Here is a 1,010,309-nt window from a genome sequence, read left to right as displayed (position 1 = left end):
GAGCACTGGCTGGGTATGAGAAGGCACTGGGACCGGATCACCCGTCGACACTCAACGCGGTCAACAATCTCGGTCTGCTATACGCTGACCAAGGCAAGCTGGACGAGGCAGAGAAGATGTATCGACGAGCTCTTCAAGGCTTTCAAAATGCACTAGGAGCAAACCACACGTCGACCGTGACAGTTATGACTAACTTGCAAGCGCTGCAACCTCAGTTCGGCAGTGATACAAGACCGAAGAGTACTCAGAGTGTAGCGCCATCAAGCAGGAATGTCCCCAAGAAGTGGTGGAAGTTCGGAAAACGAAGCTAAATGGTCGTTGTCCGATGTTGTATTTAGCGAAGTTATACATCTGTATCTTACATGCGCTAGCCATGCGATACCGTCAATACCGTACATTTCCATGATAACACTAGTGGTAATGGGTTATCCATTCGCGCATGGTCTAGCCTCTTGAAGCAAGCTAGCCCCCCATGGTGTTCTTGGCCTTGAGTTGAAGAAGTCGCAATGTGCCATCAAAGGGTAGGGCGGTTTCGGGAAGGACTGTATATCTGAACGCGAGACATAAGTTTCCCTCTTCCAAGTCTACTTCAGCTAACCAGAATCTCTCTAGCCGCCAGCGCTGTCAAAGCATCCTTCATAAATACGGACATGCCTTTGCCGAAGGCGGGTCGTACCCGATTACGGGCAACCTTAAGAACTAAACTCGGAACTTGTATCCACTATTTGAAGGGCGAAAGCAGCAGCTGGGAATAGGTATAGGAGACTGCAGAAAGGACCGTCCTGCAAGAAGATCAACCAAAGAAGCGACCTCAATCGAAGGGGGAGGAACAGAAGCCTCTTGTGATCCACGGACCACAATACCACTGCAGAAGGTCATTGGAGAAGGATGATCGGCTTCTATGCGCATTCAACGAAGCGAACAATATATTCATCAACCCAGGGCACACTATGGCTTTCAAATGAAAATTGTCATGTGGGCCCTTTTCATCGCTCACTCTCCCACTCTCGGATGAACATCGATCTCGTTGCTATCCTTCTTCCCTTGGTGATATGCCCAGAGTCTTTTGCCGCCGTCCCTTTACCACCTCTCTTAAGCCTGACATTATTTTCTTTTGGAACTTCTTCTGCCGCTTCCTCCGCCAGTTTAGAGACCTGGAACAGTGGCATTTGCATTGCACTCTTGAGCGTGTCTTACGGTCAGTATTAATCAGAAGTTCTCAGGGTCCGCAAAAATGAACTTCTTTTACCTTCTTCACCAATGTTCACCAATGTTCCTGCCATAGCTTCCAAACTGCCCAATATCCGACCAGAGTGGGAATGCCATGGGTCGTAAAGGAAGGCCACCATCCTGTCCCCAAAGATCCTGCAAGCAGGAAGTCGCCAGTACCGTTGATACCAATACAAGCCAGCAAGACCACCGCCGCCCGCCACTCATCGCAGGCCTCAAGGATCAGTAGAGCAAGCCCCAGGCAATGTTCTCGTACGGCAAAAAGGTAAAAGAATGTATCCATCGGCTTGTCGACCGGTTGCGGAAAGCACGCCGCGGCTGTGAGGCTGCGAGGGCTGACCAGAGAACCGACGAAAACCCCCAGCAGCATAACTGGGATGAAGTACGCGACGAGGTATTGTAAGGACGGGAGGGAGGAGAGGATGTCCATGACGGCTGGATTGAAAGGCGAACACGATGTCTGGTGGAAACTGTTGCTCCAGGAGATGTTAACCTGCGAAGATGGCGTGGTTCTGTATCCAACGCGAAGACGTTGCCTTTTTGTAAACGGTTACGCTCACGCCCAACGTACAGGCGCCCTCTTTATAGAAGTACCTGTCCGTCCTTATGCGGGCGAGCGATCAATACAGCCGCTTAAAGCCGCCGCTCTTCTGCTTTGCGGTCAGCGTAAACGACGATGCGGAGTAGGTGGTACCCTACTTAGGGCTGGAGATAAGGGTGGAAGAGCGTCCAATCAATTGGATGTGTCCAGACCCTTGGAGCCTGTGATGCACACAGCCTACTTGGGACCTGGCACACGTGACAGGGCTAGCCCGTTGCTACACGTTTCGGTGCAAACCCCAAATTTTGGCCATTGACACCCTGGGACATGTAATTTTACGGAGGACTTGTTCTATTTCGAAGGGGTCCAAGGGACTGTCAGACTATATAATTCCGAAGCGTGTACGAAGCGTACAATGCCACCGAGAGTTTTTACAATCTTTGGCGCCGCTACCCATCACAGACAAATCAGGAAAAACATGTCGGATCTTTCAGAATCGTTGTGGCATCCATTGTTCGGGCTCTCGTACAGCCTTGTTGGCTGTATGGAAGATACCACGCCTGTCGCCTGTGCGTAGGTTACACGTTTACGTACGAATGCATCTAGATATCTATATAGACTGCGTCCTGTGCGCTGTTATGTTGCGCACGGACAGAGCCATCTCTCAGAATAATTGATTCTCTTACACAGCGCACTACCCCAAAGTGCAACAGCATCTGACGAATGGTAGCAGAACTATCCTTTACAACGCATCGAAGGTACGTAACACCATCAAATGGTAGAGCGTATTGATTGTTCGACGGGTCTAGGTAGGATGAGATTGGTGAGGTGAGAATAATTTCACATCGGCGGTGGTGCTCGTAAGTAGCCAGAGGCCAAATGGGTCTTGAGTGCATCATCTGGCGAGACGGTGTCAGCGTAGCTACTCGAAGAAATGATGAAACCTACGATTACTAGAAAGCTGTTATGCGATGATAGGGGCTGTTAGATCCGAGCACGCCCTCCCAGAGATCATCACAATTTCGCCGTCCCAGGGCTTGCAGAACCTGAGGATACAGAAGACCCGCCAAAGAATATGGATGAGGGACAAACAAAAGGCAACAGGAGCAGACCGAGGGGGGGAATGGTGTTGTTGCCGCCATATTTCTAACCCATGAGGATATCATACTGAAGCAAGGCGTCAATTTATGCATATTTGTATACTCACCACCTCTTGAATAGAAAGCATTGTAGATGTGACGGCCACGGTCACGGATTCTGTCGTACTCGGCATTATGGACCCGACCAACAGTCGCAGGAGCCTCTTCACCAGCACGGATGATACCTTCGGAAAGGCCCGACCATCCTCGGAGGAATGGACGTTGTCCCCAGTCACTTCCTCGTCTTCTATGTCTGTGTTGCTCTCAACCTCCTCTTGCCGTCGCTTTTCACGCACTTCGACATCATGCGGGGTGTTAAATTCCGGGTTCGTCTTGCACCGTTAGGGCTGCATTTCCGCCGGGATGTTGGGAGTAGGGAACATAGCTGAGTCCGTATTTTCGAGAAAAGGCTCGTCACTGTTGACGGGAAGTAGTGCTACACTCGTCGGAACTCTCGGCCCGGCCTCATGGTATGTCTAATTGGTTACGGTTCAACTATTCAATACCCCAGCCCATACCCTTTGACTCTGGAGAAGAAAAACGGTTTGTCGTTTCTCAAATGGAACTCGGCCCAATCGTTCGTGAGCAAATTGTAGCTCCAGAACCCTTTCCACTGCAACTTGTTGTTCTTGGTCGTGTGTCGGGAGCGAGCGGAGCCGGCAGATTTCAGCGACAGATACATCGTGTACATGTATCGAGGGCCGGCGCCTTCGGTTTCTATATGTAAATCACCCGGGGAGATGGGTGTTGTCGGGTTCGGGTTGTTGGATGATTGTGAAGGTTGAGTGGTAGCTGATGCTGTGGCATTGGTATCCCGAGACCCGACACTAGGATGGCACAAACGCCAGCGGCCACGGAGAGCGTGTTTCATGACTTGTTGCGCCGATGGTGGAGGGGCAACATTTGTTGTCGTTGGAGCCCCAGAGGTCGACGAGGCAGGGACAGATTCTTTCAGCGATGCCGGTGCCGGAGATGTGAAGTTCAACAGATGTCCTGCTGCTTCTTTTTTGCCGGTGCGGACAAAGTTGAGGTTCTCCGGTGTCAGATGATGGACTACTTCAATCGGTTCATGAGTGGTGAGAAGTGAAATGCACGTCCCATTGCGGAAGAATCGCAGATATCTGTAATACGTGACGATATGTATGGGGTTGCTCCAGGTATTTGCCGTGGCCGAAGCACCCCCTGGTCTGGTATAGTTGACGGTCGAAATATAAACGCCCGTGAAACGGATGCGAGGATAATTGTGAAAAACCTCGCGCCAGACTGTTTCTTTGGGAAATGAAAGTTCCATCGCTATTGAAAAGGTCGGAATCTCGTCGTCTTCGGATTCCACTGAACGGAAGATAGCTTCCCGACCTTGCAGGTCCGTTGCAAAATTGTATTGTTGACCCGCGAGTCCAAATTCAGGGCCCAAAGCCACACGTTTCCAAATGGCGTTTTCCGTCCAAACATGATATGCAAGCTTTTTGCAGACCAGAGACAGTCTCACGAATAGGGCTGGATCTCGGATTGCCACGTGCTGAAGCAATCCCAAGAGCACCTCTGTTGGAAGAGCCTTGATACCACACGGTGGGGGACAGTCGCCTTGGATGATCGGAGGGGCGCCCATGATTTGACAGTCGGCGAAACTTTCGATTAATTGAGCAACGGTTAAATTTTCTGTCGGTTCTTGGAGTGAGTGGTGAGCGGTTGAAGGAACGGTTACAGCAGCATTGGACGGGTCTGGATTGGTGGGTGTGGGCTTTGTCGGAAAGTGCTTGTTTTTGTAGGACTGATCAACTTTGGCATCGAGTTTGTATGCTTTCCGATAATGGGAGAGGCTGTCGCCTAGATTTCCCTGACTCTCCTTTTCTATGGCGCGTTCAAAATGTTCCAATGCGCTCCTCGGTTCACTCGAGGAGCTTTTGGGAGTAAAGTCATTATCATCATCATCACCATCGTGTCGAATGCCGAGCCCTTCGATGCGTTGAACCACGCTTGAGCTGCTACCGCCTGCGTGATCGGCATCGCTGTAATGGTCGGAGTCATCTTTGATATTAGCTGCTGGGTGGGGGATGGGTGGTCTGTGGATGGGTCTCTCTGGTCGTGCATCACTCGGTCTTCTTGTTTTCTCGGGAGACTTGGGTTCTGAAGATTTCTTGTCCGACTTTCTTGAGCGGGCACTAACTTCTTCTTTCCATCGTTGTCGGAATTGTTCGAGGGCTGATGCTGATTCATCCATGGTGTCGAGGGGGAAGTGTACCAAGAGGCTTTCTATTGAATGAATCCCAAAAATAGAATGAATCAGAGGTATGGAGGGATTTTCTCTCGACCAATAATACCAGAATTCGAGGCTGAGATACGAGGAGATGTTGTCCTTGGTGCTGGTGATGGGGGAGATGATCTTATCCGGGCTATCTCCGATACGAGCGATCTCGGCGCATCCGATAACGGCCGCGGGATGATTTGATTTCTTTTTTGCTCGAAACTTCATCTCCATGTCATAACTGCCTACTCCTCTATTTCCACCACGACATCCACGAAAATAACTACCATTGTGCTGGAAAGCTCAACCTCGAGTTCTCCTCCACGCTTTTGGTGTTTTCTGGCTTGAATGTCCTACTCGTTCACTTCAGAACCTGCGCAGTCATTTGACGAGCATTCACACCCTCAACACGCGCTCGGTCATGATGCTCAGTCACCACCAACGGGACCACAGCATGACAGAGTACAGTTCCCGGAACAGAATACCAGCATGTCAAAATCAGAGGATCCTGAGATCACCACCAGTCAACGTATGATCTCCGCGACCTGGGGAAGCCTGCTCACTTCTTTACTTGGTACGTCATGATGTGATGAACTAGTATCTAACACTTTGTTGACCGTCGTACAGTCACACCTCTCGATGTCGTTCGTGTACGATTACAATCTCAATCTGCTCCCACCACCTCGATCCTCTCTCGCTCTCCTGCATATTCCACGTCTTTCAAGCAATTACCACCAGACCTGGGGGTCAAGGCGTGTTGCCGAGAAGTATTTTTTGTGGGCGATAATGGACCGTTTTGCCTGGCTGGAAATGGAACTGCACAAGCCTCATCCGCCGCCGCCGCCACCGCCGCCGATTGTGCCGTCGAAGAAACTCAACGGAGAACATTTCACTCAACACTGGATGGCCTAAGAAAGATTGCTCGGAATGAGGGATACCTTACACTCTGGCGTGGACTTTCTCCGACTCTGATGATGGCTATCCCGGCTAATGTCATCTACTTCACGGGGTATGACTGGCTTCGGTACAATCATGCCAGCCCAATCAAGAAAGCCTCCAACGACACTTATGCACCACTAGCCGCAGGCTCGATTGCTCGAATAGCTGCTGCCATCGCAGTTTCACCCATCGAAATGTTCCGGACTCGAATGCAAGCCACACATGGAAGTACCACCGGAGTATTCAAGGACACCTTGCTTGGATTGCATCGAATGACCCAGACGCAGGGATATTCATCCCTTTGGCGGGGCCTAACCCTGACCATGTGGCGGGATGTTCCTTTCTCGGGGATATACTGGTGGGGATACGAGGCTATCCGGAATCAGTTGACGGACGTCCGTGAACTTGCCAGGGGCAAAGAACTCGACGCCAACCGATCCATAACTAGTAGTCGGAATGCCCAGAGCCATGAAAACCACGCGACGACATTCATTGACAGTTTTCTCGCCGGTGCGGGTTCAGGCGTTGTGGCTGCACTGGTGACCACGCCATTCGATGTTGGCAAGACGCGACAGCAAGTGTATCGTCATGCGGGTGATGACGCGAGATCCGTGGCAGCGGCCAGAGAAGCTGCAAGAACTGGCAAACATATCCCCGAAGAGCTATCAATGCCACGATTCCTGTTTCATATTTTCAAAGAGGAAGGCATGAATGGGCTTTTCAAGGGATGGGTAGCAAGATGTTTAAAGGTCGCCCCGGCCTGTGCCATTATGATAAGCAGTTATGAGATGGGCAAGAAGTGGGCCAAGAAGATGAATGAGAAGAAAGATGATGCCAAGGCGTTTGCTTGATCTGAAAACAAATGCTTATCCTTCCAGCTAGAACGACATCGAATATCAGGAAGCGTCTCTGACAGCAAGATGTTGGCGATGAATGTACCAATACTGTACGGCCAGATATTTTCTTTTGCATGGCGGGGCGCAATTGAGAATTATGCACGGAGTTTTTCCCCTGCCGATACTGGTAGCTTCGATTGAACGGCAGGTTTCGTATAGAACTTCAATTCGACTCTCCTAGTGTGCTATATATACGATTCTCCCAGCAGAAGTTTCTCTGCGCCGTCGAATCCCTTCATGACCAGCGTATCTTGTCCACGTTGCTGCCGATGGTCGCATCAAACTCCTGTTATCTTAGCCCTAGGAGGCTGATTCTCTCGGCCTCCATCTGCACGTCTTGCACGGCGGCATCCAGGCGGCCATCGGGTAAGTACTTCATAGAGCGAGAGTTAATTCTTCAAGACAAGGGATGACATCTTTTGATTGAGCCCTCTCTACGGTGCATGCCTACGTGCGTATTGTGTATATATCGACCCAGATCCTAGGCGCCTCGAGCGAGCCGGACCGAGGGAAGCACGGTTTGGTATTGGACGCGTTCCTATCGCTGCTTTACCGTAGGCAGATCCCTCACAATACAATATCAACCCCTCACTGTGTGTCCCATCGAATCACTTCAGCCAAAATCGTCCAAAGAATCACCAAATTGTCCAATGATGGAATCCATGCTTCTTCCGTCGGAAAGCTCATCCCCGCATCGCATTTTGTATCCCGTACCGAACAGATGGACTGGACAATGGACAAGACCCCGTGCTCGCTCCTCTCATCTTCCAGCACTTTCTCTCCTCGACACTGTCATATCTGTCCTCCCTTTTCCTTTTCTCTGGATCTTGTCTTCCGCCTCATTATCACTATTGTCAGAGAACTACAGTCAAAGCTTGACTGGGAATAAAAGGAAAAGAAAAGAAAAAACGAAGAGTGTATCTGCGTCTGTTCTGTGAAACGTGGGAACATCTGCATTTTTGTTCTGCCCTGATCGCAGCCCCATATCATATCATCGCTCATTGCCGCTCTACGATTCGGCACCAAGCCAACAACGACTTGCCTTGCACCACTCGAACAATCTTAAATTCGACCATGGCCCCGGCTCTTGACGTCTACGACGCCTCATCCAAAGAGAACCGCACCGTAGGAGCCCTCGGAAAAACCGTCTCGGGCAAGCCACTCAAGATCCGCTCGTACCCGAAATTCAACTCGCTTGAAGAAGAGCGGTTGTACCGGAAGCAGCATCTTGCTGCAGCGTTTCGCGTGTTTGCAGACAGAGGCTTCGACGAGGGTGTTGCCGGACATATCAGCGTGCGGGATCCGATTCTTAGGGACCATTTTTGTGAGTACCGCCCTGTTTCTGATCTCTTTCGCTTCGCGACGCTGTACCGCCTCGCTACCTCAAGGAGGCGGGGTGAGAAGTCCACGTTGGATCTCATCTCAATGATAACATGACCCTGAGCGAGTATTGAGGAAACATATCAACTGACCCAAACACTCCCAACGTCAGGGCTCAACCCGCTCTCGCAGCACTTTTCACAAATCTGCGTGTCGGACTTAATTCTTGTCAACGAAGACGGCGAAGTCGTAATTGGCGACGAGCCCATCAACGCCGCCGCCTTCGCCATTCACTCTGAAATCCACAAGGCGCGACCCGACATCGATGCCGCATGCCACGCACACAGCGTGTATGGAAAGGCCTTCTCAGTCTTTGGCCGCGAACTCGACATGATGACACAGGACGCGCTGCGCTTCTACAAGTCCCACGCCGTCTACGATAACTTTGGTGGCGTCGTCTTGGATCGTGAGGAAGGTAAACGCATCGCCAAAGCCCTGGGCAATGGGAAAGCTGTCATTTTGCAGAACCACGGCCTGTTGACCTGCGCGAAGACCGTTGATGCTGCGGCGTTCTGGTTCATCAGTCTCGACAAGACTTGTCATGCGCAATTGCTTGCGGACGCGGCTAGTGCAGGTAGTGGGCACAAGAAGATTTTGATCTCGGATGAAGAAGCGGAATTCTCGTATGCTCAAGTCGGCACGGATGAGAAGGGATGGTTGGCGTTCCAGGGGTATTATGATGAGCAGCTTGCCAAGACCAATGGGAGTTTCTTGAAGTAGTTAAATCCAGCCAAGAGAAGTAGTAAGATATCCATCGTGCTTCTGCTTGTCGAAGCCGAAAATTGCCATGGTAGGGAGGCAGAAATGCAAAAATGAAGGCTCAATCGTGACCTGGTTGCCACCCGTCTTCGAGTGTCTGGATTCCTCATCATCCTCAGGGCGTACTCCACTTTATCTTATGGTTGAATCTTAATTCGTCGGTCTATTGGTCACTTGGCAAAAAGGCTACTAGGCCACATGTCGAGACATTGCTGGCGGGGATGGTCTGGGAGTCGAGAATATGTCTCTTGAGGAATAAACAGGAGAAAATTCTCGGTCGCTGCTTTAACTTAATCCCCGGCGCCGCTTTAACCATATGCTTTGGGGAAACGATTTTGATTGCCTGCATACATTTTCGGATTTTGGCGCGAAGGACAGTTTGGATGCCATGCATTTACCCAATCCCAACACAGCGAGCGGCGGTGGATGTCTCGTCTTCGCTGGCTGGGTGGATTATTGCCAATGCGCATTGAGCAAATTTCTACCTTTTCAGGACCCCTTTTGGCGCTATCCTGGCTTGCAGGAAAATTGCCTGGCGTCCATTCTTCCATCCGGAGACGAGATGGTCAGCTGGGTTGCGGTTGCTTTGTATTGACTCGGTATCACTGATGATTCAAAGTTTTGATCGCATCCAGTTTATCCATCAGCGTAAATAGACTTTGGCGAGAATCCATGGCATCCACCAGGCTAGTGATCTAATTAGGACTTCCCCTCCAACCCACGTCGTCCCGTTGGATTGAAATCTCAAATAATCTCTGATGGTGCATCCCACCATAAGCTGTACCCCGCTTACTGCCGAAAGGGGTTACAAAGTTGAACGTTAGACCGAGGAGCGGCCTGTCTTTAGTGACACACTGGTATAAGTATCAGGTACCGCCACCTTCTAATTCTACAAGTCGAGTCATAAGTTAGCCATTGAACTCTTGAATATTTGAAAGGGCACTGTTACCTGAAGCGAATCATAATACCAACCACGCCAAGATGCCTACCGGTAGTTGCTTCTGTGGAAACATCAAGATAGAATATACAGGCGAGCCCGCAATGACGGTGAGTCGTTATCGCCAGATGTCGTTTTGGATCACTGAATCTCTCTCTTCCCAAGGCGCTCTGCCATTGTGCCGACTGTCGCAAGATTTCAGGCGGCAACTATAGCAACAACTTTGTTGTCCCAAGCGAAAACTTCAAGATCACCATGGGGAAACCCAAGGAGATCTCCAAGATTGCTGACACCGGGAAATCAATCACTAGCTGTTTCTGTTCTGATTGTGGTAAGTAATGTTGTTGTAATTGAACTCTTACCTGCGGTTTTGGGACTGTGGGGAGGGGAACGAAGTGGCTTTCATATCGAGCATGGCTGACGCGCTTCTTCGGCTAGGAACAACACTATATAGATACGGAGATTCATTCGGCGGGGTCGATGGAATGAGGATAATCAAGGCTGGTATCCTCGACGACGTCAACATCATTAACAATACCAAACCGGGCGCCGAGCTTTTTGCACCCGAACGCATCAAATGGGTTCCAGCTTTGGATGGTGCGGGTCAGGTTGAGGCTATGCCGCCATCTTAATAAAAGACATGCGAGGAAACGGGCCAAATAGTTCACATGAAATAACCAATGAGAAACAAAATATTGAAAAGATCTCATATCTTGAGAGCCCGCGGTGTCGCCGGTCCAGTGATGTGAACCATCTCCCCATGAGGGTACGAGTATCCTATTTCTTTGGAAGTCAACACTGTTGAAACGGCTACATGGAAGATTATGACTGAATTTGATGGTGAAGAAAAGTCAAAAGTGGTCCGTTGTCCGGCACAAAGGGTTCTTCCCAAATGTAATGGCAAATACCAGGGCGTCCGTCAAACCCCTGAACGCTGCCTTAAGAATTATCGCTTGCCTGAAAAAGATGCGTGGGTATCGTAAGGCGTTCGAAACGCTTCCAAAACAATTTCGGTCCAAAACAAGTCTGGCCTCGATCAGCCTTCTCGAATAAAAGTTAAATTTCTTCGTCATGTGGAGTAGGACTTCCGGGTGGACTCGGTGTCGTGACCTTTTTGGAAGGACTCCCAAGAGGACCTTGAGCAACCATTCTCCTCGACGGACTGGGTAGGGGAGGAGCAGGGGAGTTCCTCCTGGCGGGACTTGAAAGAGGACTCGCAAGAGCTAAACTCCGTGCACGAGCATGCAACTTGCGTTCTTCTTCTCCATTCCAGTCTTTGGTGAGTTCGGCGCGAACTCCTCGACTCCATTGTCGCACGACATCTTCAAAGGACGTCCAAGTGGTACTATTGTCCACCCCATTTGCAACGGCCATGACATCTAATCGAAGCCGAAGTTCCCACCTCAACTCTGCAGCCTTCAACCAATATCGTAGATTGTCAGCCCGTCGGTACGGCTTCGCAACATCGTCGTGAAAGGTGTTGATGTAGTCGAAATGTCTTTTAGACCGTTTGACGGCTGCATTGTGCATTCGGACAAGATCTTTGCCATCGGCCAACTTCCGGAAATAATCAGGATCCTCATCGGACCGTTCTTTCAAAGGATTTTCACCGTGCCCTTTCAGGAGGAAGTTGAGGAAGTTGATGTCCCTTTCCTGATCTCGGTTTGTCCATTTGGCGTCATCCATCCAATGCCAATCCTTTCTTTCGTGTTTATCCGCCTCTTCGAGCTTGGCTTCTTGATCAATCATCATGCCCACGTCGCTGACCCACACTAAAACAGCCAATCTTTCGTCTTCACGTAGACCGCCGGCAAAATTTCGCGAAGCACACTTTTTCAATACATCCAATACGGAATAGAGGTCTCGTCGTAATTCTTGATCTGACCTGATGGTATTTAGCCGCTGTGGGTTGGGGTGAAGGGTGTAGTAGATTCTCGCAGCACGAATCGCTTGCGTAGCAGTGTCCAGCACGTGTAGGCCTTGGATCTCATAGAAGCCTTGAGCTTGTTGTTCGGGGTCGTCGTTGGATGATCGTTCGCAGGATTCCACCGCGTGTAAAGCATTTTCAAGAGCTTCAACCAGGTCCCGTTTCATGGTCTTTTGATCCGGAGGTGGAGCAACATATGTTGATCGGTGACTGTAGGTTGATACTGTTGGAGGTAGCATTACATCGACGCCATCTTCCTGAGCGGCTTCCCACATAGCTTGAACCTCATCATCAATGGGTGATTCGACAACATCCTGATTTGCAGCCAATGAAAATTTGGACATATCATGTTCTCCATCCTGTTTCTTTTTTGCCATCCGCCCCCCTTTCCCATCCAGCAGACCGGTTCGAGCGAAATAATATTGGAGATGAGCAATGCTGCCTAAACTCATGACACTTTCTCGATTCTTGGCCGACTCAGCGAAGGAACCTCCTTGTGGCCGAACATAGCCACGTCGACGAGAATTGGTTTTTGAATTTGAGGATGCATTGGAATAAGTAGAGAAACTTGAGATAGAAGATATTCCAGAGACGGATCGATTGGATGAAAGACTGGCTGTATCAGGAGTTGGAAGAAGGTTCGGCGAGGGTGAGGGCGATCGAGAAGGAATATTTGTTAGAGAGGAGTCTAGATCTGTCATGTCGAGAAGCGAAAGGCGTCGAGGAGGCTTCAGTTAAGGGAGCACGAGGAGGGTAGGGAAGGAATGAAAGATGTGTTATGATACTCTTTGGGAAGATAAAAGAGGCTGAATGCAGTGGCTGGTCAGCAGGTTTCACGAATAACAAAGTTGACTTGGTAACGAGAGTAGCAAAGGCGTTTGAGTTTGTTTGGAGCACAAGACAATTCATAAGACAAGAGGTACCTAGAGATCGAGATGGTGATGGAAATGGAAACCGGGTGAAATTGGATGGGGGGACGCTAGCGACAGATGAAAAAAAGGGGGGGGAAGGGAGGAAGGCGCAGGCAGGCAGGCACTGAGATCTCCATCAAATATTCGCCCATCAAAACCAAAACTACCCAACCTGACTCAAGTGAATCTTGGAGACTAGTACCTCGATAGACATGAAACACACCCATTTTGTCGTTTTGTTCGTACCTTTCCGGGGTTGAAAGAGAAAGATGAAATTTACCCGGGTGACAGTGGGATTTTGGGTTTTGATTGTTGACACTTTGGTCGCGCATTTGACGCGTGCCAGATGGCAGCCGAGTCTTTTGAGTTCTGGGGGTTTCCAAGGGACCCCAGAGACCTTCATACAAGTAATGAAACTGCCCCGCATTCATCTGGAGGCAATATCAGAACTCCCCAACTGAGAAGAAAGTACTAGATGGATGAGATCTCGAAGGACTGATCTAAAATCTGCTCTGCTCTGTGTGATATACAACTCTTCCTATCGGCAATTGTCGCTCTCACCATGACGAAAAGAATTGCATTTACCGTGCACGGAAGAGTCCAGGGTGTCTGCTTTCGGTAAGTTTCCGTATGACGGATACCTCGTTTCAGAAACCATCGCGGCGTGACAAACTGTCGCTGATTCCACCCGCAGTGACTTTACTCAGAAGAAAGCAAGAAGATACGGCGTCACAGGCTATGTTGTGAATACATCTGACGGCAAAGTTGCCATTGTGCTCAGTGCACCCACCAGACCACTTGGCTGACTCTTACTAGGTCAAAGGCGAGGCCCAGGGCGATGCAGATGCACTAAAGAAGTTGACGGCGGATCTGAATGAGGGACCCAGAGCGGCTCATGTGGTAAAGCTGGAAATAAAGAACATCGAAACGAAAGAGGGCGAGGGTTCGTTTTCAGTCAAAGTATAAAAGGGTATCCTCGTATTACCGCAAGCCGCTTGCGCTGCGCCGGACATCGTGATCAGGAGCAAGGTAATTGGTGATCGGGATACATACCGAGTTCTGGAGTTGGCTTCTCGAAAAGCATACATCCTTCCTACACGAGTCATGCGGTACATCCAAGCGAGTCAATGGTTGAACCAGAACCCCTCTGGAAAGCGCGGAGATATGAAACGTGAGCAATTGCATCGCCAAAGAAATTTGTAGCAATAGGCACGAAAAGGTCGTAGATCGAATCAATATGCGAGGGAAAAAACAAACCGATCATTCAGCCTCGAGACAGGTCAGGGCAGAGCCGAATTTTCCCGATATTTTGCTCATTTTTGGTGCTCGATTTCCACAGCCTTCTTGGGCATTCAGCCTCTTTTCTCCCGATCCTCGCCGATCATATTGAGTCATATGTGGCGCGGGATTGCCATTTGGTCGCCGATAGCCACATCGACATTGCCACCCATTGCTCTCGAGACAGAGTTTGTGATTTAGAATCTTGCTCTTCAACATTCTTTCCGCAGGCAATTTTTCAAAATACGGCCGTGTCAACGATCTGTCTAAACTCGGAAAGGACATACTGCTAGATGCGGCAAAGTGTTGCGAAGAGCGATGGGAAACGCAGGAAGTGGGTGCGCAAACTGGGGGAAATTGTAGGAAGGCAACAAAGGAACAGATGGACTCCATAATAAATTCAGTGGAGCCCGAGGAGCTGGACGAACGCCCGCCAATCGGGCCCAGATCATTGTCACGGGGTACAGCAGCAGCGCTACATGGTCCTGTAGGAGCATCACAAAAAGTTCTGCTATTATTGAATGCTACCCGGATTCTGACACAACGGCAAGATACGAAGCATGCTCCCTCAGGCTTGCCAAAATTATCGCATCCGTGCATGGCAAACCGCGTCTTGCTTGCACCCTTGTATTCTCATTTCCATTCCGGGCGTCCAGAGGTTGATATATTTACCCTCCCTTCTTCCGTTCTGACTGTCTTGGGCTTCTAGTCCTGGTGCTCTCCATACACATCCCACAAGTACTCCTTGAACGCTCTCTCTCTTGACATTAGTCTTACCATGAATTCCTCCAAAGTTCTCTTCACTCCTGCCCTGACTGCTAACATCTCACGAGCAGCCAGCAAAGGCCTTTACTCTTCCACAGCTACAGCAGCAGGACTCAGAGCCAGCTATGCCGCCATCAGACCATTCAATTCTCCTCAGCGACGGAACTTCTCAGTCTCCCACAAGGCTCAATTAGAGTTCTTCCCCCCTCCAAAGAACCTTCCCAACATCAAATTGACGTACGCCTCGACTCGTCTCGTTAAAAGACCTCCGAACTAATATTCAACATAGAGCCCCAGCATGGCCTCACCATGGCGCGACCGAAGAACAACTCAAAGGCATCGAGATTGCGCACCGTGAAGTCCGCAACGGCTCGGACTGGATTGCATACAACATGGTCCGCTTCCTACGCTGGTGTACCGATCTAGCCACTGGATATCGTCATGATCCCCAGAAACCATATGTGATGAACGAGAGGAAGTGGCTGATTCGCTTCATCTTCCTTGAGACTGTCGCGGGTGTGCCGGGTATGGTTGGAGGTATGCTCAGACATTTCCGAAGCCTTCGCCAAATGAAGAGAGACAACGGATGGTAAGTACGGCTGGCATGATTCGTTGGGTGGCGATATACTAATCAGACCAGGATTGAAACGCTTCTCGAAGATGCCTACAACGAACGAATGCACCTCCTCACCTTCCTCAAGATGGCCGAGCCTGGTTGGTTCATGAAGCTTATGATCCTCGGAGCTCAAGGTGTCTTCTCGAACGGCTTCTTTTTGGCCTACCTAGTTTCTCCTAAGATTTGCCATCGTTTCGTCGGGTATCTAGAAGAGGAGGCCACAAAGACATACACATACGCCATTGAAGACTTGGACAGTGGAAAACTGCCCGGATGGGAAAAGCTCGAAGCGCCCGAGATCGCCATCAGGTATTGGAATATGCCAGAAGGCCACAGGACAATGAGAGACCTTCTGTACTACATCCGCGCAGACGAGGCAAAACACCGGGAAATCCACCACACTTTGGGCAACCTCAACCCGGCCGAAGATCCAAATCCGTTTGTGTCCGAGTACAAGGATCCTTCAAAGCCTCATCCTGGAAAGGGTATCGAACATATCAGATCCAAAGGCTGGGAGAGGGAAGAAGTTATCTGAGTTGTCTGTTGATTGGTTTTAGCGAAGACTTGTATCACTATGGGACGGGAATAAAGAAAAACCATCGCGCGCAAATGAAGCCGCTCTGTACATTTTCTTTGAATGGGATTGGGTGCGCACGTAAGGCGCGGGTCACGAATGTCCAAAGACCAGAGAGCGGCTTTTTTTTTTAACACACAGCTCTTAATGACTCGGAAATCAGACCGGTTGAAGCAAGACTGGCTGCGCCCCTTCGGCATGCAGGTGGCGAGGCGCAGAATACATAAATAAATGCATGGACCCGAGATAAGCAGGCAAACACACTCTCCAATCTGCAGAAATAAAAACCTCCCAAACAACTCACCTTTCTGGGACAACTTGAATTTATTCATGTGTCTTGTTTGTAGAGTGCCATACTGAGTTCGAGAAGACTGATGTCAAGTTTGCAAGGGTTCTAGAAGCAACTAACTGCCAGATTGGTGGTGAATCAGGTTTTTAGAGTTCGGGTGGGCCCACACTTTCACCTAAGCTCCAGCCTCCGAGAAGCGCGTGGTGCACCGTCTCCAGTAGCTTTCCCTGGTTCGCTGGCTCTCTCGAATCGTTAATCTCACTCCAAACAAAATCCACTGGCACCCTTTGGTGGCTAGCACTGGGTGCAAACCACCAACTTCAACCTCCTGCATCCATTCACTCAACCGCCATCAAATCCAACAACTCGCGCTCGCATCTCGTTTCGACTCCTCGTTCAATTCTTATCTTTGTCTGATGTTACTGTACCAGTCATCGACGCCTGAACACGTCAACCACGCACTTGTTTGTCCCGCTTCGTGAATGCATGCATATGAACAATATTGCAACGCAACTCAACCCTCTTTGGGGTTACTTTGTTCTCACAAATTGACCAACTGAGCGGACCATAAAGGCCAGCGCATGCTGTCTGGCATGACCTCCGCTCTCCGCCGTCCATCGATGGTGGAGACTCAGAGCGATGTCGACCTCCATCAATTGCTCGTTCCTACACCCACCAACGACGTACCTCCTCCGCATCAATCTTCTTCCGCCTCTTCCGGACCCAGCAGCGATGCTGGCTCCTTTGTGATTCCCGACAATTTATCACGGAGTAACTCGGTCTACTCGTTCTCGAGGGCCTCATTTAGCAGTCAGCTGGCAGGTCTGACTTCGATCAATTTGCCTCAAGCTGAGTCCCTCGCGGCGACAGTCACGACTCTCCCGAGCGCTCGAAAAGCCATCAAAGCCCTCACTAGCGCTGCAGAGCAAATACAATCATGGAACAAAAAAGCTCTAAAAGTCTTGGAAAATCTGGATGCCGACGACGATGTAGAGTGGGCAGCCGCCGCCGGAAGATTAGGATTGGATGAGACGGATAAAACAATCAACAAATTTGAAAACCTGATTAACGTCTACGTCCTATCGATCGAAGAATTGCAAGCACGGCCCGACATAGGAGACGTCAAAGCGGAAGAGCTGCAGGCCGTTGTCGAGCAGATGGAGGTCACTTTGGAGGGATGGGACAGCGTCCGCAGAGATTTGAAAAAAGTTCACGAACAAGTGGAGTTGGCTATGGAATGGGAAGAACTATGGAGCAAGGTACTTGGAGATGTCGGGGCGGAGATGGACAGCCTCAGTCAACTGGTATTTGAAATGGAAGAGAAAAGACATGCAGCATACCAGGCCCCGACACCAAATGGCCCCAGTCAAAATATCGACCTCAACGAATTGGAAAGCTTTATCGACGAACCCTCTCAGAAACACACCGCCCCGAGTTCTCGTTTCAGCCTACCTCCCTTCGAATCCTCGCCGTTAGGATCCCCTATAATCGAAAATCCTCAAGATGACTCAAACTTGCTGGCTCTCTTCGCGCGGATGCAACCGCTGAGAGCGTCCCTTGACTTTCTCCCGATGCGACTGTCGATGTTTCAATCTCGGGCGGAGAAGATTTTCCCGATAGCCTGTAAGGAGCTGGATGATAAACGAGCCCGTTTGGAAAGAAATTGGACAGAACTTTCGAAGGAAGCAGAAAACTTGCGACGTGAACTCAGTGAAGACCGATGGGTGATCGTCTTCCGTAATGCTGGGCGACAAGCACAGAAAATGTGTGAATCGGTGGAAAGAAGTATCGTCAAAGTTCAAGAAGCCGTTAATGAAAACTATCAAACAATGAACCCGGCGGCTCTGGCAAAGAGGATCGAAAGTTTCGAGGCCAAGAAGATGCATTATGGACCTGCGATCAACCGAGTGCTCGCCATCATTCAAAAAGGCCTCAAGGATCGTTTGACTGTCAACGGAGAAATCCTCCGTCTTCACAAAGACTTGTCGTCGAGAATGCGAGATCTGACCGACACCATGGAAGACTTGGAAACTCTGCTTGAGCCGTACAGTACTCGACAAAACTCACAGCTCCGCGAATCCATATCTAGCATTGTGTCGGCGGATCGGTCGTTCACCAGCACCACATTTGCAGGAACTCCAGGCAGCTCTCCGCCTTCGTCGGTGGATCTGCCTCCCCAACGGATGGAGAAAGTCACGCCCAAATATGGTCTTAACGGCTACACCAAACCGCGGACTTCATCTTCGAGTAGGCCGCCGCCGCCTTCTTCCTCCAACAAACGGGCTTCATTGCTGCCTCAGGCAAGACGGCCCACAACACCGATGTCGCACGTTAGTGGCGGCGGAATTAGACGAACTGCCTCCCCTTTGCCGGGACCTCCCTCTGTGTATCGTCAGGGCCTATATACTCCTCCGGTGGTGCCAGCACCACCTCGACCCAACCCAACGCCTTTCTCAAACAAACCAAGGTGGTCAGCTGTTGTCAAACCAGATGACGGTACTTTGGCACCGACATATCGTTCTTCGTCTCCGACTGCTCCATTGACTGCGCGAAGATACACACCACGATCAATCTCGTCCAGCACCGCTTTGCCACTAAGGAGCCCCTTGAGTCGGGAGACCTCAGCGTCGCCCTCGTCCATGTTGCCAACACTTGCCAAACGAGAAGGTCAACAATTCAAATCCTTCGCCGAACGTGTCGCTGATCCATCGCCAGCGAGGACGAGTAGCTTGTTGGATCCGGTTCCTTACCATCGAGGACGAAACTCAAGTGCCCCTGTGGCCGGCACTATCCGATCACCCTCTTCACTCGCTGTACACAGCCACAACAAACCGACGATGAGCGGAGTCACGGTGCCGAGGCCGTCAACGTCACTCAGTAGGAGCTATGGCCCTTCTCAAGGACTCCCGTTGCGGTCCATTGCTCATAATTCCCGGGTGGAAAACAGAATTGAAAGCAGCATAGGAGAAAGCGTGGCTGATTCGGAGGAGCTGGACAGGGCCAGTGAGAACGAAGACGACCAAATCACGGAACCGAATTCGAGTCCGTTGTCGAAGCGAACAATTACTCGACCAAGCAGTGTTTTAGCAATGAATGGCAAAGGAAAGCGGATGTCATTACTGCCGGTTCCAGTTGGCAGCGGCAGGCAAAGCTCATTAGGATCCAGGATCTCCTGAAATTGAGCTTCCAGCAGGTCTGAGAAGCACACACGGTCGTTTTGGGTATGGGAAGCGAGCCATCGAGTGTGGTGTTTGTCAGCGTACAAGCGAGTTTGTGTTGAGTCTCCCTTTTTTTTTTTTTTTTGTTGCCTCGTCGGTCATTCGGTCTCAGACATAATTGAAAATGCAATTCCCGCCCAAGCTTAGGCAGAGTGATATGTGTGGCCTTTAGCTTCTATTGGTCTATTGCCGACATCTCTCCAACTTATGATTGAGAGGCATTGGTCTCGTGTATTTTGTTTCCAAGTAGCAAGCCACAAGAGTGACTGTTTCTGCGACCCTATGGCAGCAGTACAAGCCAGTTGCAACTCCAGATTCCCGAGCAAAAGCCCTCGTTGTGTCAGTGGTCGGTCCCTGTGTTGTATTTGCATGAGCATGGACTTGTCGGAAGGGACAAGTTTTTCTTCCTGTCGAGATCCCTTCAGTAGTCCCCAATCCCAAGTTCTCTCCAGCCTTGCACGGAACCTGCGGGACACCACATGGCTTTCGGGTTCATCGGTTTCCGCTAGCCTCATGCGAGCTGCGACTGACCAGGACGAAACGTCGTACTCCTTGAGATGTACCTTCGTACGCCCGTTCATTCGTATTCATGGCAAGTGGTCGATGATGGTGATACTCATCAACGATATTAAAGTCCCGACCTCGGCATGGAGAGCGCGGAGTCATTGATGAACCCTATAAATCTTGCTTCAGTTCTTGATATGGTCTCTCCGAATGCTTGTTGGGCTACCGAATAAAGACCCCCCTCCTCTCCATCGACTTTATGCCTGTTCCATCCTTCTCTTTCGTTCTTTTCGCCGTGTCTAGCTGCTTCGAAATGAAATATATTTATGTATAGATACACTAATATACAACTTGGGTGACCAGCAGAAGGACATATCATCTGATAATGATTCTCAGGCTGTGCTCTTGGAAACTGGTATTTGCGGGCATACTTTACATACTACTGGAGTAACAAGCGGCCTCGGGCAAACACTCTGGTCCTCTTCCGAAATCGCAATGACCTTCTACCGTTTGATAATCAGGAAGCAAATTTAAGGTGAAAATTCAAGCCTTCTGCACCCACGGAATCTACACCGACCGATACGCTAGCCTGAATTTATCATCACTGAAAAAGCTGGTACTGCGTGGCGTTCGGTTCGTGAGCGGGGGTTTCTTCGCAATTTCAACCTCGGTCCGGTCGCATCTCGACTCATCTCTCGAGTCCGGTGGCCTTATGTGATAGCGGTACTTGTTAACGGCTGTCCTTCATAGAATATCTACGTACCGTCCGACCGACGAGTTGATCAGGGGGGTGAACTTGAGTCAAATCCAAAACACTTCAGGATTTCTCTCCGGTGAGGTCCTGATTCAGAGAAAGAGCCGCATCTAACCGACACCGAGACCAACATCAACATCCTTGTGACTATCAATGGCGATCGTTGAAGCACTGTTCTCAATTTCAGCGACGCGGAGAGCATAAAATCATTATACCAACACGACTTCGATCTCTCCAAACCATTCTTAAAGATCAGTTGGAGGAACCTAGGTATTCTCCGACTGAGGGTTTTGCATTGGGGACTTTGAATCACAAATAAAAGCCGGCGGGGATTGAACTTGGAGACAATTGGGATTCAAAAGGAATTGAGCAATCGTTCCTCGGACCACGAAACTACCAATCGCACAGGCCTGAACAAATTTCAATCCTCTTCCATCATGGCATCGACGCTTGCTTCCAAACCGTACAAAGAAGAGCAGATTTTTCGCCACTACAACTCTTCCTCCGCGGTGGCGTACGCGCAGAACCGGCTAAGCTATCCAGACAAGCTGATTGATCTAGTTATCTCCCAGCATGTGGCTTCTGGAGGCGACACCAATCTGCTTCTTGACATTGGATGCGGACCGGGTACCGCCACTCGGTCTCTTGCACCGCACTTTCAACGTGTCTTCGGCGTGGATCCCGGCAAGAGTATGATCGAGACGGCCAGAATGTTCCCCAGTTCCACGAAATCCGGCATGCCCGTGGAATATGTGGTCTGTTCCGCAGAGGAGATAAGTACTATTCCCGCACTGGAGGAGTTTTCGAGCGGACAAGGAAGGTTGGAGTGCGTCGACCTCATTACGGCCGCCACCGCCGCGCACTGGTTTGATCTCCCTCGCTTCTACGGCGAAGCGGCCAAAATCCTCAAACCCGGCGGTAGCATCATCTTCTGGGCCAGTGGGAGATTTTATGCCAATCCAAATACTACGCCGAATGCGGAAAAGGTGCTGGATCTGTTGGACAAATTCGAGTTGGAGGTCATTGGCGATTATGAGGTGAAAGGCAATCAGCTTTGTCGCGAGTTGTATGCCTCCATGGACTTGCCTTGGGTTTGTTCAGGAGAACTCGATCCGGGGTTAAAGGCGTTGTTGGGTGTCTTTGACAAGGATCAGTTCGTCCGGTTGGAGTTCAACAAGGATGGCCACGTCGAGCCTGGAGAGACGTTTTACCGAGGCGGCAGAATTGACTTTGAGCGCATGAGGCGTTTGCTTGGGACAGGTAGTCCAATCACAAGGTGGAGAGAGGTGAATAAAGAGAAGTTGGAATCGGGCGAGATTGAGGACTGTGTGGATGTGCTTATCAAGCAGTTGAAGGAGGCGATGGAAGAGGTGCCGGAGGGGAAAGGCAGGGATTATATTGATAGTGGCAGCTCGTTGGTTGTGATGGTTATGAAGAAGAGGAAATGATGGTCAAAGGAAGAGATCATAGTGTGAGAAGAGATATGCTCGCACCGTGTCTTGCTTGCGGTCAGGGCCATCACGATCCGGCCAGCAGTGAAAGAAGGAATTTTGGGGTCTCTTGTTTTAGACAAAGTCTATCTCTCCACTCTTTTGCAAAAGAGGACGAAGATCTGCATCCAACTCACCCTGCCCGCACCCAAACATCGCCGCTTTAAATCCTGCTCACCCTCCCACGTCTTATCCGATCAGTATTTCTTAGGATCTAAAAATGGCCAGCGGCGCTAGTCCTGCCCTCTGCTGAAGGAGGCCCCAGGCCGAAGCTAACGCCACGGCCGGGGGGCACATACAGCCGAATCCCGTCCTGGACAAGAATGAGTTCGCGACCCTAAACCATGCTACACCATTCGGAACCCTCAGATTACCGATCCATCGACTCCGCATGCTGTTCCATTTTGTACACATCCCATACGCCAACATCCAGCCACAGATGACATGTACGCGTTTTCGCTTTTCAGCGCAGTTCCCCTCCCCCCAACCCCTCATGCCAGAAGAATCAAGGCACATTCGCCATATCTTCCGTGTATTCAGAAAAGAGATCATGTCGAGTGAAAGGAGCTTCTTCAACGCTGCGGGCGGAACATAATGTTAGCATATACCGCAACTAGAGAGGGATGATAGCTCTGGATAGATGTACCTCTCGGCCAGAAGTTCAGCTGCTCTTTCTGCAGATTCCATCGACCCCGTGACATCGCCCTGGTCGATTAGTCTCCAAGCCAACAGCGCTTCGTCAACGGCTGCTTTGGCATAGACGACGGCCCTGTGCCACCTTGGAGTTGATTCTCTTCCTTTGCCCTCTGTCCTACTCTTTTCCAGGCTCAACTGCCAGTAAGCCTCTAGGCCACATTGGTATGCAATAAGAAAGATGTAGTAGAAACTCTCGCATGTTTGCCGGATTTGTTGGAAATAAGTCCGACTATCGGCGGTAGGCATCAGGTCAATATCTTCAATCTTCATTACCCGGTGACCGTTTGCATATTTCCCCCCAAGGAACAGTGGGTTCTTATGTGGCCCGTGTCGATCGATAAATTTGAAGAAGTAAAAATAATTGCCGTCGCACAAGACCGCTAGAATGGGAATTTGATATCCTCTTTGATAGTTCATCCAAGCACATGCTGTACGTAATGTTAATCCATGTTCAATTAAGGACCCTGAACCATACCGCCACATTCAGTAATGACTTGCGCAACACAGTTGAGACGTTCCCGCGAGCTTCCAATGTCCAGTTTGACTTCGATGAAAACAACCGTAATTCCGCCGTAAGTCTGGAATTGATATTCTATACGGCCTTTGGTCGTGATCCGGCCCTCTAAGATTGTTTCTGGGGTATTGAACAGAAGACCGCCAAACATAGCGACAATTTGGTTGAAATACTACTCAGACGTTAATAGGAATCAAAAAGCCCCAAGGCTGCCTACCGCTGATAGATAGCGTGATCTAGCTTCCTCATTTTGGTGCTGGCCGACGGGGCCATATTGCTTAGAGAATACTCCAAGGTCTCGGATGATGCCGTTGAAGACATGGTTCGGGAGTCGGGCGCGAAACATATCAAAGGTGCGTATATCATTTCCTCGTGCATGTGGTTGCAGTCCAACCAGGGGAGCGATATCTGTATATTCGACTTTAGAAAAGCTAACCTCGAGATGATTTTCTACATAGCGGGTGATTAGAAGATACTAGTGACTTTAGAGCGGTCCACTTACCTCTCAGTAGCTCTTTCAAGCGAAGCAAGTTGAATGAATACTTCCTCATCGACTCAAGGATCATGACTTTCGCTTTACTTTCATTCGCCACGATCTTCAAGACTTCTTGCACCAACGCCTGGTCGGTAAGGCTATTCTCGTCGCTTTTACCGCCATTATCTGCAATCAACGAATCGTGATGCTCGTCGTCATCGAGTGCCGATGTAGGGCTTGGAAATGCCGTAGCCAACCCAGATTTCGTAGAGAGGTAGGCTGGCTTCTTTGGTGGTAAAGGAGCGGGGGGACTAGGTCGTCTCTCATCCGATTCACCGATAGAGCGCGATCGCTTGGATCCCGCCATACTAGAGTTGGAGCAGGTAAGTCCACGCGCGCCCTGCGCACAAAGCGGCGGCACCCTAAATCCCGAGGGTCGACTGGCTGAATATTTCTCGGATCTTGGCACCAAATGTCGATCGACACTTTTTGAAGGTTGCAGCTTTTTTGGACCTCGACAACCAGTAAGTCATTCCATGACAACGGGACGAATTTCAGAGGTGTAGACCTCTATTTAACCCTGTCGCGCTCTTTCGCTAAACGTTTACATTTCGCCAAATCAACTAGAGAGTTTCAAATCTGCATTATTCTGCGGCGCAATTGACCGCCAATCTGCGCCCAGCCCAAAATGAAGCTCGTCAGGTACGTTACGTCGCTCAACCTCACCACCGTCTTCTCTTTTGTTTGGACATTCCTGCTGAGGCGAACCATTTCTTGCTTACAGTCTCCGCTCCCCTAGTACCTTGTCCATATCTGTTGGAGGGGGACACTTTCAGCTAATACTAGTGTCAATTGTAGGTTTTTGATGAAATGCGCCAATGAAACCGTGACGATCGAACTAAAAAACGGCACCATCGTCCATGGCACAATCACCTCGGTGTCGCCGCAGATGAACACGGCATTGCGCGCCGTCAAAATGACGACGAAGAATCGATCAAACCCTTCCGCGGCAGGAGAGACGATCTCGCTTGACACTATCAATATTCGCGGGTCGACAATCAGATATTACATACTGCCGGACTCGTTGCCGCTTGATACGCTACTTATTGATGATCAGCCGAAGCCGAAGAATAAGGCGAGGAAAGAAGGGGATGGTGGACGTGGTGGAAGGGGCAGAGGAGGGGGGAGAGGGAGGGGGAGAGGTGGAAGGGGACGGGCGAGAGGGAGAGGGTTCTAAAAAGAGTGCTCAAAAGAGATGCAATGCAATATGTGGATGTTGCCCGTGGACCTTCAGAAGTTTGGACGGGCATTACAATATGGTCCACGTCGAGAGAATGACAGATTTTGCTGCTGGCTATGCGCTACCTCTCGGGTCCCTATTTGCCGGAGAGGGAATACGGCTGAGAAAGCATTGCGCAAGAGATCTTCTTGTGTTTTACCTGGCGGTAATGATGTTTCTCTTCAGCATGTTCTAGCCTTGGCTTCGCGAACGGAGCCACAACCAAGCGGGAAAGGTATGAAATGAGATTAACGAATAACCCAAGTCCAAAAATAAATCGTCAACGTTAATGTCAACGTTCCTCCAAAAAGCAGACCTCTCCAATGGACATGGTTCGGAGCTGCATGATGAAAGTCCTGGCGCTTGGAAAAAATCATTTTGTCTTCCATCGTTCAAGTTCAAGACAGTGGAGCGGTGGAAAGGCGAAGCCATGCAGTCGATTGCTGAAATGTGTAGGTAGTTCTGCAGAGAAATATCACAACCTATTCCGAATTCCCACCACCATCACTATCACTGTCATTGGGCCGTGGCCGTCCACTTATGTCGGCGCGACCAGTTCTTACCCACGACTTCTCTGCCAAGCAAAGTCATTCTCGTCAATGAATGGATTTGTCTCCCCTATACAGGTCCACGCCCAAATCGAAGAACAATTCCAAATCTAGGAAAGAGATGGACTAAATACCTCCCACATAGCTTTATTAAGGACAATGAGTTGGTTAGAATGCTTATCCAGAACCCACTAGGTGTTTCCCCCAAAGTGGATGTGGTTGAAAGGTTCCTTGTCTATCAGTCAAGTAGTTCTACGAGGGGAGGAGCTCAATTCAATACAATACGTGTGGTTCCAGGCTGAAGGCAAAAACAAGGCGGAGGATACCCCAGCTTAGCCCATTTCAGCTGCCAAATTTCAATAATTTGCTTGACCCCAGACTATCTTCTCTAGGGGTAGATATCTTGCCACAAAAAATGGAGTGCCGTGGGCTGCTCTGATACACAGAGTTGTATGGGACAACGCCTCCCACCAAGTTACCGGGGATGATTATTTGCCGCCCACCCAGCATCTACGCGCTCGAGGACACTTTTCACCACATCTCTTTTCCCCATGGCAGCAATCCAGCGCGCATAGTTGGGATATTTTTCCAGAATATCCGCCTTGCCTAGCTCGACTAGCAGTCCTTTGCCTGCGCTGGCCCAGTTGATGAAAGACAGATCGGCGCAAGTACATTTGTCGCCGACCAGCCAGTCTCTGCCTGTAAGTGCGAGGTCCAGAACACCGGTCACGCGGTCTATCTCCTTGACGTATCGGTCGATGGCTGAGTCGATCTTCTCTGGGTGCCACCGTGCGAACCATATCGCTTGGCCGAAGTACGGCCCATGTCCTATACGTTTGAGCCATGTCAATATACGAGAAATATTGATACTGAGAGAACAGCAGAGGAAATGGGCTTGGACTTACCTGAAACTTGAAAGAATACCCGCTGCTGCGTCAAATATTTTTCTGGTGCTCCTTTGTAGGAGAGCTTGTTGTCCTTATCGTATTCGTCGATGAGGTATAAGATGATTGCACCGGACTTTGAAGAGAAGGACGATCAGCTTTCAGAGCATTCAGTGGTGCGGAGATTCTTTTTTTTTTAAAAAAAAAAAAAAAAAAGAGAGAGAGAGAGAAGGGGAGAGAACCAAACGCACCTCCCAGATGGTGATGCCAGCGTTCGGATCTTGAATAGCTGGCAGACGACCATTGGGGTTGATCTTAATATACGACTCCGACTTGACCCCAGTAAAGTCCAGAATGCGCCAGTCATATGGAATGTTGAGCTCTTCCAGGACGATCACGACTTTCTTGTTTCGAGGGTGTTAAAACGGGACGGCAATGGTGGTTGCGGGTCCCTCATACCATGGATTTGGGGCACCCTAGTGCCCATACACAGTGATTGGCTTCATTTGCAGATGAAAGAATATCAAGATGAAGATGATCTTACGAAGTACAATATATGTTGTACTTCCTGTTTCAAGATTTTCTTTGACGAGATATCTTGGAGGTGATTTCCAAGGTCGCGATGGACATCTCTTTATATACTCGCTCTTCCTCTGCCCCCGGTCGGATGGCAACAGCTTGCACAGATTTCAGTCTCGCTCCCATCAATTCTGTGTGGTAATTCCGATCCATTCGACTGTCAGCTTATTCCCATCACGCCTCTCACCAACCAAGCTATCTCGTTCTTCCGATTATATCACAAAGGTGTTGGTCACCGACGTTCTTCCCACGAACTGTTCACGATCGCTTTCGGTACTGCCCCATTCTTGGCACCGGCTATTCAACAACCTTAGAGGCAGCTCGAACTCTTTGGGCAGTATTTGTGGCAAACCCAGGGACCTTTTGGTCGGCATTTGCAAGCGTTATACCGATAATGAGACGTTTGGTATCTAAAGAAACTGGTCGCGAGCCGGAGAGGATTGCTCTTCATCTCAAAACAAAACGTCTCATCCGCCTCCGGGAGATCTTGAACGACTCCAACAATACATCCAATCCGACCATGGCTGTCATATATCATGTAAAGGCCTTGTTCCGAGAAGCCTGCATGAGTGGAGATATCCAAAGTGCCCGTACTCACGCTTCGATGCTTGGTTAGCTCGCCGAAAAATTACCCACCCACCAAGATAACCTCCAACTCCTCCGAATATCCCTCTGGAGTGATGCAGTTTCCGCTCTACTCCAGTTCAGACGCCCCATCCTGGAATATTCAAATTGGATACCACAAATGCTGGCTACTATCTGGGAGTCTGCCAGTCTAATTCTTCCGACCCTGAATCCGGTGCGCATCGACCTGCCAGACTGCTTAACCTGTTCATCTCTCAGAGAGTCATTTCTGTATGTTCGCCAAGCGCTTTATGTTGGCGGCGTTACAATCGTTGCTGAGCGATCCGAAAGAATAAAACGTGCAGAACTGATTTTCCATTGGATAACCACCAAAGCGGAGTTCCACATTTACCATCAGCCTCGTCTCTAAATGAAGCTCATTCCAGGCCAAATCTGAACGCTTGGATTGGGTCAACGTGCTTCGCGCACCCGTCAAGCGGGGCTTTTGACACTAGCTACCTTCGGTGTTGTTTATGGAGAGAGGTGCTGATCACGGCCGACCCGATGTTGATATCGTCCGACTAGTTCTCGAAGCAGAGAGATACTTGGTGGCTGAGGAACGAAGGAAGGGTTTGAGGGGTTGGCTTTTCCAGGTATGACAAGAAACAGGACACGAAAATAACGACACATCATAGAATGGCTCAAGGCTGGTGATATATCAGTCGCCTTGCATCAACGATTAGTCATGCACTCTATCAAGGAAAATGGTTGCGATACGAAGCTTGAGCAGAGCGACCCTTTCTCACCAAAGGCGGATTACAGCAAGTAATGGGATCTAACTATGCCCCTTCTCCAGAGTGGGCTTCCGATTGGGTTTGGATTGGGGAAAAGCTGAACCGAAGATCCACTGTGCAACGATCAGTGTAGCTTTGCTTACATGTATCAGCAACTCTTTGTCAGGCATCCCTTGTCTCCTAGCTGACGGTGTCAAGGACCTTTCTACTTGTTTCTCTCTTCAAATTCTATCGCTGCGAAGTGAAAGGAGAGAAAAGGCATTTCAGATGTCTTGGAATCCGACAGACCTATCGGAACCAGGAGAATCCCGGAAACTTTGATTCAGCTTCTCACCGGGATACGAAGGAATACACCACGCGTGCAATAGGAGAGAGGGGCCTTGCTCGTGTAAGCCTAGTTGCCTCATGGTAGTGCGGGGCAACTCCTTTGTCGTGGACTGGCTGGGTCTCTATAAGAAGCTGGTGGTAAGGCTCACAGTCCAGGATCCTCAATTTCATCGAAACATATCCAATCGGCTAGAGCCTCATTCAAATTCTAGCGGGAGAGGAACAAAAAATGGAGAGGGAAAAAGAAGAAAAAATGTCGGCTAAGATCCAGACACCTTTTGGCACGGCTCTGCCTCCTGCCCCCCACCATGCTATCACCGTCCATATGCCGGCATGGCAGACGATCACGCGCTTCAGAGATCAAGATATGGAGCTGATTCAATCTCTGAAGAACATGTATCCGCGCTTTGTCCTTCACAAAGATGTCAAAGCGGTGAGTATCACTAAGCCCGTTCATGAATCTCCTCCCAAGAGAAAGACTGGTGATTGATATTGAAGACAATAGCTTACGCAGAAGATCGTCGAGTACGCGAGCGTTGAGGAGCAGGGATGTCTATTGTTTCCCTCCATGCAGGCGGCGAGAAACTGTGTCGAGTTCGCGACATCGCCGGGACGCGGAGAGAGGACAGTCTCCAGTGACCAAATAACTATACTAATCCTCAACGCGAATGACATCAATCTGTACGCCGTCTTCTTCCCCGCGGCGTCGATGGGCGTTCTGCACGGTTTCTGGCTCAATGCAGGAGTGGGCATTTCTTCACGCTTGGCCGAAGAGTGCCTCAAGCATCTGGGCACGCTGCGCAAAGTCTCTCCCGACGATATTCAACCGACGATGACAAGGGACAGCCCTGCACACGTCCAGGTGAAGATGCGGATTGCAGAATTACTAAAGCACGCGCCGGCTGACCGGCAAAGAAAAACGGTAGTGTCACCGGATGACGTCTATCTTTACCAGACTGGAATGTCAGCAATCTACTGGGTTCACCAGTACCTGTTGCGTAAACACGGTTCATCTTCAGTCTTGTTTGGGTTCGCCTTTCACTCGACAATCCACGTCTTGCAGGACTTTGGACCTGGCGCAGAATTTCTAGGTCTTGGTACTAGGGAAGAATTCGATGAGCTCGAACGTCATCTTTTGTCGCACGCGGAGCGGGGAAAGAAAATCCAGGCCATATGGGCGGAATTCCCTTCGAATCCGTTGCTCGTCGCGCCAGACCTAACACGGCTCAGGAGGCTGGCTGATCAATACGGAACCGTCCTCGTGATCGACGACACCATCGGAAGTTTCTGCAACGTCGACGTTCTTTCGGTTGCTGATATTGTGGTGACTTCCTTGACGAAATCGTTTAGTGGCTACGCAGATGTGATGGCCGCCAGTGCAGTGTTGAGCCCGCTGTCCGCGAGATATGGGGAGCTCAAGAAGCTGGTTGACGATCTCTATCATAACGATTTCTACCCGGGCGACGCGGAGATCTTGGAACACAACAGTCGAGACTATCTGCGTCGGTCAGCAATATTGAACAACAACGCACAGCGGTTGGTCGAATATCTCCAGAGCCAGGCATTGGATCCATCCAGCCCGGTCAAACGAGTCTTCTACCCGACAGTCAGCGACTCGCTGGCGAATTATCGATCATACATGCGCCAGACAACGGAAGACTTCACACCTGGATACGGATGCTTGTTCAGCGTCGAGTTCGACGGTCTAGATGCGGCGATTGCATTCTACGACAATCTGAACGTCCATCAAGGACCACATCTCGGAGCTCATCTGACGCTCGCTATCCCTTATTGTATGGGTGTGTACGGGAAAGAGTTGGAGTGGGCGGCCAAGTATAATCTTCAACCAACGCAGATTCGAATCTCGGTTGGCTTGGAGGATACGCAGACATTGCTGGAGGATTTCAAGATTGCGGTTCAAGCGGCGAGGTGTGGAGGTGTTCAGAACTGATTCTCGTAGAGCGTGGTTCAATGCTTCTCTGAGAAGAAGACCAAAGACTTGGGGTGACTAGTTAAAGATTGAGATTCTGACTCAAGTTGCAAAATGGGTCAGTCATGGTAGAGGTGACGAAGTAAGTTGAGAAAAAGGGCGATGTGGCCGTATGTAAAAGCGGCAGCATGTCCTATCTTGTAGTGGTCGGCAGCCTGAAAGTTGACACGCGACTGACAACTCTCAATCCAAACCGGCCCAGAGCAGAAACAGCTCTGAAGCCTCTCTAGTCCGCCAACTCCAGGTCTGCAAGAGTCCGCTAAGTCTGCAAGTGCAACATGCATACTTCAATATGAACATTCTATCATTTTCCCGCGAGTTATATTCCCTCGACGTCCTCGACACCCGATTCACGCACTCCTCATCGACACCTCTGAAGTTTGTTAACGAGGACACGTCAAAGTCTGGGGAAAGAGATGGAAAGACACTCCCTGCTGATATTTCGCCGCCACGATGGAGAACTCTGGAATTCTACTTCTACACTCTCGTTTTTCTGTTCTGCGTTCCGCAGATGTATTGGGCGGTAGTCACTGTTTCGCAACGTAAGACATTTGCTCCAAAAAGAAGGAATATGGGATTTGACAAGAACAAAATAGCGGATTCTCCCAATTATTCGAAATATGAACATCTATTGTCTCCGGGCTGGCTGTTCGGCAGGAAAGTGGTATGCTTGGAGCACAAATTTCACTCTGTTGTGCCACGGGCTGATGCCGAGCACAGGACAATTCCGATGGTCAATATGCCAGCTTTCGAGACAATATTCCGCACTTAGCCGTCCTTGTCGCTCTTCATCCTCTCCTTCGAAAGGTGTATGAGCGGTTCGCACTTCGTGATACACCCGTGTCCAATGGAAACACAAAGTCCAAGGATGCTGCTGTATCAGGAGCAGACCTTCGTCTGAAAAGTCGTCTCTCTTTTGACTTCTTTTCTGCATTGATCTACATTGCTGCTCTCAATGGATTTTCGACTCTCAAAATTCTTCTTATTATTTTCATCAACTTCAAAATCGGCACTGCTCTTCCTCGAAACGCCGTGCCAGCAACGACCTGGGTATTCAACATTGCGATTCTCTTTGCCAATGAATTGCTGCAAGGTTATCGCTTCTCCGCCTTGGGTGATGTTGTCGCACCGTTTTTCCCTCCCATGGCAGATTGGTGCCAAATTTTGGATTCATACGGGGGATTGAATCCGCGTTGGGAAGTCCTTTTCAAAATTACTGTGTTAAGAATGATATCTTTCAATTTTGACTACTACTGGTCGCTGGATCGGTCGAGGGCGGGAAGTCCTATCGAGGTGTGTCTCACGTTTCTCTGGCAATTTCCGAAGGATGATCTTCTCACAAGCTCTGTTACTGACAATGTCAAGAAGAAACAACTCGATCCTTCGAACCTTTCAGAACGAGACCGAGTGGCCATGCCCGCTCCAGCAGCAATGTACACTTCATTTCGAACCTACATCGCATACATATTATATCCTCCATTGTATCTGGCTGGGCCGGTTTTGACCTTCAATGACTACATTTCGCAGTCCACATACCCATCACCTTCCCTGATGATAAGACGCACGGCACTCTACGGAGTCAGGTTCCTCATTACTCTGTTTTGCATGGAATTCCTCTTGCATACCACTTATGTCGTCGCCATCTCCAAAGCCTCACCAAATTGGTCTGCCTACACACCCTTTCAACTCAGCATGCTTGCTTATTTCAATCTGCACATCATTTGGCTGAAATTGATGATCCCCTGGCGATTCTTCAGACTTTGGGCCTTGATCGATGGAATCGATCCGCCCGAAAATATGGTCCGATGTATGAGCGATAACTACTCCGCGTTTGGATTTTGGCGCTCGTGGCATAGAAGTTTTAACAGATGGACCGTTCGATACGTCTATGTCCCGCTCGGGGGAGGCCCGGGAGGAGGTTCAGGTAGAGTTCGAGGAATCCTCAACATGCTCGCTGTCTTCACCTTCGTGGCATTGTGGCACGATATCAACCTGCGACTTTTGATGTGGGGTTGGCTTGTTACTCTGTTTGTCCTCCCTGAAGTTCTCGCCACCATGGCGTTTCCCAAATCAAGATGGAAGAATCGACCCACGGCTTACCGAGTCATTTGTGGGATTGGTGCGGTGGTCAACATTCTCATGATGATGGCGGCGAATCTTGTTGGCTTTGCTTTGGGTATGGACGGGCTGATGGGACTGGTTCATGGTATCATTGGCAGCTGGTACGGGGCGGTTTACATGCTCGGTGCTTGTTTTGCTCTGTTTGTTGGTGTCCAGGTCATGTTTGAGCATCGGGAAGAAGAAAAAAGGAAAGGGATTAGGTTGAAGTGCTGAAGATCCTTCATGGTGGTGGACAGGCTTCTTGCCCCTGTGCTGGCATATCAGCATTGGGGGACGACTTCATCCAAATTACTTGTCGAGTTGCCATTTCAGACGACTCCTCGACAATTCATCTGTCATCTCCCTCTCTGAGAGACTGGATCACGATCATTCCTTTCCGCTACCTTGTCTTTGGTGCACCCTTCACTTCATTGACCCGTCTCCGAACCACCGCGGACCAGAGCCCCTCTACGCTCCACAAGCGTATTTACGACGCAAATTGGCAACTTGTTCAACAATTACCAATTGCTGCACGATGTCGAGAAGCACATCCAAATTTGCAATCTCGGCATTGAATGAGCCCCAACGACCATCATCGCCATTCTCGTATATGGAGAGAATTGCGACTCATGTGGGCTTCCGGTCGAGAGATTGAAAAGCACTTTCAGTCGAACTCTCATCTCACCAATAAATCACCATCCTTGGGCGTGCTTCAGTCGGCTTCCGACCGTGATATTCTTATATTCGCGTCAGATTGGTAATCGTGGACCCTGTTTCCAGAGAGATATGCGGATCAATTCGACGGTGCTGGTCAAGGGTATAAAAGACAGAAAGTATCCCTGGTTCTGTTTCTCCCTTTTTGAATCGTCGGAGATCGAAACTCCCCGCATTGCGACGATACCAGCAAGGTTTGACACGTTTAAGGACATACGTCTAAAATCATGCCGCTGCAGGTCTGTACAAATCTCCTTCCGTCAAAGGATTGGTCTATCATTCTTCCCGAGAAGCCTTGCCAAGTACGGGCTTAAGCAAGCCATCCTGATCAGGATGCGAGACCTCCAGGGCCCAATTTCTGAGACGAGACAGGTGAACTTTAGAGACTGACACCATCGTTTCGGAACTTTATATCCAACGAACCTGGTGCGAGATTCCCGGCCGGGAAAGGGAGATCCCATCTCGATGTCTCATACGCCTGCCCATGGGGGAAGCCAAATTCATACCTATCATGATGTACATCAAGCAGCCTGACGAGGGCCCATCCAGCTCAACAAACTCTGATCGTTCGCAAACTCAAGAGACTCGAATCCATCATCTCCGTGCCGTCGCTTTGACCTTCACCCTTTCCGCGGCAGACCCCTGCAGCTTAGCATCTCAAGTTGTGCTCACTTGCTGGTACTGGTGTTGCTTGCCTTTCAGTACCTGGGAAGGTAAACGGGCACTATCCCGGAGGAGCCGGTGGTGTCAATTTCCATTGCATATGACGAGGAGGCAGGAGGCCCGAGAAATGCAAGTTGATGACATTTTCCTGTTCCCGAAGACCTCGTCCGAATTTATTTCCGTGATCAAAGCGACCGTTCGGCATTAAATCCGAATTCGAGCAATCAGAGCTCAACGTGTACGAATTAGCCATGCTCAATGTATTAAATTGTATGAAGAAGCTAGCACAGTGTCTCTCACTTGGCTATCATACTTGTCTGCTGTCGCATACTCTCAACGGACCTGATCTAAACAGGCGGAAAGAATACAATATCAAAGGCTCAAAATATCACCATGGCAGCATTGGAACGCCTCTTCAACAGTACAACCAACGGTTCGTATGTGGCCAAGGTCTTTGCATCTGCAATCAAAGGCAAAACCATCCTCATCACTGGTGTTGCTCGTAAAGGCCTAGGGGGACAGACGGCGGAAATCCTTGCGCCATACTCGCCCAAGACTCTCGTCCTAGCCAGCCGGACACCATCCAAGATTCAAGAGGTTATAGATGAACTGCAACCTAAATTCCAGGATGTCACGTACATCACAGTTCCACTGGATCTGTCGTCCCAGAAGTCCTGCCGCGAAGCCGCGTCGTCCATCATGTCAAACCCGCAAATCCCACAGATCGATATCCTGATCAACAACGCCGCCATCATGAACCCGCCAACGCGCGAATTGAGTCCCGACGGCATCGAAATCCAATTCGCAACCAACCACATCGGCCACTTCCTATTCACGAACTTGATCATGCCCAAGATCATCGCAGCCAGCAGAGTCAACCGGAAGGGCACCACTAGGATCGTCAACGTCTCGTCTCGTGGCATTGTGTACTCTGCTGTGCGATTCTCAGATATCAACTTTGACAAACCGCATGAAACCCTCCCGCCGAACGAGCAGCCGAATTACGCCGCACTGACAGAGACAGGACGAACTGCTGACCCGAAATCCACTTACAGCCCGACCGCAGCGTATGGACAGTCGAAGACCGCCAACGTGCTTTTCTCGCTCGAGCTCACGTCACGCCTGTACGAGAAATATGGCATCCTTAGTTTCGGGCTGCACCCGGGCGCCATCTTGACAGAGCTGGCCCGGAACACGGACCCTGCGGAACTGGCGCGGCTGGTCGAGCAGTTCAAGGTGCTTTTCAAAACGCTGGATGCCGGTTGTGCGACTACGCTCGTCGCGGCGCTCGATGATACTCTGGGTCCGCCAGCGGAAGACGGCACGGGGATCTATCTTAGTGATTGTCAAGTTAATAAGGAGGCGCCAGAGTATGTGCGCCATAAGCAGTTTGCGGAGAAATTGTGGGCGGAGAGTGAGAGGCTTGTAGGACAGAAATTTGACATTTGACCTGGTTATGTACAAAAGTATTTGCGACACCCAAGGAGGGAAACATCATGGAGAAAACACATGATTGGTACCAAACCTTGCACTCGCCGAGATAATAAAAAGGGGGTCGCTTAGTCGAAGTGTGAAAACACCTCAATATGTAGAGGTTGATTGGACAAAAGCAGCAACTTCAGCTGCCTATCTAGTTGCTACATCAAATATGAAATTCCACAATAATGTAGGGGATGAAATTTCCTGATGACATTAATCATTTGCGGGGTGAAACTTTCGAAATAGAAGTCCCAGGACCCATGTCACAATGATAGTTGTAAAATTGGCTAGTCAACCCGTCCAGGTAAATGAGGATCTGCTTTCTTCTCTCAGATTCTCAAGTTCATTTACCCTGCTCCAAAAAGTCACGCAGGAACCAGTCTCGCAAGATCCCACTGCTTTACACTATGGGATCATCGAGTCATCTATGGTATTGCTAGCACACAACTAAAAGCATCTACCCGGTCAAACAGCTGGAAAACTCGAGATAATGATCGAATACCACCTTCAACGCCATCTCTTCTCCGCCTTCCTCGAAACTATACATACCTAATACTCTTCGAGCGTCTCATTTGAGACCTCAAGTACAGACATGCCCTATCTCCATAAGCCGTTGCAGCCTTGCCGCAGCTCAAGACCCACAACGTCGCCCTCATCTGCAGGGCATCGCTCAAATGGACCGGGCCAAACTCGACCTGGAAGCTTACGAGTACGCCAAATCCAGGACCGACGAAGGAAGTGACTTTCGATCCCAAAATCATGGATCCACAGGAAGCCAAAGAGAAAACGAGTGAAGGAAATGGAGTAAATCCGTCAGATGGGGGTCCCGCGAATCAGGATATTAGTCAGGGAATTGATGAAGGAGAAGGGTGGATTGAAGAGGAGAGTCAACCAAAACGAGAGACGAGGAAAGGGGAGCCGAGGACTTGAAGAACATAAAGATGGCCATGAGTTGTGCGGGATTGAAGGATACAGAGAGGAATATTCCGTCAAGACAAGGGGAGAAGATGAAATATTATACATAGCTGGTCGCGTACAAGCACATCTCCTCGGGCGCAAAGAGGAGTTCATAGCATTTGGTAGAACAAGGACCGTGGGTATCAATATACACTGCAGCGTGCCAATAAAAAGTTTCAGAATCCAAGTCTCAGTCCATACCAGTTCGCGAGTCAAGACGAAGTCTTCCATTCACTCGCTCCAAGGCGGATAATGTCCTTTTGGCTTAAGATCCAGACTTTATCTTTGACATCGCCTTTTTCAACCTTGATTGCGGCAGAGATGGCCGCCTTTGCAATGACATCCGCGTCTTGGGCAAAGGAGTCCTTCAACGAGCTGTGCACCTTGCCTAGCCCAGTGGCAATGGTTCTGAGGACGGCTTCTAGAGGACGGCTTTCCTCGCGATGGCCCACGATGAGACCCGGGCGCAGGATAATGGTATGGTCAAACCCGAGCTCTTTCACGTGCTCTTCAATCTCGCCTTTCATCCTGGGATAGCCGAACACGGAATGTGGATTGGCGCCACCCGAAGAGATAAGAACGTAGGTCTTTGTCCCTGCTTCTTTGGCCGCTTTTGCAAGCTCGACGTTCAAATCATGTTCCAGTTTATACTGCTTGTCGAAGCCGCCGGCAGCAGCGCGTGTAGTCGCCAGACCGGAGAACATGACCGATGGAACTGGAGAGAGCGAAGAGATGTGAGAAGCCCATTTTGAAGTATCTTTTTCGACAAATTCTTTGACGAGAACGGGGGCATCGGCAGGTGCAGATGGCGGGGAACGTCGAGCGAGGATTTCAATACTGGAGAAGATCGGTGCAGGTGTGCCTGCGCCTGTCCGTAAGGTCGACAGGATCTGAGACCCCTGCACAAAAGAAAAAGATGTCAGATGCTTGTTCGTTGGATGATGTCGCAACCACCACCTTGGAATCCTTTAGGCAATACATACGACGAGACCCGTACAGCCGAGAATGAGTGCTGGCCCTGAGGCCATGTTTGATTTTTTTTTTTTCTTGCTGGATAGAATGATACTGCTAGTATGAGAGGCCGGGTTTTCTGTTGTGGGTGTCAATTCATTCTTTCTCTACCGGAGATACTCATGGTTATATACTGTCACGGTGGATGCAGACCTTACCGCCGTTATCAACTGTACGCCCGTAGCTTGCAGTAGCCAATGTTTACATAGCAAATTTCGTGCGTAGGCATTGACTGCCCGCAAGGTAATATGTGGATGCGATTTCAGGGTACCAGCATACTCTCTCGGAGCCGCGACGGAGCCCGGAAGGAAAAGGAGAGGGAATTTTTTCTTGTCAAACAGTACAAACTTTTGAGGGGGCCCTCGATATGTAAGGCTCAACCTCAGCCTTGCTTGAATGTAATTCACGTGATCTGATCCACAACTTACTAGTCGATGGCGTGCTCGACCTTGGAGCCGATTTTTGCGGCAACACAGTTTGCCTGCCGATCCAGAAGCGCAGTGGAAATGGAGTGGTTCGTTGGGGCTCCGAGGCCCTTCGTTTGTAATATCGCCCTCAAGGTGAGTTCGATCGTCTCTCCTTCTTCCACTTGTCTTCAGAGGTTACCACGATGCATCTTCTATTGCCCTCTGCCAATGGTATAGCATCCGTGTCAGAGAAGATGATGGCTCCCTCTACTGAGAGCCCTCCCTTCGGTCCATCGCCGCCGCTGTCTTCGATTGCCGGTCCTACCTATGTGACTGCCCAAACATTGGTCCAACAAGTGACCTACTCTCTATCTGACAAGATATTTTCCTATTCTCCCGAGACATTCGATCTTGATACGGCTGCCAAAGCGTGGACCGAAGCAGAAGAGACGAATATCCATGGCTACAAGACCGCAGTTCAATCCATGCAGATCAGAAATGGAGCAGGTTCAATTGCCTTGGGGTACATGTTCTCCAAGGACTTTGACCTGAAGAAAAGAGATATCCCTCAAGGTCTTCTTGCCCCATCTTCGGCTCTGCAATTCTTGCGACCTGTTCTGGATCAGCTCTCTCTCCTCTATTCCGTGGGTAATCCATTGGTGGCCCATGTGGCAGCTCTCGACTATGAAGGAGACAAGAATGGTGGACTTGTATCAGACTATGTTTCTCCTCTGGCAATTGCTGAAGATCTCGGATTGGGTTTGGTTTTGTCTCAGTCCGCATATGAGGCACAACATATGTCGCTGCTTGCCACTCTGTTGGCCCAAGATCTTCCCACTCTTCATGTCTACGACGGTGTCAGAACCGGCAGAGAAACAACAAGAGTCATCGACGTCATCTCCAAATCTGGTCTTGGTGCTGCATACAATGCAGTTCTCAAATCGGTCTCTGACGAAGACCGGAAGCATTTGAGTCTCGAAGGCAAGACGTTGAGGACTCTTCGAGCTCTCAATGAAGAACTCGGCACCGATTACAAACCATTCGAATACTTCGGCCACGAGCAGCCAGAAGCGGTCCTGGTCTCGTTTGGTTCCGTCGAGTCTTCGTTGGCCGCTCAGGCGGCGACCGCCTTGGCCCAGTCCGGTAACAGGGTTGGGGCAATCAACGTCCGTCTCTATCGACCCTTCGCCGAAGAATTATTCTTGAAGCTCGTTCCCAAGGGCGTCCGAGTGGTCGGTGTTCTCGGGCAGGTCGTCGATGCCCAAGCCGTCCAAGACGCAGGCATTCACTCCCACCTCTATGAAGATGTGCTTGCCTCCATTTCTTACGGGACATCAATTCATGATACTCCCGAGGTTCGAGAGTTGAAGTATGCACGTGCTGAAAGATGGACCCCTTCGTCCATCTCAGCGACCTTCCAGCTCCTCCTCGGCAAGACCACCGATGATCCAGGTGTAACGACCTTTTTGGACGACTCAGTCCAACAATATACATTCTGGAACGTCGATGGTGCCCCCTGTGCGTCTGCTGCCGCTCATTTGGCACATGCCTTGACTCGAGATTCAGCTCAGAACGTGACTATGCATACAACTCATGACAATCATGTCCAAGGTGGCATCCACCGGATCGATATCCGAAAATCTCCCAAGAGTCTTGACGCCTCGTACTCTATCACTTCCGCCAATACGATCGTCGTCACAGATGTGAAGCTTCTGGAGAAAATCGACGTGCTAAAATCCTCCCAAAAGGGAGGCAAAATGATTCTTGTATTGCCTGGCGTCAAGGACGAGGACGTTGAGAAGAAGCTACCTACGGCCTTCAAGAGATCCACTGTTGAAAACGAAATTTCTTTGTACTTGATCAATCCTGGCAACACGGCTTTGAACGCCGGGAACTCGGAAATCGAATCTCTCATACTCCAAACAGCCTTCCTCCGTGTGGCCCTCGGGAAATCGGAGGCAGTTGGACTGCAAAAGCTCGCCACGACCAACAGTGATATTCAGACCCTTGGAAAGGTTGCGGATGATTTGGAGAAAACTCTACGCCAAATCGAAGTTCCAAAAGAGTGGGCCGAATTGGAAGTGGGTGCTACGAAAGAAGCATTACCTTGGGACATTTCTCCCAACAGCTTCGCTTTGTTTGACAAAACAGAAGAAGAACCACCGTCCGTCCTCCATAGCTGGCAAAAAGTTGCCAAGGGACTTCTGTTCAAGGAAGCATATAATGCGTCAAGTTCTCTTCGACCCGATCTGCCGACCAAGACATACACGGTCCATGTGAAAGAGAATCGCCGTCTGACGCCATTGACCTATGACCGAAACATTTTCCACATTGAATTCGATCTTGGACGCTCCGGCCTGAAGTATGATATTGGTGAAGCCTTGGGAATCCACGCCGAGAATGATCACGATCAAGTCATGGAGTTCATCAAGTGGTATGGTCTCAATCCGGAAGATGTGGTCGAGGTGGCTTCGCGAGAAGACCCAGCTATATTCGAAAATCGCACCATCTATCAGGCGTTGATGCAAAACGTCGACATCTTTGGAAGACCGCCCAAGAAATTCTATGAAGCATTAGCAGATTTTGCCACTGATGAGACCGAAAAGAAGAACTTGTTAACTCTCGCTGGTCCTGAGGGCTACAAGGAATTCCAACGACGTGCAGAGGTCGACACTGTCACCTTTTCTGATATTCTTCTCGAGTTCCCATCTGCTCACCCTTCATTCCACGACATCGTTCGTATTGTTTCGCCGATGAAGCGTCGCGAGTACTCGATCGCTTCGTGCCAAGCCGTCACCCCCACCTCCGTGGCATTGATGGTCGTCGTTGTTAACTGGGTTGACTCCAAGGGACGTGATCGTTTCGGTCAGGCTACCAAGTATTTGAGTGATCTCAAGGTAGGGGCTCCCGTGACTGTCAGTGTCAAACCTTCAGTTATGAAGCTGCCACCCAAGTCAACTCAACCTATCATCATGGCAGGTCTCGGTACTGGCCTGGCTCCATTCCGAGCATTCGTCCAACACCGAGCCATGGAGAAGGCTCAGGGCAAAGAAATTGGATCTGTCCTCTTGTACATGGGCTCACGGCACCAACGCGAGGAATACTGCTATGGTGAAGAATGGGAAGCATACCAGGCCGCTGGTGTGATCACTCTGCTCGGCCGGGCATTCAGCCGAGATCAACCGCAGAAGATCTACATCCAGGACCGAATGAGGCAGACTATGGATGACATTGTCAAGGCATATATCAAGGAAGACGGGGCCTTCTATCTTTGTGGACCAACTTGGCCTGTTCCTGATGTAACGAACGTACTGGAAGAAGCGATTGCGAAAGATGCAAAGGCAAATGGTGTCAAGAAGATTGACACCGGTCGGGAAATCATGAGGTTGAAGGATGAAGGACGGTACGTGCTCGAGGTATATTAGGGTTTTCAAGTACGGACCCTGAGTATAGGCCTAGAATGGAATCAGTTTTTGACGTGACACAAATTTCTATTCCCCACCCCCAAGCCTTGTGTCAAGGATCGGCTCGCTAGAAGGCTCCAAAGAATGCACGAAAGAGTACCTATCTATCGACTTCAACGCTGGGGGTATCGTGCGCAACGGCATGGTATATACATGATCCTCCTTGGAGCGGGCCAGGAGTTGTCTTACCCCTTTAATGCTTGAAGTACTAGCACACCAGAGGGTCGAAAGGGAAGGCAACCCTAGAGACGAGCATACGGATGGCGATGAAAGCAGCCGGAGCCAGCTTCGAGACAGCTTACAACGTTGATCACCTGCTCTGGACTTATAACTCTCATAAAACAAGTCGAAAAGTTCTTGAATGAAGACGTCCCTTTCCACCAGTACATGCCCCCAAATTGGGCCAAGGCGGAGTATCAGTGAGCTGCTCCCACCCCCTTGCGGTCCAGCAGAATCGCTGGTCGTTCAAGATCATCCATGGCCAGGTGCCTTCGATAAAGGCCCTCGGATACGCTGCCTTTATCTGCAATCATAATCATGCCCCTCACATACGGCATCGACTTGAACATCTCATCAATGCATCGCATCATCCATATTCCCAAGCCTTGACCCCGGTAGCTCGGAAGGAGATAAACATCCGTTAAGTAGTTGACGGTCACGGTATCGGTAATCCATCTAGCAAACCCGATCAGCTTGTGTGTTCCGGAGTGGGAGATGTTGTGATATTGGTCATTCTCGTTCTCATGGCATTGCCGGCGAGAGTCGCTCATTTCATATAATCCGAAACACGCTGATCGCTTGATAAGGTTTTGTAGTTCTTCGACTGGTAAAGGGCTTGCCCAGTACATCTCTGTCGAAGAGAAGAAACTGTTCAACGTGTCGAGCGGGATTAGAGATGGATCCATCGATATTTCAAAGCTGTCTCTCTTCCACGACATGATGGGCGTTTGGGAGTCCATTTCGCGATTATGCGGCAAGAAGGGCCACGAAGCTGTGCTAAGACAACCGATTGAAGAAAAATTTATATGGCAGAAGAAGTTCACATACCAAGATGTTTCACAGGAATGGTATCCATCAGTAGTCTGGCGGAATGTGAGTCATGTCAAAGGTGTGGGCCCACCGATGCTAACCCAGATACGTAGGTAGTTATGTCAAGAATGAGATGGTTGGATAGACATTACCAACTTCACTTTTACCTGGAACTTATGTGCGTTAGCTAGGAGATCCCCTGAACCCTTTGAAGGTACAGCAAACAATCATACCATTCAACACTCTGGTACGAATTCCCTGGCCGCTCATTCGTAGGGTCCCCTCTTCAGCCAGCTCGACACTTCGTGCTATTGACGACAAATCAACTTCAACAACTCCCAAGCCAATCCGTTCCCAGAATCAAGCAGCTCTTGAAATTCTTCATAGTTCAGCAATTCCTGATGCGCATCGATTGTATCGATAACCACCTTTCTCAACCCGACATCACCTTTGCTAGGGGTTGTCTTGCACACGAGGCCCGCAGCATACGCGAATGCCTTCGACTTCCAATCTCTAGCGGCGGCATTGGCGAACTTTTCACGAGCGAGCTCTCTGAGGTCGTCTATCTCGTATTTATCTGCCAAGGCATACATACGTGCATTGGTGCTCAGTTCGGTAGTTTCGAGGTCGACACCTTCGTCTTCGACGGTTCAGGCGTTGGCTCAGGCTCGTCGTAAGGCGGTTCTTCTGCAGAGAAATTAAACGAAATTTTTTTCCTCTGCTTCTTCGTGCCCGTTTTGCCCCCCAGACGATATCCCTCTTCGACTGGTGTTGGCTCTTCTTCGGTCGTTGATATCATACCTTCCACGGCAGTCATTGGCTCGTCAATATTTTCTGTCCCGACGGTAATCTCTGGCGTGGGGTAAACGTATGAGTCGGCGGGAGGCTCTGGATCCGCAATAGCATCTGCTGGAGTCAGACTTTCGAAAAATTCAATAGTCTTCGCCACCGGTGATTCTGGTTCCCTTCGTCCATTGATCATCCTCTCTTCATCACCGGCCTTTTGCACCGTCGGTGGCGCGTCGTCATAGTCCAACTGGTAAAAGTAGTCAATCATCAACTTCACCAGTCTAGGGTCATCGTCATCGAGCGTGAGCTCCCTTTTACTGTCATCAACACTCTTGACATGCTTAGCAGATCTCGCTCAAAAGGGCACTCAGCTTCTGGACTGACCTTTCCCCATTTGCAAGATGTAGCAAAGTACCGTGATCGAGGACAAATGATGGCCTTGTGCACGGTGAACTTGTCGTCGCCACAGAAGATTGCGAGATCGGAGTATTCGGTCGATTTGTGGAGTCTTTTTCACCAGACGGAAGCATTAGCTTTCGTGGTCTGCTTTCGCAGCGGGACAACTCACGAGCGAATCGCACTCAACAGGGCCTGGACTGACAACTTCGACATGTTTTTTATTCCCCGAAAGAGGAGACGAGATACACGGTAGACGAAGTGACAATAACCACGGCCTGACCGAGGCAGCTATTGAATTTTCAAAGAGAACGACGGCGCATAGAGAGGAGAAAGAAATGCAGATTCCGTCGATGTTGCGTAACCGGGTCATCGCAAGTCTGTGTGACTTGTCCTGCGCGTGCGCATTGGTAATGCCCTTGCCAGACAGCTCATCATGAATGCGCCGATGCAAATGCAGATGCACGTGCCTGCTGGGGGGACTGGATACAACTTAACGCGCTGCCTCATTCTGCAAGACGCTTTTTTGGGCAATGCTTCCCTGAGCCCTTGCCAGGTTAATGGGAACGAATGCTCTTACTAATATTGAGTATCAAGTGCTTCACAAAAGAGAAGACGATCATGGCGCCGAATAGGGGAGGCCAGAATCCTCCTCCCGGCGGCGGTTGTTCTCCGTCCGCGGTGGGAGAGAATGATGGATTGATCGACTATTTCTTCCGCCGCTCAAGCCTATTGGTACCTAGCACTGCCACGTGATCCATACCGAGTTCCTGGTGGGAGAGAATGAAGTGGATTCATTCTTCGGTATATTTTCTCTCCAACGTTCTCGACAACTCCTGCGGAATCGAAAGGCTCTTCTATAAACGTAAAACACCGCTTTATGTCATCGTTACTGGCTAACTTACTCTGCACGCACCCTAGCTCCGAAGGACCATTCACTATCCCGGCAATAGTAGTCGACGTCTGATATCTGGAAGGGACGTCACTTATTTTGACGACCAGCAGTTTTGAGAATCGAGATATATGCTTCTGGGGCCTTGATGACCACTTTGAACCCAAATGTCGTAACCCATCTCCAAGCCCGCGAGAGATGCAGTGACCAAACTTCCACTAATTGACACGACTCCCAAACAATCAGCAAAGCCGACTCGGTGTCGATGCCTGCGAGTTTCGGATCCGGGTTACCCTCTGTCCTATTCATGCTTCTTTCTTTCCTCGGCGCCCTCTTAGGGTATTGGACCATCCTCAAGCATACGTCGCTCGTTACGGGGGCCTTTGCCTCCGCCTTTGCCAGTGCACAATCGCCCATCGTCGGCACCCCGGAAGCATTGAACCCCAAGCTCACCAACACTATCGGAAATGACACCATCACGCTCTACTACAATGGTTCTGGGCCAGTCCCCGGCTATGATGGCCGTTCACCAATCCCGCAGCCGATTACGCCCCTGACGACAGCGTTGATTGAAGAATCCCTCCTTCGGGAATTGATCTCGATAGCGACGACATCATTCTATCCCGACAATTGCTCCAAATGTATCGCTGCAGCACAAATGCTCCATGTGGCAGCCATCAGTCAACCTGTCTCTCTTTTCACCAGGGTATTGGTCCGAGCCTGCAACAGTCTTCCGTTCATCAAAAACGCCATCCGAGCTTCGTCCTGCGAGTCCGAGTTCAGCGGCATTGCCGGATTTGGGCCGTATCTCGCCCAACTATTTTCCAAAATGAGTCTGGCCACCGGTGACATGCACACTCTGTGTGCTGCTCAATATCACATTTGCGATGAGTTGCCTCCCATCCAGATTGACGAAAGCCTGTATTTTGATCCCAAACCGGAGTCGGCCAAGATCGCACCCGAGCCTTCTGGCAAGACGATCAACGTTCTTCATCTCTCAGATTGGCATCTTGACCCTCGCTACGACATTGGTTCAGAAGCCAATTGTACAGAATATCTCTGCTGTCGTCCTTATGCGCGAAATGAAGAACTCGACGCGAATTCCCGACACCCTTCCGTCCCGGCCTCGAGATTCGGTTCTTTCTTCTGCGACTCACCGGCTGATCTAGCTCTCTCAGTTTTCACCGATATGCCCGACTTCTTCAACGTGGATGAAATCGCCTTCAGCATCTTCACCGGCGACATTGTATCTCATGACCCGGAAGATGCGTTATCTCGAGCGTACGTATCCTACGAGGAAGAAGTGACGTTCCGCATCTTTCAGAAAATGCTCGGTGACCAAATCCCCGTGTATGTCGCACTCGGGAATCACGACTCCCTGCCCGTTGGCTTCAATACGCAGCAGTCCATGGACCCGGACCCGTCCAATAGCAGTAGCAACATCATCCAATGGAACTACGACCTCGTTTCGTCCCTGTGGTCCAAACATTCCTGGCTCAACGACTCCGAAGCCGAATTTGCACGGACTCATTACGGAGCATACGCCACGACGACGGCGCAGGGTCTGCGGATTATCTCCCTCAACTCTGACTTCTGGTACAAAGCCAATATTTTCAACTATTGGAACGTAACGAACCCGGACACCAGCGGGATCTTGAAATGGCTGGCCGACGAGTTATCCGCCTGCGAGAAAAGAGGACGGCGAGCCTGGATCATCGCGCACGTTCTCACCGGGTACGACGGTTCTTCGCCCCTGCCCAACCCCACCGCACTATTCTATACGATCGTCCGACGGTTTTCACCTGCCACTATTGCGGCGATCTTTTTCGGGTGAGCCTGGTTTTCTCTCATTTCCATCCCCACCTCCAAGACCCATTTCACCAAATGCATAACCTGAACACTGACCTCGGACTCACTACAGACACACACACCAAGACGAAATCCAAATCTTCTACGACTACCTTCCCGCCTCCCTGTCCACCGGTGACGGCACAGACAAACCCCTCCTCCGCGACACGACCCAAGTCGACTTCACCAAGCCTCTACAAATGGCGTACATTGGGCCCAGCGTCACGCCCCTGACGGGCTTCAACGCCGGGTATCGCGTGTACCAGATCGACGCGCAGACTTTCTCGGTCATGGGCGCCCAGACCTACTTTGCCAATATGTCCAATAGTCTCCGCTGGACACGGCCCGAATGGGAATTCGAATATGATTCGCGACAGACGTATAGCACCGACGCCGACACTGACAACGCCGAGTCCGACGTCGATTCGGATGCCGATGCGGATTCAAGTATGAAAAGCAAACATCCTGGTGTCCCCTGGCCCAGCAACGCGCCCTTGAACGCGACCTTCTGGCACCGCGTGACGGAGAAGATGCTCTCCAGCTCTGATTCGTCTCCATCAACATCAAAATCTCTTTCACTTTTGGACCTGTACAACAAATACGAGACGAAATCCAGTAATTCGCCGACATATCGAGGTAGCAGCGCCAATAGTCCGGAACAGAAAGTTTGTTTCATTCGCGCTGGATCGGGGACCTTGGGGACGAAGTGTCGAGAGAGCTTTGGCGGTGCGGATGCGAGAAGGATGCATCGGGAGAGGGCGTTCGGGTTGGCTTAAACATGGTAGCGAATTCTTTCTTCCTCGGTATACCTGCGGGTCATTGTCGATGAAAGCGAAAGGTGGAAGGGGCAATAGAAACAGAAACGTGGCTAGCTGTGCTAGAGCAAAAACAGAACTGTTTTAATTGTGATGGGAAAGAGCCAATTGGGGAAAAGAAGGGGTGGTGATAATATACATGAATGGAAATGATACACGGAAGTTTAAAGAATAAGTTGGACAAGACAATAAGACCATGGAGTCACTTGATATTGTTGGGTATTGCATCGGTGCTCAAACTCCACGAGGTACGAGACTGAATTATTCGAATAGAAAATCAAAAACTCGCCCGTGTGCCCTTGTTCGAGCAAATGACTGCTGACATCATTGCAGTCCTTTTGTCGAGTCCATTCCGGTTTTTCCCGGTTTCTTTTGGGGGGCCATTACCACCGCCGCATCAACGCCATGATTTGACAATATAGTACTGTAGCAGTAGCAACATCAAGGTCTCATCCCTGTCGTTCATGAACTCCTCGAGTCCTCTCAATTCGTTGACAGGTTCCTTCTTCGCCCACACAAGCCTTTGTTCTGTCTTGTGGCAGATCCCTAGACTCTTCCACTACGCCATCACAGACTTCTAGGGCCATCCCTATCCTCATCTCTCTTCCCTATTCTGCGATTGATCATCTCCTTGGCCGTCTGAGTCAAACTAATCCCGCCAAACAACCAATCGTCACCATGTCGACCATACCCTCCAGGTGAACGGCCGCTATATCGGGTTTTCTTCTGCAGCCAGCTGTCGCGTCGTGGATTGTCCGGAGATGATGGACTGGTTGTAGTTGGGGACATTGACGCGGCGGATACAACGCCGCCATCGGATTTGTGCTGTTGTGTAGTCGTTGTTCGGTTGAGAGAAAGGGAACGTTGGGTGGGCAGAGGGGAGGTTTGAGCGTGTTTGAGAGTGATTGAGCCTGGGAGGCTGTGGTCCATGGCAGGTGGACGTGGTGATCGGGGTGATTTGGACCTTGAACGGGAGAAACTGAAGGGGAAGGAGTGGTGTTCTCTACTCGAGGACGTCTGTGGAGTAGGTGGAAATAGTGTGCTCGAAGGTGGAAGGCGGAGAGAAACTGACCATGTTTGATGATCCTGTGCCGGAAGCTCGCAGCTTCATGTCAGGTCCCGAAGGAGCTGCAGTGTTTTCGATAAGATTGGAACTCATTTTGTTCATATAAGACAGAAAGACAGAAGTTCGGGTTACAAAACATTGGAGCTGGTAGATGGGAATTTGGTGAGGACTTTCTTTAGTGGCGCAGGATGTGAGTGCAACTTATATCTCGTTTTCAAGCAAAACTAAATGAATTTGGCTGCAGGTTGACACGACAGGCTTACCTGACAAGGTTGGCTACGACCTTCACGCATTCAGCCCTTCGACGGTCGAGAACGATACAGCACTCCATTAAATATCATTGGAAGGCCAAGGGATTCCGGACCTTCAGATCGAGCTTGGGAAGAACACGCGATGGAGGAAGAGGGGTTCAGTGGAGGGAGGAAAAGGAAAAGTCAAACTGGAGCAGGCCAGGGTGTAACAAAAAGTCCCTCTGACGTTCATCAAACTACCAAGACTGCCCTGCAGTTTGCTTACGTTTCTTGTTGATCTTTTTGTTGGCTTTGTGTTCTTACATTGAGTGGACTTGCGGTCGAATCATTTTCTGCCACATTCGTTAGGTTCGGCTTCAAAGTGCCAGAGTAGTTGTTCTTAGATCCTGCTCACCGGTTTGCATAGCTGTACTTGAGAGTGGTCGAAAAGTTCCCCCAAAGGTCGGGTCATGAGCTTTTGGCGCACTCCCCCCACGATAAATGCTCAAGATCGCCAAACGAGCTTTGACGCTTTGTAGTTGTGGGCTGGGGATCGGACCAATGGCACAAGATGTCATGTTTCAGCCGCCACTTTAAGACCCAAGATAGAGGCTCGAAAGATTTGTCTACCATTGATCTCCGCGTTCAGGGTCGGGATTGAAGGATAGAGGGCGATTCGTAGGTGCAGGCGACATATCGAGTGTGTGCCACGTTGATTGCAAGAAAGGACGTCTAAGGAGAGAAGATCGAGAAGAAAGAGAGGAAAGGACGGCTTCTGGAGTCGCTAGGAGCGCAAGGGATATGCCTAGATGAGATGGGTGAGTCCAAGAGTGGTGCCAAAGACTGGCTGCATGTTATATAGGTCTTGACCTTTCGGTTCACGTTGGAAGTCCTCATAAGTACCCACGTACCTAGATGCTGAAAAGAGACTTTCGACGTTTATCATGAATAAGGCGGTTAGTGGACGTGGAGGCTGGAGAGAAAGTTTGGGAACTATGTAATAATAGTCTGCCTGGCTGGTGCCTTGCAACTTGACCATGGGGGCTGGCAAGTGAAGTGACGGGCAACTAGCCTCACAAGCTCACCACTTTTTTCCCGCTCTGAGACCACCAAGTTTCATTGTCGCCGTCATTGTCATGGATGATATTTCTCGCGCATCTTGTATCTGTGACCCTCTCTGCACCGCGATCCTCTCTAGCCAATCGATGATGCATGGATTTCAAGCCCTCCTTCGGGGTCGCTCCGCGCGGTGGCAGTCCTGAGCAAGTCCAGGAACCCAGAAATAAAACTTCGCAGTCATCGAATATCAGAGACGGCTATACTCCGCCAGAAATTGACCAGTCCCACGATATCGCACTGGTCAGCAAGTTACTGAATCGGTCTCACAACTGTCATGGTGTTTGCAATGAAAAGATCTTAGTCTGGGGTCTTCCCGGCTGTGGGTCTGTCTTTCTCCCTTTGTCTCCTGTTTCCTTGCCAGCGAGGCTGTGATCCTGACTTGTCTGACCAGGAAACGTCGGATTGCGACTCAAGCGGCCCTACAATTCTCTGCCAACACTGGTTGCAAAATCTTGTGGATTGAAGGTCGATCCTTTGAAACCTTTGTCCGCGACTATCGAAATGCCTACACCACTCTTACCGGTCAGCCACTTCCACAAGGTCTCACCACGGGCTCTCTTCTCCTCAAGATTATGGTCACACTTGAAAGCCGTCGAACCGAATGGCTTATGGTCATCTTCGACCTTCAGTACTATCTCGAAGATGGCGGCGACACGGGGCCCAACTCGGCACCGACGTCCTTTCTCCCTGACTGGTGCCGGATCCTGGTCACATCTTCGTATGTCGTAGCAAGCTCCGATGGTAGTGTTGACCAGGATCTTTCGATGATATGCGGTCTCAGATTTGCCCGAAAAGCCACTTGTCTTCACGTCGTCGGGTTTGATGAGAGACAAACGGCCCAGTATGTCAAGGAGTCCGGCCTCAACAGCTTCGATCTCGGATTCCCTGCCTTTCGCCACCAATCATGTACATCCATCGCCCCTCTCCGTCTGGCATTGTCCTGTGCTTCCATGCGCTTCCTAGGAATCTCTGCGAGCCAGTTCAGTCAAATGTGCCGACGCAAATTCGCCGACAGCAGCAGTCCGTCATGGCCGGGTTCAACTCCCACCTTTGCCGACACCATGTCAATCCTTTGGGACGCTCTTAACAACTATGACCCTGCCGCAGGGATTCTGTTAACAATTTGTTCTGCGGTGGATCGACTTGACATCCCCATTGTTCTCCTGCACAAATTTCCCATTTTCCGAGAGGACGACGGTGAAAGACTGTCTTCAGTGATCAATATCCTGAAATTGAGTGGTCTCCTCGAGGTGCGTCGCAAGTTCGATCTGGATACAGTCAATTTGCATCTGCTGGTGTATCGTTGGCTTCAAGTCAGCCTCCGAAGGATTGAGGACGGTCAAGAATATGCTGATCTGATGACTGCCTGGATTGCCATCTTCACCGAGTATCTCTCCGTCCCGAAGGCGGATCAGATCAAAGAGGGACCGATTTTCAGTCCCGATAAGTTTTGGCCGGTTGCAGCTCACGTGGCTTCTCTTTGCAATCTCAAGCCTGATCAGGTTCGTGCCTTGTGCAGTGTGGCTTATATGACCTTTTTAAGGCATGTGGCCATTTTCTTGGTCGAAGATGGCATTCTTTCCAATCTGGCCGGTGTGACCATAACACATGCATTCAATATGTGCATGCTATTACACGCCCGTGGCAATGATGGTGTGCAATTGCATCGTGAGTACGTCCTTATTCGACAGATTAGGTCGGCCGCATATCTCAAAGTCTCCGAATTCCGTCAAGCGGAAAACGAATTGCGCGAAGCCAGATTGTTCTTCAATCACCACTTGACGCGCGACACGGCCAGCCAACATATGCTCCGTCAGATCCAAGATGCGGAAGCCCACTTACACATCATCCAAGGTCATTATCCGGAAGCGGGTCGATTGTTGACTGACATCCTGGCGTCACCTGAATCCAACCCCGATCCATTCAAGATTGCGCAACGGCACTATTGGACGGCAATCTACAAAACCGCTGTGGAGGCCGACATTAGTGCGTTGGAGCATTCACACATGACCATGACGTACTGGAAGACTCTCGCCCCTGAGGACCAGTGGGGATACAAGGACAGCAGGAGACTTCACTGGGTTGAAAAACACGTTCTCAGTCTCATGTGCATGAGAAAATACAAAGGAGCCCTCCTTCTAGGCAGAAAGCTCCTGGAAAGGACTTTCGAACTTACCTCCGTCCTTGGTCCGTCTATTTGCCGTCTGACTTACAGGGTTGCTTATTGTCTCTGCGCTCTCGACAAGGTGAATGAGGCTGAAAGCGCTGTCTGTCAACTTCTCGAGCTGTCATCATACGGAAGATTCGAAGACGAGACTTTGTCATACCTCCTTCATATGCTACATGAACTGGGAATAGCATTACAACGAAACGGCCGTACTGTGGAAGCCGAAGGCGTTTATCGCTTCAATTTGCGAACGGCAAAACGGTTCAATGTGAGGAATTTGGCAGGAACAGACAAATATGACCCTACGGGCGACTGGATTCAACTGGTCATGTGTTTTCTGGAGCAAGGAAAAACCCTGGAGGCTAGACGTCTCCGGGACGAGTATCAAACGGAAGAAGTGAATGAGGAGTTCATGGACAACACGATCCGAGACGCCTTAAAAGCATATCGGCATATGATCTACGTGTACACGAGGACAATCGAGGCCGAAAAAGCCGGTGATGTCCTGGAGTGGAAAGCTATCCTTGATACCAGTACCACTCGCCCGGCACTGAAACGTGCCATAAAAATGTTCGGGCATCCAAGACGACGAATCGAACGAGACCGAGACTTTGAGAGCGATATTGACATACACAATGTTGGAAGAGCCAGACGGAGCCGGATCCTTCAACTCTTGAACTTTCCACTGATATATCTATCTTTTGTCAACGCGAATTCGGTCCATGCCGATCCAACAGAAAATGAGGAATTATGGGCCAACCAAAAACAAAGTGTTCTTGGTCAATATTGGAAATGGTGTGATTGCAGGAGGAAGAGAAATCGAAGTCAAAGCACCGATGAATTTGAACAGATTATGAAGCATGTCATTGTCAAAGAGAATGCTCATCCCAATCAGGGACGAAAGAAGCTCCAACAAAAACTGATTACGGATTGGGTCATCCGGAAGCCCGGGGGGACCAATTCCATATCTGAGGCATGTAATCCATCTTGTCCCTGCATTGAAGCCAATCGAAATGGCCAGAGAGAAGCATTGAAATTGGAATCGAATCTCCTGTTATGGAAGGAATCAAACGACGAGAGTTCATCGAAATCGAAGAACCGGCCCCGATATCGGAATTCCAAACCGAATCGATCTCCCATTCCTGAAAACGAGATGTTCAGCCTCATTCTGCCCAATAATTGGTGGTGGGTTCAGTCGGAATTTGCCAATGGCGAGAACGAAGGCGAAAATTACATTATTCCCCGTGCAATTGATATTCCGGGGATATCCATTACTCCACCTGATGGGCAAACGGATCTTTTACCAATGGCAACGGATCCCCAGGAGAAGATGACCAAATTTTACCAGAGGGATTATGCTGCTGATTTCGCAAAGGTCTTGGAAAGGCAAGAGCGTGAACCTATGACACCCACCGCGTTGGATGTTATTCTGGAAGACGATGAAGATGAAGAGTAATAGGCCTCCAGGAAAAAGGTGATGATATGGAAAGACCATAAGCCTCAATGTCCAACCATCGGGCTATTCAGAGGCATAAGAACACAATATCGCAAATACTGCCCTGCGGTTTCTGGTTTTTTCTTCCATCCAGCGGCAGCCTCGTAGCCTCGTGCGCTGACCAATCGGTTCCTCCACTTGGCATGACGTCGGCAGAAGCAACTCAAGTTGTAAGTGGAGAGCCTCATCTCAACTTGACACATTACGAGACCATAAATCAGTTAGCTTTTCTGTCGCCAATACGAGTACGAGCTGCAGGAATGAAAACCATGGCAAACCAGAGACCACTGCGACGGACTAAGCGGCCTCGTATTCTCTCTACCCTCCCGTCTGTCAACACATGTACATCGCTCCCCCGCCTTTAGCCCTTCATCAAAAGAGTCTTCCCGTTCTCATCCAGAAATGACGTTCCAAAGAAACAATGACGGCCTTGGAATCATCTCATACCTTGAATCTGAAATCGGTACCACCTATCTTCATACTTCCCACTCATCTGCAACCGCAAGAACTTCATGAGACGGAAGACTCGATATTCAAAGCAGGCGGTAGTTTGACATACGATCCCAAGGAGGCTAGAATATTCATAGGTCGCATCAATCAGAAGAAGCGCGCTGCCTTTGAGTTGCGGGCCCGAGGAATATGGACTGAAGAAGCTACCTTACCTGAACCCAGCCAGGAGGCTCACAATGAAGGTCCGACGAGGAAGAAGAGAAAGGTCAGTATGACCGAAGACAGTGTGAGTGCTGCGGCCAGATCTATCTCAACTTCACCGGGTGCGTCGGTAATAGATACAGTCTCCCTTACATTTCCACCTCGACCCTTCTGGCCGGATCTCACGAATCGCATTCTCATTCTCAAAATTTCCTGGCTCGAAGCATGTCTCAAGCAAGCCAAACTTGTCCCATACAAGCCCTATGTCATCTACAATGCCAAGGTGATATCTAAACCTACTGGGCCAATGCCAGAGACCGGCTCCACATCCTCTCCATCACGTCCAACTCCCAATGTGACAGCGACAATTCTCCAACGCGCACAAGCCGAAGCATCAACTCTGCCATCCTCATCTAGCCCGTACACCTCTCGCCGTCGCTTGGGCAACCAAAATCGACAACGAAAGGCCTCTTCATCTACTAGAGCCAGCCCACCCACACTCCACCGGACCACGACGTCCGAAATGGAATTCTTAGCTGAACACCCCCTTCCACCCCTTCCTGACTGGGCATCAGGCCCCAACGCTTCGTATGCCTGCTGCCGCTCTACGCCGATAAAGGCACTCAACGAAGCCTTTATTGCCCAATTGATCAAAATCAGGGAAGCCCGCCTACTAACCCTAGACGACATTGGTGTACGGGCCTATTCGACTTCCATCGCTAGTATCTCAGCCTATCCGCATCGAATTATGCATACGGAAGAAATCACACGCCTACCCGGCTGCGACGCCAAAATCGCCGCGCTGTGGAACGAATGGCAGCATTCCGCCTCGGAAGATCCGGAACGCTACCTCCAAACGGTTCGCGACCTCGACAATGACACCGACCTAGCTCACCTGCGCATATTCTGGAACATCTGGGGCGTGGGTCCAGATACGGCGCGCAAGTTCTACTTCCAATATGGATGGCGAGACCTGGACGACGTGGTGGAATATGGTTGGCACTCGTTGACGCGTACGCAGCAGATCGGTGTGAAATTTTATGACGAGTTTCAGAATAAAATTCCTCGGGCTGAAGTTGAGGCGATCCGCGATGTGATTAAGCGGCACGCAAGGGACGTCCTGGACATTCCCCGCTATCAGTTCGGCACCAAAGACGACGTCGAGTGTATCGTTGTCGGCGGGTATCGGCGTGGCAAGGAACTAAGCGGCGACGTCGACGTGATTCTCTCGCACCGCGACGAGAACAAGACGCAAGATCTCGTCGTAGACGTCGTCCACAGTCTCGAAGCCGAGGGCTGGATCACCCATACCCTCACCCTGCACACGATGACCAGTGATCGCGGACAAGCAACACTGCCATTCCATGGTAAAAAACGCGGTCACAGCTTCGATAGTCTTGACAAAGCGCTGTGCGTATGGCAGGACCCGCATTTCGAAACCTCATCGAAAACGACACGGGATGTGAACGAAGGAGGCGAAGGAGGTGAAGAAGGAGAAGTGCCCCAAAGGAAAAATCCCAACATCCACCGCCGCGTCGACATCATCATCTCCCCCTGGCGCACCATCGGCTGCGCCGTCCTCGGTTGGAGTGGCGGCACCACATTCCAACGCGACGTACGCCGCTTCGTCTCCAAGGCTCACGGATGGAAGTTTGACTCTTCGGGCGTCCGTGACCGGGTGTCTGGGCTCGTGTTGGACCTCGAGGGCCCCCGCCCCCGCGGCCCCGAGGCCATTGAAAAATTTAGGATAAGTAAAGGGATATCCCATTCCGATTCCAGCCCCGTCCCTGCCGGATCTGCTACCACAAAACCTTCCAAAAACTCCACCCGCAGATCCACCGTTGGGAATGCTTCTAAGGGTATGAAGGGTACAAAGAGTGCCCCAATAGAAATCAACGATGCGGAGAGTGATGGGGGAAGAGTCGAAGATGCGGATATGGATGATGCAGATACCTGGCACGATCGCGAGAGACGACTCATGGAGGCTATGGGCATTGGATACCGGCCTCCGGAGGAGAGATGTACCAACTGATCTGGAACGAAACAAGCGCACGAACGAACGAACGAGAACACGAAACGACTATGACTATTTGTCTAAACCACCGAAGCGTTGACACACTTGGAGGATCCTCACCCCAGCTGCCATGCCTCCCGCCGATTCGAACACGATTTGGATCCGGCTTCATTTAATGATATGATTCACGAACTTTCAAATCATCTCCCGACTATACTGGTGCTTTTCTTCTACGATCCCAGTTTTGATGCTCGTATTTTCTCTTTTTTTGTTGTTTTTGGGGGGTGGGGGGCATTTGGGAAAAAGGTTGGATGAGATGCACATACTAGGTATAGTCTTTCCTAAATTGGTACAGCTGGATAACGATCATAGGAAAATGGACGTTGGATACTGCTACAGGGACTACAAGAAAACCCAGGTTCTTTGAGAAAACACCAACGGACGGAGAGACCGGTATAGATTAATGAGGCTCCATGGTAACGACGATATCGGATCAACAAGGATTCAGGATGGAGAAAATGACGAAGACGATACGGGTTTACGATGAAAATTTCACGTCCTTGCTTCATACCATCCCATTTTTTGTTCCTTGCCTCTATCAAATCCAAATATATAAGTAATCTACAGATTTGCGAAGAAGCACCACCATGCCACTCCATCACAACATCAGCGCCGTTGGTGGTTCCCCGCAACACTGGCAGGAAGAAACGGGTACGAACTTTCGGACTCTTTACTCTTCTTGATACATCATTTTCTTTTCTTCTTCCCAATGCTCGTGTCAACACTGCCAACTAACCACGCCACGGCAAAGACAACGGCCAACCCGGCAAAGATGGTCATGGGTTTCCTCAAGGCTGCGAGGAATGTATATTGATAGGTGACAAGAACGGTGATGTCTCTGGCCTCCTCGACAACATTTGCAGCTGACAGCTTCAATTCCGTGCGACCGAGCGTGTCCATGAAGGTCTTGTGAATGCCCTGTTCGGCGTGGAGTGTCGGCACGCCCGTACCGCCGTGTGTTTGGTACTGTACGTTAGTGGCGCCTTCAGGGAGAATGATGCGTAACACAAATTGTTCGTATTGGATGCCTTCGGGCATTTTGGGGCCTTCGATCAATGGGACGGATAAGATGTATGTGTCGGAAGGGTTCTTGAGTTTGCGGAGGCATGAAGAGAGAGCATTGTTCCAGCCGATGCGGAAGCTGTATTTCCATCCGCCGAACAGGGGATAGCGGGGTTTTAATTCAAGGCTGGCTTCTCTGACGTTGTTAGGTCGGAATCTTGATGTTGATACATTGCCAATGTCGTCTGTGAAATAAGGGTCGACGCTCCCCGGCTTCAAGGGCACTTTGAGTTCCCTCAGTGCGGAGGTAGACATCTGGCCTGCGTTGATGTAGAAGTTTTGTGTACTCCAAGCGAGGCGGGAGAAGTGGTTGGACAGCGTGGCGCCGTCATGGCGGAGCCAGTATCTCTCTTCTGTTGCAAGATTACCGCCCCAGTGGGAAACCTCGACATCTCGTTCCAAGACACTGCATACTAAAAGAGGCTTGTTGAATTCGTACCGGACTGTCACTGGATAGGTTGTCCCCGGCGGAATCTTTGCGGTCTCGTACGGTCCATACGTGAATGATGAACCTTGTTTCTCTGGATCAGCTGCAGACGTTAATCCTTTGGTGGTTGTGTATTCTGGAACATCCGACGACGGAAACTTGACTTTTGTCTTTTGTTTGATGGTCGGATAGACTGTGGGAGCGTAGGCGGAGAAGTTGTATGTAACATATTGCTTTTCGTCTTGTTTGATAGATGCTGGGAGCGGTGTCAGGGCACCTAGGATATGGTAGGATATAGACAGGGTGAGGGTGCCTTTAGGTGGTAGTGGTTCGGCGAGGTGGATGATGTGGTATTGAGTAGGTCTGTGTCAATCAGTGAGCAGATTCAGAGGCGAGAAACGATTCCACAAACTTAGAAGATGTGCCCTGTGCATCAAGCACGTCGGCCAAAGCAGCAACAGTCACTGCCAATGGACCCTTCTCAGCATTCTTCTTGTCCCGAGCATCAAAGCCGCCAATTCCCCCTATCCGATCATATTCAAAGGGCAAGAAGTATTCCGACTGCGGTTCTTTATCCGTGTTCGTGATCAGAACATTGGTCGTCTCTCTGACATACCCCTTCTCAAGGTTTATGGTGCGAACGAGGTTGGTATTCTCAAATACTTGCGGAGGTCTAAAGTCGCCGTACAATATTTTCTGGGTGGACTGTGGTGTCGTGAGATTTGATTGGGCATATGATATCCCAAGGCACAGTCCTAGGACTGCGCTCACCATCGACGACAACCTCATTCTGTTGCCTCGAGGAGAGGAAGATCAATGCAACATCGTCGTTGTTTCATTGAGGCCAGCGTGGAGCAGGTCTGGGGAGGTCCCCGAAGCGAGATTCCGGAGGAACTTTTGCTCTACTCGGTGCACCTGCTTATGCAGGCACTTACAACGACTTACCCGTGATTGGTCGAAGCTCTCTACAAACTCGACTTCGCAGTTCAATTGAGAGCACTCAGGCCGCGAAGAGTCGAAAACAGCTCACCATGGCGTCGAAATTCGTGCCTCAGCTGGTGCGCCAGGTGACGCGGGTTGCTCCCAAAACTTCACGAAGACAATTATTCCATCCTAGATACTTCTCCAGCACGCCTTCGTCACACAGTGAAACCCTCTCCGTGGTAAGTTGGATCCCCATTAAATCGGTCCACAAGAATACCTCAATCTAAACTCGGGATGACAGCACCGTAATACAGCCGAGAACAACCCTAGTATTCCTTTTTCCTTCAACGAAACGAACCTCCGCCTCATCGATGAGATCCTCAAACGATACCCACCACAGTACAAAAAGGCTGCTGTGATGCCAATTCTGGACCTGGGTCAGCGACAGCATGGATTTACATCGATCAGCGTGATGAATGAAGTGGCGCGGATTCTAGAGATGCCGCCGATGCGAGTCTACGAGGTCGCGACTTTCTACACGATGTACAACCGCAACCCTGTGGGCAAGTACTTTGTCCAAGTGTGTACGACGACGCCATGCATGCTAGGTGGCTGCGGTAGCGACAAGATCATGAAGGCATGCGAGGATTTCCTGGGGATCCACTCCGGCCATATGACCGAGGATGGACTGTTTAGTCTGCTCGAGGTCGAGTGTTTGGGTGCTTGTGTCAATGCGCCCATGATTCAGATCAATGATGACTACTACGAGGATTTGACGCCCGAGACGACAGTCCAGTTGCTACAGGCTCTGAAGGATTCCGCGACCATCAGTGGGTATGACGCTAGCAAAGTGCCGCGTCCGGGCCCGCAGGTTTACGAGGGTTCGCAGAGGATGACCTGTGAGCCGCGGTCAGGGAAGACAACGTTGACTGGTGAACCGTATCATATCAAAGATGTCATGCGGACGGATGGCGAGCTGTGAGGGATGGGATGGCTTCGATGGAAGATATTCGAAGGATGCAACATTTGTACATATTAGAATGTGACTGAACGAGACTCAGGCCCGGACGGCAAGAAAAAAAACTGAACAAACAACCACATCATTTTCATCATTGATACCCTCTTCACGCCTGACTACCGGCTTGCCAGTTGTGATGATTTTGTGCAAAGAGCCTGACTTACGCGTTCACCGTTGATATCATTCATGATCATACTCGTTCTGACGTGCAGGGTCCTTGTAGTCTTGATGCTGACCCATTCCTTCACTGATCCCATCCCATTTCATTCCATCTCGTATCATTTTCATGTCATCGTCCGACTCATGTTGTTCCCATCCCATCCCTTTTTAGCCCATCCTGTCTGATTTCACTCCCATCATTCAAAAAAATGACACCCAGAGAGATCCCCCGAGTGCCTCCGTTGCTAAATTACGTACATGAAGAGAAACGCATATCACATATATCGATCACAAAAGTAATGTTAAGGAAAGGATTGTTGATGGAGCCCAAGAGCCAACCAGTGGTCTGTGTCACTTCTTTTTGCTGTCCTAAATCTGCTAATGATTCATGACCACGTGTTGATGAACGAGACATTCGGTCCCCCAAGGCCCGATGAGAAAGGATTCCAAGTGGAAGTTTGTATCGACGAACTCGGGGTCGGCGCGGCGGTGGGATAATGGATGGGCTTTGGCGGGAACAAGTTAGATTTGGGTTTTTTGGGCTTGATGCCCAAGAACTCATCAATATCGACTAGTTGTTCGCTGGCGGGGACCAGGTATGGTTCGTCGTTATCGCTCCCGTTGCTAGGACCTTGGTTGAATGCTGAGTTGGTATCATCATCCGCAGATGACGGATCAGAGAGATCGACCGAAGGAATTCCAAAGGATGGTTCTGTCAATTGCCAATCCATCTGATCGCCAAACCTGTTCGAATAAACCATCGTCCAGGTTAGATCGCCTTCATACTCTTCACCGTTTGTCGGCTTTTCGACGTCACCTTGGTTCGGTTTAATAGCGATTGGCTCCAGAGGACACTCGCGGATACGTTTGTCGATGACGTAGTTTTCGACCTTTGCTTTTAACCTATCCGTACCGACGTTGTCCTTTGCCACGAACCATTGCTGACGGCCACCATTACTGAACCATCCGCTAAAAGATATGGACGTCAGTTTCAGGTCGGTTTTCAAGTGTTTGATCATTTTGACCCAACATTCCCGCCGATCCTCACCACCAAGCAGGGTGATATTGGAAAGTTCCAATCTTCGAAGCGTCGCGGAGTGAATTTTTAAGAAGTGAATTAGGTCTTCGTCATGGCAGATGCACGCATCAATCATCAAAGTCTCCAGCTGTGGTAGGAGCGGTCGACATATCCAGCTTCCGGTCGGGGTTTCCAGCATTCCGCTCAAATCGGATAGTAATTCATCATCAGAGTATTGATAACGGGTGACACTACAATCCGTCAAGCGTAATCGGAGGGTTTTGAGCTTCTTCGCTGATTTGAGGAGGGCCTGAACGGCCTCAATGTGATTTGCGGTCGGTAACAACGAGTCATTTTTGAAGGAAAGATCAAGAACACGAAGATTTTCCATGATGGCCTGGAAAATACTCAGTTGCTGATATGCCGCTGCAGACTTCATCGGCACCACCCCGAACATGGCACGACCATCAATATTCTTCGTCTTGAAGGTTTGAAGACGGGAACCAGCTGAAAATGCGGCTGTAAGAATACCTTTGGTGTACGATCTTCCGGAACTTCCGGCCATTAGGGAAAAGTTGACTTTTTCCGGGTTGACCTTAATTTTGTGGCAGATCTTGTGGTAGAAGGATGGAACTTTGGAGGAAACCGTGCCTATGTCTTCGTAGTCTCGTACCAGTGCCTCGCGCAGATTTGGTAGCATTCTTAAGGCTTTGGTGAGCATTGCAACCTCAATGGCCATGTCCTCGTACGGTTGAAAGCGGCCTTGAGCAGCGCGGTCCAGCAAAGCATTTCCTTGAGTCTTTTCTTCCTGAGAAACGGTGATTCCCGGTTCCGGTTCGTAAGTCTTGATGTGATGGAAGAAGGAGCCAAAACGGGCATCATAGGTTAGTTTGGTGACATGGCGAGTGACTTTTGAACGTTTGAGGCCCTTGATGAAACCGAGAATACAGTGGTCGTTGGGAACAAGGACAACTTTCCGCCAAAGGTAAGGGTCGGCCATTTGAGCAAGGCTTTTGGAAGCCAAGCGGACATTTTTCAGTGTAGCACGAGGGCATTTTTGGATAATAAGAAGAAGAATTTCATTTGGAAGATCGGGAAGTCTGGTCGGGGCGGGTGCGATGAATGCCATGGTGAGCAAGGTATAGAGAGATTTCCAAGATCATTAGGATAACAAGCAGAGTGATGAAGATATCGATAGATCGGAGAAGACACCAAACGGGCACAATATTGCACAGCCTTCCCCTGAGGTTTGGCCGCCCAAGGCTGCCTTGTCAAAATAGTGCGGTTGCCTGGCGGTATGTGAGTCGAATAGGTTGAGATTCAAGCAATCATGAGTCAGGCGGAATTTGGTCCAGCAGCAGTCCGCTTGCCAATGAATTAAATATTCATCAGAATGAAGTGGTTTGCGTGTGGTGTTGTTCCAGGTCACGAGCCCAAACTAGACGGGCAAGCACCAGCACAGCATCCAGCAATGCGATTTGATGCCCCTCAAGCCCTCTCATCGACTCTCCACCACTGGAACACAACCACAGCCACTGTTCTACGTCCATTCAAGATCTTCTGCGTTGGTACTCGGCCATCACAGATCGGGGTAAATGATGTTTGAAATCGTTGAGTGGTCTAGATATTTTGGATGTTATGAAGCGGTATAGTACTGCTGGCTACAGGGAGTAATCAGGCCGTCTCCTATTTCCAAGAACATCTCAATTCCTCCCTCGGACTCTGAGCAGGCGCTCTACGGCATGAACCTCTTTCGACAGAAGCGACTGTATACAGCAGTGACCAAGTCCATATAAAGGTATTCGAGATCGACAGGACACAATTGTCCAATCAATTTGACTGCTGATGCTGAATTGTCATCGGAAATATTCCTCCTCTTTTTGCATTTCCGCCTGATTTGGGCGACCAGCTATAGACCGAGTCGAGGTGGGTTCCATTAAAAAAACGGGACGTTCCGTCTGGGAGGGTCAACCAACAGGTCGAACTCCACAGAATAACAGAGGCAAGGCCGGGCGAAAGAGATTGCCATCGATATAGCATGGAGATAGTGGATCAAGAGGCTCGAGATCAGTCCAGCATGCAAGAACTGCGACACTTTTGGGAGCATCAGTGGCCGTTATTGGCCATCCTAGCATAGTCTGCCGGTGGAGCGAAAATTCACGAGTCTCATACAAGAGGACGTCGACCCTAGCAGTTAGGATATCAATGAAGTATGGGTTTGATGAGAGAAAGAAAAATTGCCGCAGAAGGAACGAAAAGAGAACAAAATCAGCCATAACCGCCCCCGCTGCCCTCACATGCACGTTCCTCCCTAAACACTTCCATTGGTTGACAGCCAGTTTGCCCGTGGGCTACTCTGGGCTCCAGCTTAATGGTTGGAGGCAGCCGGCTACTTGTCTCTTCTTCTCCCCAGCCGCATTGAGGCTCGAGCTTCTCCATCCATTCGCTTCTGCTTTTGAATCTTCAAAGCTCGAGCTTGTCTCCAAAAGCTTGAGGTCATTCCACGTTCTCCCACCATTTATTCTTCATTTTTCGAATTCATTCCTCGCGGCGCAAATCCATCGTTCTCTTCCCGGAGGAAACACCATCCATCCGATGCAGTAGAGCTTGGGCTCCTCCACGATGAAGTTTGTGTCCTGTCGCTAACCCCCACCTTTTACTTTTTCGCTAACTATTTTCTCCTCACCAGGTTTGGCGAGCAGCTCCGACAGTCCCTGATTAAGGACTACTATTGGTATTACATTGCCTACGACGAGCTCAAGGACGCTCTCAAGAAACCATTCATCAACGGCAAGAGTGGCGAACAAGAACCCTGGACTGACGACGATGAAGCTTCCTTCATTCGACAACTGGAGGCCGAACTCGACAAGGTTTTTACCTTTCAGAAGCTCAAGAGCCAGGAGATTGTCTCGAGGATAAAAGCCAGCGAGGCCGAGGTCAGGCAGGTCATCGAACGTCAAGAACACCTGAACTCTGCCGAGGCCGAAACTGACGATGATCTTGAGAGTGACTTTGAGCTGCTCGAAGCCGATCTCAGCGACATCATCGCCGATGTTCACGACCTGGCCAAGTACACTCAATTGAACTACACCGGCTTTCAGAAAATCATCAAGAAGCATGACAAGCAAACAGGATTAGTCCTGCGTCCTTCTTTTGCAACCAGACTCAAGGCGAAGCCTTTCTTCCAAGATAACTACGATGCATTCATCGTCACCCTGTCAAAGCTCTATGACCTCGTCCGAACCAGAGGTCACCCCGTAAAAGGTGACAGTGCCGCTGGTGGTGCTCAACAAAATTTCGTCCGGCAGACTACCAAGTATTGGGTCCACGCAGACAACATCACCGAGTTGAAACTCATCATCCTGAAGCATCTGCCCGTCCTTGTCTTCAATCCAAACAAAGAATTTGAGGAGAAGGACTCTGCCATTTCCTCAATCTACTATGACAACCCGGAAACATGGGAGCTATACATGGGTCGTCTCAAGAAAGCCGAAGGCGCGGAAGCCATCCGTCTGAGATGGTATGGTGGTATGGAGAACGAAACCATCTTCGTGGAGAGAAAGACGCATCGTGAAGATTGGACCGGTGAAAAATCCGTCAAGGCGCGTTTTACTCTGAAGGAGAAGAATGTCAACGCTTTCCTCGCTGGAAAAATGACCGTGGAGGAAGTCTTTGCCAAAATGAGAAAAGAGGGCAAGAAAAGCATTAAAGAAATTGAGGATCTCGAACAACTTGCTCGAGAGATTCAGTACCGCGTGGTCACCCGCAAGCTGGTGCCTGTGTGCAGATCATTCTATCACCGAACGGCTTTCCAACTCCCTGGCGACGCTCGCGTACGAATCTCCTTGGACACTGAATTGACCATGGTCCGAGAAGACAATCTAGATGGGAGAGAAAGGGCTGGTAAGAACTGGAGACGAATGGACATTGGTATTGATTGGCCCTTCCCACAGCTGCCTCCCGAGGACGTTGAACGCTTCCCCTATGCTGTCCTTGAAGTCAAATTGCAGACCCAAGCGGGTCAAGAGCCTCCTCAATGGGTCCGTGATCTGACTTCTAGCCACCTTGTCGAAGCTGTGCCCAAATTCTCCAAGTTCATTCATGGTTGTGCCACCATGTTCCCTACACGCATCAATCTTCTTCCCTTCTGGTTCCCTCAGATGGACGTGGATATTCGCAAACCAATCACCCACCGTTTTGGTATCGAACGGCCGGCCAACACTGCGAGCTACTCCACTAGCGATGTCGATGAAGACGAAGAAGATTCAGATGAGGAAGGAGAGGACAGCCAGACCACGGAAAGGACCACCCCTTTTGTGAACGGATCCAATGACGGCGATGATGAACAAACAAGACGACTAAAGGCTGCTAAACATGCGTTGGATGAGCATAGTCGTGCGCAAGAACCGAATGATCAGGAAGACGGCAACCTCGCTCCCGGAAATTCATTAGATGAAGAAGAACGCATCTCTGCCACGCCTCTGGTTGAGGACGAGTATATCTATGACTCCGAGGCCGATGATGCCGAAAATGAGCTAGAGGATGCTCGTCAATCCAAGTCCTGGAAATACTACCCTTTGATTCTGAAACATCACGCTCAACTTGCAGCCGATGCCGTCATGAACGCCTTCCACAAAATCCCTATATCTACGCCTCTCCCGCAAAACGGAAATGTTGGAGGTGTCAACCCTACGGGTGGTCCAGTGCAAGTCAGACGATTCAAGGCACCCAAGGGCAAGCGCATTCATGTTCCTGTCCGAGTCGAGCCCAAGGTGTATTTCGCCACTGAGCGTACCTTCTTGTCGTGGCTGGAATTCAGTATCATTCTGGGCTCCATTGCTGCGACGCTGCTCAATTTTGGAGACAATGTCAGTCTCGCATCGGCGTGGGGCTTCACCATTGTGGCGTGCGCCGCGTTATTATACAGCGTGGTGATCTATTGGTTGCGTGTGCAGATGATTCGGAAGCGGAGGGCGAGCATCTCACGATATTATGACAAGTATGGCACAACCGGCTTGTGCATTGGATTGGTGGCGGCAACCGCCATCACTTTCGTGTTTAGGATTAAGGAAGACGGGTGGTTTTGAATGATTATTAAAATGGAAGGGATGGATAGATTTGTCGCGGGGCCGAATCCGGAATGAAAAGGGAAAATTATATCCGATGAGAGAGACAGGAATCAGTGGTGATGATGGTCTTGCTGTGGTCTCGAGCAATCGCAGCGTATGGAGTCAATTCATGGGTCGGGAACACAAAACAGTATGTGTCAAGGGCAATGAGATGGTTAGCTACTCTACATATTCCCAATGTCGGTTTTCATGTCTTTTGGTCTGGCTGTCACGCCTCGAATTAGTACTAAGTCAGACTGAATGGATAGGAAGATAACTCTGGACTCCCGACACCAAGCATCAGGGCGACCTGCAACAAACTTTTTCGGAGCTGGAGCTCTGATATTCCGTACAAATTCTGACCTCCTTTTCCACCGGTATTCGCAGAAATCCGCCAGGTGGAACTCCTTACAAGAAACGTATTGCAATACAGTCGAGACCTAGGTGTGCGGTACCTAACATTCCACCATACACTCACTCAATCAATCAATCAGTAGTCCTCAATATCGTCGTCGGAGATGTACAATTTCTCGACAGCCACGTCATTAAGCGCTGCGGCAGAGGGATCATGTTTTTGCTGGCCTCCTGGGCGTGGCATTGTATTTCTTCTCAACCCTGAACTCGAGGCCTTGAACTGCGTGGGTGCAGGGACAGGTCCAACGCCGGTACCAATGCTCCCAATTCCAATTCCGGCGGCTGAACCCGAGTCGTTGTCGTTGTGTTCATCCTCCTCAAATCCATCTTCGCCAGCTGCAGAAGAAATAAACCCACTCGGGTTAAACCTCGTGATACGTTCGAGGATAGAAATATCATGGTCCTTCGCTGCATATATCCGAGTCATAAACGGGAGAATCTCGAGCGTCAGTGTGTCCTTGGCGTGGTGAATCGGGAGCGAATATGGTGCAAGCTCGTGGTCGTCATCATCGTCATTACCATCCTGTTTTCCCAATTCCGTGCCCGACTTCGATTTAATTGTGGGGATACGAGTTGCTGTAAAGGTTCTGGTCCGCCAGCTGGCCACACCACCGTCCACGCCCGGAATGACAGAGCCAGACCCAGATCTGAAATCAGCTCTAGCACTGCTGTCACCATGGACGAACATCTCGATTAAACTTTCCATTTCCTCTGTCGGCTTCCACAGCCTCAAGCTCGCAGGATAAAACATCTTGAAGTTGTCACCTCGCTTCCCGCCAGGCGGATTGGCTCGATTTACCGGATACGGCAGATTGAACAAAAGGCCTCTCGTTGCGACGTGGAAGCCGATTTCATCTTGACGCAGCGTATCTGATGACCCAGCCTGCACCCTTGCTTGGATGACACCCGCATTTGGATTTGTATTTCCACGACGAAGCGGTCGGTTCTCGGGATTCAAGATGTCGGCTGTTGAAAGGATATCCGAACATCCATCAAAGGAGCCCTCGAAGTGGTCTCCGTTACACGACAGAATGTAATTCTCGTGGAGAGTGGAGATGAAAGTCTGGATATCTGTTCCTGTCTCACTAAGCAGGGCCTCGATATCTACCTGCGATGTCTTCGGAGTATACAGATGCATCAAATGGTCTGGTGGTTTAGGTGGTGGTTCTGCTCTGGTATCCCGGACGCGAGGATCTTCGCGTTTGTTGTACACTATTCTGCCGGCAGCATGAAACATGTCTAGGGTTGTTTCGCGCTGGCTGACGAGCTGCAGCGAATTCTTCTCCATTTCCGTCAACAGAACACTGTCTTTATCTCTTGACGTCTTTTTGGTTTTAGCCGCGACGGTTCCAGACCATTCCGAACCATCACCGCCTCTTACACAGAGAAATTCGAGGGAGTTGACCGCATTCCTGACATCGCCCATCTCAACTAGTCTTTGAATTACCGCCGGGCCGGGTATCCGTCGTCTACGGGAATCCCTGGCCTCCTTTTTGATGACAAGGTCCAACGCCTTCGTTACAAAGGTAGGCGCCACCGGATTGAACTCCATTACCGTGACGAAAGGATGATTCAAGATTTCAGCACCAAGAAGTCGGTGAGCTGTGAAGCCGTCGGCAAAGGCAGTCGATGAGGACAAAAGAGTCTCTGATATAATCACGACCACTGGCGGAACACTATCATTGGGAAGTCGTTGACCGCCAAACGTTGATGAGGACGCCATCCTGGCTCGTGCGAGGAATTGCAAGATGACATTTCTGAAGGATTGAAGAGTGGTAGAATTACTCGTGGTGTTCGCCGGAAACTCTTCAATGACGAGGACTCGATGGTCTGGATCTTGGTCGGCGCATTCTGAGTCCAGAGAGTCGTGTTCGAAAGAAAGGCTGCCAAAATAGCCGCCTCGATTTAAAAATTCGTCGAATTGATGAGCAATCGAATTGCTGGCACCTGTCTCGGAAACAGTAGGGTTGTGCCATTGTACCATTTGCAGCCCCATAGCTTTGGCAAGCAATGAGACGGTGGTGGTTTTTCCACTGCCGGCTGGTCCTTTCAAGGTGAGTATTTTTTGACTGTTACTCCCATTTATCTTCCCTTGTAACCAATTCTGAACATCAGCAACCTTCTTCTTGTGCACGACCAACTCTTCCAAGTTATTGGGGCCATATCGATCCGCCCATGGACGACGGTCTTGGTTAGGTACGTGGACTTGGTCTCCAATATTGGCGATGCCTCGTCTGGAAGCTGTCGTTCTAACGAATCGTTGGCTGGAAGGTAGACTGCCTGCATTGCTAATGTTTTTGAGATTTGCAATGGCTGGCACGGTAGGTTTCTGTCTGTCCAAAGTCGCACTCGCTCTATCCGTCCTTGGCCTCAGGTCTTGCAACGTCTCGTCCGAGAGATCGTCATCTTCGATAGCATCTCCCAGTTCACCATTCTCCAGATCAAGGTCCGGAGTTGCAGATTTTCTCGTCCATCTCTGTTCCTCAGTGGCCTTGCCAAAGAAGTTGTGTAGGGACCTTGACTGGTCAGGCTCAGTTTTGGATCTGGTCTTTTTTCTGGTCTTTTCCGGTGAGGACTTGGGTGAAGCTTTAGGCGTTGCTCTCTTGGAAATTGACTTTCCCTTGGTAGGTTTGGTTGGAGACACGGTCTGGGAAGTCCTCCCATCGAGCGTGATCTCGCGTTGAAGACTCGGCTTAGAGACGTTGGGAGAGGGTAATTCAACGTCGTCACTGTCGTCTGAAAGGACGATGGTGGCTCGGCGCTGCCGTTTGGCAGGTCGTGAAGCCATCAGTGGGCATTCTGAATGGATTCCTCAGAGGCTATGAATTTGAACATGGCCCTTGCGTAGAGGTGGTTTGAGGAAGCGGTAACAAACTTTGTCAAATTCTCAACCGACCACGACGGGTGCACGCGACTTCACGTGACCTTCGCTTCATAAGGAGTTCCCCGTGTGACAAAATACATTCGATTTCAAGGCTCCACTTCAGCCTCGATTAAACAGACCATCCACCAGATTGTCCCAAAATCCAAGATCGTACAGATTGTCGACCTCACTAATGGACTTGACCCTCATCCAGCGCTCATCGACCACTTCTTCCCCTTGAGCATGACCATTCTGCCCGGCTTCATGCTTCTCAATTTTTATCTTCGGCGGCTGTCCATCCTGTGTCCGACACAACCACCATTTTGCTCGCACACCCGTTGGCCATCTGATATCTCCGTCCCGAGGCTCGACATCTTCCGGTAAAGGTGGATAAGTTTGTCTCAGTTTGCTCATTTCCGCCCTGAAGACAACACCGTCCGCGATGTCTTCTTTCCAGTCACTCCATTTGGCACTCTCATTGGTGGTCATTCCCGCCCAGATCAAGTAGACGTGGTAGACGAGGAACCCCAAAGCAAGCGGACACGACATCATGGCTAGCATCATGACAGCTCCGATACGCCATTCGAGGCTGATAACCCAAGCCCAGCAGTGCGCAAATTCCCCCCATGCCAGCCTGGTACTCCACCGTTTCGCCGTGAAACTGCCTCTGGTCAGAGCCGCGGGGACAAACCGTTCCTGTAACTTGGCGTCGAGGATGAAATAGCCGAGAGTTGCACCGTATGCTAACAAAATTGCGATGCTGACCAACAAAAGGTTGAACCAGAGATAATTGTTCCGGCCGACACAGTTGTTGATCCAAATGCAGTGATGGTCCTGCTTCTGAACACAGGCTCTGCAAAGCGAACAGTGCTTAGAGCGAGCGGGCTTGGCGAGGCGACATGTACTGCAGAAGTAGCCGGGATGGAAGAGAGCGAAGTCGTAGGGATACGCGAGCATCGAGGAACGGTGATTCTGGGGAGTGATGTTGGACGAGGTCGTCGCGGAGAGATATAGAAAATACAGAGGAGCAACGACAAGGACGGGTATCGGCACTAACTGGGGCGTGGTGAGTCGATCCCATGCCGCTGGAATGAATAAGAACTCCCCGATCACTTGTAGAAGGACAAAAAAAATCTGGAGGATGAGCACGCGCCTCTCCGACGCAAGTTTGATACAGTACATACCAAGACGCCAGGATGTGCCTCGTGCAGCAGATAGTTAGTCGTTCGACCAAGGCTCCCGGATATGCGGCGCCCTGTGAGGCGATCATCGAGACTGATCAAGGCATTTGGAATATGTTTCCAGAGAAGGCGGTGGAGAAATGCAACAGGAGTTCGCCTGTAGATGTTGAGTTGAAGTGAAACCCTCCACGAACAAGAGCGCTCATTACCTGAAGATAGGAAGTCGACCAAAGAGGGCAACAAATACAACGAAAGAAATGCTGAGGATGACGACCGCTATGGTCCGAACGACACCCATTGCTAACTGGAGAAGAGTGGCTCGGGACGAGGACCGAGTTGACGGTGCTTTTGTATTTTCTGCCCGCTTAAAATACGTGGCTTGACGTCTTGGACTCTATTTCGTGTTTGCCTGAGGCTGTTTGGCTCACGCCGAAATGGGGCGCCTGAAAGAAACTCGACGAGCTTTTTCACTTTTCCACTATTCAAACGGAGCTTCTTTTAATCACCCATCACTGCAACTACATGGTGACCGGTACAGCATGCTCCACCGACCTTTGGCTATTCCATTGATCGTGCGCGGCATGAAGTCGTTTGTCCCATAAGAAATCAAAAGACATGATCTGAATACCATCAACAGTCCATCCACCCAATCTCCTTGACCAGCGCCGGATGACGCCTCAATCCCGATTTCCATAGGTACCCAACACCTGGTTGATAAAATGCTCATTACCCACTCTCACACATGCATACTCTTTGTCTTTCGATGCATCTCCTCCCGACCGACTGTGGATTTGACAGGACTGTTGGCCTGACTCATGGAAGGCCCAGCACGATACGTGTCGGTTCGCATAGGACCGCACCCGGGTCGGGCCATATGTGATGCTTTTGCCTTCATTTTCTTCTCTCGTTTTAGAACCATCTCTGTCCAGCCTTTAACAGGTGCAGAAGAACTCTGAACGGCCTTGCCCACGACCTGCGCGAGGGCCTGCATCCATTCATCTTTTTCGGCCGTCGAATCCGCATAAAAGTCAATGACTTCTCCATTTGCAAACCGAATCCGGAATCCCTCTTCCACGAACATGTAACCTTCTTCCTCTTCGGCAAACCCACTCTTTCGTCGACCACCACCCTTTGTGGATGTCTCTTTTTGAGTGAGAGCCGTCCTGTCATCGATCAGGCGTTGCGCCTTGGCCAGGTTGATAGTGGCACGAGGTTGAAGGGTTGCTTCGTGGTAAGCTGTTAGTTTGGTTCCGGTGAGTTTAAAGAAGCGTCGTCGCCAATACTGCAAACTGTCAGTATCACATTGTTTGGACATCTTTCATCTGAAGGGACTTACCGGGCAATCTCCGCCCTGCTGACTCAAATGTCCTTCGAAGCTTTTGATATTCGCTTGTTGCTGCATCCGTTCTTCGGCCTCTCGAAGTGCACGTACAGCACCATTCATACTCTTTGGCATATCTTCATCCCGGGCTCCCTTTGGCTTTGGTACGTATAGCAGCTGCAATTCGAGTTTGCCAATCTCGTAAGGCGGGCGCCGTTGAAGCTGTGTCACACCTTTCTTACTTCGTGAACTGCCAACAGGCACTTCTTCCAATGCCCATTCATTGAAACAGGTGATGTCCACCGTGTATGGCCTGCCATATGCTTGTTTCTCGTGCTCGCTAAGAGCAACATAGGCTCGAGCGAATGATCCGTCCTTTGCAACCAGTCCTTGAACCAGCTCGTACGCCGATGGAGGGGTGACCGGTCTCCTTACCGCTGCCGCCTGTTGTTGGGCCCTCATTTCCATTTCTTTCTTCCTCTTTGGTGAACCAAACAATCTGCCGAATGCACCCTGTTTCTTAGGCAGGGTAGGTGGCTTTGAAGGAGACTGCGGTCGTTCGATTTTGGGCTCTTCCAATTTCATCTGCAGAGTGAGTTGGAATTCAAGGTCATTGAGAACGACCAGCTCGAATTCCTGGCCAATAGGTGCACTCTGAGCAAGATCCAACCAAGCAGTTGTCACGCAATGCAGACCGTTATCGAGCGTCAAGGCGAAATATGTACGCTCATCTTGTCGATGGTCAGCCAAATGGACCACCTTGGAAAAAAAAAAAAAAAAAGAATAAAAAAAACGCCTACTTACGCTGAGGGAATGGCATTTGCAAATCCTTGACACCAACAACCTTGACAAAGAGTCGACCGCGTTCTGCACCTTCCTCCCAGTCATCTTCTTCCCCCATCTCATCCTCTGCCACACTATCCAGAGTTTCTTGAGCATTGCTTGCCTGTCCTGGCAGAGGCGGCGCGGGACCATCGATCAGCTTTCTCTTACTCACAGCCTTTTCACCACCCACGCGGATGCTCTTTCGTCTGATCTTGCCATTCCATGGTTCAGCGGTCCATGTTGGTTGGCTTGTCTTGCGAGGTGATGGATGGACCTGATTGGCCTCAGGTGCGAGCAACCCATCGCCATTGGAGCCTGGAAGACCGGGAGATCTGCACTCATCCTGAGAGACGTGTTCACTAGCAACGACAATCTTGGTATTCTGACGCATAAGATACCCTCTCTGTCGATGGCCAGATCGATTAGCAAATGATTCTTCACCAATGATTCTACTTGGGGAATTAGCACCTTCCTTCCTAGACAGAGCACGAGCTCCACAAGGCTTAGGAAGAACAGGGATGTTGTCCATGGGATTCACGACCTTCGATGTAGGAAGCTCGCTCGATGGGAATCGTCCATTGAAAGGGTAATAAAGACGTTGCAATGAGAGTTCAAACTCTACCTTTTGGGCCTCCACAACGCGGTCAAATTCCTTCTCCAGGCCAAGTCCAAGACCATCGTCTAGGTCGTCGCGGGGGATCTCAAGTTGCACCAAACTGCTGACACGCTTGTTCTCCGCAGCAGTACTGTCAGACTGCGTACCCTTTTCGTCAATTACTGCTCTGTCGGCGGATTCTGCAACCCAGCTCTCAGGTTTGTCGCTGGACTCGGCCGATACAGGAGATATAGGAGATTCTTCTTTTCCGCTGACCAGGACAGGACCACTTTCGGAGGGAGAGATCGATCTGTCGCCCTCAGCTTCTAGCGGCTGCTCTTTTGCGGTCGTGTCAGTATCCAGATTATTCAAAAAGCCAGGGCTTGCAGTCGAATGTCGAACAACTGAATCCGGAGTCCCAGGTGGCCCTTCTTCATATCCGAGGGCGACTGGGCTCTGATATGGTTTTTGTTGAATGTCAGGAGTATATGATCGTTGAATGGACTGGCGCAGCGCCGCGAGGTCAGGGAGATCCGTCTTTGGGGGACTCACTGCAGCCAGCTTCGCCTTCTCTTCTTTGCCTGTCAAATACGAGGCTAGACCAACGTCGAAACTGCCCGGCTTTCCAAATTCAGCAAACTCAGGTAACGACACTCGTTCAGATGTCAACAACTTCGCGTTCGTTTCTCGTACTGGACTCTGAGCTTTGGGAGTGTCTTGTTCTTCATCCCTCACAAGCGGAGCCGACGAAGCAAGAGACACTTGCGAATACTGGCTGGTCAGGTCATCATCCTGATGAGCACTCTCGTCTGATTCTGAGACAATCCGATGACTGTACATATCAGGGATGGAGAAAAGGTCCTGCTCCTCTGTATCTTCTTCCTTGATTCTGGGCTGAGTCGGATCTTCCAAAGATGGAATTGGAACATCCGGATCGAAGGAAGATGGGTCGCCCCCCTGGGAATCGTCCGAGTTTTCCTCGCTGCTATCTCGACTGTCCTGGTCGAGTTGACGGCGCAAGCCTTGGAGGACCGAGGCTCGCGAGAGCTGTGGCGTCGCATTCCTTGATTCAGAGAACTCGGACGCAGATTCACGAGCACCATTTATGCTCTTCTCGATGTCGTTGCCACGAACCGTACTCGGATCTTTGGAACCCATTCTTCTCATCCGGCGCTCTCTTTCCTGTTCTTGAAGCGCATTCAATCTCAATCGATCTTCTGCAGAAAGAGAGCTTGAAGTTCCCATCTTCTGGATATCTGCCTTTGAAATTGTAGCGGCCATTGGAGGGGTGGGAAGAGAACGTTGAGAGTGGCTCATCCGTTCAAATGCGCCAGACAGGCTGTCAGACCGTGACGTTTTCTGAGCTAGGCCTGGAGGTGGCAATGGTGGAAGTGGACGAGATTGTCCATTCGAATCGACGGAACTTGCACTCGTCTGATGGGGTCGATAAGCCAATGTCCCAGGTTGAGCAGTCGGAGCAGGGCTGCCACAATCATCCTCGAAAACGTCTTCTTCGTGACGAGCCAAATCAGTGTTGGCCGTGGCCGGGCTCATAAAGCGCCAATCTTCTGGAAGAACAACTGGGGTCTTTTCTGTATCTTCTAGGGATGCGTCAAAGCTGTCATCATGATCCATCGAAGAGCCTCTTTCAAAGCTGGCCTCCTCTTCCTTGTCGTCGTCGTCGTCGTCGTCATCATCATCGTCCTCCATGGACTCATAGCTGCCCTCGCGAGAACCAGATGCACAAGAGGAGGGTGCTGGTGTGGTCATTTCATATTCATTGACTTGTGGTGGTGCTTGGTCGAAAGTGACGCTCTTTTGGTGACGATGTAGCCCCCGGCCAGCAGGAAGTTGTTTGTTCTGGATATCATCCTCATCTTCCCAAATACCTGTCTCCGGATTGAACCCACTCCGTCTAAAGTTCGCCCCAGTCTTCTTGGAGAGAGAGGATTTCGCGGGCGAGCTATTGAGCCACCTCGGCGAGTGAGGTGTGACATTATTGGTGGTTGTTTTGGTTTCTTCGTGTTGTGTCTTCGCTGGCGATTGCGTAGGTGAGCTATCGGTCGGTGCAGGATTTTCCGTACGAAGCGCATCGAGCCCACGAATTGGAGATTGTTGTCTTGGAAATTGCATGCTCCGGGGACGGCCGTCGAGAATGGCAGGGCGAGAAGGGTCATAGTGAGTGCTTTGCTCGATGGCAAACATACTGCTGTTCTTCACCCTGGAAGCCTTCTTCAAGTTTTCAATCGAGGATCGTTTGTTCGGGGATGGTGGAGGACTTTCGAATCCGTTGCGATTTTCTCTGGCAGGGGAATTGGGATCTCGCCCCTGCCAGAATAATCGGGGTGAACTAGTTGAGAAGGGAGATGACGTGGTGTGGGAGTTTTCGTTGCTCAATAGTTTGCCCTGCACAAGCTGTTAGATGTTTGTCAAGCACCTGTTGGATGCACACATGATACCTTGGATTGAGGAAAACTTGGAGAGTTCCTACGAATGGCCATAGGACTAAGCTCTGACAAGGGACGGTTCGTTACTCGGGGCAGCTTGGATGGCGAAGTGCCATTGCTGCCCTTCTGAATTCGCAGAGGCGGAACCTGAACGGATCGAGATGTCAACCGCAACCAAGTCGATGTCAACAATCGAGAAGGCACACACCTCCGAACCCATGGCGTCTCGAACCTGGACAATGGCTTTGTATTCACGGGTTGGTCAAGCTCAGACCATGAACGATGGGATGAACAGTGCGCAGGAATGAACGTGGGTCAAGCCTGGAGGAGGCAGACCAGCTGGGGTTTGCTCAGAATATCGAGAAGGGTGTGAAGAAAAGAGAGCAAAGAATAGAAGCCGAAGAGTGTACAGAATCAATTGCGACCGCAATAGCGGCCACCCGATGTTGCTTCGTGTAAGAGAGTATAGTAAAGAAGAGAACTGGAGACGAGATGAGATTGGCGATTGAGAGAGGCTGCAGAACTTCTACGCAGTGGCCGCTTTATGCTACCACTGAAAGAGGGGAGCGAATCAAGATGCGTGGCGGGCGGGCCATCAAAACAATGCCATCCGTTCCACTGGTTGCTACAGGCAACATCGACCTACTCTTTTCACGCCAAACCCGTTCGAGCATCGCCCCAAAAAAGTTTCAGGCATGAGGCTCAATGTGCATCACGAAGACAATTCGTACGATTATAGAGCCCACTGGGAGGAAGAAAGGGCAGTCTCTGAGGTGAGGGTCAACACGAAGAGTGGATGTTCTGGGTTGAGAGTGCTCACCGTGTCAGACTCGGCCGAATTTTTCTTCAAAGTCTCAATCGCAACTCCAGTACACTTTCCTACACCGAGGACCCGAATCATTTCTCACCGATATTTGTATCCATGTCGTCCACGGCGGCAGTTTGTCCCGCATGTCAATTCAGAGCCCTCATCTCCGGTCTGCGCCCTCCGACCCGACATTGGCAGGGACCAAGGGGACTGGCTATGGCCATGCGACAACGCAGAAAACCATCCAGGATGACTCTCAGTCGAGATGTTGGTCGATTGGATTCAGATAGGAGGGCAGGCAAACAAGACATCGCGGGGCCTTTTGGTGGAATGAATCAAACAGAAGCAAGATTACCTGCCAGAGCCGCGCCGCGACAAATACCGTCAAGGGTGCGGATGTCACTGAGGACGGAAATGAGGAGACGGAGTGTGCTACAAAAGGCTGCCGGGAAGACATCATCTAATATCGAAGGGCAAGCGGCCGAAATCCCTTCGGTCTCCAAAAAGCCCAAGATTGCCAGCAAAAAGGACAGACCTCTATTTCATGCTCTCAAGATGCAACAGACCCTGGCTCCTCTTTCGTACAGCCAACGAGACAGACTGAAACTGAAGATAGAAAAGATTCAATCATTTGACGAGTTGGGGTTAATGCCTTCAGTTGTCAATGCTGTATACACACAAGTGCTTCCACATTTGACAGACTACACACCTACTCCGGTACAAAAGCTCGCGATCCCTCTGCTGCTCAGCAAAAATGGAAAGTATGAGAAACAGAAATTGGCTGATGGCAAACCGAACTTCGACCAATTTCTCCTGGCGGCTGAAACTGGGTCAGGAAAAACGATGGCTTATCTCCTTCCGGTCATTCACGCCGTAAAACAACAAGAAGAGTTGGATCGAATTGAAGAAGCCGAACGAGAGGCGCAAGAATCCAAAGACAAAGAAGAGCGTGAAAAACGTTTTGTCTTCGACGCCGATCCATCAGAGACGGAAGAGAACATCCATCCGTCAATGGGCCGGCCACGGGCTCTCATCCTACTTCCCTCCTCCGAACTCGTCGCCCAAGTCACCAAAGTGGTCAAATCAATTGGACATGCCGTCAAATACAAATCTGCGGGAATATCCTCCTCCAACAGCCCGACGGTGATCCGCAACAGATTATTCCATCCCAATGGCATTGACATCCTTGTATCCTCGCCACACTTGATTGCCAGCATTGCCAAAAAGGAACCGAACATCCTTTCCCGAGTCCAGTACCTTGTCGTGGACGAAGCTGACTCTCTACTCGACCGATCATTTAGCGAAACGACCTGCAACATCATCGACCGAGCCACACCATCACTCAAGCAACTAGTTATCTGCTCCGCCACTATCCCCAACTCCCTCGACCGCTTTATCGACCGCCGCTTTCCAGAATGCAAACGAATCGTCACACCAAAACTTCACACCATTCCTCGGCGCGTGCAACTGGGCGCGGTGGACATCGATAAGGACCCCTACCGTGGCTCCCGCGACTTAGCCTGCGCCGACGCGATCTGGACACTGGGCAAAGCGGTGCACGAAGACCTCAACCCGCGACACACGATCAAACATTTTCTCGTGTTCGTCAACGAACGGGAGAAAGCTGAGGAACTCGCCCGATTCCTCGCATTCAAGGGTATCGACGCCGTAGCCATGACGCGCGACACGACCGAACAGCGACAAGCCGAGATCCTCTCGACCTTCACGTCGGTGGATCGCGTCGAAGGGACTGAAAAGGAGAAACCCAAATTATTCAACGACTTTGTCCCCTTCGACAGCTCGCAAGTGAGCAAAGCGACTCGACGACACTTACCCAACACCAGAGTCCTGGTCACTACAGACCTCGGCTCGCGCGGCGTCGATACCCTAGCCGTACGCCATGTGATTCTCTACGATGTACCGCACACGACGATTGACTTTGTGCATCGTCTGGGCCGTATGGGAAGAATGAATCGTCGTGGCCGGGGCATCGTGCTGATGGGACGTCACGACCGAAAAGATATTATTCGGGAAGTCCGCGAGGCCATGCATAAGGGCCAGGCCTTGGTTTGATCTGACCTGATGAAATTAGGATGGCATATAAGATTAGGTTAATGCATTCGATACCAGGAATAAAAAAGTAATTCTCTTCTCTTCAACACTTGGAGCGATACTGATACCCTTGTCTAACGGCGTATTAATCCCTGCCAACGACAATGACCGGACATGATGTGGAAATAAGGAACATATCCCGTAGTTGTTACCTTGTGCATACGAGAGTCGAATCGCCAAAAGGAATGTGTTCAAGAACCACGAGGTCTCGGAAAAGCAAGCACTGGTGGACGTGGAATCGAGCCATTCACATCCAACAGCAGCACGATTGCTGATCTGGTCGAGATTCGAGGAAATGGAATCGCGTTTATCAGTCCAGACATGCGCAGAACCGAATCTGCTGCAATGCAACAGTTGCAAGTCTGCAATCCGCACCCAGATCATCCACCGAGAGGATTATCTTCATGACCCGGTCGTGGTGGGTTGACTATGAAATGTAATCCTCGAGGCGCGTATCGCAACACCGAAAGGAGGAAAACTTCAACATGAAGGCGTGTCATCTCCATCCTCTTACCAAGCCATTCTTCCTACGTACTGGCGCACTTGAAGCTGGCCAGATATCTCAAGCCTTTGCCTACCGTAACACTTTCTGCGAGCTTGTGGCGCAAATCCTCGCTCTCCTTGTCACGTTTAGAGATCCGTCCGAGCTGACCCAGCGTTTGATCAGGTTTGTCAGTGCTATGGGAAGGCATGTACTTGATCCAACGAATCCATTCACCGACCTGCTAGATTTATGGACTGCCGACCCGACAAATGCTGGACTGTCCGATACCCCTGATGTTAGACTTCCCTCAGGGTATACACGATCATCATCGTCCCGTGGATACGGATGTTGGCCTTGTTACAAGATAGGTTTATCTCAGGTGTATTGGGAAGAGCATGGCCCATTCATTTCCACAAAATATTCAAATTTACGAGCTGTTTTCAAAAATGCAAGGCGACAGATCCTTTTTCTCTCCACATCGATCACTACCTCTCAAGGGATCAGGAAGTACCAGCTAGAGAGGTACGTAGCCCGGCCACAGCCCGACAATCGGACCTCATTGATCTCGAAACCGACATAGTGTAGTAGTTAGACCATCTAACGCATAGGCTTGCTTTTCCTTTGTCCTTTGTCCATTGCCCAGTGTGCCTTTTTCCTGATTCTTTTTGGTGCCGAATCCATCCTTACTCTTATGTTACGCTGTATATATATATCCTGCTTCCTCATTTTGGCTTTTGCATCTTTCAAGGCCAATGGCCATAATGACCAGAATGACCAGAATATTCAAAGCGTCAACATCGGTCCGATAAAACAGACAACCGAAAATGGTATCGCTCACAAAGGCCGCCCAAAATAAAACCAGTAACAAAATGCTGATGCAGAGACTGAGCCAAAAACACATGGTTGCCTCCCAAAAATCAAAAGAAACCCACCCAATACCGATCATAGGATCGTTTTTATGCCATATCGTATAGTGTGTGAAGCGTCTGGGGTCTCTTGGATGGCGTCTGTTTCGACATGCGAACTCTAATGACCAAAGCTCCCAACCCAGCTGCCGGAAATGGAATGTGGTTTGACGATATCAATCGGCACACTTCCCGCGGTAAAACTGTCAGGTGTGACTTCATTAGTTCCCATCTTTTCGTTGATGTCCAGTTCCTCCGGCGCTGACTCCAATTCCCATGTAAAGGGCTTTCCCTCACGCAGCCCGGGACTGGCCAATTCCTCGTCAAGCTCAAAGAAGCCGACGCCACTACCTCCATCCTCAGCTTCCATCAATCCGCCCGAAAAGCCGGACTCGTCGGGCGACACAAGAACGGGAAAGTTAGTACTGCCGTTAATCGTTGGGGATGGTGATGGGCTTGGGAGAGGTGATGGAACGGGTGAAACAAAGCGGCGTCCTCTTCCTCGTCTTTTCTCAGTCACGGTCAGGAAATTAGGACGCTCGGCCCGTTTGATACCTTCTTCCTCTTTCTCATCCTCTGGAAGACTCAGATCCCCATTCGCGAGTCTCTCATCGAAACTCGTCTCCTTTTCACCCATTTCCGGGCTCGACATCTCCTCGTAACTACTACTCGGTTCCACCACCTTGGAATCCGCAAGTTGAAAAGTTACATGTTTCCTTTTCCTCCCTCCGCCGCTAGATGATCTCAAGGCACTAGGTAGACTGGTGCTTGGCAATTGTGGAGTCGATTGAGTTCGTTTAGTCGCCACGATCGAGGAAGAAATAGATCGTGACGGTAATGATTGAGAGGATTGCATGTGTTGTTCCTGCTTCTCGGCGTCGGCATCGAGTTGCAGTCTTTTCCTTTCCTCCTCTGGTCGTGGGCTCCGGGCCAATGGTGTACGGTCACGGGATTCGAGGAGGGGAAGATAGGTCGGGGTAAAGACGCCAGCAAAGCAGTCGGATTTATCGTTCGTGGGTGTCGGCGGAGGAATCTGTTCCACCCGCGGACGTGGAGGTGTGGTGTTTGCTGAGCCCGGTGAAGGGGATCGAGAGACTGATCTAGTCAAAATCGATGGTGTCGGGGGTGTCCCTAGAGGGTTCACCAGTGGTAGGGTCTCGCCGGAAATGTTCAATTTGTCCAGTGAAAGAGTCGGCTTACTTAGCGGTGCATGATTTATGATCCTGTCTCCCGTTCCATCTTCGTATCTTTTGGGCCGGTATGGTCTCCATCCATTTGCGGCACCATTTTGAACGGAGGCCAACAAATTCAAGACCGAGGCGGTGTTGGAGGAAGAAGAGAAGAAATGCTTGTTGGGAGATGACTGGGAACTCTGTTGAGCATCAGGGGACCGTTTTCTCTTCACACGTAGATCCCTCTCAAATTCGCGAAACTCTCGTTCTTTGGCAGCCTTGAATCTGAAGATTTCCTCGTCCAATTGCTTCCTTTTCTGGTCAAGGACTTCAATTATATCGGATTCGGAATCACTGGTATTGTCGGGCGAGGGAGGACCATTTTGGGACATGCAATTGACTTGTGCCGAATGTCTGTACATGATGACCTTCTCCAGGATTGCGCGTGGTTTTCTTTCGATCTAAACCACGGTGGGAGAAGGATCATCATAAGAGGAGGAGGAAGAAAAGTACATAGGTCATGAATGGCAATCCAGAATGAAGGGGCAGAAGATGGCGAGAAGATGGAAGGTGGAAAGATTTGAGGCGAAAGAATTATAATCCAGAGCAGAGAGGTGTCTCACACACTGGTAGCGGCTGTCGGACGTGTGGCTGAATTGAGTGATGGAGAATGTTTCGGAGGCTCGGGGGAAAGAAACTCCTTCGAGATGACTGGAGAATGGTGCTAGTCGTGATTTTATTGTAGCGGTGATGGTGGGATGGTGGTAGTTGCTCAAGGTTGAGTTGAGACCATGAGATATTGTTTTTTTTTTCCCTCCTCAGGTGGCAGTAGTTTCCGTCGGTGAGAGAATGAGAGGAAAAGAGGAAGAGGGTGTGTAGAGGGAGGTCTAGGTTTCGGGAAATTCGAGGGTGCAGCAGGATATTTACTCCAACAAGCGTGGAAAAGAGGGAGTAGGAGAAGACGCAGTGGAGGTTTGGTGGAAAAAGGTCGAGAGAAGTAGCGGGTACATGTACAGTACATGTACAAGGAAAGTGTCGGTATATCTGAGCCGAGGACGGCAACAGGAATTGGAAAGTTCGAGGCCGGGTCGAGTGGGATGACGCGAGGTTCGGGGGGAAATTTTCTCTTTTCTGTTTTGCCTCGGAGCCAGTAAGGCGTGCTCGTTGCTCGCCGGAGCGGTTGAAATGGACGAGAATGGGTCTAGCTGATCGGAACTAGTCTAGTAAAGGTAGCGGTTGGTGGAGGAGGGATGAGAGGGAGTTTGCATTTGTCCGGCTATATGGACAAGAACAGAAAAGAGCAACGAGTCGACAAAGAAGGCGAGATGGATCTGGGAAAGTATCTGGTACCTCAGCTGCTTAGATCACAAGCTGGTAATGGTGCAGGTTGCTATTGCACTGGCTATCAACGGCATATCAGTCGGTACCCAGAACGTGGGGGGGGTGGTCCTTACCACCATTTAATGGGGGTTTTGCTGTGGCAGATGGAAGAAATGGATAAAGTGGACGATTCCCAATGCATCAATCGGGAAGGGATGGACACTGGAACCCCAGGGATCGGCATGTGTGTTCCTGTGTCTTGTTCCAGGGACATCACCGCCAGAGATAAAACAATTAATGATAATAAGTAATAAATACATCTTCTGGGCTGTCAAAGTCAATGACCATCAGGCGCCTCCCCAACCATGCTCCAGGTACTTGAAGCCTAGGGGCAAACGCCCAATGCTTCTCCTTGGCCTAAACTAGTTTGGCAGCCAGCCCCGGTCAGAGCATCAAAGAAATTCTAGATTTTCCATGCCCCGCTTTCGTCTGTTTTCGCCTCTTTTTCTTCGCATTTCTTCAAGCATGTGATCGAGCCAGATCCACCTCCGTTATTCAAGCCTGCGCATGTGACCCCTTTTCTTCGGAATCTCCCCGTTCGACCGATCATTCTATTCCAGCCAAGTTGGTTGACGATATCGCATAGCACTGTATTCCGTTCCAGGTCCAGCCTGTGTATAGTACTAGTTTCCCCGGGCCTTTTCATGTTCTAGCCTGCTCTCTTCCTCGTCGAATTTCGCGTCTTCGATCTCGGAATCGTCGACTATATTCATCCGCCGGATCCACATATTCGTGCATTTCGCTAAAACGAGGCCAATTGTATTCAAGAAAACTTACTTGAGCAGTACCACTGGACAAAGGCGAGACAGGGCTTACCGGGTTCGAATTCTGGTCCGGCCGAATCTCTCGTGTCGCAGATCGAGCTGTCATTGCTTGACTTCCACCTCGTCGACATAGACCACATGCTTCCATTTCGTGAATTGCTCCTCTCCTATCCATTGATGAGATAGGCGACACACGGTGTTGAGACTGGGACTGAGGCTGTCCTCCGACCGCCGCTGGAGCAGATGTTTCTTTCTTTTCTTCCTCGAAATTGCCAAGCATAGCAATCACTTCTTCTCCAAATCTTTCTGTTGAAAAGTCCATCGAAGGGATCCGTGATTCATGGTGTTTCGGATGGCGACGTCCCGGGAGGCTCAAAATGCTTTGTGATGGGACCGAGTTCAAGAACATTTCTTCGTGAAAGTCCACCGAGGGCCGCAAGTAGGGTGCTCGGCTCCCTCTTCCATTTTCCGACTCTCGCCGCAAAACATTGTTAGTTGATTTATCTCCTTGAGAAGTCAACTGCTTAGTGTGACTGGCTCGGAGGACTGGAGGGACGCCGTTCGCATACCCGGCTTGTAAGAGGGGTGGAACATAACTCACCTGCACAGGCTTCCGCTTCGGCACCCCAGGATATGCTTTAAATGTTGTGAACTTCCGAGCCCCCTGATCGTCGGGTACAATCTCCTTATCTGATGATACCACGCTTGAAATGAAGGGGATTGGAGTTGGGTCTATAGGCAGAGGTGCACCGGGTTTTGGAAGGCCACCTGTTGATGTAGCTGATACAGGTAATTCAAGTAGGACCCTGGCCAGGGATGCTGAGGCTCGTGGTGGTCGGGCGCCGTAGTCAAGCTCAAATACCACGTCTTCGCTTTCGGGAACTTTCGCATGGTTTCTTCCTGGGGCCAATGGCTGTGAATCTAACTCGACTCTGCCTTGAATGTCGGAGCGGAATCGGTTAAAGTCGTCAGGAGAATTGATATTTGCGCGACGAGGCCGAGGTCGAGCTTTCCATGACGAAGATGGAGGTGGTAGGTACTCACCAGCTTGATTGGTATGCATCAACGTCATCTCCGGGTCGTTCACTTGGGAGTGCGTCGGGAGGGTAGAAGGTGACGATGTCTCATTCCTAGACACTCCCTGCATGTCAAACGTATTCGACCGACTACGGATTGATGATTTGCTATGAAGCGGCAACTCGATCAAACATTCGGCATTTCGTGCATCACGGAGGGCTTCTTTCGTATCATTCGACCGTGACTTTGCTTCCCGTGCATTGGTCATGCTGGAATTCATTTGGTTTCGCGAAGTCAGAGCGGCAGCACCGGGCTGGAACAGGAACTCTTCGATCGGCATGGATCGAGGCAGCTCAGGTGAATCGTCGACTTTGGCCTTAATACAACTGGGAAATCGTTTCTTATACCAAGCTCGAATGGCTGTGGACTTCCTTGCTCTTGAGCCTTTGCTATGATCAATCGCAGCGCTTGGGCCCCGCTCCTGCGGCTGAGGGACGTGGACTACCGCAGGCATTGGTTGGTATCTCTTTGCTGGGTTGAATCGGAGGTGCTGTCGTGGACCGAGGGTCGAGTAGGTGGCTAAGGTTGGATCAAAGAATATCTGTCAAGTTTAGCTCATAAAATTGATCAGTTTTAAAGAGGGTCGCAGAAGCTCGACGAGTTTGCGGCAACTTGAACTCTTCCAACTGCGCCCACTTTGTTCGAGCGTCTCAGACACCAAAACAGAGCTTTAGGAAGCGAGGTCATAAAATTTGTTGTCCGTCCCTGAGACAAGGTCGTTGCTCGAACCATGATGACGAGGGAAACTGGGATAAAGATAGGGGACGGGTGAAAGACAAGGATGATGTTCTTTGTTAGGTAGGTGTTGTCAAAGACTTGGACAAGGAAAGGACTTGACATTCATTGTGCGCAACTGCATTTTTCTTTGTTTGGCCTTTTCGATCGTCGTGGCAAATCCACAACGCTGTGAAGCGCCAGCGCAGGAGCAAAAGGTGGGAAAGAACGTCAGTGTAACCACACGACAGTGAATTGAATCAAGAAAATGGTAGACCCATATCGATGATGAAGCAGATGTTCATGATCCACCAAGACCATTGTAAAACGTGAACGGAACAAAATTGCGGACGCCTTTGACTCGCTCGCACCACTTTTGAACAGCAGGCCACTCGTCAAGATTGAAGCCACTATGATGAGCGATGTGAGTATAAGCGAAAAGACAGATATCGGCCAGGGTAATGTTTTCACCCACAAACCACCCGTGCTCGCTCTTAGCAAGGTGATCATTCATATAATCCAGCACCTGTTTTCCAGCCTTGACCTTACCATCAACCTGCACACGTCGAGTACCGTCGAGGTTCTTTTCACCGAGGACATGCAACCAAAACCGTAGTGTGGCGATGTTGACTTCGTGCTGGTTTTGTTCGAAGAACATCCAGCTGAACATTTCAGCGCGTAGCAGTGGGTCGTCGGGGATAAGAGTTGGCGACGATGTCGAGTTTGACGACGACGACGATTTCTCCGCCAAGTAGAAGCATGCAGCATTGCTCTCGGGTAGGAAGGTCGAGCCACCGATCTGTAAAACGGGAATTCGTCCGTAGGCAGAAACATTCTCGAGGAATTCTGGAGTTCTGGTCTCGCCCTTCATGATCGAGTAGGAACGATGCTCGAGGGGAATAGACAGGAGCGCCGCCGTGAGGCTTATTTTGTAACAGTTGGCCGAGATAGGGTCTTGGTGCAGGATCAGGTGTTCCATTTTCCCCCCTCTACTCTGAACGGTTTAGGGTGTCGATGGAAGGGTTCTTTGAGCAGAGGTAGTTGTTCAGATTTTGAAAATTGTCTGACGGTACACACCACAGGGTAGTTATGGCCTTGATGCAGCACTTACTGTGAGTCATTGTCGTATCGATATGGTCGAGGCTAAAACACGCCCTTTGGAGATATTGTGTCAAATAGATGGTTGGATTCAATCCTAACATCGGCACACGTCATCTTATCAAAAGCATGTTTTGTGCATCAACGTCTTTCATTCAAATTGCAAAGTATTCGTGGCCATCCGAGGAGATATCAGGATTGAGGTCGTAAAGGAGCCTGCAATTGTCAACCAGTAGTAGTAGTAATACTGGATTGAGCAAGAGGCGGCCACAGCGAGGATGTTACAAGATCATAACACTCCCGAGAGAACTTGGTTTAGGGGGATGGGGGGGTAGTCCGCCTATTTGACTACTCGAGTGGGATGATATGAGGCCCTGGGTAGTGGTCGGCAGCCTGGTCAAAGAAGGGGGCACTCCTCGTTCATCGACGCTTGCTTTAGGAGCTCCGGATCGCGGGAAGATTCAAGTGTGGGAAGCTAGTTCACTATGCTCATGCCCACGTGTTGGTTTACAGAGCTTTCCCTTATCCGCATTCCACGTTTCCTGTCGCTACGGACTCCTCAAAGAGGTTGGGATAGTCGGTTGGGAATACAGTAGACGCTCGTCCGGTGGGAAATTCTGATAGAGCAGGCTATCGGTCTGTCGGAGGCTGGTGTCACCGTCCTTGATTGTTTGGGTTTGGAGAATTTCAGAGGCCCGTAGGCAACTCAGAAAGAATGATGCCACCGGGGAACTTTGCAGCAATGTCCGATGCCATGTTCCGAAACATCGTTAGTGGTATCGAAGCCGGTGTAACATGAATACGTAGAATTTGAATATCATCGCGGACTGGAGGCAGAAGGCGCAAAAGAATGCGTGGTCACGTGTCAGGCTCTTGTGTCCGCTCCCAACAAAAAGGGGAAGAGAAAATCTATTCGATTGATCATATCCTGGCCCTTAGATGCGTCTCATATCTACCTGTGCGTCTTTGAGAATACCCTTATTTCCGCTCAAGAGATCCCGTAAACAAGGCTTTCTACACAGCCAATTTTTGCTAACCGCAAAGAACTTTCTGACTCTTCCAAGCACGCTTTTGGAAGCCAAAAATTATATCTGTAACGAACAGCCCAATCGACGGACCAGAATCATGTCCGAGAGACAAGCATTTATGCAACGGCGCTACCACCAGTGAGACGGATGATTTGACCTGGAAAAATGGTGGTGTCAGCAGACAATTGCAGAGGGGGAGGAGAGCTAGCTCACCATTGATCCATTCGCTGTCCGGGTGGCACAAGAACATGACAACTTTGGCAATGTCGTCCGGAACAGCGCAACGACCGAGAGGAATGAGCTTAGCAATACCGGCCTCGATTTGCTCGATGGGGGTATCCTTGGTGGCGCCAGGAGAGTAGTGCCAAGCATTTTGAGTGAACATGTCGGTCTTGATACCGCCAGGGGCAATGGCATTGACAGTGATGCGTCGGGGGCCACCGTCGGCAGCGAAAGAGCGGGTGATACCCTCCACTGCGGACTTCGATCCAGCGTATAGAGCGTGGTTAGCAACACCCAACCCCGCAGCAATAGAAGACATCATAATGACACGGCCACCATCTTGGTAAGTAAGAATGTCAGCTGGAAGAGGTCCCGATCGTGGTTGAGATGAGCGCGACTTACCGCTCAGGTATTTCAGAGCATGTTGACCGACGAAGAATTGAGCGCGAGTGTTGAGGCCGAAGACTTGGTCATAATGCTCCTCGGTGACCTCGAGGGTCGGGCAAAAGGACTCCATGCCGGCGTTGTTGATGACAATGTCGAGCTTGCCAAAGGCCTTCATAGCCTCTTCGAAGAGCTTGGAGACTTCCGGGGTCTTGGAGACGTTGGCCTGGATGGCAACAGCCTTGCCGCCCATCTTCTCGATCTCAGCCACGGTTGCCAAAGCCGGCTTCGCGGAGTTGGCATAGTTGATGACCACAGCAGCACCACGCTCAGCCAGGGTTTTGGCAAGGCCAGCTCCCAAGCCACGGCCAGCCCCAGTGATGAGAGCGACCTTGCCGTCAAGGCGGATATCTGATTTGGTGCTCATGTTGAATGTGGGACACGAGGATGGGTATAAGCTAAATGGAGGTGGGTTACTGAAGGTGAGAATGCCTTGGGCGGTGGATGATGAATAGGGTGGATGAGATGATTGGCAGCGATACTAACTGCACGAGGATGAGTTTGAAGGATAGGGACACTGACGACCAAAAACAAGGAACAGAATAATAACAAACAACAAACAGTTGAAGAAAAGGGGAGGGGGTGAGGGTGACCGTGTGTGGCGCGCCCAATCCGACAATGAACCCCCTCCCCGACACTAGCTCGGAGTTGCGAGCCCGGCGAGAAAGTCTGGATTCAGGAACGGCGGTGACCTGCTGTGACAGCCACGCTGGAATTACTCTACGCTTGCAGTGGTGGATATTTTGGGTCGGGCTGGCAACCTCACCGATGGTTGATGAGATGAATAGTCCAGTCTTTGAGGCGGTGAAGACACGAAGATTTTCCCATTCCCATCAACTGCGGGGCAGGGGGGGAACCGGCGATATAGAGAGAGCGACACTGTTCCGTCAATAAGTGACCAGATATTGGGGGCTGGTGTCATTTATTATTGTTGTCCTGCCCGATTCTGAGATAAGAGGATACACACATTTGTTCTATCGATTCGATAAAAATGGGGGGTAAAAGGGGTGACTACAGAACACTCCCTTCGGTCTTGACCGGCCCCCCCCCCCAAAGACCTCAGAGTTCTTGGAAGTCTACAGCGATTTTCATGTACAGTGTAATGAGAATGGAGAAAGACCCCGATATACTGTGCCTTTGGTGAGTTGTTACTTCATCCCCCGTCACCACGCAGGAAGTCCAGATGATTTATTGATCCTTCCATACATCTCCCTTCTCTTCCAATGCCAATCCTAGGGAATGTCAAACTCTACTCTGCTAGCTATTGTGCGGTGTCTCAGATGAGTGGTTTTGGAGTTTTGTGTGATAAATTACCTGACGGTATCAAGAATACGCAATATGCCATATCTGGATTTCAGAGTCCGGCGCTAGTTGCTCATTTTCCAATTTTAGTTATGATCCGCTCTAAAGCATGCGCAGGTCTGATTGGTTTTGATATTCTCCCGTTTTTCCCAGCCCCCATTGATCGCTCCCCAATGCAGCTGTAGGTCGCATGCTGCCCTCTCTTTTTTCTGCCCTCGTACCTCGTATCCAATCTTCACCACCACCACCCTCCTGAGGCGTCCCAAGTGCTCTGACCATCGCAAGGCTGTATGCAGTTATTTGTATACCAATATCAATATAAGACTCTGTACCGTGTATGGCACTGTGTTCATACTCCACATAGATATATCCTGAATCAGTCCTCCCCCCTGTTTCCGGTGCTTTTTGGCCCATGTCATAAACTCCCAACTTGCTCCATCTGGCAGTGTGGCCTCCGACCCAAGACCTCACCTTTCAACAACCACACCCTTTTCAGCCGCGGACCAACTCCAGTCTCCTAACGAACCAACAAGATCGACGTTTAGTCTTTAGGGTTTTGGCACCAGTTCATCTCCCCCATATTTTCACCGGCCCTTAGATCCAAAACGTGCTGTGATATTCCTGTCCTTAGCTCAGAGACCATGATATCGGCAGGCCATGTCCGACTGTCCGACCTCTTCATCGAATTTTAAACCCGTCTTTCTAGTATCATACCATGCCATGTTCTCAAATCAGATGTGCTGCTAATCCAGCTTGACCCTTGTTCTTGCTTCGGACTGCAACTTCAAAGTCGGGGCTTCTTCACAGTAGTCAAAACTAAAAAGGCCTGTGCCAACCTTTACCTTTTTCTCCTTTTCCGTCTTCCCTAGCCCCAGACTGGTTTCATCTGAAAGGGTATAAAGACCAAGCTCTTGCCCAGAAGATATCAAAGCTTCTCAGGAGGCAATTTTCGCAGTCGCTGTAGTGGAAATCGAAACTTTTTTCCTGGTTTTCTCTTTCAATTCGTACAGATATGCTCCCAGAGGAACATTCATTGACGTGGCCAATCCGGACCGCTGCTATACTTCCAACGGGGGGTAACCAGACCACCTCAAGCTACACAAGGGCCAAAGTCAAGCCGTCAAGTACACCATCGATCCACGGCTCCTTCGGGAATATGCCAACCCACAGACATGTCCTCCAGGATATCGTTCACTGCACTTCGCCCTCCACTAGCCTTACTGGCGCAAGACTGGGAGCGAGGTCAATCATGACATTATTGCCATGAACTGCAACGCCCACGCCCACCCGGTTTTTCATTAGGTTCCATTCTATCCTCCCGCCTTCAAGAACGCCAAAATGCCGTCGTCATCATAACAAGACATTATATATCATATATACAAGGCGGTAACATCACGCCAGATTGCACGATAATGCAGAAAGAAAGATTAGGTGAGATGGGGTTGTTGGAGTGGACTGCAGCACATGAGTCGGAATGAGTCCTTCGAGGTGAGAGGTCCTCAATGATCTTTCCAGCTTGCCATGAACAGTCGAAGTTTGCGTTTGATGCCATCCGCCAAGCGCATCGACGAGTCATCTTCCAGTACCTCAATACAGTGTTGAAGTACATTGGAAGGAACCTCGATTGGGGCCAGAGACCCATCTGACCTCGACAACATCGGCGTGCCTTCCTGGTACTTCATGTACCGGGAAATGGCCTCATTTTCTGGAGTGAGGTCATCAATGGCAAATGGCCTGTCTGGTTCGGCCTGGGGTTGAGTGGGCGAGAAGCGTCCACTTCCTCCCGCCATGCTGGTTGCCCAACCCGTCAATGCGACGCGATAAACAGCACCAGACCACCACGGTGGTCGGACTGGTCGTGGCATTGACCGGATCAGGCGAAGGATCTGTCCACAATGGAAATATGCTTCTTCAGGCTGGTCTATACAACGCATCTGTAGCCAAGATGCGAATCGGAACGGGCCCAGGGCGACCTCGCGTCGTGCAAATTGCTCAATGTCCTTGAAACTTGTGATGGCATTGAGAGAGATTAGGTGATACATGATAAGGTTGGCGCACGTCGTCCAGCATGTCCCCTTGTTCCCGGAGAAACTTTGCTTGCTGATCGTATACCAATGCTGCAGAAGAGAAGAGATCTCTTCTAATCGAGCCTTGGTCGCGGCTTTGGACACGGTGCGAGATGCTTTGGCATGGCTGCCACCGTCAGGGAGGCAAGCGATGAATTGACGTAGTTGGCACACCTGGGCTTGAAGGGGGTGCAAGAGCAGGCGAAGTTGAGTCGGTGACAGCTCTTTGCCAGCAAGGTCGCCATCGACAAAGCTGGTGAAAAAGTCTCGTACTGATGCAGGACTTTGATATGTTGAGCCATGAACCTTCTCGAACAATTCGAGCCAGTCGGTTGCAGATTCAGCATGCCAAAGGTCATCCGAGTCCGGCATGGGCGCATGGAGGTTGACTACTGATAACAATGGGGTTGTGTCCGAGAAGAGACTCATCTCTTGATCAACAATAACCCAAGAGTGTGCGAGTCTGTTGTGGCCTAGTCAACACGGAAATTTTTTGCTAACAATCCTGGTAAGAAAATCTTACCTGTGTTTGCCTTCATGTTCTTTCCAATCTGCCCATGCCTTTTCTGGATCTTGCTTACACTTGTCGATGTCGGTGCGCGAGTCAGCGGCCTCGAGCATCCCCGAGTGAGCAAGCATCTGAGAGAGAAAGTCAGCTATGATAATTGGAAGTCTAGGACGAAAACTTACTGCCAGGTACATGCCACGTTGGCCCATGGCCATCTGGTCATCCGGTTAGACAGGACGTCAAGTTTCTTTTTTTCAATAAGATCGACGACTTACATCCATGTGCCATTTATCACCCGACCAGGCAGCGAGGCAGGTAAACAAGAGAGCTGATCGAAGCACCAAGACTTCACGAGACTGAAGAACATCCTTCTCGATCATATCAAAGAGGGAAAGGCGGCAAGCTTCGGTCAAGCCACTGGCAACGTATCTGGCTTCGACCGTGGCGGTTGCCGAAGCTCCAGAAGCGACCATGAGGAGGATCAGCAAGCTTGCTGCCTTGCTATTATTAGATTGCATGAAGGCATTGGGGTCTAGTCGTCCTGCGGGAACTGATGAGTAGTAGGGCTCATAGCGAACCACATAACTTCTCAAGAAATATTGCATGACATCCGGAGGAGGTAGCATCAAGAATGCATCTCGACTGGAACCAGGGCTTGACGGGGTATCCTCTCGAGCTCCGTGGTCGGCCTTGTGGATATCCAAAGCCTTATGAAGAAATGTTTGGGTAATAGCGAGGAGCTTTTCTCTGGACCAACCGACAATTTGGTCGGTAGCAATCTTTCGCTCGGTCGAGATGTCCAACGAGGATTCATCTAGTTGAACAGTCCATGCGGTCCATGTGGCCTGATTCCGCAGTGTTTGAGCAAGACCTTCAAGATAGATGGCAGCAGTCTTGGGGGGAGCGAAGGAATATTTCTCCACACGATTGCATTGGAAGAAGGGCCAAGCGTGGTGTGCGGCCAACACCGCGTCAGGTTCTTGGAGTCCACTTGTCGTGGAGGAATTGGAAGGGGAAAGGCCTGCAGGAGGTCTGTATGGCATATGATGGTTTGGACTTCCTAGGTCCAATCGCAGTGCAAATGGGGTCGACCCGTCTGGCATGTGCACGGGTAAAGGCAGCTGGTTAGGGCTTTGCATTCCCATCTTCCCATTCACCAAGAATTGGTCATTGGGGTCGTGAAGGATGGCCCCGGGAGGGCTCATGAAATCAGTGAGGATATTAGAGGTGTCGAAATCGATCATGCTTGTTGGAGCACCACTCATGGCTAGAAAATGGTTGTCACTTTCGTGGTCGTAGGGAGTTCCGTGCATCTGTATGAAATTCTCCATCTGTGGCATATGGGGCATCATTGGGGTGATGGGAATGGCCATGTCCGGGGGAGTCTGTGTAAACCCATTCCGTAACATCTGTGGTTCCATCTCTGGACCAAACACGGCTGGTGCAATAGGTACAGGATGATTATTATCCGGTAGGCTGAGACGGTGGGAAGGCATGGCATGGGGGCTCCTGTTATCTGCTCTCGAGTTAGAAAGGATCATCTGCGGCACGCAGCAGATTACTCACTAGGTGATACGCCATTAACGCCTGGAGTGGGCGCGGAAAACTGAGAAAGTTGTGACACATGAAATGAGGCGGAAGAGTGTAGAGCACGCTCAGAATTCGGTCGCGGGAGAGGATTCCGGCGATTGGGGTTGTGAGATGAACGTCGAGTAGCCCGAGACTGGCAGACAATCTGCTTGCTCACACACCTGGAGCACGGAACCTATAAGCCTCACCGTCAGGAAATCGACTCTTCAATCCTTGTGAGAGGTAAGGGGGAGAGAATTTCTGTCGCCGCTGGACCGGGGTCGAGAAGTGGTGAGGGATGTCTTCCTCTTTCCAAGCCCTATCCTCTTCACTCGTCTCGACCGCAGCAAGAGCACAGTACGAAAGAAGCTGTAGGTTCTTCGCCCTCACGAGCCCGACTGACCTTCTTGTCACATTTTGCCTTCGCTTTCGCGCAGTGCACGCAAGCAATGGGCATGCGTTCGGTGGGGGAGTCCATAGGGATTGATTGCCTTGCTGAGGGGAATACTATGCAAGAAACCCGAAGATCAGACGAATAGTCGAGGCATTCGAAGTTCCCAGGTGGATTTTCAGAGTCGATAGAAAAGGAAATCTAGCGGCGAGGAGCCTGAACGAGGGCGTCTCGCACCAACTGGGGCGGGAGGTGGACGGGGCACGTTGGAGGCAAATCAGCATTATCTGAAGGGGGCGAGGCCAAACGACAGTGTTGATAGCGTGGAAGCGAACGTGGACAACAAAGACCAGGCGCAACAACGAGAGGCAAGTAGAAACGGGAGTGTGGACAAGAGCGAGAGTAAGTCGAGTGAGCGAGAGACCGCAAGCATATACGAAAATCTGGTGGTGGTGCAGGATGGTATGAGAGCAAGCCCCCGGGAAAATTGGGTCAGCTCCCAAGATTTAGAGATCGACGTGTGAGGGATGAGTAAAAAAAAGCAGCATGGAGACAGAAGGAGAAAGCAGGGCTGGGGGGACAAAACCCCGAGGCGCCTGCAGCGCATCTGCAGGTCAGTCGGTAGTCAATCAGAGAGGCTCCCACTTTGGAGGGCATTCATTGTACAGGACATGACCGTACAGTAAGAAACGTAATCTCGGGGCTGATCGTTAATTCATACAGCGCTCGGTACGTAAAAGGACCAAAAAGTTTGACGGGTGACGGTGGATCTGACACTGTGGGAGACTTGCCCGCACGGTGACAGAATGGTTAAAGGGAAACAGAACTCGATTCCGGGCGCGGGGATGCATTAGAGACTTTAGCTCCTACGAATCAGTCGGGCGTCAATTGAGACGATAAGCCTCCCAAAGGGCTTGAGGGGTGGAACATGCAGGGCATGCACTTGCAGGGGGGCACTGATTACAGCTTTTATTCGAAGCACCGATCCGGTTCATTGGGTGCAATTTTTTAGTCAGGTCGAAGAAAAATGAACTGATGGAGGGGCGGGTATGCTATCCACACACACCCATATCCACATCACCAGATTCTCTTGATCCTCTTGCCAGAGTCTTATTATATAAGGTGCAGTTGAGTTTGCGATTGCTATGTTTGTCCCTTGTCCTCCGTGGCTCCGTACCTAGACCGTCTGTCGTGTCTATGATGGCTGTGTAGGTATTGCCAGCCATACAGATGTTTGCTATGTGCCCCCCAGTCAGGAAGGTTGGGCTGGAAATAGCATGTAGACGATACCTAGCTAGGAAGTGGCTTTGCTGTCTAGCTGTGTCTGGAGGGATGCCTCATGGTGCTCACGGTATAGCTGAGCTGTACAGAAAATCAAATTCGTAAGGCTGCTTCTGTTTCTGTTCCCTCTACCCTCTGCACAGCCCACAGGCCAGCACCCAATAGAGTCTGGTAAAGCTGTAGCCAGCATTGGTGCTGTCACTATCACTGTTTACCGATCCACGAGGCTCAAACTCGACTTGACCGCCTTTACACAAAGGTGGGTTGAGTCCCGATTGTTATCTGATGGCTTCCCCCCTCCTTCCCTCTTCCTCCAAGCATCGCGGTACTAACTCCCAACCGAGTCTTCCAGGATTAGTATCAATGACTACGACAACTCTTTTTCTTCTATGCACCTCCCGTCTCGCTCTTTTTTCGAATGAGAAGCCCCCTCTTGGTAACGAATGTCGTCAGGGATCTCGCATCGGCTCCTCTTTGCCGTCGTCGCCGTGTCTTACTCTTATTCTTGCCCTGTGTTACGCTTTTCGCTCTTACAGGACGGAGCAGGCCGGAACTCTACAACCTATGGATTGTACTCGCGCTTTCCCCGTCTGCTCGAACTGCAACCCCGGTCCATCTCCCACTATTTTGCGAGCTTCCCCTGTCCTGGTGAATGAGCGACATCTCCCGCCTCCTTTGGGGTTGCACCAGATAGTGACAAGCTGCTTGGGCCTTCCTGGATCTTCCCGGTACCCCATGAGAACGGGATCAGGGCAACAAGCGTCCTGCAAGCCCACGTCCTCACAATCCAGCCGTGGCGCAAACCTCCGCCCAAGATAATAACAGCCCTGCGTTTTCTGTCCAAAGCCAGGCCTCCCCCATTATCAATCATACCACATGTAGCAGTTAGTAGTGTACAAATTACGAGGCGAACAGCCCTATTGTGGAACGACGCAACGGTCAACCCTGCGAGAGATTATCACCGCCCTCAGCCAACCATGCTGGAGCCGGCACCCGCAAAGAGCAACACGGGACAATGGTCTTTGGAGGTACGTCTACTTCGACTCCGACGTGGCATGCATTGATGCTTCGACCGGCTCCTTTTCAGGGCAAGCATTTTCGTAAACCTCATGCCAGCTCATCCCTTTCATGTACCTGCAATCGCCTCAATTGGACCTAACCAGGAGATTCATATCCGTATTCGGATGATTGTCCACCGGATTGGACATTGCGGATACCCTCAGTACGTACAACGGCTGAGCTGTCACGTAGCCGAGCTCCAGATGGCGCTCCTTCGTCTATCACCCAACGTCCACTTTGACGTTATCTCACCGTCGAGGCTAGAGGCTCGCGGCTCGCCCACGAGTATGAGTTAGTATCATAACTACCAAATACTTTCGATAAGCGACCGTCATTTGAAACATGCCCAGCTTTGTTCCGCCGTGCGAGACCAAGGCCGAGTCGGGTTAAACGCGGGTCTGCTCTTTTACGGCATTGTGCATTAGCCTGGGCCACGAATTCGCAGGCCAAATCATTTTCTAACCCATTTGCTCGAGGGATGTCGATATTGAACCCGACGATTGGGTCAAAGTTGTGCCTAAAAGGGACAAACAACTCCCAATGTCTCTGAACCGGCTGGGCTTTTTCCTTCTCCTGCCTCATTGAAACCCGTAGATCGCCGCCACCTTGAGCTTTGAAATTGGGATTTGCGCCGGTCACAACCTTATAAGCTTTCGAAACACTTGGATCCAACCTTGGAAAAGACAAGTTCGACTGCCGAAATCAATCGACATCGTCAATAAATCCAGTTTGGCGTAGGGGACACGTACATGCCCCTCAGCACGGCATGTTCGGCGAATTTTGTGAGTGCCATTGATGCCTCGTCGATGATCCACCTTGAAGTCTTTTCTATGACTTCTTCCTTCCAGGGTTCTCCGCCTTGACACGCCCGTAACCGTAACCTTTTTTTGGATATCCCCGATGCAATATCAAATTACGCTCCAACTAACAAGTCCTGTTCTGCCTTCCGCGTCTGACAAGCCTAGATGATGCTGAAAGAGCAGAATCTGCTCAACTCGTCCGCGTTTTGGCCGAGCGTGTCTTGGTAAGACCGGGCACGCCATCGACCAAAGCAAGACGACGTCTAGAGCACCCAATAAAAATGTTTCCGATCTGTGAGTCCCATAAGTCGCTTGAGAAAGTGAAAGCGCATGCCAAGGGCAAACAGCCAACCAACCTGACTCAGCCTGCTGGAGTTTACTAGCATAACCCGGCCTGCTATAGAGGCTCTATCACATGGTTAGCAGACCTTTGAGGTAGTGTACAAACCCCTGGAGTCAGACTATCCTGCTTTTCGCCAAGCTACCGAAAGGCAATGCATATAAGCATTAAGAGCTCCTTGATCATTCACTTCAATTGGGAATTGGTCACTTCTTCGGCGTAGTACCGGCACCCAGCATCGGTCTGCCCGGATGACATCTCTGATGATCATATCCGTCAGCCCTTTTGCTGTTGGCAGACGGGCGGAATTCTGACACGATGAAAAACCCCCCCGGCCCCTTTTTCCAAGTCAAAAAATCCCCGCCTTGCATACTGTCTCGCCAAACACCAGCCAAATGAAGCTAAATGATTTCTCTTGCAGAACGGAAGAAATCAACAACACGCAACGTGTATGTCAGATCACGTATGCAGCTGTGCTCTAGTGTTAGCGGTTCTTGAAGAGGTTTTCGTTCACTGGACTGATTGTGCTACCACCAGGCAAACTCTAAATATGGGTAGGTAGCTGGGACTATACCATGCCTTTGCAAGGACATCCTTGCCTGAATACCACAGCGCTCGTGTAGTTCAAAACACCGAGTGCCTAAAAGGTATCGCAAAAATGGATGAAAATGAACGTGGATAAAATCAAGGGAATACCCTGCCCTACTTTGCCGATGGATGAGCAAAATCCAATTCATCATTACGCCATCGGTGTTTGGACCAAGCTTTCATCGCTCCGGACCGTTTTTATCGCAGGTTTGCATATTCAAAGTTTTTCTCGATGAATCTGGGCTCCAGGTTCAAATCTTTATCCGATTGGGTACCGAGTTCTTCTCACGTACGTGCACCACGGCGTCGCACAACATCCATGTCAAGAACGCCTTTTCTACTAGCGGAGCGGTTGACAATTTCGCCAAACACCTGTCACAAAGCTCTTTCTTCGCACCTTTTGTGTTCAGAAGAGGATCCTGGGGCTGGTCACGAGAACCAAAATGCTGCGACTGTCTTAGATTGAATGTGCAGTTGCAAATCGTCCTGGCTGCAAGAGGGGTTCAGTTCCTGATCACGAAAACACAAGCCGATATTTAATGGAAAATATAGGCAGCAAGTAGTACTGCTACTGCCTCACCGCTTGCTTGACGAGTATACGAGCCCAAGGTCGGCAAGTAAGGAACTCCTTCTCCTGTACCGACACAGGTTTGGGTTTGTTTCATAGCCTTTCCGAGCACTGGGAATAAGGGCTGGAAATCCAAGCTCGATTCATGTTGACCCAACGGAAACAAGGAATTCATGCAGCCATTAGTTGGGGGGACAAATCCAAAATCTTCGATGACAGCCGATCACGTCAACATATTTCATCTCGGGCCAGGATTAGGTTCAAGTTTGCCATGCGATGCCGCATCGGGTCCATTTCAAGGTAACATTGGACAACTTCAACAGATATGTCAACAGGCTCCAATTAAGCTTGTCAGAGAATGAACTGGCAAGATGGGGTCGGGAATCCCACTTTTGCTCAGAAAATACATTCCTTGCGAAACTCAGGATACCATAGCATTTCCAGGCAGCAAGTGCAGCCCACTCTGTGTTTCCTGTTCTCACCGTGAAAATATTTCCTCTCATGGGCTTGAACAGTTGGCTGCAAACAACCAGAGCTCCACTCAACTCGGATGACTCGGAAATAAACTCGGACTTTGTGCGACTCGTGCCGCAAGTCAGGTACGAAGCCTCGTAGAGTATTGGGAATGAATACTCGAACCCACATCTACAATCCGGTAATAATGCGAAAGAATCACTTGCATTCTGTCGATTAGATGCCGGATTCCCACCGCGAATACGCCTCGGGTCTGTCGATCAAAATGCTTGTTAACTTCTTGAAATGGAATGAATTACCACAGCACCATGTTGGGGCGACCAGGGTGTGGAAGACAGCGGTGCAGCGGGGCCCATAAACAACCCGGAGAATATTAACCAGGGCAAGAAATCGGGCCAAGTGTTCAACTTTGCACATACGTGTCCAAGTCTGTTTTGCTCCTAAGCCCTTCAATGCCTACGGGTACTTGCTACGCCCTACGGTATGCACGTCAGTGGTATGAGACTCTTCTTCGTCCCCACTAATAGTACAAAATTATAGGGCCCCCCGGAAAAGGCCACCCAAAGTGACAACCGAACTTTGGGGATCTTCAAAGAGCATGGAAGAACAAGGTTAAAGCCAGATCTCCAAGTTGTCCATTTGTTCAGCCTCATGTAAGCACGCAAGAACATCCGTGGAGCAAAGTAAGACGGAGTTGAACGCCGCAAGACCTAAATACCTGTGGTATGATGCGTTTTGATTTTGGCTTTCCCCATCCTGGATCATATTGAGATGAACATTTGGCGATCGTCCAGCCCTATGAACCTCGCAGGAATAATGTTGGGCCTTGCAGGCAATAGTCAAAGCCAAACTCAGCTGTCGAAGGTCGGTGCTCAACATCTCCCGTGTCTGATCAAGGTTCTGGCCTGTTTGCGCCGCACTTCCAAGCATTGCGGTGAACGCAGAGATTTGGCACCTCTTCGACGAGGGGAGGAGTTCAGCTCTGAAACTTCTCGTCAGCCGAATACAATTACGGCAATGACCGCCGTCAGAGTGAGGGAGTGTCTCTGGTAAAATACCCGAACTGTCCTTTCAAGCAGACAAGGCGACCAAGAGCCTTGAAAGATCACAAGTCGGGTCTGAAGTTTGATTCACACCTTCGGTCTGACAGCCTGAGCAACAGCATGATCTGTTTCGGCCAAGTCTATCCGCTTCTCTTCATATGTCGGCCTCATCTCAAGATGTGCTCTGATCCTGACAGCAGTTCGTGAAGAGGTACACGAACACGATGTCATCCGCAGGCACCAGCACCATAGTTTCCACTCGATACTGGACCAATGTATTCGGAGATGGCAAGGCTCGATCAGAAATGGTTCCATACCTAGCAAAGCTAGAGCTCAAAATTATCAACCTCGATCCTTGAACCATTCATATCTGTTGCTGAACAGTATTCGTGGTCTGCAACAATCTGGGTGAAAAAATGTAAATTCTCCAAGCGAACGCTTGCAGCACTTGAGGAGGCCAAGAACGGTGCCCCGCTCCCCTTCCCGAATCGCTTGGTAGTTCGCCATACATATATATATATATTTTTTTTTTTTAAAAAAAAAAAAAAAAAAGAAATTCTGTTCGAGCCCGGGATCGAACCGGGGACCTCGTCGGGACTTTGTTCAACCTTTGTTCACCTTAAAAGGTGGTGTGAACGACGCGTGATAACCACTACACTACTCGAACTGGGCAACCCCGTCGGTTCGACCTTGAGAACACTGTGGGAGAAAATGTCCATCAATTTTCAGGTGGTATTTTATATAACTAATATATCATTTTGGTCGTTTCTCCAGAGAATCTTACCCAATGACCAAGCCCGAAGATAAGTGGGACCAAGTTGCCCGGACCCTCTTCTGACCGAGAGTGGTGCAGCCTTGCTGTCAAACCTTTGCCTTTTTGCTCTCAACTCCGAACGAAACATAGAACCTAGCTTTAATCGGCTCTGTGCTTTCATCATGTCTTCAGATCCGAAAGATCTCGGAACTCCACCCAAATGTACTGCGGACTTCTGCCTCATCCCAATGGGTACACCGACAGCGTCCGTGTCGGCTCAAATCGCAGATGTCCAGCGATTGATGAAGAAGAGTGGCTTGAAGTATAGTATGCATTCAGCGGGGACTACGCTTGGTAAGTGGTTTGGAAACGAGCCTTTCGAATTGCTGGTTTTTCTTCTTGCCTTGTAGTTTGAGAGGCTTTGTTGTCGACGAGGTTTTGAGGTCCGGAATAGAGGAAGGGCAGAAGATAATCCTCCCGCGGCTTCGTTCATTGATGGCTTGGCTACAAGATTCTTACTACGTTGTCGTCTGCTCGATCACCCATTAAACACGGTAATGATTCCCACAAAGTCTATCCACCTCTCAGAAGAAGTCATACTTCCAAGTTTAATATCGATGGCGCTCCGTGCCTTCCCGCTATCACGTTCATTCTGGGCTGCTTGTCTAACATTCATTCTTCAAATTTTCAAGTCTAATCTGCTTTTCTTTCCAACAGAAGGATCTTGGGCGGATGTCACACGCCTCATTGGGCAGGCTCACACTCTCCTACACGAGAAAGGCGTTGTCCGAATCCAGAGCGACATCCGAATCGGTAGTCGCACGGACAAGGTGCAGACCATGGAGGACAAAGTCTCGGCTGTCGAGAAATTGCTTGCGAATGACTGAAGGTGGTTGGGGAGAGGTGCAGGATTCGTGGCCCTGAGAGGGCTGATAATACTCTCCGATCTTGCCAGAATATTTGCGAGAAAGGTGACTGTAGAAAGAGAAAAGTACCGTACAGTGCTGACTTGGCCTCGAGGAAGCCCACTCAGCTGGCAATAGTCGCTGCTTTGCCACGCGGATGCTCAAGCCACAGGTGGCTGAGCTGTTGGATGGACCACTCTCAACCAAACATCTCATTTGTCAGGCAATCATCCAGCAACACGCAACCCAACTCAAAACAAATGCCACTTTAATTGGCGACAAATGTCGCTGACTTTGCCGCCCTACTTTTGTGAAGTCTCAGGTTGAGGCAGCAAAAGAGCCATTCGACTTCATTTTGTAACTCCCTTTGTCATTTCATACTGCGTCTTTGTCGACCAGCTCCGACTCCAGCGGTGTTAGTTGTGAAATCATGCCAGACACACGGTTGTCCTAAACAACTTTTCTAGCTTTCTCCCTGCGCATAACTCTTTCTTGATGAATATCTGCCCTTTAATCTATCGATCCAGAAATCATTGTGGAACAAATTCCATAGCCACCTCTCTCCAATCGTCGACCGATTATGGCGGCAATCACCCAGACCATTGCCATTGTCGACAGATCAAACAAAATCATCAGTACAAGCAAACAACTCAAAAATGTCTTCAAGGAAGCAAAGATGGCTTATATGGAGCGGAAAGCTGAGATTATGGCAGAACGAAGGGCTAGAGAGGAAAAAGATTTGAGGAAAGCAATGAAAGTGGTGACGCTTGCAGAAGAGACAAGATCAGAGACATCCCCAAGGTCTAAAAGACGACACAGTCACAAAAAAGAACACGAATATGAACATGACCGGCAGCGTTCGTTAGCAGATGGCCATCATCATTCTGAATCCGGTAGAAGAAAAGCTCTGCCTCACAGAGATTCAAGCCCGAGTGTTTCCAAGTCGAGGGTCGAGGCTCGCACGAACCACGCCGGTCTTGCACAATTCAATGAAGAATTATATGGGACTCATCGCTCTGCCCCAACGTCGCCAGTTGCACCGCATGGAGCTAATGAGCTCGTTCGTCGTACCACCGACCTTCCGTTGGAGGCTCATCGTTCACATCGGCGTCCACCGGTCCGGTCACACTCCACTTCAGATATGGATGGGCATATCGATATGGACCTTGCATATGGGGAATTCCATCCGGAATCCCTTATGCTGGATCCGAAAGTGGAACACCGACTACAGAAACAGGAGATGTCCAGTCTAGTCACAAAATGCAAGATGCTCCTGGATGAGGCTAACTGTGCGCAGCACAGTGTGAGAGCCATCATTGCACATCTGCAGCAGAATCCCGATGCCATGGCAGCCGTTGCCCTGACTCTGGCTGAGATTAGCAACCTGGCAAGCAAAATGGCACCTGGTGCGCTTGCGGCGTTAAAAACAGGAGCCCCCACTGTTTTTGCCATGCTTGCTGCTCCGGAATTTCTCATTGCTGTTGGGGCTGGCATTGGACTTACCGTTGTCATGTTCGGTGGCTATAAGATCATCAAGAAGATCAAAGCCAGCGTTGGTGACAAACCCGATGACGGCATGGATGAAATGTTGGATGTCAATGGACTTGACCGCATTGAGCACTGGAGACGTGGTATTCCGGACGCTGAAACTGCCAGTGTTGCAACTAGTGTTGAGGGTGAATATATCACTCCAATAGCCGCCGCAAGTATGGGCCATTTGCCTCTACCGAAAGATCGAAGTGAGAGCAGGCACAATGAAAGAAGACACGAGGAAAAGAAGAAGAAGAAGAAGAAGCAGCAGCAACACAGCAGAAAGGTCGATGATGACCCGGACCGTACTATGGTGGGTAGTGAGAGGTCATCAAAATCAAAGAGAAGCAGCAAGTCGGACAAGAGAGAAAAGGCTTTGGTAAAATCCAAGAAGCCGAGCCCGTTGCGACGAATGTTCAGCAGCAAGGACTCGGAATCTTCTTCCAGACGATGATGAAATTGGGACATGTTCCAAAGCTTTGCCTTCGTTACTAACGGCAATATACCACTCATTTTTTAGGACTGGCATGTATAAGCGACGGGTGGAATTTTAAGGATGGGCATGAATGATGAATTTATCATGGACACGAACATACCAGATATCAACTTTTCAGAATCAAATCACATATTCTCTTGATTAGAATGTTGGTCATCCTCCCGAAACGGTAATAGCCGGTCGCCTGGAGGCGGAGATCACGTGCGAAGGTACTTGGCTGGCCTTTGCGGCGAGAAATTTCAAGGGCCAGGATGTCGATCTTCTGGATCAGTTCTCCATTTGATCGTGCAGTTCAACTTACCTCTTTTTTAACCTGGGGATTCTATCTCCCGCATTCGTTGCCTTTAGTATTCCCGCATGCTGTTGAGCGTCCGGCAGCCCTGAATTTGACCCTCTTCCGTCTCCAGTCATCTCAGTCCTTCATCTTCCTCCGGACCAACCCTTTCCTCGATCCACGGCTAGAGGACCGCTGAAAGATCTTCGCGACACCAATATTACTCTTCCAAGTCAACCCCTTCTCGGGAATTCCGTGCTGAATTTGATTGTGCCCGATTTCTCCCGGATCTTCCTTTTTAATACCGCGACGCAACAATGGATCATTCTCGCGATCCTTGCCCTTGGGTTGCCCTCTCCGATTTCGGCGGAGCTTTCTCAATGGGCGCGTTAGGAGGTCAGAGAAGACAAGCGTTACATTTGCATCCTCGCTAACACGGCCGCAGGCACGTTATGGCACGGTATCAAAGGGTTCAGAAATTCTCCTTACGGCGAACGAAGAATAGGGATGATCACAGCCATCAAAGCTCGAGCGCCTGTGACCGGAGGCAACTTTGGCGTTTGGGGTGGTATGTTCAGCACGTTTGATTGCGCAGTCAAAGGAATCAGAAAGAAGGAAGATCCCTATAACTCCATAATCGCTGGATTTTTCACCGGTGGGGCCCTGGCCATACGAGGAGGCTATAAGGCAGCAAGAAATGGTGCAATCATGTGTGCGATCTTCCTGGCTGTCATCGAAGGAGTGAGTATTGGTCTTCAGCGATTGATGGCCGAGAATACAAGACTCGATGTAAGTGTTCCGCAACAATAAATTGATCAAGGATATTGACATGTCCAGCTTCCTCCTCCGGGAACAGTGCCACCGGATTCATCGGGACGTATGGCTGCGTGACTGGAAATGGCCACTACTCCACATTTCATCTAGGAGTTCTTCTGGATTGCGATTGTCAATGGCCCTGTTCGTCCTCGGTTCTCTACTCTCCTCAAAGCTCAACTTCTCTTGTTGTTGGAAGAAATTCATTAGCATAGCGGGCGTACGGACATAAAGGAACAGACGGAATCCTCATTCGGAAAGATTAGTCGAACAGCATGGAAGAAGGCTTTTCGATGTGGATGTTGGTGGCCACCAAGATTAAACTTGGCCAGCACACCCACTTTGAGATGGTGACAATTTGTGCCGGATTCGAAGTGAGTGATGTCTCAATCGCTTCAATGGTGTAATATAGTGTATGATGACGGTGTGCACAAATCAAAAATTTATGAACTCGAATTAATTTGAAGTGTGTGGGACGACACGGACGCTTCGCCTCATCTCGTCGAAAAGAGTCCGGGAAATTCTTGGGTGGAGTCACGAGGCTGAAGCCTACTAGTGCTGCGTGACATTCGAGTTCTCATTCCCCAAAGACTAAAACACATCTCTTTCCATACAAACCTGCTGCACAACATTTGAGTCGTATTGAACTTTTTGTTCGTTTCTAGCTTGATTTTCATTTTTTTTTTTTGGTCATGCATTATGCGAAACATGTTTCCAGGGGCTCAAGCCTGGACGACTCTGGCCACGAAGGATCCGACCTCAGCCTCAACATCCCAGACCACGTTTTCCCTGAAATAATCCCGATACCAGATCCCAAACTACTCTACGTAAATGCGCACGCAGAGCGCGACCGTCGTCTTCGCCTCTTGATCCGTCGATATTCGAATCAGATCCAATATGGTTGCAGGAATGTCAACTGCACGACTCCGACCTGCCTGAGCTACAGAAAGAGAAACAGTACTGGTCCTCTGAGGAGATACACCGAACTCAGCGCTCGGACTTTGGCTTGTCAACTGGTAGAAGAATGTACACGAAATGGCAAAGAACCACTCTCAGGACTATGTCAGAACGATCCGGTGGTGCCGTGGTATGAGGACCCAGCGGTCACAAAGAAAAGAAGGAACAGCCTAGAGAGGTTAGGACATCACCGGTATGAGAATGGGCACTTGCCAAAATGCCCGACCACAATACAGCGCCACAAAGAGTCAACCAGGAACGGGTCTGGGACAGAGCATGCGCTGCCACGACGACCTACCCAAGATGGAATTGTGCAGGCTGGTCGACATCTGCGGTCGCTGGATGTCACCAAAAATGACGAGGAAATTGCCGAAGGGATTATCAACATCCTGAACTCATCCTTCACAAAGGATCGTCCTATCAAGGAGGGACAGGAAGAAGGCGAAGAGGGCGATGCGAAAGACAATATTCTCCATGCGTCACCAGCTCCGCCGAAACAGAAAGATATGGCATCATTCACACAGACTCTGTTTGATATGGTGCCGCTTCGACTTTTAAGTTGGTTGCCGGCAAGGACTCGTCCTCCATCAGAGTCTTCGAAATTACCAGATGATCCGGAGATCCAGCAACAGGACGTTCCCAACAAAGAAGTTTCAGAGACCGACAATCCTGCAGGGGATAGAGTCGGAGTCTCCAAAGCCAGTTCAACTGGTCATCAATGCGAATCGCTCAATGATCGGACGTCCCTAAACTACTCACTGCGAACACTCACATGGAATAGCATGACGTGGATGCGATCAATGCAACGCACTGAAGACCAGGAAGTTTACCAAAGGAAATATCTCCCATTTTTGAAACAAAGTTTGTTTTATTGCCTTAATGATCCCGAACGCCTGATCAGATCCATCAAGAATTTCCAAGACAGCTATGGTCCTCAGCGGAAGAAAACAAAGCCAGAGAATGAGACTAGCGGGTCTCCCGCATCCAATTTACCCTCCAATCACTCTCAACGAGACCTTGTGAACTCGAACCCTTGGCCTATGATTAGTACGCGGACGAAGTTTGACATGGAAGCATTGTTAGCGAGCCTTTCCTACCTTGACAATTTCGGCCAACGCGACTTAATTCTCAACTGCATATTTACTGCACTGCAGCACTCATATCGTTTACCTTCATGGCTGCAGGATCGCTCATCGGGAAAGCATGGTCGCTCGACAAGCGGAAGTGGTGAAGGAGCATCTCTCATGGAACGGAAACTCTCTCACACCACCATTACACACGACATATTATGCAATCCATCGACGCAACCTGGCAGTCCACTTGAGAACGGGAAGTTGTTGGTCCCGCTGAAGGACAACCAGGTAACCGAGATGTGTCTCGTCGCTCTTATGTCTATCGCTTCCCTGATTTTCGACGGCCGACATCGTGACTTCTGGGGTCAAAAAGTTAGCTTTTCTCGGTTTGCAGCGTTGAGAAATAGTGGCCTTGCCCATTCACGTTGGCCCAAAAATGTTGGCGCTGACGAGACAAAGCAATGGACACTCCAACTTGTGGGGTCAATGATCAAGGCTATTGACGTCTGTGAAGATTGGTCTGTCCTACGCCTGCTCACTGCCATTATGGACATCATCAGTCATCGACTGACCGTAGCCAAATGGACTGCAAACTTGAAGAAGCCGAGTTCTCCGAAAGCTGCCAAAAGGACGATTGTCGAGTCACTGATAGACCGATTTGATCGAGACACACTAGAAGGATGGGACGAGTTTGAAAAGAATTCCAGTTGGATAGGAACGGCTGTCATTGAGTTGGCCAGAACCGTCATACTCAAGAACTGGGATCGCCGTCCGATTATTCGACGTGCAGGGCCTGTTGGCGGCGCACTCGAGCTTTTGGCTGGAATATATCGCGAAAGAAAAGAGCTGAATTTGGATTTGGACCTATTCCACATGCCATTCATCGCCGATACTTTCGACGAGCTGTCTATGCCCTCCGAATGGCTGTCTTTCCGCGCAGACACGCGTCACATGCATCTCCTGTCATTCTCCTTCCTGTTCGAACCGGCCACTCTAGTCAGGTATTTCAGAGCAGTCAACATTGAGATGATGCGAAAATCACACGAGAACGCTACTCTTGTTTACAACGACACCAGGCATTATATGTGGGCCCCCGCAATTCCAATTTACGGAGCAACAGAAATATTGACACATTTGCGGCCTCACATGGCCAAGTTTTTTGTCCTTACAATTCGAAGAGACAATGTTTTGAACGATGCGATCAACCAGATATGGCGCCGACAGCGAAGAGAACTCATGCGGCCTTTGCGTGTTCGACTCGGTAAGGATGAGGGTGAAGATGGTCTCGATCATGGCGGTGTCCAACAAGAATTCTTTCGAGTGGTGTTTGCCGAAGCCCTCCGACCAGATTACGGCATGTTTACCGTAGATAGCACGACAAGGATGACTTGGTTTCAACCAGGTTCGTTCGAGCAACTCTACAGATTCGAAGCGCTGGGTATCCTGATGTCAATTGCCGTGTACAATGGCATTACGCTACCTGTCACCCTCCCGTTAGCTTTCTACCGCAAAATTCTGGGACTAAAAGTGAAGAAACTCGAGCATATCGCCGATGGCTGGCCTGACTTGACGCGGGGCCTGAGAGCTTTGCTGGAATGGGCTGACGGAGACGTGGGCGATGTTATCGCCAGAACGTACGAATTCAGCTATGATCTATGCGGCAGCACCGTCACGGTCGATATGCAGAAGATCGGCCGGGATGACCCCTGGCCACCAGCCAGAGCGCGGCGCAGCAGCAAGAAGGGCAAAGAAAAATCCAAATCGACGTCCTTCGAACTCCCCATCGAACCGACACTCACTCCACCTGCTCAGCCTTCGCCGAATCTAAATCCCACCATTGTCCCCGTCCTGAGCAGAACGTCCTCTGTGGAAATTAAAGGCATCTCCACCCCCTCGAGCATTGATAGCGACATGCTCGCAGAAGAAGCCGGAGCTGGAGCTTCACTCGTCACCAACGCCAACCGCACGCAGTACGTCAAAGACTACATACTCTGGCTCACGCACAAGTCCATCGAGCCTCAATACGAAGCCTTCGCCAAAGGTTTCTACACCTGCCTAGACCGCACGGCCCTCTCCATCTTCACGCCCGAGGCCCTCAAGTCTGTGGTCGAAGGATACCCAGATATCGACATCGACGAGCTCGAGCGTACCATCACCTACGACGAGTACGATAAAGAGTCGCCTACGATCGTGGATTTCTGGCATGTCGTCCGCAGTTTCAGCCCCGAACAGCACAGGCAATTACTCGAGTTTGTGACCGCGAGTGATCGCGTCCCTGTCAATGGGATCAAGAGTATACAGTTCATCGTGCAGAAGAATGGTGATGACGACAATAGGTTGCCGAGCAGTAGCACCTGCTATGGTCGCTTGTTATTGCCGCAGTACTCAAGTCGACAGGTCTTGGAGGAGAAGTTGACCAAGGCTATTGAGAATTGTGTTGGTTTTGGGACATTGTGATGCCTGAAATTCCTGAGCCTGGTTTTCAATTTGAAGTTTGAACTCGGTGGTCCGTGGTTTCTGTCGCAGTTACAGTCGGCATCTGGGTTGTGTTGCTCGGCTTTGCAACATGCCCCTTTACGTTGGATGATGGCTCGATCGGGGCGAACAAATGGGTTAGTAATTGAGAGCCGTTACATTGGATTCGGCAACCCGAGCCAGGAAGGAGAAGATAAACGGGTGTGATCGTGCTCGTCTGTCAGAATAGAAAGACGGTGGTGAATCCCCTGTTTTATCGTTGCCCAGGTATGGATGTCCAGGAAAACATAAAGATATGTTGAGAAAAACGGATGGAATTGATGAGTGTTGAAATTGATTATGTATCCTGACTGTAAACGAAGTCTATCTAGTCTCGTTCCGAGTTCTCGTTCCAGTTCTGGTTGATTTCTATCCTGTTCTATTGGACTCTATACGGATCTGTGTAGATATGTGCACACATCCATGGCGATGCCATGTCAATGGCCACGGGAATCCATCTTTACCTTGCAATGTAACTTGTCGGCTCAGAATCAGGCATGCCACGCTTCTCCTCTCGCATCCATCATCTGCTTATGCACGCTTGTAACGTCAAAAATCAACCTCTCAGCTCTCCAGCGCTCGAACTCCGGATGCAAAATGCTCGTAGGGAAAGTCACTTGTGCCAGAAATGGCGAGGCCAATCAAACCAGCCCAGTCCGTCGGAACTCCTATACGGAAAGCCCACCCTAATCAGAACTTCACTCTCGTGACCTAAGCCATAACTTTGATTGCTCCAGCCGTCGCTTCCAAAGTCATCTCCTTGTCCGCGAGATCATGAGCCTCCAGTTCGTTATCCTCCACTGCGTCAATTTTGGCGGGGTTCTGCAGTCCTTGGTCTTCCCACCCTTGCATCATCTGATGGTATAGTTCCGTCTGCTTCTCGTGGCCGTGCATTGGATAGTCGATACCTCGACGGGCACGCGAGTCCATAGTCTCGACAATGTAAGCATTCGCATCGTTGTCTGAGATATAATCCGATTCGAAGACGTAGGTGCGGAACTCAGTATTCTCCCAGCCAGTTCCTGCATGCTGGGTTGCATTCTCCCAGTCGTCGGTCAAATAGTGCAAGTATCCACCATGAGCGACCAGGACGATCTCGACGGCCTCATCACCATTTTCAGCCAGTTCTCGTGCCTTCCGTCGTAGGAGAAGTCGGGTGTCTCTAGCACGAGCTTTGATGGCTTCGCTGGCGGGCGAATAACGGTTGGAGAGTGTCTTGACGTTCCAGTCCTCGCTCAGATATGAGAGATCTACCGGCCAGCCATGTTCAGCACAGATTCTTTGTAGCACAGGTACATCACTTCCAGTGTCGCAAGGACAGTCACTTGTTTCTTGGGCGTCGGGAATCGCAAGGATCTTAGGTTGGCATTTCCCATTGGCGAGGGCAGGGGCGAAGGTGAGGTATGCAGTGTGTAAAGTCCGGGAGAGAGGAGAGGCCGTTACGAGGGAGATAGATTCCTGCTTGGAGGGCGGGAAGTGGTTTGCTTGGAGGGCCGCGCATTGAGACTCTCCTAGGGGGGTGAGTTTGGGGTCCGGTAGAGAGTGGAATTGGAAGCCCAGGTTGTGGAAGCCTTGGGCATGACGGACAAGATGGATCCTGGGCTGAGAAGGCATTTTGATCAGTGAGGTGGAGGTGTGGTGGTTGTAGATATGAACAGCGTGGAATGGAAGGGGTTGTTGGCGACGTTGAGAGAAACTAACGTTGATGCCGTTGTAGCCGAGATGAGTCTAGCAAGGAAGAAAGAAGAAGACAAGGGAAGACTCTGGAGAAAGGAGGCAAGACCTATACCAAGGAGGAACGGTGAGAGATGAATCTTGAAAATAGGTGAGAAATTGATGAATTCTGACTGTGATGGTCAAAAATGAAATCGATCCCCCACCTTCCCGAAGGTCCCTGAGTTTGTCCAATGCCCGCCGCCAGATGGCCCGATGATGGTTATAGTGAAGGACTAGGACTGGGACAGCAATGACAAGGCGTCAAATTGGATCCGAGAAAGCGGATGCGTGGCCAGAAGACGCGGTCAAGGTGAAAGTGTTTGAATTTTCGCGCAATGGGAAACGACGCCCGTGAAACACGGCCAGATTTTCGCCTGCGATATTTTTTTTTTTTGCACTGTCCTGTAAAAGCAAGGGCTCCATACGACGCTGGAGGGTGGTGCTGGGCGCTCACTCGTCGCCCCGGGTTCCTGCATTTGGCTATGCGACAGTCACTTCGGGTGTCTGAAATGTTATGTGTGGAGGATCCTGTTCACAGAGTATGGACTGGGCTGATTGACAATGACAGTGTCCGGCCCTATAGTCACACTTGGATATACAAGTATGCTCCCTCTCTGTCCTCTCAGTCTCTCCCCCCTCGCCTATACTGGATGAAATATTATTCATTCTGCGCCTCGATCGTACTGCCTCTCAACCACCCAATCCAACTCGAACGATTATTTCGTTTCTGCTCCTCATCTGCCACGGCCTGTTCTTGCACCAATCGTAGAGGTCTCAGCTGATTCTGTTTCATCACCGCTCCAGGGATATTGCTTTGTCCTTGGCTTGGATTACTTCCGCCTGTCTGTGCCGCTGTAGAGCTGCCATCCGTATATGATTTTTGTTCTTCGCTGTGCTCGCTGGTCATACTGTTGGCCGAACTACCACCTCGTGTACCAGAGCCTGACGGCGCCCGAGTGGCACTTGTCGGGCTGAAATATGACCCTCGTCCCTGGGACAGTTGTGGGCTAAGTGGTCGTATCCCCGGACTCATTGGCCCTCCAGAGACCGTGCGCATGGGAGATCCACGGTTCATTTGCTGGACCACTGCAGCTGCTGCCATGTCCGTTTGAACCTGATCAGATCGAGCCCGACGATGTCCTCGGTTGAGTGGAATACTGGGAGCAGTCTCTGGATTTTCATTCGGCGTTGGTGCTGCGGGAGCTGGTTGTGCGTACGACATCGGTCGTGCCTTTGGTCCTGGTCGTGACACAACAGATCTGGCCCGCTGCAGCAAGCCAGTTGCAACTCCAGCAGCTGTGGTGGCTGCAGTTTGCGTGGGCGTGGATGTGTGCTGATCTGGTACGGCTGGAAGTGCCTTGTCCGTCGCTGCGGATCTGGTGGGCGGTGGCGGAGGTTCCTCCTTGTCGTGAATAATACGCTCAAAACCTTCGTGCTGAAGCAAGCGCCCGATAATCTTGTCGATGTATAGTGTCAGAGCCTTATTCTCTTCTCTCAGCGACTTGTTATCGGCCTCCAACTTCTTGTACGCTTCACTTTGGCCCTCGGTGTCCTCTTCCGTTGACTCGAGTTCTTCTGCCAATGTGCTCATCTCGCCGATGTCTTCATGAGTATGATGATCGTGCATAAAATCCCCCTTGAGCGTTTTCTCGCTTAAAAGCATCTGAAAACTCTCATTCTCTTCCACAAGGCGTGCGTTTTGCATCTTAATTTCCATGATTGCCTTCTCCAGCGCTTGGAGACGTCCATCACCCATGTGCTCTTGTTCAGCCAACTTCAATTGTGCTTCAGCCAAGTCAAATCTGAGGGCTTCGATGGCCGCCTCCTTCTGTTGGAGGGTCTGAAGAAAGTCGGGTGCATGGCTATCCCTTGCGGCGGCACTTCCATCTGCACTGCCATCGGATAACTGGGTCTCAGCTATGCCAGCTACTAATTTGTCAGTCTTATGCTATTCCAGGATGAGAACCGACATACTAGATCGGCTGGTGTTAAGTCTTTCAGCGCTCCGATTTCGCAAGGCTTCATTAAGCCTACCGATCACCGCTTGGAGATCTGCTTCCTTACTAGCCTGTCTCTCCCGGTCCTGAAGGAAGGCTTGTTTGTCCTCGTTGTAAATTAACTCGAGCTCTCGACATTGCCGAGTCAAATCCTTGATCTCTGCTTTCAGTCGATCTAATTCCGTTTGTCTTTGATAATCACGTTCTTCGGAGGCAGTCTGTTCTGTCGCTGCTTCGTCAAGCCGTTGTTGCATGCCTTCTAATTGTTTTTTGTATTGCTCCGATGCTTGTTCAGCACGATGAACCTGCTCTTTCAAATCTGCGATCAATTGTGCGTTGGCAGATTTTGTCTCCTCATTCTCGATTTCGTTATCAGGCGTTCCAAATGAACTGCTCAAGCGATTTGTCGCTTTCCGCAGAGGTCGGGTCTGTCGGAGAGACGGAGTGCGTGCAAGACCTTGACCAGTACTCGTTGGTACTGAACTTGCCACAGGAGGTCTACTGGGACTATTTTCGACAGGATTCCGACGCGGTGAAGGAGTATTCATAGGGGTAGAAAGCGGTTTTCGGGCACTGGGAGTCGACATTGTCTTCAAGGTTGACCGCGAATTAAGAAAAGAAAGACGCGTTGAGATACGAGGAACAATGTGGCAGGATGAACAAGAGGACAATGTTTAGCTGTCACATAAATAAGTTGAGGTTGCATAGAGGAGGGTATTGGTCGAAGATTGGGAGAATGTTGGTATTGGCCAGGTAGCAAGTCTGCGCCTTAATCAGCATGAGATGAACTCGATGATCAAGCGCGCAGTCTGGCTGTGTATGATGTGGAAAGGTGTGTTGGGTCGGATGCAGGATTATCCTGGCAGTTGTCTGAGACGGTCATACCAAGGACAAACAAATGAATGGTTGCAAACACGCACATGCCACTTGAATCTCCGGATGCAACCAGAAAATTGAGAAGTGACGGCCCACCCCCCTTGCGTCCAAAGTTTGCTTTTTTGTTGGTCTTGCGAGAATGCCCCTTTCAAAGGCCCAACCCCATTCAACTCCGAGACTAGTCACGTGAGCCAAGATTTTTCACCCACTGTGCCTGGGCAACTCTGCACTCATCAAATTCACGATCTATTCCACACACCACCCATCAGCAACTCGCCGGAGCGCTTGACTGTCAATCCTACTACACCAAGTAGAGCGCAACGATGGCACCAAAGAAGGCGAAGAAGACTACCGACAGCATCAACTCGCGCTTGGCGCTTGTGATGAAGTCTGGCAAAGGTAAGTATACCGCAATGTGAAAACTCTCCCTCTGTTCTCACATTTCGTTCAGTCACTCTTGGTTACAAGTCCACTCTCAAATGCCTCCGATCTGGCAAGGCCAAGCTGGTCATCATTGCTGGCAACACCCCTCCTCTCCGAAAGAGTGAACTCGAATACTACTCTATGTTGTCCAAAACTAACGTCCACCATTTTGCTGGAAACAACGTGAGTGGAAACATATGGAAGAAGACCCTGCGAAGAAGCTCTTCTGGGCTTTGGAGGGATTACAGCTAATATTTTGTTTGATTCCAGATTGAGTTAGGCACTGCTTGCGGAAAGCTTTACCGTTGCTCAACCATGGCTGTTCTTGATGCTGGCGACTCCGATATTCTCGGTGCAGCGTCGTAAAATGCCAAAATGATGCCAGACACATATCAGCCAAACAGTGCATGCGTTTCATGCGGTACCCGGCTCGTTGACCCGCCCGGAATGGCGAGACCAGAAACTGAAGGTTGAGTGATCGAATGTTCCGATGTTCGTGGTGCTGGCAGAGGACAAAACGGATAAGAAATAGAGAATCCTGGTCAATACAATGTCATGAGTCATCCCTAATCACGGCACCTGTTTCTTCACCGGCCTTCCAACTGCTCCCCTCTGTAATTCTACTGTGTAAGCCTCGGACATCGCGGTTGCTAAATATCACGTGATATTAGTCCCAATTTGGAAAGTAGGGTTTTCTGCTGTAATTTCTTGGCAATCTGCATTTGTAATGCGGCGAAGAAACTTGATCCTACAAGATTGCCGCAACATCGTCAACTCCTTCTTTCGTTTCGCATCGTTCGCAAGAAGTGCTGTCTCTTTGAACAACCGTCGAGATGGCGAGAAGACCTGCTAGATGCTACAGATACTGCAAGAACAAGGCCAGTCGAGTCCCCGCATCACCGTACCTACACGCATGTTTACTGACTTCTCGCAGCCATATCCCAAGTCCCGTTTCAACCGTGGTGTACCTGATCCCAAGATCCGTATCTTCGATTTGGGCCGAAAGCGCGCCAATGTCGACGAATTCCCTCTCTGCGTTCACATGGTCTCGAACGAGTACGAACAATTGAGTTCTGAAGCCCTCGAAGCCGCCCGTATCTGCGCCAACAAGTACGTTCCCTAATTGCTCTACGCAAGAAAGACGATGATCTAACAAATTCCTAGGTATCTCGTCAAGATTGCCGGCAAAGAAGGTTTCCATCTCCGAGTCCGAGCCCACCCATACCACGTCGTCCGTATCAACAAGATGTTATCCTGCGCTGGTGCTGATCGACTTCAAACTGGAATGAGAGGTGCTTGGGGCAAGCCAAACGGCACCGTTGCTCGTGTCAACATTGGTCAGATCCTTCTGTCCGTCCGAACCCGAGATGCTCACCGAGCTACTGCCATTGAGGCTCTTCGTCGATCCATGTACAAATTCCCTGGTCGCCAAAAGATCATTGTCAGCAAGAACTGGGGTTTCACACCATTGCGACGAGAGGAGTATGTCAAGTTGAAGCAGGAAGGCCGAGTTTTGATCGACGGTGCATATGTTCAATTCTTGAGAAACAAGGGCAACATTGAGCAAAACATGAAGCGATTCCCCGGTGCTTACGAGGTTGCCAGTGAGGCATAGATGTCAATTCGGGCCAACGGACAAGGTGTATTTTCAGGAGATGGATGAACTAGTTAGCATACAAAATTGAGGGGTCGATCGTCAGAGTCCACTAATGTGTGCCCTCGTCTCGGTCCTTCAGAATGAGAAATGCAATTTTCCACCCCGGGAGCTAATAATGGTTCTTTCATTCTGCCTCTGGATACTTTGAAATCGGAGAAAGGATACCAATGAAAACACGAAACCCACCCAACATCCCCACAGGTACATCAAAGTGACGAAAATGCATTGATCACGCACGGATCCTTGGGGGGCTAGAAAATTGTCCCTGAACTATGAGTCAACGGAAAACCATGCCACAATTCAGACATCGGATTGCGTACCTCGAGGCGAAAGGGCTGAATCGACAAGGCAGTGTTGGACCCTTGAAAGACTTTCAGCCCCCCTGGATTGCCTAGTTTTGAGGATCAGGACATCAAATACCGCGTAGAGGCAAGATATTCTAGACGTAGCTGTGGCAATATTGAGGTTTATCGCGAAGCACGAGGAACAAAATGGGCATCTCGTGTTGCAAGGCGTAAAGTCTGAGACAAGCCGCCTGGATCCGTGGTTGGCTGGGCGGAAGATAAGCCTAAACAGCCAGGATACTTGAGATAGCGGATGTCACCCGTAGGGGGGTGTCTGGATTGGAGCGTGGGAAGCGCTAAACGGGGAGCACAGGCCCTGGGAAGCCCGTTTCAGCATTTTTGAGCGACTTTTGAGGTCCATCTTGCATCTCGTCATGCAAATGATCCCGCCCTCTTTTTAGCTTGGGTCATCTGTAGCCCTCACGCTGCCAGTTGCAGCTTCGTCTCCGGGAATTTGAGCCTGGTTGACAAAAGCCCAGACATTCCTTTTCAAGAAATCACATCAACCAACTCGCACGACGCTGCCCTATCAACGATTACACAACGTGTCACTCACACCAGCTTTCAGCGCATTCTATCTTGCCATCCAGCTTGTGCCCAACATCCCTCCCCTTTTTAATACTTACGTCCTTCTAGTCTTCCTTCAGGACGCCTGAATCCATACTTAGTCTTCTTTATCATCCCCACCGGACTTTGTCACGATACCCCAAGCGCTACTCCTTTGTACCTCTCCCGATCGGATCAGGACCTCCACCTTTCCAACTCCCGGGGCTCGCGATTAGGAATCGACAACCGACAAGGAAGAGCATTGACGAGACAAAGGGCGAACTATATCATCCATTGATCAAACCTTCCCTCGTTATCGCAGACACGCCTCTACATCTCGTGCTCTCTGAAGCGCGACCCACCCGTACGGCCGCGGGTTGGGGATCATGGCTTTCCAACAATCCGCTGCTCCTCGTCACATCGTCATCAATACAAATCATTCTCAAGAATCGGCATCTCAGGCACAATTCCGACCGGCAGTCGAAGATTCGCAGGAATGGGTCCTCTTCTCTCCGTCCCATGCGGAGTCTACCATAACTCGAACGCAAACTAGTCAGACCGTTGGAGCATCAAGAGCAAGCGACGTATCACTAAATACTGCTGGAAGATCTGGAAGACTTGAATCATCTGCTTTAGATGAAGAGGTTACCGAGGATGGTGACCTCGATAGCCTTGACGACGGATTGCATGCTTTCAGAGAACCTCCCTTATATCCCACTGTCTCCAATCAGACCCAAGGAGCCGTCTTACCAACTCATGATGGTTTAGGAACCTTCCCTGCATCAAGCCCACCCGTTTTGGAACAACTATGGCAACACGAGGCGTACAATCCCAAGAGAAAGTACAGTGGACATCACCGCCGCCCTTCGAGCGTCCAAAGAAGGCTTGACACAATTGATGAGATTGAAGCTCAAGCTAGCGACGAGAAGAGAATGAGAATAGAAAAATGGCGCATGGAACAGAGTCAAGCGTTGATGGAAGAGGTGGAACGAGAGACCCGCAGACGTCTCCGACAAGGCTCTCGCCAGTCCACTTATTCAGAGACTTTGGCTTCTATCAACGAGGATGTTCTTGGGTCAACGCCTAAACAGAGCGACTATCTCTCAAAGTCCGACGAGGATACCGAAGACTCGGAGCCGTTTTGGCGACGGATAACCAGAAAATTCATCCGTGATGTCATTGGCATCGATGAACCACTTTTGTCCGTCATATTTGGAGAGAGTTTGCCGGAAGAGGTTGAGAATAGACCTTCATCCAGCAACATTCTGCCAACCATTCCAGAGCTGACATCAGATGTTCGCACCTATGAGGATGACACCTGGAGGGATAAGCTTCTTCAACGCATCGCACGAGAGCTGGGAGTTTTCGTCCATCAATTGTCCCCATATCCGGGGGCCTTTACTACTTACTCTCGCAGTCCCGATTATGCAGGAATGCCCGTATCCATGCCGCAGCAGAAACCCCAAACATCCATTGCGACATCAACAGGTGAGCGTCAGGTCAATGAACCCTTCCCGTCAGCGATGACTCCCAACTTCCCGCCTACAGTGCAGGATGTTGCTCATGCGGAAAGCTGGGGTTTTGAAGAAGATCCGATGCCCTCATCCTCACCACTAGATTCCTCCATGAGCCTTCAACGAGAGCGAGAATATTGGGAAAGGGAACTTGATCTGAAGATGGTATTCAGATACTTAAGAGATAAATTTGTAACCTGGACATCGACGCAATCGGCGCAAGCTCCAAGACCAATCGAAGATGCAGCTACACGGACTGCTATAATACGTCAACATCACCCTCTCGTCGCTCGAGCTCAACGGTCTCCTGTTAGAATAAGAAGGGAATCAAGGACGATTGCAAGAAGACCAGCAAGCAGTTGTGCTAGCGAGAGTGTTCGAAGCAGCAGAAAAGCTTCTTTGGTGAGGAGTGGCTCAAGTCGAAACTACTGGGATATCGGTGGTAGTGTTGGAAGTGCAAGTATCATTGCCAGTGGTGGTGCATGGGGCGAGGCATAAAACATCTCTGGCTGCATGGACTTTCGGGATCTCACTCAAAGAGTTTCATGGCGTTTGTTCAAAGAAACGATTGTATGAATACGGATCACGACTTACTGTTAGAGATATCTATTTTCTTTGGGGGTAGAGACGACTTATGGAGAGCCCTATATAGAGTCCGTGACTCACTTGATCAATATACTCATTCATGACCCATATGAGGCCTCGAGAGATTGACCCGCCTTCTCCCGGGGCATTAGATCGACACCAGCCTTTTCATCTGAACTTTTGTTCACCCAGCAAAAGAGTCACGTGATGGTGCTCTGTCACTTGACTGTGTAAGAGGCGATTTCATTGGTGACCGACACACCACTTGCGGGTGGGGTCTTTGTAAACAAATGATTGACTACGGGGAGTAGAAGAGGCAATTTGTTTTCTTCCTCTCTTAAATCGGCTCCTCAAGCTGGCCGAGCCCTCAATTCTCTCTGTCCGCGGTTCGGCGCAATCGGTATTGACCGTTCTCTGACCCCGGGCCGTCATCAACATGGCCGATGAAGATGAACTCTACTATCTACAGCCCGGATTTGACCTCAATAGTCTGACCATCCCTCGCATACGAGCCATCCTAGTCTCCCACAATGTCGCATATCCTTCATCCGCGAAGAAAGGTCAACTGCTGGAAATCTTAGAGCATGAAGTCATGCCTCAAGCGAACAAATTGCTCAAGGCACAAGCAAGAGTCCGGCGCACCAGTAAAGGCATCACCGATGTTCCCAGCAGCCAAGAAGGAACAATTGATGGCGATGATGATGCTGACAAACAATTGATGCCACCTCCACCGGCCCCGACGACTCCACGCAGCCGGAAAAGCAAGTCTGACCTATCGGCCGGGAATTCTGTCGCGGCGACACCTTCGACCTCCAAGAGAACCAAAACTCCGAGTCGAAGAAGCACAACCAGAACGCCACGAGCTCCAGAAACAGAAGGAGAAGGAGACGGGGCCGCTCAAAGACCACGAAAGAGTGCACCAGCTCAAGCTATGTCAGAACCGTCTGTGAAGATCGAGGAACCTGATGCCAAACTGAAGAGAGAATCACTAGAAGCAGGAACAAGTCCCTTCTCCGACGACAATCCATTTCAATCAGGGTCTAGTCCACCCTCAGGGTCAAAGAGATTATCATCCACCTCACGATCACGGAAATCCCTCGCATCATCCACAAGTACGAAGAGCCCCGCCAAGCGCCGACAGGCGACCTCACCATCTATCAAATCTGAAGAATCCGCGCCATCACATTCGACCACCTACTCACTTCCTGTTTCTAGAATTGCGCCTGATGAACGGGAAGATGGAGTCGCCGTCACTGAAGAGTTCACTCCTGATGCTGCTCGTGAACTGGCTGAGGAAGAGAGGAACGGACAAGTTGTGCCCGGTAGAACCTCGACCCTCGTGCGACGGAAAAAGAAGAAGCCGACAAGTATGGTGGCGAAAATTGCTCCGTGGGCTGTCATCACCACTATTTTGGCAGCTCTCGGGGGATGGTACAGACAAGAAAAAATCAATATCGGATATTGTGGAGTAGGAGAATCCCATTGGTCACTGGCATCCAATCCACATATTCCTGCTTGGGTTCATGAGAATTTCCAACCAACATGTGAACCTTGTCCGCAACACGCGATATGTTATCCAAACATGGAAGTCCAATGTGAGACCGATTTCGTCCTCAAGCCTCATCCCTTGAGCTTACACGGTGCTGTGCCGTTACCTCCGACATGCGAACCAGACAGTGAAAAGGAGAGGAGAATCAAGGCGGTTGCCGATAGAGCAATTGAAGAGCTCCGGGAGAGGAGGGCTTCTTATGAATGCGGAGATGAAATCACCAGCGCCAAAGCCGTCGTTGCCACAACTACAGGAGATACCAAGTCGGTTGTGAAATCCACTGCATCCAAGCTAGAAATCGCAGAGGAAGATTTAAAGAAAACAGTCTCGAAAATGAGGCGAAAAGGGATGAGTGAAGACGAATTCGAAGACCTCTGGCGAGGTGCATTGGGAGATATTATGGGAAGAGACGAAGTGGAAGTCACTCGCGATGGGTAAGTTTAAAGACCTCTTTTGAACCTTTCCCCTTTTTTGGGTGGTGGGATCTTACAAACTTTGCGAATCGCTGACTGACCAAGCGTCTCTGTTTCCACTATTTCAGATCTGGAAGAATCCTCCTTTCAAGTTCCTCCCTCGCAAGACTCCCCTTCACATGCGCAATCCGACGATCCCTACTTCGAGCGATTACGCAAAATCGAATCCCTATTGCAATTTTGATTATCATCTGTTCGGGCTTGGCTTACGGACGCAATAAAATCATTGCCTATCAACAGGCCACGGAGCAGATTCCGGGCTTGGTCGCTACAACCCTGGACAGACTGGCGACACAGGCGGCGCTGAAGGAGGATGGACGCACAACCGAGCCGTTTATCAGTGTTGGCCAATTGAGGGATGATGTGCTGAGGAATGTATTCAGTGCATCAGAACGGGAGCGCGTGTGGCAGAACGTCCGCAAGATTGTGGAGGGCAATTCGAATGTGAGGGCGGCGACGAGGGAAGGTGGTAAGACGGGCGAATGGAGTCGTGTTTGGGAGTGGATTGGCCCCGTGGATTTGGCGCCTGGGCTGGACGGAAGGAGATCAGGAGGTTTGATTCGTGATGCTACAGCGCGAGGAAGTAATGCGGAAGGAACATCAACAGCAGACAGGTCGAATTGGGAGATTCGAAAACGGGATGAGGGAAGGCCAATCTATTGATTGATCTTTTTCCCTCGACCTGCCGTTGTTGAGCGGGATACTCATGTTTACCTTTTCATTTTCATCTCTTCACGATGGGAGCTTTTGATGTCCTGTTTGAATGAACTTTGCATAAGGGCCGGCCCCGCGGACTTTGGGACTCTGGCTTTGTTTCTTTGTATTTATTTCCTTTGCGGACCAATGTGGTGCTATGCCGTGTCATGATTGTTTGAATGGACTTGGACTGGACTGTTGGTACTGGTACGCTCATGACCTTCACGGGCCTTTCATGGACGAGAAGTGACGCGGACTACTGAAGGTCCATCAATTGAGAAGATGGAAGTTAACATATTCAGCTACGATTGTACGGACGTGTAGTGGCACTTTGTCTTTCCTGCGCATTACTATCCAGATACGTGGGAATAAACCTCGATACGTGTCAGAAGGAGTGTACTACTACCTAGCCAAACTCTATCCCCACCTCCAGCCTTGTCCTTCAAACACAAACTCCAAAACTTCTACTAATATACAACCCCTGCCTCCCTGCATCCGCACCAGCAACCAGCATTTGACATCCTGATACAGCCGCGACTGCGACTTTTTGTGGCCATTGGGTGAAGCTCCTCAAAATTTTCCCTGCCCAAAAACTCGCTTCGTTATTGGGCTTGTATACGTATGCCACATATCATGTGACAGCTGCTCCAGGCAAAAACAGGTTTTCTCCAGAAACATTTCTTGAAACGCACCCCGTATCTGCCTATTTACCGGTGAGTAGCCTGGCGATCAACGAGCGGGGTGCGGGAATGAGGAAAATGACTTTGCGAGAATACCTATTGGCACAATCTTAGTGTCAGGATACACAGTCCTTCGGGGAATTTTCTGCTTGTTTCTGCTCTTCCGTTACGTCGGATTCGACATTTAGTTTTTCTTGACGGATCTTTCTCTTGAATGGGGACTTGATTGGTGGGTGAGAAAACAGTCGCAAGCTACTTGTCGGCGGGACTTGGTGAGGCTGCGAAGTTCTTCAAAAGAGTCTACGGGAACAGGAAGAAATTACAGAGGACGTCGCGATCACAAGTCTCAAGAATCAACACTACCTTGTCCACCGCAATCTCATTCCCGCGAATCGATCAGTTGATCTTTCTCCTGCAAGGCAGATAAACCTCCCGTACTTAACCACATATCCCGCCCCGTCCACCGTCGCACAAGGCAAAAGAGGAAGAAATGAGTCAAATGCAACGCTTCGAAATGGCCTCGGACCCTCACGACCCCCCTGGCCTCCGCTGGCTCGAAACCCTCATTCCAGGCATCTACTTCGCCTCGACTTTCGGCTCACTGATCACTTTTACAAGTACTGTCGGCATCTATGGCTCCCCTCGCCGCTACTATTCCGAAATCCAAGTATTCATTTCACTTGCCTGGCTCTTCTTCACGCTCTCATTGGCCCTCGCTACCGTGACGAGCATGGCGCTCACGTTCCAGCGCCACCACGTCAAAGACGCCTTTGAGCGCGGGTATAAGTCGTGGCGCGGTGGCGCGGGGAATCGCACGGCGGGTGAGAGGAGCGTGGTTTTCGGCATTGTCGTGCTGGGCTGTGGGATGTGGTTGATGGTGCTGGTTTGCTTGGCGTTTGTGTTTTTGAGCTTGTCGGTGGCCGCGTATTGTTTGGCGGTTGGTTGGATTGCATTTGTGGTTAGTGCGGCGATGATGGTGCTGAGCGTCGTGTTTTGGGTGGTCATGAATCAGAAAGACTAGACCTGAAGGCATGATGGAGACGGGATGGAAAGTGGGGGGACAGGATGGTTTTGGTACGGGCCTGTGATAGAGGACGAGGATTCTTTATGAGACACATGGATGGATTGCGATCGTGGTCGTTTTAATAGGATGGAATGCAAGAATGCTCTGAGCGAGGGGAGCTTCAAGATTTGAGATAGCTATTCCAAGATGATTATGGTGATGGTCTTCTGAACAATGAGCTTCAACCAGTCAATCTCTTTGGAATGGTGCAACTTCAGTGACAACGTAGACACTTGAATCTGAACATATCGTATTCTATTTTCCTGAGATGGTGACAAACCCACGTTCTTTGGTGTTCCAAGAGAATGAAGCCAACCTGCTCAGAAAGTCGTCGTGCGTGTCCTCGACGTCATCACGAGCAGCGTTGGTGCCTGAAGTGTTCACACTTGAGACTCTTGCCCTATAGGGATTTTCTCATTTTCACATTTGTATGTCTGCTCTTAAAAACCCATTCGGTTTTTCATGTCCTCATTTCACCTACCAAGGACCACCGATCGCATCCAGACCAACACTCGAACTGCATCCCGGAGCTCTTTTTTTTTTTTTTTTTTTTTTTCCCTTTCATCCAGCAATCTCATATCTGGTTCCAACGACGAGATCTCTCTTTGTTTCTTCTGGTCTCTGATCTCCAACTCCAATGTCAGCCATGCCCAGCAATTGTATGCGGTCTGGAAACCCTAGGTCGTCAATGTCAGTCCCTTGAACAGGGTGTGGCCGTGGGTTTGGTAGGAATCCACAGGGACTCAGGAGGGTCGTCCGTGTTGTTTGGTGTTGCGAGCTTGTCCTGGTAAGCTGCAGAGTTATGGAGTCGTGCCAACTTGATTTCATGGTTGATCCTCGAGTTGCTGGTTGAGGAAACAAACATCTAGCTTCACTGGTTCGAAGGACATAGGAAGGCATATCTCGGGTCAGAGGAGTCCATAATATCTGATTTCGTAAAGTGTTGCTCAGAGTGATGTAGTTTGGAACTGTAAATCCGCAGCATTGTGTGGTATTCGCTTTGTGGAGGCAGGTTGTCAGTCACCTTAAGGGACCTAATGTTGTTGAAGTGGCTATCAACATTCGAAGGAGTCGGGAACCTAGGAGCGCCCGCATAAGCGAATTAAATACACAAAGCAGACGCAACGGAGATGGACCTCGCTTAACGGAGCACACTCGACAAGGGCAACTTTCGTTAGCAGGGAGCTATATCACGTGGCTATGGCAGCCTATCGTTATAGGGTCAATAGGCTTTGCCTTTAACTAATTTCTAGGGATTACTTAGCGATGGCTTTACCTATCGTTCTCTTACTCAAGCGGCACTAATAGTTAAGATTTGGGGGCCGACTAGGCTAGGCTTCAGCTATCGGCGCCTGGCACTGCAGGCCTCAGATCACGTGCAGAGCTAACGAAAGTTACCCTTATCGAGTGTACATTTTAGGATCCCGTGCGGCTCCCCACGCGCTCAGGGGTAAGCTACTCCGCAACGAGCTCCCAAGGCTGTCAATCAAATATATTTAGCTTTCTGCTGGGATATTAGCGGAGATCGGATAATCCCTTGACTTTCACCCCCATGTCAATCTCTTCTGGATGGGAGGGTTTATGCTGCAGCAAACTCAAGGAACGCCATCCCCAGCCAGGAACCTAATTCCCACTCCAAGTCAAAAAGAACAAGATCATTTATAAGCCTTTTCAGAAGCTAGCTTCCAACGTTCTTAAAGCTACGCGCAGTTCGCGGTTAACATTTTCACGATGAGCGACTTGCTGCCCCCCGGCCCAGCCCGAGAATCAATCCAACCTCGCCTTCCCGTCCGTCCGGCTTCACCGCTGCCCAGTATAAAGCTTGAACCTCCGCCAGCCTCAGGACGAGATCTTGTCCTCCAAGTTCGAGTTTGTCGAGTCCCCCAGTGCCCGAACCGGCACTGCAATCTAAGAAGCCATCGGCTTTATGACCCTGCCGTTGCCTTGAGCCGTCAATCTCAAGCCCAAGCTCATCAGCACGATTTGAGAAAGGAACCAAAGCTCCAGCCCCAACCCCAGCCTCTGGGTCATGGTCACGACATTTATTTCAGCAGCAGTGGGATTGGACGCAAAGGAGTGGATGGGTTCCCTTCTCTACCCCTCGAGAACCCTCTCGAGACCGACCTCCGAGCACTCTTTCATCATTTCTTTGACTCTGTCTTTGATCGGCTGGCCGACATATTCCGTGGCCCTCTGCAGGGACCCGACTACAAGAACCGCATGTTGTCCGTTGCGTTGACCGACGAAGCATACTGCATGGGTCTCATTACCCAAGCGCAGACCGACACAGCCATTGCGCGGGGCTCGTTCGGAGAGACGACAGCCTCTTTGCAGCTTTATACGAAGCTGATCAGGATCTTCCGCGTTCGGCTGGCAGCGAGCACGGGAGGCGGCACTGGCACTCCCCAGCCTGCTCACATCGAGATCGCACTCTTGATCCTGTGTATCCTGTTATCCTACAATGCGACGCGGGGGAGATTCAACGAGTTGGTCATGAACTGGAACGCCATGCGCCATCTCGTTAATATGCGAGGAGGTATCCATTACCTGACCGTTGCCCTCGCATACGTCGTGCACGTCGATCGATTGTGTGCAACCATGCTGGGCTTGCATCCGACCTATTCCGTCAGCTCGCCATTGACGATGCATCAGCATCAGTTCTGCCGACCTGCTTGGTCGACATATGGTTCCGGATTTACAACGCTAGAGCGAAGCCAGGAGCATTCGTTCAGTCACCTGGTCCTCGAGCATTCTCTGAATACGTGCGAGTTGCTATCACTATATGAAGCGAGACAAGCTGCTACCGCTGCTCCATCATCGTTTCGACGAGGGCCCTTTTTGCAACGACCACGACCTTTCAGCCCCGAATACTTGTACTATCGCCGTGATAGAGTAGATGAGCAATTTGCCGTCCTCTACGCCGACCTGCTGAACGAGAGCACGCCGTCCAAATGTATCTTGTTGGCCACGAGAATTGTTGAGTATCCGGTGACCTGGGCCAACTACGTCCCTACCCTGACCATCCACCTGTGTACCGAGTTATGCACCATCCTGCGCCGACAGGACCTGTTTCAGGGGTGGTCGGGCCTTTTGGACGTCCTGCGCTGGATCTTGTTCGCTATGGTGACGAGCCCGTGGCCATTCGACGGTCGGGATTGGGCCATGTCCTCTCTCCAGGGTCTCATCGGAGCCAAATATGGCCCAGATCACTGGCCAGACCGGTGGTGGGAGGAGGAACTGAAAAACTTGCAAGACTTTGCCTGGTCACGCGCACATGATGCGAAGCTCGGTCAGATGCGGAGGGAGCTTGACAAAGGATATGTCGACACAACTACTCAAAAGGGAGCACAGAAGTCGTGATGGACGGACCAGTGGTTCGCAAGAGAGTACCTGCTGCTCGTTACTCAATTAACGAAATCAGTCCATTCCCTCTCGAGCTTCAACATGCCTTGCGCACCTTTCCTTTTCTTCTGGGCAGCATCATCGCGAGCTTCTGTTAGTTCCATCTTCTGTAAATTTCTTGTTCAATATGCCCTCGAGGGACTGGACAACGTATTCACCGATGATTGGGAAGAATTTCCAAGAATGAAAGGAGCCACCTGTGGCAAGTTGGAGCGAGGGCGCTGCTGGATGCCGGGAGATAATGAAATCCTGTGCAGGCGTGAAAGAATACCTGGATGCGATTTAGCCTTTGAAAGATTAAGAAAGTCGTATGGGCAAAGGATTCGGAACTAGAAAGCCTTACCAACATACTCAATACTTCTCGATTTCCCAGCCTTCCACTTCTTTACCGAAGATACCCTTCGTGACCAACCTGACCTCAGTCTTTCAAAGTTTGGGAAGCATAAGACTGATCTTCGTGACGAAGCTTGTCTTCAGGTGATATCAAAATCATTTCGCCAGAGCCAGGATGCCGATAGGTGTTGGCAAAGCTGATATCGCGACAAAACTGCAAAATATCGTCCTCGGTGGGCGGATATGTCTCGCCCGGGTAATTCCAGCTCGACGAACAAATACAGGCACGTTCTCGAACTTATTCAACCGTTCGCTGGCTACTGTGGCAGTGGGTGTGATGACCCGGCTCCAACAAACCGGTCTTGAACTTGCACCTCAAGTCGATGAGGAGCACTATCCGCTAGAATTTGGGGAGTCATAGATCCTGTGGCTAGAAGGATCTTGTTAGCCGCAAGTGTTTGGTCATCATTCGCTTCGAACTCCAGTACAGTCGTGGTCCGCACCAAATAGGAGCGATGAAACTCGTCCCTAAAGATATTTGACTCCATTGTCAACGGCTATTTGTATGACTTGCCGCGGACACGAAGTTGCTTCTACCCATCCATCATCAGAGTTGATGAAACAGTCAGGATTCATGGAATAGTTCCCATCCCCAAATTGAGGGTATGTCTTCAATATTTCTTCGGGTTTCACAACTCTAGCCTGGCGTGGTTTTCCAGTCTCGTCCTAATTCTTCTCATCCTTAGTCCGGTGTCATCGCCCTCCACGAATACAACATCACCCTCATGGAAGAAGCGGTTGAAGAATGGTTCATTCCTCCAGGAGTTTTGGGATTAAAGAGTGAGGCGCATGTACCACTTATCGCCATGATCGGCTCACACAACCTCCTGGTAGTCGTCTGAGGCGACGAGGAGATATGGAAAAGGAGTGCAATCGATGAGGATGATTGAAGAGGATTGGCCGGTCTTGGAGAGACGGTAGGCCGTTGAGACGCCAGAACCTACAATGACGCACAAAGGCTTAGCACTTGAGAAGGACACGATGTTGCAGCAAACCGGTGCCACGCCTCCTCATTTACGTGCTCCAGCCTCGGTACTTCTGGCGAACAAGACCACCATTGCTTCCGACGGCGCCGTGGAGATTGGTATCATCGGATACGACAAGACCTTCATCGTAATCGGTGATGACTATTTCAGGAATGCCCGAGAATCTGCCCTTACGTCAATAATGTGTACACGATCATTCGTGAACTGACTTACACTGTGCCAGTCACTACCAAATTTTGATTCTGATCTTGATCCCTAACTTGTCGCTTTGTGCCAGTGTGGTGCTGTCTTGCCCTCTCATCTTGCGGGTCGTTGAATCACAACATCTCTCGCTACCATAGTTTGTGTAGTTGCGAACGCCGGGACGTTTATGCTCCGACTCTTTCAGTAACGAAGTGAGCAGGTGGATATCGACGTTGCAGTGGCCAGGTATAAGCATGCGAGATTCCACTAGGGGTGAAGTATGATTCTCGCTTCCCTTCGCCATAATGATGATCGGTGTCGATCTTCCCCAGACTAGAGCCGAAAAGAGTAACCGTTGCACTCCGTTGATTGTGGGTGACCAGTCGTTGAGCTGTGGTTGTTCCATGATGGATACCTCCCCCCGACGCTGGTCATTGAAATTTGACTTGCTAAATCTCCTCCGAGGTTGAAGTTGGTATTTCCATTTCTTTCTGATCCGCCTTTCTTGATTTGTGCGGTGACATGATCTTGGATTCGACGGGAACGTCTAAATCTCCTAGAAGTCGCCAACTGTCCTTCAAACATCTTGTTGAAGAAGGAAATGGGACCCAAGTCTTGCGATACACCCGTTTAGCGCAATCTTTTGAGCTGAAGTGTTGATATTCGGTCAAAATGTACTTTAATGATTGAGAGATGTGACATAAAGGTAGTACCAGAGGATACGTCCCTTTATATTTCTCCGGTTCGTCAATAGACATGAAGACCGGTGGGGCCCCAACTGATTCATCTTCATGGATGACGTGGAATAAGGGCCAATGCAGCCCCGGTAGAGTGAGGCTGAACACATTCCAACTCAGTTTAGCACCTAGATTGCATCCATTCCTGGTCAGGATGGGTGATGAGGCACTCTCTGTTTATGTCTCTCCAGCCGATCAACCCTAGCAAGGCGTGTTGTATTAGGACAGCCCCGAAAGTGGCAACGAAACCGTCGCTCGTGTTTATCAAGATGCACCCTAAGGAGTCATTGGATTGCTCAGGAACCAAAGTTTGGATAATCTTACCTGAAGGCTGAATCCCTTTCCAAAACTAGGAGCTGGCCATTAGGCGGCACTCTTCCTTTTGTATACTTCTCCCCTTGTAAACAAACGTCCTGACTTTTGCCTCTGGCATTCAGTCTGTTCATATGAACCGCTTGACTCATTTAGCCAGTAGAATCAGACACGGCGTTGTTTCGTCATCAATGGATGACGATCGAGGCTTTTGAAGAGGGGGCATGCTCTCCTAGCGTGCCTGACACCCTCAATGCGGCCTCGGACACATCAGCCCCAATCACTCTAGACGATTTCCTCTACTACTACATACTTGTCGTCGAGTCGCCTCTCAATGTAGTCGGTAGCTCCGTCTCCACCACTCAATCTGGAATCCAAATTGGCAAGTAGATCCAGCAAGTACGTGATTGTCTGTCCGGCATCGATCAACAGACATACGTCGTCAATGGTCTGGCCCTCGCCCAATTGTTACTTGATCTGAGGCAGCGCTTCTCGTAAGATCCGCTCAACCAGGGTCTGAGGTCCTTGTGCGCCGGGAAGAGGCAGGAATTGACCGGTGATTTTCCCTCCGTCACTCTGTTCAGCCTTGACAACAAATTTGTTGGAGAAAACGCTGTCTTGTCCTGCATATGTTTATTTCTTCCCAAGATTTTTTCCTTTGCTTCTCCTTGCAGGGATCCCCTACCTTTAACGACGAACCCGGCTCAGCCGGCACGTACCACTTTAACCGAGCTCCACTAGGAACGGGATGAAGCTCCCCCGTGGCTCCTCCAGAAGCTCAGCCCAATGGACTGGCGAAGCTTGGATCCTGTAGCCGACCTGTCAGTTCAAACGACTTCGGTCCTCTCGGGGTTGACTTAACATCAATGGACGTCCAAAGGAAATGAAAACTTTCTTCCCGCCAAAAGTCTATTCGTTCTCGATGACCATTCACTTTTGACCTACATAGACGGATCTGAGATCGGCCACGGTACCAAACGATATGCCCTTCGAGACATTTCCTAGCAGGTTCGAAAATTCATTCCCAGGGATGGTACCATAACGTGCCACCACACTCAGAGCCTAAAGTGGAGTTTTGTATACTCGATCCTTTTGAAGTGAAATGGATCCATTTCACATCCAAGGCTGGAGGCCGGTTCAGCATCACAAGGACCTCTTGCCGGAGCTGACACTGTGAACGGTCCTGTCAAGTTTCGATGGCGAATGAAGGATGACGAGACTCTGATCATGACCAGGCCTCGCTGGCTGTATCAAACAATTGAAACAAACAAGAGCATAGATCAAGAATATAACCCTTTCCGGAATTCTGGTCCTAGTCATCCAGCTGACTTTGGATGAAATCTCAGACTCAATACCACAGACGAGACACTGTTCAAATTCTACACCGTCACATTCTGTGGTGGTAGCACACCCTCCCCTCATCCAATGCCTCCTCAACCACATTACCCTCCATGGCCACAACCAATCCCGATGTTAAACAGGTCCTTTCTGGCCCTGGCTGCATCCTACGCCCTTGACTATATTCCGAGCCAACGGCTTCAACTCCTCGCCAATCTACACCACAAACGCTCTGTCCTTCTCCTAGCCCACGAGCTTAATAGAAAACTCACTTTCGACCCTGGCCGAGGCGAAATCGCCATTGCAACTTTCATGCTTCTCTGCCGTGACGACTCGGTTAATTGGGAACTTGAACGCCCTCACTCCACGAATCCCAAGTGATATGCTGGCTATCGAACAGCAAATCTGATCCTGGAGAGGACCGACCCTGGTTTCAAATACTATGATCCCATGAAGGTACAGCGGAGCAACGCTCGCAGGATATCTTGGAACCAAAGCAGCCCTGGAACTCATTCTCAGTGATGTATTCGCTCTCCTCCAACCCTCAAAGTGTCCTCAACTCATGGTCCTTGAGTGGGACCGAGGGAGCCTCCCACAAGATTAATGGCTTGAACGGTCTTTCTCCCAAACTGTTACATATCTTCGCACAAATATCACACCTTTCCTATCACTTGCCAGCAAATCCTACCAGCGTCGCCGTAGTCCAAACTGCCAAGACCCTCTGGCCTCGTCTACAATCCTTTTGCCAGTGTCAGGAGCGAGGAAGCAATATCTCCAAACATCAACGCTCTGGGCAAATCACGGTCAGCCAAGTCGAGCGAGTCAAGCGAGTGCCGATATGACGTGAGATGAATGCTGTCACGTTTCCTATCTTCACATCAGAAATGCCAATTGTCTACGATGGCGGTGGTGATCTGGAGAATCAAGAGCCACTTTCATTAGGACCAGAAAGCTGGCAAGCGAAACTGTTGGTATAGCGTGTTCTATTTCGACTCTACCTCCAAAATCCTTGGACCATTCCACGCACACATGACACTGCAGCCAGGACCGTTGGTAGTGGTGGTTACTAACACCAGAGAAGAACCGAAATCTTTTGGAGCCTAATGCGTAAGCGAATATCATCCAACGGGGACGGCACACGGTGAACGTGAACGTTGCAATATCATTTTTGAGCATTATCCATACCGGGAAGCCTCGAGTTTGGTTGCTGTCGGAAAATGCATCGGGCATGTGCCCTGGTGCTAGATACCTGCTCATAATGGTCTCTTCATTAGGGGGAAACAAGGAATTCTCCGCAGTTGCCACCCTCAGCCTTTCAGCTTATTACTGTAGCACTCACGCAATATCACTTGGATTTTGGGTCTCCCATGTAGTTACTGACTGCAGAACAGGAAAATTTGCCGGCATTAAATTATGCCTTGCCAGTCGACTTGCAGTGCTTGGAGTTATCCGCAAATAATTCGGCCTTGTAGCATATATCACCCCGGGCTTGAGCCATGCTCAACATACCCGGACAGCTTGCTCTGGACGCACTGAACAGGAGAGGCAGAAACGTGGCCGAAACTGAAGATTTCTGGAGATCATCATTCGTTACTACGGCGCTACTTGGATCACGCCATGTTCTAAGTTGGCGGAAAGCTTGTTCGGCACGTAGCATCCGTTATGCAGGAGAGTCTCCTAACAGGGTTCATGATGTTGAAGAATCCCTGCGAAACCATTTATACTGTATTGAAATTTTCACCAAAAGTTCCCCATGCTAGACTATTGAATGGCCAGAGACAATGATGTGGTTGATTTGTACGCCTAACAAGGCTATCTTTCAACGAGTCTGTTGATCATTCGGAAAAGAAGGGGAACGTGAGTGGGTCCATCAGGGCCTCCTGAACAACCACTGGCCTCGGTCACCCTCCATGGCATAGGACCCATGTTTCCAGTGTTGCACGAACTCGAGACGCCAAATCCTCAACCGCACATCTGCACCACCAAAAAGTGTCCAGCGGGCCTCCTCTGGAATTTCTCGTAGGCAATTCGAGGATTTCAGGCAGCAGAGTGCTTTCACCCTTGCCCAGGAGACTTAGAGGACCCCACCGATGATCGACATTTACCTCTATTCTCACACTTGCAGTATTGAAAGAAGATTGCCCTCGCGTCTACCCCGGTCAAAAACAGAACTTCACCATCCCAAGAGGCGCTTCCTATTGAAACTGGCTCATCCTTGTCGACTCTGGCCTCGACTTTTGCTTTAATAGCTCGAGCATTACAATGCTGGCCGAAGAAGGCGAATTTGAGAGCTCATCTAGTCGCCAGTGGCATTTTGACTTCTCTACATGCTCCTTCATACGTACGGAATCTGACATCTTACCCCAGCGACGACCACTCCAGAGCAATAGTGGACCTTTGTCTCGTGTCTTCTTTTATGAGACTCCATCCGCCACATGCCAGCGCAAAATTCCACTCGATAGAGCCAAAACAAATCGCTGAAAGGTCGACGCAACTTCATACGAGCTTTCAAGGAGCTGCATCCAAGGTGGCCCGTTCATATGAATATTCCAGAGTCCTTTCTAGCCTAAATCCGGGCGTCAAGACCACAAAGGTCGGGCTTGCCTCGTACGCAAATTGCCTCGAACTCGTCTATGGATCGGACGACCAGCATGAAGGGATCAACGAGCCCCTTCACAGGAGCGACTCGAGCAGCACAGTCCATCAACATTGGACCAAGAGCGCATAGCAAGGAGCTGCACTTCCTCTATTTCCCAGCAATTGAGCACTGCAATGATACCATCAAACAGATTCGATCGCCTCTACCAGAACCCGAATTCAGACCTGGCCTCGTCCGAATATTTGCTGCAAAGAGAACAAGTTCAGCAATAATCGAGATTGGATTTTATCGTATATCTGATCAAAAAAGGCCCCAGAAGAACTCTTTTGAGAAATATCACGAAATAAGTTTCGGGATAGGAGGCTTGAGAGCATTCGACATTGTCAAGAGTCTTTTGGGACACTCTCTTCGAGGACGTTCAAATTCAGAGACCAGTGATGAGTGTCCGACCGTGTTTGTTCACGAAAAGTTCGCAGCGGTCGTAATGACGATCGGTCTCGTTCACATGTGGATTGATAACATGCCTATGCCATACGATTATTTAACGTCCCTCCTTGAAGGTTCCTGGGAGAGAGCAACGAAGGTCTTTCTAGACAGCCTCAGATCTCCCACGCCATATTGCTGGCTCGACTTTTTCCTGTACGGCAACCAATTAACGCCAGTTCCAGACCCGCATGGTCAGTGTGATGACACCTCAATGTTGCCTTTGACAGGGAAAAATGGACGATCCAGCCGAGACATGATGCCGGAATCTTGCACTCGCACACCGGGCTTGAGGTCTTCTCCATTGAACGAGACACGCGAGAAGCCATCCCCCGATCAATCACAAGTCAGTTCAAGTGTACAAGCTAGCGGAATCGTTGAACATCCAAGCAATGACTCACAACAATTATCAATGCTTATACAACCTGCGGAGAGCTCTTCCGAATCGGACCTCCCCTCATCACTTTTCGCACACCCGGATGTGGAAGAGGCTCAGCATCATTTACTCTCAGGAGACGCAACAGACGCTCAAACTTGGAAAGCAAATACACTAGTATTACCTATACACAACAAAGTCATGGTTAAGAAGGATGCTGACACATCTGTCGGCCCAATTAGAATGATCGCTTCTATTGCTGCGAAGCGAAAGGCTGCCATTGAGCGGAATTATGAATCTATTTGTCTATCTGACTTGAGACTCTGGTGGTTTGGAATGCCAGCTACCGACGCAGAAATAAGCAATCCAGATATATGCTGGTGCAAACAATGCTTTCTATTTGGACCGTCTGCCGAAGACCGCGTGTGCTTCGGCACTGGCGACGGCTACGTCGAGGCATGGACTGATACGCCCGAGCCGAAAACCTTCTCGCTTTCTGCGTCGGCCTGCTCTTGCACCACGCTACCCTTTTTCTCAGAGACCGTGGTCGAATTCGATTTCTACAAATCCGACCCGCGAAAACTAAGAGACAACCCCGAGAAAAGAAAGTATCTTCTCCATTGTCGAGACTCCCATATATTCATCCACAAAGATAGTAAATTCAAGCGCATTGAAGATAGAAGCGCTCAGCTACATTCAGATGTCTTTGGAAAACGTCTCCTCCAACTTCCATCGTTTGGTCACCAGCGCCGATCCTCAGCACCAGAGAATTCTATCGTTCGATTGGGAGAACATTCCCGACCCGCGGAGAAGGCTGACTTTAGTAACCCCGGCAGCTCTAATTTCACCTTCGCAAGACCAGAATCTGATCCGAGCCAGTCTGATGTATCAGTTACTCCTAAACCGGCAATCCTGTCGGACGAAATATGCTGGTGCCGCGATTTCTGCTGGGTTACCAGTATACCTGGAGCATCCAGAGATCAAGCCCGTGACAGTCTTGGACGTCGATTTGGGACCGAGATTGGACACCGAGTGTTCTTCGCCAGCGCCGAGGGTAATGTTGAGGTTTGGACTGACCTAGAGAAGCCGAAGAATGCTTTCACTGGGGCCGAAAAGACCATCTGCAAAATGGCTCCTCGACACATGTCCACAGTCGTCAAGTATTTCTCCAAGGCCGACAAACTGACCAAATCTATTTCCAAGAGAGTTTACCTTCTCAATTGCCGAGAACCGCCCAAGTGGCCTCTCTCCTTTGGAGGAAGTCGTGCCTCGGGCGAGAGTGCCACAACAGGTGTGAAAGGAGATCCAGTCAGAATAGATTTTGTTCCCCCCCAAAAAGAGGGTTTTGTGTTTGGGGGAGGAAGCCCAGCGACAGTAAATGATACAAAAAAAGAGACAAAACTCAACTCTATCGATTCAAACCTTCTTCATCCCCCGCAGTCTGGCCACCAACGACGGTCCTCGGCACCAGAAGCACTCGAGAGCAAGATTGAACCAAAAACAGTTTCAGCAGCAAAGAGACATTACCTAAAAAATGGAAAAGTAGCCATCGTGAGGATCCCTCCAGGGGATTTGGAACATCCCTGCATCTAGGCTTTTGCCAAATGCTACCTGCTTGTGTGCTTTTCATCACCCTTTGGAAAGCCAACAGCTGGCTGTGACCGTTGGTCTTTGTACATTAGCAACATATATCGATCTGTATCGTCCCTCCCTGCCACCTACGAAGGTGAATTCTGTATCAATTGTCCAAGCCTTCAACCATCATAATCACTCTCGATCACCAACTGTCCCAACCCACCCATAGACGACGAGTTGATACCTAGCATGAATGCAGGTGTCATCCAACGTGTCACGTAGATTTTATTTCCTGCCTGCTCGAGTATCAGATGTCACAATTTGCTTGAAGTGTCCTCGGCACCCCAAAACTGTTCCTGTATAAGCCATGGAGCAGAGCCGACCCTTTAGCCTTGTCGATCCGTCACCCAGCCAGTCGCGTTATGCGCCTAGTTTCTCCAGGCTGCATCCTCCCTGTCAACCAGTGCAAGATATATTGACGTTGACCATCGCCAGTCACAGCGCATTGCCAAAAGAGTCCGGACTATTCGCTCTCGAGGGCCGTGAGCTCTAGACGCGTGAGGACAGAAGTAACGTGGGATTAGTTTTAGCATTCTACCTACCAATCCCCTTGATCTAGCTCATCTGACCTGGATGTCGCTGGCCAGCTGCACCCACCTCACGTTGCAAGGCACATTGACCATTATGATCGCGAAGCTGTATCGGAGTCGACTCCAGGCACCGCCGACACATTGCAACATGGGGGCTGGACGGCTTAAGCGCTTGCTCGAGACTTAAGCTGTGCTCCACACGTCTTTGTCACGAGTGAACAGAGTGTTCATTTGGACCATTACTTCAAGGAAAGATACTAGCCATCTAGTCTCCACTGGTCATATCGACAGCTCAAATTCCAGTTCAGCCGCGAGGAAATGTCCCGACTATCGAGCCACGACACAATCTCAGAAACCAGGGGCTACTCATGACATTCACGGATATGCAGTGGTCCCAGAGGAAAACACCACACGGTGGCCAATTGCCAGTATAGTGGCGAAAGAATTATGGGGAGCAATACATAAGCGTTTCGCGGCCAGAGTTTCTGGCTTGTAACATCTTCCTACTGGCTTCATGTGCCATTGTTGTGATCCTCTAACCTAACAAGAACAAGAATCTGGCCCAAAAGCCTTATCGCATCTCAGTCAACACCTGCTCTCGATCTACGCTGTGATCATGGAAGCCACCATGACGTATGTCCTTGCGGCAGGCCTCGGGTAACCGAAATGGTCCATTGATGACACCTGGAAAAGGAAAACCTCTCTTCGATCCTGCTAGTTGCGGCGGTCTTGGGTCATTCAAACCACTCCCAAGGATGTCATGTACAATGTTCTTTGGCATCTTTCGGCCCCGCTATCACCATTGAGCTTCTTGCAGTAGATCCGATCACCCAGGAAATTGTTCGCTACTTTGATTGCAGCAATTCTATTGGTGAAATGACAGCACCAATGTCTTGAACAAGCCTATGAGGCCTGGAATACAGTCAACAATCAATGCAGGCGTCTTCACTACAGGTGCACAAGTCGAATTCTTGTGCCCGACCGGCTACTGTACCTTTCCGACAACTTATAGCACAGTCTGGTACTGTAGCAAGTGTCAGGACGTGAGAGATCGGGTCCAATATTCAAAGGTGTGTTCCGACGGTCAATACCACCTAGGTTGTGGTAATTCACCCTTCCTCCGTACTAGCCTGCCCTCAGGATTGAACGTCCTTTAGGCGCGGCCAGCCAAATCTGAGCGTCATGGGAGTCTTTGGTGGGGACTTTCCTATTCAAATTCTGGCAGGGAAGACTTCCTTCCAGAATCTTATACTTGACACTGGGGAGGAAGATCTCGATGTTGGTTGTGAGACCGCGGCCGATAATGCCACAGTACATTGAGGAAGGTGAAAGTTGTGACTTGTGCACAGACCTACAACGCTACAATCATATCCGGGAAACTATTCAAGAATCTGACAGTGTCTACGCCCCGCTCAATATACTGAGGTGCCTCAGATGATAATACCCCTGCTAGCCTCGTCGACAACCAGCCATTGGCTTCTCCACAACATCAGCGGGAATCCCACTGAAAAAGTCGCCGCAGACATATCCTTTCCTCAGTCGATGCTAGTGGAACAGTGCCTCTATGTAATTGATTCTTCTTTCACCTTCGGCCTCGAATTCGACTACCTCCCACTCGTCTCCACCGGAAACCTCACTGCGCCAAATGAGCACGAGCCTCTCCCTCGTCGAATTCGAAAGTCCCCAGACTATACAGATGATCTACAATTCCATCAAAATGACCTTTGGGTCGATCGATGCCGCGTTTCAAAGCGTCACGCAATCCATGGTGGTTTACATCCGCAGAATGGGAACTCGAACCATGGTACGCAGGTAGAAGGCCAGGTGTTGCATCATGCAAACTGTCTCCCTGTCAGGTGGGCCATTGGTGGCGTTTTCGGCATCATTGGTTCTTTCACTTTGATATTCTTTGCCCTTGATCAAACAGAGATATGGAAATCGTCACCCCTCGCACTGATCTTCCATGGCCTATATGGTCCAGCCGGGCTCGCTGTGGCACAAGTAATGATGCTCCGAGTCTGATTGACGATGAGAAGGGAGTCATGAAATAGGCTACAATTAAGGAGATGGAGGATGCCTCGAAGGATATCTTGGTCCGGCTGGGCCGGAGTAAGGACTCATACTTTGGAAGTTGGTGGAAGTAGAAGATAAAAGAGTAAGGCACGGAAGAGAGTTCGAAAGGGAACAAAGGACGAATTAGTAGCCGACCTTGAAATACACCCCCACTGGCCACCTGAATTGTATATTTCTGGCTGGCGGGGAAAATAGCGGCATTACCAATTTTTCCCAATCGGGACCTCCTCCTGGCGCGTCCGCCTGCAGCGGCGCGTTTCCCACTTAGCGAAGACCTTATAGGGAATTTCTTCATCGAACACGACCATCAGACTCTCAATTGTCCTGGGAGGGTTCTTTGATTCCTCTCATCCTGAGAATGGATCAAGACCGATACCTACCGTCCAAACGACGTCGCACCTCCAGCGCAGACTCATCCTCATCTCGAAATTCCTTCGCCGACCCAAGATCCCATCCTCTCCCGCGAAGACTTTCCGATTCGACTCGATCAAGGCTGCATTCAAGAAGAGGGAGGACATACTCAAGTTCCAGAAGTAGAGATGCCAGTCGAGACGACACACCTCATCGTCGCCGCTCAAGGAGTCGTTCTTCTCCGAGGAGACGCTCAAGCAGAAGTCCAACTGGCAGCTCAACGTACGACTCTGCACCAGAACATCAACAACTCTCCAGGTCACATACACGACGGCACTCCAGATCCCGGTCGAGATCTTACACGTCCTCGCTAGATCGCCCACGCTCTCAGTCTCGCTCAGTCTCGCCTATTCCGCAACCATCAGAGAAACCAAAGTCCTTGAACTTTACTCCGCTACTCAATATCTCCCGTGCCCATGCAAGAGGGATCACATCTCTCAAGTTCTCCCCGGATATGGTTCTTCTGGCCACCGCTTCTGCCGACAATGCCATACACATCTACTCCGTTCCTGCAGATCCAACATCCGATACAACCTTCAAACACTTGCGCACCCTGCGCGCTCATCTTGCAGGCGTCAATGCCATCGCATGGTCTCCTGTCGGTCCACCTTACACACTCGCCTCGGCCAGCGACGACAAATCCATTCTCCTCTGGTCTCCATTGGCCTCCGATTTTCCCATCTCCCCCTCCCCACTCACCGGACATAGCAACTACGTTTACTCTCTCGCCTTTAGCCCCAAGGGTAACATGTTAGTTTCGGGCTCATACGACGAAGCCGTTTTTCTCTGGGACGTGCGCTCAGGCCGAGTCATGCGCAATCTACCCGCTCATTCCGATCCCGTAGGTGGCGTGGACTTCCTCCGCGACGGAACTATGGTCTGCTCATGCGCCGGCGACGGTCTGATCCGCATCTGGGACGCCGGAACAGGTCAGTGTTTAAAAACACTCGTCGACGAGGACCGACGACCCGTGACCGCGGTGCGTTTCACACCCAACGGTAAATTCGTCCTCGCCTGGACTCTTGACAACTCCATCCGCCTTTGGCGCTACACGGAGGGCACCTGCGTCAAGACCTACCAGGGTCACCTCAACCAAGAATACAGCCTCTCCGGCACCGTAGGCAGCTACTCTCACTTTTCAAATGGTCTTCGGAGTCTCGAGGCCTTCGTCGCCAGTGGTTCGGAAGACGGCGACGTGCTTGCATGGGACGTGACGAGCAAAGAAGTCCTCTGGCGCGGCAGGGGCCACATGGATGTCGTGCTCGGCGTGGATTTCGGTCGGACTAAAGCCGGCAAAGGCCTCTTGGTTAGCGGCGGCAAGGACCGTGACATTAGAGTCTGGATCCTTGAGGGCGAAGATAATGGCCCCGACCGGATGACAATGACGGGTGGTGATAACGATATGGATATGAACATGACGATGGATATGGACGGGGATGGAGATGTGCACATGCACGGTGGACATGGTGACAGTGATAGACATGGAGATCATGATATGGACCGAAGTGCATTAAGGGAGAACGGTGTGCTAGATACGGATACCCCTTGATCTTACGGCTGTTCTGGCAGCAAAGATAACTATCTGGCTAGCTAGATAAAAGAAGCAAGACGAAAACAGGGGGGAAAAAAACAAAGCAGGTATCTTTGTGGAAAGCTCCGTCTCATATAATATTGTACTCCCTATCCGTTCTCCCTCTTTCATTTGGGCTTTTGGTACCACGTCGATTTCAAAAATCTCTCCATGAATCAGTCGATCAGATCGATACGATTCGCAACCAGCGGCTTTCGACCACATGGCCATTTCTAACCTATCCTATCCCAAGAACTCCGTCCACGTTTGATCACATCTTATCCTGCTCCATTCCATTCAATGCGGTGCAGTTATCACACACCAACGCCCCTCTCTTGCGCATCCTCGAATATTTCCATGAGCACAACAGTGTAATGTATGACCGCATATGCATGGCGTAGATCCACAACCACTTTTCATCTTGCGGCCCGATAATTGCCTTTCGCTTGCTCGGCCTTGAACCCATCGCGCTGACTCGGCAACGGTGCGCGCTTTCGCACGCCCTCGTTTGCGTTCGTTGGTGAGTTGATCGCAGAACTTCCTGCTAGGATTCCCCCACCGCCGAGCCCGGGAATACTCGATGAAGAGAGACCAGGCAGTCCCATTGCGGCATTGGACGGCGACGGTGGTAGTTGGCCGGGCGCCGGGGCTGGAGGGGGAGTGAACCCAGGAGGAAGATTGAGTTTGGTAAAGTCGATTGGCGGCGGGGGTACAGATCCTGAACCCAGACCGGGAGGCATGGGCGCTGACGATCGTGCGTTGTTGTGTGGTTGACCTGGTTGAGACATGGCCAGGAGGCGTTGAAGGGATTCTGCATCTACGCCGGGCACGGGTGGGAAGGGTAGAGGTGGAGGCGGAATCCGAGCCCCAGCCTGTTGTGAGGGGGCGGTGTTCGTTGCAGGACCGTTCTGCAGACCCGGAAGCAGAGACAATGGGGGCGGGGGGATATTGATGCCAGGCACGGAGGGTGCTGGTTGGGCCGGTTGGGTGGTTGTGCCGTTCAGACTCATGTCAGACAAGCCGGGGAGGCCTGGTATTGAGAAGCCCGGAATACCAGATTGTTGGCTTTGGACAGCAGCTTGGTCTTCCAGTCCTTCCGCTTCGTCTTCGGCTTCTTGCTCTTCCTGCTCCTTGGCCTGTTTCCGGCCGAATTTCCGATTCCAAGTTCCTTGTGCCTCGGCGCCTTCTTCACCCAGGTGGAATTGGTCTATGAAGCAAGTTGCCTGGCCCGGCTGAGATCGTGACCAGAACCGTGTGTAGTGATCATTTGACCCTGAGGAGAGGATATGTCCCAGCGGATGCCAATCGAGGGACCATATCGACGAGTCATGTGCGTGGGGGATCCGGTGGGCAGGGTAAATGGATTGGGCGGGAGCAGAGCGTGGATCGGCGGAAGCATACGTGGATATTGATGTTGAAGAAACGCCAGGCGGCGTGTTGGGTTCGGTCAGGAGGTAGGAGTGCAGTGACCCGTCATCGCCGCCCGTGCTGATTAAACATGGGTGAATCGGATGCCATGATAGCGTGGTGACGCCTTTCTCGTGCCCACGGAGAATAGCCACATCTCGCATCATACGGAGATCAAATATGCGCGTTTGACAGTCCCGGCCAGCCGTAGCAAGAAGTTGGTCACGGAGTCTGCTGAATACTGTGGCCGTAATGGCATTCTTATGGCCATGAAGAGTCGTCAGGTTGCGTGAGGTACGAGGATCCCATAGTCGGACGCTGTGGTCTTTGCTTCCCGAGACGACGAGGCCTTTAGTTGGGTGCCAGTCACAGGCCTTGACGTCCCAACCGTGGTCACTGAAAGTAGATTCGTTGGTGGAGGAGGTGAAATCCCAAATCTTTAGAGTATTGTCGTCCGATGCAGTGACGAATTTGGTGTCGGTTGGCGCAAAAGCGAGATCTCTAATGGGCGCGTCGTGACCTTTGAATTGATGGGGGTTATTCAACGTTTGCTGCAGGTAGTAGACTGTTCCTTCGTCGTTAGCGGCGACGAGCCAATCTTTTCGATTCGACCATTCAGCAGCGCGGAGTGAGCTTGAACCCATAGCCGTGACGGTCTCAAAGTTGAATGACATGCCATTCCATAGCATGAATTCACCATTGTGAACACCAGCAAGAAGTCGGCGTCCTTCAGGCATCCATCGAACCACCGTGACAGGCTTTTTAGATTTTCCCAAAGAAGTATGCAAATGTCGAACAGGTATTGACTCGGCTGGAGAGTCAAGCTTGGCCGGTGGGGGCAATATGTCGAAGACGTAGCTTTGACTTGGTCGCTCCTGTTCGTAGTGATGGCTCCCCTTATATGCCGGTTTTCGATTGCTCATCCACTGAACGATGGATGAGCCATAGTCGGTAATTGGACGCGGCCTCCTGCGGCGGAAACCACCTTCTGGTTGGTCATCTAAAGCATTGGCCATGGCAAAGAAGATATGGGCTCATTGAGTCGGTGATTTGGACTCAAAGGGCCAGTTGATGGCGTCCGGTATGCGAGAGAACGGGAGTGAAGGGAAACAGCCGTCAAACGAGAAAAGCGGGGGTTAAGGATAGATGTGCTAATTTCAGGCCAGCAAGGAGTCTCGAATCTGAGAGTTTGTCAAAACATTTAGATCAAGTGATACATGGTGAAGGGACCGAAGCTCAAAGTAAGTGGTTTGCAAGTCCATATGTGCATATATGAGGTCACGTGAGGGAGGCCGGTAAGGTGGACATCAGTTTACCGTGTATATATAAGTTAACGTGTTTTATTGAACTAGATTCTAGATCTACCATTTTGCAGCCCAATTACTAGTACCGATTTCGCTCAAATTCCCATATTTGGCTTGCCATGAGAAGAAGTAGATCATGGCCGCCAAAGGCTGTCCCACAAACACAAAATTGATCCAAAATATACAATTACCAATGACTTTGCCAGTTCCTTCTTTCTTGGCCAATGGTTCTGTACACTGGATCAAAGGTAGCTGAAGGACCATTCCAAGGAAAGCGACACCAAGAATACTGTGAGAAGGTACACCCACAGCCAGCTCGTGGAGGAATCCGGAGAACACGAATACCCAGGCACTGGCTGCTTGGTGTGACCATCCCCGGCCCAACAGTGGAGAATAGATGTGTCTGCGCATGAAGTGGTAGACCGGTTTGTTCCAGGTAGACCAATACATCTTCAAACTTGTGCTGTTCCACCAGTCTTCGTAGAACACCCGATCCCCGAACATCATGATTTCCGCCAAAGCATTCAAGAAGGACTGGAACAAGGCAAAGAATCCAGCCAACCAAACAATCAAGGATATGGTGGAAAGTTTCATCAATCGCTCTGCAATGGCGGAGAAGTCAAGCACAGCCATTCCCCCAAGAGAATTGTGTAAAACGGGGACCGCATATTGCGCACAGGTGAGCCAAATAAATACACTCAGAGCGACCACTTCCCCCAAGCGTTTGAAGAAAAACGACCATCTTACTCTCTCGGTCCGTGGATAGCATGGTTGATAAACCAGTGTTGGAGCCCACCAGAAGTAACATAAATTGCCCAGAGAGATATTCCTGGGATAGGGGCATTTAGAGTAGATCTCGGGCAAAGCTGATTCAGGACCCCCCGGATGCAGCATAGCATGTCGAAGATCTCGATTGGTGAATGCATAAGAGCAAGTCTTCAGCCAAACGACAATGGCATGAAGTTCGCTGATCATGCCCAGACCGGGATTGTGGATATGGTAGTACACCACAGAGCTGGTGATCAATAACGCCAGTGAGGCATTCAAGGTATGTGCAACTGCAATCCACCACCAAGTATAATAAAAATCCTTCTTCTCTTTCTCGGTCTCGGGTGTTTTCCCGTCCGGGTCAGTCTTTTTTCGCCTTCCAACAACTCCTTTGGCGTTTTCCATTGCGACTCGCTCAATGATGTAGGCGACAAATAGATGACACGGAGTGAGAGCGTAGAGAACCAGCGCAGTCTTGATGTCTTGACTGCGCAGGTTCGACTTGAGTGTGATCAGGAGACCGTACTTTTTAGCATTTTCCACGACCAGACGTAGATTCATGACAATAATCGTCAGAACCATGAGGTTGCGAAATCCGATGAAGCTCGGTGTCTCTGGCGTCTCATGGCTCAGGCAGGATGGTTGCACCTTGGAATGCAAAGCCGCAACATGACGGTACTTGCTGCGAAACTTGGGCCCGGGTTGGGATTTATTGATAGTTCCATTGGGAACTTCGACGGGTGCTTTGACATCAGTAAAGGCCTTGGTAGTCATGTCGTGGGCCTCAGTGACCATAGTATGTACGTTTGTTGTCATTGTCAAGTTGGTTAGATGATGATCCATTGTGAGAGATAGAGTCTCCTTCTCTTAATCCCCGCCTTCACCCATCAACCACAGTCATCACCCTCGTCCGAGTGGGGGAGGACGATACAAGAAGAAGGGAGAGAAGTCGGTGGCTGACATGACGGAATAGGGAGGGAATTTGAAAGGGATGGGATGCATCAGGGACGCGTTTCTAGGCGGGATGGCTAAAGGCAAAAACGGGAGCACATGGCGAAAAGGTGGTATGTAACACGACACCTGCTGCACCACTGACCTGTGTTTTGCTGCAATGTACACACACTGGAGGCGTGCACATCGACGAAGATGGTGGGGAGCGAGCCCATTTTCGACTTGTTGGGGCTATCAAGATCAACCGCAGATTGGCCCACACCGAAAATGCATGTGCTAATTCCCCCAGCTCTTCGTATGCGACGGTATATTATCGCAGCTTATAGAGCAGGGAAAATCTTTTCATTCACTTCGAAATACCAATATTACAGCACTGAGTGACGTTGACATCCTTCTGTACCACCTGTCCGACGTCCCGTCAACCTGTCAACGGCTCTGCTACGCAGCTCCCCAGTCCTATCTATTTGCGGCGACGACCGTATATCAACAATACATCTTGAGGAGAGACTGTTCCTCCCGGGGGCTAGCTTTGAGCCTCGTATCTTTTGGTTTGCTGATCCTCGGTGGGAGAATCCCATGTGCAGAAGTCGAATTTCGCATGTTTCAGGGATGAAGCAATCTTCTTCGCTGGAACGGACGCTTCCGTCATTTCGTTTTCTCTTCCACGGCTTCGGTGATTGTCTCCTGTGCCTTCCTGCCCTCGATTTCCTCGTCATTCTCTCCTTCACTAGGCTCGCTCAACAGCACTTCAATCTCATCCTTCTCGTCCGGTGGGCCCGTTCGATCTGGATCAATGGCTAGCTTGCTTATGTCGACCCGAGCTTTCTCGCCTTCATGCATCTGCCATTCCATCAGTTTGGAGAAGGCACCGTCAGGTCGACTGCTGAGCTCCTTGTAGGACCCCATTTCGGCCACCCGACCATCACTGCCAAGACAAATGATAGTGTCAGACCGCTTGATTGTTGAAAGACGGTGGGCAATCGAGATGGTGGTGTTACTCCCCTGAAGCAATGAAGCGAGTGCCTGATTGACGAGAGTTTCGGATTCCGCATCGAGAGCAGAGGTAGCTTCATCCAATATCAAAATATCCGGTTGCTTCACCAAAGCCCGTGCAATGGCAATTCGCTGCTTCTGGCCGCCCGACAATTGTGTTCCACGGGCGCCAACAAATGTGTCCAAACCATCAGGGAAGTCGCTGATGAATTGACAATTGGCTCTTCTCGCCGCGCGCATGATTTCTGCTCGAGTGGCGTGAGGTCTCCCGTACGCGATATTTTCCGCAATGGTGCCCGAGAATAGTACTGGCTCTTGCGAGACAATGCCAATTTTCCTTCGGAGAGATTTGACATTCATCGTCGAGATATCCTTGCCATCGATCAGGATTCGACCTTCTGTGGGTGTATAGAACCGCAAGATCAGGGAAGCAATCGTACTCTTTCCTCCACCAGAGGGACCGACAATGGCCACGTTAGAGCCTTGAGGGATCTCAAAATCGAGATGTTGAAAGATTTTAACCGCAGGCCTGGTAGGGTAGCTAAAGGAGAGATCCTCGAACCGAATGGGTCCTCTTGCTGATACCACTTTCTGGCCCTTGGTCGGGGAGATGGTTGGTTGGCGGTCTTGCAATTCAAACAATCTGGATGCTGCTCCAACGCCTTTCATGAGCTCTGAATAGAATGATGAAAGCCCAAAGAGGGACGATCCGGCGTAGACAGTGTACATGAGAAATGAGGTCAGTTCACCAATACTGATTGTTCCGTTCGACACCATACCACCACCAACGTAAAGAAGCGTCAAAACGGTCATGTTTCCCATAAACCCTGTGGAAGAGAAGAAAGTCGCGCTGATCAAAGACTCCCTTTTGCCCAACTCGAATATTTTTCGTACTTGTGTATTGTACCGATGGACTTCGAGAATTTCGCCTGCGAAGGCTTGTGAGGTCCGGACATTTCCAAGTCTTTCTTCGGCGATTTTGGTGAGTGTTCCAAGATTCTTTTGAATCTTTCGACTCAGGTTCCGGATGGCTCGCCCATATAAGAAGGCCCCAATGGCCACGGGCGGGAAGAGCAGCGCCAATATTCCAGTTAGTTTGAGAGACACCCACGCCATGAGACCGAATCCGGCTGCTCCACTGACGAAAGCACGAAGGCCATCGGAAAGATTTTGGGTGATAGATTTGCCAACAATGATGGTGTCAGAACTGAGTCTCGAAATCAAATCACCAACCCGATTTGCATCGAAGAACTCTGCATTTTGGACGTAGGTTTGCCGAAAGAGCTTGGACCGGAGTCTAGCAACAATTCTTTCTCCAACAATTCGAAGAATGATAATTCGCCCATAGTTGGCAGCGGCACCAGTAGCGAGGACCCCAACGAGAGCGGCGTAGAATGTCGTCAAGCTAAGGCCAAAGAGCATGTCGGTTTTTTCTTCGGCCTCTGGACCTTCAGTCTTTGCTCCGCCTTTGGTGGCGATATCCAAGATCTTGCCGATAGAGAAGGGAATAGACATGGTGATCCCGGACGAAATCAACAGGAGCAAAAAAGCCCATGCCAGGACTTTGGCTTCTGGTTGGGCAATTTTAATGAGTCGCCATACTTCGCCCAGGCCCGCATTTTTGCCCGCAGAGCCTTCTTTTGACAGTCTGGCGCTCAAATTGACGTGCAAGGCCTGACTCGCTTTCTCACTTTTCTGAAATCCTTCCTCCTCATCGGCATCGTCATCGTGCGACTTTGACCTGGCCTGCTCTTTAATGACGGGCGTTGGAGATTCACGGAGTGCTCGACAGCTCGAAAAACATCTGGCCTGCGCAAGTATGCTTGAACGAGAGGATGTAAAGGGTGGGAATTGTGTGAGAGCTGATCTGCCTACGTTATCGAATGGACGGGCGACGTCGAAGCCATGGGAGCTTCGAGATTGCGCGTGAGTGTGAGGCGGATATGTTATCCGTGAGTGTCGAGGAGAGGAATCGTATAAGGAGAGAAGAATTTTCTGATCCAGTTGATTTAATCGAGGTCCATGTTGAAAGGGCCGAACACCGAGCAGCACAAAGCTGCGCGAGGCTAACATGCCGGTGATGGGAGGGATAGAAGAGGTTAACGAAACAAAAGGATCTCTCCCCTCCGCTTCATGTCGGCGACAGCTGGGAGAAAGAGGGTTTGGGGAGGGACACTGGCAGAGTGACGTTGAATTCAAGCAAATACTATGACATTGAAGAAAAGAGATGAGAAGAGGTGCCTGCGCCGACGTGGGTCACTAATGACGATGCCACGGGAAGATGATTGACCGGCCCAGCCAAAGGGTACTTAGGTAATCCACATTCGGCAATACACATTCAGCATTGACAAGCGAGCAAGTTGCGAATAGGCCGGATCAAAGTCCCTTACCCCCCTGGTCACGGGTATTACACGCCAACTATCAAACCACCTATATCTTTCTAGAAGAATCCTCGTTAATATCGAGCACCGACGCGAAAGGCAGCGGCGACGACCCTTGCCTAGATATTCCATAACCTCGCACCGAGTCCACTGTGTTCTTCTTGACCGTACCATTACGGCCTTCCCCGTATTGTGCACAGCGTCTATCTCCAAATTTCGTCACCATGCCGATTTCCTACGATAAATGGGATAGGCTCGAAGTATCAGACGACTCCGATGTTGAGGTCCATCCCAATGTCGACACCAAAAGTTTTATCCGAGCAAAGCAACGTCAGATCCACGAACAACGAGCCCAGCGAAAGCACGAAATAGAAACTCTCAAATATGAACGGATCATCAACGATGGCCTCTTGGAACGCATCAATGCCCTTCTGGATGCGCTAAAGAAGCACCAAGACGATGCAAACAAGAAGAATCCTGATGAGATTGTATTTCAGTCGCTGATCGAGAGCGCCGGCGATCCTGCCAAAGATGAACCACCCAAACCACCAGAGGGCATTTACACACACGAGAAGGAACCACAACCACGCTATTCCCGGATGATGGGGACTTTGGTTGACCAAGTGAAGAAGGAGATCGATGAGAAGAAGTCGACAGATCGCTACAAGGATTTTGTGGAGGGAGTCGGTGGCCACTTGACAAAGGTTCAGAAGCTACAGCAAGATTTGCTGAAGCGACTGGCGCAGTTGGAAAAGGAAGCGAAAGCCAAGATTACGAGTGAGGATATACATGATGGTTTTAATTCCTCCCATGTGAACAAATCGAAACCGAAAGCCACCGAGAAAGAGAAACCCAGAGAGACAACCAAAACAGTCGAACTAATAAATGCACCCAAAGGGTTAAGCTCGGCGACACGAGATGCCCCCAAACCCCCAGATGTTACCGTCTCTTCCGGCGCGGAGGCAGATATCGAGGATGATGCACTGCTTGACAAACATGAAGGCGAAGAAGGGGACGGAACGAATCTGAAACTTACGCCGGAGGGCAAACAGTTTGCCAAAATCAAGCTAGGTGACTACCGAGCATGTCTCCAATTCATCTCGGAGCATCCAGGAATTATGAATGAACGAACACAAGACGCATTGATGATCGAAGCATTCAATGCCCAAATGAAGGGTCAAGATACCTATGCTCGAACTTGTGTCCATCAGAGTCTTCTCATTCAATATTGTCGGCAACTCGGCCGGGACGGTGTTGCAATGTTTTTCAGGCGCATCACAACAAAAGGTCATCAAGCCCAGCAAGTCTTCAACAAAGATCTAGCCGAGACATATGGTCGTATCAGAACTCGAGCAGCAGAATTAAGCAAGGAGGAAGGTAATGATCCAGCTGGAGTGGAGCAGATCCAACTGCATGCGGTTGAGCCTGGCACAGAAATCCACATCAACGTCCCACAAGCTGGCTCGGAGGATCCTGTTGAGCAGCAAGCGCGTGAGATTTTCGACCGTTTCCCACCAGGGCTGCAACGTGCTCTCGAAAGTGGCAGTCTGGACGAGGTGAACTTGGTGCTTGGAAAAATGAGCGTCGATGAGGCAGAAGAGATTGTGGAATTGCTGGGCCAAGGTGGAATGCTGAGTCTTCAAGAAGGTGTCATTGATGCTACCAATGAGGAGGGTCAGAGGAGATTGAAGGAAATTGAGGAAGAGGAGAAACGAAAGAAGTCGGAGAAGGGCAAAAGCGTCGAGGTAGAGAGTGAGCCTGGTGAGGCTGTGGAGGCGTCCTAGAGACGCAGACTGAGGTAACTGTGGTAAGAGCATGTTTGAGTATTAACTGACGTGGGCGAGAATGATCTCAGTACATCTAGATTCAGGTCATGTTCCGAAGAAAGGAATATATCAAAAGTTCAAACTCTTTTGTACGAGAGCGTTTTATAATCTGGGGGGGAGATATTCAGGCGGAGGTGCTTAAGCCTGGGCCGAGCCAGCCGCCAACCTCAGTCGCTTCCCTTCTTTAATATTCTCTCTCTCTTCAAAGATCAAACTTTGGCAGAACCAGCCGCTCGTGCGAAATGGGTGTGCTATAAACCGTCCACCTGCTCAGTTGGTCCGGTGTGCATGCAATGGCTGAATTCAAAAAGCCATCTTCAGCCCAGAAGCGGTGATGGCGTCGCCAGGGCTATGCTAGGGTTTCTGCACGTCCCGACCCTCCATGAATTCTGATTGTTTGGACCCTGACTTTTTGAGTCATGGGCTGGCCGAAACCTGATGATCTAGCCCCAAACAATCAGAAGCAAATATCGAGCGCATGCTTGGTGGTATTTTGATTTTGCTTGCACCGTACGACATGTAGCCTCTGGTCCAGCTCAGCCAAATATGCATGATGAATGTGAGTGTTGAGGAAGACATGGATGGTATGCGGGATCCTGGAATATCAATCCCGGGTGCGAGCAAAGGGAGAGCAGGAAGTACCTCTTTGGCAGTAACGTCACAAGACTTTGGTTCCTTTTTCATTCCTTCCTGGTTTCTCTGGCCAAGTCTGGCGCCTTTCTCACGACGGATTTCTGAGCCGGTGGAAACAGGGGTCTCAAGCCAGGAAGAGAAAGATTCAGGAATGGTCAGTTCTGGTATAACTTATCTTTGACATTTTTGGGTGGGTATATCTTGTGTAAATAAATAGATAGATAGCTTGGAGGTAAATCTCCACTGACAGGCCAGGGAAAGTGGTGGTTGTGGTATACTCCGCCCTTATACGTATTTGTACGTATATTGATTCCCTTCCTGTAATCCAATAGGGACAACGACAGATCGATTTCGAAGGAGAAAAGCCAGACCCAAACGACCTGAGCCAACAGGTGGTTTCGACGTTTCCAGAGGTTAATTCAATTAGCCGTCACGAATGGAACAACAGCACCCAACGCCATGAAAGGTCACTCATAACCTAGACCAATGGCACCGACAACGACCTATTCCCGCTCGTACTTGAACAGATCAACAACCGGTTCCCTAAAGGCGCCTGATTGCGCCAAATAGATCAAGAATAACTTCCAGACCTTCTCCCAGTCGAGAGGAGGATGAGGTAAGACACGGCTGGATGAACAGTAGGATTGTTACTGTTCATTAATTTCCGCGCGAGAAAACGATGGACCAATTGACGAATGGCAATGAAGGACAAAAACAATTCGCAAGAATGTTCATTCACATCATCATCATCATTCTTGTGGCTCTCTTGCTGCTGAAGCTGGGTCTCGGTGAGCTCTCACCATTTGCCCAGGGTTTGTGCAAGAAAGGTTGTCCATCAACACTATCCCAGTGGGCTCCCTCCACGGTGGCAGTGCTGCTTCGGTTTTGGTTGCCAAGGTGAGCCTTTGGAACGGGCATGAGATCGATTGTGCTGCCACGGTATAGAGGCCCCATGAGTCGATCTTTTACAGACTTGTTTCTTCGTGGCATTGCTGACTGGTCTGGGGCAGGCGCAAATTTGTCGACCTTGTCTGAGCCGTCTTTATTCTTCTCGCCTGCGAGGATGGCGCGTTCCTGGTTCATCTTTGCCAAATGTCGAGAACGTCGGAAATGAATGGCGAAAAATGTAATCAGTCCAATCACTAGGATTGCGGCGACAGCAACACCAACACCCAGACCAGCCTTGGCGCCGGTGGTCATGTCACGTTTATAAAGGTGAGAGACAGGTGAGGCCATAGATATCGAAGGTAAAGCGGCCAGGAGGATGAGAAAGGCGTAGGCCTGGGAGCGAGACATCATGGATGACGGTGGTGTGTAGGATCGACTGAGTGGGTAAGAGATTTCACGGATGTGTGGTGTCTTCGTCCAGCGAGAGGGAAGCACGTTGGAAGGAAAAGAGTGTCGATTGAAGAGAATCAAGTCAAGTCGTGTGGGAGTGAATAGAGTTGAGAAATTGGGAGGAACGAAATGTCTGAGCACTAGGTGTTTGCAAAGATGAGGGCGAACCGGAAATCGAAGGCGCGGTTGAAGAGGGAGGAAGGGGAGAAAATTCGGTCGTACGTCCTTATTCAAAGGTAATGTAAGAGAACGAGCCGGAGAAGAAAGAAGTTGAGAAGGGTATGAGATGGAAGTTGAGATCTTCCAGATTCCCGCAAGCCTTCAGGTGTGAACGCCAACAGTGAGACAATGATACGGGGGCAACTGGACGTGACTAGCCGAAATGAATTTTCCTGGGCCAGGAGGCTTGCAGGCTTGTTGTTCTGAAACGCTGGATGTGCCCCTGAAGTCGGGGGTTTGGTTGGTGGAGAATGGATCTGCTGAGTGTTTGTCAGGATCGAGAATAGAAAAAGTTGTCAACGCCAAATGTTGAGCTGAAGTCTGACAGACCGCGGTGATTGGATGCGGGGGTTCCCTTTGAACAATGCTGGGGAATCCTGTCCCACGGGCTCCAGCTTGTCTTTAATGCGTCGAGGTTCAGGTCTCCCGGTTTGATGAACGGTGAAAGTCTTGGTTTTCTTGTCTTTGTCTCACCCGAATCCATCAGGGCGCTTTGTTGTACTTCCCCTGACCCGGAGAGCCTGGAATACATTGTATTTTGTTCCTGTAGATCCCACCTTTTTCTGAGGCAGCCCTTGGTATACCGTACGCGTTCCCATTGCCAATCTCGAGTGTCGCAAGCTGGGTATCTGCATGTGATTTCAGGAGAGGGTATGAAGTTTCAAGCTGCGCCTCTTTCCGAGAGGGAGTGGGCGTAGACCCCAGCTCCCTGGGCTGAAGGCCTCAAGAGTCAGGGAATCGACGAGCACCAGGTTCATGGGACTTGAGGCTGATTCAATTTCATTGGGGGAGATTGCCACTAGCACGGACTAAGAGAGGCTAAATGACCGCGCGATGCCCGTTCCTGAATTTCCTTTCGCAAATACAGATTTGCAGTAAGCCGCTAGACGCTACTAAAAGAGATGGCCAAATCAAGTCTGCGGATCGGGTCCGACTCTCCGACACTAGCAGATAACATTGCTGGCCTCATGGCACGTGATATCGAAATGGTGAGATATCGCTTGTCCAAGAGCATCAAATGAACATCATCACCATCGCTAATCGAGTCTCTAGAGTGTGTCCAACAACGCCTTTGTACACACTGAACTCTTCGGGGAATAAAATCCTTCCCCGAAACGCCATCTATTTGACATCAGTTCGCAATCTCAACAAAGTTGCCAGGATGCCACTCCTGTCACGACCAAAAATGCTGTGAAATTCCACGAAGCTCTGTGTCATCGTACATTGTCCTCGCCTGTTATCTGAACCAGTCGGCAAATTTCTTTTCGACAGGTACATTGCACAGTTGTCCTACACTGTGTAACTCCAGGCAATTGCTGGTGCACATCCTGTTCCAGTCTCAATCTTCCCAGTCGTATGGGATTTCGTCGTGCAAGAATCCTCTATATCAAGTGACCCATTTTCCGGGACAACAAGATATCCACCCGCATCGGAAAGTGGGCACAATATCATAGTCCGAGTAATCGATTGTGCATCTTACTAACCACCCGTTGGCCAGAGTTCAAGACATGTCGGGGCTCACGCAGGGCGTGTTGGTCATTCTCTGCGCTCGGAGCGAGGCTGTGTTGAAACATTCTACAATCGAAGGATAGTGGCCTGAACCCTTTTTAACATGTGCCAATGCTCTTGACCTGGGCAACCGTCCACGTCACGTGCTTTGGTCACCTTGAGACCAAGTCTCCATTCTTTAGATATCTCCCAGCAAGAAGCTGAGGAGGCTCCCGACTGTAAGGCCACCGACAAGCATGAGTCCCATAAACCCACCTGCCGCTTCACGCTCATCCGGTGCAACCCAATCCCCAGATCCCATCATACATTCGCTCCCTAGATAACCATTCGTAAACCCAAAGAAGAATTGGACAATGATCCAGTAGAAAAAGTCACTACTGACAATGGCACCTGTACCCTTGATGTTGCACAAAAAATACAACGGGATAAACAGGAGTCTGGCCACGGAAAGGCAGAATAGAGCAAAGGGGTAATAAGTCAGAGACACCGCTTTCCACAATGTCACCAGTCGGCCAAGTAGATCTCCAATATTCCATAACAAAAACGCCGTTGGGATGAAGATGGCCGAATCAATGCTGCCCACTGATTGGATCGAAGTGGTGAAGACGGGGAATACCATAGTCACGGCAAAGCAGATGAAGACTGCAGACGCCAGGGACGGCATCTTGAGGAACAGAACGGTGAGTGGAACCGATGGACGTTCGTCAGGCTCTGCGTTCGCGATGTTTGTTGACCTCGGATGTCCTGTAAGGGCATCTCCTTCCGACGATTCATCTGCTGTGGATTTGCTTGCCGATACAAGGCTATCGAGATGTCCTTTCCTCCCCCAAAGGTAAAAGAAGGCCAGCAGAGCAATTATTGAGATAGCTGTAGCAGTCAGGAAATAAACCAATGCAGAAGTCGGAGACTCATCGGCACTCTCAGCATCGTCCAGTTTCTTTGCATGGACCACAAACACTGACATAATCTGTGCCAACGGTGGGAGGACCCCTGCCACAGCCTGGCCAGTCATGATGGCCTGAGTGTATTCACTTCTCCCAAACCCTGATGCAAAGGAAAACAATCCGTTTTGGATGAGTCCCGTTGAAAAGCTTGCAAAGAAAATGGCCAGGAGTAGGAATCCAAAGTATACCCCGGCCGAGGTGCGGACCAGTGTAGACAAGGACAAGACCGCGAAGACCACCGTGTTGATGACTAGTGATGCTGATATACGCCGGGGGTATGATGCTCCCTTCTGCAATTTTGTCAGGGCTATCATCGATGAAAGGTTTGTGACTGTTGACACCGATATCTCGGCGGCCTGAAAATGATTCAGGATCCACGTGCTCGTTCGGAAACGGTGCTGAAAATATGGAGCTGCAGCTAAAAACATATTCCTAGATTACCATCAGCGATAAAGGTCTCGCCAGAAGTCAGGTTCCAGCTACCAAGCCCATAACATAGCCACTCCAAGTAAGAGAAAGATCGCGTATTCGATCCATGAAAAAGATGCTTCTGTCACGCTATCATCGTCCCCTGCAACATGTGTACTATCACCATCTCTTTCTGGAGCGCTCTCAAGAGGTTCATATTCCGGCCTGGAATGGAAAAGACTTCGGATTCGGCCCATGGTAGACAGTTCCGGAAGCTCAAACGCTTGTTGATCTTGCCGGGCTGTTGTGGGCATAAGGATGACGGACACGGCCGTCGAGACTCAGTATTCTACCGTTGCATCGTTCTTTTGATCGTTGAGTAGGTCATCAAACTGAAGTGGCGTTTTGTCCAGGCCAGAGACACAGTGTTTGGCCTTGCAAAAGAGTGTGACTCGTGCATTGTACCGGTGAAGATGGGTGTCTGACGTCGCATAGATGACAGCCCAAACCCCATTTTGGGAAAGGGATGATGCCGCCCTGTGCGCAGCTTGGCGAATTGTATCCCTCGTCGATCCACTAAAACTGCGAGGAAGGCGAACCCATTCAGTTTATCGTTATTCCGCTGACAATTCTCCATGCTAGCAGCACTCGGATACCCTTGCTAATGCTCTATTTTTCCCTTGTGAGTCATAGACAAATTTCTATTCGCCAAATACCTCCTGTCCGTGTGGATTCCGGACTTATAATTCTACTATTCTGCCGTGTCAGAGCAGACGGCTACGATTTCGGTGCAAGTACATTCGTCGTGGCGGATCTGTCACCCGATGGCTGTGATATAATTTCATCCATGTATTGTTCCTCAAGTCCACGTCTCGAAATAGAATGCCAGGTATTCCATGGATTCGTCGTACTAAGCAGTTCGCTCATATGTTGAGGTCATCTAAAGTTGTCCTAAGAACGGAAATCTTTGACAGATCGATCAGGACAATGGCAAGGAAGTTGACTATATGTACACTCTGCCTTACTTAACATCACGAAATTTAACACCAATGTCCTGCTGAGCTGTAGTGCTCTGGTTGCCGGCGTCTCAAATCATTTTTCTCACCACCAGCGCGAAGCTCTGATCCTACAGGGCCGACTTCTCACAATCCGGACGATGGAAACCCCCCAACCCAACAAGAGCTCTCTCGGCGTCACCCTTGGCACAATATATTTCACCGGCTGGCCCAGCGCCAGTGACCTACGCAAATGAAAACGGCAAGCTTCAAGCAACGGACATGTCTGTTCCATATCAGCCAGCAGGCGGACAAAGATGTAAAATGGCACCCAACCATACTACCATCCACCGTCATATTTGGATTATGAGTGTCTCACCTTGGCTTTGTACCAGGAATTGATCGAACCTGATCTATTTTTAAATGGCCTGGCACAATTTTCTCCCGGGACTTTGAAGATGCTGATTTTACTGCCGAAGACTGGTACTTGATTGAATTTATGCTGAACAAGAGATTGGTCATGCAACACCGCTCAGCAACATCCTGGGCCCTGCAGCACCACCGCGATGTACATACAATTATGCATTCAGCACTGTTCGGGAGTTTCTCTACTTTTTGTCAGAAATTGACCGGATTTGAACTTTCTATCTCACTTGACTTACGAGAATCTCTCGCACTGTTGCTGCAAAGCACCACAAACCGAGGCTCGCAAGCAGCTCATCTTCGGAAAATTCAACGGAATCTTCCCCATGCCGGCATGGCTTGAAGCAGGTGTCCTTCAATCGTGGGCGCAGTCCTTACTTGTGCCTACATTTCCAGCTGCCCGGCAAACACCACGCAGCTTATGTGGTAGAACTTCCCACCTCTCAGCATCCTCGATCAACCGAACCAATCCCGCAAAGACGAATCCGAAGTCCGTGGAACGCAGCCGGCACCGATCCCTTGAACAGCACCAGTATTGCTGACGATAATCGATGTATCAACAACGAGAACGACGACGACTTGGAGGACTGCGGTCCGCATATCAGCTAGAGATGATCCATCCCCCTTTCCAGGCCGATCTGTTCACTTCTCCTGGGGCGGAGTAATCAGACCGTCGGTCACAACAACAGCTACGTGACGACCCGCTCGCCACTGGCTGGTGAGTCTCGTTTCGCCATGTTCGTCTCCCAATTCAATGTCACCTCTGTCCTCATCGTGAATATCAGTGGCAACACTGTCTCAGCCTTGTAGCCCAACACAAGCACCTTCGCCCGGGACACTGCCGTCAATTGGACCATGTCCATCGCACTCACCAGCTTTGATCTTTACGTCACATCGTTCAATTTGTCCCTTGCGAATCCTTATGTCTATGCTAACCCGGCTTTATATCAGGCTGGTTAGGGAGTGAGCGGCTGTCCTGGAGAGTTAGGTAGCGACACAGGCGGCTTAACATTCTAACTTCTCAAAGCTACCGAGCTTCCGTACGATGTTCCCGTCCGTTCTTTATCATACGTTGGCAACATTACGTTCAAGAACTCTCCACATGAATCTATCAGAATTAAAAAAAAAAAAAAAAAAAAAAGAATGTCCAGCATTATCATTAATCTAGTCATAACTCATGAACTTTTGGCCCATACGGCCGCTTTGCCCAAACGACCCTCGCTATGCTTGGAACAACAAGAAAAAGATTCCCAATCTACTCCTCCACTTGGCTCTTGAACGCCGCTATATCAGCGGGTGTCAGCCACTTCTGGTCCACTGCTGTGTCCAGGAGCTCCCTTGCACTCTCTGGCATCAACGTCGGGGTGGTGCCGTTGATATACCCCTCCACCTGCTCCAATGTCCTCCATATATTCATCTGCAGCCTTTTTGCTGCCCTGCTGCTTCCGGGCAGGCAGGCCGCCCTGCCCTCTCCCTTGTTCCTCGACAACATGTCGGCTAGCAGATAGCCCAACCACATGACGTTGGATTTGGGGAGGAACCGCATGTACTTGTCCATTGGCTCCAGCTCGACCCCGTCCAACTCGGCCCTGGCTTGGACGCAGATCTCTGTCGTCTTTGCCCAGTCTCGTACCGTGCGGTACGTGTCATACTGTCTCTTTTCTGCTTCTGTCCGGCCCTCAATGTCGTTTTGTTCCCAGTAGACAATCGGGTCGAAGACGATGGGGTCTCCGCCGGAAGAATCGTTGCCGACATGTGCGCGAGAAAGGGTGTAGTCGATGACAGTGACTTCGAGGTTTGAGAGGCCCAGCGTCACGTCTGGTTCCGCCGTCATATTTCCAATAAGCTCTTCAGTGGCATCGATTGGGCCGTCTCTCGTTCGTGGCTTGAAGCAGACGTTACCGTTGTGTAAGTCTCGGTGTTCGAACTCAGCCTCGTCTTCAGCGTGTGCAAGTGTCATTGCTGTCTTCCAGAAGATGTCGAAGGTTTGGAATGCTGATGGTTTCTTGATCTTCGAGATTGGTGTGCCAGCGTTGCTCATTTCGATGATCACGTACAGCTGGTCAGGGGGAGTTGTGTCGTTCGGATCTGGGTTAATTGCATCTGTTGGGTCTGTTGACTTGTACAGGTGGAAAGCCTCGAGAAGGACATCTGGATATTTTCCGCTGACGACTTCGACACCTCTGCATTGAGCGAAACCATACAATGGCGTAAGAGTCAGGAATACTCGGACCTCCCTCGTGATCGATTCCAAGTCAACGATGTCATCTTCGGTAGATTTGTCGATGTTGAATGGAATGACTTTAATAACGGCGCCGCCTTCGTCGGGTGAGTCTGTGGCCTGTTCGAAGTCTTTTGGGTGGAGTTTAAAGACGTCGGCATATGCTCCTTCTCCAAGCTTTGTGCAGATGTATTTCTTTCCTATGCTCCGACCGAATTCCTGAAAGTCTTTGACTTCTCGTTGAATCAGCCCGAGCAAGGGAGTGAGTGCTTGTGATCTTTCCGGTGTGAGCGCCTAGGGTCTCAGCATTAGAAGCCACGAATTGTGCATCTAGGGAGATTTTGTAGTGTACTGACCGCCATTTTCCTGGAGGGTAAAGCTTTTCGTCGCCCTCGAAGCCGCGGATCGTGTTCAGCCGGTTGCTTTTTGGGAGGGGAAGGATGTTCTTGAACCGGCTGTACCGGTGTGTCTCTATCATGCTTGAGTTTCAGTTCATCCATCTTGTCCACGATGTGATTTTCGTCTCCTCCCCCGAAAAGATGGAAATGCATCGCGCGCGAGTAAGCCATGGCTGGTTTCTTTTTGCCGTAGATCTTGTCGAAACGGCGGCCAGGCCGCTGTTGGTTGTGCAGCTCGCTCAGGGCGCCGAAATCCGCCATTTTGGTAGAGAGACGATGAACTCGACAAAGTAGGTCTGTTGCTTACCCGAAGATTGTGATATCGGCTAGCGAATGGGCATCGTACCTTAGTCCCGATAGCGTTAGCCGATGTCGTTACCGGGTAACGATTGGGCGTGAGAAAGCGGCGAGATTTTTTGGCGCGGCGGGACAGATTCATTATACTGTATTCAATTAGATGCTTTATTACTTGCTCACTTCCTATAATCCTCCCACGACGCATTGAAGAGATCTCTGTACATGACAATGTCTTCCGGCACATTGTTCTGTCCCATTCTCCCATGGACGGCTCTGGTGGATGTCTGCTCGGCGCTGAAACGTGACTGACGAGACATCAAATGTGACCCTCTCTTGCGTAAGAACTTCCGTGGTTGACGAGCGCTGAGGACAGCTTGATGTCGGTTCTTATATCTGACCTTGCCCTCCGGTTTCATATCCCACATCGCATCATACAACTGCCAATATCGAGAGAGTGTCGCTGTGTTCCTGGCTCTTATTCTGTTATGCCTTGGTCTCAAATGCCAATTCGGTCTGAACAGCCGCCGTAGATTAGCTATAAACGCCCAGCGAATAATGTGCTCCTTGACTTGGACTCCATGTCGGTCACGAAGTCTCTTGAGAACGCGGGTCCAACGAAGACACAGCTCCGGGGACACCGTGGCCATCCCTTTGTGAGCTCGGAAACACCACGCGATCAGAGCCTTCTGAAACTTGTCGTTGAAAAGAACATTCAAATCGGACAACTTCTCCGACAGTGGCTTTGTCAGATCTTGCTCATGCAATCCTTTGGGCCTGTACCATTCTGCGATCCAGTAGACCAGAGACTCAAACTCTCTCATCCGACCAAAGCTGCCCAAGGCTCGGAGTGGCCTTCGCCATAATTCCATCCCAAAGTATGTCCCGGATCCTAGAATATTTTGCAGCATGCCTATGAAAAAAGCAATTCGGTCCACATTTGTGGAATGGTGGAATTCGCCCGCTTTTGTGTATTTGATAATCTGCCGTATCACCCGCGGCAAAGCTGAAGAAATACTCCAACCACGCACTTGTGCATTTGTTGCCAGGGAGATAGCCCCATCCCAATCGCCAACGTCGAGCATGCATGTTATCAACATCTCTGAAGCTCGTTTCTGGGCTTCGGTATCAAACCGGCCATTGTTTATGATGGCAAGGGTTCGATTAATTTGTAGCCAGTCTTGTTTCCGGTAGTATTCTTTCAAAAGCTGTTTTTGCAGTTGCAGATTCTCAAACACCTCATGATGTAGATCGTTGTTCACAAGCGCCTGAACCATTTCCCATCGACCAACGTCACAAACATTCTTGAGGATTTGAACAAGCCTTGAAGAGCCCGTGTCAATCTCGAGCTCCTGAAGTTTTTGAAATCGGGCTTGCAAAGTCGCCAGATCGGGCGACGTCAATGTCATTTCACGAACGGCCAGCGGTCCCACTTCGATCAAGCCAATCATTCTCAAACTATTAACGGCAAAATCGAATGAGAATGCCCGAGTTGCAAATGCTCGTGCGACAAATTGGTCACTGAGCTTCCTGGGCGTAATACCCATGGTTTTACTTGCAACAATGTTCAGGGATTCGGCAGACATTCCAGCAAGTCTACTTTTCTCTTTTGACCACAAGCGACGAGCCTGACCCTCGAATGAAGCCCCGGCCAAGTCCAAAGGCATGAGGAAGCTGTTGAGGTTTTTGTCGTGGATCGCTAGATGGTGGATAAAAGGTTCCAATGCTTCAAAATAAGGTGGCAGGTCTCCTTTAGATACCAGGAAAGAATGCATCATAAATGCATCCGAAGATCGATCTTGTTTCCACAGAGCAGATGTGACCTCGGCGTATATGTGTGTTTTCGGTACCAGGTTGTAAATCTTCTGGAAGTCTCTCAAAGCATGGGGGTGTGTCGAGCGAGAGGCAGCATGGAATGTCCCGAGGAGGTCATCGCGACCTCGATAGTGGTTTTCAACCAGAATACCCGCGAAAAGAGGGGCATCCTGAGGAGAAGAGCCCTCTAATGATGCGCCAACAATTTCGGCGAAAAGACGAGGGCGCTCAAATATGGCGCGTTTGGACACATTGCAAAGCGACCAAAGGAATTGACGATCGTCAGATCCAGCAGACAGGAAAAGTTGCCAAAGAGTATTGACTGCGGGATCTTTGTCATCTAAGCGGATAGCGTTGCCGCGGTATGTGAGGCCGCGCCAGATGGCCTTGATACCTTCATGGCCATTTTGAAGAGCTTGAGCTCTGAGCAGCAGAAGCCAAAGGTCAATATTTTGACGTGCAGCCGGTTGGTCCACTAAGCGGGACCCAATGTCGAGACGATGGCCCACGTCTGCCTCGAAACATAGGCGTTCCTTACTTCGAATGCCGTACACGGATGCCTCTTCTAGCAGCGTGGCCCATTTGAAAGTATCGGAAGAGTGGCGGACGCTGGATTCATCCAAAGGCAAGTCGATCCTGGATCCACATGAGAGGTGATCTTTGGCATGTGTTGAAGTCGTAGATGAGTTTCGCCGGAAGCAGGAGCTCCATTGCCGCAACTGAGCCAATGAAGGCGTATTCTGAGGCTGGAAATGTGCAAACAAATGTTGATAAACCCATGGATTACGGGGTGGTATTCGAAGACATCGTGGTCTAATGCATGTCGCCACCTGTCCCAACGACACTCTCATATAGTAAGAACGACAATCGTCCCAGTCTCGGTTTCTTCGAGACGTCCTTTGTCGGCGCTCAAGAAGGCGGAGTGAGTCCGTGGGAGTTCTGCGGGTTACAAAAAAAATGCGAGAGAAGGAAGATCAGGAGATGATGATACCGGCAAGACCATTGATACCGACGAGTCACGTGTAGCCTTGGCACGAGCTCCCTGCTGAATCCCAACTTCATGACCCAGGAACATCAATTGCAGCTCATTGATGTCCACCTCTGAAGCTGCTTGACACTCACAGTCGATCATCCTGGGTCGAACAAATTCTAAGTCGACAAAATGGTCACCCCTACAGCTGCCCGTATGATGCAAGCTACCAGAGCTCGCATGTTCCGGCCATCTCCAGCTCAACTGCGAGGGTAAGTTGACCACTCGGCGTTACCTCATGGCAACATGCCTACCGACAGTCTGATCAATCATAATACTGTGCACTTTCTGACATTCTGCGTTCAAAGATTCGTCTATCGCGAAAACCGAGTTCCCTACTACCAACGCCTCTTCCAGAACCACGACGGAAAACGGCAATGGTGGAAGGTCAGTGAAGCTTTTCCTTTCCTCAAAGTGCTGTTTGTCTACAATTCATACAATCTGCAAGTATACCAAAACACGGCTGTGGCGCAAGAGGTGGATTTCTCATTCATCTAGAAGAGTCTGCCGAGTCTGATTTTCCGTTCTGCGTGCATGGGGAGAAACTCGAAATATCAGGACGTTTTCTTCTCGATAATGCACAGCATGCATCGACTCTATTGTACAAGAGACTGCGGCGTGATCAAGGCATCATAACGATCGACGCTCGTATAGCATCAATCTATCTCGGGCATTGTCCATTCTTACGATAGGCTTCCATCCTCAGTCGAAGACTCAGGTGATTGGATTCATACCTGGACTGTCGTATTCCAAGCAAACTGAAGCGGATCACTCTGAAAATCAGCAGATGATTTATTGCTGCATGGCCCGAGAAACCCCCCGCTTAGTCTTCAATGACATACGATGGGCTCCAAGCCGGGAGTGCAGGAAACCATACCCCAGATATTTGTTTTGCTTCCCTTTTGCGCACTGTCTGCGTCGGACCTGCTGACATTTCCTTTTCTAGACCCATCGAAGCCCGTACATCCTCTATCCCTACTACACAATGCTCTGGGGCAGCTTCACCTTTTCCGTGTATGGCATGTGTCGCATGATGTTCGGTCACAAGACACTCTGGTAGATTATACCGCCGGGATAAGGAAACGGAAACCGTCGAGTCGCACATGGGACCGTTGAGGGCCTGATTGAAAATATTGTACATATGCATGACTAGAACCAACCTGGTCTTCGTCCATACAAAGAAGTTGTCATTCCGTTGTCCTCGCAATTTTTCCAATTGGCTTCTTTCAATGACGTACATCTCAGCGCGCAGCTGGTGATGATGCTAACTTAGGAGGCTTGCATCGTCGGATGTTCGTTGACAAGTGCTTGGAGTATGCCAAGTGTCTCCAGTTTCGACCAATCACCGACAGCCTCGATTCATGTCCAGCTGCACAGCAAGCGTGATACGACGTCCTCATGACAGTTTCGAGATCGCAGACGGAACCGCAATTTACGATTTCTCGAATTCCTCAACGATACCAATGGCAACTATCCCGACGGGCACGTTGAATTTTAACTTAGGATAAACCTCCGACCAGACCAGGACTCCCATCCTCTCGTTGGGCCTTCTAGCCTCGTGATTGGAGCCCCTCTCGGAGATTGATGCCAATTAGTCACCAAGTCCAAGATGAAACTTGGATCGCTTACCAGCGAGCAAAGTTCGACCTTCTATCTTTGTTTACTACTCAGCCTCCTCGAGGCTCGTGCGCGGCCATGGGTTACAGCCCGGGTGCTCTCACCTCTCCGGTCATGTTGCTTCTCTCATCCATTGGGAGCCTTGATAGCCCAAATTACTTTTGACTTCTTCAAGCCTTCCATTCCAGAAAGGTTACCTTTGATTCTGGAGAACAAAGTTGCCCCATCACGAACGATGCGGACACACATATAAGTCTGTAAGCTTTTCCCTGGGGCTTACTTGCTGTCGCGTATCCCAATGCCAACTTGAACCCATCAAAATGTTTTCCTATCATTGCATATTTCCATCCTTGATTTCTTTGATTTCCCTGTCCCTATCACATCCTCTGACGCGTATCCAGAAGCGTGATATACCTGACTTCGTCCTTCAATATGGTACGGTACTAGCTTGCAACCAAAGGCTTGTTAACAAAATGCGAATGCTGACGTAATACCACCCGCTGGGTACATAGCACCGGTTGCATATCTCCATTCTCAAGAAGCCTATTTCCCAGCAGACATTGCATCTCAGCTCATGCACACGCACCCGAAAGATGGCTCTGGACACGTCGTTAACCCATCTGCCTCTCTGACGCTGTCTAACCTTGACAGCCTCAACGAGTTCGCCAACTCCGGCGCAGACGTCTACCTGACTTCGAATGAAGGCATACAAGCTTTGCCGTCTTGGTTCCAGGGGACTCGGCCTCAGTCTTCTGACGGCACCACACCCTCGACCGTCGCTAGTGTCATCATCACCGTCTCCAAACCAAATAATACTCTTGACGCCTTCTACTTCTACTTCTACGCCTACAACCAAGGCAACTGGGTTCTTGGCCTCGAGTCGCTTGAGTTCGGCGACCATGTCGGCGACTGGGAACACACGATGGTGCGCTTCGTCGACTCCGTCCCCCAAGCCGTCTGGTTCAGCCAGCACAGTTCGGGCCAGGCATTCACATACAACGCCGTGGAAAAGGCGTCCGATGGTGTTCGGCCAGTTGTCTATGTCGCTAACGGCAGTCACGCGAATTACGCCATTTCGGGCCCGCACGACCACACAATCCCCGGCTTCAATACGCCCGTTGGCCCCTTGACGGATCATACTGACAATGGCGTGTTCTGGGACCCGCTTCCAGGTGCATACATGTACGAGCTTGACGCTGAGAGTGGGAGTTTTACGTCGTATAACGGCGTGGATCCTACGGGATGGTTGCAGTTCAGCGGGCGCTGGGGTGACAATCAACTCCCAGACGATGCGGAGGGCCAGATCAATGTGTTTGGACAGAGGAAGTATGTAGCGGGTCCAACGGGGCCGAAAGATAAGGATCTTGCCAGGAATGATGTGTGCCCGGACGATGAGGATAACTGTTTAGTCATGCCGATTTTGGTCCCGAGGTCGTTGAAAACGAAAGAGGAGGAGTAATCGGTTCACTTATGTCGTTAGATTGCGCTTTGGAATCATTAATGTTCGAGGGGCTTGGCCGGGTCGGAAGCGGAAGGTTCTGGTAATGTTATGAACGGTGTAGTAGGAGTAAGAGTTGGGATTTCTTTGGATAGATATCAGGTGTTGATAGATGGATGGACGGATGCATGGCAATATAGCAGCATAGCAGCATGGATGTATTGATTGAGCGGATATACGGTGATGGAGGGAGGGTGCTTAGAGATCAATGGCAGCAAAATAATCACACCGAGGTCAAATCAGCTTACGATACCAACACCCTGAAACTCTCATTCTTCCATCGTCTTTAATAATGACATTAGTACTCCATTGAACAGGAACAGGAACTGGTTTCTAGCAGGAAAGTAGCACGAATACCCAATGAATTGTAAACTTTCTCCTGATTCATTACAAAGTATTTCTGCTTTTCTCGAAATAGAGCCCGGCGAGCTTGAGGGAAGAACTATGGTTGCTTTCACCTTCATTCGTCACCGGACTGTTGAAAGAGAGATAGGAGACAAGACACAAGAGAGATCCGCCCTGTTCCTTCATTGCCTGCGCCAAAGAGAGACAGCCGCCGCCGCCACCAAAGCCAAAAAAATCACTTAAAGCGAGATGAACGCTAGACGAGAAGGTAGAAAACCAGAGGAAAGGCCTCCTTGCAGTCATACCAGGTGAAACCGTGAGTAACGTCGTGAGACGAAACGAATGTTTGTTGATGCTCTTCTTGGAGTGAGTGGATGTCCTCGAATCAGGCGGAGGGAGACCAGCTACCCCTTGCCTATGGTTCGGTCCGATGCTGGGGGTATATATACGCAAATTGTGGTTTGTCATTCATCGTGGGGAAATGGGGTCATGAACTCGTGATTTCTGGTTCTTTTGCATTTGCTTTTTGTTTTTTTGGACTTGCGCTTGAAAGTAGGCATGCGCTGCGGTCCACAAATCAAAATTCGCATTCAGACTCGTTAACGACAGTGATGGTATGGTGCAGAGGAGAGAAAATGCATCGAGGAGGATGTGGTTTCGTGAGTCGACCTGGTGAGACTGAAGGAGGTAGTCAAGGATGGATGTTGCTGGCGTTTCGTCCGGTCTGGGCCAGCTAGCCGCTTTGGATGTCCACTCTTGCGAATGATAAAGGGAGGTGTCGAGCTCCAAGAATTGATGTCCAGACTTTTGGGGCCTCGCGGCCCATTCGAGTTCATGTCTTATCGAATTGAAAATCAAACTCCTTCGCCTTCGTTAGATTTCTGGCTTGTCGAAAGAGAAAGAACATTTTTCAAATGAAATTCGTTGTCGTTACCATTGGGCCTGTTTTAATTCTTGAATTGTCCTGACCCCAGGAATTGGAATTCCAGCCTTGAGGAGGTTTCGTCAGCTCGTGGCTTTCCTCACTGCTAGTATACGGTCGGGGGTGGTGCGGGCCCAGGCGATCGGAGTGGCCACCACCGGACCTATTGGATGAGCCTTTCTCCGGCAAGAAGTTCTTGAACAGTGGTTTCAAACATGGGATGCAGGCACAGACAATGCCCGTTCCGACTTCCACGACGGACCATTTCATCGTGGAGACGGATCCCATAGTCACGTCAAGGCTGTCGACGGCCTTGAGGACGCTGATTCGAAGAGCCGAAGCTACAGTGGCGAAGAGTCCAATGGCGAAGAGCAGTGACACGATGTATTTCTGCCTCGGGGGCAAATTCAGTCTCGAGAAAACCGGCAATGGCAATGTGCAGAGCAAGAAATCCGTGAAGATGGAGAATGCCGTGGTGAAATAGTAGAATCGAACAATTGGCAAGCAATCCCGGGGGAGTGTAAAGTCCCAAGCTCCTCGCACCGGGTGACATTGGAAAATTGTGACAAGGATGCTGCAAATCCAGACACTGACAATGGCAGCAGCGAGGGCGTACATGATTCTACGGAAGGTCGTGGTGGGAAAGACTCTGATGTAGGACACCACAATGGATATCTTGACAAGCATCAGAGCCGTCACGTACATGATTTGACAGGTCCATAACGTCTGTTTTGCTGTCAGATTGTCGTTTGTAGAAGGCTAGCCCTGGCACTTTTTTACCTGAATGACGTTCTTGGTGCGCTCAATGGTTTGCACATCTTGGGGCAGATCCCAGATATGCTTTCCCAAACCATATCGAATGCCTAATACTGGTCAGTCTGATGTAGGTGTGACGCTGTTGGTCCCTAGGACGTACCCACGATGGCCATCACAGAGAAGGCGGTGTCAAAAAGGCCAGCCGCCACCATAAGGTAATCATCAACAGTAACATGCTTGACAACAAATGCTCGAACAATTAGCCGCACGATAATGATGACCGAGGTCACTGCAATGAACACAATGTTCAATATGCGGATCTCCCCGACGGAAGAGTCATGAGGGAGGAGGTCCCCCTGAATTTGGCTCATGACTGGCGGGAGCTGAAGGGAAAGGATTTGCCTTGTCGACCCAGTAGTAAGCAAGTTCAACTGCTCTGGTATATCGCAACAGCGAGTAAAAATGGGCGAATTGTTGCTAAAGACCAGAATCGAAGGGGAATTATTGAGTACACACAGGCTGTGATATTGAAGTGTAAAACAACAAACATTGCATAGTCAAAGGTTAGGTGTTCCAAACAGGGCGAGAAGGAAAAGGACAACGCTATAAGACCGACGGCCTGCATGTCTCTCCTGCAAAAGTTGCGAGCGTTCCTAATGGCGCTCCAGACCACTCACCCATTGTGGCGAGGCGTGAGGCATAACGCGTTTCCTCGGGCAGTTGGGAGCAGAAAGTGTGTGCAGTCCTGCCTTTCTGAGGAGTTCAGCCAATGTCGAACCTGGTCATGATTCAGATTCGCTCAACGGCAAGCCCTTGTGGACGGGATATATTGACTAGACGGGCGTGATCGAGGACATGTGTGGTGTGAAGGCGCAAGGCAGATTGACCAAGGACAAGCGAGAAGCACTCGATATACCGATTAGCGCGTTGCCGTATCTTTGGCATTCTTTCCCAATGTGGCCCCTTGGCGTGGCCCCTGAACAGGCCAGGGGATGAAATATCTCGACTCGCAACGCTCATTGGCCGGTGGCCATTCTCCTAGTGTTGTAAAAATGCCCAAAAAAAATTCCAAAGAAAATGCGCGACCTGCCGACTCAATGCTGATCCCAGTTGACCGTGACCCTGAAAATCAAGAAGGTTCAACAACGTGGGATGGCAAGGAGGGAGACACACACACCCTTCCTCCCCCTCCTGTTCATGCAACACATCAGAAAAAAGGTCCGAGCGAGGTCCAATGGCTTTCCTAGTCCCAGAAGCAGGAGCTTCATCTGTGGAATCACCCGTTTGATAACGGTGACAGAGCTTCGAGATCTTTTTCTTGTGACGAGAAAAAATGGTGTGTCCACTGTTGAAGTTTTCCTCACCATCTCATGATATGCAGGGCATCACTTTTGACTTCTCTTTCGTTTCTTCAGGTAAATGGTCAGCAGCCACAATTAATGCAGGGTCAAAACGCGGATCAATGTTCAATCCCTTTCTGTAGCTTGTTGTGGGTGTGCTACCGTCCTAGAAATTCATCTTACCTGATGATTGAGAAGATCGAAGATCAATCTGTTGAGTCAGAAATGCCATGGCCCTGAAGGAGTGAAATTCACCCACCAGGCCAAGAACAACCGGTTTCGGACATCTTCGAAGCGAAGCCTGCACCCCGAAGTTGATTATGAAGGGGCAAGGTGGTGAAATTGGTAAATGCTTTTGGATCTTTCGCCCTCTCACGTGATGCAGCCTGATGCTTGACACCCTGAATATCCAGTGTTACACTACAAGACGTCGCCAATGGAGAGATGAGCATAACTAGATACTGCATTGGGCTCGATGAAGTGATGTCCTTCATCATGATTCTCGCCAGATGTATGAAGAGGCAGTAAGCAATGCACGCTGAAGGGTTCGTGTCTACAAGTTTGGGTAACAATCTGACAAGGATGAGCGCCATTTGGAGCAGAGAGACTGCTTAGCACCTGTTTCGTGAAACAGGCTGGTGACCATTAAGAAGAGAGAGAGTATCTGTTGCAATGAACTGAGGCTCCTATTCTATGCTGTGCCACATTTCTTCGGAGTCCGCATCTCATGTCCGAAAGTACGATTATAAGCCCGACGGCAGGTACCAATATTAATTGGGGATTGTTCATCCCCCCCGGGATCTCCCCTCCGGGCTCCTCCGGTACAAGTGGACAGGCAGCGTGATAGATCCAGACATAACGCCGGTAATTACAAGAGGTCATTCTCTCCTATAAGTCGGAGTGTTCCTCCCTATATAAATTTCCCATTAGGGCGATGGGTTGAAGGAGCGTTCTATCGTCATGGTGGTACATTTCATATAGTGTGGTGCCTGGCCCGTTATTATTATTAGCACCCAGCCTCAATCCTAGCATTTCACAGCCGCCTATCACGGCAATTCCACGTTCATCCATGGCCATGAATTGCTCCACTCCTCCAAGATTTCCTTCGCTCCGCCGTTTTGTTAGGCGACACTGGCAATAAGGGATTGAGGTAGGGTGATTGAGGTTGTTCACCGGCAGCTGATGGACTGCACATAGCTTCCTCAAATTGGTCATGTCTCTTCTCGGCCTCTCTTTGCCAGGGATCCTGAGGCTGGGCGACCGAAGCCGTCACTTGCATCTGTTGGGAAACTTCGCTCATTCGAGGTCTTGAAGTGGTCGATTGCAGGATCCAACCAAGTTTTGATTGCGGAAACCGACTCCAACGATTTATGGTGTGCGAGCAAGGAGAATCCGTAATTTGCTCCCCCAACACAAATGAAGAAGAGCGAACACGACGGGAAAAGTGGTAGACAATTGGACAGCCATCGCTTTCATCCTCAGCTATCGTTTAACTGGCGGCCTTAGTCTGAGTCTCCTTTGTGATCGTATAGGTCTGATAAAATCTTCGCCACTCCCGAGGGCTGCTGATGGAAATTTCTGCTATTTCCATCGATTCTTGTTTGAAGCGCGGGTAGAAGTTTCAAGAAATCCGTTCGGAATGGCGAATACGTAGCTTTTCTAGAATCACCAACTCGCTAGGCTCGACTGATTGATGTTTCCTTCCGCAGTAATGGTGAGCGCAAACGAACAAGATTTGGCAACCTAAGAAAGATTCTCTTCCTGGCACACACTGTGTACCATCTGCGACAGAGGTCACAATACTCAGTAGGTCTCTGGAATACGAGAGTGCCTCCTAGAGTGTTGTATGACTGTAGTCTTCCAGGAGCAGCGGCCTCTGTCCTGCGTTACATCCAATGACGTACTCATCGTCTGGGACTTTAGCACGTGAAAGCAATCATTTGTTCGCTCTGGGACAACGCTGACTAGGTGATGAATCCTAGAGTTCCGTTAGCATTCAATTCCAAGGATGTGAAGGCGGGAACATTCCGCAGGGCGAAAGTAAACATGCTCTCAAGTCGAGGTGAATTCTGGGCTTTTAAGACTAAATAGCATCGAACCAATCGTCTTTGCCCTGGTCCAACTCCTCTTGCTCTCTGTCAAGCACGTGGTATAGGACATCTAAGTATTCAATATACCTCTTGTCACCGTAGGCAGCAGCAATCTGGACCGACGAAACCGAGATCCCTCGGATTGATTCTGGCATATAGTCCACAGCAGGCGATGTTTTCACTCTCCAGTCGGCGCCGTTCTCCAGCAGATGGCGGATGATCGTATCTTTCCCAGAGGCTATCGCGAGATGTAATAGCGTCCAGCCACGGGAATCTGGGATTTCGATCCCCAGCTTCTTCTGAAACAAGGGAAAGAGAGCAAAGTAAACGTTCTCAACGCCATACCAAATTGCGTTATGCAATACGGTCCATTCGCTGTCTGGCTCCCGCTGAAAGGGATCGACGTGGAGCTTGATAAGCATCATAACATCTTCAAGGGTGCCATAAATGGCGCACCGGCTCAACAAGCTCCACCCTTCGACGTCAGTCAGGCCGTGATGGAGCCAGACAAACTCGTCAGTAGAGCAAAGCAATTGAAGGAACTCCTTTGCGCTCGGATGAGGCGACGTTGTAGACCACAAATAAAAGATAGGCGACCAGCCCCATAAGCTTAAATGGTGGAATGATGCACCGTATTGTATGAACAACCGAGCAATCTTCATTTGCCGATGTCTCAATGCCCATGACAAGGCTGACGTTTGTTTTTCTCCGAACGCGGAATTCGCATCAACGCCGTTTTCGAGGAGGAGCTTGCATACTTCAAAGTGACCGCCGTCAATGGCCAGTGACAAAGGCGTAACTCCTCCCTCACTGTAGTAAGTGGTGCCGGCAGGGTCCTCTTGCAAGGCTGTGCGCACAGACACAATATCCCCGCGCGAACAAGCTGTCATGAATGGTTGATCCAAAGGTACTTTGAATACCATTGACATAAGGATACGATTGATTTGGAGCTTCGCAAATCGATTATGAGCCCAAGTTCGAAGGGTTATTTCAAGTTTGATGCCAATCCAGTTTCTAATATTCACCTGGAGTGAGGCCACAGTCAAGGGATTGGGCCTGGCGTCGGTGTATGCGACCAACCATGCCCACTGAATAAATCGAAACAATACAGACTGCGCGACTTGAGATCTGCTGCGTGGTCCAATGGGTTGAGGTCCTGAGATATGAACAGGAAGGCATGGGTGTGAGTCCTCCAAAAGGCGCGGTGGTAACAAGGCATCTGGCTCTTGCCTAACGTGGTTTGATATGTGGCTGAAGCGAGGTTTGATAAGTTCCTTCATCATTTGAGCCGATTCTTGTGATTGTTTCCTATCATGGTCAGCATGGATGAATTCAGAGGAATCTAGGCTGACCAATGCAAAAGTTGAAGAATGACTCCAATCGAGACTTCTAATTGGGTCAACTCTTGCAGAAGTACTCTGGATCTCTCTCGACCCAGCCACACCCAGTGCACTTGCTTTCCGAACCCTGACCTTGGAGAAGAGGCGAGATCACGCTTGATATCTTTTAGCGAACGTGCGCATTGATCAAACATGATGACACAATTGTCTGGAAGATTCAGTCGGTCTTGTTGAGCCTCTACGAGGAGTTCGAACTCTACGGCCAGGAGCCCGATGTGAATCGCAAGCCTGTTGAACTCGGCAGGTGCATCTTTGAAGCGATGTCGCAGTTCCACTGCTAGCTGCAGGACTTCAATGATTGTGGCAATTGATGCAGCAGCGCCCAGGGCTTCCATACTTGATATTCGGATTCAATATTACTGCAGGTAGTTGGCTTCGACGGTTTGATGTTGCTGGTCAGCGAAGGAGAAGGGACGGTCAATCCCCCCAAGATGCCTCGTCCATAGCCCAAAAAAAAAGGAAAGAAAAACAATTGGGCCAGAACCAGCCACGTATTGCATGAAGAGTTAGCCATAACTGGTTAACAACCTAGAGGCAACAAAGAGCAAGGCAGCCAGGGCAGCCACAGATGACACTGGCCCCGTTTGACCGAATCCCGTATTTCTACGCACTGCCTCACGCATCCTCTTCTTTCATCGTAACAACCGTCCACTCCACGATTTTGGGACCCAGTTTTGCCTTTAAGAGCGGCGATCACCCCTCTTGAAGTGACATCTCAACTCTTTCAACATACCTGTTGCACCGAAGGCTATTTTGAAGACAAACAAGAAAGGCGGTGGACCATTGATATGACTTGAAGCCCCAACAAGTAAATTTCAACCACATAGACACTCTTTGATGCGATAGTCCTTTCTGACGATTCAGCGGTGACAAGCTTAGGGACTTATACGATCCAATGTTCCAGAATCCTAGAACTGCACGGCATACAAGGAAGGACATGACGCTGAGGGGCCCTCTTCCTCGTCCTCCTCCTCGTCCTATTCCTGGCCCTGGTGGCGGCATCGACGGCGGTGGCAACCCAGGCCCGTGGCACTAAGACATTTTGGATAAGACCGGGTGGGGTCTGCAGGAGGAGAACGACTCAGGGCAGCGACGCTGTCATACAGCAATGAACATTGAGGTTACAGACAGAACAAGAACTTTCGCGCAGAACCAGTTTCCCGACCTCAATTGTGACATAGCAAGCCCTTGAACGCATTGGGCCCTGTGTTATGCTCCTTGTCTTCATCTAGGCCTCTGGGGCCTTTCGCCTATCTCGTCTAGAGTTTTTAATTCACTTGAGTGCAGTGGTGGTGAAAATACTTATTCGGCTGCGTGGGTGGGAAGATGGATCTCGTGAGTCCGTAACTACCGTAGCTGGTCGAAGGCTTTCGCAGACACTCATATCTGCATGACCAGGACTGTCCTGATGGATATGAGGGGGTACATATTGAAGAACGCACGATTAGGCTGGAGGCCGATATGCTGTCACAACGCCGGTTCCAAAACAACGCAGTCCCATACATAGCCGTCACCTTTACCACAACTCAACCAATGAAAAACTTCTGCCGTCTTGCACCACGTGACGCAATCAGCTCCCTCTTGTTCAGTCGGTTTTACTCCTCAAGCACGGAATGATTGGTAGAGAGCTTCGAACAGCAAAGAGTTGTCTAAGCACCAATTGAACGCAGTTGTGGAGCGTTGTCCGCAGAAATGGCAAGGTACTTCATATCCCTAATAAAATGGGGGTTCCTCCAGGTACCTTCCCATCCACTTTGCGTCCTTGCATAGTTGAGCACTTTTTTGCGCTCGGCCTTTTGCACCCAGTTTTAGTGTTATTGCGTGTCAGGGTGTCTCTCTCGTCTATGTAGCCTTTTTATCGCCCCATGTAGACAGCCCTCTCCTGCCTTCTGACTTCCTTGTCGTCTCTGGCACCTCCTGCGCTCGCACAGCTAGGTTCAATTGGTGCTTAGACGATTGTTCGAAACTCTCTGCCAAGATTCTCAACCACTTGAAGTAGGCACAGGCCTCCTGCTCGGAGAACCTTCCTTAGACAGCGCCCTAAATAATATGGAGATGTGTCGTGGGTGGCATCCTCACTCTCTGCCACTGCAAAAGCACCTTTCTCACATTCAAACTTGCGCCCAGTTAACTCGATACGATCAGTTTTCACCGAGACTATAACACTTTCGGAGTTGCGGAGTCGTGCGTAGCGCGTGCCTTGACTCTCCGTCACACACAGACCTTCCTCCTACCCTGAAATTCTGGAACATCTCATCCACAACTTTCAGATTCTCCCTACGACCTCTGTTTAGTATGGATTCTTCCAAAGATCTATCCTTTCCTCCGGCAAGCGAAGTACCTCTTCATCGCATTGCGCCTCTCGCTCCTACACAAGAACTCGCGTATCGCAAGAAATGCATTCAACTAAAACGACGGCTCGCCGAAATCGAGGCCAACAACGACGCGACCCGCAAAAGGATAATCCAAGAGACTGAACACGTCCAGAAAATGCGAATCCTACGCGCCATCCTTCTGAACCACCTCAATGAGATCATGAGTGCTCCAGCTAAGAAATTGACGCCAGAGCAACTTGAGAAGATCGGTGTACTGGCCAACGGGAGCGGCAACGTGGCTGAGTTAGCTGGCAGCGGCATATCCAAGGACCTAATACCGACAAGACCTCAAGGAGAAGGTCTGCTGGACGACAGCTCCGAAGAAAGTGAAGAGGACGAACCTGAAGTGAGGAGATCCCCTTGATCACGGTCTTGTGATGCTTTTGGGCTTACCGAAACAGCCTCTAGAGCGACCAGAACGAAGAAGAAGGGCGAACAACACCTACCGCGAAACGATCATGAACACCAACACCCCCAGCGAATCTCTGTCAACCATGTATCAACAGACTGCTCTTCCAAATCTGGCCCCTGCAACTTCATTCTCAGTTGCACCCCACGACCCTGCGATGCTGACGTCTTCTTTCCGTGTCTCCTCTACCACCCCACAAGCTGTCGGATCCCAAGGCGCTCAGCATCAACATGGAGGAGACTCACGCTATGCACAATCTTCCCCCATTGCGGTTAATCAGCACTTGGGCATGCCATATCAGGGACCCAATCAAACCCGAGCAACTAGTATCTCCTCCAACAATGTTGATGCTAATGGCCTCGGACGTTCTCCAGCCGTAAACATGAGGCCGGAACGACCGGAACCTCCTTATGTTCAATTCACGATGCATATGAGACCCCAACTCGAAGCAGATAACTACCCTCCTGAGCAAATCCCCGGCCGCATTCAGTCAGAGTGGGACGGATTGAGTGCCGAAAATAGAAAACTGTGGGACGACAGATATCAGGATCAAATGCGAGAATACACAGCGGCAATGGATGCTTACAAGAGAGCCACGAGGCGTGAAGGATCAGGCGGTGGTTTTGCATCCATCAACTCATAGGAAGAGTTAATCTGGAATAGCGCCCAACCTGTATTTCTACAGACTCCAACATCAACGCATTATCGGCATCTCCCTGCTACTATGTTCTATGGCCCTCTCAGGGATCGGACCGCTTCACAATGAACATCTTGCGGCCCATAACAACCTCCGGAAGAGGGACCGAAGAAACTGGAAAGGAGGTATGTCCGCAACAAGCGAAAACCGTTAACTCCAGCCGATTATTTCAAAACTTGACTGCGTCTAAATGCCCAGAAGACTCTCGGCTAGTTAGCGACACATCTTTGAAACGGATACACAAGCCGCAAGGCGGTTGGGTTTGTTTGCCGTCCAGGCAATTCAGACCCAGCTATGCCACCGGGAGAAGTGCTTTTCAGCCTGTGCGCTCGTTAAAGTGTCGGGTGTTTGCCAGTCTTCAGACTTGTCATCATCAAACGCGGCCTCTTCCCGCAACTCGAGATCATTCATGCAGACAAAAAAGAGCTAAGAACATGATGTAAATCAAGATATAGTTTCAAATCAACAAAGGCATACGTAATCCTCGATTTGATTTCGTGAATTGTCATTGTTTCTTTTTATGGTCTATCGAGGCAATTTTCGTCTCACTAGAGCACTAGTGCTCTCGAAGCTACCTAGTCCTTTCATCAGAGTACTTAATTCAGCTTTTCACAGATCCGGAAATGGAAGGGAAGAAGATGGCCCGCTCAAACGAGCATCTGTGGAGCTGGAGTTCTCTTTTGATCTGAGGTGAAACGAAATGCCCTTTCGAAACGTCCTCTCACCACCACCCCACCGAACCACCTCGGCATTCATTTGTCCTTCCTATGTACCGTATAGCCAACTAGATGCCTGGATGCTTTCGTACATGCCTCCCCCCGAATCGTAGTCTTTGTCGACGTCCCACATCCCCTCAAGACATCGTGGGTATCTACCTACAAGAGTATGTTCGATTGGTGTGAGCTGACTTTTCCTTTTACATCCCTCTTCGTGTTTGATGATGGTAATGCACCAGCCGTCAGCCTGGGTTAAAGTTTGTCCTTGTGTCCTGGGTGTTAATCTTCGTCCCAGTTGGGATTCGGCCCGGGAGGCTTGGGTCCCCCAGCTTGCCGGGCAACGATGATCTGGTCGACGCTCAGCACAGTTCTGGCCGCCTCCGTCGCGAGACGAATGGCCCAACTCTTCGCTACCATGAGATCGAGGATTTGCTCTTCCACGGCATCCAGGACACCTGTCGAGTCGGATGCTTCTAAGTCCACGCCAGTCGTCCAGTACGGCTCTTCAGACTCGGAGGTATTGGAAGTTCTTTCATCTTCGTCGGAAGCATCGTCATCACTTTCTTCCTCCTCAGGCGCTTGCCGACGCTTGACTTCGCTCGTGTTCAAACGTCGTTGATGCGCCGTGTACAGTCGAGCGAGAACCTCTGTGGCGTCGAGACCTGCACTTTCCGCAAGCGTGCGAGGGATCACCTCGAATGCTTCTGCGTACTTCCTAATCGCGTATTGTGGGAGGCCTGGCGTCTTGTCTGCATAGTGACTGATGCGTTCGACGAGCTGCATTTCTGTAGCACCGGCGCCAGGGACAAGTCGCGCGTCTCTTGTTACTGCTTTAATGACGTTGACGCCGTCATCGATCGCGCGCTCCATGTCGTCAAGGTGATTTTGTGTGGCGCCTCGGAGGACGATTGTCGCTGTACGTGTCACGGCCGTGTCTGAGTCTTGACGGAAGACCGTGACTCTGTCGCCGCCAATTTCGATCGTTTCAACGACGTCAATGCTACCCATTTCATCGGGCATGGGAGCACCAAGGCGAGCGAGCGGTGTAGCATTGCAGACACGGCAAAGTCTGCGCAGTTCGAATTTGGACAGAATTTTAATGACCAGCATTCCCATTCGGTTGAGATAGTGAAGTGCCAGTTCGCCAACTGTTGAGCCGGCGACGACCACTCTAATGCCACTGTCGTATAGTTCCTGAATTGCTGCCTCCAGTTGAGCTTCTTCGCCCTTGGAAAATTCCATCATCTCTTTTGCATTTTTCAGGAGCACTGTGCCTTTTGTTTCGGTCTGAGAGATGTCGATGGGACACGAGAAGACCCCCACTTTGGCCTTTTTGGCGCGTTTGACAGCTCCGTCGGGTTCGCGGCCAAAAACCATGCCCTTCACAACTTTTGACGAAGACAAGTCTCCTCCCATTATCTTGACCACTCGGATATTGTCCACGTTGAAATTGGCAGGAATTTTGGGTAGCACAGCTAAAACAGCCTGTGCGATCAATTGTGATAGAATGTCCTCGGAACCAGATTGCTTTGATGCAACCACAGTGCGGAGGGCTTTGCTTAATTCCTCCGGCGAACGAAGGTCGGACACGCTGTCGACTTCGAGTTCTACTGGAGTTAGCACTTTTCCTCGTGATATCGAGATCATGGTACATACCCTCCAAGGAATTCAATGCGTATGCCTGTGCCTTCTCGTAGCCGGACACAATGTCGCTGGTTTTTAGACCCATTCGTATTAATTCTTCGGCCTTCCTAAGTAGCTCCCCGGCCAGAATTGTGACCATGTTTGTGCCATCGCCCATTTCCGCCTCTTGTTGTTGGCTTGCCATGACTAGTAATTTTGCTGCTGGGTGTACGACTTCGAGTTCACGGAGGATTGTGGCCGCATCCGAAGTCAGGATCATCTTCGCCAGATGGTTGATGACGATTTTGTTTCGTCCATAAGGACCCAGCGAGGTCTGAACGGTCTGTGCGATCGTCCTGCACGCGTCAATCTGTAAATATTAGAGATACATACTGAAGAATTTAAAAGACGACCCTACATTTCGAATTACGGCACCGTCCTCTGCATCATAACTGTTGTAGCCAGGCTTGAAAAGCCCCGCCTGTGAAGCCTGAGGTATAGATAAGGACATTGCAGCTGAGTGAGAGCCAAAGAATATTGTGAGAGCGAGTAGGAAGGTTGTCGAGTTTACTGAAATGCGGGCAGAAATTATCTGTCGACGCCTTGACGCAAGGCTGCGCCGCCAACTTTTTCCAGACGAAAGATGTTGCCGCCCTAATCCTCAGCCTCCGCCTTGAACCACGTGCTGGTTGGTGCAGGCATATGGTTCTAACAAATAAAGTAGAACGACCACTACGGCCGCTACTTCATTCGAAATAGAAACTATCAATCGCAACAATGGCAACCGAAGAATCCTCATGAAAACCGAACATGGGCCTTCGTGACAATGCCCTTGCCTGTTCACGTTAAAAAAAGGATCACATCCTACAACCATGCCTGGCGATGATAGCGATAATTCAGATCTTGAACTTATTTCTGTGGAGAACGCTGCCGACATCTCTTCGAGGTATGCTCTGGACATCCGTTTGGTTAATTATAACTTAGCATTGAATTCTCAGGTCTATGAAACCGTCTCGATCAATAGGTCCTGGTAACTTGACCCCTGGGTCATCGAACAACCCAGCCTCTGCTATATCGTCCGCACTCTCACATCCCGATGGAGACGGAAGAGGGAACGTTGCCACCAATGAAGAGTCAGAATACCACAATGTCCAGCACCAAGATCAAAAGGAAGACGGTTCGCCGGATTGGTACGTTGAGGGACCTGGCAGACGTGTTGGATATGACGATTTAACCGCCATCGATTGGATTTACGAGTACACGAAAGAGCGACAGCGATTAAGAAAGCTACTAGCCATCAACCAAGGATTCGTTGGCAACCTAAGGCAATTGTTCGATGCAAGCCACGTTTGGTTCGTCCTCGTCGCCAGTGGTATATCTATTGGCTGCGTCGCTGCCTTGATCAACATTGCCTCAGATTGGCTCGGAGATATCAAGACGGGTTATTGCAAGAAAGGTGTGGGTGGTGGCCAGTTTTACTTGAACAAACAATTCTGCTGTTGGGGTCATGATAAGCTCGCTCAGTGTCAAGATTGGACCCCTTGGCCGTCGGCGCTCGGGATTGGGTCTGCTGGAGGCCAGTATGTGATCGGATATATTTTCTTCGTCATTTTTTCGGTACGCCTGAGCTGCTCCGTGGCCATTTGATGCGGCTGACGTGTGGAATATAGATTCTCTTTGCAGTTTCAGCGGCCATACTCGTCAAGCATTACTCTATATATGCCCGACACAGCGGAATCCCTGAGATCAAGACTGTTCTCGGAGGCTTCGTTATCAGAAGATTTCTAGGAGCCTGGACGTTGGTCACAAAGTCTCTGGGATTGGTAGGGTTTGAGCAATCCCCATGTCCGAAAATAGACTAACTTTGTCAGTGTCTCGCTGTCTCATCGGGACTGTGGCTTGGTAAAGAAGGCCCTTTTGTCCATCTCGCATGCTGCTGCGCGAACATTATCATGAAGCCATTCGAATCCTTGAGTCAAAATGAAGCCCGAAAACGCGAGGTGTTGTCTGCAGCCGCTGCTTCAGGTATATCTGTTGCGTTCGGCTCACCGATTGGTGGAGTCTTGTTCTCGCTTGAGCAACTATCCTACTATTTTCCAGACAAGACTATGTGGCAGTCGTTCGTCTGTGCCATGGTGGCCGCGGTCACCCTCCAAGCCATGAATCCATTTCATACGGGAAAAATTGTTCTCTATCAGGTCACTTACACGACGGGGTGGTACAGTTTTGAACTGCTGCCATTTATTCTGCTTGGTATTATCGGCGGGGTGTATGGCGGCATGTTTATCAAGCTGAACATGCTAGTTGCACGCCTCCGGAAGTCTCAGATCTATCCGTTTCGAGACAGGCCGCTCCTGGAAGTATTGGTCGTTTCTGCGATCTCAGCCGTCATCAACTATCCGAACACCTTCATGCGAGCTCAACTTTCTGAACTGGTCTATTATCTCTTTGCGGAATGTGCAACGATAGGCAACAACGATATTTTCGGTCTCTGCAAGGCCACCGTCGCTGGATCTTTGTCGATGGCATGGCTATTGGTCGCAGCTTCCATACTCGGGTTTCTGCTTGCGAGCATCACATTCGGTCTGCAAATCCCGGCCGGGATCATACTGCCCTCCCTTGCCATCGGAGCATTGTATGGCCGAACTCTGGGAGTTCTGGTGGAGCTAGTACACAAGCACTTCTCGACTTCCTTGCTCTTCGCAGCGTGCGAGCCTGATGTTCCTTGTGTTATTCCCGGGACATATGCTATCGTTGGAGCTGCGTCGGCGTTGGCAGGTGTGACGAGAATGACGGTCTCCATCGTGGTGATTATGTTTGAGTTGACAGGGGCTCTCACCTATGTTTTGCCAATTATGATCGTTGTCATGCTTGCGAAGTGGATCGGTGACGCTTTCTCCACTCGAGGCATCTATGAGTCCTGGATTCAATTCAACGAGTATCCGTATCTTGAAAACAAGGAAGATGCCAACATGCCACAAGTTTTGGTCTCCAGCATCATGACGAGGGTAGAGGAAATGAAGTGCCTGGACGCCAACCGACCTTATCCCATTGAGACTTTACAACAGGTCCTTCGAACGACATCTTATCGTGGTTTTCCCGTGGTGGCTTTTAAGAAGGCAAATACCGACCTCGTTGCTGATATCCCCCCAAGTCGGCGCTCGCAGCGAGACAACACTTTCCTAGGCTACATCTCCAGGGTTGAACTTTCGTTCGCGCTTGAACGAGTAATTAATTCTAGTACCAGTCCGTCTAGACCGGCCTCCGGACCGATCGACTCACAAGCGCCATGTTATTTCACTTATCATCCAGACATAGCTTCGGGTTGCGGGATAGACTTACGGCCTTGGATGGATCAGACGCCAATCACTTTGAATGTGAACAGTTCACTTCAACTGGCGGTGCATATGTTCCAGAAACTCGGGCTTCGATATCTTCTTTTTGTTGAACGAGGAGCTCTTCGAGGGATGCTTACGAAAAAGGATGTATGGTGGATTCTGTCCGCATCAGAAGATAGCCAAAAGCCTGGTGGATTCATTGCCGGAGCTGGAGTCTCGCCGGATGCTGGTCCAGAAGACGACGGCCCTGACGAGGCCAGGGGACTACTTCGGCAGGACTCAGGAGAGCCAAACCAGCATAGGGGACCGGATTAATGTGTCTGTACTGAAACACTCATATCGCTTCTGCATTTCTTTATCGCCTCGAGTTTTGCGGAGCGTCACAAAATGATCTGCCGACAATAAGACACTAGTCTACGAAAAAACACAAACGTGCCGCCAATATCCTTGACTGAGCACGGTATTCCCACGTGGAAGCATAACCATCTCAGGAAGGAAGGTCACGCAATCGCCATGCGAAGAAAGAGTTAAGTTGAATTTTTGTTCCTGCACAATTTCCCCCAGAAGCCCCAAGCGAACACTTGGAGATCCATCAAAGTGGAATGGAGTCGGGGAGCAGTTCGCTGCGCCGCCGATCATCACTTGTTGGAGCCTGGAACGTTGGCTACGAGAACGAATAAGGCATGGCCTCTAGTTAAGGTCTAGAGACTGCCGGAGACTGCCCCCGATGGCCAAGTTGGTGAAAGACTTGCGCAATTGCTGATATCCAGCTGAAGGCCGGGGGTCCATTGGAGCCTTGTGTTTGGCTTTTTCAGGCTGGCCACGAGAGAAACGAAACATCGGGACCATTTCAGTTTAATTATGCAGGTCAAAAAAGGCCAAGGCTGGCCAGTCGGTTGCCCATGATGATGGGACAAGCCAGCGACTTACCCCCCCCCCGGCGTTCGTAGCAAAAGGGTGATTAATGTCGTGGAGAGACGATCCGTCTCGTCTCTTCCCATGTCAATGACGACCTTCTGGCCATAAACGAGGGATAGCTGAAACACCTGTCGTGGCCTCCAGATTGCGCCGTTGTACACGATGCTGGCATCTTCAAATAAGAGCGCTTCCGGGGCGCTTCCGGGGTAACACACCCAGGATCTTCCGTCCGCTCTTGCTGCCCGACTGCAGAGGGTGGATCATTTATTCATATCCTCCGCTCAGTGCGAGAAACCTGGTTAATTAGCACCTGCAGGACTTAGAGAAGTCCAATCCAAACAATGAGTCGGAAGTGTTTCAAACAGCTAGCAGACAGGGCAATGCATTAGCCACAATGCTCCGGTTGAAAGGCCACAGTAGTTGGCTGGACGGGGGCAAATAACAGAAGCTTGTGGACGTTCTTGAAATGGACCAAACTCGGCTCGAATGCTGCCATAGTGACCACATTTAGGCTGAGGGACCTCAATTCAGCAACCGGACGAAGGACTTGGGCCTGAACAATAAAGTTCACAGTTTCGAGCCATCCATTTATCTTGTGATATTTTAGCCGTCGCGGATGCAGGAGCGCAACAATCCGGATATTCTTCAAATTTTCTTGCCTCGGGCAGCCGTTAAAGGCAGAGGAGGCCATAATTCAGAGGGATTTCCTCCGGCTTGGCCAAGACTAATTCCCATCCTGGAGTCATTATTCATGGAAGATTGTCGATGCCATAGGACGGAGCAGTTTCTCGGGGTTAAAGTGTTCCCAATATCACGAAACAGTTCTGAAGTTAGCACACAAAAATGGACATCTAGGTCTGTGCCTTGCAATAGCCTCCTCTCAGATGATGACAATGGCCGTCAAAGGGATCCAAACAGCTAAATCCATCCACTCAACATCCTGAATTTTCCGCACAGTCGCGCGCCGCTGCAGCGTAAAGTTACAATTTCCTTGGGACCAGCTAGTTACATCTCCGAACTCTATGGCAGCTAGCTACGGGAAGAAGACCCAGCTCTTTTAAGCCAGTTGAATTGGCATTTGGCTCCATCTTCGGGCGTCGATCTCTGCAATTTGACGTACAATTATTTGACCTTTGCGACGCCCACTTCCCTACGTGGGTGAGGTTACGTCCGTCAAGGAAAACTCCCATCGAAATCCTGAGAATCAAGCACGTATTACATCGGTGCTACCATGTGACCCTCTCCATTGGTGTATTTTGGTCAACTTCAGGAAAAGAAATGTTAGTGCCAATATTTTTTTTTCCCTCCCCCTTCCCAAGAAGAAATGGGGGCTAAGACGATGTTTTTCTTCTGCAGGATAGCCACGAGGAGTCCAGGACCCTGACGCTTAGCTCTCTTCCTATCAAGGTCCACCTTGCTGTACGCGGACAGTCATTGCGCCAATGAAGCTACGCAAGGCTGCTGATGGGTCAAAGTATGGGTCTCGTCCTGGAGAATTAAAATGCCTTCAGCCGAGAACCATGATCATCTATGACCAAAAAGGCCACTTTGCGGGTTCGATAATTTTTGCCGTGCCTGTCACCTCAGTTTCTCCAAATCGATCGATAAAATGCTCGATCGAAGGAAGATTGGGCCCCTATTTTTCAATAGTTATATATCGGGTATGCAAACCCATGGCAACACTGGCCGCAGATTCTTAATTTGGTGAATACCACTACTGCTACGCGCTTCGCTTCTAGACTCTGCCCAGACAGGAAACCCCCGTAGATTCTGAAACGAACTGCTTCGGGACCCTGAGGACCTCCAGAGTCAAAGTCCGCTCTCTGGTCTTCGATGTGTCAGATTACAGATGAACAACCACGCTAGCTGCCTCGAATAAAAGAGGAATAAGGGAACGAAAGGAGAGCCTATCCGAGGCACTCGACCAAGCAAATTCGTTAGAGCTAAGGAAGGAGGTCGAATGCGCAGCCAGCAACAGGAGGAGCCCTAGAATTCGCTAACAGCGGGATGGAAACGCCATCTCAAGCTTCCCGATCCCACGGCACAGACAAGCGACAGGTGACAGATGGCAGGTGACAAGCTGTGCGGTAATGCGGCGTGGGATCCTTTGCGGGCGTGACGGTGGCGGAACCTTGGGAGAGGGTTCGATCAACGACGGCCGAGGCCGGAGCACTGATGCGGCTTTTGGAGGAGTTGTTGCGAGTTTCTGATGCCAGAATCTGAGGATCCATGTCATGATGCCCATGGTGAAATAACGAAGGCCATTCCCCGTACCTTGCTACGAAGAACGATTCTTTCACAATGATGGCCAGGGCCCATCCCAAGTATTCGCACTTGAGCTAAGGACAGTCGCTTTGCAAGAGAATCGGTACCTGAGCCACTCAGATCCCTGTACCCATCCGGCAGACATGGGAGAGTCTTGTTCCTGGCGACAATCAACCAGGATCTTGTCCAATACCTCTAGCCTGCCCTGGGCTTCACGGGTTCTGAGGCGTGGTTGGTTGACGAGCAGACAACCTGGTGCTCTTCGCGTTGGATGACTGCTTCTGCCACCCTCCTTGTTGGACATTAGCACGATGGAAAAAATTAACTCGGTCACTTTTGCTCAAATCCAGGCGGGTTTGACAACGCTGAGAGCTCTACAGAATACCCGGTACAGGGTACATGTTGATACTTTGTAGATCACGAACCTCACAACCCAGCGACCAAGGCTACTTGAATGGTCTGGCATGTGGAATAACGGACTGCCCCGGCACTGCTCAGGTGAACCAAGCATGCCCTTGCCGTATTGTGCAAATTTGATAAAACATTTGCCATGATGCCCTAGCTTGCTAGAGAACGAAGAAGCAGTTACTAAGACCCTAGTAACATAGTCGATGGAACCGACATGTTTGCACCGAAGGCGTAAGTTTAACCAAATGCAGGCTCATGCAAAATCCATCCTCCACAGTCTGCAAGAAACGCGAGGAAAGTGCTCCACATGTCTACAGGGCCAAAACATGTACCACTGATCATTTCAGCTACGAAGTTGAGGGTCATCCCACGGCGTATTACTGAGTGCGCGGTCCTGCACCCAGAAAAGAGCTCTCTGCAATACACGTGGGTATCCCTCTGTTGCCACCGACACTGGAAGTCCTCGTAACGAAGACCACTGGCCAAGTGGCCGTTGGTTCGTCCCGGCTGACAGTTGAACGATGACAGCCCATGCCTCAGTTAACAGAAGCACGAGTTTGACACGCGTCCTAACTAGTTGGCCGTTGCATATCGGAAGAGCGATCATCTTCCCCTTCCAGCCTAAACCGACCCAGGTTACCAAATCTTCACCCTGGTCATCCTACTTTACCCTTTGAGGGTGCCTCTTTGCTGATCCGTTTGCTCGGTGGAAAAAACTAACAACAGCGTTGGCCCTCAACTGGGCAATAGTCCTAGACGCAATAATTGTTCCCCACTACCTCTCCCCGCCAGCCCCGGGCTCAGGGCTTTACAGGCATGGTCCCAGGGGTGTTGACTCTGCTAATGCACCTAATAAACTTACGTCGATCCAGTAGTAATAGACCGGCCGGGACCCCCTCGAGTCCCAAGACGCCAGCTGAATGCCTTTCCTCCCGCGGCATGGTCCCAAGCGACGGGTGCAACACCATCACCCGGGCCCTGGTTTGCCTGCTAGGACGGCCACAAAATGTGTGTCCGGGAAAACTTGCGTCTGACGACCTCCCTGAGGCAAGCTCGAGAACACCGGATGCCCAGTTAATTTGGCTGCGGGAGATTTGGTTTAGATTTTGTCTGACCATTCCCTCTTCCATTTTGCTCCCCAACTGTTTCTTCCTGTTTCTGACCCGCTTGCCACTGGCCTTTCCGTACCAGCTAACCACGGCCAGCAGCGCACCGCCTCCCTCTGCGGACTGGACTGCAGAGTTCGGGTCCAGGCTCAAACCCGGGTACCGGCAGAAAAAGCCACACTTGCCTGTGCTCCAGTATCAGAACCTGGTCCGGTGTTGCGCCATGGCATGCAACCGCTGCGCCGGTCACAAATCGATCGTCCTTCCATGGTTCCAAGGCTCGTGGACATTGATCAAAATGCCCCCACCGTCCTTGACCCAGTCGAGGGCAAAAGATGTTACTTGTCTGAGGGAGAGACCGCACTACTGCTACCTTTTACCCACTGCTTCCTCTTCGCGAAAAAGTAAGTCGGAGCAAAAATGCTACTATACTTTGCTCCAGCAGCATCATTCTTCCCCCTCTGCGAGCCATTGTAACCTGTCTGATTCTGATGTTCATCTCTCCCCCCCCACTGACCAGAATAAGGTGGAAAACGGTCTCCACGTGGCCGGCGATTCCTTGCCTTTCAGGATCTTCCCTCATCCCTTTGGCTCTCATGAAATTGCGTCCACGCTACGGCGCGTAGGTAGAGCACTGCCTGTCGGGCATCTCTTCCATGACCAAGCACGATCGATCCTACTCCAGCGCCGAGGTGTCCAGAGAGACCACCGAAAACCTCTACGAGCTGGGACTGCTCAAGCGTCCTCGATCAAGGTCTCGCTCCAGCACAAACGAGTCCAAGACGGCGCACTGTAAGACCTTCAATCTCTGCACCCAGAACGCCGCTCCCCCTCTGGTGCTCCTCAAAGAAACTCTCGGTGTCGTCAGAAAGGAGAGGAAGAGAAAGAGAGATATCACTGACACATGGTTTTACATTTCCCAGACCAACATCCGCGAGCACGTCACGACGGGTTCCCTCCTCGCGCCGGCTCGTCTTTGAGCGGTGCGGCCCAAATTCCCTCCTTCAAGCAGTCCAGCATCTCCTCCGGCACCTTGGGAAGGCCTCATACCCCCAACGACAGTCGTCCCCGTACCAGAGACCAGCGCCCACCCCCTTCCCCGTCCGCCAGCGTCCCAGGAGCTGGGAATCCTATGGCAGGAATGCTCGACTCGGACCGCGCGCGCTCACGACGAGAACGGACCTTTGTGGGTGGAGAATGCGCTGCGTGCGAAGAGCCATTGGAACACACCTTGAGAGGTGAACGGGTGCTGCAATTCTCCTGCGGCCATGTCGCTCATGAAGCTTGCTTTTATGAATACATTCGCGATTCTGATTCACAATATTGCCCAACATGCGATGCCCCTCTCGGTTTGGATTCCTTCCGCGGGGGGAGCATCCTAGACTTGGGTGGGTCGACATTCCTTCTCCTCTGTCGCGAATACTGCTAACAAGCAAAAAAACAACAGGCAAGTTGAGTAACATGGTCCGAGCCGTTGCACAGAAGGACGTCACCTCGCCAAGAAGCTCACAAAACACCCCGATGCCGTGGGAGAGACCGACGACACAAGATGACGCCTACAGTGCTCGAGAAATCGTCAATAGACATAGCCGTGAAAATTCCAACCGGGACAGTCGAGATAGTCAAAGAATGCGCATAGAACGCTTGGGTATTGGACAGGGACACACACATCCAACTCAGAACCACGCGCGCAATGACAGCGGGGGCAACGCCTCGTCTGATTATACCCAAGATCATACAGGCCATGGACGGAAGCATGATTACGACCTGCACGCTATGGAAACATCGGTTCCCGGCGGCCAGCTCAAAGACACTAAGCATTCCATCCCGGCGCCGATTGTCACCGTCCGCAGCGAATATCCGACCCTGACTCGATCTCGACAGCAACAGAGCTTGACATGTCTCATTACCATTGAAGTTCCCGAAGGCAAATGGCAGACCCAAATCGAAGATATACAGAATACGCCTCCAGTTCCCAGCGTTCCTAGTGTTCCGACCGACCCAGGTATTGGTATCCCGGCCAGGCAAAGAGAAGAAGGCCCTCAACCCCCTATTGTTTATGAAGCTTCGGAAATACTTGAAGAGATCACCGAAGAGCTTCGGATGCGTGTAGACAATTGGCATGGGCTCGAATTCCACAGATTCGGTAATCTACGTCTGCATGGAGTGATTCGTGTTGGCAAGGATCGTCATTCGTGGCAGGAGCTCGAGTGCTACTTGTTTGGGGAAATGCTGATATGCGTCAAAGAAAAGAAGAACGCTCAGCCTCCCGTGATGACGGACTCAGGCCGCAAATTGACGAGATGCACCTTGAAGGGCTCGATTTTGATTAGGAAACATCTGAGGCAGGTGCACGCTTCTCTGGATGAGAACATCTTAACCTTGAATTTGTCGGTGGCCGAGCTGCCAACCTTTCATTTGCTATTTCAGGAGAGAGAAAAACTCGAGTTATGGCAAAGAGCGCTACGGGACCTTCACACCTCCGAACTTTCTCCTCGTTACCCCGATTACGAACAAGATACCTCGGGAACAGACGACGAGGAGTACACCCGACAGAACCGAGCTGTTCGACGGGTGCCGTCGGTGGCTTCGTCGTACGGTGGTCCTAAGTCCGCCACGACCGCCGCCACGGAGTACTCCATGCCAAAGCCGATTGTCGACAGAAGAATTCCTCCTTCGCTGCACGTTCCCGTCGACGTGGTCGCGGTCATCCCCGTCTCGTCGTCGATGCAAGGGTTAAAGATCACCCTTTTACGAGACACCTTGCGCTTCCTCGTCCATAATTTGGGCGACCGTGATCGAATGGGACTAGTCACCTTTGGCTCTAGTGGCGGAGGAGTGCCCGTCGTTGGAATGACGACGAAGACCTGGCCTGGCTGGAACAAAGTCCTCAACTCGATCAGACCAGTCGGACAAAAGAGTCTGCGTGCTGACGTTGTTGATGGCGCCAACGTGGCAATGGATCTTTTGATGCAGCGCAAGGCGGCGAATCCCATCTCGACGATCCTCTTGATTAGTGACTCGTCGACTTCCGAGAGTGATAGTGTGGATTTCGTCGTTCAAAGAGCTGAAGCTGCCAAGTAAGTTCGGCGTCAATCTTTGTCAAAATGGCAACGCTAACGCGCCAAGGGTCGGCATATACTCCTTTGGACTCGGTCTCACCCATAAGCCGGAGAGCATGATTGAATTGTCAACCCGCACCAAAGCTTCTTACGTTTACGTCAAGGACTGGATGATGTTACGCGAATGTGCTGCTGGCGTGCTCGGGGCCCTTCAATCGACGTCGCATCAAAATGTCAAACTCAGGCTCAAATTACCGGAGGGCTCTCCCGCCAAATTTGTCAAAATCAGTGGTGCTCTTCAGACGACAAAGAGGGCAACCGGACGAGATGCCGAAGCCACTTTAGGAGATCTGCGCTTTGGTGATAAACGGGATATACTGGTGCAATTAGCGATTGACCCGGACACCACAACACAAGAGCCAGCCCCACAAGACCCATGGGAATCGATCGTCTCCGGCCTTGAAGCACTGGGAGGCTCGCTTGATACCGATGATCAACGGGTACAAAGTGTGGAGGAGTTGCCCCTTCTTCAGGCCGACCTGTCATTTGGGGACCTTCTCCGAGATGGCTCTATGATGCAGCTGCCCCGGCCATCACTGTTGGCCATCACAATGTTGCCCGCAAGTCAACGTAGTCGACAAAATGGCAGACCACCAACGCCTCCTATTCCTCCGCACCCCATGATCGTCCAGCGGCGTATGGAATTATTGACTTCGGATATGCTCAGTCGTGCCCTCACCCTCGTCGCTCGCGGTCAGCACGAACGGGCACATCATTTACTGAATGAAACTAGAACAATTTTGAAGGGTTTGGGCAAAGGCGGTCTCCCCCCTCTACCTCCTGGTGCTACTCATTCCGGCAGCAAAAGACACAGCCCATCGGTCAAGGCGGGAAGCCCGAGAGCCGGTACTCCAGAGCACACTCGAGATCACAGCCCTCATTCAGATGCCAGCACACCTATTCCTCGAACCACTGGTATCGATCACACGACCATGAACGCCCTTGATGCCGACATCGAAGCTAGCTTGGAATGGATTAATCATCCAGCAGTGTTCTCGCGCGACTCTCGCAAAGCTGTCCTGCAGGCCATTGGTGTCATATCTTCTCAACGAGCTTACACTTTCCGGACGGCGTCCGAGTCTATCTGGGCCGACCGAGTGAGTGGAGTTAAGCGACTCACGGAGCAATCAAGAGAATGGAGGGAAGCGGGCGATGATGCGCTGACTGAAGAGTAATGAGGTTCACGATACGATTCTATGTACAACTGTTGCATCGCCACTGTACGTTTCAGATATGTGTGGTTTCGGTTCTTTTTTGTGAGCGAGCGAGTACTTGTCGGGGCGAATCGCAGCGATGAAAATTTGAGCGACTCGCAGGATTGGAAAAGAATACCCCTGTTGCAGAATTGCTTGATGATTGCAGTCAAATCAGCGTCCATAGATTACTCCATGCTCGTGCATAGTATTATTGAAAATGCCGTGATATTCAGTTGACACGCCCAATTTGAAGACTTTTTTTCTGTGCAACGGTCACTTTCAACTTTTGTCCAGATCGTAGAGGGTGTGATAAAGTAGAACATACCTTTGACGTAAAAGTGCTGAACCGTCTGGCCTCGTGCCGGATCTCAGCCTCGCCACCAAGAATATCACTTGGCGAATTTTTTTAACGCCAAGCTTGGGCGAACTCACTTCAACTTCTGCCATTCTCTACAACAAGACAGAATCCTTGTGCAAAAGCACTCTGTGTCTAATTCTGCAGCGGAATGTGGTCTCGTTGCGGCATCTGTATTATATCATGGACGACATAGCAGTATACTGCTCTTGGGCTGATGCACAACTCAAACAAGACTTCTCATTTCTATCGAAACTCCCAACTGAAGTCCGGGCTCTCATCCTGCAATCAACCGAATGTCGATATTTTGACACAGTCGCACACGCCGCTCGATCGCCTCGATATGCAGATGCGCTGTTTCCGCTATACAAAATCCTCTATCCAGAACTGCTTGCCCGATGGACGGCCCATTCTTCTCTATTGAACTACAACGAAGCCATTCAGACCATTTCATGTTTGGCCAGGGTCCTCCCGTTTGCCACATATCTTCGCCCTCATATCCGAAGACTTCTAGGGTCGGATTCACTACGGACTCTTCTTCTGGATGCTGGTGGCGCCACGTCTCAACTCGATGATGAAGTACTCCATGCGCTCCTCCTTTCCTTGTTTCGCCTGCTTTCCTTCGATCGAGACATCCTGACCGGGACCGTCACTCCCGTTTTTCTATCATCATTCCTCTATCATCCGCTCCTTCCAATGAGATACTTGGCCATCCAATGTTTATGTATGGTCATGCACTTTGCGGATGCCCTCTCCGAGAAAATGGTTGGGATGTATGTTGGCACCGAACCCATCTGGGCCCCATGGGAAGATAGAGAGATTGATTACCGCTTCCTCAAGCTCTGGGAAGAGGACCGGTGGAATTTACTGGCCCACGCAATAGCGGATGTCGACAAACGCTGGCAAGCTTCGACACTCCCATCTGAATTGCGGACCTTGGACAGCAACAACCTTTCATCCGAAACAGCTAGCCTCGGTGGAGTTCTTCTCCCTCGTTCAGGCGATTTGAAATCGCAACTCTCGACCTTTGTTCTCACGCCCACGGCGAAACGTAATCTACGTCAGCTTGGTGATTGCCTGTTAAAGGAAAAACCCATACTACTCTCCGGTCAAGGGGGGTCAGGCAAGACTTCGCTAATTCATGAGGCTGCCATGCTCCTGAACAAACAGTCATCGATGATCACCTTGTATCTTAATGAGCAAACCGATGCAAAGAGCTTACTGGGCGTGTATACATCCTCGGCTGACGGCGAGTCTTTCGCTTGGCAGCCGGGAGTCCTGACCAAAGCGATACAAGAGGGAAGATGGGTTTTGATAGAAGACATCGACCGATCACCTGCGGAGGTGATGGGTGTGCTTCGTCCTATCCTCGAAAATGGCGAGTTGTTCCTCGCAAATCGCAAGGAGCGAGTCAAGCCAAAAGATGGTTTTCGTGTATTTGCTACCGTGAAGACCAGTGGGCGCTCTCCTTCAACCAAACCATCCCGTTGTCCGTGGCTTCTAAGTCCTCGCTTGTGGAACACTGTCGATGTCGCAGCCTATCAGCCCGCCGAGATCGAGATGCTGCTCCGCGCACGATATTCTGCTGCCGAGGCTTTTATCCCAGCAATTTGGCGAATCCACCAACACGTATCTGATTTGTATACGGACCACCCTCGTTTCAAGTCCCTGCAAACTCGTCCGCCGTCGCTGCGCGACTTACTTAAGTGGTCACGAAGAATAGTTCGAAGGATTCGAGACCATAATCTCTTCTCGACGTCGGGGGCTCTACCTGAACAAATCAAATTCGACATATTCAAGGACGGCGTGGACTGCTATGTAGGCTACCTCGACAACAATGAACTCCATGAGTTCATCGCTGGCTCTATTGCCCAAGACATAGGAATCTCGCCCCAGCAAATGCGACACTGCTTGGATGAGACGCCCATAAGCATTTCTGAGAGTAGCGCTTTTATCCGGATCGGTAGAAGCACGCTTGAGAAGGTCCCCGGTCGCCGCCATAAACCTGCAAGAACATCTTTGGCCCTTACCCAATACGCCCAGAGAACATTGGACAGCATCTCAGCCACTGCAAGTTATTCAGAACCCTGCCTTTTAGTCGGTGAAACGGGTGTCGGCAAAACAACATTGGTCCAACACATTGCCAATCTCGTCGGTCAGAAGCTCACGGTGGTGAATCTCTCGCAACAAAGCGAGGCAAGTGACCTTCTGGGTGGCTTCAAGCCTGTTACCACCCGCTCTGTGGTCCTCCCTCTCTTAGAAAAGTTCAACTCTCTGTTTGAGGATACCTTCTCTACGAAAAGAAACGAGAAATTTCAAACGGCCATTGCGAAAGCTGTTGCGAAGCAGAATTGGTCGAGACTGGCAATCCTGTGGAACGAAGCTATCCAGATGGCAGCCGAATCGTTAAATGTGTCTTCGGAGCCTTCCAACGGAGTCGAATCGGCTCATGTGAGCAAACGACGGAAGATCACCACGCCAAAATACGATACTTTGCGCAACAGATGGTCCGATTTCTCGGAGACTTTCAAGCGCGTTCGATCACAAATCGATCGTGGTGACAAGAATCATACTTTTACGTTTGTGGAAGGAAGACTAGTTCAAGCAGTCCGCGAGGGCGAATGGATTCTGCTAGACGAGTTGAACCTGGCGTCACCCGACACTCTAGATTACGTTGTAAGTCTTCTTCACAACGGCGATGAGGAAAAGCCATATCTGCTCCTCGCCGAATCAGGGAATCTCGAGTCGATAGTTGCACATTCGAACTTTAGGATTTTTGCAGCAATGAATCCCGCCACAGACGCGGGGAAAAAGGACCTTCCACCTGGACTGAGATCCCGGTTTACCGAGATCTATGTCCCTCCTGGCGATAACAACTTGGAAGATCTTACAAAAATCATCCAGTCCTACCTTGGCTCTCAGCTTGATAACGACAAACGAGCAGCGCTGGATCTCGCAAAGGCTTACCTTGATCTGAAAAAGCTCAATGAAGAGCACCAATTGACAGATGGAGCGGGTGACATTCCACATTTCAGCATTCGTTCGCTCGTTCGCTGCCTCTTGTACGCGTCAAGATACAGTGCGAGTCATGGTCTGAGACGTGCTATTTATGAAGGATTTGCCATGAGCTTTTTCACCATCCTCAGCAGAGCATCTGAGAGCCTGGCTCTGCCGTTCCTTGAGAAGCATCTTTTATCAAGCATCAAAAACCGAAAATCCTTCCTCAACCAGGAACCCAAGATGCCCTTCGACGGCGGAGAATACATTGCTTTCAGACATCATCTAGTCAAGAAAGGTCCTCTGTCACCTGATTCTCAACCGCACTATATCAGGACGCCATCGGTGGAACGCAATTTGCTCAATTTAGCTCGAGCAGCCTCGATGCGACGCTTTCCAATCCTTCTGCAAGGCCCGACTTCTGCCGGAAAGACTAGCATGGTAGAATATCTTGCGGCGTTGTCTGGTAACAAATTTGTACGGATAAACAACCATGAGCACACAGATCTCCAGGAATATCTTGGTAGCTACGTTTCAGATTCCGATGGCAGGTTACAATATCAGGAAGGAGTTCTGCTGGATGCTCTTCGAAAGGGTCACTGGATTGTTCTTGATGAATTGAACCTGGCTCCAAGCGATGTTCTTGAAGCTCTAAATCGTTTGCTCGACGACAATAGAGAGCTTCTCATACCGGAATCTCAGGAAATTGTGCGACCTCATCCAAACTTCATGCTATTTGCAACACAGAATCCGGCTGGCTTATACGGCGGACGAAAGCGCCTTTCGCGGGCTTTCAGAAACCGCTTTCTCGAACTTCACTTCGATGATATCCCCGAAGATGAGCTGGAGGTCATTCTGCGAGAGCGGGCGCAAATTGCACCATCTTTCTGCACCAAAATTGTCGCGGTGTATAAAAAGCTAGCTCTTCAAAGACAGTCTTCAAGATTGTTTGAACAGCACAATAGCTTTGCGACCTTGCGTGACCTTTTTCGGTGGGCTGCAAGGCCTGTGGATGACAGACAGCAGCTAGCCTATCACGGATTCATGCTCCTGGCAGAGCGTGTAAGAGACCCTGCAGAGCGAATCGTTGTTAAGAAAACGATCGAAGAGACCCTGAAAGTGGATATCAACGAAGAACTACTCTATGGTCTATCCGCAGTTCCCGATTCCGTTCAACAGCCCGGTCTTATTGTTTGGACTCCCGCAATGAGACGACTTTTTGTGCTGGTCTCCGAGGCCCTGAAGAACAACGAACCCGTCCTTTTAGTGGGAGAGACGGGCTGCGGAAAAACCCAAATTTGTCAAGTCGTCGCCGACGCATTTGGCCGACCACTTGATATTTACAATGCCCATACCAATACTGAAACCGGTGATCTGATCGGCTCTCAGCGACCAGTTCGCAACCGCTCCGATCTCGCTAGCCAGATAGGAGAGATTTGGCGTGCTATGCTGGGATCCAATTCAAATACCGCCCTTAGTAATAACCTCGATGTCGACAAAATAATCGAGGAATTTGGAACATTGGACCAGTCAATGTATGATCCCGAAATTGTGGAAAAGATGCGGTCCAACATTGGAGCGTATAAGGCCCTGTTTGCCTGGAACGACGGCAGTCTGGTCAGAGCTATGAAAAAGGGGGAGTTTTTCTTGCTCGACGAGATCTCTCTTGCTGACGACTCGGTCCTGGAACGTCTAAACAGCGTCCTTGAACCATCACGAACAATCTTGCTAGCCGAAAAAGGGTCCCTGAACAATCTCGTTGTTGCCAATCCAGGGTTTCAATTCCTTGCTACGATGAATCCAGGCGGCGATTATGGAAAGCGAGAGTTGTCGGCAGCGCTGCGCAATCGGTTGACGGAGATATGGGTACCACCATTATCGCAAGAGGCAGATGTAGTCCCAATTGTCCAGAACAAGCTGCACCCGACAAAGCGTCACTTGGCCGGAATCATGCTCGGGTTTGCCACTTGGTTTCGGAGCAACTTCAGGGACACAAATTCGACCACTATTCCACTTCGCGATTTGCTGGCATGGGCAGATTTTGTGAACCGTGCTCAAAATCTGAGTGAACAGGTCGCTTTTGTCCAGGGTGCCTTCATGGTCTACGTCGATTCGATCGGTGCAAACCCAGCCGGAATGGCGTCGACCGGTGCCACCGACTTGAACGGGTCAAGACACCGATGCTTGGATCATCTGCAAACTCTGGTCAGCATCGACGTCTTCCAAACGTACCAGGAAACACCCCAGCTGAGCGTGAGTGATGACCTGCTCTTCGTTGGTCCGTTCTCCTTGAATCGAAGCAGTCATCCGGTGCAGGGCAGTCCAGATCTTGTTTTTGATGCACCCACGACTTTGCAGAATACGATGAGAATTGTCCGCGCTCTTCAAATGACAAGACCCATTCTGCTTGAAGGAAGCCCTGGTGTCGGAAAGACCGCTATTGTGACTGCTCTTGCTCAAGCTTTGGGAAGACCATTTACTCGCATTAATCTCTCGGATCAAACTGACCTGATGGATCTCTTCGGGGCCGATGCTCCCTCTGAAAACGAACAAATGGGGAAGTTTTCCTGGCAAAATGGTCCCCTATTGGATGCCATGCAATCAGGAGGCTGGGTCCTCCTCGATGAAATGAACTTGGCTTCACAATCTGTTCTGGAAGGTCTCAATTCGTGCCTGGATCACCGTCGGGAGGTCTATATTGCGGAACTGGACAAGTCTTTCACATGCCACCCAGATTTCACTTTGTTTGCTGCCCAAAATCCTCATCATCAAGGTGGTGGAAGAAAGGGTCTTCCAACTTCATTCGTCAATCGATTCACCGTTGTCTATGCAGATGCATTCCAGCAAGAGGACCTGATGTGCATCTGCCGGGCAAAATTCCCCAATATGCCAGATGATCAATTCCGAGGCGTAATCAAAACCGTCGCTAAGATCGGGTGTGTTGTTGCCCAGGCGGCGCTGTTCACTCAAGGAGGCCCTTGGGAGTTGAATATACGTGATGTCAATCGATGGTTGGCATTATGTGGAGATCAGCCGACACTTCACCCCTTTTATCATTTCAATACCATTGTAAAAGGGCGTTTTCGCACGTCTGCCCAAAGAGATTTTGTGTCGGAAGTGTGCAAGGACATTTCGTCGTGTTCGCCGGCTGAGAGCTTCTACAACCGTATCACGCCAACATCGCTCCAGATCGGGTCTGCATTTCTCAGCAGAGACACTATGTTCCAGCACACCAAGGTCCCCCACTCGACTATCCCTGTGACACAACTTCCTGTTGCCAAGTCCATAATCACTGCCATTAACAAAAACTGGCCCGTGATTCTTGCAGGACCTTCTGGCTCGGGGAAGAGCACTCTCATTCGGTCTATTGCGGCCATGTCTGGTGTTGACCTCGTTGAGTTCTCCATGAACTCTGACGTCGACACAATGGACCTCGTTGGCGGCTTTGAGCAATACGATGTTCGCCGTGATATGCTGATTTTCCATGATAAGGTCAAAGAAGCTCTCCGACAACGAATTGCAGCCTCGATAGGGGATCAGGACATTGGTGAGATGCACACCAAGTCGCTCAGATTATGGCAGATTTTGGAAACCGGCGATATTGATCTGTCGAAGCTTCGAGCCACGTTGCCGACTGTCTTGAGCATTGTACCGGAACTTAAAGGTTCGGTAGAAGCGCTTTCGTCTCTTCTCCACTCATCAGAAAACTTGAAGTCCCGCTTCGTCTGGAATGACGGTATTCTTGTCGATGCTGTGGAAAGAGGCTCATGGCTTGTTCTTGACAATGCAAATCTATGTAACCCATCTGTTCTAGACAGACTCAATTCACTTCTCGAGCCATGCGGCTTGCTTGCTATTAGCGAGCAACATAGTGGCAGCAGCGGTACCAGGATCGTCAAGCCACATCCAAATTTCAGGATTTTCTTGACGGTGGATCCTTGTTATGGAGAGCTGTCACGAGCAATGAGAAACCGCTCATTGGAGATCTTCATGCCTAAGGCCAATCCCGATCACCTGGAAACGGTGGCTATTCAATATCCATGTGATTCGGCAGTTAGTCGCCTGAGACCCCTGTCTGAGGCTGCGAGCAAGAGACCTACTAAAAATACGATTGATGCCTTTGTTGATCACCTATCTATCAGAGACATGACAATGATCTCACCCGGGAAGGACTTTGTACCTCGGTGCGGTGGCGGAGAACAACTTGCATTGGAATTGAGCAAATGGAATTCACCTGACACCAGCAGAGTATACCAGATGTTCTCGATTCCGGAAGCCCTTGACGACGCTAGTCTGCCTCAGTTAGTGACCCTCAATGAACCACTCACTCTTCTCGGAGGTCTACCCAACTTCGATTCCGCACATTCCAGTTCCGCCGAGCTCGTCACCCTTACCTGGTATACGAATAGACGTCTGAGAGACATCAAAGCCAAGTTAAGGGATGCGACCATTCAAGCCATCACGGTGCCGGCTAGAGACCGAACAATCCTTGAAAAATCAGCCATTATTGCAAACGGAACAGAGAATCCTGAAGCCATTCCAGAGATTTTTCTTTTCGCTAACAGTTTGATTCAGGAGATCTCTGTATCCCTGCTAGGTCAGCCTCAGGGGATCATAAGCCCACAACTGCTGGAAGCGGCTGATCGAACACTCATATTGACTCAGGATTTGGTACGGCTCGGTGACGCCAAAAAGTTGGACGTTGCGTGCTTCCAAGCATACTTGCAGATCGGAGCCACACTGGCTCGTTTCATGGGAGAGACCGTTCGAGGCTTAGCTTCCACGCTCCAGGCGCTCCTAGATAGGCTCTCTGCACACAAAAGCAGGTTAATCACGGGACTCGGGCTTCAACTCATGTGGCAAACATTCCGGCCGAAGACAGCGGGAACCGCATCTCAATTGGAAACGCAACTTGCGTTAGAAGGGCTTATTTCCCGGTTTGACTATGTCTGTCGTTCCTTGCCTCAGCCCAGAACGTCATTATCGGCTCTGAGATCGAAACTACGGCTCACGTACAGATCGATCGTTGAGTCTGAGCAACCTGAGACATCTCTCTCGGCTCTTCGAGAAGCTGTGGCTGAGCTCGAACACCAGTCGGCAAAGGGCTTTTTCCTGGAAGGAAAATTCGAGAATGTGATGAATTATATATACCAAATCGTCAGACTAAAAGCCCGGAGGGATGATCAAGCGGAGTTAGAAACGCTGGCAATGTTCATACCTGAATCCGAAAGAAATATGCTCATCATCGAGGACGACACATCAGTTGCTGCGTCATTGAGTCAGCTTGCTTCAATGAATCTTTGCCTTCTGACAGATCAAGATTCTACCGGACTGGACCTTTTCAAGCAATTGTCCTCTGTTCAAGAGCAATACATTGGTATACTAGACCATGCAAAAGAAGAGTTACTCGAGCTCGCTAAGGTCACAACTTCACATACAACTGCTTTTGAGACGGATACGATCACGCTCATCTTGATTGATGCCTTACGAACCGTCCTCTCCGGCATCGTATCTTCACATTACGAATACCTGACGAAGGAGGCAAGATTGTGCTTCTCTTCACAGAAATCCCTGGACCTGAATCAACTTGCCAGACTGCCCGCTAACAAGGTTGTTCTCGGCGGACGAGACCAAGATTTCTTCAGGGAGATGTACCTCAGCCGGATTTATCCAACGCTTGTGCTACTTCAAAAGGAAACACAATTTGGACTGCCGGAACTCCAAACATGTCTTATTAGCTTGTCCCTTGCTGGCTTGTTTCTGCTGGTACCCAATCAAATTTTTGATCCCGCTATCCTTCCGAATCTTGTGATCCAGCAGCATGAACGCCGAATTACTGAGCTCGAGTCGATAATTGATGGACAAAAGAGACTTCATGAACAGGTCATGGGACAGGATACCAGCTTTGTCATTCGAGTCCTGCAGAAAGAACTTCTTGAATTAGGAAATGCTCCTCCACCGCCGACAGTTTTCAGACCGACGAAGTCAGAGCTTCCGAAGCTTCAAGAAATATTCAAGAGCATTGTGAGTTTGATTACGGATGAACGGACTTTTCAGCCGTTAAATAAACGGACCAGCCAACAAGGAAAGTCAAATCTAGCCGCTATTGTCCGACGCTTGGAGAGTTCAAATCGAGCTTACGATGATTTTGTGAAGCCTATCTCGTGGTTCTTGAAGTGCTTGTCTTTTGGATTGCAACTTCAGGAAACATTATCAACCCAGAATGGTCGTGACAACGCCACTCTCAGTTATATTCCCATACTAGCTGTTGGCAAAGAGGGTTTACAAGGATGGAGTGTTCCAGTCAAGGCAACCTCGGTTTTGCGATTTCAATGGCTCGAGTATCTGGGATTAAAGAGAACCATCGGGTGGAAGCAAGACTCGACATCAATCAGAGACCTTATTCGACTCTTGGACGAATTTTATGATGAGTGGAAGGCTCGATTGACCAAGGATCAAGCTGAAGCTGCGATACAGTCTCGCTACTACACTTATCGTGGCAACGATGAGAATCAAGAAGAAATGGCAATCCGCGAGATGGGCGAGATGTTTCCTAAATTTGAGAGTGAGGACCCAGAATTCGGGAGATTCGAAGCTACATATGACGCCCGAGCAACCGCTGTGAAGCTGTGCCAGTTGCACCAGAAACTCTACTCCACTCAAGATCCCCAAGAAGCATTGCGAGAGTTCGCTCTTCGCGCTTTGGATACTATCTCCAAATTGAAAAATGATGAATCTGCCACTCCTAATGCGAATTTAACCGAGATGCTACCTGGCATTTTATTGCAAATGGAGACCAAGATGGCGGAATTGAATGGCACTTTGCAGCGCCAGGATTTTAACATCTACACCGACTTCGATGTCTCAGAAAGCCAAAAGCTCTACAACGTAGTATCTCAGTTGCAATCAAGATTCCGCGCAATCCAGGAAAGATGGCCAGAGCATGCCGTACCTGCGGAAGTTCTCTCATTCTCCAGGGAAATTTTGCATCTGAGCATCGGTGACCCTGTGGCGAAGCTTCTCATGAAGACCGAGAAGCTCTATGAGATTGTATCGCGGTGGCAAAGTGTCGCCAGTAGAGAATGGTCGGTCAGTCCCCTTCTCGAGAACTTGTCAACGTTGATCATCAGCTGGAGGCGTTTGGAACTCCTTTCATGGTCCGGGCTTTTGGATCAAGAGAAGCGGAAACATGAAGAAGATGCTTCAGCTTGGTACTTTGTTGCCTACGAAGCAGTCATCTACAACTCCACGAGGATCCCGAGGAACGGCGAGAGTGTTCAGTCTTATTGCCAAGATCTCGCACGAACACTCGAGGAGTTCTTCAAGACGACAACTTGGGGCCAATACTCGTCACGAATAAGACTTCTCGAGACGCTCAATAAGACACTGGCGGACTTGGCTAGCTATCAGGATTATCTGCTTCCACTTTGCGCCTGCGTCACCAACGTCATTGTGCACCACCGAAGATATGAGGCTCACATTGAAACTTCTCACCAAAATGGCCGGTCAGAGCTCGAGAAGGCCTTGAAGGAGCAGATCAAATTGGCGAGCTGGAAAGATACAAACGTGACAGCGCTTCGTGACAGCGCGCGGCGATCACATCACAAGCTGTTCAAAATTGTGCGAAAGTATCGGGGCCTCCTCAATCAAGTTGTCCCCCCGCTCAAGTCATCCGGAGACTCTGTATGGTACACAGCGACAGATAAAGCTGGTGTACCGCTTCAACAGCCTCAGGACAAGGGAGAAGATATGGCAACGGCGGTCAAACACTGTGAGCGCGTCATTGGCGACTGGAAAACACGACCGGAGCGCTTGACCAACCCCATGATGTCAGTGAGAAGTATGAGTCGTCTGTACCTGTCAAAGGGTACCGAGCTTCAAGTCCATTTAGAATTGGCGGCCTTCCGAGACGACTTGGTCCAGGTAATCAAGGAGTTAAGGACTCAAACACCACAAACACTGACCGACGAAAATTCGTCCCTCGTCCGGCACCTGCAAGAGAGAAAGCGACGGCTACTTGCAGACACGCTCAAAGAAGTTGCTCAAATGGGCATCAGAAGGAATCTTCCCAGTTCTGCGCTTGAGAAGCAATCTTCGCCCGCTGTAATCCTGGCCTCGTCCCCTGATGTGCTCATGAACGACTCTTCCCCCACTCTTTCCTGCGCCGACGAAAGCTTCCACGGGGTGCTTGATGCTATGTCTCAAGTTCGCGCCAGTCGGACTGATCATTCTGAAGATGTCACAGAAGGTGAAGTTAGTCGCAGTGTCGGTCTGTTGGAAGGCCTTCTTTTCGTGACCATCGGCCAACGCCAGGAGATCGCCTCCTCCGCAGAATGTCTTCACGATCTGAAATCGCAATTGTCGTTACTTCGGTCGGTCAACACTTATGCATCGAACGAGCTCTTGTATTCCACTGGACTAGAAGAGTTTGACCCGTCCTCGGCGGAGCATCTCGGGTGGCTTGCCGAAATCTTGGTTTTGGCGTGCCACATCCTAAACTTCCAAGCCCAACATGCGCACTTGAACGTCAAGGGGTTGGTGGACTCAATGAGATCCTACAGCAGCCGATTGAAAGAGTTCAGGATGACCATGGAGAATCTCCCAGGACTACCATCGGGATTGATATCGCAAACTTCAAAAATTTTACAAGATCGGGCCGAGGAGACCCTTTCGCAACTGGGCTCCCTTCTGAGTGAGTGGCAAATTAAGGAGCCTCTTGTCCGGTTCATTCTCCAGCAGATCATCCCCTGGACTGCAGAGTTACCCAAGACGCAAAGTTCGGCTCAAAATGGGACTGGCCACGTCACGGTGCAATCCTTCGACCACGACGTCCGAACCTTGGTCGATCAGATTCTTGTGGCATTGCAAAGACTATCTTCTGTACAAGATGGTATGCCAAACTCCATTGAGGATCAAGGCTGGCTCTCAACATGGGACCGAATGGTGGTGGAGGCAATTCGTTCAATGCAAGCCAGCACCATCAGCGACAACCTGAAATCTCTGTTGATTACCCTTCGCCATGTGGTACCAGAAGATCGGGCCACTGCCAAAAGTCTCCTGCTGGTCGCATCTCCTATTATCGAACAATACTATTACATCTACCAACACCTCCATAAACAGCACACCGAAAGCCATCTTGAAGTATGTCGACTTACCCTTCAATTGGCGAACTCTTTCATTACCCTCTCAAGCCAAGGTTTCTGTCGTCCGTCTGACCCGACCGACGACGAAGAGCCATCTGGTAAGCTCGAAAGTGGGACCGGGCTTGGCGACGGCGAAGGTGTCGAGGACATAAGTAAGGATGTGGGAGATGATGAAGATTTGTCTGACCTTGCACAATCGGGCCAGAAAGAGGAAAACAATGGGGAGAGTGAAAATGCAGATGATGCGGTCGATGTGGGCAGTGATGATCTCCAAGAAGCGATGGGAGATTCGGAGGAACACCCATCCGACCAAGGGGACGATCGTGACTTTTCTGGAGATGAAGACGAGAATGAAATGGATGAAGAGACGGGCTCGGTTGACGATCTTGATCCTTCTGCCGTCGACGAAAAATTGTGGGATGACATGAAAAGCGACTTGGAGAACGACAAAGAAATGCAGAATGATGAGAAGAAGGGTCAGAAGTCTCATGATCAGACCGCTGCGGATGGGGAGAAAACCGAAAAAGAAGATATGGAGGGAAGTGACGTGGACGAAGATGCGGACGAAGATGATGATCAAGATGAGGGAGCGGAACGCCCTGAAGTTGAAAATATGGATCCCCATTTGGACAATGAAGAGGCTTTGGATCTTCCAGAAGAACTACAATTGGCAGGGGAAGACGAGATGAAAGATGACGAAATCTCAGATCATGGTATGGATGAACTATCAGATATGGACAACCCTGCAGAAGAGGAAGTTGAAAGTGGAGAGATGGGGGAGACTGAGAGAGAGGATCAGTCCTTAGGCGAGGGTGCCGCAGACGAGGAAATTGGTGAAAAAGAATATGAGCTGGAAAATGATTTTGGGCAGGACGACGAGATCATGGAAGGTCAACCCGAAGAACCGGAAGACGATAAGCAAGATGGCCATGATACCCGTGAAGACAACGTGGCTCAAGATTGGGGCGAAAATGCTGGAGGTGAATCCGGAGCTGCTAATGAACTACATGATACGATCGACCCGGAGCAAAATATCCAAGGAATGAATCAAATCGAGAAAGAAGCCAGTCTCCAGCAATCTCGACCTGGCGATGCACCTGAAAATCAAGAGCAAGGCCAGTCCGGGACGGAGGCGACCGAGCCGGGCACGGGTCGTACCGACACCAACGAATACGAACAGAACGAAGCGCTGAAAAAGCTGGCACATGTACTCGATCAATGGCATGAACGACGTGAGATTCTACCAATGCCAGAAGAACAACATCAAAAAGACCAAAACCAAGACGTGGACATGGCAGGTGCTGATTTCGAACACGTCAATGATGAGAATGCAGGAGACGCACAAGCTCTGAGTGCAGCCGCTGCCGACCAAGCTCAAAATCTTGATCAGAGCAAAGCAATTGAAGATGATGATCTGTCCATCAATGAAGACACATATCTTCCTAGTGCCATGGAGTCAGAGCTGCCGGACAGCATCACAGAGAGACTCAACCGTCTTCAAGCCCAGCCAAAGGGGACCCAGTCAGGAGAGGCTTCCTTTGTCCCCGGCCATCAATGGCGGGACAACAAGCGAGAACACTGCACAGAAGAACCCGGTGTTAATTCGGATGATCTCTCTCCGGATATCGAACGGCTCGATCTGGCCCATAATACAGATCTACCTTCTCCCCCAACTAGCGCTGTTGACGCAGCCCAACTCTGGAACTACTGCTCGACCACAACGCACCAATTCTCAGTCGTCTTGGCCGAACAGCTTCGCCTCATCCTGTCCCCGACAACAGCGACAAAACTCCGCGGCGACTACCGTACAGGCAAACGACTCAACATCAAACGCATCATCCCATACATCGCCTCGAACTATAAGAGGGACAAGATCTGGATGCGGCGCTCCGTGCCCAGCAAGCGCAACTATCAAATCATGATCGCGGTCGACGACAGCAAATCGATGAGCGAGTCCAGCGCAGATATCCTTGCATTCGAAACGCTTGCCATGCTCACGAAGGCCCTCTCCATACTCGAGGTCGGCGAGATCTGCATCGTCGGCTTCGGCGATCAAGAGCACATCCGCGTCGCCCATCCGTTTGGCACGCCCTTCTCCCCCGCCGAATCCGGTATCGGTGTCTTCCGCGCCTTCAGCTTTGCGCAGCGTGGCACCAATGTGAAAAATCTGGTAAGGGAGAGTCTCCAGCTCTTCCGCGACGCGCGTATCAAAGCCTCTTCCGGCACCGAGGATCTCTGGCAACTTCAACTCATCGTCAGCGACGGGCACTGTTCAGATCACGGGGCCATCGCGCGCCTCGTCCGCCAGGCCCACGCGGAGAAAATCATCATGGTCTTCGTCATCGTCGACGCTAGCGCTGGGAGCGAGAGTATTCTCGATCTCAAGCAAGCAGTTTTCGAACCCGATCTGGACTTTGCTGATGGTGAAGGACCGGCAAAAATGACCGTTCGCACAAAGAGATACCTTGACGATTTTCCGTTCCCGTATTACCTTGTTGTCAGGGACGTGAGGGATTTGCCTCGTGTGTTGGCGTCGGCGTTGAAAGGGTGGTTTGCTAGTGTGGTTGATGTTCAGGGCTAGAGGTCGATTTTAATTGACACGGCATAGCAGAGCACAAAAATACATTATTCGTGGATAAATAGGACCCGAACAAGTGTTTGAAAGTGATAGTATGGTGCCCGCTCTAAATTGACGTGGTATTTTATTGAAAGCGTAAGCTTTCTTTTAAATCCCGACCCCTCTGCACGTGACCTTACCATGGGCGAAAAATAAATCACGTGCCTGAAAATGACCGTGTCACGTGCTTTCCCGGTCGAACCTCGGCGCCGGTTTCAAACATTCCAAGCCTTGTCACGTGATCTGGCGCCCCTTTTCGCAATGTGAACAAGATGAGCTTCATGGCAGATTCTTCATTCCCACGAGCGGTATAGTATGTGAGTGCATCGTGGTTACCAAATAGAGCGCAACAAAGTAGGAGTGAAGAGCGCATCAGGCTCTATATATGTTGTCGAGAATATGGCTGAAGAGCGTACTAGGGTATATCGCGAACTTGCGCGAGAAATAGAGGCAGAGCACTCACCTTGTCCAAATCGCATAGATGCCTTCAAAGAGCACCGTCTGTGAAGAAAAAGCACATCCATCCGCTGCCCGCCGCCCTGTGCCCACGCTGCCTTACGTATGCCCACTGCGCCGTGCGCCAGGATCCCTATTCACGACCATGCACTGGCTTGAACATAACTGCCTTTCATCGATGATAGGTAGTGAATGGGTGTGGCAGAAACAGCTACAGCAACAATGCGCGCATCTGTCTCTCTTCTTTTCACCACCTCCATCACCATCATCACCACCACCGCACGAGTTTGACTGGTGTCTCTTGTTTTATTCGTTCTCGCAGTGCCCTTGAATATGGCGCCTCCAGGCGACCTGTTTGCGCACACCCCGGCTCCCGATATGGGTGCCTTGTCGACTTTGATTGGTCGCGAGGTCAAAACTTCACTTGTCTCTTGTGCCCCCGGTTTTGCGGCAGCCTCGAGTTCTGGCGACTTGCAGACATCTTACCTGGCCTCTGTCGCAGGAGGCGCGCTCGCCGTTCTTGCTGCTTCCGAGTCTTCTTCTGCCTCCGCGGCTGGTTCTATCTCCTGGTCCTCTTTCGCCTCTCCCGCTGTCACCAACAAGAAGGACGACGATTCTTCTGGGCCCTCTCCTCCCCTTCCGCCACCACCGTCGTCCAGCCGTTCAAGAAGAGGAGACCGGTGCAAGCGGTGCATTTGGCAGCGAAAAGGCTGTGACGGCGTACGACCCGTTTGTGGAAACTGTGCCAGAAGTGCCAAACATCGAAGCAACTGCCAGTGGCCACATGGTCGTCCGACAAGAAGACATTTGTCGGAAATGCTTGCTCAAGGAGGGAACGCCGGTTCTGCCAGTCCTTCAACATCATCGTCTGCTGCTCCTGCTGCCCTCGTCGCCGCTGCGGCGGGTCCCACCGTCGTCGCCGTTGCACAACAACCACCTCAACAAGGAAACTCCCCTGTGCCCCAGCAACCTGAGGCAGCTCGAACTATGGCCCAAGTCATCAATCCAGTTGTCGTCCCTGGTTCAATCCTCAACATCCCAGAGCCGCAGAAGGAGAATTACTTGACCGTCACCCCAGACCATGCATGGGGGAATCATGCTGGCTATCGAGCCATTCCGGACGGTAATCAAAGATATACCTTGATGCGCGAGTATGTATACAGACCAGGTCGACCACTGGAAGAGTGTGAGACAACATATTTCTCCGAGAGTGCTGCGACTCCGACCGCGACCGCTTCTGCCACCGCCACTGCCAATCCTTCTGAGACTGCTGGTCCGGCTGGTCCTGATACACCTTCTGCAGCTCCTACCGTTACCGCTGCGACTCCTGCTCAACAACTGCAATGGAACTGGCCACCACACGACATCGTCGGTCCTGAGGGCACATTCAATCCCAATCCTCCACACAGAGATCTCAGCGCTCCTCAGTCTCTGGGCAGACTCTTACACGAAAGCAGGGTGACCGAACCAACCGTCCGACTCGATCGTCACATTCAGTTTAATGCACCAGTCGGATACCTACTCCACGAGCAACACCAGCAGAACGAGGCCAACGTGGAAGGCAATGCCAGAAGCGCAGGCGACAATCATATCCCCGATGCTGACGACATCTGGCGCTTCACCAACTTCGATGGCACCGAGAAGATCTAGGAGTGTTGGCTAAAACCAAAAAGCAGTCTGAATTGAATGATGTCGATTTGGGAAAAGAACCTGAGGACTAAGGATTGGTTAGGTTGGAGAGACTTGGAAAGAGACACGGAATGTGGTCGAGAATTGAGTGGGTGCGAGGAGCTATCGACGACCTTGGTGAGTGTGGCGGTTGTAATACTGTCGTCAAGTCAACATCAGCATTCAATGTTCAGGTGGAAAAGACTGGATTCATGTCATTATTGAGTTTTCCCAGTTCTTTTTCTTGTCGAAATAGCAGGCTCTTTCTGGGCTATGACGAAGCTGTCATCAAATCGTGTTCTCCGTCTGTGAGGAAAAGACAGAGCAGGCTCCGGGCCATGGGACAAACAGATCCAATTGCAATTGCTTCATTTTACCATCCGTATTTGCTTCCCGCTTCCTTCTTGTTTCTTCTTCCTGTAGCGAAGCTGTCTTCTAGGGCTTCTTTCTGTCCGGTTGCAGCGCTAACTAGTTGTTTGAGACTGTGCTTGCCGGGAGCAATGGCTCGGACTGGATTATGTTGGATTTGTTCGCCACTTGCACGCAAAGCCTCGTTCGCGGCGTATTCCTGGTCCGTGTTAAAGTTTACTACGTTAATTGCAGTGCCAGTCGGCTGCCTATGCCGTCCGAAGAGCTGCCGCCGCTCTGCTTTCGAGAGGTTTAAGTCTGAAGCAATAGAATCTAGTGTTTGAGGTTGGTGTGAATTTGTCGGCGCTGTACTGGATACATCGGCGGGTGCAGATATGTTATCGTCTGAAGGTTCGTGTAGGACTTCAATAATTCCTTCTTCTTCGTCGTCGTCTTCCTCCTGTAGATCACGGGCTACGGCCTCTGGTTCTGTGGGGTTGTGCATGGAAAACAAGCTGACTTTCTTTGATAGAGGGGTAGGGTCGGTCTGTTCAGTTGCGGCGGTATTTGGTACGCTGTGAATCGATGCTTTCGAACTGTCTTGAGGCTTCAAGGCAACAGGTTTGGGAGCGTCGGCTTTGCGTTTTGGCTTCTTGATATTTCGCGCCACGGACAGAGGTTTGAACATGAACACATTTCCCTTTATCGGTGGTTCCGTCGAGGCGTTTCTCGCCACTCCCATGCTCTGGGGTACTGAAGGTATTGTATCGTCCGCATCCAAATGGTTGTTTTCTGATTTGTGGTCTCTATCCACCTCTTGCCCCGGAAATAATTGCCGCACCTCCGCATCCGATTCTCGACTGAAACCAGGTTCAACGCCTGTTTTCAGACTGAACACTTTCCTGGTTATTGGCTTCGCGGGTGTCTTGACGGACGAGTCTCGTTTCGGGGCCGGAAGCATGGCGTTGAATCCCCTGAAGGCGCCTCCGCCACCAACACGAGGTCTCTTGGGGGCTGGCTCTCCATCGGCGTCGTCATTTGTGGGTTGGTCTTGTAATCGGACTTGTATCTTCCTCGGGTCTGCTTTGTTGACTGCAAAATTTGTGTTCGAGGGCGCACTTGAAGGTTTGGGCGCAGGCTTCTGGATCGTCGTCTGTGGCTTCTCCTCTCCCTCGGAGCCTTCTGAATCTGAATAGGCGACCAAAGACATCTTTGGAGCTCGTCGAATCGTATTGATTTCAAAATGGCACCGCCGTGGAAGATGAGTTGGGTGGCTGAGCTTCGTTGAGTACTCCGGAAGCCATACCGATCAGAGCCCAACTGGGTTTTCTCAAACCCGGCTAGACCTGCCTCCCGGTGATACGCTGGTTTCGGCTAAGCCCACGAGACTCTGCAAGCCTCAATAGATTTCCTCGTGTTGCCGTGCATGTAACTACGTAGCTCAGGATATTGAACAAGGTCAGGGTAACTGAGCCATACACCTTTCTTACTCTGTGGGCGCTTGCAAGAGGATATCCTAATCGAGATGCGGATGAGATCCTTAGCTCTAGGAGCCTTTCACTGAAGTCGATGAAAGCGCAGGGAGACGCTTGGAACGTCGTCCTGGTAGCTTTGCTCGACAAGGCATTCCCACGCCGCGACCAACCATATATTCTATCCTTCATCCTCTCGTCTGCGGCCGATTCATCAACAGCAACGACCTACTCGGCGGAGGAAGGGCATCAAAGACTTCCTTACAGAGTACCCAACCGCACGCCGAGATGAAATCTGTGACTTCCTCCGTGAGGAGTATGATATGAGACATCCGTGGGGCGCCCCCTGAAGCGAATGAATACTACAAGAAGCAGATTACCAAGGTCAGTGGCCGCAGGGATGAAGACTTGGTGGGCCAGTTTCTCGCAAAGATATCGCGATACTCTGTGGCAAGATGAATAGCTCTCGGACGGCCTTCAATTACGCTGGGTATCTCTACGCCAGCGAGAGAGCGCCTGAGGGCTTTCTTCTGCTGAAAATGGAGGACGGGGAGATGTTATTTGCTCGCACAACATCTATTGAGCGCCTGACGGTATTACAACAATGGGACCAAATTAATAAATGATCTGCTAGTATATAGAGATTAACTCAAGGAATCGATTGATACTATTCACGGATCTTGAATCAATGTGGTTGTCGAGTAAAACGCTCTCAGAACATTCACAGCGCTTTGGCATACAACATGATTTCATTCGCCTCGGTAAACTTGCAAAATTTTTGAGAAGTACTTCTTGCGCGGCTTCCCCAGAGACGAGAGCGCATATTACCAGCCAAGCATCTTGCACATTTATTCAAGGCGCGCCAACTCCTCAAATGCCCCCTGAGAGGTAGGAAAGTATCACCGTCTGGCATGTTCGCTTTCAGAGTCGGATTGAGGGCTGCCAGCCGGGCATCTCGCTTTCGTCCCAACCTCATCCCCCAGTTCACCCAAGCACCACGATTTCAACCTCGCCGTCCGATCTCATCGGGTCCGCGTTATAGACGATTCGGCGATAGGGATGGGTCGCAACAACAATGGAGTAATTTTGGCCCTATGTACAGAGCCCAGTATATTTGGAGGAACTACCAAAGGCCTCTTATCATTGCTGGTGTAGGAGGCGGGGTCTTTTATTACATCAACCTCGAGGAAGTTCCAATATCACATCGCCGCCGTTTCAATTTGCTCTCTCCCGAGGCCGAAAAACAGATCATGGGCGGTGACGGAGTGTACAAGCAGGTACTGGCGGAATTCAAAGGCAAGATTCTTCCGTCTAATCATCCTTTGACCAAGGAAGTGGCACATGTCGTGGAACGTCTGCTTCCTACAACGGGTGGTCTCGCCGGCGACGAGTGGGTAGTGCATGTGGTCGATGATCCAAGCACGATGAATGCGTTTGTCATGCCTGGAGGGAAAGTCTTCGTTTTCACCGGGATCCTGAAAGTTTGCCAGAATGAAGCTGGCCTTGCCTCGGTCTTGAGTCACGAAATGGCGCACAATGTTGCGCATCATGCGGCAGAAAGGCTCTCCAGATCGGGCTTCACTCTCCTTGCCAGTATGATCTTCGTGCTATTCCTGGGCATCGACAGGGGGATCTCGAATTCTATAACCCAACTAGTCCTCGAATTTCCCAATTCAAGAACACAGGAAGCCGAAGCCGACCACATCGGTCTGCTTATGATGGCAGAAGCATGCTACAACCCTCGAGAGGCTGTCGCATTTTGGGAACGGATGAAAAAGTCGGAGCAACTCCAACCTCCACAGTTCTTGTCGACCCATCCAAGCCATTATAATCGCGCTGAATATATCAAGAAGTTGCTCCCGGACGCCGAGGCGAAGTTCGCTGAACATGGCTGTTCTTCGATGAGACACTATACAAATGAATTCAAAGACGTATTAGCATGGCATCGACTCGGAAAAGACGGACCGATAAGGATGCAGCAACCACAGACGAGAGACGATGATGACGACTTTTTCTGAATCGAAAGAAGTGGCCCCCAAGGGCAATGACACTCCGCTCAATTTAGCGCATTTTCCGCTTCCAGCTCGGGCATCCTAATTTACCGAAATGGACATGGGGAACACAAGGACCGTGCCCGAGAAATCTCTCCACGGGACGCTTGGGTTATTTGCCTTAAATAGGCCGTCACTGAGCCGCTAGTTGACTCGACGATACCTCACATCACCTCTTCTCATCAACATCGGATCACGTTCGGCTTACCGAGATCCGCTCCCGACTTTAAATTGACGTGGCGAGTGCAATAGAGCTTGCACTCTTGTGTGTTATCAGACACATCCCCTCTCGAGTGGAAAAGACTCCCATCTCAATCTCAGACGAAAGGCACCACGTTCAAAATGGCAGGCAAAGTTGAGGTTTCCGAAGTTGCCTGGAGAGCTGGTGTGGCATCCGGTACCACTGAAATACTCCGATATATCATCAACATAGGACCACCCCTGATCACGCGGGACAGGAATCGACCAAAGAACTCATCGAAAGAAAAGGATGCTCTACAGGCAAATCTCCCAAAAAATGGGGAATTTCAAGTGCGACGTCTCTTCCCCGAAAAGCATTACCTCGGCCTACGCACCAGCAAAAGAAACCTTTACCTGGATCGATTATTCTGTCCAATGTGCCGGTATCATCGTCTTTGGCGCACCCAGCGTCAACTGCTTCGTTGAAGACTTCGACAAGCAGTACGCCATCAAGATCATGCGCTCCCCACCACTCGACTCCAAAGCATACCCCGAGGCTCAGATTCCGGCAGGGCGTGCCTAACGTGGCTCCGTCGTCAACATTCCGTCTTCCCTAGGCCACTATGCTGCCCCCCAATCGCATCCGCGTCAACGCCATCTTGTCCGGCGTTGGTTGATTCGCCTATAACTCAAGCCTAGAGGTCAAGGCCTGGTTGGAGGAAAGTCTCGTGCAGCATACTCCGATGAAGCGCTGAGATGTCAGCCAGAAGAGATTGCAGATGACGTGGCTTTTTGGCAGACAATCGAGTGAGTTGTGTCACTGGGTAAAGCCGGTCGATTGATGGAGATTAAAATGCAGGTTCCCAAGTGCACAGGTATGGCAGTAGTAGTAGGCAAGGATACTGAGATACGGCTCAAAGTATGAAATGAATTAAGATGATCCCCTCCTTGGTTTCACGCCCTGATTCATAAGAATTTGAAAGTATGTGTACGAAGTCAAGAGAACATCCAGCAGGATCGCTACACCACTCTAGGCGGACTAGTCGCAGGGCTTCTCTCACTCTCAATCTTGGTCTGTAGCATCCTGACATACGTATTCTGACTATTCGGGCTAGCACTCAGCACGTCAAAGAGGTACCGTAACTCCCGGCTGTCGGACCAATTCAAGTTCGCGATAGTCAGGGCGTCCATCAAAGTATATGCAACCTCGAAGAGTTTCTCGAAGATGCCGAGGCCATGGACGAGGATGGCATCGTATGAGATTTCGGTCATAGCGGTACACAGATTTTTGGCGATGTCAATCGGATACCACGACGAGAAAATGGGATCTGATGAGCTGTAGCTGACCAGCCCCTGCCGCATCGAGGCTTGCCAGAAGATCAGACGCAACCACTGGTGTGTGATTAGGACGTCGGCTTTTTGAATGTCTGTCATGGCGGAGCGGTCGAACGACATCTCGTTCAGTGAGTGCTGAATGGCAATGACGTTGTCGATGGTTTCGTATATCTGGGATACTTCGCATGGAGACGTGGCACTCCACAGACGAACGAACTTCTCGTCGAGGATGGAGAAGAGGTTGACTAAGGCGGAGAAGCCGGCGAGAATGATCCCGTCTTGCTCGTCAAAATATTCTGTCGAGAGACGTGGTAGGCGCGTGATTTGTGTGGGTTTATTGCGAAGGATGGCGAGGCCGCGTTCAGTGATGAATAGCAGAGCAAACGTACGCCGGGAACAGATCGCTTGCGTTTCGTCCATGCCAACGTAGGTGGATTCGAGATGAAGGCCCTGTTCCATCGCCATTCCAATGGCCTCGCGGAGGTAGAAATGATGAGCTCGTGGTTTCTTGAGCTCAAAGAGGGCGACGCTAATGTGATAGCTTGCTTGTATCGACATTAATGAAGTTGATTCTGCCCAGTCCACAGAACGTCGTAGATACCAGCATAGCTCTACAAATTGTTTTCCGAGTTGCAATTTCTTGTCTAGCGGCAGATCCGACTGCGGTGCGGCGTGAAGAACTGTCGTGGCACAAAGTGATAGAATGAGAATTTTTTCTTCATTAGATAGTTCCTCGTTCTGGTTGAGTCGTTGGAGAAATGAGGTTTCGTGAATCATCGGTCGTATCGAATAAAGGTGTCTGAAATATTGACGGACGCATTGTGACATAAGATACGCCGACATTCCTAATTCGGTAGCGAGGCTCTGAATTCGAGGTTCGCTCTGAAAATTACCTGAATCGCTACCATACAGAGACTTTGGTTCGTGTAATGGTATCGGTGAGCTCGTGGACGTGGCAGATGGGGAAGGTGCGCCGGATTGTGCGCCGCCTGTCAACATCGCGTCCAAAGAGGTAGGCTTCGTGAGTGGAGTTGAAGTCCTGGAAGGCGTCTGTGTATTGGACCTGGCAGGAAACATATTTGTAACAGGTAGGGGAGCTTCGGGAAAGATCTGTTGAGCCAAATCACTGACAGACATATAGCCCGTGGGAGAAATAGGAGCCTGGAATTGCAGGAGTTCGGAGGTTTGCATCTGCCATGATGCAGGGAGTTGAATGCCTGCTTGAGCAAATGCTGTATGGGAGTTCGGTTCCAACTCAACTTCATCGGGCAGCACGGGGATCGATCGTGGTGCGGTTGTCGGATCTGACGTTGGAGTAAACGTGTCACCAAAATGTGAGCTCGTCGGAGACGTCAAAGGGGACCCCAAAGGACTGTCGTTGGTCAATGCCCTATTCAGAGATGGCATCTGCAATTGTAATTGAGACAGATCGAATAGAGGGAGATTCGGGTCTTGTAGCGAGTTTTGATGATTTTCATCTCGCAGTTTTGCAATGACCGAACCTGATCCTTTCTTTGGTCCTCGTTTCTTCCGCGCAATGTCCCTTGTGCACCTCAGCCCCGCGGAAACACATCTATCACATGGTTCGTTCTTGGAACATTTCACTTTTCGTCGCCGACATGCATCGCATGGAAGAAGGGGGTCTGCAGGAGCTGGAGCTGGACGGCCAGCTTGGTCCTCGGAAGTGTCGGCCATTCATGAGCAACCGGACCAAGTTACAGTGCGGCGTATGGGAAACAGACAGAGATATGTGAGATGAGGGCCTTGGACAATCTTATCTGTGTGTCATGCGCCGGTCGTCAACGGATGTGTCATAGGGTTGGGATCATCAGGGCCTGACGCCATTGTCCATGGTGGTATGGTGAGGTAAATGGCTAAACGTCGAAGAAAGACTTAATCTGAAGACTCCATTGAGGAGGAAAGATATCGACGAGGGAAAAAGAAGGGCCAGAGAAGAGGTCGTATTCGTTGGGCTGTGACCAGCACGTCTGCGTCGTGTGAGAGTGCCTGTGCCAAGTCACAACAAACCTTGACGTGGGGGGGCCGCAGTCACGAACTGCGGGCACAGTTCGGCTCGTTTTTGAGATGGCGAGATGGAAAAAGCTGGGGAAAGCTAAAATTTGATTCGTAGGCATCTAGTTAGTGGCCAGGTACAAGAGACCTCTCGCTCGAATCAACGGGTTAGCCCGCTAGCCCTTGTCAGGCCATCGATGTAGTTAAGGGGCCACCGGTCTGCGAAGCAGGGGCCCCATTCTTTTTCTCACCTTTGCTCACTCTCATTCAGGCTTCATTCCACCACCATGGCCTCCTCCTCAGAGGTCGTAGCTACCTCGCCACCCTTCAAGCTAGACTCAGGAACTGCGTTCTCCCTCGCCGTCGCCTTCTCCCTCATGCCCTTAGCTCACGCTTTAGCCGGCTTTGTTTTGGGATCGTCCACTCCCCGAAAGTATTATTTCCTGTACCTCTGGCACGCGTATGACTTTCTCACCCACTTCATCATAGAAGGTAGCTATTTGTACCATTGCTTCTTCTCCTATATCGAACTCCCTGTCCCTCCCTCGAACTCCTCGGTTGCCGTGTCGACTGGCGTTGAACCACTGGCCTACCTGTATAATCGATCCGACCGCCGGTATGGAGCTTTATATTCACAAGCACCGATGGCAAGATTGTGGCAAGAATACGCAAAGGCTGATCGAAGATGGGGAGGCGCCGACCTGACTGTCATTTCCCTGGAAATTCTCACCGTTGGCCTCGCCGGACCTGCTGCTGTGTACATTTGCTATCTCATAGCCAAGGTCGTCAAGTCCGGGAACTCATCTGCCAAAGCCCGATACCAATCCCGGTTATGGTTCGTGGCAATCGTTCTGGCCACAGGAGAACTCTATGGCGGTTTCATGACTTTCGCTCCCGAATGGTTGAGCGGGAACAATGCTCTCACCGGAGACGATCCGGTCTACCTGTGGTTGTATTTGGTCTTTTTCAACATGCTCTGGGTTTTCATACCGTTTTGGGTCCTGTACGTGGCCTTCTGGGAGATTTCCACCACCTTCAGCCTTGCGTTCAACGACGCATCCGCCAAGAAGTCCACATGACGATTCACTTCAAGCAAGAATAATTGGTTCTCTCGCGTGGGTTTCTGGGGCACATGGCTAGGTGGGCGGGGGCTTTTCTGGAGGTGAGATGCTTATTGAGGGAATCCTCTTCCATTTAGTATATGCTGGACCCTGGTTCGACTATACATCTCCACCCATCATCACTTTTTTCCCCTTTCTTTTTGGGTCTTTTGGATCGTGGAAGTTAAGCCGGCGGAACGTTTGATCTCACAGGCAACGGATGAGATTGGATGAACTACCCGAAGAACCTCGTGCTGACCGGGGACAATCATTTATGTACGACTTCTGCCACACGCCAAGTATAGAATTCTACCGCTTACAGCTGGTCACCATTTACTCCTGCCTAGCCTGTTCGCCCTTTCGGTAGCCTCAGCATTGATATAACAGGCGCCACTTTCAAATCTTCATCTGGAACCTCAACCTCTGTCGCCAAAACCTCCTTCCACCCATTCCTCTCATACAATCTTGACCCAGCTGGTCGAGAAAACAACCAAGAAACAATGTTCTCCCGGTCGGCAGTTTCGATGCCCCAGTCTAGGAGCCTCTGGCCAATCCCCTGGCGCTGATATGAAGGATGGACCATCAAACGATGGAGAACTGAAGATATGGATGTCGGTGTCAGTATTGCGGGCTAACGGCATAGGAGGAAGATTAACAACTTGGAAGACAATCAAAGAAAGAATGGAAACTAGTTGGCTGGGATCTCTCCGTCGCAATACTTACACAAATGCCTCTTCCCCCTTATTGTACCAATGTACGAATTACTAAGTTTCCGAAGCAACTCGGCGTCCGGATTTGGATAAACAGGCTTCGAAGCCTCTTGGTCAGCTATACCTACAGCCTCGCCTTCATCTTGATCACCGGCCTCCGAGGTCGCCACATTCGATACACCTGCTTCCAAAGTCGAGGATTCGACCATTTCCTTTTTTGGTGCAAACGGATCCGTCTTGGGCGTCTCGATATAGCCGATTTGCCACTGCGCGAAGGCCACGATCGTTTCTTCCTTCCCTACCGAATCCTTTGCATCTACGTCGGACTGAGACTCGGACGCAGACTCAGGGGCACGCACAGCCTTGAACAGAAAATATCGTCCACGGACGTCACGCAGCGAAGCCGTCACTTTCTCGGCACAGTCGTCGTAAATGTTCTTCGAGCTGTAGCGCCTGCGGAACTCGTGGAAGCCATCGGGCTTCAGGGCGATATCGGCCAGGTGAGCAAGCATAGGGACATCGGATTCTGAGGTTACGGGTCTTATTTGGATTTGAGGTCCGAGTGGTCGGGGCGCCATGGTGCGAACGATGGAGTGACCGCTTGACACCAAAACTGGTTAAGAAAGGTGGACACAAGGCTGTGTCTGTGTGTGGCGTAGTAAAGGGCCTCTGAGGATGCTCTGTGTCGGCCTCCAACGCGTAGAGCTGCTTTGGATCGTCTTCGTCGCTCTCTTCGTAAAGCGAGCCTCAGCCAAAATAGTTCTAAGACTGGCTACGGTCGGTAATCTAGAAATAAACACTTGTATTTGGTACTTCTTCCAGTCCACCACCTCTTCGATCGCAGACACAAGACTGGCTACAAAATACCACCTCCTGGGGAATTATGACTCCTGGTTTTGTCCGATGCAACCGCGGTTCCTCCGGCCAATCAAATGCCTCGGATGCCCAAAGCTGTCCTCCGTTAGATCACCTCGTGTGAGTCAAAGTCGAAGACTTCATTCCCATGAACTGGCAGAAAAACCAAATCAAGTTCCCAAGTGAGATGCTGAGAAGCGCTGAATGGCAAGATTTCGGTAGTCAATAGCAGAAGAACCCAGTGGAGGCGGTTAGTCTTGCACTGAGACTGCGAGGTGTTTTGTCAATGAAATGGTGAATCCAAAAAGACGGACACTGCTGTTAGATCTAGGCTCTGGGGTCTCAAGACCTAGGAGCTATTTCACCTTCTCCATATATGTGGGAGATGTGCGATTGAGATGTTGCTTTGCATTTCTCCCTAGCATCGTCAGAAAACAGTATAGAAAAGAAGGGGTTCAGAGTCGCGTGATCGAATGATTTATCCCTTTGAGTTACAAAGGACGATTAGAGAAGCAGTAAAGACCGGATTCGATCTAGTGGTTTCATATCTGAGATATCTTGGACATGGATGGAAGAGACTAGTCTGAGTGCTCGTGTGTGCCCTTGACGTAAGCACTGATTGAACGATTCCACGGTTCATGGTATTCAAAATGTCGTGCAAGAGGGTTCCATTGACAAGCGAGTGTAACTAGATGGAGGAGACATAAGACCCACGAATAGGAATGGATATTGCCTCGATCGGAGAAGGCGAAAGAACATTTCTCCTCCTCTGGCAGCAGAGCACATGAACGTAAAAGGTCATCATCGGACTTATGTAAAAGCGCAGCTCATCTTGTGTCTCAGCGTGACAAAACTTCTCTCCAGGTCCAACTGGTGCGTCCTCTTCCCTGGATGGACAACTCATACATCCAGTGTCAATCATTTTTACTGGTGATCAGCGGGGATATCGGGAAGGCTGCGAGATCAGCAATAGAAACATAACACGTGTGGACGATCCGGTAAATTTTGAGTCGGAGTACGAGCCGAGATGAATTGTTTATCGTGAAGACGGATTCAGACTATCATGCGTCTCGAAGCAGTCTGGTGTCGGAGAATCCTGGTCAAATGCAACTCATGCGGGGAGGCGACCGTCTCTATCCCAATGCAAATCAGCGTGAAAAACATGTCCAGGATGTACAGCCATCGTCACTCTTCACTTTGGGTGGTTAGCGAATCCTGAAACTGGGCAAGGTTGCATCGACATGGCTGCTGGAAATGAGATCCCTCGGTTGACTCGGTATAATGCTCAAGGTTTGGTTAGGGTAGCTGAAGTAGTATTGGGTGTTGTAGCGTGGGTTGGGAGATGATCAGCGCGTTGTTGCATTCAGGCCTCAGAAATTTGAACTTGGGTTGTGCCTTGATAGCCGGATCAGACAGTGGCAGTGGTCAAAAGACAATGTTCTGTCCGTTGACGGTGGGTGAAATGTTGTCGGTGGCGCTCTTAGTTTCTGGGGGATTTGCAAAGTGGCGCTCCTTAAAGGGTGCAAGCATCTCAGTCACTTGAGCCAAATGAGAAACAAGGGCGCCGGATTGGTGTGAAAATGCCACCGAGTACACATCTGCCGGGCCTTCAGCACTTCTTAGTCGCCAGCTAGCGTACTCGGTACCCGCAATAGGAGCAGCAGACAGTCTACCTTTGATTCGACGTGACGAATGCTTGTTAGCCCATCATTTTCTGGAGTTTGTCTCCATCATACCCCATATTCTACCTCTACCAGCCTGATGCGAGCAGGGCAAACGATGCGCATGTAACACTCTCCACCTCGACCAGCTGCGGTTACTGCAAGTCGCAGGGATGAAGCACAAGATACACGTTACCACCACCACCTCACCCCAGGCTTTTCATTGCGGTCACACTGGCGACGGCACCAAACGCTAAAACAAAATTGGTCGAGATGTCCGATCTGTTTGATCCTAGCAAAATTACAAGAACGCCCGTTTTCCCGCCCTCTGAAACTGCGATTCCTTTACCCGGACACGCTCCTCTTCGAAGCCATAAGTACTTTGTCGGCAGGCATTCGCCAACATGTATCAGATCGGGAACATCTATTACATCACAGCCATCTCCGTCATCGGAGGTGGCCTATTCGGCTTTGATATCTCATCGATGTCTGCCATGTGAGTTGAGTGCTGTGCTGGCGGGAATCGTTACTGACAGCCACCAGCCTCGGCACCCAGCAATACAAGTGGTAAATCGACACTGATACCTCTTGCTTTGAAAACCACTGACGGTGTTTTCTCAGCTACTTCAATCAAGGCCCTCACGGACCTCCTCAATGCTCTGGTCCACATTCCGACACCCAGGGAGGCATCACCGCCTCGATGCCTGGAGGTTCATTTGTTGGAGCTCTCGCTTCTGGCCCTGTAGGCTGGTCGAAACTGAATGGTGTCGTTCTTCGCTAACTACCCCAGATGACTGATATCTTCGGCCGTAAGAGAGCCATTCAGATTGGTGCTGTCATCTGGTGTATCGGCTCCATCCTTGTTAGCGCTTCTCAAAACATTGGAATGCTTGTAGTTGGCCGATTTATCAATGGCTTCAGTGTCGGTATCTGCTCCGCTCAAGGTACGTCTTCTCACTCCATTGGATGTGATGGCTGACACAACTAGTGCCGGTATATGTCTCAGAGCTAGCACCACCTAGCAAGCGCGGCCGAGTCGTCGGAGCTCAGCAATGGGCTATTACCTGGGGCATTCTCATAATGTTCTACATCAGCTACGGTTGCAGTTATATCGATGGAACCGCAGCTTTCCGTGTTCCTTGGGGTTTGCAAATGATCCCTGCGATTATCCTGTTCTTCGGCCTGTTCTTCCTGCCTGAATCGCCCAGGTTTGTGACGAGATTATCTTGAATGCTCCATTGTCGAACCCTCTGACTCCTTTTGCAGATGGCTTGCCCGAAAAGACCGCTGGGAGGAGTGCCATGGCGTGTTAGCTCTCGTCCATGGCAAGGGCAATCGAGAGGCTCCCTTCGTCCTTCGTGAACTTCAAGAGATCAAGGACATGTGCGAGTTTGAGCGCAGAAATGCCGACGTCACGTATCTCGAACTGTTCAAACCTAATATGATTAATCGAACTCACATTGGTGTCTTTACCCAAATCTGGTCTCAGCTCACTGGAATGAATGTGATGATGTACTACATTACATACGTCTTTGGTGAGACAATTCGTTTCGGTTCAATCTTGGACACTGTGCTAACCCATTTGACAGGCATGGCTGGCCTCACCGGTAATACCAACTTGGTTGCCTCCTCGATCCAATATGTCATCAATGTCTTCATGACCATCTTCGCCCTTCTGTTCATCGATCGCTGGGGACGTCGATGGCCAATGATCATCGGCTCTACCTTCATGGCCACCTGGATGTATGCTAATGCCGGGTTGATGGCAACGTACGGATCTCCTGCACCTCCGGGGGGAGTTGACCATGTTGAAGAAGAATCTTGGCAAATTCATGGAGCTCCTGCCCGAGCCGTCATTGCCTGCACATATTTGTTTGTCGCTTCCTTCGCACCATCTTGGGGACCGTGTTCATGGATTTATTGCCCCGAGTTGTTCCCTCTGCGCCTCAGAGGCAAGGCTGTCGCTCTTACGACGGCTTCGAACTGGATCTTCAATTTTGCACTGTCGTATTTCGTTCCTCCGGCCTTTGTCAACATCAAGTGGAAGGTCTATATCGTTTTTGGTGTGTTCTGTACTGTCATGACGGCTCACGTATTCTTTTTCTTCCCTGAGACTGCTGGTAAGACTCTCGAGGAAGTTGAGGAGATGTTCATGAGTGATATCAAGCCATGGCATACTCATGTCAACTACCAGCATATCTTGAAAGAGGAGCACGGTGAAATTGACATGGAGAAACGATTGAGCTTTGCAGTTCGCGATGAAAAGAAAGAAAGCGAGGGCACCCAAGTTGCTGAGCACACACAAACGGTGCAGAAGAACGAGGCTGCATGATCTGCTCGCAACTGCCAAACTCCTTGAGACGAGTCAGCCAAACCTGGCCACACCCTTGTGTCACGTTGAATCGTGTGACCATTGGAACGTCCCCGTTTTGGAATGATTATTAATTATATGAGGATGATATGGAGGTGGTCCCCCGATATCAAATCTCCATGAATGAAGATTCACCTTGATGATAGGAGTCGGCCACGGGAAGGCGTGAGCGTTTGGAAGCCTCCGAGACTTCGGAGAATATTTGGCCGAAGAAAAATGAATGAGAATCACATTCTTTTACTATTTCAGGCCAGAAATGGTACTCTTCCTGATTGTGGTTCGTCACCTCACCAGTGAGACTTGTTGTAGGCCCATCACGCTGAATGCGAAAGCATAGAGAGAAAACAGGAGGGAGAATGGTAGAGAAGGAATGCCCAGACTCAGCTCGCCTCAGTGACGAAATGTAAAATAGGACATGGTGGTTGGTGGCCGCACCGCTAAAATTTAGATAACCTTTCATGCTACTGTATTTATCCCACACTCGGTTCTAACTTTAGCGCTCGTCAGCCAGCGCCATTTCTAGTCGACGACATTTCATTCTTCTCCCAGCGATCAGCCTCCAGATGGACCAGTGTTGCTCATCATTGCTTTCGGCGAGTGTGTAGTCTGAACGAGAGTCTACGGCGACTTCAATCTCCCAAGGAGTCGTAGACAATGATATCGATCATCCTATGGCTGCCATCACCGAACCGCCTACCACAGGCCTGCTCAACCTAGAGAAAGAACTTGTCTGTTTCATTTGCACCGAAATCCTCTACCAACCTCTTACCTTGCTTGATTGCTTACATACCTTTTGTGGCTCTTGTCTGAAAGAATGGTTTTCTCATCAGCATCGCAAAGCCGGTCATTCACATTCCTCCTCCGTAAACCCATATACCTGCCCAACGTGTCGGGCTCCTGTCAAAGATGCTCAGCACAATGCGATGATCAATACCCTCTTGGAAATGTTTCTGACCGCCAATCCGACAAAGGACAGGTCAGCAGAAGAGAAGGCCGAGATGGCACAGGTCTATAAGCCGGGCGACGAAATATTATATCGGAGAAGAGACCGAAGAAGGCGTGAAGAAGAGGATGCCGCAACGAGGGAACGGCGATCTACAACTGATGGTCAATCCGAGAGGAGCAGACGGGAACAACAATTACATCCGGCTTCGGCAGAGAGGAGGCACACGACTCGACCATCCAGTGGCCGTAGTAGAAGTCGTGAGCGCAGAGAAAGATCAGAACGGCCGAGGGAGTCAGACCGTCGAGAAAGGCGAGAGCAACAACCGAGCGGAGATGGTGTCGTCCCCCCTCGTTCTCGAACTGCAGGCTCTTCAAGTTCCGCGGATCTCTCACCCGTGTCCCCTCCGCCAAGTTCCCCAAGACACCCCGACGCCGTGGAAGCACGTCAAAGGGGAGCACGAACAGTTGCTCACCAAGCCAGTTTACGGTCTCTGGTCAGCGCCTCAGAGAGTGGAACTGGCACAGGAGATAGTCTGAATGAGGCCCAACTGATGCAAGAAATTCTAGCTGAAGGTCTTCTCGATGGCATCAACGTTGACGAGCTAACGGAACAAGAACAAGATGAGCTCAGTGAGATGATCGCCGAACGATATAGACAGTTACACCCAGAACGTGTACGACGAGCCGTGTCAGATGAGACCAGGCATGGCAATCCAGCGGATACTACGAGGCAGCCGGAGGTCCAAGTCGAAGAGGCAGATCGTCGCCTCCGTCAATCCTCAAGAAATGGTCAACGACAACAGACACAACCCAGTCCGAGATCAACTCATAGTGAGATCATTGGAGGAACGGAAACACGACCTCCAACATCATTTCCGCAGTCAGCGGCGGAGCAAACGTTGACCCCTCCACACACAACCACGCATCGACGACGCGCGTCGAACGAAAGTGGAAGAAGTGATTCTTCGACGACGAGGACTAGACGGCTCTCACAATCTAGTGGATCGCGGAACGCCGCAACTAGATCAGCAATTGAACTTTCCGAAAGAACTCAGTCTGTTCCAAATCCGTCGGATCGCCCCCGACAGCTTTCAAATACAAACAGATCAAATACCGAGCCAAGGAACTCTCCTCGGGCCTCAGAGTTGTGGCAAGCGGCAGGACGTCAAATTGCTAGCCTGCCACAACTTGATTCTCCGAACATAGAGTCTCCGAGATTAGATCCTGCTCGTCCTGTGCTGCCCAATGTGAATCCTACACCCGTTCCGACAGTTACCTCGACATCGGATCCTGCCGCCTCTGCCCCGGAACCAACAACGTCATCGGAAACGGCTCTTGCGACGAGATTCGAAGAACCTTCAATCCAGTGTGCTCGCTGTTCTCGACCGAACATTCAATATGAGGTTTACAAGCATTGTGCTCCTTGCAAGTTCGATCTCTGCTTGCGATGCTATAGGGTCGGAAGAGGATGCAACCATTGGTTCGGTTTTGGTCATGCGGCATTGTTCAGGTTCAATTCCTCACGTCCCGTGAATCGAGGCAACCAGGCGATTGAGTTGCCTCATTTATTGGTTGGCCGCCGGTATAAGAAACCTCCGACCGGAACGACTCTTGACAGCAGAGCTCAGGTTGTGACTACAACATCTGATCCTACGTCGAGATTACAAGAAGGAAACTTTTGTGATCGATGTGGCGGTTTCGCGAATGAATGCTTTTGGTCGTGCGACTACTGCAATGACGGCGAGTGGGGATTTTGCAACAATTGTGTTAACATCAATCACTGTTGCAGTCATCCCCTGTTGCCGGTTGCCCATAAATCTTATGACCCCAAATCTACGAGTTCACAGCAGGCAGGAGCAGCTACCAACACGGGGCCCGCAACACTCAGTCCTTACAGTGGGACTGGCCGTGCACCGTCTCCTGCTCAGAGTGCTCCCTCGAGTGCAACATCTGCAAACGGAACTTCTCCTGGCCTTCGAGCTGACTTTGTTCCATTGGTCATTACCACGAATTGCGATATCTGCGCTCGACCAATTTCACCAGAGGAAACTCGGTATCATTGTCCTGGACATTCGACTCCATCCCCTGAGAGCCCGGATCAAAAAGGTGACTTCGACATCTGTAGCAGCTGCTACCTCAGCTTTTTCAAGACGGGTCGAATGAAACGTGAAGACGGTCCAGATGGGTGGCGTTTATGTCTAAATGGACACCGTATGATCGCCGTCACATTTGAAACGGATGGAGATGGTGGTCAGCGGAGAGTGATCACTCGTGAATTGGTTGGCGGTGCCAAAATGACTGAAGCGGATATGGCAGCGTGGAAGCTTGCCAATTCTCAATTGAACAGTACTCAACATGTCGATACAGCATCATCCCTTGCCAGCCAAGGTCAATGGAGCTGGAAAGAAGATGCATCGGGGGCGAGACGAGTGACTAGAGCTCGAACCGCCACTCTTCCTCACTCAAGCTCTAATGCTACAAGATTCCCGCCCGATGGCGGAGCAGGCAAGAATTGTCGTGCACTTTGGAGCTATTATCCTGAAGAAGGGGACGAGGGAAAAGGAGAGTTAATGTTTCCCAAACACGCAGAGGTGTGTGAGGTCGAAGAAATCAATGAAGATTGGTGGTTCGGTGTCTATGCAGGAGACACGGGCGTTTTCCCTTCCGTCTATGTCAGGGAGAGGGCATAGAAATGAAATGAGTACGGCAAAGGAGGAAAATGACGGGCCTCGAAGAAGCGGCACCGAACTAGACGATTGTTTCGGTTTGATGTGGAACGGATGATTTATGAGAAGATTATGATGAGATGGACTTTCACGACGATTTGTTCGAGCAGTCACCCTGGCATTGACAACAGCGCCGGAGGAATCTGAGCAGGTAACACAAGTCTGTGGGATGTTCATTTCATCACAGAGATCCATCGTAATGATTTGAATGCGTCGCAGCCTCGCATTCACTCCCTTGATTGCTGAAATTGAGAGATGATCGGGGCACGACATGCAGACACTGAGATATCGTGGGAGGTATGTAGCCGTTGCCGAGGCTGGCATCAATTTTTGCATGGAACACCCCAAGGAAGGGATGTGGCGCAAGGCTGGGGTTGAGGGAGGCAAATTGCGGCAGAGCACAAAGCGCAAAGCGCAGAACTGGACGGCAAGAATACAACATTAATGATCTACCGTATAGTATTTGGTTGGCGTGGGATCTGACTCCCAAGGGGCGGCGCAGTTCAGTCAGCTTAATGCCACCCTAACTGCTTCAGCTTTGTTACCGCCGCTTAGCGATTACATTTCCTCAAAGACTGCAGGTTCAGTCCTTCAATTCCACCTCAAACTTCTACGCCCACCACCAGGCAAGCACCCAGCCAAACTATGGCGGGCCGCTTCGTTCGCTCCTCCAAATATCGGCACGTGTTCGGCCGCTCGACTCGAAAGGTACACTCCGACTCGAATTCAGTGGGCGAGGACTTCAGGCTAAACAACACAGGAACAATGCTATGACAATGTGAGGGTTTCGAAGAACGCCTGGGACACTAACTTGATCAAGGTATACACCACAAATCTCGGTTATACTTCCAATGCTGACCACCCAGGCCAATCCAGAATACCTTTCAGTCAATTGGGATAGCAGTGGCGGTGGGGCTTTTGCTGTCATTCCGGTCAATGAACGAGGTCGATTACCCGAGAGAATACCGCTCTTCCGAGGGCATACTGCTGTTGTATTAGACACAGACTGGTGGGATATTTGCAGACCAGAAAGAGAGCCGGGGGGCTGACGGAATAAGGAATCCTTTCCATGACTCGTTGATCGCGTCGGGTTCCGATGATGGCAAGGTGAATATCTTCATCTCGACTAGGAGGAAAATTCTCACCCTGCTAGGTATTCCTATGGAGGGTACCAGAAGGTTTTACTCTCCACCTGGACACCCCTGCGGACGAAATCGAGGACATTGCTCCTGTCGGCAAGCTCAGCGGTCACCCTAAGTATGTCCCTGAGGATTTCGACAAGAAATTGGAGGCTGACATGCTCCAGAAAAGTAGGACACGTGCTCTTCAATCCCGCCGCCGAAAATGTTCTCGCATCATCTGCAGGAGACTTTACGGTCAAGCTATGGGACATTGAAGCTGGTTCACCCAAACTCGCCCTGAAAGTCGGTGACATCATCCAATCCCTGTCATGGAGCGCGAATGGATCTCTACTGGTCACCACCTCTCGAGACAAGAAATTGAGAATATGGGACACGAGACAAGAGAAGCCAGCACATGAAGTTCCTGGTCATGCGGGCGCAAAGAACAGCAGAGCGGTGTGGATGGGAGAGCTCGATCGAGTTGCTACGACCGGGTTCTCCCGAATGAGTGACCGTCAACTTGCCCTTTGGGATATCAAAGCTCCTCAACAACCGGTGGATGGCTTTCAGATGCTTGATTCCATATCTGGAGTCTGCATGCCATTCTGGGATGACGGTACGCAATGTCTGTACCTGGCCGGTAAAGGCGATGGCAACATCCGATACTATGAATACGAGCATGACAAGTTCGAGTATTTGTCCGAGTACAAATCCTCCGACCCGCAGCGTGGCGTTGCCTTTATTCCGAAAAGAGGAGTAAACATGCATGAGAACGAAGTCATGCGCGCCTATAAGACTGTCAACGACAATTATATCGAACCTATCTCATTCATTGTACCTCGAAGGGCTGAAACTTTCCAAGAAGATATCTACCCACCTACCGTGGGATTGAAACCCGCTATGAGCAGCCGGGAATGGTTTGAGGGGGCCGAGGGATTGCCGCCCAAGATCTCCCTGGAGAGCCTATATGACGGAACTGGGGTGAGAGAGATATCTGCTGACGATGCCAAACCTATGAAGAAGGCTCCCGAGCTGGTCAAAGCACCTGAACCGAAGAAAGAAGTCGCTGAACCTTCCCCGGCCCTAACCTCACCGGCAGTGCGATCTCCACCCCCATCCATGAAGGAGCAAGGTGCTACTATGATCACTGCTGCCGCCAAATTCCAGGACACTGAGCCCGCAGAAGACGAAGGAGATGACGGGTCTAGCTTTGAGGAAGTGCAGAGGCCGATGGAACGGACATCTGCTATCAAGCCCGCTGTCTCGGAAGTGAAGAAAGAAGAACCAGTTCCACCTGCGAGCCAGGTATGGGAAGACGCCGAGACTCCTGAAACAAAGGTAAGATTTTGGGCATGATGATTCAGTTCTGAGTTAACATTTTGAAGACCAACCCCGAACCCATTCCAGAAACGACTGTCGACGAAGAGCCCGTTAGCGAGACAGGTGGTGCTACAAATGAATCGATGGAGAGGGAGATCAAAAACATGAAAGCCATGATGGCGCAACAATCACAGCAGTTAAGTAGTTTGACCAAGACTCTGACAGAACTGGTAGTGGAAGTGAAAGCTCTGAAAGGTTCTTAGTCGGATTCTGGTTGACTTCGTGTCAACACGGTGAAATGCCAAAATTCTCCAGCTCCTTGGCCTTTCAGTAGATGACTGTATTGTCTCGTATCGATTTCTTTTGTGGTTGCTGCTGGTGCTTTCAAATGCTAGCCCATGGCTCACTCATCGGGAAGGTCGCGTGCCTGAAGCCCCAAGAGAGATAAGGGAAACAATCATGGAGTGGAGCATGAAGTGGAGTGACCAACCGATGGGACCGAGGAGTACAAATAGACAAATTAGACAGGCAGAGCGAACTCTGACAAGTACTATCTATCTAGCTGTATATTAAGCTACTAAGCATCTCGGGCCTACAAACTCTTCGGGAAGCTTGGTTTGACGTCGTGGCGTCGAGAATTTCTCTCTAGCCCAAAACTCAAGTCCCCGTCGCAAGCTTCACGTCATCACCCAGGAGGCGAAATCCTTGATGGAGCTGGTGGGGGTTACAGCAATTCTTCCATGCTTTCCGTCGACTGCCGATATCAATGGCCTTCAGATCCATTTCTGGCTTTTTCACTGGCTAGAAAGCCCCGCGCGTTCTCGCCGGCGATAACAATCACATCACTATCTCATCCATTGTTGCGCCCCACGCCGCCTGGGGAGGCGGCTTTCGACGGACCATGCTTCGATATCACTGGCCCCATGCAGCCTTGCGATAGATGCTTGTCCAAGCTTGTTGATACCGAGCAGGTCCTTCCCGGAGCTCGGAAGTTGTCAAATAATGACTGTTCCTGCGGTGCGAGGGTGGGACACAACGATTCCACGTGGATTGGTCCATATTTCAGAGCCATTTTCCTGTTCTTCTCTGTTCTTCTGGTGTCCGTATCTCATATCTGAGCCGTTGTGTTCCACATCCCCCTTCTCTTCCGGGCTGTTTGATTTTCAACTTGTCAACCGACGTAGCTCACCCTCCCGGCAGATTGCGTCTTCACAATCATGACGGGCGCCACGAACATAGCAGATCTGCCGGCAGACAATCTGGAGAAGAAAAATGTAATTTCTCAACCTGCCGACATCGAAAGCGCACCGAAAGATGAGGATCCTCTCGCCCTCTTGGAGAAGATTCGAACCAGTGACGACGCCCATCCAATCCGCTGGCCTTGGTGGAAGAAATGGTCCATCGTCTGCGTCTACTGCCTTTTACAGATCTTCGTCACTTTGACTTCCACCACTTATGTTTCCGTTGAATTCTTGATCATGGAAAAATGGACTTCCCAGACTCAAGTCGCGACATTGGGTCAGTCCATGTTCATCGTGGGTACAGCTGTTGGGCCAGCATTTCTAGGTATCAAATCAAATACTGCAAGAGGAGATTTCGCTAGTGCTGATGCGGTACAGGACCACTTTCTGACATTGGTGGACGGAAGTGGGTCTACGTGATATCCAGTATGAACCCCCTTTCGTTCTGCGTTGACGGGTTATTGCCGGTGGAAATATCGGTTTTGGCAATTCTTAATTCTTTCGGGGAACTTCGGTTGACGAATCTGGCCAGTCCTCCTTTACGCGATTCTCAATATCGGCGCCGCGCTCGCATATAATCTGCCCATGTTAATTATTTTCTGCTTCCTCATCGGAGTTGCAGGATCAAGTGCATTGAATAATGTCGCCGGCACAATTTCAGACCTCTTTGGGGTACAGTCGCGCTTTCACATGTCCACGTTGATTTGGCAGCTAATACAGGGATCCTAGGACGCGGACGATGCAGCTCAACCCATGGCACTCTTCGTTCTGAGCGCCAACTTTGGCCCGAGTTTGGGGTCCCCCGTTGGTGAATGGATTGGCGAGAACGAAAGTCTCGGTTGGCGATGGAGTATACCTCCCAAAACCTTGTGTCTGATCGCTGCTGACATTGGTGGTGGAGTTTTCTATATCAACATCATCATAGGAGGCACGTTTGCTTTCTTCCTCTGTTTCGTGCCCGAAACACTGCCCCGAATCGTTATTGCCAATGCGGTGAAAAGACGAGGTAGTGTTGATCAAAATGCCGTTGACATTGCTCTCGGATCGAGCAGATTGTCGGTTATGAGGGAACTTAAGTTTGTGACGACAATGGCACTGAAAATCATGGTCACAGAACCAATCGTGATATCCCTTGGACTGTGAGAATTCCTGACGTCCTCTGGGGAAATCTTCAATTGACAAGTGGTGACCAGATACAATGGATTCGCCTATGGCTTGCTCTTCCTCTATCTCGACGGCGTGTTTGGTGTGTTTGTCGTCAATAATGGACTCAGCTACATTGGCGCCTCGCTCACCTATCTCAATTTCTGTGTTGGTCAGTCCAAATATCACCCGTGGACGTACACGCTCAGCGGTCTCTCGAGATTCTGACCATTGTTCAAATTCAACAGGTGTGACCGTAACATTTTGCTTCGTTCCTGTACAAACCTACCTCTTCCGTCGCGATAGACTTAGGCACGGTCGCCAACGACCAGAAGCTCGATTCTTGACCTCACTTGTTACGGTGTGGCTTTTCCCGGCATCTTTATTCTGGTTCGCGTGGACCTGTGATGGTACGTACCCGTATCTTCTTTTCTGTTTATGCCAGCCTCGCAACCACCCCACCCCCAAAACAAGAGTCCAATTCTAACCCCTCTCAGGCTCCACCTCATACTGGTCCCCCGTCGTAGCAGGAGGTGTCCTCGGTTTCTGCGATCCCCTGCTCTGGCTGGCGATGCTCAATTACATCACCGATTCGTACCCCAACGTCGCTGCGAGCGCCATCGCCGCTTTCCTGATCCCCAGTTTCTTGATTGCTGCTGGATGCGCGCATGCGGGTGTCGCCATGTTCGAGAATATGGATGTGAAATGGGCATTTGCAACGTTGGGTTTCATCAGCATTGGATTGGTGGTGCTGGTGTATGTCTTGTTCTTTTTCGGCCCGACGCTGAGACGGTGGAGTAAATTGGCGAGAACTTTTTGAGCAACAGCCAGGGGATCAAAGACAGGAACGATAGAAGCTAGAGGATTGAAGGGAGGACAGAATGAATTATATGGGAATGTTGGATGTTGGGGGTGAGTATTAGGGAAACGGAGTGATAGCTGAGTCGTTGCGATTGGAACGGAATGCTGTCGTGATAGACATTTCAATGCATCTGAACTTCGTTAGAAGACTGCACTCGAAGGGGAAGTAGCCGGGATAAGGAGATCTTAAACCAGGATTCCTAGCAATGTGAACATCGCTTCCCAAAGAGCTGACTTCAGAGTATCGAGAAATGGTCGAATCTCCGCGAAGCCATGATTCGTCAAGAGACATTTAGAGATCATCCGTCTTGCTCGCTTACTGTAGTTCCGCCTTGAGAGCTTCAATGTGCTATCGGAAAGCATCATGCGAGAATGTCTTTCTTCATGAGACAAGACTCTGCTAGATAGACAGACAGATATCTTGCGCATTCAATCCATGCATGTATCTACCAAGACGCCCTCTCGTTTGGTGGTCGCTTAATTCTACCTTGTTCATGGTCTAGGTCCGCTGGGCACTCACGGTATCACTGATAGTCAGGCTTGGCCTCAAGGTCGAGGTTCGCGGTTATCGACAAACAAATACGAGAGAGAATGCCCTTCCACGTGTTGGCAACGACAATGACAGAGGCAGTCTGGTCTCTGGAACTTTTTCTTGTCTCTGAATCATTTTTCTCGGAATTCCATGCGAGAAGAGAAGAAGAGCAATATTGAGCGCGTAGCTGTTACAAAGTCATGTTGCGAAAGTTGGTTTTATTACCATCACCCATTGCCATCCGGATATGTTGACGAATGACCCCAGATTGATATTTTGCTTTTGAGAGTGAATACAATGCATATGCAGAATGTCTTGGACTCGCTTGTCGGTATCAAGGGTGGAGAATCTTTCAAGCGCTCATAAACGACCCCGGTTCTTCTGGCAAAGCCTCGATGTATGGAGCCAAGTGATAAAGCAGAATGTGTGATCGATATTATTGAATCTCAAATTGCCTCGAAACCTGAGCTGAGGGACTACAAGTAAGATGCTAAGGTTTGATGGTAATCGGATGACTCGGAGAAGAGACAGTGACCAATAGGAGCTGGCCGATGGTATCTGAGATAGACTCGACAGAATTTTTTTTTTTTTTGCTTCTTGGTTTGTGGAGTCGTCGGCACTCCTTCTAGCAGAGGCAGAGAGGGATGCTATACAGTAGACACACGCAGAAGCAGTTTTAGAGTGGGTATCCAGAAACCAAGAACCTCGTGGCAGAAGCGAGATAGAATAGATAGAAGGCTAGAAGAAAAAAAATTCTTGACTCGATTGAAAACTGTCATCGAAAGTCGTCTATCTCTCGGGCGGAGGCCCCCGAAACCAATCACAATACGAGAAAGCCAAAATTGTGGGACAGCCGAATTGCTTCGTCGCCGGCACCCGTCAGCCTTGGCATCGTTTCAACCGCTTGCGCCAAGTTGATACGCCGACCACCATCGAATTCTGGGCCCCAGCCGTAACTGATATGCAAGAACCCTATTCATGCCCTGCCAACGGACCTGGCCAGCTCCCGAGTGGGAGCTACCATCACCAGCTTGGCCAGCTCGATGGCATTCTGTATAAGAATTCCCCATGGTCCCGGTCATCGAAGGGTTTGTTCTCCCACCCAGACTGATCATACAAGGCCGACCACGAGACACCCAAGCGGCACGCGCGACAGCACCTCTCCCTTTTCATCAGGTATCAGCCCTCGTTAACAACAGCACAACAACACCATCTCCTTCGATATGGGTGAAGCAGACAGAATCGGGCCAAATATGAGCCCCAAACAAACCCTTGCCGACCGCGCCAACCGCGTGCGCAAGACCTTCTTCACCAAACAAGGCTTGATTGGCAACTATGACTACGGCTTTCTGTTCCGGCCCAACATCCCTTTTCTCAAGAAACCTCGTCGTGCCAGTCCTTTCTTTGGCCTCAACGATACCATGCCTGTCATTTTGGCCTTGTTGCTCGGTTTCCAACATGCTTTGGCGATGCTGGCTGGCGTCATGACTCCTCCCATTATCCTGTCTGGTCAGGGTGGTGTCAATCTTGACGCTGATTATCAGCAATACCTCGTCTCGACCTCTTTGATCGTTTGCGGTATTCTCTCATCAATCCAGATTACTCGCTTCCATATCTACAAGACACCGTAAGCCACTTCATATCTTTCACTTCATCTCACCTCAAACTTGCCTGTGACCCTCCAAATAACAAAGCGAATGACAGATATTATATTGGAACTGGTCTGATCTCTGTTGTCGGCACTTCATTCGCGATTATCCCAGTCGCCCAAGGAGCGTTCAATCAGATGTATAGCAACGGGTTCTGCCCCGTCGCCGAGGACGGCACCAAATTACCCTGCCCAGACGCGTATGGTGCTCTCATCGGAACTTGTGCCATCTGTGCCTTGACTGAAATCCTCATTTCCTTCATGCCACCAAAAGCACTGCAGCGAATCTTTCCTCCCATCGTCACGGGTCCCACTGTCATGCTCATTGGGGTCCATCTGATCGAATCCGGCTTCAAGAACTGGGCTGGCGGCAGCGGTCTCTGCGCCGAACTCCCCGAGGACGGCTTTTACAGACTCTGTCCCGATATCACTGCTCCTCACGCTCTCCCCTGGGGCAGCGCCGAGTACGTTGGCCTGGGCTTCCTGGTCTTCATCACCATCATCATCTGCGAACGATTTGGCTCTCCCATCATGAAGTCCACTAGCGTCATCATCGGTCTTTTGACCGGCTGCATTGTGGCTGCGGCATGTGGATACTTCGACGACGCCGGCATTACCTCGGCTCCAGCTGTCTCTTTCGTCTGGGTCAAGACTTTCAAGCTCTCTCTATACGGGCCTCTCGTCCTGCCCGTTATGACCGTCTTCATCATCTGCGCCTGCGAAGCCATCGGTGATATCACTGCTACTTGCGATGTTTCCCGATTGGACGTCGAGGGCAAGGAATTCGAGTCTCGAATCCAAGGTGGTGTTTTGGCTGACGGTCTCAATGGCTGTTTCGCCGCATTGATGACGATTACGCCCATGTCGACTTTTGCCCAGAACAACGGTGTCATTGCCTTAACTCGTTGCGCCAACCGACGAGCTGGATATTGCTGCTGCTGTAAGTTGAGCCATTTCCATCCTTTGAAATTACGATTTGCGCTCACATACCATCCTAGTCTTCCTCATTGTCATGGGTCTCTTCGCCAAATTCTCCGCGGCCCTGGTGGCTATTCCCGCTCCAGTCCTCGGAGGTATGACCACCTTCCTCTTCTGCGCTGTGGCTGTCAGTGGTATGGCGATCGTGGCCCGCGTCCCATTCACCCGCCGCACACGATTTATCCTTACAGCCTCTCTCGCAGTTGGCTACGGCGCCACTTTGGTCCCCACCTGGTTCGATCACGTATTCACTTATGACGGCGACAACCACTCTCTCCGCGGCTTCTACGACGCCATTGCCTTGGTCATGGAGACTGGCTTCGCCATTACTGCCATGGTCTCCATGATTTTGAACTTGGTTCTGCCTGAGGAGATTGAGGATACTCCTGAGGAAGGACTCCAGGGAGCTGAGGAACAACGATCCGGATCCGAGGCCCCTGACTCGATCGAGGCTGTGTCAAAGGTCGAGATGGATATTCCAACCAAGGAGGTTGTATAAAATCATGTGATGCAATGTGATCTGATGTTTAATGACAAATGTATAGAGACTCTAGAGGCTCAAAAATCCAGGAAATAACGAGTGATGTACAACCTTGAATCCGTCCATTCGGTATTAGACTGGAACTTCCAAGTGATATTATCCCCTCATGCCCAGCCACCCCCCAAACAAATCTTTCACGAATCCTGTTCTAACAACACGTCGCAGAGAAAGGTGCAGGCCCTCGACCGAAACCAACAGAAGCTTGTGAATATCTCTATAGCTATCAGACACAAAGCGGTCTCTTATTTGCCTCCCCGCAAATTCGCGTAACAAGCGAGGTTGCGGATGGGTCGCATTGCATCAGGCTCCAACACTCGTGAGGGACCATCACGGGACATTACATGGGTGCAATTCTCCCGTTTCCAGACGCCCTATTCACTGGCTTCGCCGAATGAGACTCGATTTGACTGTGCAAGGCCTAGCCTCGCCTGACCCTGTCACGTCCGATGTCCTTTGGTACGGTAAGGAAGCATGTGAGTTGTCTGAGAGGTAGTGGGCGCAGTCTCGGCAGTACATACCTATTGGATATAGGGTACATGCGCTTGTACCCATATTAGTAGCATTTAGTAGGTACCTCTCATGTACCTAGCTTGTACCCGGTAGTGCATTGCCATTTATGGAATAGCGCAAACTTTAAATACTGCCTTGTGATTGGCCAGAAACGACTTCTCTTGTCGAGTGGCTGACCTTCCCCCCTTCAACCCCTTGTTCATCAGTCACCCTCACTCCATTTCCTCTTTGCTTTCTCCATGGCACATCACCTGCTTTATCTGTTTCGAAGCTTTGTCCTTCATTGAAGCGGCACCACATGTTCTTTTGGCATGATCACGAACCATGATACTTTTGGAGGAATTGGGTGTTTCCCTCACTATCATCCACCTCTTTTTCACTGCTCCTGTTTCCCACTTGGGATCTCGAGATGTATGGCGCTCAATATTTCACCGGACAATGGAAATTGAGCGACCGAGATTTATCCCAACTGATCTAGTCAGTTCCGTCCTTCCATTTACAGAATTTTGGTTAACCCATATTTCGGTACCATGGACCCGGACTGCTTTCTCACGCAGCATCGCATTCTCAAATCATGAGATGGTCCACGTGAGGACCTGAACTGGCCGGTGCACTCCACTAAAGCGTACTTTCAGGATCTTCTGGATAGCACGGAGAACAATAGGAGACAAAGTACCCAGTGGGGTCCCTAGGTTTAGCCTTGCCGGATTTTTCTTCGGCCGTGAAACTCTACTCACCGAAGGGGTTCTCCTCCATTTAGCCACACAGTTGATCATACAACGTGATTTCCCGATCTGGGGAAGAGAAGAGGAGAATCTGTTCCTCGTGAGGAGCATGGAGGCTAGAAGCCAGCTTCGATGCGTTCTAGGTTCGTTCCATTGGATCGACATTGCAGGGGCAGATGTCGCACTGCGGAATCTTGGTTTTGCTATGATCTCGAAGGCGGGAGCTGTCTGGAAGGTCAAATGCCTACCAGTGCCAACTAGCGTCTTCGGTGAGCCAACTCTCTCCAGGATCTACAACAAGGCTACAAATTCCCAGCACGCGACCAATATCTCCAACTCGATCGGCATCACCAACTCCGACACCCAACTCGGGCTCAACGGCGGCCTTGTGATTTGGTCCCTCATCATCTCCGTCTCGTGCGCTATGCTCTGCGACCGCTTTGATTGACGCCCGCTCTTCTGGGCAGCGACCGCCGGCATGCTCATGTTTCATCGCCTGGACCATCTGTTCCGCTGTGTACCAGAATGACGGCGACAAGGCTGCGAGCCAGGCCGTCGTGGCATTCATCTGGATCTTCAACTGCAGCAGCTACGAACTGGCGTGGTCGGGCTTGCTCGTCGCGTATACCATGGAAATCATACCGTGTAAGATCCGCGCCAAAGGGTCTGGTGGTCATGAACTTCTGGATCCAAGTGGCGTTGGCCATTAACCAGTACGTCAACCCGTTGGGACAAAGGCCCAACTCTCGAGAAAATCGCAAAGATCTTCGGCGGTGAAGACGCCGAAGTTGGCCAGGTGGACCTCGACAAGGCTGATGCTATTGTCGGGGCCTGTATGGGGAGTGTCGCTTCGGCGACAGAGAAGGTCGATGCAGCGGTTGAACATCGGAATGTGGCATAGATCTAGAACATTGGATCTCTCCTGAATGCAGGCAGAGACACAGAGAGGGAGAGATTGTGCGTATGTTGGAGTAGGAGATGTAATTTCGAACGAGAAGAGGTAACTTGGTCAACGTTCATAAGGGGGATGAGGGAGATTTGAATTTTAAAATGACATTGGCTTTGCAGTTCAGAGTTGACTGGCTCCGACAAGATCACTCCGTACGAGGTGGAGGTGCATCGTTGAAGTCCTTCTCATGATGAAACGAGAGTATACATAGTATCTTGTCTACTCTTCATCCGCCTCTTGCACTTTGTTGCTGAACGTTATCCATTCGTCCTCAAGCCCTGGCATTTTGCATTGAAGCGTTGATTCACGATGCGGGTGGATCGGTAGAAGAGAAGGTATTGTTATTCTCCGAGAACTTGAAGTCGAGGCAGGAGATCTGTACGAGACAAAGGAAGACAGAGTAGAAACGAAAGAAAGGGGAAAAATGATAAAGGTCGTGACTTTATGCTACAGCCGTCGAGACAAGGAGCTCGCTTCCACCACAACCCCGACGTCTGCATCTTATCCAAGTCATATGAGTACAAGTTCGCACGGGTGAACTGACAAGCCAGGGAAATAGGAGTTCAATCTCCCCTTGCGGACCGTTTCTCGCTTGATGGCCTTAGATGGCGAGATCGTCATGAGCTCTCTATTGTCCAACCTACCTTGGGCCCCAAGGGAGATGAAGAAGCGAGGCTCAAGTCGGAGCTGGAGTTGGATTGCCGAGCATAATCTAGATCAGATACGGGAGGGTGGGCCCCCTAGGTTCCTTTCCCCGAGGAAAAGTACGGGACATATGCTGGGAGTTCCGCTGCTTTTACATTGGGGGAGGGGAGGGAAATGAAAGTTGGTTTTCTGAAGATTGATGAGGTTCTGAGCTGAAAGTGTCTGGATCTTTTGATGAGTGATTGGCTTGATGATCTGGTCGCGAGCGGATAAGCGGATATCGTCAGGTATTATAGCATGTTAACTTGTTCTGAAGGAGTCGAAACTTGGACACTACCTGGCATTGGCGTGTTCGTGATTCAGGCAGACGCGAATAGAGGGATCGTCCCTTGTTGACGAAGGGCTGCGAATTGTGTGTTCCGAAAGAGGCAACATCACCGAGCAATGACAGCCCTTCCCGAGAAAAAGCAAGTTTGCCGACCATGGATGAGTTTTTGTCGGCGAGCAAAAGATTTCTCCATTCCAATCTCGCTAACCCAGTTCTATAAGAAATTTTTCCCAACAACAACGCGTTCATCCTACCAATAACACTCTCATCATTACCGGGATTCATAAAGCAGTTGAGGGCCAGAGAATAATCGTGTTTGCATGCCCCCGGTCTGCCTTTGCCCAACTGTCCCATCACCCGGCCAAATCAGACCACCGCGGGCATGTGCCCTTGTGAACGATCCTCCGACATCGAAGCCACAAGACATTCTTATCTGCCACCTTCAGAACCATGATTAAGACAGTCCAGTCCAGCCCTCGACCCTAACAACCAACACGCGTTAAAGGCCATTATCCAAACAATGGCCTTCAATTTCAACTGGTCGCCCTTGTCTACGGATGCCGGTTTCCTCCCTCGAGCGCAAGAACTCCTCACAAATGCCCTCAATCGAGCCGACCCCAAGCCTGCCATCATCGTCGACGACATTGTTGTGAACGAGCTCAATTTGGGTGATGTACCTCCCGAGTTGGAAATCTTGGAAATCGGTGACCTTGCAGAGGATAGATTCCGAGGCACATTCAAGATGATGTACAAAGGGAATGCATACCTCACCCTTAAGACCAAAGTTCAAGCCAATCCATTGAATACGTATTTGCGCACGCGATCGGCATTTGCATCACCTCAGCCTTTGGCTGCCGACACCGGTCTCACCATTCCTCTACAGATCACCCTATCAGAGTTCCGATTGTCTGGATTCATTATACTGGTCTTCTCTCGACAGAAGGGCTTGACCCTGGTTTTCCGAAATGATCCTCTCGAGTCCCTCCGCGTGTCCTCCACTTTCGACTCCATACCTTTTGTGGCCAATTTCTTGCAGAGGGAAATCGAGAATCAATTGCGTGGCCTCCTGATGGATGAACTCCCTGCCATCATTCATCGATTATCGCTGCGCTTGTGGGTGCCGGAGCATAATGCACGTGAAGAACGTGAGCTCGGAACAACACAAGTTTCAAAGGATGAGATTGTCGTTGATCCGCTGGCTAGCCCGCCGCAGGATCCGGTCGACTCTACTGGAGCTGTATTAACTCCAACAGAAGTTGCGTCATTGTCGCTGGATTCGTCGGTAGAAACTCAGTCATTGTTTTCACGGAAGAACTTGGTACGACTTGCAGCCTTGACCGACTCCCACCGTACACTATCACTGTTTACTCCATCAATCCGGGATGCTGTCTTTAGAGCATGGACAGGCCCATTGGAACGAGGGGAGATGGCTGGACTTTATCCTCGGGCAACAACTCCAGCACTGTCTAGAACCCATTCATACACCGGAAGTTTGAGTACTACAACAGCTTATACATTTGACAGCGCCTCACAGGCCCGACCGGCTCTCCCTGGCTTCGCCTCTGCTAGTCATGGCCTGAGTATGGGCACCGGACGCCACGGACAAGGTCATAGACAACGCAAGAGGAAGAAGCGTGTGGTAGATTTGCGTCCCCATCCAGAGACTGGAGAGCCTGAGCTGGTCGTGGAAGACGGATCAACCGCTGACACCGCTAGCGTGTCTGAAAGCACATCGACGGCACCCTCTGTCTTCTCAGCACCGGCAGTCACAATGTCCTCTGATCCTACGCGAGGCCTTGACCCCGTCACGCCGCCTAGATCTCCTGTTGCTGCCAAACAGCCAGGAACTCTCGACGGAGGACGTCATCGGGTTTCGGAAGTGCGCGGTGCTAGTCAAGGTGTCCCTGGCCCTGTCGTCCCACGTCAAACCGACGAACCTACAACAGAGATACAGAATACTCCGCGGGCCAAGAGCCCTCACGCGACGCACCGCTTACGACCTCAAAGAATAATTTCCACTTCCTTCGGTGACGTCGGGACGCCGAGAGCATCAATATATTTGCCAGATCAGAAAGAGGCTCCCGTTTCGCAAGAAGTTATGGAGCCCCCGACTCTTCACAGTGAAAAATCTGGGCCCCTTCCCGAGGCGGATCTTTCACGCTCAGCACTTCCTAGTTTCCTTCAATTCGTCACCGATCCATCCAATGCTAGAAGTATAGCCGAACGTGCTTGGATGATGAAAGTGGCCAATGAAGTGGCCAAACGATACGAAGAGGAAAGGCTGAAAGGTAGTTTTGGACCAGTATCTCCTCGTGAGGAAGCAGGACCACCTCCTGCTTACGCGCAATGACGAATCTCAACTTGATGAGTTTCTATGGATGTTGATGGAAGAAATGGGCGTTGGCTAATGTACTAAAATTTCATGGAGTGATGATGCTACGATGTAATGTATATAGAATGCATGACGTTGCTGGGGATTGGCTCTTTCAGGGACAATCTGCTGGCATGAGTAATGAACAGCGTCGGCCGCAATATACGATCTCCCAAATTTAGCGTTTCCTGCATTATGTGCTCATAACGATGTATACTCTGAGATGATGCACCGGTACAATTGCTTCCTCTTTCAGGTCACCTTTCTAACTGACGTTTCGGTCGGTTTTGGTTGTCCTCCCCTTCAGACCTATCTAGTCCTGCTCACAGGATCTTCGAGTCTTAAAAGTGTGCTTAATATAAGATAGGCTAGTTTGTACGAAAAGTAAGCTGCCAATAGCTGACAAAGATTCGTTGCACACTGACGTTGCTGACAACTGGCCACTAGGAAGTAGAAAGAGGGCCTTCGGCGCTCTAGGCAGAACAGTTCTTGACTCGGCTAGTGATTGCTTTTTTATAGAGGAACGCGACAGGGGATCTGCCTCGCTTTTTTCTGACGTCGATCCCATCAAGGCACTGCGTGTATCTCGCAGACATCATCAACTCGGGCATACTGCTTCGGCCGAGAGTCGCTTATATACAAGGCGCAACAATGTCGAGCAGCACAGACACCATGAATGATCCTTCCTCCCGTCGCGTCCCACATCCCCCTAACACAACGCCTCTCTGCTTCCTCAATGGCACCTCTCAAAGTTCTCATCTGCGGTGCAGGCGTTGCTGGCCCGGCCCTAGCTTTCTGGCTGAACAGAATCGGCTGCGCCGTCACGATATCTGAACGCTCCCCTGAGCCTCGCTACACGGGCCAACAGATCGATGTCCGCGGTCAAGGCGTCACCGTGATGCGCAAGATGGGTCTTGAGGCAGCCGTCCGCGCCCACGGCGTCGACGAACCGGGATTACAGTTCGTTGACGGCAATGGCAAGCGGAGAGCTTTCTTCGCGGCGAACAAGACCGGCAAGGGAAAGCAGACCATGACGTCCGAGTTTGAGATCATGCGCGGCGACATGTGTCGCATCCTATACGATGTCACCAAGGACAAAACTAGATACATTTACGGTGTTCACATTAAGTCATTTGAGCAGCTGCAAGGCGATGGCATGGTGCGTGTCGCTTTCTCCGACGGGACCGAAGACACATTCGACTTGCTGGTCGGCGCGGACGGCCAGAATTCGACCATACGTCGATTACTACTGGGCCCAGATGTCCCTGATCCATTCTATCCCCTTGGCACGACCCTCGCATGGGTGACGATTCCTTCAGAAGAGGGAGACACAAACTTCTTTACCGGATATGTTGCTCCCGGGGGGCGATTCATTGCGACACGAAAGGATCGGGAGGACTGTTTACGCGTGTACTTCCTCGTCTCCACTACTGACATGTCGGAAGACCACCCCTTAAGAGCATCTGTGAAGAGTGGTAGTGTGACAGACCAAAAGCAGGCTTGGGCTGACTACTTCCAAGACGTGGGCTGGCGGGCTTCTCGGTTCCTTCGAGAAATAACTGCTTCATCTATGGCAGACGACTGGTATGCTTGTGAACTCGGGCAGGTGAGGATGGACTCATGGTCGGAAGGGAGAATCGTTTTGCTCGGAGATGCCGCTTTCTGCCCCTCACCGTCTTCCGGTATGGGAACAGCTTCGGCTCTAGTGGGAGCTTATGTTCTTGCCGGGGAGATTGCCCAGCATTGCGGTCTCAGTGCGGGAGATGGTGGCTGTAAGAATTCATCTTCAGGACGGGTACAGCAAGGCCTGCCTGCCGCCTTGCAATCCTACGACCAGAAACTCAGACCTTTCATAACCAAGGTCCAGAAGATGGCTGATCATGGCTATGGCTCTTCGTTGATGCCCAAATCTCGGTTGGGCATTTCGATTTTGTATCTCGTCTTGGGGTTGATTGAGACATTGAGAATTGACAAGCTCATGAGCAGCCTGGGCTCGGATGATGTTAGTGGCTGGGATCTCCCTGATTATGCGGAGCTTGGGAAAGTTTGATTGAGTTTCGTGCCATCTGCACGAACTTGTTATTACTATTAATTGAAAGACTCTCCACTCTACCTTGTTCAGAGAGATTGGTGGATAGAAGCGGTTATAACTACTGTAGATTTCCCGGTCAAGCCGTAGGGCGGCAACACCCTTGTCCCAAAGAGGTATTCCTCCCATCTTGGCCAGTTGATTCAGATTCATTTGTGTGGGGAGCCTTTTTATAATTCTGGCCATCTCTACCAGCCTCTCAGCCTTCCATTTTGGGCATTTCAAAAGCATACGTCCGGGTCATTCGCTTGCATCCGGACTTATTTCAAGGTGTCAGTCATGGATTATTTCAAATCCTTGGTTGGCCGGCGGCCCTCTCAAGCGCCGGCTGTGGGAGAGGATCCTGGTAAATACGAAAATGCACTCCAATCCAGCCGAAATCTCCTTGCTAACCTCACTTCCCTAGATTTTGCGGATTTCGCTGCAGCACCAGCTCCACCACCAACCTCGATCCCCCCGTCTCCTGCTGATGCGCTGGTTGCGGCCCCGACTGCACTTGGACACCGTGGAGTCTACACGAAATGGTATCGAGTGTGGGAACGAACGGAATGGTCCGATTTTATGATGGAGGGTGTCCTTATTCCATTCATCCTTCTCGCATTGCTGGTACATTTCTGGGGAACCCGAAAGAATGCAAGAAAGGCGAAGAAATGGATGGCTGTGCATGCGCCTTTGTTGGAGCGCGAGTTTGCGTTGGTGGGATACAGCCAAGTCCCTAAGCTCACACCGTATCCCGAGGGAGTGCAGGCAGACAACTTGGTCGAAGCCAGTGCGAAGTTCACGGGCGACAGTTTGCCTGATGACCTGTTGAAAGAGAAAGCTGCATGGGAGTACGAATCATACGCCAGCGGACGACAGAACGTGGCGTTTATGGATATCAAGGTCTTCATGAAGAGACGGATGAATCCATTCATTATGATCGCGGAAGAAATCACCGGCATGTTCATCGAATCGATCAAACCCAAGGCGGAAAGAATGGAGGCTGTTCTCTACACTTTCGACGGGAAGGAGAAGGAATTCGTTCCGCCACAGGTACCAGGCTCGGAAGAAGTAGGCAAGGCCAAATCCGTGGGCAACTCCACCTATGACCAGTTTGTGTTTGCCGTGGTGAACAAGTTGGTCATGCGCCGACTTCGGGATGAGCGTTACGATCTCTCCTTGACATTTACCAAGGACAACCCCAAACTTCCCGATTGGGCAACAGTCATGAGCGAAAGTGCGGAAATAAGTGAGTGGATGTTGACCAAAGAGTTGGTTGCGGCCATCAGCGAAGCTGGGGATCTCCTCGAGTATCTCATCATCACCGACCAACCCACCGACAAGCCAACCAATCTGACAGAGACCACGCCGAAGAAGCGACTTCACATTTCCCTCAGGCTTCCTTCTGATGGGAACTATCTTCCAACATTGCCCATCTTCCAGGCATTCCTACGACTACCTGACTTCTTGGTCAGCTCGGGCAAATTACGCCCGGAGGTGTTGAAGAAGGTCCACGCTACTCGGGAGGTGGAGAAAGGGAAATTGAAGAAGATCAGCGACAAGGAGGCTGAGGAGGAACGACTTCGAGCCCTGGATAAGATGAAAAAGGAGGAGAGGGATCGTAAGATGAGAGGAATGAGTGCCGAAGAACAACGAAAATTCTTGGAACGTGAGAATGAGAAGCAGAGGAAGAAGGCGGAGAAGAAAATGACACGAAGGGGATGATTATTATTGATCGGGAAGGAGAGAAAGGCCAAAAACATTACTGCTTGCATGTGCTATATTTGTTATTCTTTTGGACATATTTGAGGAGAGCTCGATGCTGGATGCTGGATGCTGTAGCAAATAACAGCGATTACTCCGGAATTCCGTGTACTAGTCATTGAAAACTAAGTTTGTCAGCTTTTGGTCAACAATACCCCAGACTCGAGCCCCAAAAATAAACCCCTGCCATGGACTTTGTGGTGGCGGTGACCGTCAGTGGATAGCGATTCGGTGGAGAGCCTTGCCGCCTTGCAGAAAATGCAGCATCCAGCACCAATGGATGCCAATCACTTGCTCTGAATTCTTCGCCCGAAACACTCTGCCTCTCTCGCCGCAGTTTCATTCCGCCGTCAATCCCGTTTCAGGCGTGATTCGACCAGCTTACGGACATGGCCATTAGACCGCGCCTCCACCTTGGCTCAGGTTTCAACTCTGATGCTCAGACTTGCTCAGCCGCAGTACTGATGCTTTACATTTTTTACTTTTGATTGAAACTGAGTTTCTCAGTTTCCTCTCTTTCTTTTTTCCTCTGCCATCTGTCTGTGTTTTGTGTTCCCTCTTTCGTTTCACCGTGCTTTTGTATACAGATACCGTTCACTTTGCCGAGCCTGGTGGCCACATACACCTCCCAATGACACCTCCCAACATGTCGTTACGGCTGCTCATATCCTTCCTCTCTTTCCTCAGTATCACATTCGCAGCATCGATTGACATATCGGAACGACAATCCACCGCCTGCAACAATTCCCCTGACCTTTGTTCAAAACCATATAATAGCATCGCCCACCTTGGAGCCCACGACTCACCGTTCGTTCGAGATGCCTCAACGGGGTTTTCCACGTCAGGAAATCAATATTACAATTCTTCCGTCCAATTATCTGCAGGAGTACGCTTACTCTCCGCTCAGATCCACAAATCAAATGGAGAGTGGCATCTCTGTCACACCTCCTGCGATCTACTAGACGCAGGATTGTTGTCAGATTGGCTGAAAGAGATCAAGGCATGGATGGAAAATAACCCGAATGATGTCGTTACAATTCTTCTTGTCAACTCGGACGATGGCACTCCATCGGAACTGGCCCAGGAATTCACCACCGCCTCTGTCACCGACATAGCATATGTTCCTCCCTCGCTCAGCACCCCTCCTCAGACATGGCCGACGCTACAAGAACTTATCTCATCAGGCAAGAGATTGCTGACCTTCGTGGCGAATATGCCTCCGAGTACCGTCACTTCTGACGAAGGATATCTCATGGACGAATTCACTTTCATCTTCGAGAATCCATACGACAACGTCCAAGTCACAGACTTCACTTGCAGTCCCGACCGCCCTTCATCCGTCCAAGGAAACAGCCAAGCTGCAATCTCATCCAACCGAATGGCATTGACGAACCACTTCCTTTACGAAGAGGGCCTCTTCGACATCCAGACCCCCAATGTCGACAACATCACCATCACCAACTCGCCCGGCAATTCCGTGGGCAATCTGGGCTATGCCCTTTCATCCTGCAAAACTGATTATGGCAAGCCCTCAACATTCGTGTTGGTGGATTTCTTCGACCAAGGCCCCGCCATTGACGCCGTCGACGCCATCAATGGAATCACGCCCGTCGGACGCACGGTCCCTCCTCCACGAGACACCAAGGAAGATCTAGGCAGCCAGTCTTACAGCGAAGAATCATTCCAAGGCGTCGTCGATCTGGCAAACGATGTCAAGGACGGCCAGACGCCGAAACTCGGTGCTTGGATCTGGGCCGCTGGGAAATGGACCTTTGGCGGCATTAATTTGAGCGGCGGTGATGTTTTGCAAAAGTGATCTATAGCAATAACATTTCATAATGACCAGAGCAACCAGGCGTTTGGTATTGATCAGCGAGCACGTCGGTGGCAGTTTTTGTATTCAGTGGGGAACCCTGTTGCGATGAAACCAGTCTAGGAGTTGAGTTTTAGGTATACGATATACCCACCGACGAAAGAGTCTACGGGCGGATTTGAGACGAAAGAAAAAGACCCAACGGCATTGCGGTCCGAAAAGTTTCACGACAAACACTCTCAATGATCAAGTTTTATCGACTGAGCGAAAGATCAACGATCAAAAATTGGGATTCATGGCTTCTGCATAGCGACGGCGTTTTGCTTTGCTAGGTATGAGGATCGGGATTTGGCAAAGAGAAGGATTCGCATGCATATAGGTCTGTCTATTGATGTATAGACCTGACGATACCCCAGTTGAATATCTATGAAGCTATTGATCGCTGTTCTGTCACGTCCGGGAATGCGCAGAGAATGAATAATGCTCAATCACGCACTGGGAAGACGAGTGTGTCCAAATCAACTTTTGGATTGTCTAGTGGAAATAGTTCCACAAAGAGGCCAAGGATCAGTTAGGTTGGTAGATTTCAGTCATCTCCGACAGCGAGATCTTGGTCATCACCCAGTGAAATGGCTCTCCAACCTCCCAGATGGAAATCCGGCGCTATATCCGGACCCTGCTCGTTCCTCATCCCCAGCTCTACTTGGCGTTATAACCGTGCGAAAACTTTTTTCAACACGTCTCTGCCCTTCCAAAGATTCTCTACTCTCATGCGCTCATTGTCCAAGTGTGCATTATCACTCGCCTGGCCCATGGGGAACATTGCAGCTGGGGCATGGAACTCGTGTTCCAAGAACGAAAGAGCAGGAATTGAGCCTCCTTCGCGGATAAAGAGTGGTTCTCGGGGTAGGGTACCGGGTGTGAATGTGCCGGCGCTGGCGAGGGAGGAGGCGCGGCGGTGTGAGGTGCGGGTCTTGCTGGGAGATGCATCAGAGCATGGTGAGGAGGATGTGGCGTGTTGGTTCTGCGACGGCGACGGCGTAAAGGTAAATGCCCTCCACCCTGAGCCAGAACTCGACCCCAGGGCATCTGAGTGCCAGGCTTCCACGACCGAATCTTTCAGCGTCGTGTACATTTCGCTGCTCACGTCGCCTAGCCAGGGATCTGCCTTCGAGGTAATACTCACACGAAGGGTATTTGAGCTCTGGAGTTTCGTGAACTGGTCGTGCAGGTATGTGGACAAGCTGGTCGCGATTTGCTCGGCGGTCTGCGATGGCACGATGCGGATCGATAGTGTCGCGGTCGCAGAGCCACTTATCGTCACGGCCGTCTTTGCTTCGGGGACGTCGATTCGGTGCACTGTAAGGTTCGGGTAGCGCCAGCGTTGCATGAGAGAGAGGGCGAAGGCTTTGTCGTTTTTGATTTCCGGGTGTCCTGGGAGCAGGGATGAGGTAATGGAGGCGTAGGATTGCATCTCTGACTCGGATAAATCGTCGACCGTGTCGTAGAATTGCGGAATTGTGACTTTCGTGCCGCTTGGACCAACGAGTGCGGCAAGGAGGACGGTCAAGTCTTTCAATGGTTCGTGCTGTACAGATTTCCCATCCATGCCGGAGTGAAGATCGGGCTTGTTCGAGGATATGGTAACGGATGCATGGACGACGCCGCGCATACCGAATGTCAGACAAGGAATATGGTCATCGAGCCAGTAGCTATTAGATAAAAGGATGAAGTCCACCGGTCCAATTGCGTCGTGGGCGGATTGTACTGTTTTGCGAAAGCCACGGGAACCTGCTTCTTCGTCGCCTTCGAGGAGAAAAGTCACATTACAGGACAACGAGCCGTGCTGGACGAGGTCGGCGACGGCATATATTGCAGCCAAGATTGGGCCTTTATTATCTGTCACGCCCCGGCCATACAGGAAACCATTCATCGGCTGAAGACTGAAGGGGTCGGCATACCAGGTCGGGCTCGGATTCGACGGATCGAACTCAGCGTCGACGACATCGTAGTGTCCATAGAACAGAACTGATCTCGTCGATTTGGAGGGGTTGGATGCCGGGAATTTGGCAAGGAGAATCGGGTTGACACCTTCCTGAGGGGAGAGAAGGGTGGTCGTCGCACTGAAGGCGTTGCATTGTTTGCGTAGAAATGTAATGGCATCATGGCAGTCGCGGACACAGGTGGGATTTAATGCAACGGTGCGATACGCCACGAATTCTCGTAGCGCGTTGAGCAGCTCATCTAGTGGGCAGTGAGTATTCGTTTGGGAAAAAAAAAAAAAAAAAAATGATATGGGACTGCCTACCATTACTTCGTGCCGAAGAAGACACGGAGATGTGAGCATCTAGCTCAGCTTCCCAGAAGGAGACAACATTGTCATTGCCTCCTGTGACCAGCATGTCATGGTCAGGAGTGGATGTCAACGCCATGGCCAAAATCTTTCCATCGGCTGCTTGCCATGACTCGGTCTCTGTGAAATGGTCGTTATATCGCTGAAATTCAGTTAGCCTGACGTTATTGTCTCATTGTGGATACTCTTCCCTTGACCCATCCTTGACTGGTCCCGCAGAGAATGCTCTCTGCGCTGACAAGTATTTGACTTACGTCTCGATCACCCACATTTAACTTCTGAACAAGTTGATTTGATGCGAGGTTGTAAATATTAGCCGTGCCGTCTGACAGGCCGGCGTACAGGAAGGAGCCTTTATATGAAAGACTCAAGATGTTCGAAGTTGGGTTCTTGAACTTCGATCTCGGCAGAATACGAGTTGCGGATTGCGTGTCAATTGACCATAGTTTGATCGTTCCGTCTCCTCCACCAGTAATGAGGATTTCCTCATCTTTATCGTGGGTGAAGAGTCCCTTCACTAGTAACATGCTGTAGATGTAGCTTTTGTGAGCATATGGAAGATAATTCCTGCTTGGTATGGTCAAGACACGACCTCCTTGATTGTGAAGACCTGAATTTGGGCCATCTTCGTCGGAGATGATATCGGCGACGCCCCCGGGCCCTAGTGAGTCGAAAAATCGATGTTTTCGAGACCCGGGCGAAAAGGTCAGAGTTGGTGATCTGACACCGGCATCGGTGCTGAGCTTGTACCACTGCACGCTTGAATTTTGAGCGCCCCAAAATAAGGTCTGGGTTTTGGGAGAATAGACCACGCAGAAGATGTCGCCAATCTCGAAGTGAGAATAGAGAGAATACAATCTCTGTAGAGTCTGTGTGGACCATACATTGACAATGGAGTCGGCCCCCGTCGAGAAGAGGAGAGACTTGTCCTCTGAGAGGGCGAGGCTCAAGACACTCTCCTGATGAGCAGGTACCACGGCCAGTTGATCGTAGGTTTCTAAAGACCAAACAACGATGCTTCCTCCCTGTGTTCCAGCAAAGAGGACATCGTCGTCGGCTGTCAAAGCCTGAACGCTGCCCGGAGCATGGATCCGATGGACGGGGTTCTTTGCCGGACGAGGCTCGGACGAAGGAGAGGGCGGTTCTTCCTGCTTATGTTTCGACTTGGTGGTGTCGATTGATTCTCTTGAATCGATTGAGGCTGACTGAATGGATGAACGACTCTGGTTGGCCTGATCAGCTTTGGCCATCCCCTTGCGAAAGACCAGGTCGAGACGGGAAGTGAGTGGATGAGAATAGGATGTGTGTAGATGAAGTGTGAACTCACTGTACCGGTGGTTGGAGAAGATGCAGCACTGGGGCGCAGGTGCGCTTCGGATTCGCTGATTTGGCACATTCCTCGTATCAGCGGTTTGCAGTTTTCCCTTGATTCTTATCGTTTCCCATAATTTAACCTCGTTCAGCTTTCTCTCGGTTAATCCAACATGGCTTGAATTCAGGCCAACAGAAATAGATAGCGCTCTGACTCATCGCCTACCATAACAAAGCACATTTCCTTCCCCACCGAGAACTCTCAATGACGATGGCGTAATGCTCAACTTGAATTGTACAATCCCAAAAGCCTTACGAGCTGGTACATGACATCTTCTTGTCATCGAAAATGACTACGACTCCGTCCAAGAAGCCATCCCGTCTCGGCCCGTATAAACCAACTCTCATTCTACACGGCGGAGCAGGATCTATCTCTCGCTCCAATCTGCCTCCAGAAGTATATGCTCGGTATCATGCTTCTCTTCTCAAATATCTGACTGAGACACGCAAATTTCTTGAATCCGGGGCTTCTGCTCTTGATGCAGCTTGTCATGCAGTCACCCTGTTCGAGGATGATCCGTTGTTCAATTGCGGCCGGGGCGCTGTCTTTACGGAGCGGGGCACCATTGAGATGGAAGCCAGCGTGATGGTATGCTCCCTCAATCCTGCTGGTCCTCCTGCCGGCGGAATCAAACGTGGTGCCGCGGTCAGTCTGGTTCGGAACACAAGACATCCCATCCTTTTGGCTAAGGAGGTCTTGGTGGCTGCGGATGAGGACGGTGGAATGGGAGGAACGAGTACCACGCACTGCCATCTTAGTGGGAGAGAGGTGGAGGAATGGGGATGGAAGGAGAGGGACCTCGAGAAGAAACCAGATAGCTGGTTCTGGACTAAGAAGCGATGGGAGGAACACAGGAGAGGTCTGCATCAGTCGGGCTCATACTCCTTCAATGACCTTCTTAGATTCGCCAATCCGTTATCATTGCCTTCTGCCGGAGGCGATGTGGATATGGACGTTCACGAAACCCCTAGCCAAGGTACCGTCGGTGCCGTGTGCCTGGATTCCTGGGGCAACCTGGCCGTAGCGACTTCTACAGGTGGTCTTACGAACAAAAAAGCAGGCCGCATTGGAGACACACCTACAATCGGTGCTGGCTTTTGGGCGGAAGCTTGGGACGAAAATATCCAAGACTCAGCAGGCATCCTTGAAAGAAGTTGTCCTTCTGGGCCGTCAATGCTGAAGAGCAAGCCACTCTTTGATCAGGTCTGGACACGAGCTTGCGGGTTGATCGGTTCCTCCCTCGACCCGTTCGAACCGGAATGTCGATCTCGAGAAGAAGACGAAGCTCCTCCGGCATACGCCGCGACGCCAACCTTGAAACTGCACAGACCTCCCGTCCCACTCCTCCGCAAACGCCGCCGCGCTGTCGCCATGTCCGGCACCGGAAATGGGGACTCGTTCCTCCGAACCAACGCTGTCCGTACCGCCGCTTCGATCTGTCGACTCTCCTCATCTACATCGCTAGCTGGCGCTATTACCGCCATTGCGGGCCCAAACGGCGAACTCCAACGCTCCGCAGCCGAGCGATGGGGCCGCACGGGCGAAGGCCAGGGCGGGATCATTGGGATTGAAGTCATTGATGACCATGCAGAGATGATTGATCACCAAATGCGGACGGATCTTAAAGCAGTTAATGCGCATGCTTTTCAGAATAATACGAAGACGATGGGCACACCTGTCTTTGATTTCAATTGTGGAGGTATGTTCAGGGCTTATTATGAAGTTGACGGAGAGAGAGGGGGGGAGAAGGCCAAGATCATGGTCTTCAAGGACGAGTACTAGGGTTGAAAGAATACATACTATAGAGGCGGGTGTGAGGAGGGTATAGGTGTAAATGCACGGGAAGATATACAGTAGATAAAGTACCTATAACCACCGTGCTTGGCTGCCCCAAGGCACTAACGCCGCAAGATCATGATTTTGCTTTTCACTCATCAGATTGTAGTGCACATGTTGTGTCCCAGGGGGGTTCGAAGTTTATTTTAATCTTGCGATATATCCTCTGGTCTATCTCAGCTCTCCTCTAAAGGCAGGAGGGGTACGGTGCGTCGGTTGCTCTGCTTGGCGGTGATATCTGGGTTGCGAATCTGGCCTCGTCCACAGACGTATAGCTCACATGCCAATTTCCATCGTTCGTATCAGTCGTCATCTCCTTATTGAATTTCCAAAAACCGAGGTGAGGGTTGTCGGGTATGGACCACGAGGGCTTCACCCGGTGAGAACCCTGGGGTCAACCTGGTTGTTGGGAGTCAATTGAGGCGTCGTGCCATGAACCGCCCATGGGCATAAACGTGGTTTTGCTATTTCCACAACAGCCGCATTGTTATGGCCTACCGCATTTCTGGCTCAACGGGTCACCCGAATAGGCTGTATTTATGGCCGATCCTCCTGTTAACTGACGCGTCAAGCAAAGGATTCGAGGGAGGGGGGGTTCGGTTTCATGCTTTTTCAATACTCCAAAGTTCGCTTCATGCTGTCATAAATTCCTATGATTCTTGTGAGCATCTCAAAACAGGGTCACACCCAAGGTGGCGAACTTACTCGCAATATCCGGAATATTATACTTCTCAAAGATCAACCCAGGATGGGTACTCCAACCAGTGACTCTGGCAACAGGAGCTTCTAGCCGAAGAAATGCGCCTTCTTGTATGCTTGCGGCGACTTCGGCACCAACGCCTGCGTTATACATGCTCTCGTGAACGACGACGGCTCTTCCGGTCTTGTTCACGCTTTCCATTATGGCGGCTCGATCCCATGGGTAGATTGCTCTCAGATCAATGAGTTCAACGCTCAGGCCTTTGATGTCCTTCTCCAGAGCTTCGATGGCGGCGGAGCAGAGATAAAGAGGTTGACCATACGAGATGACCGTCAAGTCTTTGCCCTTTTTGAGGATTTCGGCTTTGTCCAGTGGAATGGTGTATGGGTCGCGAGGGACAAACTCTTCAGCGGCTCGATATAGGATTTTGGGCTCCATGAAAATAACTGGATCGTTGGAGTTAAGGATTGACGATGTGAGAAGTCCTTTGGCTTGAGCTGGTGATCGAGGTATGACCACTCGTAGCCCTGGCACATGGGTGAATAAGGCTTCGGGGCTTTGCGAATGGTAGAGAGCACCGTGTCCGACACTTCCACAGGGCATTCGTACGACCAGGCCTCCACAATGTCCGCCTGTTGCACCTTCTCGGTATCGGAATTTTGCAGCTTCGTTGACTAGCTGGTCGAAGGCCGGGAAGACATAATCGGCAAACTGGATTTCTGCAACAGGCTTCATTCCCTCGGCTGCACAACCTATGGCAAATCCCACGATTCCCTGTTCTGATAGCGGAGTGTTGAATATGCGACTTGTTCCAAATTCGTCAGTCAAGCCTTTTGAGCAGCGAAAAACACCTCCGAAGGCCACGTCTTCTCCAAACAAGAGGACGCTCTCATCGGTCTTCAAGGCATGGTGTAAAGAAGCATTGATGGCCCCGTGAAGATTCTGCCAATCGATTGGGGCATCCTGGGAAAGACCAAAGGCTGTCCTGGCACTATTCTGCGAGTGATATAAGAATGGGACCTTCTTAAACTCTATGGGCTTGTTTAGGTGGGCTTCGGGTGATGTTTGACTGGCATACCGCAGTTGAGACCGGGGCTTGAGGATTCGGGGAACTAAGTGTGCCCTTCGACAGGCAAACATGGCGAGGACCATCTAGATATATGACTCTTTCAAGGCACACAATCTGAGAGAAAGACGGTGGGAAGAGGACAGGAGTGAGTATTTGAAGGGTTCGTAAGAAGGCCGAGGATAAGCGAAGGTTGGCCATGGGCGATAACCGAATTTAGGATCACGTGTGTCTAACCCCCGGATGACGCGCTTCGCAGTGGATAGGGGGATGAACGCTGAGACTGCGCTAAATCCATAACTGCAAAGCGCTACCTCGCAAGGTGGGGGCCACCCCAAGAGCCGTGCTAATGTAATACACTCGAAAAGGGTAACTTTCGTCAGCTCCGCATATGTTACACGTGATCTGAGGCCTGCAGTTCCAGGCGCTGATAGCTGAAGCCTAGCCAAGTGGGCCCCCAAATCTTGACTATTAGTGTCGCTTGAGTGAGAGGACGATAGGTAAAGCTATAGCTAAGTAATCCCTAGAAATTAGTTAAAGGCAAAGCCTATTGGCCCTATAACGATAGGCTGCCGATAGCCACGTGATATAGCTCCCTGCTAACGAATGTTGCCCTTGTCGAGTGTAATTACGATACAGTACATTGCATTACGTACCTTCCATCACCCTCTAGGCGATACTCTTTTGTCCAACCAGCCATTCTTCGAGCCCTCCACCAAACTTACCATCTCCCACTGTCTGAGACCTCATCAATTTTCGATCACTTCCTCCAAGACCTCCATATCAGACCGGATACCGCCTACCAAGCTGTCCCAGCCAGATTCCGCCGAATTCGACAGACGCTATCCAATCGTCGTGCGATCCAGTTTCCTGCTAGCATGTCGTAATAAACAAAGCGGGCCTGAGCAGAGCATGATGGCTCGAACTCGAAATTTATACCTGTCCCTACGACCCATGATCCTCGATCTTGCCAAATTCCTCGTTCTCTTACTTGGACAAATACCCTTTGTTCGAGCTGCTCCGCACCATGTTTCAAATCTATTCCCTGCAGGCGAAGAAGAGGAGGGAAAAGACCCAAGTGATCCTGGACTCTGGCTGTATTTGAGTGTTGCGGCGGCGCTGGTCTTGCTTGGAGGTGCGTTTGCTGGTTTAACCATAGCATTGATGGGCCAGGTGAGCTGAGAATCGAGTGCTCGAAACATGCCATACCCTAACATTGGGAAAAGGATGAAATACATCTTCAGGTGATCCGAGATTCTGGCGAAGGCGTCGAAAGGACTCACGCTGCAAAAGTGCTGAATCTCTTGCGAAAGGGAAAGCATTGGGTCCTGGTTACACTCCTCCTGAGCAATGTTATTACCAACGAAACCTTGCCTATCGTGTTGGATCGTTCCCTGGGTGGTGGATGGCCGGCTGTCCTCGGGTCGACTGTTCTTATTGGTATGCATCCTTTCATTGAATCCCTCCGGAGCACCGCTAATGACTTGCAGTCATCTTTGGCGAAATCGCGCCTCAATCCGTCTGTGTACGCTACGGTCTGCCAATCGGTTCTTGGATGGCGCCCTTTGTCCTTGTCCTCATGTATATTCTTGCGCCGGTTGCATGGCCAACTGCAAAGTTACTCGATTACCTTCTGGGAGAAGACCACGGAACGACATACAAAAAGGCGGGTTTAAAATCATTAGTTTCACTTCACAGGAGTCTGGGAGAAGCCGGTCAACAGCTCAATGCGGATGAAGTGACCATTATCAACGCAGTCCTCGATCTCAAAGAGAAATCTGTCGGCAGCATCATGACTCCCATGGACGACGTCTTTACTCTTTCCCTTGACGATGTACTGGACGAGTCTACCATGGATGACATTCTCTCACAGGGCTATTCAAGAATACCGATCCACCATCCGGACAATGATTCGAATTTCGTTGGCATGTTACTGGTCAAGATGCTGATTACGTATGACCCCGAAGACGCGAAACCTGTTCGAGATTTTGCTTTGGCAACCTTACCCGAAACCCGCCCGGACACGAGTTGTTTGGATATTGTCAACTTCTTCCAGGAGGGCAAATCCCATATGGTTCTTGTTTCTGAGTATCCAGGGGACGACCATGGTGCTCTCGGGGTGGTCACGCTGGAAGACGTTATTGAGGAATTGATTGGCGAGGAAATTGTGGACGAGTCCGACGTCTTTGTTGATGTGCACAAAGCCATTAGGCGAGCAATGCCTGCCCCCACTCGCCGCATCCCGAAGACCTTCCTTCTTTCTGATCCGTCTACGGCAAATGGTCCGACGGCTGATCTGGTTAACATCGATGAGAGCGAAACGCTTTCTCCCGATGACTTACAAAGAGCCAGAACTGCTGACGGTCTGCCATCAAAGCCAAGAATTGTTGGCGGCGCTCGACGTCGATCGAGCGGTGGAAATACCAGCGTGGGTGCAGAAGCCAGGGCCGTTAAAAGGACAAGCACCGATGAAATCAAGGAACATCTCAAGCACCTCGGACCTTCGAATCTCGCACAAAGGCCAAAATCAACAAGATACAATACAATCAAGATCAAGCCTGGCAAGGAAACTTCATCAAAAGAACAAGCTCCTGATGGCCGAACCACACCGATTCGAAGGATTTCCGAGACAATGTCTGAATATCATGGTGGCATAGGCGAGGGCATCCTCAGTTCAGGGGGAAAAGTCGCTAGTGACGGCGTGCAAGCACTTAAGCATGGATATGGAACCATTTCCTCTTCTCCAGGTGAACAACGCCCACGAAGTGCCGTAAAGGGGACACAAGCGAACTTACCACCAGCCGAAGATGAAGATGCCGCCGGCCGTGATATCCAACAGTCTCAACCCCCAGCTACCACGATGACGAGTCAAAGCACAATTGACAGTTTGCCTTCTTCACGACCACGGTCGAAAAGCCCTTATTATCACACAAAAGGCCCTGCAAGGAGTGGCAGCATTACGGAAAATATTATCGATACCAACGGGTTTCGCAAAGTTATCCTTGAAACTACATCAAGCAGCGAGTCTAATGAGGAGGGGGAAAATAGTGGAGCCAACAAGGGTCTTGTGCAGCGTCATGAACATGACCACGCTTCGGGTGCAAAATTAGGAGACGGTGATAGCGAACATTCTCTCGAACATCACGATGATAGGAAGAAAAAGAAGAAGCGCCGAGGACGAAAACATGGACATGGGCATGGACGTGGCGGAGGAGAACATGAACCATTATTGACAGGCAACCAAGATTACACACCAGCGTTTTGATACCGATACAGCAGTTAATACGGAATTCGAGTTTCTCTATCACCACCGCCTTCCACATATACCTTGAGACCCATTGAGTCCCGATGGCAGTATTCAATTGAGCCCACGGAATTATCTCGCTGGGTACGATAATATGTTAGCATGCTACATGGTTGGGATTGGCATGGGTTGGGTGCGTGAAGAGTCGTGTACACTTAGCTGCTGCAGTAGCTGAGCCGTTATAAGTGTCTTCGATAGTACTATCGAGAGAGTTCTCCAGGTTGATTCTGACAGTTTTATAGGCGCCGTCCTTGGCGTCTTGGCGGGTCGTGGATCTGACGCCAGCCCCTGTCAAGTACTCTCACTGCATGCCCTCATTTTCCATCCTCGTGAGACCGAGTCCCCTTAACCACTACACCTACTCGAGTTATCCTTCCGCCAGGCCGCCAGTCATTCATTCGACCCACCGCCAGCCATTGACCTCCAATGTCTTTGAAACCCCTCTCCCAGAATCTCACTTTTCCATGGACGAAACCTCCTACAGCGACCGCGTTTTAAGACCTGCTTCTGTTGCACCACCTCCTCCTACGGAAGAGAGCTTCATATATATCAATCCGCGTCGAAAATACAAGCGCCGTGGCACTGGTTCCGATTCCGAACTCAAAAGTGACGGCTCAGAAGATGGGACTGCCTCCATGTCGGGATCAGAAGAACACGAACTCGGAGCGTTAGACTCGGACGCAGATATTGACGATGATGAAGAGACGGGCTTCGGTAAACATGGAAGACGCAAATATCTGAAAAGAAAGAGGCGGCAGCATGGCCTGGATTCTCGAATCGCAGGCACCGGCGCTATCTCTAAAGATGAGGCCAGAGAAGCAGACAAGAATGTCATGCGCAATCTTTTGATCAATGCCGCACTCATCGGCCTGTGGTATTTCTTTTCTCTGGCAATATCCATTGTGAGTTTTGGTCCCTTCAACCACATACAACGGCATTCGCTGATTTGAATTCTCAGTACAACAAGATGATGTTCTCGTCTGACCACCTTGACTTCCATTTCCCACTGTTCGCTACGTCTCTCCACATGCTAGTCCAGTTTGGTCTGGCATCCATCATTCTTCTAATGTTCCCTTCGTTACGACCGTCCCAACCTCAACCTCCAACACATCGAAACGAATCACGCCCTCCGAGACCGCTCGTTACACCGTTATTCTATTTTACTCGTCTGGTCCCCACCGGAACGACAACGTCACTCGATATTGGACTGGGCAATACCTCTCTTCGCTTTATAACATTAACCTTCTACACAATGTGTAAATCTTCCGTCCTCATTTTCGTCTTAATGTTCGCTTTCCTTTTTCGACTGGAGAAGCCATCAGTCAAACTCATTGTCATTATCCTGACCATGACGATTGGCGTTTTGATGATGGTTGCAGGCGAAACAGCCTTCCATGCTCTCGGTTTTGCTCTGGCAATGTCTGCATCCTTCTTCTCGGGCTTTCGATGGGCATTGACTCAAATCCTTCTCCTCCGACACCCAGCAACTTCGAATCCCTTCGCCACGCTCTTCTTCCTAGCGCCAATAATGTTCGTCACGCTATTCGTCATCGCATGTTTTTCAGAAACCCCATCAGCCGTCATGGCAGGGCTTCACCTCCTGATCAGCGAGTACGGAGTCTTCAAATCAGCATTATTGCTTTTTGCCCCGGGATGCCTGGCATTTTGCATGATTGCTAGTGAATTCACCTTGCTTCAGCGAACGAGCGTCGTCACTCTTAGCATCTGCGGCATTTTCAAAGAAGTTGTCACTATCAGTGCGGCCGGAATCGTCTTCCACGATGAACTCTCTGTGGTCAATGTTAGTGGTTTGATTATCACGATCCTCAGCATTGCCAGCTACAACTACTTGAAAGTGGTCAAGATGAGAGAAGAAGCACGCGAGAAACTGAGAAAACGAGATGAAGAGCAGTATGAGGAGATGGAATATGATGGGGACGACAACCAAAACACTGCTGCTATAGATGAGGTGGAAGGGATGAATGCGGCCTCAGTTCCGTTAATGCATGACCAAGAAGCAAGGTCAAATGGTAGAATTGGCATTGGATCGGGGTCGGGGACGGGATCGAGCTCGGTTCCACAAGCGGATGGCGTCCTGGGACCTTCTGCAAAGACAAAGGAAGACAGGGAGTGATCTGTTTTCCCGGGGGTTAGATTCTACCGGATCAATTTTTATAGCTGGACAATTAGCTAGACTTTGCACATAGAAAGAGATGTACACCAGAGAGCGAGGATCCACCATTGGACGATAGGTTGGCATATATATTCCAAGCATAATGTATCGGCAAGATTGCCGGGATTTCCTAAGACAAAACCCATCCCATTCCCAGCCAATCAAATCAGTGAGTTCTTGTACCCCTTAGTTCACAGCCTTACCCCGACTTGGTTCTCCCATTTTGTTCTTGTTCATGATTTCAAAACCAAACGGTCGAGTTCTGCTCTTTACACAAGGGGAAGAAAGCCTCATCCTCATTAGCTAAAAATATTTCTATCAACCGCTGATTACAGCTATACAATCTTCAATTTCCTCAATTCAAAACTTCTTAGTCCAATGAAATGCTCTACATTCTGAGAAGAATCCGACACGCCGATAACATCCTTTATCCGCCTCGAGTATAACCAGGCCTTCCTCATCCTCATCCTCTTTCTGATCCTTATCATCACCACCATTATCGTTGGGAGAAGCACATCAATACCCTGCCCCCATCCTGGCCTCAAAGTACAAAAATCCTCTTGTCACCGCACTGAACGGCAACACCTCCGATTTAAGTGAACAATGCTATCGAGTATTGTGAAATGAAACGGTTCCCTTTTGGGCTATCACCATACGGCCGGAACGTTTTTCCTTGAGCCGGCGCTCACGACCACAGAGCACAGTATTTAACCGGTCATGGCGCAAGAGCTAACCAAGACTGAAACTCCGAAGTCACGTCACAGTGCCAGAGAAGGTATTCGAAGAGAAATTGTTCCCAGAGGCTGGCGAGGAAGACGCCGCCCCAGAGCAAGTGGAAGTTCTCCGATACAAGGGCCAAGGCGACGGGGATGTCGCTCTCATGACTCACACTGCGCTCTGAGTATTCTGTAAGATTGTCGTACCAGGGCTGGTGCAGCTGTGAAGGTTTTTCTTTGTCTCCCTTTCGCTTTCGCTGGTGTCCACCGTCATCACTGCTCTTGTGTCGGGTTCGGACGGTTGTGGCAGCTCGAGAAGTGGGCGTGAATGATTTATCGGGTTGGGCGTCTCCCATAGCGCACTTTTACAAAGCCACTTTCCATCCGTCGTATGAGTAAATGAGGAACCGAAGGGAGAGGAGCCGTTCTTCTAAAGTCCACACCCTGGCATTCCATGGATCGTTGCGTGAGCAGGCCCGGTGTGTTAGCTTGGAGCATGAAAAAGGAATCTAGGACAGTTCCAGAAAGTACAGCGGGTTCGCTTAGCCCAAAGAGGCCGTTGTTGACAGAGGTTACTTTTGCAGCGGTAATGATTAGTGCTGTGCACAGGATTTCTTGCGCTTTATCCGTTCTTGAATCTTGGACGATACACAGGCTGAAGATGGTCTGAGGAAGACGCTGCAGGCCCAGTCCTTACTTTTCCCTCCCCCCCCCTTTTCCATGGTATCCTCCGTAGTGATATTTTTTGGCTGGTCTCCTATATATATATGACGGAGCAGCGCACTCGAAGTCATCGTCCCCCGGCAGAGTGACGTACAACTTTGATCTCTTTGGATTGGTGACGTCCACCACACAGGTGGGCATGAAATGAGTAACAGAAAGACAGCTCTCATGCACTCTGCAGGAAGTAAACCAATGCCTCGCTTGGTTGAAGTTCGCTTCAGAGCCGAGAGTCATCTTGCAAGGTCTTGCGTTGATACTGTAGGTCCTGCAGCGGGGTCATCTGTTCAATCTAAGCATCAGCGATCAAATAAGAGAAGATTGGGGGAATGCCGAGGGGGAAAAATCAAACTTCTCCCTTACCTAGGGGTGAAATAGAGCCTAGCAAGAACGTAAACTGCTTTCTCATCAAGCATGTTGGGTATCGAGCGTACCGGATGGGCGGCATGGACGTCGATCATTGTCTCGAAGATATTGAATCCTTGTGCACTTCCGGTTCGTCCTCAATGTACGAGACTGTGACATCACACTCATTGGTGTAGGACATCATAGGTTGTGGTGCCTTAGCCTTGAACGGGGGTATTGAGGCCATTGTTGATGAAGTTATGAGCGAAACCTGAATTTGTCCATGCTGCCTAGCCAACTCCATGAGATTTAGCCTCGTCAGATCCGTCAGACCCGTAGGTGGCTTTGTTAGCAGTGCCCTCGTCACCGTCATCGGACCTCTCCATATGGTCCTGCATATCCTCATCGTCGTTCTTATGCCCATCTCCGTCATCATCCTCTTCCGGCCGCTGACGTTGTACGCTTTCTGTGTTTAGATGGCCTTATCGAGTCGACTAGATTGCCGCACCACTTATATCCCCCCCGGTTCTCCGTAGAATCTATTAAGTCCCCCGCTGTTCTGACGTACTCAAAGGATATCGTCCGCGTTGGTTCGACAGACCCAGCACATGTGGGTAGGGTGATGGAAGAAGCCCTTGCTTTCCCATAGCTTGGAGACGCGCCGCGGCCGAAGGGACAGTCGAGACATGCTCCTAGCAAGCACTGACGTTGTCACTTATGTAACACGCTTGTCAAGGCTGAAGAGGGGCGATTGTGGGGGTTGAAGTCTGGGGAAGTCGCCCCAGAGGTTGGGACGTCCTGTGGCGAGATAACATTGACTTTCTCTTCGATCCAATTTTTTTCCAGGTAGGTGAGCGGTGGCAGAGAGATCGGAGCACTTCTCTGGAGCGGGAGTCGCGGGACAGATCATGGAAGGAACGAGCAATTAGAATCTGTGAGGTTGAAGATGTCCAAGGCAGAGAATAGTTCATGTGGGGAGAGAGACAAAGTTTGGAATTGGTAGTCTCAAAGTATTCCTAGCAGCAAAACTGTGGGACAAGTGGAACAAGGGTAGATTTTCGAACAGTATTTAAATTTTGGGCTGGGTTACACACCAAAGGTAAGGGCCAATACTTCTAGGCCCCAAAACCGTTCAAACCCACTAAATGTAGCGAGGGATCAGCGTGAGTTGAGCCCCACAGAACCTCATCCAGAATCTTTTGACCAAACATCGACCCTGGAATAGTATCGGATTTTAGAGTATGCGAAATGCGGTCGATAGGGGGAGTGGGATGTCGAAGAAGTCAAATCCTCGAAGTTGGCATGCGGCGCGCCTCAGTGTCCCGAGTTGAACGACCACTCAGATCTGACTTCCTCGTCCAAGCTTCCGTTCCTGTAAGCAACTTCCTCTGCCTCGTGTCGAAACAACCCAGCCCTCGCAATAGTTATTGTTTGCGCATTCCTCCATTGAAAATAATGTTCAGGGGCCAGGGATCACTTAACCACCCTTCTTGATGCCCGCGGGAGCAACTCCCTTGCCACTTGAGTTGTCCGAGCCCAGTTTCCCATCAATCATGCCTTTAGACAGTCTCAATGTGATCTTTTGTCGCTCCATATCAACCACCTTTTTCATTCGCTCCAGATCTCCGTGCCGACCCTCGACAAATTTAACATTTGCTGCCCCATAGGGCTTCTCAATCAAATAGGTATCAGATATGAGCATCACATTTCCAGACCAGCGAGCCGGATGGGTTCGAGACAAGGCATCGAAGAGTGCTTGATCGGTAGTAGTGGTTCCCTTGGGACCGAGACGGGCCTGGGCTGCTTGTTGGTTGGAGATGTTTCTCGCAAGACGAGACTGAACAGCATTGGTATCGACAGTGTTGAGGGCCGGGGTGTGGTTGGTTTCAGTCGGCTGCTGAGGAAGGGCAAGAAGTTGAAAGCTGCTGATTTGAGAAATGGGGACAATTCGGTATGCACCTGCGGGGGCAACAAGAGAAGTAGAGTTAATTGCTGTCGGGACGGTGGCGCTTGTGTTCAACACGAGGAGATTGGTTAGAGGATCGGCCGTGTAAACGGTGCCTTCCAGGTTTAATTGATTCGGCGCTGCCGTACTGACGCGAATTCTGTGAGAGTTTTGTGAGCAATCATTCCCCTGTATTCTTCCCACAGTGACGATCGTACCGACTTCCAATGGCTTGTTGTAGACTGATATCCTGAGAAACAGAAGATGCCGCTGGCTGTGTGGGCTCACCCTTGGGCAATGCAACTGGCACTCTTGCTCCTGCATTCTGGCGTTTTGTGTCGGATGCCATCCTCATGCAAGGAGAGACTGCAGGCCAGATATTGGGATACACTCAAGCAGGGCTTTTTGGTCTGTCGGCTTCAAAGAGAAAGTGGAGGGGTGGAGAAGGGAAAGCAGACAAGTGTCGACCTGTCGAAACTGCGTCGAGATGAGGCAGTGACAGCCAGACTGGAGACTGGCAGTTACAGCGATCGGATGCCGCCCAAAACCCAAAGCCCAAGGGATACGCCAGGCGCCAGATGACAATGCTTCGAGGATGAGTCGCAAAGCAAAGCGATGCGATGCGAAAAGGGAGCGAAGCGAAGCGCAGTGCGTGGTCAAGAAATTTAGTGAGGGAAGTCGTAAGTCGCAGTTCGCAGGGACGTAGTCGGAGGATAATTTCACCCAAGTCTGGAGATGGGGATGGCCTTTTCCTCATTTGGCCATCGGACTTTGGGTGGATTTCCATACAGACTTAGTAGTGATTCCCTATACTTTTCACCATATTGAGAGCATCATCATTTTATTTGAAGCACACGGCGCCCCCAACAGTAGTGTCTATGCCATGGATACTCCTCAATCCCTGTCTAGCTACATGCAAGAAACGGTGCTCAGTACTCGAACGAGTTCCCGGAACATCTCCGTCATTTGAGTCCATGGGCCACCACATCTTGCGGACATTTTGAATTATGAATTTCGTTTCCATAGCCAGGTCGTTTTCCTTTTATTTTTGCTTCTGTCTCCGAAACAGTCAGGGCCAAGACAGCCGGGTGATCAGATATGATCGTCTATGCATTGTAGGTGGAGGCAGAAACATTTCCGCCACGGCCAGTCCAATTGACGTGAGTGTAGGCGCCAATCTTGAATTTGTCGTTGGCATACTCGGGCTTGATCTGGAAAGTGTGGGCACCGAAGTAATCACGTTGAGCCTGGAGCAAGTTGGCCGGCAGGTCCTTGGTACGATAACCATCGAAGAAAGCCAGGGCAGTGCTGAAGGCTGGCATGGGGATACCAGCCCTAACTGCGAAAGCGATGACGTCTCTCCAGCCATCCTGGGCATCGTGGATAGCCTTGTTGAAGAAGTCGTTGAACAAAAGGTTTTCAAGGTCGGGCTCTTTGCGGTATGCGGAAGTGATATCCTTCAAGAAGACGGATCGAATGATACAACCACCACGCCACATCAAGGCAATGGAGGGCTTGTTGAGTTTCCATCCATATTGCTTGGCGGCCTGCAAACGGGCAGTGGTCAGCATAATGGTACACATTGATATGGGCTTGGGGATCCTCACCGTCTGCATAAGCATGAAACCCTGGGCATAAGAGATGATCTTGGAGGCATACAAGCCCTGTTCGAGATTCTTGAGGAATGCAGCCTTGTCTCCAGTGAAAGAGGGTGTCGGGCCAGAGAGCACCTTGGAAGCACGAGTACGTTCATCCTTGATGGAACTCAAGCAACGAGCAAAGACGGCCTCGCCAATCAGAGTGACGGGCATACCGAGATCAAGAGCGTTGATGGCAGTCCATTTGCCAGTGCCTTTCTGACCGGCAGAGTCAAGAATTTTCTCAACAAGTGGCTTGCCATCATCGTCGTCGTATCGAAGGACATCACGGGTGATTTCAATGAGGAATGAGTCAAGGACACCCTTGTTCCACTCCGCAAAGACATCACCCATCTCCTTATAGCTCATGCCGAGACCACGTTTCATGATGTCGTAGGCCTAAAATTGTCAGAACGCTTGCGTCCGAGTGACTTTCATGCGAATAGCCCACCTCGCAAATCAGTTGCATGTCACCATACTCAATACCATTGTGAACCATTTTGACGTAATGGCCAGCACCTTCATCACCGACCCAGTCGCAGCAAGGCTCACCATCGGATTTGGCAGCAATACTCTGGAAAACGTCCTTGATGTATGGCCAGGCCTCTTCGTTTCCCCCAGGCATCAAAGAAGGTCCATAACGAGCACCCTCCTCACCTCCGGAAACGCCAGTGCCGACAAAGCGGATACCTTTCTCTGCTAGGTATTTGGTACGACGGTTGCTGTCGGGGTAGTGGGAATTTCCACCATCAATAATGATATCGCCCTTTTCACAGTAGGGGAGGAGCCTCTCGATGAAGTCGTCGACGGCGGGACCGGCCATGACCAAAAGCATCATACGACGGGGTTTCTTGAGTTTGGCCACGAACTCCTCGATCGAATGGGCTCCAACAATGGACTTGCCTGTGACATCTGTGAGCGGTGTCCCCGAAAAAGAGAGGCCTGATTGTTTTCTTACCCTTGGCCTCATTCTCCAGGAAGCGGTCGACCTTGGAGACAGTTCGGTTGAAGGCAACGACGGTGAAGCCATGATCAGCGGCGTTCAGAATCAAATTCTGACCCATGACCGCAAGGCCAATGAGACCGAAATCACCACTGGGTTCGGGCGGCGCAGGGCTGACCTGAAGGCCAGCCAGTCGCGCACTAAGGTCAGCATGCGGCTTGTCAATTGGGTGCATTCACAAGGAAACGGATCAATTCAATAAGCACTGGGATCGTCAAGGGGTTGGGCGAGGACGGGAAATCGTTTCTGATTCCGTTGAGGGGGACAAACTTACACTGGACCGGACATTTTGGTGGTGGTATTGAGCGAAGGTGGAGGGTAGGATTGTTTTGTTTAGAGCTGGAGTGGATTGAAGAGAGGTTTGAGAAATAGGGTCGAGTCTCCGTCTAATGCACCGAAAAAGACGAGAGGCACGAATTGTAAAGGAAGAGAGGAATGGAACTACACGGGGGGAATGAGAGAAATATGTTTGATTTTCGAAGCGACGCTGGCAGGACATTGGATGAGCGCAGGCTGGCAACGGGCAACGCAGCGAGTTGAGTCTTTCAACCCCACCATCACCAACTGCGACAATAGTTTGGAGGGGCAAATGGGCTGCGGGCTGCACAGTGACCGCCCGCCATTGGATGTTGCCCGCCCCGGAAGCTGGGTACAGAGTCGCCCTCCGACCGACAATTACTGGTAGCGGCTGGGTTTCGGCCACTCATGGAAACATAGCCACTGTCCCGATGAAGACGGTCTATCAGTAATGGATCGATTACTAGCATTTTCCATTCCATCCCGACCAAGGGCCTGGGATAACAAGCCAGCGATATCCCGCAGCAAGGCCATGTGCTGCTAGGGTTCGTGAATAACCAGGAGCCGGGTGACTCAGCAACGACTTAATGATGACGACTTGGTCTTGTCAAGTTACTCGACCTGCCAGTCCCGAAAAGAGCCGGAGCATTGTATCAGTATGGCAATGGTCTGTCCATGTTATTCAATGGGTCTTCCCGCTGGGAGAAATTCTTTCTGCCAAGATATTGTCACGTGAATATATATCAGCCCGAGATAGTCTAGTCTGTCTCGTCAAACATTCCCTCTCCAGTTAGCCTACAACGATTTATCAGTCGTGCTGCGACAAACATCCTCGATCCCCTTCAACAGAACGCAGTCTTTGTTGAATGGGACAGTCACGCAAGTTCTAGTATATGTAACACTCGACTACTCCTCCAGCGCACAGAGCATGAATTGCTTCGATCCCATCTGATCAAGGGTCGCCAACCACTGCTCTGCAGAGTCTGGCCTCCGTCCGAGGCTTCTGGTACGTGTTTGAACCGGTGATCCTGCTCCAGATCAAACATTCATCATGTCATATCCGGCCCCTCCAGGTCTCTCATCCTCTACCTCACAACCTCCTGCTTCTCTTCCGGCACGACCACCACCTTCAACAGTCAGTCCTGCTCCGCCGTTCAGACCTGCCTTGAGCGCTACCTCACCAAATCCTGCCCTCACAGCATTCGCACCACGTTCGGTAGCAACAGCAAACACCTATCGGACAAGTAGTCCAGCACACTACGCTGCTACACCCGTCCCATCATACGGCACAGGCACACAACACCAACAAACCACTCAACCTCAATATGATCCAACATATTCAGCTGCTCCACAAATCCGCAATCCTTTCGTCCCCACACCAGACACGTCGTCCTCGAACGCCTACCTCTCTGGCTACGATGCGGAGTACGAAGCACAAGTACAACAATGGCAAAGTGCCTACATGAATAAAGAGAATGGCAATGCATCTTCGTCAATATCTAAATCAGCAGGAGGACATAACGCTTCAACTGGATCTACATCACGAAACGAACCTACGGCTCAAACCGATAATGTGCCGAAAACAGTACATCGTTCTGGTGGAGGCATGACATGGACAGATTCTACCCTCCTAGAATGGGATCCTGCACACTTCCGCATTTTTGTTGGCAATCTCGCCGGCGAAGTCACAGATGACTCTCTCCTCAAAGCCTTCTCACAATACCCCTCCGTTCAGAAAGCACGTGTGATTCGTGACAAGCGAACGACGAAATCTAAGGGTTACGGATTCGTAAGTTTTGCCGATGGGGACGATTACTTCCGTGCCGCGAGAGAGCAGAATGGAAAATATGTGGGAAGTCACCCGATCGTGGTGAAGAAAGCTACAACTGACATTCGACCATCGACGGTAAAGCAGAACCACCATAAAGGAAAGAGTGGGGCTGGTGGGCATGGAAAAGTAGAACATGGCGGAGTCCATAAGAAAGGGCCCAAGACGAAAGGAGGACTAAAAGTCTTGGGATGAAGAAGGTCTCTGCATGCCTCTGTTTCGAAAGGGAAACATCGGTTTGCTGAGAGGGATGATATGTGGCGATGCAGGGAATAGGCTGGATGGGTCCCGATTGCTTGTCATGATCTCGGCCAGAAATAGTCTCGAACTTGGAAATATGGATATGGCCGGATTATTTTGTCCAGAAGCGCTGGCCAAAGCTCATTTTACTGGTATAACTATTCCACTACCAGGACATTCGGAGCCGCATCAGCATTATGGTGGAAGAGTATTGATTTATCGTAGCACAAAATGTCCCTTCCAGACCACGTGAATATGCATCGTATTGCAACCGTGTCCATAGATCCTATCAATATATATTCGAGTATCCCTCAGTCGTCCAGTCATTCTCATGTTCATATTTGTCCCGTTTCCCGCAACCACGTCGATTCCAACACAAAGCGACAATTCATTCCACCCTTTCATCTCCTTTTATTTTCTGATTGATTTCTCTTCTACCTTGGAACAATTTTCCAGGCCCTCCTAATTGAAGTCGAAGTCGAAGGACGATTCACATTCGATATGCATACGCCGACGAATTGCCTCGTTTCATGACATCCGTCGCCTTTGGCTCATCCTTCACATCCTCTTCGACAAAAGGATTGTCCCTCGCAACGGCCACCGACATCGCGCCCTTCGAGATATCATCCGGATCTAATTTCATCTGACTGCCTGACAATTTCTCAAACTCATCATCAGCATGAGATCCGGCGTCATCCTCACTTTCACTATCATCACCTCTCAACCTGACAACACGCAGCTTAACCTCCTCACCGTCAAGTGTTGAATAGACGCGCAAGCCTACGACACAGACGGCATTCCAGGGTTCTTCAGGCCCGTTGGCTTCGTCGGCAGATTTGGCGTCTATATCTGTCACACCGGGCGGAGGGGAGATAAGCCCGCCTCCTCCGCCACGACCATGGCGGTGACTACCGCGAGACCGGCGTCGGCGTCGAGAGCGCATTCCTCCAGGTCGGTACCGGCCGCGGTGTGAGCAGGATGAGGATTCCTCGGAGCTGGACAGCTCAGAGGGCATGTCGAGTTCTGAATTCCAGTCGAAGGGGGGGAAGGAGTCAGCATCAGATGTGTGACCGTCTTCTGCGGCGATGTCGTCGTTTTCATGAACTGCGGGGATGTCGAGGTCAGGCAGCATGTCGTCGTTGCTGCCTTCGCTTCCGCCAGCGCCCATGCCAATGCCGATCATTGCTGCTGTTGTGTCGAGGGTGTCGCTTCGCTGAGGATGCCCTCGACTGCCGTTCATCACGTCGTGTAAGTCGGGACCGTAGTCATTTGAGACTTCGTGCTCAGGATGAGAGATGGGAGGTGATGTTAGGAGCGGATGCACGTCTGTAACAGTAGCGGTAGCAACGCCGTCGGCTTTGACGCTGGTCGTGGGTGGTTTCTCCTCTGGTGCCGGTGTGTTCTCCTCGGAAGTAGCTTCAGGCCGACTTGCTTGCGTTTCTGCATCGGCGGCTTTGATGACTTCGTCCAGAGATTGTACGACATTGGCAGCGGAGACATGTTCAGTTGGCGTGGTCGTTGATTGAGGACCTGAATCTCTTGGTGGATTGTCCGTTGTATCGTGGCCCTTCATGACCATGACATCTTTAGCACGAGACGACTTGGAGACGGTCTGCTCGGCCACAGCTTGGTCATTTTCCACACCTTCGTTTTCTTGCTTGGGCCTGTCCGAAGAGACAAGCCGTTCGGGTCTCTCCTTCTCGACCGCATCAGGGAGGATGATAAGATCAGCACCCCCAGCTTCCTGGAGTTTCGTATCGGCTCGTTCCTTTCTCTCCCTTCGCTGGCGATTTCTCGCCTGCCTCTCCTTCTCTCTCTTGTGTCTTTCTCTCTCCTTCCTCCAGTGTTTCTCCGCCTGGGCTTTCATTTTCTCCTTCAATTTTTGCCTCTCCTTGATCTTTCGAGCTTTGTTCCGCGCCTTGCGCTCTTGTCTTTCCGCTTCCGTTTCCACGATAACGCCTTTGGCATGTGCCAGGTCATAGGATAGGCCCATCTGGATGAGCTTCTCGCGTCTCGTGGCTGCGTAGACCGGCAGCACATCTTCGAGGTGTTCTCTGTCGGTGTGCCTTGTGGCTGTGATCTTCATCAAGACCGAGTACGTGCCTGCTTCCAATTCCGTGTCAGTGCTCACCGATCTCGCCATGGCGTAGTTGCCGTTCGATCGAACGATATAATCGTCCTCATCCTCTTTGTCATCAGATTCCAGACGGAATTGAAGATCAAATCCGTATCCGCCCTCTAGGCCACCGAAATAGGTGTCATCGAGCTGAGCCAATACAATCACAACGCGGGCCTTCCTTTCCAAGGTCAACGAGAATTTTGTGCTGTGATACTCAGCCGACCATGAGACGTTGACGCTCGTCCAGCACTGGGTGACGTTCCATTCCGGCCCGAAAATCCTGGTGCGATCAAAATGCTGATATTTCTTGAGCAAGTCCTCATAGCTGATCCAGAATATACCATCGTTTCCGAACTTGTGATCGAGCAAATGCATCCATTCGGGGGTCCATTCGGAACTGCCATCACTCCATTTGCCCGTCCATTCCTTCTTTCCCCAAGGATTGCGAAGTTTGAGAAGTCGCTGCCCGTTTATCTCCTTCGCGTCCATGATGCTGTATGCGTGGCCTTCGGAAATCCCTTCGCGTTCACGTGGAACGCCGCTTGTATTCAGCCAGTTGGAGTAGAACCCCGTGGCGCAGCCAAAGAGAAACGACTTCCCTACTTGCATCAATTCGTCCCTCCAGAAGGCGTCGCGATCGAGGATGTCGGTGCTGTAGATCTCTGTTGTCACGCCGCCAGTTAAGTCCTCAATGGCCTCGCCGGTGAAACCGCCATCGATGGAAGCGAAGTCACCATGCGCTTTGGCATATGCCTTTTCAAGCAATGGCAGCCAAGTTTCGTTTTCATCGCTACACTGCGCAAAGTACAGTGCTCTGGAACCAGTCTGATGGGCTTTGCGATATTCTTCCGCGCTGTCGGCCCGATTGATGTCGTCCCAGACCACTCTTTCGTCTTGTGCTTCGTCATAATCGGGTGCACGGAGGTATAACTTGTCGTCGATGATGGTATGTTGCCATTCACCGTCTAACACACGGTTAATCAAGGTCAGGCAGTCGTTCTAATCAACATTACCTCTGAAGAAGACGAAGCCATAGACGCCCACATCCATATCGTGCTTGACGCAGACTTTATCAATCAACCCTTCCATATTACCCAGTCCACAAAGAGCCGCCATCAAATAGCAATCTCCATCTCGACCCTGCCTGACATCGCCAGCGGTGGGACCGTTGATGTAGAACTGCGGTTTCTCAAAGATGTCCTGTGCCAACTTAGCATATTGAGAGAACGTGCCAACGCGAAGAGCATACCGTAACTCGCTTCACACCTTTCGGCTTCATGGAATCACCTGGCGTACTTAGGCCATCCAGACAATTTCGCTGTCCGGATTTGAGATCCCACTCGATGTCAAAGTGTAGATCACGATACTTCTGATTCAACCTACGACATTCCTTGATGATCCTGTCCACGTCCCTGATACACTCGGCCCGGGCCTCCTCGTACGATTTAGCAGCACGTTGGCCGGAAACGGTGCCATGAGGAGTTTTGGCGGCTTTCTTCCGAGCATAGGGATTGTTGGGTAGCACGGTAAAGACCTTCCCAGGGTATTTGGAGTTCATTTTATCCCAGAATTGCTGGACAGTCTCCTGAGGTGCTTGTTGTCGTGGTTTCCGACGGATCTTGATCGGGGGTGGTGGAAGGCCAACATCGGGCGGAGGTCCATTGTAACGGCTGCCCCCTCCGGTGTTGTCTCGACGGTCATCCATGGAATGGTTTGCTTATATGTTGAGGTCGTCACGCAAGGAACAAAGTGGATGACTAGACTTTCGGGTCTGTAGACCGCGGTGGAATTCAATGCAAATTGCTCTTCAGACGACAACCCGGGAAGCATAAAGATGTCAGTCGGATCAGGCAATGAAACGGCAGTAATCAGACTGATTATTCGTGTGTTCAAGAACGCCCAAAGCTGAAGTTGGTCGAGATAGAATATGCTGATGATGCCGTCGGGTTGAAGAAACACATCCGAGATGGAAAATCTAACACAGAAAGTTGACCAAAGTTCGTTGACGACCACATCTAAGCCGCTGTGTCTGACTCCGAGCCCATGTCACAAAACAGTCTCGATTATTATGGAGCCAAAACCAGCCAGTAGCGTGGCGTCTCGGTTGCATAGATTTGCGGCTGAGTTGCTGAAGGCTGAACCTCACTTAACGAGGCATTGGCTGAAATGAGAAAAGTGGATGATCTAGAGACTGGAGCCCAAATTATTGAATGCCACAGCGTGTAAGGCGAGATGAGATGAAGTGAGGCTGTACATGTCTTTAGGTCAGGGAGTTGCCTGGTTTGCCTCGTTGTACTTTATTCTTCCGCAGTTGGCAGGAAATGGATTTCAAGTGACCAAGAATGACCTTGGAGAGTGATTGGCCGCTGAGGCTTCGCACTTTAGCTCCTAAAAATCAGAAGACGTGGCACGATGTGTTTTTGAGGTCTCAAAGCGACAATTGGTGGCAGGTCAGGCAACCCTCGCGACTGGCTTTCCAGGCGGAAGGAGATTTGCCTAAGCAGTGTTTCGCGCCCCCCCCACCTTTTTAAAAAAAAAAAAGGCGAGATTCAACAGAGTGAGCTTTCAAATCTCGCACATTAATGACAAGAGAAGCTTTGAAGAAACGTCAAAATTGAAGCAACAGTGGAACAAGTGTCAACTGCGTCATATTGGCCTGTTTATCTGACTGACACGCATATCCTTCCGAGCAAGACATATATCAGCTGTGCTCACGCCGCTTGGCAGGAGACATGTCAGAGCATCAACAAAGCACGTTGAGGGAACATTTCTCTTAAATGCCTTTCTTCTCGCCCATCTCGTGGCTGGTTGTATCCTCGTCGGGAACAACAACCAGGTTGTCGGAGCGGTAGGGATCGACTTTGACAGACTTGAATTTGCGAGCGGACACCTTGTTCTCGAACAAAACATCCAATTCGGCATAAGTGAGGCCCTGAATACACGGTCAGAACGGCACAACAGCGAGAGATATTCAAGAAGCGACATACTTTTGGCTCTGGAAGACGAAAATATGTCCAGATCAAGCCAAGCAAGTTCAGACCACCCCAGAAAAAGCATGTCTTTCCACGCCAACCCCAGGCGGTTGGGTTCATCATGCGAGGCTGAAGAGTCCCGATCACAATACCCATAATATTGTAAACATTTCTTGACAAGACGACCGTCTTGATTCTGAGGCGGGTAGATGGAAGCTCAGCAACAAGCGAATAGCAGACCGGGCCGACAGTGAAGTCGTAGAGGAAAGTCAGGATGAGAATCAAGGCTCCAGAGGCCCAACCGATCGATGTGGAGAGTTCTGGGGCCCCTAGACCACCGATAACCATCAAGATAATGAACATCCCCACTTGACCCCAGAGATACAGTGTGCGACGACCGAAGTGTGGCATCAAGAACCAGGACAAGACCGTGCCGCAAAAACCCATAGCACTCTGACCGACACCAAGGGAATATGCGTTGCTTTCACTCAGACCGGCTTGGATCATGAAGTAAGTACCCCAGCCGATCATTGGCGAGCCGGAGGTCTGTTGAATCAACCAAGTGATACAGGTTACTTCGGTTCGTCGGAGATCAACCCCCTTGAAGCAGTCCCAGTATGTGGTGCCGGCAGTTTGCTGAATTTCCAGTTCGTTGGTGTGAATCATCATGGCAAGTGTGTCTTCCACATTGAATTCCGCGTTCTTCTTGGAGGTCAACTTAAGAAGTGCAGCGCGAGCCCGGTCGAGTTTTCCGTGGCGTACCAGCCACCATGGTGACTCCGGAGCAAGGAATGCAGTGAGCATGATGGGGAGGGGCCAGACCCATTGGATCGCATAGGGCACGCGATATGCCCATTGAGAGGAGATGTTGACGAAGCCTTTCAAGACACCAGCAGCAATGAGCTGGCCGATAACCCAACAGAGGTTGACATAGGTGGTCAAATATGGTCGAAGGGGCACCGGGGTGACTTCTGCGGCATATGTGGTGGTGAGTGTCTGGAAAACACCCCATGGAAGACCGGAGAGGACGTAGCCAGCAAGTAACATTTGAACATCGACGGCAAAGAAAGTGATGAAAATGGTGCCGGTGATGAACATCAGGGAGCCAATCATGGTCCAGCGATACCCGATCCTCTCAGAGATGATACCATTGAGAAAAAGCCCGATGATTTGAGCGGTGGCCGTACCGTTGGTGAGGGCGGATTGCCATGTTGCAGAGACTTGGTATGTTTGAGTCCCGTCCACCATGCCCGAGGGGGAGCCGTACTTGCGCGCGAAGGTAGTCAAACCGAAAAAGTTACCCAGCAAGTATGTGTCATATCCCTCCATGATGACGGCGAGAGACAGGCAGAAGGAGAACAAAATGGCCTTGGGATAGAGTCGGCAACCTTCACGGAAGCCCATCTTGTGCTCCAACTCTGCGGCAGCTTTGGCATCGGCAGAAAGCTCGGCCAAATTAGGGACCGCAATGGACATCTTGCGAAGAGTCTCATCTTTTTGGTTGAAGACTGCCTCGTCCTGCTGGGCCGCAACAGCTGCAGCTGGGACAATGGAAGACCTGCGTCGAGTGGTGTTATAGGTGGGCGCTCCCATATTTTCTGCATAGTGGGAGACGCTCATGTGTCGGCCAGTACGGCCGAGGCCGCTCTCTTCATCGTGAGCGAAACTCATGCTCGAGGTGTACAAGGCTATAAGAGGGTGTGTGAATGGTCAGATACACCACTGCTGTGGCTCCAGCAAGAGTAAGCTGTATCCAAGAACACGACCAGGTCGGTGGGATGAGGAGATACGAACCTTGAGCAAGGGCGGCTGTCCTAAATATAATAAGTATTCGTACCTGTCGATAATGCTCTTCTCCCTCTGGCTAAACTCCCATGACGCAGGACTTCTTCCACAAGCTATCGAAATTACTCAAAGTATGTCGCTCGCCGGTAGGTTGGAGTCAAGATTCCAAGTTCGCTCAAACGAGATCATGGTTTGACAAGAGGGCCAGTGGTGAGCAACGTTAAGCGGAGTGGTCAGGTGTTGCAGTACATACAGCCCCAGACACGACGGGCATTTTCAAGAAGCTCGGAGGCGCAAAAGCATTCCACAAGCGTCGCAAAGCGAACTGGAGCAAAAAGAGACGAGCAACGCCGTTGGCCGACGGCCATTCTGACTGGTGGACTAGGACGGGGGATCTCACAAGACGGCGAAAAAGGGTAGAGAGGATCGGCTGAGAGCCTCGCTTTCCCATGTGCATGCATCTCCTCCCGCGAGCTGGCCGTCCATTCAGCGGCCAGATATGTCGACCAGGAGACTTCCAGACTCGGTCACCCCAGCTCTTGATCAAATGTAAAACCCCGCACTGTGGCCTCGAGTCGAGATCCGCTCCACACCCCGACTTCTGCCCATCTCTTGGTTCAAAGAGGCGCACTGGGTATCGGTCCCTATTCGATAGTCGGAGTTTTAACGATCTGAGGTCGCATATGTGATCCTGCGATCACCCTCAGCGGTTTAAGCGAAAAGGTCGCCAGTTCTATGATGTTAACAGACAGCTCTCCGCAAACCCTTATCATTGGTCTCGAAAGACGGTGTCAAAAGATCTTTCTCCAGAATCAGCGACTGTCCAAAGCAGACCGTTCCGATTACCGTGTTGTAAAAAGATGTTTTATGCACCCTCACGATGATTTTAGAATTGATAAGGTATGCCTGCAGACGACGAAGCAAGCAACAAGGCGCGAGGTGTTAGCTATTCAGACGGCGTTACGAGATACCCAAGCTGCATCCCACCTGTATAGCTGTTTGCAAAGTAGGCGCCCTCTGATTCTGGAGCTTGTCATCTGTTGGCACCTTGTCAATGTGCATCTTTACCTAGGCAGGCAGGTAGTCGCGGTCTTGGGACGATCGAGAGACGGTGCATAGTGGTGGCTCCTTATATTACCTCGCGTTAAGTCAGTCTGCGGCTGCCGGGCAACCCGGCTAGAGCCGGCATGGAAGAACAATAATGCGGCCGAGAATTTGGCCGAGATGGCTCCATATACCATCTGCAATACAATGGGTGTTTTCACTACTGGTATTTGTGTTCATTGCTAGTTGTTTTACTGTACTAGCTCCAAGAATAGCCTTCCTGTTAATTGCGAAGAGATGTAAATCCTAGGAAGTCCGGATTTGTATCGAATTGGCCATTTGAGATGGGCATCATGACCTCCCCCCTTATTCGTTTCATCTTGGCTCTCCGAGTCGACTCGTTCAGTCGTGTCGAGCTAACTTCATGATACCCAAATGTCGCATAAGCCAGGCCGAGTCTGAGAGATGCATCCTGCGAAATGAGAGCACTCCGCAATTCTAGTCGTCTTCGTTTGGGTCTCCGGTGTGCAAGAGACAGGAAGGACATGAGAACGTCTGTCTCGAAAACTCCGTTTTCAATGCAAATCCAGAACTTATCAAGGCTGACCGTTGACTTCCAGTTTGGACATTGCCTCCGCTGCCGTCTTGCCTACTTCGGCTTCTTCCTTGCCTTCTCCTCCCATCGACCCATCCGGTTTGGCCGTGAGAGGGACAGCACCTGGATACCTCGAACCCTTATCCTTTGGTTGCTTCTTCTTTTTGGCAGGTTCAGCAGGGGGGTACGCTTTTTTCTCAATGTCTTGCCACTCTGGCGATGCCTGGAACTCTGCTTGAATTGGCGCCAATAAATCGACCAACGCAGCTGTTACGCCTGCCTTAAGCAATTGGGGGGTTAACTTGTCTGCTCGGTAATCCTCCTTCAGAGTCTCGATGTCGTGATAGACTAACGGGTCTCCTTCGCCCTCTCTCCTCTCGCACACAAAGGTGCCCTTTCCATCGGGGTTCCCTAGCGCGCTGATCGGGAGCAAGACATATTCCACAAAGGAGATGATTCCATTTCCCTCCACTTCCCCAGCAGCGGCATAGGCTTTGCGCAGCTTTTTCTTGACTACGTCAGCGGTGTCGAGGATATCAATCTTGGAATCGGGATCGGATGCAGACATTTTTCCGCCTGCAAGGCCAGGAACCATAGGATTCATGAGGTGTGCACGTTGTCTGTATCCAACTTTGGGGAGAGTCTCTTGGGCGAGAGCGAAAATCTTCCGTTGATCCACTCCTCCGAATTGAGCATCAACACCAAGATGCTGTTCATCCAATGCCTGCATCAAAGGGTAGATCAGTCCAGACAGAGTCGCATTGTCGACCTGTTTGACCACTTCGGCGCCAGCCTTTTTCGCATCATGCTCCGTGACCACACTGCTGATTCGGAAGATGTCCATAGTGTAATCGGCACTTAGCTGGTAGGAGGAGCCCAGAATGAACTCCAACTTCTCCAAGCTCACTCCCACAGTTTTCAGAAGTGCTTGTATGACGAACTTGTAGTATTCCGCCCGGAACTTGACCAGTTCAATAGGTGCTTTCAGATTGTCAAGGAAACCATGAATATCAGCTAGGAGAATCTTGACTCGGCAGCCTGCTCGTAAAAAGTGTGCAATCTTCATCATCGGGACGAAGTAGCCACAGTGAGGTCTTCCAGTTGTGGCTGATCCCCAATAGATGACCAGGGGTCTTTGCTGTTTAAGGATGACATCTTCCAGTATGTCTTCTCGCAGAACTTCTTGCAGTTGATCCTTGATCAGTGAGAGCTTTTCTTGCGGGGATAACTCTCCGCCCGCCATATTGGGCAACGAAGTGTGGGAGGAGGGCCGCAGAAGGCACGGGGCCGGAAGAGGTCAATCGACGGCGAGATGGGGAGGGTGTTGATTGCGAGAGAACATGCGACGGCCTGGTATTCCTTTGGCAGCGTCTGAAAACGACCTCTCGTGAGTCGAGTCGGATGGGGGATGAGTCAACGGAGGGCCAGCAAGCCGCATGCCAGGTGAGTGGCTGGAATTGACAAAAAAATGAATACAAAAACACTCTTGGCTCAGGGACAATCACCCTTCAGCCAATCAGACACGTTGATTGCTACTAAACAAACAATTGCACGACCACCCACCCTGTTCGCTGGATGACACCTGTGACTGACTCCTTTGCAGCGGCTTTTTCAGTGTACATAATTCTGCCGATGCTTTCGTATCAAAATACTAACCCATAGGTCCTCAATCGCATCATATCCCTCGAATTCCCTCGGATTCCACATCCGCCCCTTGTTTTCCTCGGATCCGTGGTTGCTGCGACAGTTCATGAAAACATAGTGGCTCCGAGAAAAGATGGAAAACTACCAGAAGATTGAGAAGATTGGAGAAGGTTAGACCCGGTCGCTTGCTCATGACTGGCCGCATCTGACGCCAGAAAATAGGGACCTACGGGGTCGTTTACAAAGCTCGTGACCTTTCCAATGGCGGTCGTATCGTCGCGCTGAAAAAGATTCGACTGGAGGCCGAAGATGAAGGAGTTCCTAGCACAGCCATCCGCGAAATTTCGTTGCTGAAGGAAATGAACGACCCCAACATTGTGCGTCTATTCAACATCGTCCACGCCGACGGTCATAAGTTATACCTGGTCTTCGAATTCCTCGACCTAGATCTCAAGAAATACATGGAAGCTTTACCGGTGTCAGATGGCGGCCGAGGCAAAGCACTTCCAGAAGGTTCAACGTTGGACATGCAGAGACTCGGTCTAGGCAAGGATATGGTCAAAAAGTTCATGGCACAATTAGTCGAAGGTGTTCGGTATTGCCACAGCCACAGAGTGCTGCACCGAGACTTGAAGCCGCAGAATCTGCTGATCGATCGAGAGGGTAATCTCAAATTGGCTGACTTTGGTCTCGCCCGAGCCTTTGGTGTCCCACTAAGAACATATACTCACGAGGTTGGTGGATCTTAAAGCCATATCCCAACCGACTTGACATTGATACATGCAGGTCGTCACGCTGTGGTATCGTGCACCGGAAATCCTTCTCGGCGGTCGACAATACTCTACCGGCGTTGACATGTGGTCAGTTGGAGCCATCTTCGCCGAGATGTGCACGAGAAAACCTCTCTTCCCCGGCGACTCTGAAATCGACGAAATCTTCAAGATTTTCAAGTAGGTCACGTTGCGCAATCCAGGAGAGGACACGTTTGCGAACGCTAACATAGACTCCTCGGTACACCCGATGAAAATACCTGGCCTGGTGTGACCTCGTTCCCCGACTTCAAGACCTCGTTCCCCAAATGGCGGCGTGAGCCGACCAGCAATTTTGTCCCCAACCTCGAACCCGCCGGTCTCGAACTTCTCGATGCGATGCTCGAATATGACCCTGCTCACCGTATTTCGGCCAAGGCAGCCTGTAACCACCCCTACTTCGCAGCAGGTTCAGCGGCTTATTCTCAACGACCCCACTCTGCCAGAACGAATGGGTTTCGTTGACGTGAGAAACATGCATGAACAAACTTGGGGGTTAGGTGAGATGGGATATTCCGCGGCCAACGGATCGATGAGCAAGGCTGACTACAGAAACCCAGGAGTGTAGACTTGACTGACTTGCATCGGATTGGGATGAGATTATGCACCTTGGAGCTTGGGTTATATGACATGACAGGCAAATGACTTGCAATTGGATTTGGAAACGGTGTCATGACAAACCAGAGCCCTTATTTCCCTTGAAATTTTTGTACAGAGACTAGAGAGTATTGAGGGGCAGGGAGAACGCGGCACGGCATGGATGGACCTGTTTTTCTTTTTTTTTTCTCGTGTCAGTCAAAGTTTCTCTCTGTTGAGAACATGCATGGGCAGGTTGGGCAAGTGCCACCGCCATGAATCCCTCTGTGAAGAACTCAGACGTGCTTCAATGCGTTTTGCTTGCTTCTTTGTTTGTTTGCTTGTCCTTTTTGATGCTGTGGGTCGGCTGTATATACTCAACCGTCCTCGTACTCTCGGATGCGGATTTATATGGGCTAGGATGCCGTAACTAAGTTGAGAAGACTCGTCGAGCAAGGCCTAAGAACAAAAGGGGAGGGGAGATGGATGTATATATTTGTCATTTGTCAAGGTATCATCAACGACTTCTCACTACGTCCAGCATGGTAACGGTATCTCGTCCCAACTTTGGTCTTTTTGCTTCCGCCTGTTGATGTCTTCAGACCAGTTAGCTAGTTTTGTCATCTCAAACCTGCCAGTATTATGTTTTGTAGCACGCCCGAACGAGCTTATCTGACCGTTCCTTAATCCTAACCACGTTTCAGAAACGAAAACTCTGGATTCCCACCAAATCGGTCTCAAATGCAGCGTTGATGATGTTCTCGCAAGTGTACTGAGTACTTGGGGTCCAAAAAATGAGTAGAATTCGAGGAGTGGTATATCGCGCCTCAAAAACAGGCCGGGCTGGATGCTATTCACGGTGAAGCATCGTTTTTCTCATACAAGGTCTCGGTGGTAGATGGTCCACTAATGCTTCCCTTCTTCCCGCGGTAGGCGCTGATCTGGAGCATGTTGAGCTTGTCCTCCTCGGAGTCGAGCCGTTTGAAGTTGAACCAAAAGCAGACGCCACCGACGGCAGCCAAGACAGCGACGAGGCCATAGTTCCATATGAGAAGCGGATCGGCAGACAAAGCGACGAGGCCTTGCGCGATAGCGCTGCTGAAGGCGTTCATCAGGAGGTTGATGGACATGACGAAGCTGCGCATGTTGTAGGGGGCCTTGGTGAATGCGTATTCCAGCGAGGTAATACTGGCCATGATCTCGGAGATGCCAATAAGGACATACGGAACGGTCTGGATCCAGACGTTGAGTGGGGCGGGTTCACAGTCTGGATCTGAGGCGTGGGTACCGCACTCTGAAAGGCGGTAGATGTAGACTTGAGTGACGCAGGCGGCGATCATGGCCATGCTGGCCAGAGCGAAACCGAACGCAATCCGCTTGATGGGAGTGAAGTTGATGCGAGCCTTGCGGAGAGCTGGGTAGATGACAAAGTCGAAGATGGGGATCATAATGATGATGGAGATCGGGTTGAGGTTTTGAATGATGTCGTTAGGGACGCCGTTGAGTTCCATCACGCTGCGGATACGTTAGTTGAACCTCCATTTGATCAATTACACCGAAGCACTCACGCGGCTTGGGATGTCAAGTTACCAGTCATCTGTCCGTAGGCAAGCCAGTAGAGCGGTAGGTAGAGAAACACAACGCAGGCCTTCAACCCCCGACGGACCTCGTCAACCCAGGCGTCGTCGAATGTCATCCAAGCCGGTCTCTCAGCGTTAGGAATTCGAGAGGGTTTGACGCGCTCCCAGAAATCAGGGGCAGACAGGTTCTTGTAGGTCCGGTATAGGTTGATGCTCCATCGACCCTTGCCTGCATACGTCCAGAGCTTCCAGAACTTGGCAAACACGGAGCCCGTCGGCGGCGTGAGCACGTAATGCTTGCGGCAAAGTGCTAGGACGAACGGAGCCAACAAGAAAAGAACCGTCGGCAGCATAAAAGATAGCCAGAAGCCCACATATTTTTCCTAAAATTTCGTCAGCATTTATCCTCAAAATTAGCCCCAAAAAAAGGTGGGGGTTAACGAACAGCATAAACCATGCCTATCTGGCCGATGAGAGAACCGACGTTGATACATAAGTAGAAGTAGAGAAAGATTCGAGAGGTGGTGACGGTCGGGTCAACAATGACTCTTTCCCCCGACGGGAGGATTTGGATACGCTTTTTGATCTCGGTCTGCTGTTCGGCCAGGAGAGGAGAGATGTTGGATTTGAAGCCGCCGGTGCCTACTCCCATGATAATGAGACCGATGGTGAAAGCGGCGAGTGCAGAGTCACCATGCTTGATAACACTGGGTGCGGCCGAGGCAGTCAAGATCACATGGCCGACGACCGCGCAGGCGATGGCAGCTTGGATGGTCTTGTAGCGTCCCCAGTGGGCATCGGCTACGTAAGCACCCAAAAGGGGCATCACATAGGCCCAGAACTGATTAAAGGTAACCAAGCCAGTTGACGCTCTCTGGCCCATCCCTAGTGCTCCGGACTGACCTTCGTAGCCAGCGCCAGTGGTAGAGCCTTCAGGCAGTGGCTGCTGGATGAAATTGACAAACTGTCACATGTCAGATGGTTTCCATTTGGTATCAGGTCGGCCGGGCTAGCTCCCACATACGACAATCGTGGTACCGTAGTACGAGAAACGCTCACACATTTCGACGAATGCAACAGTAAAAGCCGGCCATGGGATCTTGCCTGATACTCGGCGAAGAGTGTTGAGGTCGGCCTCGGTGACCTCGTCATCGTAAGAGTCTTCTGATTCTCGGATGGAGGCATCAATGGAACCACGGGCGAAGGTCTTCTCAACCGCAGTACCGGCATAGGGTGCGTCGGCCACCTGAGCCTGGGCGACGATGGGCCCCTCGTTAGAAGCAATTGCGCTCATCTTGGTAATAATTTTTTGACTTCGTATACCAAACAGGAAGACCCCAGGTTTTGATGCTAGCATTGATCAGGGGCTCCTCAACATAATTATACTCCCCTCCAAGACATCTTCCGCAAATCCTCGCTCGAACGTTCCTCGTGTCTCTCGCGACCATTTCTCAAACATCATCGGAGTGATCACACGAATAAGGAAGGTGTCGTTCATCGTTATCAAGAGAGAGGAACAGGGGGGGCAAACAGCGATGTATCCCAAGCACTTGGCGGACATGGCAATAACCTTGACAAATTCTTGGTACTGCAAAATCGGGTGGGTGAAGATGGTGGCGCTAACGCCTAGACGACATGAAACCTGTGACCACTCTGATAAGCTTTATCTCGTTCTTCCATAGTCGCCGGAAGCGTCGATGCTTAACATTTCGCAGACAAGATAAAGCGCATAGACGAATCGATGGAGGGAGTGGGGGGAAGTACCATGATTCTTCCCGACGATAGACGATAAGCCAGCTTCTGTAGATCCCGCTGGGAGGCGGTATCACCCATCTGAACATGACTTGGACTCTCTAGTCAGTTGTCCGATCCAAAAGCATGTCCGGATCTCATATATTCAGCCTGCTCACAAATACGAGGGGCAGTACTCTCTCTCGATGACTTTAGGGACGGCTTCTCATTTCCAGGGAATGATCCACCGTCGAGACCGAGTGTATGAGCGGATGAATTGACAGGATTTCTTGTTACTCTCCTGGTTTTCCACCGCCGAACCCCGCGTGGGCTCACGCCAAGATTTGGCGTTCAAGTTTGTGGAGATACAAGTATGATACGCTACACGTACGGTTGTTACAAGCTAGATTGCTCGTACTTTTTATATAGGATCTCTGAACGAAGAAATAGCACTAACTACAAGAATGTCAAAAGTGCCTCACGGTGTTCGTCCCCTGACAGTTTCCGTAGTAACCAACATATTCCACTATCTTCGCGAAAACATGTCAAACAAGTACGGGGCACCGTAGGTGCAATATGCCCTGCAATAGAGACACAGAGCCTAAAATGGGCCTCACACCAGCCTCTCCGGGGCTGTTGATTTGCCACTCTCCGGCCTCAGCCGACTCCTTCTCACGCCGCTGCATGCTCCCATTTGATATCTAGGCTTCCCAATCAATATCCGGGTGCCCAGAATTGAGGCTTGATATGGGACGTCGCATTCAAGATTGACTTTCGACTCGCGATTACCACCTTGCGGAGTCCGCCGTCGAAGATCTTCCGCAACCCTTCCAAAACACCAACCAAAGATGTACGAACTGTCTATCACCTTCCCTCGCCAAGTCACTCATCTACTACCTTGGGCCGTGCTACTGACGTTGGTTATCATCGGCCCAACAGGGCCGCCCTTTTCTGCTCAAAAAAAAAAAAAAAAATGGAGGCTGAGTGGTCAGTTGTTGTAGTCGGGGCGAAACATGGGATCCCATGATCCATCACATTGTTGTTTAATCATGGAACACAGCAATCTCTGGCCGATGAGACTCGTTCGCATCAGCCCATGTCAAGCCAAACCGAGCCACGCGCTCGCCACGATTCTATGCATCCCATGGGTTCCAGAAGCCGAGTAAAGAGATGTCCCTTTCTGTCACCATCAATCTTTGCATTGATGAATGACTCTGCCGAGGTTGTACTAAAACAGCCGAACACTGACAATTCTGAGGTAGGATCCGAGTTTGCTACTCTGGTGCCAGGACCGGCCCCACTTTTCTTCACTAGTACAGAAAACGCATGTCAGACCGCCAAGCAGTTCCCGCCCCGCCGCTTGAGAGTCGATTATCCTCACCCACGATCGAGGTTCGATACCAGGCTTGCAGCTGCAATTGGTTCAATTCATATCCCAGGAATGGGAGCTCCTCGAATCTTGGTCCATTTCGCGATACAGCCGACTCGCAAGAGCAACACGGACAAGACGCAAATTCGAAGGACTTTGCCCAGAGTCTTACCTAGTACATAATCAAGTCTCAAGGCTCGATCCCAAGAGATAATGGCTTGTCATGTAACCTGAGAAAACCTCCTCAATCGTCCCTCGCCAGACACTACTGATAACCAGGAGATACTCGCCAACGATGTCTGCTTTCGATTTCAATACTAACAGCGGAGCTTCTTTCCTCCCAGGTATACATGGTGAATGAATCTGTCACGGCTTGTTTTTCAACGCTCATTAGCTGAGATGCCAATAGAAGCAATCGGATGCCGTATCTTTCAGACACGTTCTTCAACTGACCTGGAGTGCACCAATGACTCCGGCTCACCTCGTGCCCACTCAAACAATGAAACTCTTCGGACCGCTTCTGTCCCAAAGGGAGCATAGAACAAGCTCGGTTAAGTCGAGGCCAACATGATGATCTAATCATGATCAACACTTATCAAATATTTCGACCAACCCTTAAACGTCTCGGATACGGCGAATTATCCCCGAATCTTGCCCGCTCCGGTTGAGTCCCAGTGCTGGCGTCCAATGATCCCGAGATATGAACTTGTGCCTTGGGCTTTTTGTTTCCTGGTTTTCGAAAGTAAATACGAATATTTTCCACCAGAAGTGTTTGCCCCACACATTATTAGCGAATACTCTTTGTTTGATGGGGGCTGACGGTACTCCCGACCCGGTAGGGCCCGGTCTGGAGTTAGGATACCTAGGCATGTTACAAGGTCTACTCTCTGGGGTCCCACCGTGGTTCAACAAGCCTTCGAGTCGTAAGGAATCACCACTTGAGAAGCGCTCCTCTGCATCATCAACACCATATCTATAAAGACAGGAGAACACAGCCTCGCAATGACTGGAGAAAAGTTTCATAATTGTGCCATCGTGACGCCTCCTTCGGACGCATAGAACATCTTGACAACACGTATAGCTACGTAAGCCTGAAGAAAATCCTGACGAGAAGCTTGAAGCACTAACTGGTTATCGTTCAGATATGAAAAAGAAGCCCTATCAACGTACGTGCTTCCGCAAGTTCGCGCGAAGGTAGCTTCAATCGAATTGCCCTTGTATATGACGCCCCCCCAGACCGACCAAGATCGGTGTTGTCCTTGCGCAACATCTCAAGGTTTGTAAGCGAGGAGCCGACAGTCGAGCGAGCTTCAACCCAGAAAACTTTTCAAGCCGACCAAACGTGCTTGTGATCGATGTGCACGGCCGAAACCCAAATACGGTTCAAGAGATCTTTGCAGTCGTTACAGTCTACGCTCTTCTCATTGCTCCTATACTCGCCGAGGATATTAGGACATGTACCAATCAATTCACTGTACTGCAAGAGAACCAGAATAAGGACATCATCCCTGCACAGGTCGCTGTGAGCCAGACCAGTCACCAAGCCAGATAGCATTTCTGTCCACGTTTCACGATGGAAGCAAACGTTGAACAAGATGGTCTTCTTCAGGTAACAAACTTTGCCTCGTAAATTCGACACCATTGATTGAAATTCCGCATGACTGGTCACTCTCAACCTTGGGCACGCAAACCAGCCTCAATCGGTATATGTACTGGCCAACATACAGCCTTGAGCGGGGCCAAGACACAAACTTTTTTTCGTTCAGCTTGCTGACTCAACGAGTTGATCCTCATTCCAACAACATTCTTTTGAAACTCCCTCAACATGCTTCACAAATTCTCGACACGTTTAACTAATCGACTTGTCTTGACTTCATATGGTAGCATATTAAAGAACCGCCGGAGTTTTGCCACTGTTTCTGTACATTCTCGGCTTCCCGCTACAGTGTACCGACTTCAACTTTACCCGAAGTCGAATCTTTCGGCCTATGGAGAGAATAAAAGCGGGGACGTCGAAGATCAAGTTCTAGTGTCGAGTGATGGACTGGTGTATCCTAGAGTGTCCCAGAAAGACCCAAGTCTGTACCCACAGCACTGTTTACTCTCTTGCTAACGGTTCCTCGGCGTCAACGGACCTTTATTCATACCCAATACTATCACGATGCAAGAGTTGGCGAGAAATGCATTCGACTATTACCGCGACGAAGACGAAACTAGCAGGCCCGTGCTCATCAGCATCAAAAAGGGTACCGTCTGATCATACTATGTACGGGTAACACTGACATCGTTCCGCAGGGACCGTTCTTCCCCCCTCTCTCATCGCCTTCCATCAAGATCCTTCATTTTTTTCACTCCAACCGTTCCATTCGATGAAGCTACATGGTATATCTCGCCTTGCTCTATTTGAAACAGGCGGCTGACTATGCCTGCAGAGTTCAACAATATCCTCGACGAGTTCTATGCAACTCATGCCACTGTCTTTGATGCTGAAGAGTGGTTTGGCAAAAACAATTTCTATGAAGCTGCAGCAGACGCAGATCCAGAGCAATGGCCAACTTAAAAAGGGTGATGTGCAGGCCGAGGACAGTTCTACGCATCAATTCCCACCACTGCAGCTTCCAGATCTCCTGTGAGACCAACCCCAAGCAGTGGAGCAATGACAGTGAGGTGGATCTGCAGGCATATCAGACAATTGTAAAATGTTTCAATTAACCCCCCCACCGGTTGCCAGACTTCTCCCTTGTTTCTATGTCTAGGCAGTGCTAGCTGTAACAGAAGTCAAAGAATCATAAACGGCCGGTTAGAGGTAATCAAAAAGGAGGTGTTTTCCTATCTCATAGGTCCGTGTCCCGTCTGCGGCAGGCAATTGGTTATAGCTAACGGTGCCGAATAACACCACGTATGGAAATGACGGGAGGTTATGGTGTTTCCGTCGCAGCGGGATATTTTTCTAGCCATTCTGACTTCGTCATACGCTGAGCTTTGGCGGCAAGGAAATTGTTGATTTTCGTGTTCAGTTCTGCGAGCATTAGCCTCGGCCATGCCACAGGAGAGAAAGAATGATCGCCCCGTTCGTGCACGAGAACCAGGCCATCGGGCAGTCGTGTGTCTGACATTGATTGAGCTCCGGCAAGTTGAGATGTAAGACAACAAACCTTTAGGAACAGCGTAGATAATAACACCGCTAACCTTGAAATTCCTCACGATCTGGTGCTGAGTAGGGGTATTGGGGCGCATTGAGGCACCGTTGGGTCCTTTTGCTCATCAGCAACACGGCGGATATTAGGACGTTTGAGTCTTACCTTCATAAGTCTCAGGGTATGTGATCGCCTTCGGTTTGACTTTCCCGCCTTCGGTCAAGATATCATAGCTGCCAGTTGTCTTCATGGTTCTGCCACAAAGAGATAATGTCGATCCATTGCTCAGACGGAACAACTCCTTCGGGATCATTGTGAATCGATTGATATATTTTGACATTTTGAGGGAATCGAGATTTGGGCCCGATCGCAATGCAACAGGTGCGATGGGGTGATGATGCTGGAAGCGGCTGTATTTGTGGTAATGTGCGCATTTTCCTCGAGAAGGGGGGAGCCTGCCTCGTTAGACGGTCTAGCGAGCAAACCTACTTCATGGATGGCCCTCCAGGGAGCAAATCTTCTCCTGGAACCGCTGGTCTTGTAAATTCCATGAGGCGGTTGCTTACAAGGCCACAACACAGGCAACAATACTGACGGATACTGTTCAGATAGCTATATAGCTAGGCTCAATTCTCTGATCGGGTCCGGCCAGAGTACCTTTTCAACTCCAGAGCACTCAACAACAATCAATGTACACCCATTGATTGTTCACAAATCTTCTGAGCTTTAATTTGCTATGCAATTTTCGTTGCCACTCGTTCGTTAGCCCAAACCACCAGTTGGTGCCAGGCTGATGCCATACAGTGAGGTGAGTGTGGCCACCATCACCATCATCACGTTCAGCTCAGGCTTCGACTGTGAAACTCGTAAGAGATGTCGTCCAATCTCTCAACACACTAGGACTTCTTCAAGCTGAGCTGAAATCGCATGTATAGCTGTTCTCCCAACCCAGGCCGCTCTCGCTAGTCGTGATGGTCTGTAGAACCTCCAGCTGAGCGTCAATAACGCATACTTGAAAGTGAGCTGCGACACAAGTTCCATGTCTTGTAAGATCCCCAGCCGCTAAAACAATTCGCATGATTTCGGCATCGTAATGGTCGGCGCGGGAACAGATGATAATAAGTTGGATGTTTTTTTATTTTTTTCGACAATCGCAAACCGCACGCCTCGTTGTGCCAGGAGAGTGGCAATCATCATTCCAACATGACCGCAGCCGACAACAACGAAGTCGCGTAAGATCGTTGGCTTCACTATTTTGAGCTCCAATCGCTAGATAGTCTGCCCTGGGTACCACGTTGAAAAGGGGGGGGGTTTCAGTTACTCGGCTGAGGTCTGACATTTTAGTGTGGAGGTCTGCCCTCCCTCATCCCGTATGCCCGTCCCTCTTGTGGCACGAGTTCTCCGTACAGGCATAGCGGGGCCGGAGACATGGGATGTGAAATGTAGATGGATGGCCTTTCTACCCACAACGCCATTAGTCCGGGATAGGAATATTCCCACGGGTTGGTTTCTTCCCTAAAGAGACGGTCTATCTTCCACGGAGTCGGAACAATATATTCCACTTCCCAAAGCCCGTGTTATGTTCTACCAGAGCAGGGATCACTTGTCAGCTCTTTCAAGATGTTCAGCGTTACGGCAGAATACCCCCTGGCGTTGGAGTGCTCCCGATCTTCCCTCCAGCCAACCATCAGGCTAACGATAGCAAGAGTAAATAATCCTGACTATGACTTGGACTGATCTTCTCCAAGCTGCTATGAGTTGAGAGTTTGAGTTCTAGGAGAGAAAGAGAGTCATAGACTTCCACTAGCAGCAAACGGAACAAAACCGTCCTGAAGACTCTGATGACCAACGTGACACCTCACCCGGTGGCTTGGTCTCAGTACGGTGCAAACAAGAGCCAAAGTCAGGACTATCAATACTCATTTGCATTCACAGAGGCCTCAACTCCCGGTACATGGATACGTCAGTGAACTCCCGTTTGCTTGTTTCATCTTCAGAACTCCCGATTCGACCTCGACTTACTTTTGGACGTGCAATGAACGGCATAGTTCATATCTAGAGTCGGCAGCGAAGTATGAGTTCTCAATTGCCCTGCTTGATCGGCCGTTGTATGCTAGCAGCAAGAACGTGGAGTCAGAAGCACCAATTCTTGCCTCTATCCCGCACACTAACGAAAGGATCTCGTCGATTTGGCAGAACCATGCGACCGATGTTGAAAACAACTGGTATTATCACCATAGGACATATTAGAGGTAAATTTTACAACACAAGTAGAAATACATATACTCACACATTCATTTTGATGTTGAAAGCCGTTCGCCGGAGGTGCAACAGCATTGCAGGTTGCCAGTGGACCGTCGCTCTGTTGGAGGGATTCACGCAGAGGTTCCCGTTCCTGCAAATGTATCACAGCAGATGCCCGATATTCTCCACAATATTATGGACTTGATGCACATGATGGTCAGGAGATGTTTCGATCTAGCAGGACCATACGAAGAAAGTGCATTCCGGGCATACAAGACAGTTTTTGATCACGCCTCAGACTCAGCTCTGAGGAAAAGCCATGTGCGAGTGTCATGGGTGCCATTTGCTTCTCCGTCTGGCATGCCCTGACTGAATACGAGACCTTGTCGAACTGTTGTCCAATGGACCATATTGAGTGCTCTGAGGAGGGCTTCTCGTTGTGTGTCTATAGGGTATCTATGGCCCCCGCCCCAACTCCCAACCCCCAACCCCAAAACTTTCCTGTTACCGCTCTAGACCCCTGAGGGATGAGACCTTATCTTACGTAGCGCACATTAGATTCTAGTCTAGACGATTCTATAGAATCCTTCGCCGATGCTGGAGAGCTCGTCGTTGAGTAAGTACCGAGGTGGTGAGTACGATGTTGCCATCGAAAAGGGGTAGACGCGCCAAGAACAGCGTGAAATCTCCAACCAATCAGAGCAAAGCAATATTGTGGAGTCATGCGGTCTTATACTGCAGGTCGTGTAAAGAGGATATAGGAGTAAAGGTTGGTCATCCCGGTCTTCTTCACGCCGCTACAACAACAACAGGACGAGCCGAAAACCTCATGGCTTAACGTATTCTGCTTGCTGGCTTAGGCCAGCCATGTAGCTATAAGCAACAACGCCCGTGGAGCTAGAATTCAAGCATCCGATTTTGGCATCCCCATCTCGCACCCCCGATCATGCAGCAGCTTCTGAAGAATTATATGTTGCAATACAGTCACTATGGTATCCACCGACTTGTGGAAGAATGCATCTCTCGCGTACGGAATATTCTCCGTTGGCATATAGTAATCGCATAGTACGTGACCCGGTTCTCCTCCAGCGTTCTAATCGCCAAGCATTTTGCCCACAGTCTCGATCATGCCTTTTTCAGCAAGATCAGAGCTTTGGACTGGTGAAACAGATAAAGAAAGAAAATTGGTGTACTCACAGTCGAGCTCGGACGGTTTTCTTCGAGGCGATGACAGCATTCTTTGATGTGATTGGTCCGCTCTCTGATCGGACGACCACCCGATGCATATATGGTGTGGTACGTACAGTAGCATTTAGGGTACTAGCCTTCGGGTTGGCGCAGCCATCAGTTTTGGAGGTTTCTGGGCGCCAGTTAGTCTGGGTTAATGGATTGTTCGTCTATCTCGGAACGCTCGCGCCGAACTCTCTTGCAAGCTGGCGCTATCAAATCCTGGACTGTCCCCACTCCCGTCAATGCACGTAATTAAGGATTGTATTCCACCATTGGCTCGTCTTCCACAACCCAACACATTGCAAACATTTTTCAATGCACAAGATACAGAACCACTGTATAGTTATCTTTCGACACAATACATGACATCCAGCCACACAGTTTAAGACCTTCGCTACAGGGGTATCTTTGGTTGGATTAGATGGCGCTCTCTCAAAGAAGCGTCGATCATGTTTCATATTTCACCTCAAAACTTCTGATAAGCAGGGGGTTGGCCATTGTGCTCGTTCTTGAATGACCGTCGAACATTTTCTGCGCGATCGTTTCTTTGAACTGTCTAGGCACGATTCCACCACTTTCCTGAGAAAATCTAACAAGCAGAGCATAGCGCCGAAACCTGCTAATCTCCAGGGATCGTCCGAGCTTGTTTTCGTTCCAAAGTCCTACACGCCTGAATCCGTACTCAAAGACAACGACCTTTGGGGCCATTTGTAGCCAGCACATGTGTCCGGGGCTATGCTTAAGATTGACTTGAAACACTCGTCCTGTTTCTCCAAACGCCGCCACCCCTTTCACCTCATGGCAAGATGTCACCGCTCAACATCTATTGGAGCCCTTGCTGAACAACTCGAAGACGTTCTTGCGATAGAACACTGGTCTAGTTCCAGAGTCTGACATTAACATTGGGTCATCCCTCTCTTCGAACGCCCAGCTTATAGTTGAAGAACAATGTACCTTGTTATGAAATATCACGCTGGTGCAGGCTACTCAAACTACAGCTTGGATTCTTCCAATCGCTGGCGTGCTTTCTCTCTGTTTTTGGTTTTTGGGGAGGTTGTCCTGTTAGTTGATTTCAGTTTCTTCTGATGGCAACGGGAATGCGCATTCCAGATTAGTATCGCATTTCGTTCTCTTCAAGTCTTTGGGCTGGCTAGGTCCGAGTTGTCTCTTCTTCCCGTTTGACGGAACTTGAATAAGAAGGGAGTCGCATTGTTGAACATCGTTAAGAGCGTGATACCCTACTTGAGCACAACGCGACATCATTCATCCAAAGGCTGAACGGCATGACGGTGGAACGATGATTCTGCAAACAACTTACTGGTTAACTAACCCTCCCTCTTTCCTCAACCCTCTTACAAGGCGAGAACCAAAAAACCCGAACGCACCGGGCCTAGATGGAAACAAGAATGGGCCACCGGGCCCCGAAGGAAATCAAAATGGACCACCCAGCGCCGCCGAAGACACTGAAGAGCTAGGAACCTCGACCGGCCAAAACCCTGCGATGGAGACGGCAGCTTCGGACGTTCCTACTACTTCTCAAGCTCTTTCCGGCCCTGCCGATGCTCCTTCCACATCCCCAAGCTCTGCCGGTTCTGATCTCACGTCATCTTCTGCTATTATCACCTTTGACGCTCCCGGCCCACCAACCACTTCCACGACTTCCTTGCTGGCCACTCGGTCTGCAGCCAGTCTGGCCTCAGTATGGACTTCGAGCGTGTCAGATCCCACACCAACATCGTCTTTGACCACTCCAGCCCCGACAAGGTCCACAGAAACCCTTTTCCCCGCAACTTCCTTCATGTTGACTATGCCCTACGTCGAAACCAGCGACATTCGGGGCTTTACCAGCGTCCAATATAACGGCTCCAGGCCCCCATCTTTGACGGTCTCTAGCGTGTCGTTCCTGGCGGAGACAACCTCGTGGTCAAGCTTCATTTCCCCAACCAGCACGACGGCTATAGAGACTGGGTGGAGTTATCACAGCCCGAATGGCACAATTCAGACTGAATCGAAAAGTATATTGCCAGGCCAAAGAGCAGGGATTGCCACTGGGACTATTGGTAGGCTCCGGTCTCTGACTACAGTGATTATCGAATATCTCATGCTAATAATCGTGCAGCAGGTTTCTTTTTGATTCTGACACTGATATATTGGGTCTTCAAGTGGCGCAGGGCCGAACACCCAAAAGCGCTGTTAAGGCTTGTACAGCGCCAGCCAAACACGCCGACAAATTCCCATCAGCAACCTCGTAGCCAGACGTTCAACGTGATGCTCAACTCCCCATTGTCCACCGAAGCCGGCTCGAGCGGTGATCCAGCTTGGGGTTTTCGAGCAACCTTTGCGGGACCTAATGTGATCGAGAAACCACGGCAATCGCAGAGTAAATCTCTGAAACTCCTTCGGATCAATCCTTTAGGCATGAATCCTGTTACTCCTTCCGCCTCCAGGACGAGAACTCCAAACCGGAAATCATTCGCCTCGTCATTCTTCCACCGGCGCTCGGCCGCTTCGACCCTCCGCAGTGCGTCTGGACCTCCGTCAGAGGAGCAACCCAGAAATATTATCGGTCCACAGTCCCTTTCACCCCTTCTCTTACCCCAGGTGACCCTTCCATCTCCCGAACCGTCGGCAATATCTAGCCGGTTCGCAGAACTTACTCAAAGCAACACAGATCATTCTCAATCTCTGACCGTGCCACCCCAGACCCTCCCACATCCATGGCGCCATAGTAGCAGTCAAATAACTAGAGCATCCGCGGAGAGAGATGCCCGATTGATCAAGGGCACGCCGGGCCGAGCGAAGCCCCACTCTCCGTCAAGACTACGCACTAGTATAGGGGTGCCCCAGGGATCCGAGAAGGAGCTTCCTCTCCCGCCTCTTCCCCTTCTCCCGTCTCCCTCCATTTCCCCTAGTTCGTGGTTGAGGGCGAAGGTCCTCCGTCGCTCTCAGTCAACAACCACTTCGAAGGATGAAGTATGACATCAAATAACAAAAAGGCGACGATGAATCAGCATCAACAGAACCGGTTGTATAAGAACAGAATGGGCAGAGGAGGGTCTGGGTGGAGCGGAGGATCAGCAGATAGCGTGTAGTCCTGGGGAGCAAGGTTAAGCACGCTGTCACCCATTATTGTCTAGGGAAGGAGAAGTGGGGCCGTGCCAGTTACAGCGCACGGTCACCGTCTACGTGGCTGCTGGGATTTTCTTCTTTATGGAGAAAAGTATACCCCTGTCTCAGGGTGGTCGAGATATATCAGCTCAAATCGTTGGCCCTGGGAATGGTGCGTTATGCGTGCGATGTTGTTCCTCCACTGTTCCTGGATGGCAATCACATCGGGATCCTCAGTCAGCTTCTCCCAGAGGAGATTGGCCCATCACTATGTCTCTTGACTTCATCACGTTGTCCTACAGAATGGAGAGTCCAACATTCTCATCATCTATGGATAATGCTTCGAATTCCGTGAAGCTTAGATCGGAGAGTCGAGGTTCCTCCTCCTGATCGCGCAGCTCTTTTTCGGTTTTGGCCGGCATTTCGGAAGGCCGTGCGTGCAACTCGAGTTGTGGCTCTTATTGCTCAACATAATTCGTTTTCCCTCTTTCCGGTGGCTGCTCTCAGGTTTTCTTTGTTGCGAGGAAACACGTCCGAGCCGTTTTGGGTGAACACATGGAACATTCCCGATGGTCTTGTTGACAGGGCCCCTGTTCCCTGTGTTGCTCTCGTCTGGCTTGCATTCCGCTCGGCCGCTACAGGACAGGATGTTGTCTTTTGTTCCGCGAACATGGCCTGTTGCTGGCTCCCTGGCATTGTCGACATCAGAGTCCTCGGGCTTTCCCAGGTCATGAGGGAGTTCCTCCTTCCGTTCGGGCGCCCTGATGTTCGTGAGGATGATAGTGATATCTCATCATTCGGGTCGTATACATATCGGCCGGTTTCCTCTTCGCTTGTTCAATCCCTACACTCTGTGGCACTATCTTGTGCTGCATGCCTCTACAGAAAATCCGCATATCTCGTAACGGCGCAACGAGTTCCAATGTGACAGTGTTTTTGACACTGATGGCTGTCATAGAGTTCACAATTGTGCTGACGGGCGCTAGTCACCAGCCCTTCTCTTATTGCTCAGTTCGGATGTGCTTTCATCTCGACCTCCTCATCAAGGGAGGATGTCCCCTTCCGTGGACCAATCCATGTCAGCCATCCTTATGGGGGATCTTCGCGCACGGGTTGGGGGAAAAGTTGGCCGATGCAGATAAGGCTAGGTCACGTGAATATACAACCAATTTAGAAGAGACGTGTAAAAAGGCCATAGAATAAGACGTTCCAGACGAGAGAAGATGGTAAGTCACTGAGAAAGTGGAGGAGAGGATAAGTCGCCTGTACCGGGTCCTAAAAAGCGCCACGGTCTGGGCAAAAAACATGACTGATTCTCCCACGCCTTGGCGGGATTGGCGACGATATCCCTAGCAGCGTTGCCTCAGAATTGCAAAATCGCCATCATCATCATCAAGTCTCCCAACCTCCTTCTCGGAAGTGAGACTGACCAAAGTCACCGCAATCCTGTATTCCTATATATCTTGTGCGACTTCTGTATAGTTACTTATCCAAACCAACGAAAAGCCTGTTGGCACCACCGTTCACATCCCATTCATTGTCCAACGTCGCCTCCTTAAGTTGCGGTTGCCTCCTGTCAAAGACCAACGCCTGACCTACATTCTTCTGTTCATCAGTCTCCATCTTCACTCCCTGGAAAGGCCTTTGCATCATAGCCACGAGCCATCTCGGTTCCTGCATTGTGCAAACTCCGGCGCGTCCTCTTTGATCACCTTTATTCGCCCCACTCAATTTGACAAGAGGAGACAGACACATCAGATGAGACATTAAAGGGATCCAAACCATAAATACCAGTTTGGTGGAAGGGCTTGCCAGGCTGGCGCAAGCCAGGAGAGCATTGTAGCAGGTGTGGTGGCGACTTACCCCCGAATTCCTCAGTTTATACGCACCTTGTTTTGTGAGGGGCGACGGTGTATGAGCTTCAACCTTTCCCTCACTTTTGATTCTCCCACCTCCGCTTCCGATGCATCTACAAATTCAATAAGTTTACTAGTGCTATGGAATCGCGGGAATTTGCCACGAGGGATGAACTGTGGCGCATTCAAACGACGCTGAACGAGCTCTCTGCAACCCAGGCCCTGCATTCCGACAGGATCATGCGCTTGGAACAGAAAACCCCCGATGGGAGCAGATCCAGGAGTTTATGGGGTTCCACATCTCCTTTCCCAGGAGTGCTAGGCTCATCACACCACGGTAAGCTGATATTCTTTTCCATGTCAAATGGCCGTCCACGTTAATTCCATGTCAGAGTCCACCCTCAATCCTGCGGCCGAGGCATTTCGAAATTTCGACGTCGACCCTGGAACGAGTATGATGAGCTCGTTGACCCTGGACACGAATGATGATTCAAGAAGAGCAGCAGCATCGAGAGCCAATTCTGTACGATTTGATGAGAGTGCAAACAATCACTATGGTTCATCAAGACAATCCATGGAACTTCCGACGCGAACCGGCAGTGGCCTAGGTGGGCACGCTCTTTCTGAACGGTCTCTCTCACACCGATCCGACGGAAGACCTACCGGCTCGGGGTTTGGTCGAACCAACAGCTTCGGTTTAGAACAGAGTCGCTTGCTTGGGTCTATCCACAATTCACCCAGAGTTTCAGGCAATCCTCCGCCAGGCTTTTTCGTCCTGGGGCCATGTCCATCCATCATCCGGTGCTGGTTGACACCATCATTCTCCAACGATTCGCTTCTCTACGCTGCTGTGTGCAGTGGTTCATCGGTATCATCTGTCAGTTTTTCACTCGTCGGCAAACTCGGGCTGACCGATTCAATTTTTGATGATGGAGAGTCTCGCGCAGTTCGGCTACCCGTGTATTTGACAGAAGCAAAAATCCATTCTCCAGCTGTGAGATCTGCTAGCCCGGTACCTCAAATTCCCACCTTGACCGTGAAGTTCATCATCGACGAGCAGCCGGTGACAGATCCATCGATTCAGATTATTTTGGGAAGCGATGTTTTACGATCACATAATGCCGACATTCTGTTTTCTCAAGACAAGTTGATGATCTTCGATGAGGAACGAAATCAACTTTCCATTCCTCTGGTTCGTCCGGAAGATGATGCCTCATACAAGGACTTATGTACGGCTTCTCGCAAGCGATCTTCCTCCATGGAAGCAGTCTTGCCACCCCCGGCATCCCCCATTGGAGTAATTGGACGACCCGGAAGATTGGGCACAGCACCAGGAGTTGCCTCACCAACAGTGGCCCCTTCAAGCAGCATTGCCTCTGCCACGCCGTCCGAACCAGGAGATATGCGTAGAATCGATCAAGGTACAGACCCGTCGACGAGATCGAGTTTGGATCTAGCGCTGTCCAGGCCGACGGAGGATTCCAAATCGACCACGGGTAGCGAGAAATCGTTCACAACCCCCATGTCGAAGGTTGGATCTGGAGTTTGGTCCAATTCGTGGCGTTCCGTTTCTTCAAGTGCACAAAATGACTCATCCTCCAAACCAACCGCCTCTAGCTATGCGCGGCCTAGTTCATCACGGCCTATGAAAGTGCTTCGACCAGGGAAAACAATGGCGAATGCAACCAGGGCCACTTCTTCCTCTGCAACCACCTCGAACGGGGCGGAGAATGCATCGACAAGATCGGGCGAGGAGGGAAGAAAAAGCAGTCAGCTTGAGTTGGCGGGGGAATCGAAAGCCTCGCATTCCGCATCCACGACCAAGACCAACCCCATTGGCTCGGGGACTGCATTTGGGTGGCTGAATGCCGGACCACAACGAAGGACGACAGCGAACGGTTGAATGATAAAGATCCCAGACATGAGATGATGAAAGTGACTGGGCAGGAAAGCGATGTATGAGAATTCGATTCAGAAAGGATTCCAGAAAAAGGAGGGAGGAGGTCTTCACCTTTTTTTTTTGTTTTCCCCGGTTCGTTTCGAAGACGCGATATGTATGCTAGGAATTAGCTAGCTTTACAGACAAGAGCCTCGAGGCACACAATACAAGAAAAAAATGAAAAGAAAACCCAGAAAGCAGAAAAAAGAAAGCAAAAACAGCTGCCACCGTTACCTGAATTGTACAATATTTACAAGGAGCGTTTTCATGACGTACCGAACTAAGCTTCTAATACATGCACAAGGTACCTGTTCTCTCCCTACAGTGTACTACGGACACCCTAAAGGCTCCTTTCACCCGATTTAGCCCGTTGGCGGCTCGTCCTCTCCACAGATCCACCTCATCGAGCGGCCTATTTATGTCCTCAAGTTCTCCCTATATCTGATCTTCTTCAGATGTATCGAACCGTCACTCGCAAGAATTTCTGGCAGAGCCGAAGGCCCAGATTCCCTCTTCATCCCTCTTCGCTGTCTTCTTCCTGCCCATTGAGATCCCTCACAATTTCCACGTCGCTGTCAAATTTTGATTCAGCATCGGCCTCATCCCCATCTCCCAATTGCCGCCGCTCCAAGAACAATTCGACGCCAATACCGAGACCGAAGTTGAAATCAGAATCACGAAGAATTCGTTTCGAAACAAAAAATAGGGGACTCAAGGCCTTGAAATTTACCAAAATGTCGTCTGCGAAGAGGATCGGTACGTTTGCGTCATTGGCAATTCGCTTGCCACTCCCGTTTCATGGTCATTTTTTCCTTATACATCTCCTGCTCGACGAATTCCTTGGCCAAGAGGGTGGAAGTGATACTTCTCCGTCACAGATGTGAATCAGAATCTTCATCGTGGAGGACACGTCTTTATTGGAATTTGCGGGTTGGGATTTCAATCAGACACAGACAGTTTGCTAACATGATCCTATTTTCGAGTGAAATACAGCCAATCCAGTATTATTGTATGTTTGGTCCCTACTCCCGAACGAAAAATCCTCGGGCTCAGATACAATGGGTATGTCGCCACTGCGCTAACACGCCTGCGCTGTGGTATAGTATCTGCGATATCCAGGAGAAATTCCGCCCCGCGATCTGGGAATTCCCAAAAGTGTATGTTCTCCTCTGGTTGAGGCTCTTTCGCCTCGATCTTCCACTCTCCAGTGTTCGCCATGAACATCAACTTCCGTTTCCTGCGAATAAAATGGGCGCGAGCCGAAACGTACCTTCTTCGATCAATTAGTTCTCTCCTAACTTCTACCTGATCCAGAATCGCAACCGGTGAAAAATTGGTGAAAGCAGGTACGGTTTTCCAGCATTGGTTCAATCCGCCTTCAAATCACCCTATTTTCACACCCTCTCACCCAACCGCTCTGAGACTACATGTGTACTTTGATACTTACATCTCCAGCAAAAATCCTCAACATCCCCATCTACGTAACGACCCAAAATGCCGCACGCCTGGGCTCCACCGTATCAGAACTCACCGCCATACTCCCCAAGGACTCCTCCGCGCCCGTCGAAGTTGACAAGACTGCCTTCTCCATGATGGTTCCCAAGCTCGAGTCTCAACTGCCAAAGCATGACTCTACCCCTCTGAGTGTCTTCATTGTCGGCATCGAAACGCACATCTGCGTCACGCAGACGGCTCTCGATCTCCTCGCGCTCGGGCATAGAGTTTACATCATCCAGGACGGTGTGTCGAGTTGCAATGCGGGGGAACGGCCAGTGGCACTCGCGCGGTTGGCACGAGAAGGCTGCACGGTCATCACGAGCGAGAGTCTACTGTTTGAACTTGTCGCTGATGCAAACGATGCGAATTTCAAACCCATCTCCACATTGGTAAAGGAGACGAAGGATCAGACGAAGGCGGCAGTCGAGACGTTTTGTAAGTTGTAAAAACGTGAAAGGCCTGGACAGGACAGGACAGGACAATAAAATGGATAGAGAACCAAAAATTCAAAAATTCAAGAGATCATCAATGGTCCTGGCCCTGATTGAGTGCGTTTTCCATTCTGGGGTCCAACCCTCCACCCCTCCTCCTTTCTCCGTCGACTCAGCTCGAACACGTTCAACAGCGGCGCGTTTCTCCCGTCCTCCACAACCGCCGCGCCGTCCTCCCTTACAACGAGGCTTGGTTGCTGGACTGAACATGGGAGACGAATGTCGCCGCACCCTGTTATATTCACATAGTCTGCGGATGCAAGATCAATAAGAACTCGTCTTGCTAACTGGGACTGGCCTCTGAATCATCCTTGACGTCTCCATGTTCGGATGAAAAGGAAGAGTTCATCAATGGATGGGCGAGCGTGGGTTGGAAGTTCCATTGATCCTTCTTCTCCGACATGTGTGTTTTGGTCCTTGGATTCCGGCCGATGAAGGACTCTTTGCTCCCTTTGTCTTGAGTGGTGTAGAGCGCCATTTGCTGTTTCAGAGGAGGGAAGACAAAATCCAAAGCGGAGTCGCTGATAAAAATAAGTATGCAAGGCCAGAGACTCAAGAGACCGAAGAAAGGGAATGCTGGGTTATGCCGATATTCAAACGAGCGCTTCAACCAACCTGGAATCACGTTGGTAAGATTATGATCCCTGGGCCGAAACTCATTGGAACAAATGATTCATATTGCGTCAATAGTGCTGCGTCGCGCTCATGAAGGGTTAACGAGGCCTGTTCGATTGTACAAATGGATCAGATCCAGCATGGAAAATTATTGAATATTTTTGACTCTTCAAGCGAAAGAGCGAATTGTGTGCTCCTAGCGATACAGAATGAATGAGACAGCAACCGGAACAACAATGATAGCAATGACCACTACGACACTATTTCATATTGGATCAGCAAAAGATTGAACAGAAATAAAGGTGACTTACTTTCTGCTACACATTCGGGCAAACCATGATTGGCCACTCTGCTTCGATTCGGGCTGGCCCTTAACAGCATCCGCACTAGGAGATCCTGTCTGGGGAAATGACGAAGCTGCAATATTATTCTCTTGGACTGAATACGGTGGTGGCGCAATATCTGGAATGGGGTGGTCCTCCCTCATCGCATCAAGACTTCCAACCACCTTCTCTGATCCCTCATCCCTCCTCTTTGGGTCGTTCTCCATGGATGGGAGTTTGTCAATACGTGCTTGACTCGGAGCCACAGGCTTTTCTTCGACCACGACGAAATTAGGTTGAACGATATCCTCTGCCTCCCTGTCGGGGTCTGGAGCCTCTTCAGCAGTGTGCAAGGACGTCGCCGGATCCTTCACGGTTTGTCTTTCCAGAGTTCTGTTCGACTTGGGCGTATCAGCCGTACTGATGGCAGGTATGGGAGTTTTCGATGTGGGATGCGGAGGAGGAAGTCTTGTGTCTTCAGGCTTGACAGTAAGAACATTATTGACATTTCCTGAATCATCGCTCGCTAATGAATAGTTAGTTTGAATTGGCTGTCACAGTTCGAATCAAGTAAAAGGGTGGAGATCAAACCTGTGGGTTTCGATTCATCAAACACCCACCAATCACCCGGGCCCAATCGAAATTTGTATTGGTATTCGCCGGGATCGATGTCCACAGTATAGGAAAAGACTTTGGCATAAGTTCCATCCTCATTGGTCTCGCAGCTCATCTCAACAGGGACCCAGTTCGTAAATGTCCCTGCAACAAAAACGGGAGGCTGGACACCATCTTTGCTGAAGGTGATCACTGTCGAAGCCATCTTTGCGGATCTGAGAGGGGTTCCTTTGTTTGAGGTTTGCAGGCTCGTTGAAGGGTCGGACAAAGACTCAGAATCAGTCGACAATATTCATCGAGGCAGAAGAAGTGCTGCACAAGTTGAGGACGACACTTGCAGGAGTCTGTAATCTTCCATGATCAGTACAGCCTTTCAGAACCGAAAATTGAGCCCAGGTCAACGACACAGAGTTTCTTCAAGTACATCAGTGAGTGAGAAAGAGACGGAGAAAGAGATTTGCAGCCGGGAGGTGCAGGGTTGGTCTGAGGGCGCCTGGCAAAACTGAAAAATGGGTATGAAATATGCCCTTGGAAGTGCCTCCCTGTTGTGACTCCTCTTTCAATTTCCTTGCGCATCTCATTGGTTTTCTTCTCCTTTGCTGGAATCATGTTCGCTAGAGATGTCCCAACACGATCACAGCGTCCAAAACGAACACCCGATCCGCCGATACACTGTTCTAGGTTGTCGGGAAAGGCTTCTGAAGTGGGTTCTCACGCGCAATAGAAGGTTTCCCCTTTATTTCCAGCCGGTTCCCATTTTGTCTGAGTAGAGATCTTATTCTCCAGAGAGATGGGGTTGAAACTCGGTACAATCAATGACTTTTCTTACCTCAATGACCGTCAATTTTCAAGGTCTGAAACATGAGTGTCAGCACATGCTCAGAGATTTCGGAAGGGCAGCGTTCATGGTCCAACCTAGAGAGCCTGCAAAAAGGTGGCTGAACTTATCTTTCTCAAGGTAAAGGCCAGAGAGGTTCGGGGATCAAAGCCGGGTTTATGAATAATGAAACACTGTTAGTTCAGGTCAACTCGATAGAGATTTTCCAATATCATGGCTAGAGCCCCTCCCGGAAGCAATAGCAAAAGAGAGGACAAAGCTGGGGATCGGAATCGGGCAACCTTGTCACACCACAAAGCAAAAAGTTTCCGGGGCTTATGTATCCAGGTAAATTCGCCAATGCCGAGTGGAGCAAGGAAGTCCATGCTTCGCTGGAATGCCCATACCCCTCAGCTTTGGAACCAGTATGCACAGCGCCCGCAATTTCCAAGGTCTGAAAGCATAAGATTTGGGATCCCGCGGAAAGGCTGACATGTGCCCATTGGTGGGATGTCAAGCACATGCGATAGGAACAATTCGTCCGGACCTCTTGTCGGGAGCACTAGCATGTCAACTCCCACACGGGCGAACCGTTGGCGAATTCGGCACCGCCATACCAAGCCACATGTGGCGTTGAGTTGTAAAAGCACTGGGAAGTACTCAGATCTTTTCATCCTCAAGTATGTTGGTCTTAGAGGAGTATGGATGCATCTTTTTCTACCCAGCTGGGTTCAATAGGCCGCCATGTCAGGAACATTTATGGAAAAGTGTGCGTGGCGAGTGGGTAAACGAGACGGTTTTCCATCAGACCTGACGGAAGAGAAGTATAAGAAATTGAAGTCAATGATGTGATGAGAAACATCGTGAGCCAGAAGAGATCTTATATGTAACATGTAGATAACTCAAAGATTAATAAAATAATCTATTGTTCGACGATGGGAGGGGAAGGCATGTGGAATTTGAGCATTGAGACAATGAAGATGAATTGGTGACAGTATACTGAATGGAAAGGACCGGCGAAATTCTACATCATCCGTACATCAAACATGAGCCGAATTTATCGAACATGGTTGGATATTCGTTAAGATTTCATAAATTGTCGTTGCTGTCATTGCCCGATCCAAGGCCTCATCTAATCAACCCAGCAATCATCTTATCAATGGTCACCACCTGTTCTCTGACCTTGGGACAGAAATGCTTCCTTAGCAATTCCCCTTCCCAGACCCCGCTCCCTGTAGCCAGCACATTCGTCCCTTCCACACTCTCGCTCTCCCCTTTAAACACCCCATCGCCTTTCCTCTCGTCGCTATACCACAACGCTTCGATCTTGCGGCTGTGCTTGTCCACAACCCTGGCCAGAAGGCTCAGCACTGCCAGAGCAGATTTCTCGGGCAACTGCAAGGAGACGGTCAGGAGGCGTTTGTAAAATGAGGCGGCCGTCAGTGTCGGCGGGGGTTGCGAGGGAGTGAGGATGATGGACGTTAGAACGCGGGTTAGGAGAAGGATGGGTGTCGAGACGTTGATTCTATTGGTGGCGCTCTGAGACGAGTTCGACGAGCGCGGATCAGGTAAACGAAGCGATTTCGGTCCGAGTTCGATGTCTGCGTCCAAAGACAAAGGATATAGAGAGCGGTAGGTATGCGAGGTGAAGAACGAGAGGTCTAGACGCAAACTTGACGCTGCTTTGGAAACGTCCTGGCCCGACAAGAGCGTGAATGCTGTTTGTGTGGATAGGAGGCTTTCACGGGTCCGATTCCGGATTCCTTCTCCATCGACCAGATCAGAAGATGTCGTCGCTTCGTTCTCGATATCCAAGTCCCGCTTAACTGCCACATCAGCTTGGTTAATAATATCCTTGAGCGCCTCGAGAATGTCACCGAAGAAATCCTGGTTGATGAGATGTGCATATTTGGCCAGTCCCTCAAGCACAGCACCCATCAGGTGTGGTATTCTTGCTCTCAAGATGCGGAAGTACGCGATAAATACCACCTTAAGGGTCTCGGATTGTATCTTTTCTCGCTCTTCGTGGTTGACCAAGGCATCAGCCTCTCGCATATCCTTTTCCACGGCTTTTCTCTGTTTGGCAAGTTTGCGCTCCTTCTTTGATCGATGCCCCAATTTCTCCTTCTTTACTTTCCGGCCGTGTAGCTTGGAAGTGTCCTCCAATTTATCTGATTTTGCGGTGGAACTCGCTGCCGTCAACTCAGAGAGAAGTCGTAGTTGGAAGAAGGTGTTGAGGACTTCCTCCCGGACATGATAATCTCTGGCCTTCATCATCTTTGTGAGGAGTCCGACGGCCTCGAGAGATGGTGCGCCGTCGTCATCCTCAGCGAAGAACTTCTCCAGAGTTTCAATGCATTTCAAAAAATCGGGCGTTGCTTCCCTACTGGCCAGCTCATGTACCAAGACATTCAACAGGTCGCTTCGGCAGTTGAAATGTGGAACGGAGAGAAGAAGGGTGCAGACACAACTGATGACGACGCTTCGCAAGGATAGAGTCTCTTGGTCTCCTTTCTTCCCTTGTGCTAAAATGCTCAACTGCTTGACATACCTCTGATAGCCAGTGAGAAGGGCCTGCTCGTACTGTCTTGTTCTTCTGACGTCCTTTGATACTTTTGTGCCTAGCTCCTCGTCCTTGTAAGACCGTATTCGATAGCCGGGGATTACATCTTTGTAGATGGCCGCTTGAGCAGCCAGAACCAGTTTCTGCACGGCAATGGGCGACTCCTGTCCACCCACTTGGGCCAATTTCTTGAAAGAACCTGTATGCTCTTCCGGATCCTCGTTCAGCAAGCCTGCAAGTCTGGCAATCTCTTCTTTTGCCGCGAGAATTTGTTGTTTCAGTGGAATCTGGACAACAGGTTCATTTTCCGTTGGAGGAGTGTCATTCGATTCATCCGCCTCATCTTCTAAGCCAGATCCCAAGAAGCTGTCGGACTCATCCTCAAAATTGGGCTCCTTTTCTTCTGCTTGTTGTACCTGTTGTATCCTCCCTTCGACAGTTTTGATGGGTAATCTGGTGGACTCTTTAGACTTCTTATTTCTGGACCGTTGTTCATATTCCTGCTCGAGGTCCCAGTCCGCCGCTCGAACAAATAGGTCAGACGACTTGATGGTTTCGGAAGGAATGCTGTCGTCGATTGGAGGTGTCAGCCGCCTTCGTTTCGCAGGACGGCCATGAGGCATTTCGACACAGGCTATATACTCATTCAAAGCACATGTGCAATACTGAAGAGTGGCTGATAGAGATACATTTCAAGCCCGGACATGGACAAAATTTTCTTGCACGGAATCAGCGACCAATGCCAAGCCTGAGAACTGTTCTCCAACTCCGGGTCGCGGGGCATCCCCGACTTTAATTTTTAATTTTTATTTCTCGAGACATCCCTCAAGGCGCAACAACCGTCAATACGGCGTCCATGTCCAGAATTCCCCGAGGAAGTTGGTGAGAATGAGGCCACTTACCGACGTCGAGACCCAAACTCTCTTCACCAAGCTCGCCAACTACACTGGCCGCTCGTTAACTCAACTGATTGCGCCCGGCGACTCCTCCACGGACGACGACGACCGCCATGTCTTTCGCCTGCACGAGTCGCGAGTCTACTACGTGCGCCTTTCCCTCGCAAACCTTGCGACCTCCATAGCGCGAGACAACCTCCTCTCTCTCGGCACGTGCATGGGCAAGTTCACCAAGACCGGAAAGTTCAGACTGCACATCACCGCCCTAGACGTGATAGCACCACACGCCCGCTACAAGCTATGGATCAAGCCGAACGGCGAGATGCCGTTTCTATATGGGGGGAACATCGTCAAGGCACACGTGGGCCGGTGGAGTGAGGACTGCCCCGAACACTCAGGTGTGGTGATTCTCGCGATGGACGACACGCCGCTTGGATTCGGCGTTACCGCCAGGTCGACGGCGGAAGCGAGGAAATTGGAACCAACATCGATCGTGGCGTTTAGGCAGGGAGACGTGGGAGAATATCTGAGAGAGGAAGATAGCTTATTCACGACTTGAAGAAGACATATCAACATCCTCCATGGTTTACTTTCATATCTGCGAAGCAAGAATCGGCCGACGACCCACAAAGCCCAGTGGACGTGGAAATTGTCTCATTTCAAGTGAGGCCGGAACTAGGATCAAAGCCGTGGCGGTCTTGTAGCTCTATTTCCGAATAGCAGAATTTGAGGCGGATCAATGGCCAAGTCATCACGACGACAGCAACGCCTTTGGACTTCCCGTCGAGGTCTGCCATCCTTACGGGATTCAGCCGAATCAGACTACAATCGTCCCCGTCATTCTTCTCGCTAGGAATTGAGCCACCTTCAACTCACATACCGCTAGCCCGCGATCCCTTCCGACAAACGACAACTACTACCACACTGATCAAAAAGGCGTCTCCTTCAATGTCTAAGCAACAATCATGGAAACCCACCCATCCTCCGATCGACACAAAGCCGAAAACGACGGAGCTCCAGCAACTTCAGGAATAGACTGCTCAATCGCCATCCACGGACCACGATATGGGGGACCCTTGGTTTACGAACATAGAAATAACGGACGAAAAGGAAGTTCGCCAGAGAGGAACTTGTTTTGGAGTCATCCTAAATGGTAGTGTATGCACAGTAATATTAAGACACTGATTTCACATTGTTCAATTCTCACGGCCGTCTTTTCATCAATGCTCATGAAAGCCGAAAGGCGTGCCTGAGACAACCGAAACTTTGCAAGTCGTAAATTGATCATCATCACGGATATGCTGCCCGATCTTTCAATGGGTACCTCCAATCCAGTATTACCCCTTTTCCATGGTCATGCGTTCGAGTAAATCCCCAGTCCCACATACCCGATCCGAATGATCGCCATGTCCTTCAGATGAGACCTCGGAGGATTATGCATCATGAAGAACAAGACCAAATACTGTTCACATTGATATGAGTGGTCATCATCGTATTTGTCGTCTCTTTGGTGAAAAAGGGAAGTTTTGGCAGTCCATCACGTATTCCATCAATACACTCCGCTTTTGCCAGTGACGGCACGGAAAGCTAGAGTCTCAATTCGACTGGCATACAGGTCCATTGAATGAGCCAGTGGGTCTCCAAAAATAACTCGTCGTAATTGTTCGTCCTTAACAATAGAAGCCGTCACATCAGGCTCCTTGCCCCTGTCCGGCACACGCAAGACGACCAAACGACCAGCATTTGAGAGTGTCGCAGGCGGAACTTCCCACCATAGCTTCCGGGTTGGAAGTTTGGGTGGTTTGGATTTCGGAGGATTCGGTTTCTTTATGGGATTCAACGAGAGGTCAAGTTTTGACATCGAAGCTCCCAGCATAGTGAGTGGGGATGCTGTAGGTCTCTCGGGCGCCAATGAAGGCATCGGGCTCGAGAGTAAATCGACAAGACTCCTGACATATGCCTTCTCTGCCCGAACGACCGGATCGCCTTCGTTGATGAAGGAGTGGAAGAGACATTTACGTAATCTTCCATCAGCCGTCTCGGGTTTCTGTAACGGCAAAAGGCTGATGGGAGGAGAGCCGAACGTCACACAGTGTACTCTCTTAAAGCACCCTGTAAGAATGTTGAGCTCGGACTGTACAGTCTCCGCGAGCATGTGAGCATACAGAAGGCTTGCCACAGCTCCGCCAGCGCTATGCCCAGTGATGAGGAGGGAACAGGCCGTTCGACCTGGATTCTCTTCCAAAAGGTGCCTGAGTCTTGCCGCAATAGGCTTGACCATGGCTTTGGCCACCTTCAGGAACCCTGAGTGACAGAGGTTTCCTTGATCGTCCAAAAATCCAGCTGGTGTGACCGGTTCAGTGTTCAGATTGACGGCCCAATCGCGTATGCTGAACATGCTCGTCCCTCGGATGGCGAAAACTACTGTCTTCTTGTCGTCACATGGAATAGACTTGATCACCATTGCTTTTGCTCCTGACCGACCATCGGCAGAGACGAAATCCTTGCGTTCCGAGGCTGATTGAGGGGAGTAATATGCACTGGCCGAGTATTGAGCCGCCAAACAGAGAAGAGGATAGGTTGGTATGTATACCCTGAGTGGTGGCAAAGAAACGGGTAACCGAGAATTCATGTATCGATCGACCTTCGCGAAGACATTGACCTGCTTCTCTTGTCCACATCTCTTCGGCTTGGGTCGAGCCTTCTCATTCCCAGTGACTGATCTGGTTCCGTCTCGATTCGCTGAATATGATTCAGGATAATCTGGAGAAGGCGACTCTGGGATTGTGATCTCAAGCTCCCGGGTAGAACCAGGAAACGCCTCTTCGTCAATCAAGGATATCACGTCGCCAAACTTGTCCCCAATCTGAGTGCGCCAGTCCACTCTGCTGGCCGGTTCTGGCGGCCGTTGAGGATACATCAGGTGCGGTTCAGTGTGTGACCAGGTCAATTGAGGCTGTAGGGGTTCTGGTCTGTAATCATTCTGCATAGTCCGAGTCGGTGGGAGGGAAACGGTCGAAGCCATGTATGAGTGCCAGGGCCAGCCATTGTACGGATCAGCCTGCGGGGTCGATTGAGCCGGCTGTGGTTGGTAAACTGTGGTCGAGGTGTTGATGGCGCAAGGGGGAGGGTTTGAGGGATAGACAGGAGGGAAAGAAGCTGGAGACTCTGCAAACTTGCGCCGCTTGCGTGCGTCGCTGAAGAATGGCATTGTGGTTTAATGGTGGAGTGAAAGTTTGAGGGGTGGTGCTTTATTCAACATCGCCGGGAAACTGTTGAGTTGATCAAGTGCTGATTTGGATCTCTGTCTGTTCTCTTGTGCTATTCTCATTATCACTCACTACGCTGCGTGATTCCGGGAAGCTGGAACTTTACAAAGGCTCACCCATCCTTTATCCCTTCTTGTCGCCTTGTTGCTCGAAGTCCGATCCGGATGTTCGGCCGCCCGCGTATGCGCCTGCGCCACCGTCAGGGCCCAATGAAAGGGCGGAGCGACCACCTTGCAAGGTCACCCTCCGAACATTTGACACCCACTCGACACTTTGAATATTTTGATAGAGCACAATACCACAGCTCTTGTCTTACATTCAAGTAAGAAAAGGGTGACTTGTGAGGACACATCAGGGGAAGCTTTTCGACTCACAGCGCAGGAGATCTCTATCGAAACGTGGCCGGTTGAGGGATCGGCCAGTCGACTTTGGTGAGCAGTGTTCCGCATACAGTCCTTCCGAATATTACCTTCATGGATTCTATCCAGACACAAGAAGAGATTCCCGGTCGCATTTATAGTAACAGGAATCGTCCTTTACGTCTTAAGTAGATAGTACCAGCGGTGCTCCTCCCTGACGTACGGACAAGACCTCGTTCGACGAGTTTTGGGGGGCCAATGGCCATCGCCTACCAAGGGGCTTTGCTTAATGGAGTGTCAGCTAGCGCGATGAGGCTGATCTCCCAGCCTCGTTTTCAAATTCTTTCATCATGCAATTATCTGAGATCTTCCTAACTGATCACGGTACTCTCCCGCCCAAGATATATGTCTCGTCATCTGGCGCACCAATTGGAAATGCTAATTTAGGGAAGTGCCTCTAGAACAATGGCCGGTATTGGGGAAGCCATTGCCCGTCGTCGGCATTGCTCAATTCGGCTTCTCTCTTGCCCGGACCCTGAATAATTTCGTTGGAGATTACAAAGATGTTCGCAAGACTCCCACTCGAAAGTCCGCAGAGATCGATAGCACTTCTCTTGTGTTAGAGCGGCTGGGCAACCTTGCACAGAGCCGCAGATTGTACAGAGACAAAGGTATCCTGGTAGCCGCTACTTTAGCTGGTCGTTACAATGAAGCCATCAGCAATATCAGGACCATGCCTTAAAAGCACGGGAAGCGCTCGATCAGAATACGGTCAAGGTGGACGAGACTGAGCTGTCGAGTTTGAGAATTTCCAGTCCGCGTTTGTAAAGCCTCGAATGGAGATTTCCCACCGCGTCGAGGATCTACATACGAATACGTCTCTCGCCCATTAGATCAGGCTCCACTGGTCGTCTTGCGCGACACTGATCTGCACGACAGACGTAGAGAGAAGTCACGAGAAATGTCTGAAGACCGGTACGAGGTCATCCGAAGGAGAAGAGAAAGGTCCGATAAAGAGGAAGCGAGGAGACTCGAGCGAGAGGTGGAAGAGGATTATCGCCCGAGATCTGAGTCCAGAAGAGAAGCATCAAGATACCGAGAAGAATTCGAAGTTGTCAGCCGCCCTCGACGATGTGGATCCCACTCATCATCGGATTCTTTCGAGGGTTTTCGTTTCTCTCGCACTCCAAGATCTTATGGCTCAGGTGTTCCAGAACCGGACCCTGTGCCACGGAACGACGAGGATGCCAGGGCATGGCAACTCGCCACATACACTGGAGAGCCTTCCTCTATTATAGGGGACGCCCCGAACCCAAGACTGATGGCTACACCAAGGTAAGTGTGATAGGATTCCACACTCGAGCGGATCAGAGAAAGTTCCGGAGTGCGTACATATATGGAAGATGATGAGAACGAACACAGGAATGATCAACAGGCGAGACCAGTACCATCTATGAGGTGCCACAGGAAATCGAGATTGAGTGAGTGTGATGGAAGAAGGTGGCAGGCGAGATAAGTTCATGACACTACGCGAGAATTGAACCATTGCTCATTGCATTACTAGACAGATTGGACTCTGCTTAGTGATATTGATGACATCCATGATGATAGCCAGTCTCTTAAAGACAACGTGGATGTGGAGAGGATGCAGAAATAGACGAGGAGCCTGCCACGTCCACATTGGATGATACGATATCTTGTTGTTCTATGATTTTTGAAAGTAATGTCTACTTGGCAGGTTGTACAGCAACAACGACGGTCTCGCTCTAGATCGTGTTGACTGATAGGATAGATCGCAAGATTCTGCAACTGCTGAGGAAGTTGTGGCTTCTGGGAATGAGAATCCGATACCTCATTCGTGACCACTTCTCGTACCATCATTAATTCACCTGGCAAATTTGGTCGAGTACTTGCTTCGATAGTGTCTTGGTCTGGAATCGACAAAGGAGCAGTGGCAGGATCTGAAGCCAGGTTTGGAGGATCGGCTATGTGAGCTGATGCGTCAGGTTGAGACGGTTCTTGAGACTTCTATATTCTCCATGCGCACATTATCGCCTGTAATCCCGTTGGTGGATGGCAAGAGCTCTTCGTTTCGGCCTTCCGCCACATCAGTGAGCTGCTGAGCACCTTCGGAGCGTCATCGTTATCCTCAACCACTATGTCTTCGGGCAAGATCCCGCTAGCTTTGTTGGAGTCTACTTCTGCAGCTGGAATTGGTGCGTCAATAATTGAACCATCGGGATCTCCGCTGTGACAGTGCTTCCGTTTGTCTCATGAGAGTCTTGTGGGTGGAGAAGGTGCTGCTTTCAAGTGCTCCGGAAGCATTATGTTGGTATTTGGAGAGATGTCATGCTGAGAGATTGCGGGTTGGTCCTCATCGTGAGAGGCAGCTCGGCGTCTGCGTTTAATGGTTCTTGTGGTTGTTTAGGGGCAGGAACCACGATCATCGGTTCGCTTTGAAATCAACTTTCCATAGACTTCGGCTCATCGGCTTACGCTCGTTCTCGTGTTGCCTCCGTAGGCTCATGACTCTTCATAGCATTCCCGACCTGGTTGGGAGTTTTAAAGGCTGCGTCGCTTGTAGCTGGCCTTCTAGCGGTTGACTGGTTGCACATGCAATGGCGGTGATGAAGTCTTTGAAGTCGATTCATGACTCTTTTGAGCGGATCATCTCGTGGAATTAGGAGTTCTCCTGTGATTTTGCTGCTACCATAGCCGCACCCCCTCGAGTCCCTCCGCGTTATGCTGTAAGTCACAGATCAACGTTCTTGGGGGATGTAGGCACGTATGTATAGGACTTACCCACTCTGGATGTTGGAGACGTCCGATATGGAAGTCGTTTGTAAAAATGAGTGATGCGGCAAGTGGGCCGAATAGTCTTCCCATTGGTATTTCAACGACAAACTTGGCAGTTGAGGACGAGCCTCAATCCTTCATTTCTTCTCATCAAAAGCACGCAATCTTAATCATTTTACCTCAAATCCGTTGAGTGCACTTGGCTTGGAGTAAGTGCTCGTGAGATACTTAAGAAGGCTGGTCACCTTTGGAAGGCTTTCGCAACCAGGTGGACCTCCAGGCAGTTTAACCTTACATTTTGTCAATCCACCAGAGGATACACGGCGAATATGGGTTCCGTCGCCAAAGTTAGTTCGCTTGATCATTTAGTCCTAACGGTCAAAGATCTGGATGCCACGGTCAAGTTTTATCAAGACGTCTTGGGAATGCAGTTCTCATCGTTTGCTGCTGCCAATGATCCTAGCATCGTACGACACGCACTCAACTTTGGGACACAAAAGATCAATTTGCACGTCAGTGGCAAAGAATTCGAGCCGAAGGCACAGTATGTGCAACCAGGGAGCGCGGATTTGTGCTTTCTCATGGAAGATAACGTGGATGACGTACTGAGCCGATGCCAGGAGAGGGGAATCACGGTTCTTGAAGGCGGACAAGTGGTAGGGAGGACGGGGGCCCAAGGCAAATTGCGAAGCCTCTATGTTCGCGATCCGGATGGGAACTTAATTGAGTAAGGACAATCGCCCTTGAATTTGACGATCCCTTTCGACCGAGTAAGCTAACTATTCCCCCTGCCGGGGAACAGATTGTCCAACTTGGCTTAGATGACCCCGAGTCTGTGATCTCAACTAACAGGTTAGGTGATCCGCTGCCAGCTTTGAACTTTGAGTGGGAGAAGCCAACTTCCATACGAGGTTCTTAGAGCTGCGCTGATCCACGTTCATGATATCTCTGCGCGTTAAGGTTTGGTTTAGATTTTTGTCTTGTGATCTCTCGAACACTTGTGGATGACCTTGCGATTGAATAATTTCTGTCCTTGTCTAAAGATGCTCGGACAAAGCCAAACGGAGGAGAAAGGGTCAGTCGTGGTCAAATTTGATAGGCGAAAGTCTATCGAGGCAAGGGTTTTGTTACGTGTACGAGCACTGTCGAGGGTGATGTCTAACAACGAGGTGCTGCATTGAGGATGTGATGGGAATAGCGGAGGAGCAGTGGGCGCGGGTGATGTTGCTGCAAGCAGCATAAACTTTCGGTGTTGCAGAGTCAGGATTAGACTGGGGTTTGTCTCTGCACGTTTTTGGGTGGCGGGTGACGCTGAGCTGACCAGGTGGGGACCTAGCTTGCACCGCCATCTTTTCAAGTCAAGATGTTTTGGGAGCAGCGTCCGTTCTCCACCACAAGGAAGCCATCGACAAAGCGAGAACCAAAAAACCTTGATTTATACTGGCTCTCGAGTGAACAGGACACGAGAATGCACGTAACCAGAATGGAGAGTGGAGATCCTACCACTGCAAATGGAACTCGGTATGAAGTCGCAGCCGGAAAACATGAGCAACGATCTCTGAGTTAGATCGGGGTCTCGCTGGCTCGCTGTCTTGTAGAACCTATGGCAATGTCGAAGGAAACGAAAAGCAAGAGTCGGTCAAAGCATCCGAAGGCTTCATGAAATATCAAGCAAAAGCAAGCCAGGGAAGGAAAAAGGGAGGGGGGGAATTATCAGGGCAGCAGACCTGCAGCAGATACATACGGAACCGCCGACAATGTGCAATTGCCTTCATAAGGAAATGGGAAAGGGTTTGTTCGTTGGTCGAATTTGACGTCAATGTTGACATGCGGGAGCTATACGAAGGGGGTAGTCATCGAAAAAGACCCTAGGCACTTGGGAAGAACCCGAGGACTAACAGATGGCAGAAGAGTGCTCTCGTTCTATTCATGACCATTGCAGGGGTCTAGAGCCTGGCTATCGTGAATCAAAAGGCAAAGGCTGGGAGATGGGCGGGTTGGATGTCTGTGTTGTGCAGATGGCGAGCAAGTCGTTTTGAGGATCGAATGATGACTTGATTGGGACGTGGCTGGCCACGTCGTCGCCAAAAGTTTTCCATTATCCAAGTCGGCGCTTTTGGCGGTGATACGCCAGCTTGAAGACTCGGCCGGTCATCACCTGGTCGTCGTTCTCGAGACGCCCGTTAAGGCCAAGACACAGGTGACAAGTCTCTGATCAACCCTCCGTGGAGTAGTTTTTAGTGTCAAGCACAAAAGGGATGATCTGCCTCTTTATCACAGACGGGGTGTTTCCGGCAATATCGTACTTAGCTAGTGAGCTTTCCCTTCGGTGACATCCTGATGCATCTCTGGCCAGGGGATCTCTTTTCAGCCTATTTGGTGTGTTGGTCCATCCATTCCACGGCGGCTTGACTTGTGTTCTTATAGCGTCTCCTTGCCCGAAGTTCGGAACCGATAACCGAGATCAAGACCTCCGAGGTCCCTCGTTAAGATAGCCTACCACCCTTTACAGTCTCCATGGTTGGGGGCCCCATAGCTGACAGCTCTCTGTACGCTTAATGATCGACCGGACTAGCATCTACCCCGTATTCCTCAGATGGGCGTCCCCCTCAATCACCCTAACGAGTCATAGGTACTGTGAGCCCTCAATGCGCCGGAGCTTTCTATCCCGGCACGTAAGTGTCTGTGCCCCGTGCTCTCCTGCACTGTAAGAATATGCCCAGCCTGGTTTGTCATCGGGCACCCGGATTGCCGCCTGCGGTAACTTCCCCGGAACTCCACCTCTTTCTTCCTCCTGACTGGAGTTGTTCTCCATGCCCGAAGGTGAATTTTGGAGCAGAAATTAGGGAACGTTCTCAAGCGCCAGAAGGTGGAGATAATACTGAGAGGAACCCGGGCAGGAGACTCTCTCATTGCCGGACTCCATGCAGCCTGATGAGTCTTGAATACCTCATCCGCATTGACGATGATCTGGTAGTAGATGCCATGTCGATCGGTTCCTGCAGATAGGGATGAAGGGCCTTGGACGGGGAGCATAGACAATAGTACACCGTTCGCAACGGGCCAGTTTGCCCCTGAGTACGTGTGTTCGAGTCTTTGTCTATCCAGGTATGTCAGCGTGTCTTGCCACCTCGGGAGGCTTTGTCCGAGGAGCGGTTCATTTACAGGTCAAGTCACGAGTTCTTGCAAGCATGCTCAGAAGAGGCAATTGACATAATCCCAGGGGCTTGGTGAGGCCGAACCCTGCCATCTGCCGACTTGCATTTCCGTGGACGATCCCCCACTGCGAAGTCACATCCCATTTACAAGATACTCACCATCCTGTTGGGTGTCGGGATAATGGTACAAAGTTAAAGCACGTTCTACAGCAAACATTCAATACAAGTCGTTCCGCTCTGACAACTGCCTGAAAGCTGGATGAAGCTACATGCAGAGTTCCATCCCGTTGATTGTTCTCCTCGTCCATCCAATCACCAAGAGTTCCAGGAAGTTTGGGCTAGCTCTGCAGCGGCCTTAGATGCAGAGGTTCTCGACTTGGATGGAGTGCCTGCTTCAGCTCTCCGCTTCTGCGTTCCCCCAAATGAGCCATCGAGATCTCAGGCTGTCAACTCACCAACCTCTTCTGATCTGCAGCTCGCAGCTTGTGGACATCCCTTGATCTTGTCTCTTTCTGTCTTTTCTTCGAGCGCAGAATATGCCTCCAATTTCCCAGCTTGATGTGGATGTGAATGTGGAAGAGGGTGTGGTGAGTTACCGAAGGAGATGGAGCAAGTTGAAGATCGCCTTGACTGGCTCCAGACATGACCATGTAACTAATGCATTGATGGATGGATAGTGGTTGACATCTGCCAGGTGGCCCCGACGACTCATCGCCGGCCTCCGCCAATCCCGTAGCCTCCACCTTTTTTTATGCCTCGTCATCCACATCGCTCACTTTGTCCTGTGCTTCTCATCTTGCATCTTTTAAAGCCGTCAACCGCCACAGTCGCTAACACGCTTGTTACGCAACAGGCCGAAAATGTCGTTCTACACTCTGGGTTCTTCCGTGTAGCGAGCCATGGTTTGGTTTTTCTCGCTTGTTCGCTTAAACTTTCAAAACTCTGATCCCCATCGAGCGCACCGCGTATCCGCGTGTCCCTTTTCGACCAAACACAATGCGACTTCCCGAACGCCCCTTCCGCTGTTAGATCTTCAAATTTCTGAGAAAGTCGGACACAGATTAACCTGGATTTCTGGTCCCGGCACTGTAATGATCTTCCCCGTCACAAGGGTCCCGCTTTTTAGCGATCCAACTCCTGTATCAACATCGATTTATGTTCAAAGACGATCGGATTGACAGCACTCCCCAATTCCATCCAGCCGCCTCTGAGCTCGAACGCAGCCCTGATGCTCTTCCATATCCAGTGTCCCTCATTACTTTTGAGTTTCGACGCCTCCTTCCCCCCTTGAGCCCAACTACTCCCTGACTACAGAGGCGCAAAAACCTTCCATCGCCTGCGTGGGCCGCTAAATCTGCGACAGGGCAGAACCGTTTGCTCTCAGCTTCAGTGGGTCGCAGATTGGGATCGTCTCGTACACAGTCAAACTCACACATCACAATCAAGCGACTTGCAAGTTCCAACCGGCTCATCCTCCCACCGTCCCGAATCTCGGTGATCGCTGCTCTTCAACACGCTACTGTGGTGTCTTGTGTCAGCGCTCTCTCCGTGTTCCAGCGGAGCACGTTGCTCGCTCACCTGCCACCACTCACGAATCTCGATTTCCCCGGCCTAACGCTCAGTCACCCAGACCATCGCTCCAAGTTACCGGTGTCCGGAATCCAGGTCGGCGGCGCCTTCTCCTGTTGCCAGATTGCGCCAACTCATCCTAGGTGAATACCGCCAGTGGTGCCAAGCAGCGACCCTTAAGAGGCCCACCACCCCCTTCCCAAGGAAAAGCCCGGATCCGTGGCTGAACATTAGTACTTCAAGTCGTTCATGTGGACTGGCACCTTCGTCGTCCAGCTACAATTGGTCTTTTCAGACCATCATGACTACCGTTGTGGATTTTCCGTCTTCTACTAACTCGACATTCGGTCCCTCACACTGTCTTCCGTTTCCCTTGACATCTAATGCCTCGCTTCAACAGGCGATGCGACCCGGACACTTCCCTCTTCATACACCGGTGACCACCGCCAGTGAGGTCCATCGAAATCCTCCTACATCCATGTTAACTTCAGCTGGTTCATATCATCCCTTGCCCTCGTGGCCAACATCGTCAGTCCCTCCTCTACCGTCAACTCCTCCGGATCCTCGCCCGCCACCAAAGTATTATCCTGTGAACCAGTCGAACCTTTCTCCTCTATCTCAACCTTTCACGCACAAATACTCAGCAGTGCAGCCTGTAGAGGCTACGAATACTGGGCTAGGGAGGTATTGTGGAATGTAATTCTAACTAGTTCTCGACGACTGATGCGTTCCAGACCACACCACGGTGCTCATGCTCGGGGGCTACCTTTCGAGGGACATCATAATCTACCAACATACTCACCATCCTTTCATCAATACTCGGTTCCCGATGCGCGTGGTCCTCCTGCGACCTTTGTATCCATGGGAGCCCCGTTGGAAGCTCAGGAAACCTTGGCGAAGATGCCTAATCCAAACAGCCGTCGATGCCGCTTGCATATCAGACAGCAACCTAGAGCTGCACGGGCAGGGCCCGATGGGAAGGACAGAAGGTATTCTCTTTTTTTTTTTTTTCTTTTTTTCTGTTTTGGGTTTTTTGGAGATGATCGAGGTTTCCCTATCTAATCAGTTTCAAGAGCCATTGATCCACCACCAATTCTACAGCTATTAATGAACGATTTCGATCCTGATTCTCCAGATGATGTGGCCGAAATACAGAGTCAATTCTGGATTGTTCACTGCAGACTGGTGGCAGGGCACGCTCCGGACGTGGACGTGAGTACCGTGCATCACACGACTGAGGATGGGAAGAAAGAAGTGCAACGGCTACTTCTGGGTACCTGGGTGGCCAGCCCGACCACAACCCAAGACGATCCCGATCCTCAGACGATGCCCTCTCACCCACAGACGAGACCACCGACAGACCCTCCTCCGAGTCCAACAACGAGATTTTTGCCCAATCCGGCAGAGCAGGGTCCAGGCAAAGCAGCAAGGCATCCATATCAGATTCCAGGCTGCTTTTTCATCTTCGCCGACATATCGGTCCGCAGAGCTGGCGAATACCGTTTACATTTCACGCTCATGAAGATGGACGAAACGTTTCTCGAGAAGGGTTCACTTCTACCCTGCATTCATCAAGTGACAAGCGAGGTGTTCCGAGTGGTCAACGCAAAAGACTTTGATCAAGTCCAACCTAGCACTAACTTGGTGAAAGGACTACTGGATCGTGGGGCTGGATTCCCTCTGAAATTGAAGAAGGGCACAAGAGAGGGAGGGAGACGCAGAAGGCAACAATCTGGAGAGAACAGTGATGATGACTCAAGATCTGAGGATAACGAGTATTGATTGACGACGGCTGAATTGAAAAACCATGAACCGGACAGTGATCGCAATGTGCAGGATCAAATAGGAGCCCCATTCCTTTCTGGGAATCAGCAGTGCGAAGTTGACCCCACTCTGCTAGTTGGACTTTCCAGCATACCACACAAAAGTCGGAGAGACTACGTTTTCAATGTACTTGGGACTCGAGGTCGACTCTGTTTTCCCACCGGTTGGCCCGCATTGGTCCCGATCATCAAATTTCTGTTTGTGGAGCTCACCGTATATGCACGCCAAAACAACCCCCCCCGGGGCCCGCCGCGCGGGGAACCGAGCGCCAAAATGTCCGCAGCCAACCAACCTGTTACTTCAATAAGACAAAGCAAAGCCTAGAATTGGCTATCAACGCGCTACATCGCCGGTGTGAATTGACATGAAGCATCCAATATTTGATTACGTATTTTGGAGGGGTGATATGGGGGCTGCCAAACCAGCACCTGTCTCGACTCAAATCAACAACCAACACACCACACAACAGGCCAAAGTGGGAGCGCGAGCTTAAGGATCACTTCAAAGGCAGGTAGGTAAGAGCGTCAAGGTACACGAAGGTAGACTAATAACAGTTGTGCCCAAAATATGTCTGTTGCTGTCTCTGTTGTTGTTGCGTCTCTGTTATTGTTGCTCCTTTTTCCTGTGCCTCCCTCCGAAAGAGAGCCATCTGTCCAACGTTTGCACTGTTTGCTTACTCTGTCACGTGACTGCTTGGCATAGGCCTGCCTCACCCCACCACAGTATGCTTTGGGACGGAAGATTGAACTGGGATCCCGTTTAAACATGCTCTCATACTCGAAACGACATTAGTGGTATTGTTTTGCAGTTGCTTCGTGTTACAGATATCTCTAAATGGTAATTTATGCTTCCGTAGTGTTCCCATCTCGGAGAATGGTAGTGAGTCTCAAACGGGGCAAGGCGGGCGATCGGGCGATCGGGCGACAGGGTATGACAGGGAGAAGTTCAAAGGAGAAACTGGTAGAGCAAGTCCCGGATGGAATCTGGGTCCTCGCCTTGTAAGCGAGACTGGGCCTGATGGGGTCTCTTGCTGTGGAATCGTGGAACCGAGGGACTGGGGAGACAGAGACACTCAGGAAATCAGAACAAACGGTGGAACCAAATATAAGTCCAAGGATGGATGCACGATAACTTTCCGAGGCTCTGCAGGTACAGACGTCGTGCCAATTTTACATTGAGAGCCTGGTGGTTGGGGTGGGGGGTTTGCTGGGTCGATTGCGGTCTAGGTCCACATCGTCATAGCCTTGTGAAAAGGTGTGTCGAAGACTAGCCTAATCTATGAACGATCATGGCCGTCTTAAGAGGTACATCCCTTGGCGTCTTGGCCAGGATCACGGCCTCAACCGGATCTTTGGGTCGGTCCGGTACAATCACCACATATCACTTACGATATATTCTATCGACTATACGTATTTCCCACCAAGCAGTAGTGTTGGTATCAAAATAGCTCTTCGACAGTACTTGCCTCGAACGCAAGGCCAATGCCCCGAGGGCGAGACGGACGTTGACAACCTGACACGAACCTCGTGCCAAGGAAATTGAAGTACGTGCGAAGATCGGGGTGTGACAGTCCTCATGATTCAAGATGATTTACAAGCCAACTCCTCTTCCTGGGCTAGAACATTCAAAATATGATTCTTCATGAGTCAGGTATGGTCAAGACGTAACTATTAACCCGCACATCAAATGCATGGTTCAAGGTTGTGAGCGACGATGTTCAGAAACCTTGCACCACCATGTGGGTTTGACGGAGAAAGAGCAGGGGAGAGCATGGTATGAGAAGTTTATGCTAATACTCAAGCTGGGCGGAATAGATGGCAAAACCTGTGTCATCTAGAGCCGAAACCCCAAAGGTGGAACTTCATAGACGGAACCGTAGGAATGAGAACAGCCCCCGCTCTGGCAAGCTACCATCCACCACAGCACGTACACGGCCTCGATTAGTTTCGTGTTGAATACTTCCGTTCACGGTCGGCGGGGGAACCGGAATTCGCATGTTCCGTCGTTCCAATGGCCGCGATATTGGAGATGGATGGCAGATATCATAAAACGGTTAAAGAGGCACTTTTGGCACGAAAGAGTTGCAGCGTTCTCCGGCATGGATTCATCTTTCATCTCGTTGCATGCTGCTGATCTTCACGGGCTGGTTCAAGAAAATCCTTGGCTTTAGTAAGCAGAAGACTCTTGTCGTACCAGTGTTGATAAAATCCATCCACATAGGCGATCATTTCACCTCTTGGGTCGAGGTAAGTATCGTCAAGGTTCTCTTTGGCAATAGCGAGCCACGAGTGACCCTCATCCGCATGGCCATTTTCAGAGAGCAAGTGCGCCAGCCCTACATATCTCATCGTCATATCTCTCGTATTGTCGGTTGACAAAGCTGCGCTGAGTGCTAGCCATTCGATTCCGATCCAACTCTTGTTCTCTTTCGTTGCCGATTGCGGCTTGACGGCCGGATACCATCCGTCTTTCCTCAAAAAATACATTGCAAGCTCGAAGCAGGATTTGCCGCTGCCCGCCATTGCTGCCTGGGTCGCTAGCGTGACCCATTGTTGAGAATATTTCTGGACCTCGTCTTTTTGACCAAGTATCAACTCGGCAGCTTGCGGGTCGTTCCATTTGGAAACGCCTTCACGAAGAGCCATGTCGAGATCCTCTTGCACGGAATCAGAGATGGGACCATCTCCGAGATGGTAAAGGTAGTGGTCTGCAGCACGAAACAGAACTCGCCAGGGAGGCAGGATACTCTGCAGCAAGGGGGTCATCTTCTCTGTGTGCACACCAGGTTCAACCATGTTGTACAATTCTTTGGCCATAAGATAGTTTTCGCGTGCGACCGCCTTGGTCTGTGACATTTGCACCATGTGCCACAGGTAAACTGTCAATGCGCGATAATCATCAACTTTAGCGAACGCCTTTTCTTTGACGAGTTCAAAGGTAGGTTTGGACAGGGAATCTCTGAAGTGTATTTCCGTCATAGCAGCGTCCATGACCGCCACGGTTTCTCCAGCTTCCAAAGCGGCCTGCAACGAATAGAGTCCCATGAAACCGTATTTCTTCAAGTTCTGCGGATGAACATCGGCTCTGCCGAGGGCATGAAACAACTGGCGCATTACCATGGGATCACGCAGGAGATGAAGTTCAGCGACAGTCAGTGCCTCTTCATAGATTTGACGCCATTCTATTTGGTTATGACTATTAGTAAGTGATATTATTCATGCAGTGGACGGGGTGTTCTTTCATACTTTGGCTCGATAACGCGTTCCTGATCGCTGCGCTAGGGGAGACCTTAGTTTTATAAAGCTCGTCACGATGGCGTCTAAGTGCTTTGACCGGCATCAGAATCGACTGGAATCCCAGGCTTTGTAAAGTCCTTGCGAGCTCGCCCGTTACATAGTAATCCTCGGGCTCTGTGCTTTGAAGCGACTTCATCAGTTGTGACTGTTTTGCAGCGGTTTGATAATTAGAAGGAACAGCTGTTCGTCCCGCTCTGGGGCCGGAGGACCATGATCGGCAGTTCTTGCAGATATATGAAGTTGATGGGCGGGGTGGCTTCGTCAAGATCCGTTGGCATGGCCTGAGATCCATTCTTGGGAAAGACTATTTTCCTCTCTAGGAGGAATCCTCATCCTCCAATATCTGTAGTCTTTGACACGGAATTCGGCTTCAGACGTCCATCATTGGGGGGAGCTGCGAATTTAAAGCCAACATAACGTGTCCACTAATCTCACAACAGAGTGTGGAGCATGGGAGTAGCTCATTGAAAGATGTAGGACATTATGGCTTTTTGCGCCTATGGGTGTTCGATCCATCGTACTTTTGCCAAGAAATCGTGGGCGTGGCAGTGATGTAATAATGCACATTTATTCTTTGAATTCTCCAATTTTACTCCAAAAAAACCGCCCAGACCCTCGAAACTCTGGCCCGCCGGCACAACTTCTCAGGTTTAACATGGGTCGGTAGCTCAGTGGTCAGTTCATGATGCGAGAGACAGTCTGGAAACTATATCTGACATCTCAGAAAGGTAGAGCGAAAGATTGCAGTTCTTCTGATCAACGACAATCTTTAGGTCACGTGTTCGAACCACGTTCGGCCCTGAATGATGCCCATACTTTTTGGCTCTCTGGATATTTCTTTTCCACGCGGGGGTTTTTTTTCCCCTCTCACTTCTGGCTGCTGCATATTGGTGGGCCTCCTAGTACAGAATCCAGAATTGCCATTATCGTAACAAAATTCCACCGTAACCGCACTGTGAAGTTTATACGCTGAGATGATAGCGTTCGACCTAGATTGACCTAACATAGGGCCTCGACGTAGATGCGCTGCACTCCGACGGCAAACACCAAACTACTGTGCAAACACGGCACAACAGCAGGACAACAACACCCACAGTCGACAGCCTCTTCAGACAAGCTTTAAAACATCTTATCCAAGATGCCTGCTCCTGCCGGAACCAAACGTGTCCGTGGCGTCCAAATCTATCGGCCATTCGTCTATGGTACTGAAGCCATTCCTTTCGACCCTGAAAATCGCCCGAAAGATGCCCCGCCAGATCATACACATAAATGGAAAGTCTTCGTCCGGGGAATTAACAATGAGGATATCTCATACTGGCTGAGGAAGGTACAATTCAAGCTCCATGATACATACGCCAACAGTGTGCGAATGATCGAAAGCCCGCCGTTTGAAGTGGAAGAGACGGGCTGGGGTGAATTTGAGATTGCCATCAAGTTCTATTTTGTCCCCGAGAGTACAGAAAAGCCGCAACAAATCTGGCATGGTCTGAAGCTACATCCATATTATGGCGACATTGAACAGCAAAGGAAAGAAAGATCCATGATTTCTAGCGTATGCTACGAGGAAGTTCTGTTCAATGAGCCCGTCGAAGCATTCTATGACATATTAACGGGAGGTGCTCAAGTGGTCAGGTCTAAGGCGGGAAAGGGGGGCAAAGGCATGATTAAAGCCCCCCCAACAGCAGAAATTCCTATGAAGAGTAGTGGAGGCAATAAATTCAGCAGAGAGGAGGAAAGCAAAGAGCTTGATCGCTTGGGGGAAGCTGTGAAGACGGTCCAGAAGCTGATTGCGGAAGAAAAGGCCAAGCTCACCAAGGAAGAGGCAAGATTACAGGAATTGGAGAAAACCGAAGGAAAACCTATCAAAAAGAAATGAAGCTTCCTCTATCCGGCCATTTTCTTTGTGCAGCAGCTGACGGCTACTCTCCGTCTTGCCCCAGGGATATTGAGTGGCGACCAAAATCAACGTCACATTCTGGCCATCGCAGTGATAGAATCTTTGACAAGTTCCAGAACACTCTCTGCTGCGCCCCAACTCAATTCAAACCCTCGGCCACCAGCCCCATACCCGTGGACGATCCTCTGATTGGAACTGATTGACTCAGTCTCAATCCGATATCCGCCCTCTCGCCATGGTCTTCTGCCGACATTATCTTTGATCACCTCAAACTTGTCGACTGAGTCCACAAACTCGGGAAACATTTCAACACACTTTTGGAGCAGCTTCTGCCGTGTCTCCGGCCGGGGTCGAGTCTCCCAATCACCTATCTCCTTCGTCCCCCCGACAATGGTCCCTCCACCTCGTGGGCGTGGAACGAGAAAATTCCAACTTCCATCGCGATTTTGCCGGGTCACCGTTTTGTCGTATTGTTGTTCCACCAGAACCGTCTGACCGCGGATGATCTTCATCTTTACATCTTGATCAAAGTTCCGTCCGGAGCAGTTTACGACTACCGAAGGGCTGGCCAGGCCTCTTTTCCGAGCGAATTCGAATGCGTCCGCCGCAGCTGATAGTCTATGTTGAATGATTTGGCCTCCATTCGAGATGAAGCGGTCGAGAAGCCATCGACAATATATCTCGATATTGACGCAATAGGTCCAATACTCGCAACCCCACTTCACCCCGGGAGGGAGTTCAGATTGGTCAAGGATACGAAATTCATCCCCTGGACCAGCATAGACATCTCCTGTCATGAGTACCAGATTTTCCTCGAGCGGGTTTTCGAGATATTCGACACCCATCATGAGTCCCACACCAGCTTCGGGTGTTTCCTTTGCAAGCTTCGTCATCTTCTCTACCGTCTTGAGCGCCATCTGTCTCTCTTGCTCATACTGTCGCGACGAGCCGGGGATTGGGCGATAGTGTGCGCCGGCCCACCTGGATGCATAGTCTGCAGAAGGTGACGGGCTGGCTGGTGTCTCGGCGGCGATGATGGTGATTGAGGCTTTCGGATAGTGTGATTGCAGAAGTGTTGCGACCGAAAGGCCTGTGGCGCCTGCCCCGATGACGATGAGAGGTTCTGTGGATATAGACATCCTTAAATTGTTGTATCCCTCGGATGAGAATGAGGAGATAGATGGTCTCAATAGTACATCCAAACTGGCCTGACGTCTTGAATATCAGACGGCCGCTCTGACTATTGACTCTTTCAAACGGAATGTCTCACGAAGCCTTTCACAGTGTTTGCATGTCTTAGCTCCTTTTCTTTCGCTTAGTTATGATCATGCAGAAGTCGCCCTTTTCTTATGTTGACATATATCATATCACCGTTCTCTTCCCAGATCAACTCGATCTCTTACGCCCTGCAACATGGACGATGCCGACTACGACGAAAAGAAATACTGAGTTGAAAGGACCTTTTCGCGCCCAAAAAGCTGAAGATATGAAGGAGATCTACAATCAATACAACTTGTAGGTCGCTCGCTCAGGTTTTGGTTTTTGGGGGCGGGGGATGATTGCGTTTGTGGTGTGGTATTCACAACTCCGCTAGGAGAATTTGACTTTTTGGCCGGTTAGTTACCTTCTTCCCACGCATTCATACCTGCAATTCAAGAGGAGTGGTGCGCCTTTTTCGAGATTGAGGACTTCAGATCAGGGGCATTTAAGAAGAGGGATGAGTTTCTGGAGACGAAGATTGTAGAAGTGTGCAGTCACGATGCAAATACGAGAATATCACAACGGTAGAATCCTTCAGCCCAGAAGCCAGAGGTTCAAGGTCATTCCTTCTACCAAGAAAATTGATCTCCCAGTGTTTCTGGGTAAAACACTTCCATGAGGCGCTGCGTGTAGTATTTGGAACTTCCTGTGAAGAACCATGGGATGCCAATAATCCAAAGACAAAGACGAGCATCACACCCCGTTCAGATCGCCGTCCCTCTCTCAAAGCTATCCCTTATGTCAGAGGTATACCGATCGTAAAACCTTGCCAGTTTGAGATTGAATTGCTTATTCTTGTCGTTGATATAAGTGACATCCCCTTCATCTGTGTCTCGTCCTCTCTCACGTCGCTTCTTGAATCTGGCCTCCTCCGCCTTCTTCAAGTCTGCTACCAATCGATCGACATTTTCACGTTTGGGCTTCTGCTCAACGAACCCCGTACTGTCATAGTCTGCGTAGAATCGCCCGTCTTTGTCGATAGCGACAAGTTCGCCATTCTCCATTTCCACGATTTCAAGCCCACCTGTTCGGGTCGCATTTTCTAGCATTTCTGCTTTTTGTTGTTCATACTCTGCTCGAATCCTGTCCCCGTCCTTGAGGGAGCCTTTCTCTAGTTCTCGCATTTGACGATCATAAATTTTGCTTGCTTCGGCGTTGTAGTCCTGAAAAGCATTGTTTTCTCGCGCGGCTTTCTTCCTTTCCATGCGTTCATCCCATCTCTCGCTTTCCTCGATGGTATAGTCCCAAGCACGTTTGCGCTCGAACGCACCTTGGCCTTCTTCCTCTTCGGTATCGGCTTTGAGCAGATTATGAGACGCGATTGCGGATTTTCTGCTCAGGCTTGCAAGAACGCTGGGGTCAATGGCTGCACGATTGGCTTCTGCCTTTGCTTCAGCAAGATTTGACTTTGCAGATGCTATTGCTCGGGATTTAAGCGCTGCGAAACGGGCGAGTCTGCCTGCACTTGTCATTGAGGGAGTTTTGATCGCGGAAGCACCGCTGGACGAGGCCGTCTCTTTCGTTACTAGCTCGGCTGCGGTTTGTTCTGCATCGTTTTCGGCCGCTCTCGCGGCGACCGTCACACTGTCATCCTCCGTGTTTTTTGTGACTTGAGACATATCCTGTGAGTCTGCATGGATAGAGGCTGATTCATCCGGACTCGGGCTGAGTTTGCGCCGCTTTGCAGGAAACATGTCGCATTTGGAGATGAAATCCGGAGAGTTTGAGGCGCAAATGTCCTAATAGGTTGGCCTTTGGCAATGAATAGAAGTAAGAAGTTTGTCCGCGGAAGAAATATACAGGAGGCTGCCTCGGTCGAAAAAGGTCTCGCTTATTCGTACTCGGCGCACCTCCCTCCTTTGGCGGGTGTCAATGGACGACGTCAGAGACTTGGGAAAAGTTCTGGGGATCAGTCCACCGTTCACCACTGAGGCTCGGTTCAGGGATGAAAGGTGTTTTCAAAAAGAGGGAATGGGAAGAAGATCATCTCGAGCAAGTCTATCCAAGTTCCATCAAAATGTCCCAGGCAGCAAAGAAGAAAGTGGTTGTTGCAGGCGGAAATGGATTTCTAGGATCACGCATTTGCAGAGCCGCCGTTGCTAGAGGTTGGGATGTCACCTCCATCAGGTACGGCTTTTTCACATAATTTCCCAGAGCAGTACTAACTCGCTTGGAGCCGCTCTGGTGAGCCTACATGGGCACATGTCTCCTCAGAGGTCACTGCTCCCTCATGGTCAACTTCCGTCACCTGGGCCAAAGGTGACATCTTGAAACCTAACACCTACACTCCTTACCTAAAAGACGCCGATGCAGTCGTACACACAATGGGCATCTTATTGGAGGCGGACTACAAGGGAATCCTTTCGGGCAAGGATAGTATATGGACTGGCTTGTCCCGAGCTTTCAGTTCTACGAAAGCTGGCAGTACCAATAACCCTCGAGACCGGAAACCAGGCGAAGAATTGGGAAAAGGAGAAAAAGAGGGGCAAATCACTTATGAGCTCATGAACAGAGACTCGGCCATCGCTTTGGCACAGGAGGCGGAAAGAGCAGGAGCTAAGACGTTCGTCTACATATCCGCCGCCGCCGGAGCGCCCATGCTGCCCTCCAGATATATCACGACGAAACGCGAAGCCGAGAGTTCAATAGCAAGCTCCATGATCAAACTGAGAAACATTTTCATACGACCAGGCTTCTTATGGGATAGCAGCCGAAAGTTCACTCTTCCCGTCATGGCGTCGGGAATGGTCGGAAGTACAGTGAACGGCTTGGTTGGAGGCAGTTTGAGTGGCATCTTCGGTGCAGCTGTTGAAAAGCCTCTGAAAGCAGATCTGGTCGCAGATGCCGTCGTAGAAGCCATTGCAGACGACTCGGCGAAAGGCGCCGTGGATACCAAGCACATCGAAGCCCTGGCCGCGAAGGCCTGGAGGAAGACAATGCTTTGATGTCGAAGACAAACTCGACTCATATTTTTGTACTATAATGAGAAGAAAGCTTTTATTTTCCGATGGTCTTGGTACAGAGATAGAACCACGGAGGCCCTCCTAATTGTGTTCAAAGAAATTTTCGTTGTGGAACCTGGAGGTTCTTCGTAGGAAATAGGACAATAGATCCAACAACCAGGAATTCGCCCCTGCTCTACAACCGCTCGCCTCTTCAAATCCCGCGGATCCCGCCTCTGTGCATCGAGGTGTCTTAAATTCTATCATACACCGAACCTCCTGAACGCCGTGTACTTTGTTCCCAATCCTGCTATGCTTATCACATCCTAGAGTGAGGATCGTAGAAAAGACATCATTGGTCGAAATTTTGCCCATAATACCCGTCGAGAGGGGCATGTAAAAGATATCGGAGTTTTATGCAACAAGGTGAAATCGCCTGGATGGTGTTTGTTTTCAATGAACATGATCAGAGGTAGTGGAATTAAAGATTAGCTTTTGCGGGCTCTTCATGAGGTTCGAAAAGGACTTTGCGTGTCAACTGCAATGTGAATTAGCCAGGAATCTTTCAATCATTGTACCAGAGATGACCGACCGCCCATGCTCCTGCCATAGAGGCAACAATACTACCCGAGATCAACATTGGCTTGAGCCCTCGTGTGCTTTTGAAGATCATGCCGCTCATAGCGCCCGCCACGATGCTGTTTGCGGCATCATGCTTTCCTCGGTAGTATCCAATAGTTGAATTAATTCCGTTGTACACCATAGCGATGACACCGGCCGAGTTTCCGAGGAAAGGCCCTCGTCTGGTAATGCTGTTCAAAACGCTGTTCAACCGTAACTTGGGAGGTGCGGACGCAGGGGTTCGATTCAATCCTTCTATCAAGCCCCATATGCCACCAGTTGTCAGAGCCGTGAGATATACCACTCCTGTTCCATAACATAAATCATCCGACCACCCGCGCGAGGGTAATATTGATCGGGATCCGGGAAGATCTGATAATTGTGACTCGTCGAGCGAAAGATATTCTAGCGTCTGTTGATTCAAGCCGGCAAGGGGATGGAGTTTCGATGCGTCGGGGAGAGAAGCGGTTCCGAGAAATGATGATACATCGGTTGCGCTGGTAGGATTGAAAGGTGCTGGCGCAAAACCTCCTGCTGAAGGTGCGGGCTCTGCATGATGGGGTTCAGAGGTCTGCTTCCTCTTGCCCGTGAAGGCGTCCCAGACTGACATGATGAGGTGCGACTAGCGAATTCAATACATTAAAGGAGAAAAGGAAATCGATCCAGGCTAATCGTGGATGTGGCGGTTGGGATCGCAATTGAATCAAAAGTCGACAAAATCTCCCCGAAGAAAATGTTCAAAGAGGCCGCAATGGACGCCATACCCAATTTGGAATCTTTTCCCGATTCTCCCTTAATGCATGACCTTGGCTTTTTTGTTGCGCACTTTCAGACACACAATGGAGAGCGAGAGACATCGACTGTGTTTCTCAACGATAGGGATGGCCGCAATCTTCCAAGTACGGACTTGTCAGTTGCACTGCCGCTCCCCAGCGGGCTTTTGACGAAGCCTACGTCGACAAAATGGATGTCATATCTCAGGCTCTGGGGACAGATGTCCCGCTTTCAATTTCTGTTCTCTCGGATTTGGGCAAAGGCACTTTAAGAAAAGCCTTCTGCAATACTTCCGGAGCCCTGGATGCCTCTCAAGTCCTGGCTCTCTGGGAGAAGCTCATTTCTACCGTGCAAAGCCCTCAGGTGACGTACAAGCACATCACATCTGCGTCTAATGCGCTATGTGTGTTTCTGAATGGCGGAGCCGAAAGCTCCAATCCCCAGATCCGGACTTTCATCTTCTCTGACCAGACATGGTTTGAGGCTTTTCAATGTGCCCATAGAACCTTCAACGACGGAAAGACAAAGCCTGCGTTTCAAATCATGGAGACCCTCTGTGACATGATTCAGAGAATGCCCCATGGAGAGACTGCCACTGATATTCTTACAAAGGCCGTTCATCCTTTAATTAGAATTGTCCTCCTATCATCTCCTCGATCAGAGCTAAAAAAGGCTTGCCTCATGCTAACGTATCTTCTGCGGAGAACGCCAATCCTCGACCATATTGCCTCACTCGCCGGAAGATGCACGGAAGAGTACCATTCAGCTTGGATGCAACGTTTGTCAGAACACAATCTTTCACTCAGCGATGTTTCCAACGTCGGCAATGACAGTATTACGGCTCTCCTTCTTGCATTGATCTTGGCAATGATTGATCTGGACACAAGAACCTCGGCTCTGAAATTGTATTCAGCGCTACGCAGCACCTTTGAGACAGCTCAAAATCCGAGTCTGCAAAATTTGGCAGAGATATCCGTAAAAGTATTCTTAGAGAGAAATCATGCAACATTAGGTGATTTTGCGGAGAACGTCCTCCCCATCATAATCGGCAATAAAGAACGCTTTTTGAACTTCATCAAACCATATGCGTTCTCATGCTACGAGGGCGAGTCGAAAATGGTTTTGTTTCTGTCTCTTCTGAAGGTTGGACGATTGAAAAATATGCTGGCAGGAACTGGTACGTACATCGTCTTCATTCCTCAACTTGAGGATGAATGCATGCTGACATTGATCCAATGCATAGACGTCCTCGAGATTTTCAACTCAGCATTGTCAACGACGAGTTCTGATACCTACTGTGAGAGAGATGAATACTATTGGTTCAAGGGTACTCTGGCTGTAGCAAGCTCGGAAGTACGAATTCTCGCTTATGGACTGCTGACTTCATCCCCTGCCGCAAATGGGATTTTTCCTGCAGGGGCTCTAAAATGCATCTATTCAGGTTTGAAATATCTCCACGACGACGCTGATGCACACGAACGGAGTGAAATTCTGAGTATCACAAGGAGGTTGCTGAAAACACTGCAAACCAGTTCTTCAAGTCTTCGTAAAACGATGATTTCACCAGCCAGGAGCGAGGAAACTGTCAATATCCCGGCTCAGTACAGGTCATTTTCGACCCGGTTCTACAACTTCTTAAAGCACGAGCTGCGCAGTGGTATCTCCTATCAACGCCACATTCTGAGTTTGCAGTCGCTTCGGTACTTCATTGATCTCACGGTGGAGCCTGACATCTTTGAAGAGGATGCTGAACTCGTCACGTCTTTGGGCTGCTTGGTTCTTGACCCATTTGACGATGTTCGAAGTACTGCAGCCTCTCTCCTTCAGTATCTCGCCGTCAAGAGGCCCTCTTTGGTGGCTAGGACCATCAATCATCGATTTGTATATGATGCCGAGCTTTTGGCCATCAGGACTGTCAGAGCTGATCATGCAGATGGCATGGGAAGGCTTTGGGCTTTATGGGATCTCTCGTGCAATGAAAAATCTGCTTGTATTCAAGACAGGCACAACACTGCTGATGGCACAGAGTTGTCTCGACTGATATCCCAATTGGAGCAGCTGACTTCAGACAGCAAAAACGTGAGACCTGGATCTGAAGTTGCTATACATGGTTCTTTGCTGGCAATAAACTATCGACTCCGAGATCTTAAATCCCAAGGTCGCCATCATCCGATGTTCGACGCAAGAAGTATTCTCAACCTCTGCCTTCAAGTCTGGAATCAAGTGAGAGCCTATCTTTGTGTTGACTCGCCAGAAATGGAATTGGAGGATGAGGACGGTAAAGGGGGTCCCAAAGATATTCTTGCATATTCTTGGAGGGCACTTCGCGATTCGAGGTAACCCATCGCTCTTCTAGGTGGCACTAGTCACTAACACTGGTTAGTCTTGTCCTTCAATCTTTAATCCTCGCTGCTCAGCCTAACCTGGCGCTCTATTCTTCCCTAGGTGACATTTGTATGGATCAATTAACATCACTGAGGCATCGAGGAGCCTTCTCCACGGTGGCCCAAACCTTCAACCTATGTTGTGAGAAGGTTCACGCTGCCCCTGAAGTCGCTATGCGTGGCCTCGGCCAGAGATGGTTCGCAGTGAGTACTAACTTATTTCAATGCAATGTGCAAAGCAGCTTACATGGACAGATTGCTTTGAACGAAATAGACCAACAATCGAATCGTCTCACGCGTCGATCTGCTGGTCTTCCTGCAATGATAACAGGCCTTCTCAGCCCTATTGATCATAGCTTTTTCTCCTCAGCAATTTCTGATCTTGTGGATATTGCTCAAAGGCCATGTGCCGCCAGTCTCGATGCACTGGGAGAAGCCAGACTCCCACAGGTCCATGCGCTCAATTGTTTGAAAGAAATCATGACCAATTCCAGATTTTCAGCCGTTGTCATTCAGTTTCTTGCCAGAATACTTGAACTAGCGGCAACATGTCTCTCTTCCAAGGTCTGGGCCATACGCAACTGTGGATTGATGCTCTTGAGAGCCTGCATAAACCGCCTTGATTTAACACCTACGAGCGAGGCAATTCCCTCGAGTGCTCAGCGCCTTGACAAGGACAGCCACGAGACTCCTTTAACTATAGCTTTGCGTCTGCTCCAATCAGCAGAGCATTTTGGTGACATTTCCACCCGTCCAGACACTGCGACGGAACGTGTCTTTGCTGCGCTGGACCTGCTTGGGCATACACATCCGGGAGCCGCCAATGAGGAAGAGGTAGCGAAAGCAATCACAAGAGAGTTGTCTCATTCGAATTGGGCAGTTAGGGACCATGCAGCCTTTCTGCTCGCCACTCGCCTATCGTCTACAGACCCGCTCTCTGCAATAACGAAACTTACCGAAGAAGTTGAAACATCAGGATGGAAAAGTCAAAATCAAGCTCACGGCGCTCTATTGTGCTGTAGATACATAATGACTGCGGCAAAGGGACCGACGTCTGAGTCTGAACTATCATCCATTGTGGAGGTGCTCATTGACTCGTTCGCAAAATGGCCTGCCACTTGGAACCCAGACTCGCTCTATGTTGGGGCAGCTTTGCTGGACCTATTGAACGATGCAGCGGCGTCAGTCTTTGTCAATGGATGGGACTGTCGAATCGTTGTTGATCGCTCTCTTCTCCAGCCGGCTTTGCCCACCCAGAGATCCAACTCGAGACATGGCGCCTACTTTGTACAGAGAGCCCTTGTCCACAAAACATATTGTCATCTGTCTCGAACGATTTCTTCAACAACTCAAGCTCGAGAAGAGAGCTCTTTAATTTCCGAACTCGTGGTTCAGTCCGACGCCTTGAGCTTCTTGCTGGAAACCCTCAGGGAGAAACATTGCCACAGACCTCGACCTTCTCTAGTTGTGTTTCTCATTCGTCTAATTCATGATAGCTGTGATGATCTTCTTCCTCAACCAGATGTTCTTGTGCAGGCATTTATATGTTTGACCGAATGCCTAAAACATGTCGAAGATGTTCCCACTGAAATGTTACGAACGCTCAGCGGGAAGATCGAACTCAGCCAGTTGCTCTCTTCGCGGGAATTGAGAAACGCCACCTTGAAGTTGGAAGCTCATGTCCTGGGCGTTGACCTTTCTGTGCATGAACTCGACATTCGGACGGAACAACGAACCATACGGTGGCTCCGTGCTTTGGAGTATGCGTCTATGGACTCCATGGACTTCCCTACAAGGCTGAGTGCGGCAACGGCGCTTTCAACATTTAGCGAGTATTTGAAGGTGTCTGAAGCTTCTGGGAAAATGTACAAGATCAGACTCCGACTCCTGCTAATTCTGTATGATCTGCTAAACGATGATGATGATGATGTCCGATTCGAGGCGGTCCAAGCTGCACGTAAGCTGGGACTGCACGAGGCTCAGAGATGGGGTAATTTAGGACTCTGCGCGCTTGCTGCGAGACAAATCCTCTTAGAGACGTTATGTCAGCAATATGGAAAGACAAGAGATTTGGTGGAATCCGCCATAATAAGACTTCTACAAATCGGGCTCAATGAGAACGACGCATTCTATCATCGAGTTCTGACCATCCTCTCGGAGCGCTCCGTGGCATCCCAATTACAGCTCATTTGCAGAGGAAAGAATGATTTATTTGCGGAGGAAAGACAAAATTTGTATATCGACGATATCTGCGAGATCAAATCTTGGACCGATATACTCCATCGAACGAGTCTCCATCTTCTCACTTCGGAACAATCTAGAGCTGCTGTCGAGTGGACGTTGGCAGGGCTAGACCAAGTCTTGCACGTACTTCAGGTCGACTGGGAGGTGAAATCTTCCCTTCAGTCTGTTGATGAAGGGAGGGAGGAGGACCATCACATCCTATGCCGCGGTTCAGGTTCGAATTTAGCAATCATACATCCGCTCGGGCCTTCCTACGATCACGAAATTCTAGTGGTGCTCCTTCCAGTCGTCAGCCTTGCAGGTGTCCTCCTTCGAAATGGCCATACGATCGTGTGCGAGAAGTTACAGCAGATCAAGTCCCTGTGCTTGGGTTCACAGGCCAACGAGATTCTAGCGTGCGCGGTGAATCATGCATTGGCTGAAAAAATGAACGAGAACTCTGAATCAGGAACTTGAAGTCGACAAATATGTCATGACATGACCTTGCAATACCCTCTACTACACGACTATTTCGACCCTTCCGCGCTGCTATGTCAAATATTTATTGAACCGGAAGTGAACCTTGAGAACCCAACCCTCCTCGTGTTCATCTCTGCTCGCAAACGTGTTAGTCAATCATCCCGGAAAGCGAAGCGCTTTTGCTCACCAATATGTCAGGATAATTGTTCAGCGACGATCCGCCAATCCAATCATAAGATCCTTCGCCATGAATCCTGGACTAGCTGTCTTTCTCATCTTCATGATCGTTACACCACTCTGTGCCTGGTGGGCTTGGAGATTCTTCACGCCAATGATACAGGAGCAGCTGGAGATGATGGAAGAGGGTGAACAACGGGCTGCAGCTGGTCATCCACCAGCGGTCAATGGGAGTTAAAGGACACGAGCAGCTCTGCCACGTGTGGCACTTTTGGTTGGCTGACTTGATGTTGGATGTGTGAAACGGAAAAGCAGAGTCGGGTGATGGAAACTGAGCATTTGTACAGGTTCAGAATATTGAAATGAAAAGAAGACGGCCTTGGATACCATGCGAGACCTTTGGGAGTCTACTCATGCGAAGCTTAGCTGGCTTTGACTTGTCAAGCATTCACCAGACGAACCAGTGTAGAAATTTCGGATGCTCCCAATTCATTAGCCATTTCTATAACTCCTCTTCCTTCTATCTTATCGTATCCAAGTTTTTTGAATTTACAGGGACCTGAACAATTCATCTTGTCGCTTGTCGGCCTGACAATCACAGAGACAACCACTGTGGTAGTTCCAACCGACCATCTTTGGCGATGTGACTACCACTACCACTTCACACTTGTCTACAACTTTACGTGTTCAGACTGGGGGAGACAGCTACTATCCACTCTATCCACTACAAAGTACAGCATGGCCATCTGAGAGTGTAAGTCTTCTGGTCTGTGTCGTTAAACCTAATGATGGCGGCTGGGACAGTTGGTCGAGGAGCGAAAAGGCGGGCTTGATAATGGGTGTGGTTCTAGCTGCCTTGCTCCCTCCCCACTATCAGTATCTGCTGTCGAAAGAAATGGGACGTGTGGTTGAAGCTGCGCCCCCACCCACTACTGGCCCTCGGTTCGTGCAGCCGGCAAGAGTCAACGGTCCTCCTCGTGCCATACACCTATGGTCATCGGACTAATATCTACGAGCATTGGGCCAGGTCACGAGGCCTGACGAGAACCTAATCAGTTCTGAGAAAAAGTGCTTCAAGAGGAATAGAAGGTGCAAAGGAAGAGAAGGACGGTTAATGATTGGGGGTGACACAAATGCGTGGACCGGGGAATATCATGGGCGAGAGTGACTCGACAAAAGTTGAAGCGGGCAGCAACTCTGTGATGAACTCTGAGGTTGTCCCACGCGATCGCCGGGCATCGTTCTACCAGCCTCCACAGCATTGGAAGGGTAAAGACTCTCAATCATTTCTTCAAGACACAAAACGGGGGCTCAGATAGGATTATTAAGAAGTTATGAGATATTTCGTGCATGCACCAAAAGGGGCTGGAATATTTGGGGTGTGGTTGCTAAACGCACATCCGAGACACAGCTGGTTCACCCTCACTGATTCACGGCTCTCCATCGAAATTCAACGCCATTTCTAAGATTCCATGAAGAAATGTCACGCCATGTCCAGTCCCCAGCCCAAATCGATGACATTCGAGACCTGTGTAGGTTGACAGCAGTATGTAGCTGAAAGGGAGATCCCAAGGTGATATACAGGAAACCGAACGAAGACCTGCTATGGTCTTATCGTGGCTAGTATATTTCCCAATGAGGATACCTACTCTGGCCACTTTGTAGGGACTGCACCCTATAAATGTGAGAGCTATCATCTTCCCACAGACCCAAAGCATAGCAATATCAGGGATTGTAGTCAGATCTCGTTGAATTCAGGCTCAATCTGCTTGAGTCGCAATGCCGATCCTCTGGGTCTGCGGATGTGATCGGCCGCAAAATGAGGGGGAATTGGGCGTTAAAGCGGCGACTTCCCACGTGAGGTTGTAGTTGGAAGTTTAGTGCTGGGGCAGTCATCAGTGGCGTCTTCGCAACTTGGATCTCCAGCCTACCGCCGCATTGATAGTGATGCCTTCAGTTCTACCAACGACACGCCAAACTCTTTCTATTCAACTGTGTACACGTTCTTCCAGTTCATAGCTGTGTTGTGCATTCTCGGAATAGCTGTTGTCTCAAGACGTCACGCACTCACATGTCGATATGTGGCAAGACGACGAGGACAACAACCCATATGGGTCCTTCAACAACCAGGACTCTTCCATCGACCACGCCAACCCAGCTCTAACCATCTCTTGTATGTGCCAGTACCGGCCAGCCTCACCGAATTGCTAACGTCGGCCTTCAGATTCAAATCAAATCTCCACTCCCCCGTCTTCACAGTCCTCTCCAAACCAGCCGCCTCAACTCCGATCCGGACCAAATACCGTAAGCGATGACGATGACGAATATAATACAAATCCCGAGTCAGCGCATACCCCACCGAAGGGTGGCTACGATAGCAGAGTGCAACAGATCCTCTACGAAACTCCCGATTTGGAGATCGTTATAACTGATGCTGGCAAGAGTTCAGATGGAGGCTATATTGTATACAAGATTCGGACCGGAGTAGGCGACCATAGCAACCAGATTTGAGCCTTACTGATCACATGGCCTAGGATATCGAGGCCGCGAGAAGATATTCAGAATTTAGCTCCCTCCGTGCTGCTCTTGTCAACCTTCATCCCACGTTGGTCATTCCTCCCATACCTGAAAAGCATACCATGGCGGACTATGCAGCAAAGCCTACCAAAGCCAAGGAAGATGTCGGCATCATTGATCTACGGAAGCGCATGCTAGGGGTATTCTTGAATCGCTGCCGGAGGATGAAAGAGGTGGTTGAGGATGGTGTATGGTGGAGGTTTCTGGATCCCAATTCCAGCTGGGTACGGTATTCTTGCCTGGTTTCCTTACTCACTCTGACCATCTGCAGAACGAAGTCTTACATGCTCATCCGATTTCTTCAATACCCAAAAATAACTTAAAAGCCCCGCCTCTGGATCCTGCGAACCCGACGCCTGCTCACAGCTGGTTACCTATACCTTCGTCCTCTGCTAAAATCAAACCGGCTGGCCCAACGTCAGGCAGTGGAATACCAGTTGCTCCTCCAGATCAAACGTTTCCCTCTGCTGCAGCCCACACAACACCCGGTCCGCAGATCTACGGACGTTTCCCCATTCATTCTGAAAAACTGAGCGAAACGGACCTTGATCCTTACTTCGTCAACTTCGAATCCTCCACCCGTGAGCTTGAGTTGCTGCTGCAAGGCAGCATCGAAAAGGTAAATCGTCGCACTCTAGAGCATCTCACCAAGCTTTCCGCGGATCTTGCAGAGTTGGGAGCTCGGTACAATGGCTTTTCGCTCTCCGAGCAATCACCCACTGTAGCAGCAGCAATTGAGAGAATAGGGCAGGCTGTCGACAGTACGTATATATCAACCGAGGAGCTTTCCCTGAGTTTGGGCGCCACATTTGCGGAGCCTATGCGGGAGAGTGCACAGTTTGCTGGTGTCGTTCGCAACGTGCTGAGATACCGAGTGCTCAAACGAGTTCAACAGGACATGACACGCGATGACCTAGAAAAGAAGCGGAACCTTCTGGATTCCTTGGAGCGCAGTGAATTAGAAGCAAAAAGAATCGATGCCTATTTGGCCAGTAGCACGACATTCTCAAGTCCACCGCGCAGGTCCATGTCCAACTCTTCGGCACAAAGTCCTCCTGAGCGGCAAAGAAGAGATGGTCATGAAGAGACCGAGTCTGTCGACTCCGATTTCCCACCCACACATGGCGAATCCCCCCAGTCGCCTCCTTCGGCGGCACAAGGCCAGCCGAACCCACAAACCGGCCCAGCTTCTCCCACTTCTCACAAGAAATCTCCAAGCGGCAATTTTGTGACGAGCCGGATATTTGGCAGTTTCAGACATGCCGTCAATGGCTTCGTTGACGTGGACCCGGAAAGAACAAGACGGGATCAAATTGGAAAAACAAGAGAGAGTTTGACACAACTTGAGCAAGCCCTTGAGGTGTCCGAGAAAGATGTCAAGGCCGCCACCCAAGGCGTCATGCGAGACTTGAAGAGATTTCAGAAGGAAAAGGAAGATGATCTTCAACGATACATGGTAAGTCATCTATCGAATTAACGAACAACTGCTGAACTAACACGTCTGGTAGGTCGCTTACGCCAGATGCCATATCGAATGGGCGAGGAAAAATTTGGAAACTTGGTCAGAGGCGAGGGATGAGGTTGACAAGATCGTTGCGAGATAATCCGCAAAAGTTCTTGCTTATATATTTCAATCAGGAGGGGAAACTGGCCCTTTGGCTTTTGGGTATAGGAATTCGAGATTCTTTGTCGTGTCAGCCTTGTTTGTGCACTGGTCGTCCATAGAACCAAGGCAATCCTCGGCTCGCGCAGTTTGCTGTCAGGCTTGACTCACGCACCCGAGAGCCTATCCCAGAGATCTGGAAGCTATGCAGGCTACATTGCAAGTAGACTAATAATGAATTGAACCAAAAGTTTATTCATCGATATGATGAGCCTCTGTGTCGTCCTGCTTCGACCCAAACTCAAACAGTGACGCGGGCTGGCAACGGCTAGGCTGACGAGACTTTCCCAAAAAGCCGCTGGGCGGAAAGGAAAAGTGCTGTGAAAAGCGAACTTTCAACCCACCCATGTATGAGGGCGTTGGACTCTGCCTTGTCTTTTGCCCACAACCTTCGTAGTTGTTATTCTTGCAGACCACAAACCTGCGGTCGGTCAACTGTGTGGTGGACGCTGCACGCCTGGAACGCACTCGCCCACAGAAGAGCAGACCCACGGCCCACATCGCATTCCGCAAATTCAGACCCTCATCTTCTGAACATTTCGTTTCCAAGGTCTCGTCATCTTCGCTATCCATGGTCCTGGCATAGTTTCCGGACCTCATCCTTACCTTGTCCTTCGAGCAATCCCGTCCGGGACATGCCCGCATCCCAAAAGCAACAACACTCACAACCGAAGGATGATTTAGGCAGGCATCTGCGATCTGCATCCCCAGCTGTAAAGAGGCCGGCGTCTGATATGGGGGCCCAGGACCGAGAAGTATACGCAAGCGATGTTGAGATGGGTGAAGGGCAAGCTTCTGGGTTCACGTCCGTCAATTCGGACACGGCTCCAAACACAGACACCAAAGCGAAGCAACAGGACACCGGACTGAGACATCGCGACAAGTCAGCCTCAAGTAGCCTTACGCAAGCCAGTGATCCCCGTGCTGTTCAGCAACAATCTGCATCCGACAACAGCGGTAGTTCGACCTCGGATTCCCTCATCCCAAGCCCTTCAAACCAGTCGACAGCCGCCACATCCTTGAATGCCGATGTTCCCCCAACAGCAACCTCAATCCCGTCTATTGACGAACAAATTGTCAAGATCACGCAACTTGCGCAGAGGGAGCTTCAAGATGGCCAGAAGGGATATTTGATATCAACCAAATGGCTTCAACGAGTTCAGGCACGTGGCTCGCACTCGGGCGAGACGGGAAAGATAGACAAGTCAGCCACAGAAGGTGAAATTGGACCGGTAGACAACTCAGACCTCGCCATGGTCACCGATGAGTCGAGCAGACTTATGGACGAAGCTGGCGAGCCATATGTACCGCTTCGGCCCGGTCTTAACATGGGTGAAGACTACGAAATTCTCCCGCAAGACGCCTGGGATTTGGTTATTTCTTGGTATGGCATTTCTACAGACTCACCAATTCTTACTAGATATGCCCATAATTCGAGTGCACCAGACGCTCTCCCCAATGTGGTTTACGAGCTACAGCCGCCAGTCTTCTCCTTCCTTAAAATTCCCGGCGAGCATACGACTCAAACCCAACGGGAAAAGGATCTCCCACCTCCGCGCATGCTCTCGACCAGAACAAAACTGTTTAACGATTGGCTGAAGGAAGGAAAAGCGCTGGTCAACATTGACATCAACACCAAAGTCAGGATATGGAGAATACTTGGCGGGCTGAAGAGCTCCACTGCTTCGGGAATACTCACCCCAGCCGCCTCGCGAAGTGTTTCCCCGGCCCCTGGTGCGGAAATAGTCGCAAGTGCGGGCGACCGAATGCTCCTGGATGTGAACACATTTATTCATCTTCAAATGGGCGAGCATCGAGAACTTCTTCCACAGACAGATCAAACAGCGAATCCCAAATACAACGGGAGATCGATGAATCTTGGTCTCGTTGGCCTCGGAAGGGATGATGTGATCGCTTTAGAAGAACAAAAGCCAGGAAAAGACGAATGGCCTAGTGAGAGTCCAAAATTGAGTTTGAGTAAAGGGATCAAGAACGCCACGAAAAATCTCACTCCTAGTGGCAGATCTAGCCCTGGCCCTGGGGTGATGACTCGAGGACGGCAAAAGAGGGACCTCCGGCCACGGGGCATCACCGGCCTAAGCAACCTTGGGAATACTTGTTACATGAATTCGGCGTTACAATGCATCCGCAGTGTCGAAGAACTGACACAATACTTCCTGCACGACCAGTGGAAGAAAGACCTTAACGTGGGAAACCCTCTGGGACATCATGGCGAGGTTGCCAAGGCATATGCCAGTTTGTTGAGCCAGATTTACGAGGAAAATGCCACCTCAACAAACCCCGGAAGATTCAAAGCTACTATTGGAAGATATGGATCGAGCTTCTCCGGTTATCAGCAACAGGATTCGCAGGAATTTTTGCTTTTCCTGCTTGATGGCTTACAAGAAGACCTGAACCGCATCCATGACAAACCCTACATTGAAAAGCCAGATTCAACAGATGAGATGGTCCACAATACGGCCGCTCTCAAGGCATTCGCGGACAAGAACTGGGAAATTTACAAAGCAAGAAATGACTCTGTCATCACTGATCTGTTTGCGGGGATGTACAAGTCTACCTTGACCTGTCCAGTGTGCAAGAAAGTTAGCATTATCTTCGACCCGTTTAACAATCTCACGTTGCAGCTGCCAATTGAGAACAACTGGCAAAAAGAAGTCCTGTATTTTCCGCTTCACGGATGTCCGTTTAGGGTCGACATCGACATCGACAAACACTCTAGCGTCAAAGCTTTGAAGGAGTTTGTGGCTTCAAGAACACATGCTGATGTGGATCGTTTGCTGGTCGCAGAATCTTATAAGAATAAGATCTACAAGATCTTCGACAACAACACAATCATCTCGGAAGCCAACATTCAAGCCAACGATATCATCTGCGTGTACGAACTGGATTCCATTCCAACCAACTACAATCCGAACAAGGCCAAGAAGTTTTCGCTTTACACTATTCGTGATGGCGAAGACGACTTGGTGGATACAGATAGCCCTGAAGCAGACCGATTACTTGTTCCAATGTACAACAGATTGGTCAAAAACCCGGGGCAACGGGTGGCGTCCAAACCATTCTTTGGCCAACCAACATATCTCGTTCTCGGCCGTGAGGATAGAGCAACGTATGACGGTATCTTGAAGAAAGTTCTCGGAAACGTTATTGGAATGACGACCAGGAAAATACTTGAAGATGATAACACTGCTTCAGATGACAGCGTGGGCACACCTGAGGGGTCCGACACCATGGTGATGACAGATGACATGTCGAGTTCCGGTTCGAACCAACCTACAGCTGCATCCATCCAAGGTGAAGACGGCATTGTTGACGTTTCGATGCGCGACGCCAGCCAAGCCCCAGAGACGACCTCCCAGTCAGCGGAGACGTCCATCAATGCTCTCCTTCGGCCCAATTCTTCCATTCCTCGCCCACTCCGGGGCCTTTTCAGCATACGTGTCGCATCCACCGGCGAAGGTATTCCCACCGGCTGGAATCAGATTTCTGAGAGCGGGGAATACATCTTGGTTTCCAGCCGGATTCCGAAATCCGTGTCCCATCGGCCGGTCAAGTTTAGTGGCTCCATGAGACTGAGTAACGACGATAGTGACTCCGGAACTAGTGAGGGTGAGCTTCAAGACCTCGAACAGGATGACACTACCGTTGGCAGCAATGATTCCGGCTCCGAGTCAAATGCCAGCCCCGCGCTACCTTCTGGTCCCGACTCTGACCCCGAGTTGTCAGAAGCACGAGAAATCCTGGAAGTCCGAAGCTCCAAGAAAGCTCAGAGACACAGAAATAAGGGCAAGAACTTGGGCAAGCGGAATCAACACCGATCGCCTCCGCCGCCTCCACAGCCGCTTCCCAAAGGTGAGAGTGGAGAGTTGATTCGACCTGGTGAAGCTATCGTCCTGGACTGGAAACCAGAAGCATTTGATGCCTTGTTTGGAGGTTCAGTTGATGACCAAAATGACCTGCGTGGGAGCCCTACCTGGAAGGGTGTGGAATTGCTTCACGATGAAGAAGTCCTGGCCAAACGGGCACAACGAACCAATCGTAAGAAGAACGGTATCACGTTGGAAGACTGCTTGAACGAATTTGGCAAATCGGAAACATTGTCCGAGCAAAACGCGTGGTACTGCCCTCGATGCAAAGAGCACCGACGAGCTGATAAGATGTTTGAGTTGTGGAAAGCACCGGACATTCTTGTCATGCATCTCAAGCGCTTCAGCTCTAACAGAAACTTCAGAGACAAGCTTGAGGTGAAAGTTGAGTATCCCACAGAAGGACTTGATCTCTCGGCGATGGTGCGGGATCAACAAGACGGCAGGAGCTTGATATATGATCTAATTGCGGTTGACAACCACTATGGCGGCCTGGGAGGTGGTCATTATACCGCTTATGCAAAGAACTTCTTCAACAACAGCTGGTATGAATATAATGGTAAGCGGGAATGCTCTCACGGATGAACCTCAGCTAATTTCATTTTTTTTTTTTTTTTTCTCTTTTTCAGACTCCCACGTTTCAGCCAGATCAGATCCGCGAACATTGGTGACCAGTGCGGCATACCTCTTATTCTATCGCAGACGATCAGATCACCCTTTAGGCGGGCCAAGATTGCAAGAAATCCTGAGCACGACCAATCATGCCGAAGCCGACTCTGAATTACTACAAGAATCTCGCGACTCTTCACCCGTGACGGGGGAAGGTCAGCGTCTCGGCGACTCCTCCCACAATGGGTTGTCGAGCGCTTTCACAGTCGGTCAAGGTCACCGCGTGGGAGCGGGTGGCTCGGCAATGGAAGAAGAAAGTCAGAGTCGAGGTCTACTAGCCGGAACCGAAAGTCCACCGAGATTGATGGAGCACGGAGCCAATGATGAATTGCCCGAGTATGATGCTACTCTAGCCGAGGACGAGGGCATCGAGATGAACTACAGCCTTCCCGCCCAACCATGGAGACAATCTTGGAAATTTGGAACCGTGGGGATGAACCAACGCGTACCAGCGCCTTCGGAGGAAGACGGCATGTTTGGTGACCGCGGCAGTTCTAACTCAAGCACGAGGGTAGAGGGCAATACAGGAAGCCCCGCGCAGAGTTTACTGATGGATGACAATGATGGATTGAATGATCCAATCTACAGTGAACCGGCTATGAACGAGGAATACGGTAGCCGAAGCATGAGGGAGAGCGCGCCTCCTCCCGAAGTACCTGGCATGGTAAATGACGATGAGAATGACCTACCAGTGATGGAGCTTCAGGCTGACCCGGCGAATAATAACGAGCTCACATTTAACCAGGCGGCCAAATAAAATGATGGGATTCAAAAGGACAGAGAGGGCCGGGCTTTGGGGAGCCAGCGCGTGCTTTTTACCGGGCGTTTGCATTGGAGGGACTTGAAAGGTATTATTGCTGATGGTCTGAGGCGATCAGTCCTGGAGGCGAGAGAGTATTGGGGACTCTAAAATGTCACCGATGGAACACGAGTAGAGCCTAGATCATTATTACTCAGGCAAATGTCCTTAGGTGTATGGATCCAGATATGGCATCGGCAGCCTTGTACACGCTCTGTGGTGTGTGTACACAAAATAGAACCCATAAAGAACTACCGGGATGTGTTGAGACGAGTTTCTCAGCATCTAGTGTAGCGAGCATCAAATCATTGCCCTTTGTACTTTGAGGATCGTCGTCGAGACGAAGGGGCTTGGATAGAGATCAAGGTGAAGGAGTGAGTACAAGGCCATACTTTCATTGTACGCGAATTCCACCCCCCCGGGGGGGCTCTTTCTTTGAAAATCGCAGGGGAGCTTGGCGCTCTTTCCTGTCGCGTCTCCCGCCCGACAAGGCTTTTTCAAATTGACCTACCCGCCATTTGGCAACACAAGGTGCCGCAGACTCGCTCATGCATACGGATACCGAGATGAGATTCGCGATCTACTAACTCTCCAACTTGACTTTGTTTCTTGGAGACACCATGACGACCGCGTTAACGTCGCGAGACGAGCCCAAGGCGGCCGAATATGCTGGAGGTAATGAACCATCTCAAATTACCCCTCCTCCATTCCCGCCTTACCACGGTCTCCGGCGCATAGTCATTGAGGAAACCACTGCTAACAACAGTTTCCTATTTTCCTACAGACGAGGTTTCTGCCTTGGTCCTCGATCCAGGCTTTTCCAGCACGCGGGCCGGGTTCGCAGGAGAAGACACCCCCAAATCAATTGTTCCTTCGTTCTACGCTTCGACCGAGTCCGGGCGACTGTTTGGCGACCACGTTATTGACGTTCCGCGAGAAAATGTCGAGATCAAGAATCCCATTAACAAAGATGGTCTCGTGGAGGATTGGGATGCGGCTGAAGCGTTGTGGAAACACTCTTTTGCGCACAAACTTACGGGAGTTCGACCGAACCGGGCTCTACAAGAGTGGTTGAACGACCCCAAGGCGGTCCCCGACTTACACAAGGCCATGACAGAGGCGGTGGACACAGAGCGGTGTCTGGAAGATCATCCTCTCTTCATGACGGAGCCATCGTGGAACCCGACCAAGTCGAGGGAAAAGTGCGCCGAGATTGCATTGGAGTCATGGGCAGCCCCGGCATTCTATCTCGGACGTGCAGGTGTGATGGGCGCCTTTGCCGCAGGCAGGCCAACTGCCTTGGTCATGGACTTTGGGGCGTCGCAAGTGTCGGTGACTCCGGTGCACGACGGGATGATCCTGAAGAAGGGAGTGGTCAGGTCCAACATCGGAGGCAATTACCTCTCCTCACAAGTGCGCAGTATGCTTGCAGCAAACGAGCCAGAACCGATCAGAATCACGCCACATTACTTGGTTCAATCGAAACAACCAGTGGATGCTGGACAGGCGGCAAATGCAGTGTTGAAGCAGATGCCGGAAGGGTTCAAGGCACCCCAGGCATCGTTTCGACGGTACCAGGAAGAGAAGGTGGTTTTGGAATTCAAAGAGATCGCCCTGCAAGCGTGGACCAACCCCAACACACCATTCCGAGGACAAGGTGAAGTGATGACGCGGGAGCAACAATACGCGCACCCATTCGAGTTTCCGGACGGATACAACCAGGCCTTTTCTTCGGAACGATTTCGGATCGTCGAGTCACTGTTTGACAGCCAATGCTACTACGCGCCGCCTGCCGGGTCCGAGGATGCCAAAGATTATCCTGCACCGGATGGACAATCCACGATTCCGGGATTGGTACGGACGAGCCTAAGCCAGGTGGATGTGGACATCCGGCCCTTGTTGTTGGGCAATGTGGTCGTGACCGGTGCAGGGTCCCTGATTCGAGGATTGCCAGACCGCATCCAGCAAGAACTGACCAAGATGTACCCCAGCACGAGGGTGCGCATTCAAGCATCAGGAATGGCAGTGGAAAGAAAATTTGGTAACTGGATTGGCGGCAGCATCGTGGCCAGCTTGGGAACGTTTCACCAAATGTGGATTTCCAAGAAGGAATACGAGGAGCACGGGGCGAGCATTGTGGAGAAGAGGTGCAAGTAAAAGAACCCTGGGCTAAATGGTGGGCGGCCGTTGGGGGGAAGGTGACTAAGACGACTTGGCCCGAGATAGGCGAAAAGGGGGAGGGAGACGGACACCGGGATGAAGGAGGAAAGGATCGAGATGAGGCACCAAAAGGACGCAAAAGGATTGGGCAGAAGTACGATGCAAGAGGCCTGCAAGAGGCTGCAAAGGCTGCAATGGTTGGGAAGCCACCAGAGCCCTGTTCAAACGGAACCAGAGAGTCGGGTCAATTCGATGGCATGCCATCCCCACGATGTTTGCCGAAGTACGGGAATGAAACAAAAGAAGAATTTCTCGTCGCTGTTGCTGTTGGCTAAGTCAGTTCTCTCTACCGAGTCACTGAGTTCTCCTCCACCGGGTCTACTGACTACTCATGTATGGGAGTATCCAGCCTGTGGTACAGTAGCATCTGCCTGCGCCCTCAACCCGTGCCCTTTCCCCGATTAAATCATCTACCCTCGATCCACTATCCATTGTCCATTGGATCCTCCATCTATTCTCGATTTTCTATCTTCGACTCCGTATCTTCTATTATCTATCTTCCACATCTATCAACCCATCCTCCAGCCAGTCACCATACTCTATTTCGATCCATCCGCCTGTCCATTTCCTCCCCTCCTCGTCTGGCCTCCACCGCCCTCTTCAATCCTTCTCCTCTATTCTTCCACCGACTCTTCGTATTTGACATCAACACAGACACATTCTCTCCCTCATCTCATCCTTCCTTCGACCTACGATATTTCGCCAACACATCAGGAAACCCACCCTGCTGCTCTCATGCAACACCCTGTCAAAACGCACAAATCAGCCACTGGATACTGCAGCGGCTCCTCTGCTTATTTTTTTCCCCATCGCCACCGCTGCTCGACCCCTCGGATTTTTCCCTCCCCTCTTCCTCATCACCGCCATCATCATCACCCACTAGTCACTCTACACATCACGACCAATTTACTCCCTCTCATTCATTCGAAACGCTTGTCCCCCTCCCGACAGTCTTGCCGCCCGACCTCCTGCATACCCTGGCTTTGTTGGGCCACTTCCGCCCCTGCCGCTTCCTCGGGTCACGCATATCTTCAAACCCCTTTCCAGTAATACGGTACCCAACCACCGTGTCCCATTCCAGAACTCAACACGTCAGTCTTCAGTACCGATTATCAACAATTAACTCCGGTCGTCACTGTTGCAATTATACTTTAAGCGCCGGATATCTCCTTTTCCCCCTTCTCCCTTGTTGGACCTCCCAGCATCACGGCGACTATATTCTGGACTTCACATTCCCCTTCATGTGACCCTCGCCGCGTACGAGGATCTCTTCAATTTCCCACCGAGCTGACCATGTCCAGCTCGACAACACCGGTACCACAAACAACGCCCATACAGACCATGGATTCTCCTTTAGTTCCTGACTCGGATTCAACCCATTCCTCTGAGGATGTCGGTTATGATACTCGTTCTCTGACTGCCAGTATTACCGATTATCCGACATTTTGGGGTCGGAGATATCATCGATACAAAGAAGGCAACTATCTCTTCCCCAATGATGAGAACGAGAATAACCGGCTCGATGCTCAACATGAAATCTTGAACCGACTACATGGCCGCTTATATTTCGCTCCTCTCAATCCCCAAATCGTTCGTACCGTTTTGGACCTAGGCACCGGTACGGGCATCTGGCCTATTGAATTGGCTGATTCTCAAGCCCTGCCTCACGCCACCATCACCGGCACTGACCTCTCTGCTGTTCAGCCTCTCGACGTACCGGCCAACGTTCACTTTGAAATCCAGGATTGTTCCGAGGAAGATTGGGTTCGACCCCTAGGGAGTGTGGATTATTGCCACATTCGTTTCATGTCTGGGTCTCTCACCTCGTACGAAAGCCTGATCCGAACCGCAAGAAAATATCTTCGGCCTGGAACGGGATGGTTGGAATGTCAAGAACTTCACCCACAGCCAATTTCAGATGATAACACCATCCCTGAAAATTGGGGTCTCAAAATCTGGGATGAACACCTCGAATATGCCTCAACTCAATCTCTCTACCCTGCCCGGCCTGTACGAATTGCGGCTGACATCAAAACTTGGATGGCACAAGCGGGCTTTGTTGATATTCATGAACATATTTCCAAAATCCCCTTAGGCCCTTGGCCAAGAGACAAACGACTCAAAGCTATAGGGGGTTGGTGGTTGGCCAATTGGCTGTCAGGTCTACCAGGCTTTACCTACAAATTATTCAGCACGGAGGGGTTAAACTGGTCTCGTGAAGAAATTGAAGTCATGTTGGCCGACGTGAGAAAGGCAGCTGTCAAGAAGGAAGTCCATTCCTATCAAAGATATTATGTGGTTTATGGACGACGACCGTCAAAAGAAGAGGAAGCAATCCTTCATAACATTCGGGATTGAAAATGACTCGAACGGGATCTTAGTTTGCCCTCTCACCTTCTTCGCCAGTCCACCAGTGCTCAGAAAGACGACCCCAATTCATACGCACCGAGTTTTGGGTTGAAGTATGACGGAGATAAGAACGATGCGGTCAACCTGAATCCGGCGATTTTCATCTTCCGAATCAATCGAGCATCAACAAAGGCAGGGTGTGGGGAGGTCTCGATACCGAGCTATCTTCCTATTCATCGGCACAAGTTCATCGACAATCACGCTTGCGACAACGTTATGACGCACTTCCGAAATTTCCCGAGGCGAAATGAAATGAGACGACAACCCCGACTCCGTAATGAGCTATGACAACATCAATTTTTGATCCGTATTCTACGACAATAAAAGGAGACGAGGCGAGGCGAGATAAGAACCAGGAGATGAAAGTCCCAAACAGCGACACGGGCAGCCAACGTGTGTATGTCAAAAGTCATGTTATCCGTGAATAGTCCTATCTCCATCTCCATCCCAGATCTTACCGGATATCGGCCTCTCGAAAAGTTCTGCTTGGGTATTGGTCCACAAGTAGAAAGACAGGGTCGAGCAAAATCGAACAGAATAAAAAAAGACAAGAGAGAGAAGACGAAAGAAAAGTACTGGAAAGAACTGATGAATGAATATCTCTGAAATGGATGCATCTCATCTGCTTGGCTTATCTCAATCCCGTCCATTTGATTTCCAATTCTGTTCTCATTCTCTGGGATTCATCCTTGTCCCAGCTATTAGTACTCAGTAGGTATTCATGTATCACATCCAGACGAGGATCCGCACAGATACACCGCCATGTCGCCAAAAAAAGCCTTCAGTGAAGCTCTGTAAGGCATCATATTACATTACAGCACACCTCTAGAGAGGATAGCTCTAGAGTCTTGCTCGCTCTGACGGACGGACGGGCTAGCTCCCTGCGCTCTGCTCTCTGCTCTCGCTCCCGCTCCAACTCCATAACTGACAGACAGCTCGCCCATTCTGAAATCTGAAACTTCATGCTCTGTATCTTGAGTCAGAGCAAGGCTGCATCGTACTTCCACTTGTGCCCTAAACATTCATCTCCAGTAATTGTGTCGACTCGACTTGCTTCACTTCTCACCACTCTTCATCTCCATGTACACTCCATCCTTATTCATGACCAATCGTCATCCAATGACGATATGACCAAAGCACATAGAATAGATATTAATTTCTTCCTCATGGTCCTTGGAATCGCGACATCAATGTCTGTCGATTTACCATTCACAATAAAAAGAACGCCAAAGCGCCATGCAATAATCCTTCTGAAGGTAAAGCATCTGCCCACCCAGATATTGAAAAAGGAGCGTCCCTGAGTCCCGTTCATAAAAAGATACACAGGTCACGTTCCGCATCTCGGTTAATGGAAAAACTGGAAATTCAATCATTCGATCCTTTCCTCCATTCCTTCTTTCAAGAGTCAAGACGAGGACAGGCCGTATGAAGTCGTAAAACGTCGTGGGTATCGTGGCATCATTCCGTTCTCCATTCCTTCGCTCCATTTTACACCGTAGGTACACCAGGTGTTTTTGCACCTAGATCGCCCAATAGAGCTTCCGGAGGCACCCGATGGATATTTGAATGTTTGTCGGCGTATGGAACATTCGGGACGGTCTTATAACCCGCACGCCGACGTTGAATGCGATTCAGGATGATGCCAATTAATATTATAAGGAATATCGTACCCAATGCTGCACAGAGAGCAACGAGTATGACAATGCCTTTGGAATGGCCACGATCTGCATGAAAATTAGACGTTGACATTGAAAACTCCATCAAATCACTTACCACTTGATTTGAGAGTGTTGGTCTCGGACGTGAAGACTTGACTAATAGTACCAGGATTTCCATCCAAGGTAGTAGCTAGTATCAAAGGCATCATATCGGTGCCATTGAACAGTGCTGCCGCAGCACTGCCAAAGTTGGTGATGTTCAATTGACCTGTGACCAACAGAGCTTGATCGTCGTCAAGCAACGGAGTCGAACCATGGTTTTTAGACAAGGGCATAACTTGCAAGCCATAAATAGTGGTACCAGTGCTGAATGCATTCACAACTGGTCTTGTGTTATCTCCATCAACTTCAATTAGGAATGTTGATCCATTGTTTGCTGTACCTGCTAACCACATATGATCCGCATTGTTGGTGGCAGGGCAGAAGGCTGTCACGGGTCCAGGAACGGAATTGGGAGGCACGTCCCATGTTTGGCTGTCGGTGTCGTACAAGGCTAACGATGTTTGATTGCCTTGAACTGTCAAGTTGCCCGTAGCCAGAAGAGTCGAACTAGAAGTCCAGAACAAATCCGAAACTGTTCCTTCCAATCCAGTTCCAACCGTATTCCATTGATTGGTGGCGGTGTCATACATGCAGACGGAGGGGCAAGAAAGGCCTTGAGAAGTTCGATCGAAGGCTCCACCAATATACACTGCTGACGTACTTGTCCGTGGTGCAATGGCATTGACGACAACACTAGGGCCCTCAAGGGACGCCGGCTGGATTGTCCGATAGGCCGTGGTGGTCATGTCGATGAGAACTAGACCTGCAATACTTGTCGTGTCGACTTGACCGGTCAGGCTGCCACCAGCGAACAGTAAATCTCCGGAGATTGCTAGTGCCGTTATCGTCGAGTTTGACTCAAGACCGGGAGGTGCTCCTGTAACAAGATTGTCGTTGGAGCCATTCAAGAACATGAGATTCTCTATGGTGGATCCATTTGTCGCAGAGGCAGCGAAATGACCACCGAAAATGGTCACGTTTTGGCCATTTCCACTGTAGTATGTTCCAGTGATGATACCAGTCGCATTCTGTGGGTCTGGAACAGCTCGCTTCCTCAGCATTGACTGGGTCGTGCTTGGAGTGATATCAATGGGCAACGGTTCAAGTTGAACTTCGCCAGATTGCGATCGCATACCGGCGGCTCCGCTTATGGCAAATCCTAACGAAGCGATTGTTCCCGCGCCGAGCCAGGTATTATTTGGTAGAAAAGATGCAGCAAAGAGTCGTCCGACCAAAGCTTGCTTTTCAATATCGAGAGTCTCAAGCCACGCTTGTCTTGATGGTACCCAGATGGCCAAACCGTTGGCTGGTGTTGCCGGAGTAGACCCAAATGCCCGAATCTGACTAAAAGAACCACTAAAAGCAATCACTGTTTCTGAGCCATTTGAGGAAATATTCAGTGGCATAGGTACAACGGCTTCAACGGAGCCATCGAGGCCAGCACCGAGCGGCACCCAAGTATCTGTCGAGTACTGATATGCGGCGACGTTGTTCAAGCCTTCCACACCATCTTGATTGGTGTTTGTGAAGTTACCACCAATGTACAAGAAATCTCTCAGGCTGAAAAGGCCAGAGACTGCTGCATTTAGCCCACCACCAGGCAGAGACGTGGCGTTGTCGTCGTGGAATACCATGATGTTTCTGAATGAGTCGTCCGAAAATCGACCAGCGGCGTAGATTGTATCATCGAGGGCTGTCAACGTTAAAATGTCTGCATTAGGATTAAGCATAGTTCCAGCATTATTAATTGCCGATTGTGAGAAATCAGTATCGACAAAGTCGCTATTGGGATCGTAATCAAACAAGCCATTGAGGCCTCCAGTTGTCGAGATGAATCCAAATTTGACACGGGATGCCACAATGAGTTGATCGTTTTGCAGTCCGGATGGTGTAAGCGTCACCGATGGTCGAAAGCTTGAACTGGTAGCGTCCACGTATCCGGAGAATACCTGATCATACTTGTCGAAGTTGTTGGTCTGGAAAACCAGTTGACTGAAGGATTGACTTCCATCTTCGGTCAGGGTGCCATTCACCTTGACGACTGCACGTGCTGAGCAGGAGCTATCCTGAAGGCAGCCAGGAGTATAGACAATAACAGAATAATTCCCGCTTTTTTGAACATCTGGCTGGAAAACGATGGAAGTGGTGCCGACTGTTGTCGGGCCCACCACCGCGCTCAGATAGTCCGAGACACTTTGCCTGGAGGGAGTTGTATACCAAGGGCCGGTGGCCGTCGCATCGGATCTCAGACCGGTAGTTTCGCAGGTGGGTTCATTGAATGCCTCGACGGCATAAGAGAAGATGTCATTTTGAAATAACTCGATCCCGTCCAGTCCACCTCCTTCTCCATACCAGTCCGAAATAGAAATGGTGAAGCTGTTCATTCCCACAAGGTTGACAAAAAAGAAATCTTGATATGGCAGAGAGGAATTCTGGGCCAGTGGACACCTCGCATCGCAATGTGCCTCATCTCCGGTTTCGGGATCGGTGTAGGTGAAGTTCATGATTCCATTGATAGGATGAGCGGTGAAGCGCCAGGTTCGGGTGCCTCGTCCGTCTTGATTAGTATTCCACAGCCGAAGCTTGGTAGGTTCGAAGCCAAAGGCCAAATCGGCCCGCCACGAACCGGGAGTGTTGTCCGCGAGCAAAAAGGTGGAGGAACCATCTGAACTGTTCGACGGGCAAACAATATTTCTTGGATCACCCACGCCGGCAGTGGTGGTGTTCCCCTCTGCGGTAACGTCGGCGGTGGAAAGGTTGATGACCTGAGTCTCCGGATCGTCCAGAGAATTGGACGATACATTTCCCAGGCCAGTAAACGATCCACCAAAAACGATATGTCCGTTGGGAGCTTTGGTGATTGACCTGACAGGAGCGTCGAAGCCTTCAAAGGGAAGACTCGTCCAGCCACCTGATTTCCACGCAATCGCGTTGCTTGAATTATCTGCCTCAAACGCCCCTCCAACGTAGACTGTTTCTGTGTCTTGATCGCAATAGAGTGCCGAGACTGTTCCTTCTATCCCTGCAAGAGGGTTCACTTCCAGAGTAGTTGTGTTCAACATGGCGACCGATCGTGACGCGACACCGCCAATACTCGTAAAGTTTCCTCCCACGACGAGGCCTGATAACGTGCCATCTTGCAGCACGAAGGGACACATGGTCTCAATGCTGGCATCGGTGGATGCAAGGACCTCGAAGGCTCCATTTGGTAATTGTGATAAAACCGACTGCGTCCCATTACTATTAAACCCTTGTTGCTGTCCAAGTGACTGGTAAACTGAGATTGCGTCGAAATCGCCCACGAGCGTGACCTCCCCAAGCGAGTCCAGATCAAGATTAGGCGGAGGAACTGTCTGAGAGGCTCCTCGCGTAGGAAGCAATAACAGGGCGGTCGAAGCCAGTGGGCCGAACCGCGACAACAGATGCATCTTGAGTGCGTCTGCGCCGCGCAGCGACGGACGATAGATGTTGTTATTGTCTTGATATGTGTAGAGACATAGGTGAAGGTAGGAACTTGGTCAGGTTCTAAAACTGGGATCGGAGTTGGGGCTCGCGGCGGATTTGAGATGATGACGACCACGCGTAGACAGGGTAACTCAGGTACAGGGATCCGTTGAAACGAAACCGGTGGCGGAGCTTGCCAGTCAGATGTAATGATACTGGGCGAGGACACCTGGCTGTTCTTTCAATGTGAGAGGTTAGGATCGTGGACGACGGACAGTAAGGAGTGACAGTCGCAGAGTGGTGGAAGGTGACGGTGAAGATCCTTGGATGTGAAAGCTGTACGAAATGCAAGTTTGGCTGTCCGTAGCGGGAAGAAAGTGGTGTTGGCTTTGCATGCAGGAGAAAAAGGCCGAGAGAGCAAACAATCAGGCGGCCAACAAGCCACCCGCAGAAAGTCTCAGGTATCGCTTCCTTGGACTGACAGCGTCATTGGCCAGTCCGAAACAGTTTGATGACAGGCACAAGGAACAGACAAGACCGCGCAGCAGGCTAGAGTGTCTAAGGATAAGGAGCCAAGGTACCTACTCCATGAGCCTAGGTTCTGTACACCGCTATGCACCGATGGGTACTTCCCCCCCCCCCGGAGTTGGGTCTTCCATTCATCCACTCCATTAACATATCCCTGGTTGCTCCCAGTGGCCGCCAGTCATCCAGCCCGGCCTCAAGGACTGGCCCAGAACGCAATCTGCCATACCCCAGTCCACTTTTTGTGCCGCCAATGACCAACGAGAAGCGCCTCCGGAAACATATCCTCAGCCCAAAGAATCCGATCAACTGGACAACGAACGGCCACAGAATTTTCGACGCATCTTGAACACGACCATTCTTCCCACGAATGATTTTGCGACAACCACCTCTATTCATCTCGAGTCGACGGTCATCTGTCAGGAGAAGAGGGGGGACTTGAGATTCGAGGGACTGTTAGCATGAAGTAAACTCTGACACCAGTCTGTGTGCAATTTCCCGACAGGAGTTTGACACCCGCTCAAAGATGCTTGCGGTGGCTGGACTGGGACGATGGGCCACCTGGCTTTTCTAGATGACTGCAGAATGCTCAAGCGAGTTCCAACATATCGAGTCATCAGTGATGTTTTTTTTCTCCCCGGTGCTTGCACCATCGACTCAATGTTGATCAAAATCAAGGCCAATTGGGTTATGCTCTTTTCCCGGACCGCACTATATCGCAAAGCATTCCTGGGTCACGGGGACGACGTATCCGATTTCCCCTTGAATGACGAACCCCCTTTTATCTCGCGAACGCCCATATCTAGGACTGACAGAAGACACATCTGTCATTGCTCAGGGGCACTATGATCCATACGTAGTTGCCTTGATGGATGCTCTTCAGACTACTGTCGCATTGACACATGTCGCGGTATCCCGAAACATGTTGACCACGTGATTGTGAAACGGTGCACGGGAATCTCCAAACGCATGCCATCTTGTCGCGAAATGCTGTTTTGTGAATTTGATATCCCGGATCCCAGTCACCGTTTCACTTGCGTCGCCTGCGTTTCACCCGCTCACTGCTATTTGATTCATCTTGATCGAGTTCTCGCTTAACCGTGGCTCGCTGCACAGTCTTTCTTTCCGCAATCTTAAGCTCAACTTCCTCCGTCGCCCCTCGTTCAGTGCTTGTTTCGATCTTTGTCGTCAGCTGTTCTGCAAATGTCCGCAGGTCAGCTGTGAAGAGAACGCTGTGTGCCCAACCAGCCTCCTTGCCCCATAGTTTGCGGAAATGATTGGCCACGGCATCATATGTCGCTTTGGTCAGGCTGCTATACTTCCCTTTTCCAAACTTGTAGTCTCGCTGTGCAATCTGCCAGACATGTGTATCCACCGGGACAGCCTCACCCCATCCCAATCCCATCAGACACACGCAGTCTGCCACTTTGGGGCCCACACCATGTAACCCGAGGAGTTTCTCGTATGCTTCTCGATAGCCTTCCCGGCCTTCAGGTTTCATTTCACCGGCAGGCGACGATTTTCGACCATACGCCGGGCTCTCCGGGTTGCGTAGCCTGTCCAACCAACCTGATTCGTGGCCCTCGGCGATCATTTTCGCAGTTTGGTATATGTATTTTGCTCGATAGCCAAATCCTAATTCTCTGAGATGGCTTTCGACATCCCTGCCGGTCAGGGCTGATGGCTCCGGAAAATCATGGAACGGTCGACCATCCAGTGTCCCGATATATGTTCCATAGTGAGTACACAGTTTATCAACCATCTGCGATATGCGAATGATGTTATTGTTGCTACTGCAAATGAATCCCACCAGGGCCTCCCAGGCATCCTGTCGCAGTATCCTGACACCAGTAAATTTGGGCGCCTTTTTCTTAAAGTTTGGATCGGCGGAAGACCACTGGGCATAGAGGGTTTCAAGATTTGGCTCGAGGTTCAAGTAGTGTTGGATGAGGTTTCCGGTGTCATCTCCGTCATCGTCTTCGTCGACCGTAGGGGGGATGGACGAAGGAGGTGTAAGAGGAGCCTCGATTGCCGAGGGCCATATCGATCGATATTGGATATGTGATTTATCCTGCGACAGTTGTACTATGCGGCCACGAAGTGTACATGCCCAAGTCTGCTCATGGCATTGGCGCCATCTGAATGACTGGCCGGAGCGGAGCGTTGTTGCAAGACAGAGTTCATTCAATGACACTGGTAACTCTCGCCATTCGGTGATTCGGCCCATGATGATTCTCAAAACTTGAAGGCACCACCACTAAGAACCTGAAGTTGGTGGGGGTAAATAGAGTGCCTTGCCGCGGTCGCCTTTTGCGAAAACCCCCTTTTTCGCCAACGCGTTCGTTGCAGAACGCGGGCGCGAACTTTTTCAATTATGGAGCTAATCTGTTTCTGGTTGAGAGTGATGCCGCTTCACGATGTTTCAATGTGCTGTGGTAAAACCTGGATTCACTGGCAGGGCATGTATGAATGGGACCTTGTCTGTTTAGATGCTTCGAGATATTAAATGACCATCAATTCAGGCAAAATATATTTTGCCATCTGCACCCGCTCACTGATATCTTCGCGTTTGGTACACCCTTACGTAGTGAGCGAACCCGTACAGATCGTGATACGTCGTGTCTCCAAAGGGCGCCAATTATTTCTCCCTCTTAGGCTGTCCGAACGTCGCCGCAGCGTCTCGTCCCATGACCATAACTTGCCCATGAATAACAACATTGTCATCAAGAATCGAATTGCTACAGACCAAGTACTCGTGTCTGCCCTTCACAGCCCAGTAAACCCCTCCGAAAAGCACCACTGCTGCAAGAATCGCAATTGCCCAGTTCATGTTTTCTATCGCACCGACCACCGGCACGTATTGCGGGAAAATGTAAAACAGAACAACAATGATACTCCACAGCAGGGCGGCGATGTTGACAGGATATCCCCAGCGGCCAAGATCGAAATGTGGGCGCGGAGGCAGGTATTGTCGACCCTTTAGGACCACGCACAGTATCGGTATGCAGTAAGAAACCTGCAGAGTGACACCGCCTCCGGAGATGATGGCGTAGAAGGCGAGGTTGCTGCCAAGTACGAGAAGACCTGCCAATAGGTTCAGGACGATGAAGCCGATCATAGCTCGCAGTGGCATTGTGAAGCGCTTATTGACCTGTGCAAAATAGTCGGAGAAAGGGAATGCTCGATCGCGAGCCATGGACCAGGCAAGACGAGAACCGGCAGTGTTCATGTTGACAATGATGAGATACTATGCCCTCATTGTCAGCGTGGCGCTCGGCCACAGAGCGCCATAACTCACATTCAAGCCCATCATCATCACAGCGCACCATATGCCACCCCCATAGGTCGAATCGAGTGCGTCCATAAACCATGCCTTGCATTGCTGTCAGGTAGCAGGCAGCCCGTAGGCAGTAGTATTACTTACCACGTATGACGAAGTTTCCTGGAGGTACTCCTCCCATCTTGGTCCCACAGTAAAACACATGACGATGGCTGAAAGCCAAGCGGTAACGCCAGCCCATACCATTGACCAGATCATGACTCGCTGTTCTGCGTAAGAACAGATCTCACACGACAGTCGCAAGGCAAAACTTACCGGAGCGTCACGGGAAGCATTTTTCATCTCTTCGACCACTGGAATCTCGGTCAGTCGATCGGTCCTCCATGACATGATCAAGAATCCATTTCCGCTTACAATGCATCACCCCGTCTGTGCCGTAAAGACCGTATATTGGCACATACATGCTGAGAATAAACACCCAGCCTTTTGATGACCAGCCAGAGGTGTTGATGAAATCGGTGAAGACGAATTTGGCGCTATTCTTGTCGGCCAGGACCAGGAAAACAATAGCCCAGATGAAAGCATTGGAAAGGTTGAAGAATGCACCAAAGAGCTGCAAAAAGGGAAGGTACTTCGGGATCAAGTTCGACAGTGCCGGTGCAACGAGAAAGCCGGTGTAGATGAGCCAGGTCATATAACGCTATCCATGTCAGAATTAAGGAAATCCCGCAACAGAAGGACGATATTCTCCCTACCTCCCAGTGCACCTCTGGATGAATGATCTCAACCAAAGCGGCCACGATCTCTGCGCTGTTCAAGGCACAACTGGAGCTTGTCGAGATCTCTCCCACTAATACACACCAGCCAACCAAGTAGGACAGGAACCGGCGAGACCTTTCGGGCGCAACTATCTTCCCAAATCGTCAGTCTTTTTCTTAGCCCAACATGTAAGAGAAAAGTATACCTGAGTATAGAACTGTTGACCGCCAGCCGTTGGCCAGATGGAACAGTATTCTGCCAAAGATGCCATCACCAAGATTTGCCCAATAGTGACCACCACGCTAAACCCGTCATGCTTGAGTCAGCCTTGGATGTTTCCCAGCTTTCTGTACATTGGCTGAACTCACGTCCCCCACACCAGACATACTGGTCCACCCAGGGTGAATATATAATAGAACATGACGATATTGCAACTCCATGAACATAAAATCGTAGTTTGGTATGCCATCACTATCCACCCCGATTAGCATTTTCTCAATGGACTTGAGAACAAACGCCTCACAGCTCCAAAAATTATATGTTCGCTTGAGCTCAGGTTTGTGACCGAGGCTGATGAGTCTGCTCTCATCGCTATTTGCCCCGACCGAGTCATCCTTGATGGGGTCCATTTTCGTCTATCGGCTAGTGGTTCCCTGATGACTTCGCACGGGAAGAGCAGAACATGGAGGCCGACCCATGGAATCAAGGATAGCGATCTTGTTCTCTCTCGAAAATGATCAATCTTGTCGAGGGTTAAGTATATGAGGCTATGAGGGATGTACAAAATCCGGAGATATCCAGTTATCAATGACCATCACATGTGGAAGCAATCAGTAATACCTTTTTCTCAATCTTACTACCAAAGAGAGCCCGGCTTACCGGCCTATCAAAGCTTATTACGCATTTCGCAAGCCCCCCAGTCCCAAGCATGCTTTGCTAGCCCGGAGCGTGGCTCGATGATAGGGGGAAGCAGGGGGGTTCGCTTGGGGGTTGAAATAAAACTGCTGGGTTCAAGATTATGCAGCGTAGCTCAGAAGCAAATCCCTGGGGACGGAGGGGTTGAACATATCAAGGGTGAACGTTGGCGCTTTTTTTTCGGGGCGTTGCGGGATCAACCGGCTTCTCACCCCATTGCCGATATAAGTGCTAGGAGCACCAGAGCGCTCAAGCAGGCCACATCCCTTGCTCTCCCAAATCCGACACCCGACATGCTAGGGACCCTTTGATCCTGATGCATTCTAGAAAGATGTAAGAACAAGGATTGGCAACAGCGTCCGCGTTCCCCCCAGACTCCCTTTTTTTGTGTACCATGTACCCAGCTGCAGGAAGATTGGGATAATGCATGCCCTGCAAATGCAACCCTGCTAAAACATCGAGGCCTCGTAAATGCAGAGTCACGGCGCCATTGGTGCTGGCTGCGAGAGGAGAGAATGTATTTTCTTCTCGAATCTCTAACCTAAAGACATTGGGGTCTGATTGGGTGCTCCGGCTCATGCCTACTGTATTCTTGGAACAAATGTCACGCCGATATAGGCGGTGTCAAAAGTTGGACAGCAAAGTGGTAGAGAATTCTGTGCTCTCCCTCCTCACGGGCTGCGTAGACACGTCACGTGTCGGGCCTAATTTTCCAGCGGCAGCATCTGTCCGACTTGATTTCCAGCCGCACCGGCATCGATAAGCTTTCGTCAAACAAAAATCTATCACAAAGGTTCAATATAGCCAAAACTTGCCCAAAAGTAAATGGCCTCAAATGGCCCGATATGACGGGACTCCTGACCGGGCCTTCATCTCCGTATGGTGAACGGGAGTCGCGCAATAGCATACCACAGCATTCAAAATGACACCCTGCAATCCTGATCCTCGGCAAGATGAAGTGCCACCTCCAGTTCAGAGCTCAACCACAACGGGGGCTCAAGGTGCATTCTCGAAACCTCTTGGAAAGGAGGCTCCCTTGCGCTAAATCATCAGGCTGACCACTTACAAGACTGTTCGACTTGTGTCCGGCGACGTATTCGATGCGATCGGACTCTGCCCCAGTGTGTAAAATGCTCGAAGAAAGGCCTAGCTTGTCCTGGCTATGGACCTCGTCTGAGATGGGCCAATGGTATAGCTGTTCGGGGACATCTCAAAGGCCGTACGACGCCGCATATTGAAAAACCGGCGCGAGCCAGGGCCTCTTCCAAGGAATCGACGTCTCCCAGGTCCATTAAATCCCCCGAGAGTGACACCATTACGCGACAGCCTTCAATCATAGATCCCCTGGAGAAGTTGTTCCCTGGGTTTCCAGATCCGGCTACTAGATCCCGACTGCTCGACCACTACGACAAAAACATTGCCGGATTGATGGTGTGGATCGACTCCGAAAGGAATGAGTATCGTCGCCTCGTTCTACCGCTTGCTGATCGCCAACCAGTGCTCTTGCTGGCCATTCTCGCCATCTCCGCTCAACACCTGGCTGTCACCAAAAAGGTCGAGTCAAGCTTTTCAGCTCGAGCCCGTGATGCCGCTGTCACGATGATATCAACCCAGATCCGACAGGTTACGGGCCGTCTGGCGGCCGGTTATGATTTGGGAAGCGAGATAGACACGGAAACTGCGGTGTGGATGCTCGCATCAATGCTAACACTCGCCTCGTATGAGATGGCGGAATCAGAATCGGGTGCCGTCGCAGCTGACTCCCATCGACAAGCTGCAAGGACATTGGTGAACGCCCTGGCGACCACAAACCGAGAAAACAGCCTTCTGTTCAATTTTCTCCGAAACCAGCTCTCCATTTACGACATTTTGGCGTGCACAACCTCTTTCGATCCCATGAGCACCGCTGATGTCATTCTACCCGCACCCGACCATTCAAACCTCATCTTTTCGGAGTACTTGGCTCTTCTGCACCGGGTGACGATACTGTCTCGGCAACGATATGACATGGAGTCATCTGGAGATCCCAACTACGCTGAGCTCCCCATCACTCCCTCCGGTGCTCGGGCTGGTTTTGAATTAGCCCGAGGTTCAACCCTGATGGCTGCTGGCTTGCTTGAATTACCCCGGGACGAAAGATGTCGTGACTTCATTCGAATTGTCGACTTGTATCATCACTCTGCTCTTCTCTATACCTACCGATGTCTTTTCCCGGGAAAAGTCGATCCCACAGACGTCCGTGCTTCGACCACGGCGGTATTTGAGAGGCTTACCCAGCTTGAAGACCGCGCTTCGTGCATACAGAATTTACCATGGCCCGTCTTTGTTGCCGGAACAGAATGTTGTGGCAATTCGGAAAGACAGTCCTTCATAGCACAAACGTATGAAGACATTGCTAGGGACATGGGCTTTAAGCACTATCTTGAAGTTCTCAAGTTCTTAAAGGATCTCTGGTCGGGCGAGAACGCCGATTGGACTGATCTGGCGCGTCGTTATGGATTGAATGGGAAACAAATCCTGGCGGTTTGAGGAGTTAAATATCAAACTCTGGGGAAGACTCGGCATTGGTGGCCTCACTCTCGCTTCGGCATATCTCCCGAAACAGTCAATGTCGTGTAAACTCGAGCACATGACAAGCCTCGGGTCATTGAGCCCGAATTAAAGGCCCTGGAGGATGCAGCATTCCGGCAAGTTTCAGTTGCTGAAAGTATTGACTGCATATCAGCTTCCGACGAACGCAGCCGTAAGGTGACGCCACCCCCAGTGTGAGCGGCATTGACCACCAAGACAGCGACTTCGATCTCCCGCTCCTATATACCAGTTGCATGGCAACTGAGATAAATTGCTCAGGAGTACCCGTTTGTGCTCTCCTGACATGCTTCTAGAGGAGCCGCTTGTTCGGGTTGTCATCGCTAATGCTAGTTGGGGAAGCATCGATTCAGCAAAATCATGATTGGTCTCTGGCATGCACGATAACAGGTATGTACATTCGATTTGTATTTGCGACAACAGCTTCCAAGCATGATCTTCAAACCCCGGGATCCTTGCGACATGCAAACTCCCCTATTGGCGTCTATGATTTCTCTTCTTTGGGTGTCTGATGGATGTTTATTCTCCAGACCAAACTCGGTCTAACCCTAGAGCAGAGGGGCATGATGTGGAAGCGGGAGTGCTCTAGCATCTTGTCGCTTGCCAGAGATTGTCGATCTCATGTCCTCCCAACAAAGAGTCTCCTAGCATGGTGGAGATTGTGCTTGCCGAAGCTCCCGTGCAGGTTACTCGACCGTGACGGCAGATTATCTGACGAGCAGGGAAGTCGTTCGAGTTCGACAGGATCAAGGTTTGATCCGTTCGTCGCCGGGTTGTTCTGCTTCCTGTGGCGGTGCCCGCTGCGTGCATACGTCGCTGTTATTTTAGGTATGAACGATGCACCCACGGGGTCGGTCGTCGGGGAGCCTGCGGGCAACTCCATGGCACTGGGGAGCCTGGACAAACTACTTTTCCAAGGCGGTTTTGGGATTAGTGTCGCACCGAAACTGAGCAGAGTAGCCATGTGGAAATTGTCGTTTATGATGACCTCCTCTTAGAGAGACGACCACATCGCCGGGCGAAGGAACAGGCCAAGGCCTCTAAAAGACCACTGAAGGGTCATATATCCTCCTGGGCAGCTATGTCTACCACCCAACCCATGGTTATTTACATAACATAATTTATACATCGAAATGGGTATTCAAGAGATACACCCAATCAGGCTGGTGAAGTGACTCTACCGCTAGACCCCAACCAGGTATTCGGGAGAGAAGCGACGTCAAACCGTGTCCCAAGTACCGACGGAGTGGATATCACATCTAGAAGTTGGAAAACAACCTCGCCACCTACTGCATTGGGTATCTGACGAGAGAATTTTGAGGCTCGAAGGATAAGAATACTCAACCACGGCCGAGTTTGAGTATTGCAGATTACAGTGTGGGTGCATTCCTGATGGCCGCATGATTCTCCAAACGGCTGGATATCATCTCTCCACACTGAGAAGGAGAGCAGGAAAGCCTCGTGCTCAAATCACACTATGTTTAAGGTGACGGTGGACACATCATCACGAAAGACCACGTCTCACTTGGAAATCCGGAAAGCTGGAACCACCGACCTGCTATCAATGGTTTATCACCAGAGTCCGTGGTTTAACCCCGCCTTTCAAATAAGCTCGAATAATAACATCCATCACGCCTGATCTCACCCCCCGAATATTTATCAGAATATTCACCCTACGACGCCGAAACAACCAAATCTGCAGAGATGGTCTTGAATCGGCGCTTCCGCCAGCCCCCGGTGATGCATCCAAGGCGTCGGCAGGATATCACAGAGAAGAACGTCGACCGCTTGTTCCACTTAGCAAACTTCCGAGATGCGGTCGCCCACCGACTGGCCCAGGCAGTTCAAATCCCAACAATAACCTATGACGGCATGGGTCATGTAGGAGTAGATCCTCGATGGGAGGTGTTCTTTCAATTTTCGGATTACATGAAGGAGACATTTTCAAGAGTGTTGGTGTCTTTCCCTCTCCCCTCCCCCTTTTGCACTGCACCGTGCACCTACCATCATGGGCTGGCTAACACTCAATGACAGATACAAAGCACTCACGGTAGAGACGGTCAGCACCCATGGCCTGTTATATACGTGGCATGGTACAGAAGACGATCTCAAGCCGCTCCTACTCATGGCACATTCTGACGTAGGAGCACGACCAACGAATTTCCCTGCATTTTCAATAACCATTCTCAGGTTGTTCCTGCTGGAGAGTCCACTTCCGAGGAGTGGACTTACCCTCCTTTTTCGGGCCGTTATGATGGTGACTTCGTTTGGGGCCGTGGCTCTGAAGACGACAAGTCTAATCTGATTGCAATGTTGACGGCGATTGACTGTTTGCTCGCCTGCAACTTTCAGCCCCAACGAACTGTGATTGTTTCAGTCGGCTTTGACGAGGAGGGGGGTGCCGAGCAAAGTTACGGTGCCCGATGCCTTGCAGAGACCTTGCTGGAGAGATACGGTGAATACGGAATCGAAATGATTGTATATTTATCGACTCCGGTGGTGGGTGCTGCTGCTGACCGGGTCTAGTTTGATGAAGGCATCGCCGGGATTGAGAATCGATTTGGGACCGACTTCGCTTTGCCTGCAACGGCGGAAAAAGGGTATATCGATGTAACCGTCAAGGTCAGCGCACCTGGGGGACACTCTTCCACACCACCTGATCATACTGCCAGTATGTGCTCCTCGTCTTATCTGTGTGAGCATCAGTCGGTTCTGACCACGGTATAGTTGGCTTTTTGTCACAAGTCATTGGCCTCATCGAGGACCATCCTTTCAAATCTCAACTCGTCCGACAAAATCCGACGCTAATATATCTTCGACAAGCCGCACTCCAATCCAAGACGATGCCCCAAGATTTACGGGAAGCCATACTTGGTGCGCAGTCGTCCAAGAAGATCCTTGATTATATGGACGGTGATCGCGAGAGACGAGCTATGGTCAGAACTTCCACGGCGGTCGATGTAATTCAGGGCGGCGATAAAGGTAACCCAATATGACCCTGATACGGTCATCGTCGTCCACTGACGCACTCGATAGTCAACTCCCTTCCCGAGAATGTTAGCGTCCTCGTCAATCATCGCATTGCCATTCAAGACTCGGTGCAAGCTGTCAAAGATCATTACGTCCGGTTGCTCAGCCCATGGGCCAGGAAATGGAATTTCAAATTTCATGCCTTTGATGGCGAGACCTCGACACAAGCCACCAACCCCACAATTCAATCGGAAAACAATTCTGACTCGGGCGACCTGACCCTGACCGCGCAGTATGAACTTGAACCGTCGCCGGTCTCGGAGGTCGACGATGCCCGATTCAGAGCGCTCGCCGGTACCATCAAAGGTGTGTTTGGCGACGATGTGGTCGTTGCTCCTGAGTTATTGAGTGGTAAGCCGAGACTTTTTCGTGGTGGTGAATCTAGAGCAAGTTAACAAACCCCAGGGAATACCGACACCAGGTACTATTGGAATCTGTCACCTCAGATATACCGAATGTCGCCGTGGCGTGCACATCATGACCCGCGGGGCACCCGAATGCATACCATCGACGAGAGAATGCCTGTCGAAGGTCTCATGGAGATGGTCAAGTTCTACCACGAATTTATTCGTGTCGTTGACGAGCTTCATGTGTGATATTCATGGCTGGCAAAAGAGCATCTTCACTCCATGCGTAGAGCGACATGTCCTGCGATTTCGCTCACTGGGTTGGTTATATTGCGCATTGGCGGATTTTGGTGGGCTATTGTTGGCGTTATCCTAGCCACCGACGACCAAAAAGGTCACGTCTATGGCTGTCCGTCTTTTTGCACTCGGAATATTTCATGGGAAAGGCGACGAACCGATGGAGTTTGGTCTGTGGGGCTCGAGACAGCGTCTGTCTCGATTGAAGTGGCAGGTCTCGTAAACGCTAGCCTGTTCGTCCTTAACTTAAGGAAACCATCTTTCTTCCTCTTGTCCTCGGTCTGTGGCGCAACCCCTGGCGCGATGCTAACGTATCTAACTTTACAGGACTTCAGTTACTTACTCGCAGCGGGTCACTTGTAGCTTTGTGAAATTGCGTTCACGGGAAATCATACGCTGGCAGACTAACAACCGAGAGCGAACACCTCCTGCTCATCAAGTTCGAAGAGATTCTCAGATGTCTTCGGCCGACACGGTTTGGATTCCTTCCCAAGCCGAGGGAGTTTGACCCAGCATTTGGCTACGGGTGGCTGATTTCTGATACACAGCCAGTGAACCACGATCCAGACCACCATAGACCAGGCACGTTTAGCCTCAAGCCTTTCAAACGATTCTCCCGCGAGCTTGTCGTTGCTTTGCTCGTGTGCTCTAACCGAGCTGGTACTGACGGCTTCAAACCTTGCACCAACGATTCTCAGCCGCTTGCACCACCCGGGCCTTCAATTTCAGTTGCAGAGACAACACCGTTGTGATCGACTAGGCTAACACACGGCCTGCTCTGATACTCTCATGCTATTTCCAGGACCACGCTAGTGTTTAACACTGTTGTCGCCACCCATCCCTCGAAAAAAGCGTCACTTGCACAAATTGGGCGCGGCTGAGAGATGGAACTGGGAACCAACACGACCATGTGCCTTATCTTTTTCTATGTAAATAGGATTCGTGGCCGGCAGGGCGATGCATCCCAAGGCATACTCGTTCTTTCTGCCTTGCTTTTGCTTTTCGCGTTTGAGCTGCTCTACAAGCACTCTCTTCCTTCGTGAATAAAAGGTATACGTTCTATCGTCGCTCGTTACATTGTCGTCTTTCATTCCTCCAATTGGCATATTCAGGGGCATATCCAGACGCAATCTCCACCCATCCATCCTTCGACCTCTGACTTTCGGCTTCTAACTACGGAGTACGAGTACTGATCGGACCATCTTACGACACAATGGGCTTCCATCCCTCCAAACGTGGCGCACTGCCTACGCTGCTTCTTTCAATGCTCACAGTCTCCTCCTGCTCCATTCTCCCCGAGTCATTTAACAGTGCGACCAACGCCTTTTCCAAACGAGCGTCAAAGAAGACCACGGTCCCTCTCACATCGGATGGAGTGTGTCTATGTCCATTTCCGGTCGGCTTGGACATTCAACTAACGCAACAATAACAATAGGGATTCTGGTTCGCCAATGTCTCGGTCGGAGATGGCTCAAGTATGAATCTCCTCATCGACACGGGCTCGACAGACGTCGTTCTCAACCCAGGCAAATACAAACCGTCCGACGCATCAGTCAACGGTAATGAGACGTTTACCCTCTCCTACGGAACCGCGGAGAGCAACGGTACAGGAACAGCCACGGTAAGGTTTGCCCCAAAATCCCCGGTCCCACACTCGACGTCAACTTCGGGCTCTTTACTCACCTCATTTCAGATCAACGGCACCGTCTACCACGACACTGTCACCCTAGGCGGCTTGAAAGTCGAGAACCAAACCATCGGCGTGTCCAACAGCACGGACTCCTCCACTGAGTATCCTCACGATGGCATTATCGGGTTCGGCGCGCAACAATTCGCAGCCAACAACGCAACATCTTACTTCCACAATCTGTGCGAAGAGAACCTCGTCGATGACTGCCGCTTCGGCATCGCATTGGACAACGCCACAGCCGGCTCTTTCGTTATCGGCACCCTCGACGACGACTTGTTTGATGGCGACTTGACCACCTCGCCCCTTGTCGAAGAGTGGTTCACCTACGGCGACGTCGTGGTTGGAGGCCAAACGCTCGAGGGAGACGCTATCATCGAATTTGACAGTGGAAGTGCTGCCATCGTCGGGTAAGAAATGCACTCCTCCCTTTTTCCCCCGGTTTCTTCCTTTTTCTTCTACTACCTTCTCAACATAAGAATTCACGGTTATTGAAGCTGATTGACGTCGTTTTAGCCCAACCGATGTTGTGACCAAGATCTTCGACAGTGTCGGCGCCCGCATTTCCTCGGAAGAGACGTCCGAAGGCCTGCTCCTCACGGCCCAAGTCGCCTGCGACGTCAATTCGACAGTGGGCTTCCGCTTCCCGTCGTCAAATGTCACTGCCGCCGACGACAAACTCACGCCGCAGACCTTCAATATCTCACTGGGGGCTCTGCTTGTGCCGTCGACCAACGCTTCGGATCCAAACTGCACGATCTCGCTGGTCGCGCAGGATTTCCCGGATTTGCCGGGTCTTTGGGTTTTGGGTCAGAGTATGTGTCATCTATTCCCCTTCCTTCCTTTCTACTTTCCCAGAATCATCGACCATGACGATGAAACGAGACGCTAAGTCGTGGCCGTCTGTTCTAGCTTTCTTCCAAGGAAAATATCTCGATCATAACTTGGACGATCAGACTATTGGGATTGCTACGCTCAAGACGTCGGCCAATTCTTCTAGTTCAGGCTCGGAAAGCGGCAGTGGCAGTGGTGGAGACTCCGGATCCAGCTCCAATGCCGCTACAAGTCTAAGCTTTGGCATCAACTTGTTGCTTTGCATCTTAGCGGTCATGCTCGGTGTTAGCATGCTGTGAAGCCCCCAGGTGGAGTCTGTTCTCAGCATTATCATACTACGAAGTCAGCGACAAATGGAGGTGCGATATACACGGGTTGGCTTTGAATGAATTTCGAGCAATGTTTGAACCGAACCTGGACGAGGGCGGTTCAATGGTTGGACGGTTGATTGATTGGTTGTTGAGGGCCAGGAAAGACTGGCGGAAAGGGCCGGGTACATTAGGACGAGGAATATACCCAATCGGTGAATAATCAACGGCTGTGATTTGATGAAATACACATTCAAGTATCAATATACATAGATCTTGTAAATATCACACTGATTACCCATTTAGTATTTTATACTCATTGTCATTGTGTTGGAGGATAATGCAATATGATACTGAAGTTGGAGATGAGGTAGAAATGTTGCGCAACGCTGAGGAAAGGTTACATGGCGTTGTGTTGCGCACGGGCGTGAATTCAAGAAAGTCCCCTTAAATGGTGACCAACTACCTATGAAATAGTCATATACCCTCCCAGACGCGAGCTTTCCTTCTCTTTTCATAGATATTTGGACACATGCTCTTCAACCGTACGACACACTCCACGGATGTCCCAACGAGTTAGTTCCACCAACATACCCGAATCCTTACCCATCGCTACCGCCGAACGAGTCACCATTACTCCATGAAAAGATTCGCCATTGTTTACCATTCGCCGCCGCGAGGGCCGGAGGCGTCAGGAGTCATGTGTTCGCCTAAGGAGAGGTCCGGGACGATCATCTCTGGGCATAGGCCCGATTCGTAGCACCAGACGCCGCAGTGGTCGTCGTGCCAGGCACAGGAACAAGTAAGAATGAGGATGGAGATGAGCAGGACCGACACGGAGGATTGAGGTAGAGAAACAGAAGCAGCTTAAACTTACCAGTACCGTCCTGCCATGGGGTTAACGCTGGCCATTTGAAGGCGGGAAGTGGCCGAGGGATCCAAGACTCTTTGTTCACAATCATTGTATTTGATTTGGGGTCGGGTTTGTTGTCCCAAATGGTGCATAAGGCTGAGTCGGAGTTGGACTTGGGTTGAGCCGCTTGTCGCCGCTGAAGCTGAGCTCGAGCGCTTCCATGTGGCTTTGACCGCTGTTTTTCAGTGCCGTTAGGAATAATTTAAAGGTTGATTGAGATTGAGGAGGAGAGGTAGCAGCAGGAGAAGCTGCTTGCGTTGGTTGCGTATGTTGGTATTATCCTGTAGGTGTGGGCGGTGGTGCTTGCTGCTGTGGATAGTTCTGATCGTTGTCTTGCGGCAGCAGGGGAGAGCAGGGAACATCTGGGAGTCGTGGCGGACGATGTGGTGAGCCCAAGATGCTTTGTTTATACAGAATGGGTTTGAAGTGTTCCTCATGTCAACGAATAGCAAGAGATTGTGTCGTAGGTAAAGGGGCAAGTCCGTATAGAGCATGTAAAGGCATATATGATAGAAGGAAGAGACAGTTTCGAATACAAATTCTGTGCTTTGATCACCGGAAACTTTGGACACGACTCTCCCTTGCATGTTCATCCAACGATGAACTATAGTCCTACCTAGTCTTCCATTCACACCCAAAAGATCTGATCAAAGGCCAAATGGTGCGAGCTAACTGCAGGTTATCCATGCAAGAAAGCGCCCTGGGGCTGAGATCGAAGTCAGAGAGGCTGAGGAACCTCAGCGAGAATGGACAGAAGACTTCTCACGGCTGACAATGCCGAGCCCTATTAGCAGTAAACCTGCCTTTCTCCTTACCGTCTCTCTCAGTCTTGTGGAAATCAAAGACAAGCGTGTGAAGAACGACCGAAATCTGGACTAGTTCTGCGATTAATCCTGCTTGGGAAGGGGAAAAAAAAAAGCCCCAGGACTTCTGGGAACCTGATTGCGCACTCTCGAGTGGGAATAAAGGAAGGAGACTTGGTTAGGTGATATGGATTGGCCATTCCCTTATGAAGAGTTGATAGTGGCAGTCCTGATCTTGAGTGCTTGTGGATACTATATAGCAACACCCGACCAATCTTTTGCCGAGACTCTCTTGTCGTAGGACGGTTTTAAAATTTTGATTTGCTTGCGGAGACATCGGAGAGAGCCGGAAGCATCTCTAGACAACTCTAAGGATAGTTTGTCCATTCATTGACGGTACTCTGTCCTCCTGATATATGAACAGCAAGCTCCGCAATTACCTTTTTCGAACGCGGTCGAAATGACCCAAGACACCGTCGTTGCCATTTGTTGAAGCCCGGAAAGAAATGGCCCGAAGACCCAAGTAACAGGTCTAGTCGGAAAGGATGATTGCGAATATTGAGGAGGAGAAGATGGATGAGGCTGAAAATTTGAATTGATACCGAACTGGGTGCCCACGTGAGGTTCGACTGGACTCGCCAAGAATTTGGAGCGGCTAAAAGAGCCAAGTTGCGCGCATTGCCTCTGCAACTATTTGTCGGCTGGTTGCTTGACCACAGCTGCATTGACCCTCGCGCTTTGCAGTCTGTCACAGTCTATCCCCACCCTTCTGTCCTTTCAAGAAGGCATTGGCGCATCCAGGTCAACTGCCCGAGTCAAATACAGAAACTCTCCTGCGTTGGATGAAACTAGGCCGAAGTCGAACTCTTGCAAAGATGAACGGAGACAACTACTCATCCAGAGGTAAGGAACTTCACCATCTATGCGCACCTGCGCTGACTCAAGCAGATTCTGGACGCTCCAGGGACCACCATGTACGCTTTTTCGGTCACCAATTTTCTTTTCTCTTTTTTTTCTTCCAGGACAGCCTCTGACTTCTCCCAGGGTTCAAGATACGACCGGGACGACCGCAGAGATCGTGACCGTGACAGAAACCGAGATCAAGGCGAGAGAAGACGTTCAAGGTCCCCCCATCATCGATCATCGCGACGTGACTACGAAGCAGACTCATATTCCTCGAGTAGAGACTACCGAGCTCGCGAGAGAGAAGATCGATACAGTTCCAGACGGGACGATCGTGAATGGGATAGGGACAGAGGCCCCAGACGTCGTGATGACGACCGACCACCTAGAAGGGATCGCGACTTATTCGATGATCGAAGGGGAGGTGGTCGGGACCGTGACCGTGACCGTGATCGTGATCGTGATCGTGGCGGGCGAGAAGACCGCGATGAATTCGCCGCTCAAGCACGAGGCCGAAAAAATAGCCCTCCTCCTAAGAAACGAGAACCCACTCCAGATCTCACAGACGTCGTCCCCATATTGGAACGCAAGAGAAGATTAACTCAATGGGATATCAAGCCACCAGGCTATGAGAATGTTACGGCTGAACAAGCAAAGATGTCAGGAATGTTTCCATTACCAGGAGCCCCTCGTCAACAACAGATGGATCCCAGTCGATTGCAGGCTTTCATGAACCAACCTTCCGGCAGCGTTAACAGTGCTGCGCTGAGACCATCCAACGCTCGCCAGTCCAAGAGATTGTTTGTGTACAACTTGCCCGTCTCTGTGACGGAAGACAGTCTGTTACAATTCTTCAACTTGCAGCTCAATGGTCTCAATGTGACCCAAGGTTCGGATCCATGTATACAAGCCAATATCGCCGAGGATCGAAGCTTTGCCTTGGTGGAATTCAAGCAGCCCTCCGATGCGACAGTTGCCTTGGCCATGGATGGCATCACGATGGAAGAGCATCACAGTGACATGAACGGCAATGGAAACGCCGAACCAAAAGGCTTGGACATTCGCAGACCAAAGGACTACATTGTTCCCTCGGCAGACGAGGACGCCTACACTGATGGTGAGATGTCTTCAGAAGTGCCGGATACCGCAAATAAATTGGCCATCACCAATCTGCCACCATTTTTGACCGATGACCAGGTCATAGAATTGCTGAAGGCATTCGGAGAGTTGAAGGCTTTTGTTTTAGTCAGGGACAGCGATGCACAGGAGTCGAGGGTGAGCAGCCAACACTGAGAAATTGCATGGAAGACTGCTAATCAAAAGTATACAGGGGATTGCCTTTTGCGAGTATGCCGACTCGTCAGTTACCGCTGTCGCGATCGAAGGTCTGAACGGCATGGATTTAGCCGGAAACCCTATCAAAGTCACTCGAGCCAGTATTGGATTTACCCAAGCATCTGGTCTCGAAATGGGTGTCAACGCCATGTCCATGTTTGCCGGGACGACTTCTGATACTTTTGAAGACGGCCGTGTTCTCCAGCTGCTCAACATGGTCACAGCGGAGGAACTTATGGATAATGATGATTATGAAGGTAATCAATCTTTCCCTTGCTCTGTGTCACTTCTCAGATAAACCCAACTAACGAACTTTGTCTAGAAATCTGCGAAGATGTCATGGAAGAGTGCGAAAAATACGGCAAGATTCTAGGCATGAAGATCCCACGTCCCTCGGGTGGCAGCAGGCAATCTGCCGGGGTGGGGAAGATTTTCATCAAGTATGAAGATGCAGAAGCGGCGAAGAAGGCGCTGCAAGCATTGGCAGGCAGGAAATTCGCTGATCGTACCGTTGTGACCACTTATTTCGACGAGGTATGTGAAATCACGATTGAGTGTGATATGTGTGGTCGTGATTGCTGCTGACTCCTTGTCTAACAGGCCAGTTTCGATGTCAATGCTTGGTGATATGTCATTGGAAAGTGTTCTGACTCTACGAGAACTCACGATTTCCTTCACCTGGTCTATCTAAAGCTCAACCGACATGCCTCGATGTCGTGTGGCTCTCAGGGATCCTGACCCACAGACTCATATCTCGCCTGACCGTTGTCACTTGAAAAATACCTTTTCATCAAGGTGGAATACAGACCACATTTCCGCGCAAGATAAACGAGTTTCAAAAGACAAAATGAACTACCGGTCACAAATTTTCTCGGGTGTCCTCCAAAGCTATTTCCCCCCTGGTTGGAACCGTGTACCTTGACAGCCAAATACACCAATATTAAAAAAAAAAAGGAAAAGAAAAGAAAAAAATTGGAAAAACGATTGATTCAAAAAAGACTCGTGTATTTCTAGCAAGAGGATGTCCCCAATGGCGAGAGAAAAAAAAGGCGGGTTGGAGGAATGGTGGCTGGCCAGTCAGTCAGTTGGCTGACGACGCCTGCAAAGCTGATAAGAGCGATCCAGGCACTTGATACTCTCCTGGTCTGGTAAATGCAGGGATCAAAATGGGGTCTATGGGTTGTGATTGGGATGCGTCACATCAAGTGGAAGCTGACTGCTGTGGCATAAGAGTATAGCAGACCTCTGCATTGCACTGCTCTGCTTGGCATGAAATGTATTCTCATGATTCTTTTTGTCTTGAAGTTGGGACAATGTCAAAGCTAGGGCCGTTCGCGAGCCTGTGGGGGTAGCCTGAGGTACGAGGCGAATGGGAAACCCACCAAAATTCCCATCTTTGATGCCGGTTTTCCACCTGATTCTACCACCCATACCCCCCCGTCTTACCTTGCCTTGCCAACAATGTATCCTGATCCCGTGCATTCCAGTTCATACCATTTCCATCTTGGTGGTCATGTCTTGTGCTTCGTGCCGTTGTTTATTCACTCATCACTGTCCATATGAAGAGTGCCGGGGTTCCGCGAGACGCCTGGCCTTCGCATGTTTATTCTTTGTCGAGAAGATTTACTCTTCATCCAGAATCAGTTTGGTGATCTTGCCCACTGCAATGGTCTGGCCCTGGTCTCGCAGCGTGAAGCGGCCGAGTTGCGGGTAATCCTCGAACCGCTCAACACAAATCTTGCCTCCGCCACTTGTGACTTGTAATCGGGCAATGATGTTTTGGCCCTTGGCCGCGAATGGCGGTGGCTTCTTGCTCTTCCGACCAGTCTTCGGTTCTAGTTTGTGCAGCAGTGCGGCAAAGGTGACTTCTTCGGTTGCGGCATGGACGTGCAGTACACAATTGAAGCCGGCTGAGAGAATGGACTTCAGTTCCACGATATTGATCTGCGCCTCGAACTCCCGGACACAGTGGACTAGACGCTTGGGCGAGCACAGGACAAAGCCGGGCATGATATCTTCTTCTTCAATGCCCCGGAGACGCATGCGGACCTGATCGCCGCAAGTGGCGAAGGGGATTTCTTCTTCCGTTTCACCATACAAGGCTGCAATACCGACTTCTTCTCTGTTTGGCATCATGATGTAATTTGACGTCTTTTGCACCACACCGGCCTCGATACGACCTTCAATCATCGTACCCATGTCTCGGTATTTGGCTCCGATGGGCATCATGAATGGGGCATTGACGTTTCGCTGTATCTTGGCCATACTGTCCAGAAACTCAAGAAGGGAGGGTCCTTTGTACCAAGAGGCGACGTCATTGGGAATCCTGTCCTTGACGCCTATACCAGTTTGCGCAGAGATGGGCAAAAATGTCGATTCTAGGCCAATTCTCTTTTTGAGGTATGGTTTTAGCTTGCCCACGATTTCGTCGTAACGTTCTTGCGACCATTGCACAGTAATATCGTCCATCTTGTTGACTGCGACGACCAGTTCTTTGGCGCCGGTAGTTTTGATCAACATGGCATGTTCTTGTGTTTGACCCCCTTTCTCGAATCCGGTTTCAAATTCACCTTTTCGTGCCGAGATGACTAAAATTGCCACATCGGCTTGTGAGGCACCACTCAACATGTTTGGCACATACGTCTTGTGGCCGGGGGCGTCCAGAATGGTATATCTCCGCCTTTCGGTCTCGAAGAAGCCTCGGCCCACTTCGACGGTCTTACCTTTGGCTCGCTCTTCCTTGTTCAAATCTAGAACCCAAGAAATGTACCAAGTTTCTCGACCGGCATCTTTCGCATCCTTTTTGTATTTCTCTAGAGTACGCTCATCCACCATCCCTGTCTGGATGAGAACTTGGCCACCGAGAGTAGACTTTCCAGCATCGACGTGACCAATGAAAATAACGTTGACATGTTCTTTTCCATACATCTCTTCCAAAACCGAAGCATCCACATCGGCTGTCTGTGCTTGGGCGACGTCGTCGGCATTTCGGGTTTTCTTTGAGTCGCCCGGGGTGGGAGAGGATTTGCCCGAAGACGAGGCAGAAGACGTCTTGCCAGACACTTTTTCACCTGTCTTCTCGACAGCTTTCGCAGCAGTGACCTTGGCTCCCGCTTCTGCCTTTATAGGTTCTTTGGGAGGTTCTTTGGTGGTAGGAGAAGCAGGCCTTTTCGGCGAGGCAGAAGCTGATGTTGGTACACCGATAGACAACACTTTGGCTTTTGGAGGGGCCGTAGCGGCCTGTGGCTTCGACGCTGGGGCAGCACCGGCAGAAGTTGCTGCTGGGGTCGGTGCCGGAGCAGGAGCCGGACCGGGTGTAGATTGTTGTGGACCTGGTTGGGAATCTGTTCTCTTTGCAATGCTTATTGCAGCGCCTTGTCTGGGTTGAAAGCTTCCAGGAGATTGATTGTAGGTCGCAAACTGACCGCTGTTGTAGCCTTGATTGTAACCTTGTTGCTGGTATTGAGGATATTGGTTGTAGCCTTGGCCATACTGAGAGTATTGATTGAAGCCTTGAGGTTGCCCATAACCGTAATTCTGATATCCATTTTGCTGGTATGGTTGGCCCGGTTGGAATGAGGCAGCGTTAGGTTGAAATGAAGCGGCTCCGGGCCTGAAAGTGTTGGCGTTAATATTCATATTTTGGGTCTGTCTTGAGAGGTCTTCGTCCTGCGCCGCGGCGTCTTCCCAGGAATCGAAGTTGCCCGACATTGTGAGAGCCTAAGATTCGAACGGGGGGAGGAATGAGGTGGGTTCGAGGATAGAAGAGGAGTTTTTATCGCACGCTGTGAGTCAAGGGAAAGCAGGGGTGGTGGCCAGGAGATTCCTGCGTTGGGTTGAATTGTCGACGTGGATTTGGAGGGGGGTCCCTCAGGGCCCTTTGGGACAAGCAGACAAAATTTTGGCCGCTTGCCGCGGTGTACGTGGGGCTAAACCCAGTACGGTCATTTCTTGGCAAGCAAGGCTGCCAGTACGTTCCTCTCGATCAAGAAATGATATTGTAAAACACAGGATATTTCCAATTCGAAGAAATATGCCTCCCGCTTCCTTCATGTTCATCCCCTTCACGTGACAAGGCTGACTTGTAGCATGGAAACGCATCACCCCCCCATCTCGTCCTCCATTGTTCCTCATGTTCTACTTTGTACTGTACACCACACACTCCTTCCAAACGCAGGCTCCTCTCCGGAGGCAGTAATTCTGCCAAAATGGACATCTTCCTTAGCAAAGTCACACAGCAGGCCATGAACTATGCCATCCGATCCGGAGTGACTTTGACAGCATCCTATGCCATCAGACAGTCCACCAAACTCCTCAGTACCGCTCCCAAGAGCAATGTCAGAGATGAACTCTTCGCGCTCCAGCAACGCCTCCAGCACAAGATTTGTATCGTATCACCCGCCATCGACATGATCGAATTAATTGCTGCTCGGGGGAATACCTCTTTAGAGTCAGCGGTGACACTGACCAAGGAACTGCGTCTTCAGATACAATCCCTAGGGCAACAACTTGCCCGAGCAGCCAATACTTCCGAAGAACTTGCCAGGAAGAAAATGAATAATCAGACGAGAGCTCAGCACGAGCGAGAGCTCGGGCTTATCGTCAGCAACATCAAAGAGCTACTTGACCGGATCGAAGATGCCGTTCCCCTCATCAATCTCGCCATAACCACATCCGGAGCAAGCCTATCAACATCATTGCCTCAGACTGTTTCTCCCTCTCGACTACTACAGGCTAGCACCTTTCTCACCGCAGGGGACACGCAGTATTCGATGTTCCCCCAACATTCGGTTCAAATTGGGCCCACATTTAACCTCACAGTCTACATGCTCTTTGCTGGCCATGATCGCCCACAAAATGAGGAAGACATACGGGAGACGACTTGGAAAGAAGTGATACACAAAGCAAGAGTCAAATTACGACGAGTCCCTCTCGGTGTTGTAGTAGGCACAGGATCTGGCTCCGACGCACTGCCATCCGTGGAAATCTCATCTCTCGGCCCAGCCTCAGATACCAATCCAGCGACGAGCATACCCGCGGATGCCCGAGCCGACGAGTTTGCCTATCAAATGATGATCGTGGAGGATTTTGACGACGATCGCGTTCATGATTTCGAAGAAGATCAAGCCCGTCCTGGCCCTTTTGATGACATCAGACTGGCAGGCATACGAGAGATGATCCCGATCCACGAGATTTCAAAAATTTTCTACGCGGACACCAGCAAAGTGTTGAACATCGGGTCTGACGCAGAAAGCAATCATCCAGTATTACTACTCAAGCGCGACGTAAATGCAATTCCGCCCAGAAGGATGATGGAAACAGAAGATGAAGAATCTGGAGAAAAGGTGCCAAACACAAAGACAGACCGACAGTCCGTTCCAGATGACCAGCAGGACCGACAACGAGATCCCTGGCGATTCCCCCCGTCGCTGGACCCCGAATGGATCGCCTTTGAAGTCTATACGGAATCCGTACCCAGCGACGACTCGGAATCGGACACCGACGAACAGCCCGGTGCGTCTCAGCACGATAACATTGATCCCGAAACTCCACAGCTCTCAGGCTCAATATCCAACATGCATATCAATTCGCCGTCCCCGCAAACGCAGACCCTTACCAACCAGTCTCCTCCATGGGCAAACGCGATCAAAACCTCCCTGTCACTGCTTGAACTCCTCCTGCGTTTGACGTCTTTGCAACAGTTCCAACAACAATCCCACCTCTCCATCACAGACGAGCTGTTAAATTTCTTCCTCGAGGAGAGCGCCTCCACTGGCGCCGGTGGCGACGAAAATTACAGACAGGCTCTGCGCAATGACGCAAGACGCAGAGTCGGCTGGGACCCCTACGACGAAAGCCCCATGAAGCGCAGGGGCGAGGATTACCAGTACTACAGCCCAAGTCCGCAGCCTAGCCCGCATCGTGGTGCAACACGTGGTGTCGAAGACGGTTGGAGCCCGCGCGGCCTACAAACGAAATCCACCAATGCGGTGTCTGATTTTCAGGCCTCACCGTCACCGACTCTGTCGCCATTCCCGGTCGATCCGGCGCGAGGGAATCAAGCGTCGTGGTTGAAGAGGGAGGACGGGAGGAACGGCCGTGTGCTGAGACCCCAGACGGCTTTGACCGATGAAGGCATCGGGACGAGTCCAGCAAGTAGAGTGGGGAAGGGTAGTCCATGAGCGAAGTTTCACGGATAACGAACTAAACCTGTCAAAAAACGGTCATGCAAAACTTAGACAGATTCAACAACTCCTTGACGACGGTCAGATCCCTGAGACTGATCCCACTGTGCGACAACTGGAAAAGACCAAGGAAAGCAGACGCAATGCAAGTCGCAAGGCGGATCCGAAAATGAATCAGACTTAGCAATGCCTGGACAACGGCAAGATTGGCTTGTCTGGTACGGATGCTCAAGAAACGAAGAAATACGATGAGGAGCCGAACGCGAATAAAAAGCTCGAGATAAATTGCTTCAGCTCGACAGCGTCCAGCAAATGGCGATACTGGCGAGTCGGATTCAGAGGACCAACTATTGAGAAAGAAAGGAGACATCTCACGAGAAGAGTACCGAGAAGAGGAGCCAGAGGCTGGCTGGTGCAGGTGAATCAGACCAAGAGGTCAAATTGGTACAGAAAGTACTGCGCAAATGAAAACTGGAATATTCGAGGGTGACATTATAAGCTAGCCGTAATTTAGTTTTCAACGTAGAGCGTATTTAGTACATGTTCCGCCTGGGTTCTCACTATCTCTTCTACCCCAGTCCGTGGGATGGTGTCGTTCTCAGATATTGAACAGCCATGCTGCGGCGAAGCCGGAGCAGAAACACGGTGGTACTGGTCCCGAACAATAGCCTTCCCGGTGCCAGATGGACCATGAGCGAGGAAATGAGTTACAACTAACTGATTAGAAAACTTGATACCCCAAGGCTTGTCAACCCGTGGTAGATAGATAGATTTCAATGAATTGTCAGATTCGTTATCTGTAAGTACCTGGGTAGCTTTCAATAGCTAGAACTATCGATTTCCTTTCATGATGGATTATTCTCTAGCTCTGGCTGAATGTGTTCGATTCGACTCGACTACTGCCGGAGGGTGGTAAGGTTAAGCAATCATTGCACATTGTGTCTCTCCCTTTGATACGTGCGTCGTTCGTGGCGAGGATTGTGATTCGGTGCCTATTATGGCAGCTTGGAGCTGGCGATTGTGGCCGTGACTGAGCTGGGAGTGACAAGATCAGCTCCGCACTTGCAGGTACGAAATGTGAACTTGAGACATGCCCTCTGGCAAAACATGGTAGACTTGCTGGGGAGCGCGACCCCATATGCGATTCATCGGCTGTTTGTATCAACCGCGGTAACCAGATGATCACAAGGTGAATGGTTCCGGGCGAGGGTCTTTCGGTCTGGAAGATAAAGTCCGTTGTGTATAGAATTTGAGGTGCACCACTTCAACTTCACCTCACTCCCATCTGTGCCCGTATCTGCATGATTTGTGCTCGCTCAGTCGGAGAAAACGAATCTATCGTTCTCTGATCCATGGCGAGAACTTGTTGAATCATTTCTTGCTGAGACAATTGAGGTTGCACTTGAGGTGGTGGAGGTTGTTGCTGTTGCATGGTTGTCGGAGGGTATTGCGGAGCCGGTCTGGGAGGCATTTGGCCTGGGACAACAGATGGAGGCGGATAACCGAGATATTGCTGCGGTGTGGGTTGCGGAGGAGGGACGTTTGCTGGTTGAGGCGGTCTTGCCGCTTGCTCGACAACTTGAGCGAGAACTTTAGGATCAACCAGATTCATCAGAATCAGAGCCTGGAAGATAGCAAATGACAGTTGTGGCGCCGTCTTGAGAAGAGATGTTGCTCTGGCAGGGTCCGATATGGCCAAAGCCTTCATCTGCGTAAGCACATCCAGTAGCTGCGGTGGTGGTATTGTGGAGAGCGTTTGAGAGATGGCGTCGGTGCATCTGAGATTCGGGGGTAAATCGACACCCGACGGGAGAGGAGGAAGTGCGCTTGCACCTGTGGATTGCAATCCGTCGCCCGTGGGAGCCGCAGTCTGATCGTAGTTGGTGGGAACAGAATCCTTCTCATTATTGTGAGGCCAGTCGACTCGAATCTTGCGGCCATCGATCTCAAAATCGTTCAAATTCCTCACAGCGTTGGCCGCTGAATCCGTATCTTGAAAATCCGCAAAACCAAAGCCTTTGGATTTGCCAGTGTCGGGGTTGGTCATGAGTCTGAATTTGACAACGGTTCCGGCATAACTGAGAATCTTGACGATGTTTTCCTCGCTCAAGTCTGAAATATAGTCAGTAGCGGCCAGAGGAAGCAGAGACGGGGGTGAGGATTCTTACTGAAGGGGATATTTCCAACAAAGACACTGCGGCTTTGGCCAGGTGCCATGTTGGGCGGGTTGCGGACAGGCGCGTTGGTCGGAGATGAAGCAGGATCGGAGGCTATGTCAAGAGAGGATATAGAAGTAGTAGAGAAGAGTATGATTCTCCTGTGCTCAACCGCAGGTCTCGACCGGTGGTGGAAGAAAGCAAGATAAGGATCGCTGCCGAAGAATGCACCAGCCCAAATTCGGAAGATGGTAACGCCGCCCTGTGCTCACAATTTGTCAGTCCGGAACCATATCTCTTGGCAGCTCTCAAGTCGATATTAAGATTCCTGCTCTCTCTCCATTCTGAATTTTAAATTTCAAATCATGGGTACATTCTCGTCCTGTTGAGGGCAATTGTTGTGATGGTTCTACACTCCGAGCGCTCGAAAGAAGCAACAACGCATGACAATCTCTAATTAGGCTCGGTCGGTTGCAAATGGCCCGTCAAGATTTCTTCTGCGCATATGAAGACATGTCCCTTTCCCGTACCGGTCTTAAAAACTCACGCTTCTGGCATCTATTGAAACAACAATCGGTCATGAGCGGCGAAGTGCTCCTTGTCCTCCTGCCCTGGGCGCCGCCCGATGACTATGTCCAGAACTTGGCGCAAATCAGCCCTGGCATCCGTGTTATCACACACAAGACTGGCGTATATGAAAAAGAAGTGCCCCAAGAGATATCCAACAAGACATGGGCCATGGCCACGATTCTTCTGACTTGGAGGATTTTCCCAACAAAGGAGCAGGCACCAAACCTTCGTTACGTGCAGCTTATCAGTGCCGGCTGCAATCAAGTCTTTGGACTGCCAATCTTCGAAGAAACTGACATCCCATTTTGTACCGCCAACGGTGTACATCCGTAAGAGACTTCTCCATCGCAGTATTGATGTTCCTATTGACGGTTGTAGACCACAATTTACCGAATGGATCTTTGCCACTTTCCTGGGCTTCCAGCATCACCGTAAGCGAGCGACAACACTCTCTCCGGCCTTGACTTTATTTGACATTCTATATTCTACAGTCCTCGAACACTACGAAAATCAAAAACTTGGAAAATGGGTCGACCCAGTGTCAGATGAGGGAGTTGAGGATGTTGTAGGCCTTCGAATGTACCGATACCCTCTTGCTCCCCCCTGCTAATGCCACAACTACCGCTCCGCCATGTGCTGATTGTCCGCTTCGCACAGAGGAGTCCTTGGCTACGGTTGCATTGGCAGACAGGTAGCTCGAGTGGGCAAGGCCCTCGGCATGGATATTCATGCTTTCACTCTGCGCGAACGTCAGACGGCTGAATCGAGGAAAGACGATTCATTCACTGAGCCGAACCTTGGTGATCCGGAAGGACATTTTCCGTCCAAGTGGTATCATGGGCCTGAACAGCTGAATGATTTCCTTGCATCGGACCTTGATCTGCTAGTGATCACATTGCCCCTCACACCATTGACGAGAGGTATGATATCGTCGAGACAATTCGAAATTCTTGGCAGGAAGAAGACCTTTGTCAGTAATGTAGGAAGAGGGCCCACTATTGACACCGATAGCTTGATCAAGGCTCTCGAGGAAGGCAAGATTAGAGGTGCTGCTCTTGATGTGACAGACCCAGAGCCTCTGCCTCAAGATCACGCACTATGGAAAGCCCCAAACGTCATCATCACACCGCATTGTAGCGGCAACTCGAACCATTATAACGAGAGAGTCCTCAAAATATTGGCATACAATTTGCGCCGTCTTGCGGAAGGCAAACCCGTCGTTAACATGGTTGACAAATCTTTGGGATACTAGTCGTTGGATAAATCATTGGAGTCAGTTCGTCAAGAAAGGGAGCTCTCATCTCCACGTGAAGCCACCAACCGCTACCCCAGGATCTGTCCTATAACTTGGCTTTCACACGCTCCTTGTCATCCACGCGGATTTGAAAACCAACCGTGGCACCAGGGATGAATGGCAGGGCCTGATCTGTTATGACTGAATTGACACAGGCTGTGGTCATTGTTGCGAAGAACCCCTCGTGGGAAAATTCCAACGCCATGTAGTGAGAACTACGTTCTTGAGATGTGCAGTATTGTATCACTCACGCCCTGACCCACAGAGCCATACATCTGCGAAGTAATCTGTTGAGTCCTTGCCTTACTCTTCACAGGCTAAGCCTAGAATGGACTAGCTCGCGCAGCACAAGGCTGCTGCCCCTTTCGAGCCATTGATCACCTACAGGCCATTGAGAGTGCTCTCCTACTGTAAGTTCTACTGGTATTTCAACTGCAGAAGTGATAGATTCTTGCACTAGCTCTATCTCTGACACTCCTTTTTTCAAACTGGAAGGTGGCTCGAGAAAGCGGTCGCAGCTGCTAGGACCTCCGACAACTCTCGGATTATAGTGTATTTGTATTCCATAGGAGAGTAGCCCACTGTGACAGGGAGGCGAAGACAAGGATGATGATTGAAGGCTGGCATGATGATGGTTGAGTGTCGCGACCTGGTGGTCATTTCTTAAAGCGGCATCGCCAAGGGAACGCCCACGTGAATTTGCCAAGCCACCTTTCTCCGCAAAACCTCGCAGCAGCGCAACCCGGAACCTTGATTGTAGGTCAGGATGTTGCCTGCCTGAGCTTCGTATCCTCGCTGGTATCATCTAATTTGTGCTCTGCAGAGACCAGCAACCATGTCTTATGATCCCAGAGAACATTTTCAACAAATCCAGCGAACACTGCAGCAGCGGAGCGGCAGGGGCTTCGGAGGTGTTCCTGGAGGAGGTCCTGCGGCTAGAGGTGTTTTGGCATTAGTCGGCCTCGGAGTAGCTGGAGTCGTGATCTCAAATTCTATATTCAACGGTATACTTGAATCTTTCTGGGTATGATCATGAGATCCTGACGAGATATAGTTGACGGTGGCCATCGCGCGATCAAATATAAAAGAATATCAGGAGTGTCAAAAGAGATCTACAACGAAGGTATGGAAAGGTTTTCCGGACGATTTCTGTACAGCTAACAGTAATAGGCACACATATCCGAATACCCTGGTTTGAAACCCCTATCGATTACGATGTTCGCGCGAAGCCACGAAACGTTTCCTCTTTGACCGGAACGAAGGATCTGCAAATGGTCAACATAACTTGCCGTGTTCTTTCTCGGCCTCGAGTGGAAGCATTGCCTCAAATTTACCGCACATTAGGCACCGATTATGACGAGAGAGTCCTCCCATCGATTGTGAACGAAGTTCTGAAGAGTGTGGTCGCACAATTCAATGCAAGCCAACTCATCACTCAACGAGAGAACGTTGCAAGATTAGTCCGGGACAACCTCACAAGAAGAGCTGCGAGGTTCAATATCATGCTCGACGATGTCTCCCTGACCCACCTCTCATTTTCGCCAGAATTCACGGCGGCGGTCGAGGCCAAGCAGGTTGCTCAGCAGGAAGCCCAAAGAGCTGCTTTCGTGGTTGACAAGGCAAGACAAGAGAAGCAGGCAACTGTTGTTCGTGCGCAGGGTGAAGCACGGTCTGCTGAATTGATTGGTGACGCCATCAAGAAGAGCAAGAGTTACGTCGAACTCCGGCAGATTGAGAATGCTCGCAACATCGCAGCAATTCTACAAGAGGCAGGAGGGAAAAACAAATTGTATCTTGACGCGCAAGGATTGGGTCTGAACGTCAATGCTGGTGAAGATTCTTCCAAAAAGTAAGGGCAGAGTGGTGGTAATGTATTTTAACGGGGGATCATGACTCCTTCGGCCCTCTTTGCAATTATGTCATTAGCGATCGGGGGATCAAAATATAACAATTCTTCACTCGAAGCAAAGTCTTTGGACCTCGAAATTTGGTATTGAACGCTTTCTGATCTTGTTCTCGTATGATCACATGACTTGCTCAAATGTGTACAATTTCACGATTGGAACCCAGATTCCAGATATCGTTCAGAAGAACCTACAAATCCTGACGTCCCAGTGGTTGGTAACTCGCATCTCTGTTCTCGAAGGAGAAACGTATGCCAGCCACAGTGACAGTGATAGGCGAGCTACTTCTACAGGCTACCTGTTACCACCTTCGAAGCATATATACGGATTACGATAGTTGGTGACCATTACCGAAGTGAGAATATAGGAGTTCTCCCTGTCACGTGCACGTCCCCACATCATGCACGATATTTCGCCCACAAACCCTATCTGAACAACCATGAGCCCAATTGATGCCGCGCTTTTGTGATCTAGCATCGCAAGATGCTCCAAATATTGCTGCTACTGCAAAGAGGCATGGTGTTAACCGTTCCACACTATCACGGCGTTGGAGAGGCTAAACAGGCAGTTGGGAGGAGCACATCGATTCCATGTCATTTCTCACGAAGCAACAGCAGAAGAATCTTATATCTTACATCAATAAGCTTACCGAGCGTGGCATACCTCCTACAAATGCAATGGTTCGAAATTTTGCGCATGATATATGCAAAAAAGGCCAGGCAAAAACTGGATTCATTCAGGCTCATAAGAAAGTACTCAAATCTAGATACCTATGCGGCGCAGATTTAAGCCGTAAAAAGGCTGATAATGTATATCAATATCGTCTTTACCTTGAGCTGGTTTGTGTCCTTATATTATTAATTCCATATAGATTGCTACCAAAATTGCAGAATACAACATCCTTCCGCACAACATAATCACCGAGGACGAATTACAAAGTACCAATTCGAGCGGGCGCTGGAAGAATCAATTCGGCTGGACGGCCACGGTGACACTATTGCAACACGGAGTTAGCCCAGACCAATAAAATCCAATCGCCGATTCCATCGGGATTCCGGTGCCAACGTAATCGATCGCGGAGCATTAGGACCACCGGCAACATCAGTCTTTCTAAAATCCAAAAATTCTCTTGTCACCTCTCTCACTATGGCTAAACGTTATCGTAGTATTCGCATTGAGATTAAGCAAATCTTCTATATGGTTGACGGTTTATGCATACGTAAACAAAAAAATATTAAGAAGAATAAAAGACCCCCCTCCCATAGTCCATCTCTAACGAACTTATAAATGGGGCGCCGCAGCCAGTGAAAGCTTCAGCCACACAAGTTCAACTACAGAAGAGTTTGAATCAGTGACCTCCCAACGTATGAACAAGACGACATCATCAACAATCACTGGCTGGAGCATTACGTTTACCCACGTAGGGCACCTAGAAAGCTAGGCCGGACAACCCTCTTACCTTACCTATGGTAGAACACTAGTAAGGCCCCTCAATTCTATCGGTTCGACTGCAAGCCGAGTGTTTTACCACTCGGTTACGTCCTTGATAGGTCAACCACGATTTGGTCAATTTTGAAGCAAGTTTTGGCATTATGAAATATAATCTTGATTTTTTTTTTTTTTAATAAAAAAAAAAAAAAAAAAAAAAAAAAAAAAAATGAATCGCCTGGTTAGGGCTTGGCGTTGTGTAGCGACGCCAAGAGCGACGAGCCGGCCAATCACGTAAGCCTACGGCTTAGCGGTGTCACGTAGGCACTCCCTTTGTCGCACCGTCATCGGATCCAATCCGTGGACCATGTGGCGGGGGGGCACCCTACTCGATAGATATCGATATCCTCGATATCGAGATGATCCACGCATCGGATCCAGTCTGTGGACCACCCAAGCCCTTACTGATCACACTCGAGATGGCTCGTACATACAGTACATAGAAACCGGAAGGAAGAGAACCTTTTCTGACCGCGCAGGCACCAGTCTTTCTTCCCCACGTGAGTGGGTCCACCGAAAATCGATTGAGCATCTCAAGCGACGGAGACGAGAACCGAAGGGCTGTCCTAGGACTCCATATCATTCGTCGATGCTGACCATCCCTTACTGGTTCAGAGGGGAGTATGCCGACTGCGATCTCGATCAAAGGGTCCTGTACTCATTAGTGTCGACGTTTTTCAGGGTCAGCAGGATCCCCCATCATTCTGCATTTTTCTACTTCAATCTGGGTTGCAACCTGCGTTACGACACACCCAAATTCCCAAGTCTCTGACATACCGTGCCATATTCGAAGCGTTGTCGATCATTCACGATCACAGTCTGGTCTCTTGCTGTTCGAGGGAATGTATCGGGAGAGCGACCACCCACAGCGAATCGCGTACAACAGCAACCTACTAAACACCAATTGAGCCTAGTTGTGCGAACGTTGTCCGCACGATGGAAAGGTACCTAAAAGCACACCATGTTCCTAGGGGTTTGAGGTACCTTTCCATCCACTTTGCCTCCCTCGCATAGTTGGCGCCTTTTGGTGTTCTTCAAACGACGTCGTTAACAGTCTTTTGCACTCGCCTTTCCACGCCCTTTTTGGGGAATGTATCCTTAAGCTCGATTTGGCATAGTAGATGGAAAGGCGCAACCAATGATGTAAAGGTACCTAACAAACCCCCCCCAAAAAGCCTAGTAAAATCGCACAAATCGAGGTACCAAAACATCAAAATTGAGGTACTCAATTTGCGAGCTCTTTACCTTATTGTTGCTCGATTCGCCATTTGTATGGACGATAGAAAGGCTTCATAGACAACGGAGGCACCCTGACACGCAACAACGCCAAAATCGAGTGCAGAAAGCGCTGTCAAAGGGCTTAACGACGTCGTTCAATGAGCGCCAAAAAGCGCCAACTATGCGAAGGAGGCAAATTGGATGGAAAGGTACCTCAAACCCCTAGGAAAATGAGGAGTGTTTCAGGCACCTTTCCACCATGCGGACAACGCTCGCACAACCAGGCTCAATTGGTGTTTAGTAAGGTCGCTGTTGTACGCGATTCACTGTGGGTGGTCGCTCTCCCGATACATTCCCCTGTTCGATGCGCCTCGCACTTGGTCTTTCCACCCCGTTCGAAGGGGGCGTGTTCGTGTGGTTGGTTGTGAGGGCGCAGGGCGCCCTAGGTTGAGGTTGGTATCGACTAATCGGGAATTGCCGACCCTATTAGGGCGCGTCGCCCGTGTCGGATCTATTTACTTCCTCAAACACGCCTAGCTTGAGGTTCTTCAACTCACTTGCAGCTCTAATACACAAAATCGCTCCCCTCTCATTGTGTTATATATTTTGTATTCCAAACAGATAATTGTCGGCACTCCTGGGAACCCCTGGCCTGTTGACTAGGCTACCATGAGATATTGATGTTGGGCCGAGAGAAGATTGACCGAGGTGCAAGCTACATAAAGGGGCACCGAAGGGTGCGGTGCACGTGACTAGGCTAGGCCCAATATGGACTGCCAACACTGAGTACGAGTCAGGTATTGACGTGTCGGATGGTTTTCCTATCCCATATCCCCTTTTTTTGTGTGTGTATATATTTCAGTTTGTTCCCAGCATGTAGTTTTGTAATGGAGTTCCGCGAACTGCGAAGCTTCATCGTCGAGTTGTGTCGTTATCAAGCTACCGCCGTCGTTGTCGAGCGTTCGCACTCATTCGCTTGTTCACGCGCGTCTAGCGCGTGAACAAGCGAATAAAGAATGAGTGAGATTTCATCAATCCATGAACCACGTCGAGTGGAAGGGCTGCCCCCCCCCGGGGGCACGTGGTTCATGGATTGGATCCGATGGCGGTGATCCCGGAAAATTGTTAATCCGAAGGTAGTTGTTCGGGAAACATTTGATCCGTTAGGGGTGGCTCATTGACCAGATCCAATCCATGGATCATGTCGATGTCGACGCCTCCCCTCCACAGACTGGATCCGATGGGAGCTGTTACGGAAAATGGTTAATCCGTTAAGGGTTGACCGGGAAATATTTAATCCGATACACGAGGCTTGGCAAGAGGCTCACTACCAAGATGCCCGAGCTCGACTAGTCTCGCTCAGTCTCGGCTTGTCTCGGCTCGTTGAGAAGCCTTGGCGTTCCATCCAGGAACGTAGAGATAAGCAGATTTCGACGTGCTGCAAGGGGCTCATGTCGGTCCCCTCGACTCCTTGCTCGACGGTGTGAAGTGTGCGCCTAATGCCGACATTCTCCGTTCCCCTGCAAAAACACCCTTGCGCGGGACGCTTCTGAAGTCAGAAAGTCCTGCACCCTCTGGCATTGGCCGAGTTCCACATGGAGCCGTGTCGCTACACGCAATTAGGACCCGAACAGCATCTCTGTGCAAACTGCCTGAATATTCGCACTCGACCGCACACAGCCTGAGTCTCCCCCCTGGGGTCCAGAGGACCCAAAGCGAAATTTGTCTCGAAATCAACTTTAAATTCCTCAAGCGACGGCATCCTACTCTGGCTTTCCAATCCCGGGCATGAAGCACAGGTCCAAGCTGTTGCTGCTGCCCACCACACCAAGTTTCTCCCAAGCGTCGGTAAAGTTCTCGACACACCACCAGTCTCGTCATACTTGCAAGGATACTCACCGTGGAGTCAAGAATTCAACCTTTTGCTACCAGTTTTCATAGTTTGACCAGGCTCGAAAGTCCTCGATAATCAATGGACAGGGCGCCTCGGCCTTGTGCGGTCTCCCTAAACTGTCGCCAAGGGATCCACATCCAGCCCAGAGCCAATAAGATGCACAACCTCGAACCAATCTCCTGTGTTTGTGCAGCTTTGCAAGCTCTCCTCTTTTTTCCCGGGTTGGACCTTTGAAAAGTTTTCGAGGTCCGTTTGTACCTTACAGCGATATGTTTTTGTCGTATTCTGCCTATTCGATCTCTCTTCTCCGCCTTTGCGGCTTCTATGATGGAGGCTCAAATACGGTCCGAAGACAAGGGATGACACGTAACTCGCACGAAGGCCGGCCTTCCGAGGCACAACTGGACGCTCGGAAATATGAAGACCGTTTGCAGATTCATGATAAGCAAGCAAGCAAGTCGGCATTGTCGTTGTTTGTCTTCGTGCCCCCGGTTCAGAATCAGCATGGGTGCTGGATACGCCATTTTTGTCCAACCAGGCACGGTTTGCCGTCGCTTCAGCAGCGAGAATCCCACGTCTCGCGACCCAGCTAAAATTTTGCAGGGCGATGTGTTTGATTCTGGCAGTTCCATGTGGAATCTGATGCAGTTCAATATCTAATCGATACAGGCTGCGGACAGTCTCGGATGTTTGACTTGCCGGCTGCTGAGTAAGAAGAGACAAAGGAAATGAACGGTTGTCAGAGTAGAAAAGCCTTTACCAGGCTCTCCAAAGTGTCTTTCACTTTCCATGTACCAATATGAAACCTTGCAGCCTTTCATTGACGGCTGAACCGCGCTCATATGTGAAAGCCAGAGCCACGCGTCTCCATGAGGCTCGTATCCCTTTCGTCTCAATTTTCAAAACAAGAGTCAGAAGGCTCTGTCTTGCAACGACGACACAGCCTACTCCCATGATTCTGATCTCCTCTCTTCAGAATGTTCAAGACCATCAGAAAGGGAGCACCAAGAGCTAAAGAGAAGCTTCGGGCAGACGAATCAAATCAAAATTGGCTTCTTCAATTCGGCGCAATCTCAGCATAAGGAGAAATGTGACCAAGGGTGAATTGTTCGTTATTCTTCCAAACACGAATATGTGACCGTCACAATGGAATTCAAAATCAAGAGAGAAGAGAGAGCTCTCTGGCACTTCCGCCTCCAGAGAAGCGGGTATACCGAGCATACTCCGGACTGATGCAGATTACACCACCACAAACGGAAATGTCGATTATGTTTCAGGTCAACAGGGCGGTGCCAAAGCATTGGCAATCCTCCAAGGCCTGTGTGGCCCAGCAGACTCAGATGATCTTTCAATAGCTCTCAGCAACGTCCAACCCGACCAAGAGTGTCTACCAATCCCACTGTCTGCGAAAACGAACAATAAGAAGAACAAAAGCGGGTGCCGATGATGATGAGGACGACGATGATGGTTATGAAGAGGAAGAGGAAGAACAGTCAGGGGATGAAGAAGGCAACTATACAGAATGGGTTTCACACAGTTGCCTCGATACCTCTCGGCCTCCACTGTCGGACGTTCATGGGATCTTCGACGCAATTGCTCAGGTTGCCATTGAAAATGGCTTTCTTGAAGCTTGTTTGCCCTTCGAAGAGCGAGGAATACGAGTCTTCACTTTGTGTTCCGGTACAGAGAGCCCTGTGATAGCGATGAGATTCCTGCCAAAGGTCCTCAAGGTTGCAGGGCAACGAGGTTTTCCAATATCAACATATCGGTAGTGCTGAAATTGAGCCCAGGAAGCAGGCTTTCATTGAACGTCATCACCACCCTCCAGTCATTTTTTAGAGATGTTACAGAATTTCCGGCACACGCCGAAAACCCGAACGACAAAGTATATTTTCCTTTCACGGCATATGGCCGACAAGCCAAGCCAACCAGGGGCGCTCATATTTTGATTGCTGGCTCGTCCTGTATCGATTTCTCCTTCCTTAACAAAGACAGGAAGAAACTTGAGCAGGATGGAGTTCGAGGCGAGTCTTTGGACACCATGGACGGAGTTCTCGCTTATGCGAAACAGTACCGCCCAAACTTAATCCTGCTGGAGAATGTCATCAAGGCTCCGTGGGCGAAGATCAAGGATGAGTGGAGCAAAGCCGATTACTCTTCCACGGTCATCAAATTGGATACCATCAATTACTATCTTCCATAGACGCGGAACCGAGCGTATTGTCTGTTGATAGACAGGAAGCACGCCGAAGAAATTGACTTCAATGTTGAGGCCGCTTCTGAGGAGTGGGCTAGTCTCATGGCTCGCTTTCAGCGTCGGGCATCGTCCCCGTACAGCGATTTTATCCTCCATGAAGACGATGAGCGTCTTCACCTCGCCAAGCGCGTGTACGACGGAAGCAAAGGACGACCATGGGCAGGCGACTGGGCGGCTTGCCGGAAGCGACATACAGCAATCCGTCTCGAACAGCACCTCGGAACTTTGAATACTTATACTAAGCGTGAGGGCAACTCACGGCCTAGAATGGATGACTCAGCCTGGCAGTCATGGGCCGTCGGTCTACCGATCCGGGTTCTTGATGATTTGGACACCAACTTCAACCGCCACGTCTGTCAGCGAGATTTCGACATGCGGTACAAGCATAGAAATATCGACATTTCCCAAAACGTCGACCGAGACCTAGATGCTCGGCAGTGGGGAGTTGTCGGATGTATCACTCCCAAAGGCAGCCTATTCGAAACTCTTCGAGGAGGTCCGATTGTCGGTCTGGAAGTTTTCGTCCTCCAGGGAATGCCCATTGGAAACCTCAAAGGAGCTGCAGGATCTTGCTGGAAATGCAATGACCGCCACCGTTGTTGGTGCAGCTATTTTTAGTGCTATCATTGCGTGTCATCATGCCGCGTCCGAAAACAAGACTGACCCAAGTCAACAGATCAGTATGTTCCAGAAGTACACAAACCAATATTCACATCGAGCTGCCCGGACACCTGCTCCTAGCACTCCACTGTTGAATGAGCGAGGGCTTATTAAGAAAGTTGGCTTTCATCCCTTGAGAAGCAGTCACGAGGTTTTCTCCTATGAATGTGCAACGTCCCTTAAATACATCATGCCTGCAGCAATCGCCGCTCAACCTCTATGTCGCCGTGAAGGTCTGGGTCAACACACCACTCGTCAACGCAAGCAATGTCCTGAGTGTTTCTACACTTGCTGTGACAGATGCAGTAGGCAGGATCATCATGGCCTCGAAAAGCTATTGCCGGCTCCCACTGCGGACCGCTCGTCTCCCAAAGACTTCATCCAACAGCTATCTCAGACACTGCCGCCGCTTTTGGCACTTAAAAATATCCCAACTCATCAGATTAATCGTCTTGATGACAGTGCTTCAAAGGTTCTAGCATTGATGCAGAAGGCTCTCGATAGGACAGTACGTTTCCAACAGGTGAAGTTCGAACAAACCTGGAGAGCTGTTTACGAATCTCAGCACTCCAAGCTAGAGCTTGATTTTCTCCCATACCATTCCCGGCGCAATTCATCCTTAGAAGGATCTAAAAGGCTACATGAACGTTTCCTTCTTGAACCTACACGGTTTCTGTTTGCCAAATTTCCATCGACAGAACCGGCAAGAAGCAAAGTGAGAGACTATCTCCGCCGTCCGGTCGCCAGGATGCGACCGTCTGGAAGTCTTCTTTCGGGCGTATGGCAGCTCTGGTGTTATGAAACGCCTTGTGAAGTTCGAATCCGCGGAACAGGTTGCGAGACACCGTCTTGGGAACAAATCATTGGACTAAAAAGAGAACCGTACCCACACTTGAATGTATTCACAGAACTGGAAATCCCGGCGCTACCTCAGATCAACAACCCTGACGAGGGCATCCTAAATCAATTGTCTGGCAGGTATCTAATGTCCTGCCGCCTGCGGAATTTTGTATCGAAAACAATCCCATTTATCATTAAAGGAGCGGCCAGTATTTCTTTTCTTGCGGTCCGATCCTCTGAATGATGCTTGTCTTGATCGTATGGTATTTGCGACCCAGCCACCTCAACAGAAATGGACCGACGATCGAACGGTCCTTGCGAAGCTTCCAGCCGCATGGAGACCAGTTGCTTCGCCAGAACTTGCTCGCGGTGTCAGGATCGTCTGTGATCTACAGATGTTCAACTTTTTATACCTGACGAAGGCAGACAAATTAGGAAATGACATCAGCCAGCAAACTTTCTTCCTCGGCCTAATGTGCCTTGCACAAATTATGCGTCAACCGTCTTGGTCGTCCAATTACCTCTTGATTTGGATCGGGGGATGAAGTGGCCAGAAGGCCGTACTGTCATCATCGAGCTTGAAGACAAGCCTGAGGCGCTCAAAGGTTTCGGCTGGATTCTATCGCGCGCTACCGATGTCCCACATTTGACACAGAATTGGCAATCTTTCGACGATTTGGATGATCTGAGATGCAAGTCTTGTTCACCGCAACCTCCCTACCTCAGGTGGCTCCTCAAGCTGTTCGTGGGAAGGACGCAGTTAGACCTTTCGAAGACGCGAAACAAGCAGCTGAGTATGAGGATGCCTTGAAACACAGACCCAAACCAGCAATGGCGACAATGCACTACCACGAAAAAATCGCTTTCCTAGATGTCCAAATCAACATAAAGATAATGGTGCACCGAGCTGTGGCAGAGCTTCCATCATGTGCGTACTCAGTTTCTGGAAAGACAGAATCTCATTAGCGTCCAGTTCACTATCATCGCCCTACTCTTCAACCTTCATTCGGCCCTCTGAAACTTTTGTCGAATAGTTCAGAGACGTTAATGGGTCAGCAAAAGTTGGGTCGCGCGAACTTTGGCCATCGCAGCATAAAATCCTCTCTTGGATGTATAGGCAAGAACAGTCGCCTCCAATCTGGGAAGAAATGGCACTGGTCGAATCGCGTCTGTCCTCTTTGGGATGGCGACTCGAAGCTAGAGCACTTGCTCCTACCCAAGTCCGCGGTGGAGCCATCGCAGGTGAGGTTGGAGCCGGCAAACCAACTACGTCGCTCGCTCTGGTCAATATGGACTACACGGAACGTCGATCAGGTTGCTCGTTCGACTCAAATTATTCTCTAAAGCACGTGCAATCTGATGCTACATTGATATTGGTGCCCAAAAACATAATCACTCAATGGGAAACCGAGCTCAAGGCTTGCCTAGACTGGACGAAGCTGGATACCGGAAGCCGTGATCCCGCTCATCCTCATTACATTCTTGTTGACTCCACCAAGTCCCTGGAGAGATGTTCTTTCTCCGACATCATATCGGCTACTCTCATTTTGGCTCCATGGGACTTATTTGAAGACACCGAATATTGGAAGAAGCTACGCAATGTCACCTGTGGACCCAACATTCCCGCTGGTCCTGGCCGTGCGTTTTATGAGTGGTTGAATGAAGAGATGCGGTTGCTCCGAGATGGGGTGGAGCAACTGCAGAGTCATGAATCGAAGTTTTGGGTATTCTGGGAGGAACTTAGGTGTGAGAGAAAGGACTACGATCGCTTTATGGCCTTTCTCAATAGAGCCAACTCCAAAGCTGAACGTGCGAAGAAGGATAAAAGTGGGAAGGAGGGTAGAACCAAGGACGAGACTGGCGATGAGGAGAATCATGAGAATGCAATGGACGTTGATCCTTCAGGGGAAATCCAGAACCACAAACAAAAGCAAGAAGACAACACTAAAAAAGCGGTCGTCGTCAGATCTAGAAGAAAACGATGACGACACACTAAGTGGCCATGTCTCTGCACAACTCGCAGGTAAAACTATAGAGAAAGGAGACACTGAAGATGTTATAGGGAAGCAAGAGCTCAAGAAATTCCGCAGCGATGGCAAAATCCCAACCCTCCTTCATATGATCTCATTCCGAAGGCTGATTGTTGACGAGTTCACATATGTCCGAGGGAAAACATTGCTTACTCTACTCCGACTTCATGCCACATCAAGATGGTTACTTTCGGAACACCACCGATCGATGACTACGATAGCGTAAATACTATATCAGAGCTTTTGGGCACACGGGTTTCTACTTATGACGAGCAAGGCGGACAATTCGAATTCGGGCGAGATGGATCTAAAATGGCCAAAGACAGATCTGAGGCGGAAGAATTCCAATCTTATCAGCGACTTATCTCTGCGGACTACAAAGAAACTATATATCGACATGTGGTAAAGTTTGCCAACATGTTTATCCGCAAAAATGGGGCCGATGTTAACCTCCCGGCCGTCCATCGTCATGAACGCTACTTCACACTTGCTCCGTCTGAGAGGATTGTGTACATCGATGTTGAAAGGATGGTCCATGAGCAGGATTGTCTGTTCAATAAAAGGAAAATCACCCAGAACAACGATGGAATGACCACTGAAATGAAGCTTAGGGCGGCGGTTGAGTAGAAGACGGGGCCCTGGGATGCTCTGCTGAGCTCAACATCAATGCTACGCAACTTGTTTGGAAATGCCGGAAATTGGGGATCTACCCGTGAAAAGGAAATTTTGAGACAACTGGTCGAAGAACAACAGGTGCTTTTGTATTCCAAGGCACGTGAGCTACTGGAATGGCTGCAGGAACTGTGGTATATTGCGGTTGAGGTGAAGCCCAAGCAAAAAGGCAAGATCGCTGGCAGACAGTCAACCAAAATGCCACCCAGCAGAGCACCAGAGCACACAACCACGTTCGCACGACTCATGCACAACATCAACGGTGGGAAATTAGCCCAAGGCGACGTGGTTCCAATCTTGCAGCACCTTCTTTGGAGCTCTCGGCAGCGAAGGCACCCACGAAGAGAGCGCCAGAGGCAAAGAGGGGCAAAAGTCGTGCCTGGATTTTTAGCGCTCCCGGACCAAGAATTGACAAAAGAAATGAATCTCCGTGTCGAAAAACTGGGACACACTGACCGCCGACTTGACTGCGCTTTCTGCGCGTGATGGCCACTGCAGTCAATGGAGATTCACTCGTTAACTGCGGAAAAGAAACTGAGGTGGTCGACCGCCGGGTCCAAATTTCGACCCAATGCGGTCACGTCGTGAGCAAGTGGTGCCTGCTCCGCTTCTCACGGAGGCGGAGGAATGGGAAGGCCCCGACGATGTTGTCCAAGGGTCGAGAATGAGGCAAGCAATTGCCCATCATTCGTGCGATTCCCGCCAGGGAGGTCGGCCTTGTCTTTGCACAAGCCGACGACCTCAAGGAGGCCTTCCTTGAGGAGTGCAAGGCGGCCGGGATCGAGTGTGTTGACGGCTTCGCCAACACGAGGCGAGCGGTGGAAGCCTTCGCTCAGGCGGCGGAAGAGTAGGCGGCTGGGGGCAAGGGCTCTCGGGTCCTTGTCCTCAAAGTCGACAGCCCGGATGCCGCTGGCTGGAACCTCCACTGCGCCAACCATGTCCCCTTTCTCGCGCCTTTGATGGTTGAGTCGACGGAGGAGAGGGACGCCCCCATGAGCCAAGCCATTGGTCGGTCCCTTCGTCCCCGCCAAACAAAGGAGGTACATGTGTACCACTTGGCGGCCAGGGACACCATCGAGCCAGGCAGGGTGGCGCCGCTCCAGTAAAGGGCCTGGGGGATGGGAGGACAAGGCGGAGGAAAAGGAGAGAAGGGGAGGGAGGCCCTTGCGTTTGGGACCCAATGCCTGGATAGGCGCCCTCTTCGTTCACGAGGTGTCAGGTGTTCAGGCGGTGACCGTTTGGCCGTTGAAAAGCATTTGAACGGCAGTTTGGAAGAACGTGTAACTGTTCTTCTCGTTTGTCCTATCGTGATATCGGGCGAGCGCTGTCGTTGTCGTCCTTCCGCTGTCACCTACGATTATTGATATTGCGGATGTGCGCTTAGCATTCGCAGAATGCTGACATGGTGATATGGCAAACCGCCTTTTGATCTCGCTGTTGTGCTACGAAGTGTACGCTACACATTCAGCGAGTGGCTTTGGACGATTTTTCTACGGTATCTTTTGTATCTAATTCGTTACTAATCGATGAGGATTGAGAGATTTTCCGTTCCTCTGTTCACAATCAGACACTAAAACGCTAGCCGGGATGAAAGCGGAATGGCGGCAGAGGCATATTGCTGGGGGGCCCCAACACCCAAATTTAGATCCGTGGACCTCATCAACTCTAAAGCTCGTCTTTGCATCGTCTTTGATTGGGGGCCAATATTCGTCTCTCCCCTATGGCGCAGGAAACGCCCCCTGAACAGTAATAACAGATCTCGTATATCCACCATTCGACAGTTCGAGCTCGACATGGTCAGATCTTCCATCTCTCTACGCTCACAGGAAAATAATGACGATCCGGCCTTCGGTGACTACCAATCCCCAGCCCTGCTAGTGCTCCTCCGCCTTCGCTCTCCGAACGACACATGTTCTCCTATCGTGGTGCAATGGCCTCTCCTTGCACAAAGAGCGGAAGAGATGTCCTGTAGCAGACTGCATCACCCCCCAAAGGATCAAATCACCGTTCGGTGTTTTCGGTGGATATATTGGAAAAAAAAAAACAGTAGGATGCATCAGAATGCACCATATACGGACTCCGAAATTGTATGCACGATTGGGGCGGACTCCGCCGCGTGCGCCACATCAATCGATCTCGGAATCAGGCCCTCTGTGGATACCAGCTGAGGCTGAAAAGGATAAGGGTACCAAACGCCATATAGTTTATTGTTAGATGCGATATACGACATACGAAAAGGGCCGACTGATACTACGTATCTTGCTATCTGTGCAACCGGGCGATTTCTGGTGGCACTGATTTTTTTTTTTTTTTTTCAAATTTTTGGCAGCAGGAAATTTGTTGACTTACTTCTATCTGCCGGTGGAGAGCATCGGGGCACAAGGTGGCGAGCGTCATCGGGACTTTAGACTGGCCAAGTTTGATTGTGCAGCAGACGTCATGGTTCCGCTCAACAAGTTGCAGAGGCGCAGATCACAGAGGGAAGTGTATAAAAATTGTTGAAGTTGGGGATGAGAAGCGGGTCTAAGCTGGAAGAAGCTGGTAAGCTGGTGTGGGTCAGCAAATGGCACAAGGCCAGTAGCGAACCTGACAGGGCTTTCCGGTAGCCCTTTCGGCGATTTCACCCTCACAACTGGGTGGAGGACCAGGGGGTAGGCTAAAAGGCTCATCAGGGCTTTAGACACCGCTGTCACTCAGCGCAGAGGAGCAGCACAGGAGTGACTCCGTTGTATGTAGTCGTAACTGCTAGCCTAACTAGCCAGAAACCCATTGGCCGCTGGCCATCCAACAAGGAGCAGCGTGCTGGGCTTCTGCACCACCCCCATCTGTCTTATTAGTATTATGCTCCGCGCACGTTGTTGTTTTCATGCACGTATTGTTTCTCCTTCCCCGTATTCTTTAATTGCTGACCAGACGACCTGCCTCCCTTCTCCCTTCTGCCGGTTCCTCCTGACTTCCTTCTCGACTTCCCTCCACTCACTTCGACCTATTCTCTCTTTCACTACCATCATTTCTTCAGGCATCACTTCCATATAGACACCTGTTCGGGCCTGGGAGATTTTTTCAGGGACCATCGGTATTAATTGGCGTAAACCCGGTCTCCTATTTTCTCCCCCCACGGCCCACACCTTTTCGAAAGTCGTTCGTCTCCTTATTCAGATCCAGACACGATTTACCCTGCCAGAGCCAGAACTGCATTTCTCAACTGTATGAGATAAGACGCATTTTACTATAATCATGGCTCCCACCGTCAACGGAACCAGCGGGACCCGTAAGTCTTCGCTAGTCAACGGCACGCCGAGTTCCTGGCAGGCGAAGCACCAAGTCACTTCCCACTTCATTGGGGGAAACCGACTGGAGAAGGCCCCTCCTAGCAGAGTCAAGGATTTTGTCCAAGAGCACGATGGACACTCTGTCATCACTTCCGTAAGTCACGCTCTCTCTCTCCGACAATTCGTGCCAGGGAGGCGCAGCTGACCGCGGAAACCTGAAATCCAGGTGCTCATTGCAAACAACGGTATTGCCGCAGTGAAAGAAATCCGTTCAGTACGAAAATGGGCCTACGAGACATTCGGCGACGAGCGCGCCATTCAATTTACTGTCATGGCCACCCCAGAAGATTTGCAGGCAAACGCAGACTATATTCGTATGGCAGATCAATATGTTGAGGTATGCAAAAAACCAATGGTGGCGGGAAAAGAGAGCGGAACATGAGCTGACGTGGATCATATAGGTGCCCGGAGGCACCAATAACAACAATTATGCCAATGTTGAGCTGATTGTCGATATTGCTGAGCGCATGAACGTCCATGCCGTCTGGGCGGGTTGGGGTCACGCCTCGGAAAATCCCAAATTGCCCGAATCTTTAGCAGCCTCGCCCAAGAAAATCATCTTTATTGGGCCTCCGGGATCTGCAATGAGATCCTTGGGTGACAAGATTTCCTCCACAATTGTCGCACAACACGCGAAAGTGCCTTGTATTCCTTGGTCGGGAGAGGGTATTGACGAGGTTGAAATTGACAAGAACGGCATGGTGACGGTGAGAGATGAGGTATACGACAAGGGCTGCGTACATTCTCCTCAAGAGGGCTTGGAAGCCGCCAAAAAGATCGGTTTCCCCGTCATGGTCAAGGCCTCTGAAGGTGGTGGTGGCAAGGGTATTCGAAAAGTCGAAAACGAGGCCGACTTTGTAAGCCTTTACAATGCCGCCGCAAGCGAAATCCCGGGATCTCCCATCTTCATTATGAAGCTTGCGGGAAACGCCCGACACTTGGAGGTGCAGCTTTTGGCAGATCAGTACGGAAACAACATCTCTCTTTTTGGCAGAGATTGCTCTGTCCAGCGAAGACATCAGAAGATTATTGAAGAAGCTCCCGTCACCATTGCGAACCCGGATACATTCCGTTCCATGGAGCAGGCGGCTGTCCGGTTGGGAGAGTTGGTAGGCTACGTGTCTGCGGGTACCGTTGAGTATCTGTATTCGCATGCGGATGGCAAGTTCTACTTCTTGGAACTCAACCCCCGTCTCCAGGTCGAGCACCCGACCACCGAAATGGTCAGCGGTGTCAATCTACCCGCGGCCCAGCTACAGATTGCCATGGGCCTTCCTCTCCACCGCATCCGTGACATTCGCTTGTTGTACGGCGTTGACCCACACACCTCGACCGAAATCGACTTCCATTTCGTGAACGAGAGCAGCTTGAAGACGCAACGACGGCCTCGGCCCAAGGGCCACACCACCGCCTGCCGTATCACCTCGGAAGATCCTGGTGAGGGCTTCAAGCCTTCAAGTGGTACCATGCATGACCTCAACTTCCGATCAAGCTCCAATGTCTGGGGCTACTTCTCGGTATCCTCGAACTCCAGCATCCACAGCTTTTCCGACAGTCAGTTCGGTCACATTTTCGCCTATGGCGAAAATCGATCAGCCTCCCGAAAACACATGGTCGTTGCTTTGAAAGAATTGAGCATTCGTGGTGATTTCAGAACCACCATTGAATACCTCATTAAGCTGTTGGAAACACCCGCTTTTGAGGATAACACCATCACCACGGGATGGTTGGATCAGCTCATCTCCAACAAATTGACTGCTGAGCGTCCGGATCAGATGCTCGCTGTCCTTGCTGGTGCTCTTACCAAAGCGCATATAGCCAGCGAAGCTTGTATCGCAGAGTATCGCAAGGGGTTGGAAAAGGGTCAAGTGTCCTCCAAAGATGTCCTTAAAACCGTCTTCCCCATTGATTTTATCTACGAGGGCCAGAGATTCAAGTTCACAGCAACTCGAGCCAGTCTTGACAGCTACCACATTTTTATCAACGGCTCAAAATGCTCTGTTGGTATGCGGACCCTGGCTGACGGCGGTTTGTTGATGCTTGTTGCTGGCCGGTCTCACAGCATCTACTGGAAGGAAGAGGCTACTTCCGTTCGACTGAGTGTGGACAGCAAGACCTGCCTGCTCGAGCAGGAAAATGACCCCACTCAGCTCCGAACTCCCTCGCCTGGGAAGCTCGTCAAGTTTACCGTCGACAACGGCGATCACGTCAAAGCTGGCCAGGCCTTCGCTGAGGTTGAAGTCATGAAGATGTACATGCCGCTCATCGCTCAAGAGGATGGTGTTGTTCAATTCATCAAGCAGCCAGGAGCAACTCTTGAGGCCGGTGACATTCTCGGAATTTTGGCTCTCGATGACCCATCCCGAGTCAAGACGGCCGAGACATTCACGGGACAACTCCCTGACCTCGGTCCTCCTCAAGTCGTTGGCAAAAAACCACCTCAGCGATTCGCCCTCCTCATCGGCATTCTTCAGAACATCCTGCTTGGTTTTGACAACCAGGTTATCATGGCGTCAACTCTGAAGGAGCTTGTTTCGGTCTTGAGAGACCCTGAGCTGCCATATGGCGAATGGACCGCGAGAGCCTCGGCTCTGCACTCAAGAACTCCGCAGAGACTGGACGCTCAGCTTGACCAGATTGTGGAGCGAGCACACGCTCGACACGCTGAATTCCCGTCCAAGCAGCTTCAAAAGGCCATCAACCGCTTCATTGAAGAAAACATGTCCCCCAGTGACGGAGCCACTCTTCACGCCACTTTGGCACCTCTTGAGGAGTTGATTGCCCGATATTCGGAAGGCTTGAAAGCTCACGAGTTCTCGGTCTTCACCGGGCTTCTCGATAAGTATTACCAAGTCGAGAGATTGTTCGCCTCGGGCGCACACCGAGATGAGGATGTTATTCTCAAACTTCGAGAAGAGCACAAAGATGACATTCTGTCGGTGGTCTGGACGGTGCTGTCACACACACGAGTCTCCTCCAAGAACAACCTGATCGTTGCCATTTTGGATATGTACCGACCAAACCAGCCCAATGTCGGCAACGTTGCCAAATATTTCCGATCTGCTCTACGGCGTCTCACCGAGTTGGAGTCTCGAGCCACGGCAAGAGTTGCTCTGAAGGCGCGTGAGTTGCTGATCTTGTGTGCCATGCCCTCACTCGAGGAGAGATCATCTCAGATGGAGCACATTCTCAAATCCTCGGTTGTCGAATCCAAATACGGAGAGACCGGTTGGGAGCACCGTGAGCCTGATCTCGATGTGTTGAAGGAAGTGATTGATTCTCGATACACCGTATTCGATGTCCTTCCACTCTTCTTCGCCCACCACGACCCTTGGGTTGGACTCGCGGCGCTGGAGGTGTACATTCGACGAGCATATCGTGCCTATACCGTCAAGGGGATTGAATATCACAATGACGTGGATCCACCGTTCTACCTCTCCTGGGACTTCGTCCTCCGCAAAGTCGGACAATCTGAATTCGGGTTGCCATTGGCCTCATCCTATCCTTCGGGTCAAGCGACCCCCTCGCAACAAGGCAATCCATTCAAACGTATTGCCTCCGTGAGTGATTTGTCTTACCTCAACAAAATGGGAGAAGATGATGAACCTTCACGGAAGGGTGTTATTGCTCCTTGCCATTATCTGGACGAGGCTGATGAGTGCCTCGCTCGGGCTCTCGAAGCATTCCCCAAGAATCCCAAAGAGAAACGGCCTAGCCAGCCTTACCTCATGCCAACCCTCGACAACCAGCGAAAACCACAGAAGACGTCAGACCCGTCTGATGAAGAATTGACCAATGTCTGCAATATCGCCATCCGCGACATCGAGAACTTGTCCGACGAGGAGATTTTGAGTCGTGTACACAGCTTGATTGCCGAGTACAAGCCCGAGCTTCTAGCACGAAAAGTTCGTCGGATTACTTTCATCTGCGCCCACACAGACGGAACCTATCCCGGCTACTTCACGTTCCGTGGCCCTACTTTCGAGGAAGACCAGAGTATTCGACACAACGAACCGGCTCTCGCTTTCCAGCTTGAACTAGGACGATTGTCGAAGTTCAAGATCAAGCCCGTCTTCACCGAAAATAGAAATATTCATGTATACGAAGCCATCGGCAAGGGCGACGACAGAGACAAGGTTGTCGACAAGCGTTACTTCACTCGTGCAGTGGTCCGACCCGGTCGCTTGAAGGATGAGATCCCCACCGCAGAATACCTGATCTCCGAGACTGACCGCTTGGTCAATGACATCTGTGATGCTCTCGAGATCATCGGCAACAACAACTCTGATCTAAATCATATCTTTATCAACTTCACTCCTACCTTCAACTTGCAGCCAAGAGATGTCGAAGAGCAAGTTGCTGGCTTCTTGGAACGATTCTCTCGGAGATTCTTGCGCCTTCGAGTTACCGGGGCTGAAATCAGAATGCTTTGCACCGATCCTGAATCAGGTTTGCCATATCCGGTCCGCGTCATCATCACCAACACCTCTGGTTACGTCGTCCAAGTCGAGACCTATGTCGAGAAGAAATCGCGCACTGGCGAATGGGTGTTTGAAAGCATCAGCGGGACCACCAAGATCGGTGCTATGCACCTTCGACCCGTCTCGGCTCCCTATCCAACGAAGGAGTGGCTGCAACCTAAGCGTTACAAGGCTCACCTTATGGGCACTCAATATGTTTATGACTTCCCCGAGTTGTTCAGGCAGGCAATCCAGAACAGCTGGTCCAAGGCGGCTGCCAAACATGCGCCACTTGCTGAAGCGAAACCTGAAGTTGGAACCTGCCTCGAATACAACGAACTCATTCTGGATGATGCCGACAACCTGACCGAGGTGTCCCGTGAGCCTGGTACTAATAACTGCGGTATGGTGGCCTGGATCTTGACCGCCAAAACTCCCGAGTATCCCAGAGGGAGAAGATTCGTCATTATTGCCAACGATATCACCTACCAAATCGGTTCATTTGGACCTGTTGAGGACAGATTCTTCAGCAAATGTACCGAATTTGCTCGCAAACTGGGCATTCCTCGTGTCTACCTGTCTGCCAACTCTGGTGCTCGTATCGGCATGGCTGACGAACTCATTCCCTACTTCTCGGTTGCATGGAATGACGAAGCAAACCCAGAAGCTGGCTTCAAGTATCTCTACTTGACTCCTGAAAGGAGAAAGCAATTGGGCAAGAAAGAAGTTCTGACCGAGAAGGTCGTTGAGGACGGTGAGGAGCGACACAAAATCGTCACCATCGTTGGTGCCAAGGACGGATTGGGAGTGGAGTGCCTGCGAGGATCTGGTCTCATTGCTGGAGCCACCTCCAAAGCCTACGAAGACATCTTCACCATCACCCTCGTCACTTGCCGATCCGTTGGTATTGGTGCTTACCTTGTCCGTCTCGGTCAACGTGCTATTCAAATTGAGGGTCAACCAATTATTCTCACCGGTGCTCCGGCCCTCAACAAGGTCTTGGGCAAGGAAGTCTACACTTCCAACTTGCAGCTTGGTGGCACGCAGATCATGTACCGAAACGGTGTCTCTCACATGACGGCCAGTGATGACTTCCAGGGTGTCGAGAAGATCGTTGAATGGATGTCCTTCATTCCCGACAAGAAGGGACAACCAGTTCCTGTCAACCCATCAGCGGATCCGTGGGATCGAGATATCCAATATTTCCCACCTCCACGACAACCATACGACGTCAGACACCTCATCGCCGGCAAGCAGAATGAGGAAGGTTTCGTGTCTGGTCTGTTCGACAAGGACTCCTTCCAGGAGGCTCTTGGAGGCTGGGCAAGAACTGTGGTAGTGGGCCGAGCTCGACTTGGCGGCATCCCTATGGGTGTTATTGCGGTTGAGACTCGTACCGTCGAGAACGTTATGCCAGCTGATCCTGCCAATGCTGACTCTATGGAACAAGTGGTACAAGAAGCCGGTGGCGTGTGGTTCCCCAACTCCGCTTTCAAGACCGCACAAGCCCTCCGAGATTTCAACTATGGCGAGCAGCTTCCCGTTATGATCCTTGCCAACTGGCGTGGTTTCTCTGGTGGTCAACGAGACATGTACAACGAGGTGCTCAAATATGGCTCGTACATCGTTGACGGCCTTGCCAAATATGAGCAACCTGTCTTTGTTTACATTCCTCCGTTCGGTGAACTCCGTGGTGGTTCATGGGTATGTTGGGATCTGGTCCTAATTTCTGTTACGTTCACTGACCCTCTTTTCTTCTTAGGTGGTTGTTGATCCGACTATCAACCCTGAACAAATGGAAATGTACGCTGACGAGGAATCCCGTGGTGGTGTCTTGGAGCCCGAAGGTATCGTCGGGATCAAGTACCGCCGCGAGAAACAGCTTGAGACCATGGCTCGATTGGATCCGATCTATGGCGAACTCAGGGCGCAATCTCTGGTCAAGGATTTGACAGCCGAGCAGCTGAATGCCATCAAGGCCAAGATGACAGAACGTGAGCAACTCCTCGGACCGGTCTACCAACAAATCGCTCTTCAGTTTGCCGATCTTCATGATCGTGCAGGACGGATGGAAGCCAAGGGTACGATCCGAATGCCACTGAAATGGCAGAATGCTAGACGATTCTTCTACTGGCGACTGCGAAGAAGATTGTCTGAAGAGGTTCTCCTCAAGAAGCTCAACAGCAGTATGGCTGTTGGTGGTGCCCCGGTGGTGTCCAATGGACTTGCTCAGAAGGAGCACAACCTTGCCATGCTCAAAAACTGGACCGGTCTTTTGGACGCGGAGTTCGAAAAGGATGACCGCAAGGTTGCTGAGTGGTACGAAAGCCATAGAAAGGAAATCTATGCTAAGATTGATGCCGTCAAGAGTGAGGCTGTGAGCAAGAAGGTATCCGAATTGTTGATGGGCAACAAGGAGGGTGGCCTCAAGGGAGTGCGTGAGGTGCTGAGTCTGGTTCCTACAAGTGAAAGAGAGCAGCTGGTCAAATATTTAACTGGCGCTTGAGGTATCAAGGCGTTTTATTAAAGGGATGGTTATTTTTATAGAGTTGACGATTGGTCATGAGGGGACTAAGGGATTGCGCCTGTGGAATACCATTTTGGACGCACGCAAGGTCGGAGATGCACTGGGTAAACGCGAAGGGAGCTCCTGGGTTTTGGCTTTCTGGTTTTATATTCTTTGAATTTTGTCTGTAGCGTGTCAACAGCAGCGTTACACCCAAGTTCCAATGGTCGCTCGACTTCGGATATATACTCGGCTGCTTGCCTAGGTACAGGGAAGCCAGGCTGCAGCACAATTCACACGGTCATTGATTGGTTTATTCAGCAGTGTTGTGCAAATGGGGCCCGCTTACTTCGTCCCTCCATCTTCAGTCTTCATGAGATCTGTATCCCGTGCAACTGCTTGTCTTCCCCAAGACAATGAAGATCACAGCCCAACAGTCCGGGTCTTCGTCCACGAAGGAGCAATGTCATCTTCTCGAAATACCTTTTGAGATACGACGGTTCATTTTCGCACTCTGCCTAAACCCACTGGACAGACGCATTTATTTAGACCGTGGGCTGCCGTGGGCGGAGCTCAGAGATGGCAAGAGATCGCTATGCCCGCCTCTCCTCCAGGTGTCTAAGCGGATATCCACCGAATGCCTGGAACTCCTGTATCGAAGCTCTAAGATCGTTCTTCATACCCAGCCAGGCTTTCTCGCCCAGGCATCACGACTCTCAACCCGACAGATGGTTCGATGTGTCGATGTGTCCATCCCGATAGCAGAGATTACCACGTCAGGTTCCGCTCCTTCTCCGTCTCCTCTCAAAGCAAAAGCATACCTGCCAATCACACCCAACCGGCTAGTATCTAAATTCTCAGAGGTATTCCCTCAATTACAGGAGATTTCGTTGACTTTGTGCACGATAGCATCCAAAATGGCACCATCCACATCTTCTATCCAAGGTGCAATTGTCTCCGCCTTACGAGTGATAATCCTCAATCCCCAGTGGAAGGATAAAATCACGACAATCCGCTTTCAACTGACTGAGACCATGTCCTCCGAACTATTTTCACTCGCTAAAGATGAGTCCCTGGCCACCCTCAAGGAGAAACTGGGTCGAGCAACGGAATTGCCCAATCTGACTGAGGTTGAGTTTTATTTCACAACACCATTGTCCAAAGGGCCCCACAGAATCCCGACCATGCTGTTTGCACAGCCTACTCCGACTTCAAGTCAAATGGTACTCTCTCGGCTTCTTCAAGAAGAGCGCGATCACATGAGGCATCTGATAGACCTCTTACCAAGTCTATTTGCACAAGTCCAAAAATTGCGACTTAACCGGATCCACTACTACGGCGGGCGTAGTGTCTCTGAACCGATCGAAATGAACGAGCCATTAGTAGTGGCAGTTTCCAAGATTTTAGAGAGAAGAACTATCGGCATTGATCGCGTGGTTACACGACCGTTTATTACAGCACATCCCGAATCACAGCCAGATCCCATTTAGCCCAGATCAATATCCAATTGCATGATAACCCGAAGGCTTTGGAGAGGGCCCAGAGGAGCATGATTCTGACATTCACCGGACATCAATTAGGCCACTCAAATGTACAGAGACCCAATGATATTCCGTCGGATATACAGGTTCTAGGAGCTCCGGATTGTAATCAGGCAGGGTTTTCCATAGGGGCGTATCGACACATCTTAGCCTGAGAGGACTCCAGAGACAATATTTAATCGTCCCAAAGGCCAGCCTAGAGAAGTCGTTGTTGTTCCTCCTGCCGACGAGGCTGAATGGCAGCCCCTTGCCAAAAATGGTTAAGTTAGTTTGTCTTGTCGATTGCTGCTGCAGAGCACGAACGCGGATGGCGCAAGAACCTTTTTTTTTTTTTAAAAAAAAATTGGATTCCAACGACAATGCTGCTTGTCCAGACAAACAAAATTGTGACCCAAGGCGTCTCTGCGGGACGATGTCGTCTACTTCAACTCAGACCCGTACAGAATGGTCTGTAGAGTACGACACAGTCAGGCGTCACCGACTGTTCAGAAATACCCCCAAAGATCACAGTGCCTTCCCCGCCCTTAAAGCCGCCGTCAAACCGCATGTCGAATCATTCAATGCGCTGTGGGATGAAGGATTGATTGATGCAGGCCTCAAAGACATTGGCATACATACAGTTGTCGATGGAGATCCGCGGAATCCACGTCCAGCAGAGGCTCACAACAAGCTCGATCTGAGAGTGACCGGAGTGATACTTGACAAACCTGTCCTTCCCAGTTCAAACAAATACAGCATACAAGATCGAAATATCTACCCTTCCGAATGTCGAGAGAGGCATGCTACCTACCGAGGAAAGTTAGGAGCCCGGTTACAGTACCGAGTAAATAGTGGCGAATGGAGAGAATCGGTGCGAGATGTTGGTCAGATGCCCATTATGCTGCGGTCCAGCAAGTGTCACCTGGAGAAATTTTCTCCCGCAGAAATGGTTCATCACAAGGAAGAGTCTGAAGAGTTGGGCGGATATTTCGTTGTGAACGGCAATGAGAGGCTTATACGAATGTTGATTGCGAATAGGAGGAACTATCCCATGGCAATTTCACGGAATGCCTTCACCGCAAGAGGACCGACGTTTTCGAAATTTGGTATTTCAATTCGCTCGGTAAGACCCGATCAGACATCGCAAACCAATGTCCTTCATTATTTGACCGATGGAAACGTCACTTTCAGATTCTCATGGAGGAAGAATGAATACCTGGTGCCTGTGGTCATGATTCTGAAGGCTTTGGTGGAGACCAACGACCGAGAGATCGCTGAAGGAATCATCGGCTCATCCTCCAACAGTACTCCGAATTCTTTTGTCTCTGACCGGACTGAACTCCTCCTACGGACGTACAAGGCGTACAATCTGAAGACCAGAGCTCAAACGCTCGCATATCTAGGGGAGAAATTTCGACCTGTGCTCATGAACCCGATAACAGTGTCGGATGAAAAGCTGGGCGAGGAGTTCTTGAGAAAAATCGTCCTACCACATCTAGGAAACGTCGATGTAACTCCTGCCCAGAATAACGACAAGTTCCAACTGATGCTTTTCATGATCAGGAAGCTCTATGCTCTCGCAGCGGGCGATTGTGCTCTGGACAATCCGGATGCGGTGTCAAATCAGGAAATTCTACTGGGAGGCTTTCTCTGCGGCATGATATTGAAAGAAAGTGTCTACGATTGGATGGTTAACATTGGAACAGCCGCCCGAGATTGGGTCAGAACCAAAAACGGGGCCAAATTCACCGACCCAGCTTTCGAAACCGATTTTCTTCCCAAAATAGTTCGGAGAACGAATGAAAACCTGGCGGGGAAGCTGGAGTATTTCCTTTCTACGGGGAACCTCGTCAGTCAGACTGGTCTGGATCTGTCACAGACCTCGGGGTTTACGATTGTCGCGGAAAAGATCAATTTTTATCGATTTCTTAGCCATTTCAGATGTATACACCGAGGCACTTTCTTTGCACAGTTGAAAACAACTACTGTCAGAAAGCTGCTCCCTGAAAGTTGGGGGTTTCTCTGTCCCGTCCATACTCCTGACGGATCTCCTTGTGGTCTTTTGAATCATTTGGCCCATCAATGCCAGGTTCAGATCAAAAAATTAGATACTTCTGGAATTGAGAAAGCCCTCGTCCAACTTGGTCTTTCTTCTGTACCCGCCATGGCCGTTGAAAATAGTCTGTCCGTTCAATTGGATGGGCGAATATTAGGGTACTGTCCGGCTAGACGGGCAAAAGAGATTGCACAGCTCCTGCGACATTGGAAGGTCAATGGAGAGAATAGCATTCCCAATGAACTCGAGATCGGGCATGTTCCGACTTCAAATGGCGGTCTTTATCCTGGTCTGTACCTCTTCACTGATCCTTCCCGCATGTTGCGGCCGGTGAAATATCTCCCATCAGACAAACTCGATTATGTTGGACCGTTTGAGCAACAATACATGAATATTGCCTGTGTGGGTGCTGATATCATCCCTAATCTGACGACGCATATCGAATACAAACCTACCAACATTCTATCAATCCTGGCCAATATGACCCCTTTCTCAGATTTCAATCAATCCCCCCGAAACATGTACCAATGCCAAATGAGTAAACAAGCCATGGGGACTCCATCATCCAACCTAATGTGTCGGACCGACAACAAAGCTTTCCTATTGCAAACAGGGCAAACCCCCGTTGTCAGACCACCTCTGTATAACGAATACGGACTAGACAATTTCCCCAACGGAATGAATGCCGTTGTCGCCGTCATTTCCTATACGGGCTACGACATGGACGACGCGATGATTATCAACAAATCATCCCATGAGCGAGGTTTCGGTGATGGCGTCATTTACAAGACGAAAGTGTACGAGCTCAACGAAAAATCTCGTTTAAGTCGATCCAAGACCGAAATCAAATCACTATTTGGCTTTGCTGAGGGCGACCCAAACATTTCCAAGGAAGCCATCAGTAATCTCGACCCTGATGGGTTGCCCGCGATCGGAACCAAAGTCAGAGAAAATTCAATAGTCCTGGCATATCATAGCGTCATGTTTGATCCGTCGGAGGCCCGATTGAGAAATCTGGACGGGAACACCAGTTACTTCAAATACAAGGACACCGAAGAAGCGTACATCGATCAGATTCGATTGATTGGCTCGGAATCCGGTGATCAGCCGTGTCAGGCAGTCAGCATCAAATACCGAATTCCTCGAAGACCCGTTATCGGAGACAAGTTTTCTTCACGGCACGGTCAAAAGGGGGTCTGTTCTATGCTGTGGCCAAGTCAAGACATGCCGTTCAGCGAATCTGGAATCCAGCCCGACGTCATCATCAATCCGCACGCTTTCCCGTCTCGAATGACCATCGGCATGTTCGTTGAGTCGCTGGCCGGTAAATCCGGTGCACTTCACGGTTTGGCGCAAGATTGTACTCCCTTTTCCTTTGACGAAGACAATACGGCCGGCAACTTTTTTGGTGAACAGCTCAGACAGGCAGGGTACAATTTCTACGGAAACGAGCCCATGTATTCTGGAGTCACGGGCAAAGAGTTCGCAGCTGACATATACATTGGCGTCGTGTACTACCAGCGCCTAAGACATATGGTCAGCGACAAGTTCCAAGTGCGGACGACCGGCCCCGTCAACGCTCTGCACGGTCAACCGATCAAAGGGCGGAGTAAAGGTGGTGGTATCCGTGTGGGAGAAATGGAGCGCGACTCTTTAATAGCCCATGGCTGTGCGTACTTGCTTCAAGACCGTCTGATGGATTGCTCCGACAAGCAGCGTGCCTGGGTGTGTCGGTCGTGCGGCAGTCTCTTGGCCACGATGATGATCCCGAACCAGTTCTCTGTGGGCAAGAAAGGAGGAAGAGTCGAGCCGAGTGGTGTGGTTAGGTGTCGTGCGTGTGCGAGGGAGGCGAGGCTAGAGGATAGTAAGTTGGATATCTGGGAGGATGGGGCCGGGAGGAGGCTTGTCGGTGGCGATAATACGACCGTCGTCAATGTTCCGGGTGTCTTGAGGTATTTGGATGTCGAACTTGCGGCTATGGGCGTGAGGACCACGTTTCAGATTGAAGCATAGAATGGCACGCAAAAAGTTTGCCGAGCATAGCATGGCGGGTTTGATTTTGTCAGGACCTTATGTATGAAGATCGACTCTACGAATGGATCTACCTCGAAATATCAAATATCAAAACTTCATCACATCGTAACCACCTCGTTGTCCGGATCGTTCCCCTTCTCTTTCCCCTGTCTCTTGATGCCTGATTCCTTTGCCTCTGCTGATGCTGATGAGTTATTGTTTGGATTTACCAACCCCAATCTCACCGCAAAATCACTCCTTCCCACTTCCTCGACAAGTTCTTCCGCCATATCCAGCCTCCGCTTATATTTCTTGACTCCTCCCTCTTGAACCCTGATCCTGCGTCCATTCATACTCATCTCTTCCACGCGAGAATTGTGCATTAACAACAATACATGATTGATCGTCACACACAGCGTGAGGAGTATTTTCCCTTCATCCCTCGCGTTCACCAGGGCAATTGTCGCAATGTACACAAGGAATCTGGAAACCCACTCTGCGCCGTCTACCAGGAAGTGATTGCGTGAGCGGACAAGCCAACTCCCACTCGTCACGGCCTTGAGATCGTCGACCAATCCTTGCATGCGGATCCAGCGGTCCTCGGACATGAGGACGAGCAAGTCTCCTTTCGCACCTGGTTCGAACACGCCGTGCCATGATGGTTGAGTTCTTACGCGGAGCGATAAGATGAAGAGAAGGCGCGATGTCAGGAGGAGAAGTGTGCTGAGAAGGAGATAGACGTCGGATGGGTGAAGGACCAGCCAGTGAAGAAGGAAGAGGGGAGGGAGAAAGGTCAATATCTCTAACGCCGATCCCAATCCCAAGACTCCTCGTGCCGATTTCGATCCTGCACCCGTACCCGTCGTGGAGGGGGAGGATTCGGGTTCAACCTTAAGGGTAACCAAATGCCCCGTCCTTCCGATACGCTGTAAAAGCATCACAACAGCCTGATTCTCGACGCGGAATATGTACCCTGTCGTCATGGCCGCGCAGGCGGGGTATTCTGCATTACACAGTGCCGATGGGGATAAAGGGGTTTGCATGCCGAGACATAAGAGGAGGAAGGAAAGGTATTTGGGTCGTCCGTGAAGAGCGGCGAATGTGTGTAACGGTGAGATGGAGGCAGAGTCGGGCGTTGACAGGAGGACGATAGGGAGGAGGGTAAGGTCCATTCTTCCTTGCCAGAACAGTAGAAACTCTCTTGATTGTCGTTTTGAACAGGTTGTGGAGCAAGAGGGAGAGTCATATGTGGATGGGAATGGGGACGGGGACGAGGATGAATTCTCGAATCTCGAATCCTCGAGCCTTACTGAGGCCTATACACATATCTATGTCTGAGAATACATGCGACTCATTAGGCTGTCCTCATAAGTGGAGGATAAGAAAAAGGAATGATGGTGGGATGGTGGGACGGCGATATGCTGCTCATGAAGCATTGCCTTTTTGGGCAGAGAATAAATAATACTTCGCACTCACGACCGAGAACAAGGCTGGCGTTTAGACATCTACCATCAAGACTCCGGGTTTGGCCAGTTGTTCTACAAAGGCAAATGATTGAGCCCGGAGACCATGTGAATAAGTCAAATTGTGTGGATTTTTGATGTAAAATGCTTCCGTAACATCAGTTCAGATTTTCAACCCTCATCCCCGTGAATATCCTTAACTGCATCATCGTCGTCGTCGTCCTCCGCATCGGGATTGCCATCTGCATCCACGAGTGCATGTTCAACATGGCTCATTTGGTCCGTGTAACCATTAATTTTCGTTCTCGTCGCCTCAATTCCTCCCGACGTGACGAACAAAAAGGTCTCGCTCGGAAAGCTGTCGACATGATTGAAGAAATTCCCAAAGACATTCTCTTTCTCCTCATCTCGATACATGCGTTCATAAATTTGTTGTTGCTTGAACAAATCCATCTCGGTTCTAAATTTGTCAAAGTCAATTGATTCCTTGCCATAGTCGCGCTTCGCACGCTTGTTGTAGGAGTCGAAAATGGGACGTTCAAGCAGCAAACCCAAACTCGGCGCTCTGGGGATCGAAATATTTTCCGGACCCATGCTCTCAACCATACGCTTTGGGTCGCAGCCACAACGGACCACGAGCGCGACCATCCCGACCATTTTGCGGATTTGGTGCATCATGAAACTTTGTCCGTGGACTTTAAGGCTCAGCCATTCAGTGCCGTTGATTAAAATGGGCTCCGGGTTGACGAGGAATGATTTTATCAGCCGTTTGGAAGATGGGTCTTTGAAGGTCTTTAGGATCGTGTAGTTGTGGTAATTGCGTGTGCCGACGAAAAAATTGAGTGTTTCTTGGATGCGTGTGAGACGAGATGCCGGGATACGGTAGGCTCGTTTAGCGGTGATGTAGGCTTGTCGGAGGCGTTTCATTGCTTCGTTGAGGATGATAGAGCGTGAGTGTTTGGGTGGTTGTGATGCGGGTTGATGCGTGTCTGTAGACTCCTTGATATCGGTTTCCATGTTCTCTTCAGGTTTGGTCACCTCTTCCTCCACTTTCCCGGACTCAGGCTGCGTTTCCTGGCCCGTTCCAATCTCTGGCCCTACGGCTGTCGAGCTGTTCTTGACTCTATCGTGATCTTCGCCTTTCAACCAGAGCGCCCTCTCCAAGATATTCCTGATCTCTGCATCATATTCCGCCAGAATAGGCTTGATGACTTCCTCATCAACTTTCTCCCAATATCCCAACACTTCTTCTTGCCGCTTCTTATAGGCCTCCATATCCCCTTTCTTCTCCGCCCACTCATCACAGCTCCTTCCCAAGAAACTGCTTGGATGAGGCGGCAAGAAACTATGGCTGGGGATTAAATACTCATAGATCCTCGAGTCCACAGCCTGATACGCACTGAAACTGTTATTCGTTCTTTCAAAACCCCAGACTCGAATCTGTGGCGTTAAATTTTCATTGATTTTCTTGACAATATCCACATCCTCGACGATTAGCTTGAGAGAAATCACATTACCGGCTGCATGGACACCTTTGTCGGTTCGGGCACATCGTACGAAAGAAGACTTTTTTGGGTCGTCGGCATTCGCTTTGGAGATGGCACCTGCGGCAACAAAAGCCTGGAACAGGTCACCTTCAATGGTTTTTTGGTCGTGCGTCCTGATTCGACTGGCATTAGCTTCAGTTCGATTTTGCATATCAACAACGGGACTCCCCGCACAATTGCATTCCCTTGTAACCTGTTCCGGCATATCCAATCAGAACCGCCACCTTTTTCTTCGGTCTTCGCGCCTCAGCGGCTAAGACTTCGTCGCTGAATTTCGTCGCATAGATGGGTAACTCGGCTTTGCCCTCGTCGACTCGTTGTCGTTTAGCGGCTTGCTCGTCTTCATTCCGTTTCCTCTTGTCTACTTTGTTCATACTTAGCAAGTCAGTCTTGAAATCTCAAAGGCTTTTCGAGAACGAAAAGCACAACAGGGTATGTGGCGGAGAGACTTACGCCCACTCTGTCCTCCCCATATCTCTTCTCTTACCCTGACCACTTCCTCGACCACCTCTGCGCGCTCCCCGCAAAACAACTCTCGAACCCAATTTTCTTTCATCTGCCTGACCTTCTCTGGGTCTAGGAATCTTGGCCGTCCCTGCATCGGATTCCGAGGTAGTGTGGGGTCCTTGACGAGCGTTTGTGGTCGAAGAGATCTTTTGCGCGGCGGGCGCCATGGTCGACGGACTGCTAGGTTCCATATTGGCGACCTGTGGAACATGAAAGCATCGACTCAATCTAATGGTCAAAATTTGATATTGATGGGAGAGTTCCACGAAATTCTGGGCTTCTCCAATTGCGTTGCACTGCTTTTGGTGGAGCATTTAACCATCAAACGCAGCCAGCCTCGTCATGGTATCTTCTTACCCCTCTGCGTGCCCCTGGACTTTCTTCTCTCTACCAAGGTACCATTGCCTTCTCATGCCTTCCATGCTACTTCCTAGATCTGATTCCACATGCGAGACCGGTCTTGCCTATCAGGACACAATTTCAATCCTCCGACTTCATATACTGAACCATTACTCGTCCCGGCCGTCGGCCTCACCTCCACCTCAATAGGTTCCTTTCCAATACTTCTCGCCTTCGCCTCCTCCATAATCGCCACTGTCGCGGTGGTACCTATCCTCTTAGCACTAATAGACGTGATATAAAAGCAAATCATCCAGCGTTCGCAATCTACCTGCCACTTTGATCTGCATATCGGGCTGAGAATGTTTCCTCATCAACTTCAAATGAGGCACTGTGGCCCCTTTGTACGTATCCATGCCACTGGACTGCTTGACGAATGCGACATTCAAAGACGGACAAATCTAGATAATATGCTCGTCCTTCAGGAAATCGTTTTCGAAAATGACTTTCAAAATGGCTCCTCTGCTCGTCACTGCAGTATTGACTGCCTGAACCTCGTCGGTGACATAGTTCCAATCACCTCCCAGGACTTTTGCCAATGTTGACCACCATATCGTTTTTCCGATCCACCGGTCTCAGCGGCCTTCTGTGCTTTAAACACTTTGGCCTCGGTCGCGCTGTTCCCTGCGGGGGAATCCACTGACGGGACAGACGCTGACACCGGTTTCTTCGAGGACCTTCTTCGCTTGAGAGATTGATAATACCTTCCCATCCAGCGTATTTGTTGGGCCACAACAGTCCTTTAACGTCGTGTTGAGGGGCTTACCCCATAGTGCAGGCAACTGCACGAGTAAGTCGAAGGGCTTATGCTGAAGATGATGGTCGAGGTCGTTGAGATATTGGAGGAGGGATTGCACTGTGTAACCCTTGACATTGTATCCCAGTGCCGTTATCCATTCCACCTCTTTTGAACTCTCTTGACTTCATTGTGGTGTCGTGCTTGTCGTCGTCGTGTTGGTGCTGCAGGACGCGCAACCCCTGAGCTGCCAGCACGTCCCCGTCTGCCGTTGGATTCGTCTTGGTTTCCCCATCGAAGTAGGTAGTCACACCGGACACCGCGAGAAGGTGCGAATCCATCGTCCCACTGGCCAGCAGCCAGCGCCCTGGGTGCTCGGACATTGTTGTTGGCCAATCACGTGACGTGTTACCTTGGCAACTTGCACCCTTCCTTCTCTTCAGTCTTGCTCTCTTAGATAGAACAACAACAACACAACATTCCTTCTCTAGACTCCACAGTCTATCAATTGTTTCAGGTCAAGATGAATAGTGAGGTGTATCGTCTACCCTGTTTGTTGTAGCGGCGTGAAGAGAATGTTTGAGCTAACTAGAAACTATGTGCTGGGGGTGGCCGCTTTAATGATGTATGCTCCGTAAACGAATTGTTAGTCTATTGGCATAAGGCTGGAATGCTTGGCAGAAATCCACCACTTGCTATTCCAACGCAAGTTGCAGGGAAAATTTCCCGCCAAATTTAGCGGTCGGTGTCGCCGCTTTTGGAGGAGTTTTTCCTCGACGCCAAGAACGGCAACCTGGTCTGCCTTCTTGCTCTCGCCTTCCCGTAGGGAGCATGCCACTTTTAACCAGCTAACCTTTCGCTCTCGCTGTCGCTTCGTAACCTCCTCAACTTCCCTTGTCTCATTCTGCCACCCTCTAAGCGTCATCGAGGCAGATCTGCCGAATGCCGGTGCCTAACGCCAAGGTTGCACGCGCTATCCCCTGCTCTCTAGCGAAAACCCGTTGTCGTGCCCCCAGTCTGCGTCTCAGGATACTTCACGCGTCTCTGGTCAGCAGCGGTGCGTTCAGCGATCACCGAGGACGGTTTTGAGGGTGCTGCTGCGCGCGAGTCGAAGAATTGCTGAAGAATTACCGTGTCATCGTGTGCGGCCACAAAATTACCTTTCGCGGAGCAAAAAGGCACGCTCCTTCAAACTCCTCCTTCGGTCGGCGGCCAGACGTAGTCTGGTTGACGAAGTCGCGGATCCATTTATTTTGACGTCCCTGAATAGGTCCTTGCCGTTGGGCCATCTGGCGAACGACGGACACATCGAACGCGGAGTTAGTAGCCATCGTCGCTAAGCACCTCCCTCAAGCTCTTTCTTCCCGGGTTTTCCTTAAGGGGGTCACTTCTTCATCCACCGCTACCTACCTTTGCAGCCGGTGCTCTATCGGACTACGTCACTCGTTTAACATGTCTACAATCGACAACCTCTCTAGAAGCCTATATATGCGCTGCACAGTTCCGATGAATATCCCGCTTTCTTACCCTTCCCTCCGCTGGCGCCATACTCTCAGAGCGCGGATTCCTCTCGCGCCATACCGCACAAGCTCCACGACGCGATCAAACTCAAAGCTCGTAGTATCCGGTGAGCCGGAAGGGTTTGTGACAGGCAACTCGGACTTTGGTCGAATTCGCAGACCTGGATTGATATACTTCGACAAGACGCAATATATCCCCGCTCTCGAAAACTTGAACGATGTTCAGCTCCTTTGCCGCCCTAGGCGATTTGGAAAGTCGCTCACTGTCTCGATGCTGCGACACTTCCACGGAGTCGAGTTCCGCAGCAAAATACGATGAGCTTTTCAAGGTATGTGGAGGCTCTTAGTACAAGGTTTTCCTGCACGTAATCACTGATACTGAAAACTAGGGTCTCAGCGTGGATGAAGCTGTCCAAAAGGGCACAGTTCAACCTGGACGATATCTTGTTTTAGATTTCGACTTCTCCCGCACCCAGCGTTCTCACAGCATGAGCGAGTCTGCCGAGGGCCTTAGGATGGAAATGAACCGTGGGCTCGAGGTATTTAGGGAGGAGTACTCTGAATACTTAGGCCCATCTTTCGAATCGTGAACCGCCGATCTTGACTCGAGGTACCCGGGCCCAAATCTCGGGAAACTCGTTTACGCTGTTCAATTTGCGCTGCGAAATATCCACAAAAGGGGCGAGAAGGATAATCCCCTATGGGATGTACTAGGGGTATGTTTCTTCTGCACTACTATACTCTAAAACGCGTTCTAACTCCCCAAGATCTATGTGCTAGCAGATGAATACGATGCTTATGCCAATGGGTGTATGGATCCACATGACCCAAGGCAGTGGTCCGATGCCGAACCCGCACTAGTTCTAAAGTCATTTTGGTCTGCTGTCAAAGCTGGCACGGCGTTGACGCACGGTATCCGAAAGGTGTATACCACTGGCATCACACCTCTCCTTCTAGCCGACCTTTTTAGCGGTGCCAACAACCAACAAAACATCTCTTTTGACCCACGGTTTTCAACTCTCTGCGGATTGACTCGATCCGACGTGCTAGGAGCACTAAGAATCGTGTGCAGTAATGAAGAAGAGTTGCAAAAGCATTTTAGAGAATTGGAACACTATGCTAATGGTTATCACTTCTGCCAAACACAGAGTGTAGACAAAGTTTTTAACACGCAGACTGCTCTTTCATATCTTGATGTAAGTGGACCCCTTTTTAAAACACAGGCTGCTCTTTCATATCTTTAAGAAGTACCGTCCAACTCTAGTACTAATTGTTGGGCATACAGTCAGTCAAGCACAGAAACAAACTCCGAGTCGACGACCCCCAACTATGAGGTGCCTGACACTTCTTACGCATTTGTGCCAAAGCGCCTGCCGCTGTGAATGAAATGCAATTTGCACTTCAAAAGGACGAGCATGGGTCTTACCAAAGATTCCATATCAGCAGATGCACGGCAGCTTTAAGCTATCCGAACTAGTAAGTCATGATCGTTACCAATAGGGATATTAAGTTTGAATCTCACATTCTTGCCTACTTAGAGTACTAGATTGGAGGGGAAGGCGACAAATCTGCACGGCAGTCCTTGATGGTCTACATGGGTGGCTTGACTTTCGACTCGGCGGAACCGTCCAAGTTCTTAGAGATACCCAACCTCGTCGCTGCCTAAAGGTTTGGATTCGCGCTCATTAATCGACTTGGGTTATACCAAACCATGCGAAATGCTCTACATGAACTTGCTGAGAGCGGCAACCCAATGGACGTACTTTTTGGGTACTGCTACTTGATGCGAGATCGTGATGTTGGCGACAAGGCATTCGAAAAGACGGGGGAGAACCACCGGGACAGCATCATGATCACGATTCTGGAGAACCCTGCCATTCAGCCAGCGGTTGAATACGAAGTTGAGAAGGTAAGATCGCTGTTAATATACTATACTAGCTAACATACAGCTGACGTGGATAACAGTCTACAAAGGGAAAAGGGTTTGTCGATCTGCGCATTACGACCAAGAACTGCTACACTCTTATCGAATTTAAGAATATTCAAATCCCCTACTTGGAGCTCGATGGAGAAGATAACCTTGACAAAACGCAACGGCTCGAGGCTATGAGGCTCGACCAGATTCTTGGGTTGAAATTCAAAGGCGATAAATGGCGAACGGGTATTACTATCCGCGACTGGATTGATGGAAAATGCAAAGCTCCAATCTCCGGAAGTGTCCGCAAACAGCTTCAGTCTTATATTGCGGGCGAAACGGTGCAAAAGGAGATTGTCGGTAAAAAATCCCGTGCCTTTGCAACCGTTATTGTTGGATCGCGTCGCATACTCGTGCGTGAGATGGATAGGCATGGCAAGTGGGTCGGAAAATTTCAGCTTACGGGATGGAAAGGGAGTCCCAGCGTTATCAACTAGCGGATCTCGATTCTCGAACAAAATTCTTCAGCGAGTGGACGGAATAGATTGAGATACTATTACCGACGCTGTCTCTGCGATGCTAGCAGATGCAGAGAAAGATTGACTTAGAGACACTGTAGAATAATGGATCCGAGAATCAACCAAGGCTCGAGACGGGAACGTGTATGAATGGACTGGGTTCGGTGGTAAGATGGAAAGAAGTGTGGCTAACAGTCAACTACGACTTCTCGTCAAGTCGAGTTTAAAAGTCGAGTTTAAAAGTTGTTGAGAAAAGAGTCCCTCCTAAAGCGGCGGGAACAACCTCCGGATTCGGCAGCGAATAGCCCTCGGAGTAACATTAGACCGAATCACGTGCTGTTTACCCTTTGATACCACAGCACAGGTAGGTGTGCCGAATTGGGTAAGGTGTATTTAGCGTCTTGGTCCTGGGCGAAATATGTGTTACCAATTTTGAATTTCTTCCCTCTCCCCATTTTCGGGAGTCTTTACTTGAACAATGCTCGAGACTACATCCTATCACCAATCCATTTCCGTGAAGAAGCTCACCCCTACGGAATGTGCTCCTGCACATACTTAGAAGACACCGTCTCTTCCATTCCCCCTTCTGTCTCGTTGTCTTCTTTTCCGCTTGTCTCCTCGTCTACTTACCTACTCCCGTCTTCCTCATCCTCACCATCTCATCTTTCGTGATCTTTATGACCATTTTCTGCAGAATCCAATCCGGGAGCGCACTCAACACCCCAAATTGCAAGATATGCGGCCAATACGGCGTAACCACAACATGCCCACAGCCGACTTTATCCAGCGACGTCTTCGCCACAGTCCTCGCACTCGGCATGAACAGGCTGAGCATACTGTCATCCCTCTCCGCACCAGCAGTGACGACCATTCCTAGGTCCAACGACTTAATTTCCACATCCAGGTTCTCCGCGACCATCTCACAATTGAGAGAGACACACCAGCGGGAAACGTAGGCTTTCGCAGCTGCGTACGCGACGAGGTAGGGGGTCGGCACTTGTTCGGAGGCGCTGCTGACGTTGAGTATCAAGGCGGGTTGGTTTTGAGCAAGCAAGGGCAAAACGAGGCGAGTAATCTGCGACATGAAGCGGGTGTTAAGGTTGATCCAGGTGTCGAGGTCGGCGGCTGATATTTCCGTCAAGGCTGCCCAGTCCGGTCGAATGCCTCCCGAGCCGCCGACATTGTTCACTACGACGGTCAAGGTGAGGTCTTTGAGCACTGCCAGGACCGTCGATTCGGATGTAGGGTTCCAATCGGCGGCAGCGTCGAGGACGAGAAGGCGTATTTCGCATTTGAATTCCTTTTCCAATTCATCTTTCACCCCAGCTAGCTTCTTCTCATTGCGACCGTGCAGCACGACATTGAAGCCTCGGCTACATAGCTCCTGGGCAAAGCCTTTGCCGATGCCGTCACTGGCGCCGGTGACGAGGGCCCATGATTTCCCTCCACTCGTGGTATGTTGATAGCGAGAAAGCTTGGAAGAATGCAAGAGGAATCGGACGAGCTCTACGGCTTTGTACAAGAACCATGACAGAGTCAAAAAGCCGACCAGTGAGGAGACGGGGTAGATTCTGGTTGAGGTAGCCATATTGTCTCCACCGCCCTCCGTTGATGTTAGAACCAGTCGAAGATGTGAACAATTTTTGCCTCCTTTTATTGTTATTATTATTTTTGGGCCTGGACTCTTTCTCTGTTCCCAGTGAGGAAAGCATCAACGTTTACGGTGTCATCATTCCAGCCTGATCAATGTTTATAGTACATTAGAAATCAAAATGTGAGCAACGTCGGGCCGGCCTCGAGGGTGAGATCATAATGCCACCAACCGAGGTGACATTCTCATGCTCGGAGTGACTCTCGGAGGATCCCTTTTCTGCACACCGGCTCTCGAGAGTAGACGGCGTTGGAGCGCGAATAAGAGAGAAGATTTGAGGTCTTACACACCACCGGCCTTGCAAGTCGAGACAGGAATCCGTCGCTGGACAAGTTCATTTTCACTAGAACCAAGCTCATTTGTACATTCTCGGTTGTTACACTGTCGTTTCTTTCACCATGCTTTTTGGGCATAATCCAACATCACATCGTCGCTCATTTGCATGCTCATGCTCGAGTTAGCCATGTCATCTCACGTTTCGCTCTCGCTTGTCCTCTAATGGGTGCTCTCTCGTGCCTTGGCATATCTTGTCACCGACGCATTCACCGCCGTTTGAGCTGTTCTTTCAGCTGGATTTCATGCTGGTTCAGTTGCTGGTGCTCTCCTCCAATCTGCTACTGAAACGATGAACAACCTTAATCCAGCCGTGCTTAAGTAGGTCGCCAAATCGCCCGATGAAGCGTGAATAAGAGTCCTTGTCGAACACCGCCGACGATTCCTGTCCCTTAACATAGTCAATAATGACCAACAAGCAGTCTGTCCAGTGTTTCATCGTGTATGTCTCCGCAGGGATCTGATCCGGAGCCCAGAACCAATTGAAACCATAATTATTGTGAAACGTGTCCGACATCCTCTGGAGGTCTTGACGTATTTCATCCAAGATTCGATTTGCGAATTCGTTCATCTCTTTCTGAGGCACTTGGTCAACGAACTCGCAGAGGGTGATGACCAAAATTGACCAGGCGTACATGTCAATCGGATTAAAGTAGCGTAGGATCGGAGACGTTGCGGCCGCATTCCAGTTGAGGCACACAGCCAATCGGTCGGCAGCCTCCAGAACGAACAGAGGATGGGGTCCATTGAGTACATGGCGAGACGTGACCAGTGCCATGAAGTACTTGATTTCTAGATGAATCCGATGTTGTTCTGGGTGGATGGCGGGAAATTCAATGCGGAGCTGATCGAGGAAAGGTTGGATGTAGCCAAACATGACACTATGAGCGAACCTGCTTGGTTCATCATGGTAAAAGAGAGTCGAGAACATTCGGAAGGCCTCTGAACTACGAGCAAGGTATACGGACTCAACGGGTACTCGTGGAGAGTCAAGAACTTTGGCTGAATAAGAAGTGAATCGTGGCAGCGTCCAATGCTCCATACCAAGGCTGAGGCCGTGGTATTTCCCCAAGAGACATGTACAATTGTAAGCTTGTTCAATAATCTTGTTGAGTTCGGTGCGGTCCTTGACGAAGCCATTCGACCATTTAGCTGAATTGTCCAACTGGAGATATTCGATGATGCTCTGACTGGCTGCGACAAGTTCGGCTGTAGGCATGACTGAACCAAGCATTTGAGTGACATCGCTCTGAGACACCAATGCCACCAGGAGGAATGTCCAAATCAAGGCCAGGTTTTCATCGGTTGAACGAGAGGAAGAGTGTGCATGCGACTTGTCATTGAGGAATTGTGCCAGCTGGTCATAATTGTCGAAGAGCTTTAATGTGAGATCAAGTTTGGGGGGTTTGCTGGAGGTGTCCAGATTTTGATTGGAGGAGTTGGCGTCATGACTGCCATTGACGGCGACACCGACGGCAGGATAGGGAAAGATTTCGATAGCGGTTGAAAAGGCATATTGGACACTTTTGGTGGAATTTTCGACAACTCCCATGACAATTTCGGCCTTAGGAAGAAGTGCGAAGAGTCGATGGACGTGTTCGTAGTACTGGGACAAGAATGCAGGATCCATCTTGACGGTTTCCCGATTTTCATCAGAATCCCCAATACGCTGACGTTTCGCCGGAGGATATTTCTCGTTCAGAGTTGATTCTGACCAAAAGGCACCGCCAGGATTCTGTGTGTTTCCACTCTCTTGATTGGGAACGGGCTCGTTCGGAGCAATGGAAAGGCTGCCAGCCTCACGTGGCCGAAGACCAGGATGGACAGAAGAGCTGCCCCAGACCCCGGCGCTTGGGATTCGGTCTCGTTGAAATTCTGAAGAGGTAAACGGGCTTACATTACCTGGATCTGGAAAAGAGAAGGTGCGCTTTGTAGAGGAGGTTGGCTCGTCAGATGAATAGGGCTCGGCGTAGGCAGCGATGCCTGTATTGGAACTTCCGTCTAACGACTGACGCAGTGCTTGCTTTTGCACGTGTTCGACTTGCTGGACACGTTCCGCTAATTCTTTGATGTAGCTGTTCCATGTGTTAGTGACAGAGACAAAGCTAGGACGGCTGGGAGCTTACCCTTTGGAGGGGCCACGTTTCATAGGTTTGCGCTCAAATTCACACGTCACACCAGCCTTCGTGCAGTTAGAGCAAGTTTTTGGTGTCCCGTCAGCCTCTGCAGGAGCATCACATCGAATCTGGGTCGCGTTAAAAGACCATGGTTCAAGAAGTTGGGCTGAGACGTGAAATACCTTCTTCCTACGACATTCATCACACGCCCTCGATGTCTTTGACCTTTTTCTCCTTTCTCCTGTTTGTGGAGTCTGTGTCGTATCGGCGGACTCATCACCACTGGCGTGCGGCGCGGTAGGCATGAATGGTTGGCTTGGAGTCTGAGGAGGCGCCATTACAGCATCTGCGGTCGCGTTGGAAGCTGCGCCATTGGGAGCTATGGACATATTGCTCAACACACCGTTTCCAGATGTATCAATTGGCCCAGCAGTCTCATCGAGCTGTCTGGCGAATTGGGGGATGGAGTAGTTGGTGGTCATGGTCAGCTCCGAGTCGATCGGGAACGGGTATTGAGACTGAGAGAATTGTGTAGAAGGGGCCGAAGGGAAATTGGGATTCGGATCGTCGCCAGACTGGTCGCGAGCACTCACACTCCTCGCCATCGCTTGGTTGGATGCTGATAGGATTAGTTCAAGATGCGACCGCGGTTCCGAAAGATGGATAGTGATGAGAGTGAGTCGCGACTCAGCAAGGATCCAAATCAAACTTGGCCAGCGAAACCCGCCGTGTCCGATTCGGGGTCTAGCGTGAACTGCGCAGTCAAGTTCCAAGCCTCACCTGACTGGCAACAGCCTCTAGCAAGCCTTAGGTAAGAAGCAGACCTCATCGCGACCAATCGAACGCGCGAGACGCGGAAGGGAAACATCTTGACTGAGTTGGTGCGATATGAATTCTGGGGAGAGTAATGAGCCAGTCAAAAATATAAACCGTCTGCGGCTTCTACCCTTCTGCTAGAGTATGACTTTTTGTGTGCGCCACACCCCTGTCGCATTCAGGACTATGGGTGAACTAGACATTGGAATAATATTGATGGATGGCCTAGTCATTGTCGCATACTGACCTTTCCGTCTCATTATGGCACAACATTTTTCTTCCTAGGAACCACTTGCTCATACCTATGCAATCACGATTTCGTTCCAAACGTAACGTCTCATATTGGAATTCAGTTTCATGATAAAACTCGCTTTGAAGACAATTGACTCGCCTTAGCGATGCCCCCCCCAAAAACACTATCAGGGGCTATGTGAGAAAATGTTCGCCTGCGTTCCTTTCTTCAACCTCACCTTCCATATAAGACAAACAGAAAGGAGATCTGGGAGAGCGTGACACTTTGGATAGGATAACTGTTCAAAGAACCAGAGGTTGAAGGTAGAATCCAGAGTCTGAGATCAAGAGGGCATGCTTAGTAGCATGGTGTAAAACAGCCTTAATCCATTAGGACAGGCATGACAAAATCCGTTGATCAAGGCCGTTGTGGAAAGGCGTTCCATTGCTGAGGCCTCCTACTCTTTTGACAGTGAGAATGACGACTTTGATGCATCTGGTGTCAGAGTGCTTTGCAGTCGGTAACGACTTCCTCACAAGTGCCGGACCTGCATTATCTTTTTGCGAATTGTCCAGCCATCCCAAGTTTTGGCAATTCTCCCGTAAACCATTCCTTAACCTTCGCTGTGCATTCAAAGAAGAATGTCCATTACAGGCGAGACTGAAAGAGCCAATGGAAAATCGCCGATTGATCCGTGAGCAAGCGGAAGGATGGACTTGATAGCTAGTCAAAACTTACATTGACCATTGTGCTTTTAAATATCTCAGCCACTCTTCCATTGAACCTTCGTCAATTGAAGCCATGGAGAGTGCCCTTTTTTTCTTTTTGCTCCAATGCTTGGCTTTGACCCAAACCTGTTATCTCGGTCAGCTGCTGAGTGTGCATCACATTAGCCTGGCCAAGCCCCGATCAGATGTGTCCCGTCCGTCTTGAATTGCCTGCAAAGTTTCAATGGTCCTCGAAATCTTGATCGACGTCGTGCTCGCTTCATGAGGTCAGTATGGTAGCACGGTTCAAATTGTGGCGTTCAAGTGGAGGCCACTTGACAGGATTTTCGACGACTACGCCTCCCCGCCCGTAGATTGTTTTGAGGGCTGAGGAGGGGTGCTGCAGAGTCGCCGATTTTCCTGTCCAATCTTTGCTTTTGATTTTCTCGGCCATCACACACACGTTTTTGCCATTGCGCAACAAGAAGCGTGTGCAGGCGATTGGACACGGCCGACAACCTCCTTCGTAGGAGCCAGGATACCCGTGCTCACCTCTGCTAACGGGCAACTACTTTATGTTATCACACTTTGACTAGGGCTGTTCGTCGAAGTCCTCTCGCAGGATCATGGTCGGTTATACTTTCTGCCTCGTGGGTGCCCCTCCAATTTCGCAGAAGCAGAAGGGTTTCTCTACTGATTCCTTTCGAGGCTTTGTCGCGTCTCCTTGCCGGCTTGCTCCGCGATGAATCAAGTTTTTCTTTCTTTTTTTTTTTTTTGCTCGCGTCCGGTTGGCTCGGCGGTGGGCGGAGTCTGCGGTAATTTTACGGCTGACAGAAATATGTCTCAGTCATGCTCGGTTCGGAAGTCCTGGGCGGCCCTCGTTCGGAAGATGGGCAGGGAAAGGGGATGGGGAGCACCACCCTTCCCACTCCCCTCAGAACGGGGCCTATGGATTTAGTCTCGGATTCTTACTGAGCATTATCGAAAATCGAGTTGGAATCGCTTCCACTTCCCGCCCATGACTCCGCAGCGGGGGCAGCCGCGGCGCATCGGCGCGTATCCTGGTTGGACGGTGACCACAGGAGAGCTGATGATCTGTCCAACGCAATCGCTGCAGACGCCACAGATACACTCCGTGCAGGCAAATGCATTTTTGAGCAACCATGGTCGACCGCACGATGCGCAATATATTTCCAGTACTTCCGATTTGCTGCCAAAGGAAGACGACTGGGAGTGCTGGTAAGGGTGTGAATGGTGTTGCAGCGGACTAGTGTTATCGTTGGAAGACGCCGACGTGGGCAGCCCGGATCCCGAGATGTGGAAATTCTGCCCAGATCCCGCGCTCTCCAATGACTCGACTGAAGGAAAAGGCTCGGGCTCGTTCGGTCCCAGGGAGTCTGGTGGCGGTGGCGTCAACGTGCGCTGCAGCGGAGAGGCATTGTACTGCCCGTGCTGAGGTTGCAGGTGATGGCCGAAGGGACGGAATCCCGGCGGTAGGGATGATCTCTTGTTCGCACCTCCACTGGCGGTGACGCTATCCGCCGCGGACAGCCTACGACCGGTCGTGGCAGTGGTGGGATGGGTGCTGGCCGCTGTAGTGCTCGCAGAGGGCGGAAAGTTTGGCGATTGTGGCATCTGTGGTCCAACGCCAAGGGCGTGTTAGCAAGGTTGATTAACGATGGTCTAACGCAAAAAGATAAAAAGTGAGGAGGTTGGTGTACACATTAATTAAATGAGAGTGCATAAACTTTTTCGTGACAGACCCCCTGGCCTGGTCCGACCACCCCCAGGATTTCGATTCCGACCGTCTGTGGCCTGACCTGAAAAGGGGGGGGAGGGGGGTTTGTAGAGGGGAAAAATAAAAAGAAAAAAAAAAAAAAAAAAATTGGCTCTTGCTTGCAAAGACATTCGTTATCCGGACAATTGTCGTCTCCTGTTGATTCCGTCCTTGAGTCGACGTCGTGGTCCTGGGAAAACCAGCAATTATGATTTGACCGGGACCATCAACCTATCTCGATTGGGGACTTTGATCAACAGCTGATTATTCCTCTTGCCCGAGAGCGGATGTGTGCTCGCTTTTCGCCATCTCCCGGTCATGCGGGAAAAATAGTAGGCCATAACAGTCGTCGTCGTTTGTTGTTTTGGTAATAGTAGTGACAGTAAAGTAGTACAAGACAGTATTCCCTTCTGGGGGTGGGAGGGGGCTTCCATCGGGGGTACATCTACAAAATCTCGATCTCTTGACAGCAGCAAGTAAACAGAGGACAATCGAAAAATGTCGTCTGACTTACGGGAGTGAGATCACGATCATCATCAGCTTCTGTAGCACTGGTCGCGGCCTCGATCAGGTCCTCCCATCTCTTGCCTTGGACCCAAGCCGCCGTTGGCGGTTCAGCAGACATAGCTTTGCGGCCTTCGACGCTCAACCTTCGGGAGAATTCTTTAGCCGAGAATTCCCTAGACTTTCCGCGTTCGTGCTTGCCCTTGCGCGCATTTTGCCCCATGGAAGGTTTTCGGGGTCGTTGTAGTTTGTCGCGCCGCTGAATGGGTGGTAAAGATGAGTACCGGCCGCTAGGTGATTGCAAAATAGATGGTAATAATTCGCGTGTGCGCGAGGGTTGGAAAGGTGGCAAGGTATCTTCGTGGAACTGTGCACGTAGTGATGGTAATTCAAGACCCGACGTATCGCGTCTGTAGTCTGAATCTGGGAACACGTCCTACGACGTGAATGAGCACAGTTCTGTCTGTCACCGTAGGCCTGTCCCTGTCGATACTTACAAAATCAGAGTCCCAGTTGTGCAGTTGTGCCAGAGCGACAGCGGCATTGGCTGTCGCTGGAGGTTGCCCAGTGAGTGTTGCTGGCTGTTCCAATAATGGGGTATGATCACTCGCATCCGCTGCTGTGTCTTAGAATCAATTATCATGGGAGTAGGTCAATGAGCCGACATACAAGGGCCTCTTCTCGCCGGCGCCACCGCCGTAGGTTGAGACGGTTGTTGTGGTCTTTGGGAGGGCGGGGTGCTGATCATCAATTGAAAACTCTCCTCGGTAGCAGGTAGTTTAGGGATGTAGTAGTCTGGATGTGCGCGTCGAATATGTTCTTGCATTGACCTGTATCGCTTTTCCTGTTGACGTTGAGTCAGTTGTGTTGTAACACGCAGGCTAGGATTGGAGGGAAAAAAAGCCCGTACCCCAATGCACCTCTTCCGGCATTGCGAGCCATCTTGGTTTGTAAGAGGACACACAACCTCATTTTCAGCATCGGTCGACACGAGAAAAGAACTGGTCAGAGCAGTTTTGGGCGGCATGGCCTTCTGCGCGGCACCGCAGGAGGGAATTAGGAGAGAGCGACGAAGAAGGGCGGCATCGATCGGACAGTCCACACAAGCTTGGCGGATGAGCTTTGAGAGAAAGGAAAATCCCGGCGACGTAATGGGTCCTTTTTCACATGTTTTGACCGGCAACACTAGAAGCAGTAAATAGTTGTGGTGAATCGAGGTCTTGAGGATTCAATGCCGCATCGATTCTTCAGCCTGGTGGACAGGGAGAGGAGGAAGAGGATGGAGGAATAGGATGCGGTGGTGGAAGAGTTGGGGTGGTAAGTGTTTAGATGCTTTGAGTGTGGGAAGAAAGAAAAGAAGCTCGAGGGGCAAAGAGCTTCTGGGCTCCCACTTTGGAGCTCCTTGGAGCTCTCGGGCTAACCCTTCCCCCCTACCTATCAGCCATACACAATTGCTGCAGTGGCGGTTAGGCTGCCCAAACCTTCGCTTCAGACTGGTAACCTCCCCTTCCTTGATCCCACCCCTCCCGCGGCGGCCAGGGACCAAACGCACCTCTCCAACCAATTCTCGCCCTCCAACACAGCTTTTCTCGATCGATGAACAGTTCCTTTGGTTTTTCACATTCTCTCACTGGATATCTGTTCTTTGGTAATTATTCAGGTACTGCCCAATCAAGCTCAATCCGACACCGCACCCACTCCACTTCTTCTTCATCCAGCTCCCGCCCACCATCCACCACTGGCAAGCTGCGATCAATGCAAATGTTCAAGATGCAAGAAAGCTAGAGCTCTGCTTGCCCCGTTTGCTGGCATGTGCATGTGCCCAACACAGCTCGTCCCCAATTGACTTTTTGGATGTTCTCCCCTTCAGACCAATCACAAATTTGCTTGGTTCCAGAGGGAGCTTGAGTACGGTCCACACGAGCTGTCAAAACCCCCCCCCCCTTTTCTTGGATATCACATCATGCAAGAGAGCTTTTTCGATTATAGTCATCAAAAATTCAAAACAGCTTCAGGCCATGCTGTCACATCGGAGTTCTCGGTGGTCCACTAGTCATCCCCCCGGGTCAGCTTAAAAATTCTAATGTGAGGAAGGGCTCCGTTTACGCTACATTCGGCGAAGTAGATATATGGTGTTCAAACAGGGACTGCATCATAATAGAATATTCTCTATGGATATATCCCTGCCCAAGTTCCCTCACGCCCACGCCTGGAGAAACCACTTATCTTCTCTGCGGCTCTGACAAGTTGGCCATTCGGCCAAGCCTCTGGCCCTGACGGTACAAAAACAATAGCTCTTCTTCGAAGACGGTTGACAGCAAACAGAATAAGACCTCACGCCAGCAACGCTGTCAATGTGAAGCCTTTTCAGAAGCCTTTGACATATCTATGCGCTTGGGTGACCTCCATCACCTCGAATCGCATGCCTACCTCAATGTTGCCTTCATTCCTAGGACAGCACAACATCCCAAAACAAGGCTTGAATTTTATGCCTTCGTCAATTCTTCGAAAACTAACCAATAGATCCCATGGCTCGTGTGGATTTTTCTCTGCCGTATCCGGGTTGACATTTGGCACTGTACAACGGGCACACCTGGCGACGACGTCGATGTCAATAGCGTTTCGATTGCCACCCACCATTGTGGTGAACAATGATGAATCTCCATTGATGCGCACCGTCTTCCATTCATCCTCGGACCATGGTTCGCCACCTTTGATAATGATATTTGGCCGGAAGCGCTCAATTGTGATCTCTTTCTCGCCTCGCTCTTTCAACCCGGTATTCAGTGCTGCCAGTGACGACTCGGATGCAATCTGGATAGGTAGCACGTCGGGAAAGTTGACGCTCTCCTGACGTCCTAGCCGCGATGGATCTCCATTCCCACGGCATATTCTGGGTTCGGGACCCTTCATCACCAAAGTCGCATCTTCACCGAAGAAGTCGGAGAAGAGACTCTTCATCTCAGGATCGGTGTACGCATATGCATCGGTGATGTGCTCCCAGATATCCACGGATACGATATTGGTGTTGGCGTCTAGCCATTCTTGGTCCGGGTGAATTGGAACCTTGACTTGTTTCTCGGTGTCGTGTTCAATGGTGATGACGAGGCTGTCTGAGTCTTGGTCGACAGCTGTATTGATCAATGTCATCTGTGGCTTGGACCGAATGGTGATGAATTTATTTTTGCTATCGACGAACTATTGCGAAAAGGCACAGTATCAGCTTACTGATTGACAGTACCCCAGAAGATCACAGAGAACTTCATCGGTTGAAGGCAGGAAACTTACCATCCACCGTCTATCCAACTCTAACCCTTGTCTGGTCAATTTCGCAGATCGAAAAGATATTCCACGGCATGATTTGATGGGATAGATTCGTAGATCAGTTATCTCGGAGACTGTGTACGTCATTGTTACTTGTCCCTGCAACTATCCTCAATGCCTTGCCTCGCTTATGAGAATTGTGGTTTGTGCATTGACGGATCGTACACTATGAGGAATTCGATCCAAAGATCCGCGATACCTCGAGCTTATCACACTGAAAACGGACGGTGGGATGATGTCGACTGGACAACGAAGTCTTTCAAGATGAATTTAGGAAGAATGCCATATACATATATAATCCTTTTCAAAAAAGAGAGAACTCGAGCCATCGACGGGGAGAGACACAATATATGAGGGGGTTTGGTGGATCTCTCCCTCATGATAATCTGCTTGGTCAGACGATTCAAAAGACAATGAATCGACTTTATTGCCATGTCCATCACAGATATTAGTAGCGAATATACACAGGTCATGCATGCCGAATTCTCTTCTTATTCCCGGACGCGGATAGCTGCATGCATTTTATCCAAAGGCTATTGGCAAGAGACTTCAATACGTCATCAAGAATTAAAACAGCGGGATTCACTCTTTACAAATTAGGCAATAAACGTTTCTGACACTATTCCATTTTCAGTGCATCCAGAGCGAAGCCGAGCTCCTTTCTCCGTGGGCTTTCGTCGTTGTTGGCGAGAGCGGAAGGAAAGGATTGTAGACATGAAGATGGAGAAATATCATAGAGAGAGATATTTCTATTCTCAGAAATTAACAACGAGCGGGAGTTGCATCAGACCAGGGGGGGCTTAATGGTTGTGGCTGTCGGTCAGTGGTGGTGTGAAGCCATTCCCCCCCTACATGCTTGCGATTTAAGGATTGACGCATATCTAGACGCTGACATGAGGCCGGTACCCCTGGGGACGGTGGAACGGGATGAAGGCAACATCAGGTTTAGGACTCGGGGTGAGATGATCGGAGGCCCTGGCATGAATGGAAACAGAACCCTCGGAGCAAGCATATTGTCAGGCCATCAACTAGCAAAATACACCTGTGACAAAATTGATCAACAACGAACGGAGAAATCTAGATATGGCGGATTTCTGCTCCACCCACGAGATCAGTCGCGGTCGCTCCGAATAGTGGGGGAGTGTACATGGAAGGAAGCCAGTGCTGGAAGACTTTTCTCTTGATCATTGTCCCTCATTTTCATCCAAGGAATTCTTGTAGGGATGAGAGTGAGTACTGTTAAGAAGTGATTTCTAGAGAGAAGTCAAGAAGAATGTTAGAATGCTGAATGAATGAAGCCCGAGAAGACTGTCCTGTTGTCGCCGTGTGGTTGGCTCGAAGTGCGCATTGTGACCCACTCTTGCGGACCCGGCTCCAAGGACAGTGCGCTTCTTTTGGACAACAACACCGAGCCAAACACGTCCTAGTATATACCGGAGCTCGCCGCCATTCGGGCAGCAAAGACCATTGCAGTTGTATACAGGGTCATGACGATCGCCTCAGAAAGGTGCTGCCTGTCAGATTGATCGGATTTCAGGCGTGTTTCCCGATCAGTGCAACCGAAGGACTCTTGGCCTGGGAGGGTGTGCTCTCCCACTGCTCGTAACTTTATCGGATAATGTCTGGCCTCTCTACTGAACTAGCCTTCTCCAGGTCTGTCATCAGAGATAATAGGGGGTTAGCCTCTTCAGACGGTATTGCAAAGTAGAGAGGCCTTCCCCAGCGACATCAAGATGTCGACAATCAGTCAAATTGAGCAGCCGACTTTTGCGAAACTCGAACTTCGTACTGCTTATGGCCCGGTCTTTCGCGACGTCTTAACAAGCCCACCGCGTGAAAGTCGAGTGGACGAGATACCGTTGATTGATATCAGTCCGATATACGGTGACCTCGAGGCTCGAAAAGCGTTGGCTCAAAAAATCAGGTTTGCAGCAGAGAACACCGGGTTCTTCTATATCCAAAACCACGGCATTCCAGAAGCTGTGATCGACGCGGCCTTGGACGCTTCAAAGGCCTTCTTCGCGCAATCCGAAGATAAGAAGATGCTGGTCTCGAAATCCAAGGGAAAATGGTACAACGGATATCATGCGAAAAACACTGGTATGGCGAGCCCGACGGAAGGATGTGAGTGAATTGTAGTATCGTCCAATAGCACGTTATCTGACAGCGATAGTGGACCATCGAGAAGCCTTCGGCTGGCGTTATGAGCCCCAATATGATCCAGATCCTAAAGATCCAAATAGCGTCCCGCCAGAAGTTTGGCCGTACATTCGGGGAGAAAATTATGTATGGGAAGGGACAGAGCACTTGCCGGGGTTCAAAGATGCTTGCATCACTTACTGGCAAGAGTGCTTAAAGCTCAGCCGCAGACTCGTCCGGATTTTTGCTCTCTGCCTCGATCTTCCCGAAGACTATTTCGATTCTGTAACAACGTATCCAGGTAGTGATGGTGTCTTCAATTATTACCCCGCCATGTCAGCAGAAGCGGCGGCAAATAGTCAAGATATCGGCCTGGGCTCACATACCGATCTTCAATGTTTCACATTGCTGTGGCAAGATATGAGTGGTGGACTCCAGGTGCTTAATAGCGACGGGCAGTGGATCAAAGCCTCGCCAATCCAAGGCACATTTGTGGTGAACATTGGCGATTATTTGATGCGCTTGACGAATGATCAATTCCAGTCGACTGTGCACAGAGTATACAATCGTTCCACCATTGACAGGTCTGCTGATTTTTTACCATCTTGATAATTGCGCTGACGTTAACAAAGGTACTCGATGCCTTTCTTCTTCGGTTTCAATTTTAACGAAACATGCGGCGTCCTTCCTAGCTGCACCGATGAAAACAATCCACCAAAGTACGAGCCAATTTCTTGCGGAGAGTGGTGTCAGTTGAGGTTTCAGCAGACTGATGTAGGTTCCAAGGTGGCCGTCCATTAGGAGTGCTGAATTGCATTTTATAATGTCCACGTGTAGTTCTCGTTGTTGCTGTGTGCCTCGTGCATCGCCACCAATAAATTTCTCTGGCGCTATGACTGTTTAATGCAAGATTCTGCTACTGTTATGGCATGTCAGCGTCCTTGGGCAGCAAGGCCTTGTTGCTTTGGGCAATGGAATACTCATGGAATGATGTAAAATACCGTGAAACGTGGCGGACGAGGTCAAGCAATCGAGGCAAGTATCCACCGCAATCGGCCAAAAAGGGGCAAGCAAAGGCTGAATGCAGTGCACTCTTATCTGATGTACCAGATTTTCCGGCAAAACAAGAGTCAGATTGTCCACGAGCCTTCTCTTTTGGGGGGGGGGAAGAGGAGGGTAGATTCCGGCGTATCGAAGACTGGAGCCGAAAGGCGGCTCGAGATATTAACAGAAAACAAGGCTAAAAAGCTGAGGACTGAGTCGGGTGGTGACCGAGTAAGACCAATATCTGTTGGAGATTTTCTTCCGAAAGGAGGCTTGGGTCTAGTCCGCCATTTTATCACTGTATCCCTCTTCCAGACTTCACATCTGAAGCGTGCTGTCAGTTATGACGAAGCTGGTCTATTTTGCCCATTCTGGTGCTTTATCGTTTGCCTCTCCGACGTCCAAAGCAACCAAGAACCGGCTAACCATGTTATAGCTTGCAATTGTAGCGGTAAGCTCGACCATTTCTTGATCGCTGAATCCTGCTCCTTTCACCTCGTCGAACAGACTTTGAGGGACGGACACCTCTCGAGTCATGGCATCGGCGTATCTTAGAACTGCCCATTGACGATTATCGAGAGCACCCTGAGAGGCGGGATACAATTGTTTAACGACAGCAAGTTTCTCTTCAGAGAAGCCCGGAGATTTGAGGAGGATGGGGGAATGGGCATTCCATTCGTACCACGCGCGATTGATCAAGGCAGGACGGCAAATCGCAATTTCGCGTATATCCTCCGGGAGGGAATTCTTGGTGCGTATGGCGCCGAGGAGGGCGTTCCAACCTGTACCATGAGAGTTGAGAAAGCAGTATCATATGTGAAGGGACTGAACTGACCATCTGCAACTTTGGGGGCATGAAGCAGAGTCAGGTCCAGAGCAATCAAGCCCATGGCACCTCGACGGGCCTTGACTCGTTCCAGGACCTCTTGGTCTTCGGCGGAGAGGTCCGTTGGTGGATTGGGAACGTAATTGAGACGCATGGTTTCAAGTTAGCTGCTTTCCTTGATTTGGTCAGTGTGCAAAGACGTTCGCGGATAGGCGAGATTGCGATCTGGACCACTGGGCAATGAGCGAGATTCTCTGCTCAACTTCGACACTCAATATAAAACGACTTGTCCCGCGGTCCATCCCATAACTCGGAGCGCAGTGCGGGGAGGCTCCTCATTCTGCCCGTCTGCGTTCTCCAACCGCGGAATCTTTGCGATGACTTGCATAATGATGGACGAAAGTACCTGATCAATACTCCATATCGAGTTGTTGCTCTTCACACTCTGGCAAATTTGGGCCCAAATTCTACAGTTTTCGTCTTTTGGCCTAGGTAATTCTTTTGTGGACACACGGAATTATGAACACACTCGTTCCAGTGGTGATCATTCCGCATAAAGGCCACGAGAAGCTTTTTTGGGGGTGTAACTTCGTAAGCCGTCCGCGGTCTGGCGTTCTGGCCTAAGGGAAGGCTGTTTTATCGGTTACTGACTTATTTTGCATATTTGAGCCCCACTGATTCGCCAGATTGAGGAGGTGGTGTGAGGTCACTGAAAGACAATCGGAGGCGTGGTATGTGCGTTTGATTCATGTCGAATCTTAAAGGGCACCGCTTGACGATCCACAGGTTTCAAAAAGGTACAAAGGATTCCAAGAGCAAAGTGAAACAAGTATCTAAGATTTCAACGGTGTTTCAAACCTGAAGAGCGGGCATGTGGAAATTGAGAAACAAGGAGATGACCCCCGGACTGCAGCCGGGGCGCAGGCTGACTTATCACTAGTACCCACGCAGTACCTGCTATCATCACCATGTCACCGTTCGACAAACAAGCGACGAGACCTCTGAACCACCCTCTCCCACTTCCCATCACAATTGGCAATACCTCACCACCCCAAGCTGCTAGCACTTCAACAACCTCCCGTAGTCCAGCCGACAATTCCCAGGCTTCTCTCCATTGTCCAATCCTCCACTTCACCTCGCCTCATTCTCTACCGTCACGAGACAAAGCGAACCCCCCTTTTCAACTTTGCCATCTCACTCTGGCGCAAGCCATCGCTCTTGCGTCACTTGCACAACATCGTTCTAATCCTATCATCCCATCCCGCCCGCTTCCTATCGAACCGATCCAAAATCTCTTGCCTGCTCGTCCAATAGTCTATCCACCTACTTAAACCTGCTCTTCCCCAGGCCCGAATCTCTCTCAAGCCCACATGCCTGGAATTCGTACGTCTTCTCTCTGAAATTCCTCCTTAATACCTCCCCGGGTTTTCTCTGGATTATTTTTTTTCCCTCCAAGGTGCATTCATCTCTCTTCTAATACCGGTCTCTGAATCATAGCCCTCGACGCAATGGACAAGATCAAGGCACTCTTCAAGCGCAAGAAGGATAAGGGTACTACCAGCACAAAGACCGATACCAATGGAACTGCTGCCACTGCGTCAAAACCTACTCCCACAGATACCGCGGCTGCTCCATCCACCAGTACTCCGGCTACGGCTCCTGCCGGTGAGTTTATGAGGCGAATCTCCCGATCTGTATATTTCAGACCTAACCACGCTGTAGACGCTGCTCCAGCCGATACTCCTGCTGCCGACAAGCCAGCCGAGCCAGCTCCGGCTGATGCTCCCGCAGCCGAGCCTGCAAAATAAAAGCATTCTCTCGTGAAGGTGATGGATCATAGATAGCCTCTGTTCCGGCCAGCCCCGACGGCAATGCGCTAGCACAGCGAGAAAGTCTATCTCCATTGGAATGCGTGACCTGAGCTCAGTCGAGCATTGAGGCCCTTTGCACAGATCGTTGAAACATTTACCGGCTTTTGCTTCTATTCATTGTCAGTCGAGAGCGTCTAATCAACTTTATACCCCCCTTTTGGCGCCAACGCGAATCAAATATAACACCTCCCACCCATTCATTTTCAACATACAACTTGCCACAATGGAACGCCAAACAGCTGGGCTACAGGCCGAACGGACATTGCTTTCCTTTCCAATATCCAACAATTGAGATACCCCCCCACTCTGTCCAGCAATAAGCGAAGCGGCACGGTCCCATGTTCAGAGATACCCCCAAGTCCTTCAGATAGTTCTCTTTTATTCGTCAAGCATAGGAATCATAGTTGACTTTTGACATAATTCCAGTCTTTCTGGCTCCGTTAAATCCGACGTCCTACTTAGATTGTAACTATAGTGATTAATGTACCGTGGTTCCAGCCTTAGGTCAGTTCGTACTCTCCCCCCTGTTGTCCCCCTGTGTTTATTAATACACTTTGTCGAAATCATCTGTTTCCTACCTCCATCTCACATTTGAAGCCGAAAAGCGACGAGTCAACCCAAATATCTGTCAAAATATCTAATTTGTACTCCCAAGCGTAAGCGAGGATAAACAACGTGGAGCCCTGCAATGAGAGTTACCCTGCTTTCGTGCACATTTTTTGCCCACACAAGACCACCGTTCGGTACCGATTATGGGTCGCGCCTAGCGATCGCTACTGAAAGGAGCGCTCAATGTTAGCGGGCGGACTTCACCAAGATCTCAACCTCTTGTGACTTTTTCGATTAGCCTGACCATTCATGGGGCGTGCAATTCGAGCGATTCGTTAAGCTCCATCGTCTAGAGTACGAATGGTAGGGCACCTGGAGATGGCTCCCCGAAACTTCATCCCGCAAAAATGCAGTGCCGTACCACTGGTGTATTAGTGTTCTGTGTGGAGGTTGAGGTTTAGGTGTCTTGAAGTCAGGGGATAGCTTTTTCCGTTCATTCAGCGCAAATTGACGTCGAGTTTGACAAGCACCGAAGAATCTTGATTCTTATGAATGCCATTGATGCCGGCAGCGAACGAGCTCTTGCTTCTTAATGACTGGGCATCTTTCGATGTAGGTCGGGACGCAGGATAGATTCGAATTGATCGCTTCGATTTGTCGCCCGGTATCAGGGAAAGAAGAATATCGTGATGCGAGGAGGACGCGGTGCTCTCGGTCTGTCCGTTGATCTGAGAGGAGGACATAGTGAGACTTCTGTGTTGATGTGGAAATATTTCGACAATTTGGCTTAAAGATTGGGGTCATTAGTATAGTCAACTGGTTTCCGGGCCTTAAAAATTGGATTCCGGAACATACTCGCTCGCCCATCTGGTGATATTATCGAGAGCTTCTTGTTCGCGCTGGACTTCCTCAGGGCTCATAACGTTCTGAGAGGGGGCGCTCGATGCGCCCCAGGTCCCATAGCTGTGAGCGCCTGTCAAGTCATCGTACAACAGGCGAGAGTGGTCAGCCTGTAGGTTTGTTCAGTTAGTGTGGTTGTTGTTGAGATCCGCTTGCAGGTTATCACGTACATCGTCGTGAGTGTGACGGCGCAGGCCCAAGCAAGAGAGACATGCTCCCATATTTGTAGAGAATGCTGCGCGATTGCAGCTGTTCTGCTACATGGGGGTTAGAGAAGAAACTATAACGCTGCCAAATTGGACATATTGGCCTTGACACCAGTCAGGGAAAAGGGTTACAATGCCAGTCAGTGATGCATTGCAGGAGGCCGACTGACACGGTCCACCCCAGTAGCGTCAGAGGATACAGTTCTCATAAAAGTATTTCCGTTCCGAGGCCTACGACTTCCCTGTCCTTTGATTCGCTCTCCGTGTTCCCTTAAATGCTGCTCAATCCCTTCAATTTAGCTCTAGTCTGACGACAAGCGCCCACTGACTTCGAATGGCTCTGAAAGAATGTTGATTCCTTCACCGGATGCCATGGGCTCGGTACCAGTCTACCACATCAGAAGTTTCTACAACCAACAACTCCTCCGCATCTGAATTACCTTATTCTACAGCCCGAGAGCTACTTCTCTAGCTTGTCAGTAGCTAGATCAGATACCACATGGGCGGGCAGTTCGTGTTGTGTGGCCCTTTGACACCGCCATGAGGAGGAAGAATTCAATATCAAACCTAAACGCAGCAAGGCATCAAGATTTGAGATTCATGAGATCGTTCAAGTTTTTGATGAAACACTCCTCATTCACTTGTCTTCCCTTTGTGATGAATTGATTTCTACCTTGAGAATGCCATTCTCGTTATTGCTTTGCCCATCCATGCTCCTTGCGTCTGGGACATCTGCATGCCAAGCGTCAAGAAATCTACGCCCAACTCACCCCTAGATTTAATCAAGTATTAAAAGGCAGCCAGGAAAGGTAACAGGTGCAGCTTCGCTCTTGTGGTCAACTATGTGACAACCTAACTCATCAACTGCAGGCAATCCAGCCACTACCTACGCCAACGTTCACTTCGCTATGATCAGACTTCCAAGCCGCCAACTCCTCAAGGCTCTTCACAGTCCGCCCGGCCATCCTCTTCGTAATCTTCGCCGTCCGCTTCCTAACCATCTCTACCGCTCTCTTCCTAATCCTCTCCGCCGTCCTCTTCAGCAACGTCATTTCCACGATGAACAGGTCCCGTTTTCAGGCCCTCCAAGCTATGCGACCATCACCAAGCGTTTCAGTCCTTTGAGTCCAAATCCAATTCCTCGAAGAACCGACAAAATGTGATGCCGATAAAGTGGCAGAAAGTGTTCGTGGTTTTGTCTACGGTCGGAAATTCCGCCAAATATTTCCATGCGTGCTCAGCATCGAAGAGAAGGCCCGTTGGGTTTTTTTTATGGTGGACAGTGGTGCGCCACTGACTTACATCTCAACTCATGTCAGTGAGGGTCCATATCGAAACGATATCTGGCTACTAACTCGGCTCTAGGTGGCCAAGGCTTTTTGATCTCAACTTAGAAGAGGATCCTTGGAATGCGAAAATCGCTGGACACTCCCACGCCATTTACGTATCCCCCCCCCAAGTTCACACTTTTCCGAGATCAACATTCTCGGCGGTGACTTCTGCACCATGAATCGACTCCGACCCTGGATTGACGATGACAATCGAACGGTGACATATTATATTGGGAAGAAGTGGGAGGTCTCTCCTAAGCTATGATATCGGTCTCTGGGCAACAAATAGTATGCTGGCTGGTACCATTATGGAATGTGATCGGTCCAACGACACAGGTGTTGGAAAAGCCAAGTTCTGAGCCAAATGCAGCTACGTCTGTGGTCGCACGTACGCAGACAGCAGTTTCCGTGGGGCTCCATCGGTTAGGAATTACCCAGAGGGATGCGCTCGTCACTGCGACACCCTAAATCAAAATCAAGGTGCCGGAACCTGTGCGGGTGTTGTCCTTTGATCCAACCACAAACGTCGACAATTGCGGAGTTCTCCGAAGCCTTGATGGACTAATTGGCAACACCAAATACGCGGCATTACAGCTTACTCGCGATCCAAATGGTGAGAAAAGATGTCAGTTCATCAGCCCTGGGACCACCGAGGCTTCAACAACGACTAAAGGCTTTTCATCGTCCTCGACCATCGACCCCACTACGATTGAGCTCCACAAGATTTGAAACTGCTCCCACGACTTCTGCCAGCACAACGGCCGGGTCACAAAAGACGACCTCCACCTCTGTGAGTGTTTCATTGTCTACAGCAGGATCATGCAGTCACAGTTCTCGCAGCTGTCACTCCTCGAGGACTTCTTGGCCTACCAAATGGCCGAACGGCAACCAGCGGGAATGTCACCCCTCATCAACCAGCTCTCGTGCCAGCTCAGTCACCACAGGGCTTGATGAGCACCATCACTGCCGCAACTACTCCAGAGACCTCTGCTAGCATGAGCAAAACGACGACTGGTTACTTGAACAGTACTACTACAGGCGCATCGAATACAACGTCCATCACAGTTTTAGTGTCTGCCCCAACAACCACAAGCACCTATATCAACTCTTCCACCACCTCCAGCAGCTATCCAGCTACTACTGTCACAGTCTCTGGATATCCAGGCAGTGCCAACTTCGATCGTGACTGGTGATGCTTCTGTGATAGCGACAGCGATGGGGCCCAACTATTACTGTTCTAGCGATCATCCCCTCCACGGTCACCAAATACAGGACTACAAGGGAAATGGGCCAATGTTACAGACGTAAGAACTAGACACACAACCATTACGGAAATAGAGACTTATTCTTACACGTTAGCCTCCACTTCTACAAATATTGCTACTGCCATCGTGACAATGATTCCAACTTACGGACGATGGGGACAAATCCATCCTTGCTAGGCTAATAGCGAATAAGGGTTGCTTTGGACGGAATGACGAGGGATATCGCCGCCGCAGGACATGTGTTTCGGGACGATTGGCATTCGAATTGAGACACAAGATTTGAAATTCGGCTTTAGGAGCCAAGAATGTTATCGTAGTTTGGCTTCGGAATCTAGGGGTCTCAGTGACTCAGAAATGTTGCAATTCTAGATGTAGACTTCGGTTTGGGCAAAAGTGATTGTTCAACAATCTCTCCAGAGAGTCTCTCTAGTCTATCGCATCGTCGAGTCTACCTGATGTCACATTCTCGATATCTCTTGAATCCAGAGTTAGGTCGACGGGTCATAGTTTACTCTCTCTTACATTTTGCTTGCTGCTCCAAACCTGCACGTTCTTGTCTTCGAGATAGTTCAGAGGGAAATAATGTGGTCCCAGAATTTTCTTGACTACCTTTCCTGTTCCACTCTTTGGCAACTCGCCTTCAATGACGCGCAACAGCGTAGGTAACTTGTAGCTGGCAAGACGACTTCGCACGTCGCTACGAAGGTCGTTCAGTTTCAGGACGTTAGGGCTCCTGTTGTTCGTCTTGTTGAACTCTTGGGCAACCTTGTCATTCCGCAGCGACACAACTGCACCAACACGCTGGCCAAACTCTTCATCAGGGACACCGACCACCATGACCTCACCAAGATAAGGCAAGGCCAGAAGCTCCCTTTCAATATCCAGGGCCGAGATTTTGTAGCCTCCAGATTTAATGATGTCGACAGAGGCCCGGCCAACAATGAAATAATACTTGCCTTCTCGGCGAGCCACGTCCCCGGATCTGAAGTAGCCATCGGCGTCATGGGCATTCGCAGTGGCTTCCCGGTCGTGGAGGTACTTTGAAAACATGTTGAAGGATTTGGCGAGCACTTCACCCTCCTCTCCATCGGATAGCTTGATGTCAACTCCGTAGGCCAATTCTCCGACAGAGCCATCTGGGATCTTCTCTGCGGGATCGACAGACATGTTGAAAATGACACCCAGTTCAGTGGATCCGTACCGTTGTACAATCCGGCGGCCGTTCATGAGGTTTGTCCAGAAATTATTGATCGGTTTGGGCAATGCAGAGGTTCCACAGAGGCAGACTTTGAACGCTGCGGCTGCAGCCTTGTATGTCTCGGCTTCATGAGGAGGAAGGTTGGTCGCGTGCTCCTGATAATATCGCATCATCCTCATGTAGATGGTAGGTACGCCCGTGAAGTGGGTCAAACCGCCCTTCCTCCAGCGATTCCAAGTCCACTCCGGGTCAAAGCTTCCAGATTTGAACTCGATGCATGCTCCCGATTGAATGAAAGGGAAAAATGACACCCAGATCCCTGTTGCGTGGTGGACTGGTAGCAGGTGAAGAAGAACATCAGTCTCCTGTAGTCCAATGTACTGCGCAAAGCACAGTGAGCCATCTCCCATGGCCGCCCGACGCAGGACTGCTCCTTTTGGTGGGCCAGTCGTCCCGGATGTGAAAATGACCACGCCGGGAGCATTGGGATCGTGGTATCGGTTTGAAGAGATCTTGATACTGTCAAGTGGAGCAGGAGTCTCGTTTTCTATGGATCTGATGGGTACGGAGATGAAGTCTGGGTTGCTTGTGCTGCGGATCTCTTTTGCTACTGCCTCGCCTAGAGCAAGGGCTGGAGTAGCGGTAACAACAGCAACGGACCTGGCCTTGTTGACGTAGTAGGAGGCTTCTTTCACAGGCTGAGCAGTACTAAAAGGGCTGACGGCCGCACCCAGAGCCATGATGGCTAAAACGCCCACGGCAAACTCATACCCTCCTGGGGCAAGGATGCTGATGTAGACTTCGCGCCCATTATGCAGGTCATCGAGGGTGTGCGGCCTGAGACAACTTCTCAAGACGCGACGTAGATTGAGCGTATCGCTCAATAACTCAGCAGCGGTCCTCTCAACGCCGGCATTGACGTCGCGTATCGCCGGCCTGGGCTTCGGACGATGTGCCAGGGTCAACAAGCGGGTGAACAGGGGATCGGCGGGAAGAAGGGTGTCTCCCCCGTGACTTGGCACGAAGTCGGTCCTATCGAAAGGGGCTTCCTCCTTCATCTTGGCCGCTACAAAGGAGCATCTTCTTTTGGACTCCGAAATGAGAAGAAAGAGACTCTGACCTTTCGAGAACAACAAAAGCCAGACCATGATCCTCCTCCCGGCTCCCATCTCCAAGTCAAGATGTCACTCAACCAATCAGGGGCTGCCATGGAACCAGCCTCGGCATTTTGCTTGCCGGTTAACCAACGAGGGGAGGGGGAGAATGGCTGGATGCTGACTTCTGCACCGTGTAAGAAGGGCCGACATCTCCCAGTTCCTCTGAAATATTCTCACCAATGTCTTCGCCCTGACATCTCTGAAGAATATTATCGATAAGACCTAGAAGAACGGATCGGGACCAGTTGGGCTCAGCGAGATCATGCCTGACTTCACCGATCACCTTCGGCCGGCTGACCCTCAAGGTCCGAGCATTCTGGCCCAAGAGAGAGCTGGCTCCCACGTCAATATCGATCAACTGGCACATCACCTACTCTCTAGAAATGACTTTCTTAATCGGCAGAAACGCATCTTGTCGATACTTGAGCCTATCCCCATCTTCTGCAAGACAAATCAGCTGAATATGGCCCGGCCGGACAGATATCATCTCGGCCTTGCGCGCGCGAAGATGCTCCGGCGGCTGTCTCTGAAGCATGGCTGGGATCGCGATGACTATATCATGGCAGATTATCTGATGGATGAAATGGGCCCCTACGCTCTTCAAGCGACCATGTTCGCCACATCGATTCGGGAGCAATGCAACGATGAACAAAAGGCTTTCTGGCTGCCCAAACTCGAAAATTGGGAAATAATTGGCTGCTACGGCCAGACGGAGCTGGGTCACGGAAGCAATGTCAAGGGGATTGAGTGCCAGGCGAAATGGGAGCCTCAAACCAAAGAATTCATTCTCCACAGCCCGACCATCACTGCCAGCAAATGGTGGAATGGCGCCCTGGGCCGAACAGCAAATCATGCCATTGTGGTGGCCCAACTCCTTCTCCCCGACTCCAAGACCGGAAAGTACAAGTCGTACGGACCTCATCAGTTCATTGTCCAGATCAGGGACATGAAGACTAACAAGCCGCTGGACGGCATCGTCATTGGAGACATCGGTCCCAAATACGGTTATCCTGGTATGGATAACGGGTACATGCTCTTCAATCAATTCAGGGTGCCTCACTCGGCGCTTTTGTCTAAATATTCGGGCGTCGATCCGGAGACGGGTATGTACATAAAGCCAGAGAATCCTGCCGTGGTCTACGGATCCTTGACGTTCGTGCGCGCTCAAATCATCATGCACGCACGTCTGGTGCTGGCCAGGGCCGTGACCGTGGCGGTCCGTTACCTGACTATCCGTCGACAATTTGCCGATCGAGACTCGAAAGATCCAAATCCGCCTGAACAAGCCGTCCTCGACTATCCCACCGTTCAGATCCGCATTCTCCCCCTCCTCGCCACTACATTCGCCCTCCACTACACGGGCGAAGCAATGTACAAGCTCTACCACGGGACTCGCGAAGCCATCGAGAAGAGCGGCGACTTTTCTCGACTGGCAGAAATGCACGCCGCTTCATCGGGTCTCAAGTCCCTCTGCACCACTCTTGCCGCCGACGGGATTGAAACCTGTCGTCGCGCCATGGGTGGTCACGGGTTCGGCGGAGGAAGCGGCATGATCGCCCTCAACAACGAGTATCTGTCCAAACCGACGGTTGAAGGTGACAATTGGATGATCACGCAACAGACTGCCGCGTATCTGATCAAACGGATGACCGAGGCTGTGAAGAACCCGAAATTCACGCCCACTGAATCCGTAAGCGCTCAGTTCCAAGAGTTCCTCAGAAGTGGGCCCAGACAACGCGAGTTCAATGTCCTCGGATATGAGTTTGAGATGGTAAGGGCCTTCAAGCATCGGGCTTCGTATCTCTCGTATCAGGCATATTACGATCGAGTCGTGCGGAAGAAGCCCTGGAACAGCATGATGATCAGCCTTCACAGGCTCAGTCGGGCGCATTCTGAGAGTCTTCTTGTGTCCAACTTCTACGATGCCGTCTTTGAATCAACGCCAAACCCACCACTCGACGACGCCACGTTCGATGTCATAAAGACGCTATTCCGGCTTTTTGCTCTTTTCACCCTCGATGCCTCGGCCTCCGAGTTCTTGCTCTCCAGAGCGATCACCGTCGAGCATCTACCGTTTATCATTTCGACGATTCAGGAACTGATGGCTCAAGTGCGGCCCCATGCAGTCAGACTCGTGGACGCATGGTCAATCCCGGATTATGTGCTCGAGAGTGCCCTCGGTAGCTACGATGGTGACGTGTATAATCGACTGTTTCATAAGGCACACAGGGAGAATCCACTGAATCAGCTGACGTTTAACCCGGATTGGAGGAGTGAGGAAATCGTAATGGGAGAAGGGGAAGAGAATGCCAAAAGGAGATTGGAGGCGTTGGCATTGGGTATGAAAGCACATGAGCAATCTGGTGTGGTGAAATCAAAGCTGTAGACGAGTTGGATCTCCACACGTGGTGCATATCCAGAACAGAAACATAGGATATATATATATATATATATATTCTAGATTTTCGCCTTTGCGGCCGTCCCAACCCTCTTCCTATGAACGTAACTGATGGCTTTGAACTTGTCCAACGCCTCTCCCCACAATTCTGACCTCAGCAAACCGTACACTCCCATGATACCGCGAGGAGCGATCGTGGCCGCAAAATCGATTGCTCTCTGCCTCATCCCGTCAGGCTCACAGATTTCATCGACAATGCCATCTTCAAGGGCACTCTTCCCGGTCCACTTGTGCGCTTCAAGCAGCATTTTCCTGGCAATTTTCGGATGTAGCTTGAGCCTAGGCAAGGCGCCGATCCCGTCAAAATGTAGCCCGAGATTCACGGGTGGCATGCTGATGAAGCCACGTTTGCTGTTCATAATGCGATAATCACAGGCTAGCATGAAGGGGCAGGCACCTCCGAAGGTGTGTCCTGTTATCAAGGCGATGGTGGGATATGGGTAGTCGACCAGCGTCGCGAGCAGAGGGTAGAATCCATCTGCATTGGCGTAGACGTTGGAATCGGACTCGTCCAGGTCGAGACCCGTACACCAAAATTTATCCGAGAAGGACGAGATGATCACGGCACCGGGGGCGTTGGGCTTCATCAGCTTTATCTCGATGTATCGCAGGGCGGAGATCAGGGTCTGCGCGAAGGCCACGTTTAGTCGGTTCTCAGGGGGCTTGTTCATGGTGATGATGTGGACGCCTGGAGCGGATGAAGGAGATTCGATAGTCAGGTTTGAGAATGGAGGAGTTGACACTGCCATGATTGACATCTTCCCCCTCCTGCTAAAATCGACTGATTGATTCCTGAAGGAGTCGTGAGACGGAAGGATAGTCCAATCTTGCCGCTGAGATGTTGAATCAGACTTTGTGGGAAAGGATGCTAAACTACAGATCGACTTTTCTGAGAAAGTCGTAGCTACCCAGCATTCGGTCTTGATGGAAGTGTCAATGCCTCGGCGAAATTGGAGGGAGGCAGCCTCGTGGGTCCGAGAGAGGAAAGGGTCGGTGCGGGGAAGTATCGCAATTGGAGACGCGAGCTCATGTGCCTCGGCCGAGGATACAAAGCGATCTGAGATGAATTTCAGGCTGAGTTGAGGATCTGATTAGGTTGTTCATGAGGGTTTGCGACCCCATGTCGGGTGCCACCTTGGTGGTGGCAGCGAGGAAGCAGCGAAAATACTTCGGTAACTAGTCATAGCACGTGACCGGAACTGGTATCCCCAATGCGGCATAGTGCGATATCGGAGAAGCCTGTCTCTTTGATTGTGGTATGGACTGCGCCTTGAATTTAGTATTGCGTTTAGCTACATTGCCCTAGACTGTCCTCGGAAACCCGACTGGATACCATTTCCCTTTTCTTTGAGCTTCACCTTCATCCTTATGCAGAGGTCTCTGCATCCCGTCTGGTTCTGGCGCCCACGCTATGCCCTCTCGGTATAACGCCCTCTTGGCATCATGAGGCTTGGTGTCGGTGCTGGCCTGCGATTGACTGTCGAGTTTCACCGCAAACATGGCCCCTTGTCCCTCTGGTTGACCGTCGATATCAATCCTCGAACTGCCGATGTAGTCCTTCGATCTCATCGTCCCGTCATGGGAACAAAATGTCCAAAATTCAAAGACTGCGCCGACGACCAGTCAGCGACATCATATAGCTGCTACGAGAGAGTGGGTTTTTTTTCTCTCTCGAAACGACATCGAGGATGAACTCAACGCGTATGCAGCTGCGGCGCCTACGGGATGCTGTCACCCCCTCCTGCATATGATCTGGCCAGGTTAGGGCAGAGAGGAGAGTGTGGGAAAAAAAAGAGAACTTCATGGCGCCATTAACTCTTCCATCTACCTACAAGTTCCATTCTGACAACCTTGCTTGTATCAAGGCGCCAGCCGGCCAGCAACCATTTTTGAGACATTCCCGAGTCGCCGGCGAACTGGTCACCTGTCCCACAACCAACCTTGTGTGCCTTGTTGACCGTTTAAACTCGGAAACAAAGTCGTTAATCCGTCGTTATCTGCTTCGGCTAGTCACCATCTCCTTCATGGCTTTTCCCAAGGGTCGAGTTTGAGCCGCACTTCCGGCCCACTTGCTGGATCACTATCCGTGTTAGTATATCATCCCTTGCTGCCATTCTTGGGGAGACTATTCTTTAGCGTCAAGACTGACCCTCTTGCTAGCCGCCGATACTGCACTCATCGTTCCCCATCAACTTTAGTGTTGGGTCCTGAATCACATTCCTTGAATGCTTGCATTACGGGCGTTCACAATGTCGCGGCGCAGCTCCCAATTTTCACTCATGACGACCGAAATTCGTCTCTTTGTCAATTCCTCGATCTGTCGCTCAATAGTTGTGGCATCGCGCTGTGCTTTTTCGATACTGTGTATGAACTTATCCCCCTCTCTCTTCCACCTCTCAATGTTAGCTCTCTCCCTTTGCAGTCTTCTCTGCTTGACTTCAATTTCCTGACAAACCCTACACTTCTCGTCCACAATGGTCACGCTTTCATGATCCGAAAGTTTGGCGCCACAAGTCTCGCCAATCCGATGCTGACGATTACAACGAAGTTTCATATTCCCCCATCTCCAGTCCCCACATCTGAAATCAGTCCTGGCAAAGTAGCACATTTTCCTTTTCGGAGATGATCTTTTGGATGTTTGAACACCGGAAACAGTGGCTAGCTCCGCTTGAACCTTCTGAGAGTTTCCACCGGTCTCAGGCAGGTCAGTCGGGTTCGACCATCTCTCAAAACACTCGGCTGCTCTTACCTTGACACCGACGTTGAGGCCTTTTGAGTCTTGCAGTGTTAACGAACCGTTCCCTCGACAAGAGTGACGGTCGGTCGCGCGCTGACGTTCGTCTTCCTTCTTCGGCTTTGGCTTCTAGGGATATGAACTCACCAACTCGGCGCCTGTAAGTATTATCCTTTGTGACCTTGGTCGGTTGTTGCCTTCGACGAAAAGGGCTTCTTGAGGGGAGACTGAATCCACTCGACCGGCCTGGGGGCCTAGTCTTAATATCTTCCAAGGCTCGACGACTTCCAACGAATACTCCCGAGATAAATGGCCTCGCCACCATCAATCCGTTGCAACATGAGACGTGTACTTCGTCGAATGGCCAATCGGACTTTGAAAGAACACGACTATCAATGTTTCGATTCCATCCATCGTCCTGTATGAGGTCACCTGTGGCCACATCCGTGCATGATGTCGCCCTGGCGCGTTTGTTGTCAAAGTGGCAAAAGGAACAAGGCGATTAACCGACATGTTTTGACGAGCACGAGACTAGTCGTTGATGTTGTTGGCCTTCCCCATTCTCGCCAGGGTCTGCTCCTTTGACCGACCAAGCAATGGCCCCCACTGGTTGAACTACCAGAGTCTGCTTCAGTCCATTTCTTTCATGAAGAATGAAACGAAGCGTCAATTGAAAAGTGTCAAGATGTGAGTCGTTGACCGCGGACCCGCAGAAGGGAGCTTTCCAAAAGAGTCAAAGAGCTCGAGAAGCACTCCAAGACAGCAATCGATTTTTGGTAAGAAGCCATGGTGACAGAGCATCCAGCTCTATGATTGCCAGTTGTCAATTGCTACAGTCTGTTCTGCATGAGCCTTGGGCATGACTGCATGGCCGCATTGACTGCCGATAACAGCTACAGGGACTCGGAGTCGAGGTTGTTTCCATTGCGATGTTGAGCTGCCCCGTGGCCAGGTCCGGCCGATTCCCATGTTTTCATGGCCTTTCGGTCGCATCAGAGTCTCAACAACCTAACAGCAAAGCGCTCAGGATTGAAGGTACATTCGAAACCACCTTCGAGGGGTGTCGGCGATCGACCTACATCGCCTGGGAAGATCACCCTCAGGATGTGCTGAAAAAGGGGGGGGGGGGGGGGGGGGGGGGGGGGGGGAGGGGTGGTGGAGAGGGTGACATCGCTGTTGGCCATCCGGGAATTCAAATCCCCTTGCACCTGAGTACGCAAGGGACAACTACCCTGCATTGCCCCGGTCTTTGGCAGCACGTAAGATCAACTGTCTCAGACGTACGTGGCTCGAATGACCATGATACGGGCAAACTATGGTCTATCCAGATGGTCAGCCTTTCACCGGCTCCATGACAACAAAGATTGATTTTTGCTCGTCGATTCTGCTTGACCGACAGGGAAAAGTCCACTCAGCTGGTGGCGGGTCAGCCGATTTGCTCAAAGTTGACCATACCAGGAGCTCAAGGGTTGAACAACACATCATTGCACCAAAACAATATTACAAATTCCCTCAAGCATTGCAGATGGCGCATGAATGCGCATAAAGGCTTGCTTATCGGCTCATATTTCCTGTCCCTCAACGGTCTAGCACGCAGAAATCTTTGCCTCATGGTGAGCTGTCTTGATGGCATTGGAGGACATGACCTGTCAAGTAAAACCTTGTTGGCAGCACGTTCATCCGTTCTCAAGCTCTAGACACAGTCCAAGACATGCATTTACCATCCATCCCGGCGAGGTGTTCTGAGCTCCAGCTCGAACCTGGCAATAACTTGCATTCCGTATGTCTAGGCACGGCACCTCGACCTCCCGAGAGAAAGCCATATTCAGTTCTCAGTTCTCGGTTCTCCGGCCTTTCTGCTGCCTAGCAGGGATTGGTCCTTGTCATTGTCTCCGTCTTCCCCTGGTCCCGCCCTCCAAAAATCAGAGGCGTCCGCAAAATCGACAAGGATCTGACGTTACTGATCCATTCAGCTTTGCCAGCTCAACATCATCAATGCGTATACGACAGCCCTTACCCCAGCCTGATCAGGGAAGAGAAACAGGTTGCCCCTCTTCGTGCCATTATGGGCAATTTGTGGTGTCTCCCCAAGTTCCTTCACTTTGAATTCCTGTGTTTTTTATCTGATGAAGTCAGAGATCAAGTCCATGATAAGATCCTTGATTTGAGACCGTCGCATCGGACGTAATTGCCAAGCCAATGGTTCGCGCGATGTATTCATTCCAACGGTTGCCCGGCCCGAGGATCTTAGAAGGTGTGGTCAATGAATCCGAAAAATGTCTCATTCTGTGGATTCCGTCAACTGGCCTCGCTTCCACCAGTTGATTGTCTGAATATCTCACCTGGACACGCGGGTACAGACGGGATGCTCTTCCCCGTGAGATTGTTTTCTGCAGATCCCATGCCACGACCAGACTGGGGCGACGGTAAGATCTCTAGGCGTCGAGACTTATCCAGACCTACCCCAGCTTGCCACATCACAGAGGGCCAGTCTTCCGGCCCGATCCATCGCCCTCTAGACGAGGTAACCTTCTAACCGAGCAGTGTGACCAGGATGATCTGGCAAGAATTGAGGGTGTTTTGGAAAATTTTGAGAAAAGTGAGGCTCTGCGGCAGAAAGACCCTCCGCCCCAGAGGTTTGTTGTCTGAATGTCTGAGAGACCAGATGCGAAGTCTTCAATTCCAGCACAGACTCGGAACAGAAATCACCAGAATTGCTTTTTATCCCTCTCTATCTCTCTGCGAATAACAGGATTCATTCAATACACTAACGTCTCATTACAAAGGGGATACCACGAGCTTCGACGCTTAAAGATGAATGAAAATTATCTTGTCTCTTCAGCCGAAAGGTTCAACTGGAAAGCCTTCAAACCGGTGAGCCCTAGCGCCGACGCAATTTTAGAGCAGGTTGGTCCAGAATATTTCAGCCTGCCATGTTGACAATAAGGTAGCTTTGACCGATCTTTGTTCGCGTCGATTTCACGCAGAATGTCTTGCATTGACGAGCCTTGTTTTCCTGCGCGATGGCGACATCTTCGGCAGACACGAATCAGTTCCGAACGTGGCTCCCATAGCCATTTATCTCCCTTCCCTCCCCCTTGGTGGTGCCCAATCTGGCACTGTAACTTTGCCAGGTCTGAATTCTACCTCTGGCATGGGTCAGGTTGCGAGGGTGCGTTGACATTCGCTGGAGAAACACGTCCTTTGATGGTTGGTTAGGTGGTGAGCGAATCAAAAGATTTTGGGCAGGAAAAAGAAAGAAAAAGAAAAAAAAAAGCTAAAAAGAAATTATCTTGTCCGTTATGTATGGCTCATTGCCTTGATGGATGGATTGAAAACATGAAGATGGTGGATCAATTCCACACCTCTTTGATGTGGTGCCGTGGAGAAACTCTACCTCTATATAAATCGATTCTAGATGTATGTACTCTGGACGATCCATTTCATTCCATTCTGATCCATTCTAGGACATCAATGTACAAGTAGTAACGTCATCTGATCTCTATTTCCTGGCCAGGCTTTTGTGCAAGACATGTTCCTTCATGCCCAAACCTGCAATGGCAGCCAATATCGCGAGCCCAAGCCCGGCGATGAAAGCATCCCTCAGCGCATCCATATAAACGTCCAAAACCACACCTTTGTCCCAACCGGCAGGTAAATGCTTGATTCCCTCGAGACTGTCCTTGATCTTACGAATGACGTCCTCACTATCAGGCATATCGCCGTACTGGTCGCGGAGTTCTTTTGTGAGGACATTCTGGAAAACAGCACCCGCAATCGTGATACCGATCGTCGACCCCGTGGAGCGAAACGCATAGCTGGCGGCAGTGATAACGGCTTGATGTGCGTGGTCAACGGCGCTGATCATGCCCACCAGCGTGATGGTCAGCATGGCCCCGTACGCCAGACCCAGCGGCATCACGTAAATATACGTTGTCCACGCGGGCGAGTCGAGGCGAAATGTGCACAGCAAGGCTGCGCCCATGACAAATATTACCATCACACACACCATTTGCCAGTAATACCGGCCTGTGGCGCGCATGAGGTAGCCGGACCCCAGACTACCGAACGACATCGCTGCCGCAAAAGGGATTACGCGTAGTCCTGCCGCCGTGGCCCTCAGGCCCCGGATCTGCAGGTACAGTGGCACGTAGTACAGGGCCAGGAAGGCGGACATGGTGCTGAACCAATTTGCCAGACAGGCCGAGAGGACCGTCTTGGTCCGCGTGATCAGAGATACGGGCAGTACGGGTTCAGGAACCCACTCTTCCCGATTTTCGAGATACATGAACACACCGAGAATGATGCACGAGAGCACCAACGATACAATAATCAAGGGATGCGACCAGGGAAGTTGGTTGCCGCCCGTATTCAAACCCAGGAGCAAGAGCGCCAACGAGGTCACCAGGAGCGAGGAACCCAGGAAATCAATCCGTGACAGCGCTGGCTTCGTGCTCGGGTTCACGGGTATGTCCACGAGGAAAAACACCATAACGGTCGACACCACGATGAAGGGCAACTGTAACAAGAACGCCCATCGCCATGATAGTTTGTCCGTTAACACGCCACCGATGACACCGCCGGAGCCCATACCGAGCCCGTACACCAAGTTGCCGTACCCTTGCCAGAGACCGCGGCGGCGAAGCGGGATCAGGTCCGAGGTAACGAAGGTCGTGATACAGGTCAGTCCGCCGCCGCCAATGCCTGCGATGATGCGTCCCGCGATCATGGTGCCGGCGTCGGGGGCCAAGCCGCAGATTAGCGTGCCGAGTGCGAAGAAGACATTGGAGAATATGAGGCCGGTGCGCCGGGAGAAGATGTCAGTTAGTTTGCCAGAGAGAGGTTGACAGGCGGAGTTGGCGATGAGGTAGCCAGTTGCAAGCCAGGAGAGGAGCGAGAGGGAGTTGAAGGATGAGGAGATGGGGCCCGTGAGCGTGGCGACGATAGTGGTATCTGCTCAGAGTTAGACGAAGATTCCGAAGAAGTGGGAGAGTCAGCAAAGACGCAAGCAAGCAAGCGGGCGAGACGAGAGACAAGTTTAGATTTGGGGGTCGTCCGATATGCAAAGAGGTGAGCGAAGAGAGGAGATCATCATACCTAGCGCAGCGAAAAATACACCCGTCCATATCGCTGCCATGACGGCGACGAGTTTCTTCGTGCTCGGCTCCTCGGCCAGTGCGATCTCGTCGGCGCCTGTATCTGGCGGTGTTTGAGTGTTCTCTGGGTCCACGGCCTGGCCGTTGCCGGCATTGGTATTGCTCCTGTTGATGGTGCCGTTTTGGTGCCCAAGCAGCGGGCTGGTCTCGGACGGCGGCTGTGCCTCAGTTTCGATTACCATCTTTGACGACAATCGTATTCTTCACTTTCTTTTTGTTTCAGAACGATGTGGGGAGAACAGGATGAAAGGTAGATATAGCCGGCCGGTTGAGCGAAGGTCGTCCAATAATACCTGTATGGGGATAATTCGCCCAATCGTCAATGGTGAAGAAAGACTAGGAGAAGCCCACAAACGTCACTCAGTGTTCCAATTTACCATACAGCAGTATGCCCTTCTTGCCTTTAGAAAATACAAGTCGTGGAGGACTTTTTGCCTGGATGCTGCAAAGGCCGGAAGAGCGATTAATAGCCAGGAAAAAAGTGTGCTGAGAGAAATCCAAAGGACTCGAAAGTAGTCGTTCTTTTGACTTTGGGGCCTGATGGCGATAAGGCGTCGTGCAGGTGGATCAGAGAGGCTTTTGCTTTAATTGGTGGAAAGGAATGGATGGAGTCAAACGGAACGAAAGATGAAGGAATCCGCTCCCAGTACTTATCACTCGAGTCGAAGCCCTGAAGGGAGGCCTCCAAAGCCATTGAAGCAAAGTAAAATATCATATCTACAGCGAAAATTTACTTTGTAGCAGAGAATCCATTCGGCCGAATCGAATTTTCAATCTCTCAGTGCCTCAATATCGACTATCTCTTTAACTGCCTCAGTCGTCAAAACAAAGGGGTTCTCTTCTTGCACACTGACGCTGTCTTCGATCCGCACACCCATGTTTCTGAAATGTTTCGGCCAGCGCTCATCATCTGGTACGTAAATCCCCGGCTCAATAGTGATACAATGTCCCTCTTGCAGGACAGTCTTCCTCGTATAGCCAACCGTGTCGTGCACGTCCAGGCCGATGTAGTGGCTCAAGTGGTGCGGGAATAGTGTCTCAATGGCTTGGGATGACATGTCGAATCCGATTTGTCTCAGTTCATTCGAGAGATATTCCTCCGCAACACTGTGGAGTTTGTCGAGAGACAGGTTCGCACTGCCTCGACAGAGAGAAATCAAGGACCTTTGCACCGTGAGGACCGCCTGGTAAAGATCTCGCTGTGCGTCGCTGAATTTACCAGTTACAGGCCAGGTTCGTGTGATGTCGGCAATGTAGCCTCCATATTTCCCACCACCATCTACCAGCACCAGTTCGTGGTCCTGCAGAACATCATCATTGCGCACGTAATGAATGCTGAGCGCATTCCTTCCACCGGCGACGACAGGTTCAAAAGCAATGGTGTCGCTCCCGTTCGCGGCAAGCCGATAGCGGAGATATGAGTCGAGTTCTTTTTCTCGCGTCCACGCTGCTCTCATGGCTTCTGTATGTGCACGCCCCGACGCTCTCCCAGCTTTGCGCATGACTTCTATCTCGGCGGGGCTCTTGAAAGCTCGTAGATCGTTCATGATCGGTCGAAGGCGATGCACCTTACTGGATTCGATGAGCCTGGCGAATTCAGTAGTCTTCCGGGGTATTCCATAGAGAAATCGCCGCAGAGCCGATTGATTGGGATCCGGAGCGGTGAGGTCTGTGTACACTTGTGAGGCCTCGCCTACCAGATCTGGGAGAACTTTCTTAAGCTTTGTGATGTCTCCCGTCTCATCTGCGTTGAACACATCGCTGGCAGCCTGCGTACCTGATCTGGCACCGTCCCATATCTCCGCTCGAGGGTCTTTCTCTCGCACGTAAAGGTGAAATGTGTGATCTGTGCCCGTGGCATCTTTCCCGATGACTGCAAGAGCTTCAGGCTCGTTGAAACCAGTCAAGTAGAAGAAATCGGGATCTTGGTGAAATTCGTAAAAGGCGCCACCAGAACGGAATTGGATGTCAGAGGCTGCGACAATTGCAATCCCCTTGTCTGGCAGCCTGGTCGCGAGTCTTGTTCGACGATTTGCATATTCTTGGGCGGTGATTCCTGGAGTCAGCTCTCCTGGCTGGAGGATATGTGGATGAGTCTCATGGACCGGTTGACCGAACGACAGGTCGGCGGCATTGAGAGTGAGGGTATTATAACTGCGGAAAGCTGGTCGTGTGAGACGGAAAGGGAGGACATTATTGGCGCACTGGAGTTTGAGCGTCTGCCGTAATGTCCTCCGCATAGACATGCTCGAGAGCGATGCCCCGGTGGAGAAGATATCAAGAGAGATCGAAGAAAGTCGAATTGAATTGAGAGAGCGAAAAGTGCATTTAGCGAAACGCGCACTTCTCCGTCGGATCGAATTGCCAAAATCGGCCTGTCCACTCACGCCCTTTGCATTTGATATGAACTTTAAGCATTGGAGTGACTCATTTCATCTGGATATTTATCATCTCTCGCGGGCAAAGAAGAGTATGGACGATTGTATGCTCATTTTGCTATATCATTCAAGGCGTCCAACGCCGGCGGGACAGCGGCAAACATGGTCCAAAATCTGGAGTATCCGAAGAGGGCATACAACACTGTAAAGCGATACAACAACCGAGGTGAAGATCAGTCCTCATCATGCTGGGCTCAAGAATTAACATGACGCCCTCCAGGAACATACGATCTCGGAGCCATTCACTCCATCATCAATACCACCTCCGTTCTCCATGTCTCTTTCGCTCCTAGCCCTGACCAATCATTCCCGGCCATTCTTCCCATGATCGGAGTCATGGGCTCATTCGAATACCCCTCCTCCGGTGTTGACGAGCCCCTTGATTGCTACCTCCATGGATACGTCAGCTCTCGGATAATGCGGCTGGCCCGGGAGTCTCCTAATGGCCTTCCTATCTGCGTTGCCGCCACCAAGGTAGATGGACTGGTATTGTCTCTGACACCAAACTCACATAGCTACAACTATCGCTCGGCAGTACTCCAAGGTTATGCGAAACCGGTGGAAACAGAGGAGGAAAAGTTGTATGCAATGCAACTGATCACCAATAAGGTAGTCGCTGGTCGTTGGGAAAATACCAGAGTCCCTCCCGACCATGTAGAGATGACGTCCACAACAATCCTAAGAGTCAAGATCGACGCTGGGAGTGGCAAGATCCGGCAAGGAGGACCTCATGATGAGCCCAAAGACGAAAATAAAGATGAGATCACCAACAAAGTCTGGACGGGAGTCGTGCCAGTGTATGAGGCTTTGGATGCTCCGATCCCAAGCGCCACCAACAAAGTCAAGCAACTGCCACCATACCTTGATTCATATGTTTCGGAAACAAATAATGGAAATCGCCAAGCTGCCCTGAATGCGGCGAACGAGCCTTGATGGCGGAGATGGAGCGGAGGCATGTCAGTGTAGGACGATCATAGTCAACTCGGAACGGACAATGTGATCGTACTTCTATACCAGAAGTCAACATGAGTTACGAATATCCTTAGGGACGTTGACTTTGAGAGCTACGTGGGGTACGGGTAGTAAATGGAGGTGGAAGCTGATTGTTGCTGTGCCAACGGAATCACGTAAACATCAACTTCCCAAGATTTTACAGTCCGAAAACACGTAGGCAGTACCCATTCAGACTGGGCACAGCACAGACAAACACAAGATCCCACCTCCGATCCGTTCGCACCGCATTGACATTCATTCACTGATATGAAGGGTCTCCAAAACTACCACTGCCAATTGCATGCCGAAGCCTCGTCGCGAGTCCACGGCGAGGGCCGATACACGCCCAGCTTTTAATCGACCACCAGGGGCAAGAGTTGCCCCTGTCCCTACACCACAAGATGAACCACGAACACCGAAAAGAACACCGAAGGAGAAGGCAAAATCATCTCCCGCACCGTCGCCTTCGCCGGAGAAGAAACCTCGTCGTGCCAGTGACCGACACAGAAGTGCGAATGGAGTAAATCATATGCCAAAGAAAGAGAGGGATAGGGGAAGAGACAGAGCAAAGTACAGTTCTGGCACGTCGACCAATAGCGCGAGCCAATTACTGAGCAGCGATGCCCTGGCCAAGCTGAATGCGTATAATGACAGAGCTGATCTGCAGGGGAAGAATGAAGAGCGGAAACGGAAACAGAAGCAATACAAAAATCTCAAGGGCGCGGAGGTCTCGCATCGGCGGACGAGGAAGAAGAATCGCAATGTCAGTGGCGCGATATTGGAAGAAGGAAGAGCTGGAGAAAAACATAAACGGGCATATCGAAGAGGAGGGGGAGGGGGAAGAGGTGTGTATGAAAAAGACCATGACATCCACAAACGACTGGGCGAGAGAAGAGATGGAAAGTCCAGGAAGAAACTATGGTGGCTCTTGATTCTGATTGTGGTGTTACTGGCCATCTTCATCCCTGTGGGAGTGGTCGTTAGTAACAACAGCAAGAGCTCTAGTGGAGGTTCTTCGTCACCTTCTTCGGGGTCTTCTACAACGGACGACTCGTCCTCAGATTTTTCGAACCAGTGTGATTCGAGTTCAGTTCCGGAGAGCGCCAAAGGGACATATACGGACATTTCGACTTGGCTGGACACCACTGATTTCAATTGTACATACACGGCAGAAACAGTGGGTGGGCTGTCGGTCATGGGTCTTTACTCAAGTTGGGATGATTCCACAAAGGCCAACGATAATGTTCCGGCTCTGGATGAAAAATGGGAATATGGGAAGATGCCAATCCGAGGCGTCAATATCGGGGGATGGCTCTCGTTAGAACCGTTCATTACGCCTTCCATGTTCGACTATCCTGCCTCGGACAACGTCGTGGATGAATGGACTTTGACACAGAAACTCGGATCATCCGCACAACGAGTCCTCGAAACTCATTATGCCGCTTTCATCACCAAGCAAAGCTTCATCGATATCAGAAACGCCGGTTTGGACCACGTCAGAATCCCTTTCCCATATTGGGCTGTCACAACATATGAGGGTGATCCCTATGTCCCAAAGGTTGCCTGGCGATATCTGCTACGAGCCATCGAGTATTGCAGAGAAAACGGATTGAGAGTGAATCTGGACTTGCATTCCGTACCGGGAAGTCAAAATGGATGGGCTCACAGTGGTCGCCAGGGCGATATTGGGTGGATTCTTGGAGCGAACGGCGCAACGAACGCTCAGAGGTCGTTGGACATTCACGACCAGCTCTCTCAATTCTTCGCTCAGGCCCGATATAAAAACGTCGTCACGATTTATGGCCTCGTCAATGAGCCAAAGATGTTGGTCATCCCACATCAATCCGTGCTCGATTGGAATAAACAGGCCATTTCGATAATTCGCGGCCACGGCATTGATCAGCAAATAGTCTTTGGAGACGGCTTCCTCAGTCTGGACAGTTGGGACGATATGTTTCATGGTGTCGACGACAAATTGGTCATGGACACGCACCAATATCAAATCTTCAACACCGGTCAACTCAAGCTGAAGCATCAAGATAAAATCAATCTGGCTTGTTCGGGCTGGACCGGCTTGATGGTCGCCGCTAACAATCCAGAGACGGGATGGGGTCCCACGCTTGATGGTGAATGGTCACAAGCCGACACTGACTGTACCCCAAACCTGAACAACGTCGGTGCTGGGTCTCGGTGGGCTGGAACTCTTGATACAGGAAACCCAGGAACTTCTGTCTTGACACCGACGTGTGCTGAGCCTCCGTGTTCCTGCGCCCAAGCCAATGCTGACCCAAGCCAGTATACCGATGCTTACAAGCAGTTCTTGCAAATGTATGCCGAGGCACAAATGCACAGCTTCGAGCAAGCTTGGGGCTGGTTCTACTGGACCTGGAAGACCGAGAGCGCCACGCAATGGAGTTGGATGCTCGGTTTGAAGGCTGGCATCTTGCCGGAGAAGGCTTATTCTCCGTCCTTCAAATGTGATTCGGATGTTCCTGACTTTAGCGACCTTCCTGATAGCTACTGATGTGATGGGCCATTGTAAGCATTGTGTAGGAGTTTCTGGATGCCTTTAGCCCTGGGAGGCATGGTAAACGGGTGCTGATGATAGGTGAGAAGGGTGTACATTGGTCATTTATCTGGAGTACATCGCGGCAAGGCGAAACATGAATGAATATATACCCACCTGGATACCAACCACTCAAATATACCTGCTTCCTAATCTCTTCGTGCCTCGTGACCCTCGACTTGGGTCTAGAAACGAGGCCTTATGATGTTGCCTTGGGATGCCGCAGTGGCGAGCTGAAGCCGGGGGATTGCCTTCCATCTACGGACGCCTATCAACAGGCTTGACTAAGCAATCAAGGGTAAAATCTGAACCCACCTCGAAAGTCCCAAAATCAACCACCCTCCCCCTCCTCTCTTAAAGATCCAGATGGAAATATTGTCTTGTTGAGGCATACGGAAATGAGGATCTTGCCTTAGAATACATTGCCCTTAGTTTGCGACATCTTCTTGACGTTCAGATCTCTCATCATGGCGACCCAAACAAAGCCCAAAACCATAATGGCGGTACCAGCAGCAAGCATTCTTGCCTGCGCATAGCCGTAGGCTTTCTGGATTCCGAGTCGTTCGGGGCTTCCAACTGGATAGCTGAGCTGCACAGGGAGACTTCCGTAGATGGTTAATAGGTCTGGCAGGGCGGATGCTGGTAGATATCGCTCAAGGGCCTTCTTGAATGTGTTGGTCCAGATGGCTCCAGAAATAGCACTGCCTACAGCGCCACCGATAGTGCCACTCACAAAGAGTAAAGCAAGCACCGCAGCGACATATTGATGGTCGACGGCCGCTAGAACGGCTAGCTGCACGCAGAGGATGAAGATACTCCCGGCGACGGAAAAGAAGATCTCGCACATGACGATGTAGCCGATGTATCCGTTAGGGCGCCGGAAGTGAATCATCAGGCCCAGTGCGAAGATGTAGAGCGGAACGCAAATAAACAAGATCCATCTGAAGTGGCCTGTCCTGCGGATGATATAGCCAGTAATGAACAAAAACACAAATGAGACCGCACTGAAGGTGTTGCCGACATATCCAGCCTCAGCCACGGTCAGGTTATTGACGACTTGTAAAAAGGACGTAAAGTAGCTGGCGTAGCAATAGTACGAGATCTGGTATGTCATGTCCAGGAGACACGCGCCCAAGACGGTCCGGTCGGTGAGAAAACGATGTTTCAGGAATGGTGCTGGAGCCACGTAAATCTGATAGAGGGCAAAGATAGCCAGCACGACAAAGCCGACCACAATCATGGCAATGATATAGCCGGTTTTCCAACCATGAGGAGCGGTAGTGGCCAGAGTAAACGGTAGGAGGAACACGGTAAAGCCGCCAGCGAATAAGAGGACTCCCGGTACTATTGTTTCCCAAAAGAAAAGAAAAGTTAGTATTTCGAAAAGTTTTGGGAAGAGCTGCCTGGGTGACCCACAATCGAATTCTCTGATGCAATACCAGATTGTCTGTGATAAGGTCCGACCACTTTTTTCCCCGATGATGATGCCTTGTCTCTCGGCTTTGCGAAGGTTGTATTTCAACAGTCCATACATGGGCAAAGCCACAATGGGCAAAATGATGGCCCAACAGCCCAAACCCCATCGCCAGCTGACGTTGTTGTAAAAGGCATCAGCAGCTTTCGATCCAGCGAAGGCTGTGATCAAATTTGGAGACGAGGTAAAAGCAAATGCTAAGCCTCGATTTCTCAAGTTTGTCACATCGGCAGCGAGCACATTCCAGCTATAGGAGAGGCCTCCGAAGCCGACAGAGTAGAAGACCTGGCATCCATTTGCCCATTAGCACTTGCAGTGGTTCGAATGGCTTTCGATGAAAGTGTGGCAACCGATCCTATCTTACCTGCGCAGCGGAATAGGTAGAAAGATTCTGAGATGCAGCCATCAGAATCAGGCCTAGAACGCAGAAAGCTACCATAAGGAGGAAGCCTTCAGCCCGACCCCAGACGTCCAACATCTTGGCCATTGGGATATACACTGCTGCTGTCATGGCACTTGCGACTATGTCGATGACCGCCAAAAGCGAATGAGACTGCCAACTGCTCGTGGCAAAAGGGGTCAAGCTGAAGACAACGGAGGTTTTGAATCCATTGACCAAGGTAAGGAGCCAGATGCTGTCGGGAAGGACCAATGTCACCTACATACCGGCATAGGCACACGCAATGAGGGCAGAAACATACAGTATCAAGGCGGCGGCGAGCGATTTCTTCGACCAAGCCAGAGTCACGGCCTCGATTTTCTTAACGCCAAATTGTGCATCTTGACTCGGCGTTGCCTCCTCATTGTTCTTAACTTCAGTCGTGTCTTCGAGAAAGCCAGTTCCAGTTCCTTTGTTGTCTGTGGTCTCGGTTTTGGAGGTCACCGGAGTATTTGGGTCTTCGACCGTCGAAGCATGTAGGGTGTCATTGGGCGTCTTACGGCCAACGAGAAGTCGGAGTCTGTTGAAATTTGCCATTATTGTTGAACTGGTAAGGGAAAGACGCAAGGTGCACGCAACAGAGAGCCACCGAGTAAAGAGCGGAGGAACCAATATTTAATCATGGTGCACAGAAGCCACCAGATGCTAGCGTTTGCAGCTTCACAAATCAGTGGGCTTGAAAAATGCGCATCTGATAAAGATTGAATCCAGCCTTGCTGATCCGGCTCTGATAGCCAAATATTTACCGATATCGGCTAGTCGCAGGAGACAACAGGGTATTCATTCGAGGTCACAAGGGGGTGAATCGGGGAGGAATAAAAACAATTATCTAATCTGATTGATTGATTAGATCCGGCTAATCCACTCTCAATGTCACGTCCAATGTCGTTACTGTTTACGGCGGGACTACTTTGCAACGACGGGCCCCGTTCCTTAGCAGGTTGCTCTACCGGGTGCCCCGTCGCATAAAGGACGGGGCATTTACCATGAATTTTCACCCTAACGTTTAGCCAAGTTTGCACGTTGCGTTTGACGCGGACGAGTTCGCTAGCATTCTAGATGAGGTGAGGATCGCTAGGGATTGCGCACACCAAATCAGAAGGCATCGGAGATAGTCGGTCTACCCCGAGCAGGAGCTATGGGCCTGGACAAGTGCCAGCGAGGCGGTTTTCCGACAACGTTTTGAAAGCAAAGCTATCCGGATGGCTCGCTTGGAGAGGGCCTTTCAAAGATGTGATGCTTCAATACTACTGTCAGCATAATTCGTTAAGATAGCCTGAGGTAGCTACATCAGATTGGATCATTCGGGAGTGGGAATACCACAGCGAGAAGATGTTCACAGTATCTGTTCAGCTTTTTCGGAATTGGACTTAGGTTTCAGTCCTTGGACGCTGGATCTGAAGATGATGGATGAGAAGGAATGTTGCTGAAGCTGGTAACTTATATGTGTTATAACTGTCACGGAGCAGATAGTTGATTACCGATAGTCCAAAATCAGAGGTTGGGACTTAGCCCGCCAGAGCATTCGTTGAATACTTCTCGCAACCGAGCATGCCTTTGTCTGAGACCACAAGCTTTCCCAAAGACTGAGACGCAGATTTCACGGTTTCCTCGAGTCTTCTCGTTCGCGTACGAAGAACGCCATTTGACCATATCCAAAAGATAAACCACAAATACACTATTCCAAAGGGTCAGGCGAAGAACCATGGAGGCCAAAGGGTGTGTAGGAGCTCTCTGGCGTGTGGGAGCAAAGGAAAGGCGCGCAAATTGGAAACCACAAGCACTGAGAGCACCCATACCCCCTTCGTTCCAATGAATCTCAATGCATAGCAGTCAATTGTGTCCTCTATCAGCCAACCTCTTAGGCGTTTTCCGTGGAGTGAGAAATCTCCATTGGCATTTAGCCATCGACAATAGACCACAGGCGCCGAGTTATCTAGTTCGTCGCTGGCAGCCATGAGGATGCCTCGATGGCCAACACTTTCCCGGACAAATTGAAGGAGAAGATACAAGTCTGTTGCATCGTGGTGACTAACGCCGGGCTGCGTGTTCCCTGTCAACAAGCATCGAAGAATCGCTCCGATGGCATGACGCGACCTCCTGCCATAGTATCGTGAGTGTTCTCGATTGACTGGAACTCTGTGAGATGGCGGGCTCAACTTCAAGTTTGAGGTTGTGCCAACGATAGTACTAAGCATGGCTCCCCGGAGCCGTAGTGTGTTGACATATCCTCGTAGACCATGTGTACCGAAAGAGCGGCAAAGTCGAGATGGTCTATTTGCGATGGCATGAGCATCCTGAGGTGAAGTGGGCGATAGCCAATCTGGAGTCCACGTAGGTGGCTTTGATGGTGGGTGTCTCTTTCGTTCGTCTACGAGGATGATATCGAAACAGATATTTCTGCGTAGGAACTCCCTTGATATGTCTCTTACAACTGCCTCGGGGGCCTGATGACAACTCGGTGTAGGTACGAGCCCGGTGCCGTCGGAGCATATACCAATCAAGGAACTCTGTCACGGTCATCCTTGGATAAGAGTCCTGTGTCGCAAGGATGGCCTCACAGCGGGTGAGTGTTGCCGTCATGATAAGAAATGCGGAATTTCAAGATTCTTTGAGGGTGGCGATACGATATATCGTTCCGGGGAAATCAGTAATTGGAATTAAGACATTTGTCAAAGGCATTTGGCATGTTCTCGAGACTCAGGGTTCCTTTTCTGCAGATTACTTGCACTTGCGTAGCGGCCGTGACATCCTGAATAACCCAACGACGTCTCCAATACTCGCGATCGCACAGATCCGAACGGGTCCGAAATAGAAAATGAGCATATAGCGTTGACATTGACCACCGCAATGAGCTGGGTGGACGTCGGAACCATGCGCAGTGGCTGTAGGCGGACTTTAAAGTGCCAACGCGCAACTTTTGGTGGCCACTGACGGAGTTTCGTACACGCCTGTGCGGAATCTCTTCCAGCGTCGCACTATCTGTCGAAATCCTTCGAAGAAACTGTATAGCGATCATGGCGCCATCAGCTTCTTGTGCTCCTACCCAAGCGTAGGTCGTATCAGCAGACCGATTCGCGTTTCCTCTGTTAAGAGGTATAGTAGCTTTGTGTTTCAGGAAACGCCGCGCTAAACGTGACGGTTCTCGCTAAAAGATACGAGTCTGGCTACATGAAAGACGTCCATTGGAAAGAATCTTTCGCAGCTTCCTCAAGCCGTATGAGTCTTGAGATGGCAATGCACTTGTCAGTAGCAACTAACCTGTTTTGTCAACAGTAGATACCATGGTACTTACCTCTCTCGTTTCCTCAGCCTTGTGAATCCCGCTCACGTGATCGCACGTTCGGTGCCGTCATTCTCGATTTCTATTGGCCCAAAACAGATCTGTGCACTTCTTTGGATAACCAGGCAATAATCTCAATTTGTTTGACCGAGCAAGCAAATAGGTGAAGGGTTATCTTGCCTTCGAGCCCCTTAAAGACTGTTGAGACCTAGCCTTGCATATTCTGCTCAAGAACCACACTATGTCGTCCACTCACGAACCATCGAGAAAATCTCAGTCTCTCATATCCCGAACGGACCAGCAGACGCCTGACATCAATACAGACCTCGCTACGACTGAGGATGATGAGAATGACGACCGCGAGAATAAAGAAAACCTCGATGATACTGCAGCAGGCGGGGATCTGCCGATGAGTATGACTGCTAGTGTCATCTTGACGAATTTGCCCAGGGATGCTAGTCAGGCGCTTAAGGAGGTCGAGGAGATTGATGATCGCAAGGGTATGTTTGTCTCCAGCGCCGTTTGTTTTCTCGAATTGCGTTGAGCTTGTTTGGTATCTCCTCTTTCATTCCGCCGTTGGGGTCGGATGAACTTCTTCTACAAATATATTCGGCGTTTTTTCGTTGTGTATGTTCATCCCAACATATCAATCAGACACAGCTAAGAATCTCTATGTCTTCTGTAGTCTCCATCCGCTTCCAACCCATCCAGTCTGCGCCAATCCTCAAGCAAAAGGTGTTCAAGATCAGCGCCTCGTCGAGATTCAACGTCGTTTTGAGTTTCCTGCGGAAGAAACTCGGCATCAAGGATGGCGATGGCTTGTTTCTCTATGTCAACAGTGTCTTCGCTCCTGGATTGGATGAGGGCGTTGGGAATCTGTTCAGGGTATGTGACCTTTTGTTGGATTGATCACGGGCAGGTGAATCCTTGCAAGGCCCGAAATAATCCGGGTAGTGCTAACTTGACACTTTATTACTTTTTAATAGTGCTTCAAGACAGATGATCAGCTGATCGTCAGCTACTCTACGACGCCTGCTTTTGGTTAAACCTAACCCATATCCCAGGATTATGTCCATGCTCCAAAAAAATGCAATCACAAAAGTCCCAATTCGACAGTTTGCGAACTGACTCAAACCCCTACTTTTCGCCAGACTGAAGAGCACTCTTGAACGCTTCTGTTACTTTAGCATCACTCTTATACACATGTTGGGGCCCGGGGTAGCTTCGATCACCAACTTCATCTTTGTATTGTTTAATGGCAGCGAGACCTGTATCCCACATGGAACCATACTTCTTGACAAACTTGGGCATAAAGGACTCCGGTGGTCGAACTCCAAGCATATCAATTTGCACCAAAACCTGGCCGCTGGTCTTGTTTCCTGCACCAATGCCAATTGTGGGGATGGTCAATGCATTCGTCACCTCTTCGGCAATGTCCGGGGGAACACATTCCAAAACGACGGCAAATGCTCCGGCTTCTTCGACGGCTCTGGCGTCCTTGAGTAATGACATGGCTTTGTCAAGGGTATTACCCTGAACACGAAAACCACCAAGAGCGTGCTGGCGTTGTGGGGTGAGACCAATATGTGCGCAGAGTGGGATACCTGCAGAAGTGATCTTTTTTATGGCGGGGGCCATTTCGGTTCCTCCTTCGAGTTTGACGCTTTGCATTCGGCCTTCTTTCACCATGCGGATTGCACTGGCCAGTGCCTGTTCGGGGCTGATCTCGTAGGAACCCATTGGAAGATCTCCAACGGTAAAAGACCGAGTCACAGCTCGACTAACCGCTCGGGCGGACATGATCATCTCGTCGAGAGTGACTTCAGAGGTGTCTGGCATGCCGAGGGACACCATGGCAAGTGAATCCCCCACCAAAATCATGTCCATTCCAGCTTCTTGTGCCATCAACGCTGATGGAAAATTGTGCGCCGTCAACATTGTGATAGGACTCTTTTCAGCGTGCATTTTCTGCAATGTTTGGATGGTGACGGGTTTCTGGCCTCTGGCCATCAGTGCAGGAGATGTGGGAGCATGTGAACTCCAACGAATTTGCTGCCATTGTCGGCTCCCTTGTGAGGCAGCCGTTCGACAGGCGTTACAGACAGGTGGTCTTGTGAGGGTAGATACTCGGTTGATGCAGGTAATTGATGCCATTTTTCTCAGCCCGGTTCGATAATGAATGTGCCAAAAGATGATGAGGGATCGAGGACAGAGAGGAAATTCGAGAGACCGTGGCTCATTTCGCAGAAACTGGTGGCGGTGAGAAAAGTGGTTATTGAAGGTCGTCGTGCTGAATTCTTTATGCGTATATTTGAGAAAAGGGCTTTGTGGTTGAACTGATGAGCCTCGGTGTTGACATTTCACCCAAGCCCGAATACCCTGTTGGCTATAGACGAGCGCCTAATACGCTTTGAGGTTAGGCGATGTTGGGGGTTGCGAGGTGGGTGGTCAAAGAAAGCCTGGGGGAACCTTCTTTGCCATCCAACGGCCGAAAGAAGGTCATCCGAGTCGCCGCGCTTACGAGGGCATGGTTCCTCAGGGCAGAAACCTGGTGACTGATGAGCAATAGACAAGGCTGAGCCACCTAGTCATTTGGCGATCTCATTCATCTCGTTAGTGAAAACAGGGCTTCCTGTTCGTGTCCTCATATTGTTGCCTCGACGCCGGCAAAGTTGGTGGGATTGGCTACAAAGATTCCGTTCATTTCACTGGTCTAGCTTGCCTGTACCAACCAACGTATTATGCTCCTGTTTTCCAAATGCGGGCAGTGGGCAGCTGACTCCCGTGGCGGTCGGCAGGCATTGGGAGTTTGCTGGACAAAGTTTCGGGCAACCAGTTTGCTCAGTAACAGATCAAAGTTGTTCACACTGCAGGGCCACTCCGTCACAGGGCACCTCAGACAAACGCCCCACGTCTCTAGACCAACACCGAATAATCTACTCTTACACCTGGCAATCACACTTTCCTCTGACTTCTCTTTTTGTAAATTGACTCTGACTCCTATTCTCCCACTCTTCTTCACTGATAAAGCCCTTCCCTACTCACTCGGTGCATCACGAGACCTCCTTGGGTATTCTTTACTCCCTCCGGTATCCGAAGAAAAAGCCGAGCTCGATCCGCTCGTTTGTTCCCGACTCTGCTCCGTGAAACCAATTGTCTTCCGACCTCGCTCGACTTATCGCCACCACACTGGCTCACCCTTGACCTAATCCTGAGAGTACATTTCTAGCCAATCTCTCCTTGAACACTGCGCATATCGATCTTACGAATCACGCCGAGACCTTTCCATCCGATATCAGACGCTCCCTCAGACCGGACATTGGCGAGCAACTATGAGTAGTCCGAAGCGGAGGATAGAGACGGATGTGATGAAGCTCATGATGAGCGACTATGAAGTGACATTGGTCAATGACAACATGCAGGAATTCTATGTCATCTTCAAAGGCCCTTCGGAAAGTAAGAGCATGATTTCATATTGCAAATGGTGCACTGATCGATATTATGCAAGATGACGGTGACTGACCGAGGACTTTGTCTGTAGCACCTTTCGCTGAAGGCAAATGGAAAGTCCACGTTGAGTTACCCGATCAATACCCGTACAAGTCTCCCTCAATTGGCTTTGTCAATAAGATATTCCATCCAAATATCGATGAGGGGTTAGTGTTGACCGGCGAGACTTATTTTGAGGAATGTCGTCTCTGATCATTGTATACAGGTCGGGTTCAGTGTGCTTGGATGTCATCAACCAGACATGGTCACCAATGTTCGACATGATCAACATCTTCGAAGTTTTCCTGCCTCAACTTTTGAGATATCCCAATCCCACCGATCCGTTGAACGGAGAAGCCGCTGCGTTGCTGATGAGGGAACCTAGAAGCTACGACGCGCGGGTCAAAGGTAGGATCTAATCAATTTAGATGGGTAGCAAAGACACTAATCGACCTCGAAGAATATATCAACCAGTACGCCACGAACATTCACGATGACGCAGATGAAGACGAAGGCGAGACGGATGGAGAGCTGAGCGAAGTAGAAGACTTCAATAGCGACGGAGAGGACGAGCCAGCTGGGACGATGGAGGATGTATGAGGACCGAGAATTTGGAAATGCGAGCTGGAGTTCTCTAGGATGTGAGTTTCGCGAAACCGGTATGAGGCGCTCGAGGGGAACAGCGGCCACGTGGCCAGGTTACGTTTAAGGTGCTCTTCTTGCTGCAATGATTTTGATAGTCTGTGATGAACGACCACTCATCTCAATTAATGGATATCGGGGTTTCAAATCGTGACCCAACAGCCTGGGTTAGCTGAGATGGGTGGGAGTCAGACCAAAAGTAAATTGGGCGAGGAAGCCACTTTTGCACGCGTCATACACCAAAGTCACTCCATGCTCCAAGCCCTCCCCTCTTGTGACAGGTTCCCACCCACGCGACCTCGACTCGGAGCTATTCTTGTCTGCATCCCTGTGACAAAATCTCGCACATCCATTCCGAAACACTTCCCTTCCTTGCACTGATTGCCTTTCATTCCCCTCAGTATTAGCGACAGATATTCAACTCATTTTTGATTGCGAGCCATTGAAAACTTGCCAGGATGGCGATGTCCCCGTCTCTTGAGACCCTACCGCCAGAGGTGCTCATCTGCATCTTCTCATTCTTGGACGTTCCGGACCTACTGCAAGTGAGTCGTACATGTCATGTACTCCGCAATTTGGCCTGCGATCCCTTGCTTCATCTCGAGCGCCTGCATCATGCCTCCTATACACTATCGATCGCCCTTGCACGACGACCATTGAAATCCTCCATCAGTCCACCCAACTCTTGGATATGGTTGAGCAAGACCAACGTTCTCTCTCGACAAATTAGCAAGAGCCTCATCCGCATACGCCTGAGTCACAACCTCGAGCACAGGCCCAGTCCACATGAATTGGTTGAAAGAGCAATCCTACCGTCTACCTGCACGAGCTACTCCTCCCCAGTGTCTCCAGCTCTGATACAATCGCAACAAGCAGTTCAACGGCGGAGGTTGATGGACGGACTTGGTCGCAAGCTAGAGCGCAGACCAAGCATGAACAGTCTAGTGTCTCTCAACATTATGCCCGAAGAATGTGTTCGACGAAGCGTCTCTCCGGCCATCGTGGCCACACGTCGCAAAGTGATTCGAGAAGGCCTGAAAGATGGTCTACGTGCTTGGGTGGAAGGTCGTGCAATACAGGCGCAGAAAAGGAAAGCAGATGAGATGGAAGCCGCTGAGAAGACAACTGTCAAGAGTCTTGTTCGTAGATTCGCAGCCAAAAGGCTTGCCCAAGAGATGGGAGAGGATCTTAACCCTGTAAGTCTAGAGAAGAGAAGGGCGCAAGTCAAATGGGGAAGGGAGGTCGAGATAGCGCGGAGGGATGAGGAGAGAAGAGCTGCAGCACATGGCGCTTGTGCTCAGCCGACTAGAGCACATGTTCTCGGACTGAGGAAGTTCTGGGAAGGGGTTATTAGGGCAGCTGCAGGATAATCAAATTCCCCTTGTTGTTTGATTCCAAATTGTTCAATGGCTAGACAGTCCCTCTCAATATATGAAGATAACCATACCTTCTCTTGATCTATGTTTGAGTACTTTTTACTTGATAAGAGCATGTCCGACGCAATGACATGTTCAGTCGAAGTCGCCGACTTGACTAGACATGTCGTTTGATATCCCCATGCATTCGTCCTTCTCACCACTTTTATCCTGCAAAGGCTCCCAAATGTAGCTGCTTCTGCCACAGAGGCGTTCAAAGTCAGCACTGGAACCTCGTTTTGTCGGCAATTCATCTTTGAAAGCCAACAGCCGTGACGTCTAGTACTAGGAGAGAAAACACCCTTTGAAGATTCCAACATCATCATCGGCCTGCCAGCGGTTCATACGCGGGAACAGCGCTTTAGATCTGTGGCATTTCATCAGAAAATAGGTATACGTTTACAAAGTAGATCCAGCCATCGTGAGACACGCCGTTTTGGTTGCCCCGCCAACAAGTCGCGAGCTTGGAAGGCTTGTATCTTCAACTGCACAACTCCCAACTTCTCAAACCCTCGCGATTTCATACCAGGAGACTCATATTTGGACGAAGCCCTCCACAATTCTTTGATTTCACATTCTTGGTCGACATAGGACGAGAACAAGAACTGGTTCGCAATCCGCTTTGGCCCCCTCCATGGCAAACTCTCTGCCTTTTCCTCAAGGAAAGGAAAAGAAGCCGTCTTCGGTTGAAGCGCCTGCCTCCCAGCTACTCTATCCAAATGACCAGAACTCATTTCCATCTCAGCCTGAATTTGGCAAGCCTACATCTTTAGGAGCCCCGCCACAGCCGTATTCAAGGCTACAGCCTCCTGCAAGACCGACTGCGAATGGATCAGCCGCCACGCAAGTCAGTGGAAGTCAAAAAGACCAATATTCAAATCTTTTCGTGGTTCCAAAAAATCCTTCGCAGAGACCAGAGCTACATAAGCCTCATGTAGTCACAAACCCGCTACAAGCTTTTAGAGACATCACGAATAGTGCTAGTCAGCCTGTCAAATCGACTTCGTCTAGGCTGGCCTATGAGGATGACGACGTATTTGAGATTCCCAAGCCCTCAAACTCCCCCAGTTGGCAACCGAAGCCTGTCGCTCCTCCGACGTTTTCTTCTCAGAATTCCACCAATCCTCACTTCAGGCCTCAGAATGTCGTGGACTTTACTCGAGACTGGGCAGTTTTCAATACGAATAGTAGTTATTATCAGGAAGACCGATATGCTGCTGCAGATCCATACATCTACATGGACTCAGCCAAAGCCAACGAGAATATCAAAGCTCTGCTTGAGGGTGCGTTTGAAGATGAAGAAGATAAACCGCGGACAAGGAGATCAAAGAAGCAATTGGAAAGCAAGCTCGAAGAATTGACAGACAAGGCAAAGAACATGACCGTTGAAGGCGAGTGCAAAACTGAACAAGCCGACGAAGAGGACGACGGAACTGTTCTCGGTCTCAAAGTCAAGCTCCTTCCTCATCAAATTGAAGGCGTTGGCTGGATGTGCGACAAAGAGACTGGTACCAAGAAGACCAGAGGTGTCCTACCCAAAGGCGGCATTTTGGCAGACGACATGGGTCTTGGAAAGACTATACAGTCAATTGCTCTTATGCTGACCAACCCCAAGCCAAGTACCAAAGAGCTTGAAAAGAGCAAACGCAAACTGCCTGAAGGTATTGGAAAGGGTACACTTGTCGTCGCACCACTCGCTCTGATCAAACAATGGGAAGGCGAAATCAAGGATCGTGTCGAAGGCGATCACGCTCTCAAAGTTTGTGTCCATCACGGACCCCAAAGAACGAGAGATAACAAGGATCTCAAGGAGTACGACGTGGTCATCACCACTTATCAAACTTTGTCATCGGAGCATGCGGGGTCTGAAGGCGGCTTAAAAGTTGGATGCTTTGGGGTGCACTGGTACAGAATCATTCTGGACGAGGCACATTCCATCAAGAATCGTAATGCGAAAGCTACGAAAGCGGCCTGTGCGCTGGATGCGGAATACCGGTGGTGCTTAACGGGGACTCCTCTGCAAAACAATCTCGATGAATTACAGAGTCTGATTCATTTCCTTCGGATCAAGCCTTATGATGACCTGAATCACTGGCGTGAACACATTACAAAACCCATGAACAATGGAAGGGGTGGTCTGGCACTTAGGAGACTGCAAGTGTACCTGAAGGCGTTTATGAAACGCAGAACGAAAGACGTACTGAAGCAACAAAGTCCTTCGAAAGATGCAAAAGGCCATCCTAGAGAAGGGAAATCTGCGGGATTCGACATCGTTGCGCGGGTTGTGGAGAAGGTCGAGGCCGAATTTACGGAACAGGAGCGAGAATTCTATCGGCGTCTGGAATCGAGGACGGATCGCAGTCTTGAGATGATGATGGCCGGTAACAAGATGAGTTATGCTTCTGCTTTGGTGCTTCTGATGCGTCTCCGTCAAGCTTGCAATCACCCAAAATTGACAGGCAGCGACTTGAGCACTGAGAACGATGTCTCAGGTGGCAGCCGGACAGCAGGCCGAAGGAAAGTCAGTCCTGAAGATGACATGGATAGTATGGCCAACATGCTTGGCGGATTGACCATGGAAATGAAGAGATGCGATATGTGCCAGATTGAGCTCAGTAAGGCAGAGATCTCTAACGGTGCAATCCGCTGCGATGAATGTGAGGCCGATCTTGAGAAGCAGGACGACCAAGTCAAGGAGAAGAAATACGCCAAGAAAGAAAAGAAGCGAAGACAACAACAAGAAGCAATCAGAGCGCAGCGGAAGCAAACTCGGCGAGTCGTCGAGGATAGCGACGACGAACAAAGTGGACCAGGGTCTGAGAAAGATGAAGAAGATGCCTCCTCACTCGATGATGACGATGATGACTACGTGTCCGACGACGCCAGTTCACAAGAATCAACCCTCCTTCAATCCACCAAGATCCGACATCTTCTGTCGATCCTAAAATCGGACTCTCACCGGCACAAATACATTGTCTTTTCCTTTTTCACGTCGATGCTAGATCTGATCGAACCTTTTCTGAAGAACAATCGCATCCGGTATGTCCGTTACGATGGGAAGATGCGCAACGATGCGCGAGAAGCGAGCCTCGATTCTCTTCGAACGGATCCCTCAACACGTGTCCTCCTCTGCTCTCTCCGGGCAGGAAGCTTAGGCCTCAATCTGACAGCAGCTAGTCGAGTGGTTATCCTTGAACCTTTCTGGAATCCATTCGTTGAAGAGCAGGCAATTGATCGAGTGCATCGACTGAATCAGACTGAAGACGTCAAGGTGTACAAGCTCACGGTCAAGAACACAGTGGAGGAGAGAATTTTGGAGCTTCAGGAGAAGAAGCGTGAGCTGGCTAATGCGACGATCGAAGGCAAGAAGGGCGCGATGAAGTTGACGCTGCAGGATATGTTGAAGTTGTTTGGAAGAGATGCGGAACGAGAACATCCCGTCGATGTTGGCAGCGTGGGCATGGGTTCAGGAGGGGGAAGAGGGTTGTTGGATGGGAACGGAGCCGCTTCCAGGTCCACAATGAATACATCGGCGACCCCTTTGTCGACCAACAGCAATCTTGGCCAGGGCGACAGAAATGCAAATGGGGCTCGCGAAAGAATGCGTCTGAGCAACGGTACGAAGAATCCACAGAAGGAGGAAAACATTTATGCCCAACGTCGGTGGTGATTCGACATTCGTTGAGCTGTCTACATGCGTCAGAAGTCCTTGATATAACAAGATTCAAGGCACATCGTCATAGAACCAGAAGATACACGGGGCTAATTGTCTTTGGGTTAATGCTTTGAGATGGTGCATCTTGAAAGACCAGTATACCTACCTGTTTTAGTTTATTTTTGGCTCAACTTCAGAACAGACCCCATCTTTCGTCCTTGGAGGTGTGGGTTCTTTGGAGCAGCTAACTTGCAAGGCTGAGCGGAAACATTTCGCTTCTTCATAAGCGGGCCAGGCCGAAAGTACTACGATAACTCTTTCTTTCCGTCGGCATTTGAGCGAAACTTGACTTCTAAATGGAACTTGGACTTTTTTGGGCAGGACAGGGCCGTTGGGGTTGGACGATGAGAGGCAAATTGGATTTAAGAAGGCTCCACGTGGCGTTGAGGATCCGAGACAAAGTCTTGCCGCGAAGTGCCCCCCGTCGGTAGCCGAGAGCGCGAGAGAATGTGCGAAGATTGATTGAATCTGAATGAAGTGGATTACGTTGTGAGAATCGAAGAGCGAAGGATAATAATGAAGAGATGAATAGAGAGCAACATTGTGATTGTATTTCCGCGCAGACCACGTGGGAGCCTCGGGAAAGGATTAACATTAGGCCGAAAACAGGCTACCAGCTGCCAGGTGCGCAACTCTCTCTGCCTGTCCCAACAAACATTTTCCAGTGTCAGCGCTGCAAAACATGTCACCAGATTCAGACGTAAACTCGAACACGAGCATGGAGATGATGAGTCCAAAATATAGCCAAATGGCCCCAGGTTGGTTGGTCAACAAAGTCCTAAATGAGGAAATGTTGACTGCAAAAGGTGCTCTCTTGAAGCCTCGACCAGCTCCATCGATCTCTCCAGTTCGTTACATGGGTTCAGGAAAGAATTTCCAGTCTGGCATGCTGCTCGGGACCAATGCAGCCTGCAACGTTTCAACTGGGGTTCCCATGCAAGGTAAAAAACGTGGCAGCCACAAAAAAAAGCATCAATTTTGAGGAACCAATGCGCGACGTCAGCTTCTGCGCTGGCCCGCACACACTATTTTCTTTGCCATCTACTTCTTGTGGCCATTCGTTTTTTTTTTTTTTTTTTTTTTTTTCCCGGAACATTAACCTCGTGCCTCATCTGTCGATTTGTCGGACACAACGAACCTCGGGAAGTTTGGGACACCTGCATCGGAAAAGACAGAAGGGAACGAGGACACAAGATTGTGATTTCATGCTAAAACAAAAAAGAAGGGTAGAAGCTGAGGCCGATACCAGCTAGGGTTCTAAAGGGTGTCCAAATCGTATCCGGCTGAAGCTCCATGTTCACAACCACTGGTTGATGACTATTGGCCATCGATGCAATCTCTAGCTTCTAGGCTGCTCAAAAAGTCCGTATATTCGCCCTATTAGGGAGCATTGCGAGAACAGATCCGGCGGTCCGGTTTGTGGATTTTACGTGTACTCAAGTACTCATGATGGCGATACTGGCTTGGCTTGGTGGGGATCCCCGAAAATCACCCCCAACGGGTATATGCAGGACGGGCAGGGAGGCAACCAAGAAGAAAGGGGTAAGGACCAGGAGATGAAACGTGGTCAGCCTTTGTGGAGACACAGGGGGATCAGCGCCACGCCTTTGAGGGGAGGCCCAACGACGTTGATGGAAAACCACCATACCCGAGTGATTAATTTATCATTCAATAAATCTGGTAGTCTATCGGTCATCACCTATTAAGCACTTTGGACAACTCGACTCGATCGGGAGGAAGGAGTCTCAGGTCGAACAGTAGGGACGCCGAGAGGCTTAGCAGGCTCGCGAAGGGGGTGTGGGCTGGTGGATTGCGGGCAAAAAAAAGGTTAGCAAATTTAAGTTTCGAGTGGGTGGGATTGAGTTGCAACAGGTGCAGCAGTTGGCTCAGCGGTACGTTCACATCCTGGTCTTGGATGCCCATTTCTTTGCCATGTGCTGGCGATCAGGATCCCTGGTGTGTTCGAGAAAAATCCAATTCGTCTGAGAGGGGACGGGGAAGAAAGGAAAATGGGATTTGATTTTCTTTCTCTGGCCGTCAACTGGCACCAGCTTCAGCTCCGGCGACGCCGTCTGATGAGACGACCAGATGGTGGCTAGACGACGATGACCTGCGAGCCCTTTCAATCATTTATTCCCTGGAATGTACTCTAGTGATCTTAACGGCATTCTGTCTCCATCGCGATTTCTCCTCCGCTTTGTGTTTTCCAATTCTTCACTGCCGTCAGTCTTTACCGCTCTTCTCGACTGCGCTCCCCCAAATTATTGGGTTTCAGTCCTGATTCTCATTGTCTCCCTCCAATTCCGGCTCGGGTTCCAGGTCCAGTCCCCAGTCCTGACTCGCGCCCCAGCCATTAAGCCCTTCTCGTCGTCGACCCAGTCAAGGTGCCTTTAGCAAACTACTGTCTACTTGGTACCAGCCCACCTGCTTCCTCTAAAACCTCCATGCCGTTGACAAACGAAACTAATCTTGAGCAGGGAACGCCCCTGCAACCTCGTCTCCGCCATACTAGACTAGAGTTCACTACCACGTACTACCTCCCCCTCTAACAAAGAGTTAGAACCAGCTTCAGGGTTCGGCTACGGCATTCGTGCACGTATTAGACCGTGACCGCACCCTTCTTTAGGCTCAGGCTCAGACTCTGTGGTCCTCCAAGGTCAGGCTTCGGCATCAGCGTGTCTTTCTGCCCCCTTCAGCCTTTGAAACCTTCGAAGAATCGTCCTAAACCTCCGCCTCGCTCACTTTCCGGCGATCATCCATCCCATTCCAATTTTTTTCTTGACCGCTGCCTGCTCGGCTCTTACCCTTTGGAGGCCAAATCCCACGCCAAAAGGTGACCTCCTGTCCTGGTCCCCTCTTCGCCTTTCAATTCTTGTTCCTCGCTGAGGGCTATTCCCCTACCACTGCACCACAACCTTGCCTTTTCCTTAATTTGTCTTGCCAAATCCGAGCTCCTAGTACCGGATTCGGCATCTCCACAGACTCTTGTCATGTGCCTTGGATGAACACCAATATTGGTCCAAAAGTCTGGGAAGCGGTCACTCGATTGCATCTCCACCTTCACCGCCGTCCTCACCTTCTGCCACAACGATTCGGGATAGCAACAGGCTGCGTTTCCTCCTTCTTGATCTTTGTCGTCTTTCCGGCCGACTGTAAAACGCACCGACCCCTTTTCCGTCATCCCATGTCACCGTGGGTGTTGTGAGAGAAGCTGGACGTGGACTGTTTTAGACTTTCTCCCACATCCTCCCCCCTCAATGGGGAATTCTCAAGGAAAGCCGGTTGTCTTAACTGACGAAGGTAATTTCCCTATTCCTCTAGATCCATCTTGATATGAAATTGACTCAACTACCTAACAGTCAACCTTAATCATTTTCGTCTATTGAGAGTGGTCGGAAAGGGCGCTTTTGGCAAGGTTCGCATTGTTGAGCGCAAAGACTCGGGCTTGACCTTTGCTCTTAAATATATCCGCAAGGATGAAGGCATGTCTGATGGCAACCATTGATTGCATATTGGTTTTACTGACCATACTAGTGGTGCGGTCCGAAAGCGTTCGTAATATCATCAGAGAACGGCGGATGCTGGAGCATCTCAACCATCCGTTTCTATGTAACCTCCGCTACAGTTTCCAAGATGTCGAATATCTCTATCTTGTCGTCGACTTGATGAATGGGGGTGACCTTCGCTTTCACATTCAACGAAAAGCCTTTACCGAGGAAGCTGTTCGCTTCTGGATGTCCGAATTAGCCTGTGCCCTTCGATATATCCACAGTCAAGGTATTGTCCATCGAGATCTCAAACCCGACAATGTCCTATTAGATTCCGCCGGTCACGTCCATCTAGCAGATTTCAACGTCGCTTCCGATTTCAAACCTGGCAAACCTCTGACCAGCAAGTCTGGTACTTTGGCATACCTAGCACCCGAAGTTTTCAGAGGATCAGGTTATTACAATGAGGTGGATTGGTGGTCTCTTGGTGTGACCATGTATGAGTGCATTTATGGAAAGCGACCTTTTGATGGAAAGTCTCATGAGGAATTGGCCGACAACATTTGCGCGGCAAATCCTCCCTATTTTGTTACCAAGCCTCCTGTGTCGATGCCCTGTCTCCACGCCATGACCGCTTTGATTGAAAAGGACCGACGAAAACGAATCGGTGCGGCAGGCTTCGACACTTTCACCTCTCACCCTTTCTTCCAGTCCATCAGCTTCGATGCGCTGGAACGAAAACAAGTCCCGCCCATCTTTATCCCCTCGAGCGAAAAGACGAATTTTGATGCCACGTACGATCTGGAGGAATTACTTTTGGAGGAAGCGCCTTTAGAAGCCCGCGCGAGGAAGCAAAAGCCGAGAGCTGAATTACGCAACGACGCCACCAGCAAAGAAATTCGAGAAGACGAACTGCACCGAATGATCGAGACGATGTTTGAGCCCTTTGATTATACTCTGGCGAATTACGATGTGTATGCATAGGTTTTGGTCGTGGAGTGTTCAGTTGTGCTAACAAATCCTAGGAATGCTGCGTCAGCAGTTGCTGGCACAGTCCCAGACGAACATGTTCAATTAGATACGACGCAAACCGAATCCCATTCTGTTCCTACGTCGCCGGACGGTTCACCGCCACTCTCACCGAACGTCGTGTCCACACCTCGAACGGAGGAGAAATTCCCCCAACTTGAGGACCTACAAGGCGCGATACCTCAGGCACCTCCTCCAAATCGGCCAGCTTCATCTTCCAAATCTTTCAGTCGTCCCATTCCTCCACAGAGACCGATGCCCGCAACGCGACAACTTAGCAAGGGTGGTGGTGTTCAGATGGTGTTGGACGAATCAGGAAGCTGGTCACACCTGGCGGATCAAACAGCTTACCCTCCAGAAACGTCAGTTGATGCGGGAGGAAAGAATGAGAAAGCTGGTGGTAGCATGCTAGGATTTTTGAGCAGGAAGAAGGGCAGAGATCGTAGCCCGAAACCGAAAGAGGCTGGCGTGTTGGGGAAGATTGGAGCAAGACACATCATCAGCTGAGGAGGAAGAAGAAGACGAGATAACGAGCAACACGTCTACGTTCCAAATACCCCCCTCCGTCGAGATGACTCGACTTGGTGAGTGAATGAATTGGGCGTCGATTCCTAACAGACTGGTCCTATCGCTGTACAAACAGAAGCTGCTTCAGCGCCTCTCCCCACGATGCGGAATGGACATATTGGGGCAGTCTGCTCTGCCACAAACACACCCCGAAAGTAGTCGGGGTTTTTCATTGAAGAAGAAAGCGCCGGCGGTGTTGGACTTGGGAGTAATGCATGTCCCTAGATATGGGAAAGTCAGTTCATTCAATCACAATGCAGGCGGCGATAAATGTATACAGAATTGGCGAACTGCAGGACATGGATGGGAATTGTACGAGTAGATAATCACCTTGTAATCTTAGAAGATACGACAACTACACATCCACCATACCCTTGATAAATACGAGAATACTCTTAAAGATCACAATCAATGCTGAACAAAGGCTCTGGGTGGAAGCCGGCAAGTTGTTTGGTCTGGAGTCCAGCGCCGCGGTTGCCAGGCAGGTCAAAGAGTTTTAGTACACGCTCGCGCCGTACGCCGGCAACGGCGATTACAAGGTACCTGCGGGTAAAGATACTGATGATACCCTGGCTGGAACCCACTCGCCAAGACAAACCTTCCTCCACACCCAATGGGCAAAATGTCAACAGTTGCTGTAGCTTTGTCCTCACATCCACCTTCGTCTCTCTGTGTCTGCCTTTCTCCTCTGACCACTCACGTTGTGTCCAGTCTCACACTCTTGTACCGACGTTTTGGTACATATTCCTTATCCTCCTCGCCTTCTCTTCAGTTACCTTTTACTGCTATGCGCAACTTTTAGCCCGCCGATTCGTCGACCAAACAGCACGCGTCGCGTCGTCTGTCCGCCATACCAGTACCCCTCTCCGCCATCCTCGACCCTTCCTTTCGACCTGGCAGCGAGGATAGCACTCAATTTGCCCTTATGAATGGCCGCTACCGTATTTGTATCGCCCTCACCTCATGATCCTCTCTCAAAAATGGCCACTTCCTCTCGTCGAGTACCTCTGGCGAGCCTCGCAAACGCCACCAACTCCCCCCACCGTCCTCTCAGCAACAGTGGTTCCAAACGGCCGAGGAGTCTAGCCAATGTCTCCCAACAGGAAAACGAACCTCCTCAGAAACGTCTGGCTGTGGAGAAAAATGCTAAAGAGCTCAACAACCCCTCAACGCCTCACAGGCAGTCACAGTCGTCCATGCCAGAAGGCCGCGTCTTTGAACGAGGCCATGGAGAGTCCGGGTCTACTGCTTTTCAAAGGAAACTGGTTGCTGTTCGAGACAAGAGTGCGGGCCTTCGGGTGACCAAGAATGTCGACCATCCTCCCAAGGAAGAAACCATTCGCACCTGGCAAAGACATTATCGAAAAGTGTTTCCCTCATTTTCCTTCTACTTTGATGGTGTCTCGGAGAATGATCGGGCTCGTTTCCTCAGGCAAATCACTTTACTCGGAGCGGTATGTTTGCAGTCACATTCATCAAGTGTCGTCATCGGTCGACTGACTTGCGCATAGAAAGAAGAAAAATTCTTCTCAAAAGCCGTCACACACATCGTCACGATGCGCCATATTCCAGCCGAACTTGGGAGAAATACCTCAACCGAAAATGATTCTGTACAGTCTCCCGTGGAAGACCAGCCCCAGACAATAAACCCTTCACTGCTGGAAAAAAATCCCCGCGGGCACTTAGCCGCCAATATTCGACGCGATGGGATGAATCAGATGGATATCCTGGTCCGAGGAAGAGAAATGGGAATGAAGATATGGGCAACTGAAAAGCTCCAAAGAGTTCTCTCGTCCATACTCGAAGATGCCGCGAATCATGGTCACCATCCTCGTGGATCGACACATACAATTCGGCCTCAGCATGAAGATCTGGGACAAGTGTTGAAGAATGAAAAGCTGGGAGCCACGTCTGAACGTGAGCAACCTTTTCTGTCTCTAGTGACTTTCAAAGGTCCTTTTATTTATGTCCATGACATGGATGAGAAATATCGTCCGACCATGGTCAGAGATTATCCAAAAGTGGCAAGACGATCAGATGGAGAATGGCCACAATTCCGTTCTGCCAGTATTGGAAAATGTCCTTTCGTGGAAGATCCAGCTATGAAGAAGGAGATCGAGCAGGAAATGAATAGGGCTAGAATGTTGGCCATGCAGCAGCAGCAGCAACAACAACAACAACAACAACAGCAAATACCTCGAACAAGAGTCCATGTCGCTGTCGAGACGGCCAAGCTTGAGCCTCCGCGTCGCGTCAGTCCACGCAAAGCTCTTCAAGGAGTTCATAATGTACACACACACATGGACCTTGATGTGGACAAGAGGGATAAGAAACCACATCCATCTGCTCCGGAACGACAATCTTCATTCCCCCCTATGCCGGAACGACCAGCATTTGAATTTGTTCGACCACCTCAACTACACATGGCAAGAGAACCGACAGCTTCTGGAATACAGAGATCAAACTTGACGTCGGCTATCCAGTCCCAGATGATCTCTTCCACAGCAGCCACCGGAGTCAAAGCCGGGACAAGTAAAGAGGTGCATCACCAACTGAAACGCCAAGTTCTGGAACGTACTCATACGGGAAGTCTCTCTGTTGGATCCATACCTTCTTCTCATCGGATGAATGACCTTGCAGGAGTATTGCAAACTGTTCGCGCACAGCGAGCGGCCAAGAGCAAGGCACAGGAAAAATTAGGTGGAATTCAAGAAGGAGATTCTCATGTAGATGACATTGCAGCAGAACGAGCCGTACCAACCACAAAGAGAAAGAAGTCGGCGAAGAGAGATCCTAAGCCAGGATATTGCGAGAATTGTCGGGATAAATATGAAGATTTTGAAGAGGTAAGCAGCTAGGAACAGGTCTCGTGAGATCGATGCTAACTTGACGAAGCATATTCTTTCACGCAAGCATCGAAAGTTTGCTATGACTCGATCGAATTGGGCTGAACTGGACGCGCTTCTTGCCAAGCTGCAAACTTCATGAATTGATGAAACCATTTTCAGGAGTTTGATTGAGATGAGCGGCATAATGCTATCGAAAGCAAGTCGTCACAACAAGGGCGACACCTGCGCTCACTTTGATTATGGACATGTCAATATACTTGTTGCACTTGAGCCGGGGATATGTTTTATCTTGAAGCATCGGCCGAGCCAGAAAAAATTCAAAAAGTGGAAAATGACAGTCATTCAGCGTGCGCATAGACTTGGACCAGCCCCTAATCTGACTGAAAATTAATTGATACGGCAATTTATTTACATTTGCAATACGGAAGTGAGTGAGATGCAGAGAGTGGAAAGGGGCGGAGATGACGATGAAGAAAGCCTCCCAGCTTATGGAGCAAAGACTTTTTGACTTTTGAACTTTATCGATTTCAACGAGGCTGGAGCCGCGCGCATTCTTTTAACTTCTTTGTTCTCGGTTCCTACTTCATTATCTATACCTCCAACGCGCAAGATTCACCAACAACAAAGCTGTATTCGCCTTCAAACAGATTCAGCTGCTCTGATTAATGCGTAACTCTCAGTCAACAAATTATTCGAGTCTATATGACCTGAACGGTGAGTCAGCGGCCTCAGGTATCAATCAAGAAACCATGTTGTTTCGCTGGGGCTAAGTCCTTCGGGAATGGGATGAACTCTGCCGGGCGGCCCCGTGAATTTTCGATACATGAATATGGTAAAGAGAATGCCCTGCCCAAGGCCGAAGATGACGTTGTTCAACCACGGCCAAGCATGGATATACCATGTGAATGGACCGCACAAAAATGCCGTGGAACTCGATTAAACCCTTTCCCGCGTGGTCTGAGGCGGCAGAGCCGTCTCAGTCCCTTGCGACGGGGATGAAGTATTGATTATGCATTTGGCAGTGATATTTCGTGCCTTACAATTGGAATAAGGCTGTTGACGGCCACACTGGTAAGAGTTAGAAAGTATTGTCCAGTGGAAAGTACCCCAAAGTAAGAGATGAAATGAAAACCTTTTGTTTTCTGCGATAGCAAGCATTGGCAACTTTCCTTCGTTTTGAAGGCTGGTGATAATCTGAGTCTGTCGGAGCTGAATTCTGGCTGACGCAAGTGTACCAAAGTGTTGAGTATGTGCTTCTTACGTAAATTTCTATGGGCAGCATACGAAGGTAGGCTCGTATAGTCATTGAACGAGGAAGATTGGTGTCAAAGGAGCGTGAGACCAACGAAGGCCTTTGGAGCGGCGTCAATTTTGGATTTGAAAAGACAGACTGCCTTCCATACATTGAGCGTCATTTCATTCCGAGGGTTCTATTGGTGGCCTTATCGCCCCTCAGCCTGATTCTCAGCCTTATTCTGGGCGTTGCGTCTCTAACGGCAATGCGATTCTTCTGCCCGCTTGGTTTTTGACATTCCAGTCCCGCCAGCAGCCTGCCTCTCAGCCACCACATTCCACGCCTTCACCAGCTGCGCCAACAACTCCTCCTTGTCACTTTTCCTGCAACAGCTTGACTGTTCGTCGAAGGTTGACATGGCTGGTGCTCGACCTTGGTTCCGTTGAGCTGGATCTCGAGATCAACGCCTTTGGACCGGCCGACCGATGCCCTCCTCCTCAATTCACTCTTGGTGTCGTTCTGACCCTCCTCATTGTTTCCTCATCGACACATCTGCAACATGGAGGAAGCCAAAACGCTCATCCGAACTGCGGTCCGAACCTTCTTTACCCATCCCAAGCAGATCCTCATCATCGATGCTATTATGCTTCATTCAGTACTACAGATGGATGATCTCTCCGTCCTCATCTCCGCGCAACCAAAAGACATTCGCAGTCTTATGAACCCTCTCCGCGCCGCGCGGCTAATTCAAAACCATTCCCGCATGGAAGTCAGAGTTGGATCCCAGCGAGGCAGTCCAAGAGAATACTATTACTGTCCTTTCCACCCTGCCATCGACGCTATAAAATACCGTATCGCAAAGCTCCGAAAGAAGGTCGAGGCTTTATATCAACAAGATGAGACCAGGAGAAAGGACTGGAGGTGTCCACGCTGCAAGGCCGAGTATGAAGAATTAGATATTCTGGACAAGATCGGTGACGAGGGGTTCTATTGCGATCGCTGTGGTGCCACATTAGTTCAGAACGAGCATGCTGCTCAAGACCGAGGAAATCACGAAAAAATCCGACGGTTGAACGATCAACTCAAGAAATTCGACGACATGATTCTCAAGATTGATAGAAAGGATATACCTGAGAACGACTTCGCTTCTGCTTGGGAGAGGAAGAAAGAGGTCCCAAGAGAGCGTGGTGGAAGAACGGAGAATAAATATGTCGAACTCAAGCGGGACAATAAGAACCAGAAGCGTGGCCCAGAAATGGTCAAGGTGGAAAACCTGGCAATTAATCTTACGAGTGGCGCGGAACAAGATCGCGAAGAGGCAGAACGGAAAGAAGAACGCAAAAAATTACTGGCGAAACAAAATCAACTTCCTGTGTGGCATACGAGCAGTGCGATTGGGGCCGTCAACAACGCCATAGGGGTGAAAACAGAAACTGCGGAGTCGAACGGTCTAATATCTAACAAGGAAGAAGACGTGGAAGAGAAGAAACCCAACCTCGGAGGATCCTTAGGCGCAACCACTAATACCCTCCAGGATGAAGTCGCCGCATACATGGCGGAGATGGAGCGCGAAAGGGAAGAAGCTGAAAAACGAGCCAAAGAGGAAGAAGCCGAAGACGAGGAGGATGATGATCTCGAATTCGAAGACGTCGATGTCGTTGGAACTAGCAACGTGGGGACTCCTGCCAGTACTTCGCAAACACACCACCCCGACGTCAAGCCAGTGAACGGTGTGAAGAGGGAAAGGGAATTCGATGACGAGAGCAGCGATGCTAATACACCTATGAGTCTTGTCGGTGGTGATAAAGATCGAGACAACAAGCGGGTGAAGTTCGAGAATGGGACTTCCGGTCCGAACGCGGATGCGGACGTCAAGCTCGAGCCTGGATCGGGTCCTGCTTTGAAGGCCGAGGACGCGGATTCTGACGAAGACGAAGATTTTGAAGATGCCATGTAATATTTGTCTCAGAAAGGTCGGGCATTACGATTGGGAATGAAAAGGGCTTTCGTGTGAGTGGGGTGGGAGTCTCAAGACTGGATTCCCACAGACTTTACATATCCTTCCGGGCATTGGTGGGAATTCTACTTTCTTCTTTGTTCATAGGGCAAAATAATGAGGCGAAGGTTTAGGGTCACGGTCAAAAAGCAAGGCGCCCGGTTGATATCTACGGATGGCATGGAAGGTAGGTATTCGTGTTCGAGCGTGGCGGTGCGGTAGCTCAGCCCAGGTCTGCTCAGGACCTTAGACACAGCAGAGCAGCGTACAAGACAGTGAGGAATAAAAATCCACTGCTAGAAAAGAAAACAAATAGTGATTCGAAATCGAAAGTTCGATCCTTTATCCTTGGTGGAATAGGGTCCTCGCGCCTCAATATTGATTGTTCAGAGTTCGGGATCATCTTGGCCGGATTGTGATCATCCCATTTCAGGTCGTCTACACTGTAGACCAAAGATCCCCTACTTAGGTAGTCATACAAATGCAGATACACCATATGACGCCTGAACTCCAATGCTGAAATACCTCTCTGTAGATGTTGGCATTGACGTTGACATCGAAAGTGATGACCCTCGGGCATTCGGACGAGTAATGTCGCACCTGGTAAGAGCATGGAAGGTCAGGAGGACTGGAAGTCGTGGATAGGGCCATGTATCATGAGTCTGACTCTCCCAGAGTTGCCGACGTGAAGAAAGGTCGCTTGGTAACCGGCATGTTTTGAGATGATCATGGTGATCCTGGTGATCCTAACCGAACGAATCTCCCAGAGTTCAGCTTCCCCTGCCAGGCTCGCGGCGTAAATGCCAGGATCTCTTGAATTCCGCCTGCCGTTGTACAACAGCGCTCGTTCTTCCGGTCGCGAATGCCATCCGTTCGTTTGACCTTTCTTTCTTTTTCTTAAAATATCGTCGCCAGAAACACTCCTCTCCCTTACCTGTCCATTTACCCACACCCCATATCTGTCCGTACCCGAGTCTCTTCCTCCGCCCCATCCCAACCTCAACCAAAGGCAACCAAGATCCAAGTTGCTTCCTTTCTTTTCTTTTCCTTATCTCCCAAAAATCAACCCCAAAATCCACCCACCGATCCAATAAACTGCCAGTAACACCACAATAATAATCCCCGCCAACTTCAGAACTGCCATCTTATCACCCTGTCTCGCCATGCGCGTCAATCTGCCCGCAGACCCACGTATACCCGTGCTCATATTGCTGAAGATTTCATTGGTGTTATCCAGTGTTTCTTGCGAGCGGGCATTGCCATAGATGTCGAGCGTGACATGTTTGAGGGCTGAGGTCTTTTGAGATAATGAACTGAGGAGGGCATTGTTTTGTCTAAAAATCCACCACATGAATTAATATACACACTGAGATTGGGGAACGGGAATGCGTCGGCATGTCAGGTGCGAGCGTGAGGGCAGGACGCCCAGAACACGAAAGGAGAAACTTACTCCTCGCGAGCATAGGCGTCGGACATCTCGTTTCCGAATGTGGTTTTTACTGTTCAATTAAGAAAAAGGAACAGGGTGTGTAGAAAGAATGGAGTCAGATGTCGGAATCGCCGGACTTGATTCAAGTTGATTGAATGAGTGACGAAGAGTTCTTAAACTGGGGCGAGGGCGGCGTTTCGTATGTGGGGGATGGATTCAGAATTTTCGAAACTTGATCGTAATTGTAGACAGGTCAATTTCGGCCGTGAATAATGCGGTTTGAAAGTGGAGGGAAGGATGGATGGACGGGACAAGGGAATCTGGAGTGGCCGGGGGCGACGCAAGCGGAAGCGGACCCGAGCTGTCATTTCACTCTGATACTGTAAATGTCATTTCATGTACCATATCCTCTGCCAATTACAGTATGCTTGGTAATTACGGAGAAGACGAACAACAAGGCTGAGAAAGCATACCCGTACTAGCATGGATCAGACACATCACTTCAAACGCACGATGAGTGGGTCTTCTGTTGTTACCGCCGTGAGACTTGGAACCAATCGACTACCATACATACATGTTCAAAATAGGCCTTTTCTTTCACATATATCAGTGCCGTTTGACTCATCTCATCAAAGAATCGGGGATTCCTTTTGTCTCCTTCCTTCCTGTGTACTAGCGTAATCATGGCTCAAAAGGCATTGTCGGAACAAGAAACTCGCTTCTCACTTCCAAACATTGCATCTTCGGCCATATATTTGGTATCACATGTCTTTGATAAAAAAAAAAAAAAAAAAAAAAAAAAAAGCAATTACTATCAATCATTCCAAAAGGAAATAACCCCAAGCGTATTCCGTACACACTCCCTTCCACCCGCTATGCTAGGAAAAGGGAGAATTGATTTGACTTCTCAAGGAATGAAGTTGTGAAATATCCCAAAAGAGAGACCAAAACGGGACCACTCCAGAAAGATTGACTATTGTTGGCCTCTCCTAAATATTACCACATGTCATCGTCATCGTCGTGCAGTTGGGATCCGTGTGGTCCCGGCTGTTGTTGCTGTTGTTGATTGTTGTGGTGATACTGATTGTATCCACCGCTGTACGAAGATCCATTACTTTCCACCGAGTGTTTGCTACCTCTTGAGCTTGGCCTTTGGCTGGCAGTTTCATATTCGTAACCAGAGGATTCATCCTGCTGAGATGCGTACTGTTGCTGCTCAGCAGCTTGTTGCTGCCAAAAATTAGTTTGCTCCAATCGCACCAGATATTTCTGAACTCACCTGTTGATACCGTTGATACTGCGCAAATTCTTCCGGTTGTGGATCTTTTTGCTGCTGCTTGCGTTGCTGCTTAGCACTGGTTGGTAAATTCATTTGTGGGTGCATCTGTTGGACTTTGGCCAAATAACTGTACATAAAATTGCTCAGCAGCACCTGGGAGTAAAGAGCCCGGCGGGGATTGGCAAGTTTGATATGTGCCATACGGTAGATCGCTCTTTCTTCAAGGATCGAAAACCGAGTCCAGTTATAGTCGATGTCGGGTTTCAGTTCTCGATAGGGCGGTTCAGGTGATAGACCACGATCCCGATGTTTCTTTGAGTGGCTTTCTTTATCTCCCTTGGCTTTCTTTCCGCCAAAGATTGACGAAAACAAGCCTTCTTTTTCCTTTTTGGTCTCATTGCCTGATGCTTTTCGTTGGCTCTCCTTCTTGCGCTCTTCCTCGAGTTTGAGGTTGTCTCGATCCAAGACAATGCTCTCCCTTCCTCTGACACCATCAATCGATGTCTGCAGAACATCAAGTCTAGCGTTATCATGTTGTTGAGGAGGCTTAGAGATTTTTGCCTTTGGTTTTTCTGGCCTCTCCTTATCACCATCTTCTTTGCCTAATAGCCAACTCCAACCGGACTTTTTGCTTTCTTCTTTTTTCTTATGATCAGCTCGTTTGTCAACGGTGAGCGTGGGGATGAACGATAAATTGCTCGTATTCGTGTCGTTCCCAGGGAGCGGAGATGGCTGTTCAAGGCTTTGTGAGGGCCTCGGTTGCGGTGGCATATTGTTTGATGGGGTGGAAGGCCGGCCTGTGGCCGTGGGCACAGATTGCTTGGATGACATAGGGGGTCTTTGAGGAGAGATAGCTATGCTTCTGTCCTCTCTGGATGACACTCTTTCGGGGTGCCGTACAGGTCGTTGTCCAGATGGAGTGGTCGATTGCATCGATGAGGACCGTGGCGGCTGAACAGGTCCCTGGTTCTCTTCTGGTGGCGGAACTTCTATAATCTGGGGAACGGGTTTTCGCTCGAAGGCAGTAATTGTGGGTGGGGGGGATTTTGATGGAGGTGCTTTCCGTATCTCAGGCATACTTGTTGTGCTTGATCTCTTTGCCTCTTCATCATTACCGAAGATGGAGTCAAAAGTTGTTGGTACGGATGAACTCAGGCTGGCGGAAGATGATGATGCTTCGCGGCCTGCAGGTCTGGAAAAGTTTGTGGTGGCGGCTGTTTTTCCGACGCCCGACGAACCTGAGGGATCTTTCAATGTTTGTGCTAAATTGGAAACATCCACAGACGTAAAGTTTGGGAGGGGAGGTATCGCGGGGACATTGGTCTCTGGTGATTCAGGTCTGCTGCCCGAAGGACTTCCGGCAGCGGCTCTTCTGGCCGCTCTTTGAGCATAGGTTCCGCGATCTCCTCTTCCTTTCACACTCCCACCACGTCTGTAGGTCGTCCTGGTAGATCTCTTCAGACTGGACCCTGGTACGGACGGAAGGATGATATCGCCGGTATCATCTTCGGGATGACTTTCCAAGTTGGAATTTGAAAGACCTGCAGTGTTGGCGACCAAGGTTTCTAACTCTTGCAAATTTGGATCCGGTGGGGCGGCTCGTCTTGATTGTGATCTCTTCCTTTCCAGCCGGTCTGCTCCATCCTGATATCCAACAGAGCTGTCAATCTGGCGAGATAGCATTGATTTCTTTCGACGTAAACCACTACTTCCGCTTTCAACACTCAACGAGCTCGATCTCGAGGACGACGGAGTGGTAAAAGCGGACAACTCTCCAGACCTTCTCCTTATTTGCTCTGCTTTGCCCTCCAGAAACGTCTTGAATTCTTTCGGTGCCAACTCTGGATGCAAACGAGCCGGCACCCAGAATAATCTTGAAGAGTCATCTTCGCTCGAGGTTGCGGAGGGTGCACTGGGCATACCAGCGGCACTGAGTTGCGGGAGGTCCGGATCATCGGTGGCGCCCACACTCATGGACATCCTCCTCAGGGCTTGTAAATTACTCAACTCTTGCGCCACTGCCGCCGGGCTGGACTCATAGTCAATATCATTCAGAGGGAAATGTGAGGTGGCGGTATCAGATGGTGATCGATCTCTTGAGCCGGTGGGCGGTGAAGGAGACGTGTGATGATGATCCAACGAGTGACCCTTTGTCGAGGACCCTCGAGAGATCCCGTTTGGTTGTGTGAGAGCACTATCGTTTGACATATCTCTATATTGCAATTGCTTCCTCGGTTCGGAAGTTCTTCTTGGGATTATACCCTCCTCCGGCTGCACGCCATTGACTGTAACTTGCGGATGGGAATTTGCATGTTGGTGCGAATAGGATGGCTGATTCCGTGAATCTTGTTCGAGGTCGTCATCATATAGGTAGCCGATCGTTTCGGTGACATGGTGGCTTTCATCACTTATCGACAATTGTGGAAGGTGTCCCCTCCGGGCTGCGAAGCTCGCGCCCGTATCCCGGCTCCGCATTGAAGTCTGCAAGAGTCACTGTGTTAGTTTGATTGTATGTTCAACCATGGTCTTCAATAAATAGTTGCTGCGGTGCATGCCCCGACACTCGATCCAACCCCGATTTTTGATGCTGGGTGGTAGGCGGTTGCGATGGATTGGAGCAGGGAACAACGGCAAAAACGAACCTGCATGGAGCGGACGGGGGTTCAAACACCTGAAAACCAAGGTCAGGAGTCTTCAGAGTGAATAGCGTGTTGAACGGCAGGCGACAGCTCTTCCTCCTGGCCCGCCTCCTGCGCGCAATGGCCAACAGGTTGCTGCTCCTGGAGCACCACCTGTAATCATCGGATTCGACAGGCAGAATAGGGATATGAGAAGAGTTATGCGTGGGGTGTAGTACGGCAGCAGGATAGGTGCAACGTTGATGGTGGGCGACAACGTGTACGAGGCCGTGGAGAGAGCGCGTACCATGCACCGCAGGTCGTCAGTCTGTCAGTCTGTCGTCAGTGATCTCGTCAAGGGAGTGTCAGTATGCCAGTAACTCAGTGGGCTAAATCAGGCTCGTGGTGATGAGCAAGAAGCCGCGCTCCTGTGGGCCAATGGCGAAGTTGTAACTTGATAATCCCTGTCAATGCCCAGTGGACCGGTGGGTTGGTTGAATTTGATTATGCCCCCATGAGTGGTGGTGCTTGTCCTCCTTGCTGCCCTGCTATTAGTAGCGTCGGGACTCCACTAACTTTAAACTTTGTTCTAGGCTTGCGCCCTGACAAAGTCCCCTATAACTTCTCATTCGGCCCTGCTACTCGCTCGCCAACAACAGACTCAGCACCATTCGTCAAAGTGCTTCCTGAAATGCCAAGGCAAACCAATACTCTATATACGCCGCAGATTATAGATGTTATTTCGACCACTGCATCCATGCCAATTCATAATACCACTGTGGAGTACAGAGCAGGAGGCTAGGCACTATGATCCTGGACCTTTCCCCCCTGTTAAGGAGGTTGTCTCTATATCAATGCTCACATTGCCTAATAATCTCATTTTCATACCTGCTGTTGTGAATTCCTATGCTTTTCCACATCCAATCATCGCAGTAGTGGACATAATCGTCTCAGTTTAACCCCATGGATTATCAAATGGGTCTGATGCACCTCCAAATCCACCCCCACTGGCCTTTGGCGGAGCAGCACCTGGGGTCTGAGTCGTCGACGCCGAAGTCCATCCCCCAAAGTCTTCATCCGCCGTGACTGTCGGTTGGGTCGGTTTGTTGCTTGCAGCGGATATTGGTTCCCCCCATCCTCCAGAAATATCGTTCGGCGTGATGTGTGCCGGTGGTCTGCCCAATTCGACTTTGGGTGGTTCTGGTTTAGCGGGGGCTGGCTCAGGCGCTCCCCATGGACTGCTCTCGGCACCCGAACCCCAAGGATCGAACATTGCTGAATTGTTCTGAGGGATTGCTGGTGACTTGAACGGTTGAGATGCTGGCGTGGGTGCGGGTGCTGGTTGTGAAGATAAATTGAAAGCTGAGTTGAGCGTTGAAGTGCTGGCTGGTGGTGATGACATCGGGGGTGGAGCTGGTTTGGGCGGTGAAGCAGGTGTAGAGTTGGCAAACCCCCCGAAATCATCAGCAGCAAATAAATCGGCAGAGATGGATGTTGCTGCTGGTTTGGTTGCTGCTGTCACGGCCGGAGCCGCAGCTTGCTGAGTGAAAGAGAAATCCAAGCCATTAGATGTCGAGGGTGAAGTGACCGCGGGTTTCGGTGGAGCTGCTTTGGATGGTAGGCTGTCAAAGAAACTCCCGCCGCTGAGGGGGGGGGGGGAAGTAATCTGCGGTGCTGAGGGAGTCGCCTTTGCTGGTACAGAGCTTGTGAGCCCGCCAAAAGTAGAGAAGGCGGAAGGCTGTGGCGGCGGTGGTGATTTCGTAGCGTTGTTGCTCGAAAAGCTCAAACCGCCAAAGGCATCAGCTAGCCCTCCAAAAGCATCCTGTCTCGGAGCTGGGGGTGATGTCATTCCACCGAATGATGGCTCACGATTGTGCTGAGGGTGAGGACCGGGTTGAGGTTTCGGTGCACTTGCATATAATGATAGAATTGAGCTCTTAAGATCTCCTCTAGCGTTGGTCGACTGGGTGGGGTTGGACGCTGCACTCGAAGGCCTACCAATGCCCGTTGACGATGTGCTACCGAAGAAGTCTAATCCAAGAAGTGAATCCTGCTGTTTAGGTCCCGGAGCAGCCTTGGGAGCTGGTGCTGGAGGTCCTGTCCGTGTCGGTCTTGTATTAGGTATATCCGCAGTGCTGGGCCTCATAGGAGGCGCTGGGGCGAAATCATCGAAGAGATTCACGTTTGCCACCGGTCGAGGTTGTGGTGGAGATTGAGTGGCGGCTTGACGTTGAGAAGCTGATCTTTCAATTTTGGCCTTCTCTTGAACGATGTTGAGGGGAACATCATCGTCGCCATCTGCATCTAATGTTGATGGATCTGGCATAGGGCCATCCATCACCCATCTCTTGGACTCATATTTGGTGCGTATAAAGTTCTCGATCTTTGCTTCCGACGGCACGTGTCCAGGTGCGAGTTTGGCTTCCCAGTATTTGTTTGCTCTTGAGTTGCCCCATTTCAGAATACTTTGTAGTTGTTCATCTGTCCAAGCATCCAGATCGACCGACTTGATTCGGCTAATGTGTGTGCCCATGCCTCTGTGGATGCCCGAACATCGGATGCAGAGAAATACCCCAAGATTCCAGCTGGCCCATCGTGGATGTTTGTTTCTTTTGCAATCTGCACAGACCTTGTTTCCTTCGAGTTTGACAAGGGCTTTCAGGGTTTGTGCATTCTGTGCCGCCCTGTCGGCACCTGCAGCAGTCCGTCGGGACATGTATTTATGGGGGGTGGGACCGTTCAGGTTAGAAAGGTGTGTGACGATATGTCAGGGCGGCGAGGGTTTTCAATGGCGGAAACAGGAGAAGTTGGAATTGAACACTTCTCCAAAGCAGAGACTGGAAATCAAAGAGAGAATGCGTGTCTGGTTGTTGAAGGAGCGTTTGATAGTTGGCTCCGCGTAGACATTCAATCGAGTTTGCCAGATTAAAGCAAGTAAACCGCCCGGTCTTGGCAGGGTAGTAAGTTCCCAATAGTCCGGGCAGGCGTAAGAATAATCAAATCAATCAAAATATCCCTCAGCCTCACCGTCCCAATGTCTTTCTCTTCAGTCTTGCAATCGTTTTAGAACCGCTATCCTCTAAAAGTGGACTCACGCCTGTAAAGTTCTTCGTTCTCTCGACATTACTTCTAAGAGAGCGAGTATCGACGTCCTGCCGATGTCTCTGTGGCATGAAAACTGCGGTTCATTATAAGTCATGACAGGGGCACATAGGTCAAACTAGCCGATCCTCTCGATTCAGTGCCTTTTCCACCCATATCGACCCGTCCGGCCGCAGAAATGGAGAATACAAGAAGCCCTTGAGAATCTTTTGTATGGATTCCCATGTCGTAAGGCCCATTTTCGTTGCATGCGCGACAAATTCCACATTAAACCAAGTGCTATAAGGATCAGGGGCAGTCTTTGATTTCTCCTTCGCCGCGTGCGCCGACCACGCTCCGTTATAGAGCGCCCACAGTCGCACGTTGTCCCAGCGCGGAGGATCGCCACCCAGTCTCTTGCTTCGCACCAGCAGATACTCTAGCTTGGCCAGGATCCCAGGGCTCGCATCATACACAGGGACGCCGCAGATGCTGGTGTTGTAGTTAAACGAGCGTGACCAGTGCAGGGCTGAGAGCGCGATGTACTGCTGGATCTCGAAGGCGTGCCGCTCTTGCGGTGAGAGAGAGGAATCAAGCGACAGTTCCCGCATATCTCGGAAGTAGAGAACCAAGCGGTTCTGACAGATGATTGACTTTGAGATCATCCACGCAAGCATCAATGGCGATTCAGGCAGCTCATTGGTCTGGTTCATTAGCCAGTAATTTAGCGAGCGGCGGCGCAGAGAGAAGATGAACCGTAATTCTTCGCTTTCGATGGACGGATCGATCACATATATGCTCGGCGATGGTTCTGGCAGTTTGGTCTCGGCCATCTCCCATAGCCCCTTGAACATCCGCGGCGTCCATTCCCTGGGGTCGAAAACCGGTGGTGTAAGGAAGATGGCCGCCATTTGTTGGTCGTTGTACAATACATAGTTCAGCAGCTTGTAGTCCACTTGTCTGAACTTGGCCTGCCGGTCGAATAGCATACGTAACATCTTAGCATGTGCTATGGTCCCTGACAGATTCCGAGCTGCCAGTTCCGTCGCGTAGAGCAGGAAGATATGCCACATCAGGAAGAGGCTGGGAGGTCGATCGCTTCCAATCACGTCCCCTATGCTGTTTTCTGTGGCCGTTCTCTCTCGAAGGAGCTTGATGCTCTTGTAGCGGTAGGTGATCGCCAGTTCTTGCAAGTTCGGATTAAGCGCGGCGGCGATCAAGGTATACCGAGCAAGAAACCCGTATGCAGCACCTTCGTCGCTGAGTGCGTCAATGTTATCCTGGAAATCTCGCACCGCGCTGGCCGAAGTTAGCCACTTCTTCGACGTGGTGTGATAGAGGGATGACAAGACGGAATCACGGAAAAATGAAATCATGCTGTTGGCTCTTGGGTTGATGTCAATGGAGAACGTTCCAAAGGGGTCCGAGTTGCCTTTACCGATTACAGTTTTGGGTGACATCAATACAATGTCGTCGTCGCAGAGTCCTTTCGAACGGTGATCATCTTCGGCAATGGCTTCCTCGTTTCCATATCGAGATCTCTCCCAGGGTCGCCGCGAACTCCGAGGCTGCAGGGTGCGAGAATCTTTATGATGGGTAGACTCATTTCGCTTTGAAATATGAGGTTCCCGCAAATTAAGAAAGACCCCATCCGGCCCGCGAAAAGGTTTATTCTGTTCAAGGCGCCTCTGCTTGCGAAGTTGCTGCCGTACAAGGTTCAAAAGTTGGTCGTTCTGGTGGAAGCCGACAAGGCCACTTGGCGGCTGTCGACTGGAAACATCCGGCTTCTTCACCGGCTCTTTCTCAGGACCACTCGAGGTTATGGAAGCGGCAGTAGTATCGAAAGGTGCCTGGTGAGCCCGGCCAGCTACCCAGGAGTCCTGTTCTGGCGCGGCATTGGCACGAATGCTATCGTTCCCAGCTGGCTCTATATCGTGTGATTTGGGCGTTTCATCTAAGCGCGATGTCATGTCGCCGCCTGTGCCGCTTTTGAGATCCAGGCCGGACGATTTGACTTCAGCCGGAAGCCGCTTCGAGGGAGCAGGGCCTACTCTCCAATAGGACTGCATCTTCGCTTGATCCTGATAGTGTTTCAGACCAGGTCAGTCCGTCCTTTTACATCAATTCATCGAATGTAGCCAAATTGGTAATAGCTGAGAAATGAAGAGGTATGCGTCGTTGATGATTTTGCCTGATTCTACAGGCGTTCTTCGCCCTCAGGCGAGGCTATGTCCTGGGTTGTGGCCGATTCTTTATCAAGGAGCACTGCAGACACCAATCCATAGTCAGAAATAAGACTTGTCTCCAAGAGTTTTTGCTGACGAATTGTTCTCCCCGCGTGTCTAATAGACGCTAATTGCTTACATAGTGGTCGAATCAACAAGCCTTTTGGGCGCCTCTGACTGCATTCAGAAGTCCGGAATGGAGACTTTTGGCACAGACACTACCGTAACAGGTATCAAGAGGGTGAGGCCTTAGAGATCGACATCATGAACATATCCTCAAGGGAGTAAAGGAGGGCGCTCATATCCTCTGTCCCACGGGGGCTGGGCCCCTCGAGATTCGTGCAGATGAGGCGGGGCTTGCTGCTGGCTGGAGGAGATTCGGCTGAAGTTACATGGCAGAAAAGGAATCCAGTCATTAGGTCCGAACCCAGAAAGGTCTGCACGTGGTATCTGTTCGCGGGGGCAAGAGGAACGGAAATTCAAAATCCTAGATGAGCTGAAAGCCCGCAGAACTTTGGTAGATTCTTTGGGAGAATTCTGGGGCAATCGACTAGCTTCGGACAAAGCCTGTGGCGGTGACACAGTAGCAGAAAATTGTGGTCCAGATCCGCGGTCCACAACTGGCTGACCGTCGCAATCCTGCCAGATACCAGACCATCTAATTATTGTTTGAGGTCGTTCTCGAGTAGTCCTGTCCGTTCCATTTTCGGAAATGTCAATAGAACCAAAACGCTGTGCAAGTGGATAGGACAATCGTCAGAGTACTCTTTCATGAGATTCCATGCCTTTATTCCCTACAAAGTTGGCTCAATCCCCTCTCCAGAGATATAAGACTCCCCCCTTTCGGAACAAATCAATTACTTGGTTTCACCATTTCCCGTAACCGCATCCTCTTTCTCATGGAATTTCAAACTAATACTATTGACACAATGTCTCTCGTCCGTTGGGGTCGGGTAACCCTCTCCTTTGAACACATGGCCCAAATGGCCTCCACAATTTGAGCAGACGATCTCAGTCCGCTGCATGCCAAAGCTCGAGTCATTGTGTCGCGTCACGGCGCCCGGGATACTGTCGAAGTACGCGGGCCAACCACACCCTGACTTGAACTTATGGTTGGCCTTGTACAAAGGTGCGCTGCAGGCTGCGCAGGTATACACGCCCTCGGAAGGCATGTGTTTGTCATATTCGCCGGTGAAAGGGGCTTCGGTGCCTTTTTCACGGAGGACTCGGAATTGTTCTGTACAAAGAGAGAGCATGTCAGTGTGGGCTAGGAGATGAAATTGATAGGTGAACCGCATGCCTTTGTTCAGAACGGCCCTCCATTCATCGTCCGACCGGGTATCTGGGTATGACATTTTCTCGGAAGAAGTAGTAGAGGTACCGAAAAAGGAGCTCAGGAATGGGATGGGCATGGATCTTAGGACAGAAGGACGGCGGATAGGTGCGTTATTAAGATTTCCCCGCAGTGGTGATTGGAGTCGTGCAGTTGCGTTGCTCAGAGTGCAAAATGTGCGGACAATGCTTGAGAATGATGGAAAGCGCATAAAGAATATATGGATGGAACTAGTGCCACTGGATGCAATGATGAAAGCGAGGAGACTAGGGACGAGGAGTGAATTTGGGATTACGGACTCAGTGTTTGTCTTGCGCCTCCATGGAGATGATGCAACGGGGCTCCTATTGGGAATGGTCCCGCCGACTCCTTCATGTGATTGGGTGCAATCGCAACGAAGCGGAAAATTGATTCCTTCATTATTTGCAGCGACGCGAGGCGGAGCGAGGCTGAAGATGGCCATCCTGATTCTCCACCACCTACCTAGGCATATGTTTTACCCCCCTCACGCAATGACAGCATCAGATTCTGCATGGAAAAGATCCCTGTCCAATTCCAATCTCTCCTGTCGAAATCGTGCCGCATCTGATCCCGTAATCTGAATCTTTCTATACTCTTCTAGATCCTGTCATTAATTTAGACTTTTTCCTGTGACAAACAACTCCCCATGCCCGATCTCAATCCTCCATCCCTCCCGCATGAGCATCTTGCTAACTGCGGGGCCAATTCTCGGGGCATGGTTCTTGCTGTGACTTCCAATTCCTGTCACAATTCTGAACCGGTCTCTAGCAGGTCCACCTCCTGCGGGAGCATACTTCACGTCGCCTAAGCCATCCCACCAAGCTTGAGTTTTAACACTTGCAATCCGGATGGCATCTTGAACCTTCACCCCATGAAGATCAAGCATATTTGAAGACGATTGTCTGGCCACAGTGAGATCGGCCTCCGCCGCTTGGAGCTCCTGGGCAGCTTTTGCTCGATCATGTCCAACCTCGGCGTAGTATGCTGCGACTCCTCCGTAAAGACGATTAGACTTGCTTCTCCTGTACGCCGCAGCAGCTTGCTCGAAGCTCTGATTCGCCGCAAGTCTGTGGTTTGCTGCGGTTCCTCGCCCGACACCATTTTTGACAGTAGTCCGGGTTGATGTTGACGGTGACCGGGGCAGCTGATTTTCCTTCAGGTCGAGAGGTGCATATTGAACAACCCCCTGTAGTTTTCGAGGCTCCTGCACTTCTCTTGGTGCTGTCATGACTTCTAGGAGCTCATGCGCTGCAGACGGTATATTCCGAGCCAATTTCAGCAGACCGTACATTTGCGACCTGGGCACATGCTCAAATTGATTTTGAAATTCAGCAATCTGTACCTCGACAATCGGATCAACTTCTGTAAGACCCTCGTAGGCCGCCCCCTCTCTGATGGCAAGAGCGCGAATGGTCGTTGTCAAACGGGCTCCATTGGCGTGATAAATGGACCTTGCCGCCTGTGGTTGAAGATTTGTTCTTGAACAAATGAAATCAACGTCTTCTGCCATTGTGGACCACACATTGGAAGGGGTATACTCTGTTTCATGCCTAAACGAGGAGGCAGAACCCACTCGTGAAGACTCATTTGTTCGAGTCTTTCGTTTCTTCCTTCTCTTCCGGTTCATTTGTGCCTCTTCTGCAAAAGCTTCAATACCCTTCAACACCGGGACATCTTCCCGAAGTTGTTCGTCATATCCTTGGTTGATGAATGAAAGATTGAGCAGTTCATCGGTGGCTTTATCGAGAGAACCTTCGTGGCTCTCAAGGATGCTGGCTAACTCCCGTTGGTGTACGCCCGGAAACACATTTTGCAGCCACGCTGTCTTGCCATCAAGGGAGGAGCTCTCCAAGCTTTGTCCTAGACACTCTGAGTCCTTCCATCTCAGATCTGACAGACTGGTTGTTATGCTTGTAACTCCGTTTGATACAGTGTCATCTTGGTTCGACCTTGAAAGATCTGTTACATCTCGACCATGCGCAGGGCCTCCAGTACCCGATGGATCGAAGTCTGTATTTTCTTGTTCTATTGCACCGGCCTTCAAACGGTCCAGTATCGCTGTCAAAGTTTCTCGATCTCGAGGGAGTTCATATTCAGACGCAATAGCATAAAATAGGGCATCGTCCAGGGGAGGACAGTAAGCTGCTTGGAGAGTCTGTCGCGAGTTAGAGCAGAAATACAAGTGGAAGGGGAAGGCAACCACCTCTGTCTCCGAAGTTGAATCGTTCCATGTCGCCGGCGTCGAATTCTCTGCCCTGTTCATGTTTGGTATAAGGGAAATCTCTGTGAAGTCAGGAGTGTTGGTCGGGTCGGGCAACTGACGAAGACGTGCAAAGACAGCATGGTGAAGAATGTTACTGGACTGAAGTGGTGAGAAACCGAGGGAAGAATATGAAGCCTCGAAGCAGTCACCGGCAATCTTGACCCTGGTAAAACTGTTGTAAGCGCCAGAAATGTGCGTCATTCCAGGGGCGGTCGAAGTCAATCGACTATCGGCCCGCTTAAGATAAAAAAGTGGTTCTCCGCTACGGACGATTTGCATAAAGTATCACATCATCCTAGGATTGAGATAACGAGTCCGGAGATCTGATATCAAAAAGTTTTAGGGACCACAGGATCCCCCTTCTCATAGATCTTGACTAGCGAGGAGCATGTCCAAGTCTTCCTCTCCGCTCTGATTCCAGACTAGGGTGTTTAAGCACAAGACTGAGCTGAAGCGAAGGGGTTGGGCCATGGAATATGGGAGAATATGAAGACATGGCCACTTGCAGCTGCGGAGACCATGGATTGAAAACATGACCGGGGATTGAAGATGATAAGTCATGACGAAAAGCAACGGCATTAACGAGAGTGAGAACAGCCGCACTCAACCATGTATCTGGATTCCTTGCCTTTCCATCTTACTCGGCAGTCTCATTCATCTCCTTGATTGCCGTCATTAGTTCCAATGAGTCCAGATACACTTCATAAAACTCGGCCTGTAAACCTCCCTGGCCGTCGTCCCCAAACACTACCCAGCTGGCAAAGTCCGCATCGACCTTCCGGCCATTCCTCAACTTATACCAAATGGAGCCGTTAACAATTACCTCCTGTCGCCCACTATCCGCACCGCCTGCAAGCACAAAGCACTTCCCCAGTGTATGCTCTAGGCTCACAACGGGGCCGTTGGTCGGGTGAATCATGGCGTCCCTTAATGCACGAATGGCATCGCGGCCTTTCGCGGGAGCTGACCCGAAGACTAACTCTCCTTCTGGAGCAAAGAGGTTTAAGTATTCATTGTTCGAGTGCGGGTCGTCCCAGGAACGAAAGAAGGCTGGGAGCATATCATTGATAGGCGATGGGATCGAGGACTGGTTCGCGAAGCTGTAGTTATCGCGGGAATCCATGGTATCTGGCACAGGTGAATGGATTTGGAGACGATCGTCTGGACAATCACCATGGTGTCTGGAGCTGTACCGATAAATGTCTTTTCTGTGGGATGGTGTGTAGGCGAGGGAAGAAGAGCAGGCCGAGGTGTTCATGCCGGAATGTGGGGCAAAATACGAGAGATGATGCATTAAACAGGCTCAACATAAGAGCATGGGTTGAGCCAATCATTTGGGGCTTTCGATTCAAGATTCATCAATTTCATAGCTTCATGACCACAAGAATGTCCATGTCCGGGCGTATCAAATTAAGGACGCCAATCGTGGTATGCAATCCCACCAGCATATACTGGGACATATCCAAGCTCCGTTCATCATCAACTCATAAATCTCTCTATACTTCCTTCCATGTGTATCCCTTTCTTCCCGACGTGTCGGGATCAGGCGTCTTCATCGCATTCTTGTCGCCAAAGGGGTCGTCCGGATCATCTTCGTCCTCCATATCCGTCTCGCTCTCGCTGTCACTTTCAATCTGCTTTGACCTCCAATTCTTAGCATTCGATGCTGGTCGTGGTGGAGGCATGGAAATATGCCCTGGAGCTGGTCGGGGGGGTTTCGGTGGGCTGGAGATGCTCAGGCCTGCTATCATTTTCTCTGCGTCCCTGGCAGCAGATTGCTCGCCCTTGGCCGCCTGTCTACTGAGATGTTGAGCCTCTTCAAGCTCGCTGTCTGAATCATCATCGATGGACTTATCAAGCACTTCGAAGGCCATCAGAGCAGTGACCAACTCCTCATTAGCGTGGATCAGTCCTCCCAGGAACTCCTCCGTCTCGACAAATTGAATGTACCGCAAAATTTGACGGCGAAGTTGCTTGCATGTTTCAAAGCGTTTCATCACTTCGGCATTGTCAGACACTCGCTCAGACTCTCGGTTAACCAGTCTCAAAGCGTTATTTAAGCCAGTGGAAGCGACCGAGGACGCCGCGATGGCTTGCAAGATGGCGGGTTTCTCACGCTCGAGGTTGAATCCCTTGACCTTGCTTTTCTTGTCCTTCTTCACTTTCTTCGGCGCGAATGTTGAGGACTGGCCCAGAGTGACCGGAGAACTCTGCTTGCGCAAAGTCGTGGGGCTTGATGGTTCCCCGGATCTTCCAAAGCTATCCGATCGGGTCCTTGACATCTCCATTTCTTGCTCTCTTTGCACTTCCTCTTCTGTTTCTCGGAGCACGCGGCTCTGCTCTCGTCGTTGTTGCACCGGCTTCTGCGTTTTTGGCAGTTGATTATAGAGGGACTTTGCTCCTTCCAATCCCGGATTGTCTTTTGAGCTGGCCATCCATTGACCAAAGAGATCTTTACACTTGTTTCGGACGTCAGGGTCTGATGTGGGATCAGCGGCGGCTATACGGAGGCGTTCCAATAAAGGTCCATCAGAAAGAAGAGACCGCTGAACTCTTGACCCGCTATTTTGTAGTAGGCCGTCCAGAATTGTCAACGCCCGCAGTTGTCGATGGACATCGCCATATTTCAGCTTCTTCCGCAAGGCCCGGGCAACTTCCTGCGCTCCCGTATTTTGCAACTTGACAACTTCGAGAAGATCGGGGACACCTGCGAGATCATCTTCTTCGTAAGTTTCGGAGGTTAACTGTTCGACGTGGACAGAGATGGCGGAGAAGGGTTTCTTCTGTTTGTAATAACGATAACGAGTTAACAACTGATATCTTCTGCGCGAGCGTGCACAACAGGCTAAATGCAATAGAGTAGCAATCAGACGCTTGCATCCTCGCAGCTCCGACGGCGGAGGTCGTCGAGAAATAATAGGAGAGCAAGATTGGTATGGATAGGCGTCGAAGGATCTCCGCCGCTTCTTTCGTGCGCAACGCTCGCACTCGTCGGTGGACTGACAGTGCAGCAAGGTGTCAAGCTCATAGGAATTCGTCGTCTCGGGACTATCCAGTCGGGGAAGGTCTACGAAGCCAGCATCGGGAGCACAAGCTGGAGTGTGTAGGATAAACAGAGACAATGAAGGCCTCATGGTGTAACGATCGGGCGGGGTAGTTGAGTTGGGCTTGGGATAGGCCAGACAGTTCAAGACATGGCAGAGACAGACCAGCAAGACAGGAGACAAAAGGAGAGAGGACTCACCGAGGAAGCGAACATGGCTATAGAGGGCCTATGTATGTCAGAGGCGACCGAGTTGGACTCGTAAATTGGGGGTTGAGCATTCAGGTGAGGGTTACGGTACGGAGTACGGTGCGCGCTGCGCAGCTTGTTTGTTCTGGGCCAAGCGGTGGCCAACTTACCAGTGGCCTGCGGGTTCCAAACAAGCCTTCAAGATCCACGCACACAGGATACGCCAGGAGTGCAGCGGCAAGCCCGCCTGCTCGCAACGACGGGTCTTCTCTTGCACCCCCCGCTAAAATTGACTTCCATCTCTTCCCGCCTACCAACCCCAGTTTGGTTACCCGTCATTCGCCCGGAGGAGGCAAATTGCGCCTCTTTTCGGGGGGCTTGCGATGGGAATCTTGGATTGAGAGCAGAATTTTATCGGCATCGTAACAACGGCTCGTATCTTTTCACCTCACTCTGCTAACCATCCTCATCTGACACGAAAACTGACTGAATAGAGAAACATAACGACATACAGTCCTCCTCCAGGAACCATTCCGTTTGTCCTCCCCTTGGCGAGTCGCAACGAGGTTCACCGACCGTATCCCGTTTCAGAGCGGGATTTCAGGCTGTGGTTCCTGGTCAAGGCATCGGTGCAAGTGCCACGAGGGACCCCCACCAGGTGATCAGAAGGATCCGGATCGAGTGAAAGGCGGGTCCCGAATGGGAGATCAATCAAGCCCAAGTCAAGGCTAACTGAATCCGTCTGACCACATCCTGGAATCTTCTCTTCTGGTTCGTCCTTTCGGCGGCCACACCGCATGGTCAACTAAATTATTTGACTTTCGCCAAAAACAAATAGACAATAAGCCACGGGCCGGGAAGTCAGGAGAAAAAGCAAATTGAGCCAAAAGGAAGCTCGGGATTTCTATCGCGGCCACCGAATGCGATGCGACTGACTAAATACTTCCCCCCAGGTTTGAGTGGCAGCCCTTTCAACAAGTACAGTTAAAGACAAACGATGTCTCACACACAGTGAAAAGAGGGCCTTGCATAATCAGACGACAATAACCCGAGGGTGGTCAGAACCAAGTGGGGGTGAGTGAGCAAACACACAAGATATCGGAACATCTTGAATTCGACAATGTTGATTTGTTTATTGATGACTAGTATCGAATCGACGACGGCACGGATAGAGACGGGCGCTGGTGCAGATTTCAAAAGACGGCTTTTGCTATGCCCGTTCCTTCAAGCCACAGGTTGTCAAAGCGTGGACCATATGGGACCTGCCCTCTTTGTCGTCGACGAACCGGTTGTGGCTTGGTTCCGTCTGTCGACTTTGAGCTGCGATCAACGATAGATAGATGGGGCGTTGAACCCATGTCAGTCACTGGCATGCCTGCCGGAAAGGGCACCGGGGTTCCTGACACATGTCAACATTTGGTCGTGGGATTGCGTGATCATATCATCGTTGCAAGGATGAGTCAGGATGAATGGTGGAATCTGAGGATGGCATTGGGTCCAGAAGATATAATACTCAGATGTATACCTAAGGCCAGACCACGGCTTCTTCAATTGGATTGTCACCGCTGCAAGGCCGCGAGACATGATCAAAAGATCGATGCCGGCACAGCATTAAAATCCGATAAACTCGCCAAGCGAGTGCCCTGCATTGGGATCCTCTAACCCCTGCTCTAGTACTCTACAACAATTTGCGGTGAGTAAGACTCCGGACTCTCACAGCCCGTAAGTTTCTATCTCGTCTTCTTTTCCACATGAAATCTGCTCTGCTCCATCCCAACAATCTCCACTATCGCCGTCGAGTCGTTCCGGTCCTCGTTTGCTCCATTGCCGTCGTGATCATTGCCCTCATCCTGGCCCCTCGCCATTCGTCTTCCATCTTGCCTCGTCTAACGGCCCTGACCTCTCAATTCCACTCGCCTATTCCTATTAGCTTCATATCCGGCCTTGGCAATCGGTCTCTCACAGGCACGTCGCCTCACACGACCACCGAAGAGAAGAATATTGACAACAAGCACATAAACACTACCGCCACCATGGCCTACGAGAAAGAACTCAAAGTCGCCCAGTTGGCCGTTGCCCGGGCGGCCATCCTCACCAAGGCCGTCTTCCACGAAAAGGCCAAAGGCACAGTCTCCAAAGACGACAAATCGCCCGTGACCATTGGAGATTTTGGTGCTCAGGCCCTCATCATCGCCGCCGTCAAGCACAACTTCCCCTCAGATGAGGTCGTAGGCGAGGAAGAAGCCTCTTCGTTGCGCGAGCAAAAGGAACTCTCCTCCAAAATCTGGAGTCTGGTCAAGGATGCCAAGCTGAGCAACCCCGAGAGCGATGCCCTGCTCGGCGGCCCCCTCACGACTGAAGACGAAATGCTCAGCGCCATCGACCAAGGCAACAGCGCTGGCGGCAACAAAGGCCGCATCTGGGCATTGGACCCCATCGACGGCACCAAGGGCTTCCTTCGCGGCGGGCAATATGCCGTATGTCTCGCTCTCATCGTCGACGGCGACGTGAAAGTAGGCGTGCTAGGCTGCCCAAACCTACCTGTCGACGATACCGCGCCCCTGACCGAGGACATCGGTTCCGCTGCCACGGACACCGAGGGCAAAGGCGTGCTCTTTTCCGCGGTACAAGGCGAGGGCGCAACCTCGCAGCCTTTGACCCGCGGCGCCGTGACGAGCGGTCAACCCATCAGCGTCAGCAAGATCTCCAAGGTCAGCGAGGCCGTGATGTGCGAGAGCGTCGAGCCCGGTCACAGCTCCAAGGGTGACAACGCCCTCATCGCCGAGAAACTCGGCATCACAGGCAAACCGGTCCAGATGGATAGCCAGGCAAAATACGGCTCCGTGGCCCGCGGTGCAGGAGACTTGTACCTCCGCCTGCCCGTGCGCAAGGACTACATCGAGAAGATCTGGGACCATGCCGCGGGAGACCTCATTGTGCGAGAGGCCGGCGGCCAAGTTACAGACGTCAATGGCAAGAGGCTCAACTTCTCCCTGGGACGTACGCTCGTCGAGAACAAAGGTGTCGTTGCTACGCCTGCCAATGTTCATGCCGAGGTCCTCAAGGCTGTCCAGGAAGTTTTGAGCGCCAAATAGACACTAGGGAGAAACCAGGGCCACCTTTTCTTGGAGCTGCTATTATGTTGAACTGGCGACTGCGACTGCATATTCTTCATTCGAGGATTTCCTCGTATGGGAAATGGAAGAGCAAAAAGTTCTTAAACGAGTCAACGAGCAAAGAATCAGGCCGGATTTATAGACAAGCACGGATTTTATATATCAGTAGAAAGATCCCAAACTTTCCAGCTGCACACTACCACGACTACTTAATCTTCTTAGCCTTGAGCCGAATAGTCTCGTCATTGACAAAGATTCCCTTCCCCTTGTACGGCTCCGGCTTCCTCCACTTGCGCAACTCGGCCGCAAAGTGCTTAATGGTTTGCTTATCACAGCCTTCCAGCAAGATACGCGTGGGCAAAGGTACGCTGGCTTTGACGCCCTTGGGCACCCCCATCTCGATAGGATGCGAGTATCCCAGCTTCAAGTTCACGAACTTCTGCCCCGGGTATTCTGGCTGCTTGGTTACGGCCGAATCTTCGACCGTCGCTCGGTATCCGACGCCCACCATGCGCAGGATACACACATGTCCTTCTGAGACGCCGGAGACGGAGTTTTGCAGGAGTGCCCGCATAGTGCCTGTAAAGAAAGAAGAACAGGTGTTAGTCCCCATTTCGGAGGGAGCAAGAGGCCGGTGAAAAATATGGTGGACTCACCCCACATTGCTCGTTGATGTTTTTCTGTCGCATCATTTACACTGACATTGATCTTCCTGGCATCTTCATCGTATTCGGCTTTCAGGTAGGGGGGTAGCGGTACAGTCATTTGTCCTAATTTCGCTCAAGATCAGCCATTGATTCTTTCTGCATCTGCTCTTTTTTCGGGTGCTTTTATTACCCAAAGGCCCGGTAACTTCGAGCGCTGAACTGGGCGTGTCTGGTTTCCTACTCCGCGTGCTTCCCTTGGGCAAATCGTAGAATCTTAACGAGACCTCGGGTGGGATGTTGATGGGTGATCTGCCAATTCGTGATTGTTGGACATGGGCGACGGTCGAGTTGTTTCTTGAGGTCCAGCGTTGAGAGACTGCAGGGACAAGAAATGAAGGGATTTCGCGTGAGTAGCCGGCATCACGAACGAGGCGGTGGAGGGAAGGTCGAAAGCCAGTGCATGCCATGGGCGAAGGAGGTTATAGAATTCAATCGTGTCGCACGTTGGGCAATTGTTCCAGAGACAGGTTGGTAAATCAAGGTCACCTCAGTGTCGTCGGCCCTATGTTCTCGAGTTCTTGTCTGTGTGTCTTCAATGTCGTAACTGCGTCCACAAAAGGGTGCTGTTACCGCATGTGTTCTTTGGCTCCAGAAAGTAGTTCAATCATTTGAAAGCTGCCCAATTCGGTTTGGCATCTTTGATCACGTGCCAAGCTTGGATCGACCCATTTTCGAGGTCACCTTTGGCGGTGGCCTTGGTGTGGACGCGTTCCCTCCTTGTCAAGCATGTTCTTTTCCCCGTGAAAGCGCATTTCGGAGTGTTTTGACCAAAGGACAAGCTCAACCATGGATAGAGGAGGCAAAGACTCGATCAAAAGCTCGTTTCGTGTTGGGAGATGGGAGAGGCCGCTGCGGAATGGTTGTGAACGAGTAGCACCACGGTGAAACATGAAGGTCCAAAGAGACTCGAGTTGGTTGGGGAAGGCATTCAGTTTCCGAGTCATTCTGAGAGGAGATGAAGACGAAGAGGGAGAATACGAATGGCACAATCACAGCCAGAGTTTGGTGTCCGGAGCTGGATGTGTTGAATTGACGAGAGCTTGTCGTCTCTTCTCAGCCTTCCGCATTTCAATCAATCCAGTCATGTAACTGCATGCACCTTTTCTCGGCATCTGATCCAAGGTGAGTGTGGTTGGTCACGGTGAGACCACCTGCAAGTCTCTCATATGAATTCCATCTGTCAAACCCCCATGAGATGTTCGCACAAAAGTTATCATTCACATGCCCCCGTCTCCATTAATTATCCAATAGCCTTGCTCTTCCTTACTCGCTCTTGGCTCCCTAGCACAATCTTGACTCGGCTCGCGGATTGATACCAACAACATGTTTTCTGCCGCCATGTTTCGACTCCTCTCGCTCGCTAATATTCTCGTCGCCATAAGTCTCGTTCTTGCTGACCACACCCCAGTCAAGTCATTCCCGAGCGGTAAGGCCCTTATATCAGCAAAAGATTACCTGAGATCACTCTAACCTTGGCAGCCGATCTCGGTTGGAATGGCCTTAGGAAAGCCTACAATGACCTCCAGCCAAACCTCACCGATCTCCTAGCCGTTGGAGATCTTGACAAAGATCCAGTCCTTGAAAAGGCCATGCACCTCATCGACAATCTCGTCACCCAGTCCACCTGTCACCAAGCCGCAGCTGCTCAGCTGTTAATGACTTGCAAGGGTGCCGGAAAGGATTTCCCCGAGGGACAGGGCAAGCATGAACTTCTCGAGAGAGCCAAGTCTGTCTATGCAGTGAGAGTGGCTGTTTGTGAGACGGGCGAAGGGAGAGCAGCAGTTCCTGCCGCATGCAAGACGATCCTGGATGTCCCACAACGGCCGCACAATGAGATCGATGTGGTCGGTGGCCAGGCTCTGTCGTCCTGCGTCGAGGCCCTGATGCTTAAACATTACTACTGGACAAGTTACAGCAACAGCAGACAGAACGCCAATACCCTGTGTCAAGCCGGCACCCTGGAAGCTACGAGATTAGAAGCACTTCATTCTTACCAGAAACTCTTTGAGCTTCTTCCAGAGTTTCGCGATACGCTGAAAACCACTCGATCTCAGTGGCAGAGTTTCCTGAGACAACAGGAGGAAGACGCCAGAAAGGTTAATAAGCTTCAACAGGCTCATCGAGATGAGCTTAACCAACAGCACAAGACCGGACTCAGTGCCCTTCGCGATGCTATGAGCATGGCCAAAAAAGGTTTGGAAGATGTATCCCAGGCGCTGCAGCTATCTGTGGCCGGTACTGGGGCGGACATAACTCAGACTCGTGCAGTGAGTTTCTTCAGAACCATCGTAGAGAATATCTCGGTGGTTGATCGATCAATAGGCTCTTGGAGATGTTTTGGCCGATTTCACCGTCTTGAGGAACATGCTGCACGAAGCCATCCAGACAATTAGCCAGAACAATGCCGAGGTCGCAGCCATCCAAGAGAAAAATATGCATAATATGCATAAACTCGCCGTGGCCACTGTGCAGGCGTTAAAGCATCTGCAAGCAGGTGAAGTTGTGCAGGTGTGTTCGGGCTCCTCCTCACAAAGACGCAAGTTGACCATGGTGCAGGGTGTCGATGAACTACTTTACCGAGTGAAGGCCGAAATGCACCAGATTGTCGCCGCTCAATCGATGCAACTATCAAACGCAGAGCAACATTTGAAGCTGAGCGAGGAACTCTCCCAGGCCCAGAAAGCCAATTTAATTTGGGGACAGCAGATGAGAGATTCTTCAGTATCTCTAGCATCTGAACTTGACAGTGCCAGCGTCGTTGCCGATCGAGTGTCGTCCAGACTCGAGAACGTAAACCAAGCTTTAACACAGGTCGAGAAAGCGTCTTTGGTCCTCAGCGCCTTTTTTGGCCTCATGACAATTCCTTCTCAGATGCTAGAGCATCTTCACTTGAATTTGCTGGGTGTCTTTGCCATGCCTTCCATCGTGCTATACTTCTGGAAACCAAGACGATACCCATACAGCCTTATGGCTATATATGGTATGTTTGGGAGACGGTCTGCTCCGGGATAGTTCTAATGAAGCCTTAGTTTTCCTCGAGAGCGTCATATCTTGCATCGCGGAATACCGAGCTACATTCTCGACTTCCTTTGGACGAGTGGGAGGCCAGTCCCGAGCTATATTGAAGCGGAGCCTCCAAATCTTCAACCAGAATCAATATCTTGCTTGCATTGGAATTCTTTTCCTCGTTTGCTCTTCGCTACTTATAGCCTTCCTTCGGCGAAAGAGCAAGATATCTACAAGCTTCAAGATCACCAAACCTGACGAGAATTATGCGTTTGCAAATCGATATTATCGGGAATGTCACCTACGAAATGGTATATGCCTTCAACCAGTTGAGCGCTATCGCCGAGCCGCCACTGTTGGCTAGGTCAACGTGCAACCACTACTGATACCCCCTTCATTCCGACGCTTAGCTGAGGTTGCGACCATGAGACACGATTGACGACTCTGAGATACCCCGTTTTGTTGAGGGACACATGACTGACAGCTTGCATTATCAGGGAGCGGGGGTTATGGGATTTGTTTTCACGTTGAAAAAATTTGTTATTCCATCATGGCAAAAGTCCGGGCAGAGTGTCTGCAAAGGAATGGAGCTGGGCTTTTAAGTAGCACTTTGCAGAAGGCACACACCTTCAACGAGCTTCGGGGCATATAATGGCGAGTCGAAGTTATCAGATGGGTTTGAGGCATGACTCAGTATGCTATTTCGGTCCTAGGCTTCATCTAGTTTGAAATCTGCACTGAAGCAGCTGGTGCACAGGCTGCTCAATATAAATAGAACCCCAGTCTCTCTGCGAATGGCCGACACAGAGCCTTCTCCCCTTGTTTGACAACTCCCTTTCCCTTCGTCAAGAATTTCCAAGGCAGCAAGATAAAGGAGAATAAATTGCTTCACCGAGACTCGACTATCTTACTCACACTGCCATTTTTTCATGTTTGTAAGCTACTAGATTTGGCAAACGCATCTAGATCCTGACTGTCATCATGTGTCTCATCTCTTGGTGCATTACTGCTCCTCTGATTTCCCCTTTTTCCCCTTTTTACGCGTACGCGAGCTGGTCGTATTACCGGCTCGGCATGATCCGGTTCGTAAAGTCTGACGAAAATTTCTCGACACTCAAACACGCAGTTTCTCCCACCTTTTTCTTAGAGTTAGAGGAGGCAAATTTCGAGGACGAGTAGGAACATGATGTGGTCGAGGCGTTCTCGACTACTGGAGACAAGTCCAGCTCGATCGTCTCTTGACGGGAACTAAAAAGAACCGCAGTCCTTTTGGGTCCGGTGCGACACCACTTCCTCGCCCTTTCTGCGGCTCGTCCTGATTGGCTGATGACCGACCTCCCCCCCCCGGGGAGCTGAGTTCAGCCCCAGGAATCATGACCAGAACTCTTTTAGTCGCCGATAATGTCCAACGGTGAAGCTTCTCACCGGCTTGACCACCAAAGAGTGGGGGTTCCATCGTCGCTTACTCTCCCTGATTTGATCTCTGGCCTTTGCGGCTGAAGCTACCCGGGGGGCTGCAAAGTCTCCCTCCTTTTTCCCTGCTGGTTGCCTTATGGCCTCTTATCCCCCATAACGGCAGAGAGCTCCCCTGACACTGGAATGCGATACAGAAATGCTGATATCGACTAGATACCATTCTCCTAGGGCACAGCCTCCACCCCTCAGCTCCCGGTGCCCAATCACATTTCATACCTGCACCAATACGTGTTATATAGATTCAAAAATCTTTCTCAGGTGTCTCAGGCCTTTTTGAAGCTTTGCGAACTCCGAAGGTTCTTTCCAAGAAAGAGTACGGTGTTTTGGCCCTTTCGCTTTCACTTGAACGGATTCTCAATCCTGAGATTCTGATAAAACCTGAGAGACGCCCTCGTTCATCGTCCGACTTTTTTTGTCTTTCTCATCCTTCTCCAAATCAATACAAAGCTCTCCTACCAATTGCAGAAAGTCAAATTGCTTGTCGCAATGGCATTGGACAACCTTCTCAAAGTTTTCGTGGCCTCATTCTTCTTCTTAGCCTCTGTCTTAGCCGCAGGAGATGCAAGTAATGCATCACAACACGTCGTCGCCAACACCATGGATGACTCCAGTGTCGATATGACTAAAGTTCAGAAATACAAATCTCTCTTCAGCGAATATCAGGACCAGGATCGGCAAAGACCCGTCTTTGACGAAATCATTCAAGATGCCGAAGAAGCACTCAGCATCGACAAAGTCTTCGACAATGCTTTCAAGTGGAAAGACATCATTCACGGGTCACCCCTCTCCGCAGATTGCCCTCCTCAATGCTATGCTTGCGCGGCCGGTTGTAATCCTGCTTGTTGTCTCGTGGCCGGAGGTCATGGTCCCAACTTCCAGCCTGGGCGCCCACCCAAGGGAGGAAAAAAGGATTCTGAACCTGCTGACTCCTCCGCGGCGGACCGGCCTTCCTACGGATTTCCCGTCTTCCGCCCTTTCCCCATCCCTCCGCTGGCGTGCCCTTGTCACTGCGAAGCCAGCTGTCCACGAAACATTCAGGCCATCTGCTGCTTTACTCCTGGCTCTTCCGCCAAAGATTCGAAAGACGAAACCTCCGAACGCGAAGGAGGAGGAGCAGCAGACTCGCATGATCAAAAGCCCATCGTCGACACGAATGACCACATTTGGTGGAGACCTGCCGGCCCGCTGGATTGCCCATGCCATTGCGAGGCAGACTGCCCGGCCTATGTTCAAGCCATTTGCTGCACCACCCCTGGCACAGGTTCAACGGATCAAGAACCTGCCGCTCCTCCAGCTCATGAGGTTCTTGCCATGGTGACTGAAACCGCGGCCGGCGATCCCGTCTCAGTCCTTGCCGGGATCAACATTACCGTCTTCGACAGCTTTATCACCATGGACTTGGTGCAGGGTCTCGAACGCGCCAGCGAAATCTCCGCCAACATTGACCTCAAGATATTCGAAATCACTCTACCTGTCGTCGTGGGTCCCAAGGGCAAAGAACAGACCCTCAAACACAGTTTCCAAGTCATTGATGGGTCGAAGTTGTTGGAGAAGGAACAGATCATGTTGGGTCTGGGCTTCATGGCCAGGATCGATGCGCTTGCTGTCAAGGAGGAGTTCTTGACGCCTTTGGAAGAAGGTTTACCAGTTCTTACGGGGACGAAGTCGTGATTGTGATCTCCATTCGATTAGAAACATGAAATGCTGACAAGAAGAGCAAGGCTCTTGGGGACTGCCTGAGAGGGAGGAGAGGAAAGGATCGGTACATTTCGCATGGGTGCATTGATACCCGCTGTTATACAGATGAAGAGCGGGCTATTAATTGTCAAGGGCGGAGGGTACGGAGTCACCGCTGAGGCAGGGGACCAGAATATGTCGGGATTTTTGGAACCATAGCAACAAGATACATATATATGTGAGACTTGCGAGCGATCAAGACGGGAAGGAGGAAAGGAGGAATGGATGTACTACAACAATCTACGCTATTTGGCTCAGCTATTCCGGAATCCAGCCCTCTCTCGAACTTCACCCCAGCAAACTTAATATCTTGTATTTATCCGTGTAGTGAGCCCGTCAGCCATATGGATGCGGTCCTCTTTGCCTTTCGCCTTGGCTGTAGTTGTGGCCGGAGAATCAGTCTATGTGACCCATACCTACTCGATTGTTCTCATTGAGATTATTCTATCTCTCTTTGTCAAAAGAGGGGGGAGAAAGAAGAGCCGAGTCTTTGGCTCTGGTATACCTAGTTAGATATCTCTGATAGGTATGAGTATCAGTATGTACAAGTTCAATATTGTAATGTCGAACGGCAAGATAAGTAATAAGAGTATCCCTTCTAGTCTTTTGCTTTTGTCTTTTCCAAAAAAAAAAAAAAAAAGAAAAGATGTCGAGGGGTGTCAATGATCAAATGATCAATCCACCACCCTCACATTCTCTTCTTCCCTTTCTAGTACCTCCTCCAATCAAGAATTGCGGTGAAATAAAGCAATCTGGCTCACCGTGAAAATCTGGGACTTGAATCTTCATCAGCTTTACTGCACCACTTCTGAGAAACGAAGTTTCGAGACAAGAAAAGAGGTGAGTAAATTGGCGTAAGATCTCGCCTGCAAGATCCCACCCACATCTCCTCGTCTCATACGCTCAGACGTGTCGATCGATCGACGTTGTCAAATATCTCTCTGTTTTCAGGAGGTGCATTTTACACCAGAGTCTTCAAGAAAAACCCACTTTTCGGTCCGCCTTCGACAGCAACCCTCATCGTCTCGCTACGGACTTTCGACTCATTGAAAACACGGTGTCCCGCACCATCAACTTTAACAGCCGCATTGTCCGTGTTCGGGTCGCGGAAGGCATGTAAACCCAGCGCAGGCAGGGAGAAGCGGAAGGCGAGATCTCGCACATCGACGTCGCTTAGCGAGCGGTGCGCCAATATCGCCGCTGTTACCCCAAAAATCACATAACCCAGACAGCAAGCCGCAAGTATGGCGAGTGGAGCTTTAGGCACTTTAGCGACTAGCAGTGGCGTACGTGTTTGTTCCTGGCGATTTGTCCGCGAAGACAGAAACGGGCCGATGACGCTCATGATGCGCGTCGAATAGCTGTTTGCAAAACTGTCGGCCATGGCGACTGGGTCGGATTGTAGGGCGCCCTGTAGAATGAAATCTTGCAGGTTGTTGTCGAAGGCATTGAAGCTTTTGGCGAGATTATAGCCGTGGAAGATTTCGGCGATGGTGCCGTTGGGAGAAGGCGTGAGGCTGTTGATTTGTGCTGTCGAATTGACAAAGCTGTAGTCCGCGGCGTAGGTTGTGTATTGGCAGCGGAAGACGACGTCGATGTTGGACGTCGGACCTTGAAACACCCCTGGGTCCGACGACATGTTGACGCCGGGGCGTTGGGAGGCCCAGGTAAATCGTGCAGCAACCCCCAGGAACACTGGATTAATGAGCTCGGAGTCCGGCATGAATGGTCCCAAAGTCCCAGCACTATCATAGGATTGGCTCAGGTCTTTGTCCATGAAGAACCCATACTGTAGTGCCGCGCTCGGTTTGAAGCCGAGAGTGGGTACGTCCACGTCGGTGACTTCGGTGCCTGTGTCGCTGAGATTCGCGCTTTTGCCGAGCACGCCCCAGAAGCTGTCGCTGCAGTTGAATTGGCTGTAGAGATCGAAGGGGCCCCAGACCTTCCAGGCGCATTCGGAACTGATGGGGGCGCAGGTGGTGATGACACCGGTAGTTTCGGCGCGAAAGTCTCGAAAAGGAGACAAAGTGGTGCTTGGGGGGATTAAAAGAGCGACCTTTTCGTTTTCATTGTAGGCATTGTCGGGGTCTTGGGCTTGGACGAGGCGGATTTCGGACACGTTGGATGTGCCGTGCTGGAGGAAGAAGATCTGATTCTGTCCTGTGACATAGTCGTCGTAGTCGGTTAAAGCGGCTTCTCCGTTACGAGAGCAGGGGAGGCCATAGTTGTCGGAGCGGTTGAGAGAGAGACATTCGGAGGATAGACCGCGACCGTAGGCATGCATTGTCGATTCGATGGAGACTTGGTCGAAGTTGATGGTGCTGGTGGTATAGTGTAGTGCAGTATCCGCTCCGAAGACGACACATGCGAGAACGAGCGTTAAGGCCAGCGTACGAGCTGCTCGTTTGAGGACCGGGGGGATAACCACTCCGTCTTCGCCGGAGTAGGAGAAGTATCTGGTCAGTCTGCCTATTGAAGCCAAGCAGAGACCGACGAGAAGACTGTATTGATAAGGAGTCGGTAAATCATGCTGATCGGTACCGGACGAAGCGTGATACATGACCAGAGCGGCTTGAAAGCTGGCTAGGTTCATGATGAAGCCGGCGAGGAGAGGAGCCAAGGTGGAGGCCCATGACGCAACAAATACAATCCGGGTGGCTGAATAGTTGACCAGGACGACGGCATGGTTGCTCAAGGCATCGGAATTGGAGACTTGATCGAATAAACTGTTGTCAGATTTGACTCTATAGCCGAAGATCAAAGCTAGTAAGCCAGCAACGAGAAAGGCCATGGGGAGGACGATTGTCGCAGAGGGGAGGAGGATTGTCTTCCATAATGTTCCGGTCGAACACCGGAGCTCGTGACCACCCGCGGAGAGAGAATAGTACTTGTCGGTTAAAGGCCAGTTATTGGAGTGCGGACGAGAACGCTTCTCGTTCCAGTTGGTATCTTTCAGATTGGTCACGTTGGCGCCTTTGGAGGTGTCGTAGGTAAAGGTTACCTGTGACCACTCTGAGGCCGGGGTGGGTTCAGAATAGCTCTGGACGTCTTCCTGCGAAGGAACGCGCATATGATCTCCATGGGCCAGCCTGTCTTGAAGACGGCCAGCCAAATTATGAGCCATGTCGCCGGGTTGAGGGGTGAAATATGACCAGAAGGGATTGCTGGAAGTCATGGCGAATAGAACAGGTGGTTCATATTCCGGAGAGCTAGCATGCTCGTTCCAGAGGATCCTCCGCCGAGATTGAGAAAGAAAGGAGGATTTGCGATGAGACTTACAGTAGATAGAAACTATTTTCCATGACAGTGGGCTGCAGCACGATGGCCATGCAAGGAGCCGTCTTGAGATAGATAGAAACCTCCACGACGTTACTAAACAAACAACCAATGGGACAGACGAGCACGTCCCTGCAAGGTACCGTAGACTGATACACCGCTGTTGGTTGCCTTGTGGAAGCTGAGGACGAATGGGATGGCCATAGAACATGTCCAGAAAGACGGCATTATGATGATTTGCCAGGCGGGGAGCATGATTGGCGGAGGAGCTTGAAGGGCCGGCTCAGCCGCAGAGATAGATACGACAGGATGAGCCGAGTTGTCTGGACCTGTCGAAGGGACCTTTTCGTGGCCGAACCAGGTCGCCGGTACGAGGGGATGATGGATGTGGTCGAATCTATGTAAATCAGTGGCAGTGCAGCGGGAGTCCGATGGAAGTTCTCTTGGACAAAGGTTGTGGATGTGAAACTGTTGACTGCGTTTTGGCCCCCCAGGTCGAAAATGACGCAGTCTGACCGGTCGATCTCATTGCCACAGCTGCCAAGTATCTCCCAGGGCCTCAGCTGCATGAGCGGTGATCAGACAGCCCATATTTTGGATACGGGCTGCAGAGCAGGCTGAGGAGCATCAAAGTTCCAGTACCGTGGCACCATTCAACACTTGAACGTTCATTTTACGGCGTCGGGCCCTTTGTATCTTCGTCTTTAAACTCCCCTACCTCTCCAATCACGCTTTTCAGAATGTCTGGTACAATCACGGCGGCATCTCCTTGAAAGAACCAATCTCGCTTGGCGAGGGCTTTGGCATCTGCCGGATCTAGATTGATGACTGCCACTCGGGCTCCTTTTTGTCGTGCCATCTGGGTGTATCCCGCTGCCGGGTACACCTTGGAACTCGTGCCGATCACCAACATGAGATCAATTCTCTCGGGTTGATCAAACCATGCCGATACGTCGTTCATGACATCCTCAGGCAAGGCCTCTCCAAACCACACCACTCCGGGTCGGAGAAGGTTCTTCTGGCACGACGGGCATTGCGGGAGATCCTCTCGCTTGAGGCCGGGTATCTCCACATTGATGTCTGACGTGTCAGCTCCTTTGATCAACGCATGCTTCTTCTTTTCCACTGCTGCTTTTAATTGAGAATCAGACCCTCCTCCTGGAACTTCGTCCGAGGGAAGCGCCAAGGCAGGGACTATGGGATCGGTGAAATCATTTTGGCGACTGTATCCGCAATTGTACTCATCCCAGCATTTGACATCGAACAGGCTTCCGTGAAGAAGTTTGAGTTGTTCGGCAGGGTGACCGGCCCTCGGACTCAAACCATCCACATTTTGGCTCAGAGTGATGAAATTGGGATTTCGCCGGGCTAACTCGGCCAGCGCAAGATGAGCCCGGTTTGGTTTGGCATTGAGGGCCATGTGGCGTCGGTAGGAATAGAATTGCCAGGACAAACCTGGGTCGGATTGGAATGCTTCGGGGGTAGCGAGCATGGTGGCATCGTAGGTTCGCCAAAGCCCCCCAGCACCACGAAAGGTAGGGAGGCCACTGGAAGCAGATAGGCCGGCCCCCAAGAGAGCAACGATGCGTTTAGAATTTTGCAGATGTTGCGCGAAAGATGCAACATCGGTCAAAGGCATTTTGGGATGCAGCCGTGCGACTCGTTGCAAATTTCCTACGGGAGAACTTTCAAAACTCGAGAAGGATAGGGCCCAGTTTATTGAGGATGGTAGACAGTCGAATCGGAAATGCCATCCGCAGTTGTGGTGATCAAATGCCTGGGAATTCAGTCTGCAATCATTGGCCGCCACGTGGGAACGTGAGCCTGAGCGAGAAAATATGCGGTCACTTCAAACTTTCAAAGGCCCATACAATGACACGCACCGTACTCCTTTGAGTCTCCTCTCTCACAATAAATACTACCATCCAGAGTCCGGCAGCACAAAGGAGCCGTGTCGACACACCGGCAAGCCTTACCAGTCCGCTCCAAAACATTCGCTGCTCCGGTCACACCACAACCGCCGCAACATCCCTACCGACTTTCACCGCCCGTCACCATTCCAAAGTCCTCCTGAGTTGCAACCTCGTAAAACGGTGCGAACAAAAAGAGAAACATTTCTCACTGCTCAGGCTACACAAAGAACACACTCAAGATGGGGGTCCCGACGAAACCCCGCCTCAACCGCAGGCGGGTGAATGCTCTTCTCTTTGTGACGGAAAAGATAGGGCCTGAAGTCCTCCCATACCTCCTCCAGAACCCAGACCTAAACCTTCGAGTCATTTCCGAAAGTCCCAAGTCCGAATTCCAACAGTACATGGACCCAGAAATCAACGTCGACGATGTCCAGTGGTTTGAAAACTCCCCTCAAGATCCGTATCGCAATCAAGCCATGATGCAAGGACATCGACTGGCCCGATGGGCCGACCTGATGTTCATCGTTATGGATGCTGGCATGATATCATTAATGCTCAGCGGCTTCACAACCGACGTCATTCTTCATGTCCTACGCTGCTGGGACGTCTCAAAAAGAATCGCTCTATTGCCCGAATTGAGCGTGGATCAGTGGAAACACCCAACCTGGAAGAAACAACTCTCCAAACTTCAACGCAAATGGGATTGGGTGCATGTCCTCTCTCCGGCGCTATGGGACTATGCTCGAGACCCTCACAGCCATATCCGGCCCGGACCAACCCCCCCCAGTGGGGAAGACGCCGACCTCGACATCGAATGGCAATGGGACGGTCCCAACGAGATCTTCGAGGCCATCGAGAGTGAAGCCCAAACCATCCTTCGCTCGGCGCATCCCAAACTACACTCCTCCATCCCACATCTTTCCCCTGTCTGTTCCGCATCTTCAAAACCCTGTCTCCCGCCTGAAGTCTGGACCATCATCCTCGACCATCTAGGTGATTGGGAACTCGCAACCGCTTTGGGAATCTACACCCATATCCCCACTCCGCACGAATGGGAGCCCTTGGTGCCCAAGCCCGGCTCCAACAAAGTCCGCTCCCTCGAGTACACCATCCTCACTCAGCCCCTCTCCCAGATCCGGACATACTTCACCAACAATACATCCTCCAAACCACCCACCACTCTTTCTCCAATCGCCACCCGCCTCATCTTCCGTTTCAGTATGACTGACCTCCTGACCTACCTCGCCCTCCAACAAAAAGACATCTTCTGGACATCTTTCGGCCTGGCGCTTCTCCCCCATAAAGCCTCTTTAATCTACAACTCTCCGGCCATCCTCCAATGGTGGCGCGACTGCCCCGCCGTCATTAAAAAGGAATATGGACCCGAGGCCATGGACGGCGCCTCGCGTGCTGGCTTCGTGGAAGTTCTCGACTGGTGGCTCAACTCCGGCCTCAAATTGACCTACACCGAGAAAGCCCTCGAATCCGCCTCGGCCAAAGGCCACGTCGAAGTCTTGGAGTGGTGGCGCGTCAACTCACAGAAACTCGCCGGCACGTCGCGCGAAATGCCTCTGAAAGTGGGCAAGTCGATTTTACTAGCTGCCCAATCAGGCCGCACCAACAGCATTGAATGGTGGGAGACGAGCGGGATCCCCTATGCCCACGAAGACGGTGTGGCGCGCCTGGCCTCGCAGCACGGCCACGTCCCCGTGCTGGAAATGTGGCACAGTTTCAAGGGCTCCAAGATGATCTTTGACAACCAAGTTCTCGTGGGTGCGACTAAGAACGGTCACGCCGGCGTCTTGCAGTGGTGGAAGGACGTCAGTCGCAAGTCCGGTTTGCGTGTCGAGTACAAGACGTGCGATATCGAAGAAGCTATGGAAGACGCCGTGGGGGGAGGCGGAGAAGGCGAAGTGCGAGAGTGGTGGGGCCGTAACGGATTGAATCTGGGTGTGGGCACGGGTGAGTGGATGAGAGTCAAGACTCTATGAGAATTAATCTTGAGATCTCCATACTTTATGCTTTGTGTGTGCTGTGCAGGGAGTTCAGCGAATGAGTACATAAATTGAATATACTTGAAGGGTACTGAGGGAAACATAGAATCACGGGATCATCTATATCTGAAGATTCACACTGCATCCGATCCTCCTCTCTTCTATACTTCACAATCTCATCCGTCAATAATACTGCTATACCCGAGGCGCAGGCGAATTATCGAATCAATTGAACTGAATCACTCATTCACGGATGCTATGCTAAGTCGCTAAGCCAGGCCGGACCGAAGTAGACTTGTAGTCTTCGCAGCAATAAAGGCTGGCTCACTTGCCTTATTTCGCCACTACTTTGTCCTTCATCTCCCATCCAATTACTGGCTTGGCCATCCGGGCCGATCGATCTGGGTTCTCTAAGGTGAAACCGTAACACCGCCAACAACCCCCATTAGAAAGAAAGGGAAAGAGGGGGAAAAAGGAAAAACAAATGAAGGAAGGCTGCTCTTCTTTCCCAGTTCAATCCTATTCATCTTGCGCCTGATCGTGAAGGGATGAATCCGCCGTAATTGTTCATGAATGTCACTCGTCATTCGTGTTCCGTTGGCATTAATTTCTCTTGTCGTTTTTCGTTTCGTTTTCTTTCCCATCAGTTGATGCCATGCGGGTTTGCCCAATTACCATCATCATACACCAATACCAACTGTCATGAGCTTTCATGAACTGGGCGGGTCATCATAATCCTCGGCACTGAGTTCAGCCATTTCACTGCTGTTCTCTTGCCAGTCAGCGGAGCTCAACGTCTCAACAACCGACTCAGCTTTGGCTCTCAACGCAGCCATTGTATTCTGAACCTCGTTCATCTTTTCTTCCTGCAGTGGGTTCTCGATATCAAAGAATTGCAAGCAATGCTCCACTACATCGATGAGTTGACTAATCTGGCCGGGCTGGAGGATAGTACTTTCTCTGCTTCGAGGAGTCAAGAAGGTGCTTTGCGCAAAATTCTGCGCGTTAGATGCAAGTTCTTGACAGATATTGCGATACGTTGTGTAGGTCTGTGGATCTTGGCTCTCAACTTCTTGGAGAGGATTGAATAAAATCCGTCTCAACAAGTCCACCGCGGCATGGCGAATGTTACTCTGACCATCGCTCGGTGCGAGGAGGAACGTGGGCGCCCAGTTAGGGACGGTATGCAAAATCTGTTCCAACAAGAAACCAGACTCGGCATCGATGAAACGATTGTCCAGTTTGACCAAAACGTCGACGAACTCGAAATATTCCCTACCGTAGTCAACGCCGACGGTTGAGATGCTCTCAAGAGCTGCTTGCACAAGGTCAAGAATTTGATGTTCAGATTGACAATTCTCACTGAAGATGATAACAGGCCGAAGAAAGCTCACGGCAATGTTAATGATGCGATCATTCAGGCCTTTGAGAAGGATTTCTGCCAGAGAACCAGCCAATCTCCGGTCGCCGGCCAGATATTCCACCAGCGCATCAATTGCTGCGCCATTTTGCCGGCCAGCAATAAGCCGTCTGATCCATTCCAAGTTAGGTGGCATTCGTGCCAACCCAAGCGCGTCAAGTTCACTCGGGGTCAAGCCAACCTTCTTGTCAGAGAGACGGTAATCCCCTTCTGGCATGTGGTGGAGATCGACTCGCATCAACAGATTGACCAAAAAGCGAATGAGAACCCCGTGATTGAAAGGTCGATTTTTCTCCCGTGCAGTCAGATAGATGGCGTACCGCTGCTTCAATTTCCTAGAAATGGGAAAATCGGTGGGGTTGTTGAGATGCATCATGACGACGTCAATGCATTTTTCGAGAAACTCTTCATCCAGAACAAGGGTGACCTCCTCGTCTCCGAGACTCTGAATGTTATTTAAAATGCTAAAATAGTCAGCCCAGCATCGGCCACTCTTGGTCACCACATCCCACAATTTGGCCAATTGTGCTAGAGCAGAAGAGAGCCATCGAGCATAGCTGGTCGCCAAGTCAACATAGTCGTCCTCGTTTTCCCCCATTGCTAGTTTGAGGGAATGGAGTTGGTGGAAGACAATCCAGAACAAATTGCCAAAGCATTTCCGAACCGCTTGGTACGGGCTTCGGACAATCACATCCTCCAGGACTCTGGTCGAAGTGAACCATTGGGCAATGGTTTTGGCGCAATTGGGGCAACGCTCCGCGTAATGGACGAGAACTCTGATAGTGTCTTCGACCGAGGGCAAATCTTTCCAACGGGAGGAAATCTGACGAACATATTCCAAGACCATCTCGATCATGCTAGACTCGAGGATATGGTCTTCACTACATTTTTCGACTCCTGAACCCATCCGCTCGAGCAACTGACGGACAAAGAGCGCGTGCGAACTATCTTGAGCACAGTATGACCGTAAGAAGAGCTCATTCTGCTGAGCAATGTACTGCTCCATCCGATAGGGAAGAGGAATCCGGACAGGGTTGATCGCATCATGTTGGCGATATTGTTGCTCGACCTTTCGGATGCTCGAAGTTCTCTGATAGAACAGCATGTAAGCGCTGTAGAATTTGGGGATGTGATAGAAGCCAGCTTCGGAGTTGCCACCGAAGCAATTATCTCGCATCTGACCAGGGTCAAAAACGCCCACATCTTGATCATTGAACTGAACCCAGGAATCTTGTGGAGCTTTCACAGAAGGTCGCTGGCGGATGAACGAGTAATAATGACCTGAATCGGCCGTCCCGGAATGAACTATGACTCCCGTGAGTTGGAAGTAGTCTGGTTCGCCCGCTTGTCCCTCATTGCTGAGTCTGGTGAGAGTATATGGAGCGATGTCAAGGGTATCCGGGAATTGAAATTCATCGTTCACCTTTGCCCGCATGCCAGTCATAATGTCGTAATCAAAGCGTTTCAGATTGAAGATGAGATTGTCGGGGACGTCTTTGAGGCATGCACGTTTGACGGCGTCCACATGGCGGCCGCAAGAAGTGCACGAGTACTTATTCTCACCCTGGAGAACTTCACCCTCGACATAAGCGCGAAGACTATCTTCCAATCGAGCTTTGCCTTTGATCTCCACCTGGACAGCGGAAAAGGGCTCCAATCTTTCCGAGATGTGCTCGCACTCTTTGGACTTCACTTGTTGGACTAGTTGGCCGCCATAGATTGATTTGAATAAACCTCTGGTCCGATGATCAATCTGGCCTTCGAGACGATCGAAAAGCAAGTTGAAGAATTCGTCAACGTCCATCTGAACAGAGACATCGATTTGCTCGCCCTCATAGGTCGTAATTGCTTCAACCGCTCCAGATGGATCAACCGATTTTTCGTAAGAGTTCTGCATGTGCGCAAAGACCTTTGCAAGCTCCAAGACGAGTTTCTGATTCGAATCATCAAGACTGGGATTATTCAGGAAGAATTCCCGAAATTGGACGTTCATGAAGAGCTGTGCAAAGAGGGAATTGAGATAGCAAGTGTTGGAAAGATTCCTCAGGCCTGCATATCCAACGTCCGTGCGGAGGCTCTGGCGGTCATGACCAAACATTGGTTCAAAAAAGTCCTTCGGAAGCAGGTCGTCATCGAGTTTCTTGACAATTGTTGCCAAATCTTGAGGACCTTGACATAGGACGAGAACGAGACTGTATAGATTGTTACGAACCACTCCGTCCAACACTGGTAATTTGACGGTCCCTGCCGTAACGAATCCATTGTCGGAGAGTGGGGGAAAGAGGAATTGCGAAATTATCTCGTCAATGATATGATTGCTGGGCGGAAGAGAATTTGCCGCTTTCGACAATTTGCAGCATTCAAGGAGGAGTTTGGTGAGGCATGCCACCACGTGGTCTCTCAGGGGCTGACCGACAATCTCAAAATGCTCGTGTTTCAAAAGAAGTGAGGTCCACTGATCAAGGTATTGGTGCAAAGTTTCGAGAGGGAATGACTTGCCTATTCTCCTCAGGATGGCCAGCATTGTCTCACAAAACTCGGGACATCGATCAGCTTGTCCACAGGCACGTGGTAACAGTTCAGCCAAGACGGTCCAGAGATGCGATAGACACGCTTCAATGGCTGCCGGTGGAAAACGAGATCGTGGCGCTCTGGGATCGTTGATTTTAAGATGTAGTTTGGTTCCGGCCGCGCCGGTCAAGCCAACCACAACTTCCAGAAGGGCATGTCGTACCTCAGCACGAGGATCGTCGATGAATGCAGCCATGATCAATTCCTCTAGGCCGATCTCAGAATCGACCTGATCCCAAATGCGATCATCGTGCAGACAACCTTCAATAAAAGCCTCCAAGATCAGCTTGACCATGACGGACGTTGAAAGCTCATCCATGTTGACGTGGTTGCTTACTAAGGAGAAACGTAGCAACTTCGATGCTTGAACTGCAAACTCCGGGTGATTTTGAATGTACTCGCGTGAGATCTCCGCCGGCACTTTGGCGCGGAACGCTAATAGAAGAGCTTCAACCAACCCATGAACAATGGACATCTGGAAAGCATCATTGGAGTTGCCGAGCTCTAACTTGGGTAAAATCGTCACAATAGTCTGGACACTGTAGATGAGAAATTGAGTGTCCGGACTGGAGCTGAATGACTCATATTCGATGCAGGATCGCAAAGCTCTCGCACAATATAGGAGCTTGAAAGGCTTGTCCGGTGGCAGTAGATCTTCAGGGGACTTTTCTTTTGATCGTATTATGCGCACAACTTCCGTCTGAGCAGAAAAGAGACTCAGAAAACTGTATATTTCTCTGGAAAGTCGCTGATCAGCATCAAGAAGGCCGTACAGGTCATCAAAATGATGCATAATCTTGCTATCAACCGGCGAAGAAGCTCGAATTGAGCGGGCCGGAACATTTTCTGGCGAATTGGCGATTCTGTTGACTAGGATAAGTCCTTTAGAGACCCTTGACTCTCCTAACGGTTTATGCTGGTCCGCAAGCGCAATTGGACGTCCGAAATGGAACACTGTGAACTGTGCGAAGCCGCTGGTGTCAGAAAGATACTTCCACAGTTCGTCCTCGGTGTTTTCGGAGCCGACCACCACTTTCTGCATTTCTGGAGTGACGTACTTGCTGGCGCAAATTTGTATGCTCAGTTCCATAGGCTCACCCTTCTTGTTGGTGAATTCTGGAAGACCGGGTGCTTGTTCACCTGGGGCAGGGCTGTATCGGGGTCGTAACTTCATGCCCTCGAGGAATCTCCTCAGAAACAACAAAGATCGATCAAAACGAAGTTCTTCGGCTCGGATCTCATCTTCAGATGCGATGATGACCATAGGCTCATCTTCACCACTGACGGTGCCGTCAGTGTACGATTTGAGTCGGGAGGCTGATGATATAACTTGCTGTACGCAGCGATCAATCAAAGAAGAATGAGTGGCATCTATGACGGCCTTCGAGCGTCGCGTGATAAGGTTATGGTCCAGATATTGTTGAATGATGTAGTCCGTGGCCTCATTCTCAATCGTGTTTGGAGGTGCTTCCAACATGACTTTCCAGATTCTGTCGATTCCAGGTATGTCCACGACATCGTCGGAGTCTAGAAGATGTTGTGGAGAGCGTCGAATCGTGTAAAGGACTGACATCTTGATGAAGTCCAACAATTTTTCGCAATAATCCTGAGGTCCAAGACATTGCAAATATTTGTTGATTATGGAATCCAGAAACGAATTGTCATCTCTGGCCGGCTTCATTCTCACTGCGTTGTGCAGTGTTTCCCACGCTTTCTCTCGAATCGACAAGGATAATCGTTTTGCCGTGATGAAAGATGTCCAGAGCAAGTCCAGCAGCTCATCCGTGAAACTATCGGGCGCGAAAAGAATCAAATATTGAAGAAATTTTGCACGAATGTCGTAGAGCACCTCAAACGAGGACAGGGAACCATTGTTCGCGATCGTGGAGTCGTATCGATCTCGAAGATGTGCAAAGTCGGCAACGAGCAGTGCTGTCAGATCGAACTTTTGAAGCGTCTCCTGAATCGTATCTGGTCTCAACATTGAAAACAAGCAATCCAAGACTTGAAGGTCGCCGGTAGACTGGTTGCTATGAGATTTGAGGTTTGCCGCGGCTTCACGGAGAATCTGATTCTTCTCGTCATCATTAATGGTAAGCAAGGCAGCATCAGCGCGACCGAGCGAGAAAACATTCTTCATCTGGTGAGAAAATTCCCGTCGAATGGCCGCAGCCTGTTCCAACGACATGTATTCCTCCATTGACGCTTCCCGTAAGAGTCTAATACAGAGTGTCCGCGTGATCGAATCGGTTATAGGCCCAGGTTGTGGTCCCAACAAACCGACTTGATGTCTCATGTGATCCAGTAGATTCCCAGTGAATTGCAAAACGTGAAGATCGAAGCGATCAAATGGGTATTCCAGCAACTTTTGGCAGATGTATGAAAGTGCATGGGGGTCGTATACATTGAAACACATCTGGAGAAGGTTGAACACCTCGTGAACGGTTCTCGGATCTTGACTCTCCGCGATTGTTCCCCAAATGAGGTCGGTATCGGCATCCGTGTAAGTACCGGAGACACAGAGAAAGCCGACCACATTATGACTACGGCGTATCAATTGGGGGTGAGAGTCCACGCCCACAATGTAGTCCACAAGCTGATTCTCTTTGATAAATTTGACCAGGAATCGAACCAAAGGGTTGGTCATCGCGGCCGTCTTTCCTTTGATATGCTCGTTGTAGACTGTGATAAGTTCAGTGGACATCAGTTCAACACCATAGACCCGAAGCTCCATCCGTCCGTTGGTGATGAATTTTCGAAAGGTTTTAAATTTCCACGCGTGCGACATTGTGTATTTGAGATCTGTGTAATCGGAATCCACAAAGCCAACCCCTGCTGTGGAGACAATGTCCTGGCCAATTTGAGGAACTTCAACTCCAATCACGTGCATCAGCGGACCCAGCTGTTCAATGACTTTTGGAGCGGTCTCGAGGTTGAGCCAAGGAGCTTGCTTCACAATGGCTTGCTGGACGGCATTGTCGGCCTTCAAGGCGATCTCGGCGGCAGTTTCGCGAATCTGATCAAGGTTTGAGATCTCTTCATAATGAACACCTGGCTCTCCGGTGACAATGCAAGCCATGGGCCCCATGAGATGGAGGGTTGCCATCAACACGACGTTGAAATATCGGTAATAATCCGGCCGCTTGGGTAAGACAGCACAGATTTCGGACAGCAGGGTTGAGAGGGAAGGCAATAAGCCCACGGTGGAATGATCGCCCAGTCTATCAATAACAAGGGCGATGAATTGAGAGATACCAAAATTGGCGTGACGGCGAAGCGCTTCATAAAACGGAATCTTGTGTTGCAGAAGCCAAGAGAGTGGCTGCAGATACGACTCGCACATCAAGCCGACACCTTTCAGGCGTCGCGAGTCTGTATCGGCGGAGAGTGTCTGCAGAACTCGGACATCATAATCGGCAAGGAGCTTTGCGATTTGACCATAGGCAACAAAGAAGTCGACCAGGTCTTCGATTCGAGCCTGGGCAGGGGGACCTGTATCGCGTCTCAAAAGTCCTTCGACTAGATCTGGGAGTCGCAGCCAGAACTCTCGATCTTCATCAATCAATCTTGCAGGGAACTCGTCACAAAGACTGACAAAGTCAGCCATCCAATTCTTGACTTGACGAAAGATCTCTCCGTCCTGGGCACCAGCATGCTGAAATCGCTCCGACATGCGAGCAACCATTCGATGAGTATTGCCAGGAGTAGTCTCTGACGCAAAGGGGAACGTCCGATAAACATGTCCAGGTTGAATGGATTTGAGCGCCGATGAGGGAGCACTTCCGCCGATACGACCCGTCCATCTGGTTTGTGCAGGATCTTGATCGTAATCCTCAACTTCAGCAACCTCGATCTCAGGACTCTTGCTGGGTGAGGAAGGGATAGAGATGGTCTCTGGATGTTCAGTGGAATCAGGCCGCATGACAGACGTTCGGTTAGAACCATCACCACAGACAGTCAGACCTTCTGAAGTGAGCGAATTCGATGGCATGTCGGGTTCATCCATCTCTGTCGTGGGTTGTGTAACGGATTGAGAAGACAGTGGACGAGTGTTGATGGTGACTTTGCTGGTAGGAGAGATGACGGCGGGAGGGATGGAAGAGCGGGGAGGTAAGGGCGGAGTTTGGATTGGAACTTGAGATCGTTCGTCACCGTTGTTGGCATTCGCAACAGACACTGTCACTGGCATGGAAGGCGCGGGATGGGGGTTGGTTTGCTGTAGCTCGACCATGACATGCGTTGCATCAGCCTTGGTATCACTCAGCCTTGGACGTTTGTGTTCATGCTCAGGCAGCTCGGAACCTTCGGTGGAAGCACTTCGATTGCGGGTGGAAGAGTCAGATATTGAGGACGACATGTTACAGATGTCGCATCTGGACGTCCCCAGCGCAGCGAAACCACGAGTTGGAGATCAAAGCGATGCAATTGCAACGGAGTTGGGGAGCGATGTCGAGATTGGGTCGGGCAGTGAGAAGTCTTGGCGCGGCTGTAGAGAGCCGCCACCACGGACACCGGCAAGGCAAACTGGCTAGTGATGGGGATGAAGGTGCCTGATTTGCCCGGATTGAGGTTCAGAGAGCCGCTGCGGCCAGGAGGAAATGCCACTCAGAGGCTGAGCGGTCGGTTTGATGAAGTTAGAGGGATGTCCGCTTGGGCCATTTCTCTAGTGTCTTTGCGAAATGGAGGCCACGAAGGGGAGGGGGGGTGCCGTAACTAGAGATGAGGCGGGGCAACACCGTGAAATGTTTGCTTGCGCGGCAGAGGATAGTAAGAGGGGATATCGCTGTGAGATGCTGGTGATGTGGTAGGGCGTCTGCTGAAAGACAAAGGGGATCCGTTTTAAGAGGATGGAAAAAAAGAGTAAATTGTTGGTGAGTCGTTGACCAGGCTGCCGTGGTTCAGATAGAGTTATGTGAACAGGGCTGCTACGGGCGTGAGTGCGTATACGTCGCGTAGTTTTCGGCAGTCCTGCGGATCTTCTAGCCTGAGACGCGTTTGGCGCGAAAACGAAAAAAAAAGGCGAGAAAAGGCCTGACAAGGGTTGAAACTAGGCCTAATCCTGTCTCCAATCACCGCCACGTCATTTTCGACAACTTTGATTTTTTTATTGCGAAGGCTGCAGGGAGCCGCCTGCGCACACGGCCGGCTGACATGGACAAACAGAAGAAAACCTCTCATGCTCTATCGCTGCCATATCCAGATCCGCAATGGTACTTGCAAGCACAATCTGCACACTCCCTGCTGGGAGGCCCAGCAGCAGCTACAGGTTCGTAATTGGCTGATTTTCTGCCAGGCCTGCAGTATCTGCGGATCGAGAACAAGCCATCCTGCAACTTCTAATTCCTCTACTCGAACCGATTGGTGACTTCAGACGTGGCCACGTTCCCCGATCAAAAGGAAAAGGAAGAGCAAGAGGTGGGAAGAAAGCAAACACAAAAGCAAAAGACGATTCTACGCCGGAGTCGATGCCAGAAGTCTATGACCATTTGACCATCGGGTTTAATAGTACAGTTCGACGACTAGAATCCCTAGCACGAAGCAGAAAGCCCCCAATCCTGTCTCGGACGAAAGACCTCCCACAACAAGAAACCCCAAGTGTGAACCTCTCAGTCGTATTCGTGTGCCGTCAATCACTCCCCGAGATCATGTCCTTTTCCCTGCCCCTGCTGTTGGCTACCTCAGCTCCCAGATGCGAACGTGCCAGACTGGTCGAAATATCTCCACCGGCGGAAGCGAAGATAGCACAGACCTTAGAGCAACCTCGTGTCAGAGTCCTTGGTCTTGAAGCGGGAGCTTCCGGGGCAGACGCATTGCGGCGGTTCTTGACAGACAATATTGGCGTGGTGGATGTTCCTTGGCTAGACCCAGAGTCCCCTCCGGCATATTTCCCCGTGAATATTCAGACGATCGAAACAGAGGCCAAACCCAAGTCCGCGGCTCGGAATCTCAAGAGGAAGAAGTCAGGTGACAATTGACGCAAATGGATTCCCGGGATGGGCAGTCGGTCACGCCATGCCTCCGACATTCATCGTATGAACGGAATCCGAACCGGCGTCCGTTTGCGATAATCAAGGTAATCTTGACCGAAGAAAGAGACAAGATGTCGTTCTTCGTCTGGAAAGAATGATGTCAGCCAAACAAAAGCATCACCCGAAGCAGCCGTACTGACGCATAATTCGATGATTGAAGAACTTCCACAACACCACCGCATATGCCACCAAACAAATACGATTCCCAAGCAACAACTGTGTTCCGAGGCCCCACCAAAAGAATCCAAAATACGACGGATGTCGAGAGAAAGCGTAGACTCCATCAGTAACCAGCACGTGATCTGCCCTCTTCGTCCACTGCACGACATGGTTGAAATTGGTCTTTGCCTTCCTCATCGCAGCACTCCTCACAAGTTGACCTACGAAGATCAACGTCAGACCCATCCCTACAGGCACAGATGGCGACACCTGCGGCAAGATGCTAGGGATATGAAATGGCATCCTCATCCACTGGGGCTTGGACTCCGAGGACAGCCAGTGGCGGATCAAAAGTTCGGCCATCGCTGCCGTGTGCGCAGCCGCGTAGCCGACTCCATTAGATATTAGAAGATACGACGAGATAGACGCATCGGGCGGGTTGTAGCGGGCCGTCATATCGAATTCGAGGTAATGAAACAATGCCAGCGTGACGATGAAACAGGGTGCTCTCCATAGGCCGTCGCCCCAATACGCCAACTCAAGCGTCAATAGCGTGCACGATCCCAGCGCAACGCCCAGTGCAAAGGCTCTGATGGAGATTCCGGACAGCGACCTCCTCCCTCCCGGCAAGTAGGCGGGTGGAATGTACATGGATGGCGGGTACGCTTGCGGCGGCGACGGCGGGCCGCCATTTTGTTGTTGGAATTGGTGCTGGTACTGGTGCCTTTCGATGCGATCTCTAGGGAATTCGTGGATGATTCCTGGTGACCCTGGATCCGAGTCGTCGGACATGATTTTGCTTCAATGGGAGACACGAGGAAAGGGATTGGATTTTGCTGGCGGCTTGAATCAGAGGGGAATCCGCGATTAGCGATGGGCCAAAAATCAAAAAGCAACAGAGAAGATGGTATATAATACAAGAGACATGCTACTAGGATGACGAGAGGAAAAGAGTGAATGGATCAAGGAGACACGACAAATGTGTGAAGACGCATCACTTTGGGAGGAACGAAAACTCCAGGGGTTAATAATAACTTGGTTGGCGTGGTCCCAATTGTCAAAGTCGAGATGATGCTTATGTCATTCCCCCTTGTTCTCGGAACCGGAGAAACTTTTCGGCGAAGCTTGTTCCAAGCACCTGCATCTTACGTTTGACTTTGGGTGTCTGTAGAATACCGCATCTCTGGAGAACGAAAATGGACAAACTGCTCACCGACCCAGAATGGGAGAAAGCTCAACGAGGCGAGCTCTACCATGCATTTGTCCCCGAGCTGATTGCTGCTCGAGACCGCTGCAAACAGGCGTGCGATCGCTTCAATGCTTCGGGCTATAATACCCGTCGAGAGACGGTAAAACTATGGAGAGAGTGAGTAGGTATTCAATCAATTCATCAAAGTAATCGCATTTCGCGTCGCATTGAAGTCTGGCAATGGCTGTGTCTCACATCTCGTTCCGAAATCAATTACCAAGACCAGTCCCGTCTCTTCTCCTCCTCACACCTATCATCATACCGATCCCTTCGTTGCCGTACACACGTCTTACAATGTGCCGCGCAGACTCACGCATGACCCCCGGCCCTTACCACCCGCCGCCAAAACTCAGGAAGAAGACGATGCCCTCTTCGCCCGTGACCCCTGGGTCTCCGCCCCTATCCACGCCGACTATGGCTTCAACATCTTCCTTGCCGACACCGCCCAGCTCAATTTCAACTCGACTTTCGTCGACACATGCCCCATCCACATCGGCGCCCGCACCCTCATCGGTCCCAACTGCAGTTTCTACTCCGGCACGCACCCATTGGACCCGGCGGTCAGAAACGGCACGAATGGACCTGAGCTAGGCAAGGAAATCAACATCGGCAAAGATTGCTGGTTAGGTGGGAACGTAATTGTTTTGCCGGGCGTGACGATCGGGGAAGGGTCGACGATCGGTGCTGGGAGTGTGGTGACCAAGGTATGCATCTCCATTTCAAGTGTTTTCACCCCACTGGTCAATCAGCCTGCTTGACTTGCCCTGCTTTAGTTCGCCATCTTCTGACTTGTGTAAACTCTCTATAGGATATACCGCCTTTCCATGTCGCGGCGGGAAATCCGGCGAAGATTCTGAGGAAGATTCCAACCCAGATGGATCCTAGCCGTCAATTGGAGTCAGAAGTAACAGCGGCAAAGAAAAAGGTGAAGGGGGAAGAAGCAACTCAGGGCGCTGAAAGTATCATGGCGAAGGCGGTGGAACAATAGATGTGGGCATGGACAGATACGTAGGCGCCTGTTGCTGTTTCTGTCTCTGGTTCTTTATGGACGATACATGCCTGCATATAGATTCATCGAGCAACGTGATGGCTATTGCTTTTCATCCATTGGCTGTGGATAACACAGATCTCTCTTACTCGGACCACTACGGAGTGCAGGTCTATTTCTCCACCAATAACCTCGGCGACGCCTTGATACACAGATTGATACTCAATGCCCTTTTTGGCGGCTCCTCTATGGGTTTTGTGGGGGAGGGGATTCGGAGTTGAATCACGGTATTCTGGATCGAATTGAAAATGTTGTCGAATACTCTCTGCCTGATCTGGTCGCGAGCAGGGCAGGTTCCATTGTACATACAGTATTCTTCTACACTATGTAATTTAATCTACCACCTCCTTTTCCTTCTTCCCTCCTGTCTCACCGTCTCCCAACCTTCCACCAAGGTAAATGTAGATGATGACGAATGAGAAAATAAATACGAACCCATCCACATCACCATTGCCAAAATATCCCCTTCCATCAACCCTCTCTTTTTCACCACTCACATTCATATTAAATAAGTAATCCATTTAACTATTCCTTGCTATACGACTCAGTGCACCCGCCCGAGCAACTCGTCTTGTACGAGATCTGCGCATAGCCTGAACCAGTGGGTTGGCCCAATCCGCTGATTTGCCAGCACTTGTGATAGTCGCCGCTGGCCGGATCGTCGACCCAAAGAGTAGCTTCGCACAGGTCGTTGTCGTCGCAGAGAGCCAAGCATTCGGCGAGGGTGTCAACAAGGGCACCGGGGGTTTGTTCCCAGAATTTGGTGTCGGCGCCCGGGGTGGCGCTGACATCGCAGTTGATTTCGAAGCTGCAGCCGCAGGAGCCGCCGGCGAGGAGGGTCTTGCCGTCGTCAGCGGGGCAGGTGGCAGTGGGAGCGGGGGCTTCAGTGGTGGTAGTTGATGTGGTTGTGGTGGTGCTGGTGCTGAAAGTTGTGGTCCAGTCTTTCCAGGTCTCAACGGAGGTCGTGGTGGCAGGGTCAAGAGGCTTAGTGGTAGTGGTAGTGGTGGTCCAATCCTTCCAGGTTGGGTCAACGGTGGTGCTAGTGGTTGTGCTGGATGTGACAGTCGCATGAGGAACCCAGATCGGTTTTCCGGTGAAGGTGACGGTGACAATGTGGCAGACGGTCTCAACTGGATCGACAGGCTTCAAAGAGGTGGTCCAATCGCTCCATAGATGGCTGGAAGTTGAGATAGGGTCAACCGGAGTCGAGGTAGTGGATGTAGTCCAATCTCCCCAGATTTTGGTGGAAGTAGTGGTCTTCTCAGGATCAACAGGAGTCGAGGAAGTGGTAGAGGTCCAGTCTCCCCACACTGCGGAAGATGTAGTAGAGGTTGTCGCAGGGTCAACTGGAGTGGAGGAGGTAGTGGTCCAGTCGCCCCAGGCTTCGCTGGTAGTGGTCGAGGTTGTCGCAGGATCAACTGGGATTGCAGAAGTGGTCGTGGTCCAATCACCCCAAACTGAGGATGAAGCAGCCATGGCTGAAGATGCCAGGAGGCCAGTGGTGGCCAACATGGCCGAGGTAGATTTGACCATCATTTTGGGTAGAGGGAAACAGGTTCAAAGAATGACTGGAGCTCGTCGAGAGACTCTGGAAGAACCGATTGAATCAACAGTAACGAATGTAAGGGACACAAAAGGTCGAAAGCTTGGGACAGAAAAAAAGAGAGAGAGAGGTGAGATGGTCTAGGGTAAAAGGGGGGATATAGTAGGATTTTGATCAAGGCTTCCCCAGCGTCAGTAGCTGACCGTGTTTCGAAGAAGAAAAACGGTTCTTCTCACCTAATGAGATCATTGGATCCATGAGGGATCATCAGATCGTATTCGGCACGTGTATCCATGGCATAGCCCCAAGGGCCGAATTGTGCCACCATCACAATGATCGACTGGTCGATTCTGTAAAAAGGGACAACGAGCGAGAGGGCCGTTGAGTAGGGTGGAAGTTAATCCGGGCCAGTGACCTTCCAGCCTTCGAAATACCGGGTCCTCTTGAATGCGACCGTCAAATCTGCTCAGACGAACATGGCCCCAATGTGAAATTAAACATTTGGTAACGCCATTTTAAAGGGAGTGGAATTTGGGAAATGAAGAGAAAGTCGGGCGCTTCGCCATCAGTTCCATTAGTGGTAGGTAACAGCCAAACAGGGGGCTTCTTGCGGGGGATATCGGTTGTTCGGATCGAATTGTATTCCTCGGACAGCATCTTGCCAGCAGTCATAGTTGATGTACAAAAATTGCCGAGTTGCTTGTGCTTGTTGAGGATCAACATCTGGAGGAAAAAGGGGTGGGGGGAACAGAGGGATTCCGCCAAGCATTGCAATTTCCCGATGCTTGGCACTAAACCGCATCGTTTCCCCGCTACAGCCTCGCCCCCCCGACCAAGGTTCGAGTCGGCTGAAGGCCCCAAACTTTTCATATTCCGTCTACGTCGTCCTTTGGGGTATCTCTGCTATGTAAAGATTCATCCGTTCTATAACACAGTGCCGAACACTTCAGCCTCGCCAGCCTTGCCATCAAATGCCTCCTATATGGACATCATGATTACTGGGCATGTTGAATTTCCCAACCGCTCGTCGAACCACCTCCCAGAGACGTCGTCCAATTCCTTCGGTCTTCTTCACGCCATGTATTCGTCCCCGTCCTGGTCCTGGTCCTCGTTGTCCCCCTCTTGAAATGTTGACGATCAAACATGCGATATTGCGAGATGACCTGCTCAACCTCCTTCCTCGACTTGCCTTGCACCAGCTCACTATGATGATCCATAATGTGAGTCCGGAATGTACGGCGGTGAGTTGGTCCACGCAAGTCGCCGGCACATCCTTGCACCGACTCTCCACAGTCGTAACAGATGTTGGTGGCGTATTTCTCCCATCGGTCTGTCCGCGCCCGACGCCGACGGATGAGTACAAGTTTCCTGGCATAGTCCTCCAGTTGTTCTTGTACTTTGGGGTAGTCGAGATACTCTCTTGTCATGGTCTCGATCTTGCCCGTCGTGATGGCCCCCACTGCCACTGCTTCTCCGCCCTTTTGCTTCTTCTGCTTGGTCGGAAGCCACTCATCTAGAGGTATTTGGCCCAGACATGTGTCACCGGTTCCTCTTCGAATGTCGTTGGGCACATTGAACCGTACATGTTCCGTGTTGAATCGGTCCGTGATCAGTTTGACATTCGCTGCCACCATTTCCGTGTCAGTCAGGATCTTTTTGGCGGCGTTTCCGATTTCCAGGTATTTCTTGATGAATTGTTTGCGAGACTGCTTTCGAATCTCCCCGAGTTGGTCTTTCTTGCGGACAACAATCGTTTCCGCTGGCTGGCCCGTCCCAATACTGATGTGTATACTCGGATAGTGCTTGTGCAGATTGATGACTTCATGGAACACAATGTCGGAGGGATTGTTGTGCCCCATACCCCCATCGAGATATGTGTCGTCGCCTTCCTCATGTGCCTCGAAATATCGTGGTGCGGCAGAAGTCGCACGGGCAACTTGCCATATGTGAGATCTGCACGCCATTCCGGAGTTGGGCACGACATAGCTTCCCTCATGAGATTCATGATGATCATAGGTTCGATGCACATAAGTCTTTTCCACTCCACGCCCGGATTTCTTTCGTGAAATCACCAACCTGAATGTGTTATTCCGAGAGCCTATTCGATAGCATTTGCTTCACTTACGTGTGACAAAATTGGTCACAATTCTTGTGCATGGCAAATGGTTCCGTTTCGACTTCGTAGTTTTCCACCTCACCACCTCCATGCTTCTTCATGCTCTCACGAATGATCTCGAGAAACGCTTTCCGGGTACGCCGTGTCGAGTATTTTGCTCGCGGGAAGTAAAGGATCCTTCTTTCGTGAAACAAGCGCTCCTTCGCGAAGACTGAGTCCCCGAAATACCGAAATTTCTCAATCGCCTCCTCCACTGACATCCGAAGTCGGCCCAGCATGATGGCGATGAGACTGACCACCATTAGCAATGGTCCTTTCCCCAGCTAGACAAATCGGACTCACCCACCGGTACTGGTACCGGCGATATAGTCAAAGTAATGGCAGGGATAGAACTGTGAATCATGATCATATGTATCCTCTTGCCAGGGATAATCGGCACTGGATCGGACGGAGTCTTCGATAAAGTCATACTCTCTCATCCAAGCGGGTTGTGTTTCCAGAGCCTTGATTTTGGACATCAACTCCCTCAGGATCAGCAGTGTTGAGTATCCCCGTACTCCACCACCGTCTGTCATAATTCAGATATAAGTAAACGGACAGTGACTGGTGGAAGAGAAGAGACCAACCAAGAGCTAGTATAATCTTCTTCGCCCATGGACTGTTCTCGTCGAACTCTCCATTTTGGGCTTTGCTGGATATTGGGTAAGTCTCGCCATTTTCCTGCCTAGAAAGATCATTTGAGCCAGTGGAAAAAGATTCAACCCTCGATGCTGATGACGTGTGAGGATGCCGTTGGTTGAAGGCGTTCACCATCATCCCGTGCCCGAATGAGAGTGGCACCGGATGCACCCGAGAAAGAAGACACTCAAGGCAAGATTTCGAGTTGGGTTGGGCGAGTCTTTGCTCTCCCAGGTTGGACTGGATGGAATATAGAAGGATACGGTTCCACAACAAGGCTTGCTTGTATCTGCCCATCGGGAAGGTAGACACATTTTAAAACTCACTTGCTTTCGCTATTGAGCCCCAACTCGCGGGCCACACCGCCTAATTCTAGCACCTGAAGAGGCTCCAGAGGCAGGACATTTGACTAGAAAGGTGTTTCCGTGGTGCTGGCAATGGGTTGCCCTCTGGCACTTCCAAACATCCCCAACTTCCCTGAAAGGAATTGGGCTTCTACACCAAATCCCCCAAGAAGAATCAAATCAATCTCCTCAATTCTGGCCTGGATGCTGGGCGGAATGGGACGGCCGAAATGGACGGGCTAACATATCACCATCCTGGTTGGGGACTAGAGGGCAAGTGTGTGCCCAATCACTTTTGTTGCCTTGGGCGTCTAAAGCAGCCTTAAAGGCAATGAAAGACAGGGTGTATCAGCCTCATCTTCAAAACCTTGGAACTTTTGAGCTCGACACGTCAACATGCGAGTTGTATTGTGTACGAAGAAAAGGCGGTGGACTAATCAGGCTGGGGCGTCAATTGTGTGGACAGCTGACAAAGCCAAGGCGCGTCGTGTTTGGGGCTATGAGGGCTCAGCAACATAGTGAGAACCAGTGCTCGACTTGCAACAATCGCAAAGCTGTCCCGGGCGTTCGGACGACACCAATGAGGTTGGTACACAACCCCTTTCCAAGAGGACAAAACTACGAAGACCTTTCTGACCGACATATCACAAGGGGTGACGCCTTTTCCCACACGAAAGGATCATGTTCGGGCGCCACGTTCTCCCAATCGTGGTTGCCGCCTGGTCGGAATTACCCCCTAAACTCCAAAGGCGGACACCAAGGCGTTCTTGTCGGAGGGGGGGGGGAAATTGCCCTCAATGAGATGTGATCATCTGATGTCCAAAATCGAGGTACAAAGGGTGCGATTCATCCTGATTTTTCCGGTGCTCCCATCTGCAGATCATAAATTTGCGGCTCATCGTCCACCACAACGTTACATCGGGCTTCGAGAGCCAACCTCAATTTCAAACGTCCAAAAGTTCCGTCCTCGTTCAATCCATCAAGGTCCAAACCCCTTCAGACATTCGTATTCCCTTCAGCCTGCCCGCATCTTTTCCTCGAGAACAGCTTAATCTGACACTGTGATGGATTCCAATCGCAAAGTTGCGTTCTTCGACCCCAAAAACGACTATCTCGGTATCTTGAAAAAGGGCGAGGCTGAGAAGCTAGCCAGAACGCCAACGTACTCATTGCCAAGATTTTCCAACACAGCTGACATCGACACATCAGATTCCGAGACACGCAACTCAGGAGATTTTCCGGTGACCCTGCACCTTTTAAAACTGGGTATACAATACAACGTTCAGAGGTGGTTGGGATACCCATCGCAGCTATACATCAAAGGGGTTCCGTGTATAGGCAAAGAGACTTGTACTGTCAGCAAGCCTCATTCATGATTCGGAGCAAACGACCACGGCGATGAAAGGTGATATCTGGAGGAATGTGTTTTGTAGCTGTACCAGTACGAATCGAAGCATCTAGTTGGTTTTTCGTCGTCTTTAATCTTTTCCTTCTTGGCCGATCGATCAATGCGACACTGCTATCCGAGGTATCAACGCAAAATGGCGCAAGTCATGGCTCAGCTCCATTTCTGGTAGTCGGGAAAGAAGCGGTCATGAATTCTTTCCGCATATTCGACGACGTTAGGGAAGCTCTTCACAAGCTTCTTTGACTCTGGCGCACTAGGGTCGAACGTTAGAACTGCACGTCCGGTCCCGGGAGCTACTCAGATCTGCAGCGCTAAGAGAATCTCACCTCTCACTGACAAGAACAGAAGTAATGAATCCGTGTAACGTCGCGTCAGCTTCGGTAGGCTGTTTTCCACCGAGATACCAAGCCGGTTCGTCCGTCGGGGCTCGATGGAGTCTCTGCTTCAAGACATTGTCGACTCTCTGCCAGATCTCCGTCTTCAAAGCTCGAATTTCTTCCGGGCTTAATCGGCCAACACCTTGGCCGTGCAAGGTATGGGTAATACTCCGGTGGATGAAATACCCTATCAAGACGCGAACAGGGTACGGTGCCGACCATAGAGCTTTGTCGCGCTGGACGTAGAAATTGTCAAGCCACCGCTCACGCATCTGTCGGGCCGTCGTCAGTGTCTTGCCCTCCGCAGCTTGCCCTTTCTATGATCATGGACTTACATGATAAAAATATAGCTTGTCTTCCAAGAGTGCTCGAAGAGCAAGATCGTCGAGTTTCTGTTCTTCAGACAGACCACTGTTCAAATCTGGCAGGTGGCCCATGCTCATTAACCTCTGAATGATGAAGGTTGAGTCGCCCAGGTAAGATGGACCCCGAGATGCATCTTCTTGAAGAGGACTGAGATCAACGTAAGGGATTTTGCCCTTTGGTGCAGATGTCGGCGCACCCGTCGCGACCTTATAAGGTAAGCCAGCATGTCGACATCGAAGCTCGACTTTGGTCACGAATGGGGACCAGGTGTACATCCCCTTGTCATCCCAGCCGCGAAAGAGAGTTAATTTCGGCTCTTTGGTGGACATTTTCCAAGCAATTCGGGTATGGACCGAACCGAATGAGCACAGATTCTTTGGTTGGGCAATAATGGACAGAGCAGAGGAGGAGGAAGTGGTTGAAGACCGAAATATCGAGAGAAGTCGATACTTAACGTGTGGAGTTGATCTCCAAATCCGACCCGGCCCCGGATTTATGTCAAGCCGAGTCCGAGGACGCCTGTGCTCTCATTGGTCCCATGACGTTCCATACTTTGCAGCCCCTGAACCCTAGTCGATATTTGACGGTCAAGTCATCAGATCAGCCTCTCTCCCGCTTCGTTATGGATCTCATCTGCCAAAACGAGGACCAATTTCCGCCATCGGAGGAGTCTGAGTGCGTACGAAGCTGACACCGTGGACTGATAAGTTCCTCAACTTTTAGATCAGATAAGGCGGGGACACGGACTCGGCATTATCCCGAACGTCCACACACCACTCTGTCAATCGCATTCAGCTATACATCCGACAGACTCCTACGATGATCGAAATTGACTTACAAGGAGGCGGCATTTTCATCCGTACTGAACAACTTGTGTCTGGACAACAGGACGATGTCATCTGGCTGTCATTGACGATATAGATCAAGTGCATCTGACATTGGGTGGACTTTTTCTGATGATGACCAACAGATCAGGCACGATCTCTCCGTTCATTATGCCCTGGAGAAGTTTGACGCCTTCGAGGCAGTCCCAACCGCTGGTGACATCTCCTATTCCGACCTTGCGGCAAAAGTATCGCTTACAGAGCGACAAATCCGTCGAATTATTCGGCATGCGATGACCAAGAACGTCGTTGCCGAGCCTCGCCCAAACCATGTGGCTCACAATTCCATCTCTATCAACCCCAGTCAAAACCCTACCTTGAAATCCTGGATTGGTCACAATATCGGGGAGCTTGGTCCGGCTTCATCGAGGCTGGTGGATGCCATTGCCAAATATAGACACCTCAGATCCTAGCGGGACTGGCTTCGGTATGGCATGGGGTTTACCAAAAGGGGCGACATTGTCCGACTTCTATGGAAAAGATGGGGAGGGCTCAGAGAAAGGTTGGCAAGCCCGACGACCATGGAAAATATGGCTGGCGGCGGTCATGCAACGAGGCACATTCATACCGGGTTCAAGTAGGGGAGCCTTGGAACTGCCACTGTGTTGATGAGAGCATTGTTAACCGTTCCATGTAGCTCGGTGGCTCATCAGGCCATGTTTCAGTCTCTCTTGCCGAAAATTTCTCCTCTCTCAAATTCATCGTTCAAGATTTTACTGATCCCCAACAACCATTCGTGTCTGCCGTATCCGCAGATCTCAATTCCCGCATCTCATTCCAAGCGCATGACGTCTTCTCACCTCAGCCTCAAGAGGCTGACAGCGTTTCTTCTCCGCCATATCCTTCATGCTTGACCCAACGGGCAAGCCATTCAGATTTTACAAAACCTCATCAATGGTAGAGATGGTCTGATGAAGGAGGGGAGGCGAAGCGTCATCGCCGACAGTGTGATGCCTCCAACAGGAAAACTTCCTCAACCTCTAGAACGACTCATTACTGCGCTGGATTTCCAGATGTGGTCGAGTTTGAATGCCTGCGAGCGGGCAAAGGAGGATTGGATTTGCTTGTTCGAGACTGCGGATGAAAGGCTAGACCCAGTGGCTTTTGTGCAGCCTGAAGGAAGTGCGGACAACTTGTATAGCGCTTGTGTTTCGGCAGAAGTAAGGAAAAGGGAGATAAATTCGAGGGCTCCTTTTTTGGGAGACCAAGGTTTCGAGGCTGAGGAGTGGGGCTTCAATGGGAGACGAGCAAGAGAAGGAGGAGAGCCTGATAGGATGAAGGTTGAAGATCAATGTCGGCTCCTGGGTCCAGGTTAGTTGTGAAGACTTGGTGAGTAGATGATGGGCGGGCACAGAACCCTTGTACTCGAGCTCCTTTTTCATTACCCCCATGAGACTGTCGCACAAAGCCGCCGACGGGACCCGTGATGCGGATGAATGTATCGCATCGAAAAGTTCTCTACCGGAAACCAAAGGTCTTACTCTTCAACAACTCGACCTCATCTTGGAACTGACCACTCCTCACACTTCATCCGGCCGGGTGCCTAAGACCACGTATGCTGCAGGGATAAGTTTTGACGACAAGGGCGGTCTCAAGCCAGAGGGTTGTTGAGGACGTTCAACACAAGGGTTCAGCTGTTTTGAAGAATTTCCTAATTTTCAGACGACATCAGAAATTCTGTAGGATAGCATGGTTCATGCTTTACCTTGCAGCAAAAATGGCAGATCCTAGTTGGGGTGGTTAAGGTTCCAATTCCAGAATGTTGAATGAGTGAAAAATGAGCCTCTCCCGCCACAGCGTGATCGTCCAGCATGAATAAAAGAGTTCAACAAAGCTTGCTATGATTATCCTCTGCAGTTTTCATTTCTTCCAGGAGTGAATTACCAAACGAGAATAAAAAATAAGTCGAAGGAAACCATCATGAAATTTAGCAGAATGAGATTGAAAGTGCTGGGAAAATGGGATAATCGTGAATTTCTTTACGGTAGCAGTAATGACAATTTGAAGGAGCTGGAAGAGCTGGTGAAAGGGTAATTATCGGATAAGTGTGAGGGATGAGAGTGTGGGTCATTCATTTATTATATGAATCAGGAGGTTTCCCTATTCTCATCCGAGAAGTACGATTGGCTTCGCATGTCTCTGTTCTCTACCTATATCTAGATCGTCAATCAGCAGATCCCCAGAAACCATCAATCGAAGATAGCTCATACCCAGAAAACAAATCTCGACCTATAATCTTGCCTTCGGCTCTGAATCGTCGAGTAACGTTAACCCCGTAGCCTTCTCTAGTTCTGCCACTGCATCCCTCGTCTTGCCCAAAATGACCCTGATCGTCCTGAGACCTAGACTCTTCGCCGTCTTCAGATTCTCACCAATATCATCAAGGAACACGACGTCCTCGTTCCTGATATCCTGCCCCCACCTCTCCCGAATAAGTTGGAGCGCATACTCATAGATATTCCTGTCCGGTTTCCTCATACCGACATGCGCACTACTAACGAAGATCTCAAAGGCATTTGTTACATCATCCGGTCGTACTTGATTGAACTCATGGCCCTCAGGGAAAACCGTTGTGTTCGACAGTGCCACCATATGATACTTGCCAGAGGCCTTCAACTTTAGGACCGCCGGGTACATGTACGGGTCCGGAATGCGCGATCGGCTCATCATCGTCCAGTAGAGGGTTTCTACATCGATGTCGGGCACCGGAGCAAGCATTGATGAGTCCGTCATGTTGAATCTCTCCCGGTGGAAGCGGGCCCAGATGTCTGGTCGTTCCACGTCCGATTTGAACATGCTAAAGTAGTTGGAGTCATTGGGGATTTCGCCGCGTTCGAGCTTGTGCCAGGCTCCATTGGGCGTTAGAGCTCGGAGTGCGTAGTTGATGTAGCCCTTGGGGATGCCGCGTTGGATCTCATAATCCAAAATCGCTTGGAAGGGGGATAAGACCTATCGACCGATGTCGTCGAGGTTAGTATTATCCGCGCTCATGTGTCGTCATTGGAGTTGGGGATTTGGCAAAGTGCTTCTTCATTTTAGGAGATTCCGGAACTGTGGGTTTGCGGGTAGCCTGGTAATCAAAAGAGATATGGCCGACTTACACAAACACCACCAATGTCAAACATGAGGACCTTCGGTCGAGGCTGCGAAGCCATGATGAATGGGCGCCTCGTCCAGTGATCTGCACAGAGGAAAGTCTATTGATTAGAAAGTGAAAAAAAAAGAGACAGAGAACATGGCAAGTAGACAATAAACGGATTCACCTATTCATCTTCTTTTACAGATCAGGTCATTAGCCGACGCCACACAATTTCTCATCTATCCAGGTGGCTAGGCTTCAAGAGTTCATTGGAAGGGCCGAGCCGTTCGAGTGAGCCGAGGTCCAAATAAGCTCCCATTTTCTGTACGGTGGAGCATTAATTCGTCGTTTCACAGACGCGCCGCGTTGAACGGCTGCCCCAAAACATTTTGTAACCCGGTCGCGAAGAGCGAAAGGAAAATCATGGAGGAAAGCTCAATTACAGCCATCAAAGCGGCATTCATACGGTCTCAAGTGCGCCAACTCTCCGCGCCGCTCGAGTTTTCAACTCAATGGCAAGACCTTGCCCCCGAGCCCGAGGAAGGCCGACTGAGTGGAAAAGTCATCCAAGATGTCGTTTCGAAAGGTACCATTCCAATTCTCTTTCTTTTCCCTTCATTATTCGCCGGTGCCAAATTTGAACAGGAAACATCATAGTATTGACCCTTTCTTGCCTCCCTAGTCAATGAGAAGATTAAACAGCACAATCGCATGGTCTACTCGCAGCAATCACAACGTCATGTTGCTGAACAAATCGAGACGTTACACTGGAATCTCGTTTCCGCCGACTCAGAGCGCGCAGAACTCGACACCGTCGTGGTAAGGAAAGACGCCGACCTCATGGAAACGCCGACCATTGAATCCCTCCCGGAAACCTGGGACGATTTACACCTGCACCCGGACCACGAAGAGGACGCGGGAAAGGCAGAAACGTTCACCGCGCTGCGCAACGAGTTGCTTGAGCTGAGCAAGAGTCGTGATATGCTGAAGCGGAGGCTGGCGCAGTATCGACATTGGCGAAAGCTGCTGGAGCCGTTAGACGATCCGCAGTCGAATGTTCAACCGAATCTAGTCACACGAGACGGGGAACTGAGTAAAGAGTTAAATCGCACGAGAGTCTTGCTCGCAAGGGTTACAGGAAGAGTGTCTGAGATAGGAAATTCATCAGAGCCTCGGACGGACACGAGTACGTCACAAACCAAGTTGGCGCAGACAGACCAGCAGAAGTTAGCACGGGTAATGGAATTGACTTGAACAATCGCTACAAATGTCCTTTGTTTGAAATTCATCTCAACACCGGCCTATGTCGATGCACCTCTAATGTATCAGTGGCTTTCACAATACCCGGAACACCATGTCATGCACATGCTTCGGCCTGCAACGCCGTAAAATCTCGAAAATGGACGACTTATTCGTCATCGACTTCCTCCACCGTCGGTGCGACATGCCGCTTGGATGGGGTGGATTTGACATTCGATTCGACAGCAGAGTTCGCAATAGTCCCATTCGCCGGAGGAGGCGCCGCCGCTGGACTGGCGGGCTTGACTTCGGGAGCTGCACTCTTTTTGCCGGCTGCGTTGGCAAGCTTTTCGGCTTTTCTGGCCTTTTTCTCCTTCTTCTTCCTCTTGATATCCTCTTTAGTTTCATGCCAACCCCAGAGTGGACGGAAGCTGTCGAAGAAACCGACATCTTCAAAAAGGTTCGGGTAGAGCCAGAGCCCAGGCGGGACGAGGAAGAAAGTGGTGATGAATAGAACCAATCGGAAAATCGCCATGACAAAGAATAAACCGATCAAACCCATCGCCGCGACGGAGAGATACCACACGCCTTGTCTCAACATCAGTGGCCATAGCGGAAAGAGAACTGCAGCGAAAACGGCAAGCAGAACGAGACCGGCCCAGATTTTGGTCTTCCATTGAGGTCCTTCATATAGCCAGACATAATGCATCATCGGATCAAAATCCTGTTGTTGTTCAATCTTTACTTCCCACAACCCTTTCACTCTCTTCTCGTTCTTGGGTTTGGCATGGCTGTGTCCTTCATGCGGGTCTTTCTTGCTAACTCGGAGGGCTAGCATGGACAGGGGAAGGAGCTGTAAAGCGGAGCGAGCCTCCAGATCAGTTTCAACTTTGGGGAGCACAGGATTCTTTTTCTGGGCTTTCTTGTAGGCGTCTGAGTGGAGGGCGCGGAATGCGCGTTTGACTGGGTTCTGTTAGTTGGGGAAATGCGGGTGATTGATGATGTTCTGTCGCACCTTTGAACATATCTTTCCTCTCTCCATTGAAAATACAAGTTCTGGTCTTGAGATCTTGAGAACGAAGAAACTTTGCGACGGCCAGCGCAGCAGGGGTCGGTTCGACATTAGAGTTGACAGGAATATGTTGGACTTGGGCTCCTGGTCGTTGTGGACCCTGCACCGGTTGACCTTGGCGTTGTGCTGGAGCCTGCTGCTGCTGTTGTTGTTGTTGCTGTCGCATGAAGGATTGCCGGGCCTCCTCTTGCTTCATCTGGATGAATTGCTGAGGGGTCATACCAGCTTTGGCTGCTTCGGTTTCGATTTGTTGACGTTGGAAGGCTTGGAACTGGGGGATGGTCATGCCGCGCTTCTGGGCCTCCATGGCGATCATCTGCTGGATCTGTTGCGGTGTAAAGTGTTGCGGGCCCGTAGGAGGGCCTGGCGAAGCCATGATGGCGGTGGTACAGGATGGCGGTTGATGTAGGAGATCGTGCTCTGAAGAAGAGAAAGTCACTCTTGGTAATTGCGAAGAGTAGGGAGGATAGGGTGCGCAACTAAGAGAAGTGAAGGAATGGTTAATTTATTTGGAGGGGAGATGACACGGTTTGCGATGAGAGTGAAAATACAGGCGCACGATAAAAGTTGCGGTCCTCCGTATCAATGCCAGAGGTGATCGTATGCGACGCCGCAGTGGCGGGTGGCTGATCTTAGGGTGGCTGTGCAACTTATGTATTCGTACTGGCGACCGCTTTCTCAACCTAATTCAGCTTCATATCTTACAAGTCAACATCATCCATTGGTCTCTATGTACCAATTGGAGTCTCCTCATACTCTAGTTTGCGATACATATGCGTTAAGGTGACATCGTTTTGTGGAAAGACCGGCCAAACCCCTCGTCCTGCTTCGCACCGCGAGGGCTCTTGCTCCTGATCGGAATTGGGTGAATTGAAACAATCGCCCATATTCCTCCCCCGACATGACGAGGTAGCGATCTTCTCCTTCTCTGGCACATGTCTCTCAAATATGCTCCCGATCAAGGTGCCGAACCGGACTCCCACTGGTCCACGGTGTATCTGGTATGCTTCATCCTCCATATTCTCTCTATACAAAGTTCTCGACTGATTCACTCAAGTCTCTACATGATGTGTCGGCACGAGTCCCCATCAATTTTGTCACCGTTCCTGGAGTTCATCTGACCAAGGCATGCTTTTCCGACGGAGTCTATGATGATATACCGACACAAACATGCCTTTCTGACCTCGTAGCAAGCCAATTTCGACGAGTGATCATCGATTTATACTGGGATAACATCAACCGGCAGTTTAATTTATGTCCAGTGGAGCTTCCACCCCTCGCTGGAAATTCAACGAGTGGCTATAGTGTAGATGTGTCGGCCTTGTCCTCCATCACTGCGACGTCCGCCGCCAAGTCGATGACCATCATTCCGGTTACTTCAGTGGCAGCAAACTCACCGTCGGCCGATGCTGCTTCTCTTGGAAAACGTCAGTCGTCGGCGAACGACTCCACATCAACGGTGGCCTCTCCAACGACCAGTCGTATGTCGACAAACGCAGCACCGGTTCCGACCTCTACTGGCGCATCTGGCACCACATTACTCGAGCTGGGCCCTTACAAATGTAGCCTGGACTTGAATCTAGGCTCCATCATCTCTTTCTATGATGACTATTTTGGTAGCACATCGGATACCATTTCTGCACGACTACATTATTTGATCCTCAACTTGCACGCGGCCGCGCCCTTTACTGCACCCTCTGAACCAGCTCATACTCCGATGCAGGCAAGGCTGCCTCACTCGGATGACTTGGTGGGGGCACAATTTGAGTCAAATTTTCCCAGGGCACTCTTCACTCCGGGTCAGCTACAAGAAGACCGCGAGAACCTGAACAAGTCGTGGTTTCGCGACAACTTTGGAATGCGCACCGACACAAATTATTTTCAAATATCAGAGGCTGGAGACGATACTGTTTCCACGCAAGACGGCTGGCCGGGCGAAGAATGGATTCTGCTCACACATAATAGGCGCCTCCTACTGACCTGGGGCGAAATTGATCCCCAGATGGAAGCATATGACTTTCACAGTGATTCCGGCAATGTTTTCGCCGCTGGGTACGTAGACTCGAGTCGACCGGTTGAGACGAACAATGCCGGCGTCGTTATGTCAGGTTGCTTTTTTCAACCCGGAGACGCTACCATTGAACAAGTCAATTCATCGTGGGCCATGTCAACCATCAACCATGCAAGTCTAGATTCCCTGTCTACCTTTGCTCAAAACCTGACTTCGTGTGGCATCTCACCGAATTTGAACATGACCATCGAAAATTCTCCGGCACAGAAGAATCTGGATCAGTATCGGGATTTTGTTCAATCAGCAGTTTTCGGGTGGGCTCCTGGAGAACCATCAAATGCTTCAGAGCCTAATCAACATCCGGACGGAGCTTCAGGCGACTACCGGTGTGCTCTAATGGATTCTACCAGCGGGTATGCAGGACGTTGGCGGGTTGATCGATGCCAAAAGAAACATCGCGCTGCATGTCGTGTGGCAAATGAACCATATGCCTGGCGTCTCTCCACGGTTGATGTCCCCTTTGCTGCGGCGCCAGATGCTTGTCCGGAACACACCGAGTTCGATCTTCCACGAACGGGCCTGGAAAACACATATCTTTACCGCCAGGTACTCAATGATAGCGGCTCGAGAGATGCTTCGGATTCTATCTTGTCTGGTGTCTGGATCGATTTCAACTCCCTGGACCGCCAGGACTGTTGGGTCACGGGAGGTCCTAACGCGACATGTCCCTACACAGACAACGAAGAAGAGATACAACAGAGACAGGTGCTCATTCCGACCATTGCGGCATTGATCGTTCTTATCCTGACAGTATTGACTTTGTTGGTCAAATGCAATCAAAATCGACGAAATAGCAGAGCACGAAGGAGGGGCGACAATGGATGGGAGTATGAGGGTGTCCCTTCTTGATTCACCATTCGGAAACTTGAGACTTCACACCCCCTTGTGAAGGACTTTATTCCGCACGCGTATTCATACGACATCATATCCAACCCTGAATCAACAGTTTGCATCTCAAATTTGCCGGGCTAAACTCTTTCGCATTCGTTCTACGGATCAATTCTTCACCGTCTTGGCAGATTTCGGCGACTTTCCCCAGTACCGCCTGACTCAGCAACGTCTCAAGATCTGCCGTAGCCTTATTCCGGTTTCTCCATTTGAAACTCAATGTGCTTCTGGCCACTAAGTCGGGTTTCAAAAATAGCGGAATTGCCGGTTCTCTTCGTATATGAGCCTCCCTTCCGCAGAACTCTCCAGAATAAGATTGGTCAAGCAGATACTCAACCCTGGAAAGGATGGCACGAGATGGTTCGCTATTCGCAAGGCTCTCGTGATGGTATAAGAATCAAGGGCGGTCTCCCGAGGGAAGTGAGTGGTTCTCATCCAAGTTAATCACGCCATTTCAAAGAATTTTAATTCCCCACTGAACAGGTGCAACTTGAACGAACCATCGATCAAACTCTACATTCTTCCATTTAAACCCCACTGTCGAGCTGTATATTTACCTCCAAAGTCCCAGGCACTAGCCAACAAGACTCTTATCGAATTCGAATATCCGCCCAAGTTCCACCACATCGATCCTTTCAAACTACAAAATGGCTCCCGTGAAAGTGGCACTTGCGGGCGCAACCGGTAACCTTGGAATTCCTATCCTCCGTGCCCTTTTGGCAGCCAAATATCCCGTGACGGTTCTCACCAGGAAAGGCAGCGACAACGCGTCCAAACTTCCCCAGGACTCCAATATCACCGTGGCGGAAGTCGACTACTCGTCTGTCGCCAACCTCACAGATGTCCTCAAAGGCCACACAGTAGTCATCTCCACTCTGGCCTCCGAATCAGTCGGCAACCAAACCCCGCTCGTCGACGCCTCAATCGCAGCGGGCGTGACACGCTTCATCCCGTCCGAATTCGGCAGCAACACACTCAATCCCAAGTCCGCAGCACTGCCGGTGTTCAAATACAAAGTCGAAACTCGCGAGTACCTGAAAGCCGCGGCGGCCAAGAACCCATCTTTTAGCTACACGCTGGTGATCAACGGAGCGTTCTTCGACTGGGGTCTTGCCATCGGCTTTATCGTGAACCCAGCCAAACATAGCGCCACGATCTTCAATGGCGGCGACGTCCCGTTTTCTACTACCACACTCGCTACCATTGCCCAGGCCGTCGTCGGGGTCATTGACCACCTGTCCGAAACCGCCAACCGGGCCGTATACGTCCAGGACGCCCTCGTCACCCAGAACCAACTCATCAGCTACGTGAAAGAAAAGGACGGCAAAGAATGGGAACTTAAGCCCAAGGACACTGAGGAGTTGCGACAGGAGTGCTTTGCCGAATTGGCTAAAGGCCCCGAAGCAAATATCGGTATGGCAATGGTTGGGTTCATTGCTTCGGCCATATATGGTGATGGCTACGAAGGGGACTTCAGCAAGTTTCTTGATAATGAGCTCCTGGGCATTAAGGGCATGAGTGAAGATGAGGTTAAGGCTCTTGTGCTGAGTTATCTGTAGAAGTAGACAGTACCTGCCGCAAATCGGAATTGGGAATTGGAAATGGCGAATTCCGGATAGCAAGAGGAAGGAAGGAATCTCTTGAGAGGAAAGCCGGGAAAAAAAATAAACGGGCAAACATATACATAAATCACATGAACTTTTCAAAAGCATGTGGGTGTCATATTGCTCCTGCGATTTTCTGTGTCGATTCGAGACAAAGTAACAGGTTAGATCCACGTCCACCCGTGTGAATCCGGCGCCGTGACGACATCGGACGGAACCCAGTCGTCTCTGAGTTTGTTTTCCCATTCCCTCCCCATTTCGCTTGTTCTCCTACTCACCCGGGCTTTTTCCGTGTCCATGTTCTTGTCCCCTCCAATCCCAACATGACTGTCTCTCGCACCTGCCGCCTGCCCTGTTAGCAGCTCGGAGGAGACATGATTTTGGAAAATCCCTTTAGCGCGACGAGCACGGAACCGACAACCTGGCTGGGATGTATGGTGCAGCAGATCTGATACCTTTGCCTGCACGTCCGTGTCAGTGTCAGTCTCTGTTTCCTCATCTGCCGTGTCCCTTAGATACAGGTCGAGGATTTCATCGATGCGTGTGACGAGGTAATCTTTATCCTTGTGCGGACATTGAGCTAGCTCTACGTCGTAGCCATGACGACCACCAGGGCCACGGTCAGGGTCAGGATTAGGTCCGGAGTTCGGATCGCCAGGATTCTCCTCATCCTCAGACGTACAAATAATCGACAGCCAGGAAGACTGGAGCGATTGATTTTCCTTCTTCTTCGCTGTCTCTTTCACCACGACGTCTGATTTAGGGTCGCTCCGAGACTGAGTGTGTGGTAGACATTTCTTCGCTGAGGTCCCCGTAGGAGGGCTGGCCTGTCTGCATCCATCTTGCTTTGCCGGCTCTCTCGGTCGTAGTGGCGGCGGGGATAATGGGTGGTGATGCTCGTGAAGAAATTTGGAGGTCAGTCCGTTGTGATTGTTGCCTTCGACGTCCATGGGGGGTGCTGAGCCCTCTCCAAAAATATATAGTGGACGTCGGCTCCAAAGTTGGTCGCCATTTTGATTCAAGGTGGATGGCGACTGTTGAGTTTGAAACAGGTCATAGGGCTTGGTTCTGGGATATGGAAGTAGACGCGATAGGCATGGATCGCTGCCGTTGAACTTCGATACTTTGCCTCGTTGAGGACTGACAGGAGATCGCAAATTGGACGACGCCTGATCTGATGAAAGACGATCGCCATGATCAGCACCCTGGTCTGTTGCCTGAGAAGACTGCCTGTGATCCTGTCTTTGATCTCGTATAGTATGCGCACTCCCTCCTTCTTCTCGTTCTTTATTATAGTCCTGGCTATACGCACTTCGAATGTCTTCTTTATCTCCGTTATCACTCAATTCATCCACTACCCACTCCTTGGGTAGAATCTTGTCCCACCCATCCGGGTGAATGCGCTCAAAGGCCGTTCCTCGTTTGTCTGGCGGCAAATCAGCGAGTCGGCACCCTGACAGTGTGTCGTCAAGACTGGTCATCTGAGGCATAGCAAGTTGTGAGTGGGGGATGGGTTTCTTGGCTTTCACAGGCGGAGCAGTCGTGGAGTTCAGGTCAGGATCTGACTCCAAGAGTCGATGCTGGAATAGAGGCTGAGCCGGCCTGGTGGGTAGGGGCGGGCTGATTCGAAGCTTCTTCTTTGCGGAGTCGGTGGCTGATTTGTTCGAGATCTTCCAATGATGCTTCGACTTTGACGGCGATTTCGATCTTTTCCTACTCGCGTCGTTGTTGGCAGTCCGAATAGACCTTATACGTATCGGATTCGCGGCATGAGGGATCTTGGAACGAAACCAACACCACGAGAGTATCGAGCGTGAGCTTGTCCACCTGAGACTTTGCGCCGACGGACATGGTAGATCGATCAAGCCTTGCTCCGAAGTAGATAGTCTATCCTCACAGATGCTTCTCACAAGAGATGTGCATTGCGCCCCTGGTGTGCTGATTTGACTCTTTCGAGGATGATGCACAGATTCCCATGGTCGGGGCGTTTTCGGTGTCTCTGATGGCAATGTCCCACTGATTTGGCTTTGCCATGTCGGACTGTAAGGAAAATTCATATGATGTGGTTCTTTGGGTACTACTGCTTGTTTCTTCGAGTTATACATCCAAACAAATAGAGGTGATTCCCTTCTTCAGGATTTGATTCGAAGTTGTTTAAGTAGAGAATCCAAAGTTGGGGTTTTGGTGACCGTGATTTCGCACCTGGCATCACTGGTTTCAGAGGTTCTGAACGGCGGCAGTAATATGACAGGCATCGTGGTCGTGACACCCTGGGATCATATTAGAGTTGACCGAGGTGTTTACAAACGTGAAGGCCGGAAGAAGGGCTGGAGGAGGAGGGCTCGTGACCAGATAAATGGTAAAGACAAATGCAAACGCTTCAATATGGGAAGTTCCGGTCAGAGCGGTCGGTGACTTTCCAGATCGTGAGAAACTCGGATATCAGGATTGAAAGGCTAGCAAAACGGCGGGTATGGAAAATCATAGCTACCTCACCTTTTCGGGCGTGATAAAGAGTTAGAAGAAGCAGGGGGACATAGGACACAGGAGTAATATGGCCCGGCCGTCTTCATGACCTCCAATTTAGATTTTTGCATTGATTCCTTCTCTTACCGAGAAAGATTCATAGATTTGCCTTCAAGAATGACTTGATACCTTTGCCTTGTTCCGTCTCAGTGGTATTCCCGAATCGCAGATTGATGATCGGAGCTATATGCGCTTCATGCGCTCCTATCACATATGTTGTAGTATCTGGATTGACAGACTGTATCGATTCCATTTGTTAATGGCACCCAGGATATGCTCGGAATTGTCAACTTAGCATACCTTATACTTCTCAACCCATTGAGTTATGGGATCGATCAATACCTCGTCTCCCCCTGAAACAGCAATCAACTGTTCAACCCTGGAGTCTTTCCACCAATCAGCCGGTGGAAGGATGGCCTCAGCGTACGAGCTCGTCTCTTTTCCTGCCAGGTAATCCTTGGACCATTTACCGCCAACATAGGCACTGACGATGTCTTTGTAACGATTTCGTTCCTCGCTGGCCCAATCTAACTTGAAGGAGACCCATGGCCCCACCAGAACGAGGGCCTTGAGTTTCTCACCATCAACAAGCTTGAGCTCTGGAAAATCGGGTGAGGGATGCATGATGTGCGACAGGATTGCTAAGCACATATTACCGCCGGCCGAGTCACCACCAAGAATGATCTCGGATGCCGGTCGTTTCAATTCGGTCTTCGCATACTGAAAGGCTTCAACCGCCTCAATGATTTGAGTTGGATAGGTAGCATGTGGTACGAGCGAGTATTCGAGGAACAAGATTGCAATGGGGATGTTGTTTGCCTCGAGGTCGCTCTGGACAGTGTGCCAGAATTTGATATGGGTATCATCCCCGTCGAGGGAAAAGCCGCCACCTATTACAAGATCAATATCGACGACGAGACGGTGCTGCAAGTCGAGTTTACCATGGTAGTAGATCATGATGTACTTGGCGGCTTTATGGTCTCCCATCCAGAATGCTCTGCAACCAGATTTCAGGGTGACGTATTCTGGCTGTACACCCTTGTCCTGACACCATTTGGCATAGACTTTTGAAAAAGGTTCGCCAACGTATCTGGCACTGTGAGTAAGAGCTCACGGGACGAGATCTACTATATCATACTGCAGCTGAAGTGTATTGAATCTTTTGAGTGACTGGGTTTTATCAGTAAAGGTGTACCCTATCCTTGACCCGTGAGGATGTACCTTTCGTAGGACAGCATGTGCAACGTGCTGTCCGAATGTGTATGCCCCGGATTCGCCACGGAAGGGAGCAGTTACTGCGGTGTATACTGCTGTTCCCGCTTGTGGAGTTTCAGCTCATAGTCCCTTGCTGATTATTCGGGAACTAGGATTACCAAGGGAAAGGAGACCCGGAAAGACATCCAACTTTTCCAGCATGGACACTGGATGGATAGGACTGGCCATGGCCTGGCGGGGACTAGGGAGCGACATGTTGGATGTAAGTCTCGAGAAGCAGGTAGAGTGTAGGAGACCAAGGTTGGGATGACAGGCGAGGAGTACGGGGGCCGTTGATTAGTAAAAGAAGCTGGCGAAATGCTTCGAGGCTGGTGCCGGGGTGGGATCAGTCAGAATCGAGGTCTTGGATAGGACAGCTGGCTATCCTTCGTGCTTCCGTCTGACACTGGGGTCGGTATGCAGGTGAGAGCTGAACAAGCGTGCATCACGGCGAGTAAGACATCGAGGAACTTGCCAGCTTGATGTTGGACAACCCACGGCCATGGGTTTCTGTTGTCCTGTATGCGTGTCACATAGGCCGAGGTACAATCTTCCTAAGATCTGTCTTCACCCGGCTCCGACCAAAGCTAACTTCGTCAATGACATCGCGGCAGAGGGAAACATGATCACCATTTGGTGGCAGGGCTTTCAACAAGGAGCGTCTACGTTTCTGCTCGTGCTCTCCGGATCCTTTCGCGTTTTGGTATGAGGGACTCTGTTTGCTGGATTATTCATCTTCTTTCCATTCACTGTTGTTCGAAATGCCTCGACCCAAGGATACGCATCAAAAGTCATAATGAGCAGCCAGGAACTTGGGGTCAGAAGCGTTACTCTGGCGACTTTTGGTTGGTACGCGGCAACGCCAGGTGGAAAAGAAACCTCGGCATCCAGCGTCCAACACATTCGTCAACAAGTCGAGGATGTGCCACCATTTCCAACGAAGGCGGCTCCAGAATCGGAAATGTTCCCTGGACATGATGGGTGGCTCCCGGAAGCGCCTGGCCATCCGATCAATCTCTTCTCTGATAGGAGCGAGAGTTAGTCCACATACTTCAATACTTTATCGGTTCTGTTCCTTCTCTCGAGTACATATTGCTTTGACCGGTTTGATCATGTTGGTCTGGACACCACCGGTCTCAAACCCACACTCTACCTCCTTGTCGGGATTCGCCTCATCGTCCGGAGACCATTTCATGCAGACGTCTCTTTCGAATGTCAGTCCTGTTCGAGAGCGAAACCAAACCCCAAGTCATTTACGTACTGACAGAAGAGATTAGAAATGTCTTCCAACAGACTCCGAACCGGTTACTGGCGATGGAAATACAAGATCAGTACTGAAGGCGGGAATCGGAAGGAGAAGGACAGGCAGGTTGATAATAAGCCATGGATGACCTTCATCTACATCTCACATTATCATCACGAATTTGACGGCCTCCTGAATGTCAGACAGGACACAAACGATCGTACGATTGACGGGCAGTATATTCAAAAGCTCTCGGATAGGGCTCGGGCGCAAGCCAGGGATGAAATGTTATGAGTGAATTTGAACGACTGCATTACTCCGTGCGTAATTTCATCATTCGGTTTTAGCGACACACAAGTCTATCTACTACATATTGATCCTGCTTGTCCAATCGTGAAATCGTATCCATGGAACGTGTTTGTTTGTGTCCAGTGATCCGTGATTTGACGTATTTTATCCGACTCTCGAGTGTCGAGAGATCTGCTCTCTCACATTCCCTGTGTGATGGATGTTGTGTAAATGGGTTGGCTTGGTTTTTAATTTGGGTTTGATTTGTTTCGTTTCCCTGGAAGCACCATCGTCTGGGCCGAAAAAGATGTTACAAAAGCATTCAATCAATTGTACACTTAGAAACCCCACTCAGGTTTGAGAATTTCAAGGTTCGAGGCCGGGTACCCAGAAGTTAATGCTTTCCCCAGCAGAGGAGTTTCGTGAAAAGTATCATCGTTTTCATTGCGTGGCGGGATACGTGAACCGGGTTTGACCTCCGAACACGAAACCGGTAAAGTCCATCCTCAGACGCTTGAGTTGCAAAGAATCTGGGCAAGCAATCGACTTGTGGATCAGGTAGTCTATTGGACTGCCTGTCCATTTATGGCTTGGGCCTGCTCAACGGACAGTCCTTTGTCTCCCATATCGGTCTCCTGATTATCGATGTTGTGGTAATCGAGAATCTCCGAGTACATCATGATCTTCCACGTGTCGACAGGAAGGTCAGCGTCATTGAAGGACCAATCGAACTTCTCATCTGCCACTGGCTCATCGGTAGGATCATGGTAAGGAGAGAGATATTCATGCTCCAAGCCTTGGGCAGCCGATACTCGTTTCCTGGGGTCAAAGACTAACATCTTCTCGAGAAGGTCAACGGCGGAGGGATCGGCATTCTTGAACTTGGCGCTCAGAGGCTGTCGTTCTCGTTTGGGCAGGGATTGGACGAATCTCAAGGTGTTTTCACTGCAGATGGTTTCAATGACGTCTTGAGGGGGTGTCCCGAGCAGCTCGGTGATGATAGAGAACTGATTGACGTGATCCTTGCCCGGGAACAGGGGTTTGCCTTCCAACATTTCGGCAAAGATACAGCCGGCACTCCAGATGTCCACCTCGACATCATACTTCTGCCAGGTAAGCATGATTTCCGGGGCGCGATAGTACCGGGTGGACACGTAGCCCGTCATTTGGGGATCTTGAATTCTCGCCAAGCCGAAATCGCAAATCTTCAAATCGCAATTCTCATTGACGAGAATGTTGCTGGGTTTCAAATCTCGGTGGACAACACCAGCCGAATGAACGTATTTCAAGCCTCGCTGCACGCGACGTGTCAGACATGGACGACACCGGATGGGATATCCGGGGATCGGCAGCCTACCAGAATTTGATAGAGAAAGTATTGAATGAATTGCTTCTCTAGCGGTCTGGAAGTTAGAAGACGGTGAAGGTCCGTCCCCAGCAACTCGGTAACAAAGTAACTGATTCGAGGTCAGAACACTGCGGCGAAGTTGGGGCGTGGAAAATGAACGGACATATCTTCAAGAGGAGAGATAAAGATATCACTGAGGGAAATGACCTAGTCCATCAAGATCAGTATCGGGGTGTTGTAGACGCCTCTTTCTGCTCACATTTTCATGTCGAAGGTGCTTCAAAAGCTTGAGTTCCCGGTAGGTTCGCTTTGCGAGGACCGGAGTAGAGAAAGGCTTCATGATCTTCTTGACCGCAACGGACTGGCCTGTCAATTGATCTTTTGCAGAGCTTCACGACCTGTCAATAAACAATTTGAAACTTCATGTCTTCGTGGGGAGGATGCTCACCAGACCAGTCCGAAAGCTCCCATGCCGACAGGCTGCAAATCTGTGTATCTTGAACCTGGTCAGTCTCTTCTTCCTATCCGCCACGATCTGTACTCTATTTACCTGCTGGTGATCTCGAAGGTTGTCCCAAAAATCTGGGCTCGTACAAATTCTGCCATCTTTGCCAAAGACGGTATGGAGAGAGATGAGGACGCGACGCCAAGATAGTCGGTGGTTTTGACAAGGCGCAAAAGGCCGAGCAGTATAGAGATCGTGGGCGGAAGGTTGGGAAGATCAAGAGCAGAAGATGGACGACGATGGGCGATGGAGGAGGACTTGGAGGACTGACTTGAGGACGACGATGAGAACAGGACTTTGGTCGTACCGAGAATGTTTCAAATGTCTGAACAATTGGCGAGTGCGGTGGTTGGAGAGACAAGAACCAGACCAGGTGTCTGAGCGGTGTGAACCGTGGCAACAACAGCAGCAACAACAACAGCAGAAGCGGGAGATCCAAGAGACGATGAGTAGGAATGCAGGAGGAGGCTCGTACTGAATGGATGTTGTAGCGTGGGGCAGACGACTGGACGGTGGATGGCGGGCAGTGGTTACTAAGATTTGTGTGTGCTCCCTAAATCTCTGGGTTTTCACAGCAGGATGGCGATCTCGAAGAACCAGATTAGCAAGTTACGAGGACGGGTGGACCGCTAGACTGTAACATACCCCCTTGCTGTTCTGATTATTGTTGGCTGTTGTAGTTGGCCGATGGCATTTTTGGCGGACGCAGTCGCAGTCTCCTGTGACCTGCGTCCTGCATCTGCCATTCCCATTTCTACTCCGTGTTTCCTGTTTCCTTCCTCTATCCGCCATGCGTCACCATTCACTTTTAGCCATCATCTTATCTGCTTGGGCTCGTGGCGTTCCGCCGATGAGCCTCGGGCTACCGAAACAGACTCGCTCAAGCTCAGGCTCGCCGTATAACCCAGCTCGGGCTATCTCAAGATCGCCCGGACCAAAAAACATCGATCACATAAAACGCGGGATATCATTTGGGCGTTTCCCAGTTTCGGTGGACCTTTGGCCGGTGAGATCTGGGACGTCAGGGGGAAGTTTGTCGTTTTCAATTGACGATTTTACCCATTCTACTGTATAACATGAGTCTCCCTCGTTGGGTTGCGCCCCAGTACGTGATGACTTCATCCTACTTACTCTTATTGTTAAGGTGCCGACTCGGCCCCCATCCGTTTGTTCCTACCAAATCCTATACAAGTAGCTTTGCGGCCCAAGAGCTCTTCATCTACGAATCACACTGCCCTGGCGGCACCAGTGGCATTCGCGCTAAGTTGTCAGCAATGAGCTCTTGATCACGAAAGCATCCCGCGATGCAACGTTGTCCAGAAAGGGGAAATTCTCGAGACTGTTCTGGGGACCGTGCCCCCATACAAGTATTGCCGTGTGTGCATGGAAATCTATCTCCAGGACAAGGTGAGACCTTGAAAATATCCTCATTTGTTTCAGTGTTCTCAACGGTCTCGATGAACCCTTCGGCATGGGGCGAATTTCTTGCATGCAAATAACTTTGCGAAGCGTACCAACCCGACGACTTGCAATGGGTGGATCTAGACTAGAAACGGCATTCCTGGACGTTCCTCTTGTAAAAAACTTCAAATTGCTTGCGTTACAGGAGGCGCAGCTCGGCTGGAATTCAACTTCATACCCTCAATATTCGCATCACAAGAGACACATATTCCAAAATGGTTCACAATGTTACGAATAAGAATGATGTTCTCAAACCGCGCCTCATGATCAGCCCTCGACTACATACTTGGTCGGAAGTCAAAGGTCTCGTTGTGTCTGGCTGATTCTGCTTCCGCATCAGACACAAAATTGGCACGAAGCTCAACCGGTTGTCCTCCAGCAGCTTGAAAGAAATTGCACCGTGAAACTGGCAAAATATGTCGTTGACGCAGGTTAGGGTACCAAGGTGCCTAGTGAATGGTCAACATCACCGCGCTGGAGAACAACGGAACTGCTCACTTGGTAGCCGATTGCGATCATTATCCTTTCGGTTTCGGTTTCGTTGGGCATGCCTGCGTGCCAGAGCCTGAGATCTCGAATCACTATGTCACCTTTCTTGATGATGGGTTGAATAGGTGGTCGAATCTTGCGACGAGCCTCGACGACTTCTGGACGAAGCGCACACATTGGATCTCCCTCCATTTGGTATTCATCAGCATCTGCAGCTGTTGCTACTTGCTGCTCAAAGCTCGTGGTATTTTGATGACTTCCCAACCAAAATTCCGTGGAACCATTGGCGGGACCGAAATCACACAGAGGGATGTTCGCAATGAAATAGAACGGTGCCTGATCCATCATCTAGGAAAGATAATTTAGCATGAAAGGGATTGCCTACCAACGGATGGTGAAAGCGAATGTCTTTGTGAACGGGTTGCCTCAGCCCATGTGTGCCAGGTAGAGCGTTGTTGCCCGTCATGAAGTTAGAGATTGGTCTCGACCCGAGGTAACTATGCAGCCCACTCAGTGTGTGAATTGGTGCAGTTCGACGCCACGTCTCCTTACGCATTGGCGATTTGGATCACGAATGGGTTGAAATATACATCGTTGAAAAGGAGACTCTCGTTGTTGACGGGTGGGCCATGAAGGATATTCGCTATCATGTGGGATCAGTCGGTAGAAGCTCCAGACCCCGGGCTCTATTGGACCCTACATTTGACACCCTGATTAAACGCTTTCAACGTCCCATCTGGATCCTTGGCCTTCAAGATTGAAGCTGTCTCGTTCGTCATGAACGTGTTGAGCTGGTCGACATGATCAACGCCAACCGCGGACTCCAGAACCAAGAGGCCATCCTGATGAAGTCCCTCCAAGGCACTTTGAAGATTGGCCAATGAGTAGGTCCCTTTCAGCCGCTCCTCAAGGCTGAGGCGGATAACTCGCGGTCCGTCTGGTTTGAGGCTACCCATATTGACCAAATTCTGGTTCGACGACTCGGTCGGACTTTTCCGCGAGAGCCTGGTGCACCTTCGCTTTTGAAGAGACAAAAGTGTAGCTCTGTCGATGATCGTGCGGAGCCACTTTTGTCTTTATGAATGAAGGAAAATGGCGAAGAATGCCGGTGTACGTCGCCCACCTTGAATTTCAAACTGCTTATCGACGATAAGATATTAAGAAAGACATTTAGGTCCTCATGCCATGACTCACTTTGCGCCAAAATGCTTCTGCGGACTTCAACAGCCAACCAGCTCGCGGAGATTTATTTTCCCTGTAAAGGTCTAGTTGAGATTGCTTCTGCGACAAAAGAGGGATAATGGAGAGAAACCGATGTGCAACCCACCAGCGTGGCCAAGGGCATTTGCTGACCTGACAAATCTGCCGCTACTACTAGCAGGACGGTTGGACTGGATTGGGGCGTGTTCAAGCGATGAGGCTGCACTGGATGACACAGCACAGCCATCCTCCAAGCAAAAGTCAGTTGGGCTTTTTTCAAAACGGCGCCATGGAACCCTCTTTTCTTCTTTTCTTCTTCTCTGGGCCCCGGAAAATCTCCCATTATCAGGAATGACCATGCAACATTTTGACAATTTATTTTTAAAATTGTTCTTTTCGTCATGGCTCAGCCAGGAGACGGCCGATCCATTCGGCCTAGAGATGAGGTGGGCAGCTTGACCAGAAGTGTCATAGAACGATAAAGGATTCAAGAGAACCCGCTTCAGATGCGAGATAGAGCTTCGTAGTTCGCATCATGGTGTACCTGAAGTGTAGTACTGTACATGTCCTTCGGTCGGTAGGTACGTTTATTAACTAACCAAGTGCCTAGAATATTAAATCCTGCAGTGCACGGCAGGCCAGACTTTCGACGGGCTCCACTCGCCAACGAGCAACCAGCGTGCAGAGAAATCTCCCCTCTCTCCTCGCTCTGGGTTTTCTTTCTCCCTGTCAAGGAGCAGAGACCTGCTTTGCTTTGCTCTCCAGAGGCAGCCAAATAGGCCCGAGACAAATTCAATCCATCCGTCAACCCTGCCAGAGCTTAGAACAACCAACCGTCCACCGGCCTATTGACAGACAAAGTCTCAACTCAACTAGCGGCTGGTGACTGGTGACTGGCAACCGGCCGACTGGCCCAGCTTTTTTCCTTTCCCACTCTGTGCTACTCCGCTCAACTCAACCCTACTCACTCCACGAACTCTCGTCAGCTATCGCAGTAACTCACACTTACTCTCTCTTCTCTTTGCAGACGGCTTAGCTTTGCCATCCTGCCTGGCTATTCACCTACCTACCCATCTCCCCGTCAATACAACGGCTTATTCGCGCCGCCGACCATTTCTAGCAACGGCTATATACATCCCTGCGACTTCGTTTCTGCTATTTCTGCTCGCTGCTGCATTTGCCCAACTGCTCTCGCAATATCCCTCGTCCCTCCAAGCCTGAGCTCCACCGAATCCCTGGTTCTCGGCCCCGACCACCATCATCATAACACCTCTATGTAATCCCAGGCCGGACTCACTACCATCGACCACGAAGCTCCAAATCCCCGACTCTACCCATCGAGACTGGACTGTGCACCTTGTTCGCTTCCTCTACTCGTCGGAGTCTTCTTCATTTCCCGAGCCGTCGGTTCGCGAACAAAGGAAGGACATCCGTGTAGCTCCCATTGCAGCTGCAGCCGCACCGTGCGCTGCATCGGCAGCGCCCTCGCTGTCGCAGCGTCCCAACTAGCATTACTTCTTCGACATGGGTGCATGTGGAAGTAAAGTGGCGTCGACCGAGGACACAGAGCAGAAAAAGAGAAGTCAAGCCATAGACAAGACACTTGAGGAGGATTCACGCAGATTACGGCGAGAATGCAAAATCTTACTGCTCGGTAGGTGTCATCTCCACCCAATACCGCTCACCGACAACTGATTTGGTCTGTTTAGGGTCTGGGGAGAGTGGAAAGTCGACGATCGTGAAGCAGATGAAAATCATCCATCAAAATGGCTACACGCAAGAAGAGAGGGCGCTGTACCGGCTGACCATCTACAAGAACCTCATTGACTGCATGAAGGCGCTCATCGGCGCCATGCAGCAATTTGAAATCGAGCCAGACGATCAAACCGTTAAAGACTACGTGGAATACATCATGGAATACAATGTGGGCCCGGATCCCGACACCCCGTTGGATCTGAAAGTCGCCGACGCTGTGGAAGCCATCTGGAAGGATCCTGCGGCGTCCAAAACAATGGACCGGCAAAGCGAATTCTACTTGATGGACTCGGCTCCCTAGTATGTTCTGATGACACTTCCACTGGGCCGCGAAGCCGATGAGCTCACCACGTCTCTAGTTTTTTCGAAGAAGTCAGGCGATTGGCTGCCCCTGATTATATACCCAACGAGGCCGACGTTCTACGGGCACGAACGAAAACGACAGGTATCTACGAAACGAGGTTTACAATGGGTCAATTGAGCATCCAGTCAGTCCCGAAAAATTGTCCACTCCTATGACAAGGTTGCTAATCCGACTCAGCATGTTCGATGTGGGTGGTCAAAGAAGTGAACGCAAGAAATGGATCCACTGCTTCGAGAATGTCACATCCATCATTTTCTGTGTGGCATTAAGTGAATATGATCAAGTTCTTCTAGAAGAGGCGAACCAGGTATGAAGGTCCGTCCGGGGAATTACACGGGCTTGTTGTGCTGACGCCGTACTAGAATCGGATGATGGAAAGTCTCGTCCTCTTCGACTCGGTGGTCAATTCGAGATGGTTCATGAGGACGAGTATCATTCTCTTCCTCAACAAGGTCGACTTATTTAAAGAGAAGCTCGGCCGATCGCCTCTCGGGAATTACTTCCCCGATTACTCGGGCGGCAACGATGTCAACCGGGCCGCGAAATATCTGCTCTGGCGGTTCAACCAAGTGAATCGTGCCCAACTCAACCTCTACCCTCAGTAAGTTTCGGTGCGGACAGATTTTGCCGGACATTTGGACTGATGCGATGTATAGCCTCACGCAAGCCACAGACACGACGAATATTCGCCTGGTTTTCGCTGCGGTCAAAGAAACCATCCTCCAGAATGCCCTCAAGGATTCGGGGATATTATGAGAGCCACGACGAATATCTCGCTTTTTCTGGGTTTGCATTTTCTGGCGTCGACGAGCGTGGCATGTGATGAATGGGAGTCATGACGGTTTGGGAGGGTGCGTTCGTATACGCTTTTTGATATCTGCGGCGGCTTTCGCCATTCCCAGCAGTTGCTCAGCACAGGGTGTTTTTTGCTTCCCCTCCCATCCCCCTTTATTTCTTTTTCTTTTCTTTTTTTTTTTTAAGGCTATCCGCGTTTCCGTGCTTTGCGTCTTTGAGTTTTTGCCGCAAAAAGTTCGCCTTTGGAATACTTCTCTTTTGTCAAGTCAACGGGTTGGAGCAAGTCATGAAGGATGTTTGGGAGACCGGCTGTGGCCGCAATGGGGGTCTCATTTTTTTTCCATTGTTTGATTCCGAAGAATGATTGGCCATGGAGCCACCAGCGTCGAGTTGTCCATGAGTCAAGGCTGGAGAGCAGGACGGAAAGAAATAAGAGAGATGGGTGGAAAGCAAAGACACGACATCTATGCGAGCGAAGCATCGCCGTGTACTCATAATAACATACCTCTTGAATATGGACGTTTCACAAACGGGAACAGTGCCCGATACCCTGCCAAACGGTCTATTTTCGTTCGGGCTTGCCGGATGTGGAAAGCTGTTACGAATCAACGAGCGGATTACAGGAGGCAGATCCAAACCACGATCATGATGAGCTGAGCGGGCCGAAGTGGTCTGATTCGTACTGATGATATGGCTTTCAAGTTCTGCAGGAGTTGTGTATAATTCCCACTGACAAGGATGGCATCAGGCAAAACTGCGTAGCAGCTGAAGTCAGACAGAAGTGCTTTCCCCCGAATACTGGCTCGCGAGGCCGACAAGCTGTGGAACCAACTCTTTGACTATTGAGTGACTCTGTAGCCCAATCAAAACCGCCCACACAAATGGATATGGGTGTTTGTGGTGATCGAAAGCTGGGCGCGTATTGACGGGGCCTACCCCTCACCTCAAGCCTCTAAATATTACTAGCGAATTCGCATTAACTCTACCCCACCATTGACGAGAAAGCTTCATGCGCAGCGGCCTCCCCTCCAGTCCATTCGGTTGGCATGTGCTCGTTTGCAGGACACCGGGGGTTCATGATTCCACGTATGATTTTTATTCGGATATGCTCGAAAAAGACGTTCTCCTGGATTCACGTAACCCTTTATTCCCAAGGTTTCATAACGCGGGGGCGGCAGAGCACGGTTTCTTGATTCAAATATCCATTTATGCGACCGAGGAACATGACAACACTGTGAACCCAAATTGCTGGTCTTCCTGCTCACCGCTCTCTGAGCAGGCCCATGTTGCGGGAAGAGATTATGGAGTTGGGCTCTTAGGGCAATGTACAATGGTGGTCATAGGCCCGGCCCATGAGCTCTCACAAATGCTGAATGATGATGAGTTGAATGGATCCCCGAAGACTAATAATTGATCCGAACCTGTCACCGGTTTTCTCGTGCAGCTCCCCACTTCCAGAATACCATTGCCTTTTACCAAGCTAATTCTGACCTGAGATCATTCCTCACTTTCTCCATTTCTGTCCTTTCACTGCTCTTTCTGTTCTTCCATCTTATCGCACTGCACTCCTCGTTGCTCGTCACCCTTCTCCCTCCGATTCGAACAAGATGGCCGCCGCAGCAACGTCTTCCCCCCGAGAGCGGAAGCCCTCAGTTGGGGCTCCCATTTCGACTCTACAAGGCCCCGTCGGCCCTGGCTTCTCTCGGCCCAAGCATAAACGAACTGCTACCGGGTTTGGAGCAGGTGACATCAAAGCCGTGGAATCCAGCATTCCGGAGCATATGCGAGAGGCGTGAGTGACACCCTCTCCACGGGGGAAATGGCAGAAACTGACAACCGGGCACAGCTGGAGAAAATTCGTACGGCAGAAGACTTCCTATCAACTCCAACTTCTCTAACAAGAGTTTCATAGTCTCCTCAGGGCTTCAAAACGAAAGAAGAATTCGAGGTGCGTAAGGGCCGCCATAACCGTCCCCGCAGGAACAGGGGCTGACGCTTCAGTCACAGGCAGAATGTATCAGGCATATCGAGACCACACTGGCAAGATCCCTCTTCAACTGCGACGAGCTGTAAGCCATTGGTTTGGCTTCTGCGGATAACTTGCTGATCCAAAGACAGAGCTGCATACTCTGGCACTGCCCTGGCCTTCCGTGATCGCCTGATCATCGATTGGAACAAGACTCAGCAGCGACAGACATTTGCTGATCAAAAGAGAATTTACTGTATGCCGGGAGAAAGACGTGAAACAGAACTCCCAGGCTGACTGCACTTCTCAGATCTATCCCTCGAATTTTTGATGGGAAGAACCTTGGACAATGCAATGCTGAACGTTGGCCTCAAGAATGTGGCCAAAGGTGAGCGAGCCCATTGGGATCAATTGACTTTCAGTCCGCTGACAATTGCCACAGAGGGGCTTGAAGACCTCGGCTTTCGCATCGAGGACGTTATCAATCAAGAACACGATGCAGCCCTGGGCAATGGAGGCTTGGGTCGACTTGCCGCATGTTTCCTCGACAGCATGGCTTCGTTGAACTACCCGGCATGGGGCTACGGTCTTCGATACAGATACGGGATTTTCAAGCAAGAGATCGAGAATGGCTACCAGGTGGAGATTCCCGATTATTGGCTTGATTTCAACCCTTGGGAGTTCCCTCGACATGATGTGACGGTCGATGTCCAATTCTACGGTTGGGTGAATAAATCCACAAACGACGAAGGCAAACAGATTGTCTCCTGGCAAGACGGTGAAATTGTCACGGCGGTAGCCTACGACGTTCCCGTCCCAGGCTATGGAACGCCAACCGTGAACAATTTACGTCTTTGGTCCAGTAAGGCTTCCAGCGGCGAGTTTGACTTTTCGAAGTTTAACTCTGGCGAATATGAAAGCGCCGTGGCCGATCAGCAGCGCGCCGAAACCATCTCGGCCGTCTTGTATCCCAACGACAACCTCGAAAGGGGTAAAGAACTGCGTCTGAAGCAACAATATTTCTGGTGTGCGGCATCTCTTCATGATATTGTCCGTCGATTCAAGAAGTCCAAGCGCAGATGGGCCGAGTTCCCCGATCAGGTGGCCATTCAACTGAACGACACCCACCCTACCTTGGCCATCGTCGAATTACAGCGGATTTTGATCGACAAAGAAGGATTGGAGTGGAATGAAGCTTGGGACATTGTTTCCAAAACGTTTGGCTACACTAATCACACCGTCTTGCCGGAAGCATTGGAAAAATGGTCGGTACCATTGATTCAAAACCTTCTCCCTCGCCACTTGCAAATCATCTATGAGATCAACCTGTACTTCCTTCAGGCGGTGGAGCGTCGATTTCCCAAAGACCGCGACATGCTTGCCAGAGTCTCAATTATTGAAGAATCGAATCCCAAGATGGTTCGAATGGCTTATCTGGCGATCGTCGGTTCACATAAGGTCAACGGCGTGGCTGAATTACATTCGGATCTGATTAAGACCACAATTTTCAAGGACTTTGTCAAAGTCTACGGCCCCGACAAGTTCACCAATGTTACCAACGGTATCACTCCTCGAAGATGGCTGCACCAGGCCAACCCTCGACTGTCCGAGTTAATCGCTTCGAAGCTCGGAAACTATGAATTCTTGAAGGACTTGACCCTCCTCAACAAGCTTGAGCCATATGTGGACGACAAAGAGCTCAAGAAAGAGTGGGCTGAGATCAAATATGCCAATAAGGTCCGACTGGCCCAACATATTCGGAAGACCACGGGCGTGAGCGTCAACCCCAAGGCGCTCTTTGACGTTCAGGTCAAACGCATCCACGAATATAAACGACAGCAGCTCAATGTCTTTGGCGTCATTTATCGATACCTTGCCATCAAGGCGATGACGCTAGAAGAGCGCAAGAAACTTGCTCCCAGAGTGTCCATCTTTGGTGGCAAAGCTGCTCCCGGTTACTGGATGGCCAAGACCATTATTCATCTCATCAACAAAGTGGGAGAAGTGATCAACAATGACCCAGATGTCGGCGATTTGCTCAAGGTTGTCTTCGTCGAGGACTATAATGTCAGCAAGGCGGAGATCATTATCCCAGCTTCGGATATCAGCGAGCATATTTCTACCGCCGGGACCGAGGCCTCGGGCACGAGCAACATGAAGTTTGTGCTCAATGGCGGTTTGATCATTGGTACCCTTGATGGCGCAAACGTGGGTTTAGGCACAGAATTCTTTGAAAATGCCTAACTGACAGTGATCGATAGATCGAAATCACGCGAGAGATTGGAGAGCAAAACGTTTTCTTGTTTGGAAATCTCGCCGAAGACGTGGAAGATCTTAGACACCAACACGTAGGTATTGGACGCATGGACTGCGATTGTGTGACTGACGAGAGGTAGTTCTATGGCGACTACCACATCAGCCCAGAGCTTTCGAAGGTGTTCGACTGCATCAAAGCGGGCACATTTGGAGATGAAAGCGCCTTCGGAGCATTGATCGGTGGTATTGTCGAGCACGGCGACTACTACCTCGGTAAGATGCCACACTTGCTCGTACCGAGTTCTTTTCTGACATCCCATGCCTTTCGTAGTGAGCGATGATTTCGATAGCTACTGCAAGACTCAAGATCTTATCGATGAGGCATACAAGAACCAAGACAAGTGGGTCAGCAAGTCAATTCTGAGTGTGGCGAGAATGGGTTTCTTCACCTCAGGTACGTCATATAACTTTATGAAAGATGGGGGTTTGCATGACTGACCTGATGTCTAGACCGATGCATCAACGAATACGCCGACACCATTTGGAACATTGAGCCCCTTGCAGTCAAGGATGAGGCTGAAGTCAGGGCACGAACTGGACTTGATACCTAGATGGTGAAACACGCGACTTGGCGCCGATCGGGTACTGGTTTCAAGATGGACAACTAGTATGGAAAGGAGGATTAACTCGAAGTAGAGGATCATGGATTGGAAATGACCAGGATCGGAATCGAAAAGGGGAGAGTAATGAATGGGATCAGGGCAAGACAGGATACATTTGGTTGTTCACCAAGAAAGACAGACAGACAGAAACACCGAAAGACATGAATTAATGATATTTTGGGCTACTCGCCACTTCTGATTCTTGTTGTTCTAGGAGCTGGCGTTGAGAGTCAAGACCGAGGGAAACATTGATATCAGTACTAAATGATATCGGAGTCCCAATGGAAAGCCAAGGCGCCCGCTGATTAAAAAAAAAAAAAAAACCGAGGACTCATCCGCCGGTCTCCCTCTATCAGTCTTTCTTAACATATCGCCCATGCCACTCTCAGACCATCTATCTCGTCAATAACACTCGTCGTAGCGTGACCGCCGGTCTGAAGACGTAGCCAGAATGACGACTCTTCCGCCTCAGGTCGCCGTGGTCGACTTCCACCATGCTCGGTAAGCCTCAAGCGCGAACCGCGACTCTACCCTTCTCGAAACCCTTCGACTGATAAACCTAATCAAGGGGGCCTGAAGTCGAGTTCTGGGTTGATGAACAAGGAGAAGAACTTTACAAGCGTAACGACTGGTCTCTCTTACCCTTTATGGCCCTTTCAGACGGCGCCCACACGATGACCGAGGAGTTCACCTACTTTACGCTTCTGAATCGAGGTGACGGAACCGAAACCCAGCCCAGCACCAGCCTATTCGGCATCTCGTGCACCAGGCAGATTAGGGCCGAGAACCTGAAACGTCGCTCTGCGGATGTTACTCGTTCTACGGTCCAGAAGGCTGTTGTTGTCGTTTCCTCCACGGCTAGGGGCATGGGCGAGTTGAGGGAGAGACTCGGTGCCGTCACGGCCGCATGGTTTGCGCAGGCGTAAGTGGTATCAATTTGCACGCGTCGGGGCTTGGGAGAGGATGGTTGAATTGATTTCTGATCCTTGCATGCCAGAGATTTCACTGATACGACGATCTTGAAGGTGGGTGAGTGTTTGGTATGTGGAGCTTCGTTGCTGTGGATGAGCTGACGAAAGGCTCTTGTACTAGGAATTTCAAGAGAGCCTTGCCAGATCCCCTGCTGCGCATGAGGATGGGAAAGATCATTATTTCGGTATGTATCCTCAACCGGCCCCCAAACGAACTCTGTTGTCTTTGGTGTTTCTGGCATTGCTGACAGCTTGGCTCTCTTTCCCAACAGGTCTCTCGTTGCGAGAAATGATTTACGAGTTCAGATATCAGACCTTGGTTCTGGTGAAATGTCTTTTGCTGGAGCGAAAGGTAGGCGCCGGGAATTTCGTCCGATCCTCTGCTCACACCGGACCGTTTTAGATGCTCTTCTTCGGTTCTAAATGCGAAAGACTCTGCATGATGCAATTCGCCCTCATTTCCCTCATTCCGGGTCTAATCAGGAACCTGCAAGATTCCGCGGATCCGAGTCTGGATTCTTATGCTCAGAATGCCCCAAAAGTATCTTCTCTAAAGACAAGTGACAGAGCTTCCTGTACGTGTTCATCCGCTTCTTCAGATGTGACGTCCTCTAATGGCGGGCTCTGACACCTGCAGTGCTGACATATATGGGACTGCCTCTGCAAATCTTCGGCAAGGTAAGGATGCATCTTGTTTCTGTTTCATACTCCATTTTCTCGGGGAAAATTCGAACACTGATGTCATTCGATCATTCCCCAGGGCTCGCTCTTCGGCCCATATACACCACTCCAACAGCTCGACATCCTTGCGGACTATGACACAAAATCTTACGTTGTCGGCTCAACGAACAGTCTTCTCCTCCAGCAGAAGGAACGATACAGTGACATTCTGATCAACCTCGACGAATCCAATAGTGTTACGATCACCTCACCGTCGCTGCGAACCGCCCTCGCCTTCTCCGCCGCAGACAGAAGATGGATCGACTTTCTGACCCAAACCGTTCTCGACACGTGGGACCCCGAGAACCCAGACAGACCCAAGAACATGGGCTACACTGGCTCCGAAGACGCAATCCGCCTCCAATTTGAAGAATACATCCTCTCGTTGCTCAGTTCCGTGGCATACCAAGTGTACCACGAATCTCTCGGTGAGGGAGGAGTTCCCCTTTCCGTCGCGAAGACAGAAATGTACCCCGACCCAGGCGAGACAGCGACAGATTTCAACCCAGAGTTCCTGTTTATGTGGCGTGGAACGCACAATTTTGCCCTCTTTAATCGTCTCACGTCAGGAAACCGGATCTTCGACATCATCGAGCCCCGACACCCCACGGGAGGCGGACTGAGCGTGGAAGACGTCCAGCGTCGATTCCAGCAGAGTGTTGCGGACCTGCATCTCGACGAACGCGTGCGTGAAGGGAGAGAACAGCTGGGCAAAACGATCGCGTCGGGCCGCGAACGTGTCGAGGCTGGCATGGCCAGGTTCTGGGCCGAAGTGGAAAAGGCGCGCGAGCAGAGAAGCGCGAAGCGACGGAGTCGAAGTGCTAGTCGTGCGAGACCAAGTGCCGAGGATGCGGATCCTGCTTTGTCTCAATCATCCACATCTGCTCCGCTATCTACCTCGACTTCGGCATCAGTGTCTGAATCAACTTCCGCCACTGCGGCACCAGCATCCCCCACCACCATGACATCAGGAGGATGGGCTAATGCCTGGCGTGAACGCGTCTCGCGTGTGCCGATGCAGAGGCCGGCCGTCGACACGGCGCAATTGCAGGCGTCGGCGCGAGAAAATGCGGCCAGGGCCAGTGCCTATCTGAGTAGTTGGGGCACTTGGGCCAGAGAGCGCGTGCAGCAGGGGAGAGGAAACGCAGGTGTCCAATCACATTTGCAAACGGCGGCTACAGGGAAAGTAGAAGCGGCACAATCGTCGGGCACCACAGGAACAGAGAAGAGACCGGGATCAGGATCAGGTATCGGAACGGGTTCAGACTCATAATCGGCGCCAGGGTCTTTCTCGCTCAACGGTGCCGCGTCGTGCTACAATCCTCAGTCACGTTTTCAGGGCTCTTGAGATCTTCTCAGGCGAGTCCAGGGGAGAAGGCCTTCGAGACGCACTAGACAAGTGCAAGAGGACACACCAGATTGAAGAAACGACGTCGATCCATCTGCAAACTACAAATGTAGCAAATTTGCCTTACAATTGGACACGACAAGCAAACGGCTGGTGCGAATGCAAATCGTGAGAAGCGAATAGAGACCAATCCCGCCAGACAACGCACCTGATTCTTACGGATATAGAGAAGGGGGACAGGGTAGGAAGAACGCACGAGTTCGAGAATAACGATTGAGACACCCTAGAGTCAAGTGGGCAGGGCTTCATTGAAGAATACCCTATTATCACGACATACACGAGAATTGGATTGAGGGACAATTTTTCTTCTCTTTTTGGTACTTCTTACAATAATAACATCCCCACTTTCACCTCAGGGTGGGCATTCATTCCCAAGAGGATTCTTAACTGACTGAGTGACTCGTCTGCAGTTCACTCATCATCTTCCTTCCCCCCCAAAAACATCAACACTAGCACTGTGTTCTCGCCTTGCATGAATCGTGAATCATTCCAAAGTCATTTCATTTGCCGTTGGCTTTGGGTTTCTGGGTCTCAACCGAATCCTTTATTCCCTCTGGCACGGAGAAAATGACGAGGTGGGAAAAAAAAAAAAAAAAACGCGAAATACCCGTTCCCGACCCCTCGCAATGCTAAACTGGATGAACCACCTTCCCGTTGCTTGCATGCATTTGTCGAATCAAGTTTGTTCCTAATCTTCACTCCACACAATATCCCTTTTCTAGTCAGTCCCCCTGCTTCGACTTTAGCTCACACCTTTGCTAAGTTCTGCTGACTCCATTCTCTGTGCCTGCTGGTGGTGGTGACAAATCGTAGAAAAGAAACAGTCGAACAGGTGTGAAATACGCTCAAAAGCCCATAAAAAAACATTGCTGTCTTGCATTCCGTGCAGTCATAGTATTGACGATGTAGTAAAGATCCGGAAGGTTCGTCGCCATAAGAGAAAGAAGAATTAGGCAATGTATGCCAGCTCGTCATTATCGAGTCGTTCAATGTAATCTTTCTCCATTAGAGCGTCAATGTTCTTCTTGATATCGGAAATCTTGGGAGGGAATCGGTTGCGGACTTGATTGATAACCTCTTCGACAAGGTGGACATGCTTCAACTTCTTGCGCCCTTTCATGATACGGACAATCACGGCCTAGGAAGAATTAGTAGTAAACCAGAAGTGGCAAGAACGACAAAGACATACCTGAAGCAACAACTTCCTATCCTCCTCAATCGTCTTATGGGTATCTTCGGACTCAACCTTCTGCTCCGATTTGACGGTGATGTTCAAATTGATCTTGACCTTCTTGTTCTTGAAGTTGTAATTCAAAGCATAAGTCGTTCCTGGAGCGGCTTTACCGTCTTCCGGGCTTGGAATCAACACACGTGCCTTGCACAAGATACCAATGGCCGGTTCGATAGTCTCATCAGTCATCTTGGTGAGTTCTTTGATCTCAGAATAGTCCAGCTTGTCCGAATCGTTGAAAAGTAAAAGGATGGCCATCTGATAAGTAGAAACCTGGAAAGTGTAGGGGACTTTCTGGCTCTTGATGTAATTGGCACGAATTTCTCCTTTGCACAACTGCCATAACCAGGTAAGTTTTCGACCATTGTGTTTCTGATCGTAGAAACGAGTAAATGATTCTATCGCCTTGCTGATTTCTGCAGGAGGCGCAAATGGTGTGTTGGGAGCATTGAGAGGCCAGAAACCAGTACCCAAGATTTGGAAAGTAGAGTCGACGGTTCGCTTCTCATCGCTGTCTTCCAATATCTTGTCATGCCAGTCTTTATAGGCAGTATTGAGATCTTTAGAGATCTGAACATCCTGAAACATCCTCTGGAGTTTGTTGGTATACTCGTAACCACATGCCTCCTTTAGCTTGCTGATCATACTCGTTTCGGCATCATCGGAAACGGAGCTGGTGTGAACAAGACGTTTGGCCAACATGCGAGAGTAAAACTTCTGGAAAACATCCTTATCTTCGATGTATTTGAACACCACCATGATCTGGACAAGTAATTCTTCAAGCTCAGATTCATCAGCAGCCTTGGCTCCTTTCTTGAGAAGTTGATCGGCATATTTGGCAAGCAGCTCCGGGGATCGAGTGGAGTTTGACTTGCAAACTTGGTTATGGTTGACAAATTCTTGACACGCGTTGTCCAACGACCGAACAAACTCTGATTCTCCATTAAAGGCGACGTTGACGAGTTGTTGATATTTGCCGTGAATTTCGAGCAATGCGTCGACGTATACCTTTGGTTCAAAGTTGTCACCGTTGGCAGCTACCTTTTCAACAGCCGCAGTACCAGCCTTGCGAACGTGGACCTCGAAACGGGTGCGCAGAGGATCCAGCCCATCCTTGATTCTTGACAACAGCTTGTACATGCGAGCCAGATCTTCGGTGCGTTCATTGTCGAGAAGAACCTGGAACTCATCTCGCAGGAGGACAGAGTGAGCACTGATAAGAGCCTCGTTGCAGGTCTCCATGAGCTTCTTCATGATATCGGGATGCAGATAGAGTCCCACTCGTTCCCTTTCTTCCTCAAGACGAGCCTCGGCCTTCTTCATGTATTCGACCACACTGTTCTCGGCAACGAAGCGTCTTGACTCATTAGTGTAGTACTCTTTAGTGGCGGCGATGAATGGACGTTCGAAATACAGGCGGTAGACATCGAGGGTAGACTTAGTACTATCATGTTCGTCCAAGCCGAGTGACACGAACGAATCAACAATGGCCTTGATCTGCATTTGATCGATCGTCTCGCCATTGCGCTGTTTCTCGACAAGTCGAAGGACGGCGTCCATAACTTTGGACTCGACAGCCTTGAAGAAGTCATCCTTCCATTTCACCAGGTGGAGTGTGTAGACATCATAGACATTCTTCTTGCCCTCGTCAATCTCTCTCTTGACCCAGTGTCGATTGAGGTATCTGAAAAGATGGTTGTTGTACTTGGCCGCATCGGTATATCGCTTCCATTCTCGAATGTAAAATGTGAGGAGAGCCTCATCGGTGTGCGATTCAGACTGGACAAGTACCCCGCGAAGGTGTTCAGTCAGATATCGACCTAGTAGTGTGTAGAGTTCTTCGCCGAGAAGGTGAGCGCCACGATGGTTCGGGCTCAGAGTTGCTTGGGATGCAGATGGAGCTTGGTTTGTCGCTGCTTTCTGCGAGGTGCAGAAGTTGTGAACCGCAGTGTAAACGCCCCTATTTCACAGTGAGTGTCTCGACGACCTCCAATTAAGAAGACTTGGCATACATGTACGTCTTCATATCAAGACCCTCTTGAAGTTTGGTCATGACATTGTTTACATTGACCTCGAGGTAAGCCCACCTGAGAATTGTTAGCTGAGGCAGGTATGCGAATGCTCCATGTTCATACGTAGAGTCAAGGTCATCTCGGGCCCTATTGGCGGGAGCTGAAGCTGTGCCGGCGGCAGGAGCCATATTGAACTGATTCCGCAGCTACTTTTTACTGTTTATTCACGTCGAAAAAGGACTAGGGAGGTCGGGGGGCCGGGATCGACTGGGTAGTTCAACGGCCGAGTGAACTCCAGGAAGAGTTGAGTCTCGGAGGTTTCGAGGACGAGAAGGGACTTTGTCTTGTTCCGTCTCTGAGCTGTTCAAGATGAAGCCAGATAGGTTTGCTGGACGGAGAAAAGAGAATGGCTGAGGAACAGAGAAGGAGGTTCGGATCGGTTGACAGAACGGTGAGGCTGGTAAATACCAAGGCACAACACTTTCATCCGTAGACAAGGTCGCCTTCAGAATAAAAGAGAGGGTTGAAAAGGGACGGGTAACCGGGTTTATAAGTGGTTTGTAGAAATTCCTCAGAGAGAAGCGGGAGTGACTTAGTAAAAGGCTCCAGAGTGCTGGGTCGGCTGCCTCAATAATGCACTTGGCATGTTTGCGACATCGAATAAAATTGACTGTCTTCGGATAATCTGAGAGAATTTTTCCGATAAGCCAATCAATGGACCGGATTCCCGGAAATAAGAAAAAACACGAATGACGTCATGTGATGTCGTCTTTTTCAGAGGGTTGTCGACAGGCCTGGGAACATAAGTTTACACCATTTCAGCCCACAGACCTCAAGGTAGACACAAGGATTCATCTTTGTTCTTGATAGCATTTGGCCCATTCTACAGATACGAGGTCTTGAAACAATTGTTCGAGGACCATCACAGCAGGACCGGAATGTCTGTCACTCCCTTGAGCGCCTTGCGCATTTCCACATATCAAATACCTGCTCATAAAGGCATTCCCAATACCTCCATTCAAGGCAAACCTCTAATGATATATCATTCCGCATTCTCAAATCCCAGCGTATCAACTATCGAATCCCGTCTTAAATCCATTGGGGTTGTATCTCCGCAATGGAGATATACCATGTTCAGTGATACCCACTTTCACTCCAGCACCCACGAAGTTCTCAGTATCGCATCCGGGTCGGCCAAGTGTTGTTTTGGAGGCGAGGCTGAAGGCCGTGTGGAGCCAGTCTTGGAAAGGGGCGATGTCGTAATCGTACCTGCCGGCGTTGGTCATCGCTTGCTCGAGGATTATGGCAACTTTTGCATGGTCGGCTCCTATCCTATAGGAAAAAGCTGGGACATGTGTTATGGTCGACCAGGAGAAGAACAGAAGGTTAAGGCAATCGAAAAGCTAGGCTGGTTCAAGCGTGACCCAATATATGGAAATGAAGGTCCATGCCTGCAAGTATAAGGATCAGGTGGAGGACTTTTCAGCTATGGACCCGTAAAGAATACACCTTCTTATTACCCAGAAGAAGCCGTCTCCTCCGAATGCAATGGAGGATATGGATATTCATGTCTCATTAATGGACGGACAAATGGCAAATCAATTTCTCGGGTCTGAAAGGTCGTTTTCACTTGGTGTCGATCCTTTCTACCAATCTGTCGACAATTAGTACTCGACGTGGATCTCCTGTCTGGGTTCACATACCTCAAAACACTTACAGAAAATGTCATTAACCATGCCGTTAAAGAGACCAACAAGACTCCGCTCAATGCTTCTGCTCGGCTGCACACATTATCAAATCTATTGGAGGTTTTGGGTGAATCGCCCACTTTGCAAGCACCTTCATCCACAGTTAAAGATTCGAAACTCAGGCTGAGATTCGCTGACTGAAATATGATGAAGAACAGATCCAGCAGGATCAGTCGCACTTTTGCACGAGCAGATCGCAATCCCAGTGGTTTTGAGAAGTATTCGTCGTAGGTGATATATATGGTGTAAACCAGGGCAATGGCGTCAACAATTATCGCCATCAACCCCGAAGGGTCTCGATAGTAATCCTGGTCTTCTGTACCAACAAAATCCACGCATTCTGCTGTCCGTGTTCGCGGGTCTTGATTGACGCAGTTCACAATTCTTCCGGTTTCGTGGTATATTGAAGCGCCTAGGCCAAGCGCAATAAGGGCAAAGGCGAAGACGGTCAGTCGGAATGCGAGAGGAATGAACGGATTTCGAAGGATTGTGAATTGAGCCCTCTTATACCAGACTTGTCTTTTCCGGCGGAACGCGCGATACCTGCTGCTGCTGTCTTCGAGACCATCTTCATCATGATCAGCCAACCAGGGCTTCGAATAGTCGGTGAAGTTCTGGTCGAGGTATTCCGGATCCACCTTTTCGCCATCGAAATTCTCGTGTGGATACGCACTTGCACGACCAAAGGTTATCCATCTCGAGACTCGCTCTGGTCGACTTTGGCCCGAGGCCGTTGTGAATCCATGGTCTTGAGGCTGTTGACCGGACAGAAGGGGGCGTCTGACGTTTGAAGGGCTATTGTTGTGTTGCGCGACAAAGGCCGCGTGTGGAGCGTCTGGGAAATGAAACTGGGGGTCATCAAGGTCGTCTTCTTCTGCATCTCTCACCCAAGCTAGAATGAACATTAGTTGGATTGCATCGCCCCTTCTTGGGGAGGGGCTTACGAGGAATGGTTCGGACTGGTAACGGCGACGTCGCTTTCGATGTGCCAGAATCCGGCGGCACGTTGAAGGCAGGTAATTTGCCTCGTGCAGAACCTTTCAATGACCCATTCCGATGCTTCCCTGGCGCACTGTTCTGCCTCTTCGGTTGAGGAGTTTGACTCGAGGAATGATTTCGAGTTGCCGAGCTTGGAGCTTCGCCCTGTTTTATTTCCTCCAGCCGAGAAATGGCTCGATCATTGTTCTCCTCAGATAAGGCCAAATCTTTCTCGGGCTCTTGCGACTGGGCATTCCACGGAAAGCCAGTTCGCATCATGTTCAGGGCTAAATAGGGCGGCAAGGCGTAAAACAGAGCCTCAGCAAGGGAGTCTGATGAAGGGCATGTCGTTTGATTGTCGGGGGTCGAGTGCGCAATGTAGGAATGGGAGATTGTGTACTTTTTATGCTTCACTGGATTCTGCTTGCCGGAAAGGTTCCCCTGGCATATTGAGGAAAGCACTGCGTAAATAAGCATGGACATGAATGTCCAGTCATCAGTCACTAGGGAGCCGATGTCACTTGGCGGATGGCTGACAGCATTGGGGAGTTGGTAGGGGCTGAAGAGAGCGAATCAGTGGCGGAATAAGGCACAACTTCATGAGAAGCTTCACCTCTATTCGCCAGGCCGGCATTTTTGCCATTTTATTTCTATAACTTTTCGCATGAAGTTCAGGGCATTTTCCGTCAGTCACTCATTTCTAGTCGCCCTAATCATGATTCAATTGCGACAGTGCTAAAGGCACAGACGTGTGCTGTCCCCTACCTCCGTTTCTTCCTCCTAGCCATTTGCTATGCGCCTCTTTCTCCTTCCCCTCACAACGCGACAAGCCCTGATATACTGTCGACGCGCAGAACAGAAGTCCTCTGGCAATGTGAAAATCGTCGATCGCTTAACCAAAAAGGCCGCGGAGACATGGGCAGATTGGGAGGCCGCTGACGGAGGCTGGCGGAAACAATTGGTGAAATATGGCAATCAAGGCCTCCAACGTATTCCGTACCAGGAGTGGGCGTTGAAAAGCTTTCCTCCTTCGAATCCGAAGTTGCAGGCCGAGCAGATTGCAGAGAACAAGAAGTTTGACGTCATTTACCCGGGGAACGTCATGAAGCCGGAGGATGTCCCCAAAGTCTTAGGAAGACTGGCTCGAGAGAGGAAGCAGCTGCACTGGAACCGCTTTCTTGGGAGCATGGTTGCCATGCCTTTTACAATACCATTCACCCTAGTACCCGTGTAAGAGGTTTCTTTTCCCAGATCCGCACGACGAAAGAATCACTGACAAAGTCCAGAATACCCAATATCCCATTCTTCTATGCTGCATATCGCTGCTGGTCGCATTGGAGAGGTGACGACTACGCTAATAGCTGATGATGTGGGAAATGCTTGCTAACATCAAACAGCTTTAAAAGGGTCTGACCATCTGGACTTCATTTTGGATAACCGCCTCTTCCGACCGGTTTCACCGCCAGAGATCGAGGACTTGTATGAACAAGCTGCACCTGATGCCCCCGATTTTACCTTTGTTACGCGCGGTCAAATCCTGGATGGTAGTGCGCCACCGGAGCAAATCATCCTTCCGGCAAATAGCCACAACCTTGTCGCGAAGGCAACAGGCGTACCGGAATTGAGTGGAGAAGTCGAGCGGGCTTTGTGGCAGATAGAGCGACAATTCAAGCGGGAAAAGTTGCAACAAGCGGAATCACAACCCAAAGAAGACGCTCCCAAATCTGAAGAGGGCGAGAAAAAAGAATGATGTCTATGGTTGTTCTGGATGAAAGGCGGTGCGAGGTGACAGCGGTGTAGGACTGGCAACCTTGGATCTGCATAAATGGCATTGTACACTACTGCTCAGATAGAGAAAAATTCCTATCCATTCTATGAAAGAACGACCTCAGATGCTGGCAGAAAGACGACCTGAGCAAAGACCTGGCAGCAATTTAGACTGTACACCACCGGTCAGCCGTTACTTTCTACATCCAGTTGAGAAATATATGTCCTGTTTAAAGCAGCGAGGAAGTCTCCCATGCAATAACTATTTTCCGGCCCTGGGCGAGGAAAAGGCTCCATCGGTCACCAAAGCCCTCTCATCATGCTCTCAATTTCTCCTCGCCAGCATCCTTGAGGCGTCGACATATCACTGATTTCTCGCTGTACTCTGTCCAGTACATTCTCCTGTATGTGGATCAATTCGCTCGGGAATTGTTTGATGACCCCTTCATCTGGAAGGATTCATCTCCTAGCCTGAAGCTGCCGATAAGGAACGCCCCTGGCCTCAGCCATCCTCCAATATTGTGCATGAGTGCTACTCATACTTGGGACTGCTTCATACGACCGGTCGGCGTTATCGTGACCCTGAACTGCAGTTTTGATCGATTTCAAACGGGGCATTCGAATGCCACGAGGATGGCGCGAGGGTCCCCTGTGGTGTTGATCAATACAACGACCACTAAATAACGGCTTTCCTATTCTCAGGGACTGCATGTACAGCCAGAATTCCACTGTCCAGTGCCCATCCGGTCGAAAATATTCGCCACACTCAACATCCTTGTGGCAATCCGGGTTGCCACCGTAGAGGACCTTTTTGGTAACCTCTAGAAGAAGAGGCCTTTATCTTCAATGGGGACCTCAGCAGATGATCTCTATGGCCATAGCACTTCCTACGTTAAAGCCTTTCCATATAGCGACAAACGACATTTCGAATCGCCTCGGGTCCATATACCGCCTCCGAATCTCGACTACCAAAATGGCAAGCCATCTTTCCATGTTTTCAGTGCTCCATTTGAGCAGAGTTCCAGCGAGTATGGCAACCCTAGCTTTCTCAAAGCACTGAGTGCTGGTCACAGGCTAGACATGAGCCACACAATGCTGTCATGGAAATATGAGATGCGCAGAACCGCTCAGCCTATACTTCCTTTCCTCTTGCTGGGTCCAAGCAGCGCTGCAAGGGATAGAGAGTTTGTGAAAAATACCGGCATCACTCTTATGGTTGCTGTCCGAAGTGTCAGAGCGGTTATCGCCCGACCAACCTTCCTCCATCCTGCCACTTTTCCCTCGAGTGAAGGGATATCAACATTGACTTTCGATTTCGAATTTCCGCATGACTTTATTCCCAAACTCAGGCCGGTCATAAGGTCCATAAACGACCACTTGGAAACTACGTGCGCCCAAACGCCTGTCGAGAATGTGCATGACATTCGAGGCAAGGCCCTGATCTTTTGTGAGTCTGGAAACGATCGATCTGCGGTCTTGGTGGCGGCCTACCTGATGGTCATTTATGGAGTCAGCGCCTTTTCTGCCATCCACGTTGTACAATCACAAAGATTCTGCATAACTATGTCGGATGATATGAAGAATGTGTTGCTCGATCTACAAGAAATTCTCAAAGCTGAACGTCAAGTCTCATCTTCCAATTCTGCAGTCAGGCAGTTTGACTCTCCTGTAAACCAAAGCCAAGGCTCCTCATCACTGATCCAGCGACCCATGAAACGAACTATTGATGACGTCTACAACTCCGAGGAGGATTTGGGACATGAGACGCTACGAGGGGACAACGTCGATGTCAGAGAAGGCGTCGCCCCTTTTACTGATATTCTAGACCTTCAGAGAGAGTTGAGATGATCTCTGAGAAGGCCACGCTATGCTAGCATCCAACTATGAGCTCCCTTTCCTCGAGGCTGGCTTCAGGAAAGGCCACATGACGACATGAATGATCAAGTTCAGTATCGCAGAATGCCTCCCTGCTTAAGTTGGAGTTGGACCCCTTTTTCGTTCAAAGCCTTCCTTTCGGAGGAAGCCGACCGCCAGGCCTGTCAAACGGTTGAAATTGTCACCGTTCGAGTTTGTCATATGGTGGCAATCAGAGTGGTTTTGCGACCGAGAAGAGTCAAGGACAGGAGTCAAGCAGAGGACTGCATAAAAGGGCTCGGTTGCTTGAAACGATCGCAGACATTATTGCCTTCACATGATCGGATTCCATCAACGCTGCAATTTAGCTTCTGACTGGTCTTTTATATCACTCGCACTGCGGATCATTCACTATTCGGGGCTCATTGTGTGGTAGGTCACGGTCTTCTCCATTTCAGATTTTGCTGAGCAAAAACTGAATTCATCGCGCGTCTTCTTCTAAGATAGCAGTCTTGTAATCAGCGTCTGCACGCTTTGCAGCGACCCAGTGTTACAATCAACGCTGAGATGCCACACAATGAATGCTGAGTCCTGGACTGCCTGCCTTCAACGTTTGCGTCTTGGGTGATTCACTTCACGGCACTTTCCGTTAATTACCACTTTCTTTCATTGTGCTTGGGCTTTCTCAACCGCGGACTCTTACGCCGAGCCCTCCACCGATCCGATGTATCCCATAGTGCGATACCATGCAACTTAGAAGCAACATCTCAGCGCCAGTTCGCCTTGAGGAGGAAGACTTTTCTTCCAGGCGAAAAGGCAAAGGGCCAGCTCGTACAAGACCAGCCTACCCTGATCTACTCAGAAAACAAGTCATTTCTTTCGACCCGAATAATCCTCCAGCTGCCTTCCCATCCCTTCCACTCACAGCCAGGAAATCTCTTGATGCCTCTCAATTGACAGAGTCGTTGTCCGAGGAGGAGCTGAGCTTCTCGATCGCTAATTTGCGTATCAATCAGAATGAGGCGCCAGGGGGACGGGCGCGGACACAACAATGCCACGAGCACTTTGATGTTCAAGACACAGCTACAAATGACAACAACAACGGGATGGATCTTGATGATTTGTCAATGGTTGGAGTGCGCACAATTGAGCGAATGGTAGACGAACAAGTGGTTGGACCCGACATTGCTCGTGAACAGGTTTGTGTTTGATTCTTCCAGATTGTTATGTAGCCGCTGACATGCCACAGGATCAAGGTCGTGTTACGCGGACTGGCCATTCTAATGCATGGGATTCTCTTCCATTGTCTCTCCAGTACCATATCTACACACGTCTATCAGAGGACCGTTCTTCGGAAGCCTTGGCCGAACTCCTTGGCTTGACAGAGTATGAATCCAGTCAAATCCAACGGGCGGTGGGACTTCGTAGTCTACACCCGACTTCTGTTGCCGAGATATGGGATTATTGCAGACATATCGGTCCTGAAATTCCCGGCCTTGAACACCCACCATCTTTCATTGATTTGAATGTGTTCAAGGATTATGTGGATTACATGGTATTTGCCAGCAATTACGAATTTGCCTATCCATCCGAGCTTGAACGGGCATGGGAATTCCTACAGCAGCATCAGATACCGACAAGTGTGCTCGGAGTTTGGCAGCAAGATCCATCAGATATAAGGGACAGTGCGTTTTTCACATACGTCGCCGAGAATGAAAACAAGTCCGAGTATGTGTCGTCCTGTGCAAGAGAGGATTATATGGGAGATCAGGGAGACAGTTTTGAAGACATTCGGTCTGGAACACTCAACCGAGAGGTCAAGAAGCAAATAACCGCAGCAAGTGGTACTGTCCATAACTCAAAGAAAACATGGCTCCATTCACACTTCTTGAACGGAGCCGGACGGAACAAGCTAAAAGCTCGAATATTCAAGCAGCGTTCTCAAAATACCCATCGCCCACTCTCAGTCGTTACGTTTCCTAGCGAGCCGCCCAGTCCACCTTGCAGTCCGCCTCGCAGCATACAAAATGCCCCTGATGGTGTGGATCAACCAGGCCAAACCATAGCGACAAGACTTTCTAAGGAACCAGAGTCTTCCCGTGACTTCGAGTGGGATCATATTCTGAACACCCCAGTTTCGGCAAAGGTATTTGGGAACATGTCAAGATCCATGGATGCAATTGATGGGCTCAGCTCTTGGGAGTTGGAAACCGATCCACGTGTTTCTCTTCGCCAAAATCAACGTCAGATTCCTCCCACAAATTCACCTGCCCGTCAGAAGCCCACGTTGAGCGGAAATCTTATAAAGACGATTGACAATCGGGATTGTTATCACAGCGAAGCAAAGGACTCTTGCGACCCTGGCACCCGGCGAAAGCGGAACTCCAACAGGACCATCCGCCCTGTCGAGTCGAGGTTGATCCGAAGCATTGAATCTTCTTCAGAAAGCCAGGAAGCAATTTTCAAAAATTGGAAAGGGGCGAAGAGATCGAGGCTTTTAGTCAGAACACCCTCATATTCTCCTATTTCAGAGAACGAAGACTTCGACTGGGGAAAGTCTGATCCATCAACTTCATTGAGAGCTCTATCTTGTTCCCCGATTCCTGAGAACGAAGATCTCGAGGAACTCCCAGGTCTTATCCGAGGAGACCATAGTCGCGCCCGTATCAACTACGCATACAGACTCGGAAAGGTCAATGAGCCAACCCCTGGGACTGGCTGTCGAGGTTCTGTCGTGGAACCAAACCCTAAGATCAAGCTGGTCATGAAGAATCTTAAAAGAAAGAGAGATGCTGATCCCGTTAGTCACGAAGAAAGTCTTAGCAATTCCTTCAACAGCCCTCAAGTGACGGAGCGAAGGAGGTCCAAGACGACGTGGGAGGGTGAAGACTATGATGAGAGTCCGAAGAAGCTGAAGATCAAGGCGGCGGCCAAGTCAAAGCCAAAGGCCAAGCTAGAGGCCGAGCCAAAGATGGTCACGCGAGCAGCCAGGAGATCAATCGAGATAGGCCTTTCAAATCAATCCATGTCTGTTCGGAAGAGAGGTCCCAGAGGCCCTTACAGAAAGACACGGGAGAGATTGGCTAAGCGGCAGGATTGCATCATGGCTGACATAGACGTGAGGACCGGGAATGCAATCTGAAACTGAACGAGAGCTTTTGCGGAAAGGGGGAACAAACCAAAGGCGGGGAAGGGCTGGTACTGTTTCGAATCAGAACCAACCACCACCAAAAACAACACTCAAAAAACCCAGTGAGACGTAATAATTGGATGTGAGAGTCCTGATGGGCTGGATAGGTACATTGTTCAGGATACAAACACGGAACAGCACAGAAAAGCGAGCCTTGGAGGTTGAGGAACAGCGAAAAAGGGGCTAAGGGAACAAGTTTTCTTGCTACGGTTGTGCGGAGCTTGAGAACAGCATCCAGATCGCTGAGAGTGGGAGGAGAGATGGCAGGTTAGAGTAGGCCAGGGTATTCGTGAGAGCGTTTTACTGTCAAAAGAGAACCATGAAAGTGCACAAGAAGAGATCAATGGATCACAGAGCTTTTTAGCCTCAATTCTGTCTGCTCGAATTGAACAGCGCAAGTATACATTACACACGCGCTTGAGAAGTTCCCCTTTTCCTCATTTGGGCCATGAAAAGTATTCCGTCCCGTGTGTTTGGCAGAAGTAAGTGACCTCGGCTGCCTTAGTAACCAGACTGTTCCCTTCTATTATCGCTCCCACCACCGCTACCCTCTCCAGCACTGTCGACAGGCTTCGCACTCGCCTCGCGAATCCCACCTTCATCTCCACGCAACTTCTCAAAGTAGGCCTTGATATCCTCCGCAGAGACGGGCTGGCCGCTCTCGGCATACGGTTTTAGGAATTCCTTAACCTTATCCCGGAGGTGGTTGTAGACCATGACACCCTCGATGGCTTTGACGCGGTCCATCGTCGAGAGTGCCGCTTCGCCGCGATCTAGGAGGCTGGCGGTCCCATGGGAGCGGGTTCCTGAGCCGGCACCGGCGTGCGACCCGGACGCCGAGGAAATTGAAGGCTCGTAGGTGTCTTCTTCCTCAACGAGTTGTGGGTGGGGGATTAGATTTGGGTAGCATGCCGGGCAGTGGCAGATGTGATCGCGGAAATCCGGCTGGAGGAATAAGGAGAAGGATCCTTTTGGTACAGGGGGAAGGGAGTCGTGTTTGTGAGTGGGCTTTGTCTCAGTTGACGGTACGGAGGATGTGGGTTCGGTCGTGGCAGAGGTTGGAGGGTCGTCGTCCTCCTTAACACGCTTTGAAGGGCTTGAGGCCCCTGCTTCTAGGTCGCTGTCGGAAGCCTTGCGCTTGAGGTTGCTGGTGCCGTTCGTTGGTAAAGAGGGCTCATTGGTGCCATTAGTGTTCGTGCTCACGGGCGTACCCTGTCGAAAAACCGGCTTGAGAAAGCCAGGAGTACCAGCATACTTCTTGATCCAGGGATTTGATTCGACGCACTTGTAGCATATCATGGCGTCAAAATCGTCCTCGTCTGGGAAACCTGGCGGTACCGGGTGGGATACTTCTCCTTCCTCATCTTTCTGCGTCAAAGCCTGATTCCTGGGATCTTGGGTCTTGAACCAATCTCTTCTTAGACCCATCAGGCATTCGGGATGATACCAGTCTTCTCCGCAACCGCCCGTTTCAACTGTGCCTAACCCTAAACACTGGAACATGGTTCCCTTTTCTGTTTCGGCATCATATTCCTCTCCACACGCACAGAACCGATTTTGGTAGTTGTGATTGTAATGATTACCCTGTCTGGGTTCTTGGGAATGGACCCCTCTATTTCCTGTCCGGGAATCGGATCGAAGAGTGCAGGGCGAGCTGGAGGGCAGCCTGCTTGTGCCACAATCGCAGACGAAGTCGCGCCGGCTGAATAGTTCAACGAGGGTATGCTCGCCGTGGCAGGAGATAGAGCACGAGTAGCAAATTCCAGCGGGGACATAGACTTGCGCCTCAGAGGCAGGCGGCGGACTACATGTGAGACATGCAAACACATTCTGGCGGAGAGGCCCAAGGACGTTCGTGCATTTGTCGAATTTCTGTTACGTTGTCAGAAGAAAGCCGTTCAAGTCCGACGTGAGGACTGTTACATAGGGAAGGACTTCTCGAGCATCAGCCTCGAGGGCTAACTGTTGATTGATGAAACTAAGCGGGCAGATATCAGTATGGTCGAGATGTGAAGTTTGAATGATGCCTTACTCTGATGCCGTTTGGGAGTCCTTTGGTACCTGGCTGTCTATGCAGGCAGATTGTTTAGTTTCCGCATTCTCAGGAATGCCATCCATTGTTGCGATAGACGGGGAAGAAGGAGGCAATATGATAATGATGGGAAGAAAGGTCCAAGCAGAGAGAAGAGCAGTGAAGCCTGGCGCAATTTACTTTGGCAGTGAGGAGAACTGATGGCCCTCCGCTTTTCCACGAAGTGCCCTGCAGGCTGATGATGCCTGATTTGGTAGAGCGTTGCCCAAACACGCTCGCGACGCGTTTGAACTCACGCGTAAAGTGGTTGAATTGGAACAATTCACTTTGCTCAATTTTTGAACCACACATCCACCACGATTGCAAGACCACACTCCCTTTCCCGTCCAGTCGTTGAGGAAATATGAGGTACGTTACTGCGTCTTCTCCAAACGGAGATTTCTGCGCCGCGGCTGACTTTGTCAAAGTTCACCCCTCCGACCGAGCATGTCGGCTGCCAACAGAGGCCCTAGCAATGCCAGCCGGCGTAAGCGTGCCAGAGACGAAGACGAGGATATGGGATCTTCTTCACCAGTGCCAGGTTTGTATCTGCTCTCCCCGATCGTGCTAGAAGGACAATGCTGACTGTACAGCGCTCCCTTCGTCACCGCCTTTACTTCCAACCAACGAGAACGATGACATGGAAGACGATGATTTAGATGCAGAGGACGATCTCATCGGGGATATTGACGACGCCGATGAGATGGCCGAAGACGAAGATGGCATTGACCTCTTTGGAGACAATTTCATGAATGACGAGCGCGAACGCCGCGACCAAGAAACATACCAAGGCCGAATGATTGACGATGAGGGTGAATACGACGAGCTTGACCTGGCAGCTCGCCGCCAACTTGAGGCTCGTCTGAACAAACGTGACCGCGAGCTGGCTCGTAGACGGCAAATGCCCGCAGCATTCATGCCAGATGACGACGAAGATGCCGACATTGATTTAACAAAGCAACCCCGAAGACGCCGTCATCACTATGACGAAGACCAGGACGATATGGATGTCGACGAAAACATCATGGAAGAGGAACTCTCTCTCGAAACATTGCAAGATGTCAAGGCGTCCAATACTACCGAATGGGTGACTCTTCCATCCGTCATGAAAACCATTGCCCGAGAGTTCAAGTCATTTTTGACAGAATACATTGATGCCAATGGCACGTCGGTCTACGGATCTCGCATTCGTACTTTGGGCGAGGTCAACTCCGAGTCTCTTGAAGTCTCATATGATCACCTATCCTCGACAAAGGCCATTCTCGCCTATTTTCTAGCCAATGCTCCGGCAGAAATGCTTAAAATCTTCGACAAAGCAGCCTTTGAGGTCGTTCGTCTGCATTATCCAAACTACGAACTGATCCATCCGGAAATCCATGTGCGAATCTCGGACTTGCCGGTCCAATACACGCTGCGTCAACTTCGACAATCGCACCTGAATTGCCTTGTCCGGGTTTCGGGAGTGGTGACCAGGCGAACGGGTGTCTTTCCCCAACTCCAGATGGTCAAGTTCACTTGCACCAAATGCGGCGTTACCCTTGGGCCGTTTGCTCAAGAATCGACATCGGCAGAGGTAAAATTGACGTTTTGTCAGGCCTGCCAATCTCGAGGACCCTTCACACTAAACAGTGAAAAGACCGTCTACCGAAACTACCAGAGGTTGACTCTACAGGAGTCTCCGGGCACTGTTCCAGCCGGTCGACTCCCCCGACATCGGGAAGTTGTGCTCCTTGCCGATTTGATTGATACGGCGAAACCAGGCGAAGAGATCGAGGTCACCGCTATCTACCGCAACAACTATAGCGGACAGCTGAACAACAAAAATGGCTTCCCTGTCTTCGCCACCATGCTTGAAGCCAATCACATCATCAAAACTCACGATCAACTCGCTGGTTTCAGACTGACTGAAGAGGATGAAAGACAAATCAGAGCCCTTTCTAAGGATCCAAAGATCGTGGAGAAGATTATTGACTCGATAGCCCCGTCCATATACGGTCATCAGGACATCAAGACTGCAGTTGCTTTGTCGCTTTTCGGAGGCGTCAGTAAAGAGGCACAAGGTAAGCACAAGATTCGTGGCGATATTAATGTACTCCTGCTTGGTGATCCTGGTACCGCCAAATCACAGGTTCTGAAGTACATTGAGAAAACTGCACATCGAGCCGTCTTCGCTACCGGGCAAGGTGCTTCAGCCGTCGGTTTGACCGCGTCTGTCCGACGTGATCCCCTGACAACGGAATGGACGCTCGAAGGAGGAGCTCTCGTTCTTGCTGACCGCGGGACCTGTTTAATCGATGAATTCGACAAAATGAATGATCAAGATCGAACCTCCATCCACGAAGCTATGGAACAACAAACTATCTCCATTAGCAAGGCTGGTATTGTTACTACTCTTCAGGCACGCTGTGCCATCGTTGCTGCTGCCAATCCCATTGGGGGACGATACAACAGTACAATACCTTTTGCTGCAAACGTGGAGCTTACGGAACCAATCTTGTCTCGGTTTGACATTCTCTGCGTCGTCAAGGATACCGTTGACCCGGCCGAAGATGAGCGTCTGGCGAATTTTGTGGTCAACAGTCACGGACGAGCACATCCCTCGAGGCTCGGTGTGGGTGCAGGTGACACAGTGGCTGTGGAAACTGAAGAGACGAATGCAGCCAACAACGATGAACCACAACAAGAGGGGGCGATTCCACAAGAGCTACTTCGCAAATATATCCTGTATGCGCGGGAGAAATGTCGACCGAGGCTGTACCAAATCGACCAGGACAAAGTTGCTAGATTGTTTGCGGATATGCGAAGAGAGTCATTGGCAACCGGGGCTTACCCTATTACCGTGAGTTGGTTTAATCCCTACCGCTGTCGATGGGTATTGACAAATGCTATAGGTTCGTCACCTCGAGGCAATCATGAGAATCGCAGAAGCCTTTTGCAAAATGAGATTGTCCGATTTCTGCTCCTCCCAGGACATCGACCGAGCGATTGCCGTGACAGTTGATTCATTTGTTGGCAGTCAGAAGCTTAGCTGCAAGAAGGCGCTAGCAAGGGCATTTGCGAAGTATGCTCATCCCCTGAAAATTTTGGTAGAAGCTAACCACGCATCCAGATATACACTCAGAAAGCCAGACCGTCAACGAACTCGAGTCGCAGGAAGAGGAGCCAACAATGTCGGGACGGTTGCAGCATAAGGGACCTTTCAGCGTAGACATACTGAAACTTCATGAGTTGATGAATGTTGAGTATTGAATGTTTTCCTGGGTCCTGGACGGTGTTAATATGACTTAAGTAATCCAAGAAGGGAATGTCGCAGAAATTCGGTCGGACCAAGAACCTATAGATTCTATCAGAAAGACTTCCTGTGATCTCCGACTAAGTGGGCTCCCGATTTGACGCGAAATCGCGTGTTCTAGCGCGATTGACATTTTCTTGACACGCAGGGCGCGCCTTCTTGGTCACTATTCTTTGAGGAGTCGAGCAGGGAAAATAGTCAATCCTGACCACTGTCAAGGCCATTGAACCAGTTAGTGTCTGTTGATGCGCGTATTCCGAGTTGTTTGCTGAACAATCCATTTGGAGCTCTCTCGAAGCTCAATATTCCAAACACCTTGACCCCTCAATTCTCACCGAAGAACATATCAGGAACAACAATGGTCACGTCCTCAACGACTTCCGGATCTGCAACCCCAGCTATGTCTTCAGACCACAGTACACCCCCGTCATCTCCTGTCCACGCCAGCCCTTCCGAGGCCAATGCCGCCGTCAAAAACGAACCCTCAGCGCAGTCCGAAACCAAAGCGACCGACGAGGACGACGATGATGAGATGGATCACAAGTCAAGAGCACTCACGAACCTTCTAAAGACGAGCTCGGTCTTTGTGGCCATTATGGCAGATAGGATGAAGGAGCAACAGCGGCGCAGTCAGGAGGCGGCTCGACGTGCAGCCATGAAGAAGCGGAAGAATGAAGTTAAGGCCGCGGAACCAAAAGGTCCAACTAGGAAATCTGCAAGGACGCATGCTGCGGACGAGACAGGCACAACGGCGGGAAGAGGAGAGACTGAGAAGAGCAGTCGAGGCCGAGGGCGACCGCCCAAGAAAGCGAACGGTGCCAAAAAGAGCATCACAGACTATTTTGACGCTGAGACCATTGAGATTTCTCAAGACGGCCCAACGGTCCAGGAAGCACTTGCAGAGGCTGCCGATGAATATGGAGGAGAAGGCCTTGGTGCTCAGGACCTCATTGCTACCGAACAACCCTCCCTTGTCACTGGTGGCCAGATGAAACAATACCAACTGGAGGGCTTGGAATGGTTGAAGTCGTTGTGGATGAATGGTCTCTGCGGTATCCTAGCCGACGAGATGGGACTAGGAAAGACGTTGCAAGCTATATCACTGATCGCATTCTTCAAAGAAAACAACATCTCTGGCCCATTCTTGATTGCCGCTCCCTTGAGCACCGTGCGGAATTGGATTGAGGAATTCAAGCATTGGACCCCGACCATCAACACAATACTGTATCATGGCAGCAAAGCTGACCGAGACGCGATGAGACGGAAGAAAATGAAAATCCAAGACCAGAGCAAACTCGAGTTTCCCGTGGTGGTCACCAGCTACGAAATATGCATGAACGACAAGAAATTCCTGGCAAATTACCAATGGCGATATATCATCGTGGACGAAGGGCACCGCTTAAAGAACATGAACTGCAAATTGATAAAGGAGTTGATGACGTACCACTCTGCCAACCGACTCCTAATAACAGGTACCCCTCTTCAAAACAATATCGCCGAACTGTGGTCTCTTCTTCACTTCCTGCTACCCGAAGTCTTCAACGATCTCGATAGTTTCGAGAAATGGTTTGACTTCTCAAGCGTACTGGAAAATAAGACTGATGCCGATGGCAGGGCCCTGAAACGCAAGAATAATCTTGTGTCCACCATGCACGCAATCCTCAAGCCTTTCTTGCTTCGCCGGGTCAAGACCGATGTCGAGTCATCATTGCCCAAAAAGCGAGAGTATATCCTATACGCACCTTTGTCCTCGGAGCAGAAAGAGCTGTACAGGGAAATTCTTGCTGGGACAAGCAGGTCGTACCTTGAAGAGAAGGCGGTCGAACGAATTGAGGCTAAAAGCCGTACCGCCTCCCTCAAACGTAAAGCCAATGATAGCGGACGTTCCACGCCAGCGAAGAGCGTCAAGCAAAGCCGCGACTCTACTCCTGGATCGGTCACATCCATGGGATCGGTTCGCCGTGGTCGAAAGGCAGGCCGGGCTAGCTACCGCGACGTGACAGACCGTGAGTTCAACGCGCGACTTCGTCGACTGGAGCACGGTGAAGAAGACATCAACCTCGACCGCGCATCTTCGTTCGAAGAATCCCGTGATATCTCGTCTGATGAGACGGAGGAAATTGAACGAGCACAAACGCTCAAGCTAGCTAAGAAAGAGATATCGTCAAAGAAATTACAGAATCCTATAATGCAAGCCAGACTCGCCTGCAACAGCCCGCACAACTTCTACTGGCCATGGAAGCCCAGTACCGAGGCTGAGGAGGAGTCAGGAGACGATCCGAAAGTGGATGACAGCCTGATCAAAGCATCTGGCAAGATTCTTCTTCTCGACACCCTTCTCCCGCGACTCTTCGAATTCGGCCACAAAGTCCTCATTTTCAGCCAGTTCAAAACCACTCTTGACATCCTGGAAACTTATGCCGTTGATTTACGTGGCTGGAAAGTATGCCGAATTGATGGTTCCGTGGCGCAAGAAGACCGATACGCGCAAATTACCAAATTCAACACCGATAAATCCTATAATCTGTTCCTATTATCTACCCGCGCTGGAGGCCAAGGAATTAACTTGACGGCAGCAGACACGGTGATCTTGTTCGATTCTGACTGGAACCCGCAGCAGGATTTGCAGGCGATGGATCGCGTACATCGAATCGGCCAGACCAAGCCCGTCATCGTGTACCGGCTAGCCACCCGGGGTACGGTTGAGGAGACTCTTCTTCTGAAAGCGGAGGGGAAGAGAAAACTCGAAAAGCTGGTGATTCAGAAAGGGAAATTCAAGTCTCTCCTCTCAGACCTCCATCCTCTATCCGGCGCGGATTTGAATGATGTTCGAGGAGTTTTGGCGAACGATGATTTTGAAAAGTACGACATCGCACACTCTGACGGCCAGGAAGCGATCTTGAGCGAAGACGAGTTGAGCATCCTGACTGATCGGAGTGACAAAGCCTACGAGCGCGTAGAGAGGGGTCTCGACATTGGTGGTGAAGGCAAGGCATTTAAAGTCGCCGAGACCAAGAGAGGTGATGGTGGCACTGCGAATGTGCTGGACGACCTGACAGTCAGAAGGAAGCCTCAACCAAAAACAGAATGAGCCCTCTCTGTTGGAAAGACATGCTGTATTTGGATATTGGGATGGTCCTCAACGCCCGGTGTACAACAGTTCGGCTCTTTCCATTTCGCATCCGCCGTCATTCTATCCGACGGGCGAGGTCAGCTCGCAGCACGTGGTGACCTGAAGCGGTGGAAAATTGTGATTGTCCCCTTGGTGAATTCCACCATCTTCGTCCTGCTCGGGGGGTTTTGATTAATTGCATCCAAATTCTTGGCGGTCAATCTCTGGTGGAAGTAGAAGATGCTTAATAATTAATTAATTACACGGCGTGCTTCCCCATGTGCGGTTACCTACGTACCTTCCGCATCCTCTCCAACACTCCGCCAATCTGAATTTCTGTTCTCCTAATCCATACTTTATCGCCTAATATCTCCCGGTCGTTGATAAACAAATACATTATCAAGAAGCTACATCATGCGAGATATCTGCTGCTTACTTGGTCCCTGTGGATCGGCCGATTTATCCTTTACCACGCCATCAATAATCACGATCATGTGCCCGACCCAGTCCCAAGGCCGCTGGACACCCTTGCACCCGAAGTTATCCTAAGGAGTTCGCGGTGTCTATGGAGAGAGTTCATACGTCGGGGGTCTTGGAGGCCCCAGTCAAGCGATATACGGGAAGATACGCACCCGGAAATGTGCCTGATTTCACGATCCACCACACATTCACCCGGACGGGATGTCTTAAATCAGAAATTCCGCCGGGTGATGAGGTGCCAATGATCAAGCGGTAGGTATCCTTTTGTTACACCTCTCCATCTCTACCTTTCTTTTCGAATCCAGACGGTCAATTGCAACCTTTGAACTGAAAAGCTGTGCTTCCTTCAACCCTCGAGCCTTGCCCCGTGGTCACCTGATCTTCCCTGGTTCTAGCCTGGTTCAACCATGTTACTCTCCAAGGATAATGCCTTGCATTTCACCTACGACTCGGAACATGTCCAGATCGAAACTTGGGGCCCCAACGCCCTCCGAGTTCGTGCTACAAGGTTCCATACGCTGCCATCTGAAAATTGGGCCTTGACCGAGGTACCTCCTGCTATTGTCCCGTCAATTTCCATCCGTGATGACCATGCCTCAATTAGTAACGGCAACATCTCTGCAACGATCTCGTCACGTGGCAAGATCATTATCAAGAACTCCAAAGGCGAACGGCTCTTGGAAGAGTACACCCGCAACCGCTCCGATGTCGAGGATCCAAAATGTAGCGCCTTGATGATCGACGCCAGGGAATTTAAGCCTCTACTTGGCGGTGACTACCATTTGACTTATCGACTGGAATCCATCGACCCGAAAGAAAAGATTTACGGTATGGGTCAATATCAACAACCTTTCCTAGACCTCAAGGGGCTTGATCTGGAAATGGCCCAGCGGAACTCCCAAGCCAGTGTACCTTTCATGCTTTCAAATCTCGGGTATGGCATGCTCTGGAACAATCCAGCGGTGGGACGTGCAGTTTTGGCCAAGAACACTATGAGTTTCGAAGCCTTCTCCACCAAGGTTCTTGATTACTGGATTGTGGCTTCAGACATGCCATCCCAGATTGTCGAAGCATATGCCGACGTCACTGGGAAAGTTCCGATGATGCCTGAGTACGGGCTCGGTTTCTGGCAGTGCAAACTGCGGTACCAAACCCAAGAAGAACTATTGGATGTTGCACGAGAATATCGGAAGAGGAACTTGCCGCTCGATGTCATCGTAGTGGACTTTTTTCATTGTACGTTCGGCCCAATTCGCTCTGCAGTGGACAACAGGTCCAAGACTAACCTTCCATACGCAGGGCCAAAGCAAGGAGAATGGAAATTCGACCCCACATACTGGAAAGACCCCGGTGAGTCCGCCATGCGAAGATTGCTGTTAACCTGGAAAGAATCGTCATCAGCAACAGCACCTGAGCTCCAACTCCAATCCTCTTCTTCAACCATGAAACTTGAACTCGATATTTCCGCTCCTCCTTCACCCGCACGGCACCCTATTAAGATGGAACAACTGTAAATCTGACGAGCGAAATCTTTGTGATTTTCATATTACAGACACCATGATCAAAGAGCTTCGGTCAATGAATATCGAACTTCTCGTCTCGATCTGGCCAACCGTTGACAAACAAGCCGAAAACTACGATTATATGGTGGAGCATGGACTATTGATTCGGCAGGACCGAGGGCCCCGTATCTCTATGGATTTCCAGGGCGAGACCGTTCACGCAGATTTCACAAACCCTGCAACAAGAGAATTTGTATGGAAAACGGTGAAGAAGAACTACTACGACAAAGGTGTGAAACTGTTCTGGCTTGATGAGGCGGAGCCGGAATATAACGCTTATGACTTTGACATCTACCGTTACCGTAGCGGCAGCGTGTTGAGTTCAGGCAATGCCTATCCAGTGGATTATGCCAGAGCATTCTACGAGGGAATGGTGGATAATGGGGAGCAGAAGGATGTGTGTAACCTCATTCGTTGTGCGTGGGCCGGAAGTCAGAAGTTTGGAACTCTCTTGTGGAGTGGTGATATCGCAAGCAGTTGGGAGAGCTTCCGAGATCAATTTGCTGCTGGATTGAATGTGGGCATTGCTGGTATTCCTTGGTGGACAACCGATATTGGTAAGATCTATTTCCGACCCGGCTACAATTATGATATTAATGCTCTTTTTCTTTGGGATCACAGGTGGCTTCCACGGAGGGAACCCGAAGCATCCCGAGTTCCGCGAGCTCTGTACAAGATGGTTCCAATACGGTAAGCACACTCTCAAAAGTCTACCGTATTGAAAATTTCATCAAGGATACTAATTACTGATTGGACTTTCTCTATCAGGTTGTTTCTGCCCAGTCTTCCGTCTCCACGGTGATCGCGAACCCAAGCAACCCCAGCATGGAACCACTGGCGGAGCGACATGCGTCTCCGGCGCGCCCAACGAGATCTGGTGCTATGGAGAAGAATGCTATGAAATTATGAAAAAGTACCTGTTTCTCCGCGAGAGACTGCGCCCTTACGTCCGCGAACTCATGACTCAGGCGCACAAACAAGGCACTCCAGTTATCAGGACGCTGTTTTGGGAGTTCCCTTTGGACGAAAAATGTTGGGAAATCGAAAATCAGTATCTGTTCGGCAACAAATATTTGGTCGCTCCCGTCATGTACAAGGGCATGGTGAAGAGAGAAGTGTACTTGCCCAAAGGCGCAGTGTGGAGGAGATTCGATGACGGAAAAGTCAAGGATGCTGAGGCGTTTGAAGGCGGGAAGACGGTGGAGGTTGATTGTCCATTGGCTGTCATGCCCGTCTTTGAGAGGGTGTGAAGATTTGTAGATCTTTGACCGCCAAAGCCGACAGGCTGAGGTGGAAAGGGGTTCGGGATCTCCAATGAATGCTATGGACAGGTACTCTCTCTCCTATAGAAACTGTCACGTCCTTGAGATAGATACAAGCGAGCCAAAGTCATCCAATACACGCCAATTGCAGTCGAAGAGTTTGTTGCTATCGAGAGTCAGGTGAAAATGCGAGATGCATACAAGTCGTGTAACAGTGCAAACGAAGCTGTGTTCGCATCAAGAACGAGGCAAGTGATACATCATCCGAATATCTGTTGAGATCCAAAGCGCTCTTTTGATATTCATCATGGTTCGACAGCATGACAGACGCCTAGACAACCCTCTCGTACAAGGCTCGCTCCTGACTGATCTTCCAAGTCTCGGACCATTCAGTAGCGCGTGGTCAGTCTGATGGCGGCAATATGCCTGAAACACTGATGGCGAGAGAACAGAAAGTCTCAAGCCTTCGGTTATTCCTTGGACTGATCCAAGATGAACTGCAAGTAGACATGTTCAAAGCAATTCAATTAGAGATATTTTCTCCCTCAACTTGGCTTTCATCGCATGACATATTTGTGGCCGCAACTGAAAGGAGTCATGAGACTTGGTGCCAGCACTAGATATTCGAATTCTATCACACAGAATTCATCTCCTCGCCTCTGCTATGGAACCCCGGCGCTGGCAAAGAGGATCTTGGTTTACTTGATAACGACAGACGCCACACCTTGAAAATTATGCTATGTGCCACAGGATGGCACACCACCTGTTAATGTCCAAGGTCTTAGATCCACCGATGGAGTATACATGTCCGCAGATCGTCGGTCATTGATAAAAGAACTGTATGTAGCTCTCATCGATATCGACTACAAATGAGAGGCCCTTCGATCCTTGGGATACTTTCGTGGTACACGAGCTTTCGAAGATGCCCCGTATTATTGTATAAGTCATACTTGGAGAGGTGGAAATCTACATGAATGGTGATTCCAGAAAGTGTCCCACGGTGGAAAGCCCCAGGAAGCTACGAGTTTGGAAGTTGCGATATTACCCGAAATCCTAAAGATTTGTGCTAGCCGTCTGAAGACGAGATTTTTGTGGTTTGACTTGGTTTGCGGGCCAAAGACGATGGTCATGGCGAGCTGGCCGAGTTGGCGCGACAAGAGATATCCCGACAAGGTGCTCATTCTCTGGCACACAAGCTCCTACGCAGCCTGGTTCAATTACATCGACAACTAGGAATATGAGAAAGCCACCATTGACTATTTGATTCTGGCATATTTGAACTTGTCCACAACTCAGACCGTTATGAGACCGACACATTATTGGCCGGTGCTCGACAAGGTGCAGAGCTCCCCATACGGTTCACCGCCCACCCAGCCCACAATCCTTACTTTGGTCCATTTGTATTCAATCTTTCATGTCCAGCGAGCTCACGAGTTGGCTCTCGGTTTCGGCCTGGAGACTGGAGCAAGCCCTCTGCCTGGTTTCCGTCGCTTTGGAAACTACAGGAAGCATACCTGCGTCCTCATACGATAGTCATGGACCGGAGATGGAATCTATCGAACAGCGCAGGCACGATTTTCACGCTGAAAATGGCCTCAGCCTTCATCAGGATGACAAAAGGACTGCGGATGACCAATCTATTCAGAGTGTGTGATCCAGAAAGTCGCCCACAACGTGGACCAAGCTCGGGCCGTGAAAAGTTAGCTATGGGACCCGCGCAACTCTTTAACCTATTTGGCGGCACCCGGCTCATCAGTTCCAGTCATCCTTTGCGAGCGCACGTCTTGGTTCAAGAAAATGCTTGTCAATGCACTGGCTGACGTGCAAGCCAATTATGTCAATGCTTGAAGTGACCGACTGATCCGCTGAGGCACTATCCCACCAAGATTTTGTACTCGGCATGTATCCATTGGCTTTCGTCAACGAGGTGAGAGGGAAAAATTGAAATCAGATTTCTTTCTTGCCAGAACAATCGAAGTCCAGGACCATCCTGAAAATACTCCTTCGCGGCGGTTCGTAGATCTACGCTTCCATTCGCAGAACTGGACCCCCAACGTCTTGTGAGAGGCAAGACGTGAAGATGCACTTATTTCGGGCTGGTAATCCATGTCTCCACAGATCTGTTCATTCTTGGTCACTTGGTCGTACAGATGCCTTCACAATCAAAGCAGGCTGTTGTTTTAGCTTCGAGTGAGGGTAGTCATCCAGCCATTATTCCCATCCGGGTTATACTAAGGTACCAATTATTTCCAGAGGAGGATATCCACAAAGACGGAATCGACGTCGAGCAGTGGGTGAAGGAACGGCTAAAGCAATATATCTCCTTTGTGGGGACTATTCTCGCAACTTGGGCTTGATCTTCTGGATTCGGATTTCTGCGCAGTCGGCCTCTGATGTTGATCAAGGTCGGATGCCATGAAGTCTTCGGCCGCTTGAAAAATGGGGAGTCGCCCGATTCGGACGACGTTTGGATTCCACCTCAGCCGGTTGACTGAGTGCCAACAAAGGAAGTCGACTGGATTATGCTTTGACTGATTGAAGGAGACAGATTTTGGAGTTGATATTTTTGAGTAGATTTCATTGTTATCACATTGCACTCGAGGTCTTTTTGGATTGCAGCATCTACATTTACAAATCCGTGTCATGAGTACAGACGAGAGTGGCTCCAAATTGGCGGTTCACTTCGGTGTTCACAAACTCTGAGAGACAAATGTTACGTTGCCGACGGTCCGTTCCGGCACCCAGACTGGGGAAGACCTGCTCCGAGATCTGCCCATGGTGCCTGCTTCTGCCGGCCTGAGATCTTTCTTCAGCTGCGATCGAATATGAAAACGTTTTACCCATCTTCGGTATTTCCTATACGTCGACATCGCGAATGCTCAAGTATTATCGTGTTACCTACGGTTGAAAGAGAGAACGGAACTATACCCCCTGTCTTCTGCACATGAGAATAATCATTTTGGATTTCTCGCCATTCAAACTTGCGCGATGTGTTGTATAGAGAAGGCTCCATACAGTAATTCCGCGGATAAAAGTTCAGGCAGTACAATGTCAATGTACTTTCGACTCTTGTCTTGACCTTTCAGTGTGCCTATTAGCTCTGACTGTATTGATCGTTTGGCACTTCTTGCCGCTTTCGGTATTTTAGTATGTGAAAGAGACACTCTGATTGGCTAACTTTGCTTACTAGAAATGAAGCTTAACGACACAGTCGATAGGTTTAACCCGAATATGGTTAGATTGGTGTTAACGCCCACTCAACTTCGTCTACACTCTACATTCTATACATCTTCCCATTTCCAGTCGCGACGCGAAAGATTAGAGAGCATCGAAAGCGTGTAGCTAGATAATTCAAACGCATCTGTTGCGACGGATGTCTGATTATCGTTGATGCATAGTTTCACATGCATTAGGAGACGGCCAATAATCAAGAGCGACGCTTACGCCCAAACGGATCATGTAAACGCATCTGCTACTGAAACATCAGGCGGCGCTGTACAGGTGTGTCTTAGTCTGCACAGCGCATCAACTGAATATGTCTCATGGGCAGCTATTGGCATTGACCGACTGACGCTTTGAAGTTGTTAGCAGGCCCTGTTCTTGGCAAGCTTTCAAGACGGAATGGTGCTACATCAGGACGATGATCGCACTTTAATCGCAAGGAATCTTGATATGAACCTTCTTGCTTCTGGAATTCGTCTCATGTTGCTGTTTCGGCGAGGTGAGCTGATTTGTTATCCGGGGACAGATCCCTCTCAAATTGACAAGGCCAATTCAAAGTCTCTGTTGACAACAAAGATGGAATCTTGATCGCGACGGTCCGGCTGCATGGCGTGATTGTGTCGGAAACATCTGGTTGACACCGACGGTAGAAGGAGGCTTCAGACCACCTAATGCCCTATCGGGTAGCTCTTATTCTATGGTACTCGGTATATCCTCAGTCAATCTGGCTCTCCATATTTTGCGCTTCTACCGAAACAGCCAAGCAGAAATATCACTTTCAGGAGAGGATCTTGACCAGCACTTGTCCAAGCCAGGTGACTCACTCACATAAGACAAGAGATTGCTTTGATAATATCTGGATGCTCGATAACCGATACTTCTCTCGCTGCAGACTCGCGGCCTCGCATCAACCCATTCAACGGCCAGCATTCGGTTAATCGAATTACCTTGTCAACGAGCGAGGTGGCGATATTTTGAAAGGCCAGATCTTGATGGCGACCTGCAACTAGCGAAGCTAGCCCAGATTGCTGCCGCCCGTGCCCATAGCTGTCTAAACAAAATATTCCACCACAATTCGGTATCAGTTGCAATTATGGGGCTCTTTTGGCGTGGTGGATGCCCTCATCCAAATGCAGAGCTGGGATTAGGCTCGGCATCCTCCTCAGATGGTAAGTGTACACTGAAACCCAGGACACCTTGAAACTCGTCCTTTGTACATGATGAATCTGCCTTCTGGCTAAAAGTTCACCCACCAGATCAAGTGACTTGCTGGAGATAGGAGTGCAGCCTCTGCAGTAATTCAACGAGGATCCTGGAATTGTGATTCTGTTCTGGTAGAGTTGAATGCCACCAAGCCACATCTGATGATGAAAGCTATGTTTCTCTATTCTTGCATCTTGGAAGGGATGTCATCCGTATTGTCGGCATCGGCGACAATCTTCGTACCTTTCTCGTGGAGAAATGGTTCGTCTGAGGTCTGGAGGATGGGGCCGAAGAGACCTGCCTAATACTCCAGATTTACAAGAAAGCCTGAATTACAGCCAGGCGTTATCAATGGCTTTCTTTTTGCCACTTCCCCAGGCAACATAGCACGATTCTAGTGAAAGGGGAAAAGAGCCGTTCTTATCTTCGGCCCATGTTACCGCGCAGATGGTTATAAACATTGTTTTCCCGAAATATTCCGGCCAAGGGCTCTTGGACTCAGGCATAAAGATCGGAATAATTCGACGTCTCTTCTCACTCCCAAGGACTCACGACTGCACATTTCCTCAGTGCTCGTTTCCACCGGCAAGAATACAAAGGAGCGCGTCATTCTTTGCCCTGCTGCTACTCATGATCTAGATTCGGACCTGCCACATCAGACCGGTTTCATACATGTTTGCCAGACTACAGTAAAGTGTGGTTCCCAGCGTGGATTCAGGACAAACCCTGATTAGAGTTCAGCAAGTATGCCTTCAACACTGGTTACCGACCGCCAAGCTGGTGCCTTTTGAGGCCTAGAAGGGGCTCATGATCCTGGATAGTTGAACAAGTCGTTTGTCAAAGTCGCACACTACGTTTGAAACAGTTACCATATGTGTGTGAGAGAAGTACGGGGGCAATTGATATACGAACGCTGAGGTTCAAATTAGATCCGGATAGCCGATCCATGAAAGAGAGACGAGTGCTCGGCAATTATACGAGGCAGAATAAGGGGCATGAATCTTTCCCACCTCTTATCTCAATGACTGTTCTGAGGACTCCAGATTTCCCCAGGCTTCAGCTTATTCGTTCACCCGGTATACGCACGGTTTTTGGTACTGTGAAGGCGTACTCTCTGACGGACACCCACAACGCAAAGCTGTATACTCCGTAATTTCCCCAGGATATGACTGTCGTCTTCCCAGATTGGGACGAGATCACAAACACTCGCCGAGTTTCTGTCACGCGGACGGTCCTGCTCCGATCATGGTCTTGTGTTCGTGTCCAGCGTGAACCTTCTCGTCCTTATTGCCAACACCTAGCCACCAGAGAATAACTCGTGCTCCATACATTGACTTTCCAAACAGCATCGAGATTAGGAAAGGCGGTCCGGGTGATCGTTTACGCGTACCAGGCCAGGAATTTCTGGCCTAGGGCCGGACGGGGGCCTCTTTCATCTTGATGCAGTGAACAGATCAATGATCTAGTGATGATTGGCTTGCTAGTGGAGAGGGATACCGGCTCCACCCCCGCATTGTGGTAGAAATGCTGGTGGGTTCTGTATAGACAATTGGCCGGTAGAGTTCCAAGCTCCGCCACCTTACAACGCTTGGCAGCCTTAGTCACGGCATCTCCACGCCCTCGCAAGCTACCACCCCAATTCTGGCGTCTTGCTCTGTCACTTCTCCCAGTGTTACAGGCATTATGTCTTCTCCAAAGCCTTCAGAATATGCCCATTACGGCAGCTCCCCGTAGAGCCTTCTCCACGCCCTGTCCTCTGGTTGATCAGCATTTTAACAATTTCCGTATCATCGTTTCTTGTTTCTGCTCCCTACTCCGGCGCCCTTGCTCTTGATTAGCGAGTGTGACATGTTCATTTGCAAACGATCGGAACGACAGGCACCTTGAACCCTGACGATTTGACCTTCAAGAGGGGTACTGTCTCACATCTTCTCCATGTATTGATATTCCCGGCTGTATCCTTTTTCCCTAAAGCCTTTTCAGTCTCCTTTTGGTATCAGTCCGTAAACACACCCCCCCCTTTCTGCCATCCTTTTTGCTTTATATAGTCATCATTGCTCGAACCTCAAACTATTAACAGGAAGAAAAAAAATAAAATAAAAGGGAAGACACTCGTTGCCGTCATGAAGGTCTACGAGAAGGTCAAGAATGACATTAAGACCGATGTCACCTGGAACCGGGTGTACCGGTATGGTATCCTTGGTGTCAAGGCTGCCCCAGAAGCGGCAGCTTTGTACGTCTTAGAGAAATTCCCCATCATCGGATGGCTCCCTCGTTATGATTATCGATGGCTCCTAAACGACTTCGTGGCGGGCTTGACTCTCGCTATTATGTTGATCCCCCAGAGTCTGGCGTATGCAAAGATTGCCACGATTTCAGTGCAGTGGGGTCTCATGTCCTCATGGCTGCCAGCCGTCATTTACGCCTTCATGGGCACTTCAAAAGGTATAATCGGTCTCCAACAAGAAAACCACAGTTTTGCTGACTTTTTTGCCTAATCAGACCTGTCGACTGGACCGACCTCACTTATCGGCCTCCTTACCTCGGACGTTATCTCAGATCTCACAAAAGAGGGTTACACCCCATCACAGGTAGCTTCCGCCGTAGCCCTGATGATGGGTGTATATGGAATGGGCCTCGGGTTCTTGAAGTTGGGCTTCCTGCTCGATTTCATTTCCTACCCTGTCCTCACTGGTTTCATTTCTGCTGCTGCCATCACCATCGGCTTGGGTCAGGTCGATAATCTCATTGGTGAAGACAATGTCGGCGATGGTACCGCCAACATCATCCATGATGTTTTCTCCAACTTCAATACCTGCAATGGCCGCGCAGCCGGGGTCGGATTCGCCGGCATCATTCTCCTGACCATCCTGCAAAAGGCCGGTGAGAGATGGGGCAGTAAGAACCGGATAATCTGGTTCTTGTCCATCACTCGTGCTTTCATCGCGCTCCTCTTGTTTACCGGCATCAGCTATGCAGTGAACAAGGGACGGGATCCAGATGATTTCCTCTTCGATGTAAGTGAGGTTCCCTCGACCAAAATTGGCTCTCCCAGGCTGCCCAATGGGTTTGACGGGAAACTCATCGCCAAGGCCAGTGGTGGCAGTATTGCTGCCTTCATTGCGGCAGCTGTCGAACATTTGGCCATCGCTCGTGCTTTTGGCTTGAGAAACAACTATGTCACAGATGCCAGCCAGGAACTCTGCTACTTTGGAGTGACAAACTTCTTCAACAGCTTCTTTGGAGCTATGGGTGTTGGCGGTGCCATGTCTAGAACCGCCGTGAACTCCCAATGCAAGGTCAAATCTCCCTTGTCTGGCTTCATCACCACCGGGTTCATTGTGCTTTCCATTTACAAATTCACCGGTGCTCTGTACTGGATTCCAAAAGCCACTCTCTCGGCCATCATCATCACTGCCATATGGCCACTGATTGGCTCTCCAAGGACTTACTATCATTTCTGGAAGACCTCACTTGCCGACTTCATTGCTTCTATGATCTCTTTCTGGGTGTCTCTGTTTGTCAGCACCGAGATAGGTATTGCCAGTGCCGTGGCTTTCAACATTGCCTATTGTCTTCTTCGTCAGGTCTTCAAACGGATTACCACTGTTGGTTCTGATGCACGCTCAGAACTCGCGGCTTCCTTAGATGCTGTTCGTGGAATGCCTTCAGACATTTCACCAGACACCCGCATCTTCCGTTTCAATGAGTCCTTCTTCTTCCCCAATGTCAACCGCGTGAAGACTATTATCCTCGACACTATTCAAACATACCATTCTCCGGAATACAGCCAGTTGAATGGCGAGGAGGCTGATCGGAACTGGTCGGTTGAGGGGGAGAGGCGTGTGGCCCGTCTGCGAAGGAAGGCTAAAACCCGAGGCGTCAATCTCCCCCTGCTTAGAGTTCTGGTGCTTGACTTCAGCAAGGTCAACTACTTTGACACAACTGCTGTCTTGGGCTTGAAGAACTTCTTCGTTGAACTCAAGAAGTATGCAGGAGAGAAAGTGGAAGTTCGATTCGTTGGCCTGGCCGAGATGACGCGTGAGCGATTCGAACGTGCGGGATGGGTCCTTATGGATCCCGATGCCTCCACTGATGGCGTATCGATGACTTCAGTGCGAGTGTTTAGAAGTGTGGCTGATGCGGTATATGCGTCCAGGCAGCCGGAGGAAGTCTGCGAAGTTGTTGTCAAGGGAGATCCGGACGAAAGTCCCGCCTCGATCTCTCACCGAGAGAAGATGTAAGACCTTACCATTATCGAAAAGCACACATATGGATTAGCAGCCCTGGGCATTTGTATGGGCACGGATGATGTTTTGGTGAGCCATATTGGCCACACGTTTGTTTTGATCGAGGATGAGGATATGAATCATGAGGGCATTTTATTGGTGACGAAGATGATTGGCCGGCGAGACAAGAGGTCAGGAGCACGAGGCAATGAAGGGAGCGGGTATGAGTGGCACTGGCGCTGGCGTTGTCGTTGTCGTCTTCCATCTCATTCATTCCGGAGACGGCGAAGCCAGAGCGCCGTATCTTTCCCTCGTTTGCCTGCTACAAAACACAGCGTTCAGAGGGGGGCAGAAGAGATGACTCTCCCTTATAGGAGATTTCCTTGGATGGAGATATATTCTCTAGTATAACCTTTCTCTTTGATGAGCTGATCTACCCAACTTTTTGGTTTGCATCTCCTGATATCCACTGAGCTTACAACTTTTAGCCGGTGAAACGAACCTTCACCGCAAAGCCGTTGGCCTGACCCGGGTTTCTCCATACGCCTTGATACGTGGTGTGCGCATGTGTTTTGTCAGCTGTCTTATCAGCTTGCTATCTCGGCCAATTTCGGAGGTCAGGCGACTGGCATGTTATCCCGTCAGACATTCGTTTCGTGCCAGTGGCTGGGAAAACGTATTTGCGGATGATGCCGTGGGAAAGGAATTGTCACAAGGCTACCCCCTTTTCGCCGGATTTTCTGATTATCCGAGCCACTATGGCTGAGTACATATCCGTGAAGCGCATCTTGAGCTTCCTAGAACACGGCGAGGCACCAACAAAATCCGCTTCACAAACTATTTCATAAAGACTCGACTTTCTTGAGTCTTGAGTGCCATCTTCCTGTCATCTGTTCTGTCCTGACGAGCTGTTTGACGCGTGTCTACCAGACCACTATTCCAGCCGAATCGTGCCCTTCGCTCCCCAGAAGAGCCACACGATAGCGAGCACAACTTTTGTGATTCCCGCAATCCATAGTGGCCATGCAATACCGCCGTCTCGCGTCAAGAATCCCCCAAGTACCGCCCCGAGGAAAAGGGCAATGGCGGAGATGAATCTGCGATTTCGTTTAGGGTTCTGAGTGATTGGTGCCGTGAACAAGACGGGGTCGAACATGAGATCGCAATACGTGCTCGTGAGTACAACTGTAGGCAATTCGTTATATGCCAACATCCTGCTCATCACAATTTGACCGGCCGATTGAAATGAGAGCAGTCCCAATGGAAGCAACACGATGTAATTCTTTGGCAGTTGGTTCCCAGCACCTTTGGGAACTACGTCACTGACCACGAGAACGCAGCTGATGAAGCAGAGTATGGCTTGAAAGATGAATGAACCGCTCAAAGTGCCGCGGCGAAGAGGTCCGAGGTAGCGACAAACTCGACTGAAGAAATAGGTGCCCAAACAGAAACTGAGGATGGCCGTGCCTGATTTGACCCATCGATATGGTTGACTAAGTGGCTGACCTGACATTCCCAGACCGGCATAAACGGTATTGCCTATGACATACCAACTCATATCAGCAATCCGCACGCCATTCTCCGGAGCTGCATGATCACCTACCCGTTTGCATGCTCACGAAGCAGCTCCAGACATTGAACACGGCACTATCGACTAGCCCTGAAATGAAGCATGCCACTATCAAAATCAAATCACCCCAACTTTCATCCGCTTCTTCTGAGAGATATTGCTTCCACGAAGCCATTCGGCTTTTCTTCTTGCGTAGCGAGTCATCTATTCCGTTGATGCCGTCCATATCGGCTTCAAGTTTATGGGGATATATCGGCCAAAGACGATGAAAGTTCAAAATCGTCAAGCAAAGACTGATCAATTCAAGTTCTCGCGAGGCTTAGCCACTTATTATAACTAACCAGGGACGACGGCTCCCCTCAAGCCCCCGATCGGATTTGATGAAACGAAAAGGGGCCACTCCGGAACCCGGTTCGGCTAAAATATGAAGCTCTATTTGGGGCCAGGGCCTCTGGAAGTTGGGCATTGCAATCGGCAATGTGGGAAAGGACATATCTCCACAAACTCTCAACGGGACTTTCTCCACAGATCTCCATGCACGCGCGATCTGCAGGATTCATGAAAGACCAAACGACTACGGTCTCCGCGTAAACGATTTACCGGAGCCCTCGTACCACAAATACTTGGCATGACGAGCGTTGACAATGTTTAAAAAGCCGGTTCGTCAACCGATATGATCCTCTCAGTCATGGAAGATGCCACGGGAAACTACAGAAAGTCGCCGAGTATGGAGTCCTGGCCTTTTCTACATCGTGGATGGCATTGGCGCTGGGCCAAGGGCACATCGAGAGTGACCATGTATGTGCATGATGGTTGCTAAGGGAGACTTTAAGTTTGTGCCGAGGTATGTACGTACGTGATGGTAGGCATCACTCATGAAGCAGAAGGCGACCGGTTAGAGTTCTCCGGCCCAGGCAAGGCCCATACGGTGAAGTTTGAGTCGGACTTTCTCCATGTCCTCATTCCATTATCGTGTCTTCTCCCAGGCTTGTTCCATTGATGATAGTTCCGTCTGGATGGTCGCCGCAGAGCAAGATGCTTCGAAGGAGACTGCAATACCAGCATGCCACAAAAAACTTCCTGACTGACTGCGTTTCCGTCAGAACAATGAAACCCAAAGACGGTTGTGCCCGGAACAGTGTGCGGCCAGAGCTCTTGCTTGATTTGGACGGTTCCTACAGCCATCTCTGGAGCGGGACGCTCTTTTCCATGAGATCTCGACTTTGGAGGTAAAGGGCTATCTTCGTTGTGGTGGAATCCTCCCCACTGGCTCAAGCGCATGTTTTTGGGGTCTGCTCTTCTCATATTAATCGGCATTTTGGATGCGATACTAGACTCGGCCACTCTATGTAATTAGATTTCAATACTCTCAACATCATGCACTTATTTGCACCCCGTGCCAAGCCCTCCCTCCTCTCTCTGTCATATCTGAATCACAACCATGCCTGAATCGTCCACATCAGAAGACTACTTGACGGCCCATCTCATAATGAGTACCACTTCCTTAAGGCTTATATCCCGGCGTCCAAACGGGAAAATATTTTCTCATCGAAGGCCAAGCTGCAAATCCCACATGTACACTCGTTTAGTGGAAGCCACCTCTCTGTTTTGGCCTGTGCTTACTGACTCCACATTGCTGGGACTGGAGGGATAAACGATGTACCGTGGCTAAAGAGCGTGACCGGACATTTCTCACCACGGGGCGATGGTCTGCTAAAGTGTACCTCTGCGTTGAAATTTACGTACACTACAGCCCGATTGTTTCACATGGTTTATCTAACGACAATGGAAGGCCATCTAAAACTGCTCCATGAGTTGGAAGGTGGAAATATGACTGACTTGAGGAGGATGGTGTAGTGGCTCGTTTCATCACTCTGACTACTCTCTGGCCGAATGGGCAATATTGGATATTTTATGACATGTGAGATGATTCATAGATCTGAGAGTACAGTAGCGGATGCTATCATCTCGTCTCTTCATGGCTCAATTGCTAGGTCCTACAAGAATTGCATTGGCTAGTCATTCTTGTACGTGCAAGTTGTCCCCAAAGATACTGACCAAATCATGCTCTCGCTAGGCAAGTCATCAATGTCGATGCCTTCAAAGGAGCAGCTCAAGCGTCCTGGCTGATATCCTTTTATCTTCGCTAATCGCACTTGGTCACTGCTAAATCTTATCGTTTAAGGGGCTTGCCATCCGAATCCGGAAATATGTTAATCCGAATTCCGACTGTAAACTTTCCCATCGGGACCTGCGCCATAATAACATTTGACCAGGATACAACCAATACGAAAACGCCACAAAAGAATGGAGCTGATGAGAGACCCCTAGAAATTTGAAACAATCACTAGGTTCAAAAGTGTCAACAAGTATATCAAAGTGCATTCAGCACAAATGCAAACGTCACAGCAGATACTTTGGATGAAGAGGGCAACCTCCGCCTCGACAAAACTCTTTGACAACCTCGGCTGATGGGGGATGTCAGATTCTGGTTTCGGTTGTGGACTTGCATTGCTCTCAATGGTATCCAATCACTGCGTCTCTATTTACATTTCACAACAGCTGGCTGACTCCTACAAAATCCATCCTTTTACATCATCTTGCTCGCTTCAGCTCTGAATCATGATCGAGTCGCTTCAAACAATCTGACATCAATCAGCCATGTCCTACATTCCCGTCATTGTTGGCGTTGGTGACACCTGCAACCGTTCCTCTCGCATCGAGGATGCTTATGAACCCCTACAACTCATTTTACAGAGCATTCGACTCGCACTGAAAGACACGGATCTGAACCACTCGAAACAAGAAAAACTCCAACGTGCAATTGATAGCATCGACGTTGTACGAACGTGGACTTGGCCGTATGATGACCTGCCCGGAGATATCAGTCAGAACCTAGGGGTGGACGCGCGACGCCGATTCTACACTGAGCATGGTGGGAATAAACCGGCCAAATTGCTGGACGATGCGGCAAGAAGGATTTCAAAGGGAGAAACGAAAGTTGCGGTTATCACGGGCGGAGAAGCGTTGGCATCATGTCAGATCTAACCCACCACTTCCCCTTTCTCAAAGATCGTTTGCGTTGCAATGCTTGTGTGCGGATTCTAATCCAAATGAAACAGTAACTGCCTGTGTCGCTGCCAAAAAGGTCCCTCCGCCGGGATGGACCAAAACCAAACAGAGTGTTGACTCTGTTTTTTCTGCTACCGACCGAGATCTTGGAACAAGTGAAACTGCTCCCGATGTTCGAATTAATGAACGAAAATGTTGACTATGGTTCTCAGACGTTGGAGCCGTCCACTCGATCGGAGCACCGATCCACGTCTACCCGTTGTTCGAGAACGGCTTCCGCGCCCATCGCGGCCAAACGATATCTCAAAATAACGAAGAATCCAGTCAAATGTACGCCGAATTCGCCAAAGTGGCAGAAAAACAACCTTATGCTTGGAATTATGGCAAAAAGAGTGCCGCCAAAGAAGACATCGGGACGGTGACGAAGCGGAATCGGATGATTTGTTTCCCATGTACGATATCACTACTCTCATAGTGGACTCCTGTGCTCCTTGCTCACACGACCGTTGACAGATCCACTGTTGATGAACGCATTCAACACCGTTAATCTTTCAGCTGCCGTCATCTTGACTTCAGCAACGTATGCCGAGGAAATGGGGATTCCGAAGACGAAATGGATTTACCCAGTCGGCGGTGCAGGGACGCAGGATAGTCCAAATTGTACGTCTACTGCTTTCCACCAGCTCGTCGACATTTACTGACACACAGTCTCGTTTTCACAGTCTGGGAACGACCGAACTATTTCTCGAGTCCGTCGATTGAGCGTTCCATCGACGCAGGCCTGAGAGTATCTGGTCTGGTCAAGGACGACATTGACTTGTTCGATTTTTACTCGTACGTATTTGACGCGCATTGACCGTTTCCCTTATTCATCATTTGCCTCTTTCCTTTTCATAGCAAAACTCGTGAGGAAAATGAACCCTGACATCGCGCGGAAGATGTTTCCCTATCGTTCCGAAAGTTGCAGCATCACATCTCAACCTCCCAATTACCCACGGCCACAGAGCTCTCACACTCCTCGGAGGCCTGACGAGCTTCGGTGGAGCGGGAAATAATTATTCCATGCACGTGAGAATCCTTTGTGCCTTGAGAACTGGGTGTTTCTCTAATTGTGTCAGGCAATAACTGAAATGACACGCCAACTACGCAAAGGCCAAGGCCGACACGGCCTGATCCTAGCAAATGGCGGTGTCATGACCTATCAGCATGTGATTTGCCTTTCGACAATGCGTCGACGAAGCGACTCTCCGTACCCTGAGCAGCCACCGTTGCCGGAATATGTGACGGATCTTCCTGTCCCGATAGTCGATGCGAAAGTCGAAGGCGATCAGGAGGCTACGATTGAGGTAAGGAAGAAATACCCCGGCACAGACTCCCTCTCCTTTCCTTACCAAGTTGGCAAAGAATGTCATTCCTCCTATACACTTTTGCTGGAGAACCGACGAAGCCTGACTTGACTTATCTGTTCGTTGTAGACATACACGGTCGAATTTGCCCGCGACAACACACCACTGCGTGCATACATTGTTGGCCGCCTAACGAGCAATGATCATCGGTTCGTTGCCAATCATGCGGACGAAGAGACATTGCAGAATATTTCGTCGGGACCAGAAGAGAAGATTGGCCGCGTGGGACGAGTGAGGAATGATGGAACGAGGAATTTGCTCACGCTGAAGAGGGATGCCATTGGCAAGTTATAACCGTAGTAGTGTAGCTAGAGTCGGCCTCGATTCGAGGAAAGGAATAGGGAGTATCCGGTGCGTTAAGGGTTGATTATTAGTTGCATAATTCTAAAGGAGATCCCGCACGCAATAGAAGAAAATTTCAGAATCCTGTGTCTACTACAATGCCCAATGTTTGTCCTTCTAGGGAAAGAAGTCTCCACAATGCAATTGGGAAAAAAGGGAGTTTAGGATATCCCTCACAGGGCGATATTCGCGATCAAGACACTGATGGCATAGCACGTCCCCAGCTATCTGCTTACACGCGTATCAATCAGCTCCGTATCTTGTGCGTGCATCCTTTCGTCCACCTACTCAGTTTCACTTCCCATCTCTATCATATCCTGGTTCTCCATTATTTCCTCAATTGAATGCCATTCACCAGTCTACCAGTCATAAACATCATCGTCGTCACACCAGCAACGTTAGTCCAACCCGCTCCTCAGGGCGGCCCATTAGCTCGTAGTCCCAAAAGACCATGATTTGATGCTGCCCTCAAATGGCGGCCAAGCCGTATTTGCGGTGCAATTTGTCCTTGACGTGCTGAGGGACATTACGTGGGATAAGGTCGCGACAAGCAACTTGTATGCGCAGGTAATCGAGCTGATTGTCCATGTAATTGCGGGGTAGGTCGGGAAGGAAGGGTATTTCGGAGGGATTCGAGTGGTTCATCGAATAACCATCGAGTATTGCCCCGATCCAAATTATCGCCGGCGAAGGCGTTCGAATGATCCCAGTTTATATTAGCCATGTCTTGGTCTTTCGGGATGATGCAAATCAAGTATCCCTGCAGAAGACGGTCTGCGTGGGCGGTCATGCGCGTGTGCTTTGGGACGATGAAGTTGAAACACTCTTCCTCACTGATTATCTGTTCGACCGTGAGTCCGTGGGAGATGCTGTGGATGTACTCTAGTCGAACTGCGACGGCAGTGGAAGATAACATGTTTGGATGGATTACATTTTGACTGTCAAATGCAGCGGGAGCGGGAGTTAGCATTGTTGGATGATATGAATCTTGATTTTGAGCCGCGGCATTCGTGGTATGAACAGCAATTGGTGTAATTTCTGGACTCGGAGGTGGTAATAAAGGCGGTGGCGAGAATAAAACCCTCCCAGGGGTGATTAGGCCCCGATTTCGAGTTGGTCTAGCCCGGTCATCAGGCGCGGCTTGAGAATCAGCTTTAGGGACCTGAGGTAGCCTCTAGAGCGAGCAATCTGAGCCAGGTGGCTGTTGTTGGGCGTAGAGGTTGATCGTCTTGGGCGTTTCCACTACGTTTTCTGATGTCTCACCAGGGACAATTTTGGAAAGAGGGACTATGATGACCTAGTCTTTGTATTTGAATGGATGAAGAGGATTGATATGGACCGCATCTTCGGAGAAGGACAACATTTTGCCGACTGTCTTGTTACACGTTATCGCTACCGCTCCGCCTCCTCAGCGAAGAAAATACTGAGGGCGGTGTATGAATGAAAGAAGTTGCGCGGTAGAGAGCACACAGTTTATGTGTGCGCGAGGTTGCGAATGCGAAGTAGAGGCGAATCGCGACAGGAGGTGGTCGCGGCAGAAAGCACTTCTTTACATTCTTCCTTCGTGGATGGATTTTTTGCTTGGACTGTAACTGAGTGGCTGCCAGAAAGCTTCGGATTTGATCGGACGCCAGGAGAAGTTCTCTCCATCGCCAAAAGCACTCCATGATAATATCAAGCAGTTGGAATGCAAGGTAGGTTTTCTCGCATTTGACTGGGGAAATAAGCGTTCCTTGATACAAAAGGTCCGAACTGTACAATTCTGCTTGAGTCTGCTAGCCGAAGACAAACTTCATCCAGTTTTGTTTCAAGCGTTGAGCACCTTCACGCAAGGGCCATTGCTTGATTTCGCAGACTCTGAGAACAATATCCTTTAGAAGGTCATCCATCATCTCCCCCGCACAATGAAGGTCGCTTTCAATCAGGATTCTATCATCTGGAACTCCTTTAATTGCACTGATGACCTTGGAAGGGGGCGAATTTGAGAAATTGATGGCTGTTGAGAACGAGAAATAGATGTCGACCGGAATATTGACGTTGAGAAATTGTTGTAGAGCTTCTGAAGGACCGGAATATGAATGCATACATACTCGTGGTGGGAATGGAAGCGGTTTTTGACACTCTGCTTGATCAATTATTGGTTCGTCTCCAGCCGCATGAGCCTTGGGAGTATTCAATCTCCTCTTTCGTCCTCGTTTAGATGGCCTTTCATGACCCTTCCACATATTTTGCATCAGCTCAAAGATCACGCCGTGTGTTTGTACACTGTGGACTGAGACTGGTCGCCCGAGCCTTGCTGCCAGGTCAAGTTGAGCTCTGAGAATTAACTTTTGGTGGTTCATGTTTACTCGATATGGTGTCAATGGTTTACCCTCGCGGGATCCAGGGGTATATTCTTCATCGGGTCCCCCAGTCTTGTCTGCCATATCCTTGGTGGCGGTGCTTGGGCCCTGGGGGAGTCGGAATGAACGGTCAAGTCCTACCTCTCCGACGAGGGCGAATGGAAATTCCCTGAGTTTTGATTCGGTGTCTTCCAAGAATCGAGAAAGTGATCGGGGATCCGGAAGAGTCTTTAGAAACTCGGGATCATCAGGCGTCGGAATGAGGACAGATCGGTAATGTTCAACGGGGTCGGGTTGGATATTGGTCTCTCGGTCATCGTACATTTGGTGAGAGAACCATGGGTGCCATCCAAAGGCTGGAATCACTTTTGCAGAAGTTTCCTCGGAGAAATCTTGCTTCGAGTCAATGGGGTACATTCTTGCAACATTTTCGACCATGTCCTGATCCTGTGATCTCGTGGACATGATGGTAAGACCTCTTGCTTGCATGGTGGCAATGTCTTTAACAGAAGCCATAATATCAGTGGGATGACAGTGAGCATCAAAGACTCCGACCTGCCGGATAACATCACTTTCGTTTTCATTGTCATCCATGATGGCAAAATGCAATGGTTAAATTGCAAAAATGGATGCGATCAAATGATATGATTTTAATGTCATTTGAAATGAGACCAAATGAGCTCACGACAACACACCCTCAGCGGGCAAAAATGTCGTACAATATAAAGTTGCCTCGCGATCCGGATGCTTCATGGAAAGACAAAGAGAATCAGGTTCTGAGATAAATAAAGTCATATTATACCAATCTTCATACACCCATCCGTCCATTCGTCTAGTAGAGCCAGAGATTGCAATCATACAGCCTCCGTCGCCACGTGGACAGGGCAGACCCATACATGTCTGCATTGTGTATACATAATCAAACCACAAATTCATTTCCCAACGCCAACGACTCTGGTTCGGCCAGCCGTACATCCCTATCTAGACCCCATGAAGAAATAGAGTCATCCTGGCTTTCGTAACCCGTGTCATTGCTGTGTATGCTATCCCGCCTCGGATATTTCTCCATGCTATTTTTTGAACCCAAGACGTCAGCCGCGAAAATAATACCATGTGATAGAGCTCGAACCTCTTCTCCACCAGCAGGTGCTGGTGCTCTAATCATGGGTAACCGTCGGAGAAGATGTTTGACCGCTGCTTGGGTCAGTATACTGGCATTTGCGGTGTCAAGACCTTTCGAGGAGAAATATGATAGGGCTTTTTCTTGGTCATGGTCATATTCAAGGATTTGGAGGGTCTTCGCGCAGTGTAAGCAATTCATGATATCAGCTCTGGCCGATACCGGTGTTGAAGAGTCAATAAAATAAGGCGGCTGCGCATCATCTGTTGATGGGCCGTTCGGGGTGGATACCTCCATCGCTCTGGACGCACGGGCGAAACAGGTACTTCGGGCGACAGTGCTCAAGACGGAGCTGGCTGCCAATGCCCGTGTCTCAGCTGCAGAACCTGGGGGGGCGATTTTTAGTGCAACGGTGAGGTGTTTCTGCACCAGGTCGGAATTTTCGGGGTATTGTAAAGACAATTCCAGAGCCTTCGTCAAAGAGTATGTTGATCGCCATGCCGCAATTGCGTCCAGCGGTGACTTGACGGCGTGGTCTTCGACGACAACATCCAAAAGCTGGTTTGAGGAATCCTCTTGCGTGGGTCGATCGTACATGAGGTTGTACGCTCTTTGGCAGACTGTGTCTAGAAACACGTCGTCGCACGGCATCTCGAGCATTTCAGAGAGATACCGCGGAAGTCGATCAGAATGACGCAGGGGTAATTTATCGTGTGACTCCTTTGCTCGGCTCCATTGTCGGTTTGTAAAGAATTTCCCAACGCGGTTAGCAATTCTGGAAGTGGCCGTTCCGAATGATCCCACGTTCCACAGCAGAACCCGACAATGAAGCGCTTTTAGCATCAATCTCAAGGGTGTACTGGGTAGGGTGCCTGATCCAAAGATGGTCAAGACCACTCTGCTGCGGCTGACTTCGACATCTCCCCCCGCCAACTGCGCATCAATGGCAATATCCCAAGCTTTGATCCGGGCAACGTCATCACCGGCAGTGCGACCAGTAAGCCAAGCGTATGCGCGTTGCCCAAATAGGTAGCCAAAAGTGTACTTGAGCCATTCAGAAGTGATTGCAAGCCATTCCGGAAAGAAGCTGTGGTGAGGGAGACGTAGCTCCTGCATGCTTGTGCTCCAAGCTCGACGCCTGACCTCGATTGGGGAGGCCGGAGCTGGTGCCTGATTCGAATTTGTGCCCAGCTCTTCAATGTCGGCTTTGGGTGGAGGTTTTGAGTTGAAGAGATAGGAGAACATCAGGAAGGCGAGCACTGTCAGAGCAACAAATCCCTTGACCAATGGAATAACGCCTCCTGCCCGACAAAATTGGCTGAAAGCGGCCAGATAAATCTTGGGAGATCGGAGGAATTTCCAGCCATCAAGAAGCTCCAGAGGAATGCCAAAAAGGCCTTTCTCACGGGACTCAGTGCCTGTATCAGATTCTGTGAAACCATCCATGATCATGAGACCAGCCAAAGAACCGAGCATAATTCGCGTAGGCCATTTGCCCATGAATTTTGCCCGGTCGGATGGAGTGTCGTAAATATGGCCATAATGCTCTTGAGGCTGATTCTGGCGTAACCGGCGCCAGCTTTCGGGAAGGGGAATCAAGCCCTGGGGTGGATTTGACGGTGTTTTGGTACTGTCAGATGGGGGGGTGGGATCGGAGTTTGCTTCCTCGATGATTGTGTCGCTTGTGAAAGCTGCAGTCCGTTGGGCGTCATGACCTCCCTGGGCAATGACTTTGTCTAAGGTCTCGAGTCGTTCTTTAAGGGATCTATTCTCCTCTTCGAGCCGTTTGGTGCGGAATTCCAAGTGGCGAATATACTCGACAGCCTTTGTCAGGATTGAGGCTTTATTGAGCTTATTGCTTGGGGTGAGACCGTCCAAGTCTTCCTCGTCAGAATCTCCCGTCGAAACGTCCCGTGCTTTTGATTTCTTGGTAATTCGAAGACTAGGTACGCTATCCCTCAGCTCAGCTATCTTTTCATTGAGATTGGCACGATATCTCTTCTCAATGACGTTGTGTGGACGCTTCTTTGCGGCTGGCGTCGGGGCGTCGTGATGGTGATCGGTCGTTGGCACGTCGGTGGGAGAGAGTTTCCGCTTTAGCACTGGACGCTCACTAGGAGTTGTTTGCTCTCGTAGAGTATCCCCGCTCAGTCTTAAATCCAGACTGGAACGTGATTCTGGGGATGCCGAACTGTGCCGGGGAGTGAGGACGTCGAGTGCAGGGGGGGCGGTGAGGAGATCGGTTGTGAGAGAAGGTTGTGCGTCTCCGTTTGCGGTCGAAGAAGGGGAAATTGGAAGTTGGAAGAGGTGTTGAGGTTCAACAGTGGAGGTATCTTCAATGGAATTGGTCGTAGAGGCATTGGCCGTGCCGTTCCAATCCAGCCATTTATCAAACTCGCGGCCGGCAGAGTCGAGATTGAGTCGCGATTCCATGACAGGTTGTCTGTGGGAGATTATCGGGTGCGACAGTCAGATTTCATGGTTCTCATATGATTCTGAAGTGGGTGATGTGGTCGCAATGTATTTAAATCGTAGTCAGTGGCCGTGGATATTGAAGAGGCGGCATTGAAGAACATCAAGGAGAATTCTCGTATTAACGATATGGAGATGCAGGAAGCCCTCCAGAAAGTGATTTGAGTCTAATTAGCCTTGCTCGTGCATTGCAGGGAGCGCAGATAACTTCGTGTCATTGGCTGGAAAAACAAACCCTACTCGGGTTCCCAACATCCGCATGCTAAGCCACAATAATACAAAGGCCACGCAGGACTCCAGGTCGGCAGGATTTTTCACGGACTCGGACGGGGATCTCTTGAGGATACAGACATCATGTTGGGGAGAGAGACGCTCTTCCAACGTGCTTTGGGAAGAAAATACGAACCAACAATGAGTCCTCCTGAACTCGTTCAGCATTTGCAGTTCTCTACCATTTATCTGTGCCCCCTTTGTCTTTTCGGAATATCAGTTTTTCCGTTATTGCGGTGTAGACACACCAGGGAAGAGGGGGGGGGGGGGGTGACCTGTTCAGTTCACGCTGTACAGAGAAGGGAATACGAGACTGCGGATTCAGCTTTGGTGCAAGAAGCAAAGTCGAAGCGGGTATTCTTCTGCTGCATCGTTGCTCTTCTCTCGATTCGTGCGGATGCCACCACGACGGACGTTCACAGCAGGACGGTAGGGAAGAAATGATCGTCAATCTCAGCCGCCATTGAAATACCAACAACGCATTCAACTCGAGTTATCAGCGCAGTTGTCGACGAAATTGGAGGAGGGGATGTCAACTAGATGCATATGGCGCGCATAGGTTCGTGGAAAGTTCGTCGGAAGAAAAAGGGTATCCTGCAAGTTGGTGGGGGAGATTTATTGGCTCGGTAAGGTCGCAGTCCGGCATACAAATACTGAGTATTTGAGCAGGCTCTGTATGATGTTGAAACATCGCCCAAGATCAATATGGTCCAGATGGATTTCGGCATTTCTGGACCTGGTAGTAAGTGGGCGGCCAGCTTTTGGCCCAGCAATGCTCGACCTTGGACTTTGGCGAGCAAAGAGTCGGAGTGAATAGAGGAGATTTCTGGCCTGCTATAACTGGCTACCGAGTAGCTGCAGTAGTCCTCCCACACAGAGAAAAGTGGACGTAAAGAAAGTATTCGATGAAGTTCTCAGACCATCGAAAGAGGAAAACTTTTGTGTGACAATCCTTGCCCCGCATCTTGAGGATCGAGTATTGGGAGACGGCAGAGGACAGATGACATGATTCACACTCGGTTTGACGGCAGATGGTGTCTCCACCTGTATCACCTCTTCTTGTACTACTGCATTGTAGTGCCCACAGTATGCTTTGTTGTTCGCGGGAAAGGACAAGTCGTTGTGCTGGTCAGTGGTGAGTGGTCAGGCAGTTCCGCGAGAAAGGAGTCAAGTGAGCCATATATTGGGTACTATGGAGTTGGTCCATACAAAATTCTCTGTGGGCGGTTGGTGGTGATACTGAGGCCTGTAGGGCAGGCGATTGTCTGCCTCCGCTTTATCAGATTGAGGTAGAAAATGATTTGGAAATCGACCGGTACGGGTCCGATTGTTGAATGGTGCATGACTGGTATGGGAAGGGTAAGCCGCCTCCGTAGCTACAGGGTATACCTGGCACCATTCATGTACGTCTGCCAACAGCCTTCCAGTCTCCCTTCCCCTCAGGTGAGTCAAGCGAGGGCCGAGGGGCCGCGAGAACCGAGAGACAAGGCCAGGGGAGTGGGACACACAATAACGCAGTCAACTAGATGAAATGATCCGATTCAGCAACAATGTCCTCATGACTCTCTGTTTGATACACTGTAATGTCTATCAGGGGGATGTCTATTGCAATCCCCCCAACCCCAAAACTGTTTCTGGCAGGCGGCTGTGGCGTCGACTTCGGCGTCATTGGTGCAAATGTTTTTGTTCTTGAATTTTCGCGTGGCTGCAGCCCCGTCAATCCACCGTAATCCAGTCGAACCACTACGCCAAATTCGTCGCACCACTTCTTTTCGTCTCCCCGCCGAACAGAGCGACAACAAAGTGCTCTTTTTAAAGTTTCCTCTCCTGAGTCAGATGTCCAATCCGCCCTTCGTTGCCCTGCAGAGAACATTCTCAAGGTCCAATTGTAAATGATGACGGGGCAATCCCTATCTTTGAAAGCAATTTTTAACTCACGTGTTCTCCAAGGCTGATCCTCACCAATATTAACGGCCCCGTCTCCCAGACTTCTTGCTTTGTATTCCTCGATGCCCCTCTGGCTGGTTGATGAGTTCCACCCGGCAGTAATTTCCATGTGCTTGGTTGTTCAACTACTATTCGATTTGGTCCATCACAGACAGTCCCGCCGCAATCACCGCCAATCCTTGCTGATCTTTTTTTTCCACCACCATTACGCTGCAGATCGTCGTGCCCTGGCAAAGCCACCTTGTGCTGACCCTCCAAGCTTCTGGTACACGCTTAGACCTCGGGCATTAACCTGTCTCCTTCCCACGGTACAATATCCATATCAACAGAGTTCTACCTCCACTCGAATCAGGTTTTGAAATCATCCTCACCACTTCCACAACATCCCATCCCGGCTGACGACCCGAACTTGGCATCCATATCAAATACACTAAATCTGATTCTCCAACTCTACAGCTGCCGCATGCACACAACACATAGTTACTTGTTGAAGCGTCGCAGTGATCTACAGGTATAAGGCCTGCGGAGTTCCTCTACAACCCTTTCAGCCTGCTCCTCAATGGGGCATAACATCAGAATGAATTCCGACGTCCGCTACACGCCTACTTCACCACTCTCTCCCCGACCCCCTACTGGTCATCAACCTCGATCAACTCAACATGGCCGTCAACCCCCTAGAAACATGCACATGAGTCTTCCTCGATTTCATCCCGCAAACTTCAATCATCTCGATCCACCCGCCACCCCGTCGTCAACGATACAAAGTCCGGCTATCACACTGAACCGAGTCACACAACCGGTCCAGATGGAGTCACCAAGATTGATGCGCGAAAAGCAGCGGGAGTTTCTGGAGAGAGCCCATTTGTCATCCAAAATCGCGGCCTCCTCTACTGGCATCAAGCCTGGTGCTCCTCGTCTTGACCCTCTCGGTAGCCCCAAAGGTCCAGTGACACCTCTCACTCTCGAGGACGCCGGTGATTACTTTCAAGTGGCAAGAGCGGGAAAGGCATCGCCAGCTGCAAGTCCCGGCCCGAGAAGTCCGAGAAGTGATGCTCCTTCGGACAAGGAAGAGTCGAAAAAGAAAAATGTCAGGCCAACTGACGGTCATCAGTGACCGTATAAATAACTCACCATCACGATTCATGATCGACATATTATACCACTTATCATGACTTGAACGAGTTCCCTTTGTTACGATGGCATACGTACCTTGTGCGGGGTCCACGGTACTTTATATCAGCAACTTCCACGGATGACCTCGGGTATTGGAGTCTCGCTCTCTGTCCCTATGGACATTGTCGATCACTTCACGCCCAGGAGACTGGCCAAAAGTTCGGGTTTAGATCCATGGGCTAGCATTTTGAGGGACTGCAGTGCAAGTCATTAACCGAGGCTGCCTGGTGCAATTGACGCATTTTCATGGATGAAACTGGTTAAGGGGATACCCATATATTTGCATAGCGATCGAAGGGGATACCACTAGAATGTTTGTGGTACCAAAAGGGTCAATGCCCCATTAGGGGCGACTTAAATTACGAGTCATAGAAGATCAATTAGCGATTGAGACCTAGATTCCCCTCCAAGAATTAGACTGAAAAAGTCCTCTCTAATGCTTCGTGGCTTGAAAAGGAGAAACAAATGTCCAGAAACCATGTGGTGGCGGTGCGGTCGAATTACGAGACACGGACCGAGTAATTCCCCCTTGCATAGTACGTAAATCCATCAGCATCACTTCACTGTCAATCAATTCTCGAGAAATCTTTACCACGACATGTTGCGTTTCAGCTGCGGACATTAGAGATTTACTTCTCCGCTGCCTTCGTCCTCTTTCGATTCCATCCCGCCGCACCGTCCGTCTCTCTCCCCGACAATGCCTATCGTCACGGAAACGTCTCTTGAGGTGACACCTTGACCCTTTAACACCGACGCATTGAGAACACAGTAAGATATGCCCTACTTCGACATGCGCCAAACACGAAGTACCAATCGGACAACCGTCCTCAGTGTCCTCCTGATAGTGGTCTTCATTTACTTTCTCTACAGCATCCACCACACCTCCGTTGACCCTACCGAATTACGACAACGAAAATCAGACGCCGCAGCAGATAATCCCCTTTCTCCTCCCACTTCAGCCTTCCGCAAACAACCCAATTCTCCAAATTCTCATGGTGTCCGCCGTCCTCCTCCGGTTGTACATTATCAACTCAATAGCCTTACGGCGTCAGCATTTCCTGCGCAGAAGAATGAAAAGATCCTCATCCTCACCCCTCTTACCCGATTCTATCCTGAATACTGGTCCAATCTCGTCGCCCTGACCTATCCACATGAGCACATCAGTTTAGGCTTTATCACACCCAAGACAAAAGAAGGAAATGCCGCCACTGCAGCGTTACAAGAAGCCATCAAAGAAACCCAGTCGGGTCCGGAAGAAGAGCGCTTTCAATCTGTGACTATCCTGCGGCAAGATTTCGATCCGCCTATAATCTCACAAGATGAAAAGGAACGACATAAGATGCAAAATCAAAAGGCCCGCCGGGCATCCATGGCTCGCGCGAGGAATAGTCTCCTCTTCACCACCATTGGTCCACATACATCTTGGGTGTTATGGTTGGATGGAGACATCATCGAAACTCCCCCAACCCTGATTCAAGACCTTGCCAGCCACGACAAAGACGTCATTGTACCGAATTGTATGCAGCGATTCATCAATGAGAGAGGGGAGCCCGATGTTCGACCATACGATTTCAACTCGTGGCGAGATAGCGACATGGCACAAGAACTCGCTAGCATGATGGGCCCTGATGACATCTTACTTGAAGGGTATTCTGAAATGCCGACATATAGAACACTGATGGCAATGTTGGCCAAGACGGGTGCCAATCATGACGAACGACGACTGATGCCCCTAGATGGTGTTGGTGGGACTGCTTTACTGGTGAAGGCGGAAGTTCACAGAGATGGAGCCATGTTTCCTGCTTTTTCATTCTATCACCTCATAGAGACAGAAGGGTTTGCAAAGATGGCTAAACGACTTGGATTTGAATGTTGGGGCCTGCCTGATTATTTTGTGAGTTCTCCCATTGTGTCTCCATTCCCTTGATTAACGTAACAACAGGTGTACCACTACAACGAATGATAACAGTCTTCACTTGATTTTTGTCCTGCAACACGAATTCCGAGGACTTATGAACCTTGAATCGTCTCTCAATGTCTATGATCGACCAAAATGAACCTCCCGCTTTTGAGACCATCTTTGGTCATGTCTACAGACTGAAGAATTGGAGATCGACTTTCAATCCCGTTCTGTCGTCAATCACCCACCATCGTCATGAGAGACCTTCATCTTCACGATCCACTCTCCGATACACATCATAACAACTCCTCTGCCACACAAAGGCATGAAACGTGACCACCAATGCTTGGATCCAATGGAATCCTCATACCTGATCATCGCTTCTGACGGCCAAAAGGGCCGAGGAATAAAATAGAATATTTGGCTCTGTAGAACAAAACAATAAAAGCTAAGGTGGGCATGGCATAGCATGGCATGGTGTGGTATGTCCATTTGCTAGTCACATAACTGGATGGCGCACCGGGTGTTTACGAGCGAAAAGAAATTTCAGATTCATTGCATCGCGAACACGCGCAGATAGGAAATGAAATAGAAACCAGGAAATTCGCCACACGTATAATGGAAGGCTCAATATTTCTCTTTTCCTTGCCCTTCCACAGAGAACTTCCATCGCCTTCGCTCGGGGATCGGGAAGACCCGTGTGCTGCAGTTTAGAAAGGCTGTCTTTTTCTCGCTGGACTTTTCCGATCGTATCCTTATCTATCGGTTATCGACTACGAGGACCTCGAGCCATCCTTTGCCATCTAAGCATTGAGACTGGTTACTGCCACAGGGCGAAGGACTCAAAAATGATACGGCATTCAGCCTAGGACTCCGGTTTAGATCGTCAGAAGATACTTTAAGTGGCACAATAGACAAATATCCTGAAAGTCAACTCAGGTCTTTTCTCGTAAGGTCTATACCAGTTCGCTGGGAATATGTATCTTCGAGTCGAAGGTACGAATGGGTGCTCACTCGGGGGGACGTTGGAGGGTTCATCCTGTGTGCCGCTTCTTATTACCTCAAACGCCTTGTGGAGGGCTTATATCTCTCTGTAGGATCTTTCCTTGCCGCCCAACGCGTTGGTCGCAGTCCATGCCAAATGTGCAAAACGTGATTGTCCTCTAGGGATATGCTCTGACGGCACCAAATCTTCGTCAAAACAGGGAAGGATTGTACGGGTGCTGCAAAGGACCTCATGTATCAGCATTCGAGCTCCTGCAGTGTGTCGCATGGCATCGGCGACGGAGCGTAGAAGCTTCAGGGTGTCCTCATCGTCGAGTTCTCGTCTGATTTTGGTGATCAGTAAGGACAGAGGGCTCAAATACCAGATGTTACCTCGGTTGATATTAGTCCTGAACGACAAAATCTATCTGGCCGGTCTTCACCTTGGAGTCGAGGTCGTGGGGCATTGCCTGCAGTGTCGCTCAATTAGTGAATCCACGCGCACTGCCATTGAAAGCGTACCTTTTTCAGCTGATCAATTGCGGGCTGAAGATCCTGGAAAACCCAGTGTAGATTTGGATGGTACCTGACGATACCATCCCCGATCCCGCACCCAACGTCGATGACGACAGAGGAATCCAATTCGTGCCCAGGGTGGTCGGCCAAGCTTTCAGGAACAATATTACTCACAACTAGAAATTCGGCAATGGCTCCAAGATCAGCGCTTAAGCTTCAACAGCGTAGCTGACTATATACAGAAAGTCATGCGTGCAAGGCTGAAGCAGATCGAAACTTCGACTATGGCGTGCGTCAGGCAAATTACCATCCTCATCATCAATTCTCCTCCCCCTTATCACGAAGCAACTCTCACGACGACCTTACCAAAATGCTTCTGATCCCACATATACTGGTATGCTTCTTGCAATTCCTCCCACGCAAACACCCTCTCATCAACCACAACCGGTACCTCACACGCCTCAATGGTCCGATTCATATCCTGAAATAATAGCCGACTTCCCACGGCACTCCCTCGAACAATGCAGGCATGGGACAATGCTTCCAGCATGTTTGGTGTCTTCTCCGCCTCCGCACCGCCCAAATACCCGATAATACTAATCACGCCCTCAGGCTTAATGGCCGTTAGACTCTGGCGCGTGGTGGTTGGCCCACCAAGCTCGACGACAATATCCACACCCAGTCCGCCAGACGTCAAATCTTTCACTGTCTTCCCCCAATTCGGATCGGTTCTATAGTTAACAACATGTTTAACGCCGAGTTTCTTCAACTTCTCCGCCTTCTTGTCAGAGGAGGTGGTGGCAACGACAATCGCCCCGGCGGCGACCGCCAATTGCACGATCGCGATACTGACGCCGCCCGTGCCCTGCGTCAGGACATAGTCCCCAAGCTTCAAACATCGATCTTGGAGCCCGAATAGTGCATTCCACGCTGTCACCCAAGCGCAGGTAAGAGTGCTGGCCTCCTCGGCACTCAGGTTGGCCGGGGCTTTAACCAGCCACGTCTCGGGAAACACGGCATACTGTCGCGAGGTGCCGTCGATCTGGCCGCCGAGGCCAACCCACAAATCTGCTGCCTTGATCCGGCCTGCTTGGTGCGTCGGTCTGAACTGTGTGCATACTCGGTCGCCCACTTTGAACTGGGTCACTTTGGCGCCCGTCGCCAGCACAATGGCCGATGCGTCCGAGCCGGGAATGCGAGGGAAATGACAGGGAAAGGGGTATTTGCCCTGAGAGTTGGCCAAGTCAGCGCAAGTGGTCAGGAAGAATGAACAAAGCCCGCATACATTTACAATGACCAAATCTCGATGGTTTAACGACACCGCTTCGACTTTCACCAAACAGCCATAATCATCTACCTCAGGAATATCGACGCCATGCTCCAGTTTGAGGTCTTCGAATCCCTTGTTCTGGTGGAGAACATATTGGGAGGTCTTCTTTGGCAGCGGCTCAGACATCGTGGAGCGATATTTGCGGAATGACAGCACCAAGTATGGATCTGCAACGGTGATGCCAACTTAAAAGCAGATCAGATGGGACGACAACAAGTTTTAAGAACAATGAAAGTTATAGCTATGTTATAAACCCAAAACACCATCTCCGAGACCGGCGTTAAGCGTAAAATCTACATCATGCTTAATACGTAGTTCTGGTGTGGTGAAAGTCATCCTCCCCCACAATAACTAATCTCATAGTCCAATATCACAGAAAATCAGAACGGTAGCGATATCTTTCGCGGTATGACTCTACTTTATTCTTTTCAACGCCAAAGTAATGCTTGACCTATGACGAAATGCGCTCTCACTATAAATGTCATATCTAGGACAGGAGAGGGAAGATAAGGAAGAGGGTAATGCCGCAATGGCAAAAGTTGACTGAAATAGTCGTTGGGGTTTATCTGTATCTTTTTTTTTGACGGTTGTGTGGGGTAGCAGGAGTGGGCCTAGAATGTGTCACGTGACAATAACCATAGTATACCCATTCGGCGACGTCTAGCGGTCGAACGATAAATGAACTTTCGAACACGCTCTCTAAAGCAGTCCTCCTTGGCCCAATTCTGCAGCAAGTCTCTGCCCATTGGTACGTTTGCATGAAATGAACTGCAGCTCTGATTGTGGTCGTAATCGCACTCCTGAGGTGGGATTATGTCACAGTGTTGTCAAAAATGGATATTATTGAGTGTTTTGGCTCTTCCAGATGAGTGTAGGATAGTCAAGTTGAAGAATCGTCTGGAGAAATTGCTTTGCTACTGAGACTCGAGTTCCATTGAAGATGCCAACATAATGCTATACAATTTTTCTGGAATGGGTGTCGATGGCGGCGTATATCTCACATAGCCGCTCATGCGGCTGCTTTTTAATGCGGAGCAGCAGCTCAAAACAAAAAAGAAGCACCCCTCCCATAGCCGGTCTCTAACTAACTTATAGATGGGGCGCCGCAGCCAGTGAAAGCTGAAGGAGAGAGCCTGAGTCAGCGACTCTCCCCACACGAGTATGACATCAACAATCACTGGCTTGAGCATTACGTTTACCCTGGAAGAATAAAATATTTACCTGAATTTTAGGTTTTAGTCACGTGATTTCCGTGACCTGAATGTGTGGTTGTGCCAAGACTTGCCAAGACAGTAGCGTTGGCCAATAACGTGAGGATATGGCTTGGCACTATTTCGAAACGTCGAGACACTGGTATGGTCGATCATCTCTGCTGTCGATTTCCTAAATACGGCGCCGGCATTGTAGCGGAAAGTTATAATGCGAGCATGGACTAGAACTAGTATATGATGCGTGACCCGTTGCCCACCAACCGCTGACTCCCTCCCTGGCTAGCTTCCCAACTCTACGCCTTCTCTTCTCATCTTCCCGGGTCCGTTCCATGTCAATTTTCTGTATTATTTTCGCTACATCCATCCACTCAACTGTGCCTTCTTGTTCTTATACGTACTTGGCCTGTACGGCACATTCCTCTTTCTATTCCGTTTCGGCGGATTCGCCACCGTTGTACCCGCCGTCGCATTCTGCGGCATATTCGTCGTCGTGTTATACACGTTATCCATCGGTGTAACGTCAAATTGCACCGTCGCATTCCCTTCTTGGAACGTGCTCAACTTGGTCCCCCTCGTCCTGTAGCTTGCACCCACACTCGCCTTGCCCGTCGCTATATCTTTGCCCGCAATGACGCGCTCGACCATCTCGAGCGCAACCAGCGGCTGGAAAAACGGCACCAGATGGCCGGACTCATAGATGCGGACGAACGCGAATTTGCCGGACTGCTTGACTTGGCCGTGCACGATGCCGTCCGAGGTCGTAATATTCGTGAAACCCGCCGACGAATACCCGGTGGCGTTCACGTGGTCGGCCACGACTTGCCCGCCGAGCCAGTTGCAGTTGTAGTCGGCGTCGCCAAAGTACATGGTCACGGAGACGTCGGCGGCGAGCACGTCGCGGAGGGCGGCGACGGTGCCGATTTCGCGGTCGTCGTCGCCGGTGGATGCGAAAGCATTGCCGACCGCGGAGCTGAATTCAGTGTAGTTGACGTAAGCGCCAATGGCGGCTTGGACGCGTTCGGTGTTCAGGTAGTCGACGTAGTAGGCTGGCGGGAACGGGTTGGGTGTGAGGTACCGGAAGTCGTATTCGTCGCGTTCGAGGTAGATGTCGTACAGGTATTCGACTTGTTGGTAGCAGAAGTTGTCGGCAGCAGAGCAGATTTCGTTGATGCCTCGTGTGTTGCAGTCGACGGTTTGCTCGTAGCAGTTGCCGGCGCCGTAGAGATTGTTGTACATTTGGTCTTTTCGTCCAGTCAGCCGACGAAGTCTCTTGACGAGACAGAGAGGAGCGGGCGGAGGAACAATAGACTCACCTTTCACGGACTGGTTGAACGGGCTGTACCCGTATGTGTTCCCGGGATATACGGTGAAGTTGTAGTATGACTGATATTGGACCAAGGGGTCATACCAGCCATTCCCAATCATGACGCCTTCCAGGCTAATGTTGTGCGCGCCATCGATATTTTTTGCATTTTGCTCCAGGAAGTACTGTGTGAACAAAGGCGCATAATGACCACCGTAACTGCATTGAGAATCAGTATGAAGATTTTTTAATTTTTTCAGCTTTGTAACTCGAGCGCAGTTCATCCCTTACGCAGAGTGGTCGTGTCCACAACGTGGGGAAACAGGCTCCGGCCGAAATATCTCGCGGAAGGTGACAACGTACCTCTCAGTAGTAAAAAATACTCCATCTCTTGCATATTGAGGGAATGCGCCCATGAAACCTTGCAGGGTCTTCCACATGTTTGGCGCAGCCGCGGGGGTGTTGTTGACGGTCAAGGACTGGTTGAAGTACGAGTAGGTGCCGCAGCCCCAATCGCTGGCATATTTCGGACAGTTATTATCAGGCAATTGAACAAGATAGCCGGAATTTGGGTCCTCATAAGCAGGGACGGGGCTTGAGTAGCTAAAGCCGACCTGAGTAGGCTGATCGATGAAGATCATGTTGGTGACATTGCTCCACGAGTATGGGTTGTCCACAGCCTCAAGGTCGGCAGTGACTTGACATGGACCCAGCTCTTGAAAGAGTCCTATCATCGATGAGGAACCTGGACCGCCATTGATCCAGATGGTCAAAGGGGCCTCGGTGGGATCAACATTCCTGGCTTCAAAGAACCACCAGAAGATATGCTCGCTGGGCGCAACGTCGGCATACCCGGCAAAGCTTTTGACATCTGGATCTTGTTCGCAAATGCCTGGGGGGACCGACTTGTAACGGACTGTGATGTTCGCATATCCCTCTTTAGTAGTGAGGTTCGTGGGAGGAGACACGAACTGAGAGACAACTCCTGGCCCCGCGCAGACGAGCAACAGAGCTGTGGAAAACACTGAAATCATGATGTTGGAACAGGGATCCCAACCAAATAAACAGACAAACAAAACTAAAAAAGAAAAAAACTGGTTCCTACACACTGAATGAGCTTCACACCCCGCTTGGAGGGTGGTAAAGCTATTTTGTACCTGGATTCAGGATGGAGTCATGGTCATGAGCTTACCTACGACCTATCGCTGATCGATATCTTTTTCGCGTGGTACCTGACCAGGCACCTGGACCTAGTAAGAGTGGATTTGAGCGGAAGCTGGCAAACCATTTGACCCCACGACTCGGGATTGCCCGAGGATGCACAGAAGGTAACGATGACTGCAGGGAATAGATGATGATTGATGAATAATATAGTCGATGACGTCGCATTTGCTGATAGTCCATGAGCAAAAAGTTTCTAAAAGCTGGAAGATGGACCTAGCGGCGTTGAGCTGAGGAGCTGCCTGTTCTGGCATCTCATCGACATCGAAGCTCCTCGCAACAAAGATAAGAGGTGATAGAAGCTCCTGCAAGCACCACTCTATCAAAGGTTAGACAGAAACCAAGAAGCACCATGGAAGGATGCTGTGGGGAAAGGTGACATTCTCAAGGGTTTTGGCCATCCTGACTCTGGGAGAGCACGGATATTCGTGGGCAATGGTATTGGATTGGCCACCCATGTCAAGGCGCCAGATGGGGCTTGCCTTCCTTCGGTAAAGCACCTCCGGGTATGATAGTGACTGGATGTGATCCCCACACATGAGGGCGGCTCTTAGCTAAATATTCTCGCCTTCTGACATGTGCATTTTAGACATCTTCCGCACGTCCATGACATTGGAAAACAGGAACATGCATATAGGAGTAGAGAGACCTTCTATTCTATCGCGCGCCACAGTTTGCTGTAGTTACCGAAACTCATCATGATCATGGATACATCTAAAAAGAAAATGCTCTTTCGAAATCCCGGAATCCATCCATGTCCATAGAGCTTTTCCACCACCAAATTACCGCCATTTGATGCTCAAGACCCATGCCTCAGTTCATTATGTTGGAATCATCAATTTCTTCATAGTCAGCATCCTCCTCACTCTCCATGCCTGCATCAACCTCATACTCTGGAGCGCTGTAGTCGTTGATCCAGATGGTGTGCGTGACTCCAACAGCATCGAAGTCATCGTCGATTTCATAAGTCACCTGGACCTGACCCTTTGCCAATCGTTCTTCGTCTGGAGGGTTCTTTCGACCGGAGCGTTTCCCTGGAGTTGGTCGAGTGTTTGTCGGAGCAGCGTTGTTATTGATGGTATCGAGGTGGCTGCACTTTCAAACTCGCGATTGCAGTCTTCCGGCACCTAGCCGAGAAGTTTTGCCGTTGCGGCACCGTGAACGTCCACAGCACAGACAAGTAACGACAGGTTAAAGCCCATCAAGCAGGAGGCGGACTTGACTCCGATAAGAGGAAGCTTGACACGTGCGTCGAATGCGGCTTGCTTTCCACCTTATTCACAGGCATTGACCACGTAGTCCATGGAGAGCAATCCGGGAAAAAAGTCTATCGTACCAAGTTCATTGCCTCCGTAGGCAACCTCGCCAGGTTGCAATAAAGTCAAGTTCTTCTTAAAGACCATGTCCAGACAATCCTTGATAGCCTTCGTGTTGGCTGCACGATTCCGTCACGCTTTTGGACCTACAAGGAGGAATCGTTATTGCGACAAGGAAAGGTCGACGGATTGTCAGGTCAATCTGTCTTTGTAAATGTCAGTTGTGATTGGTGCAGATGGCTTTGAAGGAGAGAAGGAAAGAACCATGGTAGAATGGGAAGAGGATGTAGTTCGATCGACCATCTTTGACGGAGACATACCTAAATTGATGTGAGTTGAAAAAGTCCAAGGAAAAGGAACTCTCTAGAGGAAAATTAATACAAAGTAGTCGAGACGGAAAAGTGAGATGAGGTTGTTGACTTGCGCGACACACCAAATTTGGCTAGAAGGTTGCGTGGTGCAGCTGACGGCCGAGCAACGCCACCGAGAAGATATCGAGAGGGTTGTGAAGAAGTTTCGAAGAGTATGGAGAGGAATGAGAGAGGGGAAAAGTGAGATCAGATGAGGCAGCGAGACCGATATAGCAAAGAGACAAACAAGATGACTCTTGAAGAGATTCACCAGAGCATCCAGGCTGTCCACTGTGTCCCTGCTGCGATGTTGCGTTGCCAGGAACCATATCGACTCACCAAGATGAAGGATTCATACAAAAGAGGCCAGTAAATGGAAAACTCGGAGCAGAAGATGGTTCAAATGATATCTTCGGAGTCTGTCTGCGAAGAACATGCAATGCAGGTAAGTCGTGAGCATTCTACTCACCTCTGTGGTATGCCACCATCCCCATCGAATACTATCCGCGAACAATCCAATCATCATCGGCCTTCGATATGGCCAGCCTCTGCCCGAGCCTATTGGCCCGTACTTGCACTGTAATGCCTCTCCAAAATGCGACCATCCTGATTGAACGCCTTGCGCCATGCCATGGAAAATCCCGTCTCGGAAACGCCCTCAAACGGCCGAAGCAATGGTTTGGTAAAAGAGACAGCCAATTCCGAATCATCTGATAGCCGCAAAATCCTATTCCCGACTCTATTTCTGCCCTGTCCAACGCGAACCCAAAGCCTGGATCTGCTCTTCATTGATGCCCTTCCAGATCTGATACTCATCTTTCTCTGTGCCGTCAGGCTTGTAGATGCTGAACTTCAGTTGACGCCACAACTCCAATTGCTTCTGGAAGCCGGAATTCGGTTTGACTTTGGATCGACCACGACGAACATATCGCAAGGCTGTGTCGTAGTCGAGGTCCATTTCCCCCATGATGAAGCCGATCATGACTGATCCAGAACGAGAGACGCCTTTCTGGCAGTGAACGAGGACTCCGCCATCATCATTTGCCAAACTGGATTTGATGAAGGTACAAGCCTCCTGCAGGGCTTGGAGGAGATCATTGTTGGCATTGTCACGGAGAAGGATCAGTTTGAGGACAAATTCTGGCTCATGGCCCGCTGGGACTTTTGGCTGTCGATCAGCATTGTCAATGACAGAAAGAACATAGCGGATTTTAGGTCGATTTGGTGCAGGATAGTTGGGACTCAGGACGGCGCGAGCCGTGTGAATGCTGGTTTCCGGTTGTCAGTGTACACCACCACGAGAGGAATGGGGTGCCGAAGTTCACATACTCCGACAGGTACACGTTTGGCATAATTTTGTCCGGAATGAGTGGCGCGGTTGTTGTTGACGCCGTCGCTGCCGGATCGTTCTTGCTCATCCGAGGGACTATCGGGAAGGACTTGCTAATGATGTTGCCCATCCGTGGATTGTTGGATCTGGGTGAAGATGCGGTGGCCAACATCTTTATTGCGACAATGTCCTGCTGGCAGATAAAATCACGCGCCGTGATTCACAGCAATCGACCCTGAGGTACCGGCCAAAAATCACCTGGCGCAGAGGTGCCTTATGTCGGCCTGCACTTGCTTTCTTTGATGGGCTAGGGTTCTTTGCGACATTTTGGACCCGATAAAACTGGTCAAAAGGACGAAGAAGGCTTCATGTTATTGTAAGCCATGTCTCCCGCAGCAGCTTACTGCCGTCATGAGGACACACCGGCATGGGCATGGGCACGGGAAAGGCTGTCGTCTGTCGTTGTGATATCATTCATTTCAGTCATCCATCGATCCGATGCGGGATCTGAGATTGCTCCAATGGAGCACGAGGCGATTCAGAAGAAGACGCTTGGTCATTGAAATACGGAGGTTAATTCTCGGCATCGCCCCCAAACCCACCGGTTCGTCCTAGCAGATACTATTTCTAGAGCGTCTCCCCATCGAATACTCAGTGTCTTGAATATCATTCGGCGCACTGCACCAGGCTGCTGGATTCCGAAAAGGAATTCGGAGAAGAACTATGATCAAGAGGCAAAAGTCAATAAATGCCCTCAATTTCCATATTGCAGGTCGACCAGATCATTAATTTTGTTTCCATAATCCCCAGCCATCGGTGTCCGACAATGCCTCAGCAGCAGTTCCAGCGCTGCCCGTCCGGAATCCGTCAATCAGTCTGTTCACGTAAATCTTGGTGGTTTGATTCTCAAACTGATTACATTGATCGGTCACAGGATTCGAGCGTTCGTTTTCTGTCCGATGCAATATCTGCGTAGAATTCGATGTCGGCAGGAAAAAGCTCTCGAACCTCGCACTGGGTCAAACGCTTTGCGCTCCATTGGAATGTGCTCAAATGCATACTTGACTCGTGTAATTTTTTGATAGACCCAGCCTTGTCAATGGTTGCTTCCTCGGTCTAGACATCGGAGGTTTGTCCAAAATTAATCCCTGTTCGAAGGACAAGTATATGACAAGCTGCGGGGTTTTCCGGAAGACTTCCATGCACAATGATTGTTCCAACAATCAAGACAAGCCTTTCGGTAAGGAGATGCATCTCTCCAAGAATCGATGTGATCGCCTGATCGCTACCGATTCTGACACTGAAATTTGAGGTTCTCGTGGCCTCGCTGCGATGGAAACTCTCCCAACTCCTGTGACAAAATGTTATGCTCTACTATTTGTGAAATGATTTTTTACTGCAGAGTCGGATTCGTGCCCGTCTTTGGATATCCATCTTTCATGCATTCGGTCGACGTTGAATGCTCATGTCGTAATTGCTCGATTTGCCTTCCATTTCCTGATTCTTCGGCCAATATCGCCTTCTGTTTGCTGCATAGGGTTGAGCTTCCGATCTCTGACCATGGCCTTGACATTGTCGCCATGTTTACTCACAAGCTTCGCAATCCATTCTTCTTCTCGTTGACTCTGGTGCCTTGGTCGCTTCTTGGCCAATCGCTCTTCTTCTTCTGCAGCTTGAGCTTCAAGTTCTGCAACAACGCCGTGTTGTGTTTTTGGTTTTGGTTTTGTATTCTCAACATGCATAATATTATTCAGTGGATCGTTTAGAGGGTTGTCATCCTCGTCATTGGCCTCTGGTCTGATCACCCTGATTATGCGGCTAGTCTCCGGATCCTTTTCGACTTGAACTTCGTGAGGTGATAAGGCACTGGCTCGTGGTCCGGCTATGGCAAGGGAATCTTGAGGATTGTTCTTGTTGTCACCATCCACGCCGGCTCTTTTCTTCTCGGTGCCACCAGTCGCTGCATTCAATCTAGAGGAGAGACCTAACCTCTTGTAATTTTGAGAGACGGTAAGCTTTCGATCCCTATGGCTGTTAGTTCCCATCAATGCACCAATATATATGGAGGAGAATGTTATACCAATTTTCAGCTATGGTCGTGTTTCCTAGAAAATTGACTTTCTTCTTCCCAGCTTTTGTCCTGTTGGATTTTGGTCTCGCCTTTGAGATAGAAGATCTGTTCTTTTTTTTCTGTCTTTCACGACCCATCTTGAAGTGGTGGTTTCAACTTTCAGCGACCAAGATGGTACGGGTGTCAGTGAGGAAATTTTGCACGCCAAATGTGGCCGACAGCCTTATCGATAACGCTTAAATTTATCAAGTCTGACAATTTGCCAACGCCAAATCCCTAACAGTAACGCACCATCGTGGGATTTCGTCAGACAGTCCTGATTTTGCCCGATCCCCCCCGAGCCCTCCTCGAGACCTGTCGCGTGCGACAGTATTCCTCCATCACACCTCCTCTCACGCACAGAAACAATGGGCTATTTACGGCTAAGAGCTTCCAGTCTCGTCAAATATGCGCTGTTTGCATTATTCATTGGTCTCACAGCATCAGTCCGTGCAGAGACCGTCCTGGGCAAGGACATCAGCTTGCTGACACCGGAGGAAATAGAAGAGAACCTTCAAGTACGTGAGATTGCTCCTACATACCACGGGTGCAAATACTCTGAATTTTCGCTAATAGGTATTACAGCAATGTCCCTTCGTCGAAGTTCTCTCAGAACACAAAGTTAAGAATGCACCGCGCCATACCTCACTGACAACCACACTCTTCGATCTCCTCTTCCCATCTTCCTCTCCAGCTATCAACGCCCTCCTTGCAACAACATACATCTCCGGCCCACCCAACTTCCTCCTCGCACTATGTCCGCCCAACATCGACCCCTCGTCATTAAGCATCATGGTAGCTTTTGCAGTTGGTGGACTGCTCGGAGACACCCTATTCCACCTTCTCCCGGAGATCTTCCTCGGCGAAGACAAGCATGATAGAGTCAAGTTCGTCATGGTTGAACCAAACAGAAACCTTTTATTAGGAGGAGGCATTATTGTCGGCCTAGTAACGTTTATGGCCATGGACAAAGCCCTGCGCATTGCAGCGGGTGGAGATGGAGGACATTCACACGACCACAACCACCCCCATGACACGCACAAACACACGGCCAATGGCTCCGCCTCTTCGTCAGGATCAAAGAAGAAGGAGAAAGCGAACGGCGAAGTGCGCAAGCGAAAGGGCCAGAAGGATGACAGGACGGAAGACACTGCAGTCGCAGCCATGACAAACCCCTCCATCAAACTCGCCGGCCTCCTCAATCTCATCGCCGACTTCACACACAACATCACCGACGGCCTCGCGTTGTCATCGTCCTTCTACGCCTCCCCGGCCCTCGGCGCCACCACCACCATGGCCGTCTTTTTCCACGAAATCCCGCATGAAGTGGGCGACTTCGCGCTCCTCATCCAATCAGGTTTCTCCAAGCGCAAAGCTATGGGCGCACAGTTCATCACAGCCGTCGGCGCATTTCTAGGTACTTGCATCGGGATTTTTGTGCAGGAATATGGCGGCAGCACACAAGGTTCGAACGGCGCAGCCAAAGGGATCTGGGGCACCAGTCTCCAATTGGGCGATATGCTTTTGCCTTTCACGGCGGGGACGTTCTTGTACGTTGGCACGGTCGCGGTGATTCCGGAGCTGCTTGAGACAGGACCGAATCGGGGCGAGGAGCTGAGGAAGACAGCACTGCAGTTTTTAGCTATGGCAGTGGGAGCGGTTATTATGCTGGGAATTTCGTGGACGTGAATAAAACCATATTCTGGATTAAGAATTGTTTAGAATAGAAATATCACCTTATCTAAATTTGGAAGTGCAATGTAGTGTGCGGGGGGGAAAAAAAAAAAATTGGGCCACACATGTGCACACGCTCAGTGTCTGTTGTGACTATTTCTTCTCATATAGCTCACCATCGTCTCTTCGGGACAAAGCCTTGACAAGTCCGAGGAGACAACCAATCCATTCGCTCCAACCCAGCGCGTATCCCGTTCCAACGACACCTTTAGAGACATTCCACCCATCAGGACTAACAGGATACTGCAGCTTGAGTGGAATCTTGGTTTTGATGCCCAACATTTTCGCCCACCATGCCTCCTGACAGACACTCTTGACGTTACTTAGGGCCTGGAGTCCCTCTGCTCCGCCAAATCGACCGTACCCAGACCCCCCGACGCCACCAAACGGCATAGAACAGGCATAGTAAGCGCCAAAGTCATTTACGGCGACCATGCCGGCCTTAATTTCGTGGACGCAGCGGGATACGTTAGCGGAGTCGTGACCAAAGACGCTGGCTCCGAGGGCGTAAGGTGTGGAATTGGCGATGGTGATGGCCTCGTCAACGGACGGGGCTTTCATGAGCAAGAAAACGGGTGCGAAGAGCTCGGTCTGTGCGATCGCCATGTCGACCGTCACGTTGCTGAGTAGTGTGGGTCGGAAGTACGTTCCATTGGGAAATTGAGGGTGGGCGTACCGTTTGCCACCGCAATGTAGTATGGCGCCTTGAGCGACGGCGGAAGATATCAAGGTCTCAAGACATTGGAAATTCCGGGACGAGATCATGGCCCCCATGTCTGGTGGGCAGGTAGATGGTGAGAGAAGAACGGAGCCGAGACGCAAGGATTGGATTCGGGGGAGGGCATGGTTGAGAATGATATCGTGGATGGCGGGCAGGGCGATGATGCGCTCGATGCCAATGCAGTTCTGGCCGGCAGATTGGAAGACCCCACGCATCAGAATACTGATGACATCGTCAGTTGATTTGATTGTCTTGGGATCATCGAGGACAATAGCGGGATCTTTCCCGCCCAGTTCAACAGTGACGGGAGTCAGGGCCTTTGCAGCTGATGTACAGACTCTATGTGCAATCTGTCGGCTGCCGATGAAAGTGATGTGGCTCAGTCCAGGATGGCTGGTCAAATGGTCCGCCACCTCGGGGAGACAAATGACATTTTGGATGAGGTCCACACTATAGCCGCACGCTCGAAGGGCTCCACGAATGATTTCGGTGAAGTAGATCGTGCTCCAACAGGTTTGTTCGCTGGGTTTGACGACGATCGCATTTCCAGCAAAGAGAGCCGAAATGACTGGCGACATGAAGTTGTGGAAAGGATAATTCCAGCTCACGCATGCAGCAACCACACCGAGGGGTTCATATATGACCGTGTTTTCCTTGTAACACATAAGGAGGTTTATCGGCCGCATCGAAGGCGACAGAGCTTTTTCGCCATGTTTGATGGTCCATTGTAACTTCTCAACCGTGACGAGGATCTCACCGAAACCACCATCAATCTTGGTCTTTCCGCTGTCGAGGCAGCATGCCGTTACAATCTCGTCTTGATGATCGAGCACGTATCGGAGCAGGGCGCGGAGGACTCGCCGTCGATCAGAGAAAGTAGTGTGAGACCATTGCTGTTGGGCATTTGCAGCAGCAGAAATGGCCGAGTCGATCGAGGAAGGTGTTGCCGGAACAATAGGTGGTCCTAGACTACGGCCATCTGCTGGACATCGTGGGTAGATTTGACCATTGCGAACCTGGCAGAAGACTGAGAACTGAGCGCAGGCCAGAGAAATCAGTCATTGCATACCTCTCCTTCATCTTCGAGCTTGTAGTCGGCCTCCGCAATATCCCGGGGGGAGGTCTTCTGCAGTGGTGGAGGGATTGGCACGTTGTAGCGAACGGTGAGCTCGGTTTTGGCGTTGAGCAGGATTCCAGTAACGAGGAGAGTCGAGATCGACAGAAACGCGAGTAAGATATTGACTATCCCCGCTTCTTGTGTATTGCGCTCGGGATGAAAATCGAACAGCATCCCGTTGACATATTCTACACTGAATTTATCATGCTATTGGCGGGAAAGGACAAGTAAAATCGAACCAGGATCCAAAAATGGCCTGCCAGCGCGACGGCCTCGATTCGGTGGTCATCCTTTCCCAATCCACCGTTTGACCCCCCAGGCTCCCTTACTCAAATCTATAGCCCTCCACGTACAAAGAGGGCCTCTCGCCCTCGGTCGCCGGCCGAAGAGCTCTCGGTCCTCTTCTACAACCCTTCCTCCTGACCTTCACGTGACAGCACCGCCGACCAGCCCAACGCCAAGCCGCAGCACAAGTGCCAAGCCCGCAGCATCACCTGCGCCGCCAAGCGGTTCCACGTGATAGCCGGTGTCTTTGATCACGTGATTAACTGCATCACGTGACAGCCATGACGCCTTTGCCCGAGCTCCGCCAATGGGCCGTCGACACTCTTTCCGTGCCTGCGGAAGTGGGAGAGGATCTTTTCCCAAGCTGGTCAAGGCCTTAGTCTCGACTATGGATTCTGTCTCGTCTTTGAGTGTCAATTTTGCCTGCCCGGCATAGAAAGCCCCACTCTCGTCAATCAGAGCTTGCTCTTCCTGAGCAACATAAAGCCGACTGCGATTTTCTTCCTTTTAGTATCGTCGGCCAGTCTGACACCGCCCGTACATCCTCCAAGATCGGTTCAAGCTTCTTTTCCCAAAAGAATATGGCATATCACATAATCCTATTCCAGGCTTCAACTAAAGAAAATAAGATTCGGCTGCTGAAGATTTCAAAAGGAGCTACGTCAGATCAATTCATGCAACCTATTGCATCTGCAGAATGTGTTGCGTTAAAATGGTGGTTGGGCGTCCTCCCTGATAACCAATGGGTCAGTTAGGCTGGCAACCCAGGGTAACCGTTCGGTGGCGTTGAGTCGTGGCCTGCCTTCGTGGTAATGTTCCACAACGCGCAATTGGCCTGTATTTGACCTCCATACTTCTTAGTCGTGGTGTCGGTATTGCAACCATTCAAAGCCATGCTTAGCAAGGTCTTGCACTGGTCCACGTCGACCTTATAGCTTGCGTCCTTGGAACATGAGAAGTCGAACACGACAGATATCCACAGGTCGTTGTCTGAATCTGGCGCAGCGTTGCCCGCGGCGTACCCCATGGGTCCATACTGGTTCGTTCCCGAGTTGACGACCCAAGGAGCAGGGTTATTGCCAGTGATGTGATCGCAGTATTCGTTGATCTTGTTCTGGGCCCAAGGCTGGGTTGTGGAGGGCTTATCTGCAGGAGTCCCCGCGCAGGTCAGCGTCGTCTGATCCGCTGCAGTGCCCACAGGTATCTCCTTGTAATTGAGATCGTGGTCTGAGATCAGGTCGACGTAACCGGCGGGCGCCTCGGCACCATCAACGGCAGGTTGAGGCACCTTGCCCTGGAAGATGTCCTTCCAGTACATGGCAAGGGCGAATGTCGCGTAGCTGTCTGCGTTGGTTGTCGTCGTCTTGGGTCCTTCCAATCTAGCTGCTAGAGCGCAGTCTTTAGGGCCGTAAATGCGTCTGTTCGCGCCATTTTGGGGGTCGAATCTTGCATCAACGATATGTGGCCGCTTGCCAGTGATCTTGGTGTGTGCATCATCCACACCAGCGACAGACTGTCCTTATCCTTGCCCTTGTTTTGTTGGAAGATCTCGTCATTGGTGGGCGTCGTGAAGTAAGACCCACAGCAACTAATCTGAGACCACGTTCCCCCATACCAGGTGGAAGTATTGTTGACATAGCAGGCAATAGGCCTCGGATCGCCGTCGACGTTTTTATTACACACATTGTAGGGGTCGCTGCAAGTAAGGCTGATATAGGGGTCGAATCCCCATTCATCTTTTCCCCAGTCTCTGGCGGCTTTCAAGTTTTCGACGATGTTATCTACGTAGCCGAAACTAGGATCATCGGTGCCTGGACCAAAATAAAGATCTGATGCATCTGTACCGAGTTGAGGCCATTTTGTGGCGGCATCTGCTATTACATGCGCATCCTTCAGAAATTTCATTACCAGTACTTGTGAAGAATGAACCTTACGTACCTTGATCGCTTGTTCATAGAAATCCCATCGGTTTTGGAATTTTCCTCCCTCGAGATTCCGTGTGTCTGATCTGCATTTTGTCTCGATTGAGAAAAAAAGACTGCCCAGAGACCGGCTCGTTGCCTTGTGCATAGATCTCGGCCACCTTGGGATTAGTTACATCTTGCCTGGAAACTCGTGGAGTCCGAGCTGGTGACCACCTCAATGTGCTGTTGTCCGGGAGTGGGCTTGCGAATGTGCAAGCTGTCACAAAGACTAGCCACGCAAAGCCGTACTGCATTTTCTTGTCTGAAATCATGAATCTGTAGTGATTCTGGAGGGTGGTCTGCACCGGTAGCCAGACAGCTGTGCTGCCTCTGATATAGCACTGGACCGGTGCATCTTCAGATATGGCACACTCCAGGACACATGATGTCGCGACACTGCTGTTTCAAATGTATCCAACACAGTGGCCTGCTCTGCCACATAATGCTCTTCTCGAGCAAAAAATGATGGCTCGATGTAACGGCTAGTGCAGGTCTGATGTACGGCTGGCGTTCGGAGATCACAGGCGCCTCTCGATAAGATAGCAGTGGTAGCATTCTCCAATCTCAGGCGTAACGGCCTTGGTAGTGACCCGTTTACATGTACAGTGAGTGACTTTGCGAAAACTTCGACTGATAGAAATCTCGTACATGGGTAATATTATGTCGGCCGTAAAAGAAGCAGTAGTGCACCGCCAAGTGTAAATAGCCGCCCTATTTTGACCAATATTTTTTGACCACTTTGCATCGTCGAGCGACATTCCGAGACACGCTGGGTAGCATCGATGACAGACGCTGCTCTCACATTGCCCCAACCCTGGCGCCAGAATCACTTGTTCCTCTATTGTTGCTCTACGACTTCCCTTGATTCTTCTCTCCATCATCGATCGACTTCTCGTGACAGTTTCTTAGCCTGTCGAAATGCATTTTGGACGGAATATCTTTTCGCGAAGCCCACGACTGCCACCCCTATGGCCCCTACTCGTGTCGTTGCTGTTTTGCTCCCCATTGGGCTTGGGATTCGAGAACTGTCGAGAATGTCGACCCGTCGCCATGCAGGAAGCTCCAGGTGTTGGTATGGCTCTAGGATTCGATCATGCGACAGTCTCTGTGCAGTTCTGGAACGGCACTGTGATTGATAGCGCTTACATCGATGGACCTGACAGCTATACAACGGCAATGACTACGTTGTCCGAGCTATCGGAGCCTAGGGCATCATCAGCGACACTGTTTGGGTGAGTCAGTCTACGTTCTAGGAGATATCTCAAGCACGAGGAGTACTGATCAACAAGACAGGGTCCGAGATGTTCTTCGTGAGAAGGCAACAGCATCGACTGGCATTTGGTCCTACATAGGCGCTGTCCAGAAATATCTACCAGGCCTCCGCATTGAGTCTTCCTCACCCGCTCATGTCGAAATTGCGGATGCTCTGATGCCGATCGCTGAGGTGCTGCGCACTCTTTTCCAGCAAGTGGCGAAGGCACAGGATCTGCATTACAGATACGTGTACGTCTCGTTCCCAGACTTTGTCAACCACGGTGTTTCGGCCCTCGATCAGATACTTTCTCTCCTCCTCGAAAATGCAAGTTTACAATCTTACGGAGGGATGCGGTGGATTCGCACTCGTGCGGCCCTTAACGGACTATACCACCTCGGAAATTGCTTCGATACGGTTGAAGGCGATCCTGATGACTACGGCGTCTGCGACAAGTACAAAGGTCGGAAAATCCAGACTGCGCTGGGTATCGAGCTCAGTGAAAAGAACTTCTGCATGCATTTGATGCCGCGCGAAAATGGCCTGTTCTTTCCTGATATGGCCTCGACCAAGTCATACCCTCATCGAGGTACTGCATCTGTGAATGAGGCCGATAGTCACACTGACTACTGGACATGGATTAAAGAAGAGCTTTTGGCATTCGTGGACCAGACTGGCAAGCGCGTTGACCTTCTGGTGCTTCACGGCACCCAAATCACAAATCCCCAGCTTCAAAGCCTTATTAAAGATGTTTTTCAGGACAATCCTAACATCAAATCGGAAGAATATCTACGGAGTGTTCATGAGCACATCTTTGCTCCTGCTCGATCAGTCGCAGAAACTGCCAAGTCAGCGATGTGGGATGGCTTGGACGCTTGTATTCCTAACCCTGCATGCCCTATTAGTGAGCACTACCCTCCTGGCCAAGGCTGGAGAAGGCCGGGCGGTAAGGGGGATATGGGAAACAGCTCTTAACAAATCGTGAATCTGCCCTGCTCTTACCAGCGGAGGTTTGGACATGGCAAGCGCTTGCAGTCCCCTACTCGACCGCTTGGATCTCAGAATTGGAGGCTCTTAGCGACGCGGTTACTGAGTTGACATCTGGCCAGGTCCCGGTCTGAGAGAATTGATAAGGGTAGCGGTCTTAGTCTGTCAAGAATATGAGGATGGAGCAGTGGAAGAGGATGAAGATCGTCCTGACGAGGTTCTAACAGGGCCAAAAGATCGATTCAAAGCACTCTGTCTCCTCTACTCACTGATGGTCGAGGACCAGCCTCTTACACCAAGTGAAATCGTCATCGCCGTCGTCATCATCATCGTCTTCGCCTCCAGCTCGTCGTCGTCGTCATCAGTTGAAGAATTCAGCTGGGAATGATGCCTTCAGCTGGACAGGCGTACATCTTGAGCTGGCAAAGTACGCACAGCCCTCTTCGGTGTTACATGCTCAGTTCTCATGTGATTTCCTGGGCTACAGATGCAGTATCACGTGCCAAAAAGTGCTGGCATGACTCGAATTCATCGAGCCAAGCCACTGTAGCCACTTATATCGTTTGATAATTGAAGCCCCAATTATCACAGTCAATGGCTCAGCGTGTCACGTGATCAAGTGGCACTCCCCCCTTTCCGCACCGTCATCGGATCCAATCTGTGGACCATGTGGCCGGGAGGGCACCCTACTCGATAGAAGTCGATATCGAGATGGACCACGTATCGGATCCAGTCTATGGGCCACCCACACAGACTCTACTAATCACACTCGAGATGCTTCGTAACCGAGCGTGAACGGACGAGCCTCGACGTCGAGATGATTCATGGATTGGATCCGATGGGTCGTGGCATTTCATCGGATCCAATCTGTGAACCACCTAGACAGGCTTTACTAATCGCACTCGAGATACTTCGTAACTGAGCGTGAACGGACAAGCCGCGATATCGAGATGATCCATGGATTGGATCCGATCATCTTGTGTCAAACTTCGTGAATTGAAAGAGTGCTCTATCCCTCGTCGATTAGAGGGTGGCATTGAGCCCATCTATATATCTATCTAACGAGTGTACGTCATCATTGCTGCCTGTCAATGGTGATACAGTCTGGTGAGCGAGTGTTATAAAATAACCCGGTTAATCGTGAACGATAGGCCATCAAATTCGAGGCTCGATTTGATTTGATTTATTTGTTTGCAAGCCTGACTATGCTACATCCAGCACAACAACTCTTTGTAACTATGCCCCGTGTCTGACATAGATACCTATATGCTTAAATGGGTCGAGACGGCCAGGAAACTCAATCTCTTCATAGAAATTTTGAATCATCTTGGATAGACGAGGTGAGTCAGGGTCCGTTCTGGAGCTCATTAGTATTCTGAACCGACTTAAAGTTAAAGAGAATTTCACCCGAACGACTTTGTAAGCTCATCTTCAAAGAACTCAATTCTATCCCAAATCATCATAGCTGGTTGAGCAATGTCTGCTATGATCTGTCTTACCGGTATATTAGCGTAGAACGAAAGAACCACTGTTGAATCATCGACCTCTAGGAACCCTTGTGGATCATCGAGGACAGTGATTCCAGATCGCTCGAGGACCTCACTGTCGATGTCGGTATAGCATGGGTCCTGTGCATAGCATTGAATATTATCAACCGGGTCTTGCCGCTCACTCAAGATGTCCCGTAGAGTTATAATTAACGCGTGTTGGTAAGCTGACCGCGTCACCCAAGGCAGTTCGTCATAGAAAGCCATCCCTCCACACGCGAAGGCAACGATTTTCTTAATATGATATGGAGTCTTCGTTGAAATAATTGATTGTAATTGTCTCCGTTGCTCGCTAGCTTCCCATGCTTGCTTGTTTATTCTGAAAAATTCTTCGACTTCGTCTCGCGATCGACGAGGGGCGGCAAGGATAAGTTCTTTCGTTGTTCTATCACGCTTCTCCAAATAATGGAAGATCCATAGGCTGCAGTACGCAATGCGAGGAACGAAGCCAAAGACATGTGATGCAAGATATTGAATAGAAAGATAGTTGATAAATGGAGCTCCGCTAGTTATATTGTTAGCCATCTGTTCTTAGCAAACGGGCCCTTTTCGTCGTTCTAGACGTATTGAGCAACGTACATAACGTAGTCCCATTCTGGTTCACCGGCGTCGAAAATCTGTCCAGTCTCCAAATCGAAATCAACAACGACTCCATCGAGACCTCCGCCGGTTCGGCACCTCTTTTTACTTGTCCACCACTCATGTTCCGTTTCAAGCAGTTCGTGCTGACTGTCCTATTTTTTGCATCACCATGCACGGTTCACGAAGACTCTACCACTTCTAAGCGTTGCCGAAATACCTCTTCAGATTACCGATTGCTGCTTTACACCCCGTGAGAAAGACAAAAGTAGTCCCAAGAGTGATATGCTTCTGGCCGTGGCGTCAGTATTTTCGGGAGATACCTAGACACCCACTCATCCCCTGGTTCGACCGTCCATCTGGCCTTACAATACTCCCAGAACGCGGGATACCAGCCGGACTGGTGCCAATCTATGATTGCCAAAACACGTAGCTCCTGACCCTTCGTCGTAATCATAATATTGCTTCGATGGAGATCTCCGTGAGTAAAGACGATTGGATCATCGGGTAGGCCTGGTCGCATAGGATGGAGATCGTCCAAATTCGGACCTGCTGGTGGTTCATTCCAACGTGGTTGGGCAAAGAAATCGTTGAAGGATGAGGAAGTCGGAAAGGGGCCAACTGTCAAGCCCTCGAATATGACATCTTGTAGGGGGCTGGATCCAACACCTCCAATATAAGATTCACCAGGAGGTTGCTTTATCTCGCGTAGAGCCGCAACCATAGGTCGAAGCTGATCACAAATGTTCAATCGCTCTGTTTCACATAACTGGTCCCATCGCTGTTCTAGCGTGGATCCTTGAATCAACTCCATATAAATAAACACCTCCTTGTCATCTTGACGCCATCCATAAACTTCTGGGACTGGAAGTCTGTTGCCGAAATAAGCCCCAATCATCCATAAACACTGGGCTTCGGATATTGAGGTCTTTATTCCGTACTTAACGATCAAGCCAAGTTCGGAGAATATCGCAGGAGTTGGAGGCCATGTATGTGGAGGCTGTTGTAGCGTGGCTCGTTTCCTCACTTGTTCAGGCGTTGGCAATTGCCGCTTCGTGGCTTGTTGCGCGAAGAAGGACGACGATAAGAAGGTTTCTTCGCTTGAACTCGGTAAGGCAGATTTGTTTGGAAAGACGATTTGCATCGTGAGTCGTGAAGGAAAGATCTGTCGCAGGCGTCGACGCCGCTTTGACGACGGCCTCGGCTCAACCGGGGAGTTTAGTGCGACGTCAGCCGAGCGAGTCGGCATCTTGGCGCGGCCCATTGGACGAAGGCGGGCGGGTCCCCGCCTCCGCCTCCGCTTGGGTGAGTCACAGGTGCGCCTCACTCCCGGCCCGCGCGATTCTCACCCGATCGGGTGGAGCACAAAGCGGCGGCACCCTGATTCCCAAAGGAGGGTGAGCTTGCCGCAGATTTCTGGATGCTTGGCACCCGCGCCGAGCTCGCGTGGCAAGACCGTGCCCGATTTTTAAAACCCGCTTGCTGGCGACCCACCTCCACCCTCGTACTCACCAGCCGTCGAGCTTTATATGAGCCTCAACACCACATTCTTTGTCATCGCCGAGGCATATATCAGGAGGAGCATTCCATTTCTCAATTATGTTGCCGCTCTGATCTGCCATGGCGAACACGCCAACGGCCATAAGATAGTTCCTCGCCTCCCCATATGTGTCGGAGGATATAACACCCTTGAGCGTCGGAATCACCGTGCGTTGGCGCATTAAATTAGTGTTCGCATCAGGCTTCAGGAGGAACCCATCTAACTGGCACAACAATGCCCTTGAATATGACCCGGTCCTTATGGGTTGTAGCTTCCGAATACCGCTTGCACCGTCTGCCGAACAGACGAGGCACCCATCGGAGTCGGTGAATATCGCCTCCAAGGGCCCCCTCGGTCCTTCTGAACGAGCAAAGTCTGCCATGGTCATCGGCCGTATGGGCAGGCCATCTGACATCTGTCGCCCGTAGATCGCGAACCCACCTTCCACAGACATAACGTCAGGACGAGTATTTGCTGACCCAGTGGAGATTTGATGCACTCTGATGTGCCAGTGCGGCCACTGATCCGAGGGGGGAATTAATGCCGTGGAAACCATCACGTCCAATAAACGCCACGGCTTCCAGGAACTTATCAGCACTGGAACATTTTCTGTTTTGCCGCCGGTTACCAGCGTCGCGGTACCAAACCGGGTCCCTAGGGGGACCCAGCGTACTTTCCACGTATCTCCCTCGTCAGCGCTCAGAGCAAGAGTGCTGTCGGGAGCCATCTGTTGTACGAGCGGACCAGTTGGCACACTGAATCCAAAGTGTGAGGAATACGCAAATTTCCCGTACTTGGCTTCCGTGGCTTTCAGTGGCCAGGGACAGAATTGGCCCGATGAAAGCAGGAAGTGGTGAGAGCCGGTGTTGCATACGATATGCATCGGAGATGTCATTGCCTTCGCCAGGGAGATGCCGGCCGATGGCAAAGCCTGTTCTCTCGATCTCCAAAATGGATGCGCGTTTGAGAGACCCAAGACACACAAGGTCTTCATACACCAATACACAGACTGCGGGGAATTGTAGTCCTCGCACATGAACATGTTAGGGTAGAGGAAACCAATGTTCAATGTTCCGTCGACGTGGAAAATGTCATACTTCGAAGACCACCACCTCAAATGGCGTAGGAGAAGCCCCTTGACGACGCCAGGGTCGTCCAGTGGATGAGGGAGCTCAACCTCTGCGTATGCGGCCGCCGACCAGAAGCCAGCCAAAGCGAAGCGATAGGTCAGACTCCGACCAAAGGGGATTGCCGCACCTGGCATGATGTAAGCAAGGGGCGATCTCTTCATTGTAACACCGTTCGAGAGCTTACCAGCCGTGTCGAAATAATGGCAAAAGTCACCGGCGAAATTGCGAGCCCGTTCTAGATACGTTTTGCATCTCTCCGGATCAATGTCTTTTGCGAATTTGGCATAGAGCAGTTGGGAAAATTGTATGGCAAAGCTTCCCGAGTAATAGTCTGCTTGTCGTCCTTGATCACTCCAAGGACCGTCACTCGCCCAGCCGTTCTGGAGGCAAAATGTGTCCAAAGCATCGAGATCATCATTCATTAAAGAACGAATGGGCTCCTGGGGCAGCCCACAGACTTTTATCAGTGCGAGATTCGTCATGACGCGAAACCATAGCCAGTTGGTAGTGGGCATATCTTTGCCAATGATCGTCTTCAGCCATGAAGTTATGTTCGCTTTTGCTTCGGGCGTTTGCTTGTGGAAGAAGGCATGAGGTGCTGACAGGAGAGCAAAGGAGACGATTTCCATTTCGACCATCCGCTGGTCTCGACCGACTACAGGGCCCCAGTATTCTGGATGGTCTGGACTCGTGCCATTGGCCAGACCTCGCACGAAAGATTCGGCGAGGCTTTGCGCGAGTTCATCACTCTCAGCTTCACCCGAGAGAAGTGCTCCCATGACCCAGAGAGGTCGAGCATAACCTTCTAGTTGAGCGGCTGTCTCATCGAAGTGGGCACCAGTCGAGACAGGAACTCGAATCCGGGCACATCCAGGGCTCTGATATTTACAGAGGTTCTGCAGCAAGGCCAAAGCTGCTGCTCGAACATCTTCTCTGGTCCTGAAGGGGTTATCCGAGAAACCAGCTAGCCGCGGCATTTTGGGTATATCGGGGCCAGGATCAATTATGTGAGTCGAGCATTTCGCTCTTTGGGTGTCTGAGCAGTCAGTCCTTTGGATCCTCTCTCTCTCGAATCCGAGCTCCGATGATGCCACTGCAAGTCAAACACGTTCAACACCTACTGTATGCCCATTCCCCTATCGATTGATTAAGTATCCGCTTTCCTCCGGGACCGGGGGACTAAGATAGGAGCGGAGGTCAATAACTCCACTATGCCTAATGGAGCGACTTGTACCGAGACCCGAGTTGCCGCAAACTTTAATTGACGCTATCAAAGGCTTCATAAGATGAGTGTGCTTCTTCAACACCCATCGATGCACCGGGACAATTTGGTCCGTCACTCGTCGTACACGAGGCCGGTTTATCCCAGCGGTTCAACATGGTCCCGGTTCGTCGGCCTGATTCCCCGAGCTCCGCCACGGTTGAACCAGAATGACTTCCCTTTCGTGGAAGGTCGATAAGCCGAGCGATGATCCCGACGACCTCCCGGCTTGCTCCTCGTGCCGTAAGCGAAAGCTTCGCTGCTCCAGAGAGGCTCCTGTCTGCTATCACTGCAGCAGAACAGGTACGGGGTCAACCACGAGAAATATGGGACCAATCATGATAATGGCCGTGTCCAGGTTCCGAATGTGTGTACGACACGAGACAGAAGCCTGGTCTCAGGCCTGGCGCAGTCGAAGCGCTGAACCGTCGTATTGGTTTGTCTCCTCGACGACGTGGACCATCCTCTCATAGTCGCCAGTCCTGCTGATAAATCCCAGCTGTCTTAGAACAAATCCTCCTGGACAGCGAAGGTGTTCCACGTGTAACAATCACTGCAGATGGAAGAGTCGTAGGAAGAAATCGTCTACCCGTGCCGGACTCCGAGCTCGATCTCCTGGGGGAAAAAGAAGTGGTCCGACAATGGGACGGCTCACGACAAGTCGGGTTGTCTAAACTTCAAAACGACGATGTTGCGACCGACGCTTTAGGACCTACTCTATCGAAACATCATGAAAACAGCAAGCGAAAAGCTGACCAGCTAGACGGTTCTCCGTCACAATTCTCCTCTCAAGAGACCAACAATCTCATGCAAGGACTACCGCCGCGTGCGGTCCTTGTGAAAATAGTCGACTATTTCTGCCTTTCATTTCATCACTGGATCCCTTTTCTTCATAAAGCCCGCAGTCAGGCTGAGGTTCGAAGACGGGAGTTGACGGCCGACTTCGTTCTCGTTCTCCATGCACTGGTGGCGGTGGTATTGCCACATTTGGACGTTGAAGATGTTCAAATGGAGGTTGGGGCGGTGAGGCACCAAATGAAAACCTCCAGAGATCTCGTCATGCAGCACGCAATGGACAACATGTCTCTGCAGGGCCTCCAAGCTCTCGTAATACTGGTATTCGATGACGTGAGTTTTGACGTGCGTGGCCGTGACCTTTCTGGCTGAACAATCGACTAGCTCAATAATGGAGAATCAACGAGGTCGTTTCCGCTGATCGCGCTATTGACCAGAACGGTTGACTTTCTGCAATTAACTGTCGAGCCCGGGACACCGCGATCCAGAGTCTTAATGAAACCTCTGAATCTATTGGCGCCCGCGCAAGATTGGACCGAGCTCGAATCTCGAAGGAGACTATTTTGGTGCATCTTCCTTCTAGACAGGTGAGACTCCATTAAACATCGGTGAGGTTCTTCGGAGCAGGGTCGGCTGACTTTGTAAGATACAATTCGGCCCATACTGGCTGGAACACGAGTTTGACTTCGGAAGACGTCCACCGTCGCTTACCCGCCGACGGGGCTTTTTTCACCCAGGAGAAATCTGTCCTCTGCCCATTCTTTGGACTGTGGAACAAAACCTTTGCGAAACTCAGTGTGTCTCTCGCGGCCCATGTCCCTGCTCAGTACAACGAGGATGATACACCCTCAGATATCATCCCGGAAGCTAGTCCACCCACTAGTGCGAGCACGATTGCAGTTGATTCGTCGAATCTGGGAGCCTTTGCCTATTGCATCGAGGCAACAGAGTCGTTGAACCAGGTTACGACATTCTTCTTGCAACAACGAATCGACTGGCAGAACAGGCAAGACGTGCTTGATTGGCTCACACGCTTCAAAGAGCTCGATCTCCGATTGGTACAGTAAGTAAATCCATCAGGCTATCGGTGGGGCAATCTTGACAAGTGCTAGTTGGAAAATGTTCCTGCCACCGCGGTGGAAAGACTCGAATATCTCGACCGACAAATCCTTGGTCAATATGGATCCCAATCTGACCTTGGCTCACATGACGCACAACACGTCCATGATTCTCTTGCACTATCCCGTTGCATTTCCCCCCATCGAATGGACAAACCTGGTGCAACTTCCTAGCGCCTGCAGCGCCGAAACGTGCCAACTCGCAGCGGTAGAGACAGCTCACATTGCTGAAAAGTTCTTGCGACACACGCCAATACCTTTTGTAAATCCACAGTTTTCGTTTTGCGTGTTCGTGGCGGCAAAGGCCCTCCTGGGTAAGTCGATATTTGGGTTCTGTCCGAGTTCTCCGACTGACTACCGTATAGCATTATCCCGCGCCACTCAGGGCCAAGTGATCGCGGAATTCAGTAACTTAGTCGAATCACTCTGGACCATATCAGCCCGATGGAATCGCCGTCCCAACGAGGAGAATTATCGGGAAACGTGCACGAATCAAACAAGATGGGATATTTCAGGACGGTACGCCCAATTTCTCGAAAAGCTTCATGAAAAATGCCAGGGGAGTCCAGAATTCCAGTTTGATTTCCTGGACCATTCATGTAAGAATCTGGCACATTCACCACGGACTCCGGTGAACATCTCGACCTCGGTCATGGCCAATGAGGCTTGTGCGGCGACGTCGAACACCAGTCGGACGGCAAGACAGCACAGCCAAGCAAAGTTGGGGAGAAGCTCTACTCTTGGGCGTGCAAAGCGGCAAAGAAGAGCGGCAGAAAGACAAGCCAGCGATGATCCGACCAACAACATCAGCATCAACATCCAAGACCGTAGTCGGCAGAAGTCGGCCTCCGATGTAGATTATCAAGCCACCAGCTCACAGCCCTACAACTCATCTCAGCAAGTGGCACCGGCAACATCACACCCCCATTCGTCGACAACCGTACATGGGGACTTTTCCCTCCACCATTTTTCTCCAGAAGGTACTTTGATGTCGATGAACAATCCTCCCGTGCCGTTTCCCGAACGACCAAGTCAGACTTACGACCAAGCAGGGATGCAGGATGCTTTGTCGATTCTGTCGGATACTCTCATGGATCCGCAATACACGGAGTTGGATCGGGTCATCACGTTTGAAGAGGCCAACTTTTATGTGTCAGACATCGGGCCCGGATGGATTTCATGATAAAATCCGGCTGTCCCGTCACCGAAGATGAAAGATCCTCACATACAATCCCTAAATATGGACGAAACGCGGCACATCAAGGAAAGGACGGAAACTTGAACAAAAAGGGCATTCCGAGCTCGATCGGAGACATCGTTTGGATTTAGTCTCGGGAACCATCAGACCTACTAGCATAGCCCCATTCTACACAGTTTATTGCCAAACTCCAATAAGAAGTAATCTGCATACACCAAGCCGTGGTCCCAGTACCGCTTATGTGCGTGCTCATTGTTGTTTGCCGTAGCATTGCGCAGAATGGCGTCAAAGGAACTGGGACTGATTTGCGCATGAAGTTTTTCCCCGGGCGATGAGGAAGGAAGAGGAAGAGGCGGAAGGAGAGACGCAAAATCCCGATCGAGCGACATGTCAAGCGTTTCCTGGACGATCAGCAGTGCGGCATCCAGAAAATCGCTGCCTCCTGCCACAGGGCGGTATGAGAGCTCGGAAATGCTCGACACCGACAGAGACTGCAAGGCTTGATGGATCAGGAGCATGCCATTTGCGGCGATTACGCCTGCAGATGTATCACGCAATGGCTCAGCGGGGTCTTCTTGATGTGCGTCAAAGTCCCAAGCAGGGACGAACGGGTGATGGTGGGAAGCAGCATCGAGTCGTGACAGGAACAGATTGGCACATCCAATCGCCGTCTTGAGAAACGTCGAGTCCTTCGTCCATAGGTACGTCTGTGCGAAACCCATGATCGCCCACGCCTGGCCCCTGCTCCACGTCGACGCATCGTTGTACCCTTGGTTCGTCATTCGAGATATCACCTCCCCGGGCCTTCGGGGGTCCAGGTTCACCAGGTGGAATGTCGAACAGTCTTCTCGGAGGATGGTCCTCCGCACGGTATTCGCGTGTGTAGTAGCGATGGAGGCGAGAGACTCATCGTGAACGAGATGCCCAATGTAGAAGAGGAGGTCCAGATTGCACATGCTGTCGATGATGACCAGAAAGTTTTCAGTCATGTCGTCGATCCTGTACCGGTGGTTTATGGCGCGGTCCCAGCTTCGAATCGCGCCAATGGCGGGATCATACCGTGAGGCCAGAGCGTAAGCAGCTTTGGTGACAGAATCCAGACTCCGCAGGTTTCCCGTCATTTCCCAATCCTTTTGAAGCGCGGGCTGCACGATGAAGCCCATATCGTGCGTATCGGTCCTGGAGGACATGTCGTTCAGAGCTATGGACCAGTGTCTCCCACACGTTAGGAGGTCCGAATAGAGATGCTCACGATACCATTTCGGCGCCGACACATGAGCGGGAAATTTGGCCGCACGTTCAAGAAGAGTGTAGACGGTGCCGGGGAAGAAGCCACACGTCCAGAATTCGGCGTCCCTATACTCGTACCGACCTCGTCCGGCTCCCGATTGAGGTGCTGACTCTGGATATGATGGAATAGGACCCTTGAATGCCGCGTTAGTGGAAGGAGAGGCATAACAAATGACATGTGGTCGTTGCCAACCTGGGATTGCAAGCATCGTTGAGCTACCTGGAGAGTTTTCGCCAGAACACTTTCTGAAAAGATGTGTCCCAAATTGGTCCTTCTCGTATAGATCGGACGAATCGGACCATGAGTTTGAATACCTCGAGACTGAATTTGGGTTGATATAGAGGTGAGACTATCAGATTCAGATGCAGCCCCATCGGATGACGAGGACGAAGATTCTATGACCTGACACATCAGGATGATATCGAGTGAAATATAACAGATGAATCTTTTCCGGCACTCAGAAGGCAATTAGCCAGTATTTCAAGGTATATTAGACAAATCTAAACGGGACGTGCAACCATTTACCATGTCCGTATGAGATCTGTTCGGTTCTAGACTCGATATCAAAGGATCACGAATGCCTTTTTGAAGAAGCTCGCCACTTTTGACCGAGGCCGATCGGGATTGATTCACATATGAGAGAGGCAAGAGTACCGTTACTCAGAAGACACAGCTTCTAATCCAAATAAGGAAACCCTCCTAAGCTCGAAGCTGATGCGGTGGGTACGCGCACATATCTGGTCTATCGACCTCGGAGAACCGGGGGATTGGCAACCGAACATCGTCGATCGTATGGCGCCTCATGTGGAGACACTGCAGGTCAAATGGCACTTTGGCTCATGCAATTATGGCGCGGGGAGAGCAGACTTACGGTCAGTCTTCTGGGGTCCCCAAACCCCACAACTGCATTCCAGTAAAGCGCCGCGCTTGAAGCTGCTCTCCACTGTACAACGCTCGGTCATTGAACGAAAGGGGAAATAGGGGATCCGCAGGAAAATTGTCAATCCGGGCTCTCGATAGCAATCTCTGGACTGGATGTAGTATAGCACTCCAACCTCCCGCGGTGTTTTGCACACCAACAGTGTATAGAGCGTTGGCGCCCCTATCGTTCTCTAACCCCTATACGCCACGGACTGGCCAGCATCGGAGAGTAAGATTCCACGACGCCCGAACTATCGAATCAGATGAAGAGAAGATTCAGGATTTGGGTCAATACAAACTTTTTTTCTTCGTCAAACGTCCCCAGGTAGTTTTTCACATCCGGAGAAGAAAAAGACAATAACGCGGGGTACTCCAGGGGATGACTATCAGTCCCGTGCTGCAATTCCCCCGGATGGATTTTGCCCGAAACCCGCACTTCGTACTGCGACACTGTTTCCAATGTGCTGGTGGCTGTCTCTGAGCGTTTGCGGCAGAACGACTATCCTCATCGAAGTATAAGAGAAGAGAGGTGTTTCTTCAATCTGCCCCGCTTCTTGTCAATGTGGTCCTCCACCCGTCTCACTATACACCAGCCGGTACTCAAACACTTGGTCAATTCGACCAGACCAGGGTGCAACAGCGACGGCGTTGACGAGGGAAAATGGTGGACATCATCACTCACGACAGTTTTGAGGGGCTTGTGCTCAAGGATGTGATCCCGAAACGAAGTAAGCCCTGGTGGAGGGATGGGACGCTCATCAAACTCAACAGTCTATTGTTGTGTGCGCTCCTCACCCAGACCGCCTCCGGCTTTGATGGGAGCATGCTCAACGGAATGCAATCCCTGCCCCAGTGGAAGCGCTTTTTCGGGGAGCCGAAGGGCACTCGACTGGGCGCCATGACGTTTGGTCCAAACGGGGGGATCTTGATTTCAATCCTGGTTTCATCCCAACTCTGTGACCGATATGGCCGACGATATCCAATCTGTGGCGGATCACTCGTCGTCATTCTGGGCTCGATTCTGCAGACAGCATCCGTCAATTATGCCATGTTTGTCGCCTCGCGCTTCCTCGTCGGCCTTGGCCTGGGGATTGTATCGGTGGCTGCCCCTCCTCTGCTCACCGAGGTGGCCTATCCCACGCATCGGGGCAAGCTGGTGTCGTTCTACCTCGTCTCGTGGCCCCTTGGATCGCTGATGGCCGCGTGGATCACGTACGGGACTTTTAAAATGAGCGGCTCCTCCTGGAGCTGGAGAATTCCGAGTCTCCTACAATGTTTCTTCTCCATCATCCAGGCTATTTTGAGTTTGTTTGCCCCTGAATCGCCTCGGTGGCTTATCTACCAGAGCCGCAACAAGGAGGCATTGGACATCTTGACCAAATATCATGCCGATGGCAACCCCAGTTCCGAGCTGGTGCGATTTGAAATGGCAGAGATCACGGCCACGTTGGAAATGGAAAAGCTGCAAAAGAAATCCCGCTGGTTAGAATGGTTTTCCTCCAAGGGTAATCGACACCGATTCTTCATCGCTGTCTATATTCCGGCCATGCTGCAGTGGTCGGGCAATGCGCTCATATCGTACTATCTGGCGGCCGTGCTCCGTTCGATCGGCATCACGAACTCCAAAACCCAGCTCATTATCAATGCCTGTTTGTCCGTCTGGAGTTTTCTGACGGCGTGCGGTGCTGCCATGCTGGTCGACAAGGCCGGTCGTCGACGGCTGTACCTCACTGGTATGGGCGGGATGGGGCTTTCGTACATCATCTGGACCGTCTGCTCTGCCATCAACCAAGAAAAGAATTTCGAAGACACCCGCTATGCTGCCGCTGTCCTGGCCATGATCTTTATTTACGGCGGGTTCTACCATTTGTGCTCCCCAATTTCCCCAACGTATATTATGGAGGTGGTGCCGTATTCTCTACGTTCGAAGGCATCGATGCTGTATCAATTAACGGGAAATCTCGCCGGCGTTTACAACAGCTTTGCCAACCCTGTGGCTATGGACGCAATCTCTTGGCGCTATTACATTGTGTGGTGCGTCATTATTGCTATCAACTTCACTCTGATCTTCTTCTTCTTCCCTGAAACCAAGGGAAGAGCCTTGGAAGAAGTGGCCGAAATCTTCGATGGACCGAATGCGCTATCGGGGGTGAATGCCATGAGGGCGACTGGACTTGGCGCTTGTCCGGACAAGGCTCTGACATTTGGAAATGACCAGGAAGCCGGAAAAGGTACAAAAATGGAAACAGTGGAGCAAGTAGAGAAGATTTAAAAATGGATCACTCAACCCTGACCGGATGATGTCAGCATTGGTCGTATTGCCAGAGCAAGAACGGATCGCTTTGTGAGTTAGCATCATTCAAACGAATTCGGGTCTAGCGGCAGGAATGTTGTGAATTTGAAGTGTCTTTTTCAACCTCAGAAATAATTTGGTAGACTCGATCGAGGAGGTGAGCATAGAGCAGCGTCACCTCCTTCCCCAAGGGAGGGTGAGCTGGCCGTCGATTTACCTGCTTTTGGCGGCCAAAGACTAGGTCAACATACCGTATTAAATCGACAGCGAGCGGTGTGCCGCTTTTAACGAAGAAGTTCCTGTCCTTTCACTTGGCAAAGGATTTGTAGAGGTAGTAACGGTGGTGAGCGGCGAAATTGTGGTTGTTTTCGTTTCCAGAGCCGTGAATGTCGTCGTGCTGGTGGCCGACACGATGAACGTAGTTGTACTCTCAGCAGTGTCAGGAGGACTGGTGCTTTCAGCTGATGTAGTGATGATAAGGAACTTGTGGTAGAACCACTATCGCTACTAGAACTGCTAGTAGAAGGTTCGATTGGGTGATAGACCTGAAGCTGGAGGGAGTAGAGTTACTACTGTCAGAGGTGGTTGAAGTCAGAGTGGTTTTGGTGACAGAAGAGGTCGTCGATTGCACCACGGGACTAATGGCAAAGCTTCAGGTACTTCTGATCGTTGAATATGTCCAAGCGGTAGTCGTGGTCTGTATCTTCGTCGTAGTTGGAGTTGTAGCGGTAGCCACCTGGGGTGTCGTAGTCGATGTACTCGTGGTCGACGTTGAAATAGCATTGGCGAAGGTTGCCGCGGTAGCAAAGTTTTCAACTGCTGTTGTCGGTTTCGATGTCGATAATGAGCTCCTGAGCTGAGTAGTAACTGGAGAGCTGACGGGAGACGTTGTTGACCTGCATGTTAAAGATGCTGGAATGACAAAGTCGGCTTTTGCGTCCAGAATGTCTTAGAGAGTCCGGAGCGTTTACCTGTAACCACAAGCAAGATTGGCTGGGTACAGGGAGAATTAATAGATATCCAGTCAAAGCTACTGCCTGAACCTCTGCAGAAAGATCCCCTTCGATCCTGGAGAACTTTCCATCGAAGATCCAATGTATATGTGGCACAATCGGGCGCACAAGGGGTACTTATTGTTCGAGGGGATAGATCTCGGGTTGGAGAACAACATGGATACCGAAGTATAGGAAACTATAGTGGCTTAGTCGTTTGAGTCGAAGGCGATAAAGGAGCCGGCAATTAGAACTCGCTTGGCTGGGGAGGGTCCTGTGGAGCTCAAACTGGAAATTCCGCTAAATGTGGAGTATGAAGTTGTAGGGGAAGTCACCATAACCATGGACGCCGTAGGGGATGAAGAAGGAATGGGTTCACTCTCTGAGAGCTGTATGTGCTTGGACTCAATGAGAACTGCATGCTGGATGTCGTGAATGTAAGGCGATCGCAACTCTGGGTTTGCGAGCTATATAGGTTTGATGAGATATTAGGCGTGGTAGCTTATTAAGCCTCGGGGTGAAGTGATCGGTGGATATCAGGCCTCAGTGCCGGTGCTAGATGCTCGACTATTTGCCCAGGCTTTGCAGTGCTCTTCGGACAACCCACGATAACATTGTTCATGGCGGTATTGTCACAAAGATGGTATCGTGACGGTGACTGTAAAGTCAAAGACAATGGGTCCTGGGCAGGATCAAGCTGCAAAGGCTATCTAGTCTCTGCCTGAGTCGGTGGTGGTGGTTGATGGTACAATGTGAATGTCGTTTTCCCCAACGCCTAGGGTTCGCTGAGGAATGGTCACCATCATTGGTTTTCCCGGTTGTCTGAAACCGAATGTGTATATTCCAGTAGATGGGACACCGGTACGAGCTGCGCCGACTGCTACAATCTTCCTTGTCCTTGCTGGTACATAATATAGTTTCTCGCGGCGCTCAATGCGTTTGACTTCGGCGGCATTTGTGCATTCCCGTAGCTTGGTAATCTGTCTGCTTGCCATCCTGGCAGTTGTCGTAGAGACAATTGCCTCCATAACCAAGGAGAACGAACGGGCGGACACCGTTCTACAAAGCCAGGCCATGCCCTAGTAATGGTTGCATGAGTGTTCCGCTTAGCTCTGTTGATCCCTTGTAATTGTGAATGCTGTGGCCGTTGGGCATTTGGGGGGGAAAGGCATGATGGTCGTCAAGGTCGACGACAGGACGGCCTTGGTCGCCATGGCCAACAACAATAGTAATAGTATTGCCAAGGCCGATATTACTCTTGCCGGGTACGCGACTTAGAGCTGGTCCAGACGAGTAAATAAGACCACACGATGCGGAATTCTCTGAAAGAGAGAGGAGGCCATTAGAGAACGGAATGTTGTTGAGAGACGGATTCTCAGTGCCATATGTACGTGCTGTTCAGTCAATCACTTCACAATAAAAAGCTCCACTCATTAAGAGGAACGCGCATTGCGAATGGCCGATTGTCTTGAGCCTGGCTCAAGAGCGAACGCGACATGGCTGCATCCCAATCTTCCGCAGCGCAAAACAACACAAACGCGAGTTCACCTTATGGTCAGCACTGTATGTAGGTGCTGCAGTCTTAAAGCAAACAAATAGAGCCCGAAAGGATAGTTGTGATCGCCGACAGAGAGTACATACCTAGTGATTTAGACCATGATTCACCAAAACTGGTCCCGTTTACGCGAACAGCGGAAACAGCTGTCGAGTAACTGCTCCCATCTTCGGCTGCAATGAAGCGAATGCGAGCGAGATTAAGTCTGGTATATTGACAAGATTGCGGAATTCAAGTTCTGGTCCTTGGAACAAGAGACTGCATGAAATGACTTGTTCGAAGTTGTTAGAAAAGCGTACCCGGCGTTTCTCCCAACACAGGTCCGTCCACACTAAGTTTCTTCTCGAACACATATCAAGGATTTTTGCACCCTTGACAGGTGAATCTAGAGACTGGGTGAGATGGTAGTGCGGAGGGCGAGTTGACCGTTAATTTAGCATCGGGCCGATTCCCGCCCGCACCTCCAGCCACAGACGCCACAAACCACCCTACGCCTTTTCATCGAGATCTGGGAAATGACACCACAGACGCCACTGCTCGAAGACCAGAATCCCGTCTGCGCTGATCAGCAAATGACGTCGATTCTGTATCATTCCGAGATCTGCCTTGTTTATGGTCGTCTCATGACGTCCCAAAAAGAGGATGACGACCATGTCTCTGACTGGCTCTTCGGTCATGGTCCTGGTCTTCATTGCATCCATGTTTCCATTCCCAGAACTAGTTGCAACGGCCTTGCTGTCAGACGGCCGGCAGAAATGTGAGATTGCCGCCCATGTCGACTGGCCCACGGTCAGCCTCGACACCTGGTTCTGATTCGATGTTGAAAATGGATCCCGACTTCGACGTCATGATGGACAGGAGCGATGAGATTGCTTGGGCCATATTGGTTGGAATACATATCCATATGAGCTGTAGCCCAAAGGCTAGAGCCGAGTTAGCTAAGATATGTGTGTAGGCGAGCGCAAAATCGAATTATAACCGGTCTGATGCCGTGATATGATTCAGGCCGTGGGCGCTGGATCTATGACCTGGTCCCCCGCTTCCCTCTGGATGCGTATTCTTGACACCGATTTCCCAAAACCCATAATAAAAGCCTCTCTTCAACCTTCTTCATCACAACCCAATTGTTCATCGACCCCTTCGGAAACACAATCCATTCATCCCACCTCCTCCGAAAACACATATACATACCTGGCCACCATGGGCGCCGTGGTATCTTGTGTACGTCCCTACCTTACTTCACCTTCTTGCCCGTTCTAGCTGCTGACCTCTCTCTGACACAGTTCGAATCCATCTGTCGCACCGTCGGCAACGTGCTGATGGCCATCGTGAATGGCATCGGGTCCATCATTACAGCCATTGTCAACGGCATTGTCTCGCTCTTCGACATCGTTATCTCCTGCCTCACCTGCGGTCGTACAAGAAGACACAGAACCCATAGGGCGCATACGACGAGTCGAGTCTAACCAATGGACTCTCTCGACGAAAAGGAAGGAGTGAGGAGGAGGTTAGAGAGGGTCCATAACAGTAACATGACCAGAAATGAACCAATTGGGGAGGGGTTAGTTATTGATTGAATTGCGAAGACGACGAGCAACGATAATGAGGCTGTTGACTTTTTAACGGAGATGTGGAACGACTTGCACTCACGTTTATACTCAGGTGCCGTTATGACTTCGTTCAACTCGATCCCCTCATGAAGTTGTTGCCAGCCGAATGCAGATTGAATGACCAAGAACGTGATGCTCGAAATTCCTGAGATTGAACTGTTCAAAGCAAATTGATTATATTCTTCGAATATGGTACCAAAACAATTGCAAACCTGATATCTTCAAAACTGTACTGTCGGCCACGTCCATATCCTAGCCTACGAAATCTTGTGCCATCGTCATATCGTTTTCCTCTCGCAATATTCGAAGACAACCCTTTAGCTGGTCAAAGTGATCATTTCGCCCTCCCACTTCTTCATCCTCGTTCCCTCGTTGATGATATTCTCAAAGACCCAATGTCCGACATCCGCTCTCTTGATGGTATATCCCAAAGCCGGATGAGGTTCGGTACCAGTCCTGACCTGATCGAGACCCGCAGCATCAGTGTACGAGACACCCCCAGCGAGCAAAGTAGGTCGAATGCCCACGATGTTGCGGAATGCCGAATCCTCCTTTTCCGCATCTCCACGGTACAAGTCTTCCATCTTCTTCTTGTCTACGTGCGGCACGGCAAGGGCCTGGTGATAAAGAAAACGCATGGCCAAAGGCACGTCTTCTGGCCCGCGAGTGATACCCGTGGTGGAAATGAAAGTCAAAAGGGGCTTGGTGGCTTTCAAGTGGGGGTTTTCGGCGTAGATCTCGTGCATGGCAGTCAGAAGGGTTTGTGCCGCGGTCTCGCAGATGGTGGGGTTGTCGAGGGCGGCGATGTGGCCTGGATGGCGCCAATCGAATGCCAACTTGGCGGAGCCACCGAGACCTGTCACGACGTGAGTGGGGAGGCCAGCGGGTGAAGAGGCTGCCAAGGTCCGCTTGACGGCTGCGACCTCGAGCGCGTTGCCTTGGACGAAAGTCAGTTGGTTGTTGATGAGGGCTTCGTCGAGTCCTTGGTTGGTGAGCTGGATGCGCAGCTTTTCTGGAGTGCGCACGAGAGCTGCCGCTTTGTAGCCGGCCTTGAGAGTGTGGACCAGGATGGCATTGGTGACACCGCCAGTGGCGCCGAAGAAGGCAACGGTGATGGAGGAGTTACCAGAAGACATTTTTGATAAGTTGTGATGGATTGTTCGGTCCTAGATGTGGTCGAGGTCAAAGAGCCGAAGTGATACGCGTCTGAGAAGGTTAAAGTTTTTCGATCGCTTTGTTGTGACTCGTGTTTGTATGCTGTTGGGCAGTTAGCAGACTCTACGGGGCAGCCATGATCTTTATACACATCGCAATCTTCATTGTTGCGCTTGACTTGACGTCTATTTCGAGGCTCAGTTGCAGCGACGGAAGAATTCAATGCGCAGGAGAGCGGCCGCAGTTGACGAGGCTGATATGCAAGGCACAAATGGTGATGCACTCGGATAGACAAGCTTGGCGGGTAGAAGCGCGGGCGGAAGAATGCTTGCTGCAAGCGGATGAACAATTCCTCCGCTTCAGCCGCCGCCCGTCTGCAATTGGCGGAGAATTCTCCGAACCCATTTTCATTGGACGCCACCATCTACAGATCGGAGCAAAAAAAAAAAAAAAAAAATAAAAAGCTGCAGTTCCGCAAAGCTTGGTCCTTCTGCGCATGGACTATCCTAATTCTTCCCTGAGCTTGAGAGCCTGACCTTGGCACATGTCTTGATAAGACGGTCCCATACCCGGCAACTTGCTTCCTCCTTGTCCTTGTTCCAAGTCAGTGTCGATTGGTTGCCAATGATAATCAATCCTGCCTTCGCCCTCGTCAAAGCCACATTCAGTCTCCTCATATCCTTCAAGAACCCAATTTCGCCGTGTAAATTGCACCTTACCGTCACATAGATCACAATGTCGGCCTCTTGACCCTGAAACCCGTCGATGCTCGAAACCACAATCCTCCCACAAAGCTGTCGAAGGAGGTCTGCCTGCCGAGAATAAGGTGTCAATATCGCAATGGAAGGCAATGAGACATTGGGTGTATTTGGAGTCCTGTCGTTCTTGGATTGATCGGCTGGCGCAGTCATCAGGAGTTTGAGGACCTCTTTGCAAAGCTGGGCTTGGGCCTGGTTGACCTTGGATTTCCGTCCATAATCTTCTGGGCCACTGCATTCAATAAATACCGACCGACTATTCTGCTGTGGTACATTCTTGGTGCTGGAGAGATCTCTTGGCCAAGGAAAATTCGAGACTGGTATTGGAATATCGCTGCAGATGTCGGCTGTCAACAAACGTCTCTCGTAGAATTCATTTGATGGAAAGTTGCAGATATCTGGGTGCATTCGGTATTGGGTGTCCAACATGACCCTTCCCACGGTGTTTTCACCGTGTTCAGCACCGGTCCAAAGCCGTTCCATCAGGGAGACGTCAAAATCCAATGCAGACGCGTACTGACCAACGGTTGCTCGAAGTTGAACGTGGTCTCCCACCAGTACTGCTCGTCGACATCCTTTGACCAATGGGACCAAAGATGCCGGTTCGGTTTGTTGGGACGCTTCATCGATAATGGCAGTATCAAAGGTTTGCTTTCGAAGAAGGCCTAAAGCTGCGCCGACACAAGTGGTGAACACCAATCGCGATTCTGAAACTCGCTGAATTGCCTTCCGCTTCGCCGCCGGAAACTGATTCAGGTCTTTACCAAACATTGCATCGCAAGTATAACTTTTCAAATCATCGGCAACCTTCGAGAGCTATGGGGGAAATGTCAGCATGGGGACTTTCTTGATCGGGTCGTAGGTTTACCTCTGTGGAGACTCGAAGAGGTTGTGGTAAGGTTGAGTCGCTCGTTAGTGCTTTTTGAGTATATTGTCTCAAGACGTTGTCAACAGCGTTATGCGTCGGCGCAGAGACCAAAACTCTTTCCTTTGTATCATACTTCAATAACTTCCGCAGCAGTGCAATTATAGTCGATGTCTTCCCCGTACCGGGAGGCCCCCAAAGACAAGTCAGCCGACCGCTGATAGATTCGGTCACCGCACGCCTCTGGCTGTCGTTCAGTCCTTCGATTGTGCAATCGGTTTCCCCCGAGAGCACCGAGACCCGGGCTGATATTGGTGTGCATCCCTCTTTGGGGCCCATAAGGCTGTGGTAGACTCCGCAGCAATTTTCACGCTGGACTAGGAGCTCTACTAATGCTTCCGCCATTGTTTGACATGTTACGAACGGACCGCAACGTTTCATTATCCATGATATCTCCTCGGTGAAGATCGGCGGTTGCGCGAAAGTTCTGAAGCGCACCTCGTTGTCGGATGCTGCTTCGACCAGGGCCTCAAATGATGTGGCTTCGGATGCAGTAGAATTCAGCGGTTCTTTTCTGGCAACAAATCGAACATGGTCCCCCACTGCAAGCCCTGCCAGCTTTGGGGCATCAATACGACGTCGACTTGTGACGACTGCCACCTTGTCGGCCGTGCCTGTTACTGCTTTCAGCTTCCACGTTCCTTGTTTGGCCTCGCCGCTCCCACTGACCTCATCGCAATGGTCCAGCATGATACCAAATATGTTCTGCAGGAAATATGCGGCAATATGAGGATCATGGTCCGGGATAACATGAGTGAGTGAGTCCCGACACTCCATGAAAATTGTCAATAACAGTTCTGGACTTTTGACTGCAAGAGAAGCGCATTCCAGCAACTCCTTTACCGCAGCCAGGGTCAACGTTGTGTCTTCCTGAAGAATAGCGCATAGATGTTTGACTACCAATTCCCCCATCTTGTTTGCGCTTAGAAGAAGCGCGCGAAGCATATCGAGCACTCGCTGCTGAAAGACTGTTGCAAGCTGTATGGGTAATGAAGCCCATGGACAGAGCCGAGCGAAGTGTACTACCATCGTCGGCGTGAAGTACAGAAAGTCAATCAGATCTTTGATGATCCCTGGTGAACATGTCGGTTCGGAAATCTCGTCGGCTAGCCCTAGGAGGCGGGCGTACACTTGTGAGATAATGTCGCCGAGATCATACTTCCAGCAGAATCGAAGCAGCTCAGCGATCTCGACACCGGTGGCGTCGGTCATGCGGTCGAAGTGCTTGTCTCGGATTATTTGGCGAATGAGTGGACGGTGCTGATCCCACCCTATGTCTTTGAGGGTGGGAAGACTGTATTCCGACTTTTCGTCCGGGAAATTGGGCAATACTTCGAGAGTATCGATACTTTCCAGCCAGAGGTCGAGCGCCCGAAGTGCTCGAACATCCTTATTGCTGATGACATACAATTCCTGGCAAGGTCAGCACGGCCAACATCCGAGACTTCATTACTTACAGCGTCAGTAACCGGTTCCCGATTCGTGCGACCTATGTGAGTCGCCAGCTCTGAACTGAACTTGTTTAATGCGATACTCATCCGCCAGTCGCAAAGGATTCCATCATCAATCATCTTTTGACGACCACGAGCTGGATTGCTCTTGCCTCGGGCATCTTGAAACCGGCTTTCATCACCCGCAGATCTTGTGAAGAAGATGAATGTATCGTGCCGGTGATTGTTATATAGCTGCATCACGCTTTCGTCATAGTAAAATCGATAATTCTTCTCCGTCGGAACAACCCTTCGATGTCCAGCCCTGTCCTTGTGGGTGTGGGGGAAGGCGAAGAGCCGGACACTTCCATCAACCAAGACCTCTTCCTCCTTTTCAATCGGTCGTGGAAAGTAAATGGCCACACTCAGTCTCTCGCCCATGCTGAGGACGAGGAGCTTCTTTGAAAATTGGTGAAACGTCTGGCTAACCAATGTCATGAGGTTGCGTAACGAGTCAGACTTGGAGTCGAAGACGCATTTCCAATGCAGGGCCTGGTAATCTAACTTGAACGAGTGAAGATCCTGCTCTGAGAGTATGTTTGATAGGAGAAGTCCGTTCTTGAAATACGAGGCATACTTGGCAATAGGAGGAAGTTCGGATATAATCCAGCCTTGTTCGTCCGAGGTAAGCTGGGATGGGTCGAAGAAGGCCCAAAAATCTTCGAACGGAACACGATGGATTCGGCACCAGCTCAACGTCAATTTGGCCAGTTCAAAGTCGGAGAATGGAATCGGATTGTTGAGCACGTGTTCCAAGGTCTCGCGGTCTGGGATATCGTCAGGAGTCACGTCGGTTCCCATGGCTCGGCAATGTGCAACCGCCAAGTCATGTAGAGCATCTAGAACAAATGGCTGAGCATCGGTGGGTGGAGCTGGAGGGTCGAGGAGTCGCTCTGGAATTTTGATACGATTACCATCAACGCACTGAGAGAAGAGTCGATTCAGCTCTTGACACTCGGTGCACTGAGGTCCCGAGGCTCGTGCCCACCCCAGATATAATTTCTTGACACGGCCCAGCGACATATTGTTATAGCCCGCAAAATATGAGATTAGGTCGTCGGTCGTAATGGGCGAGAATCTGGTGGCTTCCTTCACCCCAGGGTATTCGGCAGGCTGGGAAATGGTCTGGGGAATTAAGTCCGAGTCCCAGCAGACGAAGACTAACCGGGGTCAGTAATACATTCTCCAAATTTGGAATTTCTCACATGTATCGCCGTCCAAGTCTCCTCCGGACATAAGATCGGCCGTTGGACGTTTCCCTCTCGTCGAAAAGACCACACAATCTGTCAAATGGTGAAGCTCGGAACGGTCCACGGCCTTCAACTTGCGTACATCTCCTGGATGAAGACATGGGTTTCTGGAGACCAACACGTTGACTCCTTTTAGAACGGTGGGATGCCCAAACTCGTCTAAGGTGACACGCAGGAAACACTCGTCGAACTTGAGAACATCGTAGTGGTCACATATACCGAACAACAGCCGGGACTTTGGTATCAGAATTCTGGTCTTTTGTTCATTGCGCTTGTTCACCATTTTGCCGTATTCTTGCGTAATAGCTTTCCGTACGGTCTTGGTGACTTTTTCGAACCCTTCGATGAGCAATTTTTCCGCTTCACCGGTCATCTCAATCGAACTCAAGAGTCGAAAAGCGCAGCGTGGATCTGTCCGAGATTGCTCGAGGAAGTCGAAATATTCTGCTTGCTTCTTAGTGAAAGTCGTCGTGGTGATGCCGAGGGAGTGCAGTAGTAACACGATCTCGTCATTCAGATAGCCATAGGTGTAGGGCTGCATCTATCAGGATCTCTCATTCTGGGATTGGGAAGATTCGTACCTTGGAATGTTCCACAACCGCGAAGCTCATATCATTCGTCCCCGTAAACTTCTTCATTGATTTTCGAAGCTTCAACCAAAAGCCCTTTTCTAACTTTGGATCAACAGATACCACACCTTTGTAGCCCAGATACCGTATTTGAAGCACGGAAGGATGATATCTCCTATCGCGAAAGACGATGGGCTTCTTGCTGGCAAGAGAACGAGCGAAGTCTTTTGAAATGAGACCGCAGCCATCCGTGAAGATGAATCCATCTCTTTCAATATCATCAATGTCTCGACATCTTGAAATTGGAACCTCTTGCACAATGTCCGCAGTTGAGAATAGGAGCCCAATTCTCTTCGCCTTCTTTGCGACGGATTTGATCTTCGCAAAATCTCCGAGGGCATCTACTTTTCCTCTTACTTCTTCCTTGGAGCCAGCCAGAAGATAGCAAGATCGTGATTTGAGTTGACTGTTGCTATGCCCATAGAATGAATACAGTTGACCATTGATGACGACACCGCTGGATAAAAAACGAGCAATATATTCGACTGCTTGTTTGTGGTTTGTTGGCACCGAGGCACTGTCACTGTTTGGCACCGGCCGAAAACCTGAGACGCTGACCTGAACAAGGTCTTCCAATCGTTGGTCCCGGGTGGCACGATTCAATGAGACGCAAGTGAACCGCAGAAAGATACCCTGGAGAGAAGGGGAACAAGCAAGCTCAATCGATTTGATCAATCCAGCCTGGCGGCATTTTTCAGGTTTGGGCAGATCAGAAACGTGGTACTGCCACCGCGCGTCAGACACGGAGATACTTTCCTGGAGGGTATATTTAGTTCGATCCATGGATATTCATCCCAAGCACAGCAAAGACATTAGCAGCATGATGAGCGAGGTGGGAGGTTGAAAATCAAAATGAGGCCGGCTGCCACGTGATATATGCAGACGGATGCCTGCACATGCGACCGCAATGGCGCGTATATGGCGCCTTCGCCAACACCTCTCCGAGAGCAAGTAGACTGGCCATGTGCCAACTTGATCCGATAATCAGGATGGGAGAACCCTTCGCTGAGGGGTCGCAACCTTCAATTTTTATCATTGGAGCCCAATGCACAGGCAAGACGACTTTGGTGGACGCCATCTGCACCAAGTTCCGAGCAGAAGACCCCAATCTTCACTTCACACCCGTCAAAGAGCTTGCGCGGGGAATTTTGGTATCAACCAACGTCAACAGAGATGATATTAGAGCCGGGTCAGGAAAGGCGATGGAATTCCAAAGGCTGGTGCTAAAGGCGCAACTGGAGGCGGAACTGGAGCTTCGATCGCACGGGCTCATCATTTCCGATCGCTCTGGTATCGATCCTATCGCTTATGCGGCAAAATACGGTCCACCTGAAGTAGTCGAGGGATTGCTCGGAACTCCTGAATGGAAAGCGTTGCGGGAGAGAATGCTTCAAGGCATTGTTGTTCTCTGTGAACCGGTGCCGGCCTGGCTTTTTGATGACGGTGTACGCCTGATGCCGAATGACAACACAGAATGGCTCGAGCTGCATGCAATTTTCATCAGCCTGCTGCAACAGTGCGACATACCTTTCGAGATTCTGTCGGGAACAACGACAGATATTGGGGAGAGAGTTGAGTTTGTGGTTGGAAGATGGAGGAGAAAGAATGCTACCATGTGTACGCTTGTCGATGGCGCCCGTCTTGGCACGAACGACGGCGACATCGACCCCCATACATGAAAACGACTTCCAAACGGGTTAATTTTGGCTAAATAAAGTGGCAGGGAAGATCTCATATCAGGTTATGGGCGAATACAAGTACAAAGTGGAAGAGGGAAAGGATCCTCAAATTTCCGAAGCTTACTATTTTGCATGGCAGTGAGTGTGGATTTCCTAGAAAAGACGTGTCATAGATTTCCACTACCAGCCCATTGGCCTAGATTCCGATCAAAATCTCTCTACTTCAGGGGAAATTTTCTTTCAGCGCCCTGCTGAAGCTGCACAGACGACCCCAGATGGAGTTGTCTTGACAGTCGACGTGATACTGGCCGTCATTAACCTGCAATCTGAAGAAAGAGTCATACGTAACACATACGTCGCTCAAATTGTCTTGGTCGTCCAGAACGGTCTCATATATGATAGTCTTTGCTTTGCGAGAATATGCCGTTACACAGGTGGTGAAATGCTAGTCAAAGGAAGCCGGCTGTGGTATGCCTTTTTGGGAGACTTACGCTGTAGCTGCCGCGGTTGCATTCTCGGTGTCAATCTCTGTACTTATGGCAGCGATGACTGTGGTGTACGATGATGCCACCACCGTGGTTCCAAGGTAAGTAAGCGACGGTGCATTGATCTACCAAGAATAAGTTCAGTCCTGCGTATCAATTCCAGTCGGATAAGGGATCCGTCTCGGAGTGCAATGGCTCGACGCTTATCAGAACCCATCGTGTGCCCTTCCCGTTCGATATCACGGTGTATACGGGGAATAGCACTTAGTGTCTCACTCCTAGTGGCACGTGCGGTCTAGGAAGGGCGGATTGTGAATCTTGGATCCTTTTTTGGGCGGTTGTGTTCGACATGTTGTTGTGATGGTGGTTGGTCGAAACAGTCTTTGAAAGATTCCGGTGGTTCCCGTGGGTGTTGATGTTGAAGTCGAATACACGGCTACTTACGACGGCGGGGTTATGATTGTTCTAGTGGAAGTAGGAGAGGGTACAGTGATAGTGGAAGATGGAAGAGTGGTCGAGTAGACATTTGTAATTGCAGTTGTAACTGTCGTCGAAGCCGTCGAGACGACGGTGAATGTGGCAATAGGAGTGGAAGTGATGGCACCTGGCGGTCCTGCGATAATAGAGAATGTTCTCACCCAGGCAAGGATCAGTCCCTCGATGATCATAATTCAGTCACGAGACCACATGCTTGATTTCAACACTTCGTTCCCAGGAACATTGCTGCAATGGGCCAGCATCTTTTTCGCAACAAACGAGCAGTCACACATCATGTGGAATCGATGTCGGTTCCCTCTGGCTGAGTGGGAATGTCAGAGCGAAAAGCATTCGTTCCCCATTCGGATCTATGAGGATAGGAGTAGTATCTCCTTGACTGTTGCTTGGCTCACTGCCCTACCTTTGTCAGCGTTGACACTGCGCATCAAATTGTTGATCTCTTACCATAGAATTCTGTCCCGAAGGAGAAGTAGTCGGAAGAAATGGCGTTGATGCAGTAAGGTCCTCCACCATGTACGAGGTCATACCCCATATGACAAATAGTCGGCGGCAGCTTGCCCCATGCCACTATCAACAAGAAATAGAAAGAGCATGAAATCCAGTACATGGTGGGAATAGTATGCTGGGAAACAAATTGATAGTCGGCCCTGAGTGCGAACGGAGACCAGTAGCATACATGAGAGCGTACCTAGATAGAGAAGTCGGTTCTTTTGACACTCGTCGGGGGATTGGTTCTGGGCTAGACGACATAACGAACTAAGATATGTAGTCTCTTCTCAGAAAACCCTGCGTTCCGGAAACCATGAACGTGGACCACGCGGCTGAGACAATAACAATAAAGCCACATCGAGGATCGAACTTCAAGATCAGAAGATTGAGTGAATTTTTCAGAGTCTGAAGGCGAAAGCAGCTCATCACTGCTCCACTCCGAATGGGATTGTCTTAGGATGAGAAAAGATTTAGGTAATCACCGTATCGAATGGAAAGGGCAACGGCCAACTTGTCTGCCTGTGAGCTGTCAGCCCTTCCCTTCAGGACTTCTTCGCTTTAACGGCATGTCGGGATCGTGTAAATGGTTCTTCCCAGTGATGCAGGATGATGAGACCAAGACGAAATCCCAATGCCAACCAGAGTTTAGTTAGTCCGTTGCGATAATATATGCAAAGACAGCCGGGGATGAAGCGAGGATATCAATAGTAGAGAACTTGAGGCCAGGGGGTGGTCAAAGGCCAGAAACAAAACTAAGCCATTTAAGGCAGGGCCTCAACGACAAAAGGTGCCAGATGCACCACTCAAAAATTATTACAACCATAGCCTCGAATACGAGCATATTTGCATTTCATTTTGAACCCATCGACTACAATCCAGGGAAATTCCTCATGATCCGATTGTGAAGAGCATACTCGGCCATTGCGGTGCGGAAGTTGCTCCCAAAGTCCAATCTCAGCCCATTCCTGCCATCGTCATCAACTCCTTGCAGCCACATTCGTGATTGATAAACGAAGTTCTCTTGGTTTCTCATTCGAGGCTCTCTGTAAAATATATCAAATCTCTTACTGTGTCACCTCAAGGTCTGGAAAACTGTCAGAATCCAAGACATAGCCGCGTGGTCGACGTTTTCAACCTACGATCATGCTCCCCTCAGCATACTACCTTCGAAGGGATGACCATGTTTTTTCATGTCCGCATCCTCCTCCCTTTGCGTCAATCTATTCACTATCATTTGTCTCCCAATTTTGTGGTTTTTGGTTTGCGTTTCAGTCCCTTTCTGCTACCCAGAAGGCTTCGCGCTCCTGTGACTCAATATGCTTTTCTTCTGATCACTCGTGATTCTGCTTTTTGACCAGGCTCTCGCGACCTTCATTCCCAGCGCTAAACTTATCCAGACTGACAATAACCTCGTGCGACGACAGGTCTCTTCAACGTCTTCTAGTTCGGCCACCACGACCAAGAGGGCCGACTCCCAATGCACCAATGGACCGCTCACTCGCCAAAGCTGGGGCAGTGGTTTCAGTATCGCTACAGACTATGACAGCATTTGGCTTAATACCGGTAGGGTTAGCAGAGGGGTCAGAATAGTTATGTAAGCAGCAATATCATGACAAATAGGTAAGCTATGAGGAACATGCATCGGTAGCATCTTTTGTATACCCATTGACTTATCAACCTAGCATTTACTTGCCTAATTAGTAGACGTCTGTGTTTATTCGCTCCTCCAGACGTTGTGTGCGACGTGAAGAATACGCGCTTCAGAATGGTTATAGATTGAGTCTGATAAGCGAAAAGAGGCAATCATACATGCCAGCACGATAAATTTTCAAAGAAGATCCGGTGATTTGATCTCTAAGCCGCTATACACAAATGCTCGGATGAACCCAAGCAGGAAAATCTGAACCACCCCAACCTTCTTCTCTTTTTTCTCTTGTTACCGTGCGCACGAGGCAGTTTACAGGACGGACAGGTTGGGGAATTTCTCCTGTTTGAGGTCAAAATGTTAGCACCTTATCAGGGCCGAACGCAGAAGGCTAGGGGGGGGGGGGGAATTGGATAATTCATACCAAGTAGCCGGGAGGCATCCATCGTCCCTTCTTGACCAAATTTGCCGTGGACTCATCGATCTCTGGAGCCGCAGCAGCAATTTCATCCACAGTTGTCTCATCCCAAGGTCTCGCACCCTCGATATCATTCAAGGCCTTTTCCAAGCTCCTCAATTCCACCTCGACCTTGGATTTCGTTTCCTCTGCATTCTTGATCGCGACCTGCTCGAAGCTCTCGATGGCTTTGATTTGCTTGTTGACATCGTACGTCTTGGGCTGGAACGTCTTAAAGTACTGCTCGATCTCGTCGATAACTGCCGTGTTCTTCAGGATCGAGCGGTAATGCCCGAAGTCGATGGTCGTAGGCTGTTCAGAGAGGACTTGCACGCGGCGGCGGGCGTCGTCGTTTCGTTTCTTGAAGTTGGCAAGTGCGGTCGCCGTGCTGCCGCGGAGGCCGAGTTGGGAGCCGACTTTGCTCCAGTCGAGCTTCATCACTGCGCGAGTCTGGAAACCCCAAAAAAGGGTCGATTGTCAGATTGGGATCTCATGTTTCGTGGGTCTTCTCTGGTTGTGATGCTGAAGCATAGGCTGAGGGAGCTTGGAAACGTACCTGGGCAGTCATTGTGGTGGATTTGGTGTGTCAATAAAGGCGAAAAGAGGGAGTCGTCGAGCTTTCTTTGCTGTCGAAACCGAGTCGTCGTCCTGGCACTCGGTAAAGGTTCCCTTGTGGTTAGTATCACGTGATCATCTTCGGCTCAAATTGCCTCTCAATCGAGTCCAAAATGCTCCATGGGGCATTTCAGTAAGAAAAGACATTCCTTCAGAAGGTAGAGATTTTGTGGAGACTGACTATTTGGGTTTTTGGGCTTATCGACATGTATATGGTTGAGTCCGTTAACCCGTCACAAGTAACCCCCTTAGGTAGAGTGATGCAGATCCAGAACTTTTGGGTTGCTTTTCATCATACACTTAGAGCCATGATAGAGTTGACTATGTCGTTGCCATTCTCCTTGAGCGCTTTCACAGCTTTCTTTCGAGACACCGATGCCTGCGTCATCACCAGCTCGATGTCTTTAGCCTCGAGGCCGCTATCGTCAACCTCTTCATCATCGTCATCCTCCTCCTCGGCCTTCTTCTCCTCAACTGCCTTGCCCTTGCCATTCTCTGCTGCGTGGTCATGACCGGAGTGATCGGCGTTAGCTGCTTCAGCGGCCGCGAGTTGTTGAGCTGCAGCTTGTTGGGATTGTGAGTTGAGATCTTCAATCTTGGCTTCACCGAAGATGCTGGCGATTTGGTTAGACACTGTTTGTCAGACAGGAAAGTTGTTCGACTCACATCCAGGTGTTGCTGGTTGGGGAACGGTAGACGTCCGGGTTGGAGATGACGAAGAGGATCTGTAGACAAAAATTTCAGCCAACTTCTTCCGACAGCAAACTAATAGCCTGCGCCTGGTGAGGTCGAAGATTCATGATCTCGTCCCGCGTCCTCTCTTTTCGAGTCTGGCCAGTCAACACTCACACCTTTCGGTCTTCTCAACGTGACTCGTGTAATTCCCGGAACATGCTTCAGTCCCAACTTGCCAATAGCCTTTCTTGCTTTCTTCTCGTTTCGGCTGTGAACTGCGACGGCCGAACCAGCTGGGATGTTGGCTTCTCCTTCACCAGTGGCCTCAGGTTCGGAGTCGGATGAGCTAGACCCATCTTCAGCTGCCGCGTTTTTGCTGGGCTCGTCATCAGGGAGCTCTTCTATTCTTGGATTCGACATGATGATCGGCTAGGGTTGAAAGGTGCAGATGCGAATACCTGCGCCAGACCACCTGATTAGCTAGAATGTCGTGGGATGGCGAGCTGTTGGAATTGGTCCGAGCTCATGCGCTGGCTCGAGGTCATATTTCGAGGACTTTCCCTACTACTGGGGCCATGAGTAGAGGGTGAGAGACTTACGAAATGTTCCTTTCTGTCTGGTTGATGCGTGAAGGAATTTTGATGATTGAAGCTGGGACCGATGTGCACGCGGCCGAGCCTCAGTCGCGAGGAAGGCTTGGCAATTTTTTTAATGCCTGTTCTGTGTGCTTATGAGTGTGAAATCGAATTTCTCATGAACGGCAGTCTCAAGCCCCTTTAGGCTGTTTATTTTGGTTCCTGAGCTTGTGACCAATCGACCGTCTAACACCTATGGCGTCTGCCCTGCTAGATATCGCTGACTGAACATTGGTAACAAAGAGTGTTGGCTTTCACTGATCAATTCATGCCTTCGTCGCCATCACAAGAGCAAGCGTGCTTCCCCGAATGCGAGGACCTCATCACCATTCCGATCACGCATGTAAAACCCTTTCACCACACTCCACCCATACCAATGACCAAAACCTGTGTCTGCGACGTTGAAATCCTCTAGACATTCACCCAACGTGACGACGCTTGTGCCGTTCTCTTTTATTCCCTTGCTTACAGATTCAAATATTTGATCCGGACCGGTAAAGTGTCTCTCGATCATAGATGCACAGTAGTGGCAGAGTTGTGAATGTTGACCGTTGATGTGCAATTCGGATTCGTAAAGTATTGAGCCTCGTCGGACGAGTTTTCGGGAGTAGGTGGAGTCTAGAAGGAGGTGGTGCAATGTATAGTCGTAGAAATGGGAGCGCTGGGAGTTCTCTTTTCCATCTCCGGCGAATTGAGATCACCTACGTGGGGAGGCTATCGAAGTGGCAGAAAGCTATAGCGGTCGAGGAGACTGTCATGGTGAATATGATAGTCAATGCCTAGCGGAAGCACAGTCAGCCTCTCGAGACCTCTAACAACGTTGCAGGATAGGGGCGATTCTTGGAGGATTGAACCGGAAGACATCCCTCGATATCGCCTTGGTTTTTCATGCAACGATAAACCCGGACTGTAATTTTCATGCCTTTCTGCTGCCGGCCCCTTGACATAACATTCCTTTCGAGATCACTTAAGAAAATTGTCCAAGAATAAGATGGTGGGCGACACCGGAAATGGGACCACCACAAACTTGTATTTTGCCGCATCTGGAGATTCCCATCGTCACTAGTGTTTCAACAGGCTAAAGGCGCTTTCATTTGGATTAGTATTCATGGAATTGACCAAATTGACGATGTAAGAAAGAACGATTGGCAGGTCAATCATTTGTAATGTCCGAACCGTATCACGCAAACCCCCGAATACATTTGCTGACAGACTTGAGCGCGAAGACACGGACGTCAAAAAAGGGTGTCGGTTCGGGGACTTCGTCGTTGGAAGCAGCATTTTTCATTGAACACATCGTCGCAACCAGCCCGTGGAATCATTCTTGGAACATCGTCACATTTCATGGATTTATTAAATCATGTTCTGCCAAAATCCGTGTGGGCAAACGGGGAATAGCCACAGTCACGGATGGTTTCCTTAGTCCTGACGTTTGGCCTCTGCAAGATATAGCCACAGCCCGCGCGTGTCCCATTGATCTGGAGATTTGCGGATTCAGTTTTGTACGTGACGCCTTACTCAATGCCGAATTTATGCCTTTGCTGCTGCCCGGATCTTTGCCTGTGCCTTCAAAACTTCAAATCGCGCCTGAGGTTCCTGTTCGTCAGCCTCCGACTCGATTAATTTCGCTCAACGCTGTGGAGAGGTGTTTCCGTCACGTAGAACATCGCTTTCGGAGTATTGCTCACCTGCTTCTTCAGTCTCATAACCTTGAATCTCTCGAAGTCTGTTAGGTTCTTCCTCCTCTCCTGTTGCTCCTTCTTCTTCGCCCAGGATGACTCTGCCCACTTCTTGTCGATCTCGTGCTTTTCCCACAATTTCTTCACAGGGCCGGTACCGGCGGCCTTTGGCAAGTTGGGGATGACCCAGGGGGTAAGAGAGACGGTGCTGGTAGTAATAGGTTGCCGGGGGACGACTGCGCCTTCTTTCGTTGAGGGGCCGTCGATCAGGATCTGGCGTGTCTCTGTGAGCCCAATTTCCCCTCTTCAGGTTTCTAGGTGACGTACTCTGCCAGGATCTATTATCTCAACCACGGTAGCCAGCTTGCCCTCATACGGTCCTGAGCGGATGGTGACCACTCGTCCGACCTCGACCAACTTCCACCCGGCCGGCTTAATATCGATGTTAGACATCTTGCCGAAATGACTGCGTAGATGAGGTCAGTAAGAGCGTCGAAAATACAGAGGCTCGGAGAGCATACAAAAAATGAAGGTGATGTTCTTGTCGCCTGGTTGCGTCGCCGGGAAAATGAAGAGTTGCCTTCGTCCGATGCTGCCCACAAGGATTTCTCGCGCGGTCTGTGGGCGCCAAGCCCAGAATCTTGGCATTTACATGGACTTTTTCGCGCCTTCAGCTTCCACTATCAAAACTCGTCGTGTTTTCATCAGCCTCGCATTGCCTGCCATGCTCCCATGTTCCTGAAATATATTCGAACTCTTGATGATGGATGTGTCCAATGCCTGTCCTGAGCCTCTGTCCATTCCGGGACTTATATTCAGTCAACCCCGCGCTTTCTCTCATTGTGAGTATTCTCTATGTGTCCGCCACAACCTCTCACATGATGTTATAATTTGCGATTGAATTCGGTACTGGAGACTCTCGCCGGAGTCTCTTAACAGCGCCGAAGAGATGATATTCAATTCTTACATATGCTGAAACCGCTCCCTCTGCCGCTCATTTTCACTGCTCCCCACCATGCGAGCCTTAGAATCACGGCTAACGGATCGACTAGGTTTTGTTGATGCGTCTCTTCTTTCGTCGATCCCGAGCTTCGTAGCGCTCGATTCGCCCGAAGCGGACACGTCTCTCTGGCCCTCCTGACCAGCAGAGATCTCACTCTGGGCGGGACAAAAAGGTATGCCTTATCACCTACCGGCCCCCGATTCCGATGATTACACCTTTATGCACTAGATAGTAAATGATCAGCTTTGACATGATCGTAACCTTTTCACCAAGATCTCTGAGGAAAGCTTTTCTTTCAACGACATTTCAATGATTTCAGGAACACTCTAGCTAACTGATCACCAGGTAGGGATACGACATCACTCAATGAACTTTCCATGAAGAGCAACACACTACAAGTAGTCACATTGATCTTGCTCCATTGCCTTCTGGAATGCCTTTCGAGGCGCTTCAGCCGTCGCACATCATGAGAGGATCCAGTGGCCAAGGAAGAAACCAGCGGATGGCTTGACCCGCATTCATCTGCAACCAGCCGTTGCATCACACAAGAAGCCGATAGAGGGACCACACTGATTATTCGTAGATTGCTGTGCGTCTCATCACGGGAAATGAATGGGTCGATGTGTGTCCAGTGTGGTACAGGCCAGTTATATTGATTTGAGATAGACATCCGTGAGATTTATCACTCTAAAAAGGTGCAATTGCTATTCCCCCTACCGTGCCAGCTCTGACGCAGATATGTCTCATCTTCCATTATCTTTCCGCCTACACTAGAACGACGGACAAGGAGATGCGATGAACCACAGATCTGAATCAACCGTGATCAGCAAAACAACGAATTGTTATGCTTCTGGTGCTATTTGTGGCCGAGGCCTCCCCCCCTTGTTGTTTCTCAGATGAAGAATATGTGTTGCCCTTGCATCTTTGTGCATGCTTTCATGTCTCACATTAGATGAAGTGTCCTCTCGTAGATGTTCACTGACCCTGGTAGGTGTCACCAGACCATGATTGCACACGCTCAACTTCACACAGGTGAAACTATCGCAACTCAACCCCATCGTGTTCCGCTGCATGCTATCGCGTAGGGCATGGCGTGATTTCGCCTCTTGGGTAGTAGATGGGTACTTCCCTGTCGAAACGTCAACAAGATCAATTGCTCGCTTGAGATGACCCGTTTCCCTGATACGTAGACGAGATGATCCGCTAGAAATGCTTGCTTCTGCGACAGCTATGACGGGAACCAGAGTTCCGGCTGCCAGTATCCGATTGGCTGGTCACAAAGTGTTTGGTATTGCGAAGGAGGCTATGTTTTCTGCGGTCTTGCAGGGGGTAGGAAACACAGGATGATGAGTTCCGAGAGCTTGAATCCTGTACAGCATCAGCGGACCAGGGGATCTTCGACCGGGGAACGAAATGGAAGGACGATTTTGGATTCAGAGGTTGGCAGGGGGGGAGTCTTCCCATCTCCACAATCTGTGCGTGACGTTTATTTGCTGTCTCCTGCAAGGCTTCTCCTAGTTCTCCGAATTTTCTGTCCATGAACGGTGGGTCAATCATAGACCTCAAAGTCGCAATCATATGCTAGGCCAAATATAAAGAGCTAGATATGATGACTACCTGCTGCAAGAGAAGGAGTACAGATCCCTCGCCCACAGATGCAGAGGGATTCCAGAAGTGAGGCAATAAGCTCATGGTAAGGGCGCTGCTGATGAAACAGTACATAAAACTCTTTCTGTGCCGCGATCAAAGAGTTGATGATGAGATTTCCATGAGGAATGATAACGACTTCCAGCTGCTCAAGTGAGCGGAGCGCGATATCTTCTTTGACATTTCTGACTTCTCATCCACCTCTACGCGTCCAGACACCTCTCTATCTCAACACGCTTCAAGCACATTGCCTGGCCATCATCCCCTTCTCCTCCTCCTCCTCCTCCTCCTCCCCTCTCCTTTGACTCACGTTGCCTTATACCTTCCTCCCTCCTTCCCATCTTCGTGCAACCTCGTCCAGCCTTACCACGCTCTCTCTTGGGCTTCTGAACTACACAAGTCGCGAACCAGCCTCATCGCGCGCTCGTCTTGCTTCACCCATCTCTTCCGCAACTCATCTCCTTTTCCTAGTCCTCCCTGCATCCTATCGACATTTGATTCTCATCCCCATTCCAAAGTTCTGATCAAAGTTCGCTACCCGCTGGTACGGATGGCTTCATCATCTCCTCCATGCACCGGCACCCAACCTCGGGATGTTGATAATGTCGATCGCGGTGTTACTGGAAATCCAGCACCCTTTGCAGATGGCTACGATATGGCTCTCAGATTCAACACCGACGGCCTCGGCCTCACATACATCGGCATTGTCATAGCATGGACTTGCCTCTTACTCCCAACAGCAATCTGTCTCCTACGAAATCGACATATTCCTTATCTACGCATCCGGAACATGCCTTTGGCAATCAGCGCTGTCGCTACTCTCCATGTGTACTGGGTCTTGTGTATGATTGCTTACGTTCTCAATGGGTACTTCCCTTGTTCCACCGAGTACTGGGTAATGAGCATCTACCTTCCCTTGGGTATCGCCCTTTTCCATGCCACGAATTCTCAGCTGCTTTCTGTCGCTACAGCACAGAAACGATATGCCCAAGGTAACCTTCTTGTGGAACCAAGACCGAAATCCAATCCCAAGCTACGGGGCTGGCGCAAATGGTGGGAAAAACTCAAGGCGTATAATGCTACAAAGAACACGATGGCATGGATCGGGATTGGCATGCTTTTTCAAGTAAGTGACGTCCGTCCATCAAATGAAATGGACACTGACACCCGCAAGATATTCTTTGCCTTGATCGTTTTCCTCGTATCCAGGAAATTTCATCCCGGTTTCGGTACCACGGGGCACGAGGTAACAAGATCAGGTTGCCGAAGAGGATGGGAATGGTGAGGCTTCTTTCAATCACTCTGGCTTTCATGTATTCACGATTTTCTAGGTGGCCTTCAATCATGTGGCAAATCTTCTGGGCCTGGATTTACGCCCCAATCCTTCTTTGGAGAGTCCGAGGCATTCGCGATGTTCATGGATGGCGCTCACAGACCATCGCTTGCATTGTTGCTGGGTATGAGTGCCTCAGGCTCGTGATTGAAGTATCATTGACCATCTCAGACTTCCTGCCTCACCAATGTGGTTGATTGCGTTATATGCCCGCGGCATGAGGCCGGTGAACAAGTATTTTGTGCCTCCCTTGTGGTAAGCTTTTCTCGAAAGCCATTCCACTGATAAGTTTCACTCACACCATGGAGGTTTTCGGCGTCTATCGTGATCATGCAAGCCTCCGTTGTGTTTGTCCCTTTCTTTCAAATTTTCAAGAATCGAAAACTCGAGACCGAAACACGCGAAATTATTGCCGAATGGGAAGAAAGACAGAAATCTGATGGATCGCTCGCATCAGGCTCGACAAAACCCGCAGCTCGGTCGAGGTATTCAACACGTAGCTCGGTCAAGAGTGCCAATCTTCAGCATGGAGAGATTTACACGATGAGCGCTCTCGAGAAAACGTTGCGGCTCAATCCCACTCCCCTGCTCATGTTCTCTGCATTAAGAGATTTCTCTGGAGAGAATATTAGCTTCTTAATTCATGTGCGAGAATGGAAGGCCAACTGGGGGTCCAGAACTCCCAAATCGGGATTGTTGCGCAAAAAAGAACCTGTCAAACCTCATGACCAAGCCTTGATCCGACATCAATTCAAACAAGCTGTTGGGATCTATTCTTCTTTTGTCAGCTTGAAATACTCGGACTTCCCGATTAATATCTCGTCAGCGCACCTTCGGGAGCTTGAAGCCATATTCGAACAATATGCGGCCTTGGTCTGCGGAGAACCATCTTCAAATGCTGCCACACCTTTCGAAAATCAGTGGTCTTCGACAGTCTCAGAAGACTTGGAGAGTCAAACTGGCAAAGACCAGCTTTCGGTTGTGTCGATTGTTATCGGAGAAGGTCGAAGAGACGAATTGATACCTGACTCTAATCGAACTCGACAATTGCAAGAACTCAAGATGACCAATTTCGGCGAGAGACTGCCTGCAAGCATTGTTATTCCTGACACTTTTGATCCTACGGTCTTCGACAAGGCGGAACTCAGTATCAAAGAATTAGTTTTAACGAATACGTGGGCAAAATTCGTCAAAGCTGGATTTGCGCAGAATACCGTCAAGTGGAGCTTTGCGGCTCAATTTCAGGCGACAATTGATGCTTGTCGACAGAAATTTCCCAAATTTGTGCGCGGATTACGGAAGTAAGAAATCCTTCCTTTTTTTTTTTTTTTTAAAACACTAGCAGGATTATCTATCAGATGTTTCAAGTGTGGAGGAAAGCGGATAACTTCGGATTTGGGGTGGGAAAGTTTTCAAAATGTTACGAATGTGTTTGCTCATGATCCAGAGAGTTTCAGGATTGCTCGGAGATGACCCTCGCGGGAGACGAAAATAAGCTGAAGGAATCTGAATCGGGTCACAGTGATTAAGAGTTAGGGAGGTGGTCAATTCGATACTGCAAATATTCTGATATTGTATTACGCAACTCCATGCGATCTGTACCGCTTCTAATCCCGTATTTCCCAGACTTGCCCCGTAGAAGACTGGCTTAAGCTTGTGGCTTGAAGGAATTCTTCAATTGCCACCGCTGGGTAGCACCAAAAGGGGTACTGGCTCAGACCTTGATCTGGCCTACTGCATCCCGCATTTGCTTTTCATGAGTTCAGAATTTACCCAACCCCGTGTTGATGCTGGCTCACTTCACCAGCTTTCCTCCCAATGAACCACCAACAAGGCGTAAAAATGCCCTCTCTGCCGCCCTCAGCGGCACTGTCGACACAGTACGCAAGGGTCGTCATGGCATCACAGACACCGTTTTCCGCGATTCCCACGCGTTCAAAGACCCATAGCACGGCGTAGCAGATGCGTCGCGGCCACATGGACATCTTCCACACCGTGAACCAGTCGCCCCATGTCGTGGCGTGGTGCGTTTCCCCTCCCAATGGCCAGTACCAGGGCCGGTGGGCAGGGGCATGGAGCGGCATTGGTTTTGAGAGCCATGGTGCGGTTTGGAAATCTGGCGAGGACGAGGGAGACGTTGAAGATGAGGATGACAGCCTGGAAAGAAAGGGGATCAAGGCCGGTGATTGCAGTGTCGCTTCATCTTTGTCCTCTTTTCCTCTAGTATTTGCCCTGGCTAGATGTGCGAAATGATTGGCATAGTCTTCGTCATGGAGGATCTCGAAGCCGGCGCCTCGCATGGCGGCCCGCGCCTGTTCACTTGTATGCACATTCGGCAGCGCGTTGCCGCGCTCCAGCCTGTTACGGATGCTGACATGGTTTGGGTTCGAAAGGTCGAATTGCGGTGTCATGACCCATTCACTAAGGCCAAAAATCGCACCCGGCTTCAGCACGCGGGCAATCCCAGTATATACGGCTAGGAGCGACGGGGCGTGGACAGTCGCCTCGATCGCATAGGCGGCGTCGAAGGTTGAAGAGGCAAAAGGGAGGTGCTGGACATGGTGGTTCGTGAGACATTCATCCAGAATTACTGTGTAGGTGGGTGCAAAGACGGGGAAGAGCCGAAAGAAGACGTCCGAGTTCAACTCACCAGGAAATTACCCTTTATGAACGTACACTTGTCACTCAACCCTCCCTGTGCGGTGAGTTGTATCGCACGATCGACTTGATATTGGTTGATAGTGATTCCGACGACCTCGCAGCCGATGAATTTCGCAATCTCCCGTGCTGGGCCACCGATTCCGCAGCCCACGTCCAGAACTTTCATGCCAGCTTTCAGGCCCATGAGCATTGCGAACCGGTGTTCGTAAAAGGTCATGGCTGACTGGATTGTGTCATTGGGCGCAAACGGTGTGTAGTGGAAATGCGTGCTCCAGCCATTCTCGTACGCAGCACTGGCAAAGTTGTAGTATCTGTCTCCGCAAGAGTTGGGTTTCGGTTAGCAGTTCATAAGACTTCTTTCTAGAGAAGATTTTTTTGGCAGATGGATTTGAAAAGCCATTAGAGGGCAAGAGATTTGGATGTGGTTGGGTGGTGTCGTCTACATAATGGAACAGAACTTACGAATCGGCAAGATCAGCTGCATTTGCCTGCCTTTTCTTCCGCCGGTCGTCGGCGACGGTGGCTTGGTCGTCATTCTTGCCGAAGTGTGAGGTATATGTGCCCACGATTTTGGCAAAGTCGCCCTTTTTCTGCGCAACCTTTGGTGGCGGGGTCATGGTTGGATTCGGCGATGCTTCGCTCAGGTTACTTCGCTGAGGGGATATAAGTCCAGACGAAATGAAAACAGAAGGCATCTCAGCATAAGTGGTTTTTCGGTCGGTGGGCGGGTGGGAAGGCCGTGAGTAAGGAGGAATGCTCCTATTGTCACCGAAGGACAATAGTAAGCAGCCACGTGGGGTGGACAAAGAGATGATTCTCGAGAGAACATCATCAAAGTATTTCCGTAAGGAAATACATAAGAGCACCGGAGCTGATGTTTTTTATTGATTACCTAACCGAACGCGTCGATGGGATGTGATAGCATGGAGCTTGAAAAGGTCCTATTTCGACCAAAAGATACGCGGCATTCATACATGACGATGAATGATTCGATCCACTTAAAGAATATGTACTCCCAAAGGCAGTTTGGAGGCGCGGTGAGCAGAAGCGACGACAACAAGGGCGAAGATAGGAATGAGAGGAAGATGACCAGGCTCCGGGCGAACATGTCGCCAGAAGCCCTGCTACAGTCACGTGTCAGCTCCTTTTCCGCAACGGTCCCATCCCCCAGTCCATTTCATCAATGTGTCAGTCGTTGTCTACGTGCAACTGTTTTGGTTTTCTATCTGTGCACTTGGCGGAGGGTAAGGAATTGTCTAACAACATGCCAGGGGAGAGTTGACAACATCCTTTTCTTCAAGAGGTTTTGGCCACAGCAAGAACATGGAGCCACTGGTCCTGCTCGCCTTTGCCATGTGCCCCATGGGTTCAGCAGCATTTCCAGATCCACGTATATGGTTCAAGACTGTCATTGCCTCCCAAAATTGCCTTTGGCGCCACTATGCAATGCTTCATGACCGTAAACTCGTGCATGCAATTCGTGAAAAGCAATCGTCTTGTCTAACAATGTCTGCAGGGTGGGTGTTCTACAACTTGTCTGTTCAACGAGTTAGTATGATCCCAATGTAGGATAACCAGTAATGACGTACCGTAGTAGTTGTCATATCCTGGAACTTGTGGTTTGAGACCCTTTCTCGTACGCATGGTCTCAACAACTTTGCCGGGCATAGTGTTGGAATCGAGTGGTGAGCCGCCAGGAAGGATCTGCCAGTGATCGAAGACGGATTGAGGGAAGGCTTGACCACTGGTGGCAGCACGTAGATCAGCGTTGAAACCGAAGGACTCCATGACAGGGAGATAGGCCTTGACCGTGAACAGAGGAGTTCCCACACGTTGTTCCTCAGAGAAGACATGACCTCTCCTACGAGTCAACACGCCATAGATACCCCCCATGGCTTGTTCGGGAACTTGGATTTCGACCAGATAGACCGGTTCCTGGATACCAGGTTCAGCCAGGAGAGTGGCAGCATACAGCACTCGTCTCGCAGTGGGGATAATCTGACCGCCACCACGGTGGATAGCATCAGCATGCAAAGTGACGTCCATGATGTTGAATCGGATAGATCGCATGGGCTCTTCCGCAATAGGTCCTTCACGAGAGGCCCATTGAAAACCCGAGACGAAGGAATCCTTGATTTCGTTGAGGTATTGCACCGCCTTGGTCTGGTCAACCAACAAGTTGGCACCGGTAGTGTCAGGACCGAAGGCCCAGATCTTTCGAGCATCGGTGACATCCCAGCCGTGTTCATCGGCAAGGACGCGTGCACGGGCCTTGAAATCGTCACGAGGGTTGATCTTGCCGCCTTCAATATCTTTGGAGACCTCCTCACCCAGAGGTTCGGCGACAACGTAGAGACGGTTGTGCTTGTTAGGTGATTTAGAAAGCGCGGTCATACTCGAAGTGCCACCCACAGTTTCGCGATATGAGACGACTGGGTCGTTGATCTTGAGAGGCACACCGGCGTGGTCTTCTTCCAAATCTTTCAAGCAGATTTCCAAGTGAAGCTCACCGGCGCCTGCAACAATGTGCTCACCGGACTCGTTGATGGAAGTCAAGACACACGGATCCGACTTCGACAGTCGCTTAAGACCTTCGACAAGTTTAGGCAAGTCGTTGGCGTTCTTGACTTCGACTGAACGCTGGACGACGGGGGAAACAGAGAACTTCATGACCTTCAAGTTGTGAGCGGTCTCAGAGGTGGTGAGAGTACCGGACTTGAGCAAGAACTGGTCGATGCCGACCAGGCCGATGATGTTACCAGCGGGCATATCGTCGATAGGCTCGACCGTACGACCCATCATGAGAACCGTGCGTTGAATTGACTTGATGAAGAGATCTTCCTTCTTGCCGGGGACATAGTTGGGTCCCTGGATACGGACCTTCAAGCCAGAGCGGACAGTACCGGCGAAGACACGGCCGAAGGCGTAGAAACGGCCCTTGTCAGACGTCGGCACCATCTTGGAGACATAAAGCATGAGATCGGCCTTGGGATCACAATCGCGGATAGCAATGCAGGCGGGGTCATCAGCGGGACCTTCATACAAAGTCTCGGCTCGGTATTTCTGGGCCGTGACCGGGGACGGCAAATGGATGACCATCATTTCGAGGAGAGCATCAGCGGCTGGCAAGAATTTTCGCATGGCCGCCTTGAGGACACCTTTGCCGGGGAGTTCTCTCTCTTCACTGGTGATTTTGATATCCAATTTGGAGCAGAGGGTGACAAGCTCATCGATCTTGCCCTTCATGAAGGCATCGAAGATCTTGAAGATCGGGTCGAGGATAAACTGGTTGAAGGCGCGCTCAAGAGTCTTGCCCTCGTGCTCAGCCGTCTTGGTCCACTTCTTGGTCTTAGGGTTGAAGTAGTTGTCGCCCCAGAGGCGTTCCATCATCTTGGCCTTGTCGACACCGAATTTCTTAGCGTATCTGACGGCAAACTGTCGGATCGTGAAAGCCCAACCGTGGAGGCCCGAGCCGAATGCAACCGTGCCCTTTTCTGGGAAGACCTGGACATCACCGAGGGCCTTGTCGAAGTAGGTGGAGATGATGACGTTCACCGACTCAACAGTTCTGAGGAAAGATTGGTAGAGATCCTCCTTCTCGACTTGCAATTCAAGAAGAGCACGGTCGACTTTGTTGATGATAACGACTGGCTTGATGCGTTCACCGAGAGCTTGTCGAAGTACCGTCTCGGTCTGCACGCAGACACCTTCGACGGTGTCGACGACGACCAAGGCACCGTCAGTGACTCGAAGGGCGGCCGTGACTTCCGAAGAGAAATCGACGTGACCAGGGGAATCGATCAAGTTGATCAAGAATTCATTTCCATCTACTTTCTACGACCACGTCAGCCTTTGGCGGATCACATCGAATTTTCGATTCTCACCTGAGGGATATCCTTGAGGTCTTCCTCGTTTGGCAAATGGGCATACAAAGAGATGGCGGTAGACTTGATTGTAATGCCTCGCTCTTGCTCATCCTTTCGCGTATCGGTAAATCGTCTGCGCATGTTACTATCTCCTCCCATTCATCTCGATATAGGACGTACGCTTCGCCGGCTTTGGCTGCTGAGATGATACCGGCTCGCTGGACGAGGGAATCGGTCAAGGTTGACTTTCCGTGGTCCACTGCGCCCTCGGTCAGTTCGGATACTTTCTGGCTGATCGCTCGACGTTGACGAACCATGTGCAATGACCGACATATTTCGAATATTAGCCGGTCTGTCCATTAAGGACCTTATTTCCTCGATCGTAAAGCTGTGTAGACATTCCTGTCAGTTATAGAGTCCAAGGTATGGGCGTCGTTGTCAAATGCTGGTCGGAGGCATTGGGATAGGATCCGGGCCTTTCTGGATGACGACGACGATATTCCTCCTCTTTCCCAGGATAGAACGATAGCGCATAGCCAGGAGAGACAAATGCGATAGAGGGTGGACATACTTGACCATGTTGTCGGTGTTTGTCTGGTTTCTTGCCTTTGAGGCGGGGTAGGACGCTCTCTTGAGCTTTGTGCAAAGGGATGCAGAATCGAGGGCTCGCTCGACCTGCTCAGATGCCTGCGTTGTCGTCGCAGACGAGGTGGAGACGATGAAAGAAAGCTTCTGGGCTGACAACGAGTACGTCGAGAACTCGAAGAGATTGGTAAGGTGGAGGAGGAGTGTGCAGAGAATTTTGGTAAAAGGCTATCCAGAGGGTGGTGCGGCGGGCTTGGCGGGGCAAGTATGCAGCACGGCAGATCATACAGACCATAAAGCATATTCCAATAACCGGCCCTGATATATACAGCGTCATTCTTTCAAACAAATGAGTCACAGCCAGCGGTTCTAACCAGTACTAGGCGTTGAATTGAATCACGAAGAGAGAATGGCCATCTGCTTACAGACATGTCTAGAAGAAATGCATGGGTACATTCCGCAAACGCCAGAGGAACACGTCCGTCAGCCACCATCATCAGGCCATTGGCCTTCTTGAGACTCGGCTAAAAGAATTGAAGATTCTACCGCTCTGAGACTCAGTGCTCCCTTCGGAACACTGACTCAGTTCTTGAACGACTCACTATTCGCGACCAAATATTGCCCCCAAATCGGATAGCCTTGTCGGCTGAAGCGGAGATACCAAACGTTATTTCCGTTCATGTATCGGGGCCCCTCGTTGATCCATCAGATGCCTTGGACTACCCAGCAACGTCGAATTTCAGATAGCAAGTGCCAATCCCGGGCCATGTGCTTAACATACGAATTGGCGTTGATTATCAAACAATGTACCAAGAAGAACGCGCATTGTTCGATATATTCGTCAAGGACGTCGAGGAATACATGATTGGAAGTCTTGGATCTCTAAGATGAGGAATTCTTGCTTTTCGTTGACAAAAGGATGAACATCACGAAGTCGTTGAGCATGTAAAAGCGCTGCGATCACCTTCTACAGAAGCCAGACTCGCGATATTTTAAATGAATAATGTTTGGCTGGGACCGTGCTTCGTCTATTGATGCGGTTCTGAGAGATCTGTGCCAGACACTGGCCGAAACGGAAGAAAAGGTAGCCCTGTCTAGCCGCAAAGGAAAGAGGAAGTGGAGCACTAGAAAGTTCAGAAACGACAAGATCCACCAGGACAACCTCAAATACGAAGGCACAGTTAGTTGGCTCGTCATCACGGGCATCAACCAAATCAGATTGAAGACTGTTACATCTCATGTACTGGTATTGCGGTGCCATCACTTGCCCGACATGAAAGTGCTTGCTCCGTATCGATACTTTTGATGACACTCCTTCTGTTTTGGCTACAGGTTCTGCAGCTAACATGTATTGACCCATAACTGGGGTCCATTTCATACTGGATAGCCCGGTTTACGTTCCTCGGCGGGGTGGTTATTGCCCGGAATGAAAGTTAGCAATACCCGAAGATGGTAGACATGGAGGATGATATGACCAACAAGGCCTGGAACATACACGATTTTCAATCTGGGAACTTTGATCCATGGTGGTAGAAACATTTGATTTGACCGGTTTTGACCAACCCGCTTGAACGCTCTCATCATTTGTCCACAATGCAAGGACATTTCACCCAATAGCCGGAACTCCAGACTCGATTTCCCATACGTACGACAAGTTGAGGCGGAAGATTTGGGGAGGCCCGCTGGAAAGATGGTACACGAAAACTGGCAGAACAATTGGCTTCGTAGGAATGAAGAAGGAAAATGAAAAAAAGGAAAAAAGCCGGCGATTCAGCCTTGACCCCATACATTGTCCTCTTCAATCAGGCTGCCGTACCTACCCTCACCACCATTCTGACTTGAGCCCTGACCTCCGTCTTCAGGGGAATTATCATCCTCTTCGTCATTGACTGCATGCTCTGCCAGTGGATGCTTCGCGGGGATCTTGCTAGGATCCCAACCTTCACGAATATCCTGGCCTTCTGGGGCTTCTTCATCGATACTATACGTACGGGCGAAGTGCCGCGGTAGGTTTTGATTCCAAGCATTACCACCCTCTTTTCTTGCGCGGACTCGCTCCGCTTCTTCTGCTTCAGTGTCTTCAACCACGAGGTCCACAAGCTGACTTCGGTCGGAATTCCCTGAGGCAGACTCTGAGTGCTCACATTTCCGCTTGGCTTCGATAGAGCTGTGCTGTCGAGGCTGACCCGAAGAGTCCTGGGATGGTGAGGTACTTCGGTTCTTGCCCTTTTGGATACTATGTTTGATTTCACTGCGTCGCCGCGACCGGTTGTCGCGAGTCGGTTGGAAGACGTTGCGGTTCGTGGAGGGAGTCAGAAGAGCTGGGTTCCGACGGAGCCAGTCTTCGCGTCGTGCTTGGTGTGCCGTTATCACGGGGTACTGCGGAGGCGTTAATTTGAAATACAAGAAGGTCGTGGAATGATATAACCTACGTTCCAATCGCCAAACTCTAAAGCTCGCGCATTGGTATACAATCTTTCGTCTTCGGCGTCAATTCCCATCTCCCAGTCGGGTTCTGCGGCTCGGTAATCATGAGCTTTGCCTCTTGATTCGGGTGCAAGAGGTCTCGACGATCCATCTTTCCGTAGTAAAGGAGTTCGGCTGCTAGGTGGTTGTGGCTTCGGGATCCAATACTTTCCTTTGCCTCCTCTTTCATATCTCATGCCATCCATCATTCTTGCAACCCGTGAACGCGACTCCTCGTGCGCGATAACATTATCTCCAGAGTCAAAAGTCCGGTAATCATATTGCTTTCCCCGGAACGTCTCCTTTGTGTCTTCAATCAAATCTCGGGGTCCAAACGCGTCCCTCAATGCGTACTTCACTGGCATACGAGCTGCCGAAATGGTATCGTCCGCGTAGTCATGCCACGAGAAGGCATACCAATGTGCAACAGCAAATATGGGCATTTCAAAGCAAATCAACGCGTCCTGAATGGCAGCAGCCAAGTTGTCTTCGGTATACCCTGGTACGTCGTTGGGAATAGCACCAAGGAATTGGAGAATCGACAGAAAGAAACCTTGCCAGTATGAGGCAAAGATGATGAGCTTGATACACAAGAATTTGGGCATTGGACGGAAGGGCTTGAGGTCCTGATGCGTACACACCCAGAACATTGCCAACGAGTACAAGCTCAACGTCACGCTGATGTTGTACAAAAGGCCTATCCAAAAATATCCCGAGGTGAGTCCAATGTAGCCTTCTTGATATGTGCCTGTGAGTTTGAGAATGATCGTGGCCACACTGAGTATCGGTTTGAGCCAGGCATATTGCAAGATGCCTCTCTTGATGGCGAGGAATGTATGCGGATCGGAGAGATCGACTTTTGAGAAGTAGAGGTTTATCGGCCAAGGGTGCGAAACGGGGGTTCTCCCATGCATCATGATGATGAGGGAACGCTCGCCCCCCAGGAAATTGACGAGGAGTTGTAGAAATGTGTATATGGTGAGTGCCTCATAGATATCTCGAAGAGGGTCGAGGTAGAATGCGGCTTTTAAAGAAACGATCGAGGCCCATGATGAAGCCGCATATATTGGAACCATGAGAAGGATTCGAACGACATATCGTTGAAGCAGCGGCTTTCTGTAGTTCTTGGACTGCAGCCATATCGATCTGTTTCTTCGTTAATATGGATCCTGTTCGCTGTGCAGAGACACATACAATAATGATATAAGAGTAGCGACAAGTGAAGCCACTCCCGCCAGAATAACTGTCACGCTTGTGAGCTTGCCACCTGTTCCGCCGCTACTTGATATAGTTATCATCGTGAAGGACCCTGTCCTTGATCGATGGCGCCTGCAGCGAGGGAATTCCGGCTGCGCAAGTTACCAATGTGTGGAGTCGTTCATTGTTCCCACAATCGTTTGAATCAATCGAGGATCCTATGGAAACGCGAAATCCAGCAGATCCAGAATGGTGTTGTGAACAGGAAAGGACTGTTGCCTGTGCATGCACATGAAGTTGAACGCGACCAGGAAAATGACGGCAGCGATCAAATTTCCAAGGAGTCGAGTTTCTGCGGGGGGAATCCGCCCACACTACACAACGACGATCGCAATCTGCACTTTCTTCCACCTCTACCAGTTCACGTTTGAGGAAACCAGTTTTTCTGGGTTGGCCATGCGGACGTCCTGAGAACAATGTTTTCAATCTACCCCACCAATGATTCTCTCGAACCATGAACGAGACTCCTCGAGAAGACTGCCGAGTCAACAATGTCGGATTTAGATGACCTCGTTGGACAGCCGATCTCGACGAATTCTGCGTTCAATTGGTAAATCAATCACCCTCTTCTTCCTAGATATGTATTGACCTTTCCAAGGACGTGGTTCATAGAACTCGTCACCTGTTCCTGCCTGTCGCTCTTCTTCCTTTTCTACTTCAATCGGCTATTTGCAACTCTGGTCTCCTACGGCCTGAGAGCGTTTACGTGGCATAAATACCGTGTATGGATAGATATACAGTCTCTCCAGCTATCGTTCCTGGCTGGGAGAATATTCTTCAAAGGCCTTCGTTATCATGCTGAGAATGAAACTGTCTTGATTCAGAATGGCTATATTACCTGGCGGTATTGGCAACGGACATCACGCCAAGTTGATCTCACCTCTCTTCAAGGGCCTGAAGAAGAAAATTTGAAGGAGAAACAAGGATCGATTATAGATGGTTCTGACGAGTCCGAACCACCAGTACAAGACCAAGAGCTCGGGCGTGCGAAAAGGGCGGACACCTCGGAAGCCCGACTATCCATTAACGTGTCGGGCCTGGAATGGTTTGTGTACAACCGAACGCCGGTGTACGATGCTATCGTGAAGGAGGAGGTGCTACACGAATCCAAGGGGAGTAGCTCGAGGGCATATACCCGTGGCCATGAGTCTGAACCATCATCTGGAAGACTTCATCATCGCAAGGAGAAGACAAGATCGTTGTCCAAGGATGCTTCTACCAGTGGCGCCTCCGCCAGCGGGATCCCTACTCAGAAGTCGGATCGAAATCTTGCTTCAGGAGAGCTTCCTGCTCCTCTTACAAGAGCCGAGACAGACACCAGTGCTGTCACAGAAATTGACGAGCTTGCGGCTGATGTCTCATCTTTCTACTCCCTTATCCTGCGAACGCTCCCCGTTGCAATTGAATGCTCTAAAGGTGCCATTACTCTTGGAAACGAAAACACAAGAGCCATTGTTGTGGCCACTTTTACCTCTGCCAAGGGTCATATTGATGCCGCTGCTGCAGGTCCGTCCGACATATTTCGACAAATTTTCGATTTCGACATCGATCATCCTAAAGTTGAGATGAAACCTAATCCTGATTTTCGTAGATCTCAGCTTGCCGCTGCCGAAAGAATCATATCTGCTGCAGAGTCCACAACACACGCACATCATTGGTGGCATGTCGAACTTGGGTTGAGTCGAAGAATAGGCAAAGTTTTCCGTCGCATGAGGCATTTACTTCCGGGTCTGCGAAGTTCGCGAGGTTCATTGAGAACTACTGCGTCTCACAACGGTGAGACCAAGTCTCACTACATGTACGATGAATTCCAAGAAGAAAATAGGTCGTGGCATGGTCTTGGCCGGTATAAGGATGAGGATGAACGAGATGATCACGAGGGATGGATCCATGTGGACTATGCGAGGTTCTCTCAAATTCTCGACTGCCCAGCAATTCATTTGAACTTCTACTGGGATATTCCTGGGAAGGTTACAGAAGAACACGCCAGTCTCGGAGGGAATTCAGATGATGAGGGGATTAATATGTCGACTCCTCCCGCATATGGTCTAGATCTGACTGTAAAAGGCGGTTACGTCAACTATGGACCTTGGGCAGACCGGCTTCGAGTTGAACTTCAAGCCGCATTTTTCCCAAATCCGTACCAGTCGGCGTTGCCTGCATCCACCCTCAAAGTCGGAGACTCACGACAAAGCACGGTAATGACAATTCGCGTTGACCTTGAGGATGAAGTCAGCCTGCGGGTGCCCACGAGAGAAAGTTCAAAAGATTGGCAGTGGAGAGGACGAGCATACACGGTCAAAGAGGCTGCTGCGATGCGCAAGCAACGAGAAAAGCGGCATTTCCGTTTCCGCCGGTCCCAGAAGACCAAACTGGGCCCTGATGTCCGACCGTTTGGATGGCTGACCGTATCAGCAGGAAAAGATTCCACAGTTCGGTATGATATGGACATGGTTGCTCGAGAAGATGGATACCGAAATCAACTGAGACTTGACCTCAAAGAGACGAAGGCCACTTCCAGTGTCAATCATGCCTTGCTCTGGCGTTGTCGCTCACAAAAAGTATTGTGCAATCTATCGAATCCTCTGGGATGGAATAACCTTCATACTTGGATCTTTGACGTCGAGAACGACTCTATGGAAATGTTTCTTTTGAGGGACCACATGTTCCTGCTGACGGACTTGATAAGCGACTTCACGGCTGGACAAAAGCCCGATTATATGACCTTCGTCCCTTTCCTTTACCAACTACATCTGACGTTTCCAGACCTGAAACTCTACCTCAATGCAAACGACTACAACATCATTGACAACCCTTGCGACCTGGAGGAGAACGCATTCCTGGTCCTGGGATTTCAACAACTCGATGGCAACGTGGACATTCCCATGCAATTCTTTTCTCCCCGTCAAAACAGCGTCAGATTTGTAGCCGAAGGCCACAATGCATCCTTGGAGTTGGCTACGCCTCTGTGGAACACACTGAATACCCTGGCTGAGGACACGACAATGGCTACTCTGAAGCGGCTCAATCTGGAAGGGTCCTTCAACTATTATCCTCGTGTATCTCCAAGCTTGACTGACTCCTTATTTATGACTATTACTGGATATGCTCCGAAATTCTTTCTGCATGGCTACTTGATTCGTTACTTCATGAACGTCAAGGAGAACTACTTTGGAGAGTATCTGCATTTTCGAACTTTGGAGGAGTACCAAGACATGCTTGCAGGCAATGACATTCATGGAACACGCCCTGGAACGAAAAAAGAAAATGATCTCGATGTCATTCTCACTGTGCGGGCAGATAGTTCCTGCGTGCTCATGCCAGCTAATATCTATTCACGGAGAGAAAATCTTCGGATAGACATCCTACTTACTGAGGCAGATATGCGATTCACCAATTACTACATGGACTTGCAGGTCAGCTCAAGTCCGTTGGAAGTGTCGATCGAATCGACACCTACCAACGAAAATGGCACTTCTAGCGATATCACAAATTGCCAGCTTTTCATTGACGGAGCCGAGGTGTACGGCCATCGACTTTTTGGAGCACCCCCCATGGAGCCCACATATGCCGGTAACTGGGATATCAATATGGGGGCAACTACTGGCGAGTGTTCTTCCAATTTTGTCCAGACACTGATCAATGCAATAATGGCGTTTATCTACACCCTGGACGACTATGAAAATGCTCTCCCAGAATTCAAAAAGTCAGTCGCCCATGACGTTACGTTCCTCAGGGCCCATGTCGCTGGCTTGCGTGTCTGGCTTGTGGCAGGGGGTGCTGCGTTCCTGGTCGAACTCTCCGAATCCGATGTCTCATTCGGTGACTGGGCTGACTCCAACTTTGCGAAGACTTTGAGAGCCAGCGTACCACGGATACTGGTTGCAGCTGTGGATCACAAATGTGCTCTCCGACATCACGAGCGAGGATCAGGAGCCATTGAAACATTTGCCTGTTTTCAGACATGCCTACGTGTGGGAAGACTAGACAAAACAGACGATCTTTCACACACCAGAGCTCTACAACAGCAGCATATACGATATCATGATCAGCGTACTCACCGTGCACAATGGCTTTTGGGAGCTCAAAAGCAATATCCGATAAATCACAAAAAGCCTGATTGGGCTCGTGAACCGCCCGCCATGCCAGTACCTGCCATGCCCGCACCAATTGGTCGGGTTGAGAAAACTTCTTTCCCGGAAATCAGAGATCGGAAAGGTCGCAGACGAGGTCCCGACCGGAAGAGCTCCTTTTTGTCATCCTCTTCCATGTTAAGAGGACCATCGTCAGAGAACAACAATGCAGTTGGACGATCACGTCGACCACCAGACAGAGATATTTACCAATCATCACCTCATATGACATCCCTGGCACCGCCATCTGACTGGTCCAGTGAGCATCCTAACGGCCACAACAGACGATTTACTTCTGGAGAGCGAGATTCACATCCAGCACTAGTTACCTTTGCTAGTCCCTGGGCGCCTCCGCATTTTTCACTATATGAGGTCCAACCGGATACTAGAAACATGCCACGGTTATCAAGTTCGCCAGGTCGCCGAGCTCCCAAGCTGACGCCACAGGACAGCCACGCAACTGATTCCAAGACGGATGAATTCGAGAATACTCCTCATGAGGGCATCATATTCATGGTCGAAAATGGTCTAACTGGTTTCTGCACCCCTGCCTTGTTCCTTTCGATAGGAGAACTGATAAAGGAATTGAACATGGACCAAGCCATAGATCAACTGGACAAGGTGCAAATCACTGTAATGAAAAGAATTATGGAGACCCAAAGGCACGAGGGCCAAGGCCACGTTATGGACTTCGCAGTTCAGGTGCCCCTTGCACATGTGAGATTGATTAATAGCCTTCAAGGCGAGAGGGGCTCCCAACCGCCTTCGCATGATCAGTATGATGTCAAACTTGTCAGCACTCAAGTGATATTTCGCAACGTTCATCCGCAGACTGAGGCTCGATTCGACAAAATTCTGCCCTATGACCGGCTGGTGTATGGTTCAGTCGAGAACTTGACCGTTTCCACCCAAGCTGATGAGTTTAGCTCTGGAAAGGCTGCAGCCCAAGCCGAAGTTTCTCTCTCAAGTCTCGGCTTCTGGTTATATCTGAAAGAAGAGATCAATTCAAGATTGCAGTTAAGCGATTTCGATGTCGTTCTGTGGGCAGAAAATTTGGCTTGCATGGCTGGTCTAATACAGAGAACCGTCTCGATGATTGATCGCATTGCCGATGCCATCACAGAGGTGGATCAGAGTTACAAATCAAGGCATCTCATATATCATCTCACCCAGGCGGGATCTTCAGTCTCTGATCCAATTTTCTTGACCAAGCCTTCTTACGTTCTGAGAAGCGCCGACAAGCACGTTCGTCTAACTGATTCCTGGAAGATCATATCTCGACTCCGACATATCTTCTCTACCCTAGAGAAGGAGAATGGATGCGAGGCTTTCACCAAGTGCGACTGCAAGAATCTCGAATTGAAAGATCCAGCTCGTCAGCAGGTCCTGTCCTCCTTTGAACAATGGCGAGGGTGGGATTATGCTCGTGACAAAGTTCCGATTATGAGCACCTTGTTTGAGAATCATAGTGTTCGAACGCCTGAAATATTTGAATCCAAACTTGCGACACAAGCAGAGATTGTCATTGGCAAAGTTGGAATTATATTGGATCCGGGGCCACGGCAGAGCGATTTTGCTCTCCTGGGTCTTGATTTCAACGTCACCATACGCCCAACGAATGCCTCGTCAAGGGCTGACAGCATCAACCAGAAAGTCATTCTGCAAGCTTATCTAGCGGATACTTCGTTCCATCTCAATTGGGCTTTGGTTGAGCTAGTCCGCCAGGTTATAGAACTTGGCAATCCTCTTGCAGTCCGGCCAACAAAGACCGATTCGGTTGATGAAGTCAAGTCAGACCACTCCGCAGCAAGGAGATCATTCACCGTTGCCGTAGGGAGCGATGCCGCATCTATATTCCTCACGACATACAATCTCAACCTCAAGTGGGGAGCCGAGAGCTTTCGAAGTGCGGTTTCATTCGATGTGGGAGGCTCTGGACCTACCATTTCCTCCTTCACAGTCGCGGCAAATACTGCTATGGCTAAATTTAAAGGTCACTCACGCACTCTATTGATGTGGCGACTTCGCTCGCCGAAACTATACGGTTCAGTCTGGCCGCAATTTCCTGCCGGGTCTCCTCAGCAAAAGACCGTGGTTCAACTGTGCGCAGCATCTCACAGGTTCCGATTTGAGATGAAGGAAGATCCTGTCAATTTACTTACGGTTGTGGATTCCGTTATTCAAGATGAAGTTCTTGAAATTACAAAGCTTATTGACCAGGTCCCGAGTGACGGTGACAAATCGGCTGGACAAACTCCCACGTCGAGCGATAGATCGGACCTCGATCTTCATGTCGCTATGTTCTTGGACGACTATAGACTGAATTTGACCGTGGTCCCTTCTCTACATTATGCAATATCGGGAAATGTTGCCAGGACTTCAATCCTGCCAAGCAAAGATGGTGGCTTTGACATCAATTTCGACATCAAAGAGCATGAGCATTCATTTGAAGTCCCTCAGGGGGATTCCAGGGGCAACATGTCCATTCTGCAGATGCCTCCTATCAATGGGCGTCTATCAGTGCGCCAAACGTCCTGTGTGATAGCTGTCCGTGCTCGCACGACGGTAGAACAAATAAATCTCGAAGCCGCAGGTGTCAGGGCTTGCTTTGATGCACTAAATCAACCCGGTGTGATACAATTGATACCAAATGTGAAGAAAGCCGTCCAGCTGGTGCAATCATCTCTGGATCACATTAATGGTGACAAGCCCAAGGCTCGAAAAGCCCAGTCAAGTGGAACTACGCTTCTGCTTCGCTTTGCGATTCACGGGACACTGGCCGGGATCAAAGTACACTTCAGTGCTCCAACTGTTCGCGATGACCAGAACTATCGTGCCGACGTGGAACTCAAGCTCGAAGGAACTTCACTGTTTATCCACAATGAGACAGAAAACCCTGACTCGATTCACGAGCAGCCTCAATTCATCCTCAACTCACAAGGGATTGGCCTAGGTGTCTATCGAACCACCGAGTACGACAAAGTAAACCTTGGTAAAATCTTAATTGGTCTCAAGGCATCAGGGAAGACAGAAATCGAAGGGAAAGGTGGCAAAGTACAGGTCTACAGAGCGTGGAGTGATGGAATCATGGTTGATCTTTTTGAGGAAACTGCTACGCTTGCCGTCGACGTCGCAGCCTTCTTACAAGAACGGATCAAAACCATCAAACTTGCTGACGATGAAGACAACATTCGGCAACTTCGAAGAATGACGGCTGCTGGTATAACAGATCGCTTGAAGCCGAAAGAACCGATAGAGGCCGCTCTCGAAGTTGCGTCGACCGCCGAGTCAACCTCCTCAGCTATTTATGATTCTACATATGCTCTCGACCTCGAGAACATTCGCGTCCGGTGGAATCTGACAAGAAGTTCTCTACTATCTCCCACACGCGAGCTAGAAGATCTAGTGTTCTCTATTCGCAAGGTCGACTTTCAGACCAGGCAAGAAGGCACTGCTCGTCTTTCAATCCTGGATACACAACTGCAGATTGTACCACAATCTCAGTCAGAGCATCCCACAGAACGAGCAGCCAATTCCGCTCTTCTTCCCCAAGTTGTTTTCGGGACTGCCTATCTCTCTACCCAACACGATCGTCGTTTCGCATTCCAAGCGAAAGGGAAGGCGTTGGACCTGCGACTTGCTGCTGACTTTGTCATCCCAGCACACGCCCTGCAGAAGTCGCTTGCCAGTGCCAGTGGTGAGCTGCGTAACGCCAAAACTTTCTGCGGGACCAGTCCACAAACGCCTCAAGCGGCCGGTGTCGGTCTCTTGAGCGGCAAACGACTGGCATCGCTTCTCGTAGACGCAGACTTTGCCGGTGCTGTGGTACATATCAGTCCTCGAGCAGAAATGCAACACCAAAGCTCGGTGTTTGGATTTTTGAAAGGTAAGAAACGATCTCGTGCGGGTCGATACGGGCAAGCTGTTCAAGGGGACGGTGTTTCTTCGGCCGTACTACAAGCTCCTGGTGTCGCTCTCAAAGTTGAGTACAAGGACAATGGGCTGGATGATCCTTCGTTGAGCACGGAAGTCAAAGTTGCGGCCTCTTCCAACACCCTCTATCCCACGGTTGTGCCTCTGATACTAGAGATATCGGCCAGCATCAAGGAAATCTTGGGTGATGAGAAGATTGGGGACGGCGAACCTCAACCAGAAACCAGCCACTATCTGTCGGATGCCACTATCAACCATGCAAGTCCGACCGCCATCTTGGGACGTTGCAAACTGAATGGAGGCCTTTACATCCAGCGACAGGAGTTTAGTCTTAGCTGCCAACCTATCGCAAGGGTTGCTGCCACTGCAAGGTTTGCGGACATTTTCGTCACGGTCAATACGGTGTCAGCGCCTGACCAAGAGCGCTTCTTCGCGATTCTGACGACATCCAACAAACTGGAGGCGTCAGTTCAACATGTTTATTCCCGAGAATCTACAGCCAGTTTTGAAGTAGATTCCATCGTCATGTCCTTGATGAACAGCAAACACGTCAGCGCCACAACGGGCATTTCGGCCATTCTAAATATCAGTCCTTTGAAAACCGACATCAACGCAAAACAACTGCAGGACTTTCTTCTTTTCCGCGAGATTTGGTACCCGGCTGAGCTACGCGGGGCCTCTAAGCCCAGTGCCCCTGTCAGCACGATGCAAGAGCAGCAAGCATATGCAATGCAGCGTTACCAAGAGCTTTCTGCGAAAGGTACACTGCCGTGGCATGCCATCATATCTACCGAAGAAATCAAGCTACAGGTAGACCTTGGGCAAGGCTTAGGCAAGTCGTGCTTCACGATCTCCAAACTATGGGCATCATCCAAGAAGAACAATGATTCAGAACAAAATCTGTGCATCGGATTTGACAGAGTGGGCATTGACAGCACCGGGAGAATGAGTGGGTTTATTGAGCTAGAAAACATGCATGCTCGAACATCCATCAGATGGCCGGAAGATGTTACGGCGAAGTCGCATGCCCCCTTGGTCCAGGCATCCATCGGATTCGAGCACCTGCGAGTGAAGGCCGCCTTCGATTACCAGCCGTTTGCTGTTGCCGATATCTCGTCGTTCGAATTCCTGATGTACAATGTCCGCCAAGGTCACGGAAACGATACGGATCGACTTGTGGGCATCGTCGACGGGGGCAAAGTGCAAGTATTCTGCACCACTGCAACTGCAGCACAAGGCTTAGCGCTCGTACAAGCATTTGAGAGGTTGGTACAAGAGAAGCAAGAGGCATATGAGACAGCACTACATGATTTGGACAAGTTCCTGCGACGAAAATCTTTCTTCCCGTCGAACAACTGGACTGCACCGCCGCCTGACCCTCAACTCAAGGAGAAATCTACGACGAAAGGTGCATTTGCCCTGCACACGGACGTTGTCGTGACCCTTCAAGAAGTAGATATCGGTGCCTTTCCCAACACGTTCTTTGACAACCAGATTCTCAAAGTGGAAGCCACTGAAGTGCAAGCACGATTTGCGGTGGCGACGACAGAAGGAAAGACTCACAGTGGATTGGGAATGAGTCTCGGCCAAGTCCGAGTGGCTCTCTCAAACGTGAACCGAGCCACCACCCAGGCCTTAATTGAGGTGTCTGTTCCTGATGTGATCGAAAGGGCGACTACGTCTCGTGGAGGCACAATCATGAAAGTCCCGCGACTTGTTTCGTCGATGGAAACCTGGCAAGTGGCAGATTCCAACACCATCAAATACACGTTCCGAAGCACATTCGAGGGTAAAGTGGACGTGGGATGGAACTATGCGCGAATCAGCTTCATCCGCGGCATGTGGCAAACGCATTCGCAGGCCTTAGCCCAACGACTCGGAAAACCTCTACCGCCGTCCGCAGTCAAAATCACGGCAGAGCCCCAGGGCGACGGCGAGAGCGGCGGACAAGAAAAGATCACTGCTGTTGTCAATGTTCCACAGTCCAAGTTTACTTATGTTGCACTAGAGCCTCCTATCATTGATACGCCTCAGCTTCGTGATATGGGCGAAGCCACGCCGCCGCTAGAGTGGATCGGTTTGCACAGGGACAAGCTTCCAGAGGCGACGCATTCGATTGTGATTGTCTCACTGCTGGAAATTGCGAGGGAAGTGGAAGATGCTTATGCCAGGATCCTTGGAGCGAGTTGAGTTTTGGTCTGTACAGGGTAATGAGAGCATAGCGTGGGCTTTGGAATTGGGTTCACTAGGGACTTGAAAAGTAATCAAAAATACGTGTAGATTGTAATAAATAGACAAACAGTTTTAATGATGAGAGCCTATCATATATACATGTTGTAGATAATAGGACATGGACTTGGAGGTGGCGAGCTTTCCTTTCTGCGCCATTCCGTAAAGAGAGAAAATCTCCTGAACCAACGTCGCGGATTCCATTGTATCCTAGTTTGAAATCGGGGATGTGATCTGATTATTTTGACAGAGTTGATCCGGCGTTAGGACCGGCATGCCATCTTTCTCCTTCTTGGATATTTGTAGCTTCTCACATACTATATGTGGATTTTCCCCTGACTTTTTTCCCTACGTACTCTCCGTACAGATAATAGTCGCCGTCTTTTCTGGCGAGCACTCAAAAGCGAACCCAAAGCTAGCCTATCAGATGCAACCATTTGTAGCCTTGAGATATAACAAAGTTCGCACTGCTTTGTTCCAATTCCGTCTTCGTTCTATGTCCCGGATCTCAACCTTAACCGTGATCATCGAAGGCTGAACATTTCAACTCTTCTTTGATCGTAGTTTCGTGTGACCAAATCACACTTTATCGGCAGGAAGGGTGTCCTGCTCGTCTTCATCTGAGAAAGCAAAATGAGAATGCTTGCGAATAGATGCACCTTTGAAGTAGAACACATAAGGAATTAAGCAGCATGCCAGAGCAATGAATGCCAGTAGTGAACTGGCCCACTGATATCCCAGTGTGTCGTACATTTGATTAGTGAAAAGAACGACGCTAGCACCCCAAAAGCTTCGAATGCAGGTCTTGGCGGCGAGAGCACTCGCTGCTTGGTGCTGGTAGGTGTCGACGAGATAATTGTTCGCCGAGTTGTATAGGAAGATAAATCCGAAGCCCACGGGGAAGCCACCCATCATCGGCCCCCAATAAGAGATCTCGGGGTAAGAAGTCCATCCGAAGATAAACAGGCCAACGGGGATGAACCAGCAGGAAAACATCATAGGGATGAGGCGGGCCTCAGCGGGAGGTTTGCCGTCGGGGGCCTTCGAGCAGAGATATAGGTAGTGCTTGTTGACGAAGGGGGACAACGCGGCGGAGAGAACGACACCGATCGCCAGAGGGATGAACATGAGACCTGTGCTACCTTCGCTCCAGCCTTTGCCATTGACATAGACGATGGGGTAGGCGACAAAGAACATGTACAAAAGGCCGTACAGAACTGACATGTACAAGGAGATCAGCAGGACGATGGGCTCGAGGAACAGCAGCTGGAGAGGTCGGATGAGGAAGATTCGCAGTTGTTCGCCGAAAGGTCGGGCGTCGAGGTCCTTCTCAGTCACGTAAATGTTATCGCCGGTCTCCTGGCGGAGTTTCTTGGCTCGTCGGTCCAGGATGACGGGCGCGAATGTCTCGGGAATAGTGAAGGTGAGGAACATCCAGCAGACACCGGTCATGATGAGCTGGATCCAGTACAGCCATCTCCAGCCAGAGGCGTCTCCGAGAAAGCCTCCTGCTAGAGGGCCGATGGCAGGGCCAATAAAAGGAGCCGCACTGAAGAAGGCCATGGGAACACCTCGCTCTTCGTTCTTCCATAGGTCTGCCAGTGTGCCGCCGACCAGGGTCATAGGAGCAGAAAAGGCAATGCCGTCAATCAGTCGACAGACAAGTAATGTGCCGATATTTTGGGCAACAGCGCAGGGGATCTCAAAGATGGCTGCGATAGCGATAGTGATGATATAAACAGGTTGGCGACCGTACATTTCCGACAATGGCGCGAATGCCATGGGCCCAACTCCAAAACCTATAACGAACATGGTGATGGTGAGGAGCGCGACCTCCTCAGACACATGGAACTCCTCTGAGACACCTTCCAAGTCTGCTGTAATCACGGCACTGTTGAACGCGACGACGAAGCAAGTGAAGGCGACGACCATGGTACACCACCATTCTGAAGAACTTGGTTAGTTCATTTGGACAAGTGTTTGGGGACAGTGTGGAGGTATGACATACTATAGGGCTTGGTCCAGTTCTTGGGATTCTCTGGATCGTTGAGTTTGAATGTGACCAACTCGTGATCTTCAACTCTGCCACTTATTTTGGATACCGTCCTCTTTGGTATGACACCTGTGGCTGTCTCAGTGAGATACTCTTGCATATCAGCCTCGTCGCTGAGGATGTCGTAGGGCAGGTCCAAGACATCCGAGGCATCTTGGGTCGGTCTTGTCTCGTATCGTTCGAGTGTTCGACGGGTTGATGTTCGGGTCAAGCGAGTGTCATGCTTTTCGAGGCTATGGCGAGGAGTATCGTGCTCTGCCATGTAGGGATCCGAAGAACGGCTAGCCATCGTGGGAAAGGGTGTAAATTAATCGTTTGAAGAACTAACGAAGCTGAGAGGAGAGAAGTACAGCAAAAAAGAGACAGAGTAGGCTCTGGCCCGTTTGGAGCGAAAACGCAGAGAAAGTAAACTGCTGGATCAATTAAGGGGAAGTCATAACTTCGGAGAGGAGGACTTGTTTTATATCACATCTTGAGGAGAAGTCGGACTTCTCTTCTCGTACAAAACTAACCAGTCACCTCAGACCTGATCCACTGGCTGTTACCTCGTACATGCCGCGCCATATTAAAGAAAAGAAAAAAACGGGTCTTGGACATCAAATTGAACTATTTGCCTCAATTCGGACTGGGAGACGAGATGTGTTTTGGTGCTTTGGTGATGGTCTCGGCCAATGTAGTCGCGAGTAACAGCGAGAAGAATTGTTTTCAGGGCCTGGCGGCTTAAACAGAGGTAATCGAGGCCAATCACAGGGCATACTAACATTAAGCATAATCCGAGCAAAGGAAGAGTCGGCAAGGCAAAGCCGCAAGGTTGTTGCAGATGTTTGATAATGAAGGCTGAAGTTGGCTAGACGAGGTCATGGCAGTGGAGAAAAAAAGATGCGGAATGCGAGGCCGACGTTGAGCGCAGACAATCCCGAGTCACGGTTTCCGAGAAATCGCCGCCAAATCTGTCAAACTCGCCAAGCCGCCAAGAGAAATTCCGTTCACGGAATTATTCTCCATCACAGCTGCTCTGATTGGTCAAAGTGCCCAAATCAAGCAGCCTTGCGAGCTTTCGCCGACTCAGGCTGTGACAAAGGGCATAGATATGCGCCAAAGTGAGACCACGGTTGCCAGAGAGGCTCACGCAAAAAGGTGTTGCGCTCTCTCTGATTATGTTGACTCAACATGGTAGTGATCAAATGGCTGTGGGTTGGTTCCCCTGGAACAAAAATGCGATAGGCTATTTAGTCAACTGGGAATGTCCCCTACTAGTGCAGCACCTGTATACGTTGATATTTTTGCGACCTATCACATTTCACTTTCTGTCCTCCCTCGAGATCCGGGGGGGTTCTCAGGCCAAAACGAATCAACGTGACGTGCCGTGTACCCCAGGGATCTCAAACAATTGGTGAGCAGCGCTATACATACCTATTACTTCGAATGAGATACTCCTTGTCTTCCGAAAGTACCGTCCGGCTTCTCCCAAATGGACTTTTAACTGCTGCGGCAGAAGGAGGCGGGCCCTCAGAGATCAACGGCTGTGGCTGTGGTATGAGATCATTTTTTCCTCTGCCCCGCGTGGCTCAGGATGACTAAGGTCATAGGAACGCAGGACAACATGACACGCACCCCATGCTTGAATCCACCCATCCGCCTGATCTCTTGAAAACATTCGCCCGCCTCCCTGTCTTTCCTTCTTTATCAGTTCTCTCGTATCATTGCACTTACGCAAAATCTAACTGCGCACGCCAACATGGCAGACTCCTACAACCCCAACGGATATCCACCACCGGGAAACGGGCGTAGTAACTATCCGCCTCCCCCGCAACCCTCGGGATACGATGGTCAACAAGGTGGCCAAGGTTATGGTTCCCCAGCTCCACCAGTAAGGCACCTTTCCTCAGATGTGTGTGCGATTTTCTCTTTCCCGCTGACTTGGGCCTAGAGTTCGTATGGAGGGTATCAGCCTCCTCGCGAGGACCAGTACAGATATTCGCCCCGCTCCTCTGGTATGCAAGTAAGCAAGTACGCCGGCGACAACGACTACGAGTATCGCGAACGTCGCAACTCGGGCCCATATGCTGCTAGCCAGTATCGCGGAAGTGAGACAGGATATTATTCCCAGTACGATGATCGCACTAGCTCTCGAGGATCGAGACGGGAGAGAGAAAGGTCAAGAGAACAATCCAGAGAGCGTGGAGAAAAGCATGGCCATCATGAGGCCGAGAAATCTGTCGGGGCCACCCTTCTTGGTGGCGCTGTTGGTGGATGTAAGTCCACACAACCTTACACCCGAAAGTGTGGCTTGCATAACTAATGGCGGCAGGGGCGGGCCACGAACTTGGCCAGAGCAACAGCCTCGTAACAGTTGCTGGGGCGCTCGCGGGCGCATATGCCGGACACAAGTTGGAAGAAAAGCGTGAAAAGAAGAAGAGAGACAAGGAGCGCCGAGAGAGTGGGAGTATGGGATATGGAGGTTACTATGACGATGCACGTCGTAGTAGCCGAAGTACTTCTCGCAGAAGATCAAGAAGCCGGAGGAGCGAAAGTAGCAGCAGCCGTTCCAGCGATGAGGACAGGCACAGACATCGCCATCGCTACTAATCGGCCTCTCAGAGTCACAGCGGCGGATGTTTTAACGATTTTGGATTGACGAGGACGGACTCAAACATTTTCATCTCTCACGACGATAGACCGGACCGATATTTGCTTTTGGGGCTTTTGGACCCTCTTTCATGATGTAGTTCTTTATGATATGACACGCAATGAGAATTTATCATGTCCGTTTCAAGCTCTTTCTCTTGAAGGCTGGAAGGTGGGTCTGTCATGATCAAGCATAGTGTTGACAGGCAAGACTCCTCCAGCTATCTGGGGAAATAGGGTGTGGCGAGACCGTAGGATCCGCAGCACGCTCGACGGCATCTTGCATTCTGGCGCCCAGAGAACCTGCCAGTGAGTTGACCTTGTGGAGAGGGGGAAATCTGGAGGATGCCTTGGTGGTAAAGGGGCGGTGAGATATCCTGCAGCCCATCACGGTCTGGATCTAGGCGCTGAACGGCGGTGAATAGTCGAGACGAGGGTCATTCTCCCGAGAGTAGAAAACTATTTCTCACATGGATGGGGAGATCGTTAGATACCGTGTCACATCCGCAGATGCGTTACAAAAGTTTCCGGGGCCTCCAACGAGGGACTGGAAGAATCGGTTTTTCCGACGCCCAATCTGGCGGAAGGGCTTCCAAGGTGCTCATTGCGGTTCCCAACTGCAGCCAATCGCCAATTCCGGGTCGCGCACGAAACAATCCACTGCTTCCCCAGCGGTTCTGGTTACTCCCCTATTAATTTTCGTGGGGAGTGACATTCCTTTCTTATCAGTCGGACCAATATAGCCTCTCAGCCTATCGATAGCGACGGATTACTGTATTATTTATTTTTCCTTTTTTTTTGTTTGGGAGGGTTCCCCCTCCAGGCCACAATCCCTCAGGACATGGGACAGAGGACTGACTTGGAGGAGGCAAGATGACAGACTGGTCAAAAGGCAGAGAAATCACCAATCGAGCTTGAAAATTGAAATGGATGGCGGATCAACGTCTGATTACACATTCTCCTTATCCAGGGTGCGAAAATGGCTTTCAGGCAGCCACAGGCAATTCGCTGGCCGCCCAAATCTGACGCAGTCGGCGCAAGCGTAGCCTGTAGATTTGGATCCCCGGTCGTTGTTGTAACGATGGTCACGGTCTAAGGCTGAGTGGCGACAAAAATAGGTCCTCCTCTTTCAATGTGTGTAAACCGGGCGCTGACTCTGTTCGTCGGGGACCTCGAGATCTTCCATCTTTCGGCTCTCCAAGACACGCCGAAGTGTCAGGGGCTACAATTCGGTTGGCTCATAGGAGTGACCTGAGCCGGGGGGTTACAGTTTGATAGCGGGAAGTTCGAGAATTCGCTGGGTTCCAGCAGCCGCGCCACCGACTAGCCGGACCACTCATTGTCTCCGCAGGTTCCCATCCGGGCCAAAATTTTTTTCAAGCAGTGCAGCGCAGGGCCAAAATAAATTTATGAAGGCCGCTGCGCTCTCACTGTTTTCTCCCTTTCTTTCGCATCGACCTTCTCTCCCCCCGGACACCCTCTCTTCTTTTGCATTTCTCTCTTTGTAGAGTCATTGCACTGTCCTTTTTCTTCCTCTCATAGACGCCGCGTAAAGCGAGACTTGCGTGGGAAGCGCAAAGTCCGTGGGCATTCTTCCGATACCCTGTTAGACCGCTTTTTTCATCAGTACATTCCTGGTTGAAATAATTTTTTTTTCTCCCACACGAAAGTCGACCGAATTCCTTCCCTTACAACAAACCAATCCAACAAATTTCCAGCGAAATGCCTGCTGTTGACACTATGGACTCTGTTCCTGCCACCTCTGCCAAAGAGACCAAGCAGTCTGTCGCCACTCTCGAGCAGCTGCTGCAGAAATTGTCGGTCTCCAAGGCTCAAGATGAGGCCAACGCAGCTGCTGGCAACATCGCCACTTTCCTAAACGGCCCTATCGAAGAGCACGCAGTGCCCCTCAAAGCGGTCGAAACTTTCAAGAAACAACTTGCCAACAAGAAAGATGCTCTCGTTAGAGAGCGCGCCGTCGATGGCATCAAAGCCATTGCCGAACACTCCACTGTTTCTCCCGCTGTTGAGCCTTATCTTGTCTCCCTCCTGCCGCTGGCTCTGGCGGCGGTGGGCGATAAGATGGTTTCCGTCAAGAATGCTGCGCAGGCCGCGTCTCTTGCCATTGTCAAGGCCATCAACCCTAACGCGGTCAAGGCCGCTCTTCCTCACATCCGAAATTCGATTATCACCGCCCAAAAATGGCCCGAGAAGATGACTGGTCTCGACTGCGTCGAATCATTCGTGGAGACTGCACCTACTCAGCTCTCCTTCCTTGTCCCAACCCTCATTCCTATCGTGTCCGAATCGATGTGGGACACCAAACCCGAAGTCAAGAAGAAGGCATATGGCACAATGGAAAAACTTTGCAAATTGATCGAAAACAAGGATATTGAGAAGTTCATTCCGGAACTGATCAAGTGTATCGCAAAGCCTGAGAATGTCCCCGAAACCGTTCACCTGCTCGGTGCTACCACCTTCGTCACGGATGTGCACGAGCCAACTCTCGCCATCATGGTTCCTCTTCTCGAGCGCGGTTTGGCCGAGCGTGATACCGCCATCAAGAGAAAATCGGCCGTCATCGTTGACAACATGTGCAAACTCGTCGAGGATCCTCAAATTGTGGCCGCTTTCTTGCCTAAGTTGATGCCTGCTCTCACCAAGAATTACGAGAACATGGCCGATCCCGAGGCTCGTGAGAAGACCAGGCAAGGCCTTGAAACTCTCAAACGAGTGGGTGCGGTTAAACCAGATGGCACGGCCCCCAAGGTTTCCACTGCTGGCGAGATTTCCACCGTTTCCGCCATTCTCAAGTCGATTCTTGAGCAGAAACACAAAGATGCGGTCACCAAGTCTGGGCCTGTTATCGAGTACATTTCTGCCATTGCCGGTCAATTGGTTGAGGAGAAGATCATCGACGCTCCTGACTGGGTCTCCAACACGGTCGAATACCTCAAATCCATCGTTGGCGAGGCTGAGGCACCATCCGTTGCTGAACAACTCCGCAAACGTGCCTCTCCCGGCGTTGAAGACGAGGCCGAAGTTGAACCTGATGAAGAAGAGGGCGAGGATCTCTGCAACTGCACATTCAACTTGGCCTATGGTGCTAAGATTCTTCTTAACCAGACTCATCTCCGACTCAAGCGTGGTCAGCGCTACGGTCTGTTGGGTCCCAATGGTTCTGGCAAATCTACCTTGATGCGTGCTATCAACAACGAGCAAGTCGAAGGTTTCCCCAAGAAGGACGAAGTCAAGACGGTGTTCGTAGAACACGACCTTGATGCTGCCGATACTGAGCTCTCCGTCATTGGCTGGACCGAGATGAAGCTGAAACAGGTCAACATTGACACTCCTCGATCTGAGATTGAGGCCAAACTTCTCGAATTCGGTTTCCTCCAATCTCAAATGGAAGCTCCGATTACCTCGCTCTCCGGTGGTTGGAAGATGAAGCTTGCTCTTGCCCGTGCCGTTTTTGAAGCTCCTGACATCCTGCTTCTGGACGAACCCACGAACCATTTGGATGTGAAGAACGTTGCCTGGCTTGAACAATACCTCATCAACTCACCCTGCACCTCTATCATCGTCTCGCACGACTCCAAATTCTTGAACAATGTCATTCAACATGTCATCCACTACGAACGCTTCAAGCTCCGTCGGTACCGTGGTAACCTGACTGAGTTCGCCAAGAGAGTGCCATCTGCCCGCTCTTACTTCGAGCTCGGTGCTTCTGAGCTGGAGTTCAAGTTCCCCGAACCAGGTTTCCTCGAGGGTGTCAAGACCAAGGCCAAAGCTATTGTCCGAGTCAGCAAGATGTCCTTCCAATACCCCGGCACCGATAAGCCTCAAATCTCCGACATTACTTTCCAGGTTTCCCTTGGCTCTCGGATTGCTGTGATCGGACCTAACGGTGCCGGCAAGTCCACTTTGGTCAACGTTCTCACTGGTGAATTGATTCCCACTTCCGGCGAAGTCTACCAACACGAGAACATTCGCATTGCCTACATCAAGCAACACGCCTTCGCCCACATTGATAACCACCTTGACAAGACTCCGTCCGAGTACATCCAATGGCGATTTCAGACCGGTGAGGATCGTGAGACCATGGATCGTGCCAACAAGATCGTCACCGAGGACGATGAAAAGGCCATGGACAAGATTTACAAGATCGATGGGACTCAACGTCGTGTCATCGGCATTCATGCTCGTAGAAAGTTTAAGAACTCCTACGAGTATGAGTGCTCATTCGCTCTCGGCGAAAATGTTGGCCAGAAGAATGAGAAATGGACTCCCATGATGACGGCTGACAATGCCTGGATTCCTCGCTCTGAAATTCTTGCTTCCCATCAAAAGATGGTTGCTGAGGTCGATCAGAAGGAGGCGTTGGCCAGTGGTCAATTCCGACCTCTTATTCGACGAGAAATCGAACAACACGGCGCTAATTTCGGTCTCGACGCGGAACTCATCTCTCACTCTCGCATGCGTGGTCTGTCTGGTGGGCAGCGTGTCAAGGTCGTTCTCGCTGCTTGCACATGGCAACGTCCTCACTTGATCGTTCTCGATGAACCGACCAACTACCTTGACCGGGACTCGCTGGGCGCTCTGTCCAAGGCTCTCAAGGAGTTTGAGGGTGGTGTAGTCATCATTTCCCACAATGCTGAGTTCACAGAGAGCCTCACGAGTAAGTTCTCCCCCCCCCCCCCCCCACTTGATAATGGTTGCTGATGCTTGTCGTAGATGAGGTCTGGTCTGTACTCAACGGCAAAATGACACCGTCAGGGCACAACTGGTAAGTTTCTACCTACATTTCCTGAAGGATGCGCTGACCTGAGTCACAGGGTTCAAGGTCAAGGAACGGGACCGCGTCTGACCGAGAAAGGAAACGATGAAGAAGAGAAGTTTGATGCTATGGGGAACAAGATTGAGGGCAACAAGAAAGCAAAGAAACTCACATCCTCTGAGATGCGGAAAAAGAAGAAGGAACGTATGGCGCGTCGCAAGCGTGGCGAGGAGGTCTTCTCTGACGAAGACGAATAAACCTCTTACGAATTGCATTTTGAATGAAGGCGTCTGGAGCGCAGAGATGATGAGTTTTCAGTTAATGAAACATGCCGGGAATTCGGTTCGGAGTTGAGAAATCAAAATATGGCATGCATTGATGATTTGGATAGTCCCTATGGAGGAAGGGATCTGAAGGTCGTCTTCAGAACTTTCCACCTCGTCCGCAAGAGCAGAAGGGATAGACCGTGACTAGATAGAGCGGATAGATTGAAAGAAATGCGCATAGAAAGTTGAATCGTTTAATAATTGATGGGTTTGTCATCTCTGTTCCGGCTCGTCGATTTCACTGGAGCAGCAGTGGTCGAAGCGTGTGGTGGTGACATATATTTGTATATACTTTGAGAAGGAGGATACCAGACAACCAATTAGACTTGATTAGATACGGAGACCACCACCAAAAGTATCTATGGTAGACTCCATCTTGGCAAGCTGAGGATGGTATTTCATGTTGGAAGAAAAGGCTTCTGCCATCTAGGCTTTGGCAAGGTAGTTCTTGCTTGAGAGGAGAGTTGATGCTTCGACCATCCAAGTAAGCAAAATTGATATTATATGAGAAGATCTTTGCAATGTCAACCTTTGGCGAGTTGGATTTTGATTTGGAAAGAAACATGCTACACGGGGAGATATTGCAGGGCAAGGGTTTCGCTACATCGAACTTTGGCAAGATAAATTTTTTTCATACGGCAAGTCCTCTATTGCAACTTATGGATTTTTATATGTCAAATTTGGCAAAACTTACCTTTCTTGAAGAGCTTCATTGTCTCCATTTGGGAAAGCCCATGTTGCGTCTCAGAGAATTTTTGTTACTTGTCAAGGCTGGATTGCTGGACGTTGGAATGCCGCCTTTTGATCAGAAAGACTGAGAGAAATATGGCATCACACTACTAATTGGTCTCATTATGACGGCCGGTGTCTGGATGTACGAAAGAGTATGAACCAGAAGTTGATAACACTTCGTTTTTTGGTCAATTGTCAAGAGTTTTGAGCCCATGACACCATCCTGGGGGAGAGTGTTCAGCCTCGATAAATATGCATATAAAATGACGTCTTACTCTGACCTAGGAAGGTCCATAATGTTCGAAGACCAGGAGGCGCTGGCTAGGCTGAGTCCGACATTGATGAGCCGTCCAAATCACTTCTCATCCAGGATTGTTCCATTAGCTCCACTGATATATAAGCTGACCTTTCAAGCAATGATCATTCAACCTTTGTTGACATGGATACAGAGATCAACAGGGTGAGAAGACCGACACTGCGAGAGACTCCGGAAGACTCCCGCTCTGTCAATTTCAGAGAGTTGGACACCTTGCCCAGACTAAGCAAGTTGCTTCGATTGCACGACAAGGGCAGAAGAGAAGGTCGAAAAGAACCCGGAAGCCCCCAACCAACGCGACATGGAACAAAGTCTGAGCTTGATTCTGGGTCTGGCCACTCATGATGGCACTGGACTTGACGGCAGGCTATTCCAAGATATCAGTCGCTTCTGATATATCAAGGTACTCATCCAGCATATGCCTCTTCATCTCATTGAATTGGAAGCCTCCTTCACCCTCCCTGGATATGGATGGTTGTGAAATCCGAGCACTATCATAAACATCAGGAAAACGATGCCAGCCCACCTATCATCAATCCAAACTGCCGAGGCTTCATTCTTGAATGTTGGGAGGAAAATTCCCACCGAGAGAACAGACACCAACTTCGCCCCACCTCTCTCGCTTATTCACCAAGTCGTGAACCGGATAAAGACCATTAACACATGGAAAATCCCCAGAGTTCCAGGGCTCGGAGCCCCCCCCCACCCACCTCCATTCTCACGAGGTGAGGGGTTAGGCTTTCTCCTTCCCCTTTCGGGGTTCGATTGATGCCTAGAACATCACACCAGAACCAAACTCTGGTGAACTCGATGCTTCGGCAGATTTTTTAGTACATTTGCCTCTGGGAACTTGATATGCTGGCCCCACGCGCTCATAATGGATTAGAGAAGACTGGTATGATACTAAATGACCATGAACTCGCCTCTTTTCCCTTTCTCTTCGGCCCTTTTCGCTTCTCCATCTGTTCTCGACTGTCTCTGGACCAGGCTGGGCGATATACTCGATACCTTCTGTCGAACCCAACTTCAACACAGAAACGGTGTGATTCTGGTCCCCACTGACTCACTTTGCTCTTGACTGTTTGCCACCTGTCGATTTTCCTGCCTTTTACCGCTATGGGTTCCATTGGTTACAAGGTGCCAGACGACCAATATGCTCATCCGTTGATATCAGAAAGAGCTATCGACGAACCGAGACCTCTCAGAGTGATTTATGTTGGCGCGGGGGCTTCTGGGATTTGTGCCGCGATTCGCTTTCCTCAATTTGTACCAACAGTGGAGCTTGCCATCTATGAGAAGAACCCGGACGTGGGTGGGACATGGTTTGAGAACAGGTCTGTTTGACTCTGGGCCCCGGGAATTCAACAGCTTACTAATTTTCACAGGTATCCTGGTTGTGCGTGTGGTACGGCATAGCAGATCCATTCACCCGCATCCGCATTACTGACATGACAATAGATATTCCAGCCCATTCATATCAGCTGAGTTTCGAATCTGAAGTCAAATGGAGCAAATTCTATGCTGGAGCCCCTGAAATCCTGGAATACTGGAGAAAAGTGGCGGACAAGTACGACGTCAAGAAATACATGAAGTTCAATCACCGATGTATCGAGGCACGGTGGAACCAGGAAACGTCCAAATGGCATGTCAAATTTCGAAAACTAGACTCCGATGAAATTGTGGAGGATATTGGTGACGTTTTTATGACTGGAATTGGAGTGCTCAACGAGTGGAAATGGCCAGATATCAAAGGATTACATGATTTCAAAGGAAAACTACTACACAGCGCAGATTGGGACTCAAATTATGACGTGACGGTATGGCGCCATTCGCCAGCCTATGCAACGTACTGATCGACTTTAGGGTAAGAATGTGGCTGTGATCGGGGCTGGCAGCAGCGGTATTCAGATTGTCCCTTCAATACAACCCAAAGTCAAATCCATGGATCACTACGTACGAGGACGGACATGGATCGCAGCCACTTTCGGCAACGAACTTGTGCGAGAACGAAATAATGGAGAAGATGGGAATTTTGACTATACGAACGAGGAGATGGAGGCATGGAAGAATGACCCAGAATCCTATCTCAAATACCGAAAGGCGCTTGAGGTCGGAATGCAAGGATGCTTCGCCCTGACCCATCGAGGAACAAAAGAACATGAAGGGGCTTGGGCAGCATTCAAGCAGGACATGAACCAACGATTGCAGAAGAAACATGAGATTGCTGATCACCTCATTCCAGAATTTCCACCACTTTGCAAACGACTCACTCCGGGACCAGGCTATCTGGAGGCTCTGGTTGCCGACAATGTTAACGTGATTCCGACGAAGATATCTCATGTCGATGAGACAGGGATCACCACGACTGATGGTAAACACCGACCGGTGGATGCCATGGTGTGCGCCACAGGCTTCGACGCTTCATTCCAAGGTCGTTTCCCCATCTACGGACGTGGAGGACTCAACCTTCAAGATCGATACAAAATCCGGCCAGAAACCTACCTGACAGTCAGCACCGATCATTTCCCCAATTTCTTTCAGTCTATGGGCCCCAATTCCGGGGTAGGTAATGGCAATTTATTGATCATCATTGAAGCCATCTCGCTCTACGTCGGGCAAATCCTGCAGAGACTGGCTCAGGGAAATGTGAAGACGATCGAGCCAAAGAGAAAACAAGTCGAGAATTTCACCAATTACTGCGATGCTTATTTCAAGAGGACGGTCTTCTCGGCCGAATGTGGAAGTTGGTACAAGACATCACCGCCAGGTACGACTCCAGAGGAGCGAAAGAGAGGTCGAGTGACGGCTCTCTGGCCAGGAAGCAGTATTCACGCCGTCAGAGCTCTGGAGAAGGTCCGATTTGACGACTTTGAGATGACTCCATTTGATGGTAATGAGTTTGGATGGTTTGGTGATGGATGGGCGACAGCCGAGAGAACAGGTGACGTGGAGGGGTTGACTTGGTATCTTAACGAGACCAAATTCACACATGACCCTCTGGATAAGGGAGAGAAGCTGGTCGTGGACGATGAGAAGATGGTGAAAAAGGCGGATGGGGAGGGGATGTCTAATGGGGAGGCTGCGACGGATTATCGAGCCCCTGATGGAATTGCCGCAACATAAATAACTGTTGAAGAGGCGGAATGGGATTGATTACTCTGTTAACGTGCTTCGTATACAAGGTTCACTCTAACCCGCGGGCTATTCCCCAGATGGCGAATCCAACCTGCATCTTGTACATGAACAGGGCATCTCCGTCTTGTGCCCAATCGAAATTCATGAACTCCCCGTAAATTGAAAATAGGTGCCTAGAGTCCCATCTCTACCAGATATGGGACAAGAAGTTCTTCATTTTCTTTTTCCACCGGCTTGGAGTGCAAAGTGATCCCCAAGCCTCCACGCCATGGCGTCGTGGAAGCCGTTATGGATCAGTATCTCGGCCGTCCTCCTCTTCTGCAGCCTTGCTTATCTGCTCTCCTCCTCGTCCACTCTCCCGCCAATCCGGCACCAGCAGGAGTCTCCCTCGTTATCCCAGTTTCGTCACAGGCACTTCCGGGCTCCAGCATTGAATCCTTGGGCTGAACTCGATGAGAGTGAAGCTTCCCAGGTACACACCTATTTCCATGAATCGATCAAACGGCCCTCCGCTACTCGACAAGGAAACGAGCTCTATCTTATCGAACTCCTACGTCCCAATAAGTCCGACGTCTTGGACTATCTCGACAACAACGGCCCTGTCCCCGACCGATGGGCTCGAGTTTCCAATCTGGAGGTCCATGAGAATGATGCCTCCATCGTCGACTACATGGTTGGTCCGTTGCCACCGTCCAACCACACCCAGATCCTACCCCTGACATACTGTTACAACTCTGGGCGCAACCACGTCCAGAGCCCCGTCTCAGATGTCTTCGCTCTCCTCGACTGGGCCCTGAGCATTGGCGAGAACGCATCTGATATCACGCAAGATCTGCTCGGGGCCAAAACAAACCGCAATGATCCATCCGACCCAAACGCCCTGGTGATGGGTTCTCGACCTGCTCTCATTGAGTCCGGTCGAACGGTCCACTGGCTGGAATTCTTCGGCTCCGGTGTCTACTCTGACAGCCGCAGCTTGCTCCCACAGGGATTATACGTCAAGCTGGACATTCCCACTGCGAACCCCGAGACTTGGAAGACAGGCGAATGGTTCTACAATGACATTTTATACGAGAACGACACCGCCCTACGTGAAGCCATGGCATCTCCGGACTTTGAACGACTGAACCTCAACCTCGACGGCTCCTGGACCGACACCGAGGATTTCACCATCTCCATCCCCGAACGAGATATGCTTCCACCTCTCTCCATCCAACCTTACGGACCCCGCTACCATCTCGATCGTTCTCAAAACTACATTTTCTGGATGGGGTTCTCATTCTACTTGTCCACCGCACAAGCCACGGCCCTCTCGCTCTTCGACATTCGCTACAACAACTCCCGCATCATCTATCAACTAGGCCTTCAGGAAGCTCTTGCCCACTACGCGGGCACTGAGCCGTTGCAATCTGGCCTAGAGTTTCTCGATACGTTCTTCGGAATGGGCAGTATGATGTTCAGCCTTGTTCCGGGCCTCGATTGTCCCGGCCATGCCGAGTATATTGATGTCTCATATCACAAAGGTGGCAAGATGTACACGAACAAAAAGGCCATTTGCGTCTTTGAATATACCTCGGACGCTCCATTACAGAGACACACATCCGCATTCAGCGCCACCGTGAGCAGGAACACGTACCTTGTCGTCCGCAGTGTAAGCACGGTCGGCAATTATGACTATACCGTGAGTATTTCACACAAGGCTGCATCCCCCCTTTTCTCTTTCCTCCATCCGCGTTCCTCGCCTAATACGACTTCATGATTTCCAGATCGACTACATTTTCTACCTCGACGGGACTGTCGAAGTAAAACTACGAGCTTCGGGCTTCATCTTCGGAGCCTTCCACGCCGAACCACGCTCTTCTCCGCTACGCCGCGACTCTTCGACCAACGAATACGGCTATCGCATCCGCCCTGGCCTCCACACTTCGATGCACGACCACGTCGTCTCGTTCCGCGCGGACCTTGATATCTGCGGCACGCAAAACACACTGGTCCGCACATCCATCGAACCAGTTACACAATCCTACTTTTGGGACCCCCCCGAAGTCCTCGGTCCCCGCAACACAATGCACATGGTCCACTCGCCCGTTACTCGCGAGACAGGCCTCAATTGGCCCCGCAATTCCGGCGAAATGTACCTGGTCACCGCACCGAACGCGACCAATAAATGGGGTGAGACTCGCGCCTACCGTGTCCTCCCCGGCACCGGCATGGGAAATCCCGTGCACCTGACGATTCTCGACTCGACGGCTCTCGGCCGATCGGCTGCCTGGTCAGCCTCTGATCTCTGGGTATTGAAGAATCATCCGGACTCCGAACCCGCTAGCGCGCATCACCTAAATTACCTCGAACCGTTAGATCCGCTAGTGGACTTTGGGCGTATGCTTGATGACGAGTCTATCGAGGATGAAGATTTGGTGTTGTACTTTAATCTTGGTGGCCACCATGTGCCGAGTAGCCAGGACGTGCCGAATACGTTGATGCATACAAGTGCGAGTTCGATGGTGTTCATGCCGTTTAATTATTTTGACGATGATGTGAGTAGGGGGCTCCGGCAGGGTGTGAGAGTCGATAGGCGCCCGAAGCCGAAGCAGAAGGCTAGTGAGGTAGACAAGCAGAACGGCTGCGAACAAGGCCAGGCGCAGAGTGCGAAGGATATGGATAAGGAGGAGATTCGCCGGGCCACAAGACCGAGAAGAGCAACAGCATCAGGCAAAGAGGAAAACGAGTATGATGCAGGTGGAAATGCTGTTGATAGTGATGGTGAGGATGGCGTCTCATACTTCGGCGCCCGATATACAGGCCCCGTCATGGTGTCGCAGGACATGCTCTCGCCAGATCTAAGTCATTACATGCAAGAGCGGGATGGAGAAGACCATGATGGTGAGTGGAAGACGGTACGGAATCGTGTTGGAGGTGGGCTTTTGGGCTTGTTTGTGGGCAAAGAACGAGATGGGGGCCAGGAGGATGGACGGCTGGATTGGTAGGTGAGAAGTGGTAAGATACGCTTGGGGTAAGCTTGAGGTATGAGGATTGAGACACAAAGGTTCTTATAGCGCGTGGTACGGTGTCGAAGACGTTTGAAAGTGTGATATGAATGTATGAGATGAGACAATGTGCATGAGATGTGGTTGCAGAAGCTAACTCGTCGGCCGGGGGCGGGTTTCTTTGTGGATAGTTTCGAGACTTGGGCTTGGTGAGAGGCGACTTCGTTTGAACACGCGGACTATAGTTGGTGGAGGCTGTGGAGCCATAGTCTCCTGAATATATCGGACTAGAACTGTAGACTTGTTGGTTTTCCATTTTGGATTTGGACTTCGTGTGGCCGATGAAAGCTTGGTTGGCGAGTAATGATGAAGGGCTCGAGTAGGAACTAAGATGTTGAGCCTGCTGATGGCGAGGACGCATACAAATCGATTGGTCTACGGCTCAAAAGTTCATTGACTCAATCAACTGCAAGGGCGGCGAGCGGACTGGCACGATTTTTCTGCGAGGTACGACTGGTCATGTTGACCAGAAGAGGGCTACCTTGTGAATCGATCCCAGCCTTGTCTCCGTAAAGCCAGTCGATGCTGAAGAAGAGCGTTCTGGCGGTCTTATGTTGACGGACGAACGGGATGACATTCGTAGCTAGTGTGGCTCGGATGAAGCGACATGTTGTTGTGTCTGCAATGTGCCATTCTCCGTGATCTCCTGGTAGGCCTCGCCTGCGTGGGTGGACACATTGAAAGGTTTAGGCTCTGTCCAGTTGCCTAGGATCAGGTTAGCTGAGTAAGGACTTTTAAAGAGATGAGGCTGAATGGTGGAGCGCTAGCGATGGAAATTTGATTTGCTAACTAATCGCTCAATTGTGTCAACTACATCAAGTTCTTCGAGGGACACGAGGGAGTACTCGGCTGGGAAGTCAAGGTATGCCATGGTAGAGAGAAAGGACGAGAGGACTACATGAATAAATCGCAAGTTGGACGTGAGAGAACTTATTCTCCCTAATTTATGCATTGTTTTGGCCCGTGGACACTGATGCAACACACATCTGAACCACCCGAAGTCGAATATGAATTCTAGGGCCAATTCGGGGTTCCATAAACAGGGGTTCTCAGACAAAGCGAATGGCACATATAAGTCAACTGAAGAGAAATCGCTCCCCGGTCAGGTCCAAACTTGACTATCGCTCAGTGTCTGATGGATGTTGTCTGAATCCCCATTTCCTCACAAACTTTATATATGTCGACATTCTTGCCTTGCTGATGCATGCATGACTCCAATTTCTTCACCAATGATTGCAACGAGGGTCCTCGATGCGCATATCGTTGGTATGAGATACAAGTTGCACGCCGCAGATATGACTCAGCCAGCAGATAATCGCCGCGATTCATACACAACGACGCCAGCTGATCACACGCCCAAGTCGTCGTTCCGCCTGAGTTGGATGATCCCCTGTCTGATGCTTCGTCGTCTAAGATCCGGTGTGCAATGCCCTCAACTGCAAATTCTTCATTTTGATCCTCGTAAAGCCGGCCTAGGGCTGCCAAAGCCGTTCTGTACCGCTTTCTTCGCATAGATTGACTGTCTTGGATCAGTTGTGCACAGAGTGCACGAGCTTGGTCGAATTTTTGGCGTTTGCGTAGCATGTCGATTTGGTCGACGCGCAGGGCGAACAAGGATGAATTGTTAGGCTTGCGACGGGCGTAGTACCCTTCCAGCACGAGGTTCATCATAGGTTCGACTGCCTGGTCCCGCACATCTCCTGCGGCGATCATTTTCAATGCCTGAGCAAGCGGATGGCTGGGCCCGAGGACGTTGCTGGTCATTGAAGCGGTGAATTTCAGCAAATGTTGTTCTAACTCATTTAAGCCTTGCCATGCAGTGGCAAAATGCAGAAGAAGACATGAGAGCAGTTGAAGAGGTGCCGAGACAATCAAGGGTTGGACCATTTTGCAGCTTTCGTCGAAACTTCTCCATGCGTCTTTGGATCTTCCTGTCTTGAGGTATTTGAATCCATGATCCAATGCCAGCCAGAAAGCCGACACCTGATCAACTCGACCTGCAAGAACCTCGCTTGGGATCGAATCCGGGAAACGGACTGGGAGATCCCTCAACTTAAGGGGTGTGAAAGCGGTGAATTGCCATCTAACAGCCTCGTAAGTGTGGAATAGAGTGGCCTCGATGTTATACATCTCGGCGGGTGGTCTGACATTAGTAGTGAGATTGCCCATCTCAGGCACGGTGCCGGCTTCCACAGATGAGCTCCATTGACCGAGGGTCGAGCTAAAATTTGGAACAGGTGTTAATCTGGTTGTCGCAGCGGAAGGCGAATCTTGTTTGATGGCAACGTCTCCGATCAAGATGTCCTCTGGGCTCTGAGATAGACGCTCCCACAATTGGTTGAATCTCTTGTCGGTCCGGTAATGGCGCTTGACACGATCCAATTTGACGGGTCTGCCATGGAATGACATTGATTGAACATCATATCCGGCATCCACATAAGCCTTTACACGTTTCGCGAGGATTTCTTTGTCCTTGGCCTTATAGTTCTTGCGGATTTTCCACTCGGTAATTCGCCTCTTGTACATTTTCTCGCTGGCGTTGAATCCATGCATTTGGGACAGGATTTGCCTCACATCTTTCAGCTTGCGGTTCTCTACGAGATATAGCTGTGTGAATATGTCCTTGATGTTGGTCCATTGCTCTGGGGTAGGGCCGACAATCCTCCAAGGTTTGTCAGCTTGCTGATGGGGCTGTAGTGGCTGGTCATCAGTGTCACTTGTACTAGAGCACGTCCCGTAATTGAGCATGTTGTGCTGAGGTCCGTTGGATGTCAACACCGGTTCGTCAGTGCATTCCATCAGAAGGTGACTGGTCTTCTTCAGTGCTTTCGGCGGTGGTATGACATTTGGTCTTGGCTATCATTTCTCGGAGGTCTCGAGAGCGAAGCAGGGAGGATAGAGGTCCCGTGGCAAAACCATGGGGCCTTGAAGCTTATGATATACAATCGTGAAACAGTCAGGACGGTGGTGAGAGTCGGGCTGAGCAGGCTGAGCGAAGGAGGAAGATGCCTGCCATTGGGTGTGGCATCTCGGAATCTTTGAGAACAAATTCTAGCGAGTTTGCCTGAACGCCTTGGATCCTTGACATCTGCATTAGTGCTGGGCACTTTTGTTCACAGCCAATCGCTTGGAAGGTTGAAAAGGAACTTTGGTGGCGAAGCATGGCTAACATACACTACCACCAAAAACTTGACCTCTCCAAATCCCGTTCCCGTTTCCAGACCCAAGCACCCGCCGTTTTTTACCCTGAGCTGTGACCCTACAATCCTGACTCAGCCGAGTTGCTGCCTAGGCCTAGCTTGCTACAGACACGCCCGTTCAGGTAGACTGGTACACAAGTACGTAGCTCGAAGAGCTACAATAGGCTCATTAGGATATACAGAGATTAGGTTGTCCCCTTGGCAATCCTTCCCAATGTAGTATGTTATAGACCCACTTCAGGAATCCCGCTCAGGTTGACTTATCACCGACTCAGAACAGTGACAGGGAGGAAAACAAAGCTGAATACATGGATGAGAGAAATGCAGAGAATCGATTGATTGGAAATGCCAGGATCATGATGGATTTACCAATTCCCAAGGTACTTCATCCCATTCCTCATCAGACAAGCAATGTGCATTTCTTTCATCAATTCGCTCTCCGTGCTCAACGCTCCGCAGCATCTCAGATAGATCGTCGTGTACAGATGATGTTGCTGCAATTCGACGTTCATGTTTTGATATCCGAAAGACGGCAATAGGATATGCGAACCACTGCAAAAAGTCCAACATCCTCATATAGGGTGAGTTGATAGAGGCATCTCGATGATATCCGCCAGCCCAAGATCTCCGAGCCCGGAGTAGTGTGGATTGAAATAGACGTACAAAGGCCGACAAGATCACCTGAGCTCCTAGAGCGCTGCTCAAACATTAGCCTCTGCAGTAAGTAGCCATGCCTCAATACGCAGACGTAGTGAAAAGAAGGAGGGGGAAATACATTGCGCCATTTGCGATCCATTTTACAGGCCGCTTGGAATGGAGCTCTTGTTGAAGTATCTCCGAAAAATGCAGGAGTCCTCGAAGATCTTCTGAGAGCCTTCCCTGCTTGATCTGGAATCGGGCCAAACGCAGATTTACTTCGTCTTGATCTGTTCAGACCATCAGTCACACACTCGTGTATGTTCAACAACTGGTGATGGAATACTCTGCCCTTCTACGATCTGCTTGGTTGAATCACACTCCTCCTGATAACGTTGCAAGCTGCGCAAAGTCAAAATTCGACCTTCACCTGGTCCACGGCGAGGAGGAGCGAAGACCTCAACGGAAGGTTGCGCCTTTAAACCCTGGTCAGCTCTGGACCCGGCACTCTCCATCCCGCCGCAGTGGGTGCCAGATCTTTTAGATTGTGGCGATATACAAAGGAAATCACCATATATACGTACGAAGAGCCCTTGTTTCCGGATGGCGGGGAGTTCGTGAGGTGATCAGTTCTGCAACGGTTGGCATAGGGCCCCGGGCTTCATATCGAGATAAATTTGTCCTTGCCCAAAGAGGCTTAAAGGCAGGCGTCGCAACCAAGACCTGGCTTTAAGAAGATCGTTGGGGGCTGGACCATCGGAGGCGTGGACTGCCCTATGATGTTCGATGCCTTATCCACGATCCTGTCTCAAGTCCTGCCTTACCTGCTGCTCTGGCGCCGTTTGCTTCTTCGTAATGCATCCATTGGCTACGAAGCAAAACTCCCAACTCATAGTCTAGTCTAGTATACCTCTTCATTTCGTCGATCATTTTGACGACCATATCCTCCAATGGCTCTCCTAAAGACCAAAAAACCATCGAACAGCTGCTATCACTTCTATGTCTGTGAACCTAAGCAGGATGAGGACTACGCAGGGACCCTTACCTTCGTGGTCAGAAAAATTTCGAAGACCAGGCTGTCCCTAGACAGCTGCCTGCATGATCAAACCGAGGGAATGCAGATCGTTCGCGTATGTCTTGAGCTCTATGGCAGGAGATTGGAGACTCCTCTCTGCTGACCGCGCACCTTTCATATCTTAGGTACGTTTGAGATTGTCAGAAGATCAACCCGAGAATATCACTCTCGAAGTGGCGTTACATCTGTTCTGCGAAGGGATGCTTGACGATGAAAACAGAAGTTATCTCGAAAGCCTTACACGCTGGTGGATTGGGGGGATTGTGCCCCTCTGTCCAATTTTCAAGGCGCATTGGACGTCACTTTATTTCCAGAAGACGGTCGGCCGTGGAGCAGAGCACCTTTCATCTTTCCTCCATGAAGCACAGAACGAAGCTCGGTCCTATATTTCACCTACGTGAGTTCCACATTTGAGATTGATTTGTTGCATCCCTGGCGGCCTTTTTTCAATCATCGCTGACTTGTGGATCAGTATTTTGATCCTCGGGTTTGCCGTTCTGGCTGGTGTGGGTAGTTGTTTTGCCTTCCTGAATTCCGGCATCAATTTCACCAATCCAGAGAATGTGAATCATTTTTGCAACAATGCGTTTTCTCATGTCATTGAGTACTTCCAATTGTTCGTGGTGAGTTCGTTACCACCAATCGTCTCCGGTGAACTCTTTGATATTCTGATCCCCATACTAGGACAGAAACCATTCCAGAGTGGATCTTACAGTGCAAGAACTCGAATGGAAAGTTGCTATTGGCCGTTTCAAAGTCAAATTCGATGCACTCTTGGACGAAATGGCAACGGCTGGAGGTTCGTTTGCTACCTGATCCATTCGCTAGAGTTTATCTGAGCCGAGACAGTCGCGATACCGTCGTCGGATCAACCTGCCTATGCAATCCAGCTTTTTCAAGGCCGCCAAATACCTTATGCCACCTGTGCAAAACTCTATGATGTTACCGAAGCCGCCATGAGGGTTCACATCTTGAGAAAAGATCTTTTCGATGTGCTGGTGAGCGCTCGGCGGGAGGCTCTTTTGAACTCTGGAGCTAACGCTGCTGCCTCCGCTGCCGCCGCCTGGTCAATTTACACAGCGATCAAGTTCTCCGCTGCTAACACGGTTCCCGTTATTATGGCAGAGACTGGCGGTGTTGTGTCAACGGTTGGTGCGGGAGCTACGCTGACAGCCGCTGCGGCTTGTTGGCCTGTCATAGTCTTTGCCGGTGGTGTGTGCGTCGTCACGGCCTCTAAGGCAGTGCTATCTCACAGGGAATCAACCGTGATCGAGGAAAAACTTAAGCAATGCGCAAAAGGTACGTTCTAGACGCGATAAGTATCCTGGCCCCAGACCCTCCTCAATCGAGCTGATAATACGATTACATCTTCCAGTCCACAACAGCATGAAGGCCGTTTGGTCCATCGCATACGACCTGCATAATGTGATGATGTGGTTCCGGTACTCCCCAAAAGAGGGCCCAAGCACCACGAAGTCGGTCCAATTTCGCGATGTCGAATCCGAGATTATGTGGAATAGGTTCATTAGCAGCTATCGCACAGCCACGGGTCAAGGGGCCATCACCTCAACCGTGTCGCAAGCGGGTTATATTTTGACATGGGCGGATGAGCAGACCGCACAACTGAGGGCTCTGATGGAGGACTTCCAGGAATGAAACGCCCCCTTAATGCGTGTTGAATGATTCCTAGACGACACAACGGAAAAGACTGATCATACACCCCTCTTCCAGCTGTCAATACAGTAAGCTCTGCTAAACGTGGAAGATTCTCAAGTTTGTCAAAGAGCCGGCTTGCACGACCTTGGCACGCGTCCGGGAGACGATGAATGTGGACTCGATCTTGAAGGAGCATTGAGTATTTGAGAGAGATATTGGTGGATACGTCTTCAGCGCTCACAGTCTGCTTATTTTTGCGAAGTTGCATGGCCCTGAGCACAACCCGACGAGGGCCAAGATTGTAAACCATTACAAGTCAGCCTGAGGCCAATGTAATTCTTATCTGCCAATTCGATCTGTCAGATGAGCAGCCCGGTCGGCAGACGAGCTTTAGATGTAGCGCGGTTGTTGTCTTTGTTGTCTCACCACGAACTACCGGGACCCTGGAACGCGTCAAACACAACATGAATTCAAGGAGGAAGGTTGTCGGTTCCCGCAGCGAAATGTGGACGTCCGGAGCCAGATGGCCACGATGATATTGGAGGTACTGAATCAGCGTCTCATTCTGCGAGAGCCAGCAATTGTCCCTTCGCCACTGTGACTGAATGTGTTCCAACGTTCGCCGGCATGAAGCGTGACATTTCTTTCTGTTCAGGCACCACTTGTATCTCCTTGTGCGAGAAAGATCCCGCGGGAGCTTTCATCGTGTTGTTTGATGAGTGCGGCCAAGCCAGGTAAAGCCTGGGTGGCGTTTGGATCGTCGCCGGAATGGAATGGAATGGAATTAGAACACGGTAAGGAAGGTAAGCATTGATCTCAAGTTGATGTAAAGTGTGGTGACGAGCAATATTCTGAGAAATCCTTGCATTGAAGGAAGCGGTTGTAGAAGGGCTTTGTATGACGTTGTCGTGCTTCTGGTTAGAGGTTCATTTCATTTCTTTTTGGTTTTGTCAACTTATCTCTAGGAGATGGTTGAAGCAATTCAGCTTCCGGCTTGAAAGCCTTTGTCAATGACATCTTTGTAGCGAGAACAGCCAAAATAAAAAAGGTCGCTTTGACGGTCTATGAGTCTCCCTGGGTGATTCTCCTGGCAAAACGTGACTGGCAGAACTCATGGTCGGGACATGTAAAGGGGCCACAACATCGGTGGAATTGCGGTCGTCACATAGGTTTGTCTTGTAAACCGTGCCTCGCAGTTGAGCGCGCTTTTAAGTTTTACACGTTATTTCCTGAGAGCTTTGCTCTTCTTTCGACAATTCGCACAGTTGCGGCCCTAGCATCTAGGAGCCAGCTGATATTGGCTCCCGAAATTTCCATAGTTGTCGTGAATCTGTCATGAGCCAACAGAAGAAGCAGAGAAACCGGTCAGTCAGACTTTTCGACGGCCCCTACCATAGATAGCCCGCATTGTGGTCTGAACAGATTTCAGCATCCCTATTCTCAACGTGCCTCTTCCGGCCTTGCGGAGCAATTGGGCAGGAGGCGAGAACATTCCATTTGTATTCTCCGTGTCCAGGAACCTCATATTTTACCCTCCTCGGTCATTCTTCGTATGCGGTTCAGGAGGATGGTTCCTTGCCTGCCTAGCTTGGCCTTTCCATCTTTTCCAGGTCGTTTGGCCTTTGCCATGGCTCTTCTATCCTTTTCCCGACTCTCTCGTGCCTTTCTTTTAGCCTCAAGCTTCGCTCTATGTTCGGCAGCAAGCTCCATCTCTTTTTTATATCGAGACTGTTTTGGTTTGGATGGCCGAGAACTGCGATCGAAGTCTCCGTTATGTTCGTGCTGGGAGTCCTTTCTCGTTGAGCATTGTGTCCCGGCCGCATCGAGCATTGCCTGTCTGTCCGGATGCAGTTCCAGACTTGCAGGGGCAGCATCCACAAGCGTGTCGCCGGAAGATTTTGTGGAGGTGTTCTGTGCTGACTCTTCCTGCGCTTTGACTTTTGCATAAGCCTTCTTCACCTTGGCCTTTTGGATGAGGTCATGCTTTATTTTTTGTGCTGTTGAAGTTTAGCATGTAGAACAACTCCTGCCACAACGGAGGGATTCTCACTTTTCCGCCTGTAGGTGCCATCTGGGAGGTTGGCTGGACCGACTGAGAATCCCTTGCGTCTCTTTTTGTCTGGCCCCTTTGCTCCACTGACTGTATCGTGGTTCACCTTTTTCACAGTCATTTTGACATGCCTGAGAAGAGTGTTCTCGAAGATTAAGAATCAAGGAAGATCTTGCGGTTCCAATTCTTTGACAGATCAACAAGGCTGGGCGTAGTTGGCTGGATATGCTAGATGGGAATTTTTTAAGCTTCAACCGCGGCGCGGAAAGTTTGCGGGGATACAAGCGGGCATCACATGGGTAGCGGGCCGAACAGAGGAGAGTCATTTATTCACGTCGTCGACCTCAGCCTCTTTCTGTCCTCGTGTCCTTTGTCTTTGCCTCCGCTACCTATCTTCCTTTGGACGACTAGCTCGTATCCGTCAAGTCTTTTGTCTCTCGCCTAACTTCTTATCACCAATCATGGAAAGATAATTCAAGTCATTCCGCTGCTCTTCCGGCATCCGGCGAACCGTCCGTGATGTCCTTCCCCATCCAAATATTCTCTATTGAAGGCTCGCTTTTCCAGTGTACAGCCTGCAATCCTTCAATATATCCCTAGGATCCGGCGGGGTATCCTCCAGGAGCATGCCCTTTGTCTTTGACTTCGAAAGTCTTTCCACAAGACCGGTTAAGAGACGGAAACTTGGATCCACTTCAGATATGGCTCGATATTCGGCACATACATACCACGATGCCGAACAGTCCTCGGCCGAGAGTGGAGGAGAATCAGGGGAATGCAATGGTTCGCAGAAAGACCAGTGTTCAGATAATGAGGGGGCTCCTATCAGGACGAGTGATCGGGAAGAGTTGATCCAGTGTATCAAACGGGGACAAAGACCAACATGGGTACCCAAGCCTGGATTGGAAGCCCTATGTGCGGAGGTGAATGCTGAGCAGAATGGCACCTCATCTAGACTTCAACAATCCGCGGAAGAAGGTCAACCTGCCACCACTGCCGATGTTCGACCACCTCGAGACAAATCTCCGTCACCACACACTCTCTCTGCCGCCGATGTTCTACATCGCTCATTATCTGCCTTACATACCGGCGACTTCTATGAGAATGCTACGCAGCTTCCCACGACACCGTCAATAAGTACAAGGCCGGGTGTCCAACCTCAGTACGGGCACTCCCCTCCTATATGGGACCGAGAGGCCCCGACAATCCCGCACTTTACCTCACCCTTCGGCTCGCCTTCGGAGATACTCAGACGATCTCGAGCCCCTTCACTGGGGAGTGGCTTGTCATCAAGCTTTGTCATGAGAGTTCCGACCAGTCCGCTCGTTCACGCAACCAATAACCCTTCTTTAGACTTTTCACCTAAAGATACACAACCGAGTGAGATAGGGAAATCTACAAGGAGGAGAACCATGCCCCCCAACGCCTTTGAATCCTTGAACATGTCACCGATTGACAACAATGTGCCTAATTTCAGCCGTCCGTTGCCATACCCACATTCCCAACACGAAGGGGATTCGTTCCCTCCAATGCATCGGCCTCGTCGCTCGTTGAGCTCGTTTACATATCAGGCTGCGGCCAGCCCACAAACGCCTTTTTCAGCACGATCTCGTCGACCTTCACTTGCGTCGGACGTTTCTCCGCGACAGCGGGCCTCAATGGTCGGTTCCTTTGAGGAATCCATTCTCAGAGGCAGGATGTCTGCCCCCGCCTCAAAACCCCTTGATTTTGTAGCACAAATTGGAGTTTTGGGCAAGGGTAACTGCTCTGCCAGTCTCAAGTGTCCAGCTCATGTCACGGTTCCGTTTCCCGCGGTATTTTATAATTATCCATCTTCGAATGAGTTAAGATCGATATCAGACGACAACCCGAGCCCATATGTTGGTACCATCGACCTGGAACATAACTTGAAGCCTCCAGAGCCTCCAAGTCGGCGTCACCGTCCTTCTCCAGCTAGTCTGGATCCCGAGGCACTGGCCGCTGAGATCACAAGCCCAGAAAACACGGCCATCGGCAGAGCCCTAGCTAGAGAAGCGCCAGAGAGGAAGGGAAAAGTGTCAACATCGCCTAAGGTGCCCCCTGGAGGGGCATATCGAATACCACAAAAGGGACAGCTCCAGATTATCATCAAGAATCCTAATAAAACCGCGGTCAAATTGTTCTTGGTTCCTTATGATCTCGAGGGCATGCTTCCGGGGACCAAAACATTCGTACGGCAACGAAGTTTTTCTTCTGGTCCTATCTTGGAAAATGTGCTTTCAGAGAAACAGGCCGGCCTAGCGATCCGTGACGCCCTTAACGACAAAGATATTCTTCGATATCTCATTCACCTCAAATTCTGTTGCACGGCCAAAAGTCGCTTTTACCTCTACGACAATATTCGGGTAGTCTTCGCGAACCGAGTTCCGGACGACAAAGAGAAACTACGGAATGAAGTTCAATTGCCTGAACCACGATTCAGTCCATACAAACCACCAAACGACAGCGGATCACGAAGCCCCAGTGTCGCTGATGAGAAATTCTCTCCGCGGCCGAACATTCCACGGCAAAAGCAAGAGCCGGCGACGGAACTGGAGCAAACTGTCTCCCCAATTCCGGGATTTCTCCCGTCGACATCTTCGCGGAGCTCGCCTGTATCTTGGCCCAGTTCCAACGGTCCTTCGATTGTACGGTGCTTTTCTCCGACTTCTGTGGAGGCTGGAGATGGACTGATCTCCCGACAGTTGAGGGAACTCAGTGGGACAGGCTCAAGGAACGACGGTTGACATGACGAAATCAAGACTGTTCATATTTAGATTTTCATATGACTATATAGGGTATTATTGGCACGAGGATTGGGACAACAACTTGGAGTACCAACCCCGAGACTGGTAGGCAAGATTCGTTGATAGCCTGATATCCACTCCCTTTGTCTGTGACACCTTTCTTTGTTATGTGTCGTACTAGCAGTGCCATGTCTCAGCTGATAGCCTGGAGTCAGCCACTGTGGGACAGGTCATGGCATGATTATAGACGGCAAGCGTCGTCGCCTAGGGGGCACAACCTTGATTGGAGGGCTCATGAGGCCCCAGCAAGCCGGATTCACTCCATACGAGGCGAAGAAGCCGGTCTCCAGACGCCACCATCCAACGTTCTCATTCGCCATATTTCCTTATGCACAGCCTAGAGAGAGTCCAGCCACTAAGACGCGCAGGCAAACAGGCCAAGCTCACACCCCTATTCGCTTGCGGCTTAGTTGTGAAAGCTGACGGAACATCCACAAACGTCACTTGAACTGCGGCCCCCTAAAACCTTCAGGCACTGCAGCTCTGGGTACTTGGTTGCAATGCCACTGACCACCTGCGACTAAGTTCCCCCCCTCCTCCCCTGCCAACCTCCACTCCCAGTTCGACTTACAAGTGTCCATTCCAACAAAGATTGCGCGCCGGACTGTCCACAGTCCACAGTCCCGCTGTCCACCTTCCTCCGAACAACTTTACTCCATCTCCGTCCAAGCCGTCTCGCCATACATCTCTCCCTTGATCGATTTTGACCCCCTCCTTCGCTGCAGCTGAATCTTCTGGCTCTAATTGACCTCCTCTCCACCTCCTCGATGCAACAATCATAGTTCCTCTCTCTTTCGCCCACTCCCTTCCGACCGTCGATGACCTGGGGAGTCATCCGAGTCGAAGATGCACAAGATCAGCAACTTCACCGGCCAGGCCCGACATGGCTGGGAACGGATGACTCCTGCAGCGTTCGGCATGTCGAGATTCCATCAAGACATGTCCTCGCCGCAACCATTAAGACGTCCCCAAGGGTCTCCAGCAATTGGGCCACAGACGGTCGCCGACGCAACCCCCGTCAATCTGTCTTTCAATGTTCCATTTGCCTCCAATCTTGCTGGACCTGATCCTGAAGAAATTTTGCATTCCAGTCCCGGGGCCTTTTCACGATGGACCTTTCCTGCCGGAACTCCAGAGGGCACACCGATCCACAAGCTGCCCGTGCATGTGCAAAATGAAGACAGACTACGCTCTTTGTGTTCCTACATCAGTGAACAGAGTGGAGGCCACATACAAGCCACGGTGACGTCTTCCGAGCCCAAAGCTGGACCTGCTCTTCATAGAAAATCACAAGGGCTAGTGACAAATGTCTGTATTTCGGGTGACGGAGATTTGGTGTTCAAGATGAGGTCGAAGATTCTCAACGAGACTCCCATAATGATGGTACGCTTTCTTCCGTCATCCGACATCGCTCTGACTGACCACCTGCAGCGCTCTGCCATTGTGGATATTGACCCGGACTTGATTTTGGATGGTGCAGAAACTGGTATCCGCTCCAGCGTCCTCAGTCACATTGATCTATGCGCCAAATATACCGGGACGGATATTTTTCTTCTCAAGCCTCGGAATCCCGATGCATCCTCCACTAGCGCTTTCTACGGTAATGGGGTCGATAGTGGCCTAGACCAGCGATATCGCGTGAACATCTTTGGAGACATGGAGAGTGTTGAGCACGCCAAAACCAGAGCCCTGATGATGATTGACCAGATCGTAACACTTCCGAATATCTCATGCAGGGACCAAGAAGCTAATGAATTTTCCAGCTCAAACACAAGATCGACGTCATCAAACTCGAGGTCACGATGCACACTTTGGTGTCCGGTCGGACTGGAAAGAACATAAAGATGATCGAGTCAGCCACGAAGACGGCCATATACTTTCCTCCTCCTTTTCCTGGTGTCTTTGGATATGTTCCCCCACATGCCACCCGTCGAGCTGCAGATGAAATCTTCATTACCGGAGAAACGCAGGAACGCATAAACCAAGCGAAACAGAAGTTGAAAGAGCTGGTTATGGGCATCAAGCTATACTCTAAGGACGCTGTGGTGTCTGCCAGTAAAATTGACAATATTCTGCTCGATCGACTGGACAAAGTGCGCAAGATCATGGAGACGAACGGCTCTCACGTTCTCTTCCCGCAACTTGGCAGCCAACGGGGCCTTGTGCGTGTTCAAGGGACCGATGTCCTCCATGTTGAGAGAACGGTAAAGGAGATCATGGCGCTTGTATGCCCCTTCAATGAACCTGGATGACTTCCCACGGGTGACTGACGAGATTTGATAGGCCGGACAGTTCTTTAGTGCCTCATGGTGGATTATGATGCCTGATCCGACACAAGACCCAGCTGTTCGGGCTCCAACGCTAGAAGACATCCGTGTCATGCTTAGTGACATCTGCGCAAACTCGGGAGCGGATATCAGCTTTGAGAAATTCACCTTCACCATCAACGGATCCGATGACGCCGTCAAAGCAGCCATGATGGTCATCAACCAGATTCCTTTTGTGAAAAGAACTCCGTGCCAAATGCGTGTCAAGATAGAACTTGCAAACGAGCATAAAGAATTTGTCAGCGGTAAGAAGAACGGCAAGATTAATAAGATTATGGGTCAAAGTAAAGAACCACCCTCCCCGTTGACGGGGTGATATCAGAACTAATGACGGCCGTAGGTAACGTCCAAATTATCTTCGACGGTTTCAATGAATACAACTTCTATATTGATGTGGTCGGCAGTCAGTATGAAGCCACCAAGAATGGTCTGGACCTGGTCGAACAGGAAATGCCGGCGTCAATCTCATTTCACGTTCCTGATCAATACCACAAGCGTATCATTGGCATTGGTGGACAACATATCCAGCGCATCATGAAGAAGTACTCCGTCTTCGTGAAATTCTCCAATGCTATGGACCGTGGAGGAATTGGAAAAGAAGAGGACGACATCAAGGTCGATAACGTCATTTGTCGAACACCGGCACGCAACGCCCAAAGCTTGGATTTGGTGAAGCAGGAGATCATGGACATGGTTGAGAAAGCTGTAAGCGAAGCTGATTCCCTGACTGATGAGACCATGTCCTTATCGAATGGTCAAATTTTTAGGACGCCGAGTTCGTCTCCGAAACCGTGGTCATCAACCGACTCTACCATCGCGAATTGATCGCTCGATTACCCGAGATCGAGGAACTGGAAAAGAAATGGAATTGCAAGATTGACTTCCCGAACACAGAGCAAGCCAGTGACGTTGTCACCATCTCCGGACCGGAATATCAAGTACCACAAGCGGTAGATGCGTTCTTAGGAATGGTGCCGGAGAGCCATGAGATTGCGTTCCAAAAGTCCGACGAGCTGGAGACGTTCTTCGCGAGTGCCGAATTTTTCAACGAGCTCCGTCAGAAATTGAGAAGCCAGTATGAAGTGGACGTTCACGCGAACCCCGAAATGAGCAGCTTGCCCAAGTCCGCGACCGCGTCGGTCGAGCGTATCGTCAGCGCCTCGGAGGGACGACTCGTTCTCACATATACGCGAAATAATGCGGGGGGGCTCAAAGATGCGATTGACTACCTCATCTCTCAGCTCGTTCCTCACGGTCTCGATGCGACGACTGTGAAAGGCGCGATTCCTCGACCCAAATCCGACTCATTTGAGGATTCGCTCCCTTTCTTTGATTCGAAGCTCCTGCAAAATGCTCCCTCGCTTCTTTCGACCGACTCACCAACTCGAGCGAACTTCGCTGATGGAGAAAGCACCCCTGTCTCGGAACGTGCGTCTCTGTTCGAACGTCTGCGCAAACCGGGCAGCATCTCGTCCTTTTCTTCCTTTATGAGCCGAAAAAATCAGAACAATTCTCCTGGAACCTTCTTCAAGCACGCCTCTTCCAATGCTAGCAAGGCGTCGCTAATTTCCATGGAGAGCCGTGAAAGCGGTTATCGCAATTTTTGGAACGATAGCGGTGTCAACCTACCGGAGGAGGATATTTCAGCTTCTTCCGTCAGTGGTGGTTGGCCGTCACGATTTCACGAAAACAAATTTCCATTCGGAACAGGCGGGACGGTGTCTGGAGACCGAACTCCCAAGCACGAACCTCGGGCTAGTTTTGACTCTGGAAGACCACCAACCTCGCATTCTCTTTCTTCTTACCCGGCCCCTATCGGGCCACATCATCACCATCAGATCCTGGGTAGCACGAATGGATCTGCCCACAATTTGAATCTTCCTTTGCGCTAGACTTTTGGTCAAGTCTGAGTTGATTGGGCCGGGGGGGGAAAACGACCAATGATACCCTGATATCGATACGGAATCATGATTATCTGCACTTATGTCCAGCAAGATACCCTTTGATGCTACAATGAAAAAGTAAGAGGTGGAAAGCCAGCAAGTTTTGGAGTACCGCTTGTGATGGAACCCAAGCAAGAAGCCTTTCTGTTTGTTTGTTTTTTTCTGGTCGGCTTGGAATGCAGGAAGAATTTGCTAACGCGCGTTCAATGATAACTCGACACTCGTTCTGTGTTTGATTTGGAAGATACCCGGTACGTTCTCATGCAGGCAAGCTGTCGCATTTTGTCTGTTAGTCCTGCCACGGAAAAGCTGTCACTGCTTCAATTGGTCCCTGAAAAGAATGAGGTATACCCCCAGAAAGCTATTTATTAGAATCAATGCGTCAACCTTTTGTACGAACAATCTGTTAGATCTAGGGCTGAAATGCAGAACTATAGAGTCGTAGGCCACTTGGGTAGTGGGTGGCTTGGCTGCGCTGCGCGACAACAACGTGCGCCCGTGACCCGCGGGTGTGTCGCGTCCCATTCCACTTCTCGTTTCGAGTTCATCAGTTCACGGGCTTCTGTTTCGTTTGCCTATTCTTTCAGTAGAATTCCTGCCTGCGCCATACTCTTATCAACCTCTCTTTTATCATCGCTTGGTCCCTATAACACGCTGCACCCTCGATGTTCTCTTCCGACTCTCTGTCATGCCCCTTTTCAGCAACCCAATAAGAGCCAAATATGGCTGATCTCAATATCAGGATAGGGCAGACGATACAGACCCAGGACGGACGAGAAGGTACCGTTCGATACATTGGGCCTATACACCTTGCTGCAGGAGAATGGTTAGGCCTGGAGCTGGCAGACGATGGGGGCAAGAATGATGGCTCCGTCAAAGGCCACCGATATTTCCAGTGCGCTCCTGGATATGGTATCTTCGTTCGCAAGGAGTCGGCCGTCCATATCGTGAAACAAGCTGCTCAACCCCCAAAATCCAATGGCGTGCCGAATTCAAATGGTGCTACAGCCAAACCGCGACCATCCAGCGGAGTGACTGCAGACATTGCGAGAAAGAGGCAGAGCCTGATGAGTTCAAGTTCAGGGCCTGCGGCTGGATCAAGATTGTCCCTCAGGGTACTTACAACTCATTCATGGCCAAAGGTATGTCTGGCTAATCCATGTGCCTCAGTCTCCCACGAAATCGCCCACGAAACCTGGGCCATCCTCCGTGAGCTCTACGACGTCCACTCCGCGAACGGGAACTCCAGCAACCACTACGCGAACATCCGATTCGAGTACAAAGTCTAGGCTCAGCACAACGGGAAAATCTCTGATGGGACCACCGACGTCCACAACCCGGGCCAGTGCAGCTGCAAATAGGCCATCCATGGGTGGTCCAGTCAAACCGCTGTCTGCGCGGCCCACTTCTATGCAGCCGCGGCCGTCATTGAGTGGCTCTAGAGCCTCCATGGCTCCTAAGACCATCCTTCGAAGTGAGAAGGCTGATTCTATCCATCCTAGCCTCGGTGAACAGCAATCGTCACCCCCGCAAGACCAATTTTCTCGAAATATGGGTTTAAATAATGTAGAGATTGATGAGGCCTTTGAGGCTACGGAGCCAGATGTCAAAGCGCCCGCGTCACGTCCACACTCGACTGCCAGTCCACGCAGTGACACCAATAACGCTCCCGAGGACAGATCAAGGCAAGCGCAAGTTATCAAAGCGTTGGAAACGAAGGTTCGAACGTTGCAGAAGCAGAGACAAGAAGATCAGGCTCAAATTCAACATGTCCAAGATCTGCAAAATCAGACGACCCGGTACGAAGGAATAATTCAAGCGCTACAAAAAAAGCTCAAGTCGAATCAGCAAGAGATGCAAGATCTCAAGGCCAAGTATGAAGACGCAGAGAGTCGTGCCGGAAAAGTTCCCAACCGAAGCGCAGAGCATGAGTCGGAACTCGAACTCGCAACGCTGGACAAGGAGATGGCCGAAGAGCGTGCTGATATGTTCGAAACCGAACTCGAGGCCCTGAAATTGAAACACGAGGAGTTGGAGCTTGAGGTTGAAATCCTTCGAGAAGAGAATCGCGAATTGGCGTCGGTCATGAGTCCGGAAGAGAAGGCCAGTGCGGGTTGGCTTCAGATGGAGCGGGAAACGGAGAGACTACGACAGGCTCTGGTCATGTTGCGAGACATGTCCCAGCAAAACGAAGGTGACCTGAGGAACGAGATCAAAGAACTCCAAGAGACTCTGGATGAACTTGAACAAACCGCTTCAAAATATGAAGAGGTGGTAGCGAAGCTCGCAAGGTCGGAAGAAACGAATGAACATTTGAGGGAACAGTTAGAAGCGGCGGAAGCAAATGACGATATTCTGGAAGCCATGGGGGCCGAACGGGACCAAAATCGGAACGTGATAGAGCTGTTAAAGAGACAGATACAAGACCTCGAGGAGCACATTCAGGTGACCGACGAGCTCGAAGCTTTCCACGTCGAAGAAGAAAAACGTCTGCATTACCAACTGGACGAAAGCGAGGCGATCTTGAATGACAAACATCGGCAAACTGTTGAGCAGGAAAAGACTATTGAGGACTTGGAATACACCCTGACTAAATTCCGAGATATGGTCCAGGGACTTCAAAATGACATCGACGAACTCCGTCGATCCAGGGACGTCAGCGAGCTCGAGGCTCACGAGATGAACAGCAAGTCACGAGCCATGATGGATCTGAACTTGAAACTACAGAGCTCGGCGGCGAAGACCCAGCTAAAGGCAATTGATCTCGAATTGGGCAAGATGCGCGCCGAGCAAGCCAGCCTGCATTTGGAAATCGTACAATTATTCGTCCCCGACACCTTCGAGGTTGACAAGAAACCTATTCTTGCTCTTTTGTGCTTCAAGAGAATCAAATCAAAGGCCCAATTGAGCAAGAATATTCTTGCCGAGAGAATACGCGACCGGCCCGATCTTCATGACAATCCCATGTCAGTCTTTGCTACCATGGAACAACTCCATTTCATCGCAAACGTTTGTGAAAGATTCGTGCAACACTTGTCAACCTGTTCTACCGACAGCTTTGCCAAATATGCGGGCGCTCCTTTCGAATTGGAGCCGGTGGAGCAGGCAGTTACCGGTTGGGTTGAAGCTTTACGCCGTGACGAGCTTGCTCACGAGGGATCTGGCCACCTCCATCGCATGGCGGGAATCTTGGTCGACATGGCCGAAAAGTTGCTTTCAGAGAGCTACGAAACCAAATCAATGGAGCTGCTCGCATCCATCTCCATGACGGAGAATTATGCTGACAATGCTGCACACCAAGCACAAATTATCAGCAAGGCTGTCCAAACAAAACTGGGAGGGGCCAATGACGAGGACGAGGAGTCCATGTTGTTTGAAAAGAGAATGGATCAGCTGGGAATAAAGGCTCGGACAATCAAATATGTCTCCGGCAAGGTCGTACACGCGCTCAGCGATCTTCGAGCTCGATCCATGTGTCCCGCTGAATCAATGTGGAATTCACTCTCTGAAGTCGAGCTGTGTGCTGAAAGAATGTCCCAGGTGATGCAACATGTGGGCCAAGCGGTCATCGAAGACCTTCACAAAATTGACCGAGAGGAAGCATTTTCATATTCGAGGGTGATACAGCTCATGACAACGGCCGCGCAGCAAAGGAGTGAACCACAAACAGCTGGCTCAGATGATGTCTTTGACATGCTCTCGAAACAATTACAGACAATTCAGTCCAAGATCGACGGACTGAACACGCAGTCTGCAGACATTTCTGGCGCGATTGAATTCGAGAAGTTACCGGCTCCTTGGATCGCTCGAGCTAGAGAAGCCAAGGCACAGAAGGTTTTGTCGCAAGACCTCCAGGAGGAGATGGCCAGACTGAAACTCAGAATACAAGAACAGACAATCCGACTCAGTGAGAAAGACAAACAGCTTGAGGAACAGCAAGTCAAGGTTGAAATACTCGAGTCACGGGCTAAGGAAACCAAGGCGAAAGATGACGGTGTCAAGGCAATGAAGGACGAGATTGAAAAATTACGTTCAGAAACCCATGCCGCCTCCGAGAACTTGCAAAAACTCGAAGGAGAATATCAAACCTTACTTGAAGCTCGCGAAAGCCAGAGGATGGAGATGGAAGCTCTCAAACGGAGAAGTGTTTCTGATGGACAGGGCGGCCTGGTGCTTGACGCTGCCGACGAGACAACCTCAGTTCGCTTCAAGGCTGAAGTCGACTTGCTCAAGGTTGAGATTGCCAGTCTCCAGGCCTCGGTACGCTTCCTCAAATATGAAAATCGGCAGCTCAGAATCCCTGTCAACGAAATTGGTAAGGCTGCCGTCGAAAATCATTGGCTCGATCCTAGCCGTCTCACGTTGGCGACCAAAGACGACAAGTTACGACCTCTACGGACCGAGTCGAAAGACGTATTAACAGGACTCATCGAAATGGCGAAGTCATCCAAACCCGTCAAACTAAAAGCGAGATCTGGATACGGCCCAGATGCAAACGGGCCTGTTTCTTCTTGGAGAGCCGAGTCAGATACGACTTTATACCAAGTTCTCCAACGAAAAGAGGAGCTGGAGCGGTGGAATGAAATGAAAGATGACTTGGTCCAAAGAGCGCGGATCATGGTGAGGTCCTCGCGACCCGTATCAGAACGGCAAGAGAGGCCTATAAATCAGAAGAAGCCCTTTACTGGCACTCGCCGAACTGGGCCTGTAAAAGCACCCGCACTAGAAGAAGTGGATGAGCTGGAACTTGGATCTGCCGTGAATGTGGATGGAGTCCGCGTGGTCAGGTATTGAAAGTCGCCATAATTAAGCTTTGAGGTTGGTCTCCCGTCGATTTGAAGTGGGTTCAAGGAGTACAGATTTTGTTTGACATTACAGTGAGCAGTCAGTCGAGAAATCACGCAGGCTAGATTTCCTGAAAGGCTTTTTAGGAACGACGTCGACGGCTACGTGTATTGCAATGCATTGCTCCCCTTGAAGAGGCCGAATGTTGTCGCCCGTGCAAAAGGAAAGTCGCATGGTCCCGGCAAGCATGCTTCTGGACATTTTGGAAGTGACTCAATTCCTATGAGCGGGCCTTCTCGTTAAAGTATCCCCGTCCTCGGCGCAAATTCGGACAGTGTCAATATCACTCAGCACGCACATCTTTCAAGGCGAAGAGAATTTCAGACTCCGCAAGGGACGAGGCTGTGCTTCGAACCGGCGCTTCCGGCGGCAAATGAGAGAAGTCGGAAGGATCCTCCGTGCTCTCACATGTTCCTCCGCACTGAAATCAGAGATAAATAAGCGGGAAAAAAAAAAATTTATTCAAGAGTGGTAGAGTTGTGACGGAGTAGATCGGTGCGCTTAGGGGCTGGGGCTTAGGGTTGACATCTCGGATGAATCCATCTATTCGTTCGTATCGTTTGCCCCCTCTTGATCATTTCCCAACCCTATTCTATCCCCTGGTCGAGAGGCCACCAAAGCGTAAGCGGCTAGGAACATGTCAACAATGTCTTGTTTTAATCTCTCTCATTATCCGCCTCTTTCTTTATGCCGGTCTGAGAGCAAAAAGAGCTCCAAGATCATCTGGAGGATTGTTGTTTGGCTGGGCGACCAAGACTCAACACTTTTCTGAGAAAGGTGAAATTTAACATCCTTGAAAGTGTGGAGATCTAGCTAGTGGCACAAAGCATGAAGCATGGAGCTGCAACAAGGAAGAGGAGCCAAGTGTGGCAGTGCTCCTTAGTGCTGGATGTTTTGCTGGATGTGATGGGCTGCAGAGGGATCAAAGCTCGCGGATACCTCAATTCTTGTCCCTCGCCAGATGCCGCTAACATGCCACCGACTGAACCCCCAACAACGTATCGCAGTTCCATCTGTTCCCACGCACCCCGTCAAACTTTCTCATCTGTGATCTGTGCAGCAGTAGCAGACGCAGAGGAAACCCAAATTCTATTCCTCTCTTATATCTCTTGCTCCCCCGCTACACAGCCGTCAGAGCAACTTGCCCACTAAGGACTTGGCGAGTACACACAGTTTTTGGGTAGCTGCTCGGGTTACTGCTCCTCGCAGAGCAGGGGCAGTGCCGGTGAGAGCTTTTGTTCAAGGTCGTTTTGCCATCATCGACTTTTGTCTTAATTCTTCCGCCAGCTCGGGTCCAGTTCCACCTTTTTCTTTCTCCTCCCCTTTTGGCGCAGGCTTGTGCCCGAGTCGAATGGGTACGTTTTATACCGACACCTCCTCTTTGTGTGCTGAGTGTTGATGCCATTTTTGACTGCTCCATTTTCTCTTCCTATGTGAGCTTTCGTCGTCGAGATTACTGACTGATGGCGGCATCCTCCAATCCTGCAGCGGCGAGCAAGATTCGCAAGACCTTCTATCTGACTGCCAACGACATTCGAGATCCCATGCCTACCGAGGACGGCCTCAATGGTCGCGCCGACCCAAATGAGCGAACGGGTCTCCTCTCGAGAATCACTACGACCGATTCGGGTACTCCATACTACAAGCATGACAACAGGGCGATAAGAATTCCATTCCTCGTTCTACACACTATTTGGGAGATCTTGAAGACCAACTACGTGAATGTGTTGCTGGTGTTTGTTCCCATTGGCATTGTCGCCGGTGTCTTGGATTGGTCGCCTACTTTACAGTTCATCTTGAACTTCATTGCGATCATTCCTTTGGCATCATTGCTCGCTTTTGCGACGGAAGAGCTGGCAATCCCACTGGGTCAAACCCTCGGGGGCCTTTTGAACGCCACTTTTGGGAATGCGGTCGAGTTGATTGTAAGAACACACATGAGACATGAAAAATTTCTACCGGGCAGCAAGAAGAGCTAACGTTTGATTAGGTGAGCATCATTGCTTTGCGCAACAATGAGATCCGCATTGTACAAGCCAGCATGCTAGGGAGTATTCTGTCCAACATTCTCCTCGTTCTCGGCTGCTGCTTCCTCGCGGGAGGAATCAGGTACAAGGAACAAAGCTTCAATTCCACCGTCGCCTCCACCATGTCTTCTCTTATGACGGTGGCCACTTCGTCACTCATTATTCCCGCGACGTTGTACGCTGTCATGTCGGAGGGCAAATCGCAACAGGATAATATCATGATTTTGTCTCGAGGGACATCGATTATACTCCTCCTCATCTACGTTGCATATCTCTACTTCCAACTCGGGTCCCACGCAGACTTGTTTGATGATGCTGAGGCACAAGAATCAGAGAATGAGGGCGGTCAACTCCTGGGCCCCTGGTCTGCTGGCTTGATGTTGGTCATCATCACCATCTTGGTTGCCCTTTGCGCCGAGTATCTCGTCGATAGCATCGATTCCATTGTCCAGGAGGCGCACATCAGCAAGACCTTCATTGGTCTTATCCTGATCCCCATTGTTGGAAATGCTGCCGAACACGTCACCGCCGTTATCGTGGCATGGAAGAACAAGATGGATTTGGCAATCGGAGTGGCTATTGGATCAAGCTTGCAAATTGCCATTTTTGTCACCCCTTTCTTGGTCATTCTCGGCTGGGCGATGGACAGAGACATGTCCCTTCATTTCGAGACTTTCGAAACCGTATCCTTCTTCCTTGCCTCTCTGGTGGTGGTTCTCCTGATTCAGGACGGCAAATCCAATTATCTCGAAGGACTCTTGTGCTTGGGCATGTATATCATCATTGCCCTGGCCTTTTACGTCTTGCCGGACGATCCCGAGTCGGGTTTGGGCTTGGGCAAACTTTTCGGTGGAAGTGGTGGCAACTGAAGTGGATCAAAGAAATGAAATGGGTATCTCTGGATATTCCAAACAGTAGAAGAAAACTAAACCATCTCGTTTGTGCAGTTTTCGTTACTGGGTGTGGCCAGATTGTGGTGAATCAGAATGGCAATGGGCAATGGAAATCTCCCAAAAGGCGTTGCCAGGCTATCTTTTTTGATGGTATTATTAGGATGGTACTTGTAAAATTTTTTTTTTTTTTTTTTTTTTTTGATACCCGACAGAAATCAACTGGGCTTTTCCTTTGAGCTTAGATGGAGTTGTTGTGATGCAAAATATACGCTGTCAACGCCGTAGCCATAAGACTGAATTTCAAGTTTTCATCAAGTAAACGGATTGGCCCCTTTTTAGCTCTTTTGGGACGAGTCTGGCGACCCCCTGTGTTCACCAGGTTAAAAGTATATAAATTCAGTATGAATACTTTCAACAAGAAGTCTTCCTACGTCACTGGAAGCAACATTGCCTCCCACGCCGCCGTCGTTGATGTTTTTCCCAGGCTTCGCGACTTTCCCAAACAATGACGTGCTGCTCAACGATTCGTGAATTCTCGACTCCTGCGGGCAAGGAGTGAAATGTAGCCAAAATCCTGGTCGATGTCCGCGGAGCAGCGGTACATTATAGCTCGGACTCTAATCACGATGATGCTTGCAGCTGGATAAAGCAGGATGATCCGGAGCAAGCCCATGACCGCTTCAGGGCGAGTGCGCTGATGGAGATATTCGTTGGCTGGGCTACGTATCCTAAAAGGCGGTTGATGTGTGTCTCGTCATGGTAATCATCCCGGGCTGCAGCTCGACTCTGTAAAGTGCGGCTCCAACCGGTAGGGATGGTGAGGTCGATGTTCTCGACATTGGTGTCGCCGTCCGCCACTGGTTTCGTGATGTACTCATTGATCTGCCACACAAACGAACCAAAAGCCATGCAATTTGACAGGTTGACTCTGGTCGATATCGGTGGCCACGGTGTAAAGGAAATGTGACGATGCCATGATCACTATATGGCCCAAGGTAATCTGTACACTAACGTTTGAGTTCTTTGATGTCTTCTGGCATGGGATTTCCAAGAGGTATAGGAAAAGCTGGGCGGCGCAAATCACAGAGGGAGACTTTGTCAAAAGAGGATGCCATTGCAAATGATGGCGTCTAAGGTATAGATTCGGCAATTCTCGAGGAGACTCTATGCTCGGCCTTGGAGCAGGATATTCAGTATGATGAGTTGGTTGGTTAGCCCGACTCAAGGATGAGCCTTGTGCTGGTGAGTGTTAAGATCCCTAGGCCGGCACATCCTACCTTGTTGTAACGGGTATAGGCGACTAGAAGGGCGGCGGGAACTCCTCAGACCGTTGTGCCTGGGACATACCCGGCATGTGAGTAAGCACGGGACAGAGAGCCAAGAGACGAGCTGGGGAATTGCGCCTAGGAAGACTCCTTGGCACGTTAGCTAGTAGTTACAGAGTAGGACCACAGCCTCAATGCTGAAGAAGAGCGGGATGCATGAGAAGGAGGGAAATATACCAAAGGGGACATAGATATCTGAACCGATACTCCAAGTTGAGCCGGCAAGACTCCGAAACGAGTCTGTTGCAAGGTGAACGCGTTCAGAACCGAATTTAGGATACTGAAGACCTTGGAGTATTGCACAGCCATAATACAGACCGGCAGGACCAAGAGTAGATTGTTTGTTGCGTACGCAAGGGACCTGCACCCAGAAGTAAGAATCGTCACGTGAGAAATCCCCAGTCACGTGAGCAGTTCGGAATTTTGGCCCGATTTTGAGCTTCCAATTCGAGCCTTTGGATTCAATGCTTCTTTCAATTCTCAATCATCACACCCCGCGGAGACCTACGATGCCGCCTCGATTATCTCTATTTACAGCCCGGTCTGTGGCATTCAGAACAAAACCAACGATCCCTCAGAAGAGGGTTGTGCGTAGTCTTCTCCAACTCCGCGCAGCCAGCGACGATCCTTCGAAGAAATCCGAAACCACTCCTATCGATTCTCGTGGAAAAGGGCCGAACATGGACCAGTTGCCTCACGTAACGGAAGAGCAAGTTGCGTCGGATAAGTCTATGGGAAAGGCCCCACCAGAGATTGAACAAGGAACGCCGGTGCAAGAGGTGAGTTTGTTCTTTTCCAGGCCTACGAACTTCACTCTATACCAAAGATTGGTGACGAAGTTATTTTGTTTGCACAGATCCTTCGACGTGACAAAGATGCACGAGACAAGGCCCCGGAGGTGATGAAGAGCGGCCTGAAGGAAATGTCAGATAGTCCACCTTCTGGATCCCGATCATTTTCGACAGCAGCATCCAAAAAAGCCGACGTGGCCGAGACAGTTCAATTCGAAGACACAAGAATAGTTGGACTTGAATACCCTGACGCAGGATTCGGGCACAAATTTCCACTCCCAGACATTCGGTCGTTCGCAAAAACCGACCATTTCAAAAAACGTTATGATCCAGTGGTGGATCAGGTTACAAAGAGTCTGATGCGGCATGGAAAATTGAGTCAGGCACAAAAGGTACCGCCTTTCCCGGTGTCGACTATGTTGAAAAAGAGACGTGGTAAAACTAACATGCGTGTTCACCCATAGCATATGGATTCAATTCTTGACATTCTCCGAACGGCACCAAGTCCTCAAGGCGTTATTGTAGCTCCCGACCGGGCCCTCATGACCACTCTCCCACGCGACGCCCTTCCTCTGTATCCTGTCCAATATTTAACCACAATCATTGATTCTCTGGCGCCTCTCGTTAAAATCCGCCAACAGAGAGGCTTGCTGGGTGGTGGCGCCTCCATGCCGATCCCCGTTCCTCTCACTCTTCGCCAACGACGCCGTACCGCCATTCAATGGATTCTCCTTGGCGCGGAAAGCAGACGAGACATCAAACTTGCGGACCGGGTTGCCAAGGAGCTCATTTCGGTCGCTGAGGGCAAGAGTGGTGCTTGGGAACGCAGGCAGAGGGTGCATAGGATGGCAATAAGTGCTAGAGCAAATGTTAGGGCTGCACTCGGCGGTGTCAAAATTAAAAAAAAGGCAGGTAAGAGGTAGTAGGTCAGCGGAAAACTCAGTGCCTGGAAAAACTGGGTGGGAATTTCCTGCGGCAGGTCGAGTGCACTGTCAACTCACCAGCGATGGCTGTGTGAAACGTTTGTATAATATTATCCAACAGCGGAGGGCCAAAGGCCATGCGCAAAAAGGTATATCGTTGTTGCAAGCCTTTGGTCAAGGGATGCGGGCAAAAGCTTGACAAGGCATGTTATCCCACTACGAACAACAATAAGCGCGTCGACGAACAGCCTCATAGAGGCTGACAAGTCTTGCGTATCCAAATACCAGGTACCAGATACCAAATACTCCCAATTATTCTTTTTGAGTGCTGTTACAACAGTAGTAGATTCACCGTGCTACTTGGCTCTGGCTTGGCTAAATTGCTTGCTAAAGACAATAAGGGGTTCAGCCTTGTGGCCCTCCCTAATTTTCAACGCGCGCTATATCCTTCACTCTTACCCAGCAGCTGTGGGACGCTGTTGCCGTACAGAAAGACACTACATCGAACAATGTCCTCGGCTTTAAGCCAACATTTGGCCTCTGCAAGTTCTTCGAGTCTGGTATACTCGTAGTGAAAACGAGCAGAGAGCGGATGGTAAGATACATAACGGAAGTGTGCAAGCTATTCTTACTCTTGTTAGAGGAAATCTGGCAACCAGACTGGGGCAGACCACGTCCCTCTTACTTGTCGGGTTGCTGTAGGCTTGGAACTGGCATATTCAATTCTATGAATTACCAAATCCGAATTTTCTCCTCAAATCTCATCTTCCATTGGTACTTCCCCTTGCGATTGCATCTTGCGACTGACTTCTTCAACCCTTTTCCAAACTCTCAGTACGTGCCCTCCCACAATCCCTTCGACTTGCTCATCGCGGAGTCCTCTTCTCAACAACTCCTTTACTAGGTCTGGAAACTTACTCACATCCTCCAATCCCCTCGGTGTACTCTGGATGCCGTCGAAATCACTCCCAATTCCGACGTGTCCGTATCCGATCTTCTCACCAATGTACATAATGTGATCTGCGACGAAATCCAGGGTCGAATTGGGAGGGTAAAACGTTGGTAAATTGTTTTCGGGATCGGCGGAGTTGATGCATGAGATGAAATTAGGCACGAAAGTGACCATGATGACGGAGTTGGTTTGTTTGACGAGAGGCAAGATATGATCGGGAACATTGCGTGGGTGTGGACAGAGGGCGTAGACGGAAGAGTGGGAGAAAATTACTGGCGCAAGGCTGCCTGGGTACGATTTTGTTTCGTTGCCAGCGAGGACGTCGTGCATGGTTGCCGGATGCGTGTGGGAGAGGTCAATCTAGCATGCGTCATAAGCAGTCCTTTTTTTTTTTTTTTTTCTCTTGGTGCAAAGGTTATGACATCTCACGAAGAGAAAGAGATCCAGGAAAATATACACATACCATCATACCGATGCGGTTCATTTCGCGCATCAATTGTGTTCCTAGGAGACTCAGTCCTCCCCAATGTGGCTTAGCTGGTTTGGCTGCGTCTGCATTGAGTGAGTCTTCCAGCACTGTGACTTGGGCGGCATCGGCGAAGGCATTGTGGCAATTCCATGTCAAAGTCGTATATCTGGCACCGAGTGAATAGAAAAGGCGTAAATTTGACACGTTACGACCGGCCATATGGAGTCCTTCGACTCCAATTGGCGATATGAGTTTTCCCTGGCGCCGGAAGGCTTTCAGAGCAGACGTACTGTCCAATGTTGTTGGAGAGAATATGTCTGGATGGGCTGCGTGTAGACGATGAATAACGTCGATTTGCGCAAAGGATTTGACGACAACTGAAGACAATGAGCATTCGCCCATGATTTGAACAGGACAGGGGAATTGGGAATGAGTTCCTTACCAGGAGCATAATTTTCGTTCGAAAAATCAAATTTGTCAGCTGGACAGTCGACCCAGGCACTCCAAAAGAAACCTCCTTGCTTTCCCTTCTTCAGGCGCGGGAGATCGAGATGACCCGGCATACCCCCCCCGCTCAAACTTGGATCGAAAATCTGGGGAATAGATTTGACTATTGAATTCAGCGCGTATTTGCTCGGCGAGGTCATCATGGCCATCTAGCAGTGAGAATGTGAGCAAGAGGTTCCAAATGGCGGTGCTGGTAATAGACGACGTGACTCGGGAAGAAGCGTGACAGAGAACCTAGACTTGCCCATTAACGGCATCCGAGCCATGATTCTCTCTGCCCTTTGTTCCAGGGATAGAAACGAGGTAGGAATATATGAAATCAAGTGCTGGCTGTGTCCGCCATGGTCAAGGACCAGTGCGGTCCTGTATACCAGCGGCAGAGCGAGGGCTGCCACGATGGCCAAAAGAAATCCCTGGAGACCCCGGTTTCTACCGTCCTGCGCATTGAGAGTAGGTCTTCCGTTGACTTGCCTGGATTTGGTATCGGACATTTTTGATGATAGAATGGACTCAAAGGTGGAGAATTCGTCGATAAAGATGATGGTTGACAAAGTAGAAAGGGATCCTGTAGAGATCTATGGATCATGAGAACGATAACAAGTTCAACCGAGCGGCGGTACTATGGGTTGAATAAGAGCTCTTGAAAAGGACTGACAAGGTAAAAATTGCCCAAAACTCTGGACACCGAAATGGTTGTAATTATAGGGAGAACCCGCCATTTCCCCACTACTCACGGTTCAAGAAGGTCATGGCTCAACCCAATCCCAGCGACTCCATGGTATGCCACTCAAATATCCGACACTCCTCTCCGGCCTTCACCCAGGCCGCTGGCCGGATCGTCAATACCTTTCTAGGAGCCCGCCTGTTACTTTGGGCGTCATATATCTGCCCTCGATATGCACATGCTACATAGCAAGGGCGCCGGATTGAGACACTGGTTTGAATTGACTGACTGAAGCTGCTGACTAAGAGAAACCATCGCTCTTAAGATGGTGTGAGAAGCCGGAAGGTGTCCTCGAACGGCGGGAAACGTACCCCATCAAAGGAACCGAATATTAGCTCCGAGAGTGAGTAGTATATTGAGAAAGACAGGTTCATCCTATACTAATTTTTCAATAAATCGCATCTGGGTAGCTAATCTGCAGACATTGATCGATGTGGACTTCGACTCCTAACCCTGTCACCCGCGATGGGTATGTGCAGACCGGTATTTACCTGCTGTTCTTTGTGTCCCATTCTGTTCTCCTCCCCACCCTCTTCGATACTGTTATGATCATCAGAACCAACGAGGCTCTGCATCTCTACTGTGTCCTCATCGTTATGCTGTTCGGTCCTGATGTTAGCTCGTGGGTTGTGATCATGGCTATCGTCAGAATTGCTTTCGTGCTGATAGAGTCTCATATTAACAAACAAGGCGTAGAGGCCAAAGTCGTATGCCAACCGGCAGGCGCCGGCGACCACAAAGGCGATGCCAAATTGCTCATTGGCGGCGAGCGCCCCCGTGAGTGTGGGGCCAGCCATCGCAGCCAGATTCCGAAGCATGCTCGTGATGCCCATCACGACGGTTCGTTCTTCGGGTTTCACCACCGCCGCAATGAATGCGGAGCGAGGTGCTTGGTCCATATTGTTGAGTCCCGCTCGGATCATGAGGAGAGCTGCTGTCATCCAGAAAAAGGGAGGAAATGGAAAGAAGAGCACGGCCGCGGAACTCGGAACGTGCGTGAAGACCATGGTGTTGATGAGTCCGATCTTTCGCGCCAGAGGACCCGCGAATACGGCACCAATTGCACCCAGGAAGTAACTCACGGAGGTCACGTCACCCAGAGTAGATTTGGCAGGGTGGAATTTGTTGTCCATATAATAGTTGGTTAAAGAGTACGGCACCATTCCATCGGCTAGCGAATCGACAGCGAGGAGGAACCAGAGCTTGTACATGATGGATCGAGTTGGCGCTGAGATACGCGCGAACCACCTGGTGAACCAAGCTTTGGTCCAGGTCTTCGGCTTGAAGGTTCGAGGAGGCGAAGGCGGAGGGATTGCCTCGTTCTCTGGAATGTCATGTCGCTCTCGCTCGAGAGCCTCGACATCTTCCTCCTCATCTTGTGGAAGTTGGGAGTATTTCTCTTCCGTATTCTGCATCTCACAGGCCTCGGTCAAGGTCAAAACTAGTATCGCATTCACGACACCCATGGCAGTGTAGATCCAGAATAAAATGTGGTAGGCATCGACGGGAGTCCATCCATCTCGATTGCGGAAGAAGTGGACGATTCTTCCGGACACTTCGCTTCCAATGCTCGACCCAATGGTCGAGGTCGTCACATACCAAGCCAGAACATCTGCTCTCGTGGAAGGGGTTGTTAGTTGTGACAAGACTGATCTATGAGCAATTCCGGTGAGTTATCATGCGAATCGGTTCATGGTCAAACTCACTCTTCTATACTTCGAAAGGGTCCAAAGTCGCCACCGGTTACGCTGATGACTCCTAATATTGCTGCAAGGAGCAAGACCCAGAAGTTTTCAAAGATGGCGAAAATGGCGCCGCTCAAGATCATCAAGAATGATCCGCCCATTAAAACTTTTCTTCGTCCCGCGCGGTCGGCGATCAACGTAAGAAATGTACCGAGAAATACATCTCCCAGTAATGTCAGAGTCATGAAGATACCGATTTGATGATCGGAATACTTGAGAGCGGAGAAGAAGATGGCTGCATTGGTGTTGTTAACTGGGTAACCTGGCCCGTGGGTATGCTGTCAAGACATTGGGCGTACCTAAGATCAATGAATTGGTTCCATAGGCAAACATGCGGCAAGTTCTGGCCAGGATAATGAGATATGCATCTCGACCTGTATAGTGAATCGAGGCGATGCCGAATTCATAATAGAACCATTTCAAAGGCCTCAGGATTAAAGACATATTATCGTTCAGTAGTTGAGTCAGAATCAGAATCATCAACGGTCGAGTTTTCATGTGCGAATAAGTGCCAAGCCGGCATGAAGGCCGCGATTCTTATATTGAAATTGGTACCTCGGTGCCTGGCGAGGTACCTACTGTCGAGCTGCTCTTTTGTTACAAGAGACGGTTGAAGGGGGAAAGAAAAGTATAAGCCCTTCTCGCTTGGTGAGGTGCGCCTGCTACCTGCATGTTTTGACGCCTCCAAGACATGCATCACCCTTCCACTATTTTTTTCATTGACAGACCGATCAAAGTATCTCTAACGCAGCACCCCCATGATAAATATCGAAAAGAATGGCGGGGCATCCATGCTCTTCGCCAGGCTTTGGGCTTGGGAATTGACGAAGACTGAAACAGACCTGCTTTGCCTTGCGCTGAGAGGGAGGCTATACCAATATTTTCTTTTACAAGAGAAATCCGGGAGTTTCGAACTTTGCAGCACTTTCTACAACCATGGATGCCTTTGAAAGCTACATGCATCAGTCGACTTCTCTACCCCTAAACCCGGCTCTCATTCGACTTGCCTTCTTAGATTACTTCCTGGAAGACATGCCAAAACTATTCGTTGTTCTTTTCGAATTGCTGAACTGACTGACAACCTTCCTGTCCATATTGCGTTGTCCTATACTTGGGAGTTCAAGACAGCTTGTCGGAAATAAAGATCATCTTCATCAACAAGCAACCACTGCACGATTTTGCCAATCTTCACGAGTTTTTTTACTTCCACTGCGGACAGGAAATTGCAATGACGACGTATGAGTAGATGCAATATACACGATTCAAACCAATCTGAAGGAGCGAAATCATCAATGAGGACTGACATGCTAGGTTTACTCCCTTGCTACCAAGGCCTTCGTTGGGCTAGGTCCCGAGAGGGATGGAGGCGGACAGCTCATTGACCGTCTCAATGTAATTGCCTTCCTCTCCGGCATCAGGGCTCCAGATGTACACAGCCCATATATCGCTCCCAAAGAGCGGCATTCCCCGTTCTTCTATCTACCTGTCACCAGCGCTATGGGAACCAGACTCTCACACGACAGCGGTACTTCTGGCGGACCGTTCAAGAGCCCTAGATTCTGGAAACAATCGCTCTCATTGCTTAACCGGCCGTGTTGGGAGCGATATGGACCATCCAGGAGCTTGTTCTAGCAACGAACGGGATCTGGTAGTCTGGCGGCGATCGAATCCTGTCGCGGATCGTCCTCTCTAATCGACGCCCAAGATCCTCTATTCATCACTCTTGGCCCATCATCCCGCCCTGATCTTGAGTCGTCCACACCAGCCGCCAACGACTCATTTTCGCCGCCCAATTATGTCGTGGTTGTTGTTGAACCTTCATTTTCAAGGTATCGGCCTCTGCCTACTGACCTGCCAAGGTCCGGTATCATGATGCCCTTGATCTACGCAAATGATGAGCAACAGTCTTAGCGACGAGTAAATTTTTGCCCATCAGGAAGTTTTCCGTTTTCTTCCAGACACTATCGACTGCTGTTCACACCAGTGTCACAGGACTTTTGAAGATCTGTGTCACGTATCACACACTCAGAGCTGTCAGATAGGGGTTTGCTGACAAGAGGGCGTTAGTATAACAAAAGTACTACGCAAGGAGGCCGGTACAGAGCGAGCCGATGACGAAGTCGACTGCGAGGTGAGACTCACGAGTATTGGAACGATCTTCACCATGACCCCCAACGTCGACAGTCCAAGGCTGCTACAATACTACTTCCGATTCGTTGTAGCAATCTTCTTCACCCTTTTCTTCATGGTACAGGATTTGGTTTCCGATCACGGCGTCGGAGAAAACACTTCGATGCCAGTCATGGAGTCTTTAACTTGTTCTGTAGTGGTATCAATCTGGGATCGGAAAAACATGCATCGATGTGTACTGCTGGTGAGCATGAGTTCTGGTGAATAGATCGGCTGACAAAGTTGGTAGAGGTCATTTCAGTCTTGTTCGGTGCCTGGTATTCGTTCTATGGGTACGATGCTTCAGGGACGTGGAGGGGATGAGCGAAATATTTTAATCACAGAAAGTCCTCCAACTTCTGGCCATGGGGAATTAGTTCTCTTGCTGACTCCACTCAGCGCATCTTGCCGAAGAAACGAAGCAGGCGTCAACAATCGTTGTCAAGGGAATCTACATGTCCACCTTCTCTGCCTGGCTCCAGTCCATTCCAACGCTCATCATTGTTTTGTTCTGCATGCAGGATTTGGAAGGGGTCGTCTCGGTCACCTACGCGAACAACTGGGCCGAATATCTCGTCCAGCTAGTTGATGAAAACGGTGCTCTTGCCGTCTTGTCCAGGCTCTGAGTCGACAGCACATGTGCAACGGCTAGTTGTTTCATGTCTACGCAACGAGTGGCGTACGCTATCTCCCGCGACCACGTCCTTCCATTCAGCTCGTTTTGGAGGAAGCTCTCCGGCCGGAAGATGGCTGTGAATGCGGCACTTCTTATCTGGAATCTCGATCGCGGTCACCACCGCTGCGATTGGCTCCACAGTCGCTTTCTTCGCCATCACTGCCACTGCGACCATTGCCACTAATATATCGTACATGTTTCCCATTGTCGCGAGGCAATCTGTTGGCCGCCAGTCTTTTGTTCCTGCGGAATGGAACTTGGGGAAATTTCCACCCCAGCTGCCGTGATAGTCACCCTATGGATCTCGTTCCTGTTTGTCGTTTTTGACTCTTGCTTAACTATACCCCGTGGGTGCGAACACGCTGAATCATGCTCCGATTTGCATTGGTATCATCAGCTTCATCAGCTAAGTAGGCCGGTTCTTCCCCAAATATGGCGGAAGATATTGGTTCGAAGGTCCGACTAAGACAATCACCGAGGAAGAGTTGAGGAGTGCTCCAGGTGACGGCGGCGAGGCCACAGAGGATGATACCCTGGCAATCCTGGGATTTGGACATCGGAAAAGCATGACGGAATAAGTCGATGTGTAATATCAGAAGGCGTATTGCTTGTGTGGGCAGCTCAGTCAAAGAAATGATCTTTGTCCAGGGAGTAAGAGCACATTACCCTTGATCAAAAAGAAAATACCTGTCTACAACTTCTGCCGTACAATTTTCCTCTCGGCCGCTTGCATCATATTCTCGCCGTCAACAAGCACACACCATCCTTCGTCACCCACAGTTCCATCCTCAAATCCTCCCACGGCAGACTCGAAATTCTCCTTCGCAAAGTCCAGATCCTGGTTCTCGAAACTCCCCGGCTGGAACCACACCGCTTTGATGCCCACCGATTTGGCTTCCTCGAGAACTTTCCGCGTCACTGGCGGCGGGGTGAGGAACGACAAGGCTGTCTGAGTCGGATGTGGAAGAGCCGAAACCGACGTGACTGTGTTGTATGATTTTGAGGGTAGCGATATCGTTGAGCGACTGGGGTTGATGGGCGTTACGGGAAGAGAATGGACGTGGTACCATGCTAGTACTGTAGTCAAGGTAAAGTATTTTAGAACCGAGCTCAGCCGTCGACGAGGAATGGATCGGACCTACTCCGATAACCAAATTTGCTCTTATCCTGACTTGCGCCGACGACGGCAAAGTACGGCGTAGAGAAGAATCGTTTCGCGGCGGCTTCCATGGTGGATGAATGTGAGTTGGTCGTGAAAGCTGTTGGTTCTTGATTCGGCAGGAAAAGGGAGGCCCAATATATTTCACCCAGCGGCGCAGCTCTACTATGGTGCTGAATTATACGGTATTCGATGGTGGCGTCAGAATCTAACATTGTGAGTGCTTTGGTAATTCTAACCGAAGCTGGCCGACCGATACGGAACTGTAAGTCCGCGGCTTTTTGAATTGCCCCATACTGGATCCAAGAACTCTGACTACTGCTGGTGTAGAAAGAATTTCAAACACAAAATTATTCCCTCATCTCAGATAGGTATCGTACATGTCATATCCATCGTCGAAGAAACCCACAGCCCTCCACAAGGAAGAGATCAATAGTCAAGACCGCGGCTACTCCACGTATCATTCTGCCTCTGAAAGATTGGATACTAGGTGTCCAAGTACGCTGAAAGACTCTCGCCGGCTATATTCCCAAACTCGTCCATATCCAAATTAAGATCACCGCCGGAGAATTCATGGAACGGAATTTCCAATGCATTGTAATTGATCGCCGATTCAGGAGCCGGGCTTGGTTCTTTGACCTCCCGCTTCCGCTTTCCCTTCATTTGGTCCCTTACGGGCCTCTTGTTTAGGTTCGGTTTGGAAGAAGTCGACGAGGGCCAAGTAGACGCTGATGATGAAGCATGACCCAAGCTTCCATATCCAGAGTCTACCGAGGAAGTCGTAGAATGACTCGGTTTCAATTGGGACGGTATTGTTGAGTTCGGATCTGTGAGGTTGTCCTCGACACTCTCGAACCGGACTGGTGTAAAGTCTGTAGTCGTTGGTAGAGGTAGTGCTGGTGTGGAGTGTGTCTGGTTTAATTCTTCGACGGCTGAAGAAAAAGTCGGATTGAAGCCAAAATCGAAATCAGCCGAGATAGCGAGGCCGAGCTCATCTCCATGACTCCAGCTATTGCATTTCTCGTCGTACCGATCATTCTCAGGGTCCACCGTCAAGGGCACGGGAAATGTCACACCAGTGGAAGCCTCGCCCGCTTCCTGCATATCATGCTGTGCAGATCTCCGACTTTGCTCTGCGGAACATTTCTGCGCCGTTCTAGCGGGGAGTGGCCTGCTGAAGCTCTGACGACGGCTCGGTAATAGGAAATGTGTGTCTGAGACGGACTTGTGGAGGGAACCAGGGCCATTGATAGGGGATGGCGGAATGGAAGATGCGGGCGTCAGAGATATTGAGCTTCGTCGAGCGGAGTCCGGTGCAACGGCTGAATAAGGCGATACCTCCACGGAGGGATTCCCGACGGACGGGCTATTGGTAGGTCTCAGTCGTTGGAGTACATCCGTCATAGACGCTCTCAATTGTTGACGGATGAATTCACGGGTCTCCGGAGAACGGAGCCAGGCGTGCCCTGGAGCTTCAATGTACTGATCTAAGCGAGACTCGAATACCTCCCCCAGCACGTCCAATTGACACTCGGGCGCCGCCGTCGGGCTGAGGGCCGATGGCGGTGGCAGATTGACATTATCCGCATAAGGGCTACTGGGCTGGGGCTCACCAGGAAATAAAATGCCATAAATCGTATACCAGACCTGTTCCGGGGTGTTTGCCGGCCTTTTCCGACGAATCTCGTTGTATTGCTGATCGTTGAATTTTTCTGGATATGGACATTCGACCTCTGTACAAGGTTGCAAAGCGTAAACATGTCGCTCCAGTGCTTCCTTGGTTTCGAACTTGGTGTAGCATCGACCACAGTGAATGCGGCGCCAGTGGACGCGATACAGATGCTGCTTCAGTCGAGAAATATCCGGCCAGTATCCACTCGAGCAGCCACGGTAATGCTTTTCGAGAACATTCTGCTCAGAATATCTCGATTTATCGAATTTGCAAAATGGGCAGGCGAACAATTTCTCTGGGGTAGCATCGTTTTCTTGCTTGGCCTTTTTCGGGCTGCCTGCCCCGGTTCCATCCTCATCCTCATCATTTGGATCGTGTCCGCCACTGGGAGAACGCTTCAGGGACGACTTTCGGTTCGAGCCAGTGGAGTTGGATGGGGATATTGGTGCTTGGCCACCACCCGCTTTCCGTTTGGTGGCATGAGTCCTTATACAATCATTCTGACAGAAGCAATTAGAATGCGGGGCTTCGTGAGGCCAGCCATAGTGTTCCAGCAGCACCTGGACAGCCGGCATCTGCAATCACTCACCTGAGACAGGTCCTGAAACTGTGCGCCGACCCCAATTGACACCTCTTGCGTCAGTTTCCCCAAAGATGATTGGAGTTGGAGTGCGAACATTTGCTGTCTGATGCTCAGCGCCGCCTCTTGTTCTCTCAAAGAAGCTTGTTGCTCCCTTATGGCGGCCTCGCGTTCTCGGAGAGTGACCTCCTTTTCACGAATGACCATGTCCTGCTCACGTCGTCGAAACTCAAGTTCGTCAGATTTTTCAGAAGAGTCACCATTCTTCTCCCGGGGTTTTAGCTTCGATTTCTTCCGCTCCATAATGTCGCTGTATGTCCACGGGCTGACCGCAGACATGGTCGCGTGCAGAGGAGGCTCGGTCCCACGACTTGATTCTACAGGGAAATCGGGCACGCTCAAACCCCACATCGCGGCCGCATACTCTTGAGCTTCGGCTCGACTTCGTTCTCGATGTAGCGCACATGAAGACGGTCCTTGAGATGGACCTGAGCGCGAGACACTCCGCACCTTTTCGGTGATTTCATGGCGACAACTCCAACCGGCCTGATCGCATGACGAGCAGAGTATACGATCACCATTCTCACATATCGAACAGTGATAGTAAATTTGATTCAAGCGGATCGGACTCTGACACGAATCGCATCGCATCGATCTAGGAGTGGATCGGGCGTGGTTCACCTTTGCATCGTTCCCTCTGGGAAGCGAGATATCCTCTTTACTCTTGGTCAGAGGGACATCTTCCAGAAGCGCGACAGGTTCGTTATCCTGGGTTCTCGTGGAATCTTGGAACGGCGTGTATTGCGGCAGCTCGGCAGGAAGCTCGGCGATCTCGACCGACGGTATAGCTGGAGGGGCAGATGTAGACGTCGGGGGGTTGAGATATTCATGTACCTCTTGTTTGCTGTCGAAATCGTCCAATGTTGGCGGGTCCGACTTTTCTTTTTTCACGCGTCGGCTGAGTTTGCTCAAGGGTCGTTTCGGGCTCAAACTTTTGACAACCTGAGATGCAATACTCTTCGTACTTTTACTGCGTAGAGGGAGGGTCTCTCCTCGAGCAAGAGCGTCTTTTCTCCTCGTCGCAGCCACCTCGGCGGCCAAGAACGCACGCCGCAACTGTTCATCTTCCTTTTGTGCCTTGAGTTGTTCTTTTTCTTTCTTTTTCAGTGACTTCTTCAACATCTTCTGGTATTTCCGTTGCTGACTGAGGGTTTCCACTCTCAATGGTGGGCGCGGTGGGCATGGGTCCTGGGGCTCGTATTCGACATTGGGTCTCCATGTCTGGTCAACGCCAATGGGACTGAGGGCAGAAATGGGCGAGTCTCTGTACAGACTCAATGCCGCGGCCTCTGCCTCGCGGTGTAAGGTGGACAAGGAGTTCAAACTGTTGGATCGATTCAATGGACATGGCAGAGCATCGGACAGCGGTAGGTCATTGAAGTGGCCTAATCGATGAGGATAGGGTAGGGTGCGGGTCTTGCGCAGCACAGCGCGGTGCAATGCTTCCGGTGTATCAGACGGAGGATGCCACGATTGTTGTAGACGGAGAGCTCGCTGTGTTTGATCTGCAATTTGAAGCTGTTCTTTGATGTCATTTGGCGACTCGTCGTGAATGCTGATCCTCGCTCGAATGTCGGGTTGATCTCGGTTACGAACCGCCATTGTTGCCGGAGGCTCGTCCTTATGCTTTCCACGAGAGGTGGTGGCGAGACAGCGTCTCAGGTGTGGCGATATAAGGGCAAGATCATTCGAAAGGAGATACGGATGACTGAGGCAGCCGAAGCCATGTTAATGAAGCAAGGCAGCCATTTTTTGGGTGCCTACTAAGAGCCTTCTCACACCTGTTCAATGTGTTTGGCTGGCTTAGTCTGTTGGAGGCCTTGATTGGCTGTGAGGACCCTTGTCGAGTCTGCCTTGCGCTCCCCTCAAGAACCACCCACTGTAGTTCCCAGCGGGGAGTTACACTGAATCACGCTTAACATGGTTCCCGCCTAGCCGCCGAGCGCGCATGATTGGCCTCTGTTCCGACAACGTTGTATCTCTCTCCTGTAGCTAATATACCTAGACGGAGAATAAGCCAATTGGCTGCAGAGACAAAAAGACCGTTCATATTGTGTGCAAATGGCTCTTTGGGGCTAGCACACTGCGCTTCTAACCCTTTTTCTAGCCCCGATTGCAACGTGACCGGGTTGCTATGTGCTCGGCTAGCTGGTGTCATGGCTGAAGATTCTGCCTAACGGCGACGCACAAAACACAGCCCGAGCATGACTCGTCCATGAGTAGCAGATACCGATCACGATCTCGCTAGCATTGACAAGATGCTAGTCACCGCACCAGACCTCTCAGTATCGATACCTTATTTCCTCTCGTACTCTCCCCGTAAGCTAGGCTGGTTCGGCGAGAATGGGGCTCTCCGGTCACTAAAGAACAGGCAATACTGGCCCCAATCCGCAAATTGCCCCAAATGATCGAACTACCGGAAATAATTCCTTCCGGGGACCTCTTCCTCAGATACTGGATAACTACATCACCGAGTTACGGTCACCGCCATACCCTTCGCGCGTCCTAGCAGACATCTGCTTTGTTTATGGTCTAATAGTTCATCCTCGATACTTGGCATCATGGAAAAACACGATCTTCAAGAGTTGAGGGAGACTGAACTACAAGCTGCGTCTCAAGGAAAAGGATGACCTCTAAACGACAATCTTTTGAGCCTCTCATTGCCGACAACATACTTCTCAGCCACGATGGACGCTTCTTGAATCCAAGGAGCGATGCATCTGACAGTCGCATTTATCCAGCCTTCACATTAAAGAAAAGATCTTTACATGGACATGGGACTCAGCTTTCCCTCGCTGGCTTCAGAACGATGCTGAAATATTTCGGATTTCCCGGAAAAAGTCGAGCTATTGGAGAAGCCCATTCTAATAAATTACATTTCATAGCTCCAGTGATAGTCAACAAATTGGAAAACAATCACCACGCGAATCGGCAAATACTACACTCCTTCTTCAGCTTTGGCACTGGGGGAGGGATTGCTAATAGCTTTGAAGATTTCCCCCACTTTCTCCGTCATCAGATATCTCGTTCGCTACCGGACCTACGCCGAATAGTTCCCGAGTTAGGTGAACTCGTGATACAGCTCTCGCAGGTCTTGTCTAACCCAGCCCCAAAGCGGATATCTATCGACATCTTACGAACAGCTCTTGTGAAGGCAATTCAGGTTTGCCCCGATAGCGTCCCCATCGTTCTGGATGGACTTGATGACTATGAGGGCGCAAAAAGATGGAGCTAACGAATTTTATCAAGACGCTGTCGACAAATATGTATGCCCAGCCGGCCCGAACCGCCTTTCCGGATGCATTTGCAGATGTTCGAATGCAGCTGGACATTTCGGAGCAATTTTCCTCCGCCAAGGAGTATGACCCGCTGCTTTACGAATGCCATCAGATAACATTGCACGCATGTCGCTGGGGTGAAGCTGGTTTGCAATCTTCGAACTGATGAATGGATTAACACATGACGAAAAACCGGGGATCATTGGCTCTTCAACGGAGATTGGAAGCAATACTGCCAGAATTGCAGGCCATTTACTCTCGAAGGCTTTCGAAAAAATTGCATCCTGGTATAATTTGATGAGTTTCTGCCAAGCATCATTCTGGCGTTCATTTATTTTTTAACATCAGCAACAATCGATTTGAGTACCACATCTGAAAATTAGCATGTGTCGTAAAGACCAGTTTCCAGAATCCATATCATCGAGTATGGTTCCGGCGTTCTAACAATGCACGAGATTGTGACTGTCCAGTTGGGCCAAAGGAGTAATTATCTGGCGACTCATTTCTGGAATACTCAAGTAATCCGGGGAGGATTGTTCGCTTATTCACCAGGTACTGACTTTGATGCGTAGGAATCCTACTTCACTTATTCCGAGCAAGAAGAATCCATCATCGACCACGATGTCCATTTCCGACCAGGCATCGGGGCAGACGGGTCTGAGACTTTTACTCCCCGGACCATCATTTACGATTTGAAAGGCGGATTTGGCACACTCCGTAAGTTCAACGCACTGTATCATCTCCAAGACGACTCTGCTCCGCCTCGAGGGCTCTGGGATGGAACAACTACGACACAACAAGAGCGAGTCATTGAGCCATCGGAGTATCAGAGAAATCTTGACCTTGGCCTCCCCACCGCTCAACTCCAAGCCTCCGATGTCAGATATTGGTCCGACTTCAACCGCGTCTTTTATCATCCCAGGTCGATTATCCAGTTGAACGAGTACGAATTAAACTCGCAGCTCATGCCGTTTGAAAACTGGTATGCCGGAGAAGATCTGTTCCAAATTTTGGACCAGCAATTCGACCTTCTTGATCGTGATATTCGACCATTTGTTGAAGAATGTGATCAGATGCAAGGCTTCCAATTCTTTTCGGGAACTGATGATGCCTGGGGAAGCTTCGCGGCCAAATACCTCGAAAACATGCGAGACGAATATGGCAAAACAAGTATATGGGTTTGGGGTATTGAAGATTGTTCCACAGTTGTTAGAGTGTGTTGATCACGCCTTTCCGCAAACTGGTGACTGATTGTCAAAAGCAAAAGCAACTAGTTCGAGCTTGCAACACTGCACGGTCGCTCCGGTCAATTGGTCAGCAATCATCCGTATACACACGCCTGGCAGCACCACCTCCTACTTTACCTCGGTACGTCAATCTCCAAAATGGCTCGGACTGGATGACCACCGCACTCCTCTGCGCTGGGCTGGAGTCAAGCACGCTTCCGACAAGGCTCAGGGCTGAGGCGCCCAAACGAGCATCCTTGAGCTTGCTTGAGGACACCTTGAACACCAACGGCAATCAAAATTTATTCGAGCTCCGTGCAAGTATGACAAACATAATAAGCAATGCCAATGGCCAGCTCGAGAGTGGTACAGTTAACCAAGCCAATGGACGAGAGCTACCAAGGGAGAACGATGTCTCCATGTCAGAGCCTGAACCTTCTCAGTTGGACCTAGATTATTACCCAAGTTCAACGGATAATCTTGGTGCACGGTCAGTCCATGTATTTGCTCAGGTTGAATGTGAGCGTGATCGGCTGCAGTCTAGTCCTCCATCATTGACTCTGACCCCCGAAGAACGGCTTCGAAGAAGGCTCAATGAAGAGAGTGTGGTTGAGATGTAAGTACTGACCACGGGCCTCCCTTTCTTATTTGTCAATCATCAAGGTTGGGATCTTGATTTTCGATGGAACAAATTCGGAGGCCAGGAATTCCCATCCTGACTAACCTGCGCGTAGATTTCAAACCGGGCTTCAATTCCCCCTCCTAGACACGTTTCCGGATCGACTTTTCTCAATTAGCCGACGGGACCAAGGGTTGGATATCTCAGCCGCTCTTGTGTGTAACTCCAAGATGAAAGACCGTGTTTTCGATCTCAGAAATACGACATATCGAACGATGCAGTTGGACGAACGAGAAAATTTGTACAACGACCTCACACAAATGGCCCAAAACTATGGATTCGGTTGGGAAAGCGGATCGGACATAGGCGATGACGACGAATGATTTTCTGAGATTCCTCTACTATCCAGCCTCGCTAGCTTCGGAGAAAGAGGTTTTTTTTTTTTTTTTTTCCCATTTGAAAAAAAGAAAAGTAGCTTTCTTGTGGCTTCAATTCTCAACGGTTTGCGTGGCTGAAAAACATGATCAAGACACTTGGAGCTCAAGACAATTCGAAACAAGGTTTTGGCCGCCAACCGAACAGCGGAAAAAGATTCCGAAGCTGAGGCGACTTCTGCTCCTCTGGCCATCTTTGTAACAATCAAAATCTGAAGTGAGGGACATTCAGTGCGCGTGATGCTATTATGCGAGAATTCTCTCTATCGAGCATCGTTCCAGGAGCCAGAAAGTCGCGACAATTGGCCTGGGAATTCACCGTCTCCAACTTTTTTTGCTCTGCTAAGGAACCACTAAAGCATCCCATGGCGGGGAATGCCGGTCAAGCGGCATTCCCTCTTTTTTTTTTTTTGTGGAGTAGGGTTGCACAGAATATCGTCGATGACTTGCGCCTATCGAACTAGTGAGTTGCTAATCAGTGCGAAATCGAAAGACAATCGAGGACTACGTCTTCTGCGTTGCGCCGATGAAGCAACGCTATTGTGAGAGCGTTTGACTTTGCCGTTTCCCCCCAATAGTTCGGTCAACAGAATCCTCTGGATGCGACCAAAAGGGAGAGAAGCAAGGCGGGTTACTGTTCTTCCCTTTCACCTCCGAATCCAGCCCTATTGCGGTAGCTGGACTCCAATCCATTCATTATTCGGATGCGGCACGGGACCCAGAAAATACAGACTCAAGAAAGAAGCCTGCATGTCTCACTTATAGGGTGGATGTCTCACCAGGCACAACGTCACTATTGGGCGCTTACAGATTCAAGCTTTGCTACCGTCGAGCCGCTCGGCGAATCTATCCTAAAAAGGGCACCTCGCACAAACACACCAACGGCCCATCGTCCTCTCGGTCCCAAGCTATTCCTGGTCTTTGGAGCTTTCGATTCGCATCTTTGCCCCTTCTCTGTCGGCGCCCCCCATCAGAGTAGGTACGCTATTCGGTCATCTCGTCCAGGCAACGACTTCTGAGTGATGGCGTTGGATGGGTCATTTTTGGGCCGGATGGCGAGAGCTCGGCCCAATTACGACGCCAGCTCAGAGCCTGGGCTGTCGAGGTCCCATCCGTCCCCATCAATTGCTTCCAACAAGTGCAACAGTGGCAATGACGATAGCAGCCCTACTAGAACCACTGGTGGGCACCAGACTCTGTGAACTTGGCTACTATTGCTGCTATTCTTGTTCTCTTGAGGACGCTTGAACACTCGAGCAGACCCTCTCAACGATGAGGACGGTCAGAGCACTAAGTATTGAGGGCCTCAACCAAAGAATATGCTCATTAGGTGGTCAGTAAATACGAGGGTGGCGGGATCGAACTTTTTGTGGCGGTAGTTTGCATGCATGAGCTTCCTTCCGTCCCCTCTCTCCCCTAGTCACCCCCGTTCATCTTTTAGCAAAGCTGGTTGGTCAAGAGAGAACGAAAATCTTCGAACAGAGTCCAGCCGCCTGGTCTGCCGTTCTCCACTCGGGTCAACCTCGTGGCATGAGCAAAGACAAACCGGCTGCGACCCCTCTTTCCATCCATATCCTGCCCTCCACTATGACGACTTGCTCTTGCAGGATAATTTTCAGGAACAGGTACCGTGGTGCGGAAAACTCGCTGCAATGCTCCAGAGCTTTCCGTAATTCTGCCTGTCATGATGAGTTGTGCCCTTTGTCATGCGAGCATAACCATGATCCACAGATCCAGTCTGGCATGGTTACCGTCAAAGGTACAGATACAAAATACTCCCATCCCATCCCACCCCAACCTCTTATTTTGGGTTCTGTTCTGCTGCTATTATATTACCATCAATTGACAGATCCGACCCTCGTTTTACCACCAGAGCTCCTTCGCTAAGGCTCTTGTATCATTCGTTTCCATAACCTCCTCTTGAACACATCCTAAACTACTCTGTATTCTATCCACATCCAAAGAATATCTGTCCTACCAAAATGGTTCGGTCATATGTGGTTCTGTTGGCTGTTGCCGTGCATGCCACCGCCATGAAGTTACAAGCCAGAGGAGAGAGCACTACTCCCAGCTTAACTTGGGGGGACTGGACCTCTAGCAGTACAACTACAACCACTACTACCTCCACGACGACGACGACTCCTCTTAGCTCGACATGGGAAGATTGGACCTCTACTACGACGACGACGACGACGACTCCTCCTAGCTCGACATGGGAAGATTGGACCTCTACCACTACAACGACAACGACTCCTCCTAGCTCGACATGGGAAGATTGGACCTCTACCACGACGACCACCACCACCACAACCACCACTCCGAGCTCGACTTGGGAAGATTGGACCTCTACCACTACAACAACGACGACGACAACCACTCCGAGCTCGACTTGGGAAGACTGGACCTCTACGACGACGACGACGACGACGACAACCACACCTAGCTCGACCTGGGAAGATTGGACTTCTACAACGACTACGACTAAGCCTTCGTCCTGGGTTGACTGGACTACTACGACGACAACGACAACGACAACCACCAAGCCTTCCACCTGGGTTGACTGGACTACTACGACGACAACGACGACCACTAAGCCTTCAACTTGGGTTGACTGGACGACCACGACCACTACCAAACCAGCACCTGTGAAGACCACAACGACCGAACACTGGGTCGATTGGACCACCTCTACTATACCTGTCGCCCCAGCTACAACACCTATAACCTGGGCTGACTGGACTTCTTCTGTTCCTGCTCCCCCTGTTGAGTCTACTCCTGTTAAACCAACTGAGACTTGGGGTGACTGGAGCTCGAGCGTTCCGGTTGTTCCGGCCGAATCGACTCCCGTCAAGCCAAGCGAAACCTGGGCCGACTGGACTTCAAGCGTGCCTGTTGCTCCTGTTGAGACTACCCCTGTCTCTACCATCTGGTCAGACTGGACGACTTCATACACTCCTGCACCAACTACCTATGAGGTGACTTCCGCTCCAGCGCCCGTCAGCAGCTATACCAGCGTCGCATCAGTTGCGAGCACCACATCTGCTGCTCCTGTCGCCACTTATACCGGCGCTGCCAGCAACAACAAGCCTGCTGTCGCTCTTATTGGAGGTCTTGTGGCATTAATCGCTTTGGCATAAAACGTCATAGCACCTCGACTTAGTTTGAACACGTGCTGAGTCTAATACAAAATTTCGATTCTTACATATCGTCCCCTCTCGCCCTTTGCTCAGAACATATCTGTGGTGATGATGACGAACGATCCATTAGCATTCACGAATATATGATAAGTCTTGGCCATGTTCAGGTGGCGCGAGCGTACGATCCTTGTGACGAATAGGTGAAAATACTGCACAGCATTGCATTCTGAAATACATAGGTATAATATTGATATAATCCGGAGGGAGGGAACGGGAGGACCCGGAGCTGATGGCATTGTCGACACGATATCCGGCATCCGGGGAAGAGGCAAACCAGGTTGTCAAAGCTAGTCTATGCTCAAGACTGTACTTTCTCCGTATGATCATCAATATTGAGTAATAGGTGGAGAGGAGATAGCAAGTAAATATCGATAAAAAGTTGAAGCTGTTCCTTTTTGCTGCACTCTACTTCCAAGTCAACGCTAGTTCACAGTCCTCTGGAGAGAGCCCTTCAGAGAATAGTGTCTTCATGATGAGATTCAAAAATTTTCGTGGCAGTCGTCGTTGTTTACCAGGCGCGAGTTGAGAGATGTCAACGAAGAAACGATACGGTCTGACATTAGATTTCGAAATTATGTCTCCGCATTATGGCCTAAAGCATTCGTCAGACAGTGCTTTATTTCGAACCCAACCCCAGCCTGTCAGCCCTGCATGATTCATTCAATCCCCGACCCTGGCTGCTCCTGACGGAATCCCTGACTCAGTGCGGGTCTCGAGTTTGGACAACTTGTTCTCAAGAGACGTGTGGGATATTAGCCAGCACGGATTGAAGACGGTGTTTTCGTCCCTTCCCGAGTATTCAAACCTCATCTATACTATCATTTACGTCTTAAACTGGAAATGCGCTCACCAGACCAACCGAACCTCTCCCTTCGTTGAAGTTTACCGCGAACCATTCTCTGACATTGCACCGACACCAATGGCACCTCCGGGACGACGGAAGTCCTCATCGCTCACCCTATTTCCGCTCCTCTTGCTCGTATTTCTCTGCACATGTGCACACGCGGCGTCCGCTGTCTTGGGAATTGACCTGGGCACCGAGTATCTCAAAGCTGCAATCGCCAAGCCTGGCAGTCCAATCGACATTGTTCTGTCGAAAGATTCAAAGAGGAGGGAGGCGGCCACACTTGCATTCAAACCGTCTAGAGCACAAGCAAACGATGACGAAGCATTTCCCGATCGGCTATACGGTGGAGATGCCGTCGCCCTGTCCGCTCGATTTCCTGCTGATGTGTACCCCAATTTGAAGAGTCTCTTGGGTCTGGATGTTTCCTCGGATGCCCTGAAGACATACTCTGGACGATATCCCGGACTGAAGATTGAGTCCGTACCGCGGACGGAGGCAGAAGACAGCACAGGCACCGTCGGATTCAAAAGCCAGAGTTTCGGCACCAAGCATGAAGTTTTCATGGTGGAGGAATTGCTGGCGATGGAACTGAAGAACATCAAGAGCAATGCAGAAGCCATGGTGGCCCAAGGGACCCATATCTCTGACGTGGTCATCACATACCCGGCCTTTTACACCGCTGCGGAGAAGAGAGCGATTGAATTCGCTGCGGACCTGGCTGGTTTACGAGTACTGGGCCTCCTCGGCGATGGACTTGCTGTTGGCCTTAACTATGCCACACACCGAACGTTCGACAGCGTTTCTGAAGGCGGGAAACCTGAATATCATCTTGTCTACGACATGGGAGCCGGATCAACGACTGCAACCGTACTCAAGTTCCAGGGGAGGGCTATAAAAGGATACGGCAAGCGCAACCAGACAGTTCAAGAGGTCATTGTTCTCGGAACCGGCTTTGATTCGTCACTCGGGGGCGATTCAATGAACGACGTCATTGTTGACGATATTGTCAGCCAGTTCCTGGATAGTCCAAAGACCAAGGACCTAGGACTGGAAATGGCACAGGTACGGTCCCATGGAAAGACCATGGCGAGAATTTGGAAAGAGGCCGAGCGCATACGGCAGCTTCTGAGCGCCAATGCCGTCTCATCAGCTACCTTTGAAGGCCTTTATGACGACGAAGTCAATTTCAAGTACACCCTGACAAGGGATAAATTCGAGGAGCTCGCCGCCGGTCATGCCGCCCGTGTTGGAGGGCCACTCTCTACCGCCCTGGACGCCTCGGGCCTGGAGCTTAGTGACGTGGACTCGATTATCTTACATGGAGGAGCAGTGCGCACTCCATTTGTACAGAAGCAGCTCGAAAATGCCGTAGGGGGGTCGGGAAAGCTGAAGGCGAATGTTAATGCTGATGAGGCTGCCGTGATGGGCGCGGCGTTCAAAGCAGCTGCTCTTAGCCCCAGTTTCAGGGTCAAAGACATTCGTGATGTTGACATCGCCGGATCTTCTTTCAGCCTGAAATGGACGATCGAGAACAAGGAGAGGTCTCAGAAGATTTTTCACCCGTCCTCTCAAGTGGGTGCCGAGAAGCAGGTCCCGATCAAGGTATTGGAAAACGTCAAGCTCAGGTTTGTCCAATCATTCAACGACAAGGACTTGTCTGTTTTCGAGGTGGAGGCTTCGAATTTGACCCAATCGGCGACTCAGCTAAAGGACAGACATGGTTGCAGTGCCGCGAATATCAGCACTATCTTCAACGTCCGGTTGAATCCCCTGGATGGATTGCCAGAAGTGGCGTCGGGATCAGTCAGTTGTGAGGTTGACGACACCAAGTCTGGAGGTGTGATGGATAATGTGAAGGGTCTTTTTGGCTTCGGTTCTAAGAAGGACGATGACCAGAAGGTGATGGAACACGACGAAACCGATGGAGACTCCACGTCATTGACGCCCCTGCCGGTGTCGGACCCAACAAGTTCTGGTTCCACCATCTCGTCGGCCTCCTCGTCGTCGATCTCATCAGCGAGTGAAGTGGCCAAAACTGGAAAGGCCACGCCATCCGTTGTCTCGATCCCTCTTGCATTGAAGTCGGAAATTGTCGGTCTCAATACACCACCGACAAAACTCATGTCACGCCTGAGACAAAGATTAGCACAATTCGATTCTTCGGATCGCAATTCGGTGCTCCGTGCCGAAGCATTGAACACTCTGGAGGCGTTCACATATCGAGCACGGGACTATCTCGAAGACGAGTCCTTTGTGGCGGCGTCAAGTGAATCGGCTCGGAAAGAGCTAGAATCCCAGCTGGCCAGCGCATCTGAGTGGCTTTATGGTGATGGAATCGACGCTAAAACCCAAGACTTCAAAGACAAATTGAAAGGTCTGCGAGGATTAGTTGATCCAGTGTTGAAACGCAAAGAGGAAGCAAAAAAACGTCCCGAGGCGGTTCAGGCACTGAAAGATGGATTGGAAAACCTCGCTAGAATGATCAAAATGGTGGAAGAGAGTATCCAGAAGGCCGCCGAAGAAGCGGCCTCCAGTGCAGGTTCCGCAACGTCGTCTATGGCATCTAGTGCAACAGAAATTGCGTCTTCGTCCGTGGCCGAGGGTGAGGACCTCGATGAAGACCCCTACAGTAGCACGTCGATCACAAGCGCGGTTGAAACGGACGAACCATCAGCATTCAAACCTTATGAATACACGGCAGAAGACCTGTCGTTGTTGTCAACGAAATATGAAGCCGTGAAAGCATGGCTCGAGGAGAAATTGGGTCTTCAGGACAAACTGGGACCATATGACGATCCAGCTTTTCTGGTGTCGGAACTGGAGACTCGAGGCCAAGAGTTGCAAAGGGTCGTGTCTGACACGATTATGAAAACGATCAAGATGCAGGATACGCCTCGCAAGCCGAAAGCTAGCAAGAAGGGGAAAGGGAAGGGAAAGAAGAGCAAACCATCAAGTGAGGCAACAGGTTCGTCAAGAAAAAGCTCATTGACAGGATCAGAGTCGTCTGCGTCGAGCACATCGACAACTCCAAGGGTGAGGGATGAGTTGTAAGCCTGCGGACGGATATGTCCATGTTTTTAGTTTTCACAAACGGGAAATTGAATGATAAACAGTTGACCTTCAAAACCGAGCATGAGCCTCTGGCCGCAAAGGTTGCTCGGTACCCCGTATTTTGGGAGTGGTAACGGGGTGGAGTTGTAATGTCGATCTCGCTCCGGAAGAAACCATTAATTCCGTGATCCTCCCGTACATCGGGCATCATAGCGGGATGAATCTGTCGAAAAGCCCTTGGCGAGAGTCAGCCGCACGAGTGTGCGTTTGGTAAAATTGACCGCACAAGTGTGTGTTCGGCTACCCGATTAGACAAATTTGATAGCAGGGCGATGACAACGGGACTTATCGGCAAAAAGAGCCGTGGGGCGCCGACGGAGCTGAGCCAAGAGGGGGGAAGAGATGCTACTGCTTGGAAGCTGTCAGCCTTATTGTCTGCTATTTTTGATCATGGTGGAGGTCACTTACCAATCCCTAGTACTTTGTATCTGGGTTCTCTTGGATGTCCGGGATAGGGACAGTTCTTCCCCAGATAGTAGAAGCAGAGGACTGTGTCTAGAAAATGTCCCTCAACTGGTGCGGGAGGCTGTTTCTCCGGGCGGAACCCCGCTGCTGTTTAAGTAATCGATTCAATAGCTATTGTGTACAGAAGGCCCCGCTCCTAATAGGGCACCCTATCATCTAGACACACTCCGATGTCCGTCCGTAAACGGCCTGGAGAAAACACACTGCCTCTGCTCTGGCCTGGGTGGGTTGTTGTGTCCTTCGCCCCCAATCAGCCAATTCGCCCTAGCAGTAGATCAAACATGCTCTGCGAATTACGGTACTGCTGGTAACAACGCTGCCCGTCATCCCCAAGTGCCCAGGGGTGCCCGAGTGCCCATCCTCATCTTCTTCGACCTTCTCTTTCTCGAACAAGGGTTTTGTAAGACATCAGTAGCCAAATCCGTTCGTGAATCATTGGAGAATACGACAGAGTGCAGCCGCTTTGTAACCCCCCCCGTCTTTGCAGTGCCCATTCTTTGAGAAATACTTCAGACCGGATATCTTTCAATCTGACCGGGTCATTTACCGTCTGTTACCGAGTACCATACCCGTTACAAGCCCCATCTCGCTCGCGGGCCGCTTTTCAACCCAATTCCATTTCCACCTGGAAGACTGCGCTGATTACTGACTTCTGACTTTACTGCAACTTTCACTCAAACTTGGTGCCTTTCTCCTTCCTCAGCCACAATTCTCACCACCTCGACACCAACTTCGACGTCTTTCTTATTGTTTATTTTTTTTTTTTTTTTTCTCGCTTTGCCTCTCTCTCGACCGTCGATGTCATGAGCTCTCGCTTCAAGAGCTTAGCCTTCGGTTCCAAACGAAAGAGTAGTGCTAACATCCAAACCGCCTCCGTCGCCTCACCCAACGGTTCCACCTCCACCGCTGGGACTCCTCCCAGTTCCTCCCAAACCAGTTTGCCTCCCATGAATCAGCCAGGCGCTCCCGGTCGTCCTCCAAGCTATTCCTACAACAACGTCCAAGGTCGTCCCCAATCCCCCATGCCACCTGGCCAGAGCCAGATGGCGCACCATCCTGCGCCTATCGACACCAGACAGGGTTACGTGGGAGGTGCTCCTCAACTCGGTCCTCCACAACCCCCGGGATATGGTGGTGCATATGGACAAATGGCTCCTCAGCCCGGCATTCAGCATATGGCCAATCAGTTTGGTCCTGGAGGTCGTCCAGCTGAGGTTGAAGGCGCGGGTCGCAGCAAGGCTCAGCTTATCGTGGGCATTGATTTTGTAAGATGGGCTGCCTGAAACATTCTTGACAACCGCAATGCTAATTGTCTGCCAAGGGGACCACCTTTTCCGGCGTGGCATTCGCGTTTGCGACAAATACAGAAGCAAAGGAGGATATCATAACCGAATGGCCTGGCGCAGGCAACCAGACGAAGCAAAAGGTGCGTCACCACACCCTTCGACCAGCCTGGCGAGAAAAGATGCAATGTTGACCACGAGCAGATTCCTACCGTCCTATACTATGATCAGTACCAAAAAGTCGTCGGATGGGGCCCCGATATTGCTGACGCCCTCGCTCCGACCGGCTACCCCAAGCCAGGGGTTCAAAAGGTGGAATGGTTCAAACTCCAACTCATGCTCTCCGGCAATACCTACATAGATCCTATCAACCTCCCTCCTCTTCCTCCGGGGAAGTCCGAGATCGATGTCGCCGCCGACTATCTGTTCAAACTTCGGCAAGCCATGCGGGTGCAACTCCAAAAAACCCTCGGGGAGGTCTTCAATCGGGAAGAACGCAACATCAGATACTTCTTGACCGTGCCTGCTATCTGGAACGACGCAGGAAAAGCAGCTACCAGAGCAGCGGCCATTCAAGCCGGATTTATCCGCGACGAGAACGATAACCGACTCACCCTGGTCACAGAACCGGAGGCCGCGGCCATGTTCTGCTCCAAAACCGGTCTCCTCAACCTCAAGATTCATGATGCCGTCCTGATCGTCGATTGCGGTGGTGGTACCGTCGATTTGATCGCCTACGAAGTCGAAGAAGAAACTCCTTTCACGGTCGCTGAATGCACCGCCGGGAGCGGTGATTCTTGTGGTTCCACCGCGCTCAACCGAAATTTCTCCAACATTCTCCGTGCAAAGATCAGGAAAATGAAGTTGCCCGACGGGTCCAAGACCGCGGGTCGGGTTTATGCCAAATGCATCATGGACTTTGAAAACAGAATAAAGGCTGATTTCCGCAACAACGGCCAAAAATGGGCGGTGGACGTTGGTATTGAAGCCGAATTCCCTGAAGCCGGCATCGAGGAGGGCTACATGACGTTCACCAACGAGGAAATCTTGCAATGCTTCGAGCCGGTTGTCAACCGCATTCTCGAACTCGTGCGCAACCAAATTATCGCCATCCAGGCACAAAATAGATCCTTGCAGAATGTCCTGGTGGTCGGTGGTTTCGGTGCTTCCGAATATCTTTTCCAGCAAATCAAGCTCCACGTTCCTCCCCAGTTCCAGTCTAAAGTCGTTCGACCCATGGATTCGGTTGCGGCAATCGTGAAAGGCGCTGTCACGGCCGGCATCACCGAAAGAGTCATCACGTCCCGTGTCGCCAGAAGACATTACCTCATGGCGACATTGCAACCATTCAAAGAAGGCCATCACCCCGAACAATATCGTGTCCCTAGTCTCGACGGCAAAGACCGATGCAAGTACACGCGGCAGATCTTTGTGCAAAAGGGCGAGAGGGTCAAGATTGGCGAACCTGTCAAAGTTTCATTCTTCCGACAAGTTGCACCAGGAGCCACATTGATGTATGAGGATATTCTCTATGCTTGTGATGAGGATGTTTGGTGAGTCCAAGGCCTACGGTGCCACCTTTTCATCGAAAACGTTGACTGATCGGCTCTTCTAGCCCCGAATACACGAAAGATCCTCGAATCAAAGAAGTTGTCACTCTCACTTCGGACCTGTCGAGAAAGAACCTCGAGAAAGATTTTGAACGAATGGATACTCCACAAGGAACATTTTACCGGGTCTACTTCGATATTTATCTCACTCTCGATGGTTCCGAGTTCAATGCCGAATTGGTGTGCCAGGGAGAAGTCATGGGTAGATGTACCGCCAGATTCCGATGATGGATGAAGCAATGGAGTGAAAAGTGGTAAGGGCGCGAGAAAAGAATACATTCCACAGCGACAAAGACGCCGGGAGACTCAAGGAAACTCTCCCATGTGGATTACTATCCGGATAAGGAAGATTTTGGACTATCCTACCTGGCAACCAGGCTGATGCGGAGGTTTAGGCTTTTCTGATGCATACGAGTCCCCCCGTGCCGGAAAGAAAACATGAAAGACGGCGAGAGAAATAAATTCACATTCAGATACCACACTTTTGGGAGGTGAAGCAGGCTTTTGAAGGCGAGGTAATGCAAAGACGGAACACCCCACGTGGCCATGAGGGATGATGGATGAGAGACGAGGGATCGAACCAAAAATTCGGATGGACTGTGGGATGTCAAAGGTCGTGGAAGATAGCATTGGCTTAGCCTGTAGTGGTTGGTAGGGTAGGATAAAGATGACCATATCTTCTCCAACGTTGGGGAGTGCTCATATAATGTTGACCCAAACGCTGACTGCCCGTTTGGTCGGTGTGCTGCGTGCGTGTTCGAACGACCACCATCCAAGGACGGCAATTCAAAGGATCATGGCTCGTTCCTTTGAGTCTAGGCCGTCCTCTGCTTAATTCGTATAAAGGACAGAAGACCGCGAGCCCGACCAGTAAAGGAGTTCGATGTCCAGGGCGAGACAAACAATGACCTCATGATTTCTTCGCCACCCAGTGACTACATCGGTAGCGGTGCTGCAAGAGACTGGCAGGATCCTGCATGTATCCTAACCCATATCTGTACGGAGAGCGAGGATCAGAATCAAGGATGCCCTCGCCGAGAATCTCATGGCAAACGATTTCGAACCCCATGCGTGAGACGAGTTGGAGGACTTCTTCATCGGAAAGCTCGAAGGAACCCGGCTCCGCAACACCTTTGTCTTCTAAGCCAAGTTTATGCGTTGCCCCGATATGATTGTCGGTGTGGTCTTGCCTTTCTTCACCATCTGCACCCTCTCCGCTAGCATGGACTCGATCATCAAAATGCCACAATAGGGGTCCAACGTTGATCCACATGCCACCTTTTCTCAAGCAATTCCTTATCGTCTCAATATACCGGATCAAGTTGGGCGCCGTATCGATGAAAAACACGCTCACGACGCCATCGAATGTCCCTGAGCATTCTGGCGTCGAGTATGAGAGCACCAAATCTCCCGCTGTCATGTTCATCTCGCCAACCGATAGCCCGGTCTCGACTCGTGACAGTAGGGCAGAACCAGGGTGGATGTCGGGAATGGTATGCCGTTTCAGTTGGTGAGCCCGGGATGTGACATTTGTAAAGGTGTTGACAAACGGGTAAATCGAATATTGATTTGCGCGTTGGGTGCTGTTGAGAACGAAGTTGCTCGCCAGGAGTTGGTGATACGAGATTTCGTTACCCGTTACATTGTATCCTCGCAGGCAGAGTTCAAAGAGTATGCGACCAAGACCGGCGCCGGGAAGAAGCAGGGTTGGTGATGTGGCGTCGGGATGGACTTCGGGGAGGCACGATTCAAGGTCTGACAGGATTGTATGGAACAATGGCTCGACTTCGAATGAATAACCTTCACGGGACCAGTCACGGTAGAATTGACGGATGGTTGAATGCGCTTTGGACATGTCACTTGGTCGGGCTGCATCCCGCCAGTTCAGCTCCGAATCTTCGGACGGATTTTCGCTCAGTCCAAAGGAAGCTAATCCTAGTCGAAGGATCTCATCCGCCAGGTCGGCATTGTGATCCAGAGCATCGTCAACGGCGTTCAGGGTATCCAGGATTGAGAACGGTGGGCCGGCGAGCATCTGCCACTGTGCGGATGGCAGCGCATAGAGATTTTGTCGGCGCCGATGGGTTGTGTTGTAATGCGCATGTTTCCGATACTGGCTTCAGCTGGGTCAGCTTCGTTAGTGGAAAAGGACCTTGATATTGACAGCTTTCGTTACGCAAATCACAGAGCAAGGAGAAAAACGGGTTGTTGGTGGGCGTCCGTTCGAGTATCAGATTGGCGATTTCCAAGGCTGATCCAGCTAGAAGTAGAAACGTGGCTCCCCATGACCTGAAGTACATCGGGCCCAGAGCGACTTACTGGAATGAATCAAGAGCAGCGAAAATTGTCTGCCGTTCCAGAGGATCGGCTAGAGGTCCACCATCGTCAAACAGTGCATTGTGTTGCGAGGTATGGGAGGCTGGATCCTCGTCGTGGTCTCGATCAATCATTTTGGAGGCCGTCGCCGTGGCAGGGGAACAGTGGCCACGATTGATAGGCAACAAGATCGGCGATGAAGATGGCAACGAATAAGCGGATTGAGAAAGAAGAGTTTCATCGACAAAGTCATGGTCAACATGGAGGTGAACCTCTCATTCATCTCGCAAGTGCCAAGAACCATCAAAATATTCCGCCGATGGTGTGTGCCTTTGCTTTCTCGAACATGTACACACCAAAAACTAAAAGTTACGTTCAGCTTGTTGATGGCACGCGTCAAACCGACGAATCCGTCAAGATTTCACCCGCCCCCCCGGGAGACTTCCTGTTCCTCGACCATCTCCACATCCTCAGCCAAACCACAACATGGAACCGTCCTTTACACCTGTTCACATTTTCTTCCCTTTACCCAAGAATCCACATCTAACCTTCCACGCTCACTTGAGCTTCCTCGGCCACTGTTCCATGGTCCATTTGACGACTACAAATGTTGGAGAGTCGGACAATCAGCTGCCTTCGATGGGAAGCTTTGTCTACGCCATGCCTGATGTATGTCAATCTTCCGGCCTTCTTCCCCTCTTGCCAGACTTCAAGCAAGCCTAGCACACCGAATTCACCTCGGCTAAGCCATGCGTAGATGACGGACAATCGCAATGTGATCAGCACGGCCTTATCGACTTCGGTCCCAAGCATCGACTATGCCACTAGGGTGGCAAAAATCCTTGCCAGGAGGATGAAACAGCCGGTGTATGTTGGCTGCAGCATCAATTTGGCTGGCACATTTGTTGAAGAAGAATTGGAAGGTCTCACCACCGCCGTCGATCGGATAATGCAGAAGTGGAGCCAACGGTCGTGAGGGTGGCAGATGTCTTCACCGCGTCATCACCTCTGGTCTGTTGGTCGAGCATTGTAGACAGATATTCAGAGCCTTCTCCGGCTTATCGGGTAGAGATCAGGCACAAACAAATCGGTATTGTTCCTTTCCTGCTGCAAGTTTCAGTAATGGCAGCCTCATCCGACGTCCTGCCGCCATATATTGGGGGCCCTGCACCCCAAACTCCTCTTGACCAACTCCGGCAACATGGTTAGGTTTTCATTGGAACCTGTTGGACACTGCAAGCACGGATCGATCTTGCTCTCGCCAATCCTCGCCTCCTGCCGAATGAAAGAAATCCCGGTGGCGACCTGAAAGGGTGTCTGATGGCTTTTTGCTCATCAACTTATCGCTAGCCATCATCGGAAGTCGGCGCGTATTATCAAAACCTTCGGCAGTCCCACAAATCGCTAATCAGCCAGACCAGAACATATTTGTCTGAACACCGGAATAAGTACCGAAACTGTTTTCCCAGAATGGGTTGTCGTAGCGCAGTTGTCAAAGCCAAACGCTCCCCAGAATCTACGTTGAGTTCGCCGCTTCTTAGAGTGTACTGGCAGGGCCCCTTGCAGCGCACCTATTCCAGAGCCGTCGGCACCGTTTACCTTCCGTTGAACGACCTAGCGACATCTCGAGACTCTTATTTCGAGTTCAAAATCCTGGGACGCCACAGATAAAAATCAGGTCCAGATGACAGAGGCCGTCGATTTTTGTGATACGGCTTTTGCAGCACCATGACGAAGAAATTCAGTGTGTTTTCAGTGGTTGACGTAAAGCACGCCCGCCTTTGGTGAACCTCGCTAAGATGCAATCTATTTAAGAGTCCCTTATCAACTAGTCTCGAAGCAGCAGACAGGAATTCACCAGGGTTATTATGACCAGCGGATCACCTCCAAGCTCCAACTAGAATATCTCTGAGAATTTCATTCGAGGTAATTAAAATACGCCCTCCTTGTCCAATTCGGACGCGCTAAGTCCGAAGTTCGCGGAGGAATATCCAGACCGGGAATGGGCAAGCATCGCGGTGGTAATTGCCAGTCGCTCCCACAAGGCTTCCATCCACCATCTACAGTAAAATTAACAGGTGGCCAAATCGGTCATCCACAGACCAGTCCGAGGCACTCAAATGGGCAACTCAGCCTCCCCCCGTACCGAATTGTCTAGAAATTCTTGCCGACTTCCAGGAGTCGACACGATGTCACCCACCCGCCAGCCGTTTGGTGCTAAAAATGGGCCGGAAACGCCCACAAGATGATCTCGACAGGGCTGATGACAAACAACCCATGGACGGAGGAAAATAGAGGCCACTGGATCTTCTTCTGATTCTTTCCTTCGGCAAATCTTTTTGATGACGAAGATCCCCCAGGCATTGATCCTTGACGCAAAACGTAGCAAGCAATCTCACTGAGACTGGGGAAAATTCTCGTCTTGGTGCGAGCTGCAAAGTCGATCACTTTGAGCTTCGTGTAGATCCCGAAGTGCAACAGCATTTCAAACCCCATGGCCTAATCTGTTCCGTCCTAGTCTCGGTGACCTTCCTCCTGGGGAGAACAAAAACTAATTTGTGGCCAGCTTCTGAGCTGTTTGTTCCGAACTTCCCCTCCCCCCCAAAACTATACTCAGGAACCCGGTTTTCTGGAACCAATGACCCCCTACTTGAACTGTTGAGCCCCCCTGCCCCGGTAAAGTCGGGGAGCGGTACAAAAAGCCTGAGCATCGAGATTAAGTCATTGGACAAGGAATTCGATTTGAGCTCTTCACCATAGCTAAAGTTTTAACCGACTGAACCAATTCCAAGGTCCAATTTGTATTCTCAAACAAAACCCACCGAGTCTGTCGTATGATTTCTGTTGCACGGTCTGTCGCCTGATCACCGTTGGTTTCTCGCTTAAATCTGCATGTCAATGAAACCGGCCTTAAATTGCGTCCCTTGACCGCCACAAATTCAGCTCGAGCACAAGGCTAATCACTTATCTGGAATCTTGTTGCAAGCTGTTCACCTTCATCGGAAGATGTGGAGTCTGAGCTGAGGTTGGGACCTGGATGCACTGCCTCAATTTCATGTTCTTTGCGTTTCCCGGCTTCTCAGTCCTTCATACTCGCGGTCCCTTCCACCTGGTGGAGAGAATTTGGTGGCAAACCGGAGCTCATCTTGTGGTCCAGACCCACGTATATCCGCTTCAACATAGATTGCGAGTTGGCATTCTAGAAAAGGGGGGAAGGGGAAGGGAAAGGGTGTGATCCTATTCCTCAGTATTTCTGGCTGTCCGAATTGCCTGTGCAGCGGACTCCATCAGAAGTTGGGTTATTTTGTTCAAGCTTGGGCTGGACAAAGGACGGGTCTTCTTGACGACGATAGTGCTATATTATATCGCCGTTTAGGATCATTCAGACATTGGACTAGAAATTCACCATGACAAGCTACTCCAGAGAAGATGCACCGGAGGACCCATGATCGACAGTGCAACTAAACCCTTGTTGATGACCCAATACATTCGCAAACTTCTTTTACCCTTCCATACAAAACGTTTGATTCTACCCCTTACCAATCAATTTTGGAAAAGGGAAGAAAGGGTGGCGGGGGGGATGATTTGATAGAGTTCTCCCTGTATCTGGCCTGACCTGGAGCCTCGAAGTGGATCAACAAATTACTTCCAATTCTATCTCTTTCAAACCCTGGCATGCAGGTTTTGAACAGGTCCAACGACATGACCAATCACCCAGGTGTTGATTGTCGCTTTCCCACTCACAAAACCACCTGGAACAACCCCTGCCAGATTGCTGCAGCTTTTGTGGCCGGTATTTTCCCACCGACAGAACAAAATCGACCTCCAATTTTTGCCAATCATGGCAGGTGGTTGATATGACGGTGGCATAAAGTGTTTGAGATGTAATATGATGAATGGATGGAGCAGACTAGAGCAGACTGAGGAGATCGCCCTTTCAGCGAGAGCAGCCGTTCAACCGGCCCAGCCCTGGGAACTCTCTGAAGCCGCGTCCAACTGCCTACAACTAAAAAAGCCAAGTTTCAAGGTTCATGATCATCCTCGGTCCGCCCTCCACAGAGCCGCCACGGAGGAGCATGGGGCTCATCCCAGAAAAGGACGAGGACGGACGCTTGTCGGCACCATAGCTGCCATTGTTGAAGAATCCCCGTTGACCACGCCTTTCTTCACGACATGCCACGCGCGTGGTATCGTTATTTTGGGGGTATCATGACGCCCTCATGCCATGTCGTGCCTCTCTAGCTACTATGTATCTTCTAGGAGAAGTCTCGAAACATGTTTCCACCAATCTTCCAGATTCGTTCGTCTCGAAGAGCTCAGCTAATCGTTAGGCTAAACCAAATGGTAGCCCCCAAGCTCAGAACGGGGCTGGCATCCATGGTCCACCCGGGCCACATCCTCGAACAGGGGGGCCCTTTTCGATGGGCCTGATGTACAGTAAGTCGACTTTGGCGCAGGGCCGCTCAGCGGTTAACCCATGCCCGTCATGCCCCATTCGGCTGTCAGGACGTTGTGTCTAGCTTCTTTCACTTCGGCTTCCATAACCGGGGGTCTCAACCAGGCCCTAGTTCTCCCAGGGTCGCGATCCATTCCGAACCGTCCATCTTCCCACTTGGAGGGAGATTCTTTTACTAGCTTTCCGCTGGATTTGCCCCAGTATCAGCGAAGTTTACGGTCAAGAAATCTCATCCATGCTTGGGTTGACGTTCACATTTTGGGCGGATCCCCCCTCGTACGCCCTCCCACGCCACGCGCGCCGGCAGTTCATCTTTGTTGCGCCGTTGGCAGACTACGGTTGTATTGTTCGGTGGCCATGAGAATGATCTAGCCCGGAGTTTCTCCCCATGCTTGCCTTTGGTTCATAGGTTTTTGGACGATCTGGCTCCAAAATTTCGTTGGATTTCGATCGGTGGATCAGTCAAACAAGCGCATACCTATCGCCAAAACTCAGCGTTTTCACCATCACTCCAGGTTTCCCTCTGGTCCACGGGCAAGTGGTCTATATGACGTTCCAGCGACAAATTTCGGCTGACTTGACCGTGGAGGTGGCGACCACTCATAGCGGATCACACTCCCGTTACTCTTCCCTGGACCATTTGGGCCAAGGTCGGACATTTTACTACCTGCCTGTCTCCAATCTTGCATCTCGCTTCTGTCGTTGCGGCAACTTGACGAAGTCGCTTACCTGACCTGCGTGTTATTTCAAGAGAAAACTTCATGGACTTTGTCAATTGGATTGAGCCTTTAGAGACCTGCTGTTCGTAGGCTGGGCCTCGGAAGCTGCGGGCATGCCTCAATATCACAGGACGACCTTCTCTTTCCCAGTGTGTGGTAGCCCGTACGAGTCCTGCGAAGTCCAAACATCTTTGCACCGGTGGAGATGCAAAATCAACTGCATTCCGTCCGAGAATCGTCGAGCGCCGCTTCCTCTGGGTCACCGCTGAGTTCCCACGAGCCGACTCAACAACTCCATTCGGCATCGTCATTCTCACATCTATCTCAAGTAGGACTTTCACCACCAGAGCCGGTCGCAATGTCCTCCTTCTACCCTCCTCACGAATTAGGCTCTGCTTCTCCCCATGAAGGATCCTCTCATCTGGGAGACAATTTGCGCCCGGGCGGAGGAGCAAGTGGTACTCCATCACCCGCTCAAATTTCTGCCATGATGATGCACAATCCGAAAAGGGCATATCGACAGAGAAGAAAGGATCCGAGTTGCGACGCATGTCGTGAACGCAAAGTGAAGGTCCGTTTGCAGAGGATGGAAGCATCTCAAACCCGTTCTTTTTTATTTTGGCGGGGGCTGAATCTTTACAGTGTGATGCGACCGAGACGTCGAGTTGTACGGAATGTTCCAGTCGCAATGTTCGTTGTCAATTCACCAAGGATACGAATCGTCGCATGTCCTCCATCAAGTGAGTTCATTTTGTTTCAAGTTGCCATTGACATTTCTGACCATCCCAGACAAGTTCAGGATTTGGAGAGACAACTCCTAGAAACCCGTCAACAGCTCGAGCGGTTTCGTGCTGTAGAGCAAAGGATTGATCTTTCCAGCGACCTCCATCCTGACTCGGCCTCGTCGGTTTTCACTGAATTCCCGTCTATCGGAAAATCTCCTCGAAGGATGTTGAAAGCAAGATCTCCCCAAGACCTTACAAATGCAAGGGTACAATTGAATGATGTCGGTCGTGGCTTGTTGAAACCTCCAGTAACAGAGGCGCAACTTCGATCCCACACTGCTGCACATTCGCCCGTTTCGGATCTACCGGGATTGCCCTCACAACCGGCAGCAGAACGACTCCTCCATTACTACCATGAATGCGTTCATCGTCACTTTCCCGTTCTCTATTGGCCAAAGTTTCAGCGAACGTTTGCCATTGCCATGGAGAGAGACAGCGCACATTCGTTATCAACGGATTGGATCGCGACCTTATACGGCGTACTCGCGTGCGGTGCTCTGGCTACACATGATCCTAGCCGACTTCCGGAGGCACAGGAATACCTGACAAGGTCGATATCAATCATCAATTTCTGGGAAGATGATGTGTCTACAAACCAGGCAATTGTGGCCTTTTTGGCCAGCATTGGGCTGCTAGAGATGAACAGGAAGTCTGCCAGCTGGATTTGGCTCGGGTCTGCTATTCGCATTGCCCAAGATTTAGGTCTCCATGTTCAAGGGGGCCAGTGGTCACCTATTGAAGGGGAGATGCGCAAACGTATCTGGTATTCGTTTTATGTATGGGATCGGTAAGTTCCAAGTTCCCAGAAAATCCGGTGCAAAGATTGGGCCCTCCTAACCGAAGACAGACTTCTCGCTTTAGAATTGGGAAAGCCAATGCTCATCAACGATGACGAGTGTGATACGGAGTATCCAGAAGTCCTTGATGAAGAGCGCCTTGTGACCGACGGGATTCAGAGTCCTCTTCCCCCCACGTTACTCCTGGCCAATATTCATATTGCCCGACTCATGGCACCACTCGCCAAAATGTTCCGGTCCCTTTGTATCACCAACGAGGCCCTCGGCAAATTCGAAAGCTATCTGGGGGATTGCCTACAGTTGTTTCCCACGCCATTGCAGCTATCGTCCTCAACACCCTTAGATCCATGTGTTATGGCGCCTCTACTTTATTTTCAGAATACCCGCATCATGCTTCATCGCCATAATTTGTCTCCCTCTTGCTCACATGAACAGAGGGTGCAAGCCATCGATCAGTGCGTCCATGCTTCTCGAGACACGGCAACCCTGCTCTCACGTAGTATGATTCCGCACGTACAATCACAAGACTGGCAGCAACGCTTTATTCTCTCTTCCACTACTCTGCTTTGCACACACATGTGGCGGTGTATGCTCTTTTTGTCTTTTCGACAACTTTACGACAGTTTCTTTTTGGTTCTGAGGGCCGCTTCAACAATCAATGACTCTAGAACCATCAATATCTCCTGTGGAAGACATCTCTCATTTTTCTTGCGTCGGTTGATTGAACGTTCGGAGCAAGCAACCAGATACGAGGTCGAACAAGATGAGGAACTCCTGGTATACCTATCTGGGGATCTTCAAGCAAGTACGAATAGTTGGGTATGGGGCAATGCTGAAACCGGAACTCATCTGAGCCGTCGCCAGAAACATGGCCGGCCGAGACATGCACATCAAGACAATGATCCTCAAGCTTCGTCGAATGCTCAATCACCGTCCTGGGATAGTATATTGTCCGAAGAAGAACAACACGACTGGGGGGGATGGTCGCATGTTGAACAATTGGCGAAATATTTACAACAGTTGCACGAATTCCGACAAAATCATCCACAAAACCCGATGCCGCCTGGTTTTCCAAGACTGCCAGCGCCGGGTGGACATTCGCCTGGTCCCACGCTTCCTCCAATCAGTACCCCGATAGCAGACTCGAATCGGTCACGAATGACCATCGCAAATATTATATAGATGACGATTGCACGAACAACAGAAATTCACGAAAACCCTTATGATTGATGTTTCATCTGATGAAGGAAAAAAAAAAAAAAAAAAAAGTCGAGGTGTACAAGACGTTCTTCTTGAGATATCCTATCTCTGGCAATCCAGCAGTCGAGGCCAGCACAAAACGAGAAGAGCTCTTACTCCAATAATATTCTCATCAGTTTCCGCGTGCCGTTCTAGCCTTTCTCATCGTTCGCATGATCTCTTTCACAGCAACTGAATGAGTGTTCCTCGACCTAGACGGGACTATCTTACGCTTTCTATTCATCATTCACAATTCTTTCTTGAGTCTTAGGCTAATTAGAGCAGACCATGATTAAATTTGATTTTCACTGTCAGGATAAAGACGACGTATACATTTTTTTTTTTTTTTTTTGGAAGACACGTCCGGGAAACTCGGCTGACGTCCATTGCGTCCGGTACCATACGAAGCTACTAACACTATAGTACTTTCCAGGTCAAAGACTTTGTTCTGTGTCTGAAGTGAGACCACCATCAACCGGAAACAGCAATGTGGCCTAGACAATTACCCGCAATCGGCAACAATGATTTGAATTTGTTGAATAAGTGGTGCGTGGAAAGCTTCTTTGTCTGATCCGCTAACAACGGTCAAGCGATCAAATCAAAACCCATCGCTCTCCTTCCAGATTCGCCGCTCAAAATACCATTCTCTCCTGTGAACATTTTGAAATTGATCTCCCGGGAACCTTTCCGAAAATCCTCCGGCGGAATGCCCTGGAGGAAGTCCTCCAATTGGCCTTTGATATATCTTTTGTTCCCCTCAGTCCGAGGCGTGGCTGCAATATATGCGACGCTGGCCTCATGATCACCATTATGCTCAACCTCAACCGCGTGGCACATATCGGCATGCCACCACACGGTGTCGCCCGGGTTCATTCGGGGAATGCCGACCATGCATTCTCGCAGACGCAGGTGCGGGTGTGAAGATGGACTCAAGAGCTGACTGTCTTCCCTGAATGTCCCCGGGAACCAGGGGCTGTCAGCATTGAATATCCATTTGCTAGCATCCATAATATCCTCTTCGGATTCAGGTGGTTGAAAGAAAGGACGAAGGAGAAGATACGCAATCGTCCACTTGACATTCGGATACAGCATCAAACTTCCCTCTCCCAATCCAGCTGAAGTCAATGCAGTCCAGCCCTGAAAACTTCGGAAAACCCGGGAATGTGCTGACCCAGGAAATTTTGCCTGATCGGCTGTTTTGCGAATGGTCAGGTCGTAATTGTCCATCAGCTCTGGATTGCCAGAGAAAATAGCAGAATACACCGACTGATAGGTGGGATCTGCCCAGCGACATAAGCTTCCTGCATCAATGTGTGGACCCAGACCACGGAAAGGTATCCCTGGAGGTCGAATACGAACGCCATCCGCATAGGACAATGGTTCAGGTGAAGTCAACCCGGAATCATCATGCCACCATGAATTAAGCTCTTCGCTCAACTTGAGTTGGTTTGGATGAGATCGTGCAGCTATCTGGGTCGGCGAGAAATACAGGTTGAGGATATATGGAGTCTCAGCCGGCCAGCCTTTTCTATGTTAGTCGAAGACCAGGCAACCATTTCCACGCCATCATCTTGTTAACACTCACCTTTGATCGACGATCGATTTGCGGCCACATATTTTTTCAAATTTTGGAACCACTCGTCGGCTTGTTCCTGGCTGAACACGTTGCGAACAACAAAGCACCCAACATCTTTAAGGCCGCTCTTTAGCTCGGCAGTCAATCCGAATATGTCTTCATACTGAACTTCCGGTATAGCGGACGTGCCCTGTTCGGCTATTCTTTCGGTCACGGATTCAAGTTCTTTGCAGACTTTGAGCCAGCTTTGGGTGAGAGATCCCTTTCCATACTTTTCGACTATGGCCTTTTTATATCCGATGAGATCATCTCCGGTTTCTCCTTTTGCTGCTGTGAACTCTGGCCAGTCCGGCCAAATGAGAAGTCTTCCCGTCATGGCACCAAGTCTAGGGTTGTCTTGTCGAGTAACAGAGATCGAAGGAATGTTCAAATGCCAACTCTTTGTCCCTTGGAAACCTTCAAGGGCGCTCGGACAACTGCGGTGCATGAAAGACACTTCTAAGGGCGAGGGAATCATCTTGTTGCGGGGTTGGTTTCCACTATACTCGGGTGAGCTCGGCCGAGATAGCGTGACGGAAATCTTCGCCTAGGCAAGGTTGTTTCAGATAATTCCCACATGTCCTCAGTTGAAAAGGAAAAAAAAAAAAAAATACAATGGCAGGAGTTGACCGACCAATTGGGCCTTGTTTGAACAAACTAGATGGTTAACCTGACCAACGGCAGCCTTGCTCCTCAGCACAAGCCCCTGGCTTTAATTTCGATGTTCACATTGGTTTATTGAGCATATCTGTGTATGCCTCCGGTATCCAATCCTCCCATGGCCAGCGAACGACGGTGTCAAGATTTATTTGATCGGTCACGAATCCTGGTTCATCGTTGCGGGACCAAAATGAGTGGGCCCCGGACATATCGGGACCAAGCTGTTTGCTGGCCATCATAAGTTTTGACATATTCGGTTTGAGAATTTTCCCTGCTGCTGGCTTGCCAGAACATTCGCTTGTAGCCCAAGCGATGGATTGATTTCGGGGAGAACAGCATCACTGGCTTGTTCCTACTATTGACCAGTTCCGACGTAGCTCCGGTCCGAATGGGGAGAACAGTTCGATCCGTGCTTGAGAAAGCGTCATCTATGTCGAGACGCTTGGCTCAGGCAGCACGTCGAGTCCGTGTTTCCTTACTTGATTCACTACTCTTCAGCACCTATCGATAAGGTAATGATTTCAACTTCTTCTGACTGCGCCGCGGTAAGAGATGGGAAGCGACGATGTGACACCTGTACCGATGCTGCGACCCAAAGATAGAATATGGAAGCTGGAGAAAGGTGCAGGATGTCTTCCCATGTCAAATAATCCTCGAATGTGCCCGAAACAAAGGAGAGAGCGAGAAGGCCGACTGGAGAAGGTAACTGGGTGGTCTTGTTGAAACAGAATAGTCAGGGCTACAAAATATGAAAGGTGAAGCTGTCGTGATTTTACGTTGTATGATTTAGGGCTTTTGTCCCACAATCAAATAACTGCAACTCTTCCGGAACGTCCTTCAGCCAGCGATGAAGAGCTCCCTCGATGTCGGACCCCTTTTGATCTGATCAAGGTTCCCACCGCCGAGATGTCGGTGCAAGGGCATGAATGCCCCACAGAAGAGAGCCTTCTGTGAGGCACATAAGCATAAAAGGATAGGCTGAAGGCAGCAGAACTGGAATGGGCTAAGTTGGGGATATCCTCGCATCAGCTGGCGCCAGCATCAGCAAGTTCCCTTTCCCGGAATTGGCCGCGATGCTAATCAAGGAAGACATGAAGGTGGCGGATAAAAGGGCGCATGAAATCCTTAGGAGAGTGCAAGGCCTAGGGAAATTTTATGTGTGGACGAATGACGCCTTTAGATACTGCATCTCAGCCTTTGGAGAGTTAGGATGCAAGATTTCATAATATCAGTCGAAAACTAACTTGTGCTGCTACCGATTTATGTCTGCGTGGGCTCTTATATAATGCTCCTGGGGGGGTAATATAGACTTCCGAAAGGGTGGAATCATTCTGGGTACGGGTTCTCTACATCGTAGTTGGAACGTCCCTAGTGGTGTTCTTTGAGGATGCCCCTTTCTCTCCCTCCGTAGGAGCTAGGTCATATACTTCCGTACGCACTTGAGGATAGTCTTGTTCGGTACGGATGGACTTAAGCTTTGAACTCATTTATTTGCCTGACCCTTTCGTAGAGATATGGGTGCGGGCCGTTCCAGCGGCGTTCTAGTCCGTATCCTTAATTACGGGGTAAGGTATTCAACCTCATGGGTTAACGAGGCTGTGGCGCTATCGCGGGCCTGAGAACGCAAACAATTCTTCGACATGTTCCACGCCAACAGTGATTTAATCACGACTCGCAAGTCCCGCTTAAAATTGTAGAGCAAGCGAGCTGTCGTTATGCTCCACGCTACCCTCATCGTTTGAGGAGTCCTTCCAGCGACCAAGGCGATATCAACGAGTCAATTCAATCAAATCCACCTCAAACGCCTTTGTGTAACTCCACCCTGTCCATTGACTGGACCGGTCTAATACACAGCCTTCGTGGCAGCAGTTGATTCGTACGCCTAGCTGGGCTGCCCAGCTGGTCCGCCCTGCTCAGCCCTGCTCAGGCGTACTCCAAGCATGCCTTTGTGCTGCAAGCTCACAACCTTAGATCTCGAGCACACGATAGAAGGTCTACACGAAGCAGCCCGGTCACTCTTAATACCATATGGATTTATCAAACCCGAGGCGAGGCCATCCTCCTGTGGCCGGAAACTCAAGGGAACACTACATAGATGGGAAATCCCACTACGTCCAGAAGGCCCTACGTTTATTCATGTCTCTCACCGCTTTACCTTTAAGATGAGTACAGCCACCATGTCGAACCCGTCTGCATCCAGTGACACGGAACGAACCGAAGGGCAAATTTCCAGAGCCGGCGGTCTCCTGCAAATCACCATCGATGCCGGCGCGGCAGCGTCCGGCATGATCAATTTCTCCCTGAACGTTCTCGGGCGTCTTTCCCAGGCAGGCATCGACACCCTCACGTTCGGTATCACGGTCCTGGTCGGCGCCTATATTCCCTGGAGTCCAGTCGGTTTTCAACGGGTCTACGATGCCATCGAAAAGATTCAGGCCCGCAAGGGGTTCAAAGACATATTGTGGTTTGGGTTTGGCCAGAAAAGCCCGATACAGGTCCTGGTGGAAACGGACCAGGGGGTCAGGTTCACGGCGCTGAGTTCTTGCCTGACGGAAGTGTATTCTACGCACATGGCCGCTCAGATCATGCTGGCATTCAGCCGGAAGATCGTGGACAAGATGCCCGAGCCGAGGCCTCCGCTGCCGTCTTTGCTGCAGATGCATCTCCTAGTTGAGAAAACGGCAGGGATCTTGTCCGCCACCAGCTTCCCTCTTTGGGCGGAAGAGTACATGGCGTTTGATGGCGAGAGGTTCATCGGCCAACATGCGTGGCCAAGGGCGTTGAACAAAGTGAGGTATTCTCGCGGCGTTGGCAGTGCCATCGAGATCGCAGATGCTCTGTACAGCTTGATGGAACTGTCGAACGGGACTTTGCGGAACATCACTCTAGTCGGTGTCGCCGATGCGGGACTAGTCGCCGCGATCGGGGCCTGGCTCCTTGATCTCAAGATCGTGATGTACGCTTCTGAGAAACGGGATGAGAATATCGTATTCCGGAATACCATCGAGAACGTGGAGCCACAGCTGACGATCATATTCACGCGGCGAGAGGATCGGACGGCGTTGTGTCAGCGCGGGAAGACCGTGTTTCTCTCGGATGCAACCGTTCTCTTCAAATCACACGCGCAGCTCAAGCCGAATCAGGACCGCGTCGTGGGTGGACGTGTACATTGGAAGGAGGCCTTATCGCGTACGTTTGGTGAGGATTTCAAATCGCTCCTGGCAATGCCGGTCCTGTTTGGCGCCGCGATCGGAAGTGCAGCACGGATCTTCACCGCGTTGGTAGAGGCCGACCCTGATGTGGACATGATATCGCGCCGCCATTGCAGCAGTTATTTTCCGGACAGTTTCGGCCAGAATCTGATTAACTTTGCGCTGGATCGATTCCCGGAGCTGAACTCGAAGCTTTTGAGGGCGGAGACGGTTAATGCAGCCCGGATCCCATCTTACGGTCAAGCCCAAGCCACGTTTGAGAGCACCATGAACAAGCTTGCTGCCAGTTGTGGTTGCAAAGTTTGCTGTCCTGCCATCTATTCGAATAAGGAAAAGCAAGCTCGGACATCGCGAGATAATACGAGTGTAAACCACACGACCCCTCGATTCTGCCTCGTTGCCATCTCTGAAACGGTGATAATTCTGGCTCGAAGACTATCCGGCATCGTTGCTCTTGAGAGCCTCCATCCGAAGCGCGCCGGTCTCGAATACATATACGAGATACAGCAGACGCGGGTGTCGCGTCTCCGCAAGCAGGACGGAAAGAACGCTCTCCCGATCATGTGCTCCATCGTCGAGCACGGCACCCCGGACTTGGCCTGGACTGAAGTTTCGCTTCTCCGCTTCGCACAACACATCTTCAGCGGCCAGACCTTGCATGACGAGACGGAAGATCCGGGTTGCTCGGCCACGGCCATGGAAGGCGTGTGCTGCTACCTGGACATCCTACGGGAGCCGCAACAAGATGACCCGATCAGTCTGTGCCGTGTCAACGTCATTCCAGGATACATCCAATGGAACGATAGGGTATTTCACAAAGTAGGCGAGAAAAGCACAAACCTTTTTTCCGCCACAGTTGCCTTGAAAGGCAGGCCGCAGGACTGTGTTCCGGAGAAAGTGGTACGGGATATCGAACGCTCTTACGGAGGCCGCCTCAATCTCTTGGTATCAGAAGAGCTCTCCAAGGATAGGAGAGCTTTCTTGGAAGTGGACTACGGGATTTTCGAAGAAACGCGAGAGCTGGGACGCTTTGGCCCCGCGAAAGCTGCTCGAAGCATATGCCGTAGCTCTGGCTTGATATCGTGTCAGAATGACGGCTGCGTTGAATCGACATCAATAGCACACGAGTTGAAAGACGCAATAGCTGACGGAAACACCGGCCCAGTCCTCAAACTCGACATATGTGGAAGCAAAGTGACCATTTTCCAGGATGACCAAGTAGTCCGTTTGCTAGCGGCCTTTGGCTGCTGGGAGCCACTCTTCCAAAGAGGCGAGTGCCTCGCGTGTTGCGTACGCACCGGCTGCAGGAATGGATGGAAAACCTTTGCCGTGGTTCAAAGTGGGTCAACATGTCGAAATAGGGGGAAGGTCTATCCTAGAATACCTAATGACGAGGTTTCGGAATTAGAGAGTACTCAATGTTGGGGAGAGCTTTGTGTTGAATGAAAACTTATCGCGAAAATGAGGATAATAAAACCGAAGCACTGCGTTTTCAATGTGATGAGGGAGGAGAGCTCGACGGACGCAGAAGAGTTGTTCGATGATTGCCCCAAGAATGGAATTGGGATCATGCCGCTTGAACATCGGTGCAATCAAATTCTTTCCTTTCCCTAAAAGCAGCGTGGCTACGGAGGACCGGTGCCCCCCCCAGAGATGATACTTGTAATCTCCGTGCCTTAAATGTCTCCCTTTCACCTTTGTTAATATGTGTCCAGGTGGTCAGTGGCACCAAATACCTTGATCGTGCAATGCGCATGGTCCGCCGACATGTGACGCCTCCAGCTATATCACCATCCAGTATCCTCCTTCCACTCCGGATTTGGCAATGGCTGGGAGGCATTCGCCTTGTCTTGCTGATTGCCAGTCTTGCTTTGCCTGCTATCGTCCACGCTCAGACACCGGGTCAGATCTCTGCTCTCCGAAAGGAGGCTGAAGATCTCTTCTACCATGGCTACGAAAATTACATGTCCCATGCCTTTCCTGAAGACGAACTGCGCCCGATCTCCTGCAGGCCTCTAACACGTGACCGCGACGACGTAACCCACATTGAAGTAAACGACCCATTGGGGAACTACTCCCTTACCCTCATCGACAGCCTGTCTTCGTTGGCTATCCTAGCCTCCAATCCTTCCACCCCGAGACACAACAAGCCCCTCCGTCTGTTTTACGACGGTGTCCGAGGCCTGGTTGAACAATATGGTGATGGCTCCAATGGACCGTCTGGCCTGGGGCTCAGAGCAAGAGGATTCGATCTGGATAGCAAAGTGCAAGTGTTTGAGACAGCGATACGGGGCCTTGGTGGGCTGCTGAGCGCTCATCTGTTTGCTGTGGGGGACCTACCGATTCGTGGATATAACCCTTCCCCAGAGCAGGCCGCATTCGCGAAACGGTGGCACAAGGAGCATGGCCACACTGGCTCTCGGGGCATTGTCTGGTCTAATGGGTTCGAGTACAATGGCCAACTCCTCAGGTTGGCGTATGATCTCGGGAATCGGCTGCTCCCTGCCTTCTGGTCCGCCACTGGAATTCCCTATCCTCGGGTCAACCTTCGACATGGCATACCCTTCTATGTCAACTCCCCCTTGAATACGGGCTCGAACGATGGACAATGCGACGCCCTCTCCGGTGCGGCTGAAATAACGGAAACGTGCAGCGCGGGTGCTGGGAGTCTTGTTCTGGAGTTCACCGTTTTGAGCAGACTTACCGGAGACGGCCGTTTTGAGGATTTGGCCAAGAGAGCGTTTTGGGCTATCTGGGAGAGACGCAGCAGCATTGATATGATCGGGTCCGGGATTGATGCTGAGACTGGGAACTGGATCGGCACATGGACGGGTATCGGTGCTGGTATTGACAGTTTTTTCGAGTACGCCCTCAAATCACATATCCTTCTCTCTAGGGAATCTCGCTCCGCGTACGAAAAATCTGACAGTGCCGACGACCCGAGAGTCCTTTTCGAATCGTTGGCAGTGGAATATGATACACCTCAGGCTTTCCTTGATGCCTGGAACACTGCTCATGCCGCCATCAAGAAACATCTCTACCGTGGTCCGAACTATCAACATCCGCATTACATCCAGGGGGACTTGGTCACCGGTGCCGCAAGAGGATTTTGGATTGATGCCCTGAGCGCATATTATCCCGGCCTTCTGACACTTGCAGGACATGTCGACGAGGCGATAGAAACCCATCTTCTACAGACATCTCTGTGGACGAGGTTTTCGGCCTTGCCCGAGCGATGGAATCTGGTGACCGGTGGCATTGAAGGTGGTTTGGGCTGGTGGGTGGGTCGACCAGAGTTCATTGAATCAACCTATTACCTTTATCGAGCCACAGAGGATCCTTGGTACTTTTATGTCGGCGAGATGGCGCTTCGTGATATCAAGCGCCGATGTTGGACCAGATGTGGCTGGGCCAGCATTCAGAATGTCTTGACGGGCGAGAAAACAGATCGCATGGAGAGCTTCTTCCTTGGAGAGACAGCCAAGTATCTTTTCCTCATCTTTGACCCCACACATCCTCTCCACCATCTTGATGAACCGTTCGTTTTCAGCACGGAGGGACATCCCTTGATCATTCCCCGGAGTGTCGACGATGGCCAAATTCAGGGGAGACTTTGGAGTCATTCCCCTTCCCGGGACGAGGAGGCCATTTGCTCTGCCCCGCCGAAGCCAGTTCCCTTTACAATCTCAAACATTGCAGCCCGAGGTGATGTCTACCACGCTGCAAACCTGGCTCGGCTTCACTTGATGCCAACCCGAGATACGGTTGAGTCGGTTCTCGGAGAGTACGCGGCAGACCATCCAAGCATTACATTGTCAGACATCAGCTCACCTTCCAACTATACATATTACCCGTGGACTTTACCGCCGGAACTTGTTCCCTTTAACGCTACGAGTTCACTCATCCCAACAAGGCCGACCCTCGATATTTCCTTCCCAGCGATCCCTAACCCAGGTCAACCCGCACCGCCTCTCCAGCGTGTTAAAGAAGGCATATTTATCAATTTCATTGGCGGTCTCCGTCTAGGAATGATTCAAGACACCCCGATGTTGATTGAAGATGGCATATATGACATTTTCCGCATCCAAACAATCAACAACATCCCGCTGGGAAAAGAAGAAAAAGTTTTCCTTGCTCGAGACACAGGCAAAAACATTTTGAGTCTCACCGATCCCAACTTTACTCGTGTCCGCGATGCCACCATGCTGGACATAGTGATCGATCTGAATGAAGCCCCGGGCTACGAGGAAACAAGCCAGAATTCCACTGACGAAATTTTTGTACTCGAAGTTCCTGATCTGGACCCGGTGACTGATGGGGCAATGAGAGCAGCATGGAACGCCATAGTCTCGCAAATCTCCAATTTCATCAGAGACCGCCCGCAAACGTCTTGGCCATTTTCAACTCCGATCTCCCTCCACTCAGCATTACCCGTACAGGGCAGCGCCCCTTCATCGAGCGATGGCTTATCACGTTACCATCTCACAGCGGTGACACCCACCGGCCCAGGAGCTGCACCTCTGCCGGACTGGCCTGAAGTCTCGGCCGTGACGCCACCTGGCGGGCAAATTGCGCCTCTACCATGGACTAGGATTTACGCCACGGACGAGCTCTGCGACCACAAGCTCCCCTTGAGCATAGTGAAGACTCATCAAATTCTTGTTGTTAAAAGAGGCAGCTGCAATTTCAGTCGCAAGTTGAACAACATTCCTTCCTACTCACCGTCTCCGCAAGCGTTACAACTCGTAGTGGTTGTTTCTTATGGCAATCATGAGGTGTCTGATGTCGATGTCGAAAACGGCCCATACTCCGAAGATCAGAACGAAGAAGCCTTGGTCAGACCTTATTTGGAAGAACAGCAAACCACCCCTGCTGGACTACCACGATACAACCCGATACCCGTGATTATGGTCGCCGGAGGGCAAAGGGTTTATGATGCTTTGGTGGAGAAAACCGTTGGGATGGGAATCAAGAGACGATATCACGTTGAGACGAGGGGAGTGAGAATTGCAAACTTGATCATTGTCTGACTATGCTCCTGATATGAATGTGTTTGGATGGAGAAAACGTTGAATTTAGAGGAGAACGATTCACCAAGATTTGAAGTTGGAACTGATTATTGCACGGCAGCAAAATCACTCATTACATGTTTGGTCTTATTTTTTTTTTTTTGTGTCAAATCTACCCGGGGCAAGGATTGCAGTTACCACCGACCTCTCCATCCTTTCTCCAAACATCTCTCCTCTTCCTCTGCTCTTTCTAAAGCTCGCCTCCATTCTCTCTCCATTCTTCTTGCGAGTTCATCGGGTCTCTCACCTTCTGGTCCTGTTGGAGTCGGGCTCTCACAGCCTCTCAATCCAATGAAGCGACCAAATCGTCGCCGCTTTGTTTCCAGGTCCACACCCGTCACAGTATCTACGTTTCGTGAGGATGTGTCGTTGGAGATGATATTTCGTGGGTCTATTGTTGTCGTGTTTGGATACAGACTCGTCCAAGCGGGAACCCAAGTGGGATACATGAAGGTCTCATCCATGGCTGGCTCAACTTGATGATACCATCTTGCTAGGCTGTCAAGCTGCTCATGGGTCAACAAATGGTATTGGAGCATGCTTGTCGGGAACTCTGGGTGTGGAAGTTCGTTTGAAACAGAGATCAATGGTACCAGAGGAGCCCGTAAATACTGCACACTGTGAAGGTATTGTATACGATTGCAGAATGATGTCGGAGAGATATTTTGAGAATGTGTCCTGATGACCGTGACATGATATTTCGGAGGAGAAACACGGCTTCGTGGCCTTTTGCGGATCGGTGAACGCGTGGTTACGGGGCTTGGAACATACGATCTTCTAAGCCGCTTGATTGTGGGAGAGGCCGTCGACGAGGGAAGAGGTGACCAATTGAGAAGTGTTGTTGCATTAGAGAGTGGGCTTGATGAGTTTTGATTTTGCTCCCTCCCTGCTGGGCAAGTTGTGTCTGAGAGGCTGTTCACGTGAACCCTCAATGGCACAGTCAGGACTCTTTCGAATCCTAAGCTTCTTATTGCCATCCCGCTCTGTCTGCGATCTTCCTTACGTGCTGTCGATCGGGGGGCCTGAAAGTATGCTGCATCTGGTGTTCGGACGTGATGCGGAGGGAGAATTGGAGATATGGGCATGATGGGTTGTTTGGGGGAAGTCAATGGGGGGGACTCGAGACTGTTTCGCCTGCACCTTGAACCATTGGAATCGCCGTGCGACCAAGGATGAGTAGCGATGGATAATGCTGGAGTCGAGGCATGTGGGCCGAATGATGATTGTCCTCGAGCACCTGGTTGTGGAGAGAACACAGTCACCATCCGAGGGGACGATTCGGTTAATGGGTTTGGAATCACTGTTGGGGAATGCGGTGACCGAGGTGATGAGATTGGCAGTGTAGGAGATGTCGGAGTTGGAGGGAGCATCGTTATGGTCTTTTTGATCACGATACTTGTCAAGCCGAGATCAGCGCTGGCTGTACTTTGCGGAAGGAAGTATAGATTGAAGAGAAGCTCGAGTGTGATACAAGCAGCTTGAAGTACTATTGAATTCGAACAAAAGGTAGAAACAGATGTGCACCCACCCACAAGAAACAATGGGGACTTGCTTCCTAGAATAGGAGACACTCCTTTTACCTTTGAAAAGATTGGAACTGGAGGTTTCAATTTTCATTGTAGTCAGGGCCTGACTTAGTTCTTGTTCTTTGTTGGTAGCATAGGAGTTGGTGAGGCCGGACAATAAGACTCATTCAGCCAAATTGATTACATGAGTAGATAAAAATAGCACTGGATTAAGAGATTTTGGAAGGATGAAGAAGTTGCTTTTCTGGCAATACAGCTTCCCAAAAAGCCTGCACATCTTTTGCTCCGTTTTCAGCATTGATTGGCCTTCTAGTTGGGCATTTCTCTTGAAAAGGGATTGTGGGGGAAGAGAAAAAGTCCGTGCGCGTTATTATGCGCTCAAACCATCTGTTCCAGATCGTATAAGAGCGCAGTAAACGCCCGAGTAAACAAAGCCGTCAAGGGTGATGGTCAATTTCTCCACAATGCAATGTGCTTTTCATGTAGCTACCTCTGTAGAATTTTGCTAGTATCTGTAGACAATAGTATCGAAGTTCAGCTATCGCACCTATATAGTATATCCAGAGCAGGGCATTGTCGGCAGCTGTATGCGACGACAACATAAGTTTCAATAATTGTCAGTTCGTCTGAGAGTCGTTTCAAATCCTCCAAGCTGAATCGTAGAGAGGGTTCCCCATCATCATTGAATTGTGGGTATTGGCGCACGGATAGTGAACAAGGCAGCAAGACAAAGACAAGCTTGAAGCTCTGTGGTTACAGCCTGTTTCATATCTGTAGTTTCATTCGCCCTTTCGGCTACGAGGTCAAGATATCGATTCATCAGTCGGCTTTGAAAGGGTTCGGGATTGTGAGGGGAGCCAGAACCAATTCAGTGCAGATGCAGAAGTTGTTCGCTTTGTGGCCGTCAAAAGGTATGGTCGCATCTTAGTCAGAATCATCCGTAAGATCGAATCTGTAATTGAGGTATCCAGCTCTCCACGGGTCATTCTCAACCTCGTTCGGTGGTTGCAACGACATCTTCTCCCACAGAACCCTTGAAAGCATGCAGAACAAAGTGTTCAGAATCGAAAATCCGTCTCACCATGGGCGTTGCAGGCATGTAGTTTACCAAAGAGGATTTTCTAACATAATTGGCTTGATGGACAAACCCATGAAGCACCCACCTCTCAGCTGTTGGATAGCCACTTCATTCCCTCCCTCGGTCTTGGTGGAACAGATCGATCTAGGTGAACAGTATCGCGTCGTCAGATGTACTGAGGAGACGTCAACTGCCATCCTATTCTTCGCATTGACTCAACTTTCGGTCATAAAAACGATGATTTGGATTTTTCAGGACCGCGATGTCATATTTTGGCACTAGGTGATAAAAATGCTTCGATTTTGTCAGCTCGGAAGTATACACGCAAGTCTAGAAGGTCAACGGGCACTAATCAGGAAATGCGTGTCAACGATGAAAAACCCATCAGGACTAGGTCTATTCTTCCCACGAGCTATTCCCCGACGGGCCGTTCTCAAAGCAAACCCAGATGAAAGTGCGTTTCGACGAATCATCCATGCATTCACTATCTAGTGTTATTAGGATAGAGTTCATGCATCTGGAGCATTTCGTCACTCTTTCTGCAGAGTAGCCAATACCCGAGGTTCAGAGGAATTACTTGGAATGGCGTATTGTCAGCCTTGAGACCGAAAATCTCTTCTTTTTCGTCTTGAAGCACACGCGGCATACAGACACATACTCAACACGCTTCATACTTCATCGAGCGCTAAAACTGCCATGCTTCTTCCGCTAAATGATGCTGGACAAGTCTACAGCTAGATACTTCGAATTGGGACCAAGTACCAATGTCACTGGCCATCCGGATTGACATTTTGATATCAACTGCACCCAGAGAAGGGCACCATAGTACACCATATGATAACATCAAGGGAGGGACCGGCGTGTGGGTGGGGAAGCTGGGGAAGCATTTAGAGATGAAAATCTGGGGAGGAAGCGAACCTTTTGTCCATCAGGCCGGGTACGACTGTTTACTTGTCGAAAAGGTAAATGATGCCGAAGGCGGACCAGTTGGTCAATGAAGGAGACTGGATGAGCGAATGCCGGGTCTACGAACCGGGGGTGGAGGATTGTGGCGTTTGGCTAAAGCCTATACTCCAATTACCAAATTAGAGAGCCAGAATGGAACAGACGGGAACAAGGGGTACTTACCAGTACTCCGCGTAGGCAGAACTTGTTGTGTCAGGACCAGTCTCCACCCTACTACACGAGAGACACGCACAGGAGGGAAAAAAATAAGTTGGCGCTTGTCCGAGTTTCATGTGCACTGAAGATGGGCATACCCACTGAATGAGATGGATTTCGCAGTCAAAATTTCGGTAAAATGGTGCACTGCTATCGTCGTCCTTAGGTACGCTTTTCATCGAAAACTTTTATCAAGTGACTATATCCCGTTGATCACAACACGAGACAACAACGATTACCAACACATGATCATGTATCTGCATCTTGGCTAATTTTTGATGCCTTCCACAATCTTTTGCCGCAGTAACCGTAGAGCAAGCTTTAGGCGAGCAAAGCTTTGCTCAATCAAGGATGGAGTGCTCAAGATACTCGGGATGCTTAGCGGCCATTGGCAGTTGGCCAAGATAGTCAAGCCGGCACAAGAAACTAGACAAGACTAGACAAGGGAGCTCGGGCGTCGATACCCCGATGGATCCCCGGAACTAGACCGTCATCATGCTTTTTCCCTGAAACCTCAGGGTTACAACGCTGATCTAGAGGGGACCCGTAGATCAACTCTGGAATTTCCATAATTGTCTAGATCATGGCCGCAGTCACCAACGACAGGTACCCAGAAGCAAGATATCTCCAGGCCAAGTTACAATACCGGTCGTTATGTGGAGACTCTCCCTGTCTGTGGAGTTGTCATTCTCGGTCCTGATATGATATGAATATTTGTACCATGCTCAGCTACCAAGCCTAGGGCCTGTCAGAAAGACGGGACCCCATGGAGTCTTTCTGTGAGCGATCGTCTCTCCCCCCGCTCTTGGGGGGAAATGTGTATTGTGGGTATCAAAGCTCGACTGATAAAGTCCCGCAGGTCAGCACAGACTCTTGAATTCTCTTCTGATTCCTCATGTTCCTCGAGGGATAGAAAGCCCGCATCTCGCAAAGATGGCGTCCGAAACTACCCCCATTCCTCGCGGCGAGGAAAACTTGTAAGCTATGATATCAAAGCCTCATATAGACCTCCTGCTGACCCGCACAGTGGTGAAGATGAGAAGAAGATCGTTGAGAAGCACGAAACAACCCCAATTGACCTAGAGAATAGCACCGCGGCAAAGTAAGTCCAAAAGGGCGTTCGCGCCTCCGGCAGGGGTGGACGGATGGACGGACGTTGGCGCTCATATCCTTTCCAGGATCAAAAACCCTCTTGCCCATCTCTCAAATGAGGAGGTCATCAAAGACGTGGAGGAATTTGCGGACATCAACGGTTTCTCGGACCTGACACCGATGCTCATCAAAGGTGCTCTTGTCGCAAAGGATCCACCAGCATTTGAATCGGTTCCCGGTCTCACGGAGCCTGAAAAGGAGGCCATCAGGAATGAAGTGCTGCACAAATGGCGTCAACCTAGGGCTTTGTACTTCACCATCATTCTCTGCTCCATCGGCGCCGCAGTCCAAGGTTGGGATCAAACTGGTTCCAATGGGGCCAACCTTTCTTTCCCAGATGCTTTGGGTGTGCCAGTTTCTGATGAGTTGGCCGATGGGTCTCCAAATCCCCATGCTTCCCGCAATCAATGGTATCAAGGATTGGTTAATGCTGGACCATACATTGCTTCTGCTTTCATGTGAGGTACCCTTGGATCCCCGGATACGCTGAAATACGTGCTGACATTCCTCCAGCGGTTGTTGGTGCTCTGATCCTTTGAACAACTATTTCGGTCGTCGAGGTACGATCTTCGTCTCTGCCGTTTTCTGTTTCCTAAGTCCAATTGGCAGCGCTGTCGCACAAAGTAAGTGTTGATCTCTAGATCTTCGAACGTGTCAAATTTGCTTACGAAGATAAGCCTGGGAACAACTTTTGGTCACCAGACTCCTGCTCGGTATTGGTATGGGCTGCAAAGGTTCTACCGTTCCTATCTTTAGCGCCGAGAATGCCCCAGCAGCTGTTCGTGGCGGTCTCGTCATGAGTTGGCAGATGTGGACAGCTTTTGGTATCTTTTTGGGTACTTGTGCCAATCTGGCTGTTAAGGATACTGGTGACATATCCTGGCGTCTTCAATTTGGCTCTGCTTTGATTCCCGCCTTGCCACTTCTGGTTGGAATCTATTTCTGTCCAGGTATGAAATTCGCTACCCACTCCCATTTTACTTTTTTCCCCTATCGCCCTAACCAAATCAGAATCACCTCGTTGGTATATCAAGAAAGGCAGATATCTCAAGGCTTTCCAATCTCTCAAGAGACTCAGGAACACCGAGCTTCAAGCCGCTCGCGATTTGTACTACATCTTCGCTCAACTTCGAATGGAAGCAACTTTGGTCAAGACGGACAACAACTATGTCACTCGCTTCATTCAACTTTTTACGATCCCACGAGTTCGTCGTGCGACTCTGGCTTCTTTCACAGTCATGATCGCCCAACAGATGTGCGGAAGTAAGTTGATTCGAGCCCTGAAATTAAAGACTTAAAAACTAATTCGTTCCCCAGTCAATATCATTGCCTTTTACAGCTCTACTGTCTTCGAGCAGGCCGGTGCATCCACAACAGAGTCATTGCTTGCGTCCTGGGGATTCGGCTTGGTCAACTTTGTCTTTGCATGGCCTGCAATTTGGACTATCGACACTTTCGGTCGTCGATCTTTACTCCTGTTCACATTCCCACAAATGGCTTGGACGTTGCTCGCTGCTGGTCTCTGTTATTTGATCCCCGAGGAGAATACCGCACATTTGGGTCTTGTGGCATTGTTCATCTACATTGTACGCCAAATCTTCGACGCTCTGGTTGGGTATCCAAACGCTAACTATCTCTTTAGTTTGCCGCATTCTATTCTCCGGGTGAAGGTCCGGTGCCTTTTACTTATTCCGCCGAAGTCTTTCCACTGTCACATCGTGAGGTTGGTATGGCTTGGGCTGTTGCAACTTGCTTGTTCTGGGCCGCTGTTCTTTCTATCACGTTCCCTCGGATGCTTGCAGCCATGACTCCCACTGGTGCATTCGGCTTTTACGCTGGATTGAATGTCTGTGCCCTGGTCATGATTTTCTTCTGGTTGCCAGAGACGAAACAACGTACATTGGTATGTATCAAGCTTTTTTAAACGGTTCGAGCATCGCATCTAACTTGCGATTGTAGGAGGAACTCGATTACATCTTTGCGATTCCCACTCGCACCTTCATGAAGCATCAACTTGGTACCGTTTTGCCGTGGTGGATCAAGACAGCCATCTTCCGACGCAAGATTGGTCCTTGCCCAGCACTGTGGTCATTTGAAGGCCACGTTGATAATGACCAGGAATTCATTGAAACAATTCGTCGTCAAAGCGAGGCCGTTCGGGGTCGTCGCCGAAGCAGTGTTGTGAACAGAATCGCCAACAAGTTCTAAAATATCTCACCTTTTGGGACTTCCCCAAAAAGGGGGAGGAGGGGGAGAGAGGAGGAAGAAAGGCGTGGTGTAACGACAAGTACAAAAGTCCCACTATTGTGCTGCAACTTTCGTTCAACCAACAGATTTCAAGACTGGAAAGAATTGACAAGGATCAACTCAAATCTTTAGAGACTTGAAGAAATCCTCACGAGATATATGACAGGAGGTTGAATACTTACCTATATTCAGCATCATCAGAGCCATTGATCTTGTCCCGCCCTTGTTCCGATTCGTAGTCAACTAACGAGCAGAAAAGAATGGCAGTACAAAAGTGTAGGACCACACTCTCGGTTCCCTCCAGCCTCGATCTATCGCTCCGAAACTTCTCTATGCTAGGGATTTGAGTAGACACGTTGATTGGCTTGATCGTTTCAAGTGGACTTGGTTGCTGATTGGTGATCCCTTCTAATTTTTGGAGAAATATAGATAAATTGCCTGCCTTGAAGAGAAACTTCACTGAGAGCATGGAAGGTTTTCGGAACAAATTGTATGGTACCGAGGAAAAGATCTTGTGGGATGAAGCCGAATTGCCATAGAAGAAGAGACTCTTTTCGCAGTGAGCATGATACTATTGTTGGACTCTAGACGGCCGACAAATCCCGTGTCTCCAAAAATGTACTGGTCTTTTTCCTGGCTAGAAAAAAATCAATGCTGACCGGGCACACATTGTGAATACCCATGGACTCATTGTCCGGGTGTTTTGTCCAATGCCATGTTACATCAAATGTTGAGCCATTGTCTTCCAACCTTCAAATATGGGAAGCCTATATCGTCGTACAGGAGAAGCTTGAACCATCATTTTCCCATGGATTGTTGTAGTCTGAATGGCGACAGTTGTTGCGCATACCTTCCAAAACAGCACTCACAAACGTAGGGCCATACTGTCGAATTGTGATAGCTTGTATCATCATATTTGCCACATTTTCGTCATCGATTGCGCTGCGACATGGCTAGTCAACAGTGTAAGCACAAAACGCCTGCAACTCGCTCGCCCCATGAGTTGAGAAAGTGTCCAGAATACAAACAGAAGTCTTCGAAAGCTTCTGGAATCTCATTATGTGGAATAAGACCATGGAAACGCATATGGAAATTGAACCTTGAGGCATGTCGGGTGTGGGCTTACCATCGTTGCCATGTGATATTGTAGGGGGATCATGTACAATTTGGTTGGTGATCAGGCTCGTTGGACATTGGCATAAAGTTCGAGGATGCAAGGTTTCTGACGAGGTGATCTGTATTGATTGGGTAAGGCTAATGATTCGTACGCAATAGTAAGAATTGTGCTCTCTTGCGAGCCATTCAATGGCCATCACGGACCTCTGAGAATCTTCGCCCCATTTTTGAGAGGCCATTGAATCTTGCTTGCCGTCGCTCTCCTTGATTCTGTCTCAACATCAGTGATGTCATCAAGTCGGCCTGGTCATTGTGAACGATCCCTTGTGCTAATCAAAGGCTCCAATAACAGGACCCAAGATTGGCAGCGCCCGGAAGTGTCCGGGTGTTTGCTTGCTACGTCATACACCAGCCTTGAAAACAGCGACAAAAATGATTCTGCTTCCACGGACTGTTCAAAGCTTAATTTGTCTTCCCAGTGAATGCACAAAACTGAATCAAATATCCATTACCATAATCCAGAAGACAAGCTCGAGTTCCTACACCATGGCTGAAAATGTACATCGGGAATCCCAGGAGATTGTTGATGATATTAAGTCGGGTCTCCATGGCATCCACGGCACCGGCGAAGCTATTCGTGGCGGAGCAATGGAAGCACTTGACACAGCTTTCCACAAACAAGATGGAGAAGCCCAAAATAGGGAGACTGCCGAACGAGGAATCGCAGAAATGAGAAGAGCTAAGGATCGATTCGAGGAGAGGCATCATCACCATATGGAACCTGGGCATAGCCAGGGACATTCCCATCCGCGAAGCCACGGACAAGGGAGTCATTTTGCCCATACTCACGATGAAGGAGAATCTGGCGGGACGAATTGTGGTTCATCCGACCTTGGCGTTGGGTTAGAAGAGGGTGACAGGCCTGAGAGCTGCTAGGCTGGTAACGCTGGGTCCGAACAGGCCTTAGAGCGAAGCGTTTGGGTGGAAGGGTATACCGAGGTGTCTCCTGAAGAGGCTTCGTTTCTCGATGTTCTGTTGACATTTTTTTGGTACGTATGTTGGCCAGTCACGTGGTGCATTGCCTTGGCAACGTCACGTGAGGAATTTGGCGTGGCAACTTGCACCTTCCTTTCAGTCTTCTCTCTTGTTAGATAACACATTCCTTCTCTAGATTCCACAGTCTATCACGTGGCTTTAACTAGAGTGGCAAATCAATCCACCAACTTCAGAGAATCAGGTTGATTGGTTGTCAACCGAAATGCACGTCCACCGTTGATTGAATTGAGGATTGTTGCCAAGCCATATCCTTACGTGATTGGCCAATACCGTGGCCTTAGCAAGTCTTGGCGCTTTACGGACTGACTCATCGGATCTGATCCATGGACAACCTCTCCCCCGGCCACTTGGTCCACAGACTGGATCTGATGGTTGGTGGCCCGGAAAATATTTAATCCGTTGGGATAGGTGCTCTACGCTCGATTACGAGTGTGATCGGTAGAGTAAGCTGCTGGGGAATTTCCCGCCGAATTTGGCGGCTAGTGCCGCCGCTTTAGGAGGTTTCTTTCTTAATGCCAAGGTCGCTGCGCGCGTCTCCTTAGATTGACTTGCGTTATCATGCGTCACGCATCGCCCTCCCCTTGGAGGCCCAAACCCTGTGAGGTCGACTCTTAAAACCAGTTGAGCTCCATTAAAGAAGATGCAGATGGTAGTCAGTTCGGCTGCCCTCCATCAATTGTGGTGTATCAGCGATGAGCCATCAGCCGACTAGTAACGGTCCGGTCTGTCAGTGCAGGGTTTTCAAGTGGGCCTCCCTTCGGAGTGCTGAAGGTTACCTCCTGCACTAAGACTGGCCCTCGCTTTAGACCGCGGCCTTGACGTGTGATATATGCCGACGGATCTTCGAGCACCTGAGTTACGCCATTGCGGACGCATATGAAACAACGTTCAATCAGGAGCCTGGAATAATCCATCACAGATCAAAGACACCAACCTCGACTCACCAATCCAATCCCCCAGAAGAATGGTATGAATCTTTCACTACGTCGATAGTCCTTCACAAAAGCTTGCCCTTCGATCCTGGTGTGGCGAGAGGCGGACCCCGCCTACTACGCCGAAAACCACTGGATGGGTCCTTTCTCCAGGTCCAATGTGGCCGTGCAGCATTCAGCACACTTAACGTCAATGCGGCGAGGCTTCGAGAAGCGGAGTCGACGTATATAAGTCATACCTGGAGAGGCCCGGAAAACATGGTGATCAAGTCCTCTCGGGGGTTCCATGCCGTTGTCTGTGTACCCATTTATGTCTATTCTGGTTCGATCAAAGACTAGATCAAGAATCTTGGCCCCATACTAACATTTGTCAAGCGATCCGCTCGAGAAGCAGGGATTTCAAGACTTGGTGCGAACCCTATGGATGTAAGTGTTGCTGAAAGGGTCAAAGATTGGATGGGCCATTACTTGAAGACGCATTTGGAGTGCCGCGCATTCGAACCCAGGCTCAGAGTGTATCCGACAAGGCTCCTAGACCTTCGAGAGGTTGCACAGACAGGACTGGTCCAGATCATTCCGGTGCCCAAAGGATTTGAGGCCGACTATCTGAGAATTGTACGGTCGGGTTTTCTCAAGGAACGGTCGTTGTTATAACGTGAAGGCGCAGTTATGCTTATCATCGGAGATGATGGAAATATGGGCCACGCGCATCTTGGCGCTCCTGGTACCGATCTTCAGACACTTGTTGGCCGTGGCCCGGTCGCTCAGCGGGCTTGGTGTCCCCAAGAGCGGCAGCTGGCTCCACCCGTGCTCCATATCGGCCAAGCCGAAGTTTTCTTAGAGTGCGTTCGATGTCGCAGGTATGAGAGCGAAAGCATTCCCGGTCAGGAATTCGATCCCAAACACGATGGAAATTACCTCTTCGTCCCGGACATGAATTCCCATGGTGAGTTTGGAGGCAAGCCTACTAGCCACGTACGTAACGTGCTCTCGTGGTACGTTGTCGTTCAGGACTACACGGGTCGGAGCCTTTTCGATACCGGGGATAAACTCATTGCGATCGCGGGGCTCGCGAAACGCGTGCAACCAGTTGTCGGAGGCGATTATCTTGCGGGTATTTGGAGGAGCAACATCCATGTTGGGCTTACCTGGATGATAGAAGAAACAGCTTCTGCGATGAGAGCCCCGGTGTCGCCTTACCGTGCCCCATCATGGTCCTGGGCAAGCATGGACGGCCCTGTCCGCTGGAAGGACCTCGACCATGACATCGTATCAAAAGGTGAATCGTTGAAGTCCGCGATGGACATTATGGACACCACAGTAAGTTTGGCTGGGACCGATCCCTTTGGCGCAGTCGTATATGCGGAACTTGTCGTCTCGGGTCAACTGAGAAGCACCTTATCGGACATGCTCCTGCATAATGAGGTGTTGGATTATTCTACGTGGGAGCGTACAGGTCTCTATTATCCGCCGTCTGTGGGAGGCTGGTATATGGAAGATGAAAAGAGGCCTTGGCAAGATGAAGAGAGAATTTGTCTGAAGATTATGACCCGAGCCGTATACGGGCTGAGTCAAGAACTGGTGCATGATATCCTGATATTAGAACGTGTACAGAGCATGAATGATGACGATGAAGCTGACGGTGACGGTCTCGAAACATACAGGAGGATCGGCTATGGTGAAATAATGGTTGCCGACTACTTTGTTGACTGTCCTGCAAGAACAGTCAGAGGATGATTTAAAAATCCCCGAGGCCTCTCACGATGGTCGTCGTGGTCGTCCGAACATTCGCTCACCGAGCTTCGGTTCGTCTCGCGCTCGCGACGGACCATCGGACTTTTGACGAGGCTATATCAATCACGAGGAAAAGTCGGCAGACAGAGTCAAAAACACACAACATGGTAAGCGGTTAAGTGTGATGATTTGTAGTGTCAACTATACACCCTGTTCACTGCTTGGAGAAGTGCCAATGATGTGTCTCCAGAACTTTATCCAGCGACTGGCGCTAATCACCGTCAGAAACCCTGGCCGTGAATCCCTTAGACATCAATTCCAAAGGGATCATTGTGACGATCGTGGTGTCTGTTGTATTCCATCCAGATTGAAATGTCTTTGGCAATTTCCTCCCCATGAATATGCTTCACGAAGGCAAATATCAAGTCAATCCCCGAAGCAACTCCTGAAGACGTCCACACTTTCCCGTCCTCTGTCCACCTGGCCCTTGGCTGCCAGTGAACCTCTGGCCGCCAATGTGGGATCACATCCCATGCTCCCTTAAACAATGTTGCCTTCTTACCGTCAAGAAGACCGCTTTGAGACAGTATGCCGGAACCTGTGCAGACGGTGAGTATATATTGAAGTTCTGGGAATCGAGCCAAGGCGAATTTGACGATGGGTTGGACCACTGCTGCATTCGGTTTTCCAGGCCTTTCCGGATCAAAGGAGCCCATACCTCCCGGAATAATGAGGACGTCAAGTTCGGGTGCTGTATCGAAAGTATGGGTTGGCTGCAAGGTTTGGGAAGTGGTGAATTGCGCCATTCCCATGTTGGCAGGCCATACCTTCGGGAGGGTCGACTTAGGTGAGAGATCCTCAGCAATAAGGGAGAGGCTTATTCCCTCGACGCGGGTTGAGAGAACATTCAGGACATCAACCGGCCCAGCAACGTCGATGAGCTGGAAGCCATCGAACAGTACCATTCCAAATCTCTTGGGCGGGCTAGCCATGTCGAGTGATATCTGTATCGTTTCGTGAAGGCGGATTGATCCAAATTCTAGCAACGTCAGTAGAAGGTGCTTTACAGACTTGTCGAAATCAATGACGATTTTTTGCGAAGAAACTAGCCTTAAGTACCAGACTAACTCGCGGAGCCCTGGACTATGTAAGCAAGTCACACGTATGAGCCCAACTTCGGAGAGGAAGAGCACAGACCCTATTACAGGCCTGGGGCTTTCGCGGTGGGCCAATATGTTATCCGGATGCCCGTGGCTACATGTGTTGATTGAGTAAGCAGCGAACAAACCCCTGTTCCTACACGCTCTCAGACGCAACTTGTGAGCGAGGTGCTTCCGAAATGGATATTCATTGGCGTACACTCTCGCTGATGTCCCTTACCCCGCTTTTTCAAGTTCTTTCCGCCTCAGTCCCTGGTGACAAGTATCTTCGATACCTGACAAAGGCCGTTGAATGTCAGTCATGATCCTATGCCGACATGTTGTGGTCAACTCATTCTGTTTGTGGCTAAATGTATCATTCTTCTCTTCTCGAAAGAGAAATCTTACACAAGGTTTATTCGACCAAGACAACGAATGAATTTGCATGGATGGGAGCTAGGGATTTGGTATCACTTAGTTTCTGCATTGTGAGATCTCTTGTACTTGGAAGAGAACGCGGAAACTGCACATTTGCATACAAGACCGCTGAGGAGATCTCACTCAATGAATTCGACCTTTACGAACCTCCTTGGGGTCATTCTTTTGGTCGGCTCGTCGATTGCAACGAAACATTCGCATTTGCTGTCCTTGCCTCCCTGGAGCAAACCCTTAGTTTGCTGGGGGCAACTGGTGTGTCATAAATTCCTTCTCGACGGTACCGTGAGTTTGGCATCTCTTGAATTGTTGCCGTCCGTCCTCAAACCAGCTCTTCTCATAAGATGATTGTGGTATGGTGTACGAAGTCCAATAGCCTGATGATACGTCCATCAGATGATTATACTTGTCCCACGCAGCAATTTGGAGGATTAATGATTTTTCTCCGTCCAAGTCACCTGTTCACCCCACAACCCTTTGGTACGGTCATTTCCAGTGGCAGTGATCCACGTCGCGAGCTTGACACCGCTATATATGTCTCGCACACTTCCAGATGCGGGTCTATCTGATGTTGAGTTGCTGGATCACTACTGGTTTATGACCTCCACGCATGTTATGACAGACCTAGACCTACATCTTATGTGGGACATAGACATTCCTCACAAGGCACCAAATCATCCTTATCTCATACATGGGATCGTCGCTATTTCAGCTCTGCACTTGACTTCCATGACTCCGATGTTGCTCGTGTCAGAATGAAATCATTACCTGGACAAAGCCAGTGCGTATCAGCAAAAGGGTCTCTCAACATTCATTCCGCATCTTAGCGCCATAGACAATAAATCTTGCCATCCTCTGTTCGGATTCTCGGTCTACTTACGGAAATATCGTTCTGTTTTATTCAAAATACGGAAGCCGAGCGCGAGCCTAATGCAGACGATTTCATAAGCAGGATGATCAGTACTTTTAACTTCCTCCTTGGTACAATAGCCCATTATACGAGAATCTGGTGCCGTTGTTGGAAGGGAGCTCTCTCCGTTGGTGAGTCCACTAGGGGCTAGAGTTCTGCCGCTGAAAGCTGTACCTATCTTGGGCGACGGGGCTCAAGCTGCGCTGAACAGCTTTGCTTTGGGCATTGGAGACATGCTAGATCTCGGCAGCGCACAGGGCCATTCAACAACTTTTGGTTTGGGGAACTTTTTCCGACTATATCCAGTCTCGGTTTCGCATTTGGATGCATGGATCGCCCGCGACCGAATACTACTGGGTTAGTCGCCTGGATAATCTATGTTCATCCCTCGTACACTACCACATTGAAACGAGGACACCCAGCAGCGCTTGTTATCTTCGCTTATTATGCTGCAGTACTTCATGCGGTGGATTATGCGTGGTGGTTGCAAGGCCTTGGATATTGCCTGAACCGGTCAATCAGAGATTGCCTCATGGGAACAAACAAAAAGTGGACAGAACTCCTCTGTTGGCCGCTGAAAAAGATTGAAGAGCTGCATTGGGGACCAATGAGAGACCGTGAACCATGGAGACACATTCTGGGAGGAGCGCGTATCTTCAAGCCCCCTAGCATTTACCAGAACCCTGACGACAGAGTCTGCGCCAGATTTGGCCCTCTCCAGTACCGCATGACCATGTTTAGTCGCGATGGGAGGAACAAAGATCTGGGATGAGTGTCAAAAATTACCTCTGCCTCTGCTCGGCATCTCTTCTGTTCCGCATGAGCATATTGCAGGAGAGACGGTTGAACGGTTGGAGTATGTAGCTCTGGATTAATCATGGCCGAAATCTTGAGGTTCATCGCGCTTACTGAGACGAATGCGAGCTTCACTAGTCATGGCTGCAACAGACAGACCAGGCAGCGCGTGCTATTCGTGTAACGATGAGCGCTTATGACAGGGAACCTTTTGTCCGTCCCTTGACTATTTATTCTGGCTTTGAAGACCTTTGTTGTCTCGTTATTCGCAATAGATGCTTGTCAAACTGGAGGTGCAAATTGAGATGTATTGAATGCTCTGTCTTCCTGCAACCGGTCCTGCCAGGCTGCTGGTATTTATACATGCTTGGTCAACTCCTTTTCTTCCCCTATTTCTCCCCTTTGTCCTACGTAGGGTGATAACCCTTTTCCAAGTGAAGGGTTACTGTCATTGTTCAACAATTCCATACCTCCGACTTCGAACAATAACTACACAATATGAGACCTGCCCCTTTCTTTCTCGCGAGTATCGCGACATTCTTGTTCGCCCTGTGCATAATTCGTCCTTCGGTAGCGCGAATTGTTGGATGCGACGGGGAGGGGCATTGACTGCTATACTGATAGCAAGGACGCGAAAGGAATCTGCCAACCAAAACTCACCAATAACGGCGTCGGTGTCGCGTCGTTCAGTAGCAACAACAACACCTCAGGCGGGCCCCTGACATGGATGCTGACGATATCTGACGAGACACCGGTGGGCAATGAATACAGTGAACGGTCCTTCTGGCTCGGCACCCCGCCTTCGCTTAACGTCAGTGACATTTCAGACTTCGGAGGCTGCTCTATGTTCATGCGCAATTTGACTGGCGCTCTTCAGCTCCCGCCAGGATTCAGCGATTATGGGAACTTCGGGTGCGGCACCGTTATGGGTGGGAGCTGCGTTCAAGACCTTGTCTCCCGTTTCCACGGAGAGCTAGTCGATATTGTTCAAGCCGACGCTCTTGGTGGTCATGCGTCTCCATGTGCCTTGATTATGGAGAGGCTTTAGGGAATACCATTTCCGGATAGCTGCGAGCAGCGATTCAGAGCAGAAGAGTCTGTCACCGATCAGTATCACTTTGAGAACGTGGTGGGTATGTTTATGACCTACGCCGACATTGTTTTTGCATATGTGCAGATGCTGACGTCTCGATCTCTGCTACAGAGATCATTAGTAGGGATGGGTTTGGATACCAACAACAAGACGGCTGTGTCGTAACTACTGGTGGGCCAGACTATCTTGTCAACTACGGCCCAAGGGATGCTGAGTTCGGGAAGTCGGACAGCGACCTCATCATAGGCCTTGACATAGGCCGGGTCGGGCTGGGTTTTCGCCCCCCTTGGCCCGCCCGAACGGGTTTTCGGGTCAATCAAGGCCTGACCCAAACCCGACCCATAAACCCGTTCACTTGGGTCGGGTCGGGTCGGGTCAACCCAAAGTATAATTATTGTAATAGTTACTTGTATTGGATTACGCGCATTATGTCATCCTGTATTTAATTAAACTCTGGGCGACCCCAACGGGTTTTGGGCCAAAAGAATAATAGCCCCAAACCCGCCTACATTAGGTCTTGACTGGCTTCGTCAGGTTATTGACCGTGCAACTAAAGAAAAGACCTCCGTACGAGACCGGCGTTTACTTATTGTTGATGGACATAGTAGTCATGTCAATCTACCATTCATTGAGTACGCGGACGCGAATCGCATACTTCTCGCTGTAACACCCATCACGCCACGAATTCCCAGCCACTGCAAAGGTGGCAGGAAGGGGGCTGGGCGTTAGAAGGAGGCAGGAAGATGAACGGATCGAAGGTATAAGAAGAGCCTTCGAACCCTTAGGTAGAGGACAGGTTTCAGTACATTACTATTCTTCACCCTACCTTGTGCACTCGCAACGGTTTATGATCCTTCTCTCTACACCCCTCGTAACAGATCCTTACCCTTCGTTGGTATCGTTGTTACATCCTTCGCTGCCATCAGATCCTCTCTGTGGTTGTTGCTTATACCACCTGGGTGCATACCTCAGGTAAGTCATCCTTTGTAAACTACATCAGAATTTCAGGCGGCGTTTCCATTGGCATCTTCCTTGCCTTACAACTCCTGCGAATTTTGTGGGTACACCGCTTCTTTCTACATGATTTACCGCGGGCAGAAGTACGCGTGGAGTCAAATCATGTAGTCATAAGACTTTTTGTTCCTTTCAAGATGGCTATTGATCCTGGCCAATACATCAATATCTGGATCCCGGGTATGGGTCTGAGATCTTTCTTCCAATCACATCCATTCGTCGTAGCAAACTTTCGTCCTCAGAAAACCAGTCAGGTATTAACTTTAATGATTGAGCGTGGTAAGGGATGGTCCCACCGACTGTCTGGGCGAAGAATGAGCCAGAAGCCTTACCGAGTACTGTTCACGGGCCCTCATGGTTATCCTATGCCACTCCATGACTATGGTACCGTTATTATGGTCGCCTCTTGCTTCGGTCTCGTTGCGCATTTGCCTTACCTGCAACACTTGATAGAATGCCACCACCAGGGTACAGCGCTTGCCCGAAAAGTCCATCTCATATGGCAGCTTGAAAGTATCAGTTAGTTATTCACATATCTCTAAACCATCCCAATTTGTGCTTGTCGTACTGACTTCAGCAGATGATGGGCGAAGCCTGGAGCATCCACTGAACGAACTTTTAGCTCAAGATAAGGATCATCCGGTCATTCTAGGACCCCTAATTTTCCACATAATGCTGACAGTGACAGATTCTGTGCGTTTCCATATACTATACATCAGGTAGTGTGGATCCAAAAAATCAGCGTTGGGGCTCGCACGGTCGGGTGCGGTTTCTTCCCGCTCCTCCAGACTGGGTACAAGTGATCCATTCCGTTTCTAACAACCATAATGATCAAACGCCGAGAAATGCATCCATGAACGCGGCTCAGTTGACAGAGAAATCTAGCCACAGCAGCGGCTCTGATAACGGACGACAACGTAGTGCATTTAGAGATTTGCATCGTCGGACTGTGGTAACTGGTAAGCGAGATCTTCGTCAAGTTTTCTGGTTGAAATGAATTGACTGGTCTCAGTTTCCGCTAGTTCAGCTGTACGTGACCAAGTGCAAAACGCGGTAGCACTTGGAGGGAACGCGGAGTTGATTGACTTGGACTTTCAGCCAATGGATCACTAGAGTGTGCATGAAGATATGGCCGGCGGCCAAAGAAGATAGCGCAAAGGCATGTTGTAGCACATTATGATCATCGAGAGACTTTTCACCAAAAGCAACCTAGGTAAGCAAAGCTTTATAGACTAGCCAAATTAGATGATTCCAGAATGACTTTCAAATTTTCAAATCAATAGCAAGACATATCTTGGCGCAAGCATTACCCTTTTGCAAATGTAGAAGAGTTTACTGTTTAGTAGGTACAATGAAAGTAATGTATTTATATCTCGTGTTCTATCATTTCACATATTGTACAACATGCGAGTGATTTGTGGATTGGCCCGGATTGTTACAATACAATAGCTAATCACCCAGCCCACTTCCGCTTGACACCTCTTTATCATGTACAAGTCGCTTCAAATTCCATGCATCCAAGATCTCTGATCGAGAACGGGACCCAACCCGCACGACGCCGAGCTTATATCCACTCAATCGCTCTAAGAGCTGATCTAGAGCATGGTTTGTATGGGAAACACAGACCACTAGACCTAAGTCGGCACTCACCATCGCCTTTGCCAGCACTCGCACGATCCCAGATACAGCGAAACTTTTCCCTGCTCCCGGGGGCCCGTGAATCAAAGCTACCACATGTTGTAAGGAGTGAAGAAGGGCATCTGCTTGCGATACGTCCAAAATGGTCGAACGGTAGACCTGAGCTCGATCGAAGTCCTCTCCAACTGTGAATGACATCGATTGCGAGTCTCGTAGCACATCTGTCAAGGTAAAGTGCGAGCGTAGGCTGGTGGTGGAATAGTTACCAAATCGTCCTTAGGCTAGGATGAGTGTTGAGAAGCCACGGCTCGAGAGGAGAGCTTGGTACATCAAACCAGCCTTGCAAAATACACAAAGTTGGTTCGAATGCACCTGAAATCAAACATGACGTGTCCACCAGAATCAGTTCCTTGGCCAACCGAAGTGTACGCACAAGAAAACGAAGGATATCTTCATGAACATCGATTATGGATATGGCAAAGGTAACGTCGCATGGATAGGCTTTCACGTTCCCCTTTTCAACATGATTTTGGTTTGAAACAGAGTCACACTGCCACATCACATCGCGAAACCTTTAGCAGGATTTACTGTAGAGCCTCTCCATTGTGCCGAAGGTAAGAGCTTCGCCTGGTGCCAAGAGACAAATCAAATGGCCGTTGAGAGGTGTGAAAGGAAGATTGGTAGCTGCCGTACCGTTTCGACCTCTGGGCCGAGTAGCCGAAATGATGCGCAGCTCTAAGCCCAGACCTTTGGCAGGCGACAGACACAACCGCTCAATGGTTACACGCAGGGACCGAAACGGGGAGAGCACCTGCACGACCTCTTTCTTGCTCATTTCCAGATGCCACATGCTGTGCAAGCGACGGAGTGCTTGCCGTAACACATGGAAAGTGTTGATCCGTAGCTGGGATCGAAGCCTCTTGAGGTGTGTACCAAGCGCGGAAAGGGCAGGAGAATATTGCGGACCCGAAGATTGGTAAGACACTTCCTCTATTGACAACCATTCAGTATCGTGTACCATTGTGGCAGAGTGCATGGTCCAGAGTCCTTAACGGTCCAGAATCTGTCGGCAGTACAACGAAGTAAAATCGACATCCCGGCGTGGTGAAATACCCTGTGTGGTGAAATATACCTGTAGTATTTGAAGTGCCACTACGACTTACACACCACTTACTATTGTGATCGATTATCTTCCGGTCTCTCTGTGTTTTAAATTTATTATTCTACTACTATTCTATAATCTAGTATCATTTCTTAGTTTAAGTGCGAAGACTATAAGTGACAAAAGCTTTAATAGAGTAAACTATAACTGGTCACCTTAGTACCAAGGTTAGCTTCTCTTCTTTAGTGATAGACCAAGAATAACCATACCATGTCCAACTTCGGGATACGATGGGAGTGGATTATGCTGTTCGATAAAAACTTTTTGGTAGACATCTCCACTACCAAATAACCAGTCGATTATCTTGCTCCATTTCCTGGTCTTCCCGGCCACCTGCACGGACGCTTCCGCGGCTTTCGCCAATCGCTGGCCGAGCGACTGAATCTCCAGCCGCAGCTCTTTTACCAGCGCGACGGCCGAGAACAGTGACGTGTTTCCGCGAGCGGCGATCAGTTCAATCAAGTCGATTGCTGGCGACACGATGTGGATTTTGTGCTGTAGTTTCTGTTGGAGTCGGTAGAGTTCATTTCGGACGTTGCTCTTTGGCGTGCTGCTGAGCAGCTTGCTTGATTGGCGAATGGCGTATGATGCTGTTATGGTAACTCCCGAGCGGATGGCGTAGTTCATCGCCTGCTGGGTCACCTTGCCCAGGAAGACGTCCATTTTGCCTGGATCATTGGAGCTGGAGGATCTTGCGCCTTACTGCGCCCGCAAGTACTGAGCCCCCAGATCCATTAGGGGGAGGAAAGGACACGACAAAGGTAAAAGTTGTTGGAGGAAAGGGTCAGTGACGCGAGTTCATTGGTGTTGATCAAACAGGCGGGGGACGCTGCAGCCTTGCGCAGCGCGGCGCGTCATTGCATCTCAGCCTTGCCACGCTGAGTGACGTGGAGTACGGAAGTGCCCTAACTCACCCCTTGGGAACGCCATTGGGAACGAGGGGTTGTACTATGTTGATTAATTGTGAGGAATCAGGCTGAAAGGTATATGGATTACGATTACGCAACTCATCATCAGGATATCTTATTGCTCGCATCGCTCATTCTGTTCGTCCAGCAAGGAGAATATCGTAGAGAGAAGAACCTTAGAAGCGGCGATGTTCAATGCTCAATGTTCAAGCGGCCTCGACTGAGCGAGTCGCGCGTGAGCCCAGACTCATCAACATCTCCCACACGCCACACAAAGGAACGACTGAAACACCTCCAAAGTCAGACCACTGCGCTCGCAGGAGGACCATGACAGTAGTAAACATAACTACAAAACCTAATGCAAATAACATTGAAGATGTCAAATGAATTTTTCCTCCATCTATCTCATTGTATTCGAGCAGGGAGTCCGCAACAGATTCGGCATCAGCATCAGAGTCTATCCTGCAGAATCTATCCCCCACAAACAATAGACTTAACGACCGAATACGACTAGCGCGATCCCATCTACGGGATGCTGGATGCTGGATGCTGGATACTACAAGATTCAAATCAATCGGCAGGGTCGATTTCGATTCCAAAGGCATCGATACGAAATCGATACTAAGCGGTATCGATAAGGAATCACTAGAATCGATTCTTTTACTTGCACGTGACCAGAATCGATCCCTTTGTGATTTTACGGAGGACTTGTCCTATTTCGAAGGGTCCAGGGGACCGTCAGACTATATACTTTCGAAGCGTGTACGAAGCGTACAACGCTTCCGAAGGTCTTTACAAGCCTTGGCGTCGCCACATATCACACCTTGACCGACTTTTGAATTTATCATCTTCTTTTTCTTTTCGTACGATGCTTTCCCTTATAACATGGTCTCCGAAACAGATTCATTCTCCGTTCACGCTCGGTTACGAACCATCTCGAGTGTGATTAATAGAGCTTCTCTAGGTGGTCCACAGACTGGATCCGATGCGTGGATCATCTCGATATCAGGACGTCGACCTCTATCGAGTAGGACGCCCCTCGACCACATGGTCCACAGACTGGATCCGATGGCGGTGGTCTCTCATCAGATCCGATCCAGGGATCATCTCGATATCCAGGCTCGTTCGTTAACGCTCCGTTACGAGCCATCTCGAGTGTGATTAGTAAGGGCTTGGGTGGTCCACAGACTGGATCCGATGGCGGTGGTCTTTCATCGGATCCAATCCATGGATCATCTCGATATCGAGACTCGTCCGTTAACGGCCCGTTACGAGCAATTTCGAGTGTGACTAGTAGAGCTTGTCTGAGGCGGTCCATAGATTGGATCCGATGAAATACCACGACCCATCGGATCCAATCCATGAACCATGTCGACATCGAGGCTCGTCCGTTAACGCTCGGTTACGAACCATCTCGAGTATGACTAGTAGAGCTTATCTGAGGTAGTCCATAGACTGGATCCGATGGAGGGTGGCGGATTCCTCCCTAAGCTAGACCGGAATCGATTCAGTATCGGTTCAGTATCGATAAGAATCGATACCTCGGCAACAAGAATCGATACGGTATCGATCGCTTATTTAGCGAATCAAAATCGAGCCTGTCAATCGGTGTAGTCTCAATCATCACTGTGGATGAAAGAAGAGTCGTGAAACTGACGAGACACTCGCACTGACGCACTGACGCGTCCCGCGCAAAACACGGAATTGTCTGATGTCTAGATTGGGAGAATTCAATAATTGTTCCTCCGTCCGTACCACGCTCCAGCTCTGGGCCAGCACTCCTTCGCCCTCCCGGATGGTCAGGACCCCGGCGCAAAGCACAGTCCAGACGGTCTCCCGTGGGTGACCTCGCGATACACCTCCGGATTGTCCCACACAGGAAGGTCGTATATTGTCTTCGGAAACGCCATGGTTCTCGACGTGACATAGGTCAGGAACCGGCCGACCTTCTCGCGCGGGACTTGGGCTCCGTTTCGCTGGGAACTCGTTAGCCGCCCCCGGATCTCAGATGTCCTGAAAGACGACGTGCGAACGGCGAAAAAGAAAAGAGAAAACCACTTACGTCGACCACGCGCCAGTGGAGATTTCGGCGCAAAAACGGAATTACGTCCTCCGGGTCCAGCGACCGCAGCACCATGCCCTCCTCGGGCGTAGGCGGCTGCGTCTCGCGCGCCTCGACCATATCGACCAGCCGGCTCGTCAGCGGGACGGTGTCGCCGTAGATCGAGTCCTCTTCCAGTTGCTGTTGGCAATTCGGGCACTCGTCCGCCATGTTCTCGTCCACGTCGCGCGCCCAGATTGCTGATGCATCGACGAGGCTCGGGTCTTGAAACCAGTTGTCTTGGTTCGGCGTGAAATCGCCGATGAAGACGTACACGACAAACGTGCCCTTGAGGGCGAACCTGTGGCGGCGCGTCAGCGGCAGGGTCTCGGCCAGCAGTCCCTTGCTTTGGGCATTACTTTTCAACGTTGAAATTGAACGACCAGTGGCGCATTTTGCCGGCCCGCTGGAGATGCGCGGGAAACACGCGCCGGGGATCGCTATCACGAGATCGTTAGAATACTGATTGCTCCAGCAGTGACAGGGACGGGCTCACAAGTGTATGGCCTCCGGTTTCTTTGGCTTTTTATCCGAGGGAACGCCGGCGTCTGAATCAGCACGAACTGGTCAGCAAGGCACTTCGGCATCGGTGGTGTGCGAAGTGGATAAGCATACCTGCCATGATTCCAAAGAGTCCTGGTCCGGTTGCGTCGCTCAGGTCGTCCAGAGTAAGATCGTCGAAAGGGAATGCAACAGGCGTGCCATCTGACTTTTTCTTTGGAAACCAATCCATGGCGGAAAATTGCGGGATGGTCAAGAATTCCTTGCGCGTCTTTGTTTCCAGCTCTGTAAGTGTGGGTCCAGGTACCCACCCATAGAGGGCATTGACGAGGGCATTGGCAGACTTTGCGTCCTTTTCCCTTTTCAAATTATCGTCGTCTTTGGAAACACCGGGTAGATTGTCGTAAGCTGGGTAGTTAGCCGCCTATCCCTCCGTCCTCAAGGCTCAAGAGAAGTTGCGGCTTACAATATCCAAATTGTTCCCAATACCGGCTCTTCAATGTATTCCAATAGCGATCTTCGATTTTGTTGGCCACGCACGGATTTGTTCTCGGCGTCATGAAGGGTAGGAGTGGAGTTTCGGCGCTTTCTTTGCCAAGCGGCTTCATCCATTTGATGACTTCGGTTTTGTTGCTCCGCTTGATTTGAAAATCCGGGTCCCAATACTTTTGGGGATGGATGATCTAATAAAGGATTAGGGGCCGCCTTGGAGGCGAGAGATACCAAACACACCTGCCATAGGCACAACGTCCACTCATAAAACCCATGCTGAGGAAAGTTAAAGTCAGCACTCGGTCAAAACTAACCGCCTCAATGTTAGAACAATGGAGACCTACCAGGAGCCAGAATGCAGGATCGAAAGCAGATATATGGGGCAGAGTCATGGCGCCTTTTCCGTGCGGTTGCCCATCTGGGTTCATACCACCCAAAATGACGTGGTAGTTGTCGTGGATAGATTCGAAAGAGTCCTTTTCGTTTTCTGGTTTGGCTTCCACAAAAGGATTATCATCATCAAGGTGCACCGTCCTAGCGGTCGAAACCTGCTGGAACTCCTTATCGGGGAGGGTGAAAGTGCGATACAGCCTGTCCCTCATGGTTGAAAGAAAGCGATTGCCCTGGTCTGTAAGTTCCTTATGGCTCGTCTTGCCAGTAACCCCGGCATTTCTGGTGGTCCGAATAGGTTTTGAGCCTGCTACGGGGCCTAACTTGGCGAATTCAAGAACCCTTTTGTAACGTTTGCTCTCCTTCTTGGTAGTATTGATCTGGGTTTCCGGGAAGACGTACTGGTACAGCGGGTTTTGGATGTACTCATACTCTAGCTTATTTGGCCGGCGAACCTTGATGTAGGGGAGGGAGAGAGGCGGAGGAAGGCCATAGTCGAAATCTCCAGCACCAACGCCCTCACCTTTCCTCCACGGGCGACAGAAGTCCCAGTAGGGCAGACGGAGGGCCTTGAGCGCTTTGGTATCCTCATTCTTTTGGGCCTGTAATCTTTCATTCAATTCGGAATCCGCTGACCACGAGTCTACGATCTCCTTCGCAGCAGAGAGCAGGGTCTGCTCCATGAGGGCTAGGTAAGGCCGGTGCCATATGAGGAAGAGGGGGCTTCCGTGCACACAGTATCCGCCCGACGTTTTTGAATCACGAGGAGTTGATGGCCATATTCCGCTGAGGTCCGCCTTGCCCTTGCTGCAAGGAAACGGTCAGTCATTGCCTCGAACGTCCTCGGTGTAGACCCTGGAAGGGGCTGGGAGGTCGTACGCTGTTTTCTTTGCCCAGTCCTTCATTTGTAAGAAGCCTACACCCTGATACTCTACTTGGGGGAACCCGTGAAGACCTGGAGAAACACACCCGACATGAGCGTTGGCGGCCCACGACAAGGTACCAACAACCTGTCCACATAGACCCACTCACCCGCGAGATGGAAATATGACGAGAAGTCTTGATGAAACGCTTTGTCCTTTCGCAGCGGACTTGCGGGATCCGTGGGCAATTGCAGCTTCTCGAGCGCGAGCAGATAAAGGTTGAATTCGCCCACCCTCTTGATGATCCCTGTGCATCAGCCATCACGGCCTCGACATCGCACAATGAAAGCGGTACTTGCCTCTGTCGCCATATCAGTGATCTCATATCTCTTCTGGACACCAAACGGTGCGGTTTTGACCTCCCCCCTCTTCAGGAGCTCCCTCAAATCTGACCATACTACATTATCCGCCATGTTGGCGATGTTTGCGTCAACTTCCTTGTTGCAGGAACAGCTACGGTGGGAGAGGAACGCTGCTGCGGGGCAGACGAATTGTGACAAGAGGAGAGCAATGTCAAGGGAAGGAGAATTGGGCTGCCAGGATCTTCTTTCCCAGTCACCTAGCTCTGGTACTCTCTTGGGGTGCCACACAGTAGCAAGCACCCAGTCACTCACGCCCTGAAGTTGGTGAATGCCTTGTATGACAGAAACGACATCTTGGCATCAAGAAGCTGAATCACTTGTCTGTCAATTACTCGCTGCCAAGCCGTGAAGGAGGGGAGCTATGGAGGAGAGGGGGAGTCGAGCAAGGTTGGTCGTTCAGCTCTGAAGCCCGATGGATAAGGTCTTGGAACGAGATGCGAGGCTATTATCGTTACGGCGTAGCCAAGAAGGTTTGGAACCAGGACAGCAGAGTTAACTTCCGTGCTTGAATAATTTACATTGGCGACAGCATTCATGTAGACGAGGTACGATGATTGTGGTTCATACTGTCTGACATTGAAATTAACCAACGTACGACGTAAAGGAACAGTGCCAAGCCCACTAATAGTTAGGGTGTCGGTCTACGCGATGCTCTAATACCGCGTATTATACAGAGAATAATTTACCCTGAATTTTCTGTAATCATCCCGACCAAGGAGTACGGTACGATACACCGTAATATTACCTAAGTACCTTGGTACTTCACCCTTCTTCGGCTGGCCTGCAGGGACGGGCCCTTGGAATTTGTTCGTGGCGGCTCCATCTCGTGAACGTGTTCGGATATCCCGGCCTAAACGACTGCCCATGAACGGAACTTTACGATCGGACAGTGACAATTATGGCAATGCCCATCGACAGTCCACCTCCGTCACCGTTTCCCTACGCGTCCTCGTCCTCTGTCACATCCCTCTTCAACACCGTCGTCGTCTGCCACACGGGCGACACCACGCCACCCACCTCATACCTCTCGTACCAGTCGAGCACGACATAGCCCAGGAACTCGCGCTCGCGCTGGCCCTCGATGGTGACCCACTTCTTGATCTCACTGGTCGGCACCTCCACCTCGGACAGCCGGAACGAAAGGTCGGCGGCGCGCTGGTCGTCCATCCGAATGACTGGGTGCTCGGCCGCGCTGCGCGGCACCAGCCGCACCTGCAGCGCGTCGGGCGTGCGGTTTACGAACGGTACGAACCGCTGGTTGCTCAGCATGCGCGCCCCACCGCTCCAGTCCGGCCGCACCAGCGCGTCGGTCTTGCGACCGGTGTTGAGGGCCCGGTGGGGAATGTCGATCTGTACCTCGCGCAGCAGCTGGTTATTTCCAGCGACTTTGCGCGGGTCTTTGCGGACGACGAAGATCAGATCTGATGGACGTCAGTAGTGAACAGGGACAAGAACGGCAGGAGGTGTGTCGGATCGCGTACCTAGCAAGTATTTGTTTAGGGTCGGGATATAGTCGTTCGGCGCATATCCCGTCACATTGCTCGGCGGGTTCGAAATCCCCTTGTAGTAGGCATACGCTTGAAGGGTAAAGCACGCGCTTGACACCGCCCGGGTCGCAAAACCTTGCACGAGACCCTCGTCCGCAACAGCCAAGTCCTTCCGCATGACAATGGGAGGGCCTCTGCTCGGTGCGTCCGCCGGGACCGGGACAGGAGCCTGCCGCGTCGCTGGCTGCTTGGGCGGGCGGGGACGATCCTCAACGGGTTTCGTCGGAACCGCCGCCCTGGGCAGCGCGATTCCCATGACTTTGGCCTGCACCGGCTGCGTCCAGAGCTGCCGGAGTCGAGGCGTCCTGTTGGTGCTCTCGTCGTCCGTCTTTGGGTGGATGGCGAAGTAATACGCTGGGTCGTTCAGCACCATGGCCAACTCAGCTGAAGTGGCAACCCAGTCGCGGTACTTTCGCGAAGTTTCGGGGTCGCTGTCATCTGGATCGACGTACTTTGCCAGTTGGTCGTTGACATGTTCGGCCAAGGCGGTGGCATTGATTGCCCGCGTCTGTAGGTTCACGAAGTCATTGGGGTTACCGTCAAAACCAGCCTCTTCTTTCCACTCGCCGTCCGGGGGATTGTCCGTGTACAACTGTCGGAGGAGAAAACGAAACAGCTTTTTCTCGTCGTCCCACGCATAGCCAAAGGAAAACCGTTGCTGGTGAGGAGGCTGTGAAAGAACGATGCCTGAATTGTCAGGGTGATCCGCATCGAAGAGATGGAGTTCCTCTGGGGGCCGGTCGAGAAGGCATATGAGCGTAACGTCGTCAGGACGGAGCCATTGACACACCGGGGCTCGCGGATCCTCTTCGTCCTGGTTGTTCCATTTCAACTAGAAGCGCGTTAACGTAGATGGTAGGAGAGGGAGTGTTAATGTCTCACGTTGATCCGCAAATCAGGCATGCACTTGACAATCTGGCTGCGCAAAACAAACCCGTAATGTGGGATCTGCGGTTTTAACCCATCCGTGTCAGGGACCTCGGTGCTCAAGTACGTGTTGTAAAACTCCTTGATCTTTGTCTTAACAAGGTCGTCATCCCTAGACAGGTGGTTTCCCACGCTTAGCGCGCCATCGATCAGACAGTCCATCCATGCGTCATCGATGTAGAAGAACCTCAAAGATTCGTCGGGAATGTAGGACGGATCCGGGAACAGCCAGTGGGCGGGGATGTCTGCCAGATACAACTTGTCGGTGATCCATCTCAGGATCGTAGACCAGTCGGTATTGTTTTCGCCGTACACGTTGAACTCGTTGTATATTTCTGGTCCTGCCGAGCCAGCTTCTGCCACCGTGTCGGCAACAGTCACCTCCATGGCGGCCATGATGAGCGGGTCGTCTAGCCGGGAAACAACGCGGCGTCTCAACGGCGCTATCACTCGTCTGGGTTCAGAAACGTCGTCGTCGAGTAGGGAGTCGATGTTCCCGACGTTGTCTCGCATTCCACGGATCAGAGATATCTTACTCGGAACCTTGTTGACGGCCGACCGGGCATTCGATTCCGCCACGCCCTGGACGAAGCTGCGGAATCTTGTCAAGGCGCTGCTGAATGTGGTATCGGAGATTGCCAGGATCTTCCCGAGCTGCCATGCCGAGGAGTAGGAGAGATCCATGAAACCCGTCTTGCGATCCAAGATTTGGTAGCTCTTTGATGTCGTCGATCCGGTAGGCCAGTCGTGGCAAGGCACCTGTGGGACAGGCAACGGGACCAGCGGGCCGCGGTTGAAGGCGGCCGTTACTTCGCCCGTCTCGGCGCGCCATCTCGAGATTGTATAGCCCTTGTCGAAGCGCCTGGATAATGCTTTCCTGGCGTTGTTCTGGACGGCGGAAAGGGATGCAACGTCTTCTTCCATCGCGGTGATCATGCGCTGCGGTGGCTTCAGCATCTGCATGTACATGGGCGTGCCTTCTTCGATGTTCCGAACAATGGCCCTCATCGAGTCGACAAAGTTGACCGGGTCTGGGGGCAGAGCCGTATAGGTCCAGGAGAAGAGCGAAATGATGCCGATTCTTTCGTTCCCCCGAGGATCGCCGTCCGACCAGTTGGCAAAGTCCATGGCAAACGACCGATCGGCGTGTTCGAGCGAGACCAAGTGGCAGATCTGGGTCTTGGGAAGGTCTGGCGGATCAAATTCTAAGGCGCCCGTTCGACTCGAGATCACAATCGAGAAAAGACCGTTCTCCTCCACCCCGGCGTTGGGGAAACCTACGGTGTTGATGTTGCGCACATGGGCGAGGTATTTGTTGCCCTCGAGATCATGGCACAAGCTGCGAAACAGCTCTTTCCGAGGGAAAATGGCCTGGGTCGGTTGCTTGGACATTCGTCCGGACTTGATTGCGTTGAGGCTGTCCTCGTCGTCCCCGAAAGCTTCCTCGAACCGTATTCGGTTCCCCTGCGGTAGGGTAAAATACTCGGCCGCCGTCATGGAGAAGGCCCCGTTGGTCGGCTGATTCCCTGCGACAAATCCCTTGATCCCCAGGGCCGTCCCTTCTTCGGGGTCGAGGTGGAGCTCCTCGGGGTCGAACACGAGCAGCTTGACCCACGGAACCAGGTTGCGGTAGACGTACTGGTCCGGATCGGTGGTGGGCTCGCCGTCTTTATCGAGATGGACTTGCCCCGTCTCGTCGACGTCGGGGTCTCTTGGGCCCTGCAGTGACGGCGGATCCTTGTCTGCATCCTGGAGATTCCCCGCGTCCCGCTCCCACGGAAAGTGCGGGTCGTTGATCACGATGTGCGGAAGCACGCGGCTCTCGTCTTGGTTGCCCTCGGGCGGATAGTGGCTGTTGACCAGCTTGTCGTCCAGGGAAAACTGGGGCGCCATGACCTCGAACTGTTGCGGCAGGTAGGTCGTTCCGGTTTTCTCCCGGTTGAAGACCCGGCGGACCTGGGGTTGGCCTCCCTCGATGAGCTGCTCCGCGTAGATGGAGTAGGTGCCCGCGGTCAGGCCCGGGCGGTAGTAGGAGAATAGCTGCATCTTGCCCGGGTCGATGGGCGGGCGCGGGACCTCGTCGCCATTGGCCTTGAGGACGGCCTTTTCGAGATTGCGCTGAGTGAGAAACCGCGGGCCCTTGGGGTTTCCCCGTGTGCCCTTGATGACGGCCATAGTGTTTGGTTTGGAGCGCACGCCGGCGCGGGTGTGGGATGTCTCGGTGGCTCTTCTATTGCGATCTCACAAGGGTCTATCGCCATGCGAATGCGGACAGGATGGCGAAGTTCGGGTGAGGGAGAGGTTGGCGGGACGGCGGGGAGCTCTCTGGGAGCGCGGTGGTAGAGGAGTCGGCCCTGCGTGGTGTATTCAACCCAGGTCTGGGCACCGGCAGAACAGGGCAAGGAAGTGATGTGAAGCTGGGATTTGGAGGGGGCTCGTGGCCGTTCGCCGTTCGCAGTTCGCAGCTCGCCGTTTCGTAAGACTGGTATCGATGATATTACCTGACGAGGGGCATTACGGCGTCAGGTGCGGAGAGCAGAGTACCTTTCAGCAAGGGTCAGCAAGGGACATACGGGACATAGGGGACATGATGGACATGGTGGCTGTGTTTGGTTGTAGTGGTGGTGGTACTGACAAGCCTGGTGCTGGCAATGCTGGCAACGATGGGAACCCAACGCGGGGTGTCTTTACAACGCATTATGCAATACTCGTATCGAACAGCCCGCCGGTTTGAGGTTATGCAGAGGAGATGCAGGGCGGCGGGAGATCGTCACTCGGCGCTGCTATGATTCTCGTACTGTATATGCAGGCAGGCTCGTGTTTGTTCAGCTGGGTCGTTCAGCTGGCTGTTTAGCTCCTGGCAGCTTAGCTCTAACAGGGGTGCAGTGTCTTCGACGTCCTCTATGTGCCACTAAGTGCCATCACGATGGTTACAGTACACTCCAAGGGCCTGGAACCAGAGCTACAGGCTTGGCTGTCCGTGCTCAGTTGTCTCCCTGGCCGGCTTTTTCCATGCCCTGAAGGCCTGCCTGGAGTCTGAGGCCAGGCCGTGAAATGCAGAGGACTTGGCGCCAATACAGGACTTGGCATTCATGAACAAGTCACTGGCAGTAGGGATGAAAATGGTCGATATATTCAGTACAGAGTGTTTACTGAGCAGTATTATTGCTCCTCTATTTATGCCTGAAGCTGCAGTGCTTTTTGTTATTGGTAGTTACAAGATCTATTATCGTAGGTTGGGAATGTACCCCGCGACTGAGGCGGCCGGTCAGTGACAACTAAATATAACACTTGTTACCTAATACTCGAATCTTGCAAAAGCCAAGACCTGCTGTTTGCAATTTGACCGCCACACATGAGAGCATCAAGTCAAAGTCGGTGACTCGTCAAGTTCGTTTTGTTCCGGTCCTGCACTCTGCCGAGTCATACTCTATCCTTCCAACGTAGTCCGATCCTCCGTCGAGTCATGCGCCATCCATCCAATGTTACCAGTATACTCGGTAGTCGGTGCTCTGTATCTTGGCGTGGACATTGGCCTCTGGCCCGCCAAGATCGGCTAGGCATTGACATGGATCCCAGCTTTCTACCAGTACCAGTACGAACCCCGCTTGACCGGCTCTATACGAGGTCGCTTGAGCGCTGTACGGTGCCACGGCATAGCGTGATATGTGACGTTGAAAATGTGAACTAGAAGCTGCACGCCGTGAGCCGTAAGCCTGGAGCTGTGAGAGGTGACCGAGAAGCAGCTTGGCTTCAGCTCGTCGGCTGCTGCCCCCCTTGGCCTGGCACCCGTCGCCCTGGCAGCGTGACATGAAACGCGCTCCCTTTTTCGTGTCTTGTTCTTCGCCTTTGTTGATCATTAATTCTGCTTGATCCGGGACTGGATGCCCCCCTTCAGCAATAACCTCAGCTTTGTGTATCACCAACCTCTCGCCGCCGCCGCCGCCGCCGCCTCTACTTTCTCTCATTTCTGTCTCTCTCGCTCTTATCTCCCTAGACCCAGTCCCTTCAAACCCAGATCAGTCCCTTCAGACTCAGACCCAGATCCAGACCCGCCCTCCGCCCGCCTCCCCTCCGCCCAGCAACCATGCGCCTCCTCCGCGCCCTCTCCGCCGCGCTCCCTCTCGCGTTCGCCACCCTCTCGCTGGCCTTCATCATCACGGCGTTTGTGTCCCGCGACTGGGCCAAGCAGGACTTCTTCCCGCCCAACCTCCAAATCATTGACTGGGACCCGGACAATCCGCTGTACACGCTGTACCGCAGCCCGTTCACGGTGTGCACGGTCGAGGAAATCGCCGGCACGGCCGGCGACGGCCTGGACACGACGTTCGAGGTCAGCTGCGAGCGCTACCGCGCGTACGGACGCGGCAAGACGTCGTGCGAGCTCCCCAGCAACACGGGCACCACGTCGGGCCCCACCAACGGCGACGCCCGCATGTGCGAGCAGATCCACTACGCCGGCAACCTCATCATCGCCGCCCTGGCCTTCGCCTGCCTCGCCTTTGTGCTGTGCGTGGTGCTCTTCCTGCTCAGCTTCATCACCTACGGCCACCGTCCGGCCCCGGTCTCCGCCAACGGCGAAGCCACCGAGACCAAAGGCCGAGGCGGGCGCCGCGCCGCCTTCACCACCCTGCGCAGCGCCTTCCTCTGCTCCTCTGCCGTCGCCGCCATGACCACCTTTCTCGCTCAGTGCTTCGGCATCCTCGGCCTGGTCCAGTCGCAGCCCGACAACGGCCTCTACGCCAGCTTCCTGAACGGGAACTCCGTCCTGGATGGTGACTTGTCCCACGCCCCCTGGGTGCAGGGCTGGGCCCTCAGCGTATATGCCTCGCTGGGGTGGCTGTGTGCCGCCTTGGCCGCAGGGACGGCCGCGGGCTGGTATCGCTTTTGAGTCCCCGCCGGGGGAGAGCAAAGGCGGGAATTTGAAGAGGGGCCAACGAAGCAAGGGACGAGCGTGAATGCATTGCTTTGCCGAATTGGTGGGTTCATCTAGGCGAGGCGTATGCGGCGGAATCCTGTTCCAACCTATCCATATATAGGGAAGAACGTTTGAACATATGTAATCATGACTCAATAACTAGACATGTCGTACTCATATCAAAATTCTCAAAAAATCCCTAATATTGTAGACGAAGGAAACGTCCTCTTCCTCCGCCGCTACCTTCAAACCGCCACCACCCTCGGCAGCTCTAGATAAAAGTTCGCAAACCCGTCCCTGACCTCTCCGTCCCCAACCGTCGTCCCCGTCACCAACCGCTCGGGAAACTTCACATCTGGTAGCTCCCAAGGTGTATACTCCTCCGTGTTTACATGCGCGAGCGTCTCCGGCGACGGCTTGTCCCACGCGAGAGCGCTCATGCACGCCGTGAGCATCGCCCGCGCGAGCCCTTCTGACGGCTCTGGTTCGCCCTCCGACGGCTTCTCCCACAAGGGCCCCGTCGCCGCCCACGCGTCCTGCGTGGCAGGCCACGTCGCCGGTGCGCCAGCGTCGTCCCGCGGCGCTGGCAGAAATACCTCCTGCTCGGCCTCGTGGTCTGGCAGCGGCCTGCTCGCGACATTGAACTTGGACATGTCCGTGGCATTAAAAGGGGGGATTTTCGACACCGCCAGCACCGGCTCCGGCGCCTCGAATTGGACCCCCATACGTAGCGGCATGCTTCCCTTCTCGCGGGACAGTGCGTCAATTCCCTGGCCCGGGTCGAGCCACATCTGCTTCGGCATCTCCTGCATCACAAAGAACGCGTTCCACCCTGTCGTAACGCGTTCCGGGGTATCGGCGTCGCGGATCCCGACGTACAGCGGCGCCCTGATCGCGCGGGACACGCGCATGGGGCGCGCGGACAACAACTCGATCTCGTCAATGCCCTCCACCACCTCCATCGCGCCGGACCCCTCCTGAGTAGGCAGGTCATGCGCGTAGCCGACGTCCTCGATCCACTCGTCCTTGCCACTCTCAGGCGTCTCGATGCGCGCCGCCGAGAGGGCGAACACCGACGACACACGGAACTTGAAGCTGCCGCCCTTGACGAACCACTTGGCCCCCGCGCCCGTGTTGGTCGGGTCGGTCACGGGTACAGGATTGCCATTCGCGTCCTTCTTCGTATCTTCCGTCGGCATCGGGAAGTTGCCGTCCTCGAGGCTGAACTTGAGTTCCAGGATAAGACCCTCCGGCGGCTCGGTTCGCCCATTGGCTTCATCTGGCGGCCCGGCCTTGGCGCACACTTCGTAGAACTCCGCGAGCGTGAGCGGGTCAGGGAGGCGTGGAGTACGGCCAAACTCGATGTCGAAGGAGAAGAACCAGAAATCGACACTGCGAGGGTTAGCGAGGGACGCTTTCTCATTCTGCAGAACCTACTGGGCGACCCCTCCAAATTCGGGCCCTTCGATGTGGAGCTCGGCTCCGATCGAGATCGATATGTGGATCGTGACGAAGAGTAGTGGAATGCGACACTCCACACCGACTTCGATGTGCATGTCCACCCAGTAGTGCACTGGTTCGAACTGAACCAACGCTAGAAGACGTTAGCATGTGTGTTTCGACCCGCGTTGGGGCTTCTCACCGTCGAATGCCGCGTCCAGATACGCATATACAGGGCCCACGTGGAGCTCGCAGTGGATGAATGCTCCCGCCATGACGGCTTTGGGCGTGAGGGCAAAGTACCCCTTGCCTTCGATACTGATGATCCCGATTGAAAATTCCAGGCCCAGTCGTTCCGGCCGGGGATAATGACCCGGGACAGAGAATTTCCGGTGGTATCCGCCCAGGGAGAACACCCAGTCGCCGGCGTGTGGATTCCGACCGAAGAAGGTGTACAAGGCAAACCCGCCACGGAGCCGAGCCATGGGAACGAGGAGGAAGGACGACGGGGCCAGAGCGGCTTGCACCTTGAAGTAGTCTTCGACGAAATTCAGCTCTGCGCTCATGAGAATCTCGACGTAGAACAGTTTGAAGGAAGCGCCGGCATTCACATTCGGTGGCAGGGTGCAAATAATATCACCAAAGATGCTGAAAATGACTCCGTTGGCCCGGAAGGAGACGAGGGCAACAGCGGTGCAGTTGACAATGTTGAACGAGCTGATGGTCAGTCCAAAGGCGAGCCAGTAACTCTCGTTTTTGAGCTGTATCCACGGGTTGTCGCCTCCTCGCATGTTTTCCAGAATTTGCATGGGGTTCTGGAATGTCAGCAGATGTCAGACAGAAGTATCAAAGAGTCTTACATTTCCAGTTCCACCGACTCCGTTGTCACTAATCAGAGGAAACCTGTGAATGTCGCGGACAGAAGGAGACCGGATGAGCGAATTGTACCCGAATCCAATTCGGACACCGCGCAGAATCGCAAATTGAAAGTCGATCAGGGGGCCGTCCAGTTTGGCGTAGATGAAGACGGACTTGTACATTTCGGCGCCTTCCACAACCTCGGCGTATTCGCCAACGGCAACGAACATGTACGGGGGAATCGTCAAGCCCACACCGCCACGGTAAGACTTGACGTGCTGGCCATTGGCCTCTCTCTCGTCCATTTCGAAGATGCCGGCAATGAGGATTGGTGGCTTGTCGAACGAAGCAGCCATGCCGCGAAGCTTCACCTGCGGGTCGAGACTCGTGAGGTCGAGCTGGTTGAGGGTGATGCCGCTGAAATCCAGCCCGATGCCAAAGCCAAGGAGGGAGAACTCGAGCGGGCCCAGTACCACAGTAGCGTCAACGATTATCCAGAGACTTTCCTCCTTGTATTGGATGGTGACGCCGCTGATGCTAAGGAATTTCGTCTTTTTGCTCAGAGCGCCCTTTGACGGTTTGGATTCTCCGTCCGACGTTTCGAGATTGGCCGCGGGAGTGGGACCACCAGCCCGCAGTGTCCGGACTACGGCAGTCGAGCTCTCGTTCTTCTTCAGCTTGAATACGTGGTCCAGGATAGCCCGCCCGTCGTTGACCACGACAAAGTGGTGTCCTTCGGCCAATACGACGGGATCCTTGGCAGATGTCGGGTCGGCGGAGGATTGTGTGGTAGCCTTGAACATCAATCGGTTCTCGTCTCCAAGGTTCTGGTTCAGCGCTTCCACTTCCGTCCGTGCAAGCCCGGCGGTCTGGGACCACATGTATTGGAGTTCGTCGAACGGCTGTGGCAGTTCTTTGACGACCGGCAAGTCGCTGAGCAACGGGATCTTCTCGACGGCCACCCGCAGCAATCTCTTGGTCGCCTTGGTCGTGCCAATTTTCGACGACACCTGGGCAAAAGTGAACTCCACGGTGGCGATGTTCACGTTTAGGACAAACACAGCCCTCTGAACCCCAGCATGGCTAGACTTTTGGACCCGCAGGTTAATCAGCTCTGCCCCGGCATCGTCGCTCTTGACCTGGATCTTGCCAACAAAGGGGGGGAGTTCTGTCGCTGCTCCTTCGACGATCGACTCAGCAATATCAGCCAACGTCGTTCCTGGCTGTGGAGTATCTAAGATCGCCTCGAAGAGCCAAAAGGTGGATTCACTGGCCGCTGCTCGCACAACGGGCCCCATTTTCTTTTCGTTGCCCGTTAAGAGCCTCCTAGCTGGGGCAGCACCGCCAGTGTTCTTTCGATACTGGTACAGCAGAGAGAGTTGGAGTTCTCCCATTTCGATAAGTCCCGCAAACGTGAATGCGGAAGCCTTCTGCTTCGAGCCCGACTTATCGAACGTGTAGTTAAGGTCGACAGAGACGATCTTAAGCTTTCCCACGATGTCCATGACCTCGCTCTGTAGGTTCGGATCAAACCACGCAGCGATCGAGCCAATTTGGATGTTCTCTGCGTGGCCGGCGAGCTCCCACAAGGCGCCGGCATAGCGGAACCGGAGGTCAATAAGGCCAGTTTCAAACCTGTCGTCCGGTGGATTGAGCTGGAATTGAGTGAACATCTCCATCTCGACATTCGAGCCAGATTTTACAAAGTAGAGCGAGATGGTTGTCCACTCAAAAGGGAACGGAACATCGTCCTCGCCGGCAGGCGGGTCGTCAAGAGCGCCGTCGGAGTTCAGCGTGGCAGACATGAGCAACTCTGGCTGAGACCCCTTGGTATACTCAAAGAAAGCCTCGGTCAAATTGGTGGGAAAGGAGTCCGGAAGCGGGGTGAACTGTGGAATGCTGCGGAAGTCGAATCGATCTTTCATGTCAGCGTAGAAATCGGTCGGAACGTCCCATATCTCGTCGAACTCGACGTCCAGCGATGGTTCACTAAACATGTCTTTGAAAAGCAGGCGGCCGGTAAACGTCCCTATACCACTGTCGTACGTCAAGGCTATTGTTAGGGTGTCCCATTCGGCGCTCATCTTGAGTTTGACTAGGAACGCTATGCTCCATTCCACGGCGGACTCAGTTTTCGTCACCGTCAGGTTCCACAGCTTAGGCGTGATGGAGAAGCCCTGGTCGTCCGTGGTGGGATCTGCGTCGTCTGCAGACGGCGGTTGCTTAATGAGACTTGCAATCTTCTCGAACATGGACCGAGGGTCGTTTGGATTCTCGGAAACGGAAAACTCGAACTCGCCCACATACGATACGCGGAAGTTGAGGAACAGTCCAAATAGAGGGAACTGGAAAAGGAACTCGTACAGAGTATAAGGTTCTTCCCAGACTGTCTCTCCATCGTCATCCTCGGTCTTCGAGATGACGGTTCTGCTCTTGATGCGAATTTTCAAATCCCCCACCTCGCTGAAGCTCAACTGGCCAATCTTCAGACCGAGACCGAATAGATCGTTCAGCTTGTCGATTATATCATTTCCGAAATCCACCACTTGGTCGAGATTGATTTTGAACATCAGCCCAACCGTGATCTACTACAGGTCAGCGTGGGCGCACAACAAATGAATTGGAGCCATGCCGCGGTCCCCAACTGACGATGGTTTCAGACGAAGATAACGATGAAGGAGAAATTGCTCACCGCCAGTGCGTTTTCTTGTTCCGGGACTATCCACAGGCCATTCCGGTTTTCCCGTTCGATCTCGGCAGAAATTCCAGCCGCGTCGCGGAGCTTTCTGATCATGAGGCGAAGGGGCTCCATTACGTCCACGGGGATTTCTGGTTCGTCTGGTTCGTCGGGATCATCTTCATCGGGTGGAGTGACCTCGGTGATCCAATCGTCTGGATTGACACCGAAAGTGTTGAGGACATCTTGAAGCGCATGGGATGAGGAAGCTGCCTGGTCGAGGCCCAATATCTCGAAAGGTTCGTCCCCGGCGTAGGCATCGCCGCGGAACTCTTGTGGAACCTTTGCCGACGAGAAAGCGAGTCCGCCCAGTTTGTTCAACACGCACGTTGAGCTGTTGTTGTCTTCGGTTGGGATGTCATTTGGTTCGAAGAGCTGGCTGTTGTGGAAGAAGTCGGTCCAGTCAGAAAGATCAACATCATTATCCGCCATGATGAAGAACGCTGAGAGGCCTCAACCGACACCCTACCCTACGCCAACTCGTAGACGTGGGTTCTTGGATTTGGGGATTGGTGGTGTTTGATCAGTCGAAGGGAAGCCCGACCTCGGAAGGGGTGGTCACGGACGACGGCGATATCAACGCCCAGCGATTGTTCCAACACGCAGTCGAAGGTGAAAAGGGCGGGCGTCGGACCGAGCAGCATACCTTACTGGTGACCGGACAAGCTCTCTGTTTCCGTCAACGCGATGGCCCAAGACGAGCCCGTCCAGTATCACACTACTGTGTACTCGGTATGTGTCGACAGTCTGTGTATGCCCATGCCCCACACATGGAGTCTGAGTAGGCACAAGGGAGGCACAGGAGAGCTTCAGCTCAAGCTTGAGCTCGAGCTATTGCCAGGAGGTATCGGGGGGGAGGAAAGAGAGGGGGGCAGAGCATCACTTCCAAATCACCCAGCCGGATATTGTCCTCAATGCCAAACCGTTGCGGCTGAAGGCTGATACATCGTGCCATCTTCTGATATCCCTGTCTAGAGGTCTGCAGATAGACGCTGGCGCCGACCGAGCCCCTGTTGATGCCTACATAGGCGTAGGACCAAGGTTTCTCGGTCGCCATCTACGAATACGAGATGTAAGCGCCAAGCCTGGTTACCCCCTCTACAGCCCTATGCCAGCTGACCCGCATACGTCTGCTACACACTGTAGCACCATAGGTACTTGGCGGGAGCTAGAGAGCTCTGCTGCAGAAAAGCTGAGACAGAGCACTGTTTGTTGCATGACTTCACCGCATGTTCCTTGTCAAAATGGTGCATCCATTTGCACTGTCGTGAAACCTTGGGCCCTTAGCGCCTCTCTTCGCGGTGTGATTTGGTTTTGAGTCTTTGAGATGATGAGATGAAATGACCGACATACCAGACTTTTGGTACAGCTATTCTAATGACGGGTTTCTATACCTCGTGCACTTCTGTAACATTTGGAATGATTCAGTGAAGGTGACAATGCAGTACGGTACAAGATGGAAATAATATTCGAATTCTGTATTAGCTGCATTCAGAAATTGCCAAATTATTGAATACCTAGCAGGTACAAGGCACTGCCTGGTAAATTATGAAAACCTGAAAACTTGAAATTACCACTAATACCAGCCGTTTGGTATTTTGATGTAAAATTAAAATTTTAATCTGTGGTTTGAAATGACAGCCAGTTAGATTACCACATGCTATCCTATCTTGGCCTGAGGCAGAATGTCACAAGCCACCACCGCTAATAACACCAACCCTCAAGCTGCAAACAGGCTGGGGCAGCTGGGCGGAAGCAGCACGCCCAGTTATCCCGGTGCCTTGACGGAATCTCCGATTTGGGCTGTAGATGTTTTGGATTCTACAGAAAGTTCTCCACCCGACGAACATCGACTTTGAGGAATTGGGCAGAGGAAACAACGTTGATGCAGAAGACCGACGTTGACTCCTAAGACTGCTCTGATATCCATTCCCTCATCATGGCGACGGGTATCGAGAACGTTGCCCTTCCCGTCGACTTGACTGCCTTTGTCCTGGCCCCTGACCTCTGTAATACCGACAAGACTTCCAGGATCGGTCCTATAACACAACCAAATTATGTCGGTCTTCGACTCGATGAGGCGTTGATGAGGCACGACTTGGTAGACCACGTCGACTTCCATCTAACCCAACCGGCCGACAAGAATCCCCGACTCACAGACATTGGAGCCAATCCACCCGAACTCCGACTCAATCGCGTCGGCGTCTACCTCCACTGGAGCCTCCCGCGGTGCTATCGCAGCGGGAAAATCTCGGGTGACAATGTCCCGGACACGCCCCCCGACGAGGAGCAGCCCGACAGCAGCAGTCCGTCCTTTCCTGTGGTTCCCAATCGTTGGTTGATCGTGCGGAGACTGGCAAGTCAGGAGAGCGACGACGGGACCGTCCTTCCCGAGTTCCAAACCTGGATCATAGAGAGCAACCGCAAACGCAAAGTCCAAGACATTCCGGACAGTGTCGATCTCGAAGTGGACACCACTCCCTTCGTTGCCGATGACCCAACCGGGGATCAGGATAGAATTTTGGAGGCCCAGGCCGAAGTATTTATCGGACAGAGGCATCAGTATTCCGGCTGGGGGAGCGGAAACTCGGCCTGGAATGAGCAAGAAAGCTCTACCAATAGCCCCAATTTTATTGATTTGACTGTGCTGGGGTCATCAAACCCTCTCTTCCCAGGTAAGAACGAGAGAAAGTTCATGTGCGGTTCTAATCGGTACAGACTATGTTCCCCACAATGCAAGTGCCTTCTCCCTGGTGGACTCATTTGCATATCTGGCGGGAGACGGAGAGACCAAGCACTTGGTTTCGGCCGAGGCAGACTACTTTGTCATTGGCTGGCATTCGTTGTCTCAAAACGATCCGTTGGCGACTCGGCCAGAGAACCTCCCGCTCAGTGTCAGCTTAAGCAATCTCAAGCTGGGTCTGGATCTAGACAAGCTCGGAGACGTGTCTGACGAAGAAAAGGCACACATCCAAGAAATCCTAGCGAGCGAGTTGCCTACGAGAGCACTATTGCATGGCTCGGTGTACTCGGTGAAATACAGCATGGATCCTGCCAAGTACGCGACCAAAAGCATGGCCGAGGAGGCAGCGGCCAAATTCACCAAAGATTTTACCATGGAGCCCTTGTCAGCCGGACTGACGCCGCTGGACGGGATCATCACTTTCCTGCGCGCCCACGAGAAGGAGCACATCGACATCATCATCGGCGACGGCGCGGGAGAAGCTGCGAGCTACATCCTCAACATTGCGGATCTGTTGTACGCCGCCGACGATTCCTACAACGAGCGCGTCAAGGCGCAAGACCTGAACCTGTACGAAGGCCATTTTGCAGGTTCAACTTTTTCTGGACACCAGTGGGACTTTGCTGAGAAAACGACGACAGCACAACCTCCGAAGGAGGCGACAGACGAGCAGGTGACGGACTTGGCCGAGCTCAACGAGAAACAAAGCATCCTCGATGCCGCTGAGCGGAAGCTGAAGCAGCGAAGATGGGACCTGTTCTCGGAATGGTGGAAATACGTCAGTGACAAGAGCAACATCAACGAGAGCAAAGAAGCGGAATTCAAGCAGCGCGTCCAGGCCTTGCAAGCCGATATTTCCGGGACAGCACACGGGCTTGAACCCCTCCTGGCCAGCCTGCGGGCCCGAATTGCCGAACTGTCTGGTGGCTCGACCGGCGAGGCCAACGACAGCCTGTACAAGAGGACAAAGCTGCCGTCGTTTTATACTCGCAAGGAGCCCACGATATGCGTGGCCGGTGTGGATTCCGGGTGGCCGGCAGATTTCATGGACCGTCTTCAGGTGCGGTTGGACAGTCAATTCAAATCGGACGAAACGAATGTCCGAGGGCGAATTTTTGGGAATGCGGCCAATCCTCTGCCCGCCGCAATCAAATCGACGGCAGAAAAGATTCTGGGGGTGTGTCTCAGCAAGATCAGGTCGTCCAATAACCTAGACCCGATCTACGAGAAAGGCTTCCAAGATTGGGGAAACACGAACCCGTTCTCGCCGCTGTTTGTGGAATGGGAGGCGATATACTACCACATCGACCGATCAAAGTGGACCGTGGATGTTCGGCCCAGTCCTGTAGGACTGCCGCACTCGCTCGTCCGCTATGGCGTGAGTGAGCTACTGGCGGAGAACGACGAGAATCAGCGCGATTTCAGATACATCAGCGGCAGGGTGATGATTCTCCCCCAGCCCATCTTTTCCTTGCAGTCCGCGGTGGCGAGTGTTCTGGACAGCAATGACCCCGACATGGACCTGACCGAAGAAGAAATCCAGGTGATCAAAGACCACATTGGCAAATTCAAGTTCATTTCGTGCCCTCTGACCGGCATCGCCCACCATCTTCTCACGAGATCCTTGGGCACACACGTCAAGCCGACCATGACGCGCCAAGGCAGGACCACGACGGGCCTGCGTGAGGCCGTGAGCGTGTCTCGTCCCATCGGCTTCGAGGATGTTCAGAAGATCGGGCTCATCAACACCGAGAGGTATGTCTCCCAAGCAAAGAGCGTTCGGTGCTAATTGGATAGTGATCTGACCCCGTACGGCAACCTGCTGAACTTTGCCACGGAAACATACCCCCAGGTGCCCTTCAAAGGTGTCAGACACGGTCAACTCATGCTCGTCAAGGTACCACAGCCTCCCCAATCGAGGGATCTCGCTAACCCCTGCAGCTCAATATCGTCGACAAGTTTGGACAGGCGATTGCGTTGCCACCCCCGAAACCCAAACTGCGCGTTCCCGAGCTCCCACCCCCGTCTGTGCACCCGTGCCTGAGTGACTTCCTAATGCCAGACATCCTCGACGGGACCATCAACACGGTGTATCCAGAGCCCGTTCAATCGGACGGCGACTGGCCACTAAGCCGATTCATGCAGATTCCCCCGGCCATTAATCAGGACGCGCGCATCAACGCAACGTTCCTAACCCCGATCGCGGACTTTCCTCACTGGAAAGAGACCGACCTCGATGCCCAGGAATCGCCCATCTTCGGCTGGATCGTCATTAACTACCAAAACCTGGGTCTCCAGTTCTTCCGTCCCGATGGCCGTTTCTACCTCGAGGTGCGCATCGGCGGGCCAGAAGGCACAAACGTCGGCAGCAAATGGCTCCCCTTCGACCCCCCTTCCACCGTCGACACAGGGAGCCCCCAGCTTGACGAACTCATCTCACGGATGCGCGACGCCGAATTCCTCCTCTCCTTCTCGTACATGATCAACTCGGCCATCAAAACCATGCCGTACCCACCGTCCGATTACTCCGAATACGCCAACTCCATCGTCGGCAAGCCCCTCGCGCTCGTCAACGTCGGCTGGTCCCTCGAGCTTGCCATCCCCCCGCTCACCGCCCAAAACACACTCGGCAACCGCCCCACCGACGAAGCGGGCGATCTCCTCTCCTACAACTTCCCACTCAAAATCGGCGACGCCGACCGCCCCTTCGACGGCGTCCTCGGTTACTTCCGGTCCAACAATATCACGCAGGACCACACGCCCGACGTCAACCCCGGCCGGACAGACTGGTCCACCCTCTACACCTACTTCCCCGACCCGGCTGCCCCCGCCGGCGACGTCCTCGACATCACCGCCGCCCGCTTTCCCACCCTCTCCCCCACTTATGTCAACCCAGTCACACGCAGCGACGGGTCATTCGAGGCCCTAAACTCCGACGAGACTATCTCCACCACCCCCTTCCCCTCTTACACGGCCGCGCGCACTGCCCAATCTCGCATCGCAACCCTCCTGATCGACCCGTACGCGCCCGTCCACGCCTACTCCCCAATCCTGCCTGTCAAAGCCCTCCAGCTGCCTCCCTGGTCTATCCAGCGTGCCATGACCCGCATGACCGCGTTCTTCCGCCTCGGCCCGCTGCTGCTCTCCCGCGACGTGCCCCACGCGTATGACGCCGATCGCCCGCTCGATGTCGACTCGTTGGCCGCACAACTCCCCGACGATGTACCGCCCGTGCGCATACCCGTGTCCGGGAAGAAGGGGCTCTGGCGGTGGCTGCAGCCGTACGACGTGGAGCAACCAGGAGGGGTGGGTGCGACGGACGCGGCCATGGTGTCGCGTTTCAATGCGCTGAACGTCGAGGAGGAGGATACGCGTATCAGGAAGGATGCAGCCCCGTATACGTTCGTTGAGGGGTATTTGCAGCTTGCGCGGCCATTGTTGAACAGCGAGGTGAGAGGGATGGTGTAGATGGCTGGATTGAGTGAGATGAGGAGAAAGCTCAGGTAGAAGTGGCTTCGTGATGTTTTGAGTCAAGTACTTTGATATAATAAAGTGAAAGAACTCCGTATCAACAAGCACTTTCTGAAGATGAGGCACAAAGGCGTCTCTGATACGGAGGAAGGCGCTTGATGAGGAGGAAGACGCACTCGAGCTGTACTGAACTTACCTTTCACTCATTCGGGGATCGCATGAGATAGTTCGATAGCCTTCACGACAACAACAATCATCGTAATCTCTCCTTAGGAATGTATGATCGGCGTATACATCCAGACCGTGACGGTTTGTGACTGCTTCAGAACACCCATGCCTGTGAAGGAAGGAATGAATTGAATTGCTGCCTAGACGCTGGCTCGTCTTCGCTGTGGGCTGTAAGTCACCCATAAGTTCAAAGTAGCCTTGTTGATTCAGCCTCGTTCATCCAGCCTCGTTCATCCAGCCTTGCCAAGGATAGATTTCTGCGCCCGAAAAGTTGCCCCTCCAAGATGCCCAATGCTGCCCTCTGCCCTCCGCCTTCCGCCCTCCGCTCCAGTCTCCGTTCCTGCTCTCTGTCTCTCATTGACTCATTTCCCTCTTCAACAGATCCCTCAACAGACTCGTTGTCACGCTGAAACACCGTCTGGCCTCTTTTCCAGTATGGCAGGCAACTTCGATTCATGGGAAGATGCGGCGAACCAGGAGGAGGACCTGTCCAGACGGACACAAAACATCAACATAAACGCCAACACCTTCAGGCCTGGGCCAACTCATTCCAGCCTGGCGCTGCCTCCTTCCAACCAGGACAGCAATACCAGCAGAATGGGTATCAGAACTACGGCTACGGCCAACAGCAGGGCTATAACCAATACCCACAGTACGGCCAACAACAGTACAACCAATATGGCCAGGATCAACAGCAGAACTACAATCAAGGGTATAACAGCGGTCAATTTGCTGCCTACAATCAGTCGCCTGGAGCATTTCAACCCAGACAAGGTGCTCCCATAAGCATTGCGAAGAGATCAGACACGCAATCAGCGTCTGCACCCACATCCCAACAGGCTCCAGCGCCGGCCGCTCGAGTTGAGACAACCCCTGCTGCGTCTGCTCCGAAACCACAGCCTGCTGCTGCTGCTGCTGCACCTCCGAAGGCTAAGGTCTTGTCGATTGGTGTCCCTACATCGGCCTCCGCCTCGCCTAAGAAACCTGCCTCTCCAACTACGAAGGACGAGCCAGGCTCTTCCAAGGCAGAAGCCGGATCAAAAGTCACAGCCGCCAAAGCAGTTGAGAAGACAGGAGAGAAAGTGACGGGCAAGACATCCCCCGCTCCATCGTCAGGAAAGTCGTCCCCTACACCAGCGGAAGCGAAGAAGCAACGAAATGCGGAAGAAGTTGCGGCGGCACAAACCGCCGATGTCGACCAATCTGTCCTGGAAAAGATGTACGGCAAAGAGCACGTCAACATCATCTTCATCGGCCACGTCGATGCCGGTAAATCTACACTCGGGGGTCAAGTGCTAATCCAAACTGGCATGGTCGACGAGCGGACCTTGGAGAAATACAAGCGTGACGCCAAAGACGCAGGCCGCGAGACATGGCACATCTCCTGGATTCTGGACCTCAACAAGGAAGAAAGGGCAAAGGGCAAGACCGTCGAAGTCGGCCGCGGCTTCTTCGAGACTGACAAGCGGAGATACACCATCCTGGACGCACCAGGCCACAAGACCTACGTGCCCAGCATGCTCAGCGGCGCCGCTCAAGCCGATGTGGCCATCCTCGTCATCTCTGCCCGGAAAGGCGAGTTCGAAACCGGATTCGAAAAGGGCGGCCAGACCCAAGAACACGCCATGCTGATCAAAACCACCGGAGCCAAGGAGCTCGTGGTGGTGGTCAATAAAATGGACGACCCCACCGTCGGATGGAGCAAAGAACGCTACGATGACATTGTCGGCAAGTTGAAGCCGTACCTCAAGAAGCGAATCGGCCTGGACTCGACATTCATGCCCATCTCAGCACAAACAGGCATCAACGTCAGGGACCGCATCCCCTCCAGCGTCGCGAACTGGTATACCGGCCCCTCCCTCCTCGAATTCCTCGACGGCATGGCCAAGATCCAGTGAAACCTCAACGCCCCCTTCATGATGCCCATCGGCGCCAAGTACCGCGACATGGGCACCATGATCGAAGGTCGCATCGAAGCCGGCGTTGTCCAGAAAACCTCGACCCTGATCATGATGCCCAACCGTGAAGAAATCGGCATCGCCGCCCTGTACGGCGAAACCGAAGATGAAGTCCCCTACGCGACCTGTGGAGATCAAGTGCGAATGCGGCTGCGAGGCATTGAAGAAGAAGACATCATGCCGGGGTTCGTGCTCTGCTCGCCAAAACGCCTCGTCCACTGCGTCAAGGAATTCGAAGCACAGATCAACATTGTGGAACTCAAGTCCATTCTGTCCGCGGGCTTCGACTGTGTGCTCCACGTCCATGCTGCCACGGAAGAAGTCACGTTTGCGGCCCTCTTGCACAAGCTCGAACCGAGGACCGGGCGTAAGAGCAAGAAGCCGCCTCCGTTCGCCGCCAAGGGGCAGAACATCATCGCCAGACTGCAAGTGACCAGCGGGGGAGGCAAGATCTGTGTCGAGCGGTTTGAGGATTATCCCCAACTAGGTCGCTTCACGCTACGCGATCAGGGGCAGACGATTGCAGTGGGGAAGATCACCAAGCTGATTCTCGATGACGACTAAAATGGCCGTGATAAACCACGGTGGCTCCACCGCAAATCTGTCGCTATTGCTGGACGAAGATGAGTAGCCTCGCGTTCGAGTCGATTCGAGTCGAGTCGCGTCGCGTCGTGTCATGTCATGTCGTATCGAACCTGAAAAGAGAAGACGAGGCGTGGCGCCACACCGCACCGGCGAAAGGTGAAGTGGCAACGAGGGCACGATCGTCCATTATGGATACCAACCGAGCGGTGAACACGTTGTGGAATGAAGTCTTTTATGGCAGTTTTCTCTCGTCTAAGTATTTCAGCATCCTCAGTAGAAGCATCGCTACGTCCTTCCTACCATCCGGAATCTTCAGATCGTAGATTGCGGAGCGACAGACTTGTAAACGTAGGCTCGGTCGTTGATCTTTACGAAGAGATTCGATGTAACCTCGGGTGATGTGGGCACCAGCTAAGTACAACGCCGCTCCGGTCGAGCACACCACAAAGCTAATAAATTCATCCATCTTGGGTTGTTGAGTGAACGCAAGAATTGCTTGGGTGAGGATTTGTTGAACTTCACGAATCTTGTCGTCATCAGACCCCTTTGAAACCTGCAGTCTGTGCTTAGAAGTTTATTCTTTAAGGAACTTGGTCTCTTCCTACCAAGAATGTCGCCACCGGGACGAGTGTCCACTGGTCTTGCATGAAAAGTCCGTCGCACTTAATTCGCCGGCCTCTAATTTTCAGAGGTTCGGCCCTTTTTGTGACTCTATATTTCATCAGTTATTGTCCATTTCTCAGCTGTGTCCCATACAGTCTAGTCCGCCTAGGGCTGAAACTCAACAGCACCTCCAAAAGAGACTCAATGAGACCTATCGGTACGGGAGGATCGTCCGCGACTTCGAGAACGCGATGGAGGTAGCCGAAAACCCAACGGAAAGGATTTGTTCGATTTCTGGAACGGCAATCGGGGAAGTTGAGCACGTCTTGAGTGGGAATCAAAAAGTATCCTAGGAATTCATCGTCGTCTGAGATCGTAAGTCAGAATTTATTGCGCATTGGGCAGAGATTGTACCACGTACCTTAATCGGTTTCTACTGTGATATTACTCAGGGATATGAAAGGCTGGCCGTCGTCCACCTGTAGAAAGTTAAGATGATCTGAAGTCCACTCGTTAATAGGCTGGAGTAAAATCGACGGGCTCTGCAGGGTCGTCATGGTGGTGCTAATGAAAGGTGACTCGGCATGCGATTTCAGCCTTTGACAGCGCAGGGCCAAGTTTTGATCACGTGGTTTAGCGACATTGCCGCGCTAATGCCGGCGACAAAAACATTGGCACAGGGAAAGGGGCCCTCGTCTAAAACGCAACATTATTCGCCCCCTTCTTTAACTTAGAAGTGCCGATTTTTAGTCAGTCTTGGCCGAAACATTGGAAGAGTAAAGTGGCAACTATAGGCGGGTGCCGGAAACAAGACCCCTGGCCCAGATGGAGGCCCCGCTTTGACTGTTGCTCAGGCTGAATGACATCATGGTCAGTCACGTGCAGGGCTTGCTCAGGATGGCTCAGGCTGAAGCAGCAACGGCTCAGGTGCAAAGACGGAAATGGAAAGCACTCGTGTCGAGATTCCGATATCGAATTGCCTGTTTCAGTGACAGTGTCTGCTTTCTTTTTGTTCCAGTCCTTGGGAACACGGCCGAGCCAATAAAGGAAAAGGGCCATGACGAAGTTGAATACTAGGGGTCGCGGACAGGATATTCCGCGAGGGGTGAAAGCGTAGCTTTGTCTTTTGGGGGCAAGCCCCTAAACCCCCGGCCTCGCTGCGCTCGAGAGATCACGTGACTGAGCCGGCCACATTGGGCTTGGCAACTCTTGGCGGCGCACACATGCGTAATTGCGACCCCTCGGGATCCGGAAAATCTAGAATCCGAGGATTACGTAATCCTGTCCAATCCACGGCCCACTCAGGAGAGTGCGTCGGAGCCCGGAAAATCTATAATCCGGCACCCAGTCACGTGCTCTAATTGGCCAACTCCATCGGATCCAGTCCACGGCCCATCCAGGAGGGGTGGAATGCCGCCGTAGCCCGGAAAATCTATAATCCGGCACCCAATCACGTGCTCTAATTGGCCAACCCCATCGGATCCAATCCACGGCCCACCCAGGAATGGGTAGAATGCCGCCTTTGCCTGCCAGACCTCCCTGATCGGATCCAGTCTATGGATCACGTGTGGACAATGTTGATCACGGTGTCCTATGCCGTACGATATCCTCCATCGGATCCAGTCTATGGACCGTGTGTAGACGATGTTGATCACGGTGTCCTGTGCCGTACGATTCATGGCTCATGAAGTAGACGACGGTATACCCAATTAGGAAAGCCGACAACGATATCCGCGATATATCTAGCAAATATCGATACATGGGGCTTATGAGAGAGCGTGTAGAGACTTCCGGGGCGGGGCGGGTTTCGGATCGTTCATGAGGGAGAGGGATCGAAGGAGCCTCGAGCGTACGGCTCATCGTCGGTCTTTTCGAAGGTATGTTGAGGTCGAGTGAGGAGAGGGCTTTCCTCTTCTTCTCACGCAGTCGAGCTTTCCGATTCCGGCAATGAATACAGGTGGCACGAATCTTGCTACTTGGATCAGAGGGATCTGCTAGAAAAGAAGAGAGGAGTTTTTGAAGGCACGCGGAGCAAAATTTGGAAGCCATTGGCTCGCTGGGTGTAAGGTTGGGATGGGAGAGGTTTACACCGGCACGCGCTCGACACGCGTCAGGAAACCGGACCGGGGGTGCGCGAAGTCACGTTACTGCCCTTTTTTTTTGAACACGTGATTTTTATTTTTTTTTTCCCGCCCACGGTCGGGTCACGTGCGGGGGGGTCGGGATTTAATTGAAAGCTTACGCTTTCAATGATGTAAACCCAGAGCAAACCGAAATTGCGCCACGAATCCGAAGGGCTGGTTCCCACAGAGGCAAGAAACGCATTTGTCTCTGACAGCCGACAGTATGAACAGTTGGCTTTCGCGGACGGATCCGTCAGACAATCGCCGTAGGTGGAAACGTATGGTCCCATATATTCACCACAGGTCTGTTCCGATGGTGGGTGGAGCGTGAGGTACTCGTTCTTGGCGCAGGTGACGCTCGTGTCACCAACGGCGGTCGCTGTCATTGCCTGTATAAGGTAGGTGAATGGAGGCACCCGGTACATGAAAATCCAGAAGCCGGGTAATGCGGTTGGCGAGATAAGGACGCTGTCAAAAGGGTTAGTACTATGACTTCGAATGAGCTGAACACAAAAGGTTCTAAGCATACCCGCAGAAGATTAGGCAGAGCGAGAACATGATGTTGGCAATATTGGCGCCAGTTTCCGCCGTTTCGATCGCTGCAATGCACATGTGCGCAAAGGTATTCGTAAACAGGAGGAACGCTACAATGAGAAGGAACATGAGGGCTCCTCGTTCATGGACTCGGTCGGTAGGCTCGGCGTTTCGCCACAGACCAATCTGAATCCGCCAGAAGTCAGCCATGCTGTTTGAAAATGCGCTGGAACAACGCATTCGCTACTGGAATCGCCAGACTGCAGAAAAGACCGCCGATTCCTGATCGTCGTGGGAAGAGTCACTTACCGGATAATACCAGCAAAAGTAGAGTAAAGCTGCGCTGATCAAACTCCACGGAATGTCGGCAATAATGTTGGATGCAACGAAGGCTTGCCATGAATATGCTTTCGAGGGTCTCTCACGCACTTCGTAGAGCGCCCTCTGCGTGACGAAGAGAGGCAGGAGCTGTTGAACCAGTTGGCCGAAGATGGACAACAGCATGAATATGCCAATCATCTGGTTCTGTAAACCCTGTTGCGTGTTGTCGGCTTTGAAGAGAACCCGATAAACGGCGCCGCTGCGGTACACATGAAGGACTTGGCATAGATGTAACCGGGAGTTCGCCAGTGTTGTTCGAAGACTCGCTTCTGTACCTGGATCCATTGGATCCAGAAGGGCACCGCAAATTCTCTGTAGCTGGATTTGTCATGGGTTTGGTCGACGACAGATGCAAGTCTCGACCGCTCATGCTTCATGGTAGAAAGTTCATGCTGGACCTCGCGAGACTGGCGCCAAACGACCGGCCAATCGATATCCGAGTGAGAACCAGGAGCGGCACCAATGACCTCGAGCATCCACTCCGCCGGATTTGCTCCGGGGGGGCACGGTGGCGCTCCGTTTTTCTCAAAATAACTTATCAGGGTCCTCGAAGACTGTCCCACGGGCCCGAAGTACACTGTCTTTCCTCCGTCTGCGAGGAATAATAACCGATCGAATCGTTGGAACAACATTGCCGAGGGTTGGTGAATGGTACAAAGGATGGCTTGTCCGTTCTTAGTGAGCTTATCGAGTAAATTGAGAATAGACCAGGAGGTTTGAGAGTCTAGACCCGACGTGGGCTCGTCAAGAAACAGCAGTAGTTGAGGTTTGGCGGTAAGCTCGACTCCAATAGTAAGACGTTTGCGTTGCTCGACATTCAATCCTTCGCCCAAAACCCCAACCACAGCGTCGGCGTATTCTTGCATATCTAGGAGCTTAATAACCTCGTCAACATATGCGACCTTCTCTTTACGAGGGACACGTGCTGGCTGCCGCAGTACCGCGCTGAATATTAAAGCTTCACGCACTGTAGATGTCTGTAGGTGCAAGTCTTGCTGCTGCACGTACCCAGTTTTTCTTTGAAATGAGCTATCACGCGGGCACCCATCGACAAGCATTTCCCCGGAGATAACGCCCATTGTAACTCTCTTGGCGAGTACATCGAGTAACGTCGTCTTACCGGCGCCGCTGACTCCCACAAGAGCTGTAAGGGTCCCTGGCTTAACCCAGCCATCGACATGGTCGAGAATTCTTCGAGGTTGCCCCTTGATTTTGATGTCGTAGCATACGTCCTTCCATTGGAAAATGGCTGTTTGCTTCTGGACAACCTCGGAAACATCCATGCCGTTCCACTGGGATGGAGCCGCCATCTCGCCATTACGAACCTTCTCAATGTCGTCAGCACTGCTGGACTGGAGCGAGCGAGGAATTCGGCCGCGTTGGAAGACAAGCACTTCCCCTTTCGACTTTTTGGCCCAGATGTACTCTGTCGCGGCCAGATGAGCAACCATGAATGCGATCAGGAATGCCATGAGAATGCCCAAATTTCTCCAACGATGAGACGCTTTGTAGCCGTATGCGGAATCGAGATAAACGTCCCCGGTCACAAAAGTTTGAGCTGGCTGAGACCCAACTGCCGAACAGATTTGGTTGGCAAGCTTAGCATTAGGATAGTTTGGCACTAGTAGTCCGCCGGTACAGGAGTAGGTTCGGCCTGAAAACTCGTTAATCATCAAAGACTCGAACCCATACGCAACCGGGTTGAGATAGTTGATCCATCTTGCCCATCCTAGCATGTAAGTAGCGGGGACCGCAAATCCAGTGTACATAAACTAATCCGAGCATTAATACACCGGCTGGTGCCATCGCTTGCTCTAGCGTCCTAGAGATAGAGGCGATGCCGCGGAACATCATACTCATTGTCAGCGTCATGATGAACGAGAAGAGTAAGAAGAAAAAGAAGGCGGCCGGTTCCCGTCTCAGGTTGGTCATAAAGTATATGGTGACATTGAACAGAATCGCGTTCGTAATCTTGTACGGCAAGTCGCATATCATAGAAGCAAAGGCCTCCGCGGAAGAGTGATATAAGGCGTAACGGACATGCTTCTCGACAATAGGACGCTGCGCATATCGAGAAAGAATCTCTAAGGCGGAGCCGAATGCGCTCATCATGATTGCAAAGAACAATAGAGCACCGCGAGAGTAGAATGACCCGGCTGTGGTGTCCAAATTGTAGAAGACCGAGGAAATAATGAGTGACATACCAAAATTGCCGATAAGTTGGGTCAGCGTGATGCCGGGGTCGGCCTTTAGCTGAACAAACGCACGCCAGAGGCAAAGCTTAATTTGCTGAACGTAGGACAAGGTGTATGGGGACCCCGGACGAGTATTCTTCGATTGCCGCATTCTCCGGGAGTCAACGAACTCCTGTACGTCGGGGCCGCCGATGGGGTGATCTTCCTCAAATTTAGCAATTTCTTTCCGAAGAGCCTCGTACTCGGGGCTCTGTCTCCATCTTTCAGCAAACTCGTCTGGAGTACGAGGCACTTTCTGTTCGTAACCTGGCCTCACAATACGCTCGACGGGACTCGTCATAGAAGTAAGGAAGTCCGCATCAGTCTGTCGGTCAGAGCATTTGAATCCTAAGTTGATAAAGTAGTCTTTTGCCTTCTTGGTGGAGCCAAAAAAATTCTGACGTCCATCATACAGAAGGATCACCTTGTCGAAGACTTCGTAGGCCGTTTGCGGTGCTTGGTATATTGCTACCGCGACTGCAACATCATTGACTTCAGTCTGAATTCTGAGATTTTTACGGAATTCAATGGCGTTGGCACTATCGAGCCCTCGCGTCGAATGCCAAAGGTTGCCATAATGACGTTCCGCATCATCTCCGCGTATTGATGTTTGGTGCAGCCTTCTGGCAGGAATCTCGGCGCTCGAGCACGAGCAGCGAAGTAGAGGGTATCTCCGACAGAGAGATATGGAAAATGTGTATCATGTTCGGCAGTGTAGATACTCTCACCGCGGAAATTCTTCTTCATCTGCTTGTAGCCAATACCCTGATAATTGACGTGAGAGTCCCTGTCGACCACAAAACCATGCGTTTCGCCTGCTAGGGTCTTCAGGAACGTCGAGCACCCCGAGCCAGGAGGACCCAGGACCACGAGCATTTCGCCAGGGTGAATTGCACCGTCGAAATTTCGCAAAATATCAACACGGCGTCCTTTGTGGCCCAGGTACCTCTTGCTTATGTCCAATGCCTGCCAGAGGAGTGTCCCGACAGTCATCTGATAGTCGGAGTCCGTACCATATCCGTGGACGCTCAAGTTCTTGAAGCATACTCCGGCTTTCTGGGTCTTGAAATGCTCATTGTCGTCTTTGGCCAGTTGCAGCACAGCTTTAGTCCACGCTCGAGGGCTGAAATTATCAGAATTGGGATCCAAGGGCGAACCAGGTTCACATTACAGAGGATTGCCTTGGGCTTCTGTCACCCTAGATTGTCGCGTCCACTGCCGGGCGAGCTCTCGGACTCCTCCATATTGCTCGCTTGGTGCCATTTCGCTGCCATCTCCAATGTTCACGTCAATCCTAGCTTGATTCTGGTTCCCACTTGCTATACTTATCGAAGGCGATGAACGGTGTTGCCAGTGCGTGGACCAATCCGCAATCTCATCTTCCTGCCTTTCGTCCGCTGCCATAGATCGACGGTGAAAGATCTTGTCCCCCAAGGACTCTGAGAATCTTCGGTCAGGGATTGGCGACGCTGTGTTCATCAAACGAGCCGTACGGTCGTAGGAGCCCACGAATCCTCCGCTGAAGGCCATTACCACTAGAAATGTGTGGCAGACGGCAAAAGCGAGAGCATTGGAACGCAGTTTAGAGTTAAAAAGCCAGATGTCCCTGTGTCTGACTGAAATGATAAAATGATAAAATCGAGTATAGTGGAAAAGGAGAGCGAGGTGAAAAGAGGGACTTAAAAATGAGCACGATGGATTCAAGCAGGAAAGAGGACTGGATATCCTCGAGTATGATAAGCTCTGCAAAGTGGTATCTCTGTTTCTTTAAGGCAAAGCCGAAAAGTTATAAAATCCAGAAGGAAAGCTAAGATCGGTTCACTATTCAATCTCCACGATTTTTGTACTTGGCGATCGGGTTTCGATCGCGAACCATCCACGGCCAAAAGTGCCAGGCTCGAATTTGTGCATTCGACTCGAGTTAGGCTTGGATGCTACTGAGCGACTTGGACTTAAATATGGCAGATCACGCTGTGCCGGCGTGATGTCCAATATGAACGCAAAGACTTGGCTATACCACACCGGGAAAGAGGATTCCACCGAACAATACATAATAACAAGCGTGGACTTCAGCAGAGAGGATGATGAGAGGGTGGATATGAAGTGGACGCCGCATAATTCACCGCCGAAACTCTGTTAACCCGGATTGTGCATGAGCCGAGCCATTATTCAACTTGCATAACTCTACTGCGAGACGAGACTGGGATCGTCCCGTGACAGCATTGCACAAAATTCTTCAAACGGTCATGGGTCACAGAAGTCACCTCAGGTCACGCCATATTTCGCCTCCGTAGCGAGGCTGCCATATCCGTGCTAACCATATTCGCAGTGGAATGATGTTGCTAGTCAGCTAGCATATTATCATTTGACATGGACGCCTTCACAGTATTGCGACAACCGTCTAAGGTTGTCCTGCGAATGACTCCATAACCATGTATCGCGGAAGATGTTGCTTCCTTTTCAAGAGTAACACCGGGGCCTAAGGTCAAGCACAGCGGCGTATATTACTAACCATCCCCGCTGTTATTCATTCCCCGCTATCCCTATTCATTGTAGGTCCCCAGAGAAGTACCATCAATGCCCATTCAGCCCTTGTGATCCGCTCATCGCCCGTCTTTGCCTCCATAATCAACGGTGACAGGTGCGAAAGTATTCAAAAATGTGCCATTCTGGATGACATCGACGAAGACACATTCTTTACATTTTTGCGAATTTGGCTGCACGGGAGATTACTCCATTCCTGAGCCTCAAGTCTTGGACCAGACTCTGGGTCTGGTCGGGACAGAACGTCGCAAATCGAATGACAAAGAAGCCCTTGCCGTCCACTATGAGTCGAAATTTACGAACTACAGCTGCATCAAACGTCACTAATTCTCTCGGTAGGAAAGATTATCCCAATGAAGGTGGATCTAGGGGCCAACCCCTCCTTCAATCATAACCTCGAACACGTTGGTCATCCTTGTTCTATAGGGCGCTACGCAAGGAGAAGAAAGAGGAGGTGCGATGAATCTTTGAGAAAGTCGAAACTCGCGTCTTCCATCTTTTAAACTCGGGTTCCAAGCTAGGTATTGCTTGAAACAACTTTCGTCGAATCAGCTATCTGACTCTGCTCTCGATTGTCCAAGAACAAATCCCCGGCCGAGGACTTCTCTCAGACCTTTTAATACCAGGCAAATATTTCCGCTTTTGGTGACTGGTACGATGTTGAACTGCTTCGATCACTAGCCCTCAACAAAACACGACGCAATTTTTCGGATTCTACGTTGTTCCCTGAACGGGTTCCGGCCTACATCCTCCTACTGGATTATCACCATCTCTATGATATACAAAGTATGCAACTACTCCGGGCGGCATTGAAACAAGCGTTGAATATGGTACTGGTGGTCTAATGCGCCGTGAATACTCACTTTGACAGGAGATTTCAATCGGCATCCCTCGGCCTGGGTGGCAACAGAGGATACCAACGAGTTATGGTGCATATACATGAACTGATCATTTCTATATATATGTATGAGCTCTAGCGGTGCCTTCCGTCTAGTAATCCGATATACTGATCGCTAAGTCGGCCCGGCCGAAAATCGACAATCGCTCTGATACGGGCCAAACGCACTTGAGGGTTTGGTTAAATGCGGGCCATATATGGACAACCTTTGGATCAGACCACCGCGATATATTCGGAATGTGACATGCACCTGGACCGAGACCCCGAACGTTGACCCCGGAAAGCGTACGAGCGAGCAGGCTAGAAGAAGATCAGAAATGTGATCCAGACCCATATGTGGTCGGTCTCAGAGTCCGAGACATAGGTACTTGACGACCTCATTATGATTGGCTAAGGCCTCCTGCCTGCATATTTTTATGCATTCGGACTTTCGGCTATTCTTAGGTACAAAGCCTTTTTCCTCGTCTTCGCGACAAACTTCGTCTCTTGCAATTAAAAAGTGCTGTCTCACTGGTTTAATTTAATCCTGGCTCTCTTGATCGGTCTTTTCCTTCTCAATGTGTCCGAGCCCAATGTCTTGACCTTGAATGTAGATCGGTGCGGATTATGGCAACCCCGAAGCTATCGGTAAGTACCATTCCCATTCAAATTGCAGTCGTTAATCAGTATTTTCACACTTGGTGTGCTCACTGATTGAATGGGAATAGTGCTCGAGATGTAAAGAGAAAAAGGTTCGTTGTCGACTACGCAAAACGGATTGGCTAATTTTTCTTACCTGACGCGAGATTCGCTGTGACAAGCAAGAGCCGCAATGCATTAGATGCAAGACTAGCAGCGCCGTATGCATATACCCTACACGATCCCAGAGAACGCGGAAACGGCCTGAGTAAGAAAGACCGACCCTTTGTATCCCTCAGACTCTGCTTGACGTTAGCCAATAGAAAAACTCTCGGCAGTTCATTCGATCGCATTGCACAGCGACTCGACGATTTGGAGAAGTGTGTGGCCAACCTACCACTAGATGCCTCTTCATCTAGTAAAGGGACCCCATTTTCCGGGCCAGATACGGTCAGCGAGGAAGAGAAAGAATCCAACGAAGCAGAGTGGCAGGAAGGATCCAGTCCAACGCTAAATCCGGTTGAGAAACCCTGTCAGTAACCCAAGTCTTATACCGCTAAGTTTTCTGGATGTCTCCTCCACACTGACACTCTGATTACCATCAAATAGCCTGGGTCAATCGTATGGTGAAGAGAACCAAAGACACCACGATCGATGCGCTCAAGCAAACGACCTTGGCGGCAGGGACGACACATTTGAATCCTAGTGCCATTGAGACCATCAACAGCGCTGTCAATGACCTGCAGAATTTCAAGCTGAAGAACGGGATCCATTTGGAAAAGTCAAGTTGCAGCGAAATAATACCCCTGGAACTAGCGATGAAATGGGTCGAAAGTGAGTAGTAGCCCACGACTCACTTCACGACGCACATTGGGAAATCCAAGCCTGAATCTTTCTGTTTTTAATAGTCACGACATCGAGCTTAGCATCCGACATGTTCATCGGCCTGGTGGATAAGAGCCTGTTGAAGATAGTACCCCATGTGATCAATTCGCCGCACGTTCAACTGGAACGATCCCTTGTGGTGGTCTACTACGCATTTCTCTTCCTGGGGTGTGCTGTCTCATGTCCTTCGGAAACCACGAAATTCCTACCGACCATATACCTGAAATGCCTGGAGGCCGTTCCACGATGGCAAAAACACGCAAAAGGAGACTTGTTGGACCTGGTCGCTGCGACTTTGATGGTAGGTGTACTCTCCCACCTTGTTGCTCCTCTAATCATTGGGAGTATAGACATGGGTTGCAGTTGAATATTTTGACTATCATCTTTCCTGGAAATTTCACTGTGAAGCTTGTCGGTTTGCACACATTCTCGGAATCAACCAGATCGACGACACAAACCAGTGTGATCGTGTCGGTGAGGACATCGAAGTTGAGATCAAGCGAAAAGGATTCTGGCAGTTGATGAGAACGGAAATGCTCTTTCGGTTGTACTACAACAAGCCGCCCGTCCTAACCGCAATTTCATGGACGGTCAGGTTTCCTTCTGTGATGACACCCCTCTCATCATCAAATAGCGCTAGTATTTGCACCCCGGACGCCACCACGACGATAGTTTTTATTGTTTCCAGTCGAATCACTTTGCTGAAGATGGAGTTCCTCAGTCAGTTGGAGCTTCATCACCAGTCAGGAAATGATGAGGACGAGTCAACTCAGGCTCTCCACGGCCAAATCGACCATATCTGCGATCAGATCGAGGACCTGATGAGAGAGTGGAAAATTGTAAGTCTCAGCCAGTTTCCAATGGTCTTCTGACGACTTGACAGATGGACTGGGTTGAGTGGGCAGATAATGCAATCTCTAAGTCCGTTTTCGCAGGCCTGGTCATCGACGCTTACTCGTGCATTATCCTCATGAACCGAAAGAAATTTCGAGAAGATGAATTCGCCGTCTCGGAGCGTGTTGTTCGGGCTGCAAGGATGGTTCTGAAGGCTATATTCGCCTCCAGCCAACAGCCAACAAGATCTGTGTCCGGGATGCTACAGTAGGCGTCCCAGAGTCTAAGTTGACCTGTTTCAACTGACTGACGAGATTCACAGCTTCATCTCATTCTATCCCTTTGTAGCCCTCTTTTCATTGTACTACCACGTCGTTGTAACAGGTGAAGACCCAGAGGTATCTGAAGAAGATCTTCGAGACTTAGAACGCCTTCGTGAGATCGTCAGCCATGCAGCAATAAATCGTGACGAGTTGACACCGGTGGCTAACGCTCTCATGGTTCTGAACGGAGTTTGTCGAATACTTCAAGATCGCCGGACATCGAGATTGAGCACTCAGACTCTAACTGAGATCTCTTCTCCGTCCAGCACACTCATTCAGGAGGAGCTGATGAACAGAATTACTCCTGGGACCGTCACCCCAGGCACTGCCTGTGCTGTCGCACCCGTACAGGCTCAAATGCTACCGTTCAACGCGGAGCTCGGAACCCCACTCTCCCATGGTACGTCGGCTGCTGGGAATCCATTAGAATACATGCGGGAAATGGAAAGTGATTTCGTGAGCCGGAACTGGCATGACAGTTGGTGGAATATCGTCGAACCCGCCATGGCTGATGAGAGCTCTCGAACAGCCGAGGGACAGGGGAATTGATTGTTCAGGATGGCGTTTATGGCCTCGAGAAGTTCTTTGACAGGATTACTATGTCGCAACAATAAAAAGGCGATTCAGGGGCACCCTTTGGAAAGCGAATTGAGGTAGCGCATTGTCATGGTTCTCAGCCTTGTCATTCTAGTTGCAATTTTCCGTTTGCCTCTAACCTTTACTCCATATTGCGTGGCTTTAGAAGCGCAGACTGCATGCCGGGGATGCCCTACTAAATCACAATATCGGAGAATTCAAAGGGGATCCTTTAGCAGCCATCACATATCTTCCATCAGCGAGTCCCATCCTAGTACCGTATCGCAGTCGCATAGCCAGCTGAGAGACCAACAGTATAGGGCCATGCCACTGATGACTTGAAATAGGGCAGTTGCGCCTGGTCAACAATGAATAAGATATCGACAGAATATGGATGTTCAATTGGATTAGAGGCTAACGTCAGCGCAACTTCAACTGCAGCTCTTCAAAAGGTGTTCTTCATTCTGATTAGTATCATATTTCGGAGTCTTATCAACGATAATTCCACTTTCTGCCTGATTCGCTGTTGATCTCCTTTAGGCCCATCCTGACGCCCTGTGAGCCTCCTGCCACTCCTGGATGGACACATGCTCCTTTGCCTGTTGTATCTCGCGGGGTGATTGCGTCTCCTCCTGCCTCTTCCAAGTGCCGCTGGCATTGTTGACGCCGGAAAGTCTATACAAGTTCCGAATCGAGCGACAACGAGGTAAAGAGCTCGCCCATGGCCCAGGCATGCGAGTGCCTCCAATCTGATGTTTCGGTACCTCAATTTGCGTGCGATTTACTAATGGATTTGAGGTACCTTGCGGACAACCATCGCACAACTAGGCCCAATTGATGCTCAGATCCACTCCCCTGTGGTACGCAACTCTCTGCCAAGAGCCTCTCCCGAGACATTCCCAGTTAAGCGAGCCAATCAGGGCAAAATATTTGGGAATTGCTGGATTATAGATTTTCCGGATTACGGGTGCTAGGATGGGGGGTTTTATTTGCTAGTCATGTGAAGCAGAATTTATCAACGCCAAGGATTCCTATACAAACGAGCGACGACGAGGTCAGGACAAATTGCGGGTGGCAAGATTGAGCCGAGGTTGGTGGCCGCATACACCTCTCCGGATATGATATCCGGCGCCGTCGACTCGTGACTCGGCAACTCAGAACATTGCTATCTACCTAAGAGCGTCGTTTAGACCCCAAGGGCGAGATTCGCGATGTACTGTAGCTGAGGTTGTACACACTACTTAAGCGCCAAGGAATCAGCTAGGACTACTTGAGGTGGTGGTATCTCTTGTTGCTTGGCTGTGAGTTCCCAACTAAAAAACTAACTTACTGTAGGTTCATCCCAGTTCCCCACGGGGAGCTGGGGTTCTTCCCCTCAAAGCTGCGTGGGTGTTGATCTGGTTTGCCGAGGTAAACACAATTTTCAAACGTATCCTACTACGCCCGGTGCCCGATCCAAGCCTCTTGCTGCTCGAACGCTCGACTTCGACGGGCTCGACTTTGACGGATTGGACTGTTGACCATAATGCGCTGGAAACTCTTTTTATTGCCTGATCTTTGATTCGTTTCATACAGCTACACGCCTGCGTCCCCACACGATAAGCTTAATCGTAAATCGATCTAGTAACGACCTACGCAAACCAACTACCATGCTCGCGCCTCGAACATGATCAATCCAGAAGAAAACGATGTCGCTATGCGACGCAAGCTTGGTAAGCTCTGTTATACTTGTACATGATCTCTGATCTGATGAATTGACCCAGCGTCCAGTGTCAGAAACGCAATGTCCAGTGTCAAAACTTCGTGGATTGAAAGAGTGCTCTCGGCTTTCCTCATGAGCGTAAGATAGAGCCCATCCATACATCTGTCTAACGAGTGTACGTCACCATTGCTGCCTGTTAATGGTGATACCGCCTATTGAGCGAGTGTTGCAAAATATCCTAGTCTGTCATAAATGATTGGCCAGCATTTATTTAATGCTGCTGTTCAACACCAGTATATATACATGCTTGGTTGGCCACTTTTCTACTTCTATTCTTCCCCTATATCCTGCATAGGGATGATAACCCTTTTCTTAGTAAAGGGGTAATGCTCAATGTTCGACAAAGAGTAGTCAAATTCCTGTCCGACGCAAGCGAACGTATTGCGATATTAGGCATACAAGTACACCCTAAATACTGCCTTCGTTACGATGATAAGCGCCTTGGATCGCCGCTCGTTTATCTATGTCAGATCTCAGAGCTTTCCTCAGTCCGTGATATTAAGGGCTCGTAGGTTAATATGATTCCTGATCCCCTACCGGTTCAGCCTTGGCGTCGCCACTTATCACATGCACAAGGTTGTGTGATATGTGGCGATGCCAAGGCTTGTAAAGACCTTGGGAGACGTTGTACGCCTCGTACACGCTTGGAAAGTATATAGTCTGACGGTCCCCTGGGCCCTTTCGAAATAGGGCAAGTCCTTCGTAAAAATCACAAGTTGACCTCGGGTTCTAGGCGACCCTATCAAACCGATACATCTTTCATCAATGATCGAGACTCTGGGCCTTTCAAAAATGATGGATTATGTTTCAGTCTAAGGGCAAGGATGAATACAGAGCGCACTGCTGCTCGAAGGACCAAGAAAAGTTGCGAGCAGTGCTACCATCGAAAAGTGCGCTGCCATGGAAGGTCTCCTGGCTGCGAACCCTGTCAAAGACTCGGTTTCGCATGTACTTTCGCCCAGGACAACTCTTCAGTAAGCCTTTCTGCCACCATAACGACAAATCAGCCTCGGAAACTTCGCGGCGGAAACGCTTGCCTACAATGTCGCAAACAGAAAACTCGCTGTAGCCAGGGTGTCCCTCAATGTTCAAATTGCGCTAAGAAGAAATGGACCTGCGTTTACGCTTCTCCCTACGAACCTGAACCGTTGGGCATACAAGAACAGAGCCCACCTTCGAGTTTGATCCCCGACAGGATTGCTATGTTATCAGCCTCAGACACCTCAGCACATGGCCGTGGTCATGCAGATGTCGGACTTGGTGCTATAGAAACTCCCGGTCACAGCCTCCTCGAAAGTCCTGTCATCTTTGGACCTGACCAGTTTACCAGCAACCTTGTGCAAGAATTCTTCAAAGTGCTCCACCCAACCCCATCGTTTTCTTTCCTCCATCCAAGAACGACTCAAGAGCGACTGGTGGAAGGTTCCCTGGACGAAGCATTGGTTTTTGCTATATGTGGCATCACTATTTCTAAACAAAAAATGGAGCCAGTGGCCCGAGATCGAAGCCTAGCATGGATTTCGAAGAGCGAGGAATTGGTCTGGCAGCATCTAGAGAGCCCGAATATGGCACGACTTCAAGCCCTGATTCTTTGTGTGGCGTATCACATCGACACTGGCGCTTCGCACAGAGCCTTCATGCTCGCCGGTCTTGCCGCTAGAGCCGCCACAGCAATGAGACTTAATCACGAGAGGCATCACTTGGACCTTGTCAGCAACGAGGTACGACGCCGCACCTTGTGGTCGTTAAAAATCTTGGAGCTGTATTTCTCGATTGGCCTGCCCGAGTACGAGCTTCTACCGTTTGAAAACGTCTATCTACAACTTCCGAGCCGTGAAGAACACTTCCAGGACTCGGCGTCATCTTTGCATACGGAAGGAGGCGCGTATCGGCTATTTGTCAGATTGACATCGATGCGAAGAGACATCATGAAATTGAATCGCTCAATCACACTTTGTGATGAGCCCTTTCCCCTGCTCCTTAAGCTGATACGTGGCCTTCATAACGAGCTCAATCACCTACGTTGTCAGATGCCGGCGGGCTCAGACTCAGTGATGGCAGGCGTGACGCAGTTCGTCGAGACTCCTTGGCTAGCCAGACACCTGGTCATGCAGCTGTCATGGCACCAATGTCGCTGCGATTTGTACCGCTTATTGCTCCCAGGCTACCCAGAAGCCGCTCCGGCAGTAGTCCTGGCCAGTCTCGATGCTGAAGCCACCAACGATGCAGTTCAAATGTGCACCGAAAGTTCGCTTTCCATCATTCAAACCCTCTCGGATGTCAATTCACATTGTGCGCATTCTCCGATCTTAGAGTACGATGCAGCCATCTGCGGCTATCATGCCGGTCGACTCGTCTTGTTTCTTGCCCACTCTCAGGCAAAAAGCTCTCGATTATCCAAAGAATATGCCATCAGCCGAGCGGAGTTGTGTCTGGCCGCAATCAAGCGGTTTTTCCGATATTCAGCGCCTGTCGATCCCATCCTGAAAGATCTAGAAAGGTTGATCTCCGCGTGCAGCTCTTCCCCCGACGACTGGACCCATCTCATCTTCATCTCCCCTCCAAACGAGGAGGCGCGAGACCCGGTGCTCTCTGAAGTGGCAAGGGCAAAACAACGCTTGGCTATACACAGTTTGCTACGACAGGCAGAATTCGAGGGTGGTGAACCCTCATCTGTGGTCTCCCCATCTAGTGCCAGTATCGAACTCCCATCGACTCGACATCGTAACATGTACAGAGTTCTCTCTTTAGAACAAGATAGGAGCGCTCGACTCGATTCGCCACTGGTCTATGTACCACAACCTGGTACGGAGGAGGAGCAACCAGATCAACATGGAAACCCGTCCACATCCTCTTCGCGGCCACTCTTGTTCCCCTGGTGTGAGTAGAAGCCAGGAGTCGCTACTCAGCTGCTTCAGTAGCGACTCGTTGAGCGAAGGGCCTAAGACTAGCAGAAGCACACAGCTACTTCAAAGCCAGTGGGCGTAAAAAGAATCCCTGATGCCAAACATTGCCGAAGACATCTCTCGGCTGTTGTTTGCATCCTTTTCGAAGAACGGCACTTCAGGGGATGCAAGGCTGGAGTCGGCTTTCGTTCGAATCATACCACAAAGGCTTTCCACGAGGCCGTGGAGATTCCTTGAACGAGAATTTCAGTTGTCGGCAATATCATTCTGCTTGGGGTGCCATAGCGGGAATACGCCTGTAAGGGACGGATGTCGGCCCTAAATCCCAGCACGGATGTCGGTTTATTCGTCTCAGAGCAAATGACCAGGGCGTCAGCCGTCCCCTCCTACTCCGCATTTAGTGCTGGGTGAACTCCAGACCACGCTGGGGGGTGGGCCAGTGGAGTTGCGACTGGGGAGATTGTTTCGGGCTTTAAAATTGCTTAACAAATATATCCATCCCGACACGGCTGGTCGAGCTACTTATTCCGAAGATCCTGACTCTATAAGGCGATTTTCGAATCTCATCTTCAACGTACACCTCAAAAAATTCGCCGGTTCATTACTACTTTACACAAGGCATCATGCCTTCCCTTGGGACCTTCAGGGCGTTCTTCCTCGTGGCGGTCTGCTGCGTTGGCTCGTTCCTGTTCGCATATGACACGGGTATCATTGGAGGCGTCCTCACTCTGAAGTCGTTTCAAAAAGATTTCCGTTACAGCAATGCTCAAAGGACAACTGTGGCCTCGAACTCCAATAGTCTCCTCCAAGCTGGAGGTGCGCTTTTCTTGCTTGGGATTGGGTAGCTTACTAACGGGTTCCAGCGTTCTTCGCCTGCTTCTTCACCTGGCCATTTACTGCACGATTTGGCCGACGATGGTCTATCGCCCTGGCTTCTGTCTTTTTCTGGTAGGTTGTCTGCTCTCCTATCCTTGTCGAGGGCTTGGGTCTTCTCTAGCTCGGAATAAACGCCTCTGGCTGTTTTGACCGGCTCTCTTTTGACTCACGACACTAATTTGATGGGACCATAGCATCGGGGCGGTAGTTCAAACCATCAACACACATCACATTGGAGCCTTCTACACCGCTCGAGTCGTTTCAGGTGTCGGGGTTGGTATGGCCACCGTTATGATCCCCATGTTCAGTGCCGAGATGGCGCCGAAAAATATTCGCGGACAGCTCGGCAGCATGTTCCAGTTCTTCTTCACACTTGGAGTTATGACCAGCTATTGGGTCAACTATGCCGTTTCATCCAAAATGGCATCTGGAACTCGCCAGTGGCAAGTTCCTGTCGGCCTGCAACTTGTGCCTGGCGGCATCCTCGGTTTGGGCATGCTCATCCTCCCCGAGAGTACTCGCTGGCTTGCAAAGGGTGGCCGGCACGAAGAGGCTATGAAGTCGCTCATCTGGGTTCGTGGTGGGGACAATGAGGAGGTCCGCGCTGAGTATGTGGATGAATTCTCCTGGTCAAATTTTTGTTGATGATATCTAGGATGACAGAGATCCTTGCTGGAATCGACGCCGAGGTCCGGGCCACAGAAGGATTGACCTGGAGAGAGATGATGTTGCCATCCAACCGCTGGCGCGTCTTCGTTGTCATCACATTACAGATTGGCGTGCAACTCACCGGTAACACCTCATTGGCCTACTATGCCCCGCAAGTATTTCAGACTGTTGGCGCTGGTGATTCCAAACTCCTCATCAGTGGGTTTTTTGGTGTCATCAAAGTTGTGTCGTGTTTCATCTTCCTCGCCTTATTGGTCGAAAGAATTGGCAGAAAAGGTGCTTTGATGGGTGGCGCGGGTGCGATGGGCTCTTTGATGCTTATCGTGGCCTGCCTTACTGCCACTCATCCGCCCAGCAAAAACCAGACAAGGGTGTCACCAGCGGGCGCGGCTTCTATCACCATGATTTATCTCGAAGCAGGTATGGCCATCACGAACTTTTCATTTGATAAAAGCAAGCTAATCTATTCCTTAGCGGCGTACAACATGTCATTTGGTCCAGTCTCCTGGTTGTACACGGGCGAAATTTTCTCCAACCGCACTCGAGAGATCGGTATCGCCATCGGTACCGCCACGCAATGGCTTTTCAACTTCGTCTTTTCCCAGGCCACCCCACATGCGGTCGACAACCTCGGATGGAAGACATTCTTGATGTTCGCCATCTTTAACTTCGCACTTGTGGTCTACGCTTGGTTTATTATCAAAGAGGTAAGAAGTGATTGCCCTTACATTGACACCAAGGAATGTGCTAACGAAAATGATAGACAACTGGAAAATCTCTCGAAGACATGGAGGCTGTCTTCGGCTCCGACAAGACTCAAATCAGTACCGCGAATATGGAAGCAGCAGAACACGAGCTTAGCAACAAGGGCATGGCAACCACGCATGTCGAAGCGAAGGCGTAAGCGGCTCTCGATATGACATGACCACGTCCACTTAGCTTCGAGAAGGAAGCGTTGAAGGAGCCATTGCGATTCGGGGGAAGTCGAAGTGGAGGAGGGTATGGCATCAGTGGAAGCAATTGCGTGGAGGCGCTGGTTCCTACTTTTGCCAAGTAGTCACATATTGTGCATTGCTCTACACCTTACCAGCGTTGAATAAATGTTGCGTGGAGTCGTAATTCTGCGCATGAACCTTGGGCTTGATGGATTAATGCCAGACTCATCGTTTTCTGGGATTCAGCACTTATCTGCTTCGGGGAGTCTGCAGGGCTCTTGCGCACTGCTTCAACCACGGTTTTTCTCAAGTCTCAAATCCATTTCAAACGTTCTCTAAGTACGTTCAAAAGAGTTTCAACAAGGATTACTCGTGGATTGTTAAGGGCTAGGAAGTAGGAGGGACCATAGCTAGCTGGCATACGCTTCCATTGACCGCTAGCATCTTTGATCTGGTTGTCTTCCATATCCGAGGCACGTTTTTCTCACTTGGAAGCAGAAGAAGAGAAACAATTGCCACTCCGACTCGCGAACGGATCAAGTTATTCTGGAATGAGTGGCATATGACTTAGTAGCGACTGGGATTCACGACCGACAGCCGTAGCTTGCCACAGAAGAGAGTTTCGGCCGAGAGCCGTAGCTCATTTTCCATCTCGCCTTCCCCAGCCATAACAGGTCCTCCGCATAAATTGCCCACGGGAAGGCGAAAGCGAACACGGGGCACCTGATTCGCAGATCATGAAAACACCGATTAGCCGACACACCATCCTAATGGCGTGCTCAGCGCGGAGCGTCATTTCTATGGTCGGCCAGTCCTCGTAGCGAGATGTTGGTGGTGCCTTGCCAGAAGCCATATTGTCACCGCCGTTCCTGACTAGCTTCCGGCGCGGCATGATCTCGGGCTGGCTGCCGCCCCAGACAGAATCTATATTCTAGAGACTAAGACTCTGTCGTGAGATTCTATGGTCTCTTCGTGCGGAGGATCATGAACTCGGTCGACTGAACGGGCTGCTCAAAAATATAAAAAACCACACACGGTGGTAGCAAGTTCTTCAACTAAGGACTGCATTCCTCATCAAAATGGCGGGCCTCTTCCTCTCTTTGTTCGCTTTGGGCATCTCCACTGCCTTGTCTGCCGTGCTGTCGCCTAGACAAGGTAGTTCGGCATGGCGGGACAAGTCTCTTCCTGCTGCTCAACGAGCTGACGATTTGTTGCCTCAACTGAGCTGGGAAGAGAAGATAGGTCAGATGGGTGGCATCCGTCAATTGCTCCAGCCTAATGCCACTTTCAATCGAACAACGTGGAATACACTGTATCCGTTGCAGCATGGTATCCTGAGTGAGTCGATTCTTTTGTGATGATCAATGACACACCTCTTGATGAGGCTTAGGCTATGGCTCGCAGCTCAACCAGGCGCAAGATGTCTTGCCGTACGCCAATATGGTACGAGAGGAGCAATTAAATAGCTCCAAAGTCCCTTGGATTAGTGTCACGGACTCAGTCAACAGCATATATGTACCTGGTGGCACGATCTTCCCAGCAACACTGTCTCTGTCAACATCCTGGAACTTGTCTATGTACGAGCAGGTAGTTGCCGCCATTCGTGACGAGAACATGGCACTTGGAACACATTGGGTCCTCAGTCCAGAGCTCGACATTGCCAAAGAGCCCAGAAACGGTCGCGTCGGAGAAATGTGCGTTCGAGTATCCTTGTTCCCTATTGTACGTGAATGATGGGCTGAATCAGTCTCTAGGTATGGTGAAGACGTCTATTTGATCGGAGAGTTTGCTGCTCAGTACGTCCGCACCATGCAGGGACGTGATGAAAATGGCTATATCAAAGTCGGAACAACTATCAAGCACTTCTTGTATGGACAAGGTATGGGTGGTGTCAATACCGCCAGCATGCATGGTGGCGTTAATCACCTATACAATGACCTGGCTATACCTTACATCCGGGTTCTCAAAGAAAACCCTACTGCGGTCATGATTTCATATTCCAGCATCGATCGGACTCCAATGTCAACGAACACAGCTCTTATACAGGGTATGCTTCGATCGGAGATGGGCTTTCGAGGCTTGATCATGTCGGATGCAATGGGTATCTTGCATTTATACACAGAATCGAAGGTGGCTTCATCATACAAAGATGCCGCGGTCAAAGCACTTCGGGCTGGTTTGCAGCTCGAACTGGCTCCGGGTCAGCCCGCATGCTTCCCATTTTTGGTCAACAGCTCGAATGATCAAGAGATCGTGAACCTTGTTGATGAAGCCGTTCGTCAGCACTTGGTCATCAAGTTCGAGACCGGGATGTTTGATCTTCCCTTGCCGACGCCGGAGAATCTCAATCGAACTCTCCGCGCACCTCAACACCTAGAAATCAATCGCCAAGCTTCACGAGATGCCATCGTCTTGCTGAGCAATGACGGCTTTCTGCCACAAGCCAACCTGACAAAGATCGCACTGATTGGACCTTTTGGTGACATACTGGACCCGGGCTCTTACGCCCCGTCGACCGCTGCCAACCCTTTACATGGTCAGACTCTCAAAGACAGCCTGGAGGTACGTTTTGGGTCCGCCAACATTCAGTATGTCAAAGGCGTTGACATTCGGTCCACCAGCACAAATGACACGACTGGTATCGAAGACGCTGTGGCTGCCGCCAAAAATGCCGGTGTCGCTATCGTAGCCCTGGGTTCCTTGTCTGTCTACTTCCTAGACCCGATCACCGGCCAGCGTACAGATGGAGAGTTCTTCAGCCATGCTAGCCTGGGCTTTCCTGGCAGCCAGCAACAGCTCTTGGATGCTGTCCTCGACACCGGTGTTCCGACGATTCTTGTGCTGAACGGTGGTCAAGCATTTGTCTTGAACAATTCTACCATGCGGGCAAATGCTATCCTCCACCAATTTCTCGGCGGCGAATTCTCCGCCGATGCCCTTGTCGAGATAATTACCGGCCAGGTCAATCCCAGTGGTAAACTTACCATTTCCATGCCGCAAGCGGAAGGCGCATTCCCGATCTACTACGATTACTTGCCTTCGGACAACGTCGGCGGTGCCGGGGGCTTTAATGGATGTGCCGGTGATTGGAGCTACCCTTGCTTGGATCGAGACGGCGCTCCAATGGCGTTTGGTTATGGTCTGAGCTACACGACATTTGATATTTCTGAACCTCAGGTCTTGAACTCAAGCGGTGTCTCGATTTCTTGCACCGTCGCCAACACTGGGGACGTGGTTGGGAAGGAGGTCGTACAAGTGTACTTCCGACAGCAATATTCGGACATTGAACTTCCCAATAAGAGGCTGATTCGCTTTGAGAAAATCGAATTGCAGCCGGGTGAGGCGCGAAAGGTGGAATTCACCATTGACAAAAATGATCTGGGATACTACAACAACGCCAAATATCAAGTGGACTCTGGAAACTATACCTTCTGGGTGGGATCAAGCTCGAGAATGGCAGATTTGAAGAACGTAACGATCAGTCTGTGAAGCGGATATTGACGGTAGTAGACGTTGAGTACCCAATTATGAGAGCATGACGGGACAAAACGCCCCGATTTATTACATGCTATATAAATCATGTACCTTCATGTTATTGTAAAGAGGTCGATATGGAGAGCACTGATGGCTGCCCAGAGACAACAACACAACAACACCAAATACCCCGGAGGGAGGAGGACTGATCTGAAGTTGCAGAATAGGCAGGAAAGGCTCAAAGAACTCTATAAGAAATCCCTAAATTCTCGATCATTTTCAAGGAATGTCTTCTCGCGATAGTTGGGCAGCTATTCTTTGACTTCTCTGTGAAGCACACTTGTTCACCTTCTGAAAGACTACCTGAACATAGAGCCCCCAGAATAGGATAAGTCCTCCGTAAAATCACAACTCTGTGATTGGTGGGTAAGCCTGCGATCATATGTCCAGGTCAAGCAAACTGGTCTGAATTCAACCATTTTGTTCCCCCCCCCAAAAACACGTGCTATGCCAGAATGAAGCAACTTCTACCCTTGTATTAATAGAAAAAGCTGGTATTTGAGCCAATACTACATTTCTGTTTCCTGAGGATTTTAGCAAATTGGGCCTAATCCTAGGTATCTTGGAAGTGTGGCAAAACGCTCTCGTTGGAAGAAATGAACCTGAACCGAAGTGACCTGTCGGCGCGGCCGGGTTTAGAATTAGAGGAAGAGATCGAACATGGAGAGAAGTTCAGGATGACAAGAACCGATCCAAGTCTCATCATGCACATCATCATCTCGAATGGCGTCCCGACTTCCAGAAGGAGAGGTTGCATCCCGTCGACCGACATCCGTAGCGTTGGGACTTCTGATTCCCGCATGTGGCGACCGACTTCTTACCAGCAAACCATGTTCACCGTGCCAGAACATCCACCAGAACACAATACATGCGTCTCACCCTTTGAGGCCTCGCTCTGGCTTGGGTACCTTATCTTTGAATAAGAGGTAAGTCGATCCAATAGCCGGTAGTCTAGTAGCGTGGCGGATCATGAGAAAAGTGCTTTGATTATCTTTCCTTTTGTTCACAAGTTTTCCTTGCTTACTTTTATTCTACATCAGTGCACTTGCTATCAAAACCTCTCTCTATGCTGAGGCTTTCAACATATGATCGTCGTCTTTTCCACACATAATACCTCTTTGTCACTGTTATAGCTGGGGAACACCAAATCTAAGGTAGCTTATTTTGTATCGAATTCAGCTACAATGGCGAAGACAAAACGACCTAATATTCTTTTCATCATGGCTGATGACCATGCATCGAAAGCAATTTCTGCATATGGAGCCAACATCAACCATACGCCGAACCTCGATCGTCTGGCTAAAGAAGGAATACTGCTGAATCATTGCTATGTGACGAATTCAATCTGCACTCCGTCAAGAGCCGCCATTCTGACCGGCACATATAACCACGTCAATGGCGTTGTCACATTAGACAGCAAAATCAACAAGAATCTACCTAACGTGGCAAAACACTTACGGGCAGCTGGATACGACACCGCCATGGTCGGCAAATGGCACCTGGGCGAAGGCGAAACGTGCCAGCCAAGTGGATTCGATTACTGGAGTGTCCTGCCCGGACAGGGTGACTACTGGGATCCAACTTTCATTGACATGGACGGGCACGAGCGCGTGACAGAAGGCTATGCGACGAGCATTATCACAAATAAATCCCTGGCCTGGCTGAACGAGAGACCGCGAGACAAGCCGTGGTTTCTTATGTGTCACCACAAGGCGCCGCATCGTAGCTGGGAGTGCGATGATAAGCACAAGAACCTCTACAAAGGGGAGATCAAGATGCCAGACACGTTCTCCGACGATTACAAGAACCGGGCCAAGGCGGCGAAAATCGCAAAGATGCGCGTAGCAGATGACTTGACGTACAAAGATCTCGGCCTGGTGCAGCCCGACGGTGGCAGGAGAAAGCTAGGCGAAATGATGTGGGACGGCGCTCGAAAAATCCCGAATAACCCACAGGGGCTCCGTCTCATCGATGCAGACGATGGCACAGTCTTCACTTTCTCGAATGAAAAGGGTCTCGGAGAATTTAAGTTTCAGCGGTACCTGCAGCGGTACCTCCGCACCATTCAAAGTATAGACGACAGTGTCGGACGACTGCTGGATTGGCTCGAGCAGACCGGCCAAGCGGACGACACGGTCGTCATCTACACGTCGGACCAAGGTTTCTTCCTCGGCGAGCATGGCTGGTTCGACAAACGCTTCATGTATGAAGAGAGCTTCCAGATGCCCTTTATGTGCCGATACCCACGCGAGATCAAGCCGGGCAGCGTGAACAACGACCTGGTCAACAACGTGGACTTTGCGCCTTTGTTCTTGGACTACGCCGCGGCCAGGAAGCCGAGTTATATGCAGGGCCAGAGTTTCAGGAAGATACTGATGGGCGAAGCGATCGAGGGGTGGAAGCAGGTCGCATACCATCGATATTGGATGCACAATGACGTTATCCACGAGGCGTACGCACATTATGGTGTCAGAGATCAGAGGTATAAGTTGGTATATTGGTACTGTGAGGATATGGGCGTGGAGGGTGCGCGGCCTGGTGGTGAGGAGTACAAGGAGTGGGAGTTATTTGATTGTCAGGAGGATCCGTTGGAGTTGTTTAACGTTTATGGCGATCCGAAGTACCAGGGTATTGTCGTTAGGATGACGAGATTGTTGGAGGATAAGATGGAGGAGATTGGTGACGAGCCTGTGCATGTTTTGAGCAGTTGGAAAAAGCCACCTCACCCAAACCTTTGATACATTGGCAGCAGGAGCGATGAGATGCGCGCTTCTGGCACCGGCTTTCAATATCGAATCCCGGAATCTTCATTGCGTTAGGGAAAATTGCAAGGTATGCTTCGAATAATCATACTCTAGACAAGATCGAAATGAATTACGCAAGGACGGTGGCGACAATTGATCTCCAGGTCACAGATGACCATTTTCAGTCCTTGACCTCTTGAGAGCAGCATTTCAGGTGCTCGAACACCTTCCAGGGCACATCCTTGACAACATTCTTACCCCCGGTCGGATCAAGATGACCATATCCACCAGCCAGGAACCTTCGATAATCCCTCTCCGCCGAAGCATGTTGTAGTTTCTCGGCGTCGACTCCGGATTAAACAACTGGTTCTTTGTTCTCGAGCCAAACGATACCAGCAGGCTACGCAGACAATCCAATGCTTCGCGCAGGTCCTGGAATTCGTTGTCCTGACAGAATCAATCCATACGTTCCTCCACACACAACGTGTTTCAACAGTTTGGTGTGCGTGTCCGCGAAGAAAACGATGGATGTCTTCGTGCGTTTGAAAATTGAGGTTCCCGTGGTTGTCGAACAAGGGAGTTATCATATATAGGCTCCACAACTGAAACACTGGTAGAAGGCTTCCATAGACAACGACATTCCGAATGGTTACTCTACACAACAACGAGACTTCCGCAACGTCTATAAAGAGGGCGTCAGTAACGTAACAAGTAGACAGAGAACAGAGTATTCAATACATCTCAAGTTGCACCCCGTCTGGCGGTGGATCCAGAGCACGCCGAAGCTGAAGGAGTAGCGGTGACATGCAGTTAACAAGCAGAGGTCTCGGCGGCTGAAAACTAGTTAGAACTGCAATTGGATATTGAGGATTCCTTGAAAGGCTCCTGAAGCTTTACTGCTGGTGACGGGGAAAAAATTAGCCACTTCGTAGTAAGCTTAGTACGAGCCCAAACTTTGACAGGAAAGCGGAACAGCGCCCAGAGAGTATTAGCGATAGAAAACCCGTAGCATCCTCAATTATTCGTCAAGAATTTTAGAACTCGTGATTTGCTCGAACGGCACCGTCGAGAAGGGACCATATCATCATAATCGCTACGACCTCCGGTTGCGGTAGGAACCACCCGTTCCATGGTGGGGGGATTTAGGTGTGCATCATTCATTAAAATCAACCATTTCCCTTATCGCATTGAAACCATAGAGTCTGAGGGAGGCGCCAGTTGACTAGCGTCACCTTAACACCACAGAAGATTTCACAGTACACATGAACAACAAGGATCCAAGACAAACAAAAGAAAGTGTTCAGGCAGGCAAGGAAAAAGCAAAAGGATACAAGAAGTCCAAAATCTAGCGTCTGATGCAAAGAATGTGTGGGATCAATATCCCAAGGACCTTGGCCAGACTTTGGAAGTACGAAAGGGAATCATTCTCGTTCTCCTTACTGAGTAGAGTCGTGCCATGAGTGGGAGCTGCTCCAGAATGAGGGCCGAAAGTAATGTGCCTTCGTGAGGTGCTGTTAGATCAAGCAATACGCTAACCGACTCTATCGCCTTGGGTTGTACGTCACATTGAAGAGCACATTTTATCAGCACGCACCTAATTCGAGGGATGGACACCCAGAGATAGTCAGAAGTCTCTCAAGAGATGGGTATGCTATCCCGGAGAGTCACAATGTATGATTGTTAAGCTACACTCCGGGTACTGATCCTCCGGCCACTTTCGCTGCCACCGGCTAAATTGGACGACCAAGCTTGCTAAAGGGTTATGGGACGCACCTCCACTCCAAGGCACCTCTAGAGCATGTGGAGATCATGCTAGATTCACAGGAAAATGTCTTCCTAGTAAGTACCTTGTCTGACATATAATCCCCTTTGTTTAATTAGTGATGGATTGCCTGGCTTGATCTGATCTCCACAGGAGGAGAAGCGACGCCCTATCGGCGAAGCTGGCCCCTCTCTGTTGTCAATTACGATACAAGTAGTCCATCGTCTTTACCATCAGATCTATTGTTCACCAGAATTTTGTCTATAAAGGTCGTGTCTATTGCGGCGGATTGATTCTTTTCGCAACAATTAGAGAACTACCTTCGTTAAGCCGCTTTACATCCACATACATCAAACTCCTAATCTCAAAGCAATTTTGCAGTCTCCCGATCAACATGCCTTCCCGTAACCCCCGCACCATCGCTCTCATCTCCGGCGCCAACAAAGGCATCGGTCTCGCCGTGACGAGTACCCTCGCCAGCCAGCATGGCTACCACGTCATCGTGGGCTCTCGAAACCTCGAAGCAGGCGAGCAATTCGCAGCGAGCCTAAGAGCAGCCGGTCATGGCGCCTCAAGCGTCCAACTTGATCTCAACTCCGAGTCTTCAATCAATGCTACCATCCAGACAATCAACCAAGAGTTCGGATACCTCGACGTCCTGGTGAATAACGCCGCCATCTTCCATGATGTGATTCCCTGGATAGACAGGCCGACTTTGGGTGCTTTCGAGCTCTTCAGCACCACATTCGCGACGAATGTCGTCGGCACGGCTGTCTTGACCGACGGACTCTTGTCTCTGCTGCAAAAGGCCCAGGCGAAGCCCGCGCGCATAGTCTTCGTCTCGGGCAGACTGGGGAGTTTAACTTACGCGTTTGAGGATAAGAAGAGATTTCCGGATTGGAAAGCGTACAGCGCGAGTAAGGCTGCTGTGAATATGCTGACAATCAAATACGCCGAACTCCTGGAAGATGAGGGGATGAAGGTCAATGTTTGGATCCCGGCCTTGTGGACACAGATCTGTCCGGATAATGCGGAGGGATCTGTTCTACCAGAGGTCGGTGCCATAGGAATTGTGCGGATGGCAACTCTGGAGGAGGATGGACCGATTGGGACGTTCAGTGACCGCAATGGGCCGCTCGCATGGTAATGGCATCATGAAAAGCGAGATATGTTGTGAACTCCGTGCTATTTCCTATCTGGAGCAGCCGGCCGGAGACAGATCCGTTTGAGATTCTTCCATATCATTGTCAAATAGAGAAATTGCGATGCTCAGCAAAACTCCCATCTTGTCGGTGCCGGCTTCCCAGGCGTCCAGTCTCATGGTGTTCAGGGGGTCTCGGTTGTAATGTGCGTCTATCAACGCCCCAAAATTCCACACGTCTGTATATAACAGACCAGCGTCGAAGAAAGCACGCGCAGTCTCCCACTCCTCACGTGACCGGGCCTCCCACATGGCTTTCGCCGTGCATAGCGGCTTGTTTCGGCAGGCCTTCAAAGTCGGGCACAGTAGATCCGCGTCCGGGCATACTATTCGGCTGATGATGAACCAGAGACATCCTAATCTGGAACCACATAGGGGGTCAAATCCGTGCTTGAGTAGCCAAGGCCAGATATTGATTACTTACCGTCTGCGAGATTCTGCAAAGACCCAGTCTTCCCATTGAAGACTTGGATTTGCCCATTCAGCCTCCGAAAAAGGAGCGGCACCGAGTAGTCGTATAAATCTGATCGTCATCATCTGCCACACCAGAGTCAATATCGGGCGGACGGATTGCGTATGTAACAGACCTTAAATGTGCGGGTCAAGCGACCATAACGAGGAGGTATTTCACCATCCTGATCCACAATAGCTATTATCGTATATATGACTAGGGCTTGCATTGCAGCAAGTGTCTCATGTTTGGAATAGTTTTCGAGCTACATTCTATTAGTTCCTGCCAGCAACAACTCGTGCCCATTCGAAATTGCTTACCTCGTCCCTGAAGCGCTGTTCTTCGTGGTCGATAGACCTCCAGAGAAAGGGTTTAGTCTCGTGTGTCCGTGAAACAAAGAGCTGGGAAATGCTCATGCAAGTTGCCAGCTTCTCAGGTAGAGTCGGGGTATGCCAATGCTGGTGGATGAAAGGAGGGAACGTCTGTCGGCGCTGCATCATCTCCGGGAAGGCACGGATGATGTGCAACACCAACCGAGCACCTTGTTCGGCCGCTGCGGTACCTGGACGACGACGTATAAGAGGTCTACTTCTGGATGATGTCGTTGGAATTCCAGGAAAATCGTTCTGTAGAAAGATTGGCTGTCTTGTTGAAAGACTCGTGGATGCGGAATTTGTCAGACTCCCCTGCTGAAGACTTGAGTCCCAGCTAAAATTTACCCAATCCATGGCGTAACTATCTACTTCTTCCGGGTTATGCTCAAGCCTAGCGATCAAACCCATCTGAGCCGGCCGGCGGTTTTCGACAGGTATATCACTAAGGCTATTAGGGATATCATCAGCCGCAGCTTCAGGCCTGTTTGAAGCGCCGCGGACAAGGCTTGGAACCAACTCCGTCCTGGAAACCATGGGGTTTCCTCGATCCCCAACTCCACCGCAAACTGGCAATCCACGGGTATCGCTCCTTGGAATCTCGTAGATACAGACTAAGGCTTTGTCGACACATCTCGAGCATCGCGGCTGATCGAAGCTGCACTTCGTTTTGGCCGCGCTGCAACTCACACAGGATCTCGGCCGCCCTTTGCGTCTTGTCTGTGCCCGGCGGCAATACGACACATGGCGGTTGTACGAGAGTTCTTCATTTGGTGAGCTGCAAGAAGCAGAAGGGCTATTATTTCGGGTGCCGGCTAACCTCTGTTAAATATCTTTTCGCAGTGGGGACAGCAGCGGACGGAGGTCAGCGCCGCCGAAGAGACTTGGGGCACGCCACTCATAGTATGTAGACGCCAGAGTAGAAGGATGCTATCAGCCGCGACGGAGAGGTGAACAATGATTCAAAGTCCATGTATACATCAATTGAAAGTGAAGAAAGGAGAATAGCTCGTTCGTGAGTGTACTGTAGGTGGGTTCTCCGTGATATAGCAATCAATTAGTAAGCACTAGTAAAGAACCATTGGAGAAACTGCAAAGCTGCGCCAAGCACACTGGAGCGGGCCGGTGATTTCTAAGCAACAATCTTGTGGGGACAACATGGTGACGAACAGCCCATCAGGGGCGTCTCAAATAGGTGTGTTTACCTCAAGATAATATATGTCGTTGTTGAGATGCTCAAGTGCCACTTTGTATGTAATCTAGTTGCGGAGGTGAGCAGAGCTGTGAAACTACTTATGAAACTTGAATTGAAAGAGTACCTCTTAGAAAACTATGGAATCCGGAACATCACTTATGAATATAAAGGGTAGCCTGACCAAGCTCCAAGGTTCCCTCGAAGTTGATTGGTGGGCACGCCAAGGGTATATATCCAATGTCCAACAAATTGGTTTGAATTCAGACTTTTTGTCACAGTTGGGCTGTTGGCCAATCACGCGAGTGTGATTCTGGCCACAATTGTTCATATATTAGGCTAGAAAACATTACCATCCGGCAGGAGAATTTGTCCTGGGAATCTAGAGAAAGACTGGAAGCGTTGAGGTGTGGGCCCGAAACACGACTTGCAATGGGAGCATACTGTTGCAGAGGAGCAGCTTGGAGGCGGGGACCAATGAAAACCAGTCTATTAATTATCAGGGAATGCCAAGGAACAGAAGGGCAAGCGTGATTCGGTAGGGAATTGATGGAATTGACAGTCCTATATGATATCGACTCGATCGCTTGACTCCTCAAGCGATGATGCGATGAGATAAGCAGGATATAATCCTGCGTCTCGCCCGGTATCTGGTGTCTTGGCAGGGGCCACCCTGACATTAGTTATCAGATATCTTGCTATTTACCCCAGGAGGAGTGGTTATTCATGACAAGCCTTGCTTTCTGTAGCAACGATACCAACGAAGGGTAATAATCTGTTACGAGGGGTGTAGGGAGAGGGATCATAAATCGTTACGAGTGCACAAGGTAGAGTGCGGAATAGTAATGTACTGAAAACCTGTCTATCTATCTAAGGGTTCGAGGGCTCTTCTTGTACCTTTCAATCCTTTCGCTTCTTTGCTCATTTTTGGCGTCCAGCTCCCTTCCTGTCACTTCTGCGATGGCTGGGAATTTGTTGCATGATATCTAGGTGTTACACTTTCACATTTATCGTTCAATCGTTCGTATTCCATCAGCTTACAACTCTGTCCTTCCCCTGGAAGCTTGTGCTTCTGGTTGAGCATCGTCCTCAGCCGGCAAAACGCCCTCCCTCAGCATCACTTTCTTTCATCTATGTTGAGTGTTCTTCTTAAACCAGATTCTCTACAAGAATGCGTGGTTTACTCCAGGACCCTGATCTTGTGGAAGGCCAGGCCCATTGGATACTGCTTGACATGCCGAGCTTCGTTGCCCATACCTAACAGGCCATCGCGGGGTTCTGCCAGAGAGAATATCCTATGTGATGATTGCACCCTCGGACCATGCAACGAGAGCCGCTTTAGGAATGCTATAAGCATTCCAAAGGCCAATAACATCGTCGGCGAGGGCATTATAGGTCAGCTTCTCCTCGCTGAGCGGACTTCAGCCATGTCATAACTTGGTTCTTTCTTCCCACGTCCATCAGCCCCTAGTGCCTAGTTTTAGCCAACTGCAATCCAGGGAGGACGGGAGCTTTTTCCAAGCCATCAATAATCCTGCCAGATTGTTCTGCCATCATTTCAGTTTCAAGATCTTTTGTCCGCTTGTGGGAACGTGGACTGGATGATACGGAGTTTGGAGTCCGAATACGTACCTTTTCGGTCAGTAATGTAGAAGCACGTAACGGTCTATTTCATCATTGGGTCTTCGCAGTTGTAGCACAGTACGTATTGAGAAACATCTAGACGAGTCCGATCGGAAAAATGGACGGAACTGCGGGGCAACTGTGTATTCTGGACGTGTCGCTTGCCGTAAATTGTGTACGTTCGTTCCAGCTTAGGAAAGCCCTTACTTATCACAACACAGGGTTTCTGAAGTTTTGACCCAGCGCTTGCTGTGTTATGATCTGGCCTCAGTTCGTCTTCTCCCTACCGACCCTAAATCTCATGATAACCGACTATTACCCGGACCTGTCTTAGGGGCTGACTCCAGGCAGATACACCCACAGATACACTGATACAAATGACGTACATTGTCCCCCGAAGGGGGGGGGGGGGGGGTGCGGTGGTGTAAACCGACGACGAGGCCCTCCCTTTCTGTTGGATAGGGGTGTTGTGTATTTGCTCCACCATAGAAATATTGACGAGAGGTTTCTATAGACGACAACGTTATAGATGGTTGCTCTGTGCAACAATGTAGCATTCGTGTGCCTCTAAAAGAAGCCTCAGGACCTCGACAAGTAGATAGAGAACAGAGCACTCCTTCATCTCAAGAAGTTTGACACTTTCTTTTTGGTGGGTCCATGGATCGGATCTGATGAGTGGACCACCCTTAACGAATTAACCGTTTTCCGGCCCACCGCCATCGGATTAAATATTCTCTGCACCAGCTCCCATCGGATCCAGTCTGTGGACCATGTGCCACCGAGGGAGTTTCTACTCGACGTGGTTCATGGATTGGATCCGATGAAATTTGTTTGCCAATCACGTGATGCATTGCCTCGGCAACGTCACGTGAGGCGGTTGGCTTGGTAACTTTGCGCCCTTCTTTTCAGTCTTGCTAGGCTGCGTAACGGGTCGGGTTGGGTTGGGTTTTCGAAGGTCCTTACACTACCGATTAATCCTATAGGGTTTTTTCAAAATAGGGCCTCCCCTACCCGACCCTACCCAGTCGGGTTTTGGGTAGAGTCGAGTTATGCCAAGATATCCGAAATCGAATGCTTAATCAGCAGATATGTTGACATTATCCTGTGCTGTAGCCTGCGGCAGCCTAGAAGAGTAACTGTGTATTTAAAGTCGCTCATTATCCTTAGATAGTCAGATAGACAAGTCTCCATAGCCCAATGCACATGCACTCCTGCATTCATTCCCTCAACAAGGTATGGGCTAATTAACATGTAAAAGGGTTACATTGATTGTAACAGTAAGGAAGTAGATATGTAAAAAATGCCTGTATTGGGCCGTTAAATTACCGTACAATATTGTCTCTATCGACCCGATTAATCGGGTAGGGTATCCTATAGGGCTTTTGGGTAGGGTTGGCTAAATTCAAGACCCGATTATTTAGGATAGGGTTTTGAATTTAGATACCCAACCCTGCCCGAAACCCGATAGGTCGGGTTTTACAGTAGGGTCGGGCTAACCCAACCCGTTGCGCAGTCTAAGTCTTGCTCTCTTGTTAGATAGATGTTGAACTGTGAGACAATATGCAGCAACGATTTCGGCGTGGTAATGAATGTTCAGCTAGACAAGGATTTCGTCTACGAGCTGAACACGGAGACACCGAACGGTGGCAACAACCTTTGTCTATATAAACATGCGAGGCAGGACCTCAACTTGATAGAGAACAGAGCACTCCTTCAACTCAAGTTGTACCACAAGTTTGACAATAGAACAACACATTCCTTCTCTAGACTCCGCAGTCTAATAGAAATCCCCCATCGCACATCGGATCCAGTCTATGGACCACCCTGATAAGCTCCACTGATCATCGTCATGGTTTATGGATCGAATCCCTTGAAAATATCATCATGATCGGATCCAATCCATGGATAACAACAACAACATTAATATGCCCAGTCTTGACGCAAGCATAGTAATTTGTATGGGAAACTGCAAACCTTCGAATACCTGCAGCATCCATTTAACCTCGCCGTCGCCTGTTTGGTATAGACAACCAGATTTCAACTTGAAGCTGAAATCCCTTTTAGGTAATAAACTCAGCCTTACCGTTCAGCCTTGTGTGCCTCCTGTGATTCTGCCATATCCCCCTTGCCCTTACCTCTTGGTATCGCTTCGAATGAATCCTCTTCCTCTTCCCCCTATCCAACTTTGGCGTGCAGTGGACGTAGGCGGTTCAGACGCAGCCGGCGGAGACCTGCTGCAGCATATCTGGCAGCATATCTGGCGGCGACAAAGACGGCGATTGCGGACGTGGTCTGGTGGCGTTCTGCAGTTGTAAGCGTCCGAATTCGATATGGCAGCGTCTGCGTAGGAGGAGTTGCAGGCCGTGTTTCGGGGCCACTATCGAACGCTGCAGATGCCTCTACCACTGCGTTTTGTATGAGCACAGACATCTAGAGCGGTCTATCCTGCCTTGCTAGTATAGTGATAGTACTGCGTTGAGTTTTAAACGTAGTAAACACCTCGCCACGGCCATCTTGGTCACTTTCGATCTGATGGTAAGTTATTCAACGCCTTGCAGTTTCCCGTACAAATTACTATGTGTACGTCAAGACTGGGAATACGTCATTTGTATCGGTGTATCTGCCCGGAGTCAGCCCCACTGAGACACTGGTAGAATGTTGCCATAGACAACGGCATTCCTGATGGTTGTTCTGCAAAACAATGAAACTTCCGCAACGTCTATAAAGACGACGTCAGGAACACAACAAGTAGATAGAAAAAGGAGCATTCAGTACATCTCAGGTTGCACCCCAGTTTGACAAATCCACCCTACGCGACCGATGCCTGGAAGCACTTCGATGGCCGAATTCCGTTCCAAGGGACGTCGATTGACGGTCGCAGAAGAGGGGTATTTTTGAATGTATCCTGGACCTAGGCGCACGAGGGTTCCACCTCGGCTGGCTGGTGTCGAAGACATGGCTAATCTACTCCTCGCGGGGTGCGACGGCTTGACGAGTGGGCAAGCACTGGGCGAAGAAATTCGTCAAGCGACGACCAGAGCTCAAGGCCCCGTGTGACTCTATGGTAGTTATGCGTGCTGATCGACGTGGACGAGGCGAATCAGTTCAGCCATGTAATTGAGAATGGGCAACAGCGATCGAGTGTATTAATGCCGAAGAATGCTCCTGTCATGAAGATCCTATATACGTGGAACAACTGGTGAATGTTCTCGACGAATGCTCCACAACCGCCCTCACTATAATTTGCCCATCAGATAGCCCGATCTCTCCAGATGTCGGCATGTACGACGTTGGTGCCTCCATCAGAGTTATCCTCGTCTCGCCGAACGGGTTTTCGGGTCAATCAAGACCTGACCCAAACCCGACCCAGAAACCCGTCCATTTGGGCCGGGCCGGGTCGGGTTAATATCCCAAAGTATAATTATTTATAGTCTCTTTCCTTGTAAAGTAAGTAAATGCGCGGAACCCTACGTATAAATTACTGTAGCTAAGCAGAGGAACATAAGCGAGTGCACTCAATTTCTCACCAAAATTCGCTGAGTGGTGCACTCGTGTCAAACAGCTGGTGCCTAAGAGCACCTATTCCCTGGTATTGAACAGCGAGTATTGAACAAGTGCTAGCCAATCATTTGTGACAGACTAGGATATTTTGCAACACTCGCTCAATAGGCTGTATCACCATTAACAGGCCGCAATGGTGACGTACACTCGTTAGATAGATATATAGATGGACTCTATCCTACACCCATTAGGAGAGCCAGAGCACTCTTTCAATCCACGAAGTTTAACACCTGGCCTATGTAGAGGGGCTTTCCCCATCCATAGTTGCAATCTACACACGAGTTTTCACCCTTCTATCCGCCCCCGCGCAGGCACATGAGGCTATTGACAGCCAGAGTGGGTCAATGGCAGACACCAGTAGTCATCCAGCAGTCACACGGCAGGCCCTGATGAGCCTGCCAGGTTGTGCCATAACACTAATTACCAGTGACGTATCTAACTTTTATAAAACGTTCAGACAAGCAGTTTAAGTACAACTCCACTGGGAGCGCATCAAAAGAGACTAAAAATGCAATGCACTGGGTTATAACTAGCCTATCTCTTACGTAGGGTGTGTTTCGATAATTTATGGTGCAACTCGATTAGGTTCGTCATGCTGGTTGAAACATTTAGCGCCGGCTCTGACCTCCGTTGTTTCCACATTGGCGCTATCCCTGCCCTCAAGTGGCGTGACTGAAACGTTGCAACAACGCAAAGATTTGGACCGCTTCAACTTCAGACCCTCGAGGAACGCTTCCAGCAGGGGGAATCTACCGGCTTTGAGTCCTCTGTGGTAGGGGCTTCCCTCTCTCCATGGCTGCAATCTACACAAGAGTTTTCACCCTTCTATCTGCCCCTCTCAAAGTTCGACACTTACGCTTTTTCCAGTGACAAGTACAACAATGTCTCATGTTCTTGAGTCTTCTGTTGAATAGTAGGGTCAATCGTCGCATGTATCTGTGTGCTGCAGTCTGCTTGTACACTGCGCTAATCCAAATTTGGACACACCCTGATACGCTTGTGAAACTAACAAACCAACAACTTCTTTGGATGGCCCATTCTTCAGGTTTTCCCCAAGCGCCAGAAATTGAACATCCTGCTTGTGATGGAACATGACACTGATATAAGGATAACTGAGTTTGAGCGGCAACGGCAATCTCATCAATATCGAGACTCGGAAACACTGCTTGCAGCCCATGATGTGGACTTCCAAGTTGATTTTGATGTCCCTTTACGCCCACCAGGTGCAGAGGAATCTCCTTCCCTCATCGACGCGAACTACCATCAAGGAAAGCAGCGTGTTTCAAAAGCCAACTCAGAATCACTCTTGGAGCTTCCAAACCATTCTGGAAAAGATGTTGTAACCTTGGTGGCATCGACTCAGATCATCCCAGACAAGCCAACCCAGAGAGTTCTCTCATCACCCATCAGGGCCATCAGAAAACTCGGATGGTGGAGTACAATTGTCCTTGCCATCTCGTCGACCGTCATCCTGGCTATATTAGCATTCATAACATTTCTATGGCAAGCTGACTCCGGCAACTCTTTCTGGCTCTCGATTATGGCTAGGAACTGGGGTCCTAGGACGGTCTCAATCAGCACTTTCTTTCTGCGTTCGGCAGTAGACTTTCAAGCTGGGATTGCTGCCGCTATGCTTGCCGCCCTCGCATTAGAAGCACATGGCGCTCGACTTCACAATGTTGCCTCACTATCTATAATGCGGTCGGGCATGGGAAACCCGTCGACTCTCTTACAATCTACCGTGAAAGATGTGCGTTGGGGATCACCTGCGGTCTATTTTGCGCTAGCGCTGTCTTTGTTTTGCACAACCACCCTTCTTCAGCTTAGCTCAACCGCTCTTCTGTCAGACCTTCGTCCCGCATCGCTTCCTGGCCTGCGAAATTCGAGCACCCTAGCGTACGATTTCTTCTACAATGAGACTGCTAAGATATCATCCCTACCACCGGTCACTTACTACGGCGGAGCTCAGTCATCTCATCCATATTTTGCGGTTGTGCCCCGAGCGTCTTCCTGGCTTCGAAATCCGGTGGCTTACCCCGTTTTTGCCGAATACTCTGAACCCGCGGAGCAGATCTCTGGAGTCGATGACACAGGTGTGCTTCTAAGAGCCTTTCTGCCTTTTCCTCTGGCTGAGTCACGAGAGAGGCTGCGCAATTATTCTGGAAATGCTCTCGTTCTTGACAGTCGAGTCTCCTGCCATACCCCAGAGTTCGACAATGTGACCGATATAATCGAGCAAATAGACAGATCGATTTTTCCCGGCGAGATTGGCAATATCACTGGTCGAGTCACGACTACAAAGTACACCAATCGGACGCTTGTTCCTGACGAACCACTTCCTTTCACCTGCTACTTAGATGGGAGTTACTCGATCTGCCAGCTCAATGTGCCTCTACTAAATTTCAGTAGTATTGTGCCGTATAGGCGAGGGACGACCAATAAAAAGCTATACCCCGCCGGCAACAATTTCGCTGGCGGTCTCCTGAGTGAGTTCTCTAACATCACTGGGGTTGACTACGAGCCCCATAACGTTTGGAATAAGGAAGGGTTCTGGAACGACGGCCAGGTGATTCCTCTTTGGGGCATCTCTTACCTCGTGATATCTTCGTCGATAGTGGACGAAACAAAATTCACCAATTTTACCGGTACTCGAGAACGAAATGAATGGCTGGACTTATTTCTCAAGCCCTATGAAGTACAGGGGTATCAAAAGCTGGTGAGCACGTCTCTTTGCTTTAGTGCTTGGGACGTCGCACGTCTTGAAGTGGACCTGTTCGGCGACTCGGCTCGAACAGAACCTACCATTGAATGGAGTTCTGAGGCCATCTCAGCCGCGAGTTCGTATCCGTATGAAACATTCTTATCTGCAAAAAATTGGAATGATATAGCCAGCTCAACACCTTCATTTGACAAAATACTCAATCAACTTGGTCAAAGTAAGCACAAGCTCACAGCAACCGAACGGGGAATCATGACGATGGCAAAACGTGACTGGACACCAAAGACGTCCGAGACCCGCTCTCTTGACATTCGGCCTTTTGTCCAAGCCGACGTACAATATGACGGAGTGGTGGCCGACCCACTCAGCCAGGCGGGTATGACCGGAAACACAAGCATCTACATGACTTTGAGGGGGTTGAACGTTACCGTTCCGACCCGCAACACCTATTTCTACGGAGATGTCAAAAACCCTTTCATCCTTGCCGATGCCTCGATCGGTGGCATGTTTCTTGAGAATATGAAGCGAACCGGGTCAGTTGCTTCAACATTGGCATCGGTGATTACTGTTCTCTCGAGTATGACGTATTATGATCAGTTTCCGCAATACACAACCAAAGACGAGATATCTCACGTCTACTTCACAACAGTCTTGTGTCCAAGAGCTTACTCTGGATACGGTGCTCTCATCAGCACGGCTATTGTGCATCTTGTTATTATTGCCATCGTTGCAATGCTCTTCATCCGCGAGGCGAAGGTTACACTCCTGGGGAATTCTTGGTCAAGTATTTCTCAGATTGTGACATCAGAAACAGAAGAAGTCATCCAAAACAGCTTTAAACTTACCGACTCAGAGGTCAAAAAGATTTTAGAAAACGAAGGCAGGGGAGGTTTGAGGGTTTGCATTGCCAATAAAAATGCAACATAGACGAGAGAGAGGCATTACACGCCTCGATTTATGACGTCACATACACGGTCTAATGATGATGCAGCTCTTCACAGCTCATCCACCTTCAGCCAGTACAATCTCTCCTTGCCAATCCTGCCCAAATCTTTCTTTCCAGCCTCTTCCAAGACCTCACCAAGATCGTACTGTGAGTCGATATATCTTCCTGTCAAACAATTCGCTTGGTTGTACATTGATTGTTTAATAAAGTGCTCTGATTTTCTATCTACTTATTAGGTTCCTGACGACGTTCTTATAGCCGTGGTGAATGGTCGTCGTTGCGCAGAGCAACAGCCAAGAATGTCGTTACCCATGGAAACCTCGACACTACATCCTGTTCGACATAAACACAATCGGCAAAGCCTTGGAAGGATAAGCTATGGAGGTCGAGAGGCCCGAAGGAGTTCGCTTCCGGACAGAATAATAAAGGAGAGCGAATCTGCTTTATTTGTGGAAGCACCGAGCACATTGCCAGTTATCATCGAAAGGATAGCCATCATCCTCGAAAGGATGACAAGAGAGACTCCGAGCAAAAGAAGCCAGGCGTCCACGTCATCAGAACGGCTGAAGGTCGAAAGAAGGGTCAAGAACGACTAGCCGAGAAGGCCTGGACTTTAACAGACTCCTCAGATTCGGAAAACGAGTGAGGCTCCCTTCTGGCCCCGAAGAAGAGCCTCGAATGCGGACGGGAGATTACCTACGCCCAATGGGCAAACTGAACATTCGAGGACGTCGAGATCGTATTAGATACGTGCGCAGAAATCGACACTGTGGGTGTCGAATTCGCAAAGCAACGAGGCCTGAAGCCCTACATCAAGGAATACCCAAAAATATGGCAGTCAGCCGGGAACGTCCGACATCGAGCGAAGGGAGCTTACTGGGCTACCTGGTGGATGAATGACCGTCGAGCGGTTACCCGTTCGTATCGAAAACCCTTTCTAGCTGTCGACAAAGGGCTGGACTGAACTGCCATATATATATTTATTGTAGTTGTGGTGAGCTGGGCCCCTTGGGTTCATGAACCGGATTAACCATTTTCCGGGCCTTCGCTATCGGATCCAGTCTGTGGACCATATACCCCTCGCCCCTGTCACGGGACCACGTGCCAAGGATTACGTATTCAGGGGTTCTTCAGCACTTCCTGCGTAGCATTCTATCTTTGACTCTCTTTGTGCTACGTCTTGTACCTAGAACTCGATGCTAGCTACGGAGTATACATTGATTGTATGGAGTATCCTTGACCCCGAACCCTCAAATATTTTCCGGGCCACCGCCATCGGATTAAATATTCTCCGCACCAGCCCCCATCGGATCCAGTCTGTGGACCATGTGCCACCGAGGGGGCTTTCCACTCGACGTGGTTCATAGATTGGATCCAATGAAATCCCCTGTCGCCCATCGGATCCAGTCTATGGACCACCCAAACAAGCTCGATTGATCATCCTCGACATGATCCATGGATTGAGTCCGATGAAATACTCACTCACCCATCAGATCCCTGTCAGACAGCTGGTGCCTAGTGCCAAGAGCCCCTATTCTAGCCTATATAGGGGGGCTCCCCCTGCCCATAGTTGCAATCTACACACGAGTTTTCACCCCTTCTATCCGCCCCCGCTCAGGGTTCGACATCATGCCACAAGGCTCCCACGCAGGCTATCGACAGCCACAGTGGATTAGTGGCAGGCACCAATAGTCATCCTGCATACACGCGGCAGGCCGTGATGGGCCTGCCAGGTTGTGCCGTAACACTAATTTACCAATGACGTATCTAACTTTTATAAAACATTCAGACAAGCAGTTTAAGTATAACTCCATTGGAAGCGTATCAAAAGAAACTAAAATGCAATGCACTGGATTATTATAACTAGCCTATCTCGTACGTAGGGTGTGTTTCGATTAGGCTCGTCATGTTAGTTGAAACATTTAGCGCCGGCTCTGACCTCCCGTTATTCCCGCCCTGGCGTTATCCCTGCGGTCAAGTGGCGTGACTGAAACGTTGGACTGCTTCAACTTCAGACCCTCGAGGAACGCTTCCAGTAGGGGGAATCTACCGGCTCTGAGTCCTCTGTGGTAGGAATAGGAAAAGGAGCAAGGGATTCCCCGATTAGATGGCTACCCCCCAGGCGATAATTACTATATCACTTATCATTTGGTGTCGCGCATTTAATGTGTTACTTGCGCGTGCGCCAAGCGCCAAGCACCTTGCTGTTACTACTTTTACATACGGTAGCTTTCCGTCCAGTCCTTCTGACTCAGGCTCTTATGAACAACGCACTCATCATTGTTGAGATAGCACAGTCACAAATATTCAATGAAACTTCTGCTTCACAGAGCCATTGAGGCCTGTTCCCTCATCCTCTCATTCCTTATCACCTTCATCACACAGAGGGCCACTCTACCATCGACAACGCAGCAAAGTCGTATCACAGTGCCCATTCCCTCTTCAACCTTGTATGAATATTAACCTATTGGGGAGCGTCTAGCCTTGAGCACTTCTCTGTAATTCCTCCCCGGATTCTTTAGGCCAACTCCCCGCTCAATCTTGTTCAGGTGTGGAACCCCTTTTTTGCCACTTGCCAACCGGGTCGGGCCTGGTTGACCCTGGAATGCGAAACTAGGGTGACACAGACAGTGGATGCGCGTACGCGCCAGCAAGCACGACTTTCCTCTCTCAGGACCGACCTCTACTTATTTGAGGCTGATATTTACGGAGACTGTACGCAACATTCGCTCCAACTACACCTTGGGAATGTATATTTCGCGAGAGAACTAACGACAATAAAGCCCCCCTCACTCATGGCCCCTAATACTGCGGACAAAGGAAAGGCTGAGCGAGACCTTCTGGAAAAATACAACATCGTGTTTCGTGGTCCATCATACCCTCCGCCAAGCCATCATTCTCGCTCGATCCAAAGAATTACTGAACTTGGATCTCGACGATTCTTAACTTATGGCATCGATGAACATGACCATAACTCGAGATCAAATCTGTGGCGATTGGAAATAAAAGCACGAGCTGAAAGTCTTGTTGAGGTTGCTTCGCGACTGATTCATAATCAGCCATCAGAAATGAAATGGAGGCTGGATGTCGAGACTCAAGTCTACAAACGCTTTGACCTAAACATAGAGTGGTAAGTCAGGGCCAGCTCTACTTATACTGTTCTCACTGACCTTAATCAGTCCCGAATCAAGTTGCAAGCGCCGCTGGTGGAGATCCGAAATTGAAGTAGTTCCAGAGGCACCTGGGCCCATTAGTGCGTCATTAGTGGAGCGGCGGCGAACGCGTACTGCTTGCCTTTGTGATGCTGAAACTAGGCTGGTGAATCTGTAAGTCATACATGAAGGAAAGATCGCATTTTCCTTTCCCGTTAACGTGAACCACTTCAAGGCACAGAATTGGCTTGAATAAAGTTATCTCGAATCGAGCTGATGAGCTTCTGATCTATGCTGGCGAGGCACAATTCGAACTCAAAAAACAAAAGCCCGACCGTGTGTTCGGTTTACTGCAGACAAATCGATTTGGAAGAATCCTTAAAAGACTCATTCAGAACGTCCAAGACACCGTGGATGACAAAGTCGAGATAACCCCTTTTAGGCATGGAAATGAACCTTTACTCTTTCCATTCCTCATCACCGAAGCGAAGACAGAACGCGGAGATAGCTTTGAGGCATCTGCGCGTCAGACTGCTTTTCCCATTTGGGCTCTTTTAAACCTCCAGCAGGAACTACAAAAAGCAGCAAAGCTAACTCTAAGGGAGCAAGGCGGACCCCTTGTCTGGTTCTTCTCAAATAGGGGCGAGCAGTGGCAGTTATATGGATGTTACACCACTCCAGAGGACAATGCCATGCCAATATCTTATGTGCGTTAAACATACTATTCTACGCCTGCGTTTCAACCTATCAATTGACCATTGTGTTAGGAAATCCATAGCCTATGGTCAGGACGGGTCGATTCATTGGATGGTGCCCTCCAGATTCTACTCATTGTTGATTACATCTTTGATTGGGCACGAGACCTCTATCGACCTGGAATATACCGCTTGCTCAATAGTATCTATTTAAGTGACTGGGACGATGCTATGAGTATGGAGACGGATAGTGAGATTCACTCCCTCGCCCATAGATCTTCGAGCCGGAGGGGCCAATCGCCGACAGCATTGTCACAGAAGCAGAATATTCAGAGTTCTGAGAATCTCGACAGTCATGGATTTGACGACATTGCTCCGCTTTTCGACTTAAGGTTGTGGAAGCGAACCGATATGAACGAGTGCTGTTTCAGACCCATCGGCATAATTGAGAATTCTTTCCAATGTCTCTACATTACTGGAGACAATATTTGGGATATTCTCCGGCCATTCGGCCAAAAGAGGGACCTTGACAAAAACGGGCCACTAAGAATATATGTTCGGCAATCATGGCAGGCTCTGTGTCAGCATCCTGTCAGAATGTCGGAGAAGGCCATCAGCCTCATGGAAGAATATTGGACTGGGAAGGACAGATATCCGTGGCCGGCAATGCCCAAAAGCAATGACAACTTTGCAACAATTGGCTTCCACGCATATTTCTCCAAGGACTGGAGGCAGATGAGAGTTCTCAGCTGCCTGAGTTTTGACGAGGCTGCTCTTGCGATTTTAGAGCAGTCCACTAGGTACAGTAGGACAAGCCCGGGTCAACGTGCGTTAAAGCGAAGGATCGACGACGCGCAACGGCTAAATGAGCAAGATATCGAAGAGATGGTCCAGTCTTTAAGAGCAGGTTCCGTGCTGGAGAATTTTACCGAAGCTCTCGAGCGAAGAGCGCAAGTGTTAGATAAGGGTCAAGCCCTGAACTCTCGCTTCGAATTTGTACGCGCTTCGCAAATTCGAGTACAGAGCATTACCTCTAAGGCTTATAAGATGCATTCGAGAGACATTATGGAGCCGACCGAGCCATATCTCCGCTTTTCGAGTGAGTTCCGCGCTCAAGATTTCCAAGAGACTCCAGTACTACCTCAGCATTTCAGCTCAGCCCTTCGAGACCAGCTCCAGCCGCGGCCAACCAATTATCTTCTACGCGAGAATCTAAACAAAGAATGCCCCATAATGACTTGCAGCAGTAATTCCGACGGAGCAGGCGGTCAAAATGTTATTGACTTTTGCATTTTTATTACAGAGACAGCGCAGGAAGTTCCTGACGTATCACGCCAACTAGATATTGTTGCTGCAACGATCAAAGCCGGAAACTTCCTTGTTACATATAACGGAGCTTACAACTGCCCTCAAGACGAGACCCCGAGAAACTTGGACAAGGAGCCGTTTGCGAGGCAAGCCCTACTTCGATGGTACAGACGTCTCCTGCAAGAACATTTAATTGCTGTTGGCACAGCTACGCCTAAACTCGAATTTATTTGCACGGATCCATTCAACGACCTCTCTTTGGCGAATATAGATGAGCATATTCCTCGCCAGTTAAGCAACCATGACAGAAAAGACATACAGGATAATCACAAGTCCGGCAACAAGAGACCGAAAACTCATCACGCCAAAGCTGGAAAAGCAGAAAAGAGGGCCGAAGAAAATGGCCAAGGAAAGGCCGAAAAAATTATCCAAAGAGGGATCGAAGAAAAGATGGAAGAAGAGATTGAAGAACGCGACGACGACTGTTATATTGTTGAACCTCCAGTATCAAAACAGTTACGGGCTTTAAGTCATCGGGCACATAATGTTGCAGATTCGTCTCTGGGCACGGAGATGAACTGTCCCGAACCTGCAGCCCAGCTTAAAACAGCGGCTGAGGCTGCTGAGGATAAAAGGCTTCAAGAGTTCTGGAAGAAATATCCCCAGTTCCGTCCAGGCCCAGCGACGGCGAGGCGGGGGTAAATACAGGGCGGCGTCGTCCCAAAGGAGGGTGTTTTGTAATCGTCAGTTCAATGATCCTGGATACACGTTCATATTCGGTAACCCAAGACATCGCCTCCCTGGGTGCTTGCTGCCCTGACGACCAACACTAAAATCGAAGGCGGTCGTCGATACCATAAAGAGAATGCATGAAATGTGTGCAAAGTATGGTATCCCGACCTTCCCGTTGATTGCACAACCAGGTGACTACTCTGTCGCGGAATATCGCTAGTCACCGAAAATCGCTATAAGTGAGTTGGCTTTGTACTGGACGGCACAACGCTGGAAATTACCAAAGCAGTCTAAGATATCTTGGGCTATAGGAGACAGATCATGCTGGAAGTGTCCGCGCCAGAAAGCAAATCTTTGGTCGTCGACTCTGCCTTCAGGAACAGTTTGATATCCTGTACTGCGCAAGGCAACCCTGCTGGATAATTCATCAAACCCAGTCCGTAAATATCACGCCAGGGACAAACGCAAGTATCGAGAGAATGAAAACGTGGATCTCCAAATGCCGTGGGAGCCATCCTGACTGTGCTCCCTCTCCGATGACGGCTACTCGCTTACCGCTGTAATTCACTGGCGTGATCCCACCGAGCGGTGTGAAACATGGATCTATGGAACTTCTCCATGCCAGGGAATTTGACATCGCGGGGATAGGAGATGGCGCCCACGGCCGATACAAAGACCGATGTTGATCTTTCATACTGGATTCCAGTGCTCAAGTCTTTAAGTCGTACATCCCATTTCTCCAGTATGAGGTTCCATTTGGCGCCGACGCATTCAACTTAAGACTGGACATGCCGCCCATGGTCAAATTTGCCTACTGTGTCTGGCCGTAGTCAGCACCATCATTGGCGCTTCTAGGAATACAAGGGGCTCACTTACACTGGAGTATCTCTGGTTGTTCGCACAGCTCCTTTGACCAGTCCGGGCTCAAATAGAAACTGAAGGAATACAGATGCGAAGGTGTAACACCCACGAGTCCCCAACCTCTCGAATCATATTCCCAGATATCGTAGAGTGGCAGGAAGATAGAAGAAGGGGCTGGACGTCGAGAAAGAGCAACAGATGAAAGGATCGAAAGGTATAAGAAGAGCCTTCGAACCCGTAGATAGACAGACAGGTTTTCAGTGCATTACCATTCCACACCCTACCTTGTACACTGGCGGCGACTTATGATCCCTCTCCTCACACCCCTCGTAACAGATCGATACCCTTCGTTGATATCGTTGTTACAGCAGTCCGGCCATACTTGCCTTGATTGTTGACATTCACCTCAGGCTGCGACAGAAGTAGGCCTATGGCCTCAGAGTGCCCCGTCTCTTCTGCCCACGACAAGGGAGTTCGGCCGTCCTTGTCTTGCTCGTTGATATTCACCTTAGGAAGTTCTAAAAGTAGTCGTACCACCCCAGTGTGCCTTTTCTCTGCAGCCTACGAGGAGGAACTTCGGCCATATTCTGAGTCCTGGACGTTAATATCAACCATGTCCTTGGAATGCGGTATATATATGAGTAATCCCGGCAGGCCATGTCCCGAGACTGCGTGGACAAGTGTACTTCCTCTTCATGGAGGACTATAGCCGTTGTCCATCAGCCTATGGTAAAAGTGTCTCACTGTCATGTAACTGATCTTTGATACAAAGATTTGCGACGATCTGGCCGTGGTCGACCATTGAACGATCATAACCAGTCCCACGATTGCTTCAGTTTGTCTCTTGGGCCGGCGACGGGCCAGCCGTGAGCGCCTTCCAGCTCATCTAGAATACCCAGAAGAGCATTTTGCTCCTCTCTCTGTTCAAAACACTCGCCGCGCACGACGACTCCGAGAAAAGCCGTACTCAGTCCCGGGGGGATTCTCCGGTTGCTGACAGCGATGCCACACAGCCTCAGCGTGATGTTTTTCAATTCTTTTCGCAGAGCCTGCATGCTCGTAGCGTGGCCAAATCCCAGCCTCGGCCGCGTCGGGTCATACACCGCAAGCAGGATCCTGGCGAGTTCGATATGCTGGACACCGGCCACATAACAATCTGCCAGGTAGCATATTTCTGGGAGGATTTCTGCATGTTCGACGTCCAGTTCGCGAGAATAAATCGGTCGAAGGACGGGGGTAAAGCTTCGATCAAGCGGCGTTCAACCTGTTTAAGTCGGAACCATCTTTCCTTGGTCGATTGTCCCGAATGAAGTCTCGTGTTTGTGTCATTTGCCGTATTTCCGTAGCAAAAGTCCAGGACGTCGGCGCAGAATATGATTAGCCAGGCTGCCCAGAGGGCATCGTCAACTGGAGTATAGAAGCGAAACGCTTCGCATCTAATTAGTGAGAGGTTGAGTGGGCGTTGCTTGAGGAAAGCTGCGTAGAGTTCTTGGCGAAAAGCCACCCAGTATGCTGCTTGACATAGATTGACTGCATACAGACGCCACGGTCCAACAGGTCTCGGAGAATTATGGACCTGGTCAGATACAGATGTTAACTGCGGAATAATGTACAAGGTCTCCAAGTTTGCAGTCTAATCGGAAGACTCCCAGCTCATGGCCGGGGGCCAGTCGTGAGACGAAGAAGATTGTGACGTATAAGGGAATTGTGCTTCGATGAAGATGTTGATCACTCGCAGAAAAAATTCATGATCTTTGTTCTCATCCTGTAGAGGATAGTCGAGTTCTTCGTAAAATCGAAGAATGATCGCTGCTGCGAGTAGGTTCTCATTCCGAGCCTGGTGTCTGCGCTGAGCTTTAACAGGTCCCTGATACACTCGATGTGATATTTTAGAGCGGCCTCGTCCTGTATCTTTAGTACTATGCCCGGGAGCCTCTTGCGGTGTCGCACGGAAGTCATGTGTTGTGCTGACGTTGCTAAGATTGCATTCATCGATGACCAACAACACCGTGCCCGCTGAGGAACGACCAGTTCGAAGTGCTTTTCGGGGTCACAGAGATCAAACCAACGTGCTAAGTTATCAATGAAATAGCAAAACAGTGCACCTTCCTGCCGGCTGAGCTGCATCAATGAACCAGCGGATGGCATTTTTACCATTGCTGTCATCAACGAAGCCGGCGATAGAGCTGTAGTGTTCCCGGCCACGCTTCCCGACAGATCAGGAGAGGGCAGGAAAAAAGACAAGCTACTTGACACCCACGAGCCCTTCTCATAGCGTTCGTCAAATTCATTCGAACGGTGGCGAATGTCCCGTGCGTTGGTAGGTGTCACTAAGGCGTTATTGCCGTTGGAGAAGTCATCAATCGCCTCGAAAGCGCCATCCGATCCGGTTAAAGTGATCGTGCGAGTCGAGTTGTTCATTTGCATATCTCCTTTGTCGCAATCTGGCTTTGGAGAAGTGACAGGACGGACCAACTCTTCCAGCTACGGGTCACTTTCCTTGTGGTTGTGGTTGTCGTCGTCACCGTTATTATTAATATTGTCTGTGCGACCGAGGGTAGTTGGGAAGTTTGCGGTTTGGTCCACGTAGATCAATTCGCCTTGCAATCCCTCAGCCACTTGCCCTTGTGAGTGGATTCGAGTTGCGCTCACTTGACGACTTTGGGGGGTTTCAGCCAAGTTTGGGTATGCGGAAAGCATTCTGCATGATACTTGTTAGGAGCTGTCCGAAACTTGATGCGGCCTGTCGTACGGGTGCAATCCAAGCCGGATTTCCGGCATTGCGTGCAAGCTGGACGCGTGCTGCCGGTAAGTGCATCATCTCGGTGATAGCTAGAATCACATTTGAGATGCTTTCTTGTGGTCTAAAGTCAGTATAATTCTTGTGAAGGGTAATGTTAGTTGGAGACATATCGGCAAAAGTCGCAAAGAGCTGCTCTGTGTTTGCGCTGTCGATAAGGGTGCTTGGAGCGCGTGGATGCACTGCCTTCATGATGCGTGCTGGCACTATCAACCAGGCTGCCAATGTCCTCCGGATTAGATGTGGTGAGATTAACCATATAGACAGCGTGAGGAATATGTAGGGGAAACGTGTGGCATATCGTTTCTTGTCGAACCTGAATGAGAACGAGATTGGGGCCGATAAAGAGTAAAGTAAGAGGAGGAGAAATTGTCATGATCATTATTGGGCCCCTCCCTTTATCTGCTTCTCCAGCAGCCTGAATGTCACTACCAACATCACTGTCGGTACGTTGGCCTGTGATCTAGGCTTCCTCCACAATATCGACAACGGCCTTGCTTGGCTCTTTTGTAGCCGATCTCTGGTTCTTGCGCCACTGCTCGGCGTACTTGACACCAAATCCGTGTTGGAATACGGCTCGTATCTCCTCGAAAGTCATGTTGGAATACTCTGGGAAGCAGAAGAAGACGAAAAGCCATCCCAGAACGCAAAGAGCTACGTAAAAGTAGAAAATGCCCGAGGGGGAAAAACCCTTCATCATAGACAAAAAGGTCGATGGCACAATGATGTTAGGACCCCACACAAAATGTTGAGCATCATCGTGCCCATGGCTCGAACCTCCATAGGAAGCAATTCATTCGCCTGCCATGGGACGCACCCGAGTCCTGCGGCATAGAAAGCGACAAAGAGAATCATGGCGAGCGACCAGGACCAAGATCGCAGACCAGCCAAGATTGTCCGACGTCACTTGAAGCGTCTCCCGGTCAATCGGGACCCAGTGGAACGATATGGCGGCCAGGAGGAGGCACACGAGCATTCCCCACATCGTCCAAAGGAGCAACTGGTGACGACCAACGCGGTCGATCAAGAAGATTGATGTGACGGTGAAGAGCCAGTTGACGTAGGCTACAGTGGTCCCGACCGCAATGGGGTTGCTGAAGCCGACAATAGCAAAAAGCGTGCTCGAATAGTACATGAGAGTGTTGAAGCCGCACATCTGCTGAAACAACATGAGACCGCAGGCTGCGATACAGGGGCGAAGGTTCGAACGAAAGAAGAACAGGGCTTTCAGTGTTTTAGCCATGGTCATTTCTTCGTAGAGGGCTTTGACTTGGGTGATACCAATCTCAATCGAGAGCACTTTGTCGGCAATCTGATGCTCGATTTCATTGGGGTATATCCGGCGGATGACCCTCGCACACTCCTTGCGCTCGTTATAATAGAGAAGTTGGCGAGGGAGATTCGGGGCACCAGAACAATAGGACGCCGAGCAAGATAGACGGGATAGCCTCAAGACCAATCATGTATCGCCAGCCGTGAGGGGAGTGTTCAAAGGCGGCGTCAAAGACGTAGGCGAGGACAGAACCGGTTCCGAGGAAAATCATGTCAACGGAGATCATTCTACCTCGGAAGCGAGCAGGTGAGATTTCGGCAATGTAAAGTGGGACAATCTGGTCACGGAGGGATAGAAGTATCAGTAGTGATTCTTAGGCAACGAGGGCTAACCGTGGAAGTGAGCATACCATGGAAGCTGAGCCAACACCGAGACCAATAAGGGTGCGTCCGACCGACATTTGAGCAATGCTGTATGCAGTGGCTTGAATGAGCGCACCGAGCGTAAAGAGAATCGAAGCAAACCAGGTAGCAGGCTTCCTACCGAATTTATCGGCAGTGATATCCGCAATAATAGCTCCAATACAAGCACCGGCAGCGCACAGAGTGACGATCAACTCCTTCTCCGAACTCGATAGCTTTTTGTTGTCAAGGTCCTTGCCTATTACCACTAGGACACCACTGATGACACCCGTATCATAACCAAAGAGCATGCCTCCAATGGCCGTGGCTGCCGCACACAACCAGACGAACGCTCCAGGTTTGGTGTACTCGATGGTGTCCAGGGCATGGGCTTGTCTGAATTCCGACACGCCGACTGTGGCATCGACGGCGGTGGACGATCTTTTTTCAATGTGGAGGGCGTCGACCGGGACGTCTTTTAGCGCTGCCGCCATCTTGAGGGCTCAACGGTACCAGAACTAGGAGAGGGTAGACTTGATATACGGGTCAAGTCGAAAATGCCCAGCGAGGTTAGCTTGCGAGGTCAAGCCGGGAGCAATAATGAGAATGTGAAATGATGAAGGAGACTGGTTACTGAGAAGTTGAGCAATAATAATATCGTGCCAACCGATCGAGCGATGGTGAGGTTATATACTTTCCAGATTCTTAGCTTCTTGTGGAGAAAGCAGAGGGCTGGATCGGGGCTTTCACACTTGTCGAACAAGGTCTCATTGAACGGCCGAACGGTAGCAAGTGCCCCTTTTGTTGAAAAGGAGGTTATCACCCCTATGCAGGTTTTAGGGGTAGAAATAGGAGAAGAAAAGGAGTCAACTCAACGTGTATATATACCAGTAACCTGGGAGGACCGGTTAGGTGGTATACAGAGCATTCAATACATCTCAAGTTGCACCCAGTTTGACAGAATGAATGTCCCGTCCTGTCTCACTCTTGTCCTGGTAGCGCCTCGCTACTCCGTCGGTAATCTACTTTCGTCTCGATGGTTCTCTCTAGTGTAGTCTTCGTCTCCTTCTGATGACTCCAAACTAACAACCTTGCCTAGGTCTTCCAACTAGTTGAGCATTCCTAGCGCCTGTGCTGAGTCAGTGTCGTCTCTGATCTTATCTAGCGCCGTATCCGGTCAGATATTGTGGTAGCTTGTCGCAGAAATGCAGGACGAACGGCTGGTCGGTCATAGGTTCCGTGAAAGAAAGGATGGATAGATAGATGTTGTAATAATCGACAGATCGATTAATAGGCTCTGGTCGATCGGTAGACTCTAGTCGCCATGGACGCTGGCCACTCGTATAGGCACTGGTCTCTTCTGGACTCTGGTCTCTTCCATGGACGCTACGTGCATGGATTATGTAAGGGGGCAAGCAAACATGGGTGGGTATAAAGATGGCGAGAGCATTGAACTTTTCTTGTAATTAGAGCGTGGTGTGTGGTTGCTCAACAGCTTTGACGACGACATCCTCCCTGAATGACAGGCACTCAAGTGCTAAACCGTTCATCACCTTTACAATACTTGATCTACATCAAAGATCTCTTTGAAATCATCTATTTTGAAAATCTGATGAATACGCATTGAATATAAAGGAGACTTCTCGGGCATCATTACGACATAGGTTGTGTCTTCTTGCCCAATCATTACGCCTCAGCTAGCCGGTGCATCAAAAGTAAAGCCGTCCAAAGGAAAAAAAGGTAGGGGTGTGTGTATTTTCCGCGGGGGGGGGGGGTTTACTGTACGTTGCACTGTGGTGCAGGAGGAGAATCGGACTAGGAACTTGTACTTTCAACACTCCCATAGCGGTCATAGCTGTCGTCCAGAAGCGAATCCTCGTCCGGGACATTGAAAAATTGCACAGCGCCACACACGAACCGTGTGTCCAACCCATCATTTGAACGTCCAGAGCACTCTTCGCCTGGATTGATCTGAAGAGCTGTCCCATTCTCTCAACAAACGAGCAACCACGTTAGACAAATTCACCCCCCAAAAAACCCCCGCTCTAGTCGTACTGTATGATTTGATATGTATTAATTATGGGCACCGTTCACAGTCGTTCTGAATCTACTCGTTCGTCAGCCATTCCACTCTGGTCCCTATCGATCCTTGGATCAAGAACTCTCATAATTAAGTTAGTATTAATTTGTCTCTGAGGGTTTTTGGCCTATAATGACGAAATTTGGCCAGTAGCTATGCATATGACCTCGCTTCAGCTCTTTTCTAACTTCTGCCAGGTATACTTCGAGCTGCTCAACGCTCCACCCCAAAAAGTTGACAAAAACCTTCATACTCAGGCCTTGCATACCATCCAAGAGTGCCACCAAACCATAGACTCCAGCCTCTTTCAGACGCGGGTCCTTCGGCCATGGCCCGATGGGCATTTTGTATGGTTTGATCTTGACATTAACGAAACCGGCTTCGCGCATTGCAGAAGCCATCTTTTCTGGGTCAATTCGTCCAGTCATTCCCATCATTCCCATCCCCTCGTTCCATAGGGTCACCCATTCGGATAGTTTACTGTCTGTAGGAATAGTGTTGTCATCGCTAAGGACAACGCAGTCGAACTCCTGGTTTTCAACCCAACCGCCAGGCTTCAGGCACTTCCATGCCTCTCTGTAGAAATGTGGCCAGCTTTTTATGCTGAATCCGTTCATGAACCTTGTGTGGACGAGGTCGAATCTAGAAGAGCCATATTCCCAGCGTTCATCGGCGTCGAGAATCTCAAACTGTAAGTTCGGAGGAACAAAAGTAGGTTGAATAGGCGATAGGTCGAATCCAATCACCGAGGCCGCGGGAAATTCATCCGCCACGTCCATGGCCCAAATTCCCGTTCCCGTACCTACGTCCAAGATGTCTGTCGGCGATTCAAGTGGTGCGTGGAATGGTTTGTTTTCGATGCTTAACCGCATACTGTGATAACTAAGATCCATTCGCTCTTGCTCGCCATCGTCGTTAGGGACATGATATTTGCCGGCATGATATGCGTGGTAGGTCCGACCATTTTCCATTTCGTAGTTGTATATGCTGGACTGGACCGAATGCAGGGAATATGATCCCTCAGAGTACCCAGAATCGTCCGCCGCGGAGAGGGAATCCCATGCTTCAGGCTCGATCGAGAACTCCATCGCAAATCGGAACGATAATTAACTAAATGAATGCAGCAATAGTCATGGAGTCCGGAAATGCTGGCGTTATCGAGGATCAATATACTTCGTCTGATCTGAAAGTCCGATGTATGAGCAAGAACCAACCTCCGTGGATTCAAAAGACTCTTATTTAGTGGCCCAACAACCGGTAGAAACTGCAACGATTTCTCTTGCAGCAAACGTAAAATGTTGATTGGCGAAGCGGGAAACGCCGTTCACGGGGGAGGCGGGCCAGGTTGGCCCCGGCCGAATGGATTTGCATGCCATCTGATTGTTAGCCAACTGGGCGAACCAGGCCGGCTACCCGGTGAGCCCCTAGTACTGCAGCAGCCCCCGAATCGATGTGCTGTCACTCTACTACAAAGACCACACCGGATCCACCCCATTCAGGGCCATTCCTCTCTAGTTCTGCCTAGACAGACTTGACGCATGCACAGGAAGCCATTTCACATCTACTTTCTAGACCCTGAAATCTTTCCCTCCGACATGCTTTTAAATTTTCTTGTCAATATTAGTACGTGATCGATCCTTATCTTCCACGCTTGACATGTGTGAACTTCACAGTTCCCTTTCCCTGATTCACCATGCTTCCTCGCTCGGAAACCTTGCAGACTCAGACTGGAGTGATCATCTTCACCACCTTTACACTACTTGTCCTTTATACTGGTGTTTCCCTCTACGTCAACTACCGAAAATGCCCCCAGATCAAGGGCCCTCGGCTCGCCTCCGTCTCTGATCTCTGGCTATTTCGTACTACCTCGGCAGGACGAACGTATGTGGACTGTGCAGCGGAGCTGGATCGATATGGTTGGTCTCCCTCCCCCCCGAGGTCTTGACCGGTTGCAGCCCTAAGATCATTTGTCAAGGATCTCTTGTACGCATAGCTCCCGACAAGGTCGTTACCAATGACCCTATAATCTGGGCTCACATGAGTGCTCCACGGTCCAGATTCACCAAGGGCACCTGGTACGACCCCACAACATTAAATCCAAAACACAAAAACTCCCTTTCGCAGCGGGACGATAAACTTCACAATGTCCTTCGAGCGAAGATGACAAGAGGGGTAGGTAACCCCGTTCGCGACATTATTTTCTCCTCTAACGTATTGTCAAAAAAATAACAAAAGTACTCCGGCAAAGAAATCCCAACACTCGAATCCAATGTGGATGACAGAATCAATGATATGGTCCTCCTCATACACAATGAATCTAGAAAAGGCAAAGCCATAGATATGGCTCGGATTGCCCAATATTTCACACTGGATGTTCTCACACAGCTCGCTTTCGAAGAGCCCTTCGGCTATCTCACCAAAAACGAAGACGTCTTTCAATATATCCAGAAAGTACAAGAATTTCTCCACATTCTCGAACTTGCGTCAAATTTCCCCTTGATCCACCGTATTCTGTCGAGCAGAGTCATGCTGGCATTTGGTCCGAAGCCAACGGACAAGCTTGGAATGGGCGCAATGCTAGGAGTCGCACGACGAGTAGTGAACGAGCGTTACGCTCCGGATGCCAAAATCAAAGAGGATATGCTGGGATCATTTATTAAACACGGCCTAAGTCGAGACGAGGCAGAAAACGAAGCAATACTCCAGCTCCTGGGAGGCTCGGATTCAACTGCAACAGCCATCCGCATGACCTTTCTCTATATTCTCACCAACCCGGCCGTATATGCCAAATTAATCCACGAGATCCATGCCCATAGGCACAACATCTCATCTCCCGTGATCCAGAGTTCCGAGGCCCAGAAGCTGCCTTATTTGCAGAGCTGCATTAAAGAAGGCCTGCGGATCTGGCCTCCCCTTGCAGGGTTGCAGGGCAAGGTTTCCCCACCAGAAGGCGAGATGGTCAATGGATACTTCATTCCCGGAAATATCGAGGTTGGCTGGAACCCGATGTCGATGCAGCGGCGGCGAGAAATCTATGGTGAGGACGCTGAGATGTTCAGACCAGACCGTTGGATTGAAGCGGCTGCTCTGGATGACGGTGGCGGCAAAGTCGCCTTGATGGAGAAGACCTTGGCACTGGTCTTTGGATTTGGAAAGTATGGATGTTTAGGGAAAACCATCGCCCTGATGGAGTTGGATAAGGTATTTGTTGCACTGTTCCAGAATTTTGAATTCGCGCTGGTGGACGTAGTCAATCCGATTCGGACTTTCTGTCATGGGGCGCACCTCCAGTCCGATATGTGGGTTCGAGCAAAGCAGAGAGAGCATCATGATTAACTTTGAGGGATATTCATGAGAAGATGATGCCTCGGCATCGCCACTTTGAGAAACTCCTGAATTTTCGTCAGCCGATAAAAACGCTGAGACATATGTACACAGACAGCTGGAGGGCAAGTATTTTGTCAGACTTCTTGTGCGACTTGTATTGAAGGAATGCTCTCGCTCTCCAAATGATTGTAGCATAGAGCTCATCCATATACACTATCTTAAAGCGTTCCAGAAACAGAGTTCCCCTTTGATTACTCCGGTGCTCATGTGGGTCAATGAAATCCCTTGGATACCTCAGATGTCCATGATTGCAGTAATTCATCGACAGTTACCTTCAAAAAGCCTAGGTACTAAAAGGATGCCGGAGTCTATCGGCTGCTCTAGCCCTCCAATAGTGCCAACATTGAGCGATGCTTAGCCAGTCGCATTTCTCCCGATCCCGACTGGTCAGAGACAGTCTCGGCCGACAAAGACAACCCTATCCTAGGGAGCCCAGGTACACCCACGCGTCAGCTACGCTAGAACTCTGCCCTCCTCTGAACTCCAGAACGTCAGGGTGTTGCCTGGAGTCACTACAAAGCATAATCAGTGCGTAGTGGGGAACAAGCGATTCCGAGTCTGAGGCTGGTGACGATACAACAATGGACATCTCCTCGTCGTCCGTGGCTGTCATCGAAAGATCTTGGCTGTAGGTAAGAGAATCACTACTACTTCCGGGCCGACAGACTTGCTGAGATTGTTATTAGTCCTCCAGGTTTAAATCGTCAGAATCACTTATAAGTGCTTCCAACACCAGTAGGTTCCAGGTCATCGGATGAGGGGGTAAGACTGGTTTCACAGAAAAGGGGCATGGGTAGCGTGGGCATACTTAAGGCATGCTGTTACGGCACAACCTGGCGGGCTCATCGGAGCCTGCCGGGTGCCTGCCATAGACCCACTGTAGCTGTCGATAGCCTTGTGTGCCTACGTGGGAGCTCTGCGGCATAACTCCGTCACAAGGCTATAAGTATCTAGAATAGCCTCGCACTGCTTTCGTGTTCTTTGTCTCTCGTCTTGTACTTATAGTGCATTGGATAGAAATATCATTGTCGGATCTTCACTCTCGCCCCAGTATACATCCCCACCCTGACACATGCACAGTCTTTGCCCATGCATTTGACGAAGATCGGACATTAGACGAACGACCCTCTCAGGCATGGAGATACTGGCGACTTTCGATTCAAGGGCTCGAATGATTCCCAAGGTGAAGTTGCCGCCGAACCAGGGTCAATTGCAGCCGACTTTGTGTGAGAGAGGAACAGAAATATGGAGCTTGGATGGCAGAGAGTGGTGTAGAAGTTTTATTGTCGGAATAGGCCACGTCAAACCAGGTCGAACTAATATTCCGGATAATGTTGCTTCTGCCACCACCAGCAACTTCCATAATGTGAATCTCGGGCCCCTCGCACAGATATCTTGCTATAGGAAGTCGTAGAAGAACCTTTGAGTTGTCACAAGGATTTTGTCAACGCCACATCGAGAACAGCCAGGGACTTGACACAAGATCTCATCGGAACACGGAAAGGATGACGGCCGCAATCAGTGCGGGATGGTGGTATGGACAGAAGCATGAGTAAAGTGCTCGAGATTTAAGCACACTGCGGGATTTTGAGGGGACGTGCCAAATACTAGAATTCAGCTCGCTGGCGAATGGCTAGCGAATGGCTAGCGAATGGCTAGCGAATGGACCTACCAACTCTACAGCCCCGAGTCGGCCGATACAAGCCTATTTCTGCTCGACAGCTGTAACAACAATCCTAACGAAGGGTAAGGATCTGTTACGAGGGGTGTAGGGAGAGGGATCATAAATCGTTGCGATTGCACAAGGTAGGGTGTGGAATAGTAATGTACTGAAACCTGTCTGTCTACCTTTCGATCCTTTCATCTCTTTGCCCTTTTTCGGCGTCCAGCCCCCTCTTTTGTCTTCCTCCCACTCTACGATGGCTGGGAATACGATTAGAGAGGCTGGGGACTTGTGGGTGTTACAACAGCTCCTACCGCGGTACCGCGACCCGTCCAAAAACTCGACCTTCAACTCGAACAATTCCTTTAGGCCCTCGGTTCCGGCGGCGATGACCGTCGAGTCCTGCTCACAGTCAAAGTACATTTTTTTCCTCGTCCAGTGGACAGAAAGGCGCAGGTCTGCCCATAGACACTGGGTTGGACCTTTAAGAGTGCATGAAATTCCGACCATTTCACTTTCATCTCTGGGTACTTCTCGGCGACGTCTTCGTCGACTGGCACTGTGGAAGAATTGTCAACTATTTGTCGAAAGCTGAATCTGCACGGCTACTGAGACTTACAAGTCATTTGTGTCGTCACAGCCCCGGGATGTGGCGCATAGGTGTGGATATTGGTCCCGAAACCGTCGATACCAAGCTCGACTTGCAGGCACGAGGTGGTGTCAAACTTTGTGTGCAACTTGAGGTGAAGGAGTGCTCTATCTACCTGTCGAGTTGCTGAGGGTTCTTTTATAGACATGCGAACACCTCGTCATCGCACAGAGTAACCACAATCAACATCGTCGTCCATAGTGACCTCTCGCCAGCGTTTCAATGGTGGACCCCATAGCCCCTGTCCGACAGGTGGCCCTGATCAAGGCCGCTTTTCCAGAGGAATAGGCAGCTGCAAAGGGAAGAGCGATAGTTCCTCCTCGCGAAGCGATATTGATGATGCATCCTTGGCGGCGTTCCCTCATTGCCGACAGGAACTGGAAAGTACAAGCCATGGCCTGACCTCGTTCAGTTTTCAGTCCCCAAACAGTGACTGGTTATGGTACTTACCCCTTTGAAATTTACTTCAATGTCTTTCCAGAACGCCTGAAATGTTTCCATCGCTAGTGGACGGCGGAAGTTTCTCCCTGCGTTGTTCACCAAATACCTTTTCCACAGTCTGCTCGTCGGTAACGTCACACGCGTAGGGCACTATTTTCACGCCATAACTTTTGCATTTCTCGACCGTTTCCGCTTGCCGTTCAACGTCAAAGTCAAGTATGGCAAGGTTTGCTCCTGTCTTTGCCAGCGCCTCCGTAATAGCCTGACCTATTCCTGCTGGGGTTTTAGTAGACCTTAACCTATTATTATGAGACAGGACAGCAACTTTTCCGTTGTTCGTCCCTGCTAGGTTTTCCCGTGCGATAGCTGAATACACCTCCGTGTTCAAGCTTGGGCGGGTCACGTTGGCGATGACGTTGGCCTCTTTCTTTTCGCACGAGAGTTCACCTTATCTTGTAGGTCTGAACGGCGGTACGTGGCCAAAAGTTAAAGCCCGACCGCCCTGGTATAGGAAATTACCCCATAGTGAACAACACCGACACAATTACCCTATAGATTGTGTGCCATGTAAGCCCGACGCCCACCCCCCAGATTATACCTCCGTAACGACACTCCGACCACCGCAACCGCCCCATATCCCCCCCGGTCCCTAAGTGAGATACCCCCCCCGCATCAAGACATGGCACCCTATAGTCCAACGAAGTACATTGAGTTGAGACAAATCCAGTTCTGTCAACTAAGACTGTTGCACCAACACCTCACCGCCTGAAAGATGGAGCTTAGACGTTTCACCCTAACGAGACTGCTGGTCGATCTGAACGGATTTTTAGGCTGTTCATGAAGACCTTCTGAGCACATTCATTTATGCTTGCTATCTATTTAGATGTGCTAGTCTAGATTTAGAAAAATTATGTTCCCTTATTGTTCACCGCTCTACTTATTTATCCACTTCTGGGAAAGGAACAGGATCCTCACCGTCTGTTTGCCATTCCTCCGTCGTTGGGCAAGCCGCCTAAGAACTTGGTGCGTACGGCCATTCTGCTATTTTAGCAAGTACCTCTGGGAAAATCTTCTGTGATTCTGGACTAGGGGGTTTCGGCTGAGCACGCCGAATTAGCGGATCCGACATGGCAAAATGATAACGTTCCATACCTGTTGCTATGTTAGACACAACTGCTCCTAGGTGCAACGAATAGAGATGGATATCGTCAGCCTTGTGTATTGTAAGTCGACCTCGGCTTGCACACATGCAGTCAGGCGAATTAACGCGTTCCTGCTTGTGTGGTAGTCTGCCATCAGAGGTCCAGTACATGTCCCAACTTCTTAAAGGAAATCCAACTTTGAAGAATCTCTCTCAGTGCTTCCCCACAAAATAGGGCGACAAGTCGATTTGCTACCCCACACTCCTCAGTCAAAACTTCCGAGTCTGTGAGGTAAACGCGAACAACCACGCCTTCGTAGTTTCATCCAGGGTTCGAGACAGATTGAACCTTGACCAGGAGAAGTCTTAAATTGCATAATTTAGGCAGAACCAGTGCATAACGAGGCGTACGGCTTTTATCAGTATCCGTCAAGCCCACCAGCGCCTTACCGAGTGCGGGTTGCTTCACAAGGTCTACTCGCCTCAGGTCGACATCTTCAGCTTCCTATCTTGTCTACAAGGACTATAAGAAACCTTCCTGTTGAGCACTATACAACATATGATATAGGATATTTGTCTACAACGAAACAATGGCTGTCCAAGTCTTCGTTCAGGCCAACAATGTCCTTGCGTTCTTCAGCATCGCAGCTGCGGTTTTCTTACTGCAGAAGATTTTGTTCACGCCCGGAACCAAGTATCACTACCCTCCTGGGCCAAAGGGGATTCCTGTGTTTGGCAACTTATTTCAGATGCCACAGAAATATCCTGGGCCACGACTGATGGAATGGGCGAAAGAATATGGAGACATGTGCGTACAGTACTCACTCGAAAGATCTCAGCATTGTCAACGCCATCGCTGATGCCTGGAAAAGGTTCACGTTGAAACTTGGTTCGAGAAAATGGGTCTTTCTGAATTCCACCGAAGCAGTTCGAGATCTCTTGGACAGGCGCGGGAGACTCTACATTAGTCGACCAGTATTTGCGATTACTCAAGACATTGCGTTCGGCGGCAAGAGGGTAGTATTGATGGGGTATACGGAGACTTGGAGAAACCTCCGGAAAGTAATGCACCAGCTCCTTATGGCCAGTAATGTGAGTTCAGAGGTTGTGAATAATCCGGAATGGGGGCTGACATCTATTGAAGCAAGAAACATACAAGCCATTCCAGGACGTAGAGTCCAAGACAATGGTCTGGCAATTTTTGAAATCTCCAGAAAGATTCTATGAGCATGCAGCTCGTTATTCAAACTATGGTAAAACATGAACTGAACGATAACCTATGCTAGAAAACTGACGTTCGCTGTGAGTAGTAATCTTCTTGGTGTATGTTCCCAGACCTGTTGATGGATGTGTATGTATCGCGTTAACTGTCGATCCAGTGTATTCGGTCGGCGGACCAGCATGCAGGAGGAGAATACTAGGCTGCTTTTCTCTACCAGCGAAGACTTCTTATCATCACAGGCCACACCCAGTACTACCTTAGCGGAACAATTTCCAGGGTTCGTAAAAGCGTTGCCCAAGCCTTTACAATGGTTCCGACCCAACGCAGAAAGGATATACAAGAAGACTTTTGGGTAAGACCTCGTAACACCATCACCGTTTTATCCGAGACTGTTTGAAATGTCATTCATTTCAGAAAAGTCTACGAAACAAAAGAAATTAGTGCTGACATGTACCGGGCAGTGTCTATACCGCTTTCCTGAATGAGCTTGCGCAACGTGTCAAAGATGGGCAGGACCCCCAATGTTTTGCTCGAGGTCTGACTGATGTGGCCGAGAAATACGGCTTTGACGAAACCCAGAAGGCTTTCTGCGGTGAGGAAAATAAAGAAACTCTTGGGTCGTCACCAGGCTGACTGTATTTTAGTCGGTACCATAATCGAAGCTGGAAGCGACACAACCCGGAATCAGGTGATTATATTGATTGCAACTGCAGCAAAGTTTCCGGAATGGGTCGCCACTGTACGGAGGGAGCTTGATAAGGTCTGCGGTGACGCCGAGAGATTGCCCACATTCGATGTAAGTCGCCTTTATCGCTGTGACTTAATGTCTCTCCCTAAAGAATAACAGGATTGGAACGAGCTACCGTATATGATAGCAGTGATCAAAGAAAGTCTCAGATGGCGTTCCAATCTAACAGTACCGGGAGTGCCCAGGACCTTGATTGAGGATGATGAATACCGTGGCTTCAAATTCGAGAAAGGGACCATTTTCACCTTCAACAACTTCGCAATCTGCCATAACGAGAGAGAATTCTCCCAGAATGAGTATTTCAGGCCGGAACGGCATCTAAACGCAGATCTTCAGGATGCACTTAAAGGCCATTTAGGCTTTGGCGCAGGTATTGTCGTCCCTAGACGGCCGAGTCTTCTATGATTCTCTAACCCGAACAGGGCGACGGCTTTGTCCAGGCCATCACGTGGCAATGAGAAATATGTTCATCACCTTCTCGCGGCTGCTTTATTACTTCGACTTCAAGGAAGTCCCAGGAGCACCGATTAATGACTGGGAAATTGAAGCCATGGCCCATGAAAAAGCACCTTACGAAATCCAAATCATTCCCAGAAGCGAAGCACATGTGCGACTTATTGAAAGAGAATGTGAACAACTAACAATGGAATTGAATGAATTGGAAAAGGGGAAATGAGGGAACTACACACCATTATTTCGTACACGTTGAACCGGACAGATATTGGAGGTTCCTCAGCAGGCGATACTCGCAAAGAAGATACTGTCAAACTTTTTGTGCAACTTGAGTGGAAGGAATGCTCTCTCCTCTATCTACTTGTTGAGCTACTGAGAGTTTCTTTATAGACATGCGAATACCTCGTCGTCGCGCAGAGTAACCGCCAGTAACGTCGTCCATGGAAACCTCCTACTGGTGTTTCAATGGTGGAGCCTATACATTTTAGCCCCCTGTTCAACAACACTCTATACAAGCAATCTCGAATTGAATCTAGTAAGGCTTATCTAGGTGGTCCACGGATTGGATCCGATGAAATGCCACGACCCATTGAATCTGATTGTCAAACTTCTCGTGCAACTTGAGATGAAGGAGCGCTCTGTTCTCTATCTACTTGTCGAGGTGCTAAGGCTCCTTTTATAGACACATGAATGCTACATCGTTGCACAGAGCAACCATCTGTAACGTCGTCGCCTGTGGAAACCTCTCGTCATCCAACACTGATCCATGGATCGTCTAGGCGTCGAGGCTTATCCGGTTACGAAGCATGTCGAGTGCGACTAGTAAAGGCTGTCTAGATGGTCCACAGACTGAATCCGATGGGCGACGGGGGATTTCATCGGATCCAATCCATGAACCACGTCGAGTGGGAGCACTCCCGGGGAGGCACATGGTCCACGGATTGGATCTGATGACAGTGATCCCGGAAAATATTTAGTCCGATAACGTTGAACTGGGAAAAGATTAATCCGACGGCGGTGATTCGGAAAATATTTGATCCGTTGGGGTGGCTCACTCATCGGATCCAATCCATGGACCAGTCGATGTCGAGTAAGAATTTGTCACGGGACTATATGCCAAGAATCACGTGCAAGGATTACGTGTTCAGGGTTGGAATCCCTTGACCTCGAACCCTTACAGATATACCACCGCCATCGGATCCGATCCGTGGACCATGTGGCTGGGTAGAACTGGTATATGGCGCCGGCCTCGATATCCAGCTAATAAGCAAACGGCTTTTCAGCTTTCAAATCCCTCATATACGCTTACAGAATGGCGGTAAAATAAGTGCTTTCGAAAGTAGTACGTCGTGCTATGAAACGCAACTTTTCCCACAACTCTATTTACCTTACAACGACGTAGAAAAACTTAAAGTTTTTTAGTTGATCTAGTATTAAAGGCTACACAGTAGCTATAAGAGTCGCAAAGCAGTGGTTAAGATTTCGGCTATTTCCCTAGGGTCTCTTGGCGCGTGATCCTTGGCATGAGGTCCCGTGACAAAAATCCATTTTTCGGTATTCGGTTGCCTAGGCAACGGCTAACCTTGGACATCAACCAAACGCGCCACTGCCGATAACATGTCTCACTAGTTTGGCACTATACAAAAGGCACACTACACCCCCAACTGCGACTATAGGTAAGTCTCGAGCTTTTGAATTGCAAAAGTCAAATGCTAAATATGGCGTCCAGACAGAACTCCGACCAACTTCGCATTGAGATCTCGATACCTCATTCAAAACGCCACCGAACGCGTGCCATACCTTCCCTTGAAGCCTCTCCAGAGAGCCTCCATCGAAGAGGGTTACCACCCGACGGGAATATGGCCTCGTCAGAGAAGGAATCACCCGTCATGCCTATCTCCCAGACGCCTAAGAAGACAACAACCAAAAGCAGTGTCGCCAATGAGACACCCCAGAAGGCAGTAAATTCTGTGCCCCACGACGATACTCAAATTCATCGCTTACCCGTTTTCATCTCTAACCTTGGCTGCATGACACACGTGGAGGACACAAAGGTCTCCATTTTTAAGAAACTTCATAATAAGATGTCCAAGAACGCAAAGTTCACCGAAACCCAAATTAAGAGGGCAGAGGAGGCACTCAAGACATCCAATGAATGGAAAAAATGGCGGTCGGATATGGCCTCAAAGAGCTCGGGAATAATTTCTCAGAACATATTTTTCCGCATGCTTCAGAAAGCTCAAGAGGTCCTTCAAGCACAATCGACGGCAAAGACACGACAGGCTCAGAACGTCTTCATTAATATCGGAACAAAGGTACCCAAGTCCGGGATTAGTAATGAGGAGTACGCGGAAGGCCTGAAGCTTTTCAAACCCGATCTAGCTAGTATTGCCATCGATATCAACAAGAAAAATGTGAGGTTTTGCGATATGAAGACAACCTGGGAACTCAAGAAATCGGCCGATCAGACATATGCACAATCCGAAATACAACTCTCTCTTTTGAGATGCAACCAAGTGTTTCGAGACGACCCATTTCGTCACTTCATATACTCCATCTACGTCGCCGGCAGGACATTGCGTCTCTATCAACTGAACAGAGGGCAGGTGCTGTGTTACGAAAGTGGGCTTAATATCGAGCATAATACATTGGGTTTTCTGCGCTTCGTCAACTGGCTCATGCTGGCCAGTGACGACGCCCAGGGCTTAGCAAAGGAACCTTCTGCAATCGGTCGAAGAGCCATCAGCTTCACTCCTGCCGGATATAAGATACCATCGCCACTCGTGCGTGTGGGTGTCGACATGGTCACGACACGCGGCACTACGGTATGGCTTGTTAAAATGCAAAAACCAAAGCCAAAAAAGAAAAAATCAAGAAAATCACAGGCCAAAAAGGACACAGAGAACTCACCTACAGAAGGTGACGGTCTTGCAGCGCTGAAAATGGCCTGGGTCTACGAGGCGCGCACGAGTGAAGCCGATATCCTTAGTGAACTTAGCGATATCGAGGAACTACCAAAGTTTTTTGAGTGGAAAGACGGACCTTTAACAACCGAGTTTGACGTTCTACCGGAGGCAAAACATTCAAGACAATATCTCCAAATGGGGCCGAACTATCGATATATAGAGGTAACACACACCACATCCTCCGTCATGGCAAACCAAACCCAGAAGAAAGAGGTTGAGAAGGGCTTGTTCATGCCGGAAGTGAAGGGAACCGCTATCGAGTCAGCCGATGAGCCTTCGCACTCGAGAAGGCAGCGATGGTACCTGGAAGAGTACTGTGGCGTTTCTGTAAATACCACACCGTATGGACTTTCGCGACATCAATACCCCAGTCCTCGAGATGTCACTGAACTTGAGCGTATAAAGGCTCTACGTTCTGCTGTACTTGCTATCCAGAAAATGTTTTGCAGAGATCGTCCCATTGTCCACCGAGATATTTCTCCCGCGAATATTATGGTGACGTCGCCAGATATGCTGAACGGGGAGGGCGCCCCTCCACACGGACGGCTAATTGACCTCGATATGGCTTGCGTATATGGAGACCCCCATTCCGGAGCTCCCTGGCGCACTGGCACTTACCTTTACATGGCAATCAACATTCTGATGGGGGAACACTCTCGGCACAACCCATGGCATGACATTGAGAGTGTCTTCTGGGTTCTGCTCTTTGGAGAGCTGAATCGGACTCCTGAAGGCGCGAAGGAACTAAAGCGCATTGCTTCCGCTGGGGCATCCCAGCTCACAGAAGCCGAAAAAGGCGTAGGATTAGCGTCCAGAAAACACCTTATCGTGAGTGTTACCTGGAATACATGGATGGGCGATGAACAATTACGTCTCTTCGAAAAGACATCATTCCCAGTTATTCGGCTCATACATCGACTAAGGGTCGAACTGTTTGGATTCGACGAACAAAAGGAGCCAGATCGTTTAGCAACCTCAGAAGACGTCGCTGCCGCGGCGAGTAAACGCATAATCACCTCTACAGAATACGACGCGCCCAGGTTTGCGGTCCCTAACGAGAAAATTTGGGAGAAAGCTGAGAGGGAAGTTGAAGAAGTAGAAACAGGCATCGAAGGGCTTAGTTTGGAAGAAAAACCCGACAAGACTAATCAAGGCAAAAGCAATGATTCGACTGACAAAGGAGGTGTCGGGATGTCGGAGAAAGACCTAGCCATCGAGAGGCTTAAGCAGGCAGTTACCAAGATCACGGAGTGCATTGATGGGTGGTTTGCTGAGTGTATTGAGGATCTGGAAAAGTTGAGCAGCAAGAGTAGTCCATGAGCGAAGCTTTGTGAAGCTTTTCAATCAGAAAGGCTAGGCCATGATGGGTAGAGACAATTCATATCTGACTGTTGCTAAGCCACAACCGTAGCCACATCTTTCACGGCTACATTTGCTCTTCAACATAACCATTGTCATGACATATGGTACAGAAGGCCGAAGATGTCGTCCGAACTTGGTCGATTACGTCGAGAGCTTAAAGAAGAGAAGCGACTACGAGAAGAAGAGTAATATCGTCATATAGCCGCCGAAGAGCACGCTATTTAGGAGCAACGCGGACGAGAAGAAGAGTAACGTCGACGAGAGGAAGAGCAACGGCGCTATAATCAAAGAACAGGAAATACAAGTTTGGCCGAATTCCTCGATGTATGTCATGTTCACCTCTACCAAGAATTGACCGTGCAAGACAAAGCCCAGTCAACCCAAGGAACTCCTGCGAATGCTGACCGAAACCTTCGTCCCGATTATATCGTTCCTTGGATGGATTTTCCGATGCACCAGACTCGCATGTGGGATATAGTGATGGAGTCGGATTTCATATCAGAAGACACTTCACTTCTCTATATATATTGAAAGAGAGCGGGGAGCAGCTACATCAACGACAATTAAATTCAAGAGTTGAATCTTCAATACTTTGTTCGAAATACAATCAATGATCAAGTAACGTCGATCGTTAAACACTTATCCCAGCATACGGTCCTGCGCCAGACCCTTAATCTGCAGGGTTTCGTGAATTTGAAAACCATGGAAACATGCTGAGTCCTGACGAGGTAGTGCAGGACTTTCAGAATTTGATGATTTCGCAGCCCCAGCCACGAGAACGTCCTGAACAAAGCTCCTCAGCCACTCGATCGTCGTCGCCTAGCCGATTATGGACATCAATACCTCGCGCCGACCAGTTATACGTATACAGCGTCTTCGATGAGATGGGTGAACTATCAAACTGGGTGCAACTCGCGATGTCTTGAATGCTCTGTTCTCTATCTACTTGTCGAGGTATTGAGGTTTCTTTTATAGACGTGCGAATACTACGTCGTTACACAGAGCAACCATCAGTAACGTCGTCGTCTATGGAAACCTCTCACCAGTGTTTCAGCTGTGGAGCCTATACACAATAGCCCTTTGTTCAACAACTACTTTCATGCTCTTTGTCTCTCGTCTTGTACTCTATAGTGCATTGGATAGTAATATCATTGTCGGATCTCTACTCTCGTTCCCTCGTACGCCCCCACCCTGACATTATCGCTCTGGAGTTCACCAACTCTACCCTACACAACAAGCTCTGTATTATCAATGTGTACAATGAAATAGTAACCAACACCCTCTCCGACCTTGAAGAAGCCCTGGGCAGGTCGGAACCCGACAACGAACTCATTGTGCTCGGGGACTTCAACCTACACCATCCCCTCTGGTCGACAACACACCGTCGTGCTAATCGTGGAATACGAGCCGCCCAACCTCTGCTCACTATTATCGAAAACTTTCACCTCCAACTGCTCACAGTGCCAGGCACGTCAACACATAGATGGAGAGTCAACAATCGACTTAACCTTCTCCTCGACCTATCGGACATCAATGGATATGAATACCCTCAACCCATTGAATGCCCGGAGATCGCGCCTGTGGAGATCGAGAGAGCAGTGCGCAGAGCTGCCCCGAACAAGGCTCCAGGCACCGACGACATCACGAACGGCATCCTCCACCAGACGCTAAATATCCTTCTCCCAAGCCTCCATAATCTCTTCAACGCCTGTCTCCAGCAGGGACACTGTCCTGCACACTTCAAAGAAACTATTACGGTTGTCCTTCGAAAGCCAGGAAAGGATGACTATACGCAGCCCAAGTCGTACCGGCCGATAGCCCTTCTTAATACACTAGGAAAGGCATTAGAAGCTATAGTAGCAAACCGGTTAACTTACCTTGCTGACGCCTATCACCTTCTCCCAAGTCGACATACAGGATGTCGCAAGCTCGCATCAACAGACCATGCTATGCATCTTCTCCTCCAACGTATACACAAAGCATGGGTCGACGGAAACATTGCCTCACTACTCCTACTCGATGTATCAGGAGCCTTCGATAACGTCCCTCGACAACGACTACTACACAACCTAAGAAAGCGGCCAGTTAATCCAACGCTCGTAAGGTGGATAGACTCCTTCCTCAGCGATCGATCTTCTACGCTTAAGCTCCAAGAGTACACAGCGCCCTCAGCACCTATTCAAACCGGAATACCTCAAGGATCCCCGCTTTCACCGATCCTCTACCTATTCTACAACGCTGACCTAATTGATACATGCAAGACCGAGGACACAGAAGCCGTGGGATACATCGACGACGCCTCCATCCTCGCAGTAGGTCCGACAGCACAACACAACTGTAAGACCCTCAAAGCTATTCATCGAAAAGCCGAGAAGTGGGCACTACAACATGGATCACAATTCGCGCCAGTAAAGTACGAACTGGTACATTTCACCAGAGATCCTACGGCAAACACCACCCACCCCCTTCGCTTACCTCATGCCACTATTAAGACTTCACCATCGTGTCGATATCTGGGCGTCGAAATGGATTCTAGGCTCCGCTGGGACTACCATCGAGAGAAGGTAGAAAGCAAAGCTACACAGCGATTGTCAGCTCTATCGACCCTGGCTTCATCAACGTGGGGCACAGGATTAATCAACCTCCGACAAGTGTATAGAGCAATGATCGTCCCGCAGATGCTCTACGGCTGTTCAGCATGGCACATTCCAGAGGGCAAAAGCAAAGGCAGAGGCAGAGCCATGCTCAACACGATTTCCCGGATCCAGCGGCGCGCGGCACAGATCATTACCGGAGCCTTCCGGACAACCGCTGGAGCGGCTGTGGACATCGAAGCACACTTGCTCCCGTCGCCGCAGCAGCTCGAACAAACAGCCCTCGAGGCCCCGATGCGGATTCGAACCTCGCCACTCTACACGGAGATGGCCCTTCCTGGAGACAACAACAATGATCAGAGCCCGCTTGATCGGTTTTCAAGCATCTTGAAGAACAAGTACAACATCCAGCTCGACCGGCTAGAGAAGCGCCAGCCGCATATTGTGCCACCGTGGTGGATCCCACCGTTCACCCGAATCGCCGAATCTCCAGAGGCTGCCGTTAAGGAACACGATGCGTCAGAACCAACAACGTTATGCGTATACACCGACGGAAGCGGCATCGACGGCCATGTTGGTGCTGCGGCGATAGCACCAAAGCTGCGGTTCCGAGATATACAAACGAAAAGAACGGAATACATGGGCACATTAACCACCTCTACCGTGTATGCAGCAGAGCTGAGAGGTATAGAGCTGGCGTTCCACATTGCACTCGACATCCACACAACGACGAACACTCTCGGCAAGTGCATCGTCTTTACTGACAATCAAGCTGCCATCCAAGCGATGGCCAACCCCAAATGCCCCTCCGGACAATACATCTTGATTGAGGCTATACAAGCACTGGACAAGCTTCGAGACCAAGGATGGGAGATTCAACTTCGATGGATTCCAGCACACGTAGGGGTGCCAGGCAACGAAGCAGCCGACCGAGCAGCTAAGGAAGCCGCTGGCCACAACCCAAATACACGAACGAATCCAGAACCGCAGTCAGAACCAGAATCACTCCGAACTCTAACGGCAACCACAAAATCCACTATTCGTCAGAGAACGAGAGACGAATGGGAGGGATCCTGGGAAACAGCTAAACACGGCAGAGAGCTCTTCAGACTCGGGGTTCGACCCGGAAAAGGGGCCCTCACCACACATTTGGGTACCCACAGAGCAATAAGCTCGGTCATCACACAGATGCGCACAGGCAAGATCGGCCTACGCGCTTACCTCCACGCCATCAACAAGATCGACACCGACGAATGCCAGTGTGGCCACGGACGCCAAACGGTGCGCCACGTCCTCCTCGAATGCCGAAACTGGACGGACGAGCGACACCGAATGTGGGCAGGCAAAGCTCCATGCATTGACATCAAACGCATCCTCTGCAGCTCGTCAATGGCAGTACAAGCAGCCAAGATGATCTTAAGGACGGGACTCCTAGAGCAATTCCGGGCAGTTCCATCCACTGTACTTAAATACACGTAGCGTAGACGAGTGATTATTGTTATACAGAAGTCGAGGAGGGTTAGGAAAGACCCGACAAGTACACAGAGACAGAACAATCAATAGGGCTATAAGTAGAGGAGTTACTGCAGCCAATTCGGATAAGGAATGGGCTGATGCTCTGGAAGCAACAAGTGGGAAACACCTGTATTTATAGTCGAACGCTGCATAGCTGCATAAAAGCGGCTGGGACAGTCTATGAATAGAAGAAGAAGAAGAAGAAGAAGAAGGATTGGATCCGATGAAATCCCACGACCCATCGAATCCAATCCATGAATCATCTCGGCGTCGAGGCTTGTCGTTCACCCTCGGTTACGAAACATGTCGAGTGCGATTAGTAAAGTCTGTCTAAGTGGTTCACAGACTGGATCCGATGAAAGACACCCCCGCCATCGGATCCAATTCATGGATCACGTTGACGTTGTCTGTTCCCGCTCGGTTACGAAGTATGTCGAGTGTGATTGGTAGAGCTTCTCTGGGTGGTTCATAGATTGGATCCGATGAAATACCACGACTCATCGGATCCAATCCATGGATCATCTCGATGCCGAGGTTCGTCCGTTCACGCTCGGTTATGAAGCATCTCGAGATTGATCAGTAGAGCTTGTGTGGGTGGTCCACGGACTGGATCCGATGGGTGGATTATGTCGATCTCGATATCGATATCTATCGCCCCCCACCCCGAGCACGTTGTCCACCGACTGGATCCGATGAGAGCTAGTGCGGAAAATATTTAATCCGATAGTGGTGGGCCGGAAAATGGTTAATCCGTTAAGGTGGAGCGGGAAATGTTTGATCCGTTGACGGTGGTCCACTGATCAAATCCGATCCACGGACCCACCAAAAGGGAAGGGGAAGCCTTCGTCGTCGGTTTACTCCTCCCGGAACAACATACGTCATTTGTATCAGTGTATCTGTGGGTGTATCTGCCTGAAGTCAGCCCCGACATCGGTAGAAATGTCGAACAGGGGCTATAGGCTCCACCATTGAAACACTGGCGGGAGGACGACGTCGTTACTGATGGTTATTCTGCGTAACGGCGTAGTATTCGCATGTCTGTAAAAGGAGCCTCAGTACCTCGACAAGTAGATGGAAAACAGAGCACCCTTTCATATCTCAGAGCATTCAATACATCTCAAGTTGTACACAGTCTGACAAGAAATAATGTAGTAGCTAGCCCTCTAGCCCGCACAGGGTGTATGAATATCGTATCGTATCGTATGTGGCCGGGTGGGATCGGATTTAGTGGTGTCTGTTTTCAATCACGTGACATGTGGCTTAGCATTGCCACGTGAGGAGTTTAGCTCGGCAATGTCGCAACTTGCACCCTTTCTACTTATTCAGTCTTGCTCTCTTGTTTAGATAGAATAACAACATATCTCTTCTCTAGACTCCACAGTTTATTATAGCGTTTAGCAATATCGCTGTGATACGCGAGTCGTTATGGGTTATCACTCTCCCGATGTGTTCCCTGAGTAGCCGTTGTTAGCCAGAATAGGCAACGCTGGCTTGGCGTGTCGCCGCAAGCAGTGACACCTGGGGCAGCTTGCACTCTCAAACTGTTGCTCCCTCTACCCTCATAACCAGATCGAAGACCCTACCTCCAACTTCGCGACCCCCTATCCCACGGCAGTTCGTGTGCGCTTATCTTGGGCGAGTTTGAACTCTCCACAACCTACCTGCGAGTCGTCATCTCATACCATCTCCCTCGTTTAACCCTACTTCACGTCGATCATAATGAACGCTTCTAATCAGGAAGTTGGGCAAGACCCGAAGAGAATTCCTACAATTCAAGAGATGGAAAGTTGGGACGATGAGCAATTGCTCGAATGGATCAAGAATATACAACCGAAAATTTTCCGCGATAACAACGACGTTTTGACATTCAAAGCGGCAAGAATTAGTGGCTCTACCTTCTTGGATTATGCTGGGGATACAGACTTCTTCAGCAAAACTCAACTGCCCCTCGGAGTCTATGGTGCTCTTGCATCCCTTGCAAAAAAAGTTAAGAAACAGAGTAAGATTAGACTGTGGATATAACTCAGGCACTAGCTAACAGTGTTAAGACGATCAATCGAACCAGACAGCTGGCCAAAAGAGGAAAGGTAATTACGCCTTTGATGTACTATACGATAGCTAGCTAATGTCGTTACAGGGGATAACAAAAAGAGGAGGAAGGACGATGAAACCGTCACACAGGAATCACCGACCAGCAAGTCTCCGAAAAGAATGCGTCTGGAACGAGGTCAAAATCAGCACCACGATAACAATGATGGCGACAACGACCAAAGACAAAATATTAATCTACTACCAGAAGAGATCAAGGATATTCGGAATAGAAGGCAGGCAATTAAGAAGATCATCACAGGTCTCGATACGAAATATTCTCACGAGAACTCTGCTTCTCCTGATTCCGAGTTTGCTCTGCCTGGAGCCGTCGCCCTACTTTCCGATCCTCAGCACGAACATAGACTTCTATTTCCAATGACCATTTTGAAGACGCCTACTCGATTTGCGATCACCAAGGAAGGCGTTTGGCAGTATGTGGGAAGAGAGATATTTCCAGAACTTCTACGTCAGCTCAAAACCGCTCGTGAGGCGAGTCCGTACTCAAACCTCTGGGTCTACGGAACCAGAGGCTATGGGAAATCTCACCTTCTAGCAGCACTCGTCTGTTACCTGTCAGCCCTAGAGAACCGGGTTATATACATCCCGGATTGTCGTATATGCCTTGAGGATCCTCTTCTGTACTTTCAAGCAGCATTGTTGTTCGCCTTTACCGACAAGGCGGCACAGGACGAGATCGTGACGCTGGACACGAAGGAGAAGATACGAATATTCTTGGGGCGGCAGAGGAATGTCATCTTCGTCATTGATCAGATGAACGCATTGTGCGAAAAGGAGGGCGAACCCCAGCACACACGTTCGGCCAAGGGCGATCTCTCAGACTGGATAAATCGTCTGATAGCACGTCACACAGCAGTTCTCAGCTCGTCAGCCAATAACCAGGACTACCTCAGGGGGCAAATTTTGGAGAATAGTAACTTCACCATGCTTGTTTATGGCGGCTTGACCGAGGTATGTCTCAATGTAGGTCAGATCTTCCAAGTGCATCTCTTCTAACTTCTATTTAGACGGAAATGAAGTGCTGGTGGGATCGTCACTCCGACTTGAGTCTGGAAGACAAGGCCAAAGAAAACTTTGAAGACCTCACGGGCCGCATCCCTTTGCTGTTGAACGAGTGTGTGGTACGTGGAAAGATTAACCTTTCACCACTCCAGAAAGTCGCGGACAAAGCCGTGATATTCACCGACGGTGTCAAACTGAAAACGCTGAATGAGGGTAATGATGTCCGATGGACTAGGTATGTTATTCAGATTTCGACGACGGAACTAACTAACTTCTCAGGTATTGCGAGTTCGTGAACGCTTGCTTTCTCGGCCTTCGCGTGCAGACTGTCATTTTCCAGACACCCGACCTCGTCGACTATCGTTTTTTCTTCGGGCGCGAAGAACGACACGAAGACGAACTCGATGACGGAAGCGAAGACGAAGTCAATGGCAGACGCACATATGTCACTGGTGGCTGTTCTTGCGGTGTGGTCCGCGAAGCAGTAGCAAATGCCCTCGTCCAATATCAACAATGCCAAGTTTCTGGATGCAATGTCGACATTTTATAACAACCCATCGACGCTGGGGTTTTTCATGAAGTACGCCGTTCTGTACTACTTGAAAAAAAATGGGCTACCTACTCTGGCCTCTCTTGACCAGTCCATGAAGGTGATAACCTTCACAACCGCCATCCCGATTATTCGCGACGATATTATTGGCACCCCTGTCGTTTATCACCCCAGCGATTGGAATTACCAAACCCTGGATGGGATAATCGTCTTGATCGAGGAAGTCCCGAAGGGGAGAAAGAAAAAAATGACCTTCTGCCCTTATCAGGTCACATTGCATCGCAAGAATCATGAAGATTCTCATGAAGCTTTCTTCAAAAAATATGGCCAATGGGTCAAAAAACTTAGGGACTATGACATAACAACTATGTTTATATGGTTCAGCGCTGACGAGAGTTCACACATAGATCATCGGGGGTCTCCCAGACACAGAGAGTATGTGGTAAATTTCGGTGATCTTGACCAGAACCTTTGGGTTAAGTACAAGGAGGCACAAAACGTATGTCGGCAGCATACCTCTGCCGAGACCGCCAAGAGGTGGGGCGACTGTTGTCCGTCTTCGGCGGGCGGGCGGCTCGGCGCCACGGGATAACTCTCCAGAATAGATCAGTCGCTCGTGCCCGTCTCGTAGTCGAATCGGTTCGATATCGAGGTCGGTCGCATCTCCTCGTCGAGCTCGATCGATTCGATGATGATTTGTCGTCGTCGAAGTGTTGAGAGAATGAATGCAGAAATGCATGCGCATTGGGCTATGGAGGCTTGCCTGTCTGACTATCTAAGGATAATGAACGACTTTAAATACACAGTTACTCGTCTAGGCTGACGTAGGCTGCCGCAGGCAGCTGTAGGCAGCCGCAGACTATAGCAAAGGCATAAGTATAGTCTGGATAATGTCAACATCGAGGCTTGTCGTTCACTCTCGATTACGAAGCATCTCGAGTGCGATTAGTAGAGCCTGTCTCGGTGGTTCACAGACTGGATTTAATGAATACTACGACCCATCGGATCCAATCCATGGATCATCTCGACGTCGAGGCTTGTCGTTCACGCTCGGTTACGAAGCATCTCGAGTATGATTAGTAGAGCTTCTCTGGGTGGTCCACAGACTGGATCCGATGGGCGACAGGGGGACTTCATCGGATCCAATCCATGAACCACGAGTGGGAGCCCCCCGGGAGGCACTTGGTCCACGGATTGGATCCGATGAGAGTGAGGCCAGAAAATATTTAATCCGATAATGGTATGTCGGAAAAATAGTCAATCCGACGACGGTAGCTCGGAAAATATTTGATCCGTTAGGGTGATTCACTCATCGGATCTTTGCCAAGCCGTATGCTCACGTAATCAGCTAGCACGACGGTCTTGGCGTCGCCGCACAGCGCCAAGCTGCAACCCGGTGGTTCCAAAATAAAAAAAAGCCAAAAAAAAAATAAGGTTTATTATTTATTCTGCCAAAAATTGCTTCAAAATTGACACCAAATCGTGGTTGACCTATCAAGGACGTAACCGAGTGGTAAAACACTGGGCTTACAGTCGAACCGATAGAATTGAGGGACCTTACTAGTGTTCGATCATAGGTAAGGCAAGAGGGTTGTCCGGCCTAGATTCCTAGGTGCCCTAGATGGGTAAACGTAATGCTCCAGCCAGTGATTGTTGATGTTAAACTGAGTGATATCGAGGGAGGTCACTGATTCAAACCTTCCTGTCGGTGAACTTGTCTAGCTTAAGCTTTCATTGGTTGTGGCGCCCCATTTATTAGTTCGTCAATGATGGACTATAGGAGGGGAGCTTTGGTGTTGATTATTTTTGTCGTGGCGAAGCATGTGTGTTGTAGAGATATCTCCTCCCTTGTGTGTGTGTGTCATAGAAGCCCTTCAAACGGTCTTGGCAGGCCCACTGTGGTTATCGAATAGCCTCGTGTATCTGCGTAGTAGTGAAGGTATGAGCCATTGTTCTTCTACGACTTTGTTCTGCCAGCTTGCTGAAATATATACACGTTTAGTTGGCCCTATCTCCTGCATAACAGTGAACCCCTTTTTCCAATGTTACAGATGGTTGCTCTGTGTAATAATGTAGCATTCGTGTGTCTATAAATGGAGCTTCAACTCCTCGACAAGTAAATAGAGAACAGAGCGCTCCTTCATCTTAAGTTGCACAAGAAGTTTGACACCTTGTTCGACAGTTGTTTTATATAACTTGAATTTAAATAAATGTTTTAGCTCTTTTAAGAAGGGTGGGATAGAGGTGATTTATCTACACGACGTATATTACTGGGCTCTTTCTAAGAGTGCGGAATAGAGCTTATCTAAATTTCTATTGTTGTCAGGATGGGGACGTACGAGGGAACGAGAGTGGAGATTCGATAATGATATTACTATCCAATGCACTATAGACTACAAGACGAGAGACAAAGTGTTGACATTATCCAGACTGTACTTATGCTTGTGCTGTAGCCTGTGGCTGTCTGTAACACCCATCACGCCACGAATTCCCAGTCACTGCAAAGGTGGCAGGAAGGGGGCTGGGCGTTAGAAAGGAGGCAAGGAAGATGAACGGATCGAAGGTATAAGAAGAGCCTTCGAACCCTTAGATAGACAGACAGGTTTCAGTACATTGCCATTCCACACCCTACCTTGCACGCTCGCAACGATTTATGATCCCTCTCTTCACACCCCCCATTAGTACTGTTGTTACATCAGCACTGGGCTGGTCGAATTGGGCCATCGAGCTGGGTATGAAGAAAATATCCGGGTTCACGATTTTAGGAGGGAGGTCCTGGTCAAGGCCGACGGTAAGTCCTGCTCAACGAGACCGCTGGTACGGAAAGGTCTAACTTCGGGCGCAGACAACGGCTACTCTATCGCCGAGAGGATGAAGTTTGCAGGCCACGAAAATTCCGACACCTTCTTCGGCTCGTACATGCCTCAAATAAGCACCGTCGACGGGCAATCCAGCTACTGGGGAAAAGCGCGCCGCATTGTCTACCTCGAGGGCTTCCGCGGCCTCTCGCTGCAGCACCACCCGCAAATGCTGCAATCGCTGCCGGCTAAGGTGGAGGCGAATCTGAAAGAGCGCGCCGACTTTATCGCACTCAACGAGGAGATCGAGTCCCTCGGAGAACGAATCCGACGCCTTCCAGTCGAGCACGACAGCAAGCGAGAACGGACCCGCCGGGAGGAACTGTACTGGCAGAAACGCCAGATGGTGTCGGAAGAGCTCAGCAGGTGGCAGGAGATCCAACCCCGGAAGGTCAACCAGAACACCGAAACCGAGGCCTCGCCTGTCGCATCGTTACCCAGCTTCTTCAGTCGCGTCCGGCGGTTGGATCCGCCTCGTGACCGTCTGGCCTCCTCTCTTTTTCTCGACGTTCCTCTCCGGAGCCCCGAGGGGCGGGCGGCTCTCCAAGATATGATTACCCTGTGTCAAGAGAACCCCAAGGTGGCCTACCGCCCGAGTCTGCGTCCAGAGAGCGGCCGTTGCCCTGTATCGGCGTGCGCGGTAGAGATGGAAAGGTAAGTGACTCCTTCAAACTCCCCCGGGGATTTCCTCGATTCCCGTTCAACGAACGGCGCCTAGCTGACGATGTTAACTTCGACAGCCTCCGTCTCGCGGCCCGATGGGATCACATTTACCGATGCCACAAAGCCAGTCTCGCGGCCAAACACGGCACGACCGAGCTGTGCTTCCAGTGTGACGAGTGGATCACCGGCAAGCAGGGCTGGCGCGAGCATTGCCGGCGCCATTTGAACGATCTCGAGTCACTCCCCGTCCGGTGGAATCCTCTGATCTTTCGTCAGACCTTGGCCGCGGCTGGTCACTGCCCCTTCTGCCTATTCAACCCGCTTCCCCCGCCCGACGAGCGGTTCCGTCAGTACACTAAAAAGCCGGCCTGGCAGCAGCACCTGGACGGGCATTTTGACGGGCTCGAGAAGCAGGACGAGCTCGCTCTCGCGTCGGACGAGATAAAGGCGACGCCGTCGTAGATCTCCAGTATCACGCCCAGGACACCCACTGTTACAAGTGGACCAAGGCCAGCACCAGCAAGCGACGTTGCCTTACCAATCGACCACGTTCGAAAGCCGAAGATATCTTCAACGCCTTCGCCGAGTCCGTCTACTCCTCTGACGCTCCAGGGGGCAATCACCAATCCTACTTTGTCGAGGAAGCCGCAGCGATGTCCAATCCCGAGACCCCCGATCCTTCTGTCTCACCGAGAGACTGCTTCGACCCTCTGCTTTCCTCAGCCCACCCGCAGCTGAGTGAGGCAACTGCTTCCGTCGACTCCTGCAGCGGCCCACACCCAGACCTGCTGATCGACCCAAGTCTTTCCGATCTGGAGCTGACGAATTCCGCATCGCCGATGGGCCTTGGGGCTTCCTTACCCTCCTCCGATCGCAAGCATAGTTCGACCGGTAACAGCCCATCGGAGTCGGAGCCTCGCACGCCAGACGCGGTGGAGGCGCCGTGGCCCGTTGAATTACCGATCCTACCGAGCTGGGCGGTCACGGATGCCACGGCCCCAACCCCCTCGTCGGTGGTATCCCAGCAAAGGATTCGTATCACGGTCGGCAAAATGGCGCACGTTGCCACGGTGCAAACACTCCTAGAGCCTCACCCTACAACAGGCCAGTGGCTAGATTACAGAGCGAGAAATCTTCCGCCCATCGCAGCAAGCAAAGGAGACGATCGGACAGCGGAGGATACTCTAGCGTTCACCGGCGATGGCGACAAATGTATTGACCTCGACTGTGATTTATTCCCATCCCATTACACGACTCCCAATGACGCGATCGATTCCCTCGAGCCAGGAGATGTCGATGTCGACGCCGTGTTTGATCAGTATTTATGCTCTCCTTCACTCTCGCCCTCGCCCACCCCTTCGCCGGACGACACGACCAGCGAATTAAGCGGACCAACGTTGTGTGATGCCGGACGCGACCCGTCCCATGGTTTCTCGGAGTTATACACGGAGACATTGAGGAGTCCAGCTCCAGAAATTTCTCCAGAGAGTGAGATAGCTCGAGATCAAGATTACCCTTGCCACTCCGCGAATGGGCCTTGCATCCGTCTGCGAGTTAGCCAGCCTAAAATCACGCTCCGCCTTAAACTCTTGGACAGAGGCCAATCCAGAAAGAAAAAGGGAAAGGGGGAATCCAGGAACTCAGAGAAAAGGGAGGAAAGGGAAAGGAGGTAACTGAGAGAGAGCCGTTGAGCATAGCGGTCTAATTATAGACTTGAATAGGCAACTTCTTAAAATTAGGTAGTTGAGAATAGGCTTTCCCATAAGTACGATTCTCGCTCGAACTCTCTGAGAATCAACGGAAATTCTTCCATAACTTTGCCACAACCATTGCGCGTCCATTGAAGAGTCTCGGCATCGCAATTCCAGCAATGGTTCTGGCATCCAACCAACTTCACAACAACACTAGAATATTGAACAGCATTCTCGGCCGCTTTCAGCAAGTGCTGATCGTGCGGCTGCAACTCCAACTTCTCGAGATTGGGAAGGCTTTTTTTGCGCACAATTGTCGGAATGGTTTGTTAATTCGTTCAGGAGTACTTCCCGCTCGATCAATCCGCGGCGGCCGCAGCGATGATGAAAGTTTGCCTAGAAAGGACTCGCAGTTGTGACATACGTAATCTTTGTCGCGATCGTCCGTCTCCTTGCTATTCCCGTTGTGATCCTCGTCGTCCGCTAGATCTCGTGAGCTCAACGCAAGGTCGCGACGAGCGATTCTCAGTCGTTCCAGCTTGGTGAACGAGTGCAGATTTGAGCAGGTTACGAGAGCCATCCTCTTTCATATCAACTACCAAGGGTACGATTACAGTAATTAATTGCAGTAGTCTGCTAAGTTCTTGGGGTGGGACCAAGTTCGAAGGGACCGCTTTGGGGCTTCAAGTGTTAGCCAGCTTGAGCTGAGGGGCTGAAATGGGTAGATAATTAAAAAGGGAACCCGAAAAGATCCTATCTTCATCCTGAAGTCGTGTTAATATTTACTGCTCGCGGAACTGGCTTCCAATTTTCTATTACAGTATGCTGTAGACCTTCCCAAATTCACGCACTAGGGAAGTAAATCTCTTCGAAGGGCAGGAAGACGCAAGTAGGGATTGTGTTCCGCGAATGGCAAATCATCCGTCCAAGAACCAAAAGCGAACGGAGTGGAATCGGAAATGTCGAGAAAAGCTAGCGGCAAACATCTGTAAGATCAACCAACATCTATTCGATACATTTTGATGACGACTCTCTAGACAGTAGACTTGGAATTACGGTCGAACCTTCCCAAGTACGGCTCAAAACAAACGACGACGACCCACATACATGGGAAAAAACCGAAGCGATAGGTCATCTCTTTACAAAGAACCTGGGTGAATTCTCCATTAAGTCTCTCCAAAAACTGTGTGAAGGTATCGACGATAACTGTGTCGCCGCAACTTGGAAGCCTTCCAGCAAGGCATCTCAGACAGCCTCTAAATGAAATATGCAGGTAGACATACCTGTTGTGGACGCGTTTTACCTAGGCTATCGGGCTGACTGAATATGTGAAAGCAGGGCCATTTCGTGAAATCAGACGTTAGTTTCACGGCAAGGATTAACGAGCTTGAGAAGACCGAGGAGAGTTTAGCCCGCGAGCTGAACGAGTGGAAAGCACAAGCCAGCCTAGAGTCAGAAGTGAGACAGAAGGCAGAAGAGGAGGCGGGCTCGAATGAAGATCGCCGTTAAAGAGGCCAAAGAGGATAGTCGAAAGCTCGAAGGGTATATCCAGAAATGGAAAACAGAGGCAAAGAAATCCAGTGATGATGCTGTTAAGTGTAGGGAAGTCATAGACACGATCTTTGCATTGCTCAAGGACTTCGGTTCGAGCATTCAGTAGGGGCCCCTTGCCTCGAACCAAATCCTCCAACATAGAAATTTAGCAGCTTCATACACTCTATTTTGCACTCTTTCGAACCTGAAATCCAGCGGGTCGGGAACCTTGTTGCGTTCCGAGTGATAATCTGCAAGGCCCACGTCGGCATCGTCCTCGGAGCGCACGCATCATGTCGCGGTGATCACTCTCTGCAAGCTCGGCGACTTGAAAAAGGGACCATTTCGGGCTCCGTGCTTGATTTGGCTCCCTCGATCTTCCGCATACTCCCATTTCTCAGGGGTCGTTTCTGGACGCTGTCACCCTCAATGATCTCATCTGATCACCAAAGGCTGGTGTCTTACTAGACACTCTACTTGTTCTATGTTAAAAAGGACACCGTACAGCACCGCATCTCTATCAAATAGACTCGGCCTTTCCTAACAGGTTCTGAGGAAGATCACAGCATGCAACATGGCTGACATGAGACGACTCGTCCTTGCCGTGGCATTGGTCTGCATCTCTTCCGTTGCTTGCCTCGGGACCGCTGCCATCGAGAATCAGTGTGATCGAGGTCTATGTCTGGAGTATTGCAAATGTCCCCAACGACACAATTAATTAAGCTAAAGAAGAGAAGGAAGGGAAGAGCCCCTAGCTACCCTACAAGGGAGAATATAACTCCTCTCTAGACCGTACGGTATCGATAGAGGGAGTCATGTGAGTTAGTCTTGTAGGGAGTCGCTGGTTCTCAACCAAGACCTTGTACGGGTTCTAACCCGTGACACTGAGTGACTATATCGAGATAACCGCCAATATCTGCAGGTCAAACAGATGACGAAGGGACTGTGCACTTCGTACTGCCAAAATCAGTCGAACGACGGTAACGTTGGGGGTGGACCACCCAGCAACTTTTGGCCTTCGCAATATTTCTGCCAAATTATGGGAGTCACACTGCGATCAACATGCTCGAGGAACTTGGACACTTGCTCCTGGTCAGGACTGAATTCAAGACCCCATACATATGTGCCTTCGTATGGCTCGATGCGTAACTCCTTTTTCCAGTGCACACGCATTGTAATCCAGACATCCATGGTGTTCTGTTCCGGGTCCTCGATCATGCGATACACCTCGATATCCATACGGTCCATTCCCTTTTCCAGTGGCTTATAGAAGTCATAGACCATTTTGTTGGTCCATGGTTTATGACCTGGGGTTGGAGGAAAGTAGAAAAATGTACAGTCTGGCGAACGTATCGACATGATATTCTCGGTTGTGAACGGATCGTAAGACTTGAGGAATCTCTGGGCCGTATGCCATCTTTTAGACTTTTCTGTCTTTGACATGTCGGGTAGAGACAGTTTTGGATGATCCTCAAGGGTGAAGAGCAAGAAGAAATTATGCGTTGATAATATATGCGTTGGACGAGGGGGTGTCTTTCTTCTTAAATCACTGCTCACCTTACCCAAAGAGAATTGTGGGGCATCGCATCGAATAATACGAGGACAAAGCTCAGCCCAGCACGGCTCACCTAGACCAAAACATACGTTCAAGTATTCTATCAGTGTTTGTGAGGTCTTTTAAAGCTCGATATTTGCGAATCTCGACATGTTCAGCATTCCTTGGTAAGTAGGATATCGTGGCTCGAGACAGGATATTTGTACGCTAAGGTTGGTTTGTTTCTCTGCTTCTTTGGTCCCAACAATAATTAGAATCTATATGCCGTCTCTGCACGGTCAGTTTGTGTATATGTTCTATCAAGGAATCGAGAGTAGAGTATTGCCATAGCCGGAAAGGAATAATATCTCGGCCTGCGGAGCGCCTTCCCTCTTCTCAGTCAATTCCGGATCGAAAGCTCCGACTCCCGGCCTCTCTGTCGATTTTCATGCTAGCATCAATGCCACATACTCGGAACAGTGCCTGCGGCGTCATCGTCCTTGATTTCCTGGTGATTCCTTCCTCCTTCAAAGCCCGTAGTTCTTCCTTCATAGCATAGTATGTCGGAACAATAGTCGCGAAGGGAACTATCATGATCTTGAACCCGATTTCTTTTGCCTCAGCAGCGGAGAAGGACGGTGTTGCGCCGGCCTCTACCATGTTGAGCAAGACCGGCATTGGGGCCAGATCTTGGACGATCTTTTGGGCCTGCTCCTTGGAGGTCAAGCCCTCGAAGAAAGCCACATCCGCACCAACAGTTTGTGCTGCTTTAAGTCGGCTGATGGCTTCCTCATAACCGTGAGTCTGCAACGCATCTGATCGTGCGATAATGACAATGTCACTCCCAATCCGCTTTCTGGCCGCGACAGCCGCGGCGATCCGACTGACGAAAACGTCTCTTTCCACAACCTCTTTTCCGGCAAGGTGACCGCATCGCTTTGTCAGGACTTGGTCTTCGATATGGAGTCCAGCGACACCCGAGGCCGCGTACTGTTGAACCGTGCGAGCTACCATAATGGGCCCCCCATAACCCGCATCTGCGTCCGCTATGACCGGGATAGGTGCGGTGGTATACTCGGGTAGGGCAGCAAGTGAAGCTATCGACTCTGCATGCATTCGCATTTGTGTTTGAGTCAAAAGTCCTAAATCGGCATGACCAAGGATGGAGGCTGCACTACCTGCCCCAGTCTGTCACAAACTGCAAGTCAGCTGAATACTCAAATCACACGCTTCGATACAACACTTTTTACGTTCGTACCATATAAATGCCTTCAAATCCCACCTCCAGAGCTGCTCGAGCAGAAAATCCATCGTACACTCCAGGACACAACAGAAATGAGCTAGGATCTTGAACAAGACGACGTAGTTTCGTGGCGGCAGACATGGTCGTTGATGTTCTTTAAGTTACTCTCTAGATTGTCAGATATAGATCCTTAGGTATAGGGATTCAGTCCATCGAGTAGGGAGATTAGCGATATCGGCGTCTCGCCTTCCGTCGATAAGCGACACGTCACCTTGACCTTCGAATATTACGACTGGACAGTTTGATAAGACTAGTCCCATAAAACCGAGACTTTCGCTGCGAAAATGCACGAAACCCAAACCTAGGCATTCGGTGGATTTAGCGCATGAGCGAGGGAACAACACAATGTTGAAGATTCGGTCCACATTACCTCCAGATGTGGGATGGCAAGTAGAAAGATTAGACATTTCTTGGTCAGCATTGTCCAGCGAGTGTCTTTGTGTTGCAGGATGGGGAGCCATGATTGTCCGGAATAGCATAACGAAAAGTGCCCAACATCTCAAGCCCGAGCGTAATCTCAGATCCGAAACACTGTAGAAGATACTCTAGTACAATTTTTAGAAGGGGCGCAGGAGCCAGCGCCTGGTAGCACTTCTACAAAGATGCTCAGCCAGAAATTTAAGACGTTTGAGCAGACAATTTTGGGACGTCTTTCCAGGCAACATCAGTGCCACAGAACCTGATCCATCTCGCAACAAGGCGCAGAACTTCTTCGGATGTGTCCTCAAAATAAATGACCTCAGGCCGCTTATATTCTTTGTCCTCCATTACCTCGACACAGTCCATTACCATGTGGGCGAGCAACAGATAACTCTCGACCGATAGTGGACGAGCCGCTTCTCCAACACTCTGTTTCTTCTCGACCTCAAGTTGACTATGCCTGATGGCGCGCACTAGCTTTGCGGTATGGCCATCGTCACGATATCGTACCGCTCTGGAAAATATAGACTCCCACCCGCCGGGATACTTAGGCTGGTACTGTGTAACGCGCTCTGGGAAAAGGGCTGGTGCTTTGCAGGACGCATATACCGCCAGATCCAGCCTTGCTTTCCATTCAAGAAGCCGACACTTGTTTTCGGCCGAAAGCCATGGTAGCTGCATGAAGACGGTGTAAAATGGGTTCAAGTTAACGCAATGCATCATGTAAAAGTCAAACGCTATTGCTTTGTCAGGTTTCTGCGCTGCGCCTAGTAGATAGCAGTCGACTTGTGCCATCTCAGATAATTTATCGTCGATCTGCTCAGGCCGAACTGTATATTGAGCGAGAATCTTGATGAGTTTCTTGCCCGCCCGCGGCATCAGATCTGTCATGAGTTTGTTATGTGTTTCATCCTCGGATATGGACTCAACAATGTCACAATCGTCTTGGATTTGTTTAATCAAAGTCATCATGTCCGTCTCGGGATAGGCTTTGTCGTGCTTTTGGGATTCCGCTTCGGCAGGGACACATATCTCCGCCATGAAAGTGTCGTGGATTGCAGCAGACGCCAACGCCTCTGCAACCGCTAATGGCTGTTTGAATTCTAAGCCATAGCCTAGATGAATGATTGGGTGCAGGAGACCTGTTACGACGGTAGAAGGCTAATGGTCAGGACATCCTGCAAGATGAAATGTACAAATACATACCGCCAAACATTCTGGCCAACATGTCGTCGGCTCGCTCATCTCCGGCGAAGACAAACGAAGAAAGAGTTCGCTCCACTCCTCGAGCTGCGACCTCAGTCTTGAAAAACTGCAGAAAGTCTTCGTACAAGACAGGTTGTCCAAGACTTTGACGGAAGCACTCTGGGTCGGCAAGCTTCTGAATTAAGTCGGGGACCTTTACGTCGCGCTTGATCTTCTGATAGTCGGCGTTACGACTATAGGCAGCTCGTAGATCTTCGGGGGACGCCCCAAGCGCATAGATCGCAAAGAGATGATGAAGGATATGATCTAGCAAATTATTACCCCAGCGCGTTTAGTATCACACTTGAAAAGCTCACTATGCATTCCCGCTAAGTGGAAGTATGCGTGGTATGTCTCGTGGTTTTTGTTCAAAAGGTGGCTGGCTTCCTGGGCAGCTGTATCGCTAAGTCTGTCTGCGTGGACTAATCCAGGGGTCTCAGCGGCAGACAACGAGTACACTATTTCGGAGCCCATGATGGCTGATGTACTTGTGAGCACTCTTGAGCACTATAGTCCGACAGTGTGCTGGCCAATGTCTCAGAACCTAAGCTGGTATACAGCGTCTTTGATAGAGGTTGACCAAGCTCAAATAAAAGCGAAGCATTCGAGTTTCTGCACACTTGGAGGACCAGGGCGGCCTTGGCGGACTTAACCTAGAGTGGAGAAATTTTCTCCACAGACTAAGAGATACGTACCGTCGTATAATTCGATGTTTGTTAAAATCGAGATCGATAGAGTATGCTGGCGACCAGATCCCGGCACATTCGGGTAACCGAGGACTCCGTCGTACAGCACGAGGTCGATACGTCGTTTTAGGGCCATACCTTCGGATGACTACGTGGTGCAGACTTTCCCCTTGGTGTCTGAGGATTTACTGCATTCCTCATCTCTTCGAAGAGCCGAACGAGGAGTGTGCGGAAACAGTTACAGTTGTACTTCACATCTAAGTCATCTCAAGCAAAATGAGCACCATATCTACGCTCATCAGCCGCGATATATCGCCAATCATGATTGCACAAGCGGCTATCGGCTTCTCTTTGCTCTTACTCCTGCTTGCCGTCATTACTGGTGGTTCGAATCAGAAATATCCTAATGTCCCAACTTTACGAGTGAAAACGAAAGAAGAGGACATCCAGCTTTATCTGAAGGATGTGATGGAGTTACTACGCGTCGGCTACCAAAAGTACTCAAAACAAGGTCGAAACTATCTTCTGGACTTGCCTAAAGGCAAGTACTTTGTGGCCTCGCATCACTATTTGGACGAAATCATGAGGGCTCCGCCATCTCATGTCAACGCGCCTGACGCGCAGTCTATAGTGAGTACAGGAATAAAAGTAAAAGCTACGCAGCTGTTGAACAGGAGTTCAGATGACACAAACCGCATATACCATCAGTGCCCCGGTCGCCAACGATCAGTGGCATATGAATGTGCCAGTTCGGAAGAATCTTATGTTGGCATTGACTCCCTCGTTGGAAATCATTGTAGCAGAAGCACGTGCTTATCTGGACGAACAGATAGGGCAACCAGGTAAGGATATAAGTCCCCCAAGAGCAATAGAAACCTTACTATTCGTTTGATTCTAGAGTCAACCAGCGTGCTCGCTTCAGATTTTGCCTTTGACATCGTGGTAAGGACTGCAAACCGGGTTCTTTTTGGGAAGCAGCTTGCGCGAGATCCTCGCTGGAAGCGGGTCTGTGTCGAGTACTCCGAAGTGATGTTCGCGGGAGCCAACAAGATCAGATTTTACCCAAACTTCTTGAAACGCATAGCGCTTTGGTTCACGAGTGACATAAGAACGGTCCACAAACTAGCAGAGGAATGCACCTTCCCAGTCATTTCTGAGCGACTTGAGAAGGAACAGTCATTTCGACAACAAGGCCGTGATGACACCTGGGAACAGACGAAGCCTTCGGACGCCATTCAGTGGGTCATCGACGCTGCTCCGCAGTCGGAAAAGACACCTAATGCGATCCTGGACCGACTGCTGCATATAACCACAGCGACGGTTCACACTACATCATTCACCTTCCTGGACATATTACATTGTCTGTCGTTGACGAAAGAATACACAGAGGAATTGCGTACTGAGATTACCGAGGTTTTCCGTGCCGAAGGTGGTTGGTCCAAACAGGGACTGACGCACATGGCGAAGGTTGATAGCTACGTGACCGAGGTCACCCGCTGGTGTCCGATGTCAGGTTGTAAGTCTCGCGTTGGCACGTGAAGCTGAAGCTCAGCAACTAACGTGATTAGTAAAACTGGCTCGCCTAGCGTTGAAAGACTGGACTATGAAGGATGGAACTTTGGTACCTAAAGGGACGATAATCTTCCTGAACGAAAAAGCCATTTATGATGACGAGGAAATCTTCGATTCACCGAAGACCTTCAACCCATGGCGGATGTATCAAAGACGTCAAAAGGAGGGTGAGGCACAAAAGCATCAGTGGGTGATGGCGTCCCCGACCCATCTTCATTTCGGTTACAGCAAGCACGCATGCCCGGGACGGTTTTTTGCATCAAATGAAATCAAGGTCCTGATTGCACTACTCATAATGCGTTATGATGTCAGCGCTATAGGCATTCCAGGAGGACTAGCTCAGGTAGCGCAGGGCTATTGGGGCGATAACAACCGAGTGCCCATAATGGGCGTTAAGCTGGAGCTCAAAGATCGAGTTAGCGATATTCCCACAGACATTCGACAACACTTCATATGAGTATTAGTTACCAAACGCCCTCATGGCCGCTTTAAAGTCTAGAAGAAAGAAAACTGAATATAGTGTTCAAAGCTTAGCCCGCCGTATAACACTAGGCTACATGTTAAGAACTAGTGCGCTCGTATTACAGGCAAGCTTAGCCCCAAAAGGCGATGCAATAAGAATAATTATTGAGGATTCTACCTTTTTATAGAGGATTACGGACTAGGTCACTACTAATGAGGTCGCTAGGATAGGCGCCTCGCGTTCTAGAAAAAGGGCGAAAGAAAGGTTAGCCGATAAAGAACGAGACTACATTATGTGTGAGGGTTTAAATAGGAGTTTATTCAACTACTATGTACCTGTATAACAAGGACGTTAAGCTAAAGAGAAGAAAGAAAAGGGAGAGCTCAACTACCGTACAAAGAGCAGATATAATCTCCTCTAGTGGTCGTACGGTAGTCGCAGCAACTATCGATAGTAGGGATTATGTGACCCAGCCTTGTAGAGAGTCGCTGGTTTCTAACCAAGACTTCGTACGGGTTCAACCCGTGACAATATGTGACCTAGTAAGGCTCTAGAGAGGGCCTGTAGAGTATATAGAGCTATATATATATATAAACTTATTTCCTTCAAAACTACCTATGTAGTACTAATTTATATAGGGCTGGTAGGCTTGAGCGGGCGAGACCTTGGCGAGCCACAGTCTCGCTTGTTTATATACTCCGCCTATATTGCTGCTACTGCCTATCGTTGCTTGTTGTCTAGAATTACTCCTCGTTCAGATAGACTCTATCAATCAATCCTCTCTCGGTCCTACAAAGGGTGATCAATCGAGCTTGTTTGGGTGGTCCATAGACTGGATTCGATGAGCGACGGGGGATTTCGTCGGATCCAATGCGTGCATCATGTCAAGTATGATCAATCGAGCTTGTTGATAGACTGTAGATCTAGAGAAGGAATGTGTTGTTCTATCTAAGAGAGCAAGACGAAAAGAAGGGCGTAAGTTGCCAGGCCAACCAGCCTCACGTGGTGTTGCCAAGGCAACGCGTCACGTGACTGGCCAACACTTGTCGGTCCACAGACTGGATCCGATGGTCGAAGGGAGGATTTTATCGGATCCAATCCATGGACCATGTTGATATCGAATGGAAGGCCCCCTCCCTCTTGGGGGGCGAGGGGAGCACATAGTTCCGGAAGATGGTTGATCCGTTAAGGGTTGGGTGGTTCATAGACTGGATCCGATGGCGAAGGCCTCGGAAAATAGTTAATCCGGTCCATAAATGAGACGATACGAGCGCTCGGCAAGACGCTCACTACTAATGAGACCGAGACGAGACGAGCTAGGGTTTTGCCCGAGCTCGGCTAGTCTCGCTCAGTCTCGGCTCGTCTCGGCTCGTTGAGAAGCCTGGACGCTCCGCATGAGGGGGTGGACTCAGAGTTGTAGCTAAGAACTGTAACATGCCCAGTGGCTGATCACAGTGAACTATGTAGCTGTAAGCAGCAGAGAACCCCACTGAGCTGTCCTTTGGTGTAAGATAGAAATTGAGGGTGAAGAAGCAAACTTTCTCCGACAAGCATCCTGCAACCAGCAGGATTGATCTCAGAGTAGCCTGGGCAATAAATTTTGTAAATAACTATGAACAGGGCGTGACTTGGATCATGTAATCCTCTTTCTGTCGTATTTTCCGACGCGCAACTAAAGGCAGGTGGCGGACAATGACGGAGATCATGGTCAAATATTCTCAACCGTGCCCTGAGTTGAAAACGGGTAACCTAAGGCAATATTATTGGTCCGTAGAATAAGCCAGTACGGGTCGCACCCTGTTTAATATTATAGCTCTGTCCCGAATTTCTTCCACTGACTTCTGGTGACATCCGTCTCGAAAGTGCCTCCACGAACATTCAGGAAGTTGGACCACTTTCATTGCCTTTCCTGTTGACAACACCATGACGGCTACTGGAAGCACCGTCATACCCCCAGGGGTTGTTTTTGTGACTGGTGGAGCCCGCGGCCTGGGGAATGCTGTCGCCTGTGCGTTCGCCCGCGAGGGGTGCCGAGAGATTGTCTTAGTTGACATTCTATCTGATGAAGCAATGAAACAGGGAAAACGGGAGGTAGAACAGTGTGGAGCCAAGGTAAGCGTCGCAGGTTCGGGCTTCAAGGCTCGTTCTGCCACCCCTACTGCGGCCATAAGTAACTATGAGACAGTGCCTGTTGTTGAAATGTGATGTGACGGATGAAAACCAAGTACGAGATGCGGTTCAGCAAACAGTCGCCACGTTTGGTCGTCTGGACTACGCTATGTATGTGGAAACCGGCTATTTTTGAACAATGACGATGTTGGCCCAAAACGTAGCTAACGTGCCCTCCATGGCTAGAAATGCAGCAGGAATTCAAGGCCCTCCTCAGTACGTCGGCGACCTTGACACGACTGGTTTCGAAAAATGCCTTAAGGTCAACACGATGGGAACACTGAATTGTCTGAAGCACCAAATCCAGCAAATGGTCAAACAAGAGGCTTTGAGCTTGTATGTTCAGCCTGAAGTCCTGTGTTGGCTGTTGGAGCTGTGAACCAACTGAGATGCTAGGGGAGACAATCGCCAATCCCCACAAAGAGGCGCTATTGTGAATTTCGCATCAGTCAATTCCATGCTCGGCGGCCATAATATTAGCGCCTATGTGACGTCGAAGCATGCGATTGTTGGCATGACCAAAGCAGTGAGCTGAGATCGCCTTTTGGCAGCGCCCGTGTGGGTAGACGTAGCTAACTAGCATACAGGCTGCGATAGAATATCGGGACAAGCAAATCCGCATCAACTGCCTATCTCCGGGATATATTTGGAGTGCCTTCGCCGAACAAGCTATCAAGGCAGCCCCCGAGAATCAAAAACGGTGGGAAGAGCTTCAGAGGCGACAAGGAAGAGTTGGCCACACCCAAGAGATTGGAGATGCCACGGTCATGCTATGCAGCCCCAGGTTGAGCTTGGTGAATGCTCATAATCTCGTTTGTGATAAGTATGCTTCGCAAGCCCCCAACCCTTTCCCTCTAAGAGTGTGGCTGGCTAACGTTTATCGAACAGTGGATTTAGCCAAAACGCTGACTCTTTTTAATCTGCATCTGAAGGGTGTAGCATACATCTTGCAACGCCCGATATCGCAGAGGATTAGGGTAGATGACGCACAAGAACTGATTTTGAGATCTTTCGAAACTTGAAGACCATTGGATCATAATCGCCTATAAATCAGAATTTTGACCGAAATCAATCTATATCGCCTAGTCTACTGTGTCAAGTAATCCTCGAAGCGCTCATGGTAACGGAATTGTGTAGGACTTTGCGGCGGGTGGTATTGGTAGCATGCTTATTCCAGGTATCGTGAGATAATTTGCCATGTCACCAACTAGGCCATAGCATCGCTTCAAATGCAACGAATGCATGGAGGAGTATTCGCCGTGATTATCACTGGGACTGAGATGAAGAGTTACAGGTGTGGACCACATGCGAGGATCTGAGCACAAGGGTCCTTCCAGCTTCTTGTATCCAGGCTCCTCTTTTACCGAGAACCTCGCACAACATCTGAATTTCGCATCGACTTGGTCCCACTTTACTTTTTGCTCTCTGGAATTACATCTAGCCCTGCTAAGCTGTCAAGCCCATGACGTTTGGCGATGAAATCAGAGGCTTGGGAGCCGCTCTTCATCACAATGTAGTCGGATAGGTCCGACAGTTTGTAGAAACTGTCACGGACCAATTCTGGTGTCAAGGGAACATCGGAGCTGTGGCCAACAATGCCGCCAAAGAAATATCTCGAAAATCCCTTCCCGGCAGCGGTGATGTAATCACCCGAGACTGGGCAACTCTCGTGACACAAGTAGGCACATGTCGCGGCGGGATCCTCTGGCCGTAGATTCTCGAGAATCCAATCTTTGACGGGGCCGTTCCCCATAGCCTCCTTCAGCAGCTCCGTACCAGCGGCTTGGTCCAGTCCATTCACTTTAATTCCGTGCTGCTGTCCTTCGTAAGCCATGTTGATGGCTAAGCCAAGCGCACCAGCCTTTGCGGCGGTATATGGAATATGGCCATACATTCCAAACATGGAACTCGAGAGAACGACGACGATCCGTCCATATTTCTGTTTTGCCATATACGGCCAGCATGCCTGGGAGAGGAGACAAGGGCCGATGCAGTGGACTTCCATCTGGTCGTAGATTTCCTCCCTGGTCCAGTCTGTAAAGGCTTTCCAGCCACCGGTGCCGGCGTTATTGACCAGTATATCGATACGACCAAAACTGTCGATGGCCGTCTTGACGATGTTTTCGATACTTTCGGGTTTGCGAACGTCACCAACGCAGGCTTTCACTTTGAGTCCCTGCGCGGTCATCTTTGCTTCTGCTTCGGTAGCAGTTTTTTCATTCAGGTCGACGAGGACCACACTTGCGCCTCGTTGGGCCAGTAAGTGGGCGTGGTGATAGCCCATTCCACGACCCGCTCCCGTCACGATGGCGACACGGCCGTCGAAACGCAATTCATCAGTAGTGGTCATGGTGACACATCAGATCGTATCGAAGCGATTCCGGACTAGTACTCCTATGTATGCCACGGCCACAAACAAATAAGCAACAAATACGCGGCTCAAGTTGGAGAATGCGTTAGGGATGTAGACCCGCGTGTTCTGGGGATGACCCCGTCAGGTTTTGTAAAATATGTAGCCAAACTTTCGTCGACCAAAGGTAATGGTGTGGCAGGGATAGCATACCGAGACTACGGTTAGTTACCCCGCTTTAGCCTCTCCAGCTTCGAACTTTGCGACTCGGTTGTGGATACCGGAAACACGATGCTCCGAATCACAAATTCTGGACTGAGCACCGCGAGATATGAATTGAGCCGTTTCTACGAAGTTTGACAAATAAATATCCGTCCCAATCTCCTACCGACCCTGGCCCCAGGGGTTGTACGACGCGTATTCCACTGTGGGAAAAGGGTCGATGATCAATACGCGGTGTCTCTTTGCTGGGCCGTGACAACGAATCTTCCCTAATGGAAGCTGACGAGTCGTGGCAATACGGAGCAAGTTTTAAAGCCATCTGGGCTTGCCACCCGTGGTCTTGGATGACGCCGCCTAGAGTCGCCAATATTGACCCCGATAGTGCCATCCGAACGAAAACTGAGCACAGCGGTCTAGACCCTATCAGGGTATCTCGCGAAGCCATGGTGACCTCATATGGGCAAAGTTCGTGCCCTCGCCTGCTTTATTTCCCCGCCACCCCCCCGCAACTCCAGAACATCCCCGCCTAGTCCAGATTTCTCTCATTGTCAGTATTGAAATCTGATCTTCTTCCATATCTGCACGGGAGACAAGAATATAACCTCGGAAATTCGGTCCTCTTGCCTACTATGTTCTCCGAATCAAATGCAGAGTACTCACCCCGGCAGGGCAGCGACTGGAGGAGCAAATTCACGACGAAGCAGCTACAGCGCAAGCGACTTGTCGACCGTTTCGGCCAGAAGAGGACTCGAGAGCACAACAAACGGAACATGGCCAAACTCGAAGAAAGGATCCAGCTACTACTACAAGGCGAGCACTCCACTTTGTTTCGAAATGTGATGCAGGAGAATGCTGCGCTATGGGCGACTTTGGATCACTATGAAAACAAAATGGGCACTATACTGCTGTGCAGTGCCGACTGCCTTGGTCTCACCAACATTCCTCTGCAAGCTTCAAACACAGAGCACGCGGGTTCAGCTGCGAAAGGCGGCGAGCATTCCCAATCCCAGTCACTCCCAGCGCAACCGGACCCCACCGCAGTTGACGTGGTTTGCACACGCCTTGCTCAAGACAAAGCTCTTCCCTTTCTCAGTCTGGCCGTCTTCCACGGCCTTCCGGGTCGCCAGCAAATCCAAAATTACCTCTTAGAGCAGTCAACGGACGACATCATCGAGCACGTCAATTCATGGAAAATCGTCGCGAACCACGGTCTGGGATTCAACTTCCTCGTTGATCAGTTTGGCCTGGATAAAGCGCCAATGAACTTGTCCGCCGGTGAGGAATTCATTCGGATTGACATCATCATTATGGGTTGCTAATCGAGTCCTGATATCAGACAAAATCAAGCAGCGAGTTCTGTCAAAGACCTTCTACAAAGACACCATCAAGAAGCTGATTTCTCCAAGTCCTTCTTTCGGCGCACCTTCTCCTGACCATCAAGACAACACCTCAGTGCAAGTCTCGGAGATGGAGTGCCAGCGACGAGCGATTCTCTTGTGCGCATGCGAAATGACCCGAGGCTGGCGTCTTTTGTATCAATCCAGCGTCGCATGTCTAGCTACGTTCTGGCTCAATTATCGGCTTCTCACGGTAAGTCTGGGCACGTTATCTCGGCGCCTGAACCTTTGAAGCTGAAATTCTTCCCTGTCACAGTTTCTAACATTCCCGTGTCGGGAGAACCTACTACAGCTGCCAGCCTGGCTCTGGCCGAGTCCGGCCCAGCTATCGCGAGAGCATCCGGGCTTCATCGATTTCCTCGTCTGGTACGCTCCTAAGTCTCCCTTGTTGCATGATAGACACCGCATTTTAATTCTTGGACTTAACGTGTAGGCCGAATCTTCGCAACCATCTTGTGGACAACTGGTACATCTACAATATCAAGGTGCTTGCTATTCAACTCGCGCAGAACTTCACGCTCTTACATTGGGAATCTCTGAACCCCGACGACATGCTGATTGTCTTAGACGATCCGTTTGAATTCAGACTGAAACAGGATTTTGCGTCACATTTAAGTGATCTGAACAATTTTGGGTTGTCTCCTGACTTCTATTGCCACTTTCCTGACTTGCAACCAGTGTCCTCGGATGGTTGTACATCAGTTCAAGGCGGAGTTGATAAGAACGCCCAGCCCAGTTGCCCTGATTGGGGTTTGGGGGACCGGGAGACGAGGTCCGCAAGTCCTAAGCGACATCGTGGCTCGAAGTCCAGCAGTCATGTCGCACCTCTCAACCAGTACGCTCTTCATAATGAAAGTGACTGTGATGGCGCTCACAAAGTGTCTTCAGCCAGGCTCGGAGAGGTTGACAACTTCGAGCTCGGAGCCATCCAAGACATCGGGTTTGAGGATGCCACTCTATCTATGGATTTTTTTGACATGGCAGGCAACGGGACACCAGGGATTTGAGACCATTTTTCATGTTGAACTTACCCCCCCGACTGTGACATTTTCTAGGAGGAGTTGTCGTCTTATGCTATACCCGGAGACCTCGGGATCGACCTTCACAACAAGATCCACGATGCGAGTAGGGCTGTGAATGAGCGTTCGTGAGCTTGACCTCATGACAGAATCATGATATTTTGCTAGTCTTCAGTGTGCTGCCGGTGGTGGTGAAGGCCATATGTGCTGGAGGCGGCGGGGCCGACTTGGCACAAGCTTTGGTCAATGTTGGACCTACCTTCGAAGCACATAGTCTTTTCGAAAGAATTTTACAACGGCGAATTGGAAGTAACGGTGAACTTAATAGGCCATTCCGCAAGGATTCCGCTATGGTACCCATTCTGTGTTTGTAAAGAGAATGTACACGATTGTGAAATGAGAGAGAGACGCTATCTCGATGACTACATCCAGGAATTTGTCGCAGCCGTTGTTGGGTTGCTCCCGGCCGCAAGGCCGGCCATAGGTGTGAAGCTGCGTTAGGAATGGCGGGCTCGTATATTCCTTGAGACTCTTCGGGGGTGCACACCTTTCACCAAGGGGCTCTGCGATTGTTCGGTTCACTGCACGTCCGCTTCTCACATGGATGCATTTGAGATATACCCCAGGCAACAAACGTAACACTAGGTGTAGGAGATTTGATTGGATAGGATGAGCTTCCCCTCCATAAGAAAGCTGCTTCCCTGCAATTGCAAACAAAGAACTAGGCTAGACGGAAGTGAGCTTTCTATCCTACAGTACTTTTCCTAGCACTTTCGATGAGTATATTGTTTCCATGTCTTGCGCTCGCATTTTTTGCAGCCAAGTAAACAAGCTCATATCCTACAAGGCTCTCCTACGCTAGGATCACTATACAGGTAGCGAGTCCAAATCCACCTCGGCCTTTCGCCTTCTGAGCCTTAGTTTTACCGTGGGATTCGGTACTCTGTTCCTTGCAAATCGAATGATGGGTTCCGCCACAGGTTCTGAAAAGGTAAGATCGTACTTCATGATTGCGTGCACAAGGATAATCTTAAGTTCATTGGATGCGAAGAAGCGGCCAGGACATGAAAATGTGCCGTGTCCAAATGCAATATGATCGGTGCTGGTAGAGACGAACTGGCTGACGTTCTCAAGGCCTGGCCGCTGGCGCATCTTGAGAAAACGCCAAGGGTCGAATGTTTCCGGATCGGCGTGAACACCCGAATTCCACATGCGTTCCGAATAAATCTCCATGAGCATGCCCTTGGGAATCAGCGTCCCATCCGCTAATCTCACGTCCTTGGTTGCCAGGCGCTGCATTGAAACTGTGGCTAGTATGAGCCAAGCTGTCTAGACTAGACGGCACGGGAATGTGGGACCTACCAATATTCAAAGGGTTCATACGCTGAGTCTCTTTCAGGAAGCTGTCAAGCAGTTTTAATTTTGACAGCGAGGTCTTTTTCCATCCGTCCTGCTCAAGGACTTCAACAATCTCTTCTCGTAGTGGCTGTAAAATCTCCGGATGGATGCAAAGATTGTAGATGGCCTTGGTCAAGAGGTCCGAGGTGGTGTGGATCGCTGCTAGCGACATTGCGAGCTGGCTGTACACATGATCATACGGTCGCCCACGTGCAACCTCTTCAAGCCACTCAATCATGTCGTTATACCTCGGTGCCGGAGCCTTGACTTTTTCACATTCTGCCCGTTCCTGCTTGCGTCTTTCCAGCTCTGGTTGCATCAATTGGCGGAACTCGTAGATGGCATTTCGTACCTGCCGAAATTGAGGTAAAACCCAATGTACAAATGGGCGGAGGATTCGTGGCCACATCTTTAACGTGTCTATAGCTGTCATTGAGATGACTGTATAGTCCACCTCGAGTTTGAGTATTGTGGGATCTCGACACAATTTCGGGCCTAGAAACACACGCGACGAGACGCGTGCGATGATTTCCAGACATGTTTCCCGGCCAGGGATGTCGTGCCACTCTTCAGGTTGTTAGTCCGCCAATAGCAAGGATATCGAGAGCAGTCGTCATAAGCACAAAATCATAGACAGACTCACCAGCGTCAGATGTCCAAAGATCTTCCAATGTTAGACTTGCTTCTTCCGACAGAGGACCCGTCACCATGGCTGCCAGAGGTGTCAACGTGCGATCCATCATTCACAATCTTGTCAAGAGGGCAAATCAGACTCACGGAGCTGGCTAGTCAATTTTGCCTTCACTATGTCGGGACCAAGTCCGTCGTCTGTGGCCCCGTAGTGAAAAGGCTCGAGGCCCGGTGTGTGGGAAAGCATATCCTGCGGGCCTGATATCAGACAGAGATATAGATGTTCGGAAATTATTGCGGTACCCACCTCGCGCACATACTTGCGAAAATCAAGGTCTTTGTGACCCTTGATCTCTTGTGCAAAATCCGGGGACAAAATCAATTTTCTTCCGGAGTCTGTTTGTAGGAGGAACGACTTGGCAGTCTACACCTAATGGTGTGAGTGAGTAGGATCGTCTCATAACTGAGATCGTTCACCTTAAGTCCATCTTTTATCAATTCTTCCCCCCGCATGAAATAGTTTTGCTTGGCTCCACTCGAACTCCAGTTCCAGCAGCTGGGCTTGTTGACCACCGGGATTGAGCGTGTCTTGTACCAACGGCCGAACGAATTGAACAGGAGCAACAGGCAGCTTGCGGTTACGAAGACCGGAATGGCTGGAACTGCTGCGTCGAGTGCGGTATAAATCATGGTAGAGGTAACTCGAGTGCTTTTGAGGGTTCAGTATGAAGGACGCACGCGAACCCCAAGCATGCGCAATACTTGTATCTGGGGTGTTGCCAGTCTTTGAACAGGGCGTCGTAAGAATGCATAATTCGGATGCAAGATGTCCCAGGAACACTGATGATAGATGGCCGCAGAGAGTGGTCGTATTTCACGATTGCACAGTACCCCACTATTGATCTAAGCATATCGGGGTTACTTGCACCATGGCTCCATGGCAAGGCCGAGACGTTCCTCGTCGACTAAGGAGATTTCATTCCAAGTCACAGCACAGAAAAGGAAACAAGAGTCTTTAGCGGGGGTGCACTTTGTTCGAAACTAACTTCAGCTGGATTAATCATTCTACATAGGGCCGATAGTTAGTTTAATCTCGGCTACATCAACCAGCTCGAAGAATCTGGGCGAAGGATGGCGCGACAAGTCGAACCTCTCCCTCCTCAAATGCCATTTGACGACGTTTCGGTCCGCGTCGAGAAAAGCTCCGCCCATTTGCCACTGTCTCTCCATCTTTGCAATTCTCTCGAAAACCTCACTGGGCCTCGGCAGTAAGGCAACCTTTTGGATGCAAGTTGTGCTTCTTCGGGGGACGCAGGGGGTTTGACTTTCCCGTCCCCGGTGAAGTAGCCGGGGGTGCAGATCTGCATGGTTGATAGCCAGAGGGAGCCTTTCGCGATCTCTTTGTTCCATTCGTCTTCCGCCTCTTGAGGGGCTTCAATGACAGCTCTCTCTCCGCTGGGCGTGCAGGACAGGGCCTGCTTCACCAAGAAAGCAAGATGCTTCGCCTGGATGTCATAGACACCGGTCAAGTTGAAGGACATTCCTTGATGGGCGGCACCTTGAAAAAATAAATTGGGAAAACCATGGCACATGAATCCATGGAGGGTTCCAAACTCGGTAGGAGAATCCCACTTGTCGTCGAAGCTTCGCCCCCCTCGGCCATGAATAGGAGCCCCTGATCGAGTGGTAGGAGTTGCTGCTGGGTGGCTTTCATAGCCGGTGCCTAGGATGATCACATCGAGATCGTGATCGATTCCATTGGCGATAATCCCACGTCTTGAAAACGTCTCCACACCCTTGCCGTTTGTATCAACCAAGTGGACATGGGGAAGGTTAAACGTCTGGAGATAGTCGTCGTTGAATACAGGACGTTTGCACCAGCCAGGATACCATGGCTTCAGCTTCTCGGCAACAGCCACGTCACCAACCTCTTGGTCAACTCGGGCTCGGATCTTTGCGGTACGTTCTGCATCGAGGTCCATGAAATAGGAAACGTGTTCTTCAATCGTTTCTGGCGTCACGAAAGGAAACCTCCCCTTTCCACCAATGAAGGCGGCAAAGGCTAGACCCTCCGTCCAACCATCGACGATCAAGTCCTCATCTTCGGGCTCGTTAGTAATACGGGCATGGAAATTCTGAGCTCGAGCAGCCTGCCATCCCTTAGCCGACGCTACCCTTCTCCAATCCTCAGGAGTGGTGAGCTTCTGCGCTCTCACGCCTATAAATGAAGGGGTGCGTTGAAAGACGAATAGCTCTTTAGCATATTTTGCCACCTCCGGCACGACTTGCACAGATGTGGCACCCGTTCCTACAATGCCGACTTTTTTGCCTTTGAGTCCCAGCATCTCGGGTTCCTCTTGTGACCCACCGGTCACTGAGTAATTCCATCGCGCGGTATGGAAAATCTGGCCTCCTCGACCAAGAAAGTCGTCGATGCCCGGAATCGCGGGCATTTTGGGGGATGTAAAGGGCCCAGCCGCGACGAAGGCGAACTGGGATCGAATCCCAAGCTGAACGGGCTTATCGCCTTTGTGTAGAACTCGAGACATCTGTATATTCCACTCCCCGCGGTCGTCATCCCAATCCAACGAGGTGACCGTCGACGTGAAAAGCGCCCGTAATTTGTATTTGGCCGCGATTTGTTCGGCATTGGCGCGAATCTCCTGGCCGTACGAATAACGGTGTTTGGGCACATATCCTGTCTCTTCGAGGAGAGGTAGATAAATGTAACCTTCGACGTCACACATGAGGCCGGGGTAACGATTCCAGTACCAAGCGCCACCATAGCCACCGGCATTGTCGACCAGCAGTATGTCATCTGCACTGATACCGGCCTCGATCAAACGGACTGCAAAAAGAAGGCCATGGTGTCCCGCGCCGACAATGACTACCTTTTGCCAGCTGCCCTCGTGGACAGACGGCTCCGCTGCTCGTGCTCGCTCGTAGTCCACGAAAGGGTCCGCGGCATATTCAGAATGCTCTGTATTCTTGATTGCAACATACTGTTCAGCAGCTTCGTCAGCTCCCTTCAGGCGCTTGTTGCGTTCTTCAATGAATTTCTGCTCCAGGGTTTGCACCTCAGCTACAGATACCATTTTAGCACCGTGCTGCTGTCGCACAGGAGGAAGCGGTTGCAGATCACTGTGGGATGGACGGCGTCTCGGTGATCCCTTTTACCAGCATGAGATCAAAATGAGAAACGGCATGTTCGGATTACTCCAGGTCGCTCGCGCCTAGTCTCGAGCTCGAGAGCTACGATGAGGTCGAGTTGCATTGCCACACTTGGAAATCGTATTCTACGATCCCACGTCACGACGCGCCATTAGCATTTGTTCTTCAACGGCAGTCCATGTCGCAGCATATTGCAGGGTGACTTAGACTTACAAATAAAGGAGGCGGCTTTTAAATCAGATCGCGATTCTGCTGTGGCGTGTCACCCGTTGAATCCTAGCGATCAAAATGGTCTCCCAGCGCCGGATTCTTATTGAACGGTGGCTTTCGGGGTTTGAAAACTTCTCTCGCGACACGGTTGCTTGGAAACGTTCTGACAACTGCGCGCATATCGTGTCACCACCATCAACCGGAACTCCTTGGACCAATGAACAAACTCGAAAATTCTTTTCCCAGTGGGAGGGAGTAGTGGAGGGCTGCACGCACCACCCGCATCGTTGGATAGAAGACCCAGAGGCAAATTCCCTGGCTGTGTGGACTACCATGACCGCCCGGTTCAAAGCCCCAGGCATCGATCCTTATGTCGGGACCTACGTCTTGATCTTCGACTTCAATGAGAGTCAAACGGAAATCACAAAGTTTATCGAGTTTATTGACACGGGGACCACCCAAGAAATTGTGAAGAAGGTGAACGAAGGCAGAGCAAGGCTTGGCTGGGGGCCCTTGGAAGCCCCTTGAAGGATACTATATCTGGACTCTTACACTTCGAGTTACTATTGTACGCATCCCGTGAACAAGCTAGAGGGTGCACATTGCAACCGGGTCAAGTTGGAAAATTCATACATGAGGCTTGAGATGGCCACTACTGGGAAATGGCTGTCCGAAAGGCCTGGGGAATGAATGTGCAGGAGGACATAGGAGTGCACGCTGAAAGCATATCATGAGAGAGATTGCCTGCTACAGTATCGGTCATGTTGAGATGCTTAAATTGTGCAGTTTCGCGGACGTGAAACAATCGTCTGGCTGCCTGAATAGTCTCGACTTCTTCTCGATGGCTTAATTCTCGGACCGTGCACCATTCCTAGCTTGGTTCCCCTGCCAGTCCCAGCCAAGGTCTCTACGACTCGCAAAGTCTTGTGCCCTCTACCACACACCCCAATGCCGAGATTACCATGGACTATGCGTAATGGCCGCCAGTAGATTATTAGTTCCTGCTTGTTGGACTGAGCAGATGACAGCACCACAAGTGAAAGTCTCATGAGACCGAAGCTGAGACATTTTGGGCCCATTGCTTATTTGAGATTTCGTTTCGCATTTGGAGTGCTCTCTGGCAACGAGAGCTTGACAGCGTGTCTTGGAATCTCAAGTCAGTATGTTCATTCCCGAGCCCTTTCAAATCGATGTTCCTCAGAGCAAAATCGAAAGAGTGAAGCAGCGGCTTCTACTGACTGACTGGCCCGACGAAATACCCCTCCAGGAGCCTTGGAGTCGTGGTGCACCTTTGTCAGAGGTCCAAAAACTGGCAGATTATTGGGTTAACCAATTCGACTGGAGAGCCCAGGAGCGTCGGCTGAACAGATACCCGCAATTCACGGCGGATGTCAACATTGAGGGCTTCGGGACCTACAATGTTCATTTCCTGCATCAGAAGAGCACTGTGAAAGGGGCAATTCCTTTACTATTTTTGCATGGATGGCCTGGCTCGTTCATTGAGGTGACCAAAATGCTACCCGCTCTGGTTGAGGGTGCACGTGAATCGCCAGCCTTCCATGTCGTGGCCCCCAGTATGATCGACTACGGCTTCTCCCAGGGAAACACTAAGGTAAGCGCATTGCCGCTGCAGGCGATTCTGCATAGAGGTTCCCGGCCACCCATGTCTCGTAATGTCGCTGAGGGTGATCAAGGAAGGCTTCACCCTCGACCAACAGGCAGAGGCCTGCCATCAAGTCATGCAAGGATTAGGATATACTGAATACGGTGAGTCCTGGTTCTTCTTTACCTATGCAAGTCGATGCAATCGGACTTCTAATCTGTCATAGTCGTGCAGGGTGGTGATATCGGGTATTACCTTGGCCGCTTCATCGCTTGGAGATACCCAAAAGCATGTAAAGCAATGCACACAAACATGGCCCAGCCTCCCACCCCAGATTCTACAAAGCATGCAGATCTCCTGGCAAAGATTGAATGTGCGGGGGGCCTGAGTGAGGTTGACCAGGCCGCTTTGGCTGGTACCCAGCTCTGGGCTGCCGACGGCATGGCCTACGCTCTACTGCATACGACTCGGCCCCAAACCATCGGCTACTGTTTGGCTGATAGCCCGGTTGGCTTACTGGCTTGGATTTACGAAAAGTTGGCTGCATGGACTGACGATTATCCATGGTCTCCTGACGAGGTCCTTACGTGGGTTTGCCTGTACCAGTTTTCACGCGCTGGGCCCGCGGCTCCCCAGAGGCTCTACCTAGAAATGGCTCGCCGCAAGCCCATTCCAGCAGATCAACAAGCTTCTCACTACCTTGCTGTACCGCTGGGAGTTTCTCGATTCAAAAAGGAGATCCTCCGATTACCTCTAGCGTGGAACGAAACACTCGGGCCCATTGTGTTGCAGAAAGACTACGAATTTGGCGGCCACTTCGCCGCATGGGAATGTCCTGATATCTTGGTGTCCGATCTGCGGCAAATGTTTGCGAAGGATGGGCCTGTCCGTTTTGAGACACGCCTCCATGAGTTGCCACAGTAATGGTGTTTGGGGTAAGGGGCTCATCTAACAAGAATTCTCATTTCATATTCTCTACATCCTGAGGTTCAATTCAGACCAATACCTCGCCAAACATTTCCTGCCAATAGCAAGAGTGGCACATGCCACCGTAGAGTGCATTGAACACGTTGGGTTACCTTGGCATATGCCTCTGTCACCACTCCAATGCGATGAACCCTATTTCATGCCTGGAGAATGCACTGTATTACATGTTTCAGTCAGTCTGCCGATTGTCTCTGTATGTTATTTCTTCACCATCTGTCTCAATCATGTTTGGCGATGAATATCGAGGAGGTTCCGCAGACTTGCGGCCTTATGAGACACGCTTGCATCACAATACCATGCCGCGATCAGGGAGTGCCTCAACCAACGCGACATAAGGCTATTCCAATGCTCAGCTAATACATACGGCCAATTCATAGGCGAAAAGAAGAGAAAGAGATTCTATGATTTTGAGACTGCCCACCAAAATTTCGCATTGATCAATAGCTGAATGATTGTTAGAAAGGGTTGCAGATGTCCTGCTGACTGTGGAAGAACCCCCATGGTCACAAGCAGGGATTATGGTTGCTGGGTAGGTCTAGTCTATCCAGTATAGTTGATAGGCACCTTGGGGTCAAGCAGCATCGGCCGCTGAATATCGCACATTTTTGGGTGCAATGCTTGTTACCGGGAGGAGAAATCGTTAACGATTCGTCGCTCGGCAAATCAGGCAGTTCAGGACCATGTTTGTAAAGACCTGAACCGTTGAATAAATGTGATTACCACTCTGGCTGCCTGCAAATGAAGCCGAACTGGCCGACAACGGGCTTACGACTCAGCATGAATATTTCCGGCTCTGCAGTTCTCGTAAGATGTTTCTGTCCAACATGCCGTTCTATCCCACCTCAGAAAGGTGCCACTAGCGATGGCGGAAGGGTCATGAGACAAGGGTCGTAGAAGAAGATGTGAAAAAGGATGCTATCATGATATCGAAGCTTGAAGGCGAAGACCTAACCCACTAGACGATAGTGAAGCACAAATTTAATAGCATTTAGCTTACTGGAAATTGCGCAGTTTTACTCCAAGTCTCAATCGGACAAATGAGGCGAACCCATAAGGAGTGCTTTAGAGAGCCTTTACAAAGGCTATACTAGCTAATGAACCTGCGGCGAGCGACAAAAACCTACTGCGCCTCTATGGGAGTGTACTAGGCCGAAATAACTACCCCTCGTGCGCAATGAATTGAGACGCTCGGAAATAAACCTCGTCACATGCTCACACCGGACAGCAGAAAGAGTTTACGGACTCGGTACTCTGTTCAAGTAGGAACAGAAGCCTCCGTCCTTCATCTGTAGTAGACAGAGGGTAGGGGAAAAGGAGCCGACTCTACAAACTGCTACTTTGTATCGAGACCTCTTTGTAATACTACGCATTACCACGGGTAGTTTTGAATATGAATTTCAATCCAGCAGGGAGCTATTCCACGTCAACTGGTAATTTACCGTCTTAGTCAGAATTCTGGAGTACCTACTAACTAGCGTCACTTGAACCAAAATGGTTCCGGGGGCCAGGCATTTGCATCGGATTATACGACATCTCCTGCAATAACCTTTCTGGACGTGACGAATGTGCCGATGTCGATGTCGAGGAGATGCTGTGTAAATACATTCGTAGCATGCTAAATTAGCCACGCATACCCAAAACTTCATCCTCACATCAGGCGACAGAGATATGGGCAGCACGAACCCCGCGAAGAAGATGCGGGCGTGTAGGTTCTACAAGCGTGAGCACGTGCGCATCGATGAGATACCAATACCTGTCCCCCGGGAAGGCCAGGCCCTGATCAGAGTTGAATGGTGTGGCATTTGTGCTTCTGACCTTCATGAGTACTCACATGGTAATAATTAAAACCCAACTTACTCGCAATGCCTAGCTGGATGCCTGACATCCGAACAGGTAATCGGAACTGCCCTCCTGAGGGGAACCCTCATCCGCTTACTGGGGACCATGTCCCGGTGGTGCTGGGCCACGAGTTTTGCGGGCGAATTGAATGGGCCTCGCCAACCTCCAAACTCCACAAGGGTGAAGCTGTCATGGTCGACCCGAGACTATACTGCTCTTCTTGTGTTTCTTGCACCATGTCCGAAACCAACTCCTGTGAAAATTTTGGGTTCCTTGGGCTTTCGGGATCTGGTGGTGGCCTTTCCGAGTACGTGGCTGTGAACGAGAATCAATTGTATCCACTTGGAAATGCGCCTCTTCATTTAGCAGCTTTGTTGGAGCCTCTTGCCGTTGCCTGGCATGGAGTATCGGTGACGGGAGTGGAAGTGGCTTCTAAGGTGCCTATATTGATTGTTGGCGGAGGACCTATAGGGCTCGCCGTTGCCGCGGTCCTTCGAGCTCGTGGTGCAGAGCAAATCTTCATATCCGAGCCTGCCAAAATTCGACACAAGACAGCCGGTATCTTCGCTGACAAAGTCTTCAATCCCTTGGATGAAGATGTCGCCAGTGCCTGCCGTGAGTTGACCAGTGGAAAAGGAGTACGGATTGTGTTCGATTGTGCGGGCATTCAGTCGGGCATGGAGGATGGCATGAAAGCCCTCGGTCTTTCCGGCGTTTACATGAATTTGGCTGGTTGGTCTACGATGGTTGGTTTTCATTTCGAGATTGTGGCAATAAGAACCACCTGCTCATTTAGGGTTTTAGTGGAAGCCTCCGCAAGAGGCAATCGTTGCAAAGGAAGTTTCATTGAAAGGCTCAATGTCCTACAAAGAGAATGATTTCGCAGAAGTTGTGGAAGCATTTGTAAACGGTAAGAGCGCTCTCAGTCCAAGCTGACCATAGTATGTAATAGCTCATCGATTGTAGGGAAGTTCGACAACTTGGAGGAGATGATAACGTCGAGAATTCATTTGGAAGACGTAGAGGAACTGGGGATCCAGGAGTTATTGAAGACCAAAGACAACCAAGTGAAGGTGCTTGTTACTCCTATTACGGAGCTCTTGAATACATCGACCGTGAAGAAGTTATAGACCAATTGGGAAGAAACTTAGGTATTCTGGGTAAAGTCACAAGACGGCTAGGAATTATCTATTTCAATTGGCCGATCTCATGACAATGAGCAGGGGGCGTAGCTGAAAAGGGGTGCTTGAGCTCCGCATGCATGAGACTGTATTATTCGAAAGCACTAATTCAGTCGGACGGTACGATGCAACCTTGGCTAGCTATTCTAGCCTTCATATTACACGTAGTTCAAGCTGCATTGAACTTCAACACTGATGACTAGATCTGCCTTGACATTGAATCACTTTGAAGCATGATGGAGTTTCCACCAACATGCACCGTATTTGCTGGCAAAGTCATCTCTATCACCGGTGGTGCATCTGGAATTGGTCTCGCTATGTTCAGTTGTTGTATTCTAGAGGCGCCTCCCTTGCTATATCGGACATCAACCCCGGGGTGGCTGAGATCGTCTCGAAGGCTCTGGAAAAAGTTGAATCACGTGGCACACAGCGGTGCACGGCGAACGTCGTCGATGTTGGACGCTCGTCGGCAGTGGAAAGTTGGATCGACGAAGCAGTGAGAGAGTTCGGCAAATTGGACGGCTGCGCAAACATTACCGGAAAAGGCGAGAGATTGTGTCCCTTGGGCGAGAAAACAGACGAAGATTTCAACCAGGCCATCGATAACAACTTACGCGGCGCCTTTAACTGTCTGCGTGCTGCACTCAAACATCTCTCAAATGGTGCGAGCGTTGTCAATGTCAGGTCCAGCTCTGGCCTCAATGCAACGCCGGGATTGAGCCTATACTCCGCCGCTAAGTCAGGGATTATAGGAATGACCAAAGCAGCTGCTCAAGAGTACGGGTCCAAGGGCATCCGCATCAACGCAATTGCTCCAGGATTGGTTTTGACGCCTGGGATGCTGGCAGCTCCGGGTGATTTTATCTTGCCTAGCATTCAAAAAACACCCTTCCAGAGAGGCGCTGATCCAGCAGAGCTCGCCAAGGCTATCTCATATTTCTTGGTGACGAGTCCCCATTTCAGACCGGATCTGTCATGGTCGTTGACGGTGGATTTCTGGCTTGACCGTAAAGTTTCCGACAGGACAGTAGCTTGAGAGGTGCTGATTTGAAAGTCCTCATCGCAAGTAATTACATGGCTTCCCTCAGACCACTTCGAATCGAAAGGTTACTCTAAGATCACACCAGAGGTCTGGATGTTCGCTCGGGGCCCATTCCTGAACGGCCAGTCCTCCGCGGCTACGAGGCCAGCGGTATATTCTTAGAATGGGCTGCAAAATATACTCTAGATTCGTAGCTTCATCCAGCGCACGGATTCATTATTTACAGAAATACAAGAGTGCCAAGCTATCCAGTGAACCCCTTTTTGGAACATGTTTGGGTATTAAACTCATGCTTCTGCCCGAGCAGCGGAATGTTAAGCTTGTTCAGATTTGCTAAGTCAATTATTTTCGAATGAGGACCAATATGGATTACAGGTAACGGACTCTAAACGAGCCTCACGGGCCCTCTATAAATCTAGATTACTAGCTTTCTTAACACAAATAGCCGCCATCAACGACGACCACGGAGCCCGTCTGAAAGCTGGACTCTTCGCTGAGTAAGTATGCAATCGACGATGCTAGCTCCATCGGTTCTCCAGCGCGCCGTAACGGTGTCTTCTCGGTATGTGGCTTGAGGAATTCTGGCCCCAGACACAATAGGGGCGGGGAAAGGGTGAAACCAGGAGAGAGGACATTGATCCTAATTCCTAGGTGCCCGACTTCGCGTGCGGCTGTTTTTGAGAGATTGTTCAGCGCGGCTTTGGCAGCAGAATATAGAGCCAGCCCTGGGATCCCGGTAATGGCTGCACCAGAGCTGACATTGACAATGCTTGAGCCAGATCCCATGTGGGGGATCTGTGCACGCATGCAGTTAAACACGCCACGCAAATTGATATCAACCATGGTATCGAACTCGTCATCCGTCTTGGATGTCAATGGTGCAAACTGCTCTCCTTCTCCGCTGCCAGCCACGTTGGCGGCGCCGTTGAGCTGACCAAAATGCGATACAGTCTCTCTCACCCAAGCCTTGACATCCTCAGCCCGACTGACGTCCACCGTCGTCGCAATGAATTCTTGGCCCGGAGCAGGTTGCATTTGCGAGAGGACCTGAACCAGGCCTTGTAGCTTTTGACCGTTCCTGGAACTGATCGCAAGAGAGGCGCCCCGTGTATATAGTAGCTTTGCCAGCTCGTAGCCAATTCCTGAGCTGGCTCCGGTGACGGTGATAACTTTGCCTTTGAATGTGTCCTTCATCGCTGCTACGGACGGGGCCAAAGGGACACACTAGTGTCTGTGGTGAACCCTTATATACTGAAGACTCTGACTTGACGGTCATGAGGATCGTCTTCTGCGATGCTCATGGCGCGGTGCTGTTTTTGTTCCATAGGAATCGCGTGCAGTCCAAGAGACCCGTGAAATTTGCCTGCAAACACACGCCCCATGGTTGGACGGGCGAAATTCTAGCACAGGGGACGACCCTACGAACGCACCAGCTAACTACTAAACCGTAAGCAGTGTTCGATACCTAGTCAAGCCACGGCACGACTCGTAGGAAAAGGGGGGGTTTGGGTCCCGGCGATGTTCTCGGCCCCATAGTGCGCATAAGTCCTATCGTGGATAAGCTGCTTGATATCGTAGGATGCAAAGACCTACGGTCATCAGTAGTTTCTAAGACTTGAGTGCGAAGCAAAGTTCCCCTGCAGCCTTGTCCCCCGAAGGCGGCGATTGGATCATCATAAATTTAACATCTGCCGATAGGTGGTAGAGCATTCACTGCTCCGTCGAAAGATTCGACGGTTGCATTTAGTAAGCCCACCCCACTTGGCCTCATATGCTCAAAATGCCCGAGTCCATTACAAACTACCTATATCATCTACCTTCGCACACCTGTAATGCTTTGGTTAACAGCAGCATCGATCAAGCTTCTGACGCATCAGCTTGACATCCCTACTCGATATCCTACATAATGGCAAATAACAATAAAAAGCTTCTGCGCTTCGACGGCCGCACCGCAATCGTGACTGGTGCTGGCGCTGGTTGCGGGCGCGAGTACGCGCTTCTCCTAGCCAAGCGTGGAGCAAAGGTCGTCATCAACGACATATCACAGCAAAGTGCCCAACACACTGCGGATCTCATATCTAAGGCAGGAGGAGTGTCCACGATTTGCATCGCCAGCGTCGCCGAGTTAGGGACTGCGAAGAAGTTGGTAGATCTCACGATCAAAGAATATGGAAGGATTGACATCATCATTAATAATGCAGGCAATTTCCTGACTACGCCCTTTGAGTCATATACCGAGGATCAATTCCGGCTAGTGATGGCCTCTCACTTCGAAGGCGCGTGGTTGTTAACCCAAAAGGCATGGCCACATATGCAAAAACAAGGCTATGGGCGCATTCTCAATGTCTCGTCCTCGTCCATTGTGGGTCTGGACAACATGGCCGCATATGCCGCTGCAAAAGGCGCCGTGCTCGGCTTTTCTAACGCGCTTGCGGTGGAAGGGAAGCAATACGGCATCCAGGTGAACGCTTTGGCGCCTGGAGCATTCACGCCCATGCTCCAAGGGACACTCACAGATCTCGAGCTACAAAAGACACTAAAAGCCTTGATGCCTGCATGGGCCGTCGCACCAGTGGCGGCATGGCTGGTGCACGAAGATTGTGGGCGAACGGGCGATTTCGTCATGGCTACTGGGGCCAGCTTTTGCCAGGTCTTCCTTGGAGAAACTTTGGGTGTATCTTCCGAGCAAGATATATACACACCCGAGTTCGTAAGAGATTTCTATGCCGAGTCAGAAGATCGGACTGGTTTCAAAGTTTCAAAGAACATCATGGAACAATCTGCTTCTGCCAATGCGCGTGCAAGGGGGGAACTCAAGCCGTTCAAAACGTTAAAAGACAGGTCTTGACAGAATCACAAATGGCCTGGATATGTATCCCTAGGATATAGAGTAGATCGCTTGGTCTCCCTGTAGTCTGCAATGAATAGATTTATTTTTATAATCTCTACAGTCTCTACACAATGTTCACACCACTTCAAGTATCTCTAAGCAAACTTATGAATGATCCGTGGACAGCTTATTTATCTCAGCTCTGAATTGTTGGCTTACGTCAAGCCCCTAAATGGACGACGACGAACGTTGTTGAGGAGCCTAAACCTTGTCTTCTAGAAATAGGAGCAGAAACCCAATTCTGCTTTCGTGACTCTGCGAGTGAACTCAAGGGAGTGGATGCAGAGATGCATTTACTCGAGCCCTATTAATGTTTGGTCACCCTCGACGAAGCGTGGGATGATTTTCAGATGCTCGATCCACCACAACCGTCCGTCTTCCCTGGCCACATGCTGTATCTTGCTCGATGGAGACTCTGAAGTTACTGAGGTTATGCATTATATCCATGTGTGCCATCGAAGAAACTAACTGTCTCGAAAGTGTGGTAGAGTCTGAATGCGTGTCTTGAAGAGTGAAGCCAGCTTTGCGGTATTCTGACATATCCATTTCAATCCGATCTTGCCATGGCCGACTCCAGAAGCATGCTGTCTTTATTGTCAATCCCAAAACTCCATCGCAGGCAAGCATCGATGACTCCATCACGGTCAGAAAGTTCTTTGGTAAACGAGGCGTCCATGATCTTGTTTGCAGTTACAAGCTCAGTCGAACCGTTTCAGGCAGCCGGTCTGACGATGAATCCATGCCAACTTAAGGAGACATGAAGGGTAACAGACCCACCGAAGAAGGTAAAATAGGATCAAACACGACTCATAGCATCATAAGGCTCGCCTCTGCACTTTTGGGGACATCGATACAGCCGAGACTTTATTGTCGTCTACGACTCGGTAACCCGGACTTGACCTATAGGTGGGTTCTGAACACGATATCTCCTCATTTATTCGACATTGCCTGCGGCAGAGCCAACTCGAAGTCCGGGCATCTGGGTCTTTATGCCCTATAAGATGGAGCGGAGTAATAGGACCAATGTTCTACTAGAGTGACTTAAAACAAATAGAGCGTCTTCATGGTATGGTCTATCTCCAGAGGGAATAGAATCATAGATGATCCCCTCACGCCACGTCAGAGCTCCATCCTGCGCTACCATATCATCCACTTCGTGCTCTATTGAAACGTTTGAGCCTTGACTTCCGCCGATGGATCCGACAGGGGAGCCAACCCCTTTTTTTTCCTGCCCTCTTCAATCTTACGCAAAATATTTGGTGTGTTTGCGTAGTCCGCAACCTCCATGAACCTCACAATGGCATCTTGGGTCTCATTGAAATGGAAAATCATGACATAAGTGCCCTTGTAGTCGCTGATTTCCAGTTCGGGGTAGAATGTAAAGGTGCATGTGTAAAGGATGGCCGCCTTGTTGTTCTGATCGTCTTCGATGTAATCGTGAACATCGAATGTGGCCCCCTTAGCAATATCTTCCCACTGAGCCTCGAACGCTCGGAGAGTGTCTTGATCCCAAGAAGGAATGAACTCAGGAGAGCGTGGGAGTTCAAGCCGGCACTCGGGCGCCCAATAACGAGGAACAGAGTCGCGGGTGTATGGCGTAAAGCCCTCGAACCATTTTTCGATCAGTGCCCGACGCTTCGAAACCATTTTGGCGAGGATCAGGTGGCTGGGGTGCCTTATTTCGCTAGTCAAAGCTTTCTTGATCTTTGGGGAGACAACTTTGGCCTTGACCGTCAAATTTGTTACCTATGACAGGGCTATCTCTCAGCAAAGCTCACTACCAAGAAGAGAAACTCGTGGTTTTATAATGCGCGGCGCCGAGATCTCTAAACAATTGCCCCCGCGAATCGTAGGCCAATGGTACCTGGCCAGTGCGGACGACGTACAATTCGGATATCACGATTTTTTGCGCTAGCAGTTCCGCGTCGCAATTTTCGACTCTCGATGCCTGGCCTCGATCGGTCTCCGCTTCCCCATCTAGTACACTAGTTCCCCACAAATCGAACGAACCAAAACTCAGCCTCGGCAACCTGGGGTTACTTATGGCCAGCGCTTCCCCCGTGTTTCTCGCTGCATTCTACCTGCGTCGACCTGCCCGCCATTTTGAGATCCGACTTGAAGAACCTCATCCATTGTTTGTTTTCAACTCAACATGGCCGACGCTGAGAGACTCGCGGTCGCTGCCGCCCCTGGCCGCACTAATCGTGAAATGGCGGCTATGGCTGATCGGTCTTCAAAAGTTGACATGAGCTACATTCGTAGCTGGCACTTTGCGGGAACTTATGCAGGCATCGTGCTCCAGGTCGGAGCTTTGTCCATCGCATTCCTCTGGCCAATGGCGGTGATCAGCTATATCAATCAGGACATAGGTATGCTCTGCGGTGCGGGATATAGTGAATCTTAACTGAACCATTTAGGACCAACTCCAAACTACACGAATGTACCTGTTGTTTATACGGCGCTTAACAGCGTTGGGCTCCTAGTCTGTGGACGACTTTCCGACATATATGGTAAGTCGTAAGTCTCCAAAAGAAGGGTCGTTAACTGACATCTCCACCAGGCCGCCGTTACTTTTTCCTAGGGATGCAGCTCTCGGGGATTATTGGTTCAATGTATGAATTTATCACCTTGATTGTGCTCTCGTGTTATGGTGGCTAATTCGAGGCTCATAGCATCGCTGCGACGGCCAAGACGATCACAACGTTGATCGTTTCCTCACTCTTCATTGGCATCGCGTCTACTCTGTCCGTGGCGTATATGATATTTATGGGAGAGATAGTTCCCGTCAGACATCGGGGCTTCTGGTCTGCTTCGATTTTGGCCTGGATCTGTCCTATCCAGTACTTTGCGCCCACCCTTGGTACGACTTGTCCGACTCTGTCAATAACCGCCTGGGACTGACTTGGTTATAGCTACTCTGTGCGTTTTGCATCAATCGTGGCGGTGGATCTACTACATCGCTATTATCCTGCTCGGATGTTCTTTTGTTCTCATTTTTGTCTCGTACCATCCCCCGTCCTTTGGGCAGCTGCATCAAGAGTTCTCCAAAAGGGACCTTGTCAAGTCGCTTGACATTGGTGGCATTTTTCTCTGGGCGGTCGGCGCCGTACTCTTCATCCTCGGAATGAGCTGGGGCGGTGGCCTTTACCGCTGGGATTCAGCCCCCGTGATATCTTGCATAGTCATCGGGGCGGTGTCCTTTATCTCGTTCTTTGTCTGGGGTGAGTTTTACTACCTCGATAGCGACTAGAGTCCCCCTACTGACGACAAAATCTAGAGGCCAATTTCCCGCTTAAGGCTCCTCTGGTGAACTGGTCTTTCTTTGTATCGACGCCGCGGAAATATCTGTTCCCTTTTGCCGTCAGCACCATTGCCGGGATGTTCTACTATGGCATCAGTCTCATTTGGCCTATTCGTAAGTCGGTTCAGAACTGCTCCGCTCACGTCGTTGTCTAACAGATTCCTGTTTTTGAACCAGTCGTGCAAGCCGTCTACACTTCAGACCCAATACAGGGCAGCTGGTACTCAACAGCTGTCTACACTTCTATCTTCGCGGGTGCGACGAGCGGAGGTATCTTCTTCCACCTCGGAGATCATCATCGCCTCAAATGTATCGTGGCTAATGCCTTCATGGTGATTTTCACCGCGGCGGCTTGCACTCTCAATCGACATCATCAAACCACCAGCATTGTCTGCATCTGTCTGGCGTCCTATGCCACCGGTGTGCTCGAAACAATGATGAACATCTGGATGACTGCCGCCCGGAGCGTCGAGAACATCGGCCTCTCGTTAGGCCTTTTGGGTGCCTTCCGATCCCTGGCAGGGGCACTTGCGCAGGCCATCTACGTCACCGTGCTGAACAATAAGTCAACAGTTCTCATTCCGCAGTATGTCACTGCCGCAGCGCTTAAGGCCGGCCTCCCCGAATCGTCGCTGGGTGCTTTGTTTGCCGCAATCTCTGCCGGCACCGCCGAAGCATTTGCAAATGTACCGGGGATTACACCAGCTATCCAGTTGGACGTGATCAATGCGCTTAAGGATGCCTACCAGAAATCTGGTAGCTATGTCTATATCGTTGCGACGGCATTTGCAGGCTTGGGTTTGATATTGTGTTTCTGCATGGCTAAAGATCTCAGCGAAGACCTCACCTCCCACATTGGAAAGTCCTTGGACAATAAGACGGCACAACAGGATCACCCTAGCGGCGATAAAGTCTCTAGCAATGAGGGAGACCTTGAAAAAGACGGGAATTATAGGGCGGCAGCCGCTGTCGAAATTACACACTGCGAGGACCTTAATACCGACGCTGTCCAACGAGTGTGAGTAGATTAATGTGCGGTTTTTTTATTGTCGGTTAGGACAGATTGGATCGATATAGTGAAAGGTTCATTCTATACGGAATATATATTCTTTTATCTTAATGAGCACTTAGTAAGTTTCTAGATAGAAGGAGCACTAGCGACATATTGTTATGAACCGGTCACGGGCGAGGTCGCCAGGACAGACGCTCCACGTTCTAAGAAAGGACAACAGGAAGGATAGCCGGTAGGCCTTGACATGGGCCGGGTCGGGCTGGGTTTTCACCCCCCTTGGCCCGCCCGAACGGGTTTTCGGGTCAACCAAGGCCTGACCCAAACCCAACCCAGAAACCCGTTCATTTGGGCCGGGTTGGGTCGGGTCAACCCAAAGTATAACTATTTATAGACTTTTTCCTTGTAGAGTAAGTAGATGCGAAGAGCCCTACGTATAATTAGCTAAGCACAGTAACATACGGTATTAACCAAGCAATTTTCAAAATCATTGAATTGAAGGGAATGCTCATAAAGCAATAATCATTGTAATAGTTAACTTAGTTGGAATAATATATACTACGAGAAAGTCTTTGGCATAGTTCATTAAGTCCGAGCTCTTGCAATAGTCATAGTTATTGTAACAGTTACTTGTATTGGATTACGCGCATTATGTCATCCTGTATTTAATTAAACTTTGGGCGACCCAACGGGTTTTGGGTCGAAAGAATAATAGCCCAAAACCCGCCCCAAAGCCCAACCCGACCCAAAACCCGCCGGGTTAACCCGGCCCATGTCAAGGCCTATTGGAGACTTTTGAGCTGATACTGTATACACCCTTAACGAACGAGTCTCGATATCGATATGCTTCACTAATTAAATTTAACGAACGCTATAAGCCATTTAATCCCATTTATAAGCTCTATGTCTCGAGAACGAGGAAGACAGGCTTTAATATCGAATCTACTTAGTACATTCGAGATATTGAGTAAATGGTAGTCTATCGTTTATAGTCGACTTACTTATTTATAACATCCACCTTCTGGTGTGCAACTTCATTAGTTGGCGACAGCGCCAGCGTATATAGATATTTAGATAAACTCTATTCCACACTCTTAGAAAGAGCCCAGTGCGCTCAGTTTGACACGAGATAATAGCGTTAATGTACGTCGTGTAGATAAATCAGCTCTTTCCCACCCTTCTTAAAAGAGCTAGAGCATTTATTTAAATCTAAGTTATACAAGCCAACACACGCGACTTCACCACGACAAAAATAATCAACACCAAAGCTCCCCTCCTCTAGTCCATCACTGACGAACTAATAAATGGGGCGCCACAACCAATGAAAGCTTAAGCTAGACAAGTTCACCGACAGGAAGGTTTGAATCAGTGACCTCCCTCGATATCACTCAGTTTAACATCAACAATCACTGGCTGGAGCATTACGTTTACCCATCTAGGGCACCTAGAAATCTAGGCCGGACAACCCTCTTGCCTTACCTATGATCGAACACTAGTAAGGTCCCTCAATTCTATCGGTTCGACTGAAACTTAGTGTACCCACGAAGTTTCGTCCTTGATAGGTCAACCACGATTTGGTGTCAATTTTGAAGCAGTTTTTGGCAGAATAAATTATAAACCTTAATTTTTGGTTTTTTTTTTTTTTTTTTAAAAATTAAATCCATCTGGTTGCGGCTTGGCGTTGTGCGACGACGCCAAGACCGCCGTGCTAGTTGATCACGTACTCCGTAATCACGTAGAAATTCCTACCGCGCCGCCATCGGATCCAGTCTGTGGGCCGTGTGCTCGAGGGGGCACTCTACTCGATATTGACATGATCCACGTATCGGATTCAGTCCGTGAACCAGTCAACCTACAACGAATCAAATATTTTCCGCGCCACCACTATCGGACTATCCGAACCTCCGCCGTCAAATCAACTATTTTTCCGACATGCCATTATCGAATTAAATATTTTCCGGAATCGTCGCCATCGGATCCAATCCGTAGACCATGTGCCTCCCGGGAGGCTCCCACTCGTGATTCATGGATTGGATCTGATGGATCGTGGTATTTCATCGGATCCAATCTGTGTGAACCACCTAGACAGGCTCTCCTTATCACACTCGACATACTTCGTAACCGAGCGTGAATAGATAAGCCTCGACGTTGATATGATCCATATATTGGATCCGATGGCGGCGTCTTTCGTCGGATCTAGTCTGTGAACCATCTAGGCAGCCTTCACTAATCACACTTGAGATGCTTCGTAACCGAGCGTGAATGATAAGCCTCAATTCCACATGGTCCGTGAATTAGATTCGATGACTATGATCTTTCATCGAATCCGATCCATGAACTATATAACCGGGTGTTGAACTGTGAGACAATATGGGGCAACGATTTCAGCGTGGCAATGGATGTTTAGCTGGACAAGGGTTTCGTCTACGAGCTGAACACGGAGACACCGAAAGATGGCGACAATCTTTGACTATATCAACATGCGAGGCAGGACCTCAACTTGATAGAGAACAGAGCACTCCTTCAACTCAAGTTGTACCACAAGTTTGACACCGGGCGGCACCTTACTCAATAAATATCCGTCTCTTCGATATCGACATGATTCATGTATCGGACATGATGAAAGACCACCACCATCGGATCCAATCCGTGGACCTCCCAGACAAGCCCTACTGATTACACTCGACATAGTTCATGAATCTAATGCGATGAAACACCACCGCCGTCAGATTTAATCCGTGAACCATGTGACTCCGAGGGCAATCCCACTCGACATCGATATAATTCATGGATCGGATCTAGTCTGTAATTTACCTAGACGGGTTATAATGTCGAATCCGGTTCATGAGCCACCTTCATAGAACCTACGTTCTTCTTGTCCTCTTTAATATAAACTTCTCGAATTGAAATAGTAGCAGAGACAAGATTTGATGGGAATGATTTCCTGACGACTTTATGATACTGAAACTTCTATTGAACCTAATATAGTCGATGTAGAGCTCGCTTTCGAAAACGTTATTCCGATGACACCACATAAGGCATATACTTACCGTCCCATTATTTGGAGGCCAGTTGCCAACCGTTACTGGGGTGATACTTGATATACGACATCGATAATGGATTAGAAAGAGGAGTGTGAGATGAGAATTGATTGTACTATGCATGTAGTCCGGAATAATAACTCGGCCACCACACAAAATCTTTGGCATCTTTATCTTTCCGCATAAATCCGGTATTTTAAGGATATGAAATCATTCAGTGATTTCGAATGAATAACTTTTTGAGCTCTTATCGCCACATTCGAGCACGAGCTTACCTCGAACCGCCGTAACGGCATTCGATATAGCTTGTCATCTCGTCCTTCTATTCCCACAATCATGAAAACAAAATATCAATGCTCTTCTCCGCGAGTCGATGGCTATACGCGAGCTGAGGCGGCTGAAATCCTTTAAGGGATGACGAAATTGACCACGAAAGCGATATCAGTGACCTTCCGGCCATTCCTGCATCCTCACTTCTCCCATCTGCTGCGATGAACTTGGCCAATAGCGTCCAGCATCCGCCAGCGCGCCCCAGATCGCTTTGCTTTAGATCGTGTTATGCGTCCATTTCTTTAGTCTTCTCCGACTTCTTCGGCTTTCCCCTCTCCCTCTTTATCGTCTCCTTTCTCTTCTTTGGCTTCCTCTACTTTTTCTTGGTACTTAATCCAGATATCCGTGTTAACCTCCGAGAAAGGAATACAACGCTCTTGATGTCTAGGCCACGGTGAATAGGCCGGGTGTTCTTTGATGTCGCGCTTATCTGGCGTGATCCAGAGGAATTCGAGTTTAATATCAAACGTCAATAGTTGTTGCTCGGCCCACTGGCTGTATTCATTCAAGAATCTCTGATGTGACTTCGAGTGATTTTTGGCCACTGTGATCTGGAGGGGGAAGAGGAATAATTCCGTCTTTTTCCTTTTAGCGGTTCTTTTGGGGTTCTTGACGAAGCCAATCATTCCATCTATCGTCTCGTAATTGATCTGTCGAGGGCGATAAAGTACCGGCTTATCGCGGATATCGAACCGAATATCGCGTTGACTCGTAAAGAAGCGGAAGTTTATACCTTCGTTACCCGCTCCGCAAGCCCTCAAACCTTGTGACCGAATGGATGCAAGGACGGCGTATTCCACCATAAACCCAACGACAGATCGATTGTCAATAAAATCGCTCAATGAAGCCAGAAAGTTGATCTTGATAAACTTAGTATCCAACTCGAGAAGCTGATTTGCTACAGCGTCGCGAACTATGCCGCAGACATATCCTCCAATGTAGTCGTGGCCTTGGTAACGCTGGTAAAAGTATCGATGGTCGATCAGTTCGATGTGCTCCGTCCATCCCAATGGCACAGGCTTGTTATGAATGCAAGCCTTCACGTAGTCGCAATACCTGAAAAGTCAGAAATGTTCTAAGCATCAAATTAGTCGAACATACCACTCCCAAGCATACTTCGTAGTAGTGGACTTGATTCGCTGCGCAAACGCCATAGATTCGTTAGAGATTTCGATCAATTTAGGGGCCGTTAAATCAAACTTCCTATTCACTATGCATTGGTTTAAGAGCAATGGGATGCGGCCCGTAACGTCTTCAACCTTATTCCGGGAATACTCTCCCAATTTAATATCTTTATGCTGCTTCCACCACTGCTCCATTTCCGCCTAACAAAGTTAGAAACCTCGTTATGACACAAATTTGACACCACTTACCTCACTGAAACCGCCATAGACGTGTACCACATGGCACGAAGTCTGATGTTCGAACACCTCGAAGTTCGTCGTACAATTGGCAGAGAAACTGAGAACGGCTTTATTGGAAAAAGCGAAACGGATCACCCAGTTATATAACGTTAGGGCCATCTTCCTATTTGGAATGCCATCACTTATTAAAGCATCCATCTGATCAACGACAAATATGACGTTTTCTTGATACTCGAAGAATTCCTCGATCTGGACTTTAGTGCGTAGAGCTATAATCTTCTTCTGGGTGGTGAAATCACTGGCCCAGGCGAATAGCATTGCCTTTTTGACGTAGGAAACAGGGTCATCGAGCAGGCATCGGCAATCCGGTAGATAGACGACTCGTTCATCTTGAGCAGCAAAGTAGCAGACGAGGGCGGTTAGAAGGTGAGACTTCCCAAAGCCCTGGGTTCCATAGAGCCAGCATCTATCGTAAACGTCACCCTCTCGCACTTCCTTCACTTGGCGAAGAAAGTCTTTGAACATCGTTCTTCCCATATACAGCCACTTTTCTTTAGCTATATCGGGCTTTTTAAATCGTTCTGGCATAGTGCCGATAAATGGAAAGTCGAGTATGTGATTTAATGCGGGGTCGGAAAGTTTGTCGACGGCTCCAGAAAGAGAATCGACGGAATTGGAATGCCGATCAAGAGTGCCGTTCATTTGTGTTATCATATCCTTGATGGCCTGTCTTCGCTTACTCGCTGCGATGGCTATTCGTGTCAGCCTATCTTCATGTTGACGTCTTTTTGACGGAATGGGCGACTCTTCAGGTGAATCTGTTTCATCCTCTGTAACGACATTAGTTAGCTGTCGTATAGTACATTAAAGGTGTAATTACCTCTCCTCTTTTGGCCGGCTGTTTGGTTCGGTTGATCTCCTTGATACTGTTAACTTATGTTTGAGTTGTATCCACAGTTTAATCTTACTCTGTTTGCTGACTTTTCTAGCAAGAGATGCAAGAGCCCAATAGACTCCAAGAGGTAGACGAGTTTCTCTAAAGAAGCCTAGATCCTCAGCATAATCCAAGAAGGTAGATCCACTGATTTGTGCCGCTTTGAACGTCAAAACGTCCTCGTCATCGCAGAAAATGTTCGGCTGTGTATCCTTAATCCATTCGAGCAATTGCTCATCGTCCCAACTTTCCATCTCTTGAGTTGCATTCTGGCCTTGCCCAGCTTCCTGATTAGAAGCGTTCATTATGATCGACGTGAAGGAGGGTCAAATGAGGGAGACGGGATAATATGACGACTCGCACGTAGGTTGTGGAGAGTTTAAACTCGCCCAAGATAAGCGCACACGAACTGCCGTGGGATAAGGGGTCGCGAACTTGGAGACAGGGTCTTCGATCGGATTATGAGGGCAGAGGAAGCAACAAGTGTAGCATGCACGGTAGAGAACTTGCCGGAGGTAACGAGGATGATGAGAAGATGGAGTGGTTATTTAAGTAGAAAGGTTGAGAGTGTAAGTTGCCTTGAGTGTTACTGCGGGATTTGAGTTCAGTTGAGTTGATTTCATACACCCTGTGCGGGCCAGTGCTGTACACTCGCGAGTGCCACTCGTGAGTGGCGACGGTCAGCAATCACAAGTGACACTCGCGAGTGACTTAGTAAGCCAATAAACAGTGGTGTAGAAATCTGATTTGTCCAACACGGATAGGCTAACCCCATCGGATCCAACCCATGGCCCACCTAGGAATGGGTAGAATTCCGCCTTTGTCTGCTAGACCCCCTGATCGGATCTAGTCTATGGATCACATTGGGACGATGTTAATCCGTTGACATTATCCAAACTGTACTCATGCCTGTGCTGTAGCCTGCGGCTGCCTACGGCAGCCTAGAGGAGTAACTGTATATTTAAAGTCGTTCATTATCCTTAGATAGCCAGATAGGCAAGCCTCCATAGCCCAATGCGCATGCATTCCTGCATCCGTTCTCTCAACATAATCACGGTGTCCCGTGACACGTACGATATCCCCCATCGAATCCAGTCCATGGACCATATTGTTACGTGTGTCACACCCGAAGTGGACGTCACGTGGGGTTGAGGTCAGGGACTTGGGTATAAGGCACGGAGCAAGATACAGAGCGTGTCGATGTATCTAATGGTGGGGGTGTGATAATGAACGAAGTTGACTACGTAGAACCCCGAGGGTGGTGAGGCCACGTCTATATAGACAATCCCATTACCCAAAGGGGTAATGATTGCGTAACACCCAATATCACGCAACGAATTCCCAGCCACCGCAGAAGTGGCAGGAAGGTGGCAGGAAAGGGACTGGACGTCGAAAATGGACAAAGAAGCGAACGGATCGAAAGGTATAAGAAGAGCCTTCGAATCCGTAGATAGAGAGACAGGTTTCAGTACATTACTATTCCACACCCTACCTTGTGCACTCGCAACGATTGATGATCCTTCTCTCTACACCCCTCGTAACAGATCGATACCCTTCGTCGATATCGTTGTTACAGACAGAGCATCAAGGGTACAATATTTGGCCAGGCCCTGGTTCTGAATCACCACGTGCAATCTAAGCACAGGAGTCGGAAAGGAGGCCCCTCGCAGGCCGCTTTAAAACAGTTTTGTTCTGCTTGCTTTATAACTCTCGTGCCTACTCTTAGTAATATTTCTGAACACTTTATCCGCCTCACCTGGCAAATAATCATATCATAATAACCGAAATGTTGTCTCTGGAGACTCTTGTCTTCCAAGAGCTTCCAAAGACGGGCCACGCTCGCAGCATCACTGGTCTCTCTTGACCTGACCCAAGCAAGACTGAGCTTCGTTGGGCATTTTTTACACATACCTTGCCAATTTTTTTGAAGCTGCGTTAGCTGCGTCGCCAGCTCGCGGAAAGCATCTCTTTTCGACCTTCAATTGGAGTGCGTTTCCGGATTTACTGTGGGAGGTGTAGAGGACGTGTCGACAATAGGTCAAGAGCAGTTTGCTAGATTCTTATGTTGGCCCGCTGCCGAGAATCGCAGTGTGAGGGCAAACAGGCTCGCTCGGCGTGAAGGCGCTGTCGAGTCACCGTTTGCACGGTCATGTTTCCAGCGAGCGTGATGCTCAGTCGACATCGTGATCGGTCCCAGATACGGCTACCGCCGGGCATCGCTGGGTTGGAGGACTTCCACTCTACTCGACTAATGAGTGGTCATGTCGGCTCTGGATTCGCTGCTAATTCACTTGCATCCGACTGAAGATGTCGGAGCCGATGGAATTCCATCGATTGACGTGACCTTCAGCCACCAGGTACATCCCAGTCACCTCCAAACAGAGATAATCAGACACAGCAAAAGGCGAAGCCAGTTCCTTGCAGTTTCCCGAACGATGAATGTCAAGACCCCTTTATCCTCTGTGAACATCTCCTCCTTCGCAGCCAGGCGCAGATGCGAGCATCTAACTTACGAAAGGTAGCGGCCAGTGGCACTGCGGCGCTAGAGCAGTTTGGCGTTAGCCAAAAGCGGCCACTAGCGCAGCTTGGGAAGGTCACGGGACGACCACAAGCGGAATAGCGGCGTCTGCCAACTGATTGGGCTTGTATGTAATCCGCTCCGGCAAACTTGGAATCGACCACGTCCGCGATGGGCCAGCCAGCAGCATCTTCTCAAGACCTTTTCCCTGCGGGCTTGCCGCCACGATTTTCGGCAAAAATTCATGTTATCAATGACAGGATAGGATAAAAGGGGTCTCATCCGGAAATCTCGTGGGAGAGTTTGGACCACCAACAAAGGAATTGCAACGCCCAGGGCGAAGATGCGCCTTAACAAGATGGCCTCACAATTCAAGTCTGCGTCGACCTCAACGGCCGGGAGAAATCGATCGATAATGCTTCATATACCAATCCTACCCCTACCATTGGGATAGTATTAAGTACTCGACGCAGCTCTTGTCTACTTCTATCATTGTCACGCACTTGCCTCGTTTATCAGTAAACAATAAGTCCTGGCGACTCTCCCAAGTATCAGGTTCTTAACACTAGCTGCTTAAGTTGTCCGGGCTAGGCTGGTAGTTTCTGGGTAGCAAACGCTGCGGATCTCTTCGGTCCACTTGATGTATGACCATGAAAGAGTCACTTGTGCCTCGGTCGGTCTTATGCGTCTGCCAAATCAACTGCAAAGGTTTTGAGACAAGTTGCATCATAGACACTGGGAAATGCAACATTCGTACCGGTCTTGTTGTCGTACCCGATTCTAATTAGGGTGGGACCAGAAGGAGAGCATTGAGGCCATCCGTCCTGATACGTTGCAAGAGCATTAACAGGATCTTTAGCGAAAGCAGCCCACGCCCCATGAATGTAAGACACAATCGCATTCTCGGCATCTGTATTAGGGGGAATGTCAGGCCCAGTAGGCAAGGTGCCGTAGATGAATGGCATTTCCGATCCATGGTACGCGACGCTGTCAGGGTTGGTGTACAGACGAGTGTTTGGAAAGTTGTCAAATCACCGATATTGCTAGGTAGGTAGATCGTGAAGCACGCTCGCGTTGGCTCGAGTTCCGGTAGGATAGGCAAAGCTCCCGTTACTGAATGATTCCCAGTAAGTTCCATTATGTGTAATATTATCGAGGGCGCCAAGAGTGACGAAAACCCCGGCCTCAAAATCATTGTTACCGGTCAAGATCGGCAGCTGAGCGAATTGACCGGTCCGGGAAAGCGTTGGATAGTCCGAAAAAGCTGTCTTATTGTCGGCAGTCGGACCAAAGCTGTTGGAACCCATTGCGGCCAATAAATCTCCAATCTCCTGACTTTGCACGCAGGAAAGAATCGCCGGCTCGGTCGAAGTCTCGTTTGTGCCACATCCGAGCGTTGCTGTGACATTGTACCAGGCCTTAGCATTGTCTGAAGCTAGCGGTCTCCCGAAACCCGCAGTACCGGACTGCATAATAAATCCTCTGACAATAGGGTTCGTCGCCCACGCGTAAGAATAGGCATCGACCGACCCCGCTCCAGTCGACTGTCCAAACAAGATCATGTGAGAAGGGTCACCTCCAAAGTTCGCAATATTGTCTCTGATCCATTCCACTCCAAGTCGCTGATCCAAGAAGCCCGGATTGCGGTTCTCAGCCGCAGGATCGCCAAAGAAGCCTAGGATGTCGACACGATAACTAAAGAAGAAGCAGAGTACCAGTCAGTCTCGGCCAACCCCGCTATGTTGAATCTCGAGGTAGGGAAGGAAGACGGATGAGTCTTACTTGATAGATACCACAATGACGTCTTCAAATCCGGCCAAATGCTGACCATCGTACAACGAAATCTGAGTGCTGCCGCTGGTATAACCGCCACCATAGATCCAAATCGTGACCGCTTTGCCGGACTCACCGCCGCTGGGAACCCAGACGTTGAGGGTAAGGCAGTCTTCGCTGAAGATCGCCCCGACCTGTTCTACGGAAGAGACGGTCGCAATACCCTGAGCCGTCAAATTCGCGAGAGAAACGTTGTAGTTGTAGATGTTGTTTCTACGGGGCAAGAAACTGGTCATGGCCGGACAAGCAAATCCCCAGAAGGGACTATTGAATGTTACATGGAAACTCTCATCAACGGTTTATTCATATACGTACTATACTTTTGCCATCGACTAGAAGTGTCCCGTTGTACGGTTCGGGGGGAAGGAATCGCCGAGCGCCCACTGGTGGTTGGGCGAAGGGAATCCCCAGGTATGCTGTGACACTGGTGTTCACGCTGGCAGGATGACCTTTCCACGGCCCGCTAGTCGTTTGGACGATGGGGTCGATACAGAAGCTGCTAACTGGCGCGACTCTGCCAAGAGCAATCAATGAAATTATTGATACGATCCGCATCTTGCTAGTGAAGTCGTTTCACACCTAACTAAATATTGTATCGACTTATGTATAAATCTACTGGAGGAGGAGACTGGGGGTAACGAAATAGTTATACCGTAATTGTTCCTTTAGACGTCAATCGCCTCTACGTTCTTGTCTTGAAGTTAGCATAATAGGGCCCCGAGGGAATAGCTAAGACTAGAGCCAATATCGTTTAAGTCGAGTTACAAAGTTCCTTGGGCAGGTGCTTTAGTCTGCCAGTCTGTACCTGGTCAAGTCGATTTCTCCAACCTCGCGGCCGACCAAAGAGTATTTATCCTTCCTAGTGCTATTTAGTTAGGTAGCTAGTGGAGAAAGATTCTTAGTACGTCTATATTTTGCTCGAATCTTCTTTGACTTTTTCCGACAGGGTTTAACGCTAGAGAACTTCTACGAGTCTTTCGTCGTGCCGATTTCCGAAACTGCGGGATCCCCCCCACCCGCCCCGGGGTGGGGGGGTAAAGCTGCCCCAGAAATTCTCAAAAATTATGCGTTCTGGCAAGGATACTACGGAATGATTAGTCGTAGGCAACAGTTGTGGGGTTCGTCTCCGGTTTCCGACAATCTCGGTCAGCGGCATGGATTACCCTGTTGAGCTTCAGTCCAGATGAAGGTGCGTGTCCTGAGCGGGGCCTAGTCCCGCCGGGAAAGTTCTCATCCGTCAATCTTCCTAGTCGGATTCACTTATGGCTAGGAGAATGTGTATATGGGAAGCATTTTGGCTATGCCACGTATGCATAATTCCGTGTATTGATTTTTTGTGATTTTACGGAGGACTTGTTCTATTTCGAAGGGGTCCAAGGGACCGTCAGACTATATACTTTCGAAGCGTGTACGAAGCGTGCAACACTTCCGAAGGTCTTTACAAGCCTTGGCGTCGCCACATATCACATTTTCCCAGGGAGCAAATCACGTGCTCGAGAAGGGGGCCAGTATGACGTCATGGCATCATTGGCCTTGGCGCTGGCCAGTGAGCGCGAGTTGCCGGCAGTGGACACTTCTCCATCTTCCGCTCACACAGATCCTCCATACCATATAATTCCTTCGTCTAGGTTTTTTTAATTCTCCTCTACAAGTCTAACGCTTCGCCTAAAGGTTACGCCATACCGGATTTTATTGAGACCAACTTATCAGGTTTGAAACTATTCTTCCGCCTACCTCCCACTTATACGGCTCAAAACATGACTCACGCGAACTTTCCATCCTTTGACGATCTGCCTTTGGTGAAAGACGGACCTCCTGGAAATGCATGGGGCCTTTTCGGGTCTCAGGATGAGCTCGGGATGCTGAACCTGCTGACTGAGCGCGTTGTTGCTGAAGCAGCACAAGAAATCAAGGACGGAAAGCGTTTTCACCTAGATTGGTCAATGGACATGCCGTCGTCCCCTGCATTTGGCCGTCAACAATTCCAGCACCATTTGCTACACTCGGACGAGCCCACCTTTATGAATGACGATACGTTGACTTTCAATACACAGAGCTCAACTCAGTGGGATGGGTTTCGTCATTATGGTGAATAACACCATCTCGGATACGCCAAAAGATCCTAACGAAAGGCAGCCTACCAACGCTCAAGACTGTTTTATAATGGTCATAGACAGGAGGAGTTCCAAACCTCACCAATATTAGGAATTGACCGCAAGTTTTGTGGCCCGCATTCCATTACTCTACTGACACTGGCAGGGTGGGTGAAGAAAGGGGGCATCATCGGCCGAGGAGTTCTCCTCGACTGGGCCAGCTGGGCCGCTGCCAACGGGATCGCGATCACCCCGTTCGAATCTGCGCCGATCAAGTTAGAGCACTTAGTCAGCATTGTGGCGGAACAGGATATCAAATTCAAGACCGGGGATATACTCTTTGTTCGTTGCGGATACGCCGACGCATACAGCCGCTTGTCACCGCAAGAACGAGAAGAATTTCCTCGTCGCAAGCCAGGAGGTATGCTGGGTCTCGAGGCGACTAAAGACTCGCTACGGTGGTTGTGGGAAAACCGCTTTTCGGCAGTGGCGGGAGATTCACCCAGTTTTGAACGCGGCTCTGTCTTGGGCAGCTACAATGATCCCGATGTCACCGTCCACCAATGGCTACTGGCCGGCTGGGGCATGCCGATAGGAGAGATGTTTAACCTCGAAGGAGTCTCAGCGCACTGCCGAAAAACTGGCCGATACAGCTTCTTTGTATCGAGCGTGCCGATTCATGTATGTGTAAATGGTTGAGCTTTGCTGGAGTCCATGATACTGATTGAGTTAGGTTCCTGGAGGCGTGGCGAGCCCGCCAAATGCTGTGGCAATCTTCTGACCTTCCACGAATCCGGACGGCGTGGTTCTACTGGTTGCGGTTACGCAGTATATGTTGGCGACAAGACTCGCAAAACGACAAAGCTCGATTCATGGTTAAAAGTATTCTACGATACTCCCAGACCAAGAACGAAGGTTAGCGCAATACTGATATGACCTGTTTCTTCAGTACGTTACACTAGATAAGCGGAAACCGCCTCAAGCCCTCGCTCCAAGTGCTGCTGCTGCGATGTGCCCGTCCACACACTGTCTTGCTCGATGCCTTGCTGAGCGAAGAAGTCCACAAACGTAGCAGCTTTCCACCCGGCATCTTTCAAAGTCCGAGCTAGCTCTGTTGGTGTCCCTGGCAGAGAGGCCAGATCTAATAAGATACCAGGGGCCTTTGCGCCATGTCGATCCAACATAGCACTCTTCAAGGAATTTGGCGTGCGTTGACTGGGGTTTGCGTTGATCACGATGGTCGGCCGGGCATCAAACTTCAGCGCATAGTCGTCAGAGCGGAGATGAATGAAGTGGCAGTCAGGCAAGTCGACACCCTGCAAGTCCTTCAGGGTATCTTCCACCTCGGAGGCATCATCATGCATCATGTAGATGCGAGATGCACCGAGCCCAATGGTAAGTCCGTAAATGGCAGTACGGCACAGAACACCGGTCCCAAGAACAACAGCACCCCCAGCTCTTGCTCGATCCTCGGCGCCCAAGTCCAACCCGAGAATGGCGCGGGACATGCCCAGCCAATCGGTGTTGGTACCGACGGTGACCCTTCTGCCTTGATCGTCACGTACATATACTGTGTTGATGGACTTTAGAGCAACGGCGTCAGGAGTCAATCTTTCGACAACGGCCATCGCAGACGTCTTATTTAGGATCGTCACAGCAGCACCCACAAACCCGGGTTCTGAAATCGCGCGCCGTAGGTCCTCGACGTCGCTGGATTCGAGTAAGGAGACGTGCCATGGCAGCTTGAGCGACGTGAAGATTGCTCGGTGGAAGTCTGGCGAGAAAGATTTCGAGACGGGGTCCCCGAACACGTAGACGGCAGCACCGTGGGTGGCGCAATCTTCGACGCCCATCTTAGTCCGCTAAGCAAAACCGCACTTTCAATGATCGGGACCATAGGAAGGTCCCCCATAGCAAGGGACGGCAGGCGCCTTCACACCCCTTTTCTCTGGTGCCCGGGCAGAGGATTTTGCCACAGATAGGCGACAGAGATCTTTTCCCGAAAGTGCTAGAGAACCTAAGAGGACCTAGGAGCACCTTCTACGAAAAGAAGCCATCGACTCCGTGAGAACGCGCCGGGAGAGTACTGGAATTGGAATGGTTGAACTCGAATCGCTATTAGATCACACGGACTGCCTCTGGGCGATCCGTTCCTCCTCCTCCGAAACAGACCACCGAGCCAACCCGAAAACAAAAAAATCCCTGCCTGACAAGGCATCGTAAGCCAGGGTTTCCAACGGCAAAGAAAATGTCCGCCAGACCCACCGTTGCGTCGAGTCAGTGGTGTCAGATTTTGCGCCGTAGTGGGTTTTGGAGACTGGGGTTATTATGGCCCAGAACTACAATAAGCGAGTGATTCAGCTGAATCTACCCCCACTATGCACTCCAAATTTCCCTAAGGAAAAGGGGAGGCGGGCGGAAATCCCTTAGCTCTGTAAAGAGGGCAAGAAGTGGTGCATTCTGATCCAGACGGTTCCTCGAAGGCGGCCACGTCGGCTCAAGAATTTTCCGGGGAGCCCTTCTGACTAGTCCCCCAGATCCTCGTCCATCAAGTCTGGGGTGAAGTAAGATATCATGAAAGACCTTTTCGGTCACGACCCTTGCAAACGTTCTACTCATTTCTACAGTGAGGGTTTCACGCCAATTTCAACTAGAACATCGAGAGCTCCAGCTGCCCGCCACGCAGATTTTTCACAATGGCGTCCGGAACGGAAGAGAAGGGTGTCTCTCAACAACCCGAAAGAATCGAGCAAGCGGAGGCTGAATCCCACGATTATCTCTCCGATGCCGATCTTAAGGGCCGCCTTGATCTAGGCGCCCAAGCGCTCAAAGGTCAGCGACTTACGTATACTTCAGAAGGTGAGTCGCCATAAGGGCTGCCACCCCCACAAAAAGTACTTCCTGCATTCTGATTCTCTAGCCAGAGGGACGCCGAGTCCTCCGTAAAATCGATTGGCACATTCTCCCCCTCGCAGCATGGGCATGTGGCCTTCAGTTTGTGGATAAAGTCAGTGAACTCGCCACGATCTCGCCTACCCGTCTTGTTCGCATCTAAAGGTCAGGATTTCAGTCAGGGCTAGGTTCCGCCGCGACGTACGGTCTGCGCGAAGATCTTGGCCTTCATGGACAAGAATACTCTTGGTGTGTCTCTGTACGTCTGGCCCCTTGAGTCTGCGGTGCGCCACTATGGGACACTGAAAATCGACAGATCTTTTACTTCGGCTACCTGGGTGGCGCCGCCATATCTGGACGTCTTCTCCAGTGTTTCCATGCCGGCCGAGTGATAGGGATTGCATTCTTCCTCTGGGGCTGCACCTTACTTGGATGCATTGGAGTCAAGAATTATGCGGATCTATTGGTGCTGCGCTTTCTATTGGGGTGGGTGAAAAGAAGCCTGCTTGGAATGGATAGCCGTATTACTAAACTTAACGTGGTACAGTGTTTTGGAATCAGCTCTAGTCCCTGGGCTGTTGTTGATGTAAGTTCTTTCTCTTCATTGATTGTGTTCAATGGCTTACTTGGGGCAATTTATAGTACGACTATGTGGTGGGTATCTTCAAACATGTTCAGATGATTACAACCTGACAGCCCATAGGTATACTCATCGGGAGCAACCACTACGATCTGGGATCTGGACCGTCACCAATGGCGCGCTTCCGGTGCCTTTCCTTGTCATTTACTATGGTGCCTCCCAGTTCAGCGACTTATTCCTAGCCAGACTTTGACTTTCACGATAGGTCTTGGTCACGATAACAGTGGTCCCATAGTGTGTACATCCTAGTTTTTTGGTGCTTGGACGTCTTTGCTGATACAAAAACATCACAGAAATCCTGGAAGTTGATCTTTTTGCTCATCGGCCTCCTAAGCTGCCTGACTGGGGTGGCCCTCGTATGTTGTTTTCTACCAGAGTTTCTCTTGACTAGCTGACTTGCCCGCAGTACTTTTTCATCCCCAATACTCCCGCGACGGCGCCCTGGCTTAATGAACGAGAACGGGCAATCGCTGTCCAGCGGGTGGCGGAAGACTAGACTGGAGTTAAAAATCGTGAGTCGACAACGATCAGCTATCGCAATCTTGCCCAAAAACCAACCATATGTTAAAATGCTGACGGTTTCTCTGGTTAAAGCCCGCTTCAATTGGGCACAGGTACTTACTCGTTCTCAACTCGCCTTGCCCCGTTCTCATTGATTTTTCAGGTCAAGGAAGCATTCACAGATTACCATGTTTGGCTTATCATCCTCCAGATGCTCTTCTCCCAAGCTTCTGGGAGCGTCACAACCAATTTTCTTGGAATTATCATTGAAGTACGCGTCAAGAGTCTTCTCCACGGCGACTAATTTTTGTCCTGGACTGACCGCCCTCATTAGGGATTTGGGTATTCGGCATTGAAGGCTCAGCTGTTTACCGCTCCTAACTATGCGGTCCAGGTACGGTCCCTCGTCTCGATGTGCCTCTTCTCGTGGGGTGCACCGGCTGACTAGAATATTATCCAGGTCGTATCACAAATCCTGGTTTCAGCGCCGCCAACCTTCTTCCATCGGTTTAGGAATATGAAGCAACCCCTTGCGTCACTTTCAAGCATGATCGCTCTTGCTGGCATCGTCATTCTTTACGTCACACCGGCGGAAGAGCAGTACCAACACCGTCGACTTGCAGGATGCATCATCATCTCATGCTCGGGCGTAAATTATACGGTAGTCATGTCTATTATTGGCTGCAACATAAGCGGGTTTACGAAGAAGCAAGTCACTACGTCCATGGCTTTCGTCCTCTACTGTGTGGCAAACATCATCACACCTCAGACATTTCTGGGCACCGAGAGCCCCAGATACCACACCGGACTTGGATTTGTACTGGCGTGAGTTTTTGCAGAATCCCAGCCCGCACAGCGTTCCTTCCTGGCATCTTCTTTGATTTTGCTCCTCCGAGATCCCGAACATGCTTCCTTGCTCACTCTGGAATTAGATTTCTCTCTACGTACATCGCTCTATCGCTTCCCTCATGGACGGTGATGCACCTCGAGAACCAGCGCCGAGACAAACTCGCCTTGACCAACCCGGCATATTCTACCGGAGTAGACAATTTGGACATACTTTCGGGGCTCAAGTACGTATTTTTGCCGCCTTTTTCACCTTGCAACTGCCGGTCTTGCTGCATACCAATGCTTCCCGTCCTCAAGTTCGATTTTCCATTCTTTTGTGTCGGAATTAAATAAGGCCCTTTGAAAAACCCATGCATCTTTGATACTTCCAGCGACCCACAGAGCTAATAGGATTTCCCAGAGACGATACCGAACTTCAAAACAAACATGCGAGATATTCGGGGTAGTACCATTGACTTCTAGCGCTCTTCGTATGTAAAAGGTTGCGGTGGATTTGTGGTTATGCTAGATCTTCCCAAACAGGCTACTACCGAACCTTCGTGCGTGAGAAAGCAACACGGCCTGAAAAAGACATTGGCGAGAATGGGGCGGGGGAGAATGGGAAGTATCTTCATCGCAGAGATCAAGGAAGGCAAGGGAGGCAAGTATGTTTTGTGCAACAACATGTTGCGTGTTGACCTGCTGAGGACCTTGAAAGCGTAGTAATAGTGTGGTGAACCGGTCTCGACCCGAAGGCCAGTTCACGTACCGAAGGTGGGATTAGTCCTGTAGGGGCGGGGCACTGGGAGTACTTGTGACGTCTAAAGCTTTTGTTAATGATCCCAAGTTTTGGAGTATCTATGTACTACGCTAAGATGCGAAGTAATTACTTTTCCTGGCTTGATTATACGTATGTATTTCGTCTCCCGCCGCACGACATGTTTCTGCCTGCTACTACGCTGAGAAACTTGGGGCTATCTGTAACACCCATCACGCCACGAATTCCCAGCCACTGCAGAGGTGGCAGGAAGGGGGCTGGGCGTTAGAAAGGAGGCAGGAAGATGAACGGATCGAAGGTATAAGAAGAGCCTTCGAACCCTTAGATAGACAGACAGGTTTCAGTACATTATCATTCCACACCCTACCTTGTACGCTCGCAACGATTGATGATCCTTCTCTCTACACCCCTCGTAACAGATCGATACCCTTCGTTGATATCGTTGTTACATCCACCAAGCAAGACAACACTACAGCCCACAACCGGTCGAGGTGATAATAGGGGGTAACTTTAATCAACACGACCAGCTATGGGGAGGCGACGCAGTGGGTACGAGCACTCGACAAGGAGAGGGCGAGCCGATTATTGAGCTTATGCAAGAATTCGAACTCGACAGCCTCCTGCCACGGGGAACAGTTACATTCGAATCCCCGATGGGTGACAGCACGATCGATCTAGCTCTAGCATCGAGCGCGCTGGCCGAAGATCACGTTCAGTGCGAGGTCTACCCAACTGAGCACGGCTCAGATCATCGAGCAATCCAGACAAGCTTCGACATTCAGCCACCCGAACAGGTAATGGCTCCACGCCTTCTTTTCAAGCATGCACCTTAAAACCGTATTCGCGTCTTGGTCAGCCAAGAGCTGCAAGGAATACCGATGGAGATCGAAGATCTGGACACCTTGTCAAACTGGGTGCAACTCGAGATGTCTTGAATGCTCTGTTCTCTATCTACTTGTCGAGGTATTAAGGCTTCTTTTATAGACGTGCGAATACTACGTCGTTACTTAGAGCAACCATCAGTAACGTCGTCGTCTATGAAAACCTCCCATCAGTGTTTCAGCTGTGAAGTCTATACACAATAACCCTTTGTTCAACACATCTACACCGACGAATTCTGCGGAATCGTAAAGTTCGTAATTGAGCGACTAACACCTCGAACTAGACCCTCGCCCTACACTAAGCGGTGGTGGACGACAGATTTAACTCAGCTTCGACGCGACTACACATACTGAAGAAACCAAGCTCGCGCACATCGACGCTATGGAAGACGGGATGCACAGCTCGAAGCTCGAGCACAAATGGTCAAGAAGGAATTCCACAAGAGCATGCGAGTACAGAAAAAGCATCACTGGGAGACGTTCCTCGAGAACTCGCAGAATATTTAGCAGGCGAGTCGATACCTCCAACCCGACTCTACTAGGACATTCGCCGAAATCCCTTCCCTACGAACAATCGACGGCCGTGAAGTAGAGGACGACGAAGGCATAGCTCAGGCCTTACTAACCACGTTCTACCCAGAAGCCAGAGCGACGACGTGTCGAGAGAATAGTGCAGCGGCACAAGAACAGCTTCCCGATATACCCCTAACGATAAACGAAGTCGAACGAGCATTATTCGCATCGAGCCCGTGGAAGGCTCCGGGAATCGACGGTATGCCAGCAATTGTATAGCAAAAGCTGTGGCCGGTCGTGAAAGAGAGAATCTTCAAAATCTTCTGTCACTCGTTGGCAAGAGGGCAACTCCCACGATCGTTCAAAGCGGCTAAGATTATACCGCTACGAAAGCCGGACAAGGAGAACTATAAACAACCGAGCGCCTATCGACCTATCTCCCTACTGTCGACGCTAGGAAAGATGCTGGAATTCGCTCTCGCCGAGCGTATCTCCTACCTCGCCGAAATATGGCACCTTCTATCTAATAACCACTTCGAAGCGCGGAAACGAAGATCGACCACCCAAGCGCTTTCGATGCTTCAAGAACGAATCTTCGACGCATAGCGCGACCGTAAAGTTTTAAGTTTGATTAGCTTCGACGTGAAAGGAGCGTACAATGGGGTCGATAAGGGTACTCTTCTTTATCGACTAAGAGAAAGACGGATTCCCGAAAGCTTAGTGCGATGGATCAATAACTTCTGCAGCGAAGAGGTAGCCCCTAGTATATTCGTCAAGATTTTAGGAGCGGTACTAGACCAACAGCTACGATTCGATGCACACGCGTCTCGAACCGCGAAGCGAGGGCTGCGAGCCGTGACCGCCTAAAGAAGGCTCCGAGCACTACGATCAAGCACGACCCGCCAGTTATTCGCAGCGACGGTTATTTCGGTCGTAGATTACGCCTCGTTCGTGTGGACAGCGCGACCCTCGACGAAGACTATAAAGCTACTAGAACCCATTCAACGCATGGCAGCGCAGGCGGTCGTGGAAACGTTTCGAACGGTGGCCCTATCGATAACACAGGCCGAAGTGGGCATCGAGCCACTAAGAATTCGATGGCAGAAGCAGTCGCTTCGCACGTGGACCAACCTTCACACGCTACCGCGTAAACACCCATTCTGGAAGAGCAAGCGTCGAATTGATATAGATAACAAGCGATTCGTGTCGCCCCTACGACTCCACGCCTCGAATTTCAAAACTATCGACTTAACACACATCGAGACTATCGATCCGTAATGTACGGCGCCCTAAACAAATCACCTAATTGTGCACATCGATAACGACCTGGACGTAGCTATCGACGAGGCGGAGAGGAGAACGACCGATCCACAAGCCGAAGCGGTATTTACTGATGCTTCGGCACGTAATAATCGAGTGGGAATCGCGATCGTTCACTCGAGGGGCACGATTCGCCAAACCATCGAGACAGAAAACGACCTGAATGCCTACGCCGCGGAGCTTGTCGCCATTTATCAAGCGGTAGCGATTACCCGCTACGACGCGAATATACACTCGAGAAGAGAGCGAAGGACATACACGGTCCTAACGGACAGTTAAGCGGCTCCTAAGGCATTAGCACGACCTCGACAGCAAAGTGGGCAATTCATTTTACGAGCCATTCTCGATTAAGCTCGAGAATTTCGAAGGGAACAAGGTATCGATATCACCTTTCGCTGAGTTCCTGTAACAACGATATCGACGAAGAGTATCGATCTGCTACGAAGGGTGTAGAGAGAAGGATCATCAATCGTTGCGAGTGTACAAGGTAAGGTGTGGAATAGTAATATACTGAAACCTGTCTATCTATTTAAGGGTTCGAAGGTTCTTCTTATACCTTCGATCCGTTTATCTTCCTGCCTCCTTTCTAACGCCCAGCCCCCTTCCTGCTATCTTTACAGTGACTAGGAATTCGTGGCGTGATGGGTGTTACAGTCCCCGCCCACGCGGGCGTCAATCTTAACGAAACCGTAAACGAATAGGTCCGTCGAGCGACGAAACCGGAGAGCTAATTAGAACAATCCCGTTTACCCAGACTACTGACAGTAGCTCAACGAGCAGTAAAGATCGAATTCACGATAAACGAAGCAACATTTACGAAAAGGCGTATTTTCCAGCGACAGCTCGATTAAGCTCTACTAGGCCACCACACACGAAAACTATACGACTATTTATGTAAAAGGGACGCGAGCCTTCTAGCACAGCTGCACACAGGCAAATGCAGACTAAATCACTATCTGGCTCGTATTAACGCTATCGAATCGAAGGTGTACGCTTATGGAAGAGAAGCCGAGTCGATCCGACACTTCCTCTTTCGATGCCCTCGATGGGTAAGCATTCGAGAAGAGAAGAAACTAACAAGAAAACCACGATGGGGAGATCTTACGTTCTGGCTAGGGGCGTGGCCCGACAGACGAGACAGCAACGGCGGATACGTAGATGGGAAGAAGAGTAAATGGAAACCGAACCTAAACGCCGTTAAAGATATACTAGAATTTGCCAGGGCTACCGAGAGGTTAGATTGAACACTAGAACCACGGTAACAAAAACGAAAGAGATAAAACGGCTGCCCGAAGGGGATGTGAAAGAGGAGGATAGTACTTAATGTGGCGGCTCTGCTGACCAGTCGATATTATGACGATCAACGCTCGAAAAAGCGCTCTCGATGACGACTGCCAGCTTTCGAATATTAGTATCCTTAGAGACCGTATCATCGGCAGTCGTGTCGAGAAGCTGAGAATTCGAAGGCCGAGACAAGAAAGGGATTGGAGGTCTAGGAATTGGGTGTGGAGACTATAGAATAGACGAGTACGTGACAGAGCTAATTCCCAATAGGCCTAGCGGCCTGCACGGGTGTAGGAATAATCAATTAATTAATTCATCAAGACTAATGCGTTGTTTTGCGGTGTGAACTATATAGATCGCTTCCTGGCCCGTAGTCTATACAGCGACTCGACGACTTCGCCCACGCCTTCGCAGCCTTCTATCGATAAGAGCTCTAGTCAGCATAAAGTTATCGATGTCGAGCCTATAGAGACTAGCCCATCCAATTCTACCGCTGAAGAGAGCAGTCTGTCCACAACATCTCACTGCTGCGTTTTTCCGATCAACAATAGTACGCTACGATATTAAAATAAGACACTACAAGACGTCAAGTGCCGAATTCGCCACAAACGAGCGCTTTCGAATAAGACAAAAGTCTCCTGGATTTATCAACACGGAGCGGATCTGTAAGCTCGTGGCTATAGTAAACTCTAGCTATGTCGAGTTTGCCATCAAAAGAAGGACTACCAAAATCAAGTGTTTAATGCTAAGTCGACGTCCTTAATTGCCTATCATCTAGAGGAGAAGCATGGGATTTTCGCGTCAGAAGACGAAACGAAATGCGGACACACGCGGGCGTCACCATTTACAACTTCCGATAGAACTTTTTAGCTACGAACCCTTGTTTCGCCTCCATTCAACGATCTTGAGTATAGAAAGGATCTAATTGATTGGATCGTATCTAACGATTTACCGTTTCGACTTCTACAGAATCCCCTAACTCGACGCCTACTCGCTAGCGGGAGACCTGAGATCGACGCTGTCATTCGTCACTCACATACTACGGTCAGTTCATGGATTGTGGACTCATTTTATAAAAGGAGGAAACAGATCAAAGACAAGCTTGCGATTGCAAAGAGTCGAATCAACTTATCGCTCGATGGTTGGACAGCCTCTACTACGGGAGACGAGTACGTCGCTATTTGTTCTCACTTTATTTAAGACGACTACACGCTCGCCCACTGTCTGCTTGGGTTTCGAAAGCTTCATGGGACAAAGAGTGGCGAGAATATTGCGCAAACTGTTATTAACGTGGCATGATTGAAGATTGAGAAATACTTCAAGCTTATCGATGACTCGCCTCTTTACGTTGCTGCCGTTATTCTGCACCCCAGCCTGCGCTTCGAATACTTTGAGGACAAGTGGCAGAAGCAGCCAGATTGGATTCGACGTATAAAGAGATCCTTTCGCGAGCTGTTCGACGAGTACTATGACGAATGCTATGGCGACGTCGATACTGAATCCGACGATCAGCAAGAAGAACCAAAGTCAGCCTATCACGAATACAATCAAATCTCGTCAGAATTTCTCAGCAGAAAGCGGAAACGAATAGCGAAAGACAAGGACAAGGATAGCCTAGAGTACGATCGCTATATCAAGTCGGTTGACGAGAAGCTTAAGGTTAAAGATCCACTTGTCTGGTGGAACCAGCATAAATCAGACTATCCTCTCCTCGCAAGAATGGCTTTTGATCTCTTCTCGATATCGGCTATAAGTGCAGAAGTCGAACGAATCTTCTCATCGACAGGAAATCTAGTTACGGATGATCGGAACCAGCTGGGCGAGGAGGTGTTGGAAGCTACTGAGTGCCAGAAGCACTGGATAGCTGGAAATCTTGTCTTCTAGGATTTTATGTCAGTTAACTGACTGAACTTTCAATCAGGCCGCAAATTTCATCAGTCCAGTCAATCAGGCAGGCTGGCAATTATGTCAGTTCATTGACTGTTGGCCACGCAGATTGTTGGTAATATTAGTCGATAGGGAGGAGATTTCGACGCATTAAAACGAGCATTTCTACTTCGAGAGCCGATTGAAGAATTTATTGCCGCTGAGATAAGAGCAGTTTCGGCTGAAGCCAGAAAGTGTGGAAAGAATCGATATCAAGATGAAAACGATATTGAGCGAGACGAGTTAAGCATTAAAGACTGGGACGAGCTCAGGAGTATCATGGATATCCTTGAGCCGTTTAAAAAATGGCCACTCAAATTGCAAGGAAAATGTCGAAATGGCGCCTTACACGATATACTGCCTGCAATGGACGGGTTGCTCGCACATCTGGAAGATGCTAAGCTTCAATACAATGACACCTCGATCCACATCGAACATCTTCGAACGTTTATAAATATCGCGTAGAATGTGCTAAATAAATACTACAGTCTAGTGGACCTTACACCGGTTTATTATGCTGCCATTGCCTTACATCCAGAGATGAAGTTTGAATACTTTGAGGAGGAATGGGGAGATCGTCCAGACTGGATTCGGACAGCGAAAGAGGTAACAATTGCGCTCTGGGAGTCTGAATATAAATGCCAAACATCGTCGAGTGATGATGTATTAATATGGAAAGATTCAAAGGAAGAACCAGAGTGGAAGAGAAAAAAGCAAGCTCGCCTAGCGAAAGATACTCAAGACAGCTTGCAAAGATATCTAGAAAAGGAGGAGGGAGATCAAATCGACAATCCATTGCAGTATTGGATCACTAAGCTGCAAGACTCATCAAGCCGACATAAGTTTATTGCTTCGATGAGAGTTGCGATACATAATATACCTGGCATGTCGACGGAGGTTGAGCGGGTGTTCAGTTCTACAAAGATCCTTATCTCGGAGCGGCGGAATCGTCTAAGCGACGACATTATTGAGGCATCGGAATGTCTTAAAGCGTGGCAAAAGGAGCAGCTTACTTTAAGCTATGATCAGGATATTCGAAAGATGGACGAGATGTTAGATGACCTCGAAGAGCGCGCGGGAAGCCTATAGGCCGGCCCAGGCCGAGATCTTAAAGCCTACGGTGATATAGGCCAGGCTCGGCTTAAGAGGTTCAGGCCTAGACCGGGCTAGGATTAAGTAAGCCTGGCCTGGCCTGGCCTATTGGGAACGCTGCAGCAAGTTAGCAGAACAAGTTGTAGAACAACAAGAAGAACAATAGCTCATGTTGAACTTCGTGGATTGAAAGAGCGCTCTATTTTCTATCAAGTTGAGGTCCTGTCTCGTATATTTATATGGACAAAGATTATCGCCATCTTTCGATGTCTTCGTGTTCAGCTCGTAGATGAAATCCTTGTCTGGCTAAATACTAATTGCCACGCTGAAAGTATTGCCATATATTGTCTCACAGGTCAACACAATACTATTGTCCAACAGCTCATAACCTCACTACCACGCAGGCACACAAGGCTATCGACAGGCACAAGAGGTGTTGGACAATAGCATTGAACAAATGCTAGCCAATCATTTACAACAGACTAGGATATATTGCAACACTCGCTCAATAGACTGTATCACCATTGACAGGCAGCAATGGTGACGTACGCTTATTAGATAGATATATAGATGGGCTTTATCCTCCATTCATGAGGAGAGCCAGAGCACTCTTTCAATCCACGAAGTTCAACACGAGGCTATTCGACAGCCACAGTGGGCCTGCTAAGACCATTTGAGGGGCTTCCAGGTTGTGCCATGACACACACACACAAAAAGGAAGGAGATATCTCTACAACACACACGCTTCGCCACGACAAAAATAATCAACACCAAAGCTCCCCTCCTATTGTCCATCACTGACGAACTGATAAATGGGGCGCCACAACCAATGAATGCTTGAGCTAGACAAGTTCACCGACAGGAAGGTTTGACCCCCCTCGGTATCACTTAGTTTAACATCAACAATCACTGGCTGGAGCATTACGTTTACCCATCTAGGGCACCTAGGAATCTAGGCCGGACAACCCTCTTGCCTTACCTATGATCGAACACTAGTAAGGTCCCTCAATTCTATCGGTTCGACTAAAACCTAGTGTGCCCACTGGGTTTCGTCCTTGATAGGTCAACCACGATTTGGTGTCAATTTTGAAGCAGTTTTTGGAAGAATAAATGATAAACCTTATTTTTTTTTGGCTTTTTTTTTTAATTTTGGAACCACCCGGTTGCGGCTTGGCGTTGTGCGGCGACGCCAAGACCGCCATGCTAGCTAATCACGTAAGCATACGGCTTGGAGTCACGTGACATTGTCACGTGGAAGTTCCTACCGCTTCGCCATCGGATTCAGTCTATGGACTATATACTCGGGGGGTACTCTACTCGATATCGACATGGTCCGTGGATTGGATCCGATGAGTGAACCACCCTAACGGATCAAACATTTTCCGAACAACCGTCGTCGGATTAACTATTTTTCCGACATTATCGGACTAAATATTTTCCAGCATCACCCTTATCGGATTCAATCCATAGACTATATGCCTCCCGGGGGCTCCCACTCGTGGTTCATGGATTGGATCCGATGAAGTCCCCCGGTCGCTCATCGGATCCAGTCTGTGGACCACCCAGAGAAGCTCTACTAGTCATATTCGAGATGCTTCGTAACCGAGCGTGAACGACAAGCCTCGACGTCGACATTTGTTGTGATATGAGCTGTTGGATGACGAGAGGTCTCCATGGGCAACAACGTTACAGATGGTTGCTCTGTGCAACAGTGTAGCATTCGTGTGTCTATAAAAGGAGCCTCAACACCTCGATAGGTAGATAGGGAACAGAGCGCTCCTTCATCTCAAGTTGCACGAGAAGTTCGACATGAGCGTTGACTGACAAATAGATCATGGAAACATTCCGGTGCTTTGAAATCAGATAAATGTTCGGACAGGAAGATTCGAAGTATATATATCTCTTCTTCGTCCTCATTGATAGAACTGGAATACATACATGCTTCTACTGCCTAAAACTTTCAACACCAGCCTTGTACTCAGTATCCCACTGCCCGAACCCACGTGACTCGAGAATAGAGGTACGTGACAGAACGATACCCAGAGGTTGGTATTTCACCCAAGGCTATACCGCAAAACCCAGCATCTCCTCGTATCCTCGCAATACCCGTCGGAACATCTGCTCCGCTTCGGCCAGCCTGCCTTGGTTTTCGTAAAGTTTCCACAAGTCAGTGACTATGTCAAGTGTTGCTTTGTGCTCTGGACCTAACACCTTCTCATATCCCCGCAATGCCCGATGATACATCTGCTCTGCCTCAGCCAGCTTGCCCCGATCCTTGTAAAGGGTTCCCAAGTTGGTAACTGTGTCAAGTGTTGTTTTGTGCTCTGGACCCAGTGTCTTCTCGTACCCTTGCAGTGCCCGATGGTACATCTGCTCAGCCTCAGTTAGCTTGCCGTGCTTCCCGTACATGGTGCCCAAGTTGTTGACCACAAGGAGTGTTGATATGTGCTCCGGACCCAGAGTTCTCTCGTATCCCTGCAATGCCTGATGGTACATCTGCTCCGCTTCGGCCAGCCTGCCTTGATTCTCATAAAGGTTTCCCATGTTGGTGACTGTGTCTAGTGTTGCTTTGTGCTCCGGACCTAACACCTTCTTCGCTTGCAATGCCTGCGTGTACATCCTCTCCGCCTCGGTTAGCTTGCCTTGACGCTTGTATAGGTTCCCCAAGTTGTTGACCGTTGCTGCGTGCTCTAGCAATAACGCATTCTCCCTGCCCGGGAAAATCAGCCGGAATATTGGCCCTGGGTCAACCAGGTTGCTCTGATCCGCGTAGAGGATGTCCAAGTCATTCACTGTCTCGAGAGGTGTGCTCTCTGAACCGAGCATCTTCCGATATCCCTGCAGCGCCCCGCTGGAGCATCATTTCTGAATCGGCCAGCTTGCCTTGATCGTCGTAGACGATACCCAAGTTGTTGAGAGCAAGACATGTTAATGTGTGCTCTGGGCCGAACTCCTTCTCCCATCCCCGTAGTGCCCACTGGAACATCTTCTCTGTCTCGTCCAACTTAGCTTGGCGACTAAACAAAAATCCCAGTCGAAAGCAGACACAAGCATTCAAGGCTAATTGAAGTCCATTGAACCCCTCCAAACCACCCTTCTCAATCATTTGGAACACCCAGTTTCCATGTGGTAACAGACGCCTTTCGAGTCTCCAGTACTCAGGTTCAGATTCGTCTGGCACCATTTCTGCCACAATACCTGCAGCAAGCCAAGCGAGCACTTCCGCTTCCCTTTGGTTTGCTAAATGATAGCACCACTTATGCAGGACTGGATGTATCGAGTGGCTTGATACCTCCTCTTTCGCATCGACAAGAGAATATCTCGAAAGAAGTCCCAGAGTCTCATAGAAATCGAGCTCATTCTCCGCCAGTCGTTTCAGCCATTCCGGTACGTTATCGGTTTCCAGGGCCGAACCACAAGCAATCAAATCATACCACACATCTTCACGGTCGAGGAATCCCCATAGCTTTAGCAGCCCTGCTGCTTCTTCACTTTCATTCTTCACTTTCTCATACGACATCGCCCAGGTCGTAAGCACACTATGGTCAATATACTCCTGTAAGGGGAACCGGGCTTCCTTCTTCATGAGATCTGTCCATTTCTCATCATAGTATTTGATATAGACCGATGCAGCCATGTTTGTCTGCCGTAAGTACGATCCGGCCTGCGTGAGTGCAAGAGGTAGTCCGTCCAACCGTTCGATGATCAAGCCTGCGTCTTTATGTCACATCGCGTCAAGGTCAGCCGTGCTTCGAAAATGCCTTATGACGGCCTTACTCACCATGAACCGGCCTCCCAGCATTGTTCTCTATGATTGCTATTGCCTGTTGGTCGTTGACTTTCTCTAGCTTAAAGCTACCACTGCCGATACGTGTGAGAGTTTCTAACCGGCTGGTGATTAGGATTGATCCATGATCAGCTTGGGGAAGGTACTCTTTCAGATCGTACGCCTCGGAGTCTCTCTCGTTCCAACAATGGTCGTATTCCACATTATCGATGATCAGCAGCCACCGTTGATTAGATGGCAAGGCCAACCATTGAAGGACGCCCTTTCCTATAATATCAGCACTAATTTTTGACTGCTGCAAGGCCTCGGGGATGTTTGCCGTCAGTTGGCCTTGAGGTAACCTGTACGCAGCATCCACAAACGATTGCCGTAGTTTGTCTTTGGACGATCCATCCAGCCAGAACACCGCGCTGAATTTTCTCTGATGCTTGCGAGCGAACTCGACGGCTAGCTGTGTCTTGCCGATGCCACCGAGCCCATAGATAACAAATAATTTGCGAGAGGTAGGGTCGAGGCTCTCTGGACGGAAAAATTCTTCGAGGCACGACATCTCTACATCGCGTGGCACAAATTGATTTACTAAGGGGAGTCCCCTAAGACTGAACGCAACCTTATGTTCCTCACCTGTGCTCGTGATGTGTTAGATAACTCTGAGAACCGGCATATGAGAAAGCAGAAGCAACACGACTTAAACTAAAACCCTATTGGGAGTGATCTCAGTGCCTGAGAGTAGAGACTTACTGATCTTGACAACGGTTGAGGTTTTTGTGATCTGGCTCACAGGGATCACGGAAAGGAGTTCTTTAGCATATGCTGCTGCTGTTGCTGCTGCGTAGCGCTGCCATTGTTTGTTCTTATGTGAATCTGCGTAATCGCAGATTCCCCGAATGATCAGACACGGAAAGGAGTCCATCAATCCGGCAGCCTCCATTTCAAAACAGAGGATACCGAGCTGTTGGGCCAACTTATCTCTTGTACCTCCATGCTTCATTACTTGGTTGCCAGACGCGATCAGCCCGTAGTGAATCACAGGATCATTTCCATCTCGAGAAGATCGAGTCACGAGTTTGCTCGAGTCACAGTTATCACAGGCACCTTCTGGGTCGATATGCTCGTATTGAGCTTCGAACAACCGGTCTTGCTGTCGACCGGGATATGAGGACTCCGGTATCATTGTAGGATATTTGGCTACCATCTCAGACAGGTACTCCGGTATCCGGCTGGGCTTCAGCCTATGATACGCTTGCAGCTTAGAAATCGCTGTTAAGAGTTCTTGAGGCGGCTTATTCAACGTTCCGGTATGTTTGAAGCCTCCTTCCCCGACGGTTTTGCCATAATCATATTGTACTACTCCCCCGAAGCTCTCTGTAGGTTTGCTAACCACGACATCACCGAGGCGAATATCGGCGTGTTCATGAGGTACTCCTCCTCCGATGCCCACCATCAAGCCGATACGTATCGACCTGAAGCTAGACAGCATCTGATTTGCTACTGCAGCGGCAGATGTCGTACCATAGACGCCTGAAGGCAAGCAGGCAACGACAACATTGTGAACACCTATCTTCCCCAGCATATAGGTGTTATGATCGTTTGGATAGTTGTGCAAGTCAGGGTGGATATCATCCAACATGGCTATAGCCGCAGTCATCTCCAGGGGAAGGGCGCAGATCCACCCAACCGTATAGTCGTTATGAGAGAACGTACTCGCAGTAGCCCTACGAGGAAGTCCTTGTCCCTCTTCATAACCAAGATTCAGCTTCCCTCGCTTAGGCGCATTAGATCCTTGGCTATCTTCAAGCCCGCGCTTTGTCCCGGACATCCTGCGATCAATTCGCAAAGACTATTAAGCCTGTTTGTATTTGTAAGTTGTAGATCTTAAGCCGGTGATAATATCACAGTTTCGTGTGCTTGTTAAATCAAAACATTGGTCCTCGTCTTATGTCGTAGAACCAGTATCGGCGGACTTGAATTTTAGACATACTTACTGTTTGCTTCGAAAGTAGTCGACGTCCTGTTCGGACACGGAACTTGTTTGAGAGCCGAAATAAGGCACGAGTCGCTAACACCAGGTCTAAAGCTCATATTTTGGAGGGGGGGGATGTCTTGTTATGTTAGGATAATGAACGTTTGTTGTCATGAGTGTGGGGGCCATTGTATCGGTGGCTAAGAACACATTGCACCTGTGACCCATACGTAATTGCTTCATGCATTGTATCCTTTTCAGCTCAGTCATATCCTGCTTCGAAACGCGATTAACGTGCAATGCCCTTAATCGACTGACACAGTTGGTGCCTAATGCATCCTTTTTGGGCAGACTTTACCAAGCGGGTCCCCGTTCTTTTACGTCAAGAAATTGTGGGAACCTTCCAAAAAAGAGGATTTGTCCGTGAGATTGTAGAAATTGTAGTCCATTATTGTGGGCCGCGCTGTCCCACAAAATGCTGAATATCGAATTGCGGTGGCCTGCGGCATGGGTGTGCAATATTCTCAAATTCCATTAAAAGGCAACCTGGCTCACCGCTATTTAACGTACAACTTGCCGGTAAGGCGGAATCCGGCCTTGGCGACGGCCCGTCACACCAGGAGATCCATAGGTTGGCCAGCCGGACAGCCGCGACTCACGAGAGAGAAGTGACACAGCCGACAATGTAGCCAGAAGGCTAATATGGACGGAAGCTACTATCTATCAGGGTGCGACCATTTTTATTAAAACTAGGACCAGGCTACCTTAAGCTGCGTGGCCAACAGTCAATTAACTGACATAATCGCCAGCCTGACCGATTGACTGATGTCGAGTTGCTTGCCTGATTGACTGGACTGATGAAATCCGCGGCCTGATTGAAAGTTTAGTCAGTTAACTGACATAAAATCCTAGGAGACAAGATTTCCAGCTATCCACTGGATCTGATGAAATACCACAGCCCATCGGATCCAATCAGTAGATTATCTCGACGTCAAGGCTTGTCCGTTCACGCTCGGTTACGAACTATCTCGAGCGTGATTAGTAGAGCTTCTCTGGGTGGTCCACAGATTGGATCCGATGGGCGACAGGGGGGCTTCATCGGATCCAATCCATAAACCACGAGTGGGAGCCCCTCGAGAGGCACATGGTCCACGGATTGGATCCGATGAGGTGATGCCGAAAAATATTTAATTCGATAATGGATATTTCGGAAAAAAGTTAACGTAAATCACCACGTGATGACCGCTTGCACTTAATGACCGCTTTTTCCAATTCCGACCACCCAACTTCAAGTTGGCATACGACAACCAATACGTATCTAATTAAATCACCTCTTACGGCATAAGTAAAGCAGTGTAATAGCATACGATTAGCACTATTTTCAACTATCGAAATCGAGTAGGTAGTCGAACAGCACGCCCGAAGCGCCCAGAATGCAAATCTGACCCCCTTAAGTCTTTTTCTGCGCGTACGACTATTAAAACCTCTTCTTCTTCTGAAACTGTAGGAGCTGAATGCTGTGCTGTTGTATAATTCGACTGGCTAGAAATAGTGTGCGAATTGTCTGCGTGTCGCCTGTGAGAAGCATTCGTACGTACCCTCTTCTTGGGCTGATCCATTTCGTCTTCTTTAAGTGTCCTTTTCTTTGACTGCACGATAGTATTTTTCCCTTCTTTGGCTCGCATGCGTTTCGCACGTCGTTCCTCTACTTCCTGTTTACGTTTCGCATCATTAGCAGCCTTTTCTGCTTTTCGAGCTTCTCGAATAGCCTTTCTTTCGGCCTTTTCACGTGCGAGCTCTTCTCGTGCGGCTTGTCGCGCCATTTGACGTTCTTTTTTTCTTTCCTCTGCTTCACGAGCTTTTTCAGCTCTTGATATAGCCTTCTGAAGTTTTTGGTCCTGTGCGGCAAGCTGGCGTTGACGCTGCTCGTCTTCTGCGGCAGCGATACGTTCACGAATTCTCGCTACTTTAGCGGGACTGAAAAAGCGCCCTTGACCTTCATTTTCACCCTCCTCGTACAAATGCATAGCTTTTCCACGTTTTCGTCTCTTTTTTTCATGAAGGACAGCCTTTCGTAGACCAGCGTTTTCATGTTGTACGATATCAAGGTCCGCCGCAAGCTTCTCGCCGGCGTGAAGTAGCACTACCGCATCAGGATGAATTTTTCCTTCATCTTGAAGACGACAAAACGTACGACGAAATGATCGCGAAGAACCTGGAGTTTTGTATGATTGAGTCTGAGATTGTTTTTCATTTGGTGGCGTTTGTTGTCGTATAACTGTTGAAATTACTCTTTGGGGGTTGAGCGGGTATAGACCTGCCTTTTCCCATGCGCTTCGTACGTTCTCTGCATGGAATGCCTTTCCCCACGCTTCATGAAATAAAGGCCAGAAGTCTCGTTTCGTAAGTCGTACCAAACCTTGACTCTCTGACAAGAGCCTATCAATCGCTTGCGAGTAGTATGTTGAGAGTGGTGAGTATAGCCCGACATCAAGTGGTTATAATCGATGAGTAGAATGCGGTGGGAGAACTGCGAGAAGTATGCGATTCGCATCCGCGTACTTAATGAATGGTAGATTGATATGACTACTATGTCCATCAACAATAAGTAAACGCCGGTCTCGTACGGAGGTCTTTTCTTTAGTTGCACGGTTAAAAACCTGACGAAGCTAGTCAAGACCTAATGTATCGTCGCTCCAACTATTCTTTGAGCATGCGAAGAACGCGCGATGCTTCAAATCGTTGAACTCGTCGAGCTAAGTGTTCTGAAGATCATACGACTCGCCTTGATAAATAAGGGCTGGTGGTAAATGCGATCCGTCTGCACAAATGGCTTCTACTAATGTAACGAATTCTCGACTCCCATCATGACTGGCGCCTACGAGTCGCTTGCTTTTCAGACTCTCAATTGATACAATACGCTTCTTCGTACGTGAGAAACCAATAAGAAAGCCCTTTTCATCAACATTATAGATATTATGCGGTTGAACATCGTCCTTCTTAAGCTTCTCACGAAGCTGATGTAGAACAGGATTAGCGTGCGAAACGCATACGAGAAGCATACATACGAGGTTAAAGAAATGTAGAAAATATTGAGAATTATCTGCAAGCTTACGCTTATGATCTATCGTACGAAGATAGACGCTTGCGAGTCGCGTGCGATATCGCTTGCAGAATCGAGCTGGCCAGTTTGGATCAAGGGTCGTACGTGCGATAGATTCGGCGATATTTTTCAAAATTTGAGGGGTGGGAGGGAAACCTCGATCATTTAGCTTATTCACATACTCAATAAGAGTCTTCTCTTGAGTGTCTGTAAGCTTTTTTCGAGTAGTAGAAGTAACAGCTTGAATTGTGCTTGTTTCACCTCGAAAGCGCTTCGACAGCGTTTCGCGTGCGACATCATATTTTCTAGCTGTTGCAGCAATATTTCTACGACTCTGAGATTTCAGATCATCAATCGCAGCTTCAATTCGAGCGTTGTGGTCCATTTTATGGCGATTTGAAGTTGGGCGGTCAGAATTGGAAAAAGCGGTCATTAAGTGCAATGTGGTTGTAGCGGCGGGAAGAGAATGTATGAACTAACTAAAACTATCTGCTGGGGGTGGCCGCTTTACTTATATGTATTTCGTAAACGAATGTAGCTTAGCGTGAGCCAGAATCCTTGGCAGAAATCCACAGCAAGCGGTCATCACGTGGTGATTTACGTTAATCCGACGACGGGTGGCTCGGAAAATGTTTGATCCGTTAGGGTGGTTTACTCATCGGATCCAATCCGTGGACCACGATACGATACGATATTCATACACCCTGTACGGGCTAAGCCCATAGGGGACTAGGTAATTACTACGCGCTACCTCCGTTCTCCACCGGTTCGTCTTAAGCCCGGCTATTAGATCCCTCGCCTTTACAAGACTGTTGCCCCTTTCGAGCCATCAACCCGGTCATCAAGAGCGTTTTCCTAAGTGTTACTGGTCGTTCAACGGTGCAGCAACTTCCGGGGTGCTGGCTCTCGCTCTCTCCTTTGGGGCAGCCATCTCTCTCATGAGTTCGTTTGCGGTCGTCCGGTGGCTTTTGCAAATTCAATCACTGCACGGATAACCTTCATATTCGCCTTCCACTTATCTCTTGGGCCGTCTAGCCTTTCGTTGAACCAACCTCCGAGGAGATAGGACACATCGCACCATCTCGTGATTACCGTTCGAATGTGATGATCACGCTCCACTGTCCATCGTGAGCACTCTACAAGAAAGTGTCGCACTGTTTCCGGTCGTTGGCACCATTCACATAACTTCGTGTCTACCGCCCCAATGCTGTAAAGGGCCCTGTTGAGACGACTTTTCCCCGTGCGTAGCTGTGCCACGATTTGAGCTTCTTCGCGCTTTAGACCGTCATAGATTCGTCGTGTATGCGTGCCTGGTAAGGTGCGATCCAACTGCTTCGTATATTGACCTTCGTGGCTGATTTCGAACTGGGTTCTCTCAACGTTTAGGAGTGTGTTCCCTTCTCGTAGAGCGGCCGACTTTACCATAGTAGCTGGGGGGATGTCTCGATCTAGTTCTGTCGCTTTCTGCGCGTGCTTGTGTGCCAATTCGCTACCCAGAGTGTCTGTGTATTTAGGGACCCATCGCAACACGATTCGTGAAGTCCATCGCTGAGAGAACCGCTGAAGCCGCAGTAGGATGTCTCGCACTATCGCTTGCCCACTCTGTTGTCGTGGTTTCGCCAGCACCCGAAGCGCTGACTGACTGTTGCTAAAGATGGTCACAACCTTTCTGGGGGGAATGTCGTGACCTAGCCACAGTGCGTCCACTAACTGACATGCTTCTCGAATAGCCACCAATTCACCGTAATGTACGCTTAACGTCGAGGACGATCCAATGGTTCTGCTGATCATGTTGGGAGCTGCCGACGATAAGTGCGCCACGCCGATACCAACTCTTTCTTGTCGACACGACGCGTCCGTAAATATAGCATGCTCTAGGCTCGTTCGACTCGCCAGCTCCTCCGCTTTTTCCCCGTTCGTGAACGTAGACACGAGCTCGTGGCAGCCAGGACGCTACACAAAATGGTTCGATACACTCCAAGCGAGTGGCGTCCAGTTTCAGGGTCTCCGCTATTCGTCGTAGTGGCGATACGAAGCGTGGCTGATTTTGATCCATGATCTTTCTAATCCTCCAGAATGGGTGTGACGACGGGAGAGTATGTAGATCCACCCAGAACCGCCGTAGTTGATCCGTCCATCGATTTACCACCGATTTCAGTGACGCCTCGACTTCTGCGATCGGAAGCGCAATGGTTCGAAAGCCGGCAATGATGGAGATTGCTGCTATACGCTGAATTTGTTCGGCCGCCCGCACCGTTTTGGTCGATGCGTTAATGGACCACACCGGTGATGCATAATCCACTACTGGGGTTACCGTCGACGTGTAGAGTTGTCGTGCCGTGCTAGGCCGTAATCCGCGAAGCTGTTTTAATGCCATCACTGCCTGCATACCTCGTTTAGCCACTCGTACCGCGTGAACGTGATATCTTAGTCCCTGATCCATGATCACCCCAAGGATCTTGACATGTGGCACCTCGTCGACTAGCACCCCCTTTATACGTAATGGCGTCGACTCTCCTAATCGCCGTGCTGTTCTCGTGAAGTGGATCAACGCTGTCTTCTCCGATGCGAATGTCGCGCCGCTAGTGGCCTCCCATACTTCCACCTGCGGGATCACTTCCGCTTGGAGTCTCTCTATATTCGCTCGCGCATTAGGCCCTGTAACCCACGCATTAAAGTCGTCGACAAAGGCGATCGCCCCTCTCGTCTTCGTAATGGGAGTTTGAGCTAGGCCCGCATTGAAGAATAATAACAGAATTGGTGACAATGGTGAGCCTTGGGGAAGGCCTGCCTGAGGAAGGTCCGTCATGTCTGAAGTTTCACCATTAACAGTGACACACGCTTGTCGATTCGAGCAGAACGCCTCCACCCATCGTACGAGTATTTCTGGAATCTGGCGTTCCCGTAAGCGCTGGAGGAGAACCGCTCGATTAACCCCATTGTACGCCCCCTTAACGTCAAAACTGACAAGACTAAGTACTTTCCGGTCCCGCCATGCCTCATTGATCTTTTCCTGCAGGAGGGTCAGCGCTTGTATCGTGGACCGACGTTTCCGAGCTCCGAATTGATTCTTCGGTAAAAGGGAGTGTGTCTCGGCAAGGTATGAGAGTCTCTCGGCGACGACCGATTCAAGTGCCTTCGCTAAAGTGGGTAGAAGGGAGATCGTCGATAGGCTTTGGCCACCGTGTAGTCTGGTTTATGTAACAACAGTACTGATAGAGGGTGTGGGGAGAGGGATCATAAATCGTTGCGAGCGTACAAGGTAGGGTGTGGAATGGCAAAGTACTGAAACCTGTCTCTATCTAAGGGTTCGAAGGCTCTTCTTATACCTTCGATCCGTTCATCTTCCTGCCTCCTTTCCAACGCCCAGCCCCCTTCCTGCCACCTTCGCAGTGGCTAGGAATTCGTGGCGTGATAGGTGTTACATTTATCAGGTTTTCGAAGCGGTAGTATCTTTGCCTTTTTCCAGGCTTGGGGGATTGTGCCTGTTCGTAGAGACGCATCGAAAAGGCGAAAGATCCATTTCCCTACTACGGGCCATAGTTCCTTCCACACTATTGCCGGGATTTCATCAATACCGGGCGCGTTGTACGGTGGTGCTCGAAGGATTGCGTCCTTTACTTCGTCGATAGTCAGCTGCTGCCACGGAAGTTGTGTCGCTAGTGGTGACGAGGTGTCGATGTTGCTTGTCCGCGCCTCTCTCGTGCCTTCGAAGAATTCCTGAAGAAGGGTTCGACCTAGCTCTTTATTGTCTTCGATCGTACGGTTCCGGTCTTTTAGGTGAGAGATTTTGTGAAACCCTCCACTCCCATCCGGTTGAAGGTATTTAGCGGCCTTCCAAATGTTGTCTGTATTCTGCAGGAATTCGTCCCAATGGCACTTCTTCTGTCGTTTAGCCGTGTTGTGGAAGTTTTTCTTCGCCTCTTTTGCCCGAGATTCAAGGGCAGGGTCTGGTCTCCCGGATCGTCGTGCACTTCGAGCCCGATTCCGAAGCTGCGTGTATTCCCGTCGGAGGTGTGTTAAATCTAGCGTCCACCATCGCTTCGTGTACGCTGAGGGCTTCGCCGTGGGGACGTGTTTTTCCAATGTTTGCTGTACTATTCGAGCCAATTCGTTCGCTTGAGTGTCTATTTCTTCCTTTTCGATCGTCTCGGGTGGAGGTTTTATATTCTGTGCCACCATGGTACGAATGAGCTTCCAGTCTGCTTTCTTGAACACTCGTCGAGGATGCTGGACCGAGACCGGTATATCAATGGCGAAGGTCGTGCTGATGGCTACATGGTCCGACCCATGTTCGGTGTGGTAAGGTTGGCATGTTAGTCGGTCCTCCGCCAGGCCCTCACTGGTGAGCATCAGATCGATCGTAGTATCGCCCTGTTCACTCTCATATGTAATCGTCCCGCGTGGGAGGAGTGATTGGAGGCCTAAGTCCGCCATCATGTCTGTAATTTCTTGCGCTTCACCTTGTCTTCCCGTGGTCCCAACCTCATCGCCACCCCATAGTTGGTCGTGTCGATTGAAGTCGCCGGCGATAATCAATTCATAGCCCTGGCCTCGGCTCCTGACCGTGTCCCTAATAAGTTTCGTGGTTCTCTTCAGAGCTTCTTGGTCATTCCCCGGTACGTATATCGCCATCACTAAAAACCGGCGGTCGTTAATCCTAAATTGTACCGCCGCTATATCCGCCGACGGGATGGCGACCACCTGCGCTCGGACGCCTACCCGTACGTAGATGAGGGAGCGGATAGGGTGCCGCGCGTTCGATCTTGACTGAGCCGGCAGGAATTGAGTCCAGTTTGGATGGTTCGTTGGCGGTGCCACCGCTCTTTTCTCATCACTCGTAAAGCACGCCGACTCCGAGATCATTAGGAGATCGTAGTCCTTTAAGCCCTCGTCGTTAAGTAGACTGTGTTGCGCCATCGGTCTTTTGCCCAGGTTCGCTTGTAGCACTTTGAAAGTTTTACCCATGATGTGCGACGGGGTTAAGCCGGCGTAGCAATGCAAGGTACGTTGGACATGCGCGATCTGTGGCCTTGTGTGGTCCCTGACAAGCCGCACATCGAATATTGTTGGATACGCATTCTTGTGCCGTGTGGCCTGTTTGAGCGCAGTTCCCGCAGACTACCACCGCTGCCTTACATCTCACTTCGAGATGTCCATATTGGTGGCACTTGAAGCATCTCGTAGGTCCGTTGCGTCGTTCGTACGGTTTCGTGTATGCCATTTCTCCCCTAAAATCCATCATACCCCTTCGAAGAAGAGCCTCTGCATCTTTATGATCGGCCAAATACACTACCACCGATCCGTAGACCTTCTCTGATGGTTTACTAAGCCAGCGGATGCGCTGAATCCGAACTTTGGTTTCCTTTTGCAACTGCTTCAATGGCCTCGGAGGATATATCGTGTGTATCCGTGGGGCATATGCTGTGTCGATAAACTCGGTCGACTTTGATTGGGTGCCATTGTTCACCAAGCATGCGGGCTCCTTGGAATCGTGGTTTCGAACACCTTGTGCTTGTCCTGCTGATTGAAAGCGTAAGCTTTCTTTTAAATCCCGACCTCCCCGCACGTGACCTGACCATGCGCGGAAAAAAACCCACGTGATCAAAAAAAAAACAGTAACGTGACTTCGCGACCCCCCCGGGTCCAGTTTCCGGGCGCGTGTCGAGCGCGTGCCTGTGTAAACGAGTTTTCTGGAGGAGGGAGGAGCTTTCATCGGATCCAGTATACGGTCAAAAACTCGAATTCGACACTATATTCCACGGTCTAGAGGGAGATGTGCAGACGGGGCAGCCGGCGCGAGCATGGCTATTAACGCGGCTGGCCCAACAACACCACCGCGGTTGCCTACCACAGCACCATCTGCACCTGCGCCCGCTCGACACACGAGCCGACAAAAGGCAAAGGCACCTCGCGTCAGAGCGGCCACCGAGAACGAGCTCGAGACCACCAATAACGCACGCGAAGAGGCGGAAAACACGGAGTACCAACCGGACACATACATTACGATGATATCAAGTGTACTAGGCCCGGTAGCGAGGAAGCTGGAAACACTTGGTGAACACGTGGAGGGGCTGAATAACAATATCGGGACGAATAACACCAAGACGCACGCACTCGAGAAACAAATCATGTCATTCCTCACGACGGTCAAAAACAATGAAGCCTTAACCAGAACACTACTAGAGGCCAGCAAATGGAGCGAGACATGCACGGCGGAGTTATGGACAAGAATAGTAAAGCTGGAGTCTCAGAACAACACACTCCTCGAGGTCATCAAACATAATGAAACAACAATGGCAAAACTAGAGATGCAAAACAAAGTCCTCCTCGAGGCGGTTAAACAATACGAAGTCAGAGTGGCTAAATTAGAAGCGCAAAACAACTCCCTCCTTGAGACGGTGAAGAAATCAGCAACAGAACAGGCCAAAACCACGGAGAGTTGGGCGCGCGTAGTGGCTAGAACTTCACCCCAGTCAGGAGCCACACTATCGCCCCAGCATCATACCCTTCTATCCCAAGCAACTCATTGAATCCTCATAGCTCCATCTCGCAAACTTCGGAAACACTACAAACATCCATCGTCCTCGACCTATCAAACACCCGCCGATCGAGTGGAAGATTTTACACAACTAAAAGAGAAGATCAACTAGGGGTCGCGGACAGGATATTCCGCGGGGGGTGAAAGCGTAGCTTTGTCTTTTGGGGGCAAGCCCCCAAACCCCCGGCCTGGGAATGTATCGGGAGAGCGACCGCCCACAGCGAATCGCGTACAACAGCGACCTTACTAAACACCAATTGAGCCTAGTTGTGCGAACGTTGTCCGCACGATGGAAAGGTACCTAAAAACCCACCATGTTCCTAGGGGTTTGAGGTACCTGTCCATCCACCTTGCCTCCCCCGCATAGTTGGCGCCTTTTGGTGTTCTTTCAACGACGTCGTTAACAGTCTCTTGCCCTCACGCCCTTTTTGGGGAATGTATCCTTAAGCTCGATTTGGCATAGTAGATGGAAAGGCGCAACCAATGATGTAAAGGTACCCAACAAACCCCCCCAGGTACCAAAACATCAAAATTGAGGTACTCACATACCTTTGGAATTTGCGAGCTCTTTACCTTATTGTTGCTCGATTCGCGATTTGTATAGACGATAGAAAAGCTTCATAGACAACAGAGACACCCTGACACGCAACAACGCCGAAATCGAGTGCAGAAGGCTGTCAAAGGGCTTAACGACGTCCTTCAATGAACGCCAAAAAGCGCTAACTATGCGAAGGAGACAAATTGGATGGACAGGTACCTCAAACCCCTAGGAAAATGGGGAGTGTTTCAGGTACCTTTCCACCATGCGGACAACGTTCGCACAACTAGGCTCAATTGGTGTTTAGTAAGGTCGCTGTTGTACGCGATTCGCTGTGGGTGGTCGCTCTCCCGATACATTCCCCCCGGCCTCGCTGCGCTCGAGAGATCACGTGACTGAGCCGGCCACATTGGCCTTGGCAACTCTTGGCGGCGCACACATGCGTAATTGCGACCCCTCGGGATCCGGAAAATCTATAATCCGACGACTCTGGCACCATCGGATCCAGTCTACGGGCAACCGCCAGGCCCTCGTGTCACGTGATTAGCCAAGCCTCCGGAAAATCTATAATCCGAGGATTACGTAATCCTGTGGTTGACCTCATCGGATCCAATCCACGGCCCACTCAGGAGAGTGCGTCGGAGCCCGGAAAATCTATAATCCGACAGCTAGTCACGTGCTCTAACTGACCAACCCCATCGGATCCAGTCCACGGCCCATCCAGGAGGGGGGGAATGCCGCCATAGCCCGGAAAATCTATAATCCGGCACCCAATCACGTGCTCTAATTGGCCAACCCCATCGGATCCAATCCACGGCCCACCCAGGAATGGGTAGAATGCCGCCTTTACCTGCCAGACCTCCCTGATCGGATCCAGTCTATGGATCACGTGTGGACGATGTTGATCACGGTGTCCTATGCCGTACGATATCCTCCATCGGATCCAGTCTATGGACCGTGTGTAGACGATGTTGATCACGGTGTCCTGTGCCGTACGATTCATGGCTCATGAAGTAGACGACGGTATACCCAATTAGGAAAGCCGACAACCATATCCGCGATATATCTAGCAAATATCGATACATGGGGCTTAGATATCGACAATGAGATCGGCATCTGCTATAACAACTGGTTCGTTCTCCATATGTAGTCTAAGTCCCGGTCTTGGGACGTGGCAGTATTTGCCCTCTTGAAGTGGTCCAAATCAAAAGGCCCCTCAAACAACAACCCGTCTAAAGTCTTCACCCGTGATACCGCTACATATGACAGGCCGAGGCAGTGCTCTGTTTGACTCAAATCTAGAACTACCCTCGGTAGGGTTAGGCCCTGGCTTTTATGAACCGTTATCGCATAGGATAACCGGACGGGAAGCTGAGTACGGGAGCATGGTATCCCTTGGAAATCAAACTGACGATTAACAGGAAAGATGGGGACGACTCCTGGGTCACATTGGGGGAAATTGGGGCCGGTGTAACTGTCAAACTTGACGAGTAAGAACGGGATCGACGAAAGATCCTGGCCTTCCTGCCAGGCCATATCTTGAATGCAACCCATCGATCCATTCACCAGTCCTAATTCGGTCCAGAGATTTGTCGTGAGCATCACGCGGGCCTGAATACAGAGCTGGAGTTCCGGGCAGAGGTTGTCGGCCTCGTCCTCCGATGCCTTGGCGGCATTTCGGCCCTTATGCCGGGCCAGAACCTTCTTCACGGGCTGACCGACCCCGGACAGCTTCTTAGCATTCACCTCCTTCACCTCCGAATTGGTAAAGTATAGGCGTAGAGCCGAGTCAAAGGTGGCCACCTCCGTGGGGGACAGGTCATTTGCCATCCGCGTTCGTAAGAGTTCCCAACTCTCCTTGGATAACTGGGAGATTCGTAACTCACCTAATGCCCGCCGGAATCTGGTTGAGATATCCACCTCCCCTTGCTGCCGCAATATTTGGGTTAAGCGGAGCGTGCGATGGAATGCCTGGATGTAAGATCGGGATGGGAAGGCACGCGCTCGACACGCGTCAGGAAACCGGACCGGGGGTGCGCGAAGTCACGTTACCGCGCGTTTTTCTTTTTTTTTTTTTGGCCCATGGTAAGGTCACGTGCGGGGGGGTCGGAATTGAAAGCTTACGCTTTCAATGAATATCGTATCGTATCGTATCGTATACGATCGGGTGGGACCGGAGTTAGTGGTGTTTGTTTTCAATCACGTGATATGTGGCTTAGTATTGCCACGTGAGGAGTTTGGTTTGGCAATGTCGCAACTTGCACCCTTTCTACTTATTCAGTCTTGCTCTCTCGTTTAGATAGAATAAAAACATATCTCTTCTCTAGACTCCACAGTTTATTATAGCGTTTAGCAATATCGCTGTGATACGCGAGTCGTTATTGATTATCACTCTCCCGATGTATTCCCTGAGTAGCCGTTGTTAGCCAGAATAGGCAACGCTGGCTTGGCGTGTCGCCGCAAGCAGTGACACCTAAAGCAACTTGCACTTCTCGACCTTTCTACAGTCGTTCCCGAAACCGCCCTCCCCTTTGCACACACATTGCAACTTTCTCTCACAATATGCTAGGGATATAAGTGGGTCACGCTTTCCCAAATCTGCAATAGTCTAAATACTCCAACTACGAATCACCAACGAGCGAATTTTATCATGGTATTCCTGATACCGTACGTGTCTTGGAAAAGAACTCCGGTAATAAATTAGCAGATCGTTCTAGCATGTTATGTATTAACGAGACCTAAGAGCGGCAACTGAATATATGTGGAGATGTTCAACCGGTTCCGCCCTGAACCACATCTTCCCAACTGACTTTCAGCTGTTGGATTGATACTTTGCTCCATCTTGAAGTGGATGCTACTACAGCATGAAAGAATCTAGGCTATATAGCTCGATCATTGCTTCTGGTTGATGTTTTATGAGAGGTTTGGATTTCACCCAGCAAAAGGCTGACAACGGTCGATCATTAAGCTGCAAATGCGAGCTGCCAATTCGCGCTATGCGCTTGCCCGTAAATTGTTGACGTCTTGAATATTTTTTGAGGTAGAGCACTCCGAACTCGTCGGGGGATCCCTTTGACCCTGACAACCATTGAAGACACCACAGGAAATTGTGGTCGACCACCCTTGATTTCGAACACCTTCTCTGGCCTTCTATCGCGTTTCGCTGCCTACGCTTCCCCGATTTCAGCGGTCATACTGCACAACATTTCGTGTATTCCCAATCCCATTCTCAAAGGTCTCTAATATGTATCGTCGCTCTTTTATTCTCGGCTTCGCAGAACCATTGTTGCGGAAGCTTCAGCACCTCTTGCCATCCCAGCACGATGCCGACGAATTAAGAGCACCGTCCTTATACTCGATGCGGCCTCGAAGAGAGCTCCAGAGGAGGTCAGGAGACGCTGAGTGCTTCGAGTGACTCCTAGCTGTGAAGTATTGCATGGCGCGTGCCGTTGCACAGCCGGGGACTTTAGATTGAATGTCACATTTTCTAAGGTATTTATCCCTTTCGGTACGTGGATTGCCGGCAGTTGACCCTCTCCCGATGTATTAGCGGGCAGAGTGCCGTCAGTTGAAGGTGAACGATTATCGCTGAACCCGCTCTCGTCCTTTGCTGTTTGCTTCGCTTGCTTGTGAGCGGGAGAATCAAAAGGGAGCTCCTGTGAACCTCTGCGCTTCTCAGATCCACGTACTTTGACATTCTGCTCTACAGAGGCAGAAGTTGGCCTAGAACTTGTCCTCGGACCTTCGGATCCCCCATGACAGATCGGCGAGGTGGGAGGCGAAAAATGCTGAAGGCTAGAGCAGGGGCCTCTCAACTTCGTCGGCCACGCCGCTGTCCCAGTATCATCTTAGCCCTTATCGAAGGATTACCAGATGTGCTTTTCGTTTGATGACGCTGTTAGAAGTCGGGCCTACATCTGGTTTACTGACAAGAAACAGCAGAGACATATGACCATCGGTCCCCCACCAGAAATTAACGACGAAAACCTAACGAAGACTAATCGAGTTGAATAAAGCTGACTTGGCCAGATCTCAGGCCTAAGGCAAATGTATTACCATAAAATGCAGAACAAACATTGCGATACTCGTGTGGAAGCCAGAGAAGGTTGTAATCACCTTGTTGGACCCAATCATTTCTAATCATGATAGTTGTAGGAGCGAAAGATCTGCGAGTATTAGATTCGTTGTTAAGAGATAGAGCTCCTCGGTCAACAAGCAAAGTCTTGCTGTCGCTTGTAAAACTGATGGTCCTGGTCCAGCTTCCTGGCTCATAGTCGAATTTCTGCACTTCTTGGCCCGTCGTTGGATTCCACAGCTTGATGGTGTTATCCGTCGACATAGAAGCGAGCAATGAGCCGTCCGAGGAGAAGGCCACCGCCTCCACAAGACTAGTGTGTCCTTTGAGTGTCTGCACCTCTTGGCCCGTCGTCGGATTCCATAGTCTGATCGTCTTATCGTATGAAGCAGATGCAAGCAGCAAGCCGTTGTGAGAGAATGCCACCGCGAACACAGAATCAGTGTGTCCTTCGAGCCTCTGCACTTCTTGGCCCGTCGTCGGATTCCACAGCCTGACGGTCTGATCGTGTGATGCAGAAGCGAGCAATGAGGAATCTGAGGAGAATGTCACCGCACTCACCCAACTGGTGTGTCCTTTGAGCGTCTGTAATTCCCGGTTCGTCATCGGATTCCACAGCCTGACAGTCGCGTCATCTGGTACAGAAGCGAGCAATGAGCCGTCCGAGGAGAAGGATACCGCATATTCAGACTTAGTGTGTCTTTCGAGTTTCTGCACTTCTTGACCCGTCGTCGGATTCCATAGCCTAATGGGTTGATCGTATGATGTAGTGGCGATTAATGAGCAGTTCGAGGAGAAGATCACACGGGTTAGAGGGCTAATGTCTCCTTTGAGCGTCTGCACTTCTTGACCCGTCGTCGGATTCCACAGCCTGACGGTTCGATCCTCTGATGTCGAAGCGAGAAGTGAGCCGTTCGAAGAGAAGGCCACCGAGATCACGTGATCAGAGTGTCCTTGGGGCACTTCTTGGCCTGTCGTCGGATTCCACAGCCTGACTGTCTTATCGTATGATGCAGAAGCGAGCAATGAGCCGTCCGAGGAGAAGGCTACCGCGTTCACACACTGAGTGTGTCCTTTGAGCGTCTGTAGTTCCCGGCCCGTCATCGGATTCCACAGCCTGACGGTCTCATCTTCTGATGCAGATGCGAGCAACGAGCTGTCCGAGGAGAAGGCCACCGCGGTCACATAACCAGTGTGTCCTTCGAGTGTCTGCACTTCTTGACCCGTTGTCAGATTCCATAACCTGACGGTCCCATCGTATGATGCAGATGCGAGCAGTAAGCCGTTGTAGGAAAATGCCACCGCTAACACAGAATCAGTGTGTTCGAGCCTCTGCACTTCTTGGCCCGTCGTCGGATTCCACAGCCTGACGGTCTGATCGTGTGATGCAGAAGCGAACAATGAGTCGTCCGGGGAGAAGGCCACCGCCTCCAGAAAACTAGTGTGTCCTTCGAGCCTCTGCACTTCTTGGCCCGTCGCCGGATTCCACAGCCTGAGAGTCTCGTCTTCTGATGCAGAAGCGAGGAATGAGCAGTCCGAGGAGAAGGCCACCGTCTCCACAGACTTAGTGTGTCCCTCGAGCTTCTGCACTTCTTGGCCCGTTGCCGGATTCCACAGCCTGACGGTCATATCCCCTGATGCAGATGCGAGCAATGAGCCGTCCGAGGAGAAGGTCACCGCGTTCACATGACTAGTGTGTCCTTCGAGTGTCTGCACCTCTTGGCCCGTCGTCGGATTCCATAGTCTGACCGTCTTATCGTATGAAGCAGATGCAAGCAGCAAGCCGTTGGGGGAGAATGTCACCGCGAACACAGGATCAGTGTGTCCTTCTAGCGTCTGTAGCTTCGGACCCCACATCGTTGGAGTGATTGGACACCTCCGTATCCATGCCGGGAACCGGCCACAGATCTTCCTTACTATACTGGTCTGCGGCGCGAAAACCATCGCCGACGAATAAATCTGAAGTGGTGCAATATCAGCGATATAACGATTAATAAGGACAACTCGTCGCGCGTCGTCAAGAAAGGATGACAAGTGAGTTGAATCGCTTTTCTACCCCCGTATATATTAGAACTAATCACCTCTGAGAAATTCCTCCTAAAATCCACTTACCGACGTAAGTGACTGTAATACGCTCACCTGTCCGATGACTTCGGCGATCCTATTCATTAGACTCAGAGCTTCGAGCCAGTGCAGGAAATGTCTCCGCAAGAACACGTGTACTATATCATCGTCGTGAATCCGAACAATGCTATGCTGGACATGGTGTACCCAGTACCGGCATGCGTACTGAAAAGCGGGTGACAGGCGTTGATCGATTATCGTCGAGTCAATCTCTCGTCGTGATTGACCAGGATACGAGAGGCTACACAAATTCTCTCGTAGACCGTTTGTCCCTGACAGCAATGCTAGACATTTAGTTAAAAGCATCTGATGCGTGCCCGGGCCGTCCACTCTAAAAGACTGATCCCGAAGCTTGTCGCCTAACAGGAATTCGCTGAAGGACAGATGAAGGGTTCGAATCGGTGTCGCAAAGTCGGCGGGAACGCGCAAAACAGAACGCAGTGGATGTATGCGGTCCCAAATATTACCTTGTGACACCTGAAGTAGATCGCTAAGGGATGCGATAGAAAGCGGCTCGGCAAGGACAACGATAGATCCGACAATTGTCCGGAATTCTTGATAGAGCGGCTCTGCGTCACGTGGGTCACTCAGCGTTGCTGATAGTTGCCGGAGCACGGGAAGGTACGTCTGCTCCATTTGGGATGTCGCTCCTATGCCTTTTGATTCTAAGAGCTTCTCAAGCCTTGTTCGAGGGTTCCAGTTCAAATCACTAAGAAAGCGACACACAGTCGCTGCAACGATGAACAAAGGGACCGCCATGTCGGCTAAAGCCTGGAGGGATCCACGGCCAGGCCAGTCTGGGTTCAAAGCGATACTTGAAGGTCGGTCTCGGTTATAATTTTCTCGGATCTTTGAAAACTCATCTTCCAAGAAGACCAAGATATCGTTCTGAATCGTTGCTCGCGGAACTTCCTCGTGGAGAACTATATCCTGATAGGTATCGATCGGTACAGTCTTGATTCCTTGTAGAATAGGCACATCTGGCCGGCTAGTTATGAAGAGTCTGAGGTGAATAGTCGTGATATAAGGCAGTCGAGACCATAGATCGATAATGGCTTTGATGTCACGTGCCTTTTCACACTCGTCCAGAGCATCCACCACTACTATAAAGATCGAGCAGCCACCGGTATTGAGGTTGACTTTTTGCAATGGATGATAAATTAACTTGTCGAATTGTTCTCCCAATGCCTTATCAAAAATGGAAGGATCGGAATCAATAACTTCTGCGATCAGACTATCCAGTCCGGGTATTTTGAGCACGAGATCTCGGACGACGGTAGGAAAGAATCGTGAGGCATTTCCTCGGTCGCCTTCACCTCGTTTGAAAAAGAAGCTGGCACCGAGAACAACACTACCAAGGTGATCTTGCTCGGTCAACCACTTCGCGAAAGTCCGAGAGACCGTCGACTTGCCCGTACCCGCAGCGCCGCTGAGCCAGAAGATACTCTTGCTGCGGAGTTGTTGAGCCCAATCCTGAATTTGATGGAGTAGATCGACTCGAGTAGCAGGATGGCAGGTAATGTCATCGTCCTCATAGGAGTTATACATTGCTCCTTTAGCATACGGTATCTTCCTCAAGTCCAGCTTAAGCGATTCTATACGGTGCTGTTAGTGTAATAGTAGATTAAGATTAAGGAAAGATCTGGTAAGCACAAAACCGTAGTAATGAGTGAAACACTTACTCCTTGAAGACCTATCGATCTCCTCCTTAAGCCGAATGAACGCGTTCTCTCCCTCTCCATATATGAGAGGTATAAAGACGTCAAAGATCCCAAGGAGACAGTACGCCTTATCCTCTTTTCTTTTAGTTTTCCGTTTTTCTGTCCATCGCATCCGCCTATCGACACTAAAATCAGATAAAGGGGCTCCACGAAGAGCCGCAATCGGAATTTCCGTAATCTCGTGGATTTCCTGCTCAAGCGAATTCCTATCACCCAGCCGATCTCCTTCTCGCGAATAGAACTCGACTAATTTCGGAGCAATCAGTTCTTGAAGTGTCCAGCCCCGTGTGAACCATCTGCTTTTCCGAAAAGCGGATTCCCACGTCCGCCCACTCTGACTGTTATCGCGTTTGCGAGCCGAAACGTCTGACAGGTACACGTAGCATATTACTGCATGACGGTACCAGCGAAACATTGAGGCAATAGCTTCGGAGAACTCGGTATGATTTGCTTTATCAATACAGCATGTGTCCACCCAGAAATATTGTAGGCCATCTTTGTGAGCTTGTTCCCCACAGAACTGAATTTTAATATAACCGGCCTTGCTCTTGCCAGATCCATTTTGTAGGTCGTTGAAAGTCACCTCATCGTCATCCGCTCCCCAAGTATGCGAAAGTATCGCGTAGCGGGGGATATCCTCGATCAAATTCTGGGTTAGGCTAAGCTCACCACGACTGCCAATTTTCACAAGGCGCATCGTCTTAAAGTTGATCCCAACACGTTGATTATACACTTGGTAGATAAGGATACAACAGTGAGCATTACTGGAGAATGCTTGATTACTTGTTGAGGCGTATATCGTGCGAACTGGGTTGCCTGAGGTAGGTTGTGTATAGGGAGGACGTGTGAGGAAGTTATCTCGCAATTGCAATCTGGATAGTTCAAGGTCATGGGTCGACTGCTATCGTGAGTGGAAAGACGGTTCTCGTGAGTCCGTAACTAACATAACTGGTTGAAGGTTTTCGCGGACACTTCACGTCCGCATAGACAGAACTGTCCAGATGAATGTAAGGGACGCATGTTGAAGGACGCTTAACCGGGCTGCAGTGCGGCTTAGAGTGGAAGCTTGGCAAGCATGCAGACAAGGCCTAGGCGCAGCTGAAATCGTGTACTGTGCACTCGACAAGGATAACTTTCGTTAGCTCTGCATTATGAGCACGTGATCTTAGACGTGCGGCTCCAGGCTGCGATAGCTGAAGCCTAACCAAGCGGCCCCCCACTATACTTCGGCATGTGGTTGTCGACAACGTAATCTATGATTTCCTGGGCTACAGATGCAGTATCGCGTGCCAAAAAGTCCTGGCATAACTCGAATTCGTCAAACCAAGCCACTGTAGCCACTTATATCGTTTGATAATTGACCCCAATTATCACAAATCGATCAGGCATTGTTGATTAAGGTATATCGTACGCGCTGCAGCTGCTCGATGTGAATCACAAAAGAATACTATGGGCGCGTAGCAGTCGCCGCACTACAGGTGTTAATCGGCCGCGGCCAGGTCTGCGCGCCTGGATTGGGTCATTGCAACTCGAAGGTTGGTAAGGCAGTCGAACGTGGTCACAGCAGCATTGCAGCGTGTAGGCTCAGTGCAGCGAGCCAGTTGCATCGGTAGGTCTGCTTGGGTGGAAGGACGTAGCATCTCTAAATTGTGCACAAAAGATAAGATGAAGACATTGCGTCTACAACAATGAGTCAATATATATCGTGCGATGTTTTCGATAAGATCAGCACCAGCCTGCGCCCAATGTGCGTGCCAACGAAGCTTCCCCTGACCAGATTGCGGATCAGCCGGCTAATTTAGGTGGAGGCGTCAACTGGGCCTAAATCGATACATCTCACGTTCCGCGTAATTGCCTACGAGTTAATCTTGACTTCACGACGGCAAGTCGCTGGTGTTCAATAAAATTCGAATACCTAACGCGACCGCTGCTTTTGAAGGTAGCCCATCCATCATACCCGATACTCCACAGTTAAAGGGAGATTTAAATAGGTCAGCCCAGAAAGTTGTGGTTACTGGTGACGTTTCCACGGAATGCCGGGGTAATTGCCGCTTTTAGGTCTTTTCCATACATACATGCTGGAACGGTCTGCTGATTTATTACCGGAGTTCTTTTCCAAGACACGTACGGTATCAGGAATACCATGATAAAATTCGCTCGTTGATGATTCGTAGTTGGTGTATTTAGACTATTACGGATTTGGGAAAGCGTGACCCACTTATATCCCTAGCATATTGTGAGAGAAAGTTGCAATGTGTGTACAAAGGGGAGGGCGGTTTCGGGAACGACTGTACCTAAACAACCACTTAATCTTCTCCCCATCAATCAATCAATTAATCATCCTCGTTGTCACCGACGAGTTCTCTACCGTGTATACTACACTGTTGCTCCCTCTACCCTCTTAACCAGATCGAAGACTCTACCTCCAACTTCGCGACCCCCTATTCCACGACAGTTCGCGTGCGCTTATCTTGAGCGAGTTTAAACTCTCCACAACCTACCTGCGAGTCGTCATCTCATACCATCTCCCTCGTTTAACCCTACTTCACGTCGATCATAATGAACGCTTCTAATCAGGAAGCTGGGCAAGACCCGAAGAGAATTCCTACAATTCAAGAGATGGAAAGTTGGAACGATGAGCAATTGCTCGAATGGATCCAGGAAATACAACCAAACATTTTCCGCAATAAGAAGGAGAACGTTTCGACATTCAAAGCGGCAGAAATCGATGGCTCTACCTTCTTGGATTATGCAGGGGATATAGACTTCTTCAGCAAAACTCAACTGCCCCCTGGAGTCTATGGTGCTCTTGCATCCCTTGCAAAAAAAGTTAAGAAACAGAGTAAGATTAGACTGGATATAACTCAGACACTAGCTAACAGTGTTAAGACGGTCAATCGGACCAGACAGCTGGCCAAAAGAGGAAAGGTAATTACGCCTTTGATGTACTATACGATAGCTAGCTAATGTCGTTACAGAGGATGAAACAGATTTATCTGACGGGTCGCCCATTTCGTCCAAAAGACGTCAAAAATATAAAGATAAAGAGGAAGAGGAAGATGAAGAGAAAGTCATACAATTAGCCACTGAAGCCAATAAGCGAAGAAAGGCCGTTAAGGATATAATTACTCAGATGAACGACTCTCCTGACCAGCACTCCGATTCTATCGATCCTCTCCCTGGAGCTATCGATAAACTTTCCGACCCCACATCAAATCACATACTCGACTTTCCATTTATCGATAGTATGCCAGAACGATTCAATGAGCTCAATATAGCTGAAGGAAAGTGGCTATATATGGGGAGAACGATGTTCAAAGACTTTCTCCACGAGGTAAAGGAAGTGCGAAAGAGTCAGGTTTATCGAAGATGTTGGCTCTATGGAACCCAGGGCTTTGGGAAGTCTCACCTTCTAGCCGCCCTTGTCTGCTACTTTGCTGCTCAAGATGAGCGAGTCGTCTATCTACCGGATTGCCGATGCCTGCTCGATGACCCTGTTTCCTACGTCAAATCAGCAATGCTGTTCGCTTGGGCCGACGATTTCACCACCCAGAAGAAGATTATGGCCCTACGCACTCAGGACCAGATCGAGAAATTCTTCAAGTATCAAGAAAATGTCATATTTGTCGTTGATCAGATGGATGCTTTAATAAGTGATGGTATTCCAAATAGGAAGATGGCCCTAACATTATATAACTGGATGATTCGTTTCGCTTTTTTCCATAAAGCAATTCTCAGTTTCTCTGCCAATTGTACGACGAACTTCGAGGTGTTCGGATATCAGACTCCGTGTCATGTGGTACGCGTCTATGGCGGTTTCAGTGAGGTAAGTGGCGTCAAATTTATGTCATAACGAGGTTTCTAACTTTGTTAGACGGAAATGAAGCAGTGGTGGAAGCAGCATCAAGATATTAAATTGGGAAAGTATTCCCGGAATAAGGTTGAAGACGTTACGGGCCGCATCCCATTGCTCTTAAACCAATGCATGGTGAATAGGGAGTTTGATTTAACGGCCCCCAAATTGATCCAAATCTCTGACGAATCTATGGCGTTTACGCAGCGAATCAAGTCTACTACTACGAAGTATGCTTGGGAGTGGTATGTTCGACTGATTGGATGCTTAGGATATTTCTGACTTTTCAGGTATTGCAACTACGTGAGAGCTTGCGTCCGTAACGAGCCTGTACCATATGAATGGAGGCAATTCCTCAAACTGATCGACCATCGATACTTTTATCATGATAAGGACGACGTTGGACGGTATACCTGCGGTTTAGTTCGTGACGCAGTAACAAATAAGCTTCTCGAGTTGGATGTCACTTTTATCGACATTTACTTTCTGAATTCATTGCCCAACTTTATCCACAATCGATCTGTCGTCGGGTTTATGGTGGAATACGCCATCCTCACATTCATCCGGTCACAAGGTTTAACGATTAGTAAATGGAATAGCAAAGGTATGGAGTTAAGCTTCTTTAAGACTCAACCCGATATTCAGTTCGATATCCGCGATCAGCCGATACTTTTTCGCCCCCAACAAACCAATTACAAGACGATAGATGGAATGATTGTCTTCATCAAGAACCCTAAAAGAACCGCAAAAGGGGAAAAGCCGACATTACTCCTCTTCCCCCTTCAGATCACAGTGGCCAAAAATCACTCGAATTCTTATCTAGGATTCTTGCATGAATACCGCCAGTGGGCCGAGCAACAACTATTGACGTTTAATATTAAATTAGAATTCCTCTGGATCACCCCAAATAGGAGCGGCGTCATACAACACCCACCTAATTCACCGTGGCCTAGACACCAAGAGCGTTATATTCCTTTCTCGGAGGTTAGCACAGATATCTGGATTAGGTACGAAAGAGTAGAGAGAGCCGAAGAAGAGAAAGGGGGCGGTGAAAGGGAAGGAGATAATAAAAGGAAAGACGATAACGAGGGAGAGGAGAAAGTCGAAGAAGTCGAAGAAGTCGAAGAAGGCCAAAGAAGTGGACGCATAATACGGTCTAAAGCAAAGAGATCTCGGGTAAGACGATCTAGAGCGTACTAGCGGATACTGGACAAGTTTATCTCAACGGATAGGAGAAGTGAAGGATACAGGCCTAGAATAATCGGAAGGTCACTGATTTCGCTCTCGTGGTTAATGTCGTCATTCCTTGAAGAACTTTCAGCCGCCTCAGCTCGTGTATAGCCATCGACTTGCGGAAAAGAGCATTTATGTTTTCTTTTTATGGTTGTGGGAGTAGAAGAACGAGATGACAAGCTATATCGAATATCGTTACGGCGGCTCGAGGTAAAGCTCGTGCTCGAATATAGCGATAAGAGCTCAAAAAGTTATTCATTCGAAATCACTGGATAATTCCATATCCTTAAAATACCGGGGGGAAAGATAAGGATACTAAAGACTTTGTGTGGTAGTCGAGTTATCATTCCGAACTATATGCATACTATAAGCAATTCTATTGAACTGTGAGACAATATATGACAACGATTTCAGCGTGGCAATGAATGTTCAGCTAAACAAGGGTTTCGTCTACGAGCTGAACACGGAGACACCGAAAGATGGCGACAATCTTTGTCTATATAAACATGCGAGGCAGGGCCTCAACTTGATAGAGAACAGAGCACTCTTTCAATTCACGAAGTTCGACATATTATTATTTAATGCACTATTGTAGCGGGGCGCTACGTGCATGGCTTATGTAAGGGGCAAGCAAACATGGGTGGGTAGAAAGATGGCGAGAGCATTGAGCCTTTCTTGTAATTAGGGCTTGGTGTGTGTAGTTGCTCAACAGCTTTGGCGACGACATCCTCCCTGCATGACAGGCACTCAAGTGCTAAACCGTTCATCACCTATACACTATAAAGTACAAGACGAGAGACAAAGAGCGTGAAAGCAATGCAAACCCATCCTAGATACTTATAGTCAGCGATACAGTTATGCTACAAGGCTACCACGCAGGCGCACGAGGCTATGAGCAAGGCTATTCGACAGCTACAGTGGGCCTGCCAAGACCGTTCGAGGGGATTTCAGGTTGTGCCATGACATAGAGCTTCTCTAAGTGGTTCATAGATTAGAACCGATGAAATACCACGAACCATCGGATCCAATCTATGGATCATCTCGGCGTCGAGGGTTGTCGTTCACTCTCGGTTACGAAGCGTCTCGAGTGCGATTAGTAGAGCCTGTCTGAGTGGTTCACAGACTGGATCCGATGAAATACTACGACCCATCGGATCCAATCTATGAATCATCTCGACATCGAGGCTTGTCGTTCACGCTCGGTTACGATACATCTCGAGCGCGAGTAGTGGTCTGTCTAAGTAGTTCACAGATCGGATTCGATGAAAGGCCGCCGCCATCGGATCTAATCCATGGATCATAACGACGTCGAGGCTTGTCTATTCCCGCTCGGTTACGAAGCGTTTAAGTGTGATTAGTACAGCTTCTCTGAGTGGTTCACAGATTGGATTCGATGAAACACTACGACTTATCGGATCCAACCCATGAATCATCTCGGCGTCGAGGATTGTCGTTCACGCTCGGTTACGAGACATCTCGAGTATGATTAGTAGAGCTTCTCTGGGCGGTCTATAGACTGGATCCGATGGGCGACGGGGGGACTTCATCGGATCCAATCCATGAACCACGAGTGGGAGCCCCGGGGAGGCACATGGTCCACGGATTGGATCCGATGAGGGTGAGGCCGGAAAATATTTAATTCGACGACGCTGATTCGGAAAATATTTGATCCGTTAGAGTGGTTCACTCATCGGATCTTGTTGAACTTCGTGGAATTGAAAGAGTGCTCTGGCTCTTCCTCATGAGTGTAGGAGAGAGCCCATCTATATATCTATCTAACGAGCGCACGTCACCATTGCTGTCTGTTGATGATGATACAGTTTATTGAGCGAGTGTTGCAATATATCCTAGTCTGTTGTAAATGATTGGCTAGCATTTGTTCAATGCTATTGTCCAACAATGAGATACTACGACCCATCGGATCCAATCTGTGGATTATCTCGAAATCGAGGCTTGTCGTTCACGTTCGGTTACGATGCATCTCGAGCGCGAGTAGTCAAGTCTGTCTAAGTGGTTCACAGACTGGATCCGATGAAAAGCCGCCGCCATCGGATCCAATCCATGGATCATATCGACGTCGAGGCTTGTCGTTCACGCTCGGTTACGAAGCATCTCGAGTATGATTAGTAGAGCTTCTCTGGGTGGCCCACAGACTGGATCCGATGAGCGACGGGGGGACTTTATCGGATCCAATCCATGAACCACGAGTGGGAGCCCCGGGGAGGCACATGGTCCACGGATTGGATCCGATGAGGGTGAGGCCGGAAAAATAGTTAATCCGACGACGCTGGCTCGGAAAATATTTGATCCGTTAGAGTTGGTTCACTCATCGGATCCAATCCACGGACCATGTCGATGTCGAGTAGGAAGGACGCGCCCCCTCCGGGGGGGCCATATGGTCCGCAGACTGGATCCGATGGGTGGATCACGTCGATATCGAGTAGAGTGCCCCCCAAGTACATAGACTGGATCCGATGGCAGCGGTAGGAATTTCCACGTGATAATATGTCACGTGACTTTGCCAAGCCGTATGTTTACGTGATCAGCTAGCACGACGGTCTTGGCGTCGCCGCACAACGCCAAGCTGCAA

At 50.2% G+C, this 1,010,309-nt stretch overlaps 331 protein-coding genes and 2 non-coding genes across 333 annotated transcripts in view; 182 read left to right on the top strand and 151 right to left on the bottom strand.

The window, feature by feature from the left end:
• The window catches only part of Z518_03912 (uncharacterized protein), a gene marked incomplete at both ends in the record, with an annotated part of 5,075 nt that extends 4,764 nt beyond the window's left edge, over positions 1–311 (top strand). Inside the window, one exon of the mRNA XM_013417620.1 lies at positions 4–311. Coding sequence (XP_013273074.1) covers positions 4–311 — 308 coding nt within the window. The remainder of the gene's footprint in view (positions 1–3) is intronic.
• Positions 312–1,264: 953 nt separating this feature from the next.
• Z518_03911 (uncharacterized protein) lies at positions 1,265–1,660 on the bottom strand (the record flags this gene model as incomplete). Its single annotated transcript, XM_013417619.1, has 1 exon — positions 1,265–1,660. The coding sequence occupies one exon, from the start codon at positions 1,658–1,660 to the stop codon at positions 1,265–1,267; it is 396 nt and encodes a 131-aa protein (XP_013273073.1).
• A 1,749-nt stretch (positions 1,661–3,409) lies between these two features.
• Positions 3,410–5,131, bottom strand: Z518_03910 (uncharacterized protein; the record flags this gene model as incomplete). The annotated part of the gene is made up of 1 exon (XM_013417618.1): positions 3,410–5,131. The coding sequence occupies one exon, from the start codon at positions 5,129–5,131 to the stop codon at positions 3,410–3,412; it is 1,722 nt and encodes a 573-aa protein (XP_013273072.1).
• A 372-nt stretch (positions 5,132–5,503) lies between these two features.
• Positions 5,504–6,945, top strand: Z518_03909 (uncharacterized protein; the record flags this gene model as incomplete). The annotated part of the gene is made up of 2 exons (XM_013417617.1): positions 5,504–5,729; positions 5,783–6,945. The coding sequence occupies 2 exons, from the start codon at positions 5,504–5,506 to the stop codon at positions 6,943–6,945; spliced, it is 1,389 nt and encodes a 462-aa protein (XP_013273071.1).
• Positions 6,946–8,064: 1,119 nt separating this feature from the next.
• On the top strand, positions 8,065–9,090 carry Z518_03908 (uncharacterized protein; the record flags this gene model as incomplete). The annotated part of the gene is made up of 2 exons (XM_013417616.1): positions 8,065–8,314; positions 8,483–9,090. 2 exons carry the CDS (start codon positions 8,065–8,067, stop codon positions 9,088–9,090), a joined length of 858 nt encoding a protein of 285 aa, XP_013273070.1.
• Positions 9,091–10,110: 1,020 nt separating this feature from the next.
• On the top strand, positions 10,111–10,698 carry Z518_03907 (uncharacterized protein; the record flags this gene model as incomplete). The annotated part of the gene is made up of 3 exons (XM_013417615.1): positions 10,111–10,176; positions 10,232–10,397; positions 10,505–10,698. The coding sequence occupies 3 exons, from the start codon at positions 10,111–10,113 to the stop codon at positions 10,696–10,698; spliced, it is 426 nt and encodes a 141-aa protein (XP_013273069.1).
• A 424-nt stretch (positions 10,699–11,122) lies between these two features.
• On the bottom strand, positions 11,123–12,694 carry Z518_03906 (uncharacterized protein; the record flags this gene model as incomplete). The annotated part of the gene is made up of 1 exon (XM_013417614.1): positions 11,123–12,694. One exon carries the CDS (start codon positions 12,692–12,694, stop codon positions 11,123–11,125), a length of 1,572 nt encoding a protein of 523 aa, XP_013273068.1.
• A 772-nt stretch (positions 12,695–13,466) lies between these two features.
• Z518_03905 (uncharacterized protein) lies at positions 13,467–13,870 on the top strand (the record flags this gene model as incomplete). Its single annotated transcript, XM_013417613.1, has 3 exons — positions 13,467–13,522; positions 13,599–13,668; positions 13,721–13,870. 3 exons carry the CDS (start codon positions 13,467–13,469, stop codon positions 13,868–13,870), a joined length of 276 nt encoding a protein of 91 aa, XP_013273067.1.
• A 1,090-nt stretch (positions 13,871–14,960) lies between these two features.
• Z518_03904 (uncharacterized protein) lies at positions 14,961–16,098 on the top strand (the record flags this gene model as incomplete). The annotated part of the gene is made up of 3 exons (XM_013417612.1): positions 14,961–15,184; positions 15,237–15,536; positions 15,588–16,098. 3 exons carry the CDS (start codon positions 14,961–14,963, stop codon positions 16,096–16,098), a joined length of 1,035 nt encoding a protein of 344 aa, XP_013273066.1.
• A 948-nt stretch (positions 16,099–17,046) lies between these two features.
• On the top strand, positions 17,047–19,602 carry Z518_03903 (uncharacterized protein; the record flags this gene model as incomplete). The annotated part of the gene is made up of 1 exon (XM_013417611.1): positions 17,047–19,602. One exon carries the CDS (start codon positions 17,047–17,049, stop codon positions 19,600–19,602), a length of 2,556 nt encoding a protein of 851 aa, XP_013273065.1.
• Positions 19,603–21,339: 1,737 nt separating this feature from the next.
• Z518_03902 (uncharacterized protein) lies at positions 21,340–22,350 on the top strand (the record flags this gene model as incomplete). The annotated part of the gene is made up of 1 exon (XM_013417610.1): positions 21,340–22,350. The coding sequence occupies one exon, from the start codon at positions 21,340–21,342 to the stop codon at positions 22,348–22,350; it is 1,011 nt and encodes a 336-aa protein (XP_013273064.1).
• A 547-nt stretch (positions 22,351–22,897) lies between these two features.
• On the bottom strand, positions 22,898–24,444 carry Z518_03901 (uncharacterized protein; the record flags this gene model as incomplete). The annotated part of the gene is made up of 5 exons (XM_013417609.1): positions 22,898–22,970; positions 23,039–23,516; positions 23,564–23,774; positions 23,820–24,052; positions 24,105–24,444. 5 exons carry the CDS (start codon positions 24,442–24,444, stop codon positions 22,898–22,900), a joined length of 1,335 nt encoding a protein of 444 aa, XP_013273063.1.
• Positions 24,445–26,379: 1,935 nt separating this feature from the next.
• Z518_03900 (uncharacterized protein) lies at positions 26,380–27,275 on the bottom strand (the record flags this gene model as incomplete). Its single annotated transcript, XM_013417608.1, has 4 exons — positions 26,380–26,732; positions 26,810–26,924; positions 27,040–27,188; positions 27,248–27,275. 4 exons carry the CDS (start codon positions 27,273–27,275, stop codon positions 26,380–26,382), a joined length of 645 nt encoding a protein of 214 aa, XP_013273062.1.
• Positions 27,276–29,305: 2,030 nt separating this feature from the next.
• Z518_03899 (uncharacterized protein) lies at positions 29,306–31,003 on the top strand (the record flags this gene model as incomplete). The annotated part of the gene is made up of 2 exons (XM_013417607.1): positions 29,306–29,485; positions 29,558–31,003. The coding sequence occupies 2 exons, from the start codon at positions 29,306–29,308 to the stop codon at positions 31,001–31,003; spliced, it is 1,626 nt and encodes a 541-aa protein (XP_013273061.1).
• Positions 31,004–31,334: 331 nt separating this feature from the next.
• Positions 31,335–33,376, top strand: Z518_03898 (uncharacterized protein; the record flags this gene model as incomplete). Its single annotated transcript, XM_013417606.1, has 3 exons — positions 31,335–31,584; positions 31,639–31,706; positions 31,763–33,376. 3 exons carry the CDS (start codon positions 31,335–31,337, stop codon positions 33,374–33,376), a joined length of 1,932 nt encoding a protein of 643 aa, XP_013273060.1.
• A 1,536-nt stretch (positions 33,377–34,912) lies between these two features.
• On the top strand, positions 34,913–35,968 carry Z518_03897 (uncharacterized protein; the record flags this gene model as incomplete). Its single annotated transcript, XM_013417605.1, has 1 exon — positions 34,913–35,968. The coding sequence occupies one exon, from the start codon at positions 34,913–34,915 to the stop codon at positions 35,966–35,968; it is 1,056 nt and encodes a 351-aa protein (XP_013273059.1).
• Positions 35,969–37,167: 1,199 nt separating this feature from the next.
• Positions 37,168–37,983, bottom strand: Z518_03896 (uncharacterized protein; the record flags this gene model as incomplete). The annotated part of the gene is made up of 2 exons (XM_013417604.1): positions 37,168–37,854; positions 37,939–37,983. 2 exons carry the CDS (start codon positions 37,981–37,983, stop codon positions 37,168–37,170), a joined length of 732 nt encoding a protein of 243 aa, XP_013273058.1.
• A 644-nt stretch (positions 37,984–38,627) lies between these two features.
• Positions 38,628–41,798, top strand: Z518_03895 (uncharacterized protein; the record flags this gene model as incomplete). The annotated part of the gene is made up of 1 exon (XM_013417603.1): positions 38,628–41,798. The coding sequence occupies one exon, from the start codon at positions 38,628–38,630 to the stop codon at positions 41,796–41,798; it is 3,171 nt and encodes a 1,056-aa protein (XP_013273057.1).
• Positions 41,799–42,253: 455 nt separating this feature from the next.
• Positions 42,254–42,775, bottom strand: Z518_03894 (uncharacterized protein; the record flags this gene model as incomplete). The annotated part of the gene is made up of 1 exon (XM_013417602.1): positions 42,254–42,775. One exon carries the CDS (start codon positions 42,773–42,775, stop codon positions 42,254–42,256), a length of 522 nt encoding a protein of 173 aa, XP_013273056.1.
• A 399-nt stretch (positions 42,776–43,174) lies between these two features.
• Z518_03893 (uncharacterized protein) lies at positions 43,175–44,267 on the bottom strand (the record flags this gene model as incomplete). Its single annotated transcript, XM_013417601.1, has 4 exons — positions 43,175–43,506; positions 43,668–43,986; positions 44,040–44,163; positions 44,224–44,267. 4 exons carry the CDS (start codon positions 44,265–44,267, stop codon positions 43,175–43,177), a joined length of 819 nt encoding a protein of 272 aa, XP_013273055.1.
• Positions 44,268–45,250: 983 nt separating this feature from the next.
• Z518_03892 (uncharacterized protein) lies at positions 45,251–47,567 on the top strand (the record flags this gene model as incomplete). The annotated part of the gene is made up of 2 exons (XM_013417600.1): positions 45,251–46,773; positions 46,865–47,567. The coding sequence occupies 2 exons, from the start codon at positions 45,251–45,253 to the stop codon at positions 47,565–47,567; spliced, it is 2,226 nt and encodes a 741-aa protein (XP_013273054.1).
• A 2,547-nt stretch (positions 47,568–50,114) lies between these two features.
• Positions 50,115–53,644, top strand: Z518_03891 (uncharacterized protein; the record flags this gene model as incomplete). Its single annotated transcript, XM_013417599.1, has 2 exons — positions 50,115–50,344; positions 50,413–53,644. The coding sequence occupies 2 exons, from the start codon at positions 50,115–50,117 to the stop codon at positions 53,642–53,644; spliced, it is 3,462 nt and encodes a 1,153-aa protein (XP_013273053.1).
• Positions 53,645–54,104: 460 nt separating this feature from the next.
• On the top strand, positions 54,105–56,366 carry Z518_03890 (uncharacterized protein; the record flags this gene model as incomplete). The annotated part of the gene is made up of 1 exon (XM_013417598.1): positions 54,105–56,366. The coding sequence occupies one exon, from the start codon at positions 54,105–54,107 to the stop codon at positions 56,364–56,366; it is 2,262 nt and encodes a 753-aa protein (XP_013273052.1).
• Positions 56,367–57,095: 729 nt separating this feature from the next.
• On the bottom strand, positions 57,096–58,686 carry Z518_03889 (uncharacterized protein; the record flags this gene model as incomplete). The annotated part of the gene is made up of 2 exons (XM_013417597.1): positions 57,096–58,260; positions 58,310–58,686. The coding sequence occupies 2 exons, from the start codon at positions 58,684–58,686 to the stop codon at positions 57,096–57,098; spliced, it is 1,542 nt and encodes a 513-aa protein (XP_013273051.1).
• A 242-nt stretch (positions 58,687–58,928) lies between these two features.
• On the top strand, positions 58,929–59,803 carry Z518_03888 (uncharacterized protein; the record flags this gene model as incomplete). Its single annotated transcript, XM_013417596.1, has 2 exons — positions 58,929–59,060; positions 59,123–59,803. 2 exons carry the CDS (start codon positions 58,929–58,931, stop codon positions 59,801–59,803), a joined length of 813 nt encoding a protein of 270 aa, XP_013273050.1.
• Positions 59,804–60,384: 581 nt separating this feature from the next.
• Z518_03887 (uncharacterized protein) lies at positions 60,385–62,145 on the bottom strand (the record flags this gene model as incomplete). Its single annotated transcript, XM_013417595.1, has 1 exon — positions 60,385–62,145. One exon carries the CDS (start codon positions 62,143–62,145, stop codon positions 60,385–60,387), a length of 1,761 nt encoding a protein of 586 aa, XP_013273049.1.
• A 1,493-nt stretch (positions 62,146–63,638) lies between these two features.
• On the top strand, positions 63,639–66,103 carry Z518_03886 (uncharacterized protein; the record flags this gene model as incomplete). Its single annotated transcript, XM_013417594.1, has 2 exons — positions 63,639–63,643; positions 63,706–66,103. 2 exons carry the CDS (start codon positions 63,639–63,641, stop codon positions 66,101–66,103), a joined length of 2,403 nt encoding a protein of 800 aa, XP_013273048.1.
• A 511-nt stretch (positions 66,104–66,614) lies between these two features.
• Z518_03885 (uncharacterized protein) lies at positions 66,615–69,326 on the bottom strand (the record flags this gene model as incomplete). The annotated part of the gene is made up of 1 exon (XM_013417593.1): positions 66,615–69,326. One exon carries the CDS (start codon positions 69,324–69,326, stop codon positions 66,615–66,617), a length of 2,712 nt encoding a protein of 903 aa, XP_013273047.1.
• Positions 69,327–69,521: 195 nt separating this feature from the next.
• Positions 69,522–75,990, bottom strand: Z518_03884 (uncharacterized protein; the record flags this gene model as incomplete). The annotated part of the gene is made up of 7 exons (XM_013417592.1): positions 69,522–70,486; positions 71,333–71,864; positions 71,919–72,634; positions 72,708–73,230; positions 73,267–75,729; positions 75,783–75,917; positions 75,979–75,990. The coding sequence occupies 7 exons, from the start codon at positions 75,988–75,990 to the stop codon at positions 69,522–69,524; spliced, it is 5,346 nt and encodes a 1,781-aa protein (XP_013273046.1).
• A 702-nt stretch (positions 75,991–76,692) lies between these two features.
• On the top strand, positions 76,693–78,651 carry Z518_03883 (uncharacterized protein; the record flags this gene model as incomplete). The annotated part of the gene is made up of 1 exon (XM_013417591.1): positions 76,693–78,651. One exon carries the CDS (start codon positions 76,693–76,695, stop codon positions 78,649–78,651), a length of 1,959 nt encoding a protein of 652 aa, XP_013273045.1.
• A 1,549-nt stretch (positions 78,652–80,200) lies between these two features.
• On the bottom strand, positions 80,201–81,673 carry Z518_03882 (uncharacterized protein; the record flags this gene model as incomplete). Its single annotated transcript, XM_013417590.1, has 1 exon — positions 80,201–81,673. The coding sequence occupies one exon, from the start codon at positions 81,671–81,673 to the stop codon at positions 80,201–80,203; it is 1,473 nt and encodes a 490-aa protein (XP_013273044.1).
• Positions 81,674–83,273: 1,600 nt separating this feature from the next.
• Positions 83,274–84,926, bottom strand: Z518_03881 (uncharacterized protein; the record flags this gene model as incomplete). Its single annotated transcript, XM_013417589.1, has 1 exon — positions 83,274–84,926. The coding sequence occupies one exon, from the start codon at positions 84,924–84,926 to the stop codon at positions 83,274–83,276; it is 1,653 nt and encodes a 550-aa protein (XP_013273043.1).
• Positions 84,927–85,487: 561 nt separating this feature from the next.
• Z518_03880 (uncharacterized protein) lies at positions 85,488–86,165 on the bottom strand (the record flags this gene model as incomplete). Its single annotated transcript, XM_013417588.1, has 1 exon — positions 85,488–86,165. The coding sequence occupies one exon, from the start codon at positions 86,163–86,165 to the stop codon at positions 85,488–85,490; it is 678 nt and encodes a 225-aa protein (XP_013273042.1).
• Positions 86,166–87,428: 1,263 nt separating this feature from the next.
• Z518_03879 (uncharacterized protein) lies at positions 87,429–88,345 on the bottom strand (the record flags this gene model as incomplete). Its single annotated transcript, XM_013417587.1, has 3 exons — positions 87,429–87,469; positions 87,526–87,873; positions 87,937–88,345. 3 exons carry the CDS (start codon positions 88,343–88,345, stop codon positions 87,429–87,431), a joined length of 798 nt encoding a protein of 265 aa, XP_013273041.1.
• A 2,434-nt stretch (positions 88,346–90,779) lies between these two features.
• Positions 90,780–93,350, bottom strand: Z518_03878 (uncharacterized protein; the record flags this gene model as incomplete). Its single annotated transcript, XM_013417586.1, has 4 exons — positions 90,780–91,809; positions 91,870–91,985; positions 92,037–92,069; positions 92,130–93,350. The coding sequence occupies 4 exons, from the start codon at positions 93,348–93,350 to the stop codon at positions 90,780–90,782; spliced, it is 2,400 nt and encodes a 799-aa protein (XP_013273040.1).
• Positions 93,351–100,526: 7,176 nt separating this feature from the next.
• Positions 100,527–100,634, bottom strand: Z518_03877. Its single transcript has one exon. It is a non-coding gene; the product is annotated as a tRNA-Val (tRNA).
• A 269-nt stretch (positions 100,635–100,903) lies between these two features.
• Positions 100,904–101,608, top strand: Z518_03876 (uncharacterized protein; the record flags this gene model as incomplete). The annotated part of the gene is made up of 2 exons (XM_013417585.1): positions 100,904–101,075; positions 101,439–101,608. The coding sequence occupies 2 exons, from the start codon at positions 100,904–100,906 to the stop codon at positions 101,606–101,608; spliced, it is 342 nt and encodes a 113-aa protein (XP_013273039.1).
• Positions 101,609–102,206: 598 nt separating this feature from the next.
• Positions 102,207–103,610, top strand: Z518_03875 (uncharacterized protein; the record flags this gene model as incomplete). Its single annotated transcript, XM_013417584.1, has 1 exon — positions 102,207–103,610. One exon carries the CDS (start codon positions 102,207–102,209, stop codon positions 103,608–103,610), a length of 1,404 nt encoding a protein of 467 aa, XP_013273038.1.
• Positions 103,611–104,243: 633 nt separating this feature from the next.
• Z518_03874 (mitochondrial import inner membrane translocase subunit tim17) lies at positions 104,244–104,817 on the top strand (the record flags this gene model as incomplete). The annotated part of the gene is made up of 3 exons (XM_013417583.1): positions 104,244–104,322; positions 104,372–104,715; positions 104,764–104,817. The coding sequence occupies 3 exons, from the start codon at positions 104,244–104,246 to the stop codon at positions 104,815–104,817; spliced, it is 477 nt and encodes a 158-aa protein (XP_013273037.1).
• Positions 104,818–105,431: 614 nt separating this feature from the next.
• On the top strand, positions 105,432–109,226 carry Z518_03873 (uncharacterized protein; the record flags this gene model as incomplete). The annotated part of the gene is made up of 1 exon (XM_013417582.1): positions 105,432–109,226. One exon carries the CDS (start codon positions 105,432–105,434, stop codon positions 109,224–109,226), a length of 3,795 nt encoding a protein of 1,264 aa, XP_013273036.1.
• Positions 109,227–109,994: 768 nt separating this feature from the next.
• Z518_03872 (uncharacterized protein) lies at positions 109,995–110,897 on the bottom strand (the record flags this gene model as incomplete). Its single annotated transcript, XM_013417581.1, has 1 exon — positions 109,995–110,897. One exon carries the CDS (start codon positions 110,895–110,897, stop codon positions 109,995–109,997), a length of 903 nt encoding a protein of 300 aa, XP_013273035.1.
• Positions 110,898–111,657: 760 nt separating this feature from the next.
• Positions 111,658–113,583, bottom strand: Z518_03871 (uncharacterized protein; the record flags this gene model as incomplete). The annotated part of the gene is made up of 2 exons (XM_013417580.1): positions 111,658–112,925; positions 112,974–113,583. 2 exons carry the CDS (start codon positions 113,581–113,583, stop codon positions 111,658–111,660), a joined length of 1,878 nt encoding a protein of 625 aa, XP_013273034.1.
• Positions 113,584–114,195: 612 nt separating this feature from the next.
• Z518_03870 (60S ribosomal protein L30) lies at positions 114,196–114,661 on the top strand (the record flags this gene model as incomplete). Its single annotated transcript, XM_013417579.1, has 3 exons — positions 114,196–114,271; positions 114,324–114,478; positions 114,566–114,661. 3 exons carry the CDS (start codon positions 114,196–114,198, stop codon positions 114,659–114,661), a joined length of 327 nt encoding a protein of 108 aa, XP_013273033.1.
• Positions 114,662–115,148: 487 nt separating this feature from the next.
• Positions 115,149–115,910, top strand: Z518_03869 (60S ribosomal protein L10-A; the record flags this gene model as incomplete). Its single annotated transcript, XM_013417578.1, has 2 exons — positions 115,149–115,405; positions 115,460–115,910. The coding sequence occupies 2 exons, from the start codon at positions 115,149–115,151 to the stop codon at positions 115,908–115,910; spliced, it is 708 nt and encodes a 235-aa protein (XP_013273032.1).
• A 1,318-nt stretch (positions 115,911–117,228) lies between these two features.
• Positions 117,229–118,854, top strand: Z518_03868 (uncharacterized protein; the record flags this gene model as incomplete). Its single annotated transcript, XM_013417577.1, has 1 exon — positions 117,229–118,854. The coding sequence occupies one exon, from the start codon at positions 117,229–117,231 to the stop codon at positions 118,852–118,854; it is 1,626 nt and encodes a 541-aa protein (XP_013273031.1).
• A 523-nt stretch (positions 118,855–119,377) lies between these two features.
• Positions 119,378–121,626, top strand: Z518_03867 (uncharacterized protein; the record flags this gene model as incomplete). The annotated part of the gene is made up of 2 exons (XM_013417576.1): positions 119,378–120,924; positions 121,032–121,626. 2 exons carry the CDS (start codon positions 119,378–119,380, stop codon positions 121,624–121,626), a joined length of 2,142 nt encoding a protein of 713 aa, XP_013273030.1.
• A 1,227-nt stretch (positions 121,627–122,853) lies between these two features.
• Positions 122,854–123,360, top strand: Z518_03866 (uncharacterized protein; the record flags this gene model as incomplete). Its single annotated transcript, XM_013417575.1, has 1 exon — positions 122,854–123,360. The coding sequence occupies one exon, from the start codon at positions 122,854–122,856 to the stop codon at positions 123,358–123,360; it is 507 nt and encodes a 168-aa protein (XP_013273029.1).
• Positions 123,361–125,133: 1,773 nt separating this feature from the next.
• Z518_03865 (uncharacterized protein) lies at positions 125,134–126,762 on the top strand (the record flags this gene model as incomplete). The annotated part of the gene is made up of 1 exon (XM_013417574.1): positions 125,134–126,762. One exon carries the CDS (start codon positions 125,134–125,136, stop codon positions 126,760–126,762), a length of 1,629 nt encoding a protein of 542 aa, XP_013273028.1.
• A 1,449-nt stretch (positions 126,763–128,211) lies between these two features.
• On the bottom strand, positions 128,212–128,772 carry Z518_03864 (uncharacterized protein; the record flags this gene model as incomplete). The annotated part of the gene is made up of 2 exons (XM_013417573.1): positions 128,212–128,347; positions 128,444–128,772. The coding sequence occupies 2 exons, from the start codon at positions 128,770–128,772 to the stop codon at positions 128,212–128,214; spliced, it is 465 nt and encodes a 154-aa protein (XP_013273027.1).
• Positions 128,773–133,404: 4,632 nt separating this feature from the next.
• Positions 133,405–135,804, top strand: Z518_03863 (uncharacterized protein; the record flags this gene model as incomplete). The annotated part of the gene is made up of 1 exon (XM_013417572.1): positions 133,405–135,804. One exon carries the CDS (start codon positions 133,405–133,407, stop codon positions 135,802–135,804), a length of 2,400 nt encoding a protein of 799 aa, XP_013273026.1.
• Positions 135,805–138,807: 3,003 nt separating this feature from the next.
• Z518_03862 (uncharacterized protein) lies at positions 138,808–140,409 on the top strand (the record flags this gene model as incomplete). Its single annotated transcript, XM_013417571.1, has 1 exon — positions 138,808–140,409. The coding sequence occupies one exon, from the start codon at positions 138,808–138,810 to the stop codon at positions 140,407–140,409; it is 1,602 nt and encodes a 533-aa protein (XP_013273025.1).
• Positions 140,410–140,846: 437 nt separating this feature from the next.
• Z518_03861 (uncharacterized protein) lies at positions 140,847–142,853 on the bottom strand (the record flags this gene model as incomplete). Its single annotated transcript, XM_013417570.1, has 1 exon — positions 140,847–142,853. One exon carries the CDS (start codon positions 142,851–142,853, stop codon positions 140,847–140,849), a length of 2,007 nt encoding a protein of 668 aa, XP_013273024.1.
• A 345-nt stretch (positions 142,854–143,198) lies between these two features.
• On the bottom strand, positions 143,199–144,752 carry Z518_03860 (uncharacterized protein; the record flags this gene model as incomplete). The annotated part of the gene is made up of 1 exon (XM_013417569.1): positions 143,199–144,752. The coding sequence occupies one exon, from the start codon at positions 144,750–144,752 to the stop codon at positions 143,199–143,201; it is 1,554 nt and encodes a 517-aa protein (XP_013273023.1).
• A 753-nt stretch (positions 144,753–145,505) lies between these two features.
• Z518_03859 (uncharacterized protein) lies at positions 145,506–147,926 on the bottom strand (the record flags this gene model as incomplete). Its single annotated transcript, XM_013417568.1, has 1 exon — positions 145,506–147,926. One exon carries the CDS (start codon positions 147,924–147,926, stop codon positions 145,506–145,508), a length of 2,421 nt encoding a protein of 806 aa, XP_013273022.1.
• A 532-nt stretch (positions 147,927–148,458) lies between these two features.
• On the top strand, positions 148,459–150,018 carry Z518_03858 (uncharacterized protein; the record flags this gene model as incomplete). Its single annotated transcript, XM_013417567.1, has 1 exon — positions 148,459–150,018. One exon carries the CDS (start codon positions 148,459–148,461, stop codon positions 150,016–150,018), a length of 1,560 nt encoding a protein of 519 aa, XP_013273021.1.
• A 1,410-nt stretch (positions 150,019–151,428) lies between these two features.
• Z518_03857 (uncharacterized protein) lies at positions 151,429–151,989 on the bottom strand (the record flags this gene model as incomplete). The annotated part of the gene is made up of 1 exon (XM_013417566.1): positions 151,429–151,989. One exon carries the CDS (start codon positions 151,987–151,989, stop codon positions 151,429–151,431), a length of 561 nt encoding a protein of 186 aa, XP_013273020.1.
• A 1,948-nt stretch (positions 151,990–153,937) lies between these two features.
• Positions 153,938–155,425, bottom strand: Z518_03856 (uncharacterized protein; the record flags this gene model as incomplete). Its single annotated transcript, XM_013417565.1, has 2 exons — positions 153,938–155,135; positions 155,187–155,425. 2 exons carry the CDS (start codon positions 155,423–155,425, stop codon positions 153,938–153,940), a joined length of 1,437 nt encoding a protein of 478 aa, XP_013273019.1.
• A 2,359-nt stretch (positions 155,426–157,784) lies between these two features.
• On the bottom strand, positions 157,785–159,409 carry Z518_03855 (uncharacterized protein; the record flags this gene model as incomplete). Its single annotated transcript, XM_013417564.1, has 2 exons — positions 157,785–159,044; positions 159,107–159,409. 2 exons carry the CDS (start codon positions 159,407–159,409, stop codon positions 157,785–157,787), a joined length of 1,563 nt encoding a protein of 520 aa, XP_013273018.1.
• Positions 159,410–159,621: 212 nt separating this feature from the next.
• Positions 159,622–162,108, bottom strand: Z518_03854 (uncharacterized protein; the record flags this gene model as incomplete). The annotated part of the gene is made up of 1 exon (XM_013417563.1): positions 159,622–162,108. One exon carries the CDS (start codon positions 162,106–162,108, stop codon positions 159,622–159,624), a length of 2,487 nt encoding a protein of 828 aa, XP_013273017.1.
• Positions 162,109–162,419: 311 nt separating this feature from the next.
• On the top strand, positions 162,420–162,785 carry Z518_03853 (uncharacterized protein; the record flags this gene model as incomplete). The annotated part of the gene is made up of 2 exons (XM_013417562.1): positions 162,420–162,499; positions 162,596–162,785. The coding sequence occupies 2 exons, from the start codon at positions 162,420–162,422 to the stop codon at positions 162,783–162,785; spliced, it is 270 nt and encodes an 89-aa protein (XP_013273016.1).
• Positions 162,786–164,478: 1,693 nt separating this feature from the next.
• Positions 164,479–165,363, top strand: Z518_03852 (uncharacterized protein; the record flags this gene model as incomplete). Its single annotated transcript, XM_013417561.1, has 1 exon — positions 164,479–165,363. The coding sequence occupies one exon, from the start codon at positions 164,479–164,481 to the stop codon at positions 165,361–165,363; it is 885 nt and encodes a 294-aa protein (XP_013273015.1).
• A 1,294-nt stretch (positions 165,364–166,657) lies between these two features.
• Z518_03851 (uncharacterized protein) lies at positions 166,658–167,796 on the bottom strand (the record flags this gene model as incomplete). Its single annotated transcript, XM_013417560.1, has 3 exons — positions 166,658–167,395; positions 167,450–167,532; positions 167,586–167,796. 3 exons carry the CDS (start codon positions 167,794–167,796, stop codon positions 166,658–166,660), a joined length of 1,032 nt encoding a protein of 343 aa, XP_013273014.1.
• A 3,052-nt stretch (positions 167,797–170,848) lies between these two features.
• Z518_03850 (uncharacterized protein) lies at positions 170,849–172,590 on the bottom strand (the record flags this gene model as incomplete). Its single annotated transcript, XM_013417559.1, has 2 exons — positions 170,849–172,163; positions 172,208–172,590. The coding sequence occupies 2 exons, from the start codon at positions 172,588–172,590 to the stop codon at positions 170,849–170,851; spliced, it is 1,698 nt and encodes a 565-aa protein (XP_013273013.1).
• Positions 172,591–174,550: 1,960 nt separating this feature from the next.
• Positions 174,551–175,682, top strand: Z518_03849 (uncharacterized protein; the record flags this gene model as incomplete). The annotated part of the gene is made up of 2 exons (XM_013417558.1): positions 174,551–174,976; positions 175,032–175,682. The coding sequence occupies 2 exons, from the start codon at positions 174,551–174,553 to the stop codon at positions 175,680–175,682; spliced, it is 1,077 nt and encodes a 358-aa protein (XP_013273012.1).
• Positions 175,683–176,731: 1,049 nt separating this feature from the next.
• Z518_03848 (T-complex protein 1, theta subunit) lies at positions 176,732–178,586 on the bottom strand (the record flags this gene model as incomplete). The annotated part of the gene is made up of 3 exons (XM_013417557.1): positions 176,732–178,059; positions 178,109–178,445; positions 178,494–178,586. The coding sequence occupies 3 exons, from the start codon at positions 178,584–178,586 to the stop codon at positions 176,732–176,734; spliced, it is 1,758 nt and encodes a 585-aa protein (XP_013273011.1).
• A 361-nt stretch (positions 178,587–178,947) lies between these two features.
• On the top strand, positions 178,948–181,728 carry Z518_03847 (uncharacterized protein; the record flags this gene model as incomplete). The annotated part of the gene is made up of 4 exons (XM_013417556.1): positions 178,948–179,021; positions 179,074–179,692; positions 179,746–179,898; positions 179,947–181,728. 4 exons carry the CDS (start codon positions 178,948–178,950, stop codon positions 181,726–181,728), a joined length of 2,628 nt encoding a protein of 875 aa, XP_013273010.1.
• A 5,038-nt stretch (positions 181,729–186,766) lies between these two features.
• Positions 186,767–190,407, top strand: Z518_03846 (uncharacterized protein; the record flags this gene model as incomplete). Its single annotated transcript, XM_013417555.1, has 4 exons — positions 186,767–186,902; positions 187,034–187,498; positions 187,558–189,190; positions 189,240–190,407. 4 exons carry the CDS (start codon positions 186,767–186,769, stop codon positions 190,405–190,407), a joined length of 3,402 nt encoding a protein of 1,133 aa, XP_013273009.1.
• Positions 190,408–190,966: 559 nt separating this feature from the next.
• On the top strand, positions 190,967–205,504 carry Z518_03845 (uncharacterized protein; the record flags this gene model as incomplete). Its single annotated transcript, XM_013417554.1, has 1 exon — positions 190,967–205,504. One exon carries the CDS (start codon positions 190,967–190,969, stop codon positions 205,502–205,504), a length of 14,538 nt encoding a protein of 4,845 aa, XP_013273008.1.
• An 825-nt stretch (positions 205,505–206,329) lies between these two features.
• Z518_03844 (uncharacterized protein) lies at positions 206,330–207,646 on the top strand (the record flags this gene model as incomplete). Its single annotated transcript, XM_013417553.1, has 1 exon — positions 206,330–207,646. The coding sequence occupies one exon, from the start codon at positions 206,330–206,332 to the stop codon at positions 207,644–207,646; it is 1,317 nt and encodes a 438-aa protein (XP_013273007.1).
• A 391-nt stretch (positions 207,647–208,037) lies between these two features.
• On the bottom strand, positions 208,038–209,222 carry Z518_03843 (uncharacterized protein; the record flags this gene model as incomplete). The annotated part of the gene is made up of 1 exon (XM_013417552.1): positions 208,038–209,222. One exon carries the CDS (start codon positions 209,220–209,222, stop codon positions 208,038–208,040), a length of 1,185 nt encoding a protein of 394 aa, XP_013273006.1.
• Positions 209,223–210,578: 1,356 nt separating this feature from the next.
• Z518_03842 (uncharacterized protein) lies at positions 210,579–211,502 on the top strand (the record flags this gene model as incomplete). Its single annotated transcript, XM_013417551.1, has 1 exon — positions 210,579–211,502. The coding sequence occupies one exon, from the start codon at positions 210,579–210,581 to the stop codon at positions 211,500–211,502; it is 924 nt and encodes a 307-aa protein (XP_013273005.1).
• Positions 211,503–211,877: 375 nt separating this feature from the next.
• Z518_03841 (uncharacterized protein) lies at positions 211,878–212,298 on the top strand (the record flags this gene model as incomplete). Its single annotated transcript, XM_013417550.1, has 2 exons — positions 211,878–211,932; positions 211,994–212,298. 2 exons carry the CDS (start codon positions 211,878–211,880, stop codon positions 212,296–212,298), a joined length of 360 nt encoding a protein of 119 aa, XP_013273004.1.
• A 437-nt stretch (positions 212,299–212,735) lies between these two features.
• Z518_03840 (uncharacterized protein) lies at positions 212,736–214,745 on the bottom strand (the record flags this gene model as incomplete). The annotated part of the gene is made up of 1 exon (XM_013417549.1): positions 212,736–214,745. One exon carries the CDS (start codon positions 214,743–214,745, stop codon positions 212,736–212,738), a length of 2,010 nt encoding a protein of 669 aa, XP_013273003.1.
• A 605-nt stretch (positions 214,746–215,350) lies between these two features.
• On the top strand, positions 215,351–216,142 carry Z518_03839 (uncharacterized protein; the record flags this gene model as incomplete). Its single annotated transcript, XM_013417548.1, has 1 exon — positions 215,351–216,142. The coding sequence occupies one exon, from the start codon at positions 215,351–215,353 to the stop codon at positions 216,140–216,142; it is 792 nt and encodes a 263-aa protein (XP_013273002.1).
• Positions 216,143–216,506: 364 nt separating this feature from the next.
• Positions 216,507–217,451, bottom strand: Z518_03838 (uncharacterized protein; the record flags this gene model as incomplete). Its single annotated transcript, XM_013417547.1, has 2 exons — positions 216,507–216,760; positions 216,887–217,451. 2 exons carry the CDS (start codon positions 217,449–217,451, stop codon positions 216,507–216,509), a joined length of 819 nt encoding a protein of 272 aa, XP_013273001.1.
• Positions 217,452–219,793: 2,342 nt separating this feature from the next.
• Z518_03837 (uncharacterized protein) lies at positions 219,794–221,721 on the top strand (the record flags this gene model as incomplete). The annotated part of the gene is made up of 7 exons (XM_013417546.1): positions 219,794–219,885; positions 219,933–219,956; positions 220,011–220,131; positions 220,180–220,333; positions 220,378–220,597; positions 220,656–220,924; positions 220,979–221,721. The coding sequence occupies 7 exons, from the start codon at positions 219,794–219,796 to the stop codon at positions 221,719–221,721; spliced, it is 1,623 nt and encodes a 540-aa protein (XP_013273000.1).
• Positions 221,722–222,431: 710 nt separating this feature from the next.
• Z518_03836 (uncharacterized protein) lies at positions 222,432–225,395 on the top strand (the record flags this gene model as incomplete). The annotated part of the gene is made up of 1 exon (XM_013417545.1): positions 222,432–225,395. One exon carries the CDS (start codon positions 222,432–222,434, stop codon positions 225,393–225,395), a length of 2,964 nt encoding a protein of 987 aa, XP_013272999.1.
• A 681-nt stretch (positions 225,396–226,076) lies between these two features.
• Z518_03835 (uncharacterized protein) lies at positions 226,077–231,076 on the top strand (the record flags this gene model as incomplete). The annotated part of the gene is made up of 15 exons (XM_013417544.1): positions 226,077–226,139; positions 226,192–226,251; positions 226,298–226,440; positions 226,490–226,538; positions 226,585–226,688; positions 226,738–227,890; positions 227,938–228,127; positions 229,073–229,438; positions 229,492–229,539; positions 229,646–229,785; positions 229,843–229,963; positions 230,015–230,252; positions 230,307–230,428; positions 230,505–230,666; positions 230,754–231,076. The coding sequence occupies 15 exons, from the start codon at positions 226,077–226,079 to the stop codon at positions 231,074–231,076; spliced, it is 3,282 nt and encodes a 1,093-aa protein (XP_013272998.1).
• A 1,796-nt stretch (positions 231,077–232,872) lies between these two features.
• Z518_03834 (uncharacterized protein) lies at positions 232,873–234,774 on the top strand (the record flags this gene model as incomplete). Its single annotated transcript, XM_013417543.1, has 3 exons — positions 232,873–233,276; positions 233,354–234,237; positions 234,296–234,774. 3 exons carry the CDS (start codon positions 232,873–232,875, stop codon positions 234,772–234,774), a joined length of 1,767 nt encoding a protein of 588 aa, XP_013272997.1.
• Positions 234,775–236,160: 1,386 nt separating this feature from the next.
• Z518_03833 (uncharacterized protein) lies at positions 236,161–236,952 on the top strand (the record flags this gene model as incomplete). The annotated part of the gene is made up of 3 exons (XM_013417542.1): positions 236,161–236,439; positions 236,519–236,715; positions 236,766–236,952. 3 exons carry the CDS (start codon positions 236,161–236,163, stop codon positions 236,950–236,952), a joined length of 663 nt encoding a protein of 220 aa, XP_013272996.1.
• A 1,541-nt stretch (positions 236,953–238,493) lies between these two features.
• On the top strand, positions 238,494–240,323 carry Z518_03832 (uncharacterized protein; the record flags this gene model as incomplete). Its single annotated transcript, XM_013417541.1, has 1 exon — positions 238,494–240,323. The coding sequence occupies one exon, from the start codon at positions 238,494–238,496 to the stop codon at positions 240,321–240,323; it is 1,830 nt and encodes a 609-aa protein (XP_013272995.1).
• A 757-nt stretch (positions 240,324–241,080) lies between these two features.
• Z518_03831 (uncharacterized protein) lies at positions 241,081–242,394 on the top strand (the record flags this gene model as incomplete). The annotated part of the gene is made up of 1 exon (XM_013417540.1): positions 241,081–242,394. One exon carries the CDS (start codon positions 241,081–241,083, stop codon positions 242,392–242,394), a length of 1,314 nt encoding a protein of 437 aa, XP_013272994.1.
• Positions 242,395–242,712: 318 nt separating this feature from the next.
• Positions 242,713–244,137, top strand: Z518_03830 (uncharacterized protein; the record flags this gene model as incomplete). Its single annotated transcript, XM_013417539.1, has 2 exons — positions 242,713–242,779; positions 242,840–244,137. The coding sequence occupies 2 exons, from the start codon at positions 242,713–242,715 to the stop codon at positions 244,135–244,137; spliced, it is 1,365 nt and encodes a 454-aa protein (XP_013272993.1).
• A 685-nt stretch (positions 244,138–244,822) lies between these two features.
• On the top strand, positions 244,823–245,992 carry Z518_03829 (uncharacterized protein; the record flags this gene model as incomplete). Its single annotated transcript, XM_013417538.1, has 1 exon — positions 244,823–245,992. One exon carries the CDS (start codon positions 244,823–244,825, stop codon positions 245,990–245,992), a length of 1,170 nt encoding a protein of 389 aa, XP_013272992.1.
• Positions 245,993–246,698: 706 nt separating this feature from the next.
• Z518_03828 (uncharacterized protein) lies at positions 246,699–249,592 on the bottom strand (the record flags this gene model as incomplete). Its single annotated transcript, XM_013417537.1, has 3 exons — positions 246,699–248,233; positions 248,298–248,484; positions 248,597–249,592. 3 exons carry the CDS (start codon positions 249,590–249,592, stop codon positions 246,699–246,701), a joined length of 2,718 nt encoding a protein of 905 aa, XP_013272991.1.
• Positions 249,593–250,002: 410 nt separating this feature from the next.
• Positions 250,003–251,496, top strand: Z518_03827 (uncharacterized protein; the record flags this gene model as incomplete). The annotated part of the gene is made up of 1 exon (XM_013417536.1): positions 250,003–251,496. One exon carries the CDS (start codon positions 250,003–250,005, stop codon positions 251,494–251,496), a length of 1,494 nt encoding a protein of 497 aa, XP_013272990.1.
• Positions 251,497–252,162: 666 nt separating this feature from the next.
• On the bottom strand, positions 252,163–253,390 carry Z518_03826 (uncharacterized protein; the record flags this gene model as incomplete). Its single annotated transcript, XM_013417535.1, has 2 exons — positions 252,163–252,200; positions 252,256–253,390. The coding sequence occupies 2 exons, from the start codon at positions 253,388–253,390 to the stop codon at positions 252,163–252,165; spliced, it is 1,173 nt and encodes a 390-aa protein (XP_013272989.1).
• An 841-nt stretch (positions 253,391–254,231) lies between these two features.
• On the top strand, positions 254,232–256,581 carry Z518_03825 (uncharacterized protein; the record flags this gene model as incomplete). The annotated part of the gene is made up of 3 exons (XM_013417534.1): positions 254,232–254,489; positions 254,543–254,756; positions 254,807–256,581. 3 exons carry the CDS (start codon positions 254,232–254,234, stop codon positions 256,579–256,581), a joined length of 2,247 nt encoding a protein of 748 aa, XP_013272988.1.
• Positions 256,582–257,084: 503 nt separating this feature from the next.
• Z518_03824 (uncharacterized protein) lies at positions 257,085–258,754 on the top strand (the record flags this gene model as incomplete). The annotated part of the gene is made up of 2 exons (XM_013417533.1): positions 257,085–257,522; positions 257,579–258,754. 2 exons carry the CDS (start codon positions 257,085–257,087, stop codon positions 258,752–258,754), a joined length of 1,614 nt encoding a protein of 537 aa, XP_013272987.1.
• A 754-nt stretch (positions 258,755–259,508) lies between these two features.
• On the bottom strand, positions 259,509–259,865 carry Z518_03823 (uncharacterized protein; the record flags this gene model as incomplete). Its single annotated transcript, XM_013417532.1, has 1 exon — positions 259,509–259,865. One exon carries the CDS (start codon positions 259,863–259,865, stop codon positions 259,509–259,511), a length of 357 nt encoding a protein of 118 aa, XP_013272986.1.
• Positions 259,866–262,051: 2,186 nt separating this feature from the next.
• Z518_03822 (uncharacterized protein) lies at positions 262,052–262,868 on the bottom strand (the record flags this gene model as incomplete). Its single annotated transcript, XM_013417531.1, has 2 exons — positions 262,052–262,679; positions 262,738–262,868. The coding sequence occupies 2 exons, from the start codon at positions 262,866–262,868 to the stop codon at positions 262,052–262,054; spliced, it is 759 nt and encodes a 252-aa protein (XP_013272985.1).
• Positions 262,869–263,625: 757 nt separating this feature from the next.
• Z518_03821 (6-phosphogluconate dehydrogenase, decarboxylating 1) lies at positions 263,626–265,334 on the bottom strand (the record flags this gene model as incomplete). Its single annotated transcript, XM_013417530.1, has 4 exons — positions 263,626–264,066; positions 264,127–264,555; positions 264,608–265,059; positions 265,115–265,334. 4 exons carry the CDS (start codon positions 265,332–265,334, stop codon positions 263,626–263,628), a joined length of 1,542 nt encoding a protein of 513 aa, XP_013272984.1.
• Positions 265,335–266,507: 1,173 nt separating this feature from the next.
• Positions 266,508–267,479, top strand: Z518_03820 (uncharacterized protein; the record flags this gene model as incomplete). The annotated part of the gene is made up of 1 exon (XM_013417529.1): positions 266,508–267,479. One exon carries the CDS (start codon positions 266,508–266,510, stop codon positions 267,477–267,479), a length of 972 nt encoding a protein of 323 aa, XP_013272983.1.
• Positions 267,480–268,014: 535 nt separating this feature from the next.
• On the bottom strand, positions 268,015–271,348 carry Z518_03819 (uncharacterized protein; the record flags this gene model as incomplete). Its single annotated transcript, XM_013417528.1, has 3 exons — positions 268,015–270,608; positions 270,657–270,843; positions 270,893–271,348. The coding sequence occupies 3 exons, from the start codon at positions 271,346–271,348 to the stop codon at positions 268,015–268,017; spliced, it is 3,237 nt and encodes a 1,078-aa protein (XP_013272982.1).
• A 1,068-nt stretch (positions 271,349–272,416) lies between these two features.
• Positions 272,417–274,286, bottom strand: Z518_03818 (uncharacterized protein; the record flags this gene model as incomplete). The annotated part of the gene is made up of 2 exons (XM_013417527.1): positions 272,417–272,575; positions 272,631–274,286. 2 exons carry the CDS (start codon positions 274,284–274,286, stop codon positions 272,417–272,419), a joined length of 1,815 nt encoding a protein of 604 aa, XP_013272981.1.
• Positions 274,287–276,040: 1,754 nt separating this feature from the next.
• On the bottom strand, positions 276,041–277,282 carry Z518_03817 (tyrosine-tRNA ligase; the record flags this gene model as incomplete). Its single annotated transcript, XM_013417526.1, has 1 exon — positions 276,041–277,282. One exon carries the CDS (start codon positions 277,280–277,282, stop codon positions 276,041–276,043), a length of 1,242 nt encoding a protein of 413 aa, XP_013272980.1.
• Positions 277,283–277,816: 534 nt separating this feature from the next.
• On the top strand, positions 277,817–278,957 carry Z518_03816 (cyclin-dependent kinase 1; the record flags this gene model as incomplete). Its single annotated transcript, XM_013417525.1, has 4 exons — positions 277,817–277,853; positions 277,906–278,417; positions 278,470–278,633; positions 278,687–278,957. The coding sequence occupies 4 exons, from the start codon at positions 277,817–277,819 to the stop codon at positions 278,955–278,957; spliced, it is 984 nt and encodes a 327-aa protein (XP_013272979.1).
• A 965-nt stretch (positions 278,958–279,922) lies between these two features.
• Z518_03815 (uncharacterized protein) lies at positions 279,923–281,942 on the bottom strand (the record flags this gene model as incomplete). Its single annotated transcript, XM_013417524.1, has 4 exons — positions 279,923–280,583; positions 280,637–281,031; positions 281,094–281,612; positions 281,673–281,942. The coding sequence occupies 4 exons, from the start codon at positions 281,940–281,942 to the stop codon at positions 279,923–279,925; spliced, it is 1,845 nt and encodes a 614-aa protein (XP_013272978.1).
• A 3,967-nt stretch (positions 281,943–285,909) lies between these two features.
• Positions 285,910–286,308, top strand: Z518_03814 (uncharacterized protein; the record flags this gene model as incomplete). The annotated part of the gene is made up of 3 exons (XM_013417523.1): positions 285,910–285,994; positions 286,044–286,130; positions 286,181–286,308. 3 exons carry the CDS (start codon positions 285,910–285,912, stop codon positions 286,306–286,308), a joined length of 300 nt encoding a protein of 99 aa, XP_013272977.1.
• Positions 286,309–286,666: 358 nt separating this feature from the next.
• On the bottom strand, positions 286,667–287,225 carry Z518_03813 (uncharacterized protein; the record flags this gene model as incomplete). The annotated part of the gene is made up of 3 exons (XM_013417522.1): positions 286,667–286,857; positions 286,904–287,002; positions 287,051–287,225. The coding sequence occupies 3 exons, from the start codon at positions 287,223–287,225 to the stop codon at positions 286,667–286,669; spliced, it is 465 nt and encodes a 154-aa protein (XP_013272976.1).
• A 4,431-nt stretch (positions 287,226–291,656) lies between these two features.
• On the top strand, positions 291,657–293,338 carry Z518_03812 (uncharacterized protein; the record flags this gene model as incomplete). The annotated part of the gene is made up of 2 exons (XM_013417521.1): positions 291,657–292,419; positions 292,482–293,338. The coding sequence occupies 2 exons, from the start codon at positions 291,657–291,659 to the stop codon at positions 293,336–293,338; spliced, it is 1,620 nt and encodes a 539-aa protein (XP_013272975.1).
• Positions 293,339–295,464: 2,126 nt separating this feature from the next.
• Positions 295,465–297,226, top strand: Z518_03811 (uncharacterized protein; the record flags this gene model as incomplete). Its single annotated transcript, XM_013417520.1, has 2 exons — positions 295,465–295,660; positions 295,716–297,226. The coding sequence occupies 2 exons, from the start codon at positions 295,465–295,467 to the stop codon at positions 297,224–297,226; spliced, it is 1,707 nt and encodes a 568-aa protein (XP_013272974.1).
• Positions 297,227–298,689: 1,463 nt separating this feature from the next.
• Positions 298,690–299,205, top strand: Z518_03810 (uncharacterized protein; the record flags this gene model as incomplete). The annotated part of the gene is made up of 1 exon (XM_013417519.1): positions 298,690–299,205. One exon carries the CDS (start codon positions 298,690–298,692, stop codon positions 299,203–299,205), a length of 516 nt encoding a protein of 171 aa, XP_013272973.1.
• Positions 299,206–299,533: 328 nt separating this feature from the next.
• Positions 299,534–301,008, bottom strand: Z518_03809 (uncharacterized protein; the record flags this gene model as incomplete). Its single annotated transcript, XM_013417518.1, has 3 exons — positions 299,534–299,771; positions 300,177–300,714; positions 300,780–301,008. The coding sequence occupies 3 exons, from the start codon at positions 301,006–301,008 to the stop codon at positions 299,534–299,536; spliced, it is 1,005 nt and encodes a 334-aa protein (XP_013272972.1).
• A 1,740-nt stretch (positions 301,009–302,748) lies between these two features.
• On the bottom strand, positions 302,749–304,806 carry Z518_03808 (uncharacterized protein; the record flags this gene model as incomplete). Its single annotated transcript, XM_013417517.1, has 1 exon — positions 302,749–304,806. The coding sequence occupies one exon, from the start codon at positions 304,804–304,806 to the stop codon at positions 302,749–302,751; it is 2,058 nt and encodes a 685-aa protein (XP_013272971.1).
• Positions 304,807–305,071: 265 nt separating this feature from the next.
• Positions 305,072–305,638, top strand: Z518_03807 (uncharacterized protein; the record flags this gene model as incomplete). Its single annotated transcript, XM_013417516.1, has 1 exon — positions 305,072–305,638. One exon carries the CDS (start codon positions 305,072–305,074, stop codon positions 305,636–305,638), a length of 567 nt encoding a protein of 188 aa, XP_013272970.1.
• A 990-nt stretch (positions 305,639–306,628) lies between these two features.
• On the bottom strand, positions 306,629–308,290 carry Z518_03806 (uncharacterized protein; the record flags this gene model as incomplete). The annotated part of the gene is made up of 1 exon (XM_013417515.1): positions 306,629–308,290. One exon carries the CDS (start codon positions 308,288–308,290, stop codon positions 306,629–306,631), a length of 1,662 nt encoding a protein of 553 aa, XP_013272969.1.
• A 3,542-nt stretch (positions 308,291–311,832) lies between these two features.
• Positions 311,833–312,234, top strand: Z518_03805 (uncharacterized protein; the record flags this gene model as incomplete). The annotated part of the gene is made up of 1 exon (XM_013417514.1): positions 311,833–312,234. The coding sequence occupies one exon, from the start codon at positions 311,833–311,835 to the stop codon at positions 312,232–312,234; it is 402 nt and encodes a 133-aa protein (XP_013272968.1).
• A 4,857-nt stretch (positions 312,235–317,091) lies between these two features.
• On the top strand, positions 317,092–318,012 carry Z518_03804 (uncharacterized protein; the record flags this gene model as incomplete). Its single annotated transcript, XM_013417513.1, has 2 exons — positions 317,092–317,219; positions 317,304–318,012. 2 exons carry the CDS (start codon positions 317,092–317,094, stop codon positions 318,010–318,012), a joined length of 837 nt encoding a protein of 278 aa, XP_013272967.1.
• A 2,153-nt stretch (positions 318,013–320,165) lies between these two features.
• Positions 320,166–321,642, bottom strand: Z518_03803 (uncharacterized protein; the record flags this gene model as incomplete). Its single annotated transcript, XM_013417512.1, has 2 exons — positions 320,166–321,235; positions 321,300–321,642. 2 exons carry the CDS (start codon positions 321,640–321,642, stop codon positions 320,166–320,168), a joined length of 1,413 nt encoding a protein of 470 aa, XP_013272966.1.
• Positions 321,643–322,007: 365 nt separating this feature from the next.
• Positions 322,008–322,151, top strand: Z518_03802. Its single transcript has one exon. It is a non-coding gene; the product is annotated as a tRNA-Ser (tRNA).
• A 337-nt stretch (positions 322,152–322,488) lies between these two features.
• Positions 322,489–323,226, top strand: Z518_03801 (uncharacterized protein; the record flags this gene model as incomplete). Its single annotated transcript, XM_013417511.1, has 1 exon — positions 322,489–323,226. One exon carries the CDS (start codon positions 322,489–322,491, stop codon positions 323,224–323,226), a length of 738 nt encoding a protein of 245 aa, XP_013272965.1.
• A 92-nt stretch (positions 323,227–323,318) lies between these two features.
• Positions 323,319–324,386, bottom strand: Z518_03800 (uncharacterized protein; the record flags this gene model as incomplete). The annotated part of the gene is made up of 1 exon (XM_013417510.1): positions 323,319–324,386. The coding sequence occupies one exon, from the start codon at positions 324,384–324,386 to the stop codon at positions 323,319–323,321; it is 1,068 nt and encodes a 355-aa protein (XP_013272964.1).
• Positions 324,387–325,211: 825 nt separating this feature from the next.
• Positions 325,212–326,201, bottom strand: Z518_03799 (uncharacterized protein; the record flags this gene model as incomplete). Its single annotated transcript, XM_013417509.1, has 1 exon — positions 325,212–326,201. One exon carries the CDS (start codon positions 326,199–326,201, stop codon positions 325,212–325,214), a length of 990 nt encoding a protein of 329 aa, XP_013272963.1.
• A 323-nt stretch (positions 326,202–326,524) lies between these two features.
• On the top strand, positions 326,525–327,452 carry Z518_03798 (uncharacterized protein; the record flags this gene model as incomplete). The annotated part of the gene is made up of 2 exons (XM_013417508.1): positions 326,525–326,634; positions 326,684–327,452. 2 exons carry the CDS (start codon positions 326,525–326,527, stop codon positions 327,450–327,452), a joined length of 879 nt encoding a protein of 292 aa, XP_013272962.1.
• Positions 327,453–327,930: 478 nt separating this feature from the next.
• On the bottom strand, positions 327,931–328,680 carry Z518_03797 (uncharacterized protein; the record flags this gene model as incomplete). Its single annotated transcript, XM_013417507.1, has 2 exons — positions 327,931–327,987; positions 328,042–328,680. The coding sequence occupies 2 exons, from the start codon at positions 328,678–328,680 to the stop codon at positions 327,931–327,933; spliced, it is 696 nt and encodes a 231-aa protein (XP_013272961.1).
• A 353-nt stretch (positions 328,681–329,033) lies between these two features.
• Positions 329,034–333,928, top strand: Z518_03796 (uncharacterized protein; the record flags this gene model as incomplete). The annotated part of the gene is made up of 3 exons (XM_013417506.1): positions 329,034–331,180; positions 331,228–331,432; positions 331,484–333,928. The coding sequence occupies 3 exons, from the start codon at positions 329,034–329,036 to the stop codon at positions 333,926–333,928; spliced, it is 4,797 nt and encodes a 1,598-aa protein (XP_013272960.1).
• A 2,259-nt stretch (positions 333,929–336,187) lies between these two features.
• Positions 336,188–338,289, top strand: Z518_03795 (uncharacterized protein; the record flags this gene model as incomplete). Its single annotated transcript, XM_013417505.1, has 5 exons — positions 336,188–336,281; positions 336,333–336,592; positions 336,643–336,909; positions 336,957–338,141; positions 338,194–338,289. The coding sequence occupies 5 exons, from the start codon at positions 336,188–336,190 to the stop codon at positions 338,287–338,289; spliced, it is 1,902 nt and encodes a 633-aa protein (XP_013272959.1).
• A 694-nt stretch (positions 338,290–338,983) lies between these two features.
• On the top strand, positions 338,984–343,661 carry Z518_03794 (uncharacterized protein; the record flags this gene model as incomplete). Its single annotated transcript, XM_013417504.1, has 2 exons — positions 338,984–342,794; positions 342,865–343,661. The coding sequence occupies 2 exons, from the start codon at positions 338,984–338,986 to the stop codon at positions 343,659–343,661; spliced, it is 4,608 nt and encodes a 1,535-aa protein (XP_013272958.1).
• Positions 343,662–344,323: 662 nt separating this feature from the next.
• Z518_03793 (uncharacterized protein) lies at positions 344,324–345,860 on the top strand (the record flags this gene model as incomplete). Its single annotated transcript, XM_013417503.1, has 2 exons — positions 344,324–344,378; positions 344,470–345,860. The coding sequence occupies 2 exons, from the start codon at positions 344,324–344,326 to the stop codon at positions 345,858–345,860; spliced, it is 1,446 nt and encodes a 481-aa protein (XP_013272957.1).
• Positions 345,861–347,216: 1,356 nt separating this feature from the next.
• Z518_03792 (uncharacterized protein) lies at positions 347,217–348,281 on the top strand (the record flags this gene model as incomplete). The annotated part of the gene is made up of 1 exon (XM_013417502.1): positions 347,217–348,281. One exon carries the CDS (start codon positions 347,217–347,219, stop codon positions 348,279–348,281), a length of 1,065 nt encoding a protein of 354 aa, XP_013272956.1.
• A 1,539-nt stretch (positions 348,282–349,820) lies between these two features.
• Z518_03791 (uncharacterized protein) lies at positions 349,821–353,520 on the bottom strand (the record flags this gene model as incomplete). Its single annotated transcript, XM_013417501.1, has 2 exons — positions 349,821–350,056; positions 350,106–353,520. 2 exons carry the CDS (start codon positions 353,518–353,520, stop codon positions 349,821–349,823), a joined length of 3,651 nt encoding a protein of 1,216 aa, XP_013272955.1.
• A 1,571-nt stretch (positions 353,521–355,091) lies between these two features.
• On the bottom strand, positions 355,092–356,288 carry Z518_03790 (uncharacterized protein; the record flags this gene model as incomplete). Its single annotated transcript, XM_013417500.1, has 1 exon — positions 355,092–356,288. The coding sequence occupies one exon, from the start codon at positions 356,286–356,288 to the stop codon at positions 355,092–355,094; it is 1,197 nt and encodes a 398-aa protein (XP_013272954.1).
• A 411-nt stretch (positions 356,289–356,699) lies between these two features.
• Z518_03789 (uncharacterized protein) lies at positions 356,700–358,729 on the bottom strand (the record flags this gene model as incomplete). Its single annotated transcript, XM_013417499.1, has 8 exons — positions 356,700–357,308; positions 357,360–357,434; positions 357,486–357,605; positions 357,657–357,694; positions 357,756–358,041; positions 358,097–358,248; positions 358,306–358,402; positions 358,469–358,729. 8 exons carry the CDS (start codon positions 358,727–358,729, stop codon positions 356,700–356,702), a joined length of 1,638 nt encoding a protein of 545 aa, XP_013272953.1.
• A 1,208-nt stretch (positions 358,730–359,937) lies between these two features.
• On the top strand, positions 359,938–361,544 carry Z518_03788 (uncharacterized protein; the record flags this gene model as incomplete). The annotated part of the gene is made up of 2 exons (XM_013417498.1): positions 359,938–360,016; positions 360,085–361,544. 2 exons carry the CDS (start codon positions 359,938–359,940, stop codon positions 361,542–361,544), a joined length of 1,539 nt encoding a protein of 512 aa, XP_013272952.1.
• Positions 361,545–363,612: 2,068 nt separating this feature from the next.
• On the top strand, positions 363,613–365,230 carry Z518_03787 (uncharacterized protein; the record flags this gene model as incomplete). The annotated part of the gene is made up of 6 exons (XM_013417497.1): positions 363,613–363,744; positions 363,795–364,082; positions 364,131–364,275; positions 364,332–364,586; positions 364,641–364,985; positions 365,040–365,230. The coding sequence occupies 6 exons, from the start codon at positions 363,613–363,615 to the stop codon at positions 365,228–365,230; spliced, it is 1,356 nt and encodes a 451-aa protein (XP_013272951.1).
• Positions 365,231–366,491: 1,261 nt separating this feature from the next.
• Positions 366,492–368,098, top strand: Z518_03786 (uncharacterized protein; the record flags this gene model as incomplete). Its single annotated transcript, XM_013417496.1, has 6 exons — positions 366,492–366,653; positions 366,714–366,899; positions 366,972–367,375; positions 367,482–367,623; positions 367,657–367,780; positions 367,878–368,098. The coding sequence occupies 6 exons, from the start codon at positions 366,492–366,494 to the stop codon at positions 368,096–368,098; spliced, it is 1,239 nt and encodes a 412-aa protein (XP_013272950.1).
• Positions 368,099–370,698: 2,600 nt separating this feature from the next.
• On the top strand, positions 370,699–372,688 carry Z518_03785 (uncharacterized protein; the record flags this gene model as incomplete). Its single annotated transcript, XM_013417495.1, has 5 exons — positions 370,699–370,797; positions 370,868–372,001; positions 372,057–372,318; positions 372,384–372,595; positions 372,662–372,688. 5 exons carry the CDS (start codon positions 370,699–370,701, stop codon positions 372,686–372,688), a joined length of 1,734 nt encoding a protein of 577 aa, XP_013272949.1.
• Positions 372,689–373,684: 996 nt separating this feature from the next.
• Positions 373,685–375,772, bottom strand: Z518_03784 (uncharacterized protein; the record flags this gene model as incomplete). Its single annotated transcript, XM_013417494.1, has 1 exon — positions 373,685–375,772. One exon carries the CDS (start codon positions 375,770–375,772, stop codon positions 373,685–373,687), a length of 2,088 nt encoding a protein of 695 aa, XP_013272948.1.
• Positions 375,773–376,269: 497 nt separating this feature from the next.
• Z518_03783 (uncharacterized protein) lies at positions 376,270–378,243 on the top strand (the record flags this gene model as incomplete). The annotated part of the gene is made up of 1 exon (XM_013417493.1): positions 376,270–378,243. One exon carries the CDS (start codon positions 376,270–376,272, stop codon positions 378,241–378,243), a length of 1,974 nt encoding a protein of 657 aa, XP_013272947.1.
• A 1,273-nt stretch (positions 378,244–379,516) lies between these two features.
• Z518_03782 (uncharacterized protein) lies at positions 379,517–380,463 on the bottom strand (the record flags this gene model as incomplete). Its single annotated transcript, XM_013417492.1, has 2 exons — positions 379,517–380,358; positions 380,415–380,463. The coding sequence occupies 2 exons, from the start codon at positions 380,461–380,463 to the stop codon at positions 379,517–379,519; spliced, it is 891 nt and encodes a 296-aa protein (XP_013272946.1).
• A 452-nt stretch (positions 380,464–380,915) lies between these two features.
• Z518_03781 (uncharacterized protein) lies at positions 380,916–382,224 on the top strand (the record flags this gene model as incomplete). The annotated part of the gene is made up of 4 exons (XM_013417491.1): positions 380,916–381,301; positions 381,351–381,403; positions 381,464–381,551; positions 381,630–382,224. 4 exons carry the CDS (start codon positions 380,916–380,918, stop codon positions 382,222–382,224), a joined length of 1,122 nt encoding a protein of 373 aa, XP_013272945.1.
• Positions 382,225–383,101: 877 nt separating this feature from the next.
• Z518_03780 (uncharacterized protein) lies at positions 383,102–384,119 on the top strand (the record flags this gene model as incomplete). Its single annotated transcript, XM_013417490.1, has 3 exons — positions 383,102–383,270; positions 383,321–383,389; positions 383,437–384,119. The coding sequence occupies 3 exons, from the start codon at positions 383,102–383,104 to the stop codon at positions 384,117–384,119; spliced, it is 921 nt and encodes a 306-aa protein (XP_013272944.1).
• Positions 384,120–390,029: 5,910 nt separating this feature from the next.
• Positions 390,030–394,512, top strand: Z518_03779 (uncharacterized protein; the record flags this gene model as incomplete). Its single annotated transcript, XM_013417489.1, has 8 exons — positions 390,030–390,047; positions 390,126–390,450; positions 390,561–390,934; positions 390,974–391,531; positions 391,584–392,195; positions 393,254–393,455; positions 393,501–393,578; positions 393,650–394,512. 8 exons carry the CDS (start codon positions 390,030–390,032, stop codon positions 394,510–394,512), a joined length of 3,030 nt encoding a protein of 1,009 aa, XP_013272943.1.
• A 225-nt stretch (positions 394,513–394,737) lies between these two features.
• On the top strand, positions 394,738–395,184 carry Z518_03778 (uncharacterized protein; the record flags this gene model as incomplete). Its single annotated transcript, XM_013417488.1, has 1 exon — positions 394,738–395,184. One exon carries the CDS (start codon positions 394,738–394,740, stop codon positions 395,182–395,184), a length of 447 nt encoding a protein of 148 aa, XP_013272942.1.
• A 39-nt stretch (positions 395,185–395,223) lies between these two features.
• Positions 395,224–395,620, top strand: Z518_03777 (uncharacterized protein; the record flags this gene model as incomplete). The annotated part of the gene is made up of 2 exons (XM_013417487.1): positions 395,224–395,462; positions 395,533–395,620. The coding sequence occupies 2 exons, from the start codon at positions 395,224–395,226 to the stop codon at positions 395,618–395,620; spliced, it is 327 nt and encodes a 108-aa protein (XP_013272941.1).
• A 220-nt stretch (positions 395,621–395,840) lies between these two features.
• Z518_03776 (uncharacterized protein) lies at positions 395,841–396,167 on the bottom strand (the record flags this gene model as incomplete). Its single annotated transcript, XM_013417486.1, has 1 exon — positions 395,841–396,167. The coding sequence occupies one exon, from the start codon at positions 396,165–396,167 to the stop codon at positions 395,841–395,843; it is 327 nt and encodes a 108-aa protein (XP_013272940.1).
• Positions 396,168–398,466: 2,299 nt separating this feature from the next.
• Positions 398,467–405,527, top strand: Z518_03775 (uncharacterized protein; the record flags this gene model as incomplete). The annotated part of the gene is made up of 4 exons (XM_013417485.1): positions 398,467–398,655; positions 398,728–398,898; positions 398,963–404,725; positions 404,784–405,527. The coding sequence occupies 4 exons, from the start codon at positions 398,467–398,469 to the stop codon at positions 405,525–405,527; spliced, it is 6,867 nt and encodes a 2,288-aa protein (XP_013272939.1).
• Positions 405,528–406,444: 917 nt separating this feature from the next.
• Z518_03774 (uncharacterized protein) lies at positions 406,445–407,017 on the top strand (the record flags this gene model as incomplete). Its single annotated transcript, XM_013417484.1, has 1 exon — positions 406,445–407,017. One exon carries the CDS (start codon positions 406,445–406,447, stop codon positions 407,015–407,017), a length of 573 nt encoding a protein of 190 aa, XP_013272938.1.
• Positions 407,018–407,480: 463 nt separating this feature from the next.
• Positions 407,481–411,116, top strand: Z518_03773 (uncharacterized protein; the record flags this gene model as incomplete). Its single annotated transcript, XM_013417483.1, has 1 exon — positions 407,481–411,116. The coding sequence occupies one exon, from the start codon at positions 407,481–407,483 to the stop codon at positions 411,114–411,116; it is 3,636 nt and encodes a 1,211-aa protein (XP_013272937.1).
• Positions 411,117–411,235: 119 nt separating this feature from the next.
• On the bottom strand, positions 411,236–412,288 carry Z518_03772 (uncharacterized protein; the record flags this gene model as incomplete). Its single annotated transcript, XM_013417482.1, has 1 exon — positions 411,236–412,288. The coding sequence occupies one exon, from the start codon at positions 412,286–412,288 to the stop codon at positions 411,236–411,238; it is 1,053 nt and encodes a 350-aa protein (XP_013272936.1).
• A 462-nt stretch (positions 412,289–412,750) lies between these two features.
• Z518_03771 (tRNA pseudouridine(38-40) synthase) lies at positions 412,751–414,824 on the bottom strand (the record flags this gene model as incomplete). Its single annotated transcript, XM_013417481.1, has 3 exons — positions 412,751–414,239; positions 414,301–414,501; positions 414,580–414,824. The coding sequence occupies 3 exons, from the start codon at positions 414,822–414,824 to the stop codon at positions 412,751–412,753; spliced, it is 1,935 nt and encodes a 644-aa protein (XP_013272935.1).
• Positions 414,825–415,836: 1,012 nt separating this feature from the next.
• On the bottom strand, positions 415,837–416,151 carry Z518_03770 (uncharacterized protein; the record flags this gene model as incomplete). Its single annotated transcript, XM_013417480.1, has 1 exon — positions 415,837–416,151. One exon carries the CDS (start codon positions 416,149–416,151, stop codon positions 415,837–415,839), a length of 315 nt encoding a protein of 104 aa, XP_013272934.1.
• A 1,355-nt stretch (positions 416,152–417,506) lies between these two features.
• Z518_03769 (uncharacterized protein) lies at positions 417,507–418,670 on the top strand (the record flags this gene model as incomplete). Its single annotated transcript, XM_013417479.1, has 5 exons — positions 417,507–417,617; positions 417,678–417,841; positions 417,899–418,004; positions 418,056–418,484; positions 418,578–418,670. 5 exons carry the CDS (start codon positions 417,507–417,509, stop codon positions 418,668–418,670), a joined length of 903 nt encoding a protein of 300 aa, XP_013272933.1.
• Positions 418,671–418,999: 329 nt separating this feature from the next.
• On the top strand, positions 419,000–419,700 carry Z518_03768 (uncharacterized protein; the record flags this gene model as incomplete). Its single annotated transcript, XM_013417478.1, has 2 exons — positions 419,000–419,197; positions 419,254–419,700. 2 exons carry the CDS (start codon positions 419,000–419,002, stop codon positions 419,698–419,700), a joined length of 645 nt encoding a protein of 214 aa, XP_013272932.1.
• Positions 419,701–420,343: 643 nt separating this feature from the next.
• On the bottom strand, positions 420,344–421,309 carry Z518_03767 (uncharacterized protein; the record flags this gene model as incomplete). The annotated part of the gene is made up of 1 exon (XM_013417477.1): positions 420,344–421,309. One exon carries the CDS (start codon positions 421,307–421,309, stop codon positions 420,344–420,346), a length of 966 nt encoding a protein of 321 aa, XP_013272931.1.
• A 649-nt stretch (positions 421,310–421,958) lies between these two features.
• Positions 421,959–424,427, bottom strand: Z518_03766 (uncharacterized protein; the record flags this gene model as incomplete). The annotated part of the gene is made up of 3 exons (XM_013417476.1): positions 421,959–423,780; positions 423,832–423,950; positions 424,005–424,427. 3 exons carry the CDS (start codon positions 424,425–424,427, stop codon positions 421,959–421,961), a joined length of 2,364 nt encoding a protein of 787 aa, XP_013272930.1.
• Positions 424,428–426,555: 2,128 nt separating this feature from the next.
• Z518_03765 (uncharacterized protein) lies at positions 426,556–428,800 on the bottom strand (the record flags this gene model as incomplete). The annotated part of the gene is made up of 5 exons (XM_013417475.1): positions 426,556–427,212; positions 427,869–428,294; positions 428,356–428,474; positions 428,528–428,739; positions 428,769–428,800. 5 exons carry the CDS (start codon positions 428,798–428,800, stop codon positions 426,556–426,558), a joined length of 1,446 nt encoding a protein of 481 aa, XP_013272929.1.
• Positions 428,801–430,225: 1,425 nt separating this feature from the next.
• On the bottom strand, positions 430,226–431,269 carry Z518_03764 (uncharacterized protein; the record flags this gene model as incomplete). Its single annotated transcript, XM_013417474.1, has 2 exons — positions 430,226–431,056; positions 431,147–431,269. The coding sequence occupies 2 exons, from the start codon at positions 431,267–431,269 to the stop codon at positions 430,226–430,228; spliced, it is 954 nt and encodes a 317-aa protein (XP_013272928.1).
• Positions 431,270–432,915: 1,646 nt separating this feature from the next.
• Positions 432,916–434,122, top strand: Z518_03763 (uncharacterized protein; the record flags this gene model as incomplete). Its single annotated transcript, XM_013417473.1, has 3 exons — positions 432,916–433,306; positions 433,356–433,905; positions 433,954–434,122. 3 exons carry the CDS (start codon positions 432,916–432,918, stop codon positions 434,120–434,122), a joined length of 1,110 nt encoding a protein of 369 aa, XP_013272927.1.
• Positions 434,123–434,722: 600 nt separating this feature from the next.
• Positions 434,723–435,345, bottom strand: Z518_03762 (uncharacterized protein; the record flags this gene model as incomplete). Its single annotated transcript, XM_013417472.1, has 2 exons — positions 434,723–435,147; positions 435,201–435,345. 2 exons carry the CDS (start codon positions 435,343–435,345, stop codon positions 434,723–434,725), a joined length of 570 nt encoding a protein of 189 aa, XP_013272926.1.
• Positions 435,346–436,699: 1,354 nt separating this feature from the next.
• On the top strand, positions 436,700–436,999 carry Z518_03761 (uncharacterized protein; the record flags this gene model as incomplete). Its single annotated transcript, XM_013417471.1, has 2 exons — positions 436,700–436,856; positions 436,914–436,999. The coding sequence occupies 2 exons, from the start codon at positions 436,700–436,702 to the stop codon at positions 436,997–436,999; spliced, it is 243 nt and encodes an 80-aa protein (XP_013272925.1).
• A 1,109-nt stretch (positions 437,000–438,108) lies between these two features.
• On the bottom strand, positions 438,109–438,732 carry Z518_03760 (uncharacterized protein; the record flags this gene model as incomplete). The annotated part of the gene is made up of 3 exons (XM_013417470.1): positions 438,109–438,397; positions 438,467–438,621; positions 438,682–438,732. The coding sequence occupies 3 exons, from the start codon at positions 438,730–438,732 to the stop codon at positions 438,109–438,111; spliced, it is 495 nt and encodes a 164-aa protein (XP_013272924.1).
• Positions 438,733–441,814: 3,082 nt separating this feature from the next.
• Positions 441,815–443,569, bottom strand: Z518_03759 (uncharacterized protein; the record flags this gene model as incomplete). The annotated part of the gene is made up of 1 exon (XM_013417469.1): positions 441,815–443,569. One exon carries the CDS (start codon positions 443,567–443,569, stop codon positions 441,815–441,817), a length of 1,755 nt encoding a protein of 584 aa, XP_013272923.1.
• Positions 443,570–443,930: 361 nt separating this feature from the next.
• Positions 443,931–446,054, top strand: Z518_03758 (uncharacterized protein; the record flags this gene model as incomplete). Its single annotated transcript, XM_013417468.1, has 1 exon — positions 443,931–446,054. The coding sequence occupies one exon, from the start codon at positions 443,931–443,933 to the stop codon at positions 446,052–446,054; it is 2,124 nt and encodes a 707-aa protein (XP_013272922.1).
• A 71-nt stretch (positions 446,055–446,125) lies between these two features.
• Positions 446,126–446,875, bottom strand: Z518_03757 (uncharacterized protein; the record flags this gene model as incomplete). The annotated part of the gene is made up of 1 exon (XM_013417467.1): positions 446,126–446,875. One exon carries the CDS (start codon positions 446,873–446,875, stop codon positions 446,126–446,128), a length of 750 nt encoding a protein of 249 aa, XP_013272921.1.
• A 5,487-nt stretch (positions 446,876–452,362) lies between these two features.
• Z518_03756 (uncharacterized protein) lies at positions 452,363–454,198 on the bottom strand (the record flags this gene model as incomplete). Its single annotated transcript, XM_013417466.1, has 2 exons — positions 452,363–453,813; positions 453,958–454,198. 2 exons carry the CDS (start codon positions 454,196–454,198, stop codon positions 452,363–452,365), a joined length of 1,692 nt encoding a protein of 563 aa, XP_013272920.1.
• Positions 454,199–454,786: 588 nt separating this feature from the next.
• Z518_03755 (uncharacterized protein) lies at positions 454,787–456,262 on the bottom strand (the record flags this gene model as incomplete). Its single annotated transcript, XM_013417465.1, has 1 exon — positions 454,787–456,262. The coding sequence occupies one exon, from the start codon at positions 456,260–456,262 to the stop codon at positions 454,787–454,789; it is 1,476 nt and encodes a 491-aa protein (XP_013272919.1).
• A 294-nt stretch (positions 456,263–456,556) lies between these two features.
• Z518_03754 (uncharacterized protein) lies at positions 456,557–457,387 on the top strand (the record flags this gene model as incomplete). The annotated part of the gene is made up of 2 exons (XM_013417464.1): positions 456,557–456,620; positions 456,675–457,387. The coding sequence occupies 2 exons, from the start codon at positions 456,557–456,559 to the stop codon at positions 457,385–457,387; spliced, it is 777 nt and encodes a 258-aa protein (XP_013272918.1).
• A 361-nt stretch (positions 457,388–457,748) lies between these two features.
• Positions 457,749–459,971, top strand: Z518_03753 (uncharacterized protein; the record flags this gene model as incomplete). The annotated part of the gene is made up of 1 exon (XM_013417463.1): positions 457,749–459,971. One exon carries the CDS (start codon positions 457,749–457,751, stop codon positions 459,969–459,971), a length of 2,223 nt encoding a protein of 740 aa, XP_013272917.1.
• A 454-nt stretch (positions 459,972–460,425) lies between these two features.
• Z518_03752 (uncharacterized protein) lies at positions 460,426–462,463 on the bottom strand (the record flags this gene model as incomplete). The annotated part of the gene is made up of 4 exons (XM_013417462.1): positions 460,426–461,357; positions 461,430–461,772; positions 461,852–462,122; positions 462,189–462,463. 4 exons carry the CDS (start codon positions 462,461–462,463, stop codon positions 460,426–460,428), a joined length of 1,821 nt encoding a protein of 606 aa, XP_013272916.1.
• A 2,987-nt stretch (positions 462,464–465,450) lies between these two features.
• On the top strand, positions 465,451–466,255 carry Z518_03751 (uncharacterized protein; the record flags this gene model as incomplete). The annotated part of the gene is made up of 3 exons (XM_013417461.1): positions 465,451–465,709; positions 465,895–466,094; positions 466,196–466,255. 3 exons carry the CDS (start codon positions 465,451–465,453, stop codon positions 466,253–466,255), a joined length of 519 nt encoding a protein of 172 aa, XP_013272915.1.
• Positions 466,256–466,346: 91 nt separating this feature from the next.
• Z518_03750 (3-methyl-2-oxobutanoate hydroxymethyltransferase) lies at positions 466,347–467,363 on the bottom strand (the record flags this gene model as incomplete). Its single annotated transcript, XM_013417460.1, has 1 exon — positions 466,347–467,363. One exon carries the CDS (start codon positions 467,361–467,363, stop codon positions 466,347–466,349), a length of 1,017 nt encoding a protein of 338 aa, XP_013272914.1.
• Positions 467,364–468,541: 1,178 nt separating this feature from the next.
• On the top strand, positions 468,542–469,298 carry Z518_03749 (ubiquitin-conjugating enzyme E2 8; the record flags this gene model as incomplete). Its single annotated transcript, XM_013417459.1, has 4 exons — positions 468,542–468,665; positions 468,751–468,865; positions 468,925–469,106; positions 469,159–469,298. 4 exons carry the CDS (start codon positions 468,542–468,544, stop codon positions 469,296–469,298), a joined length of 561 nt encoding a protein of 186 aa, XP_013272913.1.
• Positions 469,299–469,798: 500 nt separating this feature from the next.
• On the top strand, positions 469,799–470,710 carry Z518_03748 (uncharacterized protein; the record flags this gene model as incomplete). The annotated part of the gene is made up of 1 exon (XM_013417458.1): positions 469,799–470,710. One exon carries the CDS (start codon positions 469,799–469,801, stop codon positions 470,708–470,710), a length of 912 nt encoding a protein of 303 aa, XP_013272912.1.
• A 679-nt stretch (positions 470,711–471,389) lies between these two features.
• Z518_03747 (uncharacterized protein) lies at positions 471,390–474,425 on the top strand (the record flags this gene model as incomplete). Its single annotated transcript, XM_013417457.1, has 1 exon — positions 471,390–474,425. One exon carries the CDS (start codon positions 471,390–471,392, stop codon positions 474,423–474,425), a length of 3,036 nt encoding a protein of 1,011 aa, XP_013272911.1.
• Positions 474,426–477,727: 3,302 nt separating this feature from the next.
• On the top strand, positions 477,728–479,494 carry Z518_03746 (uncharacterized protein; the record flags this gene model as incomplete). Its single annotated transcript, XM_013417456.1, has 5 exons — positions 477,728–477,770; positions 477,830–477,956; positions 478,005–478,025; positions 478,096–478,932; positions 478,984–479,494. 5 exons carry the CDS (start codon positions 477,728–477,730, stop codon positions 479,492–479,494), a joined length of 1,539 nt encoding a protein of 512 aa, XP_013272910.1.
• Positions 479,495–480,534: 1,040 nt separating this feature from the next.
• On the top strand, positions 480,535–482,542 carry Z518_03745 (uncharacterized protein; the record flags this gene model as incomplete). Its single annotated transcript, XM_013417455.1, has 3 exons — positions 480,535–481,008; positions 481,066–482,400; positions 482,450–482,542. 3 exons carry the CDS (start codon positions 480,535–480,537, stop codon positions 482,540–482,542), a joined length of 1,902 nt encoding a protein of 633 aa, XP_013272909.1.
• A 1,654-nt stretch (positions 482,543–484,196) lies between these two features.
• Positions 484,197–485,594, top strand: Z518_03744 (uncharacterized protein; the record flags this gene model as incomplete). The annotated part of the gene is made up of 1 exon (XM_013417454.1): positions 484,197–485,594. The coding sequence occupies one exon, from the start codon at positions 484,197–484,199 to the stop codon at positions 485,592–485,594; it is 1,398 nt and encodes a 465-aa protein (XP_013272908.1).
• Positions 485,595–486,681: 1,087 nt separating this feature from the next.
• On the bottom strand, positions 486,682–490,816 carry Z518_03743 (uncharacterized protein; the record flags this gene model as incomplete). Its single annotated transcript, XM_013417453.1, has 3 exons — positions 486,682–486,967; positions 488,066–488,292; positions 488,342–490,816. 3 exons carry the CDS (start codon positions 490,814–490,816, stop codon positions 486,682–486,684), a joined length of 2,988 nt encoding a protein of 995 aa, XP_013272907.1.
• Positions 490,817–491,914: 1,098 nt separating this feature from the next.
• Positions 491,915–493,675, bottom strand: Z518_03742 (uncharacterized protein; the record flags this gene model as incomplete). Its single annotated transcript, XM_013417452.1, has 1 exon — positions 491,915–493,675. One exon carries the CDS (start codon positions 493,673–493,675, stop codon positions 491,915–491,917), a length of 1,761 nt encoding a protein of 586 aa, XP_013272906.1.
• A 499-nt stretch (positions 493,676–494,174) lies between these two features.
• Z518_03741 (uncharacterized protein) lies at positions 494,175–496,109 on the bottom strand (the record flags this gene model as incomplete). Its single annotated transcript, XM_013417451.1, has 1 exon — positions 494,175–496,109. The coding sequence occupies one exon, from the start codon at positions 496,107–496,109 to the stop codon at positions 494,175–494,177; it is 1,935 nt and encodes a 644-aa protein (XP_013272905.1).
• Positions 496,110–497,122: 1,013 nt separating this feature from the next.
• On the bottom strand, positions 497,123–497,620 carry Z518_03740 (methionine-R-sulfoxide reductase; the record flags this gene model as incomplete). Its single annotated transcript, XM_013417450.1, has 1 exon — positions 497,123–497,620. One exon carries the CDS (start codon positions 497,618–497,620, stop codon positions 497,123–497,125), a length of 498 nt encoding a protein of 165 aa, XP_013272904.1.
• Positions 497,621–498,229: 609 nt separating this feature from the next.
• Z518_03739 (uncharacterized protein) lies at positions 498,230–500,083 on the bottom strand (the record flags this gene model as incomplete). Its single annotated transcript, XM_013417449.1, has 1 exon — positions 498,230–500,083. One exon carries the CDS (start codon positions 500,081–500,083, stop codon positions 498,230–498,232), a length of 1,854 nt encoding a protein of 617 aa, XP_013272903.1.
• A 436-nt stretch (positions 500,084–500,519) lies between these two features.
• Z518_03738 (uncharacterized protein) lies at positions 500,520–501,005 on the bottom strand (the record flags this gene model as incomplete). Its single annotated transcript, XM_013417448.1, has 1 exon — positions 500,520–501,005. One exon carries the CDS (start codon positions 501,003–501,005, stop codon positions 500,520–500,522), a length of 486 nt encoding a protein of 161 aa, XP_013272902.1.
• Positions 501,006–501,378: 373 nt separating this feature from the next.
• On the bottom strand, positions 501,379–503,016 carry Z518_03737 (uncharacterized protein; the record flags this gene model as incomplete). Its single annotated transcript, XM_013417447.1, has 1 exon — positions 501,379–503,016. The coding sequence occupies one exon, from the start codon at positions 503,014–503,016 to the stop codon at positions 501,379–501,381; it is 1,638 nt and encodes a 545-aa protein (XP_013272901.1).
• Positions 503,017–504,865: 1,849 nt separating this feature from the next.
• On the top strand, positions 504,866–506,209 carry Z518_03736 (3'(2'),5'-bisphosphate nucleotidase; the record flags this gene model as incomplete). The annotated part of the gene is made up of 1 exon (XM_013417446.1): positions 504,866–506,209. One exon carries the CDS (start codon positions 504,866–504,868, stop codon positions 506,207–506,209), a length of 1,344 nt encoding a protein of 447 aa, XP_013272900.1.
• A 226-nt stretch (positions 506,210–506,435) lies between these two features.
• On the bottom strand, positions 506,436–507,344 carry Z518_03735 (uncharacterized protein; the record flags this gene model as incomplete). Its single annotated transcript, XM_013417445.1, has 3 exons — positions 506,436–506,809; positions 506,887–507,000; positions 507,068–507,344. The coding sequence occupies 3 exons, from the start codon at positions 507,342–507,344 to the stop codon at positions 506,436–506,438; spliced, it is 765 nt and encodes a 254-aa protein (XP_013272899.1).
• A 916-nt stretch (positions 507,345–508,260) lies between these two features.
• On the top strand, positions 508,261–510,307 carry Z518_03734 (uncharacterized protein; the record flags this gene model as incomplete). The annotated part of the gene is made up of 5 exons (XM_013417444.1): positions 508,261–508,363; positions 508,417–509,204; positions 509,260–509,445; positions 509,494–509,917; positions 509,967–510,307. The coding sequence occupies 5 exons, from the start codon at positions 508,261–508,263 to the stop codon at positions 510,305–510,307; spliced, it is 1,842 nt and encodes a 613-aa protein (XP_013272898.1).
• A 1,598-nt stretch (positions 510,308–511,905) lies between these two features.
• Z518_03733 (uncharacterized protein) lies at positions 511,906–513,090 on the top strand (the record flags this gene model as incomplete). Its single annotated transcript, XM_013417443.1, has 1 exon — positions 511,906–513,090. The coding sequence occupies one exon, from the start codon at positions 511,906–511,908 to the stop codon at positions 513,088–513,090; it is 1,185 nt and encodes a 394-aa protein (XP_013272897.1).
• Positions 513,091–514,117: 1,027 nt separating this feature from the next.
• On the bottom strand, positions 514,118–516,331 carry Z518_03732 (uncharacterized protein; the record flags this gene model as incomplete). The annotated part of the gene is made up of 1 exon (XM_013417442.1): positions 514,118–516,331. One exon carries the CDS (start codon positions 516,329–516,331, stop codon positions 514,118–514,120), a length of 2,214 nt encoding a protein of 737 aa, XP_013272896.1.
• Positions 516,332–517,105: 774 nt separating this feature from the next.
• On the bottom strand, positions 517,106–518,071 carry Z518_03731 (uncharacterized protein; the record flags this gene model as incomplete). Its single annotated transcript, XM_013417441.1, has 1 exon — positions 517,106–518,071. One exon carries the CDS (start codon positions 518,069–518,071, stop codon positions 517,106–517,108), a length of 966 nt encoding a protein of 321 aa, XP_013272895.1.
• Positions 518,072–518,584: 513 nt separating this feature from the next.
• Z518_03730 (uncharacterized protein) lies at positions 518,585–520,336 on the top strand (the record flags this gene model as incomplete). Its single annotated transcript, XM_013417440.1, has 1 exon — positions 518,585–520,336. The coding sequence occupies one exon, from the start codon at positions 518,585–518,587 to the stop codon at positions 520,334–520,336; it is 1,752 nt and encodes a 583-aa protein (XP_013272894.1).
• A 713-nt stretch (positions 520,337–521,049) lies between these two features.
• Positions 521,050–528,687, bottom strand: Z518_03729 (uncharacterized protein; the record flags this gene model as incomplete). Its single annotated transcript, XM_013417439.1, has 1 exon — positions 521,050–528,687. The coding sequence occupies one exon, from the start codon at positions 528,685–528,687 to the stop codon at positions 521,050–521,052; it is 7,638 nt and encodes a 2,545-aa protein (XP_013272893.1).
• A 794-nt stretch (positions 528,688–529,481) lies between these two features.
• Positions 529,482–530,305, top strand: Z518_03728 (uncharacterized protein; the record flags this gene model as incomplete). Its single annotated transcript, XM_013417438.1, has 2 exons — positions 529,482–529,540; positions 529,624–530,305. 2 exons carry the CDS (start codon positions 529,482–529,484, stop codon positions 530,303–530,305), a joined length of 741 nt encoding a protein of 246 aa, XP_013272892.1.
• Positions 530,306–530,355: 50 nt separating this feature from the next.
• Positions 530,356–531,310, bottom strand: Z518_03727 (uncharacterized protein; the record flags this gene model as incomplete). The annotated part of the gene is made up of 2 exons (XM_013417437.1): positions 530,356–530,444; positions 530,500–531,310. 2 exons carry the CDS (start codon positions 531,308–531,310, stop codon positions 530,356–530,358), a joined length of 900 nt encoding a protein of 299 aa, XP_013272891.1.
• A 404-nt stretch (positions 531,311–531,714) lies between these two features.
• On the top strand, positions 531,715–532,755 carry Z518_03726 (uncharacterized protein; the record flags this gene model as incomplete). The annotated part of the gene is made up of 3 exons (XM_013417436.1): positions 531,715–531,884; positions 532,075–532,471; positions 532,576–532,755. 3 exons carry the CDS (start codon positions 531,715–531,717, stop codon positions 532,753–532,755), a joined length of 747 nt encoding a protein of 248 aa, XP_013272890.1.
• Positions 532,756–533,340: 585 nt separating this feature from the next.
• Positions 533,341–534,351, bottom strand: Z518_03725 (uncharacterized protein; the record flags this gene model as incomplete). The annotated part of the gene is made up of 1 exon (XM_013417435.1): positions 533,341–534,351. One exon carries the CDS (start codon positions 534,349–534,351, stop codon positions 533,341–533,343), a length of 1,011 nt encoding a protein of 336 aa, XP_013272889.1.
• Positions 534,352–535,353: 1,002 nt separating this feature from the next.
• Z518_03724 (uncharacterized protein) lies at positions 535,354–537,049 on the bottom strand (the record flags this gene model as incomplete). The annotated part of the gene is made up of 3 exons (XM_013417434.1): positions 535,354–536,434; positions 536,484–536,765; positions 536,817–537,049. 3 exons carry the CDS (start codon positions 537,047–537,049, stop codon positions 535,354–535,356), a joined length of 1,596 nt encoding a protein of 531 aa, XP_013272888.1.
• Positions 537,050–539,054: 2,005 nt separating this feature from the next.
• On the bottom strand, positions 539,055–539,976 carry Z518_03723 (uncharacterized protein; the record flags this gene model as incomplete). Its single annotated transcript, XM_013417433.1, has 3 exons — positions 539,055–539,157; positions 539,231–539,553; positions 539,617–539,976. 3 exons carry the CDS (start codon positions 539,974–539,976, stop codon positions 539,055–539,057), a joined length of 786 nt encoding a protein of 261 aa, XP_013272887.1.
• Positions 539,977–542,760: 2,784 nt separating this feature from the next.
• Z518_03722 (uncharacterized protein) lies at positions 542,761–543,686 on the bottom strand (the record flags this gene model as incomplete). The annotated part of the gene is made up of 2 exons (XM_013417432.1): positions 542,761–543,480; positions 543,633–543,686. 2 exons carry the CDS (start codon positions 543,684–543,686, stop codon positions 542,761–542,763), a joined length of 774 nt encoding a protein of 257 aa, XP_013272886.1.
• A 347-nt stretch (positions 543,687–544,033) lies between these two features.
• On the top strand, positions 544,034–544,864 carry Z518_03721 (uncharacterized protein; the record flags this gene model as incomplete). Its single annotated transcript, XM_013417431.1, has 2 exons — positions 544,034–544,196; positions 544,293–544,864. The coding sequence occupies 2 exons, from the start codon at positions 544,034–544,036 to the stop codon at positions 544,862–544,864; spliced, it is 735 nt and encodes a 244-aa protein (XP_013272885.1).
• Positions 544,865–545,018: 154 nt separating this feature from the next.
• On the bottom strand, positions 545,019–546,297 carry Z518_03720 (uncharacterized protein; the record flags this gene model as incomplete). The annotated part of the gene is made up of 2 exons (XM_013417430.1): positions 545,019–545,812; positions 545,865–546,297. The coding sequence occupies 2 exons, from the start codon at positions 546,295–546,297 to the stop codon at positions 545,019–545,021; spliced, it is 1,227 nt and encodes a 408-aa protein (XP_013272884.1).
• A 559-nt stretch (positions 546,298–546,856) lies between these two features.
• On the top strand, positions 546,857–548,841 carry Z518_03719 (uncharacterized protein; the record flags this gene model as incomplete). Its single annotated transcript, XM_013417429.1, has 2 exons — positions 546,857–546,922; positions 546,979–548,841. 2 exons carry the CDS (start codon positions 546,857–546,859, stop codon positions 548,839–548,841), a joined length of 1,929 nt encoding a protein of 642 aa, XP_013272883.1.
• A 686-nt stretch (positions 548,842–549,527) lies between these two features.
• On the top strand, positions 549,528–550,439 carry Z518_03718 (uncharacterized protein; the record flags this gene model as incomplete). Its single annotated transcript, XM_013417428.1, has 1 exon — positions 549,528–550,439. One exon carries the CDS (start codon positions 549,528–549,530, stop codon positions 550,437–550,439), a length of 912 nt encoding a protein of 303 aa, XP_013272882.1.
• A 209-nt stretch (positions 550,440–550,648) lies between these two features.
• Z518_03717 (uncharacterized protein) lies at positions 550,649–552,335 on the bottom strand (the record flags this gene model as incomplete). The annotated part of the gene is made up of 2 exons (XM_013417427.1): positions 550,649–552,230; positions 552,280–552,335. 2 exons carry the CDS (start codon positions 552,333–552,335, stop codon positions 550,649–550,651), a joined length of 1,638 nt encoding a protein of 545 aa, XP_013272881.1.
• A 772-nt stretch (positions 552,336–553,107) lies between these two features.
• Z518_03716 (uncharacterized protein) lies at positions 553,108–554,480 on the bottom strand (the record flags this gene model as incomplete). Its single annotated transcript, XM_013417426.1, has 5 exons — positions 553,108–553,248; positions 553,311–553,900; positions 553,952–554,106; positions 554,206–554,329; positions 554,384–554,480. 5 exons carry the CDS (start codon positions 554,478–554,480, stop codon positions 553,108–553,110), a joined length of 1,107 nt encoding a protein of 368 aa, XP_013272880.1.
• A 1,878-nt stretch (positions 554,481–556,358) lies between these two features.
• On the bottom strand, positions 556,359–557,749 carry Z518_03715 (mitogen-activated protein kinase HOG1; the record flags this gene model as incomplete). The annotated part of the gene is made up of 6 exons (XM_013417425.1): positions 556,359–557,090; positions 557,153–557,252; positions 557,307–557,350; positions 557,403–557,532; positions 557,592–557,639; positions 557,694–557,749. The coding sequence occupies 6 exons, from the start codon at positions 557,747–557,749 to the stop codon at positions 556,359–556,361; spliced, it is 1,110 nt and encodes a 369-aa protein (XP_013272879.1).
• A 1,638-nt stretch (positions 557,750–559,387) lies between these two features.
• Positions 559,388–560,554, bottom strand: Z518_03714 (uncharacterized protein; the record flags this gene model as incomplete). Its single annotated transcript, XM_013417424.1, has 5 exons — positions 559,388–559,558; positions 559,608–559,934; positions 559,984–560,095; positions 560,151–560,241; positions 560,299–560,554. 5 exons carry the CDS (start codon positions 560,552–560,554, stop codon positions 559,388–559,390), a joined length of 957 nt encoding a protein of 318 aa, XP_013272878.1.
• Positions 560,555–562,322: 1,768 nt separating this feature from the next.
• On the top strand, positions 562,323–563,673 carry Z518_03713 (guanine nucleotide-binding protein alpha-3 subunit; the record flags this gene model as incomplete). Its single annotated transcript, XM_013417423.1, has 6 exons — positions 562,323–562,452; positions 562,508–562,853; positions 562,913–563,041; positions 563,095–563,224; positions 563,280–563,518; positions 563,574–563,673. 6 exons carry the CDS (start codon positions 562,323–562,325, stop codon positions 563,671–563,673), a joined length of 1,074 nt encoding a protein of 357 aa, XP_013272877.1.
• Positions 563,674–565,319: 1,646 nt separating this feature from the next.
• Positions 565,320–568,545, top strand: Z518_03712 (uncharacterized protein; the record flags this gene model as incomplete). Its single annotated transcript, XM_013417422.1, has 11 exons — positions 565,320–565,504; positions 565,559–565,571; positions 565,625–565,660; positions 565,720–565,781; positions 565,831–565,934; positions 565,989–566,066; positions 566,121–567,886; positions 567,940–568,026; positions 568,075–568,207; positions 568,266–568,388; positions 568,445–568,545. 11 exons carry the CDS (start codon positions 565,320–565,322, stop codon positions 568,543–568,545), a joined length of 2,688 nt encoding a protein of 895 aa, XP_013272876.1.
• A 502-nt stretch (positions 568,546–569,047) lies between these two features.
• On the top strand, positions 569,048–571,560 carry Z518_03711 (uncharacterized protein; the record flags this gene model as incomplete). Its single annotated transcript, XM_013417421.1, has 8 exons — positions 569,048–569,097; positions 569,165–569,518; positions 569,594–569,621; positions 569,689–569,752; positions 569,840–569,919; positions 569,971–570,142; positions 570,205–570,245; positions 570,328–571,560. The coding sequence occupies 8 exons, from the start codon at positions 569,048–569,050 to the stop codon at positions 571,558–571,560; spliced, it is 2,022 nt and encodes a 673-aa protein (XP_013272875.1).
• Positions 571,561–572,644: 1,084 nt separating this feature from the next.
• Positions 572,645–575,126, bottom strand: Z518_03710 (uncharacterized protein; the record flags this gene model as incomplete). Its single annotated transcript, XM_013417420.1, has 4 exons — positions 572,645–572,833; positions 572,885–574,886; positions 574,939–575,013; positions 575,062–575,126. The coding sequence occupies 4 exons, from the start codon at positions 575,124–575,126 to the stop codon at positions 572,645–572,647; spliced, it is 2,331 nt and encodes a 776-aa protein (XP_013272874.1).
• Positions 575,127–576,008: 882 nt separating this feature from the next.
• On the bottom strand, positions 576,009–576,224 carry Z518_03709 (uncharacterized protein; the record flags this gene model as incomplete). Its single annotated transcript, XM_013417419.1, has 1 exon — positions 576,009–576,224. One exon carries the CDS (start codon positions 576,222–576,224, stop codon positions 576,009–576,011), a length of 216 nt encoding a protein of 71 aa, XP_013272873.1.
• Positions 576,225–576,454: 230 nt separating this feature from the next.
• On the bottom strand, positions 576,455–577,943 carry Z518_03708 (uncharacterized protein; the record flags this gene model as incomplete). Its single annotated transcript, XM_013417418.1, has 2 exons — positions 576,455–577,578; positions 577,631–577,943. The coding sequence occupies 2 exons, from the start codon at positions 577,941–577,943 to the stop codon at positions 576,455–576,457; spliced, it is 1,437 nt and encodes a 478-aa protein (XP_013272872.1).
• Positions 577,944–578,457: 514 nt separating this feature from the next.
• Z518_03707 (uncharacterized protein) lies at positions 578,458–579,414 on the top strand (the record flags this gene model as incomplete). Its single annotated transcript, XM_013417417.1, has 3 exons — positions 578,458–578,894; positions 578,951–579,006; positions 579,062–579,414. The coding sequence occupies 3 exons, from the start codon at positions 578,458–578,460 to the stop codon at positions 579,412–579,414; spliced, it is 846 nt and encodes a 281-aa protein (XP_013272871.1).
• An 863-nt stretch (positions 579,415–580,277) lies between these two features.
• Z518_03706 (uncharacterized protein) lies at positions 580,278–581,279 on the top strand (the record flags this gene model as incomplete). The annotated part of the gene is made up of 1 exon (XM_013417416.1): positions 580,278–581,279. One exon carries the CDS (start codon positions 580,278–580,280, stop codon positions 581,277–581,279), a length of 1,002 nt encoding a protein of 333 aa, XP_013272870.1.
• A 752-nt stretch (positions 581,280–582,031) lies between these two features.
• Z518_03705 (uncharacterized protein) lies at positions 582,032–584,427 on the top strand (the record flags this gene model as incomplete). The annotated part of the gene is made up of 2 exons (XM_013417415.1): positions 582,032–582,484; positions 582,535–584,427. 2 exons carry the CDS (start codon positions 582,032–582,034, stop codon positions 584,425–584,427), a joined length of 2,346 nt encoding a protein of 781 aa, XP_013272869.1.
• A 549-nt stretch (positions 584,428–584,976) lies between these two features.
• On the bottom strand, positions 584,977–586,593 carry Z518_03704 (uncharacterized protein; the record flags this gene model as incomplete). The annotated part of the gene is made up of 3 exons (XM_013417414.1): positions 584,977–586,347; positions 586,399–586,453; positions 586,508–586,593. The coding sequence occupies 3 exons, from the start codon at positions 586,591–586,593 to the stop codon at positions 584,977–584,979; spliced, it is 1,512 nt and encodes a 503-aa protein (XP_013272868.1).
• A 400-nt stretch (positions 586,594–586,993) lies between these two features.
• On the top strand, positions 586,994–589,737 carry Z518_03703 (uncharacterized protein; the record flags this gene model as incomplete). Its single annotated transcript, XM_013417413.1, has 4 exons — positions 586,994–587,087; positions 587,140–589,385; positions 589,438–589,607; positions 589,656–589,737. The coding sequence occupies 4 exons, from the start codon at positions 586,994–586,996 to the stop codon at positions 589,735–589,737; spliced, it is 2,592 nt and encodes an 863-aa protein (XP_013272867.1).
• Positions 589,738–590,196: 459 nt separating this feature from the next.
• On the top strand, positions 590,197–592,929 carry Z518_03702 (uncharacterized protein; the record flags this gene model as incomplete). Its single annotated transcript, XM_013417412.1, has 1 exon — positions 590,197–592,929. One exon carries the CDS (start codon positions 590,197–590,199, stop codon positions 592,927–592,929), a length of 2,733 nt encoding a protein of 910 aa, XP_013272866.1.
• A 908-nt stretch (positions 592,930–593,837) lies between these two features.
• On the top strand, positions 593,838–596,242 carry Z518_03701 (uncharacterized protein; the record flags this gene model as incomplete). Its single annotated transcript, XM_013417411.1, has 5 exons — positions 593,838–594,666; positions 594,730–594,780; positions 594,983–595,549; positions 595,614–595,682; positions 595,761–596,242. 5 exons carry the CDS (start codon positions 593,838–593,840, stop codon positions 596,240–596,242), a joined length of 1,998 nt encoding a protein of 665 aa, XP_013272865.1.
• A 6,560-nt stretch (positions 596,243–602,802) lies between these two features.
• Z518_03700 (uncharacterized protein) lies at positions 602,803–604,923 on the top strand (the record flags this gene model as incomplete). The annotated part of the gene is made up of 2 exons (XM_013417410.1): positions 602,803–603,124; positions 603,182–604,923. 2 exons carry the CDS (start codon positions 602,803–602,805, stop codon positions 604,921–604,923), a joined length of 2,064 nt encoding a protein of 687 aa, XP_013272864.1.
• A 919-nt stretch (positions 604,924–605,842) lies between these two features.
• Positions 605,843–606,704, bottom strand: Z518_03699 (uncharacterized protein; the record flags this gene model as incomplete). The annotated part of the gene is made up of 2 exons (XM_013417409.1): positions 605,843–606,447; positions 606,512–606,704. The coding sequence occupies 2 exons, from the start codon at positions 606,702–606,704 to the stop codon at positions 605,843–605,845; spliced, it is 798 nt and encodes a 265-aa protein (XP_013272863.1).
• Positions 606,705–609,139: 2,435 nt separating this feature from the next.
• Positions 609,140–611,250, top strand: Z518_03698 (uncharacterized protein; the record flags this gene model as incomplete). Its single annotated transcript, XM_013417408.1, has 8 exons — positions 609,140–609,515; positions 609,601–609,705; positions 609,763–610,002; positions 610,064–610,210; positions 610,273–610,384; positions 610,489–610,618; positions 610,669–610,896; positions 611,026–611,250. 8 exons carry the CDS (start codon positions 609,140–609,142, stop codon positions 611,248–611,250), a joined length of 1,563 nt encoding a protein of 520 aa, XP_013272862.1.
• A 1,823-nt stretch (positions 611,251–613,073) lies between these two features.
• Positions 613,074–614,234, bottom strand: Z518_03697 (uncharacterized protein; the record flags this gene model as incomplete). Its single annotated transcript, XM_013417407.1, has 1 exon — positions 613,074–614,234. One exon carries the CDS (start codon positions 614,232–614,234, stop codon positions 613,074–613,076), a length of 1,161 nt encoding a protein of 386 aa, XP_013272861.1.
• Positions 614,235–614,559: 325 nt separating this feature from the next.
• Z518_03696 (uncharacterized protein) lies at positions 614,560–617,193 on the bottom strand (the record flags this gene model as incomplete). The annotated part of the gene is made up of 1 exon (XM_013417406.1): positions 614,560–617,193. One exon carries the CDS (start codon positions 617,191–617,193, stop codon positions 614,560–614,562), a length of 2,634 nt encoding a protein of 877 aa, XP_013272860.1.
• Positions 617,194–620,026: 2,833 nt separating this feature from the next.
• Positions 620,027–620,563, top strand: Z518_03695 (uncharacterized protein; the record flags this gene model as incomplete). The annotated part of the gene is made up of 1 exon (XM_013417405.1): positions 620,027–620,563. The coding sequence occupies one exon, from the start codon at positions 620,027–620,029 to the stop codon at positions 620,561–620,563; it is 537 nt and encodes a 178-aa protein (XP_013272859.1).
• An 834-nt stretch (positions 620,564–621,397) lies between these two features.
• Positions 621,398–622,585, top strand: Z518_03694 (uncharacterized protein; the record flags this gene model as incomplete). The annotated part of the gene is made up of 2 exons (XM_013417404.1): positions 621,398–622,516; positions 622,565–622,585. The coding sequence occupies 2 exons, from the start codon at positions 621,398–621,400 to the stop codon at positions 622,583–622,585; spliced, it is 1,140 nt and encodes a 379-aa protein (XP_013272858.1).
• Positions 622,586–624,359: 1,774 nt separating this feature from the next.
• Positions 624,360–625,478, bottom strand: Z518_03693 (uncharacterized protein; the record flags this gene model as incomplete). The annotated part of the gene is made up of 2 exons (XM_013417403.1): positions 624,360–625,250; positions 625,308–625,478. 2 exons carry the CDS (start codon positions 625,476–625,478, stop codon positions 624,360–624,362), a joined length of 1,062 nt encoding a protein of 353 aa, XP_013272857.1.
• Positions 625,479–626,917: 1,439 nt separating this feature from the next.
• Positions 626,918–628,900, bottom strand: Z518_03692 (uncharacterized protein; the record flags this gene model as incomplete). The annotated part of the gene is made up of 3 exons (XM_013417402.1): positions 626,918–627,804; positions 627,877–628,085; positions 628,230–628,900. 3 exons carry the CDS (start codon positions 628,898–628,900, stop codon positions 626,918–626,920), a joined length of 1,767 nt encoding a protein of 588 aa, XP_013272856.1.
• A 2,592-nt stretch (positions 628,901–631,492) lies between these two features.
• Z518_03691 (uncharacterized protein) lies at positions 631,493–632,255 on the bottom strand (the record flags this gene model as incomplete). The annotated part of the gene is made up of 2 exons (XM_013417401.1): positions 631,493–632,021; positions 632,083–632,255. 2 exons carry the CDS (start codon positions 632,253–632,255, stop codon positions 631,493–631,495), a joined length of 702 nt encoding a protein of 233 aa, XP_013272855.1.
• Positions 632,256–633,546: 1,291 nt separating this feature from the next.
• Z518_03690 (uncharacterized protein) lies at positions 633,547–634,291 on the bottom strand (the record flags this gene model as incomplete). Its single annotated transcript, XM_013417400.1, has 2 exons — positions 633,547–634,108; positions 634,164–634,291. The coding sequence occupies 2 exons, from the start codon at positions 634,289–634,291 to the stop codon at positions 633,547–633,549; spliced, it is 690 nt and encodes a 229-aa protein (XP_013272854.1).
• Positions 634,292–634,561: 270 nt separating this feature from the next.
• Positions 634,562–635,882, top strand: Z518_03689 (uncharacterized protein; the record flags this gene model as incomplete). The annotated part of the gene is made up of 2 exons (XM_013417399.1): positions 634,562–634,711; positions 634,779–635,882. 2 exons carry the CDS (start codon positions 634,562–634,564, stop codon positions 635,880–635,882), a joined length of 1,254 nt encoding a protein of 417 aa, XP_013272853.1.
• Positions 635,883–636,020: 138 nt separating this feature from the next.
• On the bottom strand, positions 636,021–637,939 carry Z518_03688 (uncharacterized protein; the record flags this gene model as incomplete). Its single annotated transcript, XM_013417398.1, has 2 exons — positions 636,021–637,664; positions 637,718–637,939. 2 exons carry the CDS (start codon positions 637,937–637,939, stop codon positions 636,021–636,023), a joined length of 1,866 nt encoding a protein of 621 aa, XP_013272852.1.
• Positions 637,940–638,801: 862 nt separating this feature from the next.
• On the bottom strand, positions 638,802–639,955 carry Z518_03687 (uncharacterized protein; the record flags this gene model as incomplete). Its single annotated transcript, XM_013417397.1, has 2 exons — positions 638,802–639,530; positions 639,554–639,955. 2 exons carry the CDS (start codon positions 639,953–639,955, stop codon positions 638,802–638,804), a joined length of 1,131 nt encoding a protein of 376 aa, XP_013272851.1.
• A 1,109-nt stretch (positions 639,956–641,064) lies between these two features.
• Z518_03686 (uncharacterized protein) lies at positions 641,065–642,641 on the top strand (the record flags this gene model as incomplete). Its single annotated transcript, XM_013417396.1, has 3 exons — positions 641,065–641,246; positions 641,308–642,212; positions 642,376–642,641. 3 exons carry the CDS (start codon positions 641,065–641,067, stop codon positions 642,639–642,641), a joined length of 1,353 nt encoding a protein of 450 aa, XP_013272850.1.
• An 848-nt stretch (positions 642,642–643,489) lies between these two features.
• Z518_03685 (uncharacterized protein) lies at positions 643,490–645,523 on the bottom strand (the record flags this gene model as incomplete). Its single annotated transcript, XM_013417395.1, has 5 exons — positions 643,490–643,610; positions 643,661–644,305; positions 644,380–644,534; positions 644,613–644,670; positions 644,715–645,523. The coding sequence occupies 5 exons, from the start codon at positions 645,521–645,523 to the stop codon at positions 643,490–643,492; spliced, it is 1,788 nt and encodes a 595-aa protein (XP_013272849.1).
• Positions 645,524–645,887: 364 nt separating this feature from the next.
• Z518_03684 (uncharacterized protein) lies at positions 645,888–648,026 on the bottom strand (the record flags this gene model as incomplete). The annotated part of the gene is made up of 2 exons (XM_013417394.1): positions 645,888–647,176; positions 647,234–648,026. 2 exons carry the CDS (start codon positions 648,024–648,026, stop codon positions 645,888–645,890), a joined length of 2,082 nt encoding a protein of 693 aa, XP_013272848.1.
• A 454-nt stretch (positions 648,027–648,480) lies between these two features.
• On the top strand, positions 648,481–651,406 carry Z518_03683 (uncharacterized protein; the record flags this gene model as incomplete). Its single annotated transcript, XM_013417393.1, has 7 exons — positions 648,481–648,613; positions 648,669–648,746; positions 648,810–649,438; positions 649,490–649,692; positions 649,752–650,168; positions 650,218–650,537; positions 650,589–651,406. 7 exons carry the CDS (start codon positions 648,481–648,483, stop codon positions 651,404–651,406), a joined length of 2,598 nt encoding a protein of 865 aa, XP_013272847.1.
• Positions 651,407–651,573: 167 nt separating this feature from the next.
• Positions 651,574–652,920, bottom strand: Z518_03682 (uncharacterized protein; the record flags this gene model as incomplete). The annotated part of the gene is made up of 1 exon (XM_013417392.1): positions 651,574–652,920. One exon carries the CDS (start codon positions 652,918–652,920, stop codon positions 651,574–651,576), a length of 1,347 nt encoding a protein of 448 aa, XP_013272846.1.
• Positions 652,921–654,294: 1,374 nt separating this feature from the next.
• On the top strand, positions 654,295–655,905 carry Z518_03681 (uncharacterized protein; the record flags this gene model as incomplete). The annotated part of the gene is made up of 1 exon (XM_013417391.1): positions 654,295–655,905. One exon carries the CDS (start codon positions 654,295–654,297, stop codon positions 655,903–655,905), a length of 1,611 nt encoding a protein of 536 aa, XP_013272845.1.
• Positions 655,906–659,673: 3,768 nt separating this feature from the next.
• On the top strand, positions 659,674–659,939 carry Z518_03680 (uncharacterized protein; the record flags this gene model as incomplete). Its single annotated transcript, XM_013417390.1, has 2 exons — positions 659,674–659,694; positions 659,757–659,939. The coding sequence occupies 2 exons, from the start codon at positions 659,674–659,676 to the stop codon at positions 659,937–659,939; spliced, it is 204 nt and encodes a 67-aa protein (XP_013272844.1).
• Positions 659,940–660,400: 461 nt separating this feature from the next.
• On the bottom strand, positions 660,401–661,219 carry Z518_03679 (uncharacterized protein; the record flags this gene model as incomplete). The annotated part of the gene is made up of 1 exon (XM_013417389.1): positions 660,401–661,219. The coding sequence occupies one exon, from the start codon at positions 661,217–661,219 to the stop codon at positions 660,401–660,403; it is 819 nt and encodes a 272-aa protein (XP_013272843.1).
• Positions 661,220–661,744: 525 nt separating this feature from the next.
• On the bottom strand, positions 661,745–667,073 carry Z518_03678 (uncharacterized protein; the record flags this gene model as incomplete). The annotated part of the gene is made up of 5 exons (XM_013417388.1): positions 661,745–662,812; positions 662,865–664,334; positions 664,379–665,571; positions 665,617–666,196; positions 666,243–667,073. The coding sequence occupies 5 exons, from the start codon at positions 667,071–667,073 to the stop codon at positions 661,745–661,747; spliced, it is 5,142 nt and encodes a 1,713-aa protein (XP_013272842.1).
• Positions 667,074–667,279: 206 nt separating this feature from the next.
• On the top strand, positions 667,280–667,969 carry Z518_03677 (uncharacterized protein; the record flags this gene model as incomplete). The annotated part of the gene is made up of 1 exon (XM_013417387.1): positions 667,280–667,969. The coding sequence occupies one exon, from the start codon at positions 667,280–667,282 to the stop codon at positions 667,967–667,969; it is 690 nt and encodes a 229-aa protein (XP_013272841.1).
• A 3,535-nt stretch (positions 667,970–671,504) lies between these two features.
• On the bottom strand, positions 671,505–672,111 carry Z518_03676 (uncharacterized protein; the record flags this gene model as incomplete). The annotated part of the gene is made up of 2 exons (XM_013417386.1): positions 671,505–671,993; positions 672,100–672,111. The coding sequence occupies 2 exons, from the start codon at positions 672,109–672,111 to the stop codon at positions 671,505–671,507; spliced, it is 501 nt and encodes a 166-aa protein (XP_013272840.1).
• A 339-nt stretch (positions 672,112–672,450) lies between these two features.
• On the bottom strand, positions 672,451–673,253 carry Z518_03675 (nascent polypeptide-associated complex subunit alpha; the record flags this gene model as incomplete). Its single annotated transcript, XM_013417385.1, has 3 exons — positions 672,451–672,772; positions 672,825–672,883; positions 673,008–673,253. The coding sequence occupies 3 exons, from the start codon at positions 673,251–673,253 to the stop codon at positions 672,451–672,453; spliced, it is 627 nt and encodes a 208-aa protein (XP_013272839.1).
• A 1,745-nt stretch (positions 673,254–674,998) lies between these two features.
• Positions 674,999–675,600, bottom strand: Z518_03674 (uncharacterized protein; the record flags this gene model as incomplete). The annotated part of the gene is made up of 3 exons (XM_013417384.1): positions 674,999–675,055; positions 675,157–675,420; positions 675,475–675,600. 3 exons carry the CDS (start codon positions 675,598–675,600, stop codon positions 674,999–675,001), a joined length of 447 nt encoding a protein of 148 aa, XP_013272838.1.
• Positions 675,601–678,347: 2,747 nt separating this feature from the next.
• Positions 678,348–680,435, top strand: Z518_03673 (uncharacterized protein; the record flags this gene model as incomplete). The annotated part of the gene is made up of 5 exons (XM_013417383.1): positions 678,348–678,923; positions 678,972–679,078; positions 679,129–679,254; positions 679,302–679,385; positions 679,439–680,435. 5 exons carry the CDS (start codon positions 678,348–678,350, stop codon positions 680,433–680,435), a joined length of 1,890 nt encoding a protein of 629 aa, XP_013272837.1.
• Positions 680,436–680,899: 464 nt separating this feature from the next.
• Z518_03672 (uncharacterized protein) lies at positions 680,900–682,408 on the bottom strand (the record flags this gene model as incomplete). The annotated part of the gene is made up of 3 exons (XM_013417382.1): positions 680,900–681,682; positions 681,781–682,102; positions 682,254–682,408. 3 exons carry the CDS (start codon positions 682,406–682,408, stop codon positions 680,900–680,902), a joined length of 1,260 nt encoding a protein of 419 aa, XP_013272836.1.
• A 909-nt stretch (positions 682,409–683,317) lies between these two features.
• On the bottom strand, positions 683,318–685,990 carry Z518_03671 (elongation factor 2; the record flags this gene model as incomplete). The annotated part of the gene is made up of 5 exons (XM_013417381.1): positions 683,318–683,328; positions 683,381–685,625; positions 685,676–685,790; positions 685,838–685,916; positions 685,972–685,990. 5 exons carry the CDS (start codon positions 685,988–685,990, stop codon positions 683,318–683,320), a joined length of 2,469 nt encoding a protein of 822 aa, XP_013272835.1.
• Positions 685,991–688,012: 2,022 nt separating this feature from the next.
• Z518_03670 (uncharacterized protein) lies at positions 688,013–690,006 on the bottom strand (the record flags this gene model as incomplete). The annotated part of the gene is made up of 3 exons (XM_013417380.1): positions 688,013–688,621; positions 688,675–689,854; positions 689,903–690,006. 3 exons carry the CDS (start codon positions 690,004–690,006, stop codon positions 688,013–688,015), a joined length of 1,893 nt encoding a protein of 630 aa, XP_013272834.1.
• Positions 690,007–690,456: 450 nt separating this feature from the next.
• Positions 690,457–700,221, top strand: Z518_03669 (uncharacterized protein; the record flags this gene model as incomplete). Its single annotated transcript, XM_013417379.1, has 2 exons — positions 690,457–690,515; positions 690,564–700,221. The coding sequence occupies 2 exons, from the start codon at positions 690,457–690,459 to the stop codon at positions 700,219–700,221; spliced, it is 9,717 nt and encodes a 3,238-aa protein (XP_013272833.1).
• Positions 700,222–700,839: 618 nt separating this feature from the next.
• Positions 700,840–702,602, bottom strand: Z518_03668 (uncharacterized protein; the record flags this gene model as incomplete). Its single annotated transcript, XM_013417378.1, has 2 exons — positions 700,840–702,206; positions 702,269–702,602. The coding sequence occupies 2 exons, from the start codon at positions 702,600–702,602 to the stop codon at positions 700,840–700,842; spliced, it is 1,701 nt and encodes a 566-aa protein (XP_013272832.1).
• A 1,449-nt stretch (positions 702,603–704,051) lies between these two features.
• Z518_03667 (uncharacterized protein) lies at positions 704,052–704,902 on the top strand (the record flags this gene model as incomplete). The annotated part of the gene is made up of 3 exons (XM_013417377.1): positions 704,052–704,183; positions 704,244–704,568; positions 704,625–704,902. 3 exons carry the CDS (start codon positions 704,052–704,054, stop codon positions 704,900–704,902), a joined length of 735 nt encoding a protein of 244 aa, XP_013272831.1.
• Positions 704,903–706,663: 1,761 nt separating this feature from the next.
• Z518_03666 (uncharacterized protein) lies at positions 706,664–709,975 on the top strand (the record flags this gene model as incomplete). Its single annotated transcript, XM_013417376.1, has 3 exons — positions 706,664–709,619; positions 709,676–709,727; positions 709,777–709,975. 3 exons carry the CDS (start codon positions 706,664–706,666, stop codon positions 709,973–709,975), a joined length of 3,207 nt encoding a protein of 1,068 aa, XP_013272830.1.
• A 2,233-nt stretch (positions 709,976–712,208) lies between these two features.
• Positions 712,209–714,215, top strand: Z518_03665 (uncharacterized protein; the record flags this gene model as incomplete). Its single annotated transcript, XM_013417375.1, has 4 exons — positions 712,209–712,426; positions 712,478–712,497; positions 712,551–712,909; positions 712,956–714,215. 4 exons carry the CDS (start codon positions 712,209–712,211, stop codon positions 714,213–714,215), a joined length of 1,857 nt encoding a protein of 618 aa, XP_013272829.1.
• Positions 714,216–714,495: 280 nt separating this feature from the next.
• Positions 714,496–717,214, top strand: Z518_03664 (uncharacterized protein; the record flags this gene model as incomplete). The annotated part of the gene is made up of 2 exons (XM_013417374.1): positions 714,496–715,908; positions 715,994–717,214. The coding sequence occupies 2 exons, from the start codon at positions 714,496–714,498 to the stop codon at positions 717,212–717,214; spliced, it is 2,634 nt and encodes an 877-aa protein (XP_013272828.1).
• A 1,185-nt stretch (positions 717,215–718,399) lies between these two features.
• Positions 718,400–720,022, bottom strand: Z518_03663 (uncharacterized protein; the record flags this gene model as incomplete). Its single annotated transcript, XM_013417373.1, has 1 exon — positions 718,400–720,022. One exon carries the CDS (start codon positions 720,020–720,022, stop codon positions 718,400–718,402), a length of 1,623 nt encoding a protein of 540 aa, XP_013272827.1.
• Positions 720,023–722,060: 2,038 nt separating this feature from the next.
• Z518_03662 (uncharacterized protein) lies at positions 722,061–723,841 on the top strand (the record flags this gene model as incomplete). Its single annotated transcript, XM_013417372.1, has 6 exons — positions 722,061–722,240; positions 722,311–722,582; positions 722,658–722,808; positions 722,870–722,984; positions 723,035–723,484; positions 723,561–723,841. The coding sequence occupies 6 exons, from the start codon at positions 722,061–722,063 to the stop codon at positions 723,839–723,841; spliced, it is 1,449 nt and encodes a 482-aa protein (XP_013272826.1).
• Positions 723,842–725,362: 1,521 nt separating this feature from the next.
• Positions 725,363–726,012, bottom strand: Z518_03661 (uncharacterized protein; the record flags this gene model as incomplete). Its single annotated transcript, XM_013417371.1, has 2 exons — positions 725,363–725,838; positions 725,892–726,012. 2 exons carry the CDS (start codon positions 726,010–726,012, stop codon positions 725,363–725,365), a joined length of 597 nt encoding a protein of 198 aa, XP_013272825.1.
• Positions 726,013–726,592: 580 nt separating this feature from the next.
• On the top strand, positions 726,593–728,656 carry Z518_03660 (uncharacterized protein; the record flags this gene model as incomplete). The annotated part of the gene is made up of 1 exon (XM_013417370.1): positions 726,593–728,656. One exon carries the CDS (start codon positions 726,593–726,595, stop codon positions 728,654–728,656), a length of 2,064 nt encoding a protein of 687 aa, XP_013272824.1.
• Positions 728,657–729,562: 906 nt separating this feature from the next.
• Positions 729,563–732,935, top strand: Z518_03659 (uncharacterized protein; the record flags this gene model as incomplete). Its single annotated transcript, XM_013417369.1, has 6 exons — positions 729,563–730,099; positions 730,148–730,426; positions 730,480–730,941; positions 731,000–731,327; positions 731,384–731,748; positions 731,811–732,935. 6 exons carry the CDS (start codon positions 729,563–729,565, stop codon positions 732,933–732,935), a joined length of 3,096 nt encoding a protein of 1,031 aa, XP_013272823.1.
• A 773-nt stretch (positions 732,936–733,708) lies between these two features.
• On the top strand, positions 733,709–737,780 carry Z518_03658 (uncharacterized protein; the record flags this gene model as incomplete). The annotated part of the gene is made up of 2 exons (XM_013417368.1): positions 733,709–734,101; positions 734,157–737,780. 2 exons carry the CDS (start codon positions 733,709–733,711, stop codon positions 737,778–737,780), a joined length of 4,017 nt encoding a protein of 1,338 aa, XP_013272822.1.
• Positions 737,781–739,294: 1,514 nt separating this feature from the next.
• On the top strand, positions 739,295–740,727 carry Z518_03657 (calcium/proton exchanger; the record flags this gene model as incomplete). The annotated part of the gene is made up of 2 exons (XM_013417367.1): positions 739,295–739,756; positions 739,822–740,727. 2 exons carry the CDS (start codon positions 739,295–739,297, stop codon positions 740,725–740,727), a joined length of 1,368 nt encoding a protein of 455 aa, XP_013272821.1.
• Positions 740,728–742,585: 1,858 nt separating this feature from the next.
• Z518_03656 (uncharacterized protein) lies at positions 742,586–743,790 on the top strand (the record flags this gene model as incomplete). The annotated part of the gene is made up of 3 exons (XM_013417366.1): positions 742,586–742,855; positions 742,933–743,259; positions 743,332–743,790. The coding sequence occupies 3 exons, from the start codon at positions 742,586–742,588 to the stop codon at positions 743,788–743,790; spliced, it is 1,056 nt and encodes a 351-aa protein (XP_013272820.1).
• Positions 743,791–744,544: 754 nt separating this feature from the next.
• Positions 744,545–745,858, bottom strand: Z518_03655 (uncharacterized protein; the record flags this gene model as incomplete). Its single annotated transcript, XM_013417365.1, has 3 exons — positions 744,545–745,102; positions 745,206–745,588; positions 745,654–745,858. The coding sequence occupies 3 exons, from the start codon at positions 745,856–745,858 to the stop codon at positions 744,545–744,547; spliced, it is 1,146 nt and encodes a 381-aa protein (XP_013272819.1).
• Positions 745,859–746,852: 994 nt separating this feature from the next.
• On the bottom strand, positions 746,853–748,631 carry Z518_03654 (uncharacterized protein; the record flags this gene model as incomplete). The annotated part of the gene is made up of 3 exons (XM_013417364.1): positions 746,853–748,095; positions 748,149–748,422; positions 748,487–748,631. The coding sequence occupies 3 exons, from the start codon at positions 748,629–748,631 to the stop codon at positions 746,853–746,855; spliced, it is 1,662 nt and encodes a 553-aa protein (XP_013272818.1).
• Positions 748,632–750,351: 1,720 nt separating this feature from the next.
• On the top strand, positions 750,352–750,982 carry Z518_03653 (uncharacterized protein; the record flags this gene model as incomplete). The annotated part of the gene is made up of 3 exons (XM_013417363.1): positions 750,352–750,552; positions 750,607–750,649; positions 750,756–750,982. 3 exons carry the CDS (start codon positions 750,352–750,354, stop codon positions 750,980–750,982), a joined length of 471 nt encoding a protein of 156 aa, XP_013272817.1.
• A 741-nt stretch (positions 750,983–751,723) lies between these two features.
• Z518_03652 (uncharacterized protein) lies at positions 751,724–752,262 on the bottom strand (the record flags this gene model as incomplete). Its single annotated transcript, XM_013417362.1, has 2 exons — positions 751,724–752,109; positions 752,175–752,262. The coding sequence occupies 2 exons, from the start codon at positions 752,260–752,262 to the stop codon at positions 751,724–751,726; spliced, it is 474 nt and encodes a 157-aa protein (XP_013272816.1).
• Positions 752,263–752,677: 415 nt separating this feature from the next.
• On the bottom strand, positions 752,678–756,105 carry Z518_03651 (uncharacterized protein; the record flags this gene model as incomplete). Its single annotated transcript, XM_013417361.1, has 2 exons — positions 752,678–754,363; positions 754,453–756,105. 2 exons carry the CDS (start codon positions 756,103–756,105, stop codon positions 752,678–752,680), a joined length of 3,339 nt encoding a protein of 1,112 aa, XP_013272815.1.
• A 2,122-nt stretch (positions 756,106–758,227) lies between these two features.
• Z518_03650 (uncharacterized protein) lies at positions 758,228–760,009 on the top strand (the record flags this gene model as incomplete). The annotated part of the gene is made up of 4 exons (XM_013417360.1): positions 758,228–758,299; positions 758,354–758,995; positions 759,043–759,623; positions 759,742–760,009. The coding sequence occupies 4 exons, from the start codon at positions 758,228–758,230 to the stop codon at positions 760,007–760,009; spliced, it is 1,563 nt and encodes a 520-aa protein (XP_013272814.1).
• Positions 760,010–762,042: 2,033 nt separating this feature from the next.
• Positions 762,043–763,197, top strand: Z518_03649 (uncharacterized protein; the record flags this gene model as incomplete). The annotated part of the gene is made up of 1 exon (XM_013417359.1): positions 762,043–763,197. One exon carries the CDS (start codon positions 762,043–762,045, stop codon positions 763,195–763,197), a length of 1,155 nt encoding a protein of 384 aa, XP_013272813.1.
• Positions 763,198–764,176: 979 nt separating this feature from the next.
• Z518_03648 (uncharacterized protein) lies at positions 764,177–767,155 on the top strand (the record flags this gene model as incomplete). Its single annotated transcript, XM_013417358.1, has 1 exon — positions 764,177–767,155. One exon carries the CDS (start codon positions 764,177–764,179, stop codon positions 767,153–767,155), a length of 2,979 nt encoding a protein of 992 aa, XP_013272812.1.
• A 1,328-nt stretch (positions 767,156–768,483) lies between these two features.
• On the top strand, positions 768,484–770,801 carry Z518_03647 (uncharacterized protein; the record flags this gene model as incomplete). The annotated part of the gene is made up of 4 exons (XM_013417357.1): positions 768,484–768,945; positions 769,002–769,106; positions 769,168–770,516; positions 770,579–770,801. The coding sequence occupies 4 exons, from the start codon at positions 768,484–768,486 to the stop codon at positions 770,799–770,801; spliced, it is 2,139 nt and encodes a 712-aa protein (XP_013272811.1).
• Positions 770,802–771,483: 682 nt separating this feature from the next.
• On the bottom strand, positions 771,484–773,023 carry Z518_03646 (uncharacterized protein; the record flags this gene model as incomplete). Its single annotated transcript, XM_013417356.1, has 2 exons — positions 771,484–772,690; positions 772,893–773,023. The coding sequence occupies 2 exons, from the start codon at positions 773,021–773,023 to the stop codon at positions 771,484–771,486; spliced, it is 1,338 nt and encodes a 445-aa protein (XP_013272810.1).
• A 352-nt stretch (positions 773,024–773,375) lies between these two features.
• Positions 773,376–773,865, top strand: Z518_03645 (uncharacterized protein; the record flags this gene model as incomplete). Its single annotated transcript, XM_013417355.1, has 2 exons — positions 773,376–773,558; positions 773,647–773,865. 2 exons carry the CDS (start codon positions 773,376–773,378, stop codon positions 773,863–773,865), a joined length of 402 nt encoding a protein of 133 aa, XP_013272809.1.
• Positions 773,866–778,422: 4,557 nt separating this feature from the next.
• Positions 778,423–780,828, top strand: Z518_03644 (uncharacterized protein; the record flags this gene model as incomplete). Its single annotated transcript, XM_013417354.1, has 4 exons — positions 778,423–778,635; positions 778,707–778,804; positions 778,854–779,636; positions 779,697–780,828. The coding sequence occupies 4 exons, from the start codon at positions 778,423–778,425 to the stop codon at positions 780,826–780,828; spliced, it is 2,226 nt and encodes a 741-aa protein (XP_013272808.1).
• Positions 780,829–781,470: 642 nt separating this feature from the next.
• Z518_03643 (uncharacterized protein) lies at positions 781,471–782,837 on the bottom strand (the record flags this gene model as incomplete). The annotated part of the gene is made up of 2 exons (XM_013417353.1): positions 781,471–782,408; positions 782,471–782,837. The coding sequence occupies 2 exons, from the start codon at positions 782,835–782,837 to the stop codon at positions 781,471–781,473; spliced, it is 1,305 nt and encodes a 434-aa protein (XP_013272807.1).
• A 2,500-nt stretch (positions 782,838–785,337) lies between these two features.
• Positions 785,338–787,818, top strand: Z518_03642 (uncharacterized protein; the record flags this gene model as incomplete). Its single annotated transcript, XM_013417352.1, has 1 exon — positions 785,338–787,818. The coding sequence occupies one exon, from the start codon at positions 785,338–785,340 to the stop codon at positions 787,816–787,818; it is 2,481 nt and encodes an 826-aa protein (XP_013272806.1).
• A 302-nt stretch (positions 787,819–788,120) lies between these two features.
• Positions 788,121–791,402, top strand: Z518_03641 (uncharacterized protein; the record flags this gene model as incomplete). The annotated part of the gene is made up of 1 exon (XM_013417351.1): positions 788,121–791,402. One exon carries the CDS (start codon positions 788,121–788,123, stop codon positions 791,400–791,402), a length of 3,282 nt encoding a protein of 1,093 aa, XP_013272805.1.
• A 4,737-nt stretch (positions 791,403–796,139) lies between these two features.
• Z518_03640 (uncharacterized protein) lies at positions 796,140–798,566 on the top strand (the record flags this gene model as incomplete). The annotated part of the gene is made up of 9 exons (XM_013417350.1): positions 796,140–796,183; positions 796,234–796,308; positions 796,385–796,816; positions 796,872–796,981; positions 797,036–797,308; positions 797,370–797,621; positions 797,676–797,944; positions 798,001–798,261; positions 798,318–798,566. 9 exons carry the CDS (start codon positions 796,140–796,142, stop codon positions 798,564–798,566), a joined length of 1,965 nt encoding a protein of 654 aa, XP_013272804.1.
• A 1,701-nt stretch (positions 798,567–800,267) lies between these two features.
• Positions 800,268–800,657, top strand: Z518_03639 (uncharacterized protein; the record flags this gene model as incomplete). The annotated part of the gene is made up of 1 exon (XM_013417349.1): positions 800,268–800,657. One exon carries the CDS (start codon positions 800,268–800,270, stop codon positions 800,655–800,657), a length of 390 nt encoding a protein of 129 aa, XP_013272803.1.
• A 1,721-nt stretch (positions 800,658–802,378) lies between these two features.
• Positions 802,379–803,446, top strand: Z518_03638 (uncharacterized protein; the record flags this gene model as incomplete). The annotated part of the gene is made up of 1 exon (XM_013417348.1): positions 802,379–803,446. One exon carries the CDS (start codon positions 802,379–802,381, stop codon positions 803,444–803,446), a length of 1,068 nt encoding a protein of 355 aa, XP_013272802.1.
• Positions 803,447–803,748: 302 nt separating this feature from the next.
• Positions 803,749–804,435, bottom strand: Z518_03637 (uncharacterized protein; the record flags this gene model as incomplete). The annotated part of the gene is made up of 1 exon (XM_013417347.1): positions 803,749–804,435. The coding sequence occupies one exon, from the start codon at positions 804,433–804,435 to the stop codon at positions 803,749–803,751; it is 687 nt and encodes a 228-aa protein (XP_013272801.1).
• Positions 804,436–806,804: 2,369 nt separating this feature from the next.
• On the top strand, positions 806,805–807,770 carry Z518_03636 (uncharacterized protein; the record flags this gene model as incomplete). Its single annotated transcript, XM_013417346.1, has 2 exons — positions 806,805–806,902; positions 807,347–807,770. The coding sequence occupies 2 exons, from the start codon at positions 806,805–806,807 to the stop codon at positions 807,768–807,770; spliced, it is 522 nt and encodes a 173-aa protein (XP_013272800.1).
• Positions 807,771–811,770: 4,000 nt separating this feature from the next.
• Positions 811,771–812,292, bottom strand: Z518_03635 (uncharacterized protein; the record flags this gene model as incomplete). The annotated part of the gene is made up of 2 exons (XM_013417345.1): positions 811,771–811,784; positions 811,839–812,292. 2 exons carry the CDS (start codon positions 812,290–812,292, stop codon positions 811,771–811,773), a joined length of 468 nt encoding a protein of 155 aa, XP_013272799.1.
• Positions 812,293–814,336: 2,044 nt separating this feature from the next.
• Z518_03634 (uncharacterized protein) lies at positions 814,337–817,357 on the bottom strand (the record flags this gene model as incomplete). The annotated part of the gene is made up of 11 exons (XM_013417344.1): positions 814,337–814,513; positions 814,600–814,939; positions 814,998–815,078; positions 815,135–815,186; positions 815,254–815,547; positions 815,606–815,822; positions 815,872–815,907; positions 815,976–816,828; positions 816,901–816,976; positions 817,054–817,191; positions 817,240–817,357. The coding sequence occupies 11 exons, from the start codon at positions 817,355–817,357 to the stop codon at positions 814,337–814,339; spliced, it is 2,382 nt and encodes a 793-aa protein (XP_013272798.1).
• Positions 817,358–818,245: 888 nt separating this feature from the next.
• Positions 818,246–821,955, bottom strand: Z518_03633 (uncharacterized protein; the record flags this gene model as incomplete). Its single annotated transcript, XM_013417343.1, has 3 exons — positions 818,246–818,727; positions 818,788–819,685; positions 819,736–821,955. 3 exons carry the CDS (start codon positions 821,953–821,955, stop codon positions 818,246–818,248), a joined length of 3,600 nt encoding a protein of 1,199 aa, XP_013272797.1.
• A 1,912-nt stretch (positions 821,956–823,867) lies between these two features.
• Positions 823,868–824,671, top strand: Z518_03632 (uncharacterized protein; the record flags this gene model as incomplete). The annotated part of the gene is made up of 1 exon (XM_013417342.1): positions 823,868–824,671. One exon carries the CDS (start codon positions 823,868–823,870, stop codon positions 824,669–824,671), a length of 804 nt encoding a protein of 267 aa, XP_013272796.1.
• A 272-nt stretch (positions 824,672–824,943) lies between these two features.
• On the bottom strand, positions 824,944–830,165 carry Z518_03631 (uncharacterized protein; the record flags this gene model as incomplete). Its single annotated transcript, XM_013417341.1, has 5 exons — positions 824,944–826,090; positions 826,136–826,292; positions 826,341–826,953; positions 826,999–829,581; positions 829,689–830,165. The coding sequence occupies 5 exons, from the start codon at positions 830,163–830,165 to the stop codon at positions 824,944–824,946; spliced, it is 4,977 nt and encodes a 1,658-aa protein (XP_013272795.1).
• A 1,507-nt stretch (positions 830,166–831,672) lies between these two features.
• Positions 831,673–835,944, top strand: Z518_03630 (uncharacterized protein; the record flags this gene model as incomplete). Its single annotated transcript, XM_013417340.1, has 4 exons — positions 831,673–832,408; positions 832,452–834,231; positions 834,274–834,373; positions 834,418–835,944. The coding sequence occupies 4 exons, from the start codon at positions 831,673–831,675 to the stop codon at positions 835,942–835,944; spliced, it is 4,143 nt and encodes a 1,380-aa protein (XP_013272794.1).
• Positions 835,945–836,630: 686 nt separating this feature from the next.
• Positions 836,631–838,073, top strand: Z518_03629 (uncharacterized protein; the record flags this gene model as incomplete). Its single annotated transcript, XM_013417339.1, has 1 exon — positions 836,631–838,073. The coding sequence occupies one exon, from the start codon at positions 836,631–836,633 to the stop codon at positions 838,071–838,073; it is 1,443 nt and encodes a 480-aa protein (XP_013272793.1).
• Positions 838,074–838,094: 21 nt separating this feature from the next.
• Positions 838,095–838,697, top strand: Z518_03628 (uncharacterized protein; the record flags this gene model as incomplete). Its single annotated transcript, XM_013417338.1, has 1 exon — positions 838,095–838,697. The coding sequence occupies one exon, from the start codon at positions 838,095–838,097 to the stop codon at positions 838,695–838,697; it is 603 nt and encodes a 200-aa protein (XP_013272792.1).
• A 253-nt stretch (positions 838,698–838,950) lies between these two features.
• On the bottom strand, positions 838,951–846,123 carry Z518_03627 (uncharacterized protein; the record flags this gene model as incomplete). The annotated part of the gene is made up of 11 exons (XM_013417337.1): positions 838,951–839,271; positions 839,324–839,429; positions 839,475–839,688; positions 839,770–839,800; positions 841,564–841,912; positions 841,974–842,164; positions 842,288–842,529; positions 842,568–844,088; positions 844,153–845,092; positions 845,134–845,716; positions 845,765–846,123. The coding sequence occupies 11 exons, from the start codon at positions 846,121–846,123 to the stop codon at positions 838,951–838,953; spliced, it is 4,857 nt and encodes a 1,618-aa protein (XP_013272791.1).
• Positions 846,124–849,276: 3,153 nt separating this feature from the next.
• Positions 849,277–851,244, top strand: Z518_03626 (uncharacterized protein; the record flags this gene model as incomplete). The annotated part of the gene is made up of 5 exons (XM_013417336.1): positions 849,277–849,487; positions 849,562–849,839; positions 849,889–850,377; positions 850,422–850,639; positions 850,695–851,244. 5 exons carry the CDS (start codon positions 849,277–849,279, stop codon positions 851,242–851,244), a joined length of 1,746 nt encoding a protein of 581 aa, XP_013272790.1.
• Positions 851,245–853,857: 2,613 nt separating this feature from the next.
• Positions 853,858–855,921, top strand: Z518_03625 (uncharacterized protein; the record flags this gene model as incomplete). Its single annotated transcript, XM_013417335.1, has 1 exon — positions 853,858–855,921. The coding sequence occupies one exon, from the start codon at positions 853,858–853,860 to the stop codon at positions 855,919–855,921; it is 2,064 nt and encodes a 687-aa protein (XP_013272789.1).
• A 641-nt stretch (positions 855,922–856,562) lies between these two features.
• On the top strand, positions 856,563–858,388 carry Z518_03624 (uncharacterized protein; the record flags this gene model as incomplete). Its single annotated transcript, XM_013417334.1, has 6 exons — positions 856,563–856,755; positions 856,803–856,887; positions 857,010–857,423; positions 857,471–857,904; positions 857,959–858,191; positions 858,248–858,388. The coding sequence occupies 6 exons, from the start codon at positions 856,563–856,565 to the stop codon at positions 858,386–858,388; spliced, it is 1,500 nt and encodes a 499-aa protein (XP_013272788.1).
• A 1,110-nt stretch (positions 858,389–859,498) lies between these two features.
• On the top strand, positions 859,499–861,908 carry Z518_03623 (uncharacterized protein; the record flags this gene model as incomplete). Its single annotated transcript, XM_013417333.1, has 3 exons — positions 859,499–859,757; positions 859,810–860,113; positions 860,174–861,908. 3 exons carry the CDS (start codon positions 859,499–859,501, stop codon positions 861,906–861,908), a joined length of 2,298 nt encoding a protein of 765 aa, XP_013272787.1.
• A 1,229-nt stretch (positions 861,909–863,137) lies between these two features.
• On the top strand, positions 863,138–864,691 carry Z518_03622 (uncharacterized protein; the record flags this gene model as incomplete). Its single annotated transcript, XM_013417332.1, has 1 exon — positions 863,138–864,691. The coding sequence occupies one exon, from the start codon at positions 863,138–863,140 to the stop codon at positions 864,689–864,691; it is 1,554 nt and encodes a 517-aa protein (XP_013272786.1).
• A 2,162-nt stretch (positions 864,692–866,853) lies between these two features.
• Positions 866,854–867,606, top strand: Z518_03621 (uncharacterized protein; the record flags this gene model as incomplete). Its single annotated transcript, XM_013417331.1, has 1 exon — positions 866,854–867,606. The coding sequence occupies one exon, from the start codon at positions 866,854–866,856 to the stop codon at positions 867,604–867,606; it is 753 nt and encodes a 250-aa protein (XP_013272785.1).
• Positions 867,607–867,651: 45 nt separating this feature from the next.
• Positions 867,652–869,019, bottom strand: Z518_03620 (uncharacterized protein; the record flags this gene model as incomplete). The annotated part of the gene is made up of 4 exons (XM_013417330.1): positions 867,652–868,021; positions 868,085–868,197; positions 868,248–868,376; positions 868,432–869,019. The coding sequence occupies 4 exons, from the start codon at positions 869,017–869,019 to the stop codon at positions 867,652–867,654; spliced, it is 1,200 nt and encodes a 399-aa protein (XP_013272784.1).
• Positions 869,020–875,942: 6,923 nt separating this feature from the next.
• Z518_03619 (uncharacterized protein) lies at positions 875,943–878,504 on the top strand (the record flags this gene model as incomplete). Its single annotated transcript, XM_013417329.1, has 1 exon — positions 875,943–878,504. One exon carries the CDS (start codon positions 875,943–875,945, stop codon positions 878,502–878,504), a length of 2,562 nt encoding a protein of 853 aa, XP_013272783.1.
• A 2,814-nt stretch (positions 878,505–881,318) lies between these two features.
• On the top strand, positions 881,319–884,380 carry Z518_03618 (uncharacterized protein; the record flags this gene model as incomplete). Its single annotated transcript, XM_013417328.1, has 4 exons — positions 881,319–881,653; positions 881,703–881,849; positions 881,917–882,382; positions 882,443–884,380. The coding sequence occupies 4 exons, from the start codon at positions 881,319–881,321 to the stop codon at positions 884,378–884,380; spliced, it is 2,886 nt and encodes a 961-aa protein (XP_013272782.1).
• Positions 884,381–886,080: 1,700 nt separating this feature from the next.
• Positions 886,081–886,326, bottom strand: Z518_03617 (uncharacterized protein; the record flags this gene model as incomplete). The annotated part of the gene is made up of 1 exon (XM_013417327.1): positions 886,081–886,326. The coding sequence occupies one exon, from the start codon at positions 886,324–886,326 to the stop codon at positions 886,081–886,083; it is 246 nt and encodes an 81-aa protein (XP_013272781.1).
• A 578-nt stretch (positions 886,327–886,904) lies between these two features.
• Positions 886,905–887,692, bottom strand: Z518_03616 (uncharacterized protein; the record flags this gene model as incomplete). The annotated part of the gene is made up of 2 exons (XM_013417326.1): positions 886,905–887,311; positions 887,377–887,692. 2 exons carry the CDS (start codon positions 887,690–887,692, stop codon positions 886,905–886,907), a joined length of 723 nt encoding a protein of 240 aa, XP_013272780.1.
• Positions 887,693–888,864: 1,172 nt separating this feature from the next.
• Positions 888,865–890,239, bottom strand: Z518_03615 (uncharacterized protein; the record flags this gene model as incomplete). Its single annotated transcript, XM_013417325.1, has 3 exons — positions 888,865–889,440; positions 889,496–889,681; positions 889,754–890,239. The coding sequence occupies 3 exons, from the start codon at positions 890,237–890,239 to the stop codon at positions 888,865–888,867; spliced, it is 1,248 nt and encodes a 415-aa protein (XP_013272779.1).
• A 1,687-nt stretch (positions 890,240–891,926) lies between these two features.
• Z518_03614 (uncharacterized protein) lies at positions 891,927–892,913 on the bottom strand (the record flags this gene model as incomplete). The annotated part of the gene is made up of 1 exon (XM_013417324.1): positions 891,927–892,913. The coding sequence occupies one exon, from the start codon at positions 892,911–892,913 to the stop codon at positions 891,927–891,929; it is 987 nt and encodes a 328-aa protein (XP_013272778.1).
• Positions 892,914–893,518: 605 nt separating this feature from the next.
• Positions 893,519–895,161, top strand: Z518_03613 (uncharacterized protein; the record flags this gene model as incomplete). The annotated part of the gene is made up of 3 exons (XM_013417323.1): positions 893,519–893,741; positions 893,801–893,997; positions 894,061–895,161. 3 exons carry the CDS (start codon positions 893,519–893,521, stop codon positions 895,159–895,161), a joined length of 1,521 nt encoding a protein of 506 aa, XP_013272777.1.
• A 4,535-nt stretch (positions 895,162–899,696) lies between these two features.
• On the top strand, positions 899,697–901,752 carry Z518_03612 (uncharacterized protein; the record flags this gene model as incomplete). The annotated part of the gene is made up of 9 exons (XM_013417322.1): positions 899,697–899,914; positions 899,979–900,198; positions 900,251–900,359; positions 900,442–900,457; positions 900,486–900,680; positions 900,790–900,920; positions 900,973–901,124; positions 901,176–901,446; positions 901,499–901,752. The coding sequence occupies 9 exons, from the start codon at positions 899,697–899,699 to the stop codon at positions 901,750–901,752; spliced, it is 1,566 nt and encodes a 521-aa protein (XP_013272776.1).
• A 1,666-nt stretch (positions 901,753–903,418) lies between these two features.
• On the top strand, positions 903,419–905,815 carry Z518_03611 (uncharacterized protein; the record flags this gene model as incomplete). Its single annotated transcript, XM_013417321.1, has 1 exon — positions 903,419–905,815. One exon carries the CDS (start codon positions 903,419–903,421, stop codon positions 905,813–905,815), a length of 2,397 nt encoding a protein of 798 aa, XP_013272775.1.
• Positions 905,816–911,685: 5,870 nt separating this feature from the next.
• Positions 911,686–913,627, top strand: Z518_03610 (uncharacterized protein; the record flags this gene model as incomplete). Its single annotated transcript, XM_013417320.1, has 5 exons — positions 911,686–911,965; positions 912,015–912,053; positions 912,104–913,026; positions 913,083–913,312; positions 913,357–913,627. The coding sequence occupies 5 exons, from the start codon at positions 911,686–911,688 to the stop codon at positions 913,625–913,627; spliced, it is 1,743 nt and encodes a 580-aa protein (XP_013272774.1).
• Positions 913,628–916,498: 2,871 nt separating this feature from the next.
• Z518_03609 (uncharacterized protein) lies at positions 916,499–917,610 on the top strand (the record flags this gene model as incomplete). The annotated part of the gene is made up of 2 exons (XM_013417319.1): positions 916,499–917,139; positions 917,226–917,610. The coding sequence occupies 2 exons, from the start codon at positions 916,499–916,501 to the stop codon at positions 917,608–917,610; spliced, it is 1,026 nt and encodes a 341-aa protein (XP_013272773.1).
• Positions 917,611–917,801: 191 nt separating this feature from the next.
• Positions 917,802–918,821, top strand: Z518_03608 (uncharacterized protein; the record flags this gene model as incomplete). The annotated part of the gene is made up of 1 exon (XM_013417318.1): positions 917,802–918,821. One exon carries the CDS (start codon positions 917,802–917,804, stop codon positions 918,819–918,821), a length of 1,020 nt encoding a protein of 339 aa, XP_013272772.1.
• Positions 918,822–921,338: 2,517 nt separating this feature from the next.
• On the bottom strand, positions 921,339–921,815 carry Z518_03607 (uncharacterized protein; the record flags this gene model as incomplete). The annotated part of the gene is made up of 1 exon (XM_013417317.1): positions 921,339–921,815. The coding sequence occupies one exon, from the start codon at positions 921,813–921,815 to the stop codon at positions 921,339–921,341; it is 477 nt and encodes a 158-aa protein (XP_013272771.1).
• A 487-nt stretch (positions 921,816–922,302) lies between these two features.
• On the bottom strand, positions 922,303–923,290 carry Z518_03606 (uncharacterized protein; the record flags this gene model as incomplete). Its single annotated transcript, XM_013417316.1, has 2 exons — positions 922,303–923,094; positions 923,165–923,290. 2 exons carry the CDS (start codon positions 923,288–923,290, stop codon positions 922,303–922,305), a joined length of 918 nt encoding a protein of 305 aa, XP_013272770.1.
• Positions 923,291–923,827: 537 nt separating this feature from the next.
• Positions 923,828–925,348, bottom strand: Z518_03605 (uncharacterized protein; the record flags this gene model as incomplete). Its single annotated transcript, XM_013417315.1, has 3 exons — positions 923,828–924,771; positions 924,836–925,141; positions 925,192–925,348. The coding sequence occupies 3 exons, from the start codon at positions 925,346–925,348 to the stop codon at positions 923,828–923,830; spliced, it is 1,407 nt and encodes a 468-aa protein (XP_013272769.1).
• A 533-nt stretch (positions 925,349–925,881) lies between these two features.
• Positions 925,882–927,589, top strand: Z518_03604 (uncharacterized protein; the record flags this gene model as incomplete). The annotated part of the gene is made up of 4 exons (XM_013417314.1): positions 925,882–926,190; positions 926,243–926,402; positions 926,459–927,076; positions 927,129–927,589. 4 exons carry the CDS (start codon positions 925,882–925,884, stop codon positions 927,587–927,589), a joined length of 1,548 nt encoding a protein of 515 aa, XP_013272768.1.
• Positions 927,590–929,518: 1,929 nt separating this feature from the next.
• On the top strand, positions 929,519–930,683 carry Z518_03603 (uncharacterized protein; the record flags this gene model as incomplete). The annotated part of the gene is made up of 6 exons (XM_013417313.1): positions 929,519–929,707; positions 929,781–929,875; positions 929,951–930,100; positions 930,161–930,290; positions 930,352–930,587; positions 930,653–930,683. 6 exons carry the CDS (start codon positions 929,519–929,521, stop codon positions 930,681–930,683), a joined length of 831 nt encoding a protein of 276 aa, XP_013272767.1.
• A 492-nt stretch (positions 930,684–931,175) lies between these two features.
• On the bottom strand, positions 931,176–932,114 carry Z518_03602 (uncharacterized protein; the record flags this gene model as incomplete). Its single annotated transcript, XM_013417312.1, has 1 exon — positions 931,176–932,114. The coding sequence occupies one exon, from the start codon at positions 932,112–932,114 to the stop codon at positions 931,176–931,178; it is 939 nt and encodes a 312-aa protein (XP_013272766.1).
• Positions 932,115–932,965: 851 nt separating this feature from the next.
• Positions 932,966–934,740, top strand: Z518_03601 (uncharacterized protein; the record flags this gene model as incomplete). The annotated part of the gene is made up of 4 exons (XM_013417311.1): positions 932,966–933,611; positions 933,673–933,926; positions 933,990–934,099; positions 934,167–934,740. The coding sequence occupies 4 exons, from the start codon at positions 932,966–932,968 to the stop codon at positions 934,738–934,740; spliced, it is 1,584 nt and encodes a 527-aa protein (XP_013272765.1).
• Positions 934,741–935,619: 879 nt separating this feature from the next.
• Positions 935,620–937,470, bottom strand: Z518_03600 (uncharacterized protein; the record flags this gene model as incomplete). The annotated part of the gene is made up of 6 exons (XM_013417310.1): positions 935,620–936,056; positions 936,115–936,717; positions 936,794–936,862; positions 936,928–937,030; positions 937,088–937,204; positions 937,258–937,470. 6 exons carry the CDS (start codon positions 937,468–937,470, stop codon positions 935,620–935,622), a joined length of 1,542 nt encoding a protein of 513 aa, XP_013272764.1.
• A 470-nt stretch (positions 937,471–937,940) lies between these two features.
• Positions 937,941–939,875, bottom strand: Z518_03599 (uncharacterized protein; the record flags this gene model as incomplete). Its single annotated transcript, XM_013417309.1, has 1 exon — positions 937,941–939,875. The coding sequence occupies one exon, from the start codon at positions 939,873–939,875 to the stop codon at positions 937,941–937,943; it is 1,935 nt and encodes a 644-aa protein (XP_013272763.1).
• Positions 939,876–940,494: 619 nt separating this feature from the next.
• Positions 940,495–940,689, top strand: Z518_03598 (uncharacterized protein; the record flags this gene model as incomplete). Its single annotated transcript, XM_013417308.1, has 1 exon — positions 940,495–940,689. One exon carries the CDS (start codon positions 940,495–940,497, stop codon positions 940,687–940,689), a length of 195 nt encoding a protein of 64 aa, XP_013272762.1.
• Positions 940,690–941,323: 634 nt separating this feature from the next.
• Positions 941,324–942,688, top strand: Z518_03597 (uncharacterized protein; the record flags this gene model as incomplete). The annotated part of the gene is made up of 3 exons (XM_013417307.1): positions 941,324–941,773; positions 941,856–941,928; positions 941,991–942,688. The coding sequence occupies 3 exons, from the start codon at positions 941,324–941,326 to the stop codon at positions 942,686–942,688; spliced, it is 1,221 nt and encodes a 406-aa protein (XP_013272761.1).
• Positions 942,689–944,446: 1,758 nt separating this feature from the next.
• Positions 944,447–945,720, top strand: Z518_03596 (chlorophyll synthesis pathway protein BchC; the record flags this gene model as incomplete). The annotated part of the gene is made up of 4 exons (XM_013417306.1): positions 944,447–944,585; positions 944,645–945,336; positions 945,395–945,500; positions 945,557–945,720. The coding sequence occupies 4 exons, from the start codon at positions 944,447–944,449 to the stop codon at positions 945,718–945,720; spliced, it is 1,101 nt and encodes a 366-aa protein (XP_013272760.1).
• A 304-nt stretch (positions 945,721–946,024) lies between these two features.
• Z518_03595 (3-oxoacyl-[acyl-carrier-protein] reductase FabG) lies at positions 946,025–946,807 on the top strand (the record flags this gene model as incomplete). The annotated part of the gene is made up of 1 exon (XM_013417305.1): positions 946,025–946,807. One exon carries the CDS (start codon positions 946,025–946,027, stop codon positions 946,805–946,807), a length of 783 nt encoding a protein of 260 aa, XP_013272759.1.
• A 438-nt stretch (positions 946,808–947,245) lies between these two features.
• Z518_03594 (uncharacterized protein) lies at positions 947,246–948,007 on the bottom strand (the record flags this gene model as incomplete). The annotated part of the gene is made up of 1 exon (XM_013417304.1): positions 947,246–948,007. The coding sequence occupies one exon, from the start codon at positions 948,005–948,007 to the stop codon at positions 947,246–947,248; it is 762 nt and encodes a 253-aa protein (XP_013272758.1).
• A 712-nt stretch (positions 948,008–948,719) lies between these two features.
• On the top strand, positions 948,720–949,661 carry Z518_03593 (uncharacterized protein; the record flags this gene model as incomplete). The annotated part of the gene is made up of 1 exon (XM_013417303.1): positions 948,720–949,661. The coding sequence occupies one exon, from the start codon at positions 948,720–948,722 to the stop codon at positions 949,659–949,661; it is 942 nt and encodes a 313-aa protein (XP_013272757.1).
• Positions 949,662–950,864: 1,203 nt separating this feature from the next.
• On the bottom strand, positions 950,865–951,350 carry Z518_03592 (uncharacterized protein; the record flags this gene model as incomplete). The annotated part of the gene is made up of 1 exon (XM_013417302.1): positions 950,865–951,350. The coding sequence occupies one exon, from the start codon at positions 951,348–951,350 to the stop codon at positions 950,865–950,867; it is 486 nt and encodes a 161-aa protein (XP_013272756.1).
• Positions 951,351–951,855: 505 nt separating this feature from the next.
• Z518_03591 (uncharacterized protein) lies at positions 951,856–954,026 on the top strand (the record flags this gene model as incomplete). The annotated part of the gene is made up of 7 exons (XM_013417301.1): positions 951,856–952,072; positions 952,121–952,213; positions 952,264–952,315; positions 952,376–952,563; positions 952,616–952,924; positions 952,981–953,118; positions 953,182–954,026. 7 exons carry the CDS (start codon positions 951,856–951,858, stop codon positions 954,024–954,026), a joined length of 1,842 nt encoding a protein of 613 aa, XP_013272755.1.
• A 3,600-nt stretch (positions 954,027–957,626) lies between these two features.
• Positions 957,627–959,987, bottom strand: Z518_03590 (uncharacterized protein; the record flags this gene model as incomplete). Its single annotated transcript, XM_013417300.1, has 4 exons — positions 957,627–958,440; positions 958,486–958,709; positions 958,758–959,578; positions 959,717–959,987. 4 exons carry the CDS (start codon positions 959,985–959,987, stop codon positions 957,627–957,629), a joined length of 2,130 nt encoding a protein of 709 aa, XP_013272754.1.
• A 2,893-nt stretch (positions 959,988–962,880) lies between these two features.
• On the bottom strand, positions 962,881–963,165 carry Z518_03589 (uncharacterized protein; the record flags this gene model as incomplete). Its single annotated transcript, XM_013417299.1, has 1 exon — positions 962,881–963,165. The coding sequence occupies one exon, from the start codon at positions 963,163–963,165 to the stop codon at positions 962,881–962,883; it is 285 nt and encodes a 94-aa protein (XP_013272753.1).
• A 78-nt stretch (positions 963,166–963,243) lies between these two features.
• Positions 963,244–964,269, bottom strand: Z518_03588 (uncharacterized protein; the record flags this gene model as incomplete). The annotated part of the gene is made up of 2 exons (XM_013417298.1): positions 963,244–963,895; positions 963,983–964,269. 2 exons carry the CDS (start codon positions 964,267–964,269, stop codon positions 963,244–963,246), a joined length of 939 nt encoding a protein of 312 aa, XP_013272752.1.
• Positions 964,270–965,790: 1,521 nt separating this feature from the next.
• Positions 965,791–966,907, top strand: Z518_03587 (uncharacterized protein; the record flags this gene model as incomplete). Its single annotated transcript, XM_013417297.1, has 3 exons — positions 965,791–966,121; positions 966,170–966,807; positions 966,860–966,907. 3 exons carry the CDS (start codon positions 965,791–965,793, stop codon positions 966,905–966,907), a joined length of 1,017 nt encoding a protein of 338 aa, XP_013272751.1.
• A 172-nt stretch (positions 966,908–967,079) lies between these two features.
• On the bottom strand, positions 967,080–967,979 carry Z518_03586 (uncharacterized protein; the record flags this gene model as incomplete). Its single annotated transcript, XM_013417296.1, has 1 exon — positions 967,080–967,979. One exon carries the CDS (start codon positions 967,977–967,979, stop codon positions 967,080–967,082), a length of 900 nt encoding a protein of 299 aa, XP_013272750.1.
• Positions 967,980–968,822: 843 nt separating this feature from the next.
• Z518_03585 (uncharacterized protein) lies at positions 968,823–970,154 on the top strand (the record flags this gene model as incomplete). The annotated part of the gene is made up of 7 exons (XM_013417295.1): positions 968,823–968,985; positions 969,051–969,133; positions 969,197–969,277; positions 969,335–969,564; positions 969,722–969,810; positions 969,908–970,014; positions 970,065–970,154. The coding sequence occupies 7 exons, from the start codon at positions 968,823–968,825 to the stop codon at positions 970,152–970,154; spliced, it is 843 nt and encodes a 280-aa protein (XP_013272749.1).
• Positions 970,155–975,515: 5,361 nt separating this feature from the next.
• Positions 975,516–978,778, top strand: Z518_03584 (uncharacterized protein; the record flags this gene model as incomplete). Its single annotated transcript, XM_013417294.1, has 5 exons — positions 975,516–975,649; positions 976,762–976,932; positions 977,137–977,638; positions 977,783–978,150; positions 978,178–978,778. The coding sequence occupies 5 exons, from the start codon at positions 975,516–975,518 to the stop codon at positions 978,776–978,778; spliced, it is 1,776 nt and encodes a 591-aa protein (XP_013272748.1).
• Positions 978,779–980,845: 2,067 nt separating this feature from the next.
• On the bottom strand, positions 980,846–984,387 carry Z518_03583 (uncharacterized protein; the record flags this gene model as incomplete). The annotated part of the gene is made up of 4 exons (XM_013417293.1): positions 980,846–981,522; positions 981,575–982,492; positions 982,563–983,192; positions 983,310–984,387. 4 exons carry the CDS (start codon positions 984,385–984,387, stop codon positions 980,846–980,848), a joined length of 3,303 nt encoding a protein of 1,100 aa, XP_013272747.1.
• Positions 984,388–993,438: 9,051 nt separating this feature from the next.
• On the top strand, positions 993,439–994,287 carry Z518_03582 (uncharacterized protein; the record flags this gene model as incomplete). Its single annotated transcript, XM_013417292.1, has 2 exons — positions 993,439–994,075; positions 994,178–994,287. 2 exons carry the CDS (start codon positions 993,439–993,441, stop codon positions 994,285–994,287), a joined length of 747 nt encoding a protein of 248 aa, XP_013272746.1.
• A 4,423-nt stretch (positions 994,288–998,710) lies between these two features.
• Z518_03581 (uncharacterized protein) lies at positions 998,711–1,003,330 on the bottom strand (the record flags this gene model as incomplete). The annotated part of the gene is made up of 3 exons (XM_013417291.1): positions 998,711–1,000,840; positions 1,000,901–1,002,507; positions 1,002,595–1,003,330. 3 exons carry the CDS (start codon positions 1,003,328–1,003,330, stop codon positions 998,711–998,713), a joined length of 4,473 nt encoding a protein of 1,490 aa, XP_013272745.1.
• A 1,862-nt stretch (positions 1,003,331–1,005,192) lies between these two features.
• On the top strand, positions 1,005,193–1,007,686 carry Z518_03580 (uncharacterized protein; the record flags this gene model as incomplete). The annotated part of the gene is made up of 5 exons (XM_013417290.1): positions 1,005,193–1,005,475; positions 1,005,523–1,005,561; positions 1,005,612–1,006,459; positions 1,006,508–1,006,731; positions 1,006,777–1,007,686. The coding sequence occupies 5 exons, from the start codon at positions 1,005,193–1,005,195 to the stop codon at positions 1,007,684–1,007,686; spliced, it is 2,304 nt and encodes a 767-aa protein (XP_013272744.1).
• Positions 1,007,687–1,010,309: the final 2,623 nt, after the last annotated feature.

Source organism: Rhinocladiella mackenziei (assembly GCF_000835555.1).
Source record: "Rhinocladiella mackenziei CBS 650.93 unplaced genomic scaffold supercont1.3, whole genome shotgun sequence".
NCBI classification, from domain to species: Eukaryota; Fungi; Ascomycota; class Eurotiomycetes; order Chaetothyriales; family Herpotrichiellaceae; genus Rhinocladiella; species Rhinocladiella mackenziei.
The sequence above is the reverse complement of the archived record's forward strand: the minus strand, read 5'-3'. Positions and strand labels throughout refer to the sequence as shown.